At 40.3% G+C, this 1,003,518-nt stretch overlaps 2 protein-coding genes and 1 long non-coding RNA gene across 14 annotated transcripts; 2 read left to right on the plus strand and 1 right to left on the minus strand.

The window, feature by feature from the left end:
• Positions 1-243,929: 243,929 nt before the first annotated feature.
• Positions 243,930-288,471, plus strand: KL (klotho). Its single transcript, XM_007960093.3, has 5 exons — positions 243,930-244,760; positions 277,146-277,656; positions 278,421-278,689; positions 284,106-285,207; positions 286,196-288,471. The coding sequence occupies exons 1-5, from the start codon at positions 243,948-243,950 to the stop codon at positions 286,531-286,533; spliced, it is 3,033 nt and encodes a 1,010-aa protein (XP_007958284.1). The 5' UTR covers positions 243,930-243,947; the 3' UTR covers positions 286,534-288,471.
• A 37,632-nt stretch (positions 288,472-326,103) lies between these two features.
• On the minus strand, positions 326,104-876,294 carry STARD13 (StAR related lipid transfer domain containing 13). 12 transcript variants are annotated; one of them, XM_073013295.1, is made up of 17 exons: positions 876,176-876,294; positions 742,968-743,102; positions 664,034-664,067; positions 390,873-390,944; positions 388,670-388,751; positions 373,601-373,744; positions 366,580-366,643; positions 353,090-354,450; positions 351,491-351,664; positions 350,195-350,354; positions 341,002-341,200; positions 335,650-335,860; positions 334,693-334,807; positions 333,593-333,814; positions 332,792-333,009; positions 329,684-329,860; positions 326,104-328,655 (listed from the first exon to the last, which is right to left on the minus strand). In XM_073013295.1, exons 2-17 carry the CDS (start codon positions 742,995-742,997, stop codon positions 328,538-328,540), a joined length of 3,381 nt encoding a protein of 1,126 aa, XP_072869396.1. In that variant the 5' UTR covers positions 742,998-743,102; positions 876,176-876,294; the 3' UTR covers positions 326,104-328,537. The 12 variants fall into 12 exon arrangements, with proteins under 12 accessions (XP_072869396.1, XP_007958281.2, XP_072869388.1 ...); XM_007960090.3 differs by lacking the exon at positions 373,601-373,744 and having other exon boundaries at positions 876,176-876,293; XM_073013287.1 differs by lacking the exons at positions 664,034-664,067; positions 742,968-743,102; positions 876,176-876,294 and adding an exon at positions 580,198-580,577.
• LOC140710809 (uncharacterized) lies at positions 762,356-771,679 on the plus strand. The gene is made up of 3 exons (XR_012091876.1): positions 762,356-762,796; positions 765,809-765,911; positions 766,712-771,679. It is a non-coding gene; the product is annotated as an uncharacterized lncRNA (long non-coding RNA).
• Positions 876,295-1,003,518: the final 127,224 nt, after the last annotated feature.

Consider the following 1,003,518-nt stretch of genomic DNA (forward strand, 5'->3'; position numbering starts at 1 on the left):
TGCAAAAAGTTTAAAACAATTCAGCTGTATCTGCCTCTCGATCCTTTGTGCTAAAGTTGTCTATTTTCAGTATAAAAATGCCACAATATCTTTGTTGAATAGTCCATGTTCTCATATTTACTCATAGATTTTCTGTTTTCGCTCTGTTCTTTTTTTAAGAATCGTTTTGTGCTATCATGTTAGTTCATTTTTCTTTTTTTTTTTTTTTAATGTCTTGTTTTCAGCAGTTTGACTATGGTATGCCTAGGTATGCTTTTCATTTTATTTAATTTGCTTGGGATTTACTGACCAGTTGTATCTGCAGGTTGATGTCTTTCATCAGTTTTGAAACATTTTTGGCTGTTACCTCTTCACATATTCTACACTATTTTCTCTTTCTGACATTCCAGTTATAAATGTGTTAGACTACTTGTATCCCATCTGCCTTTAAGTGTGTTTTCTATTCTTTCCACTCTCTTTTTCTCTCTGTGCTTCATTTTGTGTATTTCTGTTGATCCATCTTCAGATTTCTTTTGCTATGTCTGTTCTTCCTGTTAACTTTTCAATTAGTTATTAATTTCAAATATTGTATTTTTTAGGCCAGTGTGGTGGCTCACACCTGTCATCCCAGCACTTTGGGTGGCTGAGGTGGGTGGACCACTTGAGGTCAGGAGTTCAAGACAAGCCTGGCCAATGTGGTGAAACCCTGTCTCTACTAAAAATAAAAAATTAGCCGGGTGTGGTGGTGGGTGCCTATAATCCTAGATACTCAGGAGGCTGAGGCGGAAGAATTGCTTGAACCTGGGAGCCAGAGGTTGCAGTGAGCTGAGATCATCACACAGTGCACTGCACTCCAGCCTGGGGGACAGAGTGAGACTCTGTCTTTAAAAAAAAAAAAAGTATTTTTCAGTTCTAGAATGTCCAGTTAATAATATTTTATAGATTTCAGTTCTCTGTTGAAAGTCTCTTTTTACTCATCTTTTCCTCTTTTCTCTTAATTATATAGTCTAAATCTGTATGAATTAACTACAACATCTCAGTCCTTTGTGGATCTCGTTCTTTTAACTGTTTTTTCTATTGAACATCAATCAAAATTTTCCTGGTCACATTTTTTCCTTCCGCTTATGGATCTTGTAACTTTTTTCTTATTTGAGGACATTGAATTAAAAGTACTAAAGGATTGAAGTTGATGTGATTTTTCTCCCAAGAGATTTTCCCTTTTTTGTTTTAGGCATTATAGAGATTGATCACCTCAAGAGTTGAGCCTGGGTTGCAACTTTAGTTAGATTCAATCTGGTTGTTTCAAATGTCTTAATAGTAAGATGTGCATTATGTGACAGACTAGCACAGCAAACCTGCAGGAGATTTCGTTCAAGCTATTCCGCCCAGCTTCTCAGCAGGAATGCTATTTGACACAGGGTAGTCAAAGGCAGCTTCTTTGAGAAGGTGACATCTGAGCATGGATTTCAATTAAGTGAGGCAGCAAGCCTTATGAATATCTGAGAGAAGAGTATTCCAGGCAGAGGGAAGAGTAAGTACAAAAGTCCTTAGTCAAGAATGAACTTTGTGCATCAAGGATTTCAAGAAGGCTGATGTTTCTGGAGTTGAATTGAACAAAAGATGAAGGGGTAGACCTGTGATGTCTCTTGGCAATTTTGTTCAAAAGTTGATGAGAATCCATTGTAGGCTTTGAGTAGGAGAGTGGCAAGATTTCTTTGTTTTAATTTTTAAAAATGCTACTCTGGCTATTGTTGAGAATGGCTAATAGAGTGTAAGAATAGAAGCCCCCCCAATTTTATTAAGTTATATTAGTAGTCTAGACAATTTGTTCATTCATTTCACAATGAGAGTGATAGAAATTGTGAGAAGTACTTGGATTCGTGAGGTATTTTGAAGTTACAGTTAGTAGCCCTTGCTGACGGATATGGAAGTGTGAGGGAGATGAATCAAAGATGACTCCTAAGCTTTGAGCTAGAGAAACTGAGTGAGTGGTGTCATTTACTGATATGAGGGAAGCTGGGTGGGACATATTCTTCAGGAAAAAACATTTGGTGTCAAGGTTCATCAGTTTCAGCATGTGATTTTTTAGTATTTACATAGTCTTTGGGTGCTTTGGATATTTGGATTCCAGTCCTTTATGTGAATTTCTGTTTGAAGGTGGAAACAGCTTCTAAAAAAAAAAAAATGTAGACATTTTACATCATCTGGCATTTCTAAAATCTGAAAGCATGTAACTATTAAGAATTTATTATAATACCTCCAATTCAGCATTTCTGAAACTAAATGAATAACCTTTCCTTCCCAAATCTGATCGTCTTTGTATGTCTGAAAATGGAATTAGTGTCTAACTAGTAATGCAAATCTATAAATTTGTTTTAATTCCTGTCCCTTACACCTGTATACAGACTGTCATCAAGTCCTGTTGAGTTTACCTCCTGATTATTCCTTGAGTTTTTCTGCTTTTTTCCACCAATCTCCTTTAAGTTCTCATCATTTCTTTGCCTCTTTGTTGGTCTCACATTTACTCTTGCCCCGCCTCAAATTCATTTTCATAATGTAGCCAGATTGTGAAGTACCAGGATTTCATCTACCCTCCAGCAGCAGCAGCAGCACAGTAGCAAATAATATAAACCTTTTATCCCTTTAATGGGATAAAATTTTAACACACCACTGATTTTAGGATAATGTGCCTACATTTATATACTTTTAATATAAATTGCTTTTAGGATAATGTGCCCTACAAAGCTCTACATCATGGGTCACTCCTATTTAGCTAATTCTTCCATCATATTTTGTGTTTTATTTCATTGATTTCTTTTTCTAATTTTTATCTTTTGCCTGTACCAATATCTAATTCACTATACCGATAAGTTTTTATATTTGGTCCAAAAATTCTCCAAGTCTTAATTTTAAAAACGTCTTGGTCATTCCTTGGCTATTCTTTTTATTTTTGCTTATTCAGTATTGAGTCTTCCCACTGAGATAGATTTTTTTAAGGCCCTCCTTTCAATACAGTTTTTATTTTCTTCTTAGGAATAGGCTTTGCACCTTTTAAAATGTTTTATGGGTTGCATTATTATTACTTATCTTGCTATTTCCATTATTTTCTAATTGATATAACTGCTATGCTTTTTTTTTTTTTTCTTTTGAGACAGTCTTGCTCTGTGCAATAGAGCAATCTCAGCTCACTGCAACCTCTGCCTCCCAGGCTCAAGCAATTCTTGTGCGTCAGCCTCCCGAGTAGCTGGGACTACAGTCGTGTGCCACCACACCCGGCCAATTTTTTGTACTTTTAGCAGAGATGGGCTTTCACCATATTAGCCAGGCTGGTCTCGAACTTGTGGCCTCAAGCCGATCCACCCACCTTGGCCTCCCAAAGTGCTGGGATTACAGATGTGAGCCACTGAACCCAGCTGCTATTTTGTCTTTAGCTGCTTTGTTGAACTCTAATTCTAACAGCTTTTCAGTTAATTATCTTAGATTTGTTAGATAGATAATACAGTCTGCAAGTGGTTTTGTCAGTATTGTTTCATGTTGTTCTGATATGTATACAAAATGTCTTTCTGGTCTAATTAGCATTGGTTGGTTCCTCCAGAGCATTGTTAAATAGAAAGCATTCTGCCTTTTCTAATTTAAGACAATTTCTATTTCTAATCAGGTTGTTAAAAAATAAAATCTGGAATATATGTTTAATTCCATGTTTGTGTGGAAGTTTATGTTTTTAAAAATATGATTTAATGAATTATATTAATATACGTCATATATAGAATAATCCTCGCTTTGGTAGGACTAACTCAGCTTGGTCATGCTACTAGATTCAGTTTGCTAACATTTTACTTAGTATTCTCATGTCCGTCTAAGATTGCTTTATAATTTGTCATACTAGCATTATTCCAGTATTGATGTAAGGAGTTTTTGCTAGCCTTCTAGAATGAGTTGGAAAGTTGTTTGTGTTTTTCCATAAATGTTTATGTAGTGTAGGAGTTATTTGCTTCCTGAAATTTTAATAGAATTTTAAAAAGTTTTATTTGGTGCTTTCTAAAATTTTAAGTAAAAAAGTGTTTCAGACATGCAGGAAATAATACAGCAGACATTGATTATCTCATTAATAGATATTCATGATCTAATTTCCCAAGTTTAAAAGATACTAACGATGCTGTGTTTCAGTTTGCATTAACTTCTCCCCCTCAACACGCACACACAGGCGCACACAGATGCACACCCTACCCACTTCCTGTGAGTGAGGAATAAGATCTCAGAAACGTTTAGCTGTTTCTTGGGTTTGAAGGATATTCTATAATTGTGTGTGTCACAGACGCTGTGGAGTGATTGATTTGTCTCTGTCCCCTTGGTGGAGAAGATAAGCTCACTTTTAACATATAAAAAAGCTGTGCACAAGCTGCAGTCCCTTTTTTGTTTTATCCTAATAATGTGTATCATTTTCATGCATGTGTTCATCTTCATTTTACTTATGTGCATTTAAAATAGCTAGGACTATTTCGTGTTTTTAGATTTTTTTGGAAAAAAGACATCATAGTTATCATTTTGAAACCTGTTTTTCACCCAACACCGTGTCTTTGAAATATAGCCATGTTGACATTCGTTGGTTTCCATTTCTTCACAGTATAACATCTTTTAAAATGGAATGCTTCCTAAATCAGTGGTGTCTTAAAATTGGCAGCATTTGCTTAATGACGGAATAATGCTGTACCTTATAATTGATGTTATCTTAGATTTGATTACATCCAGTAGTTAATTCCTCATAATTACTGTAAAGCATTCTGTTGTTGGAATATACGACAGTTAATCCATTTTTCTATCACAGTTAATCCTTTTTCTTATTGGTAGATAATCAGGTTGTTTGCACTTTCACTTTTATAAGCAGTTCGAAAGTAAACATCTTCCTGTCTCATAAACAATTATTCTGAATGGAAATGTTGAATTTAGTAAATATGGGCATTCTGCTTTCTAGGTATTGTCAAATCGCATTCCTAAGTAGTTATATTACTTTATACTTCTGCCAACAATGTATAGGAGCTTCTGTTTGCTTTTCATTTTTAGTTTGGTATCAGTTTGAAACTGTGTTTGTGTTGTGAGCTAAGGATCTTACTTTCTCTTTTTCAAATGGATAGCCGTTTGCCTCAGTACCATTAGTTACTGAATAGTTTATTCTTTCTATTTGACTTACAATGCTCTATCTGCCATATACTAAATGCAGGCAGTTAGAGGTTGAGATCTGTTTCTAGGCTTCCTTTTCTATTGCATTAGCTTATGTATGTAGTATATTTACTGTAGTTTTATAGTAAGGCATTTCTTTATTAATACTCTTCAAAATTGTCCTGGCTATTGTATTTTTATACCTCTACAAGAATTTTTAGATCATGTTGCCAGATTCTGGGGAAAAAATCTTTAGGATTTTTATTAGAACTACTTTAAAAATACATATTTGGAGAAAATGGCCATCTTTATGATATTGAATCTTCCCATTTATGAATATGGCTGGTTAGTTGGTCAGTCTCTTTGTATCGATCTTGCTTTTTTTTCTATCAATAAAGTTTTACAATTTTCAATTTTCTTCATAACAGTCTTGCACATTGTAACTTTCTTGAAAAGTGGCTTTCTAATTGTTGGTGGTGGATAAGAACACTAGTTTAGTTTCCATATCATCTTACTAAAAACTGTGTGACTCCTTTGGTGCTTAGTAGATTTTTTTAGGAGCTGAAACTTTTATTGCCTTTTAGCTGCTTTTATGGTTGGTTAAGCCAGATTGTTCCTTCTACCTGGCTCAATTTTGGTAATCATCTTTTCCTTGGAAATCATGCATTTCTAGGTTTTAAAATTTATTAGGAAAAGTTTTAACACAGGCTGTTTTATTTTGTAAACCTCTGCAGCATCTCTCTATATTTTGTTTTCTTGAGTCTAAGTTTTTTGTCAACATTTTTTCCTTTGTCATTGGAATCATTAAAAACTTCCAAGAAGCAGCTTTTAGTTTTATTGATTGAGCATTTATTTCTATAATTTTTGCAGTGATCTTGGTTTCTTTTTTCAACTTCGCTTGCACTTAGTAGTTCTTTTAGTCTCTTGGGTTGAATGCTTAGTTCACTTACATCTTGGTCTTTCTTGTTTTCTAATATATGCATTCCTCTTCTAAGTACTTCTTGATTATATCACATAGGTCTTGTTTGGTGGTGGTCCCCCTTTTGCTCATTACTAAATAATTTGCCGTTTTAGTTTTGATTATTAAGCCTAGTGTTTTTTGGCTTTTTTTATTTGTTTTTGTTTTTTCCTCTCGAAGGAGGAAAAAAATTTGGGGAAAGGCTTGAAGAGAGGGGCGCATTTTTTATTTTATTATCCTTTTGTTATTCCGATATAGCTAAATTTATGGGCCAAGAATGTCACTTGTATAGTTTTGTTGTCTGTATTACTGAGAGATTTTTCTGTGGTTTTATGTATGCCAAAAAGAAGGCTTATTCACAGTGCCTTGTATCAGTTTGTGTGTATCTGTATTTTAGATTGAGCTTGTTTATTTAGGTTACTTAAATTTTTATATCTTGTTTTTATTGTTTGTCAAACTTTCTGGTTTAGGGAAGGTGGTTTTGTTAATGTCTCCCACAAAGATTATGAATATTTCTCCTTGTATTTGTGTCAGTTTTTACTTTATATATTTCAAAGTTTTGATGTGAGGAGTCCTGTGACTGATACGTATTCTTGATGCATTGTATCATGTCAGCAGTATTAAATACCTGTTTTCTTCTCTTTAATGCTTTTTGATTGAATTGTATGGTCTTAATCTTGCTGTGCTTTTTATTAGTATTTGATTCTCCTTTTTATCAACTTCCCTGTGTCATTTTGTGTTCCATCTGATTAAAAAACAGCATTTAGCTATTTTTATTATTTATTTTTTTCCTCCATTTTCTCTGTTCTTCTTCTGGAAGTCTTAGAGTTTTTGACATTTTAGAGCCAGCTGTCTTCCACATCTCAGCTTTACCCTGGCAACATTTTTTTCCAGCATGTGCTTTAGGCTATAGTTCTTTCTCAGGATATACTTTTTTCCCCAGAATTTGTCAAGATTTCTACATTTCTTTTTCTCATCATTGCGGATTTATCTAGTATATGTCTGTGTTTTTATATTATCTCCCATCGTTTTATGAGGGAGGGTAGTTGCCAGTAATCATTGTTCTGTCTTGATCCTATGGTGTCCCTCCCTGATTCCAGCACTTAGGTTTTATTCTTACCTGTTTTTTGGGGGACACAAGAGTTTCATAAACCTATATTCAATCCATCATCTTTGAGTCTTCCTCAGCTGCTTCTTAAAAGGCTGTTATCTTTTTTTTTTTTTTTTTTTTTTTTTTTGAGACGGAGTCTCGCTCTGTCACCCAGGCTGGAGTGCAGTGGCTTCATCTCAGCTCACTGCAAGCTCCGCCTCCCGGGTTCACGCCATTCTCCTGCCTCAGCCTCCCAAGTAGCTGGGACTACAGGTGCCCGCCACCACGCCCAGCTAATTTTTTTATATTTTTAGTAGAGACAGGGTTTCACTGTGTTAGCCAGGATGGTCTCGATCTCCTGACCTCGTGATCCGCCCGTCTCGGCCTCCCAAAGTGCTGGGATTACAGGCATGAGCCACCGCGCCCGGCCTAAGGCTGTTATCTTATAGCGTGTCATTATGCTACTACTGTTCGTCTCATAAGTTGGAGTCACTTCAGTTCCTCAGGGCTTCTGCTAGCCACCCCAGTTGGAGAGCAGCTCATTTTTTTGGAGCTATTATTGGAGCGTGTCAGTGACTATAACCCGTCCTTTTTTTAGGTCCTGTTCATGACTTCTGTATATCCCTTCCTTTTTACTGGCCCCTGTGACACTATTCTAACAGGATTTTCTTCCTACCTTTCTCTATCCCCCTTATTTTCACTGGTGGTTTTTCTTCACTTATTACTTAATTGGCATTGCAACTTAATGTAAGAGTCATCAGCTTTTTGTCTTGTTTTTAAAGATAAAAAATACTTGTACTGACTTTTATACAATAGTAGTTGTACTTCTATTATCCCTTGAGAAAATATATATGTATATAGATAACAGACATACTACTTTGGTAGAGCCATATCATTAATATACACTGATTTTAAAAGCACTTGCTTTGAAAGATCTCACTCTACTATCTTCTTTAATCATCACAACAACATATATATGCTTGGATAAGTATAAGGCAGATAAATGAAGTAAATCTTGCAAGGAAGCAATAACATTTCATAAATTTACCTATTCTGAAGGGTGCTTTTTTTTTTTTTTTTTTGAAATGGACTCTTGCTCTATCACTGCTGGAGTGCAGTGGCGTGATCTCTGCTCACTGCAGCTTCCACCTTTTGCATTCAAGCGATTCTCGTGCCTCAGCCTCCGGAATAGCTGGGACTACAGGTGTGCACCACCATGCCCAGCTAAATTTTGTATATTTAGTAGAGATGGGGTTTCACCATTTTGGCCAGCTGGTCTCGAATTCCTGACCTCAAGTGATCTGCACACCTCGGCCTCCCAAAGTGCGAGGATTACAGGTTTGAGCCCCTGTGCCCGGCCTCAAGGGTACTTTTGACCATACCTAAACTTAGGCAGTAAACTTTAGATTTGCCATGCTCTGTAAGTTTTTACTCCTCTCCACGTACATTTGAATGATACTACATTTATGGGGAAAATATTTGACACTTCATATTGGTGTAGATGTGTTTATTACTTGTGTTAACTCCAGGTGTAAAGGAAAGGGTCAATAGCCGATGGAGCCTTCATTCTGCTGGCTCTGCAAACATAATAGATGTGTGATCACAGGCAAGTCATTTTTATCTGTCTCCACTACGGTTTCCTCATCTGTCAAATAGGCAAAAAATAGCTCTTAAAAACTAAAGTGTCATCAATCAAATATGGTGTGTGTGAAAAATCTTTGTACAGGATAAAGGACACTACAAATAATAGTTAAAATTGTTAGCCTTTAGTTATCAAAGCATATGTCATGAATTCAGTTCATGGGGATCCTTGCCCACTTGTGAATAAGAGGGTAAGAGTTGGTATTTAAAGAAAACAACTGCAGAGATATGATACAGATATGTAGCTATAGATATCTCACTGAGATTTATATGAGTCAGAGCTGGAGAATATCCAAGCCATGTTACTGTCTTCCAGTATCCACTTCTCATGGGCTCTCAAATACCGGACAGTTGCCCATTGCCTGCAGTTCATCTTGCCAACTGGTTTTGTTTTGATTCCTATTATTATGTCTCAGGCTGTAATCTCATCCAAACCTGATTCTGAGACCAAGTTCTGTGTCTTCTTGCCTTACCCTCTGCTTTTGACCTCTTAAACTGGAGCTTATTTTAAATGGCCCAACTTGATTACACTGTAGATAAAACTAAATATGTGACTCTGAGAAAAAGTAAACTTTATTTGTGCTACAAATTATTGGCAGCTTCAACTCTGATGAGTAATTCCCAGTCTTTGTCCCTTGCTGACTTCTGGACTTTATGATCTCTAATGACTGGTTATTTGTTTTACTTATTTTTATTTTTTAGAGACAGAGTCTTGCTCTGTCACCAAGGCTTGAGTACAGTGGTATGATCATACCTCACTGCGATGTCGAATGCCTAGGTTCAAGCGATCTTCCTGCCTCACCCTCCCGAGTAACTAGAACTGCAGGCGCATACCACCATGCCCAACTAATTTTGTAAAATATTTTTTCATAGAGACAGGGTCTCCCTGTGTTTCCCAGGCAGGTCTCAAACTCCTGGGTTTGAGCCATCCTCCTGCCTCGGCCTCCCAAAATGCTGGGATTACAGACATGAGCCACTGTGCCTGGACTAATTACTGATTATTTGGATTTCCTGTGACTTCATCTTCCTTTTTCTCTTCCCACCACAGCTCTTCTGCCCACCATCGTCATTGTGATATCTCATTTTTTCAATTACCTGGGATATAGACTGTCAAGGAGTCCGGATTTTTTCACTTTTTAAACAGAAGACATTTTACTTTCCATGCTATTGCAACTGTTGGAAACAGGAGGATTTAAATAACTAGGAAACTTCAGTTAAGGGAAAGTTGGGGGAAAGCCTAAGTTTATACCACGAAGTAGGAAGAATATCCACCAGATATTTTTGGACTAAAACCCAAATCAATTGGGGTAGACTTTTCAAGCTCGAGAATGAATTCTCTGAAAGTGTCACCACTCTGAAAAACCCACTCGAAGATTCGCTGGTAGGTGTGACAAAGATGATGAAAGGGCTTCTACTGGGCCCAAGACACATTTTGGACACCCCTGCAGTGACTCAGTTCATTTATCCTAAGTGACAAGGGGTGTGGAATTGATAAATCTCATTGAAACACTGCACTTTCTGCATTCTAGCCTTCGAATATATCTTGAAGTGAGAAATCACCAAGGAAAATCAGCTGCACAACCCACTTGCAGGTGGAGACTGAATTCAGCTGAGAGAAACAACAGATGGGTCTCTAGAGAACCCATGACAGGCTTCACTGTCAGCCATGCCTACCTCATGCTTTACGAGGCAAGGCAAAAACTAAGGATGGGATCTGCCCCCTACTCCTCAGAGAGGTAGTATCATGAAACTCAAGTTGAAGCTACCAACTGTTTCAGGTGGCCAATCTCTTACAATGCTATGGATTTTGTAAACAGAGGGCCTGGATAGTACCTGCCCTTCTCAGAAAGTGACTAATGGCAAAAAGGAACCAGCAGGAGAACTATGAATAGTTACCACAATCCAACATCTCTGCCTTCCTACTCACCTCTGTCCCCCTACAAAAGAAAAAAACAATAGCTATCAAAAGGATATCCCAGGAAAGACTTCAGACATTCTCCATACAAGCAAATAAATTAGAGAACTTGAATTCTGAAAAAGAGCTCAAATAACTAATGATGAGATAAAAATGAAAACTGTGCAAAAAGTTACATATCAAAGTATATAAGGGGTCAAAATAAGGTAGATCTAATAGAGATGTTAAATATGGTAATTTTGAAACAATACACCTTTTCAAGAAACTCTGAGTTGTGTATGGAAATTGGCTATCAAGCCAAAAGAATCTCAAATTACAAAATTAAAAGTGAATTAAAATGAAATGTCTAATTACCTGGAATTGTTAAAAAATATTCTCAGGTCAAGGAAAAAAATGACAAATATTTATAAGGTGGCTCTAATAAAAATATGTACTAAAGGCAGAATATTGCTATACTATATATATAGCTGAGACTGTGGCTTTGCAGCCATACTCGGTTTCATCCTCAGTTTTGCTGCTTACCAGTTGTGTAACCTTGAGCAAGTTGTATAACCTCTCAGAGTCTCAGTTCTGATGGATTTAATAAATGTAAAGAAGTACATGGCACATAGTAAGTGATCAAAATATATTAGCCATTGCTAGTATTTTCCAAGATGGTGAGTGTGGCTAAATGGAGTAAAGATGGGAGTTTTATATGAAGTCAGGGGCATGGAAGCACAGATGTAGGACCTTGTGGACTATTACAAGGACTATAAGCAAAAGCCATAGGGCTTTTGAGTGAGATGGGAAGCCACCCGAGGTTTTGAAAAGAGGAGTCATATACTCTGACTTCCATTTTAAAACGATTCTCTGGCTAGTGTGAGAGGGGAGAGCTGAGGCAGAAAGACTAGTTAAGGAAGCGGTTGTGCTAATCCGGGTTATCTGTGATTGGAATGGCCTTGATGGATGAGATGGTAGTAATGGATGCAGTGAAAAGTGCTTGGGTTCTGGATATATACTGAAGGTAGAGCGAACAGAATTTGCTGATACATAGGGTATGAACTGTGAGAGAAAGTACCTGGCCCAAGCACTGGAGAGAGGAGTTACCATTAACTGAGGAATACTTGTTATTACCAAAAAACAAGGCTAAACCATAATAAGAGAATAAATAGTCTTCCCAAAATATGGTTGGGCTCTGAATTCTCCAAGGAGTTATGAGCTGTACTTAACTCATAGCTGACCTCTGTGGGAGTCAGCCTGCACCCAGATCTGAGTGGGATTGGAGCCTAAGCTGAACTCCTGGGGACTTCTGTTGACTTTGTTCATGGGACGATAGCCCCCAGCCTATGGGAACCTTCAGATGATTGGACAGTGGACAGTCATGCACATCTGGCAGATGGTGCAGGAAGAAACTGCGAAGTGACGCTTTCTCCCCTGATAGGAGTATGGGATGAGAACTCTGTCTTGTGAGATCGCCGTTCAAGTTGGGGAATACTGAGCCTTGCTTCTGGGGATCAGCTGGCTTCCAGCTTTCAAAGAGGGGCTAGGAGCTGTCCTTGGTGAATATGGAGAGGAGCAAACTGAGTAAAGGCAAATGTCGGAGGAAGGAATTTGTCAAATGAAATTATGTTCATTGTGTAATCTCACCTTTTTACTACCTCATTCAAACAATGATATATTTGATGTGATTGGATTTGTTTGGGCATATTGGTGGAGAAACTAGATTCCCTGTACAAATTGACACAAGGCAGAATTGGAGCCACAGAGACACTGGCATTACTGTTTTTGGTATTTAGTGACTTGTGAAATCACAGGTGACTTTTGATAGAGCAGACTTGGGGCACTGTTGGGGTGGGGGAAAAGAAGGCAGAAGCCAGACTGCAGTGGGGTGAGCAAATGTGAGTTCAGGAAGTGGAGATAGTGGAGGCTGATTTGGAGAAGTCTGGATGAGGAGGAACAAGGAGATGCCCTTTTTTTTTTTTTTTTTTTCCTAAGGATAAACCAGAACATTTTTTCCCATTAAACATACATATATTGGGGTACCTGCCCACAGCCTTTTTAATCCGCCCTGGTACATTGCTTCTACTGAGTTGCATGATCTTGTCCTCCCTCTGATGCTACCTCACAGGGAAGAGTTGCCTGTTCACGATGACCTATCTATGCACTGTGTGACTTGTTTGGATTTTCCTGTATGAATTAAAAGGCAGACAACAGTTTTCAGTGAGTCATGGACAGTAAATAAAAAATCCATGGGCTACTCTGGGCCATATGGAGAGGAAGTTAAGGGAAAGCCTGCTGCAGGACAAAGGTGGGCGAGCAGATGTGTGGAAAGAAGAAGAGAAGTCCCTAGAGATTCCATGAGAGGTGGCCTCGATCTGAATCCACCCCTGCACCTTCTGAGCCCTGTGACCTTGCAGTAACCACCTCCCCACTTCCTGTTGTTCCAACTGGTTTGAAGGGATTTCACTTTCTGCAGATGAAAGGACCCTGACTGGAGCAGTCTTCTTGGACCTCTTCATCTTCAGCCCCTTTTTGCTCAGATGTGTTGTACAGATAAATACCAGAGTGTGTGAAGGTGCTGTCTTCACCACGTTCTTTTCTCTTTTTAGAGACACGTTCTTGCTCTGTCGCCCAGGCTGGAGTGCAGAGGCACGATCACAGCTCACTGCAGCCTTGCACTCCTGGGCTTGAGCTGTCCTGCCACCTCCGTCTCCCAAGTAGCTGGGATTACAGGTGTGTGCCACCACACCTGGCTAATATTTCATTATATTTTGTAGAGACCGGGTCTCACTATGTTGCCCAGGCTATTCTCAAACTCCCGGAGTCCAGCAGTCCTCCTGCCTCAGATTCCCAAGTTGTTGGGATTACAGGTGTGAGCCACCCTGCGTGACCTCCATCAAGCTATTGTTCTCTCGCTCACAGCTGTCTACTACACAGTGAAGTGTAAAATCAACAAGCCTTTCACATGCTGCGTCATCCTACTTTCCAAACTTTTTCATCATATTTTCTGTTAACTTTACTTCTGCCAGACTGCCTGTCCCTGGCATTCAACATACTGTATATCTACACCCTTAGGCCTGGCTTACATCATTCTACTTGCCAGTGATCTAGGCCCTTTGTATTCAAAGTGTGGGTCAAGCAGCAGCACAGACATCACCTGGGAGCTTGTTAAGAATGCAGAATCTCAGGGCCCACCCCAGACCTCCTGAGAATCTGCTTTTCAATAAGATCCCTGGATAATTGAAATTCACCTTATAACTTGAGAAGAATTGGTCTCTGCTGCCGGTGCAAGTATCTCTTCTGCTTTAAGTCCTAGCCTAGGGGTTGTTTGTCCCATTATCTTTTTTTCTGACTGTATAGTGATAGTGGTTCACCTCAACCTGAATTCCTATAGCACAAGAAACGAATAGTAATAGTTTGAGTACTTGCTATGAACTGATCACTAGAGTAAGCACTTTATATATGTCACTTAATTACTCCTCAACAATCCTGTGAGGTATGTTTATCACCATTTTATGGATAAAGGAACCAAGACTTGGAGAGTAACTTGCCATGTTCAAACAGCTCGGGTCAGAGCCAGAATTTGGATTTAGATCTTTCTGATTCTTGAGCCCACAAAGCATACATATCTTTATAGTGTCAAGACTGAGAAAGCCAGTCATACTAGAGCATATGACTCTGAATGAATACCTCAGAGTATTAACTGTAATGACTTGTCATTATCATCTTGCTAACTTACAGCTGTGAAATTATCTGTAGAGGAAATTAACAATCCATTAAAGAAACTGATTACTTTATGGCCAACCCATGCATAGCCTCTGCCACTTCTTAATTTTAGTGTTTTCACCATTTTGAGGTGGAACATCGTACAATTTTCGCTTGTGCTTCTATAAAACAGACTTTTAAATGTTTAAAAAATACTACATAAAACTGCCACAGTGCATTGCACATAATAAACACGTAACAAATATGTACTGAATTCATTTGATTCTCACAATTAATTGTCTCATAATCATCCCTGATTCAATCTCTAATAACATATCCAAAACTGAATTCCTGGGCTTTCCACCCATGCCTACCTCTAAACCCAGTCCAGCCTCAGCTTTCCCCATCTCTGCCTGTAGCAATTTCATTCTTTTAGTTATTCATGCCCAAACCCTGAAGTCTACTCCGTTTCCCTCACACATCCTTTCTAATCTGTCAGGAAATCCCATTGACTCTTCTTGCAAAATATATCCAGGATCTCATCACTTCCACTGCTACTTCCATCCAAGCCACTATTATATCTTACCTGGTTTATCAGTTTGCTAGGGCTGCCATAAAAACTACTACAAACTGGGTATCTTAACGGAAATTTATTATCTCACAATTCTGGAAGCCAGAAATTCTGGAGACCAAAATGAAGGTGTTGGTAGGGTTGGTTCCTTCTGAGGGCAGGATTTTTTCCAGGTTTTTCTCTGGCTTGTAGATGGCTGTCTCCTCCATGCGTCTGCTTGTATCATCTTATGTATGTATCTGTTGTTCAAATTTCCCCATTTTATAAGGACATCAGTCATATTGAATTAGGCCCACCCTAATGACCTCGTCTTAAAACCTCTGTAAAGACTAAGTAAGTCACATTCTGAGGTAGTGGGGGTTAAAACTTCAATATATCAGTTTGAGTGGGTAGGGGCACATTCAACCCATAACATCAGGACTGTTGCAGAAGCTTCTTCCCTGGTTTCTCTGCTGCTTCTCTTGTCTCCCAGAGCCCATTCTCCACACAGCAGCCAGAGTTACCCTTTTAAAATGGAATTCAGGTCATAGGTCTCTCTTACTTAAAATTCCCCAATGCATCAACATGGGAGTGAAAGCCAAGGTCCTTACAGTGGCCTCACAGGCCCTATGAGCTGATCCCTGTCACATATCTGACTTTATCACCTCCTACTGTCCCCTCACAGGCTGTGCTTCAGGCCCCAGGCTTCCTTGCTGCCCCTCTAATGCACCAGGCAAGTTTCCTTCCATGTCATAGCACTTGTATGTTGTATTTCCTCTTCCTGGAATATTTGTCACCCAGGTATAGGTGAGTCTTGTTCTCATCTCCATCAAGTCTACTCAGATGTTTCTGACTCAACACAGCCTTCCTGACTTCCTAATTTAAAATGTCATCCCCTGCCCCAACCCTCCTTACTACTCTCTTATGCTTTACTTTTCTGCATGGCACTCACCCCCTTCTGGTGTATTATAATAGACGCTCACATTTTGCTTATTGTCTGCCCCTTTCGTTAGAATATGGCTCAGCGGGGTTTGCTCTCTGTTGCAATCCCAGGGTCCAGCACACTGTCTACTAGCAGACAGTCAATACATGGGCTAAATAAAAGAATCCTGTTTTAGAAATGTTGAAACTGGAGGACAGAACAGTTAGGCATTTTTCCAGGTTACACAAGAAGTTAGTGACAGAGCTTGGAGTAGAACCTTGGAGGCCTCTTGGTTCAAAGCTCTTTGTGTCATAACCAGACCATAAATATTTTCTTTGCTATAATGACATCAATATATATGCTAATTAAAGCTTAAAATACAGGTTTTAATTTTTATTTTAAAGTCTGTCTCCTGCTTGCAAGCTGTTTCTTTTTTTCTTTGAAACGGTGTGTCGCTCTTGTTACCCAGCCTGGAGTGCAGTGGCATGATCTCGGCTCACCACAACCTCTGCCTCCCGAGTTCAAGTGATTCTCCTGCCTCAGCCTCCCGAGTAGCTGGGATTAGGCACGTGCCACCATGCCAGGCTAATTTTGTGTGTTTTTAAAATAGAAATGCGGTTTCTGCATGTTGGTCAGGCTGGTCTCGAATTCCCGACCTCAGGTGATCCGCCTGCCTCGGCCTCCTAAAGTGCTGGGATTACAGGTATGAGCCACGTGCCTGGTCTGTTTCTATCTTAATAGCCAATTTAGATCGTTGCATCATCAGTCTAATTAGTCTAACCCTAACCCGCGTTGCAAGTATCGTTAACAAGGCTCCCAAATACAAAGCATTTCTCTGTTGACTCAGTGGCTGCATCTGGACTGTTAAGTGACACCAATAGTGTTCTTTTATTAAGATAATTATAATTTGTATAAAGTAATACATAAACATGATTGAAAAAATAAAACATTATGGAAAATCCTGTAATGAAATGTCCCAAACTCTCAAGGATAGTATATTCTTGAATCCTTACCCCCACCCCAACCCCGCCCATGCTTTTCCCTGAATCTGGCTCTCTGGAGCTTTCTGTCTTTCTGTTCCAGGACCGGTGCACAGCTCTCATTCTGTGACCTTCCTTCTCTTGGGTAGATTCTACTGTTTGTTTCCTAGATCTCACGTCTTCCTCTTAGATTATTTCCTTATTTTGCTGGAGCTCATCCTCAAGTAAGTTCTTGAGAAAGGGTTATGGGAAGTAAATTTTGTGAGTACTTGAATGTTTGAAAATAAATTTATTCTACATTGATGCTTGATTGTCATTTGCCTGGGAGCACAGACCCCACCTCTCTAAGAAGTGCCAGTGGCAGTGGTGTGGCTCCCTGGAGGACTCAGTCGGCCACAGGTGAGTGACTGGAAATAGATGGGCTTGCCTCCTTCAGCTGCATGTCCCTCCTTCCCTGCCTGACCTCTGATTCCTCACTCCCTCTGTCCTGTGTGCTCTCCGTAGCCTTTGGAAATGTTGGCCTTTTTTCTTTTCTTTTCTTTTCTTTTCTTTTCTTTTCTTTTCTTTTCTTTTCTTTTCTTTTCTTTTCTTTCTTTTCTTTTCTCTTTCTTTCTTTCTTTCTTTCTTTCTTTCTTTCTTTCTTTCTTTCTTTCTTTCTTTCTTTCTTTCTTTCTTTCTTTCTTTCTTTCCTTCCTTCCTTCCTTCCTTCCTTCCTTCCTTCCTTCCTTCCTTCCTTCCTTCCTTCCTTCCTTCCTTCTTTCCCTTCCTTCCTTCCTTCCTTCCTTCCTTCCTTCCTTCCTTCCTTCCTTCCTTCCTTCCTTCCTTCCTTCCTTCCTTCCTTCCTTTTCTTTCTTTTCTTTCTTTCGTCTCGTTCTGTCACCCAGGCTGTAGTGCAGTGGCACGATCTCGGCTCACTGCAAGCTCTGCCTCCCGGGTTCACGCCATTCTCCTGCCTCTGCCTCCCAAGTAAATGGGACTACAGGCGCCCGCCACCACGCCCGGCTGATTTTTTGTATTTTTAGTGGAGATGGGGTTTCACCATGTTAACCAAGATGGTCTCCATCTCCTGACCTCATGATCCGCCCACCTTGGCCTCCCAAAGTGCTGGGATTACAGGTGTGAGCCACTGCACCTGGCCTGGAAATGACAGCCTTTCTGACCCCTGACTCTTGGCTTCTGTCCCATCCCAGTGGCAGCTGTCTTCCCTGTGGCTTTCTTTCTTGAACTTCACTGCTACCCCCAGTTCATGCGTCACGGACACTTTAATACACTCAAAGATCTTAGGAATGAAAAATGTTACTGCAATTACAATTTAATAAAAAGTACAACAGAAGTAATTAATCCCTCTGCCTGTAAAGTTGTCTACAGGCAGACAACCTTCCCCTGCTACTGCTCAAAAAAAAACGTAAAGCCGGAGAATTCTAATACAAAGCGCAATGAACTTAAGTGGAAATGGTTTGCATTTGAAGAGATTTATTTAGTTGGCAGAAGGATTATTTCAAATAAGGGGCTTCCTCCATAGATTTATGTGTTTAGAGATGAGTGCGTGAGTGAGTGAGTGGCAGAGCTGTTCAGAGCTCAAGGAGGTGGAGCCACAGCCAGCAGAAGACGAAATGAAAGGCAGACTACCCAAACATGGTATGACTGTGCATGGGAAAGTGAATGGGTTTGAGAACTGGTTAGAGAAGCTATGAGGGATCTTCCATATAAGGGAAGATGTAAAGTAGCTGTATGGAGGGAGAGAGGATATATTGGAAAAATGCTGTGCTGTGAGCCCCCCACTGCCCCTGCGTAATGTGCTGAGTGGCTTGCTCAGTGTCCTGCTGCCAGGCCTACCTAGCAAGATCTGAGGGGTCAGGGGAGAGGAGCGGGGGTGGGGTGGGCGTGAAGGTGGAGGGAGAGCAGCCGGTCTGGGCAGTGCCTGGGAAGCACTACCCTCCCCTCTGCTGGCCTGGCTGGTCTACAGTCCAGGATCCTGGGCAGTGGATATAGAATCTGGGTAAGCGGAAGGCCTGGGGTCACTGAAAAGAGATTTTGTCCAAGAGGGTGGCCTTCTAAGATGAGGACTGCTCAGAATTGGGGATTCCAAAATTAAGAGGGAATTCTAGAGTGGGTGACTGAAGGAGAGCCACCCTGAAGGGATGTGGGGGGTAGGTGGCTCAGCAGGAGGAAAAAAAAGCCTAAGAGGGAAAGAATCTGCCAGAAGCATCTGCCCAGCCCAGAGAGCTTGCCCACCACCAAGACACAAGTAGGAGCTTTCTTTCCCTGATCTCTATTCCTTCCTTGTCGCACCCTCTGGATTTGCCATGTAGCCTTCAGAAATGGCTTTCAGCCATTGTGGACGTGGGCAGGAAGGGAGAAAAACAGCACATCTTCCCCGCAAAGCAGGCCACCCACCTGCCAGCCTTAGCTTGATAGAGGAGGGCAGAGGGAAGGGAGGTGAGTGAAGTATTCATTAATATATTGGACCAAACATTTCAAGTTTGAACTGAAGATGAATGGTTTTAAGTAACCATAGAGTTTTGTATATTTAGTAGTGGTGAGAAAGGGCATGGGCTTGCTCTCATTCCGATGTTATGAATAACTCCCCCTCCCCATTCCGAGGTTATGAATAACTCCCCCCGCCCCCGTCCCCGGCCACTGTCTAGGTTATAAGGCAGAGTGGAAAACAGAAGAAGAAGAAACATGGAGTTTGAGTGCACCTCAGTGATTATGCCACATCGATGTACTTGTAACAAGAGCTTTGGCAAGATTCTTTTATGGCTACACCCAAAGCCTTGGGCTCCTCCAGCCCCACTTCCCATAGTTCTCAGGAAAGACTCAATGAAGCTGGAGAGAAGCAGAGGGAAGGGCAGTCCAGTGCTCTGCGCGGTGGTGGGCCGGGGCCAACAGGGGAGAGGGCAGACTGATAGGGGCCATGTGGGTTAGAAAGAAAATATTCATTAGCACTTCTGGAAAATTCTATGATGAATACACTACACAACACATTATTTTCGATCTCATTAAATGACATATGTTCTAGTTAGAAACCTGTAGAAAACCATAAAAATTTAGAACAACCTAAATGTATAGAACAGAGAATAGAACTGAGTAAATCGGAGTTTATTCATATGACAGATTAATTAAAAGGGAAATGGTTTGAGGTCAGGCAGGGTGACTCACGCCTGTAATCCCAGCACTTTGGGAGGCCAACGTGGGCGGATCACCTGAGGTCAGGAGTTTGAGACCAGCCTGGCCAACATGGTGAAACCCCATCTCTATTAAAAATACAAAATTAGCTGGGTGTGGTGGTGCATGCCTGTAATCTCAGCTACTCGGGAGGCTGAGGCAGGAGAATTGCTTGAACCCAGGAGGCAGAGATTGTGGCGAGCCGAGATCATGCCACTACACTCCAGCCTGGGTAACAGAGTGAGACTCTGTCTCAAAAAAAAAAAAAAGAAAGAAAGAAAGAAATGGTTTGTACTTGGCAGAAGGGTTTCAAATAGGGAACTTCCTTCATAGATGTATGTATGTATTTAAAGATCAGTCAATGAGTAGTAGAGCTGTTTTTGAGCTCAAGAACATGGAGCCACAGCTAAGAGAAGATTAAATGAAAAAAATTCTCAAAAAAGAAAAGAAAAAGGAAAATACCCCCACCAAGATCTCAGTCACATTCCAAATCAAGATCCCTCACACGTCTCACTCACTTTCTCATTTTCAACTTAGATGATGCCAGAGATCCCAATCAAGATCCTATCTAGAAGGCAGAAATCTCCAGGAAGAACTCCACCAAGACGAATGCCTGCTCTACCCAGGCCTAGGAGAAATAGCTGTGCAGTGGGAGGACGAACGCATTCATCAGCATTCTTGTCCAGGAGTAGCTCATCATCCTTTCCTGTCATTTCTGGTCACCACCAAAGAAGGCTCCCAAAAGGACATCTAATTTCTAGTTAAGGCGATTAACTAGTGAATACACTAAATGCCATTGAATTGCACACTAAATGGGTGAATTGTATGGTATAGGAATTATACATCAACAAAGCTGTATATATACTCTGTGTGTGTGTGTGTTTATATACACACACAACAGAAATTCTAAGGAACCAAGCAATAAATCTAAGAAAAATTGCCAAATAATGGAGAAAATAATATGGTTCATTTAAAAACACTTAAAAGGCAAGCTAGAAATATGCCATATTAATAGATAGAAAGAATCATGTAACAAAAAAATGTCAGTTGTCCTCAAATTCAAAACAATTTGAATACAAATCTCATTTGTATTTTCAGGAAACTTGACAATTCTAAGATTTAGGTAGAAAAATTAGAAATAACCAAGACAATCTAGAAGAAGAAAAAGATGGGAATGATTCCCTTATCAAGACTTAGGATGAAACTTTGCTAATTAAGACAATATGTTGTAGTGCAGGGATAGAAAGTTGACTAATGGAACAGATTAATGAGCCTAGAAATGGACCTGTCAATCTTCGGAAATTTGATTTATGGTAGAGAGGACAATGCAGATCAGTGGTGGAGAAGGAACTGTTCAGTAAGTGGTGCTGGGGCAATTGTCTATCCACTTAGAAAAATATGAAATTGTATCTCTGTTTCACACTATATATCAATATAGATACCCAATGGATTAAGGGTTTAAGTGTGAAAATAAATATTTTAAAACTTTCAGCCTGGGTAAACACTGTGAGAGCGTGTCTCTCCAAAAAAAAAAAAAAAAAAAAAACTTAAACAATTAGCCAGCTGGTGTGCGCCTGTAGTCACAGCTACATGGGAGGCTGGGGTGGGAGGATTGCTTGAGTCCAGGAGGTCAGGGCTGCAGTGAGCTGTGACTGTGTCACTGCACTCCAGCCTGGGTGACAGAGCAAGATCCTGTCTCAAAAAAGAAAAGAAAAAATTTTTAGAAGAAAATGGAGGGCAATATCTTTATTACCTTGGCATAGACAAGGATTTCTTAACTAAGACATAAAGGAAAATATTAAATTTGACTACATTAATGTTAAAAATTTTCTGTTTATTAAAGGACATCATAAAGAAAGGGAAGAATCAAGCCCCAATCTGGGATACAACGGCAACACATACAACTGACAAAAGATTAACATCCAGAGTTAGCAAGAACTTCTGTACAGCAAAGACAAGACAACCCAGTATAAGAACAGGCAAAACACTTGAGCAGACTTTTCACACAGAGGAAACACAGATGGTAAATAATCACGCTCAACCTCATCACTAATCAGGGAAATCTAGCTCTCAACTAGAAATCATTTTATACCCAGCAGATTGGAAAAATTAAGAAGTTTGCCAATCTGAGTTTCGGAAATGATGTAAATGAAAGAAACTCGCACGACCAGTAAGAATATAAATTGGTACATTGGAAAACAACTTGACATCATTTTGTAAAGCTGTACGTTTGTATATCCTATGACAGAGCAGTTCGATTCCTAGTATATTCTCTAGAGAAGCTCTTGTACATGAGCATCATGAAATGTAAAAAAAGGTTTAGTACAACCCTGTTGATGAAATAGTGAAAATGAGTGAGCATGGATGAGTCTTAGTACCAGAATGTTGAGTGAGAAAAGCTAATCTCAGAAGACTACATACCTAATGAGACATTTTTATGAAGTTCAACAAGCAAAATGAAACCCTATATTGTTTAGTGATACATATGTTATGAAACTATATATACAAGTGCATATGTATGTGACTCTGTATCTGTATATATAAAAAGGTAAGGAAATGATAAAACCTAACATTCAAGAAAGAGGTTATATCTGGTGAGATCACAAGGTTGGGATATAAAAGGAGTACATAGATAGAAGCAACGGTAGTGCTTCTGCTGCTTAAATTTCATGGCTTAATAATGGACACTTCATTTATTATTATGCTGTGTGACACATTACATATATTCTTGTTTATATATTAAATGCATTAGATAAGATACACATGACAAATACTTTAATTCTGGACTCAGATACTACTGTGCACATCAGGTGGCTTTGGTGGGTAGAACGGGGAGGGCAGCCTACAAGAGCTCATCAGTACATTAGGGCCTGAGGCCCTTCCACCCGAAGAAGAAGGAGCCAGCTCCTCCACCCCCACCCACATCAGGGTCTGGGATTCCTAAAGCAAAGAGGCATTTTCAGTAAGGCTGGTAGTTTTTCTCTCACTCGATCTGCTCTGAGGCCATGTCTGTGTCCTAAAGAGAGAGAGGCCTGTATGTAAGAAAACAGAAAAAGGTCCATTATCAAAAACCTCACAAGTCTCTGGGGTAAAATCTGCCCTGATTTGGAACACCTGTAACTGAATATTGTGTAAAAAGGAAAGGCAGCCATTTCTCCCTCTTTGCAGAGCTCCAAGTGCACTGTGAGGTGTCCGAGGTGAAAGCGATGGCCCAGGATGCCTTATCAGGAGAGTGCAGGTCTGGGGAAGTGGCCCTCAGGCCTCTTTCATGTGATGGTGCCCCTAGGACACTTTAGGTGCCAATAGAACTCTGCTGGGTAGAGGCTCAATGCCCAGGGAGTGTCATGTGAGACCAGATCCTGTGTATCCACAAGAGCAAGTAAGAGAATGTTAGCCAAAGCAATCTGGAGCAAGAAAAACAAAACTAGCGGCATCACACTTTCTGATTTTAAAGCTACACTAATCAAAACAGTGTGATACTGGCATAAAAAACAGACATGTAGACCATTGGAACAGAATAGAGAGCCCTGAAATAAACTCACTTTTATATGCCCAACTGATCTTTGACAAGGGTGCCAAGAACACACGATGGAGAAAGGACAGTCTCTTCAATAGATGGTGCTAGGAAAACCATATATTCACATGCAGAAGAATGAAATTGGGTCCTTATCTTGCAGCACATAAAAGTATCAATTCAAATGGATTAAAGATGTAAACATAAGACCTGAGACTAAACTACTAGAAGAAAACATACGAATAAACATTCTTGATATTGACCTGGGCAGTGATTTTTTGGATGTGACACCAAAAGCATGGGCAACACAGGCAAAAATAAGCAAGTGGGACAACATCAAACTAAAAAACTTCTGCACAGGAAAGAGAATAACCAACAAAACAAAAAGGCAACCTAGGGAATGGGAGAAAATATTTGTAAACCATAGATCTGACCATAGATCTGATAAGGGGTCAATATTCAAAATATATAAGAAACTTAAAACTACTCAGTAGCAAAAACAAAACGAACAAACCAAATAACCCAACTAAAAAAATGGGTAAAGACCTGATTAGACATTTATCTGAAGAAGACATACAAATAGCCAACAGGTGTATTAAAAGGTTCTCAACATCACTATTCATCAGGGAATGCAAATCAAAACCACAATGAGCCAGCACCTTCCACCTGTTAGAATGCCTGTTATCAAAAGGACAAACAATAACAGGTGTTGGTGAGGATGTGCAGCAAAGGGAATACACACTGTTGGTCGGAATGTAAATTAGCACAGCCACTGTGGAAAACAGTATAAAGGTTTCTCAAAAAATTAAAAACAGACCCAGCATATAATCCAGCAATTCCACTTCTGGGCATATATTCAAAGGAGATGAAATCAGTGTGATATCTCAAAGTGATATCTGTACTCCCATTGCAGCACTATTCACAACCACCAAGATATGGAAACAACCCAAGTGTCTGTTGATGGATGAATGGATAAAGAAAATGTGAGATATATACACACACACATATATATATGCAATTAATACTCTATTGTGTGTGTATATATGTATATATTATTCATAATATATATGTGCATATATACACACCAGCCACAAAAGAGAAAGAAATCCTGCCATTTGCAACAACATGGATGAAGCTGGAGGACATCATGTTAAATGAAATAAGCCAGACCCAGAAAAAAAATATTGTATAATCTCGCTTATATGTGGAATCTAGGAGGTCAAACTGAGAGAAGCAGAGAGTAGAATGATGGTTGCCGGGGGATGGGTGAGAGGGGAGTAGGGAGACACTGGTCAAAGGGTACAGTTTCAGTTATGTGGGATGGATACCTTCTAAAGAGCTATTGTACAGCATGGTGACTACAGTTAATAATACTGTGTTATTATATATACTGAAATTTGCTAAGAGAGCAGAGATGAAGTGTTGTCACCACACGCACACGAGTAACAAGGTGAGGTGTGGATATGTTAGCTTGATGGTGGCAACCATTTCACAATATATACATATATCAAAATATCACATTGTACACTTCAAATGTGTACATTTTTATTTGTCAAGTATACCTCAATAAAGCTGGAGAAAAAAATAATAAAAAAGAGAAAGACCCTTGGAAATGCCTTGAGGTACTTGGTGACGGTCAATCTTCTGACCTCATCTGTATCCACAACCCAGGTTACATTTCTGTTTAAGAGAATGAGGTTGTATTTTTGTTTACTGGATTATACAGTGTCAGCATTGGTCATAACTTTCTCTCTCTCTCTCTCTCTGTATCTAGCTCTCCTTCCCTCTCTTCCCATCTCCCTCCATCCTTTTAGTAGGAATGTTGTGCTGGTCTTGGTTTCCACGCGCTCTCTCTCCCCTATGGCTCCCTCACTCTGCCTCGGCCTGAGCGAGCGTGAATCACTTCTGCTGGGGTGTGCTCTGCCGTACTGCTTTTGTTCTCAGAGCTGTGATGTGAATGTGACTGCTTTAGTGTTTTAATTTTGCCCTTTCTCTGGTATTGTGCTTCTTAACTCAACAGATTCTAAACAAATCTCTTAAGAATTTCTACACAATTGTTAGTGTTTTATGTGTAAATGCCAAGGTTAACAAACTGCTCTGAGAAATTTAATCATAAACTGAGTAAGCTTATTTGAAAATTGAAAGTGGTATTTTATTTGCTCCTAAATATATTTACACATAAAGAGAACATAATGTGATGCCAGAACCCAAGAGAGACTGAGCACATATTAATTGATGCTGTGGCAAAAGCTTAAGTGTATCATTTCATTCAAACTAGGCAGATCCAATTTAATTCAATAATGCAAATCTCTACACAGCTAATGGTTGACAAGCCTTAACAATAGTCACTTAGGTCAGACAATAATCTAAATATGAAAGTTTTGAAGCACTTCTTAGAGATCATTGCAATCAGTTGTCCTATAATGTAAGGATGTACTACTGTCTTCAACAGGCAACATGGCCTTTCAGAGTTCAGTTTTCTTAGATCAGTTTGAAATGAGATTGTCAGATCAATACATTGAAACTCTGAAATGGCAATCTCACCATTCAAACAATTATAGCTGGCTGTTTAAAACTTGCATTTTGTAAAGTAAACTTTTTACCACGGGAAGTCTGGAGACATCCTTAGATTTTAGCAGAAAGCAACAGCTTGGTTAATTACATGAACTCTGTTGGGCTACTTATTAGAATACTATTAGGTTTGTGTCAACATGATATAAACATTGATTGCTGTCTAATCTCTGTGGATTTGGAGAATTAATGTTCTGATTACAAATAATACATGTGTGGTAAGAACAACCCTGCTGTTAATAGGAATAATTGCTGTGAATATTTTTGATGGTAAAACTGGTTTTGAACCTTCAAGATCAGTTTTAAAGACCTCAACATGAGAGGATAGCAAAGAGAATACACATTTCTTTCTAGTTGGAGCCTTTGTTAGGTTTAGCTGCCTTGTGTTTACTTACCAGGTTTTTATTCTTTGCTCTATTGCTGAACAAAAAAAAAAAAAAGAAAGAAGAAAGAAAGAAAAAGAAGAAAAGGAAGGAAGGAAGGAAGGAGAAAGAAAGAAGATCTGGAACCAAACCAATTCCCAGTGGCTTAGAAGTAGAGTTGTTAGCATATTTGAATATAAAATTCAAATTCAAATTCAAAATATCAAGAAGATCAACTGTTGGCAAAACAAGTAAAAGTATGTTTATTGGGAACAAGATTATATTTGAGTGGAAAGCCTAAGGGAGTGAAAAGAGCCATGGATTAAGAGTGAAAAGATGCCATCCTGGCTAACATGGTGAAATCCCGTCTCGACTAAAAATATAAAAATCTTAGCCGGACGTGGTGGCAGACGCCTGTAGTCCCAGCTACTCGGGAGGCTGAGGCTGGAGAATGGCGTGAACCCGGGAGGCAGAGGTTTCAGTGAGCTGAGATCGCACCACTGCACTCCAGCCTGGGCGACAGAGCAAAACTCCGACTCAACAACAACAACAAAAGTGAAAAGATGTAGGTTCTAGCACCGGCTTGGGATCCTGAAAAATTCACCAAACCTTTCTTGGCCTCAGTTTCCTTATGTGTGAAATGGCTGAGACCTGGTAGTCTGTAATGTATCTTTCCAGCAAGAAAAAAATTATTTCCCTGAAACAAAACTGAGAAAGGATTAATTACATACAAATACAGAAGAATTGCTAGGGTTCCTAGTGGTAGATGAGATGACCATGTCATATAAAAGAAGATTGAGAGGCAGCCTTAGCGCATCTCTCTTCATTAGACGCCCACTTGTGTCCCTCTGAATCACTCTCTGCTCTTCAACCCTGTGGATAAAAACGATAAGGGTGAATGTCTCCAACTGCTGCTGAACATGTCCACATTTCACCTTCTTACCATTGGGCCCTCAGCATGCAGTCAGCTATTTTGAGGAGTGCAACTGTTATACTATGTAGGAACCTCAGGCTTTGGGCTGTACCAAATGCTGTCATGCATTACAGAAGTGCAGCTTCATGTCACCCATGACCCCGGCACAGGTTGAAGTGCTATATGTTTCTGAAGATGCCTCTCCAGAGCATGACTTTTCTCATCAGAACTTTTCCTCTAACCATGACCCTTGGGATCATTTGTTAGTTCACCTTTCCTCTTCCCTGTTCCCTGGAGATGCTGGGAACCTTTTCTACCTGGATCCAGGGGCTGTCTTTTGGGCCACAGTATTTTAACACCATATATGTACCCTGAAGCATGCTCTCCTTTTAAGTCTATATATCCATATCTATCTTTTGTAAAATCTCCAAGAGCATGTATAAATGTCCAGGACACTTTATATTATTGGTACTGTTTACCTGGTTTGCATGCTCTGAGCACAAAAATCTTGGGGGTAATAGAATAGTTACTGGGGTCTTTAATAGAAAGTCTGGTTTGGTTGCAAGAAAAAAGAAAACTCCCAACTCAATTGGCTTAAATGAAAAGAAGATGTAACACATATAACAAGAAGTCTGACTCCAGTGTTGACTGACTCATGAGCTAAACACATCATTGAGAACCTGGGGAAGGTAAAGTAATAATCCAAGTTCAAACCTCTCAGCATCCTCGTTTGTCCTCATCGTTGCAAAATGGCTGCAGCAGCTCAGTCATCTCATGTCATTGTGATCATGTCAGCAGAAGAAGGGGGATTTTCCTGTGTGTGTGTGTTTCTTGTTGTTAAAAAAAAATACCCTTTTTGTATTGCCCTCCCCAACCACCAGATTTTTATTAGTATTTCAATGACCAGAGTTGTATGCCCATGCCCTCACCAGTTACTGGTAAGAGGAATAAAACTATTGTGGCTCCTATTTATTTTTTATTTATTTATTTTTTATCGTGGCTCCTATTTAATTGCTGTCTTGTTTTATTTCACAAGTTTATTCATATAGGCATAATAAGAGGTGTTAACTAATACATAAATACCTTTTTTGGGGGTATGGCTAACAAAGCTAGAGCCACATGATATTGAAGTTTTAGAATGAACTTTTTTTCTGGAGGCTTTGCACAGTCCCTAGAGGGGTAAATTTCTTATGTGTGTGAGAAGAATTTTTATCATTGTTATTAGCACTATTTTCTCTGAGATACTCATATATGTTAATATTTCTGGCCTGCTAGGAAATGAATGTACTGTCTGTGAGGCCTAATGTCGCAAGTCATCTAGTAGACGAGTTTCCTAGGAAGACTTTGTAGATATCATTCCCACATGTAAAATATAGGCTTTTGTTTTTAATAGTGAGCTTATCATATCTAATTAAAAGGAACTTTTGGCATAGGCAATACCCAATTATATTCTGGTAAGAAAGAGAAATGATCATAAGTATTAATTCCCTCCAGTGGTGAATAAGCTATATCAATTTCTTTAGCTGTTTTTTTTTTTTCATTTAGGAAATAGAAAATTTCATTGTGAAAAATAAAGAAATTAGAAAGTGCACTATCCACATTATTTAATCCTTGTTATTGTTTTGTTGATGAGGCCAATGAATGCATGTCCTACTCTACAAAATTGTTATTTTAAAATTGTCTTGCTGACATATTAGCTTATAATTTATATCTCATGGGAGAAGATCGCTCATGGGATTTTTTTCTTTTGAATTTTGACAGTTCCTTTGGGACAAAATACCAGGTAAAGACTGCTTTATTCTAGTGTGTGAGTAGGTATAATCTGTTAAACTAAGGGTGAAGGATAGATTAAAAACTTTTTTCTAATGTAGATTCGAATAAAATATTAATCATAATGCAAACAGTTCATTTAGTCCAATTAGTCCTAGGTAATTTTTGTTATGCTGAGCTTGAGCTTTTGATTTTTTAATAACAGTTTAATACCATGAAGTTCAGCTTTTTAAAAATGTACAGTTCAGTGGATTTTAGTATATTCACAAAATGTTGCATTAATCACCACAGTTTTATTTCAAAACATTTGTATCACCTCTAGAAGAAACCTCTACTCACTTTTCCCTTCCCTCAGCCCGTGGCAAGTACTAATTTACTTTCTGTCTCTATATAATTTGCCTATTCCGAATATAGCACATAAACGGAATCACAAAATACATGTCTTTTTGTGCCTGGCTTCTCTCACTTAGCACAATACTTTTAAGATTCATCTGTATTGTATAGCGTTTATCAATACTTCCATTGTATGGATGTGCCACTGAATTAGTTTCCCATGGCTGCTATGACAAATTACCACAAAATTGGTTGCTTAAAACAACACACATTTATTGTTTTACAGTTCTGGAGGTAGAAGTCTGAAATCAATTTCTCTTGGCTGAGATCAAGGGTCAGTAGGGTCATACTTCGTCTACAGAGTCGGGGAGAGTCCATTTCTTCACCTTTTTCAGCTCCCAGTGACTGCTGGCATTCCTTGGCTTACGACTCCTTCCTCCGTCCTCCAAGCCAGCGTGTAGCATTTTGCTTCAGTTGTCACATTGCGTTCTGTTCTGTAGTCAAATCCTCCTCTACCTCCCTCATATGGGGACCCTTTGGATTACATTGGGTCCACCTGGATAATTCAGAATCTGCTCCCTATTTTAAGGTCCTTAAGGTAGCCAGGCATGGTGGCTCATGCCTGTAATCCCAGAACTTTGGGAGGCTGTGGCAGGGGGGTCGCTTGAGCCGGGGAATTCAAGACCATACTGGGAAACATCTCTACAAGGGGAAAAAAAAATAGCCAGGTGTGGTAGCATGCAACTGTAGTCCCAGCAACTTGGGAGGCCAAGGTGGAAGGATTGCTTGAGCCCAAGAGGTTGAGGCTGCAGTGAGCCAAGATGGTGCCACTACACTCCAGCCTTGGGTGGCAGAATAAGACCTTGCCTGAAAAAAAATTCTTAACATGATCACATTTGCAGAATGCTTTTGCCATATAAGATAACAACCACAGGGATTAGGGCCACTGGAGGCCACTTTTCAGTCTATCAGAACCACAGTTTGTTTATCCATCATCAATTAACGAGCATGTGGTTTGTCTACATTGTTGCTGTTATGAATAAGGCTGCTCTAAACATTCATTTACAAGCTTTGTGTGGACAAGTGTCTTCAGTTATCTTGGGTGTATACCTAAGAGTAGAAATGTTGTGTCACATGGAAACTTTATGTTTAACTTTTTGAGGAATTGCCAAACTATTTATTTATTTATCTATTTAGACAGAGTCTAGCTCTGTTGCCCAGGCTGGAGTGCACTGGCGCAATCTCGGCTCACTGCAACCTCCACCTCCGGGTTCACGCCATTCTCCTGCCTCAGCCTCCCGAGTAGCTGAGACTACAGGTGCCCGCCACCACGCCTGGCTAATTTTTTGTATTTTTTAGTAGAGACAGGGTTTCACCATGTTGGCCAGGATAGTCTCGATCTCTTGACCTCGTGATCCACCCACCTCGGCCTCCCAAAATGCTGGCCGCACCATTTTCCATTTCCACTATCAATGTAAGAGGGTTTCAATTTTTCCACATCCTTACCAACATTTGTTATTGTCTGTCTTTTTGATTATAGCTATTTCAGTGGACATGAAGTGATGTCTCAGTGTGGCTTTGATTTGCATTTCCCTGATGACTAACGATGTTGAGCATCTTTTCATTGGCTCATTGGTCATTTATCTGTCTTTCAAGAAATATCTATTCAGGTCCTCTGCCTATTCTAAAATTAGGTTATTTTGTTGAGTTGTAACAGTTCTTTCTATATTCTAGTTATAAGTCCCTTATTAGATATAGGATTTTCAAATATTTTCTACTGTTTTGTACATTGTCTTTTCAATTTCTTCATGTTGTCCTTTGAAGCACAAAAGTTGTTAGTTTTAATGAAATTTACCTATCATTTGTGCTTTTGGCATCCTATCTAGTACCATGGCGACCTACCATGGTTCAGGCCAATGGGAACCACCCCTTTTGACACATAATAGCTGTGTGGGTTATCTTAGAAAAGCAGGGCTAGAACAGGCGTGGTGGGTTACGCCTGTAATCCCAGCACTTTGGGAGGCTAAGGCCGTCAGATCACAAGGTCGAGAGATCAAGACCATCCTGGCCAACATGGTAAAACTCCATCTCTACTAAAAATACAAAAACTTAGCTGGGTGTGGTGGCGTGCACCTGTAGTCCCAGCTTCTCAGGAGGCTGAGGCAGGATGATTACTTGAACCTGGAAGGTGGAGGTTGCAGTGAGCCAAGATCGTGCCACTGCACTCCAACCTGGAGACAGAGCGAGACTCTGTCTCAAAACAAAACAAAACAAAAAAAACAAAAAACACAGCTGGCCATCACCAGGGTCCCCTGCAGATCCCCCAGGTCAGGCAGTTCTTTATCACAGTACTTGGATGGCTTTTAACCTCAGAACTCTATAAAGTCACAGAAAAATTACTTCAATATGACAGAACCCAAACTAGGAAATAAGATCTCTTTGCAGTTTATGTTACACACACACAGGTACTCTCTCAACCATAATTAGACACAGCAAACCATAAATAAGACACAGCGGGGCTCGCATGTCACCTTCCATCTCTCTCATGAGGGAGCTGGAGGGCGCCTTCATCAGTGTGGCTGGGCATGGTTTCTGGTTGGATCCTGTCCAGCCTGCTCCTCTGCGAGCTCCCTGACTTGGGAGCAGTCCTGTTCTGTACTGATCTCACCCAGCAAGCTGCTTCCTCCTTTTGAGCCTTTGTTGTCTTGTGTATTAAAGTCTTGGCCTCCACTTACTCTCAATCTGTGTTCACCGAATCAACTGCCCAGGGCTGTTGCTAGTGTCACATGGCCTGGGAATGGCTTTACAAACAAAACGACACCCGTTCCTGGGCCCCGCCGTTCCTTTCTAGTCTCTGAGCTGCATTCAGCTGCCTCTCCATTGCATTCCTGCTTTAGCCACAGGAAGGGTGCTTTCTATTCAGCATCTTGTTCCTTTAATTCAACAAAAACAAAAACTTCCAAACTGGATCTTCTCTTGTAGGGAAACGCAATGTCTGTCATTCCTGGGGGCACCCCAGTGGGCATCTCTGCAGCTCCTGTAGCTCGCAGTGCTCACTCATTGTGGTATGTCTACTGTGCACAGGTGGGACGAGGACCCCACAGGGCCTGAGAGTCACGTAGTAGGTCTTCAGCAAAGGCTGACTGAATGAGTACAGGTTCATGATGGAAACTGAGATCCTTAGAAATAGAGTAACTCTCTCTAGTGGCAGAGGACGAACTAAGTGGCCTTTTCTAAGTGAGTACTCATCAACCTTTGGGGGAACAGATAGCCAGTTTCATTACAATTCACTTTGCAATTGATTGGAAATACTGAATTTATTATTCAGTTTATTGATGAAATGGAAGCAACAGTCCCCTGCAGCGTGTGTGTGTGTGCGCGTGTGCGTGTGTGTGCGTGTGTGCGTGTGCGCGTGTGTGTGTGTGTCTATGTTTGCTGAAGGAGGTGGCAGTGTATTTAATGGTAACTTTCAGTATCCAGAGCAGACATTTTCTGCTATTGGTTTTGATTTTCTTTTATGTTACTAGATACATTCTTAACACTATCTTAATGTAGTTAAGTCAGCTTATAACAGCTACAGGAGAAAATAGGCTCTTAGACAGCACATTGTAATTCCCCTTCTGAGAAAAGAATTACAGCAAAAGCTGGACCCAATTGTAAGAACATTAAACTTATAAAAGCAGGAAATTGCTTCATTGGGTGTACATGAATTAATATCCTCTTTCTACTGGTGGTTTTTCCATATAGTACATCACTCAGGCTCAACAACACACAAGCATGCTTTTGTACCAGCGAACATTGCATTGCAAAGCTGTATCATCTACTGAAAAAAAAAGAAAAGAAAAGAAAAGAAAAAGAAATACCCAAAATAGTTTGGGCTGGTCCAGGAGCGAAGGACACTTTAAAGATTCCCTTTCTCCTGAACTCCTACCCTGCCCTCTGCCCTTTCTTGTGGACTGATGGCCTCTCGTGAGTTGGCAGGACTTACCCATCTTGATCTTCTGGTCCCATGTACAACTCGTGTTCTTACATCCAGAGGATCAGAGCCAGCCTAGACAGCCCAACACCATGCAGACAACCATGTCACGGACACTTCAACTCAACTGCAATGTCGATTTGTTTGCAAAGATGAGCCAGTACTGTAAACGCCAAGCAACACTGCTCTGTGCAGCACGGTCAACCATCTTCGAACTCACCAGAAAGTACCTGCGAGACTTGCGGACTTTTGAGCATATTGCATTGATCATGTTGAAAGGTAGAGGCAAAAAGAACCTGTTCCTCCCAGTGTAGCAGTTTTTATTCTTTTGATTTTGAATAAGAGTAACATTTTTTGGCCAGCACTTTGAAAATGGCCCTCTCTGAAGAATGGTTCTCTGGCATACTTATAAATGGGCAGTAATATTTTTACTTTGGAATGACCTGCAAGGAGCTCCATCTTCCAGAACAGGTGGAAAGGGCATTGGCTCTGGAATCAGAAAAAACAGGTTTAGCTGCAGGCTCTTAGCACAGGTGGCCATACTAATCTCCGTACTATTCCAGTTTTAGTTCATGTACTGCCAAGGCAAGCATTGCCATAGCCTTTTAATGTGTTTCCTGGCTTTACTAATAAATCCACAGAAATGGGGAAGATTGAAAAGATTTAATATTCTTAAAATGCAGATCTGATTCTGTCACTCTCACCCCCACCCTGATTTCCTCAGTGGCGTCCCACTGCACTTGGAATAAATTCACACTCTTTGCCATGGCCTAATGGCCCTGTGCAACCTGGCACTTTGTACTCTCAGACCTCACTTTATACCTCCTTTCCCTGGCCCCCAGCTCTAGTTATAGTCTCCCTCTTTCCTAGAACACCCCAGGCTTGCTCTGCCTCGGGGCCATTGCACTTGTGATTCCCTTTGCTCGGAACTCTCTTTCCCTAGAGCTTCAGCTCTTCATTTGCCTGCCTCTCACCCTTCAGATATCAGCTCAGCTGGGTGCAGTGGCTCACACTGGAATCCCAGTGTCCCTGTGTGTTGGGAGGCCAAGGCAAGAAGATTGCTTGAGACCAGGAGTTTGAGACCAGCCTGGACAACATAAGGAGCACCCCCCTCACTACAAAATTATCTGGGTATGGTGGCGTGCACCTGTGGTCCTAGCTTCTTGGGAGGCTGAGATAGGAGGATCACTTGAGCCTGGGAGGTCGAGGCAGCAGTGAGCCACTGCACACCAGCCAGGGTGACAGAGCAAGACTCTCAGAAAAACAAACCAAAAAAACCAATCCCATTCCCTCACCAAAATTCAAATATCTAGCTCACATGAAAGTAGCACCTTTTCAGAGGTGATACTTTTTTTTTTTTTTTAAGTCAACTTTTATTTTAGGTTCAGGGCATACATGTGCAGGTTTGTTACCTGTGTATATTGCATGATGCTGATGTTTGGGGTTCATAATTGACTCTATCCCCCAAGTAGTGAGCATAGTCCCCAATAATTAGTTTTACAACCACTGTCCTTCTTCTCCCTCCCCCTGTATTAGTCCCCAGTGTCAATTGTTGCCATCTTTCTGTCTGTGAGTACCCAATACTTAGCTCCTACTCATAAGTGAGAATATGTGGTATTTGTTTTTTCGCTCCTGCATTGATAATGGCTTCCAGCTGCATCCATGTTGCTGCAAAGGACATGGATTCATTCTTTTTAATGGCTGCATAGTATTCCCTGGTGTATATGTACTTCATTTTCGTCATCCAGTTCACCGTTGATGGGTACCCAGGTTGATTCCATGTCTTCGCTATTGTGAATAGTGCAGCAATGAACATAACAAGCGCATGTGTCTTTCCGGTAGAACAATTTATTTATTTTTGGATATATACCCAGTCAGGGGTTGGTCTAAGTTCCTTGAGAAATCTCTACACTGCTTTACACATTGGCTGAAGTAATTCATGTTCCCAGCAACAGTGTATTAGCATTCTCTTTTCTCCACAGCCTTACCAGCAGCTGTTGTTTTTTGACTTTTTAGTAATAGCCATTCTGACTGGTATGAGATGGTGTCTCTTTGTGGTTTTGATTTGCATTTCTCAGAAGTCATTGTTGACCACCCTATTTAATGTGGGACCACACCCCCAGTTGCAGTCACTCTCTACCATATTTTCCTTTTATTTACATCTTATCTCTTGTCACAATCAGAAGTTCTCTGAGCTATTTGTTTACATATTTGTTTTCTGTTTCCCTCCCCAAGAAGTAAACTCAATGAGGCCAGGCATCTTGCCTGTCTTGCTTTCATGTCTTCAGTGCCTTGGGAAGTCTTGACATGTGGTCAATGTTCAATAAATATTAGTTGAAAAATTAAATAGGAGGTGATATCAGGAAGATGGTGGAGTAGGCAATACTAGCCTTTGTCCTCCAACAAGAATTAGAGAGCTATCCATGAACAAAAATAGCACCAGCAGGGCTCAAGAGTCCAATTAAAAACCTGCAGCAACATAGTGGAGTGTAAAATGGAGAATAACCACACAGAAAAGATTGCTGGGGAGATCAATATGCTGGAGATAGCTGGAGATTACTAGGGACAAAGAAGAAGGGCAGGGGCTGTGGGTATCAGCTCCCCCGTGGGTGCCACTGTGGTCTCATGCTTTGTGCTCTGTGGAGGACACTGACAACTTTTGCCACTGTGGACCTCAACAGCCCCTGCAGCAGCTGTGAATACCCTAAAGTTTTCCCAGCAGAGGGAAAGTGCTTGTTGCATAGACCCCAGCAGCCTGCTTTGAAGAGGACACTGACAGCTTTTGCCACTGAAGTAGCCAACAGCCGTTGGTACAGTGGACCACCCCCTACTCCAAAAGAGGAAAAAAAACTGGTGTTGGACCATCCCCCCAAAGAGACTGGTGTTGCACCCTCCTGAACTGGGGCTGCTCCCCCACCAAACCCCATGCATGCCCTGGGTCCCACCCAGAGTTATGAGCACTTTATGTGTTCCTGTGCTTCAGACAACAGAACTGCTGTCATAGTGGGCAATAGACTGCATTCCAGACTCTGGAGCTCCTGTAGCCCGTGCCCCGGACCCTGGCTCCCCAGCTACTGTACTAACACCCACTCCTGGCACACCATCGCCAACACTGCAGTGGAGAGGGAGGGCGGTGCCTGCATCCCAGGCACCAGTGCTGCTGCTGTCTCAAACCCAGGGGTCATAGGTCTTCCACAAGTACCTGAATTCCCAACCCCGGCTCTGTGGCTACCTCGCAGGTGCTGCACACCAGACAGTAGTGCCACTGCCACCATGAACACGCCTGTGAGCTGGATCTGGCTTCAAGAGGGATCTGTCACAACTTCACCTGTGGGAGAAGAAGAGATCAGGAAGACTCCAGCATCCTTCACCACCCCATAAGCCCTTGCTGTCTTTGTAGACCCCTGCAGCCTTGGCCACCGAGGACCCCTGCCTCTGTACAGTTCTGTCAGCTGAGGTGAACATTAGTGAAGATTATAGGGAAGGTCCTGGCCAAAGGGATCTCCTGACAAAATAAAAGGCAATAGTTAGTTCTTGCCTATCGATAATTACTTTAAATGTGAATGGATTAAATTCTCTAATCAATAGACATAGGATTTAAAAAATCGGATCCAACAATATGCTGTCTACAAGAGTTTCATCTTAGCTTTAAGGATAGAAATAGGCTGAAAAAGATATTCTATGCAACTGGAAAGCAAGAGAGGGAAGAGGTAGTTATATCAGACAAAATAGACTTTTAGTCAATAACTGTAAGAGGAGACAAAAATGTCAATATGTAACGATAAAAGGTCAATTTATAAAAAAGACATAATAATTATAAATATATATACACCCAACACTGGAGCACCTAAATATATAAAGCGAATATTGAGAGATCTGCAGGGAGAAATGGAGAGCAATGAAATAATAGTAGATGACTTTAATACACCACTTTCAACAGTGGATAGATCATCTAGGCAGAATACTAATAAGGACACATTGGACTTGAACTACACTTTAGACCAGGGGTGTCCAATCTTTTGGCTTTCCTGGGCCACATTGGAAAAAGAAGAATTGTGTTGGTTCACACATAAAATACAGTAACACTAATGATAACTGATGAGTTAAAAAAAAAATCACACACAAAAAATCTCATCATGTTTTAAGAAAGTTTGTGAATTTCTGTTGGGCCACATTCAAAGCCGTCCTGTGCTACATGTGGCCTGCAGGCTGTGGGTTGGACAAGCTTGCTTTAGAACAAATGTACGTAACAGATATATGCAGAACATGCCATTCAAAACCAGCAGAATGCCCATTCTTCTCAAGCTCGCACGGAATTTTCCTGGTATAGATCATATGTTAGGCTACAAATGAATTTTCATCAAATATCTTTTCTGACCACAATGCTATGAAACTAAAAATCAACAACAGGAAGGAAATTTGAAAATTCACAAATACATGGAAAGTAAAAACACTTCTGAATAACCAATGGGTCAAAGAAGAAATCAAAAGGGAAATTAAAAAAAATTTTTGAAATAAATAAAAATGAAAATACAACACACCAAAACATATGAAATACAGCAAAACAGTTCTACAAAGGAAGTTTATAGTGACAAATGCCTACGTTACAAAAAAAGAAAAACCTCAAACAATTTAACTTTACATTTCAAGAAACTAGAAATAGAAGAGAAAAAGAAGCCCGAAGTCAGCAGAAGGACGGAAATAATAAAAGACCTGAATACAAATACATGAAATAGAGGCTAGAAAAACAATAAAAAAGATCAAGGAAACCAAGGGTGGGACTTTTGAAAAGATGAAATTGACAAAACTTTAGCTAGACTAAGAAAGAAAGGGAAGACTCAAATAAATAAAATCAGAAATGGAAAAGGCGACATTACAACTGGCACCACAGAAATACAGAAGATTATAAGAGACTACTCTGAGCAATTACATGCCAACAAATTTGATAACCTAGAAGAAATGGATAGATTTCTTCAGGTATATTTCTATATGTACCCACATAGGTACATATAACATACAGAAATCTGAAGAAATGAAAAATCTGAACAAACCAATAACAAGTGATGAGATCAACTAGTAATAGACAGTAATAAAAAGACTCCATCAAAAAACTGTTAAACTAGTAAACAAATTCAGTAAAGTTGCAGGATACAAAAATCAACATATAAAAATCAGTGGTGTTTCTGTACACCAACAAGAAAGTATCCAACAAGGAAATTAAGAAAACAATCCCATTCATGATAACATTAAAATGAGTAAAATAATTAGGAGGAAATTTAATGAAGGAGGCAAAAGATCTGTACACTGAGAACTATAAAACATTGATGAAGGAAATTGAAGAAGACACAAATAAATGGAAAGATATCATGTTCATGGATTGAAATAATTAATATTGTTAAAATGGCCATGCTACTGAAAGCTATCTACAGATTCAATGCAATTTCCATCAAAATTCCAATGACATTTTTCATAAGAATAGAAAAAAAAATTCTTAAATTGATACAGAACCACAAAAGACCCCAAATAACCAAAACAAATTTGACAAAAAGAACAAAACTAGATTTTAAATTATATTATGAAGCTATAGTAATCAAGACAATATGCTACTGCTACACCCCCCAAAAAACCTCAGACATATAGACCAGTAGAACAGAGAGCCCAGAAACAAACCCATAAATATGCAGTAAAGTAATTATCAATAAAGGCACAAAGAATACACAATGAGGAGAGGATAATCTCTTCCATAAATTTTGGTGCTGGGAAAATGGAATATCCACATTCAAAAAGAATGAAATCAAACCTTTTTTTTTTTTTTTTTTTGGAGACAGTCTCTCTCTGTCGCCAGGCTAGAGTGCAGTGGCACCTCTGCCTCGTGGGTTCAAGCGTTTCTCCTGCCTCAGCCTCCCGAGTAGCTGGAGCTATAGGCATGTACCACTACGCCCAGCTAATTTTTGTACTTTCAGTAGAAATGGGGTTTCACCATGTTGGCCAGGATGGTCTTGATCTCGTGACCTTGTGATCTGCCCGCCTCGGCCTCCCAAAGTGCTGGGATTACAGGTGTGAGCCACTGAGCCCAGGCAATCCCTTCTCTTATACCACACCCAAAAATCAACTCAAAATGGAATAAGGATTTGAAGGTAAGAACTGAAACTGTAAAACTCCTGGAAGAAAACATATGGGAACAGTTCCTTGACAATAGTCTCAGTAATGATTTTTTTTGATTTGACACCAAAAGCGCAGGCAACAAAAGCAAAACTAAACAGATAGAACTACATTAAACTAAACAGAACTACATTAAACTACGAAGTCACAAAGGGCGTATAAAGCACAGCAAAGGAAGCAATCAACAAAATGAAAAGCAGCCTAGAGAATGGGAAAAATATTTGCAAATCATGTTTCCAATAAGGAATTAATATCTTAAGATCCATGAAGACTCATACAACTCAGTAGTAACAAAAGCCAGATCACCCAATAAAAAATGTGCAAAGGACCTGAGTAGATATTTTTCCAAAGAAGACATGTAAATAGCAAAGAGGTATATGTAAAGATGTCATTAATCATCAGGGAAACAGAAATGAAAACCACAACGACATGTCACTTCATACCTGTAGGGTGGCTATTACAAAAACGTTAAAAGTTAAGTGTTGGTGAGGACGTGGAAGAAAACGATCCCTTATACACCGTTGGTGGGAACATAAATTGGTGCAGCCATTATGAAAAACAGCATGGAAATATTGCAGAAACTTAAAAATAGAACTACCCTGGCCGGGCGCTGTGGCTCACGCCTGTAATCCCAGCACTTTGGGAGGCCAGGGCAGGTGGATCAAAAGGTCACGAGTTCGAGGCCAGCCTGGCCAACATGGTGAAACCCCGTCTCTACTGAAAATACAAAAATTAGCTGGGTGTGGTAGTGGGTGCCTGTAATCCCAGCTACTCGGGAGGCTGAGGCAGGAGAATCGCTTGAACCTGGGAGGCGGAGGTTGCAGTGAGCTGAGATCGTGCTACTGCACACCAGCCTGGGCAACAAGAGCAAGACTCCATTAAAAAAATAAATAAATAAAAAAAAGAACTACCCTGTGATCCAACAATCTCAAGTCTGAGTATATATCCAAAGGAAATGAAATTACTATCTTGAAGAAATATCTGCACCCTCGTGTTCATCTCAGCATTATTCACAGAGGCCAAGATTTGGAAACAACATAAATATTAGTGGATGAATGGATAAAGAAAATGTAGTGTGTCTGTGTGTGTGTATATATATATATTTCATTTTATATACACACATACATTGTATATATAATGAAATATTATTCAGCCAACAAAAAGCTACCCTGACATTTGTGACAACGTGAGGATGTTATGTTAAGTGAAATAAGTCACACCCAGAAGACAAATATTGCAGGATTTCACTTACATGTGAATTTTAGAAAAAAAAAATTGAACTCATGGTAACAGAGACTAGAATGGTGGTTACCGGGGCTGGGTGGTTACCAGGTAGGGTAGGGATAAAGGGTACAAACTTTGTGTCCTAAGAGGAATCAGCTCTGGATACCTGAGCCACAGCACAATGACTATAGCTAACAACAGTGTATTGTACACTTGAAATTCTCTCAGGGAGTAACCTTGTGTTACCAGGCACACACAAAAAGGACACTATGTGAAGTGATGGATTTATTTTATTTTATTTTATTTATTTTTAATTTTTTTTCTGAGACAGAGTTTTGCTCATGTTACCCAGGCTAGAGTGCAACGATGGCATGATCTCGGCTCACTGCAACCTCTGCCTCCCAGGTTCAAGCGATTCTGCTGCCTCAGTCTTCTGAGTAGCTGAGATGACAGGCACCAGCCACCACGCCTAGCTAATTTTTGTGTTTTTAGTAGAGATAGGGTTTCACAATGTTGGTCAGGCTGGTCTTGAACTCCCGACCTCAAGTGATCCACCTGCCTCTGCTCCCAAAGTGCTGGAATTACAGGTGTGAGCCACCACACTCAGCCAGAAATGATGGATTTGACTGTGGCCATCATCTTACCATGTATACATATATCAGAACATCACATTGTACACCGTAAATACACACAATGTTTCTCAATCATACCTCAATAAAGCTGGCAAAAAAGAATAACTTCAGTTCTATCATCTCTCTTCTTTTTAAAATTTTCACTGACTCTCCTGCCCTCGTACACACATTTGTACAACTAGACACTTCCTAGCACATGTAGATACGTTTCTTAAGACTCTCATTCAATCCTCACTCATTGATTCACTACGTTATTCATTCATCCATTCACAAACCTATCTGCCTACTTCTTTCTTCTATGGGCTCCTTGAGGACAGAGTGAATGCGTTTTATCTTTGTGTTCCAAGCACACAGTGGGGATGTAATACATCTTTCTTGAATGAATGAATGAATGAATGAATGTTTTCTCCAGAGAGCGGAAGTGAGCAGAGAGTTGGCAAGTGAATTGGGAGGAGAGAAAAATATTTTAAAAATATTTAAAAAATCTAATATGATGCTCTGTGGCATTACATGTGCTTCCTTATATAATTACTGATTTGATCCTCACAAAATCCCACAAATGGGAGCAGATAATACTATTTCCCTCCAGAAATGAAGGGCCAGAGGCCTCGTGAGTTTGAGTCTGGACTGACAAAGTTAGCAGGTAGTGAATCTAAGACAAAAGCCAGGTTATTGGATTCCAAGGGCAGTGCCTTTTGCATCCATCTACGGTGAGTGTGTTTCTGATACAACGCAATGAGGTGGATGTTCTCTTTTTTTTTTTTTTTTTTTTTTTTGAGACAGAGTTTCACTCTTGTTGCCCAGGCTGGAGTACAATGGCGTGGTCTCAGCTCACTGCAACCTCCGCCTCCCAGGTTTAAGAGATTCTCCTCCCTCAGCCTCCCAAGTAGCTGGGATTACAGGCACCTGCCACCACACTGGCTAATTTTTGTATTTTTAGTAGAGACGGGGTTTTGCCACGTTGGCCAGGCTGGTCTCGAACTCCTGACCTCAGGTGATCCACTCACCTTGGCCTCCCAGAGTGCTGGGATTGAGGGTGTGAGCCACTGCGCCCGGCGGAGATGCGTGTTTTTTTGTGGCTGATGCACATTTGAAGGCGAATCCACAGAGGACAGCTGACATTGCTTTAGGCAAGTGCAGCATCACTGGAATAACAGCGTCACTGCAAAAGGGCTGGGGGGACGACCCACTTAGGTGTACAAAGACATGGGATTTTTGGCTCATTTGTTTTAATTAAGATTCTCAACCGGGTGCGGTGACTCACGCCTGTAATCCCAGCACTTTGGGAGGCTGAGGTAGGCGGATCATGAGGTCAGGAGTTCCAGACCAGCCTGGCTAACATGGTGAAACCTCGTCTCTACTGAAAACACAAAAATGAGCCAGGCGTGGTGGCGAACGCCTCTAATCCCAGCTACTCAGGAGGCTGAGGCAGGAGAATTGCTTGAACCCAGGAGGTGTAGGTTGCAGTGAGCTGAGATTGTGTCACTGCACCCCAGCCTGGGCAACACGAGCGAAACTCCGTCTCAAAAAAAAAAAAAAAAAAAAAAAAAAAAAAAAAAAAAAAAAGAATCTCAATTTCATTCCTTGACTAAAACAGGAGCTGAGAAACAAATGAAGCATGGGTCAGCATTGGGGGTAGCGTAGGGAAAAGAGTGGCAAGTGTGGGGCATGGTGGGCTAAATGAAGCCAGCAACCTTGAGGACTAGAGAAAGCTGGGTGCTACTTAAAGGGACAATGAACCTTTGGTGGCAGGAAAGTGGCCAGAGTGCCTTGCGCAAAGGCGAAGGACAAAGTGAATGCCCCAAGGCAGGCACTGAGAGCCGGTGTGCCAATACCGGACATTCTCCACATCCACAGCAGTGTCCTGATCTCGGGAAGCCTCTGCAGGGAGCCCTCAAAGCATGGCTGTGTGTGTTTCCTGTGGGCTCTTTTACTCTCTCTGTACCTCAAGCTTTGTCTTTGAACAAGCTGGACTATTGTCTACACTGGATCCTGAGAGCAAAATGCCGTGAAGTTGCAACTTCATTCTTTTCTTCCTTCATCCTTCGGGCAGGGCGCTCTCGCTGTCTTTGTGTCCTCTCTGGGTGGTGGATGCACGGGGATGAGGACCGGCCGAGGAGCCTCCCTGGAGCCCTTGAGGGAGCTTGGAACATAGACAAGTTACCCTGGCTGTTCGAGGCCATTTCACCTTCGCCAGCCGTTCATCCCTGGGGGCTCGGCAGCAACCTTGCTCCGTGTTGGTTGCCTTTTCTGAGCACTGGCCGCTGCTGTGGCTGGTAAAGGCGTTTTTGGAAGTCCATATTACACCCACCAGCTTCACCTGTCCCTAAAATTTTGAGCCCTAAAATTATCCTCACTTCTTCAAACAACCCCCAAATGTTGCTGCTTTTCATAATCCGGGATTTTTCCTAACTCTCCCTCTCCTTCTTTCTTTTGCAGCACAAAATGCCCACGGGAATCACACCCCTGACATCCGTCACCACCCTTTCAACAGTGGTCCTCAAACCTGTCTGGAAAACGATGACATCTGAACTATATCGTTTGTAAATCATTTGTATAATACCGAAGTGCTGGGATTACAGGCGTGAGCGGGGGCAATTTTAAATCGAGAAAATTCTATCAATGAACGTAGTCCGTCCTCCCCAAATGGAGATGGAGGAATGATGAAATCCTGACAGTGGAGCCCCTTGGGCTGCTGTTGGGAGGAGGCAACATTTTAAGGAAGAAGTAGAAAGAGGATGAGAATAACATGGATTGAACACCTGCTATTGGCCAAGGCTGGGGCCTTAGAGTTTTCACCCAGGAGTCATTGCAGGTGGGCCCAGAGGACTGCGGAGAGTCAGAAATGGAACCTCCATTTCTAACTAGTAGGAACCTCCATTTTTATGCTCTAGAGGAGAGCAGAGAAGAAGCTGGAAAATATTGTAAGAGCTAACACTTATAATACTGCTTATGTTACACCAAGCACTGTTTTAGGTGCTTACATATATTAATTTGTGGAATCCTTGCAACACCGTGTGAGTAGGTGTATTTGAATTATCTCCATTTTACAGACAGGAAAACTGAGGCACAAATAATTAGTTAGTTGCCCAAGGTTACCTAGTAAAGGTGGGATTTACACAAATTATGCTTTTTCACTGCTGCCTTACACCATCTTGCTGAGAACTTCTCCACATACCACCAGTGTGCTGGCTCATTAAGTCGTGTGTTTGTGTGAGGGTATGAGTGTGTGTGTGTGCATATGAGTGTGTGAGCCAGAGGTGAGCTCTAAGTTCCGGTGGTGCTGAGACTGTTTTACTCACTGCTTTGTCCTCAGCACCTAGCACAGTGCTCAGGAAATGTTTGTGGAATCGATGCAGGAATAAATACACTTAGATTTTTCTAAGTACAGGCTCCTGTAGCTCCTTTGTTAGGAGTTATTTTGTGGCTGTCATTATGGCCCAATTTTCTTTTTTCATTTGGGTGAATAATGATTTTGGCATTTAAACAGCATGACTTCATTATTGATTTAAAAAAAAAATCTGTCCCTACTATCAAATTCCCCTCTTGGCATTTTGTTACTCTGGATATATTTAGAAGCATCCTTGTAGTGTTCTCCTTCTTTCTTTTGAATCTAGGATGCATTTTAACAAGGAGTATTCTATGTATGCAAAATTGTTGTATTTTTATTTTTGTTTATCTCCTGCACTCCATAATCGAGGTTAAGAGTATGCCATTCTGATAACAAAGAACTTTCTTACTATCTTTTCGATTGACTGAATAGGCAAAGGAAACACCATAATTGTGTGAAATGGTCTGATTTAGAAACCAATTATAAGGAATGTAATTATCTACTAATGAAATATGCATGTAAGTCCTTGGTTTGCTGCTTCTAATGTCACTGTAGACAAATGAGTAGCCAGGAGAAAACTCGCATAAAGTAAATTGAAAATCACCCATTTCTAGATTATGACTAAAAATCTCATGACACCTAACAACTCAGAATCAAAAAGAATACCTGTTTTTCACCTGCAAGTGTCTCACTGTGTGTATGTGTGTGTATGTGTATGTAACATGTATGTTTATATGTGTATGTGCAAGTATGTGTTTGTGTATATGTGCGATATGTATATGTTTACATGTGTATTTGCATGTGACATGTATGCGCGTACATGTATGTATATGTATGTGTATGGGTGGGTGGGTGAATGTGTATGTGTATGTATGTGTATGTGCGTATGTGAGTTTGTATGTGAGTGTGTGTGTGCGTATGTGTGTGTGTGGGTGAGTCTGCATGTGTATGTGTGTGTGTTTCGGGTGTGTATGTGGGGGTGTGTGTGTGTATGTGTGTGTGTATGTGTCTGTGTGTATGGGAGTGGGTGGGTGAGCTTGTATGTGTGTATGTTACGTGTGTGTATATGTGTGTGTTGGGGGGGAGGTGAGTGGGGCAGTGGGGGCTCAGACAGGGTTTTTTCTGGTTAAACCTTAAGGTCCACAGCTCCCCCTTTCTGTCTACTGATAATTCTTGATGATTTAATCTATACGTTTCTCTGGGCTACAAAGCCGGAACTCTAAAGTCCTTTTTTTTAATTATAAGAACGAAAATAGAAGAAAGTCCCTTTGGTTCTCTTAGGAAATGCATGGTTGAGGAATGGTCCGTTGTCCTCGTCAGTTTTCATAAGCCGTGCACAGCGAGACAAGGGCGCAGAGGCCTGGGAGCCAGCGCGCTCCGGCGGCCTGGGCTGTCTGCTCAGCAGACTGTGCTGAGCGTTCGCCCTCTCCCTCCTCGGCAGAGCGCTTGTGAAACGTTTGCTACAGCTGGGGCAGGGTGGGGAAGGCAGGGTCAAGCTGCACGGCCCCAGGGCAGCGGCGCCATTCTCCATGGCGCCAACAGACTGTGAGTGGGATGCTGAAATGTTTGGGTCCCATTTCCCGCAGACGTTTGCCTCGCCCATGCCTGTGGTATCAGACCACGTTCTCCTTATCCTAAGCCAACCAAGCTTGCCTTATTAAAATATCCTTCATGCCTTCTTGTCCCCACTGCACTGCTCCAGTCTCTTCACTTCCTAAATTTTGTCAATTCTAAGACACGTTTTGGGTACATTTGAGCATCTTTGACATGGGAATGCCTCTTACAGTCAATGCTAGTCATAGTTTAATTGGTAGCGTGGGAAATAACATAATGGTATGCTTTATAATCTGCGGTGCCCTAGGTTTGATGAACTATGACAGCATCTCTACGGGCTTTGCAAAACTGCTTCCCTTTCCAGCCTTGTCTTATGCTACTACTTCACACAAACCCTGTCCCGAAAGATGTTTTGTGCTGACTTATGTCCCTGGAACGCACTTTCTTCCCCGGCGATCTTTGCTCTAGTTTTTCTCTGCCTCTGACGCTTTCTATTATAGCTTCGTCTCTGCCTATGGAAATCCGTCTTCTTCAGGGCCAGCTCAAAGGCTTATCACCACCTGGAGCCTCCCCCGATGATCCCATCCGGAAATCATCGCTTCCTGCCCTCAAATCTTACAGGGATTTGCTCGTGCTTCCTCGTGGCATTTAGAGGCCTTTTAAAAACTAATAATCAAATTATTTCTCTTTCTTAATCAATTCTTATTCTTATCTTTCTTGGTATTTGGAAGCAAAGATACATTTTTATTCACAAACAGTTGATTTTTCGTGGGCAATGTGGTAAGGAATGTTGGGCAAAACTCAACTCCAATTCAGATGGAATATCTGCAGTCAATTTTATGCAAAACCTTTCTATTTTTTAAAAAACACTTTTTGAGGTATGATTGAGATATAAAAACCTATACATACTTAATGTATACAATTGGATGATTTTGGAGATGAGTACCATCAGCCTTCCAGATCTACAGTTTCTGCATCTGGGGATTTAACTAACTCGAATCAAAAATATTTGGAAAAAAATGTACAAATAATACAAATAAAAACAATGCTGTATAGTAACTACATAGCATTTGGTATTATAAGTAATCTAGAGATGATTTAAAGAGTATAGGAGGATGTGCTTAGGTTATATGCAAATACTATATCATTTTATATCAGGGACTTGAGCATCTCCAGGTTTTGGTATCTCTGGGGGTCTTGGAACCAATGCCCCCTCAGATATTGAGAGACGACTGAAACTGCCTTTGCAAAAATTATAACTAAGGAAATTATGACAGTGAAAGAGATCAGACCTAACTGACTCTGTCTTGTTCTAACCTTTAAGCTGTCCTTGTTCATTGCTGGGCATAGGCTGTATTGACTTTGGGAAGGAGTTCAGTTTATGGATTCCTTAACTGCTTTTGTTCTGAAACAAAATGGATAATACCCCCCCTTTTTTTTTTGAGGCACAGTCTTGCTCTGTCCCCCAGGCTGGAGTGCAGTGGTGTGATCTCGGCTCACTGCAAGCTCCGCCTCCCGGGTTCACACCATTCTCCTGGCTCAGCCTCCTGAGTAGCTGGGACTTCAGGCGCTCGCCACCTGGCCAGGCTAATTTTTTTTTTTTTTTTTTTTTTAGTAGAAATGGGGTTTCACTGTGGCCTTGATTTCCTGACCTCGTGATCTGCCCACTTTGGCCTCTCAAAGTGCTGGGATTACAGGCATGAGCCACCACGCCTGGATAATAGCCTTTTCTCGAAAAGACCTCTTTCCGGCCTGGGGACCAGTTTGCCTTTGCAGGACTAACAAATCAGCTACAGGATTAAAAATTACAGTTTAGGAGTCATGCAACCTCTGGTTCCAAGAGTCTGAACATCCCCAACTTGCTCCTGGGGATAACATGATTATTGTTAAACCTAAGAGCAATGCTTGAGATATTTTGCAGCCCCTGCACTGGTTGGATTAGCTGACACCATCAAGACTGGTAATTTGGCTCAACCAGTTCTGCGACCCCACTCAGGAACAGAAGACAGCAAGAAAACCTCACTTGGACCCCTCCCCGCCAAATTATTTTTAAAAACCCTACACCAGGCCGGGTGGCTCATGCCTGTAATCTCAGCACTTTGGGAGGCCGAGGTGGGTGGATCATTTAAGGTCAGGAGTTCAAGACCAGCCTGGCCAATATGACGAAACCCCGTCTCTGCTAAAAACACAAAAGTTAGCTAGGTGTGGTGGTGCATGCCTGTAGTCTCAGCTACTCAGCGGGCTGAGACACAAGACTTGCTCGAACCTGGGAGGTGGAGGTTGCAGTGAGCTGAGATTGAGCCACTGCCCTCCAGCCTGGGTGACAGAGAGAGACTTTGTCTCAAGAAAACAAAAAACAAAAAAGAAAAATCTCTGGTTCCTCCCCAAATGCTCAGGGAGACTGAGTTGAGTAATAATAAAACTCTGGTCTCCCACACAGCGAGCTCTGTGTGAATTACTATTTCTTCATTGAAATTCCCCTGTCTTGATAAATTAGCTCTGTCTAGGCAGCGGGCAAGGTGAACCCATTGGGTGGTTACACCTTTGGGGGCTTTCCTGGGATTGCCCTTGTGGTTACCTGACCATGGTTTGGTAGCCCCCCTCTGGCAATAGATCCAGAGGCCAGCCCAAGTGGCTGCCTAGTTCTCTTGGACTGGGGGCTGACTCTGTTACCATCTCTACCCATGGGGCACTGCCGACCCAATGTATATAGATTTAATTGCAATGGAGAAATAGTCCTGGGGAAACATCCCATAACTGTAGCCCTATCACAGGGTGTGTCTGTCTGTAGCCCCATTGCAGGTGTCTGTCTGTAGCCCCATTGCAGGGTGTCTGTCTGTAGCCCTATCACAGGGTGTGTCTGTCTGTAGCCCCATTGCAGGGTGTCTGTCTGTAGCCCCATTGCAGGGTGTCTGTCTGTAGCCCTATCACAGGGTGTGTCTGTCTGTAGCCCCATTGCAGGTGTCTGTCTAGTAGCCCTATCACAGGGTGTGTCTGTCTGTAGCCCCATTGCAGGGTGTCTGTCTGTAGCCCCATTGCAGGTGTCTGTCTGTAGCCCTATCACAGGGTGTGTCTGTCTGTAGCCCCATTGCAGGGTGTCTGTCTGTAGCCCCATTGCAGGTGTCTGTCTGTAGCCCTATCACAGGGTGTGTCTGTCTGTAGCCCCATTGCAGGTGTCTGTCTGTAGCCCCATTGCAGGGTGTCTGTCTGTAGCCCTATCACAGGGTGTGTCTGTCTGTAGCCCCATTGCAGGTGTCTGTCTGTAGCCCTATCACAGGGTGTGTCTGTCTGTAGCCCCATTGCAGGTGTCTGTCTGTAGCCCCATTGCAGGGTGTCTGTCTGTAGTCCCATTGCAGGGTGTCTGTCTGTAGCCCTATCACAGGGTGTGGCTGTCTGTAGCCCCATTGCAGGGCGTTTGTCTGTAGCCCCATGGTGGGGTGTCTGTCTGTAGCCCCATTGCAGGGTGTGTCTGTCTGTAGCCCCATGGTGGGGTGTCTGATTTGGTGAGTATTGTAGGTGCTGTCCACAGCCCCTTTCTTCTCCCGATGTTGGCCTCTCTGGAGGTGCTGTTTTCTCTTGGTAGCCTCTTGGGGTGTCTGTCTGCAGCCCCATCATGAGGTGTCTATTCGTAGTCCCATTACAGATGTCCATAGCTGTAGCCCTGTTACAGGTGTCTAATTGGATGGAGAATAGGGGACTTGTTTGGAGGAACCCTCTTGGTTTGAAACTGGGGCTGGAATCTGTGTCTTGAAGGCCTTCTGTTCCTTTTACTTGTGTGTGTGCGTGCGCGTGCGTGCGTGTGTGTGCTGGCGCGTGCGTGTACGTGCGTGCGCTTGCGTGCGCGTGCGTGTATGTGCGGAGGGGAGCCTTGAAGGAATTGCTGACGAACGAACGCCCAGCAGGCGTAACTCAGGGTGACTGCTCTTCCATTGTGCCTATGGGAGGTTCTCTCTCCCCACTGTGAGTGGATTAAAGACAACGGGGACCAACAGGAGAAGGTTTGAGCCTTGCCAGGTCGATATTGGGTGCTGAACCAGGTGACGACTGTCTGGTTGACGTGTATTTTGCCTCGGCTGGGATGAAAAATGTTAATTCCGTTCCCCATGCAACCTGCTGGGCAGCATCTTGCAAAAATAAGAATCTCTTGCCTGTGGTTCCGTAAAACAGAAAAGGGTGATTTTCTTTTGTAAAGTGGCTTGACCCCCACAGCCATGGCACAGGGAGCTGGGTCATCAAAAGCCGCTTCGTTCTTCTGGAAGCTGCAGAGAAAGGGAACCTGGAAACCTAGTATGCCAGCAAAAAGGGTAAGAATTTCTTACCGGACAAGTTTCTGGTATTTCTCTTTCTCTCTCTCTCTCTCAGTCTCTCTCTCTGTCTCTCTCTGTGTGTGTGCTTGAGTGCGAACAGTGAACAACACTGTTTGTCTCCTCTGCAAATGCAGACTGGTCCCCAGGCAAGAAGGGAGCCTTTTTGGGAAAGGGTTATTATCAATTTTGTTTCAGAGTCAAACCATGAACTGAATTTCTTCCCAAAGTTAGTTCAGCCTATGCCCAGGAATGAACAAGGACAGCTTAAAGGTTAGAAGCAAGATGGAGTCCGTTAGGTCTGATCTCTTTCACTGTCATAATTTCCTCAGTTACAATTTTTGCAAAGGCAGTACACCATGTATCTGTGAAACCATCGCCACAGCCAATGCTATAAACCTCCTTCAAAAGTTGCCTCTTACTCTATTGTTATTTTAATGTGAATCTTTCCATTTAAGTCTCAATTGGAAGATATGAAAATATAAGTAATTAAGAATATTTTACCCTAAATATCTTATTAATTTTTCTAAAAATTCCAGATATATTTTTTCAAATTAAAAAATTTCAGGGAAAGTACAGAAATTAAAAGATTTTAGGCCAGGCGCAGTGACTCATGGCTGTAATCCCAGCACTTTGGGAGGCTGAGATGGGCAGATCACCTGAGGTCAGGAGTTTGAGACCAGCCTGGTCAACATGGTAAAACCCCTTCTCTACTAAAAATACAAAAATTAGCCGGGTGTGGTGGCAGGCACCTGTAATCCCAGCTACTGGGGAGTTCAAGTTCAATCACTTGAACCCGGGAGGTGGAGGTTGCGGTTGCCAAGATCACGCCATTGCACTCCAGCCCGGGTGACAAGAGTGAAACTCTGTCTAAAACAAAACAAAACAAAACAAAAAATGGTTTTAATCTGAATTTTTTGTTCTTCCTTCTCCAGTTCTAAGCCTTTCATTTTTGGCATTGGTGGGGCTAGAGAACTAGCCCATATTCTGGGGGATTTGCCTTAAATGCCAGGATGAATGTTTGGGTTCAATTCTCCTTAGCTCTGAGAAGCCATGGAAGGTTTTGAAGTGAGGGAGGTGGCTGAGAGTGACACCAGTTGGGTGGGGAGTGTATTTTTCCCTGTCATGGCCACGGGAAGATGAGCATGGCAGCTAGGTCCTCCACACCCAGTCAGCCCACAGTTAGCGCTTAGACTGTGTGTCAGAGAGAGGAGGAACGCACGTGTTTGTGCGGAATGCATAGCTGACACTGGACTTTCCATACTGTGTGTAAAAATGAGTAAAGCTTTTGACATGCCCTAGGTTAAAAGTGTCAAATGTTGAGTCTGAATGAACTGAAGGATGGGAACACAGTAAAAGTAGATAAATAAGATAGAGACATGATTTTAAGAGACTAAATGAGGAGTTCAGTTAGGCTCCCCAAGGAAATCTGTACTGTCTTGTGAACCCCAAAATATCTGAGTCAGGTCTCAATCAATTTAGAAAGTTTATCCTCAGGAGGTCCTGACAACATGTACCCTTGGTGGTCGGGGTACAGCTTTGCTTTTATACATTTTAGGGAGACATGAGACATCAGTCAATACGTGTAAGATGTACATTGGTTCGATCCGATCTGGAAGTGTGGGACAACTCAAGGTTGGCGGGAAGAGTTATCAGTAGAAAGGAATGTCTGGGTTATGGCAAGGGGTTGTGGAGACCAAGGTTTTATCATGCAGATGAAGCCTCTAGGTCGCAGGCTCTAGAGAAACTAGATCATAAATGTTTCCCATCAGACCTAAGGTCTGTGTTGATGTTAACGCTGGCGGGTATCTAATGAGGCATGTCCACCCCCCTCTTTCATCATGGCCTGAGCTAGATTTTCAGGTTAACTCTGGAATGCCCTTGGCCAGGAAGAGGGGTCCATTCAGCTAACTGGGCCCCTTAGAATTTTACTTTTGGTTTACAGTCTCAGCCTTAGATGAAAAACTTCTTTAAGTTGTTATCAGCGTGTCCGCCTCAGTGTGAATGAGTTTCAGTTTCCACAGAGTAGGTTTTAGAACAGCAGGAGTGGGGAGCTCTCTGCATCACTGGTGTAGGGAAAGGGCGGCTGGGGAGGAGACTCCTTCCCCATGAGCCCAGAGCTGTCCTGGAGGAAGAGTCAGGGGCCAGGCCTGCTCCTATTTTCCTCTGGGCAAGGGTTGTGCTTGCCGGGTGACCTGCAGGTCCCTGAGAAGCTGAGTTCCATCTCCAGCACCTCCCTTGGAGGACACGCAGTGAGTCAGCCACTGTCAGCCTCTGCTGGGTCTGAACGCACTAACAAGGTGGCCTTTGCAGCACACGCCTTGCACGGCCTTCATCAGCCCTCTTTCCATAAGTCTTATTTATGCCTGTGATGCAGCACATAAAGAAAGCTGGGCGAGTCACTGAGCGCCGTGGTGAGAAATGGACTTTCTGTCATTTCTCCTGGAGACACCGAGAGTTAATATTGCACGGGCGGTGAGGCAGCCGATGTCATCCGGCAAATAAGTATTCCAGTGTGTTCTCACTCCCCCATCACTCAAGATTCTTCCCTGCAGGAAACTCGCAACCAAACAAAAGGGTTGTTTTCTTACTCCCTTAGGTGACAGCAATATTGAATCATTGCATTGATCTGTCTTCTTAGGGCTGGCTTTGTGTCTTTTAAGTGAGAAGGGGATACACAGTCTAACCGCACATTTTAAGAGCTTTGCCTTGTTTTTCAGAGCACTGCATGGCAATGGTAACAAGCATATACTGTCCACAGAAGGCCTTGTGGTCTCCCCACGGAACGGTTTATTGGCAATGCAATTTTCTTAATTCAGCTCCAAAGCAATTAAATATATTGAGCATCTGTTATGGGTAGTCACGGGGCGGGGCGGGGGGAGTGCAATAATGAATAAGAAACTATGGTTCACTGTGAGTTTCATTCATTTCTTTATTCAACAAATCCCTGTTCTAGGCACTGGTGACACCACAGGGAATAAAATAGAAAATGTTCCCGCCTACAATGTTGTTTTAGTATAGCAGGGGCAGGAATCAGTCTCATAGCAGGTAGTGATACGTCACAGGAAGCAGGGTGGCCCAAAAGACTTCTCTGAAGAGGCGGCATTTGGGTACAATTTTGAATACATCAGTGAGTGAGTGTGGGTTACCTGGGGGAGGAAGCCCCTAAGTGAGGGCAGAGGCCCTGAGGTGGGAACCTATCTGTTGTGTCTGAGGAACAATGAGGAGGCAGTGTCGCCAAGCTTAGGGAGCAAGGGGGGCTCTGCCGGCCGTGAAGGTCAGAGAGCCAGGCCAGATGGTGCAAGGGTTAGGGGCCACTTCTGGACCTGGATTTTATGTCGTTTCATTTTAAATTTTGCATTTGGGTTTTTTATTCTTTTTTTAGCATATGGGACTTTGAAAAGTAAAGCATTTTACTGAAGCATAACCAACACAGAAGCATACAAAATCCTCAACGCATAGACACAGCACTTGTGTCTCTGTTATACTTGTGTAATCAGTACTCAGTGAGAAATCGAATTTCACCAGCGCTGCCACCCTAGTGGCCTGTCTCAGTCACCCTCCCCTCCCCACGGAGAGCCACTACCTGATTTCTAGAAAGATAGACTGAGTCTGAACTTTATGTAAGTGGAATCATACAGTATGTACTATTTTATATTTGGTTTCATTCATTCAGTGTTATGGTTGTGAGATTCTTTCATGTTGTGGGTTATAACTGTTCATTCTTGTTGCTATTTTCTGTTGTATGAACATTCCACAGTTTATTTGTCTATGCATTAGGGTTGTTTCCAATTTTGGGCTATTACAAACACAGCTTCTAGGAACATTCATCTATGTGTCTTTTGGTCAATATATATATATATGTGTTTCTGTCAAGTACAATAAACCTAGAAGTGGAATTGCTGGTTGGTGGGCCATATATGTGTTCAACTTAGTAAATATTGCCAAATATTTCCATAGCGCTTGTATCAGTTCACTCCCATCAACATTTAATAAAAGTTCCCGTTGCTCCATATTCTTGTCACCACTTGGAATCATTCGTATTGTTTTAGCCATTTTGATGTATATGTAGTGGTATCGCATTGTGATCTGAATTTGCATTTCCCTGATAACTTATGAAGTTAAGCACCTTTTCACATGTTTGTAGGCCATAATTAGGAAATCTACTTTTGTGAAGTACCTGTTCAAATCTTTTGCTCAGGTTTATTTCTGTTAATTGACTGTCTTTTAAAAAACAGTTTATAGGAATTCTTTGTGTATGCTGGACACAAGTCCTTGACTGGATATTCATATTTCAAGGAACTTCTCCCACTCTGTGGTTTGCATTTTCATCTCTTAACGATATCTTTTAGGGGAAACTTTTTTGATTTTAACATAGCACATAGGTTTTGATGACAGGCCTCATAAGTAAGTTACAGGGTAATACTGGCCTCATAAGTGAGTTGGGAAGTATTCCCTCATCTTCTATGTTTTTTTTTTTTTTTGAGATGGACTCTTACTCTATTGCCCAGGCTGGAGTGCAGTGGCTCAATCTCGGTTCACTGCAACCTCCATCTCCCGGGTTCAAGCGATCCTCCCTCCACAGCCTCCTGAGCAGCTGAGACTACAGGTGCGCACCACCACGCTCGGCTAATTTTTGTATTTTTTAGTAGAGACGGGGTTTAGCCATGTTGGCCAGGCCGGTCTCACACTCCTGACCTCAAGTGATCCACCTGCCTTGGCCTCTCAAAGTGCTGGGATTATAGGCGTGAGCCACTGCACTCTGCTCTGTTTTTTGAGAGTTTGTTAAGAATTGGTTTGAATTCTTCAAATGTTTGGTATAATTTCAGTGGTGAGGCCATCTAGGTTTGAGCTTTTTTTCTTTGTGTATAGTTTATTGATTACTAATTTAATCTATTCACTTCTTATAGATCTATTCAGATTTTGTATTTCTTTTCAAGTCAATTATAGTAGTTTGTGTCTTTCTAGGAATTTGTCCATTTTATCATCTAAGTTATCCAATTTATTGGCATACAATTATTTGTAGTATTCCTTTATAATCCTTTTTATTTCTGTAAGACTGCTAGCCTTACAGAAATAATGTAAGAAAATGTAAGAAAATAATGTAAGAAAGAATGTAAGAAAAATGTCCCCTCTTTTATTTCTGATTCTAGTAAATGGAGTCTTCTGTCTCTTTTTTTCTTGGTCAATATAGCTAAAGGTTTATCAATTTATTTGATGTTTTTGAAGAACCAGGTTTTGGTTTCATTAATTTTGTCTTATTTTTCTATTATTTTCTTTCATTAATTTCTGCTCTGATCTTTATTATGTCCTTAGTTTTGCTTGATTTTGGTATATTTCGCTTCTTTTTCTGTGTCTTTAGATAGAGGTTTAGGTTAGGTTATTGATTTTAGATTCTTCTTCTTTCTTAATATAGGCATTTAGAGTTAAAAATTCCCTCAAATCACTGCCTTCACTCCATCCCATGAGTTTTGGTATGTTGTGTCTTCATTATCATTTAGCTCAAAATATTTTCTAATTTGTTTTGATTTCTTATTTGATCCTTTTTTAATTGAGAAGTGTATTATATTATTTCTACATATTTGTGAATTTCCTGAATTTCTTTCTGTTACTGATTTCTAATTTCATTGAATCATGGTCAGATAATATACCTTATATTATTTTTATTCATTTAAATGTATTAAGATTTGATTCATGGTCTAGTATACGGTGTATACAGGAGAATGTTCCATGTGAACAATGTATATTCCATTGTTTTTGGGTGTAGGGTTCTATAGATGTCTGTTGGACCTAACTGATTTATAGTGTTGTCCAAATTTCTATCTCTTTTCTCATTTGTTTCCTAGTTGTTATATCTATTATTGAAAACAAGGTGTTGAACACTCCCACTATTATTGTTGAATTGTCTATTTTTTCCTTCATTTCTGACAGTTTTTGCTTCATATATTTTGGTGCTGTGATATTAGGTACGTATGTATTTATAATTGTTATATCTACCTGATGGATGAAACTTTTTATCGTTATAAAATATTCATGTCTATTTTGTCTGATATTGGCATAGTCATTCTAGTTTTCTTGTAGTTTCTGTTTGTATGATATATCGTTTTCCATCTTTTTACTTTCAATCTATTTGTATATTTTAATCTAAAATATGTCTCAGGTACGTAGCTAACACATAGTAGGATTTTTAAAAATCCAATCTGACAATCTCTGCCTTTTGATTATATTGTTTAATTCATTCACATTTAATGTTTCTAGTTGGATTCACATCTGCCATTGTACTTTTTTTCTACATGTCTTTTGTTCTTCAATTCCTTCTTTACTGCTTTCTTTTGCATTATTTAAATATTGTCCAGTGATATATTTAAGTTTCTTTAATTATGTTTTCACTATGTTTAAAAAATTTCTTTACAGTGGTATCTCTAATGCTTACCATATTCACCTTGGTTTATCAGAATCAACTTCTGATTTACACTAGCTGGTTCTAGTGAGATATAGAAGCATTACTTCTGTATAGATTTATTCTTTTCCCCTTCTTTTGTGGTACTATTATTATACATGTTACATTTATTCATGTTAGAAACCCAACAATACATTGCTATAAAAACTTTGTCATTTGTAATCATTTTTATACAGCTTTGCTTCCACCCACCTCCTTTTTTCTATCTTTAACAAATATGTTACACAGAAATACATTACATTATGGAGATTTAATGTAGATATCACATTTCTGTATATTATGGGTTCAATACTATGAGGAGTCTTCACAAAGTTCATGGAAAATGAATATTATGAAAAACTGTATAGATTTCAAACCTTTTTTGTAGCAAAATAAACTTGTACTAATGTTTTATTAATGTCTGAATAGTATGTAGTTTGAGTTGATGTTGAAGATGGAGACCATGGTGCAGACTATCCATATCAATTTTTGGTGTCCTAATTTATGTACCAATTGAAGAGAACTAACAATAATACTACAAATAATGCCAACGCCACAGACCTCTCAATTGGTTCAGCTTACACAATTCTGAAGAACTGATGTTGAGCAAAGTTTCCCATTGATGGGTGCCAAAACTGTTGTGCCCACATCAGCTGCAGACAACAGAGCTTTCGATGGAAATTTTAAGCAAGAGGTATCAAGATCCTGAAGCATTTCTTTGAAGAATTGTAATAGGAGATGGAACATGGCTTTGCCAGTACTATCCTGAAGACAAAGCACAATCAAAGCAATGGCTACCAAGAGTTGGAAGTGACCTAGTTAAAGTAAAAGCAGACCAATCAAGAGCAAAGGTCATGGCAACAGTTTTTTGAAATGCTCAAGGTATTTTGCTTGTTGACTTTCTGAAGGGCTAAAGAACAATAACACCTGCTTGTTGTGAGAATGGTTTGAGAAAGCTAGCCAAAGTTTTAGCAGAAAAGTGCCCAGAAAGCTTCACCAGAGTCCTGCTCAACTACTATGAATGCTTTTGTTCATTCCTCTCATCACACAAGGGCAGTCTGGGGAGAGAGTTTTGATGGGAAGTCATTAGGCAGCTCCACCTTACAGTTCTGATTTGGCTTCTTCTGATTTCTTTTTGTTTCCTAATCTTAAAAAAAATCTTAAAGGGCAACTATTTTTCTTCAGCTATAGTGTAAAAAAGTGGCTCCTAAGTGGGGACATGTTTAACTAACCAGGGACTACAGTTCTTTAGGGTTGGACTAAATGATTTGTGTCATCACTTACAAAGGTATCTTGAGCTTGATGGAGCATATGTTGAAAGGTAAAGTTTATACTTTTCATTTTTATCTTTTAATTACATTTTTCCATAAACTTTCTGAAGGTCCTTTGTATATTATATACATATTATTTTATACAATTGCTTTTAAAATCAGTGAAGAGAAGAAAGGAGAAAAAAATTGTTAAACTGTCTTTTATAATGGCATAATTATCTTCACTGTTGCTCTTTGTTATTTTCTTGCAGATTTGAATTACTGCCTCGGGTCACTTGCTTTCAGCCCAAATCTGTCCACTTTTTTTTTTTAGTATCTTTCACTGGTTGATTCTCCTCTGCCCACCCAGAGTTCATGTTCTCTAGGATTTAGTCTTTGGCTTTCTTCACTGCCTTCAAGCAAAAATTTGTTTTCTCATGGCTTCAATTTCCACGTAGTTGACAAGGACCAAATTTGTGTATTAATCTTCAGTCTTTATTTCTCTTTTGATCCCCATATCCATCAACTTACTACACAGCTCCTCCTACATATCCCTCCCCATAGGGTACCTAACACAAAATGTCAAACCATATTCATTACCTTTCCTAATTTTAAAATTTATGCCATGAGATTCCTCCACCCATCCCAGACTACAACATATTCCTTTATTGCTTTTCTTCCTTGTCTTCCCTAGACCCAGTGCTCACTATGTTCTTCACAACATCTCTGTGAAGCTCCTGTCCCTTCTTTCATACTCACCTCTCCATCTTGATTCTCTTCTTCTGCTTTTATAGCCATTTGTGTAAACTTTTACTACAGTGGCTCTCAACTGGGGACATTTGGCAATGTCTGGAGAATTTGGTTGTCACAACTGGCAAGGGGGTAGGGGAAAGTACTACTGGCATTTACTGGGTAGAGGCCAGTGATGCTACTAAACATCCTACAATGCACAGGGCAGCCCCCACAGCAAAGAATTATCCAACTCCAAATGTCAACAGTGGCAAGACTGAGAATTCCTGTTTTAATGCAAAAAGGAACAAGTTCAGATTTTGTAGCAGCTGAAGCAAATATAATTTGGGGGGCCTTTAAGCAAAAATATAAAATCACAAATAGAAAACTGGCTAGATTCTTTTTTTTTTTTTTTTTTTTTTTTTTTTTTTTTTAAGATGGATTCTCGCTCTGTCCCAGGCTGGAGTGCAGTAGTGTAATCTTGGCTCTCTGCAACCTCCGCCTCCCAGGTTCAAGCAATTCTCCTGCCTCAGCCTCCTGAGTAGCTGGGACTACAGGTACGTGACACCACGCCCAGCTAATTTTTGTATTTTTAGTTGAGATGGGGTTTCACTATGTTGGCCATGCTGGTCTCAAACTCCTGACCTCAAGTGATCCACCCGCCTCGGCCTCCCAAAGTGCTGGGATTACAGGCATGAGCTTCAGCGCCCAGCTGAACATTGACTAGATTCTTTGTTTGGGCTGCTCTAACAAATGACCACAAACTGTGCGGCTTATAAACAAACAAAAAAATTCTCTCTCATAGTTCTGGAGGCTGGGAAGTCCGAGATGGAGGTGCTGGCAGCTTTGGTGTCTGGTGGTGGGGGTCTGCTTCCTGGTTCATAAATGGCTGTCTTTTCACCGTGTCCCCACAGGTGGAAGGGACAAGAGAGCTCTCTGGGGTCTCTTTTATAAGGGTAATAATCCTATTTGTGAGGGCTCAGCCTTCATGATCTAACCACCTCCCAAAGTCCCCATCTCCAGGTACCATTACTTTGGGGATTAGATTTCACCATATGAATGTGACATGTGGAGGACTGGGGTACAGACATTCACACATAGCAGCTAGGAATGCAAATGTTTATCTAGCATAAGAAAAGAAATCACAACAAAATACTGGAGTTTTAGATATCCAGGTCTCATTCTTCAGAGATATTTTTAGGGACATTTTCAGAAATGCCTCCTGTTTGCAACCTGAATTCCACTCCCCACATAGACCACCCCAGGAACCAGTCTGGTGCAAGTAAAGAGCCCAGATGCTTAAGCTTCATTATCTTCAGGATAAATCTGCTTCTGACTGTATCATTTGTCATATTTGCATTGCAATTGTCTATAGCAGGAAGGGAAAGACTAGAAACCTAACACTATTTGCTTCCTCCTTCTAGAAGATGTTCATATGCATGAGTGCGTGTGTGTGTATGAGTGTGAGTGTGTATGTAGGTGTTTATGTATCCGTGTGTATGTGAGTGCATGTGTAAATGAGTGTATGAAGATGTGTGAGTGTGCATGCACCTGTGTGTCATGAGTCAAAGCATAAATGAGATAAATCTCAACTGCATCTTTCTGCTCAGAGGCGCTATTAAGAGAGGGAGGGGCCTGAGAATCTGATCCCATTAAAAGACTGTAATTTGCACTGCCAACACCTGGAGTCTTCTACTAGATGGCTGTTGGTTAGCAGTTAACCCAGTGAGCCTTCTCATTTATAAGGCAAGATCTGGAGCGATACGTAGGCAGGGAAAGAACTTTTCATGACAAAGTCGGAGAGAATCGGGTTTCTCTGCCAGGGAGAGAGGGGAAGCTGGGTGCTCTGCTGGAATGACCCCAGCAGAGTGGTTTCTAGAGTGAGATCCAGGATGCAGGCCAGAGCGGTTTGTAAAAGTGACAAGGCCAGGTGAGCTATGGAGGAGGGAATTTGGAAGGTGCAGAAACTAAGAACCAAAGATGAGTAGGCGATGGGAGGGGGTTGAGCTCAGAAAGGCTGTTTTTATTAAAATATTACAAAATGTAACTTCCCAGTGTTGGTGACATTGTGAACACCTAGGCAGCCTGATTTGTTCCTGTTATTGTCTCCCAACATGGGAGGTGAACTCCTCCGGAAAAGAAAAGGGCCTTCGTTTGAGCACATCTAGAACATCTGACATCCAGCACAGCAGGGGGCTTGGCTTTTGAATTAATCAATCAACGACTGAGGGATGAATAAGGATGGGAGAGAATCAAGAGAGAATAGAGAGACTAGGTGTGCTAGAGCAGGCCAAACAAGCCAGAGTAATCAAGGCCGGGATTAGACACGAAATCCACAAGATCAAATGTGGCTGGGCTGAGACGTGCAGCAGCCACGTTTTCCCGGGCAGAGAGGTGAGAGCCCTGCAGGGTCCAATCCAGCTGGGCTGTGAGGACACAGGAGGATCTTTATTCTGGCTGGGGACTCTATTTCCAGGCTTTTTTTTTTTTAAGGCAGCCACTGACCACTTGCCTTGATTATAAGAAGTATTGCTTGAGTGACTGTGCTCTGCTTGGACAACACTCAGTGAAGCGATGATGTATGACAACCAATGAGAGCAGTTGTAAACCCATCCCTGGGCCAGCAAGATAATATTGCTGTGTTCTCCAGAAGGTTCCTCTCCAGAGTTTACTATCCTTCTTGTGGCTGTAGTTGAATAAACTTACATTTGACTTAAAGGAAGGTGTTTATCTAAGCTATCTTCCTTTTAGGAAAAATAATGGATACAATGATGTGTAAATCCACTGAGCACCTCGAAGATCAGAACCAGAGGGTCACGTGCCCCTGAGATTGAGTGGACTGTTTCTTGGGGGATGGGAAAAGTGGGGGTGGGGTGAAAGCTGGCAGTTATGTTCAGATAGCACAGCCCTGGAAATGGATCTTAATTCATTTCACATGCAATTCCAGTGTGCTACAGCAGCTGAGCCCTGTCTGCATTTGCTTGTTTATTTAGCAAAGGGAAATGTCCCTAGCCTAGCAGACTGCACGAACTGTTTGCCTAGAGACAGTCACAATAATTGAGCCAACCTGGAAGGCAGGAAATAGGGCTCTAAGAGTTGGTTTTGGTTTCTTTATTTAAAGAGGTATTTAAAAAAATGGCTATGCAATTTTCCATCTCCCCAAAATGAACCATTTTTTAAGACTTTCTCTTTTTTGTAGCTCTTATTTTCTCAGTGTCACATAAAAGGCCCTCAAACAAATATTGCTTCAATACATTTGGTTTGTTTCCAGTGTTTGCCTTTTTTTGTTTTGAGACGGAGTCTCACCCTGTTCCCCAGGCTAGGGTACAGTGGTGCCACCTTGGCTCACTGCAACCTCCACCTCCTGGGTTCAAGCCATTCTCCTGCCTTGGCCTCCTGAGTAGCTGAGACTACAAGTGTGTGCTATCATGCCTGGTTAATTTTTATATTTTTAGTAGAGATGGCATTTCTCCATGTTGGCCAGCCTGGTCTTGAACTCCCAACCTCAACTGATCCACCGCCTTGGCCTCCTTAAATGCTGGGATTATAGGCATGAGCCATCAGGCTTGGCCAAAGTTTTTGTCTTTTTAAGCAATGATGCATTCAGCCCATGGGTACCTGCAAGGTGTGCATACATCTGATTACTTCCTTGGGATAAATTCATTTATTCCTACAAATAAATGAGAGCACCTTAGGGTGTGTACAAATCACTTGGTGGGGTGGGTCTTATTTCAACGCAGGATCTGATTCCACAGGTCTGGGATGGGGCCTGAAAGTCTGCCTTTTTAACAAGCTTCTGAGGTGTGCCAGTGCTGCTGGTCTGGAGACCACACTTCGAGATGCAAGGCCTTAGGTATACCATAATCAAGTGGAGCAGAGCCCAGCCTGGGTGGTGGCTCACCTCCTGGAGGCAGCTTAGAGCGAACCAGGCCCCTGTAGATTCGGGGAAAGGAGAAAACCCCCAGTCCCCAGTATCAACTCCCAGACTCTCCAGTGTGAATTTCTGCCTCTGTTCTCATGAAATGTCAGAAAGGGTAAAGATATCTCAGTGGCAAATTTTGTGATCTATTTGGAGTCAAATGATTGCCCTGGGAGTCCAGAGGAATTATTAATGAGCCAATAAATGGGATATTGGCAACTTGTCAATTGCTAATACTGTCCCTTCAGGCTGCAGATGGGGAGCAGGTCATCAGAGTGGTCAGCTCAGAGGCTGGCTTTGCTGGGGACGGTCACACTGTGGTCCCCCCAACTTTGCTTAGGGCTTAGAGCAAGCTGCTCCCCCACCCTCCTCCTCTGTGGAGTTGTGAGGAGTACTCGCCTTATTCTGCCCTTGGTCAGCAGAAACCCTTTCTCAGGGGAAATGTGACCCTTGATGGCTATTTTCCTTTGTCCAGTTTTCCTTCTTCATTTATTTATTTTTTAAATTATTATTATTTTGGGACAGGGTCTTACTCTGCTGCCCAGCCTGGAGTGCAGTGGCATGATCTTGGCTCACTGCAACCTCCACCTCCTGGGTTCAAGTGATTCTCCTGTCTCAGCCTCCTGAGTAGCTGGGACTACAGGCGTGCACCACCACGCCAACTAATTTTTTGTGTATATTTTGGTAGAGATAGGGTTTCGCCATGTTGGCCAGGCTGGTCTCCAACTCCTAACTTGCAGTGATCCACCAGCCTCGGCTTTCTAAAGTGCTGAGATTACAGGTGTGAGCCACTGCGCCCGACCAGTCATACCCCTTATACTTCCAGAAACTGTTCTCTTCAAGGCAGTAGCCAAGGGGGCTTGTCAGAGAGAAGCAGGAAGACCCCGTGGGTAGCATGCAGCTCCCAAGAACATCCCTTCTGGCAGATTTCCAAATGAAATCTGCGCTCTGGCCTGTGGCTGACCTTCAGGGATAGCCTTAAAAGTTGCTGCGGTTTTACCTGGTCTTCTGAATGGTTTCATTTGGAGAGCTTTGCTGCTGAGGTGAAGTGCAATCTAAAAACTAAATAAATTATTCATCAAAAGCATCTTTTGACCAACAAGGGGAACAAAATCACTCCTTCCATCAAGCCCTGTGTCTGCTAAGAACTAAATGACTTGAGAATGTGGAAGGCATGTCACTAAATGCTGCAGTTACTTTCAGGTGGTCTGCTGCATCTGCGTTTCTGCTGGTTCGCCCACCTGAGAGGAAATTTTGCCCTCAGCAGGCAGTTCCAGGGAGTTTTGAGGTGTGCAGGCCACCATCCAGGCCCCCTAGGAAGGTAGGAGAGGCCTAGAAAACTTGGGTGTGCTTTAGCTCGGCTACATGACCCAGCTGGAGAGACAAACTGGAGCCATGCCCCGTGTCCTGGGACCCCAGCCAATGGGGCACATTCACAGGAGTGAAAACTAGAGACCAGCCTGACCCACACATCAGTCTCGTTTCCCAGGGGAAGCAGTCTCTCCCACCATGAAGTTCGGTGATTCCTGTCTCTTCTGTGTAACACTCTCCTGTCACTTCTGCTTTTCATCTTAAAAAAGCTATTTATGAATTCATCTTTACTCCCTAACCTCTAAGCTTCTTGGAGACTCTGTTAGGTCCCTCTCCACTCAGTAGCCTTTCACATAGTAGAATCTTGGGCTCTTTTGAGTGAATAACTAGTGGAGGATTAGATAGGGCCCCGTCAATCTAAGAGGGCTCCCTGGAGGAGATGACTTTCCTCCTAGGTTTTGAAGGAAGTAGTGGTATTGGATTTGTTGATTTATCCCCTAGGTTCTCCTTTTCCCTATTTTATTTATTCTCTGTCTCCCTGTTCTTATTTTCAAATGTGACTGATCCTCCATGTCCTGACACACACACACACACACACACACACACACACACACACACCAGGTTGATCATTCCTGACCTGAAAATCTGAAATCCAAAATTCAAAACTTTTTGAGTACCAACATGATACCACAAGTGAAAAATTCCACCCATAAGGACTTAACATAAACTTTGTTTCATGCACAAAATTTTTAAAAATATTGTATAAAATTACTTTCAGGCTACATACATAGGAATATATGAAACGAATGAATTTTGTGCTTAGACTTGCGTCTGTCCCCAAGATATCTCATTGTGTATATGCAAACATTCCAAAATCTGAAAAAATCTGAAATCCGAAACATTTCTGGTCCCAAGCATTTCAGATAAGGGATACTCTGTGTGTGTGTTTATGTGTGTGTGTGTGTATCTGTGTGTGTTTGTACATATTACCAAAGGAAAGAGTATTGTTTGTGTGTGTTTACACACACACACACACACAAACAATACTCTTTCCTTTGATAATGTTAACCCTCATCTACGTTTAGATGACTTCTGCCTTGCTCCCAAACTTCAATTTCATGTTTCTAAATCCCCTGTGACTGGCAGCCTCTGAGATAGACCCTAATGATTCCTGCCTCCAGGTATCGATGACTTCGTAAGATTATATTCCCTTTGAGCAACTTGCTTCTAACAAATATGGCAATGTGAGAGATGTCATTTCCATGAGTACAGGTTACAAAAGATTGTAATGTCCCTCTTGCTAGAAGACTCTCTCTGTGGCCTCCTTGGCTTGCGTGCTTCCATGCAGCTGCTGTGTTGGAGAGGCCCACATGGCAAGGGACTGAGCGTAGCCTCTGGCCAGTAGCCAGCAAGGAACTGGGGTCTCCAGGCCAATAGCTTATGAAAAATTGGATCCTGACAACCATATGAGTGGGCTTGGAAGTGGACCCAACCCCAGCTGAGCTTTCAGATGAATATGCAGTGCCAGCTGACACCATGACCACAGCTTCGTGAAAGACCCTGGAACAAAGGTGCCAGGTAATTCCTGACCCACAGAAATTGTTAGATAATAAACAGGTATTGTTTTAAGCCCACGAATTTTTTTGAAATAATTTGTTACACAGCAACAGATAACTAATACATACTGTCAATCTAAATAACAGAGAGAAGTTCTCTAAAAGAAAAATATATTTATTCCAGAGTAGGGCATTGCAATGGGAATAGATGTATATTAGCAAACTATGTGTGTATCCAGGGAGGTAAAGGAGGAAAAGGTTTTGAAAGAAAAATGAAGAGAATTACATAATTGTTTTGAGAAAATTATCCTTGGGTATAAGGATCAATAACAAAGGTGACGCCAGTTTGAGGTTGTACAGGCAGTTGCTGGGCAGATGTCCTCAAAGACGTAATTTTGTGTATGAGGTTGTCATGGTCTTTGTGCAAAGTTGTGGCTTTTGCAGTTTTTTGAGATCGTTTTTGTTATCAGGCATTTGGGTATGAGAATCCTCTCATCATAGCCTTCCCTGGCTCTATTTGTCGGGGTTTTCTTGGTTTTGTTTTTGGTGCCACACACTTTTAAACAACCAGACCCGTGAGAGCTCACTATCATGAAGACAGCACCAAGGGAGGATGAAATTAAACCATGAGAAACCACCCCCCGAGTCCAGTCACCTCCCACCAGGCCCCACCTCCAGCATTGGGGATTATAATTCAATGAGTAGAATACAATTCTCATGTAATCATGGGGATTACGTGAGATTTGGGTGGAGGCACAGACCCAAGCCATATCAATGGAGAAACAGTGTGGGAGGCTCTCTGAGGTCCATGCAGTCGTCCCTGGGCTGCAGAACCCCACAGAGGAGGCTTCCCTGCCAAGGTTTGTATGGTCACAAGCACTCATTTGTTTATGGTACGTGTCTTATCAAAATGACAAAAATACTGCTTGTTACTGCCATTGTGGAGGAAAAAACCCATTAAGAGCTGATTATTTGAAAGGGAAGAGTCTACATGCCAAGAAAAAAATTTTATCTTGCAATGAAGACCTTTTCCTGTAAAAAAAAACCAAAAACAAAAAACAAAAAAACCCAAAAAACAAAAAACATTGGTGACTCCAGTTTAATTGGACAACTTTCACAATATGCCATGACTTTTGTCGCTGGAATATCAAGACTGAACTCACCACCTTCACCCTAGTTTTCCCTGACCAGCTCCTTCTGCTAATCCCCCTGCCCTGATTTTTGGCCTCTCAGTCCCCATCTACCCAGTCTGTAGGCTTGGAAGCCCTTCTCACTCCTGCTCCCTCATCTGTATTCTACATGTCGGGTCCTGCTCATTCTCCTTGTGCTGGTCCTATTTCCTCCTGAGAAGAGTGCCTGCCATGAAGGCCTTTGCCAGGTGGAAAGCTCCCTCCCCTTTCCCAGCATGGGCCTGCATCATTGGGCTCCTCTGCTTCCAGAGACTTTCTCCTCCAAGCAAGATGCCAAAGGAACCTTTCAGTATCACTTTCTCTAGGCAATTCTTTTTTTTTTTTTTTTTGAGATGGAGTTTCGCTCTTGTCACCCAGGCTGGAGTGCAGTGGCGTGTCCTGGGTTCACTGCAACCTCCACCTCCCAGGTTCGAGTGATTCTCCTGCCTCAGCCTCCAGTGTAGCTGGGATTACAGGCACATGGCACCACACCCAGCTAATTTTTTTGTAGTTTTAGTAGAGACTGGTTTCGCCATGTTGGTCAGGCTGGTCTCGAACTCCTGACCTCAGGTGATCCACCTGCTTCAACCTCCCAAAGTGTTGGGATTACAGGCGTGAGCCACCGTGCCCAGCTGGCAATTATTTTTATTACAACCCTTAAGTGGCTCCCTCTTTTCTTCTCCTCCATCGGTGGTCAGTGTTGGCCTGTCTCTAAGGTCCTCCCAGATCCACCCCCTTTCACAGTCCCACCTTCCTCCACTGTCTCTTCTACCCTGTAGGGTGCTCTCCTCACCACTCACACATGTGCCTCATTGATGCCAACATTTAGGTCTCTGCTCACCTGGGTGTGGTCGCTCATGCCTGTCGACAGCGTTTTGAGAGGCTGTGGCAATAGGATTGCTTGAGGCCAGGAGTTTGAGACCAGCCTGGGAAACATAGCAAGACCTCATCTCTGCAAAACAACTTAAAAATAAAAAAAATAGCCAGGTGTGGTGGTGGGCACCTGTAGTCCCAGATACTAAAGAGACTGAGGCAGGAAAATCGCTTGAACTCAGAAGTTCAAGGCTGCAGTGAGCTATGATTTTGCCACTGCAATCCAGCCTGGATAATAGAGTGAGACCCTATCTTTAAAAATAATAGATGTTTGTTCATGTTGAAATCTCACCTGAGGGGATACAAATCCTATACTTTCTTGGAAGCCCAGCTCAAGCTCCATCACCTGTGCTCAGTGGCAGAACTTACTGGAGTACCTGCTGTGTGCAGGCTCTGTGCTGAGGGTCTGAAATTCAGCGATGAGCAAAACGAATGTATCCCAGTCCAGCAGGAAGAGAGAGAAAGTAGCAAATACACAAAGCAAATCAACACTGCAGACTGTGTCAAAGTCTCTGGGGGAACAGACTCAATAGAGGATCAGAAAAGGCACCTTGAGGAAGCAGGCAGTGAAAGCAACCCCTGAGGAGGATAAGAGTTAACTAGATGAAGAGATGGGGAAACCATGCCAGGCAAAGGGAACAGCACCTGCGAAGACTCTGAAGCATAAGTGAGTGAGTCTCTCACTTCTCTCCATCTCCTCTGATTCCCCACAAACAACTCTGTGCTGCAACATTTAGCAATTAGCCTCATGTCTTTCTCTCTCTGACATTTCATGGATTAGCCTTGTCTTCCCAATTAAACTGGAAGCTGCGACCATATCTCATCATTATTTTTTCTTTAGGGCACTGAAGCACAATGAGAAGGACAGAGTGGATTAAAATAAAAAGGCATCAGCTGCTTGGCCTGAGGCCCAATGGTGCATGTCCCCTGGAGCTCCCAGTGTGGGTCTTAATTCGGTGATGGGGTTGAAGAACCACTGCGTGTGGGCGCCAGCCAGCTGCAGGCGGACGTCCAAATACACAGAACAGACCATTTCTACCTTCACGAGTGAGCTACCCCACTGGGGTGCAGGTGGGGGACCTTCAATTTTGACCCACGTGATTCTGTGAGGCCCTCCTGTGCAGCAGGCTTGTTCCCAGTCACGGAACAGTGTGTATCAGGCAGATATGACCTTGCTGACAATCTGACTCTTTTTGTAATTCCATCGCCAAACTGTTGATTCACAGTTTCCTTGCAGCCTTTTGCTGAGTGTGACTCAAATCGTCTGTGACATTGATTCAATGACAGGAGGCTCACGGCTCAGGGGGAAATGTGCTGTGGCATCAGAGTGGGCAGAAAATGTCCACCTCCTCCTGTTTGTGCAAACATTTCAGATCCAAATTCAAGGTGCTCTCACCTTTGGCTCTGCCTGACTCATGAACTAATTAGTCATCTTTGCAGCGAACCAAGCAGCGCTGTAGGAACGACCTGATTTATTTCCTCTTTCAAGAATTTGTTAGCAGCCTGAGCCAGAAATATCTATGGAGCACTTACCATAGACACACATCTGGGAGGGCTGAGATTTAAAAATGAAGGGGAAAGTGGGCAGGGGTGATTCTTTGGTCATTAAACTTAACTTCCCAGGTAGGGACAGGCAGGTCTCCGGGGAACAGGAGACACATGTTACCTTCTGATCCACGGCAAGAGTGACCTCAGCTCTGCTGTATTCCATGCTTCTGGCTTTTCACAGGCAAACTAGAGCTCAGTGGGGTGCCCTACGGGGAGACCATGAGGCAGGAGCAGAAGCAGAAGCCTTCTAGAAGAGCCTAGCATATTGGAGACCAGGAGAAAGCAGGAGAATAACATTTTATACCATTGTATTCTGTGCATATTTCACCATGCAAATAAGAGTGTGACAGTTAGGTGAGGGCAATAGGGAAGGATAAGACCACATTCATGTTGTCAGTAGTGTTTAGAGAGAGGAACACCAGGACACTAATAAGAAATAGGTACTCAGGGCTTCATAACTCCAGCTCCATAGGCAGATCAGTCTTTGATTAAGGACTGTACTCCTGGAATAAGTACAATCTTCCTTCATCTTCTTCTGCCTCTTCACTTCACCGAGCTGTTATTTATTTATTTATTTATTTTTTGAGATGGAGTCTCGCTCTGTTACCAGGCTGGAGTGCAGTGGAGCGATCTCGGCTCACTGAAACCTCCGCCTTCTGGGTTCAAGCGATTCTCCTACCTCAGCCTCCCGAGCGCAGCTGGGACTACAGGCACGTGCCACCACGTCCAGCTAATTTTTGTATTTTTAGTACAGATGGGGTTTCACCATGTTGGTCAGATGCTCTCTATCTCTTGACCTTGTGATCTGCCTGCCTTGGTCTCCCAAAATGCTGGGATTACAGGTGTGAGTCACTGGGCCTGGCCACTGTTATTCTTAATTCCGGTGCTGCTCAGTGCTTGGACACCAGGATGGAGTTTACCAGGCAAGTGTCCTTGTGTAATGTGCGCATAATGTAATCATTGCTTAACTTGCAGGGTTTACTTTGACAAATGATTTGCTCTCCATAGTGCCTCTTTCGCCTGATTTTTATTTATTTTTATTTTCTATTTATTTTTATTTTACTTTAAGTTCTAGGGTACATGTGCACAACGTGCAGGTTTGTTACATGTGTATACATGTGCCATGTTGGTGTGCTGCACCCATTAACTCATCATTTACATTAGGTATTTCTCCTAATGCTATCCCTCCCCCCTCCTCCTACCCCACGACAGGCCCCAGTGTGTGCTGTTCCCCTTCCTGTGTCCAAGTGTCCGCATTGTTCAATTCCCACCTGTGAGTGAGAACATGCGGTATTTGGTTTTCTGTCCTTGCGATAGTTTGCTCAGAATGATGGTTTCCAACTTCATCCATGTCCCTACAAAAGACATGAACTCATCCTTTTTTATGGCTGCATAGTATTCCATGGTGTATATGTGCCACATTTTCTTAATCCAGTCTATCATTGATGGACATTTGGGTTGGTTTCAAGTATTTGCTATTGTGAATAGTGCCCCAATAAACATACGTGTGTATGTGTCTTTATAGCAGCATGATTTATAATCCTTTGGGTATATACCCAGTAATGGGATCACTGAGTCAAATGGTATTTCTAGTTCTAGATCCTTGAGGAATTGCCACACTGTCTTTCACAATGGTTGAACTAGTTTACAGTCCCACCAACAGTATAAAAGTGTTCCTATTTCTCCACATCCTCTCCAGCACCTGCTTATGCGTGCTTTTTTAAAAAAAAACTTCTGGTAGCTCTTCCAGTTAAAAGACTATAGTCTTGTCTGTGACGGGGTGTGTGTGTGCATGCACGTGCAAAGGAGGGAGCGGGAGAGATTAACGTTGAGTCAATTTGTTTAGAACGTTTTGGACTTGACTATCGCCAGAACTAACAGCCTACTCTTCAAAAGGAGCCTAATTCTTTATTTTATTTAATTAATTAATTAATTAATTAATTAATTTGAGATGGAGTCTCTCTGTCACCCAGGCTGGAGTGCAATGACGCAATCTTGGCTCACTGCAACCTCTGCCTCACCGGTTCAAACGATTCTCGTGCCTCAGCCACCTGAGTAGCTGGGATTACAGGCACCCAGCACCAAGTCGGCTAACTTTTTTTATGTTTTTAGTAGAGACAGGGTTTCACCATGTTGGCCAGGCTGGTTTTAAACTCCTGACCTCAGCTGATTCACCTGCCTTGGCCTCCCAAAATGCTGGGATTATAGGCATGAGCCACCATGTCTGGCCCCTAATTCTTTTACAAACCAAACAGGAGCAGTTTCTGTCCCTTGGCAGTGCCTAACAATAGCAGAGGCTATTTATAAAAGATGGGTACTCTGGGCACCATTTGAGCCGCAGAGCCTCTAACTCTGAGATAACTTGGTGATAAAGGGTTAGCACATCAAGGGAAATGGGTGTTCCAGTTTCTGTTCCCATCTTTGACCATTTTTCCTAACAACCTGTTTTTAATTCACTGTATTCTCTAAAACCTACCAAAAAGACTGCAGGATTCTGCTTGTAGCAGAATTCTAGAGTCCCAACTACCAGTAAGTAAAGAAAAAGCAGCAGCTGGAACACAAAGCACGGGGAAGACCAGTTTTCAGATGCAAGTGAGTCTGGCTGGGGTTAGAAACTCTGTTACAGCAGGGCTGAGTGGCCTGTAGGCCGGCTGCACACAGCTTACTCCGCAGTCCGGGAAGAAATGACAGGAAAGTGAGAAAGCCAAGTCTATGGTGTCATTCCTCGAACTGGCCCAGATATGCACTTTGTGTGTGGGTACGTGTGGCAGAAAAATGATGACGATTTCTTCCTGGGTATTCCTCTAATTAATAAAGCAGATACAGGCTGGGCGCAGTGGTTCAAGCCTGTAATTCCAGCACTTTGGGAGGCTGAGGCGGGTGGATCACTTGAGATCAGGAGTTTCAGACCAGCCTGGCCAATGTGGTGAAAGCCCGTCTCTACCAAAAATATAAAAAATTACCTGGGTGTGGTGGTGGATGCCTGTAATCCCAGCTACTTGGGAGGTTGAGGCAGGAGAATTGCTTGAACCCAGGAGGTGGAGGTTGCAGTGAGCTGAGATCATGCCACTACACTACAACCTGGGCAACAGAGTGAGATTCCGTCTAAAAAAAAAGCAGATACGTCTAAGATGTTCAGCCCTAAATTGGTCCTTACACAAAACACTTGCTCCACTCAGCTGTGAGACCCTGCTACCCCCAGAGTTTGCTTTCTGGGAACCTTCCAGATCCCCTGGATTTGAATTTCAAAGAGCTTTCTCAAGGGCCTAGAAGTCTGTCAGTGAGCCTAGAAATATTTAAAACAGGATGGAACATGAAGATGATTCTGTTTGTCATCATCTGTGAAAACAATTTCTGAAATATCTCTGGTGGGTCAGGGTCATGGCCAAGGTGGGAAAAGCAATGGCTGCCCAAAACACAGGCTTAGACGATCCCATAGGAGCACATGCTCATCAAACCCTTGATTCAGAGTCTTGGGAGGAAGATGTGCAGAGGTGGAAGAAGCCTGGGACCCAGGGAACAGTGTGGAAAGCAGGACCAGGAGAAGAGTGGGGAGAGGAGAGACAGTGACTCATGGGGTCACCTCCACCGTTGTCTCCAGACCTTTTGCTACTGAGCACCTTGAACGTCCTGGGCGATGTGCTGGTTCCGTGGGGTCCAACGATGCCGTGACTCAGCCCCTCCCACCTGCTTCTCAGAGTCTAGTGGAAGAGTGGAGTGACGACTGTAACTCTTTGAATGCGTGGAACACTGTATTATAATAGAGGTTTCATAAGTGCTCTGGGAACCCGCAGGAAGGAGAGAGTCATTGTATCTTGGGCCAGAGGGAAAGCCTTCGTGGAGGAGAAGGAAGCTGAGTTCTTGCAGGAGACTGTTACCTAAGCCTGGGTTCTCCTCTCGGATGAAAAGCTGGGGGAGACCAGGAGGAACAGAATTCTTTTTGGAATACTACAGGGACTTGAAATAAACTCAGGATACTATTGGCATATGGAGACTGTCACCAACTATAAATAGAGACCAGAAAATATATTCCGAATGTAGAGGAAATCTATAATCTTTGGCAGCATTGAGGCATGTTCCACTCAAGCTGGAGCACTTGGCAGGATCCATTGACTGATTACTTTCCTTCCATAGGGAAGCTGATAAGCTGCGGAGCCTGGGAGTCTGACATGGTGCTCAGTACTCAGTGCTTGATGCTGAGTATTCAGTGCTCGGGGCTCAGTGTTCAGCACTCCATAGTCATATGGAGGACAGAAGACACTCTGGGATGTTAATGGTTTAATGGAATTCACAGGCTTCTCAATAGCTTAAGTATATATGACAATTATAACTTCTTGTAGAGAAATCCAAAGAAAACAGTTCTTTGGGCTGTAAGTGCTTTCTGTATTTTTCAGAAAAAGCAATCCTGGAATGAAAGAAGCAGATGAGGGTTCTGATCCTACTTCGTCTCTGGCCTCAGTTTCCTCATCTGTACCAAGAGGGGGTGGGACCAATGAGGCACAGATATTCCTTTCTGTGGTGACATTTTCTCAGTCTGAGCTCTATGCAGCCCAGCAGCTGTTTGCAATTACTTAGCCAGGCAGGGTATGTTCTCTCCCCGCCATACTTCCGCATCTGCCAAACTGAGTTCTTTTTTGGGGTAACATCTGCTTTTATTTCCCATGCGAAGTTGTCTCAGTCGACCACAGAAATAATTACATACTTATTCTGAAGTAATCAGTTCATCCCAAACCTTTTCAACAGGATAGCAAATTTCCCTGGGAAAGGTGACATCTCAGGAACAGAGTTACTCTGGGGTACCATAAATCAGGGAGCTTACAGTGAGTGTCCTTGACTTTGGTGGGGGTATGGAGGAAAGGTGGAGATGACCCTGCCATTTGAGCCATGCTAGACCTGAAAATCAGCCTCCTTTTCCTCTCCACTCTTCTCTCCTTTAGAGCTGAGCCGTGGGAGTGGGGTGTGGGAGGTGACTCAGATGGAGAGCCAACTCTAATATAAAGTTTATGGTCGCATAGGCAAAAGGAGCAAGAGATTTTATTACAGCCAAGAGTAACAAAATTAAATACATTCTATTTGCTTTGATATGTACCTAAAATTCATAAAGTAAGAAAGTAGTAAAATGAATAAACAGTATGCTTGCAACAATGTCGTGTCTTTTTGAGCTCTTGTACATAACATGACTAGGGAAGCAGGGTCCAGTGGTGGTGTAGGATGATAGGAGATGCATAATAATTACGGGGAAGTGACTAAGGGTCTGTATAGCAGAAGACAGTACTGGAAAGATAGACTAGCTGTTAGATCTTGGATGACCTTGAATGACAGGCTGAGGCTTTGTAGTCATTCTTATGGTAATTCATCGCAGGGCTTTGAACACTCGGTTTAGTGGGATTGCTGTCCACTGTGAGGGAGAGGGAGCACAATGTATCATCTACCCCAGGGGTGTAGAGTTCTGAGCTCTGAATACTACCTTCTTTTTCCCCATCTGATGGTTTGGCATAAATGTTTTCCAGGGAACGGGAGTTTTCCTGTGTCTGGGGGTATTGTTAAACTTTTTAAAGGCAATCATTATGGAACTGATTTGTGTTTATTTATTTGGTTAACTAATGTATTAAACACCTACTGTGGGTCAGATACCATGTTAGCTTCAGGGATACGACAAGTAAATTAGGGTCCCAGACCTCAAGTACCTTCCAGTGAGGAGAGAACCACTAAGAGATCATTATATTATAATATAGTAAGTGAGATAGGAAAACCACCAGGATTTGTGGGATTATAGAGGTTCAAAGGAAAGGCTTCTTAGAGAAGATGAAATATGCCCTGTGGGTTAAAGGATAGCTAAGAATTCAGTAAACAGGTCAGGAGGGGTGCAAGTGCTTTTCAGACCGGGAGATCAGTTTGGTGTGTATGGTTTGGTGTTATTAGAACGGAGTGCTTCAGAGAGAGCAAAGCTAAAGACAGATTGTCACACTTGGGAACTGAAAGGAACAGGAAGGAGTGGAGGCAGGGAGTGAACAGGCCTGTTTCAATAAACATGCTGGTTCTACAAATACCTAGAGCTAGAAAATCTCAAATCCTTCTGCAAATACCCAGATATTCTGGAAAAAATATAGCAAATAATCCTTTTTTTTTGAATGACTAGCTAGCTTTTTGTGAAAGAGAAGAAATCTCCTGGTTTTAGAAACAGAAAACTAAAAACCAGAATGGTAAGCTCTTGTTTATTACCTGGGTTAGGAAAGCGGAGGGCAAAGAAGGCCGTCAGTCTCTGTAGTCCAGGAACTTGGATTTTAATGTCCATTTGGCGATAGGACTTGAGGCCATGAGCTGATGGAAAAGAGCTTCAAATGAGCCAAACCCTTCCTTTAATCCAGATGCTTAAATGGCTATACCCTCAGCAAAAGGTGTGAGTAGGAAAATCTGTGCACTGGCACAGAAAGATAAAGGAAGCTAGTTTGTCTTTGAGTAGAGAAAAAGAGACCCTCCTTCCCCCACATCCATAACCACAAGACCACGTTTCGTCCAAGTTTTGGGTAGTGAATTGACACTACCCATGTAGTCCAAACCAAACTACCACTACCCAGCAGCCAAACCAATTTTTTTTTTTCATAAAATCTGGTCCTAGATTGGAGATATAGCTAGGACTCGGCAGGAATGAATGCAGAAATGCCCTGGAGGGAACTTGTGCATGCAGGAAAGAGCTGCTGTGTATAATTTTAAATATTATCTAAATATTTTAAATATTAAATTAATAATATTTTAAAAATTCAAATATGACCAGGTTACTCTATTGCTCAAAATGCTTTCTTGACTCTGTGTGTGATTCACCAGCAAACAGTAGGACTCTTTTTCTCCACTTCGGTAACAGATTGTTCTGCATTGTCTTCCCAATGTTAAGAGCAAACCAGTGCATTTATATTTGTTGTTTTATAGTTACACAAAGTGCTATTACTCAGGTTCTCTCTTTTTACCAATTATTTCTGGAGTTGCACAAATATTTACTAAACACTTTCCCATCAGTGCCTTGATTCCACATTCATTCCAACTGCTTCTCTTTCTTTAAAGAGAAACTTGAAAGTTTCTTAAAAGCCAAACTTTTTCAAAGAATGACTTACACTGAAATCTCCATTTTCTTACCTCTTATTCATGAATCAGTCCTCTTTAATCAACCTGAACAGCTCTCATTAAGATCACCGCATCATTAAATCCAGCAGAACGTCTTTATTTTCATCTTACTGGCTTTCAATAGCGTTCAACCCAGTTGACACCCCCACTTCTTCTTCAACAACCTCTTCCCTGGGCTTCCATGAAATCATTCTCTCTCCTCTCATATGTAATTCATTATCCAGCCTGTTAACTTGCTTTCTTGGTTGTCTCTTAATTCTTTTACTACACTTCCAGCTACCTTACCTCTTGCATGGATTACTATAGTGGCTTCCTAATTGATTTCTCCTCTTTCCTCATTCACTCAAATTAGTTCTCCACCCTCCAGACAGAATAATATTTAAAAAATTCAAATGTGATCAGGTTACTCTAGTGCTCAAAAGTATGTAATGGTTCATGATTGCTCTTAATATAATGATCAAATGTCCTAATATGGCTTAGGAGACCCCACAAGCTCTGTTGCCTAGGACTCCAGCCTCATTTTTACATACCACTCTTTGCTGCTTGCATGGCAGCACACTGGTCTTTTTTCCCCAGTCTTTCAAATTCACCATTTTTCTCTTGCAAGTGCATTAGCTTTTGCATATGCATCACTTCTTGACCATCTACTTGGTCAAGGCCTACCCATCTTTAATTTTTTTTTTTTTTTTTTTTAAAAGAGATGGAGTCTTGCTATGTCGCCCAGGCTGTTTTCAAACTCCTGGGCTTACATAATACTCTCTTCCCAGCCTCCTGAGTAGGTGGGACTGCAGGCACATGCCACCTACTCATCTTTTAGCTTTTACCTCAGAGTTTACTTCCTAGAAGAGGACCAGCTAATGATATATGAATAATTGAATTAATTCTAAGGAATGATAGAATTAGTCAAAGACCATTCTGCAACTGCTGATATAGTCATTGATTCAACCTATGGATCCTCAATGGATGCTGAAACCATTGCGGGGGAAAGGTTATTGAGAAACATATATATATATATAGGGGGAAACATATATACATATATAGAGGGAAGGTTACTGAGAAAAATGTATATATAATATATTATATATATCCTGTTTGTAAGTTTTCAAAATAAAAGTTACGGAAAAATAGGGAAGGCAAGAAGGGTTTATGTGGTATAGGATTATAGTTGGAGTCATAATTATGTATTCATATATATATACACACACATATATACAATGCTATACGCGGTCTCCAGGTATCTCCCCACAGACCATCTCATATTACCAAAGAAAGATATGTTACTACATGGGGAGGCCTGGTGGACGCCATCTTAACCAAGTGATTTCATTTAGCCTTCCTAACAGAGACAGCCTGACATGGTGTGCCTCCCACTGAGATGAATAAGGAGGACATAACTTCACCAATGAAGTCCTCTTGCCAAAAATGTTTAACCTGAATTGAATAATAATGAAATATTAGGTAAATCTAGAATGTGAGATTTTTTACAAGATAACTGGCTGAACTCTTCAATAGAGTCAATGTTATGAAAAATAAAGTAACAACAACAAAAAAGACGGGAGACTAAAGACTCAAGTGATTAAAAGAGATTAAAATGATTTAACCCAATGCAAATGTGCACTCGCATTGGATTATAAAGCAAACAAACAAAATCCAAGGAGATACAAAATATTTAGGACAATCGGAAATTTGAACATGATCTCTATATCCTCATATAAGTATATGAGTATATAGAACTCAGATATAACAAATAAAAAATATTTAGGAAAATTGGGGAGATTTGAATATGAACTTTATAGTAGATGATATTATAGAATGATTGCTGATTTTCTCAGGGATGTTAGTGGAATAGAGGTTATGTAGGAGAGTGCCTTTGTTCTTATTAAATACATACTGAAGTGTTAAGGGTAAACCGTCATGGGATCTACAACTTATTTTCAAATATTTCAGCCAAAAGAAAAAAAATTCTCTCTTTCAGCAAACCAAACATAGGAAAATAGTTGATGACTCTAGGTGAATAGTGTATCCTATATTCTTCCTGTTCGTTGTTTCTATTTACTATTTTTCCGACTTCTCTGTAGGCTTGTAATTTTTAAAATAAAAAGTTAGGGAAACATAGGGGAGGCTAGAAGGATTTATGTAGTATAGGATTAGAGTTAGAGACACAATTATAAACTCATGTTTAGCTTAATATAGGTACAAATGGATACATATAGAAATAGTTATAGTTGTGTGTATAAGCAAGGGTTATTATGAACACACGCATCCCCCGCTTGCTGTGTCATCTGGGAAGACCTAGAAACAATGACACCCCAGTAACAATGAGCATAGCTAGCCTCCGATCTTGGTCTCCCCTCCCCTCCCCTCCCCTCCCCTCCCCTCTCCTCTCCTTCTTCCCCCTTTTCCAAATGTCATAATTTAATTGAAATCTAAAACAACTTCAACATTTTTCCTCTTTTGGTTATAAAATCTTTTATGGAGTTTTAAGTTATTATTCATTTTCATATCTTTCTAAGTGACCTATGCATACTTTTATGTACAAAACCATCTATTTTAATTGACTATATTAAGATCTGAAACTTCCAGACTAGTATAAGAGGTTCGTTTTCATAGTTTCACTGTTCTTTCCAGCTAAATAAGTAGCTTCTAAAAATATCAAAAATATGTTTGTTCTTCTCATCAAGAGAAAAAAACAAGTAAAATAAATTTCATAGTCAATTAGGCAGTTGTGCTAAAGGAACAGTAATATATGTGTAGCTGAATCCATAGTATGAACAGAAGGAATGATGCAGTGAAGGACTGCAGTCCAGGTCTTGGTTTCCACTAGCATTCTCCAGTAAAAGAACCAGGGTTCTTTGGAGAAACAGTTGATTCTGTGACTGGGGTAGAAAGTAAAGAAAAAAAAAAGAAATCTCCCAATGGTGGCTGGGTGAAGGTGTCAAGGTACTATAGGAGCCGACTGAAAGAGTTCCCAATAACCAAAGCTGGGACAACTTGAGCAACAAAATCAATGTATAACCCAAAGCATAAAATAGATATCCACGAGTCCATAGTGAATAAATATTTATATAGTTAAATGCTGAGGAGAGAGAATAGATATATCTCCCGTGCAGACAACTTCCAAGTAATTTGTGTAGCTACTTCACCCTCAAGAAGGTGGAGTGTAACTCCCCACACTCTTTAGGTTTTTAAGTGTGGGATTCCCAGAGTGACTTCCTTCCAAAAAGTACAGTTTGGAAAGGTGGGGAAAGAGTAACTTTACAGTGAAGGAGGCTGATGGACACTACCTCAACCAGCTGATGAGGTCAACATCAACAGTCATGACTCATGTTGCCATTACATGGCCTCAATATGATGTAGTGGAGCATGAACTTTAGCTAGATAATGATGTATCAATATGTTTTATTTATTATAATAAATGTATAAGTTAATGGTAGCAATAGAGATACCGGGTGTGGGGTGTATGGGAGCCCTCTATTATGATCTTTGTATCTTTAAAAATAAATCTAAAACTATTCTAAAATAAAAGTTATCTTAAAATGTCAAAAAAAAAAAAAAAAAAAAAAAAAGGCGGGGGGCAGATAGGAAGATGCTTACTTCTCCAGGGAAGCCTTTCCTGACTCCTGAGGGAGTCAGATTCTCATTAGGTGCTCTTGTGGCACTGGCCTTTTTCCTTTATGAACGAGCAGGCACATTTACATCCTTCTAGAACATAAGCTCTGAGGGCAGAGGCTTGGTTTTCTTCTCCACTGTGTCTTCAGTGACTGGAATCGTGCCCGGCACAGGGTAGACTCTGGGTAATATCCGTTGGGTAAATGTGTGAGAGCACATGGGTTTTTGGTTAATGACTCTCTAATAGTCTGTAAGCTTCAGGAGGCAGGGGCTTGGCTTTGCTCACTCTCAGGGCCTGGCCAGAGTTGGTGCTCAGGAGTGCGAGATGCGTGAATAAGTGAACACCAGGTGTGTGCTGGGCATGTGGATATGATAAGCAAGACTCAACCTGGTCTACGCTCAGCTTTGTAGGACAGAATTGGCCAAGCTGGAAAGCTGGGAAAGCCATTGTTCATAGGGGAGGAGATCTTCCTCTTGCGTGATGTCTACACAGGCTTACACACTCTCCCTGGCCAAGGAGTGAGGGAACTAGCTGTTTCTCCTCTGGGCTGGGGAAGTGGTTGGTGTAGACCACCCAGGCCTGTCAGACCTGCAGGAAATAACAATGAGTGAGAGGCCAGTTGGACGCCATGGTCAGGGCAGCCAAGACGAGGAGCAGTCATGGCCAGTGAGGAGTTATAGGCCACATGAGGGCAGGGCCCACATTTGTCTCCTTCATGGTTGTAACCTCAGGTCTAGCACAGTATCTGGTGTGGTAAATGCTTGTTATGGGCATGTCTCCCCCTAAATTCACATATGGAAGCCTCAACCCTCAGTACCTCAGAATGTAACTGTATTTGGAGATAGGGCCTTAAAGAGGTGATGAAGTTAAAATGAGGCTCTTAGTGGGGTCCTTGATCCAATCTGACTGGTTTCCTGATGAAGAGATTTGGACTCACAGAGACACCATAGGTGCATGCCCAGAGGAAAGCCCAGGTGAATGCGTAGCCAGAGGAGGCCGCCACAAGCTAAGGGGCGGAGTCTCAGAAGAAAGCAGTCCTGCTGCAGCTTACTCTTGGACTTCCAGCCTCCAGAGCCATGAGAAAATACATTCCTATTGTTGAAGCCGCCCAGTCTGTGGTATTTGCTCACGGCAGCCTGAGCTGAGGAAGGCAGTGCCGTATAGACACCAAGGAAGTGACCCAATGCTGAGGCTGTGGACCTGTGCCCAGGAGGTCGAGTGCAGCCTTCCTAAAGTACTTCTTCTTGCACTTTGAATGGCTGCAGACCACCTGGGGCTCTTGTTAGAAGTGGGATTTCTGGTTTTCAAGGTCTGGGATGGTACCTGAGCTGTTGGATGTCTAATGAAGTCCCAGGGGAATCATCAGGTCTGTGGGCCACAATTTGAGCAGCAGTGTTTGGGAGCACTAGCTTAGGAGTCCTGGAGTCTCAAGGTTTGTCTTTGAATTGGACCATCTTTGGTGACTTTAGAAGAAAATGGTGGAACTTATTCAAATTCAATTCAGCAATTACTTTGAGCAATTTTTCACATCAGACTCTGTGCCAGCCTGTGTGCCCCTCCAGAACACGGGGAGGGGTGGCAAGACAAGGGTCTGCCCACACCCCAGGCTGTCTTTTGTTGAGGAGAGCCAATTTTATTCCACTGCAGGTATAAAGGATGAGGTCTGCCCATCAGTCATGCAGAGCCGCTAGGGAGACAACTTTTTCATCAAAGCTTAAGAAAAACTAGATGAGATTTTGAAAAGAGTGGGAGGCAGCTGGGAGTTATTTGTTGATGTCGGTGACCTTGGTAATTCCAAATGAGATTCTCTTTCATTTTTGTGCCCTTGGGTCGGGCTCCTTCTGCCGAGGCATCATTCTCCTTCCGTACCTTGCCTGTGAGGATGCCGTGCTGACCGTCAGGGGTCAAAGTCAAGCGTGTCCCCCCCACGGCCATTTTAATACACCTTTCTCTCTGCAGAAGCAATCAAGACTCCTTGAGGAACAACGGCATGAACAGTTTCTAGTGTTCACGTGAATCAATAACCCAGTCTTCACGGACTCATTTTCCAAAGCTCCAGGAAAACAATTTGTGATGAAAATTAGGCTGGGCGCAGTGGCTCACGCCTGTAATCCAAGCACTTTGGGAGGCCGAGGTGGGCGGATCACCTTAGGTCAGGAGTTCGAGACCAGCCTGGCCAACGTGGCAAAACCCCGTCTCTACTAAAAATACAAAAATTAGCTGGGCGTGCTACTGCACACCTGTAATCCAGCTACTAGGGAAGTTAAGGCAGGAGAATCACTTGAAGCCGGGAGGTGGAGGTTGCGGTGAGCCAAATTGTGCCATTGCACTCCAGCCTGGGCGGCAGAGCGACACTCTGTCTCAGAAAAAAGAAAGAAAGAAAGAAAGAAAGAAAATTAGGTCTGAGCCATTGCTGAGAATTACAAGATGGTGGCATTTTTATTATTATTCACTAATAAATCTATAATAACTTTAAAAAAAAGCCCAAGTGACTTGGTTGTCCCGCGAAGGCAGAGACTGGGCTCCTCTGGATTGCTCTAGTGAGCTGGGTCAGGCTGGCAGAGCAGAGCTTTGAAAGGTGCGGGCCAGGCCTGGGGAGAGGCCTGCAGCAGATTCTGCAGGAAGGGGGCCCTCTCTGTGGGACATCTTAGGTAGAAGCTAGGATTTCTGTAAGGAGTTATTTATAGAGGGCGCTGGGCCCACTGAGTTTTTGTTTGTGTTTTTCAATAGAAAAGACCCACAACCACAGTATCTGCTTTAGAGTAGAGCCAGCCCTTGGCCCCTAGGAGGGTGCCCCTGGCACCGTGGGCCTGGGAGCAGAAATGCCCATCAGCGACTCTGCTCTAAACACAGCCTGCAGCTTCTTCCCAGGGCACAGGGAGAATCCCGAGACCCACCCCTTGCTTGTCACTGCCCCTCAGCGGGATTCTGATCAGAGAAGGTCATTAGAACAAATTTGGGGCTCTGAGACCTGGCCTTCCTCATTTCAAAAAGCCTGACAACTTTCACCCTTTTTCCCGGCTCATAGTGACATGCCAATTTAGGTGTCAGGCAGGTGCAGTTTCATCCAGAGACTGGGTTCAGCATGTAAGGTTCTGCCCAAATTATACCTCAGCGACTCGTGGAAAGGGCAAATCAATCACTAGAAACACCAACTGAGAGCAACTAATTTAACTGTATATTTAATGTATAATCTAGACATTACCAAATAGACTATCACTGCTGCAGCTCCTCTGCCTTTTTGACGTTGCTGTTATGATCACTATTATTATTATCATGCCTCCTCTTCCTGGCTCATCAAATGAAAGCTGTCTCTCCTACCAGCCAAGGCTAGTTACTCCACCTGTGGTTCAGACCTCCCTGCCCTCATCCATCATCTGCTGGAGCGTGATCCTCTCCTGTATCTTCAGCTCCTTCCTCCTAGGCAGGCTGCCTCATCTCTTTGTTATCGCTAAACTGAGTTCTTTCCTCGCTTTTTAGTGGTCGAAAAGAAAGAACATCCGATTCGGAAAAAAAGGCAAGCAGGATTTATTCTCTGGCTAAAGAAGGAGGAGTGAGCACTCGCTCTCAAGACACCTCCTCCTCCCGGAGCTGTGGGGAGCTGGGGAATTTTAAGGAGTTTTGTATGTGCGAGGAGGAACTTTAGACGCTCAGGCGCAGATCATGAGCATGATCCTTCCTAGGGGGCATTTTCAGGAAATGGCGGCCATGTTCTTCTGGACGTGGGGATTTTAATATGATAATGACCTGTTAATGATCTGAAGGTCACAGGAGTCGCTGGTTCTGGGTTGCTCTGGTTTTGAGCAGGCCTTCTCTTCCTCTGAGGATGGCGAAGGGTCCTGAAGCTCCTCGTCCATCTGGAGTCTTTGTAAATGAGCATGGCTAGAGATTAAGGGACTAAAACAGACTGTTTAAGAAACAATACTGAGCCTTCTTAGCTAGCTACTGCTTAAGAAAATAATGAGCTTTTTCAGCTGTGTTACCTTCTCAGCTAATTCTCCAGGACTGCCCTGATAACATCTGGAAAAGCCTCTGTGCTGGTCACCGTCAGGGACAGGAAGGCTGAGTTTCTGGTGCCTGGTGGTTAATGGTGACATTGATGGTGGTTTCCTCAGCAGGCTAATTCTGCAGAATGGTTTGGGTATTGTTCTAGAAGCAGCCTTGAGTCTATTTCTCCAACTCATTTTCCAGCAGATTCCATTATTTCAGTCAATGAACACTTGCCTTTATCAGAGACTTCTGCCCCTCATCATATAAATCAGGCACACCTCTCAACTGTCCTGAACATCTTTCCTCAGTCCTATACCTCCCTCCAACTAGCCTTCATTGCAGTCAAGCATCTTAAAAGCTTCAGTTCTTGTTTCTGCTACCTTATCCTCTACTTGATTTACCCATCCTGCAACAGTTGAGATCTTGCCCTCACCAATCTATGGAAATCACTCTCACTGACCACTTTGTCATCAAATTCAGTAGGGGCTTCTGGGATTTCCCAGTTCTTGTCATACTGGACTCTCATGGCATAGAGAGAATAGCATAGATTTCCTCCTTCCTTCCAGCATTCCACTTTGCTGTGTCCATCAGAAGGCAGTGCAAGCTGTAGAAACCTACTTCTATATTTACTCTTCTTCAGAAATACCATCTAGTAGTTTTTCCTCTCCACTGGATAAGTGAAACCACCTCCTAAAACCTTTTCACCTGAATGACCACCTCACTCTCTAGGTTGCTTTCTTGCCTCAAGTTGTCTGTCATAGGTATACAGGGAACCATGTGCTTGCAAAGCCACTGGGAGAGCTGCAGGAGCAGAAGTAGGGGTGCCACTGCCAGGATAGAGCTTGAAAGTTACCACTGCAGGTGCAATCAGAGCAAGAAAATTGCTGCTGTCATCACTGCCACCTTCACAGACACCCAGGCCTGCAAAGCCAGTACCTAGACAGGAGAATCTGGCCTCTGCCACACTGGCATATATTAGAGCTTGTCTGTTGGCCAGCTTCAGGCCTGAAGGAAGGCCTTTGTCTCCCATCCACCTTCCAGGTATATCTTATTGGTAGAACCTAAGTTACATAGAATCTAGCTGCAAGGGAGTCTGAAAGTACAGCTTTTAGTCTTTCAGCCTCTGTAATACAGAATAACATAGCATGGAGTGAGATGCTAAGAGCCAGTTGATTAAACCCAGTATTACTTTGGTTCTGTGATTCCTTTCTCTTTCTTGGATCACCTCTTAACAATTAGATTATTCCTTCTCTGCCTACTTTATGTACTCTTATTCCTCAGTTTATTTCTTAAACTCAGTGTTGGCCAGGGATCTCCCTGCATACCACTTTCCTTTTCATCCCACGTATTCTCCTGATTGAATTATCATGGTTATGCCTATAATGCCAGAGCTTTGTGCATGTTGGCAGCTCCCAGTGCACATCTCCAGCTCTTACACTATCGTGGGCTTCTGACCTGCACTCTTGTCTACTGGGCATATCCACATGGTGATCGCACAGAAACCTCAGACTCCACATGTTCAAAACCAAACTTACTAGCTTCTCCAAGCCTGTCTGCTTTTGTGTTTGCTCCCTTGGTTAGTGACATATGCCCAGTCATCCAAGTTAGAAGCCTAGTGTCAACCTTGCCTCCTCTCTTTTACCCCCTACTTCCAAGTCAGTTACCAGGTTAGTTGGTTTGGCTTCTTTTGTACCTCTTGTATCCTTCGTTCCTCTCTGACTTCATTATCACTGTTCTCATACAGCACTTTTTCCTCTCTGCTGCATAAGTGAAAGCACCTCCTAAAACCTTTTCACCTGAATGACCACCTCATCTTTTAGGTGGTTTTCTTGCCTCAAGTCTGTCACCCTCCCCTTCCATCCGTCTTGCTCATTCACATCATTGTGGTCTTTCTAATGGGAAAATCTAAATAGGCATATTAATCTCCTATGGAAAACCTCTTCCATTTCCCTACACTTGTGGAATTAAGTCTAAATTTCTTAACAGAGTGTTACGGGTTAAATTGTGCCCCCAAAAAGATAAGCTGAAGACCTAATGCCCAGTATCTGCAAATGAGACCTTATTTAGAAATAGTCTTTGCAGATTTAATCAAATGAAAATGAGGTCATAGAGGATTAGGGTGGGCTTTAGTCCAACAATTACATCCTGATAAGAAAAGGGAGGCTGGGCATGGTGGTTCATATCTGTAATCCCAGCACTTTGAGAGGCTGAGGTGAGAGGATCACTTCAGCTCAGGAGTTTGGGACTAGTTGGGCAATGTAGTGAGACCCAGTCTCTACAAAAAATAAATCAGAGGCATATACCTGTAATTCCAGCTCCATGGGAGGCTGAGGTGGGACAATTACTTGAGCCCAGGAGTTTGAGGCTGCAGTGAGCTATGATCGCACCACTGTTGCTCCAGTCTGAGCAACAGTGTGAGCCACTGTCTCTGAGAAACAAACAGTAACAAACAAAGAGAAATTTGGACAGAGACAGACATACAGGAAAGAAGGCAACATGGAGACAAAGGGAGAGATTGGAGTGGTATGTCTACAAGCCAAGGAAGGCCAAGAATCGCTGACAATCATCAGAAACTAAGAAGAGGCAAGGAAGGAATCACTCCTGGAGCCTTCCAAGAAATCATGATCCTGCCGACACTTTGATCTTGAATTTCTAGCTTCCAGACTGTGAGACAACACATTTCTGTTATTTAAGCCACTCTGTTTATGGTACTTCATCGCAGCAACCCTAGAAGATCAATACACATGGCTTCATTATCTTCATCTACCTGCTTATCTCATCTCTTGCCTTTCTCTCAAGTAAATCAGTCAAGGGAAAGCCTCTCCCTGCTTCCAGCCTCTGGATCCTCTCCTTTGCCTCTGAGCTTTTGCTCTGGAAAGGGTCCGTACTTTGCACGCAGACTCCTGCTCTCACCTTTCGAGGTGATGTCTATCCCATCCTCTGCAGGCTTCCATCATTCACACAGATTAACCATTCTCTCCTTGTGAGCTCCTGGCATGCACCAGCAGCATAATACAGATAACACTGGGTGATAATTATGTTTGTAGATTTGTTTCCCGCCCTAGGCCAGGAGCTCTTTGAGGGCAGCAATAAGCAGATCTTTCCATCTTTCATATTTGGGGTAGAACCTGGAAGTTAGTTGGTGACCACTTGCTGAGTGATGGTCCTTTGATCCCAGGTCACTGGATCATATTTCTGAGAGGGTGCCTTCTAGAGTTGGTGAAATGTGATACTAAGTGTAGAGGTGGGTACTGGCAAAATGTGAAGTGGAACAGTTAGCAATCCTTGTTCTTGAAGGGGACTGGTGGGTCCCCAAGCAAGTGCCTGCTGTTCTTCCAGCACTCCTGCATTCCAGAGTGTGCTCTGTGCCAGAGGCTCAGGACTGGCCGTGCGGGGCATTATGCAGAGTGTGGATATATAGTATTTATATTTTATGGACTATCACTGAGAAAGTGGATTTTCCACTCAGACTGCAATCTGGTATTTCTGAGCCGTAGGAGAGGAGAGTGAATGTCAGGTTGCTGGATGGTTCCTTTTAGCCTGCACAAGCAGCACTGTGTCAAGTTCAAGTTCATGTGCAGATCATTTGAGCTCCACTGGAAATTGGGTGTAAGTGAAGGGGTGAGTCTTGACATCTTTCCTTGCCTAAGCAGGCTACTATCAGAACAATTGGTAATGCCTTCCTGAGAATTCTCCATTTTTCTATTCTGTCTCCTCTCTGGTCAATTCTGTCTGCTGCTGTTATATTTCAGTCATGTCACTCTCTGTCCCCAAATTGTGAAAAACTCCACATGTCACACAGGATAAAGTTCAAGCCTCCACATACTCTTCACGTCTCTCTTCTCTCTGGCTTCAGTCTGTTACCGGGCTCACTGCTGGCTCCCCTCCCTTCTCTCCTGTTCTTTGAGGTAGGCCTTCCACTTAAATGCAGCTGTTGAATTGCTGTTCATTCTTCAAGGTTGAATGAGATGGCACTTCTTCCCTAAAGTCTTTTTGGTTTCCTGATGGAAGCCATTGCTTCCACTTTAGGACTCAGAGAATTTTGTTGATATAGTCCATCCTGCTCTACACTGGTTTCTTTTATGTGAATTTCTTCAAGTGTTACTGGAAATAGGAAGTAATTTCAGTGTAACTGAGAAATTGTGATAGTTCCCTGTGACTTTTCTCAGTATGTTAATGTTTTCCAGAAATCAAGAGCATGTCTTCTCATAATTAGAGAGCAATATATGAAGACATTAAGGAAACAGTCAAAAATCTATAGAAGTGCCTTGCTTTAGTGCAACTAGTGGCTAGTTTGGTGTATTAGTCTGTTCTAATGCTGCCAATAAAGACATGCCCAATGCTGGGTAATTTATAAAGGAAAGAGGCTTAATTGACTTACAGGTCAGCATGGCTGAGGAGGCCTCAGGAAACTTACAATCATGGTGGAAGGGGAAGCAAACATGTCCTTCTTCACATAGTGGCAGGAGAGAGAAAAATCAGTGCCCAGCGAAGGGGAAAGTCCCTTACAAAACCATTAAATCTTGTGAGAACTAACTCACTATCATGAGAACAGAATGGGGGAACTGCCCCCATGATTCAGTTATCTCCATCTGATCACTCCCAGGATGTGTGGGGATTATGGGAACTAGCATTCAAGATGAGATTTGGGTGAAGACACAGCCAAACCTTATCATTTGGTGACCTCAGTCACCACTATTCTTTCTACCTTTAGGTGTTCAGTGAAGCTGTGTTGATGAAGAAGTTGCGAAGACATTTACCCATTTGTTAAGACAATGGGTTGTTAAAGAAAGCCACAGTCCAGATCAGATGTTTAATTATAAAAAAAAAGATTTCTGTAAGAATCAAATGGCATCCAGAATCTACATCTTGAAGGAGATCATGGTATCCCAGGGTTGAACACTGCACAGGATTAACTGGCTAATTCTGGGCGCAAATGCTGGGAGGGTCTTAACTATGCTACTAATTTTGTTTGAATGTTTACTCTTTTTGTCAGTGGTGTAGATGCAAAGTTATATACTTGAATGATTTTCACCCAACCCTTTTCCCTCAGGGTCTGTTATTTCTAGTGTGTACTTGTGCAGAATCCCAGGTTTTTCAGAAGCACAGATATGGTGTTAATAGTGGAGACTGCTGTAGTGTACATCTGTCACATACATCTTTTTGTTGCTTGTCTACTGATGTTTCACTTTTTCAATCATAAAGGCAGAAACCAGGTCTTATTTTTAAAAATATATTTTCCACAGTGGTGAAGGGGATATTTTCATAGCTTTTGACAGTTGTAATGGTTAGTACTGAGTGTCAACTTGATTGGTTTGAAGGATACAAAGTATTGATCCTGGGTGTGTCTGGATGGATGTTGCCAAAAGAGATTAACATTTGAGTCAGTGGACTGGGGAATGCAGATACACCCTTATTCTGGTAGGCATAATCTAATCAGCCACCAGCGAATATAAAGCAGGAAGAAAAATGTGAAAAGGTGAGACTGGCCTACCCTCCCAGCCTACATCTTTCTCCCATGCTGGATGCTTCCTGCCCTCGAACATTGGACTCCAAGTTCTTCAGTTTTGAGACTTAGACTGGCTCTCCTTCTCCTCAGCTTGCAGACAGCCTACTGTGGGACCTTGTAATCGTGTAAGTTAATAATAAACTCCCCTATATATATACCTTATTAGTTCTGTCCCTCTAGATAACCCTAATACAACAGGTGTCTAGGTGAAGACACATCGTATTCTATTTGAAATTGATTGAGCTGATTTCTTGTCTAACTTGGTGTTCTCAACAGAGCAGCCGTATTTTCAATATAAGAATAAATGTTCAGGCAAGGGGGTTCTTCCTGATAATTTTACATAGGGGTTGACTCAACCTTGAAGATATATTAGGATCTCCTAGAGGGCTTTTAAAATGTGATTAGTATCGGGGCCATGCCCCTAGAGATTCTGATTTAATTTGTCTGGAGTAAGACCCATGAGTGAGGGCTTTACGAAACTCCTTATATTTGTCTAACGTGCAGTAGGATTGAAAACCACTGGTGTAGACCATATGTGCTATAGAAAGAATAATAGGCCAGGCATGGTTGCTCATGTCTGCAATCCCAACACTTTGGGAGTCTGAGGCAGATGAAATGCTTGAGGCCAGAAGATGGAGACAAGCCTGTGCAACATAGTGAGACCCCCATCTCTAAAACAAAACAAAACAAAACAAAAAAACAAACACTCAGCCTGGTGGTTAATGCCTGTACACCCAGCTACTCAGGAGGCTGAGGCAGCAGAATGCCTCGAGGAGCCCAGGAGTTTGAGGCTACAGTATGCCATGATCACGCCACTGTACTCCAGCCTAGGTGATAGAGTAAGACTCTGTCTCTGGGAAAAAAAAAAAAAAAAGAAAGAATAATACATTAATTCAGCCCTGACCAAGATGGTTTGGCTCTGGGATGCAAGGAGGAGTCCTATCACCACAAGGGGGTGATGGTTCTTTTGCTGCAGAGATCACAACTGAAGGCCCTCGTACCCTTCTCAAAGACCTTCAGCCTCTGGCTGTGCTGGACTTGTGGTCACAGCTTCACTAAGGCTAACAATCCAGCTGCCTTCACTTTATTGACCCTTCTAGAATTCTCTCTCACTTCCCTTTGTACTTTCCTACTCCTCCTCTGGGATTCCAATTTTATTTCATTCATCTTTCTCCGTGTACTTTTAGGGTTCCCATCTGAGTTCGCTTCCTGCTCATCATCTCTCAACTCTGGATCTTTTACATTCCAGCTATTACCCTCGCTTTAACAGTTTAACTATCAGCCAAAAATGCTTTGGGAATTCCCCATGGAAGCTCTCTGATGTTTCTATTTGTCCCACAGGAAGCTGTTGCTGCTTTAAAATAACTTATTTATATCTGACCCTTTATAGTAAACTGTTTCTCTTTAAAAATAAATTCTAATTACCTAAGGGAAAATTCATGAAGACCTGAGCATGAAGAATAAAGACAGATCTTCACATTCTTCTAAAAGGAAGTGTAAACACCACTACTTCATCAGGGCCTTACCAAGAAATTTGATATAGTGGTAAATCCAAGGCTTTGGCCATCAGAGAGATCTAGAGTTAAATTATGACTCTGCCATTTATTAGTTGTGTGATCTGGGACAAGTTATTTGTGATTTATGATAACCAATTTTCTTATCTGTAAAGTAAGTCTGATAATATCCATTTCATCAGACTATAAATATTTAAAAATTAAATACATGCAAAACAGGAGATTTGATTTTCTTGTCACACAGAGTAATTTGTATGAGACTTATCCTTCACCATAAACAATGATAAAACTAGACAAAATATACAAGGCAATTACCTCCAGGCACTGGACAAAGGTAAAGAGTGATCCCTGAGGCCGGGCGCGGTGGCTCAAGCCTGTAATCCCAGCACTTTGGGAGGCCGAGACGGGCGGATCACGAGGTCAGGAGATCGAGACCATCCTGGCGAACACGGTGAAACCCCGTCTCTACTAAAAAATACAAAAAACTAGCCGGGCGAGGCGGCGGGCGCCTGTAGTCCCAGCTACTCGGGAGGCTGAGGCAGGAGAATGGCGGGAACCCGGGAGGCGGAGCTTGCAGTGAGCTGCGATCCGGCCACTGCACTCCAGCCTGGGCGACAGAGCGAGACTCCGTCTCAAAAAAAAAAAAAAAAAAAAAAAAAAAAAAAAAAAAAAGAGTGATCCCTGAGAGTAGGGGAATACATGTGGTGAGCCCTACATTCATCCTGGTTCTCTAACTGAGAGCACTTTCCATACTATGCTTCAGGGAGATAGAACCCAAGCACAGCAGCGGTCTTTCTGAGCAGGGGTGGCAGTTACTGGAATTGGTTTTTAAAGCAGCTGAAATTGGTGACTAGGGTACCAACAAAGGGAAGTGTGTAGGGTGGAAACTTTGGAATTCTGTGTGGAATTCACTATAGGTCTGTGGCTAAGAGCTGGTATATAACACACATAGCAAGACTCCACAAGTCAAACTGAGAGCTACTGTATATCTGAGAGAGAGAGAGAGAGGTACTGGATGTGCCACAGTGTTAGGAGGCATGGAAACTCTAGCTAAGCCAGAGAGGGGAGGCAATACTGAGTGTCTCAGGCAGTAAGTGGAGACTCAGGAGAGGCCACACATTGATTAAGAACCATACCCTAACATAAGATTATGACTTTGGACTAAGGGCAAAACCAAGCTAGATCTATCCTGTTATAGACTGAACATTTGTGTTCCCTCTCCCACCCAAATTCATATGTTGAAATCCTACCCCCAGTGTGATCGTATTAGGAGGTGGGGACTTTAGGAGGTAATTAACTCATAAAGGTAGAGCCCAAATGAATGGGAGTAATGCCTTATAGAAAGAAACATGAGAAAAAGAATCTCTGTCTTGACCATGTGAGTGTACAAATAAGATGGCTGTCTGAAAACCAGGGAGAGTACCCTCATCAGTCACTGGACCTGCTGGTGCCCTGGTTTTGCATATCGCATCCTCCAGAACTGTGAGAAATAAATGTTTGTTATTGAAGCCACTCAGACTGTGGTGATTTTTTACAGCAGCCTGAATTGCCTAAGGTACAACTTAACAGAATTAAACTGAACCTGACAAGATAAAAGAAGCCAACAGTTATTTAACTTCGTACCAGAAAAAAATTCACCATCTTTTAACAGAAAATGACATAATACAGATTCCATATAATATTCCATTACAATGTCTAGTTTACAATAAAAATTACTGAACATGTGAATAATCAGGAAGATGTAACCCATAGTCAAGAAATGAAAACAGTTCATTTAAACATATTGATGAGATAACACAGATGTTGAAATGAACAGACAAGGACTTTAAAGCAGCTATTATAGCTCTGTTCAAGGATTAAAGGAAAAGATAGTTGTAATAACTGAACAGATGGAGAATCTTTGTAGAGAAATGGAAACCAGAAGAAAGATCTTATAGTACTATAAGAAAAATATCTGAAATAAAAATTAACTGGGATCAATAGCTGACTGGAGACTGCAGAATAAAGTGTTGGCATATTTAAAGATGTATCCATAAAAATTATTTAATCTTAAGAACATAAAGAAAAGGAATTGAAAAGAAGACACAGAGTCTCAGTGAATCAGGAGATAATATTAAGTGGTCTAACATGCATGTAATGGGAGCTCCAGGAGTAGAAAAGAGAGAAAATGGGTAAGAAAAAAATATTTGAGGAATATTTGAAGAATTAATGGCTGAAAAGTTCTAAAATTTAGTGAAAAACTTAACCTATAGATCCTAGAAGCTTAGTAGACCCCAATCAAGATTTTTTTTTTTTAAAAACATGCCAAATTTAAGTATGTTGGAGTATAACTGAAATTTAAAAAAACTGTCAGCATGGGCTTTTATACCTAATGACAATATTTTAAAAATATTATGTGAAATAAAAGCAGTTCAAGTAAAAGCTGAGAGAATTCATCACCAGGATACCTGCATAAGAAATGTTACAGGAAGGTTTTCAGACTGAAGTAAAGTGCAATCAGAGAGGAATTTGGATTTATAGGAAGGAATGAAGAAAACCTAAACTGGAAATTACATGTGGGAATATGAAGACTATTTTTTCTCTTAAATTTTTAAAAAGACAACTCAGTGTTTAAAACAAAAAGGATATTGTATTGTGCAGTTTATAAAATATGTAGAAGTAAAACATATAAAAATAATAGCACAAAGAATGGGAGTATATGGGGACTGTCTTCCTACTTGTAAGTTGTAAATTTTTACATTTCCATGTGAAGTGGTAAAATTTTAACTCTAAGTAAACTGAGCTAAATTAAGGATGAATATTATAATCTCCAGAGCAATCAAAACATATATCTAAAAAAAAGAGGAATTAAAATGAAATACTAAAAATAGGCAATTAACTTATGATAAAATACGAAAGAAAGATCAGAGGAACAAAAGTCACACAGCCAAAGAGAAAACAAAGAGCAAGATCATGGACTCAAAACCAACCCTATCAATAATTATATTAAATGTAAATAGCTAATCATTTCAGTTAAGGAAAGATATTGTCAGACTATATGAAAAATAAGGTTCAAATATATGCTATCTACAAAAGATGCACTTTAAATATAAAGACACAGAGATTGAATGTAAAGGGATGGAAAAAGATATACCATACAATGGTAAGCATAAAATTAAAATTAGAGTGGATTTGAAGGTAAGAAGTATCATCAGAGATGAAGAGAGACATTGCATAATGATAAATATATATTCATTCAGAAATAGGAATGAAAGAGGCAATATTATCTCAGATCCTATAGACATTAAAGAATATTAAGGGAAATGTTATGAAACTCTATGCAATAAACATGATAACTTAAAAAGAACTGGACAAATTCCATGAGAAACACAATTTATCAGAAATGTAGAGGCCAGGTGTGGGGGCTCATGCCTGTAATTCTAGCATTTTGGGAGGCTGAGGTGGGTGGATCACGAGGTCAGGAGTTCAAGAGCAGCCTGGCCAACATGGTGAAACCCCGTCTCTAATAAAATACAAAAATTAGCTGGGTGTGATGGTGGGCGCCTGTAATCTCAGCTACTCAGGAGGCTTAGGCAGGAGTATCACTTGAACCTGGGAGGCAGAGGTTGCAGTGAGCCAAGATCGTGCCATTGCACTCTGGCCTGGGCAACAGAGCAAGACATTCTCTTGAGAAAAAAAAAAAAAAGACATTCTAAAGACATGCATGTCTCCTGTGAGAATAGTGAATTCCATCTCCCTGAACCTTCTGGGCCTACAGAAGTAGCCCACTCAACCGTGATAAAGGCTAGCACCTTTCTTGCTTAAACATAATGAAGAGGCCTCTGCCTTACAATACAACATATACTTCTCTCAGGATCTATTTCCGTCTCCTCTCCAGGATGTCAGATGAATAATGGGTTCAAGTGTCAAGCCAATCTGGCTGCATAAGAATTGGTTCTGTTTAGGGAGGAAAGGCACTCACTGAAGGAGCCACAGGTCCTCTACATTTACTGGCAGGAGCTGAGAAAGTCTATGTGGCACTAGATTCTGAGGAATGGTTCAAGGGTGGCACACACACTTGGAAAGGGAAAATTTATTGATATGTTAGCATTCTCTAGGGATAAGGACTTAACACCCTGACATGGTACTAGTATGGCTCGTGGTGGAAGCTTGGAAAAAGCGATGGCCCAAACAAAGTGAAGCAGAAATGTCAGAATTGCTGTGGCAGACAGTGGACTTCTTCCACTGTCTAAGACCAAAAGGTGTAGAAAAGTGGGCAGGATACAGTTAACATGCTACACAAGGGTGAAAAACCCACCAGCCAATCCCAGAGGACACCATGTTTACCAAAGAGACAGGTAATGCATGGGTGAGGGCCACCACCCAGGCTGATGGTAGGCAATTCCATTAAATAACTGGGCTCCTTGATGGTAATGTGGATAAGACCCTGAATAACAGAGGCCAGATGGCACTACGTTCTTAATGAGCATCAAAGTTGAAAGCTGCCTTGTGGGCATGAGATGCTGAGCTATAGAGATGAGTAATGGAACATGGTGTCCTATGGGCAAGAGAGATGGGCTGCCAACAAGGGTATTGTTCAACTGAAGCAAGTTAAAGAAATCAAGGATAGATTACCATGAGGCTAAAGGCAGCTGCCCCAATAAAATAGCGTAATCCCTTGCCCTGTTTCCTCATTTGAACCAGTTTTCAGGCCTAGAGCCCACTGACTGAAGGAGACACTGGGTCTCCAGGAGGAGGAAGAACCCTGCCACACCACAGCAAGTATATACGATGAGTCTCCTGCTCCTTCCCCCAGGGACCTATGGCCATTTACTTGGGTAATTGTACACCATGGAAAGGTGAATAACCAGCTGTTTCAAGGACTGTTGGACACAGGTTTTGAGTCACTGGTACCTGCAACTGAAGCATCATTGTGGACACCCTGTGAGAGTGGGGACCCATGGAGGCCGGATAGTGGCTCAGATTTGTTTCACGGCTCTCATCAAACCCAAGCTCACTCCTGGTGGTCACTTCTCTGGTTTCTGGACATGTATTTGAATGTGTGTCCACATTCAAACATGGTAGTATGGTAGTATGTAAACTACCACATACTTGGTCGTTTAAAGAATTTCCACACTTGAGCCCAGAACTATGCTATAAAAGGTAATATAGGCCAGGCACGGTGGCTCACGCCTGTAATCCCAGCACTTTGGGAGGCTGAGGAGGGTGGATCACCTGAGGTCAGGAGTTCGAGACCAGCCTGGGCAACATGGTAAAACTTGTCTCTACTAAAAATACAAATTAGCCAAGCATGGTGGCAGGCACCTGTAGTGCCAGCTACTCAGGAAGCTGAGGCAGGAGAATTGCTTGAACCAGGGAGGCAGAGGTTGCAGGGAGCTGAGATCGCGCCATTGCACTCCAGCCTGGATGACAAGAGCAAAACTCCGTCTCAAAGAAAAAGCTAATATAGTGGGGAAGACCCAGTGGAAACTACTGAATCTTCACTCTGTCCCCAAAGATAGTAAAACAAAAATCATATTGTATCCAGGGTTGAATGGTGGAGATAGTGCCACTTTTAAAGATCTAAGGCCAGGGCCTCGTGGCTCACACCTGTAATCCCACATGTTGGGAGACCGAGGTGAGAGGATCACTTGAGGCCAGGAGATTGAATCCAGCCTAGGCAACAAGGTGAACTACAAAAAAAGTTTAAAAAATTAGCTGGGCATGGTGGCAGGTTACCTGTAGTACCAGCTACTCAGGAGACTAAGGTAAGAGGATCACTTGAGTCCAGGAGTTCAAGGCTCCAGCAAGCTATGATCACATCACTGTAGTCCAGCCCGGGCAGCAGAGTGAGACCCTGTCTCTAAAACAAGTACATAAATAAATTAGTTAAAAAAAAAAAACTAAAGGATGCACAAGTGATTATCCCCTCATGTGTACATGTTGCTCACTTGACTGTCTCCTACAATCCCATATGGATCCCAGGAGTGGGCTCCCACCAATTCAACTAGGTCAAAGCCCTAATTACAGCTACTGGGCTAGGTGTAGTATCATTACCATGGTAGATGAACATGGCCTCTGGCTCATGGTATATGGCCATTCGTCTAGCAAATGTGTTGTCTTCTCTCCCTTTCAGGAAAGAATACCAGAAGCAGTTTGCATTAATGTGTGACAAACAACAGTATGGATTTCCAGTCTTTCTCTAGGTTTTATGCTAACTCATGCCGTCTGTCATAATATAGTCCCATGGGACCCAGACTGGACATTCTAGAAAACATTATATTGGTCTAGTGTGCTGAGGAATTATGTTAATTGAACTGACGAGCAAGAAGTGGCAAGTATGTAGGAGGCCTTGATAAGACACATGCATTCCAGAGGGTAAAAGATAAACCCAATAAGGTTTCAGAGGCCCCCTTGACAATGAAAGGTTAGTGGTCTGAGGTCCATCCAGTGGTCTGAGGCATGCAGGGATATTCCTCCAAAATAAAGAACAAATTATTTCTTCTTGTACCGTCCACTAGCAGAAAGGAAGCACGATGCCTGACTGGCCTTTTGGGTGTGTGGAGAAAGCATAGTCCGCACTTGGGCGTAATGCTCAGACCCATTGACTGAAGGATGTGGAAAGCTTCTGGCTTTGAGTGGGGTCCACAGGAGAAAGGGCTCTGGGGCCTGGATTTGGCAGACTTTGCCCAATTTGATAGTAAATGGATAAGGACAGTGGCAAGAGGCCATGGCCTGAGAAGGCATGGTGACTAGGACTCAGATCCCTTAGGAAGGAAGTTCTGGCTCACTCCACCAGGCAAGTCACTAGAACAGCAGACATGCTAGTCTAGGGTGAGGGAAAGGTAGAATGGGTGGGTGGTAGAGGAAGGAAGTCATGAATATCACTTGTGGTCTGAGACCACCTGCAGCAGCTGGGGCTGTAGTTTGTCCTGTTAGCATTCAGGATCCTGAAGGAGCTATTCCCAGAGTCGGTAAACTTACTATACAAATCAAGTGAATACAAGCAGTACAAGGGCTGCACTATAGTGGAGTCTGTGCTGGTCACCCAGATGCCCCCTCTGGGATGGAAGGGCTTATTTTCCTAGCTGCTAGGGGTGCTGGCTGCTGGCTGACCCCTACCCTGGGTGAAGCCCACAGTTAATCTTGGGTCAAGGTGATGTTTCAAAGGCTAGACCATGTGGCCTCAATTGGTGACATCTATGAAAGGCCCTCCCAGTTTCAGAGCTCTCTGTGGTGTCTGCTGAGGCCTCTCTTGCAGTTGTTTTATGGTTCAACTTCTTTCCCTGCCCAGGTCTGCTCTCTAATTCCCTGATAGGTGTTGTTTCCAAGATCATGCCCCAATATGCTTCCTGTACATAAGGGGTTTTCTCAAATATTTTCCCTGGGAGCAGACCCACAACACTAGGAAATCCAGTATGTCATAGCCCCATCCACCTTCCCCTGGCCATCAGATTTGAAGCATTTGGAAGTCCATTGATTGATAGGGTTCAAGCCCATGTCACAACTGGTCCAGAGTCTACTGACCCACCTGTGATCATTTTGCTGGTCTTTAGGTATATAATATAAATAGATATATTAGTAGATAGAAGCCTCAAATTGGTTATTTTACTTGTGATTCTCTGATCCATAGGAAGGGCCACGTGGAGGTCTCTGAGATGGCCCTCACCCATTCCCGCATCTCCAGCTAAGATAATAAGTCAAAAACAAAATCTCATTTTGGTGGGATGGCAGAAATTAGTATCCCCCACAGCCCCAACCCCTGCCCCAGAGATTTGCAGGGATGGTTGTCTTGACCTTATCCCCATGCAAGTCATCTGCCTGACAATGGGCTACTGTGAATTTAATCGAGTGGTAGCTCCAAATTATAGTTGTGTATATATTGTATCTTTACTTGAACAAATTAGCCCAGTCTCTGTCACTTAATATGTAGCTATCAATCTGGCAAATGCGTGCTTTTCAATTCCTATCAAGAGGAAGGATCTGAAGCAGTTTGCATTTACTTGTAATGGACAGCAGGATACATTCCTTATCATGTCTCAGACCTATGCTTTTGCTATTGTCTGAATATTTGTACCAACTTGAAATCCATATATTGAAATCCTAACCCCCAAGGTGATGATATAAGGAGGTGGGGCCTTTGGGAGGTGATTATGTCATGGGGGCAGGTCTTCATGATTGAAATTAGTACCCTTCTGAAAGAGACCCCAGAGAACTAGCTAGCCCCTTCCACCAGGTGAGGATGCAATGAGAATGTGCTGTCTATGAGGGATGAACCCTAACCAGACACCAAATCTACTGGTGTTTCGATCTGGGACATGTTGATTTCAATCTGGAGGAGCAGGCGGCAAATACTTTGGACGCCCTGTTAGGACACCCATATATCAGAAAATAGGAAATAACTCTCACAAATCCAAGGGCCTCTCAGATTAGTGACATTATAGTGATCCAGTTGCCTGGGGCAAACTGATGCTCTATGATGTAGCTGTGGCATACCGGAATGTTTTATGGTGTCTTTGACAAACATCACTGGGAGGGCTGCAGGGCAGAATCCTAGGGTTCTAGAGCAAGACCTTGCCATCTGTATCACGGAACTATTCAGCACTCGAGGAGCAGTTCTTGGCTTGCTACTGGGCCTTGGTATAGACTGAACAACTGACCATGCGACAGCAGGTGGCTGGAGTCTTCCATCATGTCTTGGGTATTTTCAGACTTACCAAATCAGACAGGTGCGGCAGCAACCCATCAAACCATGGAAATATTACCTTTGGGACCTGGGCATCTCTGGAAAATACAAGTTATAAGAATAAATGGTCCATATCTATGTACACCTATCTCTTTTGCACCAGTATCTGCACTATGGTCTCATTGGTGCTTCCCTAAGACCAGCTGATGAAGGAGGAAAAGTCTTGGACCTTGTTCACGAGTGGGTCAGCTCAGTGAATCTTGGACCTTGTTCACGGGTGGGTCAGCTCAATGAATTGGTACAATTGATATGTTGCTACATTATAGCTCTGCTCAGTGATGGCTCTGAAAGACAGTGGTAGAGGAAATTCTCCCAGTGGGCAGAGCTTAGAATAACATGCCTGGCAATCAATTTTGTGTGGAGGGAGAAGTCTGAGGTAAGGAAACACTCAGATTAATAAGCAGCATTGAATGACTTAGCTGTTCAGCCAGAGGCTTAGAATAGGCAAGATTGGAAGCTCAGAAACAAAATGTCTAAATAAGACATGTGTGATACATCTAGGGGAGTGTGAGGACCTTTGTATTCTCATCAGTGTCAACGAGAAGCATCCTCTGCACAGGAGGCACAGAACAACAAAGGAATAGGACGATGCATTCAGTGGAAATCAGTGCAGACCCTTTCCTTGGTCACCCTAGCTCTTGCATAATGAGGCTGTGGACATGTTAGTAATGGAGGTGGAGACAGAGGCTATGCATGGGCCCAAGAACATGGGATTCATTGCAAGGCTGATCTAGCTTCTATCCTTGCTGACCGTCTGAACTGTCAGCAGCCAAGACTGGTGCTGACAGTCAGCAAGGATAATAGCTAGATTCCTTGATATGGAATCACCTGCTGGGAGACCCACCGGCTACCTTGTTGCAGGTTGATTATATTAGGACTCTTCTCTCCTGGAAGGCATGCTGAGTCATCCTACTGGGATGATTTCAAACTCTATGTATGGGTTTCCTTTCCTGCCTTCAGTGTTTCAGCTAGCATGACTTTACAAAGGTTCTCAGTCTTTTTGATTTGTCATCATGGGATCCCACACTATACCACCTCAGACTAAATGACCTACTTTACAGTGAAGGAATGTGACAATGGACACATGACTTTGCCCTCCACTGGTGCTACTGTATTCCACATCATTCAGAAGTTGCTGCCCCGATAGAATGTTGGGGTGGCTTCTTAAACATGCAGATTACTTGTTAACTTGGAGATGATACCCAGAGAGGATGGGATACCATTCTTCAAGATGGCATAAATATTTTAAGCCAGTAACTATTATACATTTTTCTCATAGGTAGAATACACAGGTCTGGGAACCCGGTGGTTGAAGCAGGACCCCGTGACCTTGCCTTAAAAAAAAAAAAGTGGCACAAGTGGATCTGAGTGGTACAAGGGCTGGACTGTGACAGCCTCTCTTAGTGCCCTGCTCACATATCTGGGATCCTAGCATTTCATTGCATTCTGGATGACTTTCAACTCCCAGTATCTACTTCTTTGCACTGGAGAACTTTTCCTGCAAGTGCAGAAAGCTGCTCTGCCTGCTTGCCCAGCAAGCTGGAAACACTGGGGAGTTAACAGCTCTCTGGAAGCAGCCCTCAGCCAAAGGCAGACAGAAGTAAATACCCCAGGTCCTTCATCAGTCGAGCAGGATAGCTTTGAGGCATGCAATTTGCAGTTTCTTAGAGTTTTCCTGTGGGATTACTCTGTAGCTGCCCATTGTTTCAGCTGGTTTAATATGCACACTTTATTCGCTGCTTTTTCCTCTCTGTATCACTTTTCTACTTCTCTGCAATTTTTGCTTGTGACTTCCAAACAAAATACTTACGCTCAAATCCTTGTCTCAGAGTCTGTGTCTGGGAGAATCTAGCTGAGATAGTTTCCTTTATTCTCCATTTGCGTGGGTTTCTTACTCATATGTCCCATTCTGTTTTATCATATGTCATCTTTTGAATTATGTTTCCCAGGCAATAGACCCCTACAGTTCCTTTCCTTCACCGAAGGCAGTCTAGTCCAGAACAAGTAGACAAATATCAGTTAGACAATGGGGCTAACTGAAAAGCAGAACTCAAGTATCTAAGGCAGTTTAACGAAAGCCATATGCAATTAGTAGTAGAACTGGGCATATATGCCTTTTCAAAGACAACAGAGCTGGCATAAGTTTCACCAGGTTGGGAATACAAATGATAACCTTAGGCCGCCCTCTTGCCCACAAGATCTTAACATCCCTCAAAGATGATACCAATTATTTCTGAGTGATTGAGTCCAAGTTGGCATTCCAGAATTTGGGTTCTTTCTCTCCCTTTCTGGCTCCCTTTCTAGTCAACATCCACGGCTCTGGAACTGGCTGGTATGTTCTTGGTGATAATGCCAGTGACTTTGCCTAGGGGATTGTCTCTCAAGGCTGTGGCTCCTTTGGTTCATGACACAGTCCAGGAAGCTGTTGAGTGTCCCTGTCAGCCGTCATGATGACGTCTCTGGTGAGAACACCCATGTCCTCACCAGGGGTCTCTCTCTGAAGCTCTCAGAGCTGCCATTCCTGGGGTGCAGGAATAGTCCAACCAGACCTGCAGAGCATGGCCCCCTTCCAGACTTCTGAAGCTGCACGATTGGTGCTTGAGTTTTCATTGCACTCCTCAAGAGTATCTCCTTTAGCTTCTGAGCCTCATCCCCAATTCCCTGACAGGCATCGATTAAACAAAGCATGCATATCACCCCAAGAACAAACAGCAATTTTCCTGCATAAAAATGACTGAACCCATTCTTAAAATATAAAATGAAGTAAAATTTCCCCAAAGGCAACTCAATATATGGAGTAGAAAGTGTACTTTACATGCAGACAATATTTTTTTGTGAGCACAAAGAGCTTTTCAGTCTCAAGAACCACAGCTGTGTCTCAAAAGCCTCTTCTCCAATTATGGTCCTGGCTTGATATTTACATACCCAAATGGCCCATTTGAGCGGTTTTCCAGAAACAAAGCGTCCTTCAATGTCTTCCTCTCTTTCCAACCCAAATTACTTAGAAATGGCAATGCTTCGCCTCCAGCTTCCCTTCCACTCCACACAGATTTCCTTCATTTCTATAATTTTTTTTCAGTGATTTTAGGGCCAAGTTTTAAGAGACCAGCAGTATGTTCAAGGGATCATCTCAGGCAAATGTCTTAAAAATGGACCGTTTCCCCTGCAGTGAGGGAGGGAGGTGGAAAGTCCTGTAGCCTTCCTGGACAGACTAGACCATGGATGCTGACCAACCCAGAGCCATAGGCCTGGGCCCTTCTCCAGTACATTCATGCAACTAACGTCAGCTTTTAAGCACAGCCTCATGTCAGAGACACTATCCAGGCTGATGACAAATGGTCTTTCTGACTCTAAGTGCAAGACTGTTCTCTGATGCCTTTTAGAAAAGACGCTGGAATTTTGAGGATGGCAGGGCCACTTCTTTGAGTGTCCCTGTGGGGACCAGCTCTGGACAGCAATTGCCAACCACCCCAGTAGGAAAGTGACCATTACAAACTTTCTGCAGGTGAGACAGATTTGCTAATCATTACAGAATGACTGAACCATGTGTGGACAGCCAGGAAAAAGCAGTCATTTTCAATGTGAGTTTTAAAGCCTTCACCAAGTCCCTTGCCAACCCAGCTAATAGAAGGGAGGCTTGGGAAAGCTTACTCATCCTGCTTAGCCCAACTTTGTTCTGCCTCCTACGCAGTCATAAATTGCTGCACAGGCTGTGCTGGCTAAATTGACATTAAGAGTTATTAAAGGAATGAGTCTACAGTTCAGGAAATGTGCATTCATGGTAGGCTTCTGCAGTCTTAGGAAGAGCCAGGGCAGGGCAGGGGAAGCTGAGAGTTGCAGGGGTGGGGACTCACAGCCTGGAAAGCTGGAAGAAATCCTGGTGCTCCTGGAGGCCCGGTGTCTCCCGTGAAGGAGACACAGCCATAAAGGAACCCGATGGTGACTCATGCAGCCTTGTCTGTGATACTGACTGATGGTCTGTGGGTTTATGTCTGGTTTCCACACACAGGTTTGTGTGTGCATGTCTTCCTCCAAAAATCATCATTTTAATTTTTTGGCGGCCTGGTGGTATTCCCCTTGGAGGGTGGGTGGAGGTTCCTCCTGTCTGTATATTGGCAGCTGTAGCTTCCTGTCTACCATGACCCATGGGTCTCCCTACACCCAGAAGCAACACTTGTTCCCCTGTGTGGCTTGGTTAACATGGATCACACCCAATCTGCTGTTTCTGTTGCACCTGCTACTTTAACTCTTGTGGTGTCACCTATGCATTTGTGTAGAACTCGTTTTCCCTACCAGATTGTGACCTCCTGGAGTACGGAAAATATCTGGTCTTCTCACTGTGCTATGGAGACAGTAGGTGTTCCACAAAATTAGTTTGCATGAGTAATTATGGAGCTGCTTCTGGGGCTGGCATCTGGAGGAAGACAATTACCTGTTACTTTAATTTTCTGTACAGGGAGAGCAGATATACTTGTTAGAATTTATTGTAAAACAAGACGAAGCTTGTCTATGACTTAAGCAGCCAAGACGTGGTGCCCAGGTTTTGTTGAAATGTTTACTTTGGCACTTTCCCAGATAACTGTGTTTGCCAGACGAGTGACCACTGGATAGCAGTAGTGAAGGTTCAATGACATCTTTGCTGTATGCCAGAGAACTTTCTGCAGGTTGTATGTGCATTAACATGTTTAATTCTCACAACAGTTTGAGCTAAGTTCCCCATCACACCTATTTTACAGATGAAGAAACTGAGATAGGCCAGGCACGGTGGCTCACGCCTGTAATCCCAGCACTTTGGGAGGCCGAGGCAGATAGATCACGAGGTCAGGAGTTCGAGACCATCCTGGCCAACATGGTGAAACCCTGCCTCTACTAAAAATACAAAAATTAGCTGAGTGTGGTGGTGCGTGCCTGTAATTCCAGCTACTTGGGAGGCTGAGGCATGAGAATCACTTGAAGCTGGGAGGCGGGGGTTGCAGTGAGCTGATATTGCACCACTGAATTCCAGCCTGGCGACAGAGCGAGATTCCGCCTCAAAAAAAAAAAAGAAAAGAAAAGAAAAAAGAAACTGGGATATGTAGAGATTAAGTACCCCACCCAAGATCACATAACCAGAAAATTATGGAGCTGGGATTTAAGCTCAGGCATTCTGACTTGAGAAACTGTACTCTTAACCAGTATGCTATAGGACCTCTCAAAAAACTTTAAACACACTGACCCACCCACCCATCCATCCTCTTATCCATCAAATGTTTAAGCCCCTTTGAAATAAATAGCTTATATATAATGACTGTATCTTTAAATCTGCTACTCCACACCTCTTCTCAATGCCTTTCTTAGCTCTCAGACTTGGTAGAGGGCATCCACAGCGAATAAAACCTCTGGCTAGGCTTTTGGAAGCAATAAAGAACACTGGAAATGATGACAGTAAGTTGGAGTCCACTAAGTTTATCCTGGAGAAATCAAGAGAAGGACTTGCTGGAAATTATATGATTTGGGATACATTTGAAAATTCTAGGAATGATTTTCTCTGGCAGCATTCACACTGGGTAATGTCTGGGAGGAGTCTTTCTATGTTTTCTTTATTATGTTCCATATGTTGGTTTGTATTTTTCTATTTCATTCTTCCAAAAGTTATAAAGGATATTTTTGCCCATTAGTTCTTTATTAATAGAGTATCTGCCTCTTCTACTATGATTTGAATAGTGTACCTTTGGTCTAACTGAACCATCCAGGGCTGCTTAAAATGGGAAAAGGGGAGATCTGGGTCTGGTACAGTGCTAATCTCACCGGGACGGTTTCCTCACTTGTAAAGTAGTGGAAATAAATGAGATGCCCTCTAAGTTCTGTCTCAGTTCTGAGTCTGGTCCTGAGTATTTTTAGCCACATTTCTGGAAGGCTCACCTTCCTACACATTTTTCTTAACGTGCATATCGGAACTTTTCGTCCTTGGCACTGGGTTTTTGGCATAACAACATCTTCAGTCCATCCTTCCTGTCTTGGAAAATAACATTCAGGAAAAGGGGTGATTTAATTTTTCGTTTTAGACCAGTTGAAGGTTCTTCTGGTCTTACAAGTCTTCTCTTTATTCCTTTCCCTAACTATTGAGTGGGCAGATTGTCCCAGTCAGCAAATAACCTTTAAATGCAGAGGACTCACCTACAGCTGCTTCCAGAGGCTGCTTGCAGGCATCACTTTGTAGATGAACAAGTCTTTTAATAGGAATAAAATGCTGGTGCTGCCTGCTGGTCTGTTGGCACATGTCCCGGAATTCTGCTAATGTTGCTTTCATATTCAGGATTTGGATTTTTTTGTCCTCATTACCTTAACACCTCTTTGCTATTAAAAAAAAATTCAATGTCAGTCAAAGATGAAAACAACCAGAGTCAAGGCAGTAACAGCTTAGTGATTCCAGTAATAATGTGCTAACATCTGCTGGATACTTACTATTTGTCAGGCACTGTTTTAAGTGCTTTGTGTTCATCAGCTTGTTTGATTTTCTATGAGGTAGACATGATTATTCTTTTACAGTTCCTCAACAAAGGCACAGAGAAGTTAAGTAACTTGATTACGGTCACATAGCTAATGGTAGTTTTCTGAACTTTGGCTCTTAATACTGGTGATGGGGTGGGGGTAGGCAAGATTCTGCTAAAGAATAAAATGCATCTCAATAGACTTGGAAGACTGTATTTGGTGGAAGATTTGCCCAACTGTATTCTAATAGCTTTAAATCAGCACTTACTGGGGAGAAAAGGAAAATATTTCTAATCCTGGATGCTACAGAATGGTGAGTATATATAATATTTTCACTGCAAAAATATTTATGCAGTATCTGCTATATATCAGGAATGCTGCTAGGTGATTTAGAAGACTAAAAAGAGAGGAGTTACGTGTGCTTCCAGAAAAAATAAAAAAAAGCCAAATGATTGGAAAAAACATTTCTGGCTTCTGATGATTTTATACAAATGCACAGAGTATGGAAAATAATAAAACCTTGCAGATTTAGAAACACCTAGACAGTGGCCCAGCACGGTGGCTCACGCTTGTAATCCCAGCACTTTGGGAAACCAAGGAGGTGGATCACTTGTGGTCACGAGTTAAAAACCAGCCTGGCCAACATGGCAAAACCCTGTCTCTACTAAAAATACAAAAGTTGCCGGGCGTGGTGGCGGGCATCTGTAATTCCAGCTGCTCAGGAGGCTGAGACGTGAAAATTCCTTGACCCTGGGAGGTGGAGGTTGCAGTGAGTCGAGATTGTGCCATTGCACTCCAGCCTGGGTGACAAAGTGAGACCGTCTCAGAAAAAATCCAAACTAACCAACAAACAAAGAAACACCCAGACAAATATCATCTTTCCTATATGACCACGATGGAATGGGGTAGGACTGACAAATAGAATGGATGGGCTCCAAAGAAACAGATCTGGTAGGAGGCAAGTGACATTTGTCAGACCAGGAGATGTGACACACTGGAGAGAGAAAAAAGCTGGACATGTTGGTCAAGGACATTAGCTGTCAGGAAACCATCTTTCACAGAATACAGAATGGGAGCCTATGGCCAGAGATGTCAGAGGGAAGAACTGTCGACTGAAGGAAGGCTTTAATAAATTAAATAAAGGCAATCAGACCCTAAGAACCCACAACCAAGAGATTGGTGGACAGGTAAAGACATGGTGGGATGGCCCAGGGAGCTCAGTTCATTTCCAGTATCTTGACTGGGTTTTATAAAGGCCAAGTTGGGTGACAGAAGCTAATATGAATGCCCACCAGCTAAAACCCAGAAAGACTTGAATGAAAAAGGATAGCAAACACCACATTCTAACTGTAATTGTAACAAGAAGAAAATGAAGGAAAAGTGGTTTCCATTGCTTTCAGCAGGTGATAAAATAGAAACATTACAGTCTAACTAACTGGTAGAATCCTTGCTGTTATTGAAAAAATTAATTTTAAAAAATTTATAATTGACACAATAACATATTTATGGGGTACAGTGTGATGTTTCAATGCATGTGTAATTGTATACATCAAATCAGGGTAATTACCATATGCACACTTTAAACATTATCATTTCTTTGTAGTGGTAGCATTCAAAATCTATTTTAGCTATCTTGAAAGAATCCTGGCTCTTTGATTAACTGAAGCAGGATTGACCAATGGATTCACTGAAAAACAGAGGGAGAGCTTAAAACATTCTTGGCCCTACCTTATTTAACATTTAAACTTTTAATTTTAAAGACAAAATATAAAATATGCATAAAAGAGGAAAGAATAGCCCTAATATTAATTACATTTTAATATTATATCATATTAGTTGTGTTATATGAATATAATAATCACAAATGTAATCAATGATATCAGTTGTTACATTATGCATAGAGTAATATGCATACTCTGTGCATATTAATAGTATAATAAGTTTCCATCTACCCAACACCCAGATTCTAGACTTAGCATGATTGTGCTATACTTGGTTCATTTGTCCATCATGTGTTCTCTGTTGAGGTATTTTAGAGTAAATCTCAGAAAGCATGTTATATCATCACCATATAGTTCAGCAGAAATTCATGAAAACAAAACATTTTTAAAAATAACACAATGATTGCATGAAAAGTAACAGTAATTCTTGGTACCTTCTGACATCTTGATTGTCTCAAAATGGCTTTTTAGTGTTGGTTATTTAAACTGGGATCTAAATAAGATCCTCTTATTATATTTGGTAATTGGATCTACTCTCTTTAACCCAAGAGCAATTTCCCTGTTTCCCCCCCTTTTTTTTTTATTTTTAAATTCCAGTTACTTGTTTAAGAAACCAACATAGTTTTCCCATGGAATGCCCATATTCTAGAATTGTTTGTTTGCTTTCTTGTGGTGTCATTTAAGTTGTCCATCACATTTCCTGGAAGTGCCAGGGAGGTTGATTAGATTCAGATTTTTTTTTATTTTTAGCAGTAAAGCTTTGTAGGTGGGACTTCACATTTCATATTACAGCACACAGGAGGCACATGATGTATGCCTGTTCCAACTTTAGTGTTGCTAGTGTTAAGGGTGACAGTCAGTCTTTCCAGTATAAATTCCCCCTTTGATAGGGTGACTATAGAAGTTTTCATGGATCTGTCCCAGTTTGTGCCTATTCTGCTGGTGGCCTGCTCAGTGTAATCATTTGTTCTAGATTTTTAATTTTTAAACAAACTATTACCATTAATAATTGCACTAACCTCAACCAAGATGATTTCTACTTTGTATTTCCAGCTTCCACCACACCCTCATCTAGAAGTGTGGGATACACATACACACTGAGTAGAATTCTTACTTTATCATGTGGTTAATGTGGAAGGCAACCAGTGATAACCCACTTCCAGGTGGAATGTTCTCTTTCAAGGACCATGCAGGGTGTTTGTTGATAAAAAAAGGTGTGCTAAGATACAACTAGCTGGAGATGGCTAACTCCATCCAATTTCAGATGGTGGTGGAAGATAGATTCAATGTTACTGCCCTCATCAGACACTTGGCTGACCACACAGTTGGACAATGGCCTGTGCTGTGGCCACCAGGCTGCTGGTCACCGTGGTCATTGAGAAATGTGGGATTATAAGATAGGTGTACAGTAGATGTGTATAGAAGTAGAGGCTATGCTATTCTGCCATGGAGAATAGGAAAAGTAGCCTGAATACTCTGGCATTATCATTTATTTTATGGTTAAATGACTACAGCTATTTATTTATTAAGATAGGGTCTTGCTCTGTCAGCCAGGCTGGAATACAGTGGTGCAATTATATCTCATTGCAACCTCTGCCTCCCAGGCTCAAGCAATCTTCCTCCCTCAGCCTCCTGAGTAGCTGGGACTACAGGCATGCACCATCATACTTGGCTAATTTTTTGTAGAGACGGGATCTCCCTGTCTTGCCCAGGCTCTCCCTATCTTGTCCAACTGCTCTCTAGCTCTTGGACTTGAGCAATCTGCCTGCTTTGGCCTCCCAAAGTGTTAGGATTACAGACACGAGCCACCGTGCCTGGCTTATTTATTTGTTTTTGATGAACTCATTGGTAGCAAAAACCTACAAAAATGGTGATCTATGTTTAATGAAAACTTAAGTAATACATTTTTTTACTTCTTCAAAAAGTTGATGATGAATGTGTAACTTGCCACCAATGTTTGTCAATATTTACCACCCATCAGCGGACCCATAATGATATTACTGACTGTTACTGGTGGAGAGTCTTGACTAGGAGTTGTATGGGTTTTTGGTGTGTTCATCAAAGAATTGGACAAAATGCACAAACCAGGCAATGGAAGGCAAAAACACAGATTTATTGAAGTGAAAGTACACTCCACAGAGCAGGAGCTGGCTGGAGCAAGAGGCTCAAGAGCCCTAGTTGCAAATTTTCTGGGGTTTAAGTAGCCTTTAGAGATTTCCTATTGGTTACTCCCTGTTTAAAAGAAAACTTGGCCTGCCACCAGTTGGAGGCTGAAGTGAAGGCTTGGCCCAGGACCAATAGAGGCTGAAGTGAAGTTATACTCTATGCAAATGAAGACTTGGCCCATGACCCATTGGAGGTTGAAGTGAAGTTACCCCCTGTACAAACAAAGACTGGGCTGATGACCAATCAAAGGCTGAAGTGCTCCCTGTCTCCAGATCCTATTCTGCCTCACTGACCACATAAAAAGCAGAAGACAAAAATCTCATGAAGAAACTTCAGCATGTGCTTCAAAAATTGGTGATTATTTTAATAAGACTGTGCCTAAAGATGACAATTTAGCACCTGCAGTTGCAGAAGGTGCTTTTACACATTACTTGGTTAATCATTACTTTTCATTTAGATCAAATAACTAGTCTTCTAAACTAATCTTGCTCATTTGAAATTCCAAATTTTCTCATTCATTTATAGAAAGTGAAATGATAGCTATTTATATTTTCATGACATTAGCAGAACTTTGTAAACAGGTAAATGAAGATTGATTCAGATCAATGTCCTTAGAGTCTTCAAATTGAAGTTAGTTAATCCCAATAATGTTTGTGTTTTTCATCTGCTTCATGGAATCAAAATAAAGCTTTTGGAAGTTCACTCTTTGAAGGGAACATTATTGTAATAAAGTTATTGTAAATAAAGTTTGATAAGACATTTATAGTTTTAAAGTTAGTTGTATTTGTGGTGATAATGACAAAAACAAAATTTGGTAGGACCAAGTATTGTGGTCAAAGAATGTTTTTACTAAAATAAGAGCCTATGAGGCATAAATATGTTATACACACATGATTATAATTTTATTCAAACAAGCTAAAACAGTTTACTAACCAAAACAGAAGCTGTCATTATCCAAATTTACAAATACTTGCACTTTATCACGGTTGCAGTATTTGAGCTACAACATTTTCTTTTGTATCCTTTTTGCTAAAAAAGATGATGCTTTCTCTCTTCACTGCCAACTATGGGCCAGAGTTGAGTTATGCTTGAGGCTTTGAAGAATGACTTTGTAAACTAACCTTTGTGTTCCACAAGGGCATTGAATTTTCTATTTATGTTTCTGATAAGTTTGGGTTATAGTTTGTTTAAAATCAACTGGAAGTTTTTAATTATCGTATTCAAAGGATGACACATGAAAATCTTCAGCTTTTAAAGTTTTCGGTGAATTGTAATTATTGAGAGAAAAGCTTGCCTGGGAAGGCATCAGAATTCACCTCTATAAAAAGCAAGAGAAAAACAGAACAAATTAAACAATGAGAATTCAAACTATATTTAAAATTTGATTTTGAGTTACTATAATTGCACCTTGGACTATATTGAATTGCAGGAAGAACTTTTTGATGAAGTTTTTACTTTAACTGTAAGTCTATATTCTGTATTAAAAGAAGGTCTTTGATTTGCAGCTCCTACCTTTGGTGAAACCTTGAAAATAATCATAGAGACAATGTATTTAATGAGTTTTACCTTGTAGAAATAGTTGTTGAAAAATAGAGGCAAATAACAAGTCTTTAAAAAATACTAGGGTTGAAATATTTACACACTTAAAAATGGACAACGCATTCCTTTTTTTTTTTTTTGAGATGGAGTCTCGCTCTGTTGCCTTCGCTGGAGTGCAGTGGTGCCATCCTGGCTCAGTGCAACCTTTGGCTCCCTGGTTCAAGCGATTCTCCTGCCTCAGCCTCCCAAGTAGCTGAGATTACAAGCATGTGCCTGGCTGACAAAACGTTCTTTACATCTAAGAACAGAGTGTCAGTGGAAGTGCTGAGAGGGGAGGTAAATTCACATTTTTAATGTATCTCTTCATGTGAGGACAAAATATTATCCTTTCCCCAAGGCACTGACTGTTTTTTCCAGGGGATCCTGCCATACTGGGGACTCAGTGTTAGCCTCTGAGTTTGGGGGGTTGGGTACCCTGGAGTCGTGCTGGCCAGATCAGACATGGTGAAGGAAGATCATGCTGTGGAGCGTGCACAGCTTCCATGGAGCAGGCCCTGGAGTGGCTGACTGACAGGCTTTGAATGGGCTTTCTTTTCCACCTGGCTATTAGGACACTCCTTTGTCAGGAGTGTCTCTGGCCGACATATACATGAGCCATAAACATCTTTGGGTTCCATGCTCATTTTAAAAGAACCACCTATGTGTCTCTATCCCAGACTTCCTTGTCACTAATTTTTCAATTCTTTCCAAGTCTGTGAGCAAACAGCCAAGCCATTAGCTGTTGCCTGCGAGTCATTACAGATTTGTATCCCAGGCCATTTCTCCTTCCGCATGAAGTGGAAGACTAGATGTACCACTCGAAGTTCTGCCCACAAGGATAATTTGCCTTCATCACTGCCTTTCAGGGCCATCTTTAAAACTGTAGTGCTAAAGGCATCCACATCTGGCTCATGCCTGCACACCATGAGGATTCATTTGTAGACAAGGCCTGTTGTTTATCTTTTCCTACTAACTGGATATAGGGCACTCGCCCTGAGGTCACAGGTGTGGGTAAGGGTGAGGTGGTGGAGCAGTGGCTGCTGGAGTCGGGGCAGTGAGAGGCAGCTGTTGGTGCAGTTTGTGCACGCTTTCTGGATCTTCTTGGGCTTAGTCTCCTATATACCACTTCCAATTTGTCATGGAATGTTGCTGTACATGTCTCACTTGGTGGTTTGGTGAATTTAATTCATGCTGGACAGTTGGGTTGCACTGTCAAGTTGGTATCCCCTGGTGAAGTGTAAAGCCTCTACCAGGGCCCAGTAGCCAGGCATCAGCTGCTTTTAGGATGGAGAATAGTTGTCAGCAGAGGAGAGCATTTGGGGCTTGTCGGCCACCCCAGTGGAGCTCCACAGACACTCTCCATGCCATTGGGTCTGTTGGTAATAAGGTTTAAGTGGCAGGGCAGCTTGCACCACAGCATCAACCTGCTGAAGAATCCTCTTTTGATTTCTGCTGAACTCTAAACTGTCAGCCTTATGGTTTTCCTGGCAAATGAACCGTAATCACACATACTCATACTTGCCATATATTGCTTCCCCAAACAAAAGAGGGCCACCAAGCAGCATGCCTTCTTTGTGGAAGTTAGTGCAAAGTGCAGCAACCTGGCTCTTACTTTAGAGGGAAGTCCTGCCACACTGCACTCCACTGGACCCCTAGAAACTTCACTATTACAGGCCCACGTGAAGTTCCACAGGGATGATCTCCTGACCTCTGGCATGCACATGTCTCCTTAGGCATCTAGGATCCTTAATATGATCTGATCATAAGACCAATTAGTATAATGTCATCAATATAATGGACTAGCATGATGCTCTGTGAGATATCAAGTTCATCACAATCTCTCCAAGCTGTGTAGATATAAAAGCTGATTTAGTCCTGAGGATCAGGGGTCAGGTAATAGTAAATGTTGGCCCTGCCAGTAAAGATGCTACAAATTAAACTGCAGCTTTGATTGTCATTATCATCATCAGATTTTGTATTTGATAATCTGTGGTCATTCTTTATAACCCAACTGACCTTTGTTTTAGGCAAAACTGTGATAAATTAGGGATGTGATGGGAACCACCATCGCTTTGTCTCTCGGGGTTTTGATGGTGGCACTAATCTCTCAGTCCCTCCAGATATGTATTTTGCCTTTGCTTTTCTACCTGGGCTGAGAGCGAGCACTGGGGAGAGGAGGATAGTTGCTGGGGTTTCCACTTGATTCTTCCTACCGTAATTTAGCCTTCACTCAACAGGTTAGGAAATGAGTGTAGAGATTTTGCTAGTTACTCTGTTATACCTATTTCTGCTGCACAATACATCTGGATTTGGGGATGGAGCTACCAGATAGGTCCATAGCCCCATTGGTCCTACAGTTACATGGACCTGGGTCACAGTTGTTTCCAACACTGACTTTCATTAGGCCCTGCTCTAACAGGTGCCCTACACTGGGATTTTAGATTTCTGTGTAGCCAGTGTGTATATAACCAGTGAAATCTAAATAAGGTTTATGGATCGTACCAATGTTGATTTCTTGACTACACTATCGTACTACAGTGGTGTAAGATTTCAGCATTGGGAGCAGGGGAGTTGTGGGCAGACCTTCCCTGTAGGTTTCTCTGTAATCTTGTAAATCTACAATTATTTAAAGAAAAGAAAATGTTAACAGGTGTAAAAGTGTTTATTTTGCTAGGCTGTTGAGAGGATTAGAGTAAAATGCATCTAGTATTATAATGTCTAGCACAGAGTAGGTTTTTAATCCATTATATTCACACAAACACAGACACACACACACCTCTGAATGCTTGACATTCCTGGCCTCCTACCAGCGAGGCACGAGCTTTGAGTTGTCTGCGCATTGGCTGTATTGTACATGCCTCACACTGTATTCTTATTTTCCCTTTTGAACCAGGGCACTACTGGTAAAGCAGCTGTCTGAGATAATGCCTACATCGTTGGTCTCTGGCCCAGGGAGCTCCCTGGCTACTCTGGGGTGTGCTGGTAGCCACAGACTCACTCCACAGTACCTGGGCTGAGTGAGATCCAGCCGGTCAGCCTCACCCATGGTGGTGAGGGTGGTGGTAGAGGTGACAGTGGGAAGAGTCAGGTTTAGAAATAGAGGCTCCTGAGATGAGGATGCTGAGAAGGCGGCCAGGGGCGATTGGAAACTCCACCCTGGCCACGCCTCATGGAACTGTGGCTCTGGCCACTCATGGGCAGTTCTGCTGCAAAAGATGGGCCACTGCTCATCTTCCTACTGACGCTTGTTGAAGAGCTTGGGCACGATGTCTAAATATGTAATTAAAGTTCATCTTGTTACCATTACCTTATTCATTACAGTGATTTTCTGGTGGCTTTTATGGATCATTGTAAAACTGGTTTTGAATGAAATATGTCTCCTCACTTTTTCTGTCTTAATTTTTAAGACTGCCTATGTTCTTTGGTTGCTAAGTAACATGCCTATAATGTGTTATCACAGTGGCTCTATCTGAATAATTTCAGTAATCGCTTAGGAGATTGCTTTAATAGTATATCATCTTAAATGGGAAGAAATGACTAATTCTAGGCTGTTTGGAGAAAACTAACTGAAGCATTTCCTCAAAGACAGGAGGTTTGTCAGCCAAGGAACTTAAAGACAGAGCACATAACCTCTAACTCAGGGCAGTTCTCTTTCAGAAGTTTCCCCCCTGCCTCCAGTGTCTCCAGATAGAACACACCTGCTCCAGGGACTTCGAAAGTTTTAAAGAACCAAAGGATCCAGAGGAGGAGATTTTAAACAAGGAATATTTGAGAATATTAAGGAACATTTTGTTGTCATGACTGGGAAAATTGCATTTATTACAACCCCATAAATATAGATGTGAAATGCAGAAGTAAGGCAGTGTTGGTCTTGTGAAAGCTGGGCAGAAACACGAGCAGAGTTAACCATGGAGCTATCATTACGGTTAACCCATGGGAGCCCCTGGATCTGAGACCAACCAGCGACACTGCAGATGCAGCTCTCTGAAGCTGAGTTTCCTTCTTCCTCCTAGATGAGCATCCTGGAAGAGGAAGCCAGGAGCTCAGAAATGTGTTCATCTCAGCTGGAGACCAACAGGACTAAGACTGTGAATTTGAGCCCCAAACGGAGGCAAAGTGAGTGTTGTTCTCATGTCCAGACCCTACCCCAACCCTGACCATGTCATGGAAGTCTACAGTCTGGGTCGGATGTACAAATGGCATGAGATGCATTCAGATTTCTCTTATTCTGCAGAAATGTCTCCCTCAGTCTTCCCTTCTCTCACTTCTTGACTGGCTGTTTTCCCTACTTTAGCACCCAACTTTCACTGTCTCCATGGTCTCACCTCTCATTCTCTTTTCATCCAATTGTCATCTGGATCCCCACCCTCCTTCCCAACTAATGACTAAACTGCTCTTCCTAACGTCAATCTGATGTCCCTAATGCCAGCTTCCCCCGCCTACCTTCAACCCTCTACCTGATGGGTATCTCTGCTGCACCTGCTGTGGGGCACTGGCCTGCCCCTGCTTCTTCTCTGTTGGTCTTTCTGCAACTCCATTTCCTACTTCTCCTCCTATTTCTCTCCCCGTTTCTTCTTGGTCCCCTTTGCTGCCTCCTCTTTGTCTTTCCACTCTGTGACTGTTGGCGTTCTGAAGGATTCATTCCTTAGCCCTTCTTCTCTTTGCCTCTGTCCTGGTCACTCTTCCCTGACAAATCCAGAACCATCTTATTTCCATACAGAGATGAATAAAACATGATTCCTGACCTCACAGCACACACTAGATCTACAGGGAAAGATAGGCAATGAAATAAGGAAAAGTAATAAAATGTTAGTGATTCCATGGTACAAGTTTGGATGATATGGTGGGGGCAAAAATTCATTCTACATGAAGAGAAAGAACAAGCAGAACAATGCCCTACTGGAGGACTTACTATGTTGCATAATAGAAGTGAAGGGTTTTCAGGTCTAAGGCATGCATAATAATGCACACAGAAAATGAATAAACACAAGTGTATATGTGTGTGTGTGTGCGCATTTCTGGGCGGGGGATGGGGTGTGCGAGGAGGGTTTGGGGTAGCTGAGGCAGAATGGAGGAGACATCTAAGTGTCTTGGGGCAGTGCTATTTCACAATTATATAAAAATATTTCTTTATTTTAATATCCTGTACAGCCATACAGGAACATTGCTGCCTTTCTCCTTGGACTGGGGATTCCATGAGGACAGACTACATCTTAATCATTTCTGTGACCCTAGCTCTTAGTATAGTACTCTGTTTATAGTGAGTGACTGATGTTTTGTGGACTAAATAGAGTGCAATTAACGGCTTAGTAAAACCCTTCACCTCTATTCAGAAAAGCAACTCAACTCACAAGAGTACATTGGCAAATGAGTCATGTAGAATAGGTTTGGCTGTGATAACAAATAACCCCAAATCTTAGTGGTTTATTACACACAGGCTTATTTCTCACACATATGACTTGTCCATCGCAAGACATCTGGGGGCTCTGCTACATATCTTCTCTCTCAGGGACCCAGGCTGATGAAATAACCACCATCTGAAACAGGTGGTCAACACTGCAGAGGAAAAAAGAGAATGTGACAAATTGTGCACTGACTCTTAAAGCATATGCTGGAAAATGAAATGTCACTTTGCTTACATTTCATTGACCAAAGCAAGCCTTATTTGATGCCACATTTTCTTTTATGAAAGACAGTCTTCATAGGTGCAACATGATTGCTAGCTGTGGGCCCCATGCTTTGCTAGGATCTGTCAGGGAAACAGGGATAAGGGAGTGCCTCTGCTCTTTGGAGGATCACACTATAGTGAGGAAGATGGGTATATAAACAGATGTACTGTAATAGGTCTTGCAGGGGGAATGAGCTTTTAATGGACTGAAAAGAGATTTCTCTGTCTCTTTCTTTCTCCTTCCTTCCTTCCTTCCTTCCTTCCTTCCTTCCTTCCTTCCTTCTCCTCCTTCTGATTCTTCCTCTTTTTCTTCCTTCTCCTTCTCCTTCCCCTCTTCCTCCTCCTCCCCCTCCTCCTCCTCCTTCTTCTTCCTCTTCCACCTCCTCCTCCTCCTCCCCTCCTCCTCCTCCTCCTCTTTCTTCTTCTTCTTCTTCTTCTTCTTCTTCTTCTTCTTCTTCTTCTTCTTCTTCTTCTTCTTCTTCTTCTTCTTCTTCTTCTTCCTCTTCCTCTTCTTCCTCTTCCTCTTCCTCTTCCTCTTCCTCTTCTTCTTCCTCTTCTTCTTCTTCTTCGAGGCTGAAGTGCAGTGGTGCAATCAGAGCTGATTGCCACCTCTAGGTTAACTCCTGGGCTCAAGTCATCTTCCTGCATCAGCCTCTTGAGTAGCTAGGATCACAGGTGGATGCCACCATGCCTAGTTAATTTTTAAATATTTTATTATTATTTAGAGAGGATCTTGTTATGTAGGCCAGGCTGGTCTTGAACTCCTGGGCTCAAGTGATCCTCCCTCCTTCGCCTCCCCAAGCACTATGATTACAGATGTGAGCAGCCACACCCTGCCAAAGAGGGAGTTTCTGCCATAAACTCCACGGGGGCTCAATTTCATGCCAGCTTACCAGCCCCTCATATGGATAGCATACAGGCTTGAGATCTGTGAACCTCTATATCCAACATATATTTTTACGTTTGTACTATCAAGCATTGTTGGGACTATTTGTTATGTCTCAGTGTCTCCTCTCACCCTCCAGCTAGAGAACAAGGACACCAGGACAGACAGACACAATTCCATTAGGTAGCACTGGTCCCTGTCACTTCAGTGCCTAGCAGTGGTGGTAGAAGGTGGTACTTAATATGAGGACGCACTTGGCACATAATGAATGAATGAGCAGATGAATGAATGAATAAATGAATGGCCATTCTTATATTAAGTACCATTCTTGTAGCTTCTCATTTCTTGTTCTTCCAGGAGTCTTCACTCAGCTCCTGGGTACACACCTTTCAGTTTGGACATAGATTTCATTGCCTGTTTTCTTGCTTTTCCTCTGCCTTTGTTCTTAGCACATGGCTCCTGACAAATGGCATTACGGTGACCCTTGTCATTGCAGCTTCTGTTTGTCTTCCAGGGTTTCTCCACCTCTCACACTCTCTCGCCCCCTCTGAATTAAGGCCTGATTCACGCTGCAGTGTTCATTCTAAGGAGCAAGAAGTAGCTGGAAAATCCATACTGTTTTTTATGTTTGCTGTGGGTACTGAGTGGAATAGCACTCCCCTGAAACTCATGCCTAGCCAGGATCTCAGAATGTGACCTGATTTGGGGATTTGAATCAAAATGTCAAAGAGACATCTGCGCTCCCATGCTTTTTGCAGCCCTCTTCACAATACCAAGATGTGAAATCAGTCTAAGTGTCCATCAGTGGATGAATGGATAAAGAAAATATGGTGTATAGGCATAGTAGAATGATAGTCTTAAAGAGGAGGGAAATTCTATCACTTGTCACAACATAGATGGACTTGGAGGACCTTATGCTAAATGAAATAAGCCAGGTAGAGAACAACAAATGCTGCATGTTCTTACTTATTTATGGAATCTAAAACGGTTGAGCTTATAGAAGCAGAGGGTAGAATGGTGGTTCCCAGAGACTGCAGGTTGTTCAGGAGAGTGTGGAGATGCTGATCAAAGGCTACAAAGTTTCGGCTAGAGAGGAGGAATAAGTTTAAGAGGTCTATTGGCTGGGCGCAGTGGCTCACGCCTGTAATCCCAGTACTTTGGGAGGCCAAGGCGAGCAGATCACGAGGTCAGGAGATCGAGACCATCCTGGCTAACACGGTGAAACCCCGTCTCTACTAAAAATGCAAAAAATTAGCCAGGTGTGGCGGCGGGTGCCTGTAGTCCCAGCTACTCGGGAGGCTGAGGCAGGAGAATGGCGTGAACCTGGGAGGCGGAGCTTGCAGTGAGCCGAGATTGCGCCACTGCACTCCAGCCTGGGCGACAGGGTGAGACTGCATCTCAAAAAAAAAAAAAAAAAAAAAGGAGGTGTATTGCACAGCATTGTGGCTGTTGTTAATAATAATGTATATTTCAAACTTGCTAAAAGTAAATTTCAAATATTCTCACCACAAAAAATGAATATCTGAGCTGATGAATATGTGAACTGCTCGACTTAATCATTCCACATTGTATACCAGTATTATAACATCATATTGTACTCCATTAGTATATTATAAAATTATAATTTGTCAATTTACAAGGACTAAAAAAGAAATGTGACCTTATTGGGAAATGGGGTCTTTGTAGGTCAGATGTAATGAGTTAAGACAAAGTCATACTACAGGAGGATAGACTGTAATTCAGTGACTGGTGTTCTTATAGGAAGATAAAACAGGGACACAGACACACAGACACCCAGACACACACCCCACCCCATCACCACCAGCAACCATCAGAAGCTAGGAAGGGGAATGGAAGCTGTCCTTAGAGCCATTAGGGAGAGCCTGGCCTCTGGAATGTGAGAAGGCACATTTCTGTGGTTTTAAGCCACTCAGTCTGTGGTGATTTGTTAAAGCAGGCCCAGGAGGCGAAGCCATGTTGCTCTTGTCTGATTTTGCACTGGTAAATGAAGAAGCAGCTTCTTTTCCCCACCGGTCTTCCCAGTCCCGGCACCTGGGCAGGTGCTCCAGCCTCTGAGCTTTTGCAAACTGAGAGGGCGAGGCAAGCGGCTTTGCGGTAGTCTTCCCAAAGGTCCTCAATCCAAATACCCATTCCCTGTGGGCTCTGCTTCCTCATAATGGCCAAGTTGTCTTCGTGGTGCTCAGGTATGATCAGATGAGAGCTAAAGGAGAGGCAAGGAAGAAATCTCCCTAGGTCTTTAGAGGTGGGGGCCAAGAAGGAAGGGTCAAATGGGAACTCTGTCTTCCAGCCTTGCTCTCTGGGGCCCTGAGAAGGTGGTTAGTGAAATGGTCAAGGAAATCATAACAAATGTCCTTGTCCTACAGGTTCTGTCATTCTCACGGCTCAGCTCTCCTTTCCTGTTCTCTACCACCACCACCCCTCTCCCAGCTACCACAACTCCCCAAATGTAGAATTAGTTCACTCCTATAAACTAATGCCAATGGCTCATAGGAGGATGAGTAGCAGGAGTAATGCCGATAGCTAATACTTATTATGAAGTACTTGTTATGTATCATGCAGCCTATTTAGTGATTTACAAATAGCAACCCCTTTTATCCTCACAACACCCTTATGAGGTAGCTGATATTATTATCTGCACTTTATAGACGAGGAAACCAAGACCCAGAGAAGTCACACAACTTGCCCAAGATCACGCAGCTAGCAAGTGGCAGAGGAAGGATTTGAACCTGGATAGTCAGACTACAAAACCCCTGTAACCTGATCACTACTATTCATTCCAAGTCAAAAGACCTTTAACTGTGGCCATAAACATTTCTAAGATATGACTATTTTTAATCTACAAAATGGCAATTTCATGTAATTCAAACCACACATACCAAGAATCCTAAGCTAAATTCTGTACGTAACAGGCACAACAAGATGGCTGGGATAATGTAATTCATTTTCTTCTTTTTCCTAGCATAGCACCTTCACACATTAGGTATCATACGATGAGAATTGATTGTGGAGTACGACAAACTTTGATTCGGATCTGGGCTCTGTTACTTACTGACCATGTGCTTTTATGTACAAGTTATTTCTCTTCTTTGAACTTCAGTTGAACTTCCTCTCTCTTAGCTATAAAATATGGGATATTACTTCTTATATCACAAGGTGGCTCTAAGGATAAAATGAAATAATGTGTTCAAAAGTATCTAGAACACAATACATATTATGGATAGGAAAGGGAGACACACGGCACCCAACATCCAGTAACTTACAGTCAAGAGGAAGGAACAAAGTTATTTGTAAATAATTCTTACACGATGCACAGCTGGCCAACCAGAAGATGGCCCACCAGAAATTAAATTTGGGTTTTGGTTTTTCTCTCACTTGAGAGAAGTTGCCAGCTGCTTCTGGTGTGTGCATCAGTGGACAAATGCACAGAAACAGACCTCCCAGGAAGAACTGATGGAGGTGCTAGTGGAGGGTGAGTGGTCCCCTCACCCCAGGAGAAGTGTGTAAAATAAGCCTTTGTTTCCTGAGTGACTGAGGCAAAACCACCTCAGCTCTAGGTATAACTGGTAGCCTAAGGAGTCCAGGGTTTCCTGGGAGGGAAAGCAGTGATATTCCAATCAGAGACATTAGTAAACCGAGGGTAGCACTGCAATTCAATTGACATACATCAAGAAAGGCAGGGTCAGCAGGCTAGAGAGGATGACAGTCTGGTGGGTCCAAAACATTTCTTTTTAAATTATGCTATAATACTATATAAACAAAAATTGCTACAAGTAAGATTTGCCCTCAAAATTATCCTCAGAAAAGAGTCACTTATAAGAAAATTTTCTTGTATTTCAGGGCATATACTCAATTACGTAATTGTGAACAACAGCCTTTTCTCCTCTTTGTTGAAAAGAGCATTAGCCTGATATAACCTCCATTAATTCTAGTTTTAGGCACATATGAGTCATCTGACGGAATGAGAGCTGGAGAGAGATTAAATAAAATTTACCAATTGATCCGAGGAGGAATGGCTTCATAATAGCATGTCTTCAGTATTGTTTCAAGTAAGACTTTGAAAGATCACTTAGAGGCCCGGCACAGTGGCTCACGCCCGTAATTTCAGCACTTTGGGAGGCCGAGGCAGGCAGATCACTTGAGGTCAGGAGTTTGAGACTAGCCTGGCCAACATGGCAAAACCCCGCCTCTATCAAAAATACAAAAATTAGTTGGGCTTGGTGGCGCACACTTGTAGTCCCAGCTACTTGGGAGGCTGAGGCAGGAGAATTGCTTAAACCTGAGAGGTGGAGGCTGCAGTGAGCCCAGATCACACCACTGCCCTCCAGTCTGGGTGACAGAGCAGGACTCTATCTCAAAAAAAAAAAAAAATTACTTAGTAGAGTGATACAGAATGTGGTTCCACTGAGAAAATCAAGAGCATCAAGATTATGCATTGTGTTACTCTGTCATCAAGATTATGCATTGTCTTACTCTATGATCAAGATTATGCATTGTGTTACTCTATTTTCATGGTTGCTGTAACAAATTACTTCAAATGCAATGGCTTAAAATAACTCTGACTTATTAGCCCCCCAGTTCTGGAGCTTAGAAGTCCAAAAAGCGTCTCACTGGGCTAAAATCAAGGTGTCCAGAGGGCTGTGTTCCCTCTAAAGTGTCTATGGAAGAATCCGTTATCTTGCCTTTTCCAGCTCCTGCAGGCTGCACGCCTGACTCACGGCTGTCTCTTCCATCTTGAGAGTAGGTTGGGCCATTCTCGTATCACATTACTGTGACCTACCCTTCTGCAGTCTCTTCCACATTTAAGAACCCCTGTGATTATATTAGATGTTCCTGGATGATCCAGGATAATCTCCATATTTTAGGGTCAGCTGATTAGCAATTTTAATTCAATCTGCCACCTTAATTCCCCTATGCTATGTAACCTAACATATTCACAGGTTCTGGGGATTAGCACGTGGACATCTTTGGGGGGCCATTATTTTTCCTACCACGTGCACTTATAAGATTAAAAAAATAAAAATGAAAGGACCTCTCCTAACATAATGAGAATGGCTACTTGAGGCCTGAGATAAATACCCTCTGACAATGCAATGTGTCAAGGAACACATATTACCAGGAAGTTAATCTACTTGGAAAATTCTTAGATGACTCAAAAGTCATTTGTTAGAAATTGACCCTGATGATCAAGAAATATAAAAATTTGGATAAAATTGTTGCATAAATGAGAGATGAGAAAAAGCAATATTTAAAAAACAGTATGAGTAGTTCATTAAATATGTTAAGCAGATATTTGACTATTTTTGCTATACCCCTAAGGGTTATATATTTGAGTTAGTCAAAACACTTATTTTTTAGGTATTTTTATTTAAAAGCAGGATCCTCTGGTATTGGGATCACCTTATATTTGAGCATATGATAAACATTTCTTTATTACAAAATTAATATAAGATCTAAATAAAAATTCAAATGGTCAGGGGGTAGAGAGCTCCTTCTTGTCTTTCAGGCATCAGCTCAAAACCTCTTCTTCAGTGAGACTTTTCCTATGCCCATGTACTCTCTATCAAATAATGTCAGCTCAGGCTGCCATAACAAAATACCACAACCTTATGGCTTACCCAACAGAAACTTATTTTCTAACAGTTCTGGAGGCTGCAAAGTCCAAGATCAAGGTGCTGGCTAACTGGGATCCTTGGTGAAGGTTCTCGTCCTGGCTTGTAGATGACTGCCTTTTTGTGGTATCCTTAAAAGCCAGAGAGAAAGAGCAAGCTCTTTTGTGTCTCTTCTTATAAGGGCACTAATCCCATCACAAGGGCTCTCATCTAACTCTGATCACCTCCCAAAGGCCCACTCTCCAAATACCATCACAGTGGGGGTTAGGGCTTCAACATAGAACCTTGGGGGGCCACAGTTCAGTCTGTTGGGCTTGGTGCACTGTTCCAGTGTTCATAAACTTATTACTTAAACTATTACTAAATATGTAGTATTACATAAACTTATTACTAGTTGAAATTAGCATCTATTTAACTGCTTGTTAATGACACACATCCCACTGTTAGAACATAAACTCCACCAGAGAAGACCATGTCAGTCTTTCTCAATAGCCACGGTCTTTGAGTCTCTATGAGCTGTCCCAGAATGGCACCAGCCCTTGAAACAAACTAGTGATTGATTTTATTGACCTATTTGCCAAGAACACTATCTCACAATGTCTTGACTACTTATAGACTTTGCCGTGCTTTCTCCACAACAGAGTAGATTAGGTGTGGACAGGACCCAATGATGGATACATTCAGGCACCAGCAGTGCTCTTCAGAGCTGCGTTGCTCAACTTTACAAAGTGAAGACATTTGTGTGGCTTATGCCTCAAGGTACTGCTCATCTGGCCAGTCAAGTGAAAAATGAATGTTGAGGATCTTTTCCTGGCTGCAAGCCCATATGTTGATGATGAAACAAAGGCTCCGAGAGGATGAGTGATGAGCTTGAGATCTCAGCTCTAGGGACAGAAGGAATTGGGGTGGAATCCAGGTTCCCTGGCTCCCACTGAAGAGCATCCTCGTGACAGCCCCACTGCCTCTTCCCGTTTTAGTTGAAAAGCCATCTAAAGCCAGCCTCTGCTCAGATGCAGGCTCCAGTAGTTTGGTGTCAAAGGCCATCCTTTGCCATTTGCCCAGAGGGAAATGGAACAGAAAAAAGTTCCAAATGTGTTCCCTAGTGTGCTGTATCTACTCATCGCCTGCGTGGCTTGGCAGAGGCAGCCTGTGTTTGGGGCTGAGAAGACCTTGTTCCCTTTAGTAGTTGTGAACATGAGGTTATGGCAAGAAAAAAACAAAGAAGGAGGAGAGGAGTGACTAGAACTAGGATCATCAATCCAGCTGGTTCATAGGGTTCATCAGGAATCCACCCTCACTCTGAAGGTCTTCTTCAATCAATTTCCACCGTTTCTGTTGAAAACACAGACACACTACTAATGTATTCATTAGAGAATACACTTTTTAAAATTGGCAAGTAAGCAAATGGTGAGCAGGCTGCATTCAGTATCAATTTGTTTTTCAGAGAGTAAAGCAGGCGAAAGACGACTTCCTCATGAGCGCTCTTCTCACTTGAAATGCACACTGAGAAAGGAATGAAGCGCGGATTTAATCCAAGGCTTGGGTCATGTGTCAGGGCTCTGGGACGGCAGCACTGCCAAAGTGCCTTCAGATAAACAGAGACTGTGTCTGAAAAGCCTCTGTGGCCATTTGCAGTCAGGCACAGTCATGTAAGATTCCTGAGGCCTCTGGAAGGCTCCATGGTGGAAACACCAGCAGGATTGGCTCAAGCCTGAGTCCGGGAAGAGCCAGGCATTGAGGTCACACTCCTCCTACTGTCCCTACACATGTGGGGAGGCAGAGCTCCCCTGCTGGGTGAGAACACTGCTCCTGGCTGCAGGGGCCATGGAGCACCCCACTTAGTGCTGACAGCACCCTACATCCCACATCCACTCACTCTCCACCAAGGACTTCCATGGCCACCCCACTGTGTACAGAGATATAAGAAAAAAATGGTGATACCAGTTAGAATGGTGATCATTAAAAAGTCAGGAAACAGGTTCTGGAGAGGATGTGGAGAAATAGGAACACTTTTACACTGTTGGTGGGACTGTAAACTAGTTCAACCATTGTGGAAAACAGTGTGGCAATTCCTCAAGGGTCTAGAACTAGAAATACCATTTGACCCAGCCATCCCATTCCTGGGGCTATACCCAAAGGATTATAAATCATGCTGCTATAAAGACACATGCACACGTATATTTATTGCAGCACCATTCACAATAGCAAAGACTTGGAACCAACCCAGATGTCCATCAATGATAGACTGGATTAAGAAAATATGGCACATATACACCATGGAATACTATGCAGCCATAAAAAAGGATGAGTTCATGTCCTTTGTAGAGACATGGATGAAGCTGGAAACCATCATTCTAAGCAAACTATCACAAGAACAGAAAACCAAATACCGCATGTTCTCACTCATAGGTGGAAACTGAACAATGAGAACACTTGGACACAGGGTGGGGAACATCATACACCTTTGCCTGTCATGGGTTGGGGGATTAGGGAAGTGATAGCATTAGGGGAAATACCTAATGTAAATAATGAGTTAATGGGTGCAGCAAACCAACATGGCACATGTATACACATGTAACAAACCTGCACATTGTACACAGGTACCCTAGAACTTAAAGTATAATTAAAAAAAAAAAAAAGAAAAGAAAAAAAGGTGATAGAGGTGGTGGAGGAGAGTAGAGAAGGAAGCAAAAGGAAAGCACAGGGAGTGCGTTTGGGGAGGGAGATTGGGAGTGAATGCAAAAAGTGGAGCACATGGCATTGGTTGCTTAGTGAGCCAGATTGCATCATTGGCCCCACATCGTTACTTTTCTTTTTGTTTTCTTTGAGAGACAGTCTCACTGTGTCACCCAGGCTAGAGTGTAGAGATGATCATAGCTCACTGCAGCCTCCACTTCCTGGGCTCAGCTGATCCTCCCACTTCAGCCTCCTGAGTAGCCTGGACTAGGGGAGCACACCACCACATCCAGATACTTTTCCTATTTTTTGTAGAGACAGGGTTTCACCATGTAGCTCAGGCTAGTCTCAAACTTCTGAGCTCAAGCAATCCTTCTGCCTTGGGATCCCAAAGTGTTGGGATTACAGTCATGAGCCACTATGTGGGGCCACATCCTCACTTTTCCTTGGACCCACACTCTGTGCCAGGTGACTTTGCAGCTCCTTCCACTAGTAGGTTTCTCCAGCCCTGACTTCAGGTTTGGCCATATGACTAGCTTTGGCTGATAGAATGAGGCTGAGGCAGGAGAATGGCGTAAACCCAGGAGGCGGAGCTTGCAGTGAGCTGAGATCCGGCCACTGCACTCCACCCTGGGCGACAGAGCAAGACTCCGTCTCAAAAAAAAAAAAAAAAAAAAAAAAAAAGAATGAAACAGCAGGTGACAGTGTCCTGGTCATCAGTCTAGACGGTAGGAGGCCCTGCGTGATCCTGCTTGCATTCCTGTGTCTGGGCCTTTGCTATGAGAAGAGCATTCCTCAGTAGCTGGCTGGTCCAGAAGGAGGAGGGACTCATGGAGCAGAGCCTAGCTCCGTGTGGACATCCTGGTGATCTATAGTTTCTGAACAAACTCAACTGAGAGCAGCAGAACCATCTGATGAGCTCAGTGGGATCAGCTGACCTCCATGTCCCAGAGAAACAATAAATGGGTGCTGTTTTCAACCACTGAATTTTGGAGGTTTGTTGCATGTTGATAGTGTGAGAGTTGCCGATAGTAGGATGAAATCACTTTTGTCAGACTCAGGCAAAATAGAGCTGGGAAGGCCAGACGGAGAGGAGGCTCATGCTTATGTGTCTGGGGTAAGAACTACTTCCAGCGACTTTCTAAAAACCTCTGGAGTCCTTCATGCATCTCCTGCTTTGATAAGGTTCATCACCAGACATTCTTTAGAACTGCGCTAATTCACATAACATGTTCTTGAAAGAATAGTTGCCTGGTAATGACATCTCCACCAATGAACTGACAAGAACTCTGGCTTCAAACCTCTGGAGTCGATGAACTCTGTTTCCAAGCAGCTTCGGTAAATCTGTTTTTTGCTAATAAAAGTCCCCTTACCCTTCCCTCACTGAATGCATTGGTGGCTTGCCATTTCATGCATTCCAGATTATAATCTTATATCTATTCTTGAGTTAACCCAGCATATTTAGAGATAATTTTTTCTGGTGTCTTTTTTTGTGTAGTTAACTGATATACTTGCCTAACAGCCATACACCTTTCGTCCTTGTTACATAATCCTGTTCTTTTAATGATGGCAGTGTTACCATTTGCCACATAATTTCTCTTTTAGGCTTTTTTTTTTTTTTTTTTTTTTTTTTTTTTTTTTTTTTTTCCAGCTAGGGATGACCACAGGATCTAGTTTTGGCCAAGCAGACATAAAAGGAAATCTTATTTCTGGAAAAGATTTTCCAGAATTTTTTTTATATAGTTAACTGATATACTTGCCTAACAGCCACACACCTTTCTTCCTTGTGACATAATCCTGTTTTTTTAATGATGGCAACGTTACCATTTGCCGGATAATTTCTCTCTCAGGCTTTCTTGCAGCTAGGGATGACCACAGGATCTGGTTTTGGCCAAGGAGACATAAGAGGAAATCTTATTTCTGGAAAAGATTTTCCTCCCTGGTCCAAAAGCAAAGTCCTTTTCTGTCTGTCCCTTTCTTTTCTGCTTGGGCATTGGTGTGACTACATAATGCCTGGAACTGCGGAAGCCATCCGGTCACCATGAAGTCACAGGTTCAAGGATGAAGGATTTGCACACTGCGGGTGCCCAGACAGAAGGATGAGAAAAGCCTGGGTTCTTGATCACATCGCTGAGCAGCAGACAAACCCTGGGGCCACCTACATCCAGCCTCTCATGTGGGAAACAGGAATTATCTTTATGGTTTTAACCACTGTCTGTTAGATTTTCTGTTGTGGCAGAAAAATGAATTCTTCAGTGGCAAGGGACATGATGAAGGTGGAGGAGAGAGTGTGGGTGATAAGTTAGGATGTATGTCATAGGGCAGTGAAATGAACGTTGTACTGAGAATTAGGAGACCTTTTCCTATTTAGTAGAGTAACCCCGAGTAATTCGCACAACTCTCTTGGCTGCAACGTCCTCTTCTGAGAGAATAAGGCATGTACCTGGATGATCTCTAAGGTTTTTACAGTTCTAACATTGATTCTGAACCTACTACAGCAAGGGCTCTGGGTGCCATAGCTGGGCAAATATTCACAGAGGATTTTGGAGAACTATTAATTATGTTCAAGGAAAAGATTGAGAATAGTGGTTTTATAGCAAATGCTTAGCTCTGGGCTTGCAGATAATGAGTTTCTTTTTCATTTTTGACTTTGTGCCTCATATAAGTGTTACCTGCTCTAGGGTACTTCCATGAGAGTGCTCATTAGAGGCTTCATTTACAAGAAACGATTTGCATGCAAGGGGCAAATGCTGCCTCTTCAGCAGCAGGTGTTGTGGGATGGAGAGAAACATGCTGGCTAATGCCTTGTCATCCAAATTCACAGAAATTTCTGGTATCCTGGGCAGGTTGAATACCATTCTAGGGAGAGGACGAAGGGAACACATCTGAATAAATTAGTCTATTTAGTTTTTGGTTCTGCAGAATAGAGCCTTGGCAGGATCCCAGAGAAGCATCAGCAGGGGGAAAAATCACGTTATTTTCTGTTCTAGCCAACAGCATTTTCCTGCCCGGACTGTGCAAAATGAACTTGCTTAGCTTTGCAACCTTCTCCAGCTGCTGTTGTTTCTCTCTGGCCTTCTGGTCACATAAGGCCCTGGCTCAGTTAGGTTTATTCCATGCTATCATTTTTCCCCCACACCATTTTTCTTTCATCTCTCTTTGCACTTCACCACAATGATATTCATTAAGCTCTTTTTCTTCCCTTTCCTCCTACCTTCTATTCTCTCTTCTTTATCATCCCCCGCCCCTTCTCCATCATCTGCTATGTTGTGAAAGCATTCTTTGACATTTCCACATCAATATTCCTAAAATCTACCAAGAATTCTGGGGAACACAATTGCTCGGAGAGGATCACAATTGTCTAATGTAATCATACAAAAGTATTTTTTACCAGCTACTATTTGCTGTTCAAAGAGAAGTCCAAAGCTAGGATCCTGGCATGTTGGATAAAAGTGGAGTTTGGAAGAAGGGCTAATTCTAGAGTAGAACCAGGGCAGGGCAGTGGAGACCCCTTGAACATGTGAACTGCATTCATTCGTAGACACGTTTTACATTTACCAAAGATGACTGCAAAATTCTCGAACACTGAGCTTAAGACTATAAAGGGAGACAAATCACCAAATGCACCCCTTGTCATAGATGGAGCTTTTTTTTTTTTTTTTTTTTTGAGACAAAGTTTCACTCTTGTTGTCCAGGCTGGAGTGCAATGGCATGATCTTGGCTCACTGCAACCTCCGCCTCCTGGGTTCAAACAATTCTCGTGCCTCAGCCTCCCAAGTAGCTGGGATTACAGGCATGCGCCACCATGCCTGGCTATTTTTGTATTTTTAGTAGAGACAGGGTTTCACAATGTTGGTCAGGCTGGTCTCAAACTCCTGACCTCAGGGGATCCACCTGCCTTGGCCTCCCAAAGTGTTGATTACAGGCATGAGCCACTGCACCCGGCCCTAGATGGAGTTTTCATAGAGGAGGAGCAGATGGAGTTGTCAAAGCAAAAATGTCCACTTTCAGCCACATTTGCCCTAGGAGGTATCAAAATCAACGTTGTGTCTCTGCCTAACCAATTCTAAGCAACTGAAATGGACCCAAACACCAAACCCCTACGCGCCCAACCAAAGACTCTTGCTTGACCAGTGAATGACTGGATTTGTTTGAGTTAATTGGGTTCAGGCCTATGGATTCACTGGGGCCACGTGCAGTGCTGGTGTTCAAACCTTAATCTGTGAGCCCTCACTTTCTAGACTGAAAAATCCCTAACTTTCCCCCTCTCTGCTAACTATTCAGTGTATTTCTTTACTCATGTGTGCTTCCTTGCCTGGAAAGTTAATAAACTTGGTTTGGTGGTTTTTATTTATTTTATACCTCTGGTGGCCTAAGTTTTATTATTTTTCAGAATGCAGCCTGTCGGGGAGCCAACTATCACTTAATATCTGGCAGTGGCACAGAAAAAATTCTGAGCATTAAGACCAACTGAAAGAAACTCCCAAACCAAACCAAACCAAGCCAAGCCAAACCAAACCAAACCAAACCAACCAAACCAAACCAAATCAAACAAAACAAAATATATAAACCAGTAACAGCAGCAGCAACAACATAATAAGAACAAATCTCACTCATCAGACCACCTTGCTGGGAAATGCTACCCAAAATAATTTCCTAACTCAAGCCGTTTAAACTTGGAGTTGATTTCAACTGGACTAAGCCAATTTCAATAGTGGTCTAGATTTGAATACTGCTTCTAGATGTTTGTGTGACCTCCTTGTTTGGTATAGCATTCAAAGTCTAGTAGACTGATAAGGAACCAAGGCCATAGGGCCGGGTGCTGTGGCTCCTGCCTGTAATCCCAGCACTTTGGGAGGCCGAAGCAAGTGGATCACCTGAGGTCAGGAGTTTGTGACCAGCCTGCCCAACATGGTGGAACCCCGTCTCTACTAAAAATACAAAAAATTAGCCGGGCATGGTGGCAGGTGCCTGTAATCCCAGCTACTTGGGAGACTGAGGCAGGAGAACCACTTGAACCCGGGAGGTGGAGGTCGCAATGAGCCAAGATCACGCCACTGTACTCCAGCCTGGGAGACAAGAGCAAAACTCTATCTCAACAAACAAACAAACAAACCCCCAAGAAAACAAAACAAAAAAAATGAACCAAGGCCATAAGGTTAACAAAATTCACTTGTCTGTTACTTTTGAATTATTCACCATGTGTGCAGCACAATCTGGTGAATTTAGGTGGAAGCTGTGCATGTTTGACTTTTGTTCTATGAAACATGGATTTGCTCGGAAGAATCCTTCCAAAATTTTAGTTCATTTTGTTTTGTGGTATTAGAACCCAAGAGATTTTCAGTTCTAACTGGTGCTTCTATAGCACAACTTTCAAACCCTGGGTATTTTCTGAATCCTGTACATAGTTCCTCACTGAAGGAAACATCCGGCACTTTCCCCATAAGTGTACTTTCCTCTTACAACAAGATGCTGTTATGATGTGCTTTCCCCCTCATGGCAAATTACTAATGTGCTTCATATTTGAGAAGAGAGTTTGCTGAAAATGTAGCAGAATTTATTTGATGTACATCTTGCGGTAGCCTTAAAATATTACAACCCAATCTTGTTTCTGCCTCTGGCTGTTCCAGTCTTTAAAAGATTTTGGTTTTTAAGACCAAGTACATGATGCTTTGCATGTCCTGAATAAGATTGTGATCCAATGTCTTTGATGGTGGCCTTCCCTCTTATTGCTATCTTCAAGTAAAGTTTATTCAGTGCCTACTGTTCGGGGCTTTATCCTGGGAATACACGAAATGATGTTTGAGTATATTGCCTCTGCCTTCTGGGAGTTCAGCTTAAGCCATCTTCCTTCTTCCCTCCCTCAAACATTTGTTAACAGGCAGAAAAATGAACATAAGAGGAATTCTTCAATAATTTAAGAGACAGGCCAGAACAAAGGCTCCTCCAAAGAATGAATGTTTAATGGCATGTTTCCAGAATGTAGGCTGCAGGAGAATGTGCACCCGGGGTGGGAGTAGATCAAAGGAAGGAGGTTAAATTATGGTTTATTTCTGATCCTTTTGTAGAACTCTTTCTGCAAGACATAGTTTCTTGGAGGATGTATCAGTTATCAATCGCTGTATAACAAGCCACCCTAAAACTGAGTGGCTTAAAAAGCGCAATGATTTATTATCTCTAATGATCCTGAGGGCTGGAAATCTGGCTGATTCTGTTACTTGTCTTGCCTGGACTCACTTATTTGGCTGTCGTCACCTGGGAGTTTGGGGCTGAGGGTCTAAGATGGTATCACTTACTGTCAGCAGATGGTGCTGACTGTGGGATGGGGTATCTCTGTTCTTTTTTACACAGTCTGTTATCTTCCAACAGACCAGAATGGACTTCTTCACAGCATGGTGGTCTCAGGATCCTAAGACCTAACCTCCAGAACTTGCAGGATGCTACTTCTGTTACATTCTATTGGTCCAAGTGGGTTTCAAGGACCTTCCAGATTCAAGAGGTGCAGAAATAGACTCCATCTTTTAATGGAAGAACCAAAGGGACATAGACCCAGAAAGCCGTGATTCACTGTCATTATTATAACAATCTGTCACAACAGAACTGGGGTCAGATGAAAGGGCATGAGGGGAGGGCTAGAAGATGCGGGGAGAATAATCGAAGAATTGAAGACGAAGACTTCCTTTAGAATCTTTGTTCCTGTCTGCAATTAAAGGATTCTCATGTGTCAGCAAAAGGTAGGTTGTCCCCAGTTATTTGTTGCTGGGGAAACAGGCTCAAAGGGATGGATTAGTGAAGGAAAAATAATCAATGCTAGCGATTTTATTAACGTTTGGCACTTAGGGGAAAATATGTAAAATGGAAAAGCAGAACAAATAAGAATCCCAAAGAGATATGGGGAGGTTATGTACCCAGATGTAAGTACACTAAAACAGAAGATTTTATCAGGAAATTATATATGCATTCTATGCTATATGTATGTATTTTAGCATGCACATGAAATTCTTCTGTAAGATAAAGTCAACGTAGGGTTGAAACTTTTAAAGGTGGTTTTCCTTTTTATAGCCCTGCAATTTAGGCCATCACAGGGCAAAAGACATGCGGGTCCTTTTATTCAAGTCTCTCAGAGTCACAATCAGGAGTTTCTTATAGATAGCCAGGAAACGTGTGACTCATTATTAAAGGAATTTCACCTAAAATCCATTATAAACTCATTTTTTTAAAACATGAATTTTAGAAAACATTCTCGTAGCACATTTTATCCCTTTCTCATCAATCTTTAACTTTTCCTTATTCATTTTCTCTGAATCTAAAATCAACAGTTTTTCCAAGTAGTTTCTGTCTTAGCAGTTACTATCATTCGTCTGTCGATGCCACAAGAACACTTCAGACTTCCTTCCGAGGTTAGTGGACTTAATTAAAGAAACAGCTTTAGTTTTCTTTCCAGCATGCCATGTCTCTATTTTCTTTATCATGCAGAAGTGAAAAAATGTCAGATAAAAGAGGAAAGAGTCACAGAGGTCATAGTTGTGTTTTTATCCACTGCTAGTTGACCCTTGAATTTATTTTTGCAGAACTTCCTCTTTTCCTCCTTTTAGTTGACTTCTCTAACCAGAGCTAGTCTGAGTCTGAATGAAACACAGGCAGCTTACACTTTCTCCATCCGTCATAATCAATAACCACTTCCTTATAAGCTGTGGTAACTTCAGGCTTCTATGGCAACTTTCATGGTGGACCTACAAGAATTTTTAACAGTTTGAAAACCAATCTTAAAGGTTTGAAAGGGTGACTCACACCACTTTTATTACATAAATGCCTTCTTTATTCCTTGAGCCAGGACAACTCAAGTAAATAAGGAAATAAACAAGAAAACAAAAATCACTCATTTGGAGATGATTACTCTTAAGTATATGTCTTAACTATGCCCCACGCTAAGACATCTTTTTGAGAAGTGTTTTAGTAAGTTCTAAATGAGCTTACCTAATTCTCTTCCCTCGACAGCCCTCAAATAACGCAAACAACGGCCCTCTTCACTCACCAACTCAAGCAGTGGTGCGTCTCCACCTGGTGTTGTGGCATGGCGGGTCTCTGTGGCAAGGGCTTTGTCTCCATACTCTCTGTGAAGGTGTTGAAGATGATCCTGAGGTCCCAGTTCTCTGGAAGGAGTCTTGGGGGTAGATAGCCTCTGCTGAATCTCGGTACAGCAGTGCAAGGTCAAAACCCCAAATGCACTCAATCTTGAGTTATTGACGTTGGATGAGAAGTGAAGTCATTATTGGGCACAACATCTGGTGTTTCAGTCCCAAGGCCACAAGCAGAATGTTACAACCTCTGACGCTTAATGATTTTGCATTTCATATAGCAGCTTAAGTTTTTCACAGCCTGAACTCAATTAATTTTCACCGCCCACTGTGGAGGTGGAGAGGGAAGTGCCATATATTTTTGCAGTAGATGTGATAGCCTGTCATTGATCACTCATTTGATGAACACTAAAACTTGGCCTGTACTTCAGGAGGACAAAGAAGCCTCCTGAGTGTCTGGTCTGTGGATCAGGTGCCTCAGGTCCTCTGCTCTTGACTATCAATCTTTTCAGCTGGCCATTCGGAAGGCGTTACAGGGCAAACCATACGTAGTTGAGACCAATGGCCTGTGCCCATGGGCAGACCTGTCTGTTGATGGGCAGAAAGGACAGCTCTAGATAACAAGCATGTGAACGACACCCCCTGGTGTTGGTGAGGATGGATCAACCGGCACAGACATAAACTACTGTCAGGGCTGTAACAGGAGCAACCTTTCCTACCGACAGTGCTCAGGCAACAGAGTATCAGTGTGGTAATATATCATTATTCTAATTGGCTGTTTGGGCTTCATTGTATGGATATGCTATAATTTATTTAATCAACGTTTAAGTTGTTTCCAATTTTTCACCATTACAAAAATGTTTAATGACCATCCTTGTGTATCTTTCTCTATCACCTTGACCCATTATGGCCTTGGGGGAAAAAAAAATCCCATGAATGGAATTGTTGATTCAAACTTTATAATACTAATACATAGGGTCAAGTGACCATCTAAAAAGTTGTGTGCTAAAATTATAAATCAATTACCTATGCTTTATTTTAGTATTTTAATTAAAATGTACATTTTTATGTCTAGATATTTGCTCCTTCTGAAATTTATTTAGGTAGAAATCAAGGTCAACCTCTAAAACAGGCTTTTTCTTGGAAAAATGGAAACTAGTAATTTACCCCATGAATCGTATTTTTAAAAATTAAATTCTACTTCAATAATAAGAGGTGATAGAAGATGCTATTGTATTTCCTTTTTTGCTTCTTTGTTAAAGAATCAGGATTGAGGCCAGCTGTGCGTGTAGGAGAAAGAGTCAGCAGAATCTCTTTCTATTCCTTCCCTAATCATACCCCTTGAGAAAACTAGTTGCTGTTCCTTTCTTGTTTCTTGATCTTTTCCCAGACCTCTGCAATATTACTTTTTTCTCTCTGGCTTCTTATTGCCTGTCTTCATTCATTCTTACTCCTTGTCTACCACCCATTGCCAGGAGACGGTCCTGTGTCCCAAGAGCCTACCCTGGTTCCCGATGTTTAGTAGCCCTCCCTGCACGACATAGCCCAGTGGCCCGAGCTCTCACACGCTGCTCTGCCTTTGCTTGGGTCGTTTTCATTGCCTGGCATGCATTCCCCTCATTTTTCTACTTAAAAAACTTACTGCCCATGACTGGCTCAACTGTTCCTTCCTTGGAGAATATTTGTTGACCACTCTCTGCCTCCTCCAGGAAGAACTGAATCTTCCCAAGGCTGTTCCCATAATACTATGAGCAGACTGCAGTGCAGGGGATCAGAATATGCCTGTCTTGAAGATGCCACTTTGGCTTAAGAATTATTTTGAGCTGAAGGCGATTGAGAAGCAGCAAATGGAGGAAAAGCTTTCTATCCTCCCTTTTTCTATCTGAAGGCAGAATATAAATTTCCCTTGCTGGTGTTGTTCCCCTTTCCTTTTCCCATATCCAGAGTTGAAAAATAACAATTATCACTAGAGACAAAAAGGGCACCAGGTTGGGTCTGCACAAACAAATGTTAATGAAATAACTCTTATCATTCATTAATTTTTCCCATATATTTACCGTTCCACAATTTACCACCCCTAGAAGTCCCAATCCCTTTTTGCTTGCTTTGTCATTTCTCCACAAATTTATTGCCTTTTGTTAAGATGGTATATAAACTCCACATTCTAACATTCCATTGAGTTACTCATCACTGTTCTCCAATGAGTACATCTATTGCATATATAGATAAATTCTGTTTTTTCCTCATGTTAATCTTTTATCACCTTGATGTGTGAGTCCTAGCCACTCAATCAAAGAGGATAGATCGGGAGCTTCTTTCCTCCCTTATAGCAGGTACTGAGCTTACCTCAAAGTCATTGTGACTTCATGTCTCTTTCTTTTATTAGACTATGCACTTTTGCATTTTTAGTATTTAACGCAATACTTGGTGCAGAGTAGGTGCCCAGCCCATGGTTGCTGAATAAATGAATGCATGATTCACAGTGAGGCAAAATTCATAATTTTGCCAGAAGTTTGTCATCCTGACTATAAAGAGTCACATGCATGTCACCTCCCCACCCAGTTACCACTCTGACTATCCTTCCAAGTCTACATAGAAGATGGCTCCAGAATTTTAAAACTGACAAAATTCCTGTTCCTGATTCTGTTTCTGACTCACTCTATCCCTTTACATTATTCACTTCCTGTCTACAATGGTGTTTGTTGGCTTCCAAAGCAAGGTGACCCTTGAGGGATGATAACAACTAAGGGCTTACAAATGATTTCAGAATACCATGAACTGTGAAAATGTGAATGCTGTTATGAATCAATAAAGTGGGTGAGGGAATCGAAACTACTCAGCCCTCTCTTGAATTGCTAACTGCTTTATCTGCCAAATTAAAAAAGTACTAAAACCATCCCAAGGGGAGAGTCTTGGTATTCAGTCTTCCTCATGAGTAATTTTTTAGTAAGAATAACAAATAGTACAAGAAGCCAGAATTCCAGACAAGTGGGTTGGGTGGGGGTGTGGGGATGGGAGGTTAGGGGGCTTGGGGCTGTCTCTCTTGCTCTAATTCCCACTTTTGGTGTGTTTATTTAAGCATGTGTTTGCAAAGAGAATGATGCATAAATTATTAGTACCCAAAGGCAGTTCCTGTGAAGGGAAGAGACTTTGTAAATGCTGCAGCAACTTTTTTTCCATGGGGTGCTGAGGGGTCCTGAAGGGATCAAGAGCTGTTGTGGATGTTTCTCCCTTTATGTCCCCTGCTACGAGAAGAGGTTTCCTGGATATGCCCCAAGGGTTTGGGAGGCCCTCTCGTTTTCTCCTCTAGTCAAGCCAGGGTGGACATCAGGTGCTGCTGGACCCCTGGCCTACCCACAATGGGTAGCTTATGATGGGAAATAATTAGCTGATTCAGTCCATGGCTGGAGGAGGGAGGCCATGCTGAACACGAACTAGTCTGGTGTGAGAACACGTGGCTTCCCAGCAGTCAGGCCTCAGTTAATACCAAGTCTAAACAAGGACAAGCAGTCTCTCAGGGAATGAAGGTCTCCTTTTAGAGGATGATTGGCTTTAGGACTAAAAGTGAAGACCCTGGTGTGCTGGCTTGTCTCATGTGCTTTGTAACCACGGCCTGCATGCCACCCTATATTATCGGATGCAGACGGTGGCTATGTCCTGAACTCCACTTCCCCACTTCCTTTCGAGGTGCCAGGGGTCCTCTTTTGACTTAGGAGTGTCCTGAGGGCCCTGTGGGGATGAGGAAGGGCCCATGGGGGTAGCAGGCACAGTGGTGCTCAGGGTCCTGGCACTCATTTTGCAGACGTCACTGGGAGAGGGAAGAACAGTTCCACCTGTGTGAAGACTGAGTGACGGACTCTGGTCATGTGCAGTTTTCAAGGAAGAGGTTTGCATCCCACCCTGGGGAGGGCCAGCCTTACCCTCAGGCTGAGCCCAATGCCCCTTTCCAATGCCAAAAAGAAGACCAAAAAGCTGTGCTCTGACATTTTTAAAAAGCTGAAATATTCATATACAGCCACATGCATATATAAAATATGAAAACATAGTGTATAATTGTTTATAATAATCATGGGTGTGTTAGTGTGTATTTTGTATGCATATGTGTAATACGTGTGTGTGTACATTCTCATATTCTGAAGATAATACATACAACCCCTTCTCTAATCACATTTTTTCCTGGAAAACTTGGGAATCACCGCCTTTGTTTCTAGTTTCAAAGACTCAAATAGGAGGGAAGAAATTCTTTTCAAGTTAAAGCAACACACATGAGGTTAAAACTGGAAAAGGCCCATTGAGATTTTTATTCAATTTATGCCTCATTTTAAAAACATGAGAAATATTTTGGAAAGCACTTAGAATCTATTGGGTCGGGAGACCCTGAGTGGGCACTGGCTTGTCTGTTTGGGACGTGTTTACTGATGTATGAAGTGGATTGGGGGCTGGGGACAATCAGATCCTAATGGACTCCAGGAGGCTCCCTGACCCTTTTGTATCCATTCCAGGGTCAAAGGCTGATATATTTGTAGATTTCATTTTTGTGACTAGATCCCGGAACATACTGTTGAGTTAAACCACCCCTGCCCTGGAAAGGTATTACACACTTAAAGAAACAGCAACCGAATTAACAAACTGAAGCTTGATGAAGCACTACAGAAAGACTGAAATCAATCCCTTTCAGAACATTGAGGGACCTCTGTGATTGGCAGCCTGGCCACACTGCCAGTTTGTTTACATTTTGTGTTCTATAGGTATGACCGCAGAAGGTTGACCCTAAAATGTAATCTGTTCTCCTATTTTAGAGGGCAACTCTTTGCTATGACAAAATAAATATGGGCCTCTTAGCTTCTCGGATATTCCATCCAAGATGACAATGGTTTCCTTGTTGATAAACCTTAGGCCTGAGCTCCTCAGCTAACTATTTCACAGGACAAGTACGATGGTTGGCCATGGCTATTTTTTCATAAACACATCACATTTTGAATAACCTTGTGAACAAATATGTTAGGAGTTGTGTACAATTATGGTGGTTGTGGACTCTGTCTTAGAGTCAGTAGACAGTGATCAGCTACGGACTGGGCTGAGGGTCACAATAGAGGCCCCTGGTAATGGATATTTCTATAGAACTTTTTCGTAAGTACTGATGGGTTAGCTGGATCATCTTCTGATAAGTCAGATTAAAAAAATTATTTTTTAAGAGACAAGATCTTTCTCTGTCACCCAGGCTGCAGTGCAGTGTTGCTATCATGGCTCACTGTAGCCTCGGCCTCATGGGCTGAAGCCATTCACCCTCCTCAGCTTCTTGGGTAGCTAAGACTACTTGGGTGAATACCACCACACTTGGCTTATTTTTAATTTGTTTTGTAGAGATGGGATCTTACTATGTTGCTCAGGCTGTTCTTGAACTCCTGGCCTCAATCAATCCTCCAGTCTCAGCCTTCCAAAGTGTTGGGATTACAGGTCTGAGCCACTGCACCCAGCCTCAGGTCCCAAGTTTTAGTGAGGTAAGATGGATGTATTCTCATGCCTCTCTTTTAAAGTTTATAGTTTAATGGTTTAAAAAGACACATACACATGCACAAGTGTATCAGGGATGGCAAATAGGTGTCTCTTTCATGGAAATGCCAGCTGATTGCTGAATACCACCCTGAGTTCTGTATTGAGAAGAATTATGAACCTGTGGGAAGGCCCTATGGGAAAAAATTGTAACAGTTGATTAGAGACATCCTCTAAGGGAATGAACATTCTTGGGGGTTGAGGGCAATTTTCTCTGCAAATATGAGGGCTTTTCTTATAGGGGGATGCTGAAGTAGTGTGGAAGAATGAAATGTCACATTGATGTGGGTTTCCAACCTGTCAGGTGCATTCTTATTTGATTCCAGCTTGTTAAAATAACTGCGGGGCTCATTCAATACATAGTAACAGCTTCCTCAAAACATAAAAAGTTCAACTAGAATTTGTGTAGTAAGTGCAAAACAAACAACTCAATTGAAGACAGGAAAAGGGAAAGAAAAATAGTGAGTTCATTTTAAGCTAGTTATATAAACAACAATTAACATTACGTTAAATTCCTGTGTTATCCCTAAACTTACATTCACCATGTTTCCTGATTTCCCACTATTAACTCAAACATTGTTTCACAAACTTTGACCTCCATAAACACAGGAAGCATACATTTTAATAGGGTAAAGATGGGCTTTGTAGTAAAATAATTTTGTAAAACGGCCCTTATCTCTTTGCATTTGATAGCAGGGAAGGAACCTGTGACTTATGAAGGAGGAAAGAGAAGAGTCAAATTTATGTGACTTGAGCCCTTTGCCTCAATCTGATTAGTTAGCAAATCGTTTTTTCAAATTGTTTAGTTCACTAAGCCATTAATTCAGCTTCCTTATCAGCACAGAGCAAGGCATTTTATAGCATAGCACTGGAATAAACAAAAGCACTTTAGCTCCAAGTGATTTGCTTCATCGTTTCACTAAAGCCGACTCTGTGATTTGCTTCATCGTTTCACTAAAGCCGACTCTGTTTAAATTGTGTCTGATTTCATATTTTCCTCTCTTAAAGAAGGGCTTATGTTATTTTATTTGCCCATAGGTTAAAAAAGAAAAACAAAAATGATGTTTTCAGACACTGATTGCATCTTTTAGATATTGCATTCAGCTACTAGTCACAGATACCCAACGAGAGTCGCGTAAGCAAATTAGAAGCATATTTTTTCTGCCGTATGAGAAGGATCGATGATGGCATGAGCCCAGTGGCGCTGTGCAGTGCCAAGGACCCAGGCTTCTTGAGACTTCTTGCTCTTCATCTTTGGTCGCTGGCTTTCATCCTCAAACTCACCTCATGGTGCAAGATGGAAGGAGCTTCAGCAGCCATCATGTCTCCATTCCAGGGAGAAAGCAGGAGGAAGAGGGGCTGGTCTTCTTTTAAAAAAACTTTCCATAAGTTACACCCCACCACTGGTCATGTTCCAGACAAATCTCACTGGCCTCTTGTTGACCTCACCCACCTCTGTGGCCCTTGGCCACTCAGTCAGTCCTGCATGGACTCTGATCTGGCCCGACAGCACCCTGCCTCCTGCCTGCGTCCTGCATATCTTGTTCCAAGGCTTCCCCATTGCTGCTGAGACCTGAGGAGCCACAGAGTCCACGTGATACCCATGCAAGCATGATCCAGAAATGCAGATGAGTTATTGCTTCACAGGCGGAGCTTTGGCCAAGGGGAGTTGAGAGCGGTCAGCGTGAATCAGATAAACTCTTCTCCCCTCCAGTCCCCACTTCCAGTAGTTCCTTTGCCTTTTGGGACAGGGCCCCGTGAAATTAAGTAGTCAGTTGCACTGTCTATCTTGGTAACATATCCTCATATAGGCTCCCTCTCCACCCCTGCCTTACTTCCCCTGTCCCTCATCTCTGCTTTCCTGAGATTGCATTCCCTAACAAATTAGAGGCACATACAGTTTTATGTCAGGTTCTGTTTTCTTGGGAACCCAGGCTGAGGCAGGGCAGAGCTTGGTGAGATGGCCATATTCCATTGCTAAGGGGGGCGAACAATGTAGTATTTTAGCTGGTAGTATTGACATCTCTAATAAGATCAGATTTATGTTGCTAACGAAGGGTGGTAGAAGCCTTTGCTATGTTGACACACGACGTACAGAAAAGTAAATCCAGTGATGGCAGACAGTAAGCAGGAGCAGGGCTACATCAAGGACTTTGTCTACAACTGGCTCAGTCTCAACTGCAGTCCAAGTCGACATCGAAAAATTCCATCGGCTGCATTTTTGCTAAGCTGGAGATGCTGGTGCCTTTGGGAATGCAGCACAGGGACAAAATCAAAGTGAGACAAATTGCACCAGCTGAGATTGTTTTTTCCTCTTGAGTCTAGAAGAGTCCCACTATCTAGATGCAGCCTGCAGCTACAGTCCCCAGTGGCATGGTGTAATTCAAGCTAAGCTGCTTCTAGAGAAGATGGTCTTAGGAGATCTTGGCTTCTGTGCCAATAAAGTGACTCAAGAGGCTGCTCAGCTGCCCCCAGAGGTCTATTATTTTTTATCAGGGCTGTGGAAAGTGGGAGTTAGTAGGTGCCAGTGGAAGTGAAGTAAGGTGGGGAGACTAGATGAAAATAGAAGTTCAAGATTTAAAAAGATTTAAGAAGCCTTACTCTCATGGGGCAGGGCCATTGGCACCAAGAAAGCAGCTGGTTAAGATGCAAGTGAGTTGGGCATGGTGGCTCACGCTGTAATCCCAGCACTTTGAGGGGCTGAGGCAGGAGGGTGACTTGAGTCCAGGAATTCAACACCAGCCAGGCCAGGATAGCAAGACCAAGTCTCCAAAATAATAATAATTTTAAAAAAATTAGCTAGGGATGATGGTACGTACCTGTAGTCCCACCTATTTGGGAGGCTGAGGCAGGAAGATCACTTGAACCCAGGAGTTCGAGGCTGTACTGAGCTATCATGTTACCACTGCACTCCAACTTGGGTGACGGAGTGAGACCCTATCTCTAAAAGAAAAAAAATTAAAAAGAAGAAACCAAAATAGTTGAAGTTGGAGAAACAAAATGGGGTTACCCAGAGACCTTTAAGGATGGAAGATGAGAACAAGGCCTAAGGAGTTTGATCTGTGTGGACGTTTTTCTTGGTTGCGCATTCAGGGGCTGGCACCTTAGGCTTGATTCTTTTGGGTTCAGTCCTTTTCTTCTTTCTAATTTTGGAGATTACTTGCAAAACACAAAATATCTGGAAACCTTCACACCTTAAACATATTATTGATCAGTAAAAACCTAAATAGGGATTAGTTGGTAAATCGTGACAGCATAGGACCCTTGGTTGTGGGGTGTGGGGATGTGGGGCTGGAATGTGGAAGAGAGCACCTGGGGCCTGAAGCAGACAAAAGGACACAGTCACCAGTAAAGAGCTAGCTGAAGTCCATAGCATTTGATTCCCTTCCGTAAGCAGCTCATCAAAGCTCCAGAATGTTAGAAATACCAGGAAGAGTACAAACAGTGCCAATGATATCACAAAATCGCAGTGCAACCCAGATTGTCTTAATAAATGAGCAAAGCTAGGATAAACTTCACATCCTAATTTTATGAGGTGTTTCTCAAAGTGCAGAGAGAAAGGACGAAACCAGATAGGATGCTTTAGGCTGCAAGTAACAGAAAATCCAGACACAGTGCTCTTAAATAATATAGCCAGTTGCAGAGTTGGTTATTCAGAAGTTCAGCAGCATCTTCGGATGCCCAGTATTTTCTTTCTGTCCTTCTGTGTGGTTCTGCCATCCTCAGCATGCCAGCTGGGATCTCCTCTTGGTCCCAAGGTGGCTGCCATGGACCCAGACATGGAGCAGGAATGCACAAATGTTTGGTTCTCCAAGTATTTCTTCTCAAGTTCTGATTGCATCAGCAAGAAAACTTCTTCAGAATCCCTTCAGCCAACTTCCTGTCATGTCTCATTGGACAGAACTGCCCCTGCCCAAGCCTTACCCTGGAAGGGTAAAGGAGCTACCACAATTGGCTTAAACTTATCTTGATACACCGCTTAGGGCTGGAGCTGGGTCCCATTTTTCCCTAAAGCACTTAGCCATGTGGAGGAGGCTGGACACCTGGTGGAAATCTTAATCTTTCTGAGGCTCAGTTCATCTGTAAGACTGAACTAATAGTTGTGTGTACTTCACAGACTGGTTGTGTTGAATAAATAAGATAATGGGTGCGAAGTGTGAACCACACAGCAAACGCTCAGCTAGTGGTTGCTATGATTACAGGAGTTTCAGCTCTAGAATGTGAATCACTCCTGTCACAGAAAAAAGATCACAGCAAGGGGAGAATCACAGTTGCAGTGCCTGTGGCACTTAGAGAAAACGTTCTTTCTGTTTGATGCTGACGCACTAGTCCTCACTCTTGTGTCTAAACGGTAGTCTTTCTATCTCCCCACAAGAATTCAGGGACATTTCATGATGCTGGCATTACAATTGTCTTGTCAGCTTTTGCTGCGACAGATGAGACATAGGCTGCAGAATTTGGACAGTAAGTTAATGGAAGATTAAGCACATACATTCCCTGTGTACTGCTCAAGGGAAAACAAATATTCCTTGAGGTTTCCATCTCTGGGGTCTCGATAAGCTGCCTGGCAGATAAGGACTGCATTCCTTACGTTCTGACTGCATTCAAGGCAGGCCCTCAGGCTATAGGCCTGAGGCTCCCCAAGGCCTGTCCTGTTGCCACTCTGGCTTCCCCAAACCGGAGGACAGACAGTGAAACAGGCATATGCATCAGACACACCGACCTGCATTTGAACACCGGCTCAGCCACCTACCAGCTGTGTGATTGTGTGCAAGTCACTGAACATCTCTGCAGCTCAGCTTATTATATTTTATTTTTTCATCTGGAAAGTAGGTTTAATACCTATCTTGTAAAGCTGTGAGGTTACAGATAATGCATGTGAAGTAGCTATCATCTAACATACATTCAATAAGTGATAGCCACTATTATTACTAATTGGGTACATTTTTGTGAATATACACATATTTTATTTATTTTTAACACCTTTATTATATTTGTTATGTTATATGAGGTATAATTTACATATAGTAAAATTTGTTCATTTTAAGTATACGGTCTAAGAAGCTTTGGCTAATGTATATCCATGTAACCACCATCATAATCGACATATGGAACATTTCTATCACCCTAACATTGTAGGCAACGCTGACCTCCCTCTGGCCTCAGACAATCACTGATTTGCTTTCTGTCATAGGTTTTTTGCCTTTTATTGAGTTACGTAAAAATAGACTCATATTGTGTACAGCCTTTTGTGTCTGGCTTATTTCCCTTTGCATAATGTTTTTGAGATTTATTTAGTATCATATGTATATTAGTAGTTTGTTCCTTTATATTTCTGAATAGAATTTCATTTGCCAGTTGATAGACATTTGAATTGTTTTCAGCTTGGAGCTATAATTAATAGTGATGCTATAAACATTCACGTACAGTGTGTACACATATGCTTTTATTTCTCTTGGGTAAATACCTTGAAATGGAATTTCTAGGTCATATGGTATGTTTAATTTTATAGGAAGCTATCAGCTGTCTGCCAAAGTGGCTGTAGCATTTTGCTCTTCCACCAATGAAATTTTTTTTTGCTCTTCCACGCATGAAATTTACAGTTGCTTTAAATCCTCCCCAGTACTTGATATTGCCATTTATTTTAATTTTAGCTATTCTAATGTGTGACTGGAGGTGTCTTGTGGTTTAAATTTTCACATCTGATAGCTAGTGATGCTGAGCATCTTTTCATGTACTCATTGGACATTAGTCTGACTTGTTTTTGTGAAGTCTCTGTTCAATCTTTAGTTCAATTTTTAATTGAGTTGTTCATCTACTTATTGTCATGTTGTAGAATTCTTGAGATATTCCGAGTTCGAATGCTTTACTGATATGTTTTACAAAAATGTCCTCCCATTTTGTGACTTGCATTTTCATTTTCTTAATGATACCATTTAATAAGCCCAAGTGTTTTATTTTGGTGAAGTCCAGAGTATTCAATTTTTCTTCTATGGTTTGTATTTTTGTGTGCATGTTATATCTAAGTAATCATTGCCCACCTTAAGGTAACAAAGCTTGCCTGGCCCGGATGTGGTGGCTCATGCCTGTAATTCCAGCACTTTGGGAGGCCGAGTTGGAAGGATCGCTTGAGGCCAGGAGTTCAAGATAAACCTGGACAACACAGCAAGCCTCTGTCTCTAGAAAAAGTAAAAATATTAGCTGATGTGGTGGCATGCACCTGTAGTCCTACTTTGGAGTATGAGGCAGGAGGATTGCTTGACCCTAGGAGTTCGAGGCTAGAGTGACATATTGCACTACTGCGTTCCATCCAGGGCAACAGAGTGAGTCCCTGTCTCTGAAATAAACAAGTTAAAAATTAACAACAACAAAACAAAAACAAAGATTATCTCCTACTTTAGCTTTTATGTTTAGGTTTACAATCCAGTTCAAATTAATTTTTATGCATGGTGTGAGGTAAGAGTCAAGGTGCATTTTTTCCCCATATGGATATCCAATTTTTTGGCATCACATATTAAAAAGACTACCCTTTCCCTATTGAGTTACCCTAGCATCTTTGTAAAGAAATTGATCATGTAAGTGTGGATCTATTTCTGGACTCTATTTTTGTCCCATTGATTCATATGTCTACCTTTATGCCAATACCACATTGTCCTGATTAAAGTAGCTTTATAGAAAGTTTGAGATCAGTACTTTCCTTTGTTCCTTTTCAAAATATTCTGGTTATTCTAGGTCTTTTGCACTCTCAAATACATTTTAGAATCAACTTGTGACTTTCTATAAATAAGTCTGCTGGGATTTTGATTAGGGTTACATTGAATCTATAGGTCAATTTGAGGAGAAATAGCTTCTTAACAAGACTGAATTTTCTAGACCACAGATATGGTGTATTTATCCATTTATTTATGTTTTCTTTAATTTGTCTCAGTAATATTTCATAGTTATTAATGTAAAGATATTGCATATGTTTGATCCAATTCGTTCCTAAGAACTTTTTTTGTTATTATAAATGAATCTTAAACTTTTTTTTCTAGTTGTTTCTGGTATATAGAAATGTAATTGATTTTTTTTCTTTGAGACAGAGTCTCACTCTGTCACCCAGGCTAGAGTGCCGTGGCATCATCTTGGCTCACTGTAGCCTTAACCTCCCAGGCTCAAGCTATCCTCTCACCTCAGCCCCTCAAGTTGCTATGACTACAGGTGTGTGCTACCATGCCCGGCTAATTTTTGTATTTTTTGTAGAGATGGAGTTTCACCATATTGCCCAGGCTGGTCTTGAACTCCTGAGCTCAAGGGATCCACCCGCCTCCCAAAGTACTGGGATTCCAGGTGTGAGCCACAGTGTCTGACCAGAAATGTAATTGATTTTTGCATAGTCACCTGATTTCTGTGACCTTACTAAATTCACTTATTAGTTCTGGTAGCATTTTTTATGTTCTTTGGGATCTTATACATACATATTAATAATAGGTTATTTAAGAATATAGACAGATGAATTTCTTCCTTTCCAAACTGCATGCCTTTATTTCCCTTTCTTGCCAATTGCATTGACAAGGACGTTGAGTAAAATGCAGCATAGAAGGAGGGGGAGCAAAAATCCTTGCCTGGTTACTGATCTTAAGTAGAAAACATACAGTGTTTCACCATTAAGTATGATATCAGTTGTAGGATCTTCACAAATTATGTTTATCAAATTAGAGAACTTTCCCTCTCTTTGTAGTTTGATTAGAATTTTTTATCGTGAATGACTGTTCAATTTTGTTCAATACAATTTTTTGCATCTATTGAGATGATCGTAGCTTTTCCTACTTTACTGTGTTAGTATGATGAATTACATTGATTTTCAAATGTTAAATCAACCATTCCTGACGTAAAACTTACTCAAATTTAATGTATTATTCTTTGCATATGTTGCAGAATTTGATTTGCTAACATATTTTAAGAATTTTTGTATCAATATTTATGAGTGATATTGTTTTCTTTTGATATTTTTGAATGTTTTTGGTATTGGAACACTGGGTTTATAAAATAAGTTGGGAAGTGTAGTGAGCTAAATAATAGCCCCAAAGATTTATGGATGCCCCAAGTCCCCATAATCTCTAAATATTACTTGTATTGATAAAACATTTTGCAGATATGATTAAGTTAATGTTCTTGATATAAGATTATCTTGAATTATCAAGGTTGTCTGTAAACACAATCACAAGTGTCTTTGTAAATTGGAGGCAGAGGGAGATTTCTCACAGACAGAAGAGAAGAAGGCACACAAAAGAGAAGGCAATGTGATCAAGGAGGCATAGTTTGTATTAATGAGACCAGAAGCAGAGGAATGCCAGCAACCACCAGCAACTGGAAGAGGCAAGAGAAGGCTTCTTCCCCAGACTTCTCAGAGGGAACGTGGCTCTGCCCACATCTTGATTTTGGCCCAGTGATGTTGATTTTGGACTTCAGAACTTCAGAACTGTGAGGGAATACATTTCCATTTTTTTAAGCCACCCAGTTTGTGGTATTTTATTACAGCAGCCTCAGAAAACTGATAGACAAAGTATTCCTTTCTCATGTATATTCTGAAAGGGTTTGTGTAAGATTGGCATTATTTCTTTTTTAAAATATTTCTTAGAATTCATTTGTGAGGCACTCTGGGCATGCATTTTTTAATGCAAAAGTTTTAGAATGACAATTTCAAGTTTTAAAAATTAATATAGGGCTAGTCAGGTTTTCTGTTTTGTCCTGAGTCAGTTTTGGTTATTTGTGTCTTCCAAAGACTTTGTCCATTTCATTGGTATAGTTGTGTTTATTGGCATAAAGTAGTTCATGATGATTTGCCTGTTCTCTTTTTAATGTCCATAGGATCTGTGGTAATGTCCTCTCCTTCATTCCTGATGTTGGTTATTTGTGTGTTTTCTCTTTTGTTCTTAATCAGTATAGCTAGATATGTATCACTTTTATTGATCTTTTTAAAGAGCTACTTTTAGTTTCATTAATTTTCTCTATCATTTGTCTAATTTTTATTTTACTTATTTTTGATCCTTTTGCTTTTGCTTATTTTGAACTTAATTGGTTTCTTTTGTAGCTTCTTGAAGGAAAATCATAATTGATTTTAAGTCTTTTTTCATTTCTAATACAAGAATTTGAAACTATATATTTTCCTCTCACCATTGCTTTAGCTAACTAACATAAATTTTAATTTCTAGCATTTTCATTGTCATTTAGTTAGAAATACCTTCTGAGTTGTTTTGTCATTTCTTTCTCTGACCCATGGGTTATTTAAAAATGTAATAATTTCCAAATACCTGGGAATTAAAAAATTTTCTGTTATTGCACTCTAGTTTTATTCTGTTGTGGGTCAATAAACATGTGCTGTATGAATTCATTTTTAAAGATTTTATTGTGATTTACTTTTTGGCTTGGTATATAGTTTATCTTGATGAAAGCTGCATGTGCACTTGACAATCCTACTGTTGTTAGGTAGAATGTCAATACATGCCAATTTGATGAAGTTGGTTAGTAGTTTTATTCAAGTTTTCTATAGTTTTACTGATTTTCTGTCTACTTGTTCTATCTATTACTGAAAGAGGACTGTGATACTCTTAAACTGTTGTCTATTTCAGTTTCATTAGCTTTTGCTTTATATATTGTGGAGTTCTGTTATTAGGTGTATATAAAGTTATAATTGTTGTATCTTAAAATTTTCCTGTCTCTAGAAAGCTTTCTTGTGTTAAAGTCTATTTTGTCTGATAATAATAGAGCCTCTTCATCTTTCTTATTCTTACTGTTTACATGCTATGTCTTTTTCATTATTTTACTTTCTTTCTTTTTTTTCTTTTATACTTTAAGTTCTGTGATACATGTGCAGAATATGGAGGTTTGTTATATAGGTACACAAGTGCCATGGTGGTTTGCTCCACTCATCAACCCGTCATCTACATTAGGTATTTCTCCTAATGTTATTTCTCCTGTAGCCCCCCATCCCCCAGCAGGCCTCAGTGTGTGATGTTCCCTTCCCTATGACCATGTGTTCTCATTGTTCACCTCTGACTTATGAATGAGACCATGTGGTGTTTGGCTTTCTGTTCCTGTGTTAGTTTGCTGAGAATGATAGTTTCCAGCTTAATCCATGTCCTTGCAAAGTATATAAGCTCATCCTTTTTTATGACTGCATAGTATTCCATGGTGTATATGTGCCACACTTTCTTTATCCAGTCTATCATTGATGGGCTTTTGGGTTGTGTCCAAGTCTTTGCTATAGTGAACAGTGCCACAATCAACATATGTGTGCAAGTGTCTTTAAGAAGAAGTACTTATAATTCTTTGGGTATATACCCAGTAATGGGATTGCTGGGTCAAATGGTAGTTCTGGTTCTGGATCCTGGAGGAATCGCCACACTGTCTTCCACAATGGTTGAACTAATTTACCTCTCATCAATGGTGTAAAAGCATTCCTATTTGTCCACATCCTCTCCAGCATCTATTGTTTTCTGACTTTTTAATGATCGCCATTCTAACTGGCATGAGATGGTATCTCACTGTGGTTTTGATTTGCATTCCTCTAATGACCAGTGATGATGAGCTTTTTAAAATGTATTTGTTGACTGCATAAATGTTTTCTTTTGAGAAGTGTCTGTTCATATCCCTTGCCCACTTTTTGATGGGGTTGTTTGTTTTTTTTCTTGTAAATTTAAGTTCCTTGTAGATTCTGGATATTAGCACTTTGTCAGATGGATAGATTGCAAATTTTTTCTCCCATTCTGTAGGTGGCCTGTCACTCTGATGATAGTTTCTTTTGCTGTGCAGAAGGTCTTTAGTTTAATTAGATCCCATTTGTCAATTTTGGCTTTTGTTGCCATTGTTTTTGGTGTTTTAGTCATGAAGTCTTTGCCCATCCCTATGTCCTGAATGGTATTGCCTATGTTTTCTTCTAGGGTTTTTATGGTTTTAAGTCTTACGTTTAAGTCTTTAATCCATCTTGAGTTAATTTTTGTATAAAGTGTAAGGAAGGGGTCCAGTTTCAGTTTTCTGTGTATGTGTAGCCAGTTTTCCCAACACCATTTATTACATAGGGAATCCTTTCTCCATTGCTTGTTTTTGTCAGGTTTGTCAAATATCAGATGGTTGTAGATGTGTGGCATTATTTCTGAGGCCTCTGTTCTGTTCATTGGTCTACATACCTGCTTTGGTACCAGTACCATGCAGTTTTGGTTACTGTAGCCTTGTAGTATAGTTTGAAGTCAGATAGCATGATGACTCCAGCTTTGTTCTTTTTGCTTAGAATTGTCTTGGCTATACAGTCTCTTTTTGGTTCCATATGAAATTTAAAGTAGTTTTTTTTTCTAATTCTGTGAAGAAAGTCAATGGTAGCTTGACGGGGATAACATTGGCTCTATAAATTACTTTGGGCAGTGTGGTCATTTTCACAATATTGATTCTTCCTATCAATGAGTATGGAATGTTTTTCTAGTTGTTTGTGTCCTCTCTTATTTCCTTATATGTGAACTTACTGTTAAAAGCTGAGGTATTTGCCAAGAGAAAATTTGAGAAGGTAATTAGAACAAGGAGGGGCCATGTGATAGGATATCATGCATGCAGACTTACAAAAGGCAGAGGAGGTTCAGAGAGGTGGTGGCTATTGGAGAATGAGAGAGAGGAATGTTGTCACCGAAAGTATGACAGATCCAAGGTTCAACTCATGAGTTAAAGCTCATAAAAGACATGTGGCTTTTGAAAGATAAAGAGAATTGGGGGTAGGAGGGTGGGTAAGATTAGGAAACTTAGTTGAGGCACTTTTTAACTAAAAAAATCTACAAAAATTGTGCTAATACGAAAAATGTATATTTTACTGCAACTTTGACTATTTTATACCTAAGGGTAAGCTGAGTTAGAGAAAATCTAACAGTGAAAATGTTTAGAGACATTTATAGAAAGAAATAGAATGAAATGAAATAAATATCCAAAAAGGAATGACTGGAACTGGAATGTTGCCATGACTAAGAAACTATTAACTCCACTTTATAGATGAGGAAAGGACTTTACATTTTTGCATAATCTGTAAGTTTAGGGTGAATCAACACATTCTTGTTGTGTGATAAAATTTTTTTTTTTCTCCCTGTAAAACAGTAGCAAGTGAAATGTGCTCTGGGTTTATTATGTTTGTTCCTAAGGAAAGTCTTAAGTATTGCACTCATTCTGCTACTCAAAAAGCACCTTTAATTACCTGGCAGATGTGTCAGTGGCAAAGGAAAATGTGAAGTCCTGAGCAGCTCATTAGATGAGCCCTAAGATAGAATTGGTTACATTTAATTTCAAAGTTCTCTCTCATTTCTCTGTAAAGGGCTTGTTGCAATATAGAATTATGAACTGGGAGGTTGTCTTATTTTGGGAAAATCTAATATTTCATCTTGTCCTTTAATGTGCTTGCCAAGGTATTTAAAGAGCTGAGTAAAAATTAGGGTGACTGGGATTAGAATGATGAAAAATGCTGTAAGCACTGTAAACCACTGGGTGTAAATTCAGGAAGATAAGGTTAAGAAGCCCAGGTATGCTGCCACATGATAATGTCAAGGTTGAAATGGACATGGTGACATTCCACAGTGCAGTGACTGACAACTGAGTGCAATTAGCTGCCTCGTGTAGCCAGATCTCGCAAGACTCATCAGTGGCACTGTTGGGGGTCATATCAACACCGATAGATCAGCTTGTGCCCTCACCTACTGACAGCACCTCCTGCCTTGGCAAAGTTCCCTCAAGGCTGGTTTCAGTGTTCCTAGGGTTTCATGTGTGTATTCCTGAGTGATAACTCCCCTAATAGCTTTGCCATGTCTCCCTTCTCTTCCATGTTGGAGCCTGAGGAAGAGGTGTGGGGAAGGGTGAAAATATCTCCATCTAGTTTGTCTTACGCTCTGTGAGCCGTGGGGAACGCAGGCTGCTTGTGCTCTCAATGATAGAGGCTGCAAGGAGACCTCTCTCTTATGCTCCTTGTAGCCTTGCTGTTCCTGGGATGCAGTTCACGAAGATGGACATGGAATAGTCCATAGGAGAAACACTGCCAGACTCAAAATAGCTGTTCTCCTCTGGTTCTGAGGTCTGATTGCCTGGCCAAGTGGATGATTCTGTTGTTTTGGTTCCTTAAGGGGGATTTTCTATAGTTAGGCTTTCTGTTCTGTGAAGGCAGAGGTCATACTGGTCTTGTTTAGCTCTATATCACTGCAGAGTGTGCAAACAATAAACGCTTGTTATCTCTCTGCCTGGGACTCTCAAGTCTTTTGGAAAATAGGTTCTCCTGGGGCTGGCCCCACAAGTTTGTTGGGATTGGCTATGTTCCATCTTGGGCTCAAACTGGAACCCTCACTGAATTTAAAATGTCTCACAAGATATCTTCTGGTAGTTACTTTATGCTTGATTGTTTTATTGCTAGAGAACTTCAAAATTGTGATAACCTTTATTGCCCAGGCTGTTATCATTTCAACTCATGTTTTTCCTGACCTCCACTGGTTAGTTTTTTGTTTAAATGTAGACTAACATGAGCAGGTCAACATTTTAATCATGATGAAAAAATTGCCCCTTGCCTTGCCACTAACAAATCATATGACCTTGGGCTAGGGTTGCTAGAGAAAACACTGACCACCCATTCAGTGTGAATTTCTGGTAAGTAATGAATAATTTTTGGTATAATTATGTCCCGTGCCATTGGTGGTGGAGCATAGTGCCAGACTTATGCTAAAAATTCTTTTTGGTTTGAAATTCAAATTCAGTGGGTTTTCCTGTTTTACTTTTTTTTTTTCTGGACAAATGATTTTTCTTTTCTGTGTTTCTGCTTCTTCATCTACCAAATGAAGTATCAGCCTTGTGTACCTTGTTAATCTAAAGCTCAAATGACATTAAGTACATTAATATTTGTTCATAAGAATTTCCAATAAAAATGTGAGACATTGTTAGTCATACAATAATGTTTATTGGGTATCTGTACTTGCTCTGGCCGATGTTAGCCACATTTGCTCTAGTGAATTAAAAACAAGTAGAGGGCCGGGCGCGGTGGCTCAAGCCTGTAATCCCAGCACTTTGGGAGGCCGAGACGGGCGGATCACGAGGTCAAGAGATCGAGACCATCCTGGTTAACACGGTGAAACCCCGTCTCTACTAAAAAATACAAAAAACTAGCCGGGCGAGGTGGCGGGCGCCTGTAGTCCCAGCTACTCGGGAGGCTGAGGCCGGAGAATGGCGTGAACCCGGGAGGCGGAGCTTGCAGTGAGCTGAGATCCGGCCACTGCACTCCAGCCTGGGCGACAGAGCTACACTCCACCTCAAAAAAAAAATAAAAAAAATAAAAAATAAAATAAAATAAAATAAAAACAAGTAGAAGACAGGTTTTGCTTTTAGGAGCTTTGTAGATAGCTAAGAAGATAAGCTCTATGGCCTTTCAGATGCTACAGAAGATAAGCAAACACAATGTAAGGTAGTAAGAACTGTAGTGTAATGCTAGGTGAGACTGGACAGGCAACACTCCAGGAGAATTCTGAGGACTGAGTCCTGAGTTGGACCTGAAGGACTTAATGGATCCTGGACTCCTTGCTGGGAATCCTCAGCAATCCTGTGTGTGCTCCTCTGTAGAATGACAGAAACAGGGAACATTATAAAGTCTAGAAGCAAGACTGCAAAACAGTGAGGAAATTTGCCTCTGGAGCATAATTTCACATCCATCTTCCAAGTTCCAAAGTGAGTTAATTTGTTCCCATTTTTATTTTCAGCTTGGAAAACAAGCTAACATAATGTTCTTTACAAATGAGAAAATCCTCCAGTCCCCTGTGTAATCCATCTCTTAAGTAAGGACTCAGAATGGAAGATTATGCTGTTTTTTTATTCATTAATTCATTCTTCATTTCATAAATGTGTATTGAGCACCCACTATGTACCACACAGGTGCTAGGTCTATAGGGTTTTAAAAATTATTATTTCAATAGGTTTTGGGGGAACAGGTGGTGTTTGGTTACATGAATAAGTTCTTCAGTGATGATTTCTGAGATTTTGGTGCACCCATCACCAAAGCAGAACCCAATGTGCAGTCTTTTATCCCTCTCCCCCTCCCATCTTTTCTCCCAAGTCCTCAAAGTCCATTTTATCACTCTTATGCCTTTACATCCTCATAGCTTAGCTCCCACTTACGAGTGAGAACATACGGTGTTTGGTTTTCCATTCCTGAGTTACTTCATTTAGAATAATGGTCTCCAATTCCATCAAGGTTGCTGCAATGCTATTATTTCATTCCTTTTTTATGGCTAAGTAGTATTCCATTTTATATATATGTATCTTTTTCATATAATGACTTCAAATATAATCAACTATCAAGTGATAGTTGTACTTTTAGTTCTTTAGGGAATCTCCACACTGTTTTCCATAGTGGTTATACTAGTTTACATTTTCACCAGCAGTGTAAAAGTGTTCTGTATAGGGTATTTAAAGATAAAAATGGGACAACTTCATTGAGGACGTCACTTCATAAGCTTCTATAAATGGATCTTGAGGTCTCGTGTAGAGATTCTAGTAGGACAGCTAAGCTTTGAGTGTGCCCTTGACCTGGAAACCCTCTTTCTGTCTCTGGGAGGAATTACCTTTCCCAGTGAACTTGATATTTGGGTAGGATCACATGATCTAACCAGTTGATCAACTCTGGCCTTTAAGAAAGTGCAGTTCACTCCAGCCTGGGCAACAGATGGAGATGCCGTCTCTTAAAAAAAACCAAAAAACAAAAAAAGGTGACTGATGTTATAGTCAGATAACCATCATTTTTGAAAAACAAAACAAAGTCTGATGCAGAAGACAGGCATGTCATGAACATAGCTAACACTGTAGTATAAAGGGATTGTGCAGATGCGATAGAAGCAGAGGAGAGAGTGCTGTGAGGGATTTCGGGTTGGCTTTTCAGAGTAGGTTGCCCTGGGCTTTAAAAGAGCAGGGAGCTCACTAGGGTGTGAACGTGGGAAAACATTCCTGGCAGGATGAACATCTTGTGCCTCTGAATAGCATTTCTCGTATTCTGCCTCATGGCTCTCTGCCTTCTTTCCACAGTTCCACCACCAAACTGTGAGCTCTTCCAGGCCCAACAGTGCTGTATCTTAATTGTTTTTGCATCCTCATCATCTAGCATCGTGTCATTCAAGTTGCAGTTCTCACTCAATGGACTAAAATTGCATTGATAACCTTTTTGAATAGAATTCATAGTGGCAAGGTAGTATATGCAGAATATGTTCTACTTGTTATTAACAGGCACTGTGAAATCAAAGACTTTGGTTCAGACATTGGCTGGCCGCTCACTGGGTTGTACAGTCTTCAGCAAGATACCCTCCCTGAAACTTTTCTTTAGAAGAAAAATGAGAAAAGTAATATCTACTTTGTATTTTGAAGACTGAATGAAATTGTGTGTAAAATGTGACTGGCCTAATTGCTGGCATCTTATTTAATATTAATTCCCCATACCCTCCCATAATATACTCCTTAAGCTGACTCAGAATTTAGTTGTTACATTTATTGATGGAAAAACTTAAGGACCTGAAATATAGCCCACTACAGAATAAAAATTCTGCTCGTGGGAAATGTAACTATGTTTACAGCTTCTTACACATTGTTATGTACCCACATATTGCAAATAAATCATGTTTAGACGATCCCCCTGGCGGGGATGCTTTGGTTGGTGGATGGTTATGCATGCATCCCAGATGTGTTCTGCTGAGGCCGCATCTGGAAATCAGGAGGACATTTGCAAGACATCGTGAACATTTGAAATGTCAAATTTAAAAAGTATTGAATATACATTTTGATGCAGAATCATTATAGATAAAGAATAATAACTCATGAGAAGTGTTTAAGAAAATAATTTTGGGGAAAGAAAACTATTCCCTCCACAAACCTCTGTGAATCAAGAAGAGCTGGTCATTATTTGATTTAGGGACATGGGCAGGGATTAGAGCTGTCCCAGGGCACCTACATTCCTCAGCAGCAGGGTTTGAGTCTCTGCTTTTTTAGATGAAGCAGTTTCAGTGGAAACTGGTTTCTAAATATTTTCAACAGTTCAAAACTGGTGTGCTTCCAAATATAGACCCCGCCTTGTGAAAGGTGGGCTATTTTGGGGAATGGTCAATTTCTGGAAGACTAACTGAAGACTTAGTTTAAGCATTTGGATCATATTAGAGGATGTAAAAGGCCCTTGCCTATCTACCAAATCCAGTATCACTTTTGAGAAGGGGAATCATTCTATATCCAGGTTCCCAATCTTCTATGTTCTCCAGTTGCCTGTTCTCTACCAGGGATGAAGAGAGGAAGCTGAGATTCAGGAGGGCTGTGTTTGATGGACAGTGTTGTCTACTTTCTATCCTGGTTCAGCAGGATGCAAGAGCAAACCTCAGATTGGGTTGAAAGGTAGGGGAATGTCTTTATTGTCTCTCATGAGTGCAATGATCTGCGGAGACAGTTAACATTCCTGGGAAACACCTTCTAAGTCAGGAGGCGGTTAGGGGTGGAGGTCCTATGAAACTGAAGACAACCTTGCCCCTCTGAAGAATATCACAGCCTAACTCCCAACTTCTCCAGCTGCGTCTCCTAGCACATCCTCTGTCTCCCAACACATCCAGTATGCCAGCCGCATTGAGCTGATAACGATGGTATCATGACTCCAGGAGGATTTCACAGAGTTGCAGAAGGGAAGGATGCTCCAAACAGTTTGTCCCTGCACATGCTATTCATTTTGCTTGGAATACACTTCACCCCGTTATTGACTGGAAGGCTCCTATTCATCCTTCAAGACCTTCAGCAAATGTCACCTCTTCTGTAAAATTTCCTTCAGCACCCCAAGGCAGTTAGTCAATTCTTTGGGCTCTTATGGCACATCTGCTATCTCAATTATAGCACCTTTTGCACTATTTTGCAAGTCACCTGCTTATGTATCTGCTTCCTGCTGCATACATTGTTAGCTGCCTATTAAAAACCTTTCCCTTTCTCCACCCCCTTTTTCTTTTTTTTTCAGATTGGACAGAGATTTTATTAGATTCTTTGAAACCAGTAAGCTTCTAGCAGCTGTTGAGGGGCTCTGTGTGCATGTTAGGGCAGGCCTTTATTGCTCAGCTAGGCAGTTTATACTTCTGTCTTAGATTTCACTTCCTGGTTATGCAAAACCCCAGAGTCAAACAGAAGTGTGAGAGCTTAGGTCCTTCTTAGGTCTCAGAACATAGCCCTTGGCATATGCACAGCATTACACATGCACATGACCTTCCAGGAATCTATCAAGAGTTTTTTAAAGCCTCCTGTGGACATCTAATTCTCCAGTTTTTCCTGTTAATCTTTTTGCTTAGCCTGCTGGTTGCTCTCCTAGATTGCCTCAAGAAGCCAAGATATTTAACAGTTTCCTCTAATTGTTTTAAACAACTTCCCAGGGAAAATGCTATTCTGTGCTAGGTGAGCTCTGAGTGAGATCAAAAAAGACAGCCTTAGGTGTGGTCTTCCAGGGAACCACCAGACAGATCAAACAATGATAGTTTTCTGGCAATGATGGTTTGAAGTAGCTCCATCCAACCCCATTTTGTCCCCTCCCTTGGCTGCCAGGCTGCTGTTTTTCAAGACTAATGCACCTTCTTTCTTACCGATGGAATCTTGATGTTGTTCAGGTAACCAGCTTCAAGGAAGGCTGGGCCTTCATTTCAGCTCCTGGGGGATGTATCTTGATGAGCCCAAGCCAGTCATGGCAATTCTGGTTTGCCTGCCGGTAACTGATTTCAGGTTGAGAGTGTGAGGCATTTCTGGCTGATGATGAGTCGCCTGGGAATCTGGGACAAGGCAGACTGCGATTGTGTAAGTCTAGGGTGGGCCTGAGTGTCTGGATGTCTCCCCAGGGGAGGCAGAACCAGATGCTGCCCATGTGAAGTCCACACTTTCAGGAAGCTAGATGATTTCTAGGTTAAGTCTCCCCTTCCTTAAAAAAAAAAAAGATACAAGAGGCCGGGCATGGTGGCTCACACCTGTAATCCCAGCACTTTGGGAGGCTGAGGTGGATGGATCACAAGGTCAGGAAATTGAGACCATCCTGAGCAACATGGTGAAACCCTGTTTCTACCAAAAATACAAAAAAATAGCTAGCTGTGGTGGTGCACACATGTAATCCCAGCTACTTGGAAGGCTGAGGCAGGAGAATTGCTTGAACCTGGGAGACGGAGGTTGCAGTGAGCTAAGATCATGCTGTTGCACTCCAGCCCAGGAGACAGTGCGAGACTCCATCTCAAAAAAAAAAAAAAAAAAAAAAAGGTATCCAAGAGAAGAACAGGTCCTTTAAATGTCTCTGATATTGGCTCTGTGAAGTGTATTACCTGGAGTTGCAGCATCTTGTGGCCACTTAGGAAGTAGCCAACATGCTGGGATGGCAGAATGGAAGGATGCAGAGAGCCCCGGCCAAGAGCTGATGCTGTTAAATTGTTGATTGCAGCAACCCTGGAACTGCCAATCTTCAGTACATTTTACTGTGTGAGATGATTAATGTCCTTATGGTTTCAATCATTTTGATGTGAGTCTTCTGTTGCTTGCAGCCAGAAGTATCTGAAGCATCCCTTGTGGGGTGTGGACTCCTTAAACTCAGGCATCCTGTATTGCTAATCTTGGAGTTCCCAGCACCAAGTACAGAGAACCTGGCATACAGTAGATGCTCCATACATGTTTACTGAATGAATGAATGATTAGAGGCCTCGTGGCGTCAAGGAGCTTGTCATTAATAGCTTGGTCCACAGGCCCTGAATTAATAGCGCAAGCCCTGAGATTTACACATCTGGATTTGAGGACTGTTGAATGTCAAATCCCACTTCTACAACATATTCCATGTGAGATTTGGGTGATATTGATTAGCCTAAGTCCTGTGAAATGTTAAATGTTGTTTGTATTCCATCTCCCAGAAAGCCCGACACCTCCTTCAGGTGGATTTAGGTTAGTGTTTTTCAAACTGTGGATTGTAACCCCGTGCTGCCTTGTGAAACTAATTTAATGGGTTGCAACCAGCGTTTTAAATCAACAGAATAGACCAGGAAAGAAAGTATCAGAGTGCGTCCTATGTATTAAGGATAAGGCATTGTTTTATGAAATGTTTTTTTCCATTAGGTATGTGTATTTATGTACTGAGTCATGATGTAAAGTATATTTCTTACTCTGGGTTATGGTCATAAATGTTGGAAAAACACCAGCCTGGACCAAAGGGCCAGTGTCCCTCTGAGGAATTATGCAAGTGCCACAGTCCCACAGGGGGCTCATAGCCACTCCTCCCATTCCTTCCCTCTCCAGTCTCTAAGCCCCATGCTGAGTTGCTCAGCGGAGGAACTGTCCCTTTTTTGAACTTTGGTGACTCTCTGAGGAAACAGCACTTTGCGGTCTCTTCTTTCACTCTTCATTCAACTGTTTCCTGTATTTGGCACTGAGACTTTTGAGAGGCTCTCTGTATCCCCGTGAGTGGATCAGCCTCTTGCCGGCTGGCTGGCTCCAGGCCAGACCACACAGATCACAACCAGGGACTGCTTGGCCCCTGGGCCCAGCTGTCTGTGCTCTGCCCCAGCAGAGACCTTGGCCAGAGCCAGCATTTGGGGATCAAGGGGCTTTAACTAGTTAGTGGCCTGCAATTTTGAGGCACATCTTGCTTTGCCTGCTTCTGGTTTGGGGCTAGATCTTGCTTTGTTGGCTTCTAGTTTTAGGCTAGATCTTGCTTTGCCTGCTTCCGGTAGTCCTGAGGAAGAGACACATTTAAGGACATTTAAGGTCCAGAGTTTGAGACATCACTCTGTAGACTGTTGTGGAGACCCAACAGCCATGCCTACCCTTTAGGGAGAGGATGTAGAAACCTAGCCCCCATCTCTTTCCTTCCCTGTATATCCCAGGTCTTACTTATAATCCCATTCTCCCCTGGGTCTTCAAATCAGCAGATGTCGGAGGTGCTGGGGAGGGGCATTCATACCTTCTTCCTATACAGTTTCCGTCTGCATACAAACCATGTTTCAGCCAAAGCCAGTCTTCTGCAATTTCCCACCTCTGGGCACTTTCTTAGGCTGTGTTCTTCTTCTGAAATTGCTGCTCCTCATCCAGCTTCTACATGTGGAAATCCCATCCGTTTGCCAAGGTAGAGCTCCCATGTTACCATGCTTCAAAAACTCCTCACATCTTCCTTGCTGGGTTTAACTGTGCTTCCCTCTGGCTCCCCAAAAGTTTTGTTTGTGCTCATATCACATTCTGCCTCACACTGTGGTTATTCAGGTTCCTGTCTGGGCTCCTCTGTGTGATTCTGAGCTCCTTGCAACTGTATTTTCTTCATCTTTTCTTAGCAAACTGCTAGGAACATAGCAGATACTATACACATTGTAGGAGTGATGTACTGTTACTTCAGGGTTAAATTTGGTCAGTGACATAGACGATCCATTAATTTTCAAAAAGCCTGCTAAGACCATTCAATGAGGGAAAGGATGGTCTTTTCGGCAAATGGTGTTGGGAAAATGAATCTCCACATGCGAAGTAATGAAGCTGGATCCTTACATTATAACATGTACAAAATTACCTCAAAATAAATCCAAGGTCTAAACATAAGAGCTGAAACTGTAGAAAATATAGGAGGGAAAAAGCTTCATGACATTGGATTTGGTGATGGTTTTTTGGATATGACACCAAAGACACAGGCAGAAAAAGAGAAAACAGATAAATTGGACTTCACCAAAATCAAAACCTTTGTACATCAAAGAACACTACCAAGAGAGTAAAACGACAACCCACAGAAGAGGAGAAAATATTTCCAAATCATGTATCTGATAAGGAGTTAATATATGGGATACATAAGGAACTCCTACAACTCAAACAAAAATACAAACAACCCACTTCAAAAATGGGGAAAGGACTTGAATAGATGTTTCTCCAAAGAAGATAAACAAATGGCCAAGTAATCACATCTGTTCACAATCTGTTCAAAATCACTAATCAGGCCGGATGCGGTCGCTCACGCCTGTAATCTCAGCACTTTGGGAGGCTGAGGCCGGTGGATCACCTGAGGTCAGGAGTTCAAGACCAGCCTGGCCAACATGGTGAAACCCTGTTTCTACTGAAAACACAAAAATTAGCATGGTGGCAGGTGCCTGTAGTCCCAGGTACTTGGGAGGCTGAGGCTGGAGAATCGCTTGAACCCTGGAGGTGGAGGTTGCAGGAGCCGAGATTGTACCACTGCACTCCAGCGTGGGCGACAAGAGCAAAGCTCCATCTTGGGGGAAAAAAAAAGTCACTAATCATCAGGGAAATTCAAATCAAAACCTCAGTGTGATGCCACCTCATACCCATTAGGATGGCTGGTATATAAAATACCCAGAAATAACAAGTATTGTTGGGAATATGGAGAAATTAGAACCCTTGTGCACTGTTGGTGATAATGTAAAATGGTACAGCTGCTATTTTTAATTTTTCAAAGAAGCTCTATACTGTTTTCCATAGAAAAATTAAAAATAAAATTCTCATATGATCCAGCAATTCCACTTTTGGGTATAAAAAGAATTGAACACAGGATCTCAAGGAGTTATTTGTACACCTATATTCATAGCAGCATTATTCACAGGAGCCAAAAAAAAAAAAAAAAAAAGCAACAATCCAAGTGTCCATCAACAGATGAATGGATAAACAAATATGGTCTATACCTGCAACAGAATATTATTTGGTCTTAAAAAGAATACAATTCTGACGCATGATGAACCTTGAAGACATTGTGTTAAGTGAAATTAGCTGGACAAAAGGACAAATACTGTCTGATCCCACTGATATAAGATACTTAGAACAGGCAAATCTATAGGGAAAGAAAGTAGAACAGAAGTCAGCAGAGGCTAGGGGAGGGGAGAATGGGCAGTTACTTAATGCGTACAGAGTTTCAGTTCCACATGATGAAAAAGCTCTGGAAATGGATACTAGTGATGGGTACACAACAATGTGAATGTGCTTAATGCCACTGAATTGTATTCTTAAAAAGGATTAAAATGGTAAATTTATGTTATGTATGTTTCACTACCATAAAACAAAGCAAAACAAAAAGCTCAGTGAATTGCTAGCCTAGATGAGTAGGGAGGATGGTCTCTCTTCTCCCTAATGGAGAGTGATCAAGGCATTCCCAAGAGCTCAGGACCCTGGGGGACCGTGAGAGGCCTAAAACCTGCCCCACTTCCATCTCCACCCTCAGAGTCTCCAGCGTCTCTGCAGAGGTGCAGGAGGTTGCTAAGTCCCCTAGTTGTTCTCTAAGCTTGTGGTTCTAGAGGGTCCTGGGGCTCCCAAACTTCTCAGATATCACAGTCAGGGGAGAGACCAGTGCTCCATAATGTCTGCTTTTGGCAGACATTGGTAGCCAGTCAAAGGAGGAGTCTGGAACCTCTGTTAGTTTGAACATGAGATTGTGGGCTACTTGGGCCGATGTGAGGAGCTCCGGGGTACTACCGTATTGGAGGAGACAGTGCGTCAGGGCAAGAGCTTCCCACGGGGTGTCTGCTATTCCCCGAGGCCTGTGTCCCAGGAAAAGTAGTCTGATGGGGACACCCTGAGAAATGGTGGAAGGGCCAGCTCTCCTGAGAGCAGCCCGGAGCCCATGGTCTGTGAGCTGCTGGCCCTTCTTGAGCGAAGACCTGGCTCTGGATCCCAGTCCTTGAGCCAGTTAGAGGATCTCAAGTATTGAGAAAACAACTACCTTTCCCTTTGAAATAGGAATTTAGTTTAGCCTAAAGCAATGAGTTTCTGGTTGCTGTTCTTGTTTTTAGCCCATGGCTGCTTGTTGAGCAGTGGTTTCCTACATTGCCTTCACCTAGCTCTCTTATTCTTAACTTGGGCTCCCCTCTTCACCCCTGTCCTGGGCACAATGCAACTTCATACAGATTCCTTTATCTTTCAAAAGTCCTTCCAAGATCTCAAGACCCTCTTCCATGGGTTGTGGCCTAATGTGATGGCTGTCACACACCTACGGTGTCAGGCTGACCATTTGGGAGTGTGTTAAAACCAGAGACTTTGGGAGGCCAAGGCGGGTGGATCACCTGAGGTCAAGAGTTTGAGACCAGCCTGACCAACACAGTGAAACCCTGTCTCTACTAAAAATACAAAAATTAGCTGGGCTTGTGGCAGGCATCTGTAGACCAGCTACTCGAGAGGCTGAGGCAGGAGAATTGCTTGAACCCGGAAGGTGGATGTTGCAGTGAGCAGAGATAATGCCATTGCACTCCAGCCTGGGTGACAGAGCATGACTCCATCTCAACAACAACAACAACAACAACAACAAAAATAACAGAGATTTCTAGGCCCCATCACCCCTCATCCTGGGGTAGGACCCAGAGTACTCTATATATATATAAACAGCCCTATTGAAGTAAAAGTCACATGGGAGTTCTCTTTTTAATAGCATCTCTGGCGATTCTGATGAGAAACCAGGTTTGGGGGCCACTGGCTTAAGGGGGAAGTCAACCAGACCAGGCATAGTTTCAGGTTATACGGAGGGAACAAGTTCAGCAACAAAACAACCCCACGCTCATTAAGCCTACATTCTATACAGGGATATGATAGTCTATTAGTAGATAAATAAGCTCATTTCAGGTGCTGAAAGGTGCTATAGATAAAACAGGGCCATGTGAAGTCGACTGACTAGGGAGAATACTTTAGCTGGAATCCAGGAAGATTCTCTGAGCAAGTAGAGAGCTGAATGATCAGAAGAGACAGCCATGGGAGGGGACAGGAAGAGGGTTCCAGGCAGAGGGAATTTCCGATGCTAAGGCCCTGGAGGAGAGTGAAGCTGGCAGGTTCGACAAATGAAAGCTGGCCAGGTGGCTGGAGCTTAGTGTGTGGGTGGGAGCTGGAGGCAGGTGAATTATAGAGGAGGCAGCAGGCTGGTCATGCAGGCCCTCTAGATCTAGGTTGGGGTAAGACAGTTTGAATTTTATGATAACTGTGATTATCATGTTAAGCAGAGAAGTGACATGGTCTTATTTATAAAGATCATGTGGCTGCTATGTGAAGATAGACTAGGGGCACGTGGAGCCAGGGGCTGTTGTGGAAATCCAGTTGCAAGATAATGAAGATTGGGTTAGGGTCATGCCCTTGGAGATGGGGAGAAATGGGATCTTTTATCAGCTTTGGGATCTACTTTACAGATAGAGCTGATGAGCCTATTAATGGATCGGATATTGAGCATGAGGAAAAGAGAGGAATCAGGGATGATGATGCCTAGTTTTTGGACTGATCAGCTAGAGAGTGGTGCCATTTCTCAAGATAGATAAGGCTTGGGGTGGGGAGAGATGGCAGATGTAGGGGAGAAAATGAATACGTTTTAGTCATATTCATTTTGAGATGCTTATTGGACATCCTAAGGCAATATGTTAAGTAGGCAGTTGGGTGTAAAGTCTGGATCTGATGGAGGAGTTCAGGGCTGGAGACACATACTTAGGAGTCAACAGAGTGTATGATCACCTGTGGGAAGAATATGGATTGAGATGAAGACCAAGACCAGAAAGCTGGGGTCAGTGGGACATTTAGAGGTTTGGCGTAGGAGGGTGTGATAACACAGGAGATGGAGAAGGATATGTGGGAGGTGGGAGAGAAGCAGATGAATGTGCAGCCTAGAGAAGGTGGCATTCAAGAAAGAGACAGTGGTTGACCTTGCTGAATGCCACTGAGAGAGCAAGTAAGAATGGACAGTGAATTGAATGATGGCTTTAGCAAGATGTAGGCCTTAATGGGTCTTAATAAGAGTTGTTTTAGTGGTAAGGACAAAAGCATAACAGGAATAGAATGAAAGGAGAGTCCTTGTTCTAGTTCTTGGAGGACAACTCCTTTTCCCCACTCCAAGAGCTTGACTTGCAAAACTGAAACTGTGTACCTGTTAAACAACAGTTCTCCATTCCCTCCTCCCCTAGCCCTTGGCAACCACCATCCTACTTTCTGTTTCTATGACTTTGTCTACTCCAGATACTTCATATCAGGGGAATCATATGGTATTTATGTTTTTGTGGTTGCCTTATTTCACTTAGCGTAGTATCCTCAAAGTTCATCCATGTTGTAGCATGTGTCAGGATTTGCTTCCTTTATAAGGCTGAATATATTTATTAGACTTTTAATGTATGCTTTATGTTCTGTTTCCCTCTCTACTACCCCACAGTTATACACAGATAGGTGTACCTTTCGTTATTTCTCTTTATCTCAGGGATTTCTGCAGGACTAAAAAGAAGAAGCAGTTGAAAATAATTGCTTCTGCCTTTTAAAAAAAAAATCTAAGCCACTGAAGACATAATTCAAGATTGGTGGAGAGAAGGCATAGTGGGGACAGAAAGGATAGATGACACCTCCAGGACAGGAGGGGACACATGAAAGGGTGGAGGAGTGGTATGGTCTTCAGAGGAAATGGCTCGTGGGTGCTCAAGGCTTATGGGCTCCATGACGCAGATTCTCTCCCTCTCCTGTTGCATGAAAAAGCATGAGCTTCAAGGGATCACATGAGCTGAGATCAGAGAATACAGTAGCAGCACTATGGACTGGAGGTAAAGGACCCTTTCTCCATTTCACAGGCATTTCCTAAGCCTCTTGCATCTAGGACTGTCATGAGTGATACTGAATTTTCTTCCAAACCATTGGGATGAGGCCTCAATTCAGAATTAAGCTGCTCTAAATAGAGTACTATGTCCTTTATACCTGACTTTGTGGAGTAAAATTCATTCCCACTATGCTCTGCAGTTTCCTTCTAAAGCATTGTAATCCACTTCCTTGCATCATAGCATAGAGGTTTATAGAACAGTAGGATAATGGATGTGAAAACACTTCAAAAGGTTATAAACACCAAATAAATGGAAGGGGAGAAATAGCAATGCCGCACTCAGAATGAAAATCACCATCCCATTAACCCAGAAAGCTCCAATAAACCAGAGACTTGGCTAAACTAGAGAAAGTCACTCCTTTTAATAGTGTATGATCAACAATATTAGCTTGAATATGTTAACATCTTTTGTCATCAGAAGTTCCAGGAGAGTCAGAACCAGTATGAGATGAGCACAGCTAAATATTAAATATTATTAGTAGATTGCCACTTTTTTGTTACAGTTTATGTTAAACAGAGAGGAAATGAGGAAAGAAAGGAGGAAGAAACATTTTTTTTTTTTCTCTACCTCCTTCCTGAAATTCTACCTTGCATCCTAATAATGTAAATACTGCTGGAAAGGGTAGGCTAGGGTAAGAGTAAGCTATTATCAGTCATTCGTTTTTACACTTGGTTCTTTCACAGGAGCTGAGCAGATTTGCTGAAAAGTGTGGTAAACCCGTGAGCAGTTAGAGAAAGCTCCCTGCTAGGGAAAAACACTTTCCCTCTCCCTCAAATTATTTAGGGTGATAAGAATAAACTTGAGTGACTTTGACATTTGGTCCAGGGCACTCCAATCAGTACCAGACCAATCCGCCTTTGACGCAGATGGTAATTTGATAATTTCTACAAGAAATGGTTCAGATTCCTGCCCTACACTCCGCAGTTCAGACTTCAATCTCAATGTAGTTTAATCTTTAAAGGATCATTTGTTTTTTGCCGCAAGGCATTCTTTAAGTAGACAGCCAGACTCACTTGGGCACAGGCAAACCTGCACGTCGCAGCACCCAATCCAAATGGAAAAAAAAGTCCAGAGGAAACATTAATCAGGTGTGAATCTTACAGATGAGAAAATTGTGAGGGGCAGTAGGATAGCAGAGGAAAAGCATCTGTCTGGTGTTTGTTGGATCACCAAGCCCAGGAGGATGGGTTGCCTAGCAACTCCCAGTCACTTCAGACCAGTGCTAGGCAACAAGATGCAATCTGTCAGCCACATCTGATCGGTGTTTTCTCCTGGCTTTTAGAAGACATGTAGGTATTTCAGAAGCATCTAATTATCTTGATTTCATTCACTTCACTGTCTGCATCGGGTATCTGGTCTCCCCCCATCCCTCCCTCCCCTGTAATGTTCAAATGCGCTTCTCACACAGGAAGGAAACTAAACCTTGGAGGGAAATTTCATCCATTTCAGGGAAGAGGAATATGAAAATGTGTCATTTTTGTTACATTAGGCATTTCCCACTTTTCATTAAGTCAGCTCTCTAGGATCATTTTTTCAGGGTTCCTTACAGACAGACAAATTGTTAGAGGCACAAAGAGAAATCACCTGACAAATGCCTAGGAAACCAGGACCTATATTTCATGCTGATGGTGGCCCTTCTACTGCCTTCTTGCTTCCCCATGGGAGGAGAGATGAGCACGTGGTGAAAAGGGCTCATTTGATTTCTGTGGTCCAGCAATCAGTGGTGTTTATTGAGCCCATTGAGCACTTTCTGTGCATTCACCGTTTTTTGTTTTTGTTTTTTTTTTCTTTTTAAATTCTCACAGTAACCCTATTGCTAGTTCAATTTCACAATTGAGGAAAATGTCTCAGGAAGCCCAAGTCTCTAAGACACACAGTTCATTAATGGCTGTAGGTGTCCTTTGGTGTCTTTCCAAAAGTATATGTGACATGGTCTGGGCTCATGCATGGTCTGTGCTAGTTGGGAAACTGGTAACGATTTTGAATTATTGGATTTTTTTAGAAATTCAAGACAATATGAAATTTAGGGGGATTCAGAATAGGGGAAGTCTATAGTTGTCATCTTGCAGGTAATGAGCCTGTAACAAGGCTTAAAGAAATTGAGGAGAGGATTCCATGCTCCCCTGAATATTCTTTCAGTAAAACCACTAAAAAGCAGTGGTATCTTTTAGGTCTTCAGGCCAGTCTTTAACTTTCAGAGGGCAGTGCAAAAAGTGGAAACAAAAGTGAACCTAGACCGTACTCTGCCCCTGGTTTTGGTTGAACTTCAGACTCATAGTTTTACAAACCCCTATACGCACGGGTCTCCAGGCACCCCACCACTTCATATGGGTCCTGGCTGCCATGTAAACATCCACCTATTCAGAGACTGGGTTGAAAATGAGATAAATATTAATCTTTCTTGGCATGGCAGTGCCTAATTTTCCAAGTAGGAACTAGAAAACAAATGGAAAGTCAAGTTGCCCAGAGAACAGAAAAGGGCGGGGGTGGGGGGAACGAATCAAGAGGATTGGTTCAAGGTCAAAGTGAATAAGGCAATAACTTACCAGCATGTGAGCTAGCTCTTTATTTTTAGAAGAGCTCTTTCTAAGGTTTATCTCTTTTGGAAATAAGTTTTAGGATATTATTGTATTTGAATGTTGTAATGCCTGGGTAGCATCCCCTACACACACATACACATACACACACACACACACACACACACACACACACACACCCATGGCTTTGTTAAGCTATTGAGTCTCAGATCACTTGTAAAGAGTTTTAAGTAGGGCAATGATTCTTAAACTTTAATGAACATATAAATCATTGTGCCAGAAAGCAGATCCTCAGGTGAGGTGAAGCTCAAGATTCTGTCTTCCTAACAGACTTCTGATTCAGAAATCATATTTTGAGCAGCAAGGCTTTAGAGGCTGACTGATTAGAATCAGAAATTGGGTTAGAGGACCCCACAGGTCCTTCCACTTTTTAAGATATTATTCGTAATTAGAGTGTTGTTTAAACTCATACCATCAAAGGTAGCAAAAATGGGCAAACTCACTGAATGTCAGCATTGGAGATCACTATGTTCTCTGGAAAACTCCCTGCTGATGTAACCTATTCTTTTTCCCCAGCAGCAGTGAGGTTTGAAGTGATGCTTGACACCACGGTATAGAACCTCTTGGAATCCTTGCCACAATTCTTGGAAGTAACTGTTATTACTTTTATTTTCAAAGTGAGGAAATGGATAGGAATGGCCATGAAGCATGAGCATGAACTGAAGAGAGGTAAACAATGATTAACAGCAATGTCTGCTGGGCTGCTCCAGGGATCTTTATTGCATTTTATCTAACAGCCTCATTAATGGTCTAGAAGAGGTAGATGCTAACAGAACTTTAATTAAATTCATGGTAGATATTAAATTGGAAGTGATTGTGAGTCTCAGGAAAGGCAGAAAGGCAACTTCAGAGTACATGATGAGTAGAAGATAAAATGAAATCCAGCATTAATAGGTGAAGAGAAATGCCTTCTGCACATGGCTTGCATGGAAATGATAAGAGTTTCAGAGATTGGCTTACTGTGTGCCAGACATTGTCCTGGGTGCTTTGGAGACATTAACTCTTTTGTTCTTTCCAATAACATGATGGGGTGGACGCTATTGTAATTCTAACTTTAGGCACATAAGGAGATTGAGGCTGGGAGAGGTGAAGGGGCTGACAAGGTACGCTGGTGGCAAGTGGTCTAGACATTTAACAAAATAAATCCTCCCATGTCTTTTGGTCTTACAGTTATTTTCCCATACAGTTACAAAAGAGTCGTAAAACTATGCTTTAAAAATGTTTCTGGTTATTTAGTTTAAGTGGAAATGAGTATTCTTTGTGTATTAGCCTCAGGACAACCTATTTCAAGAAATGCTTTTTGAAACAGATGTTTATAGCATCCATTTCATGACCGCCGTGACTTGGGCACCCAGAAAGGGGCCCTGGCTGTCAGAAAGCAGCACACACTGTGGGGGTAGAGACTTGATCTGTTGGTTTACTGTACATCTGCAGTTTCTAGAAGAGTGCCCTGCACACGGTAGACATTCAAGAAAGAATTATTAAATGTGTGTCAATTAGTCCACGTTGGTTTAGCATCAATAGCTTTAACTTGGTATTCAGAAAGCATTAGGTAGTGGGTTTAACGGCAGAGGCAAAGGCTGTGGGGGCAAAGGCTGTGGGTGTTGGGTGGTGACACATTTCTGCTCCAGGGACTTAGAAGTTTGACTTGGCCCTACTGCTATTTCTAATGTGTAGCCTGGGCAAGGAATTCATCAAGGTTTTCTTGCCCCTAAGAAGGAATCATGGTTGTGCCCTTCCTTGCCTTCACAGGTTGGGAGAATCAAGTAAGAAGAAGGTTGAGAAGGCATGCTGTCAACTGAAAGCCACAATAATAATGTTCGTTATTATCATACAATTAGAACCTCGCACTGTGTTTATCAAATTTGATATCCCTAGGCTAATATTTAGGAAACAATTAAGCTAGTTTAACCACTCGAATAAATTCACTGTAACACTAACCCAGTCCAAGAGAGTATGGCTTATCACTTCAGAGCAGATGGCAACAGACTACATTTTCTTTGCTGGGTGAACTTCAGAATCTTTGGAGACTAGGCCCATGAATGTTGCTATGAAAAACGCCTCCATATGATTGTGATGCCAGGTTTGAGAATAATGACAAGGTGAAGAGAAAACTTGCTTCCTAAGGAGAAAGGGGAGGGCTGGGAGAACAAATGGCTGGAAGGCAAGTAAGTGGTCAAAGGATGTCAAAGGGTGGGGAGTGCTGGACAACCTTGACTTTGGACAGGAAAGAGGTAATAGGAAACAGTTTCAAAGTCAGTATCACAGGCTGTGCCTCGCGTGGGTAATGCAGGGGCTCCCATCACCCAGCTCAGGGTGGAGTGCTCAGTGTCTGTAGCAGGAGAGGGAGCAGAGTCAGTATTTGCTAGTTCTGGTAATTAACGATCATTTCGCAAACAGATATTTCTAATGTTGGCTTTCATGCCAATGACTGAGCTCCCTCCTTCACGTAGAGTTGCAATAGTTTCCCCTTTCTTTGTGCCTTTTGACCCATGCATTTTGCCATGTCCAGCAGTGGGTGTAAATTGCAGTTATTCATAGATTCAACAATTACTGGTTGAATGCTTGCTCTTTGCTGGCCTCTATGAGAGGCCCTGAGAACTCTATTCCCAGGAAACAAAATGGACAAGTCCATGCCCTCTTAGAGACCATGATGAAATGGGGAGACAGACATGAATGAAATAAATAAATGCACACAAAAGTTTAAAAAACCCCAAAACCCTGTGCATACCATGAAGGAAATGTGCGGGGCTGATGAGAGCTTACAGTAGAAAGGTGTGCTGCAGTGAAGGTGTCCAGAATGGTGTTCCTGAAGGAGTGGCAGTTGTGCTGGTACCCCAGGGTGGTGGAAGCTGACTAGGTGAGGGGAGTGGAGGAAGGAGTAATTCACAGTGCTCAGGGGTGAGGGATCTGTCATAGGAAGACAGGCATGGCTGGAGGACAGAGATGGTGGCCTGACAGGTGTCTGGGTTGGGGCCTCTGTCTTAAGGGAAATGGGAGACCTGGAATTTTCTAAGGAAGAGTGATAGTATGCATAGGAGGTATATGAGGAAGAAATATATATATATATATATATATCTTATATATATATATAGAGAGAGAGAGAGAGAGAGAAATAGAGTATATGAGGAAGAAAGAGACAGAGAGAGAGTGAGAGAGAGAGAGAAAGAGAGAGAGAGGCTGTACTAGTTTGCTCCGGCTGCCATAATAAAATACTAGAGACTGGGTGGCTTAAAAGTGAGGAGCCTGGAAGTCCAAGATCCAGGTGTTGGCAGTGTGGGCTCTCCCAAGGCCTCTCTCCTTGGCTGTCTTCTCTCTGCCTGGCGCTCTCTCGATGTGGTTCCTGTGTGCATGCACCCCACCGAGTGTCTGTTTCTCTTTTTGTAAGACATCTATCAGACTGGATTAAGGCCCACCCTAATGCCCTTATTTTAATTTAACCACCTCTTTCAAGGCCTTATTTTCGAATGCACTCATACTCTGAGGTACTAGACTACAACATACACATTTTTCTTTTTTTGATGGGGTTGGGGTGGAGGGGGGGGACACAGTTTGGCCCAGATTAGGGGTGTAGGCAGATTTATGGTTTTTTGTTTCTTTTTTAAAAATTTGTTATTTGCATAGGTTATTGGGGAACAGTGGTGTTTGGTTACATGAATAAGTTCTTTAGTGGAGATTTGTGAGATTTTGGTGCACCCATCACGCGAGCAGTATACACTACATCCAGTTTGTAGTCTTTTATCCCTCACTCCCTTCCCATCCTTTACCCCTGAGTCCCCAAAGTCTGGCTTCTCTGGCCCCAAGTGGAGAATGAATGGAAGCAAGCACCTAGCTGAAGCTCCCACAGTGGCCTGGGCTCAGTTCATGCCGTGTGCTCTGGAGTATGCTCTATTCAGGCAGTTTTTCAACTCTACGTCCTGTCTCCTAAGATAACTATTCTCTTTACGTGCAGAACATTCTAGTGCTGTGAAAATCTGGACACTGCTTTACAAGCTATGTTTTATTTATTTATTTATTTATTTATTTTCACTTTCAGTTGGAGGTTTTTTTTTATTATTATACTTTAAGTTCTAGGGTACATGTACACAACGTGCAGGTTTGTTACATATGTATACATGTGCCATGTTGGTGTGCTGCACCCATTAACTCATCATTTACATTAGATATATCTCCTAATGCTATCCCTCTCCCCTCCCCCCACCCCACGACAGGCCCCGGTGTGTAATGTTCCCTTTCCTGTGTCCAAGTGTTCTCATTGTTCAATTCTCACCTGTGAGTGAGAACACGTGGTGTTTGGTTTTCTATTCTTGTAATAGTTTGCTCAGAATGATGGTTTCCAGCTGCATCCATGGCCCTACAAAGGACATGAATTCATCCTTTTTTATGGCTGCATAGTATTCCATGGTGTATATGTGCCACATTTTCTTAATCCAGTCTGTCACTGATGGACATTTGGGTTGGCTCCAAGTCTTTGCTATTGTGAATAGTGCCACAATAAATATACGTGTGCATGTGTCTTTATAGCAGCATGATTTATAATCCTTTGGGTATATACCCAATAAGGGTATATGAGATGGCTGGGTCCAATGTATTTCTAGTTACAGATCCTTGAGGAATCGCCACACTGTCTTCCATAATGGTTGAACTAGTTTACAGTGCCACCAACAGTGTAAAAGTGTTCCTATTTCTCCACATCCTCTCCAGCACCTGTTGTTTCCTGATTTTTTAATGATTGCCATTCTAACTGGTGTGAGATGGTATCTCATTGTGGTTTTGATTTGCATTTCTTTGATGGCCAGTGATGATGAGCATTTTTTCATGTGTCTGTTGGCTGCATAAATGTCTTCTTTTGAGAAGTGTCTGTTCATATCCTTTGCTCACTTTTTGATGGGGTTGTTTGTTTTTTTCTTGTAAATTTGAGTTCTTTGTAGGTTCTGGATATTAGCCCTTTGTCAGATGAGTAGATTGCAAAAATTTTCTCCCATTCTGTAGGTTTCCTGTTCACTCTGATGGTAGTTTCTTTTGCTGTGCAGAAGGTCTTTAGTTTAATTAGATCCCATTTGTCAATTTTGGCTTTTGTTGCCATTGCTTTTGGTGTTTTAGACATGAAGTCCTTGCCCATGCCTATGTCCTGAATGGTATTGCCTAGATTTATTCTAGGGCTTTTATGGTATTACATCTAACATTTAAGTCTCTAATCCATCTTAAATTAATTTTTATATCAGGTGTAAGGAAGGGATCCAGTTTCAGCTTTCTACATATGGCTAGCCAGTTTTCCCAGCACCTTTTATTAAATAGGGAATCCTTTCTCCATTTCTTGTTTTTCTGAGGTTTGTCAAAGATCAGATGGTTGCAGATGTGTGGTGTTATTTCTGAGGGCTCTGTTCTATTCCATTGGTCTATATCTCTGTTTTGGTACCAGTACCATGCTGTTTTGGTTACTGTAGCCTTGTAGTATAGTTTGAAGTCAGGTAGCGTGATGCCTCCAGCTTTGTTCTTTTGGCTTAGGACTGTCTTGGCAATGCGGGCTCTTTTTTGGTTCCATATGAACTTTAAAGTAGTTGTTTCCAATTCTGTGAAGAAAGTCATTGGTAGCTTAATTGGGATAGCATTGAATCTATAAATTACCTTTGGCAGTATGGCTGTTTTCATGATATTGATTCTTCCTATCCATGACCATGGAATATTCTTCTATTTGTTAGTGTCCTCTTTTATTTCATTGAGCAGTGGTTTGTAGTTCTCCTTGAAGAGGTCCTTCAAGGAGGACCTTGTAAGTTGAATTCCTAGGTATTTTATTCTATTTGAAGCAATTGTGAATGGGGGTTCACTCATGGTTTGGCTCTCTGTTCGTCTGTTATTGGTGTATAGGAATGCTTGTGATTTTTGCACATTGATTTTGTATCCTGAGACTTTGCTGAAGTTGCTTATCAGCTTAAGGAGATTTTGGGCTGTGATGATGGGGTCTTCTAAATATACAATCATGTCATCTGCAAACAGGGACAATTTGACTTCCTCTTTTCCTAATTTAATACCCTTTATTTCTTTCTCCTGCCTGATTGCCCTGGCCAGAACTTCCAACACTATGTTGAATAGGAGTGGTGAGAGAGGGCATCCCTGTCTTGTGCCAGTTTTCAAAGGGATTGCTTCCAGTTTTTGCCCCTTCGGTATGATATTGGCTGTGGATTTGTCATAAATAGCTCCTATTATTTTGAGATATGTTCCATCAATACTGAATTTATTGAGAGTTTTTAGCATGAAGGGCTGTTGAATTTTGTCAAATGCCTTTTCTACATCTATTGAGATAATCATGTGGTTTTTGTCTTTGGTTCTATTTATATACTGGATTACGTTTATTGATTTGCGTATGTTGAACCAGCCTTCCATCCCAGGGATGAAGCCCACTTGATCATGGTGGATAAGCTTTTTGATGTGCTGCTGGATTCGGTTTGCCAGTATTTTATTGAGGATTTTTGCATCAATGTTCATCAGGGTTATTGGTCTAAAATTCTCTTTTTTTTGTTGTGTCTCTGCCAGGCTTTGGTATCAGGATGATGCTGGCTTCATAAAATGAGTTAGGGAGGATTCCTTCTTTTTCTATTGATTGGAATAATTTCAGAAGGAATGGTACCAGCTCCTCCTTGTACCTCTGGTAGAAGTCGGCTGTGAATCTGTCTGGTCCTGGACTTTTTTGGCTGGTAGGCTATTAATTATTGCCTCAATTTCAGAGCCTGTTATTGGTCTATTCAGGGATTCTTCCTGGTTTAGTCTTGGGAGAGTGTATGTGTCCAGGAATTTATCCATTTCTTCTAGGTTTTCTAGTTTATTTGCGTAGAGGTGTTTATGGTATTCTCTGATGGTAGTTTGTATTTCTGTGGGCTTGGTGGTGATATCGCCTCTATCATTTTTTATTGCTTCTATTTGATCCTTCTCTCTTTTCTTCTTTGTTAGTCTTGCTAGCAGTCTGTCAATTTTGTTGATCTTTTCAAAAAACCAACTCCTGGATTCACTGATTTTTGAAGGGTTTTCTGTATCTCTATCTCCTTCAGTTCTGCTCTTATCTTAGTTATTTCTTACCTTCTGCTAGCTTTTGATTGTGTTTGCTCTTGCTTCTCTAGTTCTTTTAATTGTCATGTTAGGGTATCAATTTTAGATCTTTCCTGTTTTCTCTTGTGGGCATTTAGTGCTATAAATTTCCCTCTACACACTGCTTTAAATGTGAACCAGAGATTCTGGTATGTTGTATCTTTGCTTTCATTGGTTCCGAAGAACATCTTTGTTTCTGCCTTCACTTTGTTATGTACCCAGTGGTCATTCAGGAGCAGGTTGTTCAGTTTCCACGTAGCTGAGTGGTTTTGAGTGAGTTTCTTAATCCTGACTTCTAATTTGATTGCATTGTGGTCTGAGAGACAGTTTGTTATAATTTCTGTTCTTTTACATTTGCTGAGAAGTGCTTTACTTCCAACTATGTGGTCAATTTTGCAATAAGTGTGATGTGGTGCTGAGAAGAATGTATATTCTGTTGATCTGGGGTGGAGAGTTCTGTAGATGTCTATTAGGTCTGCTTGGTGCAGAGCTGAGTTCAATTCCTGGATATCCTTGTTATCTTTCTGTCTCATTGATCTGTCTAATGTTGACAGTGGGGTGTTGAAGTTTCCCATTATTATTGTGTGGGAGTCTAAGTCTCTTTGTAAGTCTATAACGACTTGCATTATGAATCTGGGTGCTCCTGTATTGGGTGCATATATATTTAGGATAGTTAGTTCTTCTTATTGAATTGATCCCTTTACCATTATGTAATGGCCTTCTTTGACTCTTTTGATCTTTGATGGTTTAAAGTCTGTTTTATTAGAGACTAGGATTGCAACCCCTGCCTTTTTTGTTTTCCATTTGCTTCGTAGATCTTGCATCCCTTTATTTTGAGCCTATGTGTGTCTCTGCATGTGAGATGGGTCTCCTGAATACAGCACACTGATGAGTCTTGGCTCTTTATCCAATTTGCCAGTCTGTGTCTTTTAATTGGAGCATTTAGCCCATTTACATTTAAGGTTAATATTGTTATGTGTGAATTTGATCCTGTCATTATGATTAGCTGGTTATTTTGCTCGTTAGTTGATGCAGTTTCTTCCTAGCATCGATGGTCTTTACATTTGGCATGTCTTTCCAGTGGCTGGTACCAGTTGTTCCTTTCCATGTTTAGTGCTTCCTTCAGGAGCTCTTATAGGGCAGGCCTGGTGGTGACAAAATCTCTCAGCATTTGCTTGTCTGTAAAGGATTTTATTTCTCCTTCACTTATGAAATTTAGTTTGGCTGGATATGAAATCCTGGGTTAAAAATTCTTTTCTTTAAGAATGTTGAATATTGGCTCCCACTCTCTTCTGGCTTGTAGAGTTTCTGCCGAGAGAGCCACTGTTAGTCTGATGGGCTTCCCTTTGTGGGTAACCCAACCTTTGTCTCTGGCTGCCCTTAACATTTTTTCCTTCATTTCAACTCTGGTGAATCTGACAATTATGTGTCTTGGAGTTGCTCTTCTTGAGGAGTATCTTTCTGGTGTTCTCTGTATTTCCTGAATTTGAACGTTGGCCTGCCATTCTAGGTTGGGGAAGTTCTCCTGGATAATATCCTGCAGAGTGTTTTCCAACTTGGTTCCATTCTCCCTGTCACTTTCAGGTACACCAATCAGATGTAGATTTGGTCTTTTCACATAGTCCCATGTTTCTTGGAGGCTTTGTTCGTTTCTTTTTACTCCTTTTTCTCTAAACTTCTCTTCTCGCTTTATTTCACTCATTTGATCTTCAATCACTGATACCCTTTCTTCCAGTTGATCAAATCAGTTACTGAAGCTTGTGCATTCATCATGTAGTTCTCGTACCATGGTTTTCAGCTCTATGAGGTCATTTAAGGACTTCTCTGCATTGGTTATTCTAGTTAGCCATTCGTCTAATCTTTTTTCAAGGGTTTTAGCTTCTTTGAGATGGGTTCAAACTTCCTCCTTTAGCTAGGAGAAGTTTGATCATCTGAAGCCTTCTTCTCTCAACTCGTCAAAGTCATTCTCTGTCCACCTTTGTTCTGTTGCTGGCGAGGAGCTACATTCCTTTGGAGGGGGAGAGGCACTCAGATTTTTAGAATTTTCAGCTTTTCTGCTCTGTTTTTTTCCCCATCTTTGTGGTTTTATCTACCTTTGGTCTTTGATGATGGTGATGTACAGATGGGGTTTTGGTGTGGATGTCCTTTCTGTTTGTTAGTTTTCCTTCTAACAGTCAGGACCCTCAGCTGCAGGTCTGTTGGAGTTTGCTGGAGGTTCACTCCAGACCCTGTTTGCCTGGGTATCAGCAGTGGAGGCTGCAGAAGAGTGAATATTGCTGAACAGCAAATGTTGCTGCCTGATCGTTCCTCTGGAAGCTTTGTCTCAGAGGGGTACCAGGCCATATGATGTGTCAGTGTGCCCCTACTGGGGGGTGCCTCCCAGTTAGGCTACTCGGGGGTCAGGGACCCACTTGAGGAGGCAGTCTGTTCATTCTCAGATCTCAAACTCCATGCTGGGAGAACCACTACTCTCTTCAAAGCTGTCAGACAGGGACACTTAAATCTGCAGAGGCTTCTGCTGCCTTTTGTTTGGCTATGCCCTGTCCCCAGAGGTGGAGTCTACAGAGTCAGGCAGGCCTTCTTGAGCTGCGGTGGGCTCCCCCCAGTTCAAGCTTCCAGGCTGCTTTGTTTACCTACTCAAGCTCAGCAATAGTGGGCACCCCTCCCCCAGCCTTGCTGCCACCTTGCAGTTAGATCTCAGACTGCCATGCTAGCAATGAGGGAGACTCCGTGGGCATGGGACCCTCTTGAGCCAGGCGTGGGGTATAATCTCCTGGTGTGTCACTTACTAAGACCCTTGGTAAAGCACAGTATTAGGGTGGGAGTGACCCGATTTTCCAGGTGCTGTGTCACGGTTTCCCTTGGCTAGGAAGGGGAATTCCCTTACCCCTTGCGCTTCCCATGTGAGGCAATGCCTCGCCCTGCTTTGGCTGTTGTTCAGTGGGCTGCACCCACTATCCTGCACCCACTGTCCTACACGCCCCAGTGAGATGAACCCGGTAGCTCAGTTGGAAATGCAGAAATCACCCGTCTTCTGTGTCACTCATGCTGAGAGCTGAAGCCTGGAGCTCTTCCTATTTGGCCACCTTGGAACCGCCCTCTGGAGGTCATTTTTAATATTTAAGTACAAAAAGTGAGCACTGGCTTTATTATTATTATTATTATTATTTACACACACAGGTCTAATACACAAAATGTGCAGAGGAAATGAGCTCCTGTTCCTATCCTTCACAGTCCTCACCCTGTGGCTAAAGCTGCAGCCAGCCTCCCTCCTGTCCAACATACATAAGGACTCACAGTGGCTGCTTTAAGCTACTATTATAATGCATTTTGTGTGTTTCATAGTGTATACATGCTCTTTTCTCTCTCTCTGTCTTTTTAAAGCAGTTGTTAACGGTCAGGGGTACCACCATTCCAAGAGCATCAGTTGCTACCTCACAATCAGATAGTGAGGAAAACTTCCAGTTAGGAGCAATTGATTGAAAGGAGTTGGGGGGTGTGGAGGTGGTGGCAAGGGCTGGAATAACCACTGCATGGCTGCACTCTGGCATCAGAATAAGGACAGAAGTAAGTCAGGAGAACGTGGAGGGCACAGTTGCGAGTTAAGGTCTGTTTGTGAGACAATGTGAGGAGAATTCTGTCCACCAGGTTTAGATAAATCCATGTACCAAAGTTAAAAAATCAAAATAATCAGGAATTCAACCACTACTGAATTTCAAATTCTCCCAGCAAGACAGCTCAAATATAGCAGTCACCATCTAGATCTTTCCAGGAAGTGAAGGAGGGCCCCTGGCATTCCTCTGGACAGCTGTGTGGACCCGGAGACATATCCGCTGCTGCTGCTGCTGCTGCGGTTGCCCCATTTGCAACTTCTGTGTCTCAAAGGTGAGAGCAAGAACCAGAATCATGAAGAAAGCAGTTCCAGTCCACAACACTGCCCTGGAAAACCAGTACATTTTTTGAGCCATGAAGAGGGGAGAAATGGAAAGTGGCTCTGCCCTCGGAGCGGACTGGCCCCTCCAGAACATCTCCCTCAGGCCCCATAGCCTCTCCAGCAGGGTCTCATCTGGCTCCTTGTGGTCACCCTCATCCAACTCCTCCTCAGTCTTTTGGGAGCAATTTATCCACAGACAGGGGTTCCCCAGCGCTGGTGTGGGAGCTGTGGTGTGGGCTGTGACAAGCTAGACTTTAAAATATAAGCAAATTGGCCCGGGGCTGTGGCTCACGCCTGTAATCCCAACACTTTGGGAGGCTGAGGTGGGCGGATCACCTGAGGTCAGGAGTTTGAGACCAGCCACTCCAACACCACAAAACCCCGTTTCTACTAAAAATGCAAAAATAAGCTACTTGGGAGGCTGAGGTAGGAGAATCTCTTGAACCCGGGAGGCAGAGGTTGCAGTGAGCCGAGATCATGCCACTGCACTCCAGCCTGGGCGACAAGAGCAAAATTCCATCTCAAAATTAAATAAATAAATAAATAAATAAGCAAATTTGGTGCTAGAAAATTTTGCATTGGAACAGTACTTCCAAATTTGAGTTTTCAAACAAACAATGAAAGAACCCAAAACAAACAAATAAAAAGCCCAGTCACCTAAAGGCAACAGGGAACCCTTTTTATAACTTAATTTTGAAAACACCAGATAAATAAAATAATTTTATTTTATTGCATTTTTCTTTTGCCGAAGCACTACTTAAAATAAGATAAGCGAACACCTATTAGCTGTCCTTTAAAATGTGCTTCTGTGACTTGTCAGTATGTTTTAGAGAATGAAAAATGAGAGAAAGTTATATTACTTAGCCATTGAAAGTTCATTTACTATTTCTAGTTCTTGACAGTATAAGAAAAATGAGGAGAGCAAATCAGAGTAAATAAAAATCATCTACCCATTCAAATATTCAGCAAGATCAACAATTCATTGTAAGGAAATGCTTTTTGTTGTTGTTGTTTTTTGAGATGGAGTCTTGCTCTGTCTCCTAGGCTGGAGTGCAGTGGTGCGATCTCAGCTCACTGCAAGCTCCACCTCCCGGGTTCGCGCCATTCTCCTGCCTCAACCTCCTGAGCAGCCGGGACTACAGGCGCCCAACACCACGCCAGCTGATTTTTGTAGTTTTAGTAGAGACGGGGTTTCATCATGTTAGCCAGGATGGTCTCGATCTCCTGACCTCGTGATCTGCCTGCCTCGGTCTCCCAAAGTGCTGGGATTACAGGCGTGAGCCACCGCGCCCAGCCAGGAAATGCTTTCCAAAGCTTTAACAGATGGCACTATTGAAGATCCTCATTCAGACAATAAGCCATGGCCTACAATGGGAGGAATGAAGGGTATGGGAATCATTGATAGTCATTCAGTGTGTATTTTGTACCCGCTGTGCACAATAACATTTCTCAAATATGGTTGGTGGACCATCTTGCATTCAAATCACTTGGGAAATGTATTACACATGCACATTCTAGGGCCCGATTCTAGACCAAATCCAAATACCTGGGCAAGTGATCCAGAAATCAGCAGCTATAACCCATCTCAAATCACCGCAGGTGATTTTTAAATGCAGCTATGTTTGAGGACCACTGTCATTGACAAATGTGTTCTGTTACGTGAGGGGAAAAGGGAAATCACTTCCATGTGTCTGCCCTGAAGGATTTATGCTTGGCTTAGGAAGCTTACATGGAAATATGAAACCATAAGGAAACACATCACAGCCTAGAATTGCTGACTTCAAGAGACCACCGTGGTGATTTAGCTTAATCCTTTCATTTTAAAAGTGAGCAACGTACACCAAGAAGGCTGACTCAGGTTACACACTTAGGGTGAGCGCTGGGGTCTGAATCCAGCCTCTAGTTCAGCATTTGGTCTCCTCTATGGTGACACATAAGCCACTACCCTTGCATTGCTTCAAATCCATCCAGGTGCAGTTCAGAGTTCTTACAATGAGGACCAGTCCAGCTTTCTACTGAAGAAGCTTGACTTTTGTTTTTAAGAGATCACATTATCTTCTCTCTTTTTCAAGTTTGAAATAAAACCATGCAAGCATTCTGCAAAGCATGGACCTGGGAAAAGCTCATCATCTGTGGTGTTTGTTGACTAGAACATCAACTAGGAAAAAAGAAAAAAAAAACAACTAAGGTCATCCAGTTTGGGCATGTAACCTGTTGAGCTTCACTGGTTCCTGGAATTCTAAAGTAGTCTCCTGTAATTAATTTTTAACTTATCTAGGTCTGTTTGTTAAAATAAAATTTTCTTCTTGAGGAGGAAAAGAAATGAAGAGGTAGGAGATTATTTTATCCTGAAAGGTTGAGGGAGTTTAATGTCATTAGGAATGCAAAGTATTTTATGTAACTTAGAGCCAGAGAGGAAACAAGTTCACTAGCTCATGAGGGATTTGGGCTCTAAAGAATGAAACACTTCCAGAAGCTGAGGGTTGTGACACATCAGAAACTGCTGCCAAGAGAAGAGCATTGCCATCTCCTCATCCAGGGGATTTTGGAAGACAAATGGGCTATCGACTGTCTTGCAATTCTCTTGGGTTTTCTCGTCTAGGACTACGGTTTCCACCATCCCCTATGTTAGAAAGTCCTTCAGATCCTAATCCTCAGTCTTTACCATGCTGATGATCCTACTCTTGCCTCCTGGTCTCTTGGCATAAGGAGTCCCAAGTGCCTGGGTGGCAGCTGTCAGAGGAAGTTCAGTGGGAGTCTTGCTGTGTGCAGCAGTAGAAGTATCCCCCTTTGAGAGTCAGAACCTATGACCCTACAGAGCTCAGAAGTGCAGGGCCTGGAGGCAAACTACCACGCCATGTTTTTAAATTTCCAATTGCCTTGTAGATATCTTCACTTGGATATCCCCCTTCATTTCAGCCTCAGCTGGTCCAAAATCCAAAATCAAGCCCATCTTTTCTCCCAATCCACTTTTCTCCTTTTAATTGGACCATCACGATTAAAAGCATTGCTCATCCATGATACCACCAACACCGGAAGTTCCTGAATCATCTTCCACAACATCCTCTCTGCTTACATCTTATTTGTTAACAATCCTTTTAAACTTATCAATATGAATATCTTTCAAAGACAGTGTCCAGTGGATGTTAGTGTTAGTTAAAGTCTTCTGAAGTTAGTATCACAGGCGCTTGAATGATGCCTTTACTCGTCTGGGCTAGGCTGAAGTGTGCAGAGTAGTGCAGGTTGGCTCAGCTTGCAGCTGGCCCACCTGGGGCTGGGGGTACCATTGCAGGTTGGGTTCCCCTGGGAAGCAGATCCTGAAATGGAGATTTGTGTGCAGGAAAAGGATTAGGGAGCATTCTTAGGATGGATGTCTGTGGGGAAAGGCAAGGAAGCAGGATCGGGAAGAGGGAGAATTGGGGCAGCAATGAAGTCACAACAAGATCTCAGCCCACCTCACAGGGAGCACTAAAGTTGGGATGGCCTTTCCGAGTTGTCCCTCAAGTGGATATGTCATTGGACTCAGGCTTCCCTGGAAAGGGGTGTGATCTTGGGTGAGGCAGCTCTCTTTAGCCAAAGTCATTCTTGAAGATGGTGACAGCTAAGAGCTATTATCAGACAATCTTCCTAACAGCTGGGTGAATGAATCCTTCATCCTCAGGCAGGGGCTCTTGGTAGGCAGCACAGTCTCCACGACAGCTCACATTTTGCCCCTCTTGGAGCCTTTTCCTCCATCTGGGTCCTGGGAAGAGATCCTTCAGCTCTCTAGTGCATCTCTTCTCCTGGGGAGAACTTAGAACAGGAGTGTTGGTGGAGGGAGCCACAGTCGCCACTGCTGTAGTTTGACTTGAGGCTGCAACTGCCTCATCATCTCCCTCCTCTATTTCTCATTCTGGATCCCCTCTGCTTGTGCTTACTCAGTGGAGAGACCCAGACACTCATCCCTGAGCTATGCAAGCACTTGTTTGCATTCACTTCTAAGGCCATGGGTGTTGCACTTGTCCATGTACTGTACAATTGACCGGGATTGGGGAGGCCCAGTAGATTCACTTGGGTACCAAACATATTTCTTCTTGCTCCTATTTGTAACAGCAACTCGACTTCTTCCTGATGATCAAGGTCTATTGCTTCTGTCAGAATGGAGATCTTCTTCTTGTCTACTGGTCCCTTGGCATAAGGAGCCTGAGTGCCCAGTGGCAGCCATAGCTGAAAGTTCAGTGGGCTTCTTGCTGTGTCCATCAGCAGTTGTGTCCCCCTTTGAGAGCCAGAAACTGTTAACTATGGAGCTTAGAGGTACAGGGACCAGAGGCAAAACTTTTCTGCAAGATGATAAGTTGGGCCATTCCTGCTCCCACCTGTTGTTTCCTGGACCCACGTGCTATATGCTGCTCATTGGCTTAGCATGCAAACTGTGTGTTGCAGGGTGCACCCCATCCGTGCAGGGCATCACATCCTCATTGGCTCCTTGTTTGTGCTTTGGAAGATATTTCTGTCCATCTGTTAAGCCAGCAGCTTCAGGCCGGAGGGATGTGAGATACCAGTGGGTCTCGTGGTCATGGGGCTGCTATCTCACCTCCTGTGCTATAAAGTAAGGCTCTTGATGCTATGTGGGTGCAACATTACATGGGATGTAAGAATGTGGATCAAACACTCTGGAGTCTTCAGGTAGTAGTGCTGGCTAGGGCACTGCAAGCAAGAAAGGCAAATCCATATCAGAATGTCGTCAGTTCTGCTGAAATGAATTGCCGCCACTTCCAGCATAAAAGGGGCCCCATATGGCCATTTTGCTACCAAGCGCCTCATTGGTTTCCTTGAGGGAAGTTGCCGTATTGGAGCCTGGTGTTGATTTGTGTTGACTTGGGTTTCCTTCAGCACAGGCAGTAGCCACATCCGTCTTGGTGAGAGGGAGGCCGTGCTGTTGAGGCCATGCCTGACCTCTATCCCTGCCCTTTGGCTAGTTCATTCATGTGACTATTGGGTTAGCACAATAAATAAATACTTACAACTTTCCTCAGTTTAAATTTCAAATATGGTAAATATTTATAAATATAATTCACATGGTCAAAAACTCTTGAGTCCACATTTTTTTTTAAGAGTAAAAAGGGGTCCTGAGACTAAAATATTTGAGAAGCACTGTCCTAGGCCAGTCACTGTGCTTCTGGTTGGTGAAAACTACTGGGCGTTGTGTCCATCCCTCACCGTGGGCTGGGGATGGGGAAAGGGCAGGCCTCTTTGAAACTCTATAGCCTATGAACGGGGGACAAGTGGCTCACAAAAGAAAACCCAGGAGCTAGTGTCAGCAAAGCGGGGATCCATACTACAACAAAAAGACAAAGAAACCAAAAAATCAAACAGCAGGTGTCTACCACATTAAGGGGCTTAGTTTCATTGTTTCTTGAACCCCCAGGGCTTGGTATCATGTAGAATAAATACTATTTGTTTAATAACTGAATGAATGACTGACTGAATGAATGAATGAATGAACACATAAACAAAGGCTGGTAGATGACTCAGATAACTGCTTGAGTTCCTTCTAACCCCATATTCTGAAGGGCGTGCATGCATATGTGTGTGTGTGTGTGTGTGTGTGTGTGTGTGTGTGTGTGTGTCTGTGTGTGGACATTAAATAGGTAGGTAATCATGACTACAGGGTTGGCATTTTTGAAGCCCCCACGGCCAAAGGGTCAGACCAGAGCCCAACCAGGAACCTAGAACAACCTGGCCAGTGGAGGCGGCAAGAGTGGCCACAGTTCACACCCCCCTGCCCTAGGAGGACACTGGGAAACCAGGTGGAGCTCTGAAGAGGTGGCCCACAAGTTCAGAGGTAAGAGGCAATTGATTATGCTATTTAGAAATGACATGGCAAGTTCACGGACAGTGAGCTACCAGTATGCATGTTTGGAAGCAGTTGTCATTTGGAAGTGTCCAGGTATGCCGTCTGTGTATCTGAATATGAGAGATACCCATTTAAGGATGAATTTAGAGGGACTCAGAAAAGAGTGCAACTAATAGAGCTATACAGGTCTGGGTGGATGCCAAACAGCTATGGGGGACTGGGGGAGTGGCAGAAGTACTTTAAACAAATAATTATGGCTGGGTGCAGGGGCTCACACCTGTAATCCCAGCACTTTGGGAGGCTGAGGTGGGAGGATCACCTGAGGTCAGGAGACCAGCCTGGCCAATGTGCTGAAACCCTGTCTCTACTAAAAATACAAAAATTAGCCAGGCATGGTGGCATGTGCCTGTAGTCCCAGCTACTACTAAGGAGGCTGAAGCAGCAGAATTGCTTGAACTTAAGAGGCAGAGGTTGTAGTGAGCCAAGATTGCACCACTGTACTCCAGCCTGGGCGAGAGTGAGACACCCTCTCAAAAACAAACAAATCTTGCACTGTGGGTGCCCAGGGCAGAGAGACTGCTGAAGAGAGTCAGAGCATTCTGCTGGGCCAGGAAGGTTGCCATGGGATTGCTGCTCACATCCGAGACAGGGTGCCCCAAGCTGCCTGGCTTGTTGGTGCTGGTGCTGAAACTCCAAGCAGGCCCAGCACAACCTGTGCTCATATCTTCCTTCTTTCTGTGAGAGAAGATCGCATGACTTTGGGGTTTCCAGGTGTCTAAAGTTGAAGTGTGTGAAATTGAGTATCGCTAGCAGCCCAACAAGATGTGAAATTCTACTAGGGATTTCCCTGCCCAATAGAGATGGACTAACTCCGCTCACGTGTAGGGATGGCCCATGTTATAGCTGAACCCAGGAGAGGGCAGGAGGCGAGGTCTCCTGGGCTGCTCTGTGATGGAATGTGATGTCTGCATTCTGCATGGCTTCCCAATCTGGGGAGGAGCGGAGCTGGATAACTGGCAAGTGCAGTGAGGTGAAGATGAGATTTCTCACCTTGATCTGTCCTCAGAGAACAAGCGTTTATCAGTTGAGATGATGAGGGCATACATACAGATACATGGGCTCACAAAGTGAAACTATCCAGGAGACGAGCACCTCGGTGAGAGGGATAACTGCTTGGGAGACAAGGTCTTTAAACTAGAATTTAGATTAGAAATATTTCCTCTATATGCAGAAGTTATCTGACCAGGGAAAGAACGTCTTTCTTTAGAACGAGTGGACAGCTTTTTGCTTGGGGAGGGGGGGTACATCTGCTTATTTTAAAAGGTAGTAAAAGTTCACAATCTATAGCATAGATGTTTAGGGATGAGGAAAGTGGATACCAATGGAACAGAATTACATGAACACAAAGTTGATGGCAGGAGTGGCACAGCAACAGGACACGGAAGGAGACAGAGACTGAGCAAAAAAAATCAGATGTAGGCTGTCAGGCGTGCACTCGTTAGCTGTACCAGGATGGAACAGACATCAGGGTGTGGAGGGAGTAATGGGTTAAGTAATCGAAACAGGGCTGTGTGGTATGTGAAGAAATAAATGAGCAGCAATTGATGACAGAGACAATAGTTGATATGGCCAATGGCCTCCTCTGGACGGATGAGTCTTTTGTGACCTCACATTTGATTCCTCCTCATGAATGCGTGTGAGAGTGCTCTGTGAACAGCTTTTTACAGTCACTGGGAAGCAAAAGAGAGCTGCTAGGGCCCCTGGGGTGTTGCTGACTGGGGCCTTGCTCTATATGTGGGCATTTTCAGCCCACAAGCACTCATTCTGCCATTAAAATCTAGTTAAGGGAGTGCAGACACAGGTAAGAAGATAACTGCAATATAAGGCAGGAAGTGATAGATGCCAAATGAGAGGTCTAAGTGATGGATTCTGACGGATTCCGTGGTGGGAAGAGACCATTGTGGGCAATTCAGCTCAACACAGGAATCCAAAATTGGCTTCCAGATGCAGAGGGAAATTGCACAAAAAGATACCTCAGAAGACAGATCTGGTTGCATATTAAAACATGAATGAAGGGAGGAGAGACTAGAAATTGAGAGGTGCTTGCAAAATGCCTGACAGAAGGCGGAGAGGGCCTGTCTTCTAGTGGTAACTGTGGGGTTGCAAACTAGGAAACAGATGGAAGAGTCCACAGAACTTGGTGGCTGATGGCATATGGAGATCAGGAAAGAAGGAGGAATCAAAGATGACTGTAAGCCTAGGAGACAGAGAGGGAAATATGTTTCTTGGCAGGAATAGATGCTGGCTTTGAAAATAAAGCAATGAACTTGAGATGTGGCAAGTTCAAGATGACAGGAGGTATTCCATGAGGAACATCTGGCAGGCATTTGGTGGTGGGTTCTGGTGACATTTCAGAGCTGAGTGGTTGACTAGGGAGTCCTCAACATAGCAGCCATTGTCACTGGAAATTGAGAGCTGATGTGTTCCCTGTGGGAGGTGGTGTGTAGAGAGACATGGCTAGGAACATTCGAGGGGCATGCATAAAGCAAGTCTCAAATCAAGAAATAAAGACAAAGAAGGCACACAAAAAGAGCGAGGCAGAGAAATGGAGTAGTATGTTACAAAAAACCAAGGCAGGAGAGTTTCAAGCAGGAATGGGTGGGCAATGTAGTGAACTGCTACAAATAGAGTCAAGAGAACCAGGACAAAATAGTTCTTAACTTTCCAGGTACAGCATTTACTCTATTTTTCATTTATGTGTTATTTTTAGAGCAGTTGTGGGTTCACAGTAAAATTGAGAGGAAGGCATAGAGATATCTCATGTACCTGCACACCTGCCCCACACCTGCACAGCCTTCACGTTATCAACATTCCCCCCACCTTCATTCATCCCAACTGATGAACTTACATTGGCACATCATCACCCAAAGTCCATAGTTTACATTTGGATCCACTCTTGTACATTGTATGTTTTTTTGTTTCGTTTTGTTTTGTTTTTTGACAGGGTCTTTGTTGCCCAGGCTGGAGTGCAGTGGTGCGATCACAGCTCACTGTAACCTCAAACTCCTGGGTTCAAGAGATCTTTCTCTCTCAGCCTCCTGAGAGTAGGTAGGACTGCAGGCATGCACCACCATGCCTGGAAAATATTTAAAAAATGTTTTGTAGAGATAGGGTCTTGCTGTGTTGCCCAGGCTGGCCTTGAACTCCTGGCATTAAGCAATCCTCCTGCTGAGGATTACAGGTGTGAGCCACTGCGCCCGGCCATTTTATGGTTTTTTGACAAATGCATAATGACATACATTCACCATTATAGTATCATACACCGTAATTTCCCTGCCTTCCAGATCCTCTGTGCTTTACCTATTTATCCACCACTCCCCGTTAATCCCTGGAAACCATTTTTTTTTTTTTTTACTGTATCCATAGTTTTGCCTTTCCCGGAATGTCATATGGTTGGAATATGTAGCCTTTTCAGACTGGCTTCTTTCATTTAGTAATATGTATGAAATTTAAGGTTTCTCCATGTCTTTTCTTGGCTTGATAGTTCATTTCTTTTTAGTACTGAATAATATCCCATTGTCTGAATGGACCACAGCTTATGTATCCATTCGCTGGCTGAAAGACATGCTGGTTGCCTTCCAAGAATATTATGAATAAAGCTGCTATAAATATCCATGTGCAGGTTAAAATTTTCTTATTGAGGTAAAATGCACATAACATAAAATTTACCATTTTAACCATTTTTAAGTATACAGTTCAGTGGTATTAAATACATTCTTGTTGTGCAAAGATCACTGCCATCAGTCTCCAGAACGCTTTTCATTTTGTAAAACTGAAACTCTGTATCTATTAAACAATAATTCCCCATTCCCTACTCCTAGTCCCTGGAAACTACCATTCTTCCTTCCCCCTCCTCCTCCCCCTCCCCCTTCTTCTTCTTCTCCTCCTTCTCCTCCTTCTCCTCCTTCTCCTCCTTCTCCTTCTCCTTCTTCTCCTCTCTTTAGCATGACTTATTCCTTGACAAGAGACTCTGCTTTCAATCCTTTGGATGTATTTACCTACAAGTGAAATGGCTGGATCACATGGTATTCCATGTGCAGGTTTTTGTGTGGACACAAGTTTTGAACTCATTTGGAAAAATACCACTGAGCACAACTGCTCGATCATGTGTTGAGTATATTTTGCAGTAAGCAACTGTCCAACTGTGTTCTGAACTGGCTGTACCATTTTGCAGTGTCACCAACAATGAACGAGAGTTGTTGTTGTCCCACGTCCTCACCAGCATTTGTTGTTGTCAGTGGTTTGGATTTTCACCATTTTAACAGTTGTGTAGTGTATCTTGTTGTTTTAATTTGCAATTCCCTAATGGCATAAGATGTTAAGCATCTTTTCAAATGATTATTTGCCATCTGTACAGCTTTGGTGAGATGTCTGTTCAGATCTTTTGCCCATTTTTAAGTTAGATTGTTCTGTTATTGTCAGAATTTTAAGAGTTCTTATATTTTGGATGATGGTTCTTTATCATATAAGCCTTTTGCAAATATTTTCTCTTAGTCTATCACTTGTCTTCTCATTCTTTTGACAGTGTCTTTCACAGGACAGAAGATCTTAATTTTAATGAAGTCCAGATCACTTGTTATTTCTTTCATAGAACATACCTTTGGTGTTGTATCTGAAGAGTTATTACCATATTTGAAGCCATCTACATTTTCTCCTATGTTATCTTCAGACGTTTTATAGTTTTAAATTTTACATTTATGTCTGTGATCCATTTTGAGTTAATTATGGTGAAGAGTATAAGGTCTGTGTCTAGATTTATTTTTTGCATGTGGATGTCCAGTTATTCCAGTACTATTACTTGAAAAGACTGTGTTTACTCCATTGTATGGCCTTTACTCCTTTGTGAAAGATTGGTTAACTCTCTTTGTGTAAGTATATTTCTGGGATGTCTATTCTTTTCAATTAATATATTTGTCTGTTCTTTTGCCAATACCACACTTTCTTGATTACTGTCTTGATTACGTTACAGAAAGTACTAAAGTCAGGTAGTGTCAGTCCTCTGAATTTGTTCTACTGTTTTAATATTGTGTTGGCTATTCTGGGTCTTTTTCTTTTCCATATAAACTTTAGAATTAATTTGTCAATATCCACAAAATAACTTGCTGGGATATTGATTGGTATTACATTGAATCTATAGATCAATTGGGAAAAAACTGACATCTTGACGATATGGTGCCTTCTTATCCATCCATATGGAATATTTCTCCATTTATTTAGTTGTTTGATTTCTTTCATTAGCATTTTGTAAGTTTTCTCATATAGATCTTGAACATATTTAGATTTATACCTAAGTATTTCAGTATATATTTTATTTTTGTGGGTGCTGATGTAAATGGTATTGCACTTTAAATATCAAATTCTACTATTTTATTGTATTTTAATTTCAATTTCCACTTTGTAGGAAAGCAATTGACTTGTATAATAACGTTGTATCCTGCAACCTTGCTGTAAGTGTTTATTATTTTGTATTATTTCAGATTTTCTACATAGGTAATCATGTCATCTGTGAACAAAGATAGTTTTATTTCTTCCTTTACAAGCAGTACACCTTTTATTTGCTTAGTATGGTGTTGAAAAGGAATGATGAGAAGAGACATTCTTGCCTTGCTTCTGATTTTAGCACTAGTTTCTCATAATTGAGTATGAGGTTGACTGTAGGTTTTTTTGTGAATGCCCTTAATCAGGTTGAGAGAGTTCCCCTGTATTCCTAGTTTGCTTGGAGTTTTAATCATTAGTGGACGTTGGATTTTTTCAAATGCTTTTTCTGCATCTATTGATATAAAGTATGAAATATATATGTATACATACTTATTACTATAACAATATTTTACTGATATAACAACCATATGATTCGTCTTTTTTAGCTTGCTGATTTGGTGGATTACATTAATTTTCAAATGTTGAACCAGTCTTGCATACTTGGAATAAATCCCATTTGGTCATGATGTATAATTTTTTTAATGCATTGTTGGAATTTAATCTGCCAGTAATTTGTTGAGGATTTCTGCATCTATGTTCATGAGAGATAATAGTCTGTAGTTTTCTTTCCTTATAATGTCTTTGTCTGGTTTTGGTATTGGGGTAATTCCGGCCTCACAGAATGACTTGGGAAGTACTGCTTGTGCTTTTGTATTCTGAAAGACATTGCAGAGAACTGAAATACTTTTTTCCTTAAATATTTGATAGAATTTATCAGTGAGCCTATCTGGGCCTGGAGCTGCCTATTTTAGAAGATTATTAATTACTGATTCAATTTCTTTAGTAGATATTGGTTTATCCAGATTGTCTATTTCTTCTTGTGTGAATTTTGATGAATTGTTTTTCCGGAATTGGTTCATTTCATCTAGGTTACCAAATTTGTGGGCATAGAGCGTTCATAATATTCCTTTTCTATCCTTTTAATGTCCATGGAGTCTGTAATGATGTCTCCTATTTCATTTCTGGTGGTAGTAATTTGTATCCTCTTTCTCTTTTTTTTTAAATTAGTCTGGCCAAAGCCTTATCCATTTTACAGATCTTTTCAAAGAATCAGCTTTTGGTTTTGTTTTTCTCTATTGATTTCGTTTTCAATTTCATTGATTTCTGCTTTAGTTTTATTATTATTTTTCCTTGTGCTTGCTTTAGATTTAATTTGCTCTTCTTTTTCTTGTTTCTTATGGTGGCAGCTTGTATTATTGATGTCAGATATTTCTTCTTCTTTTTTTAAAAAATTTCTTCTTTTTTAATGTATGTGTTCAATGCTATAAATTTCTTACTAGGCACTACTTTTCCTCCATCCTATACATTTTGAAAAGTTGTATTTTTATTTGAATTTAGTTCAAATATTTTAGGCTGGGTATGGTGGCTCACGCCTGTAATCCAGCATTTGGGAGGCTGGGGTGGGCAGATCACTTGAAGCCAGGAGTTCGAGACCAGCCTGGCCAACATGGTGAAACCCCAAATCTACTAAAAACACAAAAAATTAGCTGGCTGTGGTGGCTTGCACCTGTAGTCCCAGCTATTTGGGAGGCTGAGGCATGAAAATCACTTGAACCCAGGAGGTAGAGATTGCAGTGAGCAGAGATCATACCAACGTGCTCCAGCCTGGGCAACAGAGTGAGACTATGTCCAAAAACATATATATATATAAAAAAAAATAAATGAATAAACAAAATATTTTAAAGCTAATCTTGAGATTTCTTCTTTAATTCATGTGTTTTTAAGAAGTGTGTTATTTACTGTCCAAGTATTTGGAGATTTACTAGCTATCTTTCTTTTATTGATTTCTAGTTTGATTGTCACTGTGGTCTGAGAACAGACATTATATCATTTCTAATTTTTAAATTTGCTAAAGTGTTCTTTATGGCCTAGAATGTGGTCATATAGATCTTCCTCGACATGAGAATCTGTTGTTTAGTGCAACCACTTTCACACATTATCTTAGCTAGATCTTCTGGATAACTTGTTTCAGCTTCTACACCAGCACTTGCTGATCCACCTTCCACTTTTTTCCATGCTTTTAATTTTTTTTTCAGAAAAGATTCTTGAAGAAAGTGAAAAGTGCTACTCCACTGAACACACACAAATAAGGAAGTACAACAGCCATATTGCTGATATGGAGAAAGTTTGAGTGATCTGCGTAGAGGATGAAACCAGCCATGACATTCCCCTAAGCCAAGACCTAATCCAGAGCAAGGTCCCAACTCTTCAGTTCTGTGAAGGTTGAGAGAAGGGGAGAAGCTGCAGAAGAAAAGTTGGAAGCTAGCAGGGGTTGGTTCATGAGGCTTAGGGTAGTAAACCATCTCCATAATATGAAAGTGCAAAGTTGGCCGGGTGTGGTGGCTTGTGCCTGTAATCCCAGCTTGTGCCTGTAATCACAGGGTCTGAGGTGGGAGGATCACTTGAGCCAGCAGTTTGAGACCAGCCTAGGCAACATAATGAGACCCTATCTCTAAAATTTTTTTTTAGTTGGCCAGAAATGTTGGTGCACACCTGTAGTCCCAGTTACTCAGGAGGCTAAGGCAGGAGGATAGTTTTGAGCCTAGGAGTGATGGCGATGAGCAGGTGGAAATCAGTAAGTTCTGGAAGAAGACTGCAGATCCACCACCCATTTGTCTGGGTGGTGTTCCCTGCCCTAAACCCTGGGCAGAAGACACAAAAGAAAGAAAGGAACAGTGGAAGGAAGATAAAGCAAAAGTCTTAAGAAATGCTGACAGCAAAAAATGGTGTCTTACCAGATGGCCTGTTCACAATGAGCTAGGACTAATAAGAGAAGCATTTTTTTAAACCAACATTTTTTTCTTTATTGTAACAAAATAGGTTACATAGGAACATTGAGAAGTTATTTCTCTGTATAGGAAACTTTGGATAATATCTACTAGTGCTCAAAGTCAGGCATTACACTTTTAAAATTTAGGTATGTAAGTATTATTCTACAGGTTGCTGTCAAAGGACAAAATTATCACAAATTTAGAGATTTCAACTGGCTTCACTGCAATTCTACAATCAGGCAATACTTCATCCCATAAAATAGAATGAGTTCTGATGAGCTAAGCAGAGACTGACTTTATTGACAGAGGAGAGCTGAAGAAAGCAGAAGCAAAGAACAAAGAATAAAAGAATATATTAGTCCTTTCAAAGTTATTTTTCTTGGAAGGTGGGGAACAGAGACACAGAAGAATAGAAAAGTAACTGATTAGTTAACCTCAGGCTACCTTTTTTGTATAAGGATTAAAGCAGAGAAACTTCATAATCATGCTGATTGAAGCTGTAAACTGGTCTGTTTGGGACATTCTCTCTGTCTCTCTTTTTCTCTGTCTTGCTCTCACATTCGCTTCCTCAGAAGGTCAGGAAGATCAGTTAGTTTGGGTTTGGTGACATGGAACTTTTGCCAGCGTGACTTCATTTTGATGGAGTGTAGTCTACTGGGGCCTAGTGCTATAGTTTAGCCTGAAACAGTGGCCTCCTGCAATTTTTATTTAGCATTGCAAATATAGATAATACAGACTGTTTGGCATATTCTGATACATGGACAGTAATTTAAGCTTTAGGTTTATGTAACAATCATGATATTTTATGGAAATAGAGGAATGGTATCACATGTTGCAGTTTTTCCCAAATGGGAGTCAGAGTTCTCCAGGAAAGGAGTCGGAGACTGCCCTTCTGAGCAGGACAAAGCTTCGCGCCCAGCTCCCCGCAAGAGCCCTCCCAGCGCATTCTCAGTATCTGAGCCTTCTTCCCATGGTCTCAGGCAGCCGCCACTTGCTCTTCCTGATAGCTGGTCCGTAGCCATCTTTCCAGAGAGCTTTGGGGGAGGGATAACGGTGGTGAGAAAGGCATGTCAGCATTGTACGCCAGCCGGCAGACGAGGCGGACTCTCTGTGGCTACCATGAGCCTCTTGAGGAGAAATTAAGTGGCCACAGCTGGGAGAAGGGCTTGGTCACATACTCCCACCTTGTTAACTACCACAAGGTTTGTTAACTGCCATAAGACTTTCTTCCTACTGTTAGGCAGAAACTCCTTTTTTTCTCTCTCTCTCTCTTTTTTTTTTTTTTTTTTTGAGATGGAATCTGGCTCTGTCGCCCAGGCTGGAGTGCAGTGGCACCATCTCAGTTGGCTGCAACCTCTGCCTTCTGGGTTCAAGCGATTTCCTGCTTCAGCCTCCCGAGTAGTTGGGATTACAGGTGTGCCACCACGTCTGGCTAATTTTTTGTATTTTTGGGGTTTCATCGTGTTGGCCAGGCTGGTCTTGAACTCCTGGCCTCAAGTGATCTGCCCGCCTCAGCCTCTGAAAATGTTGGGATTACAGGCGTGAGCCTCTGCGCCTGGCCCCTACAGTTAGGCGGAAACCCCTTCTAGGAAAACATTGCCTAACTGACACCCCTACCTTAGGCGTCCTACCAGCAGCACCGATTGGGCAGGAGAACGCTCTTACAAATATTCTGTCCTGTAAGCAGCTATAGACCCTAAGCTGGTTCCAGCCGGCTTACAGACTGCGTAAAGGGTCTTTGCATACTGTAGTTCACCTTCTGACTTAAATGAGCAGAATTCCTCCTCATTTTAATATTAAAAGCCTGCCCCCAAGTGAACATGAAACATATGATACATACATGTTAACTCACTGTGCATGCTTTACTTTCTCCATAAATATTCATAGGCATTTCCCAAACCTGTTAAATATGCATGTAAGACAGACCCTGGAAGGCTGAAACGCCACTGTTTTCTTCTCTTTGGAGAAGTGTTTTTGATTTTCCTGGGAGCTACGTTTCCCTAATCTGCAGGCTGTTATTCAGAAAATACGTTTTTTTCTTTTTTCCTTCCTCCATTGATCTCATGGTCATTTGTTAACAGGTAGATGTAGTGGCTGAGAGTGTGAGCTCCTGTTCTCCTAGTTAAAATGAACCATTTCCCTTTGTTCTTTTCTTGTGTTTTGTGATCTTGATTACACTACTTACGGTCTGTATTTCCCTATCTCCTTAGGTGGTGAGGTTTCGGAGTGCAAAGTTCTGTCTAATTGGCCTTTCCATCTCCTACAGGCTCAGCACATACCTATTATAGATTGGGTGCTCCACAAGCATTTGATGGAATTGAAATCAAATGAAATAATGATGCTAAAAAGAAATGGGTGTTCAATGTGTGAGGCAGCACTGAATAATGGTTAAGAACTTAGGCTTTCCGGTAAGACCAGCGCAGTCTCCAGAATTTCCACACTGCATGGGTTTAGGAGGGGCTGTCTACATGGAGGGAGAACAAAGGCATTTGTCTTAAAGCTTCATTTGCATAGAAATCCTTTGTTTTGACTAAATCCAACAACCTCCTGAAAGTAATTCTTAACACTATCTTTGCTACAGACGGCTAAGGATTAAAATAACCTCTCCAACTTAAGTTTCCACATACGCAAAATAGATAATAATAAAGTAATAATACGGACCCCATTCGAGTATTGTGAGGATCACTGGGATAGTGTGTGTTAAGTATTATTTGGTCTACCACACTAAGTATTCAATAAAAAACTGTTGTTATTATTACTATGATATTTTAAGTTGGTTGTATTCATAACTTGTTAGAATGTTAGAAGAGAACTCAGAAACAGCAAAAACACAGGCTTTGGAGTCCACAGACCTAAGTGGAAATCCTGTCTCCACCCCTTCCTAGCAGGGTGACTCTGGGTACATTGCTCATCCAGTAACACCTTGGTATGTGAGAACCACCTGGACTTGCTAAAATCGTATTCCAGGGACCCACCCTAGATATTCTGATTGAGTTGTTTTATGGTGAGGCCCAGAGAACTGCATTTTATGAGTTTTCCAGGTGATTCGGATTCATGAACTCTATGAACCATAGTTTGTGAAATGTTGACTTAATCTCTTGAAGTCTCAGAATTTTTTTTTTCCCCCCATAAAATGGAGCAGCAATACCTGTTTCATGGTTTTGGATGGAAAATATCTGGCCCCAAATCTGGCTTATTGCAGGGAAGCTGGCTTCCTGTGCTTAGAAGCTTTGGCTGTCTTCCTTCTAGATATGGTCTCTTCAACTATTTCATTCAACCATGTGCAGCCAGTGTCACAGAAGAGACCAAAGTCTGCGTTAGAAGTTGATAGAATTCAGGCAGCAAGTCAAAGACCAGCAAACATTAAAGAGTACAAAGTGTTTGTGAAATATATCAGATGTATTTTGCATAATATACCTCTGTAATAGATTGGGTTCCCCCTGCCCCCTGCAACTCAGCCATGTATGGAAATAAAAAAATTCCACTCTGATGAGCACATTTCCCTGCTTTCAAATACCAGAAACCATGTGAACAGTGAACAAGGAAGGCCTGTACCGTCACCATCACCAGACAACAGTTTCATAATGAACTCCACAAATTTGACTTCTCGCCTGCCTCTGATTCTTTAATGGAATATTAGGAGAAAATTAACAGAGTCTGATGACCTCAGAGGACTTTTGAGGGGAAGGCTAAGTCCATGCTGGACTGAGTCAGCTACGTAGAAAATGAAACTTCAGTTTGCCCACAGCCTGCTGCTTTTAAGGTTCTTATTTTCTACACGTGTGCTCGATCCACCCATCCCTCTTAGCTGATGTTTGCTGCTGCTGTTGCTACAGAATGGGAGCTTTGAAGACCTGCTTCCTATAATAAGCTAGATGAGCTCATTTGTTAATGTTTTTCCTTCCTGTTATACTTTTCAGTATGTTAGGCTGCTATTTAACATTGAATTGTCACAATCTGTGGCATTATATAATGATATAATTTCTTTGCTGTGTAATTGGTAAAGAACTTTGTGATGATTCTGATGGGAGGGAGATAAAAACTATCAAGAAACATAAGGCTGTGAGTATATAAGTGCAAAAATAGCCAATTCCATCAACTCTTCCCAGAATGAGTCGGGCAAAAAACATTAAGTTTCCTTTTTGGCTTTTTTTCTTCTGTGCAAGGAAAATATTTTAAACTGAATTTTCTCCCTTTTCATCCATTGTTTGTGGACACAGGATATAGAGCAGCAGGGGAGAAGCCAAAAAATCTGCTGAAAGCTGGTTCTGTTTAACAGATTAGATTCAAATTTGTTTTTAAGAAGAACGAATTTGTAATGTTTTATTCAGGCACAGCAAAGGCAATATAATCAGAGTGAAATCTGTCTTGAAGAAAGAATTTTTGTAATTATAAACTCCCAAATAAAGATTTGAAACAGAATCTGATTTGCCTATCGATGGGTAGCTTTTCTTAGTTTTAATTTATCTGTACGCTCACTCATTCATTCAACAAACACTGGCTGCTGCCCTCTGCGCTAGACACTGGGAAAAGGGAGGTAAAATAATTTGTGCCCTCCAGAAGGAGTGCTCCGGTACTCCTCTTAGTAGCTCCCGTGAAATCCCCAGTGTGCTCCATCAAAACACGTTTTCTATTTGATTGAAACTACTTATTCAACAAACTTTTATTTATTTATTTTTTATTTCAGTAGCTTTAGGGGTACAAGTGATTTTTAATTACATGGATGAATTGCATAGTGGTGAAGTCTGAAAGTTTAGTGCACCCATCACAGGAGTAGTGTATATTGCATCCAATATGTAGCTTTTTATCCCTCTCTGCTCTGAGTCTCAATGCCCATTGTACTACTCTGTATGCCTTTGCATACCCAGAGCTTAGCTCCCACCTGTGAGTAAGAACATACAGTGTTCCAACAAATATTTGTCAAGCAATTCCTCTGTGTGAAGCACAGGACTACATGGTCCCCGCCTACCCTGTAGGGCTGTTGTGGGGATTAAGGAATAAGGATCAAAGTGCTTGACACCACACCTGGGCCTAGAAGGTATTTAATAGGTGTCTAATGAATGACTTCATAGCCAGTAGGAAACTGTTGCTAGGAAGAGATTGCTAGTGACCCTGTGATTGTGAACTTCAGTAGGAGGAGATAGTGGAGAAGGACCAAAGCTTCCAGCATCTTCTGGCAGCAGTAATTCTGCACCTTTCCTGTAGTCACACTTTTTGAACTTCTGGTCTACCTACTTTTGCTTAGGTTTCTCTTCTTTGCCTCAGCCACTTTGTGACTCCCTTCTTTCTTTCCTTCCTCCCTCCCTCCTTTCTCTTTCTTTCTATCATTTTCATTCTGCACAGACTGTGATCATAAAACTTGAGCAATATTTCATCCCACCAAATGTGTTCAAGGTGATAGAAGATTTGGCTGCTCAGGGGGACCCATCAGGAGTCCCAAATCATTGGCCTGTATGAGCCAGGGCAGTGGGCCAGGCTCAGTCCGTACAGGTTGGGCCAACCTGAGGATGATAAGAATGGCGTCTTTATTATAGTTTGAAGTATATAGGTACACACACATGCCTTGCTGTACATTTCTACACATAAATCTTATTCAAAGGAGGTTTTGATATTTCAAATTATGGAACAAAAATGCTGATTCTTCTGATAGGAATCCCAGAATATAGAATGAGTGAATGGAATATGTGGAGTGAAAGAAATGACGGGTTACTGATTCTTAGAAGAAAAATACATTGCTCAGCACTCATTAGGATATTTTAATTATATAGGATTACGGATGAAAGATATGATATATCTTCTACAACTTAACAAAAACTGTAAAAAGGAAAGGGCCTTGTTTATTGTGTTTTAAAGAATTAATCCTTAAGCACATCTTTTGTCCTTGGCCTGGGGGCAGTGTCTCTCACAGGTCTGGGGACCATGTTGGCTTTTGCTCTCCATAAACCCTCACGGACTCATCCAGTGCCTGGTGCCCAAAAACTAACCAGTATCCATCCATGGATGTAAAATACTCAGGAGTGTAGAAGTTACTTTGAAATACGGCGTTCTGTAGCTCAAATTCTCTAAATAGAATTCTTGACCAAATGATAAAATAAAAAGTCAAAGAACACATAGATAGCAAACCAGAACATGCATTAAGGCATAACTTCCTGAATGAGATTTTAAACCATTAATATGAATGACGATAGCATATTTTGGTTTTAGGTAATAATTGTTTGAGGAATTCAGAATTGACAGGGTGACACTCCTAGGGGCTCAGGGCTGGCTACTATTATGATGGTCTAGAACAAGCTGGTCCAACTCATGGTCCGTGAGCTGCATGCAGCCCAGGATGGCTTCCAATGTGATCCAACACAAATTCATAACTGTTTTTAAACATTATGAATTTTTTTTTTTTTTTTTTTTTTGAGACGGAGTCTCACTCTGTTGCCTAGGCTGGAGTGCAGTGGCATGATCTCGGCTTACTGTAACCTCTGCCTCCCAGGTTCAGGCGATCCTCCTGCCTCAGCCTCCCAAGTAGCTGGGATTACAGGCACACACCACCATGCCCAGCTAATTTTTGTATTTTTAGTAGAGATGGAGTTTTCCACGTTAGCCAGGGTAGTCTTGAAATCCTGACCTCAGGTGATCCACCTGCCTCAGCCTCCCAAAGTGCTGAGATTACAGGCATGAGCCACTATGCCCAGCCAGCATTATGAGATTTTCTTATGATTTTTTTTTTTTTTTTTTAGCTCACCTGCTATCATTAGTGTTAGTGTATTTTATGTATGGCCCAACAAAATTCTTCTTCCAATGTGGCCCAGGGATGCCAAAAGATTGGACACCCCTGGTCTAGACATTCACTGTAATAAGTGGGTTCAGCCTTTTGACTGGGAAATTGGAAAAAATAATTTGTAAGGGAGCTATGAGAAAAACAAAATAAAACAAAATAAACCCTGACTTAGGCTTACTGAGAACAATTTTCTAGTCTTAGCATCAGCAAATTAAATTATCATACTCAAGGCACTTGAGTAATTCCTGGATATATGGAATCCAAATAGGTGAACGCAGCAGCGTTAGTTTACGAAGGAACTCGAATCACTATCTAGGTCTGATTAATTAGATGACAATCAAATCTTAAATCAGATCAAATTATGCATGAATGAAAAAGAAGTTGATTGAATAGCTCACCTAAAGGCATAGTCACATTCTAGGGACCAGAAATAAATTTAATTAAGCCTAAAGGAAATCAGGATATGAAAAAATTTTCTTTTGTTTTTGTTTTTGTTTTTTTTTTTTTTTGAGCCAGAGTCTCACTCTATTGCCCAGGCTGGAGTGCAGTGGCATGATCTTGGCTCACTGCAACCTCTGTCTCCCGAGTTCAAGCAATTCTCCTGCCTCAGCCTCCTGAGTAGCTGGGACTACAGGCACCCGCCACCACGCTCAGCTAATTTTTGTATTTTTAGTAAAGACAAGGTTTCACCATGTCGGCCAGTTTGGCCTCGAACTCCTGACCTCAGCTGAAATGGAAAATAAAAATCTCAGTCAGTGATTTATTGGATTCCATCCATAAACTGTTGATAAAAGCTAACATGAATTTTGTCTGATTGGGTTTTCTTTCTACCTACTACATAGCATTTTTCATAATATTATGCTATAGTATTATTTCTCATATTATGCTATAATATTATTTTTTATAATATTATGCTATTAATAGAGGATTCCTAACCAGTAGTTTCTTGTGTTGAGCATCCTGACTTCAGATAGCAGGGAAGTTTGTCTTAGGGAACTGATCTGTAAACCATTAATATGAATGACAATAGCATATTTTGGTTTTAGGTAATAATTGTTTGAGGAATTTAGGGAAGTATATCTCTAAGCAGGCGGCTGAATTGGACACAACTGAAAGATGTGGTTCTTGAATTTGCTATGGCTAATTACAATAGTTTTTGGAACACAAGGACAATTATTTATTGGCATCTAGTGCTTGCATCGTTGTATAAACAGGCCACCTAGAGATCAACCAAATATTTTCTTTGTATCTATTGAAGCATGCATGCATGCACATGGCTATTGTCTCTGGTGCCAGTGGACCCAAACACAAGAATATTCCTCCTAAATCTTGCCAAGATTTTTAATGGAAGTACAGTACTTACAAAATAAGGCTATATAAGGCAGCTGTGCCTTATGTTGTGTTAACTTTTAAAAATTTAGTGTCAATCTCTAGTGCTTTCCTTTGGGGCTAGTTGCTGTTGAAATGTATAGTACTCACGGACAGAGGTAAATGTGTCCAGGGCATCTTTCTCTAGAGGGTACAACTCTGGACTGTCAAACTTGAGTCCAGAGTCTTGAGTGCAACAGTCATCACGACTGATCTGTCCTCATCTCTTCCCCTAACCGTGCTGGGAGAGTCTCTGCTTGAGATTTCACGAGGACAACAATAGAATTCGTTGAGGATGATTAAAATCATGTTATAGATTAGAATGAACACTATACGGTTATTTTACAGATAACTCTAGTGTGCTTATGTGAAATATAGTCCCTCAATGTGGGGGCCTTATGGAGCCCAGTTTCAAAATTTTTAGATTTTTAACTTTTGGGGGATAATAGAGTTAGCAGCTTCTCTGTATGGGCAAGAATGGGGGTTTCCTTGGAGCATATCTTTTTTTTTAAATTCTGCTAAAATAGACATAAAATAAAAGTTATCATTTTAACCATTGTTGAATGCACAATTTAGTGGCATTAAGTGCATTCATCATGTTGTGCCACCATCACCACCATCCATTTCCAGAACTTTCGTCATTCCAAATCAAAGCTCTGTACTTATTAAATGCTAATGTCCCATTTCCTATCCTCTGCCCCCAGGCCCTGGTAACCACCATTCTATTTTCTGTCTTTATGAATTTGACTACTCTAGGTACTTCATGTAATAGAATTATATAACATTTACCCTTTTGTGTCTCATTTATTTCACATAGCATAATGTCCTCGAGGTTCAGCTTCATCCATGTTATAACATGTGTCAAAATTCCCTTCTCTTTAAGGCAGGAATAACAGTTGCATAGTGAGTATATGCCGAATCCTGTGTTCCATTAATCCATTGATGGACACTTGGGTCGCTTCTGCCTCTTGGCTATTGTGAATATAATGCTGCCGGAAACATGGGTGGACAAGTATCTCTTTGAGACCCTGCTTTCAATTCTTTTGTGTATATACCTAGAAGTGGAATGACTGGATCATAGGTAATTCTATGTTTAATTTTTTGAGGACGTGCCATACTGTTTCTACAGTGCCTGTGGCATTGTATATTTGGAGCATATCTTTTTTTTTTTTTTTTTTTTTTTTTTGAGATGGAGCTTCGCTCTGTCACCCAGGCTGGCGTGCAGTGGCACAATCTCAGCTCACTGCAACCTCCTCCTCCTGGGTTCAAGTGATTCTCGTGCCTCAGCCTCCCAAGTAACTGGGATATAGGAGTGCGCCACCACACCCGGTTAATTTTTTGTATTTTTAAGATGGGATTTCACTCTGTTGATCAGGCTGGTCTTGAACTCCTGACCTCAGATGATCTGCCTGCCTTGGCCTCCCAAAGTGCTGGGATTATAGGCATGAGTGACTGCGCCCAGCCTGTAGTATATCTTTTGTGATACAACCTCTTTTTTGTTATAAAACTGTGAGGCAAGCAGGCCTTCTGCCCTGGGGAAAAGTCACTGGACATTTCATTGATCTCAGCAGTGCCTTTTCTCTGGTTTTCAGTCCAGGGATGAATTGCCATGGGAAGTTCAGGCTTCGTCAGCGTGAAGGGGTCTATATCTCAGTCCCTGTCAAGCTGGTAACACATCAGTGCATTGCTATTTGTGTTATCCATTGGTGTTTTCACAAACAGTCGCCCCACTGGAGAGAAGGGGGAACATCACGACACTGCCTGCTCTACCCCATGAAACCCCCTCTGTGGCCATGGAGCCCCAGAGAGTAACTGTTAAATGTTCCTGCCTCTCTTCCTGTGGGTATAAAAGAGCTGGCATAATAAACATAAACATAATAAACAATTTCTTAATAGGAAATAGTACGCCAACATCAATTCCATTTCAGCGGAAGAAATGCTTTGCCACTCATGACAGCAATGCTTTGGCTATGGATGCCTCACACTGTATTCAGAATCCCGTTAAAACAAAGGATGCCACTGTGGAGAAAACATTAGGGAAGGGATTTCTATTCATATGTAGATCTTCTTTTAAAATTGAGAGCCATTTTATCTCTCTTAAATGAAGTTTCCCATCACCCACCAACCCTTGCACAGCCCCTGGAGTCCCATAATGTAGTTTTCTACATGAGTGATTAGTTTCTTTGTCTATGCAGATTTTGGGGAATTGTCATTTTCTGCCTAAGAAATAAAAGAAAATTTGACTCAGAAGATTAAAAACACATTCTTGCCTCTTTAATTACAAAGATTAAAAGCACTGGGCCTCATCCAAACAATAAACTTAGAGTATAAAATACATGTTTGTTCTGATGGTTAGTGAGGTTGAGAGAGCACATTTCATCTGCCCCAAACCTCACTGAAGACAGCCTTGCAGGGGCTGGGCACTGACACCCACACATGCCACATGCCCTGTGTTGTCTACTGCGTGTGCAGGGACAATGACGCTTAACTCCACAGCCAGCCACTCATAAACGTCAAGAGGCACTTGGCTTGAGCTATTTAAGGGATACAAATATAGAACACTAAACCTATTTTTTGGTGTTTGTGTTTGTGTTTCATTGTCCTCAGATGAACAAGAAAACACTTCTTTTCCACAGGTCTTGGCAAATGAAATGATCAAGAAGGAAAATGTGTCCCCCATGTGATCAAAAGCAGAGGAAACTGCTAGCTAAATTTAAGATGCTATATAGCGTAACAACACTAAAAATAGTTCTTTATCAGTCCAATTGCCCTGGATCATTGAGGATCTCTGTATAGTTATTGAATTATCTAGGTTCTGGAGACGGTTAATTTTATGTGTCGCCTTAGAGGGTACTTTTGAATGAGATTATCATTTAATTCAGTGAACTTTAGGTCCAGCAGATTGCCCTCCACAGTGGGGGTGGGCCTCATTCAACCAGCTACAATCCTGAATAGAACAAGACTTGCCTCTCCCAGAGAGAGGGGCTTCTCCAGCAGGCTGCCTTTGGACTGCATGTGCACCGCAGCTCTCCTGGGTCTCCAGTGCTGCTGCCCACACTGCAGATGGTGGGCTTGTCAGCTTCCACAATTGCATGAGCTAGTTCCTTGTAATAAATTTCTCTCTCTCTGGCCTACTCTGTGTGTGTGTGTGTGTGTGTGTGTGTTGTGTGTTTCTGTTAATGTGTGTGTTATGCGTGTGTGTATATGTGTGTGTCTGTGTGTTTGTGTGTGTTGTGAGGTGTGTCTGTGTGTGTGTACGTGTGTTTGTGTGTGTTGTGTGTGTGTGTCTCTGTGTGTTGTGTGTGTATGTGTGTGTTTGTGTGTGTTGTGGATGTGTGTGTGTTTGTACGGTGTGTGTATCTGTGTGTGTTGTGTGTGTTTCTGTGAGTGTGTGTTGTGTGTGTGTGTATGTGTGTGTCTGTGTTTGTGTGTACGGTGTGTGTATCTGTATGTGTTGTGTGTGTTTCTGTGAGTGTGTGTTGTGTGTGTGTATGTGTGTGTCTGTGTGTGTTTCTGTGTGTGTGTGCTGTGTGTATGCGTGTGTATGCACACACATATACATCCTCTTGGTTCTGTTTCTCTGGAGACTTGTGACTAATAGAGCTCCTTTCCTAGATTTACATTTCCTTTCTTCGCTGAATTCATACATTTTGTAAGGTGAACTCAGATTACTGTTTTGCTTTCTTTTTTCTTTAATGGGAAATTAAGACAATTTATTCTATATAGCTATTAAAAAATAGATGTCATCTTCTATTTCAGTTGGGCTTCCAGCAAGAAAGGGAATTCTACTCAAAAGAGTTTAACCCAAAAGTGACTATTTACAGAAGTGTAGGCAGAATGAAGGGAATTCACCAGGCAAGATCCTCAAGGAACTAGCACCAACAGGAAGCTGTTACCACCTGGAGGTCTGAAGCAGCGAGGAGAAAAAACCATTTGATCAGTGCCCAGGAGGGCTGGAGTCCTGGAGGGACCACCCGGCAGGGGCTGTCACTGAAGAAGGAGGTAGCCATAGTCAGCATATGCCTGAAACAAGGAGCAGTGGGAGAAACAGCCTGATCATGTTCTCATCCCATGCTCTGACCTCCCATTGGCTGAACCCAACCAGATGTCATGGCCAAGAGCGGGAAGTTGCCGGGCAGAGAGGCCAGCCTCCTGAGTACACAGCAGGCCAGAAGGACTGGATCTGTGTATGAAAACACAATAGCTGGCACTCATGAGAGAAGCCCCAGAGATTTTGCTAGGCACTAAGAATAGTCACCCTTCACCTCCAATGAACCTCCCCAGCTTTGAAGACTGTGTGGACACAGAGCCTGGATGACACTTGCTGCCCTGCCCATGTGACTGACACAGCTTCCTCTCGCTCCATCCCCACCGCCAAGCAGCAGATGAACAGCACCAGACTGACCAGGACCTCCTAGGCCATCACAGCCCTGTGACTACTGGACATCTTTTTATCTGTCATTTTATTTCAAGGTGGTGACACATATAGCCATGTGGAAGCTGAACGAAAACCTCTCTGAAGTGATTTTGAAGGATGCAAAAATTGATAAAAATTAGTCAACTTTTCGTAAAGCTTTTAGGAAGAATGCATGTAAGTAAAAATTCCAGTATTCTAGTCAAACAATGAAGCTCACTTTATTTGTCAAAAGAGTCTCCCACAGTAGCCGTCTAGTGTTTTTAGAATGATTTGTATCAGGGTGGCCCACTAGGTCTACAACTGGATGACCTGGAAAACCAATTTTACAAGAATAGAACAGATACAAGAGGCAAGAAGAAGAAAAGGTGGTGAGGCCACAGGGCGAGGGGAGTGAGGGGCCTTGGCCCACATTTAAGGAGGCGCTCGCTTTCAGGGTTGCGCAAGTGTAGAGCTGGCACTGAGAGTCCGTGCCTCCTTAAATTTTGCACCCCTGCGTCTCCCTGATCCTGCCCCTGCTGATTTGTCCTCTTTTAAAGAAAGCACCACCCAGCACTGTGCACCAGTGCATCCTTTCTCAATCCTGGAAGGTTGCCCTTTTAGAGAGGCTTCCATGTGATTTCACTCACCGATGTAAAATAAACTCTTAAAAAGAAATGAGTTTCCTAGAACAGCCATGGGTGATGAGATGGGATAGACAGGCATCTGGCCTGTTGGCAGAGCATGGGGGAAGAGCTAGAAAAGGCATCCAAAACTTGAGTCTGATCCTGAGGCACCAAGCATTTAACTGCGAACAAAGCAAGCAGCCAGGGCGAGCAAGTGCAAAGGAGTGAAATCCTGACTCTTTACAAGAAACACCACTATTAGAAATGCTTCCATTCACGCATTCTTTTGGGTAAAAGCATCTCATTTTCATAAAAAAGACACTCCTTAGGTTGCAGAAGGGTGGATGGTACAGTTAAGTTGTTAACTTTATCTGATGAGTTAGTTGTTGAGGTCATTTTCTGTAAAAGAGGAGGTGGGAACTGATGAAGCTACACTTCATAGTCTTCACAATATTTTTTCCCTAAGTCAAGCCCTGAATTCCAGTGGCCCCAACTATGAGCTTGTGGATTGAGGGTGAGATCCGGTTGGCCTAGCTCATTGCTCAACGTAGGATTCCATTTGTAGAGCTCAGAGAGGCTGAAGAAACCGTGAAGGATTATTGAGATTAAACAATGCCGAATGTATCTATTCAGTCTCTTGGTTATTCCCAGTCACACAGTACAAATGATGTACTGGAAAGATGTTTGCAAAGACATTCTAAGACAGTTGCTAAATGTTGGCTTTCTGACTTCAGTCTTTTGATCCATTCTTACAGATTTTTAGGTAGTTGGTCTTGCACACGTGATGGTTAGATGGGTTGCTCCTTCACTTACACAGAAATATGTGGTCCTCACAGTTGGCAACAGATGGCTGAAGTTGACAAAACCACTAAGAAAACATAATCAATGTGTTAAAACAAAGTTCACTGCTAACGTTGAACCCTTTTTTTCATGTTTTGATTCATAAGGTAACAGTGCTCTAATCTGGAAAAAGAAAACACTGAAAATCATTTAAAAAGCACTAATGTCCCATTTAGCTGTTCAGAGCAGTTTCTGTTTTTGGATTAAAAGGAGGTAAGTCATGCTTACTTCTGAGGAAGTGGTTACATGTGGAAACTTGAGGAAAAAAAAATCACCAATGTGACTGGCATCGCACTGCATCACTGTGAAGAAAATAGAACTGTTTTAATAAAGTCTTGTGGTTAAAAATTTGTTAGACAAAATGGTATTAATGAAGAGTGCAGAAAAGAATTGAGAAGTAACTATGTTTTACATGAAAATTATTCAGTTAGGCAAGCAAATCTCTCAACTTCCATATGATATTCTCCAAATGTAAAGGGAAAATTTACATTCGTATGTCTGCTGACATTATATATGTGTGCGTGTGTGTGTGTGTGTGTGTCTGTGTCTGTGTCTGTCTGTGTATATAAGGAAGCAGCATGGAGAAGAAAACAGTTCCGGGTAAATGAAATGATTAATACAAAATTATATATATATCAATCAGATACCACTCTTCTGCTGAATTACAATGTCTCAGGAATTACAGAAATAGGAAATCTAGGTAGAAAATCTAGGTACAAACTAATTTCCTGACATTGACATCAATGCCAATTCATTTGCTTATTTACATTTAATTAATTGAAGTAAGTCTTTGAAAAAAAGTTTTTTAAAAAGCCCTTTGTTCTGTGCCCACATCCATTTGAGTCTGCAGTGAGATGGTCAGAAGGCCCTGGGCGAGATGACCCTGCTGCGGTTCACAGAAGCACACACGCATGTCTGTCATCGTCTCTGTTCGACAGCTTCCCCGGCTCCCCTATGATTGCAAGTGTTTCTATCATGATAGAGAAGGTGCAGAGCAGGGCATGCTACGACCTCGGAGTCCTGACTGGGAGGCACGGGGCAGCACTAGCAACGCCTGCGGGAAGAGCTTCCTCTAGGTACCTCAGGCCTCCGTGGCGGGCCGTGTTTTCAGAAATTGAATTGTGACAGCATTTACCTGGGAAATCCAAGGGAGGAAAGGATCACATCACCTCTGAGTTCCTTAACATGAAAGTGACTCTCACCATCCAGAGTAAGGAAATAGAAGGCCACCATAAAGTGACACAGAAGTGTGACAATGAGGGAGAGGAAAGCAATGAAAATAAATCCAGAGAAACCGAAATTCTTCTATATGGCATCCAGTCTTTCTAAAAGTGTAAAGATCCTGTAATTTCAGTGTCATCTGTAAATAAGCCTCAGGTCCTTAAAGATCATACACGAGTCAGTGTCGTGAACTGTGGTCCATGTTTCTCTTATTTTTTCTTGTCTTCTAATAATAGCATTAAGTAACTCTGAAACATCTTTACTGAGAAGGAGAGCACAGTGACCTTAATTTGAATCATTTAGGTATATCGTAAGGCAGCTATGCTATTTAGGTCATATGAGATAATTTCCTATGATACAGCAATGATAACAGTGACATGCATTGAATGCTTAATCTATGTCAGACAGTCTTATGTGCGCCAATTATGTTAACTAGTTTAATTAAAGAGAAGGAACAAGCATCACAGAAAATACAAGTTTTACTGTTGGCAAAGTTTATGTTTATCTTATTAGATTTAATAATTCCAGAGGCCAGGCATTGTGGCTTACACCTGTAATCCCAGCACTTTGGGAGGCGAAGGCGGGCGGATCACGAGGTCAGAAGTTTGAGATCATCCTGGCTAACATGGTAAAACCCCATCTCTACCAAAAATACAAAAATTAGCCTGGCGTAGTGGCGGGCGCCTGTAGCCCCAGCTACTCGGGAGGCTGAGGCAGGAGAATGGCGTGAACCCGGGAGGCGGAGCTTGCAGTGAGCCAAGATTGCGCCACTGCACTCCAGCCTGGGTGACAGAGTGAGACTCCATTTCAAAAAAAAAAAAAAAAAATTCCAGATAAAACAATAAGGTAAACATAAACTATTCGTAGTCCCATAGATCACAGGTGACACAAAGGAGTAAGATATTTGTAATGTCTAAACATGACCAGAGATTAATATCTGGAATATACCAAGGAGCTTACTGTCGCATATCAACAACAACAAGATACCCCACCAGAAAAATGGTCAATGTAAAGGAGAGGCAGTTTACAGAAAACACTGTGTGTGAATAAACATATGAAGAGATGCTCAAAAGCATTATTAATAAGAGCAATGCAATTCAGTGATAAAATATCCCTTCGTACCCATTAACTTGGTCATAGTCAGAGAGCTGGCTGATGCCTCCTGTTGGAAAGGGTGTGAGGTTTGGCACCCTTTTGCCTACTGGTGAGAGAGTAGACTGGGACAGACAGCTAGGTAGTGACACCACTCAGTCCAGCTAAGTGGAGCCATTCCACCCTAGGGTGCTCCTTGGGATATTCTCACTATAGGCTCATAAGGGAACATGTGCAAGGATGTTGGCTGCAAGCTGTCGGTGGCAACAGGTTGTGGAGGCAATCTGATGTCCACCATCAGGTTGGGTAGAAGGTGAGGGGTGAACAACCATGGAAAACCAAGCCATGGTTAGAAGTAATAGATTCAATTTCCATATAGCAACATGGATTGACCTTAAAATTATAGTGCTGCCTCAAAAGCAGTAAGAAGCAGTTTGAGATATGTATCGTATTTCCATTTATATAAATTAAAAATAAATCTACACAAAACAACAAATGCACATTTCAAAGGAATTCATGCCCCGAATTTTTTAAAGCACACTGGAATGTTTGATGAGGGGAGGGGAAAGGGACTGGTTGCAAGGATAAAAAGGAATAAACAAGTAGGTAAAACAAAAGGGAAAAATACCTGTGGCGTCTCAACTCAATTCCATTCAATAAACATTTCTTAAGGCTCCACTATTTCCAGATACTTTATTTGAATATGTTCTTTCTGGTGGTATATGAGCCCAATTTGATTTATGAACACAAGATAATGAGACTTTATAACTTTAGATAGAAAATTGCATGTGCCACAAGAACAGAGAGAAAAATAAAAATTAATTGCTGGAGAAAAGTATTTTCTAAGTGCTTAGATGATAGGATAAACTGATATATAATAAATGAGATTCTATCTTCAATGTAGCTTTTATCTCATGTGATGCTGGAAACTATTAAAAACCAAGAAATATAATTAAAAATAAGCTGTAACATAAAATAATGTGATGGATTTGGAGAAGATTAAATGTTATTTAAATTATTTGTACAGTTAACCTTCTATGGAAAATAAAACTTTGGAGGTATCCTTAGATATTTCTGTTTATTAGTCCCTAGTTACTATGAACTCCACATGTTCTAATAAAACTAATTATTAGGCCCTCCCCCGCCCAAATCACTCATTAAACAAATATTTATTAAACCCCTACCATGTGCCAGATACTGGGCCTTAATGATGATTTTACACTATAGCTTCCAAATTCATATCTTTACCTGGGACTTCTTTGAATTCCAAACTCATAGCACAGTTATTACTGTTCGTCTCAAAGGTATCACAAACCCAATACCTTCAAAACCAAACTCATGATTCATCCCCTATAACTACTGTTCTTCTTTCCGTTGTTTTCTCTGACAATGCCCCACTATTCATTCATCTACTTGGCACAAGTCAGACACTAAGTGGTCATCTTTGGCATCTCTCTCTGCCACTTCTGTTAGCCAGTCACTTCCCAAACTCTTGTTGGCTTTTTTATATATATATATTTCTTAAATTTATCACTTTCTCCTATCTTCAGCCACCATCCCACTTGGAGCTACTGTCATTATCTCTTCTTTCTTTCTCTTTTTTTGAGACAGTCTTACTCTGTCGCCCAGACTGGAGTGCAGTGGCATGATCTTGGCTCACTACAACGTCCACCCCCCAGGCTCAAGTGATCCTCATGCCTCAGCCTCCTGAGTAGCTGGGATTACAGGTGTGTGCCACCATACCTGGCTGATTCTTTTGTATTTTTAGTAAAGATGGAGTTTCACCATGATGGTCAGGCTGGTATTGAACTTCTGACCTCAAGCAATTCACCTGCCTCGGGCTCTGAAAGTGTTGGAATAACAGGTGTGAGCCACTGTGCTCGGCCATCTATTTCTTGACAGGACTGTCTGGTTTGCCCAGCTCTCCTCCTCATTCTCTACACTGAAGTCAACTCTGTTCATGCCATTCCTTGTTCCTCTTCCCCCCTTAAAAATCAATGTCTCTTAAGTTGAAGAAAAATCTCTCTAAGGTGGCCAGTGATGCATCCACGGTATGTTCCTCCCCATCTTCCTAGCATAATCTCATTCCACTCTCTCTCTTATTCTCTTTGCCCTTCCACACTGACCTGTGAGTCTCCTATATGTATCATGCTACCTCCTGCCACAGGATCTTTGCATATGCTGTTTTCCTAGCATCATCAAGATGCTCTCTCTCTCTTCTGCCTTTTTTTCTCTCTTTTTTTTTTTTTTGCATAGTTAATCCATTTGCTCATAAATATTTATTGAGGACCTACTACCTGCCAGGCACTGATGTAGGTGCTAGAGAGTCAGTGATGAAATAAACTCTTCATTCTTGAAGGTTTCACTTTGGTGCGGTGATCTTAGACTCTGGTGGATTAACTCGGATTCAGCTCAACATTCCAGTTTCGGGGGAGTTCGATCCCCCAAACTAGATCAGGTGTCCTTGTTCCAAGTTCTCAGACCCCATGTGCTCCTTCCTAGTACTTATCACAGCTTGAACTTATTCATTTACTTGAGGGTTGATCTGAATGGCTGACTCACCCTTGGTCGGTAGGATTCGCTAGGGCACAGGCACTTCTGGGTTTCCTCATCACAGTATCCTCGGGCCTGTCACGGTGCCAGGTGCATAGATGTTTGATATAGTAAATATTTACGGACTGAATGAAATGTAAATAGAAAAATGGCCACTGCCCTGAGGCTATCCAGGGAAGATGACGGATGGATACACAAATGGCACGTCAGAGGAATGATGCTCAGAAGTGCTGTGTACACGAAAGCTGGAACAACACGTAAGGTCCCTTGTTTCTTTCTTTGTTTTTTGAAACAGGAAGACAAGTACATTTATATGCCGAGAGTGAACAACCGGTGGAGAGACAAAACAGATACAAGAGGGAAAGACAGGGCAGCTTCCCTGGAGAGAGGGCGAGGAAGAGGTCTAGGGCCCTGTGAAGGGACAGCTGTGTGGCTGGCAATGGGCGAGGAGCTCTGCCTGGTGGTTTTGATGCCTTTGTGGAGTCTTAGGCTAGATCTTTACTGCCCAGTACGGTAGTTGCTCACCACATGTGACTACTGAGCACTTTAAATGTGGCCAGTTGGCAGGAGATGCGCTCTAGGTGCAAAATGCACATCATGTTTTAAAGACTTATACGAAAATGTCATATGTCGCATTAATAATTGTATGTATTAGTTACTTGTTGAAGTGATGGTGCAATCTATTTTCATTTTTCCAGGCAGTGAATTATGTTCTATCAAGTTACCATGAACATTGAATTAGTGAATACTTACCCATCACTCCAAGAGGAAATACAAGGCTAGGTTCCTACAGCAAGCCTCTGTCACAACACTTTCATCAACTGATCAATATGTAACCTTGTTTTTCATGTTTCTGTTTAAAGACACCTTATTTAATCTATCTTGTTGATTAATTAGCATTGAACTCACAGCCAACAGTACTATAACTCATGCCTGAATGAAGCTTCTCCAACACATGTATTTTCTCCATAAGGTACATCACAGCCTTCTTGTGCTTAGGAACCTTCACAGCTTAGGAATCCCTGACAGCACTTCAGCACTATGCTCAGAGACTAAAAAGGAGCACAAAAATGTGGAAAACATGGCACTATCTGGACTCTAAAAAGGACGCTTGCTTATAGCATGAGAGTTGAAACAAGAAGCAGAGCGCCGCCTTGCTGGACCTCAGCTGGGAGCATGCACGTTGGGCGACTCAAGCTTTTCACCACTCTGCATGTCGGCAAATGAACACAAAAATGATGCAGGTATTGATTTTGGGGCTACAAATAAATTTTTTGAGTAGATGAATTTGCAAATACAGAATCAGTGGACAATGAATATTGACTGTACCTTGGGTCAAATAGAACATATTATAAGAAGTAATTTCACCTGTTTCTTTTTACATTTTAAAAATTCAGCTACTAGTAAATTTAAAGTTATATATGTGGCTCACTTTCTGTTCCTACTGGACTGCCCTGGTCTAGATTATTATTGAGAGAGAGAATCAGAAATGGGTCAGACAGTCTTAAAGGGAATGAGGAGGGTAGTACTCCATTAGACCGAAACACGCAAGTGCTTGCTGGGACCTGGCAACACTTCAATGCCCTTTGAAGCAACTTCCTCAGAAATGTCTAAGGCCACCCTTCTGGTGCCTGGGAACAGCCGAGGCTGTAGTGTTCTCTGGGTGGGGCTCGTGAGACCTGATTGGACTCTTGTGGGTTCCATGGTTCTCCCCTTTGGGGCACTCTCCAAAACTCAATCCCATTCCTCACACAAGGGATTCGCCAGATGACCAAGGAACTCGGAGACTCACACCCATAGGGCTATACTGGGGTACTACAGGAGAGCAGTCCCTCAGGTGAATCTCCTCTGCTGTCTGCCATGATATTTTTTGCTTGTATCATGTGGGATTGGGCCACCAGAATGATGCTAATTTGAGGTGACTCACTCACATTGGACCCAGGATCATGACTCTTCACGAGTACTGATTGGACGAGAAATGAGTACAAATAAATAAGTGCCTTTCCTCTACCCGTTGTTCTAAGTCTTCACTGATAAATCACTATACCTCACGTAAGCCCATGCATTTTACAATACACGAAAAATCACATTGTTTATATAGACAGGCTCCCTGAAAAAAAAAGTAGTTGTCTGCTAGGCAGCCTTGGGGGAAGATGTGGAACAACCATGGTGGGGGATAGAGGTGACTGGTCTGATAAGCACAAAAGGGTTGCAAGCAAGGTGGATGGGTTAGAGACAGAAACTGGGGCTCTGGCTGGATTTACAGAACTTTAGAACATTCGAGAATTAGGGAAGTCAGGGAAAACGTATTCTTCTTATCCTACAAACTATCCTCTAAACTTCAAGTCAATTAATAACTGACTCCCAAGTCTAGCTCATTGCCCTGGGCCAAGGTCATTCCAGCTTTGCTCCTAGTATCGTTCCGGACACTTCTGGAGTGAGAAGAGGCTGGGGTCTGTGCTTTGCCCATTCCTTCAGGTGTATTTTAGTGGTTCAGGAATAAATAGATAAGGTTCCTTTTGAGAAAAAGGAGTCTTCACCTAAAATCAACTCTGAAAGGCATTGCCCTTGATCCTGTAAATAAAAATTGAGGACGCTGACGAGAGAAGGACTCCCAGGAGGGCTAGGGCTGGAGGTAGCAGTGGAGTTGTGTTGAGCTCAGCAAGATGCCTCTTCTGGGGCATGCTGGCCCAGATTTAGAATGATCTCTGAATTAGGTGACTATCTCAAGTGTTTCCTACATGGGAAAGTACTTTAGGTTTAAAGTGTTCTAGATTCTCACTCACATTAAATTCTTGGAGATTCCCTCTTAATGTTGCTAGATGAATATTTTATAGATGTGAGACTACTGTATGCAGGAGATGGTATTTATATCAGATTTGATGAGCAAAAAAGAAAATTAAAATATGAAATTATCTGTTTTCCTTAGGTGGCTACTTTAAAATGCAGATCAATATGTTCTTCCAGTTTCTCAAGATTATTTCTTCTCTTGGACACATCTGTTCTTTCTTACCTCATTCCTTTTTTGTTTTGCAATATAACACAATTTAAGGCAATGCACTTGGAATCTAAGCTGCTAGAATTTTTGTACATACAGAGTAATCATCTTCATAGTTTTTAATTCTATTTTTGGGTGTTTGTAGAAAAATATTTTTATTAAAATGAGTTTTAAATTTCTTTATATTTTTATTTCAGTAAGTGGCTTTCCATAACAATTGCCCAAATAGTGAATGTGACAGAGTATATAGTGTAAAAAGTGTTTTATTTCTTATCAGGTTTAAAGTAAATATCTCTATTGTCTTATCAGGTACAGTTATGTTCTTTCTTGTACTACAGGAAATTCCTCTCTCTACTGCACATAATTTTATGTACATGCATCTTTGGAAACTGTCATTCTATACCTTTTAAAGCAAACTCACTTATCCTTGCTGAATTATTATTATTTAATATATACATCACAGCCTTGATTTCTTGGTGCCTATTTTCTAGGGAGACATAAAACAAATGTGACTCATACTCACTTTATTTGAACACATTATCTTTAAAAGTCACATTAAAATTAGTTTTGCCCCTTTTTTCATGAACTATGATTATTCTAAAATTCAACTTGCCTCCTCTTGCCTTTGATGCTTCAGCCACTCCTGTTGATAGAATGCTCCCACCAAATGCAGTAAGAATAAGTTGCTCATTAGTGCACACAACACTATCAGTTTTTTCCATACTGATACTCTATATTCTCTTTGTAACACGGTCTGATGTCTGATTAAGTTTCTGGTCAACTTTCTCTATTCAGCAGATGTTTTCATTAGGCTGCCTGTGATGATTCCTATGGCTTTCCCTATGAGGTTTTGGTTAATTTCAAAGCTATTGGTACACATAAATGGCTTACATTTTTTTTTTTTTACCCTGAAATAAACTTTCTTGACTTTGTGAATCTTGAATCTCATCAGGCAACATGCCAGTCAAGAGTCACTTTCACTTTGTGTTCTCCACTCTTAATGATCTAAAACAACGATGCGGCTCTGGCAGATTCTGGTACTTCCTAGAACTTACCTGAGATGTCCGGCAGCATTTTATGTGTATCAACTTTGCAATGCAATGACCACCACTTTCACCCTATGATTTTTTTCATTCTGTTCTCTGACTTCTTCTGCAGCTGTTCACAACAGCAGCTTCTTGGCTATCTTGCAAACTTGTTGCAGATGTTTTCACTTCCTTTTTTTTTTGAGATGATAAAACAAATAATCTAGAAATTTTGGAAAATATCAACAGAAGAAAGAAAAAATTAAAATAACTTATAATCTTACCACATGGAGAAAAGTACTTTGGTTTCAGGGATGGAGCCCACTGAGGGCGGACATTGGCATCTCCATGCTGGGCATTACCAGTCCTTCACATGCCTTCACTAGCAGTGGGCAAGGTCTGGGAAGCAGGAACAGGAGAATATGCCTGGAACACTGGAAGCTGTGCAGTGACTACACCCAAGAGATGTGAGCACATGTGAAGGGCCCTTTTGGAAGGACTCTTAAAGGGGAGTCGCAGATTCTGCATCTGCAGGTTGGAAGCAAGAACAGAAACTTTGGCGTAGAAATACCAGTGTGACACCACAACTGTAGACTGGTAACATCTACAATGTTCCAGTTACATATTTCTTCATCTCTCTCACATGTTCTTTATTAAAATTTGGATGTATTTTGTGTATGCTACTTCTCTTTTTTCAATTAATAGTAATATTCTCCCATACTATTTATACCTTATTTTAAAAGGCTTAAGTTTATAAAGAAATTATCAGAAAAAGGGAGTCCATCCTGTCAGTAGCCTCTCTGGACATAAATGACTTTGTATCACTAAAATTTAGTATACAGGGAAGATAAAACAGGAAGAGGAGAGGATATTTGCATACCTCTTTATCTGAAAGTAATTGACATTCATAATGAATGAACACACAGCTACTGAGTTCCCATTCCTCAGACAGTGATGTAGGAAAAGCAAAACATTTAACAACAGATTTTGTCTTAAGAAACTACAAATCTAGTTTGGAATACAAGATTAGAATTTATAAAAAATTAAATAATGCAAGAGTTAAGTTGTACTAAATAGTGGCATAAAAATATTTCCCTGGAAAATGCATGCTAATGAGTACTGCAGGCAGGAGTGAGTCATGAAATAATCACTGCTGGAAAGAACCTTTGGAATCATGTTGCCCAAACTTCTCATTTGCATCCCTAGGTTGGCACACATGACATTTGATTATTGTTTTCTGTCTCCTCCCCCATCCATGACCACCAGTACTCCCAACCCCTTGAGGGTAAGGGCTTGGCCTGGGCATTGCCGCAGGTCAGGGAAAAACTCATTTTAAGCACTCAGTAAAGTTTGTGGAAGTCACTATTTATCAATTCAACTAATGTTGTCAGGAAAGTCCTATGATATTCTGAAGGTGTTTTCAGCTTGGATAACTGTGGGGATAGAAGTCACAAGAATGGACCTAGGGAAGCCAGAGGATAAACTGGTTTTGGAATAAAATCATGACTGGCATCTTTATTAGTTCCCGGGGCCACCATAACAAAGTACCACAAATCGGGTGGCTGAAACAACAGAAGTTTATGCTCTCACAGTTCTAGAGGCTGGAATTCTGAAATCAAGGTGTCAGCAGGGCCTGCTCCCTCTGAGGTTCTGGGTAGACTCCTCTGTTGCCTTTGCCTGGCGTCCGACGGCTCTTGGCAATCATTGGCGGTCCTTGGCTTGCAGCTGCACGGCTCCAATCTCTGCTTCCATCATCACATGGTCTTTTCCCCTGTGTGTCTGTCTCTTCTTCTCTCCTTATAAGGACAGCAGCCATATTGGATGAAGGGCCTAACTACTCCAGTATGACCTCATCTTAACAAATTACAACTGCAATGATCCTGTTTGCAAATATGGTACTAAGGGTTAGGACTTCAACCTATCTTTTGGAGAACAAAATCCGATCCATTACTATATTTTATCTTTCATTGTCTTTAAATCTCCCAACAATAGAGTATCCTGTTGAATTTTCCCTTCAGCCCTGTAAGGTTGCTATTACTATCTCCATTTTGCAGGTGAGACTCAGAGAGGTTGAGTAACTTTCTAGGGTTACACAGGTAGTTAAGCGATCGAGCCAGGAAGCAAAGCAGTCCACCAAGCACACGAGATCCTCATAACACACACTGGTCCATTTATTCAGTAGCTACCATGTCTCAGGCACCCTATAAGGGGTAGGAAAGGAAACAGAAAAATTCCTGCCTTCATGGAATATACATTCCCGTGAGGAAGCCCATCACTAAACAAGATGAGTCGATCTGTGGCATGTGGACATTGATAAGTGCAATGGATAAAAATAAGGCAGGAAAGAGCAACAGAAAGTATTGGAGTGAGAGATTGCAATTTTAGGTTGGGAATGCCGCTCCCTCTCCCCCGCGAAGGTTAGGAACAGATTGCCTGAGGGCAAGGGCAGAGCGGGAAGACCAGTGAGGAGGGACAGCACTGCAGTGACCAGTAGAAAGGGCGTGGTGGCTTGGACCAGGGTATTGGCAGGGGAGGTGGTGATAAGTGCTTGGATTCTGGATATTTTTTGAGTGTAGAGTCAAAAAGATTTCATGAGTGATTGCACATGTGGTCTGAGAAGTAAAAAGGCAAGGATGACTGGGAGACTTTTGGCCTAAGCTACTGGAAGAAGGGAACGGCTACCATTTGGGTTGGAGATAAAATGGGTTTTGAAGGAACTCTCAGGAGCTCAGTTGGGGACATGTAAAAATGGAGATGGGAGAGAGGAATCAAGCACATCCATCCATGTGGCCAGGCTGCGTTCTGTTACTTCAGAGAGGCTCATAAAGGTGAAACTATCAGCAGTGGAGAAGGTTGCCTAGCTGCCCTTGGGAGGCTAAATTGGTGTTGAAGAAGAAGATGGGGTTGTCTTTTGCGTCACTGGTAGAGCTTATACTTTGGGCTTCACTTTATTTGTCGCCATCTAGCACCTTTCTCAGTTGCCAGACACATAACAGGTATTTCATAAATATTTGCTGAATGAATGATGGGTTTTACAGAAAGAGAGCTAAAAGATGTAACATAGGGAGTCCCCATTTCCACAAAAGTGAAAACAAAAATAAAATGAAAAAAATTAGCCTGGTGTGGTGGCATACACCTGTAGTTCCAGCTACCCAGGAGACTGAGGCAGGAGAATGTCTCGAGCTGAGGAATTCAAGGTTATAGTGAACTAGGACTGGGCTGCTGCACTCCAGCCTGGGCAACTAAGCAAAACCGAGTCTCTAAAAAATAATAATAATAATAATGATAATTGGCCAGGTGTGGTGGCATGTTCCTGTGGTCCCAGTTACTCCATACCACTGCACTCCAGCCTAGGTAACAGCTTTGGCTGCATTTAGAACTGCTCACATAATTGTGTTAACAGTCAGTAGCAAACTTTATAATTTTAAATCATATAGTTTTTCATGCTGGGCACACCTCACACTCATCCAATTTAGCAAATATTTATTAAGACTAATTAGTGTTTTTTTTTCATATACATTGTATTTCTGCTATGTTCATTTAGGTATTTAAAGCCACTTTCAAAAACCTATTAATTTACTAATTAGATTCCAAGTGGGATCCAGATCAGAGACTAGAAAACCTAGGCTAAAAAAATCTGGCAATAAGTGTGAGTCATCTGGATTTGACATAGTGGAGAAAATGTAGGTATATGGAAATGTCATGTTGGAAAATGAGCATGTTGGGTAGTTTCTTTTAAAGCAAAGTTGCCAAACACAGGGGTGGTAATTATATAGTAACAAACATCTGGAAAAAAGTTGAGCCAAATATGAAAATTTTACAAATAACCGGTTTTAATAAAGGTAGGCAAAGTCAATTAAAAACTCTGAGGGCCGTCTGGAATCAAATTGTGAAACAGTGATGGCGAATCTAAGTGGAGGTGTTTATAGAAAACTTTTGTCATCAAAATCCAGGCCATTAACTAACTTTTTATACTTCTTTGGTAAATTTTTGAGGGCTTTTAGTAATTATTAAGTGCATCTTAAAATAAATTACTTAGCTTTTTAAAAGTATGCACTCAATTCTCTAATCAATCCACTTTGTTCCCTCGATTCTGATTTGATTTCCTTATAACCAGGCAGAGTGAATGACTAGCCTGTGTGGTCACTATGACCCTCAGCGAGGGCAGGTAGACACTCTGGCCTGTAATCCTCAACATCACCCTCTCTTACTTTTGTTTCCACAATTTTCCTTTCCCCACCACTTTCTTCTGGGGGAAATTCTGCATCTAGACACTTTCCCTGGGTCATAAACTTACATACTTTCAGGACTGGCTTCTCACAAGTGAAGCTTCTGGAACAGAGCCATCCCGTTCTTCTATTGCCCACTTGCTTTTCATTCTCTCTCTCTCTGTTGCAGTGCATATTATATTAGTACAGGCTCGCTTGTGTTTTCTTCTTCTCTTTCTTTAGAGAGAGGGTCTTGCTCTGTTGCCTGGGATGGAGGGTAGTGGTGTGGAGTACCTGGGACCACAAATGCCATCACGCCTGGCCAATTATTATTATTATTATTGTTATTATTATCATCATTTTAGAGACAGGGTCTTGCTTTGTTGCCCAGGCTGGAGTGCAGCAGGCCAATTATAGCTCACTGTAACATCAAACTCCTGGGCTCAAACAATTCTCCTGCCTCAGCCTCCCGGGTAGCTGAGACTACAGGTGCATGCCACCATGCCAGGCTAATTTTTAAATATTATTTTTGTTTTTATTGTTGATAGAAATGGGGTCTCCCTTTGTTACTCAGGCTGGTCTCGAACTCCTGGCTTCATGTGATCTTCCCACCCTGGCCTCCCAAAGTGTTGAGATTCCAGGTGTGAGCCACCATGCATGGCCTGCTTGTGTTTTCTGTCTTGCTGAGGACATATCTTGTTTCCTCAATCAGATGATAAGCTGTACATGCTTTTGATTTGTGAACATCTTGTCTAGTCCTCACAGAGCACTGTGGAGCACTGTAAGGAGCTCCCTTGCTGGACAATATGGGATGTTACCACCAGCTTGGCCATCCCTGTGGCAAATGGAGAGAAAGGAGAAGCCCATCATGGTCTATTGGCCAAGCTTTGTCTGAGGGGGCTTTTGTAGCTAAAGCAACAGGTCAGCTAATGGAAGCGGTCCCCCTTCCTCATGTTGTACAACATGACCCAGGAAAGGCTGCAGCTGACAAAAAGACCAAGAACAATAGGACCTAGTAGCTGCTGTGGCCAAAGCAGTGGAGAAAGTCTGCTCAGTGCAATGCCCTGCTCTCAATTGCCGCCAGTATTCAACTCTGGAGGAAATACAATATTAAGTTTCTTGAGATATTCCTCATTTTTATCAAGTTTCTGAAAAATAATTTTAAGAAGCCATTGGAATCTTTTTTTTGTTTTGTTTTAAGATTTTACAGTCTTGAAAATGAACAGAACTTTTAAGGAAGGAAGGGTTTAGCGTGCCCTATCTTCCAGGTTCCTCTCAGAGGGGGCCCAGCAGCTTATCGGTGTAGGTCTAGCACCAACCCTTGGCCCCAGCATGGGCACAGCTGGCACGTTTGGTCAGCGTGGACTGATGCTCAGCGGTCCATTCATTGCCTTGCAACTCTTCTCCAATCACTGCCCTAACTTCATAAGAAAGTTGTGAACCCTTGGAGAGACAAACCCCAGACCCAGAATGAAAGGCCATTGCTTTGCCCCAGACCCCACACTTAACTGAATTTTTTAGTGGATGCATAATAAATGCACATAATTGCAGGGTATGTGTGGTAATTGAATACATTCATATAATTTGTAAAGATCAAATTAGTGTACTTGGGATATTTGTCTGTCCTTCCTTCCTTCCTTCCTTCCTTCCTTCCTTCCTTCCTTCCTTCCTTCTTCCTTTCCTCTCCTCTCCTCTCCTCTCCTCTCCTCTCCTCTCCTCTCCTCTCCTCTCCTCTCCTCTCCTCTCCTCTCCTCTCCTCTCCTTTCCTTTCCTTTCCTTTCCTTTCCTTTCCTTTCTTTCCTTCTTTCCTTCTTTCCTTCTTTCTTTCTTTCTTTCGAGATGGAATTTCGCTCCTGCCGCCTAAGCTGGTGTGCAATGGCGCAATCTCAGCTCACTGTAACCTCCGCCTCCCGGATTCAAGAAATTCTCCTGCCTCAGCCTCCTGAGTAGCTGGGATTACAGGCATGCACCACCATGCCTGACTGGTTTTTTTGTATTTTTTGATTGAGATGGGGTTTCACCATGTTGACCAGGCTGGTCTTGAACATCTAACCTCAGGTGATCTGCTGGGATTACAGGCATGAGCCACCATGCCTGGCCAAGTATTTGTCTGTTCTTTATACTAGAACCATTTGAATTCTTTTCTTCTAGCTATTTTGAAATGTGCAATAGGTTATTGTAGACTATAGTCACCCTACTGATCTAACAGTAGGTCTTATTTCTTCTGGGGAACCATGTATTTGTACCCATCAATCAACTTCCCATCTCCCCTCCTGTACCAAAAGGCCATTGTTTTATCAGCAGCTCACAATACTGTATTCTTCGCTTATTATGTGCTATCCTCTTAATTCCATTAGGACTTTCTTTGAACATGTAATTTTATACCACTCATTGACAACTATCCATATCTTGTATACACTTCCTTAAAAACTGGTGTCTCACAAGTAGTGATGGTCTACTTGCAGAAATATGATGAGACATTTACAGGTAGGACTTGGGTAGTCATCAGGATCTTTGGTTGTGTTGGCACAGAGATTTGTTCTGGTTTCCCAAGTCATTCATTCTATAAATATTTAGGTGCCTATTATGTGCCAAGCACCACCAGCGAAGAAACAGGACTCAGCACTGAGCATTTCAGTGTCTCTCATGGAACCTAGATTCTGTCAGGATGAGACACACAAAGAAACAAATGAATGTACACTGAGTCCTCACTTAACATTGTTGAAAGGTTCTTGGAAACCGCTACTTTAAGAGAAATGATGACATAAATCGAAACCAATTTTACCACAGGCTAATTGATATAAGCAAGAATTAAGTTTCTGTGGCACATTTCTGATCACAAATTTCTAAATAAATGTCAGAACACTTCTATATTACACATTGAAATGAATGTGAGCCTTACCTATATTTAAGAAAGATTAACAAATACAAATAGGATATTTACCCCATTTAAGTGAATCAGTGAGTGATGGCAGTTGGAGTGGTGATAGATTAAATCAAGGAATAAATATTTGCAAACCGAAAATTCTGAGAAGCACCTTGTGCCACCACACAGTTCAAAAGTGATCACAGATCTGGTGGGCTCACGGAGCACCTTTGTACTGCACCATTTATTCTTGTGCATTTTATGATTGTTGGAGACCTTGCAAATTTTTATTTGACAATAAGTTTCAATTTATTCACTTATTTTCCAAACTGTTTATTCCATTTCGGAGTTGCCAGTGACCAAAGCCTTTCCTGGCAGCTCAGGGTGCAAGGCAGGACTCAGCCCTGGACAGGATGCCATCCCATTCATTGCAGGGCACACTCACTTACATAGACCATTTAGCCACAGTTATTAATCTCATGTGACATCTTAGAGATGTGGGAGGAACCCAGAGTACCCAAAGAAAATGCATGCAGACATGGGAGAACATGCAAACTCCATGCAGACAGTGGCCCTGGCTGGGAATCCATGTTTTTGTTTTTCTCATCAACATTATTACAAAACGACATTGAAAGAAATGACATTACTTGAAGACATGCTGTATAATATAATGGCAGGTGTAACACAAGATAAAGAAAACCAAGTCACCGCAAGTGGGTAGATAGTGATGAGGTGAGGGATGCTATTTGAGGTTTTGTGGCCAGGGAAGGACTCTTTTTGTGGTGACACTTAAGACTTGAATGTAGTGAAGAAACAATCTGTGTAGATATTTACAGATGAGCATTTTTGGGCAGAGGGTTAGCGATTACAAATGACCTGGCCTGGGTCAAGGGCATGCCTGATCTGCTTCAGGAAGGTTCTGGGGGTTCATATGGCATGAAAGAGGAATGACAGGAGATTAAATCTAAGAGGATGGCAAGGTCTAGATCTTATCGGATATTGCAGGTCCCATCAAGGATTCAGAATTTCTCTATGATGGAAAGCCATTGGGGGATACTGAACAGGAAAATAATGAATTTGACATTTTGAAAGGATCATTCTGGGTGGTGCTTGAGGAATCAAAGATCCAGAACGGAAGTAGAGAGGTCAATGAGGTGGTTGCGTAGAACATAGCTAAGGGCGGCTGGGAGGAGGGTGATGTGGTGAGTGTGGTGAGCGCCATCAGATTTGGGAATGCATTGTGAAAGCGGAGCCAACAGGATTTGCGGATGGATTGGAGGATTAGGGATGCAAAGGGGAGAAAATCACTGATGATTTCAGGGTTTTTGGCTTCAGATATTTTTTTCATAAAGAAGGAGAGAGCTGTAAGCTATGTTAAATGCTACTGGCTGATTAATTAAATTGAAGACTCAGAATTAACCACTGGATTTAGTACATACAGATTCATGATCTCCACAGTGGTGACTTTAGGGTGTTGACTAAAAGCATGATTGGGATCCTTTCATGGGGAGGGGGCAGGGAGGAGGGACTGCATTGGGAGTTTTACCTGATGTAAATGACGAGTTGATGGGTGCTGACGAGTTGATGGGTGCAGCACAGCAACATGGCACAAGTATACATATGTAACAAACCTGCACGTTATGCACATGTACCCTAGAACTTAAAGTATAATAATAATAAAAAAAGGAAAAAAAAAGTAATTTTAAAATATTTTAATAAATTTAAATATTTTTAATACTTTCAAATAATTTATTAAAGATTTTAATTTTGAATAATTTTAAATATTTTAAATATCAATATGAAAATATTCACTTTATTAATATTTTAATATTTTTCATTTTTGAAAAAATATTCTTTATTCATAAAAGCAACACACAGTCATTGTGTTCTTGCATTAGAAAATATAGGGAAATAAGACAAAAAATCATTAGAGGTAAAATCTTGGTATATGTATTTCTAACTATGTATGGGGGGGGTGTGTGTACTAAAGCATAAATTGGATAACTTTTTTACCTAAAATTGCATGATCTGCTTTTTTTTTAAAAACACTTACTATGTTGTAAATCTTCTTTGTCATTCATAGTCTACTACAATGCCGTTTTGAACAACCACAGAGTAGTTTATCATGTTCATAATTTGATATACTGACCTTCCCTCGTTGGAGATTTAGGTTGTTTTGGTTCTTTTTCTCCATTCAATTATTTTGCAATTGCTAGTTTTGTAGCTAAATGTTCACATTCATGATTTTTTCTGTTTTTTAAATTGAACTTTTGATTTTGAGGTAATTATAGATATACACACAGTTGTAAGAGATGAAAGAAGGATCTCTTGTTCCCTCTGCCCAGTTCGTCCTGACGGTAATATCTTGCACGATTGTTGTACATTGCAACCCAGACGCTGACATTGGAACAGTCAAGACACGGCATTTGCACGTGATTATTTCTTTAGGTTAATTAGAAATGAAACAGTGATTTAATATTTTAAGATTTTCAACCCATATTGCCTAGTTGCTCTTGAGATAGGCTGCACCAGGTGTCCTCCCAGGAATGTCCCTGGGGAGGCTGCTGACTCCACCACACCCATCCTCCCCCTTTCCTCAGGTGATAGCACCTGCAAACGGATCTGCCACCCCAAGGAAAGGGGAGTTGGGCCCTGAGCTGGCCCTCACTTCTCCATTAATTTCCCAGCCTCTCTCATGGCCTTGTGTGACCACGTGACTTTGTGTTGGCTCACCGGGTGCGTGGGAGGGGACGGGTGCTGCTTCTAGGTCCTTCTCTTACGGAGATTACTCTGGCCATTCTCTTTCCCCTGGTTACTGCCTGAGAAACGACCACAGCTGGAGGGGCCTTGGAAACATGCTGGGGGTGGCAGAACAACCACAAACCTTGGGTTGCCCTTTCCTGAACCACTGTGTGAGTGAGAAATAAACTTTGACATTATTTAGGTCCCTGGATTGTTGCTGCTATTAACATAAGCAGCATAAGAGTATCTTTTCCTTTAAACTTTAACTGACACTTTGCCGATTTGAGGCCTGCTGGGGACTAAATGTTTGTGTGTCCCCTCCTCACTCTGCCGCCACGTTCCAAATTCATGTGTTGAAACCCTAATCCCCGATATGATGTTATTTGGAGGTGGGACATTTGGGAGGTAATGAGGTCTGAGGGTGGAACCTCATAATGGGATTGGTGCCCTAATCAGAGGACACAGGAAAGAGCCATTTCTCTCTCTCTCTCTCTCTGTCGCTCTCTGTCTCTCTCTATCATGTGAAGACACAGGAGAAGCCAGCGATCTGTAAGATCAAAAATGTTCTCTTTTATGTTTTTTGAATGGAAAAAAAAAGATATTTTATTTACATGTTTAATGGTTGTGGAAGTACCTTGAACTTTTTCAGTGGGACATTAACAATCGGCTCTATGTTACACTTTCTGGCTTAACCCTACGCTCCTAATTGAACTCGGGAGTCATCCTTTACTCCTCTTTCTCACCTCCACATCTAATCTATCAGAAACTCCTTTGGTTCTACTTTCCAAATAATCCAGAATGGAGCCCCTTCTCACCACTTCCATGGCTACTGCCCTGTTCCCCACCCCCACCTCCCATCTTTACAACACAGCAGACAAAGGAATCCTTTAGAAAGGACCTGAGCTCTTGTAGTGAGCTGAGACTGCACTGCTGCACTCTAGCCTGGGTGACAGAGTGAGACTCTGTCTCAAAAAAAAAAAAAAAAAAAAAAAAAAAAAAGAATAGAAAAAAGAAAGGACCTGAGCTCAGGGTGCTCCTCTTCACAGCCCTCCAGCGGCTTCCCATTGCACCCAGTGAGAGCCTACGTTCTCTTCTGGCCTCCACAGCCTCCTGGTCCATCCTCGAGGTGTCAGGCAACTCTGAATGGAGGCCCCGTGCATTTGCTGCCCTTCTGTCTAGTGTATGTCTTCATGGTTCACTCTCTCACCTCCTTAAGGTCTCTGCTGAAATGCTCTCTTCTCAATGAAGCTCATGCTGGCCGCCCTGGTTAAAAGTGCACCTGCTCCCTCTTAGTCCTCAATAGTCCTCTCTGTCCTGGCTCCATTTTCCCCTATAGCACATATCACCTCCAACATACTAAATATTAAATAAATGAGTTAATATGCCCATTGTTTATTTTTGTCTCCTTTTCACTAGAATGTAAATGACATGAGGGTAGGAACTTTGTTTATTTTGTTCACTGCTCTATGCCAAATGTTCAGTACTATGCCTGGCACACAGCAGATGTAACGAGTTTCCTCTAAGCACTGTAACATTTACCAGGAACTTAGTGTCCAAAACGACACGAATCTGTTATCTTACATTCTAGAGGTCAGAAACCTGAAACTCAGCTTCACTGGGCTAAAATCCCTGGGCATGGCTGCGTTTCTTCTTGAAGCTCTCAGGAAAAGTTGGTCGTCTTGCTTTTTCCACCTCTTGAGTCTGCCTGCATTCGTTGGCTGGTGGCTGCACATCACTGCGACCTCTGCTACCATGATCACGTCTTTGTCTCTAGCTCTGACTCTCCTGCCCCGTTCTTTCTAAGGACCCCGTGATTACCCTGGACTCATTCAGATAATGCAGAACAATCTCCCTTTCTCCGGATCCTTAATTCAATCCATCTGCAAAGTCCCTTTCTACCTTTTGCCATATCCACAGATTCCAGAGGGTGGGCATCTTTTGGGAGATAATAGGGCATTCGTCTGCCCACTACAATAGGTGATCAGTAAATATTTGTTGAATGAATGAATGAACAAACCCTTTGCTTCTACCCATTGGAATAGTAAATAAATTTGAGGCTTTGTCCTGATTGCTGCAAATTTAATTCTAGTTCAGGCCAGACTGTTTTCACACCTGGCATTCTAGCGGTTAATGTTCCCAGAGGATCGGGGTTGTACAGCACCCTCCACCCCAATCTGATGACACAGCTCCAGGTCAGCTCTTTTACACTGTTCCTTGTAACCTCTCCCTCCATGGGGCTTCCATCAGCTTGCGGTACAGCATGAGCTAATAACAGCTCCCACTGCACTCCCTATTTCTGCTTTTCAGGTGTCTCAAATTTCAAAACACCTTGCAGCCCTTGCCACTATATTACCCTCTTGGCACTGATTGTTAAAATCCACTAACACCATCTCCAGGGGCAACCTTCCCCAAGGGTGCTGTGCAGACCTCTAGATCCCTGCAGCCCTGGAGAGCAGGGCTGGGTGTCAGTGCTTCAGGATTCCTAAATTGGAGGAGGGGAATTGGAAGAATGGGTTTTATAAGAAGGTGCAATTACAAGCTCAATCATATCGTAGTTGCTACAGCACCTAAGGGGAGATGACACACATTTATTTATGTATTCTTCCAATATACACTGAGCACTTTTCAGAGTGAGGGACTGACACGTGCTTCTTTCAAACCACATGAAATACCCCTCTGAGCTAGATGCTTGCTATGGCTCCTGGGGACAGAACTAAGACCTAGTGGGTGGTACCATGAAGCAAATTCTATAGAAGGAATCGTATTGGATCTGTTGTAGCTGTCCAGCAATGGTACGGACTCTTTACCAGGCAGTGGTGTCCCCGTTATGGGAAATGTTCAGGCAGAGGGCTAAGGGGTTGAGAGAAGACTCCTACATGGGTGGGAGTTCAGATCATACGACTCCCGAGCTTTCTTCTAGGTCTGAAATGCTGTTTTCTGTTAAGTTGGGGTACCAGGCTGGGTAGAACCACATGGTCAGTATATTGGTCACTGTTAGACACAAACGAAAGAACCCACTCTGGCTGCCCTAGCAGAAAAGGGATTTGTTTATTAATTTATATTAGGTTTCTCGTAGAACTGTTGGGATGCTTTTCAAAACACAGTGGGGGCTGAGCTTCCAGGAACAGGAAGCCACTCCCTCTTGTTGCCTCCAAGTGCTGGATGCCATCGTTACCAAGAGGGACTGGATGTGCACTGGAAATGTTTACTGAAACCTGGCTTCTCTTTCCCCTTCCTTCCCTGGCTCTGTGACTTGCATCTACTCCTTAACTCTATTTTTTCTTTTTTGACATTGCCTTTATAAGACTATGGGCTCCAGTTTGGAATTTCCCTACATATTACACTAAATACTTCCTCTGGGAGACAGAGCTGGAAAAGAAAAGTTAGTGAGACCAGTGATTGTTTTCATGCAGATAGCATCAATCTTTGTTGACATCTGCCCCCTCTGGGACTACAAAACTGAGTTAATCCCAATGTGATTATTTGGCCCACATTTTTCTATTTCTTTTTCTTTTTCTCCTTAGGGGTAAGGGACGAGGAGTTAGTATTTATAAAGTAAAAATTAAAGGAAGAGGAAGCAAATTCTCCCCTCTATTTCCATGCCTCAGAGATAAGCTTTTGCTGTATTTCAACTAGGAGATTTTTTTGGGGAAAAGCTAAATTTGTAACATAATATATTGAATGTTTCCCCTATTGATAGACATTGGAGATTTCCCTGTTGTTTGTTATTACAAACAATGATACAGTGGCCATTTGTGCACAAATATCCTTAGACATTTGCTACGACTGTTGTAGGACAGTCCTTGAAGTAGAATTTCTGAAACATAATGCATGGGTATGTATATTTTCTCCAGATAATGATGAATTACTCTCCATCAAAGTTGTCAGGTTAACATTTTCACCACTATTATATAAAGGCCCATTTTTTGGTACTCTAACACTAAATGTTAAAAAAATTTTTCCATTTTTGGATAAAAAAAAGTTCTCTCTCTCTTTAAAATTTTTTCTTTTGTTCTTTATCAGTTGGGTAGTTCTTTTTTGCTTGTGTCTGTTGGACATTTTTGTTTTTTTCTTTGTGACTTGCCTGTTGGTATCTTTTGATGATTTTCACAGACTGTGGATTGTGTTTTATCTTTTAATTACAGGAACTCTTTATAGGTTTTACATACTAGCCCTTCACAAATATTTTCTTCCCTGTCTGTCACTTGTGTTTAATTCTATTAATAGTATCTTTAATTATAGTTAACATTGTCAGCCTTTTCCTTTATGTTATCTGGTTTTGCTTCATGCTGGGAGAGGCTTTCTTTACTGTAAGGTTATAAAAATATTCTCCTGCATTTTTCTAGTATTTAATGCATTTAAACATTTTTGTTACTTATTAGAAATATGTTGTTAGTATGATGTGAATTTGGAATTTAACTTTCTTTTTTTCTGAAGGAATGACCATTTTCCCCAGTCTTAAAAGAAAAATCAGCCTTTCCCCACATTTTAGCTTATGCTAAATTACCATATGTATCTTGAGTTGTTTTTGTACATTCTAATATATTTTACTGCTTTTTCATTATTCTTATTTCACGAATAGATTGCTTTGATTATATCGGTATACTCTCCTCCTTCATTTTTCTTTCCACTATTTTCTGAACTACTGTTGCACAATTTTCATTTCTTTTATCACTAATGGTGCTGAATATTTTTCATATTTATACTTTGTCTGATTGTTCTCATGTTAATTCTTTGATGGTGTGCTTTGCCACTATCTAAATGTATAGACTTTGAGATGCAGCCTTGAAATTTACCAGCAGAGACACCAGGCAGGCACTGAAGGTGTGAGATGAGGTCGTGCCTGGAAAGATTTAAATGTATGAATCACTCTCACAGTTGAAACCAGGAGTAGTTGAGTTCTCAGAAGAAGGGTGTCAGGAGAGAAATGAATGAAGGGCCAAGGTTTAGGAGATGAGGATAGCCGACAAGAGGCAGAAGAAACTCTTCACCAAGCCAGAATCAACAAGATCCACACGTTAGGAAGGAAATTATAAAGATTGAAACGCTGGGCCACATAGGAGGTTCTTGCTGAAAAAATAAGATCTTCAGCGTCTCTCTTTAGGGAGAGATGATAAAAATGGCACAGGCACAATATCAATACCATAGGGGTGAGGATTTGTAGGCAGCTCTGCTGATGCTTGGTCAGGGGTTCAGACCCTAACACCCAAGTTTTATTAGTCACATTTGCAAAGGGATGTGTTTTGTGCTATTTTCTATGCTAGTGATACAGTCCAACTAATTAATTCACACGCTCTTCCAACCAGTGACCCTGATGACTCAGGACACCAGTTTCAAGCCTGCGGTCAGCAAGAATGGCTATCTGTGAGAATGAGCTGAATAGATGTTAATTGGGCCATCCAAATTCTGAACCGTTGACCTTAGTCCTTAATCAACAAAAGAGACTGACCATATTCAAAGAAACAGCAAATTTACCTTTGTATTTTATGAAAGAAAAGTATAGCTGTTCTGTTATCTGAGTTAGAAATAGGTCCCAAAATTGTGGTTTTTAAACACCAGCACATAGACAACTTGAAATATTGCTTAAAGTATTTGAAATAAATATGGTTTATATAGACAGTTACTTCAACAAGGCATGCTGTGCAGCTTCAATCCTGCTGTTCAGTGATGCTTCAATACCCTTTTGTTGACTATTCAGAAAATTCACTATAGGCTCTTTTGCTTTCTTCATACTCACTCAGCTTGCTTACTTTCAGCAGTTGACTTAATCTTTTATTCTACGAGAAAATATAAATCATTAGTTTTAAGTTTCCTGTCATTTGCCTCAACCCCAGTCAGCCTCTCACCTCAAAATATATTTGCCTATACCTTCATCTCTGCTGCTGAATCTGTCTATAGCTCTTCCCACCTCTCTTCCTTTCTCCTTTTAGGAAGATATAATCCTTTTTCACTTTGAACTAAGACTTATTGACATGTACTTCCTTTAACTTATACTCAAGTTAAAAAGTCAAGCAATGTTGAAAGGTTAATTCAAAAATAATCACTCCTTTGGTTTTAACCCTTTCAACTCTTTTAGCTATTTTTTTCATTCATTTGACATTTCACCTTCACGTTTTAAAATAGAATGCATGTATCATGTTCTCTTGAATCATTCATGCAACTACCCAATAGAGTTATAATCAGAAGTGTCTATTACATTCATATTAAGCATAAGTATGTAGATTTCATTCACAGCTGAGCCAAGTAGTGTGTTATACTAACATTTCCTTTATCACACAACTTATTCCTCCCCTGGAGAAGTGCTTACCAATTTTTTTTTTTTTTTAAAAAACCATATTTTTGAGTCTGTTTCTGATGCTTGCATTTTTTCTTCACACTGAGTTACTTTTTTTTTTTTTTTTTTTTTTGGCCTTTTAGCATGCTTTGTAATTTTTGGCTAAAGGTTAGATACGATGTATCAGATAAAAAGAACTAGGTAGACAAGCCTAAAAGTGTGAGGCTTTATGTTTATCTGGCTAGGAGTTAGGCTGTATTTGTTTATTATAGCTATGGAATCAGATGCTAAAATTGTCTTTAGTGTCCTTGTTTTTGTCTCTCCTATTGTTTTTGGGCTTCCCTAGAGACTTCTTCTTAAATAGGATCTGAAGCTTTAGCTGTATTTCCCTGTTGTTATACAGAAGCCCTACTGATGTGGTGGTTGGGTGGGGAGTGATAAGGTATGGAAATGGGAATCATTCTATAGTCCTATGATTGGATCTCAGTCTTTTAGTGAGTCTGAATTTGGCATTTCTCTTTCTCCGTATTGGAGACTTGGGTATTTACTTTACCCAACTCCTATTTTTAAGGCCTCCGTCTCTTCCTTTCTTGTCTTAGTATCTCAGATCTTGATTCTTTCTGGAGGGATGTCAGGTAAATCATCTTGCTTCTCATTCATATATTCCTCAGCTAACTCACTTACCAGCAATTCATATTCATTTCCTTTCCATATGCTAACCCCTCTTGGTTTCATTGAAAATAGATGTATCTGTTATTCTCCTCATTGTATTTGGGGAAATTTTTGAGAGACAAAGGGAATAGAAACATCTTGACTCCAGTAATTCAATGCCCCATGTCCCTGATGAGCCTATTCCCAGCATCTAGAGAGAAGCCTTGTGTCAGGGCATGTTTAATTAGTGTCCAAATCAGTGTCAGGCTATGGAGGCAGGGGTATTACTTAGGAGGATGTGGCAGGTGATGGCGAGTGCAGGATCCAAGCTCTTGGCTTCCTGCGTCACTTGGAATAGATGCAGCCACCTAGGAACAGTCAGATTTCCCAGATTGCAGAAGCAACAAGAATTGAATCTAGTGGCTCCACAGTCTACTTTAGCTACAGGGAGCTCTGCAGAACTGTATCTTCCTGAGAACCTATTTGCAATTGTCTTAATGTCTTTTTGGACCTCCTTTTTGTGGCCTTTTTAGTAGCTTCTTGTCCACCATCCCTGATGCACTGGCTTATGTTTCCTTCTGCACCATGACAGTATTCCAGCTGCATACTCTTGTTTTTCTGGTCTTCTTACTGGTTCCAGGTTTAATATCTTGGGACACTAAAAGTCTACAATCAGCTACTTTAGATCACAGCTGGTGCTAGTTAGGCTATTTTGCTTCATCTTCCCCTTGAAACTCCCAATTCTCATTTTCCTTAACCTTTCCTTCTCAGCACAAAAATATGTGCAGAGTTCCCCATCTTGAAAAAATTTTCTGTGAACTCTGCTAACCCCGCAAGTGACATTGTTTCTCACTCCTTCCACTGGCAAACTTCTCAGAGAAGTGTACATCTGTGGCCTTTGTTTTCTTGCCACCCACAGACTCTCATTAATGACTTACATTGTAATCTGGCTTTAGTCCCCATTACAACTAAAAATCTGTCTCCAAAGTCACCAAATGAACTAACTTCTAGGTCAGTTGTCTTTTCTCAACAAGTTTCGTCATCTCCTCTTTTAAAAATACTCATCTCCTAAGTTTGAAAAACACTTCATCCTGTGACTTCTGGAACTCCTCTGTGGGCTCACTTTGTTTGGACTCCTTTCTTCCTCTACCCCACCCATCCAGCTCAATGGAGACGTATGCCAAGGCTCAGCCCTTGGCTTTTAGTTATTTCTTTTTTAATACCCTCATCTTATCCACTAGCCTCGTACCAATATTTCTGGTCCAAATTCCCAGACTATAACTGCCTCCTGGCTTCAATTCTATTGTTCTATTATACGGATAATATTTTCACTTATAATGAGTGACACTCAAATTCAACATATTTAACATTGAATTTATCTGTTGCTCAAATTAGTTGTACTTCTGAATGTACTTAAATATATATATAGAGAGTCTTATTTTTATTTTTGATTAAGCTCAAAACATTAAAATCACCTTTTAGTCTTTCATCTGCTCTTCTCTCTCATGTTCAATTAATCTTTTTTTGAATTGCCTTACATCTTTTCCTTCCTTTTCTTTACAATTTTCACCATGCTAGGTATAAGCCTTTCTTAACTTATATTATCCAGGTACTGTAGTTGCTTTCAAAGTGATCTTTCAGGTTCTAGCATCTCCTCTTTTAATTAATCCTGCCTGTTACTGCCAAATCAACAGATTCGTTAATTAATATTGGCTCTGTCTTAAAATAAGTTGAGGCATACTGCAATTTGACATTGTAACTTCACTACTTAAAAGCCCTCAGTGGCTCCTGAGTTGAGTTGGGCTCTTACAGGTTTGGACTTCAAATCTTGGAATGTAAATCACTTCCACATTTCTCTTGCTTGCAAATAAGAAGAATGAGGATACCAGTAGGTGGAAGTGGCTCCCTGATGCCTCCCTAGTCCTTCACAAAGGTGTGCCTGGTATTTGATAGTTCTGGAAATCTCTGTGGAATGAGGAATTTGCTAGATCAGAGAAACTCAGAACTCCAGTGTTAATCCTTCTTAATCCTTTTGGGCTTATTAGAGGTGTACTGGGAGAAGTGGGGAATGTTGGCAAATAAGCTATTCCACAGTTACATAGTTTTGTGTTCTCTTTATTGTTGTAACATCAGTTCTTCCTGAAGTTTTTCAGTAGAGTAGGCTCAGGCTATGGCCTACCGTAGTTCCATGTAGGATGTCAAATATGGTGTTGTGACCACTTTCCCTTTCTGTGCTCAGAGCAGACATTACTAATCAATCACAGGTTCTTTTCCTAAGCCAGGTTGTGGCTTTAGAATCCTCAACATTTTGTTCTGGCCCTGCGGTAGAGCAATCCATCCCCTACCAATGGGTTCATTCATCCATTCCTTCATTCCACAAATACGTATAGAGCACCTACAGTGGATGGGTACCATCTCTTAGGTACTGGAGATCTCTCAAATAAAAGGCCATATGTCCATTACTATGGAGTTTACGTTCTTATGGGGGATAAAGGAAATAAACAAGTAAATGAACAAGATAACTTGAGACAGTCATAAGCTCTATGAGAAAACTAAACAGGGTACTGTAGTTGAGAAGAACGGGGGTAACTACTTTGGACAGAGAAATCAGAGAAGGTTAAGGATATGCTTTTTGTCTGGGAGCAGACTGAGGAGAGGCAAATGGTTCCACGAAGAGCATTCCAGAGATGGGGCAGGGCAAGTCAAAGGTGCTAAAGCTAGGAATAAGTTTGGCTTGTTCCAAGGACAACTAGGAGGCCAGTGTGGCTGTAGCAGAGTAACAAGCAGGGAGATAGGTAGAAGAGGAGGAAAAGCACAGCTGAGGAAAAGTCAATAGATTGAAGAGACAGCCTACAGAATTGCAAACCATATATCTGATAAGGGGTTTAATATCCAAAATATATAAGTAACTCAAACAACTCAATAGCAAGAAAGCAAAGAACCCAATTAAAGTATGGGCAAAGGATCTGAGTAGATATTTCTCAAAAGGAGAAATGGCCAAATCTATGAAGACAATGCTCAACATCACTAGTCATCAGGGTAATGCATATTAAAACCACAATGAGATATCACCTCACCCTAATTACAATGGTTATTATGAAAAAAAAAGAAAGATAACAAGCGTTGACAAGATAGAGAAAAAAGAAAATCCTTGTATGCCATTGGTGGGAATGTAAATTAATGTAGCCATTACAAAAAACAATATAGAGGTTCATCCAAAAATTTAAAAATAGAACCACTATGGTAGGGCATGGTGGCTCATGCCTGTAATCCCTGCACTTTGGGAAGTCAAGGTGGACAGATTGCTTGAGCCCAGGAGTTTGAGATCAGCCCAGGCAACATGGCAAAACCTCATCTCTACAAAAAATAGAAAAAATAGCCAGGCATGGTGGTACATGCCTGTAGTCCCAGCTACTTGGGGAGACTGAGGTGGGAGGATTGCTTGAGCCCCAGGGACTTGAGACTGCAGTGATTTGAGATTGTGCCATTGCACTCCAGCCTGGGGGACAGAGTGTTATCATGTCTAAAAAAAAAAAAAAAGAATCACCATATGACTCATCATTCCTAATTCCTATTATGGGTATATATTCAAAGGAAATGAAATCAGTATGCCTAAGGAATATGTGCATTGCTGTGTTTACTGTATCACCATTCACAATAGCCAAGATAATGATTCAATCTAAGTATCCATGAACAAACAAATAGATAAAGAAAATGTGGCATATATCTACTATGGAATAGTCAGCCTTACAAAAAAAGGAAATTCTGTCACTTGTGATGACATGGATGAACCTGGAGGACATTATGTTAAGTGAAATAAGCCAGGCTGTTGCGGGAAGTCAGGGACCCTGAACAGAGGGACCGGCTGAAGCCATGGCAAAAGAACATAAATTGTGAAGATTTCATGGATATTTATTAGTTCCCCAAATTAATACTTTTATAATTTCTTACGCCTGTCTTCACTGCAATCTCTGAACATAAATTGTGAAGATTTCATGGACATTTATCACTTCCCCAATCAATACCTTTGTGATTTCCTATGCCTGTCTTTACTTTAATCTCTTAATCCCATCATCTTCATAAACTGAGGAGGATGTATGTCACATCAGGACCTTTTGATGATTGCGTTAACTGCACAAATTGTTTGTAGAGCATGTGTGCTTGAACAATATGAAATCTGGGCACCTTGAAAAAGGAACAGGATAACAACAATGTTCAGGGAACAAGGGAGATAACCTTAAACTCTGACTGCCAGTGAGCCGGGCAGAACAGAGCCATATTTCTCTTCTTTCAAAAGCAAATAGGAGAAATATTGCTGAATTCTTTTTCTCATCAAGGAACATCCCTGAGAAAGAGAATGACCCCTGAGGGTAGGCCTCTGAAATGGCCCCTTTGGGGGCTGCTGTCTTTTACAGTCGAAGATGAAGGGATGAAATAAGCCCCTGTCTCCTGTAGCACTTCCAGGCTTATTAGAATGAGGAAATTCCCACCTAATAAATTTTGGTCAGACAGGTTGTCTGCTCTCAAACCCTGTCTCCTGATAAGATGTTATCAATGACAATGCATGCCCAAAACTTCATTAGCAATTTTAATTTCGCCCCGTCCTGTGGTCCTGTGGTCTCGCCCTGCCTCCATTTGCTTTGTGATATTTTATTACCTTGTGAAGCATGTGATCTCTGTGACCCATACCCTATTCGTACACTCCCTCCCCTTTTGAAAATTTCTAATAAAAACTTGCTGGTTTTATGGCTCAGGGAGCATCACGGAACCTGCTGACATGTGATGTCTCCCCCGGACACCCAGCTTTAAAATTTCTCTCTTTTGTACTCTTTCCCTTTATTTCTCAGACCAGCTGACGCTTAGGGAAATAGAAAAGAACCCATGTTGAATGTCGGGGGTGGGGGTTTTCCCCGATACAGGCACAGAAAGACAAATACTGCATGATCTCAGTTATATGTGAAATCTGAAAAAGTTGAACTCACGGAAGCAGAGAGGAGAATGATGGTTGCCAAAAGATGAGATGTGGGAGTGGAGGGCTGGGGAGATATTGCTTGAAGGATGCAAAATTTCAATTAGATGGAGGAATAAGCCAAGAGATCTATAGTGCCACATGGTGACTGTAGTTAATAACAATATATTGTATTTTTGAAAATCTCTAATAGAGTCGATATTAAGTATTCTTTTTTCTCTTTCTTTTCTTTCTTTCTTTGTTCCTTCCTTCCTTCTTCCTTCTTCCTCCCTTCCCCTCTCCCCCCTTCCCCCTTCCCCTCCCCTCTCCTGTCCTCTGCTCTCCTCTCCTTTCCTTTCCTTTTTTTGAAACATAATCTTGCTCTGTTGCCCAAGCTGGAGTACAGTGGCGTGATCTTGGCTCACTGCAACCGCTGCCTCCTGGGTTCAAGCGATTCTCCTGCCTCAGCCTCCCGGGTAGCTGGGATTACAGGTACCCACCACCATGTCAGTTAATTTTTGTATTTTTAGTAGAGACAGGGGTTTCACCATGTTGGTCAGTCTGGTCTTGAACTCCTGACCTTAGGTGATCCACCTGCCTTGGCATCCGAAAGTACTGGGATTACAGGCGTGAGCCACTGCACGTGGCTAGATTTTAAGTCTTCTTACCATAAAAAAGATACGTATGTGAGGTAATACATATGTTTATTAGCTCAATTTAGCCACTCTACAAATGTGTACATATTTTAAAGCAACATGCTGTACAAGAAAATATATATAAGTTTTTTGTCAGTTAAAAATTAATTAATTTTAAAAAGAGGAGGGCAGGGAATACTTGTGTATTTTGTTAACTAGACAAATGAAACTCTACTTTCATTTACTCATTAAATAAACACTTGTTTTGTGCTCAGCGCGATTCTACGCACTGGGACTACCGCATTTCAGTCCATTATTTCCTTGCACACAAAAACCCTTTCTTTTCACAACAAATACACTGTGAACATTTTTTTTTTTTTCAGTGTTTGCATCTTTTGATTCCTTCCCTCCAGGTCTTTGTGCGAGTTTTACTCTTTAAACCCCAGATATTGTCATTTTTTTCTCTGTGAAACTTTTCCAAGCAACTCAAAATAAAATAATTTCTTCTTCTTCTGAATTTCTCTAACAATTATTCTATGGGTCATTTATTAACACAGCATAATCAAATAACTTATTTATTTTCATCTTTCTTTATCCTTTCTTTAATTGGATGTTGTCTTTGAGCTCAGAGGTTGTCCTCTATGTTTTGAAGTCTCCACACAGCTCATTGTTACCTTGCCCATAGTTGTAGCTCAGTGAAATAAAACTCTGCCCGTAGAAGGTGAATGTCTGCGACTGGTGAGCTGAGAGCTTGTGGGATTGGTGTTGTGTTTGGGCGCATGAGAATCAGTGCATCTCCTTCTGCTCCATTGGTGTTAAAAGGCTCCCATAGTCGTGGGAACACGATAGGAAAGAGAACAGGTGTGACGGCACGGGATGAAGGAATGTGGAGAATGGAGGAAAAGTTGATCAGATTGACCACTTTTAGTGTTGAAATCATCACCAAAATGAAAGCCAGTAAATAAATTTACAATGTCCTTTTCTTTGATACATCAATAACTTCACCTTCATGTTCAAAGCACAGCAAGTAACTAATCTCTTATTTGCATTTGAAACCCAAGTTTCAGATGTTTGAAGGTGGTTGTAAAAAATAAAAACCAAAATAAAGCCAAAATAAATAAGAAGCAGCACTAGGCCGGATACAGTGGGTCATGCCTGTAATCCCAGCATTTTAGGAGGCCGAGGCAGGTGGATCACAGGAGGTCAGGAGTTCGAGACCAGCCTGGCCAGCATGGTGAAACCCCGTCTCTACTAAAAATACAAAATTTAGCCAGGTGTGGTGGTACACCCCTATAATCCCAGCTACTTGAGGGGGCTGAGACAGGAGAATTGCTTGAACCCAGGAGGTGGAGGTTGCAGTGAGCAGGGATCACACTACTGCATTCCAGCCTGGGTGACAGAGTGAGACTCTGTCTCAAAAAAAAAAAAAAAAAAAAAGCACTAACAGTTATTCACACTTGTGGAACCCAGAACTTAATAACCATGAACAGACCTTTAATAAACAGAAAGTTCTGGAAATAAAGTTTCATCATCATATAATCTTTATTGTTGGGTTAAATGAACAATCATCTGGGAACATGTCTTTGAATGCTTAAAGCTATGAGATGCATGTGCCTATGTGATAGACAAATTTCAAATGTGAAACGTTTAGTTAACTTGTTCCTGCTTTTTAATCACTGCTTTAAAATTTAAAAAAATGCTGCTGGTCAAGTAAAAATAGCAATAGATAAAATCTGCCCTGAGCAAACAGACCATACATCAATAAATGAATACTTAGCTTAAGCGATTTTCCATGAGACCCATGAAGCATTTCTAATTGAAACTTAACAAGCTACAACCCAACAAACACTCCAATCTTCAGTTCTAGAAGGGAAATGTGAACTCCATGTAGACGTAGCTTTTAAAATCTAGCTGGAACAGTGCCGGGCGCGGTGGCTCAAGCCTGTAATCCCAGTGCTTTGGGAGGCCGAGACGGGCGGATCACGAGGTCAGGAGATCGAGACCATCCTGGCTAACCCGGTGAAACCCCGTCTCTACTAAAAAATACAAAAAACTAGCCGGGCGAGGTGGCGGGCGCCTGTAGTCCCAGCTACTCCGGAGGCTGAAGCAGGAGAATGGCGTGAACCCGGGAAGGCGGAGCTTGCAGTGAGCTGAGATGCGGCCACTGCGCTCCAGCCTGGGCGACAGAGCGAGACTCTGTCTCAAAAAAAAAAAAAAAAAAAAAAAAAAAAAAAAAAAAAAAATCTAGCTGGAAGACAGTGTGACAGTGAAGTTGTGTGCTGTAATTTTTTAAAATTGCTGAAGTGTCATGGTTTGCTATTTCGTATTTATTGAAAAAATGTAAATGCCACATTTAACAAAATGGTAGTAAGTCTGTTTCAATCTGAAGACTTAATCTTACTAATCATGATAATATATGCTAGCTAGAGTTGGGAATATTTCATAAAATACTGGAATAAATTTGTGCTTATATTTCAGGGGAGTTAATAAAAGCACCTTCATCTGCAACATTTAAAATTTTATTGCCTTTAAATTTGTACGAAATAATGCGGGGAACATAGATCACTGGGAGAATGGATGCACCTCTGTGAGGATCTTAGTCATTCAACACACGTGTAGGGATGAGGAAACTGAGGCACGACTTACTGGATAGGAAGGTAGGGATATTAGCAAGAGCCTTCACTTGTCTGGGCTTTCTATCTTTGAGTCACCTTTGCGCAGTCTTTCATTGCACTTCACAAGCCTCTGAGGCGGCAGGGCAGACAGGACACCCCTATTTTATAGACGAGGAAACTTAGGCTTACAGAGGTTTCCTGCCCCAAATCACAAAGGTGGAGCCTAGACCTTCTCAGTCTCCACCAACTGTATCTCGGTTATCCACAATCCTGTCTACCCACATCCAGATGGACACCGTGGCTCTGCAATTTCTGTCAAAAGGGCTCTTTGGCAACAGGAAAAACGTCATGGCTCCATTGTATTGTAGCGGATGGGAATGGGTGTTCCGGCTAAATCCCCCCTCCCCTTTCCCTCCACAGCTCAGATGGCAAATGTGGGACCCAGGGACCTCCCGCTCCAGCAGGGCTGTGCGCACAACTTTGCACAGATTACCTGCTAAGTCAGAGCCGAAAGCTAACACAGATGCCAAAGGATAATAAAGGTGAATGAGATGTACTCAAAACTGGACACTTGGTGTTTGGTTTTTCAGGAGAACAATCAACAACTGTGATTTGAAGTTCACCAGGGAATTCTGATAGATCTAATCAAAGACAGAGTGCTGGTTTGAAATGATTAAAAGGTAACAGTAAAAGGGAGAGTAAAACCCCAGTCCCAACGCAACCCATAAATCTACTTTGTCTTCCTCGAAAGAGGGGTGCGCGTGGGCCAGTCTCCCGGCGAGCATCTCACCTAAGCGGGGAATCCCTTTCTCTCAGCACATGGTGAAGTTCCCCCTCGGCTGTCCCACCTGGCCGTCCCTGTAGGATTTCGGCCAGTCCCTAATTGGCTCCAGCGATGTCCAGCCGGAGCTTCTCTGGGCCTCCGAGTGGGAGAAAAGTGAGAGCAGGTGCTTCCCCAACCGCGCGCTCCTCCAGGGCCCGGCAGGATCCCGCGCCCAAGTCGGGGCTAGTTGGTCGGCGCCTTTTCTCCCAGACGAAGCCGCTCCAGGGCTGATCTCGGAGGACGCGCGGCCGGCAAAGAGAATGAACCTGAGCGTTCCCGAAACGTCCTGCGCGGCTCCCGGGAGATGGGAGAAACAGGTGCCTTTCTCCGACGTCCGCTAGCGACGCCTGTAGCACCTTGCCCACTGCTGCGCCCCTCCCGGGGACCCCTGGCCCTCCGCGCCCCCGCCCCCAGTGACAGGGCGGAGGCAGGCCCGGCTCAGGTAATTATTACCAGCGGAGCCAGGCGGGGAGCGGGGGTGGGCGCGCCGGCGGGGGGCGGGCGGGCGCGGCAGGGCGCGGGCATAAAGGGGCGCGGCGCGGGGCCCCGGCGCCTGGCTCCAGCGCAGCATGCCCGCCAGCGCCCCGCCGCGCCGCCCGCGGCCGCCGCCGCCGTCGCTGCTGCTGGTGCTGCTGGCCCTGGGCGGCCGCCGCCTGCGCGCGGAGCCGGGCGACGGCGCGCAGACCTGGGCCCGCTTCGCGCGCCCTCCCGCCCCCGAGGCCGCGGGCCTCTTCCAGGGCACCTTCCCCGACGGCTTCCTCTGGGCCGTGGGCAGCGCCGCCTACCAGACCGAGGGCGGCTGGCAGCAGCACGGCAAGGGTGCGTCCATCTGGGACACGTTCACCCACCACCCCTTGGCACCCCCGGGAGACTCCCGGATCGCCAATGTGCCGTCGGGCGCCCCGTCGCCGCTGCAGCCCGCCACCGGGGACGTGACCAGCGACAGCTACAACAACGTCTTCCGCGACACGGAGGCGCTGCGCGAGCTCGGGGTCACCCACTACCGCTTCTCCATCTCGTGGGCGCGGGTGCTCCCCAATGGCAGCGCGGGCGTCCCCAACCGCGAGGGGCTCCGCTACTACCGGCGCCTGCTGGAGCGGCTGCGGGAGCTGGGCGTGCAGCCGGTGGTCACCCTGTACCACTGGGACCTGCCCCAGCGCCTGCAGGACGCCTACGGCGGCTGGGCCAACCGCGCCCTGGCCGACCACTTCAGGGATTACGCGGAGCTCTGCTTCCGCCACTTCGGCGGCCAGGTCAAGTACTGGATCACCATCGACAACCCCTACGTCGTGGCCTGGCACGGCTACACCACCGGGCGCCTGGCCCCCGGCATCCGGGGCAGCCCGCGGCTTGGGTACCTGGTGGCGCACAACCTCCTCCTGGTGAGTGCGAGGGGCCAGGTGGAGGGCCACGCAGGGGAGACAGAGGGCCCCAGGTGGGGCCAGGGGAAACTGTGGGAACTGAGACTCCCCCAGACGAGGCTTCACTTGGACACGTGTATGTGGTCACCAGGGGGAAACTGAGCAGCTCTGACTTCCGTTGGAAAGTGTGGAATTAGGAGAGAAATCCCTCAGTGGGCACATGAGTGAGTGCCCCTTGAAGTCCATCTGTGGAAAGGAAGTGGGAATCGGTTTCAGCAGTGAGGAAAGGAACTCCTTCTCTGGGTGTAGAGGAATTCCTAGAGGTGATGGCGGGGAGGATTTGCTAGGGGAAACTGCAGGGAGAGGATGAACAGGGTGGATGAAAGAAACACGTTTGTTCTTAAGCCGCACAGAGAAAATTACTGTCTGTGGAGATGTCACGAGTTCAGTGTTAATCCAATAAGATCTGTCTTGCTTGTGGCACAAATTCACACTGTTGTGAAAATGTCAAAACACATCTCCCCGAGAGTCAGCTTTAAACTGTGTGTGGAGGTCCCTTCTGCGGTAGGGTAGGGAACTGCTCCCACCAAACTTATTCACCAGGGGTGTGAAGACCACTTTATACAATCTCAAACAAAGCTAGTCATAGAAACTCAGAAACAACTGCAGGGTGATATCGATTGTTCTACCACACCTGTATTTCCACAGTGCTCTCTACAGTTGAAAGGGTTCCTCACTTATGACATTGTTAGCCTGATAAAATTAATTGTAACACCCCCGTGCAAAAGATTTTATTAATTTTGACAGCAAGAAATATTTATATGCCATGGTAAAGTTGTCTCAAGTATTTCTTCCTCCTTTTTTCTCCTTAGTGTTCAAATTTAGGTACCATTGTTTTCTCCTTAGTGTTCAAATTTAGGTACCATTGTTTTGGGGATTCATTTATAATCATATCAGTCGTTAGTACACTTTGTACAGAATTTTGTGTCACAATAAAATATTTTATGTACCTGTATAAACATTTTAATAAAAATGTTTAAATGTACAACTTTTGGTACCCAATTTTGATGTCTTGTGGGCCTACTGGAAGACCTATTTTTAAATTTAGAATTCAGCCACATATTCTGAACAAAGTCAGTATAAAAACCATTTCTAAACACTTTTAATTAAAGTCATAGATAATATGGGCAGAGCACTACTGGGATATTGAGGTAACTTAGTGCCCTGAGCTGCTGGTAATGTTGTAATAATGGCTAAATTAGATTTTATGTCAGTTCCAGAAAACCTGTTTGCTGCTACTGGCCAGAAAAGAATGTTGGATTTGTTTGGAAACACATTGTGATTTTTGTGATTTCATACTTATGTATGTCTTTTCATAAGGGTACTTTAGAGCAGTGATTCTTACACTCTTTCAATCCTTTTATGGAACTGAAAAACCCTAAAGACCACCAGTGTATGGTTGGTGATAGAAAAACTATGGGAAGAATGGTCTCACTTTTTGAAGAAAACATAAGCAAGTTATCAGTTCATACTGGAAGCAAATAAATGGATCAGCTGGAGGATCTAATAGATCATGCCCGTAAAATCTTTACTTTAGATTTAAATCCTACAAGTTCTATTTTTAGAGTCCCTAGGATAAACTCGTGTATACAAAGTAGTCAGTTGTTATTATAGTGACTTATAGGATCATTTTATTATAAGATAAAGACTTGCGTGCTCTCTGGAGCTCTGGTGTTTTAAATAATCAACATGTTTTAGATCTTTGTGCCTACTCGTGGTCCTCTGATTAACTTCTCAGTTATATTTTTCAACACTTAACACAAAAAATTTGCCAAACACTAACCATCCTTCCTAGAAATGCAGTGGACTTTGTATTTAGAGGAAATTAGTAACAGGTGAATGCTTGATTTTGCTGATGCTGCAAACAAACTGTTAGTTGGTGTAAAATATTAATTTTGCTTTCAAATTTCAGTTTGGTGTTTAGTCATTCCTGTATCTTATTTAGAATTGAATTCCCATTGTCAAAGACAGTATCTTGAATGAATTTTGTTGTATGAGATACTTTCATTCTGTTTTCAATGACATTTCTTGGTGCGTATGTGGGGGTCAGGGGAAGGGAGGATAGAAACATTTGAGCTTACCTGAAAAAGATAAAGCATATTCTGCAGATTTTGATAACAGGGCATTTTAGCTGGGACTTAGACATTGCTGCTGCACAGACTTAGGGGCCAGTTTTGTTCCGGAATCTGATGTTGGCGAAGGATAAAGACAGGCTAGCACCCTTCCCTCACTCCCTCTGTGTTTCCACTAATTTACAAATGGGCTAAGGAGATCCCGTGGGATGATGGGAAGCTTGGCCCCCACCAGAGAGTCGAGAATCATTGATGGCCTGGAGGACATGAGGCAGAACAAACAAATGGCAGGACAAATAATGGAGGCCCTGCTCAGAATGGAGGTCTTGGTGTTCTTTGTGGGTTCCTCATACTGGAGTGAGCCTTGGCAAAAATGGGTTGTATGTGTGTGTGTGCGTGTGTGTGTGAGAGAGAGAGAGAAAGAGAGAGCGAGGAGAGAGAGAAAGTGAGAGAGAGAGAGAGGTCTCCTATAGAGAGCTTGGAGCTCAGGCTGCTTTGCTCATTTGAGTGTAATCCAGGAGGACACACCTTTTCTCTTGGACTTGAAGACCAACTGCTCAGCCTTCACAGCTCTTGAAAGAAAGTTCTTAATGTCCCCCGAAATCAGCACTAGGGACTGTAGTTGGGGAGTTCAGTGCCAGCAGTGCCTCTGAGTCTTTGTTCTGTACATGGGTTCTAAGAGGATTAGAATCAAGTTGGAAATACACGTGTTCCCATTCTCCACCGTTGACTCCCCTCACCGCCTGAGATTCTTGCAGACATTTGTGCAAGGAACCTGTGAAAAAGACAGCTTCTTTCACATAAGGAAGTAGGGCTAGGAGATATTAATCTGGGCACTGTTGAGCATTAGCGTCAGTGCACAGGTCTCAGCCCATCTGTCTGCAGCGTTTGTTGAAGCCATCACTTCTTCTCTCTTGAACATTTCCTCAATTTGGCTTTCAGGTCCTGGGTCTCCCTTGCTTCTCCTCTCGATGCCCTGACAATTCCCTTTTACTCTCCTTTGCTTGTTCTTCCTCACCTTGCCTGTAAATAGTGGAGGGCCCAGGGCTCTGTCTAGATTCACTCTAGGCCATTGCTTTGAATACCGCCGCATCCTGATGACTGGATTTTGAGTCTCCACCCAGGTTTCCCTGATCGTCAGACTTGCATAGACAACTGCCTTCTCTACGTGGATATCTAATGGGCATGTCACATCGAACGCATCCCATACCAAACTCCTGCTTCCCCTTCTCTGTTATGGTGACTTTACTCTTCCAGTTGTTGGACCCCGAATCTTAACTACTCCCCTTTTTCATATCTTGTTTCTAATCCATCAACAAATCCTGCAGCTCTACCTACCTTCAGAATGTGTCCAAAATCAAACCACTTCTCCCCTTGTCTATGACTATGATGGAGCTGCAAGACACCATCCAACCTTGCCTGGGTAATGGGAAGAGCCTCACTGCTGGGGTTCTTGCTTCTGCCTTGCCCCCTGCAGTGTGCCATGATGGATGCTCCACAGGGTGACATTATGGGTGGACAAGACAGAGTCCTTGCTTATTCAAATCCCACTTGTTCTTCCAGAGCCAGCTCACACGCTGCCTTGGGCCCCATGCCTGAATGCCATCTCTTCCTTCTATGGTATCCCACACAGGACTTCGCTTTGCTCGGATGCCTCCTCCCACACTCTTCCCTTTAATTAACCATTTGTCTCCCTTTTACCCCTTCGCTAGCTGGGGTAATCCTGTTCACTTCATCTGTATCTCTGAAAATGGCATCTTGCCCTCCCTTGGTGCTCAGCAGGTGGCTTCTGGTTTACTGAATAGCCTAATTTCACCTTTATGAATTCATGGTACTAGAATTTTCTCTCCTTGTCAGTCTTTCTAGCCACTTTCCAATGGAACAGAGAATACCAAATCCTAATCCGATAAGAAAAAATAGGTAAACATAATGTGGCAGACTCTGATATCTGCAGTGAAAATTTAAGGTTCATTATCAAATGTATGATTCCATTGTGAAAATGTCCAGTTAAAAGCTATCTGTAGTCACCATGAAGTATTATGAAGAAGTTTTCAGAATAAGGGCAGGTGGTAAAGTCTCCTGGCCAGCTTCAGGAGTATATATTGGAAGGGGCTTTGTTAGCTCGTTGAATTTTTATTCCCCAACTCATTAGTGTGAACGATTTGGCTACTGTATATATGCTCAAGTTATATATACTATGCACTTTTGAGAAATACTTTAGAAGTTTTCCTTTCTTTAAAATGTATTTGGGGTTGGGCACAGTGGCTCACACCTGTAATCCCAGCACTTTGGGAGGGGGAGGGTGAGGGTGAGGCGAGTGGATCACCTGAGATCAGGAGTTCAAGACCAGCCTGGCCAACATGGTGAAACCCCGTCTCTACTAAAAGTACAAAATATTCGCCAGGCGTGGTGGCAGGTGCCTGTAATCCCAGCTACTTGGGAGGCTGAGGCAGGAGAATCATTTGAATACGGGAGGCAGAGGTTGCAGTGAGCTGAGATCACACCATTGCACTCCATCCTGAGCAACAAGAGTGAATCTCCATCTCAAAAAAATGTATTTTGTACATAACTAGAATAATCAACTGGATTGAAAGTTAATATAAATTTTAGAATACTACTGAATTCAATAGTGCATTTAGTCAGAAATAGTTAAAATATCTCCCAAACAGCTTGAATCACTCCTTTTTGAAACACATTGTTTTTTGAAGGTTATGGTCAAGTCCAAGAAAAAATTTAAAAATAGGAAAAGAATTAACAAAATCATTTCAAAATCATAGCAGTGTTTTAACAAGGCCAGTTATTTTGAGTTGAAGAAAAGAAGGAAAACGTAAACTACTAAGCATTCAAATAATGTCAATGTGCACTTCTCAGGTGCAAAATGAATGAACACTCAACTGTGCCAGCTGAATATGTAGTAGTCATGGCTTTTGTACATAGAAGCCTTCTGAATTATCTTATATTCTCAAAAATATCATTGCTCTAAACTAGAATTTTATTATAATTAATTTGTGCAAAAGTTATCTTTCTTTCAATGAATGTTATCTTTTTAAGGCATAAAGGAAATTTTAGCTGTAGGAGGAGAATAGAATACATGCTTACTGGGAGGACAAGTAATAATAGGTGATTAAAAACACACAGCTTATTGAATTGTCCGAGATCCACATTTTCTCCAGAAATGCAAAGTTGTACTTGAAGTCTATATTTAAACAGATAAGCAGAATGTGACTTTTGTATGCTCTATTTTGCTATATTCTGAGTACGAAGATAACCTGAAGGATGCCTTTTTCCCCGCTTTATCTTGGGGTAAACTCTTACTTACCCTTCAGAGACTTGACTCAAATGTTTTCATTTTGCGATAACCACAGGTAGAATGGATCATTTACTCAGTTGCGGCTCTCTGAGAGCACCGACTACCTATCATATTTATTTTAAAATTTGTAGCGCTTATCTCAGTGCTTGGCACAGAGGAAAGAAATACAATTTTTAATAAAGGCATAAGTGGAGAGGTGAAATACATGTTTCTGGTTTCAACGTGTCCATTTTCTTTCTTGTAAATGGAATATTGCACTTGCAGTGTGCTCTCACACAGTATCTGGGAAGGAGTTTTAAAGAGTGAGGAAGAACAGTGAAGATTTTGCTAGGCAGATATGTATGTGACCTTTGTTGATTTCCAGAGCACATATCCCAGTTTCATCCAGTGGACAGGGAAAGAGAGGAAGAGGGAAAAGGTGGCCTCTCAAGTGCCTGACCTGGAAGCTGCACCTATCACTGTCCCTTGCGCAGAACTCAGTCATGTGGTCAAAAGGAGTCTGCAAATAATTGTCCCCTGAGGAGCCGTGTGCTCAGTGAATGATTCTATTATGTTGAAATCAGATGGGAACAGATCATTTAGGATAACCATCAGGCTCTACCACATTGCCTAACTCCTAGGCATATTGTGAGAATTAAGAGCACCTTATATATATCAACATGTTTTGAAAAAATACAAAAAGCTCTACAAAAGTGAGTTATAAATTTATCAATAATAATAGCAAATACTTGAGAAATGGTCCTCTTGAGCAGTTTAGAAGGAATTAAACAAATGCATTAGACACGGTAGCCACACTTAACTACTTAATCTGCCTCTTCTTTGAAATTATTTCAATAGCATTTGACCAAAAACTATCAAATCGTTTTTGAAATAACCTATTTTACATGAAATATATTATCAAGTATCTTTCTGGATCTAGCTTGGTGGTTAAAGATACATACTAAAGTTTATGACTGATATAACTTGATATATTGACTAAACCAAAGATGAATATTGATTGCATTTTTGTGGCCCCAATTTCAATAGATTTTTTATTTACATTTTTTGTTTGAAGTACAGATGTCACGTCATTCATGAACCGGTATCATTATAGCTCGATGAAATACTCAAACTGAAAGCAGTGATGTACATTAATTTTAAAAATAATGGTTAAGCAAATGTTATTTCCATGTCTGTAAGTGCACTTTTATTTGATAATTAGAATGTTAGAATCAGAAGGAATCTGGAAAATCCCAGGTTACACTTCTCCCCAGGATGAACTCCTTACAGTGGCTCTGCTGGGGTCAGTTAGCCTTTGCTTGACCCTTTGAAGCAGGAGGAACTCAGTTCCTCTCAAGTTGCCCACTTGATTTTGTCTTTCATATTGAACCTGCTGCTGCACAGGACTCCTCCCTGACTGTCTCTCTGCCTTCCTAAATTTCAAAGGTTAAAGCGAGTCACTTTTTGACAAGACATCGTTCACATATTTGAAAAGACCAGTGTGTTTCGTTCTTCCTAGATTTTCCTCCTTCGTGCTAATGTCTGCTCCAAGAAGACATGGAAGGGCCTGGACATTTAGTAACATTTCTTGAGAGCTTACCCCGTGGCAGGCAGGTGCGGTGTTGAATTCTGAGAATACGAATGTAACCTTTGAACAGGTGCCTCTGTCTTCGGACGTTTGAGGATAAGGTGGAGGAGAGGAGAGGGGAAAGTCGACATATCTCCCCAGCGGGGAGGGTTTAGGGTTATCTGTGGGACCTGCCTCTGTCTCGTCATCCATCACCATTGTCCTGCTGATAGGTGTAGAGGACTGAGGACGAGGGTTTGGAGTTCTCCCTGTGCCGGACCCTGTAGAGAGTCCAGAGTCCTGGCTCCCGAGGGGGTAGTATTTGTAGGGCTCTTTTCATGAGGGTCCAGAGGACAGCTGCAAAGCTGCAGGGGAGGATGGGGATATGGGAGGCAAGCCTGTGGCCTCTAAGCCCTGTCAGAGCCTGTTGGGGATGCTGCTCCATCTCCCCGAATGTCCCCTCTTCTCTTTGGATTTCTCATCATGTGGTCCTCTTTCCTCTGCCTTTTCTTCTATTCAGTGTCCCAAGTTCTTCCACAGTGACCTGTATCCCCTTGTTCCCCTCAGGCCTTTATGCCAGCCCTGCACAGGTGCGGGGACAGTGGTAGGGGCTTCTCACTTCGGGCTCAGCTACATTCTCCCTGAAATTGTCTGTGGTCAAACACAACTCATAGCGTGGACATTTCTCACCAAAAGTACACTGCTTGGGCTGCACGAGAGGTTCAGCTTCCTCCTATCTACCTGGCATGGGTTGTGAGGGGGCTCCTCATGTGGGGGGCCTTTTTACTCCTTCCTGGCCAGAGCTGCCATTTCCAAGTCTCTGCACTGTCAGAGGACAAAGGCTTCTTTCTGATTCTGCAGGGTTGCCCCTTGCTCTAGGAGAATGGCTGGGGTTTAGGGTGGTAGGTCTCAGGTTGCCACAAAAAGAGGGATGAGGTAAGGCTCCTGCCCTCATGTCACAGATTAGTAGGGGAGAGGTAGTTGTCAAATAATTACAGTAAAATAACTACAGTAAGAGAAATAAGTACCTGCTTAGGTACCTATTTCAAGAAAGGAGAGATAGGTTAGCATTTTGGGGAGGTAGTACGGGAGCAGACAGGGAAAGCAATACTTGTGAGATCAGAGGCTGGCAAACTTTTTCTATAGAGGGCTAAGTTTTAGACTTTGCAGCTCCTACAGTGTCTGTCGCAACTAGTACAGAGTTCTGTAGTTGCAGCATGAATGCAGCCATGGGCAGTGTGTTAATGAATGGGCACAGCTGTGTTTCAATAAAACTTTATTTATAAAAATAGGTAGTGGACCCTGCTGCCAGGCTTGGCTTGCTGGGCACACAACGTGAGAAGGGCATTGTGCCCTTCTAGGAAACATCCCTTGCAAAGTCAGTGCAGGTGAGACAGTGTGGCCATTCCCACCACAGCACAGATCCTTTGGAATGCCTGAAGCGTCAGGTGGGAAAGGATGAGGAGCTGGAGAAGAAAGCCGGGGAATTTCCAAGGCCTCTCTTAACATTTGCTGTGCAGAACCAAGCAGTGCCCCAGGTGTTCAGTGATTACATTTCTTGTTAGGCACTGAATTTTGTTCATGCCATCCAAGATTGCATTAACAATTTTGACTGTCCCCTTACCATGGACTCAAATGAGTTTGCAACCAGCTAAAACCTCTCAGGTTTTCTCCCCCACCTTGTGAATTGCTGTGAAGCCATACATCCCTGTCATCTTTTGTAGTTTATTTTCAAACTTTTAATCTTACTAAATTTCATCTTCAATGTGCAAAGATAAGAGGAAGTTTACCGCAGATGGTGGTTTATTCTTTAAAACTGGATGTCACCTAAATGTGTTAAGGTAATCAGAGGAATATTGGTACACTTATACAGTGGAATACTACTTAGTTATTAAAATGTTGACGTATGATTATTAAAAGGCAGCCCATGGTATGTCTCTGCTGTATGAATAAGTATGTAAAGATTACTGTATAGTTCATGGGCAGGACTGGACTCTCTCTAGCCTCTGTCCTTCCGTCTCCCCCCAGTGCCTTCTCCCTTGCAGTGTTCCTTCCCTAGCTGCATCCTCAAGACTGGATTTGCCCAGCCACACCCCATTAACTCACAGAAGCAAGAGGAAAACAATAAATTCTTATTAGTTCAATTCCCTAAATTGGGGGCGGCCTATTTCACAGCAATAGGTAACTGACATAGAAGGAAAGGAAATAATGAAGTAATTCTAGAAAATTTCCTACAGCTGGAGGATATGCATTTTCCTGTTGAATGGGAAGAACTGGGGGAGTCAAACCTCTGTGTATTGCAGGGTCTTGCCTCCCAGGGACCTGGGCACCTCTTCAGTCAGTGAGTTATAGCTTGGAAAATTGGCTAAGCCGGGGAACTGTACAAGGGGTCATCACTTTTTATGTAGCCATGCTCTATGAACCACCTTTACAACTCCCTGGCTTCTGGCAGTTAAGCACCACTCACTATCTGGCCTCTATAACTTCAAGATCTGACCATCCCTGTGGGCGGCCACAGGCCCAGCTCTGTGACACCTCCGCTACCAGCAGCCCTGGCCTGGAGAGCGGTGCCCGCACTGAATGTCTCGGTGAGATTGGCACCCCCATGAGCATATTCCTGGTGGTGCAGTGAATGCTCTGTCTCCCTACTTGGGACTTCTGGGAAGCACTGTCCTCTGGTGGGTTGTTTGACCTCACATAATACACTGGTTCTTGCATGCCAGCTTCTCTCTGCTTCTTGATTCTTTTATCAGCTGTTAGGGCAACAATGTCAGGCATTTCCGCCTGCTCAGCATTGGGCATTCCTTTTTACAGGCTTCTCAGAGGCACCCTAGCAGCAACTTTACCATGTCTCCTGGGGTCCTTGCTGTATTGTGAAAACATACTTCTGGAGAAAGTGTTCCCTAGATAATGAATTCTTTCTTGTCCTGTGTTAAGTTCCAGTTCCTTGGTCAAGGACCCCAGTGCTACTCCTCAGGATGTGCAGTGCATGCTGAATCTTGAAGCAATGTTGGGATATAATATCTTTTCTCCTCTATCAGGCCCAGCTGTCTCCAGGTGGGTTAAGCTGGGATTTAATCGTAGTTAGTGCCTGGTCAGCTCTTGAGGGGTGCACCTGTTGCTTTTTAGGGGCGAGGCCTCTTCAGCATAAGGAAGTGCTATCTCTTACCAGGGAAGAATGGGCCACCTCTGTAAGCTCCAGATATTCCAAGGTTTCCCCAACCAGGGCCTTGACCTTGGCATAACTGATCTGCCTTGGCTGAGCATTTAAACATCCCTAAATCTCTGCTAGTCTATCAGGTCTTAGGCCTGCTGCTAAGTTTCTCTACTCTTCCTCTGCAGGAGAGAAGGCTCTGGTTCTTGAGCCTTTAACTGTTTGTTATTGGCCCTCAGTTTCTCATTATCTCTCTGTAGAGTCTCAATACAATATACCAGAAAGTATTCAATTCCATCTCCTTGGAGGCAGGGAATGCCTAAATCATTGCACCTACAATGACATAACCACCAGGATATTTCCCCAGGTTACTGCTGTTGAAATATTTAGCAATTGAGGCACCATTTATGCAAAGGGACTATCTGCCCCTACACAGCATTTAGAATGGCATTCTCTTTGCCTTCCAGAAAGTGAATGAGCTGGTTCTCTAACCCCTCTTGTGTTAGTTTGAGTCTCAAAAGAAGTAAATATCAGGATAGGATTAGATGTACAAGAAATTTATTGAGGAAAGAATTGTAAAGGATAAAGGGAAGGAGCTAGGGGAGGCAGTGAACCTTTGGATAATGATGTGTGTCCAACAACTATGAAGGAGAGTGGGCAGGAAGAAGGATGGGCTGGGAAGAGTTTCAGTTGGCACTGTGGGTCTCAGAACAACCCAGGCAGGCTGATGGGGACTCCTTGAACAAATGCTGCCCATTGGTGGAGTCCATGTCTTGCTGAAATGGGCCTGCATTAGTTCCCCTGCCATGTTTAGTTATCTAGGAGTAGCCGATGAGAAACATGATCTCAGGATCAACTGCAATGGTAGATCCAAAGGGGTAGCAACTGATGGCCTCAGTCAACTGTGCTTCTTATAGCAGGAACACTGAGCAGTGCACTTCTTGGCCATCACAAAGACTAGTGAGGAGTGCCCTTCAGGGAGGGGAATGAAAATTATTTCCAGCCTAGAATTTGATACTTATCTAAACTGCCAATCATTCATGAGAGTCAAAGTCCCAAAAAATAAATCTTCCATAAACCCTTTCTCGGGAAATTATTGGAGGGTAACTGCCACATACATGATGAAGACAAGGAGGAAGACATGGGACCTATGAAAGAGCAGGTCTAACCCAGGAAAAGGATGATGAACTGTAGACCCATGATGTCAGATGTGCAGCAGACTAAGATCAGCCAGTGCAGAACAGGGGAGATTCCAGAAGTATGTCCCCCCAAAATACTGGAGGCTACTGTGACTTCCCTGGGGAAGTTTCTGCTGAGAGTCTATTGGAAATTGAGGGAAGAATTATCCACAGTCCCAAAGAAAACAGAGCAAATGAAAAAGCAATGCAATTATGAACTTCAAAGAAAACAAAAGTAAGAAGGAAAACATAGTCTTATTTACTACATTACAATGTCCAGCTGTGAATGATATTCATGTTGGCAGAATAATGTCAATACCAAATGTCAGTTAAACCAAAAACTGTTGTATAACTAAATTGGCTGTGTAAGAGAGCTAAACCCTCATCTAGTATAATAGGAAGTCAGTGGATACTTTCGGAAGTGTGGATGTGTGGAGATGTAAATTCCAAAAGAAAAAGGTTTAAGGTCAAAAGTGGTTGCCTCTAGAGAGGAGAATTGGGGGAACTAGGGCAGTATAGGACAGGGAACTGTGATTTTTCTTGTAAGTTGTAAGTTGTTTTGACATTTTAAACCATGAACATATATTACTTGTATTTTTAATTTAAAAAAGACATAAATATTTTTTCTATCACTTTAAATATTAATTTTGTTAGTTATAGCACATATTTATAGCATTCCAATCTGTAGAGCTCTTTTGGATTCAAGTTCTGGAGGATTTCCAAAGTTTTAGATTAATGCCTTTGTGAGTTTTCATCCCTTTGATGATAAAGTTAAAAAGAAATAGGGTTATGGATAAACCTCGTGGGATATTGTTAGTCACCTTCTGTCAAGTCAATCTGTCCCATAAATCAGTGTTTCAAACATTGACCCATATCTGACACTTAATAAGCAACCAGTAAGTTTTTGTTGAACCAATGAATACTCTTAAAATATATTTTTTGAGTGGCAACAGTACTATCTTATTTGCACTCTACTTTTCTTCTTGACCCTAAGAATGTCACAAGACTGTTTAGCAACTGTCAAAATTATTACGTACAGAGGTGACTATTGTGTTCCCAGATATACTATATGTCTTAGTTCATTTTGTACAGCTATAAGAGTAGTTGAGACTAGATAATTTATTTTTTTTTAAAAAGGAATTTATTTCCTCATGCTTCTGTTGGTTGGGAAGTCCAAGAGCAAGGCTCTGACATCTGGTGAGGGACTTCTTGCTGCCTTCTCCCATGGTGGAAGGTGAGAGGGCAAGAGAGAGACAAAAGGAGGCTGAACTCATCCTTTTATAAGGAACCCATTGCTGAGATACATAACCCACTTCTGTGATAACAGAATTAATTCATTGATGAGGACAGAGACCTCATGGCCTAATTGGCCTAAGGTGAGATCTTTTAAAGATCTCACTTAATTCTATTACAATGGCAATTAAATTTCAACATGAGTTTTGGAGAGGCAAGCATTCAAATCATAGCACTACATAATACAATAAAAATTATCTGAGGTAAGTTTGGTAAATTTATTCTAGGAATCCATGTTGCCTCCTAGTTCTCTTCCCTTCCATAGTACTGATGCATTTTTGTTAACCATTACCTAATTTTGCTCGAGTTTATTATTTCTGAAATTCACAGTATCTTCCCTTTTAAAGTTGAGAAAACTTTCATTCTTCAAGCACCTTATTTCCTAAAATCTCTTGAAGTAACTGATGGCCGTTCCATGATCATAAGTGCAAATTATTTTGCTAGACCACACTTGGAGATGATGAATTTGGAATGGCATGCAGACTCCCCACATCAGGAGTCTTATCTCCTGCAATAATCAGGAACCCAGCCTTAAAAAGGAGCAGGTACAACAGAAGGGCAAGGGGTAACAATCAAAACTGCTGGCGAAAGACATTTGAGGAAAGTTATCAACATGAAACAGAATAAAATAAACAGAAAAGCAAACCAGGGAAAATAATTATGCAGGAAATTAAACACATACATAAACTGAAACAGGAACAATCAGAAAATTCTTCAACACCAATAACACAATAGTTGAAATAAAATATTTATTAAAATGTTTGAAAAGTAAGGTAAAAGCAATGCCATAAAAATAGTACAAGATGATAAAGAAATAGAAAATATTTTCAAAAGGGAAAAAGATTTAAAGGATATTCATAAAGATCCAACATCAGACTAATAGAAGTTCTGGAAAGAGAGAATAAGGAAGTAGAGGTCAGGAAATTAGTAAAGATATAATACAACAAAATGCCCCAGAACTGAAGAACATGAGCTTTTAACTTTAAAGAGCCTACTGAGTTCCTATTTCAATGAATGTACAGACATGTAGGGATATTGAAAGCTCACCTTCAATGTCATGTTTCCTAAGAAGCTAATGGAAGATATGCACCGGCAAAATTGTAGTGAATACATAGGAAGAAATAGGATATAGAAAAAGTATGGTTTCAATCAATAAGAAATAAAGGAAACTCCTAGGATGAGAGCAGCTCTTGACAGCATCTAGTCCAGACTGGACTTGGAGGCTGGAAGGTTCTAGCAGGGAACGAAGAGCTCTGGGTGAAAAAGTAGACTCAACAGAATAGATACTATGGTAGAAAACATGATAGAGAATCATTAACACATTAAAAAATCACATATGGAATATTACACAAGCTTAATAATGAGGTCATTATTTATTCAAGGAAAAATTAAAAGCTGTTCAGAAAAGGGAAATGTTATGTGTCCTATTTGACTCTAAAATGAACATTTATATAGGAACCTTCATGTAAATACTAACAATGATTTAAATAAGAACAGACATTTGGGAAAATAAGGGAAGAAAATGGGGCATGTAAAAGATCTAACTCCTCATTATCCTAATGAATTATTAAATTTCACAATAGCATAGTATTTAGAAATATGATGGGCATTATGAGAAGAAAGAGCTAAAAGGTTGCCAGTGGGGAGCAGGAGTCGGGGTTAGAGATGGGGTTGGGGGAGATGCTTACTGTTTTCATGATAAGCCTTTGGTACTATTTGATTTTAAACTATGCAAATGAATTAATTAATTTAAAGTAATTTAAAAACCCATACCACTGGATAATGCTTGATAATTTCTAGAGTGCTTTTTTTGTATTTGGGGGCAGGTAAATTCATTGAGAGGCCCAGAGAGTTTAGCTGACTTTCCTGTGGGTAACAAGGGTCAGATCTGGGGTCAAAATTCAGGTTTTCTGAACCCCTATTCCCAGTGTACATTCCATGACTCCAGGCTGCCTCCTGCACTGCACAGGTTACATCTGGGGGTGTGCTAGCAGATGCCTAGACTATCCTCGTCCACATCAGCATCTGAAATGGAGAAGAATGTTAGTCGTGACTTGCCACTAACGTCTTTAACCTTCATTAACATCAGAGAGGGTCATCATTAGGTAATTACAAAAACACTAACCCAGATACATCTGTTCCCATTACTATTTCTGTGTAATACCCCCAGACTTAATGGCTTTTAATAACCATTTTATTTAGTTTACAAACGTATGGGTCAGGATTAGGGAAGGGCTCACCCACGCAGTTTTCCTCTGGTCCGCAGTCATCTGAAGCTTGAACGGGGTGGGGCATGCAAGACGGCTCACACATGTGATTGGCGGTTGAGGCTGGCTGTGGACCAGAGCATCTCTGTTGACCTCGCTTACACAAGTGGTCTCAGATTAGTAGCCTCTGTACATGGAAGCTAGCTTCCCTCCCGGCAAGCATCCCAAGAGAACTAGGAGGAAGTGGTGTGGACTTCTTTTTCCTTTTTCTTCTTCGTTTTACTTATTCTTGATATCAGGTAGCTTCATTTTTATCAGAGCAGTCACATGCCCACCGATTCAAGGGGGAGGGTCCACAGATCCGCCAATGAGAGGAATGGCCAGGTTATATCGTAAAAGATCATGGAGCATGGGAGATATCCATCTATTTTCTGTAGAAAATACTTTTTGCCACAGTATCACTGGCTTTCCAGCTCACAGTGATCTGCCTGGAATGCCATTTTCTGACTCTCCAGGATCTATATCTTTCAATATAAGGTTTAGAAACTACCTCGTACAGGAAGACTTCCTTGATTTCCCCTCAGCAAGAAAGAATCTTTCCTTCCTCTGAATCGCCATTGCATTAAAAGAAAAAAATCCGTCTTCTGGCGTTTTCACTTTGAGAATTATACTGTAATTATTCCGTGTACCTATGATTTGACCCCTCAGTTTGCCTACTGAGTAAATATTTGCTTAATGAAGTAATTATTACATGATAGCTCAAATAGCAGTCCTGAAAAAGTGCATTTCAATTCAGATCTTTGTTCTTCCTTCACAATTTTCATTTCCGAAAAATGAAAGAAACCAGAGGATCCCTTATGAGGACTTACGGTATAACTTATGCGTGGCCGTTTCCTGTGTTTACTGCTACTCAGTGAGAAATGTGGGAGATGGGAAAGTGAAAAACCATGTCATTTACAATTTGATTAAAAAGCTTTTTTTTCCTTTTCCTTTCACGTTTAAGCCTTGCCATTTAAAAAATTTCCCTTTCGTCATAGGAGATCAAGCAGCAGTTAACGCTGCAGTTCCCTGTTCTGGAAACACTCTCGCAGGTGTTTCAACACATGTTGTCTCAACTCTGACTCCTGCCCCGCTGCCCCACGCCATCCGCCACACTGAAGATCTTGCATTTGTGCCTTGGGGCATTATTGTTTCTTACTCTTCTCCCTTCCTAGAAGGTTCTTCCCAACCTGCCCTACACCCATAACCACAGAACCAACCCCCACTTTCTTTAAGTCTATGGTCACAAGCTCCTTTCTCAAAGGAGGCACACCCCTAACCACCCCCATTTGGTGACTTCCTGTCTCCTGGAGGCCCCCGGAACTAGTCTTCTCTACTTCCTGCAGCCCACTTTACGAGCAGCGGGGAAAACTACTTCTGGGGGCCTCAAGGAGACAGGAAGTCACCAAATTTACAGGTACTGTGCATGAAACTGTGTGATAATGAATTTATTGGGCTTGTTTTTTTAGCTTCTGAATAGAAGAACCAATAAGAGCATTTTTAAAAAACATAAAAACAGACAAACACAAACCCTCTAGTATAAAAGCAATGTTTTTTTAAAAAGCTAAACACACACCCTCAGATTGCCTTCTTTTGAAAAGGCAATCTGAGATTCCTTATGAAATCCCCAGACAGAAGCTGTTTCTTTGGATTTAATATGTTCTACACTGTAGAGCCAAGAGGCTTATAGAGTGTTAATTAACACCCCTTGACAAACATTTGTAAATGAATCTGGTTAAAGCTCAAGGAGACCAGGTTTTTCTGTGTGATAAAATATAATCTTTGGAGATTATTTATGATCACAAAGGGAGAATGTACAGATAATTTTCCTAGACTTGGAAATGAGGCAGGATTATTGGTGTCCATCTGGGCTGAGGCCTCAGGCAGGCCTGCCTAGTTAATCCCATTCTCCTATCCTGATTCTCTAGGGGTGCAGAAGGCAGTACACCTTTGTTCAGTTTGCTACTTACCATGGATTAGGGCATTTTAAATTCTGTAAGGGTAGTTTTTAACTTGTAGAAAACTGATAGCGATGGGAAGGATTCTTGCCTAATAGGGATACAAATGGATTTTGTTGTGTAGAGATGTAAATGAAAAGATGAAAATCACAGCACATTTAATGAAAGGAAAATAAAGACTCTTGTGAGTGCCACCAAAAAAATAAAATAAAATGTATCTTCTCTCCGTGGCACCCTAGGCCTCCCTTATCTCACTCTGTTTTCTCCATAGCACTTATTGCCTTAAAACATTCTTTATAATTTACATTTATTATGTTTGTTGTTGGCTATCGCTCCTCCTGCTAAAATGGAATCTCTGTGAGGGCAGAGGTTTTTCTTTGATTTGTTCCCCATTGTACCCCAAAGTGCTAGAATCATGCCAGGCATACAATAGGTTCTCAATAAATACTTCTGGAATGAAAATCTCCCTCCACTTAGACCATTGACTTTCAAACTTTTTTGATCTTGACCTATAGTAAGAAGGGCATTTTCCATGTTGTATATACACCATTGAAACAAAATTTTCACGGAAAAAACTTACCATTATTACATGCAGTGCACTCTGATATTTCCTAATCTCTTCTATTTTGATTTTCAAAATTGCTGAGGCTGCTCATAGGTTGATTCCACAATTGGAATTTGTTTTATGAAAAACTTTGACTTAAGACTATGTAGAACCTGCTACCACAAAAAGGCAAATGGAAAAGAAGGGGAAAGAGCAGGCCGATGACTTTCTGCTGTCCACCACTCCATAAAGTATATTTCCTTTTCCTGTAATTGTATCCTGTTCAATGATGTAGAAATCCTCACACACTCACCTGACACTTTTTCTTTGGGTGAAAAGTGTTCTCTACTGTAAGACAAATTGAGTTATTTCAAAAGCAAAGAGCTATAAATGAGCCTGTTAAAGAAAGTCTCAAGGAGAGTCTGTTAGCATCTGCTGTTGATAACTTAAAGCAAGAGAAGTAGATAAAGAGGCAGAGGTAGAATGTTTAGAAAATAAAAGTGACCATTATAGAAGAAAAATGCTTGTCTCAGTTTTGTTGATATTGGAGAGTAGCTGTTTCATGAGGGTATTGTGGAATTATTGGCAATTATACTAACAGATGTTTACTGAAAAGATCCTATTTGACTGATGAACCATGGGATACTTTTGCTGACCTTGTGGAAAACATCACTTATCTGAGTTCCTTATCTTCTTGTCTCTTTTTCTCATCTGGCCTATGCCTCCCTACCTGTTCCCTTATGGTTCTCATTTTGTTGCTATGAGAAAAACAGAGATACAAAAACCAGGAATTGGAACCCCTCTGCGTCTCAGTAATAATTCTGTGATTAATGGGTTAGATGAATTCTGGTCACAAGCTGGGTATTTTGTTAACAACCTAGCATCAATGACTTGGAATGATTTTCACAGCAGCATGATTTAGTATTGAATAGAATGATTTAGCTAATGTTGATTAGTTCTGTACAGATAAATTAATGAAGCAAGAAGCTCAATCTCTGATGTATTGATGTATTTACCCAGGGTGAGTTATGGAATCTTTTTTATTTCATTTGAAGGAAGTTTTTATTTAAATACAAATAAATTAGCCCTTTATTGTCACCTACATTGGAAAAATCTAGAGAAAACAATCTTAAGTAACAAAACTCCAAAATTACAACACGATTTTCAAAAACCACCTTGGCCTTTATCTCGCCTGGTTGTTAGAGTGTACCTTTAATAAGTGGATTCTTGTAGAATCTCAGGTTTTATTTTATTTGTATTAAGGAATTTGTATTAAGGAACTCTATATTTATATTTGACCAACCCTAACTAAAACTGTCTTAAGGAAGATAAGGGACTTTTATGACAAGGACGAAGAGTTGAGGAAGAACTACAGGGACTTTAGATTTTAACAATTGTATTTGACTTGAAAGTAACCATTTTGTCAAGGAGGGTTCTCTTTCTCCCTCACTAAGCACATGCATGCACACCACATACACATACACATACCACATACATACCACACACATGCACACACACCACACACACACCACACCACAACACACACGCACACAGACATACACACATGCACTTATGCTTGGGTCAGTTTGGCTTTTTTCATCCCAGAGAGTCTCTTCCCATGTCAGCAACTCCAAATTCACTTCCTCTCCAGATATAGGAGAGTCACATGCCTCTATTCCAGCAAAACAATCTCAGGGAAGGTATCTCATTGGCCTGGCTTGGGTCATTCAACTTGAAGTACAAGAAGAGAAAACAGTATTCTTTTATTTTTATAGATTTCACGTAAAATCAGTGGATAATGGTAAAAATTTCATGACAGCAGGTGTTTTACCTTATTTACGTTTAGTATCTCTAGAACCTAGTATGATAGTTCATAATAGATGCTTACTAAAACAATTATCAAATTGTACACTTAAAAATTAAAAGAGTGAAGTTAGGTTGTGTATGTTTTACCACAAACAAAATAAAGTAAACCTATTATTGATCTTACTATTTCTCAAAAGTAGCATACGTCATAATTTCATGTGATTTCTAAAGGCGATCTAATCTCAAACTTAGTTATTTAGGACAGAGTAATAAAAGGTTTAGCAATCATATACAGCAGGAGACTTTTTTACCTTGAAGATTTAACGAAGGTTTGAAAGCAAAATGCTATGATACTGAATATACTAATGTTTGGGGGTTTGTGGAAAGGTCTTAATGTAGGAATCATGTATCTTCTTTTAGATTGTGTCTTGGGGAACATTGGGGGTCAGTTTTTCTATCAGTGTTAGTATGTAGTAAGTCATGGCATACATCTAAGCTTGAGATTTTGCTCATTTCTGTATTCTTAGCATGTATATATCCAACATATAGTAGGTGTTGGATAATATTTGTTGAATAAATGACTAAATAAATGTCTTGGCCTGAGAACTATGCCATCTACCAAATTAGTCACCTTTCAAAAACCAACAAAGATTTTTGAGCCTGTAGATCCAGCCAGAAAGCAACAAATATCTTCACCTTTCCAGACTGACTCATTTTTTGGTCTAGCTGTGTACTACGCATGAGCCGTCAACTTTAATACTTTATTTTTTAATGCCTAGGTCTAGTCAGTTACAACGTGATATGGACTGATTGAATTAAAGACCCCAATGTTGTCCTCTCTTCATTGTATCCATGCCGTTTGTCATGTAACTTTGCAGTGTCCTCTACTCTAGGTGTCCATTCAGCTTCTCCTTTGACTCTGGGCTTATCCGTGTGACTTGCTTTAGCCAACGATCATAATGCTGGCAAACATTGAGAAAGTGCTTATTAGTTTCTGCTTAGTCTGTTGCTTCCCTGCAATTGCTATGAGAAAATGCCCAAGTTAGTCCACTGGAGGATGAGACATGTGGGGCAGAACCCACCTGTCCCATTTGTCCCAGCCAACACCATCCTAGATCAGCCAGATGAGACCAGAGTGGAAGAAATGTTTAGTGGCGCCCAACCCAGCTCATGAATAATATTTCTTCATGAGCATGTGAGCAACGTGTAACTAATGCACCATGCTCTTCTTATTCTGCACTTCCAAACATTTCTCAGATTGCCCTGTTGTTTTGCTTTTCAGTAGTCACCACCTTTATCCAGAACCTTAATTGTATCTGCATTTTGGTAGTATCATGCCAGTTTTCCACATCCAGCTGTTCACATTTTAATGCATTCTGCAATGGATGATTTTGAGCATATGACTGATCACCACTGTCTCAGAAATTTATGCTAATCTATTATGACCTATTCTGTCAAATCCAAATAACTTTATATTCAAAACTTTTCATATTCTGGCCCTATACTGTCTATTGTAATCTTATGTTCTAAAAGCCACAAACTATTAATCCTGTAGCCTAATTAGGTTGATACCATCATTTTCACAACATCATTTTATCAGTTAGGTAAATTCTTATATCTGTTCCTTTAATCATCGTTTCCATGCTTAGACACTCCATTGCCCTCCCTAAGCCCTGGCCAGATTCCACTATGGGGGATATTTCAAAGGCTCTTTTCCCCTAACCCATCTGCCATGAGGTGGCACAGGCTAAAAAAGACAGTCCAATTGTTTGGCTTAATTATTTGGATCTTACAGTTTTTTTTGGGAGAGTCCAGATGATTTGATGAAATGCAACATGGTCAAAAACATTTTGGTGGAGAATAATTTAATCAACTAGACCATTTGGTGAAAAATAAATCCCAGTAACTAGACTTCCCAGTATTGATAATTTTGGTATGCCAGGAATTTTTAAAACATTTCTAACAATTTTTTTTAGAAATTGGAATGACTGAAAGGTATAACAATAGAAGATTAGGAATTCAATAAATCATCATTGAGAAGTGAATGACTAAATTAGTTGCAGCAATCTATGCCATCCATCCTGTGGGGGAAAAAATGAAAACATAGCTAAACAAGCCAGAGCAGACATCATCAACTTAGAAAAACAATATAGTAAATAATTTGAACTAGAAAATTTTCCAAACTTGAAAATTCCAATTTTAAAACATTTATGTTTTCTTATTTAAAAAGCAATACATATTTTGTTACATAAAAGTCAGAAAATCAGAGAAGCAGAAGAAATAATAAATGCCCATAGTCCTACTCAATAGAGACTATAACTGCTCTCTCTGTATAAATGCTTTAAAATCCTGTCTTATGTTTGTTTATTTATTTATTTGTTTGTTTGAGACAGAGGCTCGCGCTGTCGCCCAGGCTGGAGTGCAGTGGCGCAATCTCGGCTCACTGCAAGCTCCGCCTCTCGAGTTCACGCCATTCTCCTGCCTCAGCCTCCCGAGTAGCTGGGACTACAGGCGCTTGCCACCCCGCCCAGCTAATTTTTTTGTATTTTTAGTAGAGACAAGGGTTTCACCATGTTAGCCAGGGTGGTCTCGATCTCCTGACCTTGTGATCCGCCCACCTCGGCCTCCCAAAGTGCTGGGAGTACAGGCGTGAGCCACTGTGCCCGGCATGTATATTTCTTTTACATCTGTACATATGATTCCAAAATTAGGTAATACTGTACATGGTCTATAGGTAACTATAATCTATAATTTAATAAGCTGTATTTGTCAATGGTGATCATTTATTGCTCATAAAATTAATAAACGATAATTTATTTATCAACACTGATCATTAGTTGCTAATAATTTATTTCATTTAATGTCTTATTCCTGGGTTATTTTAACTAATCTCTATTGTTAACCCTTTAGGTTGTTTCAACTAATTTAAGAATTACAACTGGCCCATAGTAGTTACTTAATAAATATTTGAGTGAAAGGATAAATGAATGAATAATTCCACATTATTGGATGTTCAAGTTGTTTCCATTCAACTTTATTGTTGTGGGAGAGTATAATACAATCTTGGTGAAGAGCCACCAACTTAGGAAGAACTATGAAGAAGCATGGTATTTACTCCTGCTTGTGGGTCGGGCGCATTGGGAAAGGAATGCCTCATGCATCTGGGGAGCCGAACAAGACCTTACAGGGGAGATGGGAATTGAGCCAAATTTGGAAGAAGTGAGAATTTTCAGTTAATAATTGGGGAAGATAGTACTAAGAGTAAGTGGGGTTCATTAGGAACTACTTCTTAGAAGAGACAAGACCAAAACAGAAGGCAGAAAGGGATATGGATAATGAAGGAAAAGTAGAATGCAGCTTCAGGGTTAGTAGGTTGGCATCCAACGTAGGTACAGCCCTGGATGAGGAGTAATGAGAAACTGACCTGGCTGTAGCAAAACAACTGGGCTGGGAAGTGATGCTGTTTACATTTATATGAGATTCTATCGGTCTTCCTGTTACTTTGGAGAAGGCTGTAAGGGTTGGTACTCAGAGCTAGAAATGCAACTTATTTGATTTGCTAAGAAGTCCCAAGCAGGTAGGGGTGCCAAGCTGCTGCCTGTTCACATATATTTGTCTAACTGGGTGTCAGGGAAGGCAAATATGAGCCCCCTTGCATAGGTTAAATCCTGAGCAACTTTTAAGGAACTGCACAAAGGAATTTTTAAGGCTATTTTTTGTGGATAAAGTTGTAGATAGTTATTTTTGGGAAATTATTTATGTGTTCCATTAGGTGGTTGTTTTGTGGGAGGCTGTTTGAAATTCTGTCTTAAGGAGCTGCAGCTTATAAACCATAGTGCCGATAGAAATCAGAGGAATAATTTGGTCTGTGAACACAAACATCAGGCTAGTTGGCATGCTTATGTAAACACCACATAGTAGCAGTGACTTTTAAGGAAGTCCTCAGACATGTTATCCCGATACTCTTCTTGAAGTTGAGGTAATAGTGTGCCAGAAAGAAAAGGAAAATAAATATCTAGTGCATTCTAAAATTTTTTCAATCTTTTGACCTGTTTGAAAGCGTGCACCTTTAATTCAGAACTAAAGTAACATCTGGAGGGCCCTTTTCTTGGGTAAGGAGAAGACATAAATGAGCTATTTGAATTATTTTCTGTTTATGGGCTGCATTTCATTTCTTCCACCATTGGTCTCAGTCCATTTAATTAAGATTATTTGTAGGATTAAATTAATCCTTTAAGAATTATTCCATTTCAATTTTTAAAAAATCTAAGGAATGATAGATAACAAAAAGCAGTCCGTTCAGTATTACTCCTGAAACATATTTGGGCGATTGGTGATACCATCCATGTCTTCTCCAACTTCAGCTTCATATACTCAGCTATGTATCAGGCATCTTCACTGAGAGTCAGACCTATGACCTAAACAGAACTGGATCCCTTCCCTTCCCCAACTCCTTATTTTTTGTTTTCTTTGAGTTCCTTGATTGCTTTTCCCCGCCTCACATGCCACATGTAACATCCAATTCATCAACAAGTTCTACAGATTCTGCCTTCAATGATAGCCTAAATCTAGCCACTCGTTACTATCCCTTTTGGTCCAAACCACCATGATCTTTTGCCTGGACCATTGCAATAGCTGTCTAGCTGGTGTCCTTGCTCCCCTTTTGTCCTCCTAGATCCTATTCTTCATTTAGTAGCCTCTGATTTTTGGGAAACTTATTAATAATTAGCCAGACACAAAGAGTATATTTACATAGTTGTTTGATTCCATTTACATAAAGTCCCCAAATCAGTCTAGGGTGATGGGAATCACAACAGTGATTCAGGGGCTTACTTTGTCATCCAGGCTGGAGCGCAGTGGTGTGATCACTGCAGCCTTGAACTCCTGGGCTCAAGGGATCCTCTTGCCTCAGCCTCCCAAGTAGCTGGGACTGTATGCATGAGCCACTGCTCCTGGCCAAATGCAGCTGATTTTTGTGTTGACATTATATTCTGCCAATTTGCTAAATTCACTGATTCATTTTACTAGTTTTTCTGTTTTTTTTTTTTTTAATCCCTTAGGATTTCTACATAGACAATCACGTTTTTAATGAACAACAAAGTTTTTTTTTTTTTTCCCCCTTTTCAATCAACATGCCTTTTATGTTTTTATTTGCCTTACTACACTGGCTAGGACCTCCAGTACAATGCAAGTAGAAATGGTGAGAGTGTTTAAATGCACTCCTATGTATATTTTATTCTTTTGGAATTTATTATAAATGGAATTGTTTTCTTAATTTGCTTTTTGGACTATTCATTGCTGTTGTACAGAAATACAACTGACTTTTGTGTGTTGATCTTGTACCTTGCAGTTTTGCTGAAATCATTTCTTTTCTGCAATAGATTTTTGTGGATTCTTTAGGACTTTGCATATGTAGAATCATGTTATCTGTGAATAGGGATAGTTTTACTTCTTTTCTAACTTGGATAGTTTTTTTCCTTTCTTTTTTCTTTTCTTTTTTTTTTTTTTTTTGAGACTCAGTATCGCTCTGTTGCCCAGGCTAGAGTGCAGTGGTGCGATCTCAGCTCACCACAACCTCCACCTCCCAGGTTTAAGTGATTCTCCAGCCTCAGCTTCCCAAGTAGCTGGGATTACAGGCGCCCACCACCACACTGGCTAATTTTGTATTTTTAGTAGAGACAGGGCTTCTCCATGTCGGTCAGGTTGGTCTCGAACTCCCAACCTCAGGTGATCCACCTGCCTTGGCCTCCCAAAGTGCTGGGATTACAGGCGTGAGCCACCGCACCTGGCCAGTAAATGTTTTTCTTCATCATGTTAAGGAAGTTCCTTTCTAGTCCTAGTTCTCTGAGTGTTTTTATTATGAAAGACTTTCAGATTTTTGTGAAATACTTTTCCTGCGTTAATTGAGATGATCATATGGGTTTTCTCCCCCTTTACTCTATTGATGTGATGCATTACAATGATGGATTTTTTTTATGTTTACCCATCTTTGCATTCCTGGAATAAATACTAGTTGATTGTGCCATATAATTCTTAAAATATGCTGCTTGATTTGTTTTGTTAGTATTTGGTTGCATTCTTTTGCATCTATATTCATAAGACATATTGATCTATGACTATTATTTTCTTGTGATGGCTTTATCTGGCTTTGGTATCAAAATAATGCTGGCCACATAGGCTAAGTTAGAAAATGTTTTTTCTTCTCCTATTGTTTGAAGAGCTTGAAAAGAGTCGTGTTAATTCTTTAAATATTTGGTACAATTCACTATTAAAGCCACTAGTCCTGAGCTTTTCTTAGTTTGAAAGTTTTTGATTACTGATTCAATCTCTTTTACACCTAAATTAGATTTTATATGTTTTCCTTAGCTGCTTTTGGTAATACGTGTGCTTCCAGGAATTTGTCCAGGTCATCTCTTTTATCTAATTTGTTGGTGTCCAAATGTTTATGAATTTTCTAGTTTTCCTTTTGTTATTGATTTCCAGTTTCATTTCATTGTGGTAAGAAACAACACTTTTTATGATCTCAATAGTTTAAAATTTATTAAGACTTATTTTCTGGCCTAACATATGATCTGTCCTGGAAAATGTATCATGTGCACTTGAGAAAAAATGTATATTCTGCTTTTTTTAGGTGGATGGCATGTTCTATTAATATATATGTCTGTTAGCTCTAGTTGAATTATAGTGATGTTTATAGCCTCCATTTTATTATTAATAAAGCCATATCAGCTTTTTAATGCTGTCCATTTGCATAATATGTCTCTTTCCATTCTTTTTCTTTTACACGATCACTTTATATTTATAGTGTATTTCTTGGACACAGAATGTAATTGAAGCTTACTTTTCTAAAATTTACTTTCTTTCTTTTTTTTTTTTTTTTGAGATGGAGTTTCACCCTGTCACCCAGGCTGGAGTGCAGTGGCGTGATCTCGCTTCACTGCAACCTCCACCTCCCGGGTTCAAGCAGTTCTCCTGTCCTAGCCTCCCAAGTAGCTGGGATTAGACGTGTCTGCCACCATACCTGGCTAGTTTTTGTATTTTTAGTAGAGACGGGTTTCACCATATTGGTCAGGCTGGTCTTGAACTCCTGACCTCGTGATCCACTTGCCTCAGCCTCCCAAAGTGCTGGGATTACAGGCATGAGCCACCTCGCCCAGCCCCTAAAATCTACTTTCATAGCATCTGTCTTGTACTTGGAACATGTAGTCCATGTGTATTTGAATATTTATTGAGATGATTGGGTTTGTGTTTACAGTCCTGCTGTTTGTTTTCTTTTTGTTCCATTTGTTTTTCATTCTTTATTTCTGCATCTTTTGGAAAAATCAGATTTTTTGGTAATTCATTTTTCTTATTTTATTGGCTTTTTAGAGAAACCTTTTAATATTTTTGTGAGTTTTAGGGATTACATTATTTATTTTTATTATGTGGTCCATTTAGAATTAATATTGTTAATCCCATTCAAAAATTTGTTTGTTTGTTTTGCTTTTCAGTTCTAGAATTTTCATATTTTCTTCGGTTGTTGTTCTCTGTTTTTATTCTTCATTTGTTCATTATATCTATCTTTTCTTTGAAATCCTTGAAAATATTTATAGTAGCTATTTTAAAGTCCTCTGCTAATCCCAATATCTGGGACATCTTGGCTTCTGTTGATTTTGAATACTTCTTTATTTTCCCCTTAAGGGTTTCATTTTTCTGCTTTTTCACATATCTGGTAGATTTTTATTATGCTCTGTATGCTATGAATGAGACATTATAGGGAGCCTGGTCAATACTGTCTCTTTTTAAAGGGTGTTGTATTTAGTTCTGCCAAGAAGTTAAATTACCACATTTTCTTGATGTGGATTTAGTCTTTGTTAGAGCTGGTCTATTCCAGCTTTGTTCTTACTTTTCAGGTAATGACCTTCCTGAGTATCAGCTGGATGCCTCAAGTGCTCAGCTGCATTTTTCTACTCTGGCTATTCTGAAATGCAATATTTTCCAGCCCTACCCAACCTTTGGTATTCATCTCCCAGCCCTGTGGCTGCTTCTCTTTACTGAGCCTCACAAAATCTTGTCCTGTGCATGGACAGCCAAGGATCCCTGGGAAATCTCATATAGACTTCTGGGCCCTTCCTGTGTGTAGATTTCTTCTCTCCAGGCTGTTGACCTGCTTCAGGGTCCTCATCATTGCTTTCTGCCTTTTGAGCTCAGCGATACTGCTGTGTATTGCGTGGGTTTCATTTTCCTCAACCATACCTAGAACACGACCCAAGGCAGAAAGCTGGAGTGGACCTGAGGTTCATCGCCTGTTTCCTTCCACCCACCATTTAAAAGCAGCTTATTTGTGTGAAACTTTGTGTTGAGTTCTGTGAGGGATAGTAATAGGCAAATAACAGGGAGCTTATAATTTAACCAAAGAGAAAATGTCTATATGTTCTGTGGAATTCAGAGTATTTTCCTTGACTTCCAAAATTATTTTCCTCGACTTCCAAAATTTAGGGCTACTAGCTAGTTGGTAAGAAGGAATTTCAGATACATTTTTCTTCTAGATGTTTTTCAGACTCCATGTTTCAAAATCTAAATCACATACCAGAGAGATTTATACCCCAAGGTGGATCATGAGCACATTATGACATAATACGGTATTATTCTCAGAGGCCTGCCATATAAAATTCCTTCTAATTTATTTTTTTTAATGGTATGTGCCTGAAAGTTCTCTTTTATGGTTTTGGAAGCAAAATAAGAACCAGAGTAGCTTATGAGAGAGTTTTCCGGGTTCAGCCCAGAAAAATGTTGCTTCTGTCCTAGACCCTTTGATCTGGTTCTTAATGCCAGCCTTCATTCCTCTAGATCTGTTTATTGAATACTGGCTGTGTTGCAGAGACTTTGCTAGAATCTGAGGACAGAGAGATAAAAGACACAATGCCTTCAAAACACCTACAATGCAGACACTTAAATAAATGCAATAAAATATGGTTAAGGTCTTGGATAGAGGACAGTCATGGAAACACATAGAACAGACATTTAATCAGTGCTAGGGAGAGGGAAGATATCAAGGAATGCTTCCTGGAGGTGGCGACATCTAAGCCGAGTTTTAAAGTGGGGATGAGGGTGAAGGAACTGGGAATAGGTAAAACATACCTTAGAGAGCTGCACCTACAAAAACATGGAAGCCTAGAGAATCTTAGAACTTCAAGTGGGGTTCAGTGTGCCTGCGAGTTGGATTTCAGGCAGAGACCGGAGGGTAAGTTAGAGAACAGGTAGGCAGGGTTAGACGAAGCAGAGACTTTTAATAACCATCAAGCGGGCCTGCCATCCGACTGCTATGAGCCATTTTCCCTTTTTGAATTTTATTTTTTTAATCTCTACAGCAATACATGTTTATGTTAAGAAATGAAAAAAATACATAGACAGGTAAAATGAAGCGAATTATACCGCCCACAATCCTGCCACAAAACAGGTTTTAACAAGTTATAAATCCCTCCAGATCAAAATGCTACTGAACTCTACTTGCTGTTTTATAACCTTTTTTTTGTTCAGTTAGTATTTTAGAAGCGTTTTTACATGTTAATAGATATTCTTTTGCGTTATCCTGAGTACTGGTATTTCTTTAGTCATACTATCATGTATTAAAACATTCATACATTGTAAATACATTTGAACATTAGACATTTCCATTGTTTTCAATGTTTGGCTATTAAAAATAGTATTTAGATGAATGTTCTTGGCCATACAGGTAATAACTTCACTGAGTCCTTGTCAATAACTTTATTAAATCTCAATCTTAAGACAACAAGCCTATAAGATTAACATACCAGGAATAATTAGAAAGCATTGCAAGACCATATGTAACCATCTCCCTATTAATCATCCTTAGTTGTTGCAACATCCTCAATAGTGACCTTCCCACACTCTGCCTCATAATATTTAGTCTGTCAAATCTACCATCTGCAAAGGGAGTGAACTGGCTCGTGAAGAGGTGGTGAAGCTGGTTCAATTCAGTTTAACAGACAATGGGGGCCTCCGTGTGCCAGGGAGGGAGTGAGGGAACTCCACAGGGAGCTCAGTCTGGGGAGGGATGTGCCTCATTATCTGCAGTAAATGATGTGAGAGAAGTATGTGTGAGACTCTTGGTGCCCAGAAGAGGGGCATGCAGCACAGTGTGGGGGGTCCATGGGGTTGCAGCAATTTCTTAGAGATGGTGCTATGCCGGGGCTGACCACCAAGTTGGGACTCTGTAAAGAGTAATCAAATAAGATTCAACAGGGTTTTGGCATGAGGTGAGCAGTTAATCCAAATGATATCTAAAATGCTTTCTAATGTTGCAAATTTATTCCCCTGTAAAATAATCAACTACTTAAAACTACAGACACTCTTACTTGTGTTATGTCATTTAATCTTCACAATGTCCCTAGAGGACAATAGATGTCATTCCCACTTGTACAGAGCAGTAAGTGAGGCTCACAGTAGTCGTAGCTAGAGGAGTAGGGAATCTAAACCTAAGTCTCTTCTACTCCAAACCTCAAGTTTTATCCGTATATCATATCACTACTAGGGGCTGAATTCCTTAGCAGGGGTTGTTTCCTTTACCTGTAATATTCTTCCTTTCGGTTTGTTCGTCCTCTAGAGAGAGAAGGGATGGAGATCCTTCTGTTGCAAACTCTGCATTAGGAGTTTTACATAAGTTGTCTCATTCAATCCTCACAACAGTCCTGTGAGGCACAGGAAAATTATGTTTACCTGCCCAGATTAAGGAATGTGGCCAACTCAGGAATGACGAAGGCCAGGTGCGGTGGCTCATGCCTGTAATCTCAGCACTTTGGGAGGCTGAGGTGGGAGGCTGAGGATCACCTGAGCCCAGGAGTTCAAGACCAGCCAAGGCAACGCAGCAAGATTTCGTTTCTACCAAAAATAAAAAAATTAGCCAGGTGCCTGTCGTCCCAGTTACTTGGGAGGTTGAAGTGGGAGGATTGCTTGACCCTGGGAGGTAGAGGCTGTAGTGAGCTGTGATCACACCACTTCACTCCAGCTGGGGTGACAGAGTGAGACCCAGTCTTAAAACAAAACAAAACAAAAAGAGGGACTGAGCAGGAACTTTATCTGCCATCAGAGACCATATGTCTTTCCCGATGGCCCAGGCCGTTTATCATGTCCTTGCTAAACCTCCTCCTCTGAGCCTTGTTGAAGTCCTCAAGGTTAGAAGAGTGGTCTATAATTATAAAAATTCCATTGTATGACTTTAGCTCCTGCAAAACTGACCGAGATTAATACATTCTTTGTTTGCTTTCACTCTTGCACTCCCTGTTCAGCACTTATTCTACAGAAAGGTGCCTGGTAGATTTAGGACATGACTGTTCATAGGCCTCAAATGGGGTCAAATTAGGAAAGTCCCTTGGTTTTTGGTCTCAAGAGGTTAATTGCTGATTACTAACCTGGACTGCTTGATGGATTTTATGTTTAACTGTTGTGTTTGTTTGTTTGTTTGTTTCTGTTTTGTGAGACAGTATCTTTCTCTGTCACCTGGGCTGGAGTCCAGTGGTGTGAACACAACTCACTGCAGCCTCAATATCCTGGGCTCAAGTGATCCTCCTGCCTCTGCCTCCCTAGTAGCTGGGACTACAGGCACACGCCACCATGCCTGGTTAAGTTTTTGATTTTTGGTAGAACTGGGGTCTCACTATTTGCACAGGCTAGTTGTGAACTCCTGGTATCAAGGGATTCTCCCAAAGTGCTGGGATTACAGGCATGAGCCATCATGCCCAGCCTCTGTTTAACTGTTAACATCATGAGGTTTCCTTTCAATGAGGAAGGGAGGCCTGGGGAGGTGTGATGGGAAAGATGGAGAAGCATAGGAGACATCACAAAGCTAGCAGAAGTGTGGCACGATTAAGACCCTGGTTTCTTAGATCACATAAGCAAGTGCCAGTATTCTTTTGATCAACATTTGATTCTCCGTTTCCTTCTTAGCATATAGATAGCTGCTTCAGGTCGTGAAAAAATACATTTAGTGAAATGAAACATAGCAGATATGTTCAATATGAAACGAAAAAGAAAAGTTAGCCATAAACTATCTTATTCCATGGAAATGTTAGGCTGAGCTCCTAAGAATGTTGATGAGGCCATTCTTGGATGCCTGTACTGAATTGAACCAAGAGAGGAATATTTAGGATATGTTGAGGAGGCTATTTGGCTCAATGAACAAAGGAGTTTCTGCAGGCCCGGGGAGTGGAATGAAAATTGGCATGATCATTCTGGAGAATATATGGAGTCTAACAGAGAATGAGAATGGAGTTTTCAAAGAGGATATGTTAGGGGAATAAAGGCTGATAAACAACACTTGTATTTGTAGGAAAATAGGGAGAGTAAATCAAGGAATTCAAAGGGAAAGAGAAACTCACTTCAAGTAGGGGAGAAAAAACCCCTATAATTTTCACTCTTCTTTGTAGATAAAAAGGAAACAAATGAAAATAAGATATTAGAAGTCAGAAAGAATTTATGGGAGTATAAGGTTGGTTTTATGGATGCAAAGCCCTTTTCATTGCTGTACGAAACTCCTGGCTGCATGCTAACAATGGACATCTGATCTCCTTGCAGCTGTATTTTGCTGTTTTTTGCCCTTGGCTTGTACCTTGCACCCTGGGTCTGTGGGAAACCAGAACTGTCCCAGAGTTCTGGAGGGTAGGCCAAGGTTAGATACTGGAGTGGGTTCTTTAATTTATTGTACTGATTCTTCTTAGGGAAGAATGAAGATTGCTTGTTAGAATTTTAGCTATGAGAGATGACTCTGAAACAGTAAATTAACTCCAATGACCTGAGTCATTTTGAAAACTCCCAGTTTCAGGATAAAAAATATAATCCTATTTAGAAATTCCTGGTGTGATCACAGATGTAGCATTGGTTCTTTTCACAAAACCCGTAAATTAAAAAGTACATAATCCAAAGTCAATTAAATAGTAAGATATATAACAATTCTTTTATTTCATTAGCTTTTCAAAATGTGCATAACACACACTCAACCCAAGGAATTTACATTTTTCCACTGACTGCTAAAAATCAATGGAAATAACTCTAGTCCTGGTAGCACCTCACTGTGGGGTGACCTACCTTTGAAATAATTGATTGGTTCCAGCTGATTTTTACATTGTTAGTCATTAAGTTAGGCTTGATGAGAAACATATAATTTGAGTTGGGGATTCAGGTATTATATTGCATTTCTCTTCACAACTAGAGATAAATTCGCCATGGTTTTTCTTTTCATAGGCTCATGCCAAAGTCTGGCATCTCTACAATACTTCTTTCCGTCCCACTCAGGGAGGCCAGGTGTCCATCGCCCTAAGCTCTCACTGGATCAGTCCTCGAAGAATGACCGACCATAGCATCAAAGAATGTCAAAAATCTCTGGACTTTGTACTAGGCTGGTTTGCCAAACCCATATTTATTGATGGTGACTATCCCGAGAGCATGAAGAATAACCTTTCGTCTCTTCTGCCTGATTTTACTGAATCTGAGAAAAAGTTCATCAAAGGAACTGCTGACTTTTTTGCCCTTTCCTTTGGACCAACCTTGAGTTTTCAACTTTTGGACCCTCACATGAAATTCCGCCAATTAGAATCTCCCAGCCTGAGACAACTGCTTTCCTGGATTGACCTTGAATATAACCATCCTCAAATATTTATTGTGGAAAATGGCTGGTTTGTCTCAGGGACCACTAAGAGAGATGATGCCAAATATATGTATTACCTCAAAAAGTTCATCATGGAAACCTTAAAAGGTATGATTTTGGGTGAAGTTCTCATTTCCTGCCAAAGTCTTCTAGAAAAAAATCTCCAAGATTATCTAACATGAACTATGTGAATTTATATTTTTAAATCCTAATGGAGACATTCAATTTGGCAATAGTAGGAATGCATTCGTGTAACACCTTTCTCATTTGGGGTCTTGAGGAACTTGAAGTAATTTTTAAAAACCCATTTGTAAATGAGAAACTGGGTTATAATATTTGTAATTACTTAACTTTCAGAGTTACTAATCTAGATTTTTAGATTAAATTGAACATAAATCCCAGGATATCTAGCTCTCTGCACATGTTTTTCAGTTCCTGTTATTTTGGTTGAATAAAACACTTTAAAGGAAAAGGAATGTCCATGTTTCCTAGAGAAAACAGTATAAATAGATCATGCTTTTAAAGCCTTCATTTATTTATTTATTGCATCAGACACAATGCTGGGTGTCTAGGATGGAAAGTGATACAAGACATCTTTCCAGCCCTGTAGAACATCTGTTATAAATAAGGAACTATTCTGTCGAGGTGCTCAGAAATCCAAAAAAACATATCGATAGGCCTATTTTGAGGGCATTTATTTGTAGAGTTATATAGGTTTGATCAGAGTCTTTTGTCAAGAAGAGAAATCACTGGCTTACCAAACAAGAGGCGTTACACTTTATTTAAGTAGGAGAACGCTCAGATGCTCTTGAATCATGATGCAAGTGCCCAGCGAAGGGTCGTGTTGCTCTTGTCCCCTCTTCCCTTTGCAGCCATCAAGCTGGATGGGGTAGATGTCATCGGGTACACTGCATGGTCCCTCATGGACGGTTTCGAGTGGCACAGAGGTTACAGCATCAGGCGTGGACTCTTCTATGTCGACTTTCTAAGCCAGGAAAAGACGTTGTTGCCAAAGTCTTCAGCCTTGTTCTACCAAAAGCTGATAGAGAAAAATGGCTTCCCTCCTTTACCTGAAAATCAGCCCCTAGAAGGGACATTTCCCTGTGACTTTGCTTGGGGAATTGTTGACAACTACATTCAAGTAAGTCAGCTGGCAAAACCTATCAGCAGTCTCACCAAGCCCTATCACTAGTAAGTAGTGCTTCCTTCCTAGGCTGATTGTCACGGCACATTGTCCGTTCTTTGAGCCAAAACCAATTCCTTATGAGCACACTAAGGATACAATTTGAAATGTTGCACCCTGCTCTCCAGAAATCTTCCTATCTTCATCTTGTTTACATTAGATGCAAAGAGAAATAAATTTAAAACATATCAATATTTAAGATCCGATTAAGACAGTGAAAAAATAAAACACTCTCTTTTCACACTGTGGTTTTTGATCCTTTTTAAGGCAGTTGAGTTTTTTCACGAACAGGATCTAACACAGAACTCCAAAGCCTCCGAGTTTCAGTGGTGCTGCTGAGACTGAGGCAGGAACATGAGGCAGACTCCTCCAGAGGCACAACTGTGGGCTCCACAAATGTGCAGAGATACCCTAAGAAAGTAAACCCTAGATCCAGTGATTCACTGGTCAGAATGTCTTTTTTAGCAATAGTCTTTGAAATGATACGAAATTTCTTCAAAATGATCGACCAATATTCATTGAGCATCTTCTCAGTAGTAAGCCCTTAACATTCTTTTAAATTTCCCAAATTTTGAAGGGACTTGTTTTCCAGCATTTGATTGGATACTCTAGTAAGCACTTATTGGATGTCTAGTGTCTCCAAAGCCTTGTGTTAGTTGCTCGGGTCGCTTGGTTAAGGGGAGTGCGGGTAGAGGGTACACTGAGATGCGTAAGGGCAACCTTTGCATTCAAAGGAGCAAAGGAATCTACTGAGAGAAAACCATGTATGCACAAATGATGCAATGGAGTGAAGCGGGCATGGTGGTAAGTAACAAGGGTGGGGCTGGGGGATTGCTGCTGATAGAGTCCAAGTGTGATAGAGTCTCAAGACAGGGACAGAGTTCAGTGTCCACAGACAAGCAGTTGGCTTTGACATGTTTGGGTTATAGTAGCCAATTCATTGGTTCTGCAAATCACAGCTTGAAAGGAAACGCTTGGAAGAATGTGAAATGGGTTGCTGTTTTCTTGTAAATATCAAATTGAAATCTTTTATTTATAAGGAAATAAATTAACACTATCCTTAATACATTTTTTGCTGGTTGGGATTATTCCTCTTTTTCAGACCATCCAGTTCATTTTACAGGCAGTCTCAGACTTAAACCCTCACCTTCCATTTAAAAGATGACTGGCTCACGCCTGTAATCCCAGCACTTTGGGAGGCTGAGGCGGGTAGATCATGAGGTCAGGAGATCGAGACCATCCTTGCTAATATGGTGAAACTCCGTCTCTACTAAAAATACAAAAAATTAGCCAGTTGTGGTGGCGGGTGCCTGTAGTCCCAGCTACTCGGGAGGCTGAGGCAGGAGAATGGTGTGAACCGGGAGGCGGAGCTTTCAGTGAGACGAGATCGCACCACTGCACTCCGGTCTGGGTCACAGAGCCAGACTTCGTTGCTGAAAAAAAAAAAAAAAGACTGGATGTGTCATCTTTTATGCCAGGATATGTGAGCCCAGGAGAAAGGCTTCTGAGCTCCCTCCTGTTTAGTGTGCAATTTTCTGCCCTGCTCCGACTCTCTCCTTCTCTCCAAGCCCCCTGCTATTTGAAATCTCCTTATCCTAATTTCCCTCTTCAGAGTAGATTCCACTGTGGGGTTCAGAGAGGATCTGAGGTGGGAGAAGTGAGGCTGGTGAGGAAGAAGGGGAGAAGGAGAAAGGGAAGAAGACCTCCGCAGCCCTCCTTCCTCCTCCTCTTTACTGGGACTGGGGATAGATCGGATGGTCCCTGGGCCTTGTGCTATCTCTTGCCTGCTCCCTCCTGAGCACGGATCTCTGATAGCAGCCTGAGTCTGGCAGATTCAGTCCTTTGTATGCGGCACAATCTCCCAGCCAGCATTGCTGTGCAGACCGTGGGAACGAATGCAGAACAAGAGTGGGGGTGTCGGAGGGAGCCCTACTTCTCCTGCTTTTTTCCTCATCCGGGGGCTGTGTGCTGGCTTTGGGAATTGGTAAGTAGTGAGAAAATCTTAAGGGTACATCCTGTTTGCTTGAGGGATAAGAGAAACGCTGGTCAGAAGCAGTAAGTATAGCAGTGAATAGCAAGGGAGATGGGAGATAATTCCTTTTCCTACTACACTCTAGAAGCTATTGTTTTAGAATCTGACCTAAGGTCAGCCACTAATTGGCCCCAGTGGTCTCTCTCTCAGATCACACTGTCCTTTTTTCCTCATCAACTTGGGGACCGCACCCCTGCTGCTGGCAGAGTCTCCTCCTGTGCAGAACTCAACAAACACAAAATTAAGTCACTCTCAAACCCACAGCAGATGGAAGCTTCTCTGGAAGCTCTCTGGTGGGGAAAGGCTGCAACTGCTATTTTCTTCTGGTTTTCATCTCCGGCTTTGTGTTATATTGACAGTACCCTTCTCAAGCTAACTGGACACAAGTTGAGTATGTCAACCTAACTGACATAGTCAAAATAAGTTCTTTGTACGCCAGTTCTGAGGTGTGTGTGTTTTCACTTACAAACAGTACTCTACAGCTTTAAGACATTATATCAAAATCCTGAGAAGTGATTTTTAAACCACTGAACTTCATCTTTTCCCTCCTGGCTAGTATTTGAAACTTTCAGTGTTTGAGGCATGCATTTCACCTGAACAACTTGAAAAATAATGTCCTAAGAAGCACACAACCCTGACCTTAGGCTCGTTCACGTGGATTGTCACTTTACTTGGACCTACTTTCTCGGCTGAGAGGTTTGTTTTCCCATAACCACGGATGCTCATAGTTAATATAAATATCGAACGCACTGTGTACTGAGGACATAGAGCCTCTTTAACATTGGTCGCTGTGAGGAGAAAGTTTCTCCCATAACATACTGAATACATGTTTTAATAACCATTCCTTCTGAAAGGTCCAACTTCAGTATTTTATTTTTTAGTAAAACCTAAGTTAACAAATTATTGGACGTTAGGTGGAATTTTGCCTCAAATGTCCTATATTTTCTTTTTCTTTCTTTCTTTTTTTTTTGAGACAGATTCTGTCACCCAGGCTGGAGTGCAGTGGCGTGATCTCAGCTCACTGCAAGCTCCGCCTCCTGAAGTCACGCCATTCTCCTGCCTCAGCCTCCTGAGTAGCTGGGACTATAGGTGACTGCCACCACGCCCGGCTAATTTTTTGTATTTTTAGTAGAGACTGGGTTTGACTGTGTTAGCCAGGATGGTATTGATCTTCTGATCTCGTGATCCACCCGCCTCGGCCTCCCAAAGTGTTGGGATTACAGGCGTGAGCCACCACGCCCAGCCTGTCCTGTATTTTCAAGAAATATTTTTTTTTCCTCCAGAAATGATACCGTAGTCTTTCATATTTGTTTTCAGATGGACTGAATAAAAGCTGTTGTTTTGGAACAATCACGGTAAAAAAAAGTTATGAGTTTAGTCAACTCAGAGCTCTATAAAAATAATCCAAAAAATTCCTTCAAACTCTGAACACTTCAAAAGAGCGTGCAAAAAAAAGAGCTAAGGAAATATGATTTGTGGGGTGCATCACAGTGGAAAAATACTTCTGACAGCATTCCCACAGCATTAGGGGAAGTTCATGCGTGAGTATTCTGCAAAGGACGGTTCTCCAGAAAAGGCAATTTCCCTTTGACATGCTGTTTTTAATGACTTTTCTTTATAAACACAGTTACCTCTCCAGAGAAATAGCAGTGCATTTGCAACAGGCCCGTAAAATGCAACAAAAACTCTGCTACGGTTTGTGACCCTTGCTTTTATACAGAGCATCAGACCAAGGAACCTGTTCTGACAGGATTATTTCAGAGGGGAACACGGGCTTAGGGTGCAGTTCTTCCAGATGGATTTTTCAGTTTGCGTTCCCTCCACAGCGGACACGTGAAGGAACGATTTTGTGATTTTGATTTTATAATTTGCCAACTTTTCCTTAATGCGTATTTTTATTTGGGAGGATTTTATAACATATGATTGAGAACTATAATTGTCATCATTGTTAACAGAAGAATAATTTAGAAAAATTTTTTCACTATGTTAAAAATTCCACTATGGGTGGATGACAATATTGTTCTTTCCTTCCACGTTCTCCCTTGGACTTTCTGTTCTTTTCCTTTTCTTTTCTTTTCTTTTCTTTTCTTTTCTTTTCTTTTCTTTTCTTTCTTTCTTTCTTTTTCTTTTTCTTCTTCTTTTTTTTTTTTGAGATGGAGTCTTGTTCTGTCACCCAGGCTGGAATGCAGTGGCATGATCCCAGCTCACTGCAACCTCTGCCTTCTGGGTTCAAGTGATTCTCCTGCCTCAACCTCCTGAGTAGCTGGGATTACAGGTGTGCACCACCATGCCCAGCTACTTTTTGTATTTTTGGTAGAGATGGGGTTTCACTATGTTGGTCAGGCTGGTCTCAAACTCCTGACCTCGTGATCTGCCCGCCTCAGCCCTGCAAAGTGCTGGGATTACAGGCATGAGCCACTGCACCTGGCCTTTCTCTTGGACTTTCTACCATCAGTCATATTGAATTTATTAGATTCTGTCACTGACCCTAAACCCAACAAAAGGCAAGAGTTATGTTTATTTAGCACTTCCTCTCCCTATAGCAAACCTCAATTTAGAGCATAATTTTAAGCACAATTTAATTATAAATACCTTTTCATTTTCTTACTTAACTTACTCAGTTTTTTAAATTTGATTTTGTTTTTTTTTTTGAGAGGTCTTGCTCCGTCACTGAGGCTGATGTAGAGTGATGTGATCATGACTTACTGCAGTCCTGACCTCCCAGGCATAGGTTATCCTCCCACCTCAACCTCCTGAGTAACTAGGACTGCAGGCCCGTGCCACCATGCCAGGCTAAGACGGGATTTTGACATGTTGCCCCAGCTGGTCTCCAACTCCTGGCCTCAAGTGATCCTCCCACCTCGGCTTCCCAAAGTGGTGGGATTATAGACATGAGCCACCGCACCTGGCTAACTCACTCACATTTTAAACTTTTTCTTTTTTTCATCTAGTCTTTTTTTTTTATTTGAAAGTCTCATGCCATTAGTGATTTCTTATATTAAAAGAAAAACACCCAAAAATACTCTGCTTACATAACACTGACCAGCAGTGTGCAAGACTCATTAGCATTTGTCATCTGAAGTGACCAAATCCAGACTTTTGGGGGTAACATTAGAGAAACAGTTTAAGAGTTAGAACTACGGGCAAAGCGAGTGTGCATATGAGAAGGTGGAATATTGTCTTCCTCAGGAGCTGACGATTGATGAAAAACAGGTCACATTCTCAGCTAGAAAGGCCTTCTATTTCTGCTGATATTCCTGGCTAGTTTTGCCAAAAAAATTGCATTGAGTTACTTCCTCACGACTGTCCAGGTGACGCTCATGTTTACTCTGCCTTTTGCAGGTAGATACCACTCTGTCTCAGTTTACCGACCTGAATGTTTACCTGTGGGATGTCCACCACAGTAAAAGGCTTATTAAAGTGGATGGGGTTGTGACCAAGAAGAGAAAATCCTACTGTGGTGACTTTGCCGCCATCCAGCCCCAGATCACTTTACTCCAGGAAATGCACGTTACGCATTTTCGCTTCTCCCTGGACTGGGCCCTGATTCTCCCTCTGGGTAACCAGTCCCAGGTAAACCACACCATCCTGCAGTACTATCGCTGCATGGTCAGCGAGCTTGTCCGTGTCAACATCACCCCGGTGGTGGCCCTGTGGCAGCCTGTGGCCCCGAACCAAGGACTGCCGCGCCTCCTGGCCAGGCAGGGTGCCTGGGAGAACCCCTACACTGCCCTGGCCTTTGCGGAGTATGCCCGACTCTGCTTTCAAGAGCTCGGCCATCACGTCAAGCTTTGGATAACGATGAATGAGCCGTATACAAGAAACATGACATACAGTGCCGGCCACAACCTCCTGAAGGCCCATGCCCTGGCTTGGCATGTGTATAATGAAAAGTTTAGGCATGCTCAGAATGGGAAAATATCCATAGCCTTGCAGGCCGATTGGATAGAACCTGCCTGCCCTTTCTCCCAAAAGGACAAAGAAGTGGCCGAGAGAGTTTTGGAATTTGACATTGGCTGGCTGGCTGAGCCCATTTTCGGCTCTGGAGATTATCCATGGGTGATGAGGGACTGGCTGAACCAAAGAAACAATTTTTTTCTTCCCTATTTCACTGAAGATGAAAAAAAGCTAATCCAGGGTACCTTTGACTTTTTGGCTTTAAGCCATTATACCACCATCCTTGTAGACTCAGAAAAAGAAGATCCAATAAAATACAATGATTACCTAGAAGTGCAAGAAATGACCGACATCACGTGGCTCAACTCCCCCAGTCAGGTGGCAGTGGTGCCCTGGGGGTTGCGCAAAGTACTGAACTGGCTGAAGTTCAAGTACGGAGACCTCCCCATGTACATAATATCCAACGGAATCGACGATGGGCTGCATGCCGAGGACGACCAGCTGAGGGTATATTATATGCAGAATTACATAAACGAAGCTCTCAAAGGTAAGGAGTCCCAGCTGTGGCAATCACCTGAAGGTTATGTCACCAGAGGGCATGACACTTGATTAAATCTCCAACATCAACACACACTGTTACCCTTGGAATGGAGGGCTATCCATTTTGTGCCTCACTGAAACAGTCCAAGAGATATCTAGCATTTTCCCAATGATAAAGGAGTGTAGCTAAAAGTGGAAGACCAGAAATCCCTAGCCCCTACTCTGGATCTATGCAAGCATAGATTCTCGTCTTCCATCTTGGATGGCTCCACGGCAGTCTTAACTGTTTCATGTACATAAAGGAGTACATAAAGATTTAACCTTACTGGGCATGGTGGCTCACACCTGTAATCCCAGCATTTTGGGAGGCCAAGGCGGGAGGATTGCTTGAGCCTAGAAGTTTGAGACCAGCCTGGGCAACATAGTGAGACCTTGTCTCTACTAAGAATCACAAAAATTAGCTGGGTATGGTGGCATACGCGTGCAGTTCCAGCTACTCGAGACGCTGAGGCAGGAGGATTGCTTGAGCTTGGAGGTCCAGCTGCAGTGAGTCATGATCACACCACTGCACTTTGGCCTGGGAAACAGAGCAGGACACTATTTCCAAAAAAATAAAAATAAAAAATAAAAAAAAAGGCAGGGCATGGTGGCTCACGCCTGTAATCCCAGCACTTTGGGAGGATGAGGCGGGCAGATCATCTCAGGTCAGGAGTTCAAGACCAGCCTGACCAACATGGTGAAACCCCGTCTCTATTAAAAATACAAAAATTAGCCAAGTGTAGTGGTGCACACCTGTAATCTCAGCTACTCAGGAGGCTGAGGCAGAAGAATCACTTGAACTCGAGAGGTGAAGGCTGCAGTGAGCCAAGATGGTGCCACTGCACTCCAGCCTGGTGACAGAGCGACACTTCATCTCAAAAAAAAAAAAAAAAAAAAGGTGATGTGTTGTGTGCAACATACGTAATCACTACTCTTCTGTCTTTTTGTTTTTCCAGCCCACATACTGGATGGTATCAATCTTTGCGGATACTTTGCTTATTCGTTTAACGATCGCACAGCTCCCAGGTTTGGCCTCTATCGCTTTGCTGCAGATCAGTTTGAGCCCAAGCCATCCATGAAACATTATAGGAAAATTATTGACAGCAATGGTTTCCCAGGCCCAGAAACTCTGGAAAAATTTTGTCCAGAAGAATTCACCGTGTGTACTGAGTGCAGTTTTTTCCATACCCGAAAGCCTTTAGTGGCTTTCATAGCTTTTCTATTTTTTGCTTTTATTGTTTCTCTCTCCCTTATATTTTACTACTCGAAGAAAGGCAGAAGACGTTACAAATAGTTCTGAACATTTTCGTATTCATTCGTTTTGAAATAATTATGCAGACACATCAGCTGTTAACCATTTGCACCTCTAAGTGTTGTGAAACTGTAAATTTCATACATCTGACTTCTAGAAAACGTTTTTGTGGCTTATGACAGAGGTTTTGAAATGGGCATAGGTGATCGTAAAATATTGAATAATGTGAATAGTGCCTGAATTTGTTCTCCTTTTTGGGTGATTAAAAACTGACAGGCACTATAATTTCTGTAACACACTAACAAAAGCATGAAAAACAGGGATGCAACATTTGTGCAGAAATTCAAATGACAAGATTAGGAATATTTTCATCTGCACCCACTTCTAAATTTAATGTTTTTCTGGAAGTAATAATTGCAAGAGTTCGAATAGAAAGTTATATACCAAGTAACCATTTCTCAGCTGCCATAATAATGCCCAGTGGCTTCCCCTCTGTCAAATCTAGTTTCCTATGAAAAAGAAGATGGCAGATACAGGAGAGATGACAGAGGGCCCTAGGCTGGAATGTTCCTTTCGAAAGCAATGCTTCTATCAAATACTAGTATTAATTTATGTATCTGGTTAATGACAAACTTAGCAAATTATGGAAATGTATATTTTATATGATTTTTGAGGCCCTCTCTAAACCCTGGGTCCCTGAGGGATTTGTCTCACTGGCACCTTGTTGGGGGCCTTGCACATAGGAAACTTTTGATAAGTATCTGCAGAAAAATAAATATGCATCCTGTGATATTGGGCTCTTCAGGAAGCATAAAGCAATTGTGAAATACAGTATACCGCAGTGACTTTAGGTGGAGGAAAGGAAGAAAAAGTGCTTATTATGTGCAATATTATGATTAATTTGATTATACACCATTTTTGAGTAGACCTTGGGATGAATGACATGACCTTTGCCTAGAGAATAAGGATGAAATAATCACTCGTTCTATGAAGAGTGATACTACTTTCTATTCTTTAGCTGTACTGTAATTCATTGAATTGATAGTTTTACAAATGCTTAATAGGTTCAAAAGCAATCTGGTCTGAATAACACTGCATTTGTTTTTGTGATCTCTGAGGTCTATTTTATGTTTTTGCTGTTACTTCTGTGAAAGTAGCTTTGAACTAGTTTCACTTTGAACTTTTACACTGAAACATGCTAGTGATATCTAGAGAGGGCTAATTAGGTTTCATCCTTTAATGCCCCTTGAATAAGTCTTGCTGATTTTCAGACAGGGAAGTCTCTGTATTACACTGGAGTTTTTATAGATAAGTCAATATTGTATCAGGCAAGATAAACCAATGTCATAACAGGCATCACTAACCTCACTGACACAGGGTCATAGTGTATAATAATATACTGTACTGTATCATATATCATCTTTAGAGGTGGTATGAGTTTTTCATGAACGATAAGCTTTTGGTGATATTCATTTTAAACTGGAATTATTAAAATTGGATGCTAGAGAATCAAGTTTATTTTATGTATATATTTTTCTGATTCTAAGAGTAATATATGTTCATTGTAAAAACTTTTAAAACACAGAAACTATATGCAAAGAAAAACTAAAATTATCTATAATCTTAGAACCCAGAAATAGCCACTATTAACATTTCCTATGTATTTTATTTTACATAGATCATATTGTATATAGTGTCTTTATTAATTTTTATTATGAAACTTTCCTTTGTCATTATTAGTCTTCAAAAGCATGATTTTTAATAGTTGTTGAGTATCCCACCAGAGGAATGTATCACAACTTATTTAACCATTCCCGTTTGTTAGTTTCTTATTAATTAATGTTGATGAATGTTGTTTAAAAATAATTGTGTTGCACATATACTTTAATTTCCTTGACTGTAAAGAGAAGTAATTCTGCTGTTTGATAAAGTATTATATGAATAATAAATCTGCCTGCAGCTTTTTGCCTTCTTTCATAATCATGTGAGTGGTTGCTAGCTAATTATTTTTTTAATGAAAAAAACTTGAGTTGACTAAGCCACATAAAATGTGATGCGAGCAGTGGAGAAATGGGTGTGACTGCAAGGGGCCCAACCCAGGCGGCTGGAAGATGGTAGGGGCGGGAGGTTGACCCAGGCTAGGCCACGTGTGGAGCAGAGAGAATTTCAGAGATGAGACAGCGAAATACACAAGAGCTGAAAAGGACGAAACAGAAGCCAAAGCAGCGAGAGAAGCGACCTCTGAGAACCATCCAGCTACCTTCGAATACCCGTCTCAGGCTGACTCTGAGTCGGGTACAACTTCGCAGGTGGCTCGGGGTGAACTAGAGGAGGGAGGGCACCTCTGGGATCAGCCCCGGGACCGCTAGGCGGCGGCGCTGGAAGCGGGGACTTCCTGGCCCCGTGGGGCGAAGTGCACTCCTTCCTCCACCGCGTCTCAGGGCGCCGCGTTCTTTCCACTCTAGTCTTCTTCTCTAATGCTTTCCTCTCATGAATTCTGGTGTACATATAATACAGAAACCATTCTCCAGAATGCCTACACCTCTTCTTCCATTGTGGACCAATTCTACAGGGGCGCTAAGCGGCCAACTTGTGGTTCCCCTAGGTGAACTGTTTCCTGCACACTTGTATTCGCCCTGCATTTGCAGCATTCCTTTGACTCCAGGTGGGCCTTTATGCCCCATTCATTTTGCCCTGGTTTGGAAGGACGGTTTTCCAGTTTCATTAGAGACACATCATTTTATCTTTGACTTTCACAGTCAGCAATTAGAATCCAGCTGGGTCCTGTTGGCTCATGCCTGTAATCCCCACACTTTAGGAGGCCAAGGCAGGAGGATCACTTGAGGCTAGAAATTTGAGACCAGCCTAGGCAACATACTGAGACCCGTCCCTACAAAAACTTATAGAAATTAGGCAGGCCGGGTGGTGTGCACCTGTAGTCCCAGCTACTCGGGAGGTTGAGGTGGGAGGATCGCTTGAACCCAGGAGGTCGAGGCTGCAGTGAACTATGTTCATGCCATTGCACTCCAACTTGGGCAACAGAATGAGACCTGTCTCTGAAATAATAACAAGAAGAATCTATTTAGAGCCTTGGAAGTTTTCCTTTAAATTATTTATAGCAGTGCTGTTCAACAGATACAATACAAGCAAACCATGTATTTCATTTTAAATTTTCTAGTAGTCATATTAAAAAATAAAAAGGCATAGAAGAGATAAATTTTAATAATATATTTTATTGTTTCCAGTATATCCAAAATATTATATTTTCAACATGTAATCGATATAAAAATTATTGAGATATTTTACTTTTTTTTGTACTAAGTAATGTTGGTATTAAGTAATTAGATTGTTCTATAACATCTCCATTTAATATTTAATATTGAGCAATGCTGCTGGAAGTTTGCACTTGGAAAGGAACATGTTAATTTGGAGGATGTTAGCCATCCTGGACAGGAGGACCTCGGTTCTAGAGGGGAAGGCAGAGACCACGTCTTGTCTGGTATATATATATATTTTACAGTGTTTAGCACAGTATCTCTTACATAATATTGTTCAACAAATGTTGATTAATTGAATACATGTAGGAATGAATGACGGAATAAATGATAAGCAGAATTAGCTCACTGCCATCACCTGTGCCCAGAGACTGGTTTAATAGAGATCAACTGTCAGCCAGCAATGGCGATGTGTTAGATGACACACAGCTCCATCCTATATATTCAGAGGAAGGAATGATAACCTGTCTTACTAGGTAGAGAGGCAGTAAAACTTACTGCTGTCCTAAGTTATCGCCTCCAGACAAATCACTAAGTGAAAGGTTGTAACTTTTTGTCTTCCTTATCCCCATGTCTTTCAACTAGTCAGTAATCTTTCTGTCTCAGGCTGAGTTCTTTATCTGTAAACAGAAACAGTATTTTAGAGGAACCCTTTATGTCATCTCCAGATACTTAGTTTCCTAGAATGTGTAGCCTTTCCCCTCAGACCCATTGCATTTTTCCATTTTTATAATCACTAAATATTGTTGGAGTTTTGTTGGTTGCAGGACATTTCCTGGAACGTTTTTGTTTCATATCTTTGTGGTTAAACACCCATTGTCTGATATCAAGGAGAAAGAGGTCAAGAAAACCCACAGGGAACCTTGAGCAAAGGGTGGAAATGCCACTAATAATGGCAACAGGACACCTACAATATGGTGAAATCTTGTTTTACATGATTTCTGCACACCAGAAAAGACTTGGTGACTACTGCTCAAGTCCCCTGAACTCTGACTTTTTTTTTTTTTTTTTTTTTTACCTACTGGGTTAGAGAGGAAAACAATTTCAACATACACATTATGGAGATAAAAAAGGCAGAGAAAAAAAAAAGAACAAGACCAGGCTCAAAATGACCTTACAGTTGGGTAGTTTTGGGTAACGCAATCCTTGGTGAACCTCAGTTTCCTCATCTTTGAAATGGGAATGTCTATCTTAGCACAGTGATGAACATAGAAAATATTCAATACTTTGCGTATCTACCCCAGACATTTATTTCTTTTCCTAGACTCATACAACTTACTCTTAATGTGCATGTGATTTCTCGTTAATCAGATAGTTAAAGCTCAATAATGTAAAACTAGGGACTTACAGTCAAAATGATTCATCCTGAAGTCTTCTAGTTATTTTATTTGTGACTTTGAATATACATTTTCATAGAATACCCTTGGTAAAACTAAATTTAGAAAAATGAAGTCACACATTTACTTAATAATACCAAATTATCTTCTTGGATTCAAATTTTACAAATGTTGGATTGATAGAATTCTGAAGATAATTTGGCAGAAGATATTTCTGTATCAATATGTTGTACCATCTGCTCTTTTGAAATAATCTAATGACACAGACAAAACATTAAAATGTGTGTATTTGTTATTTGGTTGGTAAATAATTGAAGGCTCATTAACTAATTTTTATGAGATTCAAAAATCTCTGGTAGACTTTCTGATTTTAGTATAATTTTTCAATAGGTTTATTTTATGGTAAAATGAATTAATGTTAAGTGACCTAATTTATTTTGTATACATTATCTTCAATAGAAACATCCCTTAATAAACTGCTGGAATAGATGACCTTTTTTTCTGTTTAAAATCTCAATTGATCAGTTTGTAAAATTCAATTTCCTTTCGATATCATACCAGTTGTTGTCTAATTATGGCCATGACCATAAATTTTGCCTAAGGCATTTCAGTTGGTTTTTCATGTGAATCAAAGCTTTGGATAATTTATATCCAAGATGTTAGATGGCAAATTCTATAGTGTTCCAAGGTCACAGTATTGTGTTTAAGACATATTGGTTTTATAACCATATTTTTCCCCTTTAAATTATGAGTACTGTGAGTCTCTGGTAAGTAGCTCCAAGGCTTCAAAATAGAACATTTCAGTCAACAGGGGGCAGTAGTGGTAAGCCAGAGAGGACGCAACAGAGACATAATTAGAGGAAGACGGATGGGTCAGATAGAGATATTTTATTAGTAAAAGAGGAGATTGAACCAACTTTTATTCCAAATTGGTACCATTTTAAATGTTCTTATTTTAACTGTGCCTGTTATGGGCCTAATAATCCACCAAAATAAACACAGTGTGGGGTTACTATGACCACCAGGTTGACAGAATGAGCTGCAGTGTTGGCAACATGGCGGCATTGGTTCACTCAGACAGAGAGGAGGAGATGAGGGAAACCAGAAATTAGGTAATGGGCTTGCAGCCCTGGGGAGAGCCCCAGCTGTGCTGTGTAAATGCGGATGACCAGGTCTTTTCCCCTCCCAGCCCACACTTTGGAAAGTGCGTTTGGGAGAAGATGGCGGCAGCACCCATGGCTTGGCAAGGAATCACTCCCGAGTGATTCTGACACCCTGTTCATGGAGAACCATGGGGCTATGTAGAAGGGTGTAGTCAAGGGCAGGTCCAGTGAATATAAGAAGGCGAGAAAGACCAGCGCACAGGCAGTTGAACTAGAAACAGGAATGTCGGAATTGCAGGGCGTAGGCGTGAAGCATTTCCAGCTTGCGTCAAGAGGACTGTGGAAGGAGAAGCCAGCCGTTGGAGGGAAGCTCGGGGAGTGTTCCTCCAGGATACCAGGAAGGTAGTGTACAAAGACGCTGAAAAGGCTGGGGATGGTTTCGGGGCTTGTGGGAGTGGGCCCAGTGGAGGAGGGGAGGAAAGCAAAAGACAGAGGAGAACTGTAGGCAAGGAATTCAAGTGTGTCCAGAAAGTCAGAACATGCCTGGGTTGAGAAAGTGGAATAGAAGGGCAAGGCGGGGATATGTCAGCTTCCAAGAACAACAACAGAGGCCCCGGGCCCAGGTTTTGGGAGGAGCAGGCTCTTATATTGTGGAGGAAGCCTTAAACCAGATAGAGATCCTCCATTTTCTAGTTCTACTTGCAAATTTGCTTTATAACCCAGAGCAAGTCACCTAACCCACTGGGCCTCATTGTTTTCTTGTCTATAAAAAGAGGGAGTTAATCAGGACCAGTGCTTTTCTACCTTGGTTACACATCAGAATCACCTGGGATTTAAAAAAATTCCTCAGACTAATGAAGCCAGTTTTTCTGGGGGGCGGTGGAGCTAGCTCCCAGGTGATTGCAGTGGGAAGCTGAAATTGAGAACCAGTGATCTAATCAGTGCGTCGCTGACTTTAACATACATATGAGTCACCTGGGGATCTTGATCAAATGCCAATTCTGATTCTGGAGGTCTAGGATGGGCCCAAGGGTTTGCATTTCTAACTACCTCCCAAGAGTGCCCATGATGCTTCTGTTCTGTGGACCGCAGTTTGAGTAGCAAGGGGCTAAGGGCCTTCTGTGGTTGATTGAGGGATATAATTTGTTCTAATAGGGATAACAAGAGACACAGAAAAGAACTGTTAGTCTGTTGTTATTGAGATGGTATCATAGAAAGTGTCAGAATGCAGCAAGCGCCATGGATGACAAAGAGGTACTGATTTAAGGCTGACACAATTAAAACATTAAGACACGATATCCTAACAAACAAATTCTCACTTGAAATGCATAACCATTGTTTGAAACAGACCTATTTTTTCTTTAACTTTTATTTAGTATTTTAAGTTCCAGGGTACACATGCAGGATGTGCACGTTTGTTACATATGTAAATGTATGCCATGTTGATTTGCTGCACAGATCAACCCATCACCTAGGTATTAAGCCCAGCCTCCGTTAGCTATTCTTCCTAATGCTCTCCCTCCCCTTGCCCCACCCCTGACAGGCCCCAGTGTGTGTTGCTCCCCTAATGTGTCCATGTGTTCTCGTCATTCAGCTCCCACTTAGAAGTGAGAATGTGCAGTTGTTCGGTTTTCTGTGAAATAGACATTTTAGGTGCAGATGACTACAATTAAAAAATTTTAAAACAGACTTCAAAGTCCAAATGACCACACTTTTTAAAATTGGAAATAACTTTAATATAAAAAACATGAAAAAAAGACAAAATTTTCTGCTTTTTTTTCTTATTTTTAACATGCTGGAAGAGTAACTAAATCAAGAGCCTTACGCTGAAAACATCCCATATGCTCAAGCATCTTCTGGTGATGTGTATTCAATATGAGATAACAAAAATTAAAAATGGCAGATCTGTATGATAATGCACATAATATCATGTACATGTTTACTGATAACATAGACAAGATGTGAATTAGACAAATGTTTTAAATTTATTGGAACTTTTATGATTAAAAATGTATTTTAAAATATATGTTGAACGAAGACAGAACGAAGCTAGTCTTGAAGGGAGATTGCTGGGTTGGGCAGGTTGAAGTCTGAAAAAAGTAATAGTTCTGGAACAAAGTGTCTGAGCCTGTGATAGACCTGCTGTTTCTCACCTGGAGACATTCTGAGACCTAGGTTTAATTGCCGTTTCTTTTCTGTGTTTGGTGCGTCCATTTGTCATGCACCCACCTTCCAGGGCTATTTGAAAGCTTCAGGGTGTTAATGTCGTAGGAGAAAGTAGTTTGTCAATGTAAAAGCATTGTCCAGATGTAAATTATTATCATCTGGCTCTCTCTCACACTGAATCCACTTCTGCAACCTCTAAAGAGATAGAGAAAAAAGAAGAATCAATGAAAGGCTATCATGCTTATGAAGCAAACTGTGGGGCTCTTACCAACCCAATTGCAATAGAATTGCAAAATAGACTCTCTATTGTCTGTTGTCTCTCCAGCCCTTGACAGCAAAGCACACATCTACACTGTGCCAAGCCAGGCTCATCACTCACATGGCAGGATGGCCACTGCATCTAGTTTTCTTCAGCATAGACCTAAAAGCCTGGATGACATCATCATCGCCATTGTGATTTTTTGTGTGAAAGTGAAGTGGAAATTGTACATGTTTGATGTACATACAGGTGACTTGCGCTGCTATTTTTGAAGGCCTTTAAGGATATCGTGTTAACCAAGAAATTCATACTTCTGTTCAAAATATTTTGGAATATGAGTGACACAAGTGTTTTATTTTTGCATACAGGTTACACAGTATCATAGTAAAACTACTTTGTAAACTGTGAATTGTTCAGTGCATTCCTGGTGGATGTCTCTTGTTGGATGTCTATTCAGTCTTCAACCAGATAGATCTGAAAGGCAATATTCATTATCTTTCCCTTCTAATTGGCTCTTCATTTCTGTTTCCCTAATTTACCCCAGTCAACCCTTGGAGACATTCAGGCGTGAAATGCTATGGATTCTTTTCACTGTGGTATTTGCAGCATCCAACGTTCATCTGGGTACTTGCTGCAATTGTCCTCTTTGCACTTTTTGCACAGACTTTTCCAATAATCCCTAACTGGTTTTCTGGTTTGAAAAAAATGACAAAATTATCTTTTTTCTTATTTTTAACATGTTAGAAGAGTAACCGAATCAAGAGCCTTACAGCAAGCACCATTTTGATTAGGTCACTTGCCTCTTCCATGAGTGTCTTTGCATCCTACTCCCAACTGGTGTTTGTTCTCAGACCTCTCCTCTCATGTGCCCTGGCCTGGTCATCCCCAAACCTCACTAAACATTAGAATTAGCACCTACCACCTCCTATGGGACTTGTGTGATTGTTTAATCCCTTCCATTTGATTATAAAGTGCTCTGAGGCAACGACCTTATTTGCCTTGTTGCTCCCCAGGACACATATTAACTGCCTAATAAACATTTCTTGTATGAATAAATGCCTAGTGAAAAGGGCATAGGAATTTATTACAGGTGGTTCTTTAAAAGGAGTTAACTGTTTTTCCAGTTACCTGGGGCTCCATTGAACTGTATTATCTGGCATTTTGCCAATCATACTTCTCTTTAACAATATTCATGATGATAATTGGTGTTCATGGTGATTACCCCAGGGCTGTACAAAATCTTAAAAGGCCTTCTCAGTCAGTTTTTAAAAAAGATGACATCATCATCGCCATTGTGATTTTTTGTGTGAAAGTGAAGTGGAAATTGTACATGTTTGATGTACATACAGGTGACTTGCGCTGCTATTTTTGAAGGCCTTTAAGGATATTGTGTTAACCAAGAAATTGAAGATGTTTGAAGATGTTTGTTTCTCGTTAAAGGATTCATTATATGTATTATCATAGATTATCAATTTTCAAGGAATTAAAACACAATAAAAATCACAGTAATATCACATTGTACATGAATCTTCCTTTGATGATTAGTTCATTTGACAAATAATTAGCACACACTTAATATGTGCAAGTTAATAGAGTTATTAAGCAGGATATTCTACTCCAGTCAATTTATATATATTCAAAATGACTTTTTCATTGATTGTGCTAGATAATACTGGTTTAAGTGGCATACAGTGTTACATTTAATCACTTTTTTTCAATATACATTAAGCAAAATTGTGGCTCTTTAAAATAGTTTTTTTATAGAGCAATTACTAAGAAGTATACTTATTTCTTCATAAGTATAGAACTTATGAAGAAAAGTTCTATAAATCAAATCTGGTTCTTGGCTATTTCTTCAAAGATACCTGAGAACGGTTGGCTTTCTGATCTATTGGTGCATTTAGTCCCTGCTTCTGGACCTTGAGTGACAGCATGGCCACAGCTCTTCTCCCCTTGTCTGCTCAGTCTGGAACAGAGTCGATCTGGCAATGCAGATTCTGCCTAGGCACTCGAAGCAGCGGCTCTCAATCTTGACTGCACTTTGGAATCACTTGGGGAATTTTAAAAACCACTGATGGCAGGGATTCCAATTTAATTGGTCTGAGATGTGGCGCTGAATCTCTTTCATGGCTCCAGTCTCACTGGAGCCTCTCCCAGGTGACCCTGACTCCGGGAGCCCAGTAACACATCCTCTGTCCTCTGTCATCCTATAGCCCAGGGGAAGTAGTAGCTTTCTACTGTTTGCTACTCTTAGTGTTTCCTTATCATCCCTGGTTGGCTTCTCAGCAATTCCATCACCCACCGCATAACCAATTCTGTGTATAACATTCCCTCTGTGGTTTGAATCCCAACATGGTTTCTCTTTTCCTTGTTCAGCTTTTCATCAGATCTTAATACAGCTGGTGGAGAAGGCAACAAAAAGTGGGATAAGCACTCTATGGGGCGACCTTGGACAGCCAGGTCTCGTCCTGGGTTGGGGGCAGAACAGGCTTAGGCCCGTGGAGACAGGGGAATGGGTAGGATACAAGTTTCATGACCATTTCTAGAGGCCACTCCTTTAGAGCCAGAGACACCTGCAGATACTCTGTAACACAAATCTCATGGGAGAATTTAACCAAATATTACAACTTCAGCATTTTTGATAATTTGATTTCCTTGTAACAGGTCACACATATATTTTATAAAGTCTGTCAGGAAGAAATTAATTTTTAACATGCCTTTCTATTGGCATCTAGGGTTGATGAATTAACCTGAATTAACCTTTTAGTCCATACTAGCAAAGCTGATGAAACGTCAATGTGAATTTCTTTTTAAATTCTAATTCCTTTTTACAGAACCTTGTTGTTGGCTTCTACTTCAAATCCATGACCAAATATTACATAAGGTAGGTTTGAAAAGCCTCATCTCACTTAAAACAAAACAAAACACTCAAAAAATGCCTGCTCTTTATCTTGTGTGGGTAAGAGGAGGTGCTCTGTGCTGTATTACTTATCTGTGTTGTCTCACTGGAGCTCTGCTGACAACTGACAGGTAAACAAGAGGAAGCAATTCCAGTTATCAAATGAAAGCTGCACGTATTTGTTGGTGATATATACAGGGACACCCAGGGCCTTCTTTCACGTAAGCACAGGGTAGATGATATGCAGACCCAGAGCCTTTTCTACACACACACACACACACACACACACACACACACACACACACACACACACACCCTCAGCTGATTCTGCAGCAGCCTTCACCCAGCTGTACTTTTGTAATGACTTTGCTGAATTGGGTTCCCATTTCTGCTGTTTTGCAGACCCCTTCAGAAAGCAATAGTAAACATCCTCTACATCTAATAGAAAGAGTTATGCAAGTCAAAGCTAGCATTTTTGTCTTCTTAGGAACATCACCGCTGTAAGCTAAGAGATTGAACCCCATTTATTTAGAACTGGAGTGTAATAAACACTTATCAAGCCTTATGTTTGAAGATATTCTTTTATCTTCATTTTAAAGACAAGAAAACAGGTATACAGAGGTGAATAACATGCTGTTTTAGTCTGTGCTGCTATAACACAAGACCACAGACTGAGTAATTTAAGAACAGAAATGTATTTCTCACAGTAATGGAGGCTGGAAGTCTAAGATCAAGGTGGCAGGATCTGATGAGGGCCTTCTTGCTGCATACTCACATGGTAGAAGGTAGAGGGCAAAGAGAGTGAACTAGCAGAATGCTATGTGAAGCCTCTTTTATAAAGGCCTTAATCCCGTTAATGAGGAAGAAGCTCTTATAGTCTAATCACCTATTAAAGGCCCCACTTCTTAATACTATCATATTGGCAACACCTGAATTTTGGAGGGGCTCTATTCAAACCATAGCTTATGCCAAAGGCTTCCAGTAGGAAAGGTGAAGTAGGAATAGGATTTGAATAGGCAGGATTGCTCCAGAATTTGCACTCTGAATTACATGAACTGCATTTATGGCCATGGTGCTTTCAAGGGCTAGATAAGTCTGGTGTTTCCGTATGCCTGAGCTAATAACTCCTGGAGAAAATTAAGGACTCAGAAAGAGCCAGCAACTAATTGAAGTCATTAGTGACTATTCAAAGCTCTGTTCACATTGGTTTCCTAGGAAAGACAGCCAACTTGTTTAGGAAGAGGAGAGACAATTGCTGGCTTAGAAAGCTGTACAAAGCCTTTATTGTTTCTAGGAGGAGAGACTGTAACCGAAGATTGATAAGACAAATTACTTACTAGCTTGGCAATACAAAGTGCATTAAACACTTCAATTCAAACCACTAGTGACTAGAGGCTGGGAAAGTAGAAATTACCATTGCTGTATGCCTGGGCTCCCAGACAGGGCTGGCTTCATGGCAGTGTCACCTATGTAATTGCATGGCTTAATATTCTTCTGTGACCGTCTTGAAATTCTTAGTATGACTTCCTCTTTGGACTTGTGTTTTGTGATGATGTCTGTGGGCCAGTGTAGCCTGCGCATAGGCAGAGGGCATATGCCAGGCAGCAGTGCACACATGGATGAGTGTGGTGAGCAGCAGCCCAGGGCAGGTGGGCAGGTGCATGCACAGCGGTTGGCTGGGTCTCATGTGCGCGCCTCGGGGGAGTCCAAGCTACAGTGGTTTCTGAGGGGGTGGCCAGCCCAGCATCTGTAACAGCTGCAGCAGCAGAGGTGGCAATGGCAGCTCCACAAGTTATAGGAAATTTCAGAGGCAACATTAAAATAACATTATATAATATTGTATTGACCAGACACGGTGGCTCACACCTGTAATCCCAGCACTGTGGGAGCCAAGGCGGGCAGATCACTTGAGGCCAGGAGTTCAAGACCAGCCTGGCCAACATGTTGAAACCTCCTCTCTACTAAAAATACAAAAATTAGCCAGGCATGATGGCACATGTCTGTAATCCCAGCTACTTGGAAGGGTGAGGCAGGAGAATCGTTTGAACCTGGGAGGTGGAGGTTGTGGTAAGCCGAGATCATACCACTGCACACCAGCCTGGGCAACAGAATGAGACCTTGGCCCAAAACAACAAAACAGAAAACAACAACAAAAAAGAACATTATATAACACAGTATAAATTCACATTTAAACTTAACTTCAGAGTTACATAAAACTGATTCATACAGAGTTAAATCTTTTAGAAAAATTGTTCTGCAAGAATCTAGATGTAACAAAATTTACATTTTGATGTGAGGTATCAGAAACTTATCCCAATGTAATATCCTGAAATAATCCTAGTAATGTTTTCACAACCAATAACATACTCTTAATAGCTCCAGTAACAGTTACATACCTAGGAAGATCCTTCTCAAAATTAAAAGTTACCCAAAAATTGTTTGTAATCTTGCATTTGCAAAAGTGACTGATACTGCTTTTAATTATATGCATGTATTAAAAATAAAGTTGCTAAATGTATAGATGTTGACAATCTAATATATTTCTAGACAAGTAAGCTAGAAAAATCTCAAAATCAAATCAAGATACCACATTAATAGAATACAATCACTTATTATATTACATAAGATTGTAACACCAAAATATTATTTTGCAAATATATATGTTTATATTGCTATTCATGTACCACTATTACTTTTTTTGGAACAAGATTCTTTTTTTTTCGAAATGGAGTCTCACTCTGTAGCTCAGGCTGGAGTGCAATGGCACAATCTCGGCTCACTGCAACCCCTGCCTCCCAGGTTCTCCTGCCTCAGCCTCCCGAGTAGCTGGGATTACAGGCATGCGCCACCACACCTGGCTAATTTTTGTATTTTTGATAGAGGCAGGGGTTTGCCATGCTGGCCAGGCTGGTCTCGAACTTCTGACCTCAGGTGATCCCCTCGCCTCAGCCTCCCAAAGTGCTTGGATTACAGGTGTGAGCCGCCGCACCCAGCCTGGAACAAGATATTTTTAAAGGAAAATTTCTTATATTTTATTACCTTTTATAGCACTTTCTTTCTGTTTTTTTTTTTTTTTTTTTTTTTTTACAAGAGGTCTTCATTTTCTTTTTGCATTGGGTCCTGCAAATTGTTTATCCAGCCCTGCTCTCAGAAGGAAATTATATTACTAGAAGAAAGGAGACTGTGGTTCTCTAGCAAGAGTTCAGCCTTCCTTCACCCTGATGAAGTATACAGGCATGCAACAGAGAAAGCAGGCAGCTCAGGGTCAGGTTGAGCATGTGTCCTGAATCAGAGGCATCAGGCGTTGCCTCCCGGCATCTGTCCAGGCCATGCCTAGGTTTAGGAACAATCTGAGCTTGTTTTTCAGTTGCCAAAGCAGCACATGAGGTGTTGGATGACGTTAAAGATGAAGGAAAGCTGAGGAGTAATTTTTTTTCTTTTTCTCGGTCCTTACTCTTGTAAAAAGTACCGGTATGTTTATGAGTGTTTTTCGTTTCATCTTCTTGTCTTTCTCCAGAATTGGAGCTGGTCTATTAGGGAGAGGGAGATGACAGCATGGGATCCGCTATGCTGGAGGTGACCCCAGAGTTGCCTTTTATTACAATGACCTTTACAAACGACTCAAGTCTTCCATTCTTCACTTTCTCCAGATATGGCTGTGAAGTGTACAATGATAGCTGATGCGTTTATGTGACACTGCTTTGATTCATGCTAAGGAACCAGCAGTTTTACCTACCACTGCTTTTGTGTATTAAGGCAAATGTCAACACTGTGGAAAAGGCAAGTAACATGCTAATGTTATTATGAAGGTTGTTTTGATCTTCCAGATGCCCTGGAAGTGTCCCAGGGACCTCCAGGGATCTGCAGACCACATTTGAGAACCACCATTTCATGGCATCATCTAAGGGATTCCAAGAGCGAGACCTGGGCCCCAGAGCTCAGAGGGGAAAAACAAATAGAACACACTAGGCAAATCTTTAAATGAATGGATTGAAACCTAAACATGTAAGAGTGCCAGTTCCATTTTTAAAAGACTCTTCTGCACAAGTTTTGAGCTGAAAATGCTAGTAAATGAATTGAAGAAGAGTAGCAGTCACTGTGGAGACTTGCAATTACAGCCTAGAGGTTGAACTAGAGCTAATACTTAAAAACACAGAGCAGGCTGGGCGTGGTGGATCATGTCTGTAATCCCAGCACTTTGGGAGGCTGAGGTGGTCGGATCACAAGGTCAGGAGATCGAGACCATCCTGGCTAACATGGTGAAATCTCGTCTCTACTAAAAATACAAAAATGAAATTAGCCAGGCATGGTGGCACGTGCCTGTAGTCCCAGCTACTCAGGAGGCTGAGGCAGGAGAATCGCTTGAACCCAGGATGTGGGGGTTGCCCTGAGCTGAGATCATGCCACTGCACTCTAGCCTGGGCTACAGAGCAAAGCTCCGTCTTGGGGGGGGGGGGGGGGGGGGGGCGGGAAGCACAGAGCAAGGCTCCGTCTTGCGGGGGGGAGGGAGGAAGCACAGACCAAAAGTACAAGCAGAAGACCATCATGTGAGAAAATAATAGGGTTTTGGAGAATCTCTCTTGGACAAACTAACAAGTGAATAAAAAAAGATCCAGAGAGAAAAGCTACAGTTGGAGAAGAGGCAATTGTTAAACTCATAAAAGAAGAAAATGTCTGAGATTAAGAACAACCTGAATGTGCACATTGAAACTATTCACCAAGTTCCAAGCAGAAGGGATGAGAAACAACAACAACAACAATAACAACAACAACAAAAACAAACCCAGTCACTGAAGGTGATCTGGCAAATTCTTAAATTTCAAGAATAAAGAGAAAATATGATAAACTTCTAGACAGAAATAACCAGTGACTTAGAGAATCAGAGTGTCATTCAATGTTTCATGTGCAACACCTTACATGAAATGGGGGAGTGGCACCTGACTATTGAGAGAAAAGGACTGCAACCTGAGATCCTTAGACCCACTCAGGATGCCATTGGCCTTTTGGGGAGGAGGAAGGCATGCGTGTGCTGAGTCTCAGAGTAGGTTCTGAGTAGGTTGCCTGTGCAGCTGGGATAGAGGAAACTGCTAGAGGAAGACTGTAAGCAAACAGTACCACAGTACCACCCTCCTCCCAGTACCAGCAACCCACCAACAAAGACAGGAGCACATGAGGCAAAAAAGAAACAGTTGTCAACAGTGCACATATAATTAAATCCAATGACAGTAGTAGACCCTAAATGAGAATTCTGAAACTAGAAAAGGCAATTCTCTTGTTTTCTTTTTTCTTTTTCCTTTTTTTTTTTTTTTTTTGAGACAGAGTCTCACTCCATCACCCAGGCAGGAGCGCAATGGTGCAATCACGGCTCATTGCAGCCTTAAACTCTTGGGCTCAAACTAACCTCCTGCCTCATTTTTTGTTTTTGTTTTTTAGAGATGGGGGTCTTGCTATGTTGTCCCAATTTCTGAGCTCAAGTGATACTCCTGCCTTGACCTCCCAAAGTGCTGGGGTTACAGGAATGAGCCACCACTGTGCCTGGCCAAGCAATTCTGGTAATCTGGAATGAAATACTAAGCTACTTTAGAAAAACGTAGAAGTTAGGGGTGAAGGAAGAATACAGTGAAATGAAGCAAAGCACTTACAGTATTTTATTCTGATCTGGATAAAGGTAGACTGGAGAATAGAGAAGTGAAAATATTCTGAAAGGCTCACCTTATTGGGATAGATGAACTTGGTGAAGGAAATAAGTTACATATTGTTTAGTTAAATTATAAGACAGGAATATCTGCTTTCTCATGAGTTTCTAGAGAGACAGAAGACATTTATAGAATAGGAAATTATAGTAGAATAACAATATTTTCAAAAGGAAAATGTTAATAACAAGAAATTTTTGAAAACTAGTTAAAAAACAAAAGGAAGTAGAAGAGACAACAAAGTAAACCAAAGTGAACACAAAGTAAACATAAAATTAGACAGAATAAAATAAAGTACATAAATATGAGGTCATCAAAAACAAGGAGAGTCCAAGGAACTGTGAGAGCCAAGAAAAGCCCAAGAGATATGATGATTAAATGTTATGTGATATCCCTGATGGGATCCTGAAATGGAAAAGAAGCATTAGACAAAACTAAAGAAATCTATTGTTTTTAGCTTTAACAAAAAGTGGAGTTCTAAGGCTACATCAGGTCTGACAAAACTGTGGAATGGGATGTAACTGGGCTTCTGATTTAAGCTTTTAGTGGAGATTGATATAGTCTTATGAGCCAGGAGATTGTGTTTTCTTCCATGTCTCAGCTCAGCTTTTTCTTGCATGTCTGTTTCAGCAGTCTTTGATGTGATAGGCTGACTTTCCAACCACGTGGTAGAAAATTGTCAGTGACAGTTTCCAAATGTGTATTTCCTCTGATTAACAGACCATTTGGTCATTCGTTCATTCAATCATTCATATAAGAAACATTTTTGCTTGCCTACTATGTGACAGGTACACTACCATGTTTACTATGTTTTGAGGTTAAGATAAACCTGACATTATTCCATCCTTGGAGTTTACTAGGTAATAGGAGAGAAAGACATTACTCTATTACTTAAACAAATAACTGTATTACTACGAATGAGACAAGTGCCACGAAGAAAAAGTTCTGTGCATGATACCACTCTTCCCCAACCTAGTCTAGGATATTAAGGAGGATTTCCTGAAGGAAGTGGCATGAAATTGAGACCTAGGCATAAATAGGAGTTACCCAGCCAATAGGGACAGGAGTTACATATTCAACAGAGACAGATGTGGTGAATGCCATTATACAAGAGTTTGGTGATGGGCCAAGGGAGACAGGGAGAAAGTTGACCTATTTATCCTGAAACCATCCTGAATATCTAGTACAAAGTGGATTCAATATGTTTCTATTTATTTAATACAATTTATTCATTTGTGACTACTAAAGAACATGCAGTTTTTAAATGTCCATGTAATATTTACAAAAATAGTTGATTGTGTACTTGACTACATATGAAAACTTTAATCTCAACGAGATACCTTAGACAACATTGATATTTCCTAGGAAAATACAAATTATTAAAATCGAGTGAAGCAGTAGAAAATGAATAGACTGAACACTCAAGAAGAGACTAGAAAAGTGACTAAAATGTGTTATTGAAAAAGTTAACAGGATTGGATAATTTGATAGCTGAACACTATTTAACCTTAAAGAATAAGCAATTCTGATGTGATTTAAACTATTTAAGACTATAGAAGAAGATAGACAAGTTCTCATTGTATTTGTAATGCCAATCTTACTACTAAAACTCTATGAGGATTCTGCAAAAAAGATCAATGCCATCTATTAGATGCAAAAATACGCTAAATGTGATTTGAGTTTGAGTAATCTCAAAATGTATTAACAGAACAATACACTATGGCCAAGTAGAGTTTATTGCAAAAATGCAAGGTTATATGGGTTTCAGGAAATCCAGCAATATAATTCATTAAATCAACATATTAGAACAGAAAAATAAACATATCAATTGATGCTGAAAAGTCATTTTGATAAAAATCCAGTACCTATTCTTAACAACTTTATGAAAATATGTACATGAGGAGCCTTTTTAATTATGGGCCGGGCACAGTGGCTCACGCTTGTAATCCCAGCACTGTGCGAGGCCGGGGTGGGTGGATCACCTGAGGCCAGGAGTCTGAGACCAGCCTGGCCAACATGGTGAAATCCTGTCTCTACTAAAAATACAAACATTAGCCAGGCATGGTGGTGTGCGCCTGTAATCCCAGCTACTCGGGAGGATGGGGTGGGAGGATCACTTGAACCCAGGAGCCGAGATCGAGCCATTGCATTCCAGCCAGGGCGACAGAGCATGACTCCATCTCAAAAACAAAAACAAAAAACTGTGACAAAAACTACAAAAATAAGCAAATGTTATTTTAAACAACAAAACACTAAAATCACTTCAATTGTTATCAGGAATCACATAAGAATGCTTGATCTTACCATTACTATTGTCTTAGAGGTTCTAGCAAATGCAGTGGGAAAAAGCAGTAAAATAATTTGTCAATGCCAGGTATGGAGGGGCATGCCTGCCTATAGTCCCTGCTACTCAGAAGGCTGAGGTGGGAGGATCCTGTGAGCCGAGAAGTTTGAGTCCCAACTGGGCAACACAGCAAGACCCCATCTCTAAAATAAAATTTAAAAAATAACGATTTATATAAACATTGGAAAAGAAAGATTAAAACTCTACTTTTGTTGATAATATTATTGTATTCCTGAAAAACCCAACAGACTTAAGAAAAACAGTATTTGAGTTGATGAGATAATTTGATAAAATGGGGACATATAAAATATGCACATGTGATAATCAACAGCAAAAGTCATCTAACATGGAAATGGAAAAAATTAATTCATGGCTGCAATACAATGCAAAGAAATCCTGTGTGAAGAAAACTATAAAGTCCTAAGAATAAAACTCAAACAAATGGAACAGCATACTAAGTTCTAGAGGTAAACTAAGTTTTTAGATCTGTAGACTGAAAATAATTTAAATGTTAGATCTCCCTAAATTCATTCTATACATCAATATGCATATAACATATGTAATATTGAGGTATGTTATTATGCAATATATTGCAATTCCAATTAGAATCACACCATTTGCAAATAATATTAAGTGATCTTAAAGTTTACATAGAAAATTAAATGCCCAGGAATAAAACGTGTGAAAAGAATAGTGAGTGCAGATATTAAAACACACTGCAGAGTCACTATAATCAAATACATAAGTCACTTATGGCTTTTGAAATAAACAAGTTAGAGTGATTGAATAGCAAATCTTCCAACTAGCTTCCAAAATATATGCAACTTTAATATATTATGAAGTTGCTATTTCCATTCAGAGTGAGAAGGAAGGTGTTGACTCTCCATCCAGGAGAAAATAGAAATGAGCAATTTTCTCTCAGAATATAGACAAATAAATTCCAGGAAACTGAAGACTTTGGTGTAAAAATAAATAAATGAATAGATGAATGAATGAATGAATTTGCAGAAGAAAGTCTAGGAGTCTATACATACAATTTAGGGTTTGTAGAGACTTCTTAACCAAGACAAGAAACCAAAATCTGAAGGAGATTGAAATAAGGTCAATGAGAAATTGTAGAGTTAAAAATACATTTACATCACAGATGATAGATAAAAGTTAACATCTTTAAACACCAAGAGTTCTTGCTAATAAGCAACAAATAATAGAAAATAGACATAAATGGATAATTCACCCAAAAGTATATACAATGGCCATAAACATATAGATGTCAAAATTTAGTGCTTAAGGAAATGCAAATTTATGTCCCTTTATAGCTATTTAAGTATAACTATGTAAATATATATGTAATTAACAAAAAAATAATAAAATGACAACACTATCCCTCCCTTTAAAGGTAAGAATGCAGAGAGGAAAAGGTGGTGTCATCCTTTGCCAATGAAATGTGAATTGTTAAAGCCATTTTTAAATTGCAGTATGACTGTATCTTCATTTTTAAAAATAAAAGTTCACTACACTTGTGTGAACCAGTTTCATTCCTGGGAAGCTATTCTAAATAACAGAAATACATAATAATACAATTTCATAAGAATATATATACACACACAATGTTCATTATAGCATTATTCATATAATTAAAATTCCGAAACAAGGTGAATCCTCACAAATAGGGGGATGTTTTAATCCATCTTTATCATAAAATATTATGCAGCCCTTAAAAAAAAGAAATTACTGCAAAACCAGTTCAGTTGGTTAGGATTTCCTTGATATATTACTGAGAAAAATCTAGGTGCAGAAAAATGTATAATACTGCATTTCTGTGAACAATATTAATAAACAATGACAAAACTATGTATATACATAGGTATTTGTATATGTATATTAGTGGGTGTATGTGTTTGTCTACAACATTAGGTTGTCAACATGTAGTACTTAGTATGGTTAGATGGAAGGAGGGAGGAAGGGAGGGAAAGAAGAATGGGAGGAAGGAAGAAAAAGAAAGAGAGTTCTAGAGTTAAGGAAGGAAGGAGGAAAAGGAAACAAGGAAGAAAAGGAGAAAGAAAGGAAGGAGGAAGGGAAGGGAAAAAGGAAGGAAGGAAACAAAACAAAGAAGAGGGAGGGAGGGAACGGGAATTATTTAAAAAACCAGCATGTATGCTAAGGTCCCCTTTTATGTTCTCTTTGTGGAATATAAAAACCAAAAAGAATGTTGGGCTGGCGCCAGCGGAGCTTTCAGCTCACTTTTTCATCAGGCCTGGCTTTCTACCTTTTTGTTCCTGTAGCTACTATCTCCTGCCAGCAATCATTTTCCACTGGGCATACTGGGAGAATGTTTTTCATCTTTCTAGCCTGTTAAATAAACACAGGAGCTCCATGTTCTTGAGGGCGCCATTTGTCAGGTTGTGTTCATGCCACAGAAAGGAAGAGACTGCTGTACAGCCATTTTGCCAGACAGTTTAATATATCTGCCAATTATTATACCAGCTTCATCATGTTGAAGTCTTTTAATGAATCAAAAAAGAGCAAATCTATACAATTGAACTTCTGAATTGCTATGTTTCCCTTAATTCCTGGAGTTTTAGCACATTAAGAAGGGAAGCAGGATCTGTGCCTGTAAAAGGCTTTATGTGATCACTTGATACAGAGAATGCCAATAGAACCCTAAAACCAAACCTTCCAGACTTTTAGCAGCTCATGTAACTCACTTGGGAACTAAAGAGAGGCTGCAGGGAGAGCTGCTACTTCTCCAGGCTACTTTACCTTCAGTCAACCCTCTTCCCCCGGTTTTCTCCCTCCTGTTGGGCCATTATCTGCTAGGATTCCTTGACAAAAGTCTGGGGATCTTTGAAGACCATCTCTCCTCACTGATACATCACATGATTGGTTTAAATCCACTGTTCCATTAACTAACCATTAAAGCAAGTGTAGCTTTTAAATGACCCTTGATAGAGACCTTTGAGTGCAAACTCAGTGCTCTCCAAGCTAATGGGAGGCTAGGAGAGGTCTTAGGGCTCATTCCTTTCTCTTCACGCGGAGTGCTGCAGTCTTTTCTTCAATAAATGCTGTCATATCTAACTCCCTCCTTGCTTGCCTTTACGCTGAGATGAACTTACTTTTGGTATTGGGAACAGAAAATGATTCACTGAATCACTTTGATACTCACCTAATGTGTAAGAGTGGAGGTTCCAGATGGAATGCTTTAGAAGAAACCTTTCATAATTTGTCCTCTAAAACAAAAACAGTCTTTTTGAGGTTTTGGGCTTCTCAGAAACTGCGCTTCGCATGCTGCTCAGAACAGCTCTGTTCCTGTAGAGATGGGTGATTATGGGAAAGTAATTTCTGGGAGAATGGCCACATGAAACAATAACAGCAATAGACTCCCTGGTGAATTTGCCACTTTGAACCCCTTCTTCATCTAAATTTCAGAGATGTTAATGCACCAATAAGAATAACGGCTACCACAATTTTAATCTGCATGATGATGCTCTGAGCACAAGTTCTTTGCAAATAGCTGGATTTAGAGGTTGTGAAAATAGCTGGATTTTGAGCATCCGTGTTCATGAGTCCCTCTGCTGGAGCTTCGCGTGTGCCCTCGGATGTCTGTTCTTGAGGACTCTGCCTTCCTTATGGGCTCCTTTTTCTGAGAAAGTCCAATCATGCAAATGTTCAATATGGTTGGAAAGAGACATTCTTTAAAACTACTTTTGGCCTGGCTAAGGTATTGCCTGATGACTCGGAGGGAGGCACTGGGGTGGAGGTGGGGCTGGAAGAATGCTTTCTGTGACCTGGAAGCCCCATCTATGGAGGCCCTGGTTTTGTTCATCTGTCTACCCTGCAATGCCCTCTGCCCCACCTATACCTGCTGCTCTGCTCTGAGATCCAGAAACAGTTTCCGAGCCTGCATGCACATTTTCTCTCTATGAGCCTCCCAGTGTGGGAGCAAAATCATAATCAGACAGTTGCCCAGTGAGCACAGAACAGAATTAAATGAGGCAAGGGTGAGACGCCTGTGGCCTCTGTCTCCCCAGAGAGCTGCACAGACAGAGAACCAGGGTCTGGAAGCCCATGGCCCAGGCAGACCTCAGGTGGGCATTTCCAGCTTTCACCTCTTGTCCTTTCCTACGGTTCCAAGACTGACCATCTGCCCCTGTGGCAGAACATTCTTTGTGGTTTTATGGAACCAACTTCCTGTCATTCTGAACTGGGAGTCATCCTGTCCTTTCGAGGTAACTGCACTTTTTTGCTCATTTCCCGTGTGTGCCTCTCAAAGGTTTACTGCCTTTGCATGCTTCAGTATGAGGGGTGCCCTAGTGTCCCTAGTGTCCCTGACCCCTACCCCAGTCAGCACTGGAATGCGTTCACTTGCTTCTCTTTTCTTCTCTTTGGTTAAGTCTATTGATCAGATCACATTGAACGTGTGTTCATTTAGCACATTCTCTTCTGCATTCACAGGGGGATCTATAAAAACAAGATAGAGCACAAATAAGGATAAGCTCAGGACAAAGTGGGGAGCGAAATCATAATCAGACGGTAGCCCAGTGAGCACAGAACAGAATTAAATGAATTCCAGAAGAGGATCTAGGAGGCAAGAGCAGGAAGATGCTCTCCATCTCCCCTCATTGCTGTATAAGAAACCACTTGCCAAATGGCCAGTGTCCCTTGGCAATTTATAAAGGTGATAATTAAACCATTGCAATTCTTCTGGTTTAAAATATATACCAGACAGCAAGAAGCCACAGCTTTCCCACATGCTCACAGCTTCCTCCAGGGGTGAGGGGATGGTCCTCGGCTGGGGTACCACAAAGCGGGCGGGAGCATCTGCCTAGGGCATGAGCAGGAAGGGTTCATGATTGCATCACCTGAGATCATTTAAAAACGTAAGAACACCAACTAAACTTTGAACCGCCTTTTGTTATCACTATGAGCTGACAATGCTAAATAATTTAGTGATAAATTATTCTTCCCCAGTAAAATAGTTTATTGTCCTAAGTTGTAATGAATTGCTGTAGTTGTGATAGAATCACTGCTGACTTGTGATAGAATACATGTAAACTTCAAATTAGCATATTTTATTATCAATTATTTAACATTTCAGAAGACAACAAGGAGGTTAATTTAGAGAACCTCCTTCTCATAGTCCTTGACACAAGCAGACTCAGCGACATGGGTTTGTTTCAAGAGTAAGTAAGACTAAGAGTAAGTCAGAGTTTGGAATTATTCTGTGTTGCTGTGGGCATAATTCAATTCCAGTTTCCAATCCCTGTGATTTTTAAAAACTGTCAATTTGAAATAAACAGGGACAAGGGTAGTGATTGTGTAAAGAGGAAGAACCAGAACTTGAGTTAATTGAATTCTATCATTTAATGTGATCACTTGGAACTTTTATTTTTGCTTAAAGTTTAGAACTGTGAAGGATATTGAGAAGGCACTTCACACCCACCGAAAGGCTCTAATCCAGAAGACTGACAATAACACGAGTTGGGGCGGATTTGGAGAAAGTTGAATCCTCACACATTGCTGGAGGGGGTGTAAAATAATGCAGCCACTTTGAAAAATAGTTTGGCGGTTCTTTAAAAAGTTAAGCAAAAATGTACCATATGGTCCAGCCATTCCACTCCTAGGTATCCACCCAAGAGAAATGAAAACCCACCCTTGGAATCACTCTCAGTTATTTCTGCCTTATTCTATTGTTAAAGCAAGTCACTAAATAAAGCCCACACTTAGGGAAGGAAAATTAAGCCCCACCTTTTGAAGAGAGGAGCATCAAATAATTTTTGGACATATTTTTAAAACACCACATCCTCTTAACCGTTAAGTTTTTTTCTACATTTTTTTAGGAGGGGAGATTTTTATGGCTGGAAAGATGAGAATGCTATAAATAAGAAATAATTTTCCCTTCCTTTTATCTTCTATTGACATTATATCATGTCAAGTAGAAGCGTATTCCTTCCTTCTGTTTATTCTTGCATAAATACGGCTTTTAAAAGTCTAATTTTATTATTTAAAAAAGGTTTTGCCTCCTCAGAACGTCTCTGAAAAACCTCAATGCATTTTTGGGCTTCAGGCATCCTGATGTCATTCAGAGAGGCTATGCCCATCTTTTGCATTTGTACTTGGTATTCTGCCCAATTTTCAAGAAAGAAGACATAATTTAGTGCCATTAGATATTACTGTCAGGGACCCCAAAATGCTGAAATCTTGATCACCTCTTATCAGTCCTTCCCACTAGGCTGTGAAGAATCTCTGTGCATGGGAACAATAGCAGAATGGAGTGAAAAGACATCTCTATTAATAGCTGTGCAAATGTCAGAGAACTGCAGTAAAGGGCAAGTAGTCTTTTACTCCCAGCTTGCCATGGGCCAGAGGGCTGGGATGGTAGATTCATCTGTACATGAGGCTTTACTCACTGGCCCAGCCGTGTGCCCACAGGAGCTATACTACGTGTGCCACCTGGCAATGCTGTGCTAACAATGTGCTGTGCAAACAATGCCATGAACCCCAGTGAATGACCTTAGCATGTCCTCTCTCCCAGTGGGGTGCTGGGGAGGGCAGAAGTTGCACGGCTGGAGAAGAAGTGGAAGATATCCCCGCAAATGTGCCCCATCACCTTTTTAAGGCCAGCGCTCATCAGAAGTCATGCTGGGCAGGCTCCTGGCCCTTAGTGTTTTCTTCATGGTGGAGATTCTTTGCAATTATATTCCTCATTTCACTCTCTAGAAGATCCATTCAGCCTAATTCTGCCCTGGGTCTTCCTGAGTTCCACTCTGGATGGTTTATCTCATTGTCCTGCCATAGAGGAGCCCTCCTCGCTAAAGTCAGCAACAGAGCAAATATCACATTGCCTGGAGTTCAGTCCCAGTTGGGTGATGATTTCAGGGAAATCTCTTATCCTTTCTGTGCCTCGATTTACTCTTTTAAAAAATACAAATAGTATGGAGTTGTGAGGACTGATACATAAATTGTATATAATATCAAATTATGTGGATATATGTGTGTGTATATATGTGTGTACCTATACATGTGTGTGCCGAGACCAGCTGGGTCGGGGAGACCCTAACCCAGCAGCGCTAGAGGAATTAAAGACACACACACAGAAATGTAGAGGTGTGAAGTGGGAAATCAGGGGTCTCACAGCCTTCAGAGCTGACAGCCCCGAACAGAGAATTACCCACGTATTTATTAACAGCAAGTCAGTTATTAGCATTGTTTCTATAGACATTAAATTAACTAAAAGTATCCCTTATGGGAAACGAAGGGACGGGCTGAATTAAAAAAGTAAGTTGGGCTAGTTAACTGCAGCAGGAGCATGTCCTTAAGGCACAGATTGCTCATGCTGTTGTCTGTGGCTTAAGAATGCCTTTAAGCGGTTTTCCGCCCTCGGCTGGCCAGGTGTTCCTTGCCCTCATTCCGGTAAACCCACAACCTTCCAGCGTGGGCGTTATGGCCATCATGAACATGTCACAGTGCTGTAGAGATTTTGTTTATGGCCAGTTTTGGGGCCAGTTTATGACCAGATTTTGGGGGGCTTGTTCCCAATATGTGTGTACATATGTGTCTATATATAGATATGAAAATTCCCTGGTATATAGCAGGTATTAGTCAGTTCTCAAACTGCTAATAAAGACATAACCAAGACTGGGTAATTTATAAAGGAAAGAGGTTTAATTGACTCACAGTTCAGCAGGGTTAGGGAGGCCTCAGGAAACTTACAATCATAGTAAATCAAATGGCAGCAGGAAGGAGAAGAATGAAGAATGAAAAAAAGTGCAGAGAAAATGTGGGCAAAAGCCCTTCAGAAAACTGTCAGATCTCCTGAGAACTCACTCCCTATCACAAGAACAGCACAGGGGAACCACCCCCATGATTCAGTCATCTCCCACGAGGTCCCTCCCCCAACACATGGGAATTACAATTGCAATTACAATTCAAGATGAGATTTGGGTGGGGACACAGAGCCAGACCATATCAGCATGGAATTGTTGCTGTCGTTCACTTTTTCCTTAATGGAGATTTTGTTCCATGTATGGTAGTTAATGATCTGAGGCAAGAAGACAAAGAGCAGATGGCATTCAGGGCCTCAAAAGACTCCCCTAATGTGTACAAATATACTAGATCTGAAGTTCTGGCTCACCATGGTTCTCCCTCATTGAGCCAGAAATTTCCACTTGGAAAATTCATTGGTAAAGTGCCATGCCTCCTTGCTGCTGGTGGGATTTTCTTATTGTCCAGCAGTATGCAAGTATTCAGCCCTGGGTTTCTCAGAAGAGGGGTCTGAATTCTCTTGTTCTGGGGTCATGACCTTAACCTTGCCTGAGATTTATAGCCCCAGAGAGGCTCTCCACCTGATTTACACAACTCCTAATGACACTTTGAGCAGTGTAGTTCCAATCTCGGCAGAACATCTTGACTATGGAATGTGGGAACACGACGAGCTGTTTGTTTTATACTCCCAAATCCTTGAACAAAAATTACAGAGTGTTTTTCTATCTTCTCAGAGGAAGAAGGCCCCTCTCCCATTCCCATTCAGTTCTACCAAGCAGCAGCTGTTGCTGTGTGTACTAGTGTTTAAAATCCCTTCATTTTATGCAGAAGTATCCTGCTTGATGCCTGCTTTGCAATAATCTGAACTCTGAACAGTAATCTAGTTATGAGGACTAGAGGACTTTAAAATAAGAGCTTTGAGATTTATAGGGAAGATCAGGACAGCCACAAGCCTTCTGAAAAGTGAGCAATGCAGTCAAACAATGGCTGCATTTTATTTGAAATGCTGCATAGCTGCTTTGATGTTTGCATTGGGTTGGCTGGTCTCTTTTGTGTGCATACCCTAATGGGCTTATACTGGAATCCCTGAAAAGTGGCAGAACACTAAATAAAAATGTGCCCTCCTTTGCCATTTCCAATTTCTTTTGAGTTGAGCGTTCTGTTTTACGTGGTTCTAGAAGAGAAACACGGTTCTGGAGCCTGTGTTTCTTTTGTGTGCCACCCCAGGCTCAGCCTCACAGACAGAGGCTCCAGCAGGGCCCAATGATGGATGATGGTGTTTCCTGTTAGTGGCTGCTCTTTAGAGAACATATTTACTTTCAGATGACTGGATAGTGTATTTCTCCAAGTAATTTTGAATTGCCCATCTCCAGGGAAGACAGGACTCTTTATCTGTGGCTTCTAACTACTCATTGTAGGATTGATTGTTAGGCCTGTTTCTTTTTATTTTGAAATGTAGATGGGGTAGCAACAGAGAAATTGGAGGGCCACAAGGAAAACCAAGCAATAGCACAGAAATCCAGTTGTTCCATATTTTTGTCCAGTGCACCCTGGTTGGGTGCTTCCTCATACAACATCTTCAACTTGTGTCTGTTTAGAGATTTGCTCCCTTCTCCCTGGGCTCTCACCTCTGGCAGGTGATGTGGGCATTCTCTGAGGTCTTCCTTGGGCAGGAAGTTTCTGACAGAACTGTGCATTACAGTATTCACTCGAAGTGGATACCACACACAATCTTGGGCATTTCTTCAGTAAATGCTTGATGGGCTTGGAAATCTGAAACACAAAGGCATTGGGGATTTTTCCACAAGAAAATGTGGGATTTGGGCAGCTTTAAGGAAATATGAGAAGAGGAACAAGGTGAAGGAAGGGTCATGTCAGCAAGGCTGCCAGGAAGAGCTCTTCTGAGTTCAAGGCAAATCTCTCCTCCCCAGACTGTCCTGGAAATGTGCAGCTCCCCACCCTCCCAGGAGAAGCAGGGACATGTGCAGGCAGAGACCCTTCTGCCTAGCCTCATCGTCTTAGAAGACAAGGTCAGGTCGACTCTCAGGTTTAGGCTTTTGTATATGGTCTTATAATTTCAGGCTCTTCATTGTTCCAAAAATAGCTCCCACCTACCTGCTGATGCCTGAAATCCATGTAACAGGAGACAAAGCCTCTGATTCCCAATAAAGAGAGAAAGGCTTAATTATGCAAATATGTAGTGGAATAGTTCTGTCTGAAACTCATTCATATTAAAATGTCATCAGTCAGCGTTTCAGCAGGTGGGATGACTGATACACACAGAGACCGGGTTCTGGAACAGGGTGGTAATAGAAAGAAACTTGCTCCACCTTGCTGGGAGGATAAGGTCCCAGAAAGGGAAGGTGGTGAAGCCACAAGCACTACCCACTGTTGCAGGGCTGCTGGTGGCTGGCTTTCCAACTATGCCCGTAGGAAACCACGGGGTGGTGTTTCCTATGAAATAACTGGATTTAGGGAAATGAATCAATGCAAGTCCATTGTGTGATTATCTTCTGGAATCAGAGGGTCCAGCCACACCCTATAGATAAGTAGCTGCAAGTAGCTCTTCTCCCAAGGTGAATTGATACATTTTTCCTGCCATCACATTCTATATTTCTCACCTTAAAAAGACGTGGGGGGACTCCGCCTTAGAATTAGGTGGGCTTGGGATCACTGGGGCCCTTGCTTCAAGGTGAACATAGATGCTCACTCCTTCCCAGCGTGGAGGATGAGCTGATAGAAGGGATGGCAGGGCAGACTGGATAGGTAAGAGCCTCCAAGGCCAGGTTTGGGTGAATGGGCTTAAAGAGGGGCCGCCTTTATTAGCAGATTTAAGTTTTGCTGCACTTCTACTTCACCCTAGTGTGTTAGTTGAGTCTTATTACCAGTGACAGCCTAGTCTCAGGTGTGCTGTGGTGATTTAACACACCTACCTACTCAGACCAGCTCTACAGAGAGATGACAAGGGGAGAACCAGATCTCCTCTCAAAGCCTGGTCGGTGTTGAGATTGCAGAAGGGAGATATGCCAGCAGGCAGGGAGATGACAAGGTCATTGGCAGCAGGGGCAGTGGTGATGGGGTGGGTGTGAGGACAACAAAGCTGATCCACAGGGCCTGCTCCTGGGCACGTGAGAAATGCTCATCTTGAGAACTCTCTGAAGTATCTGGTGGCCATTGGGACATGCTAATTTCTGGAAATCAGGGCAACCAAGGACTTGCCCCGTTATCATTAGGGACATTAACAATTAAATGGAGTGGCCTGGGACATGTGGCGTTCTCACATCTGTGCATCCCTTGCTGGCCCTGCTTTCTGACTGCCTGGGAAGATGTGGCAGTCCTTCGTCAGCAAGGACGGTTCTCAGAGAACGCATGTGTCTAAGTTGCTGAACTTCTTTTTCTTCACAAGACATAGGTGATCAGCAAATTGACTGATGGATAATTCCCACCAGTGTAGTTTTAGCAATTTGAGTGGAGTGGAAGGAAATGAAACCCCTGACAGGGTGTTGTTTTGAATGGGATCTCTGTAGGGCGTTTCCTCACCATCTTACCCAAAACTGCAAATCTCCCACTGCCCATCTCTTTCCTTTTGTTTTTGTTTTCCTATAGAACTTACCTCGTCAATTATTTATTTAGTTTTTTGTTTGTTTGTTTTTTTGGCTGCTTTCTCCACTAGATCATAAGCTGCATGAGGACAGGGAATTTTGTCTGTTTTATTCACTGATTTTATTAATCTTTTTATTCACTGAATGCCTAAGATAAGTATCTAGCACATAATGAGTGCTTCATACATGTTTATTGAATGCATGAAGGAAGCAAATCTTCCTGTTTGTTGTAAACAGGTGTTCAGCATGTGCTAGTTTCAGAAACAATCACAGTTAACTTTTTAGAAGACCAGCTATTTGTTAGTCCATTCTTGTGTTGCCATAAAGAAACAACTGAGACAGGGTAATTTCTAAAGAAAGCAAGTCAGATTGACTCATGGTTCTTCAGGCTATACAGGAAGTATGGAGCTGACATCTGCTCAGCTTTTGGTGAGGGCCACAGGAAGTGTCCAATCATGGAAGAAAGTACAGGGCGAGCCATGTATCACATGGCAAGAGTGGAAGCAAGGAGAGGGAGAAAGGCAGAAAGACGGGGAGGTGCCACACACTTGTAAACAACCAGATCTGATGTGAACTCAGAGTGAGGGCTCAGTCGTTACTGTGAGGAGGGCACCAAGCCAAACACTTATCCCCAGGCCCTGCTTCCAACCCTGGGGATTACATTTCAACTTGAGATTTGGAGGAGATGGACAAATATCTAAACCATATCAAGCTATTTCTCCATCTTCTGTACACTGGGGAGGGTCAAAGTAGTCAAAATCCAAAACAGAAGTGATTTTGTTAGCTTTAGGGTACTCTTCACAGTGTCCCTGGCTTATGGCTTCCTTTCTATGACTTCTATCATTTTAAAACAATTTTTTATTGGTACATAAAAATTGTACCTATTTATGGGGTGTATGTGATTTTTGTTTTATTTTCTTTTGTGTTTGAGATGGAGTCTTGCTCTGTTGCCCAGCCTGGAGTGCAGTGGTGCAATCTCAGCTCACTGCAACTTCTGCCTCCTGGGTTCAAGCAATTCTCCTGTCTCAGCCTCCCGAGTAGCTGAGATTACAGGTGCCTGCCACCATGCCCAGCTAATTTTTGTATTTTTAGTAGAGACAGGGTTTCACCGTATTGACCAGGCTGATCTCGAACTCCTGACCTCAAGTGATCTGCCCACCTTGGCCTCCCACACTGCTAGGATTACAGGCATGAGCTACCACGCCCGGCCTATATGTGATATTTTAAAACCTGTATACAATGTGTAATGATCAAACAAGGATAATAAGCATATCCATCACCTCAAACATTGATCACTTCTTTGTGTTAGAGACATTCCAAATAATCTCTTCCAGCTATTTTGAAATATACTATAAAATCTTGTTAACGACAGTCACCCTACTGTGCTATTGAACACTAGAACTTTTTCTGTGTTTTTTTACCCATTAACCAATCTCTCCCTCCCTCCGCACCCTTCCCAGCCTCTGGCAACCACCATTCTACTCTCTGCCTCCATGAGATCCACTGTTGAGCTCCCACATATGAGTGAGGACATACGATATTTGACTTCCCATCATCAGGGAAATGCAAATCAAAACCACAATGAGATACCATCTCATCCAAGTGAAAATGGCTATTATCAAAAAGAAAATAACAAATGCTGTCAAGGATGCCGAGAAAGAGGAATGCTCATACACTGTTAGTAGGGGTGTAAATTAGTTCAGCAACCATCGCAAACAATATGAAGCTTCCTCAAAAAACTAAAAAATACCTACCATATGATCTATCAATAGTTGGGTATATATCCAAAGGAAATAAAATCAGCATATTGAGGAGACATCTGCACCACCATGTTTATTGCAGCATTATTCACAATATTCAAAATATGGAATCAACGTAAGTGTCTGTCAGTGGATGACTAGATAAAGAAAATGTTGTATATATAGGCAAATAATCCTATTCAGGCACAAAAGGAATGAAATCCTGACATTTGCAACTTCTATCATTGTTATGTCCTGTTTAACAAACTGGTTCATTGTAACAAACACTTACGGAATGATGCAGCAGAAAGTGTCCTAACAGATGAAGTTTCCAAGTTAATTAAGGCATGATCCATGCCCTTAAAAGGCTATAGCCTAGTGGCAGAGTTAGGCTATCAATGACCTATGACCCACCAGATACGGAGGTCAATGTAGTCACTGGGGACATGACGGAGTGGCTGGGCATCACTGGATCATTAAGTACATGGTCAGGAATGGCACCACTTAAGTGAATAAAGTGACATACCCCCAGCCTTGGGCACTGATCATTCCCTTGGGTATCAGACCTTATATTAGTTAGGGTTCTCTAGAGAAACAGAACAAATAGGAGATGTATGTGGAGACTTATTATGAGGAATTAGCTGACATGATTATGAAGATGGAGAGGTCCAATGACCTGCTGTCACCAAGCTGGAGACCCAAGAAAGCTGGGGTTGTAATTTGGTCTGAGTCTGGAAGCCCGAAGAAGGCCAGTGATGTAGATCCCAGTCTGAGGCAGAAGATGACATAAGACATCCAAGCTCAAGTAGTGAGTGAGAAAAAGTGGGCAAATTTCTCCTTCCTCTGCCTTTGTTTTATTAGGGCCCTCAGTGGTTTGCAAGTTGCCTAACCATAATTTACAGTTGGCCCTTCAACAGTGTGGAAGTTGGAGGCATCCACACCCCTGTACAGTTGAAAATTTGCATCTAGACGCCTCCAAAACTGAACTACTAACAGCCTACCATTGACCGGAAGCTTTACCAATAACATAGACAATCAACACCTATTTTGTATTATATGTATTACATACTGTATTCTTAAAGTAAGCTAGAGAAAAGAAAATGTTAAGAAAATCTTAAGAAAGAGAAAATATATCTAGTATCATTTAGTGGTAATGGATAGTCATAAAGGTCTTCATCCTCACCATCTTTACATTGAATAGACTGAGGAGGAGGAGGGGTTGGTCTTGCTGTCTCAGGGGTGGCAGAGGTGGAAGAAGGGGAGAAGGTGGAAGAGGAGGTAAGAGAGACTGGTGCACTCAGTGTAACTTTATGAAAACACGTAATTTCTATTTGATTTTTTTTTTTTTTTTTTTTGCTTTTTTACGTCTCTAAAAATGTTTCTGTATGGTATCAATCCTTCTTCCACCATTTGCTTTGGTTTTAGTGACCATTTCACAGAAGGGTCCATCTTGTAAAAGAAGTCAAAGGCAGTCTTAAACAAGCAGAACTCTCTGCTAGATTGTCCGTATGAATTTGTTTTCTGTTGCGGCTTCTATGTCTCCTTCCTCATCAGCTGCTTGGAAGCATTCATCTCCATCAAGTCATCTTCTGTTAATTCCTCTCGGGTGGTGTCTGTTAGCTCTTGAACTCATCCAAGATTTTGAAACCCTTCACCCCAAACCTTTTTTTTTTTTCCCAACATTCTCAGTCTCTTTCGTGATTTCCTTGATTGGCTCTGTCATAAATCCTGTGAAGTCATGCACAACATCTGGACACAGTTTTCTCCAACAGGAATTTATTGAATTTATTGTTTTGAGCTTGATGTATTTCATGGCTTTTTCTGGAAAAACAAAGACATCTTAAATGGTGTAATAAGTCCAGATTTTCTTGATGTTCTCTCTAGAGGGATTTTCTTATATAGCATTGATGATCGTTTCCATATAGTACCAGGTTTAATGAGCCCTAAGGGTCCTTATGACACCCTGATCTAGAGGCTGAATTAGAGACATTGTGTTTGGGGGCACATAGACAAAGTTTGATGTCTTCAGTGTTGGACTCATGTGGTTCTGGGTGGCTGGGGGCATTGTTTAATATCAAAAGAACTTTAAATGGCAATCCCTTACTGGCAAGTTACTTCTGACTTCAGGACAAAGCATTAGTGGTACCAATCCAGTAAAAGGGTTCTTCTTGACTAGGCCTTGTTTACAACCAAAATGTTGGCAGCTAATGTTTATCATTTCTCTTCAAGGCTTGAAGTTAGCAGCTTTATAGATATGGGGAATCCTGGTCATAAACCCAAGTGCATTTGCCAAAACAATAGGGTTAGCCTATCCCTTCCTGCATTAAATTCTCGTGCTTATTTGTCTTTCTTAATAATATTAATAAATATCCTTTGCATTATTTTTCTCCTTAATAGAACACTTTCATCTGCATTAAAAACCTGTTCAGGCAGATATCCTTTCTTCTCAATGATTTTCTTAATGACATCTGGGAACTCATCTGCTGCAACTTGGTCAGCAGAAGCTGCTTATCTTGTTATCATGACATTTTCTAAGCCAAACTTTTTTCTAAAATTATCAAACCATCCTTTGCTGTCATTAAATTCTCCAGGTTTAGATCCTTTGCCTTCATTTTGTTTTAAGTTATCATATAATAACTTTGCTTTTCCTCAAATTATATTAAAGCCTCTAGGTATGTCTTTCTTGTAGCAATCCTGCACGCACATAAAAGCTACATTTTCTGTACATGATTAAAAGATATTTCACTAAAAGTGCTAAGGTTTTCATGTCTGCTGGTATAGCTGCAGCCACAACTTCATGAATTCCTTTTTCTTTTTTTTTTCTTTTTACAGTGGTCCTTTTGCTGGATTCATTTATCTTCAAATGATGGGTAACTGCAGCTGCAGACCTTAATTTATGCTCCATAATAAGAAATTCAACTTTTTCTTGTAATGTCATGATTTTTCTCTGCTTCTTAGAAGCACTTCCAGCGTAACTAGTGGTACTTCCTATGGGTTCCCTGGTGTGAATCAAGGTTTACAATATTGCACAGTGAAAAACACTTAAGAACTGCAAGAGGTTACTTTTTATTGCGATATGCAATTTACTGGAGAGACAAACTACTCACATGGAGATGATGAGCATCACATGGAACTTTAAGCAGTTACTTGCAACACTTGAGCTCACTGAAATAGCAACAAGAGGTGGCTATGAAATTATTACAGTAGTACAGTATGTACTACAGTTAATTTTATGCAGTTGTGATTTAATATTTCATCTTTATATTTACATTTCTCTCAACTGGGAATGACACCATGTAAGTCTGTGTTTGTGTGCATGTTTTGATAAATTTTAACCTTTAATAATGTATTGGTATATATTTTATGTTAGAAAATAACATACACTAGTATCTACACATATTTTATGCATTCATGAATACCTAACTTTTTAAATATTTCTAGGCTACATGGTTTATCTGTGAGTTTTTTCAAATTGTTACAAATCTTCAAAAATTTTTACAATATACTTGTTGGAAAAAATCCACATATAAGTGAACCCATACAGTTCAAACCTGTGCTGTTCAAGGATCAACTCTACTTTACTGACTCTGTTTACTCAAATGCTAACCTCATCTGGAAACACCCTCACAGATATACCCAGAAACCATGTTTAATCTGGGCACCCTATAATCTACTAAAGTTGACACAAAATTAACCATCACAGACCTATATGCCCAGATGCTGCTGGGCATCTCCACCTGGATGGTTCATAGTCACCACAAGCATTGTGGGATCAGAGCTCATTTGGCCATCCTTTCTAACCTAGCTCTCTCTCTGCCCTGCTGCCCAACTGAATCTGCTTCTCCTCTTCTTTGTCCCTATATCAGTTAAATAATTTACCACAAAGTTTTTCCAAGCTAGAAGATCCAGAGTCATTTTGAGATCATTCCTTTTCCCCACCCTTTCAAAACAAGCTAGTATATAGATCTTATTAGTTCTATTATAGCTCTGAAATACGTTTTAAAAACTATCCACTTCTTTGCCCACAAGCATTTTTCACCTAGACTGTTACAACAGTCTTTTAACTAGATTCATGGATCACTCTGCCCTTTATCATGCCAGTCCATCCTCAACAAAACCACTAGTCAATTCAGGTTACCAACCCAAAGCATCTCCTTTGCACCTTCAGGGGCCCACGCTAGCCAGGAAAGGACAGATTAGTCTGGCCTATGGGAAGGATTTTAGTTCCATGTCTTGGCCATGCTGGAGTTTGGGCAGAGGCAAACTGACAGCTCAAACTTAGCTCATGCAGATTAAAGACTTCCTCTGGCAGTGAGGAGTGGTTCAGGCTTAGCACTCGCTCAGCAGTGGGATAAGCCTACTTCCTGTGACAAGCAATGGGCATGATAACAAGAGAGGGAGGTATGAGCCTGGCAACCCAGCCTTTCCTGCTGATTTGGGGTTTGTCCATGGGGATCTTACCAGTAATCTTGTCTTATCAGCTCTTGGCATCTTAGGATCATGTAACACCTAGACTGGTCTGGTTCTCTCTGGGTCATGTGTGGCATCAAAGGTGTCATTTTGGGTTTAAAAGTATCTTGTCTGAGGTTAATCAGATGAATGCCAAGTTTTCCTAAATATTCTACATTAAATAGAGGAAAGGAGTGGGTTATAAAATGAAAAGAAAGGCAAGTTATCATGGATTAGTTTCAGCTCAGGAAGGGCAGGTGGTGAGACACCTCTAATACATCTAATGTGGAAACAGAAGGGGTGAAGAACACTGGCAAAGACGGGTGTAACTTTACAAACCTGCTCCTGTGCCTAGTAATGCTCCAAATCTGTCTTAAGTCCAAGTCTGTTTTACTGTTAATACTCCAAGTCTGTTTTAATGGACTCCAAGTCCATTTAAAATCTCTTTCAGCAAAACCAGTGCGAGTTCACTTCTCTGCCTCTTGGCTCTAGTTTGCTCAACAGATAAAGTTCAAGCTCTTCCAGCTCAGGTGAGACATCCTGTCCTTTGACTCCCCTGGGCTCTTGTAGAATTCACAGAAACCTGTCACTGGGTGTTGTATGTATAGACCCTTCTCATCATTTGTGGATTCTACATTTGTGAATTCATCTACTCACTAACGTTTATTTGTAACCCTTGGATCAATACTTGCAGTGATTTCATGGTGATTTTTGGACATTTTCAGAGTGTAACAAATCGGAGTCACTGATGTGATGCACATTCCCAACTGAGGTCAGTGTGCTCACTCCCTTCTTGTTTCGGCTCATATACTATAAACATGCCCTTTGTATAGTCTATTAATTGCCATTTTTTTTCAAATTTTTGTGCTTTTGGGTGGTAATTTCACTTTCAAATGGCCCCCAGATGTTGCAGTAAAGTGCTGCCTAATGTTCCTAAGTACAAGAAGACTAGGGGTATGCCTCATGGAGAAAATATGTGCGCTCGATGAGCTTCGTTCATGCTTGAGTTATAGAGCTATTGGTGTGAATTCAATGTTAATAAATCAACAATATAGTACATCCAGAAAAGGAAGCACATACACCAGTATGTACATGAGGCTGTTCTGGAAAGTGCTGAAGTGACATTTGTAGTTCTTGAAGAAGCTATGGAACAGACGGAAAAACAGCTAAAATTTATGGATTCGTAAAATGACAACTGATTTTTAAAGTGTAGTAAAAACAGCACTGTTGAGAGGTTGAAAGCCCAAGAAATTTACAGTTATGTTACCCAGCATTGGGGAAATGTTAAATCCTTCTCTGTGAAGGTTTTATTACAAAGAAATAGTGCAGATGACTAACTTGTAAGAAATATATATTAAATTAGGTGTCTTAAACAGAAACACAATAAAACAAGGTTACGTAGTGATGGGTTGATGAAAATGTTGTGAGCTGAGGCTCACAGGAACCTAACCGTGTATTTCTCCTAGGAGCAATGGTTCAGTATTCACTAATTCAGTGTTCACAACAACTTTATAGAAAAGGAACTACTACAAACAATGAAAATTGACTGTATATCACAGTTTCTGCTCCACATTGTGTCTTCTTTATATTAACACCTCTGCCTACGTGTGTTCCACTCCTATTCACTGTTGAATAAATGTGTGCTGAGTGAACAAAAGTATTATGCAAGCAAGTTTTCTGCGGGGATACAATATTACTGAGAATTTTGAGCCTCAGCTGTGCATCAGAAAGATATAAGCTAGGTGACATCTAGGAGGCTGATGAGTGGGATTATTAGAATGAAAGTAAACACTTTCTTTAAGAAAACCTACAAAGGATATAGTCTGCCTATGGAATGTCAAAAATTGTACTTCATCAGTTGTTGAAACTTCATGACTTTGCAGCATTCCAATGTTGCAAGGTCAGGTGTTTATTCACTCCTTGTGCAGTCAGCACACATTGATTTTGCCTTTGTGTTAGAATGTGACACTCCATTTGGTTGGGGTCTGTTTTATGCCTTTACATTTATCTTCCTGAGAAGGAACCATATGGCCAGTTTTTCTGTAACCAAATATCAAAAGACACAGGTGGAACAGTTTTATGTCTAAGAATTTCATGAAGAGTGTTTGGAATAATGCAAAAAATTTTTTTCCTTTTCAAATTCTTTTTTAATTGACAAATAATAATTGTACATATTGGTGGGGTACATGGTCATTGCATGTTTTGATACATATATAGTGATGAGATCAGGGTAATTGGCAGGAATCACCTTTGAATTCATATGATCCATATTCTCAGGACATCTGTAGCCTGCGGCTGCTAGAATGGCCATCACATTCTTTTCTTTCATGTAGAAGAGAAAGAGCGCCATTGAATTCCCCTTTTGCCTACTGTGAAAGCAAAACTTGCAAGTGTCAGGGGAAAGTACATGAGATAAGGAGAGAGCAGAGTTGGGACAACTTCTGTAGGGGCATACGGTGTCCTGGGCTTCTGTGGCTTCGGGAGCCTGTGCCTGAGAATGTTTGAGAGCCTCTGCTTTCTTAAGGGCTCTCTCTGCTGATACTTAGAAGTGAAGCTGAGATTTCAAGGGTAGAAAGGAAGAGATTCAGAGTCGTTTGTGGCTACTTTTCATGGTCTAGTAGTGCAGCTGTAAGTCATTTCATCAAATCTTGATTTCTTGTTCACTTAACAAAAATAAAATGTAGCTAAAGAGTTTACTAAACCTTTGATAAAAATACTATGAATGTGTTTTTATAACTTCCAGATTTAAGGACAATTAAATTTAAGAAAAAAAAATCCCCACTCATCACTTTAATCCCTTAGACCCAGGTTAAGGCACCCAGACTGATAATGAATGTCTGTTGACAACAACTTCCTTGTATTTGAAGACAGTATTGACTAGACGGTACCAAGGAGTCAAGGTCATGGCAGGCTATCTTGGGAGAAATCTCCCTCATGAAGCAAGTTTTCCATTTAAAGATGAAGCATGAAAATCAACATCTATTTTATAGAAAATAGGAAATATTTAATATATATAAATTTATTTGCCTTGGCAATTATTTATTTACAATTGATGATTGATACCAACAATTGAGGTAAAAATATACATGAGGTATAAATATAATATTTAAATGCAATAGCATACTTTATTTCCATTGGCAAGATAACAATGAATAAAATACTGTGGTATTTGACAAACAAGCTTGATGCATCGTTTTTTCTCCTTTCCCTTTTCCTTTTTCAAAAAAGATGCACCGTGTTGTTATGTAGCAGTGATATGATTACTATGTGCACAAAAACAAAAAAGTCAGATAATTCGAAGAGAGGGAGAGTCAGAAATACAATCACATTTGTTTTTATTCTGTTTTAGGGATCTTCTAGGTCCTCGTTTCTGAGTGTGATTTTACGCCAGCAGCATAGGCATCCCTGAGACTCCTGAGAAATGCAGAATCTCAGGCCCAGCCCAGATTACTTGGAGCAGAGTCTGCAGTTTCACAAGATCCCCAGGTAATTCATGTGTATGTGAAATCTGGACAAGCACCCCTCTGGGCGATACAAAGCCACTCACCCTCGTGTGCCTATCATGTTTTGCAAACACGTAGGATCCCATCTCAGGAGCAGGACTAGTGTTTAGCTAGACTAAACTTCACTAGTGATCTTGCTGATGCATATAAAGTAATCTGGCATATGTGGTTAAATTAAAGATGTTATGGCAGAAGGGACTTTGTTTTGCTCACAAAGCATTGCCCGAAAGGAAAATTATGGATTTGCTGCTACATGGGAATGAAACATTTCTAGGTCATAATTCAAACTGTATGATTTTCCTTGCACCATATCAAACTCATAGAAAGCTTTTTTATTCCTCTCAATAAAATAATTGCACATTGCTGATAACAGAAACATTATAGAAATGCATATAATACAAAAAAACCTGAAAACGCTCATTTGCTTTTCTTTTTTTCTCCAACACCATTGCTAAATCGTATCAATCTCTATTATGAATGACTAAAGAAAATCTCTCTCCCTGAAATCAAACACACAATAAGTTATCTTTCTCTCCATTGCTGTTGAATTACAATAAAAAGCACATTCGATCCATTAGCAGTTGGCTAAAGGGAGTCAATTTGCTTAGTCTGTACAATAATAAATAAGGTCGGGTCAAATGCATAGGTAGCTTGGATTGGCTAGTGAAGAAACACAGAAGAATTAATAAACCCGACCATATTTTCTAAAACTAATCAAAGAACATAGTTTTGGTCTTATGTTAGTTAAAAACCCTGTCTTTCAGATTGTAAAAGGTTAATGAATTACATTTTAAGAGTATCCTACACATAGCAAAATATGAATTCCCTGAAGCTGTAATGATCTAGGGTTTGAACGGAATGGTCACCATCTCCCTTTGTGTGGTGTCTGAAGTTGAATTCAGTGCAATAAGGAAACACCAATTAACTGTGACCAAATAGGCCACTGGTCAAATGGAATGACATTTAACAACATTATGAAATGTATTTATAAAAACTTGAGACAACACAGGGGCTCCCTTTGGCTGTGAATAAGTAAAGGCTGTGGTATTCATCTTGACTTGGGGTCTGTAGTGGTGGGCATGGGAGTGAGAGGTATCGCTTCTGTTTCAGTCACTCGCACTGACTCCGGTGGTCCGTATCTCATGGAAATTCCACCTTACTGGGCCCAGTGGCAACTCCTCATCTAGCTTTAAATTTGGTAATGACTTCTCACCCTCCGCTTTGCTTTAAGGAGGAGTAATTATTCTTTCCCTGCTTTATCCCAGAACTCCACTCTCAGTTTTTGAATAACAGAAACAAAACGACACGTAAGTCTCCTTTAACGTTATTTTCCTTTGGTTAACTAATCTTTGGTTAGGTATCAGGGCATGTTCACACCGTGGTGTTAGCAGCAGGTTCTGCACAGCTTACAGGACAGTGGAGAGATGGGGCCCAGAGCCACTTGGAAAGAACTATGTGAGGAAGGGACTCACTGAGTCAGACACTGTCCTTTTCAAAACACACAATTCTATATAAAATTGGTATTTTACATATATACAGTAAAGATGGAGATATACACACATATGTACATATGCTATACATACATTTATTTACAGTTAAGTATATACGCTTCTTAGAAGCCTTTAAATAGCAAATTAGGCAACGCACAAGGAATAATCCATTTAATTTTAAGTAATATAGATAAATGTTCTCATTTTAAAATTATATTAGTAGGGATGTAGCCATCTCCAGGAAGGCTAAGAAAGTTCTTGGAAATTCTTGCATCTCCAACATTCCAACTTCTTAACGTTTCCATTTTTAGGCATTAACCACGTCCGTCAGTTCCTCTTTCTCTCGCTTTCTCACGTGCACAGTCTCTGCCATACGCGTTACTTTAGTTTCCTCTTCCCTGAGTTTGATGTCACACTGGGGAAAACTCAGATTTTAGTTTCTGGGCCCTCAGCAATGAGGGGCTGGAAAGAGTTTCTAATCCTGGCAACTTCTGCCGCACACAGATGTCCAAAGCCTTTGCTGTACCATTCTGGGGAGTGACCTCTGTGGGGAAAGAAATCAGAAAGGAAGTGGGAAAGGTGTTTTTTTCAAATCACAGCAATTAGTCATGGTGGACAGGGCTGCCCTTGGGCCCCGATGACCAGTGCACCTGCACACAGTTCGGGCTGCTACGTCAAGGGGCTCAGGACCTCATTCTGCCATCAGGGGCCTTGAAAACGTCCTGGCTGCTAAGTATTCATGCTCTCATTTCAATACTCATCACATGCTTTCAAATGATACCAACACCTCAGGGTAAAATGAAAAGATTCAGATGAAATCCAGAATTCACTGTGAAAACTCCATTTTGTCTACCCAGACCAAGAACTGGGTTTAGCACCATGAATGCCTTGAAGGGGTTGGATTTTTCTTCTTCTCAAAGAACTACCACAGGGAGCAGCAAAAGCGGGCAGGCATAAAAGAAATACACAGTCGGGCACGGTGGTTCATGTCTGTAGTCCTAGCACTTTGGGAGGCTGAGGTGGACAAATCACCTGAGGTTGGGAGTTCGAGACCAGCCTGGCCAACATGGCGAGGCCCTGTCTCTACAAAAACATATAAAAATTAGCTGAGTGTGGTGGTGGGCAGCTGTAGGCCCAGCTACTGGGGAGGCTGAAGAGGGAGGATCACGTGAGCCCGGGAGGTGGAGGTTGCGGTGAGCCCTGATGGTGCCACTGTACTCCAGCCTGGGTGACAGAGCGAGACCTTGTCTCAAAAAGAAACACAAGAGAAGGGAACTCTGATTTACTGAGTACCTACCATGTGTCAGGCTCTGCTGCTGGTGTGTGTTTCATGGGAGAAAGACAGAAATATAAGTGGGCATAAAACAGAAAATAAAGGCAAAGAGGTGCAGAATTTCAGGAAAGGGGGAAAGACAGAGGGGAGGCATACGCAGCCACCTAGGAAAGCACGCTAATGGCAACGAGGAAACAAATACCGTGAAATAAGAAATCAAGGTGACATCCCTGCTGGATGTGCCGTACAAGCTGAGACTCCCAAGATCTGAGCCTGCCATCGGGGGAGTCAGCACTTACTTCAGGTCTATCCTGCAGATGTGAGTCAGTCTCGACTTGCCAGAGCCACACGGTTCTATCAAGTACTGCGAGTCCATCACCACTGCTCGCACGCCACCCAGGAGCTGGGCTTCCTCGTGCTCCACAGAGAGCGACACCAGGGTACACATTCCTTTGGGCAAATCAGTCTTCCAGGTCCTGTAGCAAAACAATCCACACATCAGAGTCATGACGGAGGGAGGAAGAAGAACCTGAACACAGAGCTAAGGTTTGTGTTTATATTTTCCTGCCAACAACCTGGGCTCAGATTCCAATGCTAGTGACTTGGATTAAGCTAATGGCTTTCATAAGCTTGTGTAAAATTTATACAGAGAATTTCAAAGCAAAGATCTCAGTCTGGGACTTTGAGGCCAGAAACGGTCTTGCAGCTTTCAGATCTGCATTTGGAACTCCCAGCTCTGCTCGGCTGTGGAGGCTCCTGCCCGTTCTCGAAGCGGTGGTTTTACAGTCTAGGAATTAGAACTCACCCATTCGATTCATTCAGCAGACATCAATTAAACACCTAGATATGCCAGGCTCTGAGAAGACACCAAGCACATAAAGATGTACACAGTCCAGGAAGAAAAACTGACACTCTAAACAGAATTCTAAAAGCACCGAGGTAAATGCACTGATAACGTTACGCACGGAGGGCTCTGGGCTCACATGGAGGGGGCTGCGGGAGGAATATGGAGAAGGCTTCCTGGAGGAGGGGATGTTCAAGGAGAAGTGAACTGGTATGCTTAGCTTGAAGGAAAGGAAACATATGTGGGCCTGCTTATTGTCTTCATATACTTGAGTGGCTCTTGAGTGGGAGAAGAAGTGAATATGGTTGATTTGACTCCAGAAGGCAGAGATAGAAAGGTACATTTCTGTGCAGGAGAGAAGCACTGTCTAACAATGTGCACTGTTCAGAAATGAAATGGGCTGCCCTGGGAGGCAGTGAGTTCCCTGTTCCTGGAGCTATTCAAGCAGAGGTGGCTACCCCTTGAAAAAAGGTTGTGAATGGGAGTCAGGAGCTATGCGAACATCTGTGTAACAACCTCTAACTTACCTTTCTACCCCAGGGATCTATAATAATCGATCGTATTTTTAGAATTCCCATGATTTGCTCCACAAATTCTATTCCCTTACTAAGCTATCTCCTCCATGATTTCACCCTGTCCTCCTACACCAGGAAGAGAAATGGCGATATGTGCTTGACAAGAACTTGGGAATAACCAAGCCCCACACAGACGCTCGGCGACTTCCATGCTGTGACTACTCTTTTCACGAACGACGATGTGATAAATCGTGACGACTGAAAATTGTAAAGGTTTGTCAGACTAAATGCGAGAATCTCCAGCATCTCGCAGCGGAAGCTCCCAAGGAACTAGCAACGGGTGTGACATGAGAGACAATGCGGCAATCCTGAAAGGTGACCAGCCTCATACGTGCTAGACTAGACTGGAAGATGCTCTGAAGACAGGAGGCATCTCAGCCCTGTGCCTCCTCACCACACTTGTCACTTTCCACCTTCTTGTATCCTACACATAAGGAATTCCTGTTGTTAGGAACCAGATCTGGTTCATTGTTAGCCCGTGGAGGACTGCATCTCTTCTCCTTCAGGGCCTCATGGTCCACTCCACTTCTTCAAGTGTTGGATAAAAATCAGTGCAGCAAGACCCCGCCCTGACCATTCCAATTAAAATTCCATCCCTTACTATCTCCCTATCTCATACCTCCCAGGATAAGTAAGCCCATTTCCCTTTCTTATTTTTTATGGCCTTTCCCCAGTGAAGTACAAACCCCAAGAGAGCAGGAGAGTGGCTTTCTGCATTCACCTGGCATACCCAGAGCCTATCACAGTGCCTGGCACGTGGTCGTGACGGAACGAAGCACTGATAAATAGCAGGCTGGTGGGGTTGCTGGATGGATGGAAGGAGGGAGGTTCCACACACAGACTCAGGCCCTCAGCCTCCTCTGGAGGGAGGGAGGAGGCACGCTATGGCATGGCCCCATTCCTATGGCAGCCATCCTGAAACAGCTATTCAGCTTTCCCCTTGTGGAGTGAAAGCATGAAGTTGAATTCCACCAGATGACTCATGTCCTAATAACTTTGGTACTATGCCACCCTTATAAACTGCCAGCATTCTCCACCAGGATCCCAAGGAAGCAGAGATAAATACATGTATTTGGGGAAAACTGACCTTTAAAAGTCAAGGTTCCAAGGGCCAATTCCAAAGTCATAAAGAGCTCATGTGAAAAGTAACCTTTAGTTTGCCATCAAAACTGGTTTCATAAAGTGTTTTAAATATACATTTGGGAGTTTCACAATAGGTTCTTTTTACATTGCTGATCTGTGACATGAGACAGAGTTTGCCAAGATTTTCAATAAAAAAGGATATATTGATCTAATTACCTTTTATTCAGGTTCTTTAGTACCCTCGATTTCTGTTCTGGCTGATGCAATGCTGCATCTCTACTGTGCAAACTTTCTATGATTGGTTGAGTATCCCCTTCCAAACTCCGAGAGCAGGGGTCTGGAACTCAACCTTTACCTCAATCAGAAGCAGTATTTCCTTGGCAGACACAGAATCAGCAAGCCTTTTCTGGACCTCCAGGGCAGCGCCAAGGCTTCTGAGCATGGTAACTAGCTATGAGCATCTGAAGTTATACAGATGAGTTCTGAAGTCATGCCTACCCCAGCCTTGAGAGTTACACACACTTTCCCAGGGGAGAAAAACAAAATCAGAAGAAAAGCCAGTCAGATCCATTTGCATAATTTGGCAGAAAGTGCAACTGGACAAACAGCAGCTTTTCTGGGCCGTCTGCTCTGAGGAAATGAATCATATTTATGGCCTAATAAACTGTGTGCTCCACAAGGAGAGGGGCAATCAGAGAGCCCAGGCAGAGCTGTAGGCTGGGTGAAAGGACACAGGAAGTCAGGCATCAACACAGAACACTCAGATGTCACTGAGGGAAACAAGAGCCAGCTTCGTGTTCCCCATGGAGGCTGGACTTTGGTGGGAGCCACCAGGAAGTGCTCACATCTATAGCTCGTGTCCTGCCTTTGGAACAGAACATCATAAACCCTAGAGTCAGGCTCACCTGAGAACCACGAAGTCTCTGGAAGGATGGGGGGCCATGCTGTTCAGCACGTACTGGTAGATCTCTGTTTGCCTGTCTAGAGTCTCCACAACCTTCCACTGCACAAAGTCCTCGTCCCACAGGTGGCGCTCTCTCAGCACGCGGTTCAGGACCACCGAAGGGGGCGCTTCCACCTCCACAGAAGCCTTCCACAGCTTCAGGGGGTTCCCGTCGCCCACCTTGGGAAAGACAACGTCAGAAGCTGAAGAGGCTGTCTGGGAAATGGGTCCAACATTTTTTGTTTGGGCTTTTAGTTTTTCTGTCATACTTTGCTGGGTGTTCAAAAACCATCACTGATTCTATAAATTGAGAGTGATGCTACATACCTCAGGTTTAACATTTTAGTCCTTAAGCTTAAAAGAATAATAATGATCATAAAAATAATCACCAGCACACCCGATGGTTACTGTGTGCCAGGCACTATTCTAAGCCATTTGGTTTGTAAATCAGCCTTCCTCTGACAGTGGGCCTCTTACAATGCCCATTTTACAGATGGGAAAATGGAGGCACAGAGAGGTGTGTGACTTGCCCAACATCACACAGCTAAGGGGTAGAGCCAGGACTGGGATCCAGCTGTCTGGTTTACTCTCTGATTATACGCAACAGATCTCTGGACTGATTCTTTGAATGGTTCATGTGCCTCAACTATCCATGTGTGTGCCAAGCCCTGTGGACACAGCAGCTGTTTTCAATGCAAAAACACATGTCTGATGGTTAGCTGTGGCTTGCTGGGGGTGATCTTTTTCCATCCTCTGCGATTACCTTTTTGAAAGCAAGATCTGTATTGTCTGTGCTGGAGCACGTGACCCATCCCTTGAACTTCTCCTTGGCTTCTTTCTGGAGGCCCTGGATGAGATGATTCAGGTAAGTGTGGGAGGTTGCCCCGCTCTCCTCCAGCTGCGTCCCCAGTTCTTCCAGGGTGGGCACGTGGAGCTCAGCTTCCACATACGAGTTACGAGACTGGGCCACCAACTCGTGTGGAACCTAGACCAACGGATGCACGAAAGGGCAACACACTGAGCCAAAGAAATGCTGAGACTCAGAAAGCAAAGCCATGTCACCCACAATCCGGCTCTGAGCCACGGGCCGAGGGCCACACGGCCGGAGATGTTTTCCTAAGATCACTGCCAAGGACGGGAGGGGCCTTCCTAAAGTCAGGAAATACAAATATGTTTCTGAGGCTGTATTTATTATTCAAAACATTGCAATGACTTCCCCTTTATTCTTTCCATTGCCCTTTTATTTTACCTTTAATGTCTTTTTATTCAGTTCGGCAAAATGTGGGCTCAGACAGCTTTACCCACCGTGAATAAGACTTAAAACAGATAGACTTGTGAAGGGAAACATCAAACAGGACTTGGGAATAGCTTTACTTTTTTAGCACACTTTTCCCATTGACAAATGCCAATTCTATCACAAAAGTATGCCACAAGTCTGGTTCACTTACTTCTTTTACATATCTGTGGCTGTATTCATAAGCTGTCATTGGTTCTTAGCAACAAAGATCCCTCAGTATTACACACACACTCACACAGATGTTTAACCTAATCAAGTCCCAAGGTAAAATCAAATGGAACATAATTGGCTGACTGGCCTTGAACCTGACAATGGCAGGTGATGCAACTATTTGCATGAAAACCATCAGGTCTTCATACCATGGGTATGAGTTCTTGATCAAAGCCTCAATTGTATAGCTAGCTCCTCAGCTTTCTTGGAAGCAAACACCAGAGCTAGAGCATATACTATTGTCATTATAAAATCAGGAACAAACAGATAGAAACCATAAATGTAGCAACAATCCCAAGTGTCTTATCTAGTTCCAAGAGCGACTAGGGAGGCGGAGGTTCGAGCCTTTTGCTCACCTCAAAAAGTCTGTCGCATTCCATGATCATGTGCGCGAGCCCCTGAGCTGCTGCCAGATTCTCGTTGAGGTCCTTTTGATCTGGCTTCCCGGTGGCGTATTTCTTCTGTATGACTCTGTAATTGAATGTGAGTGTGCTAAGCAGATCCCACACCAAATAGCTTGTCACAATACCAAACTCATCCCTTTTGTTTTCTGTTTATACCCAGATGCTCTCCAGATCCCAGGCTTTTGTGTTTCCAAATAAAAACAATGATCACATATCTTAGATATTCTGAATCAGGCTAACAGTCTGACAGTTCACAAGGAAAAATCTTGGAAAACTAAAAGGGCAGGAAGAACAGCGGGGGATGAAATTAATCTATTTTTCCAAAGTTTCAAGCCCCTTAACTGCAAGCTCCTGTGTTTTGGTCTTAAATATAGCCTTCTAAAGATTCTAAAATACTACTGTGTGTATATTTTTCTCCTCACTCACACAGACAACACAAAACTCAAGCTTTCTGCATCACAACTGGCATTCTTCAATGCTAACTCAATAATTCTATGAATCTAAGCCCCGTGAATTAGGGTGCCTCACAAGATTTTCTGATTATGAAAAGAGTGTTGACAAATCCTGAAGTTGAAATGTAGCATGGAGACATGTTTTATCTATCTGTAATCTATTATCTGTCTCTCTCTATTATGTACCTATCAATCCTCTCTTTATCATCTATCATCTATTTATCATCTATCTATTTAGCTGTCATCTATTATCTATGTATCATCTATCTATCAATCTATCGTCGATCTATCTACCTACCTATCTATAATCTGTCTCTCTATCAATATATCCATTCATATCTATCTATCCGTTTATCCATCCATCCATCCATCCATCCATCCATCCATCCATCCAGTCTTATAAACTGTGGGAATGCCTGCTTTGGGATTACTGTTCTTACTGAGAAAAAAAACCCACCGTGGAGAGCTTTCTTTCTTCAATAAATTAAGATGAAAGAGGGAGGGGGCCAGACACACTGCCAGGTTCATAGGCGTCATCTGATTCTCTTCCACCAAGTTGACGACGTCATTCAGGAAACACAAGAGTGTCTGCAGGACCTCCCTGTTCTCGTCGGCCAGTAGCAGAATGGCAGCCTGCACGGCCTGCAGCCGCTGCTCTTTGGAGACATCTGAGGAAAAGTGGATGCCAGGTCATTGGAGGAGCAGACACAGAAAGAGCCAGCTGGGAGGCATTGTGTAAGCTCCACCTTCCTGGTGCGAACATGCACCCAGAGTCATCACCAACAACAACAACCAGAACAGCAGGAAAGGCACAAAGAAGTCAGTAATTGCTGAGGCCTTGCAGCTCATGGGAGGCAGAGCTGAGTCCCAACCCTTGCAACTGAACTCTGGATCCCGCAGTCTCAATGGCCAAGCAGGGTTTAGAAAGGGGCACCACCATCCTGGCTTTCTGTATTCTGAGCAATCAACCCACTCGCCTGCTTTCAGAAGGCTTCTGAGTGAAGTTGGTGATTAGGACTCTGTCAACCTGGCATCCCTCTTGCCCATCCTCCCTGACAAACAGTTTGGGAAGCCCCTTTCAGGATGCCCAGGGCTCTGTGGGACATGGTTTGAAAACCGCTGGGTTAGGGAACAGTAGCCTTGCCTTGCCTTTCTCCACCCCTGCCAGCCAGGCCATGATGCCAGTGCTGCACAATTCACCGGGAGTGGTGTTGAGCTGCTGGGACCTCTGACCTCATTCCTAGAGGGCCAGCTTCTCGAAGGGAAGCCTGTACATATTCCTTTTTCCTACAAATCTCCCAGGGCTTGCTTTGCAGGATGCCTGCTATTGACTTCATGTGGAGACCCAGCGTCGCCTGTTCCATAATCTTGGGGTTTATGGAAATTGAGGCTGTGCTTGGAGAAGAAAAACCAGGTTGCCTAAGGTTATGGGGGGTGTCTGGCCCTTCTCAGTCCCATCATCCTTGAGGGTGGTCCTCGTGGTGGTTGCTGGTTATGCAGGCTTACCAGGGAACTGGTTCCAACAATATGAGGTGAACTAAGTGGAAAACCACACCAAATGAGTGATAGGTGCTGTCTTTTGCTGCTCCCACCTGTGGCTGTGTTTATTTAGTGATCAGTTTAGTCCTCTCACTGCGAAAGACATTGTCGTGAGCTTGCTTCTGTCAACACTGTTGTCTTTCTTAAAATGCCATGTTCTGGTACAGGGGCCTCTACACTAGGCTGTCTGCACTCTCCAGGGGTGGGGAGGTGTGCTCCTGACAGCCTCTTGAGGTGTGAGAAGAAATCATTAGCACTCCCACGTGTGTTTATCTTTTCTCTTACCCATTAACAATACTGATCGGGGGTGCTTTATAATGTGCATAGTACATTATGGTATATCCAGTATATTTCTATTACTAAACATAAATACACATTCAGATATTTGCTACTGGCAGGAGCGCATGATAAAAACAAACTCGGAGCTGGCTGTTCTAGAAGGGATGAGGTGTGACCTTCTGTGGGGGTCCTGGCTGGCCCCAGGCTTTGTGGTCCTAGGGGGCCATGGATGCTGGATTCGCCAGCATTCCCATGCCAGAGGCGTGACGTCACATCCCAGGGCTGACCACACTCTGGCCCTGATTAGCAAATCCAAGTTCCTGGAAAAGCCTGAGCATGCCTCCAGCGGTCTGAAACCTTCCCCACTCCTCCCAGCATGTCCATTGTGTACTGGCACAAGATACACCTGGGGTTCACAGAGAAGAGCCATTTTGTTAAAATTATAGCAAACCCATTTTCTTACTCTCGCTTGGGGTGGAGCAGAAACAGATGGTACTAATGATCTCAAGCTTGTGAGAGGTGCTTGAGCCGCTGAATTGTTTTAAATACGCTGCTCCAGGTAAAGTGTCCAGTGTGTATACATTGTTTAACTTTACTAAGCTGCTTTTCCATGCCAACATTTTTTTCCCAGCCATCATTTTTGAAGAGTCACCTGTCATCTCTATTTGTTTTCTCAGTTTCCTTTCTATTCACTTATTCTTTTATCCCTCCGAAAATACTTCCTGTCCACTATTGTTGTTATTATTATTATTTACTAAAAATGATTGAAATACCTAAATTCAGCATTTGTTTTGGATCCTATGCTCTTTCAGCTTTCTGTTACATACCACGCTGCTGAGTGAGGGTCCTGCCCCTTTCCTGACTCTAAGGGGATGATTCTAGGTTTGAATTTTTAAGTGTGGATAATTTGCAATCATATGGGAGATCCTGGCACCTCAAATTCAGAATCCTGTGGATTCTGAACCCTTCTGCTCTCCAATTTCCACATTCTTTCAATCATGAGGCCTTAAAGCCTTATGGTTGTCTTTGACTCCTCCATCCTTCTCCCTCCTCCAGATGGGTAGGACTCAAATATTTTCATTACTCATCGAACACTCCAATGTACTTCATCATTTGACAAAAGCCCAAGAACTGGCATAGCTGAAAACAGAACTTCTCTGGAGGACTGAGGAGGAACCGTTCCTCTCTGCCACAGTAGCAGTTTGGAAACTTTGACTCTAGGGTCTATGCATGGAATGTCTTCTCTTCAGTCTCACTGCTGGAAGTCCCTGCAGGCAATTCAGAACCTTGATTAGTATGCTGACTCCCTGAGCCTCCATGCTCGTCCAGTTCAGTGCCTCTTGTGCACCACTTCCAGATTCCTGGGTCAATGACACGGTGCTGATGGACTTTCTCCCTGTGGCAGATACAAGGCTGGCCACTTACTCAATTCCCATTCTTCCCTTCTTCCTCATTAAGAAAGCACATGTTCTGCTCAGGTGTGAGCTGCAATATACTCAGGAAAATGGGTCCCTCCCTCAGACCCAAACCTGCCCTAAACCAAAACTGGTAACCCAGGTCTTCTTTTCAGTGTTTGGTTTAAGAAGTAAACCACTTCTGCCTGAGGGGACCAAGAAAAATGCTAAGAGCTTCTGTAAGATGTATGTCCTTGATAAAAAGAGATACATGGCCAAGGAGAAGTGCAGTCACTCTCTTCTTGCCTTGGAATGTGATTTTGTGAAGACCTGATAAATATAAGTTATGACAATTATACTGTGACCTTAAAGGGAAAGTCAAGAGAGGCTGACTTTAGCCCTGGCATCACTGAGCTGCGGGATACCCAACTCTGGAATTATGTGAGATAATAAAATGTACCTATTGTTTAAACGACTGTTCGTTGGATATTTGGTTCCGTCTTTACAGCTGAGAACATTGTAACTGTAAAGTAATATGAATTACTTTCTTTTTTTATTCTTAAAGTTTGGAATGTCTAGAAAATAAATCCCTCAACAACACCCGACAGTTCCCCAATGCTTAATGAATCAAGCATACACTCCTTGCCCTAGTATTCAATGTCCTTCCTTTATGGCCCCAGTGTCGTTTTCAGTGTCATTTGGTGTCATTCTGTATGTCTGCCATACATGCAAGCCAGATGAATACCCTGGGCTCTCCTGACATCAGTTTATGCTATCTGCAGAGCAGGTACCCAAAATGTGTTCCTCACATATCTCAGCCTTCAGTTGTCACTTCCTCCGTGAAGCCCTCATTCTTCATCTCTCTTTCCTTGGACTTTTCTGTAACCTTTCTTTGGAACTTCTCCAACTTTGTAGTGTTGGAGTTATTTATGTTCATGCCTCATCTCCCTTATTGTAAGATCCTTAAGATCAGAGAGTGAGTCTCATCCATCCATATGCTCTGCCATGCTCAGCACGGTGCCCGGTACAGAAGCCACACTCTGTAAATGTTTGCTTAGCTAAAATAAAGCCTGCTTTGATCTGGCTGCTTGCTTGTGACTCAGAAAGGGCCAAAGACATTTATTTCTTTCAAGTAATGTGGCTTTAGCCTTAGACTAGTGTCAACTTTAGCCCAAGAACTGATTAAATGTAAAGATTCGTATCTGATACTTCCAAACCATAAGGGAGGCTTAATTGAAAAATGCAGTTCAACCTCCCACAGCAACAACATCAAGAACTCCCTGTTTGGGCTCTAGCAACTTGTATCACTAATTTAACTTAACCTACTCACTTTGAAAAACTAATGTTTACTTAGTGGGTTGCCACCTTAATCTGTTTGTACAAGTGGTTCTGATTATAATCCTTCCTGAGTTTGCAGTATCATGGACTCCTTAAACACATTTTATACAGAATTCTCTATAGCACGGATATTCTTCAGATTGGATCAAGTCCATGTCAAGGTCCATTTCAGGCATATTTTGCTGAAAACTCAAAACTCAAAGTCCATGGGCCAAATGGCTTTTTTTTCCCCCATGAATTGGGATCTGGGCCATCAAAATAATTCATAATGTTAACATTGTCATATCTAGCAAAGAGTCACATGTTTAATTTCCTTCTTTTTTTTTTTCTTAGACGGAGTTTCGCTCTGTCACCCAGGCTGGAGTTCAGTGGCCCGATCTCCACTCACTGCAACCTCCGCCTCCCAGGTTCAAGCAATTCTCCTGCCTCAGCCTCCCAAATAGCTGGGATTTTAGGCACTGGCCACCATGCCTAGCTAATTTTTGTATCTTTTAGTAGAGATGTGGTTTCACCATGTTGGCCAGGCTGGTCTTGAACTCCTGACCTCAGACAATCCAACCACCTCGGCCTCCCAAAGTGCTGGGATTACAGGTGTGAGCCGCCGTGCCCAGCCCACGTGTTTATTTCTAATAACCCTATTGCAACCACTCATAGTAGGATATGCTGCTTAATCAACAATTGTTATTTTCAGGGATTATTTTAATTATACAGGCATTGCTGACAACTTAACATCATTTAAAAAAATCCAAGTGAAAATACAAATAAGTTCATTTAAGCTTAATGAAAAGTTTGCTTACTTTTCACCAATGAAGATGCATTGTACTAAAATACATTTGTTTTTATTTGCTGTCATTTTAATTCATGTCACTCTGAATTTCCTATATCCCAAAGAAATGTTTACTTTTTTAAAAAATTGAAGAAGTTTTAATAAATACCTATGTATAAAACAACTTCTATTGTGTCACTTTTCATTTTAAATTTTTGTAAATATATTGGAAGTTTGTTTTAGATCGTACACAAAACTCTTGAGAAGGAATATTTTGATGTCAAAAAGGTATTTTCAAATGCATAAAAAAATGGCCTGTGGATTTCCATACCAAACTTTGAGCAAAAGTTACTTCTGTAGAGGAGAACAGGATTACTTTCATCTTTATGGATTGATGTGTTATTCGTATAATTAAAACTCAATCTATAGGGAATTATTTTCGTTACAGTGGAAGGATGCCCACGAGAACACCAATCTCATTATTTCCACTTACACTGATAGATGTGGAGGAAGGTCTCGCTGAGCTTGTTGGTGAAAAGAGGCTCAGGGAGGTCCCGGAAGAACTGTTTCACCATATCCGCCACGTCATAAGCAGACTGGTCTTCATAGTTGACGTTCTCAGGGAAGTTCTCATTCATTTGGCGTAGGGCATGGATTCGAGACTTCACTCCTGACTTGCGAAAAAGACCCACCTGAAACGAAGCCATAGGGATGTGTCAGCCAGGCCACACTTGGTTGTAAGGAGGAGGAGGAAGCATGGGATGGGAACTGGATGAGCTGGAATTGCCTCCCAATCAGTACATGCTGAACTGTTAGTATAGCTACTTTAGGCAGTAGCCGAACACTGTCTTCTTCTCCTATGAAATGAAGATGAGAATAAAACCCCACCGCACAGGATTACTGTGGAGAGTAAGTGAGGAAACAGATGTGCATGTGCTCTGTGACCTATTACATCTTATCACACTGCAGATGTTATTATTATTTTATTCATTTATTCAACAAGTAGTGATTAAGTAACCACTGTGTATCAGGCATGCTTAGAGTTCCTAGGTGTCATTAGTGAACAGAGCAGATAAAATTCCCTGCCCTCTAGGGTTTACATTGCCATGGGGGTTTTGAGAAAGTTTGGTCAATGGGAGGTTTGGTGAAAACTATGTGGGTGGTGGATGAAAGAATCCCAGATAAACAGCCATATCCAGTGCCCTGCAGGGGAGAGTTTTACGGGAATATGTTCATGAAACAGAATAATATCCTAAGTACATATTTTGATTTAAGGGATTTATTTACTTTTTCTTCTTTGGAATTCTTGTTACTTACTTTTCTACCTGTTTGTTTTTATGCTATAAGCTATGGCTCTAGTGAGAATGAGTCCTGCGTGGCTTTTTCTTCAAACCTCAAGATAATGTCATATCATGCCTTTTTCATCTTAGAGCCCAGGCTCCTCTCTTACTTGATAAATAAATGGAACATTAAGGCATCAAGGACAGAGTGGCCCTAATGAGAATGACCGAGGCAGAGCAGAGCCCGGCAAGAATGAAGACCCTGCAATGGTTGGGCAGGTTAAGCTCTAGGCCCTCTAGAGGAACTTCCTGTGCTGGACTTAGCCTCCATCCAAAAAGGAACTGAACTTTTCTGCGCACCCTGGCTTATAGGGAAATAACATGTCTGCTATTTTTTAAATGCCTATAGGGAGTTGATTTGCTTCAACCCTCAATTTCCACAGCTCTCATTCCCCAGTGGCTCAAGGGTTGGCCCACTTGTGCAAAGCAAGGTAGAACCTTCCTGAGTTGCTGGTCAGGTAGACAGTGGACACTAGTGTCAGTCACTGATCTGCCTCCCTATACCTGTAGGAATGTCTAATATAGGCCACCTTACTGATCACTCTGTGTGCCAGGCCGGCCTCCACCCGAGTTTGGTATCTAACAAAGGCTGTCCTGATTTCTGCAACAAATGGAGAGGAGCCCTCATTTTTTTAAAATTGTGGTAACAGCAAGGGAAGGATTCCAAGCCATTAGAGCATACTCAGGTTTTTGTGTATGTCAGCTGAATGGATCACGGAGGAAATTATACACTGCTACTTTTTGTGGCCATAAAAACAGAATTCTTAGTAATATTTCTTTGCATTCCAAGGCTTATTGCTCTAATCCCACACATCAGGATATTCAGCCTGATAATATCATCACTTAAAATGTGAATTACTTTCTTTTTTATTCTTAAAGTTTGGAATGTCTAGAAAATGCCCAATTTTGCCATACTTAGATGACTCGCCACGAAGAATCTAGACAATATTTATCTTCCTTCAACTGGCAATGACTCCAAATTTCATCAAAGGGCATGGAAAGAAAGCATGTACTGTCAAAAGAGAAAAAAATTCAAGATGTCAGGTGAGTGATTATTGGGGTGAGATCCATCTCCGACTTGTTTACATCTTCTGCTTTTCTGATTTTGGAAGGAGGCCCAGGACTGTGCACACCACAGGGCTGGTTGTGCTGCACGAGTTCTCAGAATCGAGATGCCCTGAAGGTAAATACTTCGGTGTGACTCACAAATATTTATCCTCATATGAGCAGGTCTTATTCCATTTGAGAAGAATTCCTATTTTTTAACCGCAGAGAAATATCGATCAGGATCTATAAAAAGAAGAAAGCAGACAGTGTTTGTTTAAATTGTCGGGCACGTTCCTCTTTTGTCCACCATGTCTTGCGGGCTGTTTCTGAGCACACACTCTTGTGCGTGCACACACACATCCAGAGATGCTATCTTTGTATTGTTCGGTTTCCAAGTTTCTTTCTCGTTTCAGCAAATACTGTTATTTTCATTATTTTGGACATGTCTGGAGCTCTCCAGCTGCGGGCTCTGAACTGCTTGTTCTGACTGAGATCTTAGGATGTCCAGAGGGTTGTCAGGGATTTATTTGTGCTGCCTCAAATTCTGACAATAACCTTCCTGCCCTGCCCTTGTCTGTCTTCTAGGGCACACGGGAAATACAGACATATGTATATATTTTGGTTTCTGTGGATTTTTGTTGGAAGTACAGCAGGAAAATTTTCTTTTGTAAACCTAATAAAGAAAAGGTGGTCTCAAATCAGATTCCAGTTGTAGTAGCTGAAGATGGCAAAAGGGAAAGATGGAAAGAACCTCTCTTCAAAGCTAATGATGAACTGATGATTGAGCTAATCCCGGAACTATTCTATTTCCTGACTTTTTTTTTTTTTTTTTTTTTTTTTGAGACGGAGTCTGGCTCTGATACCCAGGCTGGAGTGTGGTGGTGCATTTAAGTGATTCTCCTGCCTCAGCCTGCTAAGTAGCTGGGATTACAGGTGCCCGCCATCACACCCAGCTAATTTTTGTACTTTTTAGTAGAGACAGGGTTTCACCACGTTGGCTAGGCTGGTCTCGAACTCCTGACCTCAAGTGATTCACCCACCTCGGCCTCCCAAAGTGCTGACATTACAGGTGTGAGCCACCATGCCTGGCCTATTTCCTGACTTTTCATTTGTGTTTTGTGAGACCATGAATTTCCTGTCATTTAAGCCATTTTGGGATGGGGCTTCTAGTGGTCGCTGTGGAAAGCCGCTGGGCACAGTGAGTAGAAGATGGTCTTTCTAAGGCATAGAGAGATCCTGAGACCAGAGGAAGAGCTTCCCCTTTCCATCCTCATAGAAAAACACAGTGATGGCAACGAGTGGTTTCCAATAATCATTTCTTCTTCAGAAAGTTTTGGCCGAGCACGGCGGCTCACGCCTGTGATCCCAGCACTTTGGGAGGCCGAGGTGGTTGGACTGTCTGAGGTCAGGAGTTTGAGACCAGCCTGGCCAACATGGTGAAACCCCATCTCTACTAAAAATATAAACACTAGCTGGGTGTGGTGGTGGGTGCCTGTAATCCCAGCTACTCGGGAGGCTGAGGTGGGAGACTCTCCTGAACCTGGGAGGCAGAGGTTGCAGTGAGCTGAGATTGCGCCACTGCACTCCAGCCTGGCAACAGAGCCAGACTCCATCTCAAAAAAAAAAAAAAAGTTTCCAAAGCAAGGATTTGATCTGAATTTTTCACAAGATATAGTTTTCCACATAAAAAAGAGAACCAAAGAAATTCTTTTTCTTTTTTTTTTTTTTTTTTTTTTTTTGAGACAGAGTCTCACTCTATCTACCAGAGCTGGAGTGCAGTGGCATGATCTCAGCTCACCACAACCTCCATCTCCTGGGTTCAAGTGATTCTCCTGCCACAGCCTCCCGAGTAGCTAGGATTATAGGTGTGCACCACGCCCAGCTTTTTTTTTTTTTTGAGATGAAGTCTCGCTCTTGTCCCCCAGGCTGCAGTGCGATGGCGTGATCTCAGCTTACTGCAACCTCTGCTTCCCAGGTTCAAGCAATTCTCCTGCCTCAGTCCCCTGAGTAGCTGGGATTACAGGCACCCACCACCACACCTGGCTAATTTTTGTATTTTTAGTAGAGACAGACTTTTACCGTGTTGGCCAGGCTAGTCTAGAACTCTTGACCTCAGGTGATTCACCCACCTCGGCCTCCCAAAGTACTGGGATTACAGGTGTGAGCTGCCACGCCTGGCCTACTTTTTGTATTTTTTAGCAGAGATGGTGTTTCACCATGTTGGCCAGGCTGGTCTCAAACTCCTGACCTCAGGTGATCTGCCCGCCTCAGCCTCCCAAAATGTTGGGATTATAAGTGTGAGCCACCATGCCTTCCCTGTTGCTCATCCTTCTGACCAGAGTGGGTGGCAGGCAACTGCCCCAGCTCCCTCGGCTTCGTTATGAGGAAGATCCCAGGAGGGTATAATGTTTTTCCTTCACTTTTGTGTGTCACCCATAGGCAGGCAGCCTGGACTGTCACACAGAGTCTCACACACTGAGTTTAACGCTCTGCTGTCTTGGTTTTGAAATTCTCAATGATTTATGAACAAGCGATCCCACATTTTCTCTTTTCACTGGTCCCACAAATGGTGTAACAGGTCCTGCTGTCATCTACTGTTAAAGCTCAGCCCAGCCACCCTCTTGAGAAAGGGGAGAGCGGCCGTCAGCAATGCAGAGTTCATTGTATAAGCATCTCTCCTGTATGTGATCTCTCGCTTCTTTTGAAGATAAAAGGGGAGTGATGAGTGTCCCCTTGGTCTAGTTTTCCTGTCCTCTCTCTTTTGTCTTTCACCTAAAAACCTAGCTATGAGAAAGCAAGGACTCAGCTGGACACGGTAGCTCACGCCTGTAATCCCAGCACTTAGTGGGGGCCTAGGCAGGTGGATCACCTGAGGTCAGGAGTTCGAGACCAGCCTGGCCAACATGGTGAAACCCTATCTCTATTAAAAATACAAAAATTAGTTGGGTATGGTGGTGCATGCCTGTAAACCCCAGCTACTAGGGAGGCTGAGGCAGGAGAATCACTTGAACCCGGGAGGTGGAATTGCAGTGAGCTGAGATCGTGCTACTGCACTCCAGCCTGGGTGCCAGAGCGAGACACCATCTCAAAAAAGAAAAAAAAAAAAGGGAGGACTCAAGGGTAATTTCACTGGATAGCCCCAGAGCACTGCTTACTTTATCTGAGGCAGGCAACAGGCAAAGTGACAAACAGGCAGTGGGGCCAGGGACACTTGTACTGAGTACCAAGTCTTCCCAGCATGATTAGGCTTTTAAAACTTACTGCTCTATTAGGAGGAGAGGCTGAGCATGAGTGGTGCATTAGAATTCAAATTCCATCTGAATAATATTAAATCTCCCTCTTGGCATCCTGTTTATGCTAATCTTTTTCGAGACTTAATGATGTTTATCAGGACTTCCATTTCCTCTTCTTTAGAAATGTGCTCCGCTAATGAAGGAAGGTTGGTTTTCTTCAGAAAGAGAAAGATTCGTAAGAAGAGTATGCGGCAGATTCTTATTTTGAGCATTGTAGGTTCAGCCTCTCACTGCAGTGACTTCGTATTCATCAGGAATAGGTATAACCTATCCTGTGCACAGTTGATTTAGGGCAGAAATAAAAGCTCAGACAACAAAGCAAGGCTCCTCTCACACATTACTATGTCTGAATACAAATGGTTCATAATTGAAGGCTAAACTTCCTCATCTCACCCACAGCCAGCTGCAAGGGCAAACATGAACACTCTGTTGCATCATGTAGAAACTGCTGTGCATGCGGGAGTGTGGAAAGCGGGAAAGGCTGGCAATGTTTCAGGCTCTGTGGGGCAGGGTCACCTGCAATGAGTGCTTATATGCGAGGAGAGTGCTTAGCACGGGGAGAAGCGGCCAACGCGCTGCAGGGAGCCTCCTCCCTGAGACTCAGGGCAATTCCCTGGGAGAGTGTGGGGTGGTGCTTCCTATTAAAACGTGGCGTACAAGGGGGATATTTGTGGATGTTCCCATCTTCTGCAGCTTTGAGGCTTGGGTTCTCAAGGCCTTGGGCAGACTGGAATCTTTTCAATTCCGCGGAGGTGCTGTTGGCAAAGCAAGAACATTTTGTTTGGTGTCGCTCTCCTTCCTTTTCACTCTTTCCCCTCGCTTTTCTGATTGATTCGCTTTTATTAGCTCTTGCTTGCTCTGAAATCTCCGGAACAGCCAGGTTTTGATTCCTTAGTTTCTCTATTTCTCCCTTTTCCTCCCTATTACCACCTTCCTTTTTCACTGGAGCCAGAGGGGTGGTCTCTGCGTGCTTCCCACACCGCATGACAAGGAAAGGGAGGGACGTTCCACGGCTGGAAGCCCTGCCAGGACTGGGCGCGTTATCAGGTGGTGACTGGCTGTGGTGAAAGTCCCTTCGATGTCCTACGGATTCTCCCATGTGACTGACGCAAGAGATACGTGGCTCTATTCATTTTCATTACGTTTTGACTCACTATCCATGTCTTGAAACGAGTCTTCTTCCTCCAAGGCTTTGCCGGCACCCTGGTTTTCATCTTGGCATTCTCCCAGATTTAAAACATGGACCTGAGATGGACACAGGGGTGGAAGAGGTTTTGGTGCCCTGTCTTTCTCTCTACTGATAAGACTTTTGCTTCCAAAGAGAGACTGGCCCCACTAACAGCAGTGATACTGGCACTACACATTATTCAGAAGCTACAGGGGGCAGGAATGGTTTATTGCCTACACTAAAGACTCAGCGCTGAATGGAATAGTGGAATTACATTTCATTTATTTATAGCCACTCTTGTTCAAGAAAAAATTTAAGGGGGCTTACAGTAATCTATAAAATATAATAAGATACAATTAAATTAAAGATAAAACATAAGAAAATTACAGCAAAAGGAAATAAAGACAGAAAAGGGTGGATGAAACTAGGAATAAGATTGCTGCATAAAATTAATGCCAAAAATTACATAGATTTTACTACAGACAGAACACATATTTGGCTCCAGGCTTTCTAGCAGCCAATACAGTGAGGAAAACACACCCAAATGAATGAGTTTGGTGTCCACAGTATTAAAAAACAGGCCAGTTGTCCAAAAGAAACACAATGCTTTCAGATGCCGCAGCCAGAGGAAAAAGTTTTTTCTCCCCTTCTCACAGAAAGCACATTACGTGACTTAACGACCAACATCGACTACAAAATCTTGACAGTGAATTCATTCATCCATGAGTTGTACAGGGTCACTCCTCAATGCTAGAGATGGCATCACCGCGAAGTCCACGGGGGAAAAGCCATTAATGATAAGCAACCGCAGAGTGCAGTGGTTAGGAACTTGGACTCTGGAGTCAGACTTGCAAGCAAGTGTTGGTTCCACCATAATGAACCCGGGATAACACCATTCAAGGGTGGATGTGGGACTAAATGAGGCAATTAATGCAGAACACGTAATAAAATTGCTTGAAACATGCCAGGCACTCAAGACAGGTTATTTTTATTGAACTAGTGACACAGATAGGTTGCACTTCCTTTGGGCATTCCTGAACACTGTTTTCTCTTAACGGAGCTTTTGTTGATGAGCATTAGCTGGCCATGCTCTTGGAGCAAAATATTCTCTGTGCTTGGAGAAGGGCAAAGCCACAGTCTCTAAGAGCACCAACAGGGAGGTGAGTTCGATACATACCCTTAGAGAAAGTGAGATGCTTGGAAAAACGTGTGTCTTAACAAAATACCATCTTGGGTCTATACCCACAAACCAACAACAAATGTACAATTGAGGCCACAAAGTTCTATGCCAAATGACAAGGTTGCAATGCTTTTAGCATTGGAATAGAGACCAGAGTGGGCTTTCCCAAATATTCACCAGAGCCCACCTCTTTAAAAACTTATCTCAGTAAAACACCTTTAGGACATTAACTGTGAATAATGGGTATTCTTAGTAAAACCTCTAAGATTAAAAATAAATTAAAATGTATGCTTAAGTGACCAGATTAGTTGGCTGACTCTATTGGGGCGTGATTCACAAGTCAATTCATGTTGGGGCATCTGCCAAAGAAGAGGACCCTAGCAAAGGAGCCTGTCAACCTTATTGCTGGGGAATAAGAGGCAAGCTATTGAGGCCATTTCTCAAAACTAAACAGCCATCATCGCAACAACGACAACAGCCATCCCACCCTCCACGATGACATCCAAATATGGAAAAATATTATGTGCAGATTTTCTAAATGAAAAGTGAGGAAGGACAAAGAGCATCACACATTCAGTTCAGTCAAAGACAACTTCAAATGAAGAAGTTAATTCTGTTTTTCTGTAGTGAAAATTGATTTCTGGTTCACCACGAGACCAGCCTGATTCTAAGTGTGGTCTCAGTATTGGAGTCTCTACAAGCATCACTAGCCAGGATCTTTAAGTTCATGTAGCTGAGCTCATTCCTGCCCACTGAGCCCAAGGTCCAGGGTAAATCAGTAAAAAGCACAATCATCTTAGGTTGGTACAGATTCTCTGCATGGCATCAAAAAGTATGATGAACAGAGACTATTACAGAATAGCTGCCTGGAAATATACCCACTATTCAGGGTTGCAATTTACCAATTAAGAACACAACTTTTATTTTGGACAGAATGTCTAAGAAGCTAATGGGTGTTAATTTGGAGGAGCAAAGGCTTTGTTTTGTAAACTACAGGACGGACTGCACTCTGGATTTAATCACAGTCCACCATTATGGTGGGCCCCAGAAGTCCTGGAGGCAGAAAATGATCTTTGAGTATTTTGTTTAGCTTGAGCTTTGAATCAACTCTATAAAATGAGGGGATATTTGACTTAGTTGATACTTTTGTTCATATTTTACTTGCACATTTTTAAAAGATGTAAATAAATCTGTCTTTAAGTTTTCCTGGTCATGATGCTGCTTCAAAGGAAAAAAAAAAAAGAATTAATACAAGGAGGCATGAAAAACCTAATTCTTTTTCAAAAATAATGTAACAGGGATAAAAGAACACTGGGACATCAATGGTGGCACTGAAATAATAGTTACAAAGGAAATGCAGTCCATAGCTTAACTCCAGTTTTTAAGGATTGCAAAGTAGATATCACAGGAACAAACTATTAACATCAACTTTCCGCAGTCACTCCAGGTCATCATTTAAGTTGCCAATGAGGAAACATCCTCAAATAGGATGTGGCTTGTTCAAATTCAATATTACCACATAAAGGTCACAATGCCTTTTATTTTTGGTGAGGCATGTCTTGCCTGATACTGGGCAGATCTGACTCAGTCTGACATCCCATCAATCTAATCCCATGGTTGGGGGTGGTGGGGCAGGAGCAGGGGGGTTACAGCCCTACCTGATCGAGGCAGTTGTTGCGTAGATATCTCAGTGCTTGCTGAATACTCTGAGGCAGGGGCTGTCCCGTTCTTTGGACGTGGACTATGAGAGGAACGCCAAAGACAGCCTTGTCTTTGTAGTCGGGAACTTTCATCCTCTTCATGAACTTTGGAACTGACCTAGAATTTACAGAAACCAGGTCATGCAAGCCTCCTGGGGCACACTGTGGGGAGAGGCTCTGGAAGCAAGCATGAGGGAGGCCAAGCTTTTGTTGGAATACCCAACAGACGCCGGGCGAATTCAGCATTCTCTCTGCATTAATCACAGGACACAGCCGTGCTCTGTGTGGCCCTTGCCTGCATGCTATCTCTAACTACTAAACAGCATGAGTCACGTTACCAGAATGTATCTGTAGCTCTGTTTTCAGGTCAAGTGGACAACTTTCCAATTTAATTGTGATAGACTCATCTCTCAAGTGCTGAACACTTAAAAGTCCCCAACAAAACAAAACAAATTTAAAAATTACAAGAGGAAGAAGAAATATGGCTGGGGCTGGAGGAAAAGGAAGGGAGAAAAGAAGAACAATATTTCTTGGCTCTATCCTTACTTTTCTAGAGCCAGCTGCAGTTTTTAAAGGACATTTTAATACACAAGCATATATTGATTTGGCCATGAATTTATAACCTTCTAAAATATTTTATAAACACACCACTGATTTTTTAATATGCATATTATAAAACATAGAACAATTACTGATACATTTTGTATTTTTTCAAATCCACCAAATCATCTATAATAGGCCCACATTCAAGTTCTAACATATGCTTCTGTCAATTCCTTATTACAAGGTTTACTGCATATTCTTGTTTTTATTTGCCAGTGAAATAAAAGCAGAAATGTATCTGAAGAATTAAATGCTCTTTGAATGAATCAAGGCTCTAAGTGGTAAGCTTTGCATCAGGCCAGAAGGTACAAGTGACAGCTGTTTGTGTGCAAACTGCCAGGATTATTTTATGGCAAGTTTATTTTTATTTCCTCTGTTCACAATTAATCACCCTTTACTTGTCTTTTTTTTCCTTTCTTGGAGCCTGACTGCCTTCCCTGGAAACCAACTGAGAGCTACAAATAGAGCAACGTTTCCTGTGGGCTCTGTCACATGGAGGCTACGGCAAAGCTCATGCCTTACGTCCAGGAGATCATCAGTGAAGGCAATGAATGGGTTCTTCAGAATTCAGAAAGTAAACGTGGAAGCTTTTGCAATCACCCACTTAGCTCCAGAGCCAAGGATCCCCTCCTAGGTGAACGTGCTACGCACCATGTCCAGCCGTGCTTGTTGGACATGGAGTGCTTCTCCATGATGGCCGTGAGGCGAAGCAGCGAGAAGCGCTGGAGCAGGCTCAGCTGGCTGGCCGTCTGGCTGCTGATGTGGGGCGATGCTGGGGCTGGCCGGGGCTGGTGAGACAGCTGGAAACTGTTCCATCGGAGTCGCCTTTACCAGAGAGACCATCACAGAAGCCAGTCACAAAGTGGACTTCGTAGTGGGAAACACGGGACATCACCAATGTACATGAAGCTAATCAAGATAGCGTCCGAGCGAAGAGAATTGCAATGCAAATGGAACAGAAGACACAAGTGTGCAGAATAAACACAGGACATGATTTGTCCAATTTGGATAAGTCTGGAAAAAGTCTTATCTGTTTTATTAGGGGGTTTAAACAAGTGATAGAGGAAATACTAGGTTTTTTATTCCAAATTTGTTCATGTTGAGAGCAGCTGAGACAGTGTGTGTGTGTGTGTGTGTGTGTGTGTGTGTGTTAAAGAGAAAGAGAAACAGAAAGAGAGGAAAGAGATGGAGACAGGGAGATATAGACAGAAGCAGAGAGAGCAGACAGAGAGATAGAAAAGACAGAGACAGACATAGATGGAGAGATGGAGAGATGAGACAGAAAAATAGAGAGAGACAGAGGCAGAGGATGGAGAGACAGACAGAGATAGAAAGATATAGACAGAGAGAGAGCAAGAGACAGAGAGACAGAGAGAGGGAAGACAGACGGTGCAATATAGACAGAGAGGACAGACAGGTAGAGCGATATAGACAAAAAGAGAGAGAGATATAGACAGGGAGCGAGAGAGAGAGAGAGAGAGAGAGAGACAGAGCAAGAGAAAGAGACAGAGAGAGCTGTCGAATGTCTAGGGCTGCAGAAAATGTTCTTATTGTCTTCCATGTGTCTACACTCTAACTCTTGCTCAGTATTGAGATGGAGCCTGAAGATGAAAGGTAAAGATGGTGACACATCGCTGAGCCCCAAGATACACCCCTGTCTCAACCAGAAACCCAGCAGCACACACAGTGCTATTGTTTCTACCAGTTTGGACCTCCCAGGGCCATTTTTCTAGGGTGCTTCTGAAACGGTCTTTGTAAGTCAGCTTTTATGTACTTTGTAATTGGCACTTTCAAGCAAAAACAGACTTACAGAGTACACATCTTAGACCTCAGAGATTTCTTATAGGAGGAAAAAAAGTGCAAAATTTGGGGAAGATACATCTTGATGAATGCATCACAGGAAGGTCAGGGGAAGAGTCGGTGCCTAGGAACTGGGTCTTGGTTATCCAGGATTCCCTGCATGTGGTGCCCGGTATAATGCTTTGCATATAAGAAGCTCAACATATTTTTGGATAAAACTAAGATCAAAATAAAAGATAAACACAAATAAATATGAGTTAACATGGATTCAATCACCATGATACCTGTGCAGAAGTCATACTTCTGTTCAAAGAATTCCTTATCACATACATCACTTAGAACATAGTCAGGCATTTAGTAAGTACTCTGTATATGTTTGTTAAAGAAATAAACAGAACACAATTACTATAAAATGGACAAAAAATCATTTCACAAATGCATGCCACCTACCTGTTTGGCCTGGTCAGAGAGGCCCCTACACCAGAATCCCTCCTGTCTCTGACCCCAGGAGGCTCAGATTCATTAAGAGATGTTACATCTCTTTCCACATCACTGGGTGTCGTCCGACCTTCTGAGACAGAGTTACCTTCAAAATCTAAGGTGATCTGATTAGGAGACGGAAAGGGGGATAAGCCAGGCTCCCCAACCAACGTATTGTGAGTTTGCAGTTCAGGTAAGACATCTTTGGACCAGTCATCCACTACCTCCTGGAGCCCATTGACATGCTGCAGAATGTCATCCAAGTGAGGGAAAAGGTCATCTTTCTCCAAGTCCAAAAGATCTCCTGTGCTGGCATACAGATGAGAGCCAGGGACATTGTCATAGATACTGACTCGGCTGGCTCTGTGGCAGGACGCCATGAGCCGGGGCTCCCTGGCACCAGGGACCTGCTCTCTGCCCAGGGAGATGCTACCGGTCCTCCAGTTAACCCCATTGCTACTATCTGTGGGAGACAGGCTTTCAATAGAAAGTGCCTTGGGGAATGTTCCTGGTTTGTGATCCTTGGGAATATGCACCACCAAATTCTCTTGGGAGTGAAACTCATGCATACGGCTTTGGTCCCCTGCATCCTGCAGTGCTGTCCCTGCCAGCACATCCAGGTCCTCCAAGTACATGCCTCCACGCTTGTTGGCCTCGTGGCACTTGCGTTCCTTCAGGCAGGGTGTGCTGACGCCGCTGCTGCTGTGCTCCGATGGGCTGCTCTCGCCACTCGACTTGCCGGAGCATGGGAGCCCTTTTCTGCAGGCAGGTGGCGGTGAATTCTGGAGATCTCCATTTGGTATTTGGATGCACTGCATGGCCTTAAAGGACTCTGGCTCCTGCTGCAACATGGGCCCGCTGATCACCAGGCCACCTGTCCGCCCTGACCCCTTGTGCCTCCCGTGGGCTCCCTTCCCTCGGAGTGTTTCCATGCGTTTCAGAAATGATTTGGCCCTAGCCCTTGTGGGCTTCTCATTCTTGGGGTGGAAGGGGTGGCTGAGGACATCTCTGGGGGGCTGCGGGAGGCTGCTGACGACCAGTGGGGCATCCAGCATGACCGGGCTGTCTGCACAGCACTGGCCCGGCTGGCTGCGGCTGTCGCTGCCTCCGCTGCTTTCGCTGTGGATAGAGCAGACTTCAGGCTCGCTCAGGTCTGTGAGGACGCTCTCACTGCTGGTCGTGTTCCTCATCCCCGTGCCTCCCGGTGACCCACTTCTGTCTCCTCGAGGGAGCAGCGTGTAGAGGTCGTCCACACGAGACCACCTGCGACTGGTTCTTTGGAAAGTCCATTTGTTGCTGATACAAAGATCTTCCTCATCGGAGTCGTCACCCTACAGAACACCAAGGAAAATGCTCATTAGCAGACAGTGTGGCTGAGCCAGGAACTCTGGGTGCGCTGAGGGCAGCCCTGGGCGGTCCTCCACCTCCCTTCCCTCTGTACTCCCAGCACAGGTGTGAGCTTCTTGGGCACCTCTAAGCTGTCCTTCCACGACTTGCACTGTCTTGTACATACCCTTCCTCCCAGTGGCCAGAGGATTCTTCTCAACTTGCCAAGCTTTCTTCCTTCCCATTTTCAAAGAGGTTTTGAATGCTTCCTTCCTTCCTCTCTAAGAAGTTTTCCCTGACTGATTATAAAGAGGGTATAATTACATCAGACTAGACAGTCTAAATATAAAGCACCTGCAGTCTTTTTCACAAAGGAACTCAACTCTGCCATAAAAGGCACTTACTTCTTTCCAGAAACCTCTTCACTGAGCCCCAGGGACCATATTTCCAGCTTGCCTCTTCTGAATCTCAACGTCAGTATATCTCAAAGCTAACACTCCTTATTTTAGTCCTCTGCACTTGATTCTTAGCGTGTATTCCCTGGATAAGGTAACAGCAAAATGACCCACTGAATTTCTTTAAGTAGGGATGAGGGAGCCATTCTGGAGATCACTATTTGTGATCCAATCCGGCTACTCTGTGTGAGCAGTCTTTTTCTGTTGAAGCAACTCCGAGTCAGAATGCCGTGGGTAGGACGCACACCTCTGTGGTGTGGCTGCAATGGGTCCCCGCGGCTTGGCACTGTCTTACGCTCTGTGCCTCACACATTGACTCTAGGTGTCTGGTTTCAGCCTGAATTTGTAGTCCCTGAGAGAGGAGCATCTGCATTCCCTGAGGCCAAAGATGGCCTAGTTTAGCTCTGCATAGCCTTGGGCCCAGCACAGACCTTGAACTCAGGCTTACCACTTCCTTTTGAAATAAACTGAATCATCGGATCCTGCTTCATCCTCACCAAGCACGTCACCAAGACCTAATTCTGAACTGATTTTCAAATTTGTTCCCTCATGCGTAATTTCACTCTCATTCTCTTAGCGTAGGCCTTTGCCACCTCTCTCTGGATCTGTTACAGTAAAAATGTGGGAGAAGCCCGGTCTCCAGCATCTTTCCCATCTAAATAGCTTTCCACAGTGTAGTCCAAATTGAATCATATTTTTTTTTTTTTTTTTAAGCTTAGAAGCCTTCTGCTTGAGAGCCTCCACTCTCAGTTGTTACAGGTAAAGTCATCAAGAGCCAGGCCCGCTGCAGCGAGCCGTGATGGCACCACTGCACCACAGCGTCAGCAACAAAGTGAGACCCTATCTCAAAAAAAAAAAAAAAAAAAAAAAAGAGCAGGACCTGTGTTTCTCTGTTTCATTATTCATATAAACATATTTATTCATATGTATAGCCCCTCCAATGCCAAGGACATAATAATTGCTTATTTTTTTGGGAACTGAATTAAATTTATTTTATTCTACTTGGGTGTTCAAAGACCTGGTTCCAAGTGTCAGAGCTAGGTGACTGTCCACAAGCTACTTACCCTCTCTAAAGTAAGTTTCTGCTACTTATGAGATTGAAGTGGGTCTTGCCTCATAGGTTTGCTGAAGATTGCTGAAGGGATTAAAGAAGGTAGTGCATTCAGCAGTCCCTCACTGAGAGGTATTCACTTAAAGTAAGTTTCTGCTGCTTATAATGAGATTGAAGTGGGTCTTGCCTCATAGGTTTGCTGAAGGGATTAAGGAAGGTAGTGCATTCAGCAGTCCCTCACTGAGAGGTATTTGCTTATTTGTATCTTTCAGTGTTAGTTCAATTGCTTGTCAATCTTTTTATGTATCTGGCGTCCACCTTAACTCCCTTTAACCTTGCAGTGTGTTGTTTTTAAGAAAACCTAAGCAGATGCACAGTTAATCATTGTGGGGATCTTCCTGTTTTTGTTTATTCCTTCAAAATCTAGTTTCTGTGTAGGTTTGACTAAATGGCAAACTTGAATATTCAAGTTTAAAGTGAAAGCAAGTACAAAGCCAAGGTACAGAAAAGAATTCTATGGCTTAGAAGTCAGGTGCGGTGGCTGATATGGTTTGGTCGTGTTCCCACCAAAATCTAATCTTGAGTTGTAGCTCCCATAATTCCCATGTGTTGATGTGTTGTGGGAGGGACTTGGTGGGAGATAATTGAATCGTGGGGGGTGGTCTCCCCCATACTGCTCTTCTGGTTGTGAATAAGTTTCATGAGATCTGATGGTTTTATAAGGGGAAACCCCTTTTGCTCAGCTCTCATTCTCTCTTGTCTGCTGCCATGTAAGATGTACTTTTCGCCTTCCACCATGATTGTGAGGCCTGCCTGTATGAACCTGTGAGTCCATTAAACCTCTTTTTACTTATAAATTGCCCAGTCTCAGGTATGTCTTCATCAGCAGTGTGAAAAATGGACTAATACAGTGGCTCACGCCTGTAATCTCAGCTACTTGGGAGTCTGAGGTGGAAGGGTCTTTTGAGTCCAGGAGTTTGAGTCCAGCCTGGGCAACATATCAAGACTCTGTCTCTTAAGAAAAGGAAACAAAAAGAAACAGAAAAGAATTCTACAGCATTGAGGATCACACTGAAAAATTAGCTTTGAGTTTTAAAAACTTGTATAAAGCTCTGATGAAAGAGTTGAGAAAGTTGTAATTGTACAAGTGGAAAAAGGGCAAGATTCCAGAATGATGACTCAAAATATATTTTCCTACTAGTACTTTCTACTCCCTCTATTCCTGTGATTGATATAATAAAAACTGACATATGAGGGTCATTTATACACAAGGTACCATGATAGGCTGAATGTTGAACTTACTGGATTTTTGTACTGCATTTTAGGAAGCTAGTGAGAAGTTGATATTAAATAAGGACTGTGAAAAAGCCCTTTTAGCAGACAGTTTTTCAGAAGACAAAAAAAAAAAAAAAAAAAGGATATGACTTTAAAGAAAATATAGATATTTTAAAACAGTAACTACAACATTTAGTGTTGGCCCGAACTACCTCTCTCAAATCTGGTTATGATGCCAGCACACCACATACTAGTTGGATAGGGACTCCTTTATTTAGGTTAAGAACACATGCCAAGCTGGGCACTGTGGCCTGGGAAGGGTAAGCCTGGCCCTGTTTGCTGGTCTCTAAGAGCTTATTATACTCACTTTGGCCAAAAGGAAAATATTTACAGCCCAACTAAGGCATGTGAAAAAGTGGCAAACTCCTGGGAAAAAGGCAAAACAGCTCAGGGAAATTTTGCAGTATTCAGGTTGTTTGAACCAAAGCAAACAAACAAAAACAAAAGCAATAGAAAACAAAATGCAACCAAGAAAAAAAACGACCATTCTTCTTCGGCACCCTGTGCCTACAAGGACCATGGTATGTCCCCAAGGGTATTGAAATGGCTGTGTCTGTGTCTTCCACTAATGATGGATATTTCAAACTATTTGATAGTGACACACAACAAAAAATATATTTTCCATCACAACTCAGGGCACGCATATAGACTATATTAAAGCACAAAAAAAAGTTATACTTAAGTAATTATCCTTGTTTGTTTGTATTCTGATACTTTTTAGTCTAGTTTAGTCTGTTTTATTTTTTTAAATGTTGTTTGTGATCCACCAAATTCACTTGACAACCTCCCAAGGGGCCATGATCTGCAGTATGAAAAACACACACTGCAGTAGAGTTTACGGTTTTTTTACACACTCAGGACCCAGCAGAGCATCAGGCACATTTCAGACTCTCCAGTGGTATTTATGGAAGTGTACTGATTGTTTAAAAGAGATGATCAGATTTCATCTGTTCGATAATTTTTTTGAGGTTAACAATGAATAGCTTGTGATTATTTAGAAACACAAAATGGAAATCTCTAGGAGTCAGATGTGTTTGTAAAGAAAAGGATACATCAAACTAACTTAATTCTCCTGTCTCAGAAACCATGGACGTACCAGGGACACGGAACATCGGAATTTCAGCAAGACAACTACAAAAAGGTTCTCATGTTGTGGACAATGCGGCTCACTAGCTAGATGCTACACAGGGGTGTCCAATCTTTTGGTTTCCTTGGGCCATATTGGAAGAAGAATTGTCTTGGGCCACACATAAAACACACTAACACTAATGATAGCTGATGAGCTTAAAAAAATGGCAAAAAAACTTCATAATGTTTTAAGAAAGTTTATGAATTTGTGTTGGGGCACGTCCAAAGCCGTCCTGGGCCGCAAATAGCCCACGAGCCATGGGTTGGACGAGCTTGCTGCAGAGAGTTTTGTTAGTAACTGGTTGAGTAACTCCTCCACAGCGTGTGACTAAAAGACTGTAAATAACTGAAGGAAGCATGTCTCAAGGTTATGACCATTTTAAGAGTAACTTGAATGGGCCGGAACTCATGTTGTTAAACTGTAAAGATGGTATAAGGCTATATGCTAAGGGTTCTTTGAGACTCAGTTTTCTGTTATAAAATGAAAACAATAATAATGCACGTCTAGCATGATTTGTCAACAGAACCAAATGGGACTATATGTGAAAACACCACATAAACCCTAAAGTGATAGATGAAATTAGTTATTATTGTTAGAGAATAGCAATATTGAGAAGTGTATAGAGCTTAACAAGTGAAGGATGACCTGTTAATAAGATATAATTTCATAAAAGTCAAATAAAATGACTCTAACTTCAAAAATCAACTACAGGATGTGCAGGATAAAAAGAACATAGTTCAACAGCCCTTCCTGTTATTAATAGACTTGAGAGCTCTGGCAGATGTAAGCTTAATGTGACTTAACCATGTAATATGGCTACTGAACAAAGACACCAACCCTAGGATGCATGACCAGAGCACAGATCCCAAGACTCAAAAGGTCAGTGCCCACTGCATTCTGCACTGGTCACATATATCAGGAACAATGGGTTCTTTTTCAGCACCCCACATTTTAAGGGGTACGTTTCTAGAGAAGAGTAATCAGAATGGCCAAGGATCTAAGAACCACAATCTCCTGGGTTGGACAATTGAAAGAACTAATAGCTTGATTTAGAAATGAGGAACTCTAGACAGTGCTACTCAGAGTGTGGTCAGGGGGCTGCCGGTCCCCAAACTTGGTCTTTAATGAGGTAGACACAGAAATTTAGAGTAAGCATTAAAACCATTTGCCACTATTTGAACAGTCTGTGCTATCTGAGCTAACAATCAGTGGATTTGTCTTAGTAAACAGGGTAGAGACCAGTTTGGGTGTAGTAAAATTCAAACGGTGAGTCCTATGAGTGACAGCTGCATGCTACTGGTGTGTGGTCGATCTGATTTACAGTGCCAATTCAAGGTTAGTGTGCTTACCATAACCCAAAGTGTATAATATACAGAATCCATTGTTTCACAGATAATTTACATTCATAACTTTATAAGAACTGGCTAGAGATGAAGAACTGAAGATGAATTTTGGAAATATAGCATCACTTACATCATTTTGAATGAAAGGTGAATAGAATACCCTAAAGTTGTAAGTGAAAAGGAATACCCTAAACTTTTAACTTGCCTTAAAAAAAACCTTTCTTCACTGGTTTCCCTACGATGACTGGTACCCAAACAAAAGAAGTTTAGATATACATTATTACCCATGAGTAGCATTGTTATCAATCCCACTTAACTTAGACAACAAAGAAGAAACTTGCTGTCACATTAAAAATTTTATGGCCAGGCACAGTGGCTCACGCCTGTAATCCCAGCACATTGGAAGGCCGAGGTGAGCGGATCACCTGAGATCAGGAGTTTGAGACCAGCCTGACCAACATGGTGAAACCTGTCACTACTAAAAATACAGAAATTAGCCTGGTATGGTGGTGCATACCTGTAGTAACAGCTACTAGGGAGGCTGAGGCAGGAGATCACTTGAACCCCGGAGGCAGAGGTTGCAGTGAGCTGAGTTCACGCCACTGCACTCTAGCCTGGGTGACGGAGTGAGACTCTACCTCAAAAAAAAATTATATATATCTTATACATTTGCAGTCAAAGTGTTTCTTCAAAGTGTGCATACAGGCATTTAATTTGAGGGATTTCTGTTTTAAAGTAAACTTTTTGTTCAGTTATGACAGATGAACAACAAAAATGGTATAAGCACAATTGTGATTCTTTGTATTAATCACATATACACACACTTTCAATAAAAATCTGAACAGTTTTTGTAATTCTTTTCTATTGATAGCAGCAGGAGGCAGTCAAATGCCTAGGCAAATAGGGGCAGCTTCCTGGTGAAACCCCATCTTTGACCTCAAGTCAAAGCCACTTTGAAGGCTGAAAGCCAAGCTACAAATCCACAGACTGGATTGAGAACCTTTCTTCCCATTTGGCATGCTTTCCTCTGATTGATCCTCACCCTTCATCTATTTTACATATACCTACCTTTCCCGAATTGGTTTTTTACACTGTCATGCCCACCTTTGATTGGTGTCTTTCTTTTAGCTTTTTTGCATACTCACAAACCAATCAGCAGGCACTCCCCCATTCTGAGCCTATAAAAGCCCAGACCCAGCCACACTAGGGGAGAAAACCACCTGACTTCGGGACCACTCTTGCATCCCCTCTCCACTGAGAGCTGCTGTGTCGCTCAATACAATTTTTCTCCACCCTCCTCACTCTTTAATTGTCACCATAACCTCATTCTTCTTTGATGTGGGACAAGAACCTGAGACCACTGAAAGTGGGGTCGAAAGCGGCTGTAAGCTGTAGCCTTCCTGTCGCTGGTGCCAAGAAGCAGCGGCAGGGCTGGGTCAGTCAGGGAGCCACAGGCCACAGAGCGGGGTGACAGGAACAAAGAAGTAGAGGCCCCTGCCAGGCACAGAAGTTTCCGGCTGGCGAAGTGGGGCTGAGAAAAATCCTGCATCATTATTTCTTGTTATATTTGTTTTGATTATATTTATCGGTATGCACCTTTGTATCAGTTGAGCCTAACAATAAAACATTAAGACTGAATTTTCTATAATTTGTTAAAATTAATATTTCTAATAATTCATTTGTATTGAATTTTACAAAAGTATCTTGGTCTGTGGCAGACTGGAAAAAATAAAATAAGAAAACCAGTCATTGACCACTGACAGTTGAGAAACTGTTCTAGATTGAGCAAGGGTCTGAAAACATTTTCTGCATAGGGCCATATCATAAATATTTTAGGTATATGTATGGGCCATAAGGTCTCTCTCTCTCACTTACTCAGCTCTGCCATTGTTGTGAAATGATGGGCATAGCTATTGATCCAATAAAACTTTATTTATGAAAGCAGGAGCAGCAGTGTGCTGATTCCTGTTCTGGAGGTCAGAGCTAAAGGGCTACTGAGTGAATGAGGAAATCCATATCTGTGCTTCACCAGGGAAAAAGGCTAGGATCAGATGGGCTAGTTTAGAAGGAATCAGCCCCTAGCTTATCATATGGAAGGCCTTTCTAGTCTGTAGAATAAAATAAATTGCCTTGCCATGTGAAGAGCTCATCATGTTGAGAAGCTTCTAATAAACAGTGGCTCAGCAAATTGTGAGGGAGAGGGATGCTCTAAGAAGCAAATCGCAGTGAGTGAGTGGGAGGTTAGAAAATAAGACCAAAGATCCTTCCAACTCAAAGACCCTACAGTTTTAGGACATTCGCATGGAATTATCTGCAATTCAAGGCTGTTAATACTCTCCAGCCAAGTGAATGATGGACTTTCTCTCATCTGACTAATCTTTAGAGTTGCCAGGAGGTGTCTCATTTGGTAGGAGATGCAGGGGTGTGCAAGGGAGCGGGAAATATGGGGGTGGGGGGGTGGGGGCCGGGCCCCTTGTCAACAGCTGCAGTGCCTCTGAAATGGTGATGGCATCCAGGCCAGGAGGTGCTGGCTGCAAGGTGGCAATTAGTCATGGTTTCTGTGTTGCTTTCCACCTTTGGTCATGACTTCAGAGAGCCTTATTAAAACTATAACTTCAACCAGAACCTTCTCTGGAACCTGCTCTTTCTCTCTTGAGACATATTCCTAGGTAAGAGGAAAGGTAAGAGTCCCATGTGGATATGTGTCCTTCTCTTTCCTCATTTAATAAACAGCCTAATTGGAGTCTTCAGTCTCTGGCTTTTACTTTGAATAGAAGCCGAATCACATAAACACTTTAATCAGGGGATTTCAATGTCATCATGGAGCAAGCGCGAATTTTGTAGGTAATAATGGGGAAGAAACATTTTCCTGAGAAAAGCTACTTTGTGTGTGCCTTGGTGTTTTTAATTTAGATGAGTCTCCGCTGTTTGGCTTTTGTTTTTTTCTAAAAATGAGAACATTCTTCAGTGAAATTATATATTCCTCAGAGACAGATGCCAACCAGACGTTCCATAAAGAAGGGCTTTTTTTAAAAGATGGAGTTTGGCCATATCTTTACACTGGAAACAGGAACCCACATGAATCCACAGCTGCAAAACGCAACTCATCCATAGTCACATAGAAATTTAGATGTTAACTGGAGCTACGTGGCCGGGCCTGCCTGTTTGGAAGCAGGAATGGGCCGCTGGGAACGCCACGGGAGTGGAGAGTCAGAGCTGCGGGCGGCAGAAGTGCTGGTGTCCTTTCTCCTGAAATGCTCTTGAGGCTGGGTTGTTAGTCTTCCAGTGAGGTGTGCAGCTAAAATCGAGAATACTCCTCCACCTGACTCTTACAGAGGCAGGGAAGGTCATCTCGAATCCTTAAAGGATCCCTTTTCTCTTTTGCAAAACAGTTAGAAACTGTATTGTGGGAGGGTAGGGGTGATGCCATTTCTCCCGGTGCTTTTGAAGTGGCATTTCATGTATAAGAAAGGTGTATGGCTAACCAGGCATGAAAAAGCCTTCATCGTCATCACCTACTTGTGGACTTTTCACTTTCTTCCTTGTGTCAGCCCACCAAAATCTACAAGATTAAACACAATTGCCATGAAGACAACAAATAAATTGTGGACTTTGGTACAGATAGCAAGAACCACACCTCATAAAAACAACCCACACAGTGACCTGAATGTATTGCTGAGGAAACATGAGATCCTTGCAGGTCTCAGGCCAAGGGCTAGAGGCTCACCCAGGCTCCAGTTTGTCTCTGAATACCTCTGAAGGGTGAGGAGGGGCAGTCAGGTGCCAGATTACCTGGATTCAAGTCCTGCCTCTACTACTTCTGTGTGGCTTTGGGCAAGCGCCCAGCCCTTCAGTTTCTGCATCTGTGACACAGACTTAAGGACAAGGAATAGTGCCTGGCGGGGAGGAAGCCCCGTGTCAGCTTTTGCTAACCCCACAAACTGCTAAGCCAGCACCTGCAACCCTTTCATAGGTCTGGAAGCTGCAAGGGAGAATGACTGTGACTCCAGACAGTTTAGCTACTTGGGGATGACTTTCTGCAGAATTAAATAAGTCTGGGACTCTGCAGATTGGAGGTGGGGATTCTATTTCTATTTCTTGGATGGCTTAACATGGGGACATACCTAGAGGAAATGCTGCTGTCTTATTTTTCTTCCAAATAAACAAATTCTGAAGTTGGCTGAAGCTTTTCGCGGGGTGCTCGATTCTCAAGTTTCCTTTTCTATTTGTGATCATCTGGCCTAGTCTTAGCTCCTATTCATTTTTTTTTCTTTTTCACAGTAACATAAAGGATTAAAAAAGCCTATGGCTTGTGTAAGAGGAAGATCACAGAAACGGGTGTCACAATACAGCATCTCCTGAGTGGTTGCTTCAATCTGGCCCCGGATTCTGGTCATTACTGACATTCATAAGTAGGTGGAGACCACATGTCAGCATTATTTATTTGAAAATTCAGGCCATGACTCTCTAATTTACAATGTGAAAAGCAATATTTTATTCAAGTGCTTGCATTCTGAGGCCTATAGCTAAGCAGGGGCTTTAAGGGTGTGTGCCACTAGATCCAATATAAAGACGACATTAAGGTCAGAATACCAAAGTGACCAATTTACAGAGGAGCTTTTGTGAAGGTAACGCACAAAGAGCCAAACAAATGTTATTCAATCCCATCTCGCCTGTGGGTTTTGAAAAGCTGGTGACAGGGTAAAAATCCAATCACTGCACTGTGTGGAAAACAACTCATGTCATTAGTTTTTGGCATTTTCTTTTGTGATGCAGTGCAGGTAATGGTCGGTATAGGCAGCTGTATAGACCAGCCATTTGAGGACCCACACTTTAGACACACAGGCATGGCTGTGTTCAGTTTAATAGGAACCATGTGTTCCAATCCAAACAACATCTGACCCTCATGCTTCAAATAGTATGTATGCTTCTCAAGGGGTCTATTCAGTCAGACAGCTGTTGGGAGGTTTATTCCCACATTTTTAATTTGTCTTTGGCCTGGACAAACTGCTCATATTTTAATATTTCTCTGGATATTGTTTTTCACTGTTTTACCTCCTTAGCTTAAATCTTTGGTTCCCAGCTCAAATCCCAAATTGTTTTTAAGGTGAGGTCCACTAAAATTCATTTGATTTTTTTGTGTGTGTGTTATTTTAGAGCACAAATTCAGATTAAAGTTATTTTTAAAGATTAGGTTACTAAGGAGTAACTTAAAATCCTTTGGCTTTAATGATTTCTCTGGGTAGAGCAGGATAAAAACTTCTTTCTTTCTCTCTTTCTTTTTTTTTTTTTTGAGGCGGAGTCTCTGTCTGTTGCCCAGGCTGGAGTGCAGTGGCATGATCTCAGCTCACTGCAACCTCTGCTTTGCAGGTTCCAGTGATTCTCCTGCCTCAGCCTCCCAAGTAGCAGGGACTACAAGCACGTGCCACCACACCCAGCTAATTTTGTATTTTTAGTAGAGACGGTGTTTCACCATGTTGGTCAGGCTGGTCTCGAACTCCTGACCTCAGATGATCCACCCGCCTTGGCCTCCCAAAGTGCTGGGATTACAGGTGTGAGCCACCACGACTGGCCAAGAACACTTTCTTTTAATTCAAAGATGTTTTCTCTGATCCTTCAAAATATACGGAGGCTTGAGTTGCTACAGAGAGGAGATGTTAAATGAAAGAAGTAGTGAAGGATCCTAATTCTGAATTTCCTGAAAAGAATCAATTCAGTGAAAAAGAGAGGCTGTACAGCACGGTGGCTAGGAGCCTTGGTTTTGGAGTCAGACATCCCCAAGGTAGAAACCCTGCTCCGCCGCTAGCTGCAAGACCGTGGGCAATGACCCAGCCTGTTCAAGATTTACCTTCCTAATGTAGAAAACAGAGAAGCCCCATCTCGATGGATCAAATGAGATAATGTGTGGTAAGTACATAATCTAGCTCCTAGAAAACAGTACATATTCAATAAAGTACAGCTTTATTTCAAGACTCAAATCTCTAGTCTTATCCATAAAGAGGAAGCAGCACATGGCAAGTCTTGTGACGGGGAGGAAGCTTAGTGACTTTTCGAACTGAACCGAATTCTTTGTGGCTAGAGAAAAGTGCACGGTGGGGAGAACCATGAAAGATGAGCCAGGGCTCAGGATCTTGTCACACTGTCCCCAGGCCCCCTCATACATTACCAGCTGAATCTGCCTGACAGTGGAGGCATCTTGACACGTGCATGAAATAAAACACGACTGGAAAAAATGAGCCAGAAGTCAGTGGCCATGGACCCCTAGATCCTTTCTGAACTTTTAATCTACTCATTGCTGTGAAGCATTTGAGTCTAATAAGGGGTTGACATTTACAACGGACATTTCTGAAAGATCACCAAAAAGCATTGGGATATTTTACATCTTTACGCAAACCCTCTAATAAAAAAAAGAAAGCAAAATGAAACGGTAAAACAAATAGATTTCAGCCTTAGTTTATAATAGACTTATTTAGGTGGTTATGATGAAATGGGATATGGAGAATACACATGGATGGTCAGGCATTTCAAAATTTTGCTTAGGTTCCTGTTGCTTTTTAGTTTTTGGAGACACGGTCTCACTCTGTCACCCAGGCTGAAGTGCAGTGGCATGATCATGGCTCACTGCAGCCTCAACCTTCTGGGTTCAAGCAATGCCCCCAACTCAGCCTCTCGATAGCTGGGACTACAGGCACAAGCCACTGTGCCCAGCTAATTTATTATTATCTTTTTTTTGTAGACACAGGGGTCTCACTATGTTGCTCAGATTGGTCTCAAACTCCTGGTATTCACTGGCATAGCCACATTAAGGTGTGGGCACCTACCTTTTTCCTTTGGAAGTTCACATCAAGTTTCATTGAGGCACACTTGTTCAACGTATTTAGTCTTCTAAAATGAAAGAAAAATGTGATGATTACTTTCACTAATGAATTTAAATCTCTCCAGTTTGATAAGCCTCCTTTATTTCCAGTAAAGTTGAAATTGCAGGAACAACCAATTATGTTCCACGACAGTACTGCACCCACAGAAGACATGCTCTAAAATAGTTCCCATGTGTGCTCCAGCCTCCTGACCTGCGAGGACTCTACCACCAAGCCTACCAATCCCTGCCTTTTCCCTAATCTAAACCCAGCCCTTTTCTGGCTTCTCTTTCCACTGTTACTGGAATCCATGGCCAATCATTTTAGCCATACTTTCACTATCCCCTCAAATCGTTTGCCACCTTGACCTTGCATCAAGTCTATCCTGTTAACCTCCAAATATGGATCAACCCAACCATGTGTCTTCTCTCCTGATCTCAGGTGGTTGGGTATAGGTGGAAAATATCTCACATACACATGCCATAGGCTAACTATGCCGCTCCAAAACATATATGTTGAAGCCCTCCATTCACATATGTGAATCCCCAACGTGATTGATTTGGGGTAAAGAAGTGATTAAGGGTATAGGAGGTCACCAGGGAGGAGCTCTGATCCCAGAGGATTAGTGTCCTTATAAGAAGAGATACCAGAGAGCTCCCTCTCTCTCTGTGCATGTGAGGACACAGTGAGAAGGCAGACATCTACAGGTCACAGGACCCTTACCAGGAGCCAAACCCTGCCAGTACCTTGATCTTGAACTTTTCAGCCTCCAGAACCATGAGAAAATACATTTCTGTTGTTTAAGCCACGCGGTCAAGGTGTTCCATCATGGAAGCCTGTGCTAATAAATACATTTTGATTTTCACCCTCAGCTGGACTCTAGAAGATGTTACCCAGCATTTCTTTCATTTTTTTCTCCTCTGGTCGTTCCCAATCTCAGATCACCAAAAAGACTCAGTATCTCAACAGATGACATAGCCACCATTGCCAGTGAGAAAATATAGGCAATTAGATATATATTCTTTTAATAATCTTTTTCTTCTTTCCTTCCTTTCTTCCTTCCCTTCCTTCCTTTTTTTTCTCTTTCTCTCCTTCCTTCCTTCCTTTCTCTTTCTTTTTCTTTTTCTTCCTTTCTTTTCTGCCTCCCCTTCCTTATCTTTTTTACACTTTCTTTCTGTCTCTCTACTTCTTTCTTTTTTAGAGTAGGATCTCACTCTGTTGCCCAGGTTGGAGTGCACTGGCATGATCATAGCTCACTGCAGCCTCAAACTCCTGGGCTCAAGGGAAACTCCTGCCTGAGCTTCCTGAGTAGCTAGGACTACAGGTGCCTGCTACCATGCCCTTCTAATTTATATATATATATATGTTTTTGTAGAGACAGGGTCATGCTATGTTGCCTAGGCTGGTCTCAAACTCCTGGCCTCAAGTGATCCTCCTGCCTCAATCTCCCAAAGCACTTGGGATTATAGGCATGAGCCCCTGTGCCCAGCCCCTCTTTCTGACTTCTATTATCCATAGATCAGTTTTGCTTCTTCTTGGTTATTGTATAAGTAGAATAATATAGCATGTATTTTTTGAGTGGCTGTTTTTTCATTCAACACAATGTTTGTGAGATTGACTCACGTTTTGCATAAACCATTCAGCTTAGTTGCTGAGTAGTATTCCATGGTATGAACATACACAATTGGGTTACCTATTCTCTTGTTGATGGACATTTGGGCTGTTCCAGTTGTTTCTTTGTTTTTTGTTTTTCTTTTTTGAGACGGAGTCTCACTCTGTTGACCAGGCTGGAGTGCAGTGGTGTGATCTCAGCTCACTGCAACCTCTGCCTCCCAGGCTCAAGCAATTCTCCTGCCTCAGCCTCCTGAGTAGCTGGGACTACAGGTGCATACCACCACACCAGCTAATTTTTGTATATTTAATAGAGATTGGGTTTCACCATGTTGGCCAGAATGGTCTAGATCTCCTGACCTCGTGATCCACCTGCCTCGGCCTCCCAAAGTGCTGGGATTACAGGCGTGAGCCACCATGCCAGGCTTGTTTCCAGTTTTGACCAATGAATTGCTAACCACGAAATTCAATGGCTTCTTTCTAGCAAAGACCTATTAATAGCAATCGTCACTAATTAGTACCCATCATTCCTTGAAATTCTTTTCATCCTTGACATTCAAGATTATGAATTATGTCATCTCTCTGGACACTAACTCCTTCCTGCCACCAACCAGTACTTGCCCCTTACCTATTAATTGTTTTTGTTAGAATTCAGACTGAGGTCCATCCTTTTTTACTCTCCATGGCCTTACTGAAGAATCTTAACATAAATTAGACTCAAATGATCCCAGTCTTCTGTCTCCAGCCCAGGCATCTCATCTGAGGCCCAGAGTCACATTTTGCATTCTTTTCAAAACCTGTTTCTCCTACTTACCGTCTTGTCTTGACTAAGAGCATCACCAATGGGCCACCCAAACTAGAAAATAATGTCATCTTGAGGCTCTACTCCTTCATAATCTATATTCATTGGTCACCAAATCCTGTCAACTACACCTCTATGATGTCTTTGAAGTCTTGCCTCTCCTTTGGCCCTAATTCAGTCTCTTTTCGTTGTTTACTGAGAGTCAGGCATCAGCCTCCTACCTAGTTTCACTACCACTTCTAAAGCTTTACATTGAAGCCAGTTCTATTTCTCAACTTTTTCTCACGTCGCTCACTGGCTGAAATATGTTTAATGACTCTCCTCATTTTCAACCATCTCCTATGTACTCTTTGACTACACATTCATTAGTGTCAGATATACCAGGCAATGCTGAGTTAGAAGCTGATCATCTCGTCTGAGACCATCTTTGGCAGGTTCTCAGCCTGTCTCTTTGGTCCATTCCACATGTGTTATCATGTCTACCTAAGAGCGGGTGTGAAGTGAAAAAAAAAAAAGGTTGATATTGCACATTTGGCGGCTCTGTAACGGGTTTGTTTAGGGAAGGATTGCCTGTTACTTACAAAATGAACTTATCTAGTGAACTTGTTCTTCCATTATGGTTTGGAAGCACAAACAAAACACTCCATTCTGCTTTTCTGTGGAAAAGCTTTTGATCTATGACATACACAAAAGACATCAAAGGAATCATCTTCTATATGCCACAGACTCGAATATGCTTTATACTTTCTAACACATGCAGGAAGTTTATTTATTATTTTCTAAAGCTGAAGACTCCAAGTAGATTTGACTTTGTAGTTCTGGGTCCTTTTATTGCCCCTAAACTCAGATGTTTGCCTGTATCTTTCAAATTCCTTCTCTACTTGGAGAAAGTAGTTGCAAAACATGTATTTCATAAAGGAATCATATACAGAACACCTAAAGAACTCTGAAACTCAGTAACAAGTCAAACAACCTGATTTTTCAAAAGGGCAGAATATTCGAACAGATACTTCTAAAAGAAGACATACAAGTGACAAATATGCACATGAAAAGATGTTCAATATCATTAGTCATGAAAGAAATGCAAATTAAAATCATAACGAGACACCACTACACAACAGAATGCCTAAAGTAAAAACGCTGACAACATTAAGTATTAGCAAGGATTCAGAACTACTGAAACTTCCAAAGGGTACAGTCTCTTTGGAAAACAGTTTGGCAGTCTCTTATAAAATTAGGTATATTTTTAGTACTTGATCTAGCAATTCCACTCTTAGCTACTTATACAAGATAAAAGAAATCACATGTCCACAAAAAGATTTATACCATATATATATATATATATATATATATATAGAGAGAGAGAGAGAGAGAGAGAGAGAGCTGTAAAAAGGCTTGCATTTGAATGTTCATAGCAGCTTTAATCATAAGATAGCCACAAAGTAGAAATGGCCCAAATGTCCACCAGCTGGTAAATGTATATAAAAATTGTGGTATATCCATACAATGGAATACTCAACAATTCAAGCACTAACTATTGATACACAACACTACGCATGAATCTCAGAGTCATTATGCTAAGTAAAAGAACACGGACACAAAGAGCACACACTACGGGATTCCACTCATCAAAAAAATTTCAGGCAAGACAAAACTGTGACAGAAAACAGACGAGTGGTTGCCACTGCCAGCACTGGGGGACTTTTTGAGGTCACAAAAATGTTGTGTCATGGCTGGGCATGGTGGCTCATGCCTGTCATCCCAGAACTTTGGGAGGCCAAGGTGGGCAGATTGCTTGAGCCCAGGAGTTCGAGACCAGCCTGGGCAACATAGAGAGGCCCTGTCCCTACAAAAAAAATATATAAAAATTAAGCCAGGCGCGATGGCTCACACCTGTAATCCCAGCACTTTGGGGGGCCGAGGCGGGCAGATCACCTGAGGTCAGGAGTTCGAGACTACCCTGACCAACATGGTGAAATCCCATCTCTACTAAAAATACAAAATCAGTCAGGTGTGGTGGCACATGACTGTAATCCCAGCTACTCAAGAGGCTGAGGCAGAAGAATTGCTTGAACCTGGGAGGTGGAGGTTGCAGTGAGCTGAGATCGTGCCATTGCACTCCACCCTGGGCGACAGAGCGAAACTCTATCTCAAAAAAAAAAAAAAAAAAAAAAATAGCTGGGTGTGGTGTGGCACGTGCCTGTAGTCCTAGCTACATGGGAGGCTGAGTAAGAGAATCGCTTGAGCCTAGGAGATCAAGGCTGCAGTGAGCTGAGACCGTGCCACTGTACTCAGCCTGAGTGACACAGTAGGACCCTGTAGCTGAAAAAAAAAAAGTTTTATGTCATGATTGTGGTGATAGTTACATAACTATACATTTGAAAAAATTAATCAAATTGTATACTTTGGTGATTTCTTGGAATATAAATTATATATAAATAAAGGTGAATAAAAAATGCAAGTGAGTGACATCAGTGAAAAAGATTAAGTAAAAACCTCCAAACTACTGCTTCTTCATAAAATCAATAAGAGTACTGGCAAATATTGCCAAAATCAACTTTTTAAGAAAGCTGTAAATTGAAATGGGCTTTCAATAAACTAAGTAACACTAAGTGTCTATTTAAGAAAAATGGTTAAACATATGTAAGGACAGTGAGCTTTGTGACATTCCAACTCACTCTATTCCTATGCCCTTTTCCCCAGCTGTTCTGGAGCTTTGAAAATCAACAGCATCACCATCAGAGTAGCTGTGAAAACTAGTAGCCTTGCAGCCACTGGAGAGGAAAGAACGGGTTTGAGCTTCCCCAAAACTCCATTACCAAAAAATTGTCATTATCTGAGCTGTCTGGGAATTCCCTGAAAACACCCATTCATAGGGCTTATCTTTATTTAACCTGACTCAAATCATCACTAAAACTAGCTTATACCCAGGGTGTTTGTCAAAGACAGTCTGTAGTAACTAGTGAACATGGCAGTTGCCTGAAATGATAATAACAGTTGAGCCAAACAAGATGCTAACCAAAAAGTTTAAAAAGAATAGCTGGGAGAATGAGATGTCCATAGGGGACTCAGAAAAGTTCCAATGTATTCCTAGGAATCTAGAAGGTCAAGTACATGTGCAGAACTGTGTGTATACCCAGGAAAGACCTGATCTGGTCCTAATCTTCCACCTTTAGCTGACCTTGATGATCTGCACAAGCAGGAAATCAAGGCTAAAGCAGAGCTATCAGTTCCCTGCTGGAGCATTGAAGTCAGATTGTAACATGCACAAAAAGCCCCTCAGCAAAGACTGGGAGACGGATTTGTTGAAGGTATCTAAGAAAATCTCTGTCCAATCATTTGCTGATTACTAAATTAACTGAGTAGATACTTCAGTGGATACAACAAGGGATACAGACTTTAGAGAATTAATTCAGGATATTCATTAAACAGATAGCAATAATAACAACCCTGGGAAGAGTAGATCTGATTTCAAGAGGTACCATATTACCATACTTAAAATGTCCAGTTTTAAACAAACAAATAAACAAAAAACCAAGACAGTGGATATCAGCAAATTATTCTAAAGTTTATATAAACGAGCAAAAGACTCAGAATCACCAACATAATGATGAAGGAGCAAAACTAGAGGACTAACAGTATCCAAATTCAAGACTTCCCGTGATGCCACAGTAATCATGATAGTGTGATATTGGTGAAAGAATAGACAAAGAGATAAATGGAACAGAATGAGGAACCCAAAACAGATTCACACAAATAGAGTCAACTTACATTTATAAAGGAGCCAAGGCAATACAATGGATAAAAGATAGTCCTTCAACAAATGGTGTTGCAACAAGTGGATATTCACATACAAAAAAAATTAGTCTAGACACAGACCTTATACCGCCACAAAAACTAATTCAAAATGAATCATAGACCTAAGTGTAAACACAAACCTATACAACTCCAAAAAGATAACACAGGAGAAAATCTAGATGGCTTTGAATAAAGTGATGACCTTTTAGATTCAACACCACAGGCATGGTCCATGAAAGAAATAATTGATAAACCAGACTTCATTAAAATTCAATACTTCTGGTCAGAGAAAGACACTTTCAAGATAAAGAGAAGACAAGCTATATATGGGGAAAGCATATTTGCAAAAGATATCTCTGATAAAGGACTGTTAGCTAAAATTATGAAGAACCCTTAAAACTCAACAATAAGGAAACAAACAGCCCAATTAAAAAATGAGCAAAACATCTGAACAGAAACCTCGCTAAAGGAGATGAACATATGGCAAACAAGCCTTTAAAAGGGTGCTCAACATCACATGTCATTAGGGTATTGCAAGTTAAAACAACCATGAGATACTATCACATATCTAAGGTAAAAATCTAAAACACTGACAACACTAAATGCTGGTGGGAATGTGGAGCAACAGAAACTCTCATTCATTGCTGGTGGGAATGAAAAATGGTGTGGCCACTTTGGAAGACAGTGGGCAGCTTCTTACTGCCAAACACACTTTTATCACATACTCAAGCAATTGCACTTCTAGGCATTTACTCAAATGAATGGAAAACTTACATCCACATGAAAGCCTGCACATAGGTGTTTACAGTAGCTTTTTCATAATTTTCAAAACTTGAAAACAACCGAGATGTCAGGTGAATGGATAAACTGTGGTCCGTGCGGGCAACAGAATGTTCTTCATCAGTAAAAAGACGTGAGCTGTCAAGCCATGAAAAGACATAGAAGAAACTTAAGTGCATATTACTAAGTGAAAGAAGCCAACATGAGAAGGCTACATCCTTTATAGTTTCAACTATATGGCATTCGAGAAGAGGTAAAACTATGGAGATAGCGAAAAGCTCAGGGGTTGCCAGGGGTTGGAGAGAGGAGGAGTGGAAAGGTGGGACACAGAGGATTTTAGGGCAATGCAGGTACTCGCTATGATACTACAACAGTGGATGCATTTGTCAAAAGCACAGAATATGTAACACTAACTGTGAACCCTAATGTGTACTATGGAGAATTTGGGTGATAATGATATGTCCATGTAGGTTCATCAATCCTAGAAAATGTACCAGTCTGGCGGGGCATGTTGATAGTGAGTGGATGGGGGGCTGTGCGTGTGTGGGAACAGGCTATATATGAAAACTCTGTAGTTTCCGCTCAGTTTTGTTGTGAACCTAAAACTTCTCTAAGAAACAAAGTCAATTTTAAAAAATGAAGTCTTTTTTATTCATTTAAAACAATTTCATTTTTTGGACTTTGAAATTACTGATGTAAAATTATCTGTATGTCTTCTGTTCTTGGTCTACTTGCTCATTAGTTGCCATTCCTACTCACAAAGTCATCATCATTGAAGACATCTTAGACATTTTAGGTAGATTTCAAACAACCATCCAAATCTTCCTTCTGAATCCTGCCATAAGCCAAAGGGGAAAATAGTCTATGGTTGTCTGAAACTAGGTACATATTACCAGCATGGCCTATGATTTAGCTTACACAGGTAAAATAAACAATGGCTAGATTCTGTAAGAATACAAATTGGATGAAACATATCCCTGACAGATATAAACACCTTTTTAAGATCTGGCTGCCTCAAGTAAAAGAATATGTCACAGTGAAAGCATTCATCACACTTTATCAAAACCACTGCAAAATTCTCGTTTGAGTGAAGCCAATCTGCATTTAGGACAAATAGTTAGCCCGAGTATTTGCTTCCCTTTAACTTAATCATAAGTAATATAAAATCCCTCAGATAATCTGAGTTGGTCTAATACTGGTTGCTTGCAAAACTGTTCCTGCATGGATGAAAATTTCAATTATAGAACGTATTTGCAGCATGAATAGTGCGTCCTCCATTGGATTAGAGCCTTGATTGAAACAAGGACCATAATTTATTCTTCTTCTAATTCCCATAAATCCTAGAAGGAAGTTTTATACATGATAGGCTCGGTAGGCTTTTCTTTTTGAACTGAGCATGCTTTGTTTATATAGGTCCAATCAGTGATTGACTTTAAGTAGTTACAATAGACCTTGGATAGTCAGAATAGCAGAAGTATTCTCCACCACTGAGTATGACAGGATATGAGTTGCATCTTATTTGCATTCTTAATGCCTGGTACAGGCCCTGGCTCAGAGCCAATGCATTCAGTAAATGTTTGCTAAGGAAACATTAGATCCTGGACAACGCTAGGGACCACTTGGACTGATGCTTTTATTTTCAGATAGGAAGATAAAGTCTCTGAGGGGACCATATGCTCAAGGCAGCCAACTATTAGTGAGCAGCCAAGCTAGAACTTCTTTCTGCCCAGTGATTTATCTGCTCCTGTCTACTTAAGAAAAATTTTAGGAGGGCCTGGGAAATGAGAGCTTATGTCATGCACCCAGAACAGGCTGTTCAATAAATGGTTATTTCTATCCCCTCTCTATTTTCTCCATGGGAAGATAAAACCCATAGCACATGATGAAGCCTGTCCTCTTCATGTTTTGAGCAAACTGGATTCATGTGTTAACCTAGACACAGCACTTTGACCCTTCCGGAAGACAATAATACTGCTGCCACAACCTGTTAATTTTTACTGTTGTCTTCAGAATCCTTGAGAAGGGCTAGTATGTTAGCATATGGGAAATAGTCCGTAGTCTCATTTTAAGAGTGAAACTTGAGGTTCTAATGGGAAAGTCAACAAGGAGAGAAGAAGCCAAGATTCGTTCATCCGACTGTGCGCCGTGTACCAGGAATAGGTTAGGTGCTGGGAATACAGTATTTAAAAAGATATGGTCTCTGTCCTTGATAATCTCATGGTCCCATGTGGGATAGACACATGATTAAAAAGAGAAGAAGCTACTCACTTTCTGAGAGCATAGGGACAACACCTCCCAGAGGAGGTAATATTGGAGCATACGTATGATAGATTAAGAGAAATTTGCTGCCTAGGCAAGGAGAATTATAGGCAAAAGAAAAGGCACAAAATAACAGGTTATAATCTAGGAATTGCAAATACATGAAAAGGGGTGATAGTCTGTTTTCACTACTATTAATGAATACCTGAGACTGGGTTAATTTATAAAGAAAAGAAGTTTAATTTGGGTCATGGTTCTGCAGGTTGTACAAGCAGCACAGTGTTGGCCTCTGCTTCTGGTGAAGTCTCAGGAATCTTACAGCAGAAGGTGAAGAGGGAGCGTGCGTACCACACGGTGAGAGCAGGGGGGAGAGATAGAAAAGGGAAGGTTCCAGGCTCTTTTAAATAACTAGATCTCACGTGAACTAACTGAGGGAGAATTCCACACCAGGAAGATGACACTAAATCTTTCATAAGGGATCTGCCTCCATGAGCCAACACCTCCCACCAGGCCCCAACTTCAACACTGGGAATTATATTCCAATGTGAGATTTGGAGGGGACAGACATTCAAACCATTATCGAGGGATAAGCCTGGAGAAGCAGACAGGGGCTAGATCACAAAGGATTCAAATGAAGATGTTAGGAGCAATCCGGTGCAATGAGGAGCTACTGAAGGATTTAGACAGGAACGTAACATAGATTTGCATGTTAGAAATGTAACTGGCAGCAGGATGGAGAAGGAGCTAAAGAGAAACAATTAGAAGACGGTTCCAATAGTCCAGGGGAGAGATGGCAGAGAGATGCAGAAAGCGAGTGAGAGTGGGATGAAGACGGAGACTCGGCCATTGGTTGATGTGGAAGCTGCAGAGAGGCAGAAACAGAAGATGACTCCCAGATTTCAGACCTTCCTGAACATGCCGTTAAACACAGAAAACAAGGAAATAGGGAAGTCGACAGGGAGTTAGAATATGGGGGAGATCGTGAGCTCATGTTTGGTTATGTTAAATTTTAGGGGCCCTGTCACATTCAGACCCACTTGGGAATGATCCACATATGGATGACACACACAGAAGATACATAATAATTAAAGCCAATCATCCAGGGGAAATTCAGAACTCTGGAGAATTCCAGTGGTTAAGGCACGGGCCAAGGAAGGGAGCCAGGTTCAGGGAAGGCACAGTCAGAGATGTAGGAGTTGACAATAACTAGCTGAAGATGGTGTCCTAGGAACCTGGAATTGAGATAGAATGGGAGTGGTGAGAGGCTACTCCTTCACATATTTTTTTCATTTTTTTCTTCTTCTCTTCTCAAAACCCATGCTACTACTTTGCTGACACCATACCTGCTAACCCTGAGGCTTTAGTCGTACAAAAGAAAAAAAAAAAAAAAAGGCCATTCTTCTGCACTCTTATAAAGTCTTACCCTGCCTTTTGCTTAAAGAATTCCAGGAACTGGCCTTAGGAAACCAAACACTGAACCAAGGTTGCAGTGTCCCACCTCAGAAAGGAATGCTGAACAACTAACGTACAGCCTTGTTGCCTCCAGCCAGACCTCAAGGTGGCCCATCACTCAAGATAACCATCATGATCGTGACCTACCCATCCCCTACCCATCATCATGGGCTTTGCCCAGCCCAGCCCACATACCTCTTCCGATGTCAATTCTCTGCCTAATAAAAAAATCCCTCCCAGCTCTTTTTGGGGAACTAACTGGAAGATCCTTGGGCCTCTGCTGTCTCCCTTGTGCTCAAGCACAAGCCTTGAAATAAAAGCCTAGCCTGGCCCTGTGTGAACTCCCATATTACATGGGGAGCCTCAGAGCCGGTGGCCTGTAACAGAATGAGCTTTGAAAAAAGGAGACAGTAATTGGGTAGCTGAATCAAATCTTTAAGAAAGAGTAAGTGATAAAGCCTAGAAACATTTTTTGGATTGAGCAGTTCATGAGGGCAGTATTAGGAAAGACACGGACATCCTTTTAAAATGTCTAGCTAAGAAGGAGGGTGATTTAGGTTATTTTGAGGAGAAGGTGAAGAATTTATCACCACATAGTCTTCTCTAACATGAAGATGCAATAAAGTAATTTGAGAACTGACAGGCTGTTTTTTTCCAGGTTCCAGTTCAATTTAACAAATGTTTCTGGAAGTCCTGCTCAGTTCAAGGCCATGTGACACAAAGCACCCACGATACAACACTGACTAAGATGCCGTCCCCACTATTGAGCACTTGGAAACTGGTACAAAGTCCCTTGCATGGTCAGCAGACCATAATGGAAGTAAGGCGGTGGTCAGCAGAAAATCGAGCTGTGCACGGACTGCCTGAGCACACAGGAGAAAGAGCCAGAGAGGGATGCCCAGGGCCTGGGAGGACGGCCAGGAGTGCAGGAATGGAGGGACCGGGAAGAGGGACCAGAGAAACGCCAGGCAACTGTGTGCTGGGAGGGATGTTAAGTGGCCTATGCGCCCTGAGTACTGCAGGGTGGCTGGGAGGTGCCCAGGCCCAGACCCACAGGGACCTTTAACTCATGCTGAAACAGAAGCCTGGGGAGACACCCAGCGGCCCTCTGCCTACAGATGTATAGGAAAACAATAGGACTCTCTCCTTCCTTGTAGTTTAGATTCCTATTTGACATCTAAACTGCCAGACTTCAGACTGGTCATGAAGTCTCTTGTGCTGATTTAATGACTAGTTTCCTGTGATACTTCTAATATTCCTGCCAAAGGCTGGAGAGAAATAACAATCAGGGGCATGTTGAGTTCATCTCTTACAGACAATTCTGATTAAAGTCTAGTAGCCTGAACTTCTCACCCAGGCTCCTATGTGTGTCCTAGCCATGCCTGTTGGGGAGTGTTACGGGTGGGGCCCTCCAAGACTTTCAGGAACCTAAGTCACTGAGGATGTGTTCCTAACCCTGGGATCAAAGGCAAGTCAGGGAGCAGCTCCTCCTCCTCGGGCTGTAGCTGCAGGGCATGGGAAAGGTCTCTACACTGGCGGACTTTTGGAAAACACAGATTCTGGAGAGCAGAGGTGGATACACCAATGCCAAAGACATGATTCTGGTATGTAACTCCATGAGGGTAGGGCCGTTCAACAATCACAGGCCATCCACAGGGAGGATGTCAGGCACAGTGGGGGCAGGGGGCAGGAAAAAGAAAGAGGACAGTCAGAAGTCAGAAGTCAGCAGGTGGTGTCACCGTGCCACCATGCAGCCAGGGAAGGCCACACCTCTGCTCAGCTTTTCCCTGTGATGTTCTGCCGAGTGGTCGGGCTGCAGCAGGAATACTGGCCTCTGTTCCAGCCCATAAACTCCAAAACAGCTGCCCCTGGACATTAGTTGAGGTGCAGGAGAAAAGCAGTTAAACACTGAGGGTTCTAGCTATACAAAGAAAATTAAGTATATGTGTGTTGTCCAGGGACACGATATCTGTATGGAACTGTGTGAATTTCGTTTAGCTTGTGCAAGAAAATAAATGTAAATAGCTATGTGCTTTAAACATCAGGACTTCAAGGAAGAGCATAGGCTCTCTTGGCTATTCAACAAAAAATGATGGCCAAAGTGGCCCAGGGGAAAGAACTTAAAAAAAAAAAAAAAAGTCCAGGTTTTCTTGGACTTCTTTTGTTTATGGAATTTCAGACCAATTTTATATTCACATGTGCCTGTACTGGAAAATTGAGCGGGGTGTCCTTAGCTTTTTATTATAACTGTTTATAACAATTGCATCGGATCCAGATAATTTTTCTAGTGAGAACTGGTCCAGGTTCAAGTGAGGGTCATGACTAGAGATTTCTGGAGAGGGTCAAGAACTGAAGGCTGGGCAAAGCAGTCTGGCGGGAACTGGGTGCTCAGGAGCCCACCCCTCACTGACCCTGAGGGAGTTTCTTTCCCTCCCCTTCCCCTGCCTGCCCGTAGAGAGGATTCCCCTGGCATCCACTCTTAGTCCTCCCCTGACTGGCCCAGCTGTCCCCGAGTGACCTCATGCACTCTCAGGGCCTTCCTCCTCACATGCTGGTGACTTCACGTCTCCCTCCCCAGTTCCGGACAGGGCACCCTACTGCACACTGGACATTGGCACCTCATCTACCCAATACCTCAGCCCACCCTGTCTTCCCTCCTGACTTGCTCCTCCTTCATGGCTGTTCCCCACCTCAGGGAAGGGCATCTCTACCACCCAACTGCTCAAACCAGGAGGACTCTGCTCATCCTCAATTCTGAACAACACCTGTTATTCATAGGCTGTTATGAAAATTAAGTGAGATCAACATAAAGAGCTTAGCACACAACTTCATGCATAATGAACACTCACTAAATGTTAGCCATTAGCATCTGGCAAGGCAAGGCATTTTTTAAAACATTGCTAATGTTTTTAATAATGCAATACAAACACCTAAAATATATATAGACAAGTGAATAACAAGAATATAAAGTCTCTCTCTTCCCCTCAATCTCCTCACTGATTTTGTACCTTCTTGCACATTCTTCCTGAAAGCTTAGGCATATAAAAGTCATCCTGAGTACCTGGTTGATAAAGGTCACAAAAGAGGCCATTAAAAAATATATAAAATCATTTTTATACAAAGTAATATATACTAGCAAAATCCCCTATATTTGAACCTATTATGTCTGTTCCTGACTATACCTCAAGTGTGTCCCCAAACTCTATAGACTAGTGAGGCAGGTAGTTAGCCAGGGAACAGATATGATTACTTGCAGGAAGCTAAAAGCAATACAAATAGGGCCAGACAGGTTAGTACAAGAACCCGCTTCCTAGTGGAAAGGAATGGTTACAACAGGCTGTACCAATACAGGCAGACAGCAGCCATCCTGCTTTAGGCACAGATAAGAATGTAACAAAGAAGAAACTGGCCACAATGGGTTAAATCCAAGATATACATGCTACAATTAATTAGTATATATTTAAAAACACAAATTATGCAAATGAACGACTGCCAACCCTTGGCTGCATTATACCCCCATTACCATAAAATTTCCACGGGGAAGGGCATCCCACTTCTATCACATACCTAATGCTATGGCGGTTCCAGATTAACCATATTTAGTCAATGAAAGGGTGGCACTGCAATTCCGAAAACTGCCCATCAATTTCCTGGAAAACCCATTCCCTTAGTATAGAATATTCCATGCCTTCATTAAGCCTATTCATCTAGTACGTCAGCCCTGGCCATGTTGGGCATGGCTCCTTGTTTTCAGGATGTCCCCGTTCCTCCCTTGAGTATGTTCTTGCTTTTGCTCTGCAAATAAATCCGCTACATTTTCACTTTGGTCTTGCTTTCAAATTCTTTCGTGTGACAAAGACAAGAACCTGAAATGGCTCCACTGGCAACACTAGGATTGCAGTGGGGTTCATGGTGTGGGGTGGGGAAGGGGGAAGAGATGCCTTTTCTGCACATTAATTTAGTTTTTTAAAAAAAACTAAAAGTTCAAACGAGCCCATCCAAATGTCACGCGTTCTTGTCTGGGTAATTCCTGTGAGTGAGCACATTATTTTACCCCCCTGTTTCTCAGTTTCCTCCTCTGTAAAGGGGGAATAATGTTAAGAGCCCATCTTTATAGACAAGAATGCTGAAGAACTTAAAATAAAAAGGAGCCTATCTTATAGTGCTACCATGAGAATTTAATGAGTAAATATTTGTAATATGCTTAAATGCAGTGCCTGGTATGTAATGAGCACTTTGTAAGCTTTTTAAATAAATAAAATAACTATTTATTGGGATCTGTATTTATTTATAGACTCAAGATTTTAAAGGTGGAAGTGACTGTGGTGATCATGTAACCCCCATATCCTTTTCCCAGTGACTTGCCCAAGGGCTCAGTTAATTGTCACTTATTATTTATTATATGATATAATAATTTGAAATGTAATACTGTACATTATCTGTGATAAGGATTCTAAAAGGAAAACTATTTAAAATATATTATCAATATTCATACTTTAATATTATTTATGTTATTTAACATACTCAAATCAAGTATCGGCCTTTGTGTGTATAGATAAATTGTAGATACCATTTTTGTCAACACTACCTTCCAATCCCCACCCCTGTCCCGTGTGAAAATCATTATTCATTATCCTTTTAAATACTAAGGGGGCAATGATAGGTATACTGTATAATCCTAACCAATTCCTTAGCTCTAGCAAACAAGGTGAATGCCCTTGTTTTGCATGTGTTATAATTAATTAGTATTTATTAAAAAACACAAATTATGAAATGCGTTAAATTTAGAGATGGCCAGGCATGGTGGCTCATGCCTGTAATCCTAGCATTTTGTGAGGCTGAGGCGGACGAATCACTTCAGGTCACAAGTTCGAAACCAGCCTGGCCAACATGGTGAAACCCCATCTCTAATAAAAATACAAAAAATTTAGCCGGGCGTGGTGGTGGGTGCCTGTAATCCCAGATAGTCGGGAGGCTGAGGCAGTAGAATTGCTTGAGCCTGTGAGGTGGAGGTTGCAGTGAGCTGAGATTGCACCACTGCACTCCAGCCTGGGTGACAGAGTGAGACTCTGTCTAAAAATAAACAAACAAACAAAAAGATATTCAGAGATCATCTTGAGCATCAAGGCTATATGTCAGCTGCCTGAGCAAATACTGCAAACCAAAATGTGAATTTAACGTAGTACTTCTCCTTTAAAATAGTTCATTCAGGACCTTTGGTTTACTGCAATTTGTACTAAAGGTTACAAACTCTGTAAACTATTTTAACACCTTGACTGTCCCTACATTCTGATAAAGTTACTGTTTCAATGAGCTCACCTAGGTACTTAGATTTGCAAGTAGCTTCTCATGACTCACAGGAGAAAATGTTTTTCAGTTAAGAATTCAACAAAAAACATCAGAATACAATTACAATTGTGGTTGTCACAATAATAAAAACTGCACTTTCCTGACTGGCAGGGACAAACATTTATGGAGCGTCTACTATGCAGCCTTGCTGGAGCGACAGCGAGACATGGCTGTCATTCTGGAGGTCACACCTTCTGCAAAAGACAGCAAACCTGTCTAGTTTCTGGGGCCTAAAATGAGAGCTAGAGAGAAAGAGATAGAGAGCGCAAGAAAAAGCTACACATTTACATATTCAGAGCCTCAGAGCCAGGCCTTGGTCCTCCCTGCCAGACACATCCTTAGTACAATATATATTTCCAAACCAATCAAAAAAGGTAACACTGTTTAAAAACTCTTCAAGAGTACATTGGGACCCAGGGCATTCACTGTCTACACAGGAGAGATGCTTGCAGAAAACCAAAGGTGAGTGAAATTCTTGTCATGGCTAACACTTGCAGGAGCTCTTTGACTCTCCCGTCTTCATCTGTCTACCTGGCAGAAGCTGCCTGCCCTCCGGCTGTGGTTCGGTTTATGATCTGCATTAGCTCAGCATTTCAAATACGTACATGAAAGGAGAGCCCAAAAAGCTTTAAAAATAAAACAAGAGACCAGCTCCATCTCTGTGTCTTTGGTGCACAAGGAAGAAAACAAAGAAAATCACAACCCCTTACTGCTGTCTTGGCATCCATCATGACTTACCATGTGAGTGGCTGAGGGTCTAATTAACCACTCATCAATCTCTAAGTTTTAAAAGCGCTGCCATGCCCCTGGGACTGGAGATCTTCCTTCTGCCTGCTTTCTGCTATTTGCAAAGCTGGAAATCTGTGTCTTGGTGGATCTCAAGAGGAAGGGAAAGAAACTCCACACGTGTTTGTAGCCAAGCCACCTCCATCTGTCTACCTCCTCTGCTTCTTCCTTTGATCCACCCCGGGTATGACTACTCCTTTGGCCTCTGTTCTACCCACAGCTCCTACGCCCCGAGAATCTCAGTTCGCACACCTCCAGCCAAATGTTTTTCTTGCTTCATAATATTTTTGGAGACATAGCTGCCATAGGAATTATCCCAGTTATAACAACTTCCTGCCACTCTAACCATTTTTACACAAGCCGGGCCCTTATCAGGAGCTCTGTGGTGTCTAGCATTGCAGCCCTATTCCACGGTGATGTGGTAATGTCTTTGGGGGTATGTAAGTATGAATCCTGCTACAGGCTATATCATGACAGGTCATGTGCTCTACAAGAGAAGACTTCCTGATTTTTCTAGATGACACTAGTATTATTATTATGAAGTTTATATCTCTAACTGATTTCACATTAATTGTACTTGCTCATCCCTATGATATGTCTGAAAGACATTTTCTGTTGTTAAAGCATAGACTTTGATGAAAAGCCCATAACGTAGTCAAGCATCTCAGATCACATGCAGCAGTGAGTGGATAAGGATCCATCACCCACATGTTTGAGATTCAAAGCTTGGCCCGCTAAGCCACCTATATCATCCTGTAAATAGAACTGCATAATCAGAGACAATATTTGTCCTTGCAATCCTGATTTTAAAATATGTAATAGAATTTTCATTCTTGATTTAAAATGTAATTTTTCATTAACATTTTAGACATAAAATCTTCAGGAAGCTACTACAAAGCTACTGGAACTCATGAGTTTTAGAAAGATTGCAGGATACGAAGACAATATACAAAAAATTGTATACTATCAATGGGCAACGAAGACAAACATTAAAACGCTATCATTTACATTAACACCATGAACATGAAATTCTTAGATACTATCAATGTGAACCACTCATGTGCTTGAAACTACAAATCACTCTTGAAAAAATCAAAGGAGACCAAATAGAGACATATATTGTGTTTATTAACACAAAGACTAAATATTGTTGAAATATCAGTTCTCCACAAACTGATACAGAGATTCCACAAATCCAAATCAAAAACCCTTTAGGATTTTTAAAATAAATATCGATAAACTGTTTGTAAAAGTTATACGTAAAGTCAGAGGCACTAGAATAGCCAAAGCAGACAAAGAAGAACAAAGTTAAAGAACTCAGACTATTGCATTCCAGGACTTAACCTAAGTAATCAAGGCAGTGTCACACTGATGAAAGAACAGACACATAGATAAATGGGGGCAGAAGAGAGAGTCTAGAAATAGACTTACACATACATGGTCAAAGGCAATTCAGTAAAGACAGTATAGTTTTTTCAATATTGATCTGAAATGATGGGACATTGATATGCAAAAAGTAAATCTTGACTCATAACTTGTACTTTCTACAAAAATGAACTAAAAATGGGTCATAGACCTAAATATAAAACACAAACCTATGAAATTTCCAGAAGAAAACATAGGGTAAATAGTTGTGACCTTATGTTAGCTAAAGATTTCTTAGATATGACATTAAAAGCGTAAATAAAAATAGGTAAAATTGGTTTTCAGAAAAATGAAAAACTTTTGTTCTGTGAAAGACACTGTTAAGTGACTGAAAATGCAAGCTACAGCCTGGCAGAAAATATTTACAAAACACCTTTCTGACAAAGGACTCATATCTAGGACATATCCAAACTCTCAAAACTCAAATAATAAGAAAAACAATACAATTAAAAATGGTCAAAAGAGTTGAATACATATTTTATAAAAGAAGAGGTATGGATGGTAAATAAGCACATGTTCAATGTTGTTAGTCATTAAGAAAGTGCAAATGAGTTAATACCAGACACCTATTAAAATGTCTAAAAGCAAAACAAAAACTGACAATACGAAGATGTGGAGCAGTAAGGACTCTCATACACTGTCAGTGGGAGTACAAGATGTATTTCATTTTGGAAAAATTTAGTGGTTCATTAAAAAGTTAAAATAAACTTACCATATAGACCCCATGATCCCATTCCTAGGATTTTACATCAAAGAAATGAAAACTTAAATGCTCATACAAAAACTTGAATATGAACGTTAAGAGTAGGTTTATAATCACCCAAAGTGGCAACAACCCAAATGTTCTTCAACTGGCAAACGGATAAACAAATGTAGGACATCCATACAATGGAAGACTATTCAGAAATAGAAAGCAATGAACTATTAAAACACATAGCAACATAAATGACTTTTTATTATTTTATAACAAGTGAAAGAAGCCATATTAAAAAGGCTACATGCTGTTTGATTTCATTTGTATGATATTTTGGCAAACTACAGGTACAAAAAACAAATCAGTCGTTGCCAGAATTTGGGAGTAGGAGTAGAAGCTGCTAACAAGAGGGGGGGATTTTTGGGAGTGATGAAAGTGTTTTATATCTTTTTTTTTTCTTTTTTCTTTTTTGAGACAGAGTCCTGCTCTATTACCTAGGCTGGAGTGCAATGGCACAACCTTGGCTCACTGCAACCTCTGCCTCTTGGGCCCAAGCAATCCTTCCATCCCAGCCTCCCAAGTAGCTGGAACTACAGATATGTGCCACCATGCCTAGCTAATGTTTGTATTTTTGGTAGGGATCATGTATCACCATGTTGCCCAGGCTGGTCTCAAACTCCTGGGCCCAAGAGATCCATCCAACTCAGCCTCCCACAGTGTTGGGATTACAGGCATGAGCCACCACACCTGGTCTGCTCTATATCTTGAGTGTGATGGTGGTTATAACAACTTGGAGGCATTTGTCAAAACTCAAAGACCTATTCACTGAAAATAGTCAATTTTACTCTATATATATATATATATATGCATTAGTCCATTTTCACACTGCTGATAAAGGCATACCCGAGACTGGGAAGAAAAAGAGATTTAATTGGACTTACAGTTCCACATGGCTGGGGAGGTCTCAGAATCATGGCGGTAGGCAAAAGGCCCTTCTTACATGGTGGTGACAAGAGAAAATGAGGAAGATGCAAAAGCAGAAAGACCTGATAAAACCATCAGATCTCGTGAGACATATTCACTACCATGAGAACAGTATGAAGGAAACTGCCCCCATGATTCAAAGTATCTCCCACGGGGTCCCTCCCATAACACGTGGGAATTATGGGAATACAATTCAAGATAAGATTTGGGTGGGGACACAGAGCCAAACCATATTAATATGTTATACCTCAGCTGGTCTCTGTGGCTCATACCTGTAATCCCAGCACTTTGGGAGGCTGAGGCGAGTGGATCACTTGAGGCCAGGAGGAGTTTGAGACCAGCCTGGCCAACATGGTGAAACCACGTCTCTACTAAAAATACAAAAATTAGCCAGGTGTGGTGGCGTGTGCCTGTACTCCCAGCTACTCCAGAGGCTGTGGCAGGAACCATTCAAACCCAGGAGGCCAAGGCTGCAGTGAACTGAGATTGCACTACTGCACTTCAGCCTGGGCGACAGAGCAAGACTCTGTCTCAAAAAAAAAAAAAAAAAAGTTATACCTCAACTTAATGAAAACATAAATTTCAAAAATTCAATGGGAAAAAGATAAGTAATATATAATTTTTCAAATATTTAAAAAAGCTAACTAGCAAAAAAATACACGGTTAAAACTGACAGAGAAAACTCAGGACGAAGTGCTGGCTGCAAGGTTCTGAGTAGAGTGAATGCTTGTGAGGAGGAATCTGCTCTTGCTCGGTGTGTACCTTAGACATGCAGAAGATGAAACACTGCTTTTCCAATTCATTACCTTTACAGAATCACAACCAAATCATCCATTCACTTCGTAAGTTTTCATAAATGGCATTTTGAGTTTGTTTGTTTTCTCATCTAAATAGCTTGGTCCTGTCATTTATGATTTGAAGAGTTCTTTGCTCTTTCACCCCCGTAAGCAAACCCATAGTATTATTTTCTTGAACATTCAGAGATCATTTCTTCACACAAATCTATTTTCTCTTCATATAGAAAACACAGAGTGACTGGTTTGTGACACAAAAATATATATGTATATATATGTCTGAAGATTCAGCAAGCCTAGGATTAGGTAATTTACACACTATTTAACGTGCGCTGATCTCTCCTGTCTTCATAAGTTTTGCTAACCATTACTTTCCCTTCAAACTACTACTTTATCTATGTCAAATGCAGAATATACTAGAAAGAGCACTAGATTTAGCATTAGGAGTACTGTTTTAAGGTCATTTTGGCCCTAAACTAGCTGTATGGCCTTGGTAAAATGACTCATCTCCCATAACTAATCCTTATCTTCAGCTCTGACCTCTCTTCAGGGCTTTAGTCATGAAACTTCAAATTCCTACAGACACATACCACCTCTCAGGCAGCATTTAATTCTTCGGGAATGTAGCTTCTCCTGGATCTTTTATTATTACCGAAATTATAATTGTTATTTGTTCAGGTACTCATACCTCATTTCTTCAACTGAGTGTCTTCAACAAAATTATACGTTGTTTTAAGGGGAAGAAATTATCCATATATACATCTTTGTCTCCTTACACTATCTATCGTAAAATAGTAGCTTAAATAGGCCAGTTTGTTGCTACAATTACTTGAGTTTACACATACCAGTTTGAGGAGATAATCACTTGACTTAGCAAAAAATACAGCCAAGTTTGACATATTCCCAGTTTTTCAGAGTCTTCCCTGACCACACATGCTGAGGCTGCTCATGCTGCTTCCCTCCACTGACCCATCCACGCCCCCCAATCACTGTCTACATTCCCATGTTGTTTTAGCTTATCCACGGCATTTACACTCTCTGAAATAACATTTCCCCCTCCTTCTTTCTTTCTCTCACTCTCTCTCTCTCCTTTCTCTATCTTTTTCCTAATCTATTGTCCAAAGGCCGCTACTAGGATTTAAGCTCCATGAAAACACAAACTGATTATGCTCATTAAAAGTAGTACATTTAGAACCTGCACCCGGGTCAGGCACACGGTAGGCACTCAATGAATACCTGCCGAATAGCTGAACTCGCCCTAGTGATGCCTGTTGTAGACTGAAGAGTGGAAAGAAACAAAAAATACTTCACATGGTTTACCTGCAAAGAGGTTCTACAAGGTCCTTTTCAAGAAAATCATGATCATTCTTGACAGCCACAATGTTGATGGGAAACTGTGAATCTGCGAGAGAGAAAGAGAGGCAAAGAAGTTGATGTACTTTGTTTTATCCGAACGAGCACCAACATATTCAGACCTTCAAGGTCTGTAAAAGCCACTGATTTTAATAGCAGTGACTGCCCATCGTCATTGTTGGAAATGTTTAAGAGAGCGAACAATTGCTATCACTGTAAATGCTTTTAGGAGTACAATATAAGTGCAAAATATGAGGATAGTCAAGTGCTTGACCTTGGATGGGAGTGAACACTAAGTGCCTGCGTTTTTCTAGCTCACCCTTATCACAGTCATATGCAGATGTGGCCTCAGAGAAGAGCTTTTGCACTTTCACCATCCACCTAACATGTAGGTTACTCGCATCTGTCTTGATGTTTCATGAAATACTTAATTTGGCAGATTGTTTTTCCTTCAAAAAGGAAATTTCCAAAAATACCCAAAGTTCTATCATCTGAAAATTTTTTTTAGTAGCAAAATCTTTATCACTCTGGAGTATCAGCAAACTACTCAACTTGATTCTATCCAAAAAGAATAATTCGAACACTATTTCTCTCCGACAGACAATTCATGCCAGCTTTGAAGGTCACAGGCAATATTTAGAACATAGTGTTAATTCTGGGTACCTCGTTCATGGAGGTAGCAATCTGCAGCTCATTGGAATAGAGGGCATAGCCAAGTCTAACAATGCTGGGTCACTATCATTGTCTTGCCACTTTTTCCTTTATCTCATCTTATATTTTGTGCTGTCTACACCTTGCCAATCACGATAAATCTAAGGGTATCTAAATCTTAGCGTGAGTTGGAAACAGAAATAATTCCCCGTCTGGTGAAAAAAGTCATGTGAGTGACTTGCAGATGCTTCCAGAATGAAGCTGTCTTGCTCGACTAGTGAGGGAGGGAGGGAGACACTTGTGATTTTTTTCATGGAAGGCTGCCTCTTGCCAGCTGTGCTCCTTCCTGGGGTCTGGTTTGAGGCTCCTCTCTCCTCCTGGGCTCTGGCACTCTCTTCGGTGGCCTATCCCTTTGGGATCACGGTAGTGACAGCTGTGCCACTACAAGCCCTGGGCTCTTGCACTGTGCACTGTTCCTCACGGCCACCCCCTGTCCTGCCTGCACCTTTGTAATGAGCACTGTTAGAAATAAAACCTCTGCCAATGACCTTGAGCCTGCCATCTGCTCACTGTTGGGGTCCCTACTAGTTCACTACTAGATAAGGACAATCCGAGAAGTAGTTAAAGTCTTGGTTATAATTTTAGATATAAGGAACATGAGTATGTCTGTTAACTCAATTAAAGAATCAATGAAAAGGCTGGGCGGTGGCTCATGCCTGTAATCTCAGCACTTTGGGAGGCCAAGGTGGGCAAATCACTTGAGGTCAGCAGTTCGAGACCAGCCTGACCAACATGGTGAAACCCCATCTCTACTAAAAATACAAAAATTAGCCAGGCGTTGTGGTGCGTGCCTGTAATCTCAACTACTGGGGAGGCTGAAGCAGGAAATTGCAGGAGGCAGAGGTTGCAGCAAGTGGAGATTGCACCACTGCACTCCAGCCTGGGTGGCAGAGGCAGATTCTATCTCAAAAAAAAAAAAAAAAAAAAAAAAAAAAAAAAATCAATGAAAGGAAGTATAATGCTAGCAATAAAACACCTTACCTAAAACTCAGAAGAATAACATCTGATTCATGTTATATCTTCACATTTTTCATATAAACAGAATTAAAGAGAAATCTCAGGACAGTTAATTTTGTGACTTCTAGGAAGTTTATTAACAGTGAATTCATTGTGATTTCAAGAAAAGTGAGAGTAGTAAAGGAAAAACAAGGAGAAAAAGAAGAAAGTGCAGAAAAGCTGCTGATGGCAGAATGCTGGAAAGAAAACACTGAGTTGGGGTTTGTGGTAAAGAGATGGGAATTAGTAGTGGGAAGCAGAAAGTAAAGTGGGCCTGGGAAGTGATACTCATTTCTAAATCAGTATCAGGATAACCCCTGGGCACAGCAAAAAGGCTGAGGGAAAAATACAGCGAAACGAAATGGGCGAGAAAAAAATCTGGAAGTCAAAACACACCACAGGATACGTGTGGTTCATTTCAGATTTATTCTCTGTGTAAGAGCGAAGGGAAGGGCTGACGTACCCTCATATAACTGCGCGTATTGCGGGAACCCGGCAGCACGGAGCCAGTCACAGGCTTCTTTCGCCTCAATTTCTGAAAAACACAAGAGAGAGAAAATTGAGTTCCACAGCCGCACCCTAGTACTCTGTCTTCTTAATCATGGATACACTGGTGAGCTTTGTGCAAGTTATTACAAAGCAAAATTGTTCCAGGTAAGTCTGCATAAGTAGGCTTACCCAGGAGTGGGTGGAAAACGAGCGAGTAATACAAAGGTCCTTGTTATGTGTCTACTAAGATAATCTTCCATGTAGATCCATAAGTATGTGTATAATGACAAAACCACAGATAATAGAACACAAAGGCTGAGTCTCAGGCAGGGAAAAATGTCTTATTTATACACCAGGGAACCAGGGCACTAGGGGAAAAGAGGACATTCTTCTTTACAATTCTTTTTTTTTTTTAATGGATTTTTTTTTTTAAGTTCCAAATATTAGGCTAAAAATGTTTATTCAATATTCCTTTATTCTTTCACTCTTGGGATAATTTTAAGAAAGACTACAACTGGATTGCCTATGAAAATGTATTTTCTCATGAAAAAAGGTATTACAAAAATCCAATGTATTATTGTTTTAAAATTTTCACTAATAGCCTTAATTCCCCATGCATTATAACAAGATGTTCATTAATCAAGCACACTGGAATGATTTCAAGCTGTAGAGTGCGGCATAGAAGAGGAAAGTTGATTATTTGGAATTGAGACTTCAGTTTGATGGGCCTTCCAGAACCTCTGAGGGCCAAGCCCAAGAGGTTGATATGTCCCTTGGGCGACCATTTTTGGTGTGGATGCACCAACAGCCCACCAGACCACCTGCCTGGGGAAGCTGTGGAGTGAGATGGGAGGAGTCTACAGTATGTGAACCAGGTCACTTTTTGACCTTGTGAATCCTGGATCATTTCCCAACCACAACTCTCTTAGACAAATATGAATCCAAGGGGAAAGAAGTTCATCTGTTGAAAGTCCAGTTTCTCCAAACAAAATTAAACAGCCTATTATCACAAGTCTTTACCAAGGCCCTTTCCTCCACTGTTAGGATGGGTCCCTGTCAGGTCATTGTATTTCCATTTACTATGATGTTAATTTTTCCCCGTAGCCAAAGCTGGAGTCTACAGGGTGTTCTTGGGATCGCTGCACAGAAATGATCTATGCTAACATCACCCTGGGCCTGCGATTGTACCTCAACATTGAAAGTTCGGTGTCTGTGCAGTAAGATGTTTGATGTGCCAGAGCTATTTGGTATATGTTAGGAAAATAGACCAAAGGCCAGATCTTACTCAGGCATCACCAGGAAGAGCAAAACCCTACTGCCTAGTCCCACAGATCTGCTTAAATCTAGATTGAACTTCGTCATTAAATCCAGGGAAACAGAGCCTGTGGCGGCTCCTACCCCGGAATGCCTGCCTCTTTTGACATCCTCTAATCTACTGTTACTCCACGGACTGACAATTTCCAAAGCTTGAGATTTGTCTCTGGTGTGAGGATTTTCCACTTAAGTGTGACCAGCATGTTCCTACCATGTACCCATTCCTGCCATGGACACATGGTTCAGAAACATCCAGGGAACCAAGCTGGAAAGAAAAGCTATTGAAAGTATTTCTATCAGAAAAGGAGTTTCTGAGATCCACAAATGCTGTTCAAAACAGAGCTTCACTGAATTGTGCTGCATGGGCTAACGTGGGCTTTCCTCTGGGAAGGTACAAAAGGCAATTATTGCATTGCTCAAAAGTTCTATTTAGTACCCAATTGAGAGTCTGTATGTGAAGGTTTCTACTTTGATAACCACACAAATATTTCAGAGGAAATAGGAAAACACACTTTCTATCTGTAACGTGTGGAAAATGTGGTGAGTTGCTACTGAGTCATGGATAAAGTGCTGCCTAATAGATTTTCAAGCTTCAGATTTGCTTCCCTCTTCCATATAATACAGTGGGTAGTAACGAGAAAACACCTAATTTCTAGACATGCTCTAAACCTAATTATGAGTCAGCAAGTCTTGGAGAGAAGCACAGAATACTGTATTTTCTCTTGGCACTACATGAATCTTATGTCTTTTTATGTTTCATTATTACCTTTACTACAATCAAAATGTAGTGTTCATCAAGAGAGTCCCAGAGAGCCAGGCCATGAAGAACAAATGGGGAAGACCTGCAAGACAGGGGCTCTGCAGCCTAGAAAGCTCAAAGACAGACAGTGGGAAGTGATCTATGAAAGAGTTTGCACCCCTCCAGTCCAGGGAATGTGGTGAGCTCAGACCCTGAAGATGAAAAGGATAACTTGGTGGAGAAGAAGTGGGCAGCCAGGAATCCTTCTAGAAAACTCCCTTTGGAACATCATGTGTTTTCACTAATTTGTGGGGTCTAAAAATCAAAATAATTGAACCCATGGACATAGAGAGTAGAAGAATGGTTACCAGAGGCTGGGAAGGGTAGTGGGGGCTGGGGGGAGGTGGGGATGGTTAATGGGTATACAAAAAATTAGAAAGAATGAGTAAGACCTACTATATGATAGCATAACAGGGTGACTATAGTAATAACTTATTTGTACATTTTTAAATAACTAAAAGAGTATAATTGGATTGTTTGTAACATAAAGAATAAATGCCCAAGGGGATGAATACCCCATTCTCCATGACGTAATGAGTTCACATTGCATGCCAGTATCAAAATATCTCATGTACCCCATAAATATATACATACACCTACTATGTCCCCACAAAAATTAAAAATTTTTAAATTTTAGAAACAACACTCCTTTTGGAACTTAAAATTCTGGTTGGACAGTGGGATGGGGCTGAAGCTAGCCAGGGAAATTTTATTTAAAAGGCTCCTCAGATAATAACCGCATTTGGTTTTTTATGACAGCAACATGGATAATGAACTGAAATCCTATCCAGATACAAACATGAATAACCAAATTTTAACCAGAACCCAGATAAATCAATCATTCAAATAAGCTGTTTTGTTTTTTTTTTTTTTTTTTTTTTTACTGGGCCAGCACTTAATGCTTTTAGGCCCCAGGGTCAAATGATAACAAAACTGCAGTGAGTAAATATCATAAATTAGAAGCAGCCCCGTGCCAGCCATGGTGGGTGGCTCCTCCTGTAGCATCACTTCCTATACCCAACTTCCCATTCTATTTGCCCAATGTCTCAAACGCACACCCTCATTTCATATTCCCCCACCCTAGGTGCAGTCCCAACATCCTGATACCTCAGTGTAAGAACAAAGTCAACTCTCATTTACCAGCTAGTAACAAAACAAAAAAAATAATCTGGCATAATTCACCCCTATCAAATCTGAGTTTGCCCATCCAATTGAGGTGGGGGGGATAAAAAAAGCCTTACAATTTTTATTAATTCTCCATGGTCCCTACTAATACCAACCAGCCAAATACTAATGCTTTTTCCCCAGGCCCTTCCAGTGGCCAAAATGACTGTGAGAATTAAAAAGGAATCATTATTGCCAGTGCCATCATTTCATAAAGATCTACCTAATGAGATTTCAATGACATTTGAGGAGAAAAGTGTGAAAATCTCTTTTTTTATGGTGCTCGTGCTAGCCAGCATAATATTATGTAAAAGCATGAAGGGCTATTAAAATCACATTTTGACAGTTTTATTTGTTAACAATTTGCTACCCTTACCTGCCCCTGTAGCAGCTCCAGGGCTGCAAGGCAAAGGATCAGCTCACTGCAACTCTCTCATGGAAAACCTGAGTGTGGAGTGAAACCAGAGAGTGGCACCGATCTCTATGGAGGTTACTGTGCTACTTTGCTGGTGAAAATCCAATCCATTCAATCATTGGTATTATGAAAGGATTTCAGTGGAATTTTTCTAACAATTCTATGCAATAATTATTTCATTTTATTCTCTAGCAGGTATCTATTTTTGCCTGTCCAACATCCTTCTCTACATCTTCTGATAACAGAACCTCTTTCTGCAAGGAGCCTCTTCTATATGGTTTATGTAGGGCTGATGCCTCTTGCCTCCAATTACACACCCTAGTCCTGTCACCACCACCCACATAAGGTGACCTGATTCTTAAGAGCACTTCATCCCTGTTAGTCTAAGGAGACTGAGGAGCTTTGGTACCTTAAACCAACAGTCATTGGCGGGGTGCTGAAATCAACTGGTTGAAAAGGGAGATATCCAGTGTTTCCACTGGTAGCCTGGTCTAGCAAACCTTTTCACTGGTTTACTCAGTAAGTTCAGTGGATGGTGTGGTGCTATACATGCTCTTCAGTCATATATCTGCAACTCCACTTAAGGCAAAGTCACTGGCTTTGCTTCAGTTGCCTTATACATGCTTAGAGCATGATGTGACCACTATCCTCAGACAGACCCAGCAGAGGGAAGCTCTCGCTAGCACCTGGGGGGCACCCACTGCCATGGGTATGAGAACAAAGGCACCGTGAAAACAAACCATGGCTGACGTGGGTTTTCACAACATATTATTATGCTTCTTAATTATACATGCTCAATATTGAAAACGTACTAATAGAGAAAGTCACAATGAATGAAAAAAGTCAACTCTTGCTCCATTATGAACACCTAATTTTATATGTTATCTGTCAAAACAGTACTATGGTAATATCTTTGGTTGACTGCTTTTTTCACATAAGAATACATTGCAAATATTTTCTCATATAATGATATTATTTGTAAAAAATGGGAAATTTACTTTGTTTCGAGAATGATACTTATTTTGTAAAGATTTGATTTTTGAATACTGCCAATTGCATTTCCCTGTAGGGAGATTATAACATCAAGGTAGTCAAGAGAAAATAGTTCAACAGGACCTCACCAATGTAGACGGATGGTGGAGAAGGCTGGAAGTCTATGGGAGTTAAAAGAGATTTACCAACTGTTTATTTAATGTAGTCTCCTAGCTACAGACAGTCTATGGACAGGGCTCTGTAGGACCTCAGTCAAGTCAGGAAACATAGTGAGCACAGCAAATTTGCTGTCCAGGTTTGCAGGCCTCATCTCACGTTACAACCTCATTGTATTTTTAAGCTGGTGTCTCTAGCATGCTTGTAGGGTGCTTGGGAACAGTGTGTTCTCTTAGCTAAGCATTTTAAGAACGTACACTTTGTTTTACGTTTTTCTCAGCATAGCAAATACTTTTTCCATAGCTCACTGACAGGTATTTGGTATCCTTTCTAAATGACCAAAAATTCAAATTAGGGCCAAATTAAAATTTATTATCATCAGAAAGGTAGGTGGCTAGAAAGAATCTGTTCTATTGTGGAAAGTTTATGAAATCATTACATACGAGCACATGTATTTATGCTGTTCCTGCAAATCTCCTTGAATTTCTGTGGACAAACTGGCTCCAATTTAAGTAGGTGTTCTTTTTCAGATGCTCATTCAAAGTACTTAAGAGAAGTAGGGAAAAGAAAGAGTGTGATCGTCATGGGATTTAAGAAAGTAGGCTTGAGAAAAGTGTTTTGTCTTTTCCTTTAAATTGGCCTATTTGGTGGGCATCCTGTTTCTAAAAGACTACGGGTACCAGCATAGCAGGATGACTCAACCACTGCAAGATGCCAGCAGTGGCTGCAATTATCACTATTAAAGTATATCAAAGGTGTTAACATTTCAACGGACTTGTGGTTGTTGGCTTAGAATAATTTATATGGCTAAGGTAGCTTCATTAGTAACTTTACTACTTCAGGAGAATGACTCCTTTGTCTTCAGACAGAATTTCTCTAGTGAAGTCCCTATTTATTGAAGGTGCATTTCTTTGGCAATACATTAAGCCAGTTTTGTTAAAATCAATGCCAGGGTATCCATCCCATCTATATATGGATACAAATGATGCAATCATTAATATTACATGGAACCATACACTACCACTATAATCCTGCCAGGAGGGCTTTATTAACCTTAATCACAGATACAGGAAGGAATGTCAGATTTTTAGTAGTAACAGACTTGATTTACATCCCACGGCATGGCATCGGGATATATGTTTTTGCACTTCTAGAATTAAGTTATTTTGATATGTAAAAGACCTTCAATTATACCAAATATACTTTTTTTTCCTAATATTCCTAACATTTTCTTTCCATGATTTTCTAAGTTACTAAGAGGAACTAAAATACAGGTTATTTGGAATGAATTTGAGATTATTTATCAATGAACATTCAAAATAGTAGATCAACTTATAAACATCCACTTTATCCATAATTCGAGGCAATCTTTTCCTTGATGTGCAACAAAATATCTGACTGTCAGCAAGTATCTAACAATAGGAAGAGGAAATCTGAAAGACCTGTATAGAGTGGTGACACCTACCTACTCAGTCAAGACAGAGACTCTCAGCTCGGTTTACATGGACTTCTTTTCCAAACTCAAGAATGAGAGATATGTTGAGACGTAAAATTCCTTCACCAATTCTACACATAAGCCTTGTTTCCTAGGCCTTGAAATATCTTCTGGAAGCTGGATTCGTAGTAAATCTAGTCACTTAATTCCTATTAGAGTAAAAGAAGATCGAGCAAATTCTCTACCTAAGTAGAGAATAAACCTAAGTAGGTTTATTCCTAGTCACACAAGGGTTATTTTTAATCAGTCTTTTTCAGCCTGGTTGGGGAAACCATAGATATTATGACATATGACATATATGTAAATCAAATACATGATACATATTTACTGTTTATTTTTAATTAGCCTTAAATGTATAATTAACACATATATAGTATATAGTCACATGCACTTATGCATTTTTTTCTTTGTATGCTCACAGTGACCCCCTGCCCTTTCCAGCTGCCATGTGCAGTGCTCCTGCAACTAGGAGGCATACCCTTCCCACCTCACTAATGTCATGCTCGGCCATATGACCCACTTTGGCCAATTAAATGTGAACAGACATAACCTGTGCTAGTTTCAGAAAAACACCTCGAGAGCCATCCCCTAACCCAACCAGCTTTCTTTCTCTTTTCCCTTTACTATGAGGCTAAGGGATATTCCTTCAGCCAAGGTGTTGGAATGATGACACTGGGGACAGAGACACAGCAGACCAGCTGCTGACATGTAATATAAGCAATAAATACATTTGTTTTATGCCACTACAACTTGAGGGGCAATTTGTTCAAGTGGCATAATCTAGCATAAGCTAATATAACACAGCTGCCAGCTATGCATTCTATAGATGAGGCATATGGAAGGCACTATGGACCTTTATCTCAACCTGGAACTGTTGTTGGATGTCTGTTATTGTGGTGTAGCGATGAACACAGTCTCAGTAACCATTTCTGCACCAAATTCTGCTTCTCCGCCTACAGTGCATGATCTACATGAATTCCAAAAAATGTCATAAACAAGCCTCACATGCATCCACGTGTGTGAATGTGTGCTCATATACACATTTGCACCACAGAAAATCAAAAGTTCAGTTGCAAGTGAATGAGGAAACTCATCAGAAATATATTTTCCATGCCTGTATTCCCCATAGTATTTAAAAAGCAAAAAAACGTTTACAATCCCCAAACCCCAGTCAATCTCAGAGAAAAAGAAAGCAGAAAATAGATGCTCTCCCAGCCAAATAGTTTCTGACCAGATTGTTTTGACTCAAGTTTTCCATGAAGCAGAGTAGTTCTTTATTCTCCTCTTTCATTTGGTACAGATTGTTCCAATCAGGCGCTTGTGGTATTTCTCAGGGAGGCTGCATGCATACATCCCCAGCTTTTTGAAGTTGTGGAGCCACTGCCTACCACTAAATCCCAAGAGATTCTTCAAGATGGAGTCAGTTAAGCAACTGAAATGCAAGGCAGGGAACACAGAGTTGGCCAGACAGTTAGAGAGAGCGTCATCATTTGCAAGCATTGGCCAAAACCCCTCCATGTTGACCCACCAAGCCAGTAGAGTCTTCAGTAATCCTTCTTGGGGCAAGTGCATGAGATTCTGCAGATTGTCTCTTTCTTTAATTCAGTTTCTCCAGCTTCTGTAGGAAAGGTGGTGAACAAGAGTCCAGGTTGCCGTCTTGATATTGGCTCTTAGAGCAGAGCTCCAACTTCCACAAAGTTGGCCAAACGACCAGTATCAGAAGGGCCTGTGGGTACTCACTCTATGTCATGCTGATGATTTCTTGTGTGAGGAAGAGCAATTGCCTTGGACACATCCCACCACCACTAGGAAGTCAGATTTCTTAGCTTTTGACAGGTACTCTTCCATCCTACATTGCTTTAAGGTTTTTCTTTTTTAAATGTTAAAAAAAATGCATGTTTTTAGGGATGCAAACTCCACCTGTATCTGTTTTCAGACATTTCTGAATGTCTATGCTTGTAAGAGGTTATCTGCTGTTTGATTGGCTCAACTCTTTTTTAGCTCTCGGTACTCCAATTACCCAAGAAGATTTCACGATACCAGGGAAAAACTTGCCATGTAGGCGAAAGAAGGAGCACAGATTCTGTTAGGATAAAGTCACTCCAAGACTCCTGCAGGCCCTTTTCAATTCCTTTGCTCCTTTTGGGGTTGACATGGCAAGATAGATACAGCTTGGCCGAAGCTTCTGACTCCCTTTGCAAGGCTTTCTGCATGTAACTTCTCAGCAACTGTCATTTCTGGATCAATCAAAACTAGTTTTTGCTTAATTTAATTCCAGGAAAAGATTTCCATAGCTCAAGTATAATCCTATTATCTGAGTATACACAAAAACTTGATATTGTATGTATTTTCTTAAAAAATTCCTTGGCACTGGCTCAGAGTGTAAATAAAATATTTACTGGGATTTTTCAACGTGTCTTTGCCAGTTTTCTGGAACCCTTTCTACTTGTCTGCTGAACGTAGGCAACGGCATTGGCGGTGTGAATGATTTTCTAAACATGCATCACTCATTCCAGGAATAAGGATTACATTCAAGAAATGAAATTGTTACTAGGTTACAGCTATCAATTGATTCATTTTTCCCTATGCTCTTCAAGGCCAAAGATACTGCTGAGCTTAAAAAGTTTGCTCTCTAAGGGATTTTTATTTGCAGTTCATTAATAGATACTGACAGCATATATTCCTTATAGAAGGAAATTTAAAATGAGTTCAGGTATTTGAAATAGCTTTACTTGATTTGGGATGGAAGAGATGAAGCTCTTCACTGAAGACTTAAGAAACTTAATTCCTATGCTGCAACTCCCTTTTCTCATCAGGCACAGTGATGCATCAATGACTTGTATCATGCTACAATCTAAACACACGGCATACTGAGATTAAAGTTAATTGAGGCATCCCATAAACATGCCACAAATGTAATCTAAAAGGTTAAAAGAGTTACATCAACTATAAAAATTTTTAAAAGTTTAACATAATAGAAGTTTAAAAATTCCAGAATATTTAAAATTGTATAGCAGATAACTTCAAATTTTAAAGAAGTCTTTGGGCCTTCATAATTATCATCACAAAATCTTAATTGAGGATCTTCATATTTTGATGTTTTAACAAAGTTGGAAACAGCAGAAGTACATGCTGTGTAAAGATATATCTATTTCTAAATGGAGGTCCAGGTGGCTACCTTGTCTAATACGAATAGAATTTAATTCCCTGGCTAGCTTTGGGGAATATGACAACTTTTGCTAATACAGTCAGTATGACGGTCTTGGCTAATCTGCCTGCCAAATACTCATTGAATTCAGGTATAAAAAAGATCATTTTCTGTAAGAACAGATTTGAATAAGAGATAAAAGCGGCTTAAAATTCCTACTTAAGTGAAATCTGATTGTAAGAGTAGCAAAATCTAAACTTAAGATTTGAAAAACTTACACACACCCACTCAAATCAAGGCTAACGTACTGATAGAAGGAAAAAATGCAAACCAAATCAGCCATTTAAAAATGCTACCAATCCTTTCCTGACTAAAGTACCAGCAAATGGGCTCTATTGTAAGATTTTGGTGATGCTAGTTACACAATTCTGGCATACTGCAAGGCTGGCAAATCCGTCAAAGTCAACTCAAGGACCAGCTGAGCTAGGGATATCACTGGATTTTAGCAGCATTCATGTCAAACCATATGTTAAGCAAGAAGGCTGTCAAATGAAGGTACTATGCTTATTATTTGAAAATCAAATAAATGATTTCAATTTTCTGTTACTAAGCAAAAATATAAGCAAAAAGAAAACGAAAGTAATGGAGGAAGGGAGGAAGGAGGAAGAAAGGGGGGAAGGGAGGAAGGGGGGAAGGGAGGAAGGAAGAAAGGAAAAAAGGAAGGAAAAAATGAAGGAAGGAAGGAAGGAAGGAAGGAAGGAAGGAAGGAAAATATTGCCATAATTCTACCACCTAGAGATTGATCAATATTTTGTTGGAACATCTCTTGTTCTTTTATTACGAAGATGTGTTCATGTATCTAGGCTAAGTATACTATCTATTTTACATAATCTTTAAATAAAATTGGAATCTGCTTTTGCACTCGACAATGCATTTTGAACATCTTTTTATGTCAACAGATGTCCTTCTCAAACATTCTAGGTGGCTTGAATAACATTTCTCCTGACATTACTTTAAAAAGCATCTTCTTTTATCAGTTCAGGCTTCCATAATCATGGGTTAAAAATAATAAATCCAGTTCTCTGGAGGCTTTCATTCTAAATAAAGAATGTCGCCAGAACGTGCATCCTGGTGAACGTATTTCAGGGACTACTTCTGGGTTGACATTTCTCATGTTATTTCACATTCTGGATTAAGACACATCTCATATGGTTTTGATTTATATTCTCAGCAGACTTCAAAAAGGAAATTCCAAATGGAAGTTTATTCATGTACCAGAACTATGTTTAAATGATGCTACAGGGATATCTTAAACTAACAGGAGCCAGGAAATTCAAAACTAAGGTCCTGAACCATATTCCCACCTCTTCCTTCTTGAATGTCTTAGGTATCTGCAAAGTGGAGATTTTATGTAACAGCTGTTTCACTTGTCTTTGACATTCTGCATATGTATTTAGACAATTTCAAAGATACATTTTACTTTATGTAATAACTTGGTATTTCCTGGTTGCCGGAGTTTCAAGGTTGTACTCAAAAAACAAAAGAAACTAGACCAAATAAAGAAAAAGGCTGGGCGCGGTGGCTCAAGCCTGTAATCCCAGCACTTTGGGAGGCCGAGACGGGCGGATCACGAGGTCAGGAGATCGAGACCATCCTGGCTAACATGGTGAAACCCCGTCTCTACTAAAAATACAAAAAAAAAAAAAACTAGCCGGGCGAGGTGGCAGGCGCCTGTGGTCCCAGCTACTCGGGAGGCTGAGGCAGGAGAATGGCGTGAACCTGGGAGGCGGAGCTTGCAGTGAGCTGAGATCCGGCCACTGCACTCCAGCCTGGGCGACAGAGCGAGACTCCGTCTCAAAAAAAAAAAAAAAAAAAAAAAAGAAAATCTCCACATCTTATTTTAATGACTAAATGAATATCTGGAGTCTATATGACTCCCAAAAGTCTTCAAATAATCAAAAGCAAAACATGATCCAAATTTGTAAAACTAGCAAATTTACCAAAAGAGCAACTCTTTAAGACAAGACTATTTTTGTACAGGGTTCATATTATTGCTTTAAAGAGAGTTTACAATGAAGATACATTCTAATTTCATTTTGTTCTTAACCAATGGCATATCTATTTCTGGAATAAAGCTCAAGTTTCTACTCTTATTGAATACATATACTTAGTTTTACAGATTAACTTTTTAAAAAGAACCTGTCAATGTTTTTGGAAAATACTCCTTTATTTGAGGGTATAATTGAACTAAATGGGTGCAAGAGGGGTAAACATGGCATCAGGCAGTTAGAAGTGAGTCCAAAATTCTGGATTCACCTCTCATTACCTGTGTGACCCTGGCCTGGGTAGGTTAACTCTAGCATGCCTCAGTTTCTTCATCTATAGAATGAGAATAAACGAGAGTACCTACCTCAGAGGGTTACTGTAAAGATGAAATGATTGCATTTCTGTAAAGTATCTGGAGACAGTATTTGCTACTATTACTAGGGCAGAGGTGCTTATGTTACTTTCCCATATTAGAAAATAGTGGTTCGGATGGATGGTCTCTGATTCTCTTTTCTCGGCTCTCTTCATTTGGCATTCAGAAGTGGAAGGCATTTGTCTTCACTTATTTATTCAACAGACACCTGCTGGGTGCCCCTGTTGTGAAAGACTGCTGGTAGGTGCTGAAGGTGAATGCAAGGCTGTGGGCAGTGGGTCCTACCCTGTAGGTCTTTAAGCCAAGCAGGGATAGACAAAGACCCATCCAGGCACTACTACAACCAAAGAAAGCAAAAGCCCTGCAGAACAGGACATTATCCTCTGGGTCTCAGAGCAGGAGGGGGCATTTTGGATAAGGTGACCAGGAAAAGTCTTGCAGTTGAGGTGAGATTCAGAAGAAGGCAGAAGAAGGTTAGCCACACGTTTCTGCCATAAACAACCCATATTCTCCCCCCAGATGAATTTGGAGCTGAGATTCATGTGAACTCACAGCCTTCTTGGAAGTAGATTCTCAGGCTCCCCGCTCTGTGCCTGCAGGAGGGCCCTGGGGTCACATGCCACCCATCAACCTGCCTGGAGATTCTTCCCATGACAGGTATCTAACATGCAATTCATTTTCTGCAATGCACAGAATATTTCATGATACTCTTTCTGTTAAATGAAGCTGTATCTCAGGAAGCCATGCTTCACACAATGCAGTGGTCTTTAACAACATGTAATGAGAGTCATAAATGAGATGTATCACTTTGGATATGTGACATTTGGACACATTCAGAAATATGACACCTTAGGATAATGGCAGTAAGAGCCTTCTCCTAAGAGGCTGTTACTTTTAGGATATAAACACCAGGCTGGGGAAGACAGTCTTGCGATTATGGTTCACAATGTGCTTACCAGTTAATAAGTAAAATATTAGCAATCACATGCCTGATATGTGGGGATCTCAAGGGCAAAGATGTGTTAAAACATAACCAAACACGCCAGGACCTTGGGAAAGAAATCTGTATCAGACATATGGGCTTCATTAAGGGAAATGTCTTCAGAAGATTATTTTTCCATGTTATGAGAAAAAATCTGAACAAGTAAGTAAATTGTGAGCAAGGGATATGGGCTTCCTGTGGACTAACGACTGGGAGAAGTTGTGGGTTAATGTGGAGTCCAAGGTCATTGATCTCAAGAGGTTGTGAATCTCTCAGGTCGGCTTCCCAAGGTCATTCTCACTATGAAAAACATGCTAGGTGTATATTCAGGGATCTGCTTTGTGAGGAGGTGACAGGGAAAGTAATTCAAATATCTTTCAAATACTTAAATACATTTACATTTAAAAACAAAGAAAGTGTTGCTCTTATGCATATAATGATTATAATTAATGTTCCATGACTGCTTGAATTATCCCTAGTGCCAAATGGAAAATTTAGAAAGCCGTCCTTGAACCTTTTGTTTCTCCAAAATAAGGAACAAGTAAATGTCAACACATAATTTTTTTAAAAAATTGAGATGAAGTCTATCTTGCTCAATTTAATGCATAAACTGAGAGCTCTTTATCTGGGGTTTTTAGATATAATTGAGAGGCCTGGGAAACCCTTTGTATGCAAACATTGTTGTGTGTTTCTTGTTTTTCCTGAGGTTACATAGCTTTCATCAAATGTGTGTATTTATTCTACCTCTAAGGTGTTCTCCTTTAGCCCAAGAAGAAGATAACACTATGCCCCTTGGAGGCCTAAAGAGTATCAGCTTTGTCCTGCTCTGTTCCCTGTGGGCTATCAATTTGTGACTTTGAAATTTGGAGACATAAATATTCTATCTCTCTGTCTTTCCACACACACACACACACACACACACACACACACACACATGTATATTCATGCACATGCATTCTGTAAATATATCCTAGGTAAAACTGCAAACATCCTTAAATAAATATGTGGATTTTATATCCTTTTAAATTTTGACATTGCAGGTACACATTACCAGATTGGAAACCAGACTGCATCTTTACATCTCATGTTCTTAGCCTCGAGTCTTGCAAATGGCTATCATTTAGTATGCTGACTGAATGCATGAATGACTATAAGAGGAAAACATTTATAGATCTGAAGGCCAATCAACACCCAAAACATCTCTCAGATATTCAGGTTCCTCCAAACTCACCAGGATGTTGTACATATGGGAAAATGTGTTGTGAAAGTCCTTGCAGACTGTAAGCCCCATAGAAAAATAAGGTAACATTATTCTTCTAGTTCTGATTCTGCCTCTGAGGGACACGGCTATTCGTGGGCAGCAATGTCTGGGTATCTCGATATTGCTACTGTTTTCTGAAGGGTGGGGCATTTGACATTGTCCTGGCACTGACTGGGATTGTTGCTTCTGCTGGCTCCAATCTTTCCCTTTCTCTCTGGATGGAATCCTTAGGAGTTCCAAGTGCACAGAGTGATGGGAGATTTGGTCTTGGAAGAAGAGTAGTGAGAACAGATTTCCCTGTTTTCCCACAAAAGAATCGGTTTCCCTTTTTAAGATCATCTTAACCTGACTGAGGCATAGTCATATCTGAGAATAATTAATCATAACCATAGAAAAAGAATATCCCAGGACTTTCAAATATTTTGATCACAATCTTTAGTAAGAAATAAATTTCATATAGTTGTGAACATGCACACACCCACACATGTACGCACATCATACACACATAGACTGAAGCAAAGTTTCACAAAACAATAGCTGCACTTTATGTATGCAAGGAGATCTGGCATTTTTCTGTTCTATGCTTTCCTATTCAGAATTACCAGTCATATCCACTGACTTCATCACCCGTCAGTTTAAAAACACTGTCTAGACAACACTCAGTTATATGAGATGTATCTGGTAAAATATATTAATGTAAAAATGGAACACAGTTCTACGAGTCTGACACTTGAGGGTCTTCTTCGATTCATCCTCTCTCTTCCAGTCCCCCCATATTCTCATCACACAACCCCAGGACCTGCTGAATTTGACTCAAATATATTTCTTAAACTTCTACCTTCCTCCCCACCTCTGTCTCCTGGCCTTGGTTTACCAGAAGTGTCCAATCTTTTGGCTTCCCTGGACCACATTGGAACAAGAATTGTCTTGGGCCACACATAAAATACACTAACACTAATCATAGCTGATGAGCTAAAAAAAAAAAAAAAAAAAAAAAAAATTACCTAAGAAATCTCAAAATGTTTTAAGAAAATTTACAAATTTGTATTGGGCCACATTCAAAGCCATCCTGGGCCGCAAGTGGCCTGGGGCCGTGGGCTGGATGAGCTTACACAAAGAAAATAAACAGATACTTCCAATGGATTTATTTCCTCCTATATGTAGTTGGAATATAACATACCCATACTTCTTTCAATGCAACAAAGCTTTCCCTCAAACTTGAGGAAAGTCTATGCTCCAAGAAAATGCACTGTTCTGCAGCTTCTACACACTCTTGGCCATGCTGCCTTGTTGAAGAGGCTCAGGTATAAATTTAAAAGAGAAATCTCATTTTCAGAGAGACGATCTATTTATTTTCAACAACAGCCTCCATGCATGCCAGAAAATGTGCGCTTCAGGTAAATTCTGACTTCACTCTAGACATTTATGGTGCTTGGTTTAGACCCCCATTTTGTCTAAACCAGGACTTTTGCAACGGAACCCAATAGCTCCCCCTGCTTCAGTTCTTGCCTTCCTTGAATCTCTAATGTGAAACTATGTTCATTCTCCTTCAAACGCCTGCATGTCTCCCTGTCACCTGCAGAATAAAGTGTCAGCCCATCACCACGGCCCACAGTGCCTCCTGGCCTGGCCTCTGTGTGCTTCTGGAGCTCAGGAGAAGTCATGTGAAGCTGCCTGGAGATCCCCAGTCCCAGGCCGCTGTTGCATATCCCAGACTTGTGCTTACACTGTTTCCTCTCCATCTGTCACATTCCTCTCCCTTTTTACCTCCTGACTTGCTCACATTTATCTCTATCAAGATTTAGCGAAGACATCATCTCCTGTATCCCGGGTTAGCTCGGCTATTCTCTGGACTTTCACACATTCATTATGGTCCTTAGATTCTACTGAAATGTTCTTGTTACATATCTCTCTCCCCCATTAGACCACAGCTCTTCGAGGGTAGAGGTTGCCTTTTTTTAATATACTTTAAGTTCTAGGGTACATGTGCACAACGTGCAGGTTCGTTACATATGTATACATGTGCCATGTTGGTGTGCTGCACCCATCAACTCGTCATTTACATTAGGTTGCCTTATTTACTCTTTGTATCACTGATGCCGAGCAGAGTGCTTGGGGCTCAGCATATGCTCGAGACGTGCTGAATTAAGGAGAAGCTCAGAGTGACTTTCTTGCTCTGCATAAATCTCAAGGCAGAGTGGATTGCAGCCCATTGATTTATTCCCTGCAAAGGACTTGCACATTGCTGCTGGTCAAAGATCTTTTGCAAAGGAAGCTTCTGCCCCCTGAAAAAGCTCTCCTGCTCTCTTTTTTCTCTCCTGGTCTGATGTAAAGAGGCCAAAGGGCACATGCCAGGCTTTCATAGCTTTCTGTTCCACTCTATTTGAGAAGCCTGATGCTACTGTTGCTGGGGCTGTGGTTGGACTGAGTGCCAGACCCCTGCCTTAATCAATAACAAGGAATCTCATGAAGCTTGGAGGTCTTCCAAATGTGGGTTTGGAATAGTGCTGGGAAGTCAGATTTCGTGAGGGGAGTCATCTCCAATCTGGAGGAACTTGGGAGAAGGAGGGCAGTTCCGGTGATGAGCAAAGGATCAGGTCACCTTATGAGCAGGAATGAGGCCTGATCCAGTCAGGACCATGCAAAATCTCCCTGAATATGCCCTGGAGGAAACCCAGTTCCCCCAGGCTACCCCATTCACACCTCCAAGGGAATCATCCAGCCAGTCCAAGATGGCATTCCTGGGGAACAGGAGATGTGGGGGTGCTTTTAATTACAGTTCAGTAATGCCTCCCTTTCCATGAAATGTAACCACATTCAGCTATGATTATTCTGGTTCTCGGGAGAAGAGGAAATATGTGTGATGTAACGGGATGAGTTTTGGGGGTCACTGAACTAGTCGGGCCTGCCTATAAGGCCTTTCTCTCTACTTTTAACTTCTCCTTCCTGAAGGTGTAGCCTGTTGGACACCTCCTCCAACAAACCTTTCCTGAAGCCTTCTGATACTTATAGCCACCTCCACTTTATGATCTCTGGCCATCTTGAATTCTTACTTGTCCTGTTAGATATAACTGTGGCTGCTGTCTCTTTTAGAGTTACAGCGTGAGCTCAGTAAATCTGAAAACAGCAGGGACAGGTCTGTGGTGGTTGGGGTTGCTGTGGCTGTTGTTAGGAGGATACAAACAAGTTTGTATATGGGCATGGCTGCTGCTGCTGATGATGGTTGATGGCCATTGTTGATTTTCAGAGAAAGAAAACTAGGCAAATCTAGGGGAAAGAAATAGATGTCCCTAGTGGAGAAAGTAAAGGTGGGAACAGATAAGGGGAAAGACACGGTAAGTTGGAATTTTAAAAAATCTTTCAGAGAGGAAAGTGGCCATGGGGAGCTGGCTGAGTGTGAGTTTACTCTATGCGTCCCTGAGCAAGTCTCATTGCACCTCAGAGTCTGTTTCCTCATTGCAAAATGTGCACAACATTGTATATACTCTTCAGAGTCATTGTAAGGATGTGAGAAACTCCAGAACAAGGAAGAGCATTTAGTTTACTGCTGCAATCTTGGTCTCTGTCACAGGGATTTGAACTTGATGTTATGTTCATATTTGTAAAACAAAATGAATTATGTAATTTGACACAGAGCAGGCACTTAAAAATTGGAGCTATTATTATTAACCAAAATGCATACCTTTTCACAATTTCCACTGATGAACCCAAATGGCAGAAGAAAATAAACAGATACTTCCAATGGATTTATTTATTACCTCCTATATGTAGTTGGAATATAACATGCCCATACTTCTTTCAGTGCAACAAAGCTTTCCTTCAAACTTGAGGAAAGTCTATGCTCCAAGAAAATGCACTGTTCTGCAGCTTCTACACACTCTTGGCCATGCTGCCTTGTTGAAGAGGCTCAGGTATAAATTTAAAAGAGAAATCTCATTTTCAGAGAGATGATCTATTTATTTTCAACAACAGCCTCCATGCATGCCAGAAAATGTGGGGTTCAGGCAAATTCTGACTCCACTCTAGACATTTATGGTGAACCCAGGTATCAGCCCTTAAAGAACTGAGACACACACACACACAGGCCACCAGTGGCTGATGTTGGCTAAGCTTAAGATCACAGGATGAAGGAAGAATCTCTGCTCAGCAACATAAAGTGCTTGAAAATAAAGACTTTCTTGACTATATTTCCATAAAATAGCAGGATACCTTTTGTTCTGAAGGCAATTTATGCATTTTTTAGGAGTGCTACCAACATCATGCAAAGATAACTTCAGAGACAAAACCCAAGTCTGATCACTCTCTCCTTTGCTTAGAATTCTCCATGATTCTCAAATCTCTCCAAAGAAAAATCCAAATTTCCTAGGACACTATGAAATTCTTGAGCTCAGTATGGGTCCCTGACATATACTTCTTTGTCTCAACTGCCCACATCCCTGATAGTAGTTGGCAGTGGAGCTAAACAACTCCTAAAACCGACCTTCCAACCGACTTAGTTTCCTAAAACCGACCTTCCAACTCCCATCCTCTGTTCCCTATAGGTATTTTCCCCTCTGTCTAGAATGACATTCTTCTGCTTTATGTGACTAGCCAATTCTTTTCCTCTCTGCCTCTCTGATTCCCAGCTCTAGTTCTATCTTCTCTGCCGTGTCCTTCCAGACTACCTGACCACTGCCACTGAGGCCATGCAAGGCTAAGTAAAAAGTTCACAAAGGTCTACCCTTTGTACCCACAGGCCCTTCTGATCCAGCACTTACCCCAGCGCTGGAATTTCTGGTTCACTCTGCCTTTCTGTTTCCCACCACAGACAGTGTCTTTGCATTCTCCACACCAGCACAGCACCAAGCACCGCAAAGGGGCTTGGTTAACGTTTGCATGGAGAACTGAGGAGGGTTCCAGCATAGAGGTTCAAAGAAATTCAGAGCAAGGAGCAGATGATAGTCCTCTCTCATGTTTCCGGTTGCTAACGGCGGAGAGGAACCTCACTGCTCCCCAGTGACCTGCGAAGCCTCAGCTGAGATTCCAAGCCTCCACACTTCCTTTCCTCATTGTTTTCATTCCCATTAAAAAGGAACACCAAGGATTTGTATTACAGTCTCAAAATAAAGTCCCAGAGAAAAGGATTCTGTTTGGAACAGAAAGAACCACACACTTTCTAATGAAACAAACCCCTAAAGAAGACTAAAATGTAAGGTGGGGTATGTTCCACTCATTCACATTCTCAACAGAGTCTTTTAGTAGCGAACAGAACTCCCTTCTTATAAAGAAACAGTGCGATTTATATCATAATTCCAGTGGTTAATCTTTTGCTTGAAATTTCCAAATCTTTTCTTACATGCCCTTTAAGACCATAAATACAGTTTTAAAACATTCTACAGATGACTAAAAGTAGCAAAGATGATGATTCTAAGAGACTTCCTTCCTTTGCCTTGGTACAAAAACGACCCTCATTGTATAATGCAGGTACTAAGGTTCGTGACCTCTTTTAAGCTTTATGGTACTTCTTTTCTCTGTGGAGTGTAGTTTTTATTTACATCCTAAAGAGTATATCATTAATTATCCACTTCATTATCTCACTTACATCCTAACAGAATAATGAAATCAGCAAATTTAGAGTATTTGAGATTAATAGTCTCAAAACAGCAAACAACAACAACAACAAAAAAAAAAAACAACAAAAAAAACCTTAAGTTTACTAAAATCTAGGTTTTTAAATTCTCTTTGGTATAATGGCTTCTATTAGCACACTAGACCCCACCAAACTACCCATTAAATCTGCCAGAAAGTCCCGCATTCCTAGGCATGCCAAGAAAATAGGTGGGAAGTAGTTCATAGCAACGTTCTTAAATGCTTGTGTAGGAGAGTGTATCACTAATGCTGATGTCACCGTCATCTCTGAAATTCCAGCCCTGATCACTCTCCCATCCGGGCTACTTTTCTAATCTGGAATTCTCTCTCCCTTCTTTCTCTCACTACCCACATACCTGACCCTCAGGGAATCATTGAGTCACTTCCTGTCCTCTAACCTTGTGGCTTAACTTCCATTTCTGTTTAAGAGACTTGATCTGGGGGATGTGAAGAGAATGATAGAGGGAGAGGGCTGCCGGGAAGGCAGGGAAAGAGAGGGAAGGGTCCCGCTCTATCAGGGCCAGACAAGGAGATGCTGAGAACTGCCCACTTCTGATTTTTTTGAGATAATCATTGCTGTCACAGTCGTGATCTGAGCTGTGCATTAGTTAATAACTGATTTACCTCCAGAATCTGCTTATGGACTTTCTACTGCTTATTTGCAACTTCAGAAAGAGTGAAGAGTGAAAGAAATAAAAAGCAAATTCATCAATCTTACATTTCTAAAAAGTCTGATTGGGCAAACCTGAGACTTGTTCAAAAGAAAGGGCTTGGATGGGCATGCATTTTACTGAGACTTCTGTCTTTATTTGTCACTAACCATTCATTAATTAAATGTAGTGCATGAGTCTTAGCTTTCCAGGTCAGTTTTTAATAAAAGGATATTTTTACTATGGTAAAAAAAAATTAAATGAAGCATCGTTTTTTAAAATTATGTATTTATTTATTTATTTAGTTAGTTAGTTAGTTTGTGAGACAGAGTCTTGATCTGTCACCCAGGCTGGAGTGCAGTGGCATGATCTCAGCTCACTGTAACCTCCACCTCCCAGGTTCAAGTGATTCTTGTGCCTCAGCCTCTCAAGTCGCTGGGATTACAGGCGTGTGCCACCACACCCGGTTAATTTTTGTATTTTTTAGTAGAGATGGGTTTCGCTATGTTGGCCAGTCTGGTCTCAAACTCCTGACCTCAAGTGATCTGACCACCTCGGCCCTCCCAAAGTGCTGGGATTATAGACATGAGCCACCGCGCCCAACCTAAACGAAGCATCTTTAAATACTGTTGTGGCAAAACCCAGCTGACTATGGGACAGACCTTTGAGTGGACTCTGATTCTAGCTTTCCTGGTTGTTGGGCCATGGGAAAGAGCACTGGTCAAAGGCAGGTGGGTGAATCTGCCATGTGACCTGCCACCAGCTCTCCTCTAGCCACAGCAGATGTTCCAGTGCCCAGGTGACCTATAAGCTTCATGTGGAGGTGACGGAACTTCAGTAGGCCTGGAAGTGAAGCAGTACTTCTGCCCCCAATGTGAGTAGGAAACAAACTTTTAGTTGGTTACCATGATAAACACTTCAGGGACAGGAACCTCAGCCTTCTTTAACCCCCAGTGGCCACATATGCCTGGAAAAGAGTAGGTGTACGGCCAATATTTATGGGAATAGTGAATATTGAATGAGTCATACAAAAAAGAAATGAACACAGAGAGTTAATTCTGAGAAAAATTTCTGATTATGATCTGCTGCTACATATACACACCCACCCACACACACATACTCAACTTCACTCTAAATATCACTCACAAACTCTTTTGTCCTTTATGTCCATTTTTGTTTTCATGGAAACCATCCAACTTTCAATACCACACTAGGATAGTGAAACAGCTTCTTTTGAAAAGGATTCAATTTTCTCCCCGAAATAACTATTTCAATTGACTGAATAGGTTTGTTTCACTGCTCGTCACTTTTAGAAAAGCAAATGCATTTAAAAAGCAGTTTGGGGTGATCTGGACTTTAATGGCAGATCCTCTGAGCAGGTACTGGCCAGGTGAGGACAATTTTCTGGCTCTGTGCTTTCTTCATAAAGAATCTGTCAGATTAGTTGATGAAAATGACAAATGAAAAGACACTTTGCCTTAATAACAAAACCCACGGAATCTTTAGAATTTTGTAACTATTTTCTGGCTAACTTTGCTTTCTAGGCTTAAGCTGTGAAGTGACATTTGGTGTTTCCTTTTTAAACTAATTGTTATTGTTTATTAGGGCAGACACTTAGTGTTTGTCAGGTATAAGTCAATGACTCTCATGCCTTGTATTTATGCTTTTCCTTTGTCATTTAGAAATGTTTTATTTTATTTCTTTTAATTGCTTAAAAGTAATATCATGAATAGCTTGATGCTTCACATAAAGCCATAAGGAAGAACTACAAACAAAGATTTTTTTAATTACTTTAGTATTTTTTGAGAGGTGATAGAAAGGATGTTTATAATTTGGTTGGAATCTCCAAAGCGGCTGCATCTTTTAAAACTAGTATTTAATGGCTAGATATAACCAACTTCCAGTTATAAGCAAAAAGGAAAGAAGGAAGTAAGAATGGCAGGAAGGAGGTCAGGAAAAAAGCAGGAGGGCAGGAAGAGAGAAAAGGAGAAAAGAGGGAAAGCAGGAGGAAAGGGAAGGGACTCTATGGTATGTCGTCCTTTCAAAGTTCCTAAACAAATCCAGTCCTTCTGATGGCACTTTCATAGTCTAGCAGGAGCACTTCTGGACACTTCTAGCTGGTCATCTTGCTGCTGTATGTGAACCTCCCTTCCACAAAGAGGGAACCTGTTTGTGTGCCCTTCCTGTTCTATATGGGTGCCCTTGTTGTGGGACAGGGCCCAGTTCACAGCTATTTCTCTAATCAGAAACTTCAACACCTTTCTCAAGTTCATCTAAGTACAGTTTCCTGCTTGGCTCTGTTACTCTCCCATGTACAAAATGGTCCTCTATCCCCTGTCCTCCCTGTGTTCGTCCTCGCCTGGGTGATCCCAGTTTCTAGCAGGAGTTCAGCAGAAGTCACTGACTGAAATGTACCACCTGAAACAGTATCTTACTTTCAACCGCAGCCCACCCTAAGCCATTTTATATACTACTGTAAAAATGATGATCCCAAACTTAACTCTAGATTTATGTGATTTTAAAATTTAGCTTCCTGATCCCCTTTGGGACAAAACAACCTTCTCATTACACTAGATACCCTAAAATCACCCAGGAAGTTCACATTAATCGATGACTAAATATTTGGCTAAAGGTCTATCATGGCTAGTGAATACCAATTTGGGCTTTATTTTATCCTAAATCTGGTTTAGTTAAAAATGTTTTAAGGATAGGCTGGGTGTGATGGCTCACGCCTGTAATCCCAGCACATTGGAAGGCCAATGAGACAGGGGTCACTGGAGCCCAGGAGTTCAAGACCAGCCTGGGCAACACAATGAAACTCTGTCTCTACCAAAAAAAAAATGAAAAAAATTTAGCCTGGATGTGGCTTTAGTTACTCGGGAGGCTGAAGTGGGAGGATTGTTTGAGCCTGGGAGGTAGAAGATGCAGTAAGCTATGATCCCATCACTGTACTCCAGCCAGGGTCACAGAGCAAGACCCTGTCTCAAAAAAAATAATAAAATATATTTTAAGGATTTACTGGGACAGTCATGAAAATAAAACCTCAAGGGTTTTTAAGCATGTCGTTCTTAGCACCACCACCACGAGAGATGAAAAATAAATGATATACTATTGGAATACTGCACCCATTTCTTATTCTTTTCCTTTTTTCTTTCTTTCTTTTTTTTTTTTTTTTTGAGACCAAATCTCACTCTATTACCCAGGCTGGAGTGCAATGGCACAATCTTGGCTCACTGCAACCTCCGCCTCCCGGGTTCAAGCGATTCTCCTGCCTCAGCCTCCTGAGTAGCTGGGATTACAGGCACACACCACCACACCTGGCTAATTTTTGTATTTTAGTAGAGATGGAGTTTCACCATGTTGGCCAGGCTGGTCTCGAACTCCTGACCTTGTGATCCGCTGGCCTCGGCCTCCCAAAGTGCTGGGATTACAGGTGTAAGCCATGGTGCCCAGTCACTACACCTGTTTATTAAAGTACTCAATATAAATTACACAGTCTTAAAAATACCAGCATACAAAAAAACCCCAAAATATCAGCATTCAAAAACATAAAAACAAAATACCAAGTATTACTACAATGCCTCATTATACTTGTTTCCAAAAAGATGTTGGGATTTTGTAAACAATTCACAAGGTATGTTTATTTTAATAAGTTACAACATAAACAATTACTAAAGTAAGGTCATGTCAAAAACTATACATAGAGTTTTCAGCTTTTTAAGTGTATTTTTCATTTGGGCAGCTTTTATGATCGTCCCACTATGGATTATTAGATGGTAAGTTAAGTAACTTCCGAATGCTTTTTATTTAAGGCCGGGCGCGGTGGCTCAAGCCTGTAATCCCAGCACTTTGGGAGGCCGAGACGGGCGGATCACGAGGTCAGGAGATCGAGACCATCCTGGCTAACACGGTGAAACCCCGTCTCTACTAAAAATACAAAAAACTAGCCCGGCGAGGTGGCGGGCGCCTGTAGTCCCAGCTACTCCAGAGGCTGAGGCAGGAGAATGGCGTAAACCCGGGAGGCGGAGCTTGCAGTGAGCTGAGATCCGGCCACTGCAGTCCAGCCCGGGCTACAGAGCAAGACTCCGTCTCAAAAAAAAAAAAAAAAAAAAAAAAAAAAATTGATTTAATACTTGGTTGGTCACAGCCCCTACCTATTATTATTACCGAAAGGTTTATTAACAACGTGGCTAGTTAGTTGTATAACCTTGGGCACAAAACTTTACCCTATCTGATTTTAATTTTCTCACCAGTAAAATGAGGGCTCTTTTAGAGTCTGATAATGCTTTTAATGCTCTACAATCCTGTGATTTCTAAGATGAAACGTTGTGTTGAAGTCAGCGACATTAATGTCTCTTTGGAACAACGTCACAGGACTCCAGAGAAGGTCAACCACACACCAACGTCCTGGCTATGCGATTATAGACAAAAGCCACAATGTTGCTAACTGAATCCAAAACAATCCACATGAACATTGGAGGAAAGTGAAGATTGCCCTCACACTTTGTTGCTAGGAAAGCATGGTGGATGAGCTCTAATCCGAATGGTTTATGAATTTCATACTGTGGTCTCTGACACAGCTAGCTAAACATCTAAGACCACAGCCTCAGCAATGTCTTTGTCCCTGACATCAGCCTCAACGGATTATTCATTTTCAATTTTATTCTTAAATGTAACGTGGTGATTTCTCCCTGTTTTGTAATCCAATTCTAATAAAAATGAGAAGGCAGGCAGGATTCTGATACTGGGAGATAAATAAAGCTGCATTTTGCAAGGCAGTCAGTTATTGTAAGACAGTTATTAAAACGGCTGGAGAAATGGCTTCAGACTGCAGCCAGCCTCAAATCAGCCGGGCAATCTGGCCCTTGGTGCACATGGCCTTGGATGGCTTTCTCTGAAATCAGGTTACAGGAGTCTGTGAGCTGGAGTCTGTTTTTCGACAGTTCCCACAGCACTTGACCCGGTGTTAGGCACACAGTGGCATAGTAAAACTTGTTGGCAACTCATGAAATAGTCACTACTGAAAAGACAACAAAAAAAAATTTCTAGAGCTTTTTGCATTTTGTAGTTTGGAGATAAACACTGGCTCTAATTGCAGTACTTACTAAACAGGGAATATGCTACTTAGAAGCTAAAACAGTATGTCGACAATTTTCCTTCTCCTATTCCTTAGTTAATCACAATCATCCACAGTTGTTATTGGAATTTGTTGAATTTGTGGAATTTGTGAGAATGTTGCAGGCTTTTTAATGCATATTCAAGAGTATTTGCCCTGATATAAGTTGTATGAGGAAAGTTTATAGGACCCATGAAAGCCATTCAATCCTTTTTCTAATTCTCATATGCATATGCCATTCAAATATTCTGCTTAAAGGTATCTGCATTGTTATTGTTGATATCAGGTGTCAGGCGTGATGCGAAATGCTTTATGTGCAATGGCTCACTTGACCTCACAAGAGCTTTTAAAAAGGTATTACCATTCCCAGCGGGGCGCAGTGGCTCATGCCTTTAATCTCAGCACTTTGGGGGGCTGAGGTGGGCAGATCACCTGAGGTCGGGAGTTCAAGACCAGCCTGACTAAAATGGAGAAACCTCATCTCTACTAAAACTACAAAATTAGCTGGGTGTGGGTGGCGCATGCCTGTCATCCCAGCTGCTTGGGAGCCAAGATTGTACCATTGAACTCCAGCCTGGGGGACAAGAGTGAAACTCTGTTTCAAAAAAAAAAAAAAAAAAAGGTTTTACCATTCCCATCTTATGGAGGAAGAAACTAGGATCAGGGAGGTTCAATGAGGTGCCCAAGGATGGGATCACAGATGGGATCCTGGAACTCAAACCATGCCTTTTGCTCCAATTCTAGCCCTCATTCATAACTAAATGGGAATGAGGGGATGAGAAAATGGCAAAGCTTTTAAAACATCTTTTTAAAAGAAGGAGGGTATAAATTATAAACAAAAATGCAACCGAAGAAAGGACAAATAATTCCTCACATAATTTCTTCATTTATTGATTCATACTTTAATCAGCCACTAAACACACATGTTCACCACTGCACCATGTAGTATGAGTAGTAAGAAAGGAGCTCATCTATACAGCGGGGCTTAATGAAAATGAAAGTTGTTAATGATTAGAAGAAGAAGGAAAAGTTGAACCATCAAACATCTTGACTCCTTGCAGAAGGTTCTAGGTGGGAACACTATTTCCAGTCAGAATGGTCTTTAAGAGCTTTTTAAGAGGTGAGAAACAGTAACAATGACAACATAACATAATGGTTTGTTGTTGGACAAACACCCAGACAGAGCACAGCTCGAGGCTCTTCACTGTATTATCTCTCACCCTCATGACACTCAGGTGGACATTACCGTTGCCATTTTGGAGATGAGCAACTGGACGCTTAGAACACAACCAGCGACAAAACAGTCGGAAGGCGTGAACGCAACCAGTGACAGTGTCAGGATTCAAACCCAGACACAGAGAAGCCCAGTGCCTCCCACCTTTCCTCAAAGCCATGCTGCTCAGAGCTGCCTTGCTGTAGTGTTTTTGTTGGCTGTGACATGGTATTTGCAGCAGGAAAACAAAACAAAACAAAAATGATCTTAACTTGGAGGACAGGAGAAAGTGTAGAGATCAGTAAAATAAATGAGGAGGTGTATCCCGTCATCTGTACTATGAATTGAATTTAGCTCTCTACCAGCTAAGCGGCACACGGCTCCATGGTGATTATCAAGGCAGTCAGGATTTCAAGCCGCGCTGATAACTAAGTGTAATAGGATTATGCATTTTTTTCTTTTAGAGCTGAAGCAAAAGAAGAAAAGGCCCTTTAAGCTGAGGTTTTCATGTTGTTTTTTTCCTGTTACAAACTAGTCCAGAATGATCCCAGAGACCTCAAGGAGTGTTAGAGCTTATTTCACTTACATAGGGAAAAAGAAAGACAGAGTATTTGCTAGGTACATGCATACTCTTCTAGCCCTTCTTGCCTCAATCTGGACTTAGATTCAATGGACTCAACTTAGCAGAAAAGTCACACGGAGAAGAAGGCAATGAACACAGCCCATGCCTAATACCACATTTTCATTCGATGATATTTGAACCATAAATATACTTCACTTCAAAAACACCTTTAAAACTGTGTATTAAATGAATTTTGGTAAATAATTTAAGTAAGGAGAGATGGTTAATATTCATCATGGAAACATTCTGCTATGAACTTCAGTTTACTAAGGGGACTAATGTTTTCATTAAAAAAAGTTTTGACTGAATCTTAAAAAAAAAAATCCCTGATTTACATACGTTGTAAATGCAGATTCTTTCATGGTAAGAATATTTTAAAAAGGTTAATCAGCATTTGTTTTTGACTTAAAAGTAAGTTTATACTTAAACATCATATTTTAAGGCATTTAGCACAGAATGAAATTGCTTTAATATAAACTAGATATAATTTGTCATGTTTTTTAATAGAAAACTTTTCAATGCTATAATGCTTTGCTTGCATTTGGCAGAATATCAAACAAATTCAAAATAGTGAAGAATTAAGACAAAAAGAAACATGATTCTCAACCCTCAGATATGGGCTTCTTTGGAGAAAGTGAAAATGAATTTTTAAAAAATCAGAAATGAACAACTCACTGTGTTATTGAAAGGAGATTATATATGCTGTTAGTCATTTTTTAAAATGACCACAGCTACCATAGAGACTTTGATTGACATTTTCCTGGGGCTGCAGCCCCCTCTTGTATAAACATATACACATACCAATATGTTATGTGAACAGCAATCTTCCAGTGACTTCAAGGAAAAACTTGTTTTTGTAAAAGAACTCATATTTTCCCATGCTACTTCACTTCTTGTGCAAGAACTTTTATGAGATTCTAGTGAACTGTGTTTTATTTATTTTCCTTTGTTTTTTCTCTCTTACTGGAAGAAAACATTATCTGGATGTAATCATGTTCAATGAGAATACATTCTGACTCAGGAGATGATTTAAATCAATGACCAACAATTAAAATGCCTAATCTGCCACTACTTTGGATATGGCAATTTAATTTGACTAGGTCAACACATTCATTTATTTTAATGCAATATATTCCTTCCCCCCCGGAAGGAACGCTATTTCTGTAATCCCCTGTTATTGACATCTTTGCAGATTTAGCCACTCTGTCTGTAACTCAACTGACTAAAGTTGAAGTTATGTAGCGGGAAAAATACAAAGTGAACATCTCTAGCCTACTTCATCAAAGTCCCCGGGGACCACATTTTTCTCTCAGGAGAGTATCCTGTAATTCACTGAATCATTGCTCGTGTTCTCACTATCAGTAAGCCTGTGTGGTGTTCCAGCCACCTGGAGCTGACAAGTATTTCTCTGTGGTGAAGGATACCATAGCAACCAGATTTGCCGCATGGACAGAAAGCAGTCATAACGATGCTGCAATTTTAGCCAGGAAGCCGACACGTAGCACCCACGACAGTATTATCGTAAAGCGTGTCTTGAGATCTGAAAATTCATTATTTTCCAGGACTTAGTTCTTTAGACACAAGAATGGAAATTACCCCAAGCCCTAAGAGAAGGAAGGCAGTAGTTAAGATGGGAAAGATCATATGTTTCAAATCTGTCTCTCTTTCTTACAAGCAATGCCAACCTGGAGAAGTTAATAAACCCTCTGAGCCTCAGTTTTTTCATCTGTAAAATGGAGACAATCACTCTCCCTCAAAGGGTGGCTGTGAGGATGAAATGAGGTAATCTGAACTGTGGTTGGCAGATGGGACACACATAACAACTAAAAGCTTTCTCCATTTGGTTAAGAAGGGAGGTAATAGACACTTAGAGGACATAAGAACAATGGTCTCCAAAATAGGGTTCAGATGATTAGATGAGAAATGTTATCTGTGTTTAAAATATTGAATTAAAATATTCTAAAATATTTTTAAAGAATTAGGCTGGGCACGGTGGCTCATGCCTGTAATCCCAGCACTTTGGGAGGCCGAGGTGGGTGGATCACTTGAGGTCAGGAGTTCAAGACCAGCCTGGCCAACATGGCGAAACCCCAACTCTACTAAGACAACAAAAATTAGCCGGGTGTGGTGACGCATGCCTGTAATCCCAGCTACTCAGGAAGCTGAGGCACAAGAATCACTGAAACCTGGGAGACAAAGTAAGCTGAGGTTGCGCCACCACTCTCCAGCCTGGGCAATGAAGTGAGACTCCATCTCAATAATAATAATAATAATAAATAAAAACAAAATAAATATTTTTAAAGAAATAAATTGTTATGCCAGTATACAATATCAGGATATGATAGGAGGTGCCCTCACTGGAGCTGCCAGCCTGCTGGTGGTCTCTGGGAGGGAGGATGCGGATTATACAGTAGAGAAGATTGACCCCAGCAATCTTACCTCCACGCTTGCTTTCAGTACTGCCCTACATCATGATGTGCAGCAGCCGACATGGACTTGATTGACAGACTATTGACAGACTATGACAGACTATGAGCTACATTGCTTATCTTTAACCAAACTAATCCCCACAAAATGGAGAGGCAACTTAAAAAGATTCTTGCAGAGGAACCACAAGGAGAAAATATTAATTACCAGCAACGAGTAGCCAACAAGAAAGAGACGAAGCTGAAATTTCCCTACTCCTAGTACTGGCTCTGTTAACAGTCACATCTACAAGGCAACAATGATGAACATAGATTTAGACCAGACAAGAAGCCAACTGAACTAGTGTAAAATTGTCTGGAAGACAATTTGAAATAGAGATTTACATAATTATTGATGAACTTTGGCCTTTATGACTTGAGATATTAATGATAGTAGAACTGCATATAACTTATAAAATACATAAAGATATATTGGGAGGACTGCTCAAGATTTTGTTACTGATATGAGTGTATATTCAAAAAAGGCTGGGGTCACTGTGCCGGGGAAATGAATACAGAGTGGCCACACTGCCTGCTTCCCAGCCTTTTTCACACATGGCATACACGTTGTGTTTGTACTGCATGCTGGGATAAGCTAGGCTACGGGAAGCCCAAGCCTTTGGTCGCCCCAGGTCCTGCTCAGCCAGCCCAAGACAGAGGAGGTCAATATTTTCAGCACACCTATTACCAGTTCAGAGCACACTCATATCCCACGTGAGGTACCCTGTAAGCACACTGGTTGAAAACTCAGTTCTACAGACAGATTTAGGTGGGGTTAATTATTGAAGAATAGAGCTATTGGTGCTGAGTTATCTCTATAGACAAAGGAAGAGAGTTGTGTGTGTGTGTATGTGTGTGTGTGTGTGTGTTTAATGGACCTTTTAAGAGTCAGCCCAATAAAACTTGTTTGTATCACAAGTGGGTTTATTGTCAGAGTTAAATATTTATGCTATCTCATTCTCTCAGACCTGGTGAAGGAACAAACTTTATATATTTGTAAATATTCTCTTTCCTCTCCATCAGCGAGCTGATTCCACTTCGGTCTGCCCAGCATTCGACACAGTGCTGCTGCTGACGCAGTAAGTGCTAATGTATGCTTGCCTGATGGATCAGCAAGCCACGATACAGCCAACACCCTGCTCATCAGTCCTTATATTTGTATCTAGTTAGATCCTTTTCCTGTTCCTCCCAGGAGCTAATCCAAAACGTTGCCACTGAATTCCAATCCCCGGCTGCTGACTCTTAGCTGACTTCCCCTCTTCCTTGATGAGGTCACCAAGACCATCTTACAAAAGCTGTTTCAGGCCGGGTGCGATGGCTCACGCCTGTAATCCCAGCACTTTGGGAGGTCGAGGTGGGCGGATCATGAGGTCAGGAGATCAAGACCTTCCACTATGGTGAAACTCTGTCTCTACTAAAAATACAAAAACATTAGCCGGGCACGGTGGCACATGCCTGTAGTCCCAGCTACTTGGCAGGCTGAGGCGGGAGAATCCCTTGAACCCAGGGGGTGTAGGTTGTAGTGAGCTGAGATCACGCCACTGCACTCCAGCCTGGGTGACGGAGTGAGACTCCATCTCAAAAAACAAAACAGAAGAAAAGCTATTTCAACACCAAATATGTCAACCTAAACCATCCAGGAAAAAAAACCTGTCATCTTTGACTTGTTCTTTATTAACCAAGCCCACAGTCACTAAGGGATGCTTTGTTTCTCTTCTTTTCCCTCTTCTGCCCACACCGCCTAACTTACCAGTCAACCTGTGAGCATCCCAGGCTCACCCGGCATCAGAGCCTTGGCCCTACCTATCTTTCCTCTCTGCTTGACACGGGCTTACTCCAGACATTTAGAGACTCTGCCTGAAGCCTCCTTCCTTCAGGTCTTCCCTCAAGCTCCTTCTCCAAGAGGCCTTCCTTAATGACCTTGAATATATATTGCAAAATGTACAGAAATTAACCCTTCTCCCGCACCTCCATACCCCCTTTCCCTATTTTATTCCTTCTCTTTATCAGTTATCACTAAAATAAACATAGTTCATTTATTTATGCTATTCACTCTCCGTCTTCCCCACTAGAGCATAAGCTCCAAGAGTCAGGAAACTTTGTTTTCCTGTTTTGCTCATTCCTGTGTCTAGTCTAACACTGGGCCTAGCACACAGTAGATATCTAATGAATATATACTTAATAAATGGAGAGTTGGTTTATCACAATGGACATATAAATGGTGCTACTGCATCTTCTCTGATGCACTTTCTACCAAAATATTCATCCTAAATTAAAAGTTGAAAATCGCCACCTTCCTCATAATTTGTCAGTAACTACATGTGATTTATTAAATAGCATCTAAGACCCTTAAAAACTTCTAGCCCCCGTCTCCCTTTCCAATCGCGTTTCCCAGTGCAGTGATCTTTCCATCCATCCCTAAGGTATAGTCACGCTGAGGTTCACTCATTTATTTTTGAACCCATTAAACACTTTAAAGTCTTTGTGTTTTCAAACATACGTCCTTTGATCTTGAGCATGTTTCCTACTTTACCATCTAGTGAAATCTGTTTCCAGGCCACGTTTCGTATCACGCATGAAGCTTTTCCATTCTTCGAATTGGATTTAAATATGTGCTCCATAGTACGTTGCCTTAAGCCTCTGATTACGAAAAAAAAAATCATTCTTCCTTGAATTGTGTCCATATCTGTCCCCAAGACACGACTCTAATATTCTTGAGAAGATATTATAGGCCTGTCTCCTTTTCATAGTTCCTTACATACAGTAGTTGCTCAATAAATGTTGGTTGACATTAAGTATACAGTGTGACTAGCTGTGCATTTTGGAGGAGGAGAATTGTAAAGAGATAAGCATTTAGGTCCTTTGTAGAAATAATACACCAACACCAAAGTGAATGTCAGCAAAACTGAAAAGAAACATAAAGCTAGAGTTTAAGCCAGCATGAAGCAGAAGACTTTACAAGAAACTCTAAAGATAAAGATAACTTCTTCTGCTCTGCTGGAATGCCTGGCACAGAGAGCTCACTTATTTTGGAATTTGATCCTCAGCTAAAAATAAACGGCTTTTATTGAAACTGAGTTCCCAATATTGTTGTTTAACTATTTTGTGGTTTCATTCAGGTGCTTGCAAGGCCAAAAGAACACTAATCAGGATGCCTCAGTGTTACATAAGGGTTCTTTTCATGGAGTAATTTACGGTTAGTTTAAGAAATTGTACCTCATCTGCTTGCTGGGTTTCTCCTCCTTAGGCATGTCTCATAATGTATATACGGCCAGTCATTGGCTGGGCCCAGTACCAATGGCCCAGGATGCAGGATAATAAGCACGTGTGGGAAGAACAGTGGTTCTCAGGAGACTGTTTTAAATCACTGTTTTCTTTTGGGGAGTAGAGAACCAATAATTCCAAGAAGCTTTTATGGCGTAATCTTTGCTGAGGCAGTAGAGCATGTTTGAAATCTGGGCCCATGAGCAACAAATTCAGACAGCATCCTCTTGCCCTTTGCTGAGTACAGAATAAACAGGTCTCTGGAGAGGCCCCACAGAGGCTGAAGGTAACCGTACACACCCCCTTCTAGCCCTGTGGTCTGCTGACAGAGCTCATGCCCTTCCTTGCCATCCCCCAGGAGCTCCTGGGGCTGGAGGATAATGAAGCTTTCTTCAGCCAGCAGCTTGCTCTCTCATTCACATGTAGGTCCCCTAACCAGCCTGGCTCAGCTCAAGCTCAGCTAAATGACCTACTCGTCCCTGTGCCACCCACCATCTGTATGTGGAAGCCCTTGGCAAGGCAGGAGCCACCGTGCCAACCCCGTGAAGGCTGCTTCAGTCTTCCAAAGCGTCACCAGCAACGAGACCACTTCAAGGTGCTCTCCTGGTCACTGACACTTAAGTTCCCTGTAGTGAATTTCTCAGGACTCCACTTTCCCCTGCTCCTTCTATCCCTAACCTGCTGCCACTGACATTGCATATGCGCTTGGCTGTTGCCCTACTGGGGGACTTACCTGTATATGTATTTCTGTGTTTCTACTCACTTTGGAAGTTGGCGCTCCTTCACCTTTTAAACAGTGAACTCTCTGAAGCAGAGGACTTGCACCCACTTACTCAGTTGTTGCACATGGAACACAGCCAAACAGGACCATTTAGAAACACGCTTAAAGAAGCAATGTGCTTCTCTGCACTTTGGGGATGAGAGAGAAATGTTCCTGCCCACTAGCAATCCTTGGCTCTGACCCCTGTACTGAGAGCTTCAGGGGGGCCACTATTAGCGGGGATGCACTTTAAGTATTATTCCAAGAATTGGAAACAGAACCCTCCCACACCGAGCCCAGACGTGGTGATGGACAGTGTATCTCAGTGGCATGGCCCCATCAAACCCCGTGTTCCATCGACTACACGAACCCATTTTGGTCAGTGATTATTTCTGGTCCTCCTGTGGTTTATCCCGACGTAACATGCAGAAACTAGTATAATAACATGGTTTTATCTCTGCCAGTTATTCCATGTAAAAAGAGATTAAATGAGAGATTACCAAAAAACTTCCATAATTCACATACTTTTCTTTATAGTCTTTGAACAAATAGACTCAAGTTTTCTTTTTAACCATTTTTTTTTTTTTTTTTTTTTTTTTTTTTTTTGAGACGGAGTCTCGCTCTGTCGCCCAGACTGGAGTGCAGTGGCCGGATCTCAGCTCACTGCAAGCTCCGCCTCCCGGGTTTACGCCATTCTCCTGCCTCAGCCTCCCGAGTAGCTGGGACTACAGGCGCCGCCACCTCGCCCGGCTAGTTTTTTTTTTTTGTATTTTTTAGTAGAGATGGGGTTTCACCGTGTTAGCCAGGATGGTCTCGATCTCCTGACCTCGTGATCCGCCCGTCTCGGCCTCCCAAAGTGCTGGGATTACAGGCTTGAGCCACCGCGCCCGGCCAACCATTTTTTTTTTTTTGTGAGACAGAGTCTCACTCTGTCGCCCAGGCTGGAGTGCAGTGGTACGATCTTGGCTCACTGCAAGCTCCGCCTCCCAGGTTCACGCCATTCTCCTGCCTCAGCCTCCCACATAGCTGGGACTACAGGCGCCCACCACCACGCTCGGCTAAATTTTTGTATTTTTAGTAGAGACGGGGTTTTACCGTGTTAGCCAGGATGGTCTCGATCTCCTGACCTCGTGATCTGCCCGCCTCGGCCTCCCAAAGTGCTGGGATTACAGGCATGAGCTACCGCTCTCAGCCTTTTTTTTTTTTTAACTGTTTTAAACCTCAGCTCAAGAGCAAAGTTAAGCCAGTTTGAATCTCCAGCTCTCCAGGTAGTCAATGTTTGAATGAAAATGGTTGAGGCAAGCCTTCTAGGCCCTTTCTGATGCTCAGATTATTCTGTCAAAGAATTTTCAAATTCTGACCTCAAAGGTTACCTTATTTTCAACATTTTTCTAAATTTAAAGCGAAGGGAGAGTAGTAAAATTGGAAGCATGGTAAGAAGTTGCTCAACTTGATTGTTCCAAGTATATCCTTGATTCTGTGTAAAGAACCTAAAAACGGAGGCCTTATGGTCAACATAATTAGTACATAATCTGTCAAGCAACCTTTGGATTCTTCAGAATTTTAATTTGATTATAAAAGTAATACTGGTCACTTATTTGCCATTTTTCATATTATTTATAAATAATATCATGCTGAACATCTTTGTTGGGAAAGCTTTGTCTACATTTTTATGAAACCATTTCGTTAGGATAATTTCCTAGGAGAATTATTGGATCAGAGGATCTTGACAGATGCTGCCAAACTGCCTTTCAAAAAGATGGTCAGATTTTCTTTTTAAAACACAGCTAGTCACAAATATGCCAAGGCTCTCTCAGAATAGAGACAGGTGGATGATAGTTTTAATGTTTAGTTACCTAACTATGATTAGTAGGATTCAGATAGGACTAGTAGGTTAATAGTTAATCTGCTGGTGATTAGATGCAGGGTTCTGGGTTGTTGGAACCTCAGGTTCCCAGCTGAAAACAGTCTATATGCTGTTATGCCGTAAGGGACAATTTATTCCAGACACACAAATGGGTACCAGGGTTGTGTCCCAGAAAGTGTGTAATGACAGGACCCCACAAAGAAGTGATATGGAAAGACTGACTTTCTCATTCATTCAACAAACATTAGTTGAACACCAACCAGACATGAGAAACTACAGCAAGCGCCAGGGAGTCAAAGCAGCATGGTACCTGGCCTGTCTTTGCAGAGCCTAGGGAGGAAGGCAGATGTGTAAAGAAAGAAAGAAGTAGAACAAGATAAAGCCTTGATGAGAAGTTTGGAACCGTGAATGAAGGAGGCTCTAGCTCTGTGGAGGACTGGTGGTGGGGAAGGTTTTAAAGGCAAGTGATATTTAAGGTAGCTTTGGAGGAGGAGGATGTTGGCAAGTGGTAGAGAAAATATTTAGTGGAGCGCAGGGACAGAACCGGGCAGAGTGTGGACGTGTGAAAACACAGGGTGTAATAGTGAAGTCATCTGGTGGGTGAGGCAGGAGGGACATGGGTGGCAAAAATCACTAGCTTCCTCTTTCTGAGAGGGACTCTGGGGGCTCCAAAGAAACACACCTTTGAGGAAATCAAAAAAGATTAAGGGGAGCCTTTGAATGATGGGCAGAATTTATTAAGAAAGGGAAGAAAGGAATATTCCAGGAACAAAGAAGCTGTCGAAGTTCAATTAGCGACTTTAAATGGCCTGAAAGTTTTCAAAGCATTTTCATGCGCATCATGTCATATGAACCTCTCAAACACCTCCTGCGGTAAGGCACACATTCTGATTCCCACACTGCAGCAGAAGAGCACAGTTGAATGGCGTGGCTCCCAAGGTTGCCACGCTTCGAGATTCTGGGGGCCACCACGCACCTGTGTGCACAGAACAGGGTGCGTGGTGGTCCTTAGAATCTCTGCACTGGCAGCTGAGACTGCAGGTCTGGCTTCTGATGTCCCTTGCACTACACTAAGCTGAGATCATGTTCATCATGTAAAATGGAAAGGATTTAAAATGAAAACACATTAATCACTCCTATCTTTTAATATCTTACATGCTGCTATGCTATCACTTTTACTGGATTATTTTGAAAGATGAAGTGCATGTGTGTGTATATACATATGAAGATTAGCATATATTTATTTTTATGGTGTATCTATGTATCTATAAAATGTGAGAAAATACTATGTACCTTAATCTGTACTATTATCCATTTTCTTTACATTAGGAAGTTTAAAAAATACATATATTCAATCATACTAAATCAAAGCAGCACCACACCAATTTTAGCCCGATTTTTAAAACTTCAACCTGTTTGAGGAAATGACCAGTCTTACACAATGCTGAGAATCTTGATGAGAAAATCAAATAACTATTCCACAAAGAGAAAATAATACATGCAAATACCTTCAAGAGCAGCCTCCAATAAACAAAAGTACTACTACATAAGATTATAGAATTTTGTTTTTAATTTTGTTTTAACTTTAAAAGGCTAAAGTTTTTAGCTTTTTCAGTGTAACGCAGAAGTTCTGTCTAAGAGAGTGGAGGCAATTTCATTAATGGCATAAGTACCAAAAGCTAATAGCACAAGATGCATTGTAAATGTCTTAATGACATTTGAAATATCTCTGGGAGACAAAAATGGCTATAATTATTTACTATATTTGTAAGCAGTGAAATGGATTTATCAAAAGGTTAATTATCTTCCTCAAGGTCACAAAATTAGGCAGCATAAGGGTAGTGTCTGAAATCCAAGGCTTCTGACTGTTACCTTGGTCTTTGAAATCAATTAAAAACGTCTCCAGAAGGTCTGACGTGGGTACTGTCAGAGGCTGGCAAAATTCTTTTACACGTTAGAAAAACAGGTCCGGATGCTACCTTGTCACATGTCAGCATGTGTCAGCACATGTGAGTTTAGCTCATGCAGAACATACTGGTTGGCATGGATGATTCCTTCACAGGCAGATAAGAATCTACACATCAACAACAGTATGTCCCAGTATTGCACAAAGAGTAGCAGGCACACATCTCTAAATGACTACATAGGTTGCACGGAGTGTACAAAGAACTCTGTCTACTGATATTTCCTTCCTCTCATTTTTCACATTCAGACTGTAGGAAACAGACTAAGCTAATGAAAAGACAGTACGACAAAACCTTCAACTTTCAGTTTCTGATTTCCCCAATAAGAAAAGACATAAATGTGGCATTTCTTATGAGACGCGTGGAAAGAACCCCGTAGAAACCATATGGTTGTCAGTAACGGCATAATCTCATTCAAAGGTGCTAAGAACACTAATGAGACCAGGATGTCAGGAAAAGCAGAAATAGATCAATATTTCTCTCCCATTTTCAGTTGTCCTCACCATTAGTCTCTGCACCAGCTCTATGTAAATGAAATCAATCAGCAAGGATTTCTGTAAAATGCATAAAACAGTTGTCCTCTAGGCTCTACCGGAAGATAAATGATTCCAGACGTTGGCCTGTGGCCATTTTCCCACACATGCTCCAGAGCTCTGACATCCATATTGGGCCATAACACTGAGTGGTTTCTACTTTGGCGAGTTTACAGCCAGCGCTTCCACTTCTGGTTTGGACTAGACAGCCTGCTAACGCAGATGCAAAATAAATCCCTTTCCGCCTGTGTAAATTGTAAAAGAACTGACTTTTTCCAATAAAGGAGCTCCTGTGAGCCCCCTGAAAACTTTCTGCTACCGCTCATAGAATCTGATTCTCAATCACTGCTTTAGATCCCCTTGGAATTAGACAAATCCTGGTCTAATAAAACATGCGACATATGACATCGAACGCAAACCACTTAGATGTAACATACAATTACGAACAGCCCAAGTCCAACTTTGAAAACGAAGCCGTTGGAAAATGTATTAAACATAAATAGCAGGATTGTTTCATATGGTAGCTTATGTTCTGCAAGAGGGGAACAGACTTTTTGAGAAAGATAAACTACAGAAGATCCAGAAGCAGCTTCCTTTAAAAATGATGTCAACACCAATAACATTATTTGGAAGGCTCATAGGAAGTCCAGGTCATATTCATAGCTATTTAAGTAACGTAGCCCATGGAATTAAGCATCCTAATACAAAGTATTTACTGCCAACCTCGTCAATCTGAAAGGTGGGTCACTTTCTTAATAAACTGCCTTTGAGGAAATATACAAATAATTTTGCCCATTGTTATAAATAGAGAGAGAAGGAAGGAAGGAAGGAAGGAAGGCCTTATCTGTATCTGTAGTCTGAGATAAAACAATTCTCTCTGAGATTAAATAAATGTAAAATAAATCTAACTGTAACTTGCAAATGTTTCTAGAGTGAGTAGCCAAAATGACAGTCACTGCTTTTTAATTTTAAATCAAGTTCGTGTTAAGAGAATGTTGTAAATATCAAGTCCACTACAAAGAAAACTTTTTATATCAATGACAAAACTCACAATCTACATAGGAAGTAACTGTTGTCTTTCCCACCACCACGACCTCTTTTTCTATGGAACACAAACTTACTTTGTTTAAAATTGTCCTTAGGCTCTGCTGTACCTTTCAAACAAAACCCCTCTCTTCTTCAATTCATTTTCAGCTTTCTTGAAAACTGCTCCTCAGAAACTGACAGATGGTGCATCTGTCAGCGAATGTTTTCTCTTCGTTATCTCTGCCAGCTAATATTTCCTCTGAGCTTGGCTGTTGTCTGTGAGACTGGTCCACATCATTCTAGCCTGATCAATGGTGTGCCTGGTTTGAGGTTGGTTTTGGCCCCGCCTCCAGCTCTAAGAGAAAAAAATGAAAACTCACAGCTGGATTTCCTATAAATCCTCTTTTTAAAACTGGCTCTGCCGCTCTGGCACATACCAGAGGAAACGCTGCCAGTCTATCACAAACCAAGGGGGGTGCTCCTTCTCCTAGGCACCCCCACCGCTAGTGTCAGGTGCCTTCCTTATATAACACATCCCATTTTAAGTTAGCCTAAAACTTCACAGGAAGGGAGCAAGTGTTTTAAACCAAGCTTAGGTTTTTCCATGCCTAATAAGACTCGAAAGAAGATGCCCATGACTGAAACACACACACACACACACACACACACCCATGACTAAATAATTTTTAATTTGTTAAAATTGTGCAAACCAATTCCAAGGAGAAAACGGAAAAGGAGAAAATGCCAAAATAGGACATAACAAAATTAGCGCACATTTAATTCTGTGGCCTTAAAAAACTCAGGTCATCCTTCACATTTGGATGACATTACGGATGACATTACACCCTCAGCTGGCAACAGGATTTGCTGGTATTTACTTTGCCAATGAACTTGGTGAATCAGGAGAAAGCATGGGATGCATTTCAGGTTCCAGATGAGAGGCGATTGCTTCTCTGGGTTAACGGCTACCAAGTGGGGTTGAACAGGTGACTGTGGAACAATCAGTCTGCTCTGTAAGTGAGCACGACAAACAATGCACTGTAGCCTTTTGTATTCTGCATGCTCAGTGGTAATCCCACCTTATCAGTGAGTGGACGCCACACATTTACTACGAATAGAGAAAGTGAGTGTTCCTAAACTAAGGCTAAATATTGGAATACTGTAATAGGATTCAGAGTCACAGGATCTGGATTCAAGTCTCAGTTTTATTTCTCGACAGTGTCCACGAACATGAAAGGCACAGAGTATGCTCTGGAGACCTCACAGATGACAGCAGATCAAATGAAGATGACAAAGAACTTTGTTGTTATTATGCAACATTCGCATTGTTCTTTTCAACAACAGAGAGAGTATTAAATAAATATATATGTTTAATCTGGCAGAGGATGATACCAAACTACCACTGCCCGCGATAAGGACAGCCAAAGATAAAAGGATTCCAGGAATAAGGTGCAGAGTATACAGTGCATGCTGAGGATAACAGTCACTCAGATTTTAAATGTTTGAGCTCCACAGTGAGGGAGAATACAAAGTAAGCATAGGGCAGAGTGGGGCTGAGTAGTAAAAGTTTGAGACCTTAGTTCTCCTTTCACTCTCACTCAATAGAACCCTAGAATTGGCATCTGCCATTAGTCAGCGAGCTCCTTAAAGGCAAGAACACACACAATTGGCGTCTGTCAAATAAGAGAACGAATGAGACCTTGAACTAGATAAGAGGTACTCACTCTAAGAGATGGAATATAGAGTATTGTGAGATGCCTGAGTTTGAAGTTGTAAAATCAGATACTTCAAGGTTGAGAGTGCCTGCGTGTCTCAACCTTGTAGGGATTTGTAGGGAGAGAGGCTTTCTGAGTCACTGAAAAGTAACATGAGAGATTTTGTTCAGGGTCCTCTGATTTCGTCCAGTTTTCTACACTCACCCCCCAATTCCACCCCTTTCCCACTTCCTCCATGAGAACGTCATTCTGTGACAATGAACTTGAGTCAAGAACCAGGATGTCTGTAAACATCCCTTTAATGAAAGCACATGGATTGTTAGGGTAAATTCTTCCCACATGGTGTTGCAAGTCCTTGCTTGCTGTAGCTTTCCAATCCAGCAGGCCCTGCTGGATGCAGGCTGTGTGACAGGCATCTGTGACCTGCCTGCCCAGGAAAGGCAGATGATATGGGCTGCTCCTGCTCCTGCCCTTCCTGGAACCTCACTGCCAATGAACTTGTGTGCTCTTGACTAAATATATTGGGAAATTCACTACTTTCATAATAGTTTCATGTGTGTGATCTCTTCTCCCCAAGTTAAAGGATTATGTCAATTTTGGGTAAGAGAATTTGTCAACTGCAAAGATCTTATCTAATAAATCCTTAAAAAAAAAAAAAAAAAACCTCCTAAAATGTGCAAGACATTCTGTGCCAGCCACTTCAGAGGATGCATGCTGCCAGCTGTCTCTGAGCAGGTGGTCTGCAAGGGGACATGATATGAAATTATAACCAAAAGCAGGATATGAGAACGGGGGAAGTGGAAGGAGTCTAGGTTGTGGAGTGGGAGTGGGAGAATCTAGAAAACAGGATGGGCTGGTAGCATGAGGGTACACAGGCAGAGACAAGGGAGGACCCTGGAGAGAGAAGGACACTTCCAAGTAGGGAGTGAGCTCTAAGGCACCCAAAGAAACAGGAGGCAAGGCAAGCTCGGGGACTCAGGAGCCTTCTGGCGCTGCTGAAGCACAGGCAACATGTGCGGGAAATCAAGCAAATGAGTCACCAAAGATGGGGCGGAACTATATATGGGATGGCCTTGGATGCTGGGAGAGGGTACAGGGAGTTCGTACCAGCTCAGGCAGCAGTTGTGAACCCTTGGGGGTTTTAGAGCACAGGTGTAACACAATCTGAGCAGTGAGATCTAGAAACCGTGTTAAGCATGGATTCTAAAGGGAAGCGTAGGCAGATGGCTCCACTCAGGAGGCTATGGCAATGATTTCAGCAAGAGGTCATGAAGGCTGAAGTAGGAGGACAGAGTTAAAAACAGGAAGAGTGCTAGAGGCAACTAGAAAAACATGCGAGTCAAGGGAGGTATGTCTTAGGAAATCCCATCTTGAGGAATTTTTCCTAGAGGTATTTGCAGACAGGGTGCACACATATTCAAGTTTTAATTTCAGCATTTGTCATTGTAAAAGACTGCAGATTACCTCAGTGCTCACCAATAGGGAACTAACAAATAAATTATGCTACAGCCACATAGTGAAATCTTTTTGCAGCCATTTAAAATACATACACAGCTACCAGACAACTGTTGTAGCATGTTGGTGATAGGCACCAGATTGCTAGTGGTCAGGAAGTGTGTCTAGAAGAGAAGTTTTAGACGGGGATTCAATTTCTGGCAAAGGAAGGAAAATATTGGGGAGTGGAATGAGCATGGGTGGGGACCTCAGGACTTGTGTGGTACCCCCACATTGGCACCTGTGTTCCCCAGGACCAGGACAACCTAGAGCTGTGCAGTGTACAACCTACTCAAGTGTATATGGTCTCTCTGGCCACAACCACTGACTCAAAGGTGCCAGAAATCGCCCTCATCCACCCTTGATCAATTTCATAATCAAAAGCCCAGAACCTGTGTGCCTGAGCTTGTCAGCATTGGAAAGGAACAAACAGCAGCACTACCCATATTGGGGACCTAAAAATGCCTTTAAGAATTATAGCAGATGGCAAAGCAAAAAGCATGATGTCTGACTCTTCTCTCTCTCTCTCTCTTTTTTCCCCCAAATTCCAGGGCCTAAGAAGCCAATTAACCATTCCAAGTAATATCTAGGTGTAAGTGCAGTACAAGTTCATAAACTGAGCAGAGCAACAATCATTAGGACAGATCTGCTGGTCCTCAGTCATGCCATCCTTAAGTGAGGGACCGATATTTCAATCATCATTCCTTTTCTTTTCAATGACAGGACATCTTGAGCGACCATATACAAGAAGCGGAGTCCAAGACCAACCATAGTGGCTCACGCCTGTACTCCCAGCACTTTGGGAGGCCGAGCTGGGAGGATCACTTGAGCCTAGGAGTTCAAGACCAGCCTAGGCAACACAGAGGCACCCTGTCTCTACAAAAAAAATTAAAAATTAGCCAGGCGTAGCGGCATGCACCTGGAGTTTCAGCTATTGGGGAGGCTGAGGTGGGAGGATCACTTGAGCCTAGGAGGTGGAGGCTGCAGTGAGCTGTGATCATGCCACTGTGCTCCAGCCCAGTGATAGAGCAAGATCCTGTCAAAAAAAACAAAAAACAAAAAACAAAAAGAACACAGAGTCTAGCTTCATGCACAGAGTGGGTGTGCAGCTTCAACGGCAAACGCCCACAGTGTTCTTTGAAGGGGCAAAGTAGGAAGGATCCTAGAGGCAATGAATATGGCTCCTTGGGGAGTTTGCTTTCTTTTTTGCAAAGAGCCAGGTCTGACTATTAAACATCAGCTCTGCAGAGACGAGAGCACACTGAACACACTGAGGAAGCAGAACTTACTGCACATCAAGGGAGGAGCCCTTACAAAGTAACAGGTGCAGACAATTTGCAAATTCCCGCAAGAGTAAATGAAGAACACAGTATTTCACAGCCAGTGAGGACAGTATGACTTCATGGATAACAGTGTGCTCCCTTTAGAGTCCAATAAAAAAAACTGCACTTAATGTCCCAAATGCCTGAATTCTAATCTTGGCTCTGATGGTACAAGCTGTGTGAATGTGAACAAGTTGCTTGCAGTCTCTCATTGTTGAATAGGTAATAAGGGTACACATCTTAGGATTGTTGTACAGATTTAGTGCGTGAATGTACGTAAAATGCTTGCCACAGAGCTTAGCATAAGCATTCAATACATGCTATCATTCCTTAGTTAGAATGGAATAAAATACAGGTGATTTAAAATACAGGTGATTATGACTACACTTAAAAGATTGACTTTGATTAACCACAAATCAAGAAATTGAGAATTCTCTGTAAGAACTGCTAATTGTATTAATGCCTGCAATTTGAAATACTTGAGCAAATAGAGTGCGATATCGTGTGCATTATTTAACACTTAGGTTAAACTATCCCGCAGATGCTGCTAGCATCTAATCAACCATTCAAAATCTGGGAGACCAACAGTGTACCTGGCATTCTAAAGAGGGCACCTCCACATCAGAATCGGCCGTTTCAGGCCCTGTTGTTACCATTTCTCCACCAACAACCTCCAGTTAGCATTTGGAATGTCAGAAATGGGTTTCAATTGGTGGGAATTGTGACCGTTGACTAGTGTGCTTTGTGGAATTAAGGTATTTGAGAAATATGGACTGGCTAAAAGTATTTCAGTGTAAAAATCCAGGAAAACCTTTACCTGTTTCTCTGGTGATAACGCCCTAGTCTAAATCCCTAAGTGACCCCACGTCCAGCCACGAGCTCTGGAGGGCTCTGTTTGCCCCATGCTGCCTGCAGGGCAACAGAATCTGCCCTTCCAATCCCGATGTTTGCCTCAAGCCTCAGGTGAACCTTTCAAGTAAGATACGACTGTGGTTGAAGCATCTGAAAGGAAAGTGAAGAGCTAAGGCTTCCTCAAGCCTGCACACACACACACACACACACACACACCTCTCTATCCATGGGTTCCAAATCCATAGATTCAACTGTGAATTGAAAATATGTATTTTAATATGTTTGCTTGTTAAACGACCTTTGGAGATCAGACAGAATTTGAGCCTATATTTGGTAATCAATATGATTTTATTGTGAGGTTTTGCTTATCTTCTTTTGCCTTACAACTTTTTCTTTAGCTACCGTTATTTGCCAAAAAGAAACTAAGAGTAGTGCATGGCTAATTTGATCCCTTTAGTTCACTAATAAAGACAATATGGGGCATGGAACCCAGAGGACATTTAAGAAAATCAGTTAAGAGTTCCAAAGTTTGTTTACGCAGAACAAGTATGTTTCTTTTGGTCATATATTTTGGTTTAGACCTTGGATACTAAGAAATTCACCAATTTCTTGACATAAAGGAATGAGAAAATAAAAACCCATTGGAAATGTACTATACATTATTTGCATTATGCTATGAATATCATTATAAATATGAAAATATAGTTATTGTACAGGACAGGATCATTCGTTTTTAGTAAATTACTTTTATATTCACAGAGTGAAATCAAGTGAAATCAAAGAATATCTAACACACTCTAGTAGCTAATTAAAAAATCTTTAATATATTATTTTTAAAAATATTTTAAAATAAAATATTACATAATACATGAAAGATATTAAAATAAAAATATTATTTAAAACATCTTCTTAAAATATTTTAATGATATCAAATAATGCTCATTGAAAATATCTAAACAATGCAGAAGCATAGCCTAAAAAAGTAAAAGCCCGTTTTTATTCCCAACTTCTAATTTCACTTGCCTCCTTGGAAGTAGTCACTATTAACAATTTGGTGTGTATCCTTCCAAACTTGTTATGCATATATAACACACTTGTTATATATGTGGGTTTTGATATCTGTGATATCAGACACCAAGGGGGATTGGTTTCAGGATCCCCACAGATATCAAAATCCACAGATTCTCAAGTCCCTGATACAAAGTGGGAGAGTACTTGCATTTAACCTACATACCTCCTCCTGTATACCTTAAATCATCACTAAATTACTTATAATACCTAGCACAACATGTAAATGCTATGTACCCAGTTGTTCTACCGTGTATTGTTGAGGGAATAATGACAAGGAAAAAAGTCTGTACGTGTTCAATATAGATGCAATTTTTAAAATACGTATTTTCAATTCACGGTTGAATCTACAGATTTGGAACCCATAGATAGAGAGAGCTGACTCTGTATGTGTGTGTGTGTGTGTGTGTGTATGCCACATATTCATACACATATCTTATGTATGTAAAATATACACATATGTCTATATATACTTGTACATATATATCCATGTTATACACCCAGAAGAATTGTTTTTCACTGAAACAGAATCATAATATATGTGTTATTCTCAGACTTACTCTGTTCATTGAACAATATGTCTTGGAGATTTTCAAATAAACAAAAAAGAGAGGTAACAACAGATTAGCTCAGTGGAACCCCAGTGACTACTGTAGTCAAAAGTGTGGTTTCAGGGGACCAGACCAAGGAACCAGCACCACTCCAGAATAGTGTCAGAAGCATGCCTTTTTGGGTGGCTGTCCCCCTGTCCCCCTGAAACTCACAGATTTGTCCCTCGGTACCTCTCTAGTAGTTTTACATCCCAAGCAGTATGGTAGAAAAGATGGGTGAGTGAACCCACACTAACTCATAAATGAAAACATTTATTAAGTAGAATTTAAGTCTCTTACTTCATGACCAACTGTTCTTTAGCATGTGCACAGCTATCTAGAGCATGCCTGCCTTGTTTTCTACTCCCATTTTGAGCAGAAAATAAAGCCACTTTCTACTGTTGAATTATTCTTATTTATAGCAATAGAAATGTCAACATTTCAGATTTGGACACTGAGTCGCTTGGGCACACGGGCACCTAGAGCCTACACGAGCAGCAACATGTATTAATCCTCAGGGGTCCTGCAGGCAGGTGCGGGCAGATGCAGATGTGCATGAGGAGGGCTCCGGGACTTTCCATTCTCTAGGGTCATGGAGCCTATTTCCAAGTCACAACTTGCAGTTCTTAGGTTCTCAGGCTACTACATATGCCTCCAACTCAATTTCACTTGCAAGCCTTTCAGGTAATGTGGAGAACCAAACAAACTCATGTTTATACTGTGTTTGAAAAACAATCTCTTCACAAATCTCTTTCCAAAATTTTACATTCCTAAACAGGTATGACAATCTGTCCTCTAATTTCTGCTATTATTAAACTGCCTTTCTTTTTCTGAGAAAAAAGTTACCTTTCCTTATAAAATGACACATTTTCACCTTTTTGTTTGCAAGTATTGATTAAAAAGGAAAGTTTTGTCAAATTATCATGTTTTTAGATCAAGGCAATGTGCTTGCTAGTTGAGTTACTGACCCTGATTTTTTGAACTTCCTTTATCCAAAAAGATTTCATAAGAAAAATCAGACAGCACATCTGTGACATGAGGGCTCTGACAATGAACTGTAAGAGTAATGCCAGATGGGTACATAAAATTCCAATGCTCAGAATTTCATTCCCCATCAGGTCCAGTTTGAAAATGTCAGCAATGCCTTATCTCTGTGGACATTTCACTGTTCATACACGATTCCTATTTCAATATTTGTAAAATTCTAAGACTTATACACTCTGGCTTATATGACCCAAAAGAAGAGGGAGAGAAATGGGTGGGAAAAATGTATCTCGTTGGCAAAGAGTCAACCGTGCATTGGGGAGTTGTATTGAAAACACAGAAAACAAAATCATGTGGTACAAAATTAACTATGTTCACAAGAGAGGCTCAGAAGGACATAAGGGATAAACAAAATCCCCATCACATCAGCATCTTTCCTACAAGTCTGATGTTCCAGAGAGTCTGCTCTTTGTTTCTGTTGCCAAGGAATGGAACCTACTCTGGCTCTCTCGAGGTAGAGAAAGTATGTGAAGTTCTGGCATTCAACAGCCGCAGACCAGGGAAAGTCAACAGTGAGGCAGAAAGCATAAACTACCTGCTGGGGCAAGCCAATTTCATGCATTGTGCTCATGGCAAGACGACAAGATTGGATTTGCCTCTTGCAACTGGCACTGCTGTTCTTCGGGATTGATTACCCTAATTCTGTGCTTATCTTGTTCTTTCACCCCAACTGTCTACTAACCCTTGACCTGTATATCAAACCCTATACTTTAAATTTTCAATGGTGGTATCTTTAATCCTGGGCAAAGAAATCCAGAAATCCTTGGTATAACACTTAGCACAGGGCCTGCTATAATTAAGATGTTAATGGGCATCAAAAAGGAAGCTGCTGTTTGGTAAGCACAAAGCCCCAGGTCAGGTGGCAGGCCAGGCTGATCGCTTTCTAAGCTGGATTTCTTACGCTGTTTTGAAGATTACTTCACCTCCCCCGGCCTCACCCAAATCGTATATACAGCAGAGTTTTCACTTTCATTCAGGGTTAGCACCACAAACGCCTGTGCGATGAAACATTTTAAAAATCTAGCATCTCTTTTAAAGTTCACTTTGGAATTTAAGGAGAAAGCAGACTTAAAGAGGATTCTGAAAGTGTAATGAACGTCATCTTTTTAAACCTCACAAACAAAAAGCACATTCTTCATTTTTTGGTTTTATATCCGACTGCTTTCTAACAGTAACTTTAATTGATTGGGTTGAAATAAACTTAAAAACCAAACTTGGAGGCATACTTATCTAAAAGGTCTAGGAATCCTAAGCTCCTGAGACAGACTTCTCATCTTGCTGCAACGCGTGGGTGGCCGCAACATTCCTGGCAGCTATAAGGCATTTGCTAACGTATTTGACTTTTAAAGTTGTTAATCACACTTAGCAACACCGCCAAGCAGCACTGGCCACAAAAGATTAGTTGCTCTACCATAATGCTCCCAGTAATCCAAAGGCAGGAACATCCGCGCCGAGTGATAAGTGCATCTGCCAGCTCCACAGCCCTTCAGTGACTTCAGAACTTATTAAAGACCTTAGCTTTTACTAAATCCCAGATTGTCTTTTCCATCATCTTACACACTCACATACACACAGATACACACACACACGCACACACATACACACACACACACACACACACATTCCCTGTAATGGTAGCTAAAACCAAATATTCCCAGTGCTGTGCAGGGTATGAGTTTTTAAAACAACCAGGATGTGCTTCAAAACACCACAGACATTCTGAGTTTCAAGGGGGCCATCACTGACAAGAGATTCAGATGCTACTGATCTCCTTTCACAGGTGCTCCTACAAAAAAATGTGTACAAACAGCAGGAAAGGATTTGGTTTCCAGGGAAACAGAACCTTGTTTAAGTTCTTTGGAAGCATTAGGTTCTACTGTCGTTTTTCCCCTCAGACACACAGACTGTTGCTCCTTGAAAAAGAATTTATTTAGAGAACAAGAAAATGCTTTGCCCAGCTTAGAGGTAAGTGCATCAGAAAATTCAGGAATAGAATAAGTATTGCGGGGTCGGGGGAGATGAGCACCACTCACTGAGCCTGCTAGTCTCTGACTGGTGGGATCTTGCTTTCACGTAAGGATTCTTCCTTAAAAGACCTGAGGTTTCATCTGCAGACATGTTTCTGCCTTGTTGGAGTCATGCTGAAGTCCCCATGCTTACAGCTTGGGCTCTGCTCTGCCCAGCTGGTCTTAACCCCACAAGGCTAACCAGTGCTTTACTTCTACAAAACAAAGCAAAAACAGTGAAGATCTATCTCCTACTTCAACGTCTGGCAACTCTCCAAACAGCATCCCCTCATAACCTATAAGCATTCTTTCACTTTGTAATATAGCAAATGACTTATTTTTTACACTAAAAACTTTTTTACTCTGTTCTTTTGATTATGATGTAGTTCAGAGTTTGGATCCAGGATGCTTGGACATAATAATGCCCATCATATTTAAGGTCACTTCTATCACCTGGAGATGTGGCTGCCTCATGGCTTAAATGTGATTTAAGTTACTGGAGTGGGGACTAGAACAAGCAGAGAAATCTCATTTTCTAGGTATCTTAAAAGGAAGGCAGAGTATCATTTCCCTAAAGTATTTGAGTACAGGCCATTCTAAAACCATAGCTAGAACAGGAAGTTTTTGTGATAAAAAATATGGTTGGTATCAGAGTGGAAGAAAATCTTCAAAATCTATACATCTGACAAAGGGCTAATATCCAGAATCTACAACAAACTCAAACAAATTAGCAAGAAAAAATAGACAATCCCACCAAAAAGTGGGCTATAGACATGAATAGACAATTCTCAAAAGAAGATATACAAATGGCCAACAGAGATATAAAAAAGTGCTCAACATCACTAATGATTGAGGAATGCAAATCAAAACCACAACGTGATTCCACCTTACTCTTGCAAGAATAGCCAAATTAAAAAAAAAAAAAAAAGATGTTGGAGTGGATGCAATGAAAAGGGAATACTTCTACACTACTGGTGGGAATGTAAACTAGTACAACCACTATGGAAAACAGTGTGGAGAGTCCCTAAAGAACTAAAGTAGAACTACCATTTGATCCAGCTATCCCACTACTGGGTATCTACCCAGAGGAAAAGAAGTCATTATATGAAAAAAATACTTGCATGCATGTTTATAGCAGCATAATTCACAATCGCAAAAATGTGGAATCAGCCCAAATGCCCATCAATCAATGAGTGGATAAAGAAACTGTGATATATATATAATATACTCATCCATAAAAGGAATGAATTAATGGCATTCACAGCAACCTGGGTGGTACTGGAGACTACTATTCTAAGTGAATAACTCAGGAATGGTAAACCAAACATCATATATTCTTACTCCTAAGTGGGAGCTAAGCTATGAGGATGTAAAGGCGTAAGAATGACACAATGGACTTTGGGGACTCAGGGGAAAATGGTGGGAAGGAGGCGAGGAATAAAAGACTGCAAATTGGGTTTAGTGTATACTGCTAGGGTGATGGGTGCACCAAAATCTGACAAACCACCACTAAAGAACTTACTCATGTAACCAAACACTGCCTGTTCTCCAAAAACCTACGGCAATAAAAAATTTAAATAAATATATGGTTGGTAGTATTTGACCATATGTATAGAAGAGGCACCTGACCACCATAACTGAAGCATGCCCCGAGAATGACCCTATGGTCTAAGAAGAATGTGTGTTTGGAGTCCCAAGCTAAGGAATTCGAGAGTGGCCAACCTGGAGTTTCACTCCTTATCCATGAGGGTCATTCAAAACCCTGGCCCATCCCTTGGAACACAGGCCATACAGGGAATCAAGGCCCTTGGTTTTGGGTTAAATGGAGGTTGCTAGGTGGAGGGTGCTAAGTAAAAATGCTATATAAACTGCATGCTTTTTATAAACAGTAGTGGTCTTCCTGTGTAGTCTGCTATCACTGGACTGCCCCAGATGTAAGTCCCCCCAATAAACCCTACGTCTCATTGGCTGGCTCCAGGTCTCTTCTTTGGCCTCTGGACATGGTACTATCCCTACTGGAGTCAATAGGGGTCTGGCATGACACCATACGACACCTATCAGAGCCCACAAGACCTGAAATTTGAAAGACATTTCTACTCTTTCAGCTCATTGTTTTTGATGGCATGTGCCAACTAAGTACTGACATGTCACTTGGGGAGGAATGAGGAGGCTGCCCCATCCTTGTGACTCCATGGTGTGAGCACTTCCTGCCTCCTGCCTCTCACCTCCACTGCTTGGCCTCTTCAAAACCCTCTCTATCAAACCTGCTCCTATCAAATATGCCTCTTGTCAGGCTGAGCGATGTCAGACTGAGAGCATTTATTTTATGGGCAAGAAGCCAGAGTGGCTGCCGCGATGTATGACTGCATGTGTGGTGCAAGCACATAGAGGAAGGGGGCCTCAGATCCTCTCAGGTCAAGGAGGACCGTGCGGCCTGGCCTTCTCCACTTAATGCTGCATGAACTCACTGGGCTGGCATCAGAAAGTCCCTCCAAAACAAGAAGATTCCAGATAAAACCTCCAAGAGAGCGAGGGAGGAGAGTGATGCCCCTTCTGGGAAGAATGCACCAAGCCAAAATAAACACCTGCATGAAAAATATTTTAAAAGTTAAGCTTAAATTTGTTTTTAAATGCAGCTTTACTGAAAAAATTACAAGCCCAGGGTCTCTGCCGGGGCAAGGATAAACAAAGCACGGTTCTTTCCAACAGGAAGCCCTCAGTCTAGCAGGACAGGTAAATCAGGCAAGTGATCTATTTTAAAAGAGAAAGACAAGGGAAATTAATATTTACTGAGTATCTACTTAATGGCAAAGCTCGCAGCAGACTATATTGCACACACACACACAAATTCACACACATCTCATTTATTCCACTTTACAGAGGAGGAAACTAAAGCTCATAGATTTCAGTGGTGTCAAAAGCGACACAGAAGTAGCCAACTTTTTACTGTATGGCAGACACATCTGACAGCAACAGCTTAACTGAAGCAACACCCTAAGAGTTACCCTATGGTCTAAGAGGAATGTGTGTTCAGAGTTCCAAGCTAAGGAATCCAGGAGTGGCCAACCAGAGATTCATTCTTTATCTATGAGGAACATCTGAGCCCATGGCCTGTCCCATGGAATGTGGGCTGTCCTGGGGAGTCAGGCCCTTTGTTTTGGGTTAAGTGAAGGTTTCCAGGTGAAGGGTAAGTGAAAATGCTACATAAACCGCATGTTTTCTGAAGACGGTCTCAGTTCTCCTGTCCAGCCTGCCACCACTGGAATGCTCTGTATGTAAGTTCCCCTCAATAAACCCTATGTCTCATTTGCTGTCTCTCCTTCAGCCTCTTGAACCTGGTGCCATCTCTACAGAAGTGAATCAGGGTCTGGTACGACAGTATTCAAATCTAGTTCTCACTCCAAAGCATGTAATTCCAAAGCCCACACTATTCCTACATCATAATGCCTATTTCACTTCATTTGTCCGACTCCTAGGAACCTGTTCAACCTCTTTGTTAAATAAAACATTATAAGAAATGCTGCCATACCTTAACACAGCAGGAGTACTATATAAATTCAAGATGGCATTATTGTAACATATCTTTCATTCAGTTGTCTGTGAAGAACAGAGAGTAGTTTATATATTCGTGAAACTCAGCATTAAGATTTTGATATTAAAAAGACAGGGAAGGACACTTTGTGATAAATAGGAATTAGGTCATACCATTCTACACTTGGTTATGCTGAACAACATGTCGCTGAAAAAAACCGAGAATACCTGTAATATTATTTCTTCTAAAGGAGAACCTACAGCTAAACCTAGAACTTGGATGACTCTACAAATAAGGGCCCTGGAAATCTACTGGGTATCTTCTCTTATTAATTTAAAAAATGTAACAATCGTGTTTACTATATCTATTGTGAAATACAATTACAGAGTACTATGTAAGATGCTAAGGGGTGGATAAATCTCAGAATAAATAAATAAAAGTAACTTTCCAAGGAATGAGGGAGATGGTCACCATGCAGTATGCCACAGTTCCAGGGCAAGACTGCAGAGTAGGGAAAAGTACTGCAAAGACACCAGTCTTTCTTTGATGTGTGTCCCCTTCTTCCCTTTGAGTTGGGTTCCTGCTGATCCTGAGGGAACCCCTCTTCCTGCTCCTCTGCTTGACCATCTCAACTCCTCCTTAGAGCTCCAGCTGACTCTCATCCTGCTCCCCAATGCAGGACATGATGTGTGGATCCCAGTGCAAAATGAAACAAGTATAAAAATAGGTCAGGTGCAGTGGCTCACACCTGTCATCTAACACTTTGGGATGCAGAGGCGGGAGGCTCACTTGAGGCCAGGAGTTTGAGCCCAGCACGGACAACATAGCAAGACCCCTGGGCATGGTGGTGCATGCTGTAGTCCTAGCTACTTGGGAGGCTGAGGCAGGAGGATCTTGAGCTCAGGAGTTTGAGGTTGCAGTGAGCTATGATCATGCCACTGTACTCCACCATGGGTGACAAAACAAGATCCTGTCTCTAAAAACAAACAAACAAACAAACAATAAAAAAACAAAAAAAAAAAAGAAAGAAGAAAAGAGAAGAAAAGTATAAAAATAGACAACTGCAGCTTCCAGACTGAAATACTCATGGGCAGAGGAACTGCTTTTCCATGATATTCCCAAAGCACCTTATCAAAAAGTTACAATCAGATGCCACTTCCTGCTTTAATTTTTTTCTTCCAAAGCACATTTCACCTTCACAGTGGTTGCTCACTTTTTGGCTTTAATGCCTGTCTTTTCTCAGATTAAAAACTTGATGAGGCAGGGATGTTTTTCTGTTTTGAACACTGATATATCTTCAGTGGCTAGAACACTGCTGACACATAATAGGCATTCAAATGTAAAACACCCGAATCATACAACTGGAGAACACACGTGAAAACTAGCCGATACAGCAAACTGAATGGCTAGCAAACTTTACAAAATAATAAGTGAACGAATTTCCTCAGGGTCATGAAACACATTTATCTGAAATTCATGGAATAAAACTCTAATTATTTATTATTTTAGATTTTAGAGAATGAGTATCAGCTGGTTGTAGACAATGAATATTAGCTCTAAGGGTAAAGATTATCCCTTATAAAAATGACTGCATTTAGGCTGGGCATGGTGGCTCACGCCTGTAATCCCAGCACTTTGGGAGGCCAAGGCAGGCGGATCACGAGGTCAGGAGTTCGAGACCAGCCTAGCCAACATAGTGAAACCTTGTCTCCACTAAAAATACAAAAAATTAGCCGGGTGTGGTGGTGGGCACCTGTAGCCCCAGCTACTTGGGAGGCTGAGGCAGAAGAATTGCTTGAACCCGGGAGGTGGAGGTTGCAGTGAGTCGAGATTGTGTCACTGCATTCCAGCCTGGGCGACAGAGCAAGATTCCATCTCAAAAAATAATAATAATAATAAAAAAATAAGGCTGCATTTAATATTTTTTATCTCTAGAAAACAGATGACTGAAAGTCATCCAGGTTCTGATTCTAATGGATTACACTATGTCATTAATTGTTCCTATAATTAAGAACAACAAAAGAATAGCTTCATATGAACAGAAAATGTTCGCCTTCTCTAAAATGAATGAAGGGATACAAAATTACAAAGAACTGCAAGAACAGATGAGAGATTTATAGAAATCCTTGGAGCAGTTAGAGGAGTTCACAATAGTCGTCACATTCATTACAATAGTTAACTTTCCCCCATATCCACATAGATAAGCCCTGGAAGAGTATTCAATAGTAGATGCACTACTGAAATGAAAACACGTGTCATCAACTCAAAAAAAAGTTGTGCTGAAATAAACCTAACAAAACTTTTACCAAGTTAACAATTTTTAAGTGTACATTTCAGTAGCATTAAGTATATTCACTTCCTTATGCAACCAATCTCCAGAACTTTTGCATCTTGCAAAACTGAAACTCTGTATCCACTGAACAACAACTCCCCCTTTCCCCATTCGTCAGCCCCTGCCAACCACTGTTGGACTTTGTGTCTCTATGAATTTGACTTCTCTAGATGCCTCATGTGTTTGTCCATTTGTGATTGGCTTATTTCACTTAGTATAATGTCCTCAAGGTTCACTCATGTTGTAGCACGGTAAACATTTCCTTGCTTTTTAAGGCAGACTGATATCATCACAAACTTTAGCAACGTATGCGAACTGGAAACTGACAGTAGCACAAAGGCATCAGTCTCTCATTAACACACATCCCCCTCTTCCCTCTGAGTTGGGTTCCTACTGATCATCTGAGTGGATCCCTTCCCCTGTTCCTCTGTTCGGCCAACTCAGCTCCCCCTTGGGTCTCCAGCTCACTCTCATCCCATTCCTCTATGCAGGACTGGCTATAAAACTTGTGGATCCCAGTGCAAAATGAAAACACAGGCCTCCTGCCAAAAAATTATTGATAACTTCTGTCTCAAAGAGATATTTGTACACTCGCATTCATAGCAGCATTATTCATAACACTCAAAAGGTAGAAGCAACCCAAGTACCCATCAGATGCATGGATTAAAAAATGTGGTATACATATACAATGAAATACGATTGAGCTTTAAGAAACAAAGGCATGGCTGGGCGCGGTGGCTCACGCCTGTAATCCCAGCACTTTGGGAGGCCAAGACGGGCGGATCACGAGGTCAGGAGCTTGAGATCACCCTGGCTAACATGGTGAAACCCTGTCTCTACTAAAAATACAAAAAATTAGCTGGGCGTGGTGGCAGGTGTCTGTAGTCCCAGCTACTCGGGAGGCTGAGGCAGGAGAACGGCATGAACCTGGGAGGTGGAGCTTGCAGTGAGCCGAGATCGTGCCACTGCACTCCAGCCTGGGTGACAGAGTGAGACTCCATCTCAAAAAAAAAAAAGAAAAAAGAAAAAAAAAAAGAAAAAAAAAAAAAAGAAAGCAAGGGCATCAGGCTGGGCACGGTGGCTCCTGCCTGTAATCCCAGCACTTTGGGAGGCCGAGGCAGGCAGATCACAAGGTCAAGAGATCGAGACCATCCTGGCCAACATGGTGAAACCCGGTCTATACTAAAATTACAAATATAAGGTGGGCATGATGATGAACACCTGTAGTCCTAGCTACTCAGGAGGCTGAGGCGGGAGAATCGCCTGAACCCAGGAGGCAGAGGTTGCAGTGAGCCAAGATTGCACCACTGCACTCCAGCCTGGCGACAGAGCAAGACTCCATCTCAAAAAACAAACAAAAAAAGCAAGGGCATTCTGACCTATGCTACGAGTGAAGCTTGAGGACATTAGGCTAAGTGAAAAAAAGCCAGTCACAAAAGGACACACACTGTATGAGGTACCTAGGGAAGTCAAACTCATTGAAACAGAAAGTCAGATGGTGGATACCAGGGGTTGGGGAATGGAGACTGGACAATTGTTGTTTGATGGGCACAGAGTTTCAGTTTGGCAAGATGAAAAAAGTTCTGGAGACTGATTGCAAAAGAATGTGAATAGATTTAATACTATTGCACTGTACACTTAAAAATGATGGAGATGGCAAACTTCATGTTATGTGTATTTTGCTACAATTTTATAAATTATTAATAATTTCAAGAAAGCAACAGCAGAACATTAAACCAAGCTCTGGGGCCTTCTGAATTCCAGAACCTGTGCAATCTACATAAGCATCCAATGTATAATATTAGCAGATAGAGAACATTTCCCAAAGCACCTTCTGTTGCCTTTTCCTACAACACACATCATGCCTACTTCTCCAGCGTTTCCATTTTTCTTTTTCTTCACAGTTCTCTATGTTAGAGATGAAGAAATAAGATACCTATATGTTCTATCCACATAACGTGTAAATGCAAAGTCCTAAAGATTCTCAGCCATTTGAAATGTTCAGCAACCAGCAAAATGTTCAAAATTCCTTTTTGTAACACATAATGCCACAGAGAGAACAGAAGAAACATGTCCCCGTGACTAACTGCTGTAATTCTTATTTGTTCCCAGACTGACTTTTCCAATGACTGGATTAATTTCATGTTGGATCACTGGCCTGTGAAGTGCTGATAAATTAAGTGATTGGTAAATACAATAACTTTCAAAGGAAAAGAGGGGTTAGGAATCCATTTGCTACTTCAGGATCACTGCAGAATTTCATTTCTGAAAACAGACCACCTATTAATTTAGTTAACATCTGATAGTCAGCTGAACAATTTTGGTGGAAGTCATCCAACTTGTCTTAGATTACCCAGCCTGTGCTGGCAGGTCTGAGAGTCTGGAGAAAGATGTAAACGAGTTATCTGAGGACAACAGCTCAGGCAATACACGACTATAGAGACGTCCCACTTTGGTCCTTCAACAACGATGTTTTTATACTGCTATCACAAAACAAAACCGAAAGCAACCTGGAGACATTTTAGCTCATATGTAAGACACTTCTGGTTGTATAGGCGAAATACACTTAAAAAACATAATTATGGCCAGGCACGGTGGCTCATGCCTGTAATCCAAGCACTTTGGGAGGCTGAGGTGGGTGGATCACCTGAGGTCAGGAATTCAAGACCAGTCTGGCCAACGTGGTGAAACTCCATCTCTACTAAAAATACAAAAATTATCCGAGTGAGGTGGTGGGCGCCTATAATCCCAGCTACTCGGGAGGCTGAGGCAGGACAATCGCTTGAACCTGGGAGGTGGAGGTTACAGTGAGTCGAGATCGTGTCACTGCACTCCAGCCCGGGCAAAAAGAGCGAAGCTTCATCTCAAATATATATATATATATTTCTACGTATAGAAGTTAAAAGTGTGGGCTCTGGAGCCACACTGCCTTGTGTTGAAATCCTGCCTCTGCCACTTTTGTAAGTATGCCCTGAGCAATTTACTTAGTTTCTCTGTGCCTCAGTTTATACATTTTTAAAATGAGAATAATAATAATAACACCTATGTCATATGGTGGTTGCCAGAGCAAATGAGTTCACACATGTAAGCACTTAGAACACAACAGTGCCTAGTGCATATTAAACGGTCACTAAATATTAACCATTATTCTCCCTAGCTTTAGGAATTCCCTAGATCACAGGTTTGCTGAGTGATGGACACAGCTGATTACAATAGGGGAGGACACCCAATCCAAGAGGCCCTAATATAGGCTTCATTGAGCCAATAGATTCCTACTCTGGGGAAACTGAATTGGCTGACTCAAAACAGTTTGAATCCTTGGTAGGGAGAAAAGAGAGCAGTTACACTTGATAATGTGCAGGGTGAGGAAGCAGCTTGACTAGTTAAGAGTAATCCACAACATGTAGAGAGAAACAAAGGCAGGAAACACCATATAGCCATAGGTTGGAGATAATGCTCTCATCTTTTTAGGGTTTCATTTCAGTTGCCACAAACCCCAGCTGTATTTTCTTTCCTAGTCTTAGATTTGGGGAGTAGTCCTGTATCTTTATAGTAAACTCTGTATTAGTCAGGATAGGCTACGTTATGCTTCAGTAACAAATAGCTCCCAAGTCTCAGCAGCTTGACACAACACAAGGGTACTTATCACTCTTCGTGGCCACTAAGGGTTGGCAGTGGGGCTCAGCCCATCTTACTCCCTCAAGGACACAGGTTGATGGAGATTTCATCTCAACAATCTTACCACAGTTACAGGAGGAACATGGCAGTCACACACTGGCTTTTAAAGCTTCTACCTGGATGTGACTCATGTCACTTTTACTCACATTTCAGCAGCCAAAGCAAGTCATTTGACCATGCCTCTTATCAAAGAGGAAATATAATCTCACCACATGCCAAAAAGAGTTACATTAGAGGCGGTTCCAAGATGGCTGAATAGGAACAACTCCAGTCTACAGTTCCCAGAGTGAGTGACTCAGAAGATGGGTGATTTCTGCATTTCCAACTAACTGAGGTACTGGGTTCATCTCACTGGGGCTTGTTGGACAGTGGGTGCAGGGCAGTGGGTGCAGCACACCGAGTGTGAGCCGAAGTACGGCAAGGCAATGCCTCACCCAGGAAGCACGAGGGATCAGGGAATTCCCTTTCCTAGCCAAGCAAAGCAGTGACAGATGGCACCTGGAACATCGGGTCACTCCCACCCTAAGACTGCGCTTTTCCAATGGTCTTAGCAAATGGCACACCAGGAAATTATATCCCACGCCTGGCTCAGAGGGTACCACGCCCATGGAGCCTTGCTCATTGCTAGCACAGCAGTCTGAGATGGATCTGCAAGGCAACGAGGCTGGGGGAGGGGCGCCCACCATTGCTGAGGCTTGTGTAGGTAAACAAAGTGGCCAGGAAGCTCAAACTGGGTGGAGTCCACCGCAGCTCAAGGAGGCCTGCCTGTGTCTGTAGACTCCACCTCTAGGGGCAGGGCATAGCTGAACAAAAGGCAGCAGAAACCTCTGCAGACTTAAACGTCCCTGTCTGACAGCTTTGAAGATAGTGGTTCTCCCAGCATGGACCTTGAGATCTGAGAATGGACAGACTGCCTCCTCAAGTGGGTCCCAGACCCCTGAGTAGCCTAACTGGGAGACACCCCCCAGTAGGGGCAGACTAATACTTCACACGGCTAGGTACCCCTCTGAGAAAAAACTTTCAGAGGAACAATCAGGCAGCAACATTTTCTGTTCAGCAATATTTGCTGTTCTGCAGCCTCTGCTGCTAATACCCAGGAAAACAGGAGGAGTGGACATCCAGCAAACTCAAACAGACCTGCAGCTGAGGGTCCTGACTGTTAGAAGGAAAACTAACAAACAGAAAGGACATCCACACCAAAACCCCACCTGTATGTCACCAACATCAAAGACCAAAGGTAGATAAAACCACAAAGATGGGGGAAAAACAGAGAATTCTGAAAAATTGAAAATTCTAAAAATCAGAGTGCCCCTCCTCCTCCAAAGGAACGCAGCTCCTCAACAGCACTAAACAAAGCTGAATGGAGAATGACTTTGACGAGTTGAGAGAAGAAGACTTCACACGATGAAAGTTCTCCGAGCTAAAGGAGGAAGTCTGAACCCATTGCAAAGAAGTTAAAAATTTTGAAAAAAGATTAGATGAATGGCTAACTAGAATAACCAATGCAGAGAAGTCCTTAAAGGACCTGATGGAGCTGAAAACCATGGCACAAGAACTACGTGATGAATGCACAAGCTTCAGTAGCTGATTCAATCATACTGGAAGAAAGGGTATCAGAGATGGAAGATCAAATGAATGAAATGAAGTGAGAAGAGAAGTTTAGAGAAAAAAGAATAAAAAGAAATGAACAAAGTCTGCAAGAAATATGGGACTATGTGAAAAGACCAAATCTACGTCTGATTGGTGTACCTGAAAGTGATGGGGAGAATGGAACCAAGTTGGAAAACACTCTGCAGGATATTATCCAGGAGAACTTCCCCAACCTAGCAAGGCAGGCCAACGTTCAAATTCAGGAAATACAGAGAAAGTCACAAAGATACTCCTTGAGAAGAGCAACTCCAAGACACATAATTGCCAGATTCACCAAGGTTGAAATGAAGGAAAAAATGTTAAGGGCAGCCAGAGACAAAGGTTGGGTTACCCACAAAGGGAAGCCTATCAGACTAACAGCTGATCTCTCGGCAGAAACTGTACAAGCCAGAGGAGAGTGGGGGCCAATATTCAACATTCTTAAAGAAAAAATTTTTCAACCCAGAATTTCATATCCAGCCAAACTAAGCTTCATAAGTGAGGGAGAAATAAACTCCTTTACAGATAAGCAAATGCTGAAAGATTTTGTCACTACCAGGTCGGCCCTACAAGAACTCCTGAAGGAAGCATTAAACATGGAAAGGAACAACCGTACCAGCCACTGCAAAAACATGCCAAATTGTAAAGACTGTCAATGCTAGAAAGAAACTGCATCAACTAATGAGCAAAATAACCAGCTAACATCATAATGTCAGGATTAAATTCACACATAACAATATTAACCTTAAATGTAAATGGGCTAAATGCTCAATTAAAAGACACAGACTGGCAAATTGGATAAAGAGTCAAGACCCATCAGTGTGCTGTATTCAGGAGACTCATCTCACATGCAGAGACACACATAGGCTCAAAATGAAGGAATGGAGGAAGGTCTACCAAGCAAATGGAAAGCAAAAACAGGCAGGGGTTGCAATCCTAGTCTCTGATAAAACAGACTTTAAACCAAAAAAGATCAAAAGAGACAAAGAAGGCCATTACATAATGGTAAAGGGATCAATTCAACAAGAAGAGCTAACTATCCTAAATATATATGCACCCAATACAGGAGCACCCAGATTCATAAAGCAAGTCCTTAGAGACTTACAAAGAGACTGAGACTCCCACACAATAATAATGGGAGACCTTAACACCCCAATGTCAACATTAGACAGATCAATGAGACAGAAAGTTAACAAGAATATCCAGGAATTGAACTCAGCTCTGTGCTACGTGGACCTAATAGACCTCTACAGAACTCTCCACCCCAAATCAACAGAATATACATTCTTCTCAGCACCACACCACAGTTATTCCAAAATTGACCATATAGTTGGAAGTAAAGCATTCTTCAGCAAATGTAAAAGAACACAAATTTTCACTAACTGTCTCTCAGACCACAGTGCAATCAAACTAGAACTCAGGATTAAGAGACTCACTCAAAACCGCTCAACTACATGGAAACTGAACAACCTGCTCCTGAATGACTACTGGGTAAATAACGAAATGAAGGCAGAAATAAAGATGTTCTTTGAAACCAATGAGAACAAAGACACAACATACCAGAATCTCTGGGACACATTTAAAGCAGTGTGTAAAGGGAAATTTACAGTACTAAATGCCCAGAAGAGAAAGCAGGAAAGATCTAAAATTGACACCCTAACATCACAATTAAAAGAACTAGAGAAGCAAGAGCAAACACATTCAAAAGCTAGCAGAAAGCAAGAAATAACTAAGATCAGAGCAGAACTGAAGGAGATAGAGATACAAAAAACCCTCCAAAAAAATCAATGAATCCAGGAGCTGTTTTTTTTTTTTAAAGATCAACAAAATTGATAGACCACTAGCAAAACTAATAAAGAAGAAAAGAGAGAAGAATCAAATACACACTATAAAAAATGATAAAGGGGATATCACCACTGATCCCACAGAAATACAAACTACCATCAGAGAATACTATAAACACCTCTACACAAATAAACTAGAAAATCTAGAAGAAATGGATAAATTCCTGGACACATACACCTTCCCAAGACTAATCCAGGAAGAAGATGAATCTCTGAATAGACCAATAACAGGCTCTGAAATTGAGGCAATAATTAATAGCCTATCAACCAAAAAAAGTCCAGGACCAGATGGATCCACAGCTGAATTCTACCAGAGGTACGAGGAGCTGGTACCATTCCTTCTGAAACTATTCCAATCAATAGAAAAAGGGAATCCTCCCTAACTCATTTTATGAGGCCAGCATCATCCTGATACCAAAGCCTGGCAGAGACACACACAAAAAAGAGAATTTTAGACCAGTATCCCTAATGAACATCGATGCAAAAATCCTCAATAAAATACTGGCAAACTGAATCCAGCAACACATTAAAAAGCTTATCCACCATGATCAAGTGGGCTTCATCTCTGGGATGCAACGCTGGTTCAACATACACAAATCAATAAATGTAATCCAACATATAAACAGAACCAAAGACAAAAAGCACATGATTATCTCAATAGATGCAGAAAACGCCTTTGACAAAATTCAACAGCCCTTCATGCTAAAAAGTCTCAATAAATTAGGTATTGATGGGACGTATCTCAAAATAGCAAGAGCTATTTATGACAAACCCACAGCCAATATCATACTGAATGGGCAAAAACTGGAAGCATTCCCCTTGAAAACTGGCATATGACAGGGATGCCCTCGCTCACCACTCCTATGCCAACATAGTGTTGAAGTTCTGGCCAGGGCAATCAGGCAAGAGAAAGAAATAAAAGGTATTCAATTAGGCAAAGAGGAAATCAAACTGTACCTGTTTGCAGATGACATGATTGTATATTTAGAAAACACCATTGTCTCAGCCCCAAATCTCGTTAAGCTGATAGGCAACTTCAGCAAAGTCTCAGAATACAAAATTAATGTGCAAAAATCACAAGCATTCTTATACACCAATAACAGACAGACAGAGAGCCAAATCATGAGTGAACCCCCATTCACAATTGCTTCAAAGAGAATAAAATACCTAGGAATCCAACCTACAAGGGTTGTGAAGGACCTCTTCAAGGAGAACTACAAACCACTGCTCAAAGAAATAAAAGAGGACACAAACAAATGGAAGAACATTCTACGCTCATGGATAGGAAGAATCAATATCGTGAAAATGGCTATACTGCCCAAGGTAATTTATAGATTCAATGCCATCCCCATCAAGCTACCAATGACTTTCTTCACAGAATTGGAAACAACTACTTTAAAGTTCATATGGAACCAAAAAAGAGCCCGCATTGCCAAGTCAATCCTAAACCAAAAGAACAAAGCTGGAAGCATCAAGCTACCTGACTTCAAACTATACTACAAGGCTACAGTAACCAAAACAGCATGGTACTGGTACCAAAACAGAGATATAGACCAATGGAACAGAACAGAGCCCTCAGAAATAATACCACACATCTACAACTATCATATCATTGACAAACCTGACCAAAACAAGAAATGGAGAAAGGATTCCCTATTTAATAAATGGTGCTGGGAAAACTGGCTAGCCATATGTAGAAAGCTGAAACGGGATCCTTTCCTTACACCTTATACAAAAATTAATTCAAGATGGATTAAAGACTTAAATGTTAGACCTAGAACCATAAAAACCCTAGAAGAAAACCTAGGCAATACCATTCAGGACATAGGCATGGGCAAGGACTTCACATATAAAACAACATAAGCAATGGCAACAAAAGCCAAAATTGACAAATGGGATCTAATTAAAGAGCTTCTGCACAGCAAAAGAAACTACCATCAGAGTGAACAGGAAACCTACAGAATGGGAGAAAATTTTTGCAATCTACTCATCTGACAAAGGGCTAATATCCAGAATCTACAAAGAACTCAAACAAATTTACAAGAAAAAATGAAACAACCCCATCAAAAAGTGGGCAAAGGATATGAACAGACACTTCTCAAAAGAAGACATTTATGCAGCCAACCCACACATGAAAAAAGGCTCATCATCACTGGCCATCAAAGAAATGCAAATCAAAACCACAATGAGATACCATCTCACACCAGTTAGAATGGTGATCATTAAAAAGTCAGGAAACAACAGGTGCTGGAGAGGATGTGGAGAAATAGGAACACTTTTACACTGTTGGTGGGACTGTAAACTAGTTCAACCATTGTGGAAGACAGTGTGGTGACTCCTCAGGGATCTAGAACTAGAAATACCATTTGACCCAGCCATCCCATTACTGGGTATATACCCAAAGGATTATAAATCATGCTGCTGTAAAGACACAGGCACATGTATGTTTATTGCGGCACTATTCACAATAGCAAAGACTTGGAACCAACCCAAATCTCCAATGACGATAGACTGGATTAAGAAAATGTGGCACATATACACTATGGAATACTATGCAGCCATAAAAAAGGATGAGTTCGTGTCCTTTGTAGGGACATGGATGCAGCTGGAAACCATCATTCTCAGCAAACTATCACAAGGACAAAAAACCAAACACTGCATGTTTTCACTCATAGGTGGGAATTGAACAATGAGAACACTTGGACACAGGAAGGGGATCATCACACACCAGGTCCTATTGTGGGGGTTGGTGGGGAGGGATAGCATTAGGAGATATATCTAATGTAAATGACGGGTTAATGGGCGCAGCACACCAACATGGCACATGTATACACATGTAACAAACCTGCACATTGTGCACATGTACCCTAGAACTTAAAGTATAATAAAAAAATATTTAAAAAGACAAAAAAAAAAAGAGTTACATTAGAATATTTTGTCAATAGCTAATTGACTACTACATCCACCATTAATACTTCAGCCAGTTTGAATGGGTCTCTCTTCCTTCAGAAAACAACATCAGCAATACTGACTAGAACACATATGAGATGTAAAACATCACCATCTTTGTACATTTTCCTCTCAAAACCATGCTTTTCTAAGCATAACCAATTCTTCTCCACTGTGTAGGTACGTGGCTTACCTGACCTTTGATTCAGCAGCTGGACAGTTGTCTACGTCATTCCATTCTTTTCAGGAACAAATGACAGTAAAGTCTGAATATTTCAGGAATGAGGTATGTCAGGATAACAGGGTTTTGTGTGTGTGTGTACCTACAAATTTAACATTAGAGTATCTGAACTTAAAAACAATAACTTTTTTAGATTACAGTATTTTAAAAATAGATACATTTCTTTCTTTCTAAACAGAATAATACATACATAATTTAATATATTCTTAATCACTGAAGATCAACATTATATCAGACACTATGCTGTGATGTCCTTGGTACCAAATAAAACATTCATTCATTCATTCAACAAACATATACCAAACACTATGCCAGAAACTAGGAAATACGTGGGAAATAGAGCCATTCCTGACCTCAGGCAGCTGTGCAGGGTCTTTGAGCCAGATTGGTTTTTTATAGTTATTTTCTTCTCCTCCATTGCTATCAACTAGTCAGTCACCATTTCTGTCTGCCATCTGTACATCTGCAGTCCTCCTCTTCCTTCTAACTTTTACTTTTTCATTCTCTAAAGTCCTGGAAATAAAGCTTGTTAGAACTATGTATAAAATAAGAGTAAATAAACCAAGTTGTAAAGATGTCAGGAACTGTCCTATGAATAAAACAGAAGAGCTTTGGTACATAATATTTATGCTGCTTGTTTTTAGGTCTTTTCTGTATAGCTCATGCTACCACAGAGCTGAATTTTGGGTAAGCGAAGTATCACTGTATCATAAACGTAGAGGTATTAAACACCTAGCTTTCTCATTTCCTTGGCACAATTATCTTTGATGTATTTTTTATGGTTTATAAAATACTGCCTTGTGTTCTTTAAATCTTTTCCTTAATTAAAAAAACTCTTCATATTAATATGTGATTTTCTTCTAGTGGTAACATTTAATTACAAATTTAGAAAACTACACAACTGAAGTAACACTTGCACAAAATGGGTTAAGCTCTGATATGGACTGAAGTGTGTCTCCCCACCAAATTCATATGCTAAAGCCTTAATCCTCAGTGTGACTGCATCCTTAAAGATGGGATCTTTTGGAGGTAATTAGGGTTAGCTGAGGTAGGGCCCTCATGATGGGGTTAATTAAGTCCTTATAAGAAGAGACACCAGAGAGCTTGCCCTCCCTCCACCATGTGAGGACACAGCAAGAAGGCGGCCGTCTGCAAGCCAGGGAGAGAGCCCTCACCAGAACCCAACCATGCTGGCATGCTGATATCAGACTTCCATCCTCCAGAACTGTGAGAAAACAAATATCTGCTGTTTAAACCATTCAGTCTATGGCATTTTGTTATGGCAGCCTGAGCAAACTAATGCAAGCTCCAAGCAGCTTCTCGTTAGAGACAAACTTTATTTGTGCTCTTTCATTCTTTTATAAATAAGTTGTTCTTTTGCCCTAACAAATTATTCCAATTCCTTCATTTTTGCCTCATAAAAGTACAGGAAGTCTTTAGTAAAAGTCTACTGCCAGCTATTGCCATAAGTGTTAGGATATTTGAAAAATAGCTTTCAAATGTAGTTCCTTTTTTTTTTTTTTTTTAAGATGAATCTCATTTTGTTGCCCAGGTTGGAGTACAGTGGCACAATATCAGCTCACTGCAACCTCCGCCTCCTGGGTTCAAGCGATTCTCCTGCCTCGGCCTCCCAAGTAGCTGGGATTATAGGCACGCACTACCATGCCTGGCTAATTTTTTTATTTTTAGTAGAGAGAGGGTTTCACCGTGTTGGCCAGGCTGGTCTTGAACTCCTGACCTCAGGTGATCTGCCCACCTTGACCTCCCAAAGTGCTGGGATTACAGGTGTGGGCCACCATGCCCGGCCTCAAATCTAGTTCTATTATTCAGATAAGAACATTTCATAAGCAGGCAATTGAACAATATATGAAAATGTAATATTCAGGATAGTCCAAGCAATGTTTAGGTAAAAGTCTAGTAACTTGATTCATACTATAAAACATCTACCTTTCACTTAAAACAGTACTTCTTAACTGTTTTTAAAATTTTTTAGGGATCTTAACAAATTTCTCTCCATTAAACATATGGCATATGTATATTCATTTGTTCTTATATAATTTCTGAAGTTTTGCAGAGAAGTCACCAGACTAAGAACCTCTGCCTCAAAGAAAACTAAGCAAAACCAAACTGAGTGTTTTCAGCAAATCAAGCTTCATTCCTAACTTTTAAATGGCCGTTACAAAATGCCTCAGTGATCAGTTGCTTTGAATTGCTCTCATCTACAACCTGCAAGCTTTGCTCAGCCCTCTAATGTGAAGTAACATCAGATCTCTAGCCATAAAGCCACTCCCTTGAAAGTTCCATCTTTAGTCTTTTCTATCTTAGTTCAAGGTCTGCTGGCAGTGACGGACTCATCAGAATCTCGTTGTCCTCATGCATAGCTAAAACATGATCCCAGGTGGTTCAACCCTATGTGAATTTAAACGGATAGCTAAATTGTTCCAGAACTACTTTCCATGTCAATACCTTGAAAATACTTGTAAGTTAAATCCAAAAGGAGGCATGGAAGCTCCCTCTACAAAGAGTGAAGCTAGTCCAATTCTTAGGGAGAAGAGACAGCCATTACGCTATATTTAGAGCTAGGCATTCCGTTCCCCCAAACAACTCTCTCACCAGCCTAATTGCTTGAAGTTCCTGTTCTTGTTTAACACTAGGGCAAAACATTTCATTTTAAATTTGAGATAAGGTTTATAGTCCAAATATCCTGAAAAAGGTAATTTAGGGTATTAGGACCACTTTAACTTGGAATGACTATGGAGGGGGAACAATAGGGAGGCAAGATGCTGGATGCAAACCTAGATACCAAAGACAAAATGAGGCACACTTCCCTCACTCTCATTTTTTCCTAGGACAAGCAGCATAAGGAGTATCAGTTAATTGAAAAAGTCTTTACGAGATACCAGGAGCTGTGTTAGCTACTGAGGATAAAGCGATGATAAGAATATTGTGAAGCACACCACCATCCTAACAACATATGAGAAGCTCAAAGCCCATCAGCAGAAAGAGACAGGCCCTTTACAAATGAACATAATGATAGATTGAAGGTGCGATAGTAAAACAAAACAACGCAGAGCAGTTTTTAACTGTTGTGTGGTGGGGGAAAGGAGATGCAAATAGAACAGCACATTTGACTTGGATTTGTAAGGATATGAAGAATTTTGCCAGGTGGGGAAGTGGTGGAAGGGAGGAGTTATTTCAGGCAAAGGCAACATAAAAGCACGGCACAGAAGCATGAAGAGTACATGGAGTGCTCATGGAAAATCACTGGCGGCTGGGAGGGAGCCCCAATGGATTCTGGGGGATCGCAGCCTCTGGCAAAGGCTGAGGTTGCCTCTGGACCACATTACTCCCTTATGTATTTCTTTCTAGAGACATATTATTTTCAACTCTTTTGAGAAGAAACATTTAAACTGATTGTTTCTTATTTAAACTACGAATCTACTAAAATATCAGGCATTCTTCATAAAAATTATTGATAAAAATGAATTAAGAGTACAGTTCATTTACAATTTTTTTTTTGGAAGTTGCAATTGAGCTCCTGTTATAAAACAGAGACTGCGTGGACTCCTTAGTCAAAGAAACTCAGTTCAGAGGACAACAGGCAACAGTGGACAACCTGGTCATATGCTGTAGTCAGTCAATCAAGAGTTTGATTTCACCAGTATCCCTATCTTCCTTGCTTCCATGCATACTATTTATCTTTAAATTAAATACTAAATGAATAACATGCTTGTGATTGCTAATTCGGACATGGGCCACACCAACAGTTCTACAGGCTTGAAAACAAGATTTCTGCAGTTCCACTACATGTCCACTAGAGGCCTGTGAAGAGCTTTTTTCCCCCATCACATAGAGTCTAATAACCAAAAAGGCCAGAATTAAAACAAGAAATATTAATTAGACACGAGTAAGACAAGGATCTAATTGGTATGTAACCTCACAGTAAGTATCATAATTGTGGATAAAATAATCAGAATGCAACATTGTTTCAATACTCTAAGATACCAAATTGCAAAACTTATGAAACTACTCATATGTAACCACAAAAGCAAAGTTAAAAGAAGTAGAGTTTTGAAGACTTCAGCAACCATTCCAAAAGGCCATCAGACTCTGGCAGGCTTTGACTAGGTGGAAGACTGCACCAAGTGGTGAAGCAGCCTGAATAAAAATTGCCAGCAGCCTGTACGGGCTTCTAAGGAAAGGGGCTTCTAGATCTTCAAATGCATACTCAATCTGAAAGACAGGCAACCAACAGAGGGAAGCCTCCTTGGTGGGAAAATAAACAATGCAGTGATTTAAGGCAGATGGGCTGAGAAGGGACTTCCTAAATAGTGACTCCATGGAAGTAAACAGGGGAAGACAGGTGAGATATGGCCAGGACAGCGAGATGACACAGACCAAAACAGATCCTATGGTGAAGACTGTGGTAACTCTCAACTTCAGAGGACAGAGGGCAACTTAAAGCAAAACACTTAACATACTCAAGTAGCCAGGACAACTGCAAGACTGCGTGAGTACTGGAAAAATTACCAGAAGGACAAGATGCCCTGTAACACCCCTTTATCTCTTGTCGAACTCAAAACAGACTTTCATTCATTTCATGGCCTGCTTGAACAAACACAAACAAAAACGAAAAATATTAAAAGTCACATCACCCGTGCCAGGCATGGACACGCGAGTACACGTGTGCACACACACCACACGCACACACTACTTCTGGTCTATTTACAGAAACGGCCTGTTTTTCACTAGCTTTGGTTAATTAGCAATCAGAAGAGAGTTGTATGGGGTTGGAAGAAAGAACTCTTTGTTTGGAAAACCTGTGAAAATACTCCCTCAGAAGCTTGTAACTTTCCCTACGCATCACCCTGGCCCTGAGGACAAGCCCCTGTGCCAGACGCCTCAGTGAGGCACACAGAGCTCGCATTCAAAGGCAGTTCTCTTTGTTGTCCCCCAGGAGTTAAACCTTAAATGGGTTTACGATTTGTAGGCTTTTTTGGAGAGTGGCTTAGTGGTGGTTGCCTGCTGCCAAAAATGGAGCAGAGACAAACCCTAGTGAATCCCACAGCTGTTGTGGCTGCTCCATTGGACAGAAGAGCAGTTGCCTGAGGCATTTCAAAGACAAGCAAGAACACAGGGAGACTTTATGAGGCCTGGAAGTGAATTTGCAATTATTGGGAGCAGATGGTCAGTTCACATGGGGAAGAAGGAGATTGGAGCCATCGTTCTCCAGTGAAGACCATGGCAAATGGTAATTCACTGAGCCTTAGGTCCCCAGATAAATCTCGTATTGGAAAAGTATTCAGCTACAACATAAGATCATCATCTGTGGCTAGTTAGCTTTACTGTCACGCTCTTGACTTCTAAACCTAAACAGTCACAACTTGGACAGGAAAAAGCCGGTACATGCACATCTTACCTTGGTTAGAAAGAAGAAGAGGCGTGGCTGCTCTGGTAGAAATAGGGAGAATACTCATCCTGGTGCCCTGGGTTTCCCGGAGGTGGCCTGCCTGAACACCGCCTCCAACATTACTTTGCCCAGCCCTTTATTTCAGAAAAGTCTTCATTTTAAACAAACAGCCATGGATGCTGGGACACTGTTGAACGATTTTCAGAGTGGAGCTTTCATAATCTTCTTTTGTAAGCTATATCCACTTTTTTTCATCACTCTTTCCGGTCAAGGGCTGCTTTCTGATGCACAAGAATTCTCTTTTGCTGAAATCTCAGCCTATTTCCTGTTATCCTCATGTTGATTCATCTGAGAATCACATTATCTCTTCTAAGACACTGTTTACTTAGTCCATTATGACGCGTAAGGTCGGTCTTTACTCATTTTATGTTTGAATGATTAATTTGTTCAATGTACGCAAAGTACTCTTAAGTACCCCTGATGTGCAAAGTGCCAGCGAGGCACTGAGGAGGATGGAAGAACCATAACTGCAAGATGCTAAGAACCTGGTGAAAGAAGCAGAAACACTTGGGAAAGAACTGTAATACCTGCAAAGTGCCAAGATACGAGCATAGTCAGAATGTCGTGGGCACATAAAGAAGAGAGAAAATAATACTTATTTCCAACTGGAGAGACTGGGACACTAGCTTAGAGGAGATAGAGTTTCAGTTGGGCCATATATAGGATGACCTACGATCCCAGTTTTAAAACTTCAAGTCCTGCATCTCAGGACACTCCTCAGTTGGCAGGCCTAGTGATAAAGGACAGTTATAACTTTTAATTTATCTCAAGGGTGAGACACAGTGAAGACAATGGGCTGGGAGTGGAGATGAGGAGTTGATCGGCCCTCAAGCTGCTGACTTGGCAGCCATTGGTGCATAAGGCCCTGGACAGGGTGAAGATTTTCAGGACAGCAGGGCCAGGTTCTCACTGTGCCACACATTGCACAAGGCACCAGGGAGATGAGGCTCAGGCCTGGCACACGGGTGGTGGCTGAGTGGCTCTCTTTATAGACAGGGTATGAGCTCTGGTGCTTTGTAATCCTGGCACTCCTCTAACACACATGAGGGCTTACTCAGGCCGGCCTCACTGCCCTGCAGGCTAGGGCATTAGAGAACCCTACATTATGAATGAGGGACCGGAGGAGGGGCAGATTTGGGGGAGTTGTGGTCTAGGCCGTGCGCATCATTTTGAGTTGAAGGGAACATAATAAAAACTTGTGGCATACGTTCACATTTACCACCTCCCTTTGGAGCTCTATTTAGACCTACGTCTTAGAAAACTAACTGTTAAAGAATGGCCTTGGTCACATGGCCAGCAGGAGAAAGCTGGAGTGCAAACTGCAGACTCTCTTTCTGACTGCAGGCCCGGGGCATTCCCATAGCGTTTCCAGATGACTGAGGTTTACCTGAAACTTTAAAGATTTTAACAGCTTTATGATTCAGGGTCATTTTAGTATATAGTCATTCCTTAGTATCCACAGGGGATTGGTTCCACGCCCCCCTCACCCATACTAAAATCTGTAGATGCTCAAGTCCCTGATATAAAATGGCATAGTATTTGCATGTAACCCAGTACATCCCCCATATATTTTAAATCATCCTTAGATTACATATAATACCTACTGTAATGTAAATGCTATGTAAAAAGGCCGGGCATGGTGGCTCATGCCTATAATCCAAGCACTCTGGGAGGCCAAGATGGGTGGATTGCCTGAGGTCAGGAGTTCGAGACCAGCCTGGCCAACATGGTAAAACCCCATCTCTACTAAAAATACAAAAAGTAGCCAAGCAGGGTGGCGTGTGCCTGTAATCCCAGCTACTCGAGGGGCTGAGGCAGAAGGATCACTTGAACCTGGGAGGTGGAGGTTGCAGTGAGCCAAGATCACACCACTTGCACTCCAGCCTGGGTGACAGAGCAAGACTCTGTCTCCAAAACTAAATAAATACGCTATGTAAATGGTTCTTGTATTGCACTTTAAATTTTATATTTTGATTATTGTACTGTTATTCTTTTATTTTTAATTTTTTTTTCAAATATTTTTATCTGGGATTTGTTGACTCACAAGTGGGGAAGAACCCGCAGATGCAGAGGGACTACTGTACTCTGTTTAGTCATCCAGATCACTGGTTAGTGTGTTAAATCTTATCTATTCCAGGACAAGCGAAAACACAATAACTCAATTTATAATCTCTCATCTCTTCTCTTTTCCTCCAGAATCTTGCAATCATGCTCCAAAAACTTTGACGATGTGTATCTGAAACCAGCTCAATTGTCCCAAAGAAATGATATTTGCAGGTTTTTCAATAAACATAGAAATTGACCCTTTGAATTAAAATTAGAAACTTACATTTGTCTGTTCTGAGTGCCTTCCTCAGGAAATCAACCCTCAGGCAGGGGAATGAAACTCACTCAATCACTACATCCAGACAATGAGACATAAGACCCCTCATCCATCATGATTGCTTCCTTGTTCTTCCTAGTTCCCTGTTTTCCTGCATAAACTTCCTAATTTTAGTCCATTGTTGAGATGGATTTGAGACTAAGTCTCCCATTCTGCTTTGCTGCAGCACCTGATTAAAGCTTTCTTCTCTGGCAATACTTGTTGTCTCAGTGATTGACATTCTGTGCTGAGAGCAGCAAGACCTAGACCAAACCCCTGACATTTTAGTAACATATCAAGCACTGCTCAATGTGATAGCGTCAGAAGGCAGCCAAATGCCTCAGCATACAGGGGAGGTACCCAGTGAAACCCCACCTCCAAGCCAAAGAGAGTTTAAGGCCTGAAAGTCAAGCTACAGGTTAAATCCTAGGATTGGATTGAGAGCTTGTCTTCCTGTTTGGTGTGCTTTCCTCTGATGGATCCCCACCCTTCATCTCTTTTCCATATACCTACCCTTTCCTAATTGGTTTTCTATTCTGTCAAGCCCACATTTGAGTTGTATCTTCGCTTTAACCTTTTTTGCATACTCACAAACCAATCAGCATGCACACCCCATCCTGTGCTTATAAAGACCCCAGACTCAGTCATTAGAGGAGATGACAGCCTGACTGCAGGGAAGAGACAACCTGACTTCAGGGAAGATGACCTGCCCTTTCTGTCCCCTCTCCAGCTCCCTTCTCCACTGAGAGCCATTTTCATCACTCAATAAAATTCTCTGCCTTCACCATCCTTCAATTGTCCATGTGATCTCATTCGTCTTGGATGCTGGATGAGAGCTCAGGACCCATCAAGTGTGGGTACCCAGAAAGGCTGTCACAGCAGCCCTTTCCCCTTTCTGGTGGAGCAGCCACCCCACACGATGAGGCAAGGGGCCAACTGAGCTGTTGACACAAGTCTGCAGATGGCAGAACTAAAGGAGCACTGTAACACCCCCTCTGGGGCTTTGGGGTTGCAGTCATCCTTACCTGGGTGTTGCTGCATTCCCCTCAAGGTGACATGCCTGGTCTGGATGCAGGCCCTGCACAGAAGTTGCTCCTGTGTCAGCAGTCAGAGCAGCCAGCTGGATCCTGCACTTGCTTGCTCATATGCTCCCTCCTGCAAGGGGTTGAGCATGGCAGACCGAATAGGTGGGGTGCCCCTTCTATGAGTCCATTGAAAGGGCCAAGAAAAATCCTGCATTAAATGCACCAGGCCCTCACTGTCCCAGGTACTGCAGATGAGCCAAAGATATGTATGACCGTATTTGTGTACATATGTGGCTTATAAGCATGTGTACAAATAGAAAAATACGCTAGGCTGGCTGTGTCTGAATAGACTCTCTTGAACCTCTTGGTTCCAGCCCCCAAAGAAGTAATGATTTCATCAAACAGATGCAGAACCTCCACCCCTTGAGATGGAGAACTACTGACTGCTACCTGCTTTTCTGGTCATAAGCTGAGTTTTCTGCCCCTTTGTCCTCAAGTGGCTTTGAATTTTGTTCTTTTGAGAAAATGCTCCTGAGGATACAGGAACAGAGTCCCAGCTATTTTCAAAGGTAAAAACCAGCCTTCCTCTCCCTGTACTCTGTGTCTTCACACTCATCATGTCATCTTCTCTCTTCCACTCGTGGGCTCTCTCAAATGCTTCACTGACATTCCCCTCGCACAAGGCCACAACTGGCCATGGAGTTCTCATTAATAAAATGGTGCTACTTGATGTTCAGTCACCTTACATGATTTTTGTGAAAATTAACTATGAAGTTTGAGGGACTTTTCTTAATGATATGAAATGATAGTCCCGTTTCTTATAACTTTTTTTTTGATGAAAGTAAAAATACTGTGACTTTAGCATTCTGCCTCCAACAAATCTACCTCTCTTTGGCCTGAGGCAAGTCACCTAATCTTATATATCAGTTTCCTGTGTGTAAAGCATGGAAAACAATTGTTACCTAGCTCACTGGGATTGCCAGGTTTAATTAGTTATGACTTTAAAAGGTTATACAAATTGCTTTGTAAATTATTCATAACAATGATAGCATACAACTCCTTTTGATATCTTTATTCCTTCTCTGATTTCTTCCATATCTGGTTCTTCTGCTATAGAAATAAAAAGTCGTTAGTGCTGAATTTGTATATATTTATCTGCATTTCTTCCTTTTCAATATTTTAAGGATCTTACGTAATATCACAGAAAATGTAAAAACGTTCAGAGAACTCCTTCCTCTGGTCTCTTGAAGCCATTAGTACAGTGGTTTTCAAAGTGGCATCTTCAAACTAGCATCAGGAATGCCTGAGTCGCCAGTTCCCAAAATGTGCACCAGGGCACTCTGGGGCACTGTCGCAAACTCACACAGGAGCCTTGGGATATTTTTTAAATTCTTGAGAGACTCACAAGCAACACGGGACATCTGTCAGACATTCAGCAAACTACTAGTCCAAAGTAGTTCACGCTTTCGACATGAGATTCTGTCAACAACATTCCTTTCCATGAGTCCATATCTAGCTGGATTTTTGGCAGATGCTGTGATAAAAAGCAGGTGCTATGTGAAAATCAATATGGAACAGAAAATAAGGCTGGCAATAGCCCATCTGATTCCCAGGTTCGAGAAACTGTACAGTGTCCAGCCAGTGCAGACATCTCATTATTAAGTCATTGTGGTTATTATTAAAATATTATTTTTCTTTCAATTTAAGGGTGTTTTTAAAAACAGCTGCTAAGTTGTTAGGACACAAATACTTCTTCAGGTGTTTCAGTCTATGTACTTAATAAATGCAACTGTGAGGTATTTCTTTTGGCCTAGAAACAGAGTTATCAGAAAAGTCTGGTGGCCCTGTTGAAGGACACTGTGCAAAAACTACTGAGGCCTTGAGGACACCAGGAGCCAAGGAAGTCTGGAAACCTCTGACATGAGAACTTGCTCCAGATGCAAATTCTTGGGTCCACTCCAGACTTCCTGAATCAGAAACTCTGTGGGTGGGGCACAGTGATCTGTGCTTTGGCCAGGCCTCCAGGTGATTCTAATGCATGCGCACGTTTAAGAAACATTGCATTAGCAGCTCATGTCCTAAGAGCAGCAGGTGTGCCTGGGCAGGTGGATGTTCCGTTGGTAAATTAACATCAGGCTAATCTCACAGTTTGAATGAGAAAGTACAGAAATGACCCAACTGGGGGCAAAAAAACCACCCCCAAATCAGTTTACATAAATACACGATGCATATATCTTGCTGTCTTAAAGCTCATTCCAGCCTCTTAAAATTATGAAAACGTACTGTTTTCATTACAAAGTGTGAGTAATTTGTGCTTTCTCTTTGGCATTTTGGGGAACCCGAAGTGCCTTTTGATTTTTGAAGACTGAATCACTCTATTATTGAGTGCTTCAGACTGCTGAGAATGAATCATATCATTCCTTTCAGAAGACAGAATTTATGGCTGGCCAGTAAGGCATGATGAAAATCTTTGGCAGGAATCTGATTTGTATTCTCTTCTGACTTGGTGGCAAGCAGGACTCTCCTCATACACCTTGTTAGTGTTTCTGTGGAGAGGAATAAGGAAGGACGAGGTGCAAGGAGGCCCCTGGGTTCAGTGGGAATGTATGGCTGTGTGAGTGTTAGAGATTTTGAGGAAAATCTCTTGTGCTGAATAGCAGACCTCAGTTTTTCATCCTGGTTAATCCCCTTAAGCCTTTGTACATATGCAGAGATTTCCAAACTTTGGAGTGCTAAATCAGAAGCTTTCAGCAACAATCTTCCTTGGCATCCCCTGTTTCCTTAGCGATATGGTGGTCTAATGCTGAGCATATGGAAGCCAGTCAGGAAAGTGCATCTATGTGGATACAGGGGAAGAGCAATCTTTATTATCTTGAGTCCTCTGATACTGGAATGGTTTCAGTGCTTGACCTTGAGGTGACAGCAGGAATCAACTGGTCCTCAATTCCTTGAGGACAGTGAGGACAGTGCATTACAACCACTCTGGCTCACAACAGCTACTCAATAGCTTTCCTCAATGTTGTTGCGTTACTGTTATTACTTTTAGAAATTAAATTATGGCCATCTTCTGAGATTGGTATAAATTCATTCCTTTGTCTTAAAAATTTCAGTCTCTTCTTCAGAGTTTGATAATTTTTGACCATTGATTTCTTCCTGAAATTCTTTCTTCCCTTGGATATATATTATACCTTTGGTTTTCACTGCTCAATTTTCTTCTTTCTTCCTTTTCTTATATCTACATGCTTTCCCCAAAGATCTACACATTAACCTTTTCTCTTTTCTTCTTAAACCAGCCCTCTACAATCTCATCCATGTCAAGGAATTCAGCTTTCTCCTAGTCATACCCTAATCTCCTTCTGCACTCTGCACCGCTCCTGGAAGTTCACTCTTGTCCTCTTTCAAAGTCCCAGTTCCAGATTTCTAACTTCTTAAAGGAGCCACCACTCTCAGCTAACTAGGAAAAAAAGTTAAATAATGAAGTCATGTTGTAATCCCTGTTTTTCTTTGGCCTCACTTTCAATTGGTTCATAAATTCATAAAACATCTATAGATTGAGTCCTTGCCAGCAAAAAGGCATTGTGTTAGTACTGCAGATATAAGACTTGGGCCCTGCCTTCAAGAACATAAACAAGCCTCAATTTGTAACATCTTATTCCTCCTTTTTGTTTCTGTCATTGACCTTTTTGCAGTAGCCTTACTTCCCACATGAACTATTGCAATGAACTATTTTTCTGGTCTTCCTGCCTCCAGCATCTTGCTTCTCCAGTTAATCCTAACTTTGCTGCTAGAAAAGACATTTCTGGATCACAGCACTTACCAGTGGGATCCCTTGATTAAAAACTTTCCATCTCCCCCCTCACCACCATCCCCTACACCCATTTGACTACACTTGTCAAAAAATTTTAAGGAAAAGCTTGACACAATCTCTACTGATGCTCTTAGAAACACCATATTTCCTTTGAAATGATTTTTGCTTTTAAACTATACCAATTGGGTTGAAAAGAGTCTTTATGGCTTCGAATGAAATGAAACATTTTACCTGGTGACAAAAACCAAGAGTATGTTAGATTCAAAGAACTGTTTCATCACTGTCTAAAGAAATGTTTCATTAGTGTCTTCATAAAAAGAGACAGACAAAATTATGTCTTTGAAGAACACATCTTATGTAAACCACACAGAGTAACTGATCAGTATCACTTATGAGTGAGGTAGTATTAAGCAGAAATATGTTTTGAGACTAGCTCTTCCACTGAGTAGTTATGGCTGACCTTGGATTACTTTCCAGCTCAGATAATCTAAGACTCTCTTTTAGATAGCACTTTTACTTACTCATCCATTAATACAGCACCACATAAAGCCCTGAGAATTCAACATTGAACACAACAGACATAATCCTCACTCCCTTGGGATTTTTCTTTGTTGGTCCAACTCCCTGGCTAGTTTCAATGGCAAAGCCAGATTTCAAGACTAAAGATTTATTTACTAGTTAAAACCTAAAGATCTGCTTTTCCTAAGGCACTACAATGGACTAAGAAGGGCTGCCCAAGATACTGGAATAAGGATGGGGTCAAATAAAGTGAAAGATTTGGGGAAAATTAATATATATCCCCCAAAAGGTAAAGTGAGTGATAAAAAACTTTACATTAGAAAAACAGCATAGCCTTAAAAGTAGAACATCTATTTTATGTGTATGCTTAGTAAGAAACAGACTAGTGATTTTGAAATATAGGTTGGGGATCCCAGGGTGTAAATTTTTGCCATATGGAAGAAAGTTTCAGTTTCAGGAAGCAAGGAACAGTCGAAAATCTATGAGCTCTAGAGTGAGAAAACCTGACTTGATGGTTCAGTGCTGCCATTTAGTAGTTGTGGAACCTTGAGCAAGTCACTTATCATCCTTAGGCTTGGGTTGATTAATTTGTAGCAATAATAATAGCTAATGTGGAAGTGCATATAATGAGTCAAGTGCTTTATATACATTATCTCTGTAATCCTATGATATCCCCATGAGGTGGCATGTTTTTTATTGTGGTAAAAAAACACAACATAAATGTACCATCTTAACCATTTTTAAGGGATAAAAAATAACTTCTTAATGTGTTAAGAGGTAACACATTAGTGTTTTCTCTATGTACATTGTTGTGTAATGGGTCTCCAGGTCTTTTTCATCTTGCAAAACTGAAATTTTATACCAATTAAGCAACAACCTCCCCATTTCCCCCTCTCCCAAGCCACTGACAATCATCATTCTACTTTCTGTGTCTATGAGTTTGACTTCTTTGGAATCCTCATAGAAGTGGAATCAAGCCAAATGGGTCTTTTTGTGATTGGTTTATTTCACTTAGCATAATGACCTCAAGGCTCACACATGTTGTGGCATATAACAAGATTTCCTTCTTTTTTAAGGCTGAATAATATTCTACTTTATGTATATACCACATTTTCTTCATGCTTTCACTCATCATCAGTGGACATTTAGGTTGCTTTTACCTCTAGGCTAGTGTGACTAACACAACAATGAACTTGGGGTGCAAATCTCTTTGAACTCTTGGCTTTAATCCTTTTAGAGATATACCAAGATGTAGAATTGCTGGATCATATGACAATTCTATGTATAATCTTTTAGGAACCTCCATTCTGTTTTCCGTAGCAGCTGCACTGTTTTATATTCCCATCAACAATACACAAGTGTTCCAATTTCTCCGCATCATTGCCAAGACTTCTTATTTTGTTGTTTGTTTGTTTGTTTTTGATAATGACCATCCCTAGGAGTATGAGGTAATATCTCATTGTGGTTTTTATTTGCATTTTCCTGATGATTAGTGATACCAAGCATCTTTTCATATGCTTCTTGGGCATTTGTGTATCTTCTTTGAAGAAATATCTATTCAAGTCTTTTGCCCATGTTTTTAAATCAGGCAATTTGTTTGTGTTGTTGTTGTTAAGTTGTAGAAGTTCTTATATATTCTAGATGTTAACCATTCATCTTATGTATGGTTTGCATATATTTTCTTCCATTGCATAGGTTGCTTTTTCACTCTTGACTGTTTTCTTTGCTGTGCAAAAGTTTTTAAGTTTGATGTAGTCCCATTTGTCTATTTTTGCTCTTGCTGCCTGTGTTTTTCATGTCATATCAAATAAATTTTTGCAAATCCAATGTCATTCATTAAGCTTTTCTCCCATTTCCTTCTAGAAATTTTATAGTTTTCAAGTCTTACATTCAGATATTTTATCCATTCTGAGTTATTTTTATATGTGGCATAAGGCAAGGATCCAACTTTATTCATTGGTATGTAAATATTCAGTTTTCTCATTTATTGAGGAGACTGTCATTTTCTCATTATGTAGTCTTGATGAGTTCATTGAAGATCATTTGACTGTATACACGAGGGTTTGTTTCTTGGCTCTCTATTCTGTTTCATAGGTCCATATGTCTATCTTTATGCCAGTAACATACTGTTTTGATTACTGAAACTTAGTAATATGTTTGAAATCAGGAAGTATGAAGCCTCCAACTTTGTTCTTCTTTTTAAAGATTGTTTTGGCTATTCAGGATCCATTGAGACCCCACGTCAATTTTAGACTTTTTTTTCTACTTCTGCAAAATAAAAAATCCCACTGGGATTTTGATAGGTATTGCATTGAATCTCTAGATCACTTTGAGTAGTATAAACATTTTAACAATATTGTCTTCTAATCCATGGTATGAGATGTCCTTCCATTTACTTGTATCTTTAATTTCTTTCAGCAATGTCTGCAATTTTCAATGTACAAGTCTTTTGCCTCTTTGGTTAAGTTTATCCTTAAGTATTCTATCCTTAAGGAGCCTTAAGTTTATCCTTAGGTATCCTTATTTCCTTTTGATAGTATTATAAGTGATACATATTGTTTTCTTAATTTCATTTTCAGATTGTTAATTGTTCATGTATAGCAATGCAACTGATGTTTGCATGTTGGTTTTGTATCATGCAGCTTTGCTGAATTTGCTCATTAGTTCTAACCATTTTTTGGTGGAGTCTTTATAGTTTTCCACATATAAGATCATGTCATCTGTAAACAGAGATACTTTCATTTATCACTTCCCAAGTTGGATGTCTTGTGTAGGGTGCCGTTATTAAGATTGTATTATAAAGGAGTAAACTGTGTTTTGTCATATTTCTGAATTTGTTGTGAGGATTCCATGAGCTTATGGGTATGAAATTGTTTTGTAAACTATTTTAGGGCCATTGATTTCTACAATCAATTAAGTGTCAAAACAGACCTCTATTCATAGAAAGTAGATCTAAGTTAATTCTTAGCACTAATGGAGGTCAATAAAGATAGAAACAATGGCATGAGTAAAAGGAACCTAGTGAATGTTTAAAATCTAGCTAAGAAATAACTTGGGTATTCAACACAATAGAATAAAAGCGTAATCGTCATTAATGTAGTTTTTTATTAATAAAAACTGCATTTTTATTAATGTTAAACTACAACAAAAGCTATGATAAAACATTTTGAGTTCTGAATCAAAGGTATTTTTCTAGGCAATTTCAGTCATACGTATAAATGGAAAAGAAAATTTAATTAAATAGTATGGAGTTAATAGTTTTATGGTTAAAACTATTTTCAAAACATCTTTACTATGTATTGAGTCTGATATATTTGGAGGTTTAGCTGGTGTGTCTTTGTCTGTTTTTCTGTTCTTAGAGCTTCCTAGTAATTCCTCCAAGTTAGCAGGTATATATTACTTCTCACTGTACAACAAAAACAGTCCCAGTCTTTTCCAAACTGCTGGCTCCTGCAAGCATGTATTCAGCCTCAGAAAACACCTCTCCATCACAACTCTCCTTCCTGGATGATGTGGCTACAGGAATTCCTATTCCCACTCTATTGCTGTTTTGCCAAGGAAGGCCCCCTTATTCCATCCCTAGTGCCCACTCCATAGCACAATGTACCTCCTCTTCTTCCTCATGGTACTCTTTGGTGGATACAACCATACTCAGCTACCCCTCCTTTAAATACCACAAACATTCATTCAACATTTATTGAGCACTTACATGTTCTACAGTTCTAAAATACAAAAGTAAATAGAAATGTTGGAGTGTGGAAGGGGGGATGGTAGGCATCAAAGAGAGGCATTTCAGAGTAAAGACTTTCCCAAAGGGAAGGCACAGATTCTTGCCAGTGTATGACCAATCCCACGACCTACGAGGAGTGTAGCTCCTCAGGGTGAAGAGTACCTTTGTGTGTGTGGGAAGAGCTACACCACAGCCAAGAGTGAAGGGCCTCTCATGCCACCTTAAGTAGTTCAGATTTTAATCCTCTAGGTCATAGGGATTTTCAAGTATGGAATTATTTTTTTCTCGAAAACAATACCTGTAGCAAGTGTGAAGGATGAACCATAAAGGACAGAGAATCCGTGTGACTGAGACAGTTGTGACCGGCCAGGGATAATGGTGGCCTGGATTCAGCGGGGTGCTGTGGATATCGGTGGGCAAAAACAGGGTCCCTGCATGCTTCTCACAACATTTGTTTCCTTCACAGAACTTGGAGATTCTCATATTATCAGTGGAGTGCAAGTTCCTTGGAACCATGTCAGCCTTGTTTACCTGTTAAGCCCAGGTCTGGCACCTGTAAGGTATTTAAGCTCTGGTTTAAAGGTGGAAAGCAGGAACCAATGGCTAAGAGTGAGATGAGAATAAGGGAGTGTATGGTTCCCAGGTCCCTAACTTGGGCACTTATTTGGATGGGAATAGAGGTTGAGAATCCCTTACCTGAAATGCTTGGGACCAGAAGTGTTTCCGGTTCTGGCTCTTTTTCATTTTTTTTTTTTAAATATTTGCATTATCCAAAATGCTCCAAAATCTGAAAGATTTTGAGTGCCAACATGATGCTCAAAGGAAATGCTCACTGGAGCATTTCAGATTTTGGAGTTTTGGATTAGGGATGGTCAACTTGTACCTTAATCTGGGAATGCCAATACCATGAAAGCTGCAAATCAGGATGGGGGAGGTGAAGGAGGAGAGTTAGTAAGTTCTCTGTGGATGAGGAATTAGTCTCAAGAGATAGCAAACTAAAGCTTGGATAGGTTAGTAGTTTTTCCAAGGTCACATCACTGGGAAACAGTAGAGTGACACTGGAATCCAGGTCCTCTGAATCTCAAAGTTATCAGTCACCCTCTCACTCCTTTCACCACTTGTCACTTCTCACCACTCACCCCACCCGTCCTCTAGCAGACTTTTTACATAGACTGCTGCTGTGATAATTCCTCACATCCCGTCTCTCTTTGAAATTTAGCCTTGCTGCTCCTCTTATCAGGAAGAGCCCTCAAATCTGGGTTTGGCCATGCAACTTGTTTTGACCAACAAATCAAGCAGAAGTGATATGCAACTTATGAGCCCTAGGCTCATAAGTTGAAGAGGTCTTTCAGCTTTTATGCTCACCCTCTTGGAACTCTGAGACAAGAAGCCCAGGCTAGCCTCCTTGAGGATAAGGGACCACATGTAGATAAAGGCCTAGCTGACAGCTGAAACCAACCATGAGGCATATGAGGGAGACACCATTAGGCCACAAAACTCCATCAAGTTGCCAATGAACTGTCACTGCACAAGAAAGGAGAGACCAGCAGAAGAACTCAGCAGCTGAGCCCTGCCCAAATTGCCAACATACAGAACTGTGAACCAATAAATGACTGTTGTTTTCAGCCATTGAGTTTAGATTGGCTTGCCATATAGCAATAGATAACTGACATCCCTACATCCAAATACAACACATTAAGCTGTCTCTGAAGTGAGGAAGAAAGAATCTCCTTATCACTGGCAAGGAGGAAAAAACTGTCAAACGTCAGGGACAGTCCCAGACATATCAAATTATTAGAAACATAGGCTCCTTTTGGTCTCAGAAATAAAAGAAAACTATTAAAACCACAAAGCTGAGTTTCACTGTGACTTAAATAAGTCATTGTGGGTAAGCAGGAAACTTACTTTACTATTGGTTCTATGGGAAAATGTGGGTAAGCAGGAAACATCCTTTACTATTGGTTCTATGGGAAAATGTTTCTCATTTGAATAAAATAATTTATAAACTCACTTGCTGGCAAACTGAGGATAATTTGTCCTAAGACATAACACTGCATTTTAGAAAGTCAGAGTAAACAGAAAAAAGACAGCAAGGAGAAGACAGAACACAATCTTTCATCTGCACTTACATCCTTGCAGGAATGTTTACGAAGGAAAAAATATCCTGTGAATGCAAAAGACTTGTGCTTTGGGAAGAGAACAACTTCTAGCTGTAATTGAATCATTTGGGGCCACATTTTGTGGGTACCCTAAGGTGATTATGCTCAGAATGGAGGCTTTCAGAATGTCATTTAGCAAAAGAAAACATGGCTGGATACCAGTAATAAACTAATGCCCTTGAGCTACTCATTTTTTATGGCAAACTAATTGAAACATACAAATTGTATAATGTTCCCTGCTTGTGAGAACGGGCAGGACTGAAATGCAGATGATTGATTCTGAAATGGAGCCACTAAGATAAGGTTTCTTCTTCAACAGAAAATATGTTACTGATCTAATTTCTGTGCAGCCAAGGTAAGTGGAACTGCCATTCCGTCCTATTGGAAAGATCCTTTGTCTTCCATGAGCAAACAAAGCTGCACAGATACATTTTTGTTTCTAAAATAGATTTTCTTTTCTTTCATTCTCCCCCAAGCTTTTTTTTTTTAAAGTAATTTATAGAGAGTTGATTAAATTAACTGGTAAACTCAAGAGGCCAGATTCTACTTTTAAATGGATGCTCTTGGTTACTGTGAGCAGAAGAATGATATAGCCTAAGGAGAACAATTACATTTTCTTCACTGTACAGTAAGGATATTTGGAGGGTGCAGGAAGGGATGGGGTGGGCCTGTTATCCAGAGAAACACTGTAATGAATAAGCTCAAGCTTAGCAAACTTTTAATTCATTTTTTAGTGTGTGGGTAGAAGGGCAACTGCACCGTGTTCATAGACATAAATCCTTTGTCTGTCTCTTGACGCAAAAGATAATAAATCCTAGGGTTACAAATTAAGACATGTGTATCAAAGAGAGATAAGGAGAAGTGACTTAAGATGAATAAGTGGCTGTGTTGCTTCACAGAAGAGGAAAGTGCTACCGTCATTAAGTCAGGGTTGGCTAGAACGTTACCTATTCATTCACTTTCTATGCACCTAAAGTACCCCAAACATGCACACACATCTCTAGTCCATCTGAGCTTCTCATGGCTGTATCTTGGTCTAAGTCTCTGTGTAGGGGAACAGAAAAGCATCTCCTAAAACTAGCCATTTGTTTCAACAATCACAGCTACTTAAATTTAAGTTTTGTATTTCAATGGGTTTTATATTCCATCAACATCTTTTTAAAAGTTATATTAATTCTATTGAATAAATATTTGTTGAGCACTTTCTGTGCAAAACACTGGGCTAGGAAGGTCCAATAGAGGATCCAAAGATATAGAAGATAGCCTAAACTTTCACTCAGCTTATTAGACAAATAAAATAATAAAAATATTGATGACCATAAAACAAAAAACAGAAAAACTAAGAGAGAGAGAGAGAGAGAGAGAGAGAGGAGAGAATAAAATGCTATGAGGTGGGATTTCAAAAGCAAAAAGAATTATCTGTTGGCAAGAGAATTAAGATTGCTTCTTGAAAGAAGACCTTGAAGGATGGATAAAATTTCAATAGGCAATGACAAGGGTGTGGTTATGGAGGGAGTTCTAGATTGGTCTAGTTTAAAGGAATGGCTGGGCTGGATGCGGTGGCTCATACTTGTAATCCCAGCACTTTGGGAGGCCGAGGTGGGTGGATCGCCTGAGGTCAGGAGTTTGAGACCAGCCTGGCCAACATGGTGAAATCTCATCTCTGCTGAAAACACAAAAATTAGCCGAGTGTGGTGACACATGCCTGTAGTCCCAGCTACTTGGGAGGCTGAGGCAGGAGAATGGCCTGAACAGAGGAGGCGGAGGTTGCAGTAAGCCAAGACCACACCACTGCACTCCAGCCTGGGTGACAGAGTGAGACTCTGTATCTGATAGATAGATAGATAGATAGATAGATAGATAGATAGATAGATAGATAGACAGACAAATAAATAAATAAACAAACAAACAAACAAAGGAATGGCTGGAAAAAGGTCCAGAAGAGAAAGTGCAGCTTGGTTTGTCTGGAGCCAAGATACCAGGCAGCAGAGAGTCAGAATGGAGGAACACTCGGAGTGGGGACCTAGTACTCAATTCAGCAGGCGATAGGGGCAACATGATGAGCACTGTGCTCAGATGATGGTCAAGCAGACACAAATTCAACATGAGGTCTCCGCAACACCACCACCAGGACAACTGCTCCACGTAACCATTGCTCTCTCATTTTTTGGAGCTAGTTTTTTCATAACATGTTTCAGGGGGCCTAATATACATTATATTAGATATAATATATACTTCTATCATATATTTTCACAATCTGCTGTATATATAACAGACACCAAATATAATATCAAGTACAATATCAAATATATTACATATCTATTGTATATGTAGCTTTTCAATTTGCTATATAATAGATATCCCAGTTATATAGGTGTATGAACGGCCCTCACTAGTAAGTGCTGCAACCATGATTCACTCAGTCTACTGCTATCACCCAAAAGGCACAATTCTCACTGGCTGAATCTCCCATCACCCGAAGTGCTTACAGAATAACGGGTGCTGAGACCTCAATTCAGACCACTCTCAGTTGAGGTGCCCAGACACCCCAGGTTTTCATGACTGGCCAGGTGATTGTGATGTGCTAACAAGGTTGGGGACCACTGACACAAAGGGTTTTTTCATGTAGGTGATTTACATCATCTTCTTGGGGGTCCTTATATTATTGCACTTTAAGACCCAATGAGGCTAAAAATATTAATTTTGAATAAATGGGCATATAACATTTTAAACTTACATTTCTATTACGGTCTTGACTTTTGAATGAGTCAAGGGCTATCATTAAGAAGAAGAAGACTGGGCATGTTGGCTCATGCCTGTAATCCTAGCACTTTGGGGGGCCAAGACGGGAGGATTGCTTGAGTCCAGGAGTTCAAGACCAGTCTGGGCAACATAGTGAGACCTCATTTCTACAAAAAGTAAAAAAAAAAATTAGCTGGGTGTGGTGGCAACCAGCTGTGGTGAGCTATAATCGTGCCACTGCACCCCAGTCTGGGTGACAGAACTTCTCTCTTAAAAAAAAAGAAGATAAAAAAGGAAGAATAAAGGAATGTAATTTAATAGATTTTTAATGACAAAGGAATGTTTAGTCACTACTTAAAACTGGAAGTCTGTGGCGATCCTGGGCACGTGAGAGCATTAAGAGATTTGTGAGCTGTAGCTTCTGGCATTACCTACCAGTTGGGGTCCAGACTTGAATGGTGGGTGGGGAAGGAGCAAAAGGGTCTCTGGCCTTAGGTATAGTGACCCCCACTCCACACTGGCCCCCTCATCCGTCTATCCCTCTTCCCTGTTTTTTGTCTTTCTTTTCTCCTTCATTTATCTTCTTTTTTTGCTATTCCTCCTATTTCTTTCCCCTTTTGTTTCCCACATTTTGATTTTTCTTCTTCCTCCACTTCTCCAATCACTTTGTTTCTTTCTCACCATTATCCTTTCCCTTATTCAGTGTTTGGGTGTTCCTAAAACACCTGGATTATACAATATTTTAAATTATTAGTTGTATTTATTGAATGAGCTTGATGCTCCCCGGTCTTAGATTTTAGGGCGGCAAGTTAAACATATCATCTAGTTTTCTTTAAAACAATAAATTTTAAATAAGTTACTTTCACTAATAAGTTGGGAAATCATTTCTATTAAAGAAGAGAAAAGAAAACAAAACTCCTTGTCCCCTTACCAGATATTTCTGATAAAGGAAGATAAATGAGTACTATATTTTAAAGGCAACCATTGCAAATGTGCTTCATGAAAAATAGGTGACATGCTACACGACATTGAAATGACTGCTAGCTTTGTACATTAAAATGAGAAAAAAAAAATTGGGAACACCATAACATCATTTTCTAAATAGTAGGAGGATCTCAAAGCAGGGAAATCAACAGACACACAGAGGTTATCACTGGCCACAAAAAGCTGTCAATAAATTCTAATCCTAAGAGAACACACTAACGCATGATGACTCAGTTGACCAAAAAGAAAACACAATAGCATCTATAAAGGGCCTTGACTTTACTTCTTCATTTTGTCACTTTTTCTTCTGTCTGTAATGGGTTTCTTAATATTCAGTCAGTCTACGTCTGTGATTTCTTAAGTATGAATCTAAAAAAGCATTTCTTCCAAGAATTCATCTTTAACTCCCAAGGTTTCCTTAGCCACCTACAATGTGCCAGGCTCTTTGGTCATGAATTTGCCGATATTATTTCTAATCACTGCAACAATCTTACAATGCAGATATTTGTATACCATTTTACAATTAAGGAAACTAAGCCTCAGAGAATGTTAAGTAACCTGTCTGTATCAACTAATACAGGTATTGTTGGTATTCAAATCTGTATGTTTAATTCCAATGACAGTGTCCTTTCCACTTCATCAAACTGTCTCCCTTGCGCTTCTTCCTAATTACATCATAAACCAATTATCCGTTATTTTATTTATTTATTTAGTTAGTTAGAGACAGGGTCTTACTCTGTCACCCAGGCTAGAGTGCAGTGGCGCCATCTCAGCTCACTGCAACTAGACCTCCCAGGCTTAAACAATAGTCCCACCTCAGCCTCCTGGGTAGCTGGGACTACAGGCATTTGCCACCATGCTTGCCTAATTTTTTTGATTTTTTATAGAGATCGGGTCTCACTATGTTGCTCAGGCTGGTCTTGAACTCCCAGGCTCAAGCGATCCTCCTGTTTCAGCCTCCCAAGTATTGGGATTACAGGCGTGAGCCACTGTGCCCAGCCCCCATCATAAACTAATTATGTTCTTTGTCAGCAGCTTTACACACCCTTATTTTGTTTCCTCAATCAAACTAAAATAGGAACAACAATAAAAAATCTGGAGAATAATTCCCTGAAAATTCTGAGCAGTAGACATTGCTAGGTATCGTTAAGGAAAGTCAGCTGCTTCGGGGGGCCAATTATCTCCTCCTAGTTCATATCTACCAAGCCAAAAGTTCCCTATAGGAAAGCTCATTAGGGGAGAGGAATGAATAAGAATTAAGTGTGTGTCTCTCACCTTCTACCAAGGGAAATATAGAATTTGGAGAATTTTATTCTCTCAAAAACAGTAGTCACTGTCTTGTAACCAATGTCTCCCTTAAAACAAAAAAGCCCTGCAGAGAGCTGCAGATGTGACATGAAATGACAAGCACCCTCATTTTGGAACCCATGCTGGTACAGATATGGCCTAAGACTGCATCCTTTTTAAGGCATTATTTCATATTGCTGAGGCTTCAAACATCACCTGGAACCCTATGAAGTCATGTGGTCCCAGTTCTATATTTATACAATATGAAATGGCAGATTTACATTTATTCCTGTGTAATTTCAACCAGTGATTGTGGCCCATTGACCCATCATGTTGAAATCTTTAAATATTCTCAGTCTGTCTGTCAATCAATACACTTGCTATCTTCCTATGAAGCATCCCTTCCAGATGTGTTCCTTAGTCTCTATTTGAACACACATCTGTTCTTGTTTGCTAGACCATAAACTTTATGAGGACAAGACTTCTGTCTGTCTTGCTCACTACTGGATCCCAGCATTTATCATAGGGCATGGCATGGTGTAGAAGCTCAGTACACTTTGAATAAGTGAAAGCACAGATGGAGGGGGGAAATGGGAATAGGACAAGGAAGGGAAGGGAGGGGAGGGGAGGGGAGGGGAGGGAAGGGGAGGGAAGGGAAGGGAAGGGAAGGGAAGGGAAGGGAAGGGAGACATTATAGGTAGAGGAAGGAGAGAGAACAAGATAAGATCAAGGAATAGCAACACATACAGTGTAGAATCTATGATGCTTGAGTTGTAAGTTATTTAGCTTCTCTGAGCCTCATATTTTTATTTATAAAATATCATAACATCAACCTCACAGGATTGTTGTGAGCATGAGGGGAGATGCTGCTACACAAACATCTGGTCTACAGGAGGTAGGACCCACTGAGGTTGACAGGCCCCCTGGGATTCTTTCACTCTCAAGGCTGCCAGGATGATCAAATGACAAGATTCTGTGGCTCTGAGCCATTCTGGGCTGCTGAAGGAAGTATCCGGGCCTTACGCTCGCTGCATTGCCCCTCTTTCCAAATGAATCACTTCATTAAAATGAAAGGTTTACTAAAACAGTCTGCCAGGTTAGGATGATTCATCCACCCCAGCTGTGGCTGTCACCAGGAAACCATGTGCATTCAGTGCAGTTATCAAGCCTGAATAGCCACTAATTTGCAGAGCTTTTGGTCTCAGTGCCATTTATTTTTGTATTTTAAAAGAGGAAGTACATAAGACATCATTATGTCTGTCCCACATAAGAGGCTGGTAGACTCTTAGTAAGTGGATGCACATGTTTGCATTTCCAAAAGCTTCTCTTTTCATCACAAGAAAATACACGTCTAATTGGCTGTTTGTGTAAAGTACGGGCATATCTATACGTTGGGTTAGTCCTCCCCTTGATGGTAAGCCATAATGAAATACATTTTTAATGTTAGATGGGAATTTTAAAAGTCTACTCTCTGTAAACCTCAGATTTACCACCCTATTTACCAACCAGAGTTCTGGTAAAGCCTAAAAATCGAAACGATAAGCTTTATTCATCCTGAAAGGCTAGAGATATAAAAATAATCACATATTAAATAAGGTATTCCTATCATTACTACATTAAGTATTTCCTACATGATAAAGGGCCCTCTGGCACTAAAAAGGAAACATCATCATCTTCTAATTCAATTTATTCTGGTTATATATATGATGTATCCAAAATTGTGAGTAGCCTTTATAGCTCAGAGGCTGCCCTTTATTTGGAACTCCCTGACTTTAATCCCTCTCCAGTTGCCACACTCCTACATCCGCCTATTTTTAATAACGTGGAGAGGAGAACATGGTGAGGCTGGGATGGCCCAAGGGCCTCAAGAGGCTGCCCTGGGAGCAGTGGTAACAGAGTGCTAGACGTTCCATTTATAATACTGAAATAGCTGCACAACAGCCCTCTGCCATTTGTTTTTAACCACAGTGAGGGACGGAGAAGATTTTCACTCTATGGGCCGTTTTCAGGTCCCTCCCTTCCGCATATTTTCAAATGGACTAAACAACCAGTTTCAGCTTTGAACAGTTCTCACTTTATAAATCTCGATCTTTAAGATCTACACATGCAGGGCTTCCAACATAATGTTGAAACTGTCAGAAGGAAACCAATTTTGTCACTATCAGTAGTATTGACCCAGCAGGTGTGTGTTTCACTTGAATTACAGAAGAATTGCTCGAAATCACACAATGGAAGACTGCATCCAGGAGAACGTTTGCTTAGACATTTTTCTAACTTTTCCCACATCAAATCATTTAGCAAGATTTGTATCTGAAAGTACTTTTCCAATAAAACTGGATTCGATGCAAGTTGCGGAAGTTTTACAGTGCCAGTAGGTGGGACGATGAGGGTTGTAAAGGATGAAAATGTGTTGCCTTTGCCTGAGAATGTTAGAGAGCTGGCGGGTTAAAGAAGACAGTGAACACATCACTCATCAAGCGAGCTTCCCTAAGGTACTGACCCTGGGCCCATGTCACAAATGATCTGACCCAGTCCTTTTCCATGTTTTGATTATTTTAGGGACATATAAAAAGGTCACCACCAAACAATTTTCCCATGACACCTAGATCCTGGTATCATGTGGTATTTCCATGAACCAGAAAAGAGCCCTCCCTTTGTGCCTCCAGAACACCATGTGTGTTCTTTGCCTACCATCGTTGTAGTCCTGCTAAAAGGATAGGTTTTATGGTCTTAAGGCAGTAACTATGGACAGCTGGACCTCCTAAAAGACTTCTTAGACCTTGGTAGAAAGACAGGTGCTGGTATTCCTCTTTCCAACATGGATTTATGGTGTGATGTTCACTACTCTTGCCCTTGAGCTCAAATTCTGGCAATTAAGAATAGATGTTAACACAGAGACCATTTTAAAAACATATTAAGCCAATGGACAGCGTAAACATGCCTGGAAAGAATATATGCAGTGCATGTTTCATCCAGGAAAAACACAATTACCCCAAAGAACACAATTATCCATACAGAACTTAAGTTGAGCACTAAATGAAGACTCCACCAACAACAAGGGCCACAGCATATATTTATAAGATGAAGCATGCTGTTGGGCTCTAGCTGCAGCAATGCTGGCCAAGGGGGACCTCCTTGTGAAGGCCAAGGCTGCTGGTCAGTGACAAGGGCAGGGCTGCCTTCTCGGCCACCTCTGCTGACAGCTATACAGCTGTGTCTGCTTCATGTAGCCCCGGAGACCACGGTGACCCCCTTCAATGTATAGGGTTGATTCCACTGATTTATGTCAAGGGTAGCTCTGATTTATAAGCATATCATCAAAGCCTAAAATTGACCTTTCAAAATAGTATGATCTAAAGATGATGCTTAGACTGAATGGGATAAAAATAAAGGCCTCTCTTGAACGGAAACAAATTTGAAGAGCAAGGAACAAAACATAAACGAAGGTTTTTCAACAGGCCTGCCACAGACCGTGGGGGAACACCCTCTCCAAGTGTGCTGTCAATTGGTGATCAAATTGTAAAATGCATTAGTGCTGCAATTGAATATACGCACTATTGGGATGCAAAGTCTGTCACACACAGGGTGACCAGCCATCCCGCTTTGCCTGGAATGGTCCTTATTTTCACATTGAAAGTCTAATATCGCTGGAAACCACTGAATCTCAGACAAAGTGGGCTGGTTGGTCCCCAGCAGATGGGACACTAGGCTGATAGGGGAGTAGGTGGCAAAGCAGACTGAGGTCAGAGGCACAGCATGAGGTCAGGTCAGCGGCAAAGAGGATAATTTGACACCTGACGTGCTAGACACCTGAACAGAGTGGATATGCCAAGGGGTAGTCAGGACATTAGGTTTAACAGTGTTGGAGAGAGAACACATGCATGTGACACAGGTGAGCAGCTTTACAGGTGCTGTGAGGCAGTGTCACTGTGCTGAGGTGTCATTACTGCTGATTTGTTGAGTATTGTTTTAGGTATCTCAGTGCCTTCACAGCTGCTGCCTGTATTCTAGCATTTGAAAGTATTCTGTTGATATGGACAGGAGGCAGGGAACCATTGGATACTAGCGGGTGATTATCCGACAAAGGCCCTACCGTCAAGCCTGAAGACCCACAGCCCTAAGTGGAAACAGCATTTCTGTTTTCACATCCTTTTGGCCTGCCATGCCCCCCATTCTCTACCCATATAAATCCCGAACCCCAGGCTTCAGAGGCAGACGAGTAGGTGAGGAGACAAGCAGACGAACTGTGGAAGGACATGGCAGAGGAAGACAGAAGAGGAGGGATGTCTGAATGCTGAGATGAGTTTGGCTGGGGTGGTCAGAGAGGACTTTGGCTGCTGGACGGCCAGGCTTCAGGGGAAGATCATGTTACCACTCCATCCCCCTTTGTCTCCCCATCCATCCCACTGAGAGCCACCTCCACCACTCAACAGAACTCCCACATTCATCCTTCACGTCTGTGTGTGACTGGATTCTTCCGGGACGCTGGACAAGAGCTCAGGATACAGAAAGCTGTCACACTGGCCTTCTGACCTTGTGAAAAGGCAGACGGGCCACTGGGCTGGATAACACTCACACCATCTGCGGACAGCAGGGCTAGAAGGGCCCACTGTAACACATGCCCACTTGGGCTCCTATACCTTCCATCTATGTGCTCCCCCTCCCCTCAGAGGTTCGATCAGCCTCAGGGGCCGAACAGGTGAGCCACACCCTTGTTGCCCGTCCTACGAGGGGGGACCAGGGAACTCTCCCATTTCACTGTGAATACAACAAAGTTGAAAGCCTCATACAGATGTGTAGGCTGATGTGTGTATCATTCATACTCCTCAGAGGGACCCCAGTGTCGCAACTCTTCTTGTTAAGAGACGGATCAATCCTCACCTTCAGGATGCTGAGAGGGACTTTCACTATTATTATCAAAGTTAAGAAAAATATTTATCCAGCACCCTCTCTAAAGAGAACCACCCACAACTGGGCCGAACTCCATCCTCCAGGGCCTGCACACCCTGTTGCCATCAACCATACCCTTGTCCACCCTCCCCCAGCCTAGTAGATATGGTGGTGAATGGGAAGGGAGGGTGTTCGTAGTACGGTGTGCCTTGATGGTAAGTTTTTTCACAGAGATGAGTTGTCTCTTCTTATTACAAAGGCCACACCTTCTGAGGTTGCTAGAGACAGAAAAAAATCAGACTGAACCGAAGTGAGCCCCAAAATACTTGTTCCTCCCCAACAAGTAAGGGTTGTGCATAAAGAGATCTCCATCCTTAACTTCCTTTCTGCCACACTGCCTCCAGGGCAGGGAGGGGAGGGCTCATGGCAAAGACACAAACCCTTGCTTGCAACTGTGCAGGGGAGAGACCTCCAGGAGTTCTATTTACTCCAAATTGAGGAGCTAACAGTAATTTCTGGCCCTTCTGTTTATGTTTCCCCAAACTGACACATCATGATGGTCTACAGGTAGTATAGGACTCTTCATAAGCACCAAAGAAAGAGCACATGTATGCAAGTCAATTTTTATACCAAGTATAAATAAAAACATAAATATACACACATAAGTTGATCACCTTCATCTGACCACTTTCCAAATGTGTTCATTAACTAAGCCTACTAAAATACTAAAGGAGCCAAGTATACACTCAGCAATAAAAAAAGGATTTACCTTCAAAATGAATTTTCAATTTTGGCTTCATGGCATCCCAAATTCTGAACGTGCCTTGAACCTGTCACAAGCCCTGGGCTGTGACTACTCTGATGTGCAGATTTTTACAGGCATGGGACCTAAGAAACGATCCCAGGTCAATGATATGCATTTCATTACTGCATCCTCACTGGCTCAGCCTTCCTGAGAGGGCTCCTGCTGGTCCTGGTGGCTAAGAGGCTGCTCCTCCAGCTCTACAGTCAGCAGTGTCGCCATTGTGTCCACCTCGCTTCCTCCCCTCCTGCAAATGATCGCCAGGTACCCAGGCCCTACAGTTGTCACTTGTTCTATAATTCACTCCTGTTCCTTCAGAACCCTTCAGCACATTGACAGTTCAGCAGCTACCAAACTATTCATCCTAAGTCCACAATGCAGCATATTTTCTTCTCTTTAAAATTTTTCTTGAAACATCTGCTTTTGTTTCCATGGTAATCATAGGGGTATTTTTTTCTTAATAGAACTTTGAACTGCTTTTACATTCTGAACGGTTACTGCTTTGCATTTAACAAACCAGAATCAGTTCAAAATGACTGCAAAAACCCTTCCTAGTCAAGCTTAAACAAGACAAGCATGTTAACAAACAAGATGGCAGAAACAAAAATGTTGACTCATTGCTGCTAACCCCATCTGTAGGTGATGAGCAGGACTGATGAAGATTTCAATAAAGTATAATTTGTTTGCATATTAAATTTTTAAAGTTGAAAGTAAATAGACAAGTTTCTGTATTTGAACCACAATATTTGCAGTGGAAATAAAGAATAATTTAATCCTTATGCCAGATCTCAAAGGCAGCCCTTAGAGACTCACTACATATAGATACAAAAGTTCCAAAATAACACTAAGTTTCTTATCAAGAAGATAGGAGAGCAAATGAAGCTCTAACCAAAACAGGAAAAGTTTCCAGACATAAAATTAACATATTCAGTTGTTAAACTTGTTGATTGGAAGTGATCATAACTCTAAAATTAAAGATGTTCAATTAAGGCCATTTGACATATAGAACTGGATAAAAGGCGCAAAGTCTGACCTGCAGATGTAGATCTGGGACCTATTTACTATCCATGTAAATTTGGTAATAAGACCGTGAATGGGAACTAAATCTTGGGAAACACAGAGCCGGGCAGAGGAATAAGAGCTGCTACCAAAGATATCAGTAGAAGAGTCAAGAGAAGCAGAGAAATGAGATACCAGCAAGGTCAAGGCAAGACGACAAGTAGGAGGGGCCAGCAACTTTGCAAGACTTTTTCTCATTTCATCTCCCATGTACTGAATGCTAAGTATGGTATATAAACGTGTATCTCTATCTATACCTGTATCTTTACTTATCTATCTAGGGAATATAGAGGGCGTATGAATGACACCACAGCAGCTGTCTTGGAGCCCTGGAGCCCAAAGACATTTGAGATGCATACACCTAAGGAGAGGGGAAGAAGGTGGCAGGCAGATTTGAAAAAAATGTGGATTACCATTAAAAAAGGATTTGTAAGCAATTTCAGAAATATAATCTATGAGCCTCAGGAATTATTTTAGCCTTGCTTTTTAAGAACTGGGATTATTATACTCATAATGAGAGTCATAAATTATGAACAAGAAGGAGGTTGGTTATTATTATTTGTTTAGTATTACCAACCTTTTCAATTCCACACAAGAGGGTAACAGAAACAAAGCTGTGAGGCTACCTTGCAGTTTGAACATTTCTGGGAATTTGCATTTAACAAGAAAAGATCATCACTGTAAATATATTTTCCAATTTGTAACAGCTGAGACTCATAAATGGAGATTATATGACACATAACAAGTGACAGGTTATCAGCATGTGTTGGCAAGAGCCCTTTGGCTATTAAAAGATAATTAAAACTCATGATAATCTTCCAGCTGCTTCATTGAGTCATTTTGTTTTATATGAATGTGATAAGGCTCTGATGCATTTTAAATGGACAGCTCCCCTTTATCAGCTTCTTGGGTTAAGCCAGTGAGTCCCCTCATTTGCAAATCTCCTTCTAGCTACGCAATTTACACAAAGCATCTTCCTCTGGCTCTATCGTCAATGATTCTGGTTGCCATGGAGAATTGGGGGTCATCTTTTATCTGGCATAGTTAAAGCAAGCAATTGCCCACCCGCATTATGTGATTGGAGTGAATGCTTCCATAACCATTTTCCTACAAAAAAAAAAAAAAAAAAAAAAAAAAAAAAAAAAAAGATGTGCTAGAGAGCAGTTGTTCTGGGTTCTCAATAGAAGGAGAGCAAAAAAGAACAGGTTTCAATTGGATTTCGATTCAACTTAGAAATAGTTTAATGGTTATGAAGACCAGAAACACACAAGACACCATGCAGTCATCAACACTGGAGATTAGGAAGAAACAACAACAACAAAAAAGAATGGCCTTTTCAGTGTGTATTGTTTACATGCTCTCTAGCTGGAAGGCACGCGGATGGATTACAAAACATTTCAGGCTATTTCTAAATGCAGAGTAGTGGAATATTTCCGAGAACCACTCTTGCAATTATTTTCAATTAAATCTTTATGTGTAGTTTTTCTTACACAAGGACTAAATAGAGCCACACACCCTTTTATGGTCAGGCTGATTTGGAGAAGGATGACAGGGATCGGTGCAATGGAATTCTGCAATGCATGGTCAACTCTGGAGCCACAGTGACCTATCCAGGCCTTTGCTTCCAAACAGAAAACAAGGTTTCTCCTTAATTTGCTCTTCCTAGAACAGACCATGCTCTCTCACTCTGCTTGACTACAGCACATGAGATATTTCTCCTATAAGTGTCTTTCTGTTCTTCGAGTATTGTGCCATATTGTTGGAAAACAACATCTTTCTGTTCTATCTTTGCTGGGCTGTCTCCTTTAGAAGTCAGCAGGAACACTGCCTAATCTTGGAAGCCTTCCCTAAACATTTAGTGTGGATTTTGGAGCTCCCCTTGGATCCTGCACTGATGCCTACCCTTGTACTTCTGTTCCTTACTGTCGTTACCTCTCTACCTCCCCTGCCCCCACTAGAATGGAAGCTCCTGGAGAGCGGGGCCCACATCTTGTCTTGCCCAGCATCTAACAGGTGCTGAATAAATGTTGAATGAATAAATGCAGGAATGGATGAGAAAAATTATCTTTTGAGAAACAAACTGGTAAGATTTTTATGGTCCTTGTTTTCATAGGGACTGACAGTATCTTCTTTCTGAGATTTTGGTAGAAATTAAAAATTAATAGAGAAGCATATATCAATGAGGAGGATATTGGGCAAGAATGTGCACAGGAATAAAAAGGACCACTTCAAAATGGGACTCTCAGCAATGCCTCCACTCTTAAACTCCACACTGGCTTTGGTGTCAGTTCCCACGATCTGATGCAATCTCAACCCTGGGTAGGGGATGCTTCCTTTCTTTTGCCAGACTCGATCACATCTACATAGTTGTCAAGCAAAGAGAGCGCTGAAAGTGGTTTGTGCATTCTTATTAGGTCTCAAAAGATCAAGGGCAAAGGAATCCTCTGTTTATGGTTCAGTTGGGCCTAGGAAATTGCCAAAAAGTGATAATACACTTGCTGCTTGAGTTTAAAAATCATTACCAATATTCCAAATTTAACCTGAACTGAAAGCAAATTAAAGCCTTGATTTATATCTATTTATGCAGACCCTTCCTAGGCAATGATGACCTTCCAGAATAATATGGTTTTGCTGTATCCCCACACAAATTTCATCTTGAACTGTAGCTCCTATAATTCCCACGTGTCATGGAAGGCACCAGTCGGCGGAGGTAATTGAATCATGGGGTGGGTCTTCCCCCATACTGTTCTCATGGTAGTGAATAAGTCTCACGAGACCTGATGGTTTTATAAATGAGAGTTCCCTTGCACAAGCTCTCTCTTGCCTGCTGCCATGTAAGACATGTCTTGCTTCCCCTTCCCCTTCCACCATGATTGTGAGACCTCCCCAGCCATGTGGAACAGTGAGTTAAACCTCTTTCCTTTATAAATTACCCAGTCTTGTGTATGTCTTTATTAGCAGCGAGAGACCGGACTAATACACAGATACCCCCATCTCCAATCCCAGCTTCTCTAAAAGTTCATCGTAAATGCATCAGCTCTTTATCCCACAGTAAATGCTACCCCAGCCTCACTAATTCTGGCTTTATTCTAAAGAACTTCCAAAGGCTTCTTAGCATTAGAAGGAAAGTCAACAGTTTTTGATCTTTGGTTTTAAGAAACACAGTTACTCTGTGGACCTATAGCGCTTCCCAGCTTTGCACCTTTCTATCTTTAAAGCAATAGCTTTCAGCCGTAAAGTCATGGGCACACCACTCTGAGGTGTGCGGCAAGCAATGTGTTACTAACAATACTGCTGCACCCTGTTCACCAAACACTTAGAAATTAGGCAGTTCTAGGCCAGGTGCGGTAGCTCACACCTGTAATCCTAGCACACTGGGAGGCCCAGGCGGGCAGATCACTTGAGGTCAGGAATTCAAGGCCAGCCTGGCCAACATGGAGAAACTTTGTCTCCACTAAAAATACAAAAATTAGCCGGGCATGGTAGTGAGTGCCTGTAATCCCAGTTACTCAGGATGCTAAGACAGGAAAATTGCTTGAACTCAGGAGATGGAGGTTGCAGTAAGCCAAGATCGTGCCACTGCATTCTAGCCTGGGTGACAAAGTGAGATTCCATCTCAAAAACAAAACAAAACAAAAAAAACTTAGACAGTTAAAATATCTCCTATAATTATCTCATAACAATCCTTTGAGGTGGGAAGTATTAGTCTAATTTCTACAAAGAACCCGAGGCAGCATGGGGTTAGATAACTGGGTCCATGGTCAAACATCTAGGCCTGGTAGAGCCTGGGTTTTAACCCAGGTCTTTCTAACTTTCCAGCCAGTGTTCTTCATGATTACATCACACTGCCTCCCACATAGTTAAAACATACAAACGATTTCAAATATACATTTGCCATTGATTCAAAACCTTATCATAGCACCTTTCACACTTATTTGCGATGAAAGAGAATGGGGTGGATTTCCAGCTGGTGGTCTGGGAGATGTGCTCGCTGCAGCACACAGTGGGCAGCCATTGCCAATGCTGCTTCAACAGTGGAGGCAGGTGTATTTCTGTGTCATCTTACTGCCCTCCACATTTTATGGAGAGGTCATCAAATCTGAAGCCCCAGGAAGTGTAAACATCCACTTTTGTCTGTTACTGTGAACAAAGGTTCAAAATTGTGACTTCAAAGCATGGCAGACACTTTTCTGAGACAGAGCCTGGACACTGTCCAAGCTCAGGGCTCACTCAGCCCTTTGAACCGCTATTACCCAATCCATTCATTCAGATCCTTTCATGTATATGTTTTGTACATCAACTCATATCTACATATTAGGACTTCTTTTATCTACATTAGAAACCAAAATGTACCTTACCAAAACATTTACATAAAAGAATTCATAAGTTTGACTTTGAAACTCTCTGTAGTGTAATATCTTAATAAACAGGATTTTTTCCCTTGAAAACATAAGTGCTTCCTGAATAAATGGAGAATCAGAATGTTCAGGAAGTCTGATAACTTGAAGAAGAGTTAAGACTTCTTCCTCTGAACTCCTAAGCCACGTCCTTCCCATCTTCATTAGAGGGCATTCCTGGTGTAATTATTTAGATTCATGCCTGTCTTCTCTCCAAGTCCCTATAGGGCAATAACTATGATCTAGTCATCTCTCAATTTATAAGCTCCAAAGACTCTGGTACACAGAAGGCATGTAAGAGACATTTGTTAAAAGATTGAACAAAGGAATGAATTCATTTGTATCTATCTAGGGATCCTGATTTTTATCTAGATCAATGGTTCTCAATTGGAGGGATTTTTGCTCCCCTGAGAACACAGGGCAACGTCTGGAGACACGTTTGGTTTTCACAACTTGTGGGGTTGGGTCTCTTCTGGTATCCAGAGGTAAAAACTACGGATTCCTCTTAGCATCCAACAACGCATAGGACAGCCCCCACAAAAAGAATTACCTGGCCCCCAAATGTCCATAGTTGGGAGACTGAGAACCCCAATTTAGACAGAGAATATCTACAAAAGTTCCATACACAGACAAGATATCTCAGAAATAAACCAGTTCTCCTTTTAGAAAAAATGCAGTGGGCACCCACTCATATCATTTATAGAAACTATTTCACGGAAACATAAACCAAATTGGAGATCCCAGGTGGTCATTTTCATCTCACAGCTCATTTTTGTTCTCCCGGCCTAAGCCTCAACTAGATAACATCTTTGGACTTTCAGAGGTCAGCATTTATACGCTGACCCCATAGCCCAGAATAACCCAAAGAACGAGACTTTCATTCAATAACAGGGGCATTATTTTTTATTGCGGGTCATGGCTCATAATATGCAATTCAGCTAAAAGAGAAAGATACAAAACATTTGAGATGACTGGCAGGGGAAAACTCTAAAAATTCTCCAGCACAAAAGGGGATTAAAATGTCACAGGAAATTTTTTTCTTGAAAATGGAGGGACTTATGAATGCTTCTTTCTTTCCAGAACAGTTAAAACAGTGTATGTGAGGGTTGCTTGGGTTCGGAAGGCAGGGCAGCCCGTTCCTTTTGTTCTGTTGCTCAACCCTAGAAGGCTTTCCCTGGCGAACTCGGGCCCACTAGCAGTGAGAAGTTAGGGGGAGGAAGATGCTTCTTCTAAGTGAGCAATCTGGATTGTATTCATCCTCCCTCTTAGAAGTGAAGAGAGACTGCCTTAAGCTGAGCAGCAAAACAGACTGAGCGGGCACAGTCAAGTCTTTCACTGGAGATAACATTTGCCTGACATTTTAACTGTCATCTATTACCTGAAGACTCATTTATCCAAGGCCGAATGAAGCCAGCTCTTGCACTGACGTGGAATTCAAAGTGATGAATGGGTCTATCAGAAAGGATGACTCTCAGTGAGACATTCTGCATCAGGTGGCATGAATCAGGTGTCAGTGGGAAGCTGGGCCCCGTCTGCCTGCCTGGGGCCTGCCTGGGGCCTGCCTCTGCTAGAGGCTCCCTCCTGTGACTCTCCAGCCACCAGCGAGCGGGGGGACCTCGCACAGAGGTGGCAGCCCTGTGCTGCAGCTGCACTTTTCAGCCTGCCCGTTAGATATGATGGGGGCTCTAAGGGGATAACGAGTGTTTCTTTCCTGACAATCTGCAGATGATTTGAACTTTCTGGGGTTTAAATTAATTTCCTATCTGGCATGTTTGCAGGAAGAGAAAACAATTATCTCCAAAATTACAAGTAATTAGCTGTTTGCTTATTGTTGTGGGATAAGATCTTACTTCCCTCCCACACCACACCCAGACCACACACACACACACACACACAACACACACCCACACCCACCCACACACACACTATGCTCTAGTTTTTCAGTTGTTATTTACAATTCTCAGTCTGGGAGGTTAGAGTCCAGTTCCCACCCAAGCCTTACCGAAATCTTCACTCTGCTCAGGTAAGCCCTGCCCCTGCCTCCTAACGAGTGAAGAAAACTACAGGAGCACAATGTCCATCCCAGCGACTTCTGCTCATTAGATGGGTGCGGTGGACGCCCAGAATTCCAGGAAAGCAAGAAAACCCACTCCCTACTCCAAGTCCTCGCTCTACAGGCAGGTGGCAAGGTCAGCTCAAGTACTACAGGAAATAAAGACATGAGACCGAGGATCTCAAGATGAGAGTCTACATTCTGGCTCATCACTTACTAGCTTAAGCAAGTCACTCAGCTTCTCTGAACCCCGGTTTCCTCATTTTATTAGAAGGACTATCAAACCCCTTGTAAAGTAGCATTTCTCAACGGTAGCACTATTTTGGGCCGCATCATTCTCTGGTGTGGGGGGCATCCTGTACATTACAGGAAGTGAAGCAGCATCACTGGCCTCTGCCCACTAGATGCCAGCAGCACCCACCCCCTAGTTGTGATCATCGAAAGTATCTCCAGATATTACCAAATGTTCCCTGGAGGGCAAAAGTGCAACTGCTTGCAAGCCTCTGCTGTGAAGGAGCCCCCCTCTCCTTTAAATGTTTAATAAAACATCACCCAGAAACTTTAATTCTACCCCCCAAGGATTCAGGAGCAGCAAAGCAAACAGCTATAAGTGAAATGAGAGAACTTCTGGTGGAAAACCAGGTTTGGGGTAAAACGGAGTACCAACTGGCCTTACTGAGAGATTCTGGATTTTGTTTTAATCTTGGGAAGGGAGTAGGAGTATGTTCTTCTTTCCTGTTTCACGGGGTTGTGGGGGCTTAAATGAGCTAACGTATTTGAAACTGCACAGAATGATGCCTGCAACTATTCACACAGTCACAACCAAAGAATTAGTGCAATGCGGCTGGCATACATGGAATGTCACCCGGGCACTCTCTTCATGTTGGGGACAAAAGAACAACGCGTGATGATTCTAGTTGGAGCATTCAGTCAAATGAATCAGTTACGTGCCAGTCACATGCCAGAAACGATGACCAGAACCCAGCATCACCGAATGTGTCAAACATACATATTTTTATATCTGCAAATTCTTTGACACTCCTCCCATCGAATAATGGGTCTGCTCTTCTTGAATCTGAGCAGACCTTTATGGCTATGTTGACTAATAGAATACAGAAAAAGTGACAAGAGGCAACTTCCAAGGCTAGATCATAAAAAGTCACACACTTTGCCTGGCTCACTCTTGGGATGCAGTCTCCATGTGGGGAAGAAGGAAGCCTGGGCAACCACATGAACAAAAGTAGATGCACCAGCTGCCAGTCTCACTGAGGTCCTGACCAAGAGGCAACATCCACTGCCAGTCACGCAAGTGCCAGAGGCTTCGGATGTTCCCGGAACCCAGTCACTGAGCCAGGCACAGCCTGCAGGTCTTGCCAGCCCATGTCACAGTCATCAAAGAACAGAGACAAGCCATCTCCACTGTGTCTTTTCCAAACTCCTGACCCACAGAATCCATGAGCATAATAACATGGTTGTTGAATACCACTAAGTTTGGGGCAGTTTGTTACATAGCAACAGTCATGGAACACGCTTCCATGGAGTTCAACCACTAATTGTCCAAACAATGTGCTCCCTGGGGAATTTGGGTCCTGTTGGTTTAGCTTAGCTGGTAGTAATGTCAGAAACAGCCAGGGAATGAGTCTGCCATTGGCATGGAGAGGCGATCAGGGTCACGTATTTCATCAGCAGAGTCTAGAGGTCTTTCTTGACACACAGAAGGGTTGCAGAGGTTGTGCCCTCTTCCATGCCACCATGAACAGAAAGGCTTGATCAGCAGGAAAGAGGGAATTGCATTTACATATAAATACGGGACAAGAACACTAAGTGGGAGCCTTCAAAGAAGAAGGCTCCTTTGAGAAGCTGGAAACTTCCAGAGCTGGTTACTGGGTCAGGAGCAGCCTGTTCTAGAGAACAACCTGGCATTGACTCAGAGGCTGGGCAGTGACCTCTAGTTCTTGCATGTTGGGAGAAGTCACAGGAATGGCTGTGACCATGATCTGCCAAGTAGAGAGTCTCTGCTGACTCAACATAACCTCTGCCCATCTTGACTCCTAGAGACAACCTGTCTTGATGAAGAAAAATAAAAGCGATCTGGATTTGAGGGAAATGGTGAAACATTGCTTTCCAAACGGGAGTTAAGAGACTAGAGTGTGCTGAGAGAACAGTAGAATGTGTGCAGGGGCGCTAATGAGCACAGAGATCATTCAGGATCATTCGTGCATTTTCAGAGTAAGCCAGTTCTCCAAGCTGGCTTCTTCCTCCTTGAAGCACACAAACTGTTTCCTGAAGCTTCCTTACTCATCTCATTTAATTTGGATTTAACCTGCAGCTAGATTCAGAATCTGAACTACAATTCAGGTAGAGAAGTTAAATTCTATATTAATAGCTCTTATAAAATACTCTAATATATGAGTATTTTTTATTCAGTAACAGTGGGGCAGCTGCCTGAGGCAAATACGTGCAATTTCCTACTTCATTAAATATTTAAACCTCTTTACTTCTGGAAGAGTTCACATTTGAAAATCTCCTTCTTGATATACTTGAATTCTATACTTGAATTTGGTATAAACAATATGAACAGGTGTCCTATAGGGACATTCGTTTATTGAGTTTCTTTACAAATTAATCTTGGGGTTCACCGCTACTTCAGACAACGTGTACCAATTTAACTAGTGTTTTGGTGTTTTGGTTTATTTACATTTCTAAAATCAGGCACTCAATTATGTTGTATTTGGGCAAATTTTACTCTAAGAATTATAAAATATGAAATAGTTCAAGCTAACTATAATGTTAGCAGTTTAAAATTCAAATCCCCTTACTATCATATTAAATTCATTCAATGTTAGTAGTTGATTATATTTATTCCTTTTCAATACATTTTTAGTCATGCCAAAGGCAGGAAGAAAATGTATGTAGTTCCAGTGAAATTTCTGTTGTAAGGTGACCCAGACTTTACTAAGTTACTGATGACACAAATCACTGAAGAGGTGTCTTGAAGTAGAATAAAAATCTCAAGCAGAAGGTACAGTAATAAATTCAAATTAATGGGTTCTTATCATGGGGAGTGGGGAGAGAACATGAAGAGATATGTTAGGAATTGTAAACATAAAAATTTTATAAGGCATATAAACATTTTCCATCCTGAAAAGTTAAGGAGCTATCTCTTGTATTTATAATTTCGTTATCACCATAGTTAAGATCCTGATCCCTCATGGTATTTTTCTGAGTACTCACTGCAAATGCAGCAGCAGCAGAAGCAACAACCACTCCAAGGAGAAGCCTGGAGCTGTGGAAGAACACAGACAGCAACAGACAGCCTCGGGTTCACTTCCGGGCTCTGCTAGTTATTTGGGTTTAACTGGAACAAGTGACTTTAACCTCTCTGGGTTTCCATTTCTTAATCTTTAAATGGCAACATCAATGGTAGTTCCTCTTCTGAGGATTATATGACATAATTATTGATCATGTTTAGGCAGGGCCTGCACAAAACACATGCTCAACCACGACGACTACCTCTCTACATTCAGTCTGGCCACTTCAAACCCATGTTTATCTATTCATCTTTCTAGGCTGCTCTTTGTATCCTATTACTGGTCTGCTTAAAAGCCCTCAGGAGCTTCCTATTACCTATCAAATAAATTTCAAACTCACTGCAGTCTGGCCTCAAATTTTTTTTCCAACCTTATCATCTGTATTTCCTATAACCGCCACATGTCACTGAATTTGGACTATATTCTTAATTGCTCAAGTCATACTTTTCAACTCATTCTGTTGCTCTGCTTAGGACAACTCTGTGATTTTTGCCCAGTGGAAACACAGCTTCTTCCCACTGCTCAGGCCCAGTGGTCTTCCCTCTTTACCTTACCACTCTGTTGCCTACACATACTTCTGAGTGCCTGTTTTGATAGGCTGTTAGTCACTAAGTCATATGTTCCCTTGATTTGTCAATATTTATGACAGTTCATATGTCTTATCACACTTACTTATAATCTCCTTGAAGGCAGTAATCATGTTTTATATAATTTTTGCATCATATGCAATCCCAGAAAAGATCTTGCACACAATTGGCTTTGAACAAATATTTGTTGAGGTATTGACTAGGCTAGGTTCTCCAATAGAAGAGCTGATGCAGAAAAAGCGGTCTCTGTTTCTGAAATGTAGTCTCTCTTAAATATTTGTGATAAGTTACTGTTACGTTGCTAAAGTTGAATTCATGAGAAATTGACCACTATCTTATCGTAATCCTTCTAGGTGGAACACAAACTCGAGTGCAGCAGTGTCAGCAGACAGCTAACGTCTCTGTAGAGGGTGGGTCCTGGTTTTTCAAGGACAGTACACTTTCACAGAAGGGAGAGGGTTCTATGTTCCCAGACTGGAACCCACCTACTCAAATTCGAAGGAAGACACATAAAAGGGCAAAAACTGATGAAGTCATAACCTCATGATTACCCAGACAGCTAACAAGAAATCCTCGCTCAACCCGCCAGTAATGACAGGCATGGACACTCTCTGACAAAGGGATAGAAGCTGAAGCAATGGAACAATAAACCCTAAACCAACAACAACAACAACCCAACAGCTATCATGAGAACTGAAACCCTTCCACTGTGCCTCCACTCTCCCTACACAGACATCCATCCCCACACCCATGACATTCCTCAGAGCCTGTTTAAGGTTCACCCATCAAACTCTGATGTGATGGTATTTGAATGCGTTGTTATATCCCAAGGACCTGAGAGCACCTGACACAGAGTAGCTATTTTATGAACAATCTTGTGAGTGAGCGGTTGAGTGAATGAATGACTAGGTTCCCCTGTACAGAAATAGAAACACAATAAATGCACTTCATTTTCTGTAAGCCAGTGGGGTTACAACAAATTCAAGATCCAATGTTTTGAGTTTGGCAAAACGTAGTTGGATCAGAAGACTTAAAAGGCTGTCTTTGACACGAAGCCGAGGAGATTCTGGCCATGGAAAATACATTGTCTCTGCTACTGGGCCGTCTCTTTCCTTCTCGGCTGTGGAGCAGGCTGCGAACTAGAGGGTGGGGTGAAGGGTGCTGTCCCAGGCTTCTTCTGGGCTTATCTCACCACATCTTGTGAGAGGAGTTGGGACCACATATTATTAGTTCCCTGTTAGCTGTACTGCTAAGGCAAATGTCTGAAAGATTCTATGCTTCGTTTTGGGAAGTCGGACTTGAAATATTAAGAGTAGACAACTTCTGTCAACTTTATGCTAGAGACGAAGTTCATACACTGGACTTCTGGGGGTTGGCCTCATTTGTTTAAGGGCAAAACATATTATCTATCCTACCAAGAGTTTGATAGGTATCTGCTTTCACAGGTAATACCCTGGATCAGAAAACTCCCTGCTAAAATTGCAGTTTCTGAGCTACCCTTGTCATACTTTTTCTTCCTCTGAGGATACTTTAAATAATCATTTCAGGTCCAGTAGGACTGTGGCTGCTCTTTAGCTTCCACTTTATGTATTTATCTAAGCTTGGGTATTTTCATCTTCCCCATAAGTAGTTCATCCATAGCAGAACTGGCTGTGTGGCTGACTGTTAATGTCCTTTTTTTGTTTTCCCTTTAGAGTAACACACATTGAGCCCTGAGTAAGAGCCGGGCTCTGTGATAAGCACTTTGCAGGCGTGAGAACACTTATTCTTAAATCAACTGTAGGCAGAATATGTTGTTGTTATTATTATTATTCCCATGTTAGATGAGGAAATAGGCTTATAGAGTTCATGGAACTTACTCAAGGTCACACAGCGCATCAGTGTGGAACTAAGATTTGAAGCTAGGTCCAGCTAACGCCAAAGCCATGCTTTAGAGCAATGAACATGGCCTCTACGACTACAAGTTTCGGAAAATGTACAGCTTCTCAGAGCCCAACAAAAGAAACGTCTGAAAGATTCTTTCTCTAATAAATCAAGGATCTGAAGTCTTAATAACTCCACGTCAAACTATTAGCATCAATCACAAAACACGGTAATTTATTTAAGTAGTTGTTCACTGAGCAGAGCCAGCTATAAATGAGAAATGTGTTCTGCTAAACCAAAGGCTGCCGGGAAGTTTGGAGGCATGAGATGTTAGTCTTACCCTCTTGCATAAGAAAGAAGTCAACGTAGAGTCTAAGTTTTTGTTGGAGACAAAAATTTTGACAAGCCATTCCATGAGCTGGGTACTCCTCTGCCACATAAGTGCCTTCTCTCCTCATTCACATTCCCCTCAAGCTCCACTCAGGAGATAAAAAAAAGTCAGGAAACCCAGACTTTCCAAATCATGACCAAATGGGTAGGGTGTTTACCAATTTTTGAAGACTGTCACATAAGTATCAGCTTAGTAACTACCCTTTTCCCTAAAAACTACTATAATCAGTGTACTCAAATACGTAAAGCAAACAAAATAATGCTGATATCAAAACTATCAAACAAAACTCAAACACATTAAGGAATACGTTTATAAAGTGTGTGTTTCCGGCAACTTTCACCCTACTTTTCTAAGACTTTCCAGCTCACGCTGTGCTAGGTAGGATGGCAGGGGAGCACCCGGCATCCCTCATCAGACAATGTGGGCTGTGTAACATCAGGGTCCTTAAGTCTCTTCAGAGTCTGACAGCCCACTGAGACCACAATAAGTACTTGGAAGCCTCCAGCTAGCCACCCACACCAGGCTCTTCTGCCTAGGAATAGCCGGCCACACAAAATCATGGCCTTAGGCAGAAAGCCCAATTGACATTTGGAAATTCGTAACTTTGAAAGCTGTGACTTACGACACTTGGACTTGTCAGAGTCCCTCAGTCTATGACACAGTATCTTTCACTTTAAAAGGTTTTATTCTCCTCCTGCTGATGGGAAATTATTAAAGGTGAAACACAATTTATTAGCTGAGTAAAAATACAAAATGTAATTCTTGACACCTCAGAATGAAGGTGAAAAACGAGAAGAAAGAAAAATGAGAGGGAAAACTAGAGTTTGAAATGACCCTAATTAATTATATACATTCGCTCACAGTGCGTCAAATATATAAAAAGAAGATTTAAAGTGAAGCTGAGAATTAGTCAAGTAGATGTTGCCTGTTTGTGAACCGAATAAAAACAAAACAAGGCTGGAAACAGTGGCTCACGCCTGTAATCCCAGCACTTTGGGAGGCCGAGGTGGGTGGATTGTCTGAGGTCAGGAGTTTGAGATCAGCCTGCCCAACCTGGTGAAAACCCGTCTCTACTAAAAATACAAAAATTAGCTGGGTATGGTGGCAGGTGCCTGTAATCCCAGCTACTTGGGAGGCTGAGGCAGGAGAATTGCTTGAACCTGGGAGGCAGAGGTTGCGGTGACCTGAGATCACACCATTGCACTCTAGCCTGGGCAACAGAGCGAGACTCAGTGTCAAACAAAACAAAACAAAAAACCACAGAGTGGCACATTATTCCCATATCCTTGAGGAGTGATATGAATTATTATTCAAGGAAGAGAAGCAAATATGGTTATATTTTGATGAAAATGAGGACAGCAAAGAGCTGGGTCTGGCTTTATATGGCACCTCTATGCAGGCAAGCTTAGTGACCCCTAACAGATACCAGTGTCCCTCAGGCCCTCCAGAACTGAGCACCATGCTTTCCATTTGAATTGATTTCACATTGATTACTTTTTCCTCAATTATATTACAGAATAGCAGGAGCTAATATTATTCCCATTTCATAGATTCAAAAACTGAGACATGAGAGGTTAATAAAAATATCGACGATTACGTTAGGACAATCGCGCTCGAGAACCCAGGCCTCCTGTACCCAGATTTCCCAAGCTTGCCATACAAATTAGGTCTCTCCCTCTACTGGGAACATAAGTGTTCCACTTAAGGCTCATATTATTCCTTTGTTTTCAAGGTTCATTTTCTTTCCCTGTGGAAGTTTTATAGCTGCATGTAATTCATATGTCAGGTTGTCTTATCCATAGTTTAGTCTGCTTATAATGGAGAAGCAACACTATCTATAGTAAAAGTTGTCTCTGGAAACCCAATTAGTGAAGAAAACCTCAAATCACATGCAACCAAGGACCCCAAAATTAACCTTTTCTCCTTAAAAATTCCCTTCCTTGCACACTCCCACAAGCACAGTCAGTTCATCAATCTCGTTATGTAAATAGCAGTCAAGAAGCCAGGGAGGAGGTCTGTTTGTTATTTTTGATCCTGTTTTGCTTCTGGCAAAATTTCACAAACACCAGAAGTTGGCAGAGCATGATACTTTTTTCTGACTGGCTACTGTTAGCTAGCAACAAGTGCAGAGTACAACTGCAACTATTCTGGTCTACAGGCCTCAGCTATGACTGAGGACAGACTTGTAGAATCCGGAAGACAAAATTCTCCACCCAAGACTTCTCTCTGAAAATATGGACCCTCCTTTAATACACACTTTTCTTGCACTAGAGGACGGCTGAGTTCCAGATCCGCTGTCTAGAGAACAACACAGGTCTCACCCAATTCCCACCTCACTCCTTGTACTCCCTAGTGTCAGAAAAGTCCACTGTGAAGTCACAAGAGCCCCTGAGCTCTGCGGGCCCTGCGAGCCCTGGGAAAACTTGGGGGAGAATGGGCATCCCACCCCAGCACTTTCTAGGAAGAAGGGCAGCAGTTTGAAGGGTTGGAAGTAGAGAAAGGAGGTTGCGGAAAGACGACTCCATACTTTCGGTGATGCCTATTCCTTAGCTAGGAACTTAGGAACCTCAGGTAAGTTAGGCACCATGCTGGATCCTGCCCTTGGGAATCCTGATGCCTTGGACATTTAGGACATTTACTTTGGAAGCAGAGTTCTTGATAAAGAGCAGCCAGCCCTCAAGAGGGGAGCGGGAGGGTAGTTAGTATAGGATGAGCACACGGCTTTGCTGCTGGTGGCACACTGAGGTCCTCCGACAGCATGAGGGGTTGGTGAGGAAGGGAGAACCAACCAGGTCTATAATGATGAAAAAATAAATAAATAAATAAATAAAACATACAAACAAACAAAAAAAACACTTCTTGGTTCCAAGTAAACACTGCTACCTATAATTATGAAGAAGACAGGGTTGCACAGTTAAGAATAACGTGGGCTCCCAGATCGTCCAGACTTGAGTACAAAGCCCTGTTCCACCTCCCACTCACTGTGTGACTTTGGGAAAGTTTACTGAACTCCTGGAGAAGTTGTTTACTCATCTGTTAGTTCTTACTATGTTTATTTTCCAGATGAGTAAACTTAACTCTCAGGTCTTTATGAAAATTAAATGAAATAATAATATAGGTAGTGCTGAAAATAGTTCTTGGTACATCATAGTAGGTCCTCAACAAAAGTAGCTACAGATTTAGTAGACCTTATCTGAAATGCTTGGCACCAGAAGTGTTTCAGATTTGAGATTTCTAAAAATTTTGGAATATTTGCATTATACTGGTTAAGCATCCTTAATCACCAAATCCGAAATTCAAAATAATCCAATGGGCATTTCCTTTGAGTGTCATGTCAGTGCTCAAGAAGTTTCAGATTCTGAAGTGTTTCAGACTTTGAATTTTCTGATTAGGGATACTCAACCTGCATAAGTATGTTGTTACTACTTTTTAAAATGTAAATATTTCAAAGGCCCAATATTGTGGTGAGAAATATAAAAGTCAAATGACCAATCCAGACCCAAATATTTCATCTAAGTACAGCTTAAAGGTTAATAAACTCTGCTGACAACCTGCCTGTCCATGACAAACCCTGAGTCTTTTCACGGGTAATTCAGTGGAAATATTCTCCCATAGCCAGAGGCATGGCTTGCCTGGGCCTCTGGGTACAGCTGCACAGACTCAAGCAGCCTGAAGGAAAGGCGACTGACAGTTAATGATCTGAAAAGAACTTGTCCCAACTCAACGTCATTCCTGGCATTATCGAACAAAGCAATAAACCTCACAGAATGGAAGCTACAGTGTCCAGGGCCAGCTCTGCTAAGGTAACCAGAGATAGAGAAGAAGGCAGAAGTGACAGAAGAAAACCATGGGAAACCAACAGAAATCTAATGGCTTTGGCAGAAATGTAATTATCAATTGGGAGGTGAGGAAGTAATTTTACTCTAAATGGGGGTTGGGGAGGAGGAAAAACTGGACTCTGAAACAATCGCTCTTTTACCAGTTAATGTTTTACAATTGCAGCTGCATGCCGCCAAGTTTCCTTATTGTACCAAGTCAGTCTCCACTTGTTGATAGCGCCCTCTTGGATAAATGTGTTTTTCCATACAACAAAACTCGGTTCCAAAGAAATGATTCAGGAAAATGAAATCAGAAACATGTCAAAGTAGGAAAACTTGCCTATGTATTTTTCAGTTCTCTGAGAGATTTCAGAGGACAGAGATTCCTAATACAAGACTGTAATTTCATTGGACACATCTTCAAAATGACAATGCATGTGGAATTGCTCCACAAAGTGTTATGCAGTACACTGGTGAAGGAATTAATATGACAAATCGCTTTTCAGGGTTTCCAAGATACCATATGCAGACAACCAATATTTCATCCTACAAAACAAGGTTTTTGCAAGGCTGAAGATTAACATGTAACTTATGATGTATAAAACTGTACTAAAGGATGTTTCTATTCTTTCTGGAAGAATTTCTAAATAGAGGAGGACTTAACAGTATACATATTCCATAAAATAAATAAAGGAAAAGAATCCACAATGTTTAACTGTTAAGATTTTAGTCCATTAAACTCTAAGAATAAATTTCAACAAATTGATAGTGATCAGATTTGTAGGCAGTCTTTCATAGCTGAAGAATTCAACAGATATGAAGCATATTCCTCAATCAAAAGGAATGAAATCCTTAGAGGAAATGGGCAATTAAAGTTTCTTGAATAATTTGTTTGAATTAGTACGAGAGCTTAGTTTTGAAGTTGTCAAGTGGGCATTAGAAAATTTACCTGCATTGTACAGCACTTTTTCTCTATTTCTCTCCACAAAGACATGTAAAGCTGGAAAGGTTTACAAAATTAACAAAGATCTCAAAGTTAACCTCAGTTTAGAAAAATCACAAGAATTTGAGAGAGGAGTTCAGATTTTGTTAAAGATATATTCTTATTCTTTCATTCATTTTCTTTCAGCTTTTGATGAACGTTTTCTCAGTATCCTATGCTGAAAACAGGTAGATACTAATATCGATCTTCAAGGGAGGGCTGTTATGAGTGTTGAATAAGACAAAAACAAGGAAGCGACCAGCACAATGCTGGTAAGCAGAGGCATATCATAAACATCAGTCTCCCCCTTTTTTTTTTTTTTTGATGTAACAAATAAAATTGGGAAATAAATATTTGATTCATGTAATGGATGAACTGCATCTCCCTATAATTCATGTGTTGAAGTCCTTGCTTGCAATACCTTAGAGTGTGAGTATATTTGAAGATAGGGCCCTTATAGAGGTCATTAAGATAAAATTAGATCATATGGGTGGGCCCCAATCCAGTATGACTGGTGTCTTTACAAGAGGAGATGAAGACACAGACACACACGGAAGGAAGACCAGGTGAAGACCGCAAGAAGGCAGCTGTCAGCAAGTCCAGGAGAGAGGCCTCCAAAGGAACCAATCCTGCCGGCACCTTGTTCTCAACTTCCAACCTCCAGAATTGTGAAGCATATTTTTGGGATTAAGTCACCCAGTCTCCGGTACTTTATTACTGCAGCCCCAGCAAACTAAGACAGTCATTCAAAGCATTAGCATGTTTTATAATTTTTAAGTTGTTTTCCATGATGAATGTAGCACTAGCCTTTGTGCAAACTGGCTTTCCAGAACCTGTTACAGATTGATCCGTTCACCCCTCACATGGAAGAGAAAACATAGATCTGGAAGACTTAGGTGACTTATCCAAGATCACCCCAACCTGGGTTTGGTGGCCTCTCGCTGCCATCACTGGAGGAACAAAAATAGATATCGGATTGCTTTGAAAAGATGGCTGTTAAATAGATACTTGAGTTCTAAGGAATACAGTTTTAAGCCCAAATGTCCCGTCTATTAGCAATTAATGATGTTTGCCTCAGACTTCGTTCCCACTCCCTTACCCCCACCAAGAACCTCCCAGCCCTTCAGTTTAATGTGAGGCACAGCCCCTTTCCTCCAGCACTCCTACCCTCTCAGCTTAGCATTTACCACCAAGTGATTCCGAGAGCTAGGAACACTTCTTGCCAAGAACTGTCTTTCACTGCTACAAGGTAAAGTTCAACGGGCTTTACTATTTATCTGTAGGACCTGAAGACTGGCCTAAACCCAACATTTCAGGCCAGTTCAGGGCAACTTGAGAGAGAGCAATTGCTGTCCATAGGAAACCACAATTGGAAAAGGCAATGGTTTTCATTACGGTTTAAGAAAAAAAAAACCTCTTTTGTTTCAAATTTTCTGGAAGACCTTTTTGAGGACACATACAAAAAATGTGGCATTATGTATGTCTGCCATAGTAAACATGATACAGAGTGTGTAACTTACTCAAACATAATTCACTCTTCAGTTGATGATTCAGCAGTTTGAAGGGTCATATGTACATGGATGTTTAATAATCATTTTGTCTTAAATTGAGCACTTAGTATGTGCCAGACACTGTGATCTGTGTTTGATTATAGTCTCTCGTTTAATCCTTGCAATAACTGAGATAGTTGCTCTCATTAATGCCATTTTACCCACAGGGGAACAAAAGCTAAGACGCATTAAGTGACTCGTCCAAGGTCACTCTATGGGGATGATGTAGAGCTAGAGTTCAAATTCAAGTGTACCCGACTCCAAAGCCCTCTAAATTAGAGTTATAGAAAGTTTGGAGTTTGGATTGATGGACAACATCCCTGAGACATTCTTGATTCCACAGGAATCAAAGCTATTTGTAATCACAGGGCTATTTGTAAAAGAGAAGAAAAGGTGTCTTGAAATTCAACCAACATGTTTCAATTATTTGCTCCTAAGAACGACAGAAGTTTCAACATTCTGCCAACAGAGTAACTCCTGGAAGACTGGCACAAAAGAAGGCACAAGGCAAATACCCATCTCTATATACCCCGTGCTACTGTGTCACGTACTGCTCCAGGCAACGCCAATGGATTGGCCACCCTGGCCAATGATAACACATAAAAATTCCACTCAGTATGGGGACCAATAGATAATGAACACAGTCAGTGGAATTCCCTTGCAGGTCTCTTCAAGATATTCTGCAAGACTGATTTCCCTTCTTCTTGCCAAGATTTTTTCCTCCTTCTTCTAGGAAGTCAGTGATAAAAATATTTAAGCAGCTTTGTCTGCCTTAGACCTTCCACCTAAAAGTACAGCAAGTGGAATGGAATGCTAACATGAGGATCCACATTTTCAGGGAAGGAGGTCAGTAGACTTTCCTATCTGAAAGAGACCAGTGGTAAAAATGAAGGTGGTTTGATGATTAAGAACCTGTTAAACATAATGCATGGGTTTACAGAAGTCCAGACAGTAAGGGCCTTGCGATGGACTTCATGCTCTATTTTGAGAAATGCATGTAGTGGGAAACGTGTTGTGTCCCTCAAAGCATCTGGAGAAGATTCTTTAATTTTCTCAAATAAGAACTCCAGTCTATTTGAGTGAGAATGGTTGGAATATCATTACTGCAGGATTTGTCAATCATTCTTATTTCTTATAGTAATTTTAAATATTATACATAATTTCAGGGTAGTATAACTCTCAGAGGAAAATGTGATTTTATGACTATACATACTTTTTGAATCCAGTGTGTCATTTGGTGAATATAAATGTATAGGAAATGCTACTGTTCGCTCATAGAGATTGAATACTAATCAAACGTTCCCGCCATCCATATGTATGATTTTCAGAATTAAGCAGGAAGGGGAGAGTTGGAATGCAGGAAGAGAATGCCTACTTCAGCTCGAAATCCTGACATGTAAATTAGGTACTTGGTGACTGCCAAGTTCCTTTCCAATCTCTCTGCATTGTTTCGCCCTTGTGTTTTATCCAACTGTTAGGAGGCAAAGCAACACAAATCATTTGTATTTTAGTCAGCTCTGCCTCTGTCAGACCTTTAAAATTCTCAGGATTCCTATGCTGTGTGAGGGAAATCATTTGACAGTCTAGCCAGACACTAGATCTATTTCTATTGATTTTCTTTTGCTAACAGCATTAGCATTTTCTGTAATTTTGAAGTTATTTTCCAAGTTCTCCATTTAGATTATTATAGAACTTAACCTTCTGAAAAAAAAAAAAAAGAGAGAGAGAGAGAATTCATGTCTTTTCAAACATTAGTATATAAATTTTCAGGGTACTCGGTCCTGCCCTAGACTGTACCAGTCCAGAATGACCACCATGGTCTTGTGTGAATTCACAGTGTGGTGGTTTGGGCTAGCCAGTATGGTAATTTCCTATGCATTCTCTTGGAGCTTTTGGATATTGTGTGAATTTCTCTCCAGAAGCATCATTCATAATGTGAATGCTAATGCGTATCTCTTTGCCAGCAGGAGGAAAAACATCTTAAGAATATATTTGTGGACTTCCTGGAAATTGATAAGTTGCCGCTATAACTAAAGCAAGCAGATTTTACTAATTAGAATTATCTACATAATTTTACTTCATTCACTTCTTTTTGTCATACTAGGAGAGCTTTTATACAACCAAAGATATTTTTTGGACCATGAATTCAGCAATTCTCGGAGCCACTCATCAGTGCCTGAGCTTCAGTGAGTCTATGTCCCATGTCACCTATGGCAAAGGAGAATGTGAGACTTCTGAAGAGTTTTTTGCTTCTTTCCTGTGGGGCATGATTCTACTTCCTAGCAGTAATGGAAAATCCTGAATTAGTTACAGTAATGTTAGAACCATGTGGACCTCACCAAGGACTTCAACTATATCATGGTAAGACAAAGCTAGAGCTAGAAGGCAGTAATTTCTTCCTTCTGGCTCAACAGTACCTATCTTGTAGAGTTATTTGAGGAATGGTTATATTCTTGATGTTATAATTATTAACTCTGCCCATATACCGACTCAGCTTTCTGTTCTGCCTACCCAAAACAGAATCTTTATGTGGTTGTAAATTTTCATAAAAAGATGGTCATCTTGCCTTTACTCAGTTGACTTTTAAAGTATTTGTGGCTGGCCTTTTTGGAAAACATAGAATACTTGCAATGTTACTCTCCAAAACACAACTTCAAAGTATCTACTGCCAAATCTATGCAAGAAGTATATTCAGAGAAAATTATCTGAAGGAAGCATAGGCCACGTACTCTCCTAGATCAGCATTTCCAAAATGTGTTCCCCAGGGAAAGCTGGTTTTGCAATATGTGACTTCCCAGTATCCTGTGAAAAGTGGTTTCAGGATGAAATATACCAGTTTAAACACAGTTAAACACTTTGTGCAAGATTTTCCTGAGCCTTTTCATAAGTCTGAATTTCCAGGGGAAAGGGAAAGTAGTGTTTCCCAAAATGACTTAACCACAGAAATGTTTTCTCCCTTGAATATCTGTCTAATGGGCCTAGTGTTCTGTGAAGCAGACTAATAGAAATTGCCTGTGGATAATCTCCATGCTATTTCTAGGTTAAGACAGAGAATCCGAAGACTGCATACCTGACCTCTTGTTTTTACCCACCCACCCACACCCAAATATTTCTACTGGACTACAATTTATTGTGATGCCCCCACTTTCACTGCAGGATGTTATAAGAAACGAGACTCACTACTGAATTCACAGTAGGAGTGGTTGAAGGCACCATTCACTATAGCTTGCAGTGTTACCTTTATGAGATTTGTATAAGAAATTCCTCTCATAGGTCAAGTTCTTGGGAGAAAATTCTCCCAAAGAGCAAGTTCCAGGAAAAGCTTGGCTGGTAAGTTCTTACCTTATGAACAGGGAAAAACTTCCCTTGGTTGTGTTTTCCTCTTTGCTTAGATCAGGGAAGCTCAAGCCAAATTTGCAGCTCATTTTTGCTAATTATTCAAAGCCTTACATTTTATATTTCCATGTAATATATCTTCCTAGTTTTACCTCATTAATTGGCCAACATTTCTCTTTTCATCAGATTTGTCTTTTTGCAATCTTTAGTTATATATATTCTTCTATAAATGATGTCAAATCCTCTAGGTTATGAGGTGGAATGTAAATTAATATGTAGTATCTTTCCCCATACCAAAATCATATTTCAATTGCTCCTAGGGAGACAGCAAATATTTTTTATATGATCTTTAGTTCATTCAAATATCTGGCGTGCAATTCATGGTCAGGTTCTCTTATCTTCTTGAGTCTTCTTGATTGCCTCACTACCCTGTTGTCATAGCTAATGAAACACAGGGAAAGTGTATATTCTTGTTAATGACATGTCTCCACTAAATCTCCATCTATTTGTGTCCCTTTATATAAGAGCTTTGCCAAAACTTACTTATCATTTGTTCTCTTTTTAAATTTGTTTTGGGTCATCAATTGATACTGCTAAGACCACTAGTAGTGACTGTTTTTTCTAACTTGTGTTTCTATCTGTGTCCTTGATTAATTTGCTAATGAAATGAGGAATTCTACATTATAAGAGCTGACCATTATCCAAAATTTCCTAAGAACGAATGTACTGATGATTGGGGAAGGTGGGAGAGGGAAAGACATTTAAAAAAATGAATCTTTATTCACTTAAGCTAAAGTTACAGAATCCAAATTTGGTAACTGCCTGCATCTGAGCAACCGAAGTTTCAACATTCTGCCAACAGAGTAACTCCTGGAAGACTGGCACAGAAGAAGGCACAAGGCAAATACCCACCTCTGTACAGCCCGTGCTACTGTGTCATGTGCTGCTCCAGGCAACGCCAATGGATTGGCCACCCTGGCCAATGTGTGAGTTATAAAGCAATGATGTGTAGCTATTGAACCTACAACTTGGTTAAAGTGAAACTCTCAAGTTTTATATGTTTACAAGCATATTGTCCTTTTGTTAATTTCCTCCCAGTACTCATTTCTTTTCTTCTTACAGTTTTACTATGTAGTAATTTTTAAAATGTTATTCAAAGTTAGTTAATTTAATCCACTTAGCAGATTTTCCTGTAATTTTGGTTAAACAGTATCCTTTCTGTACAGGCCCTCCAAACACCAACACTGAGTAGAAAGAGGCTCTGATTCATGACATGTGAATTTATGACAGTTGCCACTCTTAAAAAAAAAACAGACAGAACTTGAGCAATACATGACTGATGCATTCTCAGCCTGCTTCCTGTGTTCCATCTGTCTTTCTGCCAGTGCATTCATCCTCCAGGTTTGAAAGCAGTCGGGTAAGAAAGTACTAAACATAGAGAAAGGGCAATTCCAAAAGAACAAATGATGGTTTAATTTAGGCTGACATTACCCAGTTGCTGGGGGGATGGGCCATGAGGATGGGCCATGTTCACCACTTAGGTTGGGCAAATTCCCAAGATGCCTTCTGACATAGTAATGAGCGGGAATACATCACTCATGCCCACTGGCAATCCCTGGGGAAATTTTTAAAAGGCAGTATATCCCATTCTACTTGAGTTCAAATCAGGTGCTATATCTACTTAAAAATAGCCTCAGATAGAATGGCAACTCAAATGAGAGTCTAACTTTCACTACTTTCCCAGTAGTGAAACTTTCTTTTTTTTTTTTTTTTTTTTTTTTGAGATGGAGTCTCGTTCTGTCTCCCAGGCTGGAGTGCAGTGACGGGATCTCAGCTCACTGCAAGCTCCGCCTCCCGGATTTACGCCATTCTCCTGCCTCAGCCTCCCGAGTAGCTGGGACTACAGGCGCCCGCCACCTCGCCCGGCTAGTTTTTTTGTTATTTTTTAGTAGAGACGGGGTTTCACCGTGTTAGCCAGGATGGTCTCGATCTCCTGACCTCGTGATCCGCCCGTCTCGGCCTCCCAAAGTGCTGGGATTACAGGCTTGAGCCACCGCGCCCGGCCCAGTAGTGAAACTTTCTACATTCCACATTTTCTATCAAGAAAAGAAAGAGGTTGTATTGTGAGGTAAGAGGCACACACACTTTCTTCAGTCCCTGCAATCCTTGCTATAGGTCAGGCATCAAGATAACTCCACTTTACAGGCCTGGATTTTGGAGAAAGAAGGGTGTTTACAAGTTTCTGTATAAGTATAGTTATACCGACATTTAAATAGTCCACAAGACTGAACTTCCTAACATTCCTATTACATCGATATTAATGAAAGCATTACACAGGTTTCAAGGAAGCATGTCCAGGTACATGCTGAATGATGTAATAAAGAAAATGTAAATAAGCATTGCCTTAGTCTTAAGGTAACTCCTGCGATTGCAGAATCCTAGAATTGTAGAGATGATGGGGACTTCAGAGACTCTTTAATCCAAATCCTTTATTTAATGGAAGAAGGGAAAGAGGTCTAGAGAAGCTGTGACTTCTCTCAGATCACACAATAAATTACTGGCGAAGGTAGAACAAAAACCTAATTTCTGCTTTACCATTTTCTTAAGAAATTGTAGAACAATTGTAAGCCACTGATACATTCCACATCATAAAGCCGCTCTGTTGCCTTTTTAGGTTCTAGCATGTTAGGTTTATGTTCCCCTGCTTTCTACAATCCTGTTCAAAGAGTTGCTGACTTAACCACAGAGAGAATTCCAGAACATGAGACACAGAATAAACTTGAGCAATCATAGTCCATCCACTTCACTTTCTCATCGAAAACCAAAGGTACAGTAAAGCTCTGGAACTCAACGCTGTAAAGGAGCGAACGAGCATCTATACAGAGCCTGGGTCCCTGTCTCCTTATCCTACTTCAGCGGACTTGACTGCAATCCGGATTATGCTGTTTCCTGAGCATTTAAAATAAAATAAAAAGTGTAATAGTGTCATAAGTTCTTTCACAAAGTAAGTAATCACATTTATGTTTCTGCTTACATTTGGGTTTTCCAAATGTGTGTGTGTCTGTGTGTGTGTGTGTGTGTGTAGACTTTAAACATGGTGCATCCATCATGTTGCACTAAATCAAAACCACCAAATAATGACATAGAACCAATAAATCAAAACCATCAAATAATGACATAGAAATCCTATTCTCCCACCTCACACCCATTAAGAGGTCTACTAACAAAAAAACAGAAAGTGAAATGTAGTATATGTATACAATGGAATATTATCCAGCCTTAAAAAGGAAGGCAATCCTGCCATGTGCTATAACATGGATGAACCTCAAAGACATTGTACAAAGTGAAATAAGCCAGTCACACAAAGTCAATCACTGTATGATTTCACTTATATGAGGTACTTAAGTCGTCAGATTCATAGAGACAGAAAGTTGAATGGTGGTTGCAAAGGCCGAGAGGAGGGAGGAATGAGGAATTCTTGTTTCATGGGTATGAAGTTTCAGTTTTGCAAGATGAAAAGAGCTCTGGAGACGGATAGTGGTGACGGTTGGACATTATGAATTATGAACGTATTTAATACCACTGAACCACACATTTAAAAATGGTTAAGATGGCAAAATTAATGTATTGTGTATTTTACCAAAATAAAAAAAAAAAAAAGGAAAAAATCCATTCCTCCCTTTCCTTGGCCTAACATGGTCTTTCACCACCCCCAGCATCCTCTCTCCTGTCCACTCCCAAGTGCCAGTTAGTGAGGCAAATAAGGACCATTATTATTTCCATTCTCTCTCTCTACAACAATTTCCCTATTGATTCAAGCAAGAATGTGGGGTATGGATAATGGGCAGTATGACTTACGATAAACTTTCACTCTTCAAAACAACACTCTCTTTTAAACATCTCCTTTCTCTTGAAATGGATTTGCAACCCCAGAACTAAAAAACAGGCCAGAGAAATGATGCATGTATGTTTTGATGTGTAGCCGAAGATGAGCAAGTTGAGATTCATCCTGGGTTTGGGTAATGAATTCTGATTCTATGCATCATCAAAGATTCCTTTATTTCTCTTCCTTGTTTTTCCTCCCCATGAGTGTATCTGCTATTGAATCATGTGCACGCCATTCAGTGATTATCTCACTATAATGAGGTCAGTGGGGAGCAATTTACTCGTTTCCACTGTTCCCAACAACCATGAGAAATTATAAGTAATGACGTCTTAAATAAAATTAACATAATGCTAAATCTTAAAGATCTAAAGCAGAATAATACAAACAATTTTAGTGATGTGGCTGTCACTTTAAGATACTAACCTGTAAACTACAGAAAATAATGCTGTCATTAATTTATTTGCATGTGATTAATGGAATGATTAAAAGCTGTTAGTGGCACGGCACAATGGCTCACATCTGTAATCCCTGCACTTTGCGAGGCTGAGGTGGATCACTTGAGCCCAGGAGTTCGAGACCAGCCTGTGCAATATAGTGAGACCCTGTCTCTACAAAAAAAATTTTAAAAATTAGCCAAGCATGGTGTCACACACCTGTAAGTCTCAGCTACTGAAGAGGCTGAGATAGAAGGATCGCTTGAGCCCAGGAGGTCAAGGCTGCAGTGAACTATGATCGCACCACTGCACCCCAGCCTGGGTGACGGAGTAAGACTCTGTCTCAAAAACACAAAGAAAACAAAGCTGTTAGTAAAATAACTTGACATCCTGTGTTAGTGGGTAGTAACTGTTTAAAGAGAATAAGACATTTAGCACTTTGCTTCCACTAGAGAAATACAACCTGACACGAAATTTCATAATGAGTGACCAATTCTGATCCTATAATATAGTGTATTGCTGTATCCTGAGTAGAAAAGTCTAAAAAGTCTCTAGTATACTATATAATCCAAAACTCAATCATAGGTTCAGTACTTTAGCACTCATTATAAAAACTAAAAAATAGTCTAGCATATTGCAGAGCATGAACTGTCAAGCTGTATTCAAGTACCAGTTCTTACTGGGTGACCTTGGATAAGATACTTGAACTCTGTGTGCCTCTGTTTTCTCATCTGTAAAATGGGCATAATAAAAAAAATGATCTATAATGATTTTGGTACGCTGTAACTGTTTAATCCACATTCTCTGCTATTACAGTAAACCAATCTTCTAATTCAGTAAACTCAATAAAATTGTTTTGCATTGCTTTCTCATTGTCTTACTAAAGAGCTGTATGATGTTAACACATAATGATTTCTGAATCACTAGACTGTTGGAAATCTTTGTTGCTTCCCTGTGATCTTTACTGTCAGTTTTAAGTGTTAGGCATTCATTGACTTCAAACACTCCATTGCCCAGTATAGAAAAGACAGAATCCTCAAATCATCTAATTAGACAAAAATGAAACATAAACTGAGGGTGCCCATATGTCTGTGTGACAGGGCACGTTCAATGACAGTGCATGTGTTCATAACTTCAAATCTTGAATGGAAAAATAACCCTCATTCCAAAAAGAACATAAATAATATTTAAATAAAATCAATTATTGTAAATACATCTAAGGAGGTTTGCAAAGCAATTTCAGCTAGTTCTATGCAATATTTCTAATATGATACGCATGCTGAAGAACATTTATATCTTGTAGATGACAGAGCATCATTAAGCCTCGGTGTACATAAAGATGATGGCATTTGGAAAAGCACCATGATCAGAAATTTCTAAAACCAAAGTGGAGCTGGTTTTTATTCTAAGCCCAAAGTATTTTTACATCAAGCCACAGGGAAATAATTACTTTTGTTTCTATTCAATCAAGACCTGCACACAGAGTTTATGGAATGACATAATATCCTTCCTGAAATCAGACCAGCATGTAGGAAGGACCAGCATCCTTCACACATAACTAGTTCCTGAACCTTTACAAACAAATCCTAATTTCCAAGGAAACAATCTCATCAAATGCTGCCCACTAGAATACATATTGTTCTTTTTGGAAACATTACAATAAGATTTTCATGATTACAAACCCCAACTTCCTCTCTAATATTCAATATAATCTTAAACTCGTTTATTTAAGTGGAAACTGTATTTTTATAATGGCTCTAAAAATTCCTGGTTAACTTATTTAGCACCAATATAATAATTTCTTTTTGTAGTCTAGAAGGAGGGTGATCATTAACTGACTGCAAACATATGTGTTAGGGGCTTCTTAGGAATGTTCATCTTTCTGCTTTCTACTGATACACCCTATAAGGAGCATGTTTAAAAAAAATTTTTTTTAGACTGGTAAATTTTAGTAATGTCCAGACTTCTAGACTGGTATTTTGGGGGGCTGAGAATAAAAAGAATATCAAGCAGCCTATACTCAATATTCTCTTCTCTTTGCAATAGGAAGCTGGAGTTTTGTGTGCAGGTTACGGGATTTTGTTTTGAGATCAACAAACACCTTAATTCTTTACCAGAAAAACAATATTAATATGTCTGTGGCAACTGCTGACATAAACATACAAACAGGAAGAGAATGCGATTCTAGTGCTTAGCCTGATGGCCTTTAGAAGAGAATTCTTGCTTTCCTCCTCTTCACTAAGGATGTTCGAAATACTCCGGGCAGGGTGGACATTAGTCCCCCGCCCCTTCTCTAATGAAATAAACAAGTGTCCACATTCTAAATGTGACAGAGTGTGAGGAAACTGCAGAAAAGCTCCTAAGATACACACTGAGTAACAGTTCTCATCTGTCCTGTAGACACACGTAAGTTTTGGAATTTATGATTCACTGTCCCACCGTGAAGTCTTTTGGGCACTTTATGTTGAGCTATGTGGCAGCTAAGGACTGTCCTGTTTGCTGAAAACTGCAGCCTGAAGTTATTTTTCAAAGTTACGGGTAGTGTGGCATAGAAATCCATATGTTATAAAGTGAAAACAAAACCAAAAAACTGGGTTAGCATGAAATAGAGCCAACAGAAATCAGAATGAGCAACAGCCTTCCACTGCCGGCCACTCACCTTGTTGAATTTTAGTCACTAGCTGATGGCGTGCTAGAATCCGGCTCATCCTGTAAGGAGAGCGTCTTGTAGTCTGATCAAATCGCAAGTACATCTCCTGGCCCTCAGGTGTCATGGAATTTAGGTAGTAGCAGCCTGAGGCTGGGGTCCTGGGCACCTGACTGAACATCTCGGCAGATTTCCTATTGTCACCTCAGTCTGCCTGTGGCTGTTCCCGTCTGTCTCCAGTCTCAGTCAAAGAGCAAGGCACCCAGCCCAGGACAGCTCAACAGACCCAGCGATTTTTAAAAAGAAAAAGGAGTGCCAAAGCCACAACTCAGAATTCCAACCCCCGGGGCCCTCACGTGACCTCGGGAACCAATGAGAGGAAGAGGGGAAAATGGGAACGTTCGCAGTCAGCCCTAAGCCCCGAGCAGAGGCAGTTCCAGCCGCCAGGGTCCCTCACACAATGCTGAAAGCGAAATACACGTATTTGACGTGCCTCAGAGCTGACGAAGCACCCAAAAGCAGCCCTCACTAAAAGAGTTAAAAGAAAAAGAGAGAGGGCAGGGCAAAAACAGTAGAAGACAAACAAGTTCAGGGCTCAGGAAACTTTTCAGGCTGTCAAAAATTAGAGAAAGCTCCTTCGCTTTCTACAGGGCAGCTGCAGCCAGGTAGAAGATGGAACTGGTAAATCTCTTAAATTAAAAAAAAAAAAAACACCTGCTTCAAACAAGGATCAACAGCTGAGCGTAAACCACCACGCTTCATTATCAAGAAACAACTCAAATAAAATCTTTCCCGGTGAAAAATAAACTTCAAGGGCTTTCACACCAGGAGTGAATATACCACAGATCCTGACCCTCACGTGATGGGAATTGGAGGCTCTTACAGATAAGCCGCAGAGAGGCGAAGTACACACGTGTTAGGTATTAAGCATCTGTTCCTCTTTGATTTCTCTACTTCCCCAATTTTTAATCACCTAGAGGTAAAATACTTAGAAAGTGCCTATCACATTTAAGACACTGAATCATTTAAGACAAGAATCACTGCAGAAGTTGCAAAGATACTTCAAAGATACTGTCATCAACCTGCTAAGGATCCACTGAGAAGTTATACAAAAGCTTCTAACATGAGGCCATATATGTGTCTCAAAAAGGACGCAAACACAATGCTAGGTGAGCAATATTATTTTTGATTGGGGCGATGATTGCAAGCCAGATGGAGAAAGAGACATTTGGAAAGGCTTTTGAAAATGGGGAGAATTCTGATAGGCAGAGGCTGGGGAGGGCTTTGCAAGAGACTCTAGATGCTGATGTGTGCAGATCCAGAACGGAGTGTATGGTTTAAGCAAACTGCTAGTAATTCAGTTTGGCCATATCTGAGTGTATATATATATACACACACATATATATATGTCATTATGATTTTTCCCTGTTTTTCTTCTTTAACATTGTTTGATGTGAAGAGAAAAAGTCCACAGAAAACATGTTATCGAATTCTGAGCCTGGGGCCGAATGAATAAAGTTCTCTGATTAAAAAAAAAAAAAAAAAAGTATATGACCAAGTTGCTTCTACATTGGCTGACTCAAACTGAAACATAGCCTGGCTGGGAATTTATAGTCTAATAATGAGAAATTACTTCTAAATTATTTCCAAATTAAAAGTTTAACAGAATTTAAATTAGGGCTTCGATTCTTCTTAAGCTGGCTCTCTGAGGCCCATAAGCCTTAACAACTTTCCCTGAGGGAATTGTTGCTAGCCTGATTCTGAGAAGCAGCTCCTCTTGTGTAATTGTCCCACTATGTAAATAAACAAGTTAAGAAAGATCTCTGGGGCCCAGCATGTGACAGTTGCCTCCTATGTCAGGTAGTTGGTAATTGTCAGCCTCTTTGGATGGTTACACAACATTTGGTCTTCTGTATGCATATACAGGGCCCCTAAAGTTTTATTTCATGGTTCGAGTAGTATCTATAAATTCATGCACCTCCTTACCATGTTTTTGTCATTTTGTATTTCTAGGGTACTATATTTAAAGCAAATATGTAACATTATTTTCTCATTAGCATGTCATTAGTACCTTGTTTTATGCTAATGTATCGCCATTGCTATGAAACTTATACTTTTTAAATAAATTCTTTTTTGTGATCGTTTAGTCCCCATACCACTGGAGTGGACAGGTCTCTCGTATTAGAATCAAGAAATAGCTAATTCTCTCTCTGGCTTGTCCTTTACAGGCAACTGAGAGAGCTGGTCCTCTTCCCCAGTGAGTGCATGAAGTCCTGTGGAATCAAAGAGGGAGACAGTGCCCAAATCACAAGCATCTTCCAAGACTGACACCATATCTCTTCCTCTCTAATTCCCTTAAAAATGAAGAAGACAGATGGCACTTGTGTTCAGTTTTCACCTACTTTTCTTCCCTCCTAATCTGGTCATCAACTGTGATCTTCAGTCAGGCTATTTCAGGAATGAGATAAACAGATGGTTACTGGGAATCAAAGACAGCAGAAGAGAAGGGAAAGGAAAGAGGAGAGAAGGGAATAGCATTGAGCACCTACTATGTGCCGGGCCTGAAGCCTTCATGGCTTCACATTTTATGTTTTTTAACATTAATCTCCACAGCTGTCACTGGAGGTATCTGATTGGATGGAAAGGAGGCTAAAATTCACAGAAGTCACATAGCAAGCAAGTGCAGAGCCTGTGTGCATCTCCAAGCTGATGCTATTTTCACTCTTTCCACTATTACACACGAGAGACAGGGAAGGAAAAACACGGCACCGAAAAGGCACTGTGGAAGTTGGAAAGGGGAGAGTATGTTGGAGGAAGAGCCTGAAAATCATCCTAATCCTATTTAACTGCCTGCGATACTGGAATGCCTACATGGAAATAGGGGTATGGGGCGGCTAAAATCCTGTGATGATTGACAGCTGGTGTCTTCAAGTAAGAAGTACAGAGCCCAGACCCCTTAATCAACCAATAGGAGCCACAAGCCCTCTTAGGAGTAACCCATAGGTGAGGACTAGAGACTCACCCCAGCCCCCAACCCTCAAATGAATAAGCAGCTCAGCTTGACCCTCTTTGCCAATTCTTTCCAGGGTAGTTTGTTTATTCTCTGCATTCTGTCCGTCCTCAAGGCTAATGCTGCATATGTCTTGAGTTTCTCATAGCATTCACTGTCAATGAAAACACTCCAAATACAGTCAAAACTCTGAAATGTGACCTCTAAGCGAAACTTTTGGTATTTGGAATTTTCAAGTATTTTGATAGATGATCCCAGATTAGTGCTCAATGGAATCTTGTATACACAGGGCAGAACGCTAAGGAGTGCTTTTACAGAAGCCAGGAATGGCTCACTGTCTGCTGCCCTTTCTACTCCTTCACACACATTCCAGCCTCCTCGTCAGTCTGTTCAGAGGGAGCCAAGGTAGTTCTGCCAACTGGGAAAATGTTTGAGATACAAGTGGCAGGCGGAAAAATGCAGGACTGAGTTGGAAGGCTGCTTTCGAAATTACATGAACCCAAAGGTTGTGGGTTGATGTCAAAGCCTTCCTGTGGGCTCTGGAGGCCAGCGTTTGAGGATTTTCACCAATTGATTTGTGATGTGTGTGCCCAACTCTGTGTCAATTAACCTTCTCAATCTGCATGCATCCCATGTCACATGCCCAGTGCAGACAAGCTGGTGACACTCACACTGGCAGCTGTGACCAGGACCCCGTGAAAGAGCTTGGCCCAGATCAGCTTTCCTAGCTCCAGACCATGGCTCTCATCTGGAGTCCAGATCCTGCCGCAAACACTTGTAGGTGGTAATAGATTTCCTTTACTTTGTCTCTCAGCCCTCCCTACTCTCTGGTGAATTCCCATCTATGGGCCTCCAGGAGCATGTGCTCTCCCTTTATGGCATTCCCTGGAGATGCAACCATCAGCTCCAGCCCATATGACAGCAACCTGGTCTGTCCTGTCCTGGGACCATTACTACACCCACCCACTCCAGCCAAACCAGAATTCTTGCATTTTCTCAGTTGTTTCACAGATCTGGAATTGTGTGATTCCCTTCTCTTCCACCCATGAGGCTCAGTTAAAACCTATTGCCTCCAGAAACACTTTCATGACTAACACAAAGCTCTTTAGTCTTACCAGTCATGTTAATACCTGTAAACCACTGTTATGTGGCACATTAATTAGATTGGCTTGTTACATGTTCACATGGAATCCATTTGTTCGTTGCAACTACTACAGGCAGAAAGTTTTAACATCTTGAATTTAGAAGGAATATTAAACATTTTCTAATCCAACCACTCAACTACTGCAGTAGTTGAGCTAATTATGTACCTGCATATACAGAGTGTATTATCTCACAGAGAGCCCCAAGCTATTGAAGAATGTTCTTCCTTTTAATTTCCATACACTAGCTCTGATTCCGCCATTTTGGAATCAGACAGGACAAATCTATGCTTTTTTCCACAAGACTGTCCTTCAGATGTTTGTCAAAAGCCCTTACAAGAATTTTTTTGGTGTAGTCTCACATTTTTTTCCATCTAACCACATGACTTTCATCCATTCATCCAGCTGACTGCTCTCTTTTGGATCTGCTCCAGTCTGTCAGTATCCCTTTAAAAATACGCGGGCATCTACTCTAAGCTTAGAGCTCTAGACTTGGCCCAGCACAATAGTATACGGTACATCGTGTGCCTATTCCCTGCATTCAGGGCATTGTACTTTTGCTGATGCAGTCTGAGATTATGGGAGGCTTTATTTTCTGTAATCTATATTTACTCATTCATAAATTTAACATTGGATGCCTGCAAAAACAGCGTAAGTATAGTAGGTACAAATGTGAGTATGATGTGGTCTCTGCTCTCAAGGGACTGTCTGCGAGGGAAGACAGAAAAGAAACTTACCACTATGCCACATGTTAAGTGAAGTGTGGGAGGCTGGAGGCCATCTCTATTGCCTCATGCTGTTTTTTATATATGATCTGTTTTAGATCATATATAAGCACATATATTAGATCATATATATCCAAGTGCATACATTGCCGGGTGCTATTTTTGTATTTTCATAAAATCTGCTGTTACGTGACTGTTCTCTATTCTTTACTTACCAAATGATCTTTGGAACTGAAGAATAGGTCTTTAAATTTATTGCTGTAGTTGAGTTTTGTTCAATTCCTGACTTTCTCCTCCAGCTATTTGTTTTTGCCTTGTTATTTCTGGTAGCTAACAACCCCCCACCCCAAAATTATAAAAGTAAAAAAGAAACAACTAATTGAATTTGGGGGAAAGGTAAGGTAAGGGCAGGAAAATAATACAGCCGGGGTAAAATCCCTTCATGGATATGCAAGCCACGAAGTCTTGCACATTTGCTGGAAGTGGGTGAGAATGTGGCTTAAGATGCCTCTCTGACAAAGCAAAATGGAAACAAGACCAATTACAAAATTCAGCAGATCCGTGAGATGAAAAACAAAACAGTGGTCAAGATAAACACAGATCACTAGGTATGGTGACTCCAGGGAAGATTTTCCCAGGTCCTCAGAAAGAATCAGCACCCCTGGAATCAGCACTTTGGGAGGCCAAGGTGGGTGGATCACTTGAGCTCAGGAGTTCGAGACCAGCCTGGGCAACAGGGCAAAAACCCATCTCTAAAAAAAAATAAAATAAAATTACAAAAGTTAGCCAGACATGCTTGTGAGGGTCTGTAGTCCCATATACTCAGAAGGCTGAGGTGGGAGAATCACTTGAGCCTGGGAGGTCAAGGCTGCAGTAAGCCATGAGTGTGCCACTGCATTCCAACCTGGGCAACAAAGCAAGACCCTGTTTCAAAAAAAAAAAAAAAAATCAGCACCCTCAAAAATATTGGATAAGGTAGCAAAATGTAGTTCACGGTTTCTTAACTGTATCCTTCACTGTCAACAATAATATAACAGCATTATTTAGGAAAAGTAATTTCTGTGAGGGTCTTTGAAAACCATGGTTCAAGTATTCTATCGTCTGTGATCTTTTAAACCGTCACAGACCATATCAGCACTTTCCGGCTTAAAATATTGGAGAGTTTTCCATTGCACCGAGAACAAAAATCAAACTCCTTACTTGGCCCACCAGGTCCCGCACAAAGCCAACGCCTCCCCCAACAACTCCAGCTCCCTGCTAGCGTCATCCACGTTGCTGCCTCAGTTGCCTTTCTGCACACGCTACTCCTCAGCTGCAATGTTGCATGGAGCCTTCCCATGGCTGACTCTTTCTCAGCCTCCAAGTACCAGCTTAACTGATGCATCCTCAGGCAAGCCATCCCTGCTGACTTCCTCTAAGTGAAGGCAGTATCGGTATCCCCTTAGAGGTTCCTACAGCCCCTCTCCCAATTTATAATTACATTTGTATTTGCTCATGGACCTCTGTGTTGCTCATTCTTCCCAGTAGACTGCTTTGGGCGGTCTGTGTCTATTTCATTCACATTCTATACTTGATGCCTACTGTAAGGCCTGGCACAGAGTAGGAGGATATCAGTAGGATTGGTTGAACAAATGATTGAATCAATAATTGAATAAATGATTATATGAATTTCCCCAAAGATAAAATTTAGACTGTCTAGAGGAATAGATGCATATTTTTTAAGGCAATCATTACAAGTATTATTCTTGTTGCTGATGATACAACTTGGATTGAATAAGGATTGGACAGCAGATAATTTTAGGTTTTATTCTCTGCGAAGAGCCTTAAATACTGTGATGGTTAATACTGAGCATCAATTTGATTAGATTGAAGGATACAAAGTATTGATCCTGGGTGTGTCTGCAAGGGTGTTGCCAAAGGAGATTAACATTTGGTTTAGTGAGTTGGGAAGGCAGACCTACCCTTAATCTGGATGTGCACCATCTAATCAGCTGCTAGCTCGGATAGAATATAAAGCAGGCAGAAAAATGTGAAAGGTGAGACCGGCCTAGCCTCCCAGCCTACACCTTTCTCCCCGTGATGAATGCTTCCTGCCCTCAAACACTGGACTCCAAGTTCTTCAGTTTTGGGCCTCAGACAGGCTCTCCTTGCTCCTCAGCTTGCAGACAGCCAATTATGGGACCCTGTGATCGAGTGAGTTAATACTTAATAAATTCCCCTTTATATCTATCTATCCTATTAATTCTTTCCCTCTAGAGAACCTTGACTAATGCGAATACAGGTATTTCACTTTGTTGGCTAGTGACAAAAGTATATGCTTTGACCATTAAACAGGGCAGTTTAAGGTCCCTTGTGAAAATTAGGGATCCTGGAAGGATGGGCAAACCTCTTGCTCCACAAAGAGGGGCTAAAGGGCATAAGAAAATTTGAGTAATATCTACTTTATCTTTGTATCAGTTACAAATTGTATAGGCATGCTTGCCGTGCCTTTAACTAAACAGCACAGCAGTACTGAGCCAGCTACATTCAGCTGACCCTACAGATACCTCTTCTGAGAGACTTCAGTCCACTGGTCTGTGTTTTGTGGGAAGAACTATCAACTAGATGTAGTGCTCCAAGCTACCTTCTTTTCTAGCCCATATTTTTCCATAGGGATACGATGGCAGAATCTTCTGAGTTGATCAACCACCAACTGTGTCTATGACCTTCCTCTGATGGGCCAGTCTTGCTACCTTACCAAAGTGGGAGACTGTGTTCATGTAGCTTCATTTGCTCTTTGTGGACTCAAACTACATCTGGGTTATCAACCGTCTCTGTTTCTTCATGCTCATACATATCTCTTTAATAATTCATTTTACTGGAGATTTTAACAAATTTACTATCTAGTATTTTCTAGAACCTACTTATTTTTGTCCTCAAGGAAAATAAAAGCAATTGCTTATTTTTATTTTCAATGAATTGCTTAGATTACTAGAAGGGAATTTTTAGTCTTTTAGGTAGAATTTGTCTGCACTTAGAGGCTTACCTTCATTTACTTTAGGTAGGATTCTATAACCTCCTCCCATCTTGAACAACAGTGAATATATTTTCTTAATGTTGACTCAAATTATAATTTGAATATGAAATGAACACTTGCTCATTGAAGATATCCTATGATGAATCCTTTGGATAATCTTCTGATCATCTGTTTTGAAAATATTTGGGATTACCCAGTGAGAGGTACACCATTATTACGATTGTCTGCTGACCTGTTGCCCTGTATTCTGTCTCCATTCTTATATACAATCCCTTTCTTCATGGTGTCAAGCAGCAGTTGGGAATTGAGTATGGCCCACGACTGTGGAGGAATAAAGGCACGGGAGGAATAATGCAATTGCAATTCTTAGATATGCCTGCTTGGATAAATGCAACTCAGTATACCAAAAAAGTATGATAGAATGCTTTCCTTCCATATTCCTAATATAAGACCGTCAATCTATACTTGAAAGTGGTGCAGAGAAGAGTAGCAACATTTAAAAAATCCTGTGAAGAGAAGAGCACTATAAATTTGAGAGAGTAGCAAAATATCCCTCTAGAGGTCTAGATTTAGGCGTCATGTAGCTCTGAAGTGACTGGAAGACACATTTTAGGGTAATGGCAGGACAGCAAGGGGAGGCTCCTCTTTTGAGTTAAGAGAAATAAGTTAACCAGAAGTGATCCTGGGGTAATAAAAAGATTTTTTTTCTGGCATCTCATTTGTCATCAATAGAGACAAAGTCACTAACTCATCTTACCATTTATTTTACCCTTTCTTATTCAAATATTTCTAATGTATTTTTCATGCCAGGCACAGGGCTAGACTCTGATGGTACAGAGAAGAAGAAGACACTCTCTCTCTTCTCATCAATAATTTATCATGGCAAAACAGGAGGACAGTGACAATTACGGGACTGCGTCGCTGGTGCTACAAGAGAGGTGTGCAGAGGGTGCCCGGGGGAGCAGAGGAGAGATGACTACGTCAGAACAGAATAGAGGCATTCTGCATGGCAGAAAGGTGGTGCAGGTGCCTGGAGGGATGCACACCTGGGCGAGAAAGCTGGGAAGCTGATGTGGGGGAAAAGATGCCCACGAAGAGAAAAAAAAAATGCGTAAATACTTTCCTATGTGATACCCCTTCTTCAATTAATAAGATAGATTAGTATTCAAATCACCATGACAGGCTGGGCACAGTGGCTCACACATGTAATACCAGCACTTTGGGATGCCAAGGTGGGCAGATCACCTGAGGTTAGGAAGGTCAGGAGTTCGAGACCAGCCGGGCATGGTGGCACGTGCCTGTAATCCCAGCTACTCAGGAGGTTGAGGCACAAGAATCGCTTGAACCCAGGAGACAGAGTTTGCAGTGAGCTGAGATGGTGCCACTGCACTCCAGCCTGGGTGACAGAGCAAGACTTCATCTCAAAAAAAGAAAAAAAAAACCCACCATGACATAGGGGGATCTCAAGGACAGCATGCATGGTGATGGGTGTGTAATTCCACTGCGGGAATCATCACACAATGTATCCCTATCTCAAATTATCTTGCATACCTTGAAGATATACAATCTTTATCGGTCAATTAAATATTTTAAAATTTAAAAATCATCATGATACAACACCTCACATAGTGACGTGTGTGTGTGTGTGTCTGTGTGGTGACAGTTGAGATCTACTCCCTCATCAAATATTCAATAGAGTCTTATTAATTACAGTCACCATGCTGTACATTACATCCCCAGAACTTATTTATCTTTTAATGGAAAGTTTGTACCCTTTGACCTGCATCTCCCCATTCCACATCCCCTGTCACTGGGCCCAGCCTCTGGCAACCACCATTCTACTCCCTGCTTCTGTGAGTTCAACTTTTTTTTTGTGTTTTTGAGACGGAGTTTTGCTCTTGTCACCCAGGCTGGAGAGCAATGGCGTAATCTCGGCTCACTGCAACCTCTGCCTCCCAGGTTCAAGCGATTCTCCTGCCTCAGTCTCCTGAGTAGCTGGGATTACAGGAGCCCACCACCACGCCCAGCTAATTTTTGTATTTTTAGTAGAGACGGGGCTTCACCATGTTGGCCAGGCTGATCTCGAACTTCTGACCTCAGGTGATCCACCTGCCTCAGCCTCCCAAAGTGCTGGGATTAGAGGTGTGAGCCACTGTGCCTGGCCAAGTTCAACTTTTTAAAATTCCACATGTAAATGAGATCATGCAGCATTGGTCTTTCTGTGTCTGGCTGATTGCACTTAGCATAATGTCCTCCAGGTTCATTTATTTTTGTGCCTGTTTTGTACAGACGTTTTGGAGGCGTTCTTTCCCATTAGAGAATATGTGTGTATGCATGAAGATGCAGAGACCCCTGAAATTTTTCAACCATTTATCTTTACAGCGTGATGCTTATCACAGCACGCAGTGGCCTCTGGCCCATCTCCCAGAGCACCACCATAATCACAGTGTGTCTTCTGGTTCAGACCTGTTTAAACAGATCTGGTATAACACAGATAGCCAGGCATGGTTACCTACTCCTTAATGGCCCCACCAAAATGACTCAACACTGATCAATCACAAGAGAATATTTACTGAGCACCAAAAATGTATTTGCTGCACAGAAAGATAGAACACATCAAAAGCTACTCACAATCTTCAATGACCTTAAAACCCTCTCTTTCCTTCCCTGACTTTGGGAGTCTCAAGGGCTGTCCTTGGCCTTGGCTTGTTTCTTAATATGGCTTGCCTTGGAAAAATCCATTCCCAGCACTCCGTTAATCAGCCAGTGCATTGTTGTATGTGAAAAAATGTAAGACCAAAACTGTGTGGTATATACTATGATCATAATGTTTCGAAAATTAAAAAAAAAAAAAAAAAAGGCATGTTTAAAAAAAAAAAGTTTAGAAGAAACTGCACTAAAAAGACAATCATGACCATTTTTAGGATGGTGAAATGATGGGTGATAATTCTTGAATCTCGATTTTTTAAATATTCTGTTGTACGACTAGGAGATCAGGCCTAACCGACGATTTATGACAGGGGTATGGAGAAGAAACCTCCATCTTAGCTTATTTCCAGTTGCCTCTGTGTATTGCAGACGGAAGACAGAGAGACAAGAAAAATCTGCACAACGATGATAGATATGGTCTTACAAGGCTTGAACTCCCCAGTGTCTAATGCAGTTATGCAAAACTCCGGTGTTCAAAATAATTTCATCTAAGAAAGAGAAAACAAAAAAAAAGTTTACTGATTCCTCTTTCAAAATGCCTCTCACATCCATTCCTTATTACATGATGTGTCCTGCACACAGGGACCTGCCCTCCTGCCTGGAGCACGCTGACAGTTTTACAGTTTTACTTGGATCTCTGTGTCTAGTCTGGCCCCATCCCATCTACACTTTTTTTTTTTTTCTTTTTTGAGACAGAGTCTCATTTTATCACCTAGGCTGGAGTGCAGTGGCACCATCTCAGCTCACTGCAATGTCTGCCTCCCGGGTTCAAGCAGTTTTCCTGCCTTAGCCTCCCAAGTAGCTGGGACCACAGGCATATGCCACCATGCTCAGCTAATTTTTTTTTTTTTTTTTTTTTTTTTTTGGTATTTTTAGTAGAGACAGGGTTTCACCATGTTGGTCAGGCTGGTCTAGAACTCCTGACCTCAAATGATCCGCCCACCTCAGCCTTCCAAAGTGCTGGGATTACAGACGTGAACCACTGTGCCCAACCCCCATCTACACTTAATGCCACAGTTTAGCTTCTCAGGAGACCACTGCAGTCCTACCACCCTCCTGCCACAAAACACCAAATAACGCACCACCTTTACCACTCACTATGTAAATCATTTAGCTTCTTAGGGGCTCTCTTTCCATATCTTAAAAAAATGGTTTATAAGCATATGAGCACATACGTGTGTATGTGTGCGTATATGCATGTATATACGCACACATACACACATCTCATATGAATATATATAAACAGACCAAATCTATATGATTATCAATTCTTTTTCCATTATTTGAGTCAACTAGATCAGAATCTAAGCCAAGGAAAAGCAAACGAGTTGAAAAAGGATTTTGTATCCTATCCTGCATGTAACTTTTTGGAGAAAGATTGAATGGGCATGGCAAGAGCTGTCCACTGCACAGATCCAATCTCCAGATGTAGAAAACTCTCTTTATAGCTATTCCTGGTTTTAAAACCGGAGATAAATTCCATAGAACAGCCTTACAATATTTTCTTAAGAGCTGATATTTACTTCAGCTTTGCAAATACAGTCTTACACCACATAACAATGTTTTGTTTAATGACCGTGGTCCCATAAGGTTACAATAGCATATGTTTACTGTACTTTTTCTATGCTTAGATATGTTTAGATACGTAAGTGCTTACCGTTGTGTTACAATTGCCTGTAGAATTCCGTACAGTAACATGCTGTGCAGGTTTGTGCCTAGGAGCACTAGACCGCCCCATGTAGCCTAGGTGTGTTGTAGGATTTGTGTGAGTACACGCTATAATGTTCACACAACAAGGAAATCACCGAATAATGAATTTCTCAGAACACGTCCCCATCATTAAGCAACGCATGACTATACACTTCGGCATATTAAAGCTCCAGTCTCACAACAATGAGCCAAATCTATTTAAATAACACAGTGGTGACGCTAGGAACCATTTGCCTAAAGCAGTCTAAACACTTTTTATCCAAACACTACCTAGGAAATTACCCAGAAGTGCTATTTCTACTAATGCACCTCAAATTCAAATTTTTAAAAGGAACTATTAAAGACATTATCCTTTTCTCAGGATGGAGGAAGAGGAAGTGACTTTAAAGGAAAACAGCAAAACAAAATGAAACAAAACAAAACAAAATGTGGCCCGTAATTTCTCAAACCTGGGCCTGGGAGGTCCCTTGAGGTCCTGTGTGGTCAGAGTTGGGAAGTTATCCTGTGGTTTTGTTGAATTCTGCACAGAGGCACCCCATCTGCACTGTCCTTTTACCATTGTGTCCTGAGAAGCGAGGTGAATGGGCCCAGGCATTTGGAATCACTTTCATTTAATCATGATTTCATGAACACCTACTCTGTGCCAGGCAAAGTTCTTGGTGCTTGGAATGCATCAGTGCATAAAACAGACATCATCTCTGTCGTAATAAAGCTTAAGATTTAACCAATGAACATAGTAACGTGAAAGTTATTAACTTGTGATGGATGGGTCACTGGAACCCTACAACTGCGTGCAATATGTTGGGTGTATATTCACTTTTCTAGAACACGAGGCTTTTAGATTTCATCACATCTTCAAAGGATGCTGGAACACTCAAAATATTTTTTAAATGGCTCTAAAGTATGGTTCAAGAACACCTAGAAATGTGGCTTTGGAGTCAAGTTAACTTTTATCCAAAGTCAGGCTCTGTTATTTATTTATTAACTACATAAGCTTGGACAAATCAAATTAGTTCATTTTTCCGCACCTCAGTTTTCTGAGGCCTGCAGGTCCCTAACTAGTTTTGCTCCTCCTTCCTCTTGCAGCCTCAAATTCACAGCCTCCTTCTTGGTCTCTGTATTCCAGGGACAGTGGTCTTTCTCTTCCAGAGGCTTTGAACATGCACTTCTCTCATGCTGAGCTAAAATGCTAACCGGCCCTGCAGTGGCATAATGAACACTGCTCAACACTTATTTCCTAAAGGATGCTTTCCATCTTCCTAAGCAGCACCCTGTACATCTCCATCGTACTCTCTGTCACACTTGTACTGTGATGTTTGGGGGACACGATTATTTGATTAATATCTATTTCCCTAGCTTGTACAATCCATGAAGGTAGGGACCATGTGTCTTTCTGCCCATTCTTGTACCATAGCATTTAGTCCAGTGTCTGGCACCAAGGAATGGACAATAAACTTTGAGAGAATGAAATGCTGGGTGAAAGACAGGTAGGAAGGATGGTATTTCCACTCGGCATGTGTGAATTGCACAAGGCGTCTGATTACTCAGCGCAGATGGAGCATGAGGACCGGCGTCCTGACGGTTACTTTATTCCTCTTCCCCCGTGCTGCCTCCTGTCTTCTCTCTCTTCTTCTGGATATGACTTTATGTTCTAATTAATGGTGTCTAATACGCCTTTTACTTCATTATGTAAAGTCTTTGTGTCTAGAGGGGCTGACCTGTGAAGACGCAGAGCTGCTGATGCACACCACATGCCATTCCCAATCAAGTTCTTCTGCAGGAAATTTCCACCTTCAGTTTCTTTTTCTCAGAAAGCCTGGACTCGCCCATTTCTTCTTAAATTGTTCTCAGAATTCTAGCCCTTCCTTCATATACTTGTGCCTGCGGGCAGGAAGCATGCTCAGAAAGGCTTCTCGTGTGATAATTGAAGTAGAATTAAAGGAGGCAGGACTGACACAAGCACAGAGGCAACATTAAGGCAAAGGAAAGTGATTGTACCGATGATAATTAAAGTCAGAGAAAAGATGAAACAAATTCACATCTACCCGGAGAAAGAGTGCAAGAGGGAAATAATGATGACAACAGCAACACTGCCTGATGCCGAATACCTTCCACGGCCTGGAACTGACAGACTAAGAGACTCTAAAAGGAAGAACTGACAATAACATGTGTTAAATGTAAATAAATACAGAATTTGGGCTCATTCACCCTCATGACTAGCGTGCTGAAGTAATGATAGCTCACGTTTTTGAACACGTATGTGTCAGGCACTATTCTAAGGGCTTTACATACATTTTTCTCACCTAATTCTTTTCGTTCAAATTTTCACATTTAATTTAATTTTTCTTTTATTTTCTTTTTTTTTTTTTGAGACAAGGTCTCACTCTGTTGCTCAGACTGGAGTGCAGTGGCGTGATCATGGCTCACTGAAGCCTTGACCTCCCAGAGCTCAGGTGATCGTCCCACCTCAGCCTCCCAAGTAGCTGGGATCACAGGCATGTGCCACCCCCACCATACCCAGCTAATGTTTGTATTTTTGGCCATGTTGCCCACTCTGGTCTTGAACTCCTACATTCAAGCAATCCTCCCACCTCAGCCTCCCAAAATGTCGGAATTACAGCCATGAGTTGCTGTGCCTGGCTTTATCTCATCTAATTCTACAAGCAAACTGATGAGATAGTTATTGTTTTTTCTTCAATGTACAGATGAGGAAACTAACCTCCTGTCTTCCTGCTCTAGTTGTTTGCATATACAGCTGTCAGATTAATCTCCTAAAGTATAGTTCTGATATATTGTCCCTTCTACAATATCATTCTGATATATTATTTTAGAATATCAAGGGCTTCCCCCACTGGTAAAAGGACAACGTCCAGATTCTTCAGTCTGGCATCAAAGGCCCATCATGGTGGCCTTTCTTGTTGTTACCTTAAAAACCTTTAAAATCATTCATGTTTGGAAGGAAAGTCCACCCTGCTCTCACAGCCTATGAGGCTCTCTCCTCACTCCTTCAATTACCACTCATTTTTCAAGACCTGACTCCGAGGCCCCCTTTTCTAGGACACCTTCCCAGGTCCCTCTTGTGTGTACTGCCTCCTCTTTCCTCCGCATTCCCATAAGACTTATTTCTGGCACAGTCATTGGCCCTTCACTCTGTGTTGCTTTTTTGTCATCTCTTATTGCTCTTGTATGAAAACCTTCTTGAAACCCACAATATCCCATGCACATCTTTGAACCTCTTTCTTGATTCAGCCTAGTGTCTCCCTCAGAGAGGTGGTGTGGTATATCAGAAGGACCAAAGCTTGGGCGCCAGTGAGACTATGATTCAAAACCTGGCTCCTCTTAATGACTGGGTGACCCTAGACTTCACTTTATCCATCTTAGTTTCAGTGTCCTCATCTGCAAAATAAATGGTAGTGACACATACCTTGCATCATACAGACAGCCTCTGACATATAGTAGGGTTCAGTAAATTATCAAAAGTTTTGATTGACAGATGATGTAATAACTACTGACCAGGTTCCTCAAAGAGCCTGAAGTCACACAAGGTACATTCTGTTATATACTGGAATTTAAGTACCATTATATTATGGCACTTAAACAGGGGGAGATGAAGGGAGTATGCTGTATGCCAAAGACAATCAGGGAGATGATTCTTTCAAGCTGAAGTGCTAAAGGAATGTAAAGCACTGTGCACACTCAGTGAGAAGGTCTTATAGACACCTTTTGTAGTTGAACCGTCATCCCAGTTGACGTCTGATGACAAGGTCTTCATACTAGAACCCTGGAAACCTTACCTAGGACCCTGGGGCAGCAGGACTCTTAGGAGACTTCAAATTCTATATTACTCAAGGTGAGGTCAAGAACCAGCAGTATGACATCACCAGGAGCTTGCTGGAGATGCAGAATCTCAGGCCCCACCCCAGACCTACTCAATCAGAGCCTACATTTTAACAAGATTTGCAGATGACTTGGCACAATGAGAGGCAATTTTCTAACGTAGCTCATTTTTTCATCAATAAGGAAAAGGACTGTGTGGATTTTCCCATGTTGTGAAATTCACTGACTGCAGACACAGCACAGGCCAAAGGCCCTTACTGAGGTTTTAGATCTTGTTATTGAGCCATAGATGTCTACATGGTTAGCAAATGTTTTAGGAATTGCTCTGATAGTTTCTATTTTATTTACATCATATATTAAATATAATTTATTGTTAAAAGTAAAATTATTTTTCTTAAATATTTTATTCATTTGGATGGCTTTTAGTTCTGAAAAGACATAAGGTCTATTTTCAGACACCAAAACACTTTAAACTCTTGTAGGAATGTGTTTTTGTGCTTTACATTAATTTCATATAATTAAATTTTGAAGCCCTTCCCTTCTAAATCTTGAAAAGAAACATCTGTCAACATTCCAAGTAATAAAAACCCCTTAAAATACTGGATTTTCCCTGTGGACATAAAGATAAGAATTCTATGTAATTTTTAAACTCCACATCTCTGAATCAAAGAATTCCGTAACTTTAATGTGTGAGTTTTAAATATATATAAGTAAATGTCCTCCCGGACAGCTATACCTTCTGAAATTCTGTCTAAGATCTACCCTAAATAATATAAAAATTGATACATTTTATTTATAAGTGTATCGTACCCCCACAAGACATTGCCTTACCCACAAGTGAACCCCCTAAAACATTTTGTTTTACTTCTCTTTAACTCTTTATTTTCCATCTTAGCTATTTGTTTACTTTTAGCATCTCCTCTATATAGGCTAAAAAGGAAACATTAACAACGTCATTCATCGGGCAAAGATTTACTGATCATCTACCATGTATTTGAGGCTGAGAATGCAATGGTGAACAAAATCCATATAGTTAGTACCTGCTTCAGGGATCTTATGCTGCAGTTAAACATTAAGAGTGTTGAACACAACTGGCTGAGGAAAGAGCCTGTGAGAGGTTGGAGGATTTCATTCATACAGTGAGAGCTATTAGCCCCAAGCTTTTTTTGTTGTTGTTGTAGAGATGAGGTCTCACTATGTTGCCCAGGCCGGTCTTGAACAACAGGCTTCAAGTGATCTTCTTGCCCCAGCCTCCCAAAGTACTGGGATTATAGGCATGAGCCACAGCAGTCCCAAGCTTTTGATGTCAAATTAACCAAGACTGCCAGGTAGGTACATTTCTCCATTCCTTCATAATACATTTAATGAGCACCTACTTTACTGCAGTCACTAAACATACAAATAATTGACAGATAAAGATTCAGAATGAGTTAAGCAGAAGTGTTCCATATAAGCCTGGAGATAAATCTTAGATTAGGGAGAGTCTCATATCTTTTACATCTCTGTGTCCTCCACAGTAACTAGCAGGACACTTTACACAGAATAAGCGTATACCTTCTGAATCAAGAAGGCAAAATTTACCTTGTAGAGTGGATAGCGAATCAGCAATAAATGTCCCCACTGATAAAACATATCCATGCTGACTACACGTTTTATCAATTAATTCCACAAGTATTTGTTCATTATTAGCAAGTACCTACTATGTGCTATCCACTATACTAAATGCTGAGCATAAAGAAACAAAGGGCATAGATTCTTCTTCCATGGAGTAGACAAGAAATAATGGCAATTATAATATCCTCTATAAGTCTTAAGACATATTAAAGCACAGGCTCTATGGAAACCTGCAGATAGGCCTTGCCATCATGTGGAGGATTAGCAGTAAGGTATTTGGGGAGGCTTATGATCCAGTTTAAAAGCTGGCACACATCCTCTCTATATGCATCTTGGAGGTAGATTCTATATCTACTAAAGTCTGAGATATGCATTAAAATCACAGATTTTATATTAATCTTTCTGTGCTTATACCCATCACTTCTTCCTTTGGGAAACATACATAAAAATGGGAATCTGCTAATCAAGATTGTGAAAATGGCCATACTGCTTAAAGTAATTTATAGATTCAATGCTATTCCCATTAAACTACCATTGACATTCTTCACAGAATTATGAAAAAAACCACTATAAAATTTGTATGGACCCAAAAAAGGAGCATGTATAGTGAAGACAATCCTAAGCAGAAAGAACAAAGCTGGAGACATCAAGCTACCTGACTTCAAACTATACTACAAGGCTATAGTAACCAAAACAGCATGGCAGTGGTACAGAAACAGATACATAGACCAATGGAACAGAATAAAGATCCCAGAAATAAGACTCCACATCTACAACCATCTGATCTTCAACAAAGCTGACAAAAACAAGCAATGGGGAAAGGATTCCTTATTTAATAAATGATACTGGGAAAACTGGCTAGCCATATGCAGAAAATTAAAACTGAACCCCTTCCTTACACCTTATACAAAAATTAACTCAATATGAATTAAACACTTAAATGTAAAATCCAAAACTATAAAAACCCTAGAAGAAAATCTAGGCAATTCAAGACATAGCCATGGACAAATATTTCATGACAAAAACATCAAAAGCAATTGTGACAAAAGCAAAAATTAACAAATGGTATCTAAGTAAACTAAAGAGCTTCTGCAGAGCAAAATAAACCATCATCAAAGTGACCAGACAAACTACAGAATGGGAGAAAACTTTTGCAATCTATCCATCTGACAAAGATCTAATATCCAGAATCTACAAGGAACTTAAACAAATTTACAAGAAAAAAAACAAACAACCCCATTAAAAAGTGAGCAAAGGGTTGGGTGTGGTGGCTTACACCTGTAATCCCAGCATTTTGGGAGGCTGAAGTGGGTGGATCACTTGAGGTCAGGAGTTCAAGACCAGCCTGGCCAACATGGTGAAACTCCACCTCTACAAAAATATAAAAATTAGCCAGGCGTGGTGGTACATGCCTGTCTGTAGTCCCAGCTACTTGGGAGGCTAAGGCAAGAGAATCATTCAAATCCAGGAAGTGGAGGTTGTAGTGTGCCAAGATTGTGCCACTGCACTCCAGCCTGTGTGACAGAGTGAGACTCTTTCTCAAAAAAGAAAAAGAAAGAAAGAAAAAAAAGTGGGCAAAGGACATGAACAGACATTTCTCAAAAGAAGACATTTATGCTGCCAGCAAACATATGAAAAAAAGCTCAACATCACTGATCCTTAAAGAAATGCAAATCAAAACCACAATGAGATACCATCTCATGCCACTCAGAATAGCAATCATTAAAAAGTCAAGAAACAACAGATTTTGGTGAGGCTGCAGAGAAAAAGAAATGCCTTTACACTGTTGGTGGGGATGCAAATTAGTTCAACCATTGTGAAAGACAGTGTGGCAATTCCTCAACGACCTAGAAGCAGAAATACCATTTGACCAAGCAATTCAATTCCATTACTAGGTGTGTGTGTATATATATATACACAAACACACACACACACACACACACACACCCACCCACCCAAAGGAGTATGAATCATTCTGTTATAAAGATACATGCACGTGTATGTTCACTGCAGCACTGTTCACAATAGCAAAGACATGGAATCAACCCAAATGCCCATCAATGACACACTGCATAAAGAAAATGTGGTACATATGCACCATGGAATACTATGCAGCCATAAAAAGAAATGAGATCATGTCCTTTGCAGGGACATGGATGGAGCTGGAAGCCATTATCCTCAGCAAACTAATGCAGGAACAGGAAACCAAACACATGTTCTCACTTATAAGTGGGAGCTGGACGATGAGAACACATGGACACAGGAAGGGAAACAACACACACCGGGGCCTGTCAGGGGATGGGGGAAGGGAGAGCATCAGGATAAATAGCTAAAGCATGTGGGGCTTAATACCTAGGTGATGGGTCCATAGGTGCAGCAAACCTCCATGATACACATTTACCTATATAACAAACCTGCATATCCTATACATGTATCCCAGAACTTAAAATAAAATAAAATTAACCTTAAAAAATAAATGAGAATCGTCTTGGTCACAGACTACCATTTATTGTTCATTTATAATTAAATATCTTAAACAATTACTGGTAAAAGAGCAATTGTGGTTTCCTTACTACTCAATTTTTATCAAAGGGATCATTATTTACAAAAGTTTCTGGGCAGAATTCCATTGTTTCATTCCATCATTGGATTTCTTGGCCTTCAACACAAAGGGGCTATATTTGGAGAGACAGGAGTCCTGCTCCACGTGGAGCTTTGTAGTAGCATTTGCTTCAGGACACCTGGCAAAACACTCCACTGGTAGTTTCTGGAAAAAGAACAATTAAATCACAGCCATCTCCTCTGAAAATGATCATCATCATGGTTTTAGAATGTCTGTTTCCCAATTAGCTGTTGCTTATTTCTTCCTTTGACTATTTCTTCTAACTAAAATGTTCTTTTACATGTAAGTGGTATACAGAGAGTGCATGGCAAAAATAGGCTGAAGACTGTGTTGAGGCCAGTATGCCTGAAACAGACACAAGTATAGGGTTTATAGTATATATAGATGTATTTTTTAAGTGTTGGAAAAGCATCTATCAATATGCGTATCTACATTTCTTCCATGAGCTAAACTTGAACCCCACTAATTACTTGTTTATTTTATTTTTCTAATTTCTTTTCCTTTTTCTTTATTTTATTTTATTTTATTTTTTATTTTGAGTTGGAGTTTCCCTCTGGCGTGATCTCAGCTCACTGCAATGCTTACCTCCCGGGTTCAAGTGATTCTCCTGCCTTAGCCTCCAAAGTAGCTAGAATTACAGGTATCCGCCACCACGTTCAGCTAATTTTTGTACTTTTAGTAGAGATGGGGTTTCACCGTGTTGGACAGGCTGGTCTCAAACTCCTGACCTCAGGTGATCCACCCACCTCAGCCTCCCAAAGTGCTGGGATTATAGGTGTGAGCCACTGCGCCCAGCCTATTTTCTAATTTCTAGTCAAACGTCTTGGCAAAGCGTGATTTGTCTCATGGGAATACCCATTTCCTCCCATAGCATACCTGATCATTGTCTGCCCACAGTAAGTGCAGCTATGAGCCTCTTCCAAGCTCTGAGGTCAGTAAGAGCCCCAGTGAACCTGATGGGCACTTTGCCTCTTAGCAGGCTCTCTCATAAACTACACTATTCTGTGATTCTCTAACACGCACAGCTTTCTGTGGACTTCATACTGACCTCAGATGAGCAATTCAGATTTAATGAGAAACACTGGATGTGTACAAGGCATGACACTAAATTCCAATAACTCAATACATTTTTTGAATATAAAAGCTCTAGCCAGGTTTTGATAGAGAAAAACCTAACATGACAGCTCCAGCCCCGCCTCCTCCATGAGCCCTCCTGGGATGATACACCCACTCTTCCTTCTCTGAACTCGTAATGAGTTTGAAGTGAAATTAGAGAGTTGTGGATGCAAGCAATATATCCAGGGCCCAGAGAAAGCAGCAGAGCTGGAGGCAGGGAAGTTAGACTCTTCACAATCAAGGTGATAATGAAAAGTGGGGTGGTGGGTCAGCTCTCAGCTATATGCAAGGAGACACCTGACCAATTAATGTCTCAGGATGAAGGTCAAGACCAAGAGAAGGCAGAAGAGAGAAGCTGGTGCAATGATAACACTTTCAAAGCACAGAATGAGCCATTGAAGCAGAAGGTTTGCAAAGAGGAGAGAGCAGAGAGAACAGCCGTATTCAACTACTGTTTCATCCAAACACTGTACACTGAATGAGAACCCTATAAAGCACTGATAATCTGTAACAACTGCCCTGTGTTCAGGATTTCCTAGCCCCACTCAGGACATTTGCCACAGTTTTGTAGAATTTGCAATGTTTCTTAGACTGCACATAATATTATAGCAGAAAAGACAGCAGGAAATACTGATATTCTCCACTGGGAATGAATGGATGGTACAGTCTCTTCTGAGTCCCTCCAACAGAGGGATTGGGGATGGGGAAAATACATATTCTTAAGCTCTGACCCACCTGTTCCTGTGTGTTTTTCCTTCATGTGGAATAACATTTCTTGATCTAGCTCTGTGAATGATCTATCTTTGATTCATTTTTTACAACTTCTATGTAGGGTCTATTACCATCATGCTCTCTTGAGAGGAGAAAGTGGATGGATATAGAGAGAACAATGACTTGGTAAAGGCTTTCTTCTTCCCAGTGTGTGGACAGTTAGAATACAGGGCCACACTGAGTTCTTTTCAACTGCAAGTTAGACGGCAGCAGGCAGCTATTGTACACTTGGTTCTTGGGAGACCATGTTGCTGACACCATCCTGGATGTACTGATGGCCCTAATTCCCCCTTTGCTAGCAAAGGTTCTGGTGGTTCTTCCAGCTATCAATGAGTTTAAGACAAGACTGCAGGAAAAGAAATAATTACGGGATTGCAAAAGGGAAACATATTTTACAAAATATTTTCATAGGATTACAATAGAATATTTTGCATCCTCCAGCCTCCTTCTTTATAAGTGAAAGTTACACAACTCTAGGCTGTAATTCAGGAAAACTGCATAGACTGATAAATAGCAGTAATTATATCATTGAAGGCAACTGAGCAGGAAGGTTAATAAAATACTGCCAACTCTCTTGCGATATAAAACTTTGCATTGCTGGTTCTTCCTCTTTTATTATAAAAAAAATAACAAACCAAATGAATGTGAGCATTCATGAAATATCATTAATATTCTGAACTTTTTGAAAATAGACTGCTTTCTTATTCACCTTGAATAAAATTCAATATGTATATTGAATTTTAATATATAATCTTTTCACCTTCTACTCATTGTGTATAATACTTCTCAGAGGCAGCAGGATGTAGTAGAAAGTAGTCAGGGATCACTTAATGATGAGGACATGTTCTGAGAAATGTGTCCTTAGGCGATTTCATCATTGTGCAAGCATCACAGTTTGCAGACAAACCTGGATGGTAGAACCTACGACACACCCAGGCTATCTGGTATGGCCTAGTGCTCCTAGGCTACCAACCTGCACAGCATGTTACTGTACTGAATACTGTAGGCAACTGTAACCCAATGGTAAGTATTTGTGTATCTAAGTCCATCTAGACATAGAAAAGGTAGAGTAAAAATACAGTATAAAAGATAGGCTGGGTGAGGTGGCTCACCCCTTTGATCCCAGCACTTTGGAAGGTCAGGGCAGGAGGATCACTTAAGCCCAGAAGTTTGAGACCAGCCTGGGCAACATAGTAAGACACCATTTCTTTAAAAAAAAAAAAAAAAAAAGCTGGGTGTGGTGGCATGCACCTGTGGTCCCAGCTACTCAGGAGACTGAGGTGGGATGATCTCTTGAGCCAGAGAGGTCAAGGCTGCTGTGAGTCATGATTGCACCACTGCACTACAGCCTGGGCAACAAAGTGAGACCCTGTCTCAAAAAAATAAAAATAGGCCTGGCGCGTGGCTCATGCCTGTAATCCCAGCACTTTGGGAGGCTGAAGTGGGTGGGTCACGAGGTCAGGAGATCGAGACCATCCTGGCCAACACAGTGAAACCCCATTGCTACTAAAAAAAATACAAAAAATTAGCTGGGTGTGGTGGCGGGCGCCTGCAGTCCCAGCTACTTGGGAGGCTGAGGCAGGAGAATGGCGTGAATCCAGGAGGTGGAGCTTGCAGTGAGCCAAGATTGCGCCACTGCACTGCAGCTTGGGCGACAGAGTGAGACTCTGTCTCAAAATAAATAAATAAATAAATAAATAAATAAATAAATAAATAAATAAATAAAATTTGAAAAATAAAGATAAAAAGAGTACACCTGTATAGGACAGCTCCATTATAATCTTATGGAAACACTATCATATATGTGGTCCATTGTTGACCAAACATCATTTTATGGCACATGACATGGATTTTTAGGAAAGAACTGGGTTCAAATCCCAACTCACCAACTTCATCAGCTGTGCTCTTGGGCAGCCTACTTAATCCCTCTGAGCTTCTGTTTCTTTATTTGTAAAATGCAGATAGAAGATGTTTACCTTATACCTTATACCATGATTTTGAGTATAAATCAGATCATTAAAAGTGCTTTGTAAACTATACATTTTAGTAGTAATCTTATTTACATGTTTCATCACTTGTAGTCTGAAGTTATCCATCTCTGTTCATTGAGTCAGAAAAAGTATTTAGTGGACTCGTTTTAGGCTCTGGGATACAGAGATGAAAGCACAAAGGCTGAGACGTTCAAGAGCACATGGCTCAGAGGAGGCAGGCAGCTGTGAGAGGAGATGAGGCCAAGGGCAGGGCCAAGTCTTGTTCTGAACATAAGTGGGAAGCACCTTGGTAGGCAAGAGATGCTTTTCTTGCATGTGGATTATCGGGTAAGTTCTATGTTAAAGGGGAGAAAAAAGTGCAATTCTTTCAATTCCTGAAAAACACTTAATGCTGTTTCTGTAAGAAAAAAAAATAATGCTACAGGATTTGTCTCCTATCAGATATGCAGTTTGTGTCAAAACAAATGGCTGTTTTTTCTTAGAAAGTTGTGCTTGAAGCATTTCATGAAATATCCATGTTTTGTTTTACACAATATACATAAAAACTGCAATAACATGTAATCAACAAACATTTTTACTGTTTATCTTAGGGTTTCAATGGCTTTGACTATAAAACAAAAGGTTCCATATTTAAACCCATGCATTTATTAAAGAGAAACAAATCATCGTGTCCTAGGGACAAAACATTATGTTCCTGTTCCTCTTTTTTTCTTTTTCCTTTTCTCTGAATGGCAATCCTGGGTTCTAGATGCCACCTAGCTGGGGAAGATAGTCTTTCAAGTTGAAATTCCCTTGTCAGGGGTGTTTTGTGCCTATATTCCTATCTAGAGAAACTAAGGCATGCCTTTCCTGCTCCTCCCCTTTTCTCCTGCCTTTTCTGGCCTCACCACCCCATCCTCTCATTTTGCATGACTCTGCATTTCCACATTTGTGCTTGACTCGGGATGCAGGTAAAAGTCAAAAGATGGTATCATTAAAACAAGGAGAAAAATGAGACATTTGTTCATTCTCAATGTGTTTGGCATGAATACTTTCTAATATATGTTATACTTTTTGCTTTGTGGACTTGCTCCTTTTAAATGAGTCAGTGTAGATGGTGGTGTTAATTTATTTGAGTAGACATGTGGCAACATGGCTTTCCTCTGCAAATCAAAACAAACAGAAATTCTGCTGATTGAGTCTGCCAGGACCTGTTGTTGGACACAGAGACAAATTTTATTTCAGAACATCTTATTCAGATCAAAGCAACAACAAAATTTGTAATAATAAACAACAAAAATTCCATGAAGCAGGGTCCATTTGTTAAGCCAGATTTTCCAGGGTTCTACTTGAAGTCTTTTCCTAAGTGATAACATTCTTGCTAGGTAATAACAATTCTAAGCCAACTATGATGAGTTCCAAACATTTAGATCCTAGTTAGTGGAACTGAAGTTCTGAATCCAAGCTCATAATTTGCTTTTAATCCCTTCAGAAAATGGCCAATTTTGCTATTGGATATGAAACACTGTAGATTGTCGGGGATGCACACAAATAGAAATTGTATAAGCATCCAGAAAAAGTAAATATTATTTAAAGTATTACTGATGGGAATTTTTTAAAAATTTATCATGAGTGCATTGCTGTAGATACCTGCTTTTAGTAAACAGGGTGTTTGGAATGAAAAAAATTTGTTATCCAAGGGGAAATTTTTATTACAATGTAGCATGAATAAATGCTTGCTTTATTAATTAAAAATTAACAGGAACTCAATAAGCAGAAGCCAGCAATCCCACTCAATATTTCCATTTGTATGCCCTTCAGACACCCTGATTTGGGATCCACAGTCCTAGTTCTTTCTCTTCCAACTTGCTAATCTTTCACGCCTGAAAGTTCGCATATGATGCTGACCCTTGCCAGAGCATCTTCCCTTTTCTCCATTCTCTGGTGAATTGCTACTTAGATTTAAACATTCTCTTGAGAATCCTCTTTTCTGGAGAGCATTCCACAGTCTACTTGTCTGAACTCCACCTTTCTCTAATTTGTTGGCTCCCACAGAACCCCACGCTGATGTTTTTCAGGTGCATATAGCACAATTCCACTCCTTCACTCTATTGTATGAGTAATAAAACTGAAGTGGAGAGACTAGAAATGACCAAGATTATAATGATAATAAGTAGCAGAGCCAATACACTAATCCAAGTCTTCTCACTCTAGGGCAATCATTAAACTCTCCTTAGTTGACTGACTTCATAGCTACCTGACCTTTTTTGAAACCTCTTATTTTTGCCTAGCAAAACAACTCATCATCGTCTTTTCCCACGCATTTACAGATACCACAATGCATTCCCTTAAAATATTCTCTGACCTTCTTTGGGCCAATCTCCATCTTTTCTATAATTATATTTTTGATATGATAGGTAGTTTCATCCTTTTCCATGTATCTCCATCACGCACATGGCTGTGGTCATATGCCTTCTGTAACTGCCATCAGTAAGTCAACCCTGCCATCAGTGCGTGAATCCTTAGAGTTAGATGTGTTGTAGTTAACTGTGACATTAGGAGGAATACCGGTAAGGACTGGCACCTGCAGAGAGACCCCTCTCCAAGGAATGAGATAAGAACACATCTAAGTATGGTAGATGTCAGGCCAAGTCCAAGCTGAGGGATAAGAACTGGATAGGTACCCAAAGTCCAGCATAGATAGTGGCATCAGAGAAACTCCATAGCAGGCAAAACCCAGTGCTAGCTAACTCAAGGGCAACAGACAAAGCAGGTAAGAGTCAACAGTTACTCCTGGGCACCAATAGTGATTTGGAGCAGGACTACAGCCACGGTGGTAGGAATGTCATGGGCAGTGGAGAAATGCTTAGATGTGTTATCAAGATAAGGACTTTGGCATAAGGGATTATAGCAGAAGGCCAGTTATCTGAATCAAGACATGGAAGAAAAGCCAAAATAATTGCAACTGCGATTAAATACCATATTCTAGGCTCTTTGTTAAGTATTTTTGTTTATGTATATAGCAGACATTTCATAAATATTTGATAAGTGAATTAAACCATCTCATTTAATTCTTATAACAACCAATAATACAACCGAGAACCTAATGAGATCAGTGTTATTATCCCTATGCTACAGATAAAGACAAGACCAGAAAACTAAGTGGTAGAGCCAGAATTCAAACCCATGTCTGTTAGAACACCACAGCTGGGTTCCTTCCCCAGTACTAGCTTGCATTGGTGCTTTATTCCACCTATTTAATACCTAGCAATCAAGTTCTTAAGACTGGAAGTGATGTATTTCCTCATCTCTGTACCTGGTAATATAATCTATGGAGAGTACATGTGGTTGACTAAGAATTATTTAGGTTATAGAATGAGACAAAGCCAAAACAAATGACACACAAACACTTTTTTTTTTTAAAGTTAGGAAGTGTGCACTTTTTCGTTGAAAGTTATAATGTACATAAGATCCGGATGACGTGTGACCTCTGTAACATCCTTGGAGAGAAATAACAGAAAATACTTTCCAAAATATTTTGTCAAGGGACAGACAGATGCTCATCTTCAGTGATGTAAACTAAAATGAGTTTACTCTCATTAAAACAGAGTTCCCCTCAGATACCTGTCTTTGTAGAACAAATGTGAAGTAAAAACTACAGAAATTTGATTTAGCACATGAAAGCTCCTGGCAAAATCTCACTTTTCCATTTCATCAAATTCATCAAATCCTTCTACTGAAGAGAGAAAGATTAGCAGGAATATTCAGCATGCTCTGATCTGAGCATCTGGTCAATCTCTTTCAACAGAGGTTGGTATTCAAAATTAAAGAGCACAGCTGTGAATTTACTTACATATACCAGATCTTACATTTTTGTGCATATATAGAAACTTTCTTTAGGGACATTTGAATGGCCGCCTCCAGAGTGAGAAGACCCTTAAGATCCTTAATTGGCAGAGTTAGCACCCACTGACAGCAATGGTAAACAGAAACTCTTTGTGACGCCTTCTTCATTGAGTGAACCAATATTTACAGACATCAGGTTTCATGCACCTTAAGACAGAAGATCCCAGACTTTAGGATTTTACCGATGAAAATAATTTCAAAAGAAAGTTCAAGAGTAACACTAGAGTTTAACTATCTTTTAATTTTGCTAGGTCAAAGCATTCAACATCACCACCATCATTTCATTAAAACAAATGACATTTTAAACATCAAAAAGTAAAAAGGTCAAAATCTCATAATAAACAAAAATGTCTGCTGGAAATCCTACACAATATTTTTTTCCTGTGTAATCATGAGTTTTATCTGACTGCTATCCAGGAACCAGCATTTTGGGAGCAATGGTAAATTTACCTTTAAGGTGCACACAGGGGTTATTGTGTCGTCGTGCATTCTACTTACCAAGTGATTCTTCCAGCTGGTAAGTACGGCTGCTCTAAAACTCAGATCTATGGAAGCATTGAGTTCTGGTAATAAAATGGAAATGACTGTCGTGATGTACAATTTATCTTTTAAAGATTATATAAAGATCACATTTACTTTAGCATGGTTTATAAGGGTCTTCACACTCTACCTTCTGCCTTCCTCTCCAACCTAATCTTCTCTAATTCCCTTCAGGCAGCCTTCTGACCCACCTGCTATCTCTCACATGTGGTTCCCCCTATCAGAAATATGCCTTCACGAGGCCGGGCGCGGTGGCTCAGGCCTGTAATCCCAGCACTTTGGGAGGCCGAGACGGGCGGATCATGAGGTCAGAAGATCGAGACCATCCTGGCTAACATGGTGAAACCCCGTCTCTACTAAAAATTCAAAAATTAACCGGGCACGGTGGCAGGTGCGGGTAGTCCCAGCTACACTGGAGGCCGAAGCAGGAGAATGGCGTGAACCCGGGAGGCGGAGCTTGCAGTGAGTGGAGATCGCGCCGCGCCACTGCACTCCAGCCTGGGCTACAGAGAAAGACTCCGTCTCAAAAAAAAAAAAAAAAAAAAAGAAGAAATATGCCTTCACCTCTTCACCTCTTCTTTACTGAGAAACCTTTCATTCAGCCTTCAAAACACAGAAATGACTCCTCCTGTTTTGTGAAGTGTTCCCAGTCATCTGGTTACCAAGCCTATGGATTTGTCTATTATAAGCAATGTACTAATAAGTCATCTGGGTTCCGATTGGTAAATAAATAAAATTAGTAATATAAGATTTACACTTTGTAGTGTGACTATCACGTGCCAGAAGCTGTCCCAGGATGGGGTTATTAGTTATCTCTAATCTTCATGGCAATGTTGTGTGATTAGTATTATAATCTCTATTTTATAAATGTGGGAAAATAAAGCCCAGAGACCCAGGAAGTGATTTGCCTGTGGTCACACAGCAAGTAGGTGATATTGCTGGGAGCTGAACTCAAAGCTTGTGCTCTTTCCAAGCTATTGTGCTGCCTCTGAATTAGATCTCCAATTATATGCTTTAATGATATTTCTTGAGCATGTACTACAGCACCTTGCTAGGACTTACCCACTGCATTCATTTCTTCATCTCCCTCTCTATCCTGAACCACCTCCATCAGGCCTTTGTCCCCACCACTCCTGTGCAACCACATTCATCAAGGGTGCCAGTGACATCTGTCTTGACAAACTCATGATAATTTCTTGGCCCTTTTCTTTCTTGATATCTCAGAAGTTTTTGACACTTGTGATCAGTCTCTCCTTCCTGAAATTTTGTCTTCAGTTGTCTTCTGGGACATCAGGCTTTCCTGATTTTCCTGCCACCTCAGTCTCCATTGAGACATTCTTCCCTTGCTGACCTCTGAGGTGGTGGTGCCTCGGGCTCATTCCTTGTCCTCCTCTCTTCTCTGTATACACTCATTTACTAGGTAATCTCATCCATTCCTGACTTTAAACACTAAATATATCCTGATGATTCTAAAAATCCCATCTGTCATCTGAACTCCAGGCTTGTATCTTAGCGGTTTGTGATCTCTGCCTGAATCTCTAATATGTCCCAAAGAGAACTCTGTGCCCATCCAACCCAACATGCTCTTCCCCAGGCTTCTCCAACTCATTGAATAGCGTCTTCATTCATCCAGTTTCTTAAACTAAATCTTGAAGAGTCATCCAACAATGAAGCATCCTACAACCAACACCTGATGGTCTTCCCTTCCAATGCACTCCAATCAGACCATGTCTCATTACTTCCTGTTTCAAGCACTATTCTCTCACCTACTGACTACTGCATCATCCCTGCTTTCATTCTTGCCCTCTACTGTCAATTCTCCACATTCTCTTTGTCTGGAACACCCATCCCCCTGATCTAAGAGGCTAATTACCTCCTTTCATCTAGATCTCTCCTCAAATATCACCATCCTTGAGAAGTCTTCCTCAATATCTTATCTATAAGAGCCCTACACTCACTTTCTATTTTGTAAAATCTGCTTGATTTTTCTTCTCATATACTTATCTCTACTTGACACTGTATTATATATTTATTGATTTATTTGCTTATTGTCTGTGTCCCCAGTACAAAGTAAACTCTATGAGAGCAGAGACTTTGTCTATTTAATTTATTTTAGCATTTTACAAGCACTCAACAACATCTTCCAGAATAGATGGATCGATGGATGGATGGATAAATGAATGAATAAATTGGAGTGATTTTGTTAAATATTTTTATGCATTATCCTATTCAATCCTCACAATAAACCAATTCCCAAGTAAAGAACTAACTTGCTCAATGTCATGCAATTAGCAAGTAATGGAGTCAAGATTTGGATCTATGTTGGTCAGACTCAAAAGGCTTTCAACCACATTGGCATCAATTAGAGGTTTACAATTAAGGCTAGTGTCCAATCTTTTGGGAGGTAATATGAACTAGCCCTCTGCCTTCAGCAAGATATTTTACACCTTAAATGATCTTACCAAAAAGTAGTATCACCCTCAGTTTATAGATGAAACAACTGAGACATTTTTATGATCCACTCAATTTTAAAAGCAATACAACAAACTTACAATTGACTCACTCATTCTGACTCACAGAGAATAGGTATTTATTTTAATGTAAGAACGAATGTGTCAACAGGATACCAAGAAAATTCAGTGAAGAAAGAATAGTCTTTTCAGCAAATGGTTTCGGGGCAATTAGATATCCACATGCAAAAGAATGAAGTTAAACTCCTACCTTATACCATATACACAAATTAACTCAAAATGAATCACAGCCCTAATTGTAAGAGTTAAAACTATAAAGCTCTTAGAAGACAACATTCACGACCTTAGATTAGATGTCATTTTTTAGAAATGACATGTAAAGCAATAAGCAATCAAAGAAAAAATAGATTAATTGGAATTCATTAAAATTAAAAACTTGAACTTTAAAGAACACTATCAAGAAACCAAAGAGACAACCCACAGAATGGGAAAAAATACTTGCAAACCATGTATCTGATAAGAGTCTAGTATCCAGAAATAAAAAGAACTCTTACAAATCAATGACGAAAAGGCGAGAAAAATTAAGAAAGGTCAGAGGATTTGAATATACATCTTCCCAAAGAAGATATACAAATGCACATGAAAAGATGTTCAATATCATTAGTCATTAAGCGTATGCAAGTCAAAACCACGATGAGATACCATTTCACAACCACTAGGATAATCACAATAAAAAAGTTGGACAATAACAAGTGTTGATTAGGAGTAGAGAAATTTGAACCTGTTGCTGGCAGGAATGTAAAATGGTGCAACCACTTTGGAAAACAATTTGGCAGTTCCTCAATAAGTTAGACATAGAGTTACCAATGACCAAGCAATCCCACTCATAGATCTATACCCAAGAAAATTAAAATATATGTTTATAGAAAAATTGTATGTGAATGCTCACAGCAGCATTATTAATCATAGCTAAAATGTGGAGACAACCCAAATGTCCATCTACTGATAAACAGATAAAATGTAGCATATCCATACAATGGAATATCATTCAGTAATAAAAAGGAATGAAGTACTGATGCATGTTACAGTATGGATGGACCTTGAAAACATGCTAAGTGAAAGATGCCAGACACAAAAGGCCACCTATTTTATGATTCTACATACATGAAATGTGCAGAAGAGATGAATTCACAGAGACAAAAAGTTGCTAAGCGTTGGAGGGAGGGGAACTAGAGTGTAATTGCTAATAGGCATGGGTTGCTTTTTGTGGTGATAAAAATATTCTGGAATTAGATAGTGGTGATGGTTGCACAAATTTGTGAATATACTAAAAACCACGGAAGTGTGCATTTTATGAGGGTGAATTTTATCTAAATGGTTTAAAAATGAATGTGATTTTAACAATAAGTTGAATTATCTGCTGCAAAGCTAGAGAAGTTACACAGTGGAATGGGACAGGCACGGAATCAGGAGACCTGCCACATCCCTGTTGTCGAGATCTCTGTCTTAGTGTGGGTCAGTCATTTATCCTGCCCAGCCCTTCGTGAGCACTTGCAAAATAAGGAGTTGGACTCGTATATGATCTCTAAGGCCCCTTTAGTTTCATAGCTCAATATTTATAAGCCTGGACAAGAACTTAATACTTGGACAAAACCCTAAAAGGAATCAGATGCATATTTGTATACTCCTTGCTGGATTTTGGATACAGATGAGGCTCTATAGTGTGATATGGAACCATACCATCCAAGTTCAAGCCCTGCTTGGCTGCTTGCTAAATGCCTGCTCTGAGACAAGTTATTTCACCTCACTCCATCTCAACATCCTCCTCTGTAAAACTGGATAATAGGATTGCCTACTGTTGTAGCGTTAAGTGAGCTTGTATATTGAAAGCACTAATTATAGAGTACACTCATAAAGGATGAAAATAAAGCAATGGTGATCACAGTCTTTGGCTACTGCTAGAATGAAAGTCTAGATTGCAGATAGAGATGGGTTTTGTCGCTTTTGCAAGTGTTATTTCTCCTGGTCCTTACAGAAAGCCTAAAGGTAGCTATTTTACAGGAGAACACAGAGTTGGAACTATGGAGTGACTTGAGCCAGGAGCTGAGGGCTGTCCAGCTCAAACTCCAGGGCCCTTTTCTTCCTTCCCAGAGACCACACTCCGGGATTCCAGGGGACTGTGCTGACATCAGGGCACTGCAGGGACTCTAGGAGTAGTACGTGGAGGGATGAGCTAACTAGCATGAGAAAATGGCTTGGAAATTTGATGGGATTAGCTATGTAGAATGTATTATGTGGAGGGATTAGCTAGCTAGCTAACTAGCATGGAAAATGGCATTTGAAATTCTTCTGAAGATGACCCCTGTGTTTTCAGTCCTCTTCTCAGGTGTACTCAGATGATTTTTTCAGAACCTCGAATTTTCAAAATATGCTTAGATTATCTACTTTATGTATATTTCTCTAAATCACATTTCCACCCACAGACATTTTTTAAATGAATAAAAAAACATTGGCTAGGTATGGTGTCTTGCACTGGTACTCCCAGCTACACTGAAGACTGACGGGGGAGGACTGCTTGAGGCCAGGAATCTGAGACCAGCCTGGGCAACACAGGGAGACCTCATCTCTAGAAAACAAAAGAAAATCAACTTCCCATATGTACCATTCTAAATGGAAAACTGTATTGACACATTTTCAGTAGAAGTGGTCACACCCTCCCTCCTCTATGCGAGTAAACACAAGCTCATTCTTTCACTATAAACATATCACTGAAGGTTAGCCATGAGTTCTGGATGTATATAAATAATTTCTAGATTTCAGAGACTATTAAAAGTCACACAGTCAACTTTATGGAGATCATTCAATATTGTGTGTTTAAAATAACATTGAATGTATTGTATTTGCTAGAAATAACATTACTGTTGCTTAAAACTGACTGAATATTTCTGAGACAGATTTGTCGTCCCCTTTGTTCTTTTGTACACAGCATTCCCTCCACCTAATAACCCTGATTTCTATAATTTCTATTAATGAATAATAATAATAAATAGGCCAGGCGCGGTGGCTCACCTGAGGTAACCCCGAGGCCAGCAGATCACCTGAGGTCAGGAGTTTGAGACCTGCCTGGCCAACATGGTGAAACCCCATTTCTACTGAAAATACAAAAATTAGCCGGACATGGTGGCGGGCACCTGTAATCCCAGCTACTCGGAAGGCTGAGGCATGAGAATCGCTTGAACCTGGGAGGCAGAGGTTGCAGTGAGCCGAGATCACACCACTGCACTCCAGCCTGAGCAACAGAGAGAGACTCTGTCTCAGAAAATAATAATAATAATAATAATAATAAATAAAAGCCAACATTTTAAGCACTGACTCTGTGCCATCACTGTTCTCTTACATATATTATCTTATTTAATACTCATTCAAAAATGATTATTAGCTCCATTTTATAGATGAGATAATGGAAGTCGAGTGGTGAAGTATCTTGCCTAAAGCCACACAGCTAGGAGGTGGTAGCATCAAAGAACTTGGCTTTCCTGCTCTCTGGACCTCATTGCTGAACATCAATCCACATTGCTTATTTCTCTCTCCACCCAAGCCCAAATTCATCTCCTCCGAGAAGAGTTCTGTAAGTGATCCTTGCTCATAGGGGACCTCATTGCTGAACATCAATCCACATTGCTTATTTCTCTCTCCACCCAAGCCCAAATTCATCTCCTCTGAGAAGAGTTCTGTAAGTGATCCTTGCTCATAGGAGTTGGTTTTTTCTCTATTCTTTCAGAACTTATACACTCAGTTTGTAGAGCATTCGTTCATAATTTTTGGAAAATTTTGTTACTTTTTCAGTGTTATCAAGAATGCATAATCTGTGCATCAGGCTAAACTACTATTTAATACAAAGAAAAGTCTGCATCCTCTAATTTTTTTGAATTCTTCTGCTATGACTTGTGAGTGAAACAATGTTCTGAATAAAGCAGTGTTCTGGGGGACTGGGCACGGTGGCTCAAGCCTGTAATCCCAGCACTTTGGGAGGCTGAGATGGGCGGATCACGAAGTCAGGAGATCGAGACCATCCTGGCTAACCCGGTGAAACCCCGTCTCTACGAAAAAAATACAAAAAACTAGCCAGGCGAGGTGGCGGGCGCCTGTAGTCCCAGCTACTCAGGTGGCTGAGGCAGGAGAATGGTGTAAACCCGGGAGGCGGAGCTTGCAGTGAGCTGAGATCTGGCCACTGCACTCCAGCCTGGGCGACAGAGCGAGACTCCGTCTCAAAAATAAATAAATAAAATAAATAAAAGCAGTGTTCAGCAGATACTATCAATTCACAGCTCATTAATCACAGTGTTGAGATTGGCATATATGTAACTGCTAACAAGTATTATAGCTCATTTCCAAATCGATTCCATTTACCAATGTTATATACTGTAACAACTCACCCTTGTATCTAATACCTTCACTTATATAACTTTTCAAATCTGATGATGACAATCAACAAGAATGGCTTGTATTTCCTCAGAATGTACACGATGTACAAATAAACAGCCCAAAGTCTTAGTAACATGAGCCTTCCAAACAATGTGATCAGTAAATCTTGTCCTACAGGCTCAAGGAGCTCTCTGTTTTCACTGTTGTTTGTACTGTTCTCCACGCAGTTTAGCTGAGAAGTAAAATCCAGCATAAGTACATTAAAAAATGTATCTGATATTTTCATTTCCTAACAAATGAACCAGAAATTATATTTTGCAAGTAGGAAAGGCATGTTTTCTCCAAATGAAACTTAAAATCTTACATCTGCTCATAAAAATGTTGAACATCTGAAAATACGAACAAATGCTGGAGTTGCAGGAATGACCTAACAGCTGTCGCACGCGCAGATGTGACGTAAAAAGCTGCAGACGCATTATTCAGCTATTCAGAAATAGGATCTGGAAAGCCTTCTATTTTGGTACACAGTGAAAATTTATTTTTCTCTTGATAAGCCAAGGCTTCAGAAGATAAAAAGAAGAGACTGCTATCTTAAAAACCTAAGTCGGTATTTGCTACAATCATGCAATCTAGTTCTCCTTTCTACTAATTTAAACTAATATTCCAGTTTTTGAAAGATATACAACCTAAACAATGTCCCTGTGGATGTTGAATTAATTAAAATTGGCAGGGCATTATGAACAAGCAGTAGTACGATTTTTAGGAGAAATTTTTTAAAACTTTTTTTTTTCTTTTTTATAGACATCTAGACATGGAGATAGAGACCCAGGTAAGAACTGTAACAGAATAAAAGAAGAAATTTGAAGTCCCAATATTTTTTCCTCTGCCCAGAAAATGAGTAGCACCAACCAGAGCCACCATGTTGGGCAGCACAGGATGTAATGTGATGAGGCCCCTACCAGGGTTGCGTCACACTGTGTTATCAGTGCCTGCCAGCCTGGCTCCCACTGATTCTCCGAACTCCAGCCATATCAGATGCTTCCAATCCCTGCTCTGGCCCAAGTACTTGCCTGATTCTGAGCCTTTGCATATGCTGTTCCCACTGCCTTGTACGCCCTTCCTAACCCTTTCTCCCACGGAATTTACACTACCCTCCAGAACTCAGCTCAAACGCTATCCCTCAGGGAAGCATTCTCTAACCTACAGATGCTGTTAGCCTCCCTGCTATACTCTGATTGCACCCTTCTCCCACTCAGCCCTTCCCACAACTGTAATTAAATAATTACCTGGGCAATTTGTCGCACAAGTGTGATCTACCCCCTAGACGGCAGGCAAGTTTCATGAGAGTTGTTTTTCAGCTGAATTCCCAGCACCCAGCAAAGTGCCTTGCCCAAAAAAGACACTCAGTGTAATAGTACATATATGGTACTTACGCTCTCATTTTACTACCTTAAACAAACAAAGCACTATCTCTGATCTTCTGCTTTCCCATTTTCCTATACTTTAAACTTGATTCTCTGGCGTTCAATTAACTTAATGCCAGAAGAAAATGGATTCTGGCAAAAAAAAAAAAAAAAAAAAAAAAAAAAAAAACATAGCCAGAAATACGCATCATGCTCATCAAAGACCACTGGGCTCCACAAAATGGCTCAGGTAAGCAACGCCATCTTGCTCCTTGGTCCCGTCTAATTTCTATTCTGGTGTTATTCCCTTTTGGTCTGGTTTCACAGTCTCTACTGAGGGAAACAAACAAATGAAAAAACAAAAAAAACAAAAAACAAAAAACGAAAGACCTTGTCAGGATCTTGCATTCCTCTTGGGGATTTCATAAGGCTGTTTCCACAGCCAATGATCACTCTGACTTTGGGCAGGGAGAGGTTAAGAAAAAAAGTGCAATATTCTGCAACAGCTGAAATAATTTTCTGCCAAAGCCTGGTTTTAAATTCAAAGTATGTTTTCTCTGTATGTAGAAGGGAGTAAAAGGTCTAAAGTTATAATGTGACATATAAATTTAGCACTCTAAGATGCAAAAACGGAGCAGATATTTTTATACACTACTCATAATAATAATTAATATTGACTCTAAAGTAAGCAAATCCATATTTGTTTTCAAGTTAAGTGTGTTACTTGAGAATATTCGAAAACATTTGCTAAGGGGTGTGAACGGTGCAGACTCTCATCAAAATCCATCTGTCTGGATCTATTAACTGGCATTTCCCCAGCTGGGGCATTCCTCAAGTCCTACATAACAAAAGCTCCTTATGCGAGGAGTGAGGGCTGATACTGAACTTAGAAACTGGATTTATTTTATCCAGAATTAAAAGTTCTAAATGGATTTTGCAAATGTGTATCTTTATGACCCAACTCTATCACACAAAACCAACACCGGATGTCAAATAGAAACAGAGTTTGAGCTTCAAAGTCAAGGTAGTTATGACTGCTTTTCTATTTTAAAAAACAATTGGAAAATATTCATGTAAATTATTCAGGGTAAGGTGTGTTTAGTGTTTCATGTCTTTTATATCCCCCCATGGACTTCATTGCTTTCTGTTTTTCACTCAATGTTAATGAAGAGATGTTATCTTCAATTTTTAGAATTCGTACGTTTTTGAAGGACTACAGTATTTAGATTATCCCAAATCAAGAAAACTCTACTTTCACCATCTATAAAAAGACTGCATGTGTTTTCTGAGCACTTGGAAGGCTGTAACAAATGCCTGCAGATTGATTGTGATATGTTGGTCTTCTACATCCTTGTCAAGTTTATTCCTAACATCTTCCTTTCTGAAAATGGGTGCTGCTCCTCCAGACTATACCGGAAATGTCATTTCTATTGCCCTGTGTTTACAAACCCTGGAATCTCTATTTTACTGCCACTCATCTTTTCTCTTTCATGTATATCAAAAGTACATATGCTATATTGGGCATGTGTGCATATATGTATATACATCTTTTGAGGAAGTAAACTGAAAAGCTTCAGAACCTACACATCAAAAAGTTTGCCACAGTTTGCTTGCGTATCACAGGCAGCTTGTCATTTTCCCCCCAAAACCTCACTGGCACAACGGTGCTTTTAGTGTAGCCAACGCTACTTCCTACTGATGCTGAGTAAGTGAAGGTTCAGTTTAACTCTTCTCTAGCCTTCATCAAATCTTAAAATGGCCGGTATGTGAGGCCTCAGTAGCTCCAAAAGGAAACAGGATGAGGGCCTTTCTCAGATACTCTGCTTCCTGTTATCAACCAACAGTTCTGCCCACCAATACCTCCTGATTATTCTATGCACAGAGAGGGAAAAAAATGAATAAAGAAAATTCAAAATGAACATGAAGTACTGGTATAACCTAGGATTTTGAGTCCTTTTCTTCACAAAACCTTTTTATCTCAGGCACTTTAAAGAATTTTTTAAATCTCCTTCTCTTGGTCCTATTATAGGCTGAATAAAACGATCCAAATGTTTCACTCCAAAAGCAAAGAAAAGACTTTTTTTAAAAAATAGTTTAAAAATGCATACACTGCATCCCCAAATCACCTTAGAAAGTCATCTTGAGTCCTGTGAAGCCCAACATTGTCTCTGTTACTAAGAAGCAGAAAAGTGGCCGGGCACGGTGCTCACGCCTGTAATCCCAGCACTTTGGGACGCCAAGGCGGGCAGATCACGAGGTCAGGAGTTCGAAACCATCCTGGCTAACACGTTGAAACCCCATCTCCGCTAAAAATACAAAAAAACTAGCCGGGGGAGGTGGCGGGCGCCTGTAGTCCCAGCTACTCGCGAGGCTGAGGCAGGAGAATGGCGTAAACCCGGGAGGCGGAGCTTGCAGTGAGCCGAGATCCGGCCACTGCACTCCAGACTGGGCAACAGAGCGAGACTCCATCTCAAAAAAAAAAAAAAGGCAGAAAAATGAAGCTGAAAGAATATATAATTCATCAACTGGTGAAACGTGCAAAGGTGACTTATCCCCATCTCCCTCTCTCTCTCCTCCAGAAACAAGCACAGCACTTCAATGGAGTTACAAACCAGCACTTCCTTTCAGAACAACTGTAAAAATCACAGGATGTCGAGAATCATTTTAAATAGGTAACACAAATAAACAGGAAATCCCCTCTTCCCCACCTGGCCTTCCTCACCCACTCCCTATGCTAGGAAAGCCCTAAAGAGATTGATCAGCCAGAGAGTTCTGCTAGAGCTGTTTTCACTTAAACACCACTTTTGTACACTAGAGTTTTACAAAGAGGCCATCAAGGTAAGAAGCTAAATTTGAAATGAAATTTTCTTTTATTGTATGTCAATAAAGTAATGTAAACCAAACACAATACCCTATGTACTAAATTCCCTGTTTTAAACTATTGTCTTTGGTTTCTTCCTGTCCTCCGACATTGAGGGGGGAAAAAGGAAACTGCATTCAGAGCATCTGCTGTGTGATATAATGGTGTTTTCAAAGTGGGGTTCACACAGCAACAGCCTCACAATTCCCTGAAATGGTTCTTTAAAATGCAGGTTCCTGGACCCCCATCTGTTCAATCTGATTTTCTGACAGGTGGACCCCAAATTATGTATACTGAAAAACACCTCAAAGTGATTCTTTTGTACTAAAACTTGGGAATTAATAAAATGACTGCTTCTAAATGCTTTCACGTAGGTTATCTTATTTATTAGGTTAAGAATATATCTCACGTCAGTTCTAGTAATCCATTCACACTCAAGTGGTGCTCTTATAATTTGTTCTAGATGTTTATCCCCCTTTAAGCAGAAATAACCATGCTGTTCTTCCATCTTGGACACTTCGTGGTCACATGCCTGAGCCATGTGACTTTGTTCAAGTTCCTAAACTTGCATGAACTGTGGTTGTATGCTATGAAAAATGAGCATAATACTGACCTTCTAGGACTGTTTTATGTATTAATTTCAATAACAAGTGTGCCTGGCACATGGTTAGCACTCAAAAAGTTGTAGTTATTTTAATTTTCCTTGATAAAAAAGGTGCACCGAAGAAACAGTTGTATATTTATCCACAATTAGTGCTTCAATCTTAGAACACCAAACTAGAAATGTGATGATAAACCAATGCTACCATATAAAATATACATGTAATACCTACATATCTTCTGTCTCCATTAAATAAGTTCTCTTGAGAGACGATATTTATTTTTTAAATGGTGGCCAGCTTGAAATATTTCCCAAATGCTATTCTGAGTACACTTTAGAGGTATGTGATGATTATATTTGGTAATTTTTATTTTACATTTACTGTTTTTTTTTTTTTTTTAAATTTTTGGAGACAGGGCCTTTCTGTCACCCAGGCTGGAGTGCGGTGGCACAATCGTAGCTCACTGCAGCCTTGAACTCCTGGGCTGAAGCGATCCTTCTGCCTCAGCTTCCCAAGTAGCTGGGACTACAGGCATGGGCCACCACATCTGGCTAATTTCTTAATTTTTTTTTAGAGATGGGGTCTTGCTATGTTGCCAAGGTTGGTCTTGAACCCCCAGCCTCAAGGGATCCTCTGGCCTCCGCCTCCCATAGCACTGGGATTACAGGCATGAGCCATTGTGGTGGTCCCTTTGGTGATTTTTATAATCAACTTTTAAAAATCATTATAAAGTAAATAAATATAATTTAAAAGGAGGGTGAAATCTGTCCTTCCAAATACACGGTAAAGGTGCTACATTTATGCACTTTGAAAATGGATTTGCTCTTTAAAATAGTTAACTTTTTCATGCTCAAACCTGATGAAAAGAAGGTGATTGATCTTCAGGGATCCAAAGTTGAAACCTGAACAAAGCGGAGACTTGTTTTCTTGTGCAGTTCAACAGTTTACAGTTACCAAGAAGAGCTTCAAGTGTTGCTGAGATAAGGTGGTAGGTCACTAATATCATTTGGATGTAAATATTTCAGTCTATGTATATTTTTAAAGTCTGTCTTATTTTGGCTTAATCATACCTAAAACATCATATGCCATTTGTTTTTCGTATACTGTCTCTCCATAGGGTTCTTGAATTAATATACTTGAGTGTGAAAATTGTTTTTCCAACAATAATGATTTCCATCTATGGCTTCTAGATTAAGCAGGATCCAGGTATAATGGTGATAGAGACTGTAATATGAAGTAGTTTATTCTAAACCAATCTGTTCAGAGGTTTGAGGGCTCTGGAAACAGATCATGTGGTTCTTAAAAAACTTCAGATTACTCCTTAGCTTTGAGAACCCAGGCCAAAAATCACCTAACATTTTAGAGTCAAAATGTCCTTATTATAAAATTATAAAACATACTAGTATGTTAATAGTACTAACCCTATGGGCCACTAGAATGAAATAAAATAATGCATGGGAAGTGCTTAGCACAGACTCTGTGCTAAAACATAGCAAGGACTCCATCAGTGCTAACTATTGTCAGTTTTTCTAGACTCTCCATGATGGCAAGCAACAACTTCAACCAGAGTGGGGGAAATGCATTATTCTTTTTGAAAGATTGACCAAGAAAGGGAAAGAGGGATGGGGTCATGGGATACATGGGAGTTTCTCTCTAAGCAGCACAACCATCTCTCTAATTTAGCTCATAATTCCCTTGTGGTCTTATAAAGACAGTATTAATATTTCCCACATGCCAAGTAGGGGCCCTTGAGTCACAACAAGAGTTCTAATGGTGCCAGTGAGTTATCAGTGGAGGTAGGCATCAAATTCAGCATTGTTTTCAGCTGGGTTCTCGAACAGTTCACTGCCTTTCATATGCAGATGATCTGTTATGCAATAATTTAATTTAATGCTTTTCATAAAGAATGCCACAGAGGGCCTGCTTCATATGTGTTACTTTGTTGTTGCCCTGCTGACATTTGAAGAGCCCTCAGGCAACTACAGATATCTGAGGATTCCAGAAGGCAACTTCATATGAACAAAAAGGCTAAGTGTTACGGTGCAGCTGTTCAATGCAGATTCTCAAGTTCTGCCCATGAATTAACACTTTTCTTCTGGCTTCTTATTTTCTTGCCTCTAGTCAGTATGTTAAATAAATTCAGCTTTCCATGAGAGGTTGAACTTATACATAATCAAATAACTCAAAAATTTTTAATGAAATTTTGTGAAACCTTTTAAACTATGTACCTAAAATCATTCTGTAAATATACTAAAGTCATGGAATTACAGGATTTTTTTGGTCTTTCAAATTCTTTATTTTGTGACAATTTAATTTTTATGACATATAAAAAAAGTCTATATTTAAGGTATACAACTGGATGTTTTCATCTACATTGTGAAATGACTATCACATTCCAACTAATTAACATATTCATTATCTGTATATAATTACCATTTTGGCACCCTTTGACCAACATCACTCCATTTCCCCCTCTTCCTTGCTCCAGGCAACCACCATCCTACTTTCTACTTCTATAGTTCGACTAGTTTAGATTCTACAGACAAGACAGATCATGCGGTATTTCTCCTTCTGCGTCTTGTCTACTATTTTGCTTAGCATAACTTCCTCTAGCTTCATCCAACTTGTCACAAATGGCACGATTTTCTTCTTTTTTAAACCTGAATAATATTCCATTGTGTATGTGTGTGAGTGTATAAAATCACTTTTTTTTGTTTTGAGACAGAATCTGGCTCTGTCGCCAGGCTATAGTGCAGTGATGCAATCTCGGCTCACTGCAACCTCCACCTCCTGGGTTCCAGTGATTCTCCTGCCTCAGCCTCCCGAGTAGCTGGGATTAGAGGTGCCTGCCACCATGCCCAGCTAAGTTTTGTATTTTTAGTGGAGACATGGTTTCACCATGTTGGTCAGGCTGGTCTTGAACTCCTAACCTCAAGTGATCCACCCCTCTCAGCCTCCCAAAGTGCTGGGATTACAGGCGTGAACCACCGCACTTGACCCAAATCACGTTTTCTTTATCTGTTCACTGCAGGACATTTAGGTTGTTTCCATATCTTGACTATTGTGCAAACTGCTACAGTGAACATGGGAGTGCAGAGAGCTCTTTACTATCCTGTAGGACTGCTTGATCATATGTTCCATTTTTAATTTGGGGGAAACCTTCCTACTTTTTCCATAATGGCTGTATAAAATTATATTCCTAACAACAGTGAACAAGGGTTCTACTTTCTCCACATCTTTGCCAACATTTTTAATCTTTTATCTTTCTTATAATAGTCACCCTAAAAGGTATGAAGTGATATCTCATTACGGTTTTGACTTGCATTTAACTGATAATTACAGATGTCGAGCACCTTTTCATATGTTTATTGGCATTCTGAATTTCCTTTTTTGAGAAGTGTCTATCTTGGTCCTTTGCCCATTTTTTAATCCAGTTATTTGTATTTTTGGTATTGATCTGTATGAGTTCCTTATATAATCTGGATATTAAGAGTTTTAAGTAGTCATTAATAGTTGTGAACTCTTTGAAATCTTGCATAAAGCAGGTCACTAAGAAATGCTATGAACAAATACATATAGGCATTGACGTCCATTTCAGATTTCTTTTCAAGAGGGTGCTTCTAAAGTAACTATTGCACAAAAGTCCTCTGAAAAAATAGGTCAAGAAGTGATATTAGTTCCACTATGGAAATCACTGGCTCCAAAGTCTCTGTAATCACCACACGTACTTCTGACACTTACTTTAACTCTAAACTTGCAAATCCACGTTAAGGGCACCAAGGCTTGGAGCGAAGATGTCCCCAGAGACTGGCAGAATTTCCAGGAGCTCTGGTAGGTTCTGCTAATTCAACAAAAGCCATCTTTAAAAGTCATGGAGGACCTCATGCGCTTTGCAACATCCAAGCAAGAAAAGAGGCTCTCATGATTATGCTATAAAGTTGTAGAGCAAAGTAATTTAGACAGAATGGATATAAAAATAAACAGGGCCTTGTGATTCTCATGATAGACAAAAAAAAAAATGGATTCACATATTCTTATCATCCTGGAGTCAGAAAAGAATTTGCAGACTATCCAATAGAGCACCAAAGCATGAGGTATGCAAGCTCCTCATCTGGCTCTGCCCCCGACCTTGTTAGTCTTCTCTTCACTGGCTCTTTTTCTTGCACCTGAGGTCCCAGCAACATCAAATAATTCCTCATGCCGCTCCGTGCATCTCTGCTTCTTTGCCTGTGCTCTGTACTTCCTTCTCCTTCCAGTGTAATTTCTCTCCTTTAAGGTTCAACTCAGAGACCTCCTCTGTGACAAGCCACTCCACCCTCTGATCTCTCCCTACATCTTCATTCTTGTTTTCTGTTTTTTTGTTTTGTTTTGTTTTGTTTTAAGGCGCAGTTTTGCTCTTTGTTGCCCAGCCTGGAGTGCAATGGTGCAATCTTGGCTCACTGCAATCCCTGCCTCCTGGGTTCAAGTGATTCTCCTGCCTCAACCTCCCAAGTAGCTGGGATTACAGGTATGCGCCACCATGCCCGGCTGATTTCATTTTTTTTTTCAGTAGAGACAGGGTTTCGCCATGTTGGTCAGGCTGGTCTCAAACTCCTGACCTTAGGTGATCCACCTGCCTCAGGCTCCCAAAGTGCTGGGATTACAGGCGGGAGCCACCGCACCTAGCCTCTTCATTCTTCTACTACCATACTTGTCCTAAGTTCCTTGAGTGTTAGTTAGAATTAGGGTCTTTTTCATCTTTTTTTCTCAGTGCAGAGCATAGCAGTGTCTGACATGTGATGTTCACTCAATAAATGTTTTTCATGGATGAATGAATGCAGCTAATTTCTCCCATTTGCATAAAAAAAACCAAGGGCCAGCGGTTATTTGCTCCTTCCTCTTAATTATGTGATGGTCTTTATGTAATTAGCAACTAAGTATTTTTTGTATAATTGAGACATTAACTAAATTTGAATCATCAAGGAGACTGGTAAAAGGTCTTACTGCTTCCACTCTTGGCCTGTCTTGTCTTTTCCTTCCACATTTTACATCAAAAACCAGGTGAATTGCTCTCAGCAAATCATACCCCAAAGCATATCCAGACTCTCTCCCAGGCATAAGGCTGCAGAGGATCTGGCTACCTGTCGACCCCATTCCCTAAACCTCTCCCCGTCGCTCACTGCATTCCAGCCCCACCTACCTCCCCTCCTATTATCCACAGACACTTCCACAGGCTCCTGCTTCAGGACTCATTCCCATCCTTTTCCTTCTGCCTAGAACATTCTTTCTCCCAGATCTCTGAATGTCCCTGCTTCAACACCACTTCTCCAGAGAGTTCTTTTGCAATGAACTGAATGTCTGTGTCCCCCCAAATTTCATATGTTGAAGTCCCATCCCCCAATTTGATGGTATTGGGAGGTGGGGATTTTAGGAGGTAATTAGGTCATGAGAGCAGAGCTCTGGTGAACGGGATTAGTGCCCTTATAAAAGGGACCACAGAGAGATTTCTCACTCTCTTTCTGCCACGTGGGGATACAACCAGAAAACGGTAGTCTGCACCCTGGAAAACGGTCCTTTTTAGAATCCAACCATGCTGGCACTCTGATCTTGGACTTCCAGCCTCCAGAACTGCGAGAAATAAATGTCTGCGGTTTAAGCCACCAGTCTATGATATTCTGTCAGGGCAGCCCACACTACCTAAGACACCCTTTCTGTTCATTGTATCCAAAATAGCACCCCGTTTCATTCTCCAGCTTCTCTACATTTTTTGTTTTTTCTTCATAATACGTTAATCACAGCACTTACATATAATTATTACTGTCTCCACCACTTGAATGGAAGCTCAGTAAGGCTGCGGATTTTGTCGGTTGTATTCAACACTGAATCCCCAGTACTGTGAGTGTTTAGCATAGTAGGTCCTTAAGAAATATTTGCTGAATAAATTAAGTGAATGAGAACCTTGCAGTCCTTGTAAAAATAAAATCATATAATTTGGGAAATTACTCAAGAAGTTCATTATTTTTTCTCAAGTTCTGTAATAGTAATAATAATAATAATAATAATAATAATAATAACTTTAAGTGGCCAAAAGGGACACTTCCATTTTAAACACATGACAAATATATTTTTAAATTTCAACTATGCTTGCTGGGCATGGTGGCTCACGCTTATAATCCCAGCACTTTGGGAGGCCAAGACGGGCAGATCCGTTGAGCTCAGGAGTTCGAGATCAGCCTCGCCAACATGGTGAAACCCCATCTCTACTAAAAATACAAAAATTAGCCGGGCTTGGTGACAGGCACCAAATCCCAGCTACTCAGGAGGCTGAGGCATGACAATAGCTTGAAACTGGGAGGCGGAGGTTGCAGTGAGCCAAGATCGTGCCACTGCACTCCAGCTTGGGCAACAGAGTGACACTCAGTCTCAAAAAATAAAATAAAAAATAAAAAATAAATTTCAACTATGCCTTCTCCATTTCCTTCCTCCCTCCTACATGCAATAACAACAGCAGTATTAGGTTCCTTCAGCTGTAAAATGAAAATTTCCAGTTGCACCTTAGAAGGAGGCTGGAGGGTAGGAGTTTATCTGGCACAAATCTACAAAGCTGACAGGTGCACCAAACACCTGGGGGTGGGATCATGGCAGGACAGTTGGGGTTTGGGGTCATCAGAGGTAAACTGAGGAGGAACTCACTTAGGAGGGAGCAAGTCAATGCCTTTCACGTCCTTCAGTCTTTCCTTTAATCAGTCGCTGAGTCAGTTAGGCTGCCAAGAAACACTTATAAAACACGCGAAAGCCTTTGCTCTTGAAGGTAAGTAAAGTACCATATTTTCTCTTGAAAAGTTGGTACTCTAGAGACTAATTTCAGAAACAGGCATCTTGCTCAGGAATGAGTGACCAAGTATGATTTCACTTATAATTACAAGAGTCAGTGTGACTTGAAGTTGGGCTGTAATCTCAAACTTGTCACTAAGGAGATAGGTGACCTGCAACAGGTGAATTTAACCTCTCTGAAGTTCCATCCGCTCTTCTAAAATGAATGACTTGGACAAGATCATCTATAAGACATCTGTGTGTTCTAATACTTCATGACTCTGAAAAGAAAGAAGAGGTAAAAATATTGGCTGGAATTCCCTTGTCATATTAAAAAGCTTGAAAAAAAATCGTATAATCTAGCAACAACAATTCACTTTTTAGAAGTTTGCTAGGCACTGATTTGCAAGAGAAGTAAGAGAAGGCATCCATTCTTGTATTTCCTCAACAATTAGGTTATTTTACTATATGGATTATACAACAGAGGGTGAAAGACTTTTTTAATGCAAGACAAAATTTCTCTATTCTAGTACAAAAGAAATCTTGCTGGTGAGACAAGGACCAGATTGAAATACTCAGCAGAGTGGATGGAAAAGGGAGAAACTTGAAGCCAGATGAGACCCCAGTCTGCACTTTACTACCTGCACTGAACTTGGCCAAGTTCTTTCACTTACTTCATCTTTAAAATAATGATGGGGACCTCAGTGTCGTGGAAGGACGACATACGGAAAAACCCTGAACCGGGGCCTGACACAGAGTGGACCCTCACCAGGGCTGGTCCTCCTGCCCTCTCGCCCCCAAGACAGAAAAGGAGAGACCCTCAAGAGGTGGGAGTGGGCATCACCAGAATGGAATTGGCAAGGAAATCATGACAGGCTTGAGTCAGCTCTTAAAAAATGGGCAGGATCTAGGTAGGCAGAGAGAGAGAGAGAGAGAAAGGTATCTGACCTGGAAGACATTCCATGGCACAAGGTGTGAGCCTGAAATAGCCATGAGAGTTTAGAGCCATTTCCAATAACTGGTGGAAGGACAGTGCCAGGCAGGTGGTGAACAAACACCTGGAAAGCTTGTTACGAAATAAATACACACACACACTCCTATACCCCCCACCCCTCAGCAGCAGCGCACACACACACCACACACTCACACATTTTAAAATACAACCTGTATTTTCAAAAGCTTTTCTGGTGGTTCCGATGCTCCCTGAGGTTTGGGTGTCACCGGCTGGGTGGAAGTAACAGCAGCTGACTGACCTGGACAGGGCAGAGCTCGCAGCGGGCAGGAGGAAAGTGATGGGAAAGGTCATTACTGGAGTAGGAGCCTGGGCTCAAATCCCCCCTGCCACGCCCCTGCCATGGAGCCCTGGAAGCCACATGATGTTTCCTGTCCTCATTTGTCTCGTTAATACAAAATAGAGATCATGGCACCAGCTTTGTCTCCTATGAGGGACTTTTGTTACAATCTGTTGATTTTAAACCACTGTTATATCACATTCATAGACTAACACTTAGCTGTAAATCGCTAGAGAAAAATTCAGAGTCACCATTAATCCCCATCATTATCGTGGAGACTCTGGGATGCTGGAACACCACAACCAGCTCCCTCTGTGATGTCCTGTGTGAGGCAACAGTGGGGTAGGACTCTGAAAATGGTTCCATACTGTCACTACGACACCCATGAACTGAACTGTGGTGGTTCGGAAGTGCTAGACTGTGATTAGGGTGGGGGTCCTGGAGTCATTGGGGTCTCATAAGTCATGAGAGTCAGGCCACTCTCTCAAACCTCATAGCTACAAGTAGTGGGTATGTGCCTTGCATACGCCACGTAACCTCTCCTAGCCTTGAAGGTTTCTTCAACTTACTAAGTAAGGTACTTCTACTTACTAAGTAGGTTAAGTAATAGTAAGGTTAGTAATAGTAAGCACAGTCACCACGTACTGTTATGTAGTCTGTGCCATACACACAGCAAGCAACCAACCAACGAGGTGTATGGAGGCTAAAATTCAGCCCCGGGGACATTCGCCAAGCCACACAACTATGGGGCTCCATTGTCCCAGAAGAGGCATCTTTTTCTAATTCATCATCCCAGAGAGGACCGATGTGAATTTTCTAAATCACAGTGAGGTGCTGTTTGTGCTAACAGTGACCCTGGCAGTACCTGCTGAGAAGCCTGGGCATTAAGTAAGAACATGCATGAAGTCCTTAGCACAGTGCCAGGAATACAATAGAGGCCAATACTGAGTAGCTGTTAATGTTAAAATATCATTCATTCATTCATTCAACAAGCATTCATCGTGCACCTCCTGTATACCAGCTACATGCTAGGACAGCTGGCATGTCTGCAATGAATAAGACGTTACCCTTTCCCTGGAAGAACTTGTGGTTTAAGGGTAAACAGAGATACACATGTAAATCATTATATTCAAGTATGGATACAGGAGGCTTCTCCAGAGTGATCCTATAGCTTAAATTACTGAATACTAATGACTGTGCTATAAAGGTTTAATTTATTTATACAAATTCAGCATTTCATATCTGGAAAGTACAACTTATTATGACTCTTTGATAAAGCTGCTTACACATCTCATACTTCCCTGTGTTCAGATTAGACACAAAGAACAGGGTAATCAAGCCACTGTTACGTGATCACCACCTGTGTCCACTTGGATGCCAGGACCCTGCTGTCAAAGACAGGTCCACCTCTTACAACATGGCCTAGAATTGGCTGATTATAAACTGCCTGCTGGCCATGTTGGGTGGCTCACACCTGTAATCCCAACATTTGGGGAAGCCAAGGTGGAAAGATTGCTTGAGCCGGAGAATTTGAGGTCAGCCTGGGCAACATAGTAAGACTCTGTCTCTACAAAAAAAAAAAAAAAAAAAAATAGCTGGGTGTTGTGGCATGTATCTGTAGTCCCAGATACTCAGGAGGCTGAGGTGGGAGGATGGCTTGAGCCACAGAAGTTGAGGCTGCAGTGAACCAAGATCGCACCACTGCAATCCAGCCTGGATGGGATGACAAAGTAAGACCCTGTATCAGGAAAAAAAAAAAATTCTCCTTACTTGTGTTTCTGTTCAAAACAACTCAAATGTATTATTGGATGAAGTAGTCTAAGAACAAGTGAAAATGCATACATACACTCTTATTTTCAATTGCCCGGAAATATCAGGTTGGTGCAAAAGTAATTGCGGTTTTTGTCATTGAAAGTGATGGCAAAGACCGCAATTACTTTTGCACCAACATAATACTTCATATTAAATAATAACTTTTAAACAAAAGAAACATATATATACACATATATATTTTTTACTTTGTTAAATGGAGTTCTATGGATATCCTGTATTAGCAAAGGAGGATTTAACCTGTACAGTTTTGTAAGACTAGACCCAGTCAGCTTTAGTGTTCTTTCCAGAGACAAATGGGAATAATGACAAAATAAAATGTTAGCAGATATAAAATCCCTGATGATAAATGATAGGCTTTATTACTACCTCTCCTAATTTCCTTTTCTGAGTAAGTACCCTAGGTGAAACCTACACAAGAAATAGTTTTAATGGTTTTAATAGAAGTGGTTTAATGAACTAATCTATTATGAGTGTTGTAAATATTTAATTAAGAAACAGCTTAATTAAGAAATTTTAAAAACAAAGATCTGCAAGTCTATCATATCAAGAGTTTTACCTTGTCCCAATTTCCTATTATTCCTCAGCACCACAATACTTTTTAAAAAACTAATTAAAATATTTGCTTCAATATATGTAATAAGGAAATACAATCACTATACCAATAACTCTGCAAATATCAGGGGTCATATTATTGCCTTACTTTATAATGCCGTTGTCAGAATCAATAAACCATAAAATAAAATAAACACACTTTCTTTTTTGGGAGTTCACCTTCCCCAAAAGCAAGGGGCACAGACGATGTGGATCGTAGATGGTAGATGCTCAAGGGACGACTTACACGGACCCTTCAGTGATTTACACATGGCCATTATCTTACCTATATAACACCAAGTCACCAACGAAGGTGAATTCACAAAGCAAGTCATGATTCTACAAGGAACTGGCTTTCCCTGAGTGCAGGACCAGCTACATCATTTGCAGGGTCCAGGATGAAATGAAAATGTGGGCCCTCCATTCAATAATTAAGAATTTCAAGATGGTAACAGCAGAACATTAAACCAAATGAGGGGCCCTTCTATGCCTGGGGCCCTGTGTGACTGCACAGGTCACACGTCCCTGCAGTCAGCCCTGCCAGAGTGCGGTGCAAAGACTGTTGAGATTTTAGAGGAGTTTGCAGCCTCTGGACTCCTGGCTTGTCCCCTCTTGTCCTTTCTTCAGTTCTGGTAGATGTAGTTCCAATAGCAGAAGGTACCAGTTATAAGTTGCTGGTTTCCAAAGCTTCATGGGAGTGACATTGGTGGGTTTCCTAGAGTACACTTACAGGCTTCTGCCCTTTCTCTCAACTAGCAGACCAACACATGAAATCCAGATAGAAAAAGTGCTAAAGGACTTAGGACATTAAGGCTCTTTTAGACTCATGGTCTGGTTTTATGGACTCATTGATCTTTTAAAGTTAAATGGGACCTTACAGATTATCTAGTCTGATTTCTCTCGTTTTAATTAGGTCTCTAGCAAATTCCATGTAGGCCAAAAGCATGCAGATGAATTCTCATTTGCATAGCTCTACAGCTGTTGGTGATTTTGATGATGAAATCATAGTTGACAGTCTTTCAGAAAGACAAAATGTTAGTATAATGAATGATTCATCTATAACACTAATGGATCGATATGAGATGCTGCCAGCCATGCTAACAATGTATTTAGCATTTGATTTTTTTTTAAATCCCCGTCAGAGCAAGGAGAGTGAACTGAATGTCTTAGTACTTGGAATCTCTGGATATGGGATCTAGAATGGGTTTATAAGATACAGGAAATTGAGACCATCCTGTCTAACATGGTGAAAACCCGTCTCTACTAAAAATGCAAAAAATTAGCCAGGCGTGGTGGCACCTGCCTGTAGTCCCAGCTACTCGGGAGGCTGAGGCAGGAGAATTGCTTGAACCCGGGAGGCGGAGGTTGCAGTGAACCGAGATTGCATCACTGCACTCCAGTCCGGGCCACAGAGTGAGACTCTACCTTAAAAACAAAACAAAACAAAACAAAACAAAACAAAACAAAACAAAACAAAAATACAAGAACAAAGCATATGAATCTAGAAGTGAAGGAAATGGGTGGTTTCGGGTGGGGGTTAAAGGATCTCCTTTATCAGGAATACATGTCTCTGCTCCTCTATTCCCTACTTACATGTATGTTGTCTTCAATAATCCCTTACATAGGTTTTATTATGGGCCAGACACTGTGCTACGTTCTTTGCAAATATTAACTCATTTAATCCTCATAAAAACCCTCTAAGGTAAGTACTATGCTAATCTTCCCCTTTAAAGATGAAGAAACTGAGAAACATTGAGATTAGTTATCTTGTCGAAGGGCCCACTGGTTTAACTGGTGGAGGCAGGATTCAAACTCATGTAGCTGTGACTCCAGTAGCTGCTCTTAACCACTAGATCGTGATGCTGTTCTTTTTTATATCTACTGCTTAGGAAATCTTTCCTTAGCACTAAAAGAAAGACAGTGGCCGGGTGCGGTGGCTCACGCCTGTAATCCCAGCACTTTGGGAGGCCAAGGCAGGTGGATCACGAGGTCAGGAGTTCAAGACCAGTGAGACTCCGTCTCAAAAAAAAAAAAAAAAAAGAAAAAGAAAAAGGAAACTACAATTTATTTCCAAGACTATGAGGACAACACCTTGTGGCCAAGAAAGATGCAATCCATCATTGTTTTCTAATTCGTTTTTAAGAGTTCTGTGATGAATACAACTCAACATCAGGTAAGGGAGGCAAGCATTATCTTGCCATCTTTGTGGTGTCATTGTGACAACATGTATCCCCCCACAAAGGGGTAGATTAGCATAACTTTTTACGCTTTTTATGATATTCAACCATTCATACTTTCAGATTATTCTTCTAATAAATATGAATTTTCAATAGGAAAACACCTTTTTTTTTTTTTTTGAGATAGGTTCTCACACTGTCACCCAAGTTGGAGTGCAGTGGCGCAATCATGGCTCACTGCAGCCTTGACTTCCAGGGCTCAAGCAATCCTCCCATCTCAGCCTCCCAAGTAGGAATAGCTAGACAGGCATGTGACACAATGCTCAGCTAATTTTCTTTATTTTTTGTAGAGACTGTGTCTCTCTCTCTCTGTTTCCCAGTCTGGAAAAACACTTTCAAAGATCCTTCAAGAAATTTGAAAATGTTTCCATTTTATCCAGATGCAGAGAGAATGAGAAGCATAAGACTTTCCAGTTTAATATCATTGCAAGTAAATGTATGAATTTTTATGGATTGCATAATTGTCTCTCTTGTTCATTGCATTTCCTATATAGGAAGGAGAAAGCAGTATTCAACAAACACAATATAGCATGATGCACTATAGATAATATAACCTCTATTGTACAAGAAAACAGAAACATAAGATTCTGAACATTTTATTTTGGATAAAAATGTTACTAAAGAAAGATACTGCCGGAGAATGTAAGATGTCTTGACACAGCAGATTTGCAAATAAAATATTGTGTAGTCATGGTACATTCTATACTGTTCTTGTGCAATTTCTGGAAGCTTGCTTCATTTCTGGTCAGATAGATGAGTTAAGTGATTTGGGCAGCATAGTGAAATTTATGTGCCTCGCCAAGATACAACCACGGTACTGAATTAATATCCTGCACTACCGTCCCAACATGCTTTGACAAGGATGCTATCTCATGGCTCAATAAATACTTACGGACTAACTACAAACACGACAAAAATGTTTGTCCTTCAACTTAACTGTTTTAGGACTAAACATTCAAGGACTCTGAAAAAAGCCCAGTAAAGTTGTAAGACTTTTAAACCTACTTTTATTTGCATTTTGCAAGCTCACTAAACTTGCAAAAGGACAGAATAGAAATATACTGTTGGATAAACACCTAGGAAACTTTATAAAGTCTTAAAGCAAAATTTTCTCCATAAGCTGCTTTGTTCAGCATAAGATGTAAAAAGCACAAAGGAAAAGTAGATATGAATTTCATTAGACATGCTCTACGTCTAAATGATCAAGTTGGTGCCTTACAAAAGACCATGTTCCGTGGTCCTCTCAAGAAATTTCAGCGAACGGCCTGGCATGGTGGCTCAAGCCTGTAATCCCAGCACTTTGGCAGGTCAAGGTGGGCGGATCACAAGGTCAGGAGATCAAGACCATCCTGGCTAACATGGTGAAATCCCGTCTCTACTAAAAATACAAAAAATTAGCCGGGCGTGGTGGCAGGTGCCTGTAGTGCCAGCTACTCAGGAGGCTGAGGCAGGAGAATTGCTTGAACTCAGGAGGTGGAGGTTGCAGTGAGCCAAGATTGCACCACTGCACTCCAGCCTGGATGACAGAGTGAGATTCCATCTCAAAAAACAGAAATTTCAGCGAACTAGCTGGGCTTGTGCCTCTTATTCAGAGCAACCGCCAGCATTAATGAAAATGGTCTTTCTTTATTCTAATTCAAGGAGGACACTGTATTGCCCCCCAGGGTGATCCAGCATATTGCAGATAGGTTAGGCCAAAGTTAAGTTACACTCTTTACAAATGCAAACTTTTTTTTTTTTTTTTTGAGATGGAAGCTCTGTGGCCCAGGCTGGAGTGCAGTGGTGCAATCTCCGCTCATGGTAACCTCCTCCTCCTGGGTTCAAGTGATTCCCGTGCCTCAGCCTCCCGAGTAGCTGGAATTACAGGCATGCACTCCACCACACCCACCTAATTGTTGTATTTTCAGTAGCAACGAGGTTTCACCATGTGGGCCAGCCTGGTCTTAAACTCTTGACCTCAAGTGATCTGCCTGCCACGGCTTCCCTAAGTGCTGGGATTACAGGCATGAGCCACCACGCCGGGCCACAGATACAAATGTTTAAGACATTGGTTATCTATTTTTCTCTGAAAATTTTTACCTTAACCAGTGGTGTCATGGGCAAAGCATAACCCTTAAAGGTCACTAAGTGGATGCTATATTGGAAAAATCAATATACAGAACCTTTCCTACGAGCTAAGCTAAGCTTTGTTTGATCAGACTATTCCTGGATATCAGGACACTGGCCAAGTCCTGCCAAATGCAAAGCTCTTATCCCATTATATGTAGGCCCAACTAGTTATAATAACCAGAGAAGTGCTTATGCTAAAACCATTTTTTATTTAACAAACTGTGTTTTTTTGTGTGTGCATATGCAGGCAACCTGAGAAGTGTTTCCTTAAAAAAAAGTTTGTTTGCTTTTTTACTTTGCAATGTAATTTTTAAATTAAAAAGGCATTTGATTAGTGAGTTTTTTTTTTTTTTTAAGAGACGGGGTATCTCTGTGTCACCCAGGCTGAAGGGCAGCGGCATGACCTAGCTCACTGCATCTCTGAATTCCTGGACAAGAGCTATCTTCCTGCCTCAGTCTCCTGAGTAGCTGGGAGTACAGAGGCATGAACCACCATGCCCAGCAATGATTATTTTTGTTCATCAACAGTTCTAGGACCAAATGTATAAATCTATCACAAAAGATTATTCAATATAGCAGTACTATTGTGATAGAAGAAGCATGAATTTAGAAATAATGTTGCTCTCTATTTTCCTGAAAATTTAGTACATGCATATGTACTAATAGTACATGTATATGGACACATTTATGTCCAAATATTGCACTCTAACCAAAGAGCCCCCCAGGACTTGGCCCTTGACCCTTTCCCCTTATCTGCAATCTCTTCCAAGTAGCTCCACCCAGTTCCAAAGTTTTATAAAGTAGTCAGATGCAATAATTCCCACATTATATCTCTGGCTCTGACTTTCCTACAAAGCCGATACTCATGCATCCAATTCTTTGACTTTTACTTTTGGATGTCTAGCAGGCATTCCAAAACTAATGGAGCCAACAGAAAACCTTTCAGTCCTTTTTCTCTCCCATGCAAATCCAGTTATCCGCATCTCGGCCAACATTGCTACACTCCACTTAGCTGCTCAGATCAAAAATCTGGCTGGGCTCGGTACCTCATGCCTGTCATCCCAGCACCTTGGGAGGCGGAGGTGGGAACACTGAGCCCAGAAGTTTGAGACCAGACTTACCTGGGCAACATGGAGGAACCCCATCTCTACAAAAACGCAAAAATTAGCCAGAAGTGGTGATGCAAACCTGTAGTCCCAGTAACTCGGAAGGCTGATGTGGGAGGCTGCTTGAGCCTCCAAGGTTGAGGTTGCGGTAAGCCATGATTCCACCACAGTACTCCAGACTGGGCAACAGAATGAGACCCTGTCTTAAGAAAAAAAAAAATCTAGGAGCCCCTCTCCCTAGCTTCCAACAACCAACCTGTTATTGTCTCTATTTCAAGACATACTCCAAATCTGTTCCTTCCTCTCCATTCTATCACTATCATCCTAGTCCCTGTCACTGTTTATCTCTCACCTAGACCACCACTGGTAGTAATTTATTCAGGTCTTGTCACTCCTTTGCTTAAAGCCCTTTGTTCTTATCTCCTGTAGAACCAAATCAAAACGTCTTGCCCTAGCAACAAAGCCTGACCTTATCTTATAACTTGACCCTCTGTCTACACTTCTGGCATCCACTCTTACCACCTATTTCTTTATTCTCCAGGCACCACTGATCTTCTTTTTTTCTGTCCGTGTGAGATGACAAGTTCTTTCTGACCTCAATTAAGCAAAACTTTTCTTAGGGCTTAGAATACAACCCTGTATTAGCCCCAGAATTCTGCAAGTTATTATGTGGGAATTAAGGTAAGTCAGTGGTTCTCAACTTGGATTGCACAGTGAAATCTTCTGCAGGACTTTTAAAAATACAGATACCCAGATCCCATCTGAATTGAATCAGAATCTCTGGGAGGAGGCCAGAGAGTTAATACTTCTGAAAGGCTCCTAATGAGTCTATGTGGCTAAAGTTGACAACCCTGATACAAGTGATGTGCTCTTCCTTTCTAATTTTTATTGTATATTTTCTTGACTTAGATGTTTTTTGTTATTGTTAATATAAATAGCATCTAAACATAGTATCATCTCAAAAGATGTCTAAAAAACAAACAAACAAAAAATACTGACAGAATAGAATGGTCAATTCTTCACAGAAAAGTGATGATAAAACGGATATAAAATACATGAAAAGAATCGGCTAGTATCATCCTGTACTTTTGATATTATAGAACACATTTAGATTTTAATGAGGAAGTTTTTGTGGCTCATGTTTTATTCTTGATCTTGCTTTGTATTGAAGTCCCAGTCTTGTGTTTATATCACTTCACAGGATGCTACTGTTGACTCTGAGAATGAATGAGCCTGTTTTAACATGACAAGAACTCACGGAAATTTGGTGGAATTAATGTTTCTAACAAAACTTGAACTTTTCACTGTTTTAAGCCAGAATATTTTTGGCAGCAATATAACTTCCTGTGTCTATGATAAATGATTTAAAATGAGACTATAAAAAAGATCAAAAGACTTAGACATCAATTAGCTCACAGGCTACCTAAATATTGTTATATGAGTATAATGGAATCAAACACATGGATTACGTTTCCATTAAAATAGAGTAGGATTTTAAAGCAGAGGAGCAGAAAGCTTTAGAAAAGTCATTTGAATGTTCTTAGACTTTAACAGCTAAAAAGTAATTCAAGCTGCTTACAAACACCACAAGCTAACAGGTATGCTTCTGCCTAAAGAATTGAATGATGCCATAAAAGTTTAGAACTGTCACCAGTAGCGGTTGATTAGGGAACTGGGGAAGCCAAAATAACCTGTCACTCTCCCACCTTGAAGAAACCTGCTGTGCTTGTAGGGTTTACAGCAGCATCTCATTCTTGTAGCTCTTCCAATGGTTGTGGGCAGAATGAACCACAGAGGGGCCCTGACAAGTTAGATGTATGGCTGTTCGTTTGTTTCAAATCCTTCTAAGCCCATACACTAAAGAGTCCAATGGCATGATTAGGGGACAAGCTACTTTAGGTGCACAGGGCTATCCTCGTTACTCCAGGAGGGAAGAAAGAGTACTTTTCCAGTTCTTTTTGTTATTCTTTTGTAATTGAACTGCAAGTGACAGAGGGTCTTAGAAAGGATTTGGGGGTCCACAGCTCTCCACAAAGTTCAGGGAGGAGGCCATGTGGTACAGTAGGAAATAGGCACAGATGGCTTGTGACTTCTGATGACCTGAATTTGAATCCTGCTTTGAACACTAACAACTAAACAATTATGGATACCGAGATGACAGTGAGAAAAACTTGCTGGGCTCCATGAGGAGCATAATTTTAGAAAATTAAGAAGTATGCATTGACAACAGTACCACAATCTAGTGGAAATTTAGCAACTGCCACAGAACTGGAAAGTCCAATAAGAGCTCCCAATATAAGTTCTTCTTTAATAATAACTCCTTTTCGTATTTTTGCAATGAAATGAATATATTTGAACATCATTCATATCTTATCCTTCCATTGGTTTCATTATTTGTGTCACTGTGACCTACGTTAAGAAATGATTTTTCCAGGCTATTTGTTCAAATGAAAAAAAAAAGGTTTTGCTTTGGGGTTTCGTTGTTAGGAAGATTTCAGATTTGACCTGGCATTTGCTAAGGACAACCTTAAATGCTTTTATACCTGTGGTACCCAGCCTCCAGGCTGGCCCTCAATTATCCCCTCCTCCTGGTAGCCACTTCTTGTGTAGTGAGTTCCCTCCCACATGATATGTCACTTCTGAGATCAGGTTACAAACACTGCAATTTCTGTCTTGAGTGCATGCTCTCTTCTCTCAGATCTCTGCCATATTGTGTATCAGGCACACAGGGCAAGAAATTGAAGCTTCCAGCCAACAGCCAAAGAGAACCAAGGCCTGCCAGCACCTAAGGTGAGCGAGCTTGGAAGCAGATCCACCAGCTCCAATCAAGCCTTCAGATGACTGCCACCCCAGCTGAAAGATTGAAGGCCATATTATAAGAGACCCTGAGACAGAACCACCCAGCTAACCTCCCCAGGACCCCAGAAACTCTAGAATAGTAATTGTTTGTTTGTTTGATTTTTTAAAGAAATGCATTTTTCAAATATGTATGATCCCCTCCGTCCTAAATATGGTCCCATGGCACAGAAACACATAGGCTTTAATATGCTTAAACAGCTCTACTTCTTTTTGTCTTTCTGTCCAGTTGACAAGACAGCTTTTTATGAAGAGAAATAAGAGTGAGTTAGAGAAAGGATTTCCTTCCTTGGGATGGAAAAAAGCAAAAGGAAGAATCAAATACCTTCAGAATGCCCTAGATTGCAAATACAGGTTTATTTATTTATCTTTTATTTTTATATGTTTTATTTATTTTTATTTTTTTGAGACAGAGTCTTGCTCTGTCACTTAGGCTGGGGTGCAGTGGTGCAATATCAGCTCACTGCAACCTCCGCCTCCCAGGTTCAAGCGATTCTCCTGCCTCAACCTCCTGAGTAGCTGGGACTACAGGTGCATGCCACCACAGCAGGCTAATTTTGTTGTTGTTGTTGTTGTTGTTGTTGTTGTTGTTGTTGTTGTTGTTGTTTTGGTAGAGATAGGGTTTCACTATGTTGGCCAGGCTGTCTTGAACTTCTGACCTCAGGTGATCCACCTGCCTCAGCCTCCCAAAGTAGTAGGATAATAGGCATGAGCCACTGCACCTGGCTGCAAATACAAGTTAATTATGAAGCACTCTGAACACTGTTCCATTGACTAAGTATAGTAAGAAGAAAATTTTAGCCAAGTTAAAGAAGTTCCAGCACTAAACTTACTTGATTAAAAAAAAAAGATATAAAAGCAAGACCAAAAAAAAAGCCAATAGCCTAATCTCATCTGTTGACAGAACAGATACCCTCTTGGGATATATTCATATACAGTTATACACCACACAACGACGTTTCAGTCAATGATGAACTGGACTACATATATGACAGTGGTCCCATAAGCTAACAATGCCATGTTTTTAGTGTACCCTTTCTTTTTTCTGTTTTTGAGACAGAGTCTTGCTCTATTACCTAGGTTGGAGTGCAGTGGCACAATCTTGGCTCACTGTAACCTCTGCCTCCTGGGTTCAAATGATTCTCATGCCTCAGTCTCCCATGTAGCTTGGATTACACATGTGTGCCACCACACCTGGTTGATTTTTTTGTTTGTTTATTTTAGTAGAGATGGGGTTTCACTATGTTGGCCAGGCTGGTCTCGAACTCTTGTCCTCAAGTGATCTGCCCGCCTTGGCCTCCCAAAGTGCTGAGATTACAGGCATGAGCCGCCATGCCTGACTACTGTACCCTTTCTTTTGAGATGTGTTTAGAGACAAAAATACTTGCCATTGTGTTATAATTGCCCACAGTATTTAGTATAGTAATATGCTCTACAGGTTTGTAATCTAGGAGAAATAGGCCACACCATATAGACTAGGTGTGTAGCAGGCTATACCAACCAAGTTTGGGTAAATACATTCTATGATTTACACTTGATTCACTCAACCAATGAAATCACCTAACAATGCATTTCTTAGACTATATCTTCGTCGTAAAGTGATACATGACTATGGCTGGTTATTCTGGTATTGTGAACTGAACCATATAAAGAACACTTTTACAAATGCAGAACATTTTCACCTAGAATTGATGCCAACATTAATAACTTAAGTATTTCAGTGTCTCGTGGCCAAAGTTCCATATTTTAGCTACCTTAGCAAGAAAACCCAAGAAAATCAATTTGCATCTAAAAGTGCCTTTACAGAGTTGGCCTGGTTTTGTGGCAGGCATCCCCCCTTGCTTAGAGAAGCAGAAGTTAAAGTTGGCCTCACAGAGGATTGTTTGGTCCCAGCTGAATAACCTGCTGGCATCCGCTGTGAGCAGAGGGGTAAGCAGATTATGGGTAAGCAGATATTAGTATTCTGATTAAACATTTTCAAACCTCATACCGCTATTTTTAAAAATAATGGCACTACTCTTGAGAGCACTCTTACATTTCCTATTCTGAAACCACTTTTAGCCCTCTATATATTCATGATCTTAAAGTCTCTATCTACAGTTTATTTCCAAGGATTAAAACTTTTTCCCTGCTGGGCGCGGTGGCTCATGCCTGTAATCCCAGCACTTTGGGAGGCCGAGGTGGGCAGATCATGAAGTTAGGAGATTGAGACCATCCTGACTAACATGGTGAAACCCCGTCTCTACTAAAAATACAAAAAATTAGCTGGGCGTAGTGGTGGGCGCTGGTAGTCCCAGTTACTCGGGAGGCTGAGGCAGGAGAATGGCGTGAACCCAGGAGGCAGAGCTTGTAGTGAGCCGAGATCACACCACTGCACTCCAGCCTGGGCGGCAGAGCAAGACTCTGTCTCAAAAAAAAAACCTTTTTCCCTTCACCACCTTAACTGCAATGTAAAATTCATGTAAATATGACTTTCTTGGACAATCTTAATAGCTTTAAGTCTTTACATGACACTCTCTTCCTTCCCAGATCGCTTCTTGAAAGAGACAGAGCTGCAGTCATCTTTGGTCTCAGGTTCTATAAAAACCCAGCACAGCCTTGGCAGGCCTCCTGGAATGACTTCTTGTTTCCTGAGGACCCATTGATTTAACAAACTTAACAAACGTAAATAACAGAAGCTATGAAAGAGACATTTGCAGTAAGCATTCTGAAGTTATGAAGCAACAAAAGTTTACTAGACCACAAAAATTTTTCTAAAACCATCCATCATGTAGAATATACAATTTAGCATGATAATAGGGAAAGTTATTAATTGTTATTAATTGAGGTCTACAGTGCATGTACAGGTTTTTAAACAACAACAGTCAAAACTGCTGGGTTACCACAACTTATTTCTGGGTCCAAACCAAAAAAGTCTGTTTATTTCTTGGGTGCACACGAAATGTGGCCACTGTGTTGGAGAGAAAATGTGGAATCAACATTGTATGCTTACAACATCAAGTGTTGGAATCATCCATAATCTCCACTTTTAATTTAGCTTGCTAGCGACCTTCTCTCAAGGTGCTACAGACTCTGGGCATCTTCCCCAGAATGCTTTCAGGTGGATGAGGGATGTGGGTGCATGAGTTTAAGGGCAGAATATCTAGCAAACCACTTGCTTTACAGTTCAAATAAGGAAAAAGGGGAGGAGTTCAAAGAAGGTTAGATCTCCCACTTCACCAGTGGCATCCTTTCCTTCTGCCTAGGCATCAGACCTTCTTCTCTAGAACTTTCTTCTGCCCCATGTGGTGGTCACTGCCCAACTCAAGAGATAGCCCTGGAGAGGACACAGAGGTAACAAGGTCCAGAGACTTGCCTCGGGGTCACCTCAGGGGCCCTTCCAATCATGCTTCCCCCAGTCCCTGAAGCATCTTCCAGCAGCTAACATGTTGGCTAAGGGGCCCTAAACCCTGCACTGCCCAGGAACTGTGCTGTGGAGTCTGGCCACTTTCTCCTATTGGGGCAGGCATGAGGCAGTGACTAAAGTGTCCTAAAGTTGCCAGTGAAAGCTCTGAGATGGCTGGACCACCCACTGCATCCTTGGCCCTACAGAAAGAGGGTTCCATGGAGCATGCACAGAAGCAGCAAGGGGCAGTGTGACACTGGGGGAGGTACTAAGGATGGGGCGGCCTTCTGATCCAAGCAAGGATTCTTAAGGACCTCCTGGCTCAAAACAACCACTTCCTCTCTTGCTCTGATTCGTGGGCAATGGAGTCCCAAAGGGAGGCCCTTCCTTGCAACCTCAAAGGGAGGAAAGCCTGCTTTCACAGCTGGCAGGGCCTGCGGACAGCCAGCCAGCTACCTGCACCAACTACCGTCCACCTGTCTCTCTTCACATCTCCCCCTCTACCCCTGAGCAGCTGGTCTGCGGCGCTTTGGACGTGCTCCTTGCCTTGCATTCACTCTCCCTCCCGCGCACTCAGTGGATGTGTCCCACGTGGAGAAGGCGAAGTTGGGAAGGGGCAGCCTTTGCGAAGGGCCACTTGGTCTGGGCACTTATTCACTGGGGTGGAATGGGATGGCAGCGGAGTAGGGGGCAGCCTAGCTGAAAAGGCCGCCCGGGGACAGCCCCTCCAGGTAACCCGTCCTGCGGCCCGCCAGCATGGAGCACCAGGCCGGGCTGTCAGCGCGCGCGTCCGGCACGGAACCCACACCCACCCATCGGGAGGTGCGGCGGGCGGGCGCTCGGGCCCGGCCCAGGGAGGGTGGTGCCCGCAGCCCGCTCGCCCGGGCCTTGGGCTCTGAAACTCATGCCCAGTAGCCCAGGGCAGAGGAGGGCGGCGGGCCCGGGAGGGCTACGCGGCCAGCGCCTCCCCAGCCCCACTGGGTCCCGGCGTCTCCGGGGCACTGACCTGCCAGCCGCCTCTCCCGGACGTTCTTCCACAGCAGATCCCAGGCTCTGGCCGTGGAGTCCCGCAGCTGCTCACTGATGGATCTCCTGAGCCGCGTTTGGCAAGGTTTCCGTTTGCTGGTCATGTTAGATCCCTCCTCATAACGACCGGCGGTCTCGGCACCGCCACTCCCGCGTGGCCCGCAACTCAGACTCCCGGCGACTGGAGAGGACGGACGCGGCACTCCCGCCGGGGTCCCGGGACCCAATGCGGGCGCGACATGGGTCAGTCCGGCGCTGGGAGGCTGCGCCACGCGCGAGGACCGGGATGCCTGGCCACCAGGAGCGCCGTGCTAGGTTAACCTCTGCGCTCGCCAACTCCTCTACTCCTTTCCCACTTTCCTTCTCCTTCCCTCCTCCCCTCCGTTGGGCGATCCTCCACTCCCCTCCCTCCTCTGCCCTCCCCCTGGCTGCCTCGCGCCCCACTCCTTCCAGGAGCGCGCTTCCCCTTCCCTCCCTCGCCCAACCTGACAGCCTGGTCCCCACGGCCCCCCACTCAAGGAGCTTCCAGCTTTTTTCCAGTTTTACCCAGAAATCAGGGGCTGGACCATATATTCCTATTTCTTGATACTTTCCTTTATTTTTTAGTTTCAGAAACTACCACCTTCACAACCACAACAACAAAAAAAATTTATATATGCCACAGTGAGAGCATAACTCATCCCAGTTTCCCTGAATTCAAGTCACTTGAAGTCAGCTACTCGGTTTGGCTGACATTCTTTTGATGTTCAATATTGGTAAACTGAACATTATGTTAATCCTTCCTGATTTCTTCAATGAAATAATTATCTGGCTGCAAACTACAATCAAATTAATATGGCTTGAAGTGTCAAAATTTTATTTCCATTGCATAGCCATTATGAGGAGAAAAATAACTTTAAAATATTAAGGTCAAACCATGAGGAACCTACCTAAAATAGATTTACATAGTTTGAGAAAGCATTACAATCTGTATGCAGTTAAAGAAGTAGGTATTATGAAGAAGTGAAATACGAAAATAGAAGAATTGTAAGGTATTTTAGCCAAAAATGTAAAGTAGGCTTGTAGTTAGAAATTAACTCTGATTCCTGAAGGAAAGAAGGAAGTGTATTGGCTCTTTAAGAAGTACATCATCACTGAAGTCCAAGTCCACTTCCTGGGCTTCAACTCATTCATAAGGAGAAGACAATACTATCTCAGGCCTCAGGGTGTCCTGCATTTCACAAAGTTTCGTTTCTGAAGTGCTTTGAGGTCTTCCAAGAAAGTAACTGTGACAACATTTAACTAATTCAGAGATGTGATTAATGCCTTACACCTCAGGTTTGGGGAGAGGAACACATTTTTCAAAAGGAATTTCTGAATTCTTGAATCTGCAAAATTGCTTGAATCTCATTTCTTTTTTTTTTTTTTTTTTTTTTTTTTGAGACGGAGTCTCGCTCTGTCGCCCGGGCTGGAGTGCAGTGGCCGGATCTCAGCTCACTGCAAGCTCCGCCTCCCGGGTTCACGCCAGTCTCCTGCCTCAGCCTCCCGAGTAGCTGGGACTACAGGCGCCCGCCACCTCGCCCGGCTAATTTGTTTTTTTTTTTTGTATTTTTTAGTAGAGACGGGGTTTCACCGTGTTCGCCAGGATGGTCTCGATCTCCTGACCTCGTGATCCGCCCGTCTCGGCCTCCCAAAGTGCTGGGATTACAGGCTTGAGCCACCGCGCCCGGCCGAATCTCATTTCTTTTTAAATGTCTTTGTACCAGGCTGCCAAACAAGAACCAAAATTTAATCAGATATTCATTTTAATTTCAGGTGCTCTACAGGAAGTTTGAAAATTAGAAGTATTCAGTCCTTCCTCTATTATATAAATTGCTACTGCCTTAGGGGATGGAAACTAACCTCTAGCTAAAGTATTCGCTCTACACTTCTGCTACACTTCTAGCAAATATTCCCTCTATCAGTTTATCTTGTTGGTAGAAAATGGGAATGACAGGGACAATGGTAAGAAATAGTCTTTATTGTCTTATTTTGTTACTTTAAATATTTAAAAATGTTAACTAGTGAAACATACCTCAGAATGAGCTAGAAAGTAATGAGATCTTTTTTTTTTTTTTTTTTTTTTTGGAGCATCCTGGTAAACCTTTGAAATAGTCAGTTATGAAGCAATAAGTCATGGATCAGAAATGGACTTGAAACTGTGACAGCTAGTTATATAGACTAATCCAGATTGCTTTCTGGACCCAAGCCAAATACCCTTTTGATTCCGTCCTCTGCTTTGTATGCATGTAGAGGTAACAAAATGCTCTGCAAAGAACAAGACTCCTGTTATCTTAAAGTGGCTGCTATACAGTGTAACAACAAAATGTTTAACAATTACATTCCCAGGAAAGCTGTGTATTTGACTTATAGAAGGGACCCCTTATTGAATCAAACAGAGGCGGTAGTTTTAACATTATATACGCGGGAACAGAACATAACCATTCTAGCTATTTTAGTGATCATTTAGCTCTCAAGAGCGTGGGCCCCAACTACTTTCTATTCTAGCATGTATTTTATATTCAGATGCCATTGGTTAGGGGTTTTCCTTAAATGACTAATGTGAAGACTAAATTCTAGCATTGCACATTTGTTTAGTTCTGGCTGTCGGATGGCCCATGAATTGAGGACTGTCCAAGAGAAGCCCAGATGAAAGACGGAAATGATCTGCCTGGAACAGGTGCCGGCTGAGCAGTGTGTGCCACCCAGCATGGCCCAGCTCTCTGCCAGCCCCGGCTGCTGGCCCTGTTGGAAGAAACCACACAGCTGTGCAGATGGAGCTGCCACAAATGCCAAGTGTTCCAACCTCAATAGGAACCTCAGGGCTACTTGCAGTCATTTGTACAGCATTCGCTCTCATTCTCCTCAAGATCTGTTTTAAAGCTGAACCTTAGGTAGAATCCCCTCTGGGGCCTTCACCAGATGAAAATATCACCTACTTCAGAGAAAAGAACTCAGGTAACCCCCTAGCCCTACCTCCCTTCTTGCTTAGACTCTTCCCTTCCATCTCAGTGGAAGAGGTATTGTTCTTCCAGCCCGAGACCACGCCCCTCACATGTGTTGGGCTTTCTTTCCCTTCTTATCCCAACAGGGACTTTGCTACATTGGTTATTTCCTCTCCCTCACAGACCCTCAATCTCTCGCTCTCCATAGGCTCAACCCTCCAGTCTCACCCTGCTTTTAAACAAACCAAAACTAAAACAACAGCAGCCATCCTAAAGCCCACTGCCTCTACCCTGTGTCCCTGGGAAGAGAAGTCTTTCCTTGTCAACACTGCAATCTGGGCTTCCTCCCTTCCTCAATGAACATGATCTTGCCAAGGTCACCAATAATCATCTGGTTGCTAAATCTAACGACGTGTTCCAGTTATTGTTGTCCTTTCCAGGGTGCATGGACCATTGGACACTGCAGCCCATTTCCTTCCTCTAACACAGGCTTGTCTCATGGCTGTCAGGCGACACCCTCCCCTGGGTTCCTCCTTTTCACAGACGGCCTCACACGATCCTTCTTAAGGCCTGACGGGCTATAGATAGACAGTACATGTGGTTAAGAATGTGGCTAAAGGCAGCGTCCCGTTTGATTCTGCATATGTTTCTGCCTCTCAATAGTACCTCCCTAGACGATTGCAGTGTGGATTAAATGAAATAATCCATTTGGCATATAGAAAGGACCTAGCCCCTGCTCCCAACAACAATACTATCATAATTACATTGCTGTCCTAGCCCAAATCCATCCTGAGCCCTTTCAAGAAGCTGTCCCTGACACCCAACCGAAATAGCTCCTTCTCACGACATCTAGTTTAGTTTTCCTGATAGCACTTCCACTTCTAGACATTATGTTTGTTTGTTTGTGGTCAGTCTCCCAGGCAGACTGTGAGCTCCTAAGAACTGAGGCCCTGTCTGTCTTACTTGCTTGTGCATCCTCAGTGCCTAAAACAGTCGCGGACAGTTAGGGTCAGTAAATACTTATAGAATAAATGAATGATTCTACTCTAGGGCCATGTATTGTTTAACTTCCTGATCAGTATCTCCAGAACTTTCCTTCCAAACCTGCTCTTTCATCTCTATTTCGTATGTGAGCCACCTGGCGCTACCACCCATCTAGTGACTGAGAGAGAAATCTAGAAGACATCTGAAACTCCTCCATACATCCTATGTTGCTTCAATCATTCCCCACCTCTCTATCTCCTGAATAACCGATTCAGTTCAAGTTTTCTCTTTCCTTTCCCTGAATTTCAGCATAAAAAGAGTCCCATTTGAAAGCTCTTGCTTGCACTGCACTCTACGTCTTTATATATCAGCTGTGCTTGAATGCCCTTACTCTAATTTTTTTCTTCACTCATCCTTCGAGATTCAACTCAGATGTACTCACATATCACCTTCTCCTTGATCCTTCTACAAATCCCAGTGGCTGGATGGGTTCCTCTTCCACTGTGTTTCTGCTGTGCTTTGGGGATACTGCCAGAGGAGCACTTATCAAAGAGCCAGAGCTAAGTGTCCTTACCTGTTTCTTCTCAGTTGTCCCTGCAGTCCTGAGTTCCTCCAACTAGGACTAGTACAGGACTTTTATTTCTCAACCCCTTGTGCTTTTTTCAGTGAACAGCACATAGTAGGAGTAGGATCATTTACCGACTGAATGACTATTCCTATAGTTTTAAATGACTGGTTACCACTAGGATCCTCCTTAGGACAAGTGAAAATTTTAAGAATGCTTATGCTGATATTGCTTCATTCTCATTAATTATCACTCTCTTCTTATATAATGTTTATTAATTTTAACATAGAGGTAATACATACTGATAATTATAGTTTTTTAAACACATAAAAATTATAATAGAAACATTAAAAGTACCTGTAATATTACCAAAAAGAGAGCTGATAACATTTGAAAATTGGCCTTTTTAGTTTTTTCCTTGCATATTAAAGAAACTTGGAAGAGTTTTTATACCAAGTTTTTCATTTTTTTCACTAAGCAGTAGATTGTGAGCATTTTTCCAATGTATTTTCTTTTAAAATATAGTTTTTAATGAATATCTAAAATTCTGTGGGATAAACACACTATAATTTATTTTAAAGCTTTCACAATTTTGGACATTTTTCCCCAAATTTCTAAAATTACAAATAATCCTGTGATAAATAACTTTGACAAATGAAAAAAATACATATTTTTTCTCCTTCCCTTACTGCTATGTAATAAGAACCATCACCATTGCCTCTCACAACCACAGGCAATAAGCAGGACTTGCCGCCCACCACCTACACATCTGAATGCCAACAACTCTGCAATTCCATTACATTTTTATCCCTTCCACTCCCCTCCCATGTTCAACTCTGATTCTGTGCCATCACCCCCTACAGAAGAGTGGAGAAGCACATTCCACGGTCTGCTTGCTGTGGTATTTTTTTTGCTGAAAGCCTTTGCTTGAGAATAGAGCCCAATTTCTAACTGTACCAGGCCAGGAATCCTTCGCCAAGAACCCATAGTCATAGTGCATTATTTCATGTTGCTTGCAGCTTTGCTGTGGGGAAATGCCTTCCTTGAGGAGACCCATTTTCCTTTGCTGCAGGGTAGAAGGGTGAAGAGCTCTTGCAACTCTCTCCCTGCATGTTCCCTTCCCAGGAGAGATGGGGTGTAGAAACTCTTCCTTTGGTGTATCCTTCAGGCTCCATTTCAGGGACATGTTGTTGGAGATTGTGAAATGCAATCTCATATTATTTATTTCCTCATTTTAAAAGTGTTGCTGAAAGTTCTGGAGAAGCTGACTTTTCAAGCTGGGTCCTTGGATCACAGTCACCAATCTGTGCCTGCCCTGATTGGTCTATCTGTGTATCCCATTGCCACGCTCTGAATCTGCCAGTCTTTGAATGCTAACAATTTTGATTGCATTTTGGGTTTTGTTCTGTTAATTAAAAAAGCATCAGGCTCCGCACTTTCTTGGAAGCAAAATTTAGTGTTAGCTGTCAACTCTGCATTGCCAATTAATAACTTTGGCTGTGTTTCACATTTTCCTGATGTAGACTGGTAAATGCTTTGAATCTTCAGGCTGAATGTCATATCATAGTCATCAACTTTACAAATATCACAATTCCTTTCTATATTTTCATGTACACTTTGGGGAACCATGATTACCATATGGGAGACCTTGGGGAAGTGTCTTACAAATTTCTGATGGCATTCACAGGCCATTGGATTGAAGACGTTTCCAGTGATTGAAATCATCTTGACATCACTTGTGCCATCCTTCAGCCTGTCTGTTTTATAAAGGTTGAGTAAGTAGCTTAGCTTACCACACAACCTCACATTAGCATATCGATTTAGGTAATTTGTTATGACTGTCTTAGTATACATAGAGTAGTTTGAGACCTCAAACATACACTGTGAAGCATTCTTCCATTGTTACTGAGCTTCTTAAGGTCAATGAACACATCATCTGAAGAGCAGTGAAAGCCAGTCCCCAGCTCCCACAGGCAGTACAGGGAAGTGGCTGATGGCACAGACAGAGGAGGTAGCCAACTAGGTTCATACCACGGCTCCGCACCTACTAGCTGTGTAACCTCCGTAAGTTACCCATTTTCTGAGTTCCTCAGCCTCAGCATCTATAAAATGGGGATTATAATAATGCTTACCTCATAGGGTTTTTGGCAAGGATCAAATGCAATAGTACATGCAAAATATTTAGAATGGTGCCTGGCATATAATGAGCATTCATTAAATTTTAATTGCTATTGTTGTTGTTGTTTGCCTAAACCATTTCTGCAATTCTCATGAGATTCCAGTCCAGCCAAATTCTGAATAGCCTCATGCTAAACAGCAAGAAGTCACTAATGAGCATTATAAACTAGCACTGGATGTGGGAGGTACGAGAATAGGATTCACATCTCAGCTCTGGGAATGATAAGGTGTAGGAGAGATAGAAGCTATTTAATCTCCCTAAACATAGGTTTCCTTATCTGTCAAATGCAGCAAAGAACTCTTTGTTCTACCTACTCTGCTCATAGTTAAACTATATATGAGAGTGTTTTATAATTAAAGTGTCATCAAAATGAAAGGTATTGTAAATAATAGGAAAGTTTAGGGAAAATCCGCATATGGAGCAAGTACATTTCCTACTGGCATGCATAAAAATATATTTATTCAACAAAGATCTTTATTCCTAGAGTGACACAGGTTTCTCCTGGTGGCCCTAATTGTGTTCCAACTGCTGACATACATCAAGGCTGATTAAGTATGTTTACTGGTGTGGACAGTTGGAAGGGGCTGGGACCCTTGTCGCCTTCCATGGGGTAACCCTCCACTCCAATTATATTTATTCCACAAATACATATTGAACAAACCTTTGGCATCTCTAAAGGCAGGCAGCATTTGTTCCACATTCTAGAGGAAAGTCTTTTGGAGATATCTCAGTACTACCTCCTACCTTGTTAATTAATCTGTGTAGGTATGGCATTTTATTTAGGAATTTCATCTTGAATAAGACTTTGCTCTAGTTTAACACTACCCAGGATAATGCATCTTGTAAGCGTTATTTAATATAACTAGCACATGAGGTCAACTGCTACTCCTCAGAAAAACAAAACAAAAGTGGCAGGAAAACAATTTCAGAAAATGTAAATGATTTGATCAAAATCATCAGCTAATAAGTTGCAGAACCAAGACTCAAATGTTTACCATCCATCTTTAAATCCAGTCTTTGGGAGGCCAAGGTGGGTGGATCACTTAGGTTAGGAGTTCAACTTTTTAAAACTTTAAGTGTCTTCCTGTTAGTGCCTTGTGATAACATGGTTAATAAATGAGAGTTATTAGTTTTAAGAGTATCTGGGGCAATGGAAATTACTTTTATTGTTTAATATACATTTTCCTTCTGTCTACACAGAAGGACACATAGTTGATCCTTGAACAATATAGGCTTGAACAGCGTGGGTCCACTTATACGTGGATTTTTTTTTTCAAAAAACGCTACACTGAGTGTGCCTGCCTCCCTTTCCACCTTCTCTACTTCTTCTGCCTCTGCCACCTCCGAGACAGCAAGACCAACCCTGTTTTCTTCTTCCTTCTCATCAGCTTACTCAACGTGAAGACAATGAGAATGAAGACCTTTGTGACGGTCCACTTGCACTTAATGAATAGTGAATATATTTTCTTTAACTTGCTTTAATGAAAGAATATAATATATAATACATGCAAAATAACAAAACATGTGTTAACCAACAGTTTATATTATTGATAAGGCTTCCAGTTAACAGTAAGCTATTAATAGTTAAATTTCTGAGGAGTCAAAAGTTATACTTGGATTTTTGACTGTAGGTCGGGGGAGCAGGAGGACCTGGTCCCCCTAACTCCTGCGTTGTTCAAGAACTACCCGAGACTGGCTAATTTATAAAGAGAAGAGGTTTAATTGACTCACAGTTCCACAGACTGTACAGGAAGCATGGCTGGGAGGCCTTAGGAAACTTACAATTATAGCAAGAGGCAAAGGAGAAGCAAGCACGTCTTACCATGGTGGAGAGGAGAAAGCTAGTGAAGGGGGAAGTGCTACACACTTTTAAACAACTAGATCTCATGAGAACTCACTCACTACGATGAGAACAGCAAGGGGGAAATCCACCCCCATGATTCAATCACCTCCCACGAGGTGTCCCCCGACACTGGGAATTACAATTCAACATGAGATTTGGGTGGGGACGCAGAGCCAAACTATATCAAAGGGTCAACTGCATTTACCTTCCATATGAGAAAATACTATATTTTCTATATCACTTCAGTAGTGGTCATTCATTGCTAATAATATATTTGTTGTAATTATTTTTATACATTATTTTGCAAGTATCATTTAAAATAAAAATGTCTGATATTACTTAACGTGTTAGGCCACTTTATGTCACTATAAAGAAATACCTGAAGCTGGGTAATTTATAAAGAAAATAGATTTAATTGGTTCATTGTTCTGCAGGCTGTACAAGTGTGGCACCAACATCTGCTTGCTTCTGGTGAGGGCCTCAGGAAGCTTACAATCATGGCAGAAGGGTGGGGGAGCAGGAGGATCACATGGCAAGAGCAAGAGCAAGGGTGAGGGAAAACCAGCTCTCATGTGGACTGAGTGAGAACTCACTCATCACCAAGGGGATGGTGCTAAACTATTCATGAGTGATCCATCCTCATGATCCAATCACCTCCCACCAGGCTCTACCTCCAACACTGAGAATCACATTTGCACATGAGTTTGGAGGGGACAAACATCCAAACCATATCAATAAGGGAAAAACTACAAATCCAAATCCATCTTTGGAGTCTTGGGAAATCTTTTGGATTTAATGGATTTTATCGATAGCTCTATTTTATTTGTGTAACCCTGTATCTCTGTTTTATTTCTCTTTGCATCCTCTGTTCCTGGAACACTGCCCGGCACATGGTGAACTCAACAACAACAATGACAACCACCACAACAACATAGGTTGTTGAATTTGATTTTCTTAACTTTTAGGTCTTAGCATAGCTGTCCCCTCTTTGGAAGCCTTTCCTGACCATTTTATGATCAAACTTCACTAAACTCTGACCAGAACATATGTCCACAAAATATTTTGTGATTATTTTTTATTCCTTGCTTGACTTGCCCCTTCACTAGATTGTAAATTCCACAAGGACCTTGTCTGTCTTTCCAGACACTGATTGCCAGCACCTAGAGCAGTGTTTGACGCACACTAGATGCTCAAGGAATCACACGTCATTTGCCAAGAAAGCTAGTGCCATCAGCAGACATTATCAATCCTAGAAGAGTCTGTCCTGCATCACCTGGAGAGCTTAAATATTTCAGCTCACAACTCCAGCACCTTTGTCTCCACTCCACTTCACCCCACCTACTCCCAGGGACACACCCTGGGCCAAGTCACTACCACTGTGCTTCCAGAATCTTGAACCTTTATCTTAGCTTCTATATGGCACTTGTATCCTTTTAGCATTCCTCATCTTGTCTTGTGATCTTTGCGTTTGCCTTTCCTTTACTTAATCAGTCCTTTTCCTTGACATCATGCCCTCCTAGCCTTGGGTTAAGCTCTGTGAACCAAACTTTCAAACACTTTTTCAGTACACACACGCATGCACACAAAGAGCTATTTTATTTCTTAGTTATTCTGTGCCTGTTTGGCAAAACCCCTCTATCTAGTCTTACATGCAGGCCACCACACACTGTCAATGAAGTTCCAGACTGCACAGACTGATGACATGATGCCAATGGGGTGAGAATTATCAGCAAAATATTTGCATTGTCTCTAGCAGGGTCTGGTTCCTGTTCTCCAGAAACAGTCACAGTGGTTAGCTTAAATCTTCATCACTGTCCTGGTACGCTTTCTTCCTCTTACCCTCAACACCAACACTTGTCAGATACTCACAGGGGAAATAGAGGAACTGGCAGTTCCTTGAATGCACCACACTCTCCGCCTCAGTGCCTTTGCACATGTTCCTCCTGCCTGCAGCACACTGACTCTTCTAAAGTTACGCCTACGCCCCACAAAGTAATGGTTTTCTTACTATAGATTGGATTATAACCCTCCTGAGGGTAGGAAGTGGATTTTTAAGGTCTGCATCCCTAGTGGTGAATGCAGTGCTCATAACATAATAAATGCTCAATATATATCGACCGAATGCATTAAGAATTGAAAACTGGGGCTGTAGAGTGGGCTAGAGAAGCTAGGTATACCGATGCATTCTCCTTCCAAATGTTGAAATATTTATCTTTAATTCATTAAAAATATAGAAAATGTACATACAAACACATAACTATTAAGTCACAATTGATTAAATAGCCATGAATGACAGGAAATTTCACAATAGCCATGCATTATGGGTGAATGTGATGAACAGTGTTTTGGAATATTTGATCAAGCTGATTAATTTAAAACATTACTTAAGGTCCTCCCCCCTCAAATCTACATTTTACACTTGATTAAACTCATGCTATCATAAATTAACCCCCTCCCTCAGCCAGGCACAGTGACTCAAGCCTGTAATCATAGCATTTTGGGAGGCCAAGCCAGAAGGATTGCTTGAGGCCAAGAGTTCAAGACCAATCTAAGCAACATATGAGACTCCATCTCAACAAAAAATAAAATTTAAAAACATAGTAAAATAAACTGTTGACTCCACTCACACCAAAGTTGGTGTTTGGAGTGTTCTTTGTTAAAAGATAAATGCACAGTCATCAGTATTTTAAAAATATAATAAAAATGAATCGGTTACTCTTAATATTTAAGAGTTTATCATGAATTTAATGTACAAGTTCGTTGTGTGTCTGAATGGGAATACAATTTTTTTTAAATGTTGTAAAATTTAAGGGGAAAATTTAGGGGAAAATATAACTTCCTTGTGGGCAAGGTGTGTGTGGTTTTAAAGGAGAATAGAATAATGATTAAGAAAGAGGAGCAAAAGCTATAGGATATGGATGAGAAAAGAAAGGTAGCAGTTACATGAAACCAGGAGAACAGAGAGGGGCTCCAATACAACATATAAAAGTGCTGGAGCAGGAACAGAAACTGCGGGAATTCACTCTGGACAGAGGTGACTGCAAGAGGTAAAAGCTCTGGAGACGGATCAGCTGGGCACCTTCCACATTGATGTGAGATGACCACAAAATGAACAGACTGAGGCTCATCTGAGCCTCAAGCAGTAAAGGTCCCGGGTTCCTAAGAGATGAGGGTAAGAAATGGAGGCTGAAGGGAATGGGGGTGTCTGTGGGGAAGGGTGGGAAGAGGTGGACCAAACAAACATCCACAGCCTTGAGGCTCCTAATAGAGAAATCTAGAAAGTAACAGGAATTGGTAACAGGAGATGCTGGAAGGAGATATTTTCAGAGGCTTTAATCGAGCAAAGGGAACTAGGCAAAATAAAGGTAGGCTTCTCATGTGCATCAACAGTACACAGCTGGTGCCTCTGCATTCAGTGCGCAGTTATAAGGTTAAACTGTGCATCTGAATACCTCAGGATGCTGGATGGTGACAGTCGGGGCTGGAGGAGGGAGCCCTGCCAAGGAAGATAAGGCGGGTAGCAAGACTTGAGATTTCCCTCCTTGACCCTTAGGTAGTAGCAGTCAAGAGTGAACATAAGATTATCTAGCAGATAAAATGCCATGATTTCATCAAAGGGGCTTTGTAGATGAATAGTGAGAGAGTTAAATACTAAATGCAATTCTTCAGGTTTTAATACCCTGAAGAATAAATCATGCTCACTGTAACCCTCACCCATGAACTATAAATTCATTGCAGGTCATGTGTTGGACCAGCAAAACATTTTGCTTTGATTGTCTTCTCTCTACTTAGCATAGTTTTCTTGGTACAATTATAAAACATAGTAGTTTTCACTCGAGTCATTAATTGCTGCTGCTGACAATCCCTTTCTGTTCTTTTCCTAATTTCTTTTCAATGCTTTTATTTTATTTTTGGTGCCACCCTCATGTTTTAAAATATTTTTATTAAGGTATTATTAGCATACTGAAAATACATCCATCGATAGTTTTCTTTTTAAAATTTTAGGCAAGTATTTTCTTAAAAATGCTGGTTGGAGACTTTTATCACAGGGTTACATAGAATTTTTTTTCTAGGTATAGTATCATAGACACAGAATGGCTTATACTTGCTCAGTATGTCAATGAATATATCACTTATATGTATATATCACTGGACTACTATTGTCAAAAATGCTTGCAAATAATACTTCTTGCCATTCTATTACAGCTAGCTTAAGAAAGACAGGATCAAGGATAGAACTCTGTCACAGACCCTGGAGGGATTTAACAAATATTTCAGAGGCTGATAGCCAGCATGTTTGTTTATAGATAACTGAATTCCCTGTAATCTGGACACTGTAAATTTTCAGAGCGAGGTTATCTCCAAAACTTTCACTTTATTATTCTAAAAAAGATTATTTAGAAAGAAATAACTTCATCTTCCTGTTTCTAACCGTAGCTCTTTTATTATTACTAATAAGGCCATAAAAACTTAATCAGGTACCTGCTTTGGATTTTAGATTTCTATTTTCCCTTTTAAATTTTCTAAACACCTGCCTAACCAACTAACTGAGATTTGCTTCCTTCCCTACCATTTATTCTGCCATGTGGTGCTGGGAAATTTCCCCCTTAGTTCACTAAGCTCTTTAAACACCTGCAGCTCAGTAACAAGGATAGTATTGTCCGGCTATTTTCCTTAGCAATGAGTTGATTCACCTGTCAAGATAAACTTCACTGTACATATTATTGGACCTCTGGATTAATGCCTTATAAAATAGCACGTTTGTACAGTCCTATGAGTTTCATAAACATCAAACACTGATTTCATTTGATAGGCCGGATATTATATCAACATTTAGTGAAAGGAGCTTATTGCTGGGAGTTCAAAGATGAACTCTTATGAAAGCTAACCTTTTGGATTCAAGCTAAAAGTTTTTTTTCTATGAGGGATTTTGAGTCATAGGACAGGAGGTTACCCACGGCCTGTGAGAGAATACCACTTAAGTATCTGGTAGTCTATGTCTGCCTTAAAAATACATTGAAATCAGTATATAGCCAAGTGATTAATGGCAGCATTAACAGCATGCACATTCATGATTCTTCTGTCGCTATGAGATAATATATCAAGAACAAGGGAAAAGCACATTTTTTATCAGGTCAGAGATGAGCTTTATCATAGTCCAAATGACTTAATTTTTGACTGCTTTTCTTTTACAAAATGTATGTTAGACATAAAAAAAGAATGTTTCCAGCTGTTTCCAGATCTTCTTTCAATTTATTTCTAATAAAGCACACATTTGGGTAAAAACTTCAAGCTGAGTTTTGAAACCTGCAGACAGTTCTCTACCTTAAACAGTTAATCAATGACACATACAAGCTGGGTTCAATTAAATTCAGTCTATGATATCTGCGATCCAGTTAACTGCAGTAAGGAGAAAAAAGATTAAAACTATCACTTCCCAAAGGTGAGTAGGTCTCAAAAAAAAAAAAAAAAAAAAAAAAGGACAAATAGTAAAAACAACAATAAAACATACCTCATGTATTAGAACCCCCAGCAGTAAGTTCCTTACGGTTTCATAGCCATTTGTTTAATTCTTGAGCGTCCCATTGTTAGGTTTGCTTTAAGCTGGTCTATTTCTGCTTTCATCCTTGTGAGAAAAGCATCCCAAAGTAAGATGGCATCAGGCTGCCTATCTAGCATGCCTTTATCTTATTATATAATGTAAATCAATTAGAGGCAATTTTGGGGAAAACTCAGTTCTCACTGAGAGTATTTTTTTCCTGCCTGTATCCAATGTTGTAGTGAAGTGTGATAAGGATTTCAAATTGAACTACATTTAAGAAAGTGTGTTGTTTTAGGTGAATCTCAGGATTTAGTAATCTCTCACAATTAGTGCATATTAATTTACACTTTATCTGTCACGGCCAGATATGTGGCCATTTGGAAAAAGTGTTCCAAGGGCCCAGTAACTATAAGAACTCTCCCTAGCTTCCTGATAATGTGGTTTGGGGTTTCCTTCCTCTTTCTTTTTCTTATTACTGCTGTTTGGTACTGCTTTTACCCCAGTCTCTCCCCCTTACTTCAAACACTTCTTATCTCAGGGGAGTAAACCCCATGACTCATATCTGCCTCCACTTCCTCCTTGAACCCCCCACCAACTCTTCTCAATGTGTCCCGAGCTAGGTCACATCTAACCAGCCTCCCTCCTCAATCCTGGCCCGGTGCCTATAACACAGGAAAGCTCTTTCAGTGAAATGGTACTCCTGAGAATCGTAGATAGATCTATGCCAGCCCTCTTTATACTCAAATGTCATAATTAACATTCACTCACTCAACAAATATTTGTTGGGTACGTTCTGTGTACCAGACACTGTGTTGGACACATAGTATAAAGGCATTATATGCATGCAGCTCTGTCTTTCACTATGGGCTTTCAAAAATTAAGAAAAATAATGGGTGACCAGGATGGAACAATTTATCCCTGTTTCCTCCTTGCTGTTTTTAGCAAGAAACAGCAGCAGCAACAGCACCACCACCTTTGAAAACATGAAGTTCAGGAAACATTTACTGGACATCTACTATATCCTGGGCTCTGTGCTTGGTGCTAGAGATAGCAACATAGGAACCAAAGGGCCTGTGCTGTGAAGGGTCTTAAACAAGAGTGTAGACTAGGAAAGCTTTGAGAATGACAGTCTGGACAGAAACAAGGTGGTGGCTGCGGATATGAGGCAAGCCAACTAACCCTCCTCCAAGCAGCACTCAGAGAAGCCGGCCCAACATTTAGTGTGTCTCCCATGGGGTTGGGCAGGCAGGAATTTCCAGCCTCCAGGAAACTGTTCTGGAAGGCCCTCTGTATATTCCTCGTTAGAGATTCCAGCACAATCCATATATATCTCCTACTGGCATCTCTGACCAAGACCATGGGAGCCACCAGTAGCTTGGAGCCCAGGTGAGCTGCAGATTTGGGAAGTGAATGGGGCTACCAGATTTAGCAAATAGACACACAGGATGCCTAGTTCAATTTGAATTTCAAGTGAACAAACAAATAATTTTTCCCTATATGTCCCATAAAATGCATTGGTGTCTGTATTGTTCTGCATTTTATCCCGCCACTCTACAAGCGGGGTAAATCTTTACTGCTGTTTAGCCTCATCGGGCATCCTAGACCAATTCAGAAGTAGCCTCCTCCCACCCTTGTCAGCTTCTGAAAGAATTGAGACATTCGGCAGGTGCCTCTGTTGTTTCCTTTTACTGCTGACACAGATGAAATCTTACCTGCTCCTTGATCTCCACTGCCAAATTAAATCTGGCCTTTTGCAGTGAAAACGCATACCACTCTTGCTGAGGCTTTCTCCCTTCCAGTACCTTGAAAAATCACCATCTTTATTCCATTTCAGTGCACTTGACGTTAGTTACCAAAAAAATAATGCCCACTTCAAAAAAGCTTACATTTAAGTTAAGAACGTTTTCTAATGGATCCTTATTTGTCTGTCCTGAGCAAAGTTAACGGTGTGGAAACAGATCTAGTAGTTCAAGGCAAATGGAAATCAACTTGAGAACATATTTTTCTTCTAATCGAATGTCACTTGTTTTAGTCTTGTACAAAGGATCTGAAAGCTCACTTTCTATTTGTTTTAAAATGTGTATATATGTTCATACACGCACATATACGTGCATTACACATATTTTTTAAATAAATTTTTTTTTTTTTTTTTAAGGCAGTTGGAAGAAATTTCCCTTGCTTTGAGAGATACTTATCATTAATGGAAAAGAAAATCCCTGGGCTTGGCTCACAGTTGCCCCTCAATAAACATCTGTTAAGTGATTCAAGAAATATTGATTGATTCATAAGCTTTAAATTTTTTAAACTTAATTTCTCCAGATGTTTCTAGCGTTACATTCAAAAGACACATTATCATGATAGCTCTAAATATTAGAAATAGATGGAAGCTGCATGATAAAGTACATAAGCATATTTTTCATGGCCTTTATCCTAGATGTTTTCCAGTTGAGCTCTGCTATTTGCTGGAACAAGTTATAGCTTCTCTGGTGTTTCTGCTTTCTTATCTGTAAAATGGGGACAATAATTTTCCCCGCCTCATAGGACAGTTGCAAAGATTAAATAAGATCATATTTGTAAAGTACTTAGAACAGGGCCTGGCACGTAAAACCATCAATCACTGGGAGCTTTTTTAAGTGAATCTATTGTAAACAGCTCTACTAACCACCTTTGATCCTTTTAGAATCAAATAAATGATTTGATCCTCCCAGAATCAAATGAATTCCTAGAATGAATTAATTTTGATATTTATGGGTCACTTTTGCTGAATTTCCATACATCTCTCACTCTCAGCAGGGTCGGGAGAATAGGGAACAATGGTTTTCACGGTACAATTAGTTTCAGAAGAAGAAATACATGTACAACACTGCTAGTAGCATTTAAAAAATATCCTAGGATTTATTTGGTGCTTGGTTATAATTTAATCAGTATCCTGGTATTTTGCAGCATTCTTACATAAAACAAAATTATATTTTCTGAATGTCACTCTGTTTTCCTTTGACATATTTTCTTTCCTTTTCTTGTTCTTTTTTTTTTTTTTTTTTTTTTTTTTTGAGACAGAATCTCATTCTGTCGCCCAGGCTGGAGTGTAGTGGCATGATCTTGGCTCACTGCAACTCCACCTCCCGGGTTCAAACGATTCTTATGCCTCAGCTAGGGTTACAGGCACCCACCACCATGCTGGGCTAAGTTTTGTATTTTTGGTAGAGACGGGTTTCACCATGTTGGCCAGGCTGGTCTTTAACTCCTGACCTCAGGTGATCCTCCCGTCTCGGCCTCCCAAAGTGCTGAGATTACAGGTGTGAGCAACTGCTCCCAGTCACTTTGACATTTTCTTTAAGTATAGAAAAAATAATTTCAAAGAAATAATTAGTTTCGTCTAAAAATCTGTCTCACAATCAAGATCAATCCACTTCATCTCTAAATAAACTGGTATGAAATATGCTCCCAGAAATTTTACACGGGCTCCTCCTCAATAAAAGAAAGGATTTCATTATCTTTCCTCCTTCAATATCAATGCTTCTACCATCTGAGCAAAGAGATACTCTGAAATGCTATCCTAGTCTTGTCTATTCTCACCCTTACTAACATCTGAAAGTATGCTATAGAAAAGGTCAGCTCTTGTTTTTTCTTTCCATATCTTCTCTGGTGAAACCTCTGTTAGACACTACGTCCTTTCTGAAAAACCTCTGAGAAAGTGGACCCTCTTTGGGTCTGTGTATGAAGTTGTCAACCAGTCTATGAATTTTAGACTGATGCCATTAAGGATTTCCTACCTACCAGACAGCATTTTGTCACCTTGTCAAAAATATTTGCTATTTTAAGCATTATTTTTATATAAGCATTATTTTTTCATGGTGAAGGTTAAGAAAAATTTCGACATATAATAAAGAAACAATCTTTTGATTTCATCTTTGCACAGGGTTTGTCTGATTAAAAAGGCAAGAATTGATTAGTATGCTGCTTCTGAAAAGGACTCACTGAAGGAAGGTGATATGCAATAGTAAAAAGGACACTGCACTGAGTTCCCTTCTGCTCCCTGAATTCTCATCCTTGCTCTGTCATTGATGAGCTAGAGAATGTTTGGTTGGTCCCTTAAACTCACCAGCTCTCATTTGCTTTCTCATTTGTAAAGTGAGAAATAAAACGGAGATCCTCTGAGGCCTCTTTTCTAAAATTATATAATTACAGGTACACGTTTTATACCTAATGCATGAACTCCTCATTTTCAATGCAGGGTTTTTATACAATACCATATCTCTTCTATTTCAGAACTGAAATTAGGAAAATATCATCATGAAATTTACTTCTGTTTGAATTCCAATTAAAGTTCAGACAAAGAAACTTGAAAGAATTGGTTGCATCTCAGAAACACCTGCCACATTTTCGACTTAACAAGCAACCAATCAGAAAGAAGTGGGAGGGCCTACGGATTCCCCACTCTGACTCTCTATTCATGTTTAACCCCTTTTAATGTAAGCAATCAGACAAATCACTTCAAAACAAAGGTTAGTGAAAGAGTCTACAAAAGCCAGAAAAAACTTGAAAGTATTAGACGTAAGCAGTCGGGGGACATATGTAACCTCTATATATCTGAAAGGGCACAAAAAGTTCATTCCAAATGAATCATTCATCATAAAGTCAGGGGTTGAGTAAATAGGGAGTCATAATGAAGGGCTAAGAATGACGCTGGCTAATGTCCTCACACATACCCTTTGAATACACCTACATATGTGCATGAATGCACCATTATTAGCTCTCATTTATGTTAATCCAGTGAAGATGTTGTCACTGAACTACAGTTACTCAATAGTAATGTTTTGTACCAAAAAATACTAAGAGATTGACTCATGTCTTTGAAGTTGTTTCATAATTCAGAATGAAAATGACCCCAGGAAAGCAATCTTGTATGCCTTCTAAAGGACTTTCTCTTGTCTGACCTTTCATGGGAAAAAAATCAACTAACCCTTTGTTGGGATGCTGTGCTAATTATTCAAAGAAGTTTTATGTAATCCTTTCAAACATGAACCGACTGAATTTCCATTAAACTATCCCACAGAAGGCACATGGTTAGAGCCATATACAACCAATGTGACTCTATGGCCTAATGAGAGTTTGTGGTAGGAAGTTCTTGAGCTAAAAATAAATCACAAAGCAGAAAGGCCAGAGTGTGAGAAAGTAAAACTGAGACAGGATTGTTTTGGCTATTATTAGTAGTTTTCTTGGCCTATACATTAGCCAAATAATACAATTCAGAAAAAATAAATAACTATCCTTTTGTTTTCATTACCCCACAAATGTCCACTTGCTTTTCTCATTTGCTACTGCCATATCAATGGTGAATTTGATTACATTAAGACCAACAGAGGTCATGCTTCAGGGTACATGCTGAATTTTTATAAACATCCTTACTTCTCTGAAAGTTTATTTCTTTCAGAGCTACTTTCTATTTTTCATTTGACTTTTATTATGCTACAACCCCTAACCAAACACAGGAATTTAAACGTTCCTCCAATGGTACTACAAATAATTTCTAATCTTTCTTGCCATACACTAGCAAGTAATATTCAAAGCCTCCCTGTGTAAGTGTTAAGATTTTAAATCTAAGGACAATGATGGGACACGGTCAGTCTATGTTTTGAAGTTTCCTTTGTGCACCCCAAACAGAGCTCAAGCCTGAAAATGTTCACAATTATATTTGGCATTCCCCGATCTCATTGGATTTGACCAAAATAATTTTAAAGCAAAGTTAATTTTAGTCAGGTTTCATCATAAATTTAAGCACAGTGATAAATCATTAATTAAGCGTCATTTAACAGTTCAAATTAAAAATATAAATATAGATTAGACACCATTTGAAAGCACTATAGTTAGGTTCATTTGTTCTTTGAATAGTTCCTATAATAAAGGACGCTGCCGACAGAGAAAAAAAGCCGATATGGTAGGAAATATTTGCAAGTTACAGATCTAAGAAGGGTTAATATTCAGCACATATAAAGAATTCCTAAAACTCAACAACAGCAAGGACCCAATTAAAAAGTGGGCAAAGAATTTGAATAGATATTTCTGCCAATAAGATATACAGATGGCCAACAAGCACATGAAAAGATGCTTAGTATCTTCAATCAGTAGGGAAATGTGAATCAAAACTATAATGAGATACCATATCAGACCTATACCATTAGGAGGCTGTTATTAAAAACACACACATACACACACACACACAGAAAATAAGTGTTAGTGAGAATGTAGAGAAATTGGAATCTTCAGGCTGCTGGTAGGAATGTAGAATGGCAAAGCCACTATGGAAAACAGTATAAAGGTTACTCAAATAATTAAAAATAGAATTTCCATGTGATCCAGCAATTCCATTGCTGAATATATACCCCACGTAATTGAAATCAGGGATTCGAATAGATATTTACACCCATATCCATAACTGCATTATGCACAAGAACCAAAATGTGGAAGAAACCCAAATGTTCATCAATAGATGAATGATTAAGCAAAATGTGGTATATACCTACAGTAAAATATTATCCAACCTTTAAAAGGAAGGAAATTCTGGTGCATGTTACAACATTGATAAACCTTGAAGACATTATGCTAAGTGAAATAAGCTAGTCATAAAAGGAAAATAATACATGATTCCACTTGTATGAGTTGTCAAATTCATACAGACAAAAAGTAGAAATAGTAGTTTCCAGGGCTGGGGAATGGGAATTTGATGTTTAATGAGTACAAGTTTTAGTCTGGGATAATTAAAAGGTTCTGGAGATGGATAGTGGTGATAGTTATATAACAATATAAATGTGCTTAATGCCAAAGAACTATATACTTAAAATGGTTTAAATGGTAAATTTTATGTTATGTATATTTTATCACAATAAAAAAAGTTACTACCCATATTGTGCTAACAATGTAAGGAGGAGATGAGTGTGTGTATAAAATTAGTGCCAGAATATCTGTAATTCAAGGTAAGAGAGATAGTGACAAGCCACTAGAAATTAAATACTATGGTGTTCAGAGAATGCAAAGATAGCATTTAGTAGTTACAGGAAAGTTTTTCATGGAGTATATAGTTGCTGGAGTTCATCTTTGGAAGATTAATGCAATTTTACTGAATAGAGATGTTGGGGGCAGGTATCCTACAAAAAGTGACCCACACAAATAAAGCATGGAAGCTAAAATCTTGGGGGGGATTTTAGAGCTGTGATTTCTCCTTGTTAGACTACAGTGTAGAACAGTGCTTGTCAAACTTTAATGTGTATACAGATCACTGGGGAATCTTGCTAAATTGTAGACTCTGATTCTATAGGTCTAATACACAATTCAAAATTCTTTATTTCTAATAGGCCCCCTATTAGAAATGGTGATGCCAGTGCCGCTCTTAGTACTCATGTCTTGAGTATCCATACCTACAAATTAGACTGGCCCAAGATTGAAGGTTTTAAAAGCCACAAGTTTGTATGGATTTCAGAATTAATGAAGAACCAGTGAAACTCTTCTGGGTACAGAAATTGTATTACTGGTGCTATCCCTTAGGAAAATTAATCCAGCAGCCATGTGTAGGTGGGAATAGAATGGGCAGAGACAGACACTGGGGAGACTGGTTAGGCTCAGGGGGACCAGTCAAGAGGCTGTTAATAGAAACCAGTCTAGATGTGCCAAAGCCTGAACAGGCAAGTGGGGGCGAGAATGCAAAGGGAAGACTAAATGAGGGGACAGTGCAAAGGCAGATGTGTGTCTTGGCAGCTGGCAATGCAAGGGAATAGATGAGGAGGAAAATTAAAAAATACTAATGATTAGGGTAAGCAAAGAATCAGGTTAAGTTTATGCCTATCAATCCAGCATAATTATTCACAGTGCCCCTGTACTGGTCCATTCTCACCCTGCTAATAAAATCATACCCGAGACTGGGTAATTTATAAAGGCAAGAGGTTTAATTGACTCACAGTTCAACAGGTCTGGGGGAGGCCTCAGGAAACTTAGAATCATGGCAGAAGGGGAAGTAAACATGTCCTTCTTCACATGGCAGCAGCAAGGAGAAGTGCTGAGCAAAGAGCAGGAAACGCCCCTTAAAAAACCATCAGATTCCGTGAGAACTCACTATCATGAGAACAGCATGGAGGTAACCACTCCCAAGAGTCAATCACGTCCCACTGGATCTCTCCCATGACGCGTGGAGATTGTGGGAACTACAATTCAAAATGAATTCCCCAGTCTCAGGTATGTTTTCATTAGCAGGGTGGGGACACAGTCAACCATATCAGCCCCCTTTCAAACCAAAAATGCCCCAGTTTGGCTGATTAAGTAATATGACTAGATTTGATCATATTACTTAATATGAAGTATATAGTTTAAGTAATATGGTAAAACCATACTTAATAGAAAAGAAATATGGTTTGACCATACTACTTAAGTATGGTTTTACCATATTACTTAAACTATATTACTTAATATGGTTTTGACCATATTACTTAATATAAGCTTAATGTGTAAAGCTACACCCTAGCTTTAAGCACAGGTGATGAACAGGACATAAAGATGAGTTAGGCTGGTTTGCAGTGGGTAGAGATGAAGTGATATTCATTCATTCACTCAGTATTTTCCAAATGTCAATTATGTGCCAGGTACTGTTCTAAAGTGCTAAGGATACCTAAGTTTAAATAAAAATGACAACAAAGAGCCTTGTCCTCCTGGAGTTTATGACTTAGTGGGTACTCACACATTCTGGAAGTCGTGCGGAGGAGGAAATGGGAAGGCAGCAGGGTGAAGGTGCAAGAATTACAGTTGGGGCAGTCTCAAGCACAGAATCAAGAATGAAGGATTAGCCAGGCACCTAATAGTCCCAACTAATCAGGAGGCTGAGGTTGGAGCATCGCTTGAGCCTGGAAGTTCATGGCTGTAGTGAGCTGTGATTGCACCTGTGAATGTCCACCACACTCTATCCTGACCAACATAGCGAGACCCCATCTCTAAAAAAAAAAAAAAAAGGATTAGAATTTGAAAGGAGGAAGCTGACAATTTAGATATAGATATGGATCTTTATGGAATGATGAAGCTTTGGGATTGGGTGAGATATCTCCCTGACAGAGACCAAAGAAAGAAGAGACCTTGGGCAGTGCCTAGGCTTAGGGGACAGAATGAGGAGCCAATAGGCCTGAGAAGGAGAAGTTAGGGAGGTGAAAGAAGCACCAGAACACTGCTCTATGATAGCCAAGGAAGCAGGGAGGTCAAGGGCCCTCCAGGTAACAATATCAAAGGCTGCTGAGAGTTCTAGGAGACAGGCCTGGGGCCACTGTGGGGAAGAGGAGGGTTGACTTTGGGAAGGAATGCAACATGTACTGGGAGTTGGTCAGTAAGATGTTACATGGTATTCAGCAAGTAAGAAAAACTTACTGAGACTCTTAAGGTCGATTTATTCTTAGATAGTTTTATGTATTTTATGCTATTTTGTTTCTATTGTTAGTAAAAACAACCATTTTGTTGTTATTGCTCCTAGAGGCTTGGAACAAAATTAAGCAAAAGCTGTAAGCATCTCCTTTTCCATCAATAATGAGTACATATTTTTTCTCACAGGATTACCCTGAGGATGGGTTATAGATAACGCCTGTGTGCTTTAAAAATCTGAAGTAGCAAACAAGAGCCATGTTCTGGTAAAAACAAAAACAAAAACAAAAACAAAAAAAACATTTAATTTTACTTCCTGTCTTTTTTCAAATGTGAAGAGACATCTGGGAAAAAGACTGAAGGTAGTAAGAGGCATGTGTGACCTTAATGATACTGAATGGAAAAAATACTGGATTTTCTCTGGAAGGTCAAAGCTCTTTTATATATCCAGAATTGTCAGTACTACGACTGTTATTATTCTTATTAGTTCTATTGGTCTTTGCATGATGATAGAAAAATGTTATCGTAGACTCATGGGACCAAAAGAAATCGTAGCAGAGCATTTACATTATTCTCCCCCACCCCTGCTTATATTCTCATCTCCCCCAGGACACACACGCACAAACATGACCATGCGAGCTCCACCTAGGAGGATGACAATGCATCCTATTTTTAATGCTTTTAGGGAAGATGATATAATATTCCAGGATAATCCATATCATAATAGAAAAGCCTACACTGAGAGCAGGAAGGTATGTGATCACCTTCTGGGTTATAATGTAGTCCTTTTTCGTTTTTTCCTCATCCTAAACCCAGAGGTTGGGGCTGGGAGCAGTTTTTTCACCCACCAGAGGAAAACAGGAATTGATTGAATGGGTAAATCAGTAATAACCTATCTAAAAACCAAATAAACAAAGTCCTGTTATTAAAGCCATTCACAATAGCCAATACAATTCTGGTAGGAATGTTTGGTAATTTCTCAGTGGCTGGATGGCTACTTTTACAGCCCTGGGACAATGCTGGCATGAGTCACTATTTGTCCAATGAAGCAGCTGAGCCAAGTTTATTTTAAAGGGGGGTCTCCAGACTTTCCCTGGTTATCATACTTGTAATTCATGCAGCACGTTAGCCAGTGGTGTTCTCAGGGAAGTGGGTGGTTAAACTTAAAACTGGCAAAGCAAGCAAGCCTTGGCATTTCAGCACCCCCACTCCCTACTGAGACCGGCCGACTCCACTCCCAAGGCCAGGCTGAATCTCCACTGTGCCACACAGGGAGCTGTCACCCCAAACATACCAAATGCATTCCACCCTCCGCACCTTTGCTCTCTCTGTTCTCATGTCCTTTCTCCTCTTCCCACCTGCATTAGTCTTATCTTCCAAGGCCCACCTGGAGCTGCATCTCCTCCACTATACCTTGACTTGCTGTGATTCTCAGGAATAATTCCATTCTCTGAAAACCTGCACTTTTTATGAGAAACATAGGCCGGGTGTGGTGGATCACATCGGTAATCCTAGGACTTTGGGAGACTGAGGCAAGCAGATCGCTTGAGCCCAGGAGTTCAAGACCAGCCTGGGCAACATGGTGGAGCCCTGTCTCTACCAAAGCTACAAAAATTAGCCAGGTGTGATGGTGCTTGCCTGTGGTCCCAGCTACCAGGGAGGCTGAGGTGGGAGGATCCCTTGAGCCTGAGAAGTCGAGGCTGCAGTGAGCCGAGATCACGCCACTGCACTCCAGCCTGGGCAACACAGTAAGACCCTATCTCAAAACAAAAAAACAAGAAACACGATTTGACATATAGTGTACCTGATCTCAACTGTCATTTATTTGTACCATCGCCTCAAATGGACTATAAAACTGGATCTGATTTTCCTTAGAGAACTCTTATGACAATTGACTACGATATCCTATCACATGTTTGAAAGCACCTTGTAAAATAGTCACATTAAAAATACACCCTGTAGTATTTTTTTCCTGACATTTGCAGAATTTTTCATAAAAGCCATATAACAATATTTAAAGGGTTAGAAATCAGATCCCTTTACAATGGAGGTTTTAATTGGAAGGATTATAATGCATAATGTAAATTTTACTTTCATGTTTGCTCAGGTAACTCCTTTATTGACATGACCCCATCTCTGATGTGACATTTAATAGGACTTAGAAGGGTAGGAGGTTTTCTGTTTGTATATCACAACATTTAATTGCCTGTTCTCTCACTGGGAAGGCATGAGAAAGACACTTTGTATAATTAAAATAAATAGATAATACTGATGTAGAAATGGATGTAAATATAGATAAGTTTAATCTTCACAACAGGCCCGGGAGGTGGACAATATTCACATCCTCTTTTACAGATAAGGACACAGAGAACCAAGCAGTTCAGTAACTTCCCCAAGGTCACACAGCAGGTGACGAGCTGGGATTCACACCCAGCGTTCTGATCCCAGGGTTCACATGCTTGCTTAGTCACTTTACTGTGACAAGGCAGCAAAGAGCTGAGCAAGATTTGATTCCATTTAATTTGAGCATCATTTATTGGACATTTACTAACTGCCAAGCTCTATGCTAAGTGCTAGGGATGAAAAATGAATATGATAAGGTCCTTGCACTCAAGGACAATGTTCTCAGACATGACTCATAAAAACACATAATTTTAATACTCTGATAAGGGCGATAAAATAAATGCATGCAAGACAGAGAAGTGCAATAAAATAAATGCATCAGACAGATGTTTTATAATTTGACTTATTTATTTTACTTAAAATGTGGAGGCTGGGTGCGGTGGCTGATGCCTGTCATCCCAGCACTTTGGGAAGCTGAGGCGGGCAGATTACCTGAGGTGAGGAGTTCAAGACTAGCCTGGCCAACATGGTGAATTCAAGACCAACCTGGCCAACATGGTGAAACCCCGTCTCTACTAAAAATACAAAAATTAGCCGGGTGTAGTGGCAGGTGCCTGTAGTCCCAGCTACTCGGGAGGCTGAGGCAGGAGAATGGCTTGAGCCCGGGAGTCGGAAGTTGCAGTGAGCTGAGATTGTGCCACTGCACTCCAGCCTGGGCAACTTAGCAGGATTCTGTCTCAAAAAAAAAAAAAAAAAAAAAAAACAGTGGAGAATACCCCTATCATATCTCACACACACATACACACACACACACACACACACACACTCTCTCACATAAATTCAAGTTCATCCAGTTGGCATAGCCGTTTCCTCTGCGTGCTCTCTTAGGTAAGACTGTATGCAAAGGAGAGAACTGTCTCTGCCCTGGCCCTGAAGCAAGAAATTAGTCAAAGGGGGAGGCAGGAAAGGATCAGGTAAATAGATGCAAGAGAATACAGCGGTGTCAATGTTGTCACAGAAGAAAGAACAAAGTTCCCAGAGAAGCTATTTGTACTAGACCTTAAAGAAACAGGCAACTGACAAGCCAAAGTGGGGCTGGGGCAGAGAGAGATGGAGAGCAGGCCGGGCCTTTCCAACCAGAGGGTACCTGTGCCAGGTTCAGGTGGGGAAGGGACGTGTGTTCAGGGTGATTACCATCCAATAATTTCCCACAGCTGCCCCCTCTAGGGCTTGTCCTTTAAGTTTCCTACAGAGACAGAACTGATTTGTCCATGGCCACAAAGGATGGGCATGGTCACATCAACTCCATAAGCTGAAGATCTTCTTGGCTCCCAGCACAAACGCACAGACCAGGAGACCAGGCTATGCTACGGTCATAAACGGAGCATGGCAAACCTTGCAGGCACTGAGTCATGGGGAATCGAACGTTCTTAGTGGAATTATCTGAAGTTCTGTGTTCTGCTGGGTAACTTCAGGTCACTTGCCCCGAATTTTAATTATTTCTTCTGAGCAAATTACATTTCAAGTTAAGTCAATCCAGTTATAAAAGTTGTGCCCATGCTCCCTGGCATCCAGGGTTTTTGTGGTGCTGTGCCCTGTCCCCTCACCACAGGTAACTCCTACTCTCCAGGGTTCTCAGCTGAAATGCCACTTCTCCTAGCCCTCCCTACACTGGGCAGGTCACTGATATCAACTCTCAGGATACCATGTATCTTTTCCTCCTTAGCATTGATATCAACTGTAATTTTAAGTTTATTTATGTAGTTATTTCTTTACTGTTGGTCCTTTCAGTAAACTCTGAAATCCATGAAGGCAGGGACCCTGATTCTGCTCGATATTGTATTGTAGCAACCGGCGCACACATGTTAAGTAAACAAATAAACCTGGATTCAAGAACTCTAAAAGGCCATAATTTAAGACAGTAGAAATTGTGAGACACTGCATATATTGGCTATAGCCTAGGCCTCATTTGAAATTATAGAAAAATGTGATTACATTGGTAAGAAATAGGCTATCTCATGTTTGAAATTACAGAAAAACATGATTACATTGGTAAATAAATGCTCTTCCATTGATAAGCATTATAGAAAAATGGTATTCCTTTGATTTAGCTATTCCATTGGTAGCTAAATAAATATTAGCTATTACTATTATAATTAGTGAACAACCTAAACATAGCTGCCTTTACTATTATTTCATGATATCTAGCTTCCAGGCAGTACTTTATTTATATACACAACATAATTGGCATTTACATACTTTAAATATGTTTGGCTTAGTGGGTCTGGGCGGGTCTGGGATGGTGGGTAACATCTAGTTAGAGCTTCCATTATAAATTGAAAAATAAAATCAGGGAAATCAAACTTTCCAAATTTATTTAGATTCCCTCATAAGACATTTCATATTTCTCCCACTATTTCCCTTTCTTTGTCTCAGCCATGCCACATGGGTAGCGTATGTTTCCTTTGAGGCACAGAAATACTACACACAGAGAAGAATCTGGCATTAAGGCAGGCCACAGTGGCTCACGCCTGTAATCCCAGCACTTTGGGAGGCCCAGGCAGGAGAATTGCTTGAAGCTACGAGGTTGAGGCTGTAGTGAACTCCTGCCTGGACAACAGAGTGAGACCCTGTCTCAAAAAAAGGTCTGCCAACGGCTTCTGCAGGGACCAGTGTAACTGGCACACAGTCAGTGTTTGATTTGAAACACAAAGCTGCGGCCGGGTGCAGTGGCTCACACCTGCAATCCCAGCACTTTGGAAGGCCGAGGCAGGTGGATCACCTGAGGTCAGGAGTTTGAGACCAGGCTGGCCAACATGGCAAAACTCCATCTCTACTAAAAATAGAAAAAAAAAAAAAAAAAAAAAAAAATTAGCTGGGCATGGTGGCATGCACCTGTAATCCCAGCTACTTGGGAGGCTGAGGCAGGAGAATTATTTGAACCTGGGAGGCAGAGGTTGCAGTGAGCTGAAATCGCGCCACTACACTCCAGCCTGGACAACCGAGTGAGACTGTCTCAAAAAAAAAAAAGAGAAGAAGAAACACAGAGCTGCACATTCCCTTTCTAGTCATCCCCGTGTCTCATGCACCTGGTACTTTTCTCCTTTGTGAGTTTGTTTTTCTACCAGAAGTTTTCATCCATGAGGAGGTGGAGTGTTGGGGGAGGGGAAGTGGTTTGGCCAGCTAAATGTATACAGCAGGGAGCTCGTTCAAGGGCACCAAGTTCGCTTATTAATTTGGCCTGACCAACCAAGGCAGCACAAGGCTGGAATTCAAACTTTGATTGCACGGTTCTATTTAATGTGTCATCTGCAAGATAAATTATCCCTGGGAGAGAAACTTGGTTGGCTAGCCCAGCTCTAACGCAAAGATAATGAAGGCATAAGGACAGTGTCTTGTACAATGAGGTCTGATCACAGGCTGTACTCAGATAAAAGGAACAGTGAGATTGCTTTGAATCTGACAGCCAGTAATAACAATTAGGTAGCCCCTTCCCTTAGCTGTAACCCTGCTGTTTACTACTTGGTGACTGTTGAAGGGAAATCCTTCTCTTCAGTTTCTAAAGCAATGGTTACAGCACTGTCACGTTGCCAGCCAAGCTAAGAGTCCGGGAAGCTGACTATTAAATCACAAAAACCACTCAATAAGGTTTGTTAAACACTGACCAATCCATATTTTAATGCATCTTAAGAGTACTCTGTGTTCACTGGCCCGAGAAAGCAAATGCTTTCAAATCATGTCATTTAATATTAATAAGCTGCAATGAACTTTAAAATGTGACGGTTATGTACTGTAGCACAAAAGTAAATAATCCTGGAAGTAGAGTAGTACAACAGTGAATTAGCATAAAAATAGAATACACTCATTTGAATTGTAGAATAAGGACTCAAAGTACAGAGTATTGAAACTACTCTGATGGTTAGTTAATTACACCCACCATGTTCTACAGAAATGTAGTCCTCAAATTCTCTGAGCTGTTCATCCACTGTGGTACTCACATCCTGCCCATCTCCTTCATCCTTACTCCACCCACCTCTACCCTCAAAAGAGACTGCATGATGAGCAAGGAGGGACTTAGTTAAATGTGCCCAGGGCTCCATGGGAAGACCACGGGTGGTAAACTAGCAGAGAGCAGATGACCTTCATACGGTCATCAAAATGATGGCAGAGAATAGAAGGAGACTCCAAAGAATATACATAATCTTTTTCCTGAATCATATCTGAGTTGACAATAGTTTCAGTCCCTCTGGGTCCCAAGTGTTCAATACACCTTGGAAATCCGGATTTTTAGTTTGGAAGAAAGGTATGGAATATAAAAAAAAAACAGAAAGGGAAATTGCTCTTAGCTGCACCCACAGAGTGTCAAAGTAAGAAAGTTTTCAAAATGAAAAAAGGAAAAGTGCCTGTTTGGTAGAGCTGTCCTAAACTGTGAGCACAGAAAAAAAGTAAAATTGCTCAGAAAAATATGAAATCGGAAGCCAGAGGAACTGGTAACTGAGGAAAAGAGTATTTGCTCAGAATGGTAAAAAAAAAAAAAATGACCAGAATTTTTACCTGTTTAAGAGCAGAGATAAAGGAGAACGAGAAGGGTAAACCAGATAACTAGATTTTAAAAGCTTAACTTGGCTGGGTGCGGTGGCTCACGCCTGTAATCCCAGCACTTTGGGAGGCAGAGGAAGGCGGATCACCTGAGGTCAGGAGCTCCTCACCAGCCTGGCCAACATGGTGAAAACCTGTCTGTACTAAAAATACAAAAATTAGCCGGGCGTGGTGGCACATGCCTGTAGTCCCAGCTACTTGGGAGGCTGAGGCAGGAGAATCACTGGAGTCCAGGAGGCAGAGGTTGCAGTGAGCCAAGATTGTGCCACCGCATTCCAGCCTGGGCAGCAGAGCAAGATTCTGTCTCAAAAAAAAAAAAAAAAAAAAAAATTAAAAATTAAAATTAAATAAAAATAAATAAAATTTAAAAAGCTTAACTTATACCTAATGTGTGAGTCAAACTGAGTAATAAAAGTAATAATACTAAATTTGCAATTATTTCCTTGTTTGCGTTTATTCATTTGCTCATCGATTCATTATTTATTCATCAGCCACGTTGATATCAGCTGAATTCAACCGCATGCAAACAGAAAGCAGCTTCACTCTCTTTTTCAACATTTTGTCTTGAAACCCTCCCTGTGAACCATTTGTTCCTCACCCTGGATGAAAACCCAAGCGCCACAGTTCTTTGGATCACATAGCTAACTAAAAGTAACCTGGTTACGTTTGGTCCTAAGAACAACCTCATTTTCATAATTGAAATATCCAGTCCAGTGTAATTATAAAAAGCTTCACATTTGATCCAAGATTCCAGGTTTTCTTGCTCTTCGGTGTTCCCTTTTTCCCCTACCCTGCTCTTGTTAGATCACCTGGCTTCTTCAGGGGCTGCAGAAAGAGAAAATGTCTTAGATGCTGAGCTAGCGGGTCATATGAGGTCCATATGGGCGCCCTCCAGGTACGGTAAATTCCCAATGCTGATTCTTCTCCAGGAGGGCACACTGCTGGGCTTCTTTCTCAGCCCTGGGTATGTGGAGGACTCCCCCATCCAGATCCCAACAGGCAGCTCTCAAGGTGACCTCCTCTTGGGCGGTCCATGTGCAGCTTGGAACTAAGGGACCTGTGCCCACTGCCATCAGCAGGATGGGTTTCCTCGCAGTATCTCTTTCTGTTCTCTCATCATGGGAGGTAGACCAAGGCAGAGCCTTTTGCCTTTATGTTCCCAGAAGAGAATTAGGCACCATTTCCTGGGGCCTCCAAAGTCCAGAAAATATACGCCAAGTTCTCTGGTTCTCTTGTGGCACTGGAGTCCTGGGCGCCTCTTATCTGGCTTGGGGTGAGAGGACTGCTCACCCCAAGAACAGATCTGCCCTCCTCACTCTTCTACCTTAATTTAACCTTTTTTAAAATTTCAAAGTGGCTGATGGGCTAAGAACGGACAGGGATTTTTATAACCACCTTTGTCACTTCTGCATGGGCCTACTAATATCTTGGTTTGGTTGGGTCAACAGGTGGAGGAACATGTCACCTAATTTTTTTTTCTTTAGAGATGGGGTCTCTGTTGCCCAGGCTGAAGTGCAGTGGTGCAACTATAGCTCACTGCAGCCTTGAACTCCTGGGCTCAAGTGATCCTCCCACTTCAGCCTCTCCAGTAACTAGGACTACAGGTATGCATCACTATGCCTAGCTAATTTATTTTTATTTTTAGAGATTGGATCGTGCTATATTGCCCAGGCTGGTCTTGAACTTCTGGCCTCACGCAATCCTCCCACTTCAGCTCCTGAGTTGCTAGGATTACAGGAGTGCGCTACCGAGACCAGCTGCGCATAATGTTCTCATCTCAATAGTAGGGAATCTCATGTGAAACTGACTAAAATGGTTGTGCTTTATCATGGGGTTATAATGAACAGAAACATTCTAGTCTGTGCCCATTTTTGCTGGCCCTGTGCTAAGTGCTGGGGATTCAAAACAAAACACGAAAAACCATGGTGACTGGTCTCAAGGAGCCCACAGTCAAGGGTGCACTCCCCTCTACTCCCCACACTGTGTTTAAGTGGTTGTTATGCTGGACGCCTATTGACTCCGATAAGGATGGCACAAGTTTGAGAGGTTGAAGAAGAGACCTCGAGAGAGTGAACAAGATATAAAGTTTATTGGGGAACTTACAGACAGGGACAGTGCAGTGACAACAGACTAGACAGGAGAACCACCACCGATGGTAAAAAGCCTGATGTTGGTATAACATTTTCACTTAGCACCTTCCACCTAGCAACCTCCATTTAACCCAGCACCAAGGACCTCTATCCCCTGTATAGCCTCTGTTTCAAAGGATGGGCCTTGGGTCCAGATGTCCTTCATGGATAAGGAGTGAAACTCCAGATTGGCTGCTCCCAGATTCTTTAGCTTGGGACTCCAAACACACACTCTCCTTAGACCACAGGGTCATTCTCGGGCTATGCCTCAGTTAAGTTATTGCTTTCAGGTGCATCTGCCATATGGTGGTCTTTGTTCTGTAAGCACATGAGTTTCCTGGGCTATGAAGCTGGGAAGGGGAAAAGGACAAGGGTAAAGGATATGAGGGGGAGCTAGAGTTCAATGGTGCCTTTCTATAAGGTGGGGACTGCAACACAGAGTTTCTCTTCCCCAAGCACCAGAGGTGTTAAAATTAGGAGGTGAGTGAGTCAACAGGAGTTGAAAGCTGTGGTCCACGAAGCCTCAGAGAAATCTGATGGCTTGGTGAACGGTAGGAACTGAAAACAGACATCAAGACTGAGGTTCTGAGAACTAAAGGAAAACTGAGCAAAAATGACCCGGTTTAGAGCAAATGGGCAGAGATCAAGAGGGACTACCTAGAAGAGGCCAGTTTGTGCTTGCCTTTACCCACCGGCAGAAGCTTAATATCTCAGTGATGGGCAGAGTTAAGGGGCCAGAGCAGTGCAGTCACGCACAGGTCTAACCACAGGGCCGCACCCTGCAGAGGCAGCTGTGTGGATTTGGAGGAGCTCTTTAGCTGCTGGGATTGTTGCTCAAAGCCTATAGAAGTTGGGGCCCAAGCTGAGTACATACCCACAAAGGAGGAAGCTGTCTTCAGAATTCAGCTAAGTCACACCTTTTCTAGAATGTTGTCGTCCATTTGGTAGTCAGTAAGCTGCTGCCCTGCGTTGCTAATTCCCTTTTGTAGACACACCCTGTCCTCTGACTTGCACAAGGCTATGGACCTGAAATTACCTACTTGATTCTCTGCCCTGCAGTTTGGCAGCCACACCAACGTTACTCAGATTGGCAGGCTGAGATCTGTCCCAGACTCTGAGATCAAACCTAATTTCAATAGCCTTATATGGCAGGCATCGAGCATTCTGTCAGTGTTGCTGCTGGTGCCTTGTGACTTTGGTGTCCGGAGCTCCTAGTACATCGTCGACTTTTTACATTTTTGCCTCATCAGTCCTTCAATCCTTGAGGTTAGGAGTCCTCCTTTTTTTTTTTTTTTCTGAGATGAAGTTTCATTCTTGCTGCCCAGGCTGGAGTGCTATGGTACAACCTTGGCTCACTGCAACCTCCACCTCCCAGGTTCAAGCAGTTCTTCTGCCTCAGCCTCCCAAGTAGCTGGAATTACAGGTGCCCACCACCACGTCTGGCTAATTTTGTTTGTATTTTTAGTAGAGGCAGGATTTCGGGATGTTGGCCATTCTGGTCTCAAACTCCTGACCTCAGGTGATCCGCCCTCCTCGGCCTTCCAAAGTGCTGGGATTACACGCCTGAGCCACCACGCCCAGCACCTTGAGGTTAGTGGTCCTCCTAAGACAACACCCAGTACGTAAGTTATATGAAACTGGTATGTAAGGAAGAATGAACCCACAGATGGAACAGTTTGAGGAGGGAAAGGGGTCCTTTCTCTCATCATCTGAGAGAGCTATGGTGGGAGGAACTGTGGTGGAGGAAAGCAGAGAAGCCTCCTGGTGGAGGAGCGAGGGAGTGAGCTGGGCCACGCCAGGTGAGAATTGCTTCTCACTGCATCCTCTCCATCACTTACCGTTTTCAGCTATTTATTTGCCTGTTATACCGTAATAATACGGACTTATAATCTTTTTCCTTTTGTAAACTACAGAGAACATTTTAAAAACACCCTTAATTCACTTGAAAAATTATATTCTTATAGTCACATCGTACATTCATATTTAATTACTTCTAAGAGCATAAATAAAATTTAAAAGTTTACTTCCATTAAATTTGTATTACATGGTCATATAATCTAATAATTATACCAATTGCAATTAAAATGAATTTACTATATTAATTTCATCTCATTTATCTTCATTTATTATGTTTGAGTATAAGGTAATCTGTAATTATGCTTAGGAAGCAAGAATATCCTGTAATTTTGACCTCAGTATCTTCACAAGTCTGGAAGTAATTCAAAGGGTTTTTAAAGCTACACTGCTAGAAGTCTGACTTATTTTCTAGTCTTATTTTAAAATATCAGTTGAAGAAACAGAAATGAGAATGATCTACCCTTCTTTTGTGCAAGGATAAAATAGAGACATGGAGGCCATTTTCAGCAGCAAAATTTCATACTGTCATTGGTGCCTGTGGAATCTAGATTAGACGGAAAGATGCTAGGGTCTGGAAAAGGTAAAACACCCAGAAAATTCAATTAAAAGTATGTCTTTGGTACTTACTTTATGAGCAAAGGTATGCAAGCTATTAATAAATATAAGGAAAAAAAGGTAGTATTCTCATCTTTGATAATTTTATAAAAGCTAGAATTGTTGAGATTCTAGCTACAGTTCTGAAATCTGAACCAAAGAGCGTTCGCTGGCTTTTGTGTTGCTTTGCCCAAGAGTGACATAGGTCAACTGCCTTAGGATACGTTTACCATCAACCCTGTGTTTCAATAGAACTTGAATTTTGCTTCCCAATTCCCTGGAACACCTGACTTTGTTAGAACAAGTTACTGGGAATTCTAACAGCACCAGCTCTATCTTGTTTTGCAGCTCAAGCTTTGTTCTACTTGAGAATGACAGAGGGCACTGGGAGCTCCAACCTCTTCATAAATTTGTTACAAAGAAGAAATAAGAGGGCAAAAATAAATGAATGCAAATCTATCATCACTACTGGAAATATAACTTAGGACACACACTTTGTGTCAGGAATGCTATGGTCAAGTATGAAGAGAGTGTTGGTATTCCTGGCCCAGGAAGAGAGGGAGCTCCCATTCTAGCTCCTTTAGAGAATAATGCAGGTTTTATCTCTGGTGAATATCATATTGGTGGCTAGAAAACCCTATCTGTCATTAAGATACAAGAGTTCTTTACATTTTGCACACTGGCCCAGAAGGAAAACTACTCCAGATGCATCATTGAAAATCTCTGTGTCCCTTTTCTCCTCTAGATGAGTTTATATATCATATTTTCAGGTGCACTTTCGTGGACTGGTTCCTACTTCTGTCTTTCTTTTCCAGGATATACTGATTTTATCAGGCAGCACTTAAATTCTCGTAATAACTCAGCTGGTTACTTGTTAAAGTATGTGTGTCACAGAAAGGATTTTCCCTTCTTAGTGACTAGAAAACATCAGAGTCTGAGTTATCGCAAAAATATAACAAGAAAACGTCATTAATTATTGTTAAGAAAATTCACCAAGAATATACAACTTCATTTTATTTCAAAACAAATTACTGCATCTTAAGAAATGGAAAACAGGCCGGGCGCGGTGGCTCAAGCCTGTAATCCTAGCACTTTGGGAGGCCGAGACGGGCGGATCACGAGGTCAGGAGATCGAGACCATCCTGGCTAACATGGTGAAACCCCGTCTCTACTAAAAAATACAAAAAACTAGCCGGGCGCGGTGGCGGGCGCCTGTAGTCCCAGCTACTCGGGAGGCTGAGGCAGGAGAATGGCGTGAACCCGGGAGGCGGAGCTTACAGTGAGCTGAGATCGGGCCACTGCACTCCAGCCTGGGCGACAGAGCGAGACTCCGTCTCAAAAAAAAAAAAAAAAAAAAAAAAAAAAAAAAAAGAAATGGAAAACAATTTAGGTCAGGTTTAACATAGGTCAGGTTTAACATTAGGTAGCGAAAAGCATAGCCGACAATACTGACAATCAGCAAGATGAAACCCTCCAAAATAAGCAGGTCACCTGTTATGTGTTTTGTCTTTTAACATTCACTGCATTTACCAAAATCATGGCTGACTGAAATGTGTGCGATTTGTTTTAAAATCGGATTCAAGGTGTTTTGTTTTGCAAGTAGGAACATTACCGTATATCCACGTTGCAAGAGCAGTGTTGCTTTAGTGAGATAAATGTCCCCAGTATACACAAGGCTGATATACAAGGCAATCACACCACGTATTACTTTAACACATAATTTGGAAACGTTTCTTAAGAGTCTTAATACATCTAGGCAGCTTATTATGGATGTGACAGAATCAGTTATAAATGACCCTTAGGGTGGGCTTCACAAATGATGGAACAAGGAGTGTTTTGGTAAAGACACTTAGGACAGCTCAGGAAATCAGCTGGGGAGCAGAGGCCATATGTTGTCAGCTTTGGGTCAAAATGTGCTCACCACATCATAACTGGTGACTTTTCTCTGCATGGGACCGTGATCTCTCGAAATCTCTCAGTGGGACTGCTGGTGGCCTTCAGAGTTTGCCCTGCTTCAGAGGAAATGCCTTCCTGCCGCATGGAAGAAGCCTCTTGATGGGATACCAAAGAAAGGTCTGTAATACTTAATGATTTTCTGGAAAGAACTCAGAGAAGAGTAAAAGGACTGCCATTTGGAAAAGCTTCATGATATAATATCCTAGAATATTATTGCTGCAGGGGGTTTTAGTAGCATTGTTACTTGCTTCTGTGGTGTAAATTCTTCCCTTAACTTCTTTGTTTTGCAGGTGGTGAAACAGACAGAGAAGTTGAGTTGCTTAGGATTGTATAGACATCCTGCAGATTCATAATCTAGCTCACAATTATCAATCAGAAGTTAAAATGCACAGAGGGCCGCTAGGTTCCTACACTATGCTTTACTTCTCCGCCCTGTTTTTCTTGCAACCTTGTTGTGTTTGCCCATGTGAGTTCTTTGCTAAGTGTTCATGCCTAGTGACCCCATGCCCAGCAGGCTGGATGTGTGGATGGGAAAATATTACAGAGGATGAAGACACTCATATTGCCTTTGGATATGAAGGATGCCATGTTGATTGGGCCATATCTTCATATTTGATCTGATGAGGTGGAATGAATGTGGTCATCAACTTCTTTTTTTTTGAAACAGAGTCTCACTCTATCTCCCAGGCTGGAGTGCAGTGGCGCTATCTCAGCTCACTGCAACCTCCATCTCATGGATTCAAGTGATTCTTCTGCCTCAGTCTCCCAAATAGCTGGGACTACAGGCACGTGCCACCATGCCCAGCTAATTTTTGTTCTTTTAGTAGAGAAGGGGTTTCACATGTTGGCCAGGATGGTTTTGAATTCCTGGCCGCAGGTGATCTGCCCGCCTCAGCCTCCCAGAGAGCTGGAATTACAGGCATGAGCCACTGTGCCCGGCCTGGTCATCAAGTTCTGCATTTATTCTACCACATCATTGTATGCTGACTAATTAAGAAGAGAAATATCTTCTTAATATCCCCTAATAAGCACTGGCAGAAACACTTTTTTGAGTATGGACTGGGAGTCTAATTCTCTAAGCCTCATGTGGGCCACCTTTCAACTAACTTCCATTTAAGTATTGCTGGCATGAAAAATACAGGATAGAGTCTTGAGTAAACAAAATGCAGAATTGCGCTTTGTTTAATTACTCCAAAGCCCTTTGTCTCTTGCTTGTAAGGTACAATACGGCAAAGACTCTTGGCAGATGCCTAAGAACTTTTATAACTGATGTCAAGATCAACTGAAACAAAGACGCATTTGTTGAACTGCAGATTTAAATGCTGGCCTGGCTTTTCAGAGATAAATCTTAAGTGTTTGCTCTTGGCTATGGATAAGAGTAGTTGAAAAATTTATTTGCCAGTGGTTATACAAGCCACTACTGCATATTACGAAGCATTACTCACCTAACACATAAGAAAAATTAAAAACAAAGTAGCTGCATGTGACTGGGAAGAGAGGCAACTCTAGGGGAGGGCATTCCTGGGAAGCAGGAATGGTTGCAAAAACCCAAGTTAGATTAAGCATTTGGAGATGAAGAAAATGAATTGACTAGCGTAGCTAAAAAGGCAGTAAGGTGATTACCAAAAGCAATGTCAGCATGGTGTAGTGGGCTGCGTATGGGTTATGGCATCGGTAGACAGCTTCAATCATTTGGTACTTGGTAAGTTTCTTAAAGTCTCACAACCTCTGTTTTCTTTTATAAAGTGGGATTATCTGCCTGCCTTTGAGGGCTGCTCAGAGGGTCAAATGAGATTACGTTCTGAAAGTACTTTGTCAACTAAGATTCTCTATCAATCAGAATACTAATAAAATGATAATATAATAATCATGATCAGAGTAATACTCATTTGATAGTAAAAGTATCAAATGACAGTTACGTATTTTATTCGGTGCCAGACACTAAGCTAAAGGTTTCATATAAATTCTCTTACTGGGGTGCACACTATTTGACAAAATAGGAAGTTGTGAAACTTAGATTAAATAACTTAACCAAGGTCTATTGGACACCCACATTGTGCTTTAACTTCCACACTGAATTACCTTCCTTATTATAATGATAACAAATGCTAACAATTCATTCAGGCAGGATTTCTGTTTTCACATATTCCTCTAAAATTATCTTCTTGTCTAGCATTTTACCGAGGTGTTCAACCACAAGCTCATTATAATTTAATGCGTGTTCTCTCCTTGAAAGACACATATAAAGGCATAAGAAAATTATTATATAAAATTAAGACTCTTGTTTTAGAGCAATAGAACTTGCATAGTAAAGAAAGGCTATAGAGCCTTTAAAATACAATATGAACACCCTGAAAGATTAGAAAAAGAAAATAATTCTCACAATCATATTACTCTGTTAGTCCTTTAATTTTTATGACTCGTTGTCTCCTTTCATTATTATTCCTTTTATTCCTTTTTTTTTCTATCAACTATCCCTGGGATAACAGTCCTGTGAATTGGTCTATAGGCCTATGAAACTTCCAGAATTGCACTGTTCAGTGTGGTAACCACTGGTCACATGTAGCTATTTAAAGTATATTTAAACTAAAAAAAAAAAATTAAACATTCAGTTCTTCCATCACACTAGCTATACTTCAAACACTCAATGGCCCTATGTGGCCTGTGGCTATCATACTTGACAGTGCAGAAGAATTCCCATCATTGCAGCAAGTTGTATTGGACAGCCCTGCCCCAGAACATAAAATCACGATCCTCTCTCTGCTGGGGTCTGCTAGGGCCTAGGGGACATTCACATGATCTATGTAATCACACCAGAGGATTTACAAGGATGTTTAGAGTAGAAATTCATCAGGGAATGAGATTGGACTTATTATTGAACAGCAGATTAAAGCATCACATTTGGAGAATTTTCTTAACCAGACTCTCTTGTACCAGCTGGTTAAAACACAGAACATGCCAGGGATGTGTTCCGAGTACATTCCACTGGCACAGAGGTGTGAAAGATGTGAGAAGGAAAAACCACACAGTGCTGGCCAGAGCAGGCAGAGTTATTCAGAGGGGGGTTGTAGACAGATGCAATGGCCTGAGAGCAGGCATGGAATTGTGAAAAGCCCTTCTGACCTGATATAGTGATTTCAGAGTAATAGAGTTCTAAGGTGAGACAACAGCAGAGAATGGTGTTGAAGGTTAGAACTAGGTTGAAATTGTAGTGGGCCTTGTGTTCTCTAAAATGTTTTAGTTTTTCCATCAGGGCTCAGGGAACCATCAGAAGTCTTCAAGCTGTAGAGTGACATGGCTGGATTAGCTTCATTTTTCAGGAAGGTAATTAACACATGGGTGGGCAGAGTAGCTTAGGTTAGAGGCTGAGAAACAACTTCCGGATTTTCCTTTGGTAGAGTTATTGTGCTCTATTTGTCAGTCATAATACCTTATAGTTCAAAATAAGGATGATTTTTAAAATCTCTATTAATTTTCTGACATTAACTGACAATGATACTAAAAGGACAATTTATAGTAGTGTTTTGTTAACTATGGTAAAATGGACTATTAGAGTGGTCTGAAAAATTTAGTCATCTAGTGAATGAATAACAAAGACCTTTGTATCAGCTTAAATCCATTTTGGGTGAATATATTTATAACAGTTATAATTCTATTAATTGGTTTTATAAGATCATAGAATGTAAACATTTAAATGACACACCATTGTTGTAGTGGAAATAAAAGAGGAAGATGCATGAAATACTAAAGATGAGAAGAGGTGGGAAATGAGCCATGCCACCCTAACTACGCTGGCATTTGGTTGATTTTTGGAAAAAAGACTTGGTAAAATGAATGACAGACCCTTCCCTTGATTTTTCTCACTCTACTAATTGTGTCCTGAGTTAACTGTCAAAATAAGTGAGACTATGCTATAAACCAACCATTAACTTTTTTGTTACTTTGTTAACTATTAATAACTTTCTTAACTATTTATTAATAAGTTTATTTATTGGCCGGGCACGGTGGCTCACACCTGTAATCCCAGCACTTTGGGAGACCACGGGGGGCAGATCACAAGGTCAGGAGATCAAGACCATCCTGGCTAACACGGTGAAACCCCATCTCTACTAAAAATACACAAAATTAGCCGGGCGCGGTGGCGGGCGCCGGTAGTCCCAGCTACTCAGGAGGCTGAGGTGGGAGAATGGCATGAACATGGGAGGCAGAGCTTGCAGTGAGCCAAGATGGCACCACTGCACTCCAACCTGGGCGACAGGGTGAGACTCCGTCTCAAAACAACAACAACAAAAAAAAAGTTTATTTATTAACTATTTTTATAGTTAATAAAGATGGAAAGTCCTGACTTAGGAAGAAATACATACTCCTTTTAAAATTTTATTTATTTATTTATTTGTATTTTAAAGATGGGGTTTCACTCTGTCACCTAGGCTGGAGTGTAGTGGTGCCATCATGGTTCACTGCAGCCTCGAATTCCTGTGCTCAAGTGATCCTCCTGCCTCAGCCTCCTGAGTAGCTGAGACTACAGGTGCTCACCACCATGCCTGGCTAATTTTTTATTTTTAAAATTTTTTTGATAGAGGTGAGGTCTCACTATGCTGACCAGGATTGGTTTCGAGCTCCTGGGTTCAAGTGATGCTCAAGCTTCAGCCTCCTGAGTATCTGGGACTATAGGTGTGTGCCACCATGTCAGCTGATTTTTTAGTTTTAAATTTTTTTTGCAGAGATGGAGTGCCACGATGTTGACAAGGTTGGTTTTGAACTCCTGGGCTCAAGTGATCCTCCTGCCTCAGCCTCCCCAAGTGCTGAGATTATAGGCACGAGCCACGGTGTCCAACCAAGACATTCTTCTCCTCAAGACCAAAACATTTACTAAGAAGTAGATGAACACATCAAAGAAGTCAATCTGACATTTCCTCAAAGGTTTAAAAATGAGTTGTATTTTCAAAGAAGGGCTTCCGTAATGCTTTTCTAGTGACTCGTCATTCACCTTACTGGCTTCGGTGCAGACAGACTGACCCAGTTAGCTCCCCAAAGTGCACCTTTCCACTGTGGTCTGTTACACAAAAGCACATAAAAAAGGAAGCATTTTTGCTTCAGTGTAATTGTTATATTATTCTACCCCATTTTAGGTATGTCATTAATTTTAGTTTTGTGTCTACACAACTTAAAGCCTAATGATTTTTAACAACTGCTCCCAAAATTTCTGAAAAACAAACAAAAGGCGATATCTGATTCTACCATGTTGGGGTAGAATTGGTAATTGTATAATTGATACTGGACTCATAATCTCACTGTAAACAATAAAAAAGCAGACAACATTTGTGAGCTATCTGTTTGGTTTTCAGACACTATAGGAGGTAGCACAGAAACAGGATCCCTGAGGGATGGAAATAGATAAGGTTAGCCCTATAATCACCCCCAGCTTTCTGCCTGGAAGCACTTTCTGAATTGAGGGCCCGTGAGGAGGAACTCCAGCAAAAGAACAGAAATCATATTAAATTGAGAAGACGGAGACAAGAATTCAGGGGGAAGCTGAAATGACTGAAATTTTCAGATCAGAAAATTGGAGAGTAGGGATCTGTGCAGACAAGAAGCTACAGAGATCTGTAGAGGATCTCCATGAGTCCATTGGGGTTCATAGAAAGAAACTCCATGAGGCCAGGAAAGAACAACATGGGGAGCTGTGAGTACTGAGCAACAATTTTCCATTTTTCTCCTACATTTCCAGATGACTTATAAACAGACATTGACTGCATTTATTTTGGACTTTTTTTTTTCACAGATGTTTGCATAGCTAACAGCCATGGCAGATAGAGCTAGTGCCTCTCTCAGGAGCAAGAGGCAGGCACACTTACTGCCCATTATAAAAACTCCAGTTTCATTAAACTCAGTACTCTCTCTTGTACCACAGTGCACTACATGTGCCAGTATTGTTCTGTGGGAATTGGGACTCAGGGAGACAGTGCAGATGTCAACACTGTGACTGCTGCTGTCGCCATGAGTAATAAAGTCCTTTGTCTCTGATCCAGGAGACTCATATCTTCTGCCAACATTCTTGAAGCTGTGGCAGGCTAATTTGTTAGTTTGCAAGGAGGGTAAAATTTAAGGCCCTTCACAGAGTTTGACAGTTTTAGTGATGAGTACGGGATGCTGACAGAGATGTAGCTTTCTGGAAAATGAAGGACAAGGGCCTCATGGGACAAATAATGGGTTTTGAGAGAAATTCACAGGAATTGGTAGCTGTGTTAGTCTGCTGGGACCGCTATAATAAAATACCATAGACTGGGTGGCTTAAAAATAACAGAAATGCATTTCTAACAATCTGGAAGCTGGGCAATCTAAGATCAAGATAATGGCAGATTCAGTGACTGACCCACTTCCTCATAGACAGCATTCTCAATGTAACCTCTGGTGGAAAGGAGGAGAGGTCTCTCTCTGGCCTCTTATGAGAGCTCTGCCCCCATGAGTTAAACATGTCCCAAAGGTCCTATCTCCTAATGCTATTATCTTGGGGATAAGGATTTCAGCATTTGAATTTTGGGGCAATATAAACATTCAGATGACAGAAGCAGCAAACATAGGAAATATATTGACCAAACTGTATGGTCAACCGGGCAATAAATGATCTTCTCCTTTACTGCCTGTTATTGAAGAGGAACTGGGGAGGTGGGTACATGCTCAAAGGCAGGTGCCCTGGTTTTTGCTAACTTTCCTTGAAGGAGACAGAGGCTACTCCTCACAAGTCTCACAATCAGCCTTAGGTCTGTCCTGTTGTAACAATTAGAGCTAATATTAATCCCAGAATAATTGGATATCTATATGGGAAAAAAATCATTCTTGACACTACCTTACAACATTCACGAAATGAACAAAAGTATCACTTAAACTACAAAACTTTTAGAAAACAACATTGGATAAAATCATCAAGATTTTGAGGGCAGGAAAAGAATTCTTAAGACACAAAAATATGAACAATATGGAAATTGATCAACTGAACTTCATCATCAAAATGGAATTCTTCTATTCTTTGAAAGACATTGTTAAAAAAGTAGAAAACCAAGCCACCAAGTGGAACAATATTGCAATACATATATCTGAAGATATAGATCCAGAATATATAAAAAATTTCAACTAAATTTGAAAGAAGACAAGAAAAAGGGACAAAAAAGAGATGTGAACAGACACTTCAAACAGAAGATATGCAAATAATCAGTAAGCACATTAAAGATTCCCAATATCATCAGTATCAGGAAAATGTAAATTAAAACCACAATGAGATACCACTGCACACCAGTGTTTGTGAGATGTACCACAACTGGAACCCTCATACATTGTTAAAGAAAATCTAAAATGACACAAGTTCTCTATGAAGTAGTCTGGTAGTTTTCTTACATAATTACTATATAACTCACAATTCCATCCCTTGGTATTTACTCAAAGAGAAATGAAGACATACATCCATACAGAGGCCTTCATCATGTGAACGTTCATAGCAGATTTAAATAGCCTTAAGTTAGAAACAACTCAAAAGTCCATCAACAGGTGAAAACATAAACAAATTATAATCTATCCATAGAAAAAAAGTATTTCCCAAGCAATAAAAAGGAGCAAGCTACCACCACATTAATGGATATAAATGGATAAAGAAAATGTGGCATTTATCTATTCACACAATGGAGTATTATTCAGACATAAAAAAGAAAGAAATCTTGCCATTTGTCACAACATAGATCAACCTGGAGGACATTATTCTAAACGAAATGAGCAACACATATAAAGAAACCGTGTGCTCTCACTTACACATGGAACCCATAAAAGTTGAACTTTGAAGCAGAGAGTAGGATGGTGGTTACCAGGGGATGGGAAGTGGGGGAATCAGGGTACAAACTTTTAAAAAACTTTAAATGATACAGTTTAATCTCTAAAGTATTAAAATAAGTTTTTACAAATCAAGCACCAGTTAAAGAGAATATATTCTATGTGATTTATTAATATAAAATTTTAGAATAGGCACAAGGAATTTAGAGTGGAAGAAAATAGGTCAGTGATTGCCTAGGGCTGGGATTGAGGGGCAAAGACTGCAAAGGGGTACCAGGCAACTTTGTTGATGGCTATTCATTTTTTAATTTAAAAATATTTAATCAGCATATAAAAACTGAATACATTCAAGGTATATAACATGATGATTTGATACACATATACATTGCGTAATGATTGTCTCAATCAAATTAATTAACACATCCATCACCATCTATGCTGTATGTTAGATTTCCAGAACATATTCATCTTGCAACTGAAAGTTTGTACCCTTTGACTAATATCTCCCTGATTTCCCCCACTCCCCATCCCCTGGTAACCACCATCCTACTCTCTGCTTCAGAGTTCAACTTCTATGGATTCCACATATAAGTGAGAGTACACGGTGTCTTTATATGTGTTGCTTATTTCATTTAGAATAACGTCCTCCAAGTTGATCTATGTTGTGACAAATGGCAAGATTTCTTTCTTTTTTATGTCTGAATAATACTCCACTGTGTGAATATATATATATATATATATATATATGCCACGTTTTCTTTATCCATTTATACTTTGATGGACATTTAGGTTGTTTCCATATCTTGCCTGTGGTGAATAATGCTGCAATGAATATGGGGGTGCAGATATTCACTTCAATGGCTATTCTTAACTGTGATGTGGGAGATATAGTTGTTGAAACTGATCAAGTTTTACACTTAAAATTGGTGCATTTCAGTACATGTAAATAATACTTCGATAAAATTGGTTTTTAAAAAAATATCTACAAACTAAAAACAAAGATTAATGAGGTATGTCAAAATGACTCAGGAGCCAACCTTAACAGGGCTCCCACTGGCAAAAGTTGGCAGTTTGAACATCAAAAAGAGAATGACTGTAGATCCTTGAAATAAAAGAAATGTGAAACAATCATTATTCCCTAGTAATATATGTGCATGACACCCCTCCACCCTTGGGACACCCCTCCATCAAAGAACGGAATTTCGTTCTTTGTCTTAAAACTCTTCTCAGTGAACGGCAACTGTTTTGAAACCAGAAATCCTAAAACAGGATTGCATTTTTAGGATCTCAGATTTATATAGTTTTGAATTATTTATTTAAACATTTTTTTTTCTGAAATATTTTCTAAGCAAAACTAGGATGGAGTTTTGAAAAGCCAAATTCCATAGGCACTGGCTCCTGTGTATCTTGAGAATGCACCTTGCAGACTTTCAACTACTTGACTATTGACCCCAGCTGTCACACTCTGAAATGCATTGTTTCATTTGTACCCATAAAACTGGGGCAGAGAGCCAAGTCTCCCAACAGCCACTTGTAGACAATGATCCAGTGCCACAGGCTTCTTAAGGCAGCCTGTCACTGAGAGCCTGAGAACTCGTTCAACTTTAGGCCAACTTTGGCTTAAAGACACCAGCAGCCTGGCTGGACTTATTAGACTTCATGATAGTCCAGGGTGATTTTACCCAACTTTCCTTCCTGTCTCTCCTCACTAGGAGTCAGATTTGCATCAAGGCTGGATGACTCGCCCATCTCTTCCCAGCTCCCTCTCCATTTTCTCTCTTAGACATTTTCCCCAATAAAATCCTTGCAAATTTACTTTCATCTCAACGTCAACTTCTTGGAGGACCTGAACAAATACGCAGTCCAATATTTGATTATCTTTCATGGCCAAGAAGGCTGACAGATGACTCTTATGCTCTTATATTGTTTCCCATTAAACTTCATCTTTGTGGGTTTAAGGCCATTTTTCCCAACACACCAAAGTATTTTTGAATCTTACTCCACTATCTTTTACGTCTGTTGTCTTTCCCATCTTTATGACATCCCAAGATGTGACAAGTAGTTATTACATGTGTTCTACAAATTGTGAATAAAAGCATTAAAGTGTAGCTGTCAAATGACAGGCCCTTTTGGAAACGCAATCAAGACCTGTAATAAGCCTGACAGTACAAAGAAATTTGTTTTCATAAAGTGAATAAATATTGGATAATTATGAAAATATTAAATTATATGTAGAGAGATGGATAGTGCCCTTATATTCACATTGTACATCTCCCACAATATTTTGCACACAGACGGTGTTTATAATCACTGTCACCAAGATAGCAATGACACCAGAAAAACATAGACAAGAATATTTGAAAGAAGTAATTCTTTGTAGTTTTAGAAACAAGCTGTGTAGTTCTTCTGTTCTTGATAAAATTAGGGTTAGAGCACAGCATAAAAATTTCAGCTCTTACAGCAACAAGAACTACTCAGTATATGAAATAACCTTGAGAAACAATGTAAGTGGATTCTCTTAAAAAGGATTTGGTGATGAATGGACAGGAGATGCAAACAATGGCTAGAAGAGGGCGGTTCCCTGGCAAAGGCCCCACCCTCAAGCCTGGAGGAGACCTCTAGCCCTGAGTAGGAACAGGCATTTCTGTTTCTGTGCCCAAAAAGTTGCCTTTTGGCCTGCCATATCCCCCTATCCTGTATGCATATAAATCCCAGACCCCAGGCGGCAGAAGCAGATGAGCAGATGAGCAGCCGAGCAGATAAAGAGATGAGGAGAAAAGCAGGTGAACAGTGGAACAACATGGCAGAGAAAGAGAGAAGAGAAGGAATTTCTGAACACTGAGAGGAGTTCAGCTAGGGGCGGCCAGAGGGCAGTTCAGCTGCTGAATGGCCAAACTCCAGGGGAAGATCATCTTCCCACTCCATCCCCCTTCCGGCTCCCCATCCATTCCACTGAGAGCCACTTCCACCACTCAATAAAACCCCACATTCATCCTTCAAGCCCGTGTGTGACCCGATTCTTCTGGGACACTGGGCAAGAGCTCGGGATACAGAAAGCTGTCACACTGGCCTGCTGCCCTTGCAAAAAGGCAGAGGGTCCATTTTGCTGGTTAATATTAAGTCGTCTGAGGATGGCAAGGCTGAAAGAGCATTGTAACAGTGGGGCCGCAGGCACCCACCCCTAGACACTACTGCAGGGGTGGAGCCCAAAGTACTTGCCCCAGCTCCTGCACCTGCCCATCTGCGTGTTCCCCCTCCTGTCAGGAGTTTTGAGCAACAAGGATGACCAAACAGGCAAGCCATGCCCCTGCCGCACATCCTGCAAGGGTTATCAGGGAACCCTCCTGTTTCAGTGGCTTGCTTCTTTGTGTGCTGTGAGAGTTCAAAATATTTGGTGTAGCAATAATGACACAGTTTGTTTGTGTTTACACTTAGGAATGATTGTGTGGGAGTTACGGGTTTTCTAAACTAGTTGTTTTTAGGTTAATTTGAGCAGAGGCCAAGGGTATGGCAAATAAGCAAGTGAAAAAATCATCCCAAAAACTGTTCTATATCATGGATAGCCATGCTAATATTAAAAATAATTTTGATACTTCAGAGGACTCATTTTTCATTAACTTACAGACAGCATGGTATTTTTTTGAAAAGAAATATAATAGGCTGGAAAGAAATACTTCACAATAAATTTTGGCACTAATAAGAGGTGAAACCTAGACATGACTTTAAGTACGCATCCCAACATGACATCATCACAAAGCACTATCCTTGTATAAATAGTCATCTTGTCTAAGATCAAGGTCCCTTAATAAATCTGCAGTCCATTTGGGTGCCAAGTTACAGAAAACAGAGTATTATTTTGCATTTTTCCCTCCTAAAACTCATGAACATAGAAAATATTCCACAATGGCAATCAAAACACCCAGAACCTTCACTTGCTGTATGGGTTTAAAAAAATCAATTGCAGTTCAGCGGTTCACTCCCCTATATAAATTCTCGTCAAACTTTTATCCTTTTTCTCCTCTAGATTGTTCCATTACTCTAGGTGCTATAAATAGAGCTGTTCTATTACATGTTTCTCTTCAGACCTCTTGAGTCATACGCAACCTTTCATCATTAGTTTAATAGCTAGTGTTATTGATGAGTAGTAATACGCAGAAGAGGCTGATAATCGTTGGTTTTGCGTAGCTTAAATAGATAATAACGAGATAAGTTTTTCATGGGTAGTGGGAAAGACGTCTTAACAGCTCCTAGAATACAGATGAAGGAACTATATGGTATTACAAAGGACATCTTGATAAGAAGCAGATTCAAAGAGGTCAAAACAGCAACTGGATTTCTGCTGGCATAAATCTCTTCTCAGCTGTATTATTGCCTTTTAAAGTATTTTTTTAAACAGGAAAGACTCCAAAGAGGATGTGTTTTCCCACAAACAAGAAAAAGCAAAGTAAAATGCTCTTTTGTTATTTAAGTTAGTGGGGGGGGGGGGGAGAGAGAGAGAGAGAGAGAGAGAGAGAGAGACTGACTAATGGAAGAATTCGAAGGCCTTACACAGAAATGGCAGAATGTTTTTATAGAGGAGTATTCCTGCTGTTTAGAATGCATGGCTGGTGACTTGGAATAGGTAGTGTTCCAGAGAGTGAATCTAAGATATGTCCCTTAAGCTACTTAAAGGCATGACTAAGAACAAGTCATTCTAAACAATAAAGTAAGATCTTGGGGTAGAAAAACACCACATGTGGGCATTGAATTAGAACTAAACATTTTGTGAAATGACAAGGAACGTGTAAGTTTCTCCCTCACCAGACAGTAATGTGAGAAGGAATTGTCACACCCTGCCAAAGGGAGTGGTGAGGGAGGATGTCAGAATCACCTCTGGTACTTTTTTTTCTGTTTTTTTTTTTTTTGTTTTTTTTTTTTGTTTTTGAGACAGAGTCTCACTCTGTTGCCCAGGCAGGAGTGCAGTGACACTATCTCAGCTCACTGCAACCTCTGCCTCCCAGGTTCAAGTGATTCTCCTGCCTCAGTCTCTTGAGGAACTGGGATTACAGGCATGCGCCATCACGCACAGCTAATTTTTGTATTTTTGGTAGAGACTGGGTTTCGCCATGTTGGCCAGGCTGGTCTCTAACTCCTGGCCTCAAGTGATCTGCCCCCGACAGACTCCCAAAGTACTGGGATTACAGGCATGAGCCATGGCACCCAGCCTTCTGGGACTCTTTCAAGCTATATTTGCTTCAAAGAAATTCTGACGCCCCTGTCCCCACCCCACTACACACAATCCCCGCCTCCTCCTTAAGAATTAATGCCCATCTGAGTCACTGGTACTGATCAGTATGTAATCATATCCCTTGGGAAGGGTGGGTCAGAAAGCAGGCTGAGAACCTGAGAACCACTGCTTTCATGAGTTTATTTTCCTCCACACTTCGCGTGCCCCACTGTGCCGCTGAGCGTGCATCAGGTTCTGCTGGGTGGAGCTGAGTATGTAGCCCCTCGTAGCTCCTCACTTGTGGGTCCTCACACACACAGGGCCTGCAGGGAGAAGCCAGGAACCATTCCTTGTGCTCACATGGCTCAGAACACTAATTCGAGAAGTCCAAGAGAGATCAGAGGACAGAGCAACATGATCTCTGCTCTGAGAATCGTTGAAGTCTGTAGTTTCCACTTCAGGGAACTTATCTAAATATGGTCTGCAGGTAGATTGACCCGGGTCTAACTCGATGGATTTCGAAAATTAACACAAGTGTTACTAAGTAATATAGCAGCCTTCCATTCCAAAGTTCTGTGTGCTAACAAATATCTGTTGAATGAATGATGTATACACAGATATGGGCATAGCCCACCCTAGCAAGGTTTATAAACAGAAAAGGATTCAAAATTTCTCATTTTATGTCATCATACTGTGCTTCCTTCATTTCCTCAAATATCCCAACCACAAACTTCACATGGAACAGTTCAGAGACAAGTTTCCTCCACATCTTACACTGAATCGGACTCAGAAAACAGTAATAATAATAGCTAACATGTAGTGAGCACTGCTATGTGCCAGGAAGTATGTTTATTCATTTTTGTGTGTCATCTTGTTTAAGACTTACAGAAGTCCTACAAGATGGGAACTACTGTTATTCCCTTTTATCTGCATGAGAAAAATCGAGCTTCAGGCAACTGAAACAACTTGTCCATCTAGCAAGTAGCACGAAGATGACATTCACAGAACCATCAAGAGGAAGAACCCAAGTCTATCTAATGACAAAACCCATACTCTGAACTACTCCTCTATATTGTTACCAAACAGATTGGAAATACTATCTAAGGCTAACAAAGGCTTTCCAAGCTGTGATTTAATACATATAAACATGTTTGACCATTGACATGGCCGAGGAACAATATTTTGCAGAAAAAAAACCCTCTTGTTTTAGATACTATACTTGTTTTACTAATTAGGTAGCATAAATATTTCTCGGAGTTTTCAAAATATGTCAGTTCTTACTATGTTCTATACTACGTGATTACTTTCTATAAATTTGCTGTGGACACTGAATTAGAGAATACAGAGCTCTTGCTCTTAGGGGAAATACAGAATTAGGTTCCTGCATGCTTCCAGTCAACTAACTGATCAACACATAACTTTGTTTTTTGTGTGTTTCTGTTTAAGGATGCCTCGTTTAATCTGGATTATTGATTCTTTAATGTTGAACTCACGGTCAACAGCACTGTAACTCATGCCTGAACAAAACTTCCGTTTTCTCTGTAAAACTTACCTTTGCTCTGTAAGGCACATCCAAGCCTTCTCGCACTCAGAAATGCTAGACAGCCCTTCAGCACTCTGGTTGGGAGCCACTTTAAACAGTGAAATAACCAACAAAAGCACAGAAATGCAAAACTGTGGTTCTAAATAGACCCATAAAGGACCCTTGTTGATAGTAGAGAGCTGAAACAGGAAGGCAGAGCATCCATCGCCTTGTGGGACCTCAGCCAGGCACGGGTACATCACTGCTCTGGGCGTGTCCACAAATGACTGTAAAAGCACACTGAGTATTGATTTGGGGTTCACAGATAAATTTTAGCAAGTAGATGAATTCACAAATACTGAGTCTGTGAATGCGGAGGATTGACTATACACAGAAATTCACTTAAAGGAAATTTGGCAGTTAAACTGAGTGGAAGTAATGATGTACTCGTTCGTTCTTTGAGGCAGCAGCTCAGAATATGGGTTCTCAATGTAAAGGTTTAGCCAGTTTAACCCACTGTCCAGCAACACACATGTAAAATAATCTGTTATGCTCTGGCTACAAAGACTAAAGGCATGTGGTCTCTGAATCTGTATATTGTAACTCAGACGGGCCGCGGGTGGTCTCCAAAATGCAGGCCTCCTTCCAGTCTGCTGTGAAGGTTTGTCACTAGCTCCTTTTCTGCCCTGGCCATCTTCGCAATCATTGTCTCCTCAGCATGGAAGCCCTAGGTGTTCCAACTTGCAGTTTGTATCTGAATGAAACTGTAGTCAGAGAGGTAAAGGGCTTCGGGTACCATGAGGGTAGAACACCCACCAAAATGGAATGCGTGCACAGTACTGCTCCTGCTTTTTGCATTTTGGGTTTTGTTTTTTATTTTGCCATTTCTTCCTATTTTTTCTGGGTAATACTAGGTAGAAGCAGCTTAATTAATCATAATTGTAGGGCCGGGTGCGGTGGCTCAAGCCTGTAATCCCAGCACTTTGGGAGGCTGAGACGGGCGGATCACGAGGTCAGGAGGTGGAGACCATCCTGGCGAACACAGTGAAACCCCATCTCTACTAAAAAAATACAAAAAACTAGGTGGGCGAGGTGGCGGGCGCCTGTAGTCCCAGCTACTTGGGAGGCTGAGGCGGGAGAATGGCGTAAACCTCAGAGGCGGAGCTTGCAGTGAGCTGAGATCTGGCCACTGCACTCTAGCCTGGGCGACAGAGCGAGACTCCGTCTCAAAAAAACAAAAAAACAAAAACAAAATTAATCATAATCGTAAAAAATACTCTTCGAAAGTGTTATTTTAGATGCAAATTATATTTTTTTTTGTCACGGCAGGTATTTTTTAAAGCATATAATCTACACACATAATCTCAGAGGGTCTTCAGCATCCTTATTTTTGAGCTTAAACGAATCTTTTTACTTTCTCCATTCAGGCTCAAGTCACAGCCAGGCACTGCTTAGAAGAGCTTGGACTGGGAGTTAGAACATTGCCTTAAATGCCTGGGTGGCGGTGGCAATTCTTCTTGCAAAACAAACTCAGGGATATCGGTGGTAGCGGGGAGCCATTGTCAGAAAGCCATCAAAGCTACGGCAAAGTCAATGCGACTTCATCTTCGCTCTATTCTCACAGAGGCTGGATTTGGGAATAATCGTAGGAATGGACTTCACGAGTTGATTGAGTAATTTGCATTTACTAATCTCAACGTGAAATGAAAGCCAGCCTCAAGAATGGGAGTTGTCCCTGGCTGTCGTTTCGTGTGGTCTCTTTCTCTGTGCTACACCCTCAGAGCAGACATTCTCTACCCATTGCCTGTGCCTTACTCCTGTGTGTTAGTAGTATGGAGGTGAATCCGTGTGTGATAGCTTTACTTTTTCACATTTCTAATTGCGGTAAATACGCATAACAAGATTGACCGTGGTAACCACTTCAAGTGTACTGTTCAGTGGTATACTCACATTGTTGTGTAATCAATCTCCAGTGATGGTTCGCTTTCTAAAAGCAAGATTCTATATTCGTTAAACAATAACTTCCCACTTTCCTCTCTCCTCCAGCCCCTGGCAACCACCATTCTACTTTCTGCTTTTATGAATCTGACTTTTCTAGATACCTCCTGTGAGTGGAATCATACAGTATTCACCTTTTTGTAAATGGTTCATTTCATTTAACATAATCTCCTGAAGGATCATCCACATTGTAGTGTGTGGCAGAATTTCTTCCTTTTTAAGGCTGAATATTCCATTGTTTGTATACACCACATTTTGCTTATTCATTTGTCTGCAGGTGGATGCTTAGGTTACTTCTACTTAATGCCTTTGTTTTAAAGTAACTAAAATCTTGTGACACAAAGGTACAACAATGTATATCCTTGGAAAAAAGCTGATTATTATGCTCTCTTTAAACTAAAGAATTAAGCCCATTTCCTGGACATAAAAGATCTGGCCATGGCTGATGTCATCCCAACCCATTTCCTCTCTCTCCTCCTGTCCCAACTCCCTCACCTCTCTCTGGCTGTTTTTGCTTTTCAACTAAAAGGCCAGGCTTACTCTTACCTCGAGGCCTTTGCCAGTGATATTCTCTCTGTTTCGAATGTTCTTTTTCCCGAGATATCTGGATAGCTTTCTCCCTCCTTCCTTCACATTTCTGCTCAAATGTTACCTTATCCAAAAGACCTTCTCTGATCAGCCTACACCAAGAGAACCCAGCCCTCACTTTGTACCCCGTTCTCTCTCTGCCTCTCTTTTGCTTGATATTTCCATGACAACCATCACCCTAACTCATATTATATATTTTCTTGTTTTTATCACCTAGTTTCCCCACTAGAAAGAAAGCTCTGTAAAGTCAAGACTTTGTTTTATTTACACTGTATGTATCTCCCATACCTAGAACTGTGTCTGGTAAATAAAAGGCCCTCAAAAACATTTTTGTATGATTTAATATCACTTACTATGTGCCAGCTATTGTTCTCAGTGCTTTACAAATGTTAACTCATTTCATCTATATAAAATTCTAAGACCCAGCTACTATCATTGTCTCTATTTTACAGATAAGAAAACTGAGGGCATAGAGATGTCAAGTAGCATGGTGGAGCTACAGTACACACTGAAACAATCTAGTGCTAGCAGCTGTGCTTTGAGCACTATACCATGAGTGAATGAATAAATAAAAGGGACCTTCAGTTACTAAATCAGAGAGAAGAGGTTGCAGATTCTCTCCTTCTCATTATGCATCATAACGTTCTTGCTTGGTGAAAATTTGTGCTATGCATTAGAGATTCGACAGGGCACAGAATGTAACAAGTACGTGTTTCTACTGCCTTTTCCATTCTGTTGGCAGGGAAAATCCCTGGCATGTGAGGGTACATTTCTCCCCACTTTGGATATTATGTTCAGAGCTTGGTTACGGGCAGTGGAAGTTAGCCTAGTACCTGCCTGACTAAATAGTGGAAAATACATTTCAGAACGTGACAGGTCAGGACATACTAACATCCTTCTGGGAATCAGCTTTCTTCATTTATATTTACCAGTCTTCACTGGAAGTGCAAATACCTTACCAAGAAAGGAAGACACTGTGGTATTTCAACTTCCCTTTATGTTATACACAAATGTCAACCTTTAGAGTCACAGCTTTTCCCAGCACATTCTCCTTCCAGTTTAATTTTTCCTGTCTTTGTTCTTTAGCAATCTCTTTATCCTCCCTTCCCTGGTCTGTGCTGCACACCATGTACTGTATATTTGGTATAGCATGTCAGAATTCCTCGCATCTGCCACTTCAGCTGAACTTGGAAAACACTGGGGTGATTACTAATTTATTGCTGTCTTCTGCTAAGTGCTTAATGCAAGCTTAATAAAAATCAGTGGCTGTGTTTGTCTTTCCTTTGTAGGAATATACTTCTGATAGATGACTAGGTTAGGTCACTGTCAGATGATTTATGGAAAGTCTTCTAGGATAATCTACCACCACCATTTTATTGGTGTCATGAAAGATGCTAATGGTCATATAAGTGGAAGTAGAAGCAGAAAAATGTAGGTGCTGTACACCCTCTCTTCAAAAGGCTCACTGTGAGCAAAGAGGTTAATACTATGGAATGGGGACATCTTGCTTGATCACAGTAACATCCCAAGAGAATTAAAGTTAGGATGCTAAATGCATTTCTAATCATGAGGCCAATGTCTACAGGTTCTCAGCCATCAGGCTGTATCTCCTCATTCTGGGTAACAAAGAAGTATTTGTCATTTGTCTCGCCATCCACAGGCCCCACCCAGAGTGCCTGACCTCCCGCCCCTTCCCTGTGGGAGAAGGGCCTTCTCCTACAAAAGGAAACCACTTGTGAGGGATGGTTGAAACCATCTGTCTGCACTAAGAGAGAACTAGCCCCTTTCAACACAATAATTTCATCTTTCTCTTTTAAGCTCTCCTCACACAGAATGGCATAATGACATCACAAACTGCCCCGAGTTCATCTTTTTCTGGAACCACACAGAATGTTTCTGTCCTCTGGCAGACAATCTCTGCAGTCTCTGTTCAATGTCAGGGTGTGCAGTAGATGGCCTCTCCCAGCCTCAACCCAAGCATCAGCACGACAATCAGTCATCAGCTAAAGGAAGGATGTGGTTCACTTCATTATAACTTCTAGAAATTTGACATTTCTTCCTAATCATGGCTTTCCCATTTCAACTACTCAAATTTTCCATGCTAACTTTTAGGCTTTAAAGTAGTTTTTAAAAGATGCTGTTTAATTTGTTAATTCTACCATTACAGTGCCTATGGTTTCATCTATTTTACGGCAACGTTTCTGACTTGTAATATTTGACTTCTTCAAAATATTGGGACATAGCAAGATTTACTATATCATTTATTTCATTATACATAACTTAATAGACATCTTCAGCCTTTTAAATTAAATTTAGAAAATTCCTTAGCAGAGTAAGCTCCTGTCAGGGAAAATAAGTGCCATTTTCCATAATAAAATGCGTGCGTGGGACAGATAATAGGTAGAAACTGTTTCCACTCTTGCTGTTGTACTTTTTCCCATCTCCTTTTTTACTTGTCAGAAGTAGACTTCAGAATCCATGTTTTTAACTGGGATTTCATCTGATTGTCCACGCTCTAGAGACAGCATAGCCTGCTCAAATGCACTTCTGCTATTGACTTTCCATTGGATCTTTATAAGATCCAGTCATCCAGGCAGGCTGCTCTGTGGGCAGCACTTCAGCAATGATGAGGCTGCTATTCCCAAGAACAAAAGGGAAGGTGGGAAGAGGATCCCACTGAGAAACAAGTTAAGACAGCTCTTGATTTTGGCAAGCATAGAAAGAGGTAGGTTTGTCTGGAAAAAAAATTTTCAAAAAATAAAGAAGAGCTGATCTTTTTATTGTCTCTATAGTTTTCCCTTTTTGAGACTGCCAGACGGGTGGAATCATATAAAATGTAGCCTTTTCATATTGGCTTCTTTCACTTAGTAATATGCACTTAAGTTTCCTTATGTCTTTTCTTGGCTTGATGGAGAAACAACAATTATCAAGTGCTGAAAGAAATGGATCATCAACCCAGAATCCTATATCAGCAAAAATATTCTTCAGAAGTGAATGAGAAATAAAGACATTATCAAATGAAGAAAAAAATAAAAGAATTTGTCAAAGGCAAACCTACCCTAATAGAATGACTAAAGGAAACTCTCTAAACAGAAACGAATAATGAAAGAAAGAAGGAGGGAAAAACATGTTAACCAAAAATATGGGTAAATATGATAAGACTTTCATTATCTTCTTGTGTCTTCCACATTCCGTTGATGGTTGAAACAAAACTTATGCCGCTGTCTAATGTGGTTCTCAATGTAAACTGAGAAAATATTTAAGTTCTAAATGTAAATTGAGAAAAGACTTTACCTTCCGTAATAAAAATGGAGGAGAGAAAAGGGAAGTACAGGAAGATAAGGGTTCTATACTTCACACACTGGCAAAATGACACCAGTAAACTGCAATGTCATAGAAATATGGTGTGTGCCTAGAGCAACCACTAAAATAGCTATGCAAAGAGATACCCTCAAAAACACTACAGAAAGAGCAAAATAAATTATAAAATATTTTCAAGTAACACACAAGAATGTAGGAAAAAGAAAACAGAGAAAAACAGAGTAAGTGGAAAACAAAAATTATAATGGCACAATTAAGCTCTAATATATCAATAATTACATTGAACATCGTGATCTAAATATACTAATTAAAAGACAATAAGTGAAAGAATTGTTTTTACAAAAGAACCACTTTATGCTGTCTATAAGAAAAATACTTCCAATATAACGATACAGGCAGGTTGAAAGCAAAATAATGAAAGAATATACTATACAAACATTAATTGAAAGAAAAAAACTATAGTAATATGAAACTGAGTTGGATACAGTGACAAAAAAATGATCAGAGTCATAGAGGGACACTATGTAAAGAGGGTAAATTCACCAAGAGGACACAGTAATCTTAAATGCATATATGTCAAAAACCAGAGCTTCAAAATATGTGAAGCAAACATTGATAGAACAAAAAGGAAAAATAGACAAATCTATAATTATAACTGGAGTTAAACACTTTCTCAACAACTGATAGAACAAGAGGACAGAAAATAAGCATGGATATAGAAGAACTCAACAGCACCATCAACTAACAGCATATAATTAACATTTATAGAACACTTCACTCAACAACAGCAGAATAGACCTCATCCTGGGCTCTAAAACAAACCATGGCAAATTTAAAACAATTGAAATAATACAAAATGTTTTCTCTGACCACAATGGAATTAAACTAGAAATTAATAGTGGATAGGTAATGGTAAAATCTCCAAATACTTGGAAACTAAACAACATACTTCTAAATATTCTATGGCTCAAGGGGAAGGCTCAGGAAAAGTTTTAAAACATACATTAAATAGAATGAGAAAAAATACAACATATCAAAATTTGTGGGACATAGGTAAAGCCATGAGGGAAACTTGTAAACACTAAATGCATACATTAGAAATGAGGAAAAGTCTCAAATCAATAATCTAAGATCCCACCTCAAGGATCTAGGGAAAAAAAGCAAAATAAATTGGAGGAAAGCAGAAAGAAGGAAATAACAAAGATGAGAGCAGAAGTTGATGGAATTAAAAATAGAAAACCAGTAAAGAAAACGAATGAAACAAAGAGTTGGTTCTTTAAAACTGACAAACATTAAAATTAAAAACTTTTGCTCTGTGAACCTCATGTGAAAAGATGGAAAGCTACAGAGAGGGAGGCCGTATTTCCAAACCACAAAGCCAACAAAGGACTGGTTTCTAGAGTATAACAGAACTCAAAACTCAAAAGTAAAAATACACAAACAAACAAAAACCCTACAATCCAGTTAGAAAACAGGCAAAAGAAATAAACAGACATTTCACTGAAGAGGATGTACAGACAGAAAATAAGCACATGAGGCCAGGTTCGGTGGCTCATGCCTGTAATCCCAGCGCTTTGGGAGGTCGAGGCAGGTGGATCACCTGAGGACAGAAGTTCAAGACCAGCCTGCCTAACATGGTGAAACACCCGTATCTACCAAAAATACAATAATTAACTGAACATAGTGGCACATACCTGTAATCCCAGCTACTCGGGAGGCTGAGGCAGGAGAATCACTTGAACCCAGGAGGCAGAGGTTGCAGTGAGCCAGGACTGAACCACTACACTCCAGTCTGGGGGACAGAGTGAGATTCCCTCTCAAAAAAAAAAAGAAAAAAAGAAAAAAAGCAGCAGCAGCACATGAGAAGATGCTCAACAGCATTGTCCATTAGGGAAAGGCATATTAAAACCAAAATGAGATGTTATAACCCACCTATTAAAATGGCTAAAGTTTAAAAATACTGAAAACACTGAATTCTGGCTAAGATGTAGAGAAACTATATCCCTCTGACATTGCTAGTAGGAATGTAAAATGGTACAGTCAATCTGGTAAACACTTCAGAAATTTCTTCCAGCAATCGTTTTCCTGTGCATTCATCACACAGAAAAACTTACGTTCACACAAAAACCTCTACATGAATATTTATAGAAGCTTTACTGATGATACTCCCACTGGAAACAATTTGGATGTCCTTCAGTGGGGGAATGGTTGAGCAAACTGTGGTGAATCCACATGACAGAATACTATTCAGCTATAAAAGAAAATGAGCTAGTGATACAGGTAACAACCTAGATGAACCTCTGGAGAATTCGGCTGAAGTGAAAAAGCCAATCTTAAAATGTTACGTATTATATGTTTCATTTATATATCATTTTTGAAAAGACAAAATTATAGAAAGAAAAGAATTAGTAGTTGCCAGAAGTTAAGGACAGGTGGGGGTGGGAGGGAAATGGATGTAACTACAGAAAACAAAACAGGAGGATCCTTGTGGGGATGGAAATGTTCACTATCTTGACTGTGTCAATGTCAATATCCTAGTTGCAATAGTGTACTATAGTTCTGCAAAACCTTATCACTGGGAGAAAATGGCCAAAGGGATATAGAATTATTAGGATCAGTATTATTAATCCTGTTTTATTAGAAAACATTTTATAGTGATATATATATAGCATGCTTCCATTTCATCAAGAGCAAACAACAAAGCAACCAACCTCTAGATAGGAATCGTTGGGGTAGAATGTCTATAAAGGTGGTTGCCAGTAAGCCCCGCTTCCCTCTTTTCCTGTAATTTGTTACATGGCAATAGATATCTGAGACATATTTGTGCATATATCAATGTTTATAAAATAGATGACTGTGTATAAAAACATACCTGTCAAGCGTGGTTGCTGGGCAGTGGCAGTAGAAGTAAGAGGGAAACGATTAACTTACACTTTATATATCTTTATATTGTTTTACTGGTTTCTACAAGTATATATTATTCCATAATTCATAGGACATCAATTAAAGAAAAATTTTACGAGGAAATGAAGATGTTCTCTTTTTGTTAAACTTAGGCTTTGAAAAAGTGTGTTCCTCTCATTTCATTTTTATCTCTGTCTTTTGCTGCAGCACTCTGCAGAACTCAATTTCAGATCGTTGTGTATAATGTTGGTTTCATAAACACCTTTATAAATCAGTTTTAAAAATAAAGGCCAAAAGCTTATACATTCAAAGTGCCTCTGGATTTGCAACTAAAACATCCTTAATCTTCTTTAAACAAGCTATAAAAACTAAGCGAGAGATAGTCATTAAGAAAATTGATTTAAAAATATTCTTACTAACGCAATCTGTAAGATAGATTAGAAAAGTGCATTAGCTCACATAACATTTTATCAGCCTGTAAAACTTTCACTAGCTTTCTCTGCTCTTAACAGTGCTATAGCAATGATAAATCTCCAGGAAATTTATCAGAAGAATAAGAAAATGATCATGTTTTTGCTGTGAGTTGCAGTTTTCATTTGTATTACTTTTCATATTTATTGAATGCTTGATTTTTTAAAGATCTTTCTGAATTTCTTATAGGCCGAAACTCCTGGCCAAGGCCATTTTCATTAATTCAATTCAACAGATTTATATCCATAGTGTGTACCAAGCGCTAGATACTATGCCAGGTGTTTGAAGAAAGAAAATCGGAAAATTAAAAAGAAAAGAAAAAGCAGAGGAATGATCAATCACTGGATATCAATCTAGTAAGAAAAGTAAGTAAAACATTTTCAAAAGCTATATAATGTGCTGGTGGTAAAGCCACAAAGACTAGACAAAGTAGATTCCTTTTGAGCTAGTTGTAAGGGTGGTAAGATTGAGTAGGAGTTTGGTAGGCAAATGAGATAAGGAAATGTATTCCAGATACACTGGAAGTGTGCAGAATAACAAGGAAGTATAGAAGAGCGTAATGTGATTGAGGAAGAAAATGTAGTTGGTGAGGATGTAGTCTGTAGTTTCTGAGGGACAAGGATTGGAAATGACAAGAACACAGGCTATTTTAAAATTTAAAACACAGGTTCTTTTTCAACAAGAGTGTCATTTCAATAGGGGGAAAATGGTATTTTCAAGTAATGCTGGAACTAGATCTTCACATGCAAAAGATTACTGAGATTCCTTCTCTAGACTGTACACAAAAATTAATTCCAAGTGGACTGCAGACCTAAATGTAAATGCTAAAACTACAAGACTCTTACAAGAAAACATAGGAATAAATCTCTATGATCTTGGGGTTAGGCAAAGCCTTCTCAGACATGATCTAAAAAATATAAGCAACAAGAGAAAAAAATAGATAAATTGGAATTTATGAGCATTTAAATAATTTGTAATCCAAAGAAATCACCAAGAAAGTTAAAAGACAACACTAAGAATGGAAGAAAATATTTGCAAATCATAGTATATCTGATAGGGAATTGTATACAAGACTGTATAAAGAATTGCTATACTTCAACATTTTTAAAAGACAACCCAATTTTAAAATGGGCTTTTAAAAGTGACCATAAACGAGGAATTGAACAGATATTTCTTCAAGGAAGATACACAAGTGACCAACAGGCACACAAAAAGATGCTTGACATCATTAGTCATTAGAAAAATGCCAGTCAAAACCACAATGAAATAATAATTTCATATCCACTGGGATGGCTATAATAAAAAAGACAAATAATAATAAGTGTTGGTGAAGATGTCAAGAAATTGGAACCCATATACATTGCTGGTGGGAATTTAAACTGGTGCAGCCCCTTTGGAGATAGTTTGGCTTCCCCTTCAAAAGGTTAAACACAAAATTACCATCGTGCCCAGCATTCCAAGTATATACCCACAAGAAATAGAAACATGTCCACACAAAAACCAGTGGATGAATGTTCATAGTGGCATTATTCACAGTAGTCAAAAAGTGGGAACAGTCCAAATGTCCACAAACTGATGAACAGATAATCTCAGTGTAGTATGTCCATATAATACAATATTATCCCAGAATAAAAAGAAATAAAGTATGGATTCATGCTGCAACATGAATGAGCCTTGAAAATGTTATGCTGAGAGAGTAGCCAGTTGAAAAGACCACATACTGCAAGATCCTGTTTATACAAAATGTCCAGAATAGGCAAATATGTAGAGATACAAAGTATATCAGTGGTTTTCAGGGACTAGGTGGTAAGATTGAGGGGGAAATGGGCATTGACTGCTAATGGGTGAGGGATTTCCTTTTCGTCCTGCTGAAAATGTTCTAATATTGATCATGGTGATAGCAGCAAAACTCTGTGAATATACTAAAAATTATTGATTTATACATTTTAAATTTGTGAATTATAAACTATATCGCAATAAGGCTGTTTAAAAAAACCTGTTATAGATCTTCATCCAAGATGGCCGAATAGGAACACTTCCAGTCTGTAGTCTCCAGCATATTCTATGCAGAAGACAGGTGATTTCTGCATCTCCAACTGAGGTACCTGGTTCATCTCATTGGGATTGGTTGGACAGTGAGTGCAGCCCACAGAGGGCAAGCCGAAGCACGGTGGGCCATCACCTCACCTGGGAAGTGCAAGGATTGGAGGATTTCCCTTTCCTAGCCAATGGAAGCTGTGACAGACTGTACCTGGAAAAATGGGACACATCTGCCCAAATCAGGATATTCTCTCCCATGCCTGGCTTGGCTGGTCCCACGCCCACGGAGCCTTGCTCACGGCTAGCGCAGCAGTCTGAGATTGACCTATGAGGCTGCAGCTGGGGGTAGGGAGGGGCATCTGCCATTGCTGAGGCTTGAGTAGGTAAACAAAGCAGCTGGGAAGCTCAAACTGGGCAGAGCCCACTGCAGCTCAGCAAGGCCTACTGCCTCTATAGACTTCACCTCTGTGGGCAGTGCATAGCTGAACAAAAGGCAGCAGAAAATTCTGCAGACTTAAACATCCCTGTCTGACAGCTCTGAAGAGAGCAGTGGTTCTCCCAGCATAGTGTTTGAGCTCTGAGAAAGGACAGACTGCCTCCTCAAGTGGATCCCTGACCCCCATGTAGCCTAACTAGGAGACACCTCCCAGTAGGGGCCGACAGATACTTCATACAGGCGGGTGCCCCTCTGGGATGAAGCTTCCAGGGGAAGGATTAGGCAGCAATATTTGCTGCTCTGCAATATTTGCTGTTCTGCAGCCTCCACTGATGATACCTAGGCAAACAGGGTCTGGAGTGAACCTCCAGCAAATTCCAACATACCTGCTGCTGAGGGACTTGATTGTTAGAAGGAAAACTAACAAACAGAAAGGAATAGCATCAACATCAACCAAAAGGATATCCATACCAAAACCTCATCTGTAGATCACCAACATCAAAGACCAAAGGTAGATAAAACCACAAAGATGGGGAGAAACCAGAGCAGAAAAGCTAAAAATTCTAAAAACCAGAGTGCCTCTTCTCCTTCACAGGATTGCCACTCCTCACCAGCAATGGAACAAAGCTGGATGGAGAATGACTTTGACGAGTTGACAGAAGTAGGCTTCAGAAAGTTGGTAATAACAAACTTCTCCGAGCTAAAGAAAAATGTTCTAACCCATTGCAAGGGAGTTAAAAACCTTGAAAAAAGGTCAGACAAATGGGTAATTAGAATAAACAGTGTAGAGAAGACCTCAAGTGATCTGATGGAGCTGAAAACCATGGCACAAGAACTTCGTGATGCACGCACAAGCTTCAATAACCAATTTGATCAAGTGGAAGAAAGGATATCAGTGATTGAAGATCAAATTAATGAAATAAAGCAAGAAGACAAGTTTAAAGAAAAAAGAGTTAAAAGAAACGAACAAAGCCTCCAAGAAATATGGGACTATGTGAAAAGAACAAATCTGCATTTGATTGGTGTATCTGAAGTGATGGGGAGAATGGATGCAGGTTGGAAAACACTCTTCAGGATATTATCCAGGAGAACTTCCCCAACCTAGCAAGGCAGGCCAACATTCAAATTCAGGAAATACAGAGACCACCACAAAGATACTCCTCGAGAAGAGCAACCCCAAGACACATAATTGTCAGATTCCCCAAGGTTGAAATGAAGGAAAAAGTGTTAAGAGCAGCCAAAGAAAAAGGTCGGGTTACCCACAAAGGGAAGTCCATCAGACTAACAGCAGATCTCACAGCAGAAGCCCTACAAGCCAGAAGAAATTGGGGACCAATATTCACTGTTCTTAAAGAAAAGAATTTTCAACCCAGAATTTCATATCCAGCCAAACTAAGCTACATAAGTGAAGGAGAAATAAAATCCTTTACAGACAAGCAAATGTTAGAGATTTTGTCACCACCAGGCCTGCCTTACAAGAGCTCCTGAAGGAAGCACTAAATTTGGAAAGGAACAAAGAGTACCAGCCACTGCAAAAACATGCCAAATGGTAAAGACCATTGCTGCTATGAAGAGACTGCATCAATTAACGGGCAAAATAACTGGCTAACATCATAATGACAGGATCAAATTCACACATAACAATATTAACCTTAAATGTAAATGGGTTAAATGCCCCAGTTAAAAGACACAGACTGGCAAATTGGATAAAGAGTCAAGACCCATCAGTGTGCTGTATTCAGGAGACCCATCTCATGTGCAGAGACACACATAGGCTCAAAATGAAGGGATGAAGGAAGATCTAACAAGCAAATGGAAGCAAAAAAAAAAAAAAAAAAAAGCAGGGGGTGCAATCCTAGTCTCTGATAAAGCAGACTTTAAACCAACAAAGATCAAAAGAGACAAAGATGGCCATTACATAATGGTAAAGGGATCAATTCAAAAAGAGCTAACTATCCTAAATATATATGCACCCAATACAGGAGCACCCAGGTTTATAAAGCAAGTCCTTAGAGACCTACAAAGAGACTTAGACTCCCACGCAATAACAACGGGAGACTTTAACACCCCACTGTCAATATTAGACAGATCAATGAGACAGAAGGTTAACAAAGATATCCAGGACTTGAACTCAGCTCTGCACCAAATGGACCTAATAGACATCGACAGTACTCGCCACCCCAAATCAACAGAATATACATTCTTCTCAGCATCACATTGCACTTATTCCAAAATTGACCACAAAGTTGAAAGTAAAGCACTCCTCAGCAAATGTAAAAGAACAGAAATCACAACAAACTGTCTCTCAGACCACAGTGCAATCAAATTAGAAGTCAGGATTAAGAAACTCACTGAAAACCACACAACTACATGTAAACTGAACAACCTGCTCCTGAATGACTACTCAGTACATAACGAAATGAAGGCAGAAATAAAGATGTTCTTTGAGACCAATGAGAACAAAGACACAACATACCAGAATCTCTGGGACACATTTAAAGCAGTGTGTAGAGGGAAATTTATAGCACTAAATGCCCTCAAGAGAAAGCAGGAAAGATCTAAAATTGACACCCTAACACCACAATTAAAAGAACTAGAGAAGCAAGAGCAAACATATTCAAAAGCTAGAAGATGGCAAGAAATAACTAAGATCAGAGCAGAACTGAAGGAAATAGAGACACAAAAAAACCTTTCAAAAAATCAATGAATCCAGGAGATCGATTCTGAAAAGATCAACAAAATGATAGACTGCTAGCAAGACTAATAAAGAAGAAAAGAGAGAAGAATCAAATAGATGCAATAAAAAATGATAAAGGGGATATCACAACTGATCCCACAGAAATACAAACTACCATCAGATATTACTATAAACACCTCTATGCAAATAAACCAGAAAATCTAGAAGAAATGGATAAATTCCTGGACACATACACCCTACCAAGACTAAACCAGGAAGAAGTTGAATCCCTGAATAGACCAATAACAGGTACTGAAATTGAGGCAATAATTAATAGCTTACCAGCCAAAAAAAGTCCAGGACCAGATGGATTCACAGCCGAATTCTACCAGAGGTACAAAGAGGAGCTGGTACCATTCCTTCTGAAACTATCAATAGAAAAAGAGGGAATCCTTTCTATTTCAATCAATAGAAAAAGAGGGAATCCTCCCTAACTCACTTTATGAGGCCAGCATCACCCTGATATGAAAGCCTGGCAGAGACACAACAAAAAAAGAATTTCATACCAATATCCCTGATGAACATCAATGCAAAAATAATCAGTAAAATACTGGAAAACCGAATTCAGCAGCACATCAAAAAGCTTATCCACCACGATCAAGTTGGCTTCATCTCTGGGATGCAAGGCTGGTTCAACATACACAAATCAATAAATGTAATCCATCACATAAACAGATCCAACCACAAAAACCACATGATTATCTCAATAGATGCAGAAAAGGCCTTCGACAAAATTCAACATCCCTTCATGCTAAAACTCTCAATAAACTAGGTATTGATGGAACGTATCTGAAAATAATAAGAACTATTTATGACAAACCCACAGCTGCTATCATACTGAATGGGCAAAAACAGGAAGCATTCCCTTTGAAAGCTGGCACGAGACAAGGATGTCCTGTCTCACCACTCCTACTCAACATAGTGTTGGAAGTTCTGGCCAGGGCAATCAGGCAAGAGAAGGAAATAGAGGGTATTCAATTAGAAAAAGTAGAAGTCAGACTGTCCCTGTTTGCCGATGACATGATTGTATAATTAGAAAACCCCATCGTCTTAAGCCCCAAACCTCCTTAAGCTGATAAGCAACTTCAGCAAAGTCTCAGGATACAAAATCAATGTGCAAAAATCACAAGCATTCCTATACACCAATAACAGACAAACAGAGAGCCAAATCATAAGTGTACTCCCATTCACAATTACTACAAAGAGAATAAAATGCCTAGGAATCCAATTTACAAGGTATGTGAAGGATCTTTTCAAGGAGAACTACAAACCACTGCTCACTGAAATAAAAGAGGACACAAACAAATGGAAGAATATTCCATGCTCATGGATAGGAAGAATCAATATCATGAAAATGGCCATACTGCCCAAGGTAACTTATAGATTCAATGCCATCCCCATCAAACTACCAATGACTTTCTTCACAGAATTGGAAACAACTACTTTAAATTCATATGGAACCAAAAAAGAGCCCATATTGCCAAGACAATCCTAAGCAAAAAGAACAAAGCTGGAGGCATCATGCCACCTGACTTCAAACTATACTACAAGGCTACAGTAACCAAAACAGCATGGTACTGGTACCCAAACAGAGATATAGACCAATGGAACAGAAGAGAGGTCTCAGAAACAACACCACACATCTACAACAATCTGATCTTTGACAAACCTGACAAAAACTAGAAATGGGGAAAGGATTCCCTATTTAATAAATGATGTTGGGAAAACTGGCTAGCCATATGTAGAAAGCTGAAATTGGATCCCTTCCTTACATCTTATACAAAAATTAATTCAATACAGATTAAAGACTTAAATGTTAGACCTAAAAACATAAAAAACCCTAGAAGAAAACCTAGGCAATACCATTCAGGACATAGGCATGAGCAAACACTTCATGACTAAAACACCAAAAGCAATGGCAACAAAACCAAAAATAGACAAATGGGATCTAATTAAACTAAAGAGCTTCTGCACAGCAAACAACAACAATAACAACAAAAACAAAAACAAACAAACAAATGAAAAACTACCATCAGAGTGAACAGGCAACCTTCAAAATGAGAGAAAATGCTTGCAATCTATCCATCTGAGAAAGGGCTAATATCCAGAATCTACAAAGAACTTAAACAAATTACAAGAAAAAAACAACCCCATCAAAAAGTGGGCAAAGGATATGAAAAGACACTTCTCAAAAGAAGACATTTATGCAGCCAACAGACACATGAAAAAACGCTCATCACCACTGGTCATCAGAGAAATGCAAATCAAAACCACAATGAGACACCATCTCACACCAGTTAGAATGGCAATCATTAAAAAGTCAGGACAAAACAGATGCTGGAGAGGATGTGGAGAAATAGGAACACTTTTACACTGTTAGTGGGAATGTAAATTAGTTCAACATCGTGGAAGACAGTGTGGCGATTCCTCAAGGATCTAGAACTAGAAATACCATTTGACCCAGTGATCCCATTACTGGGTATATACCCAAAGGATTATAAATCATGCTGCTATAAAGACACATGCACACGTATGTTTATTGTGGCACTATTCATAATAGCAAAGACTTGGAACCAACCCAGATGTCCATCAATGATAGACTGGATTAAGAAAATGTGGCACATATATACCACGGAATACTACGCAGCCATAAAAAAGGATGAGTTCATGTCCTTTGTAGGGACATGGATGCAGCTGGAGACCATCATTCTTAGCAAACTATCGGAGGGAAAGAAAACCAAACACCGCATGTTCTCACTCATAGGTGGGAACTGAACAATGAGAACACTTGGACACAGGGCGGGGAACATCACACACTGGCACTAGGGCCTGTCGGAGGGGTGGGGACCTGGGGGAGTATCCATTAGGAGGAGTACCTAATGTAAATGAGGAGTTGATGGGTGTAGCAAACCAATATGGCACATGTATACCTATGTAACAAACCTGTACGTTGTGCACATGTATGCTAGAACTTAAAGTACAATAATAATAATAAAAATAAATAAATAAAAATGTTTAACAAAAAAAAATCTGCTATACCAAAAAAACAACAAAACAAAAAACAAAAACCCCAGACTCAGAGCCAGACTACCTAAGTTGAAATTGTGCTCTTTCATTACCCCGTATGAAATTCTGAGCTACTTAACCTCTCTCACCAGTATCTCCATCTAATAAATGAATGATTGTTTCCAGCTGAAATCTTCAGGGAAATTTTTACAGAAGTGGAATTTGGGCTGGTCTCAGAGACAGTGCTTTTCAGGATTGTGAGATGAAGACCTTAAAAGGCAGGAGAAACGAACTAGTACTTTTAAAACAACTATTGTGCACCAGGATCTGTGCTAAGCATTCCACGCACATTATTGCCCTCAGCTTTGTAGTTACGAAGAAACGAATCCTGAAAGTGAGATCATTTAAAGTGACCAAGTAGGGGTTCAATTGCAAGCCTGGGGTCTCCTGTGCCTGGCCTAAGCAACACCTGTGAGAAGGGAAGCTCAGGCAGCTGGTGGAGGAAGCAAGGTAAGGTTCCTCTGGCAGCATCCGAGGGCTGTGAGTGGCAATTAGATTTTTTAGAATCTTTAATGGCCAGACAAATTTTCTGGATTTCATCCTGTGGGTAATGAGGAGCCATGGAATTGCTCATCAAAAAAAGGACATAGCAGTAGTGGTAGGCATGTATTTTTACATGTAGAAGTCCAATTCATCTTGTACCTTATTAGGCAGCTCAACTCTACTTTTAAGAAAACTTGCAATGTTACTCAAAATAGACATAGTCTGACAAGCTGGCCTTTGGTAAATTTTCCAGCAGAGAAAGTGGTTTGCTTCCACAGTTAACAGATGACTTTAAAAAGTGAATTAAAACTTTCTGTGTCTGAAAGTTTGTTAATTTGAGCTGCTGATTGTTACTGAATGACGGACTGATTTTGATGTGAATGTTGGTGCTAAGAATAGATACTAGAAGACTTTAAATCTAATTGAAACTCTGAGAGGATGAACAAAAATTGTAGTCTCACTCTACGCAAGAACTTAGTGAAAAGGGAAGCCATTCAAATGGTGTATATGCATTTATTTCATGGTGCCTTCTTTCACAAGTTGAGAGGCATCAGGAATGCTTTGCCTCTGCCTCCTATTTGGAAAGAGTTTCTTTCAAAGCCACCAACAAGCGTAGTGTCCAGCAAGCATTTGAAGTGCCTAGGAACTGTCAGACCTGGCATGCCGAGGTAGGCACCACATAGTTGAAGGAACAGGTAGCAAATGTGTGCTCAGCCCAATCCCAGGAGGGACCGCAATCTTAAGTCATGCTGTTACATTGGTGCCTCGAAGGGCCAGGGTGCTCTTTCTCTCTAAGCCAATGATTTTCAGGGGAGATGCTATGCCTTCTAGAATGCGTGCATTTGGGAAAAAATGAGGAGGTACATTTTTGTTTATTGTAATGATTGGGATCTTCCACTAGAACTTAGTGGCCAGTTGTCATATGCTGACAATCCTGAAAACCAGGACTGGATAGTGAAGACTTGCCCTGGGTTCTACATGATTGCCAGATCTACTGCCACATTAGTTATTATCTGAGCTTCTCTGAGACTAGACCCTTATTCTATTTTACATACAGACAGAAAACAGCTTTTACGTGGTTTTAATATATACTCAATTTTCCAGCAATGACAGTACCATGGAAATGGTGGAAAAACTGTGAAGTTTGCTCATAACTTTGTGAAGAGCTGTTCACCATCACAGGACGTGTCACCAAGGATGATGTCATTCATGGTATTGGGACCACCAGTTTAAGACATCAGAAGTAACCTGCATTTGTAATTACTGTAATTGTTGTTTTTATTGTGTCCAAATATATATACATATATTCTCATTTAGCCATTATTTTAGAAAGTTGACTCTGATAGTCTATGTTTAAACCATTTATTTATTTTTGGGTTATCTAGGCTTTTCAATACTACCTCCATAAACTGTACAATTTCTCTACAGCTTCTTATAGTAAAGCTTCCTTTTCCTAATCCATCCTTATTTTTCTGTGGCCTGTGGAAGAAAACGATCTCTAAGGTCTTTACATATGAGACTAACCGTATGCACTGACATGTGGAATTTCAAGAATGCATATATATTTTTGGTGATGCTTTGTTTCTACCCTGTCCTATTTTATAACATGAAATTAATTATTGACATCATACGTAAATAAAGCCCTGCTCATTTGCAAGAATATCAGACTTTCTCATTTTCTCCACGTTGACAGTGACAACTTGTCTTAGCATCTAATCTTGACTTTAATTAAGGTTATGTTCTTCTGCCTTCTATCACACACTTACAAGTCTGCCTGTTATTACTCATGTCAACCCTGGTTTCATTCTAATTCCACCCTTATCTCCACTCTTTCACTTACCTATAACTCTTCTGCCAAATCGCTTCTCATATTCTCACTTTTTTTAATCCAAAACTACTCATTATAAGCACTGGGCTATTTCATTATATCTTCTAATGTGGTCAAGCTGAGCATTATAGACTCAATACATTATCATTTAATTATAAACTATTTTTCTTTTATTTATTACACTTGAGGCATCATATTGGTTTTTGAAAATATTTATATTTGCTATCTGTCAATTTCCTTTCAGAAGACTAAATTGAGTGTACTCATTTGTTTTAAAACTCTTCATGAAATATGTGTTGTATTAAGGGGTCACAGTACTATTATTACAACAAAACATTCTTCATATTTTCTATCTGAGACAATGGAATGTGTCTTACTCAAGGTTACATATAAAGAGTGAGTTTTGACATTTTAGATAAAGTTAGAACACCTTGGCTTCTCCTTCTATTCTCAGTTTATGAACTTGTATTCACCATTAAAATGCTTTATCATGAATGATTTGGGTACTCAGTAAATATAACTTTTAGGTAGGGGTGGTTATGAGAGCTCTGTACAGAACTAATTATCATCAATAATAATAATGCAAGTAATAGCTGTTATGTATTGATCATGTGCAGGCATCAAAATTAAAAGTTTCCATTTATTATTATCTCATTTAACACTCATAATTATTATGCCCAATCGGTATGTTGTTATCCATATTAATAGATGAGGAAAATGAGACTTACACAGACAGGTGCCTTGCTCTTAATCACAAGGCTAATTAAGTGACAGGGACCTAGACTCAAACTCAGGCCTCTCTATCCCTAATGCCCATATTTTCTGCCTCCAAAAAGAGTGTTAATCTGTTTTGTATTAACAAATAAAAAACATAAAAATAATATTTTGGATTACAGAGGACGGTAGGAGTGCTTTCAATAAATCCATTAAGTAAACCAATAATCCCTGCAAATATTTTAAGTCAAGAGGATTTAAGGAGGGAAAGATAACATAACCCACACAGGTGGCACGCCAGTTTTCATGAGCCATGCCACAAAGATATTCCCTTATTCTCCACTTGAAATTAATTCACCCAATACTGTTTTTCACAAGGGTCAAATCAAACAACAACTTGTGTTGTTCAAAATGGTAGCCAGTAGTTATACATAGGTATTGCGCATTAGAAATGTGGCTAGTCTGTAACATAAAAATAGACACATAGACCAATGGAACAGAATAGAGAACTCAGACATAAATCCATACATTTATGGCCAGCTCTCCTTTGACAAAGGCACTAGGAACACACAATGGGGAAAGAGAGCCTCTTCAGTGAATGGTTCTTGGAAAACCGGATATACACATGCGGAAGAATAAAACTAGACTGTTGTCTATCATTATATACACAAAATGACTTAATATGGATTAAAGACTTACATGTAAGACCCCAGAACAACAAAACCGCTAAATGAAAACATAGGGAAAATCTTCATGTCATTGGTCTATGCAAGGATTTTTTTGATAAAACCTCAAAAGTGTGGGCAACAAAACAAATATAGAAATTAGATTACACCAAACTAAAAAGTTTGTGCATGGTAAAGGAAACCGCAGAGCAAAAAGACAATACACAGAATTAGAGAATACATTGGCAAACTATGCATCTGATAAGATGTTAATATTAAAAATAAAAAGGAACTCAAAAAACTCAACAACAATGAAAACCTCGATTAAAAAATGGACAAAAGACGTGAACAGATATTTCTCAAAAGAAGACATACAAATGGCCGACAGACATATGAAAAAATGCTTAACATCGCTAACCATTAGAGAGGTGAAAATGAAAAACACAAGAAGAGATCATCTCGTCCCAATTACAATGTTTTTATCAAAAAAACAGGCAACACATCAGTTAAAAAGCTTCTGCACAGCAAAGGATACAGTTAACAAAGTAAAGAGTCAACCTACAGAATGGGAGAAAATATTTGCAAACTATCCCTCTGATAAGGGATTAATAACCAGAATGGATAATTGTTAGAAGCTTATTAGGAGCCCAAACAACTCTATAGGAAAAAATTGAATAATCTGATCAAAAAACGGGCAAAAGATTTGAATAGACATTTCGCAAAAGGAGACACGCAAACGGCAAGCAGGTATATGAAAAGGTGCTCAACCTCATTGCTCATCAGAGAAATGCAAATCAAAACTACAAAGAGATATCATCTCACCCGAGTTAAAATGGCTTATATATCCAAAAGACAGGCAATAACAAATGCTGGCGTGAATGTGGAGCAAAGAGAACCCTTGTGCACTGTTGATGGGAATGTAAACTAGTACAACAGCTATGGAAAACAGTTTGGAAGTTTCTCAAAAAACTAAAAATTGAGCTACCAGGTGATCCAGCAATCCCACTGCTGGATATAAACCCCAAAGAAAGGAAATCAGTGTATCAAAGAGATACACACACTCCTGTGTTTGTCGCAGCACTGTTTACAATAGCTAAAATTTGGAAGCAACCTAAGTGTCCATCTACAGATGGATGGATAAAGAAAATGTGGTACAGGGCTGGGCGCGGTGGCTCACGCCTATACTTCCAGCACTTTGGGAGGCTGAGGCGGGCGGATCACGAGGTCAGGAGATCAAGACCATCCTGGCTAACACTGTGAAACCCTGTCTCTACTAAAAATACAAAAAATTAGCCAGCCATGGTGGCAGTGAGCCGAGATTGTGCCACTGCACTCCAGCCTGGGTGACAGAGCAAGACTCTGTCTCGAAGAAGAAAAAAAAAAAAAAAAAAAGAAAATGTGGTACATACACACAATGGAGAACTATTCAGTCATAAAAAATAATGAGATCTTACCATCTGCAGCAACATGGATGGAACGGGAGATCATTATGTTAAGTGAAATAAGCCAGGTACAGAAAGACAAACGTTCCATGTTCTCGCTATTTGTGGGATCTAAAACTCAAAACAATTGAACTCGTGGACATAGGCAGTAGAGGGATGGTTACCAGAGGCTGGCAAGGGTAGCAGGGTACTGGCAGGGGAGGAAATGAGGATGATAAATGGATACAAAAAAATAGGAAGAATGAATGAGCGCTACTAATTGATAGTGCCACAGGGTGTGCCATAATAACTGTATATTTGTAGTCAATACTAACTTAATTGTACATTTTAAAATGAAAAGTAATTTGATTGTAACTCAAAGGATAAATTCTTGAGGGGATGGACACCCCATTCTCCATGATGTGCTTATTTCACATTGCATGCCTGTATCAAAATATCTCATGTACCTCTTAAATATATACACATACTATGTACCCTGAAAAATTAAAATACGTTTTTAAAAGACAGGCAACAATAACAGATGCTGGCAAGGATGTGGAGAAAGTAGAATTTGTGTATAAGGTTGGAAATGTAAGTTAGTACACTATGGGGAACAGCATGCAGGTTCCTCAAAAACCTAAAAATAGAGCTACCATATGATCCATCAATCCCACCACTGGATATATATCCAAAAGAATGGAAATCAATATGTTGACAAGATATCTGCACTCCTATGTTTATTACAGCACTATTCACATAGCCAAAATATGGAATCAACCTAAGTGCCCTTCAATGGATAAATGGATAAAGAAATGTGGCACATATACACAATGGAATATAATTCAGTCATAAAAAAAAATCCTGTCATTTGCAGTAACATAGGTGGAACTGGAGGTCACTTCAACTATTAGTTTAAGTTTTATTAATGAAACTATTAGTTTAAGTGAAATAAGCCAAGCACAGAAAGACAAATATTGAATGTTCTCACTCATGTGAGAGCTAAAAAAGTGGATTTCATGAAGACAGAGAATAGACTGGTGATTATCAGAGGCCACAAAGGATAGAAGGGAGGTGGAGATGAAAAGAAGTTGATTAGCCGGGTGCAGTGGCTCACGCCTATAATCCTAGCACTTTGGGAGGCTGAGGTGGGCGGATCACGAGGTCAAGAGATCAAGACCATCCTGGCCAACATGTTGAAACCCCGTCTCTACTAAAAATACAAAAATTAAACGGGCATGGTGGCATGTGCCTGTAGTCCCAGCTCCTCGGGAGGCTGAGGCAGGAGAATCGCTTGAACCCAGGAGGCAGAGGTTGCAATGAGCTAAGATCATGCCACTGCACTCCAGCCTGGTGACAGAGTGAGACTCCATCAAAAAAAAAAAAAAAAAAAAAAAAAAAAAAGAAAAGAAAAGAAAAGAAAAGAAAAGAAGTTGATTAATGGATACAAATACAGAGTTAGATAGAAGAAATAAATAAGACCTACTATTCTAGATTAGTAGCGTGGCTATAGTTTACAATAAACTATTCTATATTTCAAAATAGCTAGAAGAGAATAATTTGGGTATTTCTAGCATAGAGACAAGACAAATAATTAAGGTCATGGATATTCCAATTATTCTATTTGTTCTTTACAAATTATATTAATGTATTAAATTATCACGTGTATATAACATGGAACTGTGTATTATCTATTATGCATCGATAAAACATTGTTTAATAAAAAATGTGACTAGTCTGAATTAAGATGTGCTGTAAGTGTAAAATACATGCCAGATTTTTAATAATTATTATAAAAAAGAATACAAAATCTCAATAATTTTTATTTCAATTACATGTTAAAATGATATTAATGATATTTTAGAGATACTGGGCTACATAAAATGTTATTAAAATTATTTTCACCTTTATTAATGAAACTTATGGATAATTTTAAATTACATATTTGGCTCACATTCGTAGCTCACATTATATTTCTATTAGATGGCATTGTTGTGGAATATATGTCTTTGAAAATAACTATGCTTAAAATTAAATCATGAGAAATATTTAATCAATATCAATACCCAATACTAGAGTGCTAGAAAATGTATTTTATTAAAGTTTTGGTCTTAGTTTTTGCCTACCAGTTAATAGATGTGCAAAATTTGACACACCATTTAAAATCTATTAACATCAGTTTCTGTAAAATCAAGATAATAGTTATATTGCTTATCTCACAGGGTTGTCATAAATACAAATAATTATTTCATTCATTCAAAAAATATATCAAAGGTCTAAGAGGTGGTGGGCCAGGGATACTGAGAACATAAGGTGTTGTACCTTCCCCTATGGGGCTTACAATCGAAATTACAGAATGTTACAGGGGCAATGACGGAACTGTTACAAAGTATCCTGTGACTGGCACTCTGCTTAGGGATCAAGGGAAAGTTCAGCAGAGGACTTGGCGTCTGATCCGGCCCCGTGAACCTGAATCAGAGTCAACCAGGTAGAGAAGTCAAGGAACACCTTGTCTTCAAGTCTCTAAGGTATAAAAGAGCAGGATACGCTCAAGGAAAAATAGGGGTGGTTAAGGTATTGGGAAGTAAAGGAGGAGAGGTAGTGCCTTGTCTGCAGTATGGATAGCTCTGGTTAGAAGGTACTGATGCTGGGAGAGAGAGGGGAAAAGAGGACCCACAGTCACTCACGAGTTGTTGCTGATGGTGTCTATATTCTAATATAATTTTGGAATCTTTCTTTTCTTCTTAGATAAAAGATGTTAGGAAAAGTTAGAAATACAAATTAATAGGATTTGATAGAATAGTATTCAATAATTAATTTCTAGAAAAATTATGTTGAGTGATTTTTTTTAACATCTGTTCAGCTCTTTAGGTTAGTGCCTCACAAAAAGGTCCACATTCTCAACAGGACAATTGCACGGTTGCCTGGGGGAAGGGGCAGCTTCACAAACCAACCTAAGCCTATTAAGAAGTCATTTAAATCTACCAGTATTTCCAAAGACTGAATTAGTTGCCAGAGATTAATGTATTTCAAAGTTATCTGTAGCAATACTGCAGTCAGTATGATAGGTGATTTAAAATTTTCTATGGTACTATATTTATTTATATGAAAATCACAATGAAGATAATGGGGTATGAATAGTACTTTCAAGATTATATGTTTGCACATAACACACTTATAAAAGGCATTTTCAGAAGCAAAAATTATGGCTGCTTTTTAATGTTTGTATTTTCTTTAATGCACTTTTTACAGAGATTGCTGTTTCAAGAACAATAAAAATAAACATTAACTAATCTCAAAACGATTTAGAAGATGTAGGCATACTATAGAATCTAAAAAATGAAATAATGCTTTATTTTCACCACTACATTTATATTACTTAATAAAACAATATGCCATAAATAAAAGTAGAGAGACCCATTTTTTTAAACCTCAAACAGTAAGATAAAACCATGCTATTGAATAGACAATTTTTATTGTTTTCCTTTCAAATCATGGAACAAATTAGAAGATTAAAAGGATATTTTTCGGCAAAAGTCTAGTATTTACAACAAATGGCTTTGAACAACAAAATAAATTGATACTTCCGTGCTTCTGATTGAAGAAATTATTGATGATACTAAGGAAGGATTCTTTTAACAAGATAATATTCTTTCTCTGTTGCCAACAAAGTTCCTACTAAGTATTGTAATTACTTTCTGCTTTTCTGCTTTCTGGTCATAATCTCATTTTTTCAAGGTCCCAAATCCTCTAGAAGAACTGCTCCTATCCCCCGGAAGACCTCAAAAGGGAGAAACCAGGAACTGCTTTGTCTTTAATTAGAATTTGTTCAAGTCTAGCTTCCTTCAAATACTCTCTAGAAGCAACAGCAGCAACAATCTCATTACATAGGGTTCCAGACGAAAATGTGAATCAGGCAGTTTTAAAACACAAGAAAGAATCACGACGAATCACCTCACAAGAGTCAACAGTGGGCCAGGGCCACATCCTCCTGTTACATAACGTTCTGCTTTCTATCTGCGTATATGGAGGGGCTGCTTCAGTATGATTACCATATTATGTCTCTGCTAAAACAGAGATCACACCTCTTGCGTTCTTTAGTTTTGTTTTTCAGAGGTTATTCTCTTGTAAACACTGAGTATTTACAAGGAACATTCAAAGGAGGGTTCATGAACTATAATCATAAAAATAATGTTTCCTTGATTTTAAAAACATGGCCTGTGTCCCTGTCATGCTGCCCCTCTGAGTAACAGGAGAAATATCATAGAAAATGGCTGTGTGTTTGCCCCCCTGTGTATTTCCTTATTCTCTTCCCCCATTTGTGATGAGTTCCTTCAGAGAAGGCACTGTTTTTCTTCTATGCATTCTTTGTAATGAATCACAGTGCCCACTCAATAAATTTACGAATCCAGTACACACAGTAGTAGAAGTTGGTGGATGGACAAGCAGTAGCAACTTAGTCAATGGTCAGCCCTCCATGATATTCTTTGGAGAGTATTTGTTTAGTGAAAGGTACACAGTCTTAGAAATCAAGTAAGAGACCAGGCACAGTGGTTCACGCCTGCAATCCCAACACTTTTGGAGGCCAGGAGTTCACTTGAGGTCAGGAGTTCAAGACCAGCCTGGCCAACATGGCAAAACCCCATCTCTACTAAAAGTTCAAAAATTATCCAGGCATGGTGGCGTGCACCTGTAATCCCAGCTACTTGGGAGGCTGAGGTAGGAGAATTGCTTGAACCTGGGAGGCGGAGGTTGCAGTGAACCTAGATAATGGCACTGCATTCCAGCCTGGATGATAGAGCAAGACTCTGTCTCAAAAAAAAAAAAAAAAGAAAAAGAAAAAGAAAAAGAAATCAAACAGAACCAGATTTAAGTTCCAACTTAAGACAATCATTGAGCAATTTAATTTTGACCCTTACTGTTTTATACACATAAAGTAAGGACAATACTTCCAATGATATAGGGTTGTTTTGAGGACTGATTTAATGAATATACATAAAGAATGTCAATGTCTCATAATGCTTTCTTGGCTCATGAAAACTCTCAGTCAATATGGATCTGTATTCCTCTAATATCTTGGACTTATTCTCTTCAAACTGGGGTACTTGGCAGTGTGCAAAGAGGGCCGCAAAGCCACCAGATAAACATGAGATCTTCCTGCTGCATATACTTTTCTTGGTGGCACTTAACTTTATTATATAAAATCTATTGTTTAGGGGTTCATTTAGTCAGCAAATGTTTTTGAGCACCTGTTGTATGGCAGCAGTCTATTGGAAGCAAGGGATAAAATAGTTAACAAGACATGGACCTTCTAGTCTAAAGGAAGGAAGGAAGGAAGGAAGGAAGGAAGGAAGGAAGGAAGGAAGGAAGGAAACTATAAGTTCTGACAAGTGCTCTGAAGAAACGGAGATTGCAGCCATAGAAACTAGTTGGGGAAGGAGTCAACCTCTTTAGCTAGAGTGAGCAAGTGAGCAGAGAAGGATTTTTAAAATAGGTGGCATTTAGGCTTTCAGAGAAGGAGACAGCCAAGCTGAGTTAGGGGACAGCAATGCAAAAGTCACCTGAAATCTTAAGGCCAAACATAAATTTCATATTTGTTAGTCGGGCAGCTTCCTTGACTTCCCTGCTACTCAAAACTCTTCAGCAGATGTTTGGGGCACTCTGCCCAGGAGAAGTCCATGGATTCCACTGTGAGAGGTAGGAATGGTGAATAGAAAACACTCTCCTTTTCCCTATCTGTATTTAAGTTGGCAGCTTGCAAGGGCTATAACCAAGTACTCAGAATAACTTTCAAGGGAATAAGCTGATACATCTCAAATATGGAGGGAAAGATTGTATTTTCATTAGATTTATAAAGCTCCTAAGCTTTATGTGGCACTTGCATCAAGATAGAGATTCCCACTAATTAAAATCAAATAAAACTAAGGTTCTTCTTGGCACACTTTGATGCTTTCTTTTTGCCTCATGTGGTTGTATTACTACAGAATGGTAATTGTCTGTCTGTATAGTCATAGGAAATCACAATTTAAAAATCTTACTAAATTACTGTAAATTTCACGAAATAGTTATAAATTTACTTTTTGAAAGGCTCTGGTTTCACCGGAAAAATCTAGAGAGAGAATTTAATTTAGTCAAGCTTCTTGAAGGAGGGATAATTTTATCTCACTTTATCTTTGTGTTGCTAATGCCTTGCACAGGGCAAGGAACATAGTAATGTTCAACAGATACTTAATTAACTAAATTGAAGTTATAATTTCATATTGGAATTGATAAAGGGTACCACAAATCTGTTGGGCTCAGATATTTGTCACTACAATTAAATTCTAGTGAAATAGAAGAATAGGTACACTCCATATATTACGTGATTTTCTTCATAATAATTAGATTTGGCTAGTACTTTTGATTTCCTACATACTCTATACTTCTCTTGTGAAATTCTGTTCTTGACAGATCCTTCATTTTCTTGATAATGTGCCTAACAAAACGCCATAACACAATGAAGCTGAGAAGGCAAGAAGTAATTATAGCTCTTGGAGGAAGGATGAATAGCTATGTGACACATGAAGCCTCTTTTGAAACTGTTCTAAGAAGAATTGTCCCTATTGCCCTAATGAAATTACTCAGAGAAAAAAAAAAGTGTGATTTCTTCAGATGTGATTTTATTTTCCTTAGGTTTTAAAATTGTTTTCTAAACCAAAGAAATTTTTTTTACAATCTTTAAATGAACAGTATGTTGCACACATAGAATGATACATCAATGTGAGATTCAAATATTCTTGACAGTGAACAACACTGTAATTTGGCTTTAGTCTCCTATTTACACATTTAAAGAAATGATAACACATACAATGAGAAGAGGAATTAAAAAACAAATTAAGTCAACCACCACTACTTGGGTTAATTTTATAGTATGTGTATATTTATGTATATATTTACTCTTCAAAAATAAATTAACTTTTCATTCCCCTAAGCAAACTATATTACAATATATAACATTCATTTCTATTTCAAATTTTTATCTAATAAAGACCACAGCATACTAGGCATAAACTGGGAGGAAATATTCCACTGTTGCTGTAGTAGATGTTTCTTTCATCACTAGGCTGAGATCTTTTGGTCCCAGTGGACAGCTTAAACTGCTTAGAAAAGAGTGGCATTCTCTCTTGATCTGTGGTGAAAGCATTAACGACTGGCCTTTAAACCACCTTATTGTGCCTGTGCTTTTCTGCTGGAATCTCTTTTACTTTGGGTTTCACATTTACCCCAATCAGTGACTGAGACCAGAGGAAAATGTGAATCAGGTAGTTTTAAAGCACAAGAAAGAATCACCAGGAATCACCTTGCAAGGGTCAATAGTGGGTCAGGGTGACATCCTCCTGCTACGTCACGTTCCACCTTCTATCTTTATATATGGAAGGGTCGCTACAGTCTGACTACCATATTCTATTTCTGCTAAAATGGAGCAAAGTTCTTGGACACTCCAATTAAGAAGCAATGATGGAGAGTCAAATTAGGAACGAGGGCAGTTGACTTTATGATTTACAAACAGCAGGAAGGAACAAGCATCAAAAGTTTAAATTATTAATAATTTAATTTGAAAGATGAAGTTAAAAAAGGCGGGACTGTAATGAAAAAACACAGACTGACGGACTGTTTTGTATCTGCAGGGAAATTGGAATTAGGCTTCTATAATTCTCCTTTGATTTACGTGTTCAGAAAAATTGTTCTCAGATATCCTTCACCAGTATTTCCTTCTCCCAGAGTGCTTTCCATAAATATTTATGTGAAAATTGATTTGACTATCTTCTAGATTTTCTGGCCTGCTTGCCTGTTCGTTTTTTTTCCCCTGCCAAAATGAAACACTGAACGACAGAGTGGTTAAACAGCTACATATACAGGCTGTAGTAGACTGAACTCTCATGCATGATACCTGAAGACCCACAGGTAAGCTCCACGTCCAATCTAGGACTATGATACCACTTCAGGGCCTCCATGGCTGAACTTCCTCACAGAGATTTAATTTGTTAGAAATGTACTTGTCATTTCCACCCAGAAGTTACCTACGGTTGTTTCTTACTTTCTTGACTGTAGCTTTTACATGGTGAAAAAATATTCCTTTGCTATAATAAGTTGAACGTGCTTATGAAATGAAGAAAATAGACCTATCATTCTAGTTATCAAATCTCCAGGGGAAATACTTCGTTTGTCTAAAAGCTGCTCATTAGTGTAAATCCCTTTTTTGGTCATTTCTGGAGTGAAGCGCATTCTTTGCTGATGTAAATGCAGTGTCAACTCCTTGAATTCAAGTTGGAATTTCAACAAGAGAGACAAAGTACAGAGATTCTACTTATGTCATAATTTACTATTTGGACACATTTATATGATTTTAAAAGAGGACTGTGCTTATTTCCCACTTAGCTGCCAGGTGGTTCAGGGTTATACATAGTGAAGTCCCAAATATAAAAGTGGTAATGGACAAAAATTATACACATTTGATGCTACAAGCATTTCTCAGAATGGCTAGAACAAATTCTGCTTCGTTGTTTGGTTGGACAGCTGGTAGACCCGGCACACTCACTAAAGACATTTTCCTGACAAAATTCTAGCCAGTCATTCTTGCCAGAAGGCCTAGTGTAAAGGCCTCCCTGCAAATCTCCCCAAGAGTTGGAAGAACAGCAGATGACTATATCCCAGAGATCCAATGCTCATCCTAAGCACAAATGAAGCTGAGATCTTGGGTGTCTGAACAATGAACTGAAACTGGTTCTCAACAGATGATAGAAAAGTGAATATATAAAAATGGAAATAATGCTGGCAACAATGCAGATAAGGGTAGCATCACACTATTTCTTTTAGAGGCATTATTTGACGAGAGACTTCAAACTCGGGCTTTAAAGATGTAAACTCAGAGAAAAGTGTTAGCTTTCAAGTCCAGCAATACACTATCTACAGGATATGAAGAATACACACAGTGGAATCACACAAAGGGCTTTGAAGGGGTTCCTTTCTATGTATAAGTATGTAAATGACCGTATGAAGTGAGGACTGATATGCAGATTTCGGAATGTTGTATCCATAATGACTGTTCAAACGAAAAGTACAACAACAGCTGCTAAAGAGTTGGTAAGATGTGGTGATTCAAGAGTGGTTAGCTGTTAGTTTACATAGTCATTAAAATAAGAAATTCCACAAATAAAGCTGTCAAGTATTCAGATTTATACAGAACATTTCCAAATACAAAAGCTATACAAATAAATCACTACCCTCATATATGCCTTATTTTCGAGAGGCCTTACCTTCTAAGCAGATGTGTCAGTAAAGGTGCAATCTTTTATTTAATTCCTGCTTAACTTATAAGATACATTTCAAGATAAAGACTGGTTATGCAAAGCAATTCCTTTCTGTGTAAAACCAACCTTACAAAATGGAGATAAACTCGGCAGCATGGCTGCATGCGGACTAGAGAAAACCCAATGAACTTTTCCAGTTTTCAAAATGCAGGTCATATTCTGATTTAACATCATACTGTATCCATCAGCTTTGCATCCATGATTCAACGACACTTACGGCATGTTTAAATGTATAGGGATGAGGCAAAGTTCTCCAAACAACTTTTATACACAAACAGGAAAACATTTTCTCAGGGAGACTTACCCGCTCTTTCTTTGGGTCTCTTATCGGAGAGCACCTGTAAAAAAAAAAAAAAAAAAAAACAGTATCACTCTTAATATCTCAAAATTATACCACTTTTGTCAAAAATATTGAGTTTGAGACAAAAAAAAGATTGTAAAATTAGAACCAAATGGCCTCCAGACATGAAAGTAAAATGCCAACTGAGGCATGAGGATTGAATGATTTTAGGAACCACACAAATCATTGGGAATCATAAAAGTCATCAAAATACTCATTCATGGGGAAGATGCATTACATTTATTTTTCTCTGATTTAAGTAAAGATTTATACAATACAGGCCTTGTGCAATGGCTCATGTCTGTAATCCCAGCAATTCGGCAGGCCTAGGTGGAAGTTCCAGGCTTAAGCTGAGTTCAAGACCAGACTGGGCAACATAGCGAGACACCCTGCTCTACAAAAAATTTTTAAAATTAGCCAAGCATGGTGGCATGTGCCTGCAGTCCCAGCTACTTGAAAGGCTGAGGTGGGAGGATCTCTTGAGCCTGGGAGACAGAGGTTGCAGTGAACCGTGATTGTGTCACTGCACTCCAGCCTGGGCGACAGAACGAGGGAAAAAAAAAAAAAGATTTACATGATACCACGTGTCTATTTAGTAACTGAGAAGAAGACTAAAGTCTAGTTTTTATCCACTGCTCCAGGGCCCTGGTGCCACCAACAGTCTCCTTAGTGTTAAACCCAGGCCCTGCCTCACTGTGTCTCTCAGTGACATCACAGGCCCTAACTCAGCTGACTACTCCTCCCTTCTGAAACTTTATCCTTCTGGCCTTCTGAATCCCATGCTGTCCTTGCTGTCTTTTCTACCCCTCTGCTTGTTCCTTATCTTTTTCATGGTAGACTCTCCTTTTGCCATATGCTCTTCTTATATGTTGATTTCATTTACTTTAGTTTTGTTAGGGATGGGTCCTAGCCCTTCTTTTCTTCTCACTTTGTACCTGCTTCCAGGGTGATCTCATCTACTTTCCATCCATATTCTCATAACCTTCAGATGTAGATCTCCAACTTAGGGGTCTTTCCTTGAGCTCCAGGAAAACAGAGCAATTTTTTTTTTTTTTTTTTTTTTTTTAAGAAAGAGTCTCACTCTGTCACCCAGGACCAGGCTAGTCTCGAACTCCTGACCTCAAGTGATCCACCCACCTCGGCCTCTCAAAGTGCTGGGATTATAGGCATGAGCCACAGTGACTGACCACGAGCAAACTGTTGATTGCACATTTGCATTTGGACATTTCACATCAGATACCTCAAACTCCATGTCCAAAACTCAACATCCTCTCCTCCCCTCCCACCTCCTCCTCCATCTCCTTGTCCACACACACATACAGATCCCCTTTCTGTGTTCCCTCTATCTTGGTGAATAGTGTTTCCATCTACCTGTTTGTTCAAATCAGAAACTCAAAGATCACCCTTGACTCCTTCCTGTCCGCACTAAATCCTGTTGAAGCCTACTTCCAAATGTTGCTTGAATCCATCTGCTTCTTTTCATCCCTGCTGCCACCTCCTGGGCAACATTCAGGTAATACCTAGAAAACTGCAATAGTTTCCTGACTTCTTAGCCCAATTCTAGTCTTATTTCTCTCCAACCTATTCTCAGCCAGTGTGATTGCTTCAGAAACAATGTGATCACTTCCATCTTCTTAAAATCCTTCAATGATTCCCCATTACTCTAAGAATAAATACAGTTGTATGGTTAAGATCATATGTTTAGCAATCAGAAAGACAGTTGCTAGCTGTAGACCTTAAAAAAGTGATCACATTTCTCTAAGCCTCATTTCCTCATCAGTAAAATGGGGTTGCTTTGAGGAGTTAGTACAAAAATTCAGGGGATGTCCTGAGCCCCACGTGTAGCAGAGAAAAGGTATACAATACATATTGGTTGATTATTCTGAAGGAAATTCTGAAAAACAGATGCTTATGTTTATTAACTTTTTCAAAGTATCAGGTAAACAGTACTCTACAAGAGTCAGTCAGGAAAGAGGCAAAATGATGACGCAGTTAAAGCTTTGTCCTTGATACCACAGTTCCTTCCCATCCCATTGTTTGTGTCTCTCCCTATATTGTATGCCTGTGCTTATACTTGCCCCGGGAAAAAGCAAATCCACAAAAGAGTTGATGAGTGACAGTAAGATCCACTTTTCCCAAGGATATTCACATATTAAAGGGACATCATTTGATAATAAACACCAATAAATGAACCTGTAATGGTGCAACTTCAGACATCTGTGACACACAGAGGGGGAAAAGATCCCTCCATATTTTTAAACTAGTATCAGTGGTTCTGACTTGGTCTGGAAGCAAATATATTTAATGACTATTTGACCTAGAATGAGAAATAAACTTAGAAAGCAGAGTAAGTTGTACTACTTGAACATAATAAAATATTAAGCATTATTTTCTAAATACAATAATGTTCTGACAATCATATAAATTAGAAATAACCCAGTAGAATTCTTCCAGTTCAGCCGTTTAAAAATTCTCACTTATGAGCTAAGAGCAATTGCTGCGAAAAATTTAAGCCTCAGGGCTTGAAAAGGAAACAAAACACAGAAGTATGCTTTCTCAACTACATCTTGAGATGGAGTGCTAACAGAGCTACTCATACATTAATAATAATAATAATAATAAATAATCCTTGGCACAAGAACTGAAAGTCAGATTACTTGATTCCAAAATAAATCAATGCAACCCAACTGAAATAGGAATTCCAGAGAGAATATTTGACAAAAGTATGGCCAAGCATTAGTTTGTCCTAAATGTAGACTATGTAAAAGGTACACAGAGTGTGAATTTGATAAACATGTATATGTGTACAGAATATGAACATCTCAAGGGTGAGGTATCATGATGCGCAAAAAGGAGAAACTAATGATCTGAAATTAAAGCGACAAAAGTTAGTGTTTTGAAAAATGAAAAATACTTGAGAAATAGTACTGAAGTTCAAAGATGTTAGAGATATTTAAAAATGAGCCCCTCATGTATCTATCATTTTAGTAGAACATAAAACATCAGAAGCAGAGACATAGGTGCCCTCAGTTCCCAGGAAAATTGATGAGGCAAAAAATAAATACATAACACCCATTTTCTGTAATATGTTAATTGTAAAACATTCATAAATGTAATGGTGAACATATTCTTCTTTCTGGATTAAATAGCAATATTTTAACATAATATTTTTCATTTAAAATCACAGGATGCCAGGGGTTAGGGGAAGAAGGAATAGGGAGTTATTGATGAATTGGTACAGGGTTCAGTTTTACAAGATGAAGAGTTCCGGAGATGGACAGTGGTGATGGTTGCATAGCAATCTGAAAGTTCTTAATACCACTGAAACACTTAAAAATGGATAGGATGATAAATTTTATATTATGTGAATTTCATAACAATTAATAAAAAGGTCCCCCCCCAAAAAAAAATACACTAGAAGCACACACTCTATTGCAACTCAGTATGTTGAACCTCCTGCTGCTTTCTACTTCAAACGCTCTGTTTGGAAATCCAAATAGAAACTCTTTAGAATTTAGCAATATAACACATTAAGAGGATATCTCAGCCGTGCGCGGTGGATCACGCATATAATCCCAGCACTTTCTGAAGCCAAGGCGGGTGGATCACTAGGTCAGGAGTTCAAGACCAGCCTGGCCAACATGATGAAACTCCGTCTCTACTGAAAATACAAAAATTAGCTGGGCATATGACGTGTGCCTGTAATCCCAGATACTTGGGAGGCTGAGGCAGGAGAATCGTTTGAACCAAGGAGGTGGAGGCTGCAGCGAGTCGAGCTGAGACTGTGCCACTGCACTCCAGCCTAGGAGACAGAGCAAGACTCAGTCTCAAAAAAAAAAAAAAAAAAAAGAGGATATCTCTAAGATCCAAAATGCGACTTATGGATAGACAATTTTAGAAAACTGCTACTATTGGGGGAATAGTTATTCATACTAACCTAATAATCCTGAGATTATAGCTAGCTCTATAAACATGAAGGAAGGGTACACTTTGGAGCAGATGTGAAATGATGTCACTTATTCACTGATGTCAGTATAGTTAGATTACGTGTCTCTCGACCACCAGTGGGTTTTCTCTGGGTATTTTATTCACTAAACATTTGCCGAGTGCTTAGTCAGTATATAGATAAACACATTTCTAGCTCTATGGTAGGTGTTTGACCCTTCCTGTTGTATAGGTGACTTGGAGCAGGTAAGTGGTCTATATTGGAGATTCGGGAACTCTAGAACTATAAGAATTATCTCATGGATAATTCATGGATAACTATTAGAATTATCTCATGGATAATTCTCATGGAAAAAACATGACTGTAGTCTTGCCATTTATCACAGACCACAGATAGCATAAACCACGTTTGGGTGGCTTCATTTCCTTCTCAACTAGCTGTAAATTCCTTTGAGGTACATTTAAGGGTAATTTGCAGGCCAGGTGCAGTGGCTCACACCTGTAATCCCAGTACTTTGGGAGGCCAAGGTGGGAGGATTACTTGAGGCAGGGAGTTTGAGATCAGCCTGGGAAACATGAGGAGATCCTGTCTCTACAAAAAAAAAAAAAGAAAAAGAAAAAGAAAGAAAAAATTAGCCAGTGTGATGGCTCACATCTGTAGTCCCAGCCACTAGAGAGTCTGAGGCAGGAGGATCACTTGAACCCAGGAAGTTGAGGCTTCAGTGAGCCAGTGTTCGCACCACTACACTCCAGCCTGCATGGCAGAGTGAGATCCTGTCCCTAAAAATAATAATAATATAACAGTAAAAACTTTTAAAAAGTCATTTGCCTCATTTGCTGAGATCCCCCAGAAAGTGTTAATTTTGTAATACCTCCAAAGCCATAGTAATTATAAATCCATGTTCATGCAGGCAGTCTAAAAACATCTTAGGTATTTATTTTATGATAAGGCTGGATATAAAATGCAATTGCTTTTTGAAACGAATATACCCAGTAATGTATCCTTTGTCCACATAGTCAAATATGACAGATTAAAATACAGAACTGCACTAGGTAACCATAAAAACATCCAGATAATTTTTTGGAGGGGGAGGCTATGTCCCTTAGGGCTTGTAATGATCAATCAAGTCAATGAATACATTAACTACTATTGTACTAGTCAAACTAGAGAGCAGTTTCAACACCTGCTGTTCCTGAAAAACAAAGGGCCCATTTGTTCCTAATGTCCTCATGTTAACCATTAAAACCAAGAGCAGTAGATAAAAATCCCAGAGTAAATAAATTCTCATGTAAACATGGAAGCTATTTTATTATCTGCCCTTTACTTTATTCAGAACCCACCTGCTGGTTTCAAACTCAATAGATTATGTTCAGTAGTAACCTTGATTTGAATATTCTGGATAATGTCTAAGTAACAATGAGTAGAAAAGGTTAATCACTAGATTACCACTAGAAAGTTAGTTTCCTTGGACAAGTGTATGGGATGTATCACACACCGAGTCTGCCCCGAATAATTTATGGCTGACTTTGTTATAGGTGAATTATATCTCAAATAACCTTTTCCTAAATCACCCTTGTCTTTGTTTGTTTGTGTGTTGCTAGAAAGAAATACCTGAGGCTATATATATGTTTATTTGGCTCACAATTCTGGTATCTCGAAAAGTTCAAAACTGGGCAAGGGCCTCAGGCTGTTTCCACTCCTGGCTGAAGGTGAAGGGGAGTTTGTATATAGAGAGATCACAGGGAGAGAGAGGAAGCAGAAGAGGGGCCAGGTGCCAGGCTCTTTTTAACCACCAGCTTTCACAAGAACTAATAAAGTGAGAACTCACTCACCCCCCAACCCCAGTGAGGGCTTTAATCTATTCATGAGGGATCAGTCTCCGCGACCCAGACACCTCCCATTAGACACCCACCTCCAACATTGAAATTAAATTTCAACATGAGTTGTGAGGGATCAAACATCTGAACTATAGCACTCCTTATGTTAGCTACCCAATGGATCATGTGCAAATTACGCATAAGAAGTATAGGGTTTAAAAAAAGAAAATAAAATATTTCAAGGCATCATAATCTGTAATTCCAGAGTCATTTTGACAAGACAGGCTTAAAGAAGAGGTTAACCAAACTATTAGTTGATGAAGAAGTAAAATGAAAATGTAATGTTCCTTATTCACCTTAGTAAAATCTCACTATTCCCTTTAAATTTGAATTCAAAATATTCCAAGCACGGCCTTGCAGGAAAGTTCCCAAAACTTTCTATTTCTGCAAACATTCTATATAGTGATTTCTGTCTAATTATCAAAGCTATTCTTTCCCTGACTCAGGCTGAGAAGAGGCTGTACTAACTCTTAGCTGGAAGGAAGGAAGAGACAGGGATGATCACAATTTCCTCACATATAGCTATGCGATGAAAGCAAAAAAGAAAAAAAAAAAAAAAGCAAAAGTCACCAAAAAAGATAGATTATATAGTTTTAAATATACTTTTTATTTTTGTTTAATCTTCCCTGATTTCCTATAGATCTGAGATATGTAATGCTTATTTTCATTGCTATATAAAAATCTCAATAAACTTTATACATAAGAGTCAAATGAAAATCCACTTTTGTGGACTGAAAAGTATTTCAGTTTTGCCTATGATACATAAATCTCTCTGTTTCTAAATATAAATTTTGGTATATGTATATTAGCATTCATATGTATATTAGCATTCATATATTTGAAATAGAAGGAATAATACAGAATTGCAGACATTTAATCTAATGCAAAAACACGAGTCTTTACTAGATCAGTGAGTCTAAAATGATGTTATTTAATAAACCATAGCATTTTAATAAGCATTCTTGACATCTGGTGCTAATAAAAAGGACTTTATGTTTTACAGTTAACATTTAAGGAAAAAACATGACTGTAGTTTTGCTATTTATCATAGATCACAGATGGCATAGCCCACATTTGGGTGGCTTCATTTCCTTCTTGATTAGTTTACATAAAGAGGCTACTTGTTCTCTCTCTTTCTATGTATATTTTATATAGGATTTGGGCCAAATCCCAGACATTAATACATGAACAAAGAAAGGAATTCATTAAATTTAATGTGAAGTTTCTGAATAACAAAACCGGATCCAGTTTAGTTAATAGATTTTTCTGGATTCAGTTTAGTTAATAGATTCATTCTAAAACAAGGATCCAAGGAATTTTGCATCTGGAAAAATATTTGAAGTAAGATTTCTGGAAATGCAAGACACCACAAGGACCTAAAAACTTCCGTCTCTTGTACAACTATATGCCCAAGGCAAATACTAACCAGTCCTTCTATCCAGGACAGGTTCTTCCAGGAGCCTGTGTGCAAGCCAGCAGCTGGGCGTGATGCTGCTGCAACACCTAGACAGGGATGGAGGCTTCCAGGTGCTCTCCTTGCCTCTGGCTAGCCCTTTTCCAACCATGAAACTGATGTATGGGCTTCCCTTTTCCTACGTGCTCAGACTTTTTGTGTTCTTCCCTTTGAATCCTTTGCTGAGTGTCCTGCTCCAACTTGGACATTAGACTTGAGTTGTACTCTTGACTCTCATTAACCCCAACTTACTATTTCCTTACACTTTCCCCTGGAAAATGTCATGCTTATCTGGAAGCATCAGTGCAAGAGTATAAAACGTATGTTATATGACTTTTCACTAGATTTTGTTAGAATGATTGAAAATTAATAATTACATTTACCAGATAGTAATAATAGAAATAGTATGTTATAATATGCTCAATAAGACACACAGAAACTCAGACTGAAAAGCCAATGGATTAATTTGTGAGAAATGGGAGATAGGAGTGTTAATTAGCCCAAAATCAAACAAGTTTTATCCTCAGAATTCTTTAATTCTGAAAATAAGAGAGAAATAAGATATAGCTATATACGTAAACACCACTAGAAAGTAATTAAATGCAGAATTTTTGCAATACAGAATTAACTGATTGAGATAATAAGCACAATTAATTTTTAGAATACCTTAAAGTCAGTGAAAGAGGTTGGGTATGCTATTGAAAATCTGACTAGATTAGAATAAAATTGAGTTCTTTTTTAAACTAAATTGTTGTTATTATTATTATTAAATTTTTATTGATACATAATAATTGTACATACTTACGGGATATATGATGTGTCGATATGTGTTCATTGTGTTACGAGCAAATCAGATTATAATAGCATATCCAGCACCTTAAATATTTATCATTTGTGTTTACTGTGTATGTTCAAAACCCTCTCTTCTAGGTTTTTCGAAGTATGATACATTATTGTTAACTCTCCTATTCTCCCTCCTCACTACACTTCCCATCCTCTGGTAACCACTATTCTACTCTCTACTTCTATGAGAACAACTTTTTCAGATTTCATATAAGTGACATCATGGAGTATTTATCTTTCTGTTCCTGACTTATTTCACTCAATGTAATTTAACAGGTTCATCCATGTTGCCACAAGTGACAAAATATTCTTTTTTTATGGCTAAATAGTATTCTACTGTGTATATATACTGTATTTTTAAGTTCATTCAACCACTGAGGGGATTTAGGTTCTTTACTTACCTTGGCTGTTGTGAATTGTACTGCGATAAACATAGGAGTGCAAATATCTCTTTGACATATTGACATCATTTCCTTTGGATATATACCCAGTAGTGGGATTGCTGGAGTGTAGGGTTGTTCTAATTTTTTTGAGGAACCGCCATACTGTTTTCCATAATGGCTGAACTAATTTACATTTCTTCTACCAATGTGTAAGTGTTCCCTTTTCTCCACATCTTCACCAACAATTGTTACTGTTTGTCTTTTTGATAATAGTCATTCTAACCAGAATGAAGTGGTATCTATTTGCATTTCCCTGATGATTAGAAATGTTGAGCATTTTTTCATGTATTTCTTGGCCATTTGTATGTCTTCTTTTAAGAAATGTAAAGTCAAGTCTTTTGCTCATATTTTAATTGAGTTTTTGTTATTGAGTTGTTTCAGTTCCCTATATATTTTGGATATTAACCTCTCATCAGATGCATAGTTTGCAAATATATTCTCTCACTCTGCATCCTGTCTCTTTGCTTTGTTGATTGTTCTACTGTTCTGAAATGCTGTGCTAAAAAAAAAAAAAAAAAGGTTGATGTTAATCCCATTTGTCTATACTTGCATTTGTTGCTATGCTTTTGAAGTTTTTATCCAAAAAAATCCTGGTGTACGATATTTTTCACGGACATTTTCTCCTGTGTTTTCTCTTTTAGCAGTTTTGTAGTTTTGGGTCTTACATTTAAGTTTTTAATTCATCTTGAGTTGATGTTTGTCTATGGTGAGAGATAAGGGTCTAGTTTCATTCTTCTGCAAGTGTTTAACCAGTTTTCCTAACACTATTTATTGAAGAGATATTCCTTTCCCCATTTTGTATTTTTGGCACCTTTGTCAAAAGTTAGTCAGCTGTAGATCCATGGATTTATTTCTGGATTTTCGATTCTGTTCCATCAGTCTGTGTGTCTGTTTGCATGCCAGTACCATGTTGTTTTGGTTACTAACACTTGGTAGCATATTTTGAAGTCAGGTAGTCTAATGTCACCAGCTTTATTCTTTTTGCACAATATTTCTTTGGCTATTCAGGATCGTTTGTGGTTTCATGCAAATTGTAGAATTATTTTTCTATTTTTATGAAGAATGTCACTGGTAATTTGTTAGCAATTGCATTGAAACTGTAGACTGCTGTGAGTAGTATGGGCATTTTAACAATATAAATTCTTGCAATTCATGAAGACAGGATAACTTTCTATTTTTAGTGTCTTCCTCAATTTTTTTGTAGTTTTAATTGTAGATATCTTTTGCTTCGTTAGTTAAATTTATTCCTAGGTAATTTTTTGTAGCTATTGAAAATGGTATTGCTTTCTTGATTTCTTTTTCAGGTTCTTCACTATTGGCATATAGAAATAAAACTGATTTTGTATGTTGATTTTGTATCCTGCAACTTTACTTATTTATCAGTTCTAATAGTTTTTGTGTGTGTGTATGTGTGTGTGTGTGAAGTATGGCGTTTTCTATATGTAAAGATCATGCTATCTGCAAACAGGGACAGCTTGATTTCTACTCTTCCCACTTGGATTCCCTTTATTTCTTTCTTCTATCTGATTACTCTAGCTAGAACTTCCAGGACTGTGTTCAATAAAAGTGGTGAAAGTGGGCACTTTGTATTGTTTCAGATCTTAGAGAGAAAGCTTTCAGCTTTTCCCCTTTCAGAATAATGTTGCCTATGAGCTTGTTATGTATGGCCTTTATTATGCTGAGGAATGTTCCTTCTATACCTAATTTGTTGAGAGTTTTTATTATGAAGAGATGTTGAATTTTATCAAATACTTCTATTGAGATAGTATGATTTTTGTCCTTCATTCTGTTAACATAATATATCATGTTTACTGATCTTCCTGCGTTGAACCATCCTTGCATCCCTAAAATGAATTCCACTTGATGATGGTGAACGACATTTTTAATGTGCTGCTGAATTTGGTTTGCTTATATTTTGTTGAGGATTTTTGTATCTATGTTCATTAGAGATATTAACCTGTAGTTTTCTTTTTTTGTTGTGTTATTGAAATTTAGTTTTGTACCCTGAATGAGATCACAGTCTAGGCTAGAAGACAGCTCTATATCAAAAAGTTTACAAACTTATAGTTCTGTAGGATCGTAACTTTTTTGTTTAGATATACAAGACATAATGGTTGCACAAGAGTCAGGAGTAGTGGATATCATATAGAGAATCAGGGGAGGTTTACAGAGAGTAATATTTAAGATGGTTGTTGAAGAATATGCTCATTGGGAAAACACAGGGAGAGGGGAATTCCAGGGAGAAGAAACAACATGTACAAAGAAAGGAGCAGAAGAAAGCATGGCTGTTTGGGGAAATGCAGGTGAGGTTTGTTTTTTGTTTTTGCTTGATTTTTAAAAGAGACAGGGTCATGCTCTGTCCCCCATGTTGGAGTGCAGTGGTGCAATCATGTCTCACTGCAGTGTAGACCTCCTGTGCTCAAGGAATCCTTCCACCTCAGCCTCCTGAGTAGCTGAGACCTCAGACACGTGCCACCAGACCTGGCTAATTTTTTATTTTTTGTAGATGAGGTCTTACTATGTTTCCTAGGCCAGTCTTGAACTCCTGGGCTCAAGCAATCCTTCCACCTCTGTCTCCTAAAGTGCTGGAATTATAGGTGTGAGCACCCGTGCCTGGCTGAAATGCAGGTATTTTGGTATTGCTGAAATATCAGTTATAGAAAAGAGTGGAAAGTGATAGGCTTTAAAAGACAGAAGTAGGCTAGATAATAAAATACTTTACTACATTAATGAGTTAAGAATGATTTCTGTGGTGATGAGGACTCTAAAAATGTAAGTTTTATAATCTAGAAGCAACATGAGGGATGGACTGGGGGTGGAGAAAAGAGATCGGACAAAAGCCAGGGGACTGTTGCCATAAACCATGACTAGGTGAAACACAGGGTCTGGACTAGAGTATGTATACAGAGAGGATGTCTTGGATGGTTTTCAGGTTTTGGGGTGAGCACCTGGTTCATGCTGACAAACAGAGTAACAGGGGAGGTGTTCAGGGGTTTGGAGCATAGGAAAAGGAGTTTTACTTTTATACACATTGAGTTTGAAGTGACTATGAGATGCTCAATTGGGTCTGCATAGAGAAGCTGGAGCTCAGGAATGTGGAATATCTGTGATGATTCAGCTATAAAAGACGCTGAGATTGTTTAAAAAAAGTGTGGTTATACCAAAAATAAGAGAGGTAAAAGCAAAAATCTTGGTATGATAGTATTTGTGAAGTTGAAGTAATGATTGAAGAACAGCAGCCAGAGAAGAAAGTGATATGGTATATGACAAAAAAAGGAAGACTTAACCAGCAGGAATAGGTTAATAGAAAAGGACTGAAAATTGATACCTCTGAAGTCATTAAAAGTTGGTAATTATGAAGTGACCTTGGCAAGAACCAGAGGATAGAAATTAGAATAAAATAAATTAAGGAACAAGTGGGAAATAATTTAACTTCAAGAAACTCAATCAGAAAGGTTGAAGGAAGCAAAAGTGCTGGCCTTAGGAGGCAGTTTGATGGAGGGCTTTTGTAATTTAGAGGAGATCAGGAGATCCCAGTACGTTCAGAGCCTAAGGAGAAGGAGCTACTCAAGAACGCAGGTGCAAATACAAGGGAACAGGGTTTCTGGAATGGACCCAGGGGCATGGGGTCTGCTGGAGAAGGAGATGAGGAGGGTGTGGATAATGACAGTCTGGCCATGGTGGGCAGCTGATAGTTGCAGGGCACACATGGGAGGAACTCTCAGTTTTCCGGGGTATGAAGGCCAGAAGGGCTGGAACTGGGGGCAGTTGTGGGGGTGGGTGTCAGGGGAAACCTATTTTCCATCTGAGAGGCAACACAGCATTTTCCTCTGCTGTACTGTTGTAGTACTCAGACTATAGCTTCATGCTTAAACACTCCCTCCAACTAGTCCCTAGTTATTTCACAAACCTGTCTTCTGTCGTCATGCAAATGTGAGTAATATTAGAGATATTAGAGTAATACTAGAGGTAATATTAGAAATTAATATTTCTCCCTCTCTATTTTCCTTAAGGCATGATCGTATATTAGAAAGACTTGAGTTTCTGAATTAGATACACTGGGTTTGAGTCTTGAATCCAGCTTTTACTAGCTTAGGCAACTCTTCTCCATCGTCTGAAATTTAGATTCCTTACATACAAAATGAAGGTAGTAATACAGACCTCATAAGAATGTAAAGATTAAACTAAAAACTTGTATACCATCTCTCATCCATAACATGGAGGCCTAGACTGGGCACCTGATATGCTTAAACTATGCACAATAAACAAATGAGTAACCTGGAACACCAAAGTATATCAACATGAAAATATCTTTTCTTCAACTATGATATTCAGTTTCATCTCTAACTTTAAAATATGTTGCCTAACATTAAAGAAACTATGGGAAAGGGTCATTCTATAACATTCTAATTTTGTCCTTCAGTAATCACAGCCGCCACCTCACTTTTAGGTGTGCATAGCAAGAAATCAAAATCAAGAGCTTGGGTTGGCTATGGCCATATGGCAGGCCTCCTTGGGCAACATCCCACTGGGTTTGAGTATTTCATAGGCATATTTGCCTTGGCCTTTAGTCTTGTTTTCATAGCTCGATACCGCCAGCTTTCAAGCATATACAAGATTATAGTGACGTATTTTATTTAATGCTTCATTTTCTTTATAAGAGTAGTTTTTGGCTAAAAACAAAGCAAACAAAAACAACAACAAAACATGCCATGCTTCATAAGCCTCACGCCTCTTGGGCCCTGGCTTGTTCAGCTGAATATAGGCCAATAGAGAATAACTGGGTCACCAAGTTCTGGACACATCGCCCTGGAAAATGTCAGATGTTGGATGGTCTATTCCTTTCTCTGGAACCTGCTCAAGTAACTTCATGAATAAATCCTAAAGTGCTTTAAGAAATAAAAATGACTCTTAAGAACATGTTTTCTTTCAACTATAGAGAAAACACTGGTGATGTTGGCTTTTTTTCTTTAGCATCTTTTTTCATTTTAAATTTGAAAGCCACAGAAAAGCCAGCTGTTTAAGGAAATTCCAATAAGAGATGAAGTATATGAGATGTTAATAATAATATAGTGCCACTCTTTTATCTGTGTAAATGGAGGTCTAGGCCTTCAAAACTGTTATTGACCAAAACATAGTTTAACATCATTTTTAGACAAAACACATTGCTGCATGCTACCATTTTTAAAAGAAGATAAAAACATTCTCCAAACATGAAAAGCTTTTTTTAAAAAGAGTGTGTAACAGGGAGGATTTGGGGCCCTGCTAATTCAACATTTGAAAAGAATGGTCTGAGTTGTTGCTTCTCTATTCTTGCAACTTCTGCACAAAGGTGCTGATGAGTAGCGAAGAGATAAAAGGCACATAGCAGAAAGAAAGGCTTAAAAAGCAAAACTGATAGTTCATGGTGTGAGACCCACAAGCAAAACAGACAGTCCTTGAATAATGGAAAGATGAGTTTTGTGTGTGTGTGTTTACTTAATGTCTCATCTCCTCACAACTCAAAGGGCTTTCTACTTGTGGAGGCTATGAAATGCACTGTTTAGATATTTTGCTACAGGGTGCTTCTGCCCCTGTCAATCCATCATCCCCCTGATGTGAAGAGCACACTGCCTGCAGGCTGCTCCTGCCCAGTGAATGAACTTGGCAGGAGGACTAAAGCAGACTGTTTCCAGTGAGAGGTTGGACACTTCCTATAGGTGGGTTTGGCTCTGGACCTCTCCACTGATTAGGCTAAACTTTCTTGGAACCGCATTAGGGTCTGAAAACCCTCCTTCTCTCTCTCCTTCCGTGGGTGTCAGGCATCCACTGCAGTCTGGAGGCTCTTCCCAACTTTCCTTTCTATCTTCCATGAGAAATCTCTTGCACATCTAATCCTATCTTCGTATCTGCTCTTGGAAAACAGGAACTAACATATTCATCCACTATTTTATTTTTGCTTTATCACCATAGGCATTTACTTATAGACAGAAAAATTCAGGCAAAAAAGGTTTAATAAATTGCCAAAGGAGATATGATAACTCGGTGACCTATCTCAGCTCTTTCTTGTGACTTGAGGCTTCTGAGTTGGCTCTAGAGCTTATCCTAAGAATACAGAGCTCCTATTGAAAGGTTCTATGCAAGAGAGTGGCATGTTCAGATTTGTGATATAATCAGATCATGTTGCTAAAAATAGAAAATGAATGAAGGGGAGCAAGGCCAGATTAGAGGAGGCCAGTGTGGAGGCTGTTGCAGACATTCAGGGAAGAGATGATGGCAGCATGTGTGAGAGTAGAAGAGGCAAGGAAATGTTTAATAAGGAAGATTGAGAAGATTGGTGACTCGGTAGCTATTTACTCTGCACCAGGCCCTGGCCTACACTCCGGGAAGGCAGAGAATAAAAGACACATTCCCAACTGTCCAGAAGGATTTGGCTGGCTTTTGTTTAAAGATATGTAAGTAAAGGAACTTTTAATTCACCCCAGTTGCTCAAAGCCCTGGGACATAATGGAAAACAGGAGGAAAAAACCCAAGTTTCCAACAACAATAAAACCAGAATATGGCCATAAGCCTAAACCACAGACTATGACACACAGAAGCCATTTATGGTGGAAAGGTCTGCCAACAGGAGGATGCTGAGAGCAGACAAAAGCCTCCGACTCTGAAGAGGATGCAACCATCTCCAAAAGTAAGTGTCACATTAGTGGAAAGTCTATCCATGGATCCTTTGACCAGGAAAACCAGTACTAAGAGAATCTGAGAGAGGCAGGGAGTCCCCTTATGTGTAGTTCTCTAACACGAAAGGAAGTCAGGGGAGGTGAGATTAAGACAGGCTGATGCCCCATATTACCTTTTACACCCAGAAGTGAAGCCAGGCTGAAGTACAGAAGGGAATAATCAAGTATCAGATCTTGAGACAAAGCCTTGTGATTTACCGGGCTTTAGTATGAATCAAACTGCCTTCTAGAACAAGAGTTACAACAAGAGCCTGCCAGCCAAATCTGGCCCATTGCTTATTTTTGTTCTGTTGTGAGTTGGGAATGATTTTTACATTTTAAATAGTTAAAACAACAACAACAACAACAACAAAACAAAACAAAAAACGACCAGGCACGATTATAGGCTCATGCCTATAATCCCAGTACTGTGGAAGGCTAAGGTGGGTGGATCACAAGGTCAGATCGAGATCATCCTGGCCAACATGGTGAAACTCGGTCTCTACTAAAAAAAAAATACAAAAAATTAGCTGGGCATGGTGGCACGCACCTGTAGCCCCAGCTACTCAGGAGGCTGAGGCAGAGGAATCACTTGAACCTGGGAGGCAGAGGTTGCAGTGAGCCAAGATTGCACCAATGCACTCTAGCCTGGTGACACAGCAAGACTCTGTCTCAAAAAAATAAATAAATAAAATGAATAAATAAATAAATAAAATAAATAAAAAACAACAAATATTTCATGACAAGAAAGTCATATGATATCCACATTTCAACGTCCATGAATAAAGTTTTATTGGAACACAGCCATGAGCATTTGTTTATATATTGTCTGTGGCTGCTTTCAAGCTATATATATATATCAGTGTGCTAGGGCTGCCATAACAAAATATCACAGACTGGGTGGCTTAAACAACAGAATTTTCTTTTCTTTTCTTTTCTTCTTTTTGAGACAGAGTCTCACTCTGTTGCCCAGGCTGGAGTGCAATAGCATGATCTTGGCTCACTGCAACCTCTGCCTCCCAGGTTCAAGCAATTCTCCTGCCTCAGCCTCCCAAGTGGCTGGGATTACAGGCATGAGCCACCATGCCCAGCTAAATTTTGTATTTTTACTGGAGATGGGGTTTCACCATGTTGGTCAGACTGGTCTCGAACTCCTGGCCTCAAGAGATGTGCCCCCCTTGGCCTCACAAGGTGCTGGGATTACTGGTGTGAACCACCACACCCGGCCAGAAATTAATTTTCTTACATTTCTGGAGGCTGGGAAGTCCAAGGAATCAGCCGTACTGGTTTCTCCTGAGGCCTCTTTCCTTGGCTGGCAGATGACCACCTTTTTGCTGTGTCCTCACATAGCCTTTTCTCCTTGTTACTGTTCATTCCTGTGTTCTTCTCTGTTTCCAAGGACACCAGTCCGTATGGCACAGCCCTTATGAATAGGATCAGTGCTTTTGTAAAAGACACACTAGAAAGTTACCTTGTCCCTTCCACTATGCGGGAACACAGGGACAAGGTGCCATCTATGAACCAGAAAGCGGGCACCAAATTTGCTGGTACCTTGATCTTGGACTTCCCAGACTCCAGAATTGTGAGAATGGACTAAGACGACGGAAATGATTCAGTTCGTAACAGGCTACAATGACAGAGATGAGTAGCTGAAGCAGAAACTGTAAGATTCTCAAAGCCTATAAAGCATTTACTATCTGGCTCTCCACCAAAGAACTTTGCCAAGGATGCCCAAAAGTGAGAGAAGACTTGCCCCCAGGGCAAAGGAACCCAAAGACTTGGTGACAGAGTGTTTGTGACAAGAAAACAAATTGCTCCAGTGAATTTCCACCCAAGCCTTAGGCTCATGTTATTCCTCAGCAAACAGGACATCAAATGATTGTGGCAAAGAGGATAGATCTGGAAGAAGAAAATCCAACATACAGAAAATTGGCTTTCCTGAAGAAGCAACTGACAATAAGAACACAAAGGTAATTCAGTCAGTAATGGAACATTTATGAAATAAACAACCACTTTATTTGTTGCTTGATGGGTCCCGCTGTCCTCCAGAATATCTAATACAAGCAATGTCAAGTTTCAGTGGCATTACTGCTATTCCTCTCTAAAGGATGAATCATATAGGCATCCAGATGAAAATCCTCAAAGCCAGAAAAGAGAACTTTCGTTTACAAAGATTTGGGGGAAATAGAATTGGAATTTAAAACTGTCTGCCCGTTTAAGTTATTCTATAAGCCCGGAAACAACAGATAGATGATGTTAGGAGTGTAAGAATTCAGGAAACATCCAATACACCTGACTTAGTCCATTCAGGCTGCGATACTAAACTACCATAGTCTGGGTGGCTCATAAACAAACTTCATTCTCACAATCCTGGAGGCTGGAAAGTCCAAGATCAAGGTGCCGGCAGAATTGGTGTCTGTTGAGTGCCCATTTCCTGGTTTATCTTTTTGCTATGTTCTAACAAGGCAGAAGGGGCAGAGATGTTTTTGGGGCCTCTTTTACAAGAATATTGATCCCATCATAAGGGTTTCATTCTCATGATTTAATCACGTCCTAAAGCTCCCACCTCCTAATACCGTCATATTAGGGGTTAGATTTCAACATATGAATTTTGAGGGTGACATAAACATTTGGTATATAGCAGTAACTCATTAAAAATACAAAGATTTTGATAACAAAAACTACTAAAATGAAGATAAAAAATGAAAACTTAACTAAGACATGGAGAAGCCATGATACAAGAACAGGTGGTGAGCATCAAACTCATTTAAATATAGAATCACAGCATTTCCATCATCTTACCTGGTTATAGTTTCTGTAATTATCATTCACACAGTTATTTAGGTTTTTATTCTGACAATATCAGAATAATTGTATAAAAACAAAAGTCAAAAAGTGCGAAGAAGGGGATGTTGGAGAAGGTGTTAATGTGTTCATTTCTTTACCTTTTATAAGAGGGAGTTAAAAGGTATGACATAAAGTTGAAATACATAGGTTTTGTTTTTTTTGTTTTTGTTTTTATTTTTGTTTTGAGATGGAGTCTCGCTCTGTCGCCCAGGCTGGAGTGCAGTGGTGAGATCTCCACTCACTGCAAGCTCCTCCTCCCAGGTTCATGCCATTCTCCTGCCTCAGCCTCCCGAGAAATATGTAGTTTATAAAAGCATAACAAATTCAACTGTTTAGTGTTTTTCATGTTTTCAGCAAGGAATCTTTTATGATCTGGTTTCTCCTGGGTAGAGAAACTTTTAAGTTTAGCAATTCTTTTAGTCTCACTAGGTTCTTCTTATCTCCAAATAAAATTAAAATATAATACATTATAATGATGATAACATGTAGATTCAGGAAGGCTGCTGCTAACACAGACAGGGTCTTCACGTAAATTAGAATCCAGCAATTCCTGTTGGGAAACAAATTATGTATTCTCTCTCTCTCTCTCTCTCTCTCTCTCTCAGTAGCTGGATTACAAAAGGCCATCTTCTTGCTACTGACAAATGTGTCTGGATTTCAGACCCCATTCTTCCTATGGGCACTTCTGAGTGAAGAACAATCTGCACAACAAGTTTATTATTTTATTATTTTATTTTTTTTGAAGATGGAGTCTCGCTCTGTTGTTCAGGCTGGAGTGCAGTGGCACAATCTTGGCTTACTGCAACCTCCACCTCCCAGATTCAAGTAATTCTCCTGCCTCAGTCTCCCGAGTAGCTGGGATTACAGGCACACACCACCATGCCTGGCTAATTTTTCTATTTTTAGTAGAGACAAGGTTTCGCCATGTTGGTCAGGCTGGTCTCAAACTCCTGACCTCGTGATCCACCCACCTCGGCCTCCCAAAGTGCTGGGATTACAGGCCTGGGCCACGGCGCCTGGCCTATTATTATTATTTTAATCTTGCTGTCTTTTTTTCATTTTTTACAGCCTATTGAGGTACAAATGATGTAAGATAAATTGCACAGATATAGTGTATAATTTGATAAGTTTTGATGTACTATGTCCATGAAACTATCACCACAATCAAGGTAATAAACATCTCTTCCCTCCAAAAGTTTCCTCATGCCCTTTTTCCACTTCTCCCATTCTTTCTTTCCCTCCCACCTCCAGCACCCAAATGACTAAGCATGTGCCTTCTCTTGCTATAGATCAGTTTGCATTCTTTAAAATTTGTGTAAATGAAATCATACAGCGCTTATTCTATTTTTCCTGGCTTCTTTCATTTAGCATAATGCATTTGACATTCATTCATATTATTGCATGTATAATTAGTTTGTTCTTCTTTATTATTGAGTAGTGTTCTATTATTTAGAGTTAGCACAATCTGTCTACTCATTTGTCTGCTGATGGACACTTAGGTTGTTTCTAGGTTTTTGCTATTACAAAAAAGCTTCCATGAACATTTGTGTACAATTCCTTGTCTGGATATTTTCTTCTTTTTCTCATGGAATTGGGAAGGTGAAATCATATGATAGGTATGTTTACTTTTTAAGAACTGCCAAGTAGTGCAGATTCATGCTTCCATATTATACCATGTTCCTTTTGCCTAAAGGACTTCCTTTAACATTTGTTGTAGAACAAGTCTTCTGGTGTTAAATTTTTTATTATTTTGTATGTGTAAACTAGTCATTATTATTATTATTATTATTTGTTTACTTATTTTTTGAGATGGAGTCTTGCTCTGTCACCCAGGCTGGAGTGCAGTGGTGCGATATGGGCTCACTGCAAGCTCTGCCTCCCAGGTTCACGCCATTCTCCTGCCTCAGCCTCCTGAGTAGCTGGGACTACAGGCACCCGCCACCACGCCTGGCTAATTTTTATTTTTTGTGTGTTTCTAAGTAGAGACGGGGTTTCACTGTGTTAGGCAGGATGGTCTCAATCTCCTGACCTCTTGATCTGCCAGCCCCAGCCTCCCAAAGTGCTAGGATTACAGGCGTGAGCCACCACGCCTGGCCAAATTAGTTATTATTTCACCTTTATTTGAAATATATTTTTCTGGGTATAGAATTCTAGCTTGACGCTTTCTTTTTCAAGGCATAGACTTATTGCTCCAATGGCTTGCATTGTTTCCAAAGAAAAATGTGATGCCATTCTTGTCTTTGTTCCTCTGTATGTAATATGCCTGTTTTCTTCTGGCTGAACTAAGATGATCTCTTTATTATTAGTGTCAAGTAATTCCTTTATAATGTGCTTTATAGTGTAATTTTCAAATTTCTTACACTTGGAGTTCATTGAGCTTTCTAGTTCTGTGGGTTTAAAGTTTTCAACCAATTTATAAAATTTCGACCATTATGTCTTCAACTATTCTTTCTGTTTTCCCCTTTCTTTATTCCTTTGAAAATTCTAATTATGGGATGAAGGTCAACAGCAACAAGAAAGATTGGACCGGGTGTGATGGCTCACGCCTGTAATCCCAGAACTTTGGGAGGACGAGGCAGGCGGATCATGAGATCAGGAAATCGAGACCATCCTGGCCAACACGGTGACACCCTGTCTCTACTAAAATACAAAAAAAAAAAAAAAAAAAAAATAGCCGGGCATGGTGGCAGGCGCCTGTAGTCCTAGGTACTCTGGAGGCTGAGGCAGGGGAATCGGAATCGCTTGAACCTGGGAGGCAGAGGTTGCACTGAGCTGAGATAGCGGCACTGCACTCCAGCCTGGTGACAGAGCAAGACTCCATCTCAAAAAAATAAAAAAAGAAAGATTGCTTCTGGGTCATGGAATTGGGCTGATATTTTACTTCCTCTTTTGTCTTGTACATATTTCTTAAATTTTAAATATTGACAATGTTTCCGCTTATTTTAAAAAATAACTGACAACTCATTTCTTGAATAAATTCTTATCCCAAATTAAAAAATAAAAGTCATTAATATGCTACATTTTTTCTAGATTTCTAAAGCATCATGTAGAATCAACTCAAAAAAAAAAAGTGATCAAAATGAACAACATCTTTCTTGCACTCAACTAAAATTGCCAGTTCTGTATTTTAAAACTATGTTATCGTTTTTGAAATTCTGGCAACTTTAAGCCTGCTTAAAGACATAACTGTGTGTGCTATTCATACAGTGAGATACTACTCCACAATAAAAAGAAATGAATTATTGATATAAGCAACAACATACATGAATCTCGAAATAATTAGGCTAAGTGAAATAAACAAGACAAAAAGAGCACATACTGTTTAATTCCATATTTGTAAAATTCTAGAAAATGCAAACTAATGTGCTGTGACAGAAAGCTGGTCCATGGTTGCCTGGGGATAACAGTTGTGAAGGACAGATCACCGAGATGTGTGAGGAAACTGTTGCTGTGTTGGGCACGGCCATTATCTTAGTTATGTGATGGTGTCCTGGGTGCTGGCATGTGTTAAAACTTACCAAATTGTACACTTTAAATACATGCAGTTTATTGTATGTTAATTATACCTCAACAGAGTTGATTTAAAAATTCATTTTACGTTAAACACAATAAAACCTGTGACATATATCTCTTGTAAAATCATAAATGGGAGAAAATTAGGATATACTGAGCACCTTCTCTGTCCTAGGCAATGCTAAGTGCTTGTGCTAAGTTTTGTCATCTAATCCTCATATCAGCCACATAAAGTAGCCATTATTAGCACTCCATTTAACAAAGGAGGAAACCTAGGCTCAGAGAGATAAGGGTTCCTCAGTGGGGACTCAGCTTTGCATTAGGTCTTATTTCAGATCTGTGCCTTTTCCATAGTAGTAGAGGCTTCTCTTGAGGTATTTTTGCCTGCTAGGAATCCTAAATATTATTTATACTTGTTAGTTTGTGACAATATTCTTGCTTATTATGGTTTTTTGCTTAAAAATAGGTTATAGTTTAGGCTTTATATCTGGGAGTGATTTTTTACAGGGGATTCAAGATGGAGATGAAATATATGAATTTGTAATACTGGTTTTTCTTTGTTTCTGATTGTCATGATCTGCATATTTATGCAAAATTTAAAACTGGGAATAGATACACTTTGTAGAATGGCAAGTAGAACCAGAAACAAACAAATAAAAAATCTATCCTCTAAAGAACATAACTTGCCCATACACTCTTAAAAGTCCAGAATAGTTTAGTTAGCAGCAATCTCCACATAGTTCATTTTGCCATAAAATGGAACTATATGATTTTCCCTCCAATTTTTAAATTATAAACAGGCAACCACAATGAAGAAGAAACAACTTTGAATGTTTCTTCTCTCCATATTAACACTTTCCAGCCTCCCTTCCACCTCTCTCTCACAAACCCTGCACTCTGCCCCATCTGTTCTATTCTATCAACCATTTCTCTCTACATATATTCGTTTATTCTGCCATTTGCTTCTGAACTTGCACTTACGTTACTCTGTCTTCCTGGGAATGAAGTCCACCTTGAAAATGTCAACATTCTTTAAAGATTGGTTTCAATCATCCCCCCGCTATGGTGTCTTTCTTGTTCATCCTGACCAAAAACAAACAGCCCACTTTCCCCAGTCTTTGAAATATTTACTTTCTCTACCATTCACTTATCCTTTACAGATCATGTACCACATTATTAGTCTGTATGCTGCTTTTACTCTTTAATATTTGTGTTAGGGTTCTCTAGAGGGACAGAACTAATAGGATATGTGTATATATGCAGGGGAGTTTGTTAAGGAGTATTGACTCACACGATCACAAGGTCAAGTCCCATGATAGGCCATCTGCAAGCTGAAGGGCAAGGAAGCCAGTCCAAGTCCCAAAATCTCAAAAGTAGGGAAGCTGACAGCACAGCCTTCAGTCTGCGGCTGAAAGCCTGAGAGCCCCTGGTAAACAACTGGTATAAATCCAAGAGCCCAAAAGATGAAGGACTTGGAGTCTGATGTTCAAGGGCAGGAAGCATCCAGCAAGGGAGAAAGATGAAGGCAGGAAGACTCAGGAAGTCACCTCCTTCCACCTTCTTCTGCCTGCCTTATCCTAGTCATGCTAGCAGCTGATTAGATGGTACCCACCCAGATTGAGGGTGGGTCCACCTCTCCTACTCCATTGACTCAAATGGTAATCTCCTTTGGCAACGCCCTCACGGACACACCCAGGAACAACACTTAGCATCATTCACTCCAATCAAGTTGACACCCGCTCACTCAATACCAACTGCTACAATATTTTAAATTGGTTGGAGGGTTAGAGTCCCATCATATACCTCTGTACCTCTCAAAATGCCTAGTTCAGTGTTTTCCATTTAAATGGTCAATATATATTTGGTGTCTAACTGCATAAGAAAATAGTTTGCAAATATCTGAAAGTGATGCACGGTAGGCAAGCCTCCAAATTGGGGCTTAGCTTGGGAAGGTTCTTGATTTTGCCCAGGAAAGAATTCAAGGGTGAGCCTGTGGTGTTAAGACAGCAACTTTTATTGAAGTGGCAGAGCACAGCAACAACAGGGATACTGGACTTTGTGGAGCAGGGTTACTCCGTAGACGGTGTGCCCAAAGGAACAGCTCAGAATCATTTCTGCAGTCAGATTTATACCCACTTTTAATTATACACAAATTAAGGAAGAGATTAAGCAGAAATTTCTAGAAAAAGTTGATGACTTCCAGGTTGCCCAGCTGTTACCATGGAAAGGGTCCCTAGCCTCCAGGTGCTGCCATGGTAATGGTAAACTGACATTGCCCACTGGTGGATGTATATTTTGGAAACTTGCTTCTGCCCTGTCCCTACTTTAGCTTGTTCTCAATTTGGTCCAGTGTCCAAGCCCTGTCTCCAGAGTCGAGTCCTGCCTCCTACCTCAGAAGTGCCAAGAAATGTTAGAGAAAGCAGAGACCAGCTGTATAGAACTCACTAGGGTAACATAGTTGGAGGTCTGGAGTGTGCTAACCCCACTTCCTGTAATCTGGTGGGAACTAGTACTTTATCCTTTTTAGGTGTCAAAATATATGCATAGGCTGGGCACAGTGGCTCATGCCTGTACTGTAATCCCAGCACTTTGAGAGGCAGAGATGGGTGGATCATGAGGTCACGAGTTCAAGACCAGTCTGGCCAACATGGCAAAACCCCATCTCTACTAAAAATACAAAAATTAGCCGGGCATGGTGGCGGGCGCCTGTAATCCCAGCTACTCAGGAGGCTGAGGCCAGAGAATCGCTTGAACCCGGAAGGCAGACGTCGCAGTGAGCAGAGATCGTGCCATTGCACTCCAACCTGGGCGATAAAATCAAGACTCCATTTCTATATATATATATACTTTTTTTTTTTTTGCACATATGTATATGTGCATAGCATTAAAACATTAGAAGGTCAATGGTGACTGAACTGTATATTCATCAACTAGAGTGAAGTCTGGGATTTTTACTTCAAAGTAAGCCAGTAGGGGGCTGAGAGAGAATTTTGATGAAACAAAACTAGTCATGTGTTGATATTTATTGAAATGGGAGAAGGATACAGGGTATTTATTATACTAGTCTCCATGGTTTGGTCTTTATTTGAATGTTTCAATAATATTTTTAAAAGATTTTTCATTAAAGCATTAAGATATGTACAATGAAGAACAAAATATGTATTCCTATCATTCATCTTCAAAATACATCAGATAATGTTCCTCCCTATTGCCTAAGTCTCTGACAGGTTCCCATTGCATTCAAGATGGGACTTACGGGATTTTGCCTCTGTTATCCGAACTCATGTCACTCTCCTCATTTGCTCCACTACAGACTGACTGACTTACCTAGAAAAATGACATGCACTATGCTAAGAAGCATTCCAGATTGGCTAGGAAAATACATCTGCCGATTACACTGTATGTTACATATTATCTTTCTAAGGAAATATACCAGTACATGTAATGATAATGTCTACTACACTAACGAGATATTTGCACTGGTATATTTCCTTAGAAATATGCTATCTTGTTAATGTAATAGACATTATCAAAAAAGTGAAAATTTTATATATATATATATATATATGAATAAATACAATAATATGATGTGATGGGACTCTAACCCTCCAATCATTTATTGTATGATTCCAGAGTCCCCACTGAGGAACGCTTCTCTCTCTGAACCTAGGTTTTCTCATTTGTTAAATGCAGTGCTAATAATGCCTACTTCATGTGGCTGGTATGAGGATTAGTTGACAAAACTTACCACAAGCACTTAGCATTGTTTAGTTCAGAGCGGTCTTATACAGTGCTCAGTATATCCTAATTTTCTCTCATTTATGATTTTACAAGAGATACATATTACAGGTTTTATTTTCTAATGTAAAATGAATGTTTTAAATCAACTTTGCTGAGGTATAATTAACATACAATATTGTATGATGGGACTCTAACTCTCCAGTAATTTAAAATAGTAAAGAGTAAAACTTGAAACATTCAAATACAGACAAAACTATAGAGACTAGTATAATAAAATACCCTGCATCCATCTCCTATTTCAATAAATATCAACATATGACTAGTTTAGTTTCAATATTCTCTCTCAGCCCCCTACTGGCTTATTTTGAGGTAAATCCCAGACTTCACACTATTTGATGGACATATAGTTCAGTAACCATTGACCTTCTAATATTTTAATGCTAAGCTTCTAGACAGTAATTAGAAAGTATTTCGGACTTACATCCTCAATATTACACCTACGAAATGATGAAATGAATGTGCTTACTATTTATTTGTATTTCATTGTATCTTACTCAACTTTAATGTATTTGTATACTAACATCCATAAAAGTATAAAGATTGAGTAGAAGTTAAAAAAAAAAGTAAATATAGACTAAAACCCAAGAAAACAAGCTAACTAACCTAGAAAAATACTATAGCTTTATGTGATCAGTTGCTATTTATAAACTGCTTTCCAAGCACAAAAAGCAACATGAATACAAAGCACTTTAAGAGTCAGAATAGGGCTTCTGTGAAATCAAAAGTCCTTACAGCCCCAAAGAAATTTAAGACAATCCCAATCCAGAAGGGAAACACATACTTGGCATTCTTCCTGACCAGTGGTCTACATAATATCAAATAAAAATCAGTATTTTCTCAAGGATATGAGTTGTGTGTGGAAGGCAGTTTTTCCACTGACTGGGACTGGGGTGGGGGGCGGGGATTAAGGGGGTAGGGATGATTTGGGGAGGATTCAAAAACATTACATTTATTGTTAACTTTATTTCTGTTATTATTACATCCTAAAAGTAGGATGTAATACGTCTCCCTCATTGTAATATATAATAAAATAATTATACAACTCACCATAATGTAGAACCAATGGGAGACTTAAGTTTGTTTCCCTGCAACTAGATGGTCCCATCTGGGCGTGACAGGAAACAGTGACAGGTCATCAGGCATTAGATTCTCATAAGGAGGGCACAACCTAGAAACCCTTGCATGCAGAATTCAGAGTAGGGTTTGCACTCCTATGAGAATCTAATGCTGCTGCTGATCTGACAGGAAGCAGAGCTCAGGTGGTAATACAAGAGATGGGGAGTGGCTGTAAATACAGATGAAGCTTTGCTCACTTGCCCACCATTCACCTCCTGCTGTGCGATGCAGTTCCTAACAGGCCGTGGACTGGTATTGGTCCATGGCCCAGGGGTTGGGGACCTCTGATCTAAGCACAGCACTAAGTCTCTTCTCAGAGTGAAATGAGGACACTTATTAAATCTTTTTCAGGTTGGTTGTCTTTGGGCTGCATATTTAGGATAAGGGCATAATAATAATGGCGTGGTGACCATTTGGAAATGGGTCTACAGGATGAAAGAGCTACCATGTGCCAGGCACTTAGACACTTTACCTGTACCACCTATCTTAATCTTCACAACAATTTTATGATGTCAATATTATCTCCACTTTACAGATGGTATATACATTTGATATTATGTCTTATCCCCAGGCTTGCTTTAAGGACATTTTTTGAATCTCTGTTCAAGGAAAAGAACAGAAGAAAGAACAGAAGGTTGCCGTTTGCTTTAGGTCCAGTCACATTTTGGAAAATTCTAATGAGTAATCACAGTTTTGTTACTTGAGCAAACCTCATGGCAAAGGTGCCAGGAATAAGGCAAGATAAAACCGATGCATCATCTTTTAGCAATTGCATTTAGTCACAGGATATACTTTACTTTTATGTGAATGGCTCCCACAGAAGTTACTACCACCCTGAACTCCCCAGGACCCCGGTTCTAACCCTACCTTTCCAAATACCCAGAAGCCTCTCCCAAGGAGATATTCTTGTGGACATCTAATTCAATATTCTAAATCAGAATTTACATATTTTTCTTTCCATTTTACTTATCCTCCTGCGTACCTGATGATGATTAAAGAAACTGATATCTCTACAGGCCTCTGATGTGAAACATTTTATTTTTAGCTTTTACCTCTTACTGCTCCTTTCATCGAATTAATTTATTGACAGTCCTTGTAGTAGCAACTGCTATGGCTTGAATGTGTCCCCCAAAGTTCATGAGTCAGTCAGAAACTCTACCTGAAATGTGGAGGTGTTGGGAGGTGAGGCTTAATGGAAGTGTTTGGGTCACGGGAACATTTCTCTCTTGAGTGGATGAATGCCATTATCATGGTAGTGAGTTTGTTATCAAAGAGTGGCTTCCTTTTAAAAGGACAAGTTCTGCCATCTTTGTCCCCCCATCCTCTCACTCACTCTCTCTCTTGCCCTCTCTTTGCTTTTCTACCTCCTGCCATGGGATGGCACAGTAAGAAGACTCCCACCAGATGCTAATGTCTTGATCTCGCCCAGATCAAGTTTCCAGCATACAGAACTTTGAGAAATAAATTTCTATTCATTATAAATCACCCAGTTCCAGGTATTCTTTTCTAGAAGCACAGCATGGACTAAGACAGTAACCTTCTGTTCTTTCTTCTCTATATGAGTATTTCTCACCAATGGAGTGAGAGCAGAAAGTGACATGGCAACTTCCCTGCTAAGGCCTTTTCTGCCTTCTCCTTCCTGTTCCACTGGCTAGATCCATGGGACAACAGGGCCCTAGATGAAGGCAGCACCATTAGAAAAAGGAACTTACCTTCCTGAATATTGCACAAAAGTGAGCCACCTACTAACCAAGAACATATACCTCAAACTATTGTAGTTGTGTTATTGTTTATTTGGGGAGCTCACTTGTTGCCACAGCTAGCGTACCATAATATACATGCTTAGTATGCATCAAGCACTGGACTAAGCACTTTATATAAATACTCTCATTTTCCCCTAAGAAGAAGACTATAAGGAAGATATTATTACTATTCCTCTTTTACACAAAACAAAACTGGAGTCCACATAGTTCAGGAAACTTATGCAATGTCACAGGTAAGTTTCAGAACAAGCATCCAAACCAGGATACCTGATTCCAAAGTCCCATTCTTAACTCACGCTAGGCGGCCACTTCCCATTATAACAAATGAACTCCAGTAATTTTAAGAATTAAAGTTGAGGTGCTATGGTTTCTCTGCCTTTAGAATCGCTTGAGAAATGTATTCAACATTTTGGCTTTTTAAGTCACTGCAAGTCTAGTTTACATGGAATCCCCCTCACTCTGAGTATTGGCAGAAATAATTATAAAGCTGAAATAACTTACATTTCACGGGACAAATATTTAAGGAACGATATTTACCAGGTACTCCCAAAGACATTGGGTACATAAGTGTGAAATAGAGACACTGGCAAAGAGATAATATTAGAGTAGAGCGACAGGAAAATTTAAAAAGGTATTGCTCATAAAAATTCTGTGAAATGGTGAGAGTAGGCATTATTATCCCATTTAATTAAGACGAAATTGACACATTTTATTTAAGATTAGTCCAATCTCATACATAGACTAATGATAGAACCAGAAGTAAGATCCTGGTCACCTGATCACATACATCTCAAATAATCTACCCAAGCAGGGTAGAGACAAGGGAAAGGATGTTCATGAGACATGAGCTGTATAGTTTTTGTTTGTTTTTTGAATTTAAATTTTTAAATTATACTTTAAGTTCTGGGGTACATGTGCAAAATGTGCAGGTTTAGTATAGGTATACATGTGCCATGGTGGTTTGCTGCACCCATCAACCCATCACCTACATTACGTATTTCTCCTAATGCTATCCCTCCCTGCCACCCCCTGACAGGCCCCAGTGTGTGATGTTCTCCTCTCTGTGTCCATGTGTTCTCATTGTTCAACTATCACTTACGAGTGAGAACATGCAGTATTTAGTTTTCTGTTCCTGTGTTAGCTTGCTGAGAATTATGGTTTCCAGCCTTATCCATGTCCCTGCAAAGTACATGAACTCATCTTTTTCATGGCTGCATAGTATTCTGTGGTGTATATGTGCCACATTTTCTTTATCCAGTCTACCACTGATGGGCATTTGGGTTGGTTCCAAGTCTTTGCTATTGTGAACAGTACCACAATAAACATATGTATGCATGTGCCTTTATAGTAGCATGATTAATAATCCTTTGGGTATATATCCAGTAATGGGATGGCTGGGTCAAATGGTATTTCTATTTCTAGGTCCTTGAGGAATCACAACACTGTCTTCCACAATGGTTCAACTAGTTTACAGTCCCACCAACAGTATAAAAATGTTCCTATTTCTCCACATCCTCTCCAGCATCTGTTTTGTCCTGACTTTTTAATGATCGCCATTCTCTGGTGTGAGATGGTATCTCATTGTGGTTTTGATTTGCATTTCTCTGATAACCAGTGATAATGAGCCTTTTTTCATATGTTTGTTGGCTGCATAAATGTCTTCTTTTGAGAAGTGTCTGTTCATATCCTTTGCCTACTTTTTGATGGGGTTGTTTTTTTTCTTGTAAATTTGTTTAATTTCTTTGTAGATTCTGGACACTAGCCTTTTGTCAGATGTATAGATTGCAAAAATTTTCTCCCATTCTGTAGGTTGCCTGTTCACTCATGATAGTTTCTTTTGCTGTGCAGAAGCTCTTTAGTTTAATTAGATCCCATTTGTCTATTTTGGCTTTTGTTGCCATTGCTTTTGATGTTTTAGTCATGAAGTCTTTGACCATGCCTATGTCCTGAACGGTATTGCCTAGATTTTCTTCTAGGATTTTTATGGTTTTAGGTCTTACATTTAAGTCTTTAATTCATCTTGAGTTAATTTTTGTATAAGGTGTAAGGAAGAGATCCAGTTTCAGCTTTCTGCATATTGCTAGCCACAGCTGTGCAGGTTTTAAGGAACTACTGCTGGAATGATATTAAAGATATGTATAAGATTTTCAGCCAAACACTTCCATGTTTTCATAGGAAAAGACAAAGAGTATGAAATTGCCCTCACCATGTAGTCACATTGAGAGTAGCAGAGATCTGCTGTGAGTTGTGCTGTAAAGGTCTTTCTGCACAATGTAAAACCAGCCTTGCAGGTTGCAGCAGCGGGTTCCTGCAAATGCATTACAGCGTGGCTGATTCACAATGTTTAATCCTCAGCTTCTACGCACACAGATCTATTTAAATAAACTCCCAAATCTTTTTTATTTGCTACATTTACAATGCGAGTTTTACTTCCAGAATGGGAAGGAATACCTAATACTCCCTCAGAGGGCTCTTTCCATTCTAAAACATAAGACTTGCATAGCTGTGTTTCAGAAGTAATTGATTACCAGAGTAGATACATTCAGAATTCAGTTATATTGGTTCACTGGTTTTTTGGCTCCTTGGGGGAGTCACGTGACCAACTGATTTCATGCCCATCCGCAATGCAGACAAACATATTTTTATTTTTTACAGCAAAACAAAATGGCCTTCCTGAGAAACGTTTAAGGATCCTTTCAAAATGGACACAAATATTTGCAGCATTAAATTTCCAAGCTGCATTACAGATACTTCCAAACTAAATTCACTATTTCCTAGATAGCTGAAATAGGACATTAGGAGAAATATGTAGAAAGAATATTATTTCTTTATAAGTACTTTGTATAAAGCCAATTATGCAAAGACAGACATAGTATCTATATATATGTATTCACTCATTAATATAAAATAAAAGCCTGGTGAGTGAAATTATATAGTATACTCCCCTTGCCTTTCATCAGATTTTCAAACAGATGGTGTCTTCCTTTTCTATGTGTAATTTGCTCAAGTGTCAAGTTAACCATTTTAAAAATTTGCTTTTCATAACAAGTCTTTTTTATTTAGAACTCTGCCACCAGTTTATAATTATTTTTCTTTTTAAAAATCTTTTTATTTTTAATTTTTGAGGTTACCTAGTGTTTATATATTTATGGGGTACATGAGATGCTTTGATACAGGCATGCAGTGCTTTTGTTTCTTCTTTCTTATTATTTTAATTTTTTAATTTTTAATTTTTGAGGGCACATCGTAGGTATTATAATTATTTTTTCAAAATTCAATCATAAAAAGAAATACATATACTGTGGCTTCTCAGTGTTAACACTATTGACATTTGGGGCTGAAAAATTTATCCTAATGGTGGAGGGAGCTGTCTCATCATGCATTGTGGGGCAATTAGCAACATTAGAGATCTCTACCAACTAGGTTCCAGTAGTACCCTCCCCTCAGTTGTGAGTTGTCACAAGTCAAAATATCTCCAGACAGTGCCAGTTGTTCCCTAGAGCAGGTAGAGGGCAGGAAGCAAAACTGCCGTGTTAAGGAATCACTGACATACACCTATGTCAGCTATGGAGCTCAATGCAGTTTTCTTGTTCACCACTGAAATCAAAACATGCGGCAATTTATCATGCAGCAAAAATGCACCCAAGAAATACAATGGCTTAGAAGCAGGTCTAACATTGAAAAGAATATGCGCAGACAAATTAATATTCATCCGTGTGCTCTCCATAGGGCCTGAGGTCCAATTTAGTCTCAGCCATGACCCAAAGGAATCTGAAAATTTCTAGATTTTAGAATATCTTTGGCTCCTTCCTCATTCAAAGGTATTGGAGAGACTTATTTACCCTCCCCTCAGACAGTTTAGGTATTCTTTGAAAGGGCCTGACCTGGCCTCAGGAACTCTATCAGGAGTAATGCCTCATAAACATAGACTGGGCCGGGCGCGGTGGCTCACGCCTGTAATCCCAGCACTTTGGGAGGCCGAGACGGGCGGATCATGAGACCAGGAGATCGAGACCATCCTGGCTAACACGGTGAAACCCCGTCTCTACTAAAAATACAAAAAACTAGCCGGGCGAGGTGGCGGGCGCCTGTAGTCCCAGCTACTCGGGAGGCTGAGGCGGGAGAATGGCGTGAACCCGGGAGGCGGAGCTTGCAGTGAGCTGAGATCTGGCCACTGCACTCCAGCCTGGGCGACAGAGCGAGACTCCATCTCAAAAAAAAAAAAAAAAATAGACTGAAATAAAACTATAGGTTATAAGAAAAATTAGGCATAAAATATTTAAGATTCTGAGTTGTCCTTGAACTTGCTAGTTGGCTTGTTGATTCATCATTTATCAAGTGGGTGCATCCCATGTGCCAGGCATGGTGTTAGACACAGGAGATACAAAAAAGGAGTAGGATACTATCCTGCTTCAGAGTGATGAATCTGGTGTCTGGAAAATAAGAAGCCCTATCATCTATGAAGGCCCTATAATGGGGCTTCATGTAATACTCACAAAATCCAGAATAGTAAATATCATCCATCTTCTTAAAAACAAGGAACTAATATTCAAAGCTGTCAAGTAATTTACACAGTTTTACAGAGCTAGAGTCAGAAGTCACATTTGAAGCCATATATGTGCTACTGAAACACCAGAAATTTGGTGTGTCCAGTTGCATGCTGCACAGAAAGCCAATCACTGAGACAATGAGTATTGCCAGGAAAGAGTATTGTTGCCGCACTTCAGCACCTGAATAAAAAGCCTTCTTCCCTAGCAACAGTCATCTCAGTGATTGGCTTTCTGTGCATGTAGGAAATGAACCCAGATCAAACCCCTGCTGTTTCAATAACAGATTTTGGTTACTGGATCAGTAATGCATTGCTTATGGTTCACTGTCACAGGCCAGGAGAGTCTCATAAGCCATTCTAAGCAGCTCTCTGCCCATTTTTAGCTGGAGGTGAATTTCAGTCTCTCTCTGGGCCTGCCACTGCCAGAATATATTTTTATGTTATATATTTTTTAACATTGATATTAAAAATGTTCGAACAGGCACTTAAATGTCAGAAAGGATATAAATTCCAGTGTATTATAAATATGATATTTTAATAAAACTGACATTAATTTTTTTTCAGTGTGTCCAATGTGATCCAAATTCATCCATCTTGATTTCTACCATCACCCACTTAAAAAAGTAAAGTGAAGTAAAAAGTCAGGCTGGGCATGGTGGCTCATGCTTGTAATCCAGGGACTTTGGGAAGTCAAGGCAGGAGGATCACTTGAGGTCAGGAGTTTGAGACCAGCCTGGACAGCATGGCAAAACCCCATCTCTACAAAAAATAGAAAAATTATCCAGGTATGGTGGCATGCACCTGTAGTCCCAGCGATTCAGGAGGCTGAGGTGGGAGGATTGATTAAGCTCTGGAGGTCAAGGCTACAGTGAGATGTAACCATGCCACTATACTCCAGCCTGGATGACAGAGGAAGACCCTGTCTCAAATAATAATAACAATAAAGTAAAAGGTCAAATTACAAATTGGGAAAGAATATTTGTTAAATATATCTCATTCAAAAAATTAATATCCTAATATATAAAGAGATTTTAAAAGTAGGGAAAAATCCAACAGCTCTATAGGAAAATGGGCTATAGAAATGAACATAATGATTCACAGAAAAGTGGATCACAATGCAAATGGCATTTAAACATAGGAAAAGATTATCGGTCTTACTCATAAGATAAATGCATATTAAAACTAAACAGAGATTCCATTTCTCATCTATTAGATGAGCAAAATGCCAAAACTTTAATACCATTTTCTTTTAGCAAGAGGAAAGAGGCACTTCATGCACTGCTGGTGGGAATGCAAATATGGTATAACCCCTATGAAGGGGAATTTGATAATATCTGGCAGAGCTCCCTGTGTATTAATCCCTAGATCCAGAAATGCATTCATTTCACATTCCCAAAAATGCAGAGACAAAAACACAAAAAGACAGATGCACACTACATTGTGGCATTATTTGTAAAAACAAAAGACCTGAAAGGGTCAAATGTATGTCAGCAAAGGACTGCTTGGATAAACTGTGGCATATAAATGCCATGGAGTGCTAAGGTGTTTGAACAAATAAATAAACATTCCTCAACAAAGAAATAAAGATTCTCTCTATGTACTGCTATGGAATTGACTCAGATGTATTGTTGATATAGTTTGGATATGTGTCCTCACCCAGATCTCATGATGAACTATAGTCCCCAGTGTTGGAGGTGGCATCTGGCAGGAGGTGACTGGATCGTGGGGGTGGATTTCTCATGGATAGTTTAGCATCATTCTTTTGGCGCTGTTCTCATGATAGTGAGTTCTCGTGAGATCTGGTTGTTTAAAAGTGTGTAGTACCTCCCTTCTTCTTGTTCCTGCACTCGCTATGTGAGATACCTGCTCCCCCTTCTCCTTCCGCCATAATTGTAAGTCTCCTGAGGTCTCCCCAGAAGCCAAGCCAATGCCAGCAGCATGCATCCTGTACAGCTGCCTGTGGAACCATGAGCCAATTAAACCTCTTTTCTTTATATAAATTACCCAGTCTCGGGTATTTCTTTATAGCAATGTGAGAACGAAGTAATATAATTCTTAAATGAAAAGATCAAGAGGGAGAGAAGGAATGTATAGTGTACTATAGTTTAGGATAGAAGGAATACTCATATGTGTATGCATATATACAACACACATATGCATATATATGATTTTAAAACAACAATGGAAGTATAGTCTAGAATTTGTTTTCAATGGCTATCTATTGAAAAAGCAAGGAAATGGGGTGGAAGGAATAGAGATAGAAGCTAGGACTCTTTTTGTATTACATATTTGAATTTAGAACCATTAATATCTCACAGAATTATAGAACAATATTAAATTTTTTAAAAATCCATAAAAAATAAAAGTGAACTAAATGAAGCTAAATATGTATCCAGTTGGTGGTATAACGATACAGAGAGGAAGTTGATGTGATTTGCAAAAATGAATATTAACTGTTTCTGGTACTTATATTAGGTAGTAATAGTGTTGGTTTTACCATTCTGAAACCCACATGCATATGTTATGGCATGAAACAAAGACTATTATATGATATTCTACCATCCCTAGTGTTTTTTGAGAACCAGGGTTATCGCTATGGGAAAAGAAAAGACAGATATATCATTACAGCAGAGAAGTACACTGTAATACTAAATTTAAATTGAAATCGTGAATATAAACTCATGATTATTTTGTTTTAAAAATGCTTTCATACACACATGTACATTTCTTGTATCTAGCCACTGAAAAGGCTCAGAAACAATGACTAGGCTAGTAGCAATGAAAACCCCAACTGTGGTTTCAAAATTCCATTTTGACTAAAAGGAAAGAGAACTCCTTGGAGAAATGACTAATTTCAGGAATAGAAAATGTTTATGATGATCCTGAAAGGTCTTATCATACGTAAAATCCAGGAAGCTATTAATAATTGCTGGGGTCATGTAATTTTTTATTAGGGTCAGGATCCAACTTCAAGAGGTTCTCATTGACCAAAGATGGGAAACTTTAAGAAAAAGAACCATATTACCAGCAATGGTTTAAAGCATATCGAATATGTTTAAATCCATTAGTTTCTAGTGACACTAAAAGCAATAACTACTAATAATTCACCACTAGAGGATCTCAGTAGACAAGGTCACTATTTTGAAAAATGGTAAATGTAAAGAATCAAGCATGAATCCTACCTTTCCAATATGACTTGTACCAAGACATAACCAAATAGTAGGTGGGAGAAGTTAATAAATGTAGAATCATTGATTAGAATATACTAACAATTAATTCAAATATACTGCACTAATTCTACATTTACCACTTGCTGAGGAAATAATGGTTCTAGGCATCGATCGGCTCCAGCTGCTAACATCACAAAAAAGAAATAACCTGATATTAGATGTTTCTTAATGAAAGAAGGCAGCACCATTTATGAAGCAGTTTTACCTAAAGCTATTGAATCACAATCTATTTGTGCTTTTAGATGCAACTACCAATTTATAGAAAACAGAGGACAAAGGAATATGTTAAATGCAGTCATCAAAGTCCAGTCTGTGTGAAATTTTAGAGAAAACACAATCTAATTTCTTCAACAAATAATTTAGTAAGGAAAAATAATTAAAAGAGAGATAATTTGAGATTGTGTGTGAATGTGAGAGAAGGAGGGGTAGGTGGAAACAGAGAAATAGTCCAACCCATAAATTAAAAGACTTTATAGCCATATAACTAATTTTTATGTGTGGACTTTATTTGAACTCTGATTTAAACAAATTTTAAAAATCTGGGTTAGAAATATAAGCACTATCCTGGCTAACATGGAGAAACCCCGTCTCTACTAAAAATACAAAAAATTAGCCAGATGAGGTGCTGGGCGCCTGTAGTCCCAGCTACTGGGGAGGCTGAGGCAGGAGAATGGCATGAACCTGGGAGGTGGAGCTTGCAGTGAGCAGAGATAATGCCACTGCACTCCAGCCTGGGTGACAGAGTGGGACTCGATCTCAAAAAAGAAAAAAAAAAGAAAAAAAAGGAAAAGAAAAAGAAATATAAGCACTGACTGGATATTTGATGATACTAAAAATTATTGATAATTTTAGGTATCATAATTATATTGTGGCTATGTTTTTAAAATGTCCTTATCTTTTAGAGATATATACTACAATTTTACTGATGAATTGACACAGTGACTGGAATTTGCTTCAAAATAATGTAGGTTAGGGAGATGTAGCTGGAAGTGTAGATCAAACAGTATTGGCATGAGTCAATAACTGTGGCAGCTAGATAATGGGTATGTGAGGGTTCATGGCTACTCTTCTAACTAGTCTTGCTTATGTTTAAAAATTTTCACAATAAAAAGATAAAAGCATCCACTAACAAGCTTGTTTTTAACAGTTTTAACAGTTTTTAACAGGTGTCTTTTCTTACAATCCATTCCCGTTGTCCATCAGTATTTTATCCTAATGTAATGAAAATCAATAAAAAGCATTTTGTTGAACACCAATTTATATTTCTACAACAAAAATAAGTATATAAAATACATTTTTAATCTTTAAAATTTTCATGCTATAATGAGGTTCTAAGTGTTTCTTTTGGGTTTAACAATTACAATTATTGATTGTAATTATTGATTACTGATAACATATAATTGATTAGAATTTTAAAAATAAACATGACATTTGTTGATAAATAATTATCAAAGATAAAAGGTTTTAAAATGCACCTTCTAATGTGATGAGTAAGGAAAGATTAGGGAAACTTGATTAACGGAGGCTTTATGTTTTTAATGGTTTTTTTGTTTGACATGCTAGGCCAATATATAAAATGTAATTAGAATCCAACTTGAAGTTTGAAGTCTAGCCATAATCTAACAAAGAAAGTTTTCAGGAAAAATCCTCAGATTAGTTTGTATTTTAAATTTTGTCTTTATCTTTTCTTAAAAATTAAGCAGATAGGAGGGAAGCAGAAAATCAGGTAGGAGGGAAGAGAATAATAGCACTGACTAAAGGATTTGCACTGATTTGGGGACACCCTGGACCACCCTCCTGATTACAGTCTGGATTTGAATTCAATAAAAGCTTCAGTATGCATTTCCCTATAGAACTTCACCTGGCAAGGAAGTCATAGAATTCTAAAGTGACTCAAGGTTGCCAAATCCTTGGGAGTTGGAGGGCACAGAATCAACAAGAACCCACCTAGAGAACTTTAAGATAATAAAATTTGGAATGAATTTTAACTGAGGATAAAAATCTAGAACAGCTGTGGATCTCCTAAGACCATGTGGTCCAAACTTATAGTTGTAAGTAGCTTCAGAAGTCAATTAAAATTAGAACATAACAGATCTATTTAATGTCAGAGCCAAATAAATAAACGAGCAATTAGTAAAGAAGTTGGAAGAAAATTCTAATTTGAAAATAATTGATAATCAATTTTCACCATATCTCAGGAAGTTTAAGAATTTCCAAAAATTGAAATCGGCCCAATTTCCCCATAGAAATGATATGTACAGGTTTTTTAAACACACGTAGAAAAGGACCTTCCCAGTCTTAAAACTTGAAACTTACATTCGTCTCATCTGAGATTCTTTCTAAGGAAAGCAACCCTCAGGCAAGGGATGGAAACTCACCAGATCATGCCCGCCTGAACCCTTACTCATCATGATTGCTTCCTTATAGCTCCCTAATTGTGGTTTTCCCACACTCAGTTACATTTCTTCCCCTAATAAATAAACCCCCCAATTTTAGTTGATCAGAGAGATGGATTTGAGACTGATCTCTCTTGTTCCTCCACTGATGTCACTCGAATAAAAAGCCCTCTTCGCTGGCAATACTCAAACTCTCTGTGTTTGGCTTTCTGGGCTGCAAGCAATGGGACCTAGACCAAACCACTGGCATTTCAGCCACAAAATCATGACTATATGAAAAGTATATGATTTTCCTTAGAAAAACAAAATGAAATGAGACATTTGACCTAATAAAAGTCACTTAGTATTTTAGACTTACATAAAGTGTAAAAATTATTATTAAAAAATTCCAATATGATGGGTTCAATAACTTGTACAAAATTAGGATGCAATGGAAACCACCTTTGCAGAAATTATAACAGTGAGAAAATTAAGACAGTGGAAGAGACCCAATCAAATCAACTCCATCTTGCCTTTAACCTCCAAACTGCCGTTGGTCATTCCTGGGTGTGGGCCAAGCCAACTTTGGTAGAAATTTGGTTTACAGTTTAAATGATAATACCCCTTCCCAAAACTAAACCGTCCTTATAAAGCTAAAACATGGCCATAGGTTAGAATTACGAAAGGAGCCTGAATTCTGCTAAGATGCAGGCATAGTGAAATGATTGCCAGCCATTGTTCTGGAGGTCAAATGATTTGTAACTTCCCCAATTACTCCTATGAATAACATGACTATTGTAGAACCTAAAATTGACCTTTTAAGATGTCTTTTCAGACGTTTGCATTTCTGAAGACCATACGAATACACCTGGACACGTGGCTCATGACCCAAATGGTCCTGTAGCCCCCAACCAGAAGCAAACTCAGTGCAGGAAAATCATTTTCCACAACTGACTGCATCTCCAACCAATCAGCAGCACCCATTCCCTAGCCCTGACCTGCCTAACTACCTTTAAAAAACCATAGTTCCAAATTCTGCGGGAGGCTGATTTGAATAGCAATAAAACTCCAGTTTCCCATTTACCTGGCTCTATGTGTATTAAACTCTTTCTCGATTGTAGCTCCCCTGTCTTGATAAATTGGCCCTATTGGAGCAGTGAGCAAGATGAATCAGTTGCTCAGGTGATTACATAGTCATTTCCAAGTATGGGGGCAGCAGTTAGGGAAGATAAACCAAGAAATAGAGGTAAGGTAATTTCATAAGATGATACTTTTAAGTATCTAAATTTATGCTCAATTTCAAAATCTTAGATCACCTAAATTACAAAAATCAATTTAAGGAGACACTTCATCCAACCATTCATAACCTTTAAAACTACCAGCTAATATTTGAAACAACTAGAATAAGTAAACCACTGCAATACAAGAAGAAGAAAATAGCAGATTCACATACTGAGAAACTGATCTCTATTATTTAAAATCAATTATTTTAACAGATTCGTAAATTAAGCCTAGGAATATTTTCTCTCAAACTCCTACTTGGTAAATTGCAAATGCAATTAATGGAAATGCATTCAGATTGACTCGAATTAAGTGAATGTCAAAAATAAGTAGACAGTTAATAGTTTTATTACCGTCTAGTTCTTCTGAAACTCAAAGGCATTTTTAATTACCAAAGTGAAATGGTCCATGATGTTACAAAAATCTTTGAAGTGAGACCAGTTTAAAATATAAAACATTTGTTCGTAATATTTCTGACTTTCAAAAAACTCCCCAAGAAATTAGTAAATTATGTCAATATGTGAAACATATCCACAATATTTAGCCCTCAAATTTTAAAAAATGCTTTGTTGGCATAAACTCATTAGAAAAGAAATAAGACTTAATGTTTTAAAGAAGAACAACATAGATTATAAAGTAATTTCCAGCCCTGAAAATTTTCTTGTGCTACATGAAGATACTGTGGAAATGGCTGGGCCTTGCTAATTTCCTGAAAAAGAGCTGAGAATCTGATCCTCCAGGGAGATAGAATCCCCATTATCACTTGAAATTGAGATTAAATGAGGTGATAGATATGCGATCCCTTTGCATTGTATTAATGTCTATACAAATATAAGGTACTATCATTGATAGTACTAGAAGCTAAATTACCAAAAACATGTGTTTTTAAAATATTTTTAACTCTCAAAAAACGCTCCAGGAAATTAGAAAATTATACAACCTTTCAATTTCAAATTATTTCAAGGCCAAAGAAGGTCCATGCAGAGATGCAAGAAGAAAATAAGAATGAGACTGGGCTAAAACAAAATGAATTAATTATCAGGTATACTTTGGTGAATTGAAGATAATCAAAATGTGAGTGCAATTTAGAGTGCTGAAGATGGGAACCATTCACTGTAGACCCTTGACTGAACTGCTTATAAATCGTGGTCAGAGTGCTCCTAACTGATTTCACCTGCACTTTGAGATCAACCCCGACCCAGAGTGACCCTAGGGAAAGAAGTAGATTGGAGTTATTTCTTGGGATTTGGACCCAGAGACTCCTAAAGTACCCTCAAGGGCCACTAATAGAATGTGAATGGGTTTCTCAGTGTCCATACACTTGCGAAGTAATAAAAGTAAAGGTGCTAAAGTGGGACGCAGAAGAGGGCAGCTGCAGAGTTGGAAGCTTCAAATTGTTTCTTTCCTACATAATGATACATTTCAGGCATCCCAGTGGATGCCCGAAATTGTGCATAGTACCAACCCCCATATAAACTATGTTTTTTCCTATGTGTACCTACCTATGATAAAATTAACTTATAAACTGGGCACAGTAGGAGATTAACAACAATATCTAATGACAAAATAGAACAATTACAATAATGTACTGTAATAAAAGTTAAGTGAATGTGGTCTCTGAAAATATCTTATTGTCCTGTACCACTGTAAACTCAAACCCTGGAGAGTGAAACCGCAGAAAAGTGGGCACTACTGTCCTCTTTCCATCTTTCCTTATTGATGCTTTTGTTCCAGTACGTGCTTTGCATGGCTTATGTCTTCCACAATTCTGTTTACTGACACACTTCTTTGCCTCATCACGGCCATTCCTCTCCCCTAACAACTCCTCTTCCAAAACACAAGCTCTTGCACTTCAACACTGCCTGCCTTTTGCCTGCAGAAAGAAAAGCAGTGCGTTCAGAATAGTACCTCCACAGTGACCTGTTAGGACTTTTATGACACAGGGAGAGCAGTTCCTCTTTGACCTTTAAAAAGTTTCCTCCACAGTAAATTGTGCCGCCTGCCATATTGCATCATTGAAAATATGACATTTTCTACTGGAGAACCAGTTACTCAAGACAAACCGTTTTTCTAAACTCACCATAGCCTAGAATAACCATTTATTATTAAAACAATGACCTTTTAGAAAGTATGGTTGTTGGTCTCTGTCATATTTTTTGAGCATTCCCAAGCTCTATGACCTTGGGCAACTTAACCTCCTTGAGCCTTGGTTTCTTCATCTAGAAAATGTAGACATTAATAGAGCCTGCATCGCAAAGTTGTTGTGCAGATCAAACGAAATCCATGTAAAGCTCTTAGCACTCTTTTAGCACAAAGTAAGGAAAATCTTAGCAGCTGCTGATGCTGTTGCTGTAGTTGTATTTATTGTTGTTGATTTTGTTACTATCATTATATGTGTAACAGATAGGCATTTTTCATTTTCCCTGGGCTCTAGTTAGTCCAGTTTTCACAATTATTATCTCACACATAGACAAGGAAAAGAATCCAAAAGTTAAAAATATACAAAATTACTTTGGCTACATGCCTTATAAATGAGGAAACATTAGTATATTCTAAATAGTCTGTGAAAAGAAAAGAAAGGGAAAAAGTTTCAGAATGTGGATGTAGGATAAAGGCTCTAAAAGGGGGAGAGACGTTCCCCAGACTCTGGGCTAGGGATGGCAGCATGTTATGAGAGTTTCATGAGATCCCGGTGCACTCACATCATTAGAATGCTTTTAATTTGGGCACCTTCATAATATTTCCTTGTTCAAAAGTGTTAACCTTCCTCTGTTGCAATGCCCTTACTCTCCTTAATTCACACGATCTTTCTCAATGAATTGCTTACTTTGCCCTCCAAAGCCATGTTCCTCAATCTTACTTTCTCTTTTAGTTATCATCCACAAACTTCACCAAACTTATACTTTTGCTGTGGTGCGTGATCCATCTGACAGTAACTTCTTCACCTTTTGCAATCTGGCATGCAGCCCATCACTCTATGAAAAATATTCTCTCTGTGACCTCTCACTCAGCTATGTCCTTGTATTTGTAAGCTCCAATGGTCTGTTCTCTCAGTGCTGGTCTTCCAGGACAGCTTCAAAGAATCTAATCCTCCTTCCCTTGGTGATACCACTCTTCCTTGGCTTCTATGATACTGCCCTCTCCTGGTTCTTCTGTGTGTGTCTCTGGTCACTGAGCCTTCTCCCCTAGTTCCTCTTCCCCTTCCTCTCCCTTAAGTGTATATATATATTCCCTAAGGTGCTGTCCTTAGTCCTCCTCTTTCTCATTACTCCTTCCTCTAACTACAGTTATCTTGATTTTGAAGACCCAGACTGTCAAATTTCCATCTCCACTAGCACAATTCTAGAACTTCATCCAGATGGTCTACCATGCCTCAGCTCAAGAGTCCCCCGATCCAGATGCGCTTGTCCTTGGTGCTTTATTTCTTAATTAACTGCACCTTCATTAACTCTACCCTTCTGATTTAGAAGCTTCAGTATTATCTTTGATTTGTATTTCTGTGACAATCATAAATAAAATCAACAATAAATGTAATTACTTCTGTCTGCAACATCTTATTTCCAATATCTGGTTCTTTCCTCCTCAAAAATCTTCAATGGATCCCAATTGCCCCTTGAGAATAGAATGAAGATTTTCAAGAATGAGATCAAAAGATTACTAGGCAACGATCTTCCTTTTGGGCATGAATCCTCATTATCTTCATGAATTCTATGCTTTTTCTTCTACCAGATATTTCCTGATTATACAAACACTTTCAAGCTTTTGAATCTTGGCACGTGAAATTGATCTAAACTGGAATATCCTTTCTTCTTTCCAACTACTGGAATCATATCTATCTTTCAAGTTCAAATACCAACTTCTCTCTGTAGCTTTCTTTGATATTCACAGAATTCATCCCTCTTTATGCTGTGATCATATACAACTTTGTGTTAACACACTTAAAGCATTTAGGTCATGCTTATTAACACATTCTCTTTACCTGAATTTCAGGCTCATATTTAATTCCCCAACAATCATCTCCACTGGGTTAACCCTCAAGTCCCTCAAATTCATTACACTCAAGTTGAACACGCCCTGCTGACTGGATTTGGTGTATCCTACTGTGCGCTCTCTGCTGGGAGTCACCCTTCATTCCTCTATCTCTTTCTAATCTCACACCCTTCCTAAATGATTCTAGCTTCTAAATATCTTTCTAAGGCATTCACATCTCTTCCGCCACTATTAATAAACTAGTTCATACCAGCATATTTTATTATTAGCTTTCTTCCTCCGGTCAATGATTAATCAATTGACTAGAATTGCTAATAAAAAAAGATCAAGTCTCAGTTCAGGAAAATAAACATCAAGTTATATCATCTAAATTTAGTCATATAGCCTTTATAGTTTTCTGTCTTCTCTTTTAACTTCCATAAGGCAACTCACTATAGTAAAGCCTTTTGTGTTATTAAAAGTTATCTCTTGGTAAACCAAGTTAAACATTAATTTGGTGGCCCAGTATTCAGATATTTTTCTATTTAGTTATAATAAAAGCTAAGAAGCCATCATATTATTCTTCATTTTCTTTCTCTGACCAATGTCTAATAAATGAGTTAGAGAAATTAAATGTTACTTTTATGTGGGTCAAGTCCAATCAACTAATTAAAAAACAGGATATAGACATCTGAAAACAATGTTTCTATTAAAACTTCCTTTTATTTTTCATTTTAAAGTGTTTAAATTAGAGTTTAGTTGAAAGTATGAAGTAATTTACTTATTCAGCTTCTACAGCCGAAATGGAATGTGCTAATTTTATTAATCTGAACAATGGTGCCTTTGCATTTGAAAAGCTCAAGAAACAGCCACGCAGCATGGGCCTAATCACTTCAAGTTTTCTTTTCTTTATCTCTGCCCATTTTGCTAGTTCTCATTATTTGCATCTCAGAGAATTACCAGACCAGAAATGTAATCCATTGTATTCCTTCTTCTAAAAGGGGTAGAAATCATCTTTGAGATCATTTTCAATATTGGAACATTGCTGAAAGGAAAAAAATCAAATGGATCGATAACCTTGAGCTTAAGGAAGAACTGTATGTTAAGCGATGGTTGTGACATAAAGTAATAATATTACTCACTAAATAAACCGTTTTTAAACTTTCACGTAAGTTTAAAATAACCATGAAAAAAATTTTATCTGATACAATTATAAATGGAATTAATGACAATAGTTTACAACCTTATTTCAAAAATTTGTTTTTTATTTGTTTTAAGGAATTCCACATGCTTCTTTTGCTCTGGGGAATTCATTTGAAATAGCAAATTGAAGGATTCTAGTAGGTATGTACTATACTGATACGGACTGCAGACAGGGAAATACTAAGTAGAAGAAGGCGGTTCCCCGGCAAAGGCCCCATCCTCAAACCTGGATACTCATGGCCCTAAAAGAGAACAAGTATTCCTGTTTTCGCACTCCTTTTTGGTTCGCCACACCCACTATCCTGCACCCATATAAACCCCAAACCCCAAGCTCCAGAGTAGACCAGCAGGCGAGGAGACAGGAGGCAAGCAGACAGAGTGTGGAACAACACGGCAGAGAGAGAAAAGAGTGGGAATGTCTGGATGCTGAGAGGAGTTTGGCTGTAGGTGGTGCAAGAGTAGTCTTGCCTCTGGCCACTGGGCAGCCCAACTCCAGGGGAAGATACCTTCCCACTCCATACCCCCCAGCCCCCGCCCTTCCAGCTTCCCATCCATCCCACTGAAAGCCACCTCCACCATTCAATAAAACCTCACATTCATCATTCCAGTCCATCTGTGACCCAATTTTTCTGGGACACTGGACAAGAGCTTGGGATACAGGAAGCTGTCACACTGACCCTCTGCCCTTGCGAAAAGGCAAAGGGTCCACTGAGCTGATTAACACTCAAGCCTTCTGCAGGTGGCCAAGCTGAAAGAGTTTTGTAACACTGAGGTTGCAGGCACCCACCACTAGACACTACCATGGGGCCAGAGCCCAAAGTGCTTGCCCTGGCCTCTGCACCTGCCCATCTGCGTGCTCCTCCTCTCACAAAGGGTTTGAGCAGCGGGCAGCCAAACAGGTGAGCCATACCCCTGTCGCATATCCTGCAAGGGGAATCAGAGAAGTCTCCCGTTTCAATACTTTGTGGCCATGTGACATGCTTATGACATGCTAGAGAATTTGCCAGTGGTAGATGGGCAGGCTGTTTGTAATGAAAATTAAAATGCAAGTCCTATGCTGAGCTCAACTGTCGAAAGGGTAACAGACCTTGGAAAAATGCGAAGTATAAAACAGAAAACACTTCTCCATGGTATTCCTGGTACCGGGCACCATGGTAGACACTCAACAAATATTTCTGAATAGATGAACGCGAGGGCTGAGTTAGCTTAGGAGACATTAATATAAAATTGAAAACATTGATGATTTGATTATCTGAGATTGGAGGAGTCCATTAAGAAAAGAAATCCCAAATCATGTATTAAAAGAGAACATGTTCTAATCTGGAAAATTTCAAGATTATTGTTTTGTTCATTTCTTTGATTTTTTCTTTTTAAAATCCAATGAAAGGATTTAGCAAAAATTCCAGTCTATATGGTACATTTCATGAGTGATCTGTGAGACCTTGGAGGTTAAAAGAAAGTACCAGAACTTAGCCTCACTCTGTTGTAGACTTTATAAAATACAATCAAGGATCGCTGTCTGAAACCACTTCTCATTAAAAAATGGTTTATAAACTTTATTTGCACATTACAACCTTAGAGATAAATATTAAAATGGAAATCTAATGTCCAGTCTAGTCTGTTTCTCCATTAAACCTCACACAATGTGTGAGGAGCTGTAGAGTTCTGAGGAATAAGGTTTGAAACCTATTGTCCCAGAGGATTCTTTTGAGGAAGCTAAAAGCAAGAACTTCTGGTAGGGAAATGGTGAGAGTTAGATATTGTAATAATACAGTTATCATTTACTGAATGTCTACTAGATCTAGGTACTTCGCAGAACTTATTTCATTGATTCTGAATTAAGTATTATGTCAGAGGCGTGTGAACCAGAGCAACTGCATCTTGAATAGGGGTTGGATAAAATGAGGTTGAAACCTACTGGGTTGAATTCCAAGATGGTTAAGGCATTCTAAGTTACAGAATGAGATAGGGAGGCGGCACAAGATATAGGTCATAAAGACTTTGCTGATAAAACAGGTTGCAGTAAAGATGCCGGCCAAAACCTACCAAAACCAAGATGACAATAAGAGTCACCTCTGGTCATCCTCACTGCTACACTCCCATCAGGGTCATGACATTTTACAGAAGCCATGGCAACATCAGGAAGTTACTCTATATGATCTAAAAAGGGGAGGCATGAATAATCCACCCCTTGTTTAGCATATAATCAAGACATAACCATAAAAATGTGTGACCAGCAGTCCTTGGGGCTGCTCTGTCTATGGAGCAGCCATTCTTTTATTTCTGCACTTTCCTAATAAACTTGCTTTCACTTTACTCTATGGACTCAACCTGAATTCTTTCTTGTGCAAGATCCAGGAATTCTCTCTTGGGGTCTGGATCAGGACCCCTTTCCGGTAATAATTATATCTGTTTTTAATGAGAAAGCTGAGTTTTACAGAGGTTAAATTGCCAAAGTCACTCAAATGCTAAGTGCACTTTTGACTACTCAACTGCTTCAAATATGACGCAACAAAAGAACAGGCATCTCCCATTGCATAGATTTTCCGAAGTATCCTCCTTCTGTAGAACAAGGTTCTGTGGTGCTGGGAGATGTATGGACTTCCAAGCAGGTTAAATTTTCCAGAGGGAATCAGCATTGTGTGTGCTTAGGGGTGGAAGAGCTAAAAAGTTTGCCATGATCACCTGACTTTTAGGAACCGTAAACTCATTATCACAACAGAGCCTCCTTGTGGAACCAAGGCTCAGACACTGACACAACCCCTACTTTAGATTCAGGGATCTTGTCTGGGGCCTAATCTATCACACTCAACTATCCCAACCCCTCCAAAGTCCCAGAATGAACACAGAGGTGATCTCACGTGATCAGTAAAGCTGCTTACACATTTGTCAAAACCTGTAGAACTATGCAACACAGTGAACATTAATGTAAACAATGGCTTTACTTCATAATAATGTATCATATTGATTCATTATAGCAAATGTAGATATAGCAAATGTAGATAATAGGAAATGTAGCAAATGTAGATAATAGGGCATACTAACATCTAAATAATAGGGAATATTAATAATAATAAAGAATACAGAATATTAACATCTAAGGAAAGATGTTATTAATAGAGAAAACTGGGGGTGGGGAGTATTTGGGAATGCTGTACTTTCTGCTTAATTTTTTCTGTAAACTTAAAATTGCTCTAAATATTAAAGTTTATTAATTTTTTAAAAGTTAGCTATTTTCTGAAGCAACTGTATAAAACAATGCATATCTAAAAGAAGACAAATATTAAAGTTAAGAAAATTCAAATCTAGGATCTACTCAGCCTCTAACTCTTTAGCCCCACACTTAAACTTGTACATTCACAGAATGTGGCCAGTGGTTGGCTGCATTCAAGGTCAAAGGTAGGACTGAGTGGAAAACAGCTATGAAAAAAATCCACAGGTTGGTGCCAGGTTAATGACCTTTCTGATAAGACCCTAAATGACTTGGTGCAGGTTTCTCATCAGACAGAGTAGTAAACCCGAAAAGGCAAAACTACTTTGGGAACCCTGTGTTCATCAAGATATCTGATTACCCAGGATTAGCTGCTCACTTCCAAGTTCCCTTTAAAACTGGGACAAAAAGCACTCCAATTCTTTCTGAACTCCAGGTCTAGTGTAGAAGCAGAGCAGATGCTTCCTTCCCATTTGACTTAAATGCCACCTTCTCAGTGCAAAAGAACTACTTTAGAACCGCAAATCTTCGCTCTGGCCACCCAGTATCCCCTTTCTGACGGTATTTCCACCCCACCCTGACCTGGGACACTCAATGCCATTAATAAGCACACTACTCATTTTACTTACTTTGTTTATTGTTTCCTCACCTGACTAGTCTAAATTCCAGGAGAGCCGCGATTTTATTATTGTGTCCTCAGCCCCTAAATGCAGTACCTTGCATTTGGCATGCTTCCCATAAATATTTGTTGATTCAAATGAATAAACCACCACTTGGAAGACGGAATGGGCGTGAAAAGGAATTATAATCAGAACAATCAGAGTTTAAGGCTTTCCTGCTCTACCTCCCCCACCCTTTCTGTATGGGCTTTCCCAGCTTATTTTTGACACACTGCATTGGGTCGTTGTCTACTACCAGTAAGAAGATTGCTGTAGATAAAACAGTGGTCAACTGGATTGACTGTTAAGATTATAATCCAGATGCAACTGGATGGAGGTTTCAGGAAAATAGCTTTTTGACCAAAAAAGCAGTACTTTTTATTTTTTTTTTTCACTGTAGCTAGCACAATGAGAATGACCAGTTGGCCACTTAGGACAATTGCCAAACAGAGAGATTATATGATACACTCTATAGAGATCACCATGTCACGGTTTTCTTTGCTGCTGCACCAAAAAAAGAAATAACTAGTCCAAACCACTTAAATACAGTAGAAAACATAAAAACAAATGCACCCCCAAAGGACTCTACTTAGGGTTCCCACGACAAGTCTTCCAAAATCAACAGTGCGGTCTCTCTGAATGTTATCAATGCTCACTAACCATGCATTCCCATGACATGACTCAGTGACTCCATTTCCTGCCTGCACTTCCGCTAGCTCTGGGCCTTACCATGAGCTTGGCTGTCAAGTGTAGTAATGCCAGATACTTCTAGCTCCTACACGTAGACCATAAAAATACTTCAGAAAATACATAACATACGAGAATAATATCAGAAACCAACTTACTTCCCAGTTTCATCCATTCTTTCAATTGTACCTGTCAATCAAAAACCTATTCAGAACTCTATCACATTAAGTTTTGTTGGACATCACTTAAACCAATTACCATCTTAACCATTTTAAGTGGACAGTTCAGTCGAAAGGTGGAATTTTGAACTTTCTTTTATATCAGAGACTTGTTAAGAAAATGCTAAGTTATCAAATAATATGAGCTCCTCTATACATGGTACTCTTCGAGAAAGCCTTGAAGATAAATGATAAACATTTACAAGGGGCAGCATGAACTAAAGTTAAAGGATAGGAAAGCTTGAACACTTTCTTCATGTGGATCACTTATTTTCTTGTAGTTTTGAGTAAAATATTTAAATATTTGTGTCTCAGACTTCCAATCTTCTAAACAGGATGGAAATATTTGCTAAATACTTGCCATGTATATATTTTCTTTGAATAAAGCTAGTAAAGAGGAAAAGGAGCATGGTTTTGGGTTGTTTTGTATTACTCGCTGTTTTCCATACCTCTTTTTAAAAGGATAATTTAAATCAATTTTCATCTTGAGCTAATAATCTTTCCACACTTAAAATAATTTATTTTTTATTCAGACAAGTATTATAATAATATAATCATTATATTAGTATTATATAATATTATATAATTATAATATACTAATTATATATTATACAATATAATTATATGATTACATATAATATAATTATATAATTATTATAATTATATAGTTACATTATATTATATATGGTTATATATTATTATATATAATTATATTATTTAATTATATATAGTTAATACATAATTATTATAATATATAGTGAATATAAATTATAATTATATACAGTTAATATATGATTATTATAATTATGTATAGTTAATATAATTATAATTATATATAGTTAATATAGTGATATATTTAGTGATATATAGTGACATATATAGTGATATATAGTTAATATAGTGAACTATATATAACTATATTAACTATATATAATTATTTAAATAATTTTATTTTTATAATATATTTATAATCATTTTAATTTGTGATTTTATAATTTCTACTTATTGAAATATAATTTATAATATACTTATATAATTTATAATATAAACATAATATAATTTATAATATAAATTTTATAATTTACATATGCATTATAGAATTTACATATGAATTAAAAACTTTATTCTTTTATAAATTAAAAGTCAACTCAGTTTATTTTATTAAAAAATAAAAAGTATTTACAACAACAAATACATTTGCAGCTAACATTGCCTCATTATTATTGTTACTATTATTGTTATTAATTTACTTAGAATAATCAGTTTCCATAATATCCTCATGGTAAAAACTTTCTCGTGGTATCATTTTTAATATACAAATCTCTCCCTAACTTATCATCCCACTTGATTATGCAATTTCTCTTCTTTTACATGTTATAAATATTCATTTAGGTCAGACATTTGTGTAATATCAATTCCTCTGAATCACCTGTATACGTAGTCACATATAGTATGTTTTTAAGTGTCAAGCATCCAAATGGCTTCCATGTTTAACTCTTTTTCTATAACACTCGAACAGGGACACATATAGAAGAGTACTTTTAAATTTCGTGATGATGATTATGATGGTCATGATCAGTTTATACATACTCATTGCTGCTTTTAAACAAAGAAGAAATGTATGCCATTTTGTCTCGACATCAAATGATAAATTTTCAAATTTTATCAAATCTTTGAGTTTTGAAAATCTTTATATAGTTTCATTTCCAGATAAATTTTGGCTATGTGATACACTGCTCTCTGTTTTGTTGCTATTACCCTACAGGTACCGTTTTTCTCAACTGAACCTCAAGTATATAACAAACAGATAATTTTGTAAGAGAAATCTGTTTTGTCTTATTTTCACAGCTTTGTGGTTATTCTTTATGGCAAGGAAAATAGACCTTGGGTATCCTCCCAAATTTTGAGAAGAATAAAAGACAGGCTTAGCTTCATTAGCACAACCTCGGATGAGTCCCATCACATCCCAAGACCTTTAAGCTTCCCAAATCATTAATCTAATTACCATCCTGAAAAAAATGATCTGCTGTGCTCCTCCATGCACAGATGTATGTTGTTGATGTTATGTGCTAAATATTAAGATGTAACCAAAAACACGCAGTCTACTTCCTTTCCATGAAGACTGAATGTGTATTTTGTTCTCTGAGTAATATCAGTCATCTAAAGGACTGTGTATAAGGGTGTTCTCAGCCCAAAATTTCACTTCCTCTATCAGCGAACAGAGTTGAAGCTATGATTATGTCAACCTTGGGAAGTCTCTATCTTGATAAAGAAGCGAGAAAGGTTTTCCAACGTCATAAAAATATTTAGTAAAGAGGTGGTAGTACAAGCCTTTAGTTCTAAATCACAGCTAAATCACGAAGTCACTCCTGGTTATCTTGACACTGCTCTACTTATTTCTCTCTCCTCTTCAATATACAAACCTGTCAAGTTCATTTGGTGGCCAAATTAGCTGATTTATTTATTCTATCTACTATCTGCTTTAAAAGTCACTATTAGTCTTTGCCTGTCTGTTTAGAGCTAATTACTGTAGTTTCAACATCCACCAAGTGTCAAGTACCATTGTGTCTTCTCATAGGTCTAGTGAGCCCTACTCATTGTGCAGAGTATCAGGTTTGGTGAAGGTGGAGTTAAACGTGTGAGAGTGTCCTGGCATATACAACCCTTGCAACTCTGAAATGATAATGATTCGGAAAATATGTAATTACTTTTGTGGTTCTACTATGTTGCTTTAGTATCGTGGGGATTGAAAAATACAGACATACAAAACTCTGTAATATGAAATGAGTTCCTTCACCGTGTGCATCAGTAACAACCAGCTTTTTACTAGCATAACATACTCTAAGACATTACAATAGTGGCTAATAAAAAAGAGTTGTCATAACAAGAACTGATTTCAAAGAGACAAACTAGCAGCCACTGATAATTCCTTGTGTCTAAATTGAAGTTTTAAAAGCATCTAGTTCTTTGCGAACAGAGAAAAATAACACATTTACTCTTGAGTCTTAAGTCAATATGAAATAGTTACCAGTACAGAATGACAACTGATAACCTTCAATTATAAGAACTTGGAATTCTCCTCTGCTAAGTGCACACTCTGGGCCAAAGTATTACCCAATGTTGATGAAAAAGGTTTTAATGGAAATGATATGAGTGAGAGTTAAATAGATCAAAATTCAAGTTCCTCTAATGAATTTACATTAGGGATTGTTAGAGCCTCTTTATTTCAGAATATTGCTGTGGGTCATGAATTCGACATTTTAAAATATTTGCATTTTTGTAACAGGCAAGAGATAAGGCCATAGGACCTCTACTAATATAATGAAAGAAATGTAAGATTAGCTTTAAGTGGAAAAAATAATCAATGAGATTGAATGAGTTTAAATGTTATTATTAAATGGGCCCAAATTATGCATATTAAATGACAATTTCAAATAACATCTTTGCAAGATAAGGTACAAATATTTCTTGTATTAAATAAAAAATGCTAAAATGGTATAGAAAAAGATAATAATGAGTCAAAAGTAAAGATTACATTTAGCTATGATCCAAGTTATAAAAAGTAAAGAAGGTATAAAAAGTAAAGAAGGTATACATTGTACCTCCTTCATATTTTCAGTATTGCTTATTTGCATATGCAATGCTTCAGAAATACTGAGAGAGGAATCTTGAAATAGTCTCAAATTCTTCCTACCACAAGAAAACTATTTTGAGTACACTGCAGCACTTTGGGAGGCCGAGGCAGGCAGATCACCTGAGGTCAAAAGTTCAAGACCAGCCTGGCCAATATGGTGAAACCCCGTCTCTTCTAAAAATACAAAAATTAGACAGGTGTGGTGGCACGCGCCTGTAATCCCAGCTACTCGGGAGGCTGAGGAAGGAGAATCACTTGAACCCAGGAGGCAGAAGCAGCAGTGAGCTGAGATCACACTACTGCACTCCAGCCTGGGCAGCAGAGTGAGACTCTGTCTCAAAAAACAAACAAAAACAAAAATTTTAGCACAGAGTGAACCTCAGAAATTATTTAATCTGATAATCTTATTTTTATAAATGACAAAACTGAGGTTGAAAGAAACTGAGTGGGTTGAACAAGTATATTAGTCAACTTAAGCTGCCATGACAAAATACTATAGACTGGTTGGTCAAATAACAGAAATTTATTTCTTATACTTTCAGAGGCTAGAAGTCCAACATCAAGGTGCCAATGTGGTTGGCCTCTGATGAGAGCTCTCCTTGGGTTGCAGATGGCCACTTTGTTGCCATATTCTCACATGGCAGAGAGAAAAGGAGCTCCAGTCTTCTTCTCCTTCTCCTCCTTCTCCTTCTTTTTAAGAAACAAGGTCTTGCTCTATTCCCCAGGCTAGAGTGCAGTAGCCCAATCGTAGCTCACTGCAGCCTCAAACTCCTGGGCTGAAGCAATACTCCAGCCTCAGCCTCCCAAGTCGCTGGGACTATAGGCACCTGCTGCTATGCCCGGCAATTTTTTTTTTTTTTTTTTTTGTTCGCTGTGCTGCCTAGGTTGGTCTTGAATTCCTGACCTAAAGCAATCCTCCCACCTTGGCCTCTCAAACTGCTGGGATTACAGGCTTGTGCCACTGTGCCTGGCCACTCTTCCTCTCTTATAAAAATACTAATCCTATCGTGAGAGTCCTACCCTCAAGACTCTACCTTAATTAACTCCCAAAAGCCCCACCTCCAAATATCATCACATTGTGGGTTAGGGCTTCAACATATAAATTTGGGAAGGAGGGACACAAACACTCAGTCCATAACAATGGATTGAGAAAAATTTAGAGTGAAAGTAAGGACTAGAACCGAGGCCTGCTGAAACCCTGGCCAACCATCTTTTCAAATCAAATTATTGGTTGATTCTAACTTACATTATTTAACTTTAATTGTGCAATTTTTAAAAACACAGTTGAAATAATGCTAAGGATTAGAAAGCCAGCAGAGAAGGAAAATGAGATTGACAATTTCCTACAGTTCTGTATCATTATACGTATAAATGTTTTTCTATGCCATTTGGTGCCTGTCTCATATCATTTCACTATTTTCCTTTTTAATAATCAGCTTTAATGCACCTGAACAGAATGTATTAAAGATGTTCAATGAAAAATTTTTCTTGCTGCTAAATAAATCCATTTCGGGTGCTCTTTGGGTTGTTATTTCTTCAGACACAATCAATTGAGTGCTTGATGAAATCCTTTCTGCCTCAGACTGTGATGACTTCTAACATTTTGTTTATATATTTAGCAGCAAAAGGAATCAAGAGCTGCCAAATATTATTAAAGTAGAACCAACTACAGCAGGAATTCTATCATGAGGGCAGCATCACTAATGAAGTAAAGCAGTGAGATAGAAAATTCTAACCATAACTCCAGTTTCTCACTCCTCATGACATGAAGACATTCTCTTACTGTTTTTTAATTTAAACAACATAGATAACCGACTTGTATTAAGGATTCTCAAATAATGCTTCAGTATGCATATAATAATTATAAAATGCTTGCTTTTTAAGTAAAAACAGTATTAACTATTAGAAAAAATATTCAAGGTCTTAAAAAAAAAAAAAAAACCAACCTAAAAAAATAACAAAAAAACCTGACACATCACCTTTCTTTCCTCTTCTCTCTCTCTCTCTTTTTTTTTTTTTTTTTTTTTGAGACAGAGTTTTGCTCTGTTGCTCAGGCTGGAGTGCAGTGGCACGACCTCAGGTCAGTCTGCCTCCCAGGTTCAAGCAATTCTCCTACCTCAACCTACCGAATAACTGGGATTACAGGCACCCACTACCACACCCGACTAGATTTTGCATTGTTCTATAAAAATAAAAATTTACCATGTTGGCCAGACTGGTCTTGAACTTGTGGCCTCAAGAGAACCACCTGCCTTGGCCTCCCTGTTCACTCTGATGGTAGTTTCTTTTGCTCTGCAGAAGCTCTTTAGTTCAATTAGATCCCATTTGTCAATTTTGGTTTTTGTTGCCATTGCCTTTGGTGTTTTAGTCATGAAGTCCTTGCCCACGCCTATGTCCTGAGTGGTATTGCCTAGGTTTTCTTCTAGGGTTTTTAAGGTTTTAGGTCTAACACTTAAGTCTTTAATCCATCTTGAATTAATTTTAGTATAAGTGTAAGGAAGGGATCCAGTTTCAGCTTTCTACATATGGGTAGCCAGTTTTCCCAACACCATTTATTAAATAGCGAATCCCTTTCTCGTTTTTTGTTTTTGTCAGGTTTGTCAAAGATCAGATGGTTGTAGATGTGTGGTATTATTTCTGAGGGCTCTGTTCTCTTCCATTGGTCTATATCTCTGTTTTGGTACCAGTACCATGCTGTTTTGGTTACCGTAGCCTTGTCGTATAGTTTGAAGTCAGGTAGCCTGATGCCTCCAGCTTTGTTCTTTTGGCTTAGGATTGTTTTGGCAATGCAGGCTCTTTTTTGCTTCCATATGAACTTTAAAGTAGTTGTTTCCAATTCTGTGAAGAAAGTCATTGGTAGCTTAATGGGAATGGCATTGAATCTATAAATTACCTTGGACAGTATGGCCATTTTCATGATATTTATTCTTCCTCTCCATGAGCATGGAATGTTCTTCCATTTGTTTGTGTCCTCTTTTATTTCATTGAGCAGTGGTTTGTAGTTCTCCTTGAAGAGGTCTTTCACATCCCTTGTAAGTTGGATTCCTAGGTATTTTATTCTATTTGAAGCAATTGTGAATGGGAGTTCACTCATGATTTGGCTCTGTTTGTCTGTTATTGGTGTATAGGAATGCTTGTGAGTTTTGCACATTGATTTTGTATCCTGAGACTTTGCTGAAGTTGCTTCTCAGCTTAAGGAGATTTTGGGCTGAAACGATGGGGTTTTCTAATATACAATCATGTCATCTGCAAACAGGGACAATTTGACTCCCTCTTTTCCTAATTGAATACCCTTTATTTCTTTCTCTTGCCTGATTGCCCTGGCCAGAACTTCCAACACTATGTTGAATAGGAGTCGTGAGAGAGGGCATCCCTGTCTTGTGCCAGTTTTCAAAGGGAATGCTTCCAGTATTTTGCTCATTCAGTATGATATTGGCTGTGAGTTTGTCATAAAAAGCTATTATTTTGAGATACGTCCCATCAATACCTAGTTTGTTGAGAGTTTTTAGCATGAAGGGCTGTTGAATTTTGTCAAAGGAGTTTTCTGCATCTATAGAGATAATCATGTGGTTTTTATCTTTGGTTCTCTTTATATGACAGATTACGTTTATTCATCTGCATATGTTGAACCAGCCTTGCATCCCAGGGATAAAGCCAACTTGATCATGGTGGATAAGCTTTTTGATGTGCTGCTGGATTTGGTTTGCCAGTATTTTACTGAGGATTTTTGCATTGATGTTCATCAGGGATATTGGTATGAAATTCTCTTTTTTGTGTTTGTCTCTGCCAGACTTTGGTATCAGGATGATGCCGGCCTCATAAAATGAGTTAGGGAGGATTTCCTCTTTTTCTGTTGATTGCAATAGTTTCAGAAGGAATGGTACCAGCTCTTCTTTGTACTGCTGGTAGAAATCAGCTGTGAATCTATCTGTTCCTGGACTCTTTTTGGTTGGTAGGCTATTAATTATTGCCTCAATTTCAGAACCTGTTATTGGTCTATTCAGGGATTCAACTTCTTCCTGGTTTAGTCTTGGTAGGGTGTATGTGTCCAGGAATTTATCCATTTCTTCTAGATTTTCTAGTTTATTTGCGTAGAGGTGTTATAGTAATATCTGATGGTAGTTTGTAGTTCTGTGGGATCAGTGGTGATATCCCCTTTATCATTTTTTATTGCGTCTATTTGATTCTTCTCTCTTTTCTTCTTTATTAGTCTTGCTAGCGGTCTATCACTTTTGTTGATCTTTTCCAAAAACCAGCTCCTGGATTCACTGATTTTTTTGAAGGGTTTTTTTGTGTCTCTATCTCCTTCATTTCTGCTCTGATCTTAGTTATTTCTTGCCTTCTGCTAGCTTTTGAATGTTTGCTCTCGCTTCTCTAGTTCTTTTAATTGTGATGTTAGGGTGTCAATTTTAGATCTTTCCTCCTTTTTATTGTGGGCATTTAGTGCTGTAAATTTCCCTCTACATACTGCTTGAAATGTGTCCCAGAGATTCTGGTATGTTGTGTCTTTGTTCTCATTGGTTTCAAAGAACATCTTTATTGCTGCCTTCATTTCATTATATACCTAGTAGTCATTCAAGAGCAGGTTGTTCAATTTCCATGTAGTTGAGCAATTTTGAGTGAGTTTCTTAGTCCTGAGTTCTAATTTGATTGCGCTGTGGTCTGAGAGACAGTTTGTTATAATTTCTGTTCTTTTACATTTGCTGAGGAGTGCTTTACTTCCATCGGGGTGAACAGGCAAACTACAGAATGGGAGAAAATTTTCACAATCTACCCATCTGACAAAGGGCTAATATCCAGAATTTACAAAAAACTTAAACAAATTTACAAGCAAAAATCAAACAATCCCATTAAAAAGTGGGTGAAGGATATGAACAGACACTTCTCAAAAGAAGACATTTATGCAGCCAACAGACACATGAAAAAATGCTCATCATCACTGGCCATCAGAAATGCAAATCACAACTGCAATGAGATACTATCTCACACCAGTTATAATGGCGATCATTAAAAAGTCAGGAAACAACAGATGCTGGAGAGGATGTGGAGAAATAGGAACATTTTTACACTGTTGGTGGGACTGTAAACTAGTTCAACCATTGTGGAAGACAGTGGTGGGATTCCTCAAGGACCTAGAACTAGAAATACCATTTGACCCAGCCATCCCATTACTGGGTATATATCCAAAGGCTTATAAATCATGCTGCTATAAAGACACACACACGTATGTTTATTGCAGCATCATTCACAATAGCAAAGACTTGGAACCAACCCAAATGTCCATCAGTGATAGACTGGATTAAGAAAATGTGGCACACATACACCATGGAATACTATGCAGCCAAAAAAAAAAGGATGAGTTCATGACCTATGTAGGGACATGGATGAAGTTGAAAACCATCATTCTGAGCAAACTATCGCAAGGACAGAAAACCAAACACGTCATGTTCTCATTCATAGGTAGGAATTGAACAATGAGAACACTGGGATACAGGGTGGGGAACATCACACACTGGGGCCTGTCGTGGGTGTGGGGAGGGGGGATAGATAGCATTAGGAGATATACCTAATGTAAATGACATTTTAACGGGTGCAGCACACCAACATGGCACATGTATACCTATGTAACAAACCTGCACGTTGTGCACATTTACCCTAGAACTTAAAGTAAAATAAATAAATAAATAAATAAATAAATAAATAAATAAATAAAAGAGAACCACCTGCCTCAGCCTCCCAATGTGCAGGGATTACATGCCTGAGCCACTGTGCCCTGCCTCATATCTTCTTATAAAAAAAAAAAAAACTACACCACAAAGATGGCTGCAATAGTTGCTCTATTTGAGACATTGCTAGAAAGTTCTTACTTCTGTAGAAAAGTCCTTCAGCAACAGCCTGAATATTATTCTGCCTGAAAGAAAGCCTGCTTCCCAAGTACAAATCATAGCATCTTGGGTGTTCAGTGAGAACTGAATAAAAGAGCCCAACACTCCCTGTCCTAACTCTGTGAGTTTACAATCCAGTGCCTGTTGCTCTTGTAAGCAGAGACTGGGAATAGTAAGTTGATGGCAGAAAGAAAATAAATATTTATTGAATGTCCTCCATGTGGTCAGCAAAGCACTAAGTTTCACATTTATTATACTATTACACCATTCTTAGAAAAATGTTCCAAACGTTGTACAAATAAGAAAACTGAGGATAGGGGAGGTAAAAATTGAAGATTCATTAGTTGGTAATTGGTATGGCTGGAATCCATCCTCAGGTTTCTCTAGTACTAAAAAATAATTCAGTATATAATACAAGAAGTAATTAAAAATTCATATAGAATTAACTCACATTTTTAAAAAAGTCATTTCACAAAAATGAATCTTTATATATAGTAGGGCATTAAATAGTGTAAGCAAGAAAAATTACATATGGTTTTGCACAGATATCAAATATAATACCAAAACATTAATATTATCCTTTTAAATAATTCTTAAACAACAAAACATCTTTTGAAAGAAAAGACAATTTTCAAATTTGTCTGGCAAACAAGTCTGCCAAAGAGCAAGGTCTTCTGATTTAACTACATCTTTTGTTAAATTTTTTATCCCCAACTTTCATGAAAATTTAGAACAAAGTATTTCAAAGTCTAGTTTGATATGCATTGTTACAATGACCAAAATGGCAGATAAAAAACAGTGGCCAAGCCAAAATAACACCTCACGCTCATGGGTCCTTTTATAGTGGGTCCTCCCCAAATGTATTTATTTCAATTCTTACAATATATAGCTATAGTTGTCAAAGTGTGGTCTGCAGAGTCCTGAGCATCTCTGAGACCCTTTCTGGGGGTTTGTGAGGTCAAAATTATTTTCTTTATACTACTGAGATGTCATTTGCCTTTTTCACCATGTTGAAATATTTACCATTGTACAAAAACAAGGCTTGGTAAAACTGTTGGTGTCATAGCACAAGCAAAGCAGTGGCCCCCAACTGAACCCATAGTCACTGTACTCTTCAGTGACATGCACTTGTAAGGGAAAAATACAGTGCAAATTTCACTTAAGTAGGTTATTGATGAAGCAGTAAAAATTTGTTTTCTTAAATCTCAATGCCTAAGTACATATTTTTAATATTCTGTGTGACAACATAGGAAAGAAACATTAAAGCACTTTCCTTGCATTTTGCAAGGAAAATGCTTGAGGAAAAGCATGTGTGATTGAGTTGCAAGGTGAATCAGGTACTCTTTTTGTGAACGACTATTTTTACTTGAATGAACAACTAGCAAACTATACATACTTATTCAGATGTGGGTGTTTGGCAGACATTTTCTCAAAAATTAATAAAGTGAGCCTATCACTGAAAATTTTTCTTGTCAACAATATAATTCCAGCTTTCAAGAGAAAATTAAAAGCCTAGAAAATTTGTATTCACCCCTATGAGCTTGACAGCTTCCAAAGACTTAGAGACCTTTCTGAAAATGGTGTTGATGCAAATGGATGTGATATTTTTGATGTCATATAATGAAATGTGTCACAAGTGGAAGATCTGCATAACTCAGTGTACCAATATTTTCCAAACAACCAAGGCATACTGATACAATATAATCCATAGGTAAAAGATACATGCGAAGGGCAAATTTGACCAATGGATTTTAATGTAAGAGGATATGAAAAGCTCATTGGTATGGTTTCAGATTCTACATATGTAGAAATTACCACTTGTTGAGTTTTGTTATAGTATAAAAGAATACATACAATTATATAAAAAGGCTATTAAAATACTTCTTGGCCAGGTTTGGTGGCTCTCACCTGTAATTCTAACAGTTTGAGAGGTCAAGGTGGGAGGATCCCTTGAACCCAGGAGTCTGAGACCCACCTGTGCAATATAGTGAGACCCTGTCTCTACAAATTAGCCAGTTGTGGTGGTATGTGCCTGTAGTCCCAGCTACTTAGGAGACTCAGGTGAGAGGATCGCTTGAACTTGGAGGTCAAGGCTACAGAAGGCCATGATCATGTCACTGCACTCCAGCCTGGGCAACAGAGTGAGACTGTCTCCTAAAATAGAATAGAATAGAATAGAATAGAATACTTCTCCTTTTTCCAACTACATAACTGTAATGCCAGATTTTCTTTCACCCAAAACAAACAACATAGTTATGAATTAAAGCAGAAGCAGATATAACAATTCAGTTGCTGTCTATTAAGTCAGATATTACAGGAATTTGCAAAAGTGTAAAAAATAGTAATGAAGCAACTGGGTTTTTTTTTAAATGTAAAACTCTTCTCAATAATTATTTGTTTTGAAAATATAGTAATGTTTCACTAAAATATTCCAATTACATTAACTTTTTGGGACTATTATTGCTATTTTAAATAAAATTATGAAAAATAATTTTAAAACTTCTGATTCAATGTTCAATAAAGTAAACATTAATAGTTTAAAATTTATTAAGGACTCATAAAATCAATAGCTCTTTGAGGTCCTTAATACATTTTAAGGGTTAAAAGGACTCTTGAGGCCAAAGTGTATGAGAGTCACTGTGCTATAGAAAGAATGTGTGTTCAGTAATTACAATTGACCCTTGAACAAGGCAGATGTTAGGGATGTCGACCCCCAACACTGTCAAAAATCCAAGTATAACTTCTGAGTCCCCAAGAAAACTTAACTGCTAACAGAGCCTACTGTTGACTGCATTCCTTACTAATAACATAAATAACTGATAAGCACATATTTTATATGTCATATGTATTATATACTGTATTCTCACAATAAAGTAAGCTAGGGAAACTTTTTTGAGGAAAATCATAAGGAAGAGAAGATATATTTATTATTGATTAAGTGGAAGCAGATCATCACAAAATCTTCATCCTCATTGTCTTTTTGTTGAGCAAGCTGAGGAGGAGGAAGAGGAGGGGTTGGTCTTGCTGTCTCAGGGGTGGCAGAGGTGGAGGAAAATCCACATGTAAGTGGGCCTGTGCAGTTCAAGTCTGTGTTGTGCAAGGGTCAATTGTACGTGATAATATGTGACTAAGACTAAATTCTGCTCAGGTATCTGCCTACCATCTTTAAAGTCACTTGCCTAAGGTAGGGCATACAGGCTTTTCGATTTAGCATCTTCTTCAGGAAAACCACTCCTCTGCCATTCTCAGTGCAAGTGGCTGATCCTACTCCCTGGATCCAGAGGAGGTTGGCATGTGTTGCAGAACTTACTGAGCATAGTTCTACATTCCTAAAAAACTGGTCCGGTGGCCCAGACAGGCCAACAAAGGAATATTTGTATTTACAATTTTGGCTGTGTTGCTAACTCTGCGGATGCAGCCTGGAGCTGCTGGTGGCTATTTTTGCTAACAAGTGGAGAAACAATTACAGTGTAGCCAACATAGATAGTAGGGACAAGTGAAAAAAAATGTGTACTGATAATACTGAACTCTGTAACCAACATGTTTGAAGACAATCGCACCTTTGGCCTTTCTAGTTGGGGAAGCCAAGAAATTCCTCCTATTTAAACTTTTATAAGGGGAATTTATATTATTTGCACTGAAGTGAACCCTAACCAATACAGTATTTGACAGCTGGAAGGGGAGTGTTGCAAATGACAGACCTTAAAATGTGACACTGGATAAGCTGAGGTGAAGGGGGGGACTCCCCTGTTCCAGGGAAAACGGCAAATGCTGTTACTTGACAGCAAAGCAGCCAGTTAAAAGATGCTTAATGTGTATCGGAATTCAAATCATATACAGTCACGTGTTGCTTAACAGCAGGAACAAGTTCTGAGTAATGCATCATTAGGCAATTTCGTCATTGTGGGGGACATTCTAGAGTTTACCTATACAAACCTAGATGGTCTAGCCTACCACACACCTAAGCTATATGGTCTAGCCTATTGCTCCTAGGCTGCTAACCTATACAGCATGGTATTGCACTGAATACTGTAGGCACCTGTAACACAATGGTTAAGTATTTGTGTATGTAAACATGTCTAAACATAGAAAAGGTACTGTAAAAACACGTTATTATAATCTTATGGGACCACCACCGTATATGCAGTCTGCTGTTGACTGAAACATCATTATGCAATGAATGCATGACTTGACTGTAAATGTCAAGTTTTATGGAATCATGGAAAAGATGCCAGAATTTTGGAGGGTGTTGGCTAATTCTTTTAGCCTTCAGTAAGACCATACAGGAAAGGAACGGCCTTTAGTCTAATCTGGCAGTTGCAGAAGGAAGGAGGAAAAGGGACTCTTCCTAAGAGTCATCCTTTCTGCCTGCTCCGGGCACTCCAAAATGGCCAACAGCAGATAACCATTGGCCTTTAGGATGTGTAAATATCTGCCCCATGCTAAATTTAGTACAAGCAGGAAACATAATGAGAAAAGAGATTGGGATCCTGGTCAGCTAGGGATCTGGGTTCCAAATGCCTGCTGCTATACATTCAAAGAGATGAGGTACAACTCTGCTCCAAAAGCCATTCCTAAGAATACCACCACTGAGGGGTTAGGATCTGTGTGATTTCAGCCCATTGCCTCCAAGCGTGAGGCCCAAATGGCTAGGGAGAGGTGTAGAGCACGAAGGCTGATTGCTAAGAAGAAGAATCAGTGAGGTTTGGAACCAGGCTGATGAGCCATGACTCCACAAAAGCTCTGGCTTTGTTACCATTGTAGTGAGTATCCAAGAAATTAACAGAGCAACAGTTAACAGATCTGTCAGGAGAGGCTGTGGCATTGCCAGTGAAATGCCAAGGCTCACCAAACAGACCAGAGAATGCCTAACTCGTAGGGCAAATTTTCAGCACCCAAACCCAAACCCACACCCACAGGAAGGAGGAACTGAAATGTTCTAGCTTTTAGAACAGGAACTTCCCAGTGTCCATCGGACACATAGCTGTTCAGGACAATAGGAAAGGGAGTTCCTCCCAGAAAGCAGTGAAGGGCCAGCCAGATCCTGAACAAAGAACTCCCTCCACTGCCAGGTCAGAGAGTCCTTGCTCTCTTTGCCCAGCAGCATGAGATCATTGTGACGAACTTGAGATCAATCTTTAGTGGCTGCCCTTCTCTCCTTTTCCAAATGGAAGTTTTATTGCAGTGATGGCGTTTTCTCTCTACCACTGTGAAGTGGCAGTGCTAAATTTATCCTTTAGCCAGAGGCTGCCAAGCCATGATGAGCTACATTTAGACCCAACCAAAAAAATGTCATAACTTAGAGATTCTGGAATTGAAGTTGAAAGCAGTAACTGGATGAGCCTAAGCATAGTCTCCCTTTAGAGTGAAGGTAGGGAAATTTTTCCGGTAGAGGTATATTTGCATTATATTGGCAAGGGCCCCTTTGAGAATTTTATAAATGGAAAGAAGGTTCATATGGATACTGGGCAGCCAAGGGATGGAGACATAATGAGAGACATAGTTAACCTGTGTTTTGTTTAGCCCAGAATCTCTTTAGGAGCTTTTTCCCATTCTGAGTCCAAGTGCTTTCGGTGGGGCTCTAAGACTGCCACCATGGAAACCTAGTCAATCAAGTACGGGATTTCCTCATACATAGTGATTACGTCCAGGGATGATCACATGACCAAAGCCTGGCCAATAAAAGCTCTTCCTGGGTCTTCTGCTGGAGCTATTGAAAAATTAACTTTTTATTTTTATTTTTACTAGAAATTCCAGCTGCCAGTACAATGTAAACTCAGAACTACTGCTGGTCACTTTTGCCACATTGTGGGGAGAACCTGCCCAATAATGCAGCCAACACTGAGTTTAGTAAGCAGAGAAAATTATTTTGAACTTCTAAATCTAGTCACACCTAAAGCTGGACTGATAAACCCTGGTTTTCCAAATTATTTGAGTCAATAAATACACATTTGTACTGAAACGAAACTGAGTTGGGTTTCTGTCACTTTCACAAGCCAAATAATCCTAACAGCTAATTAAAATAATTTATATTTCATTTTAATTCTTTCAAAGAGAAATAATAAAGCTGACACCTAATTTTTTTTTTCTATTTAAAAACTGATGTTGTCCGGGTGCAGTGGCTCATGCCCATAATCCCAGCACTTTGGGAGGCTGAGGAGGGCGGATGACTTGATGCCAAGAGTTGGAGGCTAGCATGGCCAACATGGCAAAACTCCTTCTCTACTCAAAATACAAAAAATTAGCCAGGTATGGTGGCACACGCCTGTAATCCCAGCTACTCGCGAGGCTGAGGCAGAAGAATTGCTTCAACCCAGGGGGTGGAGGTTGCAGTGAGCCGAGATCATGCCACTGCACTCCGGCCTGGACAACACAGCAAGACTCCATCTCAAAAAAAAAAAAAAAAAAAAAGCTGCTGTATTTCTGCAGTCCAAGATGTATTTATTTCTTTAACAAACATAACATTTCAGTACAGGAATTATTGATTTAAAAATCTGTGGGGAAAACAAAAAATCACTGTTAAACTGAGGTGGCATTAAAAGGTAGCTAAGGTCACAAAGATCTGCATTAGAGGGTAGTTCCTGTGGACAAAGTGATGATGAGAACCAACCATTCACTATTTATTGTTTGTATCCTACTTATGTTTAAAAAATGTTTGTGTCTCTTTGCAATAAAAGGCACTATGTAATAAAACCACTAAAGCAAATTAAAAGCTAAAAGATCCAAATAATAAAGTGAAGGAAGAGGAAGTCATATTGCAAATCCTAGGCTGAGTCTCCCCACTGGAAACAAGTACAAAACTGGTCTCTGAGCTTCTGAAAAGGCAAAGCAAAATGGATGTCAAAAAGTTCCGTACCAGGGCTATCTTCATTGAAGGAAACATTTCACTAGAAGAGATTACTTGTTTCTATCACTAAAGTTTAAAAATAACTAATTACCTAACTCTTTTTTTTTTAATTTTTTTTATTTTTTATTATTATACTTTGAGTTCTAGGGTACATGTGCATAACGTGCAGGTTTGTTACATATGTATACTTGTGCCATGTTGGTGTGCTGCAGCCATCAACTCGTCAGCACCCATCAACTCGTCATTTACATGCACTGGGAGTTATACCTGATGTACCTAACTCTTTATACACTAGCCCCATGTAATAAAATTGAGTCTTTAACAGAAGCTTCATAAAAGATGCAGAAATGCTCTTTTTACATCTCTTATAGAAAAAAAAAAGGCCATTAATTAAAGCTCAGAGGCACTTGTTTAACTGTAAATCCATGAAGACAATTTGGATGTAGACTTGGAAATAAAGAAGCAGACACAGGCTGTTTTTAGTAATGTGGCTTGATATGTGAGCAGATTTTGGAGAATGTATTCCAGAAGAAAGTGTGATGGGGGTGGCATGTCCCTTAATACCACTCTTCCCAATTAACAGTTGTCTCATAAAATCTTGTAAATAAAGGTTACACAGCAAACCACTGGAAACTAAAGACTAAGATCGATCTTAGGAAATTAAGTCCCAAAAGAGCACTGCTGATTAAAGTGATATCTACAGGTACTAAAAATCCTGTTATACGTGAGCAAAATTTTACAGTGCAGATCAGTCTTGCTTGCTTTTCTTACAAGATGAGGAGTAATAAATACTGTTAAAATGCATAACTAAAAACTTTCAAGATTAAGAGAGTCTTAGAGAAGTGTTAGAGTCCTTAGAGCAAAGACAAGTGCTTTTTAAATTTGATATGTTTTTTCACTCATTTCTTTTTCTTTTTTCTTTCTTTTTTTTTTTTTTTTTTTTTTTTTGAGACGGAGTTTTGCTCTTGTCACCCAGGCTGGAGAGCAGTGGCGTGATCTTAGCTCACTGCAACCTCCACCTCCCGGGTTCAAGTGATTCTCCTGCCTCAGCCTCCTGAGTAGCTGGGATTATAGATGCCCACCATCACGCTTGGCTAATTTTTTGTATTTTTAGTAGAGACAGGGTTTCACCATGTTGGGCAGGCTGGTATTGAACTCCTGATCTCAGGCGATCTACCTGCCTCGGACTCCCAAAGTGCTGGGATTACAGGCATGAACCACTGCGCTTGGCCGTTTTTTCAATCTTTAACCATAACTTCAGCCCAGGTTCTTGTAACCTGATTGCCGCAAACCACTAGAAGTTACCGGAGAGTCCTAGAACAGATTCTCCCTCCCAGTCCTCAGAAGAAACCAACCCTATGCATATCTTGATCTCAGGCTTCTAGTTCCAGAACTGTAAGACAATAAATTTCTATTGGTTAAGCCACCCAATGTGTGGTACTTTGTTATAGCAACCCTAGTAAAATAATAACAACAGCCACATTCACTTGTTTATATATTGTCTACAGCTGCTCTCGTGCAACAACGGCAGAGCTGAGTGGTTGGAACCAAAACCACATAGCCTCAAAGCCTAAAATATTTACTATCTGGTCCTTTACAGAAAATGTGCTGACTGTTGACTTATCTGATGAGTGAGGTAGGGTAAAGGGTCACCAGGCATATGAGGTTTATTCTCTTTGTCTTTCTCCTTTGAGAAGTGTCTGATGATCCTTGCTCAGCCCCTCTGTCTTCCACACAGGTTGACTCACCTGGGATCACTGAGTTCTATTTGGGATAAAAGTAGAAGAAAATAAGAAGACACTTTGGGTCTGAGGCATGGTCTCCAATTTAGCTTTATCAGCAATAAAGTGTTTATTTTCTCTCTTCCTAATAGCTATACATATTTCTCAACTGAATTAAAATCTGGGAGGAGAGACATATGTGATTCATCGGCTTCCATGAACCTCAACTTCTTCCTCCTCATAGTATGAAGGTGTTGGAAATCTTATTTCCGTCTTGAAGTTTTCCCAAAAAGGAAGTGAGTGCTGATTTGTTTTTAACCTGGCCATATCCTCTCTGAAGATGCAATTCTCATGACTAATTTTTAAATTCTGTATCACATAAAACTATTATACTTGCACTCATACTCACAAAGGTTAGATTTTTTTCATGCTATGTCATTATGTATTTATGAGTCTCTGTGTATGCTTCTGTAGAATAAATCTAAATTACTATACCCTTTCTTAGATTATGAGCTTCTGAGCAGATTTTTGTTCAACTTGCATTCTGGCTTTTTTAATAGCAACACAGTGCTATGCTGTTAATATGTTTCCCCCATTAATAATGAAGGCCCCACTAATCCACTGCTAACAACTTTATTCATGTAACGTAACAAGGAAGAGAATTTTCAAGATGAAAAAGACTCTGATAATAAATAACAGCTTTGTAGATTGAGAGAAAAATATTTTAACCTCTAATAAAATATATCTAGAAATATTCTTGAGAAAGTCAGCCTCTAATCTGTCACCTGCAGTTTGTAATTCACTAAGTTAACCCATTGATATTTATGGAAAATACCCATTACACACGTGATTCTCTCTCACATCCGTAGATGGAGGGGCATGGAAGATAATAAGATTAAATAAACAGTTGGGAGAAGACTTTGACATTCAGGCAGAAAAATCTGGCTGTGATTCAGTGGATGTTCACAAAGTGTAATGGAGAAAATGGACACAGTGTTTGGGAGGAATTGCAGAGATCTTAGCTTAATGATCTAAATGAGAGATGTGTCTGGCTTGTGGGAAGGAGGAGCAGGGTAGGCCCAGCAGGGTCTGTTTGCTTGAGGGATCTAAAGATACTCAGGGAAATAACTCATCCAAAGGAAGGACAGCCATTGGGTGCTGCTGGAGGAATTGTTGGGCTTGTTACCTAGTTATCTAGTTACCAGTTGCATCTCGCTCAGCTTCTGTGTACTGCTCAGGGAGAGAGGGTGGCGGTCAAAAGTGAGTAAAAGTCAAAAGAGCTGTTTCCTTAAAGACTCTGTTGAGGGCAGTGTTTAACAGTAGGTGCCACAGTGGAGGCTGGAGGGTAGGGTGGGGTCAAGGGCACGTTCCTACTGGGCAGTTACCTTTGCAGCTGCATGCTAGAACAGCCTCTGGCTGGACTAGGCAAGTGAGAGAGCAAAACACAGAGGCAGTATCAGGATCTTTGGAGGGCTTCACCACAATATGGACACTGACAGATGATACCATCGATTCCAAACAGTCATAACAAACAAAAAAGGAGCCTGCCATGATGCAGCCTACAAATCCAAGTTTTAGACATATGTGGACCTCTTCCTGGACACCCCATTCCCACCGAGATTCCTTGGGAGAAAAAGAACCCAAGCCTTCTTGAACTGGTGGGCAGAAATTGTAGATGGAGTTTGAATAAATGGGAGTGGAGCCTTGGAAAGTGTGTGGTTTTACAATTACTGCTTCCAGGTGATGTGGCCTGGAAAACACCACTTACAAAGATGTAGAAGAGGAGGTGATGTAAAGGCCAAAGTAGTAGATGCTGGATGTGTTAAATATCAGCTGCGTGACCTTGGCCAAATTGTTCAAATGTTCTGACTTCAGTTCCTGTATCAAAAAAGTAGAATCTTTCAAATGCCCTCACAAGGTTGCGGTAAAGCTCAGACGTGTGAGAAAACTCTTTACTTTAATGAAGAGTTATTATTATAATTACATGGAGTATTGCAGAGCAGGCTATTTATAAAAGGTTGTGAGTGCACCGATTTACAAGATATGCTGCCAAATAATTCAACTGTCTTCTGGTGTAAAAATGTTTTTGTGTCTTCCTAAGCCATTTCCCAAGAAAGTAATTTTTCTCACATAAACAATTGTCTCAGCAAAACCTAGAGCCTCTTGAAATGACTGATTTTAGGAGCAACCACATTTGTCTGCGTCCTCCAAGGAGACACAACAGGCAAAGTGCAGAGATAGCCGACACAGGAGAAATGAAGGACAGGAAAGCCTTTGGGGCACTAGAAAGTGGGGACCATAAAAATCTTGGCCTTATTTTAACATTTCTCAGAATATAGCAGAGTCAGTGTATGAGCTTGTTGGTAGTGATGGTTCTACTGGGAAATCTTAACTTGAAATTGCCTGCCAATCTTTATTTTGCGTGTCCAAGAAGAACCATTTATCACTTTTATGAAGCCACTGAAAGCCCACGGTGAGGGAAAAAACTAATTATTGAGCAGTACGTGTCCTCACACTAAATACATAATGAGAGTAATGGGCTGAAGGCTGTAGAGATGGGTAGTAAATGTTTTGATAAAACAAATCTAAGATGCTCCTGACAGAAAGACAACCCTTCCTCATCTCCACTAATTCTCAAGTTACTGACAATTAGCGATGCTCTGTGATGATGGATTTTATCTGATAGCTCATCTCCACAGTATAGCCTTTCGTTAGCCAACGACAGTAACCCAGGTATGCATATGAGTTTCACTCTTAGCAAAGCACTTTTTATATCTATATATACACATATATATACACACACAAACATATATGTTAACTTTGTATATATAACACTCTAAGTGATATATAATGTATATATAATATATAATGTATAATTCATATATATGAATGTATATATTTATATGTCATAATATATATTAATCATCTAAAATTCATTATAATTCATAATATAATGAATTATACATAATTTCATCTATAGTTGAAATTTCATATATAGTTGGGGTATTACTGAAACCCAGGGCAGTAATTAAGCATATAAGTTTCAGCTGTTTTTCTTACTTACCTTAAGAACACCAAGAACATTTTTGAATGAATTCCACCATCATATTTTAATTCAAAGTAAAAAAACGTATCCCCTTACATGCACCTGAAGCCTACCAAGTAAACTCTATCCTGGTCAAATAAATCTTCCTTTGCCAGGCTATTTCTTGGGATTCCGTATCCAAAGTTAATTTGCTTAATTTTTTCTCATTATTATTTTTAATGCTCTCTGACTTAAATTCTGTAAGATTATCTATTTATTGGTTTAAAAAATAACAAATGGCTTTGATCATCATAAAGTCCTTCCTCTTGGGTTACCACCTAGAGCTTCTCTGTCCACGGCCCACAAATGCCTCCTGAGCTCTTGGGATGTGGCTAGTCCAAACTGAGATGTGCCATAAGTGTAAAATACAAATCAGATTTGGAGGACTTAGAATCCCCCAAAGAAAGTTATATATCGGGCCAGGCATGGTGCCTCACGCCTGTAATCCCAGCACTTTGGGAGGTAGAGGGGCAAGGATCACTTGAGCCCAGCAGTTCAAGGTTGTAGTGAGCTGTGATTGCAACACTGTACTCCAGCCTGCGCAATAGAGCAAGACCTTGTCTCAGGAAAAAAAAAAAAAAAAAAAGAGGAAGAAGGAAAAAAAAGTAATATGTTAGTAATTTTTGTGTGCTGATTACATGTCAAAAATGGTAAGATTTAGGATATACTGTTTTCAATAAAATATACTATTAAAATTAATTATACCTGTTCCTTTTACTTTTTTTTAAGTGACTGCTAAAATATTTTCAATTACCTATGGGGCTCAGTTTGATGGGCAATGCGGAGCTTTCAACTTTGCATCCTAGGTCTTTATCACAATGCTCCTCCCACCCTATTCAAGCTCATCCTGCCCTCTTTTTTTGTCCCACGTGCATTAACATCACCACTGAACAGCTAAAACCCAATTCCTTTTGCCTACCTCTACCTCAACCAAAGAAGAGTTCCTTGGCCCTCATTTGTTGGAGGATAGATATAAGAACTTGATGCTACTCATACAGCAAGTATGCTGGTGCTGAAGTTATTCCATTAGAAATTTTTAAAAATTGTTTTCCTTATTCCTAAAATGATGTCTGAAGACTTAAACCAAAGTTGGCAGAACAGGGGCAGAATATTCACAGATGTTCCTACTTGCCCTGAAGGCAGAATTGATTTTCTGGAAAAATGACATTCAGTAAGACAGTTCTACATGGAGGGAAACAAATTTAATCCTGATATTCAAGGGAGTGCATAAAGGTTCCTCCAACAATGTGGAGTTAATAAAAATGGATGGCCAAACCGGTTGTGTTTTTCTTGAAGGAAGTTCATAGGTAGTATCAATCCAGCCCAAGGGAGCAACGGGGCTGGATATTTTCCAAGCGTTTGCCATCAACAGCTGGACTTACTCTCTCAATTGTGCTTTGCCATTCTTTTTACACTTCTGATATTTTTCGGACAAATAAATCCATACACAGACACATTTATAACAAACCATTGTCAATCCATGATGTATACACACCTGCCTCACAATAACCAGACTGTACAGAGAACCGCCTGCCCTGTCTCTGTGTCCTGTCTACCTACTGGCTGCTCCCTGCCGCACTCTTTCTCCATCCTCTACATCTGCTTCTGGGACTCATTATTTAAAAACAACAACAACAACAAACAACAACAACAACAATCTTGAAGCTTTTAGAGAATCAATGAGACTAGAAGTTGGGGGCAGGAAAAGGCTCTGAAAAAGCAGAAACAATCTCCAGGAGCACAAGAGTTCTAGACAGGGCTAGTTGGCCTGTGTTGTGCCTGTTTCTGAAACAGGTTCTTGTGCATTACTTGGTTTGCTTTTATTTCACTGTTACACTGCCAAAATTACCCCCCATCCCAGATTTATTTGGGCTAAGAGAGGATCTTTTAAAAATACAGATACTTCTGAGAGTGTTAAAGTATAAATTTATCCATCGAACTGCCCTTCTGCTTTGGACTCACTGCTTGTCTTCCTCAACAGTAAGGACAGTAATCTAATTTCAACATGAAGGGTTACAAAGCCGTCTACCTGTGGCTACTCCTGAAATCCATCAAGATAACATTTTAGCAGCTCAAAAAGCTGTGCCAAACTGCTTCTCAAGTTTACTCCAGCAAAATGACTTGAAAACTAAAAAGATTCAGGAGACCTCATTTTTGTTATGCCAATGTGGGAGGTGAGGTGGGACACCAATTTATGGTCCTGAGGTCTTAACCATGGAGAAGGAAATTTCCCAAGAGGTGACAGCTGTTTGGGGAGGGTGGGGAGGATGATAGTGCTGAGTAGAGGCAAGTGGCAGAGTTTGCTAACTCACCTGTCACACTCACTCTCCAGGAACAGCTGTGTAATCACTAAAGAACCTGAACTTCAAGACGCTGATATTTATGGCCAGAATTCACAGAAACTTCTGCACTTTGCATATCTTGATAGAGACCTTTCTGGATATTTAAAGTCTGTAGGACACTGCTATTTGTGTATGAACGAAATCTATTTCTACCGCCTGGTCAGATCCTCCTGCCCATGAGCTGGGCCATTCCAATGGGTCCTGTCTTCCATGAGTCATGTGAGGTCAAGGCACATGATGACAAAGATTCTCTACTTGACCAAATATCTAAACCTTCTCCTTCTCCTAGGCCCATCTGAGCACTTTAGCAAGAACCCTGCTAAGTCACCCGAACAAGCCTGCATACCTGATGCCCCTCAGTATCTGATGGGGTTCATCATGTATCACCAGCCCCCAGGTGATGATGTCTGATTACCCTGCCCTGTCTTCAGCAAGAATCCTCTTAGGTGGGTTTAGGCAGACTCCCACTCCTATTGATGCTATTTCCTCTTGGTAATTTTTTTCCTTTTCCCTCCCTCCCTTCCTCCCATCCTTCCTTCCTTCCTTTTTTCTTTCCTTTTCTTTCTTTTTTTTTTTTAAAGATGGAGTTTCACCATGTTGGTCAGGCTGGTCTTGAACTCCTGACCTCAAGTGATCCACCCACCTTAGCCTCCCAAAGTGCTGAGATTACAGGTGTACGCCCAGCCGGTAATTTTTTTTTATCCACTGGCCTCCACCCTCCTCCTTGGCTATAAATTCCAACTTGCTCATGCTGCATTTAGAGTTGAACCCAATCTCTTCCCCACTGCAAAATCTCCTTACTGTGATTCCTATACCTATCTTGAAGTGCTTTAACAAGTGTCATTAAATAATTTTATAAGCAATGAACAACTTAAAAAGCCACAGAAAACATCCCTGATGGTTAATCCCTTAATCTCTGTTTCAACTTCATAACACAGAAAATCAACAGTGGAGAGACCTTGAAACATTAGGAAATCATTATTTCTCCCATCTTTTTCTAAGAGATGAGGTATTTGTAATATTTCCAAACCCTGTATAGAGCCAACTCAACACAAAAACAGCAATTCTTGAAGGACTACACAGAGAAGGCACTCCATAAATATTTGCAGGCCGACTTGTTCAAATGTGTTTTTAGAGCACTGCAAAATGTATATCCTGCTTTACTTGTAAATGTGTATTTTCTCTAAATAGCCTCTTCTCATAGATATCCAATCATTTTCCGTTGCCATCTGGTACATAACTTCTGGCACAGGTGTGGGCTGCCCAGGTCTGCAGAGTGGAGAATTTATTACAAGAGTCAATGCTGCTATCTATTCAAGACAGAGGAAACGTGTGATCAGTAAAGGCTATAAAACAAACCAGAATGAAAGCCTTGAATTTTTCAGAAATGCCATGTTTAAAAGTACTTCTTTAATAATTCAGAGGAGAAATATGTCTGGCTGGTAGCTGGGTGATTTCATGGGTGGATATATCTAGTCAGGGCCTAAAGAATGCAGTGGCCACATGCAGTTGTGACTGCATATTTTCACCCACACAACTGGGCTGTGTTCCTGAGACAGATGCTGTTTTACACAGACACGGCTTAGTAGGTATTAGTTCTGGCAGATAGTCCCCAAAGCTGCAGAAGACGTAAGGACCTAAATAGCCTAGAATAGTTCATCATAATTTAATCATAAACGCAGTATAAAGTACTGTGTTTTATTCTCCAAGATGTTACTTTTCTTTTTAAACAATAATGGCCAGTCTGTCTTCCATCTGCTGGACCACTGTGTACATTCAGTTTGCCCCTCTGGTAGTGCTGCCTCAGCCTGGTGGTCAAAGTCATTCTGCCTTCCTCATAGCTGCTGCCCTGAGGATTTGCTTCACATACACTTCTGATCCCTTTGTTCCTACAAGAATCCTTGGAACTTCCCCACTGTGCATCCCAAGCAGGGATCCATGTGATTGGCACGCAGGAAATAATGGAGAGGAAGAAGCAACACGAGGCAGGAGACCTCTCACGCCTCCACCAGCGGAGGCTTCTCTTCTCCCGTATTTCCATAGCTACCTCTTTTCCAGCTAAAGGACAGGCTCATCTGCCAAATCTCTAGCCCCTGCACTGTCTCAACTCTTACAAAGCCTCCAGATATTCCTTCAGTCTTACTTAGTTTCTCTAATTAGAGTCTAGGAAGTTCACTGAACACAGGTGGCCTCTAAATGATAGATAAGCATTACTCAGGACCCATCACCTATCCGTCTCATCTCCAACCAACGCACAGCCCTAGCCCCAAGGGAACACTGACTCGAGCTGGGAGAGCCCATGCCCTCAGTATTTGTCAGGAACAGAGAGTCACTTGTTTGGCAGTCAGGACTAGATTCAGAAATGAGCACATGTTCCTCAGACATGTTCTACAGGGCAGTGAATTTTACACATCAGGTAATTTATGGCTGAAATAGGGTTATGCGCGAAACTAAGAAAATTACATCAGATAAATGAAGGTACACTGTATTGAAGAATTTGTTTTCTATCTTGACAGAAATTCAGTCAGCCGCAAGCGTTCTCTGTGGGAGCTTCTGAGTTCATGATAGTTGAAAGAATTAGAAGTGATTTGACTCTTTAGAAGTTGTTCTCTAGAATAGGAAAACAGCAAGGGAAACAATCTATTGTCCATCTCCTTAAAGACTCACAGCTAGAACAGCATCAAATGGGTTCCTCTGCCACATGGGCCCCAGCTTACACGCTGCCTGTTTACAAGTTACCATCTTGGAAGGAATGCCTGTGATAGTGGTAGTGAGAGCAGATAATGGAAAAAGATGTTCAGAGGATAGGTAGATGTCAGTATTAACACCTGAGGATATATATTTCTCCTCTCCACTCTCTGTGCCACTAAGAATTGACAGATTATGATTTTGTGAATGGACCAGAAAATTAAATATTCCCTATTTTTTTTTTTACACAATAATTTACAAAGTTATTCTGTCCCTATCATGAATGAGCTAATTTGGAAATAAATTATCTGCCCAAGAATAATTAAGAGCTCACTATAAAAACAAAGAAACAAGATGAAAAAAAAAAATACTCTTAGGAAAGCAGCTAAGGCAAGTCCCAAATGCCTCTTTAATAAATTACGTTCCCTTCAGAAGCAATAGGCAATGAATTATAGCATTAAACTAAAGATAATGGCTTTCTCCTTTCTAACTTTCATTGTTAATTTTTAAGAAAATCAATAAATATCTAATAAATACTTTCTTCTTGGGCTGAGAAATGTTCCAAGTAGGAAGTCTTGCGTAGAAGTTTAATACTATTTATCGGCATTATTTACCAAAAAGAAACAAAATGTGGATCACAGTAAATATAATTAAGATGTGCTATATTTTTCTTTTTTTAATTGAAAGCAATGTTTTTAAAAAATATAAACTTCACTTTTTAGAGCAGTTTTAGGTTCACAGCAAAATTAAGAGCAAGGTGTGGACATTTCCCATATGGCACCTGCTCCACACATGCACAGCAGCCCCATCATCAACATGGCCCATCGTACTCTGGAGTGGTACATTTGTTACAAATGATCAACCTCCACTGACACATCATTATTACACAAAGCCCATAGTGTATAGTAGGGTTCACTGTTGGTGTTGTATATTCTATTGTAATTCATTTTGACAAATATAGAATGACATGTAGTCACCATTATAGTATCATACACAGTAGTTTCATTCCCCCAAAAATCTTCCATGTTCTGCCTATTTCTCCTTCTTTCCACCTAACACCAGCACCCTTGGATTTTTTACTGTCTTCTTAATTTTGCCTTTTTCATGTATTAATAGTTGAAATTATACAGTATGTAGCCTTATTTCACTTGGTAATATGCATTACCTTTTTATGAAGGCATTACAAAAGCTCCCTTGTGTATTGGTAGTGACAGACAGCATGGAGACCCGGACTTGAGTACTGGTTTTGCCCCCTTGGGCAAGTCACCTACCTTTCCTAGGCCTTGGTCTTCTCATTTGTAAATTCAGCATAACATGAATAGCTACCTGGGTAACTTTGCCATGTTGTGAAGATCAGGTTTCTTCTCTAGAAAATTAAGGTAGTAATGCCTTGTAGGGCTGTTGTAAGGATGAAATAGGCAATGTGCATGAAGAGCTTAGCATTGTGCGTGGAACATATTCCATGTTCAATCACGGCAGTTAACAATGTTATTTGATTATCACGTGTGCTGAATATTTTCCATTTGACCATCTGAAACTACTCTCTGCTTTTTTCCACCTTTTCCTGTGGGACACAGTTTCTAAAGAATGGATCAGCTGAGCTCCTTTCCTCCTGACTTCTCTATGGATTCAGCCAGCAGGAGGTCCCAGGAGGAGGTTAGAAGATGGGAGGAGGAAGAAATTGGGTATTTATTCCCTGAGCCTCTTCCCTGCAGGCAGAAGTTTGGCTGTGGCTGTATTTCTCTGTGAAGGTCAAAGATCTTGCTGAGCCACCAACACTTTAGAATTGTTGATTTACCTTAACCCTGCCCATATCTTGCTGAGTAATTTCTTAAATTATCCCTTTCTAGGTAATTTTAAAAGTTTCTCTTGTTTACTGTCAGGATGACACATGATGTTTGCCTTTCATATTTATTTGTAAAATTATTATCCCTTCTTTTTTTTTTTTGAGATAGAGTAGGCTGGAGTGCAGTGGCACAATCTCAGCTCACTGCAAGCTCTGCCTCCTGGGTTCATGCCATTCTCCTGCCTCAGCCTCCCGAGGAGCTGGGACTACAGGTGCCCGCCACCACGCCCGGCAAATTTTTGTATTTTTAGTAGAGACAGGGTTTCACTGCGTTAGCCAGGATGGTCTCGATCTTCTGACCTCATGGTCTGCCCGCCTCAGCCTCCCAGTGTCCTGGGATTACAGGTGTGAACCACTGTGCCTGGCCCTATTACTACTTTTTTCCATTGTAAAGCAGGCAAGGCATCATAAAATCAAGAACTATAAGCTAGTGTATACAATCTTGCAAATTATTACTTAAAAATCCTTCTATATCTAACACTGGTCAGGACTTATGAAGGTCTACTTTCAGATTCAATTTTTAAAAAGTGAAAAAAAAATTAAAAGATTCAAAAAAATTATAATATAATGAAAAGTTGTAAAATGTCTATAGAAAACGTTGGTCAACTTTTTCTTCATTAAAACTATACCTCAAAATGCAACAACAACAACAACAACAAAGCTCTATATTATTTTCAGCTTGGTAGAACAAAGGCAATTTTCTAAACAAAATGAATTGAATGTTAGTAGCTAATGTTTTCTAGATGTGATTCCCACTCTTAGACCTCTTTTCTGGATCTCTGAACAGTGGGAGACAGACTAACCCAACAGGGAGACTTTTTAAACATAGTTCAAGGAAATTTGCATTTGCCGTATAAACTTTTACTAAAAAGGAAGAGATGAATTGAAGTGTGTACAATCCCCTGCCATGGTTACAATGGACTAACCGTTTTACCTTCAGCAAAAGCATTTTTTTCTAATTTTATAAATATTAACAACTATATATGTTCTCATTACAAATTTTCTCCTGTTGTAATGAAACACTAGTTTACGCTAATGTTAAGTTTGAAAAAACAAACAAGAAAAACAGATAATTTGTGAACACGGTGCTGTTTTTACCTTGGTGAATTACACTGTATGAACAGAGCAGGACACTCACACCAGGGGCATATGTAAGAAAACTAAAACTTACTTTAGTTTTTGGTTGAGTTCCAGTTGACATTTGGCTTGGCACACCATCAAGATTCTGGATGTTTGCAGTTTTCGTTCTACAAATTCCTTTCTCCTGATGATTTTTCTTAGGATTACTCTCCAGGTTTATAGAATCCTGTAAAAAAAAATTTTAAAGAGGTTTTTTTTCATGTATAAAGGACTATCCTTAGGCAATAGTTCAAGTAAATTAATGACTTACATCAATAAAAAAATTTTTTAAACTACAACCATTTTGAAAATTGCCATAAAATGTAAGAATATTCTTAAATATTAATAATTTTTCCAAGACATTTTTGGTTAGTGAGATCAGTCTCAGTAAAGCCTAAGGGCTTGACAATGTAAGTTTATAAACTAAAAGTGATTGTAAACTCTCAAGATAAAGTCTAGAACTATATTGGCATTTTCTAAAACTTTAAAAACAAAACCAGAGATATTTTATGTATTTATTATAATCATTTATTTTTTAATTGACAAATTAAAATTGTATATATTTATGGTGTACAATATGTTTTAAAATATGTATACATTGTAAAATGGTTAAATCAAGCTAATTAACATATGCATGACCTCAAATACTTATTTTTGTGTGTGTGGTAAGAGCACTTAAAATCTACTCTTGACAATTTTCAAGTATGCAGTATATTAGTGTTGATTGTAGTCACCATGTTGTGCAGTACATCTCCTGAATTTATTCCTTCTGCCTAACCAAAATTTTGTATCCTTTGATCACCAAAGGTGTTTTATTTTAGTTTTGTTTTATTTCATCATTATTTTCTTAGAGACAGGATCTCACTCTGTCACCCAGGCTAGAGTGCAATGGCATGATCATAGCTCACTGAAGCCTTAAATTCCCAGGCTAAAGCAATCCTCCTGCTTCAGCCTCCCCAGTAGCTGGGATTACAGGCACTTGCCACTACACCTGGCTAAATTCGTTTAGTTTTTGTAGAGACAGGATCTTACTATGTTGACCAGGCTGGTCTTGAACTCCCGGCCTCAAGTAATCCTCCTGCTTTGGCCTCCCAAAGCACTGAAATTATAGGAGTGAGTCACCCTGCCTGCCTCCAAATGTATTTTTAAAATTGAAATAACAAATATTGAAAAATTGAAATAATAAAATGATGTTCATAGAGCCACAATGGTCTTTTAAGCCTTATGATTTCAGACCATATGTTGTAATAGTGGAGAACAATTTATAAGATTATATTTCTGAAGGTTAACTATGCAATAAAATTATTTTAAAGTATTAATATATTAGTATAAAGAGAACCCTAAAGTTTCTAAATACAGTAAAAGTTCTTTTCAAGAAAGTTGGATAAATTTCTATCAAACTGAAGTAATAAGTTTGTCTTTACTAATTCCTCCCATTGCTTGGAAGTCTTCTGCATCTCTCTATGTCCAAGTTATCTAGAAGCTTCTATTGCAATGTTCTGTCTTGGCATATTCTGTCTGGAGAAAGTATCAGATCTGCAGAAGCAGGAAAGGCTGGAGATGTAAATCTTTTATTTAACTAATTTTACTCATAGATATCAGAGGTTGTTTTGGTGGAAGAGGGAATCTACAATAAACTGACTTGTACATGAATCTAGCACTGCCAAATACTGGCTACCTAACACTGGACCCAATTTCCTCAAATCTTAATTCACCTGTAAAACAATACGTTTTGACATTTATTCAACACTTCCTTGTGCCTGGTAGATTTGGCATCTGCCAGAATGTGAGTACGCAGGAGTATGCCAAGTCTGATGAGAATTTTTAAATGTGCTGTTTAAAAATTATGTTTCTCTTGCTTATGATGATAATAAGATGGTGATGATTACAGTAGCTAATATTTTCTGATAGTTACTGCTGTGTACTTGATATATTTACCTCTTTTTGAAAGAATGTCCCAATTTTTCTTTTTTATAGAAATTTCCTAGCTCAAAAATGTATCTGGAAAGACTCCAAAGGACATTAAAGAGTATATACACATGCCAGGCCTTGAGAAAACACCATGAGGAATCTAATGGGGCCATGTCTTATTTCACGTACGCAATGACTTTAAAAGGTATGAAAGTTCTTAGATTTGAGAAAAAAATAGCAACAAATGAGACTACCTTGAATGGGCAGCCAGGAGAGTTGACGATTAGCAGTTGGCCGTTGGATTACCTAATTAGTACCGCACTCTTCCGATTAGTACTAATGCCTATTTCTGCCAGCTAGTGTAGACACAGTTTGATAGGTGCCTAAAGGAACACCTGCTGTGGTCTCATTTGTAAAAGGAGGGTGATATTGGCACCTAGTTCAGTAGGTTGTCCTGTACTACATGAAAGTCCCATAAGTATGGCTCTTGTTGCTGTTGTCACAGTACAGCAGCTCAGGGATTGTCTGCCTTTTCTTTGGGAAGTTAGGGACTGTATCTTATTCAGGAAAACCTAACATTCAATGAAAGGATATTAACTTGAGATCCTGTGTATGATACCTTCATGTATATGACTAAACTTTTTTTCTTCCCAGCAACATTGTGAGGTGAGTTGTGTCAGTCTAATTTTATAAAATAATTCCTAAAGAGGATAAGTTGACTAGAATCACATAGCAAATGAGAGCTAAGATCTGATTCTTCTTAGTGATTTCTCTACTCCATCATATTTCTCTTTATATACTGGCCCAGGCCTACTTCCACGAGGGAGAAGACTGTCTAACTCCCAGTAAGGGTGGGTTCCACAGTAGACCCTTGTTTCAGCTGGTGAATGGGCTTGGGATCCTGTTAACCTTGTGGATGATGGATACCTGTGGAGACTGGAAAATGAAATTGCATCTGCAGGAAGGACTTGACTGCTGTGACCCGCAAGCTTTCTAGAGCTCTCATGGTGCAGACACAACCCCTCACAGCACTTATTGTATGTATGTTAAGGCACCTTATATATATATGTGTGTGTGTGTGTGTGTGTGTGTGTGTATATATATATTTTTTTTTTGAGATGGAGTTTGACTCTTGTTGACCAGGATGGAGTACAATGGCATGATCTCAGCTCACTACAACCTCTGCCTCCTGGGTTCAAGCGATTCTCCTGCCTCAGCGTCCTGAATAGCTGGGATTACAGGTATGTGCCACCATGCCTGGCTAATTTTGTATTTTTAGTAGAGATGGGGTCTCTCCATGTTGGTGAGCCTGATCTCAAACTCCCGACCTCAGGTGATCCACCGGACTCGGCCTCCCAAAGTGCTGGGATTACAGGTGTGAGCCACGGTGCCTGGCTTTAATTATTACAATTATTAAACTATCCTTAACCTTGTGAGATCAACTGTGCTTGGTTGTGACATGCAATTCCTTTCAATTCTATTGAATTTGGTTAGCTGGTGTTTTCTTTGGTATTTTTGCAGCCACATTCATTTATGTTTTCTGTTAATTTTTCTATCAAGAAGATATTAGTTTCATGAACTAAACATGGAAGCTATGAATCCTTACAAATAAGTTATATTTGTAATATGTAGCTAAGCACTTAGCACAGTAACTGAAACAGGGTGAATACTCAATATGTATTTGTTAAATGAAGTCCAAATTTCTTATTTCCATGGCTTTCTCTGTGTGCTTCTTCCCTAGGACCATAAGTTTTAGTTGACTTTTATAGCCACCATACCAAGAGAGCAAAAAAGTAGTTAGGAATGCCAGCTGTGGAGCTAGAGCTCTGCGTTCAAAGCCAGGCTCTGACACTTAAGCTACAGACTACAGACTAGTTACTTTTTCTCTCTGTACCTAAGTGCTTTGCACTCTCTGGACTATAAGGAGTTTATAAGGGTAAAGCACTTTTAAAAGTGTCTGGCACATACTAAGTGATGAGTTAATATTAGCTATTATTATGTTAATACATGACAGGTAAATTGATAAAAGAATAATGAAAATGTAAAGATAGAGAAAGGGAAGACAATACTTCCTGTGTCTCTGAGCTGTCCTGAGGATCATGTGATGTGAATTTTAAATAATGACAGTGGTTTGAAGTGTTGTTTTTAGAACCGTTACAAATGGGGAGCCCCAGTGATCAAAAGAAGAGAACTGTTTTCTTCTTTGACAAAAAAGTGACACAGCTAGAAAAATATTTTATTAAGTTTTGTTCCTTAGAATTTTTCTTTTATATTTTAGCCTCTTCTATATTATTTTAAATACGTAGTTTTAAGGGTTTAATTTAATATCTTTGGACTGCAAAATAAGTGAACGAGAATTTTCTGTCAAATTTCATTGCTTCTTGAAATATAATCCCTGATTTTGCAAACTTTTTTTCCATGGGTCTTTATCCATTACTTACATTTTGTAGTTCATATATTACTCAAACAATACCCCTTCCTTTGTTCCTTTTCCAGACCCCTTCCCTTACAAAAAAAAAAAAAAATTTTTTTTAATGCTATCCTTATAGTCATTCTGTAAGGTTGCTATGAATAGGTAATAGTCTACTACAGTCAACTTTACTGATGTAATAAACATCACTGAATAGTTTCTACTATATATAATTGAGCGATGAAAGGAAATCAATTATGAATTACAGAAAACCAATAATAAAGTTCTCTTCCTAATCTCTGCCCAAATTTCATATAAAGAGAACTTAGGAAAAAATTTCTGAGTTAAGATATTCATATGGATGCAAATACAGCAAAGAATCAGGTGGTGGACTGTCCAAGCCAGGAGAAATAAAGAGTCGATTCCTTTATTCATCCTGTCCTTTTCAGAATAAAAGAAAAAAAAATACAGATAGGTAACCCCTTTGTTTAAAAAATTCTAGGACATTTCTGAAATAATTATACAAATTTTAATTTTATATAATATTTAAAATTATAGCATGCCATTTTAAAATTTCCCGATTTGCAAAGAAGAATCTTACTCAGATGATATGAAAACTAAAGACCATCATGTTTAATTTTCTAGAGGAAGGCACATTTATAAAGAAATATCCATATTTTAAAACATTTGGAATACTAATAATAATCCGTTAACTGACCACTAATATCCAAAAGCCATGAGTAATGTAACATTAGTTTTGGGTTCCAAATATAAATGAAATTGGCTGAATGTCAGAGCCTAGCATGGCCTGAAAGTTGTCTTTGACATGTATTCTTTAGATAGATTTGTCCTATATCTCAAAAAAGAAGTTTGTGTAATGAACCTCCAGAGAACATTCAAAACATGATGAAGTTTAAACACATATCAAAGTTTTCCCCAGCTAAGCTAATATTATATATATATACACACAATATCCATATCCATATCCGTGTGTGTGTGTATATATATACTTTTTTTTTTTTGAGATATGGTCACCTCTGACACCCAGGCTGGAGTACAGTGACACAATCGTAGCTCACTGCAACCTCAAACTCCTGGGCTGAAGCTATCCTCCAGCTTCAGTCTCCCAAGTAGGTGAGACCATAGGGCGTGCCACCATGACTGGCCAACTTTTTTTTCTTTATTTTTGTAGAGATGAGGTCTTGCTATGTTACACAGGCTGATCTCAAATGCCCGGCCTCAAGGGATCTCTTGTCTTAGCCTCCTGAAGTCCTGGGTTTACAGGCATGAGTCACCACACCCAGCCCTGAGCTAACATAATTTGTATTGAATTTATCTTTAAAAATGTTTCTAATCTCAGATCTTCCTATAACTGAGACTAATTTATTTCTCCTGCTAAATTAGCAAGACAGACACCACTGATTCCACATCTGAGAAATAAGAGGCCTTCCAGTTTTTCACACTTCCTAGTGCTGTTCACAAGATTTCTCTTTTTCGTCACAGTAACGATCATCTCTTTAATGCTTATATTTAGTGTAGTGAAAGTGGGCTGCTGCCTAAGTTCACATTATGATTCCTCTGCTTACTGTACAGGAAGCCAGTGATAAAATTATCATTCTAATTTTTGCCAAAATTTCATGTAAAGAGGGTAACTTGTGACTTCAGTCAATTACTTAACCTCCCAATGCCTCTGCCATCTCATTGGAATAAATGGGGATATTAATAGGATTTATTCATAGGGTTTTATTACTTCCTGTTTTATTTTTTGGGTCATATTTTACACAAGATATTGACAGAGCTTCAGGAAGCCAGAGATCTAACTGTTATATACTTTATGAGAGCCATGACTATGCTCTTTCTGCTGGGTTGAATACTGCAGAAAAAGGAACCAGAGACCGAACATAAGAGACTAAGAAGAAAGTTAGTGCCACGTTGATTGAATAACCCAAATATCTCTTCCAAATCCCATGATGTGATCTTTTGAAGATGCAGAGAAACTAATGGAATAAAGCATGAGATGTGAGAACACAGAAGAGTCATGTTGATGTCCAGTTCTACTTAAAAATTACATACGGAACAAGTTTTTATAGTTTCATCCCTTTATTTTTCACTAGTACATAGTTGATTTAGAAACGTGCATCTTGTTCCTGAACCCAGTGGTGTTACAACAAAGTATATCTTTGGAGCCCTCAATTCCTGTCTCTTCTCATTCATTCATTTATTCATTCATCCAGCCAGCCATTCATTCATTCATTCATTCATTCATATGCCAAGTGTGTCCCAGGACTGAGGAAATAAAAATAAATATAACATATTTTCCTAAAGACCTCTAAACTAAGGAGAAAGGGTCATATAGACAGATCTATCGAAAGGATTTAAGCCAAAGTATGTACAAAATGATATGGGAAAACAGACAAAAAAAAGCAAATATTTCTGCCTAGGGGAAAAGGAAGTGTTCATAGAGGCTGTAACCTTTAAACTAAATTTAGCAGGAAGAATAGTGGTATTTCAGGGGATGGGAATCCCAAAGGCATGAATGCACAAAAGAATACAGCATGCTCAAAGAATAGTGAGGATTTTATCTGAGTCCATCTGATGGTGCCTAGGGGGTACTGGCAGCGAATGATCTGTAGAAGGTAAATGGGGAGCCCCAGATAAGAAATCACATATTAAGGAGTTTGAAATTTTGCTGTAGGTAATGGGAGCCCTGTGAAATTTTTTTTATTGATGTGTTTTACAATTGTGAAAATTAGAAAAGGAGCCTACATAAATATCAAAGAGTTAACATGCATAATAATTGCTGGTATCCTAACATTTTAAATTTCAACTTAGTTCTCCCTTGCCTCTACTCGTGTTTGTTTTTCGTGTTTTTTTTTTTTTTTTTTTTTTTTTGGTGAATGCTTCTTCAACATCTTATTTTTATTGTGAAATAAAGGAAATAAAGGGGAAATACAGAAAAGCACACAAAACAGATGCATGACTTCATAAAGTAAGGTGTACAACCTTTTAACCACCACCACATCAAGAAGTCAAACTGTGCAAGAACTCCCCGACCCAAACCGCTCCAAATATCCCATACCAATTGCAATTCCCTTCCCCCAACCCAAGTAACTATTATTCTGGCTTTTACAGTAGTTATTTCCTTGCATTTTTCATTGTTTATCACTGAGATGCATCTTTATGTGTTCATGTGCATCCTTAGGTGTTAAAGTGTAGTCTTGCCCCTTTATACATTTTTGATGTCTTTTGTGTTTTCATCTATAACCTATTTTTGTTATAGTTTATCTGTTGAAAAATCCAAGAGTTTTCCCAATCTGAATTTTGCAAATTGCATGTTCAGTTGCACACTTCAACTTGTTCTTGTCTTCTGTTTTTCTGAAAACCAGGAGCTAATTAAGATTTGAGTTTAATCCCTTTGACATGACTATAGGTAGTGTTGTGTGCTTCCATCAAGAGGTATATAATGTCTGGCTGTCTTTTTAATGATATTAGCAGCTAGTCATGCAAAATACCTATATGTATTCATTCATTAGGCGCTGCAACACAGTGATATGCTAATTATTTTTTCATCTATGAGTTGGAATATGTTTATACAGTGATATTTTCCCTCATTTACTGTTTGACTACCTAGTGTTACAGTTCATATAAGAAACCAGAATACTTCATCCTTTCACTTTATTAGTTTTCAAGATAATGAATTGGTTCCCTATTGATATGGTTTGGCTGTGTCCCCACCCAAATCTAATCTTGAATTGTAGCTCCCACAATTCCACGTGTTGTGGGAGGGAATGGGTGGGAGGTAATGGAATCATGAGGGCAGGTCTTTCCTGTACTATTCCCATAACAGTGAATAAGTCTTATGAGATCTGATGGTTTTACAAAGGGTAGTTTCCCTGCACAACCTCTCTTCTCTTGTCTGCCATATGAGACGTGTCTTTCACCTTCCACCGTAATTGTGAGGCCTCCCCACTCGTGGAACCTTAAGCCCATTAAACCTTTTTCTTTTGTAAATTGTCGTCTTGGGTGTGTCTTTATCAGCAGTGTTGAAAACAGACTAACACACTTATGCTCTAAAGGTGATCAGCTATTTTTTAAAAAGTATCATTATGAACCATGGATTTAAATATATTTGATAAGTTTCAATTCACTGTAATTATTCTTGTGAATGACATTCAAATTATTCTGTCCTTAGCTAGTGGGTGCCTTGTCAATTTGGTTTCTGAGACCCTGGTAGTGTTTGATAGCTACCTTGCTATGGTATGACAAGCTGTTCTAGGTTCATCTTACACATTTCCTTCCTTAAGCCTAGAAATGGAAGTTTCTCCTACAAGCCCTGGTTTCTTTAAATAAGGAATTATTTCAAGAACACAATCCAAACAATAGGGAGAGTCATTACCACTGGGTTGGTCATTGTTTCTAGGTGTTTTCAATAGACATAGAGACAGAAAGGAAGAGAAGAGAGTGGTAGGAGAGAGAAAACTCATGAGTTCATATCCAATACTTCCAGTTTGAATGTAAGACTACAGGACTTTTACTTAGTCTCTAATCTATTACATCTGTATCTATTTTCTTCTAAACTGAGAATCTTGGTTCTCAAGGACACAGACTATGACAGAATCAGAATATTCCATAATTACTCATTTGTTTTTTATCTCATATTATACACTTAATAGTCTCAAAATAACAATCCTAATGCTACCACCAACAGAAGTACTGAAAACACTATAAAAGGTTTTGCATGTGCTATCCCCCCTCTATCCCCATCTTTTTAGCGATTATATACTATTTTCTCTTTCTCTTAGCCTTCATTTACTCTTAGTTCTCCTATGAAGTCTCTATTGCAGCTCAGCAAAATCTGTAGGCTGTCACTCTGCTCACCTGTTACCTGAAGCTCATTTTCTAGCAGGCTCTTCAGAAAGATCTCATGAGTCCTCATGCCCTTTTTGCTAGAAAGTAAGTTTTTCCAGACACAAAATGCTTGGTACATACTTTTTTTCCCGTGAGAATCTTAATTATGTTACCTTATTTTCTTTTAACCTAATGTATTGCTATTGAAAAAAATTGAAGTTTATCTAATTATAATCTCCTATAAATCATGTGCTCTTTTCCCTTCTAAATATTCAGAGGATTTTTAAAAATCAAAACCCCTAATTGTGGTAGAATGTCTTGATAATTCTGGGTTGATCTTTTTAGGTGTATGGTGAACTCTTTCAATATGTAACTTCTAATCTTTTTTCCTTCTTGAATAATAACTTTTAGCATTTCTTCTGGTCCCTTGATTTAGTTTTCTTTTTTTATGGCTGTGCTTATAAGAAATTTTTCTATCTTGAAGTCTAAAAGCATTCTGTTTATTTTTGTCAAAGTTGTAATGCTTTGACTTACTTGTATGCTATTAATATACCTGGAATAATGTGTGTACAAAATTCCTTTCATGAAAACAGGAGAGAAATTTATGTCATATGGGTATAAAAATGTACTTCCAAGCAATTGTTTATTTGTATCTCATGTCATTATGAACTAATCTGATTCCTGTCTGGTGTCTGATTCAGACATGAGGAATCTAAAGTGCAGCAGTGGTCCTGTAAGACAATTACTGTATTTCCACATAAAACTGGGTCAAGGAAGTACAAGTGGTTCTTGTGGACCAAATAGGCACCTTCCAGGTGACGAAATCAGCCAAGAAAATTTCTCCAAAGGGGCTGGGGCAATGGGACCCCAACAGAAAGAACCATGGCTAAATGTTGGCTGAAGTCCTAAGTGGCCAGTAGGAAAAAGGCCAATCTGAGAATTGTGTCACTGGAGATTCCAGACAAAGGAACATAAAGACGTACTTTTAGAATCAGTCAAAGCCCCAAGAATGCCAGTTCCAGATTGTTAGAGTAGTGACCATGTAAATCTGGGTCTTTTCCCCCAGTCTTTTCTACCTGGTAAGAACCTGGAGGATGAGACACTGCAGGTAGCAGACTGGGTGAGGAGCAATAGAGCAAGATAGGAAAGCAAAAGAGAAGCCAACCGCCATAGGCCTCTCTGCCCATAGCAGGCCTTAGCAGTGGGAAGCAGCTTTAAATTAGGTAAGATTATGAAGCTATGTGATTATAAATGGTCTGAAAGTTCTGCATATTTAAATGAAACTGTTCTTGTGCCAAAAGGTAACCAGAGGATGTTTTATTTTAAAATGATTGGAAATGCTATGGCACCCACCTGAGAAATCATTCAAAGTAGAGAAGAAATATTCCTTGCACATATTTGAAGGAACAACAGAAAGAAAAAACAAAGTTCTTTTTTTGTTGTTGTTCACCTATCAAGTTGTTTACATTCAACAAAGTTATTACATCTGGTAAATAAGTGGATTTATGCTTATATAAATTGAAAAGGCTAGGAAGTACATGGCAAGATCACATGCAAATTTAAACCAAAGCCTTTGCTTACAATTTCCTCATATTTAGTGTCAAAAAAACTTTCAAACACCTGAGCACCTCTTCCATGGAGACCTCCCCAGCCACCCTGATCATGACTGTGAAGACTGGATATAAAGCTCTACGCACATGTTCAGCTCTTAACAAATGCTGAATGTTATTATGCTCTTCTCTGCTCTCATAGCACACGTCGTCATAAGGTGTTTCCCATTACATGAATGTGCCTCTTTTCTTCAATTACTCTCAAAGTTCCTAGAAAGGAAGGACATCTCTTATACTTACTTTATGTTCATCAGAAGACTGATCAGAACTTTGTGCTTAGGATTTTTCAAAAGTAACTGACAACTAATCAATAAATAGAGGTAAGTGGAGTGATGATATCACAATAGGAATGCTCTGGGGCAAGCAAGTCTATTAGCAACCCTGAAATCACTCTTTTTGTTAGCTGGGTGTACTTTTCACTTTTTCTATAGTCTCAGATTTCTCATCAATAGAATGTCTATTTTATGTCCTATAGTCTCCTACCATAAAATATTAGGCCTTTACAAATTATATTATTTTGAGTTATCAGACCTTTAGAGTATCTTCTTTGGCATGGTGTTCAAGCTCAGTGACAGCCACATGAACTAACTGGATGATGCACTGCTCTGTGTCAAGTTTCCTCTAAGCAGTTTAAGAATGTTATGCACCAGACAGGGAAAATAGTTGAAGAAATAGGACAGAAAGAAGTGTGTATTTTCTGTCTGGTTTTAAATGTAATTCAACAGGTAGCCATTGGAATTCAACATTTTTAAAAAGGTTTTTTGTTTATCAAATATTTAATTTAGTCATGTAATCCTTGTTTTAAAGATATTTGAAACCACAGGCTGTTTTTTCATACATGTATTTTGTGATCATGTACAATATGAAGCAGGAGAAAAGGAACCTTTTCTAATGTATTTTTATATATAGAATACACGGTGGAATCACTATTACAATTATTATAGAACATTTCAGTGGCCTTTGGATATATTTACCTTCTTCTTAATTTAAGTGTCTAGGGTAAGCACTATGAGATTAACGATTGTGCCTGTTTTAACATTATTTTATAAAAACGTATTTTCCTTTTATTAGTCAAGTTATGGATATCTACCATCCAAACTATTCATGACAAATGAAACATTAATCCCAAAGATGAAAAGCAGAACAAATGAAAATGTACCGTCTTCTTGATGAAAGAAGATGTTATGTCCAAATTCTGGACATAATAAAAGGAGAACTGGGCTGGGTGCAGTGGCTCATACCTGTAATCCCAGCACTTTGGGAGGCCAAGGCAGGCAGATCACCTGAGGTCAGGAGTTCGAGACCAGCCTGGCCAATATGGTGAAACCTCATCTCTATTAAAAATACAAAAATTAGCCTAGTGTGGTTGTGTGTGCCTGTAATCCCAGCTACTCAGGAGGCTGAGGCTGGAGAATCGCTTGAACCCAGGAGACAGAGGCTGTAGTGAGCTGAGATCACACCACTGTGCTCCAGTCTGGGTGACAAGAGCAAAACTCCGTCTCAAAAAGAAAAAAAAAGGAGAACCAAACAGGTTTTCTTCATTACATAAATCTGAATATGACTAGCCAAAAATAAAAACAAAAGTGAAAAAAGCACTCACTGGAAATTTTAGCCCCAAGTCTTCATTTAAACTTAATATTGATGATTTCAAAGAAGTTTAGAAGAGTTACATACAAATATTCTTGAACTATAACAATTTCAGATCAATACAAGTAAGTAAAAGATATTTATATTTTGTATTTTAAGTTTTATCAGAGAATCAAAGGCAATCAATTAAAAGATAAAATTGTATTTTAGTAACTTAAAAATACAACTTCCAGGAACAGATGAGAAAGAAAAACATCAATTTATTATTTTGATTTTCAAAATAACTTAATTATATTAATTAGAGATATAACAAAGGCCTGCTTCAAAGGAGGAGAAAGTTCTTAAAACATATTGGTTGTTTTGCACCAAGGTCAACTTTATTTTGAACATAAAAAACTTACATTCTTTCTCTTATCACAAAAGCTGAAGTAAATATGTTCTAGCCCTCAAATGTGACTCTTTGTGTTTTGGGGATAAAGGGAAATTTGCACCCTTATTTATGGCTTCTTGTTTCTTTACAATAACCCCATTCAGGGAAATAAAAGGCACATTTGTTTTACTGATTCCATCTAAGCACATTATAAAAGGCGAGATGACAGTCCAAAAATCTATACTTAAGTTATTGGAATGGAAGAGGACTGAGTGATCTCTTATAGAACACACAGATGTCAGACTTAACACCCCAGCTAGTCCTCATCATGATCTGGAATAAGAGCATCGGTGATTTTGGGCACATGAATAGAGCTGGGTTACGGGAAAGCTACTCTAGATGTGACATTTCATTTTCTGTGTGTGCATGTAAATAAATTAAATATATAGGATTATTAATCCTCAGTGATACAGTTAAGAGTACTGAAGATTCAAAGGTGGAAGATAAAACGGTAAGACGGTGAAGCAAAACAGAAATGGAAAATAAGACAACTAAATAGTATTGGCCGTTATTTAACATGGCATTACATCATATGTATTTTTAAAGCCAGGAATTTATGAAATTTAGTGTAACATAATTTGGACTGTTTTATCGTCAATAACTGTAAGAAACTTTTTAACTGTTCCAAGCTGCATTTGTTTATTCTATAAGTTAGGAAAATGAAAATGAATAAAAAATAATAAAGAAAATGAAGCTCAGGAAATAAGAGTATTTGATTCTGAAATATATTTTCCTATCATGGGAGAGTCTCCTGAATCTGAGATGTTGTAATATTACTCAGTCCATATTTACTGCATAACGATTATGCTCTCTTGGTAGGATAAAAATTAGACAAACATTAGAGAAGCATATGAGAGTTGACATAATAAAAACTGAAGCCAATGTCTTATATTCAAGGGGTTTACAACTCTCTCTGGGCTAGCACAATCTGAAAAGCAGGATTAAAAGGGAAAAACTAGTAGATACCTCTTTTAACGAACAATCAACGATAAAACGTGGTTTTCCTCTTTAAAGAAAGAAGACATTGCTTCTGCCAGCTTATGGAACAGAACTTCCCTGTGATGTCTGATGACAGCCTACCCTCCAATCTCTGTAAAAGTCACACTAATTATTAATACACTGAAGCAGAGTTCAGGTTCCATTTTGTCATACAGTCTTAGCGAAACTGCCTCATTATATTGTTCTATTGGTTTGTTAGTAACAAAATTCCCTTGCTATTCATATTAGAGCTGCTTTATATTAAATTTTATTCCACATTAAATAAACTTTTTAATCAGATTTTCTTTTAGGTTATTTTATCATAGTAAAAATTTTATTTTAGGTTATAAAAACAATTTCAGGATTCATTAAATAGCAGCCAGAGAGCAAATACCACGACTTGAACACTACAGATGAGAAAACTTTCAGAACAGTTCTGATCACGGCTTTCAATAAAATGAATAAGTTGTTTACATAGCTGTGAGACAGGTTATTGTTTCACTGGTTTTGCATCCTAGTGCAGCGTTCAGCATTTAGTAGGAGTCCAGTCAATGTTTACTGAATAAAACAAACTAAGTGATGAGCAGAAATCTGGAAATGTTGTGGCTTCCTAAATACTGCTGCTATGCAGACAAGTTATGACTAACATTGCCCCTTGAAGTTAAAACTGTTTTTTTGTATAATTTTAAAAACAATAAAGAACCCATTATGTATCAGACATTTTACAAACAAACTTTTTAAAACCCAATCTTGGCAAGTAGAGATCTTATTTGACACTTTAGGGAAACTGAGGCTCAGAAGTTAAATAACTTGCTCAATTACACCCATGTAGAAAGTGAGGGGTCTTGGATTAAATCCTGATCATTCGATCTTTCTACAGTACATTCACAGACCTGTGGGCAATGTTTTATATAATCATTCCTTGAAATTATGGTAAAAAATCAAATCCACTCTCGGGCCGGGAAGTATATATTTCTTTACTGGCACCAAAAAAAAAAAAAAATTGGAAAAGAAAAGAAAAGATGTATTTCTTCTTGTCTGACTGGAACATATGCTTGTATTTTAAGAGCACCCAAAGGTGACAGACTGAATTTACAGCTACAGCATAGTCATGTTTGGCTTGCCTGGAAACAGAACTGTCCTGATCTCTCAGCAAAAGGAACAGAGGGTGCTTCCCCATACAGAAGACAGAGTCAGGCCAACTCTAAAGAGAACTAGGGTATTGCCTAGGAACCCATCTGTGGCAAGGGGCTATCACCACCAGGAGGTCCCACAAACACTTCCAAGTAAGACGGAAAGTCACTTCCATGTCTTCTGTGTTGTTTCTGATGTTTAGAAACAAAAACTAGTGACACTAGTTCAGAAAAAAGAGCCTATCTTTATTATCATCAAGACTCTCAGATTATGAGGATTTTTTAAAAAAATAGATCCCACCTCTGAACTGTGCAGAACTAGGGAAATCTGAGTAAAATACAAAAAGGATCTTGAGAGGGCAAGATCCCAAAGAAGGGTGCAGAGAAGTCTGCCCATATTTGACTCCCTTTTTCCCCTTACCTTATTCAACAATTTGGAAGTTGTTTCAAAGGCTGAGAAGTTACACAGATAATGGCAACTAAGAAGCAGACAAGCTGAGAAGAGCTTCCTTTCAGGAGTCCACGAGCCGAGAAAATAAAAATGGGAGTTCAGGGCCCACCAAAGAGGGAAGGCCTGACACCTCGGCTTTCAGCTGGGACACAGAAAGGACTACCCCCAAGAGTAAGAATGAACCTGAAATAGGCTAGGCCTAACAAAATCTGAAAACCAGTTTGAAATAATCTCACTTCCATATTAGATTAAGTTAGATTAAGGTGCTCTGTCCTTAGCCTAGCTTCCTAACAGAGGCAAAAGTAAATCTTTTATAGAAGAAAAAACACCACTCAGAGCCCAGGTTTTTTTTTTCCCCCATAAACAAAGACAACATTTCATAAAGAATTTCTGGGCATATCAGGAAACAGAAGCAAAAGATAATGGAAACAAGATCCACGGATGATCCAAATATTGGAGTTAACGGGCACAAACTACTGAATTTCCTTTTTTTTTTTTTTTGAGACGGAGTCTCGCTCTGTCGCCCAGGCTGGAGTGCAGTGTTACAATCTCGGCTCACTGCAAGCTCCGCGTCCTGGGTTCATGCCATTCTCCTGCCTCAGTCTCCCGAGTAGCTGGGACTACAGGTGCCCACCACCACGGTGGGCTAATTTTTTGTATTTTTAGTGGAGACGGGGTTTCACCATGTTAGCCAGGATGGTCTCGATCTCCTGACCTTGTGATCTGCCTGCCTCAGCCTCCCAAAGTGCTAGGATTATAGGCGTGAGCCACTGCGTCTGGCCTTGAATTTATTAATACTAGAGATGCAGAATCTATACATAAGAAAATTGTAGAACTGAAATAAAATGATTCAACAAACTTAAACTAAAAAAATACACTTAGAATAAAAACCACAAAATGTGTAGGAAGAAACTTAACAATATATGTGCAATACCTGTATGCTGAAAATTACAAACAGAAATTAAAGATCAAAATAAAAGGAGACATATGCCATGTTCATAGATTGGAAAACTCAGTATTTTTAAGATGTCAATTCTCTCCAAGTTGATGAATAAATTTAACAGAATCCCATTCAAAATTCCAGCAGACGTTTTTAGAAATTGAAATGACAATTTAAAAATTTATATTAAAATGCAAAGGACTTAGAATGGCCAAAGTAATTTTGAGGAAAAAAATACTTTCACTATCTGATTTTGAGAGGCATAAAGCTACAGTAATCAATACAGTGTGGGACTGGGTTAAGAACAGATATATTTATCCACGGAATTGAATAGAATAGAAATTCAGAAGATCGGTAGATTTTTAATAAAGGTGCCAAGGTAATTCAATGAAGAAAATGATATTTTTAACGAATGCTACTAGAATAACAGGATTTCCATTTTGAAAAATATGACTATCAACCGTTATTGTGCCATACTAAAAATTAAGCAGATCATAAATATAAATAAGATATATTGTGAACCTTAGAAATGAGAGGATTTTATGAACAGCTTTATGCTAATGAATATTTGGATATGTACAAATCCCTAGAAAAATACAACTTACAAACAAAAGCTGCTCTTTAAAAGATACTATTAAGAACATGAAAAAGCAGGTCATAGACTGGTAGAAAAATATTCACGACGTATACTTCTGACAAAAAAGGCATACGCACAGTATGTAAACAACTTCTACAACTCAATTACAAACAACTTAGTTTTAAAATACACAAAAGTTTTGAAAATATACCCACTTAATGGCTAAAACTAAAGACTAAAAGTAGCAAGTGTTGGCATTTGATAAAACGACCTGTCACCCTTTTAAACTATAGTAGTTCCCCTTTGGCCTCAGGGGTATGTTCCGAGAACCTAGTGGATGCCTGAAACTTCAGAGAATACCCTACCCTAAATATATTATGCATTAATTTCTTTTTATTTCTTCATAATTTCACAGATAGAAGACTGATTCTTACCAACCACTTGGTTCCTAGTGACCTTAGGTGATTCTTTAAGGCAAGAACTTTCACCTTTCCAGTTAAAAGAAGCACTTTAAGGCTTCTTTTGGCATATCGAAATTGCCAGTATCACTACTATTGGGCCTTGGAGACATTAAGGAAAATAAAGGTTACTTGAATCCAAGCTCATTGATATGGTGATAGGTGATAACCGTGATAGTGGATGCTGAACAAAGGGAGGACACACGTTCTGGGAGGCACAGAGAGGGGCAGCATGAGATTTCATCACACTACTTACAACTTCTAGCAATTCCAAATTTATATTTATGAAATTTTCCATTGAATATTTTTGGACCTCGGTTGACAGTGGGTAACTGAAACTATGGAAAGCAAAACCATGTATAAAGGGGACCACTATACAAGGATGTTTGATGAGTGCAGACACAAATAGATTTGATAGTGGGAATAAACGAAAATTCTTGGCTTATGCTCACAATTCTTTTTTCAATAAAGTTTGAGGCAAAGTCATTAGTTGAGGAGGAAGTTGATAATTTGAGGAGGGAAAAGAATGAGATATTTGGATTACAGAAGGAAAGGGTAAAGTCAGTACAGCAAAGGAGTAGGAGAGCTGATCAATATGCAGAGCTAATTTAGGTGTGAGATCACACTAGTCCCCCCAACAGTTACCAGGCTGGGCCCAAGCTCAGAAAAGATAAACGCACGCAGGGGTTCATCCATGGTTTGAGTTTTGCCGGGCAAGTGCTAAAAGTGAGGGGTAAGAGTTGAAGATATTTGCAAAGGAGTCAATGCCACTATTTCTGAATATATGTGTATTCTTTAAACTGTGAAGAGCTATGTTAGTGTAACTTAATAGTATAATGGTAACAAAATGAAGCAATCCCTCAATTTAAGGTTGTTTATATACAATATAGAGAAAGATGGGAAAGTCGGAAAAAAAGTAAGCAACTCAATGGGGTATAGCCAAAGCTGAAGTATGCAATGATGAAATAAACTGATTCTTTATTCCACACATTTGATTTTAGGGTCTAGTAGCTATTTTGCAATCTTCCAGATCACTCTTTCAAGATTACAGCTTCAGCTCTGACCTCTTTCACGTTTTCTAGTATCTTCCAACATTTTCCCCTTTTCTTCCCCTATGGGTATCTTGCCTCCTTCTTGCCCTATTTCTGACCAATCTTTAATGATATTGCAATATCCCCTTAGTTTTTACATAAACAGATGCCATGGTACTCCTCACGTCACAGCAGTGTTCTTTCCACTACCAACTACCAAAGCTATCTAAAGGTTTTAGCAAAAAATAATGAAATACACTTATTTGGCAATTTCGGACAATCTTTCTTATATCATCCGGTCCACTGCTGTTTCTTTCAAAACATCTACTTGAATGCCTGTATTCCTTTCCCTCTGACTCTTACAAGTATTGTTTTTATATAGGCCATGGACTGCAAAGAGCTCTGAAATCCAGATAAAAGTGTTTACCAAGGCTGAAGAAATTTTCCAGGAGAACTGAGCACTTTGCACAGCTGACATTTTTAGAATTAGTTTAAAATTAAACAGGGCGGATGCAGACTCATCCAGATTTTATTTCTGCAACACACTTGGTTGTTTCCTTGCAGCATCTAAAAACAAAGCCAACGCACTTTCAGAAACTACTATGGTCCTCTAAAATTTAAAAATGAAAAAGTGACAAAATTTTCCTTTGGAACACATCTGCACAGGAGGCTTTCCTTTAGTTAAAATTTGATGAAAGACCAAGGCCACACCACAAAACACAATGTAAAACTGTGTATTGACAAAAATTAAAAACTGACACAACTCCCTAAGAAAATCGTTTGCAAAAGTTTTAAAAACACGAAGACATGCTTTCTTAAATAATTTTAAAATCTTTTTGGTTTCACACGAATAGTCTATTTGTCTGTGTGCCCTTTTTATTCCTTGTGACAACCCTACCTTCTCAGAATAAACACTTAAAGATGAACAGACCAGGGGATCAAGCCGGTTCACTAAGATTTAGAGGGGAAGGCTGGTCCATCTCAGTACTGAGACCGCACCCAGACTGCACTTGGATCGCTAAGGACTAAGAAAAAAGTACAGATCCAGTTTTGCCTCTTATACCATTAACTTTCCACAAAGCCTTCCAGAAACCTGACGCACAGCCAGAACCCCAAACCCCGTGGGCGGGATTAAAAACAAAACCCATTACGCCACCATTGCCGCCTTACCCGCCTAGCTAACGTGCAAAGATGGAAAAAGACGTACACGCCCGCGGAACCTACGTCCCCAAAGTGCGCAAGCGCATGGTAAGACCCCGCCCCTCGCGCTCCCGCCAAGACGAGGCGCGCGCACCAGCAAGTAGGGCCCGCTGGCGTCGCCCCGGGCTTCCGCTCCGAGGCCCGTCGGTCGCCGTTCGGTTCCGGTTCTGGCCCCGCCCTCACGCGGGAACCCTCCAGAAGTCTTAATATCCGGGACCAGAGGCTGGTTGCGGCGCGCATTTCCGGCAACGAGCGCAAAGGAAGGGATCCGGTGACGCCTCTTCCCGTCTCCCCAGCGGCCCAGGCTCTGGCTCTCGGTGCGGCAGCGCCATCTGGTGCCCAGTCTCCCGCCACCCGCGAGGTGGCACGCGCTCTTCTCTCGGAACCTTCCAGAGAAACCGCGGCCACTGCTTTCCTTTCTCCCGCCCTGGACGGGGAGGGACCAGAGTCTCCGCCCCGCCGAGTTCCCGCGCGGGAGGGACTTTGCGGGGACTCTGAAGCGGAAGCTGCTTGTAGGGGCAGCTTTACAAACCCAAAATGGAGCGAAAGCTGGGTTCTTTCTCTAGTTTTAAGTCCAGAAGAAACGGTTTCCTTTTATTTTTTGCTTCCTTATGCGTTGTTGCTGGGTCATTCCCAGTCTTCCCCATATCAGTTCTTTAATCTGTGAGGACTGGGACCCTGTATTAATTGCCTGGTAGGAAGATGGCACGAGCTTTGTGGCTTACATTGGCCTCTGCTGTAAAAGCTTTTGTTTCCTTTCGCCTATTAAAGCGCTGTTGTAAACGCCTGCTGTGTATGTGTTAGGAACCCATCGAGAAGCAGAATGTAGTAATTTGCTTTAAAATAGGCCATGGAAGTTTCAGAAAGGTAGCTTCCGAAATGTTCAAACTAAATGTAGTTTCGTTTGCATGTCATGTTTCTTTTAGATAATAAGAGAAAGGAAAAATAATTCCCCCAAAGGTAGCAAAATCAACACATTTTCCTTTAATGAGTTTTTTGTAAACCTAGATTTTCCTGTAAGCTTGGAGTACTGTTATTTTCAGTGTTTCATTGGAATGGTGCTGTGGATGTCAAAATATATAGTGAAACAAATTTCCTTTAGATTTTAGATAGCACATGTTAACTTCGCTCTTTGATTGTGTTTCTGCTATGATAGAGGTTCTCAAACTTGAGCAGGCATCCAGATTCTCTAGAAGGCTTGTAAAAACAGATTGCTGGGCCTCAACCCCAGAAGTTATAACTGGGAGGGAAGGTCTGGGGATAGAGCTGGATAAGTGTAGCTCTAATAAAATTTCAGGTGATTCTGATGCTATTGGTACTAGGACTACACCTGGAATAATTTAGAGTGCAGGATTGCTTTGTCAATAATGCTTTTTGCTATTGTAGTAGAGAGACAGTACTAAATCATGCTGGTGATACTAAGCCTGCACAAGTTAGTAGTCCTTTTGACTCCGTGGATGAGAAGTAGTAAACTAAACCCTAGAACCAGTGGAGAACTACATAAATGAAATTTCACAGATTAAAGCAGCCCGTTCATAGAAATGTATTCTGTATATGATCATGTGATAGAGGGTGCTGTAATACCAAGTATACTAAATATTTCAATTATTATAAAGTAATTGTTCTTTAGCTGTTAAATTAGAAATGACTAAAATTAAGGACAAAGTAGTTTAAACAAGTATACTAATTTTACCCTTTGGAAGATGCCAGGTTTTTTCAGTCTTTCGCATTTCTTCAAGTTCCCTTGTTTTACAGAATTCTCTACCCCCAGCCCACTCCCATACCTACCATGTCATTTATAAATGTACACAGTGCTTACATTGTAAAAAATGATCATCTCAGAACTTGTCTCATCTTTTCAGCAGAACTTTTCTCAATTCTGTCAAAATCTGACTGTGTCACTGCCTTTACTGACACAGTAATTAAATCACACAGTGATTAAAGTGTGCTGCACACTGTAACCCTTATGCTTGCTACAAATAGAAATACAGATATTGTTAGATAAGTTTATGTTTGTGATAATCAGTTCCTAAAATGTAGAAAGCAGTTGGTTTTCTGGTTCTCAATTTTATTTAAATGACTGTTATTTTGTTTACTGGACTTAAGTTTCCCCCACTCTGCCCCTCTACGCTGAATGAGCCTTCATGGAAAGAAGAAAAAAAGATTGATAACAACTGTCTTAAAACCATGGCATTTCCCTAATAGGCTAGTACCATGTATTTGGATAATTACTGATGAATCCTTTAAATCAAGTAAAGGTGCATGGTTTTGTTTCGTTTTTGGGTTTTTTTTTTTTGGTGGTTGTTTTTTCTGTTTATTTTTTTGAGATGGAGTGTTGCTCTGTCGCCCAGGCTGGAGTGCAGTGACCCGATCTCGGCTCACTGCAACCTCTGCCTCCCGGGTTTAAGCAGTTCTGCCTCAGCTCCCTAGTAGCTGGGACTGCAGGCGTGTGCCACCACACCCGGCTAATTTTTTGTATTTTTTGTATTTTTTTTTTTTTTTTTTGGAGACAGAGTTTTGCTCTTGTTACCCAGACTGGAGTGCAATGGTGTGATCTCAGCTCACCACAACCTCCGCCTCCCGAGTTCAAGTGATTCTCCTGCCTCAGTCTTCCTGAATAGCTGGGATTACAGGCATGTGCCACCACTGCTGGCTAAAATTTTGTATGTTTTTTTTAGTAGAGATGGGGTTTCTCCATGGTCATCAGGCTGGTCTCAAACTCCCGACCTCAGGTGATCCACCCACCTTGGCCTCCCAAAGTGCTGGAATTACAGGTGTGAGCCACCGCACTCAGCCTAATTTTTTGTATTTTTAGTAGGGACGGGGTTTCACCGTGTTAGCCAGGATAGTCTCGATCTCCTGACCTCGTGATTCGCCTGCCTCAGCCTCCCAAAGTGCTGGGATTACAGGCGTGAGCCACTGTGCCTGGCCTGAAAGGTGCATGTTCTTTGCCTCGTTTTAAACCTATCTTACGATAAAGTCACTAACGAAACAGGCAGATAAGATGTACAGCACACTTCATTAGTAATGCTACATTTCATATACCTGCTGTGTTTTGGGAGCATTATTGCTATCATTTGGTTTGTTGGATCCCTCCAAATCTCATGTTGAAATTTGATCCCTCGTGTTGGAGGTGGGGCTTAGTGGGAGATGTTTCAGGCATGGGGGTGGATCCCTGACACATGGCTTGGGTGGCCACCTAGTAATAATGAGTGAGTTCTCTATTAGTTCCTGCCAGAGCTGGTTAAGAGCCTGGCACCTCCCTCCTATCGATTTTCTGGCTTCTCTGTCTTGCTTCCTCGCTTACCGTGTGATCTCTTCATATGCAGGTTCCCGTTCCCCTTCACCCACAAGTGGAAACAGCCTGAGGCCCTCACCAGAAGCAGCTGCTGGTACTATGCTTCCTGTACAGCCTGTAGAACTTTGAGCCAAGTAAACCTCTTTTCTTCATAAATTACCCAGCCTTAGATGTTCCTTTATAAAAAAAAAAATGGACTAAGACAATTATTAAACAACCTTATTCTGTTGACTAAAATAAGTATTTTATGACATTTGTTTATTATGGCTGTTAACATTACAATTCATCCTGGCTAATTTCATCAGTAAACACTCTTATGAAATGAAACTGTAGTTTACTTTCAACCGAGAATTGGTTGAATTTGATACAGTAATTAGATTAGGATTCCCACATCAGATTTTCTTTCAAAAATATTTCCTATTATTGTGTGAAAGTCTCCTTTTCTGATTTTATTCTCTTATTTTCTAAGAACATAATATGTAAATGGATGTATAATGAATATTTGTGGCAAAAAGCATTTGTCTAAGAAGAAATAAGAAATAAGTTGATTCATCTGTTAAAGGTGTCTTAGAGCTTTTTGGCAGTATATTTGCTATAATCGATAGACTTATTAATACTTTTAATTTTAGCCTAATAGTACTAATAGTCACATTTTGACTAAGTATTGGACCAATTTTTCTTTTGTCATTCATTGGTATTTGAATCTCTGTAGCCTTTATACTGCCCTATTTTTGAGTTAACAGTTCTCAGACTTTCAAATCTTTTCGTTTGCCACATTTTAAATCTCAAACTACCTATAGTTTATACTAAGTTATTCTTTGGAAATACGTTTGACTATTCTGCTAAACTCATTTTAATGACCATGCTGTTTTGTGATGAGCTACATTTATTATTATGTGGTCAGATCAATTATTATTTTTTTTTTTTGACGCAGTCTCACTGTGTCACCCAGGCACTTTCTGCATCCTCCACCTCCTGGGCTCCAGTGGCTCTCCTGCCTCAGCCTCCTGAGGAGCTGGGATTACAGGCAAGATTAATATTTTTTATTTGTAATCAATTTAAGTCTAATACATGTTCTAATGATAATTTTTATATTTCATATATGAATAAATTATAATAATTCTTTTAAAGTGAGAGTATTGATGTAGATAATACAGTTTTTGGAATAGCTCATTTTAAGCCCCTGATGCTTGATATGGATAAAATATTTTAAATGTTTAATAAAATGTTGAAATATATTTAAGTTTACTAATTTGAGCCCTGCCAATTATAATACTTTAGAAAACATAAAAATATAATAATACATTTATATGGCTTTTAAGTATTCACAAAAATAGTCATTTCCCCGCAGATGTTTTTCAGCTCTTATGATATAGTGTTTACTTATTCTTTTAGCCATGTATTGGTCAGAATTAGTCATTAACTTTACTAAACAAGGATTTAGTTTGTCAGCCTTGATGGTTGGGTTACACAGATGTATCTATTGTGTCAACCCCACTGTTTTAAATATGTTCCTATGCCAGAAGAAATTTGATCCCTTTAAGCAAATTTCTATTAAACACTTTGTGTCAGTTTCAGTAATGTCTCCCCAATAAACATTCCTACTGTACAAAATTTTACATATGTGTATTTACATATTTGTACTTTTTTCACAAATGTGGGAATTTAGGCTACTATGTTTGTAAAAATATGGGTAATTTTTCTTGAAGATAATTTTAAAAATTACAACAAAACAGGGCCCTGAGAAGAGGAGGTAAAATATATGGAAAAGCAAGTATATGTAGATAATTTTGTAATGTAACCTTGAGAGAAATATAGAAAACTGAGACAAAACAAGCCAAAGGAAAGCAATTGGAATGTGAAAGCTTTAGGGTAGAGCAGTGTTCTGCTGTGGTCATTTATGCCTTGGCATTAAGCTGTTTTGAATGAAAACAATGCATTTAGTCCAGCCAGGCGCAGTGGCTCACGCCTGTAATCCCAGCACTTTGGGAGGCCGAGGCAGGCAGATCACGAGGTCAGGAGATCGAGACCATCCTGGCTAACACGGTGAAACCCCGTCTCTACTTAAAATACAAAAAATGAGCTGGGCGTGGTGGCGGGTGCTTGTAGTACCAGCTACTCAGGAGGCTGAGGCAGGAGAATGGCGTGAACCTGGGAGGCGGAGCTTGCAGTGAGCCCAGATCATGCCACTGCACTCTAGCCTGGGCGACAGAGCGAGATTCCATCTCAAAAAAAAAGAAAAAAAGAAAAAGAAATAAATGCAACAATGCATTTGGAAGGATTTTAAGAATATATCACAGTGCCCTGGCATTTTTTCTTCAATTTTGCTAAGCTAAATAAGGTAACTGACTAATAAAACTTAAAAGCACTGTTCATTTCATGAGGATCCAAGAAAAAATATTTCTTAACAATTTTTATTTATAAGAAGTAAAAACATGTTCACAAGAATCTTATGTGATTAGTAGGTTAAGGAAATAAAAAGTTTGTTAGGAAGAAGGAATACTAGTTATTGAACAATGCCAATTTTTTCTATTTAAAAATGCTTAAAATGCCATTAGTTGATTTATTTAATGAAGCATCAGCCTTTGTTTTAGATTCACTGTAACTCTGATCTCCTAAACCTGCTTTTCCTGTCAGGTCTTCAATATTTCATCCCTGCTTTCTTTTACAATATAGTTTTTGGGAATATAACTATCATGTTGATAAGTAATGCTAGGTGAAGGTAAAATTTAAAACAACTCCAATACCAGCTGGTGACATACCATAGAAAAATAAATGAGCCAAAAGGAGGGGAAGTAATTTTTTTTGGAGGAAGAAAACGGAAATGAGAACAAGAGGACATGGCAAACTCCTGAAAAACTGACCAAGTTCCTCTTCAGTCTTCTAACAGAATTTGGAAGATGTTCTTAGCATGCAACCATTGGTTGAAAAAAACCCAAATGTACAAGGGCCATCAGTTCTTAAAAGTGGAATAGTGCATAGAAAGCTTACTGACACAACATAGCAGTTTGATGAAATGGACTGAAGCCATTTCTGTGGAGTGGACTCATGCAGAATATGTGATGCCTGATTCATATGGATGAATTAATGACGTCACAGTTAGGGTGAAATGTATGACCTAAACATTTTTGATGACAATTTCTGCTGGATGATGAGCAGAATCCTTATCAAGCAGTACCAAAATGTTGCAGTCATTAATCATTCAGTCTAGATTCCCTGCAGCAAGCAGAGCCACTAGTACCAAATGTTTGTGAAACCAATCAGAAAAGATATCCCTGATGCTCTATGCCTTTTTATTAGCATAATAATTTACTGGTAAGAAATTTACTCCTTGAAAACAACAAGGATGTAACCTTTTGTTTGTCATAGCAAGGTTACCTTTACACATGCCTGCTGCATTAGCACATCCCGGAACAGTTATTCCGTCCTTAGCATCCTTAATTCCTATTGAAGCTGTCTCACCAACTGTAGTCAGTGTTTTTCTGGTGCAATAATGCCGAAACAGTAATGTTTCATCAGCATTACAGACCTGTCCCGGTATCAGAGTTTCATCAGTGATGACCTTGGTAACCTCATCAGTGAATTTCTACCTTGCTTCATGATCAGGAGATGGTTTATTACTACAAACCTTTAAAACCTTAATGTTGTGCTTTTTCTTAAATTTCTACAACTAGCCTGTTGAATATTCACAGTTACCTTCCATTTTCAGTTCATCGTGATAGATCTTTGCAAGTTTCATGTTCAGCATACCATGAAGTGGCATGTATTCACAGTGACACTGATGGTTCCATTCTTTCAATACACATTCGAGGACTTCATATTTCACTCCATGCATTGCTTTTCTATTTTTCATTAACTTCTGTTCATCACTTTCAGACAGAACTTCAACAATGTATCCTTCTCTTTCTTCAGGTCATATGTGGTGGTCACTCCAACACTATACTCTTCTGTAAGACATTTTCCACTTATACCACTACCATCCAGTTTCTTCAATAGCTTGACTTTCTGTGCTATAGATAAGTATAAATGCTTCTTTTTTTTACTACTGTTATTTATAAGGGTATCTGCAGATCTTTTTACATTCTCAACAATATACCACAAAGAAGAGAATAAGCAAAACAGAACAACATCATGAGTAAGACATGTAGGTCTTGGCCTCATGTAGGGCATCACGGGTAACCTGCCGTTGGTGTGTCTTGCCTGACATGTGCCATTTTATTACCCTTTGTGGATTCACCTGCATGAGGAAATCTGGGGCATATGTGGAAAAGATATTTCACAGCCAAAGGGGGCTGGGAGGGTCTCTTTGGAGACAATGAGTAAACTGTGTGTTGTGTATCTGCATTTTGACTGTGATCCATCACATGAGGTCAGGTGTAGAATTTTCAACTTGTGACTTCTTGTCAGCACTCAAAAAGTTTTGGATTTGGGGGAATTTCCATTTTGGATTTTCAGATGAGGGACGCTTAAAATGTAATTTCATTACGAGTAAATAGATTAAATACTCCAACCAAAAGCCAAAGATTGTCAGACTGGATTTAGAAAAGCAAACAAGATCCAACTATCTACTGTCTACAAGAGACAAACTTTTTCTATTTTTTTGAGGTGGAGTCTCACTCTGTCGGCCGGACTGGAGTACAGTGGTAGGAGCTTGGCTCAAAGTTTCCTTCTCTGTGCATCAGAACATTCTCAAGGGCAATGACAGAGAAGCACAAGGGAATAAGCTGCCATGTAATTTAAACTAATAAACTATTTCATGAGAATAAAAACCATTTAAGATTATAAAAAGCCAAATGTAAAAAGTCGTTTTGTAATAAAGGTGGAAATGCAATCTCATTTATAGAACAGAAACAAAGTAATACTTTAAGAGGAAAAAAATAGTTTCCAGTGTCTCCCAAGGTTTCACTCATTATCTTCCTTTCCATCACTTGCTCGTTCTGTGACTGTGAGCAAGCTACCTGCAAGGTACATACCTCTCTATGCCTCAGTTTCCTTATCTGTAAATTGGAGATGATCTGATAGTAATATCTGCCTCACAGGTTGTTAAGGTTAAATAAGTCAATATTTTAAAACAGAAGAGTACCTGGAAAGTATTAGGTACAATAAACGCTTGTTAAATAAAATTTAAAAATAAATTACTAAAGCACATTTATATACTTTCTTTTAAAATATGGCCCTGTTGGTAAGATATTTTTCCCAGCTTGCTTTGAACTATTTGTACTTAGTTTTTGAAATAAAAAAAATACCAGCCTATCTGTACGGTAGAGAGAAGGAAGGAAATAAAGAACGATACAGAAAAAACGAAGGAAAGAAGTGTAAGAAATAGAAAGGAATTACTAAGTTTTCTTTAGGAAAAGGAGCAAAAATTTTGACACTGCTCAGAAGCAATGTTACACTGATTCTTCTCACTTTCTACTTTCTGTTATGCTATCCTAGACCCTGAAAATGGTTATAAATACATTAAGACGTGACTCCCATATAATTGTAAATGTTTATTCTGACAAATTAATAAAGTGATTATAGTGGTACTCTGTCTGCTAATATAAGGCTATTGCTGATATGAAGCACAGAATTCTCCCAATACTAAAGCTTCATTTTTTTGCTATCAGTAATCCTCAGATTCAGTGTCATCCCTTTCTAATCAAGTCACTCATCTGGAAATTAGTACATATCCTAAGAATTGAAGACAATACAGTGTTAAAAGTAATAATAGTTGACTCTTCGATTTCATGTTTTTAAGCATATGATAGGCAGGTTTATATTACAATTTTTAACGAATCTGTCATTTAAATTCTCTATTTTCCCCCCCAAAAAATATTTTCAAATGATTAGCAAAGACTGTTCAGTTTGTTCATTTGCCCTCTCTGTGTCAAAAAATTAGAGGAAAGGTTTGGAAAATGCTTTTGAAGACGAATACTTTTACGTAATTGTGTTCTAAACTATATTAACCTGCTACATTTATTTATAATGAGTTTTTAATAATGTTATGTTTTGTTTTCCCAAAAGTACCACCTATTTTATTCAACTAAAAGTTCTATTTATATGTAATACATAAAATTCAGATATAACTTAGACTTGAAAGAATTGGAATACAGTAAAGTTGGAGAATAAATAAATTAAGAGAACTTCAAACTTTGTATACTTGGTGTTAAATATTGATGTCTTTCCAAAATTCATATATAGAAGCCCTAACTCCCAATGTGATGATATTAGGAATTGGGGTCTTTGGGAGGTGGTGAGGCTTAGATGAAGTTGTGAGGGCAGAGCCCCTGTGATGAGATTAGTGTCCTTATAAGGAAAGGAAGAGGCCAGGCTCGGTGGCTCACGCCTGTAATCCTAACACTTTGGGAGGCCGAGGTGGGCAAATCACAAGGTCAGGAGTTCAAGACCAGCCTTGCCGACATAGTGAAACCCCATCTCTACTAAAAATACAAAAAATTAGCTGGGCGTGGTGGTGTGTGCCTGTAGTCCCGGCTACTTGGGAGGTGGAGGCAAGAGAATCTGTTGAACCTAGGAGGTGGACGTTGCAGTGAGCCAAGATCACACCACTGCACTCCAGCCTGGGCGACAGAGTGAGACTCCATCTCAAAAAAGGAAAAGAGACACTAGAGCTTCTTCTCTGCCATGTGAAGATACAGCAAGAAGTAGTCTGCAAGGCAGGAAGAGAGCCCTCACCAAGAACTAAGTGTGCTAGCACCTTAATCTTGGACTTCCCAGCCTCTAGAACTGTGAGATATATGCCTGTTATTTAAGCCATCTAGTCTGTGTTTTTTTGTAAAACCAAATGCTAAGACATTTGGATTTTCAGGTTCTGAGAGCTTAATATGAAATAAAAAACTGTTGCTGACATGGTAGGTAATGTTTTAAGGATAGTTTGTATTTTTTTCCCTATGGCTGTCCACATAGCTACCCCACAATATTGTCTTATACTTACAAGCGGGATATTAAATATTAGTGCAACATTAGTTCTTACCTTTAAATGATGGTTTTTCTGTAGTGGAACTTCAAATTGGTCTGAAAACTTAAATACATAGGTCTTAAGTTTAAACTTTTTAAAAAGTGAAACTGTCCTTATATGGACTGCTGCAAAGCATAGTATCCTAAGAAAACTAAGTAAATTATTTTAAAGGGAAAGGGATTAGTCTTCAAAATGGGAAAAACTTGGGTTCATTTTTTTCCCCTTTTCAACAGAATCTAGGATGGCAAAGTGACGTGGGAAATGCCACCTCAAAATCTAGACAGAGTGTACATAATCAATCTTGCATACCGTGGGTTACAATAAAGGAGCCATTTTAGCGTGTCATAAACATCGTTGCCAAATGAATTTGAATGGGTTTTGGCAGCAACAGATCAGAGAAAATAATCACCTTTTAGAATATATAACTTAAAAATTCATTTGTAAGCACACAAGCTATCCATCATTTTTACATTCTTAAAACATCTCATTGCCCATCTTTAATTTTAAAATATTTCAAAGTCAGTAATATTTTCAGGTAAGTTTCAGGTATTTGTTGTTTTACTTTGGTTAAACTGAAAGGATTTGCAGGTGCACAAAATCAGAGCCCTTCAAATAATGCCTCACATAATTAAATGCAATCTTGTGTTTGGTTTGAGTTATTTCCATCTCTCTTTATTCTGCAATCTGTTGACAATAGCCAGCCAACTTACATTCTTTGGACTGATGACATATTTTTAAAATGCCGTTGGTGTGGGCATTACTAAGCTTTATAAAGCTGTTATATCTCTCAGAGGCCACTGTTGCCAGCATTGCAGTAAAAATGTGTAAGAATCTTGTCTATGCTACCTCTTTAACCTTTTCATTTCTTTTAGTTTGGTACAAAAATTCATAAACTTGTAAAATTATTAATCCAGATAACTTGGAATGATTTTTATTTTTTATTCTGGATTTCTAACAGATAGATGTTAGCCTTTCATGAAGAGGAAATCCAGAACGTTGTTGATTTTGGTTAAAAAAAGGAAAACACAAGTCTATATGATTTATTCTAGGGCTTAAAATCTTTGTAAAAAACATAGACTCTTTATAGCCACACTAATAAAAATTATTTGCTTGAATTTTTATTATTTTCATTCTGCAACTGTTTACTTCCAAATTAAAGATGTTTTTCCCTGACAGACTCTGGGATCTCTGTGATCACTTTTAGAAATATTCTATCTTCTTACTTTCTAATTGTGTTATTTAGAAATGTTTCATTTCCTCTATTGCATTTCTTGTCTTTTTAAAAAATGTCTTTGTGAGTGTCTTTGGATATGTATTACAAATTGGATTTTAAAGATCTGTGCCAGTATACCTGCCTGAAATTCTTTACTGCTTCTGCCAGTGTATAAAGTTTAATACCATGAGCAGCCGTGAATAACTTCAGTCTGCTGTTCATTTTAACTCTTCCTAAATTAGTTGCTTTGTAAAGCTATTGCTAATCCCTTGCAATCCAGAGATATAAAAAATATTACACTCTAACACTTACTTAGTACAGCATAGAGATAATTTACAGCACTAGTCAAAGAATTCCAAAGATGTCATCATTTATAATGACCCCACCCTAGGGCCATTATTTTACTACATAATATGACTAATGTGCTGTCATTTCTTTCTGCTTAAACTGTAGCACAAGTTAAAAAGTAACACATTTTGGCCTTCAGTTTTCTTAGCCTGAAAGAACTGGTTATCTTTTTAAAAATTTAGCGGCTTATTTCACTTCAGGTTTTTCAAAATATTCCTATCTGAGATAACATCTCCATTGCTGAGGATAGTGAATGAGTTATATTCTTGAATGTTACTTGATTCGGAACGTCATTTAAATGCTCCCTTTTTCATAGGAGATACAGATCCAGTATAAATATTGTTTGAATGTATCTGATATAGTAGTATTTGAAGATACGGGATCAAAATTTACAAGATCCAAAGTCAAATCTTCACATTTATTTTAGCTGTTAACTGCCTTTAAAAAAACTAAAAAAGTTTATTTCTATCATCCATAATTTTCTTTATGGCCATGTCCTCAGAGGACTTACCTTCTGTTGATTCTCTAATCTGGCTGTCTGCATCTTTTTACCTATATGACTTTCCTCAACATTTTTCTCTTTGCCTAGAATAACTTCTATTCCCACATGTTCAATGTCTATCTAACACTTAAGCTCAGGTCATATGATATTTCCTTCCTTCAGGAAACCTTCCTGGACTCCCCCACAAACAATAATAAGTCTGTTTTTCATCTGAAATTATATGGTAATTTATATATATTTTTAACTTTGCATATTTTCTAAATAGGTTCAAATAAATAATGTACATACCACTAAATATTCTGAAGTCTAGGGGTCCTGTCATATTCATCTTCATATACCCCAGAGTACCCAAGTAGGTCCTCAATCTATGTTTGTTGAATAAATAGTGTATACAGCAAAACGGTGTTCATTTTGGGGGAAAAGAATAACCTTACCTAAATTGGTTGATTAAAAACATTTTTACAAATATGCTATATAAAATGATAAAATATCGATTAATAATTAAAAGCAAAATTATATAACAGGTAACTTCCTAGCATTACTTGAGGGGAAAAAGAAAACAGCCAAATAACCAAAGAAGCCCTTGCCACCAAGGTAAAATTATGTTTAGCATAAGTTGTTGGAGGATCTAAGAATGAACATAGTAAGATATTGCTAAGGTAATCTTTACTAAGGTTTGATTTTTAAAAATTAGATGTTGCTTTTGGTCACAAATGATATAAGTTACCTAGGAATCAATTAAATCAAAGATGTGAAAGATCTCTACAGGGAAAACTATAAAACACTCATGAACGAAATTGAAGAGGGCACAAAAAAATGAAAAGATATTCCATGCTTATGAGTTTGAAGGATTAATATTGTTATGACAAGCAGTTCACAGATTCAATTCAGTCCCTATCAAAATACCAATGATATTCTTCACAGAAATAGAAAAAATATCATAAAATATATATGGAACCCCCAAAGACCCTATATAGCCAAAGCAATTCTGAGTAAAAAGAACAATGCTGGAGGCAGCCCACTACCTTGACTTCAAAATAGACTATAAAGCCATAGTAACCAAATCAGCATGGTACTGGTATAGAAACAGATACATAGACCAAGTTGGTCTAGAGGACCCAACTTTTAAATCCACGCATTTAGAGCCAACTCATTTTCAACAAAAGCACCAAAACATACAATGGGGAAAGGACAGTCTCTTCAGTAAATTGTGCTGGGAAAACTGGATAACCATATACAGAATAATGAAGCTAGACCCCATCTTTCACCATATAGCAATATCAAATAAAAATGTATAAAAGACTCAAGTATAAGCCTGATGCTATGAAACTCCTGAAAGAAAACTTTGGGGAAATGCTTCAGGACATTGGTCTGGGCAAAACATTTTTGTATGAGACATGAAAAGCACAGGCAACAACAGCAAACATAGGCAAATGGGATTACATCCAGCCCAAAAGCTTTTGCACAGCAAAGGGAAAGGATCAAAGTGAAGAGACAACCTACAGATTGAGAGAAAATATTTGCAAACTATCCACCAACAAGGGATAAGTAACCAGAATATATAAGGAGCCCAAACAACTTAGTAGCACATACATAAAAAATCTGATTTAAAAAGGGCACAGCTGGGCACTGTGGTTCACGCCTGTAATCCCAGTACTTTGGGAGACCGAGGCAGGCAGATCACCTGAGATCAGGAGTTTGTGTTTAATGAAGGGGCAGCTGTGCAAAAGCACCACTGTTTCACTTTTCTCCAGACTGATCAAATGAAGTGTCTGTCACATCACACATATGGAGTTCTCTACCAACAGCAAAGGCTATTTAGTCAAGCTTAGAAAAAAATATTGTGTTGGATTTTCGCTTATGATACATTTTGGATTTTTCATTGAAACTCTGATTTGAAAGATATACAGAACAATATGGCTTGAGGGAGGAAGTACGAATATTATCCCCAACTACTCATATGTTCATACCATGAGGTATCCTGAGAGTTGGAGGCATCACACTGCACCTTGGGTATCCTTTAGGAGAAATCCTTTGGTAGAGACTCTAGTCTCTATGGATTGGCAGAAATTCCAGTCTGGTGTCTGACAGCTCCTCCTGTGCATATTTTGAATTTACTGGGCACATGTCAGAGGGGAAGACATGTGAGGGGAAGACATCTCCTGCTCGCCAAAGAACTGAGGTTCCATCACAATGAATTTCATTTGTTTGAGGATGACAAGTAAAATTTTCTTTATTTTAAGTTGACTTGGCAATTATAATTCATGCTGTGCCCTGTCACAATTATCACAATTATCAAAGTGAGGAACTCCTCACAAAGTAAACCAAGGTCTTTCAGTCCATAAAATCAGTATCTCAATTCAGCTTATTTGGAGTTTATTTATTTTGCTTTTGAGAACAAAATATCTAGTGTGTAGACAGATAAAAATTAAATGCAGTAGCTATGTATAATACCTGTATTTTTCTGCATATCTTATGCTATGTATTAGTTACATAACTCCAATACTCAAGTCTAAGAGTCAGAGTGTTGGAAGGGACTTGGTCCATACTTCTTAATCTTCTGAGCCAGCAAGGCCACACTCTTTCCCCATCATTGCCTTGTCAGCAGTTATTCTATATGAAAGTTCATCAGATGAAGAAACTTAAACAGTTTCTAATGAAGGAGAGCAGGCTCCATATCCTGTCCCTCTTTCCAAGAGGTGAGTGTGCTATGCAGGGTCCAGGGATGAGATGTAGCCTGCTCTGTACCAGGTGCCTGCCACTCACAGAAATAACTGCTTGCTGTTTGACTGTATGTATAACTGGATGCTATGAGGGGGAGAATATTTAAGAGGACCTGGAACCATGTCTCTTCTGGAACTTAAGAGTGTATGGGCTTCTGAGAGCAGAGGAGGTACCGAGAAAACCCCATTGCAAGGATAGCTGTGAAAGAAAATAACCAGGGAATTTGCTAGGCCAATGTCCTGAGGACCTTAAGTTAGCAGTCTGTGGGAAACAACAAAGCCCGGTAAATATTAATTAAGTTGAACACCAGAAACAGAGATAAAGAATTATATATTTGCTTCAATAAGCAAGCACTTGCAAGATTTCTTAGTTTTCTGCCTGTATAGTAGCATCCTAATCTTTAACCATCAATTGTCCCTAGTCTCCCTTTCCAGGTACCAGATTTTCTTTCTTATAATGCGTTAAATCAAGTTTAACCTAGAGCTGCTGCTTTACATATTTTGAGTTCAACCTAACCTTTTCTCTGTACATTGTGAATTATAACAAGTGGAGATGTTAACAGACTGTAGCCTACACTTGTGCCAATCACTGAGTTTTGGCCAATCAAATGTAGCCAGTTGTTCAAACCATGTTCAAATAAGGCAAACACCAAGCTGTAACCAATCCAGCTGTTTCTGTATCTCACTTTCATTTTCTGTAAGTCACTTTTTCTGTCCATAAATCTTCTTCCACCACATGACTGCGCTGGAGTCTCTGAGTCTACTCTGGCTTGGAGGCTGCGTATTTCATGACTTGTTCTTTGCTCAAACTCTTTTTATTAACTGTCTGAAGTGTTTCTTTTATCAAATGCAACTTACGTTTTCAAATTGCATTAGATTACAAATATTTTTTTCAAATATCTTTTATACTGTGTTCTAAATGCAGTCAGCCCTTTGTATCCAAGGGATTCCACCTCTATGGATTCAACCAACCACAGATTGAAAATGTTCAAAAAAATAGTTCCACAAAGTTACAAAAAGCAAAAACTGAACTGGATACATCCACAAGAATGAAGTGATGTATAGGCATTATATTAGGTATTATACATAACCTAGAGATGATTTAAAGTATATGGAAGGATGCACATGGGTTAAATGAAAATACTAGGCCATTTAATGGAAGGGACTTGAGTATTTTGTATCTGTAGGGGATCCTGAAACCAGCTCCCCACGGACATTGAGGGACAACTTTAATGCACAAGATGACCCAGGATATACCTCTTATTTCTACTTTATTATAACAGTTAAGAAATCATGGCTTGGTGGCCTCTGATCTCTTTCACAAGTTAAAACGTGATCCTTTAGGGACCTACGTGAAAGGTGAAGGTGATGTGGTTTCCTTCCCTAATTATAGGAATAGTCTAGACTACTATAGCCCCCAGACAACTACTGAGATGTCTAAATAATGCATTTATCTAAGAAAACATCTCAGCTCATAAACTATAAGCATTAAAAATATAAATTATAATTGATATCAATATAGAAAAGATGTCACCATTTGGATTCACATAAAAATTAGAAGTCCATGGAAAACGTGTGCTCTAGTTAAATATCTGGTATCAAACATGCCAACCTATCTATTTAAAGATCTCAGACAAAAGTATGAGGCCCATGCACCATTGTATTGATGCTGTATGTATGCAAAATATGAAAGTATTTATTCCATTATAAAATATGTAACAATATTATTAAAGTCTCCATAAGGCTAGGGATCCTGGTGGACTAGACAGAGAACACAAATTACATGGCTAAAAAGCTGGCTTCACTTGGGTGTACAAAAACACCTGGTTTCCTAAAAATCCACTGCACATTTCTGATAACAATCAAACTATATTATGGTGACATATATTAAGGTTTTGTTGGTACATGTTTTAAAGCAAATAGGTATTCAGGCAGAGAATGTTCCAGGGAGTATAAGCAGCAAATCTATAAATCATCTCATAATAATGTTAAGTTTTATAAAGAAACCAATTATTTCTTCCTTTGTTCAGCTGAGGAAACTGGATTCAACAAGTATCTAGATTCATGGGACCATCTCGCTAAGTGTTGCCTTTATCTTACCACCAGTATCCTGTGACCCTATCTTCAGGCATTTAATTCCCAAAACATATTGTGTACACTGGTGAACATGAACAAAAATTTTACAGGTATTTTTATAATATATTCAAAAATAGCACATAAAACTGTGATTTAAATTAGCTGAAGAAATAGTTAAAAAGAAAGCTTGAAGCTGGTCCTTTAAAAATGAAGAAGAGTGTAAATGATACAGGAGTGTGACAAAAATCATGAACCTTGCCTAAAATAATGACAGAAGTTTGGAAAGCAATGGAAGAGAGGTGTACAGGGGCGCTGAGTGTGGGGAGATGCGGATGTGTCTTCATTGTATGCTGCAGAAATCTATAATTAGTGTGAAACATATTAAAAAGCAAGTACATCTTCAGTAGTAAATGTTATTCTTCCTAAACTGCCATCAAGTTTGTTATATTGATGTGGAATATAAAAATTGACAAACTTTTTAACACATGAGAGAACACAGTAAGTGAAAGTATGGATCGTCTCACGGGGAGGATTTTGACATCAATTAGACCATTTCTAGTATTTATCAGATTATAGGTACTTTCAAATTAGATTGACTGAAAAAAGTTTTTCCCACTGTATTTAGAAATATGAGAAAATAGGCCAGGCATAAGCCTGTAATCCTAATACTTTGGGAGGCCCAGGTGGGAGGATTACTTGAGCCCAGGAGTTCGAGACCAGTCTGAGGTACATACTGGGACCCTGTCTCTACAAAAAAGTAAATAAAATTAGCCAGGTGTGGTGGTAGGCTCCTGTAGTCCCAGCTACTTGGGAGGCTGAGGAGGGAGAATCACTACAGTCTGGGATGTTGATGCTGCAGTGAGCGATGATCATGCCACTGCACTCTAGTCTGGGTGACAGAACAAGATCATATCTTGGGGAAAAAAAAGAAATATGGGAAAATAAATGAAAAATAGACAAAATATAATTGAAATGTGTTCCCCAACTTGCTTGAATTGTTTACTTACTAGGGATACAGACTTAAATAGCATAATTTGTTGTTATACTCTCAACCTAAAATCTGTTTCACAGTGATGATATATATACCTACCTTTTTTTTTTTTTTTTTTTTTTGTAAGACAGAGTCTCACTCTTTTGCCCAGCTGGAGTGCAGTGGTGCGACCTTGACTCACTGCAACCTCTGCCTCCCGGGTTCAAGTGATTCTCCTGCCCCAGCCTCCTGAGGAGCTGGGATTACAGGCACGCACCATTATACCTGGCTAATTTTTGTGTTTTTAGTAGAGACAGGGTTTCACTATGTTGTTCAGACGGGTCTCAAACTCCTGACCTCGTGATCTGCCTGCCTCAGCCTCCCAAAGTGCTGGGATTACAGGCCTGAGCCACCGTGCCCAGCCATACTTACATATTTTATATATTTTCATATGTGCCTATAATATGTAAAAATTAACCTCAAAGATCCTGATATAATTTGTCTGAAATATAATTGTCTAAAATATAATTTGGACAAATTATTTTTCCATGTAAATGACTTCATCAGTTTTCAGATATCCTGCCCACATTGGCCAAATTCTGCATTTTGTGGAGAAAGGGAAAGGAAGAAATAGATATAGAGATGACCAAATGCTATGGTTTGGATATGGTTGTTTTCACCAAAACTCGTGTTGAAACTTGATCTCTGATGTGGCGATGTTGGGAGGTGGAGCCTACTGGGAGGTGTTTAGGTTGTATGGTCAGATCCCCCATGAATGACTTGCTGCTGTTCTTGCAGTAGTGAATGAGTGAGTTTTCACTCTTGTGAGACTGGATTAGTTCTTAGGGGAATCAATGAGTTTCCTTGAGAGAGAGCTGCTGTAAAGCCAGGACACTACTCAGGTATCCCATTCTTTGCTCCTGTGTGCTTCCCCTTTGGTCTCTGCCATGTTGTGGCACCACACAAAAGGCCTTAAGATAAACCAGGGCTATGCCATTGAACTCAGCCTGCAGAACCGTGAGCTAAATAAACCTCTTTTTCTTTATAAATTACCCAGTCTGAGGTATTTTTGTTATAGCAACCCAAAACAGACTAATGTACAAGAAATTTGCAATGCCCCTCTCCCTTTATGTCAGATACTTACCTAATGTTCAGGAATTATATGTAATGTATACAAGCTGTAGTAAAAACAAAAAACATCTGTATGGGACTCATCTCTGTAACTGCAAAGGCCTTGAGATGACGCATCTTTTTCAGTATATTTTGATTTTACTACAACAACTAGCCCAGAGGGAGCTTTGTAGGGAGCAAGATTACTCAGTAACTCTTGGTTGAATGAATTAATGAACTAGTGAGTGGATTAACAAAATTAGGCCAGTTAAGGAAACACACTGTTTCTACACCAATTAGCTATTTTGGGTTTAAATATTTTTTAAATTACTGTTGGTTCTGCTCTTTTTTTTTTTTTCTTTTTGAAACAAGGTCTTGCTCTGTCACCCAGGCTGGAGGGCAGTCGCTCTATCAATCATAGCTCACTGCAGCCTTGAACTCCTGGGCTCAAGCAGTCCTTCTGCCTTGGCCTCCTGAGTAGCTGGGACTACAAGAATGTGCCACCATGCCCAGCTATTTTTTAGGTTTTTTTTTTTTTAAATAGAAACAAGGTCTTGCTACATTGCCCAGGCTGGTCTCACACTTCTGGGCTCAAGCAATCTTCCTGTCTCAGCCTCCCAAAGTGTTGGGATTACAGGCATGATCCACCATGCCCAGCTTGATGCTTCTCTCTTGAAGGTTGATAACTAATAAATTAATCTGCCTTTGATTGGCTACTTTTCTCAGTAAGAAAAACAAAAACCACATGTCAGTCATCCCCATGCCCATCTCAGTAATTTATTCCCCAAATATTCTTCTTCTCATTTACAAAATTTGAGAGGAAACTTAGTTTTTTCACCAAAGATAGGTAGGATAAAAAATAATATAGTGTGAGAGATTTTAATTAGACATATTACAACATTTAATTAGACATTTTAAAACCATATAATAAGGTATGTTTGTAGTAACAAACCTCAATACAATGTGATAAAATTTTGTAAAATTCTCTTCTCTGGAAGTCATTATAAAAGCATTCTTAGTGATTTTAATGACTTAATGCTTTAGTTTCTGGTTGAAAGCCACCAGCTGTCTGATGGCAGCCAAATGCACTGATCTTTAAAAAACTTCCTTCAAGTTTTATGATTCAATAAACACAAGACCTAACATTTATTTAGGATTTCACATTTCACAAAAGCCCTTTTAAAAACATTTTTATCATTTAATCATTACCACAATCCTAATTAGTATGCCTAATTATTTCCATGTCTTTACTGCAGAAACTTCTTGATTCAGTGATTTTCATAAGGTACTACAGATTTGTGCAGCACAGATCTTGGATTCAAACTAAATTTAGTCAAATCCAACTACATCATGTTTTATCATGTTGCTGATGATAATCATGGCAACCACCTCTACTCTACAGAGAAATAAGTTCACTTTAAGACAACCTTTCACTTTTTAAAAGGTTTTCCCTCAGCTATAAATAACAGTGTAAAATTCCATTCTTTCACATTGTTGCACTTAAAAAATAAGTCTTATCTGGTATTCAAAAGGGAAGGGATCTACCTTTTCTTGTATGTAAATTTTATCTGAATGAAAAGATTAACAGAGTTATTAATAACCAATAATGCTATGAAGCAAAAGCTAGTATATAATAGGAGTTATTACTAACAAAATGAACTCTGGAATAAGAGAGCCCAGAAATAGACCCACACAGATATAGTCAAGTGATCTTTGACAGTAGTGAAGGCAATTCAATGGAGGAAGGACAGTCTTTTCAACAAGTGATGCTGGACATCTGCATGCAAAATAATGAATCTAGACACAGACCTTACATCTTTCACAAAAATTAATCTAAAAAGGATTGTAGCCCTCAATGAAAAATGCAAAACCATAAAACTCCTAGAAAATAACATAGGAGAAAATCTGGGTAACCTTGGGTTTGATGATGACTTTTTAGATAAAAAGCCAAAGCAAAATCCATGAAGAAAAATTGGTAGTTGAACTTCATTAAAAATTCAAAACTTCCATTTTGTGAAAAATGCTGTTAAGGTAATGAAAAGACAAGCCAAAAAAATCTTTGAAAAACCTATAAAGATCTCTACAAGGAGAACTACAAAACACTGCTAAAATAAATCACAGATGACACAAACAAATGGAAATACATCCCATGCTCAAGAATTGGAAGAATCAATGTCATAAAAACGACCATACTTCCCAAAGCACTCTAAGATTCAGTACTATTCCTATTAAAATACCAACATCATTTTTCTTTTTTTCTTTTTTTTTTTTTTTTTGAGACAGAGTCTGGCTCTGTCGCCCAGGCTGGAGTGCAGTGGCCGGATCTCAGCTCACTGCAAGCTCCGCCTCCCAGGTTCACGCCATTCTCCTGCCTCAGCCTCCCGAGTAGCTGGGACTACAGGCACCCGCCACCTCGCCCGGCTAGTTTTTTGTATTTTTTTTTTTTAGTAGAGACGGGGTTTCACTGTGTTAGCCAGGATGGTCTCGATCTCCTGACCTCGTGATCCACCCATCTCGACCTCCCAAAGTGCTGGGATTACAGGCTTGAGCCACCACGCCCGGCCCCCAACATCATTTTTCACAGAAGAAGATAATCCTGAAATTCATATGGAATAGAAAAAGAGCTTCAATAGCTTGAGCAATCCTAAGCAAAAATAACAAATCTGGAGGTATCACATTACCAGACTTCAAATTATACTACAAGGCTACAGTAACTAAAATGGCATGGTATTGATATAAAAGTAGATACATAGATCAATGGAATAGAATATAGAATCCAGAAATAAAGTCAAATATACCCAACTGATCTTTGACAAAGTATATGAACACATAAATTAGGGAAGGGACACCCTATTCAATAAATGGTGCTGAGAAAACTGGATAGCCACATGTTGAAGAATGAAACTGGATCCTCTCGCTCACCATATTACAAAAGTCAACTCAAGATGGATTAAAGACTTAAATTGAAGACGTGAAACCGTAAAAATTCTGTAAGAAAACCTAGAAAAAACTCTTTTGGACATTGGCCTAGGTGAAGAATTTATTATTAAGACCCCAAAATCAAATCAATGAAAGCAAAAGTAAGGAAATAGGACCTAATTAAACTAAAAAGCTTCTGCACAGCAAAAGAAATAATCATCAGAGTAAACAGACAACCCAGAATGAGAGAAAATATTTGCAAACTATGCACCTGACAAAGGACTAATATCCAGAATCTACAAGGAACTCTCACAAATCAGCAAGGAAAAACAAATAATCTCATCAAAAAGGTGGGCAAATGACATGACTAAACAATTCTTGAAAGAAGATATATACATAGCCAACAAAAATATGAAAAACTGCTCAGCATCACCAATCATCAGGGAAATGCAAATTAAAACCACAATGAGATACTACCTTACTCCAGCCAGAATGGTCATTATTAAAAAGCGCCCCCGCCCCCGCCAAAATAGATGTTGGTGTGGATGTGGTGAAGAGGGAATGCTTATAAACTGCTGGTGGGAATGTAAATGAGTACAACCTCTCCGGAAAATAGTATGGAGATTTCTCAAAGAACTAAAAGTAGTTCTACCATTCAACCCAACAGTCCCACTACTGAGTATCTACTCAAAGGAAAATAAATCATTATGTCAAAAAGACAGCTGCATGCATATGTTTATTGCAGTACAGTTCAGAGTTGCAAAGATGTGAAACCAACCTAAGTGCCCATCAGTCAATAAGTGGATAAAGAAAGTGTGGTATATATACACATGGAATACTACTCAGCCACTAAAAAGAACAAAATAATATCTTCTGTAGCAACTTGGATGAAGCTGGAGGCCATTATTCTAAGTGAAGTGACTCAGGAATGCAAAAGTAAATACTGTATGTTCTCACGTATAAGTGGGAGCTACGCTATAGATACACAAAACCATGCAGGGTGGCATAATGGACATTGGACACTCAGAAGGAGGGTGATGGATAAAAAACTATGTATCGAGTACGATGTACACAACTAGGGTGACAGGTGCACTAAAATCTCAGATTTCACCACTATATAATTCGCCTATGTAACCAAAATCCACTTGTACTCAAAAAACTATTGAAATGTCATATATATAATGTGTATGTTATATATAAACATGATAAAGGACTGGTATACAAAATATACCAAAAAAAAAAAAAAACCCTTAAAGCTCAGCAATAAGAAAACAACTCAATTTAAAATGGGAAAAAATCTGAACACACACCTCATTGAAGAAGACATGCAGATGGCCAGTAAATACATGAGAAATTGCCAACACCATATATCTTTAGAAAACTGCAAGTTAAAGCAGTGAAATACCACTACACATCTATTAGTATGACTAAAATCACAAACACTGACAACACCAAATGTGACAAGGATGTAGAGTAACAAGTGATCTCAGTCATTGCTGATAGAAATGCAAAAGGGTATAGCTGCTTGGGAATACAGTTTAGAATACATAACTAAACATACTCTTAATATAAGATCCTGCAGTTTCACTCCTTGGCATTAACCCAAATGAACTGAAAACTTATATTTACACAAAAACTGCATGTGAGTATTTATAGCAGATTTATTCAGAATTATCAAAACTTGGAAGCAACTGAGATGTCCTTTAGTTGGTGAATTAATAAACTATGGTACATTCACACAATGGAATATTATTCAATGATTATCAATCCACAAAAAATCATGGAGGAACCTTAAATACATACTGCTGAGTGAAAAAAAAAAGGCGATCTGGAAAGGCTACACACCGTATGATTCCAATTATATAACATTCTGAAAAAGGCAAAATTATGGAGATAATAAAAAGATCAGTGGTTGCTGTGGGCTTAGTGGGGAGGGAAGAAGGGATGAATAAGTAAATGGAGAGAGCATTTTTTAGGAAGGTGAAACTATTCTGTACAATACCACAATGGTGGATACAAAATATATTTGTCAAAACCTGCAGAACGCAGAACACACAACGCAGAGCGTGAATCTTAATATGAACTATGGACTTATAGTTAATAAATTATGTATCAATATTGGCTCATCAATTTTAATAAATGTACCACACTAATAAAATATGTTAATAATAGAGGAAATGAACAGTATTGTGGAGGGCAGCAAAAAGAGAAGGGTATGTAGGAACTCTGTATTTTCCAGTTACTTTTTCTGTAAACTTGAAACTGTTCTAAAAAATAAAATCTACTCAAAAATCTACATGATTCAAGGCCAGGTTAGCAAAATTTTATCTCTATTTATAAGCAAGATAGACTCAGTATAGTGTGATTATTCAGAATTAGAAAACATACATACATGTATACTTGTTTATCTCTCCCAGGAAAATACAAAGAAGTATCAAAACTATAAGAATTAAATGACTACTTCTTAAGAAACCCAACCCATAAAGATTTAGAATATTTTACAAAATTATAGTTTCAGTTGTCTTGAAGACATTATATTTATGTTCTTCTGTTTAATTCAGTATTTGCTAATCCAGTTTAGGAGAATTTGATTTATTAAATGTCCTAATGAGAATATGACCACAATGAGAAAATTTTCTGGACAATTAATTTTAAAATTAACCTTTTTCTCATGCTTATTTTATCATAATTTAGGTTTTGAGAACAGAGGATGATTGTCAGAACATTTCAGTAGTCAGTATTTATCAATCCTTTATCAGAACTCTGGTCCTAAAATATAACAGTTATAGAAGAAAATCCGTGTAGACAATCACCCAAGACTTTTCCCACCATACTTATGTAGTAGTACTGTAAAATTCTAAATAAAAATGTTTAAAGAATTTCAAATCAATGTATTTTTTGTTAGGGTGGAATGAGTTCCCAATGGGCCCAAGATAAACTCTATAATTTGTCTTGGTAGTTAATTATTATAATAGACTAACCATATTACATTCTATATAAAAATAAGACTTGGGCCAGGCGCGGTGGCTCATGCCTGTAATCCCAGCACTTTGGGAGGCCAAGGCGGGCAGGTCACAAGGTCAGGAGATCGCGACCATCCTGGCTAACATGGTGAAACCTCGTCTCTACTAAAAATACACAAAATTAGCCAGGCATGGTGGCGGGTGCCTGTAGTCCCAGCTACTCGGGAGGCTGAGGCAGGAGAATGGCATGAACCCGGGAGGTGCAGCTTACAGTGAGCCGAGATCGTGCCACTGCATTCTAGCCTGGGCGACAGAGCGAGACTCTGTCTCAAAAAATTAATAATAATAAAATAAAAAATAAATAAATAAGACTTGACCAGCAACATTCATTTGAATTTATTAGTCCTCAATGGGATTTTATTTCTGTTGCATTGTAAAACTGATGTTTCAATTTATGTACTTTTCATCCTATTTACATAGACTGTACATACTTAATGTTAAGCTATGAATATTATAAATATTATAAATACCAGGTAACTTATTTATGTTCCAGAACAACTCGGGAAGAATTACTATTTTTTGTGTCAAAGTACTCCAAGGCAAAGGTGATAACAAATATCGAAAATAAATGATTTGATCACGAGCTATGTTTCATTACAACAGTGCTTGACATGTGTATATTAACAGGTATTTGTAGAATGAAAGACTGGGTTAATATATACTCCCAAACTTAACAAAACAATGAAGGTTACTAAGATTTATTGAACATCTACTATGCACTAGGCACTCTGCGCCTTATCATGAAACAGCACAGCAAACTATCATTATACAAACAAAGATGAAAAAGGCTAAGTAATTTGCCCAAGTTTACAAAGCTGTTAAGTGGCAGAGTTGGAATGCAAACTGGGAATGTTTCTGATCCCTGTTCTTTCTTTTATTCATTCTGCATTGCCTAATAGAGAAAAGTACTAAGATCTGAAAATTTGAAATCTTAACATCCTCAAATATGGGTAAAAAACCCTTTCTTCTCCAAGTTTTGGGATATACTCTGTGTCAACAGAAGAAGGTAAAATTAAGAGCATGCTAACAGTCCTTAAAATACTGCAGTGAGTATATCTACAAATACCCGTTAATATGTACATGCCAAGCACAGTTGTAATCAAACATAGCTCTTCATCAAATCATTTATTTTTGATATTTGTTATCACCTTTGCCTTGGAGTACCTTGACACAAAAAAATAGTAATTCCTCCCGAGTTGTTCTGGAACATAAATCGTATTTTGACTTTTCTTTGGTACAACACAGCAGATAGGGTATAATGTCCAGAGGATCCCAAGATGGGCTATCAACCTAACTTCTTTCACAACATTTTCAACTAAGCTATGGGAAATATTTTTACTTTCAAAGAGAGTTTTGTTAACATGCATCTATTTCTCATTGACATAAAACAGAGGTGAGATTTTGACAAAAAGTGGAATCACATTTGTCATATGACTTGCCCAATTTCAGCTTTCACCAATTCACCAAATTTCTCCCGAAAGTCAAGACAGTAGGGATGAGCATGAGCACTTTTCTCCACCTCATCTTCTCCAATCCACTGTCCCAATCCCAAAGGTTCTCTGTGAACTGCGTGTTTAGAAGGCTGTTCAAAACTAATTTTATCGACCTAATGACACTAGGAAAATGGTTGCAGTTGCTGTGAGTTTTCTTTTGCTACGTAGAACTGATATGAGCTGTAGAAGTCAGTGGACTTACTTTACAGACACTGTCAATGTTAGTCACCTTTACTAATTCACAAACTCAGTGATAGTCACAGATTTATCATAATCCAAAGAGGGAACATAGAAACAAACACTATTAATGGTTTGAACCTTTGAACTCTGATTAACTCATCTGCCTGAGACTTGAAATTTTATGCCAAGCAAGGATGATTATCCTACCGAAGTAAGTCTGACTGACATACTCATTTAGGACCAAAATATGCCTATCATTTCCCACTTTTCAGCCCCTGGGGACTTCAGCGTTTTCCCAGTCTTTGCAAAACTCCATCTTAGACCTTTGTTTTGGTGGCTCTAGTATTTTAGTCTACACTTTCCGTGCATTTTGACTAACAGGTTTTTCTCTGTCCTTGTAGCCTGGTCTCAGTCAGTTGCTGGCAGTCTTAAGTTACTACCTTGGTTATAACCTTCCTTATTTCCATTCTTGATATTTAGGGTAAGGCACAGTTAGTCCCAGAAGCCACAAAACATCAGCCAATGCATGAATTTTCCTATTCAGGAACCATTGCAGTGAATTGTAGAAACTCATATCTCCAAACCACTTGCCACTGTATCCAAACAGAAAGAATCTATCTGTAGTCCATGACCAATACTAATCATCATAACAATTTTTTATTTTTATTTTTTGAGATGGAGTCTCGTTCTGTCACCCAGGCTGGAGTGCAGTGGTGCCATCTCAGCTCACTGCAACCTCCACCTCCTGGGTTCAAGCAATTCTCCTGCCTCAGCCTCCCAAGTAGCTAAGACTACAGATGCGTGCCACCACACCCAGCTAACTTTTTGTTTTAGTAGAGATGGAGTTTCACTGTGTTAGTCAGGATGGTCTCGATCTCTTGAACTCGTGATCCGCTTGGCTTAGCCTCCAAAAATGTTGGGATTACAGGCATGAGCCACCCTGCCTGGCCCATCATAATGAATGTTAATACAATGGAACTTTTACCACAGTGGTGGGTAAGATGCCAAGGGATATGAGGAATAGGGACAGCCTCTGAAGGTACATGTGAACTGTGCCCAGTCTGCTAATTTGATCCAATTCCTATTGCTCAAATTCAGCATTTAAAATCAAATAAAAACATCATCGACATTTGTAACCAACAGGGAAATGCAAATCAAACCACAATGAGATATCACTTTACCCCCAAATCCCATGTGGAAATGAAATCCTCAGTGTTGGAGGTGGGGCCTGATGGGAGGTGATTGGATCACCGGAGGGGATTCTCATGAATGGTTTAGTACTGTCCCCTTGGTGCTGTCTTCATGATAGAGAGTGAATCATCATGAGATTCAGCTATTTTAAAGTGTGTGGCATCCTCTCTCTTTCTTGCTCCTGCTCTGGCTATGGCACCTTCTTTGCCTTCCACCATGATTGTAAGTTTCCTGAGGCCTCCCCAGAAGCCAAGCAGACACCAGCATCATGCTTCCTGTACAGCCTGCAGAACCATGAGCCGATTAAACCTCTTTTCTTCATAGTTTATAAATTATCCAATCTCAGGTATTTCTTTATAGCAATGTAAGAATGAACTAATACAGAGGGCTACTATCAAAAAGGAAAAGAAGACAAAATAACAAGTGTTGGCAAAGATATGGAGAAATTGAACCCTTGTGCACTGCTTGTGGGAATGTAAAATGGTACAATCACTATGGAAAATAGTATGGCAGTTCCTCAAAAAATTACAGATAGAATTACGATTTGATCTAGCAATTCCACTTCTGGGCATATACCCTAAAAAACTGAAGGCAAGGACACAAACAGGTATCTGTACATCCATGCTTATAACATCATTATTCATAATAACTGAAAGATGGAAATAACTCAAATGTCTATTGACAAATAAATGAAAAAGAAAAGTATTTTAGGCCAGGCATGGTGGCTCATGTCTGTAATTTCAGCACTTTGGGAGGCCAAGCCAGGTAGATTGCTTGAGCTCAGGAGTTCAAGACTAGCCTGGGCAACATGGTGAAACTCAGACTCTACAAAAAATACAAAAATCAGCCAGGTGTGGTGGTACATGCCTGTAGTCCCAGCTACTCGGCACGCTGAGGTGGGAGGATCACTTGAACCAAGGAAGCAGAGGTTACTGTGAGTTGAGATTGTGCCACTGTCAGATTCTGTCTCAAAAAAAAAAAAAAAAAAAAAAGGTTGTATACATATATACATACAATGGAATATTATTTAGCCTTCAAAAGGAGAGAAATTCAAATTCTGACACATGCTACATCATGGATGAACTTTGAAGATATTATGCTAGTACATAGCCAGATATAAAGGGAAAATACTGTATGATTTCACTCATGTGAAGTACCTAAAGTAGGCAACTTTATATACAGAGAGAGGAGCATGGCAGTTTCCAGGAACAGGGGGCAGAGGGAATGGAAAGTTACTGTTTGATGGGTATGAAGTTTTAGTATGGGCAGATGAGAAATTCTGGAAACCGGTGATGGTAATGGATGCACAACATTGTGAATGTATTTAATGCCACTTAAGAATGACTAAAAAGGTAAAATTTATGATATATATGTTTTACTGCAAGAAGAATATTATAAAATTTTAAAAATAAAAATACAACTGGAAATGACCCAAGAGATTCACGTATCAACGCTCCTTGATTTTTGCATATGCAGAAGCTGAGGCCACAAGAGATTAAACTTCTGAGTTAAGAAAACACATCTAGTTAGTATGGCAGAGCCAGAACAAGAACCCCATGATCTTGAGACTCCAAACCCGGGATATTTCCATTATCCCAGGGTTATCTCCCTTTCCTGCTAAGTTGCTTATTTCACTTAGCCACTTTGATTTCTAGCCTTCTCACAAAGCTCTGGTGTGTCCCCAGGCATGACTCTACGTAACTACAGCCTCTTTTTGGTGATGGCTGACATTCTTGATGCATGGCCGTTTCTAGAAGAAGGGGAGGATCGCTAATCTTCCAACAGAAATACTAGTGGATTTCCAATTCTCAATACTGCATTAGTTATGGCTGGATACTATTCTGAGACAGGCTAGCATAGTTTGACATCTGGTAAGGTGTCTTAACCAGCATGCCAACTAGGTGAAAGAGCCAGGTGTTAAATAAGCACAAGGACCAGTGATCTGATCTTTTCCTGTCTTGTTAATTTGTTGTTAAACTAGATGACCAAAGTCTTGCAACATATTTTGATGAGGGGTGATCACAGCAAGCTTGTGACCCTGATAGGCGAATCCTAGCACCTGCATTCATCCCTGTAAAACTCCCCTGCCCCATCCTAGCTTGGGTGAACCTGTTCTGACATTGGTTCTCATCGGAGACTCCTGCCAATCATACAAAATACTGGTATGTGACAGCAGTCATATTCATGAGTACCTCGATTCAATTTTCTCTTAGTTGACCGAGTGTGATGGCTCACGCCTGTAATCCCAGCACTTTGGGAGGTCAAGGCGGGTGGATCACCTGAGGTCAGGAGTTAGGGATCAGCCTGACCAACATGTTGAAACCCTGTCTTACTACTAAAAATACCAAAACTAGCTGGGTGTGGAGGCAGGCATCTGTAATCCCAGCTACTCAGGAGGCTGAGGCAGGAGAATGGCTTGAACCCGGGAGGCGGAGGTTGCAGTGAGCCAAGATTGCGCTATTGCATTCCAACCAGGGCAACAGAGTGAGACTTTGTCTCAAAAAAAAAAAAAAATCCTCTTAGTTTCAGGCACTTCCCTTGTAGTTAAAATCTTGCAACACTAGAGTCTTCATCTGACTATGGCCCATCAGTAGCAGAATTATATAAAGCCCCACATCTAGGAGCCAGACATCAAGGAGCTTTCTTTATCTCTACTCCTAAGATCAGTCCTGCAAGTTTAGTCTCATTTTGAAGATTGAGAAACAGAGAGTCAGATTTAATAAGTTTTATCAAATTCCTTATAAACAATCAATAAGCCCTTAAGTTCTAACCTCTCACACATTCTAATCATGGCTGGCCCATAAGCGTTCCTTCAGCATTCCTAACTCCAGATGGTCATTCACACCTTTTCCTTGTCCAGACCAGTGCTTCTCAAGCTTTAATGTGCATGGGAATCACCTGAATATCTTGATAATATGCAGACTTTGATTCATTAGGTCTGAGATGGAGCATAAGATTCTGCATTTCTAACATTTTTCCAGCCAATGCGTCTGAATCCAGATAATAAATTGAGAAGCAAAGCTCTAGAATTGTGCTTCCCAACAAGGTAGTCTTCAGCCACAAATTGTGATTACGCCCTTGAAATGTACTAGTCTGAACTGAGATGTGCTTTCAGTGTAAAAGACACACCAGATTTTGAAGACATAGTCTAAAAAGAAGTGTATAAAGATCTCACAATTTTTATATTGATCACATATTGAAATAATATTTTGAATATATTGGGTTAAATAAAAAGTGTAATTAAAATCATCATCTCCTTTTTTACCTTTTTAAATTGAAAATTAGAAAATTTAAATTGACATATATGTTTCATATTATATTTCTATTGGACAGTCTGCTCTAGAGAATTCTCCTAAATCTTCTCTACCCAATTATCATTTAGCACATACTGCTTTGTGTTGATAAAAGTCACATATGCACATCTTGCTGGCTATGCAGTGAGTTCTTGAAATTCCAGGCTTGTATCTCATTCCTCATTGTGTAAGACTATATCGTACTCCTTCTTGGATCTATAGCCCCCAAAAAAGTACCCACCTTTTTTTTTTTTTATTGTGCTTAACTTTTATTTTCTTTCTTTTTTTATATTATACTTTAAGTTCTAAGGTACATGTCCACAACCTGCAGGTTTGTTACATATGTATACGTGTGCCATGTTGGTGTGCTGCACCCATTAACTTATCATTTACATCAGGTATATCTCCTAATGCTATCCCTCCCCCCTCCTCCCACCCCACAACAGGCCCTGGTGTGTGATGTTCCCCTTCCTGTGTCCAAGTGTTCTCATTGTTTAATTCCCACCTATGAGTGAGAACATGCAGTGTTTGTTTTTTTGTGCTTGCGATAGTTTGCTGAGAATGATGGTTTCCAGCTTCATCCATGTCCCTACAAAGGATGTGAACTCATCCTTTTTTATGACTGCATAGTATTCCATGGCATATATGTGCCACATTTTCTTAATCCAGTGTGTTATTGATGGACATCTGGGTTGGTTCCAAGTCTTTGCTATTGTGAATGGTACCTCAATAAACATACATGTGCATGTGTCTTCATAGCAGCATGATTTATAATCCTTTGGGTATATATCCAGTAAAGGGATGGCTGGGTCAAATGGTATTTCTAGTTCTAGATCCTTGAGGAGTCGCCACGCTGTCTTCCACAATGGTTGAACTAGTTTACAGTCCCACCGTCAGTGTAAAAATGTTCCTGTTTCTCCACATCCTCTCCAGCACTTGTTGTTTCCTGACTTTTTAATGATCACCATTCTAACTGGTGTGAGATGGTATCTCATTTTGGTTTTGATTTGCATTTCTCTGATGGCCAGTGATGATGAGTATTTTTTCATGTGTATGTTGGCTGCATAAATGTCTTCTTTTGAGAAGTGTCTGTTCATATCCTTTGCCCAATTTTTGATGGGGTTGTTTGTTTTTGTCTTGTAAATTTGTTTGAGTTCTTTGTAGATTCTGGATATTAGCCCTTTATCAGATGAGTAGATTGCAAAAATTTGAACCCTTTTGAAATTGTGCAGTGCTTAACACAATGCATTTCTAATAGAAGGTCCTAGATTGAGGCATGGGTCAGTTCCAGCCAATTTCAGTGCTTTACTCACAGTGTTTATGGATTGCCTGATCTGCTGTCCTCTCTGCTAAGGAAATTGTCTATAACTGTAATATAAACCTAATCAAAACATAATTAGAAGGCAAACTACTGTAAAAAAGCCATCATCTAATGCATTCCTAAAAGAGATTTGGGGATTATCTGCACCACTAGGTTCCTCCTTCAGGATAATTAAAAGTTGATTGAAAGAGAACTGCTTAAAAATAGAGAAGGTGACTGTTTCTTTTTCAGTACCATTGTCATGATTGAAATGCAGAACTTGAGAAGGCACTTGGCTAGAAGTAAGGGGCATATGGCAAATGTTATGTCAAATAGGATTTAAGAAATATTTACTCATCTTCAATTTGAGGTTCAAGGGTCACTTCCTCCTAGAGTTAAATGTACTTCCTGGTACATTTTCATTCATTCGTTATTCACTCATTCATTCACTCACTCACTTGCTTTCTATTTATTCACCCCCTCACTCACAGGCTCATTCTTTCAACAAGCAATTTTCTGGGCACTACCATAAACCAAGTGCTGGTGATTTCAGCACTCATAAGCTAGTCTAGTGTAAGAGACAGACACATATAATTTCTTAAGTAAAAGGAAGTTTCCAGACCATCCTCTTTGCTTACCAGTCTCCAAACTAAATCTGGTAGTTTGCTCTACTTTTCTGACCAATCATTTATACGTTAGTATCATCATATAAAGAATTTAAAAGGTTTTTTTCTTTTAACATATTTAACCTTGAAGACACTGAGAATTTGAACTTCTTTACCTTATTTATCATGTAAAAAAAGGATGAAATGCTAGTTTGGAAACTCATTTTCAATAAAAATATGTGTATTTGCATGTGTTATATGCATGTATCAGCGTATCTTGATGGGATCATGTATCCTCTGCCACAATATAAGTTCTTGTCTTTTTCAGCATTGTACTCCCTAGATTATGCATGAGAAAGTATTATAAACTGAAATGGAATCTATGACCACATAAGCTAGGCATGACAGAAGGAAGAGACATTTTATTTCTAAGTCTCATTTCATCACTACATCACAACAAATTTAACATTCCTTATTTTCTGAGAAAAATAATCTATTTGATATCTCAGTGTAATCATATCCTTGGAGAAAAGGGATTCTGCTCATTTTTCTGGAGCCACACAAGGCTGTACATTTGGGGCGCTCCCTGCAGCTAGGCTTTACAAACGACAGTCATTGGTCTAGTGGTGACATTGGAACAGGACAAAATTAATTTATTGCCTTGAGAAATATGGAAGGAAAAGAAAAGAAACATAAAAATCTATTATTTGGACAGCTTTAAGCTTTGACCTACTCAACAAAGCTAATGCAATAGTGATGTTCACTCATTAATTAAAATTCTTCTAGTATGAATTTTATATTAATTATGTATTTTATATTCATATTATGCATTACCTATTAGAAGCTTGTATGCCCACAGCACTAATGCTAGTAATTAAAGATCTGTTGGCAGTCTGCTTTTTAGCAACATGGTTTTGAATCATAGGAAGCTGAAATCTGGCATACAATTTGTCATTCATGCCGAAGTAGGTTTTTTCCTCCAAAACTCAATTAGAATTAGTTCATGTCATTTTAGTTTAAAAGCACAAAGGCAAATGGTTTGTTGCTTTACATTGGCTTTGGGACCAGTGGATAGATTTTAAAATTCTGCCTTAAAATATACATTTTTGGTTTTCCATGAATATGAATCAAATCCCCTTTGGTATTCAAAGAATAAAAATTATTCTTTGGTTTGTATCAGTTTTCAAGCTACTATATTGTATCATATGTTTATTTGTTTTAGCCATTAAAAAAATAGGCCCAATGGGTTATTACAGACCTGAGATCTGGAGGGTCTGGAGTCCTAAGATGATCAGACGGAGACACTGTATTGCTTAGGAGGTCAGCAGTGGGAGAGAATTCTAGGGCCTCATGCCCTTGCCAGGGGTCAGCTGTTTACAGGAGAACGAGAGACTCCAGAGATCAGAGATATAGTTGTGATCCTGACCTAAGATATAGTCTTACACAATGAGGAATGAGATACAAGCCTGGAAAGTCCTCTTTTGAGGGCTTTTAAAAAATCCTTTTATAAGGAGTGTAACAAAGAGATTAAATACTTACTTAAGATCATAGGGCTTATTAAGAACTAACTCCTGATTCCTTCCCAGTCCAATTTTCTGACACCAGCATACACTGAGAATTTGAGTAGCTTAATGAGTTGAAATAGTTTTAAATTGATGTGAAAGTTTTCAATGTAATTTAGCAAATGCTTACTGAGTACCTTCTACAGAGTGAGGGTGATGTAGGCCTAAAGCCCAAGCTCCCTCAAATAGTTCTGGAAAACAGGCTGGACTAGATTACAAAGAAGGCAGGAGAGCTAGGTTGGGGACATCAGAGCCCAACATATCATAGGGAGAGGCTGAAGACCACTGGGATGCAGGAATGAAGGTGGGCACCTAGGAGAGGGGTGGGAAGAGCTCCAGAGATGCTCAATGGGTGCAATAGGTGAATATGCCAGAGCTGAGGATCTGATACATGTGTGTCTATGAGCCAAGGCTGACAATTATGCCAATTCAACCAGATTATGGAGTAGAAGATGTGGAAGATGTTTACTTTTTTTTATTATATTTATTTATTTATTTATTTATTTATTTATTTATTTATTTGATACAGAGTCTTGCTCTGTCACCCAGGCTGGAGTGCAGTGGCAGGATCTCTGCTCACTGCAACCTCTGCCTCCCGGGTTCAAGTGATTCTCCTGCCTCAGCCTCCAGAGTAGCTGGGATTACAGGCGCCTGCCACCACACCCAGCTAATTTTTTATTTTTAGTAGAGATGGGGTTTCACCATGTTGTCCAGGCTGGTCTCAAACTCCTGACCTCAGGTGATCCAACCGCCTTAGCCTCCCGAAGTGCTGGGATTACAGGCGTGGGCCACCGCACCCGGCCAGATGTTTACTTTTAAACTGTCAGAACTTAATATGAGCTTTTTCACTCATAACCTCGAGACACTCTTCTCTGGAATAATGGAGACCCACAGGACATATATGCGCAGATTCAGCCCCATGCCAGTCTTGCCTTAGTTAAGGAAAAATTAAGAGGCCTTGCTCAATCCTAAGAAAACACATTCTTTGACCAGGGTATTAAATACCAGTAACAGTTTCTCCATGTTCCTGAGATCAATCCCTCCAAAATTGCTGCATTCCTACACATGTCCCAATATCTACATTGGATTTCTGTGTCAGGATTCACCTGACAGGACATCTCTTCTCTCTAGAGATGGGATCAGTCCCCATCTCTCTTACCCAGGGCTGACATAGTCCCCTGGTGGCAGTTGCCTAAGCTCTTCCAATAGCACCTACTACTGTTTTTTTTTTTTTGAGACAGAGTCTTGCTCTGTCGCCCAGGCTGGAGTGCAGTGGCACAGTCTCAACTCACTGCAAGCTCTGCCTCCCGGGTTCATGCCATTCTCCTGCCTCAGCCTCCCGAGTAGCTGGGACTACAGGCGCCTGCTACCATGCCCAGCTAATTTTTTGTATTTTTAGTAGAGACAGGGTTTCACCATGTTAGCCAGGATGGTCTCTATCTCCTGACCTTGTGATCCTCCTGCCTCGGCCTCCCAAAGTGCTGGGATTACAGGTGTGCCAATGAATAGCATTATTTTATTGCCTTGAGAAATATAGAAGGAAAAGAAAATCCCCATGGTGTTATTTCATCTAGTCATGAAGACACCCACTACGCCTGAGACTTGCTGAAAGATTATAGGCTTTGGATTCAGCCAGACCTGCCAACTAAATGCCACCAGAGGTCTTGTTCAGAGGACCAGCTCTGCCAAGGCTCTTTCTACCATAATGAATCATCTCATTTCTGGTTGCATCACAGGATCTCGCAAAAGCTTTAGGAGGATGATCTACTAAAACTGTCAACTTCGACGTTTGTTAGACCTTACTAAAATATTTGGGTTACTTTTAAAAATTATTTATTTTCTAAAAATTGTGGTAAAATATACATTAAAAAATTTATCATTGTAATGATTTTAAAGTGTGCAGTTCAGTGGCATTAAGTACATTAATGTTGTTGTGCAATCATCACCATCATCCATATCCAGAACTTTTTACCTTCTCACACCAAAACCCTACCCATTAAACACTAATTCCCCATTCCTGCCTCTCCCCAACACGGGCAACCACCAATCTACTTTCTGTCTATAAATTTGCCTACTCTAAGTACCTTATATGAACAGAATTATGCAGCACTTGTCCTCTGTGACTGGTTCACTGAGCAGAATATCTTTAAGTTTCATCCATGTTATGGCATATGTCTGAACTTCCTCCCTTTTTAAGGCTGAATAATATTCCACTGTATGTGTGTACTGCATTTCTTTATGCATGTCTCTGTCTATGGACGCTTGGATTGCTTCTACCTTTTGGCTACTGTGAATAATGCTGCTGTGAACATAGGTGCACAAATATCTGTTTGTATCCCTGCTTTTGTTTCTTTGGGATATATATCAAGAAGTGGAATTGCTGGATCATATGGCAATTCTAGTTTTAATTTTCTGAGAAACTTCCAAACTGTTTTAGGATTACCTTTTAGACCTGACATTGAACAAAAACATTTTACCATTCCCACTTCTTCACATAGATGTCCTTCAGAGGTAACAGTAAAATGATTTTGGATGCATGCATGCTATTGGGGTTATGAGAGAAGGTTATTTCATTGTATTTAAAAGAGAGCTTATGTGTGTTGAAGTTTGGGCAAATAAAAGTAGGGTAGAGACTATCAGAAAGTAAAAACAAGACAAAACAAAACCAAAAACTCTATCTACTAAGACCTAACTGTGTGGATCATCTAGAGAACATGTCAGCTAGAGCAATCCACATTGTCTCACTGGCGTAATACGATGTTTTTTAGATAAGGACAGTAGGAGTTGAAAATTAAATGGATCACTAGGCTTAAACGCTTTTTTAAAAGAGAAAATTTAAGTTATAATGAGAACAGAGTTTATAAGATTATAAAATTTGTTAATATAGAAAAAGATACCCTTATTTAAATTATACCTAAGTCTTTCTAAAAATAAAGTGAAAATCTTCAATCTAAGATACATGGGTTGTGCACATATAGATGAAATCTACTTTTACAAAATGACTTACTGTGTACCTAAAGAATGGATTCACTCGGGAACTAAATACCAAGTTATGGTTATTGCAGAATAATAAATCAGCATTTGGAAAAGTCGTGTGTCAGCATGGCATGGTGTTTAGCAATTATGAAATGGCTAGGTTTTAACTCTTGTGACTTAATCACGCATTAAAATACTCTCCTAAAAAGTGTTGCAAGATAGCTCCATTAAAACACACACACAAAGAACCACAACTTCTAACTGGATTTCTGCTAATTGTCCTGAAGCTTACCATCAGAAGAGCCCATTCTTTATTTCTGTGTTGTTTACTGTTTAAATTGTATTGGATCTTGGGGATTTGTAGCCTCAGTTTGAAATCAGATGCTCTTCCAGATATGAACCAACTAACTAAAGTCCAGGAGATATCAGTGAATCATTAGCCAATATGTGATGTCATAGTTTGTTCTCAGCTGTGATTTATTAAGCTGGTGGCTATTGTCATTAAGGATTGCTTGTGTATGGTAATAGTATAGATTCAGCATAGATAATTGAAAAGTTGAATTTGCTTCATTTTGTTTCAAAGGCTAATTGTTGGTGTTTTCATCATTTTTATGATGGGCAAAATGCCCCAAGTGAAAGGGTTAAATCATCAAATTATATTTTTATCCTTATAAAAAGTGCTAAATTCTAACACACTGCATTATGTCATGGTTTAAGTCTCGTACCTACAATATATATGGTATAGTTGAAATGTCATCAATACACACACACACTCACACACGCTTTATATATATTTAGTGATTCATAATGATTATACATATTTATGGGGTACATGTGATATTTTGATAGATGCATACAATGCTTAATGATCAAATCAGGCCTTTTACGACATTTATCACCTCAAACATTTATCATTTCTTTGTGTTGGGAACATTTCAAATCTTCTGCCAAATTTGAAACATATAATAAATTATTGTTAACTACAGTTACTCTACTGTGCTATCAAATACTAGAATTATTCCTTCTATCAATATGTTTTATCCATTAACCAACCTCTCTTCATTCCCTGACCCTTCCCTTTCTCTGATGACCATAATTCTGCCGTCTACCTCCATGAGACCAGCTTTTTAAGCTCCCACATATGAGTGAGAACATGCAATATTTGTCTTTCTATGCCTGGCATATTTCACCTAACATAATGACCTACAGTTCCAACCATGTTCCTGCAATGATAAGTTTTCATTCTTTTTTTGTGGCTGAATAGTATGCCATTGTGTATAGATATCTCATTTCTTTATCTGTTCATCCATTGATGAACACTTTGGTTGGTTCTACATCTTGGCTATTGTGAATAGTGCTGCAGTAACTATAGGGGTTCAGGTATCTGTTGATACACTGATTTCCTTTCCTTTCAATAAATACCCAGTGGTGGGATTGCTGCATAGTACTGCTGTTCTATTTTTAGTTTTTTGAGAAGACTCCATGATTTTTTCCATAATGGCTGTACTATTATAATTTACATTCCCAACAGTGTATGAGTATCTTTTTCTCTGCATCCTTGTCAGCATTTGTTATTTCCTGTCTTTTTGACAATAGCCATTCTAACTGGGGCAAGATGCTATCTTGTGGTTTTGATTAGCATTTTCCTGATGATTAGTGACACTGAACATTTTTTTCATATACTTGTTGGTCATTTGTATGTTTTCTTTTGAGAAATGTCTATTCAAATCCTTTGCCCATTTTAAATGGAACTGTTTGGGTTTCTCTTTTTTTTCTTTGCTGTTCAACATCTATATTATTACTAACCATTACTCTAATGTGTTTCTACATTCTTGGTTAAGAGAATTATCAAGACTTTTCTCACTTCATCATACAACCTTTATTCTACTTGTGTTGAGTAGAGCAGTGGGTGCTGGTGAAATATAGATAAATAAGATTGCAACGGGGCACGGTGGCTCATGCCTCTAATCCCAGCACTTTGGGAGGCCGAGGTAGGCAGATCACCTGAGGTTAGGAGTTCCAGACCAGCCTGACCAACACAGAGAAACCACATCTCTTCTAAAAAAAAAAAAAAAAAAAAAAGCCAGGCGTGGTGGTACATGCATGTAATATCAGCTACTCAGAAGGCTGAGGCAGGTGAATCACTTGAATCTGGGAGGCAGAGGTTGCAGTGAGCTAAGATCGCACCACTGCACTCTAGTCTGGGCAACAAGAGCAAAACTCCGTCTACTTTTATCTTCAAGACACTCAACATCTAATTAGGCAGAAGTTGGATAAATGTTGATGGCTCTTCTTTGATAGATTTGAACTATGATATATTGTACTCACAGAAAAATGAGTGCCTGAATGATGCTATTTGTTCTACAAATTTTCTTCAAGAGCTTATTAATCATGTCATATTTGCCACCTGACCCCAGCCTTTAGGACATTCCTGAGACAGCCATCAAGGTGTTCATGGTCTCTTCTACCCTAATGTCAATGTTTTTTTTGCTAAGCCAGTAATCTCACTGTTTCTTGACTTCTACTCCTGGAGATTTGGTATCCTATAGCCTACTCATATGGCTCCCTTTGAACTTAGTACTCCCTCGTGTTGCACAGTAAGAGATGAGTCTGGTTTGATGGTTGTGAATGTTCTCCAGGAACATTCAATTTGAGGATAAAAAGAAGTATCAAATTCTGAATCAAACTGTTCTCAACTGTCTCTGAAGGGAAGATCTCATGGTTGTGCTCTTACGCTGTAACTCAAATGAATGATTTTAGCCTTATTTGGGTACTAAATGACTCTTTCTAAATTAATCTATCCCATTAACACTATATTTTATTATAATTATTTGTTTATGCATCTCTCATTCCTATTTAGACCAAGATTTGCAAGTGTAGAAACAGTGTTGGTGTAATACAATATGGCAGAAAAAGTTTTAGCATTTTCATAATTTCCATCAGTAACTCTCCACTGCCATTTTAATATTAATAGTAACACAACTGATTTTTTTCAGTTTTATGCAAAATATGAGCAAAGACATCTTCATAAAACTTTGGTAGTTTTCAAATTAATCTATAACATATAATCTTCTTAAAACAAACTTCACTTGAAATGCAAACACAGCTTCATGACAAATCCCTTAGCTCCTCAATTACCATCCCTAAACTTCTAAACAGAAATTCTGGAGATGCCATGGGGCGGGAGCTGGGCATTTTTCATCTTTGGATCACTAACTTGTAAATTCATGCCAAGAAGGCAGTAGGCTCTCCTTAAATGTTTCCTAAAAAATTTATGTTCAAGAGAAATCTGCATATCAAGAGCTTTCATTCCTTTATAACACTAAAGAAATATTCATGGTTTGTCATGATGAAAGAAACTTTTGGGAGTGATATCTACAAGGAGGGAATTTCAATTGTGAGAGCTTCAATTTAAAAAAAAAAAAATTCATCCAGCAGTTGGTTTCTCTTCCAAACTTCCTTGAGAAACAGCCTCAACCATATCATATTGTGCTGGGTTTTATTTTAGGCATCCTAACCCAAACCAAGGTTATTTCTCCCCTCATTAGTTTACTTGAAAAGCAGTAAGTAAAGAAATCTTACATCCCAGCCTTAAAATTTTTCACGTGTCCCATGAACTCCCTTTGCACTAATTATAATTACAACGCTGGAACTAGATTATTTCCTTTATGGAACTCAGAGGCTTCCAGAGAATATCTGAAACTCTTAACCAGAAATCAACTGAGCAGTTTGAGGATCTTAGTAACACCTTAAAAACAATCTCTACCCTTTTATTTCTTTTATTAACACTTTTCTTAGTTCTGAGTTTCATCAGTTACTTAATAACCTTGTTTATCAATTTCCTTATTAATAAAACTTCATTCCTAGGAGCTTACATGAAGTGAATTGCCTCTATCCTCCTCCTCATTAAGCTTTTGGAAGGCACCTTGGACAAACGAGCCTAAATTACCGTGCCTGCCAACAGCAAATATTTTTCACAAGAAGGCCTTTTTAAGGAGAAATTTAGGTGAAAAGCAGCAAAATTTAAAGAGTTTACAGTTTACAGTGACTACTGAACTAGCGCTATGAGAGACAGAGTGAGAGGGAGAGACAGAGACTTATTTATGAACATAATGCCAACTAATGTGGAATAAATTGATATAACTAAAACAAAATTCCCATATTATACTTCTCAACATGAATAAATGATTAAGGCAAGATTGAGATCAATGATGGATTACAACCATTAGCTGAAATGTTGTTCTGAAACTGAGTGTTCACATGGTCACAAAGTTTCTCAATGCATATTACTTACGAATTACAAATGGAAAACACCCCTTTATACCAAAGAGATCCAGCGTGCCCCATCTTAAAACTACATGATCAAACTTGCTCTCACCCACAGGAAACCCATCTGACTTTATTTGCCACCTGATGGGATGCAACTAGTACTCAATATCACCTATGTAGTTTTCTTGCTAAAAACCAGAGCGTGCAACAAATTATGAAGAAATAATCATACACATCTAGAATGTGGAACATTCTTCAAGGCACTGATCTGGATTCAAAAAAGTGAATGTCATGAGAAACAGAATAGGGAGAGTACTGCTCCTGATAAAGTGATCAAACAGACCAACACCACCAACAAAAAGCGAAGTGCAAATCTTGATTTGACCCAAGATTTTTTTAATCTATAAAAGATAGTGTTAAGACAATCAAAAAATTTAAATATAGATAGCCCGTGTAAAATGATAATCAGTATATTTAATTCTTATGAATAGTTAATGATATGTTGGTTATATACAAGAAAGTGTTAACTTAAGTAACTACACAGTTCAGCATAAACATGCATATCTGTCTGTTTTAGATCCATGTGTATGTATACACAGAAACACATACATATGTATACAAAGAAAGAAAGCAAATGGGTGAAATGTTAACTTGTGAATCTTGGTGAAAGGTATATGGTATTCCTAGTCCATTTGTTAATATTTCTGCAGGCTTAAATTTTTTCAAAGTAAAAAGTAGGGGAAAAATAAGGAAACGGATATACACTTTTTACCAGAAACACTGTATTGCTCTCAATACCTTCATAAAAATCATAAGTCAGCTTTTTAAAAAAAGTCTTATTTCTCCTGTCTCTGCCATTTCATATGTGTGTGACCACGATGGGCTATTAAGTTCTGAATAAATTTTTCTAGTCTGTAAAATGAGGAGATAATGCTCATTTTAAAGAAGAATAAAGAGGCCAAGAAGATCCTAAAACTTGTGTTTGCATATCTTCTCCTATGTACTATGGTATGAAAGGGAAAAGTGCTCACATTACTTCTCTCCTCTCATCCTTTTCCTTTCTCAAGCAAAACTTGGATCAAACTATGGAAAATGTTATTTTTAATTTTCAATAAGATGGGAATTCTACTATTCTGGTCTTTTGGTGGGTGATGGCATGCGCACCTCACAGGGTGGAAGATTTGAGGTGGAAGGACTAAAACATGGTTGCCCTATGATCATTTATATTGTTGCATCACAATAGAGGATGAGGGTTAATTTCAACCATCTTTCCCCCAGGTTTCAAAAAATGTTGTTGTTTTTTTTGTTTTGCTTTGTTTTTTTCTGCTGTGGCCAGCAGACCTTGATTTCTGTTGCTAGGAAACCTGGAAGGTACTTTTTAGTCCTCATAGAAACCATGTTTTAATGCAATCACTTTCAGTGACTCTTTATTGGCTGTTTTGCTTGATGCCAGCTTAAAGAAGGTTCACATTAAACCCTTGCAAGGTGAACCTGATAGTGTCAAACTGTGCGAGCCCTGGGGGCTTTGTGGAAGTGCCTCAGGGGTTTCCTGGGGGTAGGAGAGGGTGGGAGCCAGGGGGCAATACACCTCCCCGCTTCAAGCAGAGCAATTCTACTTTGATCTGCTTTAATGTTAGGCTTTCTTTGAAGAAAATGCTTTATGGGAGGGAGTATTTGAAAAGCCTTGACCTAATATAACACAAAAGAAAGCTGAATTTCTGCGAAGTGACTTGCCCAAAGTTCCCCAGTTCTCAAACACCAAGACTGGATTAAACTTGAGTGTTCTGATTCCAGATCTCTTTCCATTACCCCACACTTCCTGCCGTTCCTCCCCATGCCTACCTGGTCCTTCCTTTCACCATGTTCTAGAGATCCCTGGCCTTACTCTGTGCCCAGACCTGTGAGGGACAGCAGACCCTGGAGGGCAGTGTTGCAGTGGGCCCAAAACTGTTGGCCCCTGGATACTTTCCTGAGGATGCTGCGATCTCTAGTTAACTACGGACAGCACTTTCCCCAAGTTCCATTCAGAGAGAATGGATTTCTTTAAGCAGTCATATGGAAAAACATTTTTTTTCTACTGTGGCTGTGAGTGTTTGGGAACTTGTTCCTGAGAATAGGAGGACCTGGCTCAGCAATACTGGGGACGATATAATCTGAACCACCTCCTGTGACAAACACCTAGTAATCTTTTTTTTTTTTTTTTTTTTTTTTTTTTTGAGACAGAGTTTTGCTCTTGTCACCCAGGCTGGAGTGCAGTGACAAGATCTTGGCTCACTGCAACCTCTGCCTCCCAGGTTCAAGCGATTCTCCCGCCTCAGCCTCCCGAATAGCTGGGACTACAGGCGCGTGCAACCACACCCAGCCAATTTTTTGTATTTTTAGTAAAGACAGGGTTTCACTGTGTTAGCCAGGATTTTCTCGATCTCCTGACCTCGTGATCCGCCTGCCTCGGCCTCCCAAAATGCTGGGATTACAGGCACGAGCCACCAGAACACCTAGTAATGTTTTTAAGCATTTTAAAAATGCCTAACAGAGCTCAGAAGATTGAAAGAGAAAGGTTCAAAAGTAAAGCAGGAAAAGCAAGCCAAAGCACATAGATATGACCTGATTTTGCTACTTTAAGAAGGTGGGAGGCAGTTTATTAACCCAATTCAGGTGTCAATGTCAATTTAAAGACAGCAGTTGAGACATGTTCAAGATGGAGGTGAAGCCAACCCAATAGTCCCATAGACTAGGGGTCCCCAAATCCAGGGCCATGGACCAGTCTGTGGCCTGTTATTAGGAACCAGGCGGCACAGCAGGAGGTGAGCAACAGGTAAGCAAGCATTACTACCTGAGCTCCACCTCCTGTCACAGCAGCGATGGCATTAGATTCTCATAGGAGTATGAACCCTATTGTGAACTGTGCATCTGGGGGATCTAGGTTGTGTGCTCCTTATGAGAATCTAACTAATGCCTGATGAGGTGAAACAATTTCATCCTGAAACCATCCCCTTGGTCCCCCAAGCCCTGGCTGTAGAAAAATTGTCTTCCATGAAACTAGTCCCTGTTGCCAAAAAGATTAGGGACCACTGCCATAGACAGTTGTTTGGGGATAAACATAGAAATTGATCCTTCTGGTCTTAAAGTTTGACTTATATTTGCTTTATGAGTTCTTTCCTCAGGAAATGATCCCTCGGGCCTCTCAAAGTATCAAACAAGCAAAACTCACCAGTTCATCACATCCAGACAATGAGATACTGGACCCATTAACTCATCATGATTGCTTTCTTACCCCTCCCTAGTTCCTGTTTTCTTACACATTGTTGCATTTCTTCCCTGCTATATAAACCCTAAGTTTTAGCGGTCAGGGAGATGGATTTGAGACTGTTCTCCCATTTCCTCCATTGCAGCAGACAATTAAAACCTTCTTCCTTGGCAATACTCGTCTCAGGCATTGGCTGTGTGGCGAGCAGCAGGACCTAAACCAAGCCCCTGGTGTTTTGGTAACAGAAGGCTGGAACTGAACAAGCTCCTAACCCCTAACATACATAATGCTGGGACTTGTGAGGGCTACATACACAACAAAAGGGTAAGCCAGAAAAACTCAGCACAAGGTGAAGACAAGGAGATTGCTCTCTTCGTGGCTAGGCTTCAGGTAGAAGCATAAAAATTCTACTTCGAGAATTCATTAGTATGGGCCTTACGGATTTAGAGTACAAACTGATGCTTTCTAAATATCAGGAACTCCCCTAACACGGTCCATTAAAAAAAATTAATCTCAGCCAAGTGATAAATCTAAAAGAGTACATTTTGGAAGCAGAAGTAAATACATTTTTGAAAAACCTTAAAAATTTTTTTGCTGGATTCCCATAGTTACAATCTCACAGAAGTTGTTTGCCCAAAGCAATTCTGGGAGACAGAGGTTGCGGTGAGCTGAGATTGTGCCACTGCACTACAGCCTGAGGGACAGAGCAAGACTTTGTCTTAAAAAAAAAAAAAAAGAATGCTAAAAGAAAATGTCTAAAAAGCTAGATCTCTGTATTTAACAATAACTATGAGTGCGGTTGAAATATAGACATGTCCAGACAAAAACATAGAGAGTTTTCTACTCACACATCTTTGCCCAAAGACATACCAAGTTTGGCTGGGTGCTGTGGCTATCACCTGTAATCCTAGCACTTTGGGAGGCCAAGGGAGGATTGCTTGAGTCCAGGATTTTGAGACAAGCCTGAGCAACACAGTGAGACCCTATCTCTATCAAACATTAAAGATTAGCTGGGTGTGGTGGTGTGAGCCTGTAGTCGCAACTACTTGGGAGCCTGAGGTGGAAGGATGGCTTGAGCTCAGAAGTTTGAAGTTGCAGTGAGCCATGACAGTACCACTGCACTCGAGACTGGGTGACAGAGCCAGATCCTGTTTCAGAAAATAAAAGAAAAAAAAAAAAATTTTATCCAGACAGAATGTTGCTCAGGCTGCTCTCAAACTCCCAGGCTCAAGTGATCCTCCTGCCTCAACCTCCCAACGTGTTGGAACTACAGGAGTAAGTCACCGCATGCAGCCTTGTTTTATTTTTTATTTACTGTTTCTTCTTGAGTCAGTTTTAAGTTATAGTTTTCTAAGACAGAGCTTCTAAATTTATCAAAGACCAACACTTTTGTAAAATGCAAAATTATGTGCTTGGATGCTGCAGCAGGGTAACAAAAAAAAATGCTTTAACAGGTTTGAAGCACTTACTCTCAACTTCTGTATTTACTTCAAGGCAGAGTGGCAAGAAAGAATTTGCTGATCAGTCAGCTGACCACACTTTGAATAGCGCTGTTCTAGGAAAACATCTGGTTGTCAAAGTTTTCAAATCTCGTAATAGAGTACTGTGCATAATATTTTCATTTCAAACATTGCTACTGATATGTAGTTATGTTGTTTTACCAATCCTAATATTGTTTATTTCCACTGTTTTTGTAGCTATATCAGGCCATAGTTCTATTTCAGTAGTCTCTTGAAAGAAATAACTTTGGGATGTTCATTCTCTTTATTGCATTTTTGTTTAGTTAGATGACTAATGTGCCTGCTAAGGACATGGACTCTAGAGTCTGGTGTATGGGCTTGGCCCCAATTTCTCTACTTACTAGCTGAGCAAGTTACTTAATCTCTTCATGCCTCAGATACCTCAACTGAAAAAAGGCAACAGGCCAAGTGCAGTGGCTCATGCTTGTAATCCCAGCACTTTGGGAAGCCTAGGTGGGTGGATCATCAGAGGTCAGGAGTTCAAAACCAGCCTGGCCAACATGGTGAAACCCCGTCTCTACTAAAAATACAAAAATTAGCCAGGCTTAGTGGTGGGCACCTGTAATCCTAGCTACTCAGGAGGCTGAGACAGGAGAATTGCTTGGACCCCGGAGGTGAAGGTTGCAGTGAGACGAGATCGCACCATTGCACTGCAGCCTGGGCAGCAAGAGCGAAACTCCGTCTCAAAAAAGAAAAAAAGAAAAAAGGCAATAATAATACCCATAATACCTATATGTAAGGTTATTGTAAGAAAGAAAAGGGTCAATATGTGTAAAACATTTAGAATATTTCTCAGGATATTGTAAGTTCTTAAAAATAATAGCTTTGGCCGGGCGTGGTGGCTCAAGCCTGTAATCCCAGCACTTTGGGAGGCCGAGACGGGTGGATCATGAGGTCAGGAGATCGAGACATCCTGGCTAACATGGTTAAACCCCGTCTTTACTTTAAAAATACGAAAAACTAACCAGGCGAGGTGGCAGGCGCCTGTAGTCCCAGCTACTCGGGAGGCTGAGGCAGGAGAATGGCGTAAACCCGGGAGGCGGAGCTTGCAATGAGCTGAGATCCGGCCACTGCACTCCAGCCTGGGCGACAGAGCGAGACTCCGTCTCAAAAAAAAAAAAAAAAAAAAAAAAATTCCTAGGTTTATTTTCACTATTGCATTAATTTCTGCTTTTCTTTTAATGATTTTTCTTCCATTTTTTGTATTTACTCTGTTATTAATCTAACTTCTTGGGTTGTATACTTTATTATCTGAATGTTTTTTCAATATGGGCATTTTAAGGCTGTCTACTTTCTATAATTACTGCCTTAACAGAATCTCAAAAGTTTTGATATGTAACTATTATTTCATACAGTTTTTAATTTCCACTGGTGTATTAGTTTTCTTTTGCTGCTGTAAAAAAATTACCACAAACTTAGTGGCTTAAAATAACACAAATGTATTATAGTTCTACAGATCAAAAGTCTAACACTGGTGTTATTGGGCTGAAATCCAGGCGATGGCAGAGCCGTGCGCTCTTTCTGGAGGCTCCGGGGAGAATTCACTTCCTTAACCTTTCAAGCTTCTTGAGGCCCTCTGCACTCCCTGGTACACTGCATCATTCAGACCACTTCCTCTGCCTCCTTCCCAGGCATTTTAAGACCCTTTTGTTTACACTGGGTGCACCTGGATAATCCAGTTTAATCTCTTTATTTAAGGTCAGCTCATTAGCAGCCTTAATTCCATCTCCTTCCTTAATTCCTTTAATCACGTGACCTAGCATTTCCCAGGTCCCAGGGATTACAAAGTGGATATTTGGGGGACTATTTTTTTTGCCTACAGCAACTGATTTATACATTTTTAAGTGTCCCAATATAGGTGAAATTTTTGGTTGATTTTGATTTTTAATTTTAAAGCACTGAAGTTACAGAATGCACTAATAATAAAAATAACAACAACAACAAAAAAAAAACATGGTCTTTAAAATCATGAGTGAGTTAGTTTGTCAGCTATCATTGTTTCCTTTTTTTTTTTTTGAAACAGAGCCTCGCTCTGTCACCCAGACTGGAGTGCAGTGGTGTGATCTCAGCTCACTGCAACCTCTGCCTCCTGGGTTCAAGTGATTCTCCTGCCTCAACCTCCTGAGTATCTCGGAATACAGGTGCGTGCCACCACGCCTGGCTAATTTTTTGTATTTTTAGTAGAGATAGGGTTTCACTGTCTTAGCCAGGATGGTCTGGATCTCCTGACCTGGTGATCCGCCTGCCTTGGCCTCCCAAAGTGCTGGGATTACAGGCGTGAACCACTGCACCCAGCCCATTAGTTTCTTTTCTAATGGTGCAGATTGCAGGCAGGAGAGGTTAAAAAGTTAAACTGATTAGAAAGGAAGAAAAAAAATTCATTCTTGATATTATTGTCCACACCGTTAATCCTAGAATTTATGCAAACTGTTAGGACAAATAAAAAATGTTGGATTGTATTTAGATACAAGATATAATATAAAATATTATTTGCATTACAATTACTAAGCAACAAATAATCAGACAACATAATTTTAAAAGACAATTTATGTTAATAATAAAATCTAAAAGCTGACCAGAAAAAAAAGTAATGAAAATGTCCAATATCTCTAAAGAAAACTTTTTTTTTAGAGATAGAGTCTCACTTTGTTACCCAGGCTGGAGTACAATGGCACAATCCTAGCCTTTGGCAGCCTCAAACTCCTGGGCTTAAGCGATCCTCCCACCTCAGCCTTTGTAATAACTGGGACTACAGGCGTGTGCCACCATGCCCTTTACTTTTTTTATTTTTTGTAGAGATAGGGTCTTGCCATGTTGCTCAGACTGGTTTGGAACTACAGGCCTCAAGGTATCTTTCTGCCTTGGCTTCCCAAAGTACTGGGATTACGTAGGTACGAGCCACCGTGCCCAGCCCATGAAAACATTTTAAAAGACATGCAAGAAGAACTTACTGAGAGATGCGTTGTTTTCACCATGAAAAGACTCAATATCATAAAGATGTCAATTCTCCCAAAATTACTTTATAAATGTAATATAATTGCAGTCATAGTCTCAATACGAATTTTTAGGGATCTGGACAAGCTGATTCTGAAATATTATGAAAGAGTAAATGGCCAACAAGTGCCAAGAAAATCTAGAAGAAAGAAAAATAGGAAGAGGGAAAAAGAGGGAAAAAACCCGTATTTTATTATAATAAGACTTTATAAAATTTTGTAATTTTAAAAGTATAGAACGGATTCAGAGATAGACAAGTAAATCAATGAGCAAACCTAGAAATCAGCACACAAAATAGGGAAACAGAATATGACAGGTAGTATCCTAAATCAGTGGTGATAAGGTAGACTCTTTAACAGATAGTGTAGAACAGTTCATTACATACGTGAAAAAATTAAATCCCGATCGAGACCATGGTGAAACCCCGTCTCTACTAAAAATAGAAAAAATTAGCCGGGCGCAGTGGCGGGCGCCTGTAGTCCCAGCTACTCGGGAGGCTGAGGCAGGAGAATGGCGTGAACCCGGGAGGCGGAGCTTGCAGTGAGCCGAGATTGCGCCACTGCACTCCAGCCTGGGTGACAGAGCGAGACTCCGTCTCAAAAAAAAAAAAAAAAAAAAAAAAAAAAAAAAAATTAAATCCCTATTTCATGATATACAAATTCACATTCCCAAATTCAGGCTTAAAGATTGAAATAAAAAAAAAAAAGTCTTAGAGTGAAGCACGGAAAAATCTTTACAGAACTAAAAAAAGAATGAAAGATTGATACATTTAACTACATTGAAAAGTAATTATTAACTGTATTAAAATTTAAAAGACACCATAAACAAAGTAAAAAGGAAAATCATATACTGGAAAACTTATAGAAACCACATATAAATTGCAAATTTATTTTAAAAACTCCACAGTAACACAACAGAAATGTCACAAAGTATGTAAATATGCAGCTTAAGAAGCAAAAAGTTCAAATGGACAACAGCCTATGAAAATATGCTCAACTTCACTAGTTCTCAGGGAGTTGAAGAGTCAAGTGGCTAGGTACCACTTGAAACCGTCATGTCAGCAAATACGATTAATCGGGTGCACCAAGTTTTGGTGAAAATCTTGAACATTGCTGGTGAGCTTGAAAATTAACATAGCCCTCTTGGACAGCAATTTGTCAATATTTGGCAATGTTGAAACTGACCTATGACCCAGGAATTCTACCTTTTTTTTTTTTTTTTTTTTGAGATAGAGTCTCGCTCTGTTGCCCAGGCTGGAGTGCAGTCGCACGACCTCAGCTCACTGCAAACTCCATCTACCGGGTTTACGCCATCCTCCCACCTCCGCCTCCCAAGTAGCTGGGATTACAGGTGCCTGCCACCACACCCGACTAATTTTTTGTATTTTTATAGAGACAGGGTTTCACTGTGTTAGCCAGGATGGTCTCGATCTCCTGACCTCGTGATATGCCCGCCTCGGCCTCCCAAAGTGCTAGGATTACAGGCATGAGCCACTGTGCCCGGCCTCTACTTCTACTTTCTTTAGGGTCTACTTCCATAAACACTAGGTATGTGTGCTAGTGTAAATGTACAAACATGCTAATTGTATGCTTTGTAATTTAAAAAAGTGGGGAAAAAAGTCATGCACCTGAATAGAATGAATTTAAAAAATACTTGTTTTTATTGAAAAGTTTATTAAACATTCTTAAAGCTAGATTTACTAACATTCACAATGATAAATTCCTAAAGTGGCGGGTTAAGTGCAAAATGGAAATTGTAAAAAGATATTTAAAGGATATCATTTACATAAATTTATAAACCATGCAAGATCATATTTAAATAAAACTATGCATGGAAAAAGTAAGAAAAACCACGTAGGAACAATATAGACAAATTTAAAGAGGTTCACTCTGGGGAAGGGAGGGATGAAGGTGGGGCATTACTGTATCTTCAAAGTCTTCTTCAAGGAGAAAAAAAAGCAAGATGTTCCCAGTAATAGTAACATCTAAACATCTTGGTGATGATATATTTGTTACTTTTATTGTTAAAAATAAAATGCCTCATTTTATTTTGCATTTTGAAAAAGGAGACAGGAGGAGAGAAGCATCAGAGACTCCCTGCGCACAGCAACGCAGGTGACTTTGCCAGTTCTCCCAGCCCCGCGCCGCGCGTGCGCCTGCGCTGAGCCCCTGCGTGTCCCCAGGGGACCTGGCCTAGCCTGGGTATCACCAGCAGTGGGCCAGGTCACTTTGCCTTCAACTCCCAACAGTGACCTTGCAGAGGTCAGCCTGGGGGCACCAGGAGGAGTCAGTTAAGAGCTTATCCCGTGGGGCACTCACTGGGGCTGGTGGCCGGGAAATCCCAGGAGTTTTGTTGGTTTGAGTTTTGTTTTGTTTTTATTTTTCTTCCCCTGAGATCAGGACTGAAGCAGGGACGCAGTGCTCAGCACGCCCAGCCCACCGCGGGCCACTGCGCGGAGAGTCTGCCAGAGCCGCTGCTCACGCCCCCGAATCCGCTCCTGGCGCGCGTTCCTATCCTCCTCCTGCTGTGACTAGCGTGCATGGAAGGGCACAGTGGTGGCAGAAAGACTTGTGGCGAGATATCAAGATCCACAGGAAGTCATAAGAGAAAAAGCATTTTGTTTGAACTCCACCCACTGACCTTTTGTGGGTGAGCTTTCGGTGAAACAGCAACATCCTCAGAGCTCTTAGGGAGATGGCTTTGTAACCCGGGGGAAAGACACCGCTTCCAAATATAATTGACATGGCTTTCCTGCCTTAATTCGGGGTATCCTTTTTCCACCACATAATCTTCCCTTTGTCCGCGCTGATTCCTGTTTAGTTTGGCAGGGCCAGCTGCTGGCAGGCGCCCCCAGTGCTGAATGCTCCGTGCTCCACTGTGCTGGGCCTGCTGAAATGGCAGAGAGCACTCCCTCTCCCCCAGAATCAGGAGCCAAATGCCACACCGATTGTGCAACTTGTCTCTGGTTACCAGGAAAACGTAAAGAAATGCCAATGAAGCAGAAAGATCGACAAAATTCTTTCCAACGCTTGAACAAAAAAGGTATTTTTAGGGCCCTAGATTTATGGAAGTCAATTCTACTCCTCGCCAGACTTTCAAACCTCCTATTCTTTGCACTACATTATTTGAATAAACCGTAAATACCCTTAGTTGCTCTAATAGCAGGTCCATATTGTGCAAGGCGGCCATGGTCTGAAGACCTTGTTGAATTTGAAAGACAGAAGTTCCGTTTCTGGCACATAAACTTGAAACAGGGCAATAGTTACGAGTGCCAGTGAGGTCCACATTTTGACAGCTAGACAAGCAGGTCATTTATTCAAAAGGACTTTGAATCCATGCCCAGAGTCAAATGCAGTCCTTTGTAAAGCCCAGCAGGCTTGAAATAAAAACTTCTTAACTGACTTGATCAGGGTCCTGCATTTTAGGGGTCAGGAAAGTATTTATGATAAGCTGGAAATGGAGACAGGGCAGGAAAATCTGGGCCTTTGAAGGATTGCTTCCTCACTGGGGACCACACCACCATATATTCTAATTTGTGTCTTGAGGGAAAGTTTATATTTTTTGCTGAAAATATTATCTCCTTGTGACAAAACCACAAGTCTGGGAAGAGAACACAAAAGGAATAAAGAACAAATGAGATCTGTGATGCCTCCTGGATAAAACTTTAAAAACCCATAGACATCTATCAATCCAATTTACTGAATAAATGTGTACCAGGTGCTGTGTTAGGTTCTAAAGGGCTAAAATAGCTAAGATACTGAACTAAAGTAGAACTATTGGCCTCATAATGTCATAGTTCTTTCCACTATAGACAGCCCTCTTCTTCCAAGGGTCCCTGCCAGGGCTTCCCCTAAACAGTGCATTGGCAAAAATTAGGAAAGTCACCCCTTCCTTAAGACACTTGACTTTCCAACAGTGCCTTGGTAAGAATTAGGCAAGTCCTTAAGACACTTGACTTTCCTCTGGCAGAAAATTGCAAAGAAAGTGTGCACAAACCTACAATGTGATGCCTTCCTATGTATTTATGACTCTGTTTAGGGCACAGCCTGACCTGTCTGATCATCAGACACGGTGAACCACACTCAAGATGGGAAATAAAGCCAGGGGCACAGCCTCCTGGAAGCCCCTACTCCCTGCCTCATCCACACCTTGTTGCAAAAACCACACCATCCTTCAAGAGTTCTCCATGAAGCATCACTTCAGGGAGCCTGTTTTCTTTTCCTCTTGCCTATCCCCCTTCAGGGAATATACCCATTCACCCTGGCCATCAGACAGACCAGTACATGTCAACCCAAGGTCTCACTCAAGCTCTCTCTCAAAGATTTCCTGGGCCCCATGCAAATTTGGGATGGAGTAGACTCTGTTTAATGTGTTGCAGAAAATATCAGAGAATGGCAAACTCGTGTGGCCTCGACTGCTCAGAGTATACAAAAGACCGAAGACTGTTCTAACTTCACAGATGTCCTGTCAAAGGCTCATGTGGCCCCCCCAAATAATCTGTGATGCAAGTAAAAACAGTTAATAAGTTGCCTAAAGGTTCATCTTCCAGTCATTTTTTCCTTGTTAGAGCTGAAAGAACCCTTTTGAGCAACTTCAGAGTTCAAATTGTGGTATTAAGTTTGAGTTGGAAAGAGTCCTTTCTCTTTTTCTCAGAATTATACTGAAATGAATGTGCTCTGCTAGATCCTGGCATGCACTGGAGATGGGGGTTAGGTCAAAAATGAATAGGATGGTTCCTGCCTTCAAGCAGCCAATAGGAATAAAAATACTTTGCATGTGTAGTTTCCAAATTGTTTTCATATATGTCACAACACCCACAGCAGCTTTGAGAGGGAGATGTTATTACATATATTTTATAGGTAAAGTGGATGAGTCTCAGAAAGGGTGAGTCTAAGCTTACACAGTAGTGAGTTGAAGTGACACCCGAAACTCTGCTCTAAATTGTATCTTTCCCCACGAGTACAGGCTGAAGCTATAGTCCACAGAGCAAAGTAGTGTGATTAGTGTCACCTTAGTAGTGCAAACAAAGTTGTGGGCACAGAATTAGAGGGAGTAGTTCTTCCTGAGGATGCATTAAGGTGGTGTGAGGAATGGGGAAATGGAAGGGAGAAGAGGTAGGGTTGCAACTGGTGAGTCCCAGAGGAAGGGTGAATGGCAGCAGGAATGGCCTGGCTTAGCGAAGCACCCAGAAAGGAGAAAGTCAGGCCTTGGTGAATGTTGAGTGAATAACCAAGCACCATTGGTCTGCAAGCTTGCAGGCTATTCTGGAGGCTTGCAGACTGTCAAGCTCTTGAAGGAGTGAAATAATGAAGATCCTGACAGGACTGGCTTTGAGCATAACGTGATTTCAGTGGACATGGAAGCCACTCGGGGAGTGACAAGCTCAGATTTGTGCTTGGTGGAGAAATGTTAATTTAGCAGCAGGGTGAGGAAGGGATGGGAAAGGACACAAAAGACCTTCTAGGTCCTCTTAAGGCCAAAAGTGTGGGTGTGGGGATCTCAACCCAGGCAGCAACAGTGGGAGCAGAAGGCAGGGGAGAAGCATGAGATTACAAAGAAACACACCTCGGCTCTGTTTTAGGATGTTCAGAGGGGGACTTCTAAGTGTACATGAACATAGTCAGTTGTATTCTTTTTCAGTGGAGGGATCCTAGCTTTCAGACATCCCCTTTTGTGGGAGCCGGTTATATGTTTTAAAATTAAAGCAGAGCTGCTCTGGCTGAAGAGGGGCATTTGGATGCCTGGTGCTCCAGCTTCCTGAGGTGGAGCCTTTGGCAGCCAGCTCAGCTTGAAAATCAGAGCTCCAGTGCTCCAGCAGGACCCAAAGGCTGCCTAAATGGACCGTATCTTTATGGATACATTCTCCATTTGTGTGTGTGTGTGTGTGTGTTTCTTGGAAAAATGGAATCAGAGTATTTCCCACTGTCTCTGATTGATTGCAGCCAAATATTGCTATGTAAAAGTTTCAGAATCTCAGGACCCAGAAAAGTACCTGGTCCCTTAGAGACCAGTGTTGACCCTGCTTGCATTTCCAGCCAGCTGGTGGGCCACAGGTGTTCACTGAGTGTGGATTCTGTGTTCACGCTTCCGCATGTCAGGGGTGCTGCACTGACTGGCAAAGTCTTGGAGCTCAAGGAGCTTCTGTATTAGTGGGGGACACAGGCAACACATACACATCAGCAAATAATAATTTTAAATATAATCAAGTGTCATGAAAAAAAAAACAGGGTAATGTGATTGAGAGCCAAGAAGGCCAGACAGTCTGACAAGGTGGTGTTTGACCTGTGATTTTCAAGAAGTAGAGGCTGCCAAGTAGATCTGGGAGATGTACATTTCAAACAGCAAGGCCAGCAAGCATCAAGCACGTGAGCCTGGTGCTCGCTCAGTGTGCTAGAGGGTCAAAGACAAGGCTGTGGGGCTGGGGAGGGGTGAGTGAGTGCAAGAGGGAAAGAAGATTGGGTTCTCATTAGGCAGGCACCCATCATACGGGGCCTTATGGCTGGACCAACTGGTAAGATTTCATTCTAAATGTTTTTGGAAACTGTCAGGGGAATGAAAGGATCTGGTTGACATGGTGTAGGGCTCACCCAAGCTGCCAGGTGCATAAGAGACTTTAAAGGACAAGAATAGAAGGAAAGAGGCCAGTTAGGAGAGGGAGGATGCTGACTTGGACAACAACTGAATCGACAAGAGAATAGGGTTAGAGATATATTCTGGAGGTAGAGTCAATAGAAGTTATTAATGAATTTAAGTGGGATGTCAGGGAACAAAAGCAATCCGCAAATACCCCTGTGTTTTTGTCTGGAGCAATTTAGTGAGTGATGGTGTCATTTAAAGAGATGGGGGGACTTGAGGGTGGGAGTCAATTTGGCCTAAGGCAAGGGTTGAGGATTGGGGGCAGAAGCCATGGTTCCGCTTTGGCTCCTAAGTAGCAGAGGTACAGGAGGAGATGCTGAGTGTGGACAGCTGGTTGCTGATACTCAGAGAAAAATAGGGCTGGACATATGGATTTTTAAACTTAAAGATCCATAAGCATTATCTTTGAGTGCTTACTATGTGCTTGGCACCACTGATTTACAAAAAAAGTATTTTCCATTGTTGGAAAAGTGCTTCTCTGCTGAGAACTGGCTCCCAGAATAGCACAGAGCTAAGACAGAACTGGGTTGTGCCTTGGGCTGGATAGTGAGATGGAACAGCCCACCTGTTACAGAGAAGAAACTTTCCAGGGTAACCATCTGGCATCCTCTGCAGCATGCCAGATCTTTGGCACAAATCTGTCTTTAAAACAACAACACAATTAAGCTTCTGCAAAGCATGGTGCTGTGCAAATCCAGTGTTAGAGATATCATCGTGACATCCAGGTTCCTTTCCAATAGCATCGCTCTGCACCCAAACAAAGAGGCCTTTCAGTGTGGTTTGTGTTTAACCTCAGATGGAAATAACTATGTGGGAAAATAAATTACTCAAGGGCTCAAAGTACTATTCAGACCAATTAATACTAATTGCGTACCTACAGTATCGCCAAGTGTTAAATTTCTTTGGAATAATGCTTGATGTTGCCAGTCCTTAAATGAAATCAGCTTGATGTTGACAATGTCATACCATCATTATTTGTATCATTTGTATGATTTATGTTGTGTTATATTATTTAACATTTCCTAGTTCTGTCGAGGAAGCCAGGCAAAGCATATTAAAGACACATTTCTTGACAGAAAATAGATTTGCTTAAAAAAGAAAAAGAAGGAAAAGAAGGAAGACAGGGAAAAAGAGAGAGAGAGAGAGAGAAAGAAGGGAAGAGGAGGGGAGGGGAAAGGAGGGGAGAGGGAAGGGAAAAGGGGAGGGGAAGGGAATGGGGAGAAGGGAAGAAGGGAAGGGAAGAAGGGAAGGGGAGCAGAGAAGGGGAGGGAAGAGAAGGGAGAAACTAAAGCAAGAAAGAAAGAAAAGAAGAAAGAAAGACAGTTTCTAGCACCCTCAGCTGAAGTGAGATCTCTAGGGACAGTAGTGTGCTGGTGGTTTTAGTAGTCAGCAGGAAGAGGAAAATAAACAACAGAGACTTTCTGCTATTCCGTATATTTTTCATTCTTTGAATGTGAATCTCAGAAACCTAGACTGGAAGAGTTTTGAGAATTATCCATCTGTCCTTCTACCCATCCATGTATTCAGTCACCAAAGAAAAAATATTTTCAGCCATGGTGGGGACGAGGCATGGGAAAAGTCTATGCTATCCATGGCGAACACTGTCTTAGGCACTGGGGTATTTTTTCATTCTCTTTAAGTATTTATATTGTGCCTACCACGAGCCATACATGCTTAGGCTCTGAAGATACACTTCTGAAAAAGATAGATATAGCCTCTGCCCTTAAATTTGTTTATGCTGTAGTAATTAAGTAATTACCTGGGTATTAATAAATCATAAAACACACAACTAGAAAAATAGTCTTTATTTTAATTGAATCAGAATCCATAACAAGGGGACCTCACATGGGTCTGGGAGAAAGGACAGGTCGGAAAAAGTTTCCTTGAGGAAATAATGGTTTTTTTGAGATAAGTAAAATGGGTGATAAGTAAAATGGACCAGGCCAAGGGACTTGGGTAGGGAGTAAGTGTCCCTAAGGAACTGTGAATCCAGATGTGAAGATAGGGCACATCTGTCAGTAGGTGGAACAGCACCCTATGTTATTAGTACCATTAGCATGGTTTAAAATAGAACTATAAGCATTGAGTGCTTTTATTCTTAGTTTATCCTCCTTTTTCTGGGTTTTTGTTTTGATTTGGTTTTGCTTTTTAAAAATAATTTAAACTGCCTGGGGCTGAATCATAGTTTGATTACTTTAGTTTGTGACCATGGGCTGACTCAATAACACTGTAAGGTGGTTGTGATGACTAAATGAGTTAATAGTGCCTGGCACCATGTACAGTGTATATCAGGCATTCAATAGGTTTGGTTCCCTCCTCCTGCACATAAGCAATCAGTGCTTGTAAACTGCACAGCAAAGAGGTAATATCTGAGACTACTTAATAGTTGAAGAGGCATTTGACGTAGCCTTTATATTACTATCAGGGGCACAGGAACAGAATGTTATATTCGGGAAACATTACACTTACCCTGTACTACAATAAATCCTTCTCGTATTTTGAATCTTTTTTACTTTCTCTTGTGCTGCCAGAGAAAATTATCTGCTTTGAAATGACTCAAATAATTACGGTCAGCTCACCCATATCATCTTTTTTTCTTTAACCCAATTGATTAGTAACCTTAATTACATCTTCAAAGAACCTTTGAAATGTTGGATAACATAATCATGGTAATGTGAGAGCAGGTGGTGGAGATAATGGGGCCATCTTAGAATTCTGCCTATGACCAGAAAGATTTTTTGAGTGTCTACTGAGGACCAGGCACTGGGGTAGGAGCTGGGCTTTACCTTGAAGAGCCCCCATGAAATTCCAGCTTTCACAGAGCTTGTTACCTGGGAAGGCACATAAGATGATGAATATGTAAACATAAAATAGACAGGGATATGTTCTCTCGAGAAATTAAAGCATGGTGTTATGATAGAAACTTGGCATAGGTGGTCTTGTTTTAGATCGGGAAGACCTCTCTGAAATGGAGACATTGGAGTTGCATTTTGAATGATATGAGGAACCATCCATGCAAAAAGCGAAGATGCAGCAGCAAAGTTTCTAAGGCAGGAGAAAGCTTCGCATATGTAAATGATGAACAGAAAAAGGATTAGTGTTGCTGAAATGAGCATTCTAGTTAATCAAAATGATAGGATACTCTAAAATGATGCTCCCATAAAAGTATGAACTATCCATTGATGGATTTTATACTTGCTAGACTTTATTTCATTATCATATTTCTGTAATAGTATGCTAGATCATCCTGAAAAATACATCAATTAACTCTAACAACAAATATTTATTGAGCAACTTTTTATGCCAGTCATTGAATAAATCAGTGAACAAAACAAAATGTCATGTCCTCATGGAACTTGCATTTTAGTGGGAGTGAAACACAAAACAAAATTTAAAATGGGTAAAATATAAAGTATGTTAGACTGTGAAAAGTGCTAAGGAGACAAAATAATGCTGACAAAAGACATAACAAATTTATTCTACCCATCCCTTCCCTAATCCAAATGTACATACATCCATTCATACATGCCCCATATATCTTACATTGATCACTCGCTTACTATGAGCCAGATATTGAGGACACAAATAAATTGTGAGACTTCCTTTTCTAGCTATGATACAGTTATTGCTGCCAGATTTGCTCTCTGGCATATCATAAAACTGGAGAGAAAAAAACTGAATCTTTCCACCATTGCACAGCAGGGGAACTGAGGTAAGGAAATGTCAGATGAGCCCCATATTTGTCCTAGCTTCTTGCTGGGGGCATGTTTTGAACTGCAGTGCAGGGAGATAGAGCCCAAGCAGTGCACAGTGCTTTTGCTGAGCTGAGAAGGCTAAGATCAGACTTCAAGATAACAGAAGCATCTGGAACTCTCAGGGCAGGGTACTGAAAAGGAGGGTTCTGAGGAGAGCTGGGACCCTAAGAATCTGTGCGTGTGTGTTTTGTGGATTAATGGCCAAGGGATATACTGTGTATTCAGAGGAAAAAATTTCATGAGTCCTAAAAGAAAGTAAGAAAGTGATTGCTTCAGGGCTGAGAGCAGACCATGAAATATTAGAAGCTATGTAAAGTTAAAAGATAGATTTCTGGAACAGTCAGTATGGCAAGCATCTCTGAGATCCTTGGGCATTTCGTTCAGACCCCAAAAGCACTACAATCTATAAGCAAAGACCACACCTCAGATGAGAGCTGAAACTTAGAACTAAAGACAGAACTATACTCAAACAGCCCTAACCAAGAACCAAACCAAGCTTGACAGAACAGAGAAGATTCCAAGTAGTTTACTTGTTTACCAGACAAAATAATACTCTCTTTAATAAAAGACACTGCAAACTAGACTGACTCTGTTCTCTAGCATACTGTAAAACTGGAGAAAAAATATGAATTTTTCCATTATTGAACAGCAGGGAAAATTGAGATAAGGAAACATGTTTGAGCCCTATGTTTGTCCTAGCTTCTTAAGTAAAGTAGTATAATAATTTATTTTACTTTTAATGAACCTAATTAATTTTATATTAATAATTTTTTTGATAAGACTACATTATTGTAATTCTTAGAACATCCACTAAAAAGTTAGCTAGCTGAAAGTATAGGTGTAGATAAAAAGCCAATAGAGAATTTTAAAAGAATACTCAAAATTTTTGATTTTACAAAAAAGGTAGTGAAAAAAGGGTAAGAAGAGTAAAAAACAAAATAGATGGGACAAATGTAAAACTAATTAATAAGAAGATAGATTTGAGCCAAACCATATCAATAATAATATTAGATGTAAATATGTTAGAGGCCGGTTGCAGTGGCTCATGCCTGTAATCCAGCACTTTGGGAGGCTGAGGTCGGCCAATCACTTCAGGTCAGGAGTTTGAGACCAGCCTGGGCAACATGGTGAAACCTCATCTCTACTAAAAAATACAAAAATTAGCTTGGCATGGTGGTGCGCACCTCACCTACTCAAGAGGCTGAGGTGGGAAAATCTCTTGAAACAGTGAGCCGGAGGTTGCAGTGAGCCAAGATCGTGCCACTACACTCCAGCCTGGGCAACAAGAGCAAAACTCTTGTCTTTTTAAAAAAAAAAAAAAAAAAGTGGGTGGTATGTTCTTCATCAAATCCATGACCATAAATTGGAGATTTTAACAACCCTCTTTCTGTTATTTATACGACACTATTTAACAAAAACAGTAAAGAATATAGCAAATTTGAAAAATGCTATCAACCCACAAGACCTAATTGACATTGAAAAAACAGTATACCCAACAATGCAGAATATGCATTCTTTTTTTTTGAGACAAAGTCTCACTCTGTCCTCCAGGCTGGAGTGCAGTGGCGCTATCTCAGCACACTGAAACCTCCGCCTCACGGGTTCAAGCGATTCTCCTGCCTCAACCTCTCGAGTAGCAAGGATTACAGGCGCCCGCCACCATGGCTGGCTAATTTCTGTTTTTTTTTTGTTTTGTTTTTTTGAGACGGAGTCTCGCTCTGTAGCCCAGGCTGGAGTGCAGTGGCCGGATCTCAGCTCACTGCAAGCTCCGCCTGCCGGGTTTACGCCATTCTCCTGCCTCAGCCTCCCGAATAGCTGGGACTACAGGCGCCCGCCACCTCGCCCAGCTAGTTTTTTTTGTATTTTTTCGTAGAGACGGGGTTTCACCATGTTAGCCAGGATGGTCTCGATCTCCTGATCTCGTGATCCACCCGTCTCGGCCTCCCAAAGTGCTGGGATTACAGGCTTGAGCCACCGCACCCGGCCAATTTCTGTATTTTTAATAGAGACGGGGTTTCACCCTGTTGGTCAGGCTAGTCTCAAACTCCTGACCTCAGGTGATCCACCCGCCTCGGACTCCAAAAGTGCTGAGATTACAGGCGTGAGCCACCGTCCCCGGCCACAATATGCATTCTTTTCAAGTACATATGCTGCATTCACCAATATAAACCTTGTCTTAACATATTTCACACACTTAAAATCTTAGTGTAATATTAAATTAAAAATAAATGACAAAATATATAAATAATACATCTAGAAATAATAAGAAAATATAGAAATAACAGTTATATGTTACATAACATATATAACAGCATATACAAATATTTGTATAGACAAAATATAATAAAAATAAAATATATAGAAATGCCACAAATAGTTGGATATTTAAAAACACATTATATAACCTATGGATCAAAGAATAAATCCAAAGGAAAATATTAGAAATCTTAAAACATTTTGAATCAAATAATAATTAAAACACACAGTATGCTAAAAGTTGTGAGCTGCAGTTAAAGAAGTGTTTAGGGGCCAGGCGTGGTGGCTCACACCTGTAATCCCAGCACTTTGGGAGGCGAAGGCGGGTGGATCATTTGAGGTCAGGAGTTCGAGACCACCCTGGCCAACATGTCGAAGCCCCATCTCTACTAAAAATACAAAAAAATTAGCTGGGCGTGCTGGGGGGTGCCTGTAGTCCCAGCTACTCCGGAGGCTGAGGCAGGAGAATGGCGTGAACACGGGAGGTGGAGCTTGCAGTGAGCCGAGATTGCGCCACTGCACTCCAGCCTGGGCCACAGAGCAAGGTTACATCTAAAAAAAAAAAAAAAAAATCCGGGTGCGGTGGCTCATGCCTGTAATCCCAGCACTTTGGGAGGCCGAGGCAGGCAGATCACGAGGTCAGGAGATCGAGACCATCCTGGCCAACATGGTGAAACCCCATCTCTACTAAAAATACAAAAGTTAGCTGGGTGTGGTGTCTCATGCTTGTAGTCCCAGCTACTCGGGAGACTGAGGCAGGAGAATCCCTTGAACCAGGGAGCTGGAGGTTGCAGTGAGCCAAGATCATGCCACAGCACTCTAGCCTGGCGACAGAGCGAGACTCCGTCAAAAAAAAAAAAAAAAGAGAAGTCTGGGCGCGGTGGCTCACGACTGTAACCCCAGCACATTGGGAGGCCGAGGCGGGCGGTTCATGAGGTCAGGACATCGAGACCATCCTGGCTAACACAGTGAAACCCCATCTCTACTGAAAAATACAAAAAATTAGCCGGTTGCGGTGGCAGGCGCCTGTAGTCCCAGCTACTCGGGAGGCTGAGGCAGGAGAATGGCGTGAACCCGGGAGGCGGAGCTTGCAATGAGCCGAGATTGCGCTGCTGCACTCCAGCCTGGGCCACAGAGCCAGACCCCGTCTCAAAAAAAAAAAAAAAGAGAGAGAAAAAAAATACAAAAATCAGCTGGGTGTGTGGCACAAGCCTGTAGTCCTAGCAACTCAGGAGGCTGAGGCAGGAGAGTTGCTTGAAGCTGGGAGGCAGAGGTTGCAGTGAGCCAAGATTGTGCCATTGCACTCCAGTGTAGGCAACAGAGGGAGGCGAAAGTAAAATAAAATAAAAATAAATTGACCAAATGGGTTTTATCTCAGAAATACAATCAATCAGATAATTTACCACATTTAAAGAATATTGCAGCAGAAACATCTTGAAAATGAAATATAAAATGAATGTTTTAGTGCCATTTTCAATGTCACAACATCTACAAACATTATTTCCAGACCCCGACATAAAACTTAAAACCATACATTTTGTAGAAAAATAATACAAAATATTTTTGCAACTTTGAAGTGGATGAAATTTGCCTAGAAAAGACACAAAAAGCCCTAAACATAAAACAATGATAAATTGAATTTCATTAAAGTAAAAAAAAAAAAAAAAAAAAAAAAAATAGTCTGCTTCTGAAAAGGCAGGTCACAGACCAGAAGAAAATATTTGTTTTCTCTGTATGTATGTATATACATATATACACATATTTAATTATCTACATCTACCTGTCTATATACTAAAACGACAACCAAACCAACAAAAAATAAACAAAAGGTGTAAAAAAACAGTTTACAATAGAAGCTATAAGAAGACCCAGAAAACTCATGAAAAGATGCTCAACACCATTCATTATCAGAGAAATGCTATTAAAGACACCGAGATAGCCTTTTACATGGGCTAGAATGGCAGAATATTGAAGAGATTGATAAAACAGTACTCCCAGTATCAGGCAGCTGTAGAATAACTGGAGCTGTCACGTGTTGTTGAAGAATGTAAAATAAATTACAGCCATTACAGCCATTTTGGCAAAGTTTGGCAGTGTTTTTGTAAAACTAACATGCATAGTACACCTTCCAGCAAATCTGGTCCTAGAAATTAGTGTGTATGCCTACAAAAAGGCTTGCTTATTCAAGAGTATCCATAGCTACTTTATTCATAATAGTTATGAGCTGGAAAAAAACTCAGGCAACCCAAACTAGTAACAACCCAAATGTCCTCCAGAAAGAGAACAGATAAACAAATTGTGGTATATTCATACAAGGCAGTACTAATCAGCAATAAAAACAAATGAACTACTAATGCATGGATTGCAAAGATACTAAGTGTCTGCAAGGGTGATCTTGGACACCCGTGGGCCCCGCTGCAGGCAGAGTGAGGCACTGCCTCCGTGCTGTGCAGTGGTCAAATCCCACCTGTGCTCATCACCATCATGGTGCTGAAAACAGCACTGTCAGCATTTATTTATTTATTTATTTTTCCCATCTCCTTAGACCAAGAGTTCCTTGAAGTTAGCAATGGTCTTCCCCACATCTTTAATTACCCAATGTCCTGCCCAGCATTGGAGATCTAGCACAGACTCAACCAACACTCAGATGCAGCTTTTATTTCCTTTGAGCCTCGTAAGGCCAGTACAATAGCCATTCAACAATGTCTGTTAAATAGCAAGTGAGAGTCATTATTTGGATGTAGGTAATTGGAGGGCTGGATAAAGTTTCTATCTTGCCAGGAGTTCATCTAGATTAGTTATAGATAACTTAATCCAAGGCAACTTGCCCAAGGCCACCCAGCTGGTCAGGTGTCAGGTGTGGGTGACTGACTAGTTGTTCTTCCCACCTCACTGCAGCTGCCTCCCCTCATAATATGCTCAAGGAGTCAGTGCCTAAAGTGTTACTTCCTTCCATGCAGAGCAACTGCGAGCTGTCAGAATCTGTACAAGGAGGATGGCATCCTGTTTGGCTGGGGCACCTCGGAAGCAGTGGGAGGAGGAGTCCCTCCCACATGCCATCCTGAGGGCAGCAGTGGCAGTTCTTTTGCTTCCCGTCCCTTCTGAGGGGCAGAGCAGAGCCTTTTCTGAGAATCAGGTCGGAGCAAGGCTGGGCACAAGAGTGAGCGGAGCGGGGGTAGGGTCAGAGACATTTTAGCCTCTTCATGCTTGAGAAACAAATGAGAACTCATCTTCTCAGAGACAAGGGCAGAGGTAGAAGCCCAGCCTGTCCTGAACCACAAGGATGAACTTGGCAGTACTCTAAGAAGTAGTCAAAGCCAGGCGTGGTGGCTCACACCTGTAATCCCAGCACTTTGGGAGGTCAAGGTGGGCAGATCACGAGGTCAGGAGATTGAGACCATCCTGCCAACATAGTGAAACCCGGTCTTTACTAAAAATACAAAAATTAGCTGGGTGTGGTGGCACATGCTTGTAGTCCCAGCTACTTGGGAGGCTGAGGCAGGAGAATCGCTTGAACTCGGGAGGCGGAGGTTGCAGTAAGCTGAGATTGCACCACCGCACTCCAGCCTGGTGACAGAGCGAGACTCTGTCTCAAAAAACAAACAAACAAACAAACAAAAAGTAGTAGTCAAAAACCTGTGTATCTGGCCTTCCACAGAAAATCGACAATAGTGTCTAAGAGCACATTTAGACATTAGGTTAATTCTCTTGGTTAGAAAGCAACTTCATTTACCTAGTGGTACCTTTATTTTATTTTTATTTTTATCTTTTTTGAGAAGGAGTCTCGCTCTGTCACCAGACTAGAGTGCAGTGACGCGATCTCATCTCACTGCAACCTCCACCTCCTGGGTTCCAGCAATTCTCCTGCCTCAGCCTCCTCAGTAGCTGGGACTACAGTGGCATGCCACCATACCCAGCTAATTTTTGTATTTTTAGTAGAGATGAGGTTTCACCGTGTTGGCTAGGATGGTCTCAATCTCCTGACCTAATGATCCGTGTGCCTCGGCCTCCTAACAAAAGAATTCTTAAATGTATATTTCTTTCAGAGTCACTAAGAAAATCCAATTTAAAGTTATTCTGTTCTGACTTGGCCTTTTATTCTGCCTCTCATGAATGTAAATATAAAACTTTTATATAAGAGACTCCTGGCATTGTCTATGGATAGACCATACTGCATCAGAAACACATACACACACACACACACACCTGCACACGTGCATATATACACACACAGAGTAGCTATTTCAGAAATAGTTGTGACCACTCCAAAGACAGAGGAGGAGAAAGGGAGGAATGGGAGATTAAGGACAAAGTCAAACTATCTAATCTTTTCATCCTCTCAGATAAACATATCTTGTTTTCCTTCAGTACCTCACACTTGACCCCCATCTCTCAAACCAATCTATTATTTCTACCTTACATTTAGCTATACATGAATCTAATCATAGAAAAGACAATGATGCATAATGACCAATGCATGGGCTGAACTTCCAATATTTAAGAAAATAGTTGGTGAAATCTTCACCTACCTTATCTCTCTCTCTAATCCATCTATCTAATAAAATGAAAACCAAATCAATAAAAATAAGCAAAATAAAGAAAATAAAGCTGTTATTACATGCATCTCCAGAGAAAGCTGTTACTGCAAGTGACTTTCTCATTTTAGAAAGTATAGGAAAGTATTTTTCTGTGAGTGGGATTATATAATCTTTACCTACTCTAGGAAGCCAAACTAAGAAACATGTCATCCACTCCCCTTCCTCGTCTTTGCCAGTGGTGCTATATGACAGCTGGATGAGCATTGTCATTAGTAAGAAAGAGTATGAATTAATCTAACACATATCCCAAATTGAGAATCACAAATCTGGAATATGGAGGCTCACCTGTCTGTGGGTCCATGTTGAGAAGTCTACAGTTTTGGCCGGGCGTGGTGGCTCAAGCCTGTAATCCCAGCACTTTGGGAGGCCGAGACGGGCGGATCACAAGGTCAGGAGATCGAGACCATCCTGGCTAACACGGTGAAACCCCGTCTCTACTAAAAATAGAAAAAACTAGTCAGGCAAGGTGGCGGGCGCCTGTAGTCCCAGCTACTCCGGAGGCTGAGGCAGGAGAATGGTGTAAACCCGGGAGGCGGAGCTTGCAGTGAGCTGAGATCTGGCCACTGCAGTCCAGCCCGGGCTACAGAGCAAGACTCCGTCTCAAAAAAAAAAAAAAAAAAAAAAAAAAAAAAAAAAAGAAGTCTACAGTTTTGATTATGTTTGCCTATTTGTAAATGACAAGATTTGTCCTGTCCTAGCAAAAAAAAAAAAAAAAAAAAAATTATGGCCATCAGGACTAACAAATCAATAAAACTTCAAATAGTATACAAAATTGGTTCTGATAAAGGAAATAGAATAAACCTGCTTCAACCTTCATCAATCCTTGTTCCCTTTATCATTTTCAGATCATTAAACCAGCTTTTAATCACAAACACTAATACTTTATTGTATATTTTCTGCCTAAATCTAGACAGTGTTAGCTTGGCATTGACTTTCCCAAGTAGCAGAATTGGTGATATTTTGAATGATAAAGGGCATTTATTTATTATTGCGTTAGCAAACATTATGTAAGTATTTACTATGTATGTAGCATAGTACTGTATTGTAGGGTAACTGTCTTCAACATCCAAGTAGGATTAGTCTCTCCACTTATAGATAGGTACATCTATGCTATAACATATGTATTATGTCCTTGGCTGGGCACAGTAACTCACGTCTGTAATCCCAGCACTTCTCGAGGCTGAGGTGGGTGGATCACCAGCTCAGGAGTTCAAGGACAACCTGACCAAGATGGTGAAACCCCGTCTCTACTGAAAATACAAAAATTGGCCAAGCATGGTGGTGGGCACCTGTAAGTTCAACTACTCAGGAGGCTGAGCCAGGAGAATCGCTTGAACCTGGGAGACGGAGGTTGCAGTGAGCTGAGATGGTGTCACTACATTCTAGCCTGGGTGACAGAGCTAGACTCCATCTCAAAAAAAAAAAGAAAAAAAAAATATATAATATAGTCTTTTCTGCCTCAAGATAGGTTGAGATTGTCCTTCATGTCCATGGACATGGTCCAAAAGGTGGAGAGGCCACAGTGGTCCTTTCTAAATGTGAGCACCCAAGCCTGCCCGTTGGCCTAGCCCTTAATTTATGTACATGTGTCATTTATGGCCCATCCTCCAGGGCTGCACCATGGGGCTCCTGCCTTTTCTGACGTACAGCAACCACAGTAGTGAGATGAACATGGAAGCTATTGGACAAAGTCCTACTACTATAGTGTAAATCAGCCTAGATTTATTTTGCATAATTTTAGTGTTTTTTTTGGGTTTTTTGTTTTTTTTTTGGAGACGGAGTCTCGCTCTGTCACCAGGCTGCAGTGCAGTGGCGCGATCTTGGCTCACTGCAACCTAATTTTAGGCTATTTCTAAGACAGTCATCTTTGAGTCAAACAAGGTAATGAGTTTGGATAAATATATCTTTTCTCGTTCCTGGAGTCTCTCTCTTGTAAAACACACACACACATACCACATGCATCATGAACACATATACTTCTAATATTTTTCTTTTATTTATCCCAGAAATTGAACTAGGGATGCCCATGTCTCTATTAATACTTTCTTCTCTGTACCTGGTACTAATTAATTTATTCATTAGTATTAATAACTAGCCTAGTCACTTTTCATCCAGTCATGTCTGTTCCCTCCAGATCAGAAAGAACTCTTGCGACCAACATCAAAATTCAAGTTGGGGTATGGGTACGAGTCAGAATGGGTCCTTCTTTTTCTCAGAATTACATTGTAAGGAACCTATTCTAATAGGCATTAAAGTAACTAGCTTTGGCTTCGCTCAGTAGGAATCTCACATAATCAGAATTGAATTTGACAAAACTCAATCCATTGTGTATAAACAAAAGACACCTTAGAGAAATCAAATCTTTTTGAAGGACTGAAGTAGGAAGGCTAAGAAGAAGGTACACCTGATAAACTCTTTCACTATAATAGGCACCTGAACCTCCATGGCACAGCAGATGGGAATGACTGAGGTGGCTGAGCATTCATCTGCCCCAGGGAGGCACTGCACTGTAGGGGATGAACAGAGACTTTTCAATCAGATAGACCTGCATTCAAATCCCAGATCAGCCTCCTACTGGCTTTTGATCTTGGGAAAGTTGCATCACTCTTCACCAGAGTTCCAACCCTGAGTTTCATTCTCTGTCAACTGGAAATGGAAATAGCTATGATGGTAGTGAGGGTTATATGAGATATTTGCTCAGTGCCAATGGTCAGTAGCAGATGGCAGTTATGTGATTACGATTACTGTGGGATCTTTTTTAAAAGAGGGTCCCCAGCAGCTTCTTAGCCATGTTGAGCTTGATTGTCTGTGAAGGCAGAGGCCTGGGTGTTAGCTGCATAAATAGACAACTCTACTTCTTGTATGTCCTGGGTTGTAGGCCAGGTCCCCAGTTCAACTCCTCTTCTACATGAGGCTACCCCAACTCCACGGGCCAAACACCATAGGAAAGCAGAAAATACATTTAGAAGTCCTGATTTCACTTTTAACTATACTTCATTGATAAGACAACAATAATGTCAGCTCATTAGTAAATCAACAAATAGCACTTTAACTGGAAATTACTGGACACTATTACTTAGACTGTTCTAGAAGAGGGCTCTAGGTGTGTCTCCATTTCAACTAATAATAAAATTGCCAAGAACTTCTCTTATGTGTTGTCTTCTTTAGAAGTGAATACAATGCTCCCAGCCAGATGTCTTTTAGATTCTAGCTTGTTTGTTGGAGATTTCTAGATAGAGCCAAATTTGTGGCTTGGCCTTAATACAAATATTCAAATGATTCATAAGGATTTTTTACTGGGCTTTCACTTTGTCTAGAAACTAATATGCATGTGTTCTAGAAAAAACACTAAGTTTTGAGATTAAATCTATTTTAAATTAAGTAAGAGATAAATGTGAGAATTATGCATGATTATGGCATTCCTTGTTATAAGCATATAACCTATAAGCTGGTGTCTTTAGATGTGTAAGGATATAAAGCAAACAGAAAAGAAATACTGCTGAATTTTAACATCGTTTTTTGAACTGTCAAGAGTCAAGGAATTGTTGGGCAAAAAATCAATACTGTCTCATTGCCTCTTTCCCTGACCCCTTTCTATCTGAAACACTATCTCAGGTTGTAAATGTTTAATTTACTTCTAATGTGGCAAAAATCTCAGGTTTGCAGTTTTCTAGATGAGTAATACAAGCTCAATATCATTTGGTTTATGAATATAAAAAAATAAAATGCATGTCAAAGGCAAATGAAAGCCTTTTATTGAATCTGATATGATTTACATAATATGTTCCCATAGTCCTTGTTATTCTTTCACATTTACATAATTTTTGTATATTTACAAAAGTCTTCAAGCTTGCTTTTATGGTCTGTTTGTCACAGCCGCCCTATGAAGTAAGTGTAGTAGCTTGCTTTAAAGCAAAGTGCCAGAGGAATAGAAAAATGCAGTGTTTCCCAGAGCAACTCAGCAAAGCAGCTGCTGATCCAGATTGCAAATTCCTGGTCCCTGCGTCCCTCCCTCATTAGCCACCAGGTCCCAGCTCCTCTCATTTTTTTGCATCCTCAGACACTCCTTTCCCTCTGCCTATTTTAATGAGGCCCCTGAGACCCTCCTTTGGCCAGCTTTCCTACCTCTTCACCACTTTCCTAGCCCCTAGGAAAGCTTTTCTTGAAAGCCTAGGGAAAAGTTAATTTGCTGATACTTCTTCCAAATTGGCCTGCTGCCACCACCACATACTGATTTTTCCCTTCAGAGGTGTAGATTACATACCTTGCGTGCAGAGATTCAATGTAGCCACTCTCCAAGATGCAATATTGGGCTCTGAACCACATTTCACCAAGTCCCTAGTGACCTATACCCACTTTGACTTGCTAGTATAGTTTTATCCAAGAGTTATGGGTAGGAAAAATTAAACGAAGAGGAAGAATTTTTGTAAAGACCCAAGTCTGTGGAATTGTATCTTCTTCTTCGTAGTGCTGGATATGCGCTAGCCGGTAGAGCTACCTACTGAAACACAAGTTTTCTTGTAGACCTTCAGTACTGACAGTCAGTGTGTCCCACCATCCTAATCCTCCTTCACCTTCCCTCATCACCTCCTTGGCCATTATGTGGTAAATGTAAGAAAGACATTTATTTCTCCTCTAACATGTTTCCCATCCTTGTCTTACTGGTATAGTTACTGAGGTAGAAAGATTCAGATCTTCTTAAGCAGTAATTAACTCATTGGCATTCATTATGAATCCCTTTGAGATATGAGCCTGCATTAAAAAAAAAAAAAAAAAACTCAGTCTTTGTAAATTAGATCCCAAGTTCTGCTGTCAGCCCAGTGTGTACTATATATTGGTGGAAATAATCAGTGCTCTGTCCAGCCCTGGAAACTGTTAAATAAATCACACTGTTTTATGAGCTTTTTACAACAAGACTGACTTGGCAGCCTCTTTCTTACACAATAATCTTTGACTAATAAAAGCGCTAAGGATTTATAACACTACATGTACTTTTAGTGATCTTCCAAAATATGTTCCCCTCCTTCCTTCTGAAGAAATGGCAGGTTGATACCCATCTATCTAAAACCATTTATCCAGTTCTCAAAATAGTCAGGCATTGTTCTGAATTAAAACCAAACTTGTCTGGAGTATTCATAAAATCAGGTAGATATTTAAGAGTATATGATTTCCATTTCCTTTTCTAAAAGCACTTAGGATAGCCTCTTCATGTTCTTACATTGGTAAATCATGTATAAGAGATACGGTTTCATCTTGGTGATTACGGGAGTGCTGAGTATTCCAGGTTGTAATACTGATGCCTATACCTCATAGTACAAGACATGTGAATGCAGTTACGAGCTTTGGGCTCAAAAGCGCTGAAACTAAGCAATAACCTAGAAGATTTGTGTTTGTTTATTTTAATCAGATGTCTATGATAGTTATACTTGTTGAATTTGATTAATTGAAATTTTAGATTTCTAGAGTACAACAAGATGTTATTAATATATGCTATGATTTTTTCTTTCTTTAAATATCTATGTAAATACAAAAGCTTCCAGTGTTCAAAATACCATATTCAGAGATCAGGTTAAAATGTTTTCATGATATCTGGTGAGCACATAAAAGTAATTTGTGTTAAAAATTCTGGTTACAATAGTGGGAAGAAAGAATGCTTCATGGTAACACACTTCCACTAAATTTGAAATAAGAAGAAAATCACCCATCATAAAAATTTAAATAGAGTTTCTTAGGTAATGGTCACAGTAAAAATTCCTGATTGTAGTGTTGTGGAAGGAAGCCAGTTTTTGCCATTTAATGGAATCATTACTTTGCATTTACTAGATTTAGCAAATGGTGCTCAATGATACAAGTTGATAATGATACTATCTATCTGTAGTTAATTCATATACTCAACACACTGTAGGCCAACTTACTTAAAGCCAAAGAACACATATGAATAATTGAGGATAGGCTAAGACATGAACTCTTGAGGTCTCATAAAATCACCTTTCCTGAGACATTCCTCTTGCTTGCTCCCTATGGAAAATGTTCTGGTATATTCTAGCCTAGTGAGACAATTCATCACCAATATTCAGCACTACTTTGACCAGATATTTTATGTAGAACCTTGTGAATGAGTCTATGGTATTCTTCCAGAATTACATAATTATAGTTTGATATAAATTATAAAGTGACCGTGAATCATATTCAGAAAATCGTTGGTAAGCCAGCTTCCTGTCCACTTTGTCTATATTGTACCTACATGTCTTTATATCAGCTTGGGTGTATTCAAGGGATTTTGCTCCAAAGTATCCTTTAAGTTCAGAAAATGGGTTGGAATCAAAGTGGGAGCAAAAGCTTTTGGTGTTTTTGTAGAAAAAAGATATTCACAAAATTATCACCAAACTTGACCATTTCTCTTCACTGGTATGTATTTTATTTTCTAACCTTCTTATCTGTGGGTTTTACTCTGCTAGAAAAATGTATTTCAGAGGGAAATAAATCGATTGGCTACCTACTTTCCTATAAGGATAAAGTCTCATTGTTTTTCTACAGATTGATCACTATGCCATGATGTTCTATATTCTTTTTTTTTTCATTTCTATTTAAGAGGCAATAAGCAAGACATAACTTCTTTCAAGAGCAAAGTGATCATTCATGGAACTGAATAATGATCAATGAAATGATAACCCAGTACCTGAATAAACATAGCATTAGTGCTAGAAAATGTCAGTGCTATCACTTCAAAAGGGCACAAGTGTCACTAGACCAGGCTGTTATTTTTCATTTTGTGCAATGGACTTATCTTGAAATTCTCCAAAAATTTATTTAATTCGTACTAAGAGGTGTATGTTGTAAATAACAATAATGATAAAAAGTCCTTGATAATATTGGCTGTAGTATTCAGCATGCCACTTACTGCGTTTGACCCTTATGGGCACTTAGAAAGTCCTCACCTTCTAAATTCCTCTTGTCATCCAAATGCTGCCTAGTGCTAAGAAAAGATTTGATGGTTTCCTTTATTCACTTGATATCCTCTTTTTTATAGTACATAAATGGAAGTTCTAGATGAATGCTAGAGTCTCATATTAGATTCTTGTAAATGGAATCGTAGATCATCTCCCCTCTGCCTTAGTCACAAGATTGACTCCAGGTGTACCTAACACAAAGAAACAACATATACTGGCCTCTAAAGATATACATATATACTTAATCATTATCCAGTTGAGTGGATATTAAATTGCAGGAAAAAAGTGGAAGAAAATGCACATTTGCTGCTAAATGTCCTTCATAGATTGCATCTGCAGCTTCCTTTTTTGTGTTTAGCTCTACATGAATGATTGGCATAACTCTTAAAATGTAATCAGTGCACATAACAACTAGGTTATATTTGATTGCATCGTCTGAATAATGTTTAAAAAGTAAAAGGCAGATGTTATTATGTACTTTCCTCTCAGGCTCGTTCCAAGTTTTTTTATTCAACAATTTTATGTGAAAGGCAATTGCAGAATAGAAGAATTTAGCATGGTTTCTAAGGTCACAGGGAGAGGGTGATGTGAATCTGCAAACAGCATCCCCAGTCTTGCCTGTCTGCCCAGGGCGGTGTTATGGAATGAGTAGGCATAGTGGAGGGCTCATTTTCCCTCCTGACCACCCTCTAGGTCTCCCTGTGTGACCTCTGTACACTGGGCTTTCAGAAGGCCACAGAGATGACAACAAGACCACATTTGTTTTTATCTTTCAGTCCAATGGATTCTTTAGAGAGTCTAAACACTACTCTTTTGTCTATCAGAGGACAGAACTACATTTGATGACTCAATGATCATTTTTAATGTATTGAAAAGAATTTTTGTTAAAAGATGGCCATCATATAAACATGGATTGTTTAAATAATCTCATTTTTCTCTTACCTTATAACAGAAAGAGATTTCTTACGTGCCTTATTCATGCTACAACCTGATTTATATCCCTGAGCTAAGAATTCTGAGTGGCATCCATCCATAGCATCTGAAAGCTTTTGCCAAAGACATGTCAGAACTCCTTTAAGGAACAGATCACCCCATGAATTATTGACTTACCCAGCCTCAGTTACCTCACAGTTAAAGTATGCCTTCATGATCCAATAGGAGAAGATGTTCAGTAAATGCATAGAATATTTCTCATTGTCATCAGTGGGTGTTTCCCAGAACTTCGGAACCGTTTCTACACCCATAGACCCAGGGTGTTTTCAGAGTTTGATTTACAAAATAAATAGACATCTAAAAGAGTTTTCATTTCTAAGCTATTTTTTTTTCTTTTTGCAGAAGTTATTAGATTTGAATCAATACCTCAGAGTCATTTTTTGTCATCAAAATTGTTCCTTCTTACGTCCAAAATCCCGAAAGGAGCCTTGAGAGGTCACCACACTGCTGCTATGTTGTACCAGAACTGAATTATTTAAATTACTGTTGCTTTTTGATAAACACCACCCTCCCCCGCCACCACACACACACACACACACACACACACACACACTTTTCTTCTCCTATTTCTGTCTTGCTTGGTTGAATTACCCCACTGACAGAGAGAAAAACAACATTCATTGGCCTCCAGGGAAAGTGGTGTTGCTGCAAATGAAGGGTGGATAGAGGTGGCGAACCAGAGGACATGCTCTGTGTTGGCTGCAAAGGCTCTGGCTCTGTCATTTTCCCAGAATGTCCCCTGCAGATGCCTGGCAGTGGGAGATCAGCAGTGAAGGGCAGGGAAGAGGCAGCTGTGCACCAGCTCTTCTTTGGAGATACTACCAAAGGGGAACATTTGAGACTCATTCAGGTCTTTTTAAAAGCATTTTTAAACCATATATTAAAGAACCAAACAAAGTGGATATGGATCACTTAGGAAGTAAATCCAGTTCTTGCCTTTGCTTTAGAAAATGCTTCCCTAGGCTCAGAGGAACCTTTTAAAGTGCCCACTCTGTGGACCCTCCACTTCATGTACAGGATGTACAAAAGAACAGCACAGCAGAGCAGCGCACTGACCATGGCACCAGACTGCCCAGGCTTAAAATCCTGGTTTCTACCATGTACTGCTCTATATCCTTGATTTAGTTTCCCTAATAAATGGAAACTAAATACCTACCTCACAGAGTTGTGAGAAAATGGATATAAAAACACTTAGCAGGTCGGGCATGGTGGCTCACGCCTATAATCCCAGCACTTTGGGAGGCCAAGGCTGGTGGATCACGAGGTCAGGAGATCGAGACCATCCTGGCTGACACGGTGAAACCCATCTCTACTAAAAATACAAAAAAGTAGCCGGGCGTGGTGGCGGGCGCCTGTAGTCCCAGCTAGTTGGGAGGCTGAGGCAGGAGAATGGCATGAACCCAGGAGGGAGAGCTTGCAGTGAGCCGAGATTGCACCACTGCACTCCAGCCTGGGCGACAGAGCGAGACTCCATCTCAAAAAAAGAAAAAGAAAAAAAAAAGCACTTAGCAGAAGTTAGCAGAGATCATCACTCACAGTAAATATAGTAAATGCTCAGTATATGGTAGTAAGGCTAATTGTGGTGATTTTTGTAGCCCCTGACACTTGCTTTCTCTTTAGTCCTCTATTTTAAAGAACACAAGAAACAGGTTTTGTCCCTGCTCTCCTAGAAAGGAGAAACATGGAGGCTCAGCAGCTTTTCTCACCATGACTCTTGCTGTAATTGCATTTTGAGTAGGGAACGTGTAAAATTCATTATCCAAACCCGGATACTTTGGAGAGTGAAATGGAGTGTGAATGCGATGGGACACCAGGGCAATAGGCATAAACTGGGACTCTCCCAGGAACACTGGGAGTTTGGTTACCCTAATTATGGGACTATTCAAGAAGTTGAAATTCTAAACCTTCTTCCTGTTTCAAAGTCTGAAGCTCAACTGGAGGCTAAGGTGATAATTTTCTCAAAAGTCTATTCCTATATCTCCAGAAGAATAGGAGATAATTGCACTTGCTGTTTTATCTTATACTTGCTATTTTACCCAGAAACTATTTTTTAAAAATGAGTCACAGCAAGAAAGCATTATTGCTACTTTTATATTCCTTTGTCAAAAACCTTGGCTGGGTCATCAGGAGCCTGGATCCATTGCCCTGCTTGGATTATCACAGTCTTGGTCCCAGTTATGCCACTTACACAACCAGGGAGCTGGTTCCAGGGACCTCTGAGAGCTCTAAGGGTTTAGATTTGTTTTTAATCGCCTGGAGTATTATTATGTAATAATATCAGTGGTGTTATCTTTTCTAAACTCCGATTTTGCCTCCTTTTGGAAGTAGAGTTCAATCTAGGTTGTGAGCAACACGCTACTCCTGAAAGCACCATGAAGGAATGAATAGTACCCTTACTCATCTTTATTTGGAGTGTTTTATGTGCCAGACACTATAATTTCATGTAATCCCCACAGCAAACCTCTGTGGTAGGTACTGTCATCATCTGGAAAGAGGGGTCACTGAGACAGAGAGAGAAGGTAAATGACTAATCAAGGTCTTACGACTAGTAAGCTGAAGCATGGCTTTAAATGGAGAGAGCAGGACTTCTCTGGCCATGTTCTTAACTCTGAGCCATTCAGCAAAGTCAGGTGGTCTGAAGGAGGGGAAGAGGCCTCCACATTGCCACCACCATATTACAGGAAAAAAAAAAGTTATTTTGATCTTAGAAGCTGGAAGAGTCATTTCCATGGCCCATACCCTTAAAGTGCTACCTTCTGGCCTTGGGGGTAAATGAGAACAAAGCTTGTCCGCTTGTCCTAAGAAGGATAAACAGCCACAGGGCATGTTTTAACACATAGCCTTCTGACGAATGCTGTTTCCATTGTGTAACTGGAAAGATCTGGAATATCAATATTGATTTCTCTCTGTGCTCATTGGGCACTCATTTCAAGGGCTCACCAATTTGTGTTACAGACCAACATGTGATCCAACTTTCAACTAACATGGCATTTCTATTGATTTCAGGTCTTTAGATAATAACTCTTTCAACCAATTGCCAATAAGACACCTGGAAGGAGGGGAGCTTTCCAGGTCATGGGCAGATTCAAAGATTTTCTTATTGGCAATTGGTTGAAAGAGTTATTATCTAAAGACCTGAAATCAATAGAAAAGAATGTCTGGGTTAAGATAAGGGATTGTAGAGACCAAGGTTCTTATTATGCAGATGAAGCCTCCAGGTAGCAGGCTTCAGAGAGAATAGATTGTAAATGTTTCTTTTCAGACTTAAAAAGTCTGTTCTGTCAGTCTTAAGTTCTGTTTTAATGTTAGTGCTGATCATCTGTGCCTGAATTCTAAAAGGAGGAAGGTATAATGAGGCATATCTGACCCCCACTTCCCAGTATGTCCTGAACTAGTTTTTTGTATTAACTTTGGAATGCCCTTAGCTGAGGGGAGGGCCTGTCTGTCACTTGGGGGTCTTAGAATTTTATTTTTGGTTTATAATTTTTTTGTTCAAAGCTGTTAGTTTTAAACTTCTAACCAAACTTGTGGTTACATTTTATTTATTCATTCATTCTCTTATGTACATTTTTTAGCTAACCATTTTTTTTTTTTTTTTTGGGCATCTAATGACCTCAATTTATAAATTCATTCTTTCAGCAGATATTTGTGAACCAGACATTTTTCTAGGGGCTGGAGATAAAGTAGTGAATAAAAGTGAAAAGTTTTCTCCTCTCAATGTAACTTTTGCAGTGTAAGGGGAAAAGAAAGGAAGAAATAAGAAACAAATGGACAAATAAGATACTGCCAGATGATGACCAATGCTGCAAATCCATAACAAGAATGAGATGATCAAGAGCTGGAGAGTAACAGGAGGAGGTTGCTTAAGTTTGAATGGTCTGAAAGGCCTCTCTGAAGAAGAATTAGGGTGGAATTCAGTCATGGGAATACTTGTACCAAGGCCATGTGGGGCTGAGGGAGGAACAGATCCCAGGCCTTGAGCATCTGCTATCTGCCAGGGCTGTCTAGGAGATGGATGATTCAAAGTTACACAAGAACAGCAGTGGTCTTTGCCCTTGAGAAGTTTATTGTCTACAGGAAAATAAAGTCCTGCCTCCAAGGAAGTCCTGATTGGTTGAGAAAATAGATATGTAAGTAAATCATTGTAATGTAGAAAAATTCTCCTAGTAGGTACCACCATGGAAGCAGAAAGAAGGGAATGATCCAGTCTCCCTGGTGTTAAATTATGTTTAGCCTAAAACTGCCTCCTTACATATTTGAAGCTCAGATTAATGGTTTCTCTGTATGTAGTGAACTGTAACCTAACTGGATGTGTAAACAGACTGTCACTTACTCCTGGGCCAGTCACCAACTTTTGGCCCAAAGGCAGCCAGCTGTTCAAAATGCGTTCAAATAAGGCAAAAGCCAAACTGTAATCAATCCAGCTGTTCTGTACCTCACTTTCGTTTTCTGTACATCACTTTCCTTTTTCTGTTCATAAATCCTTTCCAACCACATGGCCACATGGAGTCTCTCTGAATCTATTAGTTGGGGGGTGATGGGGACTACCTGATTCATGAATCATTCTTTGCCCAATGAAACTTTGTTAAATTGTACTTGTCAACAGGTTTTTCTCTTGACATTGGGTAGAGCAATGGGTGAGAGGAGAGTTTCTAGGGGAATTTGCCTGGGGGTGGTGGGTCACATTGCTGGCTTCGTAAAGCAGGTGTACAATCTACCATGAGTTGCTGTTTTCAGTCATAGAGAAAGATATTCTCCTTGTGCTTCTGCCTAGTTTTCCCTTAACAGGCCCACAAGGGTGTCAGTGATTTATATGTCTTAGGCACCATTTCTCACTGTGATCTCTACACAGCAGGTTGCGGTGTGCCCAGAGCTTCTGCAAGTTGCCCATATCTGCAAGCTGCCCATATTTTTGTCCTTAAACCAAAATCCTTTCTTGAAAATGAATGCGCTTTCCCTAAACCCTGTAATTAGAATACAAATGCAATATTCAAATAGCTTATAATTAAAACATAAATAACTTCTAATAGGCCATATAAATGAGGGTGTTAATGTATTATGAATCAGCTAAGGAAAATAGCAAGGACTGCAGTTTCTTCCTCTTCAGTCTCCTTCCAGCCTGGAGTTCCATTCAGTGAGTGTTTCACTGAAAACATACCACCCGCTTCCTTCCCTCACTAAGCACAGGAGACCCAGAGCCCCTGCCATTTAATCATGGATTTGGCAGATGGTTTTGTCATTTGCCAAATACATCTCATTCTATCAATTACTTGTGAGACTCTTCAGACAGGAGATCCTTCAGTTCCATGCAAGCTTGTAAATGTCCCTGCTCAGAAATAAAATTTGAGGAAAGCTCTTAAGGCACCAAGAGGAAGTGAGTACATGAGAATCTCCTGGTTGGGACTGATCCCAATCTCAGATCAAGGAGTGAAGGGAGGGAAAAACACTGATAGTAAATCGAGAATAGGAATTGTTTTTCTTTTTCACTCCTTTTCTAATATAAGGGAAGCAGGGAGGGATCTCTTGGCCTCCCTGAGGTTCAAAGGTCACTGACATGAGGCACATGAATAGGAGAAAAGGTATACACATTTATTTAATGTGTATAGACGGGAACCTTCAGAATGAAGACCCAAAGACACGAGGAATTGTTCATTTTTAGGCTTAGGTTCAACAAAGTATGCACAGCCATGTAGAAATAGGATTAGACACAAAGGGTATGATCTAACGATGATAGACTGAGTGGGGAAACCCAGCAAGGCCTGTGTGTCTAGATCCTGCTTGGCCTCTATGAGCACACATTCCTTCCTTCTGAGTATGGGGGCAGGACTCTCTCTAGCAATAGAGTTCTTATGGCCTACAGTCAAACAACGTAAGTCAGGTAATTTCTTTTCTTTTCTTTTTTTCTTTTCCTTAAACAGAGACAGGGTCTCACCATGTTGTCCATGCTGCTTTCAAACTCCTGAGTTCAAATGATCCTCCCACTTTTGCCTCCCAAAGAGTGCTGGGATTATGAGTGTGAGCCACCACACACAGCCCAGGTAATTTATTTATGGCCAGTTTTTACACAGAAAGGTGGAAGGAAACTTAGAGTCATATTTGAGGTTTTATGGCTAGCTTTGGGAATGCGGGTTCTGGTTTCTATGACCCACCTTGGGGAAGAGTAATTCTAGTTTCTATGGCTAGCTTTGGGAAAGAATAGGATTGAGAGACAGGAGGGCAGAAGGTCAGAGAAAAAGTTTTGCTTCTGAGACTACTTCTGAGGTCTCCATTTTGGGGTGTTGTTTTCTGAGCCCCAACAAGCCCATACTTTATTGAGTGTCTGCTGTACTCCTGGAACCATGCTGGATGGCTGTTTTCTCATATTTAATTTTCAGAAGAAGTCTGTGATATGGTGATGATTATTCTCATTTGTTCGAGATCAGGAAACTGAATTCCAGAAAATCGAGCAGCTGGATCGTGTAACTTTTGGTAGCAAAAATTTTGGTCTGCCCTGTCCCATACAAACTACTAGAATAGAAATGAACAGGATTGTGATATTTTTGTCATGCTAATATAAAAAGGAAATACTGACTCAGTGTTAATTTTAAGCTATAACTATTGCATAACAATGATAGATACAACTATTATCTACCAATGGTGGTGCTCATTCTAGACTCTAGGCTCTTTGAAAATAGTATTTGTCTTTTTCATCTTTGTGCCTTCCCTTCTTTTCTTTCCCATCACCCTACTGAAAAACGTTGTATTGATACAGGGTACTGGCAAGAGGGTAGTTGGATGAATGACTAAATTAATGGATTGATACGGGTGATTGACACAATCTTTTCTGACGTTTACCTAGGAGAGAAGGATAACAGTCCAGAGGGTAAAGCTTGGGAGGCAGGGAATGTGAATAAATTGAGCTCAAAAAATAAACACCTGGATTTAACAAATGCTTAAGTGAGGGAGGTGTGATTAGCAATGCAGAGAAAAGGCTGCATTCAGCAGCCAATTTAAGAAAGATGATTGAGAAGTTCCGTGACAGAATTTGAGCGAAAGTCGGTGGGCCTGGAGCAAAGCTCCGGCCAGGGAGAGGAGTCTGTGGCAGGAACAGGGGACGGCTGCGGGTCTGCGGGTCAGGTCACTCAAAAGGATCAGGTACTTCCTGTGCTCCAGGCCCCCTGCAGAAACTTGTCTCTTCTTGAACCCTTGCAAACATTCCAAGGGGTGACTCCCAGGAGTCCTGTTTACAAGTTAATCAGCTGAAGCTTACAAGATCCAGCTGCTCGATTTTCTGGAATTCAGTTTCCTGATCTCACACGTCCAAGAGCCCTTAAATAACCTGCCCTGATTCAGCCAGCCAGTAAGTGGCGCAGATGGGATTTAGTAACATCTGGCTGACTCCAGCGTCTCCTGCTCTGTCTGCCGCCCTGTGTTTCCTCAAAGGCCGGATGACAGTGGGAGCTGTGAGATCCCCAGATACTGCAGAGGAATGCTGGGAACATTAAAAAAAAAAAAACAAAAACCTCCCTACTTGGTTCAGAACAAATAAAGCTGAGATCAAGGAAGCCAGGTTTGGACTGAGGCAAGAGGTCAGGGTGAACTCACACTCAAGGACAGAGTTATTGCACAACAAATATTTATTAAGCAATTACCCTGCACTGAAGGCCTGTGAGAGATGGATCACTGCTTCCAGCTGCTCGGGAAAGGAGAGCCATACAGCTTTCTCACAAATACACATGCTTGTATAACACAAAATGCATTGCTGTACCTTGAGATTCTCTTAATAGCAGTGAAATGAGTTGGGTACTTTACATAGTGCATACACACACACACACACAGATGGAGGAGGACTTTTAGAAAGAGCTTGACTGTCTTCTCTGGGTCCTCCTGCAGAAATCTTCAGCAGTCCCTGATGCCTAAAAGAGCATTGCCTATTTGCCTGTTTTGCTTCCATAAGGGAAGTGTCCTGCCCACCACGCCTTCAAAAGGAATGACCTTCAGGCCTTGTCCTTGGTTCCATTTGACCCTGTCCTGGTCACAGCCAGCTGGACTAGGGGTGGGCACTCAGCACCAGCAGCCAAGGCAACAGCTGGCTGGAGACTCAGAGTGTGCCCCAGAATAAAGTCAGGGCTGAGTCAACCAGACTCTATCTTGGGAATGTGAATTGAGAAATATAGACTTGAGATCGGTTTGTTCATGAGATACAATAAAGGAAATTAGCTTTGGAGAAAGTTCTTTGTCAGGAACTCTCCTGTTGCACACCCAGTTCAGTTTGGTTTTGCAGGTCAGCATACTTTCAGCTGGTGAAGGGGTGCCAGTATGCCATGGAGCAGGCATCCTCACTTCCCCCGGCACCTTTCTCACCTGATCTAAGCGGCTGGTGAGCAGCTCACACTGCACATTTCTTACACTTCCCAACAACTCTCCTAACTCAGACTACTGTCTTGCATCAGTGAACTCTCCATGCCCTCCTTGCTTCCCCCAGGAGATTTTAGACATCTGCTGAGAGAGGCTGGATGAGGAGATGGGCTACGCTTCAAAACTCCAGTTTGAACACCTCTTAGCAAGGGCTGCAGTTAGGAGATATCTGGCTGCTCCTCCAGGTTCTCCTTAAAAAAATTGAGGACTCTTCCTACTTGTTAGCTTCAGTTTTGAGGATTTAACTAAAATTATGAAACAACAGGGAAATTCCCAGTTGGCAACCTTTTACAAAAGGATGGGAGCTGAACCTGCACAGTCGAGAAGCTTTAAGGACAAGAATGGACCACCCACGTGCAAAACAAGGCAGTGTGGGAGAATCTAGAGGGTTAAAAGTATGAGATCCAGAGGCCCACAGTACTGGATTCAGGCCTGGTCTGGCCATTTCTTGGGTGTGTGACTTGGGACAACATTAACATCTTTCTAGCGTAATTTCTTCATCTGTAAAATGGAGAAAATAATAGTCCATTCAGATAATTATTACAAAGTTAGTCCAAGTAAGCAAAAGCTACCTACAACAGGAAGAGCCCTGGCCCTTGTGGGCGACTTCACATAGGCAGAGATGTTAATGGTGCCTGATCCCCGAATGCCAGGAAAATGAGTTGGGTACTTTGCACAGTGCACACACGGAGGCACACAACACTCACATACACATACAGAGATGACAGAAGTTTAGAAAGAACTTGTTGGTAGAGAGGAGACAGAGAAAAACAGAGACATCATGAGAGGCAGAGAGAGTTGAAGAGGTGTCATGGGGCTATGAAAGAGGGAGGGAGGTCAGTTCCTAGAGCTGACAGCTTTCTACTTCCAGCTGTTCTTCCACTCCAAGCCTATAATTGACTAAACAAAACAAAACAAAAACCCACTAGCAACTACTTGTGGGTGAGTCTCTGTTCCAAAAAAGCATAACTAAACCAAAGAGCAATCTCCTGAAATGCTCCACTCCCTCCCCTGGGAGTCTCTCTGGACAGATCTTAAATACAGACTTTTCTAGGAATAATGACACTCAAATGTTGAGATGGCTCCAATAGAACAATATGCATGTGATAGACTTGCATCTGCATCATTAGAGCACAAAACTTTCAAGTCAGAAATAGTAAGTCAAAACACATGGAAATTTTCTTTCTGGGCAGAATCTTGCCGTGGCTTTATTACAAATACTTTGGTAGTAGTTCTCTGTGGTAGATTGCGTCCAAAGATGGATGCAAGAGTCTCTTGCAACATGACCTTGCCATTCCTCCCACTAAGAGGGGGGGTCTCTTTCCCTTCCCCTTGACCTTTGGCTGGCATTGTGACTTACGTTGACTGATAGGATGTGGCAGAAGTGAAGGTGGGCGATCTACAAGCTTCCATTACAAGATGTCTTGCAGCATTCATGTTGGCCCTCCTGCAGGCCCTGAGACCTCCATGTACAAAGACCTCACTTAGCCTTCTTGAGGACTGGAAACCACAGGCAGAGAAAGGTCTCACTAACAGCCAGCACCAGCTGTGATCAGTGAGGCCATCTTAGACAATTCACAGACAGCCAAGCTACCAGATGATGTGTCTATAGGTGGATTCACCCAGCTGAGCTCAGCCTGAGTCGCTTGCCTACAGAATTGTGAGTAAATCGTGTCTTCAGGCCACTAAAGTGAGGGGTGTTCTGTTACACAGAAGCAGATCATGGATTCAAGGATATACCACTTTCCTCATTGTAAGCAGGTGCTCTTTTAACTATGGAGTAGAAAGGAGGGCAGCACATTCACAAAACCAATCCATAGTAGAATTTGGGCAGCCAAAGTCTAAAGGAATTATTGTGTTAGGAACTTAACATTAAAAAAATTATTGTTTAGCCATGTGAACAGCAAGGGTTGGCCCCCAGTTCCATCTCTTAAATATAGAAGCAAGTGGCTTTAGAGTGGGGTGGCAGAACTTGCTCTTGGGGCTGTTTGATTTGTGCGAAAGCTTGCCCACAGGAATGCCTGTGGGGGTCAACTTCTCCTTAAGCCAGGGTGTCACTTAGGATGGATCTTATTTGCATGTATCAGCAGCAACATCACCAAGGGAATTTCCCTTTTCTTTCCCTTCTGCCAACTATTGCAACTAATTGAGAATTCTGTGACATTTTAGCTGGAGAATATGACCCAGAAAACACATCTGAGTAATAAGGGACACAGGCTGTTGTCACAGAGATGGTGATGTTTTTAACATGGACAAAAAACTTATCAAAGCAAATGCAAAATCAGTTAATCCAGTTAAGTCCAATTTCTAGAGTAAAGGCTGTGATGGCTGCACATACTCAGAAAGCGTGTCCCAGGTGCGTGCTTTTGACTGTCAAATAGGTTCCATTCTTTTTCATTAAATAACTACACTGGACTAGAACTAGTCCTTACCCAACTCATTTTCCTTTTTGGCCAAGGAAAATAATCTCCATGGTATTCATCTAAGATCTTAAAACGCGACATGGTAAAATAAATACCCTGTTGCTCTTTTTGTTTGTTTGAACCTTTCTATCAGTCCCCTAAAAGGGAAAAACATTCTGCCTCAGGATATACACAGGTAAGTGGGGGAAAGGACACTAAGCATTCATGGGTTCAGTATCAGGGAATCCAAGGACTCTGGGAAGTTCTGCGAATTCCCACACATCATGGCTGTGGGCTTCTCAGCACTTGCCTAGGTTCTATTAGACCTCAGCAATAGGAAAAGTGAGGCATAGTGTCTCTGGGGATGAAGCTGTTCTTGGCTAATTTGTGATGTCACACAGAGGATTTTGCTTTGCCATAGGGATGAGACACAGGCATCAAAGTCATCATTTTGCAGCTTTGAAATCACACACAAGTTTGTTTTTAAATGAAATTTAGGTCAACTGTAACTATTGTAAAACTCTGGCCAAAGGGTGGGAGGAGAGTGTTAAGATATTACATTCTTGCAAAATTCAAATCAATGAAATGTTACGTGCAAGTTCTTTTAAAAAGTGAAAGGTGTCGTATAATAGAATATTTTATTTATTTGCTAGCTTTTAAATAAATCTTTTTGAAAGAGTATATAAGAAATTTAAAAATTCATTGGTACAAAAATTAATGATAAAGATAAATTACTTCATACACAGTGGGTTCTCCTCTTGTACCTAACAATTACATAGAGAAGTATGCAGCCCACCTAAAATATAAAATAAAAAATACAAAAGAAAATGTTCCTTTGAGGAAGTCTCCCACCAGTTCCAAAAATTAACTTAAATGTATCTGCATTTTCCTAACGTTGGACTAGTTCCTCCTTAACTTTGATGTCTACAGTTTCAAAGGGTCCTGCCTGTAGCTGCCTTAGAAGGGTTTGATGGCTTGTCAAAGGATTTGATCTCCTTGGAAGAAAGGTAGAATCATACAGAAATTCAAAATGTTATAAAATTTTATCTCCCAAAACATTTATTTCAACCATACTAGTAATTTCTATCATTCACTTCACTGTAGAAAAAGCATGTATTTAATATTTAGGGCTAAGAAACAGCTTTCACTGTGCCTTTTTCCCAGCTGCACACTGTCCTGGATGACTGACTGGTAGTTCAGGCCAACAGAGGCCATTCAGCAACCCCTTCCCCTCCCTGCCTCCTCCCTATCTCAAATAAAATATTTAAACTGATTCATGTAGTTTGGCTCCATAAATTGATCAAATTCTTCAAATACTCACCTAAACCCTGTTTTCTTAATACTAACAATGACAGTCCCATTAGTTTGAAACTATCTTGAAGGACTTTGAGCAAAGAGTTTGACATATCTAGGTTGTTGAATCCCTGTTCATAATGTGATTATGTATTCAAGACACAGTAAGTGGGAAAGTGGGAAAGATCTAGCAAAGGTTTTAGTCCCATTGAATTCTGCCTTAGTGTTTGGCAGAATAGGTTCTAAAAACTTTTTCTGACATATGTGGAAAATAAGCTGACGTTTCTCTATTATTTTCATTCCTCAATATTTACATTGTAGTGTATAAATATACAATCAATATATAATCAAATAATATACAATTAAATAATCAGGTATTCAGTGAATGAATATACTCATTTTTAATGTAGTCTCATCTCCTATAGGGCAATGATACGTGCTCTGTTCTAAGATATGGGAGACTTAAGGTCTGCTTCTATGTGCTGTGCATCCTTGGAGAAATGAAATAAAAGCATATTTATAAGCTGAGTTTTATTTTAATCTTTCCAACAGCCTCATGACAAACAAGCCTACATAACAAACAAGTACTTCATAAACACTAAAAAGGCATATTATATTAAATGTCTCTAACAAAATTCACAGGATGACATTATGGAAAGTAACTAAGGAAGGTAAGAGGTAGACAATATGATCTCTAATTTCCAGTGTGGATACTGAGTCTCAGAGAAATTAACTGACTTGCTGAGGCTCACTAGCTGGATGAGCAGAGGCTTTGAATCCATGTCTCTCAGACTCTGCAGTCCAAGCTCTTATCTACTACTTTGGGTTCTAGTACAGTGGTTTCAGCAAGTCTGGGGTCAAATCGTAGCTCTGCCACTTACCAGCTATGCAGACTGAGTAAGTTACTTAATTTTTTTCATGTTTGGAATACAGGAATACTACTATTTAGTCCTGAATATTGGAAGGATGAAATGTGGCATAATATGGAAAGGATTCTCATGTAGTAGTTTCTAAGTCGATGTTAGCTCCTTAATTTTCCTCCTTGCCTAGGCCTCAGTTTCCTTCTCTGTGTATTAAGGAGGTCCTTGGGGCTTTTGAAATATCAAAGAACAGCTGGTTCAATCTTGTCAATTTATAATTTAAGAGAGAAGTGGCTTGCCCCAAATCACAGCTAGTTACCAAGGAGTTTACGTTGTCTTAGCAATAGTTTTTATGATGCTCTATTTTTCTTTTTCTTTTTTTCTTTTTTTTTTTTTTTGAGATGGAGTTTCACTCTTGTTGCCCAGGCTGGAGTACAATGGTGTGATCTTGGCTCACCGCAACCTCCACCTCCCAGGTTCAAGCGATTCTCCTGCCTCGGCCTTCCTCAGTAGCTAGGATTACAAGCATGCACCACCATGCCTGGCTAATTTTGTATTTTTTTTTTTTTAGTAGAGATGGGGTTTCTCCATATTGGTCAGGCTGGTCTTGAACTCCCAACCTCAGGTGATCACCTGCCTCCCAAAGTGCTGGGATTATAAGCATGAGCCTCCGCACCTGGCCTATGATGCTCTTAAAATGAGACTTGGACCTAATTTGAACGAATTATCTAGGATCCTGATACTCTAAGTCCAGATAATTAGCAAAATTGTAGTTACTGTATTTTGTTTGGGGGTTTGGCCGAGGTTAACTAACATACATTTATTGCATATTTACTGCTTGGTGAAAGGCCCTTCATAGTTGTTTTCTCAGTCTGAAATGCACTTCTCTCGACTTTTCTTGGCTTTTCATTTCTCATTTTTCAGGTCTAAACTCAAATATGATCTTTTTGAGAGGCCTTCTCTGCTAGTCTTAATCACCTTCTACCTCCCACCTTCCCCAGTTACTTTCCATAACGTCATCTTGTGTATTTCATTAGAGACACTTAATGTAATATGCCTTTTTAGTGTTTATAATTTACTTGTTTGTCATTTCTCTGGCTACACCGAATATAAACATCATAAAGGGATCTCGTCAGCATGTTTTCATTGTAATACCTCCTGCCCTAAGCCAGAGCATGTCACATGATAGGTTCAAAATAAATATTAGTTTAATGACTATCCCCATCCATTACCTTTCCTCAAAACACTTAGTGTCAAAACACTTTAAAATAGAGATGAGGGCTTGGTAATTTAACTTTTGAATTTTTTTTAAAAAAATTGACCTTGGTAGTTAGGGTAAAGAGGTAACAAAATCTTTTTCTCAGGCAAATAGAAAGAAGCCAGCACATTCCACCGCCGTGAGTGACTCTGACTTTAAAGACAGTTGGAAGCAATAAAAATAAAACCCAAACCAGCCCAATTAATAAAAATTAAAAATTAATAGTCATTGTAAGTATAGTTTGTCTAAAGTTTTATTCTTAGTATTTGTCATACCTTCTAAACATTTGGCCAGGGAAATTTCATATTCCCTTCTTTTACTGGCTCACAGGAATTACTCTCAGCCACTTAAGCGCCAAATCCAGACACTCACACAAAACTGCAGCCTCAACTGCTTCTGACTGGGGATGAAGGGTGACAAACACTTTTTTATTTGGCGGTAGAGCCTATTTGGTCCCACACCGGAATGTGACATGACTCCAGTTTTTAAAACATTACCTTTTAAAGTCACATGCCTTTTGGCCCTTTAACTTAGAGGGATCTGAGAATTGAATTCTTAAACTTTACTCAAAGAAGAACTTGTGTAAAAGTCAAATTCAGTAATTGGTCCCGGAGGGATAAAACAGAAGCAGTACCACAGATGAAGGTGTGCATGCTATGATTTGAATGTGTGTGTCCCTCCAAAATTAATATGTTGAAACTTAACTCCCAAAGAGATGATGTTAATAAGTGGGCCTATTGGGATGTGATTACGCTGCAAGGGCTCTGCCCTTGTGAATGCAGGAAGTCCTCTTATAAAAAGCTTAGTGTGAGCTCCAGAGCCCCCTTTCTGCCTTTCCACCATGTGAGGACACAGCGTCAGTCCCCTCTGGGGGAAGCCCTTCTTAAAAGCAGAGAGTGGCCCTCGCCAGACACTCATGTTACTGGCACCTTGATCTTGGAATTCCCGGCCTCGAGAACTGTGAAAAGTAAATTTCTGTTGTTTCTAAATGACCCAGTCTTGGGTGGTTTGTTACAGCAACACTCATGGACTAAGACAAGGTGGATAATATCAAGGATAATTCTGAGCTTGTTCATGTCCAAAAACATTGGCTTTTATCACAAAGCTTTACTAAGCAACTTCCTTATTGTGTTTTAAAAAGTTAGAGGTGTAGCAAGAAACATAGTATTTTAGATCTGAGATCTGTTCTTCTTAGTAAAAAATTGTGATTTTAAAAAATTACCTACTTTTGATTCCCACAGGTGTCTCACAGTTATTGTCTCGAATTATTCCCCGACCCACTTTCATTAATGTAATCTCTATCAAATCCCGAGACGTGTGCTTTGCAAAAATTGAGAGGCAGATCCTAAAATTCACAGGGAAATTCAAGTGATACAGAATAGCCAAAATACTCTTGAGGAAGACGAACGAAGTTACAAGACTCAAACTTCCCTATTCTCAAACTTATTATATAAACTTGCAGTAATCAAAACAGTGTGGTAGTGGCAGTACGGATAGACATATAGACTAATGGAATAGGACTCAGAATCCAAAAATAAACCCATACCTCTATGGTCAATTGATTTTTGACAAGAATGCCAACACCATTCAATGAGGGAAAGAATAGTCTTTTCAACAAATGATGCTGAGACAACTGAATATCCATTTGCAGAAGAATGAAGTAGGAAAACTATATTATATACAAACATTAACTCGAAATGGACCAAATACCTAAATGTAGGAAATAAAATTATAACGCTCTTAGAACAAAATATAGAGGAATAAATCTTTGTGGTCAATTAGGCACTAGTTTCTTAGATATGACACCAAAAGTACAAGCAGCAAAACAGAAAAAAAGATCAATAGGACTTTATAAAAATTAGAAGTTTTGTGCTGCAGAGGACACTATCAAGACAGTGAAAAGAAACCACAAAATTGAGGAAGATATTTGTAAGTCACTTATCTGATAAGGGATTAACATCCAGAATATGCAAAGAACTCTTACAACTCTACAATAAAGGGACAAATAACCCAATTTTTAAAAATAAGCAAATGATTTAAATAGACATCTCCCTAAATAACATATACAAATGGCCAACCCACACATGAAAAGATTTCCGACAGCATTAATCATTAAGGAAATGCAAATCAAAACTACAATGAGATACCACATCACAGCAACTAGAATGGTTATCATAAAAAAGATAGACAATAACGAGCGTTAGTGAACATGAGGAGAAATGGAATCTTCATACATCGCTAGTGAGAATGTAAAATGGTGCTGCCGCTTGGGGAAAGTTCCTCAAAAAGTTAAACATAGTTACCATAGGACCCAGCAATTCCATTCCTAAGTATGTACACAAGACAAATGAAAACATGTGCCTGTATGTTTATAATAACCCAAAGAGTAAACAACCCAATATCCATCATCTGATGAATTGACAAGTAGAATAAAAGTATTACTCAAACATAAACAAGCATGAAGTACTGATACATGCTACTACATGGATGAGAGTTGAAAATATTATGCTCTGTGAAGAAGCCAAACACAAAAGGGTACATACTGTATGATTTCAATGATACGAAATGTGAAAAATAGGCAAATCTATAGAGACAGAAAGTAGTTTAGTGGTTGCCAGGGCCTGGGGAAGGGGAGAATGGGGGCTGACTGCTAATGGGGGCTGGCATCTTCTTGGGGATAATGAAAATGCTTTGGCCAGGCGCAGTGGCTTACGCCTGTAATCCCAGCACTTTGGGAGGTCGAGATGGGAGGATCATGAGGTCAGGAGATCGAGACCATCCTGGCTAACACGGTGAAACCCCGTCTCTACTAAGAATACACACAAAAAATCAGCCAGGCCTGGTGGTGGGCACCTGTAGTCCCAGCTACTTGGGAGGTTGAGGCAGGAGAATGGCGTGACCCTGGGAGGCGGAGCTTGCAGTGAGCCGAGATCACGCCACTGCACTCCAGCCTGGGCAACAGAGCGAGACTCCATCTCAAAATAAATAAATAAATAAAATAAAATAAAATAGAAAAAGAAAATGCTCTGGAATTTGTTAGTGGTGGTGATTTAACAATGTTGGGAATATACTGAAACTACTGAATTGTACACTTTAAAAGAGTGAATTTTATATAATGTGAATCACATCTCAAAAACTCAAATAGAGTAAGATAAAGAGTGTTAAAATATAATCTATTAAAAAGTAAAACAGGTACATTTCTGTGAACTCTTCTGCCATAGCGCAGAAGCTGTTAGGCTAATTCATGATTTTACTTTGGTTAGTCAGATATGGAAAGTTTTGGAAATACTTCTATCTGATTTTCTCACAGCACTGGGTGTTCTGTAGCTGACTGAATGGAAGGAGGCTTTGATAGAAATAATAATACTCCAGCCTCAGACTTAGCTGCTGCTTGTCTTGTCTCTCCAGTGCCTGGCCCTGTGGCCCTTGACAAGCCACACCTCATGATGTGACTCATTTCTGAGTCTGCTTGTCCCATCCTTCATCCCTGGAGGTGTGCTAAGAACTAGATACACAAAATAACTGCATGGCATTTTACAAATCTGAATGCTTTAGAAATACAAGCTAAGAATCCTCCTTTCTTTTAATTGAATTTAATGGGACAAGCAGACCTAATCCCTAATGTCTTTCTAAATTCAGAAGTAATTATTAGTGAGAGGTTAACTCTAATGTAAATGTTACTCTTTAGTGGATGGGCATAAACAACAATAATAAACTTCTTTTGAATTGCATGGACTAAAATTCTGGCTAAATATTATGCAACTGAAATGAGAGCTGAGACAATGAATAGTTTCTTCAGAGGAAAAATATAATTATTGCCAAGAATTGATGGTATTTTTCTATGACCAGCTCCAATACATCAATCCAGGAGGCCAATATACTACAGTCAAAATTTAATGACAGGCAAGTCCGTAAAAAATGGTGACTTTGTGGATCACGGTGATGCTCTCAAATTAATGCATTCTTAGTTCTAGTCTCTCCCCTCCCAGTCCATTCCAGTCCTAATCTCTCCAGTTATGAGTGATCACTCCCTCATTTAATTCCCTTTGTATATATTTTTATTGAACTGGAGACACTTTATTTCACCTATTTATGATAATTTTTGTTCCTTAGTACTAAATGTAAGCCCTTTGGAAAACAGAGGCTGTCTCTTTTCCATCTTTGACTCTTAAGAATTCTATATAGTAATAGGAACATAGTAGATATTTAATAAATGCATCAGTGAATGAATTCACAAATGCAAATTGTTGGCAAAGTTTTATATGAGCACAAGATAGCAACAGCCAGAAGGACGTTCTGGAATTGGTTCCCAGAACTGTTGCTGTCATTGCAGGTTTGAAATCCTCAGGGAAATACTGCAGCTGACCCCAGAGAAACTTGCAAGAATATGCTTGAAAATGGGAAACATATTAGAAGCAGAGGTTCTTAGTGGCAAAGAATTTAAGTAAGCTAACAGTGCCACAACTCTGGTCCACACCAGCCACACGCCTTTGCACCTGTTCTCCTCCCCACTTTTCTACTTAAGTGGGCAACATCTCCCCTGCTCCTTATCCCACTTTCTGGCTTCATTTTTCTCCATAGCAATTATCACTATGTATTCTAATGATTTTTTAAATTTATTATTACCTGTCTCCCCTCCCACCTCAACAGAATCTAAACTCTGATTTGATATAGTCTGGTTTTCACTGCTGTATACACAGTGCTAGAAATATTCATTGGACATAGTAGCTTCTCAATAATATTTATGGATGGAAGAAAGGGAAAGGGGGTAGAAGGGAGGAGGGAAAGAAGATGGAATGGAAGAAGAATGAAAGGAAAGAAAGGGAAGATCAATCTAAGAAATATCTAAAGGACTTGAAAGCTTTTCACAATGTTTAATATATTCAGGTAAGCTGGTTCACAGATTTTTTGTTTGCCTTACAAATATTGTAAAAAATTAAAAATCTGGACACTTCCCATAAAAATTGATTCTCCCAATCAAGGCTGGTTAAACTAGGTCTAGCTGTCATTCCTCATTGGTCATGTAGACATTAGTGGCAGCTTTAGTGCCAGATAATCTTAAACCACAAATGGAAATTGGGATCATTCCTGGACTTTCTGACTTGCCAGGAGAATCTTATTATGGATGTGTAACACAGGAAGTCCTCAGAATAATTTAATTTCTATGGAAACTCATATTCCCAAGGGGGTGAACTTCTAATGAGAAGAGAATCCTCAGATCCTTAAATCCTGGTTCATCTAAACCAGACATCCCTGGAACTTACCTGCAAGGGACAATTGTGGCTGGACAAAGTCTTCCCTGATCCTGCTTCCCCAGGTACTGTCCGTAGAGCACCCTGAATCCTGCAGCTCTCGAGAGGCTCTTGAGCGTACAGATGGTAGAACATGTCCACCACTAGAGTGATAGAATCACAAAGCCTATGTGCTCTAACATGTTCTTTAAACGGGATTCCGCCGTTTGTCCCCCGACACCTGATTCATTCAACAGATACTTATTGAGCATCTAGTAAGTGGCAGGCCCTCTTCTGGGCACTGTGTATTCAGTGTTGAAGGAGTCAACAGGATTCCTGTCCTTACAGACCTTACAAAATCATCAGGGAACACTGGAAGCACAGGAGGTATTACAGGCAGCAGAGGACTTAACTTAGTCTGGTCTCTGAAACTGCAGATTTAAAGTTCAAAGTGTAGAAAATATGCAAGCATACTAAGCTTTTTCCTGAACTTGGGGACATGTTTGGGATGAGCTACAGAGAAATAGATGTAGTTCTTTAACTTACTCTTATAACATAGGTATATAAACTTCCTTTAGCATCACTAACATCCTTCAAAATGTTTAGATATAACTATCCAAAGGCCATCTTGCCTCCTCACTTTATAAGGCAGTGAGTAGTTGCGCTTCCTCTTCTACATAAACTCAATCAATATGAAGGCTTTTTTCAACCTACCCATTCATACTACTACTTACACTAGTAAATCTACCATTACTGCTGATGATTATGGGTGTTTTTCTATAAAGCAGGTTTTCTATTTTATGGTGTATAGTGTATTTTTTGACTGTGGCAAAATATACATTACATAAAATACACTATTTTAACTATTTTTAAGTGTACAGTTTAGTGGCTTTAAGTACACTTGCATTGTTGTGCAACCATCACCATCAGCCATCTCCAGAACTTTTTCATGATCCCAAACTGTACCCGTTAAATAATACTTCCCCACGCCCCTTCCTCCAATCCCTGGTAACTACCATACTACTTCCTGTCTCTCCAAACTGGATGACTCTAGGTACCTCATTTAAGTGGAATCCTACAAATTTGGTCCTGTTGTGTCTGGCTTATTTCACTTAGCATAATGTCCTCGAGGTTCAGCCATGTTGTAGCATTTGTCAGAATTTTCTTCCTCTTGAAGGCTGAAGAGCATTCCATTGTATGTAGATGCCACAATTTGTTTATCCATTCATCCACTGATAGACACTTGAGTTGCTTCTACATTTTTGCTATTGTGAATAATGCTGCCATGAACTCGGTTGGTACAAATATGATTGTTTTGTTTATGTGGTGCTTTTAACTTTGCAAAGTGTTTTTGTTTCTATAATATCATAGCCCCTCTGAGATAGATTAGTTAGTATTTTCCTCTTGTGGCAAATAAGAAATTCAAATTTTAAAAAGTGAAATCACTTGTCAATTTAGGGACAGTTTCTGACTCTTAGCCTGGAGTATCTTTTTCTCAACATACCTTTCACTTTTCATCCCAATGATCCTTCACCAGCTGAAGATACCAGGGACTGTCATATTGCAAAATATATATTTGGTGTTTGTCCCCCTTTCCTGGAAACAACTCCTAAAATTCTTAGAATCTTCAAAGTGATGTCTTTTAGTATGCTAAGCCCATGGCTAGTAGCTCCTAAGTAGTTTCAGGATGGGGGCTGGTCGCCAGAAAGACTAAGGCATGATTAGAGAGAGGATTGGGACTTTCACTTCCACTCCCCAACCTCTGGGAAGAGGAGAGGTGCTAGAGGTTAAATTGATCACCAGTGGGCAGTGATTTAATCAATCTGCCTACGTAATGAAGCTGCCATTACAACGCACAGAGGACAGGGTTTGGAGAGCCTCCTGGTAGCTGAACACGTGGAGGTTCCTGGAGGGTGGCAAGCCCAGGGACCACATGGAAGCTTTTTGCCCCTTACCTCATATCCCTAATGCATCTGTTCATCTGCGTCCTTTTGTAATATCCTTTGTAATAAACTGGTAAAAGCATTTCCCTGAGTTCTGTGATCTACTATAGCAAATTAATGTAACACAAAAAGGTGAGTATGTGAACTCCAATTTATAGCCTGTTGGTCAGAAGCACATGCCACAACCTGGGTGTGTGTGTGGTTTTTTTTGTTTTTGTTTTGTTTTGTTTTGTTTTTTTATGGAGTCTTGCTCTGTTGCCCAGCCTGGAGTGCAGTGGCACCATCTCGGCTCACTGCAAGCTCTGCCTCCCAGGTTCAAGCAACTCTTCTGCCTCAGTTTCCTGAGTAGCTGGGACTACAGGCATACACCATCACACCCGGCTAATTTTTGTATTTTTAGTAGAGATGGAGTTTCACCATGTTGGCCAGGATGGTCTTGATCTCTTGACCTTGTGATCCACCCGCCTTGGCCTCCCAAAGTGCTGGGATTACAGGTGTGAGCCACTGTGCCCAGCCAACCTGGGACTTTTGATTGGCATTGGAAGTCAGAGCAGTTGTGGGCCTGAGCCCCAAACCTGTGGGACCTAACACTGTCTCCAGACAGATAGCACCAGAACTGAATTGAGTTGAAAGACACCCAGCTGCTATCTGCTACAGAACTGCTTGCTCGCTTGCTTGCTTGGTGCGTGGGGAAAACCCATGCTAAATGAAGTCAGTAGGTTCCTATTTTGGGGGAAAACTATGTTTTAAAATTTATCTTTCGGGCATCAGTTGCAGCTGTTTTTCCTCCAAGAAAATGACATTCTGAGCTAACCCAGACTGTCTCTCCCTTACCTCCAAACTATGCCATTTATGAGAAAATTCAATGTCTAATGCTTGTCTAATGCTACAAGCTGGGAAACTACGTCTACAACCAAAATAAAGGATTTAAATCTTGATTACTCATGGGCTTAAATCATACCTGGTATGTTTCACATACTATTCTTTGATAACAGTCTTCATTAAATTGCAGAGATGCCAATGCCATGTTTGAATAGAGAGTTTGAAAAGTTGAGGGGTCCTCAGAGGAACATTGAGGGAGAAGAGGCCAGGTAGGCAGGTGTGGCCAGGCCAGCTACGCTCTGCTCACGAGGGCCTTCCCAACAACACCCCAGCCCAAGCAGAACCATGGTTTTTATTTTTACTGATTTGTACTTGTGCGGGTTTTCTTAGCTGAATTCATGTTTTGTTATGTCAATAACAGTAAGTGAGATTCTGTTTTTCTGAAATAGTGCTGTTACCTGTGCTAGTTCTCATAGTTTTTCACTATTTAAAAAGATATTTCTATCAGTTAGAACTTCTCTAAATGTTAACATCTCTCCAATTGTTAAAACCTCTCTAACTACAATAATTCCACGTCAGTAGGAAAGTTGCCAAATCTTACGTTTTATCTGACTTATTTGCTTTTGACCTTCCCTTGTTGGTACTGATCAGGTGTAGACCATTGGTGAAGTACAGTTGTTTCCTTTGATCGTAACATTTGGCAGTGGTTCTCTCTGTACTGTCAGGGAGGTAGGACACTAAGTAACTATTTGATTTGTGCTGTGGTTTGTTTGTTTGTTTTTCAAGAGAAAAGATCTTGCTCTGTTGCCCAGGCTGGAGTGAAGTGGTGCAATTATAGCTCACTGCAGACTTGAACTCCTGGGCTCAAGTCATCCTCCCACCTCAGTCTCCTGAGTAGCTGGAAATAGAGGTGAGAGCCACCATGTCTGGCTACATTCTTTATTTTATTTTCTGTAGAGACAAAGTCTCACTATTTTGCACAGGCTGGTCTTGAACTCCTAGCCTCAAGTGATCCTCCTGCCTTGGCCTCCCAATGTACTGGGATTATAGGTGTGAACCATTGTGCCTGGCCTGTGCTGTTAGATTCCTAATGGCTTCACTTTCTTGGTAGGGTTGTCAAATATAGCAAAGAAAAATAATAAGACATACATACAAAGTTAAATTTCAGATAAACAACAAATAACTTTTTGTAAATAGATTCCATGTGACTTTTGGAGCATACTTATACTGAAATATTATTTGTTATTTATCTGGAAATTCACATTTAATTGGGTGGCTTATATTATATCTGGCAACATTATTCCTTAGATTTCTTGCATGAACGTTACTCAAAGAATAGGATCTCATAGTGTCATCAACAAATGCCACTTATCATGATAGGGGCTGAACTTGGTGATATAGAATGACCTAAACTGGAGGATAAACTGTAATGTCAGGAATACAGAACAAGAGATAATGAGGATTTGCCTCTCACAGTGGTTCTCCTTTGGACGCAAAGGCAGACATCAGTAGTTTACCGTCCCAGGTGGTTAACCTGAAATGCAGGATTTGTGAGACAAGCCAAGGGAAGAGGAAGTAAGAAAGCAAGTCTAGATCTGACACATACTCAATTTTGTTAGTCCTAAAAACTGTAGTGCATGTAGGTACGCTACAGGTGTATGAGTCCGTTCTCACGCTGCTATAAAGAGCTGCCCAAAACTGGGTAGTTAAGAAAAGAGATTTAACTGACTCACAGTTCTGCAGGGCTGGGCAGGCCTCAGGAGACTTACAATCATGGCGGAAGGCACCTCTTCACAGGGTGGCAAGAGAGAAAATGAGTGCCTGCTGGGGAAATGCCACGCACTTATAAAACCATCAGATCTCGTGAGAACTCACTGATTATCAAGAGAACAGCATGGGAGAAACCGCCTCCATGATCGAATTACCTCCACCTAGACCTGCCCTTGACACATGGGGATTGTTACAATTCAAGGTGAGATTTGGGTGGGGATGCAGCCAAACCATATCAACTGGGTAGTATACATTTGTGTGTATCTATGTATGGAGGGGCAAGGGAGAAGGAGGGGAAGAACCAGCAAGATGATCTCCTGGCAAAAAAGAAAATTATGATTATATTCTAATATACATATAGGTTCACAAATATGTCTTCATTAAAGTAATTTATTTCGGCCGGGTGCGGTGGCTCATGCCTGTAATCCCAGCACTCTGGGAGGCTGAGGTGGGTGGATCATGAGGTTAGGAGATCAAGACCATCCTGGTTAAGATGGTGAAACCCCATCTGTACTAAAAAATACAAAAAATCAGCCGGGCATGGTGGCAGGCGCCTGTAGTCCCAGCTACTCAGGAGGCTGAGGCAGGAGAATGGTGTGAACCTGCGAGGAGGAGCTTGCAGTGAGCTGAGATCATGCCACTGCACTCCAGCCAGGGGGACACAGCGAGACTCCGTCTCAGAAAAAAAAAAAAAAAGTTATTTATTTCTTGCCCAACCACCAAACTATCTATTTGGCTTTCCCAATCAGTTTAGAGTCATTACACTTTTGTTAATGTGATTGTATACAGACAATTTACAGGTTGTATAAAAATGAAGTAAAAATTTGCTTTGTTTTGAAAATGCTGTAATGGAAGGACTGGAATGGAGGCCCAAACAGCCTTGTTGGAGGCCCAGGTGAAGTGTGTGCCTGGTCAAGGTGCAAGTTACATCTGATTTTCTCTGTGATTCTCCACAAATCAAACACCTGCACGTTAACTTCATGTTCTGCCATTTTCATGCCATGGTCACAAGCCAGTCTAGTTCTATGGGAAGAAAACCTCCCTCTCTTTATCAGACTGCAGGCAACAAAGAAAAATCTGTGGGAGCAGGCAGTACACCATGCTCTGTACCCCCTCTCTATTTGCCATGAGATAAAAGGTCACACAAGGTTAAAAAGAATTTTTAAAGCTGACACTCATTAATTTGAAAGCTGTAACAACCCCATTGGTCAAATAGGTAAGGAGACATACAGTTTTCCCAAGGAAGAAATATAAAAAGCTAATGAATACCCTCTCCCCCCCAAAATTTGGTTTCAATAATGCAAGTAAACAATAATGCAAGTTAAAATGAGACACTGTTTTCTCTATAAACTTAGCAAAGTCTTGAGAACATATACAATTCAGTGTTGGTGAGAGTGAGGTGAGGTATTTATCCCCATTCACTGCTAACAGTAGTTTGAATTGATGCAACCTTTCTAGAAAATTTTCTAGTATCAAACAGTATTACTTTCTCTTGTTTTTGGGAGATAGGGTCTCATTCTGTCAACCAGGCTGGAGTGTAGTGTGCAGTGGTGAGAACATGGCTTACTGCAACCTCAACCTCCTGGGCTCAAGTGATCCTCCTACCTCGGCCTCCCAAAGTACTGGGATTACAGGCTTGAGCCACCGTGCTTGGCCAACCATATTCTTTCAATGATAGAAATCTTAAAACTATTTTCAATTTTAAAGATACCTTAAAAGATCCAAGATACTTTGTAGACAAAAAATAATAATCAGCATTTTGAAACATAAAAATTCTGCAAGAAAATGAAATGTTTAGCTGCTAGGGTATAGTTTATTACATTTTGTACATGAAAAAGTTGAAATAGTAATAGTATGCAACCAATAAAACAATGTTTATGATGAATTTTTAAAATATGAGGAAATGCCTTTGTCATATATTTAGCTAATAAGGAGTAGTGCAAATTATATTTAGTTTGGGATCAATTATGTTAAAATAGTAGGAGAAGAATTACAAAGACATACAGAGGTTATCTAATAAGGGAGTATGACTACAAGGGAATTTTACTTGTGTCTTATTGTTTTCTACATTGCCCAAGTGTTCTGTGACAGAAAAAAACAGACAGAGTGGTCAGGTGGATAGCAGAGCAGGAGGGAGCAAGTCAGAAAGGCTCTCTCAGATCGACTTTGGACACTCTCAAAGTTTAGAGTTTCTCCAACAGGAAAACAAGAAACTCCGGGTTCCAAACGCCTCTTAATGAGTTCAGCTTCTGTCTTACTTGCCTGAACCTGAAGCTGTGGCACCGTTCCTCCGACACTTTCCGTAATGACCAGTTCTGCCCTCACCTCTCTGAAGAGAGGCTGGCAACTTCCAACGGGAAGGGAAGCGTCCAAATGCTTCCTCTGCGGGGAGGAAGGAATGCAAGCCGGGTTGTACAAACGGGAGGGTATTCATTTCTGCTTTGTCTTAGTCCTATCAGAGATAAAACAGAATTTTCCTAGATCCAAGTAAACACGAATCCTTTCCAGTTTCCACTCAGGATCTGAGGGGGAAAACGTAGGAATGCTGAAGAGATACTCATTTCTCAACTCGCATTTCCACTCCATCCAGTGAACCTGCTCGGGGAGGCTCTTTTCACTCTTTCCATTTCCTTTTTGTGGTCCACTATCACATACAACACTACACTAAATAAGGGTTTAGTAGCAGATGCACTTACTTTGTTTTTACAATTGTTGTTGAGTTTCTGGTGTCACAACTTGACAGAATACATTGGCAGCAGGGGTTCTGCATCAATAGTACTTTTCACTTGAGGGTTTTCTCTGTGAAAACTGACAGAACTGTGTTGTCTTTGGGCTTGGTGAAAACTCCTTTTAACTTAACGCATTCACAGTTTGCTGCATGTGATGAAATTTAGCAATGCTCTTTCTCACCTTGAAGAAATCTCACGGATTTCAATTTCACTCTTGGCTTCATTTCTTGTTCTTGTTGAAATTCACACAAGTCAGTTGCCTGCTTTGAACTTCAGTTACCAAACTTAAAAAAACTATTGACTCTTTATTTATTTATTTATCTATTTTTTGAGATGGAGTCTCGCTCTGTTACCCAGTCTGGAGTACAGTGGCGCGATCTTGGCTCACTGCAACCTCCGCCTCCCGGGTTCACGCCATTCTCCTGCCTCAGCCTCCTCAGTAGCTGGGACTACAGGCGCCCACCACCACGTCCAGCTAATTTTTTTGTATTTTTAGTAGAGACGGGGTTTCACCGTGTTAGCCAGTATGGTCTTGATCCCCTGACTTCGTGATCCGCCCGCCTCAGCCTCCCAAAGTGCTGGGATTACAGGCGTGAGCCACCGCGCCCGGCCAAAAACTGTTGACTCTTTTACTTACCTTGCTCATCCTGACGGAAAAGATAAAATAAGATCGTCTGTGAGAAACGTTTTGTAAACTGTGTTGCAAACGTCACAATGATGAGAACGAATGAGGGACACAGGAAGTGGAGACCCTGTTACTGTGGAGAACATTTCAGGGTCAGGGGTCTATCAAGGAAGCATCCAACAACAGAATCCAGATTCCTCAAAGGTGAAGTCCTGCTTCTTATTTAAGGGAATTTCTTGATCATGTTTTATCTAATGCTCCCTTGTTGAGTGGTGACTGAACTTGGAGAAAACGAGAATCCCTTGATGTTTTATGCAATTTGTACAATACATTTTCAAAGAAGTGGCTCTGTGGCATTTTTCATATTCTGAAGGAGCATACAATTTAAAAAACCCAAATAAGCTTTTGACCAAATGCAACAAGACAGGCAGGAGGCTGTCTGCATGAGGACAGAACATAAGAAAAAACAATACACAAATATTTAATCTTGTTATGGTCAAGAATTAATGGCTACTCTTGTACCTTTAATTAAGAAGTAAGACCATTTAAGTTATCTCTCTTGACGAGGAGCTAAATGACAGCAATATTTTCTTTCACAAGCTCCCTTCTCCTGCCTGTTGCTTTGTGCTGGTTAGTTTTGATGGAAAGACAATGCCTAATGGGATTATTTCAGACAATGGAGGAATTACTAACAAGGATAATTTCTTCTCTTATAGGAGAACATGCATCTTTATTTTGACTTTCCTATTTTTCTTCCAATAATGAGGTGAACTAATGCTGTTTAATCAACTGAAAGCTTTCTGGCTTTCAGAGGCAGCCATTCAGAAAAGGCTGATCTTAAATGAGAGGAGAGGGAAGCATTAAGCTAAAAATAAAATGGACTCCAAGCTCTGACTGTCTCCCGGGGTCTCCTCGGCGCCATAATTTTTGGTTAATGAGAGTCTCAAGGGGGAAGGTCCTAAGTCAATGTCATTCAGCGGGCTCAGTGTAAATTCTTGGGCTGCACATGTCAGTAGAATCCATGCTTGACCACAGGGACCTGGAATGAACCAAGGCACAAAATGACCTCTGACTTGTCCCTGAAGAAAGAGAAGCTGCTGCTAATATGAGACTAGGTCATGTGGTAAGGTCTATACATTCCTTTGACCCCAGCCTTCTTATAGAATCTCTGGGAATGCTTCCTAATCTACAAACGGAGGAAAATTTCTAGATCACCTCCATGGATCTCAGGAGAAATAGCCAACATTTCTCTGAATTCATTTTGCATTGCTGTTTTAATGTTACTAATACATTGATTAGAACTTATCATATAAAATTACATTTATAGCCTAGAAATGATTTTTTTTTTTTTTTTTTTTTTTTTTTTTGAGACGGAGTCTTGCTCTGTCGCCCAGGCTGGAGTGCAGTGGCATGATCTTGGCTCACTGCAAGCTCCGCCTCCTGGGTTCACGCCATTCTTCTGCCTCAGCCTCCAGAATAGGTGGAACTACAGGCAAGTGCCACCACACCAGGCTAATTTTTTTGTATTTTTAGTAGAGATGGGGTTTCACCGTGTTAGCCAGGATGGTCTCGATCTCCTGACCTCATGATCTGCCCACCTCGGCCTCCCAAAGTGCTGGGATTACAGGCGTGAGCCACTGCATCCAGCCTATTTATTTATTTTTGGAGACAGAGTCATGCTCTGTCACCCAGGTTGTGGAATGCAGTGGCGTGATCTCGGCTCACTGCAACCTCCGCCTCCCTGGTTCAAGCGATTCTACTGCCTTAGCCTCCCAAGTAGCTGGGATTACAGGCACCCACCACCACACCCGGCTAATTTTTTGTGTTTTTAGTAGAGACAGGGTTTCACCATGTTGGCCAGGCTGGTCTCAAACTGCTGACCTCATGTGATCCACCTGACTCGGCCTCCCAAACTGCTGGGATTACAGGCATGAGCCACCACGCCCGGCCTAAAATGTATTATTAACCACATATATTTAAAAAGTGGATGGATGAATAGATGGATAAAGTTTAGGTCCCAAACTCTGGGACAAATGCCGTGAAGACAGAATTTACTTCCATTAACCACAAATAACCCAAGAATGTTCACCAAACATGTAGACTGAATAGATGTTTCCCTTATATATAACTTAGCACTTTTTAAAATGTAGTATTAACCACATGTATTTTCCTGTCTGACCATATTGTTCATTCTTGCCATTTCTGTTACCTCTGTTTAAGAAGCTTCTGAAAGATATGATGATAAGTTCAGACAATAGCGATTATATGAAAAGGAGAGTTTGACTATGGAGATGTTATTAAGGGACAAGCAGCATTATCTTGAGAATCTCAAGCTTTACCCTCCATGGTAGGGATGTTGCTGTACCTGTTGGAAGAGAATAGAATGCCTGTGTGATTTTTATCTCTTTGCTGGAATAGTATACCTATATGATTTTTATCTGTTATTTTTTTTTTTCAGAAAAATGTTCAAAAATATCTACTTTGCTCTCTCAGAACTCATGTACTCATTTTACTTTAAATTTACGTTCATTTTCTAGTTCATATAGATGCATATGTAGGCAATTAAGCAAGTAGTTTTAGGTACATTTGTGTGCATGTGTGAATGTGTCCATTTATCTTCTCAACCATTACGTCTCTTCACTTCTAAGACACCATCCTCTGTGAGATGCACCATTAGATAATGTATCACTAAGAAAGAAAAATAACACTGTCAATTAAACTATCACTTGCTATCAGTTGTAAAATGCATCCCAATTTTAGAGATGTAAAAATGTGAAAAGATCCTGAGTACTCTTCATTGGTAACAATGTTTTTCATGTGGCATGTTACAAAAACATCCCTTTTAATGGATGCTGAAGAGTCATGTTAAATGAGGGTTAGCCTAAAGCTGCCTCCTTACATATTTTAAGTTCAGCCTAAAGGTTCCTCTGTACATCATGATCCATAACATGTGAAGGTATAAACAGACGCAGGCCATAGCCTTGTGCCAGTCACTGAGTTTTCAATCAAATGTAGCCAACTGTTTGAACCCTGTTCAAATAAGGCAGACACTGAGCTGTAAACAATCCGGTTGTTTCTGTCCCTCACTTCCATTTTCTTTACATCACTTTCCTTTTTCTGTCCGTAGATTTTCTTCCACCAGATGGCTGCGCTGGAGTCTCTGAGCCTACTCTGGCTCAAGAGGCTGCCCAATTCGGGGATCATTCATTGCTCAATTAAACTCTTCTAAATTTAATTCAGCTGAAGTTTTCTTTTTATCAGTTGTTGAACTGGAACACTTTGCACCTACCTAATTGTTTCAAATATCTATTAAAAAATGGCAAATATCTATTAAAAACGGACACCTAGGAAAAATTGAACTGCTAAAACCTGGGCCTTTTATTAGACATACAAACTTGAATATTTATATAAATGAAATGATGATGTCTTAGTTTCACTTCACCAGCAACCTAGTGGTGGACATTGTGGGAGAATATGGGTGAGGGTGGCTATGAGTTGACAATTGGTCAAGCTGGATTGCAAGCACATGGGTGCTTATGATAGTATTCACTTAAAATTCCAAGAAAAGAAGAGTTTCTGTCTGTGTAGCAGTGACAGAACAGGAATAGGATTGTGCTCCCATGTGCCCAAGAGGTAATCTCTATGCCCAAGGTAGTAGATTACAGATGGAGACTAAAGAGAACGTGTTTCCTGGAACCGTGAGTGAGGAGACGAGTGAAATATGACACTCAGCACTAGTCCTTCACTTAATTTTGTTGAAGCTGACTGGGTGGTACCTTTTGTTACATGGATGGTTGGCTAGTCCTCATAATTGCATCTAGCCCTGAAGATCATGTGCTCCTTTATATTGGTGTTTGCTCGGCTTCAGGGAGTGAAGAAAGCTGGCATAGAGGCCAACTAAAAACGGCAACAATAGCAATTAAAATTTTCATTGAATTGTTGAGCTGCTGTGCTAAGTAGTTTACCACATATTGTTTTATTTAATTGTCTTAACAACCCTGACAGGTGATAACTATTATTACCTCTATTTTTACTCGTGGGGAAACAGAGAGAGAAAAGTTAAATGCATTTCCCAAAACTGGCAAGTGTCAGGTCCCGGATCACAATCTAAACTTGTGCTCTAAGTCACAGCCATGTATTGCCTTATTTTCTGTTGCACCAGGTTAGGAGCAATGGAAATCACATCCTGCTGAGAATGGCTTGCAGAATAGGACTAAAGACTCAGCCTTCAGCCTACAATCAGCGGGAGCAGATGGGTGTAAAGGAACACAGACACAGGAAATGACCCTCATAGAAACAAATAAAAAGGGAATGCAGAAACCTCTACTAAGCAGATAAATGTAGTCCTGTCCAGGACAGACAGAAGAGGCAACTCCTCTGATTTTCATTCCCTCCTGAGTCTTTAAACCTTATCAGAGTATGCCAGTGCTTTCTGCAGTCTCTCGTGCCTGGGTTCATTGGTGTGTAGCGCACCATCTCCTGGAATGCCAGTGGTCCTTCTGGACTTCCACCGCTTGCTCCCCTCCATCTGGAATTTACCCATGCTCACTAACTGCTATGATAAGAAGACGATGTTCTTCTTATTATATTCTTGTATGTCTCTCAAGAGCCCTATCCGTCCAAACATACTTCATTACAAAATCTAATCATTATTCTTAATACTTATGCAGATTTGAAGATTGTTCCTGCCCTGGCAGGCCAACTACTACCACCTTCTCCATATTTACCCACAAATGTCTGAGTAACATTTAAATAAACAGAACTTTTGGAGTGGGAAGTGTTGTAATCACCATCTGGATTGGCTGATCATTTGGGCTGCAGGATCCTGAGGGTAGCTCAAGGATTACATATGGATTCAAAAGCAAGGAAAGCCACATGGGGATGGGACTATGATACAGGCTATGGTTTGCACAGGGCTTGGCATGTAGTATGCCAAGTATCTTATATTCCTCCTCTGTGTTTCTAATAATGTCACTAAAGATCACATTGAACTTCAGTGGGGCATTTTGTAAATCCTTCATGGTATCATTGCAGATGAGATTAAGAATATGGGCTGAACTAATGCAACTAGGCAGATTAATAACTCATTGAACAAACATAATTGGAGAATGTCAACAAAGATCACATTGCATTTTTTTGTCTATAACATATGGAATTTACTATCAACTCAAATGCTAAAGTCTTATTTCAAGTACAAGTTCTTCTAGTGAGTGTTTGTGCACTTATGATTATGATCCAAAATAAATAATCTTATGTTTGTCACTGTTACTTAGGTCTAGGTAGCTTGAGCTCATTATTCCAACCTGTTAAGATCTGTTTTCGTTTTGATGCTGTCATCACATAAGTGCATTCTTCCTTTTGGCTTTACGTTTAGAAACTTACTAAACATGCATTTATCCAAGACACTGATAGAAATGCTTATCAGGACAGGACCAAGAACAACGTTTTTAATAAGTCACCAGACATCCCCTCACCCGAGTTGCTTATAAGCACCCTCTACATATGTTCATTCAGCCAATTATTAATCTGCCTAATTGCATTAGCTAGGCCCATATTTCTTCATCTTGTCTCCCATGATACCATGAAGGATTTACAAAAATGCCACACTGAAGTTCAAGTGTATTTTGTCTGTTGCATTTCCTTGAACTATTGTTCCCATTAATTTGTCCAAATTCAATTTGCCTAAAAGCAATCTGACAAAAAGCAATTTGGTTAAAAAGATAATTTTTTCAAAACAACGGTCTAGTTAAAAGGGAATAATGCTGATAGGTATTTTTTCAAAATTGGTCTGAGTTGCCACCCATTTTGCACCTTATATATTTTTATGCATATATTGCTTTTCCTCAATAGTTTGATTTTTTAATTTCTAATTATTTTCTAGCTGATTATTCCTGTTAGGCATTGCTTATAATGTAGAATAACTGAAACAATCTAACTGTTCAGCAATTAATTAAAAGAATGCAAATGTCCAACAGTTGATGGATTGCTCTAAAATTATGAAAGTTTCCAATTACCATATGGTAGTTAAAAGACAATATGTAGTCATAGGGAAAGCATATGGAAGCCTACCATGCACTAATGTGTAGTTATTGACTAGCCCCTCTTGAATAGGATTATGTTTAACATTGGTTTTCTGGTTTGCATTCATTATTTTCCAGTAAAATACATATGTTATTTTAAATTCCTAAAATAGGATGGTTGTGGTCACGCCTGTAATCCCAACACTGAGAGGCTGAGGCAGGAGGAACAGTTGAGGTCCGGAGTTCAAGACCAGCCTGGGCAACATAGCATGACCTCCTGTCTACAAAAAATACAAAAATTAGCTGGGCGTGGTGGTGCATACTTTTATTCCCAGCTACTTTGGAGGCTGAGGCAAGAGGATCAGTTGAGTGTAGGAATTTCAGGCTACAGTGGGCTATGACTGGGCCACTGCTCTTCAGCCTGGGAAACAGAGCAAGACCCTGTCTCTAAATAAATAAATACAATTAAATTTAATAAATGAATTAAAAGCCTAAAATAGTATATGTTACAATCATAGTTTGTTGTTCAACCACCCTATCAATTTCAAATAATTTGCTCCTATTATTAAATCCTTAGCTTGTCCCTTTTACACTGTTGGTGGGAGTATAAATTAGTTCAACCATTGTGGAAGACAGTGTGGCAATTCCTCAAGGATCTAGAACCAGAAATACCATTTGGCCAGGAAATCCCATTACTGGGTATATACCCAAAGGATTATAAATCATTCTACTATAAAGACACATGCACACGTATGTTTATTGCAGCACTGTTCACAATAGCAAAGACTTGGAACCAACCCAAATGCCCATCAGTGATTAGACTGGATAAAGAAAATGTGGCACATGGTATATTTCCATATATACCATGGAATACTATGCAGCCATAAAAAAGAACGAGTTCATGTCCTTTACAGGGACATGGATGCAGCTAGAAACCAACATTCTCAGCAAACTAACACAGGAACAGAAAACCAAACACCACATGTTCTCACTCATAAGTGGGAGTTGAACAATGAGAACACATGGACACAGGGAAGGGAACATCACACATTGTGGCCTGTCATGGGGTGGGGGCAAGGGGAGGCATAACATGAGGAGAAATACCTAATGCATGTGGGGCTTAAAACCTAGATAATGGGTTGATAGGTGCAGCAAACCACCATGGCACATGTATACCTATGTGAAAAACCTGCACATTCTGCACATGTATCCCAGAACTTAAAATAAATAAAATAAATAACCAAATAAAATTTTAAAAATCCTTAACTTATCCTCTAAGCAATTCCTTAGTTGTTCAGACTTTTCCCAATACAAAGTAATTACGTGAAGATGAATTCATTACACATAATGACAAAAATAAAGGTTCTGAAAACTATAAAACAACATTTAAAGATACTTACAGTGTTATAAAGCTGTCCCATGTTTGATCACCCATACTTGAATATATAATGATGGAAAATAATTATTTGCAACCAGTTTATCACATTGACCAATTTGCTTTGATGAAATTACTTTTGACTAAATAACAGGCTATCCATCTACAGGTTAGTAACACAAGAACAAAACAATATGACTATATGGATTATTTCCTTTTTAGTGAATCTGTTCTGAATTCTAGGATCCATTGGCATCTCTTTTGGATGTCTTACAAGCCATTCCTTTAATAATCTATTTTAGAATATTGCCAATTTAAGACAATTTAAGCATATGCATAAGTTCCTCTTAGAGCAGTTCAAAGACCCCAATGGGGGACAGCCTCCTACTTGAACTAAGTGCTGACACATGAAGCTAGGACGCTATCCATGCACTTTATTCCAAGTGCTTCGTGCTGATTGATTCTCAAGGAAATGGCTTGACTTCTCCATCGTCTGGCATTTCTACAGAATCAATTCAAGAATATTACATGTGTTTAATATTCTTATATTCTTATTTTCCTACTCCATCCTTAGAGATTTCCCAGTGTTATTTCCCTTTGACCTATTTTACTATTATTTAAAAATCAGTGTGATTCCACGGCTGTGAGTACTGCTTGGCTGTGCTTATGACCTACATTTGTGGCCATCTGAGAGGACAGGTGCATAAGAGTTGCAAAAAGCTCCTAGAAATTGCCAATAAATTCTTTGTGAGTCCTCTAAGTGTTGACACCAGGCGTATAGGCAATAAGTTAACACTTTACATGATTTTGCCTAGTATACCACATTAGATAAGACAGAATGTATACATTAGTTTTTGTCTTGTGTATAGATGAATGAAGTCAGAATTTTTAACTCTCTCTCTCTTTTTTTTTTTTTCTTTGAGACAGAGTCTCACTCTGTCGCCAGGCTGGAGTGCAGGGGTGCAATCTCGGCTCACTGCAACCTCCACTTCCCTGGTTCAAGCGATTCTCCTGCCTCAGCCTCCCAAGTAGCTGTGACTACAGGGATGCACCACTACGCCCAGCTAACTTTTGTATTTTTAGTAGAATCGGGGTTTCGCCACATTAGCCAGGATGGTCTCCATCTCCTGACCTCATGATCTGCCTGCCTTGGCCTCCCAAAGTCCTGGAATTACAGGCATGAGCCACTGAGTCAGGCCCAGAATTATGAACTCCTTTACTCTTTTTTTTTTTCTGAGACAGAGTCTTGCTCTGTCTCCCAGGCTGGAGTGCAGTGGTGCCATCTCAGCTCACGGCAACCTCCACCTCCCGAGTTCAAGCAGTTCTTCTGCCTCAGCCTCCCGAGTAGCTGGAATTACAGGCATGCACCACCATGCCCAACTAAATTTTTTATTTTTAGTAGAGATAGGGTTTCACCATGTTGACCAGGCTGGTCTCAAACTCCTGACCTCAGGTGATTTGCCCACGTCGGCTTCCCAGAGTGCTAGGATTACAGGTGTGAGCCACCGAGCCAGACCAGAATTACTCTTTTACCTCACTGTCTTAGGGTTTGTTTAAAATAAAATGGTCTAATTGCATCTCTTCGTGTTTGTTCATGTAGAGTTGCATTCCCACCCAATCTTACTGAAAATTTCTACAATGAAATATTCTTCAAATGGGACATGAAATCATAATAGTTAATTCCAGCTATTTCTTCAGCCAACCTTTCATTCATTCAATAAAAAATGAAAAGTAAAACTAATAAAAACAAAGGAAACTATTAGCTCTACACACAAATGACATATTCTTTAAATGTGAGCTCTATAATGGTGTGGTTTCATCAGGATTTGGTTCTTAGCATAGACCAATGAATAGGAATAGCAGTAAGACCAATGAAGAGGAGTAATCTTATTCCTCGAGTTTATAATTCCAGAGCCTTTGTCTACCTTTTGGGAACTGTCCCCAAAGCATTCCTCTGCTAAGAAATCAGGGTCTGAGTGCAGCCACGAGGGAAAGACCCCAGACTGTCAGAGATGAAAACTGCCAGAACCTGAGTGAATCTTTCAATAAAGGAAGTGTCACCTTTAGTAAAAGACACAGAGAAATCTTGAAATTTTTTTCTGGCAATTTTTTCCTAAATTGACACAAGTAACATATTTTAGTTTCCCCCCATTATTCCTTTTCATTTTATTAAAACAAGAAAAGAAATTGCTGAGAATGGCTCTGATGTCATGTCTGGTTAATGAAACTAACACATTGCTTAAATATTTATCCTCACATACATTGTATTTGGATTGCAGATGTGCAGAAATGTTGTCAAGTTAAAAATAACTCTTTCAGTAAGGCGATGGCACACTGGAATGCTAATCCAAGCCCACTGCTATACCTCACGCCTACATCCTGGGTGTCCTGGCTGCATGAAGTAAACAGCGCTAGCTTCCCTTCCTTAGGAACCTTCACCTTTTGGCTAGAGCCGTTTTTAAAATGTGTGCCAAGATTAGCAAGAAACAGAGTGACAGGAGAAAGAGAAAAATCCTCAAGAGAGTCACTCTCAGTTCCAGAGACCCTGGAACAGTGCTTATGGCATTCCTGTTTGGGAAATTTTCTTCCCTCCAGGACAAAAGTAGCTTCAACATTCTAATCCTTACAGTGAATGAGTACCTACCCTAATCTGTGCGCAGCTAATCAGTCATGTGGTTCAAAGCATAAAGCCATGAGAATACCTAAAGTCAGGTGAGGCCGCTTAGTTCTGGAAAGGAAAATGTCTGGAGGAGAGAATTTTCAGGCCAGGACTCCACTACTGCTGCACTCTCAGATTTTAGGTAGGATGTCCTTTGGGGTTCACCTCAGTATGTAGGTAGGAGGGAGCCTGTGTCATGGGAATATACCCTGGAGACTTACATGGAAGTATAAGCCCCTATCAAGGATGAGAAAGGATATGGAGCAAGAATACGATTTGCTTTTCGTGGAGGGGGATATGGATGCAGATTGGTGCTCTCTATGAAAAGGGTACAGTAAGGGTTTGGAGATCTCAGGGGAAGTAACAATTAACTTAGTCCCTGTATATCTGATAAAAGCAAAGGAGGAGAGTAGGAACGTGTGGGCAAAGATTTAAGGAAATAGATGCAGTTTGAGGTTATCATCTACATCTTCTCTTTTAAGTTCTCTAGGGCACAACATCTTATTTTCCCCAGTGAGAGAGAAATAAGTGATGCCCTCTTAGAAACAGGTCAGTGAGCTAGCTAAAAGCATTGAGTATTCCACCTTTGGAGGCCGATCAAACTTGAACAAAAACATTAGAAAGTCTTGTACATTTCTGCTGGAAGACTGGATTTTGTTAGCAACATTAGACAAATAATTGCCTTCTATATTGTTGAACTTGTTCTACCTCCTTTTATGTCTGATAAATCCCTGGCTCCTAGTCTGTACTATAATTACTTTCAGCTTTCCAATTTAATTTGCCACAATCACAGGAAACTGGCCTGTACACAGTAACACCTGATCCCAACAGATTTTTCACGTCTTACAGAGCAGTGCCAATAGAGTTGCAGCAGCGGAGTTTAATCCCCTCCCATGCCTAAGCAAGCACCAAGCGACATTCAGGATAAAGACCTCCAGATCTGGACTGACATTTGGTTACAATTGCACGGGTGTTTTCTCTCTATGGGATTGGACCCGCACCCAGACCCACTTTCAACTGGCAAGGATAATTTGATCCCATTTTTAAGCATACTGATTTACAGAGAGCAGAGAGAAACCCCAGTCTATTCTGGACACTTCCACACGTGTAAAAGTACAACATATCTATATGACTGTTTCATTAGGGACGACTTTTTATTTTTTAAACAGTGGTGAGTTTTTTCCTTTTAAGTCAGAGCTGTGCGTGCACGTTTGACAGTGAGCTGTTATTCCTAAAGGCAGGAGGTTAGGCAGCATGTTACAGTTTCATATTAAACAACAAAGAGTTTTAAGGAGCGACCTCAAATTACACTCACAGTTTCAAAGTTCAAGAATTGTGGCTGAGCACTCCTTACCTTACAGTTTCAGATCCAAAGAGGTCTTTAAGTTTAAAGCAGTACATCAAATGTGCAGGATTTATTTTCTTGCATGAAAGTCTCATCCGTCATAGCACCCCACTCCCTGGGAGGAGCCCAGCCTCCTCTTCCCAAACACCAATGAGGAAACCAGAAGAGCACATGGGGGAAGTGGCTTCCCTGAAAGCCTGTCAGAGTCTGCACATGCTCTTTGCGACAGAGGTGCCAAATTAACCTTGGCATGAGGCTCACAATGCACCTCATTGTGAGGTCCTGGGCACCTCTTAAGGGAAGAATAAGATTATAAAATGTCCAAGCCAATTGAAAGTTTTCACGCTTTTGCTGAGATGTGCCTCTTATTAATTAAAAATAAAAGAGACAATTTTTTCTGTTAATTAGCTTCCTGAGGTACGAGTAAGATTATGAACAGCCCACCAACATATTGAGATAAGAGGGAAGGCTATCTTTTGGAATTCTACTACTGTTTCAGGCTAGTGAGAAGAAATAATTTATAAAGCTTCATCTCGTCACTTAGAAAAGTGCCTAAGCTGACAGGAGGTTTTATTGGAATGAAGTTCATGATTATCAGTGTACAATGTAAAATAATGTTTGGTAACCATGCTCCACCAGGACCAAGGGTAAAATGAAAATCTATTGCATCTATGTTATAAAATCAATCTGTGATTTTGACATAACATTTCAAGTGGTATTTCCAGTTACCATCAAGGTAACTAAAAGTCATTGTGAGGAGGAAGTCCACACCTTCCTACGGACACAGACATAAATGACCAGGAAAACATCTGCCTGTTGCTTTGTCACCTGTGTGTTTACCCACCGATTACAATGTGACACAGAAAAGGAGTATTGGGTAGGAAAAAATATATAACCAAGTCAAAATAATTAAACCTCTTAAAATCAAAACGTTAAGACTTAAGTCCTGATTACTGTTTGCATAGAGCTTGATGCTGTTCATTCTACCCTCCTTGCCGGGCTGAGAGCCTGAAGCAGTTCACCATGGTGAGCAGTTAGTCACAGATGTGAAGAAGAGAGGAAGACAGCACCTGGAAGTAAAAGTGCTGCAAAGAGACCCGTGTTTGTTCAAGATCTGGTTTTGGTTGTACAAATAATAAACTCTTAGCCCAGGGAGCTCTTAGTGTATTTCTGGGTCTCAGTCAGTTTCTTTCCTTTTTTTTTTTTTTTCCTGAGATGGAGTCTCACTTTGTTGCCCAGGCTGGAGTGCAGTGGCCCAATCGAGACTCACTGCAACCTCTGCCTCCCAGGTTCAAGCAATTCTGCTGCCTCGGTCTCCCGAGTAGCTGGGATTACAGGCGGAGGCCACCATGCCCGGCTAATTTTTTGTGTTTTAGGTAGAGATGGGGTTTCACCGTGTTGCCCAGGCTGGTCTTGAACTCCTGAGCTCAGGCAATCCAGCCTCCTTGACCCCCAGAGTGCTAGGATTATAGGGGTGAGGCACCGCGCCCAGCCCTGGGTCTCAGTTGCTTTTTCTGTCGAGTGAGGGAATTGAACTAGTTTAGGGATGGCAAATTGATTACCTACAAGGGCTCGGAGTGCAGAGTGCAGTTCTCTGGGTGGGTGCTAAGGGGAGATGGAGACCATGTGCTCGCGTGTCCGAGCATGGCTGTCTCTCTGTGATGGCAGATTTGCAGTTGTAATGGGGGTTGCATTATGTCCCATCCTCTGTCGTTTTAGAAGCTAGAATTTCAGATTTTTATGTGAAATCTCCTAGATTTTATACGTGGGTAACTTACTCAAAATATTTGAAAACATTGTGAATGCCAAATGAAATCTATCTACCCATCAAATTTGTCCTGCTGGCCATCATTTTTTGACTTTTTGACTTCATTATTTTGAGTTTCGTCCTAGTGGAAAATAATCCTAGGAGATTAGTCTCTAAAAGAAACTGTCTCAAGCCTGTAGTCCCAGCACTTTGGGAGGTCGAGGCAGGCAGATCACTTGAGGTCAGGAGTTTGAGAGCAGCCTGGCCAACATGGTGAAACCCCATCTCTACTAAAAATAAAAAAAAATTAGCTGGTGTGATGGTGTGCACCTGTAATCCCAACTACTCGGAGACTGAGGCATGAGAATCGCTTGAGGCGGGGAGGCAGAGGTTCCAGTGAGCTGAGACTGTGCCACTCCACTCCAGCCAGGGTGGCAGAGCAAGACTCTCAAAAAAAGAAACTGTCTTTTGCGGTGCTAAGAGGCCAAGGTAGGACTTCATGAAGAAGCTGTACCCAATACTTTTGTAGTGAAATTGAGGACTCTCATTTCTCTTCTTCATGGTGATGACCTCATGACTGATGACCTCATGTGGAAGGGGTGGTATGGAATCCATGGCATCATTAACATTCTAAAATCTGATAAATGAAAAAAAGGTATGAGAAAGGCCCACTGGGGAGAAAAGGAAATACTGTTTCAGTCATAGGAAAACTACTGCAGTGCTGCTACCTTATCTCAAGACAACCATCGAAAGTAAAAGCAGAAGGTAAAACAGGGCTATGATAAGGAGCTGCATTCGGGAACTGAGGGGAAGAAAGGTTTATTGACTTGCTGAATACAGGAGAGACATCCCAGCAGGGGTGGAGATCTATGCAAAACAAGGCAACTACATGAGTCTGTTCTACGTCAAAATGCAAAACTAAAATTAGAAGAACTGTGGTTTGAACAGTCTGACTAGTGCAATTCTTCCTGAGCCACTGCATGAGCTTCGGCTGGGCGGGAAATCCCATGTTGTGAGTGGGGGATTCACCCTTACTGAGTTAACAGAGTGCTGACTCACTGAGAACCCAGGCCAGAGACCTGCAAACAATGCTCAATCAATATTTGCCCTGGCTGGTGAACCCAGCAGAGGCTGTGCACGGAAGCCCAAAGCATGGTAGGCCTGGCCTCGGATCTCTCACAACGTGGCTTCAATCTGAATCTTTTCATGCAGGAAATTTCCCTTAGCCTCTCACACTACCTTTCTCATAGAGTACCCTTTATTTCTTATTTTGCTCTATCTTACTATAATATTTCAACTGCATTTTGATTTCTTATCTACTTGTCTGTCTACCTCACTGAACTGTAAATTGCTTCAGGTATTCTGAAATTCTCTCTGTCTCTCATTTATTTCTAGCATAGTCCATGCTTGGCACATGTAAAGAACTTAGGAAATGTAGGTTGGATAAATTAGTAAATAGCCAGAAAGCTAATAACTGAGAGAGGTACAATGTCCATTATATATGGAGTGAAATTAATGTGTTAATAAGGCTAGCTTTTGGGGAAAAAAATTAGATTTAGATATAGTGCTTTTTCCTACGAGAATTATGTTTTCTCAGAGGTATAGTTATTTTTTTTTTCAATTTTACGCTATTGTGGATTTTTAGTTTGTACAGTGCTCACCATAACTTTCCTCATTGCAATATTTACTAACCTTGCTCCTCTCTGAAATATTTACTGACCATGCCACAATCTGCGCTATCGAGGCATTCTTATTTATGTTTCCTATGGCCATCTGTGGGGATGTTTTGGTCAATAATTAGCATACAGCTGAGAGTTAACATAAATTGGCCCCCTTCACATCTCATGTTGCTATCCCAAGTGCAACAGAGGCAGTGAAGGGAATCCGTTTAGCTCTGAACAGTTACATGGCAACCTGTGACCACAGCAGCACACACTGCTGGGGAGGCTTTGGGAGCCCCAAAACAAGAGTGGGTAGAAATCACTAGAGACAGCCACCACCACAAATTTTAAAATGAAATTTAAAAATAAAAATAAGCAAGATTTCTACTGAATTACATTTATTTCGAACACAAAATTCTATAACTACTTGAGAAATTGGTGAATACAGGGAAATAAATGAAGGCAAAGCAGTGCAGGTGATTGTTTCTGTTATCCATTGGTGAATAGTAAACTAGCCCAAATTTTGTAGCTTAAAACATCTGTTTTATTATCTCAGCAGTTCTTTAGGTGGATTGGGCCCACGTGAATGATCCCCCTGCTCCATATACTGTCTACTAACATTGTAGGCAGCTGGGGACTGATGCGCTGGAACGTTCAAGAAGGTTCACTGGCATGTCCTTGCCTTGGCAGGGATGGCAGGAAAATGGGCTCAACTGGGCTCAGCTGGGATACTGAGACAAATAGGCCTCTCTTTCTCTTTCTGTGGCTCTCTTTCTCTTAAGGTCTCTCCCTCTCCTCCTCCCTTTCCCTGTCACTCTCCCTCTCCATATGGCCTCTCTGTCGTAATAGACTTCTCACATGGCAGATCAAGTTTCCCCAAAGTACTAAACAAATTGCCAGATCATCTTGAGGCTTAGGTCTGGAATTGTCACAACATCACTTCTGCCACTTTTTGTTGGTTAAAGTGGTCACAAGGCTATCCCAGATTCAAGGTAGAAGGGGACTACTCAGTATGGGAGGTGTGGGGCATTGGGGCCATTTTTGGGAAAGAGCTAATCCAGCAGTGTTCTCATCATCACAATGTTGCCATTCAGCCATCTCACCATCTCCTTTGTTGAGAAAGAACAGATGTTGCAGTTGTTCCACAGAGCCTCACTCACTGCTAGCACAGCAGTCTGAGATGGAACTGCAAGGTGGCAGCGAGGCTGGGGGAGGGGCACCAACCATTGCTGAGGCTTGAGGAGGTAAACAAAGAGGCCTGAAACTCGAACTGGGTGGAGCCCACCCCAGTTCAAGGAGGCCTGCCTGCCTCGGTGGACTCCACCTCTAGGGGCAGGGCATAGCTGAACAAAAGGCAGTGAAACTTCTGCAGACTTAAACGTCCCTGTCTGACAGCTTTGAAGAGAGTAGTGATTCTCCCAGCACGGAGTTTGAGATCTGAGAATGGAAAGACTACCTCCTCAAGTGGCACCCTGACCCTCAGGTAGCCTAACTGGGAGGCACCTCCCAGCAGGGGGATGACTGACACCTCATAAGGCTGGGTGCCCCTCTGAGACGAAGCTTCCAGAGGAAGGATTAGGCAGCAACATTTGCTGATCTGCAGCCTCCAATGGTGATACCCAGGCAAACAGAGTCTGAAGTGGACCTCTAGCAAACTCCAAAAGACCTGCAGCTGAGAGTCCTGACTGTTAGATGGAAAACTAACAAACAGAAAGGACATCCACACCAAAACCCCATCTGTACGTCACCATCATCAAAGACCAAAGGTAGATAAAACAACAAAGATGGGGAGAAACCAGAGCAGAAGAGCTGAAAATTCTAAAAACCAGAGTGCCTCTTCTCTTCCAAAGGAATGGAGCTCCTCACCAGCAACAGAACAAAGCTGGATGGAGAATGACTTTGATGAGTCAAGAGAAGAAGTTTTCAGACGATTGGTAATAACAAACTTCTCTGAGCTAAATGAAGATGTTCGAACCCATCGCAAAGAAGCTAAAAACCTTGAAAAAAGAGTAGATAAATGGCTAACTAGAATAAAGAGGGTAGAGAAGTCCTCAGGTGACCTGATGGAGCTGAAAACCATGGCATGAGAACTATGTGACACATGTACAAGCTTCAGTAGCTGATTCTATCAAATGGAAGAAAGGGTATCAGTGATTGAAGATCAAATGAATGAAATGAAGCAAGAAGAGAAGTTTAGAGAAAAAAGAGTAAAAAGAAATGAACAAAGCCTCCAAGAAATATGGGACCGTGTGAAAAGAACAAATCTACTTCTGATTGGTGTACCTGAAAGTGACGGGGAAAATGGAACCAAGTTGGAAACACTCTTCAGGATATCATCCAGGAGAACTTCCCCAACCTAGCGAGGCTGGCCAACATTCAAATTCAGGAAATACAGAGAATGCCACAGAGATACTCCTTGAGAAGAGCAACTCTAAGACACATGATTGTCAGATTCACCAAAGTTGAAATGAAGGAAAAAATGCTTAAGGGCAGCGAAAGAGAAAGATTAGGTTACCCACAAAGGGAAGCCTATCAGACTAACAGTGGATCTCTCGGCAGAAACTACAAGCCAGAAGAGAGTGGGGGCCAATATTCAACATTCTTAAGGAAAGGAATTTTCAACCCAGAATTTCATATCCAGCCAATTAAGCTTCATAAGTGATGGAGAAATAAAATACTTTACAGACAAACAAATGCTAAGAGATTTTGTTACCACCAGGCCTGCCTTATAAGAGCTCCTGAAGGAAGCACTGAACATAGAAATGAACAACCAGTACCAGCCACTGCAAAAACATGCCAAATTTTAAAGACCATCAATACTAGGAAGAAACTGTGTCAACTAATGGGCAAAATAACCAGCTAACATCACAATAACAGAACAAAATTCACACATAACAATATTAACCTTAAATATAAACGGGCTAAATGCTCCAATTAAAAGACACAGACTGGCAAATTGGATAAAGAGTCAAGACCCATCAGTGTGCTGTATTCAGGAGACCCATCTCACATGCAGAGACACACATAGACTCAAAATAAAAGGATGGAGGAAGATGTGCCAAGCAAATGGAAAACAAAACAAAACAACAACAACAACAACAACAAAAACGGGTTGCAATCCTAGTCTCTGATAAAACAGACTTTAAACCAATAAAGATCAAAAGAGACAAGGCCATTACATAATGGTAAAGGGATCAATTCAGGAAGAAGAGCTAACTATCCTAAATATTTATGTACCCAATACAGGAGCACCCAGATTCATAAAGCAAGTCCTGAGACACCTACAAAGAGACTTAGACTCCCACACAATAATAATGGGAGATTTTAACACCCCACTGTCAATATTAGACAGATCCACGAGGCAGAAAGTTAACAAGGATATCCAGGAATTGAACTCAGCTCAACACCAAGCAGACCTAATAGACATCTACAGAACTCTCCACCCCAAAACAACAGAATATACATTCTTCTCAGCACCACATCACACTTATTCCAAAATTGACCACATAGTTGAAAGTAAAGCACTCCTCAGCAAACGTAAAGGAACAGATATTATAACAAACTCTCTCAGACCACAGGGCAATCAAACTAGAACTCAGGATTAAGAAACTCACTCAAAACCACTCAACTACATGTAAACTGAACAACCTGCTCCTGAATGACTACTGGGTACGTAATGAAATGAAGGCAGAAATAAGGATGTTCTCTGAAACCAATGAGAACAAAGATACAATATACCACAATCTGGGACACATTTAAAGCAGTGTGTAGAGGGAAATTTATAACACTAAATGCCCACAAGAGAAAGCAGGAAAGATCTAAAATTGACACCGTAACATCGCAATTAAAAGAACTAGAGAAGCAAGAGCAAACATATTCAAAAGCTAGCAGAAGGCAAGAAATAACTAAGATCAGAGCAGAACTGAAGGAGATAGAAACAAACAAACAAAAAACTCTTCAAATAATCAGTGAATCCAGGAGTTGGTTTTTTGAAAAGATCAACAAAATTGATAGACCACTAGCAAGACTAATAAAGAAGAAAAGAGAGAAGAATCAAATAGATGCAATAAAAAATGATAAAAGGGATATCACCATGGATCCCACAGAAATACAAACTACCATCAAAGAATACTATAAACACCTCTACGCAAATAAACTAGAAAATCTAGAAGAAATGGATAATTTCCTGGACACATACCCCCTCCCAAGACTAAACCAGGAAGAAGTTGAATCCCTGAATAGACCGATAACAGGTTCTGAAACTGAGGCATAATTAATAGCCTACCAACCAAAAGAAGTCCAGGACCAGACAGATTCACAGCTAAATCTACTGGAGATACAAAGAGGAGCTGGTTCCATTCCTTCTGAAACTATTCCAATCAATAGAAAAAGAGGAAATCCTCCCTAACTCATTTTATGAGGCCAAGATCATCCTGATACCAAAGCCTGGCAGAGACACAACAAAAAAAGAGAATTTTAGACCAATATCCTTGATGAACATCGATGCAAAAATCCTCAATAAAATACTGGCAAGTCGAATCCACGGCTTATCCACCATGATCAAGGGGGTTTCATCCCTGGGATGCAAAGCTGGTTCAACATATGCAAATCAATAAACATAATCCATCATATAAACAGAACCAAAGACAAAAGCCACATGATTATCTCCATAGATGCAGAAAAGTCCTTTGACAAAATTCAACAGCCCTTCATGCTAAAAACTCTCAATAAATTCGGTATTGATGGAACGTATCTCAAAGTAATAAGAGCTATTTAGGACAAAACCACAGCCAATATCATACTGAATGGGCAAAAACTGGAAGAATTCCCTTTGAAAACTGGCACAAGACAGGGATGCCCTCTCTCACCACTCCTATTCAACATAGCGTTGGAAGTTCTGGTCAGGGCAATCAGGCAAGACAAAGAAATAAAGGGCATTCAATTAGGAAAAGAGGAAGTCAAATTGTCCCTGTTTGCAGATGACATGATTGTATATTTAGAAAACCCCATCATCTCAGCCCAAAATCTCCTTAAGCTGGTAAATAACTTCAGCAAAGTTTCAGGATACAAAATCAATGTGCAAAAATCACAAGCATTCTTTTACACCAATAACAGCCAAATCATGAGTGAACTCCCATTCACAATTGCTTCAAAGAGAGTAAAATACCTAGGAATCCAACTTACAAGGGATGTAAAGGACCTCTTCAAGGAGAACGACAAACCACTGCTCAGTGAAATAAAAGAGGACACAAACAAATGGAAGAACATTCCATGCTCATGGATAGGAAGAATCAATATCGTGAAAATGGCCATACTGCCCAAGGTAATTTATAGATTCAGTGTCATCCCCAAAGTTACCAATGACTTTCTTCACAGAATTGGAAACAACTACTTTAAAGTTCACATGGAACCAAAAAAGAGCCCGCATTGCCAAGGCAATCCTAAGCTGGAAGAACAAAGCTAGAGGCATCACACTACCTGACTTCAAACTATACTACAAGGCTACAGTAACCAAAACAGCATAGTACTGGTACCAAAACAGAGATATAGACCAATGGAACCGAATAGAACCCTCGGAAATAATACCACACATCTACAACCATCTGATCTTTGACAAACCTGACAAAAACAAGAAATGGGGAAAGGATTCCCTATTTAATAAATGGTGCTGAGAAAAGCGGCTAGCCATATGTAGAAAGCTGAAAATGGATCCTTTCCTTACACCTTATACAACAATCAATTCAAGATGGATTAAATACTTAAATGTTAGACCTAAAACCATAAAAACCCTAGAAGAAAATCTAGGCGATACCATTCAGGACATAGGCATGGGCAAGGACTTCATGACTAAAACACCAAAAGCAATGGCAACAAAAGCCAAAATTGAGAAATGGGATCTAATTAAACTAAAGAGCTTCTGCACAGCAAAATAAACTACCATCAGAGTGAACAGGAAACCTACAGAACAGGAGAAAATTTTTGCAATCTACCCATCTGACAAAGGGCTAATATCCCGAATCTACAAAGAACTTAAACAAATTTACAAGAAAAAAGTCAAATAACCTCATCAAAAAGTGGGCAAAGGATATGAAAAGACACTACTCAGAAGAAGACATTTATGCAGCCAACAGACACATGAAAAAATGCTCATCTTCACTGGCCATCAGAGAAATGCAAATCAAAACCACAAATGAGATACCATCTCACACCAGTTAGAATGGCAATCATTAAAAAGTCAGGAAACAACAGGTGCTGGAGAGGATGTGGAGAAATAGGAACACTTTTACACTGTTGGTGGGACTGTAAAGTAGTTCAACCATTGTGGAAGACAGTGTGGCAATTCCTCAAGGATCTAGAACTAGAAATATCATTTGACCTAGCCATCCCATTACTGGGCATATACCCAAAGGATTATAAATCATGCTGCTATAAAGATACATGCACATGTATGTTTATTGTGGCACTATTCACAATAGCAAAGACTTGGAACCAACCCAAATGTCCATCAATGATAGATTAGATTAAGAAAATGTGGCACATATACACCATGGAATACTATGCAGCCATAAAAAAGGATGATTTCATGTCTTTTGTAGGGGCATGGATGAAGCTGGAAACCATCATCCTGAACAAACTGTCACAAGGACAGAAAACCAAACACTGCATGTTCTCACTCATAGGTGGGAATTGAACAATGAGAACACGTGGACACAGGTTGGGGAACATCACACACCAGGGTCTGCCGGGGGCTAGGGGGAGTGGAGAAGGATAGCATTAGGAGATATACCTAATGTAAATGACTAGTTAACAGGTGTAGCACACCAACATGGCACGTGTATACGTATGTAACAAACCTGCACCTTGTGTACATGTAGCCTAGAACTTAAAGTAAAAAAAAAAAAAAAAAAAAACAAAAAACGGGCCATCTGTTAGTTTCTTAAAAAGCTAAATACAACCTTACCATAGGAGCCAGCAATCATTCTCCTTGGTATTTACCCAGATGAATTGAAAACTTACAGGCACACAAATGTTTATAGTAGCTTTATTCACAATTGCCTAAACTTGGAAGCAACCAATATGTCCATCAGTAGGTGAATAGATAAGTAGACTATGGTTCATTTATACAATGGAATATTATTTAGCTATAAAAAGAAATGAGCTGTCAAGCTATGAGAAGATGTGGAGGAAACTTAAATGCATACTGCTGAGTGAAAGAAGCAAGTCTGAAAAGACTACAGTAAATACATATGATTCCACCTATATGACATTCTAGAAAAGGTAAAACTATAGATACAGTAAAAAATATTAATGGTTGCCAGGGGTTCAGTGGGAGAGAGGGAGGGGTGAATAGGTGGAGCACAGAGATTTTTAGTGGGGTGAAACTATTCTGTGTGATACCGTGATAGTGGATACATGTCATTGTGCATTTATCAAAACCCATAGAGTGTACAGCTCAAAGAACAACCTTATTGCAAACTATGGACTTTAGTTAGTGATAATGTTTCAGCACTGGTTCATCAGTTCTGACAAACATAGCACACCATTGCAAGATGTTAATGGAAAACCTGGAGGGGGGAGGGGAGAAGGTGAGGGAGGTGGGCATATGGGAACTGTGCTTTCTGCTGGACTTTTTTGGAAACTTAAAACTACTCTAAAAATAAATTCCCTTAATGTTTTTAAACAGTGGATTCAAGAGCAGATGTTAGAATACCATTCTTTGTGAACTAACTGTTTTCTTGGAAGATTTCATATAATTTGCTTTTGTTTTTAAAAAAATCAAATCAGGACTGGATATGATGGCTCACGCCTGTAATCCTAGCATTTTGGGAAGCCAAGGAGGGCATATTGCTTGAGCTCAGGAGTTTGAGAACAGCCTGGGCAACATGGTGAATCCCTGTCTCTGCCAAAAATACAAAAAATCAGCCAGGCATGGTGGTGCCCGCCTGTAGTCCTAGCTACTTGGGGGGCTGAGGCAGGAGGATTGCTTGAGCCAAGGAGGTGGAGGCTGCAGTGAGCCAAGATCATGCCACTGAACTCCAGCCTGGGTGACAGAGTGAGACCTTGTCTTAAAAAAAGAGAAAAAAGTCAAATCATACTTTCAGTTTATTAAAGAAACTTGCTATGTAGAAAAAGTCTATGGTGAATCTCTTTGTGATTAAAACCATTATCTCTTGTCCTTTCATCAGTGAATCTTTTTATTGATCAGATTTATATAAAGAAGCACACAGCTGCATATTAGTGAGGGGAAACATCTCCAGTCATATGTTGAGTCCAATTTAGAAAAGTAGTTATTTGCTATCAATTGAAGAATGCTATTCAGGACAAATGTGTAAGGTTTTGAGACCTGTTTGACTTTCGCTTTCTTCCAAAAAAATAAAATCTTTTTTAAAACACAGAGTATACATTAAAAGGTGATCAGCGACTTTTATTTTTCTACTGATTGTCTTAGAAATTGGCAGTAAAATCCCCCTACCCCGCCCCCAAGAAACAATATTGAAGCAGGTGAATAGGATCTGGAGGTAGGGAACATAAGGTCAATGCACACTGACCTCCTAGAACTAAATCAAATGGAAACACTTCAGCTATGACAGGAAATATCCTCACCATTTACATAAGGCGTACACCAAGTAAATGACTTTGTAACTTTACTTCATCCTCTTCATTTACATAGGGCATACACCAAGTAACCCATAAACCTCTAGAGGGTATTTAAACCCCAGAAAATTCTGTAACGGGGCTCGAGTCCCTAGGCTCAGCCCATTCCCACCCTGTGGGGCGTACTTCCACTTTCCATAAATCTCTGCTTGCATTACTTCATTCTTTCCTTGCTCTGTTTATCCATTTTGCCCAATTCTTTGCTCAAGTTGTCAAGAACCTGGACACCCTCCACCGGTAACAATATGAACAATTAGTTAAACTGTTTAAGGAGGAACTCCTCCCCCTCCCCCACCACTGCCCCTTCCACAACCTTCCCCTGTTGTCCTGGAATCTCTTCCACATGGTGCTCAGTGCCTTAAGTTACTCCTTGATCACTCAGGGCCTCTGTTGAATAATAGTGCATTTGGGTTTTCTGTTGACTCAACTCTGAGCCTCAGAACATACCTGCCATACACCCATCCCATTTTGGTCCTGCTTAGGGCTGCAAAATCTCTCCTTTTCCATCACAATTTCTTCATTTTCTCTGAAATAGCTTAGTTACTTCGAGAGGATGAAGGTGGTGGTGGTTGCATCTGGGTCTCCCCAAATTTCAGGTGGTATGTTCTATATGACTCCAAAGAATCCACATTTCCAGTATAATTGGAAATGGCGCTGCGTGGTCTTGGGATGGGTTGGTAGTTAACAAACAAACACAATCAAGACCTACTATGCATGATACTTTTTAAATTTATGTTTTAAAGTGATGATTCCCAAACTTGGGGTGGAGTGTGTGCATTGAGGGATGGGTCAGCAGAAAGAGAGTGGGGAAGTTGGATGAGCAGTGGGTCATTATTACTTCAGAAGCATTTCTAAAATAAACATGTCTAGGATCTATGTGTAACTGGCTAAACCTACTGTTTGGGTAGGGGTGGATAGGAAGGAGGAAAATGAGGGAGATGCCTTTCGACAAGAGCTTTCTAGTTAATAGGATTCTGATATGTTCTCCAGTTGAGTTTAGAGTTCCAAAAGAGATGAAAGAATAAAACTCACTTTTAAAACTTTTAAAAATTATAAAGCAAAAATAAGCCAAATGGAAATATAAACAGGTATATATGAAAAAGAAGTAATTAGAAATTCTTGAAACAAATAAAAAAAGGTCTTAACTCTGAGATCTAGTTAAAGGGAGAATTAGTAAAATATTGAAATGAGAATAGAATTGGCAGATAAGCAGTTCTAGCTAGGAGAGATATAATTGTTTCTTAAAAGTCTAATCTTCCTTGTTAAAGTCCAAGACACACCAGACACAGAAAAGCCAGTTTGCTCACTCTTTTATCTCTCCAGAGTGATGACCCCGAAAAAGCTCCCTCTGAAGATGTCATGAGCTGCACTGGAAGTTGAACACTTGGAGTGTCTTCTTGAAATTGACCCAGTAATCCTATAGATCAGGGATTGGTGGCCTGTTAGGACCCAGACCACAAAGGAGGTGGTGAGCTGTGGGTGGGCAAGGATTACTGCCTGAACACCCACCTTCTGTCAGATCAGCAGCAGCATTAGATTCTCATAGGAGCGCAAATCCCACTGTGAAATGCACATGTGAGGGATCTAGGTTATGTGCTCCTTATGAGAATCTAATGCCTGAGGATCTGAGGTGGAACAGTTTCATCCTGAAACCATCCCCCTTACAAACCTCCCACTCCACCCCGGGACCATGGAAAAATTGTTTTCCATGAAACTAATCCCTGGCACCAAAAACGTTGGGGACCATTGCCATAGATAGGTTTGTTTTTGTTTGTTTGTTTGATAAACATACAAATTGACCCTCTGGTCTTAAAGCTTGAAACTTACATTTGTTTTATCTGAGTTCCTACCTCAGGAAACAACCTTCAGGTCTCTCAGAAAAAGTGCCAAAGAACTAAAACTCACTAGGTCAGGCATCTCATGTCTGACCCCCATTTATTATGGTTGCTTCCTTGCCCCTCCCTACTTCCTGTCTTCTTACACATTGTTACATCCTTTCCTTGCTATATAAACCCCTAGTTTTAGTCGGTAAGGGAGATGGATTTGAGACTGAGCTCCCATCTCCATGGCTGTAGCACCCGATTAAAGCCTTCGCCCTTGGCTTTTACAAATCTAGAAGTATCTGTATGGCTTTCTCTGATCAAATTCTACCTGTTGCCATGTTTGATAACAGTGATCATAAATCTTTTATAGTTCAAGTACCTTTAATCATAGAATCCCTAGATCAAAGAGATTCACTCTTGGTATTTTGATTTTCAGTATTTCTAGAACCCTGTCAGAGTTTCTTGTATTGTTCTGAATAATATTTAATTGCAAACAATTTGAAGAAATTCTTTTTAAAGTCTAACAAAGATATATTTGTCATATGTAGAGAGAGTGTGTCCTTTTTTGCACTGGCTGTTTCAAAAATCTGAATAAGAGATGATTTAGTTGAAACTGTTTATTGTTAAGATAACAATCTGATGATTCCAAAATGAAGTCAACGGTGGAATAGTGTTTGTTTTCATGATCAGAAACTCAGTCTGTGTGGAGATGTGATTGTCATAGTTTACTTTGAAGGTTTTTAAAATTACTTTTGACTTTTCTTCTGGAAGCTTTGCGGAGGCCTTCTGGCCCAGAGTGAAGGATCTGACTATAACATTTTAGGATGTGGAAATATTGCAGTTGCTGTCCTTGTGGATGCAAAGTAACCTTGTTCCCTGCTCAGAGGGATGTGAAAGATCATTAAAAATTCACCAGATTTTTCTGAAATCCCTTGTATTTTGCTCCCACATTTTGAATGCCTTCCTTTCAGAGAACAAATTCACCGGACTTCATAAGAAAAAGAATCCTATCCCTGATCTGATACATTATTGCCATCCTTGTATTTTCTGCCATATTATCGTTTCCTTGGAGGCCTCAAGCTACAGGCATGAAGGTGTACATTTGGGTACAAAAAAGGGTTAAAGCCAGTCATTGAACATGACACCTTCCAGCTAGGAAAAGAAAAAAAATCCAGTTACACACACACTCAGGTTTGTTTATTTTCTAGGAAAAAAAAAAATTCCTCTCCTCGGTGGCTTAGGAAGTGCTGTGTGTATCTTTACTGTGCTAAGTGTATAATCTGTCACCTCAGAAAAGCTAGAAAACAATTTTTTAGCAGGAAAACACAAATTTTTAACAGGATAGAGGTCAAAAAGGAAGATCCCTTTCACAGAATGACAGAGAACACGGAAGTCCATCCAATTAGGTCCCAGCATAAGCAACTGTGACGACTAAGAGTTGCTAAAACTCTTTTTCTGCTACACCACCACATGTATTGTTACCAATTATACAAAATCCATGAATACCATTAAATGCTTCTTTATTTTCCCTCTACTTTAATAGAATTTTATTTTCTGATTAAGAGGAACCAAAACATGAAAAGTCTAGTTTACTCAAATCCAAATGCAACATGTAAGCAAATTTAATAAATGTATCCATGTTTACGGACACTCTTTCTACACATGACAAACAATAGGTTGAAACATATTCCTGCAAACACAATTCAGTTGTTTTCTATTTGGAATACACATTTGGCCCAGCATATAAAAGTTACATTAAAAGACTTAGATGTGGCAAATAACTTGAACAAAAGAAACTTTGTCTATTACTAATACAGCTAGAAAGGAGACAGGCTCAAGGTTGAGTGAGATTTGTAGTCTCTCTGCAACATGGCAACATTTTAAACAAGATAATGCCATTTCTTACCCTTGGATAAACAACATGAGTCACTCTGTAATCATTGAACAACTGGGCTCATAAATACCATATACCATCTGTCACCCAAATTAATGAAATCTTTGCTAATGTCACTTCTGGACTAAAAATTTCTACCTCAGTTTTTTTTTTTTCCTTCCCTGGAATGTAACTAAAAAGGTAACATGCTTGCAGAGACTTGTAGAATTTTGTAACGAGGACAAAAATAAACAAAAACATCTTTGTGATTCATCATTCTCAGCAATGTATTAATAACGTTTTCTGATTAAGTACAATGACTATGTTTCTTCAAAGGAAAAACTGAATACATCATTTTTTAGCCCGAATTTAACCGTAATTATTCTCTATCTGAAGCAAGTCCAGGTGATTCACTTAGAATTACCTACAGAAGGCCAGGCATGGTAGCTCACGCCTGTAATCCTAGCACTTTGGGAGGCCAAGGTGGGCGGACCACCTGAGGTCAGGAGTTCGTGACCAGCCTGGCCAACATAATGAAACCCTATCTCTACTAAAATACAAAAATTAGCCAGGGGTGATGGCGGGTGCTTGTAATCCCAGCTACTCCAGAGGCTGAGACCCGAGAATCGCATGAACTAGCGAGACGGTTGCAGTGAGTCGAGATTACGCCACTGCCCTCCAGCCTGAGCAGCTGAGCAAGACTCCGTCTCAAAGAAAAAAAAAAAAAGAAAAGCAAAGAATTACCTACAGATGTTATATGTAAGTGTGTGTGTGAAATATATAGTTATATATATATATAACATATATATGTTTTCAGAAATCTCACAGATTTTTTATTAACAGCATTTTGTTTGATCATAAACACACACTTTTAGTTGTTGTTCCAGGCCCACATAATCAAGTAATGTTGTCTTTAAAAGCAAGTAAGTACATTGGAATTTTTTTCCATATTTGTATTAAGGTACAATTTACATACAGTAAAAGTCACGTATTTTTTCTGTGAGTTTTGAGAAATGCATACAGCCATGTCACCATCACCACAATCAAGACGTGGAATGGTTCTATCATTGCCCCTAGTGTCTTTTGTACTTAACCCCTCTTCCCATCCTAACCCCTAGCCAGTGCTGATATGTTTTCTGTCCCTGTAGTTTTGTATTTAAAAGATTCTTATATGAGTGGTATCTTATATAAGTATGTAACCCTTTGAGTCTGGCTTCTTTCACTTAGAAAAATGGATTTAAGATTCATCCACCTTGTTGCAGGAATCCTTTCATTATTTTTTACCGGTGAATAGTATCACATGGTACAAATGTACAACTTGTTTATCTTTTCCTCAACTGAGGGATCTTTTCCTCAACTGAGGGATATTTGTTTCCAGTTTGGGGTGATGACAAATAAAGCCTCTAAAAAATTCACATAAAACTTACTGTGTGGATATATGTTTTAATTTCTCTGAGGTAGGTACTTAGAAATAGGGCTGCTGGGTTATGCATTAAGTGTATGCATAAGTTCATAAAAAAAGGCCCAACTGGTTTCCTAAGAGGCTGAACCATTTTTCACTCCCACCTGCAAAGTATGAGAATTCCAGTTATTCCAAAGCCTCACTAACACTTGCCATTATCTGTGTGATTCTATACCTTTAATAAATTATCCATGACTTCTTATGCAGCTAATTCAGTGTCTTTGATTTCGAATGAGTGTGATTTTTATTTGCAAGGGAAAAAAATCAAATCACAGAAGAAATGAACTTTATCTCCCCCCAAGTTGAGCATTTTCCCTTGAGTGGATTGACTTTATTAGTTTCTGGGGTTCACCTTGACTTGAAACACGATCTTGTCCAAGTCCAGAGTAAAACCTGCTGCAGGTTTGTTTCTTCATGTCTTCTGGAAGCACTGCCCAGTTTCCCTGGTACTTGGGAACAGGATCCTTTTTTCTTATGCTTTGGATGCATTAGATTAATCCAGTGGAGGAACACAGAACATGAAAACAGCATTCCAAAAAAAAAAAAAAAAAAAAAAAAAGAAAAAAAATCTCAGTAAAGATGCTACAACCTGCAGAGAATTTGATCACATCTTCTTTGTCATTCCTGCTTCCCTGCTTCCCAGCCACCCAGACTGGACTCCTTATTCACAACTTGTAAAAATAACTACTTTATTATAAGTCACATAACAAAATACTCATCATTTTAAAGATTACAATTTAGTGTATATTAACAGGGTTTTGCCTCTGTCATCGCTAATTTTAGAACGTTTTCATCACCCAAAAAGAAACCCCATGTCCATTAGCAGCCTTACCCCACACCTCCCTCCATCCAGCCGCTGAAATCACTGATGTACTTTCTGTGTTTATGAACTCGCCTATTCCAGACATTTCATATAAATGGAATCATAAAAACATGAACTTTTGTGTTGGCTTCTTTCACTTAGCATAATGTTTTCAAAGTTCATCATGTTGTAACATGTATCACATTACTTTGTAGGGCCAAATAAAATTTCACTGCACAGCTGTTAATCCACAAACAAATTTCCTTACTATTTATTTATGTACCCTCCAACTGATGATTATGTGAGTGTTTCCACTTTCTGGCTATTGTGAATATGATGTTATGAATATTCAGGGAGAAGGTTATGAGTATTCATGGGGGGACGTATGTTTTAAATTCTTTCAAGTTTTTACTGAGCAGAGAGTTGCTGGGTCATGTAATAACTCTATGTGTAACAGTTTGAGAAACTTCAAAACTGTTTTTCCAAAACAGCTGTGCCATTTCACTTTCCCCCCAGCAATATGTGAAGTTTGCAATTTCTCCACATCCTTTCCAACACTTGTTAGCTGTCTTTTTAGTTTAGCCACCTTAGTGTGAAGTTTTGTTTCATTGTTGCTGTGAATGATATCTCATTGCATTGCATTTCCCTAATGAATAATGATGGTAAGCATCTTTTCATGAGTTTGGTGGCCATTTGTGTATCTTCTCTGGAGAAATGTCTATTCAAATCCTTTGTCCATTTTTAAGATAGGTTATTTGTGGTTTTATTGCTGAGTTTAAGAGTTCTTTGCATAGTTTGGATACAAGTCTTTTATTATATATAAAACTTACAAATATTTTCGCCCATTCTGTGATTTTTTCACTTTCTTGATGATTTGAAGCACAAAATATTTTGATTTTGATGAAGTCCAATTTACTCATTTGTTTATTACTTTTGCCACTTTTGGTGGCATAGCTAAGAAACCCTTGCCTAACACAAACTCAGGAAGATTTTTAAAAGCTTTTTCTTTTATCAATCTTCTGTATTTTTTTAAAGTCTCAATTTTATTTTATTTACTTATACCCTAATCTGTATTATTTACTTCCTTCTACCAATTTTGATTTGCTTTGTTCTTGATTTTCTACTTCCTCTAGGTACATTGTTAGGTTGATTATTTGGAGTCTTTCTATTTTTTGATGTAAGCATTTATTGCTATAAACTTGCCTCTTAGTACCATTTTTGCTGTATCCCGTAGGTTCTGGAATGTAGTGTTTCCTTTGTTTCAAGACAATTTTAAAATTTCTTTTTCATTTATTTATTGACCCATGGGTCATTCAGGAGCATGTTATTTTCTTTTAATGTATTTGTACAATTTTCAAAATTCATCATGTTATTGGTTCTTACTTTTATTCTGTTGTGGTTTTAAAATATATTAAATAGATTTTGACTTTTTTGAATTTTTCGAGGCTTGTTTTGTGGCTCTGCATATAGTCTGTCCTGGAGAATGTTTCATGTGTTGATAAGAAAAATGCGTATTCTATAGCAGTTGAATGACCTATTCTGTAAATGTTTGTTAGGTCCGTTTGTTTGAGAGTATAGTTTAATTGTAATTTTTCTTGTTGATTTTCTGCAGGATGATCTGTCCATTGCTGAAAGTGGGTGTTGAAGTCTCCTGCTATTATTGTACTGCAGTGTATCTCTCCCTTTAGATCTATTAAGATGTGCTTTATATGTCTGGGTGCTCTGGTGTTGGGTGCACATATATTTATTACTGTTAAACGTTTTGCTGAGTTGACCCCTTTTAACATTATGTAATGACTATTTATGTCTCTTTTTACAGTTCTGACTCAAAGTTCATTTTCTCAGATATAAGTATAGCTACTTTTGCCCCTTTTTGGATTTCCTTTTGCATGCAATGCCTTTTTCCATTCCTTCGCTTTCAGCCTATCTGTTTATTCGTACATGAAGTGAGTTTCATGTAGGCATCACATAATTGAGTCCTGTTTTTTAAATTTATTTGTTACTCTATGTTTTTTAATTGGAGAATTTAGTCCAATTACATTCAATATTATTAACAGGTAAGGACTTACTACTGCCTGTTTGTTACTTATTTTCCTTTTGTTTTGTAACTCCTCTCTTCCTTTCTTCCAGTGTTCCTTTTTGGTTAAGTGACTTTCCTTTGTAGTATATGTTTTAATTTGTTGTTTTTTATTTTTACATTATCTATTATCGGTTTTTGCTTTGTGGTTATCATAACCTTACTAAAACATTCTATAGTTATAACAAGTATTTAATACTGGTACCAACTTAACTTTGATTGCAAGAAGAAAATAAGGAAACCTCAAAATGCAAACCTGTACACATTAACTCCATTCTCCCACGTTTTGAATTTAATTTTCATTGTCACAATTTACATTTTTTATACTGCCCACCTCTTAAGTTGTAGTTATTATTTTTAATAGCTTTGTATTTGAGTCTTTTTAGACTAAAGATATAGGCAATCTAAACACTAAGAGTACAGTATTATGATAACAATCATGTTAGGATCCTTTTGTTTCATTTTTAATAACTCCCTTTAGCATATCTTGTTGGACAGGCCTGGTAGCTATAAATTCCCTCAGCTTTTGTTCATTTGGAAAAGTCTTTCTTACCCCATTTCTGAAGGCTAACTTTGCTGTGTACAGTATTTTTGGTTGACAATTTGTTTTCCTTTTTTTTCTTTTAGCACTCTGAGTATATTGTTCCACTTTCTCCTTGTCTGTAGGGTTTCTGCTGAGAAATCTGTGTCCAGTCATAGTAGATCTCCCTTGTATGTTATTTGTTTATTTTCTGTCACTGCTTTCAGGATCCTGTCTTTGACTTTGACTTTTGTGGGTTTAATTATATCTTAGGGTATTCTTATTTGGGTTGAATTTGATTGGTGACATTTGACCTTCCTGTACCTGGATATTTATTCTTCTTCAGATTTGGAAAGTTTTCTGTTATTGTTTATTTGAATAAGCTTTCTACTCCTTTTCTTCTTCAGTTCCTTCTTTAACTCCAACAACCCAAATATTTGCCCTCTTGATATTGTCCCATAGGTCCTGTAAGCTTTGTTCTTTCCTTTTTATTTTTCTTCTCCTCTGACTGTGTATTTTTAAATACTCTGTCTTCTACCTCGCTGATTTTTTTTGTTTGATCAATTCTGCTTTGATGCTCTCTGTTGCATTTTTAAGTTTCATGCATTGCATTTTTCAGCTTCAGAATTCTTCAAAAAAATTTTATCTATTAATTTTTTTGATAAATTTCTGATTTTAGTTTTGTGTGTTCTTGAAGTTTGTTGAGCTTCCCTAATATAGCTATTCTTTTGAGTTGTTTGTCTCAGAGATCCCACATTTTTATCTTTATCATTTTAGGGTTAGTCTCTGACACTTTTTTTTTTTTTGAGACAGGGCTTTACTCTCTCACTCAGGATGGACTACTGTGGCTTGATCTCAGCTCACTGCGGCCTTGAACTCCCAGGCTTAGGCAATCCTCCTGACTCAGCTTCCCAACTAACTGGGACCACAGTATATGCCAGCACACCCGAGATGGGGTCTCATTGTGTTGCCCAGGTTGGTCTCAAACTCCTGGGCTCAAGCAATTCTCCTGTTTTGGCCTCCCAAAGTGCTGATATTACAGGTGTGAGCCACCACACCTGGCCTTCTGGCACCCTTATTTTATCTGTTTGGTGAGGTCATATTTCCCTGAATATTCTTCATGCTTGTGAAAGTCTGCATATTGAGGGATCAGGTATTTATTTTAGTCTTTGTAATCTAGCTTTGTTTCTGTCCTTCAGAGGGCCTTTGAGGGACTATAGGGCAACTGACTGTTTTGTTCCCTGAGCCTTTGACCACTGCAGCTGTCTCAGCACTAGAGATATTCTAAGTCCAGGCTTGTTGCAAGTCTCACAGGGGCTCCAAGATTGATGTCGCTTTCTGGCCCACGTGGACCTGACAAAGACCCAGGGAAGTACTGGAGCTGTGTGGGAGTGCTGCCCAGGGACCTGAGTCAGGAAGACTGTCCTGGTGACCTAGACATGTGCCCCTCCCAGCAGGTCTCGGCAGAGAGAAAAAGGGTCCCTTACTTCAGTGAAAAGGACTGGAGTTGAGACTGGGCCATATTCATATCTGCTGTTTGACAGAGGCTAGAGAGCCTTGTTTTGTTTCAAAGGGTATGCATCACCCAGCAAGTTCTCACACAGATAGGATAGTTCCCCAACTGCAGCAGAAGTGGCCAGAGCTGACTATACCACTTCAGGATCTCTTCTGGATGGAGGATGGCATGCATGTTACATTGGCTTAGACAAAGATGCATCTTCCAACAATTCTCTGAACATATGGTATAATTCCCTGATTTCATCAGGAGGGGCTGAAGCTGAACTGGGCCCCTCAATATTTCCTGTGAAACAGAGGCTGGAAAATCTGTCTTGTTTGCCCATACAGGTACATGTTTTCCAGCAGGTCTCAGCACAGATAAGATTATTCCCCAACTTCAGTGAGAATGGCAAGAGCTGAGACTGGGCCCCTTCAAGATCTGCTGTGAGACTGAGGTCAGAGAGCCCAGTCTTGTTGTCCCACAGGGGCACCTGTCTCCTAGCAGGACGCTGCACAGACCGGATAGTTACCTGACTGCAGCAGGAAGGGCCAGAACTGAGACTGGGCCCTCAGGATCTGCTGTAGGACAGAGACTGGAGAGTCCATGTCATTGGTGCAGGTAGTTACATATCTCCCAGCAGATTTCAGCACAGATGGGATAGTTCCCTCACTGCAGTAAGAGAGGCTGGAGCTGACACTGGGTCCCCTTGAGATCTACTGTGGGTTAGAGGTTGGTGAGCCCATCAGGGAGGCTCAAGCACTGAGGCAGAGAGAAGTCCCATGAGTTCCTCTGGGGAAAAGTTGCTGTGAACCACACAAAGCAGAATTTTCTTCTGACATCAGGTGTATTATATAGTCACAAGATATATAAAGAGAGCAAAAACTAAAAATACAAATATTCTGATGAAAAAGTTTCACGTAGGTCCAGAAGATTGCTTAATGCAAAATTGTGTTTGGAAAATATGGAGGATTGTTAAGTCTGTTCTTTCTCCATTCTGTAAAAATCAGTGGGCTTGTTTTGCAAACTATAATCTTTATAGGTAATTATGAGGACTTGAATTTATTTTTGATTCTAACTGCTGAGATATATTACTGGGATTTAAGTTCTAAATCTTTTGACTATTTTAAAATATTTATTTATTTTAATAAACATTTAATCTATTTAGAATCTATCTTGTTTAATGGCAAAATATTCATTGCATTTTGGTTTTAGTGTTACCATGTTGAGATCTGTCATCCTTTGGTGCCACGGTTCCTTCTCTCTGAGATGCTAATTTGTGTGTCAGAGAAAACTGGAGTTGTATATCTCCAAGTACAAAAACAGATGTTGTTATTGTCCTTTCAGTCTCTTTGGCTTCATTTTTGTTATTCGTGGAACAAGCCATCAAAAATTAATGTTGAGAGATGACAAGTATCTTGGCTATTCCAGTCAGTAGCAAAAATAATAACTTTTTATGGACTTCGTACTTCCATAAGCGTGAATTATTCATGAAGTGCCAGTTTAGGTAAAAGTCAGCTCAATGATAGATTTGAGCCAGCACCAGAAAGTTTGCTAAGGAAAATTGCAATATACTACAGCCTTAGTCAAGCAGTTAAAAAAAAAAAAAAAAGGATCTGCTAGAATTCAAATTCTTAAAGTTTGCAAGTTAAAATTTCAATGAGAACCATATTTTCTAATCTGGAATTGACCCTTCACATTAAATTATTAAAGACAGTGGCCTTTAGGATCTGCCAAGAAAAAAGAATGGCATTTTGCCTGAGAATTAGTTAACTTTTATTTTCTGTGTCCTAAGCAGGGAGTCAGACAGAAATCAGAGAGCAATCACCCACTCAGCTCCCCCAAGTTGTGCATTTAACCACACGCTTAGAAAACAGTCCACAGTTGGTGTGTTCATTTGGCTTCAGGGAACAAAGAGGTGACAACCACACATGCTGTCATCTAGGGGATCCTTTCCACCTAGTGTACCTTCATTTGTCTCAAAGTAGCAAACTTCCTACATAAGCCTGACTTTGCCTTTGTCTCAAGCCTTTGAAAGAAAAGGACATCAATGACATTGGGTCCGAGAAATGGGGCTGCCATTTAAAGTCACACAGCTTGTTTATTTTTTCCAAGTCAGTTTTTACAGATAGGTTGAATCTCTGTTCCGACTCCAGCAAACGACCTTTCAGCAGTCCAGAATTAAAATGATGGGAAACTGGTGGAAAAGGAATTCAGTAAGGCAGTTAGCTCTAAGCAGTGCTTATTGAATGGTGAAAATGAGAAAGTGCAATCAGAAACACAAAAAGGAAAATTCAAGCAGATGAAAGTGGGGAGCTAGTGGGAGGAAGTCAGTTATAGATTTTCAGTTCTGGAGCTACAATTGATGGATGTGAAGAAACAGCCTGGAAAAACCTGTGTGGTTTAACAAATGGGCTGGGAGTGGGGATTGTCGTAAAACATTTCAAAATACAGGAATGTCCGGCATTAAATGCATTGTGAAAGCCAAGTTCAAGTCATTGAGCTGGCGTCTCTTTTGTCAGTGTCCCTTATCTTAGTGTTTATTTTCCCTTATTATTTTTGGGATTTGAAATGAGATTTTCCAAATTGTCACATTACGACCTTCCTAGTCATGCTTGAGGACAAATCTCAAAGAAAAGTGAAAATAGATAAGCTATTCTAATGCCTAGTTTATCTTTCATTTTATTTATATCCCTTTCTGGAAATAAAAATATGTGGCTCAATCAAGGGACTTGGCTTTTATTTTGTGTGTTCACATCAAAGAAGTTAAAGACAAGTTGGGCATCACTAGAAAAGTAATATAAATTAAACATGTTTCCATTTATGTGAAAAACATGACTCTATGTACTTGCATGTCAAGCAAGATCCAGGAAAGGCCCAAAAAAGGACACTTATAGCAAGAGACAGGAGAGAAAGCCATATGGCCATAAACCAAACCTAAACATTCTGGCATAGCTGTATGAAGGATGTGATTTGAGGAGTAGGGACATTCTTACTGCTGAAATTTACATCAAGGAGGACCACCTTACCAGAGCCCAACCCCTCAGCATGGCTTTCCAAATCCTTTGTTATTTGGCTTCTACTTTCCCCTCCAGCCTCAACTTCTCACCTATTGTCCCCTCCCTCTTCCCACCATTCCTAAGTTCTAGCTATCCTATACTTCTTTCAGTGCTCCAAAGATGCTATGCCCCTCCCCCACCAGGATTTTGATAATATTATCTCTACCCAGCCTCAGTTAATTGCCATTTCCTCTAGGATAATATCCCTGAATCCCCTAACCATTATAAGGCATCCTTGAAAATAGACCTAATTTGAGGTGTTCTCTTAGCCCGCATGGGTGCAAAACTTATGGAGGTCAGTCTGCTTCTCTCCTGGGAATTTGATTTGGAAACTAAAATAATAATACATTTTAAATTAGTATTAAAAATTGGAAGAGAGGTAAACTCAGTTGGAGTGCTGTTGTGGAGAATGGAGAATTAATAATCATAAACCTAAAAACCAGGATAAAGAGAATGAAAAAAAAAAATGCCCAGAATGAAGAAAATGTGCAAGATCATGTATCCTTGGGAATATAAATAACAAAAACCAGGCGCCATACTTCCTGACGGCTCCACTTCCTAATCTTTGGGTTTTGTGAGAATTACCTGTACCCATATGTTAAATTACCAATTTCTGCTACTGTTAGCAGTTTCTGTTACTTGCATCCTAATGATTCCTGACTAAGACATTGCTGTTCATGTTTATAGCACTCTGTCCTTCCTTGAGCATCACACTTTCCATTGCCTTGCAGTTACTTACTTATTGAACAGAATTCTTCTCTGGGCTGTGCCTCCATTAGGACAAAAACTATATGTATTAGGTCACAGCACATAGAATGGTGCATTGAACATGTAAGAAAATAAATATTTATTGAATTAGTGAATGATTTCTTACAAAACTCCTTTTAATGCTACTTGGCTTGGGTGGATGATGGGACATTCTCTCCTCTGTGGCTGTCAAATGTTTCAGTTCGTAACCCTTGATTCTATACAGCTGTGCAGTGTACAACAAGAGAAAACAGTTCTTCAAATGCGAAGTATTGTCCTATTTTTAATGAATTTGTGTAACATCAACTAATATCACATTGGAGACCTAGGAAGGCCTTCAGGGTCTTCCTCTTCCTTCTTCTTCCTTCTTCTTCCTTCTTCTTCCTTCTTCTTCCTTCTTCTTCCTCCTCTTCCTCCTCCTCCTCCTCCTCCTCCTTCTTCTTCCTCTGCTGCTTCTTCTCCTTCTCCTTCTTCTGGTCTTTCCTCCTCTTCCTCCTCCTCCTCCTCCTCCTTCTCCTACTTCCCACTTTAAGGTAGTAAAAATAGACACCCATTGTCAATACATAAATTGAGAACAAGAAGTTTTTGAAAGAAACTCAAATATTTTGTTCTGTATCTGGACTTTGATTTCTTAGTTGACTGAAGAGCAGAATTACCTGGAGAAGTTTGTAAAAATGCAGATTCCTAGATGCCAACCACAATTTCTTTTTTTTTTTTTTTTTTTTTTTTTTGAGGCAGAGTCTCACTCTGTCATCCAGGCTGGAGTGCAGTGGTGCGATCTCAGCTCACTGCAACCTCCACCTTCTAGGTTCAAGCGATTCTCCTGTCTCAGCCTCCCGAGTAGTGTGCATCACCATGCCCGGTTAATTTTTTAATTTTTAGTAGAGATAGGGTTTCACTATGTTGGTCAGGATGGTCTCAAACTCCTGAGGTCAGGCAATCCGCCCGCCTCGACTTCCCAAAGTGCTGAGACTACAGGCCTGAACCACTGCGCCCGGCCTGCCAACACAATTTCAATGTTAGCTTCTATTAAGCTCTTTGAATAATTCTGAGCCCCAGGGAAGTTTCGTCATCATACTCCCTTGAGTTGCTCTTAGATCAGGTTTAAAAAACATATTTAGGAGTTATAGATATCCATAATGTAAAAATATGTATATCTGATCTTAGGCTACTTGCTATCATCATTCAGGGCACCAATTTATTCCATCCAAAAATAACTTATTACTTATTGTATGTGCTTTGGGAGTCTTTTCAGGAGCGGGCCTGAAGTGGGTCTTGGTTTTGGGAATCAATCTAGAAACAGCATGCTTATAAGAAAACAATAGCAATACTCAGACAATCTTCTTGATTCCATTTAATCATAAAATTTCTGCAGTGAATACTTGCCTAAATATGAAACTGCAATACTGGCATTTAGAATATAAAGAGATATCTCTGTGTCTAATCTAACCCAAATGACATTCTGAATTCTCTCTGTGCCACTCTAAACAATGTTATAATCTAGGACTTTGTATATCATTCCTGACTATTCAGTGGGGATTGTGAAAAATGCTGTTTTTTAAAAACGAGATGCTTGTATATGCTAACATGTAATCAGTGATGAAGAAGAAAAAAAAATGAGTCTGTTCTGTCTTACAACAGAAGTACTGACTAGGGTCACAAGAAAGGATCATAACTTACAAGTGGGTGACAAGTAACAAAAAGCTGGGAGACAGGACTGGGCAGGGGCGTAAGAACCATAAAATAATGGACTGAAGGAAGGACATTGTCAGAAAATACCACTAGAAAGGAATGAAGTCAATAAATTTCCTTGACTGATTTTGATATAAAAAGCATGAGGTAGTTTGGAAAAGGGCTGTTGACTGAGCAAGGGGTAGAAGCATAGTACATCAAGAAAGAGATAAAGATAAGTCTGTGAATTTAATATTTTTCATCTGCTAATGAAGAAGTTTGAATAGATAATTTCTTTTCTCTTTACTTGTCTGTTTGCTTTGCAATCAGAGTTAAGTTGTCATCAGTTTGAAGTAATGTGTTATACAATGTTATGTTCAAGCCTCATGGTAATCTCACATCAAAAATCCTACAACAGATACACAAAAATAGAAAGCAAGAAATTGAAACATACCATGAGAGAAAATCTCTTTTTAAAAAGGAAATATAGGAAGGGAGGAAAGAGTGAAGGAAGGAAGAAAAGAACCAGAAACAACCAGAAAACAAATAAAACGGCAGTAACAGTCCTTACTTATCAACAATAACATTGAATGTAAATGGACTAAACTCTCCAATCAAAAGATGTAACATCATGGAATGGATAGAATGTAAAAGCAAGACCCAATTCTCTGTTGTCTACAAGAAATACACTTCCCCTGTAGAGACACATATAGACTAAAATAAAAGAATAGAAAAAGATATTCCATGCCAATGGAAATCAAAAAAAAGAGTAGGAGTAGCTATACTTATATAAGACAAAATAGATTTCAAGACAAAAACTATAAAATAGACTAAAAATGTCATAGTATGATGGGGTCAAAGGGGTCAATTCAGCAAGAGGATATAACAGTTGTAAATATGCACCCAACACTGAAGCACACATATATATATATATATATATATAAAGTAAATATAATTAGAGCTAAAGAGAGAGATAGACCCCATTACAATAATAGCTGGAGACTTCAACAGCTTATTTTCAGCATGGAACAGATCATCTGACAGAAAATCAACAAGGAAACATTGGACTTAATCTGCACTCTAGAACAAATGGACCTAATAGATATTTACAGAACATTTCATCCAGTGGCTACAGAATACACATTCTTCTCTTCAGCACGTAGTTTATTCTCAAGTATAGACCATATATTACGCCATAAAACAACTCTTAATAAATTCAAAACAATTGAAATAGTCTTCTGTATCTTCTCTGACCTCGATGAAATAAAACTAGAAATCAATAACAAGAGGAATTTTGAAAACTATACAAAAACATGGAAATTAAACAATATGCTCCTGAATGACTGATTGGTCAATGAAAAAATTAAGAAGAAAACTTTTAAAATTCTTTAGACAAATGGAAATGGAGACACAACATACCAAAGCCTATGGGATACAGCAAAAGCACTACTAAGAGGAAAGTTTATAGCAACAAGTGCCTACATGAAAAAAGTAGAACTTCAAATAAATAATTTAATGATGCATCTTAAAGAGCAAGAAAACCCAAATAGTAGAGGAAAAGCAATAGTAAAGATCAGAGAAGAAAAAATAAAATTAAAATTAAAAAATACAAAAGATCAATGAAACAAAAAGTTGGATGTTTGAAAAGATAAATGGAATGAACAAACCTTTAGCCAGACTAACTAAGAAAAAAAGAGAGAAGAGACAAATAAATAAAATTGGGGCTGAAAAAAGAGACATTACAACTGTTACCATGGAAATTCGAAAGATCTTTAGAGACTACTGTGAGCTACTATATGCCAATAAATTGGAAAGCCTAGGATAAATGGATGAATTTCTAGAAGCATACAACCTACCAAGACTGAACCATGGAGAAATCCAAAACTTAAACAGACCCATAACAAGTAACAAAACCAAAGCCATAATGAAAATCTCCCAGAAAAATAAAAAGCCCAAGACCCAATAGCTTCAATGCTGAATTTTACTGAACATTAGAGAATAACTAATACTGATCCTACTCAAACTATTCTGAACAACAGAGAGAAAATATTTCTAAATGTATTCTTTGATGACAATATTACCCTGATACCAAAACCAGACAAAAACACATCAGAAAAAGAGAAGGCTAAAGGCCAGTATCTCTGATGAACATAGATGCAAAAATCCTCAACAAAATACTAGCAAACCAAATCCAACAACACATTAAAATAATCATTTATCATGACCAAAAGGGATTTATCCCAGGGGTGCAAGGATGACTCAACATATGCCAATGTGATACAGCATATCAACAGAATGAAGGACAAAAACATATGATCATCTCATCTGATGCTGAAAAACATTTGATAAAATTCAAGATCCCTTCATGATAAAAACTCTCAAAAAACTGAGTGTAGAATGAACATACCTGAACAATATAAAAGCCATATATGACAGAACCACAGCTAGTATCATACTGAATGGGGAAAAACTGAAAGCCTTTCCTCTGAGATCTGGAACATAACAAGGATGCCCACTTTCACCACTGCTATTGGACATAGTACTGGAAGTCCTAGCTAGAGCCATCAGACAAGAGAAAGAATTAAAGGGCATCCAAATTGGAATGGAAGAAGTCAAATTGTCTTTGTTTGCAGGTGATATGCTCTTACATTTAGAAAAACCTAAGGACTCTACCAAAAGCTATTAGAATTGATGAATTCAGTAAAGTTGCAGGATACAAAATCAACATATAAAAATCAGTAGTGTTGGGGCCAGGTGCGGTGGCTCATGCCCGTAATCCCAGCACTTTGGGAGGTCAACGCGGGCAGATCACGAGGTCAGGAGATAGAGACCATCCTGGCTAACACGGTGAAACTCTGTCTCTACTAAAAAAAATACAAAAAATTAGCCAGGTGTGGTGGCAGGTGCCTTTGATCCCAGCTACTCGGGAGGCTGAGGCAGGAGAATGGCCTGAACCCGGGAGGTGGAGCTTGCAGTGAGCTGAGATTGCGCCACTGCACTCCAGCCTGGGCAACAGAGTGAGACTCTGTCTTAAAAAAAATAATTATAATAAAAAAAAAATCGGTAGTGTTTCTGCATGCCAACACAGAATAATCTAAAATGGAAATCAAGAAAGTGATCCCATTTACAATAGCTACAAATAAAATAAAATAGCCAGGAATAAACATAACCAAAGAAGTAAAAGATTTCTACAATGAAAACATACATTGCTGGTGGCTATGTAAAATGACACAGATACTCTGGAAAATGGTTTGACAGTTTCCCCTTATGGAACTGAAAATGTCCTTGCCATATGACTCAGCAATAGCACTCCTGAATATTTATCCTAGGGAAATAAAGAAACGTATGTTCACATAAAACCATGTGCAAGAGTATTCATAGCATCTTTATTCACACTAGCCCTAAACTGGAGAAAACTGAAATGTTCTTCAGTGGGTAAATGGATGAACAAATTGTTCTACATCCATGCCATGGCACGCTACTGAACAACAACAAAAAAGAAACAAACTATGGATACATGCAATGTGGTAGACAGAATAATGCTCCCATCTCCCCACAAAAGATGTACACTCTCTATCCCTATTACATGGCAAAAGGGTCTTTGTCGATTATTCTGGGCTCTTCTGGTTGATTCAGTCTAATCATAGAAACTCTTAAAAGCAAAAAATTTTCTGTGGCTAGAGTCGGGGAGAGATGAAGCAGAAGTCAGAGAGATCCCACACATGAGGGGTATCCTATCTGCCATTGCTGGAGGTGCACCACGTTAAGTATAAAAAGGATGTAGACAAGCACTAGGAGCAAAGATTAGCTCCCAGCTGACTGCCAGCAAGGAAATAGGGACCTCTGTTCTACAGCTGCAAGACACTGAACTTGTCCAACAACCTGAATGAACATGGAAGTGGATTCATCCCAAGTCTCTAGAAGGGAACACAGGGCTTGTTTTAGGCTTTATGAGATTCTAAGGAGAGGGCCCCATTGAGCCACACTGTTCCCAGACTTTTGACTTTGAGAACAATAAAAAAGAGAAGAAATGTGTGAGACAATAAATGTGGGTTGTTTTAAGTAGATAAATGTGTGGTGATTTGGAATAGTAAGAGTGAAAAGCAAACATGTGCAACAACTTTGATGGATCCCAAGAGAGGTATGCAGAGTGAATAAAGCCAGTCTCAAAAGGTTTCACCCTGAATGATTCCATTTGTATAGTGTTTTTGAAATGATAAAATTATAGACATGGAAAACCGATTAATGGTTGCTAAAGTTTGGGGGGGAAAGAGAGGAGGTGGATTTGACTGTAAATGGGTAGCATGAAGGATCCTTGTGCTGATGGAATTATTGTGTAATTTGGCTAGCTACACAATCTATACTTGTGCTAAAATTGCATGGAGCTTGATATGGTCTGTCTCTGTGTCCCCACACAAATCTCATCTTGAATTGTAATCCCCACTTGTTGAAGGAGGGACCTGTAATCCCTACATGTCGAGGGAGGGAGGAGATTGGATCATGAGGGTCGTTCACCCTGCTGTTCTCGTGATAGTGAGTGCGTTCTCATGAGATCTGGTGGTTTTATAAGGCAGTTTCCCCTGCTCTTGCTGGCTTTCTCTTGTCTGCTGCAATGTAAGCCTTGCCTGCTTCCCCTTCCACCATGATTGTAAGTTTCTTTAAGTCTCCCCAGCCATGTGGAACTGTGAGTCAATTAAACTTATTTCCTTCATAAATTACGCAGTCTATGGACTAACACAGAGCTCAATACATACACACGTATACATACATGGGTGCATATAAGTGGGTACAATCTGAATAATTTCAATATCACTGTCACTATCTCTTTTGTGATATTGCACTATAGTTATGCAAGACATTAAAATTGGGAGAAAGTGGGATAAAGGTACAGGAATTTCTTTATTACTTCTTAGAACTAGATGTGAGTCTATAATTATCGCTAAATAAAAAAGTTAATTTAACAAAGACTTAATAGATATAAAAAACAGATTTTAAAGTATTATTTATTATTTTAAATTTATATATTTATGATACAAAAACCATTGTCCTCATTTAAACAATGGAACTAAATATATCAGATCATCATCCCTGTGACCTCAAAATGAGCTGAGGTGTAAGGTAAAGTTCACGCCACTGTTTCTTGTTGTTCACTTGTGCTTGCATTATTACAACTGTCTTCCAGCCACAGTTTTCCTATAGGGATCTCTCTAAGACACTTCCCAATTTTGACTGTCAGTTAAAACTAGATAATAGAATTCATGCATCCACCTAACAGGATATATCATTTTTCTATCACTGTTATAACAAATTATAACAGAGTTAGTGGCTTAAGATAACACAAATTTGTTATCTTACCATTCTAGAGGTCACAAGCCCAAAATGGATCTCAGGGGACTAAACTCAAAAAGTGTCAGTAGGGCTGTGTTTTTCTGGAGGCTCTAGGGAGAATCTGTTTCCTCGCCTGCTCCAGTTTCCAGAGGCTGCCTGCATTCCTTGGCTTGTGGCCCCTTTCAAGGCCCCCTCCAAGAATCACATTACTCTGACTCTGCTTCAATCTCCACATCTCTTTCTTTGACTGTGACCCTCCTCCCTCCAACACTGGTAGTTACATTGGGCTACCTGGATAACCTCCCTATATCAAGATCCTTTACTTAATCACATCTGCACTATTCATTTTGCCATGTAAGGTAACATATTCACAGGTTCTGATGGTTAGGACATCTTTTGGGTGGGGTGGTGAGGGAAGCGTTATTCTGCTTGTCAACAGTACATACACATACTGTAGCATATTGCCATATGCAGAATGTGTACAGATGTGTGAGGATACCACTGTCACTCTATTGTGTAGTACCATAATATTTCTGGTACACTGCCCTCAGGATATCTCAGGTACCAATTCCATGACCATTTCCTGTGCACAGTTAGAAAGGCATCGGATTTAATTCATTTATTAAATATCAGTAGGGCTTAATGTCTTTTTGGAGTTTCTGTTTGTTTAAACACAATTATGCATAGGGGTTCTAATACTCTCTTTCCATGCCTCAATGTATTGCTTTTGTACCTCTTAGATTGGTGCTCCCAGTTGGAGGTCACTGCTCTAAACAATCAGTATGTAACAACTTCTTACATCTGTATAGCAGTGTACAATTTACAGACTGTTTTCAGAAAAAGTGTCTCAGTTCATTCTGATTGCTATAGCAAAAATACCTTGGAATAGGTGGCTTAAACAACAAGCATATATATTTCTCACAGTTCTGAAGGCTGAGAAGTCCAAGATCAAGGCACCACTTCTTGATTCATAGACCACTATACTCTTGCTCTGTATTTACATGGTGAAATGAGGATGAGGGAGCTCTTCTGGAACCCTTTCATAAATGTGCTAATTCCATTAGGAGAGCTCCACTCTCATGACCTGATTACTTCCCAAAGACCCCACCTCCTAATACCTTTGGGCTTAGAATTTCCACATATGAATTTCTCGAGGGGAGGATAAAAACATTTAGTCCATAGCAAAGATTGCTTTATCTCGTGGAATCATTAATTCCATGCAAGCAACACTTGCAAGCAATTTCCATTTTATCGATGAGGTATCTGAAGCTCAGAGAAGTTCAGTACCTTGACTAAGGACAAAACTAAAACAGAGCCGACTGATGAATTGCAATCTTTCATTGTAGTCCACAGTTCAATAACAACTCTGAATAGGTATTGTGGGTAAATAAGGAGTGAAATTTTCTGTCTCGAGGGAGAAGACATCCTGAGTCTTTGGGAGACACCAGTAGTAATGGCAGTGAAAACAGATAAACCTTGTTCAAAATAGGTTTACCTGATTATCAAAGCACCAACTACTGAGACATCAACTGATTTCCTCATGTTCAAAGCCTGTACACGACAAGAACCAAGTTCAGTACCAAAAATTGGTGTGGCTCAAAGAAGTGGGGAGTATACAATAAAGAAAAGCTGTATTGTTCTAAGTAAATTTTCTTTTGCATTTCATGAGGTCACAAATAGTTCTAGCATTTTTTCCCCCTTGGCTTTCTTTTGGAGAGGACATTACAAATGATAGTGATTCGATGACAAACATTCTTTTTCCCCAAGTGGTTCAGAGCATTCCAAAGGAGACAAGGCTATTTTGATTCACTGGGGCTTGGGAGTCTTGGTAGGAAAAGATCTGCAGTGCTGCCGTCCTTCCGATAAAAGGAACAAATGTGCTCTTGAACAATTTTGAAAGGATGACACAGCTCATGGAAAATCCAGGAAATGCAGATGTTATTACTATACAAGAATCACAAGAAATGATCTCAGAGATAATTTAGTACAGCATGATTGAGCAGCAGAGGAATATGGAAATTTGTAACTGATAAATAATGGTAGCTGGGTCAGATTTTGAGAGGTGGTTGGAAAGGTTTAACAGACAGATTCCTAAAGGCATTTAATGGATTTTAGCTCCAACACTGACTTATTTTAGTAAACTAAATGCTAATTTAGGCCTCATGCATTCTTTTATATATTCAATTCATGTGGCTGGAAACATTGATCTTTATATGGTTGAGAAACAATTTAATTAGACCTGTAAATAGCTCTTAAAGTACAAATAATAAGAACCAAATATTTGAAAGTGACTTCAAGACCGGCTTGCAAAGAGTGTATAAGTTTCTGTTTGCTGGTGTAATTACCCATTTGCAAGAGTTGCACACACAGGCCAAATCTCCTAATTGATTTACTTAGTAACACTGAGGTCACATTACATTAGCAAGGGGAAATGGAAGGCAGAATTATTTACCTTGATACTATCAACAAGAATAAACAAATGATACTTCAGTTATCTGATTTTTTAAAGTGAGACATCTGAGGTATAATAATCTGAATTGCATTGTTACTGAATTTCACACTGATGCTAGATAGGCTTAGAGTCAGAAAGCCAATGTTTTACATAGAGACTTTAGAGACTTTTTTGTGTATGTAAGTGACTTTTATACAGCTCAATTTGCCAGTATGTCACTTACCTATTTATACATGGGCCAAGCACTTGACTAGTTTTTTAACTTTCTAGTTTTATAAAAATGAAAGTGAGAGTCAAAATCCTATTTTCATAACTGTCAACTAATTCATAGTTAACAGTAACTGGAAAATAGAATAGCATGTAGGCATCAGACTGAACACAATGACTTTATTGGATTTTCTTTACTATAATAATATTTCTGGACTTCCCAATTTCATGGGTTTGAAAAATTTAGAAAACATCTTGCTATAAATCCATACTACAGATTACTCAAAGGGTTGGGAATACAATTCAAGAGGAAATTCTTTAGATCTGGGATAATTCACTTTTATTTTTCAAGGGCTTTTGTTTTAAGGACACCTGAAAAATCATAAAATCAGATAGGATTTAAGAGTTATTTAATCTAGTGGTACCTATGCACCAGTCATTAGATCTGTGCTGGGCTGCCTGCCTACACATTTTTAGCTAATTTCCATGTCTTCAGACAAGAAAAATGTTTTCCAAGGAAAACAGTCTTTTGGATTTTTTTTTAAGTGTAATTTCTGGGCCCTGCCCTAGATTTTCTGACTGAGCAAATTTATAGGTGAGGCCCTGGAATCCGTATTTTTTTAAAAAGCTTCCCAGGTGATTTTGAGATCCAACCATTTGTGGAAACCACTGATGTTAGTCCAATCTCTTTGTTTTCCAGATGCAAAATCTGAGACCAGCCTTGTCCTAGATAAGCAAGTGAAGGAGAGGAATCCAGAACCCTGAGTTGTAATTCATTTTTTTGTGCTTCTCACTCACTCGGCACATCTGCTGATCAAATCTTTCCCATTCCCTCTGAACTCAGAAAAGGAGGAGGTGCACATATGTCCACAACAATTTCCCAACACTAGGGAGTGTTGATTTCCTGGGGGAGCAAGTGGCATCTCCTTCCCTGGAAAATTTTAAAACCAAAAGAAAAAATTTAACTGGCTGATAATTTATAAATGAAATCCTGTCTGAAGACAGGGAGATGGGCTAGATAATATTTTATCTCTTCTAGCCCTAAGTTTCCATACTCCTATAATTTAGTAAAAAAAGGAACCCATTTGTACTGTCATGCACTTTCTTTTCTTTTTAAGATAGTTGGAAACTTACTATCTTCCTCCTTCTTCTATTTAACTTTTCTTATCTGAAAGAAGGACTACACTGTAAACACTTACATATGCAAAACCCATGACTTTGGCACACACCTACCACTTTCAGATCAAACTGACAGATAGCCTAAGTGGGCAGGCTGGCAGCTGGTTTAGCATAAATACAACAGCACCACCTTGTGTTGTGTTTCTGGGAGAATTTACCACTTCAGCAGGACAAAGACTTGGGCCAGGAGGGGTGGCTTAGGATACAGCAACTATTTCCATTACTTCCCTCCTGTGAGCAAATGCTAGCCATTTCGAGAAGCCTTTCTGTGTGTTATCAGCCTAAAATTTTCTTCTATAAATTATGTAATTTTTAAAATATATTTTAAAAAACATACATGTATTTTTAAAATATATTTTTAAAAACATATATGTATTTTTAAAATATAAAAGGTAGCTGAGAAATGGAAATGCAGAAATAAACATATATTAATAAAAGCCTGGGAAAGCACAGTGATTTGGTAAATATTATAGAAGAAAAAGTTAATGTCAACTTTTATTGCAAAAGACTTGATGGTAAATGTACATTTAATGCTATTGTGATTTAACACTTTCTCTAAAGAGTCTCTCGTATTTGGGGAGGTAGCTTTTAAACTATGTATTTGCCTATTGAGGGAAGAAAAGAATGTTTCACGTTCTCATAATCATTCCAGGTGAGCCTGGATAAAATCTTTGTTTTCCCCAAGTATAGTTGTAGATTCACATATATAAATATATATATATATGAACATATATAATATTCATATTATATCTTGTTTTCCCCAAGTATGGCTGTAGATTCATATACTATATGTGTACATAAATAATACACATATGCACATATATATTTACATCTTCACTATGGAGCAAGCTAAAAATTTAATATGTGACTATCAACATGGGAGTGAAAGACCATATTTTAAAGACCAGAAAATTGAAATATTTGCTAAACAAGTATGTCAAATGTCTGATATTTTCAACAGAAAGAACATGACTAATTAAGAAAGATTGTTTTCAGTTGTAATTTGAAATGTCAAGATTAGTGTAACAAATCATCAATTCTTTGTCTCTGAAATCATCTGGAAAATTGAGCTGAGGTCTTACAAGCTACACATTATTACAGGAAGAGAAGTTACAGGATTAGAAATTAGCAAACCGGGCATTTGGGGCCTTGCTGGGGCTGGCCATGCAGAAAAACTTACCCAGAAATTCCTGCAGAAAGCTCAGTAATGTTACTTTTAGTTGTAAAAGAGGATTTGGTCTTCAAAGTTTATTTGCCATTGTTCACCCAGTCTTTAGTGCGTATATTTACTGTGCTGAGTTAATAACTTTGAATTAGACTCTACAAATAAGAAGAAAAAATTATTTCTTAGTTCCTCATATTCTTTCTTGTGAAAGACCAGACAAGTAGCACATTTGAGTAGGCAATATTTCTAATTTTTGGATAATTTTTTTCATATTGTATGCTCCAATTATAATCTAATTTATAAAAATACTAAATGTGTAGTTATGAAGGGGGCACTACAATTTTAAAGACCTGTGGAATGTTCAGGTGTGAATCATGAACTTGGTGGGCTTCCAGTAAATACCAGTTGGCAAATACAGTGTTTGTCATATCAATATGAAGAAAATGTTCTTCTTTTCTTCAAACAAAGGCAATCTCAAAAACTCCTAAGGGCTATTCCATTTGTGTACTTGTCAGTCACTTGACTTCTTTCCTAATCACTGTTTTCTAGTCCCAGTTCTGTGCACAAAGGAAAGTTCCACCCTTTTCCCCAACCCTGCACTCAGGATCACTCCCCATCAAATGGCACCTACCTGGAGCAGAACGTTGATTTCACACTTGCTCCAAAGGCTCTTCTCTCTTCCATTAGACTTTCACTTAAAATTTATTTTTTGGTAGAATTTGAGTTCCAGAGAGGGTATGGACTTAATTTCTGGTGGCTCTTAATTCTGTACTGTCAGCCAGATGACTTCCAGCTACCTGGCTTTTTTGTCACAGGATGAAGCAATGACTGTGGATAATGGAAAAATAATAACTTTCTAGAATGGTGGAATAATTTTAGAAAGTGGTAGTGTTTACTAATTGAGTTGTGTATTAGTCTGCTTGGGCTGCCACAGCAAAATACCCCAGACTGGGAGGCTTAAAGAACAAAAGTTTAGGCCAGGCACGATGACTCACACCTGTAATCCTAGTCATTTGGGAGGTCAAGGCAGGTGGATCACCTGAGGTCAGGAGTTTGAGACCAGCCTGACCAACATGGTGAAACCGCATGTCTACTAATAATACAAAAAAATTAGCCAGGCGTGGTGGCTTACACCTGTAATCCCAGCTACTTGGGAGGCTGAGGCAGGAGAATCGCTTGAACTCAGGAGGCAGAGGTTGCAGTGAACTCAGATTGTGCCATTGTACTTCAGCCTGGTGACAGAGTGAGATCCTGTCTCAAAAAAAAAAAAAAAAAAAAAAAAAAAAAAGAAAACAGAACAGAACAGAAGTTTATTTTCTACAGGTTCTGCAGGATACAAATCCAAGATCCAGGTGCCAGCAGGGTTGGTTTCTGGTTGCAAATGGTCACGGTCTGGCTGTGTCCTTACATGGTCTTTTCTCTGTAAGCATGGAGAGACAGAGAGAATGCTGGTGTCTCTTCCTCTATTATAAGGGCACTAGTCTTATCAAATTAGGACCCCACCCTTATTATTTCATTTAACCTTAATTACTTCTTTGGAAAGCTTATGTCCATATATAGTCACTGTAGGGTTAGGGCTCCAACACATGGAATTTTAGGAGGGGACACAATTTAGTCCCTAATAGATGGTAACATAACTTGAACCTGGGAGGTGGGGGTTGCAGTAAGCCGAGATTGCACCACTGCACTCCAGCCTGGTTGACAGAGTGAGACTCTGTCAAAAAAAAAAAAAAAAAAAAAAAAAAAAATCACTGAAGCTGAATATCCATAAAATGGACATAATAACACAGCCCTGTCCTAACTTGGTTCTGACAGTGTCACACAGGAAAAACGTTTTAGAGTTAGAATTGCAACCTCTTGCTTCCAAGTGCCTATTTTACATTAACTACTATGTTTTATTTTCCCAAATCTTCAACATTATGCTTCTAGAGGCAATTTTCAGAACTAGTTTTTTTTTTCTTATTTGTATGCTGAAGTGTTATATATGTGATAAACAAGAAGACAAAATGACAGAAATGAATTAAAGTCAATATAATCACCCCTGTTAAGCTGTTATGTGTTTCCATTAGAGCTTTACATGCTAGCTCCATAGTTTAAGTTATTTCACTTCTCTGAGACCTGGCTTTTCCCTTGAAAAGATATGATTAATAGTCCCCATCTTAAACAGTTGACCTGAGGAGTAAATGAAAATACACTTACATATAAAAGATTCCATGAGGACACAGCAGTAAGGTTGCCATTTGCAAGGTTTTAGAACATAGCAGACTTCTAACAGAAACAGTGTTACCCTCTGTCTTACTAAGTTTTATAGTATAATTTTCCATTGCCTGAAATCTCTAATTCTGTAAACTATCCGATCTATAAAGTAAAGTAGTTCACATGTACATTTTGATAAAGAGTTGATGTTTGCTTCTTCTGTTTTGAGGAGGAACATGCCATCTCTCTTGGGTGAAGTGGCGATTTAATAAATAACTATAATACAGATGTCTGACTCAATAACTGGCTGGAGTTCTGAAAGTAAAACCATGCAAATCAAGGAGACGGTAGCAAGCCTTAAATTTTCCATTGCCTCATAGTAAATTTATCTACAACATCCTTTGGAATGCTCAGATCGCTTCTAATTATATCAAGATCATCAGTAAGTCTGCCCAAGAAAAGCCAACCTCCTCTTTCTTGGTCCAAAGGTGGGCTTAAACTTTTTAAATTTCAATATCTAAAGGCAATTTTAAAAAGTTTTCAGTGTTTTTGAAAGATTGAACTTTCCTGATTTAAAGATTTTTTTTCATAATCTTAACCAAGTTGAAAAGTTCTGAGCCTGTGGAGGAGTTGGGGGTTGAAGGATAGAGTTTGCATATACCCATATGAAATGCACACACATAATCACATGCTGGAAATCACCACAATCACTCTTAGAGCTCTACAGTGTGACCTTGACAGGTACAGGCCCTGCCGGCACAGGAGCTTACAGATTGATGGGGTAGAAAAACATTAAAAACTACACAAATGGCCAGATGGATACAAATATGATAAGAGCCATGAAGGAAAGCATTTAGTTGAAAGCACTGCAATACAAGTGAGTCTAATATATGTCAAGTACAACACAAAGCATCTTCTTTGCACGGGCCTTACTACTTTCTAGCACACTCTTACAGCGCTCTTAGGCAGGCAGAAATGCTGTAAGACACAGTGAGGTGAAAGTTAGGAGAAAGTAGTAATAGGATATTTTTCCTCTTAATGTAAATTGTGAAGGAAAAAATTCCTCTACAAAAATTCTCGTAGTCTAAACTCCACATTTTCAAAAGTCCTTAGATCCATGGCAAGTTTCCATGGAGCACAGATTGAACTCTCTCTTGTAGAAGAATAACCTACTTGTTTTCAGAAGAAAGGCGGGAAAAGTGCCTGAAACCACACCCACTAATGATATCAACAGTTTCCAGAAGGAAGGCTCGCCCATAAAAATGGTGCCAGCTTGGCTGGACAGAGAAAGCATGATGGTGGCCCCACCCATGATGTCAGCCCTGGGCCCTGACCGTACAGAACCTTCACACTGGGTTTTTTAAGGACCAGTTGCAATCTTGTCTCCTCCCTCCCCACAGCCCAATCTCAAATGCTAACTTTGACCTTCCTTCCTGCCCCTGCTGTGTCGGTTGGCATGCCTCAGCACTGTAGCAAAAGAAAGCTGGATTTTTTCCAGGAATAGCTTCAGTCTTGCTCAGATGAAAGGCAGGATGCCAGGATGAAGCGATTTTGTTATTAATCAGCCTTGATTTGCAGAAGATGACACAGTTGCCAGGTCTGTGCTTTAAGTATCCTTTCAGCAGTGTTGAAAGTCAAATGTTATTCAGCTAGGTTCTAAGCAGGCACTTTAAATCATGCTAAAGGCTGTGCCATTTCAGTGCTAGAGACAGGAACTGAAAACGAATAATATGCTATTGGGAAACTGCGGTGAACTCTGTCATTTTGAACCCTGAGCACCTGTTTGTGCTTATAAAGCTGCGAGTTCATGTTGAGGGAGCATGGAGATATTGGAGTATAGCAGGACCGAGTCTGTCCAACTTGACTTCAAGGGCATTTAAGTGAAAATTTGCTTTAGACAGTCGATGCTGAGGAGAGAAGAGACTCTGGAAATCTATAATCTAATTCCTTGGGGAACATTTCTAGTTTAATAAGTGGTAGAATACCTTGCCCATCTTAGACAATCACCTGCAAAAAATGTCCTGACCAAAATCCTGCTAGGCCATTCAAGTACTCCTAGCGTTCAATGTCGACTCAGTGAGTGCACACTTTGACATTTTTAATGGTGCACCATTTTTCTGGACCCATGATAAGAGTCAAGCCTACCCTTTTATAAATTGATTTTGTTTTGTTTTCTAATGAAAAGTTTTAAACAATCTATATAAATGGCATATTGTCTAAATTGTAAAGTGTCGAGATGACATTTCATTTGTTTTTTGTTCCATTGAGAAATGGAAAGTTTAAGGGCTTCAGTGTCAAATGGATCAAGATTCAGAATCCAGTTTGAATACTTATGAGCTGTGCAATTCTGAACAGTTTGCGTAACCTCTTAAAATTTCAGGTTTCAACCAGGTGTAGTGGCTCATGCCTGTAATCCCAGCACTTTGGGAGGCTGAGGTGGGTGGATCACAAGGTCAAGACATTGAGACCATCCTGGCCAACATGGTGAAACCCATCTCTACTAAAAATGCAAACATTAGCCGGGCGTGGTGACAGGCTCCTGTAGTCCCAGCTACTCGGGAGGCTGAGGAAGGAGAATCACTTGAACCAGAGAGGCGGAGGTTGCAGTGAGCCAAGATTGCGCCACTTCACTCCAGCCTGGCAACAGAATGAGACTCCTTCTCAAAAACAAAACAAAGCAAAAACTTCAGTTTTCCTCATTTGTAAAATGGAATCATTATAACAATACCTTGCACAATCTAAAAAGTTTTCAGTCACATATGCTAGAGGCCTAGCCCAGGGTATCTAAGGTGCTCCATAAATGGTGGAGAGCTGCAGAAGTAGCGGGAATAGAAGCAGCAAGAATGTTATGAACAGTATGTTGTCTTTCTGAAAGAGACTGCTCTTGACAAAAAGAATCATATCATACACTTCTATGGAATCTCTCAGCATTTCTAGCATGGGGTGCAGACAACAATCAGTGCTAGTTGAAATGTGCTGACATGAATGAGTTGGGCATCAATACATTTTCCCAGCTTGGATAATGGAGCAGAGAGGCAAGGTCACCAACTATTTTCAAGAAAGAGGCATGTCAACACACAGAGTGCTTCACTAGAAACATAGAAATAAGAACTTCCTCTGTCACAAAAGGTGTGAGATACTTGAGGGTGAAGAGGGGAGCAGCTGGGGGTAGAAGGTGGGGAAGGAAATGATGCAGAACCATTACAACATGGGCCAAAGAACAAGTTAAAGGGAAAGAAAAGAAGGGAACTCATATTTGCTGAGCATGATATGTCAGCACTTTATACAAAATCCTCACTCTACCCTGAAATTTAAGTCCTTTTAGCCTCAGAGAGCTTAAATAAACCAGCCCAAGGTCCCACAGTCCATAAATGGTAGAACTAAAAATTGTACTTAGGGCTCTCTGCCTTCAAATGCAGGTTCACTCACAGCTCCATGCTGCCACCCTGCCATATCAGAGTGCTCAGGATTTGTATGCCATACCAATTTCTCCTCCAGTTGCCTCCCTTTCCTCACCCTTCATATAGATGACGCATAATTTATCATTCAAACCAAGTCACTTTGGAGACTGGAAGAGGGGGCTGTTTCTCCAGGACAACAGGCCAAACTAGCACTATCTTGGGCAACACTGGACAGTTAGTCACTCCACTCAAAAGAGTTGTCTACACTCTGAACTTCCTCAGCCCTCAAAAGCACTAATAACTCTATGCTTATGCTATTCACTCTAAATGCTCTGGATAAGGTCACCAAGGACCTCCATGTCCCTAAATCACAAAGATGTTTCTAGTCCTTTTTTATTTGACATATTAGACTATTCCTTTCTTCTTCTTCTTCTTTCTTCTTCTTCTTTCTTCTTCTTCTTCTTCTTCTTCTTCTTCTTCTTCTTCTTCTTCTTCTTCTTCTTCTTCTTCTTCCTCTTCCTCTTCCTCTTCCTCTTCCTCTTCCTCTTCTTCACCGAGTCCTACTCTGTCACCCAGGCTGGAGTGCAGTGGCATGATCTCTGCTAATTGCAACCTTCGCCTCCCAGGTTCAAGCGATTCTCCTGCTTCAGTTTGCAGAGTAGCTGGGACTACAGGTGTGTGCCACCATGCTCAGCTAATTTTTTTTGTACTTTTAGTAGAGACAGGGTTTCGTCACGTTGGCCAGGCTGGTGTTGAACTTCTGAGCTCAAGTGATCCACCTGCCTTGGCCTCCCAAAGTGCTGGAATTACAGGTGTGAGCCACCACCCTGTGCTGACTTATTAGACTATCCTGATGACTTCTCTTGTTTGCTACTCCGCATCTCCTTGGTTTTTGGGATACGGTAGCACACTAGTTATCCTTCAAAACTATTTCTAGTTTTTCTAACACGTGATCTTCTACTCAACTTTTAAGTACTAGAGCCCCTTAAGCCTTGGCCAGAGAACCTCTTTATTTAAAAAAAAAAAAAAAAAGTATTTCTTTCTGTATGCTCTCACTAGGGAAGGTCATCTCTCCTGATGGCTTCACATAAGGTCTTTAAATTAATTACCATACAATTTACATTCCCACTCCAGATCTTGGATCTGAGCCCCAGGCCAGTGGTTTACTCAACATCACTGCTTGGATACTTCACAGGAATATCAATTTCACTAAGCCTATAAAACTCATCTCCTCCTCCCATCCCCAGCAACTCCATTTTCTCCTAATGACCACTAGCATGGTAAGCTGTTCTGCCCTCCACCCAAGGGTGTAGGTCAGAAATGTGAGAAGCACGCTCACCCATCTAAACCCAAGGAATGGACTTAGAGATATAGAGAATAGCAGAGACTTTTAATGACAGTCTTACAAGATCAGGTGTCTGATGGGCAGGCACACCCAGTACAGCTACCACAAGCAATTTATCCCCTAGTGCACAAGTCTCTTCCCCCGTTCCTCATAGGCTGAGTACTATGGGGTTACAATCTTCCTGGACATTGCCTGTTGGTCATTGGGTTGGGGCTTTTAGGTGTTTTTTGGGGGTTTGTCTTACTGCATTTTGTTGCAGCCCATAATGCATTGCAATGATGGTCAGCTCTGGGACTTTACAAGTACTTGACTTATGACCCAGGTAGTCAGGCAAGCTGATAAGAATAAATAAAGCAGCTATTTTGCAGGCTAGTACACTTTCATTCTAGACTAAACTTGTTGGTTTGGATGAGGGTAACTAAGGGGGCCATGACAAACAGGCACTGGCTATTAAAGCAGGGGCCTGGTGTATCCTGTTTTTCCATAGTTTGCAGGCCCAAGCCTATTTAAAGCACTTTATCTTGAAAATGGACCACCATAGACATTATTTCCTACAATAATGTAGGAAACAAATGCCTCTTCCTCACCTACCATATGCAATTGATCATCAAACAGTGTTATGTGTACTTCTAAATGTCCATCTGTCTTTTCTTCTGCCACCATCCTAGTCCAAGCCAACATCATTTCCACCCCAATTATTATAATGGCCTCGAAACACTCTCTTCACTTTTACTCTTGCCACTCCCTAATTGTCATGTGCCACATCTTTCCTCTCTTGCTCAAGATCAATGTTCTTTCCCCCTCTCTCTTCATCCCTATTAGTCTATTAGTTCCTCTTTCCATTTTTCTTCTTACTTTAGAAGCTTAACATGTTCTTTTTCTTCATACTGGGTGACTCATATATCCTCTAGGTCTGAGATTGGATGTCCTGTACTCAGAGAAGCTTTTGAGACCCCCTAAAGTAGGTTGAGTTTTCCTGTCTGTCATAGCTCCCTATAATCTTCTTTTGAGGCATTTATTAAAATTGTTGTCCCAATCTTTGTAGCACAACATGATTTCATTAGATATTGACATTATTTGAATATAATCATTCTATAGCATCACTTAAAGCCATCACTAACATCCAGTGGCCAGGATGAACCACAGGTCCATGAGCTTGTAATTTTGCTGGTTCACTCGTTTTGAACTTAATGGTCACACAAAAGTTTGCAGTGGGGAAGTGTGATGAGCCTGATGGGGCCAAAGCAAGAGACAGATTCTGTGAAAGGCCCCATAGATTTTAACCTTAAGCTGTTGATCTGGTCAGGTGAAACAGAGGTAGACAGGTTGCTGGTAAGGTGATAAATTAGAAAAAGCATGCTCTGTACTGAGTAAAGTCAAGAGATCTGTGAACGGCAATGTCTTGTACAATAATGAGTGAGGAAGTGTATGAAATGACAAAGGTGTCTACAGATCCCAAATCTTTGTGACACACACCTACATGATCCCACACCATGAGTAATGATAGCATTAAATATAAAAGGTGGCAATGTGCCTATATAAGATTCAACTTTAAAGTCACAGGACAGGCTTTATGCACAGTTTACGGAGTTTTGTCTTAATACTACTGTTATTCTTTATTTAATTGTTGACATTTGAATTAAGTGTTAGTTTTCACAGCATAATTCATCTAATCACTTACATTTTATATTCTTGATACTTCTAAGTACTTTAAAATCTCATTTGTGGGCAATTAAGATGCACTTTTATATTTCTAAATTACATATTCTATTAAAAAGCACTTTCATTTAAATGTAGTGTTATGCCATAAAATATTCTATCTGTGTGTCAGGTTTATAGCTATCAAAAATTGCTATGGTGTATAAATTGAGCTTTATACTTGAATATCCAGTAGTATTAGAGGGTTTCTGCCAAAACTATGCTGACATTCTCTCTTAGAGAGTCTTTAGCGCTGGAGGTGGGAGTGAGACCGAAGTGAATGCTTCCAGTGGTAGAGCTGCACTTCTTAGCAGATGGAGAAAAGTAGGGTTGGCCTGGTAAAAGGTAATATGAAGATGGGTTTCAGGAGGAGGTGCTCGCAGGTGATCATGGCAGATGCAGTGTGGGAATAATTCCCTGAGTTGTATCTACACAAAACTAGATGCCCCGTGAAGGGGAAAGAACTATTAGTTGCTTTATCAGTTTCAAACCTAACTAAACAGACAACCAACCTAGTAAATAAGGCAAAGAGATCTTGGAGAAAACGGAAACCCTTCTCCAAAGAGTTAAAGAAACCAATGACTAACAGAAATTCTTGAGTTTGCAGGATAGCAGTTAAAAAAGAAACAACTTGCTGAAACACTGAAACTCCCTCTGCTTCTGAGGTAAAAGAACTGGCTGGAATCGCTTGGAACCAATATGGCCGAATGGAGTCTGTGCAGAACCAGCTTGCTGATGTCACAATTTGAATTTCCACCACATATGTTATCCTAATTCTCCCTGAATTTGCACACGTGACCCATGAGATAGCATGAAGAGATGACTGTGTGTGACCAAGGGCCTTCCAGACCTCCCTTCCCTTCCACCAATCACCTATTAATGTCAGAATCCACACCCTGAAACTTTCCACTGAAAATACTGCTTTGAAGCCAGCATGGAGAGACAGATTTGAGCTTGACACTCTTGTCTTCTTGTGAGTCAACTTGCAATATAAAGCTTTTCTTTTCTCAAAAATCCTCTGCCATAGCATTGGTTTCCAGCACATCGGGCAGTGAATTCCTTTTGCTCAATAACAAAACTACAATTCCTTTTCTGATGGCTCTGCTGGAAATAACTGTAGCAGCCATTTTGTTATCCTTTTCTTAGACTGCATATTTAAAAACTAGAGGCTGGGCATGGTGGCTCACACCTGTAATCCCAGCACTTTGGAAGGCTGAGGAGGGTGGATCACCTGAGGTCGAAAGTTCGAGACTAGCTTGACGAACATGGAGAAACCCCGTCTCTACTAAAAGTACAAAATTAGCCAGGTGTGGTGGCACATGCCTATAATCCCAGCTACTCCAGAGGCTGAGGCAGGAGAATCACTTGAACCCAGGAGGGGAAGGTTGCAGTGAGCCGAGATAGCACCATTGCACTCCAGCCTGGGCAACAAGAGTGAAACTGTCTCAAAAATAAATAAATAAATAAATACATAAAATTAAATAAAAGTAAACTAAAAACTAGAACCTAAGGGTATGGAATTATTTTGGCTCTTGCCTGATACCACAGAGAAATGATTTTCAGGAGATGCTCAATAACAACTAAAACACGCAATGAAATGAACTGATGTTATTTAAATAGGCAAAGAGAAAGCTGAGAGATAATTTCATCACAATTAAAATGATAATAATGACACATGTAATAAATAACATGTAACTGTTTTATCAAACAAGCTAGATTTAAGAGGGTACAAAAGTACTGTTATTCTTTATCACCATTCTCTGTTGAAGAGCTCTTTTGCTACCACTAAATGAAACCTTAGGGAATTACCATAGTTCTTCTAGTCCAGGCCAGTCTCATGTCATAATCACCACATTACAGACTCTCCCCTAAAGTACGTTTTCCCATCCTCCAGCTCATGTCGGCATAGGTTACTTATTCTCCTTTTTCTTTCACCACCTCTCCAGGACTGGCAGAGGCAGGGGAGTGTTAGGTAGATAAGGCATAAAATGACCTAGCTTGGCTTCCATGGGGCTCAGAACACACTGCCCCAAAAGACATACTGAGTATTTAAAGCTGAAGGAATTTGAGAAAACAACAGAAATAAGAAAGTCACTCTGAGCTTTCCCTACCCTACTTCCCTGAGGCAGATCATAAAACCTAGGAAGGATTTTCAGACCTTTCCCTGAAGTAGGTTATAAGACCCTTATGTGAGAGGTGTCCTCACTATACCTGGGGAGAAAGGAACATCCTATTATCTGAAGACAGAGGGAAACGGGGAGGAATCTGCAGACACAGGTCTTGCTAAGTTTACCGTTTATTACCCTTCACTCACACCCTTTTTTGCCCTATCATATTGCTACATGACTCTCTACTCATCCAACTTAGCATAAAAACACTTAATTGTTTTTATGACCTTTTTCTTTAGGCCTTCATTTCTTTATGAAGGCTCTGGTGTCATGTAAAACTTATATTAAATAAATTTGTATGTTTTTCTCCTGTTAATCTGTCTTTTGTTTATAAGAGCATCAGTCATGAACCTAAGATGGAAGAGAAAGATATTTTTTCTCCCCTTTAGCTGATATGGCTGTGATCTGGTATTGGTGTTTTCTGAATGTGGCACTGTCCAAATTCTAATTATTTGTGGGCTGCTTAGGGGTTCTCTGGAGACCGTCTCCCTAACGATGGGAGATCGATCGTTCCTCTATATTCCCCCCCTCTGGCTGGCTTCTGATACTTTTTACCCTCAATCACCTGCTTCCTCTGCTAGGCCTTCTCATCCCTTTTAGAAGGTGATCTTGGGCACAGACCCTTTTAAAAAGACCCAAGACTGGTTCTGTCCCATAGGTTTACTGTCAGCTATAGGGAAAACCAAAGCATCTTTCCTTGCTTCATGAAACTCTGGAGTGGTCTGTTCCTTTACACAGCTGTGGCACTTTCCCTCTCCACTAGGCCAGGGGAGCCTCACATTCTTGACTCTTGAGGCCTGCATCAGATATCTGTTTCTGCTTTCCTCAAATTCTAGGGAATAAATGTCAAGCTCTCTTGAGTGGCTGTCTTGAAACCACATTCCCTCAGCTTCAGGTAGAAGGAAGCGTGCTTCATCGTTTTGAGAGGTGACACCAGCTGGACTTCCTGGGTCAAGTGCAGACTTGGAGAACTTTTCTGTCTTACAAGAGGATTGTAAAACACACCAATCAGCACTCTGTAGCTAGGATTGTAAATGCACCAATCAGTGCTCTGTAGCTAGCAAGGGAATTATAAAATGCACCCATCAGCGCTCTGTAAAACACACCAATCAGCACTCTGTAAAATGCACCAATCAGCAGGATCCTAAAAGTAGCCAGTCACAGGGAGGATTGAAAAAAGGGCATTCTGACAGGACAGAAACAGAACATGGGAGGGGATAAATAAGGGAATAAAAGCTGGCCACCCCAGCCAGCAGTGGCAACCCGCTTGGGTTCTGTTCCATGCTGTGGAAGCTTTGTCCTTTTGCTCTTCACAACAAACCTTGCTACTCCTCACTCTTTGGGTCTGTGCCATCTTTAAGAGCTGTCACACTCACTGTGAAGGTCTGCAGCTCCGTTCTTGCAGTCAGCGAGACCACGAACCCACTGGCAGGAACCAACTCTGGACACACCTTCATTGGGCATGCTAATATACTCAGCCTACAAAGCACACTGACAACACCCTTTCAAACAGTCCTCACTACCTGTGAATTCGAGGCTCATTGTACTGGAATGAGTGATGGACTAATGCTGACTAAATCTATCTTGTAATATTTAACATGTCTCCAACAAATCATGTAGGTGTATTGACACCTACTGTTTTGTTCTCAATTTTTGAGGCCTTTGTTGATACTCTAAGATAGCAGAAGAATTGGTTTAACAACATGTTAATGCAAGTTGACCCAAGGCCATGCCCCCCTTATATTCTATATAGCAGCAGATTCTAAATTATCTCTGAAAGACCATGGTTATTCAATCGAACACTAATCTAGGTACTGCTTCAAAGGCATGTTGCTGATGTAATTAAGGTTACTAATCAGCTGACCTTAAAATAGGGATATTATCCTCCATTATCCAGGTATGCCCATTGTAATCACCTAAACCCTTAAAGGCAGTGAGAAAAGCAAAAATCATCTGGTGACCATTGAACAGGCCCCAGAGACAAAAACTTCTTACCTGAGCAATTTAGAAGTGAGCGAAGACTACCTGGTGACCATCAAACAGGACACCTGGAGGCAAAACTCCTTATCTGGAAATTTAGAAGTAATCAAACTTCACTCGTATCTAAAGTCAGCATCTGATTCCAGGCCTCTTTCAACTTTTATATGTAGCTAAATTTCTATGTATCTCTGGAATGCCATGCTGAAGCTAACTTTACAACCCTAAGCTCCTGCCTTAGGTCCGTAAGTCCTCCTAAGGAAAATCCACCATGGGGCGTTCAGTCCTCTCGCTGAGGCATCCCACTGCACCCTATTGCAACATTCTTCCTAATACACTTTCCCTTTTCAAACCTATACTGTTGTTGGTAAATTCCTTTTAGTAACCTGTGCGTCGACCACTTCCTGGTGCCAGGTCTCTGACACCTCACCCGGGAAGCAGAAGAAAAAGGTGGAATAGTCAGTCAAGGAGATGCAGCAGAAGAGGAAAGCAAGACAGGAAGTTGAAAGAGAGAGTCAAAGAGATTGGAAGCATCAAATCTCCAGAGAGATAATCCAAACCTCTTTCCTGCAGCCAGGTGAGACTCAGTTCTGCCAGCAACCTGAATGAGCCTGGAAACAGACTCTGCCCCAGAGCTTTTGAATTAAAAGCCTAACTTGCTGACACTTTGGTTTTCTCCTTGTGTAACTCAAAGCAAAGAAAACAACCAAGTAAATGTGGATTTCTAACCCCACAACTGAGAGATAATAATTGTGTGTTTTTCAGCTGCTGAAGTTGTGATAATTTGTTCTATCAGCAATAGGAAACAGATGTACCTCAATGTTGCTGGCCATGTGCTTTCAGGATCACTGACCCTCTTCCTCCTCCTTAGCTTATGAAGGTCCAGAGACAAGTGTGAGACTTATTTTATTGGCTATGCTTGGGAGGAGTGAAGAGGGGACATTGAAACCCACAGTTGTATGCAGCAATGACAGTACCTTATCTGTAGTTCTTCAACTTAAAAATAACTCACTGATGCAGTGGCTTATGCCTGTAGTCCCAGCAGTTTGGGAGGCTGAGACAGGCGGATTACTTGAGGTCAGGAGTTTGAGGCCAGCCTGGCCATCATGGTGAAACCCTATCTCTACTAAAAATACAAAAATTAGCCAGGCGTGGTGGCAGGCACCTGTAATCCCAGCTACTCGGAGACTGACTCAGGAGAATTGCTGGAACCCGGGAGACAGAGGTTGCAGTGAGCCGAGAATGTGCCACTGCACTCCAGCCTGGGTGACAGAGTGACACTCTGCCTCAAAATAAAATAAAATAAATAAATAAATAAATAAAAACAACTCTCCGCAGCCTCTTGAGTTCTTAAGACAAAACAACAACAAAACGAACAAACAAAAAAACTTGTGTGCTCAAAATTTTCTCTTTTCCTGTTCATTTTGCTTACTGAGGACTGTGGCCTCCCTCATGCCCTCTATCTGATGAATCTCTGTGTTTTTGTATTCGGGGGCAAGAAAAGGATGAAAAGGACTTTCTTTGCTGGAAATTTCACTGATAGACTCAGGATTTTAAAGAAGAAAAGAACTAGGATTTATGGAAAGGTCAACGGATTGTAGAAAGTCTTCCCAGAAAAGAAGTTTACCTGAGAAATGATTTCTTGCCTCAACTGTTCTGTATACAGTGCTATATAATCTGAAACCCTTAAACCAAGCACTAGTTGTATTCTAGGCAGAAATAACCATTTGAATATGAGAGCCACAGGATGTGGCTTTTTTGAAGATACCACAGCAGGCCTATGTGCCTTGTGAGTCTTGTGCTTCTGCGATGGACCTAAGAAAAATAAAGACGGGCTCCATTTGAGTTTCCATGCTCTATAAGCCTTGGTCCCCTCTGATGGGTCTAGTTTCTACCTTCTCCTTGGTGCAGGCTGTTTTGGCTTGATCAGACATCAATGAATATTTGGTGAAAAGCCAATTTGGCTAGGAGAGGACAGCCTTTTCAAAGCTTTCTCATGCATCGCTTTGTGCTAATTAGCAGCCCTAGGGTTGGCTCTGACCTCCAATCCAGTAAGACACTTGAAACTGCAGAAATAGGTTAGGAAGCAATTTAAAAGTTGCCAGGAAACTAAAACTCAATTCTTAAACACAAGATGTAGGCATTTCAAAAGAAAATATGTGAGGATAATCTTGCTGCTAATTTCCTGCTAACAATGTAAAGTGATACTTAACTAAAACACATGGGAACTGGGCAAATGCTCTTGGCAGTTTGCACCTGAAAGCCTACTTTCTATGGTGACACTGAAAAATGTGTGAACCTGGACTGTCTGTAGCTTCTGTATCTTAATTCACACTCCTGCCGTTTAAGCACAAAGACAATAACAGAAAACTTTGCAAAATGGAGATTAACTGCAAATACTAAGTAGAAAAATGTCCAGTGGATAAGGTTGGCAAATAAAAGTCAGAAATAGGAGTAGAAGGAACAATCATGACATTTTGATTCATCTTCCACTGTATGATTCAATGGTTGTAATTTGGCCACCCATGTTGTGAAGTCTCCACAAGGAGCTTTTATAGAAAATGAAGATAGAAACAATGAAGTCATCCTGCCCTGCCTGCTTGCCTTTATTGTTTAAGATTGCTCCCCGAAGTGTATTATTGAATGCCCTGTCCAGCAAAATAGCTTCTGATTCAAACTATGGGATTATTACCACATTCTCTAGAAAGTTCTTTGCATAATAGTAGCCTTTACTATTTGGAATCCATTTTTGAAGGTCAGCCAAATTTTCTTATTGTTCATCTGAATTCAAGAGTTTGGCTATAATTTTACTGACCACCCTCGGACAAGGGCATCTTTTTTCTTTTTTCTTTTTCTTTTTTTTTTTTTTTTGAGATGGAGTCTCGCTCTGTCACCCAGGCTGGAGTGCAGTGGTGTGATCTTGGCTCACTGCAACCTCTGCCTCCCGGGTTCAAGCAAGTCCCCTGCCTCAGCCTTCTGGGTAGCTGGGACTACAGGCATGCGCCCAGCATGCCCGGCTAAGTTTTGTATTTTTAGTAGAGATGGGGTTTCACCATATTGGTCAAGCTGGTCTTGAACTCCTGACCTCTTGATCCATCCGCCTTGGCCTCCCAAAGTGCTGGGATTACAGGCATGAGCCATCACGCCCAGCCTCTCTTTTTCATATATGTGGATAATACTTCAAGTTTCATCCAGCACTTGAAAGACTGTAGATCCCAAAGACAGAGTGCTTGCGTGAATATCTCTAGACAAATGGATGGAGGAATAGATGAGTTATTCTCTACTCTGCGCCTTTGAGTTCTCAAACTTTCTGAAGGTCTTTGGTAGGCACAGGTTTTCGGAGGGGGGTGGTAAAGGAGTTGAAGAAAGGTATCTCCAGCCTGTCCCTTGTTCTTTAGCATAGAACCTGTGGGGAGTCATGGCGTGGAGAAATGAGAGTGTATTCATTTGAACTACGGATGTTGTAACAAAGTACCCCAAACTGAATGACTCACAAAACAGACATGTGTTGTCTCTTAGCTCTGGAGGCTTCCAGAGATCAAGATGTTGGCCAGGTTGTGTCCTTCTGAGGCCTGTTAGAATCTACTCCAGGCCTTTCCCCTAGTTTCTAGGGGATTGCTGGCAATCTTCTGGCATTCTTTGGCTTGCAAAGATTACTGCTATCTCTGCTTTCACCTTCGTGTATGTGTGTTGGGGGGTGTTCTCCCTGTCTGCATGTCTGTGCTCTGATTTCCCCTTCATAAGAGTACCTGCCATACCAGGTTAGGAGCCCCGCATACTCCAGGATAATCTCATCTTGGTTTCACTAATTACATCTGCAACAACCTTGTTTCCAAATAAGGGCACATTTTGATGTGGATTAGAACCCTAATACATTAATTTGGAGAGGCCATATAATTCAACTCATAACAGATAGGAAGCATTCCTGATACCTCCTTCTTCCCTGCTCTCTCAGGTCTGGTCACCAACACAGCCTATTTTACCTCTGAATCACTTTCGGAATCTACTGTGTTTCTGCCTTTATGCCATCACTTCAGTAGTCCAAACTATCATGATATCTTGTCTTAATTACTTCAATAGCCTCCTAATTGGTCTTCCTGTTTCCAATTTTACCATATTCCAATCTCTCCTCCACACTACATAAAAACAGATGTGTGAGGCTTGTGTGGGTCCTCCCAGCTTCATCAGCTTCATTTCCTGTCTTACTCCTTCTCTTCAGCTAGGCATACAGGCTGTTCTCTCACTTTCTCCAATAAACTAAACTCAGGGCCACCCCAGGGCCCTCGTGTGTGCTGCTTCCCTCTTGGAAGGCTCCTCTCTTCTTCCTAAGTTGGATAACTCCTTCTCCCGCTTTTGACTTTGGCTTAGATGTCACTTCCTCAGGGAAACCATTCTGGCATCCCACAACACATTGAATTGCCATTATTTAATTTCATGGCACATGGTTAGCCATCTTTTTTAGTACTTATCAAAAACTTAATCAATTAATTTCCTAGTATTGTTTTAGTTAATGCTGTAGTTTGGATATTTGACCCTTCAAACCTCAGATTGAAATGTAATCCTCAATGTTAGAGGTGAGGCCTAATGGGAAGTTTTTGTGTCATGAGGTCCGATCCCTCATGAATGGCTTCGTGCCATCTTTAAGGTAATGAGTGAGTTTCTGCTCTATTAATTCCTGTGAGAACTTGTTATTAAAAAGAGGCTGCCTTCCTGTCCCTCTGCTTCCTCTCTGACCAGGTGATCTCTGCACTCACTTCCCACCATAAGTGGAGGCAGCCTGAGGCCCTCACCAGATGCAGATGCTGGCTCTATGCTTCTTGTACAGCCTGCAGAACCATGAGACAAATAAACCTCTTTTCATTGCAAATGACCCAGTCTCAGATATTGCTTTATAGAAACACATGCAGACTAAGACAATCTCATTAAACTGGTTAGTTGGAGATAAAGTAAAATCAGTGGCTGGACTAGCTCAGCACGTGTGCTGATTGGATTGTTCTGTAATTGATCACATGTGTAAATCCAAATCTCTTAGTGGACTTATGTTTTTTAATATAGCCTGACAGCATTTCCAAGTTAGTTAATTCACACAATTATTCAACATATGTTTATCAGTCCCCTGCTTTGTGGAAACACTGTCCTGGGCATTGAAGACAGAACAGTGATTAGGGATAGACCCCTGCCCTCATGAAGCTTACATTCTAGTGGGTATGATAGACAAACAATAAATGGGTATAGAATAGAATCAGGTAGATAAATACTGTGAGATATATTTTTGAAAAGCAGGGGAAGAGGACAAGGGGAGCAGGGAGTGTTATCTTAGACAGTGGTGCTCAGAAAGGGACTCTGAAGAGGTGAGATCTGAATTGAGTTCTAAATCCAACCAAGAACATCTAGAGGGAAGAGGAACTGGACAAAGAAAATGAGATGGGAGTGCTTGAAGGCAGCAAGGACCCAAAGTGGCTGAGCAGGAGACAGAGGAGTGTTAGGAGATGAGATGGAGGCTGAGGGCCAAGTAACTCAGGCCCTTGTGGTACAGGTTAAAGCTGGATTTTATTCTAACTGTGGTGAGAAGCCCATGGAAGTATTGAGAAGGCCTTGGTGCATTTCTAGGCTATGTTGGCTGCCCTGTAGCAAAGAGACTGACAGGGAGCAAGTGTGGAAACCAGCCAGCTAGTTAAACGATTTTACAGGTCAAATATGAGGGGTGAGAGTGGCTGTCCATCTTTTTGCAGGCTAACAAATCAGAAGTCCCAGGGCTGACCCTTCTCTGCAATTTGTTCTGCATACTGCTGGTCACCCAAGTTTTACCCACAAATTCCACCAGCCACCTAGGCTGAAATGGCTCCTCTCCAGCCTCTAGCCTTCCTAGGTGGCTCAGCCCAGTAACTCACTCAGGACACCCCATCCCCTTCCCCTGCAGGTGTTCCCGCCCCACATAGTCTCCACACCGACAGTGAACTCAGCCTCCACCCACTCATCAGTGTGTGTAGAGTCCCAGGCAAGGCCCTAGGATGCTTGAGACTTGCAATGGCTCAGCTCAATCAGGAAGAAGAAAGCTGGAGAACCTGTTATGTTGCGAGCTCTCTGTGGGAAGAGAATGGGGAAAGGGAGAGATAGAGATGTTGCTTTATTTCACTCTTTGTAAACTCAGCCTCCAGCAGAGTAATGACTCCATAAATGTTTGCTTAGTGGGTAAAACAAGAAATAATGAACCTGTGCAGGGTCCAAACAAGCCATATAGAAAATTTGGGGCTTCATTGTGAAACAGGGTGGTTTAGAGAAGAAGGAGGATATGTGAACGAACGGTACTGCTCTCGCACACTGACATCGCCAAGGCACAGTATGTTTTGATGACTATGGATCTGATCTTTCACAATCAACAGACTTTCTGTCACCTCAGACTTTATAAACAATGAGAATAAGCTAACATGTAACTGGAAGCTCTTCGTGAGAACTGAAAGAGACAACTGGAGCTGTGATGACAGAGTGGATCGAGTTGGTTGGAAGGGGAGAAGCTCACTCAGCCTCCCTCACTCCCCTGGCTTTCCAGGCAGAGGCTTCTTCCACCCTGCAGCAGAGGTTATTGCTAAGAGTCCTACAACTTGCCCCTGACTGGTTCCTAGAGAAACTTCTTCCTGCAGATTCGGGTGCAGAGTGAGCCGTGGCCTCTCAGTTCTCCGCATGTGCACTCAGGGTGCTTGGGGCATTCTTCAGAAAAGATGGGACCTTGGAAGGTCACTGATTCTTGCTGAGTTGCAACTTCCACATCTATGTAGAGGAGAAAATGTAGTATCTTTTCTTTATCCCTCACAGTTCATGGCTGAGGTCCATATAACAAAATACAGATTAGCAAGAGAAAAGCCTAACACATTTATTTAATGCAAGTTTTAAGTGACATAGGCACCTTCAGTAATGAAGACGTGAAGACCCAGGGAAAAGTGTGTATTTTTATGGACAGTCATGCAGAAGTATGACTGGAGACAAAAGGATATGATCAAATGGTAATAAGCAGGGGGTACTTGGCAAGGCCTGCTTATTCATATTCCTCTTGGCCTGTCTGTGTGACATTCCTTCCCTGCAGCTATAGGACAAGACACCTGTCACATGAGAATCTTCAGGGGAGGAGGGTGGGAGTAGGTCAAAGAGTAACCTTCCTAGGTTTTATGACCCACTTCAGGGGAGAGAGGGACAAGAGGAATTTCAGTTTCTATGTCCCACTGTAGTGGAGAAGGGGTGGGAGAAGGTCGGAGAGACCGTCCTGCTTCTGAGGTTTTCTCAGTTTCCTTCACCGTGCTTCACTCAGTATGTCAAAGTGCCACATTTTGGGGTGGCAATTTTTTGCACCTCCTCTTCTGTAATGGGGCCTTTCCTCCACATTTATTTACTTTGCAGGATGATGAACATAGTCAGCGGAGGTGATGTGAACCATCGTTACTATGCTGCTTAGCAAGAGGAAGTGGGGTAGAAGATGGAAGCAGCTTCAGGAGGATGCCAGGCAGGAAGCATATGGGATTAGATAAACTGAGTGGAGCAGGGAAGTCCTCCAGGGCAAGGGAGGTGCTACAACCTGCAACCTCCAGTCAGAAAGACACAGTGCAGAATGGATTAGTTCCAGATTTTTCTACTGGTAATTTTTTTTAACGAGTACAAAGCATTGCATTCCTGTAAAACTTTAATTTTGTTTAAAGAACAAATGGTGCCTACATTCCAGATACTGGTTCTTTCTTCCAGGAGAACACTTGAAATAGATCTTTTCATGAACGAGTGTGTTTATGGTCACTGCCACTGTTGGCAAGGCTGTTGAATTAAAAACCCTTAATTTTTTTTTTTTTTTTTAATTTGGACTCTGTATGTTTACTGAATTACAGAAAGGTACATTCAGAACTTTTGTCTTCTTTCCCAGGGGTTTTCTCAGGAGTCAGCAGCTGCATAAATACACACACAGTTCAGTTAACTGACATTGGGGATTAATGATGTGTGCTACACGTGCATTTTTAATCTTGCAAAAAAAAGCATTAAGTGCAAGTACAGAGGATTATGATGAGCCACACACCTGCAGGGAACATGGTGACCTGATGACAAAAATGAGCATGTCTGCTCTGTTGCACCACCACAGGCCGGTGGCCTCCACAGGAGGAGAGCGTTTCAAAGATGCCGATGGGAGAGAGTCCGTTGTTATTATTTCACATGAAGGACAGTGGTAACTGAACATTAGGAAAGAAAAATTGCTGCTCCATTGTTCCTTTATGCAGAAATGAACAATTTATGACAAATGCAACCAGCCTCACTGCCAGCCTTCTCAGCAGTGCCAAGTGATATGAAACAGCAGCAGCAGCAGCCCACAGCATACATTTCAATACACGTGGTCCTGTGGCTCACCACATGTTTTGCACTCACTTTCTTTAAAACAGCTTCTCCTTAAACTCCCACTACTTCATCCTTGGGTGCTTAATGCCTTTAGCTTAAGCTAAAGCTTCCTGGAGGCAGTGACCACATCACATCCACCTTCATATCCAACATGTAGCACAGGTTTGTCCCACGACGGGTGCACATTTGGAGGAGCAAGTACTCATTAAATGCTCCATTTAGTAAAAGGACGTATAATATTGCAATGCCCTCTGTTGAATTCCTACTCTTGCATTGCCAAAGATTAAACAAAATGATAATAACCAGCATTGGCAGTACTGAGAGAAATGATGAACGTATTTAGAGTTCAAAGTAGCTGTATGGAAAATGTAGGAGTTCATTGTGAAATAGAAGAAAGTGGCTAAAGAGGAGTGATGGTATGTAGACTGTATGGCTGAGATTTCACTTTAGTATTGCCTTTTAATAAAGCAGGTTGGAAATAAAGCAGGATTAAAATTAGCATATTTTAAAACCAGCAATTCTAAAACATCCTAAGGAACAGCATAAATCATTAATTTGTCCTAAGATTTACCTACAAAGAAGTTCAATGCAGCATTGCTTATCCTATTAGAAGACTGAAACTAAACAGAGTGTCCAATGTAAGGGGATTTGTAAAAGAAAAGCATACATCTTTCCAAGGGAATATGGAACAGATACTGAAAATGTTGTAAAGGCAGAATATTTCTGTATATGGAAAGAAATAAGAAAAGCAGGTTATAAAATATATAATATGGTACACATTTCCTTCTTAGGAAAAAAGAAATGAGGCCTGGGGACTATATACAAAATGGTATTTATCTGTGGGTGATGGGATTATGAGTTATTTTTATTTCTCTGTTTTTGTTTATTAGTATCTTATGTTAGTCTGAAATAAATATGTATTATTGGAGTCCAGAATATGCCACCCCAAAATATAACTGTTAAGGAGTTTGGGATATGCTACCCCAAAATATACTATTTTGGTATGCAGTCAGCTCTCTTTATCCATGCGTTTTATATCCAAGCACTCAGCTAATATAAATCAAAACATATTCAAAAAAGAGAACAACAACAAAACAACAATAAAAAATAATACAAATAAAAACCTAATATACTGTAACAACTCTTTTTGCAACATTTACATTGTATTAGGTATTATAAGTAATCTAGAGACGATTTAAAGTACATGGAAGGATATATGTAGATTATATGCAAATACAATACCATTTTATTACCATATATGCATATATGTATGTATAGACACACATGTTAACCCAAAATGACTGAGACAGTTTTCAGTCAATTTAGGAAGCTTATTTTGGCAAAGCTAAGGATGTAAACCTCAGGAGGTCCTGACAACATATGCCCAAGGTGGTCCAGTCACATTTTAGGGAGGCACCAGATATCAATCAATATATGTAAAACGTACACTGGTTCCGTCTGGAAAGATGGGACAACTCAAAGTGGGGAGGGGGCTTCCTTTTCATAGGAGGGTGAGAGATAAATGGCCGCATTCTTTTGAGTTTCTGATTAGCCTTTCCAAAGGAGGCAGTCAGATATGCATTTATCTCAGTGAGCATAGGAATGACTTTGAATAGAAAGGGAGGCAGGTTGGCCCTAGGCAGCTCTTGGCTTGACTTTTCCCTTCAGTGTAGTGGTTTTGGGGTCCTAATGAAGCAGGATATTTCCCTGATCTTTTCACGGGCGGGAACTGGAGTGCGTGGGCACTGGCAGGAGCAAACTCTACTCACTCGACTTACTGCACTCCACCCCTATTGGGAGGGGGAGCAGGTAGGTGAGCAGGTACAGGATCCAGGGCGAGTGCTTTTGGGCACTGGCAAATGCAAACTCTGTACCAGCCCCGTGGTGGCATCTGGGAATGGGGGTGCCCGTGACTCCTGTAGACTCAGAATGAATGGAGGGTCAATGTGACAGCCCTTTGCACCTGCACTCATGGCACCCGAGTTCTTGTCCAGCATCCAGAAGGAATGAGATTGCATGAACGAACTGAAGATGGTAAAAGCAAGGGATTTTATTGCTGATGAAAGTGGTTCTTAGTGGGAAGGGGAGCTGAAAAGGGGACAAAGTGGGAAGGTAATCTTCCCCTGGAGTCCAGCCATGTCTGGCCAGACTCCTCTCCGAAGCCATGCCATCAAGCTGTCCCTCTGAAATCAAGTTGCTTCTCTCCAACATCCAGCCATAGTCTGCAACTTCCAACTACTTATCCTCTTCTCTGCTTCCTAAGCCTGGGGTTTTTATGGGGTGGACCATGGGTGATTTTGGAAAAGGCAATATTCGAGTGAGGAAACAGGGATGTAAGCTCTCACTTTGGGCTGAGGTATTAGGCTTTTCACCTTGAGGGTGGGGCCCACTCCAGGGACTCACATATTTTATATATATACACACACACACACTCACACTCGCACATGCACACGTATATATGTGTGTGTATATAATGTGTATATATAAATGTAATAAAATGGTATAGTATTTGCATATATCCTACGTGTGTGTGTGTATATATATATATAATATGTGTATATATATTTAGTTTTTTTTTTTTTTTAAGAGATGGAGGTCTTGCTCTGTTTCCCAGGCTGGAGTAAAGTGCGCAATCATGGCTTCCTGCAACCATGATCTCCTGGGCTCAAGTGACCCTCCCCTACCTCAACCTGCTGAGTAATTTCAGGGCCTCCAGGCATGTGCAACCATGTCCAGATATTTTTAAAAATTTTTTTGTACAGATGGGGTTTTGCTCTGTTGCCTAGGGTAATCTCAAACTCCTTGCCTCAAGTGACCCTCCTGCCCCAGCCTCCCAAAGTGCCAGGGTTATAGGCATGAGCCACTGTGCTTGGCCACTACGCCATTTTATATAAGGGACTTGAGCATTGGTGAATTTTGGTATTCACAAGGATCCTGGAACCAATCCCCAGGGATACCAAGGGACAACTATCTTTATTATTTTGAGCTGAGAGCACTTGAAAAGCAGCAAATGCAATGAGAGGCTTTCTCTGAACTCTCCTATCTGCCTAAAGACAGATCCTTCAAAATTGACTCCATTGTCATTAATCCTTTCCCTGGGAATTTCATCAACAGAAGAAGATTGACACTTATTAAAAGAGAGGACAGGGTGGATCACCGGAGGTCAGGAGTTCAAGACCAGCCTGGCCAACATGGTGAAACTCTGTCTCTACTAAAAAATACAAAAAATTAGGCATGGTGGTGGGTGCCTGTAATCCCAGCTACTTGGGAGGCTGAGGCAGGGAGAATTGCTTGAACCCAGAAGGCAGTGGTTGCAGTGAGTGGAGATCGTACCACTGCACTCCAGCCTGGGTGACAGAGCAAGACTCCGTCTCGAAAAAAAAAAAAAAAAAAAAGAGAGGACACTGGAAATTGACACCACACCTAGGCAAATTTTGTCACAAGTGACCATATTACCATATTTATGCTTCTAAAAGCCCATTCATCTTTCTTAAAAATCATTTGCTCTCTCCCATGTGACCTACCTCTCCCCACACCTCTTCCCCTATTAAGATGGTATACAAGCTCTCAAACCTCACCATTTCTTTGGGTGTTCACCTTATTTTCCTGTGAAAATAAAGATTAATAAGTGTGTATATGTTTTTCTCCTGTTAATCTGCCTGTCAGTTTATTTCAAAGGGTCAGTTATGGAGTCTAGGAAAGTGAATAGAAAGTCAGTCTTTTCTTCCCTATAAAATTACTTACGCAATGAGGAAAAATAGCTTTTGTTTGTTTAGTTTGTTTTAAGACGATCTGCATAAATAATTTATTGCCAGTAGACTTCCAGATATTAACATTGATCCAGACAAACATTGAAGTCTCTGAAGCAGTTCGAGTAGGTGCTGCCTTCTTCCATAACTGCAACAACCCTGTTCTGATTCTCTACGGTACACCATGCTGCAGAATATGAAGTCAATCTCCTCGCTTCATGTAACTCTAAGCCTCAGAAGGCAAATGGTTTAGGAAAACTGAAACTTGCTGCTGAAAGATGTGAACTTAAATAAAAGTTGATTAGCCTCAAGGTTTACTTTTGTGGTCTGTTACACAGCAATGACAACCAGTCATGCATTTTCATTCACCCTTTGTTGGGTGATTATTCCATTCAAAGATTTCCAAGCTTTAAAACAGCCTTAATGAGTTAAGATTCCAAAATCAAAGAAAAGTTTACTTTTTGGTACCTTGGCTACTTTATGCTCCAGGAACAAAGCCAAGGTCAAGGGAGATGGTATAGATAGGTAGAAAGATAGATAGACGCACACATATGTATATAACTGTCAATTTCTCCAGTGTACTAAACTCCAAGCATGCTCAGTCTGTGTGTGTATATATTCACCACTTTGATGGGACTACTGCAATATGCACATGCACACACTAGTGTATGTATATATGCATATATACAAACACATACGACTTGATGTCAATAGATATATCTATCTATAGATATATCTCTATATATACATACACAGATATATTTGTGTATGTGAGAGAGGATAAATATTTATATAAGAGAAAGCAGGAAAGAAAAAGAGAACAGAAAGTCAATGTTCTATGTTAATAAATTTCTTGTGTTGGACACACATCTAATCTTAGGTGGGTGTCGTAAAGTTACTTTTTTTAAAGCTAATTTGGAAATTGGTATTTCAGATACACTTCAAGTATTCTTCTGCTTATCACTGAGAATTATATTAAACAGTACATAATAGGCATGAAAGAAATACTTGTGGTTGACCAGGCATGTGCTTCTGGTTGAATCATAAGAAAGTCAGTGAAATAAAATAAGATTTGGAAATAGATTGTAAATATTTTAGATGAGACCAATGAGTTTGAAATCTTTGCAAACCGTATGTTTACTGGTTCCCCTGCTCACTCTAGCATGCTCTATGTTACCTGGTTGAGAACACTTTTTTTTTTTTTTTTTTTTTTTTGAGACAAAAGCTCGCTCTTGTCACCCAGGCTGGAGCACAGTGGTGCGATCTCGGCTCACTGCAACCTCCGCCTCCCAGTTTCAAGCAATTCTCCTGCCTCAACCTCCTGAGTAGCTGGGGTTACAGGTGCCTGTCACCATGCCTGGTTAATTTTTGTACTTTTAGTAGAGATAGGGTTTCACCATGTTGGCCAGGCTGGTCTTGAACTCCTGACCTCAGGTGATCCACCCTCCTGGGCCTCCCAAGAGAACTAACACTTTTTAATCGAACCATTTAATCATATTATTCTCTGCCCTTTTTTTTGTTTTTTCAGATATAGAGTCTCACTTTGTTTTCCAGGTTGGAGTTCTGTGGCACGATCTTGGCTCACTGCAACCTCTGCCTCCTGAGTTCAAGGGATTCTCCTGCCTCAGCCTCTTGAGTAGCTAATTTTTTTGTATTTTTAGTAGAGTTGGGGTTTTGCCACGTTGGCCAGGTTGGTCTCAACCTCCTGACCTCAAGTGATCTGCCCGCCTCAGCATCTCAAAGTGCTGGAATTACAGGTGTGAACCACCACAGCTGGCCTCTTCTGTGCCTATTTAAAAGCAGCTTGCATTTCAGGCTTTTTGCCTGTAACTTTACTGTAAGTAACAATGCCTAGCACATCACTCCTTTGTTGTTTTTGTTTGTTTGTGTGTGTGTTTGAGTTTTCCTAATGTCCTAAGCTGTGTTTAGGTAATAAATCAGGCACTCAAGCAAAGGGCAGTCTACATTAGCATAATCCAACCTCAGTGATGCAGACATTAGCTCAAGCAGGGGAAGGGCGTTGGTCTAGGTCTGAGGCACTGGACTCCAGTCCTGACATAACCAGGGTCTGGCTGTGTGGTCTTGACCAAGGCTCATAATTTCTCTGAGTCTTCATTTGTTAATCTATAAAATGAGAAGATTGTCCCTACATGATCTCTAAGGTTCCTTTTAGCTTTAAAAGTCTTTGAAATCAAATCATAGGGAAACTGTCATTTGGAATAATTTAATATCCGTTTTCACAGATTTGGGGTCTAGACAGGGGCTAGAGTGACAGTGATCTGATGGAGAAGAAGCCACTCTGTGGAATATGCACGTGGACATTCTGCATCCTGGAGGCAGACACAGAGCTCCTGCAGCCCTCCCTTAGCCTCCTCAGAGAACATGTGGTTCCATGTGACAGGCAAAGTCAAGAACTCATAAAACAAAACACAGTGGCTTTGAAACGAGCGCTTGCCACAAATCACAATTTATCAAACCACCTAAATGGAATGGTGGTTTTCTCTCAGCAGCTGTTTCCCCTCTTCCTTTCAGCGAGTTATAAATTCAAGAAGCTTGGGATGCTTCCACGTGGCCTGGGACGTCCTCCGCCAATAACTCAGCCCCCGTGATGTATCTCTTAGGTGCAGCTTTCGCAGAAATTACTTAATAAATCAGTGTTTGACATCCATTTTTATTCCCCGGTGTTGTGCACTGAATATCCTCCACAGCCCTTGGGTTTATCACTCTTAAAGACGTTGAGATTGGAGATGGGATCACTTTGAATTCAATGAGGCATCAATGTAATGCTTTGACATAGGTAAGAATGTCATGAGACATATGCTGGTTTATTTGGGCATTTTAAGAGATGGGGCAGGACAATGCCACTTTCCTTAAAAGGCACTGTCACAATCCTTTGTTCTTCCACCACAGTCTCTTGATAGGGCCTGCATCTGTCTTCACTCTATATGCATTAATATTAGATAATTAGCACCCACAAAGCTCCAACTCTGCCAGGTTGAACAAAGAATGTGGTATTCAGCTCTTTGAGGATTCCATCAGAAGTAGTTCTCTGTTCCTTCTGGAAAGCTTTGGACAGAAATTGAGATATTGAGAAAAATAATATTTTGTACCTGTAAAACACAACCTTCAAATGTTTCAAAAATATTAATTCTATAATATTAGGTTGCTGCAAAAGTATTTGCGGTTTTTGCTATTAAAAGTAAATTACTTTTGAACTGCAATTATTTTGTACCAACCTAAATATTATAGAATTAATCTTAATGTCAGTTTGAAGAGGGTAAGAAAGTACTAACATCATTATTTTATAGCTATAAAAGTCAAAGAGAAGTTATGGGAGTTCTCTAGAATTTTACTGCAAGTATGAAGTTCATCAGGAAAAAGAGTAAGACTTTTTGCTTTTTGAGATAGTCTCGCTCTGTCATCCAGGCTGGAGTGCAGTGGCACGATCTCAGCTCACTGCAACCTCTGCCTCCCTGGTTCAAGCACTTCTCCTGCCTCAGCCTCCTGAGTAGCTGGGATTACAGGTGCACGCCACCACACCTGGCTAATTTTTGTACTTTTAGTGTTTTCATCATGTTGGCCAATAACTCCTGACCTCAGGTGATCTGCCTGCCTTGTCCTCCCAAAGTGCTGGGATTACAGGTGTGAGCCACTGTGCCTGTCCAAGACCAAGACTCCTTGGTTGTAGTGTATGTTGTTATGCTTTTATCTTTCACTTTATTTCTGTGTCATTGGTCTTTCAACAATCCTTCCATGCAATATCGACAGAACACCTGCTAGCACAGGACACTTTAATAATAACCAATATTTATGAGTATATTTTGTATTCAGGCATTGTTACAAGCACTTTGCAAGCCTTAACTGATGGAAGTATCTTCACCACAACCTTTTGAGGTAGATGCTATTATTCTCATTTTAAGGATGAAGAAACTGAAACACACAGAGGTTGAATAATTTTGAGTAAATTACTCAAAATCATCTAGCTAGCAAATGATAGAGCCAGGATTTGAACCCAGGTAGTCTGAGGCCAGTGTCCATACTCTTCACCACTCACCATGGATTCTTCCAACAGAAGTGGGTATTTATGGAAGTGGACAAGGCAGTAGATTGTACCTAGACTTCTAAAACTCAGAAGATGAGGATAATGTCATAGGAAAGATGAAACTATGTTCAATGTACATACAAAGGAGAGAGGGATGAAGGAATGATGGTTATGGGATGATGAATTATTGTAATATTATAGGAAATTGGTCTTTTTAGATACTCAAGATAAAATCTTGAGTATTAAATTTGTACTTTCATGATATTTACATGTAGGCACAGTGAATATTATCACTATGCCAGTTAAACAGATTATCTACTCTGTTTGAAGAAACACTTTGAAGGTATTCTTCACAACTGCATGAACTTATTAATAATAACTCATCTTCCTTCACTGTTAATTGGATTTTTTCTCCAATTGACCCAATCTTTCTGTTAATAAAATGACTGTGTCTACATTTTGATTTATGACTAAAAGTTGTACAAGGGCAGTAAGCCCCCCCTGAATCTACTAAATCTTCCCTAGCAAAAGCAATACTAAGTAACTTATGTGCATACCTGTCAGAATTAATTGAATTGCTAGTGAAAGATTATGAAATGTCATTCATTGCCTTTTGAAATACTCATAATGTCAAGTTTACATTCTGCTGAATCTTGTCTCCTTGAATGATCTTTTCCAGAGTTAACTCTCATTTTTTCTGAATTCGTTGTAGCTCTTTCAGCAAGTTCTTCTAGCATTAATTATATCTTGCATTGCATGTTCTTTGGCTTTACATTTAGGAGTATTATGTTTTCTAAGCAATTTGTCATCATCACCAACATCATCATCTCAAGAAGGAAAATATCTGCTATTTATTAGTATGGTCAGTTTCTGCTAGCATTGGGCACACAGGAGTGTGAATGAATAAATGCCATGGACCTGGTTCGTCAGCGCTAGTTAATGATCTGCTGATGTTAGGTGTAATTCAATCTGGTGGTCAGACCACTGGGCTGGGAAATGGGAGGCTTGGATTTTATTTCCCATTATCTGTGACTTTGGATGGGTCACTGAAGCTCTTGTTTTCTTCCCAAATAACTTAGAGGAAGAGTCTTCGTCTACACCAGTACTTCTCAGCCTTGACTGCACATTGGAATCACAATGACATGGCCTCCCACTTCCAGAGATTTTTTACTCCATGCATCTGGGCTTGAGTGTTTTAAACAGCTCCTCAGGTGATTTTGAGATGCTGAAGTGCAGAAGAACTTGTCTAGGGGATCTAAGAAGTGTTCATGAGAAGCTAATAGCCTGGTGTAATACTCGTCACCACCCCATCACTACTCACCTCCAAGTTCTGTGAATTTGCTTCATGACTCTTTCTGAAGTCTACCCCTTTCTCTGTATTTCTTGTGGCACTCTCTGGCATTATTTAAAAGTTCCTGCCTTATCATTTGTAAAATAAGTGTCAGGGCAATTCTCATTCTCTGATCATCCTCCTGCCACATTGGTGGGCTTCTAAAAACACAAATATAATTGTGTTCGTTTTAGGCTTAGAACTCGTGGCTGTGGAATTGAGTGCTATCTCCTCAGAATGTCACGCTGGGTGGGCCCTACGTAATCTGCAACCTGCCTGCCTCTCTAACCACATGTTTCAACACATTCCCTGTGTCCATTCATGATGTTCCATGTCTCTGTGCTTGTGCTTGTGATGCTATGCTATCTTCCTAGGATAATTATCTTCTCTTTCCCCATGATTTGCTCATTCATCACCAACTATTCATCACTGAAGCTTCAGCTAAGATGTCATTTCTGTCAGGAAAACTTCCAGAACTTGTCTTAGTAGGCTTGATCTTCCCTCCTTTATGATAACTGGATATTTTGCGTATATGTATCTATATGTATATATAATATGTATGTATATATAATATATGTGCATATATATAACTACTCTTCTCATGCTATATTACAATTACTTATTTGCACGTCTAATATTTGAGAATAAGAAGTATGTCTAGTTCATCATGTTTTCTTAGCGCACATCATAAAATCTTGTACAGAGTAGAAACTCAACAACCTTGGTTGAATTAAATTGAATCAATGTTAGTAAAGAGTTTGAAATTCCTTAAGAGTAAGTACAAATATGCTTGGCTTAAAACAGAGAATCAGCTGGGTGCAGTGGCTCACACCTGTAATTCCAGCACTTTGGGAGGCCAAGATGGGAGGATTGCTTGAGGCCAGGAGTTGGAGATCAGCCTGGTCAACATAGTGAGATGCCATCTCTAAAAAAAAAAAAAGAAAAAAAATTTTAATTAAAAAAAGTCCATTTAATGGGTGGACTCCTCAAATCGAATTTTTCTAAGATAATTTTAAGCACACATTCTGTCAAGGAATTTGTAAAGTTAATTGACTCCCTATTTGGCTTTTGCATAAATTCACATTTCATAGATTTTTAAAAATAATGTTTATTGAAGTTGACTGAACAGATATTTATTGGGTGTGTTCTGCGTGTAAGACACTGTTGTCATCCTCAAGGAACTCAAGAGATACAGACAGGTCAAATTACAATTGTAGAATGATCAAATGGTATGATTAGCATAAGCACAGACTTATTTTTATGGTCAATTAACCATCTCTTGGGTATCAGAGAGAATTCTGTGAATTTAAAAATGTTAAAGAGTGCATAATTGTTTAATAATATTTATTTCAGTCTTTTTCCATCTCGATGCACATGAGTGCTGGCATGCCCACAACCAACACCCGCATGAGCAGACCCAGATCTCGACAAAACTGAAAACAATTGTGTGGGGCTAGTGAAACATCACAGTCACTTAATTATCACACCATGATTATAAATAGCACACTGACAAATCAACCACTTGAGCTTTGGCAAACTTGGCCATGGATTAAGACAATTCCCAATATAATGGCTGAAATGTCATCCTTTTCTGTCCCACTCAAGGAAGCATGGTTAAATGGAAATTAATAAAAGTGATTTTATTGTAGGGAAAATCTTGCACCAACTCAACATTTTTTTAAAGTAAATAATTCACAAACCTTGATACTTTAGCTATAAGTAGTAACAAATTCCCTGTGACGTACTATAGAACTAACTGCAAGACACAAGAGACATAGGAGTGTCACATTATCTACTTTTTTTAGGAGGGAAAGAGAACTACTTCCTTCGTGTATTTGTGATACATTTAGTTTTGCACAAGTTTAGATTATATAGTTTTTTAGGAATACATCCATGCATATTGTAACCAAGAGAAAGCCTGGTCCTTTAGGGAATTGGAAAGAACTCAAATTTAACTGTTGTTGTCAGTGTAGGGTAAGAAAATAGTTGTAATTTTACTTCTTTCATGCCAATTCTATCTTCTTCCCTCAGTTATTTTTGTGGATCTGACTCTGAAACAGGAATCAGTCTACCATTACATTTGTAGGAACCTTAATTTCAGTTCCTTTATCAGCATTGAACTTTCCCATGTTTCCTTTAATTTCCCTAAGACCACACTAAGGATTAATGGGCCAAGATGTGGTGATAATGTAGAAGATACACTCACATATAAATGAAAGTAACCCCATTACTCAGAACATGCCAAGTATGGATGAGCTAAGGTCATTAGATTGAAGCGATTTCACTTAATCTGTAAAGTACATCAGTCATGTAATTAGGGCCATTAATCTCAAAGGGCAGATTGGACACATACACAGCTTAGCAAACAGTGTTTATAAGGGTCCTAGAAGTCCTAACTGTATCCAAAAACCCATCACATTTTAAAGATTTTGTAAATCTAGTAAAAAATAGAAATAAAACGCATACTGTTGAGATGGCACAGTGATCTTAGAACTCATGTTAAGATGTGAGACTGACAGAATGCTAGAACCATAGTGAACTCTCATTCTGTGTAAGTTCACAGAGGAACACACTGAAGAAGAAGGACCATGAGTAGTCACATGAATCTCATCTTTCAGGAACCAGCATATTATGGGGCTCAATGTAGTACAAGGTCCTGCCTTGATTATTGAGATTTCTTTTCTAAAACTCCTAAGTCTATCTAGCTCATGGCTTTTCGAGCCCATTTAGAACAGTTTTCAGGAGATATGGCTGCCAGAGTGCTTTAAGCTAATTTCCAACCACTGGATTATGATAACCAGACTGTCGTTGTACTCCTTAAATCAAACAAAACCTATAAAACTATTGCCGTCAGATGTGTAATTGCCCCCTTAATTTTACCTGACTCCATTACAAGTATTTCATTAGGCAGAAGGAAGTAGAGTTTTTCAAATTCCTTCATCCACTGTAGCTCTCCAAAATACACTGTAATATGCTACTGTATCAGAATGTTGAATGTTAAAAGAAATATATGTGTGTGTGTATATATATATATATTTTGTTTGTTTGTTTCCAAGTCCCTCTTCACCCGCCAATGAGAGAAGATTAAATTAATTCTCTCATACAAAAGTATTCTGAAAATAATTTTTGGGGGTAGAGTAAAAAGTCAGTTTCCTTTTTACAATAACAAATGTAACGTTACTCATGGAAATATAATAGAATTGCCTTCAGAAAAAGGGCCATTTATTTGATTTCTCCACTCTATGTTGTCATTTAAAAAATACTTAATGAATTTTTAGCTACACAGAGAAGAATAGCTTTGGCTCTATGTTATTGTTGTAAATTGAAAGGATAAGGCTAAGACTGAAATCCTGTAATGCATAATCTGGAAACAAATGGATATTTTCTTGACACAAAGATTATTTTTTGAAATTCTCCATTGCTTTTTATGTTTTTCGTGCCTCATTTTCCCATTTCCCTCTATCAATGCAGTGAAACCTGACTTCTAGGTATGTTGGGTACTGACCTGAAAGCAATTTGTTCTGTATGGACCATTATCTTAGTAATAAATCTAGAAAACAGTGTTTAATTGGCCAGGCGTGGTGGCTCATGCCTGTAATCCCAGCACTCTGGGAAGCCGAGGCGGGCGGATTACCTAAGGGCAGGAGGTCGAGAAAAGCCTGGCCAACATGGTGAAACCCTGTCTCTACTAAAAATACAAAAATTAGCCGGGCATGGTGGTGGGTGCCTGTAATCCCAGCGACTCTGGAAGCTGAGGCAGGAGAATCGCTTGAACCTGGTAGGCAGAGGTTGCAGTGAGCCAAGATCGCGCCATTGCACTCCAGCCTGGGTGACTGAGCAACACTCTCTCTCAAAAAAATAAAAAATAAAAAATAAAACAGTATTTAATTAACTTTAAGGGGGAAAGTAGACTCCTCGGTGAATGGTTCCCTCTGCTCACAAAGCTTATCTTTCTTTTTAATTTGAAAACCCTAATTTGACTTTACATTTTCTGAGGTTGTTTTACATAATTACATAGAAGTGCTCACATCTTGCTTTTTTCCCCAAACCAGATAAGAAGTTTTATTTCAATTCAAATTCATGTGTAAGGTGATTTTTTAAAGACCATGATTATGCAAAGGAATAGAAATATAGTAGGAAGTAGTAAAATCATCTTATCCTTTTTCTAAAACTTGTATCCCAACTGATTTCGTGCCACAGATATAAAATTGAATTTTGATCATTTAAGTCCAATCCAAAGTTTACTTTTGGAGGAGATTAAGTTGCTACCTTCTGACATAAGCCCTAAGTGGAATCTGGTTTTAGAGAGAAAGAAGAGTGAGGTATTACTTTCCTACTTCTTGTACTATAGTTTTCATTTTTCCCCCTAAGAGGAACTCTGATCTGTGTGAGAAAGTCATTTTTAATCAGCATGCAGACGAACAGTGAATGGGTGCTAAGGTCCTTTAGCACAGGCCACGTCCATTTCTGTTCAGCAACAGATTTAGCTTTGGGGGGTCATTAAATATCAGCAATAAGTGACTTTCCGCTTCTTCATTTATTCAGTATCTGCACTGGGCCAGGCTTATGCTAAGTGTGGGCATGCCATGTTAGGCAAGAGCAGACAGGACCCCTGCTCTCATGGAGCTTGCAGTCAAGTGCACCAAGGAGACATTAATCAAGTAATCAGCCATATAAATGTAATGTAATATAAGTAAGTGCTAAAAAAGTGGATGCTTCGTTCAATGACAGCATTGCCAGAAAATCTGACCTCATTAAGGAGGTCAGCTGAGGCTTGTAGAAGAAATGAGGATGAGGCCAGGATTTGAAGACCAGGGTCTCGTACTAAAAGGTCAAGCAGAAAGTAGAAATAGAAATCTAGGCAATTGAGGCCTGACTTCCTTCTATATCTCTACTGTTGGACATTTTACTCGTATTATCTGGGTAGTTGAAGCAAAAGATTCTGAAGGTCATCACTACACTGGGAAATGTCCTAAATATCTAAAGCTGGAGAAATTATTTCCCCAAATCTGCTTGCCTGCAAAAATCAGCAAGACTATGAAAATATTATGGATGACACTCAGGCAAATGGTACAAAGGACACTGTATTTATAACCTGTCTGTGTTTGCTCTTTAGATGAGGGCCAGCCTGCCCAGCTCATTTTGGAGCAATTTCTGTTCTAGTTCATGAACACACGAATGCCACTGGGGTTTGGTGGTCTCGGCAGCACCCCAGTGCGTTGTGGTTTACCTAAGACACTCCTTCTCCTCTGGCCTCCAGTTACAGGTGACCTGGGGTTTAACTGCCAGAGCTCCTCGTTAGCTGTTTTAACTACCCTCCACTCCAAGATGATCTGACCATACTGTGACTTCGTGAAGTAATGCCCTGGTTAATTCTTTGCGCTGTACTTTTTTGTGCTGATTTTTCATTAATATTCAGGTTGGTTTTGCTTAAGGAAACACGGTGTTCATGGTTGAGTTGACATGAACAGTTAGGAGAGAAGCAAACGGCTTGTTAGGACCCGAGAACACACACAGCTGATGTTTCCAATGCGTTTTCTTTCCTTTTGTATCCAGCTCCCTGAGCCTGGGGCAGGCAGCAGAGGCCAGCAGTAACCAATCTTTTCAAAGTGCACCTTCAAAGCACTGAGCGGGCCTATTTCATCAGCAAGCCAGAAACAAGGGTGCTTGAACTAGCTTCTAAAATAGAGGGAACCTTGGAGGAGGTTTAAATGTGTCGCTAGATGGCAGCATTTCTGAAGTTCATTGGGAAGGAGCCATATTTGGAATTACATCTGCTGTTTCATTGAAACGTCAGAGTAGTAAATTATAACTACTATTTATCAAGGGCATATTAGGTACCTAGCTGCGTGGTAAGTGTTTTATCTCCTCTTATGTTCACATCAACATGGTAAGTTAGTCAAAATAATTATCCTCTTTTCACAGATAAGAGAAAAAAGTTTAAAATGGTTAAATGATAACAATAGGAACAGGGATCTAGCTATGCATTTTTCAGGTATTATGTTGTTTAGCTCCCAATTGGTCTGTGCCATAGGTATTAGTACAGTTCTCATTTTGAAGATGAGGAAACTGAGGCAAAAAGAGGTTAGGTCACATGCTCAAGGTCACACAGCTTGTAAGCTGCGGAACCATGATCTGAACCAGGTCAATCCAACTCCAGCCCATTCCCCTCCCCTCCCCTCCCCTCCCCTCCCCTCCCCTCTCTCCTCTCCTCTCCTCTCCTCTCTCCTTTTTTTTTTTTTTTTTGTTGTTGTTTGTTTGAGACGGAGTTTCGCTCTCTTGCCCAGGCTAGAGTGCAGTGGCGCGATCTCAGCTCACTGCATCCTCTGCCTCACAGGTTTAAGCAATTCTCTGCCTCAGCCTCCTGAGTAGCTGGGATTGCAGGCGCCCGCCACCACGCCCGGCTAACTTTTTTTTGTATTTTTAGTATAGACGGGGTTTCACAATCTTGACCAGGCAGATCTTGAATTCCTGACCTTGTGATCCACCCGCCTTGGCCTCCCAAAGTGCTGAGATTACAGGCATGAGCCACTGCGCCCGGCCTCCAGCGCATTCTCTTAAACACTCCTTCCTTCTTTGACTACAAAAGAAAAGGATTAAATATGCCATTGTTTTTCCTGACCTGCATGGGCATTAGTAAGTGATAGAGTAGGAACCTAAGCTCTCTATGCAAATTATTTTTAGTGATGGTAGTGAGAGAACTAAAAATTATCAGAGGAGAATGCTGTTGTCCTAAAAATTAAAGCATAATATTTCTCACAGATTCAAGACAAATTCTCTAGAACTGGTGTATAAAATTCTCCATTCTTTAATAGTATAGCTTCTTAGAACTCCTTAAAAAGATGGAAATGCTGCTTTCCTGTTCTTTTCAAAACTGAGATTGATGAGGTTATGCCCGCACCATTCTTATGCAACTTTATAACCCAAATTAAATTTCTCAGAAATGTACACCAAAGTACTACTGCTGCCATCGTGATAACATATTTCTCTTGTGAGACATTTTAGCCAATTTTCTTAAAATTATTCACGATGACTCAAAGCTACACAGGCAGTGGGTTTAGGAGTTTTGTTTTTCTGTTGTTTTATCAGTCTACTGACAAAAGGTGGTTTGCTGACGTTTTGTTCAATCATGGTGAACAGTTTCACAGAGGACTGCATTTGTGGTCAGTGAAGTTATTCCTAGAGTACAGTGGTGAAAAGAGTCTGTAATTTATTGATCTTGGAGAAAGGGTTGGGGTGCAGGGGCGGTGAATTAACAAAAAAAATTGGCTGGGCTCAGTGGCTCATGCCTGTAATCCCAGCACTTTGGGAGGCCCAGGTGGGCGGATCACTTGAGGTCAGGAGTTGGAGACCAGCCCAGGCTACATGGTGAAATCCCATCTCTACCAAAAACACAAAAAATTAGCTGGGCATAGTGGCAGGTGCCTGTAATCCCAGCTACTTGGGAGGCTGAGGCAGGAGAATTGTTTGAACCTGGGAAGTGGAGGTTGCAATGAGCTGAGATCCTGCCACTGCACCCCAGCCTGGATAACAGAGTGAGACCGTCTCAAAAAAAAAAAAAAACAAAAAAACAACAACAAAAAACCCCGAGAGGAATTTGCCGACTGAAATGCTGTAGGTGCCAATTTTGGTAGAAACATCTGTATTCCAAATTTCACTCTTCTGAAATATTTCTCACTTAATTAAAATTTTTCTGGAAGTAAAATTTAATTGATACCTACTAGTACCTAGCTGCAGGCACCCTTGTGTTCCAGAGACATATTAAAGAAGCTGAGAAGCTCAAACTCAATAAATCACTTTACAAACTAGCCTCTAACAATACCTAATCTAAAATACCCAAAAGTCTTCCAGATTGTGTAACAAACTCGGCTCTCACTGACTGCCAGGTAGGAACAACGGCCCTGTAGTCAATGAGATGATAAGGAGGGGGATGACAACAAAAGCTTTTTGCCATGCTTTTCAAGTGTGACTTCCAAACTAAGTCTTCTCTTAGTCTTTGAAACAAACAAGAAAGGAATTTCCCAATGTGTTAGCAAAGATTCATGTTCACTGGCATTTGTGACCCTCTGGATTGCTTACATGTACACTTTTTCTTTAAAACAGTTCTGTAAATTTCGTTCATTAGTTTTGATTCGGTGTAAGAGTAAACTTAGGAGGGATGCTGTATTGAAAAGCATTTGTGTTTCTTAGCAGCTGCAACAGAGGAGGTAGTCATTGGAGGTTCTGAGATGAAAGAGAACACTTAACCTTTCACTATCAATAGTTTCTAGAACAACTCTGATTATCTTCAAATACTTGTTTGAAATAGCAGAGGAGCTGATTACTTATGTTTTTCTCTCTCATTTTCTTTTTTTTTTTTCTTTTGAGATGGAGTCTTGCTCTGTTGCCCAGACTGAAGTTCAGTGACGTGCAGTGGCACGATCTCAGCTCACTGCAACCTCTGCCTCCCAGGTTCAAGCGATTCTCCTGCCTCAGTCTTCCAAGTAGCTCAGATTACAGGTGCCCACCACTACGCCCGGCTAATTGTTGTATTTTTAGTAGAGATAGTGTTTTGCCATGTAGCCCAGGCTGGTCTCAAACTGCTGATCTCAGGTGATCCACCCGCCTTGGCATCCCCAAGTGCTGGAATTACAGGTCTGAACCACCGTGCCCCACCTTTTTCTCTCATTCTGTTTGTGCCTCAGGTATGGGAGAGAGAGAGGAAATGCTGTGTGAGGGCAACACTTACACACTGCCTGGGGCGTAAAGCAAGGTGCTTTCACATGCAATACTGTCTCTTCAAGGCGACATACTTTCCCATTCTACCAGGATAGTCCCTTTTTGGCAGACAGCGATGCTTTTTAAAATTATCCATTTCACTTAATAAGAAGTTTAAATCAAAAAAGAGACCTCTGGACAACAAGCAAGAGAATACTCTTCCAAAATATACACAATATATGTGTAATTAGAATACAGTAGCAGCCACAATGTAGTTTCTTCCTCAGTACTTTGGACAGTGAGACTCTGGGGCATTGCTTGTAATATGCATAACCGTAATAAATGTATAAGAAAAAGTGTTCCTATATGTATGATCTCACCAAATTGAACAAACGGGAGAACAGCTTTGTATGGACAGGCAACAGATTTTTTTTTCAGGCAAAGATTTTTCTTCCTGCAGAGGAGTAATTCATAGAATAAATATATATCTGAGTATTATGGGGGTTGAATAATTTTATGAGCCTTAATATCTTAGAAGAAAGAATGATGTTTTTGATAGGTGGGGTCAAGTCATCATCAGATGTTCATGTCAAATACATAATGTGTTGGGAGAAAGGTACAAAATACTTTTTAAGTATTTCATCTGTTGAATTTGGCCTCTGGCTGTCTTCAAGAATTTTTGGGCTGGGTGCGGTGGCTCATGCCTGTAATCCCAGCAGTTTGGGAGGCCAAGGCGGGTGGATCATGAGGTCAGGCGTTCAAGACCAGCCTGGCCAACTGGTGAAACCCTGTCTCTACTAAAAATACACACTCACAAAAAAAAGTTAGCTGGGTGTGGTGGTGGGCGCCTGTAATCCCAGCTGCTTGGGAGGCTGAGGCAGATAATTGCTTGAACCCAAGAGGCGGAGGTTGCAGTGAGCCAAGATTGCACCACTGCACTAAAATGTATAAAACCAAGCTGTACCCTGACCACCTTGGGCACATGTCGTCAGGACCTCCTGAGGCTGTGTCACGGGTCGTCCTTTACCTTGGCAAAATAAACTTTCTAAATTGATTGAGACCTGTCTACAGATACTTTTGGTTCACACGTTTCCTACTCTAAGTAATATGTGTTATCCTGTCTTCTTTGCTTTGCCAACTTTCTCGACCCATTGATTTAAGAGATGGACATTTTTGATCCTTATACTTCACCTTCCCATCCATTCTCTCCCAGTTCAGTATCTGAAAGCTATATTATTATTTTCAGTGTTCAGAAAGGCCAGACCAGATAGTAACCACTTGATTTTCTGCCATTTTTTTCTCTTGCTCTACCTTATGAGAGGTTTACACCTTACAAGAGGTTTACACATCTTTCTCAGTACTTCTATTAAATTTTTCATTTTGGCAATAGTATTTTTTAATTACCAAGGAATATATTTTTCTAGCATTGCTCCTTTTTGATAGCAGCATACGGTTTTGTTTTATGGTTTCAATATCTTCTTATATTTCTCTAAGGATATCAACAAGAAATTGTAAAACTCCCTTCTATCTTCTGATTTACATCCGTTTTCTCTGCAGCTAGTTGTTCTGCTTATTCATCTTGGTTGTTCTTTTTTGTGCAAATTTACTCTCTTCCCTAATCTTATTTGTGCATGAGGTTAGGATGGTAAATACAGTAGTGGTTCACAATGCTCAGTGTTAGGAAGAGTTGAGAACCAGGGTCTTGTACACTGGTATGTATTTATGAGGGAAATTAAACAATATGTATAAAGAATCTCAACGTTGTTTGAATCTATTGACACACAGGCCTACTTTTAGGAATCCACCTTTTTGGAAATAAGCAGATTATGCACAAAGATATTCATATAAATACAAATAAATAGAGTGGAATATTATGCAGCATTAAAGTTTATGTTTGGAATGAATTTTTAATATTATGGGAAAGATTATTCATGTATATGTATCTGTATTTATTTGAAGATTTTTTTGGTTATTCTTTTAAAAACCACATATATAAGTATATAATGTGTCAACAGTTTAAAGCATAGAAGTTACTTAAAAACAAGTTAGGATCAGATGAACAAGGGCAGTAGGAACACACCAACGAGCCACGCCTTGCTCCCCTCTCTGAGTTATCCGAATTCCCTGTCCCTGACTCCTGGATGAGCCAGTTTAGTTTCCTGCCTTTGGTTTTGTACTGGGAATATTGACTGACTGACTGGAGATGGATGTGACTTCGTTCTCAATCCCCAGTCCTGTGACTCTCTACTTCGTCATTGTATATGTGTGTGTGTGTGAGAGAGACTCCTTTTGCTCATCCTTCTCTTTTGCCTTAACTTTTACCCCAAATATATTTCACCAGCTTTACTCTGGGAACTCCAAATCTTGACTACAGTCTGTTGAAAGATAAACTTAGGTACACTGAAATTTTAAAGAGTTTGAGGAGAGTGTGATTCGTGAATTTGGCAGCACCAAACCACAAGTGGTTTGGGCTTCATGGAAGGGGTGTGCAAGGAAAACTTTTATAAGGTGTTTGCAGAAGCAAGATAAAGAACACATTTGATTGATTAAAGTGGAATCCTCCTAGTTAGAGGTTAGTTGGTTGTTTCTGATTGGTTAAGCTTAAGTTTTATTTTACTGTTTACATTGAATTGCTTACATAAGAAACCAGGGTACTGGAGCCATCTCAGCCTAATGGGTCCTCAAATGATATTTCTAAACAATTCCTTTGGCATCTTCCTTGAGGGAATAGCTCACCTGTCCTCCCCTACCTCCTTTTTTTTTTTTTTTTTGAGATGGAGTCTCACTCTGTCATCCAGGCTGGAGTGCAGTGGCACAATCTTGGCTCACTGCAAACTTCGCCTCTTGGGTTCAAGTTATTCTCCTGCCTCAGCCTCCCAAGTACCTGGGATTACAGGCACCCTCCACCATACCTGGCTAATTTTTGTATGTTTTTGGTAGAGACAGGGTTTTGTCATGTTGGCCAGGCTTGTCTCAAACTCCTGACCTCAGGTGATCTGCCTTCCTTGGCCTCCAAAAGTGCTGGGATTATAGGCATGATCCATCACGTCTGGTCTCACTTGCCCCTTTCTGCAGAGCCTCCCTCTGCCACTTCTCTGTGCTCTCCCTGCCTAGTGGAACCCTAGCAACTGGTAAAAACCAAGATTAGGAGGAATCGTTGACAAAATTGAAAGAGGAAGACTTTATAATTCAGGCCCTGCTTCCTACAGAGTGAGGATTCACTGGGGGTTTGTACATGAGATTAATGTGATTAATATGGCAGTTTTAAGAAGGTTGATTGGAGGGCAGTGTAAAAAACTGATTATGTAAGAAGAGACTGAAGAGGGAGAGAAAAATTAGAGCACTGTTCTAGAAATCCAGATGTGAGGCAGTGAGTAGCTGAACCAAATTGAAAGGAATGTCAATGAGAAAAGAAGGCAGAGATAGAAGAAAGATTGAGAAACATAATGAGAACATGGTAACACATGAGTCAAAGATGAGCTTGGGTTTTTAAAAACTTTATTCTGACCCACCCTGTTTATTGTAGCAGTATGCAAAATAGCCAAAAGGTGACAGCAACCTCAATGTCCACTGATGGATGAGTGGATTACAAAAATGTGGTAGATACATACAATAGAATATTATTCAGCCTTTAAAAAAGAAGGAAGTCTCATCACATGCTACAACATGAATGAAACTTGCAGACATTATGCTAAGCAAAATAAGCCAGTCATAAAAAGACAAATACTTTATGATTCCACTTATATGAGGTATCTAAAAGAATCAAACTCAGAAACAGAAAGGAGAATGGTGGTCACCAGTGACTGAAGGTTTATTCATCAGGTATACAGAGTTTCAGTTCACAAGATGAAAAAGCTCCAGAGATGGGTTGCACAAGAAAGTCCATAGAGTAAACACTGTTGAACTGTACACTTAAAATGGTTAAGATAAAAAATGCACTAAAGATGTGTACCCCTGGACATAGAGAGTGTAATGCAGACAATGGAGACTCAGAAGTATGAGGGGGTGGGAGGGAGATGGGTGATGAGGAATTACTTCATGAGTACAGTGTACGTTATTCAGGTGATGGATACCCTAAAAGCCCTGAGTTGACCACTATGCAATCTATGCATGTAACAAAATTACACTTGTACCCCATACATGTATATATCAAAAACACTGAGATAAAATAAAATTTTTAAATGGCTAATAGAAGATGGAATACATCTTTTGCCTTTTACTAAAAAAGAAAAATTAAGATGGTAAATTTTATGTTTTTTTACCACAAGAAAAAATTTCTGAAATATTTCAGATTTACAAAAAATGGTTTAAAGTAACATGGCAAACATTAGGTACTCATCATTCATAAAACTAAACATTATCAATACAGTTGACACTCTTTGAGTAATACCCCAAAGTTTTAAGATTTTATTTGTTCAACAATTACTTTTTGAGCACCTACTAATTGCAAAGCTCTGTCGTGGCACTGGAGATGCAGCAATATCCCACTCCTCCCCTTTGGGAGACATGCATGGTGTGGAGAAGGATCATATCTTGACAGATATAGAGAACTGAATGGGAAAGTTGTTTTGGAAGGTAGTGATGCATTATGCAATTCACAATATTTGATTTGAGGTAACAACTGAAATGTCCACATTCAGCTGCACCTCCAGAAATAATTCCAGGAAATCTATAAAATATTGCACTTCTATTAATAATCCTGTATAAAAAATTTATTGAGTAATAACTCTGTGTAAGTCACTTTGCTGGTCACAATATTTAATGAGACTCTACGATGTGCCATTCACCATGGCAGGTATTGTTCTCTAGTGTGTGAGACAGACAAGGATAAGACAACTACAGTAAAGATAGACAAGGGTTGAGGTAATGAATATGGTGCTGAGTGCTGAGGTAACACCAACCATGTACCAATATTTACCCTAGCTGGAAGGAAGATTTCCTGAAGAAAGTGACATAGAACCTGAGATAGGATAAAAAATATATAAAATAGTAAGATTCAGTTCTTTCCCTTGAGAGTCGTCTGGTATACCACAGAAACAGATAAAAACAAAACCAATAGTAGGTGCAATAATACTTTTCTGTGTAAAGCACAAATGAGATGAGTTTGAAAAAGCAATGAACTAGACCTGGAAATTAGGCCCTTCATGCATTTCTAAAGAGATATAGGTCATTTGGGGCAGAAAGAAGAGCAAGAGCAAAGACTCATGGGTTAAAATCTATGATATCTGAGGATTCTCATGAACTTCGCTTTGCCTCTATCAGTGTACACTGATAGAGGCTCTATCCACTAAACACTATACACTCTATCCATTGTATCCTGTAATTTTTATTACAAAAATGTTCTGATTTGACTCCAAACATAAAATAGTGATCAAATATGTATAATCGTATACATAAATAATATGGGAAATAATATACATAAATAGTATAAGATATGTATGTGATGGCTCAGGACATGTTATGCCAAAATATGACACCTTGGCATAGTGAATGTTTTAAACTGAAAAAATTGAGAAACGGCATGTGCAGGAAGGACTTTCTGATGTTCCCCCAGCCTCCTCCCCTGAAGCAGGTCAGAAGACGCTCATAAGAGTGAGAGGTGCTCCCCCTATACCTACATGAAAGGAGCATCCCTGTCTCCAAAGATGAAGGGGCACGGAGAGGACTCTGAACCAACAGGTCTTGCCGAGTTCCCTCCAGTTCGCTCACACCCTTTGTCTTACCACATTTCTCCATGACTCTGCTCTTCATCAGAGCTAGCAAATCAACCCCCAGGTTCAACTGCTTCATTGGGTCTTAATTTCCTTATGAAGTCTCCTGTGTCATGTCAAACTTACATTAAATAAATTCATATGCTTTCATCTTGTTAATCTTTCTTTTGTTATGGGGCCCCAGCCAATGAACTTAAGGAAAAGTTCATTTGGAGCAGAAGGAAAACATACTTTTTGCCCCCCACATAATCAATAATATATGAAATAAAAAGTGTAAAATTACTATGTAGGTGACACAGTGCTCAAGCAGTTCAGCTTTTGTCATCCCTTTAAAAATCATAATGACATGATTATTTGGCATTGTTTGGTCTTTGGCATGGAATTTTGTCAGAAGTTTTTTGAAATCCTCAGTGATGTCTTTTAGATCTTTTGGTCTGCTCTTTGTCCTTTAAGACATGGGTTCTTAAAAGCATTGCTTGTCTCTGCCACCATGCTGCGCTTGCCTAAGAATCCAGTGGTCTGACACTGAACTTGTTTGTACACAACTGGTGCTACATGGGTACTAGCATTTCTTCTGGGACACACAGATGAGAATGGGAGAAACTTTTCAGAAGGTCAATTTTGGCTCAACATATGGAAGAACATCCTAAGTTGCCCAAGACAGATTGAAAAAATGGTGTTTATGTAAACTTCATTTACATAGTTTTGCATAAAACTAAAATTATTTGACTTATGAGATAGTACTTTATTCTGAGATCCTATCTTTTCAGTTTTTTTGTAAGAAAATATTCTTTCTTTTAGAAATTATGACATTAGTGAATTATAGTAGTTTTATTTAAATGTCCTTACTTGGCAAATAAAGGCTGAAAACACATTATTTGAAATTTTGTACACCCAGATGTCCATAAAGTCTGAAAACCCCAGTTCCCCTAACTGCTCAACTCTGTTCCAACCATCACGTGATGTCAGATTTTCAAGTTGTTTATCTTGTTAAAAAATAAGAAGGAAAAATTTATTTGAATAATTTCGGAAAATTGTTTGCATATATTGATTTTTACTTTCTGGCTTATTCGAGTATTCTGCCTTTTCTAAGAAGGAAGTTTATTCCCTAAGAGGAAATAAGCTAACATGAATGGGTCAGGAGAAGTAGAATCAAATCTAGTTAGCTGCACAACTAATGAGAGGTGTTTGCTTATTCTAGTTCTTAGTTTTATAGTCTGAAAAATAAGGGAATGAGAAAGTGGTAAGATCTATCTATTAATTAGTAATAAAATTTAATTAAAAAGCATAGTGTATATGTATGTATATATATGTATGTATGTGTATATCTATCTATAATATACACATATATACCTATGTGCACTATACACACATTTGTACAACATTGGATTCTGTAAGGATTAATCATTTTTGCTAATATTAGAAACTCAATCTTTGAAACGCTGAAAACTTCATGGGGAATTAACGCTTCAGGGAGGTTTTTTTTTTGTTTTTGTTTTTGTTTTTTGTTTTTGAAAAAACAAGGTTTTTAAATCTTAGAACCTTGGGGAGTATAAGAATATTGCCAATATTTGCAAGGTGAAAAGAAATTGGACTATAAGCTATGATCGGAAATTTTTTATGAGCACCAATTTGCTGATGGGCTAATAAGCATTTACGTTTGCTGATCTTGTAGTTAGCTGCTTAATTACTCAATTTGTGCGTGCAAATGGTATCGCTTAAATGTAAATGGATGCAGGTGCAAATCTACATGACTAGTATTAGGGTCTTATTTGAAACTTGCTCATGATCCTTCATTACTCTATACAGTACTTGAAAAAATCAACCCCGGTTTTCAAAAATAGTCCTGAAACAAAGTAAAATCCTTATGGGCAAGATCATGTTTTTAATGTGATCACTCTCCCTAGATTTCTGTTTTGGGATTTTCATTTTTTATTTCTTTGAGGCAGATTCTCACTCTGCCGTCCAGGCTGGAGTGCAGTGGTGTAATCACAACTGGCTGCAACCTTGTCCTTCCCAGTTCACGTGATCCTATTGCCTCAGCATTCCCGAGTAACTGACACTACAAGCACACACCACCACACCTGGCTAATTTGTATTTTTTGTAAAAATGGGGTTTTGCCACATTACCCAGGCTGGTCTCAAACTCCTGAGCTCAAGCGATCTGCCCACCTCAGCCTCCCAAAGTGCTGGGATTACAGGTGTGAGCCACCCCAGCCAGTTGGGATCTTCTAAAGCTATTGTCTTATGGTGATGTTCGTAGCTAATTTATAATAGCTTGAAAAAAATAATGTGTTATATTTGGAGTTGTTAACATAAATTCTCAAGAATATTTTGGGTCTTAGGGACTCAAAATCAAAATCATAAGAATATGATTAAATACAATGAGAAATCTAATTTGGCGATGCATTTTCTAGATTTCATAGATTTTCTCTGCTGTTATGATACACTGTTAAGCTAGATATCACAAATAACTCAGTGGTCACCATGTTAGAAAAATGTGACGGGGAATATCAAGTCTATACTGTAGAATTTGGTATTCATAATACCTAATGTTGGGAGTGCTTTGAAGCTTACCAAACACTTGTCTACATATGTTATCTTGCTTGATCCTACGACTTTCCCATGAGCTTGACCCCTATCTTAGAGATGAGAAAACTGAGGCTTAGTGAAATAAAATTAATAGCTGCGATTTCACAAATACTAAGTTGCACAGCAGGATACTCTGTTTTATAGTCTGACCTATTTCAATTATTCTACATTACTTTGATTTTATTGTTTGTTCTTGATTTGGCATGCTAATTTCCGTGACCTTCCCTCTTGCAACAATGTTACAAAACTCTTAATTGTAAAGAGCATAGTTTATTCTTAGCTTTTTGTACAATGCTGAAGATAGATCTGCACACTAATGAAACGCTCCCAAAATACTTGTCCTTTGTTTTTGTCGAAGGAGGTAAAGACTTGGTAGCTAAGCATGAAATTTAACTCATCAGTCACCTTCAGTGAAGTTGGGAGTTAGAGCTTGGCTTTCCTCAGTACCCTCATGCTTCTAGCTTGTGCCTGCAAGGACAGTAGGAAGACCTTGCCCCAGAATTTAATGAGGGATGACTGGCAGAGGTGGCCTGAGATACACATTTTAGCAATGCAGAATGTACTCAAGATGTGATAAAGGCATTTTCATCTCTGACAGACATCCAAGTTAGTAAGTCTGGCATGCTTTTCAAAAATAGAAATTGTGGAAGTAAGGACTATAAAAACTCCAGAGCAATCTCATAGATAACAGATTCTCATCCACAAACATATGATTCTCGTATTAGAACAAGAGCCTAAGGCGTTTCCATTTCTCTACTCTGAAGAAATCCTTCCTTCTTGGGAAATCAGCTCTGATATTCTCATCAGGGTACTTTCACCTCAACATCTAATTTGCTTCTAAGATGCAAGACTGAATGAAGAGCTCAGGTTGCTTAAGAAAATATTTCTGGAGGGAATAAGTATTCTCAGATCTTGCTGATCAAGCTGTTTTTGTTGTGCTCTGTGGAGTCCAGGCTCCAGGTTTTACCACATGCCTCTGCAGAGGGCAGCATAAGGAAGATGACCTAACAACTCTGGCTCCCAATTTCCAAGGCAAGCGTGCCCCCAGGATAGGAGAGGCCATATTTCCATATCCGCAGTCAGGAGTTTATGTGAAAACTCCTCCAACCTTTTGGGCTGCTCTACCCAGTTCCCACTGGAGGCAGGCGATGGAGTAAGTTGGGAAGAGGGCTCTGTCTACTTTCAGGATCCTCTGGTTTCTCTTCTTGGCCCATCTCAAGGCTCCCAGAGGTGCTGCTTGCTTGCTGATATCCAACCTGCTTGTCATTGGGCTTGGTTGGAAGGATTTATAATGAGATGGCTCATTTATTCAATTGACACTAAAGGAATATGATGCTAAGAAACTGCCAATAAAAATAATAACAGCAGCAGTGGTTATTGTGTTCTGACACCACTCTCCAGACACCAGTAACTACATGTTATTTAATTCCCATAGCAATCATCCTACAGGTAGAAAAATGGGAACGTTAAGGTTTAAGTAATGTGAAAGAAAAACAGAATCTCAGTACCCCAAACTCACTATGCCAAAGGGAAAGTTAACTTGGTAACTGAGGCATGCAAAAACTGTCTTCCTTTTATTCCCAAACAGATAGCTGTAATTTCACATGCTTACTTTATCTTATGGAAAATGTAGATTTACTGAGCCACAGGAAGAATTCATAATTGACATTCCCTCACTCCCTCCTTTTTATATGTAAAATGTAGATTCACTGGGTGCTAATCAGAGCCTTATCAGAATGTAATCACTTGCCTCTTTGCCTACCTCTTCCCCCCGCCACGCCCCCCCCCACTTTTTGATCTTCCCCTCCTGCTTGCTCTTTCCTCTTTAAATATTGAAGTTCCCCAAATCTTTATAAGAAGCACAGGTCACAGATGCTATTGTGACTTGTGTTACTTTTTTCTGGGTGCATCCTCAACCTTCACAAAATAAACCTGTAATAGATTGAGGTCTGCTTCAGTCACTTTTTGGTTTACAGTAACTTGCCAGAATTCACATGGAAGAATCAGGTATTGCACTCAGACCTGCCTGGCTCTAAACCAATGCTCTAATCACTAGGCCACGCTAACTTTGAGTTTGACAGACAGACTTCTTAGAGAAAAATATGTATGTGTATTTAATTGGGGGAAAATACCTGCTTCTAACGTTTGGTAGCTTTTCCTATTTGGTAGCTGCCACCCAAATGGATAAATATGAGGGGATTTTCAAAAGGGAGAGGGAAAGAATCTAGCTCCTTTTTGGAAGATGTACATAAACAAAGGTTTCAGTCCTTCATGCCACTTTAAAAATGCTCCCTTCTGTCTCCCTGCCATTTTATTGTGACTGACCTCCTGCATTCTTCCTTTAGATTCCAGCAAGCTCCAGCTGCTTCTGTTCCTGGCTTTGTACGCCAGTGTGGATGTGGCTCCCTCTGCCCAGACTGCCTGTAGCCAAATTCTTTCTCGTGAGAATTACTGGTTCTTCAAAGTCCTCTTCTGCTGTCATCTCCTCTGGGCGACCTCCTCTGAGCTCTCTGAGTAGGTGCTCACCACCACCACCCTGCCTCCTAGGACCTCTTTTCTGTCTCTTGGGTGCACACTTGTTCTTGCATTTATCATAGTGGGTTATCACTCATTCCTGACTAGCTCTTACATCTCCACAACTGTAAAATAAAATGTATAAGGGCTGTGTTAAGTTTTACTCATCTCCGTGTCTCTGCTGCCCAATCTGAAAATACAGGTGCTTAATGAATATGTGCAGAACCAACTTGCAGACTCTTCTATATGACACAGCTAAAGCCATGAGCTACTTCAATAGCTTTCCAAGACAGATGATGTGAGTGTCTTGGTAGCAGTGCATTATGCTTTTTTCATCTTTGGTTGTAAGTGTATTAAGGATGAAAGATGTGTTTGTACTACTGTGAATGTTGCTGGAAGTAGCCTAGAAAGGAGAAATGAGATATCTAGCCCACAGCTCACTGTTCCAGAGGCCTTCGTGTTGAGAATTGTTTCTAAGAAAAACAGCAGCATTTGATTGATGCAAAAATCACCCACCCGTTTCTCTCTGTGTTGTCATTAAGAACTGTGGGTGTGTGGGTTTTTATTTTTTATTTATTTTGGCTTTTCTTGCAACAGGCAAAGGATGTAATGCTACAAAATGATGTATGATTTGTAGTTGGTTCAGCTGGGTAAGCATTGCTTTTTCTCAACCACTATGAAGTTATTTGTTCAATCAATCATTTTAACAGTGTACTACAAACCAGGAAATAGATGGTTTAAAAAGAATAATACTTTGACAGAATCTGCTCAGAGCCCTCTGATGTTTATGAAACTCTGACTACCTACTGTGTAGATTTGTCTTAAAGAGAAAGTTTATAGAAGTCAAAATTATTTTATTCAAGAGGCTAGATATTTCTAAATTTGAGGAAATTCTCACTCTAATTGAAATTCTCACCTGCAATCTTTCTCTATTTGCCCTTATCCCTTGTAACCCCTCCTCCTGGGAGAGACAAGAGGATCATAGAAAACAAGTTTGAGTTTGAAAATAGAGAACAGATAACATGACCAGCAAATGTGGGTTGAGTTTGGGTACTTTACCTACCTCAGTGACATTGGACAAGTATTTTCACCTCTTAGAATCTGTGTCCACAGTTGTAATTTTGGAATAAAATGTGTCTTGATTATATCTCAAAGAAAAAAATGAGTTCCCAAAGAGTGTGACCTTGAGGTCCTAGGCAGGCTGCAAATTTAGTTTTTGTCACTTCAGATATGAGACCTTTACTCTCAGGCTGTTTGGAATGAACCTGAAGAACCTGGGAGAGTTGGTCTCCTGCTGAGTTGACGTACAGACATGTGTGGAGACTCATTTGCAATTTACACATATTTACAAAACATGGAACTGAACCACATGGCAGAGTGACTATAGAAAAACAATTTCTTTAAAATTCTCCTCAAGTTAATTGGTGCTTTTTGTGTTGTTCATTGTTGTCAGATTAGCAATGTCTTCATAATCTCTATTACTCTACGTCTCCAAATCAAAAGGTGCCAAAGTCCACAGACTTAAGTCATGTGGTATCCTGGTATGCAACTATCGAGTTGGAATTGCCCTGCTGGGGAATTCGAAAAGGACCATGACTTGGGAGTACAACATTCATTACTGCAGCTATACAGTAACAGAGCGGTGTTCCGGGCTGACTCTTGGACTCTTACTTTGTTGGGGCTTATTCCTTTTCCAAAAAACCACCTGGCCCAGAGGCCCCACAGGTAGTTTGCCTATTTCCCTGCACAGCCAGGTTGTGTTCAGTGCTATAGAGGATTGCTGCAAAAACTATCTTTCGAGATAGCTTTGGGATAATCTCTTTCTCCAGCCGTCTGCTCCATTCACTCATGAAGTCAGCTTCTCTCCTGACTTGCTTACAAAGTTTTAGAAGACGAAAAAGAAAGGAAGAAAAGCACAAGTGATAAGCATAGGCTAGGTAGGAAAATGAGAAAACAAGTTTAAAAGCTTAGAGCAGTCTAAGCTGCGTAAGGTATGCAAAATTTAGCAGATTCAGAGAGAAGAGTATGAGACTTCCGTCATGGCCCCTGCACCCGTATCTGGGTGCAATTGTTTAAAGAGATTTTGTTCCTGACTAGCTACCTCATGTATTATCTTAATATCCCTGAAATTCGTAGTACAAAAAACAATGACTAACCAATCAACAGCTTGTATTATTTTAGTGTAAATTCTTGGTAAACAACTTAGAAATTGCCTCTTCTTTTTTCCTTAAAAACTCACTTATAACTGCTGCTAATCCAAAGATGTATTCCTGGCAACTTGAATCTATATTCCCAGATGCCAACCTCAAACTTTGAGTTTAAATTAAACTCTAAACTTCATTATATTTTATTAATTTTGTTATTTAGGGTTGACAAAAGTAGTGCTAGAATTTATATATAGTGATTATAGTCCCTGAAACAAACATTGCAATTTGCAGTCTCACAAGAGGATAGAATATTTAACATCAAGACTAGATTGGAAGACCAGAGTGCATGGTCTCCTTATTGGCCACAATTACAGTAAGATGTCCAGTATAGTTTTTAAAGGTAACAGAAAACTAGAATGATTTCAAAGAGTTGGATGCCTCATTGTCAGAGAGGATTAACGCAAAAGGTGGAGAGTTGGATGTGCTGACATTTAGTTTTGTTCTAACAAATTCATTCTTCATTTACATACTTGTTTGATGAACAGTAACTGAGCACCTACCACATGCCAGAGACTGATGGAAGAGAAGTTAAAAATTAAGGTAAATTTTAGACAATAAATGATTAAATCTTTTGTACCAGGAACTTATGAACTGGGTTCTTTATTTACTACTTGCTGTAGCTAAGTTGAACCATTTATTATATTTTACTCTGGAGAACATTGTGTTCAATTCAGTTTGGCCTCCAAATTTTAAATCAGGTATTTTGGAAATGATTACAAATGTTTCTATACAGGACAAGAATGATAATGGAAGGAAAGCAGGATCGATGAGAATACAGTAATCCCCTCTTACCCGCAGGAAAGGTAGACCTATGTGCTAATTTCAGAATTGCATGTCCCTGTTTGTATGATTACTATATGAATGAATGCTGTGTTTATACATGTTAAATATTTATGCAAATAGAGTTTGGTTTAGAGTCGCCAGGCTCCTCTGGCAGGGATGATAGAGAAAAGATTACATCATTAGCTTTAACTATTTCCAGGCTTTTATTGTACCATGAAAGAAGGACACAAAATGATTTTGTCTATGCCTCATGCTCACTCTCTAAGTAACCCCTGTCGCTCTCAGAGAATATTTTGTTGTTTTCCCTTCCTCAGTTTTTTAGTGAAGGAAGCCATCTTAATCATACTGAATTCCCAGGTCTTAGCAGGCACTCAATAAGGTGTAATGAATAAATTATAGCAATGTAATGTGTGCCCTGGTAATGAGGGCTGAAACTTCTTATTGAGTTGCTAGGCTAGAGCAATCTATGCTGGTGAGAACCTGGTTTTGGTGAGAGGTGACTGTGGATCATGGGGAGTAGAAGAGGCTGGATCTATTTTGTGATAAGACCCAAAAGCAGCCCTTAGACTGAACTGTTTCACTGACACTTGTCAGCTGATGAGAAGATAGCAGGCGGAGGATGGAGCAGGCATGAACAATGAGGGGTAGAAGGGCGTGGCCTCCGTAAAGAATAAGTGATCTCTCTTCACCTGGTGAGGACAGGTCAGACTACAGAGTAAATGCTAACAGAACTGGCAAGGTCTGCTCCTATACTATGATGATTCAATAAATGGAATAATATTTATGCAGGTATGTTTTCTAAAATCTATCACTGACATCATTTTCACTATCCTTTCCTTTCATGATTACCTTCGCAATGTTATACTTGACAGCAGTGAAGAGCAGTCATAGGAAATATGTGAAGAATGGTGCCCAGGGATATTTCTCATCTTTTATTAAAATTTTTATGTATCAAGAGCTGATATCTGATATCTGACTGGCTCTGATATATTCAGATTGCAAGTGTTCGTCTTCATGGCTGTCTCATAGCACTTTTCTTGATTAATATAACTACTAGCATTATTTTGCTCTGAGCATCTGGAGGGCAGATGCTCTGTGTCTTCAAGCCCTAGGACAGCTACCTGGAATTATAAACTCTCAATAAATATTTATTATAGAACAAAATAAAGGAGAAGAAAAAGAAGGGAACTTTGACATTGTGACAGACCTTTATGAATGCCTCCTGTTGGTGGCTTCTGTGGAGGTCTCCCATCCACTGAGGAGTGCCGCTGTGTTTAGTGTTTGTGGGAGTCCTGAAAACAAGTTAATCCTACTGTTGCTCACCTGAGATACAAATCCCTTGGCCTGCTCTCAATCAAGCAAAATTATCAACTCCTTCCAGAGAGGCCTGTGCCTCTTTTTAGACTGGACCTGCTGGGACAAAGTCTTTTAGCAATACTGAGGTTGGAAAATTCCACCATGCTTCACTTTTTTTTCCAAAGTATTATAAGCCCTTTGGGCTTCTTTCCTTTCTCATAATCTCATGCCACGTGTCACTGTGTGAATTCTTTCATCTGGCTCAAAATTATGTAATTCACTGCTCTTCCTTTCCCTTTGCTTCCCTTCCATTTCATTCCCACTTTCCCCTTTGAGAACTTGGAGCATTTAATGTAGCAAATGAAATCTTTGACATCTGTGTTAAGTTGTTCTTGCGTTGCCATAAATAAATATCAGAGACTGGATAATTGATAAGGAAAAGAGATTTAATTGGGTCATGGTTCTGCAGGCTGTACAGGAAGTATGGTGCCGGCATCTGCATAGCTTCTGAGGAGGCCTCAGGGAGCTTTTATTCATGGCGGAAGGCAAAGTGGGAGCAAGTGAGAGAGTGTGGAGGAGGAGGTGCCAAACACTTTTAAAAGACCAGATCTTGTGTGAACTCAGACTGAGAGCTCACTTACCACCAAAAGGATGGCCCACGCCATTCATGAGGGATCTGTCTCCATGATCTAAACACCTCTCACCAGGTCCCACCTCCAACACTGGAGATTACATTTCAGTGTGAGATTCAGGTACAGACAAACATCCAAACAGTATCAACATCTTTAACTTCTTTGTTGAGAACCCCTTGCACCTCCTTGCTTGAACTGAAAGCTGGCATCCCCTTGAAGATACAGAATGTTAATTGGCCCCTTTAGATGGATTTGGTCTATTCTTCCAACCTCGAGTAGATTCAGGCTGAGATTTAATCTCAGTAATCTTTGTATTCTCCACGCTACTCTTTCCTGTTTCTGTTTCTTTTTTTTTTCTTGAGACTGAGTCTCACTCTGTCACCCAGACTGGAGTGCAGTGGCATGATCTCAGTTCACTGCAACCTCCACTTCCTGGGTTTAAGTGATTCTCGTGTCTCAGCCTCCTAAGTAACCGGGATTCCAGGCATGTGCCACCATGCCCAGCTAATTTTTTGTATTTTTGGTAGAAATGGAGTTTCACCATGTTGCCCAGGCTGATCTCAAACTCCTGGGCTCAAGTGATCCACCCCTGGCCTCTCAAAGTGCTGGGATTACAGGTGTGAGCCACCGTGCCCGTCCTTCATGCCACTGTTGAAGCATTTGTCCTTCTTCCTCATGTAAAAACGATGGCCCCTTAAATTCAGCACCTCTTCTGGCAGCTGTAAACTCTTAATATCTTCTACTTGCACTGTGACAACATTTATTATTCTTAGTCTGTGTCTCCTATCCAGACCTCCACTTTGAAGTTTGGATGGCAATATTCAAGCTCTTCCTCTACAATTCTATTTGGATGGCCCATAGACATCTTAGACTCAAGGCGACCAGGACTGAATTCATTTTGAACCACCCTCATGTTCACCTGACAGCCTGCTATTATCTGGACTGATCCATATTTTTACTGATAGAAGCTATCTGGTTTACTCATTCATCCTCATTCGAGCCACAGGGAGTCATTTGAGCACAGGGAACCAGATAGCAATGCTTAATAACAAAGAATTCTACATTCTAATTATGCTCTCCTGGTCTCCCTTACAATCACCACACAATAATCAACTTATGAATAACATTTATCCTGCCCTTATGCTAAAGTTAATAGATTTTCCAGTCTGTATTATTTGCATGGACCCAAGGAGCTATTACCACTTTTATGTTCGTAAAACATAAGTACCATCTTTTTTGACCTAATACGGGTAGATTCCCAGTAGTAAAAATAGCAGTGGGGCTTTATATGAAATAATTTCTAACAGGAATTTATTCTTTCTTTGAATCTTCATAACACTTTTAATCTAATTCCTTGGGTATCTATTTCTTTGTGTGGAATACAGCGATTATTTCCTTAGGTTTGGACCCCTTGCTGAGTAGCATGATGCCTCACGAGTGGTAGATTCACAGTGCATGCTTGACGGTTGTTATGAGAAAAACCTGGGATTGTAGTTTCCCCCCACCTCCGAACTGGGAAGGGGCCAAGAGACCAAGGAATGACTTGGATGAATCCAGCTTGATGAGCAGATGAGTTTATTAAGACTTGTATACAGGGCAATCCTGGGTGGCAACACATAACTCCCCTGTCACCTGTCTCTCAGCAGCTTTTAAGCTAATTTTCTGGCTATTTGCATACTGTGTATTTGCAATGAGACTATTTTCTTTGGTATGTTCCCACCTACATTCTGGGATGTTTGGGTTCTCAGGGACACCTGATCCTCGGCTGGGCACCATGGTCTTGGCTCACTGCCTGGCCTTTGTGGTTCAAGCAGTGGATGTACACCCTTAAGCAACCTGATGGGGGACCTGTCACACTACAGTGGTGGTGTGATGGTCTCCTCACTGGCTTCTCCCAAGGCATTGCTTTCTAATGCACCAAATAACAACAGGAGAAATTTATGCCACGTCTTCTGTCCCATCACTCTGTGTAAACAAATGCAAACGCATAGAGGTGTTTTGGGGGAAGTATATAATCCTTATGGTTTGGTAAATGTTTAATCATTACAATATTTTCATCTGGGTCACTGTCATTGCTGGCCAAAAATCCATATTCTAGGAAGATGCTGGGTTTGCATGGATTCACCCTCAGTTCTTAACTGATCTTCCTTGTGACATTTGTACTGTACCGGATGGCATTTGTATCATAAAACAGAATATAAATAAATACACACACTACAAACTATAATTTGTTATAGTAATATTAAAGAGCACACACAGCTGTACTTTATTGAGATAGCAGCTTTTTATGATACTGGGGAAATCAAGATGAAGGGATGCTTCAGAGTCTGCTCATAGGGAAAATACATTCCCTGGACAACTATGAAGAGGAGTTGGGATTTATTTATTTATTTACTTATTTATTGAGATGGAATCTCACTCTGTCACTCAGGCTGGAGTGCAGTGGGCTCACTGCAACCTTTGCCTCCCGGGTTCAAGCGATTCTCTTACCTCAGCCTCCTGAGGAGCTGGGACTATGCCGCTATGCCTGGCTAATTTTTTGTAGTTTAGTAGAGACAGGGTTTCACCGTGTTGCCCAGGCTGGTCCCGAACTCCTGAGTTCAGGCAGTCTGCCTCCCTCGGCCTCCTAAAGCACTGGAATTACAGATGTGAGTCAGCGTGCCCAACCAGGAGTCGGGATTTCATACATGCATTGAGAGAGATGCTCAGGCCAGCAGATATATGGGGGTTTTTTCTCTTCGGAACCCTCTCATTTTAGCAGATCCACCAAAGTGACCATAAGTACCCTCTCCCAATCCAGCCTTTGAAGAGAACTCATGTGCATCTCACAGCTTCCTCTGACAGCAACAGCGTATAGCCTGTCATACCATCATTTTGCAAGTGTCCAACTTTGAAAAGTTTTACATTTTAGTGAACCTTAATTAAACCATTTTATGAGCATAGAGGATCACAATTTTTAAATGATTATAATTTCAGTAACTAAAGAAATACAGATAGACAAAATGTCCTTTATATTAATCTCACTACACTCAGACACTTGCGATCTTGAAGTATTCTAATTAAACTTTCATTATCTTAGTGCTTAAAAGAGAAGTCCTATTCCTAATGCAGGCAGTTTGCATTTGTAAGTTCTGACAAGCTGCTTGGTACCAGACAGTCAAAAGTGATGAACAGTCTTGGCAGATTAAAATGTAAATTTGATTGAAGAAAACAACCTACAAAAATTTATGCTTCTGTATAATCTATGTGATTAAATGTTACTTGTTGCAAAGCTAATGTTTCTGACACTTTCAATTACAGCTTTTGGAAGTTTTATTCCACATCATTTAATCTATTTTAAATAACTCTCCCTTTTAAGCTTTGCACATAGTGATGTATATTTAGCATCAACCTCCAATGCAAATTTGGAAATAATCCATGTCCAGTCTACAACAAAACTCAGTTTATATGGGGATAACAAGCTTTAAAAGCTAAACCTTCAATTCTTTTTCTTAAGAGTAAGGAAGTATTTAGTCTCAGCATGACTACTCTTGTCCTTTCTAAAAACGTGTTAAAAAACACATAACATAAAATTTTAGTAAAGCTGTGATAACTATTATTCCCATTGTCATGTAACAGATATCCAGAACTTTCTCATCTTGCAAATGGGAAACTTTGTACCCATTGAATAACAACTCTCCATTTCTTTCTACCCTCAGCTCCTGGCAACCATCATTCCACCTTATGTTCTGATGAGTTTGAGGACGTTAGATACCTCATGTAAGTGGAATTATACAATACTTGTCTTTTTGCGAGTGGCTTATTTCATCTAAGATCATATCCTTAAGGTTCATTTATGTGGTAATGTGTGACAGGATATCCTTTGTGAAGGCTGCATAATATTCTATTGTATGGATATACCACATTATCTTTATCCATTCATCTGTGGATAGACATGTGGGTTGCTTCTACCTCTGGGCTGTTGTGAATAATGCTGCAATGGACACAGGTATACAGAAATCTCTTTGGGATCCTGCTTTCAGTTCCCTTAGATATATACCCAGAAGTGAGACTGCTGGATCATATAATAATACTATATTTTACCTTTAGAGGAACCACTATAGTGTTTTCCATAGCAGCAGCAGCACCATTTTACACTCCCACAAAGCTATTGCCATTTTTATGACAGATTATATTAGCTAAATATTGAATAATACTAGTAATTATTTTAAAATAAAATACTAATCATATAAGATTGTTAGACAGCCATAGAGCTGAGCTTCCAGTGCTTGCATTAGTTTGTAACAGTGAATTTAGTGATGTGCTGTTTTGCCACTGTCCAAGTTTTGCTTCGTTTTGTTTTAATTCATGGATTTGAAGTGTCAGAACGCTGTTCTATCATAAGCCAATTGAAATGAAATTTCCATGTAATGCAAAGAAAATTATAAGCCTAGGAAGAAAATTGCCATTTCTAAATTATTTCCTCAGTCTGAAGAAAATTAGAAGTGAGCTTCTATGGTTCAGGTTGACTGATAATGCTCCACAAAGTGAGTCAGGCCTCCCTGTCAGCTGTGACCTCCTACTGAGACAAGAGGCTCCTTATGTTGACATTCAGCCTAGGATGTAGCATTACATCTCATTATAGAACTTGACTTCTTGTTCTAGTTCCTATTTGAACCAGTGTTATAGGGTCACTCCTGTTGCAAAGGGTTCTGCAGTCTTCCTTGCTTTATATGAAAAAACAATGCCCAACTCATTGAATTTGTGTGTAGGGTGTGTGTATGTGTGTTTGTGTGTGTGTGTGTTGTCAATATGGGAACTTTATCATGGGTTTCAAGGTGGGAAAATGATTTTGTACACATGAAAGCATTTTAGCCTTTGATTAATCTATAAATTTAATTCAATTCCTATCAAAATTCAGCAAGATTCCTATAGACAAAAACAAGCTTATTTTAAAATGTATATGGAAAGTCACAAATCCTATAATAGATAAGAAGATTTTGAAAAAGAATCAAGTTGGAGGAATCACTGCACCTGATTTTTTTACTACATAGCAGTTATCAAGATGGTATGGTATTGTGAGAGGGATAAATGCATAGATCAATGGGACAGAACAGAGAACCTAGAAATAAACCACGCACATATGCTCAACTGATTTTAAAAAGCACCTTGTGCCTCACATGAGCACAAAATCATATTTTTATTGATTTCAGCCTCTTGTGCCTCTGGGTTTTTGTTTGCAGTATCATCTCCGCAAACTGCACAGTTCTCCTCTATTCAGAGAAGCCTTCGCTGACTCTTCCAGCCTGAAGTAGTATCTTCTACTTCTAAGCTTAGGAAGAAGCATTTCATATTTCGGCTTCTCATTCAAGCCAGGGGTCCATAATAGGAAATGAAGAGATTTTAGCATTCACAATGAAAGCAAGAGACTATAGTAGAGGAAAAGCTAGGACTGCTGAGATTATTGTAGCCTGGTTTTCTCCACTGAGCTTCAAAACTTTTCTGAGAGTGGTCAATAGAATGGGTTGTAAGCTCATCGAGGCAAGAGCGGTTTCTGTCTCATTCAGTGCTACATGAGTTGGCCGTGTGAATTGAGTGCCCGTGCTGCCAGACATTGAGCTACCTAGACAAACACAATCTTTGAACCTCTGTATCCCTACCCTACCAGCTAGCAGAGAGCAGACCCTCAAATCCCACCCTCTAGAAGTATTTGTGGACAGATTGACTGAATGACTAGGCTGAGGCTGTAGAATCAGAGAAACAAATAAGAACCACATAGCCGGGTGTGGTAGCTCACACCTGTAATCCCAGCACTTTGTGAGGTTGAGGTGGGTGGGTCACCTGAGGCCAGGAGTTCAAGACAAGCTTGGCCAACATGGTGAAACCCCGTCTCTACTAAAAATACAAAAATTAGCTGGGTGTGGTGGCAGGTGCCTGTAGTCCCAGCTACTCTGGAGGCTGAGGCAGGAGAATTGCTTGAATCCGGGAGGCAGAGGTTGCAGTGAGTGGATCACACCACTGCACTCTAGCCTGGGGGACAGAATAAGACCCGTAAACAAAACAAAACAAACAAACAAACAAACGAAAACCATATGATAGAAACTGAACCCAAAAGAGAACCTACAATAGAATATTCTTCTTCACCTCATGTTTATCTAGACTAGTCTTCCAAACTCAACATTTATGTTTCAACTGACCTTCTATTTGATATAAAAAATGGGTCTCTGGCTACTAAACAGTTGCAGCCTGAGGGCTCAGGTCTCCAATACCGTGGTGTATGAATAAAGCAGAGTGAGCGCTCTTCTCTGTGATTTCCATGTGGCTTGACACATACTAGTCCCTGAACAGATTCCCCACTGAGTGAGGGTCACACCTTCACTAGATGGGGCAAATATACAGTGCACTGCAGCTAATTCTAAAATGCACAAATGCCTAGAGAATGCCAAAAGTGAAAATCTGCTGCCTCAGGGTACAGCAGAGAAAATTATAAACATTTGCAGCGTCACAGCGCAGTGCCACGCCTGGCCGCCTGCCTGGAGTCCTCTGGTAACCGCATTCACATCTGAAAAGGATGTGAGGGTTCATTTCTTTAGAAACTTTTTTTTCGGAGAGCTCCTTGGTTGTCTCAATGGTAATTTATGTAGCAAAAATTGTAAAAACGTAAGTCATTGGTCAGCCATCATATAAAACTATACTTTTGGTTACCAATAAATAGATTGTGAATAAGCATGTTCGAATCCAAAAACAATTCTTAAAGTATTATTTTAGAGTCTATGTTTTGGTAGGATGGCCAGATAAAACACAGGATGTCTGGTTAAACTTGAATTTCAAATAATAAAAAATGTTTTACTGTAAGTATGTCCCTTTCAACATGTGGAACATACTTTATACTAAAATAGTATTTGTTGTTTTTCTGTGTTGAGAGCTGGAGGTAGAAAGGGGGAGGGCACAGGGATCTTTTGGGGCAATGAAAATGTTCTAAATTTGTATTGTGGTGATTCTGTAACTGAAATTTACCAGAAAAAAATTGAATTTTGCACTTCAAATGGGCGAACTGTATGATGTGCAAATTATACGTAAATAAAGCTTAGAAAATGCCCATGTTTTATTTTAGATGACCAAGGCTAATATATTTGTATTTGATGGAAAAGTTAAATATTTTGGTGGTATTGTTATCAGCAAATCAGGTGATTAAAAATGAAGGAAATTTTAAAATGTTAGAGTAGTGTATAAACACAACATAATTTAATATTTCTCTTACTAATCCCAGTGTGCATATTTAATGATTATATTTTGCTATTAAAATAATTTCATCTGTGATAAAATCTTGCCAGATGTGATTCTCTGCATTTTTGTCAATGGGACAACTGGACTGCAGATATTGAGTAATTCAAGGTCACACCACAACAGGAATGGGACCATCCCACCAGAAGGTTTCTGACCCCTAGCACAATGTTGTTCCAAAATACCATGTGCAATTAACGGAGAAAACAGTTATACTCATCCTTTTTCACCCATTAAAAGAATTTTGTACTATAATAAAAATGTGTAGATGGAAATAAAAGCACCAAGGTAAAATGATGTCAAAATGATTGTAGAAAGATCTTCTGTGATAGTCATCATGCCTTTCCTTCATTCAACAGTTATTTATTGCATGATCACATGTCACACACTGTGCCAGGAGATACAGTAGTAACAAACATGAGAGACACTGTTTTTACAGAGCTCCCAATAAGGGAAGAATTTCTAGAATTTTTTCTTTGTTGTCATTTGACCCATATTACTTCTTGTTTCTACACAGCTATTCATTGACTTACAAGATAGGGTAGAAGAGATTTTAAAAATTACAATAATAATTGACCTATTATCCTCTATGAGTCTCATCATCTGATAAAGATTTATTCTCAATTATATAAAAATCATCAATTATTGTTGAATAAGAAACTCAATATAGGTAGACTCCTCCAATCTCTTGAATTTACATATATAGTTTTAATTGTACAATTGTAAAAGTTAATATCTTTTCAATGTATCTGATTTAAAATTACCCCAGAGCATTGTGGGATTAAAGGAGCACTGTGTCAAGGGAACACTGATTTTTATTCTATATAATTCAATGGAAGGAATCAGAAAACAACAGCTCCCCGCAGGGCCCCAAATGGTTAATTAACATTAGCTGAGTGACAGACTTGGGATCTCTGAGCTGATGTGGTATGAAGCTAAAAGATCTCCAGTAGCAACTGACAAAACAATCATTATAATTTGCCTCAATGAGACAAAGAAGAAATCAAACTCCTGAAGGAGCTGAAAATTTTCCCTAAGCAGACATTTACTATAATTATTATTTTTATTGCTACTCTTCATATTCCTAATAGTTAATACTGTTACCATGGAGTTTAAAATCAACTGGTGGCATTGATTGGCATGAAGATGAATGTTCCTAATAAAGAACACACACCAAAAGGGGTCTTCCCGTGATGATATCTGACAGGGGCAGAAATCATTGCTTTTAGGTTCTAATGAACTTGAAGTATTATGTTTTCAACTGCTCCATAAATTCAAATGCTTCCTAAATAATACATATTTTCTTTTAAAATGTGCTTACTTTCCCTTCTTTAATTTTTTATTTGAAATTAGTATTAATGCGTGATATTGAGTGTTGGTATCTTCCAAATAATGTTCAGGGTGGATTTTTCTTGTAGGAATCCAATATCATTTGATGAAAGTAATTTAGAAAGCTATCTCACAAATTGCTACAATATCCCTTTCTTGGTATGATTTGAACATAGTCCCATCATCTATGTTTACTGGCATTTAGGGCTTAGCTTTAATTACCATAACCTCCACCCAGGGTCTTTATGGATTAACCATTTACCATTATAGCTTTGACTTCAAAGGTTGATGACATGTAGGAAATTTGTATATACATTTATACCACACAGGCTGAGTTATAGGGTATGGGAGTGGATTGCTTGGCTCCTGAGCACAGCTACATCTGTGGTTTCTTGTTCTCTACTCTTTTGAAATGATACAACCTTATTCCTTTTCAAAAAAAGAGACTGAAAGAAAGCCAACTGCTGGTCCTGATAATGCATGTAAAAACGAAGTGAGGAAGATGTATTTAGAATTTATGTTTTGTATAAACAGTAGAATTATCAGGGAAATGCAAATTAAAACCACAATGGCTACCAACTCACTCCTACAAGAAGGAGTAAAAAGTCAAAAAACAATAGCTGCTGGTGTGGATGTGATAAAAAGGGAACACATTTACACTGCAGGTGGGAATGTAAATTAGTACAACTACTATGGATTCCTTAAAGAACTAAAGGTAGAACTATCATTCAATTCAGCAATCTCACTATTTGGTATCTACCCAAAGGAAAAGAAGTCATTATATGAAAAAGACACATGTGCATGCATGGTTATAGCAGCCCAATTTGCAATTGCAAAGATATGGAATCAACCTAAATGCCCATTGACCAAAGAGTAGACAAAGAAAATGTGGTATATATACACCATGAAATACTACTCAGTCATAAAAAGGAACAAAATAATATGCCTTTTATAGCAACTTTGATAGAACTGGAGGCCATTTATTCTAAGTGAAGTAACTCAGGAATAAAAAACCAAATAGCGTATGTTCTCACTTATAAGTGGGAGCTAAGCTATCAGGATGCAAAGGCATAAGAATGATATAATGGACTTTGGGAACTCTGAGGGGAAGGATGGGAGGAAGGTGAGGGATAAAAGGCTACACATTGGGCACAGTTTACACTGCTTGGGTGATGGGTGCATCAAAATCTCAGAAATACTAAAGAACTTAGCCACATAACCAAAAACCACATGTACCCCCAAAACTAGTGAAATAAAAATAAAAATTAATTATTAAAAAACCCAATGCTAATAATACCTGAGTGACAGACACCAGAGGGAGCAAGAGATTGAAAACTGATGAAAAATGAAACTGGCAAATCTCCCAAGTTAGGAACCTACAAGCACTGTCCTGAAAAGTCACATACACAAAAACGGTTTAAGAGGCCCCTATAACTTCTAGCATGACTGATTGGTACAGGTCCTTCTCTGTACAAAGCCAGTCCATAAGGACTGGCAGAGGTGGCCGTTTTTTCCAAATACACGAATACTTACACAGAGTTACAATAAATATGAAGAAATAAGAGATGAGCCTAGAAAAATGATGCATAAACAAAATGAGAATTTCTCCACAGAAATAGAAAATGTAAAAAATAACCAAATAGAAATTTGGAGCTGAAGAATGTAATAACTGGTCTCAAAAAAAAAAAAAAAAAAAATCACTAGATGAGTTCAAAAGCAGACCTGATCAAACAGTAGAAAGAATCAGTGAACTTGAAGACTAGTCATTAGAAATTAACCAGTCAGAGGAGGAAAAAGAAAAAAGGAATGAAAGAGTTAAGAAAGCCTAAGCACTTATGGGGTTTCTAACATACTCATTATGAGGGTCCTAGAAGGAGAACAGAGACAGAAAAGTACAGAAAGCTTATTTAAAGAAATAATGGCAGTGGCCGGGCGCGGTGGCTCAAGCCTGTAATCCCAGCACTTTGGGAGGCCAAGACGGGCGGATCACGAGGTCAGGAGATTGAGACCATCCTGACTAACCCGGTGAAACCCCGTCTCTACTAAAAAAATACAAAAAACTAGCCGGGCAAGGTGGCGGGCGCCTGTAGTCCCAGCTACTCGGGAGGCTGAGGCAGGAGAATGGCGTGAACCCGGGAGGCGGAGCTTGCAGTGAGCCAAGATCCGCCCACTGCACTCCAGCCTGGGCGACAGAGCAAGACTGCGTCTCAAAAAAAAAAAAAAAAAAAAAAGAAATAATGGCTGAAAACTCACTAAATCTGAGGAAGAAAATTTACATTTAGATTTTAAAAACCCAAATAACCTAAAACAGGATCACCCTAAATGCCTAAATCCCTAAATCCAAAGGAATCCATACTTAGAGACATTATAATAAAATTGTCAAAAGTCAAGACAAAGAGATAATTTGAAACGAACAAGAGAAAAGCAACTCATTTCATAAAGTGAACCCCATAAGGCTATCAGTGGATTTCTCAGCAGAAACCATGCAACCCAGAAAGGAGTGGAATAATATATTCAAAGTGCTAAAAGAAAAAATACTACCAGTCAAGAATACATCTGCCAAAACTGTCTTTCAAAAGTAAAAAGAGACAAATACTTCCTCAGATAAACAAAAGCTGAGGGAGTTCATCATTTTTAGAGCAGTCTTTCAAGAAATGCCAAAGGGAGATCATCAAGCTGAAATGAAAAGATGTTAAATAGCAAAGCAAAACATATGAAAGTATAAAGCTTATTCATAAAGGTAAATATATAGACAAATACTGAGCACTGTAATACTGTAACAGTGGTGCCTAAGTCACTTTAAATTGTTGTACAGAAGTTAAAAGACAAAGCATATAAAACCATAAAAGTATGCTAATGGATACACAATACAAAAACATCAAGACCATCCTAGCTAACACGGTGAAACCCTGTCTCTACTAAAAAATACAAAAAAACTAGCCGGGTGAGGTGGCAGGCACCTGTAGTCCCAGCTACTCGGGAGACTGAGTCAGGAGAATGGCGTAAACCCAGGAAGGGGAGCTTGCAGTGAGCCCAGATCTGGCCACTGCACTCCAGCCAGGGCGACAGAGCAAGACTCCGTCTCAAAAACAAAACAAAACAAAACAAAACAAAACAAAACATGTAATTCATGACATCAATAACATAAGTGTGTGCAGAAGGAAGTAAAATTGTAGTTTCTGTATGCTATTGAAGTTGTTATCAGCTTAAAATAGTTTGTTATAACTATATGATATTTTATGAAAGTCCCATGGTAACCACAAAGAAAATACCTGTAGAAGATGCACAAACGGAAATAAGAAAGAAATCCAATTATAGCACTTAAAAAAAATCAACAAAACACAAAAGAAGACAGCCAAGAGAAGAAGAGGGATGAAAAGGACAAGGCAGACGCAAAAACATTTAAATTGTTTTAATAAGTTTTTTGTATCAATGATTACTTTAAATGTAAATTAAACTTTCAACTAAAAGACATATAGTAGCTGAATGGCTAGCATCATGGTCCAACTATATGCTGTCTACAAGAGACCTACTTTAGATTGAAGGACACACATAAGCTAAAAGTGAAAGGATGCAAAGAGAAATTCCATGCAAATAGTAACCAAAGAGAGCAGATATGGCAATATTCATATTAGACAAAATAGACTTTATCAGACAAAATAGACTTTAAGTTGTAAACTGTTACAAGAGAAAAGAAGATCATTACATAAGGATAACAGGGCCAATTCAGCAGGAGGACATAAAAATCATAAATATATATGTATGTGCAATATCACAGCACTTTAATATACAAAGAAAATGTTGACAGAACTGAAGGGAGAAAAAGACAGCATCACAATAGTAGGAGATTTTAATATGCCATTTTTAATAATATTACATTGAGAACAAAGATCAGTATGGAAATAGAGGTCTTGAATAAAGCTACAGACCAAATTAACCTAACAGATATTTCACTCAATGGTAGTGGAATACACATTACCACAAGCACATGAAACATTCTCCAGGATATATCCCGTGTAAGGTCATGAAACAAGTAAATAATTTTAAGAAGATTGACATAATAACAAGTATCTTGTCTGGACACAATAAAATGAAGTGGGAAATCAACTGCAGAAATAAAACTGGAAAATTCACAAGTATGTGGAAATTTTTTCTTAAATGAGTCAAAGAAGAAATCAAAAGGAAATTTTAAAAAATATCTTGAGACAAAGAGAAACCGCCTTTTTGTTCTAGTCAAGTCTTCAATTGACTGGATAAGGCCCACCCACATTGTGAAGGGTGGTCTCTTTTACTCAGGCTACAGATTCACATGTTAATCTCATTCAGAAACACTGTTACAGACACACCCAGAATAATGCTTAGACAAATATCTAGGTACCCCATGGCCCAGTCAAATTAACCATTACATCTGTCATATGCTACAACATGTATGAACCTTGATGATGTTATGTCAAGTGACATAAGCCAGTCACAGAAGGACAAATACTGCATGATTCCACTTACATGGTATATCCAAAGTAGTCAAACTCATCTCATATAGTTTGGATGTTTGCTTCCTCCAAATCTCATGTAGAAATGTGATTCCCAATGTTGGAGGTGGGGCCTGGTAGAAGGTGATTGGATCATTGGAGCAGATCCCTCATGAATGGTTTAGCTCTCCTTGGTGATAAGTGAGTTCTTGCTCAGTTCACACAAGATCTAAATGTTTAAAAGTCTGTAACCTGCCCTTTCCTCTTGCTCCTGTTGTTGCCATGTGACATGCTTGTTCCACATTTGCCTTTCACCATGAGTAAATGCTTCCCTGAGGCCTCCTCAAAGTCAAGCAGATGCTGGTACCATGCTTGTACAGTCTGCAGAACAGTGAGCCAATTAAACCTCTTTTCTTTATAAATTACACAGTCGTAGGTATTTATAACAATGCAAGAACAGCCTAACACATCATCGAAGCAGAAAGTTGAGTGTGATTGCTGGGGCTTTGGGGAAACAGGGAATTATGTAATGGGTATAAGGTAGCAGTTATGCAAGATGAAAAAGGTCTGAAGATTTATTCTACATCATTGTGTTTATAGTTAACCAATGTCTTGCACATTTAACAATTTGTTGAGAGGGTAGATCTCACATTTTGTGTTTTTTTTACCACAATAAAAAAGTGATATGAATTAGTTTTTTAGTAACTATTTACTCTTATAGATTATTAAAGGCCCACCTTATGTTAAATCATTAAAGTAAAGGCCACGAACCAACTTGTAAAATAATTTACAAAGTCTCTGTTTCCAAATAAGATTTCATTTTCAAGTTATAAGAGTTAGGACTTCAGCATATGTATTTTTTGAGTGGGGGCCACAATCTAACCATAACCTCAATTTGTCATTCATTCATTCATTGTAAAAATGTCATTAAAGCAACTGTTATGGACTGAATTGTGTCCCCTCTTAAATTCATAGGATCAAATCCAAATGCCCAATGTGACTATATTTGGAGATAGGGCTTTTAAGCAGGTAATAATGGTTAAGTGAGGTCATAGGTTGGGTCCTTAATACAATAGAACTGGTGTACCTATAAGAAGAGGAAGAGACACAAGAGAGCCGTCTCTCTCCACACATGCACAGAGAAAAGGCCACGTGAGGACACAGCGACAAGGCCCCAACTGCAAGCCAGGAAGCGAGGCCTCAGAAGAAAGCAATGCCACTGGCACCATGATCTTGGACTTGGAAACATGTGTCTGTGGTTTAAGCTACCCAGTCTGTGGTATTTTGTTTTGGCAGCTTTAGCCAACTAATACAACAACTTAACAATGAAAACACCATATATATTTTCTAGTACCTTTCACATGTCCTATATCACTCTTCAAATAGGTGAAAGGATATAGAATAGAACGAAAGGGTAAAAGAGGAAGAACATTCGTAGCCTTTTAGTACCTGTGGCTGTTATGATTTCTTTACATTACCAGTATTAGCAAATGCTCAATAAATATCTCAGATTAATTAGGCCTATAGATTTCCAGATACAAGTTATTAATAAGTAATTGTTTAGAGTATCCTTCAAATTAATTGCTAAATAAAGAAAAAATAGCAAAAGAAAAAAGATTTTATTTCTCATACCCAATATGACAGTAATTAAAAAGAGGTAAAAAGTGACAGTTTGATAAGTTACTGATGAAGAATATCTATAACTCACACCTCGCCCACAATCTCTTAGGTTATAAACTAATGTTTAACATTGGTGTAATTATTTATGATAGGACTGGCATCTCAACTTCTAATGTAAACATCCTCTTAGGATTTCTAGGTCCAAACTGTTGCTGGATCTGTTTCCCTTCACCGGTAGTATGGATGTTGGTTTGGCAGCATGGTAGGCAGAATCCTATGTTCTCTTTAGGGACTTAGAGACCTTCAGAAAGACCCCCCACCCCGCCCCAACCCACCACTGTAAGCTTGGAAGGAGGCCATGTGCCAGGATATGTGGACAGCCCCTGGAAACTGAGAATGACCCCTAGTCGACAGCCAGCAAGGCACCAGGGACCTGAGTTCTACAAATGCAATGGACTGGATTCTGCCAATAACCTGGATGAACTTGAAAGAAATGCAGTCCTGCTAATGCCTCGATTTTGGCCTTAAGCTACTGGGAGCAGAGAACCACCTGAACCACCTGAACCATGCTACAATAAGACTTCATATCTACACATCTATGAAATAATAAATATGTCATCTTAAGATGCTCTATTTATGGTAATTTGTGACAGCAACTATAGAAAACTAACAAAATGAATACAGGCAGTGATGGATATTGAACATTCCTTCAATGCTACAGGACAATTGTTTTTTACCATTGGATATTTAGCAATATATATTACTGCAAATTGTATATTTAGTTTTCTAATATTCACAAATCAGGGAGATGACAAGAAGAGAAAAACAAGTAAAAAATCAGCAACATAATAGGAAAGGGAACTCTTTTGCTTTTTGAAAATTAACATTAATAAAATGAAAGGGCAAACTGCATATTGGGAGATAATAGGCACAACACATTTATCTCACAAAGGACTATATCTACAATATGTAAAGAATTCTCATGATTCAATAAAAAGAATCAACCCAATTAAAATGCACAAAACATTTGACTAGACTCTTCACAAAGGAAGATATATGAATGGTCAATAAGCATAAAAATGCTTAGTCATCAGGGAAATGAAAATGCAAATCACAGTGCATTACCATAACACACCCAATCAAATGGCTATATGTGTGTATACGTATATTTAAATATGTATATGTATAGAATGCCAAATGTTGGTAAAGATAAGAGCATCTGGAACACTCATACATTGTAGGTGAGAATGCAGAATGGTTTGGCCACTTTGGAAAACTATTTGGAAGTCTCTTACAAAGTTTAATATACCCTTAACCTTACAACCCAGCAATTTCTCAGATATTTACTCCAGAAAAGTGAAAACAAATGGCCTGTACTGGAATATTAATAACATATTTATTCATATTAGCAAATAATTGGAAGCAATCCAAGTGTCCATCAAGAAGCAAGTGGATAAATTGTGGTACATCTATACAATGGTATATTTCTCAGTGAACAAAGGCAACACTGATAAATCTCCATGTATCATGCTAAGAGGAAAAAAGGACCACATACTGTATTATTCAATTTATATGAATCTCTAGGAATGAAAAATTTATAGTAATAGAAAGTAGATCAACATTCTCGGAATGGAGGATAGAGGAATAGAAATGGAATGGGAAGAAGCACAAGAAGACCCTTAAGGTGATGGCAATAGTTGATATCTTCATTGCGTGGCATGTATATAGATGTATACATTTGTCAACACTGAGTGATCTGTAACATTTTATAGCATGTAAATTATAGCTCAGTGTTTGATTTTACAAAAGAAAGAAGAAAAGGGGCTGGGTGTGTTGGCTCATACCTGTAATCCCAGCACTGTGGGAGGCCGAGGCAGGTGGATCCCCTGAGGTCAGGAGTTCAAAACCAGCCTAGCCAACATGGTGAAACCCATCTCTACTAAAAATAAAAAGAAAATTAGCTGGATGTGGTGGCACACACCTGTAGTCTCAGATACCCGGGAGGCTGAGACTGGAGAATCACTTGAACCTGGGAAGTGGAGGTTGCAGTGAGCCGAGATCGCGCCACTGCACTCCAGCCTGGGTGACAGGGTGAGACTCTGCAAAAACAGCAACAACAACAACAAACAAAACAAAACAAAACAAAACAAAAAAACAGAAGGGAACTAGTAAATACTAGTAATGATGACCATTGGTTTAGACTTCAAGAGAAACTTGATCTCTAACACAAAATAAAAACTTGACCGTAACTTCAAGGTAGGTATTCTGCTGAACTGATTTATCCACGCAACCTTTTTACAGCATGGAGAGACTAAGTAATCAATTGGAATGCCTCTCTACTAAATGCCTCTCTGCCCTGCTTCTGTACTAAAAATCCGGCCCTGTTCCAAATCTTCTCATTACTGCCAGGCTTTTCTAGATCCACCCCTTCAAACCTCAGGAACTGCAAAATACTTGGTCACATGAGAAACCGTGTACAAGTTGTGGGTAAGAAAAAGGGAGCAATGGTGGGTTGGAGAAAGCATGCTGTAGAGTTTCAGTTTCAGCCTTTACTTCCAGCTATTTGCTGCTGAGATGTTTCTCTCGCAGCCAGAATTGTTGGGAGAAAATTGCATCTGGGTAGAGGAACACGGACCTGAGTCTGGAATAATACCATTTGGTTTCTGGCCATATAAATAAGGTGAAGTCAGGTCGCTGATGAATCATCAGCTCAGAAATAAATGTTCTGGCTTCAAGTCTTGTCCTGAAGCCACTTGACATAGTTCCTTCTTCCTTTAGACTGCTTATGCTTAATGCGGCAGTAGATGAATTTTTCTTCCCTAATAACGTGAACCATCTTAGCAGTATTAAAAGTGTCTTTTCATCCTTCAATTTCAGTTCAAACATCATCCTCTTAGGGTGGGCTTCTGTACCTACTTTAGCTAAAGCAGTCATCTGTCACCCTCCACTCATGTCACACTCAATCACAGTATCTTACATGATCATCTTCATTGCCCTCATCAGGATCTGAAATTAGCCTGCTGCATATTTATTGACTGTATTGTCCTACTAGAATGACATCTCCATGAAAAAGGGAACTCGTCTGTCTGTTCATAGTATCCTGAAAACAGTACGTAGCTCAAGTGGGTAATCAAGGACTATTTTGGAATGAATTTAACTAAACAATATACGAATACATTTTTTTAAAAAAAGGTCAAACCTACATTTAAATCTTTCAAATATTTCAAACATCTCTATTCACATTCTTTTTTTTTCGATGGAGTTTCGCTCTTGCTGCCCAGGCTGAAGTACAACGGCGCAATCTTGGCTCACCGAAACCTCCGCCTCATGGGTTCAAGTGATTCTCCTGCCTCAGACTCCTGAGTAGCTGGGATTACAGGCATGTGCCACCATGCCTGGCTAATTTTTTGTATTTTTAGTGGAGACGAGGTTTCTCCATGGTGGTCAGGCTGGTCTAAAACTCCTCACCTCAGGTGATCCGCCCACCTTGGCCTCCCAAAGTGCTGGGATCATAGGTGTGAGCCACCACACCTGGCCTCTATTCACATTCTTAAGCAGTCTTTATTTATTTATTTATTTATTTATTTATTTATTTATTTATTTATTTTTCTGAGAAAGGGTCTGGCTCTTTCACTCAGGCTGGAATTCAGTGGCATAATCTTGGTTCACTGAAACCTCTGCCTCCCAGGCTCAAGCCATCCTCTCACCTCAGCTTCCCTAGTAGCTGGGACCACAGGCACACACCACCATGGCTGGCTAATTTTTGTATTTTTTGTAGGCACAAGGTCTCACTATCTTACTTAGGCTGGTCTCAAACTCCTAAATTCAGGCAATCCTTCCACCTCGGCCTCCCAAAGTGTTGGGATTATAGGCATGAGCCACTGAGGCAGGCAATATTTGCTTACAATATAAAATTGTGTTGCATATTATTGTAAACTACTAATGAGAGCGCTATAGACAAAAGTTACTAACATGCAAATTGCTTTCTTTAAACTTGAATTTCTTTCAAAAGAATTTTTAAATTCTTAATGTAAGATCAGAGTTTAGTCTTACTGATGTGTTTAACATTATTTAGCTATCTAGCAGATACACACATTTGCTTTATGGAGACATCAAAGAACTTCAGATAATTTTTAGTCCCTTTTTATGGTTTAGAGATTCTTCTTTCAAAACTGTAAATAAAAGTTAACTGAAAATGTGGAAAATTTCAGGATGAAGTCACCTAGTGAATAAACTTGTAATGAAGAGAGGAAAAGTGGGCAAGCAAACTAGGCAACGTTTTGTCTTTCTTTGATTTATTGCTGTAAGAGAAAGAAAAGTGTGATGATGATTCAACAATTCTAAAAATCTACATCCATTTTAAACTAATGAAAAAAATATTTTTAAGTAGAAAAATGCAACATAGAGAAAAAAATATAAAAAGAGGTCTCTCCATCAGAGACACTTTTAGAAAGAACTCTGGATAGAACACACCAAAAGCACTCATCTGAATAGAGCTTTGCTACTCCTCTTAGGTTCACAGCTAGATCAATGAATTCAAGTTCCAGTCTCATTGTCCCTGGCCTCCTGGGCAGCACAAAAACTTGGTTTTAGTAACCACTTCCTTTGGAAATAATAACAAGTAAAACTTGTTGTGAAGGATTACATTATGTCCCTCCGACCCCCCAAATTATGTCCGTGTCCTAAGCCCTGGTACTTGTGAATGTGACCTTATTTGGAAATAGGGTCTTTGCCGATATAATCAAGTTAAGGATCCCAAGATGAGATGATCCTGGATTTTGACTAGGGCCTAAATCCAATGACTAGCATCCTTGTAAGAGAAATGGGTGGGAGATTTGATGCAGAGACATCGAGGAGAAGACTGAGAGGGAGACATGTGAAGACAGAGGCAGAGATGGCAGTGATGCCTTTACACACCAGAGAATTCTGCATTGTCAGCAAGTACGGGAAGCTAGGAGAGAGGCATTGAATAGATTCTTCCTTTGAGCCTCCAGAAAAAGCAAACACTGGAAGTTAGGAGAGAGGCATTGAATAGATTCTTCCTTTGAGCCTCCAGAAAAAGCAAACACTGGAAGCTAGGAGAGAGGCATTGAATAGATTCTTCCTCCGAGCCTCCAGAAAAAGCAGCCCGGTAGACACCTTGATTTCAGACTTCTGGCCTCCAGAAAAACCGTGAGAGAATACCTTTCTGTTGTTTTACGCCACCAAGTTTGTGGTCATTTGTTATGGCAGTCCAAATACAGTTGTATATTGTTACAAATAGGCTTTCTTTTGTGGTATGGAAAAGTTTGCAGAAAAAGACATCTTGTTTCTTTGCAGACCACTGTGGGGCACTATAATCTGTATCTTTGGGAAGTAGGCTTTGAATGATCTTAATGAAAGGTTCTGTAGGCTTTGCCGCAATAGAGCTTTTATTTCAGGGAACAACAGTGATAACTCGAGACTCAGGAAAAAAAATTTTTGAGTTAGCTTGGGGCCCATGGAAAATCTACTTTCCCAGTTAATAACACATAATATTCTCAGGGAAAAGAAGTTATCATTTAGTAACCATTTCCTTTGGAAGTAAAAGTAAATTTTCTTTGAAATGATTGCTTGGCATAGCTGTTCTTTGTTCAGTGGTGCTGCAATATTTTGATTTTAATGTGCCACATGAAAATTAAACTTCAAATGACCAATATAATAACAGAAAGTAGGGCCAGGCAGAGTGATATGTGCCTGTAGTTCCCAGCTGCGTGGAGGGATTGCTTGAGCCCAGGAGTTCAAGACCAGCGTGGACAACAGAGTGAGAATGTCTCTTAAAAAAAAAAAAAAAAAAAAAAAGTGAAAGTAGAAGAGAAGGGAGGTTGATAGTCCGTTTTCTTCAGTGTTTACAACATCCACTAAGGGCTTAGGCTGTATATTAAATTTATCATACGCAAAGTAAACATTTAGAAGCTATTCTATTTAAAACGCATTTGATCTTTCAGAGCTCAGTACATAACTTTACTATTACTCAGTCATTTAAACAAGAAATTTTAGAAACATTCCTGACAGTTACTTCTCTTCATCGCCATATGTAACAATTCTGCAACTCTCATTTAAATATCTCTTCTTAGTTCCACTGTCTTAGAAAAGGCTCATGCCATCTCATGACCAGACATTGTAAATGCTCTCCCAGTTTTATCATCTGTTTGTTCCAATTCATCCTCCATCCATAAGACTTCTAGGTTATATTTTTTCTAAAACAAATCACATCATCTGAATACAATAGTACAAAAGATCTTTTGTCCTAGCACCTGCCTAGTTTTCCAGTCAATTCTAACAACTCTCCCAACCCTCATGCTGTGCCTGTTTGGGCAGATGTGCACAGTTGCCTACTGAACATCTCAGCTTTCCTTTTTTCTTATTCTTAGAACTCCAATTTACTTCGGGACATCATCATTCCTACCATTATGTTTATGGCCTTACTGTGAGAGTTTTACATATATGTGTATCATTTAGGACCCACCTCAAATGGCACTACTTTATAGATACATTTCATGACTTCTCTCCTGGTGCTTCTAGCAGTAGGGGGTAACACCTAAAATGAATATTTACAATTCAGGTTCATTCTGTGAAAAATGCTGCTTCATTCATAGGACTGTCCGGAATCTAAACCTTACCTGAAATTGTGTGTGGGTCCACCTGACTTAAGTACTCTCCCCTTAGAAAAGTATGAAAAAATTTAACTCATAATCTATTATGTCAAAGAAAGAAAATAATATTTAAAAGAATTGCTTTTATACCAAGAAATGAATACTATATATAATTATAGTTAGTTGTATATATGTATATACACATATTTGTACATACAGCCTGTGTAGTTTGTTTATGTACATATATGAAAGATATAAACATGCACACAAAGTGTGAATTCTATATAGATAGAACAGTAATCCTGAACTAACATGAATCTCTCTTAACCTAGGACAATATCTCTCAAACTTTAATGTTTGTGAAAATCATCTGGGGATATTGTTAAAACGCAGACCAGGAAGCTGGGGTGGGGCCTGAGATTCTGAATTTCTAACAAGCTCCCAGATGTTGCCAGATACCACACTTTGAGTAGCAAGGATGTAGTGAAGCTTTGAGCTAATGAAATCTAAGATAAATGTCTGTATCTCAATATGGGTGTGAGTCCTCTGCTATCTCATTTTTGGTTCTCTGCTATCTTCTCCACTGAGAATCCACCTTGCAGAGTGAACTCTTCGAAGAAAAGGACCACATTTTCTCCATCATTGGGCCCATCATGCAGCATCTAGTGCAATGCCTGGAACTTAGCAGTCATTCCTCACACTGTCTACCACTATGATAAAAAGTTACATGAGTTAAGTACCACATGGGCTACACAGACATTGCCCTAAGAAGCCAAGAAGGAAAGGAGCTTGCCAAAGGGGGCAAGTTTTATGAAAGAGGATGTCTTTGCACTGTTCCATAATGGATAGATGGGATTTTGCACAGCAGACATTGGGAAGATGTCATTGAAGTCAGAGGAAAAGAAAATTCAAAACATGCTCAGAGAGCAGTAAGAATTGAGATAGGAGGAGCAATTAAAAGTATTGACATAATTTATGTACATAAGAAAAAGATTTGAACTAGAGTGGAAAAGGAAAAGAGGCAGTAGATGTAAGAAAACAAAACTTCATCATGTACATCAAGCCAGCACTGGTAGGTAGAAAAGGTGAGGAAGTCTGCTCAAAGGAAGAAGAGTTATTTGTGGGAATATAGTCTCCTATGAAGCCTTGTAGATCTTCCTTCCTGTGTCTCTTCCTGGGTTGAACATCCAGTAGGATTTAGAACACAGTAACCTCAAAAAAGGCTTAGACTCTTCAAGAAGTTAGATTTTAAACATGTTTCATTACTCCATCTTGTTTCAAAGACATTGGGCTTCTTAATCTACAAGAAAAGACAGAGGACTAAATTCTGTCTTCAAACCCGTGAAGGTGACACAAGAAGGGAAAATGAGTAGCAAGACCAGGAGAGCAGTTTGTGTCTTGGCCGGACACTGGAGAGTGTGTGTCAGGCAACTTTTGGTATAGCCCTCACCTAGTGTTGTTTGGCCAGAGAGGGACACCCAAGGAAACCACTGGGAAACAGATGGGAAACCACTGGGAATTTTGTACTTGATACAATGATGGGATTCCCATGTAGTTTTTCTTCTTTAAGCTCTGTATATTTCCTGCATAATGGGCTTCTCAGTTCTACCTGACCATGGCTTTTTCAACCCTACTGACACCTCAACAGGAATGTTTCCACACGGCTTATCCTAAACCTGAAGGCTAATGATGCCAAAAAAAAAAAAAAAAAATGGATTTACCTATATGAAGATAAGAATTATCAAGACAATGAAGCAATGGAGTGTTTCTGGAGCCCCTAAAAAATAGGATATATGAATAGAATATTTACCCCTGGAACATATGCTTGAGTTGAATGCCCAAAAAATATAGTATAGTGATTAAGCACCTGAGTTCTACAGACAGATGGACCTCGGTTTGCTATTAAGTTCTGCCCACTATTAGTTTATATGACCTTAATTGACATCTCCAAACCTCAGTTTTTAAAATCTGTACAATGTATACCTACCCACAATGGAGGCAAAGTGTTTCTACAGTGCCTGGCACAATAAAAATGCAATTAATGAGAAAGCTTTTTTCTCTCACGCACAGACTCTCAGTGTCTCTCATGTATGGTTGCCTGCTAGTTCATTTTTGGATTGCAAGGGTTCTCAAGAAAAGCTAGGTTTGATCTAAAATTCAATCCTTTCTTCTAGAAAATGGTCACTGGGCATACAGACATACTTTTATATGACTAGGGGCTACTTACTAATGATCTATTAAGTTCATTCTAATGTTAACTAAAATTCAGTGCTTATATATTAAAACGAGCACATTCAGCTGGGCACGGTGGCTTATGCCTGTAATCCCAGAACTTTGGGAGGCTGAGGCAGGCAGATCACTTGAGGTCAGGAGTTCAAGACAAGCCTGGCCAACATGGTGAAACCCTGTCTCTAATAAAAATACAAAAATTAGCTGGACGTGGTGGCGGGCACCTGTAATCCCAGCTACTTGGGAGGCTGAGGCGGGAGAATTGCTTAAACCCAGGAGGCAGAAGTTGCGGTCAGCCGAGATCATGCCACTGCACTCTAGCCTGGGGTGAGAGAGTGAGACTCTGTCTCAAATCAAACAAACAAAAAACAAGTACATTCTTGAATTTTCTGATGATAAATCTAGTATTCTATTAGGTGTTTTATTTCTCATGGAGCAAATCTTTGCAGGGATCATGCTTTCCATGAACAATCACAAATATTTGATGTGGCAGAGGTTGGCTGCCTGCTCTCTAAACTCTTTCTTTTGTTCTAAAACATATAGTTCCACTATTTTCTCCAGCCTCTATTTGAGTTAGGTGTGGCCACATCACTAAGTCTAGCCAATGGCATGTAATACACGCTACTACTAGTCCTGGCTCAAACAAATTTTCCATATGTGATCCCCCATGCTTTTTCCCTTTCCATTGACTTGATACAGATGTAGAAAAGGGAAAACGTGACTTCTCTCTCTGCCCACTTTAGGTTCGTTGACTGTGACTAAAGCGAAGACAGATTAATAGAAGAAAAGCATACCTATTTATTTCATATATATTATCTGTGACATGGGAGCCTTCACAAGAAAAGGAAGACCCAAAGAAAAGGTTAAGCCTAAGCATTTTTATACAAGGTGTGATGAAGAGTGGAATGCTGTGAAAAATGGGATAGGACAAAAGGGGAATGAATTATGAGTAGTAATCTGGAGACACCTAGCAAAGGCCTCTTCACTCAGATTCCTCTCAGCATCCCTCCTTTTTCAGAGAGAACATTGTGCCTTTTCTCTGGGTATGGAGAGGGCATCTCTCACATGGGGGTCTTATTGTCCGCTCCAGGGGAACGTCAGGGAGTTCTTCCTGCACGTGCCACTTCTCAAATTCCTTCAGTCTAAAATATTCAATATGCCAAGGTGCCATATCTTGGGGTAGGATGTTCTGAACCCCATTCCGGATGAGCAACACCTGGAAACCACATGTTAAAATGACAGAGACGCAGACTGAAAGGAGCTTGTGATTCTGTGTGACTGCACATTGGAGAGTCACCTGCTATTTGGGATCACTCATTTTTACCTTATGTAGGTGAAATACAAAATTCTATAATTAATAAGCCATTATACACTTTAAGATATGTTTTCTTTTCCTTTTTCTTTTTTTTGAGACAGTGTTTTGCTCTTGTTGCCCAGGCTGGAGTATAGCAGTGTGATCTCAGCTCAGTGCAACCTCCACCTCCTGGGTTCAAGTGATTCTCCCACCTCAGCCTCCCGAGTAGCTGGAATTACAGGTGTGCACCACCACCCCTGGCTAATTTTTTTGTATTTTTAGTAGAGACGGGTTTTCACCATGTTGGCCAGGCTGGTCTAGGACTCCTGACCTCAGGTGATCTGACCACCTCAGCCTCAAAAAGTGCTGGGATTATAGGCATCAGCCACCACACCCAGCTTATGATATATTTTCATAGCAGAATTCCTACCCTAGAAAGGGTATCATAATATCAGTACTTGCCAATATTGCTTTATTCTTGCTCTAATGGTTATCGTTTTCAATTTTCTTACATAAAACATTTTATAAAAATGTGTGTTTGTAAATGTAAATTACTGTTAAATTAGCTTTCTTTTATTAGATGAACCAGGCTAATTGTAGGCCATAAAATAATTCATATTCTAATTTGAATATTTGCTGTTTTATTCAGAATAAGAAACACTGTTTAGAATGCATCTAGTTTTACCAATGAAATGATACATAGAAATTGCAGGAACTTTGTTTGTTGTAAAAATTAATAGCAATATTATGAGTAAATTTCATGATACTAATTGCTCTTTAAAATACCTAAAAATAGAGGTGCCCTCAAACTAATGAACAGACTGCCTTTTGAAACTAAATTTCTAATGATTAATATTTGAAAGTATCGTAAGAAAGGACATGACGGCCGGGCGCGGTGGCTCAAGCCTGTAATCCCAGCACTTTGGGAGGCCGAGACGGGTGGATCACGAGGTCAGGAGATCGAGACCATCCTGGCTAATACGGCAAAACCCCGTCTCTACTAAAAATACAAAAAACTAGCTGGGTGAGTTGGCGGGCGCCTGTAATCCCAGCTACTCGGGAGGCTGAGGCAGGAGAATGGCGTGAACCCAGGAGGCGGAGCTTGCAGTGAGCTGAGATCCGGCCACTGCACTCCAGCCTGGGCGACAGAGCGAGACTCCGTCTCAAAAAAAAAAAAAAAAAAAAAAAGAAAGGACATGACAATTCAAAATTCCCTCTATAGGTAAACTGTTCCTATAAGATGTAATCATTCCTAAATTGGAAAGTAAGAGGGATGTAGAAGTGCTAGAACATTTGTAAAGTATCAGAGACATAAGAAAAGAGTACAAGGGATAGAAGGAAAAGCAATAGATTCTGTTAGAAGTCACCACTAATTCTTGTACTTTCACTTGTATAATCACATTGTTTGTATAAAAGCCTTTCATATTTCGTAGGATTATAACTACTGGCTGTAAAACATATTGTGCATCTCTTAAAATAGATGAAATTAAAGGGATTTTTGAGCCCTTTCATTCCAGGAATGGAACAGAGAATTGATTTCCATATAACAGACTATTTTTGAAATAAATTATTAAATGGTCAGACTTGCTTCACTTTTTATCTCTGAGTATCATTTGTCGCCAAGATATTATTTATAGAAAAACTTGGTTAATCTTCAAATGTGAAAAATATGAATAAATGTATTTTCTTATATCACACATTTTTGTAAAACTAAAACAAGCAAAACCCTATTAACCTGTTATCCAGAGCGACAGACTTTTAGGTAATCGCTTATCAGCTGTCAGAGCCTCCAGGGTATTAGAAGACAGGGGGCATTTGCATTAGTGACAGTCGAAATGACCTCCTCAGTGTCCTGTTAGTCAAATGTTTCAGCTTTTACCTGCACCAAAGATTTCCTTCAAGCATCAAGCAAGTAATAAGCTGTAATACTACATGATTTGAATTTTGAGTCAAAATCATTTCTTCTCTTTCTGAGAAGGTTTGAATGAAATATTACAAGGTTTAAGCAGAGTCAGTTAGCCAAGGAGTACAGGCTGAATCTGGACCATGGAAGTGTCCTGTTGACCTGCATGCTGTCATTTATTTTCTCAGGGAATTAGATATAAAAATCCAGACTGGGGCTTTTCAAAAACACTTGAAGATCTATTACCAGTGGGCCAGCATCCTGCTTGGGGGGCCACCTGCTTTTGGTGAAGAGAAGCCTCCTGTGTTCTCTTCCTGTTTATTCTCTCAAAGCTTAGATCATGCCCTTGCCTGCCCAGCCCCTGATGGCATTTCAGGTCGTAATTGCTGCGTAGGGACAGGTGGGGGTGTAGGGCAGTGGGCAGGTGATAGTGACAATAAAACAAACAGAAAAAATTTAAAAATCCGCTCTTTGGATGTTCACTCTAGAGGAAAAATGAGAATTGATGGCACTAATACCAAATTAGTATTTCACTAATTTCAAAACAAACGCATCTTTTCTTATAACAGATTTGATCACCCATAGCAGGTAAGTTGAAAGTCAAAGACAATAAAATATACTCTTTTGTTTGCTAAGAAACCCTAAAATACCTAAAGTCTTTGTTGAGTTTTCCTTCAAAGAGATAGGTAAGGAAGGCTGAGACAAAGATGTAACAACTTAATTTAGCACCAACGTGTTTATCGTTTCATCTACCCTACTTATCAGGATCTTCTGTCTTGTTTAGTTAATAAGGTACAAACTGAGAAAAGTACATCTTCATCTTTCAATTCATGACTTTGTTTCACAATGAATCTCTAAATTGCAATTCAGAATATAGAAATCTTAAGTAGAAAATAAGTCGAAAGATTTGCAATCTCTCTAAATACTTTGCAATTCTTAATGTCTAAATAGCTGCATTTATGTTTACATTGTGTACCTTTCAAGCCATTTTAACCATCCTCTTCTTATTTCTGTTTCCATTAATGGCTTGTTAAAAGAAAACTTTAGACAAGATGAATTGAATAGACATTGAACATTAAACAATTCATGAATCAGGCTGTACTCAAACCTGAAGAGGCTCAGAGGGCTCTTCTGGGCAACGTGGGCGGAGAGCTTTTATAGCCTGAACTAGAAAGTAAAATACAGAAATAGCTTGATTGATTACAGCTAGGTGCTTGTCATTTGAACATGGTCTGATCAATTGGCTGCCTGTGATTGGCTGAAGCTTAACTGCTTGTGATTGGCTGAGACCCTATGATCTGTTAGAAAAAATATACTCCCACATTAGGTTTTGGGTTGTTTATGTACTGTTAGGTTGCAGTTCATTATGTACAAACAGAAAGTAACAGGAGAGCCTCAGGCTGTATCTACCTGTTTATTTAATCTAATGATGAATCTGATTTATTAGTTAAATTAATAATCATTAATCAAAGGCTCTCCCCTTGTGGCAGCTCTAAGCAGAAGAAAAAAATAAAGTCAGTCAAATGAAAGCTAAGATGAGCACACTGGATATAGAGGCATTGCACATTTCATAGTCTTTCCTTAACTACAACCATATAAGAATTGGGAACAATTATACATTTTTTAAAATGGCATTTTTATAGATGAGGACAAATGTGATTAGCTTCTTAAGTTACACTGTTAGACATAAGAAGGATGAATCCATCTTTTATAAATGTCTTTGCTTTTTTTTACTTAACTTTCCCTTCTCATTGCTTTTATTCTTTATATATTTCAAAAGAAAACCAAACTAAAACCAAACGGTAGTAACAACAGTGACTTTCTCCAGTGTGTTCTTTCTAGACACAGATTCTTGAATTTCCAGTCAGAACCTGCTCATTTCTGAGGAGGGTTACTTTGATTTGGGGAAATTTCAGACTATTGTGGTCTTAAAAACTCCACATCATGGCGTGCACCTGTAGTCCCAGCTACTTGGGAGGCTGAGGCAGGGGAATCGCTTGAAAGCAGAAGGCAGAAGTTACAGTGAGCCTAGGTTGTGCCACTGCACTCCAACCTGGTGACAGAACAAGACTCAGTCTCAAAAAATGATAACAAAAAATAAAAAATAACTCCACATCAGCCTGTAATTCCAGCACTTTTGGAGGCTGAGCAGGCAGATCACTTGAGGTCAGGAGTTTGAGACCAGCCTGGCCAACATGGTGAAACCCCTGTCTCTACTAAAAATACAAAAATTAGCCAGGCATGGTGGCGGGCACCTGTAATCCCAGCGACTTGGGAGGCTGAGGCAGGAGAATAGCCTAAACCTGGGAGGCAGTGAGCTGAGATAGAGCCACTGCACTCCAGCCTGGGCAACAGAGCAAGATTCCGTCTCAAAAACAAAAACAACAACAAATACAAAAAGCATTCCACATCAGAGGAAGAGCCCCTCCTGTCAAAAGTGGTGATGTTTTTCCTGTTTCTGAAAGGGATCATTACCAAGGTGGCAAATTACCCACACCCTTGTCCTTTCCATGTTTTCCTTCCAGTTATTTGCTGTTTTGTTTCTTAATTGGCAATTTATTGATTATCTGTGTATTTATTTATGCCTATCCTGCCAAATACAGAAAGAGTTAGGGTTGTTAGACACTTAACATTTTGCACAATAAATTGTAAAATGGTTGAAATAGGAAGTAACAAAGGCAGGAATGTGAGACTGGAGATCATATACCGCATGCACCCCAAGACATTGATGGGTTGACTAGAAGAAGGTTCCCCATTACTCTCGACCACCTACCCTAAGAAAGGGATGCACGTGACTGCAGAACTCACCTGGTCACTGTTTATTGCTACAACCAGATGTGTGGCAGGAGGCAGGAAAGGGAGCAAAATCTAATGATTTGAATGTTGCTCCTTTTAAGGAGGCGGCTGAGAGAAATGATTGAGGAGGATTCCCTTTTCTACCTTTCAACTGTTCATGCTAGCTCTGCCTCGCAGAAGCCATGGATAACTAAAGTAAGCACTACCTTAACTCCCCTGGAGCTGTCAAATGATGATGAACAGCCGGAGCAGCAAGCCCTAGGATGCTTACATTTAAAAGGCAAACCAATTTTGCTCAACCCAGCAGTTTGAGAATCTAGGACAGGGCCTTTTTAGCCTGAATAAAGCTATAACCTTGTGTTTTATTCAGGAAGGCTCCAGAAAACCCAGTGAGGAGGCCCGTTTCCTTTCTAGGACCAAGCTGCATGGCTCTGGGTAGTCTTCCAGCCTAATGTGACAGTGGGACTCAAGATGTCACACTTTCATATTGATACGTTAATGACAGTATACTCATAATACTCAAATGCCACTGGATAGGCTCCAAGAAGCCCAGTGTTTCACGGAGCCTCTTTTCCATGCTGTCATGAGCAGGAACTTTGCTCCCCTTGCTGCTTCCTAGGTGTTTTGGAGCATGTAATATGCAATACATGCTCCAAATGTGGGGAGGAAGTTATTGTCAAGACTAAGCTGAGCTGGAGAAGGCTGAGCTGCCTGGAGTCAGAGTCGTGGATGAAGACAAGAAGCCAACAGGAAAGTCACAGTCAAGCCTTTACTGCCATAACTTCAGCACGAAGCTAAACAGGAGTACGTTCTGCCCTCCCCTCCCCAAAACGTCGCTTTTCTCCCTGTGGAATGCTGCTAGGCAGAAGTTAGGTGGATCAGCACAGATAAGCAGACTGTCTTGCTGTCAAAGGTGCCCCAATAAAGGCTCCTGCTGCTCAGCGGACCCAGGAGCCAGGGGAAGGGAGAAAGTGTACTGAGCCAGAGTGGAGAAAAGTTTCCTGGAGGTTCTCCCCTCACCGCCATTAAGGAAGTTTCAGCGGAGGCACCTGAGGAGGGGCTTGGCTGAAGGCCACCCCCCCGCAAAAGATGCCTCTGAATAGAGGCACCTGGGCTACCAAGGCAGATATACATAAGAGAAAGGATGGCCACAGCCTAAGGCCTTGACCTCAGCTCCCTTCAGAGACTGTGATGTTCTGCCTATGTGCCAAGCTTGGTGTGGGGAGGCCAGCTTCCCTTCTCCATCCTCACCCCCATTGTTGGCACCTACCTGTCAAGGTGTTTGTCATTGCCGTGGTTGGACCTGAAAGATCACGCATAGGTTTGGGGCCAGGATTCGGGCTCCTCAGTTATATGACCTCCACCATGTTTTACTGCTGTTCGGAAAATGCCATCTCAGCCCCCTGGCTGTGACTTGTAATGCTAGACCTTACTTTCTTTGAGGAGAGTTATCTCTTTATGTTCCTCTCTGCAGTTTATCTATATGCTTTTATTTCTCTGTTCAAGTCTTGGGGGACCCTATGCAAAACACATATAATGGCATTGAATTAATACATGGGGCAGGGGTGCCAAAGATTCTAGAGTCCACTCATCCAAGACACATCGTTGTCTGGTTTCTGCTCTATCTTATCTTTCAAACTGGTCCCTTGAAGTTAATCAAATCTAGCATCATCTTCTCAGCCTTTCCACTATGGTGAGGTGTATGACTTAGGGTATGTTGATCTACCTCTCTGAAGCTCGGTTTTCTCATCTGCGAAGTGAAACTAAGAACCACCCAGTTCCTAGGCTTGCTATGAAGATTTAATGTGGATGTGTATGGAGCCCCTCCTGACAAGACTTCCACAGACTAGGTACTCCATAAAAGTAGTGACTCTCATGCTTATTGTTATGATCACGATAGTTGCTGTCAGTCAATGTGGTAGTATTACTTGCTGTATTATTTTCTTCCGTCCTTCATGGGTTCTACATGTAGGGATTCCCCAGGTTCAATTTTTAGTCCATTTCTGTTTTCTTTCTACAGTGGCTGGGAAATGTATTCAACGTCCCAGGCTCACTCATGACCTCTATGTCAATGGATATGAAACTACATCTCCCAATTAATATTTCCACATTCTCAGCTTCCTGCTGAATATTTCCATGCAACAAGTCTAACACCAGATTCATTACTTTCTCCATGCCCTAATAAATTCCTCTTCTGGTTTGCTCTATTCCTGCTAATCAAAAAATTTTTATTTCTATAACTCAATCAAACCCCACATTTATTCATCTGTTTGTTCAAGATGAATTAAGCCCTGACAGTTCTAGGCACCGCAATAGATGTTAGGGTTATAAAGATGATCCTCAAGGAATCTGACAACGTAATGCAGTGATTGTCCAACCATGTGACAGGTCAGAAAGGCTGTGATGTTTTAAAAAAGACAGACACCTACACTTCATTCTAGACCTACCGAATTAGAATCCTCAGGAGTAAGGCCTGGGAATCTGTGCCTCTAAAAAGCTCTTGATGTTGCCGGGCGCAGTGGTTCACACCTATAATCCCAGCACTTTGGGAGGCTGAGGCGGGTGGATCACGAGGTCAGGAGTTCGAGACCATCCTGGCTAACACGGTGAAACCCTGTCTCTACTAAAAATGCAGAAAATTAGCCAGGTGTGGTGGCGTGTGCCTGTAGTCCCAGCTACTGGGGAGACTGAGGCAGGAGAATGGCGTGAACCTGGGAGGCGGAGCTTGCAGTGAGCTGAGATCGCGCCACTGCACTCCAGCCTGGGCAACAGAGCAAGACTCTGTCTCAAAAAAAAAAAAAAAAAAAAAAGTGCCTGATATTAAGCAAGGCATAGAGCCACACATATTCTAAAGAAACTAAACAGAAAAAAATAATTGGTTACAAATCTATGTAGAAATAGCAATATTAGGTGTCTGTAGAAGATGCAAAAACCATAAGAGAAAAACCATCTGAGCCTGCCTGGGGGCATCAGGGGAGGTGTCATGGAGGAACTACAGTATGGCATGGGTGGAGAGTAGAAAGGAAGTGAAGGAAGAGGGAACATCATATATGAAGGGATGGAAATATAAGCAAGCTGGAGTTTCCTGGAAACCAAAAGTCATTCAGTATTCCTGGTGGGTAAGAGTCAGGAACCATGATGTGTCAAGGCGTGGGGCACAGCCCGAGCGAGCGTATGCAGTGGTTAGGGAGGCCCAGTGGTGGTGGAATCGAGACTGACTTCATTGGAAATCCTTGCTCCATCACTTGTTAGACAATGTTAAATCTCTATTACTCAGTTTCTTGAGCTGTAAGAGATGTACATACCTCATAGGATTGTTGGGAGGCTAACATAATACAGATGAAGTGTTTAGAACATGGTATTCAATATCACAAGGTGTGACTACAGCCAGGGCAGGCAGTGTATACATAGTGCAAGAGCCGGTGGACTCTGGAGTTAGTCTATGGGTGGAATATCAGTCAGTTCTTATTAATTGTGAATCTTTGAGCAGGTCTCTTTATTTTTAATATCTCACTCCCCATATCTTATTTGTGTCTATTCACGTAATTCATCTTCCTATACCCAGATGTCGCCACTGAATTCAAAAAGCATTTACTAAGCTCTTCCTATAGGCAAGAAGACATATCATTCCCCCCGTGGCTTCTTGTGTATGCATAAAGGCAAACTCATTAAAAGTTGCCATTTAAATACCTCCCAACATTTGCCCTAAATGTTCTTCCCAATCTTCTCTCCCATCTCTCCTTTATTTATATTTTTTACCATAAGAAAATCCTGCTCTGTGTTTTGACACCTTTGGGTCTTTGCTCATTACAATCTCCTACCCCAGTAACATCTTCCCTTGGGATGGCTTTTGTAACCCTACCTACGTGTCCTTCAAAACCCAACTCAAATGCTAGGTCCTCCATGAAGCCTTCCCAAGTCAGTCAAACTGTAATTGAACTTGAACCTCTATAAAAATGTTTGAAGCTCTATTAAGGCATTTATCACTTACTGCTTTTATGAGAGTTATTTGCATATATGCTTATCATTCCATAAGCTCCTTGAGAACAGAGCCTGTGTCTAATTCATCTTGCACCCCCTTCATGGTATGCATAAACTGATTTACTCATTGATAGTACTCAAGGGTGGTCCTTTTGTAGAGGAACATTATAATTAAATTCTGAAGTTCTCTGCAGCTGACTGGAATTCTTTTCTGTATTTCACTCTTTTCTCTGATCCTTACCGTCTTCTCTTACTCATTATTGCAATATATTTTAAAACAAAATCTTTACATTTTTCAGAGAAAAGGTACTATTTAGAGATCTCCTAATTAAATATGTATTATTTTGAAAATTTACAGAAGAAAGGTGATTGAGAGAGTAATTGTTTTTATTATATATGTGGTAGGAGGAAGTTATAAACAGTAACAACAAAAAAATATGAAAGCAAGCAAAATTATGAAAGCAACTCTGAACAAGAGATAATTATAGAAACAAAGGGATTTGAAAGCTTCAGGTTCTGACTTTTTACAGGGAGTTTGATACAAAGGGCATGTTACAACTGACGGAGAACAATGTGTAAATCTGAAGGAATATGACTTTAGATAATCTAAAAGTAGATTTTTCTTTTAATTCCAGAGACAGCAATATAGTTATGCAAATTCCAACAAAATGAAAAAGTAACATAGAGTGTGTAGCAGCCATTTAAGCACACAAAAGTTGTTTTGGTATAGTGCCTAGACTTCTGGACAGAAATATTGTTGAAAATGATTATAGATTCATTATAGATTTAGTGATTTCTTACTCTGGGAATCCAATAGCAATGATACTGGAATCCCAGATTTCTTTATCACACTCATAAGCAAATATAGGGCTCAAGCTACCTTGAATCCATTAGAGATTTTGCAGGTTAAAATATAAAATAAAGGGCCGGGTACATTGACTCATGCCTGTAATCCCAACACTTTGGGAGGCCAAGGCAGGTGGATCATTTGAGGTCAGGAGTTCAAGACCAACCTGTCCAACATGGCAAAATCCCGTCTCTACTAAAAATAAAAAATTAGCTGGGTGTGGTGGTGTGCGCCTGTAATCCCAGCTTCTCTGGAGGCTGAGGCAGGAGAATCACTCGAATCCAGGAAGCAGAGGTTGCAGTGAGCTGAGATCATACCACTGCAGTCCAGCCTGGGCGACAGAGGGAGACTTTGTCTTAAAAAATAGAAAATAAATTTA

The sequence above is a fragment of the Chlorocebus sabaeus genome, chromosome 3 (genome assembly GCF_047675955.1).
Source record: "Chlorocebus sabaeus isolate Y175 chromosome 3, mChlSab1.0.hap1, whole genome shotgun sequence".
In the NCBI taxonomy this organism is placed as follows: domain Eukaryota; kingdom Metazoa; phylum Chordata; class Mammalia; order Primates; family Cercopithecidae; genus Chlorocebus; species Chlorocebus sabaeus.

Excerpts from the sequence above, each read along its gene's own strand:
- KL (XM_007960093.3), top strand. The coding sequence starts at position 243,948 with ATGCCCGCCAGCGCCCCGCCGCGCCGCCCGCGGCCGCCGCCGCCGTCG. Across the intron at positions 278,690-284,105 it reads TTGTTGACAACTACATTCAA|GTAGATACCACTCTGTCTCA; the intron begins GTAAGTCAGCTG and ends TGCCTTTTGCAG. Across the intron at positions 285,208-286,195 it reads CATAAACGAAGCTCTCAAAG|CCCACATACTGGATGGTATC; the intron begins GTAAGGAGTCCC and ends TTGTTTTTCCAG.
- STARD13 (XM_037986824.2), bottom strand. The coding sequence starts at position 516,721 with ATGTTCAGTCAGGTGCCCAGGACCCCAGCCTCAGGCTGCTACTACCTA. Across the intron at positions 354,451-366,579 it reads TGAACTTCCAAAGGAAAAAG|GGTGACGACTCCGATGAGGA; the intron begins GTAGGTGCCCAC and ends GGTGTTCTGTAG. Across the intron at positions 329,861-332,791 it reads AGAGACTTCGTGGTTCTCAG|GACCTGGAAGACTGATTTGC; the intron begins GTGAGCCTGACT and ends GTTTTGCTACAG.